At 44.7% G+C, this 1,153,433-nt stretch overlaps 1 protein-coding gene across 1 annotated transcript; it reads left to right on the forward strand.

The window, feature by feature from the left end:
- The first annotated feature begins 99,382 nt into the window (after window positions 1–99,382).
- On the forward strand, window positions 99,383–917,604 carry ITGA9 (integrin subunit alpha 9). Its single transcript, XM_069215150.1, has 28 exons — window positions 99,383–99,846; window positions 155,824–155,951; window positions 174,072–174,178; window positions 262,217–262,340; window positions 271,614–271,681; window positions 278,315–278,444; window positions 280,917–281,002; window positions 283,216–283,284; window positions 285,132–285,269; window positions 289,286–289,391; window positions 293,741–293,835; window positions 300,372–300,462; window positions 313,862–313,907; window positions 317,937–318,091; window positions 352,824–352,978; window positions 530,932–531,081; window positions 567,652–567,728; window positions 625,352–625,502; window positions 713,617–713,703; window positions 737,307–737,386; window positions 750,859–750,948; window positions 752,013–752,121; window positions 772,072–772,179; window positions 808,811–808,936; window positions 815,634–815,753; window positions 832,501–832,602; window positions 865,542–865,661; window positions 913,091–917,604. Exons 1-28 carry the CDS (start codon window positions 99,668–99,670, stop codon window positions 913,184–913,186), a joined length of 3,093 nt encoding a protein of 1,030 aa, XP_069071251.1. The 5' UTR covers window positions 99,383–99,667; the 3' UTR covers window positions 913,187–917,604.
- The last annotated feature ends 235,829 nt before the right edge of the window (window positions 917,605–1,153,433 follow it).

Here is a 1,153,433-nt window from a genome sequence, read left to right on the forward strand (position 1 = left end):
TTGCAGTGCATGTAGGTGTGAGTGTGGACGTGACTGTGAGGGAGGTGGAGGAGGAGGAGGAGAGGAGGACAGTGGAGGCAGTGGATGTGGTTGTGTCTGCAACTGTCTGGTTTTTGCGTGAGTGCTTGTGGGATGAAGTGTGGTGCCTGTGTTTGACTGTGACAACCTTGTGTGTTGTCTTATGTGCATGCTCATCTGTATGTGTGCATGGGATGGGTTGGGGTTGAGGAGACTGGGACTAGGAAGTGGTAGTTGGAGGGGGGACGGTAGGAACAGTAACAATGGCTGCCATCAGAGAGAAGGCCAGAGCCTGAATCGATCTCTGTTGGGCCACCAATCCACCATTGATGCCCTCCAGGAATGCATTGCATTGCTGCATCTGGGAGGCCAGCCCCTGGATGGCATTCACAGTGGTTGACTGCACTACGGAGATTGATCTCAAGAGGTTAATAGCCTTCTCACTCAGGGCAGCAGGGCTTACTGGGGCAGGGCCTGAGGTGGGGCGAAGGAGATGCCTATCCTCCTGGGTGAGCAGGCATGGTGTTACAGTGCCCTTTCCTCGGGATCTGCACGCTGCTGAACAAAAGGCCCACCTCCCAGTGTCACCAACTCAGAAAGCTATTATAGCACAGAGTTATGATGAAGCCAGGTGGGGGGAAGAGAATTAGGGTAGGGAACTGCAGGGAGAGAGATCTGTAAAGCAAAGGTTAGAACGAATATGCATATACTCATTCATAACAGTATAACTCACCAATAGACTCTTGAATAAAGGCGTCTCCGTGATATCAGATTGAGACCCTTTGTGAATTGGGCATAGCCCCTTCTTTGAATCATGGAACAAGAACAAACTGCGAACCTCTGAACCTAGGGATGGCAAGAGCCTTGGACTATGGACATTCTCTGAACATCAGTCATGTAAAAATTATGCATTCATAAACATAAACGTTTGATCACAGCCTAGAAATTCTCAAAGACTTAAATATGTATCTCACATATTATGCTTGCCAAAAAACAATGAAACTATAATTTGTTTATCTCTGAAACATTTTCACATTTACTACCTAGGCCTGAAAATTTTTACTCATTGAACTTAAAGCTCTTTGTTTGTTGGACAGAAGTGCCTTGCTTGTTGTTCAGGAAGCACTTTGATCATCATACATGAAGTGCTTTGTTCAAAATGCCAGAGAGCGCTTTAACTTGCTTTATCTGAAGCGCTATGCTCGTTATGCTAAGGGGCGCTTTACTCATGTGGCCTGAAGCGTTTCGATTGACGTGCCAAGGGCGCTTTACTCATGTGGACTGAAGCGCTTTGATTGCTGTGCCAAGGGCCCTTTACTCATGTGGACTGAAGCACTTTGATTGTCGTGCCAAAGGCGCTTTACTCATGCGGACTGAAGCACTTTGATTGTTGTGCCAAGGGCGCTTTACCAATGTAGACTGAAGCGCTTTGATTGTCGTGTCAAGGGCGCTTTACCAATGTAGACTGAAGCGCTTTGATTGTCATGCCAAGGGCGCTTTACCAATGTAGACTGAAGCGCTTTGCTCGTTGTGCTAAGGGGCGCTTTTCTCAAGTGATCCGAATCGCTTTGATCGACACGCCAAGGTAGCTTTACTCTTTGAACTGAAAACGCTTTGCTCGTTGTGCTAAGGGGCACTTTACTTTTTGGAAGTAGACAACTCCCTTCAAGATTGGGCTCATCAAGACCTTACCACTACGAGTACGACCTACTTGTATCTGAATTCACCATGGAAACCAGGATACTCCAATTTACTGTCAATCTGCCATGCAGGAAATCTACTCTTCTTCAGAGGAACCCCCACGAGGTCTGACTGCATCAAAGTCTTCAAAATAGTGAGCAATGTGCTTGGGTGTGGCTGGGCTTTATAGGCTTGCCACACCCCAAGATGGCCGCTGCCTCTAAAGTCTGTGTTGTCATCTCCTGTCTCCGCCGTGGTGCTCCCCTTGGCCTCCATCCCACTGGTTCCCTCAGCATTGGTGGACTCTGCCTCCAGGGTCCTGTGCGATGCAGCTCCCTCTGTCACCGGTGCCCCTGCTCCTCCACCAGATGAGGCTAACGCACACATGAACAGGATGACAGAAGAAACAAGCATTTTCAATGCAACAGGTCTCGCATTTGTTCGAGTTAGAGCTATTAGCGTTGTAAAGCAAAAACAAATGCAGCTCAATTGCGCTGCATGGAAAATAAACAGATAAAGTAGTCCTGACTCCAGGCTGAAAACATCGAGCCTCGTATGTATTTGGTACTTTACCGGTGCTGTGTAGGTGGGCCAAACACCGAAAAAGGCATGACGTATGCATGCTTTTCACAAATGAAAGCAAGCGGATTTTAAAAGGCAAGCCCACAAACCAATGTAAGTGACTGACGTGGCATGGGCGTGGTTTCAAGCCCAAAGAGAGATTATAGAATGGACGGAGCACTTTGTGCTCTCCCATAAAAAGGGGGGAGAGAGAGAAAGGAAACACTGGGTCAATTACTGCACCAACACCACAGTTGGCATACACAGCACCGTCACGCACAGGGATCAGGATTGAGCACTGTGCATTGCACTGCCAGTGAGTTGGCTAGATGCCACAGCAAGATGAGGGCCACACACTGCTAACTGCACCCCTCCTGGTACCCATAAAGCCCTGATTGACATGGAATGCTAACAAGCTAGGTTACCTGCATTTGCCTTACACCCATTAGCCATAAGCTGGATCACGCTGCAATGTCTGACCTTTCATTAAGGGGCACCCACTAACTCACACCCACCACCCAGACCCCATGCCACCTACCAATTATTGTAGTAATGCCCACTGTACTCACCCCTTTGTGGCTGCTGTGATGCCCTCAAGTGCCCATCCGGCTCTGGATATGCCACTGCCAGTGTGCGGGCCATCGGGGGGGTCAGGTTCCAACAGGCAACCCTTCCTCATTGGCCATCCCCGGCTGGGCCTTCACGGTCTTCCATGCCCAGCATCTCAGGACCTCCCACCAATTCCGACAGTGGGTGCTCCGCCTGCCATAGCCCCCAGGGTCCGCATGCCCTTGGCGATGGCACGCTATAATCCCTTCTTTTGATGGGCGCTGACCTGTAGAGGTAATGCAGACAGGAGTACACCATTACAGATACAATCCAGCCTGTCACACATATGGCCCACCAGTCCCGTTTCCAACTCCAATGGCACACACATCACCCAGTGCACACCATGTACACCACCAAAATACATCCCCTCCGATGATACAATGCTTGCACACACATCTCCATGTATCCATGTATCCATCCCGCAAGTATCGTGTCCAATGTGTACTCTCCTGTTGGTCTGGAGGCCCATACCGCAGGACAGGAGCTGAGGAACTTTATAATGAGGCACATGGGCGAACCAGAAGGATCATCGAGAGGACCTTCGGGCTCCTGAAGGCCAGGTTCAGGTGCCTCCATCTGACAGGACGATGCCTGTGCTACTCACCCGGGAAGGTCTGCCAGATAGTAGTGGCATGCTGCATGTTGCATGTTGCACTACCTGGCCCTCAGACGACATGTACCTTTTCTGCAGGAGGAAGAGACTGGAGATGCCCCTGTGGCTGCAGGGGACCCTGAGGACAGTGAGGATGAGGAGGCAGAGGAAAAGGACAACCGAACATCAGTTATACGTCACTACTTCCAATGACATACAGGTGAGACAGTGCAACTGACCATTCCTCTGACTATTGATGTTTTCTGTGTGGCAGTAGCAATATGGCATTAACTGCCATTGCATCTCAACTTACTGTCACCTATGGCTTATCATTTTACAGATGTTGGCGAGATAACTGTGTAATGATGTGATAACTACAGGCAGCTACAGGTCATGATTTCTATGCTCTTACAGTGTTCAGATCATTTGCACTGGATGTGACTGTTTCCATAAATGCACATTCAACACATAAAATACTAGTAGTCAAGTTGGGTTCAAGAGTGTTTATTGTAGGGCTATGAAATTGAGGGACAAGTGCAATGGAATGGGGTGATGATGGAGGAAAGTCCAGGGTATTGTTCCATTCTGTTTGTAGCACAGGTCCAGTGTCCAAGGGGGCATAGGAAGTGGAGCAAAGGCAGTTCAAAGTGGACAAGGTGACAGTGTGGGACACAAGGGGTACAATCAGGAGAGTCTCATTTCCTTGCGGTGGGCTTGGCAAGTGTCTCTGGGTTCTGTCTGGGTCGCAGGGAATGTTTGCGGGTGGTTCACCTTTTGCATGGGGAAGGGTGCTGGTGGCCTGTGGGTCCTGTGGCAGGGCCTCCTGCCCACTAGCTGCAGCGGAAGTGGAGGGCTGGTCAATGGACTGGCTAGTGGTAGGGGCCCACTGGTGTGCTGTTGCTTCCCTCATGATGTTGGCCATGTCTGCCAGCACCCCTGCTATGGAGATCAAGGTGGTGTTGATGGCCTGCAAGTCCTCCCTGACCCCCTGATACTGTTCCTCCTGCAGCTGCCTATTCTCCTGCACATTGTCCAGGATCTGGCCCATCATGTCCTGGGAATGTTGGGAGGCTCCCAGGATCTCGGTGAGTGCCTCCTGGAGAGTCGGTTCCCTCGGCCTGTCCTTCCCCAGGCGCACAGAGGTCTTCCCAGTGTCCCTGTTGCCATGTGCCTCTGTCCCCTGAACTGTGTGCCCACTGCCACTGATCCCAGGTCCCTGTTTGTCTTGGGGGCGAGGTGTGGACTGGGTTCCCTTTACAGGTGGGTACACTGCTGATTGATGTGTCCTGGGGACAGAGGTGTGGATACGCTGGGTGGGTGCTGTGGTGTTGGATACTGATGGGGAAGGCTCTGTGGTGGACTGTGAGTGGGCTGGGGTTACCGGCAGTCCAGTGGTCCCTGATGGGTCAGGTTGTTGGGCCATATCCTGAAGTCCAGAGTTACTGTCATCACTGGGGGCATCTTTTATTGGGGAACTCGATAGTCGTGGCACCTCTTCTCCGCTGGAATTGGCTGGAGCACCTGTGGGGATGTAAGTGATGTATTATGCTTCATGTCTGTGACATATTGTACATCCCTGGCTTCCCCTCTATTGTTCCTGTTGCCCTGCCACCTTTGTTTGTGTATGGTGATGTATTGTGGGATTGTTAGTTTCCCTATGCTGTGCATGCGTTAGTGATTGGTGTCCTTGCAAGGCTGGGAGGGCTCTCCATGCATTAGTATGGCATGCAGGATTTGGCATTGGGGTTAGCCAGATGTGTAGGTGCAGTGTGTGTGGAGTGGAGTGATGGGAGTGAGGGGGAGGGAGTGTGATGGCATGCAGGTATGCAGAGTGATAAGTAGTAAATATTGACTTACCAGTGTCCAGTCCTCCGGCCACTCCAGTGAGTCCCTCAGGCTGTAGTAATGCCAAGACTTGCCCCCCCCCATTCAGTTTAGAGAATATTTGTGAGGTTCAGACCTACAGGTGGTACATTTAAAACGATATAAATATAAAGTGCCTGACTCCTGCAGGTTGCTTTCACAATCCCTTCACTTGGAGGAGAAATGCTTCTATGTGTGCTTGAGTTCTCTTGCATTAGATACGTTTTGAATTATCAATTCATTTCGTAGGTGCAACGTAGGTGACATTCTAAGATTCAGCACAGGAAAAACAGTATTTAGGGTGAACTGGTGTCAAAAAGAACACAAGTTATTCATACATAACAGGACAATTCAAATGATTGTATATAGTGGTATCCACTGGTGGCTGGAGTTCGGGCAGAGTGGCGTGGTGAGGGGGCTCAAAACACACAACCCCCCCAAAAAAAACTTGCCTGTTTCATTGTCGCCAGTTCAGCGCTCGTATGTGTCCCTCGCTGAAGGAACAGGCTGCCAGCCTGCCGAGTGGCCAATCCTAACACTGCTCTCATGCGGCTAGCAGCATGAAAGCAGCACCAGGATTGGCCTGAGTACTCTCGATTTGCGTTCCTGGGCAGACTGGGAGCCTGTGCCTCCTCTCTAACCCGGCAACACAGTGCCGGGTTGGAGACAGCTCAGTGCGCATGTGTGTTTGGCCATCCTGAGTTGGCTAGCCAAACACACATGCACAGTGAGGGGAGTGCACCTATCACTCCCCCTGGTGCATGTTGTCCCCATGTCCCCACCCCCAAAAAATGAATAGATAATAAACATAGTTTCTTATTGTTTTATTTTTCAAGTTTGCTGCTGCTGGCAAGGGTTGGGGGGTGACGCTTCTCTGCCATAGCGGAGGAGCCGCCGCTGCCATCAAACTCTTTACATGGGGTGTGGTAAGAGAATGTAGAGATATTTAACACTTTCTCTGGTGGATGTGCCCTGCAAACCCATAGCTGTCCATGCAGCCATGGAGCAGTGGCTGCCCAAGAGGGATAAAAATATGTCTACTATAGTAATATAACAAAATTTCAAATGCAACTAAATGTGAAACCGTTTGAATAAAATTATCGATGTAATATAACAGAATTCCAAATACAACTAAATGTGAAACAGTTTGAATAAAATAATCGAAAATATGCGTTGGCCTCTTGACTTTCAGTTCCTTTAATTATCCAAATATATAAATTAATTTGTTTCAGATTATTTCACATTATTTCCAAACGCTTAGTTGCCAGCGAGAAAAAATGTGCTTTCTTAAAGTTGAAACAACGTAACAAAAACACGATTTTTGTTGCCTTAGTTGTTTTTTAGGTTAAACTTGTATTAGTATATGATCTTTCACACAGAGGACAACTTCTTCACAAACTAATAGTAGGAAAGAGAAAACAATATTTTGTAAAAGTACTGGTCTATTTTGCATAAAACAATAGGCACATTACTTCTTATTTCCTACATTTTCACAGTTTGTAAACTTCAGAACTTGGCACACAACAATGAAAATACAAATTAGTCTTCCAGCCACAGTTTCTGTGTTTCTGGTGAAATGTTGCGTTGACAGCTCGATCCAATCAATGTCTGGTGAAAAAATGTATTCTTTTTACACCGGTCAGCCAGTGCAATTTTTTCACTGGTCTGCTAGTGCAGGCGTTGATGCTAAATTGCACTTATACTCGTACAATATTGTAATCATTGTATGTTGGTGAAAGATTACGTCGGCTGTGGTGCAATCGAGGTGACTGGGCCCTTGCCTTACTGCTATGTTCTGCAGTGGAGGAGATACACAGCGCGAGCGCGGCGTTAATTGGTCAAATAAATTCTGCCAGTAAAAATATTGGGAGTCTGCATGGGCATTGAAGGCTGAAAATATCAAGAAACAAATTCAACTGGAAAAGGTTAGGCAAACACTTATCTTAAGGTCATGCTCTCCAACTAAACTTATATTATTGTTAATAATATATGAACAGAAAAATATTTATCTTGTAAAAAGTACTAACCAAACATTTTTGTTAGGAAGGCAATGAGAGTTGCCTCTCCCTCTCTGTTTTTCTATGCACCCACACAGATATTCCAGAAATAAGGGAGATTTTCGGACATAGTTTTGAAGGAAGGAGCATGGTGCACATGACGTCACGGCAGCTTAACGTATTTTAGAGCTGTTTTTTCTGGTGGTATTTTACTGCCAGTCACAAGTCCGAGACACGGTAACAATTATAGCGCCTTTCTTAACAGATCCCATTGGGTGGTCCCAATTTCAAGGATATTTCAGAGAGATGGCTCGGCAGTGCTCAGTTCGCAAAAGCTCTGCAGGCCTCCGCAATAATGTATTCAGGGAACGTGGCGTAATTCAACCAGGAGGAAGTAAGCATCAGCAATGCTAATCGTGCTGTCTGTTCTATATTACAAGTTGGAGACTTGATATATGGGGTGTTGTGCATTCTTATTTCTCACAATGAGGGATATTGTATTTGTTCTGTGTCTCCGTGGAAGCACGCACCGCTGCCACAGGTTTTATAACTGTTCCCAGGGAACCTTGTACTGTGCTTATGTCATATTTGTGTTGTAAGTCAGTGGTGTTTGGTGAACAACATTTGTGACTGGCACTCTAAAGGGTCCCTTTCATGCAGCTCTTTGCATTAAATGAACAATCTTCCCTAGCCTACCCCAGGATTTACCCTAGAAGCATAATGCACAAGCACTGCTTGCACCACCAAATCGGCGGTGTGCAACACTGTAGAAGCATTGTTACCAAGAGATGACCTAGACAGAAGCATAACATTTCAGGATTCTCTGCTAGCTCACACAAGGAATTAGACCGCTAGAAGGGATTAGTACAGGCAATCCTATCGGTGGCCAATCATGGCCCCTTCTTTTATACCCTCCAAAATATTACGAGACAGCCCTTTATTCCTGGAAACCTAGGCAGGTACATGAAACAAAGAAGACACTGCTCCCCTATAAGCCTATACCTCCAAGGCAAAATATACACAAAGAAACTACAGTCTCTTCCAAAATAAATTCTCTTTGCAAAATGCATGCATTTCATTTTTGTTGACCTTTATGATTGCTATGTCAGACATTGCATTCCAACAAAAGGTGCTCCAATAAAAATCGAGCAGTAAGAAGTGAAGAGTGATAACTGTGACAAAAAGGTGCGCTGGTGCCAGCAGTGGTGGGTGCATAACTCAAGGGGATGGGTGGTGGGGGTGGGAAGTAAAAATAAAACAATAAAATAAAAAGCACTTACCTTGCCTCTGTTCCTGCCACCTTCTGCCCCCTCACGCTTTTCTTCTTCTGGTGTCCCAGCTTTCACTGCTGGGACACCAGCACAAGCTCCCCAGCAATCCTGGTGTTGCTGTCATGCAAAACCTAGCATTAAAGCAGCACCAGGATTGGTCTGAGCGGCAGTGACTGCCGCTCAGCCATAGCCCTGGGATCTGTGAAGTTTCTCCAGCCAGGCTGTTAAACACAGCCGGGCTGTAGAAGCCTCAGGCAGCCGGCCAAATACTTATACACAGTTAGGTGTACTCTCCCCTTCTCCACCCTCCCACCTCCCGTGGCCCAGCCCCATCCCTCCCTGCACTGCTGGCTGCACCAGAAGCAGAAAAATAAAATGATAGTAAACTATTGTTTTATTGTTCTGCTTCTGGCTCAGCCAGTGGGGTGATGCTCCTTCACCATAGCGAAGGAGCTGCCCCTGGCTGGTGCTCTATACAAGCATATATGCAGTACCACGTACTGATATACAAATAATTTTTTGAACATGACGTAGAAGGAAAGTATGGTGTAAATATTGATCTAATTGTTATCAATCCACTGGTAGCAGTGTCGACGTTTCGACCCTAATGGAATATTTTGAGTAATAAAATGCTGACACAAGCTTACGGCTGCAGCTCTGAAATAAGGATTACATCAAAACTACTTAAAAATCTTTAGCATCCCACCAAGTCCAACATGGTGGGTCCATGCATATATTTTACCATTTGGTTCAAAATACAGTTTGGCAAAACAAATCTTCCATCAAGTGTTTCCCTTAAATTATTGTCATCTTTGCTCCAACCTGTTGAAATCCACTTTCTCTTTTAATCTTCAGGCGCATAGGCATTTAAGGCCTAACTTAAGGGTCCGAGTGACATATGTATTAAAAAAGAAGGTTTAGGACTGGCAAAAGGTTTATTTGGCAAGTTGAAATGGCAGTTTGAAACTGTACTACAGACTGCAGTGGTAGGACTGAGAGTTGTTTTAAAGAGCTACGTTAGTGGGTTGCACAATAAGTGCTGCAGGCCCACTAGTGGCATTTAATATACAGACCCTGGGTAAATGTAGTACCATATACCAGGAACGTATAAGTAAATTAAATGTGCTAATCAGGTGTAGGTAACTTTGACCATGTTTTACGGAGAGAGCACAAACACTTTAGCAATGGTTAGCAGTGGTAAAGTTCACAGGGTCCTAGCCCCAACAAAAACAAATTCAGAAATAGGAGGAGTGAAGGCAAAAAGTTTGGGGGTAACCCTGCAGAGAGGACCAGGTCCAACAGGAGGTAAGTTCTCTTTTGTAAGAACAGGGAACACATTTTGTGAATATAATTTGAAACCAGAATCCTTCACCTCCCCGTCTATATATGGGATACACCAAGCATGCATTCTTCCTCCCACTTACTCACCATCATTGTGCCTGACTCAGTCCGCTAGTAAGTATTTGAGGAAAATTACTCCTAATAACTGAAGGATTTTGTTGAAAACCAGAATTCTGTTAAAAATGCTGCCTTTTATTCTGTATATTATGATTAAGGTTCCCGGTTTTATGGTATTTATTTTTTTAACATATCCATCTGTATTCATCCATATTTATTTTCCTGCCATCTTATTGGTATTTATCCATATTTATTTTTTGTTTTGAGAATACATGAAGTAATAAAAATTGTATATTTCCACATTTATTTAACTGATAAACATGCACTCATACTTTGCTGCATGTCACGCTTTAGCAAATTAAGTAGCTAAATATAGCAAAACATTACACCCACAGGTAAATATCAGCATTATAATACAATTATATGTTAACATATGCCTGTATTTAGGGAAATCTCAACCTGTTTTTGTTAACTTTCCATGCTGTCTGTCTGCTCAGCTTTTGTCCTGGAAATCATGAAGGACAGCATGGAGAGTCACCCACAAAAAAGCACAATTTTCAATTTTTTTCCACTTTTAAAAATAAATACAGAAAGGAAACACATTGTCTTCTGTCTGTATTTATCTGGAAAAGTCAGTAAAAATGGAAAACTGGGAGCCTTAATTATGATGCATCATGAAGGCTGAAAGCATAATTCTATTGAAATTCCTTTAATGATTCTGCATGTTTTGCACAGAGGCCTGTTTGGATGGGACTATTGGCTCTCTCATCCCACTCTGTTTCATGTTCTGAACCATTTGCTACTCATTTTATATTCTCTCTGCTTCTTATCCACACTCTCATTTCCAGTGCCCAAGAGTGCCACCTATATGACAAAGTGCATTTCTTTTCTGCATGTTAATATCAGCATTACCTATGCTTGAATTATAGACAAATCCTCTACCTATACCCCAGTGGAACATCTTTTCCATATACTGAAAATCATTAACTTACACACCAATTTCTTGCATTCCTGTGTTTGCATCTGCAACAAAACCAGAATCAGAGCCAAGATCTGACATATGAGAATCGTTTCACCTTTTTGGAAGCACTTTGTCTGTGATATCATCTGCTCTTCATTTTGTTCTCTGTTTAGGATCAAAACAATTACTACAATACTTTACATAGTTCAGGAGCTCATCCAAAGACTTTGCTTGCCAACAAATCACAATTTGCTGAATATGTGAATGTATTTCCGTTGAGACAAATCCACTGACACCCTCTTTTACAGGGCCTTCAATTCTGCTATATTGTCTGTCAGTCTGCATCAGTCTCTCATAATTTGCATGCGCTGACTCTTTAGGCTCTTGTGTTTTATCCTCATAATTCTGACCAATTTATTTTTCTTGGTGAAACTTTAGTCTTCACTAAGTTAGATTTATCCATTACAACTGGAGATAGACTATTAAGGAGATCCTCTCTCTCAGGGCCCATGCATTCAGCCAACCTGCAATTTATTTGCACTCTATCCATAAATCTTTAGGAATAGTAACCTCAAACAATATATTCACATCTATCTAAAAGTACCTTTAAAATTGTGACAATCCTTTCTACCTTTTATATCACTTATCCATTACTTCTCTATGCTTTGAAAGTTTTTCGTAAATAAAGGTCCTATCTTGTCCATCGCACATGCATATATGCTCCTCTATGCACTTCTCTGAATAAATATCCTTCAACCATTCCACATTTAGAGTCACTTGCACTTTTTTCTTTTTCAATTTTCTTTTGTTTCTGCATTTTCCCCATTTCTTTGACCAATTATCTTTAAATCTTTTCAACACCCCCACTCATATATACTTTTTATTAAATGTTTGTGTTGTCATGCTCATAAGTCACATTCCTTGTATTTCGTTTTCATTCATATCTATTCCATAATTTTGACATAATCACTTTTTATACAAATCAACACTAAATTCATCCATCCATTTTTTCAAACTTCTCATATGCATCACATGCACACCCTGGTGCTTCCTTGCTCATGTATCTCAGTTCTTCCTCATTACATGATATTATTCTTTCTAAATCAATGGTACTATTAAAATGTCTCCAAATTCAAATTTAGGTCTACAAATGCAATTTCTTTTGTAATTGGCTCACTCTGTGATGATGCACTAGCAAGCATACTAGGTCCTGCTTAACTTTCACGGGGACTCGGCTCTCCAGCTCCTTTCTCCTGTCCTTGTGGCTGTGGTGCATTATTAATTGAAAGTGGGCATGAATTTAAGAAATCATCTGAACATCAATCCTTCTATCTCATTCTATTCTCTCCCTCTCTCACTTTTGGTTTAATCTTTGTCATTTTTTTTCTTTTTGTACTTTAACAATCACACAAAAAACCTCACCTCCTAAAGTGCATATTCTCTCCACACCCTCTTTTACATATACCATCTTGCATCCAACTAATTGTATACTGCATTTCTAACCTGACCTTTCAACATTTTCTTATGCTCCTTTTCATTTGCTTTATGTTCCTGCCAGAACCCCCTTCAGAAGGCCACGGGGAACACAGGGGTTATGGGGCTCAGCGATGGTGGTGAAGGCTTTTTTCTCCTGATGTCCTGAGGCATGACCTACTATGAATCCTGAACAATTGAGTCAAGTACCTCTTCTTAACTTGACTCTCAGTGGTACCTGTGGATGAGTGGTCAAAGGCTCCATTGGTGGGGAAGTGTAGATACAGGTTAGCAATCATGACTCATAACTCACTCAAAGTCACACAGTAATGTCAATAAATCAATGTCCAAAGAAATACTTGCTCTTATAAGAAAACAAAGTATTTTATTTCTAACTTTACACATTCAAAGGAATAACAACATTTATAAGCAACAACAAAATCCCCTTGAGGTTGGGGCTTTAGGGTTTGTCAGTAAAATCCCTGTCCCACCCTCTTCCTTATAACTTGATTGGTGTTATTGCCCATTCACTGAGCTGCATCCAGAGAAAGCTCATACTCAAAAGTTCCTCTTTGACTCTTTAGGAACTAGTCAAAAGTGTTTAGGGTGCTGCAGTACCAACATAGAGTCCCCTAAGGTAAAACAGGCCCAATTGAAGTATTACCTGCTCACGCAGCATGGAAGCGTACATCGTTGCTGTGAGTGCTCTGTCTGTTGGCACTCACAAGTTCTGATCTTGTTTGAACACGTCAAACTGCTCACATTACATGCAGCAATGCCAGCTTTTTACAGTGATCAAAGATTCTCCCAGCCTGCAAAATGCACAGTAAGTCAATCTTACCCACAAGTAGAGGGAAAAGTGGGGCTTTGATTCTCCAGCTCCAGCCTGGAGTCCAGCGAAGGTACAATGTCTTCCTCCGTGTCCTTCACAGTTCTTGGGGGTCAGCCAGGGGTAGATCTCATTGTACAGGCTTGATTTGCTGGTCGCAGCCTCAATCTCTTCCCAGACATCTTTCCAAACTCCTGGAAAAGTTGGTACCTGCAGCTCCTCCTAGCATATGGGGTTGCTATTATGCTTAAAAGCCAAAGACAGACTCCTCTTGTGTAATTGCCCACACCACAGCGGCCCCTCCTGGCATACGGGGTATCTGATAAGGCTGTCACAAGTCTCAGTGTGCTTGTAGAAATCACTTCAACAGTGGCCCCCTCTGGCCACTCAGTACAAGCACTAACCACACGCACTGCATAGTACTGCTCTACCCATGTGCTGCACCATTCCCATGCACACATACATCTAGTGCAGAGTCACTACTCCTGTACTGCGTAGCACTCTACAGCTATCTGATGTAGGCCAAGGGTAAGTTAAGCACACAGTTGCTGAACTATAAAAAGGTGAGTGAGTCTGTAAGCATCACTCCAGTGACACAGGGTAGAAAGGAACTGTTCACTCTTATTGACCACTACAGGGTATGCTACCACAACCACTTTCGTGCTGCTTAACCACTAGTGAAGGTGGTAGCTTTTCACCACTATGAGGATAGCGCTTTGTCCGTCCTCCCGGACATAAAAGACCGCAATTCCTGAGACAGGCTTAAGTCATGGTGCACATGCATGAAATGCATTTATTTATGATAAAAAGCAGTAATGGTGATCCAGACAGCAGTACAGTTGGCCACTCAGGGTAGGGGTAAACATCTTTTAAAATTAAGATAACTTTTTCATCCCAATAGTTTCCTTATACAAGGCCTCGAACTTGCAGGTCTAGGTTGCAGATTTATTTCATACATAAAAGGTCTCAACTACTCAATCTTTCTTACATTAAAAGTACCATTGAAGAATATTGCATGTTTTTATCACCAGCAATAATCTTATTCCAAACTTTAATCAACAAACAAGTTTGAAGTGTTGAGTTTCCCATCATCTTATGTGCAGAGGAACCTTTGGGTGGGTCCTTATTGCCTTCAAAAACAGGAATTTTAGATGTTTTCAAAGCAGAACCCATTTTAACTCAACCTAACTCATGTCTTAATCAACCAATCAATCATAATCCAGTTCAAACCCAAAACAAAACAAAGCACAATAAATTTAACTAGAAAAGGGAAGAAATCAAACTCACTATGGAAAAGTGAATAGTATCTTTTATGGCACTAGCAATCACTCCAAAGGCAGTTTTTTGACCAGCAATATACCCTCTTTGATCAGTGCAACCATCTCTGTGCGCAAGAGAATTAACAACCTCTAATCTAAATTAATTCATATTCGCAACTAGATGGTTAAAGACTAACAACTAATGGTGTGTGGCCTCACAACTCATACCTCTACTTAGCTGATAAGTACCCTCATTTCAATATTATCCAGAGATCTTGGATTTCTTTAAACCAACTAACCTTTTCCACATAAACTTAGAATATAAGGTTTGCATAAAATTAAATGAAAATTAGCACAATATAGTGTATCAACATTCTGCTGCGTAGACTTTGCAACTGAATGAAAATCAACTTTAAAACTCCAACTGCAACAAATCAACTTTGAACTAGTGCTGCAATGCATGTGCAACCAGATCAATTAATCATAATCACAGTAACCAAACTTCTCAATTGATTGGAACTAAACCAAATCATGAGAAATCACATGTGCACAATATTTCATAGCACCACAATACCACTTTTGATGCTCATCCAAAACTACAAGTACCACAATGCATTGGACCACTGTATACGCCACAGCATATTACAACACATCCCATGTGAAAATCTCCCTACTGATATGTTCTTCAACTTCGAACAGTCTCATAGACACAGTCCTTAATCTAAGCGGTCCATAACAATAGAAACAGGAATGCAAATATATTTTGGTGATTTATAATATTAATTTTATCTCCATTCTCCCCCCATACCCTCTGCCCGCCTTGGTATTCTCCACCAAATCTGTTGACAGTATTTTGCTTTCCTGAAAACTGCTGATTCTGAATTATTAATTTAAATGTCCTTCAGGCTCAGGATCCTTTCATAGGTCTGAAAGGACAATGATCCTGGAATAGAGATAAACTAAGTGAAATCAAACTTACACCACACACAGCTCAACGTCAAAACCATGAAGGTTTATTTAAAATGTAGATTAATTACAGAAGCAAAAACAGTTAGTCAGTCAATTCAAATCCATTTGAAAATAAATAGGATTTAGCATAGGGCATTATTCCAGTTAATTCGCCAGAACAAAATATGGTTTAGCACAGGCAAAATAATGTATTAGGAAGAAGACAGACGTAAAGTCTGTTCAGTTTAATGTCAATGACATATCCTGAAAATCTCTAAGTACTACTTCAAAAGGAAGACTAACACTGGGCCTGCTCTCACGGGAAATCCAAAAGAGTCTGGCTCACTTTCTAAATAAGGCATGCGTCATAGTTTTTTTTAAACGGAGAAACTACACTGTCATCGTGGTGAAACAAATGAAACATCACAATATCCAGTAATAAAAAGGAGACACATCACATGGAAAAAATCCTGCATTAATAATGAGCAGTGAACTTTACCCTAAAACTAATGAATAATCATGCGGAACAAATGAATGGCACATTTGAAACTACATCTACAACTCCATTTAGTCAGAGGAAGTAGCCGTGCTTTGGTACAGTTGAGCTCTGCTCCTTCTTCCAGGAATATTAGGAATACAAAAATTAATTAAATTTAAGAGCCAGGAGAAACCACAAGGTAAAGTTGCTTGAATTAAGGATAATTAACAAAATCCTGAAGGGCAAACTTTAGCTCAAACTTCACAGGCCGAGAAATGAGAAACCATGTTTAAAGTATGCACAACATACAACAAATGCAAGTGGATTTGAGGCCTTGTCATGTAAACTTTGTAAAGCTTTATTATATCAAATGCAGCTCAAGTATGTTGTTTAGGACCTATTCATGTTAATTAATCAATTTGGTTGCTAATTGCAATGCATGGCTACAGTAGCAAACGTAGAATAATATTACAAAGTAAGACCCATTTTGGAGATGGACACCATCCATATTTTCAATAAATCTAGCCACGTTGTATACTGTGTGGAGATTAAGGTATTGAGCAACGGTCCATCTTTTGTCCCCACTGAAAGTAGAGATTTTTTTACTGTACAAGAGAATCTGTTCAAAGTTTCCAGAGACATCATACTTGAAATCTTTTTGGATAATTACCCTGATAATTACAACACGAATGCTACAGATGTTTGTGCTCCTTCTACTTTTAATACCCCTTCCTCGATCATACACAACAGAAAAGTTAGTCTGCAAGGATGTCCTGGAACTGAGCTAATGCCAGACAATCTTACTACATTTGAACATTTGTCATTAAAGGATTAAAACATAGCATCAAACCTGCAGACAAGGAGGGAGGAATTGCCATCATGGATAAATCTCACTGTAGTAATGAGATTTTAAGACAGCTTTTAATACTGAACATGATATTCCTCTTACATATAATCCCCTTCAACTAGTTCAAGAAGACTTTTTAAGGATTACTTAAGAAGCTCACAATTGTGGTATACTTACTCGTAACAAATTCCTATTTCTGAATATTTACACTCTATGTACACCTTTATTTACACCCTACCTAATATCCGCAAAAAATGCCAATAGTCCTTCAGGCTGTCATATAGTGTGAAGCTGCCAATGGACCATTGGTAGTGATGGCTTTAGCTCCAGTGGCACCTGTTGTGACAACCCCATGACAAACCCTGCTGGCTATACCTCTCTCTCCACAGACGTCCTGTTAAAACAGGGGTTTCTGGTTGTCAGAATATGCACCCTGTACAAGCAGGAACCACCACTCTAGTCAGGGTAAGCTAGATACACACTTAGAGATAACCTATGCTATGGGTTAAAAAGCACCTCCTGCAAAGTTCCTGGTGTGTCCAGCAATTTTCAGGAAGCAACAAAAACGTGAAGATAACTCTGAGGATTAATGTACCTTCTGGATTTGCCTAGAGGGAATTTTCAGTAGCTCAGAGGATTAGTACCTGCTGCAGAATGCCTGTATGACTTAGATCACAGAATTGTGTTTTATGGAGATGGCTCTATGATTTACTGCTTTTGTCAGACAAACATTTTGTTGCTATAGTTCATAAGTTGCTATCATAGTGTAGCACGATGAGCTGTGAGCTGTCACTGAGGAACAGCATGCAAACTGCAAGGTATATCTTGGAACATTATGACCCTCATTACGACCCTGGCTGTTAGTGATGAAGTGGTGGTGTTACCGCCAACAGACTGGCGGTAACTACTGCCAAATTATGACCCTGGCGGTTAGATCTCCAAAAGACAGCCAATGTACCACACCGACCGACCAGGGCAGAAACAACAGTCACCACGGTGGTAGCTGCCTACAGCCAAGCGGAAGACAAAGTTCAGCCCACCATATTATGACAACACAATCCGACACCTTTTCGGGGGGGGGAGGGGTACCAACGGCATCAAAAGCCTGGTGGAAACACATCACAGAACTGAAAGGACTCACCTTTGGAGACACAGGGAAGAACCATGCAGCCATGGAACCAGAATTGCAAGTATTCCCAATGATCTTCTACTTTATGCTCCACCGCGAACACGAACGGTGGTGAAGACGTCAACGGTGAGTAATGCCGCCTAGCACACAAGGGAGGAGGAGAGGAAAATGAGAGTGACACACACGTACCACACACACCCCATACAAACACACCATACACACAACCAGCTGCACAAGAAAACAATTTATCCCCGTAAATCGGCTGAATAATGCAAGGACAACAGGAATTGACTAAAGTGATTTTAATCATATCAACACAAAATTAATAATTTGACTTGTCAATGCAACAGATATGTACAAATGTATAAAAAAGGGACACTGTCCAGTCCTCAGTTCACAGGGGCCATATGGCCATAGGGCAAAGTCCAAGGCCCCATTTGTTTCCTGCACCAATACGGAGAGAACACTGCAGGGGCATCAGTTGGCAAATAGGCACCTCAGGGGGAGCGGAGGGGAGGGCACCTCAGCTGGATGCAGAAACAGGACCACTGGTTTTGGAGGGGGCAACATGCCCTATGCTTGGTCCTGGGGAGTGCAAGGCCACAGTCTTTCAAGTGGCTGACTTGCCCACTGGTTCTGGAGGGGGAACATGCCCTGTGCTTGGTCCTGGGGAGTGCAAAGCCACAATCTCTCGAGTGGGTGAATACCCCACTGGTTCTGGAGGGGTGTGGCTGCACAGCAGCCCATGGAGGCTGGATCATATGGCGTCCGCTAGCTGTGATGCCTGCACTATGGTGCTGGTGGTGGTAGGAGGCACCTGCTCAGAGTCTGCACCCTCCTATGGCTGCACTGTAATGGTGGTGGTAGTGGGATGCTCCTGCTCAGCCCCTGCAACCAGCGATGGCTGCACTGTGGTGGTAGTGGGAGGGTCCTGCTCAGCCCCTGCACTCACTGATGGCTGCACAACCACAGCTGGCAGTGGGGGCTCTGTGACAGCTGCTGGTGTAGGCTCCTTCCCCTTTCTGCTGGCTGGTGCAGGCTCCTTCCCCTTTCTGCAAGCTGGTGCTCCTTCCCCTTCAGTATTTGTGGCCTGGAATCCTTTCCACCACAAGTAGGTGCTGATGGAACTGGGCCCGTGGACTGTTTGGCTGAGGTGCTTGACTGGGTTCTTGATACCCTGGCCGTACGTGCAGGATGGGGGAGGGGCAGGGAAGAGGTCAATGGTGGTAAGGAAAAGCTTTTTAGGGACATTGGGATGGGAAGAGGGAGAAGAAATGGAAGTGGAGGATAGGAGGTGGTTGTTTGAGGTGTTTGTCTGCTGGATTTGGGTGCAGGTGCATGGGTTGTATGCTGTTGTGAGGTGGATGGCTGGTGGGTGTCTGCATGCTTGCAGTTGTGTAGTTTAGGAGGGGGGACGGACATGGTGGGAGAGGGCACATGGATGTTGTGGAGGTGTCTGCCAGTGAGGTGTGTGTTCTGTGGTGATGATGCAAGTAGTAGATGATGATGTAGTGCATGCAGGTGTGAGTGTGGATGTAACTGGGTGGGAGGTGGCCGGTCGGAGGGGGATACAGTGTAAATAATAGATTTTGTTGTGTCTGCAACTGAATGGTGTTTGTGTGAGTGTCTGTGGGATGAAGTGGGGTGCTTGTGTTTGCCTGTGACACTTTTGGGTGTTGTCCTGTGTGCATGCTCGTCTGGCTGTGTGCTTGGGATGGGTTGGGGTTGAGGAGAATGGGACTGGGAAGTGGTAGTTGGAGGGGGGACGGTTGAAACAGGGACAATGGCTGCCATCAGAGAGGAGGCCAGAGCCTGGATCGATCTCTGCTGGGCCGCCAATCCACTGTGAATGCCCTCCAGGAATGCATTAGATTGTTGCATCTGGGCTACCAGCCCCTGGATGGCATTCACAATGGTTGATTGCCTTACAGAGATGGTTCTCAGGAGGTCAATAGCCTCCTCACACAGGGCATCAGGGCTGACTGGGGCAGGGCCTGAGGTGCCTGGGGGAGAAGGAGATGCCCACCCTCCTGGGTAAGCGGGCACGGGCAACTCGCTGAGGAGCTGATGGGAGGGCGGTGCTGGTACGTGGGGTGGCAGCTATACCTGTAGCTGGGGTGCTCACAGAGTTGTCCGCCACCACCAGGGAGCTCCCATCGGAGGAGGTATCTGAGTCTGTAGTGTTCCCTCCAGTCTCCGCTGTGGTGCTCCCTCGCCCTCCATCCCACTGGTGCATTCAGCATTAGTGGACTCTGCCTCCTGGGTCCTGTGGGATGCAGCTCCCTCTGTCGCCCTTGCCTCTGCTCCTCTGCCAGATGATGCTAATGCATAGGGACAGGATGACAAAAGAAGAAAGGGGGGAAGAGACAAAGGATACACTGGGTCAATGACTGCACCAACACCACCATTGGCGTACACAGCACCCTCACACACAGGGAACAGGCCTATGCTCTATACATTGCACTACCATTGATATTGCTAGCCACCAAGGCATGAGGAGAAGCACATACCACCAACTGCGGCACACCTGGGACCCACACAGCCCTGAACAGTAGTGGATGCTAACAAGCTAGGTAGGCAGTACTTTCCCTTCAGACCCTTAGCCACCAGAGGACCTATGCTGCTATGTCTGGCCTGGCCTAGGGGCACCCACTGACACACAACCACCACCCGGATACCAACTCACCAGCTGTAAGTTGTAATGATAGCCACTGTACTCACCCCCCTTGTGGCTGCTGTGTTGCCCTCAAGCGCCCATCCAGCTCTGGATAGGCCACCGCCAGTATGTGGGCCATGGGGGGGTCAGGGTTCGACGGGCACCCCTTCCTCATTGGGAGGCCTTCCCCAGCTGGTCCTCCATGGCCTTCCATGCCCAGCATCTCAGGTCCTTCCACCGTTTGCAACAGTGGGTGCTCTGCCTGCCATAGACCCCCAGGGTCTGCACCTCCTTGGCGATGGCATGCCATATACCCTTCTTTTGATGGGCGCTGACCTGCAGAGGCAATACAGGCAGGAGAACACCATAAGACAAACAGTCCAGCCAGTTACACAAATGGCCCACCATACCTGTTTACAGCACTATTGGCACACACATAGCCCAGCACTCAATGTGTACCCAGCCAGAAGGCCATACCTCCCCCCTTACATGATGCCTTCACACACACCTCCATACATGCATGCCACATGCATCGTGCCCCCAGTGTACTCACCTGTTGGTCTGGAGGCCCATACAGCAGTCCGTACTGAGGTAGGACCCCATCCACTAGTCTCTCCAACTCAGAAGTGAAGGCTGGGGCCCTTTCCCTTGTCACACTGGCCATGGTAGATTCCAGAGACAGGTCACAACAGCACATGCAGTGTAGGTCCTCTCCTATGGAGGGTAAGGAAACAAGTAAGGATTCAGATAGAAATGCTATTACCGCCGGCGTAGATCACCATTGGCCACTGTACCCGATAGGGCCCAATATTAACCAATGAGTAATTGCACATCTGTTCCCGACTGCCTTCTGCCACGGCGCACAACGTCAGCGGCATTACCTCACTTCCACCTGCCCCTCCACACAGGACAGGCAGATGCCATTTCAGGGGGGGAGGCCTATGGACTAATGCTGCGTTACAGGAGAAATAGCACATACTGGACAGATCACACTGACCCACTTCATGTATACAGATTGCAAACTACTATTGTGGCTCTATTGTTCAGTTTGTGACAGGCTCCTCACTCTTTTGTCCCTTAGATTCCTACCGCTGCGGATGAATAGGAGTTGGAGACATACCCCTGTGTACAGACCCCTGGTGGACAGGCACATAATACTCACCTATAGAGTGGACAGGGCCACAATCACAGAGCTGTGTGCCCAATTGAAGCCTGACCTGATATCTGCTATCCGTCATCCCACTGGGATCCCCCCTCTTGTACAAGTTCTATCAGTGCTCCATTTCCTGGCAACTGGTTCTTTCCAAGTGACAGTGGGCTTGGCAGCAGGAATGTCACTGCCAATGTTCTCAATAGTGCTGACAGGAGTATTGTCTGCCCTGATAAAACACATGTGCAGCTACATTGATTGCATTCCCCCAGGTTGAGGATTTGGCCACTGTGAAGGCCGACTTTTATGCAATGGGACATATCCCCAATATAATAGGGATGATTGATGCAACACATATCATATTTGTCCCCGGCCCCACCCAGAATGAACAGGTGTTGAGGAATCATAAGAGTTTCTACTCTATGAATGTGCAGATGGTGTGCTTGGCGGACCAGTACATTTCCCACGTCAGTGCTGAGTACCCTGGGTCAGTCCATGATGCCTTTGTCCTGAGGAATAGCAGCATCCCAAATGTGATGGCACAACTACAAAGGCACAGGGTGTGGCTAATAGGTGAGCCCTGGTTCCCACCCAGTGTATGTTGCTGTATGGGTATGGTGTTGACCATATAGGATAGTGTGTGGCTAAATGTTGTCCCTCAATATTTGCAGGTGACTCTGGTTGCCCAAACCTATCATTCCTGCTGACCCCTGTGAGGAATGCCAGGACCAGCACAGAAGAATGTTATACTGAGGCACATGGGTGAACCAGAAGGACAATTGAGAGAACCTTTGGCGTCCTGAAGGCCAGGTTCCGGTGCCTCCATCTAATAGGCGGATCCCTGTGCTAGTCCCCCAAGAAGGTCTTCCAGATAGTAGTGGCATGCTGCATGATGCACAACCTGGCCCTCATACTCCATGTCCCTTTTCTGCAGGAGGAGGAGACTGGAGATGCCCCTGTGGTAGCAGGTTACCCTGTGGACAGTGAGGATGAGGAGGCAGAGGATGAGGATGAGGACAACGGAACAACTGTAATCGGTCAGTATTTCCAATGTCACACAGGTGAGACAGTGTAACTCTACATTTCAATGACTTTGGTTGTATTCTGTGTGGCATTGGCATGCTGGTATTTCCAACTTCTATGCCCACGTACTGTTGCCTCTGGCTATTCATTTTGCAGATGTTGGTGATTTGACAAATACCCCTTGTGTGATCCCAACAGCCAGCTACAGGTCATTATTTCTATGCTCATTCTATGTACAGTTCTTTTGCACTGGTTGTACCTGTTTCAATCAATACATATTTGAAATACATGACATACTAGAAATTGATTTTTATCAAAGAGTGTTTATTGAAGTGCTAATATGTAGATGAGACAGTGCAATGGGATGGGGTGATGATGGAGGAAAGTTCAGGGTATTGTTCCAGTCTGTTTGTAGCACAGGTGCATTGTCCAAGGTGACATAGGAAGGGGAGCAATGGCAGTTCAAGTTGGACAGGGTGACTGTGTGGGACACAAGGGGGACAATCAGGAGAGTCTCATTTCCTGGTGGGGGTCTTGGCAAGAGTCTCTGGCTTATGTCTGGATCGCAGGGAACGTTTGCCGGTGGTTTACCTTCTACAGGGGGAGGGGTGCTGGTGGCCTGTGAGTCCTCTGGCGTGGCCTCCTGGCCACTAGTGGCAGCGGAAGTGGAAGGCTGTTCAGATGACTGGCTAGTGGCAGGAGCCCGCTGGTGTGAGACTGCCTCCCTCATAATGTTGACCATGTCTGCCAGCACCCCTGCTATGGAGATCAGGGTGTTGTTGATGGCCTGCAAGTCCTCCCTGATCTCCTGGTACTGTCCATCCAGCAGCCACCTGTTCTCCTGCACGTTGTCCAGGATCTGGCCCATTGTGTCTGGGAATGTTGACAGGCTCCCAAGATCTTGGTGAGTGCCTCCTGGAGAGTCGGTTCCCTGGGTCTGTCCTCCCCCTGGCACACAGCAGTCCTCCCAGTGTCCCTGGTGGCCTGTGCCTCTGTCACCTGAACCATGTGCCCACTGCCACTGGCTCCAGGTCCATGATTGTTCTGGGTGCAAGGTGTAGCCTGGGGTCCCTGTACAGGTGAGCACACTGCTGATTGACGTGCCCTGGGGACAGAGGTTTGGGGACGCTGGGTGGGTGCTGTGGTGTTGGATACTGATGGGGGAGGCTCTGTGGTGGTCTGTGAATGGGCTTGGGTAACCAGCTGTCCAGTAGTCCCTGATGCGCCAGTAGATCGTCCAGATCCTGAAGTCCAGAGTTACTGTCATCAGTGTGGGCCTCTTCAGTTGGGGGACTGGATAGTGCTGGCACCTCCTCTCCAGTGACATTGGCTTGGGTACCTGTGGGAATGTAAATGATGTGTTGTGGTTAATGTCTGTGACATATTATACATCCCTGGCTTCCCCTCTATGGTTGGTGTTGCCCTGCCAGCTTTTACTTGTGTGCATGCTTTAGTGATGAGTGCCCATGCAGGGCTGTGAGGGGTGTCCATGCATTGGTACAGCATGCAGGGCTTGGCTTTGGGATTAGTGAGATGTGATGGTGGAGTGTGTGGGATGGAGTGGAGTGATGGGAGTGAAGGTGGGGATTGTGGTGGCATGCAGGTATGGGGGGTGATAATTGTTGAAAGTTGACTTACCAGAGTCCAGTCCTCCTCCGACTCCGGCCAGGTCCTCAGGATGCAGTATTGCCAAGACTTGCTCCTCCCATGCTGTAAGTTGTGGGGGAGGAGGTGGTGGTCCACTGACAGTCCTCTGGATAGTGAACTGGTGTCTTGCTGTTATGGAACCTACTTTCCCCCGTAGGTCATACCACCTCTTCCTGATGTCATCCCTTGTTCTGGGGTGCTGTCCCATGGCGTTGACCCTGTCCATGATTCTCCGCCATAGCTCCATCTTCCTTGCAATGGATATGTGCTGCACCTGTGCACCAAATAGCTGTGGCTCTACCCTGATGATTTCTTCCACCATGGCCCTTAACTCCTCCTCAGTGAAATGGGGGTGCCTTTGTGGTGCCATGGGTGTTATGTGATGTGTGTTGGTGAGGGTGTGTTGGGGACTGTGTTGGGGTGTGTGAAGTGGGTTGCGTGTGGGGTGTATGTGGTGTGTGTATGTAGTTGTGTTAATGGTCTTGGTGTCAGTCTTGTGCCAATGAATTGTAATCGTAAACGGTTGTGGGTAATGTGGGTGTGTGTGTTATAGTAGTGTGGGTGTGTGGGTGTGGTGTGTATATGGGTGTCAGGTGTGTGTTTGAATTGTCCAATGTGGTGTTGTTTTGTCTGTGGGTGTCCATTGTGAGCGCGGCTGTATGTACCGCCAATGGATTACCGCCATTGAATGTCTGCTGTGGTGATTCATGGGTCATAATGTGGTGGGCGTTGTTCTGTTGGCATAACGGTTTGGGTTTTGATACCGCCAGTTTATCACTAACCTTTGGTCTGGCGGATTTGTGTCTGGCTGAATTCTGTCAGATTGGTGTGTGTGTATCTTAATATGGTGAACGGATGTTCGCCGCCACGGCGGTAAGTTGGAGGCCGTCAGCATGGCGGTATACAGGATTTACCACCAACGTCATAATGAGGGCCTATTATGTTTCCCTTGACTTTTGTGGTCCTGATTTTGTCAGGGAGGGATCGCTTGGGCAGAAATAAATTCTTATTGGTGGGGCCAACCCCAGCTGCTGCATCTTAGATCCTGCATTTGTGTTTCTTTAGACCATACACTCTTGAAATATACTGCATACCAGGATGAGGGAGGTCCTGTGGCTCCTGCACCTTGTGGTCCTCTTTGTCTTCAGTAGCATTTCCTGTGCACTGGTTTGCATGCTTGTGATTCATTGTCTCGGTGTGCTGTGTGTGATGTGGTATGCTCTGACACTCTACACTGGTATAAGTGGTTATTTTGGGTGAATGAAATACATATGAGAGACCAACCACCAACTGACCAGATACCTAGGATCAGCTTCCCTCTTACTTGCAGTCACCCCACGGATCAGTCAAGCTAACAGAAGAGCACACTTCTTCTCACGCCTGGCAGCCAAGGCCTGTAACTACTTCACCCTGCACCTTAGGACCTCAATGTCACTCCAACGATTCAGAAGAGAACTAAAGACCTGGATGTTCAGATGATTATTCCTCAACACAGCAGCATACAGCTCCAATGCCTTGAGACCCTCACAGGTGATTTGCCACGCTCTATAAATGATGATTGATTGCGAGAGGGTTTTTTGAGTGATAGGGGTACTATTAGAGGGTAGTGGCAGGGAAGTGTTAGACCTGTCAGTCTTAGGGTAGTCTTCCCCCAAACGTTTTGCCTGCTACCTCCTCTTTTTGCTGTATCTTTTTTGTTGTCCTTAGGACTCTAAGCACTTTACCACTGCTGACTAGTGCTAAAGTGCATATGTTTCTCCCCCAAATATGGAAACTTTGGTGTATACCTAATTGGCATATTTAGTTTACCTGTAAACGCCTTGTAAAGTGGGATAGCATTACCCAGGGTCTTTTAACCTAAATGCAGCACTGATTGTGCCACCCACACAAGTAGCCTTCCACACCTGTCTTAGGCCTGTGTGTGCACTTTACTGCCACATTGACTTGGCAATTAAAACTACTTGCCAAGCCTTAAACTTCCCCTTTATTACACAAAAATCACCCCTAAAGGAGGCCGTAGGTAGCCCTAAGGGCAGGATGCTATGTAGGTAAAAGTTAGGACGTGAACTTTTAAATTTTACGTGTCCTGGTAGTGACAAACAGCCAAATTTGTTTTCCACCATTGTGAGGACTACTACTTTCAAGGGCTAGCATTGGGAAATCTTCATACAGTTTTAAGTTCTAATTCCGGAATGAAAAGCTGTAGGTACATCATGTTTCATATCTTTGGAAGGGTAATGATAAATCCCCTTTAGTGGTAAAGTTGGATTTAACATTACTATTTTGGGAAAGCCACTTTTAAAAAGTGGGCATTTTACTACTCTGTGTGCCTTGTCTGGGGTAGGTGACAGCTATACTGTGTACATTCCCTCTAGACAGCCACAAGCACAGGAAGGTGTAACAGGGAACTTGTCTGCATTCATCAAATTTCTTATAGTTCTTCTTTGGTAGGAAGAAGGAGGGGGAGCTGACACTTACATCTGAATAGGGAGTGCCTGTCCCCACACAAAGTGCTGATTGCCCCCTACTGACTGGCTGAAGCCACTGCTGGTATGAAAGCACCTCTGTGCACTTCAAATACCCTTCTTTGAAGTCACCCCCACTTCAAAGGCACTTTGGGTTACAAGTACAGGGTCTCTGCCTCTACCAAGACAGTACACTACTGGGCCTGTGAAAAACTCAGCCAGGAGCAACGACTGCAGTGCTACAAGAAATTCCACTCTACTGGAGTCCTGCCCTGGAAAGATTGATTTCTGCTGTGATGGTCTGTCCTGATGCCTGCTGATGTCTGCCTTGCTGAAGGCAAGGACTAGAACCATCTTACCTGAACCCAGGGTGACTCGAAGGGTTTGTTGGCTTGCCCCCTGGTCGCCTGCAGTCTCAGAGACCTGCAACCAGCACCTGGACTCTGTTTGCTGTGAGTACTGCTCTGCCAAGTGGGGCCAATCCAGCCCAGGGCTCTTGGAAGTGAGTATCTGTGGTGCAACTTAAAAAAATCAACTCACTGGTGACATTGCACCAATGGAAACGGCGCATTTTCACCCAACACCGATGCATCGCAGCTGCTGCTTGAGCCGCAGACACCACGTTGATTACTTTGTGACACATTGTCCCCAGATTCCGACACATCTTCAGATCTGTGCAGCTCGATGATAACACCATCGCTGCTTGACTTGGATTCTTTCTCGATGTTCCACAGCTTGGAACCAACACATCACTTGCATCTCTATGATCAACAGCGACTCATCTCCTCCTCTGCTCTGCACATCGAGCCATCAACATCGATGCTTGTTCCATCCTAGGTATTTTTTTAGTGGTCCCTGCATTGGTCCGATAGCTGGCCTGCCCTCCAATGTGGTCGGCCTGAACGTTGAATTTACCCTGGTCTAACGTGACCTCAAGTAACCCCTAAGCACTAATGACTTGTAAGCACTACTTCTGATTTATTCTTTAAAAAATAAGATCTCGATTTCTACTGATTTGATTTTTGACATTTTGGTCTTGATCTACTCATAAATTATTGTCTATTTTCCAAAACCTGTGTGGAGTCCTTTTGTGGTGTTTACATTGTGTTACTGTGTGTGTGTTGCACAAATACTTTACAAATTGCCTCTTTAGATAAGCATGACTGCTCTGTGCCGATGCTACTACAAACATGTGGGAGAGTAATGTGTTCAGACTGTATAACAGTAGCATGCACAATCTTATAGGTACTCACCAAACTCAAACGTGTGCTGGTTCAACCTGACTCTTCGATGCAATGTTTAAAATACATTTTCCTACCCATCTTAATTGGCCAGTGTGGTTTCTCTTACTCTCTGAAGCCGCTTAGCTGCCAGTACTGGTAGGTGTTTGGATTGGGAACTATGGGTATTGTCATTCTCGGTACCTCTACAATAATTTAAAGAAGGGAAGCAAGAACTACCCATCTCAAAAAGCAAGGCTTCCGGGGCACTGTCACCAGCAGGGCACATGACTGGGGTTCGCAGCAACTGCTCCTGGTGATCCGAGGTGGGCCATGGGGTAGAGGGCTCCTCGAGGGATGGAGGAAATGATTGAGGAGAAGGCTGCTCTGAAACTAAGGACTGTGCTGAGGGTCCTAGGAAAGCCATGGAACTAACATTCTCAACCATGTCCAGTTTTGAGAATGTAAAGAGTGAAGTTTGCAGTTTCTGTATTTGTGGGGTGTTTTGATCCCTACAAATGAGAAAAGATTAAGGCAGTGCGCAGAGGATAGTTCATTGCAGTGTTGTATTTGCAATTTTTTTAAACATTTTTGTTAAAGCGGAAAAGGTTACATGCAAAATCTTGAGCGAGGAGCTGGCATGGGAGTTTCTCTTTTCTTCTTCCGCCAAAGCTTAATGTTTATCCAATGTGAAAATAATTATTCTAAAGTGTTATTCTTAATCCAGATAATTAGAGCTCCAAAGGGAAGATCGGTGTCATTGTAAATTATGCCCTGCCAGATGACTTGTAGGCCTTGTGCATTGCAGGTGAAAAAATGTGAACGAATAAAGGGTAGATTAAGCATAATCCAAAGTAACTGCGGCCTTAATCTGTTATGATACAAGGATGATCATGCAGAAAGAGCAAGATTGTGAGATTGTTTCCGGGTGGATGAGATGATACTCGACTGGGATGTGAATAAACGTGAAATGGGACGAAAGCCTGCACCCAAATCGGAAACCCCTCCGAGGCCCACAAGAAAGCGCACCAAAGGGGCACGCAAACAAAGGGGGACCAGAAGTGCCCCCCACCTCTCTCCCCCACCTGCCCCCTTGAGCCCTTGTTGCAGAGCGGAAGTGGAAGGGGGCAAAGTCCAGGATGGCCCAATGGGGGGCCAAAGAATCTTTTGAATTCCCCCCGTGCCGCTAGGGTGCAGGGGGGTGGCATAAAAAGGGTCTGCCCAGGCTGGAACCCCTCTTTCTTACCTGGTGGCTGGCCAACCACACAAAGGAGACCGACAACGTAGAGCAGCTTAAGTGTGGAGCAGCCAGAGCGAGGCGGCTGGACAGCGTCGTCGGAGCCAGCAGTCTCATGTGTTGGTGCCCATGGGAGCCGAGTGAAGGGGCCTGGACGAGCCAGAGTCCACATAGGGAGCAGAGGGGGCACCGAGGCCCAAGGAACCCCCCACAAGAGGAGTGTGGAGGTCAGCGGCCATGCAGGTAGGGGCACAGGAGCAAAGGGAGCAGAGTGGTAAGCCGGCAGCACCAGGGTGCAAGCGGAGAGCAGGCCCACACCCCCTTCCCATTTTTAACAGATTTAACCCCACGGCTGCCAGCAGCAGGATTGTCAGTGTGCATTGTTTGATTGGGATCATCAGAGCGAGGTCAGTGGCCATGCAGGCAGGGGCACAGGAGCCGAGGGAGCAGAGCGGTAAGCCGGCACCAGCAGGGAGTGAGGCCACGCCCCCTCCCCATCCTTAATAGATTTAACCCCACAGCTGCCAACAGCAGGATCGTTGGTGTGCACTGTTTGATTGGGATCATTGGAGCGGTGCCGGGGCTCAGAGTAATTAAGGACAGTAGGAGAGGTTAGTCTGAAGATTTAGGCCCTCTTTACAACCCTGGCGTTAAAGGCCGCTGACCGCCGTGCTGATGGCCGCCAACCTACCGTGAGCGCGGCGGAAATCCGCTACAGGTATTATGACCCACATCTAGAAATCCACCACAATACAGACACCCACACAAGTTGGCCACACCAAAGGTCAGTGATAAACTGGCAATAGCAAAACCCACACCGTTACGCCAACAGGAATACGCCCACACTATCACGACCCACGAATCAACGCGGCGGTCTTTCAACTGTGATAATCCATTGGCGGTACACACCGCCACGCTCAAAATACACACACACTTACAAAACACAACCACATTGGACAATTCAAAATACACACACCTGACACACATACACACACCACACCCACACACTCACACCACTATAAAACACACACCCATATCACCCACAACCCCTTAAAACGACATTTTTGGAAGAAGCAGAGAAAGAGAATAGCAAAGACAACACCAGCATCCAGAGGCACACAACACCATCACTCATACACCATCCACGCACCTTAAATAACACACTCCAACACATCACAGAACATATCACATCAACCATCACATCACCCACACCACATCATGGCACCTCAAGGACACCCCAGGTGTTCTGAGGAGGAGCTCAGGGTCATGGTGGAGGAAATCATCCGGGTAGAGCCACAAATATTCGGGGCTCAGGTGCAGCACACACCCATCGCCAGGAAGAGGGAGCTATGGCAGACCATTGCAGCAGGGTCAATGCAGTGGGATACCATCCACGCACCAGGGACGACATCCGCAAGAGATGGAATGACCTGCGGGGGAAGGTCAGGGCCCTGGCATCCAGGCACCACATTGCAGTCCAGAAGACTGGGGGAGGACCTCCACCAACACCACCCGACTACACCGACTGGGAAGAAAAGGTACTGGCCATCCTGCACCCTGAGGGACTCACTGGACTCACTGGAGTCACTGGAGGAATGGACTCGGGTAAGTCATCTACATTTACCCCACATGCATGCACCACCCCTCCCTTCCCAACATCCACCAAGACTACTACCCCACCCAGCCCACAGCCACTAAATCCACTCCCTCTGCATGCCCACAAACCCACTAACAGGCCCACATCCCTCCCCCTGTGCACAGACACCTACCCCTGCAAGGATTCACAATGGCACTACACCACCCACAATGCAACTCCACATCCTAAGCAAAATGCAGTGCAAACCTCACAAAGGCATCCTGCATGGCCCCAAAAAGTTACACCTGCACAAAACATCCCAGTCCTGTGCACCCCATCTGATCATGCATTTGTAACAGACATGTCCATTTCCCCAACAGGCACCACCACCCCTGCTACCCTGACGGACAGGACAAGGAGTTGCAGTGCCCCCCAGGGAAACAGAGGCACCTCACAGGACACTGGGGATGGATCCCTGGACACTGATGGGCAGGCTGGCCCCTCACACAGTCCTGGGCTGTCACCATCCAGCAGCCCCACCCAGGATACCACTGACACCCCTACCACCCAGCCAAGAACATCAACCGTCCCCACACCAGTGTATCCAGGCCACAGACTGGTGGAACACAGGTACAGAGGCCATAGTCCCACCCTACCAACAGGCAGGAAGACGATGGCCCCAGTTCAAGTGGTACCGCCAGACCTGTGCAGGGGACACAGACATAGGGGGCTAGGCCCAGTGGTTGGGCCTTAGTGGTCCAGGGGGGAGGCCACAGGATGGATGCTGCAGCCCAGGACGTGATCTCTGATACCAGCATACCCATGACAGATTGGCACAGATAGTATCGACCCTGGAGCATAGTCAGAGGATGCAGCAGGATCACCACCAAGAGGCCATGGAGCAGTGGAAACAGCACAATCCCACAATGGCCAGCATAGCAGGAGCACTGCTGCAGCTGGTACAAACCCAGTCTGAGACCCACACAGGACAGGAGGCCCCCACCACAGCACAGGAGACAGACCTGACAATGCCAGCATAAGCAGCAACATTCCATGAACTACCCTCAGAGGAAACACAAGGTACAACCATGTCATCCCCTCTAGGTCAACAGCAGGCGCCCAAACGGACCCTCAGGCCAAGATATGGGACTGGAACCCCTGCCAAAAACAAGCTCCCCTCCAAGAAGTAACTCTGCAACTATCTGCCCACCAACCATCCCACACAATCAGCCACCAAACAGTGCTATCAATCAATAAGAACTCATGTAAGCTTTGATGGACCCATCAATACTACTAACAAGGCTGACACCATGTTGGCATTGAGGACAACTAGCCATGACCAACTGCCATCACAGTAAATTGCACTATTCAATCCCTGCCACAAATTAAACACATATCACACCTGTAACACTTTCCCCTGTCATAATATGTGAACAAAGTGAAGTATGGAAGCAACTGGCTAATAACTTCTTTATTGGTACTGCATAGCATGAAAGTACACCTATGTGCCTAAATGTTGTAAAAAAAAAGCATTAAATTGTATTTGGTACCATGCAGACCTGGACCCAGTTGCAAATAGTAGATTCAAACCCCCACTAGATGACAAAGCACACTGACAGTATTTGTCACAAACACCAATGTCAGCCCTTAGTCCCACATAGTTACTGGAAGTAGAGTTGTATCAGTTGGGTCCTGGATTTGACATCTTCCCCTTCCTCATCATCACCATCACTCTCCTCCCATTTCTGAGGAAGCTGGTCAGGATTTACAGCACCATCCACATCCAGGAGGGGGATAGAATTTCTCACTGCCATGTTGTGCAGCATGCAGCAGGCCACCACTATTCTACACACCTTTTCAGGCCCATAGGCCAGGGAACCCCCACAGATATGTAGACAATGAAATCTAGCCTTCGGGAGACCTAGTGTGCGCTCTATCACCCTCCTAGTACGTCCATGGGCCTCATTGTAATTCCTCTATGCATCTGTCCCAAGATTCCTCACTGGTGTCAGGAGCCAACCCAAGTTGGGATAGCCAGAATCACCTAGAAAAATGTGCAAAACATTTCAGTCAGTGTCAAGCCTCTGAGTCAGACAGCTTGGCTGTCTGCTCAGTGGCAGTTACTGACAGAAACACCTACCTATTATCCACCCTCTGTCCTCTTGTAGTTATTCCATCTTGTGTGGCACACTACTGTTCCTCAGCACAAAGGAATCATAGACTGAACCGTGGAACATGGCAATCACATGTGAGATGTACTGGTCTGCAGTACATACCAACTGGATCTTCATGGAGTGAAAGTTCTTTCTGTTTCTGTACGCCTGTTCACTGACTCTTGTGGGTATGATAGGTATGTGGGGGGAAGCACGAATTGCTGCCGCAGAGTGGAGGAGGGCAGGAGCCCTTTAAATTGAAGACCGCGCTCCCGCCTCGCGGGAAGCGCGAATTGCTGCCGCATAGTGGAGCAGGGCAGGAGCCCTTTAAATTGAAGACCGCGCTCCCGCCTTGCGGGATGCGCGCAGGCGGTGCCCGGGCTGTGCCCGGGCCAAGGGCTGGCCCGTCCTTCGCCCGTCATCGCCAGGAAGAGACTGGGCTGGGCCCCCTCCCTTTCTTTTTCTCTTTTTTACCTTTTTTGAGGCCCTGTTCTATGGAGAGTCGCTGACTTAAGGAAGGCAAGGAGGAGCCATCTGATATTTGGGTATATAAATTTACTTTTAAATCAGTTTGTCCCTTGTACCCTGCTGACTAATATAGGCGAAATATGCGCAATGCGACAGCAAGGCCTACTGCCCTACAACTTGAGGGGGTTCGGTGTGGCAGAAGGTTGTGGCTGGACAATTGAGCCAAGCAGGACCTGAGTATAATTTGGTTCTATTTTTCCCCAGTCTGGGTCACTGAGTCTGATATATCTGTTAAAGAAATATACTGCGCCTTATTTTGGATAAAAGGATTAGCTTGCCCAAATGGGAAAACGTAAGGGAGACAATGGGGGAAGGGAACCCATTCAGGAGGCCCCCCCACCTAGGTTAATAACAAGCTACCTAACTTCAGTAATGGGTGCCATTGAGACGGAGATAGGGAGAGTAGAAGCCACTTTAGAGTCGTCTCTTGAGAAAGCAGGAAAGGGTAGGGGGGGGGGAAGGACTCTGCCGGCAACATCTTCATTAAGCCAGACTAAGAAAGGAAACTCTTGTGTAATAACAGAAATTGATTTAATTACTCCTACAACTCCAGAGAGTCCGCCTTAAAAAAAAAAGCAGGCAAATAATTCCCCCCCATACTGCAGTAACCCCCATAGATCAAGTTGGATCCCCTGTAGACAGGGATGACTTTGGAGGGTCCCTATCAGGAATTAAGAAGATCAAGAGGAAATGTCTTTCTAAACCTCCCCCAAATTTTTTTTATAGGGAAACAGCAAAAAAAGACTGTAAAAATTCGGATCCAATTATAACTTGTTTTTCTCAAATTGAAGATCAATTTAGAGACATAAAAAAGCTGTGCTCATCAGTTCTGGAGAGAGTGGCTATCCTCAAGCAGAAGTTTGAATTTATAATAAATATAAAACCTATACCACCGAGGGTAGAACCTCAGAACAATCACTCTATCCCTGAATGCTTACCAGCTCCGCCCATTCATCAGCATCGAAATTTTAGATTGACTCCTGCCCAGAACCCAACCCAAAAGCCCCTGAACGTAGAGGTACTCCAGGATTCTACAAACTTACAGTCTCAGTGGGGTACAATCAAACAGGAAGGCTTGGTGGGTCAGGAGATTACAAGAACTCAAGTAGCCTGCCCGAGGATTCCGCTGGCATGTGCCCCCTATATTTTAATCCTGGAAAATGTCCCTATATTGGAAAGCACTCACCCTGAGTCCCATGTGTCACTGCTAAACAAAGTGACTCATTGGGTAGGAAAACATACAGGAGGGCGGGTTGATTTCCATAGGGACATTCTAACTGTAAGAAGGGTACCTTGGGTTGGCTCATCCCCTAAAACATCACTAAGTTTATCCCCTCTATATCAATGATACACAGAGTATGACAGCCCTAGGGATTATTTCTTGGAATGTTGCAGGTTTAAAATCAAAAATTGGAAACCCTGACTGGATAAAATTAGTGACGGGAAATCTCTTTATCTGTTGCCAGGAGACCTGGCTTACAGAATCACCGCATATTAATGGTTATACCACACATTGTGTTCCTGCAACTAAGGCCCCCGCAGGTAGAGCTAAGGGCGGTCTGGCTACTTTTTTATCTGTGGAGGCCGGAGGGATGGAAGCACGTGTTGTGGGCACATCCCCTTTTTTTCTGGCTTTATCTCTGAAATTAGCAGAGCCATTTGATATACTACTGATCAACTACTATAATAACACCTTTGATAACTCGGATATAAGTGTGGTCAGTAGTTTGGAGACGTTAATACATAAGGTAACAACTTTTAGTAAAAAGGACCTAAGAATAGTCTGGGTTGGTGATTTTAATGCCCATCTGTGTGAGCCAGAGTTCCTTGACTGTTGTGGACTTTTGGATGAGAATGACAACCCCATCCAACACTTTAAACACTCCCCATATGGGAATGCCCTTAACTCTTTGATAAAAGTAAATTCTCTTTTTTTTCCCACACCAGCTATTAGAGGGATACCAACATTTGTAAGGGGGGATACTCATACTATTATTGACTATATAATTTACTCTAGAGAATTGTCCTCTATTGCAGGACAATTCAGTGTGACCCCGACCTGTATTAGTGACCATAACCCCTTATCTATCGTGATTAATTTAGATCTGACGAACGACTCAAGAAGAGGGAAGCGATACCCTGCTATGAAGCTCTCATCCCAAAAAGGACTCACAATCAAATGGGGAAAGATAAACAGTAATACTTTTTTTAAAGATCTATTTTTGAATAAATGGTCAGATGTTATGACATCTCTGGATGAAGATAAGGCCCCCCATGAAATTATCCGTGCATTCTCCTCTCTGACAAAATATATGGTGGAGAAATTACAGCCTTCACATGCTAATAAAGTCCATGGCTCAAGATGGTTTAACCATGCATGTACCACATCCTTAAGCAAGCTAAAAAAAACAATCAATGTATCTCCCAAAGATCGACAAGCAATTAAGATTGCTAGGAAAAACTATAAAGAAGCTCTTGCCAAAAGGAAAGTCGAACTAAGGGAATCTGCGTGGGAGGAATTGATGGTTGCAAGCAAAATCAAAGATACAACTGCATTTTGGCGTGTGGTTAATTCTTCATTGCTGAATGATAAACATGAGACGCCCATGGACACTGTCATTCCAGCCAAGACTTGGGTGGACTATTTTAAAAAAACTTTCGCCATAGAGACAAATGTTCAATCAGAAATGTTAAATTGTCTGAAGCTTGCAGGAAATGATCAGCTAAGTCTGGCTTTTAGTAATATTATAAGTGTGGATGACGTTAAACAACCAATTCAAGACAGCCCTTCTGAGAAAGCCCCCGGCCCAGACAGAATTCCTGTTGATTTATATAAAGCACTTCCAGATTTCTGGGGACCACTGCTTACCAATGTCCTGAGATCGGCTGTGGTAGGCCCTCTAGTAGATTATTGGAAAGAAGCGATCATCGTCCCGATTTTTAAGAAGGGAGATAGGGCAGATCCTTTGTGCTATCACCCAATTTCTTTACTGGATAGTTCAGTTAAAAGTTTAGGCCGAGTGATCTTAAATAAGTTACAAGAATGGGCGACTGAATCTCACTCCCTCTCAGAAATACAATTTGGCTTTCGCCCAGGAGTGGGCACAGTAGCAAAAACTCTTAATTTGACTCTTATAGTCCGGAAATATACTAAAGCCAAAAGGGGTTGTATACATTTAGCATTTATGGATCTGTCTTGTGCCTTCGATACAGTTAACAGGGAGAAATTGTGGAAGGTAATGCTGGGTATGGGAGTGGATAAAGATATAGTTATATTACTTAGTAAACTTCATGCCTGCACAGAGGCTCGGGTCCGTTATTCTCGGGAGGGATGTTTGACAGAGAAATTCCCCTCATTAAAGGGGGTCAGACAGGGATGTGTTCTTGCCCCCTTTCTCTTTCTCTTGTACATAAATGGGATAGAGAAATTTCTTTGTGAATCAGGGAAGGATTCCCCAGTTATCACTAATTCTCCAATCCCTGTACTCTTGTATGCGGACGATGCAGTACTCATTTCAAGGACAGCAAATGGCCTCCAGATTTTATTGAATGCTTTTAATATTTTTATGGGGAACCTCGGTCTTAAAATTAACAGAACTAAGTCATTTGTGATGAAGTCTGGACCCAAATTAGCAAAAACGAAAACATTTATTTTAGATGGGCATGAGATACTTAAGGTCCCACATTTTACGTATCTGGAGGTCCCCATTGATGTATATTTTAACTGGAACTTTTTAGTTAATATACGTTCAACACAATTCCAAAAAGCCATTGAAGCTGTTTTTAGGTTCGCGAGAAGCCTCCGACATAAACCTGTTAAGGAAATGATGACCGTCTTCTCTTCTAAGTGTCTCTCTATCGCGACATTTGGAGCTGGGGTATGGGGGCTTGCAGAATGTACAGGACTCCAGATTATAGAAAATAAATTTTTAAGAAGGTTATTAGCAGTCCCTCAATCTACGTCAGTAATGTTCTGTCATAAAGAAGTAGGTTTGAGATACATATCTAGCTATATAAAACTTCAACCTCTCATACTGTGGGTAAAAATCTGGACTAAGCCTGAAGCGTTTTTATGTAGAAAGGTGATACAGGATTGTCTCCTTTTGTCACGATTTCTAGATATACCCTGGCTTAGATATGTTTATCTCTCTCTCCTATCATTAGGATTAGGAGATTTTTGCCTCAAACCAGATACTCTAACAAGACAGGACATTAAGAAGGTTAAAGACATATTCTGGCAGAAAAATCAGGACATGGAGCCAGCCTCTGGTGTAATGAGATTTCGGACGAGGCATGAGACACAACAACTTCAACCAAAGTTGTATCTGACCATTATCAATCATGAGCGACAAAGATTTTTACTCACAAGGCTACGTTTAAATACTTTACACTATCTGGTAACATTTCCAGTTTGTGGAACCTGGTTTAAGAACCTTCCTCCTTGTTGTTGCGATGGAAAGACATCTCAGAGTACATTACATTTTATGCTTTTTTGCACTTTATATGCTGTTCCAAGGAAAAGGTTTTTACGTCCGTTATTTCTGTCCAACAGTATTAGAACTACCCAGCTTGCTTATTCCCACTTACATGATCTGGGAAATATGGACATAATTCAGGCTGTGTTAAATTTTATATATGCTGCTTATGGTGTTCGGAAAATGTATCAATAAAGTTTTTAGAAATTTTTTATGATTGAGAAATTTGTATGTTTTATTTATTTGATGTCTGTTATGGTCTTTTTGCACCGAATAAAGTAAAGTAATGAATGGATAGGTATGTGGGTGCCATTGATGGCACCTATCACATGGGGTATGTTGGCAAAGGTATAGAAGTAAGATTTGATGGCAGGGAGGTCAGAACTTTGGGGAAACCTCACATAGGACTGCAGGTGTTGTACAAATGCATTTAGAAATCTTGTCAGTATAATGCAGAACACTGGCTGTGAAAATCCTGCACCCATGACCACTGTCACTTGAAATGAGCCGTGGCCAGGAAATGGAGTGCAGAGAGCACCTGCACTTCAGTAGGGATGGCATGCTGATTACGATTTTCTGGAGTTAGTGCAGGATCCAGAAATGCACAAAGTTTGAGAATAGTTGCACAGGTGAGTCTGTAATTGATTATGATGTGACGCTCCACCATGGTCAGCAAATCAACAAGTGGTCTGTACACTGATGGGGCCCTTCCTCGCCACAAGGGTCGGTACCTAGGAGGGATGTGAAACATGTGTGAGGAACACACATACATAGGCACACATTGTCATTCATTGTGCACTGCTTACTTGATTGTAGGGACTCAATAGTAAAATGTTCTTGACAAAATTTCATCTAGAGCTTAATGAGTATACAGGGTTTGATATGTGTGGTATTGTTAATGGCCACATGCATAGGTGTGTTAGGTGAACAATTGGGCCTGCATTGTGCAAATATCATTTTTATTAATGCGCAGTTAAGGCCAAAATGTCTGCCCCCTGTAATCCAGAACTGTTGTTGTGGAAGTGACCTTATAACGCTAGCGGTTGACGTAACAGGGTAAGGCGGTATTTACTGCCGTTCGCACCGTCATTGGTTAACATGAATGCCAATGGGAATCCTGGCGTATCATGATCGCCGCCGGTGGTGACGGTGCACACCGCCACAGTACATACGCAAATATGTCACCCCAACTTCACTTGACTCCCTTATCTCGTGCGAGCAGGTACTCCACTGAGTGTACTGCTGTGTCCTGCCTCTGGTCATGGAAGTGGCTTGAGTTGCAGGGGAAAGGGCCCTGGCCTTCACCCAGGAGGAATTGGAGAGGCTAGTGGATGGGGTCCTGCCCCTGTACGCCAATCTCTACGGACGGCCAGAGGTACAGGTGAGTCGGGGACTTGGGGGCACTGTTTGGGTGTAATGGATGGTGTTATAAGTACATATGTGGGCACCTCTGTGCCTGTATGGGCAATGGTTCATGCCATGCTGCATGCGTATGTCCTGTAGGTCTGTCAGTACTGTCCGTCCCATAGTGAACATATAGCCAGCTGTCCATATTTTCCAATTGCCTGACCTCTGTGTTACATTTCTGTGTCTCCCCTTTAGGTCAGCGACCACCACCAGAGGAGGGCACTTTGGCATGCCATCACCAAGGAGGTGCGGACCCTGGGGGTCTTCAACTGGCGGAGCACCCACTGCAGGGAACTGCGGCGCTGGGCGCGAAAACAATCTGTGAGGCCCAGCTGGGGAAGTCCTCCCAACCAGAAAGGGGTGCCCATCGTGCACTGACCCCCCCCATGCTACGCATCCTGGCGGTGGCGTACCCAGACCTGGATGGGCGCTTGAAGACTGCACAGCAGTCACAAGGGGGTGAGTACTCATGTCACAATCTTAACCCTTGATGGATGTCTGTGTGTGCATTAGGGTTTATGCTGCTTAGTTGCAGGGACTCTGACTGAAGTCCATCTACATGATGGCCCCGTAGGGTGTAGGGGTGTTTGGGTCAGGTCTCCTACGAGTCGGGTGCTTAGGTAGTACAGAGGATGGGTGTAGAGCAGGGTTCTGGTCACTAGTCAGGGGCATGGCCATGGGCATAGTGGAAGGGGCTGCCTGTTGGGGGGGTATTCTGGGTGGGTGTATGTCTGGCCACTATGTTTACTCCTTTCAGCTATTTACAAGTGTCTCTCCTGTTTTGTCTCCCCATCCCTGTTCTCTTGTGTTGTTTGTGTACATCAGCATCATCTGGCGAGGGAGCTGAGGCACCGGCAAGTGGGGCCCACGGATCCTGGGAGGCAGAGTCATCGAACACCAATTGAACCAGTGGGTTGGAGGGCGAGGGGAGTACCACAGGGGAGGCAGCTACCACTGGAGGTAGTGACTCGCATACCTCCTCCGATGGGGGCTCCCAGGTGGTGGCAGACCCTAGTGGGCACACCCCTATAGTATCATCTTCTGCCACCCCCATGCCATCACCGCCCTCCCTTTTGCTCCCCAATGAGTTGCCCGTACCCGCTCACCCAAAAGAGTGGGCGTCTCCTTTGCCCCAGGCACCTCCTCCCCTGCCCTGGGTCAACCCTGCTGCCCTCACAGAGGAGGCTATTGACCTCCTGAGAACCATCTCTGTAGGGCAGACAACCATCGGCAATGCCATCCAGGGGCTAGCATCAGAGATGCAGCAGACAAATGCCTACCTGGATGGCATTCACGGTGCCGTGTCTGGCCTACAGAGATCAGTTCAGGCTCTGGCCTCCTCTTTGACAGTAGCCAGTTTTTCTGGCCATTCCGTCCCCCCTCCAACCTCCTCTACCCCTTCCAGCACCCCACTCCCTTCACCCGCCCAAAGCACACAATCTCACACCCAGTCAAGCATCTCAACACACAAAAGGCACACTTCTAAACACAAGCACCACACCTCCCACCACAAGCATTCACACAGCCAACATACACATGCACACACAGCAACATCCACTTCCCCTAGCGTGCCTACCTCTTCCGCCTCCCTGTCTGTCCCCTCTACATGCACACCCCCAAGCACTGCACATTCAGTCACTGTTGCTGAGCCTATTCCTGCAGTCACCACAATAGCAGACATCCATACATGCACCCCAGACACCACACCTGCACTCACCACAACTGCTGTAGTTGACACATGCAGCACACTCACCAGACTTGCATAAACCCACACAACATACATCCACACTGGCAGCCTGTCTTCTCCCACTGTGTCCACCCCCCTCCTCCAAAAACACATAAACGCACCAAGACACCCACCCATCACACATCCACCACACCTCAGCATACTGTCCAGTCACCTGCACCCACAACACGCACCCCTACACCACTTACGTCCACACCCTCTGCCTCCACTCCCACACCCTCCTCCAGGCCCAACCCAATTGCACCCCAAAAACTTTTCCTCTCCCGTGCTGACCCCTTCGAACCCACTGGCCCACCCGACTTGTTCCTAAGCATGCACACCTCCTTGCCCTTTGCACTCCTTCCACTTCACAACCTGCCCCTGTCCGCCCTTCACATTACTGTGCCCCTTCCCCAGAGAGGACGAAGCCCCGTGCAGAGCCAAGTCCATCTGGCTCCACTCGGTCGAGGCACACACCCCCACCTTCCAAGGCCAAACTCCCTCCACATTCCGAACTCAAGTCCAAGCCCCAACCCCGTCGCAAATCCCCACCCCCACCACCCCCTTACCCTGTTCCCTGAGGTGCCTGGAATGCCCCATTGTTGCCCCATTAGGTGGAGTACCGTGCACTTTTGGGAGTTAGGTTGGGGCCATTGTTAGGCCCAAACACGTCTGGCACTATGGACTGGCCATTTGCCTTGTGAATTATTAGCTCTTTGAGCTGAAATAAATATTTATGTGTGCCCTATGTTTTGGCGGCACAGTCTTGTACCCTGGTCTCTCGTTTCATTGTTTGTGGGTGTGGGGCATTTGTATGTACTATGTTCAGGTTGGATTTGAATTGTGCCGGGTAAGTACCTCTTGCTGTGGGGTGTATGGGTTGTGCTGCTGTGAAGGGTTGTGGGTGCGTTGCAGGGTGGGTGGAGTGGGTGGATACGTAACTGTGCCCTTTCTTCCCTTGTTTCATAGGTTGCGGTACTTACCGTTGTCGTCTTTGTCAGCGGTCTTGGTCATGGAGGTATATGGCAAGGAGCAGGGCTGGCATGATCTGCAGCTCTATATCCATGTCTGCTTCGGTGCGTTGTGTGGACCTCCGGTGAGTGTTTCCTTGTATTAAGTTCATTTCTGTCTGGCTTTGCGTGGCAGTAGTTCCCGCCCCGGAACTGACGGCGGTCTAGTGGTTCATTATTTGATAGGCAGGTTGGGCCTTTCTGTTGGCCTGTGGACGGACTCTGCCGTTGTCGAAAGCACTCCTCTACTGGCGGGGGGTGGTTTTCAGGATGCCTGTGTTTCAGTTGGTTCATTTTTTTGGCAGTCCGGACCGCTTCTCTGTTGGTGGTTTTTACCACCACCGCCAGCGCCACGGTTTGGACCGCTGTGTTCATAATGAGGGACAAAGTCTCACCTGTGAAATTGCAATATTGTCAGAAGTCAGTGAAATATTTGGGACATCAGATTGAGAAAGGGTTGAGAAGAATCTCCAGAGAAAGGATTGCAATGATTTTACAAAGGAGTCCTCCGACTTCACAGAGAGATGTCAGAATGTTTCTGGGAATGGTGGGGTACTGTAGACAATGGATTCCAAATTTTTCTGAGATCGCCAAACCTTTACAACAACTGACCCATAAGGAAGTCACTGACCCTATTGCCCTAGATGAGGACCAAATTAAAGCATTCACTGAATTGAGAGAGAGTTTGTGCAGAGCTGCAGCGTTGGGAATGTCTGATTACACAAAGCTTTTCATACTGTTTTGTCCTGAACGTGATGCTTGTTCTTTGTCTGTCTTGACACAGGTCCATGGAGGTGCTTATCGCTCAGTAGCTTATATTTCAGCTACCTTGGACCCAGTTGCCGCAGCTTTACCAAGTTGTCTGCGTGCAGTAGCCGCAGTTGGTCAACGTCTTTCCCAATGTGAGGGGGTAGTCATGGGATACCCTTTGACAGAAGAAAGGCATTAAAGCATAAATTAGAAAAAGGGCTGGAGTAAAAAACTTATAGAAATTACTATGCTTACACTGCTATTAAAACGCAAGGAAGATTAGTTTTAGATGCCTTACACGTGGGGAAGCTTTGTATATATAGGCCAAACTCACGCACTGACACTTTATTTGTAGGAGCGAGTGAGTGTAGGCATGTGTTTTTGTTTCAGAGTAAATGGACATTTAAGTTGAATGGTGTGGACCCTGTGATTCCTGGGATATATTATATTTGTGAACTTAATGCTTGTTACCGTCTTCCCAGAGGATGGTATAGGACTTGCTATTTAGGGATAGTTTTCCCTAAGATTTATAAGCTAGAGGATTTAAAGAAAATACCGAAAGTGACTGAATTACACTGAATTACATCAAGTGCGACAAAAGAGAGAAACCGCTCCTGCAATTGTGGGAGATATTTTTGGAGCAATAATTCCTTCTATAGGAGTTATTTTAAATCCAAACATGATACGAAAATTGTCTACTATTGTGGACAATATGCTGACAAACTTTACAGGGGCAATACTACTGCTAAATACTGAATTGGCTGCGGATAGAGCTATGACGCTTCAAAATAGGCTTGCTTTAGACATTTAGCGAAAGACAGTAGAGTCTGTAAAATGATTAATGCTAGGCATTGTTGCTCTTTCGAACCTGAGAACGATAAGGAGATAAGAGACTTACTTACTAATTTAACTAATTCAAGCAAGGATTGGAAAGAATTGAAGGAACCAGGGGATTGGGAGAAGGTTGGAAATGGATTTGCTTCCGTGGGGAATTGGTTTAGTCAGATTTGGAATGGGGTATTGTGGAAAATTGTCCAAGGAATATTAATTGTGATTGTTTCTATATTAGGATTATGGGGAACATGCAAATTATGGCAAAGAGTAAAATTAAGGAAGGGTAGAAATGATCAGAGGAGGGAAGAACTACCTAGAAGACAAATTTATAGGGAAAATTCCAGAAGAAGACAAAATATATCTGAAACGAATTTGTGAAGTATTGACAAAAAAGGTGTGATGATATATTTAGTCATCAGAGGTGGGACTGATGGAGCAAATATGCTAATTTACGTAATTCTAATGATTAATATGTGTTCATTAATGAGAAAGCTGCATAGAGAAATTAACATTTGAAAAATACTGTGTATAATCGAAAATGTGCCGATGGGGATTGGTCACCATCTGTATTAACAGATGCTAAAATAATGAGAAAATTCATGTAAATGTATTAATATGTCATAACTGGATGTATAATCTATGTTATGTGTTAATTCGCATTCTTAACTTAGCCGAACTAAAGGCCTGGTTTCACTGGGCCTTGCCTGCTTACAACTTGAAGACTCGACAAGGCTTGCAAGGACTGCTGACCGGAGTAAAGGACCTTGAACTGTGCAAAGTTCAGATGGCTCTGCTAGAACATTCTGCAATGTACCAGCGGACAGGAGATGATGAAGACAATTTGATACAATTATGTGTAGTGTAGGCTAAATGCACTTTCCCAGGACTTGAACAATAGAATTACTGACTAAAGACTTGTATGCAACAATTTTGTTACCTGAAGAGCCGGATGATGTTCTCATCGCAAGAAGGACCAATCAAATTTAAGGGCTTGAAGCCCCTGCAGAAGTAGAGGTTTGGTAAATAAAAACTGTAGGTTAGAGTCATAACTTCCGACAAGTTTGACCAATTAGCAATTAGTGGGACGGACTGGGAGACCCTAATAAAAAGTCATGACACGGGGAGCAAAATCAGAACTGCGAGGAGAAAGCTGATGACATCAGCAGACACTGTCCAAAGTACTGATAATTGAGCTTATACTCTGCGAGCCTAATATATAGCTGACTACGGATGACCTGGGGACGAACACTGACTAGTTGCTGATCCATTCCTGGATAGGTAGCTATGAAAATGTGCCTGACTAAATTTGTGCCTTTCCTTCTAGGTACCAGCTGCGCTGTTTTATAGAAATTCTCTCTTAGATAGATATTCCAAATTAATGTTTTTCTCTAAATTGTTTTAGCATGAAGACCCACATGCTGATGCTAATCGTGGTTAGGTAGGCTGTTAAGGAGACGTTGACAGTGACAATGATTGACGAATTGAATTGCTGAAATATGTCATTAACGTTGATCATTATGGACTTATGAACTGTATTGTTTGCTTATGATTTTCTTGGAGATTACTAATTACCTTGATAATTAATAAAAATATGATTAATAAGAGTAGAATTTACTTTGATTAGAATTGTAAACAATAGGGAATAACAATTATTAACCTTTTTCATGAGTGGTGGGTATTTTTGGATTAATATGATTTTCCATGCTGGTTTTTAAGTGTTTGATATTGCTTTATTATTGTTGATCATTGGTTCAGTAATCCCTTCATGACTAGGATACACCATGCGATTCAAAAGGTTCATCGATCTATACGCGTCCCCTTGTAAGTTTACTTGCTAAGGACCAGACGCGCTAGCAGAGGTCAAAATATAGGTTGAAGGAAGCAAGTACTTAGTTCCAGCTTCAGTGACTCCTTCTAATATAAGAACAGGGTTGGGGAAGGAGCTGATGTTTTGATTTATTGAGATTAATGTAAAGGTCAAGGTAGATTTTGAGGTGGAGTTTGAACCAGCTCAATACCTTACCTGTGAAATCTATGTGGTCTCTCGGAGTTTAAATTAGTATGCCATGGAAGATGGATTCAAAAGCTAATGATAGACTGAGATGCCCCCTGCCCCCCTACCTAGAATCACTATTGCTGGAGATGTGTAATGCAGTTTCAGTGATTTGCAGAATGACTATTTCATGGTTGCATTCACCTCTGAAAAACAGTTTGGAGATTACCCAGGGCATTATTTCATGTACAAAATGTTGAAATCAGTTGTTGACACTGTTCTCGAGGCTTTTGTTAAGAGATGAAGACCAGAAATAGGACAGAAGTTATTACTGTAAGTAGAAGGTTTTTGTTTTAGGAGGGGGGAAGCATCCTACCCTCAGACTGTCTGGAAACACCCCGAGGGATGTAGAGATTGATGAGTTTAGTCCAGTGCTGTGCAAAGTGTGTACATAATACAATGGCAAGAATACCCAGTAACGGATCTAGCCAATGGGTGGAAGGGTTGCGTTTAAAGATAGTCTTAAGGAGGCCATGCTGAGATATCGTTTTGCATAGAGTACACTTGTTATGCTCCTAACTACAAAAGACCAAAAGGGGCCTTCACTGATACGTTAAGAAAGGCTTCAATTTTTGGACATTTGCATTGAAGAAGTTAGTAATTCCTGGCATTACTTTTCAGTGACTTTCATTATGAAAGTAGAGGGAGGGTTGTTGGTAGATTTCTCAGTTTTTAATAGTTTTCTATGATTTTATTTAACAAGATTTAGCCTCAAGTGTTTGTTTTTGTTGGCTCACCTGACTGAGTGAAGAAGTTCTAAATTTACTGGTGAAGGATTTTGCTACCAGCAGCATTCATTTGTTCTTAGGTTTATTTTTTCTTTATTGCGTTTCTCAAAGTAACAAAGAGGCGTTTAGCTATAGTATTTTGCAAAATCATTTATAATATACAGTTTGGTATTATTTTAGTTGATGGTTGCGTCAATAATGTTATGATTGTCCACAAAGTTAGGAGGATTAGACAACAGAGCATGGACGTCAATTAGGGGTCGCCAGGAATCGCACCAGCAACCCCTGGCTTGCTCTTTGCGACCCCTGCCCTCAGGGATAGAAGAATTAGTTCCAAAAATACACTTGTGACTCGCACTACCGCCATCAGGCTCCAGTCTTCTTTTCTGCTAATTTTTTATTGCAATAATAGTGATTAATGATCTATCATTCACTAATAATGAGATAAAAAACGTGGATCAGCGGGATCTGGAAGGGAACCTTCACTGGCATCTTAGATAAGTAAATTGAAATACTTGTCAGTATATGCTATGTGAGTGCATGTGTGTGAGAGACAATTTGGGTGACAGAGTGTGTGTATGTGTGAGCATGTATGTTAATATGTTGGATAGTGTGTGTGTGAACGTGAATGAGAGAGAAGGTGTAGGTGAGTGAGAGTAAGAATGATCAAGGGAGTGGAAATGAGTGAGTCAGCGTGAGAGTAAGTGCATGTATTGTGATGTAATGAGTGTTAAGGACATTATTAAGCTAAAAGGGTGTATGATGTCACTTCCGCTATTCCTGTCATTTTGGCGAATCGACGCCCATGCAACAGAGTTATTAAGATTTAAATTTTCTGTGTTTCAAATCCAAGTTTTAGATCCTTCAGATCGGTTAATCATCGTAGATTTAGAGAAAGACACGGAGAAGGGAATTTGACACATATGCAGGTGTTAGACACTTAGTAAAGGGATTTGATGTGAAATCAATGATTGATTTGTAGCTTTCTCCTTCAACTACTTTCTTTCAAGGAAACCATTGTTTTCCCACACACATATATTATAATCCAACTTTTTCTGAGGATATTCTAGTTGTCCTTGTTCTCCATTATGCCTGTGGAGCATGGGCACAATATGATCATTAAGATAGAGATGTCAGGGTCCAGTGACTATGGAATCTGATGTGAATCCAACCCTCCTTTAACCATTGTGAATGTTGCTGCTATATGGGCAAATACCGTGGATGGTTAGAGGAGAATGGGGAGAGAGAAAGACAGCTGCATCACCATCTCCTTCGATGATAGTACACAGAGATCTCTCTCTCTGTGATTGGTGTTGGCCAGGTAAGCATGTGCTGGATATTCCAAGACTTCCCTCGTGGTATATGACATTCAAGTAATGAGTGCATACTGTGTTCTCGGAAACATTCCTCGTGGCGAAAGATGGATAGGCACATACTGACTACAACTAGTACCCAGTAGCGGCCGACAGATTCAGGAGGGAGGGGGGCGGGCGGGACACACACACACACACTCATTCTTTCACACACAGACACACACGCACAGACGCACATCCATTAACAACACTCATACCATTCAAACATGCACGCACACACCAAACATTCATTTTAAAAGATCACACACACACTCATTCTTTCACACACACACACACGCACGCACATCCATTCAGAACACTCATAACACTCAAACATGCACACTCGCACCAAACATTCAATTTAAAACATCACACACATACACACACACACACTTACCTTTGTTCAGCCTGACAGACACTCTTCATGAGGGGCAAAAGGTATCTACTATCTCAAACTGCAGATCTGACATTCCTCAGAAACATCTTTTAGTGTGCCTTCAGATGAGGAGGCCCTCCATTGGTCTCCCCACCGAGCAAGTTCAAAGTGCTACAAACTCCGGTTGGTGACATCATATTGATTTGGGTATAGAGATGCATCCAGGGGAGCTGTCTACTAGATTTGCATGTAAATTAAGTTCAATAGCTTAGGACAGATTGTTTTTTTGTTTGCTTATTATTGTTTGTGTGTCTGAGATGTTTGTGAACACTTTGTGCATAACTTGTACATAACCTGTTGCAAGATTGATTGTCTGCCTGCAACTCAGGCACCCTTGCACGATGGCGCAAGGGTTCTTGCATTTGTGCTTGGCTGCACTCAGTATGCCAGAGCAGGGAGACAACAGGAATGTGTCATATCTTAGTAGATTTAGTTCATTTCTGGTTTTTCCCTGTCACACAAAATTGTGTTGCTGCGTTGCTCGGCTTTTTGATAAATCTGCCCCTGATATTTTTATTACAACTGTGATTGTGGTGTTGTACTGTACCAAGACTCACCCTACAGCAGGTCCATTGAGCTAGACTTTCACTGCTAATTCATATCTACCTGTGGAGTCAAGCAGGCCTCGGGGAGGCAAACTTTCTTTCGCAGACCCAGCACCTCGAGCCAGGGTGTAATGGAGCAAGCCCCTTCAAGCTGAATTAAGTCTTCATTGCAAAGCCTTCAGACCTCAATGAAGCTAGGTCAGTCAGCAACTAAATAAGAACTCAAAACACTTACAGAACTAAACAAAAGGCATGCACACAGCTAAGGAACAAGAGCGTTAAGGTTACAAAGAACACTTGTTTCAAGACTGTTCTATAGCAGCAGATACAACACACCTCCTACTATACTAAACAAATCCCAGAATAACACCAACAACAAACTGTAACACAGATGCAAAAATAATTACAGTATACAAGGATGCCACTTCACAGAACAGGAAATGTAGGAAGAGAAGTGAGTACGTCTACCAAAAGAATCTTTACATTTAGCTGGTAATACAGTGCTATGAACAGGGTGACCAGGAAAAGAACTTCCATTCAGACTCTAAAATCGTGGCAGTTCTATGGACACAGCACTCCAAGGTGGAAATCGAAATGTCAAAGTTACTAGCAATACAGAAGGGCATAACCCAGGCCCCTGCAGCCCCTGCAGCCCCTGCAGTGCAGTGTGGGAGGGACAGGGGGCCTTAAACCTATAGGGGGCCTCACTCCTTCTGGGGCATCCCCCGTTCAGCCAAAGGACAACAAAGATCTCTAAAATATAGGAGACTCAAGGGCCTCTCATCACATTCTGCAGGCCCCCACCCCATCATTTTGTGTTACACCACTGGGAATACATTTTTCCATCCTTCATACTTTACAGGTAAAATCTGCTTCCACCATTTCCTAACTATCAGAACCTTTGCCACTGAGTTCTGTCTGATTAGACTTACTCCACCACTTGCCATTATCTAGGAAAGCTGAAGTGTTCCAAACATGCATAATCTTGAATACATTTGAAAACTTTGTTTACCCTTCCTGAATTTTGTGGGTTAACACACTTTAACAAAATCTCCTCCTCATAAACTATGGGGGTCATTCTGACCTCGGCGGTAAAAGGCCCTTACCGCCGGTCAGAAGACCGCCATAACACCGCCGCGGCCGCGGTTAACCGCCACGGTCATTCTGACCCACAACGGCCAAACCTCCAAAATTCCGTCCTCCACTGCAGCCCGCCACATCAGCGGGCAGCGAGAAACTGGAGATGACCAAACCTCCACCGTCACGCCAACAGAAATACGCCCATGCCATTACGACCCACGAATCCACACGGCGGTCATTCAAACGCGGTATTCCATTGGCGCTACACACCGCCGCGGTCAGAATACACACACAGCACCAAAACACAGCCACATTGGACAATTTGAAATACACACACCTGATACACATACACACACCACTCCCACACAATCAACCAACTATAAAACACACACCCACATCACCCACAAACCCCTGCGACCATAATTACTGAGAGAAGGAGAGAGAGACACAGCAGACAATCCAAAGCAAGACACACTGAGGCACACTACACCATCACACACACCACATAGTAGCACAAAGCACCACTCACCAACATACTTATCATCACATACACCACCCCACACCTCACCCACACCACCCCATGGCACCCCAAAGGCACCCACGCTTTTCGGACCAAGAACTCCGGGTCATGGTGGAGGAAATCCTAAGAGTGGAACCCCAGCTCTTCGGCTCGCAGGTGCAGCACACCAGTATAGCTAGGAAGGCGGAGCTATGGCAGCGGATCGTGGACAGGGTCAACGCGGTGGGACAGCATCCCAGGAATAGGGAGGACATACGCAAAAGATGGAACGACCTACGGGGGAAGGTCCGATCGATGGTCTCCAGGCACAACATCGCGGTCCAGAAGACTGGCGGCGGACCCCCACCCACCCCTCCCGAATTCACATCGTGGGAGCAAGACGTCTTGAACATCCTGCATCCTCAGGGCCTCGCAGGAGTAGCCGGAGGAATGGACTCTGGTAAGTCCAATCTCAACTACTATATCCCCCCCACCCCACCAGCATGCCAACCCACACCCCCACCCTCACCCCCAACCCCCCAGCACACATCCTCCCTGACAATGTCTCACCAGCACAACCCACCCATCCCAACACCAACTCCTGCATGCCAACACAAATCATGGGCACCCATCACCTAAGCATGACCACTGCACTACTCCCCCCCCCCCCAACTAACTACCCTCACAACACCTCCCTCAAGGGAATGCCTGCACTGGGGGACAAGGGCACCCATAACACGCACGCTATTGCACACACAGAAACAATAACCAAACTCTCTTACCCCATGCAGGACCCGAACGACAACACACCAGCCAGGAGGGTCCAGAAGTGTCCATCCCACCACCGGAACAGGCCCACACTGAGGATAGCAGCTCTGTCGACAGTGAACCTGATGACCAGCCCAGACCATCGGGGACCTCTGGGCAGTCGGTTCCCCTCAGGCAGCCACAGGCCACACCAGACCCGACCCCCTCTGCCAACACCAGCACAGCTCCCACCCAGCGGGCCCATGCCTCTGTCTCTAGGACAGCTCAATCAGCGGTGTGTCTGCCACTACAGGGCACCCAGGCTAACCCAACACCCCAACAACAACAGGGACCTGGGGGCAGTGGCAGCGGGCACACCGTCCAGGGGACAGAGGCCGGGGGAAACCGGGCAGCTCGGAGGGCTGCTGTGCGACAGGGGGGGGAGGAGAGGCCCAGGGAACCCACTCTCCAAGAGGCCCTCACCACCCTCTTGGGAGCCTATCACCACTCCCAAGAAACGATGGCGACGGTACTGGCCAGGTTTACTGAGATCCAGGCACAGCAGGAGGAACGCTACATGGGGTTCAGGGAGGAGCTGAGAATCATCGGGACCGCAATGGGGACCATCGTCCTGGCCCTCCACAGGATAGAGGACGCGTTGCGGGACCATGGTGCACCACACAGGGCCCCTGTCACTAGCCCGGACCAGGAACAGCCTACCACCTCCGCCGGCGCTAGTGGACAGGAGGTCCCAACACCTCGACAGCCCCCCAGAACCCCACCTCCTGCTGAAGAACAACCACCCCGCAAGAGGAGGCTGAGATCCAAAAAAAAGACAGAGTAGGATGTCAAGACCCCCGCCAGCAGGACATACCCCCTCAAGTCTTCCCACTGTCCCACATTGCCACCCTGTCCAACCATGAACTGCCTATGCTCCATCCTTCCACAGGCAAAAGGACAATGCACCTGTGAGACTGAGAACTGGACTCTGCCATGGATATCCCTCCACCCCCACCCATCACCCTTAGAATCACATGTACCGATATCTAGCACTGTAAATAAATCACATTTTGCACACAAATCTGTTTTGAGTCATGCTGTATTATTAACAAATGTATTACATACTACTGTTCAATTTCTGTTCTGTCAATTAGTCATGACAACATACCAATGTCAATACGCTGTATTTCATGGGCGAACCAAGCAGAAGTCAGGTACTGAGTCAGACAGCACTGAGAAGGGAAGGGAAAGGCAAAAATTAATGAAAAACATCTGTGGGGAACTACAGAAAGTACAGATGCAGGAGGCTATAAGCAATTGTGAAATGGCGTGGGTGATTCTTACCTGGGTGTTACTGGAAATACTGTTGTATCACTCTGTCCCTATTGTCTGTGTCGTCCTCAGAGTCTTCCTCCTCTTCACTCTCCACAGGCTCCACGGCTTCTACAACACCACCATCTGGACCATCCTCCTGCAGGAAAGGCACCTGGCGTCGCAAAGCCAGGTTGTGGAGCATACAGCACGCCACGATGATCTGGCACACCTTCTTTGGTGAGTACATTAGGGATCCACCTGTCATATGCAGGCACCTAAACCTGGCCTTCAGGAGCCCAAAGGTTCGCTCAATCACCCTCCTAGTACGCCCATGGGCCTCATTGTACCGTTCCTCTGCCCTGGTCCTGGGATTCCTCACTGGGGTCAATAGCCACGGCAGGTTGGGGTAACCAGAGTCACCTATTAGCCACACACGCTGTCTCTGTAGCTGTTCCATCACATAGGGAATGCTGCTATTTCGCATAACATACGCGTCATGCACTGACCCTGGGAACTTGGCATTTACATGGGAGATGTACTGGTCAGCCAAACAGACCACCTGGATATTCATTGAATGGTAATTCTTCCTGTTCCTGTACACCTGTTCATCGTCATTTGGGGGGACTAAAGCCACATGGGTCCCATCAATTGCACCAATGATGTTGGGGATGTGTCCAAGGGCATAGAAATCAGCTTTCACTGTAGGCAAATCACCCTCCTCTGGGAAAATGATGTAGCTCCGCATGAGTTTCATCAGGGCAGACAACACTCTGGATAAGATCTTGGAAAACATAGGCTGAGACATCCCAGATGACATGGCCACTGTTGTCTGGAATGAGCCAGTTGCAAAGAAATGGAGGACAGACAGAACCTGCACTAGAGGGGGAATTCCTGTGGGTTGGCGGATGGGGGACATCAGGGCTGGCTCCAGCTGGGCACACAGTTCATGGATGGAGGCTCGGTCAAGTCGGTATCGTAGTATTATGTTGCGTTCTTCCATTGTGGACAGGTCCACCAGCGGCCGGTACACGCGAGGATTCCTCCTTCTCATCGCTAGTCCCAGCGGACGGTGCCTAGGAAGGAGAATATGGAGTACAGAGTCAATCCACTCACAGGTACGTACAACACAGCTTGCACAGTACAGGTAAATGTATGGTTTGATATGTTTGTATGTGTGCCATTGCAAGGCCTAGGCCTGTGTGACGCATTAGAAATTAAGCCATGTGGGCCCTTGAAATGGCCGATGCCTGACCTGTGAAGTGGGACAATGGGATGTGAGGTCACTGCGCTGGCGGGGCACACCGTGGCGGTAGGCGGTCGAAGACCGCTGTGTGAAGACGCATTGGTTAACATTGAAGCCTATGGGTTTCAGGAGCCAATGACGATGTGCGCCGGCGGTCGCGGGACGCACCGCCGCGGTACGCACCGCCGCGGGCGTGACCGCCATTTTCTATCTGCTCAATCATTCGAGACCTGATCATCCACAGGAGAGGACCTACTGTATACTGCAAGTGCTGCTGTGAACTCGGTCTGGAAGTGACAATGGCTGCTGCTACTGGTGAAAGGGCCCCCGCCTTCAGTTCAGAAGAGTTGGAGAAGCTCGTGGACGGGGTCCTCCCCCAGTATGCGCAACTCTACGGTCCTCCAGACCAACAGGTGAGTACACTCAGTGCACATTGAATGGGTTATGCCTGTGTGGAGGGGGGGGGATGTAAGTTGGTGGGGTGTGGAGGGAATGGGGAGTGCAACGCACGACAGATGAGAGAATGGGAACCATGACAAGGTTGGGGAGGGGGGGGCATGTACTCCAAACATGCAGATATGTGACGGTTTCTCTTTCCCACCCTGTACATGTCAAACAGGTGAGCGCCCACCAGAAAATCGATATTTGGCGTGCCATCGCCGAGGAAGTCCGGAACTTGGGGGTCCACAACAGACAGGGCACCCACTGCCGCAAGAGGTGGGAGGACATCCGCCGCGGAACGAGGAAGACCGCAGAAACACTGCTGGGGATGGCCTCCCGACCTAGGAGGGGTGCCAGTCGCACCATGACCCCCCTGATGTCCCGGATCCTGGCGGTGGCCTACCCTAATTTGGATGGGCGCTTGAGGACAGCACAGCAGACACAAGGGGGTGAGTATCCGCACATTCTCCTATCTGTATACGCATTGGAGGCGTCTGGGTGGGGGAGGAGGGCTGTGGGTGACATTAGGCCCGGGCGCTCTCTGTAGTGTAGTCCGCTCCCTTAGGCATGGCCCTGTGCCCCCGCCCCCCACCTCTGTAGGGTGCCAAGTGCAGCTACCCATGCTCTAGCATCACACATGTGCGCGTGTGTTGTCCCTAGACCTGTTTGCCTAGTCAGAAGTACTGAGTAGTGTACCCCAAGTTCGCGACTTAGTGCACGAGGCACCTGTGTCTGTCCTCTCCGCAAAGGGTATTGCTAAGGCATGCACTCAACTTTGTTTCATTTCTCCCCCCACCCTAAATCTTTGTCTTCTTGTGTTTTAGCATCATCAGGCGGAGGAGATTTGGCGTCGGAGCAGGAGGGAGCTGCAGGTCACCAGGCCCCGGTGGGCACTGACACAGACACCGAGGGCACCAGTGATCCGGAGGGCGAGGGGAGCACCACAACGGGGGCCGGTGGAGACACCAGCGACACGGACACGTCCTCGTTTGGGAGCTCCCTAGCGGTGGCGGCACCATCTGTGCCCCCCGCAACAACAGGTACAGCCGCCACCCAGCGCACCAGCACCGCCCTCCCAGCAGCCCCTCAGTCTTCGCTCCGTGGCCGCTCGGCCAGGAAGGCGCGCGTCTCCTTCGCCCCAGGCACCTCAGCCCCTGCCTCTGTTACCCCTGCTGCCCTCAGTGCGGAGCTCATTGACCTGGTGAGGACGGTCATTGTTGGGCAGGCTACCCTTCTGAATGCCATCCAGGGGGTGGAAAGGGAGGTGCATCGGAGCAATGCCTACCTGGAGGGCATTCATTCGGGTCAGGCTGCCCATCAACGAGCGTTCACTGCTCTGGCCTCAGCACTGACGGCAGCCATTGTCCCTGTCTCCAGTCTCCCTCTTCTATCTGCCTCCACCCTTTCTCTGTCTCCTGTACCTCAACCTATCCCATCCACACCATCAGACCAGCCTGCACACACCTCAACACCCAAGGCCAGCTCATCCAAACATAAGCACCACAGAAAACACAAGCATTCACCCAAGCAACACACAGATGCAGACATATCAACAGTCACTACCACCTCTGTGTCCCCGTCCTCCTCGTCTCCCTCCTCCCTCCCTGTGACGTCTACACTCACACCTGCATGCACCCCAACATCAGCCAGTTCTTCCACCACCAGCAAACCCTCCACTACAGTCCGCAGACCTGCAGTCACCACCCCCACTGGCATTTACACGTCCCCTGTGTCCTCTCCCACTGTGTCTGTCACCCCCTCTTCCAAGACACATAAACGCAGGCAGACACCCAAACAACAGCCAACCACCTCACCACAGCCTACGTCCCAGTCACCTGCACCCAAGGACAGCACACCTAGCTCTCATACAAACACATCCTCTTCCTCCACTTCTCTCACCACTACTCCTACCCCTTACCTTGGTCCCAAGAAAAATTACCTCTCCAGTTTTGACCTCTTTCCCTCCTCTGACCCACCCCCTCCAACTGGGAAAAGTACCAAGGGCACCTCAGCCACCACCAGCCCAACTACTACAGTGCAAGTGGTGCATGGCATGTGGAGTCCACCCTTTGGCGGCAGTAACACTTCGGTGAGCAGCAAGGGGACAGCCAGCCCCCCCCCCAGGCAAGAGGACCCGGAAATTGAAGGGCCGCCGTGAGCGGACAGAGACGGCTGCCCCCAAGGAGGTGACTCCGGCCACTTCACCGGCCACAGCAGCCAGGGGAGGCAAGGGCCCGAGAGCCCCATCTAAGGAGCGGAAGGACAGCAGGGCGGAGAGGACAACCACCAGGAGCGCGGAGCAGGAGGGCCCCACAAGCCCCATCCCGGCTGCAAGGGACGACACCAAAGGGCCCAGGACTCACTCCCCGAAGGGGCCTGACACAGCACGGTCGGAGGACGACTGAGCAGGGTGTCCAGGCCAGGTATGACTCCCTTGACATACTGCAAGAGCACCGCTGAACAGGGCCCCGCCGTGAAGACAGGTACCGCTGAACAGGGCCCCGCCGTGCAGAAGAGCACCGCTGAACAGGGCCCCGCCGTGAGGACAGGTACCGCTGAACAGGGCCCCGCCGTGCAGAAGAGCACCGCTGAACAGGGCCCCGCCGTGAAGACAGGTACCGCTGAACAGGGCCCCGCCGTGAAGACAGGTACCGCTGAACAGGGCCCCGCCGTGCAGAAGAGCACCGCTGAACAGGGCCCCGCCGTGAGGACAGGTACCGCTGAACAGGGCACCGCCGTGCAGAAGAGCACCGCTGAACAGGGCCCCGCCGTGCAGAAGAGCACCGCTGAACAGGGCCCCGCCGTGAAGACAGGTACCGCTGAACAGGGCCCCGCCGTGAAGACAGGTACCGCTGAACAGGGCCCCGCCGTGCAGAAGAGCACCGCTGAACAGGGCCCCGCCGTGAAGACAGGTACCGCTGAACAGGGCCCCGCCGTGCAGAAGAGCACCGCTGAACAGGGCCCCGCCGTGAAGACAGGTACCGCTGAACAGGGCCCCGCCGTGAAGACAGGTACCGCTGAACAGGGCCCCGCCGTCTCAAGCACCGCTCCGCTGGGCCCTTCCTGTCAAGCACCGCTCCGCTGGGCCCTTCCTGTCAAGCACCGCTCCGCTGGGCCCTTCCTGTCAAGCACCGCTCCGCTGGGCCCTTCCTGTCAAGCACCGCTCCGCTGGACATCGCCATGTCATGCACCGCTGCGCTGGGTCCCGCCGTCTCAGGCACTGTTTATGGTTCACTGTGCCCACCATGCCTCCTCCTTGACCAGTGGACTCTGTAATCCACCTGAGAGACTGTGGTTTTGCACTCCCCAGGATGGCACAGTGGGCAATCCACCCACTGTAGAGACTTGAGAGACTGTGGCTTTGCACTCCCCAGGATGGTCCAGTGGGCAACCCACCCACTGCAGAGACTTGAGAGACTGTGGCTTTGCACTCCCCAGGATGGTCCAGTGGGCAACCCACCCACTGCAGAGACTTGAGAGACTGTGGCTTTGCACTCCCCAGGATGGTACAGTGGGCATGGTGGCTCCTCGTGGATCTGGCGTCGTGGACTCATGTGGCTGTGGTGGCCCACCCTTCCCTTCCCCCTGAGGTGCCTGTAGTTTTGACATCGGATGCCCCTGCAGTGTTCTCTCCAAAGGACTCAGGTCTCGTGTGTGGGCTTTGCCCTTGTTTCGCAGAACCTTGGCCCACGGACATGTTAGATTCGTAGGATGTGCAGGACTTGTTACTTCAGTGATACACTGATGTGTATATCTTTTTGGTTTTTGTAAATATTTTTCACGGTTGCTCAATTATTTCCAGGTGCTTTTTTTGTACATGAAAATTTATTCCAAATTTGGTTGTGTCATTGTATTTTTAAAGGGGCTTTGTGTGGTGTCACTGTGACTTCCTGCTCTGCATTGGTGTGTACATATTGGGGGGGTAGGGGGGTCGCATATGTGTATGCGCATAATCTTTCTTCCTCCCCCCTCCCGTGTGTCGTAGGTGCAGTACTCACCGTTGACGTCTGCGCCGGAGTTCGTACTCGTGGTAGATGAGCAGGTAGACGAGAGCAGGTATGATGTTCAATTCGGGTTCCATGCTGTCCGGATTCCGCGTGGAGTGTCTCGAGGTGAGCGTTTTCCATTGGAAATGTCTGTTTCCGCCGTGTTTTTATCGGCGGGGCTCCCGCCCCGGAAAAGGTGGCGGATTGGTGGGTCGTGATAGGGTGGGCGGTACATTGTCTGCCGCCTGGCTGTTGGCGGTGACCGCCGCGCTGTTTGCTTGTTCCGCCGTGGCGGTCGGAGTGTTAATGCAGCGGGCTGTGTTGGCGGTTCCCGCCAGGGTCAGAATTGCATTTTTTGGACCGCCGGCCTGTTGGCGGGTTGGCCGCCGCTTTATCACCGACCGCCAGGGTCAGAATGACCCCCTATGTCTTTTGGATACCACATTACAATTATTCTTTTATTGTTTTCCTGGAACATTTTCTTTATTTTTACTATACATGTTGTCTAACAACATAAATTTCATGGAACCAGTGAGCCATTCTGGATTCAAACTTATGAGAGACGTCCTTCCTTAGTGTACCTTAAACAGAGTGAAGTAATAGTGTTGAGTGGTGTGCAATGATACGCCCAAATTATATTGGAGATGTTTCTCTACTTCTAACCCAACTTGAGGCCAAACTGGGCACCCTCCACAGCCTTGCTGTTGAATCTCTCCATTATTCACTATGCACGTGTACAGAATGGCTATGTTTTTAAAAACGTATTCAAGTTGTGCCAGATAAATTGAGCCCCATTGTCAGAAAACACCCATGAAGTAATACCCTCCAGAAACATTCTTCCCAGAACTCTGTTACTGAATCTTTATTGAGATTGTTCAGCCATTTAAGCTACACCCACTTTGAGAAATAGTGAATTATGTTTATCTATTTCAGTCATGTTTAGACATGTTATTTTAGCAAACTAGGCCTGCCGTTGTGCACTTTAGCCCAGTTACATTTTATTCAGCAATGCTTTATTTTTCTAGCATTAGCCACATTTGTGGTGTTGATTTATGATCTCTATCTAATTGTTCTTTTGCCTAGGAAGGCATCATGTTCTTAGCATTTCACTTGGTGCTTTCCTTAAGGCTGCAGTCAGATAGGGTTGCCGGCAAAAGTGGTACGCTTTGTCTCCAACATTCACAGAAACATACACATCCTTATGTGGGGACATTTTTCCTAGAACATCCATTGTTTTATTATAATAACACTTCTCTGTCCCAGACAAGTTAGAGGTAGATTCCAGTCAGATGACCACGACTGCATGCTAATTGCTGAAAGTCTTCTCTACAGCTGCTCTCATAGACTGCTGAAACCCTGGCTTACATGGGAATGGGGTCTTTCTAGACAACAGTCTTCCTTGCTCAGGTATGGGGGATGATGTCTTCCCGGGGGGGGGGGGGGTAACCTGAAGGACAGATTAGAGTTTATCAAGCTGTGCTCTAACATAGCTTAGGTAGGAAACAACTAGATTATTCCCAGTAATAGAATGTTGGGGCTGTTTTTGTGTTTCACTCTGCTTGTCACAATTTTGCTTTTAGTGTGTTTTATCATCCTAGTTATTGCAATACATGCCATTTTATCTAAGATGCAGGTACTTCAATAAACCTTATTGAACTATACTCTTCTTCTTCTGTATGTCTTTGCGTGTGTGAGACTAATGTAACTGAGAGAAAGGGACGAGATGTGATCAACCACAATTCCCCTGAGGAGTCCTCTCTGTCATGAGCCCAGTTGCCACAATCATCCCTGTTCTCAGGTGGAGATGAGGCACTGCTAGTTGGCAGGGAAAACCTGGATTAGGCCGACTGGCGTCACATGGTGTGGGATTGTACTCAGTACCCTACAATCCAGGTGATTCTGACACCCAAATCCAGTAGTCTCATTAGGACAATGAGAACCAACATGACAATGCGCCGCCAGCGTTTGGTCAGGCACTCATTTTTGGATCCTCCTAAGTATTTCTGTCTCACTATGTGCTGAAGGCACCTCAATACTATGTACAGAGACGTCCTCAGCTAAGTAGGTAGTACCTAACTAACCCTGTAGGTTATTCAAGCTTGAACCATAAAAGGATCAATCCCCATTTTGGTGTCCTTATCTCTGGACTAATACCTCTACCATAACCATGGCGAACCTGCAATGGGTAGTAATTGCAGCAAACTTCCGACCACCCTTTACTGCACACTTATTGGCAAATGACTTAACAGGCCAGGGAGGTCGAGTTACATTTGTTGTTGAGGCTCATCCAGCCTACATAACAGAAGCATTTGATTCTTGGTTCTTTTTTCCAGCAGTTGATGGGAACACAGTTACATTTCATCACTACACACCTGCTAACATACCTGCACAATACAGAGCATCTGCTTATTTAGAAATACCTTTATCTTATCAAGACCATAATAATTGGCTGATGGTGCCCTACCACATACAATACTACATGTTAGGTTAGGTCCTCTGAGCAATGATCGCCCGACCTGGCTTTTATTGGCCACATATACACTGCACCCTGTATCAGCAACCTTGGTGGTAGCTGAGGTTCGCCGCCGATATACAGAGCTCACGACATTAGACACACTGTTAGTACAGTTTGTAATGCAAACATTAAATACTAAACCATCACGTGCTACCCCAGCGCAACCACATGCAGTTACGGCAGGCATTAATCCTGCGACTGTACATTCGATCATGGGAAAAGTACCCGTCAAGCGGGAGGAAATTCCGTTTTGGTTAGCTCAAAAATTAGTGTGCTGGAAGCAGTTTTTCCCCATTCGGGCCCTCAGGATAAACATAGGATACTCACTATGTGCTTGCCATTTCTGATGGTTCCTACACTAGATAACTGCAACACTTGGGGCACGGTATTTGCCAGGCTCTATACTACTGCACCAACACTTGCCAGTCTCCTGGAGGTTATAAAACAAATTCAAGACAAATATGGGGCTGCTCCGGTCCTGGATTTGGGGATGCAATTAATGGGGAATTTTGCCACAGTGCCTTCAATAACATAGAGTAATCTTAAAGGAGAGGCAGTTGCACTAGCAGTGCGTATGCGGCTACGGGACGTTACCTATACAGGATCAAGAATGTGAGCTGTCAAAGATTATTGCTGAGACCCATTAAACCACAACTACAGGATAGATCTAATAAAGATTCTACCAAGCTAACACCTGAAGGATCTAAAAAACACTGGGATAAAAAACAACAAACACCTAAAAAAGAAAGGGGAGAATATCCGCATTCGGAGACCCCTCAAAACTGCTATAATCTTAGAAATAGTGATAATATAAAAACGCCTGACAGATATTAATATACTGATACAAGTCAAGCTTGTTCCTTTCAGGACTCGCCGGAAAAGAAATGGTGAGAGAGGTGGGTGGTCAGAGCAGCAAACAGAGAATGTGAAACCGAGAAAGGACTCGCCAGAATCTTCAATAGCATCTGGAGGTGAAAGCAACTGATGACTTCTTACAAGTTGAGACTGCGGACATGCATGTCCCCACGCTCGATAGGTCGTACAAAGTAACTATACAGTTAGAAGGAGACATTGAACGTACAATCAACGCCATCTTTTAGGATCACGATGTTACCATTTATAATATTTTGCTGGACGAGAAAGATTGGCCACCAGAGTTTGTCTGTAATCTCCCTTATGGGGAAGAAATAATTGAAAAGTCTTTCTCGCCTCTTGTTCCCAGAAAGCTTGTAGAAATTCACGCCATTGACTGGGCAATGACACAGGTACCTGCATTATATCACAACCATGTAGGGTGGGATAAAGAGTCCCCCTATCACGTAATACCAATTAAATCCCAACCTCAACCACAACCCCAATATCCAATAAAGCATGAAGCAAAAGCAACTGTGAGGGGAATCCTCATACAGTTAGAGTACTAGGGCGTAATTGAACCCTGTGTCTCACCAATGAACATTCCATTGTTCCCCATAGCTAATCCCGATCATTCATACAGAATAGTCTTATACTACATCCATTTAAACAGTCATACACACACATTTACTATACAAAATGCACACAACGCTTATGAACAATATAGTGCGTAAAAAATACAAAACGACCCTGGATATACCCAACGGGGTTTTCTGCCACAATATAGTGCCTGAAAGTAGGGATATAACAAGTTTCAGCACTTTAGCCTCTCAGAAATTTTTTGCCAACTCTCACAAGGGTACACGAACAGTTCAGGACTGTTTTCAGCTCATGTCACATCTATTTTACACGACATTGACCCTGAGGGGTTGTCCTATGTGGATGATATCTACCTTAAGGATGATGACCTCATGCAACATTTAAGACGGGTAGCCCGTATTGTTGTGGGATTTGCCGAAATAGGCTACAAATTCAACTTTAAAAAAAACAAAAATAGCCTTCCTAAGTGTCCTGTTTTTGGGACATGAATTATCAGATAAAGGCAAGAGCCTTGCACCCCAATTTTTAGAAAAATGCACACAACTACATCTAAAAGCTCCAGTCTTTGTTGGGCTTTTTAAATGTTGGCAGAACATACTTTCCAGATTATGCACAAGCATTAAACCCTTATATGACTTGATCCGTCCTGACTTCTCCAGTAAATACTGGACAGTCAAACATACATGCATTCGCAGAGCATTACAACAGGACCTGCTTGCAGCTAAACACCTACCCACAAGGACAACAAAACTCACCTGGTCATCAGAGTAATTGATGGTACCATTGGTTTCACCTAGGTAACATTCAATGAGAATGAGACCGTTCCAATAGCATACAAATCGCATTTGTACTCTACAGCAGAACAACACTTTGCTCCCCTGAGAAAATTCTCACGGCTGTTCAGATGGCTATCATGAAAGAGAGACCTCTGGCCCAGGGGAAACGTATGATTGTCATATCCCCCATCCCGGCCCTTGAGGCTGTTACTAAAGCTTGCATTCCCAAAGCTAAAACACTAAATCCAAGTTGGACTCAATGGGCAATGTCTCTGGGGGCCACTGATGTTGACTATATTTTTTACTCAAAATTATGAACTAAAGAATTTTTGCAATACGAACTTGAATATCCAGTTCCAGCTAACACATTGCCTATTGAACAATATTAAACAATTATTGTAGGAAAGTACCATCTTGCCTGGCATGTTACCCCCATTTTTCACTGTATATATGTTGTTTTAGTTGTATGTGTCACTGGGACCCTGGTAACCCAGGGCCCCAGTGCTCATAAGTGTGCCTGAATGTGTTACCTGTGTAGTGACTAACTGTCTCACTGAGGCTCTGCTAATCAGAACCTCAGTGGTTATGCTCTCATTTCTTTCCAAATTGTCACTAACAGGCTAGTGACCATTTTTACCAATTTACATTGGCTCACTGGAACACCCTTATAATTCCCTAGTATATGGTACTGAGGTACCCAGGGTATTGGGGTTCCAGGAGATCCCTATGGGCTGCAGCATTTCTTTTGCCACCCATAGGGAGCTCTGACAATTCTTACACAGGCCTGCCACTGCAGCCTGAGTGAAATAACGTCCACGTTATTTCACAGCCATTTTTCACTGCACTTAAGTAACTTATAAGTCACCTATATGTCTAACCTTTACCTGGTAAAGGTTAGGTGCAAAGTTACTTAGTGTGAGGGCACCCTGGCACTAGCCAAGGTGCCCCCACATTGTTCAGAGCCAATTCCCTGAACTTTGTGAGTGCGGGGACACCATTACACGCGTGCACTACATATAGGTCACTACCTATATGTAGCTTCACCATGGTAACTCCGAATATGGCCATGTAACATGTCTATGATCATGGAATTGCCCCCTCTATGCCATCCTGGCATAGTTGGCACAATCCCATGATCCCCGTGGTCTGTAGCACAGACCCTGGTACTGCCAAACTGCCCTTCCTGGGGTTTCACTGCAGCTGCTGCTGCTGCCAACCCCTCAGACAGGCAGCTGCCCTCCTGGGGTCCAGCCAGGCCTGGCCCAGGATGGCAGAACAAAGAACTTCCTCTGAGAGAGGGTGTGACACCCTCTCCCTTTGGAAAATGGTGTGAAGGCAGGGGAGGAGTAGCCTCCCCCAGCCTCTGGAAATGCTTTCTTGGGCACAGATGTGCCCAATTCTGCATAAGCCAGTCTACACCGGTTCAGGGACCCCTTAGCCCCTGCTCTGGCGCGAAACTGGACAAAGGAAAGGGGAGTGACCACTCCCCTGACCTGCACCTCCCCTGGGAGGTGTCCAGAGCTCCTCCAGTGTGCTCCAGACCTCTGCCATCTTGGAAACAGAGGTGCTGCTGGCACACTGGACTGCTCTGAGTGGCCAGTGCCACTAGGTGACGTCAGAGACTCCTGCTGATAGGCTCCTTCAGGTGTTAGTAGCCTATCCTCTCTCCTAAGTAGCCAAACCCTCTTTTCTGGCTATTAAGGGTCTCTGTCTCTGGGGAAACTTCAGATAACGAATGCAAGAGCTCATCCGAGTTCCTCTGCATCACTCTCTTCACCTTCTGATAAGGAAACGACTGCTGACCGCGCTGGAAGCCTGCAAACCTGCAACATAGTAGCAAAGACGACTACTGCAACTCTGTAACGCTGATCCTGCCGCCTTCTCGACTGTTTTCCTGCTTGTGCATGCTGTGGGGGTAGCCTGCCTCCTCTCTGCACCAGAAGCTCCGAAGAAATCTCCCGTGGGTCGACGGAATCTTCCCCCTGCAACCGCAGGCACCAAAAAGCTGCATTACCGGTCCCTTGGGTCTCCTCTCAGCACGACGAGCGAGGTCCCTCGAATCCAGCGACTCTGTCCAAGTGACCCCAACAGTCCAGTGACTCTTCAGCCCAAGTTTGGTGGAGGTAAGTCCTTGCCTCACCTCGCTGGGCTGCATTGCTGGGAACCGCGACTTTGCAGCTACTCCGGCCCCTGTGCACTTCCGGCAGAAATCCTTCATGCACAGCCAAGCCTGGGTCCACGGCACTCTAACCTGCATTGCACGACTTTCTAAGTTGGTCTCCGGCGACGTGGGACTCCTTTGTGCAACTTCGGCGAGCACCGTTTCACGCATCCTCGTAGTGCCTGTTTCTGGCACTTCTCCGGGTGCTACCTGCTTCAGTGAGGGCTCTTTGTCTTGCTCGACATCCCCTCTCTCTTCAGGTCCAATTTGCGACCTCCTGGTCCCTCCTGGGCCCCAGCAGCGTCCAAAAACGCCAAACGTACGATTTGCGTCTAGAAAGGCTTGTTGGTGTCCTTTCGGCGGGAAAACACTTCTGCACGACTCTCCAAGGCGAGAGGGATCCGTCCACCAAAGGGGAAGTCTCTAGCCCTTTTCGTTCCTGCAGAAACCTCAGCTTCTTCTGTCCAGTAGAAGCTTCTTTGCACCCGCAGCTGGCATTTCCTGGGCATCTGCCCATCTCCGACTTGCTTGTGACTTTTGGACTTGGTCCCCTTGTTCCACAGGTACCCTAGATTGGAAATCCACAGTTGTTGCATTGCTGGTTTGTGTCTTTCCTGCATTATTCCTCTAACACAACTATTTTGTCCTTAGGGGAACTTTAGTGCACTTTGCACTCACTTTTCAGGGTCTTGGGGAGGGTTATTTTTCTAACTCTCACTATTTTCTAATAGTCCCAGCGACCCTCTACAAGGTCACATAGGTTTGGGGTCCATTTGTGGTTCACATTCCACTTTTGGAGTATATGGTTTGTGTTGCCCCTATCCCTATGTTTCCCCATGGCATCCTATTGTAACTATACATTGTTTGCACTGTTTTCTAAGACTATACTGCATATTTTTGCTATTGTGTATATATATCTTGTGTATATTTCCTATCCTCTCACTGAGGGTACACTCTAAGATACTTTGGCATATTGTCATAAAAATAAAGTACCTTTATTTTTAGTATAACTGTGTATTGTGTTTTCTTATGATATTGTGCATATGACACTAAGTGGTACTGTAGTAGCTTCACACGTCTCCTAGTTCAGCCTAAGCTGCTCTGCTAAGCTACCATTATCTATCAGCCTAAGCTGCTAGACACCCTATACACTAATAAGGGATAACTGGGCCTGGTGCAAGGTGCAAGTACCCCTTGGTACTCACTACAAGCCAGTCCAGCCTCCTACATTGGTTGTGCAGTGGTGGGATAAGTGCTTGAGACTACTTACCACTCTTGTCATTGTACTTTTCATAAGAGAAAAATATACAAAACAAGGTCAGTGTATATACACATAGCCAAAAAGTTTTGCATTTCTTCTTTTCACTCTTTTCTAAGTGCTGAAAAGTACTCCTAAACTTTCAAAAAGTTCTTAAAAGTTTAAAAAGTTTTTTTCTGTCTTTCCAAAAAGTTCTGAAAACTTTTTTTCTCTTTTTCTATCACTTTAACTCTCTCTAAAAATGTCTGGCACAGGCCAAAGTGTTGATCTGTCCAAACTTGCATATGACAACCTTAGCTGGAAAAGAGCAAGGAGTCTCTGTATAGAGAGAGGTTTGAGTGTAGGGAAGAATCCTTCCTTGGAACTGTTACTTAATATGCTTAGAGAACAGGATAAGGCCATAGGTGCCCCATCTGTTGAAAAAGTACCTAATAGTTCTCAATCTGATTCAGGGACTCCCCCAGGAAAAGATTCAGGAAAGAAACTTCCTAGCCTGCCCATTACTAGACAGTCTAGCATAGATGGTAATGATGATGAGCCACACCATATAAATAGTGTTGTCTCACATCATAGCAAAAGCATTTATTCTCACCATACTGGTAGTAATGTTTCTGTAAACCAAGCTGTTAGGGTGGCTCCTGTAAGGGACAGGTCTCCTTCTGTTCATTCCCATCATAGCTCTGTTTCTAGAAATGTCCCTCCCACCAACCCAGATGACAGAATGTTAGAGAGGGAACTCAATAAGTTGAGGGTGGAACAAACCAGACTGAAGCTTAAAAAGCAACAGCTGGATTTGGATAGACAGTCTTTTGAATTAGAGAAGGAAAGACAGAAGTTGGGTTTAGATACCCATGGTGGCAGCAGCAGTATTCCCCATAGTCATCCTGCAAAAGAGCATGATTCCAGGAATCTGCACAAGATAGTTCCCCCTTATAAGGAGGGGGATGATATTAACAAGTGGTTTGCTGCACTTGAGAGGGCCTGTGTTGTACAGGATGTCCCTCAAAGGCAGTGGGCTGCTATCCTATGGCTATCATTTAGTGGAAAAGGTAGGGATAGGCTCCTTACTGTGAAAGAAAATGATGCTAATAATTTCCAAGTTCTTAAGAATGCACTCCTGGATGGTTATGGCTTAACCACTGAACAGTACAGGATAAAGTTCAGAGAGACCAAAAAGGAGTCTTCACAAGACTGGGTTGATTTCATTGACCAGGCAGTGAAGGCCTTGGAGGGGTGGTTACATGGCAGTAAAGTTACTGATTATGACAGCCTGTATAACTTAATCCTGAGAGAGCATATTCTTAATAATTGTGTGTCTGATTTGTTGCACCAGTACTTGGTGGACTCTGATCTGACCTCTCCCCAAGAATTGGGAAAGAAGGCAGACAAATGGGTCAGAACAAGAGTGAACAGAAAAGTTCATACAGGGGGTGACAAAGATGGCAACAAAAAGAAGGATGGTAAGTCTTCAGACAAGGGTGGGGACAAATCTAAAAATGAGTCTTCATCAGGCCCACAAAAACACTCTGGTGGGGGTGGTGGGTCCAAATCCTCCTTTAATCAGAACAAGGAAAAGAAACCATGGTGCTATTTATGTAAAATAAAAGGCCATTGGACAACAGATCCCAGTTGTCCAAAGAAAGGCACCACAGCTCCTACCACTACAACCCCTACTGCTACACCTAGTGTCCCTACTAATAGCAGTGGTGGTGGGAGCAAGCCTACTAATAGCCACTCCAAGGGAGTAGCTGGGCTCACTTTTGGTAATTTAGTTGGGGTTGGTCTGATTAGGGAGACCACAGAGGCTACTTTAGTCTCTGAAGGGGCTATTGATTTAGCCACTTTGGTTGCTTGCCCCCATAACTTGGAGAAGTACAAGCAACTAACCCTAATAAATGGTGTTGAGGTCCAGGCCTACAGGGACACAGGTGCCAGTGTCACAATGGTGATTGAGAAACTGGTGCACCCTGAACAACACATACTTGGACACCAGTACCAAGTAACCGATGCTCACAACATAACACAAAGCCACCCCATGGCTGTTGTAAATCTCAACTGGGGGGGGGGGTAACTGGTCCAAAGAAAGTTGTGGTAGCTTCAGATTTACCTGTAGACTGTCTATTAGGGAATTATTTGGAGACATCAGCTTGGTCAGATGTGGAGTTGGAGGCCCATGCAGCAATGCTGGGCATTCCAGGGCATATTTTTGCTTTAACAAGGGCTCAGGCCAAAAAGCAAAAAGGACAGGGAAGCTTGGATCCTGGAACAATGGACCAAGTGCTCCCTAAAGCTAGGGCTAGTAGAAGCAAACCACTTCCTACTATCCCTCCCTCTACAGTGGATTCTAATTCTGAGGAAGAAGAATTCCCTCCCTGTGCAGAACCTACACCAGAGGAGCTGGAAGCAGACACTGCTGAGCTTTTGGGTGAAGGGGGGCCTGCCAGAGAGGAGCTGAGTGTGGCACAGCAAACCTGTCCCACATTAGAGGGTCTCAGACAGCAAGCTGTCAAACAGGCTAATGGGGATGTCAGTGACTCTCACAGAGTTTACTGGGAGGACAACCTCTTGTACACTGAGCATAGGGATCCTAAACCTGGAGCTGCCAGGAGATTAGTGATTCCTCAGGAGTACAGAAAGTTCCTCCTAACACTGGCACATGACATTCCCTTAGCTGGGCATCTAGGACAAATGAAAACTTGGGACAGGCTTGTTCCCCTGTTTCATTGGCCTAGGATGTCTGAGGACACAAAGGAATTTTGTAAGTCCTGTGAAACCTGTCAAGCCAGTGGCAAGACAGGTGGCACTCCAAAGGCACCCCTTATCCCACTGCCTGTGGTTGGGGTTCCCTTTGAAAGGGTAGGGGTTGACATAGTTGGCCCCCTTGACCCTCCTACTGCTTCAGGCAATAGGTTTATCTTAGTGGTAGTGGACCATGCCACAAGATATCCTGAAGCAATTCCTTTAAGGACCACTACAGCACCTGCAGTGGCAAAGGCCCTCCTGGGAATATTTTCCAGGGTGGGCTTCCCAAAGGAAGTAGTATCAGACAGAGGAACTAATTTCATGTCTGCATACTTAAAGGCCATGTGGAAGGAGTGTGGTGTAACGTACAAGTTCACAACACCCTATCATCCACAAACAAATGGACTGGTGGAGAGATTTAATAAAACTCTCAAAGGCATGATTATGGGTCTCCCTGAAAAACTCCGCAGGAGATGGGATATCCTTCTACCATGCCTCCTTTTTGCCTACAGGGAGGTACCCCAGAAAGGAGTGGGCTTCAGCCCCTTTGAACTTCTTTTTGGACACCCTGTTAGGGGTCCACTCACACTTGTAAAGGAGGGTTGGGAACAACCTTTAAAAGCTCCTAAGCAGGATATTGTGGACTATGTACTTGGCCTCAGATCAAGGATGGCTGAGTACATGAAAAAGGCCAGTAAAAACCTTCAGGCCAGCCAAGAGCTCCAGAAGCAATGGCATGATCAGAAGGCTGTTTTGGTTCAGTACCAACCAGGGCAGAAAGTGTGGGTCTTGGAGCCTGTGGCCCCAAGAGCACTCCAAGATAAATGGAGTGGACCCCACACAATTGTTGAAAAGAAGGGTGAAGTCACTTACTTGGTTGACTTAGGCACTGCCAGGAGTCCCCTTAGGGTGCTCCATTTCAACCGCCTGAAACCCTACTATGACAGGGCTGATCTCACCCTGCTCATGGCAACAGATGAGGGACAGGAAGAAGACAGTGATCCTCTACCTGATCTCTTCTCTTCCACAGATCAAGATGCTCTTGTGGAAGGTGTAGTTTTGGCTGATTGTCTTACTGCTGAGCAGAAAGACAATTGCATAAATCTCCTAGGACAATTTTCAGAACTCTTCTCTACTGTGCCAGGCACCACTTCTTGGTGTGAGCACACTATAGATACTGGAGACAGTTTACCTGTCAAAAGTAAGATCTATAGGCAGCCTGACCATGTCAGGGACTGCATAAAGCAAGAAGTTCAGAAAATGTTGGAACTAGGAGTGGTTGAGCACTCTGACAGTCCATGGGCTTCTCCTGTGGTACTGGTACCAAAACCCAATTCTAAAGATGGAAAGAAGGAAATGCGGTTTTGTGTAGACTATAGAGGTCTCAACTTGGTAACCAAAACTGATGCTCACCGTATACCCAGGGCAGATGAGCTTATAGATACACTGGCATCTGCCAAGTATCTAAGCACTTTTGATTTGACTGCAGGGTATTGGCAGATCAAATTATCAGAAGATGCTAAACCTAAGACTGCATTTTCTACCATTGGAGGACATTACCAGTTTACTGTAATGCCTTTTGGTTTGAAAAATGCACCTGCCACTTTTCAGAGGTTGGTGAACACAGTCCTGCAAGGGCTGGAAGCTTTCAGTGCAGCATATTTGGACGATATAGCTGTCTTTAGCTCCAGCTGGGATGATCACCTGGTCCACCTATGGAAAGTTTTGGAGGCTCTGCAAGAGGCAGGCCTCACTATCAAGGCTTCAAAGTGCCAGATAGGGCAGGGTAAGGTGGTTTATCTGGGACACCTTGTTGGTGGGGAACAGATTGCACCACTTCAGGGGAAAATCCAAACTATTATTGATTGGGTTCCCCCTACCACTCAGACTCAGGTGAGAGCCTTCCTAGGCCTCACTGGGTATTACAGGAGGTTCATTAAGAACTATGGCTCCATTGCAGCCCCTCTTAATGACCTCACATCCAAGAAAATGCCTAAAAAGGTATTATGGACAGCAAACTGTCAGAAAGCTTTTGAGGAGCTGAAGCAGGCCATGTTCTCTGCACCTGTCCTGAAAAGCCCTTGTTACTCTAAAACATTCTATGTCCAAACTGATGCATCTGAATTAGGAGTAGGGGCAGTCCTATCACAACTTAATTCTGAGGGCCAGGATCAACCTGTTGCTTTTATTAGTAGAAGGTTGACCCCTAGAGAAAAGCGTTGGTCTGCCATTGAGAGGGAGGCCTTTGCTGTGGTCTGGGCTCTGAAGAAGTTGAGGCCATACCTGTTTGGCACTCACTTCATTGTTCAGACAGACCACAAACCTCTACTTTGGCTAAAACAAATGAAAGGTGAAAATCCTAAATTGTTGAGGTGGTCCATATCCCTACAGGGAATGGACTATACAGTGGAACATAGACCTGGGAGTAGCCACTCCAATGCAGATGGACTCTCCAGATATTTCCACTTAGACAATGAAGACTCATCAGGTCATGGCTAGTCTTATTGTCCTTCGTTTGGGGGGGGGGGTTGTGTAGGAAAGTACCATCTTGCCTGGCATGTTACCCCCATTTTTCACTGTATATATGTTGTTTTAGTTGTATGTGTCACTGGGACCCTGGTAACCCAGGGCCCCAGTGCTCATAAGTGTGCCTGAATGTGTTACCTGTGTAGTGACTAACTGTCTCACTGAGGCTCTGCTAATCAGAACCTCAGTGGTTATGCTCTCTCATTTCTTTCCAAATTGTCACTAACAGGCTAGTGACCATTTTTACCAATTTACATTGGCTCACTGGAACACCCTTATAATTCCCTAGTATATGGTACTGAGGTACCCAGGGTATTGGGGTTCCAGGAGATCCCTATGGGCTGCAGCATTTCTTTTGCCACCCATAGGGAGCTCTGACAATTCTTACACAGGCCTGCCACTGCAGCCTGAGTGAAATAACGTCCACGTTATTTCACAGCCATTTTTCACTGCACTTAAGTAACTTATAAGTCACCTATATGTCTAACCTTTACCTGGTAAAGGTTAGGTGCAAAGTTACTTAGTGTGAGGGCACCCTGGCACTAGCCAAGGTGCCCCCACATTGTTCAGAGCCAATTCCCTGAACTTTGTGAGTGCGGGGACACCATTACACGCGTGCACTACATATAGGTCACTACCTATATGTAGCTTCACCATGGTAACTCCGAATATGGCCATGTAACATGTCTATGATCATGGAATTGCCCCCTCTATGCCATCCTGGCATAGTTGGCACAATCCCATGATCCCAGTGGTCTGTAGCACAGACCCTGGTACTGCCAAACTGCCCTTCCTGGGGTTTCACTGCAGCTGCTGCTGCTGCCAACCCCTCAGACAGGCAGCTGCCCTCCTTGGGTCCAGCCAGGCCTGGCCCAGGATGGCAGAACAAAGAACTTCCTCTGAGAGAGGGTGTGACACCCTCTCCCTTTGGAAAATGGTGTGAAGGCAGGGGAGGAGTAGCCTCCCCCAGCTTCTGGAAATGCTTTCTTGGGCACAGATGTGCCCAATTCTGCATAAGCCAGTCTACACCGGTTCAGGGACCCCTTAGCCCCTGCTCTGGTGCGAAACTGGACAAAGGAAAGGGGAGTGACCACTCCCCTGACCTGCAACTCCCCTGGGAGGTGTCCAGAGCTCCTCCAGTGTGCTCCAGACCTCTGCCATCTTGGAAACAGAGGTGCTGCTGGCACACTGGACTGCTCTGAGTGGCCAGTGCCACCAGGTGACGTCAGAGACTCCTGCTGATAGGCTCCTTCAGGTGTTAGTAGCCTATCCTCTCTCCTAAGTAGCCAAACCCTCTTTTCTGGCTATTTAGGGTCTCTGTCTCTGGGGAAACTTCAGATAACGAATGCAAGAGCTCATCCGAGTTCCTCTGCATCTCTCTCTTCACCTTCTGATAAGGAAGCGACTGCTGACCGCGCTGGAAGCCTGCAAACCTGCAACATAGTAGCAAAGACGACTACTGCAACTCTGTAACGCTGATCCTGCCGCCTTCTCGACTGTTTTCCTGCTTGTGCATGCTGTGGGGGTAGCCTGCCTCCTTTCTGCACCAGAAGCTCCGAAGAAATCTCCCATGGGTCGACGGAATCTTCCCCCTGCAACCGCAGGCACCAAAAAGCTGCATTACCGGTCCCTTGGGTCTCCTCTCAGCACGACGAGCGAGGTCCCTCGAATCCAGCGACTCTGTCCAAGTGACCCCAACAGTCCAGTGACTCTTCAGCCCAAGTTTGGTGGAGGTAAGTCCTTGCCTCACCTCGCTGGGCTGCATTGCTGGGAACCGCGACTTTGCAGCTACTCCGGCCCCTGTGCACTTCCGGCGGAAATCCTTCGTGCACAGCCAAGCCTGGGTCCACGGCACTCTAACCTGCATTGCACGACTTTGTAAGTTGGTCTCCGGCGACGTGGGACTCCTTTGTGCAACTTCGGCGAGCACCGTTTCACGCATCCTCGTAGTGCCTGTTTCTGGCACTTCTCCGGGTGCTACCTGCTTCAGTGAGGGCTCTTTGTCTTGCTCGACGTCCCCTCTCTCTTCAGGTCCAATTTGCGACCTCCTGGTCTCTCCTGGGCCCCAGCAGCGTCCAAAAACGCCAAACGCACGATTTGCGTCTAGAAAGGCTTGTTGGCGTCCTTTCGGCGGGAAAACACTTCTGCACGACTCTCCAAGGCGAGAGGGATCCGTCCACCAAAGGGGAAGTCTCTAGCCCTTTTCGTTCCTGCAGAAACCTCAGCTTCTTCTGTCCAGTAGAAGCTTCTTTGCACCCGCAGCTGGCATTTCCTGGGCATCTGCCCATCTCCGACTTGCTTGTGACTTTTGGACTTGGTCCCCTTGTTCCACAGGTACCCTAGATTGGAAATCCACAGTTCTTGCATTGCTGGTTTGTGTCTTTCCTGCATTATTCCTCTAACACGACTATTTTGTCCTTAGGGGAACTTTAGTGCACTTTGCACTCACTTTTCAGGGTCTTGGGGAGGGTTATTTTTCTAACTCTCACTATTTTCTAATAGTCCCAGCGACCCTCTACAAGGTCACATAGGTTTGGGGTCCATTCGTGGTTCACATTCCACTTTTGGAGTATATGGTTTGTGTTGCCCCTATCCCTATGTTTCCCCATTGCATCCTATTGTAACTATACATTGTTTGCACTGTTTTCTAAGACTATACTGCATATTTTTGCTATTGTGTATATATATCTTGTGTATATTTCCTATCCTCTCACTGAGGGTACACTCTAAGATACTTTGGCATATTGTCATAAAAGTAAAGTACCTTTATTTTTAGTATAACTGTGTATTGTGTTTTCTTATGATATTGTGCATATGACACTAAGTGGTACTGTAGTAGCTTCACACGTCTCCTAGTTCAGCCTAAGCTGCTCTGCTAAGCTACCATTATCTATCAGCCTAAGCTGCTAGACACCCTATGCACTAATAAGGGATAACTGGGCCTGGTGCAAGGTGCAAGTACCCCTTGGTACTCACTACAAGCCAGTCCAGCCTCCTACAATTATGTACACTGATGGTTCAGCCCAAACAGCTATAGGCACAAAACATCAACTCTCCACCGTTTGTGCAGTCATGAGTGGCAACATGAAGGAATTCACAACACACTTACACACAGACCTTGGGGACTGCGCTGCACAATTAGCAGAGCTCAAGGCTCTGATGATGGCACTGGAATGTGTGGATCCTGAGCAGCTGATGCTGATTGTATATGATGTGTACTATTGTGTCCAGTCCTTCATTCAATATCTGCATTACTGGCGCCAGAATGGGTTCAAAGATTTCGAAAGGAAACACCATTAAACAAAGACTTCTGTGTGGAAAAGTAGCGGATCTGAAGGAAACGCTACCCAATGTCCATGTTATACATACACTGGGACACCAGCGTGTTTGAATACAAGTTGCTGGCAATACTTTGGCTGATGAAGCAGCCAAATCAGCAGTAGCTATGGCTTCTGCTGGTGCAGTAACTTGTTCTAGAATGAAATTGGATGATGAAACACTGGCTGCTGTGAAAGCTTCGGCTGATGGCACGCCCTTGCCAAAGGCTTAACCTGCCAAATATTCCTACCGCATACCATGCCTCAATACAGCCTAGTAGTAATACCAAGGGTGGGTAATCGTGTGATTCCCAATAAAGGTCAGAGACCAGAATTGATCAAAGCAGTGCATGAGGGAGTGGCTTATGTCCATGCTGGTGTGGCGGCCACAACATCATTGTTACAAGCATGTTACTGTGGCCAGGCCTCTACAAACAGACCAAGCAGTATGTCCTTTGTTGTGGCATCTGTCAACAAATAAAAGGGTCCACCATCAAGGCCCACCGCAGACACACCTCTTGATTTCAAACAAGCCATTAAAATGTGTGTACTTGGACCATTGTGGTCCCTTGACACCTGACAGTGCATAGAAATACATTTTAGTTGCTGTTGACTCATGCTTCAGATTTCTATAGGTTTGGCCACAATGCTCGGCTGTCGCTGGAACTGTTATTAAAGATTTGCAAGTCTTTGTCGGCACATATACTGTTGTGGCTTTCCACTCGGACCAGGGCAGTGCTTTTGCCTCAAGGGCTTTTAGGGATGCCATTGCTTCTTTAGGGGTCTAACTGCATTATGTGTCTCCATTTCATCCCAAGGGAAATAGTGTTGTGGAGCGAGGAAACCCGGATCTAAAGCAATCCTTAACAGCCAGAGTATTAGGCACGGGTCGTAGTTGGCTTACACACCTCTATGGAGTCCAGAGAGCACTTAGTAATCTGCCCAGAAGGCCCCAGGGGGGGTAGGGGATACCATGTATGAATGCTTGTTCAGAATACAAATGTATGTTCCAGATCTTGATGGTCCTGGTGCGGAAGTGGAAGATACACCTATTGACATAAATGAACATGTCACTGACTTGCAGGACTTACAACAGTTCGGTGACGACAACACATCTGCCAGTGCTGCCTCCTTGGGAATAAAGGATATACCAATAACATCTACCAGCTGGATTCCAAAAGTTGGGGGTCTACTGTGTGAAAAGATTGCTGTGAAAAAGTAGTTTGGTCCTTCTTATCGTGCATTGGTTCCAGTCCTGGGAATACATGGTACCAGAACTGTCATTCGACCACTGCTGCCTGGTTCTAAAGAAAATAGCTTTTTCTCCATTGACAATGCCAAGCTACACCATATTGCCAATCCTACACAGCAGACCTAGGGAACTCCTGGGTAGTACCCAAATCCCTTTCACTACAGACTAGGATGTTCCTCTACAGGTTTTAAGCCGCAATGCTGAGACCTCTCCGAGCTTGGTAGGGTGGAAAATGATCTTTCATTAGTTCCACTAACTTTTTCTGTGACAAGTAATGCCAACAACATTGAGCGATTCTACTCAAATTCTACACAAACGGATGGTATAGTCTACAATGAACCACTGCTAGTTCTCCTCTTCCACATACAGCTCCAGTCTTTGCACAAACTGCTTCTAGATATTTTGCTGACATCAATGACACTTTCACCAACTCATCTGCCTCTACTGCAACAGAAGTGTCAAGAGCACATAAGGTAGTAATTTGGCTCAAAATTAACTATTTTATTCTTCCATGGAACTATCTATGGCTCTTATTGACTGTACTTTCCTTCCTCCTTTGGAATGGGTTTGTCATCATTTTCTTTTTACATGGTCATTACCTTCCTGAACGCTCTACAGTTGAATTGGTGGATGAGGTCCTAAAACCACATTTTTCCTCTCATAAAGTCCACAGAGACTCGTCCCTAGTAAACATTTCTGCTATACCAATTCCTGATGGGATTGTTCGGGATAAAGTATTATTTGATATATATGGGCGAACGGAGGTCATCCAAATTCAATATGTTTTCAAACTTTCCATGAACGATGTTATAACACCCGGAGTAGTTTCTGATGACTGGGATGTAAAAACTGTTGATTCTTTGATGACTGATCTGCAGTATTTCACTGTATTTGAAAGTGAGGATGATTATCAATCCAAAGAAAATTATGAAGATATGTTCTGTTATAATTATTATGGACATCAGTCCAATCTCAGAGCAAGTACCCCCAAAGACTATTTTTAAGTTTATGCAGTGGGAACACTGTCCGACTCTGCCAGTGGGGAGGTACAAAACGTATACTGAAAAGTTTGCATATTTCTCTGGGCACAATGTTAAAAATGCTTAGTCATATTATTTTAGATATGCCAGTAATGGAAAGTAAATACATATTATTGACTGATACAAAATTGATCTATGCTGATTCCTTTGTTTCCCGGGTAGCTATAGAAGGCTAAGAATATTGGTTGAAGTCGATAGACTTGAAAAGTGTGTGGGGATCTAAACATTGGCAAATAAGGGGGAAGGAAGCTTTATTCAGAGCATGCCTGATACCTGTTCAAATTATATTTCTAAATGAAACTGCACAACAGACAAGTTGTTTAGGCTTGGCAAAAATTAAGGATTTGGATGTGCCCAGTATTCCTGCCCCTGCAAAATTTTACAAATGGCAAAAGTATATAAATGCATCTGAAGATCAGCTCGATGGTTGGGTCCAGAATGCAACATTCAAAATATCACTTTCACATCCTGGTGGGTGGTTATTGTGGCCAATGGACTCCAATGGGTGCATACACATTTTGTAAACTCCACAGGGGTTTTTAGAACAAGTAGGCCAGACCCTCGCTATGCCTCATCGGAACACTCAGGTATAGTAACAACATATAGGCCCTCATTACTACTTTGGTGGGCGGCAAGCGCCGCCCGCCAAGTTGTAACCGCCGTGCGGCCACCAATGCGGCCGCACTCCCGCGGTGGCCATTTGGATATCCCCGCTGGGCTGGCAGGCGGAAACCAAGTTTCTGCCCGCCGGCCGAGCGGGGATGATGGCGGCAACATGGAAGCCGGCTCCAAATGGAGCCGGCGGTGTTGCGGCTGTGCGACGTGTGAAGTTGTACCCGTTGTGCTTTTCACTGTCTGCTATGCAGACAGTGAAAAGCTCCATGGGACCATGACAGGGGGCCCCACGACTCCCCTTTCCGCCAGCCTTTTCATGGCGGTTCCTACCGCCATGAAAAGGCTGGCGGGAGGGGACTCGTAATCCCCTGGGCAGCGCTGCCCTGGAGGATCACAACTGCCGGGACCAATGTGGCGGGAAACCGCCGGTCCCGGCGGTGCGACCACAGCAATTCCGCCGCGGTCGTAATCCCATGGGAAGCACCGCCAGCCTGTTGGCGGTGATTCTGTCGAAGCAGCCCTGGCGGTCTTTGACCGCCAGGGTTGTAATGAGGGCCATAGTGTAGGAAAATTATGCCAGCAATGGTTGAAAACTTCCTCACTTGATGCTGTTAAAGAACACCTCGGTCTCCTGTCTAACAATATTGGTTTGCAGGATTTCCTCTTAGGCCAAAGAAGACAACTGTCAGAGTCACCAGATTCTCGGGGTCTGTGCACGTTCCCAACACGTCCACCACTGAACAGCTCCAAGACTCTGATAGATAAATCACAGAGACTGAGAGAGTCCAAGATGGGAAGAGGGGATTAGGAAGGGAACAGCTGGGAAGGAGACCTGTAGTAAGAAAAAGGTTAGAATACACAATATGAAAATTATGGGGGTCATTACAACGCTGGCGGACGGTGTTAAAGCTGCGGTAATACCGTAAACAGGACGGCAGAAAAAAAAAGGGAATTATGACCATGGCAGAAACCGCCAACATAGACAGCCACTTTAACACTCTGACCGCCACGGCGGTACAGACAAGCAGCGTGGTGGTCACCGCCAACAGACAGGCGGGAGACAAAGTACCGCCCACAGTATCACAACAGGCCAATCCGCCACCTTTTCCGGGGCGGATTCACCGTGGATAAAAACACGGTGGAAACCGCTTTTGCAATGGGAAAACGCTCACCTTAACACACTCCACGAGGAAGGAGGGCACCATGGAGCCGGAACTCCAAATACTCCCTGCGCTTGTCTTCCTGCTCCTCTACGAACATCAGCAATGGTGGCACTGAAGACAACGGTGAGTACTGCACCTACGACATAGGGGAGGGGGAGGCAAAAGTCAGGGTCACACACACGCAACACCCCCACCCCGACCCTCGCACACTACAACACACACACCAATGCATTTCCAAACATCACAGTAATAACCCACAACCCCCCCGGAAGAATGCAAAGACAAAAGGAAATCAGTACAACCATTGTAATGTATCAAAATAGAGTATGCTCAAATATACATAAATATATACACATTCCAAATATATACATCACGATTAGTAGTGCAGGTATGCACAATTCAATGTCCGTGGACCACTGGGCCCAATATGCATGGGCGAGGCCCACACACGATACCTGTCCAGAAACGGAGAGAACACTGCAGGGGCATCAGATAGAAATACAACAGGCACCTCAGGGGGAAGGGAGGGGGGGGGCAACTCAGCCGGATGACAGCACCACGCCAGATCCACGACGGGGCTCCATGCCCATTGATGTATCCTGGGGAGTGCAAATCCACAGTCTCTCAAGTCACTCCAGAGGGTGGTTTGCCCACTGCTTTATCCTGGGGAGTGCAAAGCCACAGTCTCTCAAGTCTCTCCAGTGGGTGGGTTGCCCACTGCTTTATCCTGGGGAGTGCAAAGCCACAGTCTCTCAAGTCTCTACAGTGGGTGGTTTGCCCACTGTACCATCCTGGGGAGTGCAAAGCCACAGCCTCTCAAGTCTCTCCAGTGGGTGGTTTGCCCACTGCTTTATCCTGGGGAGTTCAAAGCCACAGTCTCTCAAGTCTCTACAGTGGGTGGTTTGCCCAGTGTACCATCCTAGGGAGTGCAAAGCCACAGTCTCTCAAGTCTCTCCAGTGGGTGGTTTGCCCGCTGTACCATCCTGGGGAGTGCAAAGCCACAGTCTCTCAAGTCTCTACAGTGGGTGGTTTGCCCACTGATTGGTCCTGGGGTGTGCAAAGCCACAGACTCTCAAGTGGATAACAGTCTCCACTGGATCTGGAGGGGGACTGGTACCCAGAGTGCTTCATCCTGTTAGGGATTCGTGTAGTGGATGCTGTTCTCCACTGGTTCTGGAGGGGGATTGGTGCCCAGAGTGCTTCATCCTGTTAAGGACAGACGGAGTGGATGCTGTTCTCCACTGGTTCTGGAGGGAGACTGGTGCCCAGAGTGCTTCATCCTGTTAAGGACAGATGGAGTGGATGCTGTTCTCCACTGGTTCCGGAGTGGGACTGGTGCCCAGAGTGCTTCATCCTGTGAAGGACAGACGGAGTGGATGCTGTTCTCCACTGGTTCTGGAGGGGGACTGCTGCCCAGAGTGCATCACTCACCCCGTGACGGTCCCAGTTCCGTCACTGTCCCAGCCGCACATGGGCTAACGATGCTTGAGTTGGCGGCGCTTGCCCTGTTCAGTGGTGCTTGCCATGGTGGTCTTTGCCCTGTTCAGCGGTGCTTGCCATGGCGGTCTTTGCCCTTTTCAGCAGTGCTTGCCATGGCGGTCTTTGCCCTGTTCAGCGGTGCTTGCCATGGCGGTCTTTGCCCTGTTCAGCGGTCTTTGCCCTGTTCAGCGGTGCTTGCCCTGTTCAGCGGGGCTTGACTTTGCTGTCTCTGACCTGTGCAGCGGTGTGTGGCATGGCGGTCCCTCAGTGCCCAGCAGGGCTGTGGCTGCCGGGGACCTCCTGGGCACTGACGCTGGCGGTGGTCTCTGGACCAGTGACGATAGTGCTGCCCTCCAGGGCACTGACTCTGGCGTTGGTCTCCGGACCAGTGACAATAGCGCTGCCCTCCAGGGCACTGACTCTGGCGGTGGTCTCCGGACCAGTGACGATAGCGCTGCCCTCCAGGGCACTGACTCTGGCGGTGGTCTCCGAACCAGTGACGATGGGGCTGGAGGTGGTGTCCTGGTCAGCGGGGAGGATGGCGGCCTTCTCCGCTGTGCTGCTCTTCCCAGACTTTGGTGACTTCTTCAGCCCCTTCCCCACCTTGGGAGGAGTCACAGCTGACTCGACACTCCCCCCGGGACCCTTGTGAGCGGCTTTGCCGGCAGGAGTCTTCCCCCTCTCCCGTCGGGCTCTGTCCAACTGCTGGTGCTTTACAGGGGGTGGACTGGCAGTGCTTTGGCTCCGTGTCACACTGGCTGCCCTGGTGCCCGGTGCACTCCACATACCTCTAACAGGCACAACTTGTACCAGACTTTTTTTGGCTGAGGTGCTAGTACGGGACCTATGAATTGGAGGGGGGGGTTGGTGGGACAGAGATCAAGGTTGCTCATGAAAAGTTTCTTACGAACACTGGGACGGGTAGCTGGAGGGGGTCTGGGAGTGGAGGAAGAGGAGGTGGTTGTAGGAGGTGTAACTTTAGATGATTTGGGTGCAGGTGCATGTTCTGGAGGCTGTCGTGAGGTGGATGTATGTTGGGTGTGTGTGTGCCCGCGTTTGTGTACTTTGGGAGGGGGCGTCACAGACACACTGGGAGAGGACACAGGGGACGTGTAAATGGTAGTGGGGGTGGTGAGTGCAGGTGAGCGGGGTGTGGTGCTGGGTGTTCTGGTGCGAGTCCTAGTGGCTGTAGTGGTAGTGCATGCAGGTGAGAGTGGAGACGACACTGGGAGGGAGGAGGGAGACGACAAGGAGGGGGACACAGTGGAGGCAGTGGATGTTGGTGTCTGTATGTGGGTGATGCTTGTGTGAGTGCCTGTGGGATGTGTGGTGCCTATGTTTGCCTGAGCTGCCCTTGTGTGTTGACGTGTGTACAGGCCGGTCTGATGGTGTGCTTGGGATAGGCTGGGGTACAGGGGATTGGGTCTGGGTAGAGGAAGTTGGAGGGGGGAGGCTAGACACAGAGACAATGGCTGCCATCAGTGCTGAGGGCAGAGATTGGAGGGTTCGATGATGGGCAGCCTGACCAGAATGAATGCCCTCCAGGAATGCATTTGTGTGTTGTAACTCCCTTTCTACACCCTGGATGGCATTCACAATGGTAGACTGCCCAACAGTGAGTGACCTGAGGAGGTCAATGGCCTCCTCACTGAGGGCACCAGGGGTGACAGGGGCAGAGGCTGAGGTGCCTGAGGCGAAGGTGATGCCCACCCTCCTGGATGAGCAGGCACGGAGGGAAGGCTGAGGGGCTGCTGGGAGGGCGGTGCTGGAAGGGGGGGTGGCGGCTGTACCTGTAGAAGTGGGGGGCACAGATGGTGCCGCCACCACAAGGGAGCTCCCATCGGAGGACGAGTCCGTGTCACTGGTTGCAGATCCTGTGACCGACGTGAAGCTCCCCATGCCCTCCGTCCCACTGGTGTATTTTGAGTCCGTGGTGTGGCCCTCCATGGCCATGTGGGATGCAGCCCCCTCGTGCTCCGGTGCCACTGTACCTCCGCCTGATGATGCTGATGCACAAAAGAACAGGGAGAGCACAAAAAGGGGTGGGGAAACAGAAGAAAGACAGGTTGAGTGCATGGCTTACCGCTACCGTTGGCGGACAATACAGACACAACAGCCCCCTGCACTACGCCGTGCTCTTGGCCTCTACAGATGCTGTTCCTGCGATATGGCCTACATGGTTATGAGTGTCATCTGCCCACATAGATGACACAGGGGCATGTATACCTGTACTTGGCACTCTACAGAGGTGGGATGGAGTGACACATAGCCTGCATTCCGGAGGGGCCTAGCCTACAGAACTCGCCCTGGCCTAGGGAAACCCACAGCCCTCCTCCCCCACCCAGACCCCTCCACTGCGTGCAAAGTCAGCAGAATGAGAGTGTACTCACCCCCTTGTGTCTGCTGTGATGCCCTCATGCGCCCATCCAACTCAGGGTAGGCCACCGCCAGGATCCGGAACATCAGGGACGTCATGGTGTGACGGGCACCCCTCCCACGTAGGTAGGCCATCCCCAGCTGAGCCTCCGCCGTGTTCTTGCTCCAGCGGCGAATGTCTTCCCATCTTTTACGGCAGTGGGTGCTCCGTCTGTGGTGGACCCCCAGGGTCCGAACGCCCTTGGCGATGGCACGCCAAATATCCTTCTTCTGGTGGGCGCTGACCTACATGACATGTACAGGGGAAGAAGAGAAGTCATTAGCAACTGCACCGTCGAAGTGAGTGGCCCACATCCCTGCCCTTGCCATCTCTGGCCTTCTGTGTACTCTTAAAATGTTTCAACACAAATTGCGCATATTGCAGATATATATATATATATATATATATATATATATATATATATATCAAACCAAGGCCCTTTCAGGGTTAGAGTGACGCATAAATTATGCAAAAAACAAAGGAGAACTCTGGGAAGTTCCCAATTTTAGGTGGAGAGCTGCTCTAGTAAGGAGCACCCTGCAACACCAGCGACACTCTAAATTTGCTCACCTCAAATGTCTGCTTATCTAGCACAGTTTTTAAGCATAGGATTAGCACAGTGCTATCCTCGCCGAGCTAGACAGTGACAAAGTCTTTTGTCATTTGTACAGCAAAATCTTTTAAGCATAGGATTGACATAGTGTCATCCTCGCCGAGCTGTAAAATTACAAAAGCCATTTACCACCCCAGGCACAGTATTACAGCTTTGGACTGGTCAAATACCGTCCAAGCCAACCTGGAATGAGTAAAGCAACCCCTGACACGTGTTTTGCTCTCATTAGAGCTCTTCAGAGGAGTATAGCTTTGTCCAGACACAAGGGAGCACCCAGTATAAGTCAAACCAAGGCCCTTTCAGGGTTAGAGTGACGCATAAATTATGCAAAAAACAAAGGAGAACTCTGGGAAGTTCCCAATTTTAGGTGGAGAGCTGCTCTAGTAAGGAGCACCCTGCAACACCAGCGACACTCGAAATTTGCTCACCTCAAATGTCTAGCAAAGTTTTTAAGCATAGGATTAGCACAGTGCTATCCTCGCTGAGCTAGACAGTGACAAAGTCTTTTGCCATTTGTACTGCAAAATCTTTAAGCTTTGTGCACCATGAATAACACAATATGGATTCAGGAAACAAATCACATAACTTGTCAACTCGAATATTATATAATAAATATCTTAGAATAGTGGGATACAATAATCAAGATGAAATAAACTTGAGGAGAGAATTGTTCGTCTTGCCAATTCGAGTGTCACCATGTAAAATATCAAGAAATGGTAATACGCAATGAATATCAAAGTCAAATCATCATTAATCGAATCGTGCGTCTTGACGATTTGTAAAACACAACGTAAATGTCAAGAAATAACAGCTCACAATAAATAACAAGATCAAAGTACAATGAAACGAATCGCGCTTCTTTTGCCGATTCTTAAGCCACCATGTAAATGTCAAGAAATGGTAGCGCGCAATGAACAAGAAAGTTAAATCCTCATGAAACGATTTGCACGTCTTGCCAATTCGTAAAACATCATGTAAATGTCAAGAAATAGTAGCGTGCAATGGACAACAATGTTTAGACACCATAAAACAAATCGCGTGTCTTGCCGATTCTTAAGCCACCATGCCAATGTCAAGAAATGGTAGCACGCAATGAATAACAAAGTCAAACCTTTAGGAAATAAATTGCGCATCTTGCCTATTTGTAAACTACCATATAAATGTCAAGAAATGGTAGTGCGCAAGTAATCTGTTACTCTTTTAAGAATTAAACCAAGAGTATGAAAATTCTCAATAACGGTGTCGGGGCAGTCCAACCACCGTCTTACCGCCTGGAACAATGATCACCAATGAAGGATGAAGAGCAGAAGACTGGAAGATCCAAATAGGCCGCCGGGACAGGAGCTCAGGAAGAAGCTGCTGCTCTGCACCGGGACCTCTGAATAGTGAGCACTGGGAGTTGGGCTGGCTCTCTTTTATAGAGTCTTGGCCCAGCCCAGAACCACGCCCAGGCATGTTGCAGGGAAAGTCTCTGGAAGGCCCTGGAAAGGGGCCACACCCTAACACACTCTGAAAACCTGCAGCAATACATTGCAATGGAACAGTATTTGTAAGCATATTAAAAATACGTTTTCAGGATTGAACTCTGCAATGCAAAAGGTTAAACCACAACATATCAGCACAATGCGTTGTTTTGAGAGTGCTGGGTTTTTGCATTTTTTTAGCCAATAGAGCGCGTGCTGCTCTGGTGTTGACAACAACCCAGAAAGCGCTTCTTATATGCAATATGTAATGAGATTTGGAAACTTTCTCAACAAGAAGCTGCTGCCCGGTTAAGGCAAATAGATTAGGAAAATTTACAGAAAGCACAAGCCATTGTATATAATTGGATTAGCAAATTGTCCGCCCGAATATACACTTTAAACAACATTGTCTCTTCTGCAATAGACTTAGTACAGAGCGACATGTCATCTTTACACCATGGACAGAGTCAGCTGTGGTCCATTATGCAGTTAGGTTGGACACTACAAACATTGAAAGCAGGTCGCGTTCCTTGGCAACACGTTAGCGCAAGGGATCTATTTTCAACATTTAATTTAGGGCAGCAACAACAAATAATGGCTAAGAATGAAGCAATCTATGTCATGCTAAACATTGAGGAATTAGAAAAGTTGCCTTTTTTGAAATACCATCTGCAGAATGATTGATACACAGGGTATTTCATCTGCCTATTTCAACACTTCAATTTACATCCTGCTTGAAACACATTCCAGGAGGCATATATGAAAGGCTGGTAGATAGTTACATACACAAGGTGTGGGAGCTTCTCTTTTTGTACAAATATTTCAATGGCATGAAAGAGGTCTTTCTTAGTGGCGGTGAATGCAAGACTTATGTGAGCAATTTGATGGTTTGTAAGCAGCTGTCCTTGCACAGGGCATGTAAATCCTTTGCAGTGAATTGGCTTGCTATCTGAAGGGAGTACCAGTCCTCTTGATTAGACCTGCATTCCAGGTGCTCTCAAATGGTAGCTATGTACTCCTTAACAGTGAGAGTTGTTGTGGAATGCAAGCCAGAATAGCTTATGTCATTTTAGTCTCCCAAATTGTTACCTGTTGCGGGAATGTCCTTTTCCTTCCAACACAATGAAGGGAGATAGCAAAGATTTGACCTCATATTGCTACTTCAGGTGTGAATTTTGACAAGTTGAGCAGACTCAGGGCTTTATTGTTTCAAAAACATGTGGAGCTTACATCTGCACGCGAGACCTATGCACTTCAAGTTGAGAGGTCATCTGCAGAGATTCAGTCCCTTTTAAGTACAAACTTTCCAAGACACTTTGGTAAACTTGTGGGGCGAATATTTAACGCATCTAGTACTACTGGAACTGCACATTTCTTTAAAGCTGTTGGTTCTGGTTTCGTTCACACATTTCCCTCTATATTTGGCTTAATACCTCCAGCCATACACTCAATATTTTTTAGTGTTTTAGGGGGATTTCAAATTACTTTGGCTATAATAGGTGGCATTTTTCTGTTGCTATTTGTTCTGCCCAATGGCTGTCCCTTCACGACAAGGAGGACTGAAAGTGCTTCCACCAATGCAACTGTGTCGTGAACGCATGATGCAGTATTTCAAAATACCACTCCTGAAAGAACTGGAGTGCGACTGGTCTCTGTCATTCAGACAGTTTTGGATTGTGTGCAGCCTGTGTTTCAATGCCTTTGGTGCCTTTTCGAATGTGCACTCAAAGTTTGTCTTTCTACGTGGTGTTTACTTTCATTGAATGCTGATCTGTTGAGGTTCTCGCTGAGGGCTCATTATCGCACATGCATGTTGAGGGTGCGTTTGCTACGGTACGGGAAGTAGTCTATGAGTTGCCTTCGGAGATAATGCAGCTCTTAACTCAAAATTGGGAACACCACGGAATGCTGCTGCCTAAGCTGGAGCTTAGGCTTTGGAAAACCGAGTGCTCTATGGTTTTCCTTGGCACCGATTTGGATATTTTACCACCTGCCGAAGTGGAACATTTCCTGGCTTCGATTTTCCCAGATATAATTGGCGATTTTAAAAATGACCCTGACTTTTGAATCGGGTCTGTTGGCACCACTACTGATGCATAAATTGCCCTTTTTTACCTTATACTCAAGTGTCTTTTAACTTGTCATTATTGACATTTTTGCTTTTATGAATAGATTTTAGTAGCTTTTATTTTATTTTAGGCTTTGAACCACCTTTGAACCGGCAAGGAGACGGTGTTGCATAGCTATTTTAGCAAATTAGGCCGTTGTGCATTTTAGCCCCATTACATTTTATTCAGCATCGATTTATTTTAATTTTTCTAGTATTAGCCACATATTAATTGTATTGTTTTATTTTCTCTATCTAATTGTTCTTTCACCTAGGAAAGCATCACGTTCTTAGCATTTGACTTTGTGCTTTCCTCAAGGCTGCAGTCAGATAGGGTTGCTGACAAAAGTGGTACGCTGTGTCTCTAACATTCACAGAAACATACACATCCTTACGTGGGGACATTTTTCCTAGAACATCCATTGTTTTATTATAAAAACACCTATCTGTCCCATATACCTTAGAGGGAGATGCCAGCCAGATGACCACAACTGCATGCCGATTGCTGAATGTCTTCGATACAGTTGCTCATCTAGACTGCTGAATCCCTGGCCTAAAGGGAATGGTGTCTTTCTAGACAACAGGCTTCCTTGCTCACATATGGGGGATGATGTCTTCCCAAGGGTGAAACCTGAACAACCACATCATTCCCAGTGAAAGTATGGTGGGACAGTTTTGTGTTTCACTCTGCTTGTCACAATTTTGCTTTTAGTGTGTTTTATCATCCTAATTACTGTAATACATGCCATTTTATCTAAGATGCAGTTACTTTAATAAACCTTATGGTACTATACTCTGCTTCTTTATGTCTTTACCTGTGTGAGACTAATGTAACTGAGAGAAAGTGATGAGATCTGATCGACCTTGATTCCACTGAGGAGTCCTCTCTGTCATGTGCCCCGCTGCCACAATCATCCCTGCTTTGGGATAGAGAGGAGGCACCGCTAGTTGGCCAGAAAAACCCGAATTAGGCCGATGGGTGTCACATGGTGTGGATTTGTACTCAGTACCCTACAATCCAGGTGATTCTGCCACCCAAATCCAGTAGTCTCATTAGGACAATGAGAACCTACGCGACAATGGTGATATCATAAATGCTACTAGAAGGCCAACCCTTGCAAGGCTCCAAGAGATGCATGGCAAGCCTTTTCTATTATGCAGTAGGGAAATCATGAGAAATAACCTCAGAGGTAAACTTTGTCAGAACCTTGTCAGAATTTGAACACTGTTTGCAAGCTCTCAGAAAAGTTGAAACTTGGTCATCCATAAAAGGCAACCAATACCAAACTCTCAGCCTTCTTTTAGTACCCACCTCTATTCTATGACCAGAATCGTGCAACAGTATAATTTGAGACAGAATGGAGGTAGGTGGAATAAAACAACCATCCTTCTTTACTATGGGGGTCATTACAACCCTGGCGGACGGTGCTAAAGCAGCGGAGATACCGGAAACAGGCCGGCGGACAAAAAAAGGGAATTATGACCCTGGCGGGAACCACCAACAAAGACAGCCACTTAAACACACCGCCCACCACGGCGGTGCAAACAAGCAGCGCGGTGGTCACCGCCAACAGACAGGTGGAAGACAATGTACCGCCCACAGTATTAAAACCCGCCAATCTGCCACCTTTTCCGGGGCGGATTCCGGGGCTTATTCTCTGTGGATAAAAACACGGCGGAAACAGCTTTTGCTATGGGAAAACGCTCACCTGAACACATCCCACGAGGAACAAGGACTCCATGGAGCCGGAACTCCAAATACTCCCTGCCCTTGTGTTTCTGCTCCTCTACGACCAACAGCTACATAGGTGCCGAAGACAACGGTGAGTACTGCACCTACGACACGGGGTGGGGGGAGGCCAAAGTTAGGGGGACACCCACCAAACACCCCCACCCTCGCATATTACAACATACACACCAATGCATTCACAAAAATCACAGTAACAACCCACAATCCCCCCGGAAGAATGAAAAGACAATGCGAAATTCGGTCAAACATTGTAATGTGCCAATATACATGTCGTTAAAAAATATACAGATATATATTAGAAAATCAGTCATAATTATATACAATACGAGAAGTAGTGCAGATATGGAAATAACAATGTCCGTACACCAACAGTCCAAAAATGCATGGGCGAGGCCCACAAAGGATACCTGACCACAATCGGAGAGAACACTGGCATCAGATAGAAATACTACAGGCACCTCAGGGGGAAAGGAATGGGGGGGCACCTCAGCCGGATGACTGCAAAGCCAGATCCACGACGGGGCTCCATGCCCATTGATGTATCCTGAGGAGTGCAAAGCCACAGTCTCTCAAGTCTCTACAGTGGGTGGGTTGCCCACTGTGCCATCCTGGGGAGTGCAAAGCCACAGTCTCTCAAGTCTCTACAGTGGGTGGGTTGTCCACTGTCCCATCCTGGGGAGTGCAAAGCCACAGTCTCTCAAGTCTCTACAGTGGGTGGGTTGCCCACTGTGCCATCCTGGGGAGTGCAAAGCCACAGTCTCTCAAGTCTCTACAGTGGGTGGGTTGCCCACTCTACCATCCTGGAGAGTGCAAAGCCACAGTCTCTCAAGTAGATGCAGGACTCTACTGGTACTTGGTGGGACTGGTGCCCAGACTGGATGAGTCTCCCCGTGAAAGTTCCTGTCCTGTCACTGTCCCAGCTGCACATGGGATAAGGATGCCTGATGTGGCAGCCCATTCATTCCTACCCGGTGCTTGCCCTGTTCAGCGGTGCTTTGCCATGGCGGTCTTTGCCCTGTTCAGCGGTGCTTTGCCATGGCGATTCCGGACTGTTCAGCGTTGCTTTGCCATGGCGGTCTTTGCCCTGTTCAGCGGTGCTTTGCCATGGCGGTTCCGGACTGTTCAGCGGTGCTTTGCCATGGCGGTTTCAGACTGTTCAGCAGTGCTTTGCCATGGCGGTCTTTGCCCTGTTCAGCGGTGCTTTGACATGGCGGTCTTTGCCCTGTTCAGCTGTGCTTTGCCATGTCGGTCTTTGCCCTGTTCAGCGGTGCTTTGACATGGCGGTTCTGATACGGACATTGGTGTGTGGCATGACATTCTCTACACTGGGCATTGGTGTGTGGCATGACGTTCCATCATTGCCCAGCTGGGCTGTGGCAGTCGGGCCCTCCCCAAAAGGTCAATGGCCTCCTCACTGAGGGCAGCAGGGGTGACTGGGGCAGGGCCTGAGGTGCCTGGGGCGAAGGTGATGCCCACCCTCCTGGGTGAGCGGGCACGGGGCGAACGCTGAGGGGCTGCTGGGAGGGCGGTGCACAAGGGAGCCCCCATCGGCGAACGAGTCCGTGTCGCTGCTTGGTGATCCGGTGGCCGACGTGAAGCTCCCCTCGCCCTCCGTCCCACTGGTGCATTCAGAGTCCGTGGTGTGGCCCTCCATGGCCATGTGGGATGCCACTCTCTCGTGCTCCGGTGCCACTGTACCTCCGCCTGTTGATGCTGATGTACAAAAGGACAGGGAGAGCAGAAAAAGGGGGGGAGACAGAAGAAAGAGAGTTTTAGTGCATGGATTACCGCTACCGTTGGCGGACAAGACAGACGCAGCAGCCCCCTGCATTACGCTGTGCTCCTGCCCTCTGCACATGCAATTTCTGGGATATGGCCTACATGGCAGTGGTGGACATCTGCGCACATGTATGCTACAGGGACAACTGTACCTCGACTTGGCACTCTGCTGAGGTGGGGTAGAGTGCCACATGGCCTACATTACGGAGGGGCCTTGCCTACCCAACTCGCCCTGGCCTAGGGACACCCACAGCCCACCTCCCCCACCCAGACACCTCCACTGCACGCAAAGTCAGCAGAATGAGGTTGTACTCACCCCCTTGTGTCTGCTGTGATGCCCTCAAGCGCCCATCCAACTCCGGGTAGGCCACCGCCAGGATCCGGAACATCAGGCGGGTCATGGTGCGACAGGCACCCCTCCCACGTTGGGAGGCCATCCCCAGCTGAGCCTCTGCCGTCTTCTTGCTGCAGCGGCGAATGTCCTCCCATCTCTTATGGCAGTGGGTGCCCCGTCTCTGGTGGGCCCCCAGGGTCCGGACCTCCTTGGCGATGGCACGCCAAATGTCCCTCTTCTGGTGGGCGCTGACCTACATGACATGCACAAGGGAAGAGGAACAGTCATTACCAACTGCACCGTCGTTGTGAGTGGCCCCCTCCCTACTCTGGCCATGTGGCCCATTCATTCCCATGCATTGTTGTTCTATGAACTCTGCCCCCTTCCCTCTTCCAACCAGCCCTCTCCACCCAGGCCTAGCCCATACAACGTGCTCCCTGTGTACTAACCTGTTGGTCTGGAGGACTGTAGAGTAGCGTGTACTGGGGGAGGACCCCGTCTACCAGTTTCTCCAACTCCTGTGCAGTGAAGGCAGGGGCCCTTTGCCCAGACGCAGCAGCCATTGTCGCTTCCAGACCAAGGTCACAGCAGCACTTGCAGTGTAGGTCCTCTCCTGTCGAAGGTCAGGTATCTAGTGATTGAACAGATAGAAAATGGCGGTGACATCCGCAGCGGTGACGTCCGCGGCGGTGCGCATCATCACCGCCGGCGCACCTGTTCATTGGCTCTTGGGACCCATAGGGTCCAATGTTAACCAATGCAGCATTGCGCCGCGGTCTACGACCGCCTACCGCGACGGTGTGCAACGCCAGCGCAGTTACCCCACAATCCCATTGTCCCAGTTTAGAGGTCAGGCAGCCGCCATTTCAGGGGCCCACATGGCTTCATTTACTACTGCGTCACACATAGCTAGGCCTACACTCAACATACATACAGGAAGGGTTTTGTGAGTGGTGTAGTCTTGTGTGTAACTGTGGGTACATACCTGGAGGAATAATGACTGGTTCTTCGCTGTTGTCCTTCGTAGGCACCATCAGCTGGGACATATGAGAAGATGGCGGAATCCTCTGGTGTACCGACCGCTGGTGGACCTGTTGACAATGGAAGAGAGACATGTCATCGTCACCTACCTGTTTGACCGTGCCACAATCCAGGAACTATGTACCCAGTTGGAGCCAGACCTGATGTCACTAATCCGCCATCCGACTGGAATCCCCCCTGACGTGCAGGTGCTGTCAGTGCTACATTTCCTTGCAAGTGGGTCTTTTCAGACAACTGTGGCCATGGCATCAGGGATGTCCCAGCCTATGTTTTCCAACGTGTTGTCCAGAGTGTTGTCTGCCCTGCTGAAACACGTAAGGAGATACATCATTTTCCCTGAGGTGGAGGATTTGCCTACAGTGAAAGGTGACTTCTATGCCCTTGGACATATCCCCAACGTCATAGGTGCCATTGATGGGACCCATGTAGCTCTGGTCCCCCCCCACAGGAGTGAACAGGTGTACAGGAACAGGAAGAGTTATCATTCGATGAATGTCCAGATGGTCTGTTTGGCAGACCAGTACATCTCGCAGGTAAATGCTATGTTCCCTGGCTCAGTGCATGAAGCCTACATCCTGCGGAATAGCAGCATCCCTGATATGATGGGTCAACTCCACAGGCACCGTGTATGGCTATTGGGGGACTCTGGTTACCCCAACCTTTCCTGGCTATTGACCCCAGTGAGGAATCCCAGGACCAGGGCAGAGGAACGGTACAATGAGGCCCATGGGCGGACTAGGAGGGTGATCGAACGCACCTTCGGCCTCCTGAAGGCCAGGTTCAGGTGCCTCCAAATGGCAGGTGGATCCCTATTCTACTCACCGAAGAAGGTGTGCAACATTATCATCGCCTGCTCCATGCTCCATAATTTGGCTTTGCAACGCCAGGTGCCTTTTCTGCAGGAGGATGATCCAGATGACTGTGTTGTAGCAGCTGTGGAGTCTGTGGAGCCTGTGGACAGTGATGAGGATGAAGCTGAGGAAGAAGACAACGACAACAGGGAGTCAGTCATACAGCAATATTTCCAGTGAGACACAGGTGAGAACATTTTCATTTTTAGCATCACATTAACTTTCCCACGTCTACCTCTATCCTGTTTCTCGATTTAAATCACTATTTGGTAATTGAGTTGTACCCTTCCATTACGGTTTCACAGGTGTGGTTACCTACGTGTCAACTGCTTGCATCCTTCAAGGGCTTGTGATGTGTGACATAGGTATGTTAGCCTTACAATGGTAAACCCATTATGACACTGTCATTGATAATACATATTTACTAAATCACAGACTGACTCCAGATTGTTTTGTGTTTCAAGGGTGTTTATTGAAGTGCTCTGAAATGTGAGGGGTTTGTAAAATGAGAATGGGTGATGGCGGACGAATGTCCATGGCAGAGTCCAGTCTCTTAGTCTCACAGGTGCACTGCCCATCTGGGCATAGGAAGTGGAGCTGGTGCAGTTTAAGTATGGACAGGGTAACAAAGTGGGACAGTGGGAGGACAATCAGGGTGGTCTCATTTCCTGGCGGAGGTCTTGCCATCTTGCTCTGTCCTGTTCCTGGATCTCAGGGACCGCTTGCGTGGTGGTTGTCCGTCTGCAGGGGGTGGGGTGCTGGTGTGTTGGTCCTGTGGCGGGGCGTCCTGTCCAGTACCGCCGGCGGAGGTGGTGGGCATTTCATCGTCCTGGCTAGGGTAAGGGGCCCCTTGGAGTGCCACGGTGTCCCTCAAGGTCTGCTGTATGTCCTTCAGCACCCCTACAATGGTGCCCAGGGTGGAGCTGATGGTTCTGAGCTCCTCCCTGAACCCCAAATACAGTTCGTCCTGCAGGCGCAGGGTCTCCTGCAACTTGTCCAGGACCGTCGCCATCGTCTCCTGGGAGTGGTGGTATGCTCCCATGATGGAGGATAGGGCCTCGTGGAGAGTGGGTTCCCTTGGCCTGTCCGGCCCCTGTCGCACAGCAGCCCTCCCAGTTCCCCTGTGTTCCTGGGCCTCCGTCCCCTGGACCGTGTGCCCACTACCACTGCCCCCAGGTCCCTGTTGTTGTTGGGGTGGCGGGTTAGCCTGGGTTCCCTGTAGTGGTGGACACACCGCTGATTGACCTGTCCTGGGTAGGGAGGTTTGGGCCCGCTGGGTGGGTGCTGTGCTGGTTTTACCAGAGGGTGGAAGGTCGGTGTTGGGCTGTGCCTGTGCAAGGGGAACCGACTGTCCCGAGGCCCACGATGGTCCGGGCTGGCCATCAGGCTCCAGTAGGGCAGAGCTGCTATTGTCACTGTGGGCCTCTTCTGGGGGTGGAGTGGTGTTGTCTGGACCCTCTGGTGTGGTGACGGTCCTTCGGGTTCCTGCAGGGGCATAAGAGCATGATTATTGCATGTGTGTGTGTAATGGTGTGCAATGGGTGGGTGTTTGTGTACCCCAGTGCAAGCATTCCAGTGTGTGGGTTTGTGTGATGATGGTTGGGGGGTGTTCTGGGTATGTGCAGTGGGCATGCTTTAGTGAGGGGTGTCCATGCTTAGTTGTGTCAATCAGGGCTTGGTGTTGGGATGGGTGGTTTGTGTTATGGGTAGATTAGTGAGGGTTTGGAGTGATAGGGGAGGGGGTGAGGGTGGGGGGGGTGTGATAGCATGCAGGTAGGGTGGGGGATATGATAGTTAAGATTTGACTTACCAGTGTCCCATCCTCCACCGACTCCTCCGAGGCCCTCAGGATGCAAGATGGTCAAGACTTGCTCCTCCCATGTTGTTAGTTGTGGGGGAGGAGGTGGGGGTCAGCCGCCAGTCTGCTGTACCACGATGTTGTGCCTGGAGACCGTTAAATGCACCTTCCCCCGTAGGTCGTTCCATCTCTTCCTGATGCTCTCCCTATTTCTTGGGTGCTGTCCCACGGCGTTGACCCTGTCCACTATTCTGCGCCATAACTCCATCTTCCTGGCTATTGATGTGTGCTGTACCTGTGAGCCAAATAGCTGTGGCTCTACCCAGATGATTTCCTCCACCATGACCCTGAGCTCCTCCTCGGAGAAGCGGGGGTGTCTTTGGCGTGACATGGGGTGGTGTGGGTGATGTGTGGGGTGGTGTATGTGGTGATGAGTGTGGTGAGTGTAGTGGTGTGTGGTGTTTTGTGCGTGGGTGTTGTGTGGATGATGGTGTTATGTGCCTCTGTGTGATGGGTTTGTCTATTCTGTGCTCTCTCTCTGGCCTTCTTTCGTGATTTTTTGGTCGTAGGGGTTTGTGGGTGATGTGGGTGTTTGTTTTATATTGTATTGGGTGTGTGGGAGTGGTGTTTGTATGTGTATCAGGTGTGTGTATTTGTAATTGTCCAATGTGGCGGTGTTTTGGAGATGTGTGTGTATTTTGAGCGTGGCGGTGTGTACCGCCAATGGAATACCGCGGTTGAAAGACCGCCGCGTGGATTCGTGGATCGTAATAGCATGGGCGTGTTTCTGTTGCCGTGGAGGTGGAGGATTTGTTTCCGCCAGTTTATCACTGACCTTTGGTGTGGCGGTGTTGTGTGGGTGTCTGAATTTCGGCGGATTCCAAGATGTGTGTCATAATAGCTGTGGCGGAATACCGCTGCGGCGGCGGTGTATTGGCGGTCTTCTGCACGGGGGTAAGCAGCTTTTACCACCAATGTTGTAATGACCCCCTATGTCTCCTTGCTCCTTGTAAATAAATCTCTTCTTTCATCTTCCACGTCACTCTAAGTTCTGGGTTAAAAAAAAGTTTCCCTCTGCTATCCTGAAAGTATAAAATCTTATAGCTTTTCAGCATCTCTTCATCCTTAGAAACCTTTAACCAGGGATATTCAATAATGACATGATTCATGGACAACCGTACAACACAGCATTTTGTACAGAAGCCACGACACTATCTTCAAGGGACATTCTTTCTTGGATATCTTGTAATGACAACCTGGAAATGCAACCAGTTTTCACATCAAGGCTATCTTGAATATACTGCACTGTAAAATTACACTCCTAAAACTTTGATAAAATCCTGATCAAACTACTGACAGAAATAATCTTCTTTGATTTGAATGTTTACACCCATGTTCTCTCAAAGAGAATCTTCCAGTGGACCAATTTTTGCGCCTGAGATGCAACTGTACAAAAACCCATGATTACATTACTGTTGAGTAGTGAAGTCAGAGTTTTGTAATTAGTTCTAAAAGTAAAAGATTTGCCCCAAATACTTGACGTGCAGTGCTATCCTCCATGCACAAGTAATGCCTTCCTCTCTCTAGTGGAATATCTAGCTTCTGTCTGAGTCTAAGCCTCAGAGCTGAAAGCAACCATAATCTACGTACCATTTCTGACCTGGGTAAGTATAGCTCCTAATCCAAATGTACTAGCATCCATGGTGACTGTGCTCTATGTGGAATCAAAAAAGGACTCTAGAGAGAAGCCTTGACAATATTGTATTTTATGCTTTCATGTGGTTCATCCTGTTCGCAAGACCTAATTTAATTCACACCTTTCTTTAGAGAAGTACTAAGTGGGAATGCCAACCTTAAAACAAATTCCACAAAACACGAATAAAATTCACATGTCCCTAAATGAGGCATAATCTGATATATATCAATGGGCTTCTCCAAATCCTTCCTTAGAAAAATACCTTTTCTCTGAAATCTTGTGACCTTTAAGCTTCACTTCATTGGCTAGAAACTTCTACATATTCAAAAATAACGGCATGGCTCTCTCATGAAGAATACTTAATACCTTGTATAATTTGATTATACGTTTCAACAGAATCAGAAACCAGCAGGATGTCATCTTGAAATGCTACCACCCCCTTGATGTTCCAAAACAAGATGTGCATATGTATTTATAACACCAATGCATCTTGGCGTAGTAGGTTTAATAACTTTGGTGGTGTGTCAAGACTTTTTAGTCAACTCAATCTGATGATACACTGACTTGAAGTGCAATGTGACAATCACTTTGGTACCATCCAGTTCAGTTTCACCATCAAGTTCTGCTTGTGTGGCAAGGAGTGACAATTAGCAAAAACATATAAAACTGCTGCGGTGCTCTCCACATAATTATGGAACTGCAACACTTGGCACAGATTCCACCATCAGCTGCACAGTCCACAGATTTCAACACAAATGTCAAAAATCAAACCGCTAGATAGTTCCTAAGATTGCAGCTTGGGATGGAGGAGACGGTGCATCTGATTACACTTTACAAAGGTTAAATTGACACTTTTAACTTATCATTTGCTGTATGCAGTCACCACACAAGTGAGTCATAATATCCCTAATGGACAGATTTTGGTAACTGCCATTTGTCTGCAAATCAAACACTACATACTTAAACACAAAACATAAAATGTAGAAAACGATTCATCCTTTGTCATAGAAATTTTTGTTTCACTGTGGATGTTAGTTAAAGTTTACATCAGAATGCTTTTAAAGCAGCTACATTTTCAAGACGATACTCAGAATTTAGAATACCCCGAACATTTCACTTTTCTTTTCAAGGTCTGTAGTTCTTTTGGAAAGAGAGAGCTTCTACTAGAGCGACAGTATGAAGACAAAACATCCTGAACTGAATTCTCGGTTGAGCCACCAATCTACAAAGTATGTCCATGAATGAAGTGGGCTCTCGTAAATCCGCACAGACCTGTATTGATCATGTGCAATGAAGCTGTATCAGGTGGATGCACGCAGGACCATATTAAAAGATAAAGAAACAGAGAGGAAGTGTTTTGATCATCTTTGAAAATCAGTGGTGTGTCACTGAGGCCAAATCACAGCCTCATGCAAACTAGGAAAACCACATGCCTTTGATACCAACTTAAATTACGATTGAACAGTGGCAGAAAATATTTCCTAAGGATAATATAAAACACACTTCAAAAAAGTGACATAACTGCCAATCACCACAGACCCACCAAGAATTATCACACTGCACCTTTCTTTGAGGAAAATGCCCCTGAAATGTATATTAAGGAGAGGTTTTAAATATATGAATCCGGAAAATGCCCAAAAACAATTGACACAAAAAGTTGTCCTGAAAAAGGCATTTAAAAATGAATTTAGTGGGATAAACACCATTGACACCAATCTTACAAGAAACTCCTGATGCATAGTTTTTGCTAACGCATCCAGTGTACTGAAAATAGAAGATGCTTGGTGTCAATCTTTATCAAAATCAGACCTGTATCCCCAATAATGCGAAACTGTCGAGACCCCAGTGCTTGGTTAGGGCGAGGTTTTAAAACCAGCCCTGCCAAAAATGCACGCATCTCGTGTTAGAATAACGCATATCCGGTCAGTTTCCTGCATTGTCGCAATGCCTGAGTTTGTCACGCAAAAGAACCGTGTCTTGAAGTGCGGTAAAACCTTGTTTCCGTTTTTCACTTTGCTAGGTAAGCGCCCAGTGTTGTTTCTCAATGGCCACAAGGGGGCACTGGTGTACGGGAGGTATAGGATGCTCCATATTTTATGATATTTTTATGGTTTCCTCGTCTTCATCGCTTGATTTCACTTGCGAGACAGTGTCACTCATAGTCTTTGAAATATCACTCATAATTACACTGAAATTATGAAAATGGCACACATAGCAATCTGAAACCTTGACAGCTATGTAAAACACATCTCTCGCACCTCTTCTGGCCCATTCATTGCACTGGAGTGTCCGACAGTGTTAGCTAATTTCCAGCTATCGAGCAACACCCAAATTACACCTGTCGAAACATTGTTTTTGTTGCGCTGTGCCAAATTCCCCTTTTACAGCTTTTCGTACTTTTAACCTGTGTAATTGCATATATCTGTATTGTCTATTTAAAACCATCTGTAAATTTCAAGAAACTAAATATTTTTCCTGTAAAGCGCTCTAGCGCCGTTGGGTAATGCCCGCGCTATATAAAATAAATAAATACATACATACATATGTAGTTTCCTCATGCCAGTCGGAAGCAATAGTTCTCGCTGGCATGTGGGAACTACGTATGCATTTATTTATTTCACAGGAAAAACTCTGAATACCATTACAACATACCAAAACAAGTGCATCAGTACTGGCCTGGGAGTCGGTAAACATTGAGTTTTAGTATTAGTTTCTTGGCACTGTGCCTCAAAATGTTCCTATTAACACTATTTAAAACACATTGCTAGGACATCTCCAGCAACGTGCACATGTAAGTGTTATGTCTTGTTTACTTCTACAGTGCTACCTACAAAGTGAAGTCTTTATATGTTGGAATCTCTATATATTTGCTAGATGTTAATACGGGGTCTGCTGCCAAGCAAGTGGTCACGCCTAGCCTCAGTCTCTCTCCCTCAGTCTCGCCGGCGAGCAGCAGAGGGCGCCAACGCTTTCGGGCTGAAGGAGGCCAACAGGGTGGGTATCTCTGGAGCGAGAGACCTCCCATCCGCAACCCGGACCACTGCAGACTGAAGTGAGGCTTTCTAAAAGTAAGCGGGGAAAGGAGAAAACTCTGTGCTCTGCTCACTACTCCAGTGAGAAGCAACGACTGAGCTCGGACACACCTCCCACTCCTGCAGAGGCTACACATCCTCACGCACACCCCATCGGCTGCATTTTGGGACTTTCTCTTGTCTTATTTTGTTGTTCGTCGCCTCCCACTCCTCGAGTGCACACTTATTTTGGGTGCTTAAGTGGTCTGAATTAAGTTTTTAAACTTTCAGCTGCGTCTGCGGTGCTAGGGGTACAGAATGTCCGGGTCGGCGAGCGGAGCGCTCGGGGGCATCCTGGAAGTGATGCTGGCCGCTTTGTGCCTTGGATGGGTTTCTTCGTACAACATCGATCTGGAATCACCCGTGATCTTCCAGGGACCCAACGGATCCTTTTTCGGCTACTCGGTGCTGGAGCACTATTACGACAACACCCGATGGTAAGTGAAGCTGCGGGAGACCCCTGCTTCAGGGATGTGGCGATTCTCTCCTCCGCTGCGAACTGCTCCAAGGACGGAGTTCGCGAATTTATTTTATCAGCCTGGTTCAGTTCGCGAACTAACGTTGTCTTTGCTGCTATTGCGATTGTAAGAAAATTGTGAATGGCAGATATGCGTAGGTCCCTACCCCTGTGTGATAAAGAGAGGTTTTCCTGTCCACTGAGAGGGAATTTCTTACTTAAACATGTGGGTGTGTTAGTGGGGAGTTCCGCTGGACTTAAAAGAGTCTCTAAAAACTGTTTTCGGCAAAAGAGAGCTGACGCTCTCCTAGAGCCAGCCAATGATGACATGTTATCATCACAAGATGCAGGAGCCGAGCCAGTTTAAAAAAACATTAAATGATTGCACCCAGCCAGTTTTTTTTTTTTTTTTTTTTTTACCAGTTTAGACCTTTTTATTATATCCGATAAACCAGACGGCGAGTGGCTTTGAGTGTTAAGGAATGTTTTATTCCCTTGAACACAAATATACACGTGAAACACTTTATATATGATAGGCCATCATGTGGCACTGGAGTTTAAAGATGTTTTCAAGACGTCTGTGCAATTATTTATCAGTATTAAACCCTGGCAACGCTGAGATATCTTGTTGGGTTAAAGCGCCTGTTGAGCAGATGTCGGTGGATTTTTCTTGGCATTTAATGAATTCAAGTTATTGAAAGGAGGTACAATGGCATCTGTTGTGTTGCCTCGATTTGAGCACTGTATTGTTAAGTTGTCTGTTGTTTCTGGGGTGCAATTTGGTGGATACTTGATCAGCTCCACACTGCTTGGCATTGCAGGGCGGGGATTTGAACCCAAGAGCAACTTTCCTACCACCCACTTTGTTATTCCCAAGGATGAGAGGGCCCTCATTTTTAGACACCCTATTAGAAAGTTTAATTTTTGTAAGTTTGGTGTGTAAAATAAAAATCATGAAAACCTAATCACTAAAGAATTCCACATGTGTGGTTTTTAAACCTCCATTTATTATTATTATTATTTTTTGTGGAGTAGGCGCCGTTGGTAAATTACTTCATGTTCGAATCTTCAAATGGCTGCCGACTCAGACATTAATGCTTCCAATGCCAATCAAACTGGAGGGGGGACATTGCGGTGGGTAGAAGAGCCCCAGATGTCCTTGAGAAGCTCCAGTCTCTGGCGCGTGCTGCGTCCGTTGTTAGCACTGCTTTTAAACGTGCTTTTTGAAATGTGTCAGGTATGGGTACCGTGTTGGCACAGATGGCAGCCAGGCTGCGACACCAAGCACTGTGTAAAGGCATGAGTGTCCCGCCTAGTCACCACCAGGCTTCTACCGAGCAAGCAAAGCACAGAGAGGAAGTCTAGGTCAAGGGTCCTGGTGTCACTTGGCTGGGATGAAGCTCGCGCACCAAACACCTGAATCCAGACCAAAGGAACGTCAACGTTTTGCAGTAGATCACTGTACCCATAGTCAAAAACATAGGTATCTTGTGAAAGCCGTACAAGAAGTAGGGTACTTGGTGTTAATATTAGGATGCCCAGGTGCCAACTGGGCTGGCCTACATAGCTACCAGGTAGTCCCATGTTGCGCGTCACACCTACATCCCGTCCTGCCCTTTCAGCTAACAACAGCTCGCTGAATCTTTCATGTACGGGTTCAAAAATCCCAGCATGCAAAGCGCTTTTGGGTTAAAAAACAGGAATGCTTGATAGTGTCACACATACTCCCAGGCTACTTGACATCTGGTGGCACCTCACTGCTACCGAAAGGAGTGTTATGTAATATTTCACCCGGTGAGAGAGGATGTACTAACTCTGGTTCCTGTTCAGTGGCAAACATTTAGTTCAAAATCTAAAAACAAGGCCTCAAACTTTATCCTACTTTCATGTTTTTTTTTTTTTAATTCTTTGCATTCAATTTTATGCCACAAATAACTGAAAAGCCACATGGTCCAGCGCCACCCGCTCTCTCCCACCACTACTGCCAGTAGTGGCTGCTGCCAGGAAGGGCTGGTGGGGCAGCACGCGGTGCAGGGGGAATAGTAAAAAATAAATAAATAACACCTACCTGCCGCCTCAGTGCTTCTGTGCTTGCCTTTCTCCCCTCCCCACCAAATCCAGATGCTTCTATCATGCTGTTACACAGCATGAGGGAAGCACCGGGATTGGCCTGAGTGGGCTGGAATGCCTCTCGGTGAGGGAGTGGGAGCCTGGGCTTGGTCTCTACCCGGCTGTGCAACACAGCTAGGTGAAGAGTTCTAAGTGCGCATGTCAGCTTGGCCGGTCTAAGACGGCCAGCCCAACCCACATGCACTCTTATTGTGCACTTAGCACTCCTCCTCTCCCTGCTGATGGAGAGGATGCTGGCCCCACCCCACCCTACCTAAGTGGAAAAATAAAATGATAATTAAATGCTTTTATTATCATTTTATTTTTCTGCTGTCTTTCTGCAGGGGGGGACAGCGCTCCTTCACCACAGCAGAGGGGCCACCCCTGCAACAGGCATCTACATACTCATGTGAATGTCTGGTGGGGGGGCGAGTCCCCATTTGAGTGGGGTCACTCTGGAAATGGTCACGCAGCTCCACAAAGTAATTGAGGCCTGCCTCACTCCAGGCCTTCTCTTGCATCCAGCTATGAACCCCATGCTTTCTCAGGTTCGTGGAGCAGCTCTGGATTTAGTAAACCAACATCCTGGACCTCATACAGTAGTCCAAGTTTGTCTCCCAATCAGTCACTCAGGGACGTAGCTTGGTCATCAAGAATGAGGTTTGTGAGCCTCAGATTTTCTGACAACCAAGCTGGCATAAAACACATTATACCACATGCAGGGTGCATGAGAGGGGCATATGAGGCAGTGGAAAGGGAGAAGAATGCAGATTGGGAGGAGAACTAAGTGAGAGAAACAATATTTTGTAAAAAAAACAATATTTTTGAGAATTTTAAAAACAAAGATGGAGTGTGTGTACGTTTTGGTTTGTGTTCATGTAAAAATTCCTGATGAAATCTTACTGACAGCTTACAATACCCAACTGAAAGCAACTCTACCCAATTATTTTCCCAAAAATAAGTGTATTAGGGGTGTAACACCTCAAGCAGCCCCCTGAAGGTACACCCCTGCAGACACTTTTGGGTTTGTAGGAGCCACCAATACAGGATTATGCCTCTCTGAACCACCATCAATGCCACATTACAGAATAATAGGGCATGCCTATCCTATCTAGGGTGAATTCTCCCAGATTCCTAGTAACACCAAGCAGGGCCGTAGGGCCAGAGGACAATCAATGACCTGGGATACTTTGCCACTTATCTCTCCCAGTATTCCCATATCATGGGGCAGTTTGGCAGTGTATGAGGGACCCCTTCTGCTGACACCCCAGTAAGCTCAGGTCATTACCGGACCACTCCATCATGAACAGGCGTGTTTGTTTGAAGAATGCCTGTTGGAGTATTTTCAGCTGTATTAGCCAGAACACTGCTCATGTGGTCATCTCCCTGGGATACTGGCAGGCCTCTCCCTATGCGTCGTCTTCTAGGACCCCCAGGTCATGTTCCCATTTACTCCGCCAGGGTCACAGTACAGAAACTACGATCCTCCATATAGTTGATGATTCCCCCAGAATCCTTGACTCTGGCATCTCCTGCCTCCTGGTCCTCCTGGATTTACCTGCCACATTTGGCACTGTCAACAATCATGACCTCCTTTGTATTCTCGAACTCTGCATGGGATGTGGAGGAATGGTCCTCAACTGTTTTTCCTCTTACCTATCCAACCGTTCCCAAATTGTGAAGATGGGCAACTCATTTTTGAGACCAGTCAGCGTTTACCGAGGTGTCCTCCAAGGTTTGAGCTTCTCCCCAACCCTCTTCAACCTCTACCTAGAACCACTATGTGTGATGCACAGAAACTCAGAGATTCTCTTCCACCGCTATGCAGACGATACCCAAATATACTTAAAAATCTCATCCCGAGATGACGTTACCCTGCTTTCAAATACTCTCTCAATGATACAAAACTGGATGTCTAACCACCATTTCAAACTCAACCCAACTAAAACAGAATTTCTTTCGATCTCACCTCAGAAAGCAAAGACGCATGTACAAGAATGGATGCCCAACCTTCCCGCCTTCGTAGGTGACCTTGCCATTGTCACAAGACCAGATCATTCTGAATCACCCTGGACAATTGTCTTAATCTCCACAGCCACATAGCTTCCATGGCCAAATGCGCACAACATCAATTTAGGCAGCTTTGGGGCATCAGATAAATGATTCCGGCATCAGTGGTTCAGGCTCTCGTTCTCTCCAGACTAGATTATGGAATTGCCCTTCTCTCAGGCATTCCCAAAGTTCACCTAGGCCCACTGAGACCAACACTATATGCTGCAGCACGCTTCGCCGTAGGTCTCAAGAAATTTGACAACATTTCCCCCCTGCCTTGCTAATCCTCCAATGGTTTCCTATTAAAGCACGGCCCAATTCAAAATCGCTTGCATCACCCACAGAGCGCTGCACTCCTCCTCACCCTCCTATCTAAGCAAGAAACTGAAAATCTCCGGAGCCAATAAGGGTTCCAGAAATGCCCAATCCCTGCTCCTGAAACCCCCAACCTTCAGGTGAGAAAGATACATGAATCAGTCCTTCTCTGGCAGTGGCACTATAATCTGGACTCTCTGCCTCCCTCACTCCATCTAAGCACCTGCCTAGCAACCTTCGAAAAGGACCTCAAGCTCCTCTTATTTGATAGACATCTTGTCTATTTCACCTTTGACCAGATTTAATTACTTTCTCCAATGGTCCTGATCTTCTTCGTTTAGCTGTTCATGTCCCCCACCCTATTGCTGTAACTGTCTCCTGTAGTAATTCCTGTATACTTACATTGAAGTAAACATCCAAATTCAATTATTATCAATGTAACCTAATGTAACTCAGTATTCTGTGTGTTGTAAAGCGCTCTGATGCCTTCGGGCCTTGTCCGTGCTATATAAAATTGCAAATAAATCATTAAAATAAATAACTCCTAAGTGAATCGAAGAGGGGGAGACAGACTATTGGCTAGAAGGGTGGCATAATTCCAGTGGTGTCTTCTGCGCCACCTTGTTTGGTAGGGCCCGTAACCCCAAAGTATATGTTGTACTTGCTGGTAACAGAGAAGTTGACCCCCAATTAAATCAAATTGTTGCCATAGCTCCGCAAATGTGATCATGTCCCTATCACTCCAGATATCCCCCTGCTTTGAGATGCCAAGGAGATGCCACTTCCCATATTCCTCCACTGCCTGCAGTCCCCTCACTGTATGATTCTCAAAGGGCCATCTCTAAAGTCACCTTCTCCTTCCACCCCATAACATCGTCACCCTGAACATCCACTGCTGTCGGAGCTGGCATATGAATTGTCTCATCTAACCCGTAGAAGAGGCCCAGTTATCCTTTTAGGTCCATCACTCTCCTGCCTGATTGTAGGGAGGGTTCCTGCTGTATCGCAAAAGCCCAACCATTCACCACCAGCAATTGGGCCGCCCTGTAGTAGAAATGCAGGTTAGAGATGGCTGCCTCCCCGGTGGTTGGTTGTTTGGTCAGCCAAATCAAGGCAATATTCTACTTTCATTTGTTGTGTTCAGAATCTACACATAGCAAGCAGAAGTGGGCTAGCCGCGACCAGAATGTGGATGTGTGTATGTATGTGGTATTTATATAATGGGAACCTAGACCAAAAGCAGCACCCCACCGCAGAGAGTCAAAGCCAAAGGTTCAGTCTGTGAGTGTTTGGAGGGGAAGCTGGGCTCTTGGACAGGCAGTGGCAGTGGCCTGTAACTTCGTCATGATGTAGTGTACTGGTGTAGTGAATGTTCATTCTTGCAAAAACATAAAGCTGATGGGCTTTGCTAGCGTAAACCTGCCCCTAAGGAGTGTTGACGTTTATGGGACAAGCCACACTCAACTCATAACTAAGCATATTCAAACATAATGAGATCAGAGGGAAAACGAACCAATCATTGAAATTAACCCAGACATATTTTATGTTCTGCATTAGGTCATTCTCATAAGCCTGTGCTACCAGTACTGACTAGTGCAGTGTGCTGAATTTTATTATTGCCAGAGACATGTGTAGCAAGATTTTGAGGATGAAAGGCTGGACTGACCTTTGTTTGTAAGGAACATTCTTCTAACATCCAGGTTTATGTTTCGTACAGTAAAAATGTGATCGTCAGTTGAGGCTTTATTGATAGCACCTGATAAATAACGATATCACAGGGTATGGTATTTATTGATTGCAATAAATAGCACCTAGTATGAGTTTATGGGGAATAACATTCAGATTTTGGTGTTTAGTGCACTAAAATCTGCAAGATATGTTAAATACTGTATGTTTTCCCCTTTTAAATTTTTGCAGATTTGGCCTGCAGAAATGTAACAAATGTTGGGATATTCACTGCATCCGATAATTAACGAAAGCGTTAAAAAAAAAAAAAAAATCATAATTCCATCCTGTGTCTGAACCGGGGTTTACGCATAGGACGGAATAAACCCCCAACTCGTAATCATGTCCATAGTGTCATATTTACTGCCGAAGTAGCACTGCTTGAATTCCCAGATATTGAGGCAAGCGCCTTCCACAGTTCACAGAAGAAACTTGTGTATGCGCTTAGAGACAGCCTTTTTACTATGCAGATTATGTTGTGCTAAAATAGGTCCTCCATTATCGAGTTTAAGAAGTCACAGGTGTCTCAGGGGACGAACAGGCAAAGATTCTCGGTATGTTGCCAGTGACTTCTCAGGCTTCAGAGCATGCCTGCTCCAATACGTTAGTGAGTTCTCAGGACTGAGGGCACATTTTCTCCAGGATATGTTGTCATAGGGTTCCTACGATTGGGAGCAGGCCTAATTCAGGATGTGACATCATTGAGTTCTCAGTGAGCGCTCAGGATGGAGTGCAAACACTTCAGTTAAAATGTCAGTAGGTTCTCAGAATGAAGGAAATGTCTGGGTCAGAATACATCAGACTTTTCTCGGGACAGAGAATATGCCCAATCAGAACAAGATGTCACCGGATTCTCAGGAAGAGTGAACACATCTGGGTCAGGGTATGATAGGAGTAGGAAGGGCACAATGCCAGTGTGTTCTCTTGAGGAAGTGCGTGGTTGGGTTTTGTTACACTGCTGGTGAGTTTTCAGGGCATGCGTGGTGACAGATAACATTGTTTTCAGATTTGTGATAAAGAGTACAAACCTAGACCCTGGAATAATGCCACTATGTTCCAAGAGGAGGAGGAGACTGCACTTTTCATAGATGGTCAGAATGGAAACCTCACTAGGCCGGTTTACAATGTGACGGGTTTCTAAGAAGGTGGATCACACCTGTATGGACGTGATACAATATCAGTGGGTTTTCAGCAAAAGAAACCATACCTGTGATACCAAGTCATTGGGTTATCAGAATAGAGCCCACCCTCTACTATGTCACAATGTCAGTGGGTTCTCAGGATGGGAAAGCATACCTGAACAATAACATATCAGAAGTGTTTAAGGTGGTACAGACCTGCCTTTTAGTACAATGTGATTGTGTTGTCGGGAGGAGAAAGTGTACTTGGTCAAAGATACAATGTTAGTGGGGTTCTCAGAAGGAAGCCCGTTTTGGTTACAATATCAGTGGAGTCTCAGGCCAGGGAGCACACACCTGGCTCATGATAATGTCAGTGGGGTTTCAGGAGGAGAAAGCATATGTGTGCTACAATGTCAGTGGATTGCTCATTAGGGAACCGACCATCGTCCACGTTAGCTTGTCATTAGATTCTCAGGAGGGAGCCCACCATGGGTCGGCTACAATGTCAATGGATTGTCAGGAGGAGGAAGTATACGTGTGATACACTGTCAGTGAGTTTATCAGGAGGGAGCCAACCACGGTTCATGTTAGCTTACTATTAGGTTCTCAAGAGGGAGCCCACCCTAATATAGGTCACGCGGTCAGTGGGTTCTAAGGAAGAGAAAGCATACCCGGTACATGGTACAATGTCAGTGGCTTTCTCAGGAGGGGCCAACCCTGGCATAGATTGCCATGTATCCAAAGGATACAGGGTCGTTGATGCAGTGTCAGTAGGTTGATTATGAGGGAGTCCACCACAGTGCATGTTAGCGTGCATTGGGTTCTCAGAGGGAAGCCCCCTGTGTGATAGGTTACCATGTGAGTGTGTTCTCAGGAAGGGAAATCATAACTGGAAAGGACAAAACCATTTGTAGGAGGAAGGGAAATCATGACTGGAAAGGATAAAACCATTTGTAGGATCTCAGAAAGGAGAGCACATCTGCCTCATGACACAATATCAGTGGGTTTCTCAGGAGGGAGACCACCATGGGCCACACTAGCTTGTGATGGGGTTCTCAGAAGGGAGCCCACCCTGGGATAAGTTACAATCAAGTGGGTTCTCAGAAGCGTGGCCCACCTAGGTGTAGGTTACAATATCAGTGGGTTCTCAGGAACATAAAGCATACCTGGTCGTTAATGCAATGTCAGTAGGTTCTCTGGCGGAGGCCCACCACGGTCCACTTTAGCATGCATAGGACTCTCAGAAGAAAGGCCCCGTGGGATAACTTACCATGTGAGTGTATTTTTGGGAAGGGGGGGCATGGCTGGGAAAGAATAAGATATAATTTGCAGGCTCTCGGATTGGAGAGCACATTCGCCTCGTGACACAGTGCTAGTGGGTTCTGAGACAGAGGGATGGTGTTTGGTCCAGGGTACATTTCTGGAAGGGAGGCCTTCTTTAAAAACTTATTTTTAAGTATTTCCCCAAAATCTAGGTCGTCTGTATAATCACATGCTTCACTGTAAATCTAGAACAGAGGTCTTCAAACTGTGGGGAGGGGCTTAATTGATCCCACGGGGTGACTAGGCTCTGGCCAAGAAAATCATCATGCTAACAGTGCTTTGTTTTGAGTGAAGAAAAATGAGAGGCGGTAAGCCACACTCTGTAATGGGCCATCACCAACAACCTTTGCTATTTATGTCCCGGCTGAGAGAGTGTCATAGGGGAAGGATCTCCAAATAATTCTCAAACCTCTCCCCTTACCCCCATATCTGATAATCACACTCTGGATACTTTCACACTTTAGTAAGGCCTAGCTGACCAGAATAAGTATGTTTGGCAATCATGTATTTGAGTGTAATTGTTAAGAGGGATAACTGAACTCATCTGCAATGTTTAAATTTGTTTAGACACATTAAACATTGCCAGTTTCACAGAATAATTGAAAACAATTGTATGACAACCTGATGCTTTTTTTTACACATGGTAGCCTGGCATAACAAGGTCTGAAGACCACTGATCTAGAATTAAGGCATGCTGTGAGCGGCGCACATCCTGCCCGAGGCAGTGGACACATTCACTGGAGTCTCTTCTTTCCAGTGCGTGGGTCAGTGATTTTGTTGCTTAGTTATCAACTAATGAACTCCATCCTATCGGGTTTTAATGTTTTCTGCTGTTTTAATGCTGCACATGCAGGTGTAGTAGTGAGGGAAGGTCACACAGACTGTTGAAAGGAGCAGGGGCCCTAACAAGCACCCGTTCATTCGACTATGCCTAGAGCTGTAAGTAAAATGTGGATGCTCAGATGGTTGTCTCTTGCTTTATGTAGCGCCATCGGGCATCTTTCCTCTTGGACAGGACCGCCCACCTTACACCTGGTAGTGTGCCCCGCGTACATCCAGGCACGTCTGGCAGAATTCTGTAATAATGCATGTCTGAATGAATCTGTCGATGTAAGGGCTGTGACTGCGTAAAGCACAAGACACGAGCAAGACGGCTCTTCTTCAAGGGTGGGGAAGTTCCTGTTATCGTTACCATGGTAACGGAAAACAGTGGGAAAAAGCATAATGTGCATTGACCTAACCCAAGCATGGGCGGAGAACACCCCCCTGAAATGGCCTCTCCCACGAGGGGTTTTGAAGATTTACATGGCGTGGGAGCAGAAATACAAGCTGCTCCTGCACTATTTTGTTTTCTAACATAGATGCGCTGACATGTGGATTGTGTATGCCTTCCCGATAGAACACTGTCAAGTGCATGGCAGAGCTACAGAGAAGAGTTTTCAAGAAAGTGTATATTGCTAGCCTTCACGGATGGACAAGCCTTTCTTCCAGTGGGCATTCTGCAGGTGGGCTGGAGCCCGTGGAGGACGGTCTCAAAAGCTCTTGGCTTCTCCTGGTACCTCTGTCACTTTCACCAGCTCCCCGAGGTTGATTGCAGCAGACACTGGAAGGTTTCAAGAGAAAGTGAGAAAACACAGGGAGAGAGGGGGAAGGTAGACAGAAAGCGATCTGAGAGGAAGAAGAGGGAGAGAATGGATGGATAGAAAGAGAGACACTTCACGAGGAAACAAATGGAATGTGGCTGGTTTGAGCATTTTGCCAGGGCAGCTTTTGGTTTCCCAGTCTGGCCCTGCTAACCTTAAACATATCACTCAGACAAATTCCCTGATTCTGGGGTCGATTTGAGTGCCATAAGCAGTGTATTGTATCGCAGTTCCATTTACACCCCTGATAAGGTGCTGAAGCACATTTGAAGATGGGTAGCCCGCTACTCTGTGTGAGTACAGTGGATGGAAGCGTGTATGCCTATCACCGGGCCAGTATGGGTAATGTTTTGATGTTGTGCATATGGATCTGAGTTGTCAAGTAGATGTGTTTTTGGGGCGGCTGGAGGTGTGGAGCTGAAGCAAAAAGGAGTAACGGATAGGAGGCTGAACCATTACAGGCAGTGAATGGCTGTGTAGAGTGTGTGACTGAGAAGTGACCTGTGTCAGTAGGCTTTTTATGTTGCATGTGTATGGCAAAGAATTCACAAACCGTGTGACTGTCCTTGTAGTGCCTAGGCTTATAAAATGTGCTGCATTGATAGTGTGCCAAGCTGAAGTCCGCCATCTATCCACAGAAGAAGTAGAACCTGAAAAGAGGCAGTGCTAGCTTCACGACATCCAACTCTGGGGAGGAAGTGAGTTTGACTCCTCCAGTAAACTTGCTCCTTCCAATTGGTCTGCCTGATGATGGTGACTTTTAGTGGCATAGGTACCTTCCTCTAGAAACTGGATGAACCAGGGTACAAGCTACCATGTGAATTTGACCCTTCAGTGCTACTGGGTCAAATGAAAATTAGGGAATTAGTGCAGGTGAGAGGATCCCTTACTCCACTGGCCATCATTCTTAGGTCTCACCTACAGATAGTTTCTAGCTATATGTTTGCGAAAGACGTCTTGTGGACCCTACCATACCATAAATGTACAGTGGGCTAGAGCTTCCCATTGTTTGTCTTTTATGTAACTCATTTAATTGCTTCTTATTGGATGGCTTTCCTCTTCTGCTATCCTTACCTGGAGCGTAGCCTCTTTAGCATCCTTTTGACTAGACGAGTTGTAACATTCCAAAGCTCACATTCAGGAATATACTTTTTTCTTTTTCTTTCAGCACTTCATGAGAGTGCATGTGTTTTCCTGCACTCTCCCTCGTATGTTACTCCCCCTTTTACTACCTCCCCATCCCACGTGCTCTGTGTTACCGCCCCACCTCGACTTTTACTTTCCCCTTCTCATCTCTTTATTTTACATCTTTTTATTCCCAAGGGCACCTCCAATACTCGGGCTCCTCCACTGCTCCTCCAGCAACTCACTGGTACTTCCTTAGCCTCCTATTGACTTCTCCCCATTCACTCTTTCCAACCCCACCGGACTCTCCATTGCTCACCACCCATGGCTCTTAAGCATTATTTTTTTTAAAGCAAATACAATGTATGGAGAGCCTGGCAGCGTCAATTTCTGCATAGCCAACCATTTTTAAAATACGCTTTTATACACCGGTAAAATAATTTGTCTAAACTTACTACCAAGTGGCATCTGCCATTTTTGAGCAGTAAATATGAAAATTGGAGGCCGCATTATGCCATATGAGTGGCATCTGCCATTTTTGAGCAGTAAATATGGAACAATGGAGACCGCATCATGCCATATGAGTGTGCATGCATGCTCATACGTCATCATGCTAAGCCACCATATCACATTACACGTACGTACATGCACGCACACATATCACTGTGCTAAATTTTCTTGTTTTCTGCCAATACCGCACAACAATGACAAAACAAATGCTGCTGCTGCAAATTATCAGCAAAAAACCGTAGCAGTAATACGTAAAACGTATTATTGGGTAGTGTTGCTGCCTTTAGGTGTGCCATTTTCTACAATGACCTGCCACTTTTTGGCATCGCTGTCTGGTGCAGCCTTGTGTGTCTCCCAGCATTCACACGTTTCCAAGACTGGCATATTGTATCAAAAAGGAGCGACAGTTCCCAACTCTTCAATAAAATCTTTAAGCAGACAAGATACTTGGGTGGGGGATGGGTAGTTCCTGACCCCCCTCATTAAGTTTGTCGTGCAGAATTAATATTTGAGCTGGACAATCAAACAAACTGATATTTCAAGTAGCAAATCCTAGATTACTGAAGTGTTACTGTTACTTCATCGGAGTGAGGGTTGGCAGGTAGCCTGATGCCGTGCAAACCTTGCCCCACAAAATTCTCCATGTTGTAAGACTGATACAAACAGATCACATACCTAAAGATAGTACAGTATATACACTGGAGGTGGCAAGATAATGGTCAGATAAATGTTTTGGTTAAAATGGTCAAAAGGCCCTGTAGTGACAAATTTGAGAAAATACGTGTTATCTATACACTACAAAGAGATCCAGTATGTGCACCCATTGAATTTGTTGTTCTTACTGGCACTTGTCTAATAACAGGCACAAACCTCTTCTGCAGAACTTACGGGCTCATTTACAAAGAAATGACGCAGCTTGTTGCTGCAAGCCAGCTTGCTGTGCCGGGCGGCGTCATTTTGAGAGTGCAGGGGTGCGTCATATTAAGGGAAATACGACGCATCCCTGTACTTTCCTCTGCACTGGCGCACAAACTGCTGCACACAAACTGCACCATGGTTCAAGGCTATCTGCGTTGCAGGGATGATTGTTTATGTGCAGGAAGGAACACCTTCCTGCACATAAACAATAATTAATGGATTTTTCCTCTTTCTATGTGTACTGCAGAATGCAGCACATGTTGAAAGAGGAAATAACAGGGAGAAATAATGTTATTTCTCCCCTTTGCACCACTTTAACATCACCCCTCATGTGGCGTAGGAATCTGACTCAATCCCAGACATGTAAATCTGAGAATGCGTCAAATTCCATGGATGTTGGCTGGGAACACCCACAGCAACACCCGTGAAATGCCCCTTTCACGCAGAGTTATGTGTGAAAGGGGACTGTATTTACAAGGCCATGAAAAGCCACGCAAGGCGGCTTTGCTTGGCCTTATAAATATGGACCGGCACACCGTGCCACCGAAGCATTAAAAAAAATTACGCACCGGTGGCGCAGTGTGCCGCTAGGGCCTTGTAAGTGAGGCCCTGAGTTTTCTTCTTAACAAACTTCAAGCTCTTACATATAAAAATACTAGAATATCAGGACTGGCTAGGCACATGCAAAGGAAGATGTACACTGTCTGCAAGTAAGTGTAAGGTGTATGGCTTGCAAATGATATGAGTAAGCAGGACTTATACGTTTCATTGTTAAAGTGAAGTATTTGGAGCGAAACATCGCACAGCAGCTGCCTGGTCATCGTGGATAGGCTGGACAGACACAAAGGAACACAGGTGCTTACTGTCTAGTCTGTCTGATTTCTCACTGCCAGACAACTCCTGCTTGAGAAAAAATACTACTGTTTGACGATACGCACAGCAGTCAAGGGCAGGGGCGCAGCCAAGTTAGCCTTGGGCGCCATCCCCAATCACAAATAAGTTCCTCATCATTGAAATCATAATTGAGTAGCCACAGCGCACGTTCTCCGGCAGACCTCCCTCGGCATGTTATTTCTGAGTACTCCTTGCACGTTCTTATTGAGTACTCAGTACACAGAATTAGATAAAACACATTACAGAGAACTACGCCCTGTGTTTATGTGATGTGGGTTTTGATTTTCATACTTAAGTTTTAAATTAAAAGACCAGTTTATCAAACTAAATTGACGGGGTTAAGTGGACCACGGTTGCACCGTCGCTGAGGGAATCTGAAGAGGTTTCCCTCTTACAATGAAGGGGTAAACGTGTTTAGGGCTTACAACCAGTGCTTTAAATGGACATATAGAAGTTCAGGTACTCAATGCTTAACATACCTGTTTGCTCCAGAGAAGTGCCGGCACTCTTTCATTTAATGTATTGAAGCAGTGCTGAGAAGTGCAGGTACTCTTCCTTCAAAGTGAAAGAAGTGCTGGTACTCAGTACCGGACAGTACATGCCCAGTCAAAGCACTTCTACTTTGAACGTCTGGTGCATCTCTTCCGAACACCCCGCTTTCTGCCTCTTGAGGGAAAGTATGCACAACGGTGGCTGTTCACTGGCACCACCTCTCGCTCCTACCAGGGAGGTTCACAGAAAAACAGGAATACTCTCTGAGACTCCTCCTACTTCTGGTCGAGGTTTGAAGCCCATCCCAATGCCTTGGTATAAGCTTAGTCGCATGAGGTGTGTTGTGAGACGTTGCTTTCACTAGTGGTGCCTTCCTACATCAAGTTCTGGACAAAGCATCGGAGTACCTTGTTGGTTACTCAGCCTCTTTGGAAGACGAAATCTCAGACACAAGATCACGTCGTCTTCCTAGTTTTTGAAAAACTGTGAAATTAAAAATAGCTACAAATTTGACAATGGAAGCAAAACGGCCTCCTTTGGGACACATGTGCACGCTGCAGAAGAAATACTGGTGTGCAAAATGTGCGACCAGAGCAAGTATTAGCTCTGTCGCAGGGTCTCACTTTCCATCATCCGGGCATTGTGTGGTGAATAGAGAACATAGAAGTCTCCAGCATCACCAATCCTCTCTGCGATATGGACGCACAGCAGGCAAACGCAAACACGGATTCTCATCCCGGAATGAGTCCCCAGGTCCTGGAAGCGCTTCCTGCGGGCTGGCGGCAGTCTCGCTCCAAGCCCGCCAGGCCGCCGGACATCTGTGGTTCTGTCGTCCCGCCCTTGCACTACCTAATCCTCCGTTCCCCGAGGTATCATGAGGACTGAGGAGGTGAGAAGGAGGAGGAGGACAAAAAAGGAGGACAAAAAGGGGAGGTAGGCCTGGTGAGCCCCTGGCAATTCAGCCCCTCGCAGTTCAGCAGCCCTTGGCCCCGGCGATTCAGCTGCTTCCTCCATTTTCCCATGCCTCGCAGCGAGGAGATAGGCGAAGACAGAGGAGGAGGATAAGCAGGAGGCAGGCCCAAAGGGCCCGGTGCCTCACAGACACACCAGTCACTGCCTGACCACTGCGAGCCGTCAAGTGCGCACCCCGGTCCTCCACAGTGGCCCAGCAAGGTCTGGGTGTGGCTTGTGGGGAACACCGGCCCTCAGCAACGAACAGCAACACTCCCAGAGGCCCTAGAGGCCCCACGCAAGGGGACCAAAATGGGACCAAAAGTCTGCACATCTCTGGTGCATCTCACCTCAGGACATCACAGGACCTCTCAGGACAGGCCCAACGAACTGCAATCAAAGTGCCCCCTGTCATACACCCTCCTGCAGTTGGTGCCCTCTGGCTCATCCCTTAAAATCTCACCTTCGGCGCCATGGATTGAGTCAGAGTGGAACCCGGGCCCCTCCACCTATCAAGGGGCTCTCCGCACATTAACTAATCTGACAGAGCCTCACAGGAACCACGTCCAAATTAATCACTACCGAATTTCCACCCAGGCCTCACACCCGGGCACAGTCCATGAGATGACAAGGGAGCATGGAACGTTTCTTCCACTATGGATGCTCCATCCTCGATATCGAGACCCTTGGGGTCCTTCTCAAAGACCATTGTCCACTCACCTAACTCAACCTGCATAGAACAAGCACCCACTGATGCAGAGCAAATGAGAATCACCAATGTTGAAATTACATCAGCACTCCACTCCGCAAAGCTCCACACAACTGCGCCCAACCCTCTACAGAACTCAAAGGATAAAGGTACTCATACCCTAATCTTTCATCCAACATACAAATCTCAGGACACTTGGGACATCTTAAATAGAGGCAACTTCTTAAGAATCTGCAATGCCATCCCAGGGTTGGAACAACTAAACAGCAAATACCTTGAGTATATAGCCTTTCTAGCACCAAGCAAGAGCGGCACAAATAAATGCACAGAACTCTGTCTTAGCAGTGTGGAAGAAGTGAAGCTCATACTATCAAAATCTGAGGCCTTTGAACTTTGGGGCATAGAACTTAAAGAAGTGAATAAGGCAAAGTACCCAAGTTTCCTCATCCCACATGATGCCAGGGGAAAATGCGACAGAACACGGTCAGCAAACCACAGGGACGACGCTCGGAGATCAATCCTACAACATGCCAAGGGAGCTTCCTCACCCCTCCCCCTGAGACCCAGGGAATTCATAATCTCCATCCCACAGGAACACCAAGCAAAAAGTCGAGACCTGGTAATGGACCTGCAAAAAGAGGAAACAAGTCAGAACAATCTATTCTCGCGACCTTGAAACTCCCCTGTGCACCAAGACAGGTGGGGGGACCCAGGATCACCCAAAAATATTGCGAACCCTGGATCACGGCACAAACCTGCCCTAGGAAACACAAAAATAATATCCTGGAACAAAGCAGGGGCACCCAAAATTAATCATGACCCAAACCTGGATTCCTCCTTGAGAAACTTCGATATCATCTGCCTACAAGAAACTTGGCGTGTGGAGGAAAATCCGTTAGCAGGATTGCAAGAATTCTTCATCCAAGCAACTAAGGAAGAAAGCAAGGGTCACACCAAGGGTGGCCTCTCCACCTGCATAACCACAAGTAAATCATTAAGGCAAAGAAAATCGACTAACTTCCTGCCCACATGTTAGCCATTTTCATTGAAATCTGGTTCTTAGACCAGGAATCAACCTCAGTCATAATATTAAACATCTATATCAACCCCAATGCAACCCACAAACAACAGTTAGTAGACACCATGGAAAATGAACTGCAATCTCTAAATGCCATGTACGGGAGTGCATCCTGGCTAATCACAGATGATTTCAATCTAAATATGGCTAACCATAGGTACAGGAGTACCAGAGAAGGAGCCTTAGATCAGTGCCTAGGTGTTCCACTGCAGGTTTCATGCTACAGCGACATGGAGAGAATGCGACCACCCACTGGTAAGAGCATTGGAGGCATTAGGATTGAGGGCCTTGAATGGTCGTTTCCCAACAGACAGCCCAATTACTCCAACGCACATATCAAAGAAATCAGCTAGCACCCTTGATTACACATTCAAGTATTTAGCATAGAAGTAAGATGCTAAAGTGACCATCACCCACAAATCATGGAAATCATGAACAACAATCACTACATGGCACAAATGCATAACATAGGGGCACAGGATCCAGGCAGCCATCTCCACCAAATAAGATGGTCAAACATGTGTATGGAAAATACGAGACTTGGAAATCAAACTTATCATCCAACCCAGAGACACAGCCAGATATAATCATCAGATGGGAAGCAATCCTAACCTCACTAAGGGACCAGCTAGCTCCCTTAGAACTGCACAGGCTCAGACCCCCTCAGAACAAAAGACAATGGTTCACCCAACCACTCAAGCAATAAAGGCAACAGCTCAACAAAGCTGCCAGAGCTCTAAAGAAACAACACATGGGCACTAAACAACACAGTTCCTTACAAGCTTTAGGAAAGAAATACAAGAAGGCAGTCTGGGAAGTAAAGCAGGCATACCGAGACCAGGAACGGATCAAAGTTGTGGAGGCATGCAAACTAAAGAACAGCCGCCCCTTTGGTCTATTATCAACAAACTGGAATGTGGGGCAGTAGGGGCTTTAAGCAACACCGGGCCTGAAGCAAAATGGATCGAGTACATCTATGAACTATATGACTGTCAGGAAATGGTGGAACGCAACATGTGCGTAAACCACAACACAAATCACCTAACCTTCAAAGCACAACAGATCAATGAACACCTTAGGCACTGCAGAACCAATGGGGCCCCTGGCCCAAACGGCCTCCCGACTGGGGTCTTAAAACACAATTTGGAATTTTGGTCGAACCAATTTAGTAATCTGTTCAACTCTTGCATCACAGGAAATAAAATCCCTGACTCCGGGAGAGGGGCAATTCTACATCCAGTTTACAAGAAAGGACCGTATGGGAACCCCAACAGCTATCGTTTGATCGCCCTTCTTGACGCTTATGAAAATATATTCGAGGAGTGCCTACTAGTTGAGATAAAAGACTGGTCTACCAAACAGAACCTAATCCCACTGAACCAAACAGGTTCCCATCCCTCATCATGCACCACTGGCAACCTGGTAGCACTAGCATTGCTGGCGGAAAAATACACAAACAAGAAGATGGCCTTGTACACCTGCTTTGTTGACCTTTCTAAAGCCTTTGACTAGGTGGAACGGCACAGGTTGTGGAAAAAATTAGTGGATCTTAATATTCCACCAACCATGTTAAAAGGAATTCAGCTCCTATATTCTGACAACTGGGCCAGGGTAAAATTCGGTTGCAATGGAAGAGTCTTGGCGAAAAGCCTGATAGGAAGAGGAGTAAAGCAAGGCTGCGTTCTAGCCCTGATGTTATTCAATCTATACCTTGCAGACCTGTGTGCACAGCTGAACTCTGCCAGTTCCCATCCCCCCAAATTAGGTGACTAACTTCTCAAAGCACTTCTTTATGCTGATGACATCGTCCTCTTTAACCTATCAGGCAAAGGGCAGCAAAAATTGCTAAACAACCTGGATCAGTACTGCAAGTACAACAAGTTGATGTTAAACTTCGAGAAAACCAAGGCAGTTATCTTTGTCAAGCGCATAATGGAAGAAAAAGTAGTGGCTCTGTGGAAACCAGCTTGTGTGCAGAACCAATAGTTACAAATACTTGAAAGACTGGTTGCAAGAAAGGTGGTCTCACCGCCTGCATTTAAACACCCTGAAAGCCAGAGTGGCATTACAACTTGCAGCCCTTCAAAAACTATCGACGAAACTGCAAAGCCCAACCTGGAGGCTGCTCCTCACAGTGATCAGAGCAAAAGTCCTGGCCTCCCTGACATACGGCTTAGAATGTTATCCCGGCAAATTTAATGCTGTTTTGAACATCGCCCAGAGTAAAGTTTTCCGACTTCTCTTCAGCCTACCATACTGCTCCTCACCAGCACAAATCATACCGGAATTCGGGCTACAGGACCAAGCCCTGGTACAGAACGGAGTTATTCTCAAATATGCCTCTCTATTAGGACAAGCACCCCCAAACACACTAAAAGCACTAATAAGGGAGGAATCAGGCCTGAACTCGCCTGGGGTCTTCATTTCACGGCTTGGCACAAATGCCTTAGCAATCAAGCAACTCCAGGCAGAAGAGCTGTGGCAAAAGTCCTTACCACACAAATCATTTAAGAAGCTAATAAACAAGCATATCAAACCACTATTGTGGATCAAGGACAAAGACAAGTTCAGGTCACGGTCCCACTCATGGATGTCAATAAACACATACAAGTCTCCGACAGCACAGGCATGCCTGGGAGAAACTCTAAACAAATTCATAAAAATAAGGGTGCTGCATGCCAGGTTGGGTCTTCTGCTCTCACTAGACATGGTCCCAAAATGGCGCAATCCCTCACTAAACAGGAGATGCAGGTTATGTGCATATAAAAAGGATGCACCTTCTATGCATATTCCCTGCAATGTCACCCTGGCGCAAAATATATCTAAAAAACATGTTTAACGCAAATAACATTCGATCATGCAGACAAGCCATTTTATTCTGTCTCAAAGGACTCACACCTCAGCACATGGCATGTGTAGCAAAATTTATATTAAAAGCAGAACTCCTTTTAAAGCATGCGTCAACAAACTCTGGAAACTGAGGGAGTCATTCTTCTCATGATTTTACAAACCTCCTTCACTGTACTCGCTCGCTCAGCCTAGATGCAGAACTTTACGTTCAGCACGGAATGCGAGAAGGAGTTTTTAAGTAATCATCGCCCTTGATGAAACAGCCATCCTGTTAAGGGGACATCTAGCCGTTGGATAGTGTCCATTGTTTTACAATGCCGGTGGCTGTTTTCAGCCCACCACATTTACCATTTATGTAATCTGTTGATTGCAATGATTTTTATTAATTATGCAATAAAGGTTTATCACCTTTCAACAAAACACCCCTCCAACCCCAATTACCGCCCCCCCATCCCCTGACCCCTCGTCCACGGACTACTACCTGGCAAAAGTGCCCCTCATCTCTCCATAACTTCTCTCTTACATACAGAGTATTTTCATGTGAATTCCTGCTTTCAGAGTCATTTACTTGCATCTCTGGACACTATTTACTCTTTACCAGGCATCTCAAGATTGAAGACAGACGCTAGTGCTCAACACATCCTGTGCCTCACCTCTGAATGGGAAATGTAGTGACTCTGGGGCCTACAGTGGTGCCCTGGTAGTACTACCACCTTATGTTACCCGGAAGTCATGCTCTAGGCTGTCAGTGTTTAAAGAGATGAGCCTCTTGCACAAGGAGAACGTATTCCCATTCTTACGTTTAATGAATGCATTCGGATTTTTTAATACAAACTTCAAATATTTTATAATAGGTATAAGTACGTTCCAGTGATACTAACCTTTATTCTTCTGCATATTCTTTTACACTCTCTATTTCCACAGGGAAAGGGAGGTTTATTTGGCTCTTAAAATATGGAGGGAGTCCAGGCCAGGTGTCAGCAAACGTGTAACACTGCCTTTAACAAAAAGTATGTCTATGACCCGGATGGAGTTTATGTTTCATTAACAATTGATGGACTCCAGGCAGAGAGGAACTCTATAGTCAAAGCAAAGAAGGTAACACCCTTTCCCAGTGGGCCAAAGCACCCATTAGACCCCCAGGCACAAACCTTTCTGCTTGATATTGGACACTCATTGGCAACCACAGATTGAAGTCGTCCTCCTGGACTCATCCCTCATTGACTATCCGGGTGACCTCCGTAGAAGTCTATAGCTCTGCACAAAATAAATACACTTGCGGTTGTAGGTCTGCTTTAAAAGTACACTTGTACTCTGGCCAGACCATGTGCTGGCAGCCTGCAACGGAATTAATTGTAATTCATACCTTACAGTGAGACATTTCATAGTAAGCGCTGGTTTCTTTCATGCCAAAGTGCTCAGGAGAATGATGCCTGCTCACAGTATTCCTGGAAAGCTGCGAAAACGCCCACCCGCCTTCTCTTAAAGCATCAGACCCTCGCTGTGCAAAGTGGCACAGGGGTCTAGAAAAAACAGGTTTATGAGTCACTGCTCTCCGGGTTCTGGGCAGCAGCATGGGTGTTACTGTTGGAACTCAGCGATGGCAGTGGTACAGGAATGCCTGCCAAGGCAGGCACGGTGCCACAGGATGTGTCAATTACAGATACCATCAAATGTAACCTCTTTAACGCAAACATCTCATTATATTTGTTTGTTTAATGCACACTAAAGAACTTGCTTGTAAGTTCTTCATAGAGCTTTAAGGATACCATGATTGACCCAGATATTGAGCCTGTGAAAGGAACATCAGTTGTAATTACATCAGGGACATGTGTTTAAAGTGTGTAGATTGATTGTTACAGTACAGCAGTTGCAGTGGTTACAAGGACATACATTTTGTGTGTAATAGCATAAGACCAAAGTGGCCTCTGGATAGTGGGGATGCCAGGGCCCAGCTTTGCTGACTGTAGTAAAGGAGGCCACACATGCTAGTCCAAACTGAATAAGCCTGCATGAATTTTGCACATTTAATTGTTGTACTTATTTCCGCTATTTATATGATTCTGGCAGTGACATATAGAGTAGTTAATCGAATAGGTCTCAAAGCAGTGGATATCTGATGAGACAGCAACATCTGCTTTGAGAAGAGGGGAAGCCAGGGACGAGGGGGGGACAGGAGATGGATGTTCCACGTGGGTGTGTGAACACAGCAGGTGGCGGCTCAGATCTGCTGCCGAAGATGGTGCCTGATGAATAATGGCTTCTTCTGCATCTTTCAGCTGGTGCATGCGCAGTCTGATGTGGACTTGTGGTAGGCTGCCAGAAAAGCTCTGATAGGAACACGGTATGCTGTTGTCCTAAAAAGAGTAAACACTGGAACTTGGCAAAATGATGTTGTCAGTTTTGTTCTCTGTTTTGCTAGTGGAAATAGATGATGGTTTATATCTGGGTGAGATGAATGAGGCTATTGGCTCAAGTCAGTGGAAAGTTAGTTGGCGCTCATGCTGCATGCTTGTTGTAAGAGGCAAGTCTTTTATCCGTGCGGTACTTTCTGAACTCAGCCTCAAGTCAGAAGGGCAAGTTACCTCACTCTTAAAATTAGTTAACTTCACTCGACCAACTGCCTAATATCTAACTTTGTTTTCCTAATTCATTGGTGGTAAAGCCTAACCCTAGTGTATGGACTGTACGGGTTCAAGATTCAACATCCAACATTTAGGGTCACAGTGTAGCCACCCTGCTAGGGTCTTACACATCTCAAGGCCTGGGAAGTGGTTGGTTCAATCGAAGCAGTATGAGGCTGAAACATAAGTTGTTCAAATACTCAGCCTGTACATTGGGCGACAGACACGACACGTTGCTGTTTGTGGGGCTACTTGGGTAGCCTAAAAGTAGTGGTTAATAGGTCAGATAGCAGAGGAAAATGGCTGCACTTAAGGCATTTGAAGAAAATGACAGTTCACTAGAATTTCCCTTCTAGGTGCTAGGTCACCACAACCACCATTCCCCAGAAAGCTCAGTGAATTGGTAGATTCGGTTGGCTGGCTTCACTTTTTGCAGCATGGATAAAACTTGGGCTCACGAGTGGACCTGTGGAAAGGAGTGAACAATCCTTGTTATCTGCATTCGACTGTCCCCTCCCACACTCAGAACTCACTGACTCTGGGGAAAGGGCACTGGTTGCCATTCAGCAGCCTATAGTAAACACTGAGGTAAGGGGTTGTGGAGTCACTGGGTGAAACCTCAATCTATTGTTCTATTCTCCCAACCTAAACTTTTCTCACACTTCTAAGGTCTTTTCTTGGAGGCCTGGGGAAGTCCTGGGTTACGGGGTAGTATCCTATGTAAAAATGTAATTTAGTACTGGTGACCCTGGGATAGCAATAACAGTGTAACCCATCTAAACAACCAATATATCCCTCTGATACCCACTAGTCTCTTTTCCTATATTTAAACTTGAGCATTGCTTTAAGCTGTCATTGGTTGGCAGCGCCACAAGAATATGGAATTCACTGCCACCAGCTCTCCATGTCAACCACTTGTCTTCCAACTTTTAAAAATAGACATTTGAGTGTTAAGTGAGAATTCAACTGTGTGTAAGGACCTCCGACTCTCGTGTAATCAATTTCATTCTGCAATTTATGTAACATACTCTGGCTCTGTTGTGAAGCACTTCAATGCCTTTTGTCAGGCCCGCCATATAGCAAACCATGTACTAATCGGTTAGCGAAGTCTAACAGGGGGGTCTCACTAAAAGAGGTCGCAGTGACTGGAAATTCCGATTCATTCATAAATAACAGTCAAAAAAAAGTAAATGGCTGTCAAAAAGACCGATGTCCTGGACCGATGTCCTGGAAGTTGGTTAAATAATGGGATGCTATTTACAGACAAGTTAAATGTAGTAGTTAAAATGTGATAGAAAGGGAAATCCAGAAGGTGTTCGCCTCTGTTGGTCATAAGATGTGACCTCAGATGTTTTATAGTGCTATGTACAAGGTACTATGTTTTATGTAGCATTGGCCGGGGGGAATGCTGTCCTGCAACAGCAGCATTCAGGACGACTCGGAGAGCTTCACTATTGATCAGGTCTTTTACTACAGTCTTTAAATTATTTTGATGCCTCAATCAACGGGGAAGAAACACCCAGAAAAGAAATGTCCAAAGTAGCAATATTGCTCTGATATGTCTGACTCTTCATTTCAATGCCTTTGTGAATACCACACTGTTTTGCTGAGGTTCGTATTGCAAAAAATAGTTAAAAATCCCCAAAACAATGGTGACCAAAGGCCTGGTTACTAGAGTCTGGTCAAGAAATAGTTCCAGTGTTTCGGTTAAAAACTCCGTACTGGTTTTCAGTCGTAAGCAATAGGGAAAATGGGATAGTGGCTCAACAGCTGCAATAAAGTTCCCCAAAAGTAGCAATGTTTAGGAGTTGTATCAATGAAATTAAATGACATGGAGGACACGTTCTGGTAATGTGTGGCTCACTAAGCACCAAGAGCATCTACTGGACTGCAAGACGTCACCAGTTTCTTAAGGGGCTTGGACTTTAAGGTCAGGCACTAGCTACAATGAGAAATTATGATATGCCTTGAATCACAAAAGCTCAAGAGGTGTCTTAAATGGTTTAGAGTCTGGTCAATCCTCTCAAACTGACTGGGCTAGACCTAACACAAGGGTGTAGCATAGGGAGAGGGTGTGAAGGAACCAAACCTCCAGTGCAATGTGGAAATGGAGTAGGCACATAAGGGCAACTTAAAATTACTGGATGGGCTTGAAAGGTGGAGTTGCATCAGAGAAGATCACTTAAAGCTTATTTGATGTCCAAAGGACTGTACAATTCTTGTTGTCTTTGTTGCATTAGGCCAGCTGGACTTAAGGGGTGTGTGGCTCCTGGACTGTCTCGGTTTCTTGTGGCATCCTCCACTCAGATTTACTAGGCATTTGGACCTAATTGCACATCTTCCCATGATAAGAGCATATATATATACTTGCAGAATCAATCCAGCTCCATTCTCTGTCACGTCAGCAACAGCTTTTCTAAAAAGGTGAGTACAGCAAAGCTTTTTCCAAGAGCCCATGCTTTGTCCCCATTCTGAGTAGGGGACCTGGAAACTAGCAAAGGTTTTGTTCCTGGTAATTAATTTGATCTGGGCTAGTGCACTGGGTGTCATGGATGTAAGCATGATTCACAAGTGACTGTGCCCAGAGGCCAACTATTCATGCCTCTTAGTGTGAAGGCAGGAAGCACGCGCCAACCAGAGTGCAACCTTTTTTTACAAGATCAGACAAGTTTGTAATGGTTAAGGTGTGGCAGTGGATTCAATTCAGATTGAAGTCTAGAAGAAAGCCACTGTTTTTAGGATGCAACCATTAGGACAGGAAGAAGAAGGGAGGGGTTTGTTTCAGGAAAACAAGGGAACCTACACTTCGTGTAATACCCCCATCAACATAACTCAGTCCCGCCGATGAACAATATGGAAACATATTGTAGCATGTCAAGTGCAGTTGCAGACTGTGGAGTCCATTTCAGGAACATAAGGTAGGCTGGAAAAAACACAGGGAAGCACAGTATAGCCTTTCAAAGATAATATGAACTTCTTTGTCCCAGCTTTGGCAGATAATGATGCCTACAAACTAGATACTGATTTCCTCAGAATATTATGTAAAGTGATAAAGGAGTCCATAAGATTTGTAAAGGACTAGGGAGGAGTGGAGAAGAGACTAGACCCCTCTCCTTTGTTCAATTTGCTCCATTCTACACTCTGTCTCCAACCTTCCCCTTCTTTATACCTCATGCTCCACGATGTAGCCTTTCCATGTGCTCTCCTACACCACAGGTACGTCTATATGCCTGCTCCCTTCTACTGTCCTAAATTACACCTTCCAAAAATAAATGTAGATATTGTGCTCTCTACCTTATGATCTGCCCTCCTCACACCTCAGCTGCTTTGTCAGATGGTAGAGGGCATCGCATTGACCTCTGTCTTCTACCAATGTGTTCTGGGGCAGGAGTGTGATCCATTTTGCCAGTAGAAATGATGGGCCACTGCATTGCCTCTCTCCTTTAATGATACTGGTGGCAATATCCTTACCCATATGTATTGGCAGGTCGATGACACCACTATCCATATATGGTTATCGGAGCTGGAACACAAAGAAGTAGATGCATTGAGTTATCTCCCATCTTACGGTATTACTGCCTTCTCACACCCTGTACTCTGCCTCCAAAGTAGCACTGTAGGAAGGTGTATCCCAGATATGGTGTAGCACATCCACTAGGTAACACTGCTTAGTTTGAACTTCAGAAGAAAACCACCAATCTTTCCCCAGTTGGAAAATACATATTTCCCTTTTCCCATATAATATGTGTTCCAAATTTTATGCAGACTGATTCCTTTTGAGAAAGTTACAATCCGACCTAAATAAAGAGCAATTGAGTATTTTTATTTCAAAATTCTATATCTATTTTAGGGCTCTAATTCCAAATAAGGGAAGGGTATGTACCTAATTGTTTACGTTTGCTACAATTAATATTTTGAAAGTAGTTCTCGATCTCTTGTGGGTGTCTGCATACAAACAAAACAATGCTTACATCAACTGGTTGATAGATAGGCTCTTTCTTCTTTTCACTTTCTGTCTCTCGACTGTACATTCAGACAATCCTATCTGTTGTGGTTGCAAGGCAAGTCAACTCGAATTTCAGTATTGGTACTGCTTTTATATCCTGATAGCAAAATACATATAGCCCGTTCACACCGAGGCTCTGGTTTGATGTTTCTGCTATCAAATATTTTACCAGCTCCTTTTTTATTAAAGTTTGAAAATCTGCAATAGATGTTATAAAATTCAGTATTATGGACCATACTTGATAGATTTATTGGTAGAACAGTTGGGTGATAAATGACATTTTGTTTTGCAAAAATAAATTAGAGTCTAAAATGGGACTCAACGTGAAGCTCTCTATGTGACCTTAACCGTGTAACCAACAAAGAATGATTCTATGTTAAAAATAAATGTGCAGTGCTCTCGATAGATGTTTGCTTGAAGTACCCTAATTGTTGATATTAACAGCCTGGCAGAAGAGCAGAGGGCGTGGGCAAACCATGGATTCAGAAGAGTAAAAATAGTACATAGTTTCCATTAGTAGGGCTACTATGAGCCCCCACAAGAAGAAATGACTATAAGTGGGCTTTCAGATGTTCTTCCAACTGCACCTCCTTAGTATTTGGATCTTTCGACCACTGCTGTGCCATATCCCTTGTCATAGTCCATGCCTCTTTGGTTAATAATGCTTATTGATGGTTGTGGTTTGTTGCCTTTTAAATCATCAGCCAACAAAAGAACAAATTCAAGCATTTGCATGAATAGCCCACCAAGCATTTTACAATACTGGGCTTCGTTTACCACAAAGAACTCAGCACATTATTCCCCATACATTTACTTAGATTAGGAGGAAATCTTGCACAGCTCCATTATTTTTAGGTCTAGCCTGCGACACCTCATGCGATGCTTGCCCATGTGCAGTGGCGGATGGTAATTTTAGTGGGGGGCGAAGCACACTCACATTCATTCATTCACACATGCACGCACATCCATTCACAACACTCATCAACATTCAAACATACATGCACGCACCAAACATTTATTTAAAAAACACGCACACACTTACCTTCAGCTCAGAGGTCCCAGGAGGGTTGGGACTGCTCCCTTCCCTCACTGGCTGACCTTAGGTTAGTCAATGAGAGAAGGCAGGAGTCCCAACTTCGTCACAGAGTGGGATGGGGTCAGTGAGACTTCTGACCCCACCCCACTCTGTGACGAGGTGTCACTGATTGACACTCGCCCTGGGCGCTTCAGGGCTTAAACCTAAAGCGCCCAGGTCGAAGTCAATGGGTGACGCTTCCCATCATCACCGAGGGGAAGGGCCTCAAGGCACCTTTGCTGAGCCGAGGAGCTGTGACCTCTTCAGCCCAGCAAAGTTCAGCTCAGGCAGCTAGAAGTCTGTGCAAATCACGCATGTCTCGCTCCTGGCTGCCTGACCTGAACATGAAGAGTGTCTGTCAAACTGACCTTTGCTCAGCCTGACAGGCACTCTCAATGAGGGTCAGAAGGTGGGGGGTGAGGGTGGCCCTTCCCCTCAAGAGGACGGGCTGTGGCTGCCCATGTTTTCTCACTTGTGAGACGTACTGTGCACAACAAGAGGCTTTTAGTCTGCCCATTGCTTATCATTTGTTGGCTTCTATGTCAATCTTGTTCCCTGACTTAAAATTGGGTGGCCTGTACTGGCATCACCTCCCCTTCTTCGGCCAGAGCCTGCGCCAAGTACAGATTGCTTCAGCTTGATTGTTGTCCTTCCGCTGATCAAGGTACTGTTTTTATTTTTGTGTGTGTTGCTTCTGCCTCTCTCCACACTCCTTGTGCTATCCATGCTAATTGCTCCCTTCTTCCTCCCGCTAATGCCTATATATTACCAGTACTGCATCCCAGTCGAGAAATGCCACTGCTCACATATAACCAGTATTCAACCTGGGCTGAGATGGATAGTGTCCACATATTACCAGTATTGCAACCCAGTCGAGAAGTGCCACTGCTGCTGTATTACAACCCAGCCGTGAAGTGCTAGTGCTCGTATATTACCAGTATTACAATCAAGGCTTGTGGGGTTTGATTTAGGAGCAAACCGCTCAAGCGTTTTGGAGGATTCCCGTACTAAAACTATTCAGGTGGTTGCTGACAAAAGTGGCAGCTGAGGAAAGGTCACAGATCTGAATCTCAACGTGTCCACTACAGTCTTTCATCCTTACGAGACTGATATATACTCATTTTATTGTGATCGGTCTTTTCAGTACATTTTTTATTAAAGGTTCATGCTGTTTTTTAAGATGAATGCGATGTGGTCAGTTCTGACAGGGATCTTAATAGTTTACTTAAAATTAATTTATGTGTAGTGTAGGATTTTGCAGTTGACAGCAGTGAATGTTTTTAATTTGTCTGCTCTGCTGTGTCTGTGGTCCTGGGCTTCATCGCCTGGCAATTATATAGCTGTGATGCACATGTGGTGCAGTTTAGCTAAGGTGGTCTTTTGGTACTGTAAGGTAGCTTATGTGGAGTGTGTTGTTGCAGTTACTTAGTTATGGTGCCATGTTGCATATATGAAACTGTTGCAACGTCTAAGATGCTATGCAGACTATGCACGACATGGTCACATGAGGATACAGATGAGCTGTTGGCATTGCTTTGTGAACTATCTGGGTTTGGCTCCTGTTGCGTGTGCAATACTTTTCTCTTGGAGTGGCAAGATGCTGAACAGAGTCAGCGAAAAGCATTGGCATGCCAGAAGGTGAGATCTATTGATTTTGCCAATGCTTGTTTAAGAAAAGTGTGTTGGCCAAGCCTTCTATGTGCTTCACCTCACTCTGGAATACTGTACCAATTGCCCTCCTGTGAAACTATGTTACATTGAGGACATTTTTACAAAAAAAGGATTTTCTAAGTCCTTAGAAGCTATACACATAATTAAGCATCAGAAAGCCCCTTCGGTGCCGACTACAGCGATGTCTGTGTTGATGTCTAAGGGCAGATGTAAGCTTTTTTTACACATGAGTACAGTATACATTTGGAAGAGTGTGATTCCCAAATCGGAAATTGGGTCTAGTGTGTGTGCAAAAGTGGAACCCAATTATGCACACTATAAACTGACTGATGGAAACATCACACCACCTTCCTCAGACTTTTAGGGGTGATATTACTAGGCACTACCGAAGCAAACCTACCAGTCTTCATGTTTTTCCTTAAGATAGTCAAAAATGGAGCAAGCCTTAGGTCCCTTGGCAAGGAGATCCAAAGTGGGGGCCTGAGAAAAGGCCGCCTTATCCGTGTAGGAAGATTACAATTGGAAACCCTTAGATAAGCCCTACCTCTGTGTCCCTGCGTACGGGAGAAACGATTTGGACATAATGTAGCAGTTAGGTATACTGAGACCAGTGGGTGTACATTTGCAAGGCTAAGCAGATGCCTTCTGCAGCAGGGAGCAGTACAGAGCTCGCCAGGCTTCTGAAACATGATCCGTTTTCCCTAAACCAAGGAGGGAACGAACCGCAGCATTCTGGACTCTGCAGCCCCGAAGCCATGTCTAGGGAGGCCCTCCTGGGGGCCTTCGCAAGGGAACTGAGGTTCAGTGTGAGCCGTTGAGTTGGAGGGTGTGGCGAGGACGGGGATGGGGGTGTGTTGGGGGAGAGGGGTGATTAGGGGTTGATCGATTTTAGGCTTCTTAACAGAAAAACTTATTTACCTCATAGTTTGCTTGTGAAGAAGAGAGACGTCAGCACCTAAAATTACACCAAACTTCTCAAGTCAGCCAAAGCTGAGTGACATCAGTTTAGGGTTGAACAGAAACATGGACGCCACCGAAAAGATCGGAACGGGGCCGAAGACACATATTAAACAAGGGGGGTGGAACTTTGCCCAAATACTCCAGGGTGCCTAATTACAGCCCTAACACTATTTCTAGACTATTTTACTAACATGTAAATAGAATTAAATGTTACAACTTACTGACTCACTCTAACTTTGTGAAACGTACTCAAAGAGAATATTTTAAATCGAGCAATGGTGTAATGAGTTAGTAAGCAAAACATTCAGGACACAAATAAAAAAAAAATAAGTACAAAGCCAAATATTGGACGCTCGATTTTCCATGGGATTTTATTGGACTCCATGCTAGTTCCCACATTGTGTACAATGGGCTTTGTCGTGACTGTGAGAAAGTATTAACGCTTTGTGCGCCGCAGTGAGAGCGAGGCAGTGAGCATTGGTTTGCTGTGGCCAGAAAAGCAACAAACAGATCCTTGTCTTGCAGTCTCATGTAGAGATTTGTATTTTTTTTTTACCAAAGCATTTTCCTGTAAGACTGATCGGCTGCTGTGCAGCTAAAGCACTATCTGGGCGCGCATAATGAAGGCAATCAGCGGCAGCAGCAAACGCACGTGTGCCCAGATTTCGAGTTAGTGTCCCATGGAAAGACAGTAGGCACCGCAGACACGGCCTTGTGCTCCTGGTGACATAGGTGGTCATTACGACCCTGGCGGTCTCCAACCGCCAGGGGTAATGTAGCGTCCGTACCGCCAACAGGCTGGCGGTACGGAGGCCCTCATTACGACCGCAGCGGTAGCACCGCGGTCGCACCGCCGGGGACGGCGGTTTCCTGCCATTTTAGCCCCGGCAGTGATAATCCACCAGGGCAGCGCTGCAAGCAGCGCTGCCCTGGGGATTATGACATCCCTACCGCCAGCCTGTTTCTGGCGGTTTGCACCGCCAGAAACAGGCTGGCGGTAAGGGGTGTCCTGGGGCCCCCTAACAGGGCCCCAGCCAGCTTTTCACTGTCTGCATAGCAGACAGTGAAAAACGCGACGGGTGCTATTGCACCCATCGCACGGCTGCAACACCGCCGGCTCCATTAGGAGCCGGCTCCTATGTTGCAGCCTCATCCCCGCTGGGCCGGCTTGCGCCCGCCGGCCCAGCGGGAATGTCATAATGGGGGCCGCGCGAGTGCGGCCGCATTGGCGGCCGCATGGCGGTTACCGCCTGGTGGGCGGCAGTAGCCGCCCGCCAAGGTCATAATGACCCCCATAGTGCTTATCTGAAGTACCATTTCCTTCCTGGTTTCTGCACAAAGTGCCGTTTCTTCACTCTGGTGGGGTTACACTCAAAAGATGACTCCTTTGAAAGCCTGGAGTCACAGGGGTCGCGCAGGCAGTCAGTCACAGGCACTGTGAGGAACGGTAGAAACTGCAACATCTGGAGACCCACACAAAGAATGCTGTTGGAAAATGGCTCACGTTAATTTCATAATAATACTTAGTTTTTATGTAGCGCTTCATGTTTTACTTCTACCATTTCTAAGCTCTGTAAATATTATGCCTTGCTGTTATCCACTTTAATGGGGGTCAGATTAACCAACCTCCATCTGAAGGATGAAAGGCTAAGCCTACCTTGCAGGAATTTGAACACTTGACCAAGCAATCGCCACATGTTTCAGTGGCGATTGTTAAGCTCATTGACCCACCTCGTCATGAATTACTGTCCCAGGTGAGATTGTGAGGCGAGTAAGGGAGTCCTCGTGGTGTAGTAGGCTACAACTGTCCCCACACTCTTCTGTTGTGACTACATGGATGCATTTCGAAATCATTTGCTGAAATTCTCATGATCCTAGTTACAATTTGAATGTGTCCACCAATCCGTAAAGCATCAACCCGTACATGATTTGACTAGTACTTTACAATTGGATACAATGTACAAAGTATGAGTAATAATCAGATATCCTCATATCATGCGATTCCTCCAGCCTGGTAATCCCCAGTCAGCAGACAGAGACTGTTGGTGGACCCGAAGGAGGTCTGCATTTTACTATACTAGGAGTGAATATTAGGTTAATATTCACTCTTTGCATGATAACAACACGCGGGTCAGAAAACAAGGAAGGCGTAGCCCCTGAACCCATTAAGAGGAGCCACCACTGCTTGTTAGATCTGGCTTGTTGTCCCTGTTGGCGCGTGCCTTCATCTCTCCACTGCTGATCGAAGGTGTGTAGGTGCATTCTTTGTGCAACGCGTATACACAGTCTTTGTTTATATCCATGTATTGTAAGAACTTAAGAAACTGAAACTATTTTGGAATATAGATGTTATGCTGTACCCTCCAATGATCCCATACGAGCACCCATTGATGATGAATTGCTCATCCTTTCATGGATTAATGAGTGTGACTTGGAAGAGTTTCCATCATTGACTTTTGCAGGTATGGCCTTGGGTCCAGAGTTAAAAGGATTTACAAAGATTTTGCATTGGTGTTGCATCACTTTTTTGACGCTGCCCAATCCAAAGTCGTTTTGGTATTTACAAACTTTGTAATAAAAAGCTACACAGCTCAATTCTTTATCAGGTAGGCATTCCATGGGTGGTGCATGGGCATTTCTTTAGATCCACTCATGAATTTTGAGCAAACACATGTTTACAAAGACATGTGGAAATGCGTTTGCTTCAAAATGGTGTGTCTTCCTGAGTTTGTCCTAAGAAACAGAAATGCTTTTATTTTCCTTGCTATTGCCTCTTTGTATGTGTGCTGCATTCTGCATAACTGCAATCAAGGGTCCAGGTAAGGAATTGTGGGACAGGAGAGAGATGTTGCACTGTCAGCTACAGGCCAGGATAGGCCTGCAATGAGGAAAGTAGGGTGTGAAAAAAGAGATTCATGATTCAGAGCAGAAAAGGGGAGTCGGTAGAACCGCTGCTGATTGTGGTAGGTAGTTGAGGGGTAAGGAGAGTGTTGTGAGAGATGTTGAGGGCAGTAGGAGTTGGCAAACACACCCTCAGGGTATTTAGAGGGTTTCGAAGAGGAGCGCACTAAATAGCCCAAATGAAAAGGTGTTTGGAGTGGTTCTCAAATGGAGGGCTAAAGGTGGAGGGGTCTGAACCTCTAACCATCACCTTCTTCGCACAGAGAATTTGGCAGACATGGGGCACTGTGTGAAAGTGACCACACTCTCATAATTGGAGCATGTGTGGAGGAAATTCATTTTTCCTCTGTGTAATGACGGCCCACCACCCACCCATATACAGGAGGGAGAAAGGTTGGATAAAAGTAGTTTTTTTGGATGAAGGCAAAGGGATATTATTTATTCAGTTCAGACTTATAAAGAGAGTTAATTATGGAGGTTGTTTTTTGGAAGCCAGTGGTAAAGAGAGTTCAGAACAAGGCAAGAAAGCATATGACAAGTATAAAAGGAATTGAAATATAGATACTAAAGCAATTTAAGGGTGGGGCCACCTGAGTCTAATGTGGGCAGGGGGATGCAGAACAGGGCGATGTGGCAAGGACATAAAATAGGAAACGTAAAGTGTTAAAGTTGAACTGTCTTATAATGAAGAGGGAGAGTGTGGGGGGTTGGTAATGTTTAGAGGTAGGGAGGTGGGTAGATGTTTTTTTTGTTAGAATACTTGTGAAGAGGTCTAGAGGGAATCTCTTAAACAGTTCCATCCAGTCTGCGGCTGTATCTTGCTCCTGGAAACAGGCTAAACTGATTTCTTTATTGAAGAAGCCACTGGCTGACAAATCGATCTTGACTAATTTCAGACCGATTTCTTTGGTATCGGCTTTCACTAAATTTTAGAGAAGTTTATTAATCTCTAATTATCTGGCTATTTAGAACAATTCCAGCTACTGCACCATTCTCAAACAGGTCTTCACCCTGCCTTCAGAACAGGAACCACCTTGTTGCAGGTCACAGATACCATTAAGTTGGCAGTGGACCAGAGGAAGCAGGTTGAGCTGCTTCTCCCTGATCTATCCGCAGTATCTCAACCCATTTTTCTGCAACAGTTAGGTAGTATTGCTATGTGCGAATCTGTGTCACAGCTGTTTTTAGGTGGGTGCGCTCCAGCAACATATAATATAATGCCAGTAAAACAAGAATTCTGTTATTCGGCCTACTCCCTACCATCTGGCATGACAAATGCTGGCCTACAGGTGGTCCACCACCTCCTCCCCTACCTGCTATAGCACGGAACCTAGGGTGGAGTTTGACAGTTTTGTTACATTTGGTTGCAGGAGTTGTTGGGTTCTGTTTTGGACTTCTGAAATCCTTAAAGAAATGTCTTTATCTGCTTCCACATCAACAGCAGGAAATGGTGATACAGACCCTTATCATACCACAGCTGGATTATGCCAACTCCCTGAATTAGGGTGTTCCAATTTATCAATTTAGTAGAATCCAACTGGTACAGAATACTGCAGCACAGCCTCTATTGAGAATCCCAAGAGGGGATCATACTCGTCCCCATTTGAAAGGGTTGCACTGGCTACGTAAGAATGCGTAAGGTTTAAGGGACTTGTGCTGGCTCACAGAACTTTCTATCAAAGCGGTCCTTAGTACTTGTGTTACGGGATTATCCCTTATCAGCCATCAAGAACTCTTCATTCATCTAATGGCCTGAAGGTGGTAATGCCGCAAATAAAAAGGAGGAGGTGGGGGAGAACCTCCTTTTTGTTCCTTGCTGCCAGGAACTTGAATGTTATTCCTCATCATCCTCATGCCACTAAGGATATACTTGCATTTAAATGAAATCTTAAGGCGTTGCTTTTTAGTGTGACATCCATAATTGGAGTCAGTAGGTTGGTCAGCGAAATCTTTCTAGCACCGGGACACTCACTGAGTAGCTGTGCGCTACATAAATCTCTGAGATTGATTGTGTGGATGAACTGGAGGTTATAGATACAGCTCTGTTTGCTTCCAATAAAGTAGCCTTTTCCACAAAGCGTAAGGGCCCAGAATTTTGCATCAAGATTGTGCCACTTTTTTGGCACAGCCACTATGCAAAATAGTAGGTGGTATTTACAAAGCCACCTAAGGGCTGACTTGCATCACCTTGCATAGCTTGGTAAAGAAAATGTAACACCGCCCAGCCCCTTGTGCTGCATTGTGTTACACTGCATCCAGGAGGGGTTCCAAAGGTGGAGCATGGGTGTTTCCATGTAGCCACCTATGGATTTTGGCGCATTTCCACATTTACTAAAGCTCATAAACCTGGGAATGCGTCAAAATGAAACGCTTTCCCCAGTGAGGTATAACAAGGAGAAGTATCTTTATTTCTCTTTCTTCTTTCTTGTATGTGTGATGCAATCTGCATAACACATAGAAAGTGGAAATTGCCTTACAAGATTGCTTTTGTGCAGGAAGAACTCCCTTCCCGCACAAAAACAATCCTGCCCATAATGTAGGCACCTTTGCAGCATGGTGAAAAAGGTGCCGGCGTTGATTCTAGGCAGCCACAAGTGCGCCAGCACCAGGCGGGAGCTGAAGAACACCATACCTTAGTAGGTATGGCACCTTTCAGCTCTCTCTCCTTCACGCTGCACAGTGCAACAACTTGTCTTGCTGTCATGCATTGCATGAACATTTGATAAGTATGCCACAAGGTGTCTAGAGTGGTTTATATCCCAATGGGTGATTGGGTCAAATATAAAAGAGGACAAATAACTATGAAGGATTCTGGGGTTCCACTGGATATGACCTACACACAATCTACTTAAAAGTAAACAAAAAAGCATGTGCAAATTAGAAAGATGCTTTATGGCTGAAATCTAGAGGAATACATCTTGTCATAGTGACCCAGTGTTCCATTGGTTCCCCTTATATCCTATTCTCTCCACATGCAATCACAAACAAGTGACTTTGACATGAGGTTATGCTCAAAGTTTTAAAACATTCTTCTCTTTAATGTGTCGTTTGCTTACACAAGAATTTGAGTTTTTCTATGACGTTTGTTTTGTGCACCACACTGACAATAAATTAATCATTCAGATACAAAACTGGGTACATATAAAATACAATCAATTCAATTTCATGTTTCTAGCTAAGCACATATCATCAGGTTTAGAGGTTGTAAAAGAAAACTCAGAACTTGGGGATAGCATATAGAAATATAAGATGCATTTAATGCAAAAGAGCCAGCAAGCATTCAAAAACTAAGCAAGGCAATTGCACTTTCAACGGACCAGAGCTTCAACCTTGAATAGTCGGAGCACGTAATGCTAAAATCCATACATTTTTCAGTTACAGTTGTACAATGTGTGAAGAATGTGAGAAAAGCTTAGCAGAGAGAAGCAGTTCATACTAGGAGGATCTGAGTGTACTATTTTCTAAAGCCCACGCTGTGCTAGCATGATTCAGCAGAAGAGTGCCTTCTGTACAACATGGAATAAAAAACTCTATAGTTCATTTAAAATAAGTCTAAGTTTCCACGATTCTACGGCTTTAGTGTTTTTGAGGTTGATCCAAAAACTAAATCGCTAATGGTTCATAAAACGTGACTACACAAGTGAAGACATACATAAGCATTAGTAATTTCATAGTAAACATATAATCATATAGATACAGTAATTTCTCAAGATGGTGTAATTTATAAACTTGCAGAGGGACTCTGGTTCCAGGTTTTGTGGTATGATATACTAGACTAGTTGCTGTGTACTCATTTATCGCTGGGATTGCTATACATCAATATTATGAGGTACTATTTTCGGGAACCAATAAAATGATATTATTAAAACTAACTTGAAAGAACTTATGTGGTGGACATTAATGCCGATTTTCCAAAATCTGGGGGAAGTGGACGTGACATAATTCACCCTCTGTTTCATGATGACATCACAGGGTTGATCCACTGTCCGACCCTTGGTCCTTCAGATGCCCCTCTTTGCCATTTAGAGTCTAGAGTAGTGGTTCACAAACTTTTTTTAACCCAATCCACTCTTTAGAATGACAAACGTTCGCACCCACCTACCTTTAATGTACATGAGAAGTGTGGTTTTTGAATGTAACTAAAGAACTAAGGCATTGTGTTGTGGTGCACTGCCATTTACAAGGAGCACATATTCCATTGAATAGCCACTAACTTTGCACAAGCTTACAGATTTACTGATAAAGTTATATAGAACTCAAATGATTATGTGTGAAGATTGGGTTTCTGTGAATATTTATCATTTGTGCATTACCAATGAAAGTGCCCTGAATTGTTTTGATCTTGTTAAATCTTTGTTTCCAGCAAACTTCAGAATTACAACAAATGTGCTTCTTCTTTGCTTTCCTTACTGCTAAATGCATACAGTTAATTTACAGATATTTACCTTTCGTTGTGTGTTGCAAAAAATTACATTTTACAGCCTTTGCTTTCATGTTCCCTGAACTCTAGCAATATGTTTGCTTAGTTCACTTTAAAACTCCTCCCACTTTGCATTCAGAGAAAGAAAAGTAAACACCAATCCCATGTGAAATTGCCGGTGCCTGTCTGAACATGTTACTCCCATTTTGCTGTCAATATGGTGTATGTCCAATCTTGATTGTGAAGATTAAATTGGGACATGCCGTATTGTTTTGAATAACAGATAAACTTGAGCAAGATTTAGAATGTACAGAGATTAATTACTGTGACTGGCAAACAATGCTTTCTTCCCTTTGGAGTAATACAGGATTAATAGGGAAAGGCCCTGAAGAAGTTAAGTATTGAACGAAACGCATTGGCTGTGTTTGATTTTACAGTGAAAAAAAGGCACAAGATTGGGAAAGAAATAAACAAGATATATGACCTTTTAAACATAATTGTACTATTGTGGACCATTGTATTGGTATTTTAAGTGCACCACTATGTCTAAATTGATAAATGAGCAAGCAATAATTTGTCAAACGACAATGCTTGATGTGATCCTTGTCTTAGAAGCACAGCAAATGTGATAAGATAAATGCAGAATGTAAAGGTATCTTTATTTATTGTTTAAACTTTCCTGACCCACCAAAAATTAGCTCATGATGTGACCCACAGTTTGGGACACACTGGTCTAGAGAAAGGGTAAGAAATGTAAACTATAAAAATAAACATAGCTATCTGAGTCCTGTATACTTTCTCTTCCTTCTGCTGCCTTCATGGCCCCTGACCCCAGGGCAATAGCAAGGGGAATCAAAGGGCAAGCCAAGCCTGGGGCATCAAAGAGCATACGAAGAGTGGCATTTTGTACCTCTGATGACTCCTTAATTGACCTCCATAGTGGTGTCCCTGGATGACTAATCAAGCGCAGAACATTACGAAAAAACATGAGTATAATGTGGCTATCAAAATCCATATAAACAACAACATGCAAATAAAATTCTGTCTTGTAGCTCCTCCCATTTAAATATTAAAGTGGTGTGGTGTGCAACATCTACATTTCCACCAATCAAAATGTTGGTCAATAACTAACTTGGGACTCACTATACACCTCTTTCGACTATCAGGTAATTAGAAATGTGTAGATACGTCATCCAGGAAGCCACACCATTAAACTTAAGCAGTATTGGCTGATGGAGTGGACACTCCCACTTTGTGTGGGTTAGAAAGTGTTGAGGTAATGTCTGTTATGTTACGCAGTTTTTGAATAGCACTTGTTTCGCCAGTTATGTGCCTTCTCAGCACATTGCTGAATACCTTACCTCAAGTGCTCTCACATCCAGGTAATTTTAGGACTTGTCAACCGACACATTCCAGGTCTTCTGCCTCAGGAAGCAACCACCTCTCAATATAAGATGGGACTGGATGAGTTCCAGACAGAGCCTTTCCACGCCAACCGGCTGTTTACGCCATTTTGCAGGTAAAATGGGGTCATTAGATCTTGTCTGCAGATGTAGCCTATGGCTAGGGGAGAAGGGTTAGCCTGCTTGAGGCACCACAGTAGTTTCTGCAGGGGTCAGAATAGCCTGAAGGCAATGTCACTTTTTCAGCTCTCTCATTGGCTCACAATGGACTGTGTATAGTCACCCTACTAATAGCTTGTGAAGGACCAGCAATAATTTGACATAAGGTATATTTTCTGTGTTAGTTCATGATGTTAACCGTATTTGTATTGTAGTATCCGGAAATCAGCCTGCAACTAGGTTAGACATCACCCTTCTCACACTCTCAATGCTTGATTGCTTCATAGTCTAATATAATTGGTAGTTTCTTGTCACTCTACAACTTTGACGACGTTTACATTTTATATTGTCTCACGTTCACAGTGGCACAGGAGATGATGGTCCTGGCCGTCTTTGCAAAGCAAAACTCTTATTCAAAATGTGTTGTTTCTCAAAAGACTAAAAGCTTGTTTTTAAACTTGCACAATTATTAGCTTTGCTTACATACATGTTAGTCGATAGAACAATGTTTTCCGAAAGAAGTTATTACAACTTTTCTTTTAGTGCCTGTGGAGGTATTTCATTCTTGAATCTGCTGGACATTGTATCTCCAGCTTCCACATATTGTGTGCTTCCTTCCTCAATTGCCATTGTGTCTGTATATCTAAGCTTTGGGAGATTTTTTAAAAGTATCCAGCAAGGGGACCCTGAAGACAACGTTTATTACTAACTTTGCCCATATTTGGTCAAACAGGTTGTTCTTCATTAAAAATGAACTTTTTATCTGTAGGGTACACGCTAATGAACGACCCTCTCGGGTCATTGTATTCAAATGTCACATCCATGTGAACAGTAGCACTCTGAGGCAAAAAAGTAATGGTTTCTCTTCCCAAAAGGTTCATATTTCTTTGAGAGCCTTCTAAGCACACGCTATCTCTGCCCAGAAGCTGTCAGGGCGTATATTTAGATATTTTGGCAGCCTAGAGGTGGTACATTTTTGAGCTTCTCTCTTATTTCTGGTAGCCATGTTACTATAGCCCTGCTGAATGGGTTTATGACTGGCATGGCCTTTTCCTAGAGTAGGCCTAGACATTGTGTCTGTGAAGGGTACTGCAGTTCCTCGTTACTGATATTGCTTGAGCCTGAAAAGCACATCTAACTCTCCTTCATACTGCCTGAGATTATTTTCTTTTTCCACCTTGTACCTTCCAATAAAACTCTCAGTTATAGCATAGGAAGTAGCAGAGTGTAAAGGAAATGTAGACAGATGCCATGAAAAATGTTCTGAACTTGCCAGTATCACAAATGCTTTTTAGGGTTGAGCCTGCGTTGCATGTACTCGCGCACGCGTATCGCAGCGAGACGCTTTAGTTATTAGAAAAGGGCTTGGAGCCCTGTTGGCGTCACGTCAGTGTGTTTGATTGGTTCGTGGGCTGGCCTAGTAAAATCTGCCTGCTTTCATTAGTCGAAGGCATGCCCACGTCATGCCTTTTCCGGTGGTTAGCCCTCCGAGCTCAGCGACCAAGTACAGAAAACATGTGAGGCTCGCTGTTTTCTGTCGGATCATGGACTACTTTTTCTCTATTTTCTTAGCACGATTTCGCTTGGCAGAAGTCGAGCGCTTTACACAGCTAATTTCACTTTTTCGGTTACATACATAAAAGCACTTTTGCCGATAGATGAAAAGTCGGGTTAGGAGTTTACAACGCGATCAGCTCTAACATGAGCAAACGCGAGACCCGTTGCATTGCAAATGCTCGTTAGAAAATTGCAAAGGAACTTGTTTAGGGAAATGCTTCTTTTCACCACTTTTCCCTCAAACATTTATTGGGGAGGGTTTCCTCAAACATTCTTGGAAAAGGTCAGTGTTGTTTAGCACTCCATGAACTTAATGGAACATTTAGGAGTGAAAATTCACAACATATATCTTTTTAGTGAAAATTGTCCTCTAATGTGCACCATTTGCCTCATTGTTCAACATTTTCTCACGATCTCCTTTCCAGAAATCTCTTGGTGTGGGTATTTAACCCCTATCCCCTCTTTTAAAGGTCATCAGCTGCCCTTGCATGTTTGCAAAAAGATACACCTACCTTTTGCATCCATCTTGCTCTTCTGCACTGTTTCCGAGTTATGTCTGTTTTCTAGTTGCTACAAGGTGTTTAAGCATTGGCAACACCAGTAGGTGTAGGTGTGATGTGCTACCAGATGCAGCATTGGCACATTAGATTGGGACACTGAAGAGGGAGCCAGCAGGAGCCAACAGAGGTTTATAATAATAAAGTAGTACCTCATGCACTGGAATGGAGGTTAAAGGATACACCCATACAGCCAATAATAGTAGGTTATGGATGAATACTCTACTGAGAGGAGCTAAAACGTGACTGGGAAAGTTCCTGGTCAGTGGCTGAAAGAGGCTAGTCAAAGAAAGCAGGAAGTTAAAAGGAGTGGACACAAAGCCCATTCTATGTATATTGTTAGCAATAGGTCCATTAAACAGATGTGGTGTCAAAACACAGACCTAAGGAGGCTAAATGCGTGCAAGCACAATTACCTCATCTCTTTGCCATTTATGCAGAATGACTTCATTGTTTCTTCTATGCTTCTCGGTCGAGATCAAGAACATAATTTAGTCTCTTGCACGTTTGTTAGTAACACATTTCTTAAAAATGTTTAATAACTAAATAGTCGAGTGGGTTTGGAACAATCACCTTATATCAAAAAATGAATGTTATCTCCTATAAAGGCAGGGACATTATCTATTGTAAACGGAATGATGTTGTGCAGGTTACTTCAATAGCTGTTTAATAAAGTAGGCTCAAGGATATTGAGAATGTCTGTGATAAATCTCTTTTCAGGCACTTGTATGTGTTTTTGGCTTCAATAAGAAACCCTCATTCACCTGAGCTCTGTTCAGGGCTGGATTAGGACTCAGAAGAAGCAATGTAGTATGTTGCTTCAGGAGCCCGGGACTGGCCAAAGTGACTGCAGCAAGCAAAGACAACTTTCTGCAAAATGATTGTGGCATTTGTTCTTAGGAGAAGCATGTTTAGGTCTGCTCTTTGGCAAAGCTTTTGTCGTCTTGCTAGGCTACAGTTATTCCAAATACTTTATCCATAATATACGTACATTGGTCTTTTAAATTGTCATTCACATTTTGCTTCTAACCACCGCAGCACACTGCATGGGCCAGTGCATCAGCCCACTATACCTATTGGCTCCCTTAGCTTTGAGTGGCCAAACAAACTCTCTGTACATTTTCCACATCCACCTAAAATCGTTCACATCACATTTGGCACAGAGATGTTTCAAAGTGGGCTTTTCTATCTTATTTATATTTTACTTTAGCTTTAAATGCTGGCTATTTGTTCTGCCTGCTCTTGGGTGCCCAGGCAGATGGGTATTTATTTCCTGTCTCTTTTTCAGTTATAAAGACTTTAAGTGACATAGTATTTGCCTGCAAACCGAGAGCTTGGTCATGAGGTGGTTTATTATAGCCTCTTTAACAAATAATAATAATAATAATAATAACACTAATAATAATATTAACAATAATCATGGCATACTAAAAGGCTTCATAGTTAAAAACATACTTAGTAAAATAGCAACTGTTAATGTTATCTCATTTTAAATATTTTAATACAAGCACAAGAGGGCCATGTTTAGGTGGCCACCTGTTTTCCTTTTCCATTTTGTGGCATACGCTTGTCATATAAAATACATTAACCATCAGACAGCATTAAGTTCAGATGTATGTGGTTTGCCATTGTTTGACATAAATGAAGCCAAGTGAAGGATGCCCGTGATACCTTTGCTCCTCCCTTTCTTTACTTGTAAATAAGAACTGCTCTGGGTGGGCAAGGAAGGAAAGCCAGGGCATATATTCTATCAAAAGGGGATGTCCTTTATCTCATGGCTCAGAGTGATCTTTGCTTTTGTGTTTGTAACGTCACCGTAAACCCTTTGAGATGAAAACAACCATGCTGTTGATACGTACCCAATGGACAGTAATATGACCAGGCTTAGGTCTTAAGCCATTGCCGTACTGAGGCTATTTCTTTAGTGTTTATGGACCATATTAAGGTGTTGGTTATGGAGGTTTTCCACAATGGAGGTGCCATTGACTGCCCTTTTCATCCCATTACAGAGTAGTTAGGACCATTGTATGGACCTGGGAAGTTAGTAATTAAGTTTTTTTACTTGATTTTAAAAGCCATGTGTAACTCAGGAGCTGGACGATCACTCATGCCTGTGGAGCGAAATGTGTGACACCAGAGGCTTGCTTCTATCCCTCCACAATATTCTCTGTCTTATGAGTGCAAAATCTGAGCCTGTTGAGGTCAATGGAAAGCACTAAACAATGCTTAAAGGAGTACGCTCTTACCTCATGTCTAATTGGTACGCATGTATGTCATCACTTGTCAAAGCAGCTCCAAATACTAATACAAATGATCCATAGAAACAAGAAGAAAAAGAGGAGAGTAAAGGCATGGCCGAGAGGTGAAAGAGAAGACTAGAACCAGAAAGGGTGTACCCTCCTATTGTATTGGGGAAAACACAAAGGGCCTGATTACAACTTTGGAGGAGGTGTTAATCCGTCCCAAATGTGACGGATATACCACCAGCCGTATTACGAGTTCCATAGGATATAATGGACTCGTAATACGGCTGGTGGTATATCCGTCACTTTTGGGACGGATTAACACCTCCTCCAAAGTTGTAATCAGGCCCTTAGTGCAGTTGGAGATGGTTGAAGAAGTAAGGTTTATTTGTAAGTCCAAAAGGTTACAACCCACGACAGAGGAGTTTGAGGTAGAGAGCTCCGGTCAGCTTAGAAGGAGCAGCTGGAATCCAGCTTGAGAAACCAAGGAACTCTACCTGCATTCTCCTTCTGGAATGTGATAATGCACAGACACATTATAGTATACGGTGAATTACAGTATATAATGAACACAACAGTGAAAACAGTGCCATACTACACCTCCTATCCGAATATTTTGCATGCAGCCAACTGAGATATCATGGTTGATGTTGTCAACTGCAACTGTTGCGTCCAGAAGGAATAGGTCACCACCATCTCAAGTCATCACAAGTTGAGACATGTTCAGTCAATAGTGTGGAAGGAGTCAACATGAAAACACCTAATCAGTTGGATGATAGGCAGTCACAGAGTTGGACAGTGGCACATTTTCCATATCTGTGACTGGAACAGAGAAGTGTGTTGGCACTTAATCAACCCTAATAAAAGGGTTGATTAGACAGATCAGGCCATGAGAGCCCCAAAGGATGAGGGCCCTAGGCAAATAAAGGAGAATCCACACACGAAAACCAACAAGGAATACCCATACAGCAGAAATCCAGAGAGGGCAAGATTCAAGATCCAAACCATGAATGTGCATTTAGAATTAAGAATCATTACAGAAAGCAAAAAAAAAGATTAGTCATGCAATAAAATCAGCAAGACAATAACAAAAGGTCAACGTAAAAATATTCCAAGTACAAAGTAAAAGAGAAAACTGTCATATGGACTGCTCAGTTAAAAATCCAAGTAAGACTTTAACATAGAGACTGATCAGTATAAAAGTAGGAAAAGATTTGGCAAACATCCCAAAAACAGCACATTTTTTATGTTTACAGAAGAAGAGAATCATGCCCTTTGCATGGTGTGAAGTGGGTCCATGAGCTGTACTAATAAGTATACATTGACATAAATAAACCAACATTCTAGAAATTATATTACAGAAAACGGGCTACTCTAGAAACCCTCATAAAATTAATAGTGTACAAGGGCATCTAACCTACATACTAGTGGAAATTACATTGCACTTCTTAATTTTGTGAAAATTAATGAAGCTCAGCTAGCAGTTATGTGTCAACTTGAGCACTGAAACATTATGCCCTTCATTATAAGTTTGGCGGCGGAAAAAGCCGCCTGCCAAACTCCCACAATCGGGTTCCCCTTCCAGCGGCCCCTATTAAGAGTTTCCTCCTGCCTCAGCGGGAAACAGCCCGCAACATTGACGCCGGCTCGTACTTGAACCGGCAGAAATGTTGTGGTGCATAGGGTGCACCAGCACCCGATTGCGTGATGGTGCTGGCCTTGGGGGCCCCTGCACTGCCCATGCATAGGGCCCCTTACACCCCATCTCTGCCAGCCTTTACATGGAGGGGCAACCGCCATGTAAAAGCCGGTGGAGGGGGCGCAATCCACAGGGCAGCACTGCTTGCAGCGCCGCCCTGGGTGATTAGGACCACCACCACCTCCAGGCCTTCGGGCAGCCGAAAAGTGGCGGTTCTGGCAGTCCAACCCTGGCGATAACGCCACAGTCACAATGTGGCTGCCGGACCGCCACATTGGCGGCGGTCCAACCGCTACCGTGGCCCTGGCGGTCTGTAGATTGCCAGGGTTGTAATGAAGGTCTATGTGTGTTTCTCGGGCAGGCAGGCTTGCTTTGAAGCATGCTAATTTTTACAGCACAAAATACATAGTAGTTTAGAAAGAGTACAATTTCGTTTATTTTATGAAGGAAGGAAAAAAAAATGAATGAAAACATGCACTTACTGCAACTTTCTCTTTTTAAAAGCCACTTTGGTCAGCTGTCAGTGCAACCAGACCAGAAGGCCTAGAAAATTAGCTTTCAGTCTGCTTTTGCTAAACATATGAAAATTAACTTATTTGTTTATTAATAGATCTCTGGAAACAGGTGGCACAAAGGTAGCTGGATCCTGGGGTTCAGTAGAGACCCTTTTAAGAAATGGAGACATCATAGCTGTCGTTGGGCTGTTAAAAAATAATCAAATGGGAAAAATGTGACTGCAGTCAAGTTTGCCTCTGACGCTAACATTGATTATAGAAATACCTGGATATTGTGGATTTAGAAAATACAGTGAAACCAGCTGGCTCCCAGGTTAAGTTTAGAGAATAGTCATGCTCTAGAAGCAGTTTGTATTTTGTTTAGCGACTGTAGAAGTTGTTCTATTCAAAGGAGTTCAGTGTAGGGTTCCCATAGGGATTTTATTTTATTATTATTAGATCAGGGGCAGCTGGGTGATCTTTAATATTTTAGCTCAACTACAGACACAGTCATTGCATGCAAACATTTCTTCTGCTGTTTCTTCACATGGCCCCAATTCTCTAGATTTATGTGTTTATTTTATGAGATTTTACACACTGTGAATACTGGGATGTCCGTCCTTCATCTTAAGCCAGAGGAGGAGTGACTGACATGTGAACCTCGATCTGCCACAAGCCCTGTGGGATTTTAAAAGCAGAGGGGGCCCTATTGTTCAATTCTCCATCGATCTCTAATGTGTTTGTGTTCAGGGCTTCAGCTTTTTAGGCATTCCCGGCAGTAAATGATCTTCAGTTGTGAAAACAATTTTACCCCCCAGCCTGGCTCCCATAGCGCCTGCGATTATCTCCACATATGTGAGAGACTGCTGTTCCATCATTTGGATTTCTCTTTTCTTGTTCACACGTGGTTTGCATGTGTGTGCACAGATGGAGAAATTCAACAAGATTTTTTTTAACAGTAAATTAAAATTGTTAGTAAATATTTTTTAAATCACTAATAATAATAATTACATTAATAACAATAATTATAATATTGAATAAACCAGTGTAAAGCTGTAATTGTCTAATTTATGTTCTTATTATTAATACATTCCAGGGATTGACTGTGCCTCTAATAAGAAAATGACCTCATTACTCATTTGTAATCACTTACTGCAGTTGAGTCTGACATCACAACTTTTAAGTACTTTCGCCACTGGCTGCTAGGTTTAAGAGCTTCACTTTTCTCCTCCACTATCTTGCCCACGGATAGAAGGAGAGTCACAAGAGTAATGTGTCTTACAAAACAGGACTGTGGTAGTCAGGGTCCAGGACGTAATTGCTCTTGCCTTGTTTGGTAGCCAGGATCAGTTTCGCTTTATGCTGTGGTCTTCATGTGTCCTCCTCTCTGTCACTTGTGATCATGTGAGAGGATAGGAGACCGGAGGGTTGCTGGGTGTCCACCCATTTGATTCTTGCATAAAGAACACTGATCAGTCAACCGGGGGAACGCAGATGTGCTCTGCGAACATGCTGGGTTGGGAAAGCAGATGTTTTGCCTCTTCTTGGCCGCCAGTGTGAGGGACAGGAAGGCCGGGAGAGTTCAGGAACATGCACCGTTATAAACTGAAGGCTCCCACTCAACTGCCCAAAGTCATGTCCTACACAGCCCCTTGGTGAAGAGACACTGGGATTCATGGGATTAGCTGTGATTAAGCCCCCAGAACTGCAGATTATAAAAATTGCGAGTTACCTTGGAGTATCCTGACGTTCTAAAGGATATCGACCTATAACCTCTATCTGTTAACAGATTCCCCGGTGCCCTGCAGCATCCTTAAAATGCAAAGTTGAGTATCGACTGCCATGTCTATAGTGCAACACCTGAAGCACTGATACACCTAAGCTGCTGTCTGGAAACTAATTATAGAAGAGCCCTGACATCGCAGCTCTACTGTTAGCAAACAGATGACATTAGCGTAGTACTGCTAAAGCATCACAACACCATCCCTGCTGCACATTTTGTAGAAGTTTTATTTATTTGGAGTGAGAGGATTCTAAGATGTGTTTACAAATTAAACGACCAAAATGTTAGTGGAGGCAGAAGTATTTGCAAAATAAACTCCTCTCAGAGAGTTGCTGACAGAAAAGGCTTGTGACATAAGCTGAACTGTCCCTGCAGTGAAGAGGTACTTTCAGGTTTTCATCTGGATGTCCGTTAACCTTGGGTAGTTTTCATTTTACGTAAAGCATGGGACGCTTAAGTACCATCCTCAGTGGAGGGGAAACAAATTTCCAACTCGAATCTCTGAAAATTCTATTGGAATAAATGGATGGGACAGAATGTCTCGCAGAGAAAACAGCTGGTTCCTGTTATTATGCAACCCTGGGTAGCTAGTACAGCAGTAGTGAGAGGTCCCGTACTTACTCCACTGACGTAAGAGTCCCAGTGGTGGAAACCAAGAGTTTACGCAGCACCTCCATTTCTGCACTACTCATTGTTGAACATTTCCAGGCAGCACGAGTCGTGTCCTTTTGTGAGCACCTGGAATTTAGTAAAACACTGTTGACAATCTAATCTTTATGTACATTTATGCACATTGAGGCCATAACAGCATGTGTCCATTTGTATCAATGCAGCACCAAGGACCACAGAAGAAGATGATGAAGTGCCAGAGAATATATCCTAAAATATGGTTTCTGAGCACTATGTTGATACAAATCATTTTTAGGAATGTAGATTTTTACTGTGCTAAGGGTGCAACAGGGAATATGCTTTATCTTCAACATTTTCATATTCGTTCATCAAATACTATGAAAGAAGTGAAGAAAAATGAATATGAAAGATCCAGTTTGAATTCAATGACGAGGTGCACTTGTAGAATTGAAACAAATGACTTAAATCACAATGGGACTGCTCTGAAAATTGGACATTTTTTAATATGTTAGTGAGAAAATACCCACTTTTCTTGGAATTACCTTAAAATTTGAAATGTCCAGAATTCCTATAGTACTTGAATGTAAAAGTGCTTCTGTATGAATATTGTTACTGGCACAAACTTTCTGATAAGGACATGAGTTACACAAGTGCATTAACACCCTTTTTAAAAACAAATTCTGTATGGAAAAATCTCACTCTTGTTCAGCTCCCAGCAATTTTGGAGATGCCTCTCTCTATTCTCACACAGGAAGTGCACTTAATTCTGCTACTGACAGAAGTAAATGTCTGGTGGATATCACCAAATACAGGCTGGTGGGCGCCTATTAACCTTTACAGGTGGGTACACCCAGAAACACCACAAAACCACTCCATCCCTAGATGGGTAAATTCCCCCTTACTGGTAGAATTCCATATGAGCACCCTTGTTTGAGTAAATCTGTAGACTGATTTTGGTAATCAGAGATGGGGCTGTGGCCATGAACATGTGTTTGCACACCCAGGTTTTTTGGATTGTAAAACTCTAGCCAAAATAGAAAAGAACCCTCCATCTGGGCCACATCAACATAGACTCACATTTGCTAGTTCTTGCTAGCTACTTTCTGTTTCAACCCACTTGTTTATGCATATACTGTAAACACAATTGTTGGTACTGCTTTATTCAGCCTGTGTATAATGTTTGTTATTGTACTCTATCCTTGCTTATAAACATGTACTTGTTTCATGCAAACCACCATGGCACCCTTGCATAGGGTCATGATGACGCACTATAAAAACAGATACATAAAATAAATAAAATAAATGAAATACATCCTGCAGGTGACAATTACCAGCAAGCACCTCCATCTTCATTTAGCTTTTAAATAAACATACTACCTCCCCGGCTAGTAACATAGGGAGACCAATGACTGCCCCTTCCATTTTTACACAGTCCTTACAATGAGACCACATTTACTGAACGAGGAAGCCCAATGGCAAAGAGTTAATGCCTTAAGTTAGATAGGCCTTACCGGTCCTCTTTTTTAGGGTACATGTACCTGAAGGCTTATGAGCCAGGTCGTAGCGTAGGCCCCTGAAGCCCATATAGTGCATGCGGGACCCCAAACCTTCTGTGGTCCTCCAGCTCTTCAGGGGGCTTCAATCAGCACAAAGCCAATGAATACGTACGAGGTATGGGAGACTCGACCGCTATCACATTTTTGCAGGGTGGGGCCGCCATGCTGCCTCACGCCAACATTTACACGGGATTAAGCCCAGGTCAAGGAAGAACTCTGTGTGGAATTAAGGTCATTGGTCACTTCAAGAGAGCAGAATGCAGGGGAATCAAACTGACTGCTGGGCAGACCTCAGATACTTATGAATCCATACACGGTATGGCTGCCGGAAACCATAGCACTAGCCCACATGGCAGTCACCCACCCATGCAGCGGCACTCACTGATTTTTCACATGGACCAGGATTACTCTTAAGGTGTTCTTACCCCAGCAGTGTGAACAAGCCTCATTTTTTGATGGAGACCTGCCAAGACGGTGTGAGTGGTCTATGTTTTGTCTGAGCCCCTCTCCTTGGGTTACTTAGGGCTCTGTTAATTTACCTGAGGAAGGTAAACAGGTCACAGCTCACACTGCGAAGTGATGCAGGAGCTCAGCATGAGTTGCGGGTGCTCGTCCGTCAAGTGGAACATGGACGAGATATATTTCAAAGCCTGTCTTACAGAAAGAAAAGGACTTCTTAAGGTTTGTAGAGACAGGCTACAAACTTCATTTCTGGGGGGCGAAGAAGGTCTGCTTCAGGTCACTAGACCCTTTAAAGACAATCTGTATTCTGTGGATAGCAGGTAGGTACACATAACAGTCAGAGGCCAGCAGACAAGCCTATAATGGCGACCCCCTTCCATCCTCCCCCCAAGAGAGCAGCCATTCATTCATGCACTGCTCTGTGATGTCGTCACGGAGGTAAGACGGCAACACGAGAGAAGCAGGAGGGTGGTTCACAAGCGTTTCCACCCAATCCAATGCGGCGAAGGGAGACCCTGGAAATGTATTCGGCTTGAGAGTGGAATGGAGGGATGTTGCTGCTGTTTAACTTCGCCTTCTGCTTGAGCAGCGAGGGGCAGGTTCTGGCCTGAAGTCAGGCTGCGGGTCCTGTATTTCAGACTATGGTATTGTGTTCTGCTACGTTTGCTAAAGGAGGAAAGAAGGAAGTGAGTCGTTGTCCCTCTGATTGCCAGCTCCTGTAGAATTTATTCCTTCAGAAGCAGCCCCAGCCTGACAAGTCAGTATATGCCACCGGAGCATAAAAAATCTTTATGTCGTAGACATTTGTATAGCGCTGTATTGCCATTAGAATCGCTTCTCGGTGCTGCCAGAGTCTGGGTAACCTCACACACTTTTCCTGAGGATACCTTCAGTAGACGTGGGTCTGTTTTCTACTTGTCTGAGCTGGATGATCAGTTGTGAGGTTGTGTTTAATATGCTGTGTTCATGTACATGTCTGGATGTACGTGTTCTGTGTTGTTCAATGTTGTTATGTAGCTTTACCTGGGGGTCTTCACGAGTTTGGTTACGGGCCGTCACGGAGGACTGCTGTGTGTATTTATCGACTTACAGTATGTGTGTGAAGTGAACGAGAGTATGGTGTATCACTAGTGTTGAAGGCATCACTTTAAACCAACTCTGACTGGAGTGTTGTCTCTCACGATAATGTTGCACCTATATCCGACTATTCGGCTCACTGGCTTGTGTGTAACTTATTTTAAGCGACTCAATTCCCAGAACTCAACAACTGCAGGGTACAAATTCAGACTGGGTTCACCAGCACTATCACTGATTGATCTAAAGATTACTTGCCACTTCTGGTTGTTTATTTCTATCGTATGTACACTCATCATTTTATTTCCTCTCCTCACAGCAGTTGCCATTTGTAGCAATTACTTCAGGTCTTGTCAATTCCGTGCAGTCAAAAGTAGCTGCACAACTTAAGCCCTTCTTTGATCATAGTCCAACATACGTGCATGAGGTTGGCCCAAGTCCTGTAGTTTCTATTTAGTCTGCTGCTAAGAAGAACTCTGTTGGTGCTTAAAGGAGATAGCTTGTAAAATATCACACTATGTCTCACTCATCTTCCTTAAGTTCTTATTCTGGGATAGTCTGACCACATCCATATCTTATATCTGGTAGATGAGTCTTCAGACATACCTTTGTCGAAAAGAATTGGAGGAGTGCTGTCATGTGTATAAACAGGGTCACTACTGACTGTACCTCCGGTGGACATAGATCCATGTGTGGTAGGTCCTAGAAGGCAGCTACTGCGGAGCTAGTGATAGAAGGGAGCCCCCCTTGCATATGGCTTTCTCACCCCTACCTTTGACTTATGCGATTTCCACTGGGTGCAGAGAGGATAATGTTCGATGATACTGCCAGCAAGATTGAACATTGAGTATCAAAAAGCTGTGCTCCCTAGTATCGAGGGTATCGTTAATGTTGCAACTTTGCTGTAGCACCTAGACCCATTGCTGGTTCTGCATTTTTCTTTTTCTTTAGAAGAAAATAACTTGAAAGTCTACATGCAAAGATGTCATTAATGTAGTTTCAGCCAAGCCTGCGCTAGCTATGATTTGTATACAGTCACAGTAGACTATAATTAGGCGTAGAAAAATGCAGATGTACAATAAATGTCCCATAAGACAAAACAAAATTGTTGTAAGCAGATTTGCAGGCTTACATGCAATTTGGTAATATACAATTCTGCTCCTATGCAAACCTGCCACTGTACAAATCTAAAACAGTAGGCAGTATCTAAAAAAATCTACACACACAGCAAGGCACTGTGCTACACTCCGGGTCGGCTTTAGCGCTGGTGGCGCCTGGTGCGACAATGTTTGTTGGCGCCCCCCAACGACCACCTCTGCCATGGATTACCTCACCACCACCCTTTAATAGTGCCCCTCAAGTCTCCATAACCACTCTCTAAGATGCATTTAGTTAGTTTTATAGGGCCTCTCATTTCAGTGTTGGGTGTGACAGCAAAGAGACAATCAATCATGCGTATGTAAATCAGTGTAAAGGAAATGTTACATAAGGCAGAGGACTACAAGGTGTAGTTGTCACATGTCATTTATGCTGGTAGGCAGTATAGTTTAAGAGTGCTTGGTCTGGAGAAGCACAAACTCAGAATTTAAAATGTGACACCAGGATTTGGGGTTCTCTTTAATAATATGACTTGATTTCTACACACATGAAACATTTTTGCTGCATTAGGATAATGAAAGACTGGGGAAAAAACACAACCTCTAATCCATACCTTGCAGTTTGCTTGCAGCTCTTTAATGACAGGGCATAGCTCTCTGTTCTATATTACGATTTTAACTTATGAACTGCTCTAACAAAAGGACCTCTCTGACAAAAGCAGGAACTCACCGACCTACTTACACTATATGTACTTTGTGATCTGCATGGTACACGTTATTTGCAGCAGGCATATTAACCCTTTCCTCTACCTTCGGATGAGTCAAAACCTCTGCTAGACAAAAAAAGAACATTAATCAACGGAGTTAACTTGACATTTATATTGTTGCCTGAAAATTGCTGGATGCAAGGAACAGGCAGCAGGTGTGTTTATAACCATAATATACTTGCAAACACAGCACCCCCACCCGACATAGGGACCCGGTGAGGTGGCACTGGTCTCCAACGCCCTAGAGCTGGCCCTGGCTATACCCTCTCTCAATGGCATCTTTACACACAAGCATTACAACACCGCCGCCAGCACCCTCTCCTTGCTGCCTGCATCCTGAGCCTGGAAGCCCATGTTCACCCTTTCCCCTGTGTTTGGTCGAAATGGTTGATATGGTTTTCCCAGTAGCATAAACCAAATCTGAATAGAAATAAATTCTTAAATAAATCATTTTTAATTGGCCACACCAATAGTAAATGGAATAAAATGCAGCAAAACCAATATTACCTTCATGTGAAGGGGGCCGAAGAATGATAAAACTTTCCTGGCACTCACATTTTTTTTCTACAGCTTCTCAGGTTCTGAGATTGATGAATGCCCCACCCAACTGGACTCACGTGGTCGGTTTATTCCCCAGACCGTTTTGTATATACAGCTGCTTCCAATGAAGTGTCCCATCGCTAAGCAAACAGACATAAAACAGCAACCAAAATAAAATTCTAGCATTTTCTAAATAAAAAAGTTTAAACATTTGCTTTAAAGACTGATTCCAGTCCTGTACCTTGAACCAGGTCATGCAAAGAATTCCACAGCCAAGCGGTCAGAAAAGCAAAAACCTTTTCAACATTTTTAGGCCTATTTTATAGTTTGTTTTATCTTTGCTTCTATATTCACGTCTCCATTTTTATTCTGTATATTACATCTACGTTTTTCAAGTTGCAGAATCGAAGAGAACCAGGAGTCTTTTTTATATAGGTGCCCGTTTATTAAAATCTTGAACAAGGGCTGAAATAAATAACTCGGCTGCTTCCTCAATTCCATGAGATGAATTGATATTGATATGTGAACAACTTTGTTCTAGATTTGTAACTGAAATGAGATGTAAAAGGCGAAAAGTACTGATTTATCTAGCAACATTTCACTGAATATCTGTGGTTGTCCATCAAAAATAAAATAAAAAGTGGTCCAACCAAGTTAATGGAAAATACTTTTCCACAGCTAAAAAGGGATATTAATAAATATTAGATCAAGTGTATGGCCACCTTTGTGTGTAGGCCCTTCAGCCATTTGGAATAGGTTAAAGTCAAACACGGCGTCCACTGATTGTGCTGCAGCCTTGCAATTAGGGTCATCAACAAGTAATTTAAAATCCCCAAGCACCATAAAGTTTGCATTATTGCATAAACAATGGAGCAATAGCATTAGCTAGAATGCCTGTAAATTTTAGAAAATGCTTCAGAGGTCAATAAATCTAAGCTCCTGAAAAATAAAAATTGTCAGGAATTTTAATTGAGAAAATAAGTCCCTCAGTCAGCTGTAGATTCTCTACTTTTTTATAGAGCATTGACATTTGGGCCAATGCATTATTGCAATTCTTCCCCCAACCCCTCCCGGACCATATTCCCAATACAAATGAGAGATGGTGTAATCCTCAGCAATGGCTAGTGCAATATTCGGCCTTGAACTCCTATTTAACCATGTTTCTATGAGAAAAACAATATCCCACACGTTGTCATTTAATAAATTCCTGGTCTCAAATTTATGATTAGCTAAAGATCTTACATTTATTAGATGAGCCTTGAGTTTTGATTCCAGTCTCTGTGAGTCACAATCATTTCGATACGCAATTCCCACAACAAGCCGAAGTGTAAAACCACAATTGTTACACTTCAAAGTTTCCAATAAGTCTCCTTGTTTGCTGCAATGCTTAACAGATCTTGGCTGCTTAAAAGACAAAAGCCTCTCTTTCATGTGCACTAATCTTACATCGCCTCGAAAGGAAAATGGGCAGCATGGCTGGTCACCTTCTGGTCGAGGATGGGTGCAGACGTTCTTGCTTTTTGCGCATCTGAGCTAAGGTTTTTATTTGAAAGGTAAGGGAGTTCCAAACCCCCCACCCAGACTGCACAAAAAGTAGAGTGGCTCAAGATGGCGTCCCCTCAAGTGTGCTAAATTGATACAGTTGTAATTGTCTTTTTGCTCTGTTCCGGCAGCCCCAATTCAAATCAAGACAAATGTATATTCCGAGCAATCGTCAGAGTAAAAATACTTACAACAAAGATGATCAACAATTCAGAAATAATTCTAAAAACACAATTTAAAAATAGATTTAAAAAAGTGCTCTTGCACCGTCCTATCTATGCAATGCGCTTCCTTACTAAAGTGTTCATTTTAAAGGTAAGGACTTCCACAAACCCTGGCCAGACTGCATACAACACTATAGAGTGTCTACTGCTCAAGATGGCGTCCTCATAAGGGTGTTAATTTGCTACAGTGGTAATTGTCTTTTTACTCTGTTCCTGCAGTCCTAATTCAAATCTAGACAAATTCATACAATCTTGAAAAACATCCCTAGCAATCCCAGATTACAAGTACATAAAAAGAGGATCAACAATTCAGAAACAGTTCTAAAAATGCAATTTTAAAAAGGATAGAAAAGTGTGCTTGTGCCATCTTGTCTATTCACTTGCAATCAAAACAAGAGACTCTGCTACAATGTTCTATAGTTGATTCAGTGATTTTGCAACGTGTTTATCAGTATGTGTTACCTAGTTACAAATCCTATTTGTTGTTGTTGAAGCACAGATTTTGGAAAGAGATTTGTAGAACAAAATGTCGGATATATTCAAGAACAAAGGATGCCTGATCCGCTTTTGTCAGTGTGCATGTACATTTTACAAACGTTTACAGGTTTGATATACCAATACTGTTTGTTTGTGGGAAAGTTGTCACAGTTGTCGAATTGTTCTTTCTTAACAATGTGCTATCTTTGTGGTTTATTTAGGGTGCTTGTTGGTGCCCCAAAAGCAGACTCCAAAATCAGCACTTCGATGAAGTCTCCTGGGGTTGTCTTTAAATGTCGGGTCCACACCAACCCTGAAAGAAGGTGCACTGAGCTGGACATGGGAAGAGGTAGGATCGATTTAAAGAGTCATACTAGTTGCCAGCGTGGCAATAGACAGCAGTTCCATTTAGCATATCAATGACCAGGTCTATAAATGAGAAAAAAAATATCAGTATTATTGGTGAGACCAAAGCATGGAGAGCAACATCAGTAAGACACTATTATGGTCAATGCCATAAACAAGATGTAATATTGACTGACACCATCACTTTCAGACACACCACTTCTCACCAAGGCCATAGAGACCCATCATTAGCTAAAACAGTCAATAAGGGCCATATGTATGAACACATTTTCTCATTGACACAGAATGGGCAAAACTCTTTGATACATATGGCTCTAAGACTCATAGGGCCTCATCACGAGTCTGGCGGTCACTTGACCCCCAGACTCGCGGATGGCGGTCAAACTGCCTCCAATGCAGCAGTCCGAGCGCCATATTTTTACCAAGGCAGTCGTGCCACGGTGGAACCCCCAGCACCGCCAGGATCAGATATCCCAGTGGTCTGGCGGTTGCAGTGGTCCTAATCTGCCAGGGCAGTGCTGCAAGCAGTGCTGCCCTGGGGATTATGACCTCGTTCTCCACCAGCCTTTTCATGGCGGTAGCACCTCCATGAAAAGGCTGGCGGAGAAGGGGTGCAGGGGGCCCAGGGGGGCCACTGCACTGCCCATGTGGTCCCTATGGCCAGTATCCTTGCAATGTTCACTGTCTGCTTTGCAGACAGTGAACTTTGCGAGGGTGCTCGTGCACCCTGCATCCTACAGCATTGCTGCCGGCTCGATTACGAGCCAGAGACAATACTGTAGGCTGTTTCCCGGTAGGCCAGCAGACGAAAATTGAGGTTTCCACCTGCTGACCTAGCGTGGAACTCTTAATGGGCCCAGCGGGGAGGTAGCCACTATGGCGGCAACCTCCTCCTCTGAAGTTAGGTGGACGGCCTAAGCCATCCGCCAAACTTTTAATAAAGCCCATAGTTACCCATCACTGTCACTGACATACACCACATACATGAACTCTAACTGAAATAAAACAATGGCAGGGTCTATATAGGAATCACAGAGCTGACTATCACTATATATGAGACACCGCACTGACCAGCCCTACTGCTGAGACACAGCTCTGGTCAACTCTAGGTAGCTTTATTATCGACAAAACACTATTATTGAGATACAACATTCATCCATGCAGTCTCTGAGACACAACATTAGCTAGCACTGTCCCTGTAACACAAACCTACTCCCAACTGTCACTGACGTACAGTGGTATCCAGCACTATGACTGAGACACCACTCCGATGAGATATTAAACATTGAAGATGTGTGGTATAAATGTAGTTCATTTCTTGAGTCTGTATATTAGTTGTGTTCATAGATTTGTTTCTGCATGACTGCATTTGTTTCTTTGATGCACTTCTCTGTATGCTTGTATTTTGTTTAACGCACAACCTGTACAGTTCAATGTAAACAACATCTCAACATCTCAAAAACAAATTGGATTTTTTGATCAATGTTAATGGTATTTCATTGTTAAGCACAATTCAATGAATTGATTCTGATTTATTGATTTTCATGTTAGCTCAAAGTGTCAAACAATTAAGCGGGAGGGATGAATCAGCTTGAAGTGACCCAAGAACCTGGGGCAGTAGGAAAAAAGTGATATCCTCACAGGGCAGACTTTCTTGATCTGCTCCCTTCCACTTATGCACACACTTCGAGCATCTCATAACCATTCAGAACTTCTGTTTCAAATAGCTTGGCTGACCTAAGCTCAGGGTCAAAAGATGGTGACAACTCCAGGTTTTAAATTTAATAGTCATTCATATTTGGTAAGTGATGTTTTTAAATATCTTGCGCTCTACAATTCCCTGCATATTTTCAGTACCTAACACTTCCTTTTGCAGGACATGAACCTGCAGTGTGGTATATGCCCAATGAAGCCCTCTTTGTGGGATGGAAATGAATGATGTGTTCTCTTTTAGCACCCCTGGTCAAAGTGTGGTGTGGTTTGCACAATAGTGCAACATGGAGGGTGCAGCTTGTGGCCTTCAGACCAAATCCATGTGAAGATGAAGTAAGCTGTGGGTCGTCTCTGTCATGTGGGTCATGTTGGAGCTCATGTTTCTGACACTCAACCTAACCCATGTTGGCTGTGGTGGTGAAGACTGTCATTAGGATGCTTTTGTAATGAAATATGGTGTGTGATTATTAGAATAGTGGAGTGTGGTTGATGAACTGGCTTTAGTATGGACCGTCTCTAACTGAACTACCATCAGAAAGGTGTAGGTGGAATCTGGCTGCTCATTCAAGTCATGTAATATAGTTTGATGAGTATGGGAAATCGTAATTGATCTCTGTTGGTTCTGCCTTCTGTGATTTCTGAGTTACATCTCCCTGTCTTCCCGGTTTCCTTGTTCCAGCATGGTTGCCTTTTCTGCACATCATTCTCACATTTCAGGTGCCCCCAATTTCTGTTTTGATTATTCAAGTCCCTGGTGCATAATGTATATTTCTTCTTTGGTCCATCTTCCTGTTTCTTAGCTAGTTCCCGAGTTAAAAGTCACTTGTAGTTGAATGCAATAGAAATTGGATTAAGATGGTCACTTGTAGTTGAATGCAATAGAAACTGGATTAAGATGGTGCAAGGCTATACGTTGTTGCCTCAATAGGTGTTGTAGAATGAGTTGCAGAGCTGAGAATGGTCAAATGGGGTTGTATGATTTGAAGCATCTGTTTTTTATGGTGGGTTCGGTGGTACTGTTTGGAACAATGAGTTGTAATTGTGTGGTGAGGTGACGTTTTGTAGTGAGGTGAAGCTTTTTATAATGGGGGATATGTGGTCTGATGTTGTGGTGCTGGGGGAGGAGTTGCAATCATTAAGTTGGGTTGTATTTGGGGAGTGGTGGTGTTGTATGTAGGTGGGTATGTATGTTATTGTGTATCATGAGGACTAGTAGAATGTTGTGTTGTGGTGTGGTGGTGTAGGTTCTAGTTGATTGATTGGTGGCTCATTTCAAATGAAGAAAATGTATATCATGTTTCTAACTTTTATGATGTGGATGATGGAGCTAGTTTAAAGGGGAAGGTTACTTGATGTGCTGTGACGTACTAGGAAAGTGTTTTAAAATATCATATTATTGGAACATTGTATTGTATGTGATGTATTTTAGGTGACGGACCAAGGGCACAAATTGTAGTGTAGACTTGTGGGATATCTAGAGAAGTGTTGTAATATACAGGTTGTTGTAATTGGGTTCTGTCCATTCAGTACTCTGATTTTTTGCTTTTTGGATCACCCATATTTTTTTCTATTTTTTCATGTGTTTTTCTCACGCAGGGTAATTACATGCCAAATGGACTGCGCATGTTTATTACCAGTGTCCACCTTTTTAGGATTAGGATGCTGCAGCGTAGCAAGGATGAGGGGAACATGGCTGGTTACATGTGAACATGTGTGCACACACATGTGCACATTTGTGCAGGCTGCGCATGGGAGACTGCTGTCCTCAGTAACTTAGCACAGGTAGGTTGCCGCTATGGGGACTCTGCAGGATTAGATAGTCATCTGGGATAGGCTAGTGTACACTAATTGTATTTTATTGTATTGTAATCGTATTTATATAGCGCTTACTACCCCTGACGAGGCATCGAAGTGCTTTTCGATGAGTAGCACGCTACTCCGGAACCCAACAAGAATTAGTGATGGATTAGTATCGTTTAATAATGAGTACAGTTTTAGTATTATTATGAGTTAATTTGAGCCGCGGATATGAGAGTTTGTTAGTTAGATTGACTGGAGTAATGGAGGGGTCGAGGAGGAAAGAAATCCAGAAGTGTTAATTGGGAGTATATCCTTCATTTACTCAACCCAAAGGCTTGGGATGAATAAATGGGGGCGGAGGGGGATGAGTATGTGGAAGGGTTAGGGAGAGCATAGTAGCAGGGTGAGATGAATGCAGGAGAATTTAGTAGTGTTGTGTGGGAGGTCACAGAGGTAGAGTGAGGTTTGGTGAGTTAGATGTGGAGGTGGAGGGAAGAGCTTAGGCAGAGACATTTAGGAGATGAAAGTGGTAGAAGGGATTTGGGATGAGTCAGAGTGAGAATGGAGGATAGTTTGATAGAGACATGACATAAGAGTGATGAGTAGATAAGTGTGATAAGATGAGAGCAGGAATTCATAGATATCTAGTATAACAACCCAAAAACCAGGAGCCATGCAATGATCCACGATCATGCCAAGCACAGAAACAACATATACACATACATACACATATATATATATATATATATATATATATATATATATATATATATATATACGAACACACACACATGAATACACACACATATGCACATACAATACATAATTAGAATCATGGGTAAAAAATACTTAGTCAGACAGGTTTAAAGAGTGTGTGTGTATTTTATTGTTATGACAGTAGCAATACATATTTTCCAAAGAAACTATAAAAAAATAGAAATATACATATAATCAGAAAAAAAATATTTATCCACATAGGCATATGCAGTTCATAGTTGTTTGAAAAAGGTGGTCATGAAGGAAAGAGCCAACTCTTGAGTAGTTTTCTGAAGACAAGAAAGTTATCTGTGGCTCTTATAGTTGGGGGTAATGAATTCCATAGTTTGGCTGCTTGGACGGAGAAGGATGTACCACCTACAGTCTTTTTCTTGTATGGTGGTGTTCTAAGGTGGGGTGCCAGTCTTGAGCGGAGGGTTCTTTGTTGGATGTATTTGATAATTTTCTTTCTGATAAAAAGTGGTCCTGTTCCATGTATAGCTTTGTGGGTGATACAAAGCAGCTTGAAAGTGCATCTTCTGGCAACGGGTAAGCAGTGTAGTGCACTCAAGGCAGGGGAGATGTGGGCTTGCGGCTTTATATGTAGTAGTAGCCTGGCTGCGGAATTCTGGATACGTTGTAGTTTTTTCATAACAGATAGAGGTGATCCATGGTAGAGGCTATTGGCATAATCCAGTTTGGATAGTACAAGCGAGATAGTAGCTTGCACCTTGTGTGGAAATCCGAGGTAGGGAAAGATGCGTCGTAAAGTCTTTAAGGTGATGAAGCTTGTGCGTGCTAATTTGCCTACTTGGGCATTCATAGTTAGCTTGGAATCCATGGTGATTCCTAGGTTTTTAACTTCCTTGGATAATTGAGGAGGTGGTCCGAGATTGTCAGGCCAGACACACAGAGGGTCATAATTTGTCCAGTCACCACATATGAGTATTTCTGTTTTGAAGGTATTTAGTTTGAGATGGCTCCAGGTCATCCACTGATCAACGGCTCTGAGGCAACTGAAGATTTGTGAGTTAATCTAATAGGGAATAGGGAAGGTCAGTGTGGTTTACTGTTTTGTGTATACTGTTTTGTGTATAGTGACACTCTTTTATACTTATAGGGAAGGAACTGCCTTAGAGTGCAGTTTTGCTTCCCTTTGTCCTACAGAGGCCATTGACGTCTTGATTTGGGTGTGACCTGTGTTACAAATGATAATTGTACGCTTTATGGGTCATCCAGAGTTGTCATATTTGTCTGGCTCAGCCCAGGCCTTTTGTCACCCTGCTGTACCCAGTTAATTCCAGTTCACTCCAGCAGCAGTAACAAAGGCCACCCTACACAAAAGGAGCAATTAATAGTACTTCACCTCGTTCCTGAGAAGGAAAGGGGAGGGGCGTAATGATATGCATCAATCACCCAACTGTCCCCTCTACCAGGAATGGGCCTACCCGAGCCCACTGAACAAAGGAGAGAGAGGAGAAAGCCCAGAAAACTGGAGCCAACCCAGGAGGGGGTCTCCCTTTGAACATTTTGTGTGCAGGGCTCTAACAGTCAGTGAAGAACAGAGCTGAGAACTCAGGAGCAGATGTGACCAATTACTCCTAGATGATGGCATTTTGGACTATCCCAGCATGCTGTGCAGGAGGGCTGTGACGGGGTGGAGAGGTGATGGGGCATCCTAGGATTGGCCAGGGATGCCTGACTTCTGGATCCTTCGTCTCCCCTTTAAAAACTCTTGTACAAAGGGGAGGCTCTTGCCTGTGGAATTCACTGCATTTAACCGCTGAACCCTGTGACTACCATGAAGAACTGGGAGGAGGAACCCCCTGATGCTCACAAAGGACTAAGGCCTCTTTTCAGTTGACCCCAGGACCAGTGGGTATTCCCAAGGGTCAGTGAGGCTGGCCGCCTTACATCCCCCAAGGACCAGCTGAGGGAAAGCCCTAGACTTTTGTGCACACAAACCAAGATCAGGAGGAGAGCTGGTGCAGGGAGCCAGGAGACCCAGCTCTGTGAGGACTGCACCATTTTGGAAGTGAGGAGAACTGCTGCAACTGCCCCCAGTGGCTAGAGCATGCCACCAGGTATAAAATGAGCCCAAATCGTCAGAATTGGCCCAACGGGCCCGAGATTAGGCATTTTCAAGTTTGGCGACCTTTGACCTTTCCTCCCATGGAACGTGTGGAGCTCAGCTGCCCCATCCGGTAAATAGGCCCCTGATGGGCCAGGGTCAGCGCAAGTGCAGTTTTGCTTTTTATCTTCAGGCAGGGGACGTGTGTGGGGCCCCCTCCGCTAACTCTTCCATTCACCCAGGGACCCCATCCCCCAGGAGTGCTCATATTCAAGGGGGCTAGGACCATATCCCCAAACCCCCCACATGCCAAAAGTGGTAGGGGGAGCGCTGTTGCGCTCCACCCAGCATGGTCAGTGGCCCGCTCCCTGTGCCGATGTCTGGGGGGAGGCTGCCACAGACTAGAGCACCTGCCCACAGGAGCGGGCTGGCAGAGAGATATTACTGGCTGTCCCAGCAACACAGAAGAGTGCTGCTTCGGTGTGTAGCTGGTTGGGGTGGGCAGGAGTGGGCTCTCTGGGCTGCCCCCCAACAGAAACAGAGTGAGGAATGCCCAGGAGGGACTGGGCACTCCTGGAACTAGAAAAAGGCCATGCGGCAGGAAAAAAAAGAAGGGAAAACTGCAGTTATGTTTATTATCGTTTGGTTGTTAAAGGGGCGGGGCCATGGGATTTGACGAGGGGAGTGCACTGTGCACTCCCCTCAGTATGCATGTATGTTTGGCCACCTGTCTCGGGCCGGCCAAACACACATGCGCACAAGGCTCTCTCCAGCCTGACAACACAGTTGCCAGGCTGGAGAGAGCCTGAACAGGCTCTTAGTCTGCCTGCGAACGCCCTGGCTTGGTGCTTCCAGCCAAGCCTGATGCTGCTTTGAGTAGCATCAGGTTTGAAGTAGGTTAGGCTGGGAGCCTGTGCCTGCCAGGAGCAATGAGGGAGGGATGAGCGGTGCGGGAGTGGAGCGGAGCAGGTAATGTTTTATTTTTTAAATTTTTTATTTTTTATTATTAGTCCCCCAACTGCCCCGGCCCTTTTATCCTCCACGAGCCGCTTCTGGTGGATTGTTGCTCTTGAACCCTACAAAACCAGAAAACTCACTTCATATGTTTGTGTGACCTACAATTGAATTATAATTTCCCAGCAAGGGGGATTTGGACCTATTACTTGTGCAGGCCACCCAGCTAATAATCCAGTTTCCCACACTGGTCATTGTGTGTTATATGGAAATGGGAGATATGATATGTTGTTATTTGGTGGTGAATGGTGATGTGTTGTGTTGGGCTTATGTGTGTGGGTGAATAGATGTGACATCATGTAAGATAGTGCAGTGTTATGGAATATCTGCTGATGTATTGTAAAGGTAGGTATTGTATGTTGGCTGCAGTGATGGGCTCAACTCTGCTAAATTGGAAGTACCAGTCTTTGGCACCAAGATTTTCCAATGGGACTCTACCTGGTGGCCGTTGGAGCTAAGACCAAGACCCACACCCACAGACCACGCAAGAAATCTAGAGATCCTCCTGGACGAAAAGCTCAACATGACAGCTCAAGTCGATGCAGTGTGCACCTCCTGCTTCAGCATCATATGCATGCTGTGAAAAATCTTGAAATGGTTGCCTCAGAGCACCAAAGGAACAGTCATGCAAGCACTCATCACCAGCAGGATGAACTACGGCAATGCTCTCTACACCAGAATCTCCAAACAACTCCTACACAGACTACAGACCATTCAGAACACCACTGCAAGACTCATTCTTGACCTCCCACACTGCTGCCACATCACACTGAACCTCAGGAAATTTCACTGGCTCTCCATTCACAAGCACAGCCAATACAAACTTCTCATGCACACATACAGAGCTCACACGGCACAGGACCATAATACCTGAACATCAGCATACACATTCACCAATCACCAGACACCTATGCTCTGCCTCACTTGCACACATTCCCCACATCCGAAAAAATCTAAACTGGAGGCCATTCATTCATTTACATCACACACAACACATGGAACACCTCCCTCTTTACATCAGATCGTCCTCATTACTTCTTAAGTTCCAGAAGACGCTGAAAACGTGGCTCATAATATAAGCACCCTGCAGGCCACAAAACTACACACATGCCCAAGTGCCTGGATACCCTGTTGGGTGATTAGTGCACTATACAAATCAACGTAAAATAACATAACATCATATAACATAACAGTGATGTAGCCTCACAGGGTGCAGAGAGAGAAACCACCAATAACATGGAGCAGGGAAAAATATGGGGCTGAAGAATCATTAAGGGAGTGGAGAGGAAAGAGGAGAGGAAGACGGGGTGGACTGTAGTATAGAAGAGAACACTGTAGTGAGAGAAGGGGGAGGCAAATCATAAAGAGATGTAAGGGATGTAAGGAGGCATTAGTGAAATAAGAAGTCTGGAGGGGGAAATAGGAGGGAGAGAGTAGAAATGGGGAGATGGAACAGAGAAAGGAGGAGGGGTACTGAGAGAGGGATAAGACAGGGGGACATATTTAATAGGAGGTGGAACAATCAAGAGAGGGGCAATAAGATGGGGTAGTGCAGAAGGAGGGAAAGAGAGGGAGGAGGAGATGGAATGGTGGAGAAGTGGATGTTGTTGATTTAGAGCAGTATGCCAGTTGTTCTTCCTTTAGATGAGGAGGTGGCAAAAGTGAGGTGTTTCAATCAGGTGTTTCAATAGATTCTGGTGTTCTTTGTTTCGCTGCCATCTTGGGGAGGAGTGTTCTGGCCCAAGGCCCTTCCAGGTTTTAACAGGCTGTGATAGCAAAGTCACCACTGGCTGTCGACACCCTGGCGAAATGATTTCCTAAGAAAGTTACCCTTAATTAAGAGGTTTGCCCACCGGGTCAGTGTGAGAAATTGGGTTGTTAGTTGACTGGGCTGTGAGCCCTGATCAAGCATCAACCACAATCGCTTGAAAAGTGAACCACATTAACCTGTGCTTATTCCTGGGTAGGCCATCACAAAAAGCGGTCAGGCTTAACTTAGAATACATGTGTAAAGTATTTATGCAGCTTACAAACAGTAATAAAGTAAAAACACAACACAAGAAAAATCCCTATTGAATGTAATAAAATAGAGTATATTTTACAACACTATGTTACAGCATAACTACACAAATTCAATCAGTAGATCCAGAGTTATGAATTTTTTAAGTTTAAGGATTAAAATAGTGCCTAAATGATAAAAGCGCTAACCACGTTCATCTGGTCATGCAAGACCAGGTCACAGTCCAAAGTTAAGGCCAACTGTGATTAAGCATGGTTCGGATACAAGATGTGGACTATGCCCCATCAGAGCTTACATTCAGACTTTAAAAGTTTTGGAGAGAAAAATGTCTGAGAAGATAGAAGTTCAGTGAGGCAGGGCTGCAGCAGTGTCAGAAGAGGGAACGTTGTTGTTGGATTGCCGTGGAGTGAAGCCGTGGTGAAGATTTTTACCTTCACACTTAGTCTTCTAAATGAAAGTCGAAAATCTCCAGCAGGACGAAGCAGAAGGATGTAGCCGAAGACAGCTCCAGAAGGTCAGATATCCCTTTGGCGAAGGACTGCTGAAACTGATTTGCTTCTGCAGAGAAGAACATAGCGGCAGAAGCCGAAAAATCATTCTGACTGACGATATACCTCGGGAGGATAGGTGAGCAGGTTGGTCCCAGTCTCCTCCTAGTTCTCAGAGCACTTTTTGTCCAGATTTTAGGGAAAAGGCCATCTGGGCACCTTTAGCACCTTAACCAACGACTCAGGAGTGGATGGAGACCTCTTGGGGATTCAGAACTCACTCAGGCTGGGTCCAGGTGCGGGTTCAAGATGGTGGGAGCCTGTTATGTCCCTGTCCACTTCTGGTAGTCCTGGGTACAGGTGTAGATGCAGAGCTCAACAGCAGAGCTGACCTCTGATGGTCCCGGGTAGGCTCCAGGCAGCAAAGCAGTCCTTCCAGGTACAGCAGCAGAGTGCACAGCAAATCACTTCAGCAGGAAGTCCTCTGAGAGCCCTTCTGCAGGGCCAATAGTGAACTGATGAGTGGGTCTGGGAGTCCTATTTTTAGATGGAGTATAGCAGCGCTGCTTTCCCAATGTGTTGGTATGTATCTGGGCTTTTAACTGCGCCCACAGCACGGCTATCACTATCACTCGTCAAAAATTATTTCTTTCCATGGCTAAATGCTTTATGCTTGTCCCTTTACGCTTGTCCCTCCTTGGGGCGGTTTTGTTACCGCCTTGGACACCGACCCTGTTACATGGATAATTGCACATTTGTCGAAAACTTTGACTGTGATCAAACTTCTTTTTCCGTTTGTGACTCTCCTTCACGCTCACTGTGGCACTTTGAATCTGCTTTCTTATGTCAACTGTTTTACTTTTTATTTTCAATTTGTGTGGCAAAAGAAGTCCAGTTAGTAATTTACAGTGCTAATAGCTCTAACTAGAGGAAACGCTAGTCCCATTGCATTGCAAATGCTTGTTATATCCTGGTGGGGGACATTTCTGGAAAGCTTCATTGACATTCTGAGAATTTTCTGCCTTCCCTGCTCTGGCTCCAAGCTGGCTGCTGTGACAATATAGGGTCAATAGGCCTATTGTGAGAAGTCAGGACACAGCCTAGTCAGATGAAAGTGGGGCTGTGCTCTGCTCTGCCCCCTCATCCTGCCAGTTGTTGGCCCATTGAGTCTCACCTAATGCCACAACTGTGTGACTGTCTGGAAGGATTTGACAAAGTGTAACTGCCAGCTATACCCAGTCACGTGACTCAGAGCAGGCTACAGGTACAAGGGGCTAAGGGCAGGAAAATGTCAATGTTCTAAAAGTGGCGTAGTAATGATAAATCTGACTTTACCATTAAAATGCTTTTTTTCATTTTAATTCCCTAGGTACCAAACATGACTTATCTACATCTTCCCATTTAGGAATTACAGCATATTAATTGTAATAAGGAATTCCCAATGTTATTCTATGGGAGAGCTAGGTCTCACAGTAGTTCAAATGAATTTGGGAGTTTTTCTCTACAAGGACATGTAAAACTTAAAAGTACATGTCTTACCTTATAATTACACAGCACCCTCCCCTGTGGGGTACCTTGGGTCTACATTAGAGGTCACTGTATTAAAAGGGGAGTTTAAGGCTTGTAGGGGTGTTTAAATTCCAAGTTGACATGGCAGTGTGACACTGTATTCAGGCCGTATTGACAGGCATGGGACAAGTTTTAGAGGGCTACTTAGGTGGGTGGCACAATAAGTGCTGCAAGCCCACTGGTAGCAGTTAATTTACAGGCCCTGGGTATATGGTATTCCACTCTACAAGGGACTTACAAGTAAATTAAATATGCCAATCAGGTAAATGTCAATCAAACCATGTTTAGGGGCGTGCGTACAAGCATTTTAGCACTGGTCAGTGGTGGTAAAGTGCACAGAGCCCTGAGGCCAACAGAAGTAAAAATCCAGAAACAATGGAGGCAAGCAAGCAAAAAGTTTGGGGGAAGATCATTCCAGGGCTGACAGGTCTAACAGTCAGTATGTTGTAAGGCCACTAATCAGATAAAGTAGACTGGTCAAGGGTCCCACTGTCATCACCTTGATGGCCTAACCAGTGCTAGATCTTATGGTACTACCATGTGCGCAGATAGGATAATTTAAGAATGAAAGGGGGGAATAGAGACAGCTGAGAGCCATAATGAAGTAGGCCACATGCTGAGGAGCACAACACAGACAAATAATGTATAGTAGAGGAGCAGGGAGGTTGAGAAACAAAATAAGGACAAACAGAGTAGCAACATTAGAGTTCTGTACAGGAGCAGATGGTGAGCACATCAAGAAAAGTGGAGAAGATATGAAGTACCTCAGAGTACCCTGTTTAAGTTAAATGGGGGTGCAGTACAACGAAGAGGCACAGTCCAACAGGAACAAGAGGAATTAATATGAGGTGAAAAGGGAGCAGAATAAGAATACTCCACAATGTGGGGTGGGTGGCCCAACTGGAGAGGCAGGAAAGATATGGAGGGAGTATGGAGGGTTAGGTGAAAGAAAGTCGATGGGAAATAGAGTGCAATATTTGCTCAGGTCCTTGGGCAAGGATGGATATAAAGGAGAAGAGATCTACAGAGTCACAATCTGGTGCCTGCAGAGCCCAAGTCTACCTTATTGGCTGGGGGTAGGGACTTATATCTGGGTGCCATTGGGCAGGGAGACAACTTGGCTCTACAATGGAGGCTTCATAAAGATAAACCAAAAGTGAGGGACGGTATAAATACACAGTAGGAGGAGAAAGGAGGATCAAAATCAACATGGGAGAACACTGAAGAAGCAAAACAGAGATGTGGTACAGTGGTGGGAGTGGTGTGAGAAGGTAGCACAGTGGAAGTGGGGGGGATGAGAAGTAATGCCAATGAAAGAGCAAAATAAGCAACTGAACCTGGAAGCCATGACACAAAAGGACCCCAGAAGAGCAATATGTGTGCAGAAAAATAGGAGGATCTTAGGAAGTAGTGTGGGAAGGATATGACTCAACACAAGGGATAGCAAAGAAGCACAACTTAGGGATGGTACGGTGGGTTGTGAAGTGCACCCTCTGAGGCGCTAGAAGGACATGATGCACATGTATTCAGAGGTGACCAGAATCAAAGTGCACCACATTGGAGGAGGGGTAGGATTACACAGGTGGAGAGAGAATGGGAAGGAAGGTAGCGAAGGAAAAGATGATTAAGGAGGACATATATTAAAAGAGCTACTCAGCGGTCCTAAGATAATGAAAAGGGTTTTCCGATCAATGGGTAGCTTAAAATGGAACTTGTAGTACGGAGTACAGTGTGCATGTTAGCTCATGTGGTGATGTTTCCTGTAAAGAGACAATGCTTCAAATGTATATGAAATTTACATCTTCCAATTATCTGATAACTCTAGCGAAGCTAGCTAAACAAAAAAGCATTGAGGTCTGACTTTTTGAAATTCAGAAATCTACATATAGAAGGGTTCTTCCTCTGGTGTGTGCAATTCTCTGCCGTTCTTATTATTTAAAATAAGTCCTCAGTTGTATACATACTAACTTTTAAGGCCCTCATTCTAAGTGAAGCATTGAGATTTAGCCATACGTGCGAGGGAGTACTGCTATTGCTGCTTTTGAGTGGCCCAGTGTTTCTACTCTCAAAAGTATGAGTTACAGGAGCACAGGGATCAATGTCACCAGACATCCAGGATCGGACAGGCCAATATGATAATCTGGAAGTGCCAGGAGGCTGGTTGGAAAGGTCAGTGTGTGTGGGATGTTTTTACTGTTTATTGGCCTTTTTTTGGTCTAGTGGGTCCTTTTTACCTTTGATTTTTCTGATATTACCACACACATAGCCTACAAACACAAATGCATGCAGTATCCCATACTTTGCAAAACAGATTTTCTTTAAAAGTTCAAAACTGCACCGATTTGCAAATGTAGGACGCTTTTTTTGGCTACTAATGGATGCCACTTTTATTTTGGTGCCCGTGTCTGTTTTGTATCCCATTCTGATCCTGCATGTACCAACACCTTTCTACAGCACCGAGGGAGTGTACAATGCTTCTCCAGCAGCCTCTGAGCCTCCAGCCTGAACTCCCAATTCACCTCTCATTCGCCTGCTCGATTTTACTATCTGCTTCTAGCAGGCGGTAAACAGTAGCAGAAGAGCCTCATAACCTTGCAGAAAAGGGCCGAGTAATCCTGTGAACACGAGGCTATTTCCCATTCCAGGGACAGAAACTTGCACAGGCGTTTTAGGGCATGGGCAAAGTGGTCTGTTGCCCAAGGTCCCCACCTTGCAAAGGTGCCCATGGGAAAGTGAACTCACTCGCTAGCTCACTTCTGTGTATTTTTGTATGTTAACCTTTAGCATATAATTCAATATCGTTACCTATCATAGGCCTCGAATTAGCAAAAAATGGGTCAGTAAATTCAAAGTTGTTCCAAACAGGGGTCCCCAAAATATTTATTGCCTGGGGCTCTCATAATCCTTAAGATGACCCCAGGGAACTTGTAATGCTCAGCAACTTAGGGGTGGGGTGAGGTTCTGGACAGAACTGGTCCTTCTGTCTCTGGTATCTAACATGAACTCTGAACATCTTGTAATGAGACCCTAAGTGTTGTCTGTAGGGAAGACAATCGGGAGGAATAAGAACAGTGGCGGCCGCCATAAATTTCCAGGGTGGGAGGGGTAAAACAAATTTAAAAAAATAAATAAAAAATAAACGTACCTGCCCCAATGTTGCCGGCTGCCTCGCTCACCTCTTCTGATGGTGTCCCAGCAGTCCCTGGGACACCAGCACAGACGCCCCATGCGATCCTGGCACTGCTCTCATGCCAACCCCTAGTATGAGAGCAGCACCAGGATTGGTCTGAGTGGGTTGGTCTGCTGCCCAAACACTGCATGGGAGTCTGTGAAGTTTCTCCAACCTGGCTATGCACCACAGTGGGATTGGAGAAACCTAAGTGCGCATGTCAGTTTGGCCAGCCTCAGACCGCCAGCTAACCTGATAAGCGCACTTAAGTGCACTCAGCGAATCCACTCCACTCCGATGGCCCAGCCCCGCCCCTCCCTCCACATACTGGCTCTTTGCCAGCATGCAACGCTCCTTCGCCATTCCCAAGGAGTGGCCCCTAAGTAAGAATGGCAGTAATGTTCATTAACTCTCACAACATTCTTCTTTTCCTTCTGCTCTCGGGAAAATATTTTTAGGTGCAGAAGCCCCCTTTCCTATAGTTCAATAAAACATTTAAGTGTTAAGGTGTTTTCCCACCACATTAACACCCTTAAGTGGCAGTAAGGTTCCGTGCATAAACTTGTATCAAAAACATTTGATGCCGCAAGGGTATGACTGCAGATTTAATTTGCCATCAACTGTCTTTCCCCTGAGAACGCCTTTGTTCTCACACCTAACACAAGTTTTCATCAGGGCCAGACCTCGAAAACAAAATGAGATCTGCCAAGAAAGTTGAAACCAACCCCAGATTGGAGGAGGCTGCGTCTAGAATGGGGCTATGGAGGCTTTCATATTTGAATCATGACAGTCCATCCAGCTCTGAAAACACCGTCTTAGGATACATCCTACTGGGACAATGCCAGTGACAGAATTGCCAGTCTGCAACTGCCTTTTAAGTGTGCACAATTAAGAAGTTAATTTTGCAATTAGAAAACCAGCAAATCCAGGAATGTGTACAGCTTACTTATGCGTGCAGAAACGTTTCTGTGGATAGCGTCCTAGACAGCAGTTCTCAGGACTGTTTGGTTGCCCTGTTTTGTGAGAGTAGTCTTGAAACCAGTTAAAATATGTGCGCATATCGTGGTTTTGAATGTGTTTGCATCTTGGAAAATTGGTTCACTTGGAAAACGTTACTGATCATGTGAACCGATCCTGTAGCAAATTGCTTTACGCTGTAGTGTCACCGAATCTTGCATTTTTTGAGCTGGGGTGAACAAAAATGGCTTACCTTCCTCGCTGCCACTGCAAACTGATAGAGAAGCTTAGATGGAAAGCAGACAAAAAGCAATAGGATTTCTACGGGTACACATTTATTTTGATGTTTTTGTCTTATCCAGAGTGTTGCAATACTGGCAATTTTTCTTCATCCCTAGTTCTTTTGAAAAGCACATGTTGACTCCGGTGTTTTTCTTTTGCTTGACATTCAGTGGCGGCCAGCAGCAGATGAAACTGCTGGAGCAACTGATGGCATTTCAAACAAAGCATTACACCACAGACCTTCAAGACTTACCAGGGTGTCTCCAATACATAAACAATACATTTGCAGAAACTAGAATGATAAGCATGATTTTGTGGTTATTAAAAACAAAGCACTGGTGCCTGACTCAGTTGTGGAGAAGTGTGGCTCAATGGTTAGAGCGGCAGACCCTGAGGCAGAGATCTGGCTCAAGACCAGGGTTCAAGTCCTGCTTCGACAGGTCTTGGGCTCAATTCCCCTTGACCAGATAATTCTCGCCTTGGTGCCTAATCTAATTCATGGGTCCCACTCTGCAACTCTGGGCAATAGCTTGCTTAATCTCCACAACAGCCCCAACAGCACTTGGATGCCTGGCTTCACCCTGGGGGTGCTCAGGAGTGGGTGCCTCACAGGGAAAAGCCAGGAGGGGTTCCATAGCGGTATGAGTACAGCGCCTTGAGACCCTAACGGGTGAGTAGTGTGCTTTACAAGTGCTAATTTACAAGACTTACTGCTGCTGCTCATAGCTTTAGGAGAAGCATACGACTCGCTGCCGGACCACGCAGGGCCTGAAATGTCTCAGACCTGCTTGTAACATTTAAAAGATGTGGATATTCCGTTTTCTCCAGCCTGATTCACATGATGGGCCTCAGTCCCCACATACCTCCCTCCTCACATGGACTCGGCTACAATGCCCGGGCCCTAGCTGGCTGCCTGTCAGGCATTCCTTGGTGTGACCGAGTGAGTTTAATGAACTTAAATCAATAAAATCAATAATTTGCTTACCTACTGCCTCGTGTTGCTCCTCTTATTCATCTCGGCAGTTGGTGGCTTGAGCACAGGCTCCCAGACCCTTGTCTAGCTCCCCTCTGCTAATCCTGGCGCTGCTCTCATGCTACTGAAGCAGCACAAGAGAGACACCAGGATTGGATGGTGCTGGTTCGATGGTCCTTCAAGCATAAAGGGCTTGTATTTTCTCTGCCCCCAGTTGTCTAAGACAGCTTGGGTTTGCGTGTTTTAAGTGCGCATGTCAGGCTGGCCGTCTCAAGACAGTTGGCTGAAGTGACATGTGCACTTTAAACGGAAGTGCACTCTGTTCCTCTATGCTGCTGGCCCACCCTCAGACTCGCCTGCTGCCAGCATGAAAAATAAAATGGTATTAAATGTGTTTTATTACCATTTTATTTTTCATGTTTCCTGCACTGACAGCAGAGTGGCAACGCTTCTCCACTCTCATGGAGGCACTACTTCTGTTGGTATTTCCTCCCACCACTAGACTTACTGATACTGTGGGCACCGTTTGCCCTGTGGATGTCGAAATAGGGCCCTTTATTAGATTCTGAGGGGAAAAGTGCAGAAATCAGCCTTTCTGCACCAACTTGCAATCCAGGGAGTTTCTCAGGGTTCTTCTTGTTTCCATCAGATTTACTTCTACACTTGTAATGGTGGCGATAGATAGAAGGGTCATACCATTCTAAAAATGTCTTCTTTATCACAAATATTTCCCTAGTTAGTTGACCACACAAAACGATGAAGGGAATGTAGCATATATTTGTGGAACATGCATCTTCGTACTGGGCGTCCATCTTAACCAATTTGTGGGGTTTCAACTATTGGAAGTGCTTTTTGAGGAACCATCTCCATTACACCTGCTTTAGAGTGAAGGACCGAGCTCTTGAGTGTGACGGCTGTAGCACAACCATAGCTTTGCTACTGCACACATGCAACAGATCCCGGGTATGATGGGTTAACGTGTTGGTATCTAGTGCTGCTGATGGATCAAGCTAAAGAAATTGCAATATAGGAAATATGTTGCAGATGCAGGTGGTTCTGAATGGGATTTTTCCAATTTTGGCAACATATGTTGTAGTAATAAAGTGGACCCTACAAATGTCCTGGAAATCTCCTTTTTTGTTTTTTTGTGAGGGTCATATGTTTTGCAGTGCAAGGTATGTATGTATTTAAGCTTGTGGTTGATTTTTACAAGCCTCTGTAGATAGATTTGTTGACCTGGTGGGCAGGGACAGTGCAACCGTGTTGTTAATTTCCTACTCTTGTCCTGCAGGCAATGATCGAGGCACAACCTGCGGAAAGACCTGCAAGGAAGACAGAGATAATGAGTGGATGGGTGTCAGTCTTGCCCGACAGCCCAAGGTTGACGGCGGTGTGCTGGTAAGACTTACTTCTCATTCACACTCAGTGTTAATCTTTCTGCTAAGGTTTTTGTTTGACAAGTTAGAGTTAATGGATACTCCAGCGTCTGCCAGTGTGCTCCATTTGATGCTAATCCCAGCATCTCTTGAATGGCAGGGAGTTTATTTGGAGCTAGCTAAGGAACAGAAATGAAATCACGATAATGCACCACACTCGGATATCTGATTGGCATCTGAGTACATACATCTTGTTTATTAGCTTGGAGCGCAGAATATGACGTTGCCCTCACACTTACTTCACCACCCGTCCTTCCTTACCAAGAACAGCTTCTCGTGGATGTTAATAAATATCCTTGTGCAGTGACGTGATTTGTCTGTGGCCTCTGTTGCACTGTATTGTTCTACGCTCAGGGTGTGGGTCGAGTTGACATAATGCTTTGGCGCTGTCCAGAGCGTCCTTCCTGAGTAGGCCCAAGTCCAAAGCTGACTCAGCTCAGCGGGGATTGAAAGTCAGCCCAAGTCATCCCACTCCGGCTGCTTGTTTGGAGGTTGTTGTAAAGTGTATGAGGGAGCTCCACCGCAAGAGGGCACGATGGGATGCCCTTTGCTGGTGTTCTTCGCCTTATGTCACTGAACAAGTCTTTTGCAATTAGGGCAAAACGTACACAAATGCAACGCACAGTCACTTTGCAATGTATAAAAAGTACTACAGATAGTCTTTTTTTGGTCTTATGCAAATGGAGCCATTTTACTTAAAATATCAGGGTGCAAATCGTGCTTCAAATGTTTGTGATTATTGCTGCAGTTGCAAATATGGAAACAGTTAGTCCTGCCGAAGGTATGCAGTAATTGACAGAGTGAAAGTTGAAACAATGGACGTCAAGTTTTGCATTGTTAGCTTGTCCCCTAATGAATCATATCCATTCATGAATTAGTGGATGTATTGACGTAGTAAAAACAGGACTAGAGGTTTCTTTGGAGTCTTCCGTCCTGCTTTCAAAAGTGTTTGTCAAAGTTCAGCCTATGATTATTAAACATCAATATGATTATTATTGATGGGCAATGTGGCAGCTGTTCCAAATATGACTGACTGTACATTGGTTGTTGTGTAAAACAGAAGGCTGGTTACAGCGTATTCTGGAACTGCGAAACCACTTTCTGGTATTTTCAGTACATCATTGGCCTATACCAAATAAACACTGTGAAACGAGCCACACAGTTTTTTAGAAGTCACATATGCAGTCTTGAATGGCATTGTTAATCTGAAATATTTTCCGTTCACCACTGATTTTTTCCCTCCATCATTGAAATGAATCACCTTACAAGTAACCAAGACTATCTGGGGAAGCAAATAATAAAATAGAAACAATTGGTAGCACTTTCCAAGCACTCATACGCACAATAGTCAATTATTTTTAGTTGCAAAGGGATCTGGTGCAAACTGTCCCTCTGTTTGCAGTGAAGTGATGGGCACCTGCATTCTGTTAAAGCTTACAAATGATTTTTGGGCTTCTATGTGATTTGTTAAAAGAACACACGTTAGTTGCCACGTTGCCTCTTTTGTCCTTTTCCTATGACATTAGGTTTAAGGCTTTAAAAATGAGGTGGGAATAAATCATCACAATCAATTGCCACAGTACAACAGAGAAGTGAACATGCATATGGACTTTTTCTTCAGAAAACGTGCAGCAATCTTAATATTACTCGAGACTTGATGCCCATGGCCAACTATAGTTACATTCCGAATTGGATCATCTTTACAGTTCCATTTTCTAATAACAAAGACCTAACTGAGCTTCCAGACGGGCTTAGTAAGGTGTTGAGAGTTTGGATCAGTGAGTTGCCAAAGCACTGTGAGCATACACGGCTCCCATGAAACCCTTGGGCAATCAACAAACATAACCTAAAGGTCTTGCGCTTTTTCTATGACTCGAACCGTCTGAAAGCCCTGGTCTCCTTCAACTTCAGGAACTCTGCCGCACTATCACTAATTGTGGTGATGATATTGTGCATTTACGTAATACACTTTAGCCATGAAAGGCTTCTTAGCGCTACACAGGATGAGTTAGGGTTTAATTTCTCATTGATGAATAAACGCAGAGTTGGTGTAAATTGTCCTCAGAGTTACAGCTGCCTTTTGGCAGTGAATTACGGGCTTCCATCACCCCTACAGAGAATGTACTGGGATCATGTCTGTTTTATCAGCAAGAAAGTAGTAATTCACTGATCTAAGCATGCCATTTGGACAGTAGTTTATGAACTACTGAATCAAGAATGGAGAACCTAGTGCAGGGTTCTTCAAAGTCGGTCCTGGAGAGCCGGGTCCATGCCAGGTTTTTAGCATATCCACATTTAGAAAAAAGATGCTCAGAAATCTACATTTTTCTAAATGTGGACATGCTAAAAATCTGGCATTGACCCGGCTCTCCAGGACCGACTTTGCAGAACCCTGACTCCTAGTGAATAATAATCCCTATGCTGAAAGATGAGTGTGATGTTTTGAATTATTTTCTAAGTGCAGTGCCAGAGTAGATTCGCATAGTAGGACAGATTCTCCAATGTCAGAGATTGCATGTGCCAGATATTGTCCCAGGATTTATCTGAAATTTGTGAAATAACCAAATTTCCCTGTAGTTGTAACATGTGTAAGTATGAGCAAGCGTGCACTGAATTGACGATTCACAGGTGTATTATATGGAAGGGTATGCAAATTAGCTACTTCCGCCGCCCCACCCTACAATGACGTGTGTGTAGGCAGTACTGTGCTGACTGAGGCAGCCCTCGTGGCTTTGATGGTGCTAACACTTTGAAATCCTCCAACACCTAAATCGCTACAACATTACGAGCAAAACACTGTTTTCTATGGTACCAAAGTGCAAGGTGAGCCTACTCTAGTATGATGAGCAAGATCTCTTTCCCAAAACCCACAGCGTGTTTAGAAAACAATGCCTGTTTCAGGCAGTTAAACAAGTATATAAACGCAGCCTGACAAACTTTTTAATATTTATACCGATCTACTGAGAAATGTGTAAGTGAAGGCAGCTCTTCGTTTACCACCCCACACACACAATCCTTCCACACATGCTCCCATCTATATTTCCATGTATTTCACAAACCTGTCTTCGTCCTTTACCATAACCTTTAAATTGCCGTTTCTGCTCCCTAATCCCAGCAAGTGCACTGCGGACAGGGCTACAGGAACATTCTGAGAAGTTGTCAAAAGATATCATTTCAAACCCCAAAATACCATTCAAATCTTTTATTAAGAAAAATTGTTGTTGTCTACAGAGATCGGTTGCTAGCCAATGTTATAAGAATGGCTTAAACTCTTCAATTTAATATACTTTATGGTGTTGATCTGAAACCTACAAAATGGAAAGATCTTTTAGTTATGGATAGCTATGCATCCATAGCCACTCCCCTGGCACTGCTCGTGACCTTACATGACATCACAGTGACTTCTTAAATGGCATATCTTTTTTTTTCTTTTTTTTCCAGTGTAATATTTAGTTTATTACCACTGTAAAGTGTGGGGAGGGGCCATAACTCATGACGCATGAGAGGGAAAGCCTTGAGTTGGTCACAGTGCCTAGCAACAATGGTTATAAAAAGCCACCTTGAACATCGGTGTATACCTTTTTATGCCAAAACATTTTTTTTATGTGTATTGTCTTTAACAAAAGATATATACCCAAAACTAGGATTCACAGTCAAATTTGAGATCATTGCTACAGTACAGCAAAATTGACATTTGTTTACAGCATAAAAGATTGCAAGTAAAAATTACTTTTCATGGGGAAAAAGCTCTTCTAATAGTCACGAGGTCCTTTTCATATGACATCACATTACTGCACAAATCTGGCCACTTGAAACAAAAATGTGGCCAAAAACCACATTTGATTTAGACCAACTGTACTAATAAATACAAGTTAACACATTTATTATTACATGAAAAAGGTCAGAGAATTACTTTCATTTGCTCATTTCTTTGCAAACCAGAGCACAAGGCCAAGAGGTGTGGCCAGATCTAGTCACAGTCTGACGCGTCCAGAAAGACAATGCACTTAAGTAGCACCAAATGCCATGTCTTTCCTCCTAATGTCACTGTTGTATTCTGGACAATCAAGTCGTAAACCAGGTAGCTTGTCTAATGCATCCTAATCTGTGGGAATGACAACACACTTATGTAGCGCCAAACGTCAGACCCCTCATACTCCTTGTGCCACTGGTTTGTTCTGAGCAATGAAATCCTGCAGAGAATGCCTTGACCAGCACTTTGCCAGATGGGTAGGTATAGTATAATAGATCACTGTGTTGGATGGGTGTGAACTTTTCATGTCATTCAATGCAGGCAGCATTTACTATGAATTATGTGAATCGTTGCATGGCAAAATGAGAGTATCTCTGTATTGGCAATAGTCAAGACATGCTAAGTGTCACTCAAAATGTAAAGTAGAAAACGTGTCTGTAAGACAATAGGTTGTTACAAATAAAGAAACATGGCTGCTCTGAAGTTTCAAATAATCAGCAAGAAAGAACTGTGCACTGCAGAAGTCCCTGTTTCTCCCACCATGTCAAGTTGAGGAGTATTGTTACCTTACATAGTCCTTTATCTGAGAATTGTTTATAACAGTTTGGTGGGCAGATTTTTGTGTTTAGCTGCAGAGAGCACAACTACTGTCCTAACCTTCATTGCTAATCAGGTCATATAAAGGATAAGTCATTGGTGGTGGGAGGGGATGTTCAGCTTGGATTGGCAGAAAGACCTTTTGTAACTGGATTGGCTGACAGAGTTTCTGTCAAGTTGCTTATTGGCTGACATGGGTCAATGACTATACAGTGGCTTGTGATTGGCTGTGGTGTCACAAGGAGTCTCTGTACTTCTGACACGGAGGTTTCCGATTGCAAGAGCCCTCCTTCCTTGAGAGGGCAGGTCCTTGGACTCTGACTGAAGTGCCTGTCCCTATCAGTTTGTTGAAACCGGGTCTGAGTCAGCCTGACGATCCCAGTGATTCGCTGGAAGGTGAACAGAGCGAGTAGGTGGGTGAACCTGAACTCTGCAACTTCAGCTTTACCTTCAGGTAGTCTTGGCTTTTTATCCACCTGCATTTTATGCCGGGGATTCTGAACTCATGGTTACAATGTTAAAAGCAATATTTCAAGTCCCTGAATGCACTCTGATGTCTGTTTAAAGGTCAGAACTGACTTAAATTGAGATTAAATGGCATATCTGATGTAGGAAATGACAAAACTATCTTGCTTTCTGGAAGACGATAAAATCATGACTTTTCGGGATTCAGACCCCTGCATGGTCTGATCTCTCTATAAGGCAGCACCAATGAATTAATCCAACACAACAACCTCCTGCACAAACATTTATAGTTGCTGACTTTGATTGTTGTCTTGTGAGAGAACAACCCTGGTATCTCTGATAATCTCAGTTATGACATTGTTTGGGATGTCCTATGTGAGTAGTGTGCAGGATACTGTGGTTTCTTGGCCTAGACGTTTCTAGGTGACCCAGTTCATGATGTGCTTTACAGGTCACCCCTCCACCTACCTTCACTTTGTTTCTTAAAGTTCCCTCATAAGGCACAGTTTCATTGTTGACAGTATGTGTGGCTAGTGATCAGCACCTAGGAGTATGATCAAATCAGAGGCCAGCGGATGTGAAACTTAAGGTATCAGAAATCATCTTTTCAAACATTCTCTTTCCTAGATGCAAACACTATTGCTAAAGTGCACATAACCAGACAGAGCATGCTATGGTCACGCATATTCAGAACAGGAAACTTGTAAGCTCAAAGTGTGAGATAAAGCCTATCATCTTCATCACTGCGTGCACAACTCAAGCTTAACTTTGCGGCTTCCTTCACAAGGCTGCTTCTTATTCCGGTCATATGAACATCAGTGTCATCATGTGTTCATGCTTCATAGCATTGCCCACAGCATGGTCGTTTCTTACCATTTTCACAGCCATTTTGCTCTAAGGTTCCTTGATCTAATGCTTTGATAGATTTCTGCCCTTCCGCCTTCCTTTCTTTACTATGAGAAGGCACGCGAAGCTCCAAATAATTAGACTCCATCTAACGTTAAAGGACATATGAGCAGGGCTCCCCCTTAGTTCCTTTCCCCTTTAGCATCCCATGTAGCAAGGGTAGAAGCTTTCGGATCCTATGTCATGTCCCTAGACATATGCCTACATATCTGACCAGCACACTAAAGTGTAGAATTCGGTCCACTTTCTGGAGAGCACACTTGTTGGTTAATGTAGTTATTGTTTACTCTATTCTAGTAGAACATGCTCTCTGCATGCCATAGGTGAGTTTTACTGAGTTATGCACATTCTTCAAATGTGGATTACATAAAACAGACACTGCTCAGCTGTGAAAATGAAAGGGGTTATGTCACGGTATAAAGTTAGATCTAGATCCAATTATCCTTCCATGGCTTGTGACCCACGGTGCTCACGAGGTACGCAAAACCAAAGCGGACTCACATTGTAATGTATGGAGCTGTAGGTCATGGTCTGCTCCCAGGTGAGTGAAACACTAGGTGCATGAAGTGAGGCGGTCTCAGATTACATTTGGGTGCCTGAGGAAAAGACACTTGAACAGAGTACAGAAGAGAGAGTGGAAACTGGTTAGTGTGAGATAATTCTATAACAATTAACCAGTAACAAATAATAGTGTGTTCTTTTTGAGCTGCGAAGTTTAGAGGACTGACACCTAGCTCAAAGTGAATCCAAGAGTACCCTCGCAAACATACCAGAACAAAAAAATCCCAGGAAGAAAGCAAATGGGCCAGAATAAAAAATCCCAGGAAGAAAGCAAATGGGCCAGGTTAGCAAAGACAGATAATTTGGTACCAGGTCAAACCAGTTATAATGCACTATGATATTATGTATATGTTGTTTATGGGAGAAGGTGACATTTTTCAATTTGGCCTGAGAAAGGTACTCCACTGGAGTTCTAACCACAGGAAATTATATCTGTTTTTTAAATGAATGCTTAGGCGTAGTTTCAATATGTTGCATAATGCAATTTGAGTAGTCACAGCCTTATTTTCATGGGAAATTGTTTGAATAGTCAGCAGGAAATCAGTGATTTCGGAAGGTTTCAAGTCTTTTGGCACTGTTTTTGCTTGGGTACAGTAGCTTGTGAGGTATGTAAGGTATGTACAGTATGTAAGGTTTTAGCTTGGCAGATACAACCACCAGTCTCAAATACACTTGCAGTACTGGGGTTGTTAAACTATTAACAGAATAATTCGAGATCAGTCTTTTCATATGAGAATCAGCCTACGAAAAGGCCTTGCAATTGAAGCCTTACATCTGGTAACTCAGTGATATGGGCATAGGGTGGGAAGGTCTCATGAATTGATAAAGATTTTAATTGGCAAATTTGTGTACAATGAGATTGAATGACCTGCATTTTGCCCCTAAGGTGAGAGATTTTATTAACTGAATTAAATTAAATGTGTGGTGTGATCATGTGTGGAATCTGAATTAATGGACAGAACTTAAAACTCCGACTTGGTGATCTACAATGTAAAACGTATTGCACTGGCTTCAGCTGAGGATATTGTGAATATTACTTCCTGTCTTGAAGGATGGCATCTTTGGACCCAACAACCTAAAGTGATATTAGAGTGGATATTTTGTTCCGTCTTATACATCTAATACTTGCATGCATTCTGGACTTTGCCCTGACCTAAGTATGAAATGGTGCTTATATTATGGGAGGAGAGGAATCTTGGTACAATCTTTCTGTGTTGATTGTCCTGGACCGTACACCGATTTCCATCCATCTCTCCTTCTTGAACTGACAACATTATCAATTAAAAAATATCAGTGTAGGTGGTAGCATTTTTTGTTAAACTGATCAAAAATCTTACTTGAAAGCAATCACAGTTTACAGGACTCTCATTCAGGATCCTTACTCCTCATGACCCAGCCATGACTTCTGCTGTTGACAGTGCTTAACTTAAGCTTGTGGTTTCCGGTGCGGGGCCCCCGCACTTATTTTTGAGGGCTGGCACTTATTTTTGTTCCTCAATCATTTAGTGCGTGCAAAAGACACACATGGGAAAGACACAGAAAGAGAAAAACGAAAAAGCATCACAAAGGGAGAAAGCTGAAAGCTGCAAGATTTAGTTGAAGGGATAGGGAGTGGCTGTAAATGGATTAAAGAGGTCCGAGATGGCTTCAAGATTATGTTGCCACAGTATTGCGTGCGTGCACATTTAATTGCAGCAGCCGCCTGTTTCAGAGGAGAGCTCTGGACACCGGCACAATTTTAGTTGCAAATTAAGCACTGGCTGATGATAACCTAAGCATGATGGTGGATGAGGGCACTGGAGGAGTCCTCATATTCTTGGACCTCTTCACTTCTATGTGCACAATTGACTAATCCATTTAAATGTTTTGACATGTCTACCCACTTAAGCAACTCGAGGACCTGTTCTTATCCGGATAACGTCTCACAAACAGATCCAGTCTATTCAGCATCTGGCCACCCTTGTTCCAGGTCTAAACCCCTCTTCTGTGGAGTTCCGCCAGGTGCTAAAGTTTTCTGCCACTGTTTGATCTAAACTTATTTCCCTTAGCTTTCTGCTACCACAGTTTTAGGTAAAATCTTATTTTTCCACTAAAGGCACCCAACTGTCAGTTTCTGAAGTCAGCATCTGTGAACATCTTCAATTTCCCATTAGTGCTCAAAACCAACCGAGACTGGATGTACTCGGACTTTTTGAAACGTAATTCAAGCTAAAGGTGATGAGGAAAAAGGGAAATACTTCTCATCTATATTTAAAAAAACAAATTTGACCAGTCTCTGTGGCCCTTGGCATTAGTCCCTGCTCTGCCCCAGTCCCCTCGTGGTCTAGTCTGGGAATGATCCTGAATATTAAGTTATCCCTGGAGCCATAGATTTCTGAAGAAACCAAGTCATATCTTTTCAATTGCTGAAACAGAGAGTTTTCTCTTTTCTACCCTTTCCCCATAGTGTCACAGTCGCAAATGCTTTAATTTCAGATGGACTTTATTAAGTTTGTCAATTTAGGTCTACTAAAAAAGTATACTGTGCTACAAAAAACACAAAATCCAACTATTAGTTTGGCATTCAACGTTACAAAATCGGTCATGTGACACACTACAGCAATCTGTCTGTTACCAGAGGCATCCAGTCAGATGAAGATTGTGTACTTAAAGCATAAGGAATTCCATGGGTCACTCACTGACTGCCTTCCTCGTCAAAATATTCACAAAACATTCCCCTTACGGTTAGCTGCGATCTTCTTCCTCTCCTGCTTTTACAGTCCCATACTCAAACTTCAGAGTTAGGAACATTTGGAACTTCCCGCCCCACTATCAGAAGAGAAATCAATCTCCTGAAATATCGTAAACTTCGAAAAACATGGCTTTTCGCACAGTATTCAATCGTAGTGATGTAGTACCTGGGGATAACTTCTTTTCTGTCTGACAAGCACTAGCAGACTCTGTACACATGTGATTATGCGCTTTTCAAAAGATAAATAAAATGTGTGTAAATTAGATAGGGTTATAGTATCCTATAAGGAGGGCCATTGGAATTATGTGGCAGGCGAGGGCCGAATTATGTGTTGGGGTTGACCAAATTATGCAGCAAGAAAGGCAAATTATGCGGTGTAATCCAGTGCATTTTAACATTTTTCAGAGATGTCCAGTCAACCTTTATGACGGGTCTTCCACTGTGTCACAACATTTTTAGTACATTTTGATCCGATTAAGCTATAAACAATTTTTTGTTAAAACATGCAGATTATGCAGCAGGTGATGGATTACGTGGCAAATGCGGCAAATCCGTAATCATGTGGAAAATGCAGAAAAATTGCATTGTCACAGTGGCACTGTGCATGGGGTGCTTAATCAACAAAGCAATCTATTGAATTCCTTCCATTGTTACAGCAATTCTTGGTACTACATACTTGGTTTAACCAAACCCTGGTATGAGACCAACAATTTATGTTTCAGACATCAAATGTTCAATAATAAAAGGACGGAGAACACACTGACTAGCTGTAAAAAACACAAATCAATTCACTCTAAGTAACATTAAACAAGACATCGGGCCCATCGGAATAGACTATTTTGAATTGTCAGAATATTCCCAGAGTCTCAGTGGTGGTGACCCAAGGGAAGGCACTAAGGATTTTACAATGAAGCCAGATTATGGAGGGTAAATCCTCCCACCAGTCAGTATAGTGCTGCTGGAATGGTATGCTCAGTGGTGCTCAAACAATGTTTAGGGTGGGGGTGCTGTCAACGTTACATCATATAAGTCAGGGATAGTGAAAAATCTAAGCATTACACAAAAAACTAATGTAGCAATTGCGGCACGTCCGGCCATCATGAGCGTGGTAAGGGTGTGGTATGTAGCTGGTGGAGCATTTTACAGCACACAGTCACAAATATATGATTAAAACAGAGTGTGGTAGTGCACTTTCATTTACAGACTGCACATTTTGCATTGAAATTAACACAGACCTGCAGTTTTGCTAATAAAAAAGGATAACTTGTAGAAATCGGATTTCCGCTTATATTTATGATTTTCTCATCACCAAGTAAAATATCTTTCTTTGTTTTGATCATATTAAAATTTTTGTTTTCACCACACTTCAGAATTAAAATAGAAAGTGCTTAATTTGTGCTTTCTTAACTTTGAATTATTAGTACAGTTTATTTACAGGTATTTAAGTTTTGTTGTGTGTGACATCCTACAGCCTTTCATTTCACACTAGTAAGAATGTCACTTAGTTTGCTTTCCAAAATGCAGTCAGAGAAAGAAAAGTAAACATCTTTTCCATGTTTAAAGAGCAAACAGCAATTTGTCAGACGATATCGCCTGACAATTGATCTCTGACAAGATAAAAAAAAGATAATTTATAGACATCTTTTTGCTCTTTCACCTTCTGTATTGAAGCATGGTTATTTTTAAGATGCTGCAGCACCCCCAGCACCCTTAGTTCTAGTTCCTATGGACATTGTATTGTATTGTATTAGTATTTATATAGCGCTTACTACCCCTGACGAGGCGTCGAAGCGTTTTTCGGCGAGTAGCACACTACTCCGGAACCCAAGAGGAATTAGTGGTGGATTAGTATAGGGAAATATGAGTACAGTTTTAGTATTATTATGAGCTAATTTGAGCTGCGGATATGTGAGTTTGTTAGTTGGATTGACTGGACTAAGGGAGGGGTGGAGGAGGGAAGAATCCAGAAGTGTTAATTGGGAGTTTATGGTAATAGGATTTAGGCTTGGAATGAGTAAAGGGGGGATGAAAGAGGGAAGAGTCTGTGGAAACGGTTAGGGAGATCATAGTAGCAGGAGGGGTTTTGGATGAGTTAATGGTTAGATGAATGAGGGAGAATTTAGTAGGGTTGTTAGGGAGATCATGGTAGTAAACTGAGGTTTGGGTGAGTTAGATGTGGAAGAGGAGGGAAGAGCTTAGGCAGGGTTATTTAGGAGATTAAAGTAGTTGTGATTCTGTGCAATAAAATAACAATGTTTCTGCACTGTAAGCACTGTAAAGATTAACCAATGCAATTGTTAAATGGGACGGAAGCATTGTGAAAGAGTTTTGAAATCATTAATTGTGATGACTACGCTTTTTAAACACAAGTCCTAAAGAAAACAAATATGAAAATTCCCCATGTAAAAGAACCAATTAAGATTTACAACAGGGAATCTCGATATAATAGAGTAAAAGTGAACACATGTAATTTACATCAGCAGCAGCGGTAGCCTGAGGTATGGTGTAAAGTTCAAAAAGTCCAGTATCTGAGCAATTTACATTAAATCCTAAAGCATCAAATGTTACGAAGTGACTTCTTGCAGTCAAGGCAGGCATTACTTCTGATGGTGGCGAGGTCAAGTACAACAGCGAACTGTATACCAGTGGGTCCTGTTGAGACCTGCCAGCCCCCTGTGCACATATTGGCCTTATTTTAATCAGCAAATGTGTGTCCAGATTAAGGTGGTGGTGTGCTTTGTAATAAAACTGGGTATAGATTGCCAGTGTTGTGAGGTGGCATGGCCTGGTTTGCAAAGGGAATCCTTTATGCAAATCGGGCAGCTTACCTATCTGACAGAGATGAAAGATTGTGTCCTCAACCACCACTGTTAATTTTCTGGTGGCAGCATACCTTGCCTACTACCATCCAGACATCTGTAGCAGGGTGGAAAAGTCTGCTTAGCCATTAGCCTTTTCATGTCTGACAGTAGTTACTGCTCCTTACATAATTTAGAATAAGTATTGGCAAAGCCAATAGGTTTCACCTATGAAAAATCTATTGTATTTGTCAATGTGTTCAGAGTTCATAATGAGACACTCTTTCATCAGAGGAAACAAGCATTCATCAAATCAAGGAGACCCAGGGCACCTAATCCATGCCAAGTCACAAAGCACCAACTACTATTTTTCAGGAAAGGAAAGCTGCATAACTAAGAAAGATAGAAATCATCAAAAAGAAATTGGAAACGTTCTCAAGCCCCACCCCTTCCTAGTAATCAAACGTGTAATGGGCGCAAACACAGAATGCACAAACAATACCCTCACTGATTATACAGAATCTTGGAATATCTGCTGTACTTGACATAACAAATGTTTTTCTAGTAAGGCAATTTTCAAATGACCTTTGATCTAATTTAATTGGTCAGAGTCTGTCCTATTAAAGTCAGCTAATGCAGAAGATGCCATGAGAAGGGTCCTTGGGCCTGCCTGTGAAAGAATTCGGGAAACATTCAAATTGTTATAATTGAAATGGAAACAAAAATGTTATCAGTGACGACATAAAAACAATCAATAAATCCACACTTAAAATGTTTTGGAGAGCCTCTAGGGCAGATGTCTTCAAACTGGGGGGGGGGAGGGGCCTAGCGGGGGCCTCAAGTGATCCCGGGGGAGGGGGCGCCAGACTCTGGCCAAAAGAAGTATTCTACAGATAACAGGCCTTTGTTTTAAGCAGAAGCATGTTATTGCATTTTTAAAAAGGTATCAATAATTAACTGCAAGGTTTAAATAGGTCTAGACATATTTAAACATTGAAATCTTTATCAAATAATTGAGAAAAATTCTGAGGGGGGCCCAATTATTTTTATTTTTCAACTGGGGGGGAGGCGGCATTAAAAAGTTTGGAGATCACTGCTCTAGGGTGAGTAACAAACACGAGGGACGTGTGGGAAGCAACAGGGTGAGTGGGTGGGTTTTGGGGGGGGGCACAAATGCAGAGAGATGATCTCTCGAAGACGGCATGCCAACATTTTAAATGAGCCAGACACTGACCAAAGCTGTTGTGTTTGCAAAAAGGTGGCAAAATGTTAGTGGCCCCACCCCAGCACCCCCAGCCTGCCACAGAGACCCTCCCCGGGTCGCCTCTCTCCTGCACCAGAAGCACAGGCTAATTTGATTCACTTAACGCAGCAACAATAAAATATTCAGATCAGGTGAAAGACATGCTCCACTTTATCACTAGTGTAATCTTACTTTTTTCATCTCTATAACTTTCATATTTCCAATCTTGAACATAATTTCCTCATTTTCATTCTACACGTGAGTGTATCATGAATCACATTTTGAACACTTCAGCACAACTTGGCATTTGCATTCACTATCCAAAAAAACAACACTGTACTTGGCGATGACGCTTCAAACCGACATGGGCCACCGCACAGTTTGCGTGCCCGCACTAATTCCACTGCTTAAAAAGCAGAGTTTGTCAACAGTCTTATTAGGATGTCATGCATTGTTAAACGGCTAAAAAATATCTATGTATTCCAATTAGCGCAAGTGTTTATTGGCACAGAAAGGAGAGGAAAAAAGGAGCTGGCTTGTATGCATTAAAAAAATCCAGAGGGCGTGCACTCTGTTCTTGTCAAGTGAGAGAAACTAATTTAAGGCTGTCAATTGCACGGGTGATCTGCGTCAACATCTCAATAACCCAGACAATAAAACACTTACGTTTTGACAGATGTAATAAAATTGTTGCCAGAAGCTGGGTCTCTAAGGATTAATGCTGTCAGACATGTTTTCTTGATTTTTTTTCTTGTTTATCTATGCAATGCTGGGAGGGCCTTGAACCCAGCACTATCTTAGAGGAAGGCAGTGGGGGGAGTGTCGGGTGGTGGACTGAGAAAATCTGGGCCTCGAGACCCCTCCGGCCGCTTCATTGGAGTCTTTGCGTCGGCTCAACATCCTGTGATTCTGGGCAAAATAAATAATCTCGCCATGCCTACTAAAAAACAAGCAGTGACTAACTGCTATGCGCAAGGAAGGCAACGAAGGAGAGGAGATGTCATTAGCGTCTGTGCATCAGCTCAACATCCTGTGATTCTGGACAAATCAATTAATCTCGCCATGCCTGGATGAACAGGTTTTGTTACAGGAAAGTGGGGACTGTCGGAAAACACATACAAACTTAAGGAGGGTGAAAATGTAAATAAAAAATAAGTACCTTGAAAAGCATGTGGCTAGTGGAAGAACACAGACCACTAGCCAATGGTATCAACCGGAAACTGTGGTTTAACCAGTCTCCAAGGAATAGCCAGAAAAGAGGAAGTGAACCTAGATGACGTGAAAATGATGCTGCTGGCCAATGAGAAGCCAGAAAATGAGATTGACCTGGAAGCATACAAATGGTAAGTAGTGGATGGGCTTTAAGTCAGTCATAGGATTTTTTTTTTTATCAGAAGAAATTTCGCAAACACAGCACAAGCACTGTGCAGGAGAAACCTAAAAAGGGGATCGTCATTTTCTAAGTTACGTCTAAATGAAACAATTTTTTTTTTTTTTACAACTTCAGAAAGCACGAAAGGTGGTCTGTCACTAGTCATTATTTTAGCCTCCTCTGTTACTGGCTGCCACGTTTGGAAAACCTGGCTCAGGCGGATGCAGTCAGTTGCCAATTTGAGCACTTAACGTTGAAGAAAGGAGTAAGTTCTAAAACTGCCAATGTGGCAATGAGTTTAATCTGAGGAAAGGAATGTAAGTAAAATAAATAAAGCACTGCCTATAGAAGCAATATAAAAAGAGATACAAATTCCATCATTTTCATCTAGATTTTCTACTAGTTTCAAATTTGTAAGTGTGGAGGTGCTTCTAAGCCCTGCGTTGATGGGTACACAAGTGTTTGTTTAAAAACGAATCCTCTTTCAATGTGCTAAAGCACGAACTTGATCTCAGGGCAAACAGATTCTACCTCTCATGGTATGTTCCTGAACTGAAAGTTTGTGCTGTATTTGGCATCAATGAGGTGCATTAGATTTACAAAAACTGAGAACAACACTCAAATTGTCCTCCTGCTTTAAGAGATACACAGAGGTGATTCACAGAGGTTTCCCCTGCAGCAAATCAGGAGATGTCCAGAGCATCTCAGATTTATACCATTCATTTGTCACTGTATTCACATTGCAAGTGACCAGATGTTTGAAGCATGGCATTTGCACATTTGAGAAATTCGCCAGTTGTCTCTGGATTTGCTCTAGTGCAAAACGTTGTGAATGTAGGGAAACATTGCTCGTGTAAATTGAATATGCTCATTGGCATCTTCAAATCTGTGCCACAACAAATCTTTTTGAATCAGAAACCTTATATTTACTTTTGTCTCTATCTGTACCTTTTGGATAAGATTGTTTACTGTAAACTACCAGTGTGATGAAACGGAACGATCTGAATACTTTCAAGCGATTGCAAATCCATGGAAATATGTCCTCCCTCTCATACTCCCACCCCAACAAACAAATCTCTTTGGATAACTTGCAGGTAACAGTCGGGCTCATATTTCTAGTAAAATAACCTGCCTTGCTGGGGGCCTGTAATTTGACACATGAGGCTATTTATAAAAAGTAAGGCATCATGGGAATAGATTTGTTGATTTTAATCACTGGGCTGCACCTCAAGGCAGTGCTGGCCTTTTGATCCTTCAACCAACAAGCATGGTTTGACACTAGCCATGCAGACCACCTACGTACGAAATGAGTTGCTGGAAGTTGTCCTGAATTAAAGAACAGTACAGCTACATTCCACCCAGACGCGCCTGCTCTTTGAACTTATTAGTTTGAGACAATTGTTTTGTTGGCAGTCTTCTAAGCATGTGTCCTTTATTCAGGCAGCCTATGACTAAGGCATTATTGGAAAAATCATAGCTCTTTTTAACTATCTTACGCAGCGACTGAAGAATCTTATGTAGTGACTCATAGGAATGTGCATAAGGAAGATAACCTAACACCATGTTCATGGCTATCTTGTTTGGTTTCAGATCCTGCCAGTGTTGGCGACAGTAGCAGCAGGCCAGGTCTAGCTTGTCAGCAAATAAGTGCCCACCTTGGGGCACTAATTCAGTGTGATATATCCTCCTCTATCCCACCCTATGAACTGGTTTCTGTTTTTCTTTTTCAAATGTATGCAGAAGCTCTTCAAATATTTACCATGTGTCTCTTTTTTTTAATAAAATTGCTTAAAGGTTAACAGAGCTCCTCCCCTGATGATATGTATTGTCCCATAATGTATCCTTTTAGTGGAAACAAATGGGGGAGGGGGTCTCATGAGGAACAATGCAGCGCAATTGCCCCAAATCTTGCATAGGTACTATATAAGCAGTAGCTAATTAATTAGAGGCCCCTTTCTACCATGTTGTAAAGTAGCCATGTCTCCCAACAGACCCTTCTTGAAAGGGATATGGCTGTCGGTGTTTCATGTCGCTCAACAACTGGTACTGACCCTTTTGGTTTCAGGAGAAAATGTGGGCTTGTTGGGGAGGGATAAGGTCGATAACTCTAAATAAGTCTTTCCATTATTCTTTCCAAGACAATCACATTCTATCAGTGCAGAGCATGACAACATGGTGCCTACCACATTTTTAGTGCTTAATGTATGGTTTTCCCAGGAAACCTCTCAAAATCTATTAAAAGCTGCCCTTTTTTCACTTCTACGCGTGGGAAAGTATTTTCTGCCAGGCTGCAAGGAAACTGAACTTTTCACTTTCTCAGTTACTCTCTTTGCACAGCATACTGGTAACTCAGCGATGCAGCTATAGACCTGACTTTAGATTTCTGCATAGAAACATTCTGTCCGTCCCATTGCCTTTTCTCTCTATGCCCCAGGGTCCTCTCTCTGAGTCCAAATGGCAGACAAGGCACTTCTCATGGAGGCTAGAACCCCATCCAAAAACCAATGCCCTCATTCAAACCTAACATTTATTCATTCATTTTGATATGTGCTCATACCGCTTCTCAGCTGCGTTAAAACAATTTTGGTGTCTTGGGCTTGATCAATAGATCATACCCTGAAGAAAATAAAAAGAGGAGTAGAAGCCAAGTCAGAAGCCAAGTCAGGACACCCAATGAAACAGCTGACATTTCATCCCGTATTGGCACTTCACAAAGAAAGCTTGCAGGTGGATGGAAAGTGGTATTAGTTTCAAAAGCTTGGTCATGTGTATGAATGGATCCTCTCCCACATCATTAGTCCACATCAGGCACATCATTATTTTGACATGGGCTGCTTGTATTGAGCATCTGCTTGGCTTAAATGCAGGGCCACCACTGGAAATGTGCATCAGTGGAGGATGAATGGATATGGGAGGGTTGACAAAATTATGCAGCAATGACTGCTAACTATGCAGCATAATTTATCACATTCTGTACTAGTACTGTTACACTATTTTGTTATTTTACATATAGTAATGCTGACTGGGAAAAACGTTTTAGCACCAGAATACACTAACCAGCAACTGAAATGTGACATGATAACCTTTGTTAGGAGTCTCCAAGGCACCACATTTGGCTGTGTTTTAATAACCATTGATATGTTTGAGCTAGATACAATTTTTGTTGAAATGTGCAACTTATTCATCAGATGTTGAACTGCATGGCAGGGGCAGTAACTGATTAATTATGCCTAAAATGCCATGGCTGCTGAGTCGCATAATTCCAGTGGCCCTGCTTATACTGCAGCAACACACTATAGAGACATTTAGAGTAGAGTTTATAAAATGTTTGTGCAGCAACCCAAAGTTCTTAAAATGCTACCTGTGGCTCGTTTGGAAGCCATTGCATTGAATCCAGAGCTTCTCACGACGTAGAAAAGAGACCGTGGTGATTGTCAACTCTATGCAATTTGTCCAGTTCCTTGGCAGGAAGGTCTTGGTAGGTGCCATTGCTATAGTGGTACTGAAGGCATGAAAGACCCACTTCTAAGGTACGAGTGACCTAGCTGGGCAGGAGCAACAAGAGGAAGTGGAAGAATCTTTTTTGTGACAGCTTTGAGTAACATGAAGTGTGAGACAAGGGTTGAAAACTTTCACCAAAGGAGCATGGCGCTTTGGGTTCAGTTTTGTGGTTTTTGGCAAGTCAAACAGTAGTGAGTTGGGATTTTTTGGGCTATAGAGCAGGACTTCTGTTTTTTTATGTACTGAGACAGATACAGTTTTCTTGCACCCGCTCCTAGCCATGTGTGAAGTAGCCTAATGGTCAGTATTCTAGAGTGGGTCTATGCGTAGTCATTTTATGTCAGGCAGCAACAATTGCAGAGATCAAGCTTGACGGCCTATGTTGGCATTTAAATGTTGTTAGTGCTACCTCAAAGGAGCTATGTAGGCATTTAAATGCTGTTAGTGATACCTGAGAGGAAGTGTGTAGATTTTACCTGTAGATTCAATAATCAGTGAAGTGCCATTCCTCAATTGTGAAAGGCTGTGACACTGTGATGGAGAGATACTTTGGAATTGATATCATCAAGGGCTACTGATTGGTCAGTGTGTGTCAAATACATTATTGTCCTCAATCTCTGTATGTTAACAGTTCCTGCCTGTATTCATAAGATTGGCTTAAGGCCATTGGTGCGGCTGCAACCAAAACTCTAGGCACTAAGGGTGCCATTTAGTCCAAGGTCAGAGGAAGCTCACGATGTTACTATCACCAGGAGAACATTTACATTATATGGAATACCGGCAAATCAGTCTCTAGGTCACCAATGCCTCGGAAGAAATTGTGAATTTCAAGAGGTGGGTGACGATGCAATCTTCGACCTTCTGATTTAAACATCATAGTGAAAGAGAGAATCAGTGCACCTGTAATGTTTTTTGTAGGGTTTTTCTTTAGATTAACATTGCAGTTATAGTAGTCTCAAAAGTCTCTGCTAGACTCCCAAAATAAGCCTAATGTATGCAGGTTTGTCTTCTCAGTTAAGATTAAGATGAATCTGAAACTCACGAACAGCACCAAAGAACAGTTCCAGGGATACTGATGCTGGCATCTGGAGTGGTGTCTGGAAGGGGGCGTGAAAGGGCTACTAGGGGCACAATCTATGTATTATCAGCGAATTGCCCATAAAAATAGAAGTTGTCATTACGCAAAAAAACTAAAATATTTGCATCCTGTCTTATTTTTTAATAATTCAATCATTAACTGACTAAGACACATAAATAAATACACACTCACGCACACACAAACACACACCTTTACACAAAATCAATCAATGCTGTTCAATATAAATGGCAACATAATTCCAATGGGGCCAGTGTGAAATCAAACTGTAGCCCTAGCTTAACACGCGTGCAACAGCACCAAACAATCACTCAAAAACCCTTTAGTCCCCTCATAAAAAAACATTCATTTGGGAAATCGCCAGAATAAAAATTGAGCGTAGGCACCCAACACCTCCTTTTAGGTTTTATGAGCACCCTGGCTGCTTAGTGTAAAATATCAACTTTGTCTTTGAATTATGAACTGGTTATTGTCATAGTTAGAAACTGATTGTACCAAACTCGGAATGAGGGGATCCGATGAAACATTGTGGGTCTGTTACTTTCACTGCTGAACAGAGCATACGTTCAAGATGAAAGCCTGGCCAAAATGAATGATTACTGGGGAAGAAACAATGACACCGGTAATTCCTCTTTTATTAGTGGACCCTTGTGTCCAACTTGTAGTGGGCCTGGTGTCTCTGCCCCCGAGTTACTCTGTTTTGATTGCTCCCCCAGATACTATTTGACTCTGTCGAAGTAAAACAGTACCCACTATTTGAAGTAGTAACACTGAAGACACAATATACTGTGGTTATAGGTGACAGACAGAGAGAATCAAATATCTGACGTATGCCTGATAGGAGAAACCACTATTTACAAACAAAGCTTCCTATAATTACAAAAGCTATTACATTAGCTTGATTATGTGAGTGTCCCATCTATGATGATCCATTCAAGGCTTTCAGAAACTTTTCAATGAACTTAGCAAGTACCGACTCTGGTATAACTCCACAAAACTGTGTGAGATGTGGAGAGCAAGAACACTTTAACAGATCATTAAGGGCCACTGGCAGCTTCAGTTACTGGCCCGCAGGGCACGTAATGGATTATCATGGAAAGTGACAAAAAATGAATCATGAGCCGTGTCCTACACATAGTCATTAGGCCAAGGACAATAAGTAACTACCGACATAACTGCCTTAAGTAATCTTTGCAGTAACTGCCTGCATTAATGCTGGGTCAATGTCCTGAAGCAATCCCCTTGACAAAATTCCTAATTTATTGAGGAATTAAGTGGCAAAAGGAATTAATGTTGTAAACTATACATTTAAACTAGAGTGTAGCGTCAGACACATCCTCTGTAAAAATGTACTAATAGATATGGTGCTGTGAGTAATAAGTCACTATTGAGATCCCTTCAGTTAAATAGCTACCATCCTAAGTGCTAGAATTAGCCATGGTTTTTTACCAAATAGCACTGAAAGAATAGAGTTTTATTCAGTAAATTCCTCTCTCCTTCACAATGCTGAATTGTGGCACACACAGAAATAGATCAAGATCAGCAAGTATCTGATGGGTACCAAATTTAAATAGAAACCAAGATAAAGTAGTGCACCAAAATAAAAGAGATACCAAACAGTGATCAAGTGTCAACAAATTGCAGATATGGTAGGGGTAGTCAATTGCAAGCAAGTCACAGGACTGAAAGGTAACGAAGTGGAAAGAAACAGCAGAGATAATTAACTCGCCTCATGTCTGAAGTAGTAATTTAATCAATTATTGGCATCGGCCAACACTGCAGATATTTGAAAGGATCCAGTGATAGCCTGCTCTCATCCAGTATTTGAAGTGTGACTTATTCAGTATTAGCATTTAGCCAGAAGATTCCAGAATAAGCCTCGGGAAAATCGTGCAGCCTTGCTTAGCTCATAGCCAACTCACAATACAATTATTATTATAGTACCATTCAACATACTGCAAAATTACAGTGCTACTTAACGCTTACACAAAGCAATCAACTCAAAAGCAGTCAGGCAAGCATCAACTATTCAAAACGTAGTCACCTAATTAAGGACATTCATCTCCACAAACCAAAGCATTGGGCAGATATGCTATGCATCCCCTTTCAGGTTATATGATCCTCCTGGCTGCTTAGTTGAATGCATCAATTTTGTCTTTGAACGATGAATTGATTATTGGGATAGTTCTAAATTAATATGCTAAAATTTCAGATGGTTGGTACTCTTGAAAAATGAATCATAAGTGATCTAAGACACAAGCTCAAATCATCTAAGAAGTCATATGCATACTCAAAAGAATAACAAGAAAAAGAAAAACATACATGAAAGCAGTATAGTACAGAGAAATGTGACACCCACCCATCACCCATTATTATCTTGGAACCTATATCATAGTTCTGAGTAACAGGACTATGTAACACCATAACCAGAGAGAATCCCAGCTGAGGCATTTGCAGCCGCCATTGACTGTACCAAGGGATGATGTGCCCCCCTTAAATTTAGGGATTTTTTACAAAACATGTATTTGCAGTTGTGAATAATCTTGCTGGCGTTTGACACAGGCCTACTACTGATGTCAGTTTTACATAAGTATGTAAACAGCTCCCAGAGTTGTTCTTAAAGATTCCCATCTCTTTCTTGAACTGTGGTTATAAGCCTTTTTATCTTACGTGTACTCCAGACTCTGGATCACAACAAAGATATTGATGAGGAGTGGTGGACTTTCTTTTGTGCTATAGTTAGGCGGGACACTGGAAGCAGGTGTGTTATCGTCCTACCTTACACTGAACTCATTGAATAAATGCTATCATCAATTTCACAGAGGGCTATCAGTGGATTGTGCAGCAGCTGAATTTTAAGCAGTGCCACTAAATAGAACTATCCATAGATCGTGTGGGAGCCGATTGTTAGTGATATCTTAAAGCTTGAAAGAACATATTTCCAGAAGGTTTACATATAACTGCAGGTTTGCCTCATGTGATACATCATCCTAATCTAAAATATATCTTTTAATCTCCATTTTTTACATTCCACTGGAAGCCTATTTTCTAATGTTGCTACTCACTGCCAACTGTTTACCCACGATTCCTTGTATTTGAAGCCCTGTTTGAGCATCATACTCCCACTCTCAGGTATATCCTTGAATCAGTCATTGAAAACAAAATACCCGGAATAGAGTAGATTATTAAATTTCACACTTGAAGTGTGCTCATTGACTGTGTTTAAATAGAGTCCATTGCCACATCTGTGTGTTATATTTTGGAAGCAAAGCATCCAATCAATACCCAGAGCATCCAGGCATTTGCATTTGCCCACTATACATTTCCTATTTCGTCGTTGGTATTTATGGGGCACTTAGTTTGGCCCAACAAAGACTCTTGTGAGGCATCCTCAAAGATAACAAGTGCCATTATCCAAGGAAAAAATCTCAAGTGACACAGTGAAGACTAGTCATTGAAGTATTTTTTTTAGGTCACAGCCGACCAGAAAGCGCAGCTTTCTGATTTGCTAAAGACATCTTGGGGACTCTTAGAAAGTTGACCTAGGAAGGCATTCCGCTCGTTGTTTACCATTGGCTTTGTGGTTTGTAACTCACACTTTCTGGATTTCCATTTGCTGGCTTTTTTTTGCTGTAGGCCCTCCAAGTTCAGTTCATCCCTCCCGTTGTCTAAACCTTTTACTGAAATCTTACACTAACTCACTTTCTGTTAACAGAGCTTTAAATATTGTCTGTATCTCATCATATTTGCTGTTCATTCAAAGACTGGGGTCAAATGTCAGGCACTGTCTTCCAACAGCGCTTGTTTACTTTTCTTTCTCTGACTTAAAAGTGAGAGAATTTATGTGACAATCTTGCTAAATACGGGGTCCAGGAAAGAGTTTTTTAGCACAACAACATTTAAATGAATTGTGTAAGTATTTCAGAATATATCAGAATTTTGAAAGCACAAATGAAGTACCATTTTTATTAATTTTTTAAGTGTGTTGGAACAAATACTTTATTATGATCAAAACGCATTATCAAAGTAGGTGATGCAATTTCCACACATTTTTGACTGTGGACTGTATAGTTTTATTAGTCAAACTATATTTCTCTTCAAATGTAATGGCCAATTGAAAATGGGTTGTCTGTAATGGCAGTGTGCTACTATACTCTATGCCACTCCACCCTACTCTGCACCACTCCACACCACTGCACTTTACTCTGCACCACTCCGCTTTACACCACTCCATGCCACTGCTCTCTACACCACTGCACTCTATGCCACTTCACACTACACCTCTCTACTCTACCCTGTACCACTCTACTCTATGTCAATGCACTCTTTGCCACTCTACTCTACACCACTGCACTCTTCGCCACTGCACTCTACACTACTGCAGTCTAGGCCACACCAATCAACACTGCACAACTCCACTAAATGCCACTGTACTCACTCTACGCCAATGCACTGTACTCTGTAACACTAAACTCTATGCCCCTGTACTCTATGCCAATCCACTGTATGCCACTCTAATCTACTCTGCACTACTACACTCTATATGCCACTGCACTCTATACCACTATACGCCATTACAGTCTATTCCACTCTATGCAACCGCACTCTACCCTGTGCCACTCCATTCTACACCACTTCACTCTACTCTGAAAGCATCTACTGTATGCCACTGCACTCTACACCACCCTACTTGACTCTGCCTCACTCTACTCTATACCACTCTACTCTTAACCACTGCACTCTACAGCAATGCAGTCTACTGTATGCCACTGCACTCTACACCACCCTACTTGACTCTGCCTCACTCTACTCTATACCACTCTACTCTTAACCACTGCACTCTACAGCAATGCAGTCTACACAACTGCACTCTATGTCACTGCACTCTACACCACTACACTCTACTCTGCATCACTGCTCTCTACCCCACTCAACTACACTCTACACCACTGCACTCTGATACTCTACTGTGCAACACTGCACTGTCTGAACTGAGCTTTATTCCACTCAGCTCTGCACTATTCCACTTTACACCACTGCACTCTATGCCACTGTACTCTATTGCACTTTACTGTACTCTGCACTACTCTATGCACCTCTGCTCTGCATCACTTAATGCCACTGCTCTCTACACTCTTGAATCTACTCGCACTGTATGCTACTCGACTCTACTCGGTGCCTCTGCCCTCTACATCACTCAACTCTACGCCATTTCACTCTGCTGTTCTACTCTGCGCCCCTCCACTGAACGCCACTCCCCTCTGCACCACTCCACTCTGCACCACTGCACTCTACTCTGCACTCTGACACTGCATTGTACGTCACAGAATTCAATGCCACTGCACTCTATGCCACTATACTCTGCAACACTCTACGCCAATGCACTCTACACCAGCCCACTCTAATCTATGCCACTCCAGTGTATATCACCCTACGTGAATCCACACTAGCCACTCCAACACACGATACTCTCTGCCACTTCACTGTACATCACTCTACTCCACTCTTTGCCATTCCACTCTACAGCACTCCACACCACTCTCCTCTATGCCACTAACTTTCAGCCATGCTGAAAAGCAGCCACGCTGGTGAACAACATGGCAATAGCTCTTGCAAAGGTGAGACCTATTAGCTTTGCCAATGCTTGCATCATATGTCAGCATTGTAGACGCGGTCATAGGCGTCTTATCTAGCATTCTTTTCCTCCGGCTGCTTCGGCTTCCTATTCACCCTCAGCTTGCTTCCTGAGCACTGCCTCCTCCTCTCTGATTGCAGCTCACCTGACATACCTTCTGCAGTGTAATGGACCTCATCCAGTTCAATATTTGTGCTGTGTCCTCCTTCGAGGCCACTGATATATGCTATTTATTATCGGTGAAGGAGAGAGAGAATGGGAAGCCCACCAGTAAGGTCTTAGGAATTCTGTAACTAACCTTCCTCAAGCAACTACAATTTGCGAGTGTTGCTTGGGAGATGCCTTGAAACAACTTGAGAATGCCACATCAAAATTGAAGATGTTCCGCAGTGCAGGCCACTGCCAAACATGTGCCCATTCATTCTGAATCAACACATCCAATGAAGACCTATTCCTGAGTTGATCAGTCGAGTACATAATGTAGATATGGTCTTGGATAACTTCAGTTCTGTCACTCTCGAAACAGCTCTTAGACAAATCCCTCAGTATTGTGTTCAGAATTTCTGCCATTATCACTCTGAACTGCAGGTTGTTTCTTTAAGACCTGTTTTCTCCATCAGCTCTACAACACAATCTTTTGTTGCAGTTCGAAAGCATCCACTTTCACCATCAGTTTATTGTGGTCATGTTTCCACTCCATGGACTAGGTCGCTGTCTGGTTTATTCTTGGTTCAACTTTCTGTGGCAAGTGGTCTAGGTCAGTGAGAGTTTGTGTAAAGTTATGGCCTTATGATGCCACATATTTCTTGAATTAGTGTATCATAATTTTTATGTTAACCCTCATGAAGCCTGGAGATGTGTAGCAGTGAGCTCTTCTATCGCTGGACTATCATTTGCTACACAAAGACCCACAGCATTTCTCTTGTCATGCTACGACAGCACATGCAAGTCTTTTATGGGTGAGTTTTTGCTAAGTTTACCCTTTGCTGCAGCCAATCCCTTGAGCAGAGACTTTTGGTTAGGTGCAGAAATGAAAATGTTCTGAATCTCAGCAATGCTTGATGGCACATAATATGAAAGCATGCTGAGCCCTTGCACCACACCATCTCTGAGTGGGTTTCCAGGGAAGGCCCTAACTCACCACCAGGACCTGGGAAATTGCAGTTTTCCGCAAAATCTCAGATCAGTTATTCAGACTCCCTCCCCCTCTTGCCCTAACCAAACGTCTTTTGCTATCCTGCAGACTTGAGCCTAACTTTAGCTGTGAGGGGGGGGGGGCATGGTTTCCAACTGAGAGCAACTTATATGAGCCTTTCGAAAAGAGGGGGACAAGTACTGACCTTACCATTCCTGAAATGTTTACATTTGGCTGCTAATCATTTTGCTCTTGCTGTGTACGAGTCCCCGATTTCTCATTCAGGTGACTGCCCAGGCTCCAAGCACATCACCCCTCGCTAGTCCGGGATGTCTCCTGTGTTATGAGGGCTCACCAGATGCGGATCACCGCAGAGCCTCTCACTGGAATGTCCTTCAGGCCCTTTGATCTGACATTCAACGTTTTGTTGGCTTGGGCACCTAATGCACCTCGGAGGACCCCTTGTTAATCCCCACAGTCAGATACTTCTTGAATCACTTCTGCATACCCAACAGCCCAAACCATGCTGCTGAAAGAACAAGACAATCCAGAGAGTGTCTCCGGGTGTGCTCTGGAGCATGCCTGTCTGCAGCACCGACTCTCTCGCCTCTTGTGCATCTCAGGGTGGCCGCAGCGCTCTCAGTATTAACCGCCACTCACGGGTGGCGTCACAAAAGGAACAGAATTTATTGAATGTTAAAATCAGTTCTAAATGTCGGAGCCAGTGCATTTGTGCACTCTGATTTATCTTTCATGGTCTCATCACTGAAATTAAAAATTCTAATTTCTTAGAGTAAGCAGTTTCTGTATCAGTTCATCTTAGCAAATCTTGCTCCTGCTCAGTTGTTCACTTTTGTCTTCCCTTCACTAATTGCTATCTTTATTAAACTGTTTTTTCCCTGACAGTTCAAGATGAGAGCACATGCCGCCATTCTTACAGAAACCTTCCTTAGCAAACCAAGACATAACTATTTATCACTCAAAAATGTTGTTAAGTTGCTCTTAGGGCCAAAATGTCTAGGAAAATCCAGTTATTCTCAGTCCGTGTCTATTCCTGTAATTATTGTGTGCTCATAAATCTGTGTATTGCACCAATATCTTTTAACTAATGCTGGATGGTGTCTTTGGTGTCCTTAGTTGGTTATTTTCTAATCCGCTTTTACTACCAGGTACCTTATTACACTGTCAATGATGGGCCAGGGGCTATCCTGTCTGCACGCATTGCATGTTACAAAGGCCCTTGAGTTGGTTACCCTTTCACATGGTTGGTTTGAGTTAACCTTGTTGTGGACCCTTCATATCAAACAGTGTACATTAACACAACTCATGGTGTTAACATCTACCAGCCATCTTCTGACACTCAATTAAACCACAACCTCGGGTACTGTCTTGCTGCTGTTCAACAAGTGATCTCACCCTTTCTTTTAGTCAAATCCTACTAAAAGAGAATTATTACAGAATTGATGCTGCTAGCCCCAGCTTCACAAGAGTCCCCTATCTGTGATTAGATATTTGTTATCACTGAAAGGCATTGCTCGAATTCTGGTTCTATCACTGCGATCTTTAGGATTTGCCTAGAGTCTTATGCAGCATAAAAGTAAGTTCAAAAATAATTAAAATACTATTTCCTGTGAATTAATTTCAGGACATCCATCCAATCTTTGTTGCTAATTTGGAAAGGTAAATGCCTGATGACCAGGTTTTCCTTTTTACGGGCTGTAATTTCTGAAAGCCATTTTTAGGTTGAGTGTGCAAACGCTCTGATGTGTTGTAATCCCTCTGTGGGCTTTTAACCACGCCCACCACATGCCCATCACTATCACTTTTTGATGGGCTTGCCTTTCAAACATCCTTTGTTATCATTGGTAAATGCTTTATGTTTGTCCCTTTTTGAGGTGGTTTTGTTACCGCCTTGGCCATAGACCCTGTTACATATATAATTGCACGTTTGCCGATACGTTTGACTGCGAGCAAACTTTTTTCCTTTTGTGTCTCACCGCGCTCACGCTCATGGAGGCCATGATGCTTTGAATTGGCTTGCTATTGTCAACTGTTTTACTTTTCATTTTTTAATTTATGTGGCATGAAAAGTCCAGTTAGGAATTTAGAACGTTAATAGCTCTAACTCGAGCAAAGGATAGACCCAGCGCATTGTAAATGCTTGTTTATGTAACAGCAGGTCCAATTTGAGAAGCCACTTCATTTAGTAAAAGATGATCTACAGTGTGGTCCTTTGGGAAGCTGGGATAAATCTTCTGCATCACTTCGTAAGCTTTGAAACAGCAAAATAGTGTGAAACATCTTGTTTTGTATATTTGTAGACCGTGCAGCAATGTACCCATGAGCCCCAACGTACCATTCACCTTTCGAGAAAATAGAGAAACGCAGAAGGGTATGGACCATATCTAGGTCAGGACTTTGTGGCACAGGCCCCAGCACGGTTCTTACCATGGCATCACACTACCCTTGCATAATCCTTATAATCTATGTCAAGGGAGAATGGATCCTACATATTATTCTACCTTTGGCAAATTTGATCGTTTTGCTTTCCTGAAGCACTTTGAGAGGAATCCACTCTTTAGAAAAACACATAAACAAATTAAACTACAAAACAATCCAACCACTGCATCCACTCCCTGTGAATGTGCGGTAGGCTGTTGACAGGGCCACAGCACAGTCGCGCAACAGGTTGATTTGCTGCAGTTCCAGCTAGAAGGCTTGTTCATCATTTTAAATCGAATTTTTACCTGCACATCAAAGCTTGTGGCTGGTGCACAGATGATGGATTCTACATGATTTGGGTGTTGGGGCTGTCACTCTGGAAACACCCTTAACATATATTTTCATTCTTAAGTATTACTCAAATAATGTTCTATTAAAGTGGCCTTCTAAACTACTATCTGTCCCATTAAATCAGCATCATTGGCGCCTGTTTCCTCTACCATGGGTTAGACTTGAGGGGCATGGGAGTTGTGCCCTCACTTTCCTTTGTCCTGATCTCTGGCGCTCCCCCATTGCTGTAGTTGAATATTTCATAACAATCTATATAGTTCAAGTAAGATCTGTACACTTCGTTGTTATCCGGCATCTATTGTTGCACAACATTCTCCGGCTTCTTAGCCCCAAGAGGTTATTTGTGGCAGCCGTGCGCTCTTCAACATCGTCTAGCATAATTTATTATCCTCAGAGACCTCATCCAAATATAAATCTTATTCTTTCCAGCCACGTCACCAAACGAAGATTCGAGAACATTTCAGTCACATAAAAAAAAGAATGAAAAAATGACGACCAAGGAACTTATTCTTGGCGCTTCCTTTCAGCGGCTTGTTCTATTACGCAATAGGCGGAGATGCGTCAGAGGCGCCTCGCGTGCTGAAGTGGTCTGACCTTTAACACACTAGCCTAGGCGCCGACTGCTGTATTGTCATTAATGGAGTGGATCCTGGAGCAGGCCTGCGCGGGATACCTAACGCTAGGCATCTGCGTTCAGAGCGCCACGTGACACTGTGTGTGTGTGTGTGGGCGAGAGCATGGAGCGCTGACTCCTCTGGATGTACCTGGATGTTACGTCCTAGTGATTGGACTAAACGGATTCGACGGGATCCCCCCAGAAATAGAAGGAATGCCTCTATGCGGATGTTTTAAAGATTAAAATAATTTTTCTGTGGAGAGGAATGTCCGGCTATCGTGGAAAATATCATTTGTATTATGTGGAACAAACGGCCCACATATTTGATGATTTACCAGGGAATTTAAAACCACTGGTAAAGATCGGAGCTCCCTCTCGTTCTACCGGCTCTAGGATCATGTCCCAGTGCCCTTGACGAACAGCGCTCCTCCCAGCTGGCATCCAAGCTTGGCAGCGTGGCAGGAACAATTGCGAATGTAATTGTGGGGTAAACTGCGGTAGTTGCTCGAATGAGTTTTCCTGACCGAGGAAGCATTATGTTGAAGCCTATTTAAGTTCCTATATGTGCCCATATGTTTTATATTGTAAGAATTACCGTAATGATGTAAACAAAACAACAGGTTATGGAATCCCAGCAACCAAACACAGTGATGATTATGCTGCTTTGGCAAGCAGAATAAGTGGCATCCTATTATGACTGCTTTCCAATACATAGCAGCCGGTGGGGGCCGAGTATGGGAACTGACATGGTACAGAAGGTAAATGTTACAGTAATGCTTGGTGTGTGGGTAAGCAAATGGTTGCAGACAGGAGCGGCTCACCGGGGTTACAGTGGGTGGGGCGGGCGGGGTGGTGCGCGCGCGGGGTTGAGGGCAGGGGTGTAAAGACATTTTAATTAAAATAAAATAAATAAACTTACCTCTGCGCCGCTTCTCGCCACACCGCTCCTCACTTCCGTACTGCAGAAAGGCTCAGGCTTCCATCCTGCCCTGGGACAAACCTAACGCTGCTTAGAACAGCGTCAGGATAGGCTGGGAGCACCCAGCCAGGGCGCTCCTAGGCAGACTGGGACCCTGTGCATGCTCTCTCCAGCTCTGCAACTGTGTTGCCGGGCTGGAGACAGCCTTCTGTGCATGTATGTTTGCCCGGCCCCCGATGGCCGGCCAAACATACATGCACAGTGAGGGGAGTGCACAGTGCACTCCACTCACTGCTCGTCACCCCGTGCCCCGCCGCTTTCACAAGGAAGGGACAATAAACATAGGTTTGAAGCTTCGGCTGCTGGCGGAGGGGGAGGCGAGGGAGGTGGGAGACGCTCCTTTGCCCACACGAAGGAGCTGCCACTGGTTGCTCGTGTGAAACTGCTTCATTGACTCTTGTATAAACCCCTCCATACGGCCCATACCCACAAATGATAACACCAGAGTTGGTATGTGTTTTGGAAAATTCTTTGGCCGCAGTTTATTGAACAGTTCGTTTACAGCATGCCCGCCCTGCTTTTATGAGGGCCATAAATCATTCTGTCAAGTTGTTGCGAGCGATACATTGCCATGTTTGTGGTTCAGCTTGGTACATTTGTGTCATACCTCGCTTTGCCTTTCCGCTTAACAATGACTTCTTTGTTACATGCCGTCGTTCCTTTGTTTTCAATCAATCTCCCGTTTGGTCTTTAGCCGTTATTCCTTTTTTCAGTAGGAAGGTACTCGTTTCTTTAGGCTTAACTCGCTACCTTTGTTTAGTCCTTGTGTCCCGCTCTCTGGCGGACCCGGGCTGCGAGTGCCGTGTTTTCGAGTACCTCCGCTGGCTTCCTTACCCTGCCGTGAGGCATCCCAAGGTAAGTAGCCCTGCCACCCCGCTGCGTTGGGTGTGGCCTTTGTAGTTCTTGTTTATCTCTCCTTTCCGCCACGCCGACCCTCGGGTTACCGCTCGAGGGTGGCTCCCCCCATTTCATCTGAGTTTATTCGCATCCGGCCAGCTGCAGGGCAGCCCATAAGTTGTTCCAGAACACCTCAGTCCCCTGGCGGGACAGGTGTACCCCATCTTTCGCAAAGTATTCCGGCCTTTGTAGGTTGATGAGCCCATGCCTGACGCATTCCCATCCATTTTGTATGCAGAATTTTTTAACAGCCACGTTCAATTTTTTCCTTGATCTGTCCAGGGCGCCTGCTGATATGGCTCCTCTCGATTCCCTTCTCGGGATGATTTCTGACCACACCAAGGATACTTCTCCTAAGGCTCTGGCCGCTGACACGAGGTTCGCCCTAATGCTTGCCAATAGTTCCCTCCTGCCGAGATGTGCCAGGTCATTGCCCCCCAGGTGGATGATCATTACGTCGGGTTCTCGATGTCGTGAGGCCAGGAGCTCTCTGAGCCTGTCTTGGAAGTGTTCCCATTTCATGCCTGGGAAGCCGAACCATTTCACCTCTGTGCAACGGGGGCGTTGCTCGTTTGTGGGGTCGCCCGATTCCCACCATGTCTGTGTTCTGTGCACGAAAGAGTGTCCGATTATCCATACCGTTCTGTGTTGACCTGAGTGTATAAGGGGGAAAAATGAGGGTCTGGCTTTGGCTAGTGTTTTCCCTCTTTGTGCTGTCCCCTGATGTAGCCCTTGTAGGCGTTGGAGCACCATCTCCCGATTGCTTTGATGCCGTGCTCTGGTATGCCGTAGCACGCCGCCGTGGTTGCTGCCCCTTTTCTGAATGAGTGGGTGCCAAATTTGTCGGCGGGGAGCCCTACATTGGTCAGGGCCCTCCACAGGACTGCCTTGAACATGTCTCCGGCCAGATCTGCATGGTCTACAGGTCATGGCTGTATGGTTAATGTGTGCTTATCTGGACTGAGATAGCTTCAGTTTGCAGCATATATGTGTATATTTCACCTATATAGCCCCTCACATATAGCACTAGTGTTCTTAGAGTAAAGTCAAAGTATATTTTCAAAACAGAACAGTTGACTTTATTTGAACCATGAGATCTATGGAGGTGTGAAAACCGCAGCACTGAGGAGCACATGCATGTGTGCGCACACACACAGAGTAAGGTATCCAAAATAATAAGCATACTCATACACACAGACACGAACACACATTCACATACACAATAACACATTAATATACACACGAAACACATACATAAACACATACCTGTGACATCCATCGACAAACATGCACGAATATGCATAGACGCATACATACACATAACTGAAATGTACATGCGGGTACTTACACATAAATTGACACGTACATAGACACACATCAATACTACACACACACGATTCCCAATTGGCCAGTCAGGTGCCTAAAACAGCATGTCCGACGATTGCCTTCAGATGTGTCTTCTCTGTTTTCCCTTAGGTCGGTAGGGCGCATTCTCGATATGTCCCACACTTCCTGCTGCATAATGTGGTTCTTTCACCTCCAGCCTCTGCAACTGACGATCCTACTGTAGTCGTTGCCCGCACCTCAAACTGATCTGAGGCTGAACTACAAATACATAAACACACAAATGTACGCCTATAACAAATAAACATCTGAAGAATGTGCGTATACACGTGGAAATGTGTGCATTATCACATATAGGCATGCACACAAAAAAATCACATATTCCAAAAATATATGCATGTGACACCCATCCACAAACATCAACAAGTTCATAAGCACACACAAACACACACAAAACATATCTATTCAACACACCAATGTAAATGCAGACACCTAAGCACAATGACGCCTCGTCAGGAGTAATAAGCGCTATATAAATACTATTACAATACACATCAACAGACACAATCACAGGACGGGCATACACAAACACACAGAGCACACTAACAGAATAGTACCACGTACATGAACACAAATACATCTCAAGAAAACATATACGGCAACCGCATGGAATAAAAATAAAAAAAACGAATCTTGATGCTTAATGAGCAGCCTGCTTCGATAGAGCCACCGTTTTATTACACAGACTCCTTGCAAGAAACAATGAAAATAATCTCGAATAAAAGGTCTTCTTTATTCTTTCGGTTTGTATTCCGCCAATCCGTGTCAATAGAGCACCATTCTGTTATATTATGTGCTAAACGTTATGCTTCTATGCAGTGGCGTAACAAAGGCCCCCCGCAGCCCCCGGGATTCGGTGGGCCGGGAGGGGGTGCGAGGTCCACCCCCCCCCCCCTCAGCATAGTACACTGGCCGGAGACCTCCTGGGTGAGTCTGAAGAGCGGCCCCTCCGCGGGGGGGGGGCGGGGGGGGGTGCTTGAGTTTCATTACGCCCCTGCTATGTTAATAATACTTAGTGCAAAGGTCTGCCACACGTGGCTTCTTGACATCACTTGCTACCCTACAGCTGCACGAGCGCGAAAACATTAAATTCTAGAACACGCACTTCGGGGCCCTTTGCTTTTGTTGATAACGCTGCTCTTTTTCCTCACTCAAAGCAGATTTCAACAGTCTCGGAACAGAGAGACATTATTTTACAAATGCACCTTTTGAGGCGTTCTGCAGTCCTTGCATTGTCACTGCGGCGGCTGACAATTTACTTTCAGGGTAGCCGCTTGTTGTTCTTAGACTCTGCTGGTCTGAGGTTTCTGGTTTCTGGTTTCCTGGTTGAACTGAGCATGTGGGTCTCTTCTAATCCCGCCTGTGTTTATGTTACGCACAACGTGCACTTGTGTGTGTGTGTCCTCACCACAGACAAGCCATTCCCGTTTAAGTTAAGACAAAGTGCGCCTTTATTATCCTCGAAATGTGAAACATTTTTATGTATGCATGTCAAGCCATAACACAAAATCTCCAATTTTATATTCCAAGAGTCAAGAATCTCAACTCTCATAAACAGTCTGTGCTTTGTGGTTCTACATGCCTTTATCTTAGGGCCACGTGCAGACAAAGGATGTGGTTTTTAATGGCATTGCCTCCCTGCTCGGCAAGTTAACTTGTAGTATGATTTCAGGCACAAACAGTTCTTAATTGTACATTAATTTGAAAATACGTCTCAGGGCTGTTTAGCGCGTTCTTATAGGCTTTGGGATTTGGCAGAACATGGTATGGGAGCGCTCACAGGGGCTGCAGACCCGGCAGGATGGCCCGTCTCCACGTGGAGGCCCGTCCTGCACAACATTCTGTGCACTGAGTGTTCATGCATATTTGTATTATGAAAGCGCTTCAGAAATGGAGGCAATCGCGTTCCTGCAATTTCAAAGGTGCACAGTAGAGTATTTAGTGGTCGAAGAAGAGAACCAGACACCGTTGTATACCAGGTTCCCTACGTGCATTCGTCTGCGGTTCGAGCCATGCATGGCGTCAGTGAGAGGCAAGAGCTGATCAAGTAAAGTGCTCTCCTCGCCCTCTGGGAGCTTCATGGATGCACAGTGGCACATGCAACATCGAACATCTGCCAGGCTGCAGTGATTTTCTGTCCCCTCCAACATGGGCTCGATTTAAAAGAGCAAATGGGGTAAGGAAGCCGGATTAGTCCATCTCAGAATCATTGACGCCAGGGCTTTAAATGGGCCGGTACTGTCCGGTACTGAGTACCGGTGATAGAGCGGAACGTGGTAACAATTTACCTGCGTTCGGACGCTCTTTAGGTCGATGAATCTTTTGACTAAGTGGGTACTCTCTGTACTCTTAATCAATCAACTTCATCAAATCGATAATCAATAACGAACATAAGCAACACCTTGAACAACATAACACTTAACAATTAATCCAGAATACATTTCGGCGAACCCTGACCTTTCAGCCAGGAATAACCACACCAGTTTATTGCAAAGTTAGTGAATTTATTTCCCTATATTAACAAAGCTAGCACAATATAGATGTGTCTCAACACCAAATGATAAACATAAATGAACATTAATAGCTGTCCATATCGTCGAAACAAATGTAATCTATGTAGCATTTGAATCACAAGGCATTCGATAGTGGCAATGCAAAGCACTAATACGATAATCTGTAATGGGCTAATTGCGTACATTTAGTCAGCATAACAAGATCTCAAATTGCATCGTGCGACATATGGAATCCTCATCTAACCTCAAATTGGCATCAGCATGTGGGACTTCATGCAAAACAATTTGGCAACATCAATTTGGAAAACTCCTAGCTAGGGTCCTTATCAAAATCAGCAGTTGGTTACCTAAAAGAAACACAATGCAATTTTACAATTTCCTTTCATAATTACCAATTCCGATCAGCAATCAATGAATTCTTCGTCTCACAGGTACTGTTTCTCGATCAGCATGGGACGGGACAAAGGGGGCAGGGGTGGACGGGGCAATTGCCTCACGGCAGCAAGTTAAGACTACTACTTCATGCAAAGGGACAAATCAAAGTTAAAGTCTCTAGGGCAAGAATCATTAAAGTCTATTTCTCTCGATTAGAGAAAGCATCAAAGTCTCTCAAAATGGCGTCGCAGCAAAATGGGTCATAGTAGCTACGAAGTCAAAATGGCGGGATGTCCGAAGATAGAGAGCAATACTCTCAATGGCAATCATAGCGCATAATGGCTACCTTCTTCTCGTGCACCTGGGTTTTATAGACAACAGTTCAAGTCCAGTAGGGTCTCCATTGGTGGGTTCATAGGTTAGCTTCAAATTGACCAATCAAAAACGACAGTTCTCAAGCTTTTACTTAAGCATACATTATCCTTGGAGATGGGTACGTAATTTGCAACATTGTCTCTCGATTAGCTTACTCTCAGAGCCTCCATTGTCCGCACCTGCAAGTCGACCTTGAATTAAAGAGAAAATATGCCATGCTGGCACTAACTTTAAGATAAGCATGTGAACAGTTTCTGTGGAAAAGTACAGCTTCAAGCAGAAATACACGTTTAATAGCACAGTGGAAAAATACGAACATCTAAATCGTGAGACCAGGCAACTAGGCCAAAGCCTCCGCTAAAGTAATGCTAAGCTAAAACATTTCAAACAAGCAAATCGTAGCACACGTTTATGATTATGTCGGATTAGTGCAATTCTAATATACCACGTTATATAAAGCACGCGTATAAATGATGGCAAACTACTCTGAGGGCACATTTTGTCCCCGTACAATCTTTATTAGTTCGGTTAATATCACACATGATTATTTCAGCACTACTTTTATGCGTTAATAAATGTAAAACCTTCATTTTCTGCTTCATCAATCCCTCCTCTGATGACTACTTGTCATCACACAAATTTAGCCCACAAATTTTATCCCATTAAAATTCTGTCAGCTCCCTTTTCCTTTTAGTTCCCCTAGTTTGCGCTTTGTATTCTTCTGCCATTCTTTTCATAATTTTCTCTTCTTTTCTTCTCTTAATTCTTTCCATAATCATTATTATTCCCCTTTTTATTCCCCAAATTCCAAATACACAAATTATCACTATTAATATTCCTTCTATTATTTTCAATAATATTCCATTCCAAATTCCCCCAATCCAATGTCCCACTGAAGCAAGTCCCTTTCCAACCTTCTCCCACACTCCTGGTTCTTTCAGTTCTTTCAAATCGGCACGTTCTTTTGTTAGATTAGCAAGCATAGTTTTAATCTTCACACTATTATCAGGTATATAGGTGCAGCAGTGACGTGCACCAATCATTTTGCAAACGCCTCCATCCTTTGCTAAAAGAATGTCTAAAGCAAGCCTATTTTGAAGAGTCATAGCTCTTTCCGCTGCAAGTTCAGCATCCATCAGGATTATAGCACCTGAAAACTTTGTCAACATGTTATCCACTATGGTAGACAACTTTCTTATTTTGATGGAATTCAGCACAACTCCTAATGAAGGAATCATGGCTCCAAATATATCACCTACCACAGCAGCTGCGGTCTCTCTTTTCTGGATACGATGGGATCCAGGTGTCTTTTCAATCATCGATATGTCATCCAGTTGATAAACCTTTGGAAACACTATACCCAAATAACATCTTCCCCACCATCCCTTTGGAAGACGATAATAGGCATTATGCCCACAAATATAATACACCCCTGGAATGACAGGGTCAAGTCCGTCCATCATGAATGTCCATTTGGCCTTAAAAATAAACGTATGTTTGCATTCACTCGCTCCTACAAAAATATTATCATAGTAAGATTCACCTCGATATATACAAAACTTCCCTACATGCCAAGCATCTAAAGCAATTTTCCCTTGTGTCTTTATAGCAGCAAAATCATAATTATCTACTGAAGTCCTCTTGTATAGCTCCTTTTCTAATTTCGCTTTCATTTGAGCCCTTCTATCATCTGTGCGATCTAAAAAGCTTATTTCTACAGCAGAGACGGAGCAAGTAAGGTTCTCCCTATGAGCATGAGCCGTTTCAAAAGGTTGCATTGGCTCGAAAAAGTCCCTCATAATTTTGTAATCCCAATATTTTGCAGTCTCGCTTAGCTGCGCTATTATAGGAACATAAGCAAAGGTAACATCATAATTTGAGAAAAAATACTGTATATTAGATTGACCATAAAACCTAGACATTACTATACTACATGTAATCCCGTATGTAAGAGGCATGTGGTGATAAGTCACCCCTTCCTTTACTGATGTCGGTATCTGGGTACACACATAACAATCTTTCGCATCCATAGTCTCAACATACTCTGTTAGTAAGCGATAGAAAACGTTATACGAAAGCTCTTTCTTATCGTGCAAGAGCCTCTCATCCAGTGCTAGTCTTTTCAAAGGGGTTAGTTCAGTGATAGTAACAGGAGCAATAGTAGAAGCAGCAATAGTCTCATTCTCACCCTTTCCATGCATTCCAAACACAATTGCCATTATTATTAGTACACATGTTAGTACCAAGCCTATACACACGTATTTACAATATTTCTTTCTATTGTTTTGCGTCATGATCTGTATAGAATCAGAGAGCTAGAAGCACTTATAAATGAAACTACTTAGCAATTCAGTTACAAAGCTGAACGAGCACAATGTTCACACCGTCTTCTTCAAAAGGCCAGTCACTTATCGGTTAGCAGCGTTTGTCTCAATTCGGTTCAGCAATGTCTCAACTGGTTGTTTGTCTCACGTTAGATTGCAGCAAGCAATACCATTTACTACCTTTTCAATCAACAGAGTCTATGAAACTTTTCTTTTCTATTGGTATCTCTTCTTCTTCTTCGTTCTCGATGCTTAGAGATACAAACTCATCAGTCCAATCATCGTTTACTGCATATGCCCATTCAGGACCGGAATACCTCCTGTTTGGTATCCTTTTCCTTTTCAATTTTGCTTCTCTTTTCGATTCTGCTTCGCTGGCACTCTCCTCCTTCGCCAAGTCTTTTTCTTCACTTGACGATTGTTCCACGACAGCCACTTCCTTTCTTTTCTCTTTCACTTTTGGCCTTCCTCCTTCGTTCAAACCTTCTTTACCCTTTTCTTTTATCGGTGAGATACTTAGTCTTCTTTTTGCACCGTGTCCGTTTGATGGACCTGCGATCCTTTCTGTAGAGGTTTGAGCTCTTTCCTTCTGCTCTTCTTTGTCCCCACCTTCAGGGGAATCAGTCACGTTTTCCTTTTCTTTTTCTGTATCGTCTGTTTCTGGGAAAGCCCCCTTCTGTTCAGGCTCTCCTGCCTTCTCACTCTCTTCGAGCCCTTCGTCACCGTTACTTTCTTCAGGCTCTGTATCACTTTCAGCTGCTTCAGGTTCCTTGTCACCTTCAGCTGCTTCAGGCTTTTTGCTACCCTCAGCTGCTTCAGGCTCTTTGTCACCTGCAGCTTCGTCGTCGCTGTCTGAACTTTCTCCTTGGTCTTCTCCAAGTGAGTCAGACTCTTCGTTCTCCAATAATATCTCCTTTTCTCCTGCTGTTGCTTGTTCGCTTTCAGTTCGCTTTTGTTCTGTCTCAGCACTTGGCACTGTTTTATCAGGCACTGGTAATTTCAGCGCTTCAACTTCCTCATCTGTGGGGCACAGCACCTTCTTTGTATGACTGGCGTGAATCCAGTTGGGAACCCCCGCGCACTTCACAGCGGTAGTTGTCGTCAGGATCACTTGGAAAGGGCCTTTCCAACGGGGTTCCAGACACGACTTCCTCACGTGCTTCTTTATCACGACCCAGTCACCTGCTTTCAGTGCGTGTCCTGGACCTTGGATCGGTGGCAAGGTGGTCGCTTCCACCTGGTGAGAGAAAGAGCGAACCACGTCAGCCAGACCTTTGCAGTAGTCTAACACCATATCATCTGTAATATTCAAAAGCATGTTTGCGGGAACTGCAGGAAGTCTCATAGCCCTGCCCATGAGAATTTCGTGCGGAGACAATCCAGTTTTTCTATCCGGAGTGTTTCTCATTGACATTAGCACTAAGGGCAATGCGTCAGGCCATTTCAAATTTGTTGATGCACGTATTTTTGCCATTCTCGATTTCAGCGTACTATTCCTCTGCTCCACCAGTCCTGATGCCTCAGGGCGATAGCTACAGTGCAGCTTTTGCTCAATGTTCAGTGCTTCGCAAAGTAACTTCATCACCTCGTTATTGAAGTGACTTCCCCTATCTGATTCTAAAGAGATCGGGAATCCGAAACGTGGTATTAACTCCCTCAATAATAGCTTGGCAACTGTAAGGCTGTCGTTTCTACGTGTGGGGTATGCCTCAATCCAATGACTAAAAATGCACACAATCACCAACACATATCTTAAACCTCCATGCACAGGCATCTCAATGAAGTCCATCTGCATACGACTAAAAGGACCGCTTGCCCTACCAATGTGACTCGCATTCACAACCGTCCCCTTTCCTGGGTTCATCTGTTGGCAAGTGACACATCGATGGCAAACTGCTTCTGCAGCTTGACGAAATCTGGGGTTAAACCAATCAGTTTTGAACAATCTTATCATGGCATCTCTCCCTAGGTGAGCTTGCCCATGATAGAACCGCGCAAGCTGTGATAAGAGACTATTTGGCAGAACAAATTTTCCCTCATGTGAAACCCATAGCTCGTCTTGTCTCTTTATACATTGTGATTTAATCCAGGAATCTCTTTCATCCTCCCTGACATTACTTTGTAGTGCTTTTAGTTCTTCTATTGTATCTACGACCTTCAAGGCAAATGCTTCAGCTGGTTCGAGTTCTGGTTCACTTATTGTATTCCAATCATCCCTTAACAATATACAGTTCAAGGCACAAAATCTTGCGACTTGGTCTGCATAGGCGTTTCCCAGAGACACATAGTCCTGACCTTTCGTGTGAGCACTGCACTTTACCACTGCAACTTCAGCTGGCACTTGAATGGCTTGTAACAACTCCCTTATTCTCTCCCCATTTTTCACTGGGGATCCTGAAGAAGTCAGGAAACCTCTCTGTGACCATAGTTGTCCAAAGTCATGCACAATCCCAAACCCGTATTGGCTATCAGTGTAAATGGTGACTTTCATCAATGCAGACAATTGACATGCTCTAGTAAGGGCTACAAGTTCTGCTACTTGTGCAGAATAGACTCCTTGGAGCCATCCCGCTTCCAAGACCCCTGTCACAGTACATACAGCATATCCTGCTTTCAAAATTCCCACCCCATCTCTTAGACATGAACCATCAACAAAAAGTATTTGGTCATTTTCATCAAGTTTTGTATCCTTGATGTCCGGTCGGGGTTTTGTGCAAAATTCAGTCACCTGAAGGCAGTCATGCTCGACGTCTTCAGCGTTCTCAATTTCAGCATTTTCTCCAGGAAGCAAGGTAGCTGGATTCAACGTAGTGCACCTTTTCAGCTGCACATTCGGTGAGCCCAGAATAGTCGTTTCATACCTTGTGAGTCTTGCTCCAGTCATGTGCTGCGTTCGGGATCGGGTCAAAAGTATCTCAACTGAGTGAGGGACCATGACTGTTACTGGGTGTCCCATCACTATTCCTTCACTCTGAGTGAGGCTGATACCAACTGCTGCTACGGCGCGCAAACACCCTGGGAGTGCTGCTGCAACCGGATCCAGAGTAGCTGAAAAATACGCTACTGGTCTGTTTACGCCACCATGGGCTTGGGTCAAGACAGACAAAGAACATGCATCACGTTCATGACAAAACAATGTGAAAGGCTTCGTGTAATCAGGCATACCTAAAGCTGGAGCCCTGCACATGCATTCCTTTAATTCCACAAAAGCATCCATCTCATCCCCTTTCAGTTTGATCTGATCCAAGGCGTCCTTCTGGGTCAATTTCAGCAAAGGCTTCGCTAGAGACGAGAAGTTGGGAATCCACTGGCGACAGTATCCCACCATTCCCAAAAACTTCCTCACCTCCTTCCTTGTCTTTGGTGGACTCATTTGAAGTACACTTGTAATTCTTTCCTTCATTATTCTCCGTGATCCTTTCTCTATCTGGTGACCCAAGTATTTCACTTTCTTCTGACAGAACTGCAGTTTGGAAGGAGACACCTTGTGTCCATTCCCTCCCAAATGGTTCAACAGAGCAATGGTATCAGCTGTGCAGCCACTTTCTGTCTTTGATGCAACCAGTAAGTCGTCAATGTACTGTACTAAGGTTGACTCGAATGGCAACTCTAACTCTTCCAAGTCTTTCTTTAGAACCTGATTGAATATCGACGGTGACTCAGAGAACCCTTGAGGAATTCGACACCAACTGTATACTCTGTCTAGGAATTTGAAACAAAAGAGGAATTGGCTGTCCTCATGAAGAGGCACAGAAAAGAATGCTTGTGACAAATCGATGACTGAGAACCACTCAGCTTCGCAAGGGATCTGAAACATTATCACAGCTGGATTCGGTACGACAGGGCAGCACTTTATTATGATGTCATTTATTTTTCTCAAATCCTGTACAAGTCGGACTTTCCCACTTGGCTTTATTAGTCCCATTATCGGTGAATTACATGGGCTGCTTAATACTTCTTTCAGTACGCCCTGCTTCACGAATTCGTCAATAAGTTGGGCAACTTTCATGAGGGTATCTTGTGGCATGTGGTATTGTGGGGTCTGGGGAAAGATCGCATTGGGCTTTACCATCACTTTTACTGGTTCTACTCCTTTCATCAATCCCACCTCTTTCCCTGTCATGTCCCACACTTCCTTTCCGACTGTTTCCCGTAATTCTGCTGGGATATCTTCTTCAGTTATCATTGGTAAAAGACAAATCAGAGGATACTCTTCGTCAACTGTTTCTATCTCATCCCCCTCTACACTGTCCTCGTCTTCCCCATCATTGCTCGTCTCTATTGTTATTCCTTCGTTTGAACACATGATCGAGCAACCCAATTTACACAATAGGTCTCTTCCTAACAGTGCTATCGGGCTTGAGTCACACACCACAAACTGATGTACCCCTTGATAGTTACCAATGTTGACTGGTATCGGATCTGTTATTGGGTTCGTCAGATGTCTGTTTGCTACTCCCACCACTTGAACTGTCCTCCCTGAGAGTGGCAAATTTGGTACTTCACTGCTCTTAACAGTTGAACGTGTGGCTCCCGTGTCAACCAAGAATGAGACGCGATGACCCATTACTCTTCCTTCTACGTACGGACCCCTTTGATCAACTTCTAGAGATGCCGCAAGCACACAATCTCCTTCCTCTTCTGAGCTTTCACTCTCCCATACATTGTTTATTCCACTCTCACTGTGTAATGGGAACTGTTGTACTGTGCCGTTTGTGCTCATTACCTGACCCGTTACCTGTGGAGGAACCATCATTTGCTGCTGACTCATTGGTGCCAAAGGTATTTGCATTTGCTGATTAGGTACCAAAGGTAACTGCTGTTGCATCGGCTGCATTTGCGTCATCTGCACACGGGGCATCTGCATCTGCTGCGGCTGCATAGGTTGTAATCCCTGCAATTGATTTATAGTCTGAAAATTTGGGTTTGGACCTCTCATTTTTGGTCCTCTCATTGTCTGAAATGCATTGACATCATTGTTTTGCTGACCAACACCTACACCTGCACCTGCACCTTCCTGCACCACCATCGGGCACTCGCGTTTCCAATGACCTACGTTTCCGCACAGGTGACACGACATCACCTTTTTCATTGCCTGCACACCCGTCACAACAGTGTTCAAATCCGGACCATTATTCACAAAACCTCCTCTACCTCTGCCTCTGGCCTGTGGCTGAAATGTCATGTTTCCTTGCAACTGCGGCTGCTGTTGCTGAAACACCATGTTTCCCTGCAACTGCGGCTGCTGTTGCGGTACCTGCTGTTGGAACCCTTGCATCCCTGGCAACCCCTGCAGTCCTTGCAGACCTTGCAAGCCTGTCTGAGCCGCCTTAAGCTGCATCATCATCACCTTCTCTTTCAGCTTTTTCTGTTTCACCTCAATTTCGTCGCTACAGTATTTCGCATAAGTCAAGACTTCATCAATCGGTTTCGACTGCCAGCAGATCAAATGCGATTTTATCATCTGACTTATCTCTGGTCGCAGCCCTTCCACAAATCTGAACACAAAATGAAGCATATCTTTCGCCTCAATTGCTTCCATGCCACTGTAATTCTTGAACGCCTTCAACAACCTCTCATAGTAACTATGAATCGATTCTTTAGCCTCTTGGGCAGTTCGATCAATTTTCTGCCAATCCACATTTTTCGCGGCAACCTTCGTCTTCAAATGCTCGATCACCTTATAGTACAGACACATCACCATATGTGATGATGCACCCGTCTCTCTGTCTCTCTCTGGTTCACTTGTCGGCCAACCTACAGCTCTTTTGCAATCCTCCCACAAATCTGCCGGAACCACAATCTCAAATAAAGTGTTCAGGTCTTCCCAGAGACATTTGGCAAGCTTCACAAACCTATCAGTCTGTTGATACCATTCGATCGGCTTCTCTCTCAGTTTGGGAAAATCATTCGTAAAAGACTGAATATCGCTCCTGTGCCATGGTACATGTACTAATTTTCCCCCTGCTGTCTCCCTCATTGGTAACATAGTTACTGTATCACTACTCTGCGGTCCTTTCTCATTGTGCTCTGTGGCACTGTCCCTCCTCTTATCCTTCCTCTTTACCCATCTGCTTTCCCACTTGTCTAAGCACCTCCACACTTGGGCACTCTGCAACAATTCTCTAAGGTGTGCCTTCATGCCTGCTGATCTCATGTGTTCAAAATCTGTGGTCCCAAAATCCAACCTATAGCTCCTGCTCAAGTGTTTTGTCTTGCCTATGTCAATCCCGTTCCTGTCTGCTACTTCCTGCAAACTTTTATGTACCTTGTTTACTTCTCTCGGGATCTTTGGACATAGATACCTCAACTCCTCTTCCGTGTAGGACTCCAACCTGTTCACACCCATATTTCCTTCCACCAATTCTTGTGCTTCCATGTTCAGCCTCATCCTGCTCAAGTAATCGTCTCCTTTCCCACTGTCTGAACTTTGTGTGGAATTTAGACTGTTGAACCACTGTGTCAGCTGTTGCGCATTTACCCCCATCAGTGTAGCATTCACATCGACTGCCATCGATGGTTGCGGCAACTTTTCAGTGTTTGATGTTAATGGTATTATCAGTGGGGGGCTCGACCTCACCAGTGTTGACTGAGCGCATACGGGACTAAACTCCATCAAGGACCCAGACCCAGTTGGCTGAGTCGCTATCGGAGTTATCCCTGGAGTGTTTTCTATGCACCTTCTTTCTGTCCCATTCTGCAGCATTGGTCCCTGACTGCTCATACCTAAGCTAGGCTGACTATACAAAGGTACCACTGGACCTACGGTAATGGGCAGTGATATTGCATCTGGGTTCTGTCCATTTCCCATATTCTGAGGCATGTTCATCCCCATATTATGGGCCATCATTGCCGGCATGCCCATCTGACTCCCCGTCATTTGAGCATGAGCGTTTCCTCCCTTCATCTGCTTTTGAGGCATCATAAACTGAGTTGATTCAGCTTGTGCCATTGTTGGGTTGTAACCATTCTGTACGCCCCTTACGGTCGGATCTAGAATCATTCCTCCACTGTTATCACTGCTGTAGTACCCTGGCATCTGCGGCTGATAATGTTCTGCTGGTTTCAACACGGGCACATCTGGATAGATTCTCCTGACCTGCGGTATCTGCGGGGTGAGCAGTAAACTCGGATCCTTAGATCCCGATGGTGCTCCTGGATTCTGCGTTTCACTGTTCTGTACCGATGCCGGAGGGGCAGAACTGGTACTTGGACCTTGTCCATTCTCTGCATAAGGTGGTGGACGGTCGTTCAGCAATTGCATTATCAACTCCTCATCCTCTAACTCCTCTTCTCTTCTCAACTTTTCCTCGTTCTCTCTATCCTTGGAACATTTCCTGTCTGTCTTACAGGTAGCTTTCTTACCTGTCTCCTCTTCATCTTTAGTAATTGCGGGGAACAATTTTATTCCCTGCAATACATCTGACCTCCACACCTTCTGCGCATTATCCCACCTAGCATCCACTAGTGTCTTTTCTACCTTCCTCATCCTTGTTTCAAACTTGTTCTTCTGTTGCTGTCTAGCCATGAGTTCCCATATTGCTAGAGCCTCAAACTGTGCTGGCCTTGGAGGCACCTTCATGTCATACATCGTGAATCTCAAATTCTCTAGGACCCTTATATTGAATGTCCCATGTATCGGGAATGCTACGCTCCCATGTTTCTCCGTCCACTTGTGCCATTGTTTTAGCCAAAGGCACGGAGCTACCCCTTTTTCCTCCATTACAATGTAAGCTGGTGTGCCCTCGGGCGGCGTCTCCTCTCCTACGCTCGCTTTGATGTAAGACTCTCCCTTCATCGCGCTCCTGAATGCTTTAAGGAATTTCATTTTCTCGTCTTTTAGTTCACAAAGTTTATAATCAATAGATCACTGTTATTCCACAAGATTTGTAATCAATAGGTGACTTTAATTCCCGGAATACTCTTCACCTGCCTTTCCCCTTCCAATCGAGTCCCACGGACTGCGTCCAATCCGTGCGCGACCCTTCTCTCCAACCAACCTATCCCAGCGCGGCTCTTAGTGACGTCACACTCACACACACTGCGGCTGACAAAGCCTCGCGGCTAGTCCTCCTTCACTCAGTTCCTCCCGTAACAACTCTTTGCATGTATCGCGAGCTACCAAAACTAAAAACAGATCTGTCGGTTTACTACAGGAAGGGTAACATAATCGCTTCAGGACCTTAGGGACTTTTCACTAACCTCGGCCACTATTCGATCTCTTTCACCAGCCTCGGCCGCTATTCCGTCTTTCTCAATCCCCACATTCGCAAGCAAATCTGACCCGCAGACCTACTCTCAACTTGTCAATGATCTGTTCTAGTGCACTTAGAATCTTGTCAAAGCCCGAAGTCGAAGTTTCTTTCACTCCCTAACACACGTACCCACTCGTTGACCACGCCCGATCAACCTACTAAACCGCCCAGACCACAACATGGATCAACATACTCCGGAGTCTCTTGACCTCGCAGGGCCCGTCTCAACAACAACAACCACGTGGACCTTTTTATGCACAAAGCGCCAGACGCACATGAAGTTCGACGACTTCCCTACTCTCGTACTCGGAGCCGCACCTCCGCTATCTCCATGAAGTTCGACGACTTCTCTACTTCTACACTCGGAGTCGCACCTCCGCTATCCTTAAAGAAAAATCCTCACAACCTTTTCACACACTCTGCGGCAATAAGCTGTGCAAGCGCAAAACCCTAACTTCACTCATACCATCACTAGTACCGCCAACGCTGTTTCCACATCTCCGTTCTCTCCATTCGCAAGCTCCGAGATCCCGGGAAAGTCGCGGTGGACCTAGCCCATCATCATCTTGTCAATTATTTTCATCCAAGAAAATCTAATTCAACCTTCCGAATGAGGCCTCAAATGCGTAACCGTTAATTCGACACCATGTACTCTAATGGTACAGGGTCCCAAAAGACGTAACCGTCCTCTGCTACCATCTACTGATAGAGCGGAACGTGGTAACAATTTACCTGCGTTCGGACGCTCTTTAGGTCGATGAATCTTTTGACTAAGTGGGTACTCTCTGTACTCTTAATCAATCAACTTCATCAAATCGATAATCAATAACGAACATAAGCAACACCTTGAACAACATAACACTTAACAATTAATCCAGAATACATTTCGGCGAACCCTGACCTTTCAGCCAGGAATAACCACACCAGTTTATTGCAAAGTTAGTGAATTTATTTCCCTATATTAACAAAGCTAGCACAATATAGATGTGTCTCAACACCAAATGATAAACATAAATGAACATTAATAGCTGTCCATATCGTCGAAACAAATGTAATCTATGTAGCATTTGAATCACAAGGCATTCGATAGTGGCAATGCAAAGCACTAATACGATAATCTGTAATGGGCTAATTGCGTACATTTAGTCAGCATAACAAGATCTCAAATTGCATCGTGCGACATATGGAATCCTCATCTAACCTCAAATTGGCATCAGCATGTGGGACTTCATGCAAAACAATTTGGCAACATCAATTTGGAAAACTCCTAGCTAGGGTCCTTATCAAAATCAGCAGTTGGTTACCTAAAAGAAACACAATGCAATTTTACAATTTCCTTTCATAATTACCAATTCCGATCAGCAATCAATGAATTCTTCGTCTCACAGGTACCGTTTCTCGATCAGCATGGGACGGGACAAAGGGGGCAGGGGTGGACGGGGCAATTGCCTCACGGCAGCAAGTTAAGACTACTACTTCATGCAAAGGGACAAATCAAAGTTAAAGTCTCTAGGGCAAGAATCATTAAAGTCTATTTCTCTCGATTAGAGAAAGCATCAAAGTCTCTCAAAATGGCGTCGCAGCAAAATGGGTCATAGTAGCTACGAAGTCAAAATGGCGGGATGTCCGAAGATAGAGAGCAATACTCTCAATGGCAATCATAGCGCATAATGGCTACCTTCTTCTCGTGCACCTGGGTTTTATAGACAACAGTTCAAGTCCAGTAGGGTCTCCATTGGTGGGTTCATAGGTTAGCTTCAAATTGACCAATCAAAAACGACAGTTCTCAAGCTTTTACTTAAGCATACATTATCCTTGGAGATGGGTACGTAATTTGCAACATTGTCTCTCGATTAGCTTACTCTCAGAGCCTCCATTGTCCGCACCTGCAAGTCGACCTTGAATTAAAGAGAAAATATGCCATGCTGGCACTAACTTTAAGATAAGCATGTGAACAGTTTCTGTGGAAAAGTACAGCTTCAAGCAGAAATACACGTTTAATAGCACAGTGGAAAAATACGAACATCTAAATCGTGAGACCAGGCAACTAGGCCAAAGCCTCCGCTAAAGTAATGCTAAGCTAAAACATTTCAAACAAGCAAATCGTAGCACACGTTTATGATTATGTCGGATTAGTGCAATTCTAATATACCACGTTATATAAAGCACGCGTATAAATGATGGCAAACTACTCTGAGGGCACATTTTGTCCCCGTACAATCTTTATTAGTTCGGTTAATATCACACATGATTATTTCAGCACTACTTTTATGCGTTAATAAATGTAAAACCTTCATTTTCTGCTTCATCAATCCCTCCTCTGATGACTACTTGTCATCACACAAATTTAGCCCACAAATTTTATCCCATTAAAATTCTGTCAGCTCCCTTTTCCTTTTAGTTCCCCTAGTTTGCGCTTTGTATTCTTCTGCCATTCTTTTCATAATTTTCTCTTCTTTTCTTCTCTTAATTCTTTCCATAATCATTATTATTCCCCTTTTTATTCCCCAAATTCCAAATACACAAATTATCACTATTAATATTCCTTCTATTATTTTCAATAATATTCCATTCCAAATTCCCCCAATCCAATGTCCCACTGAAGCAAGTCCCTTTCCAACCTTCTCCCACACTCCTGGTTCTTTCAGTTCTTTCAAATCGGCACTTTCTTTTGTTAGATTAGCAAGCATAGTTTTAATCTTCACACTATTATCAGGTATATAGGTGCAGCAGTGACGTGCACCAATCATTTTGCAAACGCCTCCATCCTTTGCTAAAAGAATGTCTAAAGCAAGCCTATTTTGAAGAGTCATAGCTCTTTCCGCTGCAAGTTCAGCATCCATCAGGATTATAGCACCTGAAAACTTTGTCAACATGTTATCCACTATGGTAGACAACTTTCTTATTTTGATGGAATTCAGCACAACTCCTAATGAAGGAATCATGGCTCCAAATATATCACCTACCACAGCAGCTGCGGTCTCTCTTTTCTGGATACGATGGGATCCAGGTGTCTTTTCAATCATCGATATGTCATCCAGTTGATAAACCTTTGGAAACACTATACCCAAATAACATCTTCCCCACCATCCCTTTGGAAGACGATAATAGGCATTATGCCCACAAATATAATACACCCCTGGAATGACAGGGTCAAGTCCGTCCATCATGAATGTCCATTTGGCCTTAAAAATAAACGTATGTTTGCATTCACTCGCTCCTACAAAAATATTATCATAGTAAGATTCACCTCGATATATACAAAACTTCCCTACATGCCAAGCATCTAAAGCAATTTTCCCTTGTGTCTTTATAGCAGCAAAATCATAATTATCTACTGAAGTCCTCTTGTATAGCTCCTTTTCTAATTTCGCTTTCATTTGAGCCCTTCTATCATCTGTGCGATCTAAAAAGCTTATTTCTACAGCAGAGACGGAGCAAGTAAGGTTCTCCCTATGAGCATGAGCCGTTTCAAAAGGTTGCATTGGCTCGAAAAAGTCCCTCATAATTTTGTAATCCCAATATTTTGCAGTCTCGCTTAGCTGCGCTATTATAGGAACATAAGCAAAGGTAACATCATAATTTGAGAAAAAATACTGTATATTAGATTGACCATAAAACCTAGACATTACTATACTACATGTAATCCCGTATGTAAGAGGCATGTGGTGATAAGTCACCCCTTCCTTTACTGATGTCGGTATCTGGGTACACACATAACAATCTTTCGCATCCATAGTCTCAACATACTCTGTTAGTAAGCGATAGAAAACGTTATACGAAAGCTCTTTCTTATCGTGCAAGAGCCTCTCATCCAGTGCTAGTCTTTTCAAAGGGGTTAGTTCAGTGATAGTAACAGGAGCAATAGTAGAAGCAGCAATAGTCTCATTCTCACCCTTTCCATGCATTCCAAACACAATTGCCATTATTATTAGTACACATGTTAGTACCAAGCCTATACACACGTATTTACAATATTTCTTTCTATTGTTTTGCGTCATGATCTGTATAGAATCAGAGAGCTAGAAGCACTTATAAATGAAACTACTTAGCAATTCAGTTACAAAGCTGAACGAGCACAATGTTCACACCGTCTTCTTCAAAAGGCCAGTCACTTATCGGTTAGCAGCGTTTGTCTCAATTCGGTTCAGCAATGTCTCAACTGGTTGTTTGTCTCACGTTAGATTGCAGCAAGCAATACCATTTACTACCTTTTCAATCAACAGAGTCTATGAAACTTTTCTTTTCTATTGGTATCTCTTCTTCTTCTTCGTTCTCGATGCTTAGAGATACAAACTCATCAGTCCAATCATCGTTTACTGCATATGCCCATTCAGGACCGGAATACCTCCTGTTTGGTATCCTTTTCCTTTTCAATTTTGCTTCTCTTTTCGATTCTGCTTCGCTGGCACTCTCCTCCTTCGCCAAGTCTTTTTCTTCACTTGACGATTGTTCCACGACAGCCACTTCCTTTCTTTTCTCTTTCACTTTTGGCCTTCCTCCTTCGTTCAAACCTTCTTTACCCTTTTCTTTTATCGGTGAGATACTTAGTCTTCTTTTTGCACCGTGTCCGTTTGATGGACCTGCGATCCTTTCTGTAGAGGTTTGAGCTCTTTCCTTCTGCTCTTCTTTGTCCCCACCTTCAGGGGAATCAGTCACGTTTTCCTTTTCTTTTTCTGTATCGTCTGTTTCTGGGAAAGCCCCCTTCTGTTCAGGCTCTCCTGCCTTCTCACTCTCTTCGAGCCCTTCGTCACCGTTACTTTCTTCAGGCTCTGTATCACTTTCAGCTGCTTCAGGTTCCTTGTCACCTTCAGCTGCTTCAGGCTTTTTGCTACCCTCAGCTGCTTCAGGCTCTTTGTCACCTGCAGCTTCGTCGTCGCTGTCTGAACTTTCTCCTTGGTCTTCTCCAAGTGAGTCAGACTCTTCGTTCTCCAATAATATCTCCTTTTCTCCTGCTGTTGCTTGTTCGCTTTCAGTTCGCTTTTGTTCTGTCTCAGCACTTGGCACTGTTTTATCAGGCACTGGTAATTTCAGCGCTTCAACTTCCTCATCTGTGGGGCACAGCACCTTCTTTGTATGACTGGCGTGAATCCAGTTGGGAACCCCCGCGCACTTCACAGCGGTAGTTGTCGTCAGGATCACTTGGAAAGGGCCTTTCCAACGGGGTTCCAGACACGACTTCCTCACGTGCTTCTTTATCACGACCCAGTCACCTGCTTTCAGTGCGTGTCCTGGACCTTGGATCGGTGGCAAGGTGGTCGCTTCCACCTGGTGAGAGAAAGAGCGAACCACGTCAGCCAGACCTTTGCAGTAGTCTAACACCATATCATCTGTAATATTCAAAAGCATGTTTGCGGGAACTGCAGGAAGTCTCATAGCCCTGCCCATGAGAATTTCGTGCGGAGACAATCCAGTTTTTCTATCCGGAGTGTTTCTCATTGACATTAGCACTAAGGGCAATGCGTCAGGCCATTTCAAATTTGTTGATGCACGTATTTTTGCCATTCTCGATTTCAGCGTACTATTCCTCTGCTCCACCAGTCCTGATGCCTCAGGGCGATAGCTACAGTGCAGCTTTTGCTCAATGTTCAGTGCTTCGCAAAGTAACTTCATCACCTCGTTATTGAAGTGACTTCCCCTATCTGATTCTAAAGAGATCGGGAATCCGAAACGTGGTATTAACTCCCTCAATAATAGCTTGGCAACTGTAAGGCTGTCGTTTCTACGTGTGGGGTATGCCTCAATCCAATGACTAAAAATGCACACAATCACCAACACATATCTTAAACCTCCATGCACAGGCATCTCAATGAAGTCCATCTGCATACGACTAAAAGGACCGCTTGCCCTACCAATGTGACTCGCATTCACAACCGTCCCCTTTCCTGGGTTCATCTGTTGGCAAGTGACACATCGATGGCAAACTGCTTCTGCAGCTTGACGAAATCTGGGGTTAAACCAATCAGTTTTGAACAATCTTATCATGGCATCTCTCCCTAGGTGAGCTTGCCCATGATAGAACCGCGCAAGCTGTGATAAGAGACTATTTGGCAGAACAAATTTTCCCTCATGTGAAACCCATAGCTCGTCTTGTCTCTTTATACATTGTGATTTAATCCAGGAATCTCTTTCATCCTCCCTGACATTACTTTGTAGTGCTTTTAGTTCTTCTATTGTATCTACGACCTTCAAGGCAAATGCTTCAGCTGGTTCGAGTTCTGGTTCACTTATTGTATTCCAATCATCCCTTAACAATATACAGTTCAAGGCACAAAATCTTGCGACTTGGTCTGCATAGGCGTTTCCCAGAGACACATAGTCCTGACCTTTCGTGTGAGCACTGCACTTTACCACTGCAACTTCAGCTGGCACTTGAATGGCATGTAACAACTCCCTTATTCTCTCCCCATTTTTCACTGGGGATCCTGAAGAAGTCAGGAAACCTCTCTGTGACCATAGTTGTCCAAAGTCATGCACAATCCCAAACCCGTATTGGCTATCAGTGTAAATGGTGACTTTCATCAATGCAGACAATTGACATGCTCTAGTAAGGGCTACAAGTTCTGCTACTTGTGCAGAATAGACTCCTTGGAGCCATCCCGCTTCCAAGACCCCTGTCACAGTACATACAGCATATCCTGCTTTCAAAATTCCCACCCCATCTCTTAGACATGAACCATCAACAAAAAGTATTTGGTCATTTTCATCAAGTTTTGTATCCTTGATGTCCGGTCGGGGTTTTGTGCAAAATTCAGTCACCTGAAGGCAGTCATGCTCGACGTCTTCAGCGTTCTCAATTTCAGCATTTTCTCCAGGAAGCAAGGTAGCTGGATTCAACGTAGTGCACCTTTTCAGCTGCACATTCGGTGAGCCCAGAATAGTCGTTTCATACCTTGTGAGTCTTGCTCCAGTCATGTGCTGCGTTCGGGATCGGGTCAAAAGTATCTCAACTGAGTGAGGGACCATGACTGTTACTGGGTGTCCCATCACTATTCCTTCACTCTGAGTGAGGCTGATACCAACTGCTGCTACGGCGCGCAAACACCCTGGGAGTGCTGCTGCAACCGGATCCAGAGTAGCTGAAAAATACGCTACTGGTCTGTTTACGCCACCATGGGCTTGGGTCAAGACAGACAAAGAACATGCATCACGTTCATGACAAAACAATGTGAAAGGCTTCGTGTAATCAGGCATACCTAAAGCTGGAGCCCTGCACATGCATTCCTTTAATTCCACAAAAGCATCCATCTCATCCCCTTTCAGTTTGATCTGATCCAAGGCGTCCTTCTGGGTCAATTTCAGCAAAGGCTTCGCTAGAGACGAGAAGTTGGGAATCCACTGGCGACAGTATCCCACCATTCCCAAAAACTTCCTCACCTCCTTCCTTGTCTTTGGTGGACTCATTTGAAGTACACTTGTAATTCTTTCCTTCATTATTCTCCGTGATCCTTTCTCTATCTGGTGACCCAAGTATTTCACTTTCTTCTGACAGAACTGCAGTTTGGAAGGAGACACCTTGTGTCCATTCCCTCCCAAATGGTTCAACAGAGCAATGGTATCAGCTGTGCAGCCACTTTCTGTCTTTGATGCAACCAGTAAGTCGTCAATGTACTGTACTAAGGTTGACTCGAATGGCAACTCTAACTCTTCCAAGTCTTTCTTTAGAACCTGATTGAATATCGACGGTGACTCAGAGAACCCTTGAGGAATTCGACACCAACTGTATACTCTGTCTAGGAATTTGAAACAAAAGAGGAATTGGCTGTCCTCATGAAGAGGCACAGAAAAGAATGCTTGTGACAAATCGATGACTGAGAACCACTCAGCTTCGCAAGGGATCTGAAACATTATCACAGCTGGATTCAATACGACAGGGCAGCACTTTATTATGATGTCATTTATTTTTCTCAAATCCTGTACAAGTCGGACTTTCCCACTTGGCTTTATTAGTCCCATTATCGGTGAATTACATGGGCTGCTTAATACTTCTTTCAGTACGCCCTGCTTCACGAATTCGTCAATAAGTTGGGCAACTTTCATGAGGGTATCTTGTGGCATGTGGTATTGTGGGGTCTGGGGAAAGATCGCATTGGGCTTTACCATCACTTTTACTGGTTCTACTCCTTTCATCAATCCCACCTCTTTCCCTGTCATGTCCCACACTTCCTTTCCGACTGTTTCCCGTAATTCTGCTGGGATATCTTCTTCAGTTATCATTGGTAAAAGACAAATCAGAGGATACTCTTCGTCAACTGTTTCTATCTCATCCCCCTCTACACTGTCCTCGTCTTCCCCATCATTGCTCGTCTCTATTGTTATTCCTTCGTTTGAACACATGATCGAGCAACCCAATTTACACAATAGGTCTCTTCCTAACAGTGCTATCGGGCTTGAGTCACACACCACAAACTGATGTACCCCTTGATAGTTACCAATGTTGACTGGTATCGGATCTGTTATTGGGTTCGTCAGATGTCTGTTTGCTACTCCCACCACTTGAACTGTCCTCCCTGAGAGTGGCAAATTTGGTACTTCACTGCTCTTAACAGTTGAACGTGTGGCTCCCGTGTCAACCAAGAATGAGACGCGATGACCCATTACTCTTCCTTCTACGTACGGACCCCTTTGATCAACTTCTAGAGATGCCGCAAGCACACAATCTCCTTCCTCTTCTGAGCTTTCACTCTCCCATACATTGTTTATTCCACTCTCACTGTGTAATGGGAACTGTTGTACTGTGCCGTTTGTGCTCATTACCTGACCCGTTACCTGTGGAGGAACCATCATTTGCTGCTGACTCATTGGTGCCAAAGGTATTTGCATTTGCTGATTAGGTACCAAAGGTAACTGCTGTTGCATCGGCTGCATTTGCGTCATCTGCACACGGGGCATCTGCATCTGCTGCGGCTGCATAGGTTGTAATCCCTGCAATTGATTTATAGTCTGAAAATTTGGGTTTGGACCTCTCATTTTTGGTCCTCTCATTGTCTGAAATGCATTGACATCATTGTTTTGCTGACCAACACCTACACCTGCACCTGCACCTTCCTGCACCACCATCGGGCACTCGCGTTTCCAATGACCTACGTTTCCGCACAGGTGACACGACATCACCTTTTTCATTGCCTGCACACCCGTCACAACAGTGTTCAAATCCGGACCATTATTCACAAAACCTCCTCTACCTCTGCCTCTGGCCTGTGGCTGAAATGTCATGTTTCCTTGCAACTGCGGCTGCTGTTGCTGAAACACCATGTTTCCCTGCAACTGCGGCTGCTGTTGCGGTACCTGCTGTTGGAACCCTTGCATCCCTGGCAACCCCTGCAGTCCTTGCAGACCTTGCAAGCCTGTCTGAGCCGCCTTAAGCTGCATCATCATCACCTTCTCTTTCAGCTTTTTCTGTTTCACCTCAATTTCGTCGCTACAGTATTTCGCATAAGTCAAGACTTCATCAATCGGTTTCGACTGCCAGCAGATCAAATGCGATTTTATCATCTGACTTATCTCTGGTCGCAGCCCTTCCACAAATCTGAACACAAAATGAAGCATATCTTTCGCCTCAATTGCTTCCGTGCCACTGTAATTCTTGAACGCCTTCAACAACCTCTCATAGTAACTATGAATCGATTCTTTAGCCTCTTGGGCAGTTCGATCAATTTTCTGCCAATCCACATTTTTCGCGGCAACCTTCGTCTTCAAATGCTCGATCACCTTATAGTACAGACACATCACCATATGTGATGATGCACCCGTCTCTCTGTCTCTCTCTGGTTCACTTGTCGGCCAACCTACAGCTCTTTTGCAATCCTCCCACAAATCTGCCGGAACCACAATCTCAAATAAAGTGTTCAGGTCTTCCCAGAGACATTTGGCAAGCTTCACAAACCTATCAGTCTGTTGATACCATTCGATCGGCTTCTCTCTCAGTTTGGGAAAATCATTCGTAAAAGACTGAATATCGCTCCTGTGCCATGGTACATGTACTAATTTTCCCCCTGCTGTCTCCCTCATTGGTAACATAGTTACTGTATCACTACTCTGCGGTCCTTTCTCATTGTGCTCTGTGGCACTGTCCCTCCTCTTATCCTTCCTCTTTACCCATCTGCTTTCCCACTTGTCTAAGCACCTCCACACTTGGGCACTCTGCAACAATTCTCTAAGGTGTGCCTTCATGCCTGCTGATCTCATGTGTTCAAAATCTGTGGTCCCAAAATCCAACCTATAGCTCCTGCTCAAGTGTTTTGTCTTGCCTATGTCAATCCTGTTCCTGTCTGCTACTTCCTGCAAACTTTTATGTACCTTGTTTACTTCTCTCGGGATCTTTGGACATAGATACCTCAACTCCTCTTCCGTGTAGGACTCCAACCTGTTCACACCCATATTTCCTTCCACCAATTCTTGTGCTTCCATGTTCAGCCTCATCCTGCTCAAGTAATCGTCTCCTTTCCCACTGTCTGAACTTTGTGTGGAATTTAGACTGTTGAACCACTGTGTCAGCTGTTGCGCATTTACCCCCATCAGTGTAGCATTCACATCGACTGCCATCGATGGTTGCGGCAACTTTTCAGTGTTTGATGTTAATGGTATTATCAGTGGGGGGCTCGACCTCACCAGTGTTGACTGAGCGCATACGGGACTAAACTCCATCAAGGACCCAGACCCAGTTGGCTGAGTCGCTATCGGAGTTATCCCTGGAGTGTTTTCTATGCACCTTCTTTCTGTCCCATTCTGCAGCATTGGTCCCTGACTGCTCATACCTAAGCTAGGCTGACTATACAAAGGTACCACTGGACCTACGGTAATGGGCAGTGATATTGCATCTGGGTTCTGTCCATTTCCCATATTCTGAGGCATGTTCATCCCCATATTATGGGCCATCATTGCCGGCATGCCCATCTGACTCCCCGTCATTTGAGCATGAGCGTTTCCTCCCTTCATCTGCTTTTGAGGCATCATAAACTGAGTTGATTCAGCTTGTGCCATTTTTGGGTTGTAACCATTCTGTACGCCCCTTACGGTCGGATCTAGAATCATTCCTCCACTGTTATCACTGCTGTAGTACCCTGGCATCTGCGGCTGATAATGTTCTGCTGGTTTCAACACGGGCACATCTGGATAGATTCTCCTGACCTGCGGTATCTGCGGGGTGAGCAGTAAACTCGGATCCTTAGATCCCGATGGTGCTCCTGGATTCTGCGTTTCACTGTTCTGTACCGATGCCGGAGGGGCAGAACTGGTACTTGGACCTTGTCCATTCTCTGCATAAGGTGGTGGACGGTCGTTCAGCAATTGCATTATCAACTCCTCATCCTCTAACTCCTCTTCTCTTCTCAACTTTTCCTCGTTCTCTCTATCCTTGGAACATTTCCTGTCTGTCTTACAGGTAGCTTTCTTACCTGTCTCCTCTTCATCTTTAGTAATTGCGGGGAACAATTTTATTCCCTGCAATACATCTGACCTCCACACCTTCTGCGCATTATCCCACCTAGCATCCACTAGTGTCTTTTCTACCTTCCTCATCCTTGTTTCAAACTTGTTCTTCTGTTGCTGTCTAGCCATGAGTTCCCATATTGCTAGAGCCTCAAACTGTGCTGGCCTTGGAGGCACCTTCATGTCATACACCGTGAATCTCAAATTCTCTAGGACCCTTATATTGAATGTCCCATGTATCGGGAATGCTACGCTCCCGTGTTTCTCTGTCCACTTGTGCCATTGTTTTAGCCAAAGGCACGGAGCTACCCCTTTTTCCTCCATTACAATGTAAGCTGGTGTGCCCTCGGGCGGCGTCTCCTCTCCTACGCTCACTTTGATGTAAGACTCTCCCTTCATCGCGCTCCTGAATGCTTTAAGGAATTTCATTTTCTCGTCTTTTAGTTCACAAAGTTTATAATCAATAGATCACTGTTATTCCACAAGATTTGTAATCAATAGGTGACTTTAATTCCCGGAATACTCTTCACCTGCCTTTCCCCTTCCAATCGAGTCCCACGGACTGCGTCCAATCCGTGCGCGACCCTTCTCTCCAACCAACCTATCCCAGCGCGGCTCTTAGTGACGTCACACTCACACACACTGCGGCTGACAAAGCCTCGCGGCTAGTCCTCCTTCACTCAGTTCCTCCCGTAACAACTCTTTGCATGTATCGCGAGCTACAAAAACTAAAAACAGATCTGTCGGTTTACTACAGGAAGGGTAACATAATCGCTTCAGGACCTTAGGGACTTTTCACTAACCTCGGCCACTATTCGATCTCTTTCACCAGCCTCGGCCGCTATTCCGTCTTTCTCAATCCCCACATTCGCAAGCAAATCTGACCCGCAGACCTACTCTCAACTTGTCAATGATCTGTTCTAGTGCACTTAGAATCTTGTCAAAGCCCGAAGTCGAAGTTTCTTTCACTCCCTAACACACGTACCCACTCGTTGACCACGCCCGATCAACCTACTAAACCGCCCAGACCACAACATGGATCAACATACTCCGGAGTCTCTTGACCTCGCAGGGCCCGTCTCAACAACAACAACCACGTGGACCTTTTTATGCACAAAGCGCCAGACGCACATGAAGTTCGACGACTTCCCTACTCTCGTACTCGGAGCCGCACCTCCGCTATCTCCATGAAGTTCGACGACTTCTCTACTTCTACACTCGGAGTCGCGCCTCCGCTATCCTTAAAGAAAAATCCTCACAACCTTTTCACACACTCTGCGGCAATAAGCTGTGCAAGCGCAAAACCCTAACTTCACTCATACCATCACTAGTACCGCCAACGCTGTTTCCACATCTCCGTTCTCTCCATTCGCAAGCTCCGAGATCCCGGGAAAGTCGCGGTGGACCTAGCCCATCATCATCTTGTCAATTATTTTCATCCAAGAAAATCTAATTCAACCTTCCGAATGAGGCCTCAAATGCGTAACCGTTAATTCGACACCATGTACTCTAATGGTACAGGGTCCCAAAAGACGTAACCGTCCTCTGCTACCATCTACTGATAGAGCGGAACGTGGTAACAATTTACCTGCGTTCGGACGCTCTTTAGGTCGATGAATCTTTTGACTAAGTGGGTACTCTCTGTACTCTTAATCAATCAACTTCATCAAATCGATAATCAATAACGAACATAAGCAACACCTTGAACAACATAACACTTAACAATTAATCCAGAATACATTTCGGCGAACCCTGACCTTTCAGCCAGGAATAACCACACCAGTTTATTGCAAAGTTAGTGAATTTATTTCCCTATATTAACAAAGCTAGCACAATATAGATGTGTCTCAACACCAAATGATAAACATAAATGAACATTAATAGCTGTCCATATCGTCGAAACAAATGTAATCTATGTAGCATTTGAATCACAAGGCATTCGATAGTGGCAATGCAAAGCACTAATACGATAATCTGTAATGGGCTAATTGCGTACATTTAGTCAGCATAACAAGATCTCAAATTGCATCGTGCGACATATGGAATCCTCATCTAACCTCAAATTGGCATCAGCATGTGGGACTTCATGCAAAACAATTTGGCAACATCAATTTGGAAAACTCCTAGCTAGGGTCCTTATCAAAATCAGCAGTTGGTTACCTAAAAGAAACACAATGCAATTTTACAATTTCCTTTCATAATTACCAATTCCGATCAGCAATCAATGAATTCTTCGTCTCACAGGTACCGTTTCTCGATCAGCATGGGACGGGACAAAGGGGGCAGGGGTGGACGGGGCAATTGCCTCACGGCAGCAAGTTAAGACTACTACTTCATGCAAAGGGACAAATCAAAGTTAAAGTCTCTAGGGCAAGAATCATTAAAGTCTATTTCTCTCGATTAGAGAAAGCATCAAAGTCTCTCAAAATGGCGTCGCAGCAAAATGGGTCATAGTAGCTACGAAGTCAAAATGGCGGGATGTCCGAAGATAGAGAGCAATACTCTCAATGGCAATCATAGCGCATAATGGCTACCTTCTTCTCGTGCACCTGGGTTTTATAGACAACAGTTCAAGTCCAGTAGGGTCTCCATTGGTGGGTTCATAGGTTAGCTTCAAATTGACCAATCAAAAACGACAGTTCTCAAGCTTTTACTTAAGCATACATTATCCTTGGAGATGGGTACGTAATTTGCAACATTGTCTCTCGATTAGCTTACTCTCAGAGCCTCCATTGTCCGCACCTGCAAGTCGACCTTGAATTAAAGAGAAAATATGCCATGCTGGCACTAACTTTAAGATAAGCATGTGAACAGTTTCTGTGGAAAAGTACAGCTTCAAGCAGAAATACACGTTTAATAGCACAGTGGAAAAATACGAACATCTAAATCGTGAGACCAGGCAACTAGGCCAAAGCCTCCGCTAAAGTAATGCTAAGCTAAAACATTTCAAACAAGCAAATCGTAGCACACGTTTATGATTATGTCGGATTAGTGCAATTCTAATATACCACGTTATATAAAGCACGCGTATAAATGATGGCAAACTACTCTGAGGGCACATTTTGTCCCCGTACAATCTTTATTAGTTCGGTTAATATCACACATGATTATTTCAGCACTACTTTTATGCGTTAATAAATGTAAAACCTTCATTTTCTGCTTCATCAATCCCTCCTCTGATGACTACTTGTCATCACACAAATTTAGCCCACAAATTTTATCCCATTAAAATTCTGTCAGCTCCCTTTTCCTTTTAGTTCCCCTAGTTTGCGCTTTGTATTCTTCTGCCATTCTTTTCATAATTTTCTCTTCTTTTCTTCTCTTAATTCTTTCCATAATCATTATTATTCCCCTTTTTATTCCCCAAATTCCAAATACACAAATTATCACTATTAATATTCCTTCTATTATTTTCAATAATATTCCATTCCAAATTCCCCCAATCCAATGTCCCACTGAAGCAAGTCCCTTTCCAACCTTCTCCCACACTCCTGGTTCTTTCAGTTCTTTCAAATCGGCACTTTCTTTTGTTAGATTAGCAAGCATAGTTTTAATCTTCACACTATTATCAGGTATATAGGTGCAGCAGTGACGTGCACCAATCATTTTGCAAACGCCTCCATCCTTTGCTAAAAGAATGTCTAAAGCAAGCCTATTTTGAAGAGTCATAGCTCTTTCCGCTGCAAGTTCAGCATCCATCAGGATTATAGCACCTGAAAACTTTGTCAACATGTTATCCACTATGGTAGACAACTTTCTTATTTTGATGGAATTCAGCACAACTCCTAATGAAGGAATCATGGCTCCAAATATATCACCTACCACAGCAGCTGCGGTCTCTCTTTTCTGGATACGATGGGATCCAGGTGTCTTTTCAATCATCGATATGTCATCCAGTTGATAAACCTTTGGAAACACTATACCCACATAACATCTTCCCCACCATCCCTTTGGAAGACGATAATAGGCATTATGCCCACAAATATAATACACCCCTGGAATGACAGGGTCAAGTCCGTCCATCATGAATGTCCATTTGGCCTTAAAAATAAACGTATGTTTGCATTCACTCGCTCCTACAAAAATATTATCATAGTAAGATTCACCTCGATATATACAAAACTTCCCTACATGCCAAGCATCTAAAGCAATTTTCCCTTGTGTCTTTATAGCAGCAAAATCATAATTATCTACTGAAGTCCTCTTGTATAGCTCCTTTTCTAATTTCGCTTTCATTTGAGCCCTTCTATCATCTGTGCGATCTAAAAAGCTTATTTCTACAGCAGAGACGGAGCAAGTAAGGTTCTCCCTATGAGCATGAGCCGTTTCAAAAGGTTGCATTGGCTCGAAAAAGTCCCTCATAATTTTGTAATCCCAATATTTTGCAGTCTCGCTTAGCTGCGCTATTATAGGAACATAAGCAAAGGTAACATCATAATTTGAGAAAAAATACTGTATATTAGATTGACCATAAAACCTAGACATTACTATACTACATGTAATCCCGTATGTAAGAGGCATGTGGTGATAAGTCACCCCTTCCTTTACTGATGTCGGTATCTGGGTACACACATAACAATCTTTCGCATCCATAGTCTCAACATACTCTGTTAGTAAGCGATAGAAAACGTTATACGAAAGCTCTTTCTTATCGTGCAAGAGCCTCTCATCCAGTGCTAGTCTTTTCAAAGGGGTTAGTTCAGTGATAGTAACAGGAGCAATAGTAGAAGCAGCAATAGTCTCATTCTCACCCTTTCCATGCATTCCAAACACAATTGCCATTATTATTAGTACACATGTTAGTACCAAGCCTATACACACGTATTTACAATATTTCTTTCTATTGTTTTGCGTCATGATCTGTATAGAATCAGAGAGCTAGAAGCACTTATAAATGAAACTACTTAGCAATTCAGTTACAAAGCTGAACGAGCACAATGTTCACACCGTCTTCTTCAAAAGGCCAGTCACTTATCGGTTAGCAGCGTTTGTCTCAATTCGGTTCAGCAATGTCTCAACTGGTTGTTTGTCTCACGTTAGATTGCAGCAAGCAATACCATTTACTACCTTTTCAATCAACAGAGTCTATGAAACTTTTCTTTTCTATTGGTATCTCTTCTTCTTCTTCGTTCTCGATGCTTAGAGATACAAACTCATCAGTCCAATCATCGTTTACTGCATATGCCCATTCAGGACCGGAATACCTCCTGTTTGGTATCCTTTTCCTTTTCAATTTTGCTTCTCTTTTCGATTCTGCTTCGCTGGCACTCTCCTCCTTCGCCAAATCTTTTTCTTCACTTGACGATTGTTCCACGACAGCCACTTCCTTTCTTTTCTCTTTCACTTTTGGCCTTCCTCCTTCGTTCAAACCTTCTTTACCCTTTTCTTTTATCGGTGAGATACTTAGTCTTCTTTTTGCACCGTGTCCGTTTGATGGACCTGCGATCCTTTCTGTAGAGGTTTGAGCTCTTTCCTTCTGCTCTTCTTTGTCCCCACCTTCAGGGGAATCAGTCACGTTTTCCTTTTCTTTTTCTGTATCGTCTGTTTCTGGGAAAGCCCCCTTCTGTTCAGGCTCTCCTGCCTTCTCACTCTCTTCGAGCCCTTCGTCACCGTTACTTTCTTCAGGCTCTGTATCACTTTCAGCTGCTTCAGGTTCCTTGTCACCTTCAGCTGCTTCAGGCTTTTTGCTACCCTCAGCTGCTTCAGGCTCTTTGTCACCTGCAGCTTCGTCGTCGCTGTCTGAACTTTCTCCTTGGTCTTCTCCAAGTGAGTCAGACTCTTCGTTCTCCAATAATATCTCCTTTTCTCCTGCTGTTGCTTGTTCGCTTTCAGTTCGCTTTTGTTCTGTCTCAGCACTTGGCACTGTTTTATCAGGCACTGGTAATTTCAGCGCTTCAACTTCCTCATCTGTGGGGCACAGCACCTTCTTTGTATGACTGGCGTGAATCCAGTTGGGAACCCCCGCGCACTTCACAGCGGTAGTTGTCGTCAGGATCACTTGGAAAGGGCCTTTCCAACGGGGTTCCAGACACGACTTCCTCACGTGCTTCTTTATCACGACCCAGTCACCTGCTTTCAGTGCGTGTCCTGGACCTTGGATCGGTGGCAAGGTGGTCGCTTCCACCTGGTGAGAGAAAGAGCGAACCACGTCAGCCAGACCTTTGCAGTAGTCTAACACCATATCATCTGTAATATTCAAAAGCATGTTTGCGGGAACTGCAGGAAGTCTCATAGCCCTGCCCATGAGAATTTCGTGCGGAGACAATCCAGTTTTTCTATCCGGAGTGTTTCTCATTGACATTAGCACTAAGGGCAATGCGTCAGGCCATTTCAAATTTGTTGATGCACGTATTTTTGCCATTCTCGATTTCAGCGTACTATTCATCTGCTCCACCAGTCCTGATGCCTCAGGGCGATAGCTACAGTGCAGCTTTTGCTCAATGTTCAGTGCTTCGCAAAGTAACTTCATCACCTCGTTATTGAAGTGACTTCCCCTATCTGATTCTAAAGAGATCGGGAATCCGAAACGTGGTATTAACTCCCTCAATAATAGCTTGGCAACTGTAAGGCTGTCGTTTCTACGTGTGGGGTATGCCTCAATCCAATGACTAAAAATGCACACAATCACCAACACATATCTTAAACCTCCATGCACAGGCATCTCAATGAAGTCCATCTGCATACGACTAAAAGGACCGCTTGCCCTACCAATGTGACTCGCATTCACAACCGTCCCCTTTCCTGGGTTCATCTGTTGGCAAGTGACACATCGATGGCAAACTGCTTCTGCAGCTTGACGAAATCTGGGGTTAAACCAATCAGTTTTGAACAATCTTATCATGGCATCTCTCCCTAGGTGAGCTTGCCCATGATAGAACCGCGCAAGCTGTGATAAGAGACTATTTGGCAGAACAAATTTTCCCTCATGTGAAACCCATAGCTCGTCTTGTCTCTTTATACATTGTGATTTAATCCAGGAATCTCTTTCATCCTCCCTGACATTACTTTGTAGTGCTTTTAGTTCTTCTATTGTATCTACGACCTTCAAGGCAAATGCTTCAGCTGGTTCGAGTTCTGGTTCACTTATTGTATTCCAATCATCCCTTAACAATATACAGTTCAAGGCACAAAATCTTGCGACTTGGTCTGCATAGGCGTTTCCCAGAGACACATAGTCCTGACCTTTCGTGTGAGCACTGCACTTTACCACTGCAACTTCAGCTGGCACTTGAATGGCATGTAACAACTCCCTTATTCTCTCCCCATTTTTCACTGGGGATCCTGAAGAAGTCAGGAAACCTCTCTGTGACCATAGTTGTCCAAAGTCATGCACAATCCCAAACCCGTATTGGCTATCAGTGTAAATGGTGACTTTCATCAATGCAGACAATTGACATGCTCTAGTAAGGGCTACAAGTTCTGCTACTTGTGCAGAATAGACTCCTTGGAGCCATCCCGCTTCCAAGACCCCTGTCACAGTACATACAGCATATCCTGCTTTCAAAATTCCCACCCCATCTCTTAGACATGAACCATCAACAAAAAGTATTTGGTCATTTTCATCAAGTTTTGTATCCTTGATGTCCGGTCGGGGTTTTGTGCAAAATTCAGTCACCTGAAGGCAGTCATGCTCGACGTCTTCAGCGTTCTCAATTTCAGCATTTTCTCCAGGAAGCAAGGTAGCTGGATTCAACGTAGTGCACCTTTTCAGCTGCACATTCGGTGAGCCCAGAATAGTCGTTTCATACCTTGTGAGTCTTGCTCCAGTCATGTGCTGCGTTCGGGATCGGGTCAAAAGTATCTCAACTGAGTGAGGGACCATGACTGTTACTGGGTGTCCCATCACTATTCCTTCACTCTGAGTGAGGCTGATACCAACTGCTGCTACGGCGCGCAAACACCCTGGGAGTGCTGCTGCAACCGGATCCAGAGTAGCTGAAAAATACGCTACTGGTCTGTTTACGCCACCATGGGCTTGGGTCAAGACAGACAAAGAACATGCATCACGTTCATGACAAAACAATGTGAAAGGCTTCGTGTAATCAGGCATACCTAAAGCTGGAGCCCTGCACATGCATTCCTTTAATTCCACAAAAGCATCCATCTCATCCCCTTTCAGTTTGATCTGATCCAAGGCGTCCTTCTGGGTCAATTTCAGCAAAGGCTTCGCTAGAGACGAGAAGTTGGGAATCCACTGGCGACAGTATCCCACCATTCCCAAAAACTTCCTCACCTCCTTCCTTGTCTTTGGTGGACTCATTTGAAGTACACTTGTAATTCTTTCCTTCATTATTCTCCGTGATCCTTTCTCTATCTGGTGACCCAAGTATTTCACTTTCTTCTGACAGAACTGCAGTTTGGAAGGAGACACCTTGTGTCCATTCCCTCCCAAATGGTTCAACAGAGCAATGGTATCAGCTGTGCAGCCACTTTCTGTCTTTGATGCAACCAGTAAGTCGTCAATGTACTGTACTAAGGTTGACTCGAATGGCAACTCTAACTCTTCCAAGTCTTTCTTTAGAACCTGATTGAATATCGACGGTGACTCAGAGAACCCTTGAGGAATTCGACACCAACTGTATACTCTGTCTAGGAATTTGAAACAAAAGAGGAATTGGCTGTCCTCATGAAGAGGCACAGAAAAGAATGCTTGTGACAAATCGATGACTGAGAACCACTCAGCTTCGCAAGGGATCTGAAACATTATCACAGCTGGATTCGGTACGACAGGGCAGCACTTTATTATGATGTCATTTATTTTTCTCAAATCCTGTACAAGTCGGACTTTCCCACTTGGCTTTATTAGTCCCATTATCGGTGAATTACATGGGCTGCTTAATACTTCTTTCAGTACGCCCTGCTTCACGAATTCGTCAATAAGTTGGGCAACTTTCATGAGGGTATCTTGTGGCATGTGGTATTGTGGGGTCTGGGGAAAGATCGCATTGGGCTTTACCATCACTTTTACTGGTTCTACTCCTTTCATCAATCCCACCTCTTTCCCTGTCATGTCCCACACTTCCTTTCCGACTGTTTCCCGTAATTCTGCTGGGATATCTTCTTCAGTTATCATTGGTAAAAGACAAATCAGAGGATACTCTTCGTCAACTGTTTCTATCTCATCCCCCTCTACACTGTCCTCGTCTTCCCCATCATTGCTCGTCTCTATTGTTATTCCTTCGTTTGAACACATGATCGAGCAACCCAATTTACACAATAGGTCTCTTCCTAACAGTGCTATCGGGCTTGAGTCACACACCACAAACTGATGTACCCCTTGATAGTTACCAATGTTGACTGGTATCGGATCTGTTATTGGGTTCGTCAGATGTCTGTTTGCTACTCCCACCACTTGAACTGTCCTCCCTGAGAGTGGCAAATTTGGTACTTCACTGCTCTTAACAGTTGAACGTGTGGCTCCCGTGTCAACCAAGAATGAGACGCGATGACCCATTACTCTTCCTTCTACGTACGGACCCCTTTGATCAACTTCTAGAGATGCCGCAAGCACACAATCTCCTTCCTCTTCTGAGCTTTCACTCTCCCATACATTGTTTATTCCACTCTCACTGTGTAATGGGAACTGTTGTACTGTGCCGTTTGTGCTCATTACCTGACCCGTTACCTGTGGAGGAACCATCATTTGCTGCTGACTCATTGGTGCCAAAGGTATTTGCATTTGCTGATTAGGTACCAAAGGTAACTGCTGTTGCATCGGCTGCATTTGCGTCATCTGCACACGGGGCATCTGCATCTGCTGCGGCTGCATAGGTTGTAATCCCTGCAATTGATTTATAGTCTGAAAATTTGGGTTTGGACCTCTCATTTTTGGTCCTCTCATTGTCTGAAATGCATTGACATCATTGTTTTGCTGACCAACACCTACACCTGCACCTGCACCTTCCTGCACCACCATCGGGCACTCGCGTTTCCAATGACCTACGTTTCCGCACAGGTGACACGACATCACCTTTTTCATTGCCTGCACACCCGTCACAACAGTGTTCAAATCCGGACCATTATTCACAAAACCTCCTCTACCTCTGCCTCTGGCCTGTGGCTGAAATGTCATGTTTCCTTGCAACTGCGGCTGCTGTTGCTGAAACACCATGTTTCCCTGCAACTGCGGCTGCTGTTGCGGTACCTGCTGTTGGAACCCTTGCATCCCTGGCAACCCCTGCAGTCCTTGCAGACCTTGCAAGCCTGTCTGAGCCGCCTTAAGCTGCATCATCATCACCTTCTCTTTCAGCTTTTTCTGTTTCACCTCAATTTCGTCGCTACAGTATTTCGCATAAGTCAAGACTTCATCAATCGGTTTCGACTGCCAGCAGATCAAATGCGATTTTATCATCTGACTTATCTCTGGTCGCAGCCCTTCCACAAATCTGAACACAAAATGAAGCATATCTTTCGCCTCAATTGCTTCCGTGCCACTGTAATTCTTGAACGCCTTCAACAACCTCTCATAGTAACTATGAATCGATTCTTTAGCCTCTTGGGCAGTTCGATCAATTTTCTGCCAATCCACATTTTTCGCGGCAACCTTCGTCTTCAAATGCTCGATCACCTTATAGTACAGACACATCACCATATGTGATGATGCACCCGTCTCTCTGTCTCTCTCTGGTTCACTTGTCGGCCAACCTACAGCTCTTTTGCAATCCTCCCACAAATCTGCCGGAACCACAATCTCAAATAAAGTGTTCAGGTCTTCCCAGAGACATTTGGCAAGCTTCACAAACCTATCAGTCTGTTGATACCATTCGATCGGCTTCTCTCTCAGTTTGGGAAAATCATTCGTAAAAGACTGAATATCGCTCCTGTGCCATGGTACATGTACTAATTTTCCCCCTGCTGTCTCCCTCATTGGTAACATAGTTACTGTATCACTACTCTGCGGTCCTTTCTCATTGTGCTCTGTGGCACTGTCCCTCCTCTTATCCTTCCTCTTTACCCATCTGCTTTCCCACTTGTCTAAGCACCTCCACACTTGGGCACTCTGCAACAATTCTCTAAGGTGTGCCTTCATGCCTGCTGATCTCATGTGTTCAAAATCTGTGGTCCCAAAATCCAACCTATAGCTCCTGCTCAAGTGTTTTGTCTTGCCTATGTCAATCCCGTTCCTGTCTGCTACTTCCTGCAAACTTTTATGTACCTTGTTTACTTCTCTCGGGATCTTTGGACATAGATACCTCAACTCCTCTTCCGTGTAGGACTCCAACCTGTTCACACCCATATTTCCTTCCACCAATTCTTGTGCTTCCATGTTCAGCCTCATCCTGCTCAAGTAATCGTCTCCTTTCCCACTGTCTGAACTTTGTGTGGAATTTAGACTGTTGAACCACTGTGTCAGCTGTTGCGCATTTACCCCCATCAGTGTAGCATTCACATCGACTGCTATCGATGGTTGCGGCAACTTTTCAGTGTTTGATGTTAATGGTATTATCAGTGGGGGGCTCGACCTCACCAGTGTTGACTGAGCGCATACGGGACTAAACTCCATCAAGGACCCAGACCCAGTTGGCTGAGTCGCTATCGGAGTTATCCCTGGAGTGTTTTCTATGCACCTTCTTTCTGTCCCATTCTGCAGCATTGGTCCCTGACTGCTCATACCTAAGCTAGGCTGACTATACAAAGGTACCACTGGACCTACGGTAATGGGCAGTGATATTGCATCTGGGTTCTGTCCATTTCCCATATTCTGAGGCATGTTCATCCCCATATTATGGGCCATCATTGCCGGCATGCCCATCTGACTCCCCGTCATTTGAGCATGAGCGTTTCCTCCCTTCATCTGCTTTTGAGGCATCATAAACTGAGTTGATTCAGCTTGTGCCATTGTTGGGTTGTAACCATTCTGTACGCCCCTTACGGTCGGATCTAGAATCATTCCTCCACTGTTATCACTGCTGTAGTACCCTGGCATCTGCGGCTGATAATGTTCTGCTGGTTTCAACACGGGCACATCTGGATAGATTCTCCTGACCTGCGGTATCTGCGGGGTGAGCAGTAAACTCGGATCCTTAGATCCCGATGGTGCTCCTGGATTCTGCGTTTCACTGTTCTGTACCGATGCCGGAGGGGCAGAACTGGTACTTGGACCTTGTCCATTCTCTGCATAAGGTGGTGGACGGTCGTTCAGCAATTGCATTATCAACTCCTCATCCTCTAACTCCTCTTCTCTTCTCAACTTTTCCTCGTTCTCTCTATCCTTGGAACATTTCCTGTCTGTCTTACAGGTAGCTTTCTTACCTGTCTCCTCTTCATCTTTAGTAATTGCGGGGAACAATTTTATTCCCTGCAATACATCTGACCTCCACACCTTCTGCGCATTATCCCACCTAGCATCCACTAGTGTCTTTTCTACCTTCCTCATCCTTGTTTCAAACTTGTTCTTCTGTTGCTGTCTAGCCATGAGTTCCCATATTGCTAGAGCCTCAAACTGTGCTGGCCTTGGAGGCACCTTCATGTCATACATCGTGAATCTCAAATTCTCTAGGACCCTTATATTGAATGTCCCATGTATCGGGAATGCTACGCTCCCATGTTTCTCTGTCCACTTGTGCCATTGTTTTAGCCAAAGGCACGGAGCTACCCCTTTTTCCTCCATTACAATGTAAGCTGGTGTGCCCTCGGGCGGCGTCTCCTCTCCTACGCTCGCTTTGATGTAAGACTCTCCCTTCATCGCGCTCCTGAATGCTTTAAGGAATTTCATTTTCTCGTCTTTTAGTTCACAAAGTTTATAATCAATAGATCACTGTTATTCCACAAGATTTGTAATCAATAGGTGACTTTAATTCCCGGAATACTCTTCACCTGCCTTTCCCCTTCCAATCGAGTCCCACGGACTGCGTCCAATCCGTGCGCGACCCTTCTCTCCAACCAACCTATCCCAGCGCGGCTCTTAGTGACGTCACACTCACACACACTGCGGCTGACAAAGCCTCGCGGCTAGTCCTCCTTCACTCAGTTCCTCCCGTAACAACTCTTTGCATGTATCGCGAGCTACCAAAACTAAAAACAGATCTGTCGGTTTACTACAGGAAGGGTAACATAATCGCTTCAGGACCTTAGGGACTTTTCACTAACCTCGGCCACTATTCGATCTCTTTCACCAGCCTCGGCCGCTATTCCGTCTTTCTCAATCCCCACATTCGCAAGCAAATCTGACCCGCAGACCTACTCTCAACTTGTCAATGATCTGTTCTAGTGCACTTAGAATCTTGTCAAAGCCCGAAGTCGAAGTTTCTTTCACTCCCTAACACACGTACCCACTCGTTGACCACGCCCGATCAACCTACTAAACCGCCCAGACCACAACATGGATCAACATACTCCGGAGTCTCTTGACCTCGCAGGGCCCGTCTCAACAACAACAACCACGTGGACCTTTTTATGCACAAAGCGCCAGACGCACATGAAGTTCGACGACTTCCCTACTCTCGTACTCGGAGCCGCACCTCCGCTATCTCCATGAAGTTCGACGACTTCTCTACTTCTACACTCGGAGTCGCGCCTCCGCTATCCTTAAAGAAAAATCCTCACAACCTTTTCACACACTCTGCGGCAATAAGCTGTGCAAGCGCAAAACCCTAACTTCACTCATACCATCACTAGTACCGCCAACGCTGTTTCCACATCTCCGTTCTCTCCATTCGCAAGCTCCGAGATCCCGGGAAAGTCGCGGTGGACCTAGCCCATCATCATCTTGTCAATTATTTTCATCCAAGAAAATCTAATTCAACCTTCCGAATGAGGCCTCAAATGCGTAACCGTTAATTCGACACCATGTACTCTAATGGTACAGGGTCCCAAAAGACGTAACCGTCCTCTGCTACCATCTACTGATAGAGCGGAACGTGGTAACAATTTACCTGCGTTCGGACGCTCTTTAGGTCGATGAATCTTTTGACTAAGTGGGTACTCTCTGTACTCTTAATCAATCAACTTCATCAAATCGATAATCAATAACGAACATAAGCAACACCTTGAACAACATAACACTTAACAATTAATCCAGAATACATTTCGGCGAACCCTGACCTTTCAGCCAGGAATAACCACACCAGTTTATTGCAAAGTTAGTGAATTTATTTCCCTATATTAACAAAGCTAGCACAATATAGATGTGTCTCAACACCAAATGATAAACATAAATGAACATTAATAGCTGTCCATATCGTCGAAACAAATGTAATCTATGTAGCATTTGAATCACAAGGCATTCGATAGTGGCAATGCAAAGCACTAATACGATAATCTGTAATGGGCTAATTGCGTACATTTAGTCAGCATAACAAGATCTCAAATTGCATCGTGCGACATATGGAATCCTCATCTAACCTCAAATTGGCATCAGCATGTGGGACTTCATGCAAAACAATTTGGCAACATCAATTTGGAAAACTCCTAGCTAGGGTCCTTATCAAAATCAGCAGTTGGTTACCTAAAAGAAACACAATGCAATTTTACAATTTCCTTTCATAATTACCAATTCCGATCAGCAATCAATGAATTCTTCGTCTCACAGGTACCGTTTCTCGATCAGCATGGGACGGGACAAAGGGGGCAGGGGTGGACGGGGCAATTGCCTCACGGCAGCAAGTTAAGACTACTACTTCATGCAAAGGGACAAATCAAAGTTAAAGTCTCTAGGGCAAGAATCATTAAAGTCTATTTCTCTCGATTAGAGAAAGCATCAAAGTCTCTCAAAATGGCGTCGCAGCAAAATGGGTCATAGTAGCTACGAAGTCAAAATGGCGGGATGTCCGAAGATAGAGAGCAATACTCTCAATGGCAATCATAGCGCATAATGGCTACCTTCTTCTCGTGCACCTGGGTTTTATAGACAACAGTTCAAGTCCAGTAGGGTCTCCATTGGTGGGTTCATAGGTTAGCTTCAAATTGACCAATCAAAAACGACAGTTCTCAAGCTTTTACTTAAGCATACATTATCCTTGGAGATGGGTACGTAATTTGCAACATTGTCTCTCGATTAGCTTACTCTCAGAGCCTCCATTGTCCGCACCTGCAAGTCGACCTTGAATTAAAGAGAAAATATGCCATGCTGGCACTAACTTTAAGATAAGCATGTGAACAGTTTCTGTGGAAAAGTACAGCTTCAAGCAGAAATACACGTTTAATAGCACAGTGGAAAAATACGAACATCTAAATCGTGAGACCAGGCAACTAGGCCAAAGCCTCCGCTAAAGTAATGCTAAGCTAAAACATTTCAAACAAGCAAATCGTAGCACACGTTTATGATTATGTCGGATTAGTGCAATTCTAATATACCACGTTATATAAAGCACGCGTATAAATGATGGCAAACTACTCTGAGGGCACATTTTGTCCCCGTACAATCTTTATTAGTTCGGTTAATATCACACATGATTATTTCAGCACTACGTTTATGCGTTAATAAATGTAAAACCTTCATTTTCTGCTTCATCACCGGCACTTCTTTATTTTGGGAGGGAGAGTACCTGCACTCCTCAAGAAAAAGTGTGATACTTTTAATTGGAGAAAACTGGCACGTCCTAGAAACAAGCAGGTACTCTGGTGACAATTTTTCCATTACAAGCACCGATTGACGTCTCAATTGCCCGGGTGATCACTCACCTGTGAATGCTGTCAATTTGTTTATTGGCTTGATTATAAATAAACACAAGCATCTGCAATGCAATGGGTCTCGCATTTGCTCTAGTTAGAGCTATTAGTGTTGTAAACTCCTAACCAGACTTTTCTTGCACACCAGTTGAAAATGAAAAGTAAAACAGTTCACATAAGTGAGCCGATACAAAGCGCCACAGCATCAGCGTAAAGCAGCACATAAAAAGAAAAAGAAGTTTGCTCGCATTCAAACATATCGGCAAAAGTGCAATTAGCCATGTAACAGAGGCGATTTCCAAGGCGGTAACTAAACCGCCCCAAGGAGGGACAAACGTAAAGCATTTACCAACAAAAATAAAGGATTTTTGAAATGCAAGCCCACGGACGAGTGATAGTGATGGGCGTGCAGTGGGCATGGTTAAAAGCCCAGATACATAACAACACGTCGGAAAAGCAGCGCTTGCGTGCCGCTTTGCTCAACCTAAAAAATTATGAGAACTTGCACAATATACATACTCTTGAGAGTTAACACTTGCATCTCCCATACCCATAGAAACACCAGTCTTTACCCTTGGAAATCTGGTGTCCAATCCATGCGGTAATCTAGCCGCCTTCTTTAAAAGTGACAGAATTTAACAAAAGACCAGATTTGAAGCTTGGTCTGTAAGGTGGGAGGGGCTTCAGATTTTCCAGCAATCAGCCAGACTGGCATATAATGTACAATGTGTAATGTAAAATACATTATACGACAAGCAGGACACACCTGAGTGACCTAAGGGGCAGAGGACAGGGTCATGAATGCGGTTTGGTGGAACTAATAAGAGAGAAAACACAATATTATGTAAAATAACCACTATTTTCGAGGCCTTTCAAACAGAGAGTGTGCGTTTGTTGTCTGAATGTATGTAAAAAATCCTGTTGAATTCTGACTGACACCTCACAATATCCGACTGAAAGCACCTGTACCCAACTACTTCTAAAAAAATACATTTACTAGGGGGGTGTAACACCCCAAACACCCCCCCCCCCCTTGAAGCTACGCCCCTGCAAAAGACATGGAACAACTCCTGGGTGCAGGCTCTGTCAGAAAGCAATGGCATATCTGGACACCAAGGATGGTTGGTGGTAAGAGCTGGGAGTAGAATGGGCATTCTAGCTGGGCATTATATCCTCATTTGACATTATATTTATTTTTATTTGAGCTTTTGCCATATTGAGCCTTTACAAAAGAGTAATCATTGAAACTGGCTTAAGTCCCTCTATGATAACATTTAGGAAAGCCCCTCTTTCAAACCCTGAGCTATAACTGGGAGATCGTAAACTGGTCTTTCCCACGTACTCCTTGGCCCTCATTAGGAGCCACAAGGCTGATTTCATTAGCCAATTTCATCTGAGCTGCAAACTTCCATTTGCGCCCAAAACAGAATTCCAAAGCTGGCAATATTTGCCAATGCGCAAATTGCACCTGGCCTTTTGCCCAAGTGCAAATTGTGTACTCTGCACGCTTAGCTCACAAATTGTCAGCAGGCACAACCCAGTGAGAATAATATTGGCAAGTAGGGCAGATTCCAATTTGCACACCCTAGAACGCATTCCTGAGAGTACAAATTGTGATAAGGGCGGTGGAAAGTATCACCTGACTTGGAGTTACTTTTCAGTTGCAAACAGGAGAGAATCCGTTAATTACTATCAGCTCCTTAATTTGACAAATGGTAGAACTAATGCTTACTTTTTTGAGCAGTGACTTAAGATGCAAGAAGGATGAAACATTTTCTGTAGAATGCAATCTCATTGTGCATGGTATGACGTCAGATGTATCTTCCTAGAAAGGTAATATATTGGATATTATTACCACACTGCTCAAGGAAAATGCTTACCTGATTTCTCACTGTTCATATTTGATGATATAGAACTGATGTTAAACAAAAGTAAGAGATTGTGTGGTGTAGACGCCCTGCTTTTGGTGCCAACACTGGATTTACAAAAATGCAAGCTGTAGCCACAATCACATTTCACACCCTTTCAGCACGAGTGACATCACAGGGTGAGTTCTTGTCCCCCCCTTAGGGCATCAGCTGCTTCCATTTCTTTTTAAGTGGCTAGAGAAGGGAAAGGCCTTGTTTACTTTCAGTTTCTGAGACAAAGGGATGGAAGAGCAGCGCCAGGAGTAATAAAGCAAGCCAGGGCCAGGATCTGCGACCCCTGGCTTCTTCTAATTTACATCCTGGAGCATCCAGAGCTGAAACCCCTTCTAAAAAGACAGTGCAGATTCCAGGCCGCAGGAAGGGAGGCCTCATAAAGACTGACGAGGATGTTTTTCGTGGCAGTCTCTCCGGCCTTCAAGAGTACATTTGGTGCCTGGAGGGCCCAGTTCATTTCGCTTAATGTGTTTCTCTCTTTTTAAGTGAAGAACTCCAGTTATTTAAACCCCAGTTTGCGGTTGGTTGTGTTCCAAGAACAGTTCTGGCACAGGGGACCTCCGTCAGTGCACATGTTGTGGAGCATACAGTGGTCTCCTCACTAGTAGGGAGACTGACTCCCGCAGGCCGGCTGTGTTGCCAGAGCGGCAGACATGACCTTGGTGCCAGGGGTCATTCTGTTTTAGAATGCCTAGAGTTGGGGCCACCTTTGCACTAGTTTAATGGTTGTGTGCACAAATCAGTAGTAACTCCGCGATTGTGTGACATCCGCATCACCCTGTTTAATAACAGAAGTAACTTGTGGTGCATGTTGATTATTTTATTTATTGATGCAGTAATTTCACATAGCATAGCTGGGTGACTCACTTATATCCTTCATCACAGGAGGCCTCGTTTATGCTAATGTACAAAACATCTTTAGGTCAATATATCCTAAATCATCGTTCAAAGAAAGGTGACGTGCGCTTCCCTGCACTTGTATTTCAAACGTTTTGTTGAGCAGCCTTGTGTGATGGGATCTTAGTGGCACTGCCCCGCCAATACCTTTAGGGGGCTAAAGATCAGTTAGGATGTATGAGGCCACACCCGTAGTTTACCAAGGCCACACCCAAAAGGAGTCGGAGTTATACGTCATGGCCACAGCCCCATTAGAGCTCCCACTTTAGTCATGATGTCCTGCATTATTGTACGGGGTTTTTGCGAGAAACTTTCCAAGTCTTAGAGCTGTGTAAGGTTTGTAAGTGAATCCTGGAGCAGCCCCCCAATGATCAATTGCACAATCTATTGTTTCGGTAATTATATGTTTGGTAGACCATGATATGTATACAGGGGGCGTCCTACTCTGGTCCTTAAGGATCAGAGCGATGCTCCCGTTTCAGGATATCCACGAGAGACACATTTGCCCACAATGAATCATCACTGGAATCATTCACAGATCCAGTGGTGGCCCTGACTGTGGCGCACTACATGAACACAATGTGCGGCATCATTTCCAAAGTACTGGGAATCAAAGGGGTAATTGCAGGGTGGATGCATAAGTGCTTTGTGTTGTTATCCACAGTAATGGGGCATCGGGGGTCATGGATGGTAGATGCATTTTGAAAGCACTGTCATGGCTACCGGGGACATCACAAGCAGAGCTGGATTAATGGTTTCAGAACATTCCAAGGAGAAATGTTAGAAGAATTGATTTTCTTGGCTCTAAATCTAATTTCTTTAATTTGTGCTCCATATGTGTAATTACACCCCTCGACCAATTTCTTGATTTTTTATTTTTTTTGTAAATCAGCATTTCTTTTAGGTTACTGTATTCAGTGCAGTAATGTTTTATATATATATATATATATATATATATATATATATATATATATATATATATATATTGAATAACTACGGGGCACCTATGATGTTAGTAGGATCCCACCCATGAACACACAGCTCTTCCACTCACTTCCGTGCTCCTCTCTCTGCAACTGTGGAAATTAAATGAGGTGTCTTTTCAAAGGGTTTCCTTGCCTGTCATTCAGTGGGCACCTCGGGCTCACACATTAGTAGGAGGTCACAGAGCAGCATTGAAGGAAGACAGCCAATCACAGACCTCCATAGCTCTTATGACTGGGTATCGCCGAGGCCTCCTACCTCCAAACACCACTCACCCCCCCCACGCGTAAGCTTGAATTCAACCTTAGAGGTACTTCACTTTGGGATTAGGGGTCGTAAACCCCCGGCCGTATTTTATTGACAAAATATTGTAATCAAAATTATACGCAGTAACCACAATCATGTTCACAAAGTATTTACAGAGTTCAAGGGATACCTAGCCTTAACAGAGTACGCTAATACATCCACATTCCTGTCACTGACTAAAAAAACGTTTGTTCCTGCGTACCCAATGTTGGTGGCTGTGAATGAGATCATGACTGTTTTTCCATACCCCAAACCCTACCCCTCCTTACGCTACAAATCCCAGCGGTAGGATCTCCATCAGGGTGTACCTTCCAGACTGTATTGCTGTGGAGGGGGCCCGGCTGCCCGCTAGAATACCTACCTCGGGTGCCCCGTCACCCTGAGACTCCACCCCCCCCAAGGGCCAGTGCTTGCTTCTGACCTTCTGCGCATGCGCGGGTGGTTGGCCCTAGGGGCCAGATGCCAGCGACCGCTTGCAACCCCCGCTCCCCTTTGTGTCACCCACACTTCCCAGCCAGCACCCCTTGGAGGGTCCAATTAGCTTTCCACACAATATTGCAATAAAAAAGGTACCCATTTATTTTCCCAGTCATGATCTCACCCCGCCACAGGCCCACATCATTGCCCGATGATGAGGCCTGCCCCCCCCAAGAAGAGATCATGCATGCTGAGAGAGCCAGGTGAGTATATTCTCTAAAAACATTTCATAGCCCACTCACGAAAGATGAACTCCGTCCTGCAGAAAAAACCTGTCTCCTTTAATGCAGCCATGCGAGATCACAGCCAACCTTGGAGTCCGAAACAACTTGGCCAATTTGCTATTGATTCTTCTCACTGAGTCACTGAGGGCTTTCGCTGAGATCCCGCACTTCCAGAGAGAACGAGGAATCGTGTTCGACCAAGCAAGGACAGCCTGGGGGAATTTTTTGGCCAACCAACCAATTTCGGATATTAGCAGTTCGGAGAGCTGCCGGCATCCTAGAGCAACCAGATCACTACCCCCAAGGTGCAGCACAATGATGTCCGGTGACAAGTATCCTAATATGGGCATTGAATCCAGGAATGTCCTTAATTGAGTGAGCAGCATCCCGCCTTGGCTAAAGAAAGAGATGCGGACACCAGCCTCCGATGCGTGTGACGCAAAGGCACTTCTTGCAAATAGTTCACCTGCATGTCGGACATGTGAATGCCCGATTACCCACACCTCGAGGATACCAGCAACTCCTGCGTGCACCGGAGTCTTCGGAACCGTCAAATACCTGTGGCGGGTGACTAAAGGGGTACAAAGAAAGAGGGGGGTCAAGGACATAAACTCATAGCATATGCAGTCTCACATATCGCTTGTAGCAATCCGATGACCACCTTCCAGTTCTCTTAACCGCTGCTCCTGGGAATCCCATTGCCACCGCCGCTGTGGCCACCCCTTTTCTAAAGGAGTGAGTGCCAAAATCTGAGGCATACCAAAACCGCTGCCAGAAGGGAGCGCTTGAGTACCTGTGAGAATTGGTACCTAGTGATTGGCGTGCCGTCCGCATGCACCAAAACCACTCCCGTCTCCCTTGGAGCACGCTGCGCTAGGAAGACCTCTAAGTTCTGTAGAGGACAACATGCATTGCCCGGGGTTCTACGCAACAGAATATGGTCCCCCTTTCCATCCTGATCTGCCTTAGAGTGGGGAATAGTAATCACCAGACACCCGGTCCCCTCTGGCCAATGAATACGCACCAACGGCCGATTTCCCCCCCCCCCCGAGGTGTCCTTTTTATTGCGCACGACCAGTTCACCCAATCTAAAAGCACCATAAAAGGCAAGGGTAAAGGCTGACTTAAATAAGGTAACCTCCCAGGGAGAAGTACAAACACGATCCAATGCGACTAGCAAGGCCCCCAACTTTGCCACATCTATGGGCCGCTGAGCGTCTGGCTTAGAGCCCTGAATGCGCTGCCATCCCCTAAGGGCCCTTCTTACCAAAAATGATTTTGTAACATCGGGCCACCCTGATATTTGTGCAAAGGAAGAAATAGCAGCAGTGTAACGCCTGGCGCATGCAATTGACTTCCCCTCAGCCCTCAAAACTTCTAAAAATGCCAAGACTGAGGCCGATCAAAACAAGTAGACGATACCGCCCCACCCCTGAAATCAACATATGCTGCAAATGCTCCCTGGTAAGCCGTCAGTGTTCTTGGTGCTAAGCTGGCTGCCACGAGGTCCGGTATTCCTTGGCACCAATCTGCCACAGATGCTCTGGAAAGGGTGTTGGGAACTCCTCCGCTCCGGGGAGGTTAGGCCTGAAAACCTGGATCTTAAAACGGGAGAGTGCATCAGCCGCGTTATTCAACACTCCAGATACATGCTTAGCTCTGAAGGTCACATTCAACCTTAAACACAACAATACTATCTCTTTCAGCAGCCTTAGGATCATCTTGCACTTAGCTGCTTGCTGGTTAATGCACTCAACCACTGACATATTATCTGACCAGAAAATCACCGACTGATTCCAAAATCCCTCCGGCCAAATAGACAAAGCCACTAAAATTGGGAAAAGTTCTAAGAAACCAATATTAGCCACTAGGCTCTCTTGGACCCAGTATAAGGGCCATCGCTGAGTGCACCATTCTGTACCAAATATAGCCCCAAAGCCTTCGCTCCCAGCTGCATCAGTAAAAAGTCCCAATTCCTCGTTAGACCTCGGCAGACTGGGCCACACCACCGTCCCATTAAAGTCACGCAGAAAGGTTTCCCAAATCCTCATATCTTGTTTGACCTCATTGGAAAGCCTGGTGTGATGATGTTTGACTTTTAAACCCGACATGGCTTGGGCAATTGACCGAGAAAAGGGGCGCCCCATGGGTATGATTCCGGCGCAAAGTTGAGCTGCCCGACCAAGCACTGCAACTGGTGAAGTGTCACCTTGAGGCGCCCTTAGACAAGACCGCGACACGTGTGAAAAAGATACCACCTTCTCCCAGGGCAATCTGGACACACCTGCCACTGAGTGCAACTCTATTCCTAGGAATTCAATCATGGAACAGGGGCCCACCGTCTTTCCTTTCGCAAGTGGAACCCCAAATTCCCACATGAGTTTTTTTCAATACGTCCAACGCACCAGCACATTCATTAGATCCAGCGGGCCCCAGAAAAAGGAAATCATCCAAGTAGTGTAAAACCCACCAATGCCGCGCCCTGTCCCTAAATACCCACTCCAAAAAGGTACTAAATTTCTCAAAATAGGAACATGACACAGAGCAGCCCATAAGCATACACCTATCAAAGTAATACTTTCCTTCCCACTGGAAACCCAACAAATGGAAGTTCTCAGGATACACTGGCAACAACCGAAATGCAGACTCAATGTCCGATTTCACCATCAAAGCCAAAGCCCCAGCTCCTGCAGCATTTTAATCACCTGATCCAAAGAAGCATACCTAACCAAACACAATGCTTCATCAATGGCCTCATTCACTGACTGCCCCTTTGGAGCGGACAGATTGTGAATCAGTTTGAATTCCCCTGGCTCTTTCTTGGGGACTAACCCTAAAGGAGAACAAACATAGCCCTGCATGGGAATTTCATCAAAGCTCCCCGCCACCTGCCCCAAATCCAGTTCCTTCTTGATTTTCTTACTTGCCACCCTGGGGTTGGAATGCAAAGACAGCTGATTCCATCCGCGGCCTCCTTATAAGGCCGGCCACGTGACGTAATTTCTGTGTGTGACCCCAGAAGCACAAAGAGTGCCTCCGAGGCCGCGGACCCCTCTCCAGCCAATCAGCTGCGTTCTCATTGCGACAGGCTCCCCGACCCCACCCACTTTCTGGGCCAGCGCCGCCGCTGCCATAAACAGGGCCCCCTGATTGGGGGGACCCCGTGCATTCTAATCGTGATAACCACTTCACATAACAAATTGTCTCCGAGCACTTGAAAAATAGGTGATATTAGTAACCAACTTAAAGACAGTCATTACATTGATCTTGAACCGATGAAAGTCTTCAGTGATCCCTGACAGGATCGAAAAATTTGTAGCACATACGTCTCAGATGGGCGTTTGCTTACTGTGCTGTCTCGTCAGCGCAGCCTTTCTAAACTTGAGACTGCCGCCATGATTATGAAGATTATTAAGATTATGGAGCTATGTATAATAATAACAATATGCTCTTGTGGGTTATAGGATTCAAGTTCTTGGAATTGATTTTGGCTTCCATATATTTCTAATCTCCTCCCGGCGACTGCAAAGGGTAACACAGATGTGACTGGTTTATATACATTCCTAATTAAATTCTCGATACCCTGACAGCATTTCTGTGTAGCGTATATTTTGCTGAAAGACGCAAGCTCAGCGTTTGTATTGTGCACTTGCTCTGCTCTCGTTTCAGAAGAAATAGACATGCATAGCTGCATGGCCTGGATTAGCGCTTTGAGGGCCGCCATTTGAGGGCAAGTATCTATATTGTCGACATGAAGAAAGTTTAGATTTGCTTGAACGATGGTTACATTTTGGTTGGGTATATTATGTTATGCTAGGTTACATAAACTTTTATAATTTGCATGGTCTCACAGTGTTTCCATTACAGATGAGTGTCTTACAGTTCTGGGCGAGGCTGCTAGCACCTGTAATGGATCAGTGTAGAGCAATATGTATATGTACGTGCACGTCAAAGGATTTTGCCATTTATTTGAGTAGAACGTATAGCTATACAATTCAATTCAATTTTGGATGGCTGGTCAGTTTGGAGGCTCTTTGACGATTATGTCATGTTGATGCAGTGTTGTGCACACAAGGGTGTGCTATATGTGAGTTACCTTTTTCTGAATGGTGATATGTGAACTGATGAGAGGTTATTGATGTGCTTTTGAGATTGCAACCTCTTAGTGAACTACATGGCATGGAGCCTTGAATTGGAGGAGATCCACGTTGCACTAGTTGCAAATCTGACTGAGACCAAGCACTCACAGAGCTTCTACAATACCCTTATGATATCTGCACAACCACTCTATCAGGTTTCCCAGGTTCATACGTAATGTGCTGGTCTAGTCCAGGTTTTTTCTTTGAATTCTAGTACTCGTGGTCTTGGTTATTCCAAATAACAGGACTAGAAGTTCCAGGATTTAAAAAAAATAACCTGGACTGGACCGCTGCATCACGCACTGACCTGGAAAACTTAGCAGCTATGGTATAGTGCTATCACGTTCAATAGTCTGGGATGAGGTGTACTACCAGTACAGCAATTGTAATGTTAGACCTGATGCTATGGAGGCAATAGACTGGGGTGAGCTGTGTTACCTAAACAGCATATATAATACCAGACATAATGCATTACAGGCTGAGATGAATATAATGCTCTTTCAACCAAAGGCAAATGAGCTAGGTTAAATGTGTGTAAGCACAGTCTAACATCCCCAGGAAAGAAAGAAGTGTTTCTTAAGAGGTGTTTGTCTAAATTAAAATGTAAACAATGTTACAGATTAGGGTGTGCACACCCTTCAGACAGAACTTTTTGTGTGTCTTTCTTATGGTACCCACTTGTCAAATTTTCAGATCAGTCAAACTTCGCCTTATCTGAGCTCATCCCATAGACCTGACCCCTGGGAGCCTTTAATGTTAAGTTGTGGTAACAGCATTTGCATCGAGCATATAGCACTCTGTGCATAGTATAGAACAGTTGGCTGGCACTTTAGTGCCGTTTAAGTCTCTACACCCTTTCTGTGTAGTTCATTCATGGATTCATTCATTGTTCTTGTGGTTGATTAGTGAAGATTCGTTTGTTCAAAGTATTACTCGAATATGGTTCTCATATTTTAGTTGTACCTTTACAACCTCCCCTCCTGAAGACAGAAGGAGCATGGCTAGAATTGGCAGGTGTGAAAGGAGGACACTGTTGTTGCACTGTAACCCTGTGCTCAATTTGCACAACAACACAGTAAACCCTGTCACCGCGGGTTCAGGACTTGACTGGAAACCAAACCCAGCCCTGGCAAAATCCTTCAAACCAGCAACACAGTGCAGGACTCTGCAACAACAATGAGGCACTGGGGGCGCTTTTATGGTTGGGTTTGGGCAGCCTATCCAGGGTTGAAGGCAGCCCCTTAGCCGGCAAACTACGAGTGGCAGAATGGCCAGTCCAGCCCTCCTGGAATTTGAAAGAAAGAGATGATTTTGAGTGGTTTAAAGAACTAATCAAACAACAAATGAAGGCAGATTCTGCTCATATTTGCTAATCAGACTCATAAAGGAGCATGTTAAAATGTAACATTTGTATGTTTAAGTGCTTGATTGTTTAAATGAAACACAAAACATAAAAATAATTGTCGCTTGAGATGCTGCAGAGATCCAACCGAGACAAAAAACTTCAAAACACTTCCTAATGTTGCATTTTTGAGTACGTGCATCTTTTAAGTTTGCATATAAACTCCACCAAAGGCATCCAGTCATCCTTGCGAACACCATCAGAACTCCACATCTGTTGATTTTTTTCATAATTACATGTTGTTTAATGACATATGAGCATACACACATCATTGCGGATACTGGCACCTGCGAAATATGACTGTGTCTTTGTGCATTTTTAAATTCCCTTTGGCCATACACCACATCTTCTTGCCAATGCTGAACATAATCTCCAAAACCACGGGCAAAGCCAATAGGTCTCAAAGCCGAAACCTATTGGGTTTGTCACCCCTTATTTCCGGTCTGGCGTTAGCCCAAAAAAGCCTTTTGATTTGACTAAAATGATACATATGATTTACTTACCCATAGTGGCTTGCAGTCCGTCCTCTTCATCCCTTAGTCCGTTCTTGTAATTAAAAACTGAACAAACAGGATGTTTTCCACTCAGGTTTCTGAGTGACATCATAACTAGAGCTTCCCTCTATTTGCTGATACCCATCTAGAATTCTTTAGGCTTTGTCTCTGGTCCTTTTGAAATCGTGGCTCACCATAAAAGGCAACTTTCCCAGAGTGCACTACACACTGAGATGGTTCCCTTCGTTTAGCAACTGCGCTCCCATCCCATGCCTGAACTCATGCTCAAGAGTAGGCAGGCCTCAGACCGTCTCACTAGGAAAAGCTATTGACCTCGATGGCTAAGGTGGTGTCAGGAGCGGCCCCAGGGAACACTCCTTCTTGTTCTAGTACTAAAGGGATGCGCCTGGCTATGTAGAGCCCCTAATATTTTGAGGTATGAGCCTGTGAAATGTATGAAATCGGGAAAATCACAGCTAAGTGGCTTCAGCCGTCTACCTTTCCAACTGGGAGGAGTTTTAGTTTAGATGTTCTTAAGATCAATTTTCTTAGCGGTGTCGTCGATCAGGGGACATGGACAGTAGTTGCAGAATTTAAATCCTGAATATCACTTCATTCAGATTGGGTGGCAAACAGGTAGTATGGTTTCCCGTACAGGAAGAACAGAATCTTAGTGATACAACTTAAGAAAAGCCTCCCCCCGCCCCCACCTAACCCGGAGCCACTCAAAGCACACACTGCAGACCTTATCTCCTGAATTGCTAAACTCACCTGTCCAGAATGCCATGTCAAAGCTGGGCAGCTGAAGCCCTGGGAATAGTGAAGCATCCAAGATCCCATGGTTTACCGGCAGTGAGCTGACACGTGTTATCATATTTCCCCCCAAGCTGAGGCACCTAAGCTTCTGATTCCATCATGACTTCATGTACTGTGAAACAAGACTGATGCAACACACCGTAGCATAACAAAACATAACATAATGTAGGTGGTGTGACATAGTATAGCATAGTGGTCTGATGCCCTCAAGGGTCTTGTTTGTGCTTTATAAACCCCCCCCACACTAAAACACATAACCTGAAAGAGGCCTGCCTTTCAAGTGTTTGTTACTGCTAAAACCTCTGCACCGTATATTCATATACAGTGAATGAAGAACTAATGCGCCATACAGGCACATACATCATCAAATTGCCAAGGGGAAGGTGCAACGTCATTCAATCTTTTTGAGACAGCAGTTTTGAATCGAGCCCCTCTGGAATGTGTGTAAAAGCAAATTGTAATTAACATGATTAGACATCCTGGCTCCTGCTGCATAGGCACTTGCACTTTGGGGCCCTCATTTCTGAGGATCTGGCGTAGGGCAGCGCAGAAAGTCACCTTGCTGCGCTGCCCTACGCCAAAGTGAAAGGGCAGGAATGCACTGTATTTATGCAATACAGTGCATTCCACTCCTTTCCCCCTGTGCTGGTGCCGTTTCGGCAGCGTAGCCCCAAAGCTGGCACCCTTGCTTCATGGTGCGTTGCATGCAAGTTTGTTTTGTGCAGGAGCGGCACCTTCTTGCATAAAAACAATCCTGAGAGACGTTTTCCTCTTTCTGTGTGTGCTGCAGAATGCAGCACACTTCTCCTTGTTACGGCTTCAACTTGGAAGGCATAAGATTTTGGTGCATCCTCAGGTTTACATGGTTTTGTAAATCTGAGGATGCATTAAAATCCATGGGTGTTGCGTGGGAACAACCACCACAATGTCCATGGAATGCCTTCCAAGCGCAGATTAATGCAACACAGCAATTTGAGCTGCTTTGCATTACCCTATAACCATGAGGCCATTCAAACCCATGCAAAGTGGCCTTGAATGGCCTCATAGATATCATTTAGTAGTTTGTGGTGCCAGAGTATCACAAAACGTGTTGTTCCGGCGGCGCAAGGGGCTCATAAATAAACCCATAGGTGCCCATGCAAGAACATCTTGGGTATTTTTAAGAGATTTGAAGGCGCCGAATGTGCATAGCCTAATCTTGTCCTCCAAAGTGGTTCTGGCAGATAGGATGTCTGAGTTAAAACACTACAGGGGGGATTTAAGAAAGGTGGCGCTGCACCCAGTGCAGCACCACTTTCCTTGCGCCCCTTAGCACCCCCCTACTGCCACCATGTGTGCACCGGATTTAAAATAGGGCACACCATGGCGCAGGATACAGGGAAATAGCATCAGAATTCCTGACGCTATTGATGTACTCTGCAGGAGTAGCTCCAAAATGTTGGCACTACACCTGCAGAGTACAGAGGGGCCCTTTGTATTCAATGGCATGCACTCTTTTAACGCCTGCCCTGAGCAGGTGTTAAAAGTGCCAAAAAATGGCGCAAGGAAACCTCTTAGAAGGGTTTACAAAGTGGCGCGATGCATGCATTGCACCACTTTCTAAATATGGCACGTGTAAAAAGCCACTTTCGCACTGCCTCACTGTAAAAACAAAATGACGCTATGGTGGCGCTAAGGCCTCTTAAATCAGGTCCTATGTGTCCCATTTATGAAACAAAATGTAGAAGCACGGGCAGAGAATTACATCTATGATTGAGCGTACGTCTATGTTTGTTTGCTATTCACAAACTTTCCTAGAAGTACGGCTGTGAAGCTGTGTCAGGTGTAGGTTTCCAGGTGCACTACTGGGAATGCCATGTGAGATCTCCCAAAAGCTCCTGTCCCAGTGCAGAAATATTCATAGCATAGAAGTCTGCACATGGGCAAAATAGCCTCCCATTGCAAATGCACAATGTTTTCTTTTTGCTGCAGAGAAAGCATTTTTCTCAATGGAGAATGCCCTTCCTCTGTACTGATGCCAAATGTTCAAATGATCTGTTCCACTTCCCGCCTTGAAGGGAAAGGGATTCCAGCTGTAAGTTTACAACCATTTCCAAGGTGGGAAAGAGTTGAGTCAGAGTTTGTGATTGCTCAGAAACTAACATCTGTGTCCGTTTGCAAACTTTCAAAACATACCTACCATTCCTGACAGGTCTTAATGGAGATATTTTCAGCCTTAAGGTATGTTATGGACTACAATGACTTTGTGACTACAGACCAAAATAACGTTGTCACTAGCGCCCAGTCTTGTATTATATTGTATCACTTGAATAGCGCTTTGAATCACTGTTGCGGCCCCGAAGTGCACTTCATGGTCAGTCGGATAAGAGGTTGTCCCATTTGTTTGCGAGTGGTTGGAGAGGGTTGCTTTACAGTGTGAGGGCTGGAGGGGTGCTCCAAATGTGCTGCTGAGTACAGGTAGCTACGGTTGAGCATGAAGTGAGGGAGAAGGGTGTGAGGCAGGTGGGGCTATGCCTGTGGATGCATACCACCCTCCCCTTGTGCAACGTGTGGTTGAAAAGTTACCTTGTGTATGAGTCTGGGTCTTCAGAACTCAAAGTGGTTGTGTAGGAACCTTGTAATTGCTCTGGGATAGTTCCAGAGCGTGGCACCTGCAGAGAAACTGTTCCACATGTATATATCTATATGAAAGGGAAGACAGGAGCACCAGCAAGTTGTATTGATAGTGGTTGTTAACATACTGAACTTTCTTTCAGGCTTGCGCGCATCGCTGGAAGAATATCTACTATGAGACAGAACACATTCTCCCTCACGGCTTCTGTACCATCCTCCCACCCAACCTGCAGTCCAAGGGGCGGACGCTCATACCCTGCTATGAAGGTAGGTGGAGCCTTTCTGGCACGCACACACGCATGCGCGCGCACACACACGAGCACACACACACTTACTTTTGATAGTCTTTTGAACTCATAATAGATGCCCCTCTTTATGAGTTTTAAGTTTAGGTAGGATAGATTTATGCCTATTTTCCATCTGTTTTAAATATCAACTCTATTCAGTGACAGTACTGGGGAATTGAAGTTCCGCCTCTTTTTTCTTCTTGTACTTTTCTTTAAGGTTTCCCACTCCCTGACCATAAGCAAACGAAGTATAACTACAAGGCAACGGCATGTATGCAAAAGAAGTGTTAGTACTAAGTTGTATTGTCACATTGACACATATATATTAAAGGAAGATAGGGCAGAAATGGGAGCTAGAGGAAACAAGCATTTGAATGCAATGGGACTTGCAATTGTTTGAGCAATTAGCATTGTAAACTCCTAACCTGACTTATCTCGCCACATAAATTGAAAATGAAAAGTAAAACAGTTTCACGTAACTAACCGGACTCTTCTTGCCATATAAACTGAAAAGTAAAAGTTTCACATAAGCGAGCTGACGGCCACCACTTGCAGTGAAACCTATTGGCAAAAGTGCAATTATCCAAGTAACTGGCAAAAGTGAAATTACCTATGTAACAGGATCAATGTTGTGCAAAGCGCTCGACTTCTGCCCAGAGAGATCATGCTGCGAAAAAAGAGAAAAGGTAGTCCCGAAACCGGTACGAAAACAAGGAGCCTCGTATGTTTTCAGTACTTGGTTGCTGCGCTCGAGGAGGGCTAAACACCGGAAAAGACATGACGTATGCCTGCCTTTTACTAATGAAAGCAAGCAGATTTTAAAAGGCAAGCCCACGAACCAATGAAAGTGACTGACGTGACATGGGCATGGTTTGAAGCCCATTTGCGCTCACCCCTAAAACGAGGAGAAAGTCTAGGTAAAGCATATACATGCTACTTCACACATAAAATGATTATGAGGGTCTGGGTACTATTATCTTTAGTTTTGTTTAGAGCTAAGCGGGCTCGTGATAACACAAAAAGAATGCTGTACAGTGTGGGGAAACACAAAAAGTGGAAACACCCCAAGGAAAGGTTCAAGGCTGTTTCCAGTAGCACCTACACAGAGGGCATGGCTATGTTACATGATATTAAAGTGCACAGAAGTGTGTCGGATGCGGTATACGCACTAATAAAATATTTGCTCCATCTACTTACAGCAGAGTTGCTTAGGGACAGGGCATACTGTCGCAGAAAGACATTTATTTATTGTATTTATTTAAGGAATTTTTTCAATCACTGATAAATTACAGCTTCTCCAATTGTTCTCTGTACACACATACTGGTAGCATAAATTCAGTATTCTCGTGCTACAAAAGTAAATATATTTATATATATCTAAAGGGTCTTGGCCGCAGTATGAACTGCATGAAGCTGTGCCTGATTCTCACCAATCTCTTTTGTACTTGGCCTGTTTTGTGTAAGAGCTATTTTTGGTTTAAGCTTTAGCATTATTTACTCTAAGGATGCTTACTTTTACTTCCTTTATTTTTGCAATATTTATTGCTGCGTCAGGGCCGAACTTGGGGCACGATAGAGGATATAGGTTGTTGATGCACCAAAATAGCACCAATTCCCACGAAAACAAATTATTAAAATAACACAACACTCGTAAATATCTAAGATGTTGCTGAATAGCACCTTGGGGCAAATTAACACGGAGCAAACACACAATCATAATGATTTACTTGGTTAGCATAGGGTGCCCGGCTAACTTTTCGTCCTTGGTGTCGAAGCAGAAAGGTGATTTATTAATACTCTTTAAGAGCGACTCGCTTTTCCATTTAACAAAATAATTAAAGAGGCACTCCAGAAAAGGGCGCGAAAGATGATAGTGCGGACAAAGCTCACGTGGTTCTTTGAATCAGCATCCAATATTTCAGAAAGAACACATCAGACAGTTTGTCTGTATATTTACCTTCCGCGATCAACACTGTACCAAAACAGTCTGACGCTCAAAATTCTCATTACTGTGTTACATGTTTGTTGAACAGATACTTTCTGTCCCTCTGTTTTTGTCTTTTGAATTATCAATCTTGCAGTTACTTTATTCCGGCTCTCACTTTCTTTTGAAATAACAAAATTACATGTGCAAATATTAACTAGATTAATGCCATTTTCCATGACTGTCAATTAAGAAATGATCATGTTTTAATCAGTGTTCGATACTGGAGTTCTCTCTCAGTGACAAAGGGTGTTTTGATCAAAACATTTCCAGTTTGGACTTATCACAACTCCCCTGACAGCAGCTGATAATCACATCCTTCCTGTTCCAGTCTGTGACTTCATTTCCTGTCACGTGACTCAATGCCTTGCATAATATCTGAAGCACCATTGAGTGTCCGCCCCCTACCCCCCCAAGGGGAGGAAGACAAAAAGCATATCGAAAATGTGCGATATTCTGAAAGAAATAATAAGGAGAGGATTCTAGTTATCTCTTTTTATGCCTAATTTTCGTAGGTGATAATATGTTATTTTTAACTTTGTCTTGCTGTGAAAATGCCTGTCTGTATCTGCCTGATGTTTCTCAATAACCTGGGAGAGAATCCAACGTTAAATAACATTTGTGTAGAATTGCACGTTTTGTGATGTGAAGGATGTTGTTAGGTTGGATGTTTAACGCACCAGCAGACATTGGAGAGGCTTTCGTGGCGCTATGTAGGCCATGGGTGATCATGCGGTAAAAGACAGCGACAGGAAGTGACCAAAGAACTGCTTTCGTGCTTGACCTCAGTCGGTAGTAATCATCTTTGTGAGACTTCTTTGCAGTTGTTGCTTGCCCTGTCGGCATTTTGTTTCCCTTAATGGCCATTTGATTTCCAATGTTGCTGCTTGTAAATGATGCGTGTGAGAGGACCCTCTGGGGCCTCTTCTGTTCGTCATAACTTCCTGGTGGGACCGCCGTTGTTGGCCAAGGCTTTTGGCCGGGCTGTGAAGAGTAGACGTCTGAGAGGCTGGGCCTGCAATGCAACATCTTGCCATCGGAAAATTGGCCATTCCGATGACGTGCAGCACGGCCTTCTCAGCATGATCACCAGAAAGACTTCTCCCTGCCCCGGTCCAGTGTAAAGACGTAGCTGTGGCTGAAATCAGTAACGCGATTCATTTTACGGGATGTTTTGTCCTTCTCGTCTAGTGGTCTCTTGATACCTTCTGTGAGGAAGCTCTATCGTTCATAGTCAGTATTTCACACCGCTTTCTTCCAAACATCGTATCAGAGGCAGGCTAACACACTGCGATTCACGTTGTCGTGCACAGTTTTATTACGTGAGCAAAGTTTCATATGGACCCCAGTGACTGGCCTTTATACAGTTCAACGAGTATTTTATTTGCACACGTTTTCTTTTGTATTGTAATTGCAATGATTTTAATTAATTGCGCAATAAAGTATAAAGAAAAGTATTTTATTTCCACACGTTTATTTAATTAGGCAGTTTTTCCTGCAAACTGACATGTTCAGTATTTTCTCAGTGCAAGTAGGAGCTGAAAGTGGTTGCGCTATTTTCTCTCAAGTTAGCTTCAAGACCACTTTTTGCACTACTTTGAAACTGTATGAATGTTGGTGATTTTGATTTTCTCATTTAATTCGAAAGTTCAAATGCAAAAAACTCTGTGACCTACCGGTAGCAATTGTAGCATTCACAAGTATTAGGAGAAGTTTACAAGAGAAACATTTTGATTTCGCATACCCCTGATTCAATACATGACTTCTGCATTGATGTCTATAGCCAGTTTCCGAGCTGCCATTGCTATAGTCAATTATTCCAGAAACTAAAGCATGTTGTTTGGTGTGTAACATCCATGGAATTCAATCTACCAGCTATGCTCTAAATCAGACGCTTGTGATCCAAACACGTCCAGCGATCTAAACCAGTAAATTGAGCTAATAAATCACTAAATTATAAGTGAAGTGTCAAAAAGGAAAAATCATAGAAGGAAACCTGTAGCACACCATACCATGTCACCAAATGGCACTCCACTCCAATTCATGCGAATCCATACCACACCATGCCACACAATGCCAATCCACTCCACTCAATATCACTCCATTCCATGACTCCATTCCATGACATTCATTGCTACTTCACTCCACACAGTGACACTATACTCTGCTCCACCCCATGCCACACAATGCTACTCATCTCCACTGAACACGACACTCCACTGAATGCCATTCCACTTTAAGCTACTCCACTCCATGCCACACTACTCAATACCACTCCACTCCATTCTATGCCATCCACTCCCACTCCACTACATATAATGCCATCCACTCCACTTCACTCCGCACAGTGCCACTCCACTCCATGCCACACAGTGTCACTCCACACAATGCCAGTCCACTCGATGCCACACATACCACTCTGCGCCACACAATTCCACTCCATGCTACACAATTTCACTCTATTCCACATCCATCCAAACAATTCCACTCCACAAAATTCCACACCACATAGTTCCACTCCACTCCATTCCACACAATTCCACTCCACTTCACTCCAATGTGAGTAATAGTGAGGCCCCTAGATAGTTCATGTCTGTGATGCATAGTGCCAGGACACTTCCAAGGAGTAACTGCGCTTTATAAATGCCTATTGCATTACAAGACATTACACTCCACCCAGTACTACTACTCTCCACACCACACAATACCACTTCACTTCACATTACACAATTCCACTCCATGCCATACAATGCCACTCCACTCCATGCAATGCCACTCTGCTTCATGCTCCACAATGCCACCCCACACAACAAAACACAGCTCCACTGAACACCATGTCACATGATGCCCTCCACCCCAGTCTATCATACGCCATTCCACTCTACGCTACACATTGCCACTTCACCCAATGACACTCCATGCCACAGTGCCACTCCACTCCACACAATGCCACTCCACTCCATGCAATACCAGTCCACACTACACAATCCCACTCCACTCTATGCCACACAATCCTACACCACTTAACTCCAGATAGTGCCACTCCACTCCACGTCACAATGTCACTTCACCCCAAACAATGCCACTCCACCCAATTCCACTCCATACCACCCAATTTCACTTTATTCCATGCCACACAACTCCCCTCCATTCCATGCCATACAATTCCACTCCACTCCATGCCACACAATTCCACTTCCTTCCACTCAGTACCACTCCACTCCTCACAATGCCACTCCACACAATGTCACCCCGCTTCATGCCACACAATGACACTCCACTCCATGCCACACAATGACACTCAACCTCACACTTCTCACTACCACTTCACTCTATGCCACACAGTGCCATTCCACTCCTAACAATTCAACTCCATGCCACTCCATGCCACAGTCACTCCACACAATGGCATCCCACTCTATGCCACACAATTGCATTCCATTCTACACTACACACAATTTCACTCTACACTACACAATTCCAATCTACTCGAAGCTATACAATTCCAGTGCACCCTACTCCACACAACACAGTTCCGCTCCACGCCTTACAGTTTCATATCACACAATTCCACTCTACTTCATGCCACACAATTCCACTCCGCACCACACAATGGCACTCCACTTCACACAGTGCCACTCTACTCAATGCCACTCCACTCCATGCAATGCCACTCCACTTCAAACCACACACCCACCCCACCCCACTTCACTCCATATCACTCCACTCCACACCACACAATGCACCTCCACTTTCCACCTAGCCACAAAATGCCACTCCACTCCAATCCATGCAATGCCATTCCACTCCATGTCACACAATTCCACTTTACTCCATGCTACACAGCTTTACTCCACTCCATGCTACACAAATCCACTAAATGCCACATAATTTTAAACCACACAATGCCACTTCACTCCATACCACAGAATTCTGCTCCCCTCACTCAATACCACTCTACGTCGCACGATTCCACTCCACTCAACACATTGGCACTCCACTTCATGCCACACAATGACACTCCATGCCACAAAACACCACCCCACTTCACTCAATTCCATTCCAGTCCACACCACACAATGCCACTCCACTCCACATAATTTCACTCCATGCTACTCTACTCCACACAATTCCACGCCATGGCACACAAATTCCACTCTACTCCATGCCACACAATTCCACCACATTCCATGCAATTCAACTTCATGACACATAATTCCACACCACACAATTTCACCCCAAACCCTTAAATACCACGCCACTTCGTGCCATACACTGCCACTTCACTCCATTCTATGCCACACAATGACACTCCACATCACTACACTCAATACTACTCCACTTCATACCACAGAATGCCACTGCACACCATACAATGCATCTCTAGTCCACACTATGACACAAAATGCCACTCCACTTTAGCAATGCCATTTCACTCCATGCCAACTAGTGCCACTATACTCAACTTCACTCCACTCCAAACAACACAATGACACTCTTCTCCACTCCACACAATGCCATTCCACTCCAATCAAATCCACTTTACTACACTCTCCTCAGTGCCACTTCTTATTTGTAATTGTATTTATACAGCACTTACTACCCCTGATGAGACTTTGAAATTCTTTGTGGCATGCCCACTTCTCTCCAGACAATGCCACTCCACTCAATGCCACTTCATTCCGCTTCACTCCACTCCATTTCATTCCACTCAATGACACTCCACTTCATGCCACACAATGCCACTTCACTTCACTCCACAGCACACAGTGCCCCTCCACTCCACTCCGCTCCACTCAGTCCATTCCACACAATTCCATTGCACTCTAGGACACACAATTCCACTTGATGGCACACACTTCCTTGCCACACAGTTCCTCGTCAATCCTCATTGCACAATTGCACTCCATGCCACACAATTCCACTTCATACCACACAATTCCACTCCATTCCACCCACTCCACACTATTCCACTCCTCAAAAATCCACTCCAGTCCATGTCACACAATGCCATTGCACTCCACTCCACACAATGCCACTCCATTCCATGTTCACACAATGCCACTCCACTCATCGCTACTTCATTCCTTGGCAAAAAAGCCAATAGATCTCATATACGTAAGACCTATTGGTGTTGCCAAAGCTTGTTATTTGGCTAGGTGTGTGCTCAATAGATAACAATATTTATCAACGTACAGAGATATATTTAGATATGTTACGTTAAGTGTCTACTAGTAAAAGATCATTTATTTGGCAATTGAAACTTGCCCAGCTAGTCTCTATCCATGCCCTAATGGCAATTATGCGGCTTGTTATACATTGCAACATCTAACGAGATTTCAGTATGGTTTTGAAAAAGAACTGTCATCAGCATGCTTGTGTAAACTGATATATAAACAGTAAAAAGGGCATCACAAACATGTTAAACTGAAGATGAACATAAATTGAGGCCCATATTTATCACGTTTTGCTTCACCCTTGTGCCATGCAAGGGGACCCTAGGGCGACGTAAAACCTAAATATGATTTATCAAGCAATGTAGGGCCACCTTGCATGGTCATGCGTGACTTGATAAACCTAGAGTAATGCAATGCAGACAAAATCGCTGCCTGGCGTTACTCTGTGGCAGGGAGGCGTTCCATAGGTGGAACCCGGGTGTTCACATGCATCCACCCATGGGTTCTGACACATTCCCAGATTTACCATCAATGGTAGACCAGGAAATGCATCAGAATTGTACGCCCTTCCACCAGAGGTGCAATGAGACAAAACATCTTTATTTCTCCTTGTTTCCTCTTTCTACGTGTGCAGCGTTTTGCTGCATACTTAGAAAGAGGAACATGCCTTTGAGGATTGTTTTTGCGCAGGAAGGTGCCCCTTTGTGTGCAAAAACAATTCTGCCTACAAATTAGGCACTCCTGCACCGTGGTGCAAGCCTACCTGCATTCCCACTAGGCAGACGTTTGTGTGCCAGTGCAGGCAGAGAGCAAGTATGACCTGTATCATAAATACGTTACATTCTTGCCCTCTCCCTTTCTGAAAGTTAGATAATCTGTTGCGGAGGTTTTAGGAAACCAACATGTGGTTCAAACATTTAGTGCAGTAAATGGATCCAGAATAATTTTGTTTGACATGAACTTCCAACTGGGTAAAATGGAGCGAGATTGCTGATGTGGCTAGCTAATTAGCCATTTTCATTTCACGTCTGGTGGAATGATTATGAAAAAGTCTCGGCTGCACACTGGGGCCTGAATTTTGGCATCGCTAAAGAAAATGATCCTTTCTCCCAATAGGAAAGTGACAAATATAAAAAAACACTAATTCAGAGAATGGCTGTATGGGAAAGAAATGATGCTTCATACAATCATCCATTTTGCACAGTACCTAAAATACCTAATCTGTTGACAGTGCCTGGTGTTGTGTGTAGAAGGAGCAAGGTTTGGATTTCTGCCACGGGACCTCTTTCAATCATTGTGATGCCAATTCACACTTTATAGTGATAGAATGATGTGTACATGAATGCGCGGTGTTAATGTTTTTACTGGGCCCCGAGGCAGAATCTAGGAATTATATCACTCAGTCCCTCATTACAAGTTGGCCAGATTTTGGTGTAGGATGCCGGGCGATCCAGAATCATAGATTCTGGCTGGTATCACTGCACCTAATTCCGGCCATTAAGTGTGTTTTTCCCCCCGAAATAGGGCATAATCACACGGACCCAAGAATACCGGATTTAAAATTTAAAGTGTTTTTCCTGTATCAGGACAGTCTCTGCTTGCTCACAGTCAGCAGTAAGGGCTGGGAGGCATTCTAGCAGTCTAGGCCAGGGCAGGGATGGATGAGGTAAGAAAGGCTGCTGTCTTCCCCCTGGGATTGCTGCACAGGTTGGGCCTAGGCTGGTTGCACTCCTGCCTTTGACCCATGCAGTGGTCTTGCGGGTGTGCATCTGCACCAGGTGAAACTGGAGCAAGTGCCTCCAGAACTGTCATGCCCAAAGAATCCAGCCTACTTGTAATGGCCCAGGGCAGCAGCCCCCCCGCCAATCTCCACCCAGAATTAACTCGTCTAGTGGGATACCACCACTTTTAATGAGGGCCTTCTGTGGGACAATGATTTTTTGAGATTGTGCTTTCTTCGATTAGGTGTGATGTCTTGTAGTTGATCATATGAGGAAATGTCCTGGTAAAATACCACCCTCACAGTAATGAGCCTCAATTGACTGTGATTTGTTTTCTCTCCCTCCACTTTCCCCTCAACACCTTCCTTCAGAATACAAGAAGAAGTATGGTGAGGAGCACGGATCGTGCCAGGCCGGCATTGCAGGTTTCTTCACTGAGGTGATTTACAGCTACTTCCAGGTTTTTCCTGACATTGTTGATTTTGTTTCCATGAATGTTCCTGTTATACATCATGCACAGTGTTAATTTATAATTGGTTGTTCATGACCATTGCCGTGGCTATTGTGCAAACACCAATTCATTCACTAACAATATCTTACAGGAAGCTACGCAAGGCCATGCTGCTATTAGTATGGCTTGCAGCACTGTCGAAATTCAGGTGCCTTCACACTGTGATCTCGAGCACTCTGTCACAGGCCGGAGTATGCTTTCTGATAGTTGGAGTTGGGTCACCAGTAGTGTGGATGCTTTTGTGAAATGGTTTGATTGCAAGTGTGTTTTTGTTAATTAGGGTGTGTAGCCAAAGGACTTTACCAACTAGAGTATGTGCCATCTGGAAGAGTTGATATGTGCATTGCCCTGCTTGATGTATGTGACTGAGGCAATTGAGAGCATTTTGTCATATTAAGGTCCAAATATTTTTTATAATTAGATTAGATATGTGATGTGTGTGTGTGTGTGTCGGTCTAGTGCATTGGTTAGTTGCGGGTTTTATATATCATGGTGAATGGAGACCTTATGTCAGCTTGATGACGTCAAACTATATGGTGCCTCTGAGCTGTGTTCGCTGTTAGTGCATTGTTTTGATCATTTTTTTCTGTTAGAGGTTGTAATTGATTATTGTTATGGTTGGTTAATTGTTGTGATCTTGGCGATACTCGACGATATGAAACACCTGAAATGTGTTGGATGTGTCCTTACTTCTCCAATATGTCTTGTCTGACGTTGTGTGTTTCTTAGTGAAGTTGCTGTTGCGCCTGTAGGGCAGTGCACTCATGTGGGCAGCTTTGTCCAGTGAGCCCTTTTGTTCTTCTGTGGGATGTTCCGTCCAATGCGCACTGTAGCTATGTGTGACCTGACAGGAACATGCAACAAATACATTGGTTTGCATATCTTTTTTTAAACAAATCTTTTTCTTAGGCTTTCACAAACAGAATAATGAGGTGAATGACACTCTAGTACTTTAGCAGTACGGTTCCTGCAAACTAATCATAACCACAGTGACAGCCTCTGTGCTGTGATTGGCAGCTAGGAAGATAAGTGTTTTAACTTTTCATGCAGCGTAGATAAGATAGTTCCATACATTTGAGTTCCTTGATGGCAAAAACTTTTGCTTAACCCTCACACTTCACTATCGCCCGCGTACAATCCAGGGCCCCTATCTTCAAAACTCCTCCCTTTCAATACTTCCTGAAGAAGTCCATGAATCTTGCATGCTTAGCAAACGTCCCTGACATAAATCGCTTAATCTTACCCCTCTCTCTTTTGATCCCTGCAAGGCCCTTATCCCTCTGCCCAGCCTCTCCCGGTCCAGTCTCTCTTTATCAGGGAATGAAGTCAGGAATGTTGAGATGAGTCACCCACTGCAGTCTCCCTGATATGTGTATGTACTCCTCCCACATAGGTGCCAGCCCCAAGAAAAGGCCTTGGCAAAGTCAATAGATGTGGGTTTTATGTAGTATAAATATTTTACCAAGCTAATTAGCATACACAGCGCATGCACAGCATAGCGGAAACAGTGCAAACTTCCCTAAGGCACAGGACGCACACCGCAGATAAGTAGCAACACCCAAAGCTTCCCTCACACATACATTTGTGAACAAAAGGTACAATGTACAAGGTACAAAGAATGAATTAGCCTACTCCCAGTACAAAGCATATATAGGGGTAAGCAATGTGTCAGTGTTGTGTGGTGCACAAAAAGAATGCTGGTGTGCTTAATAAGAAATAATAAAACCAAAAGAGACGTAGTGTTGCAACTGTATACTGTACAGATCACTAGTAAGTTTTCATCAGCATTACTGTGTTCCTTACTGTAAAGTGTGCCATGAGCCCTGTGTTTAGTTCTAAATGCCACCATTTTTAGAGGCAACATCTGGTTTATTTTTCCCAGTTATGTGACCCCATCCAAAAAGTTGTGCATTGATAAGGAGGTCTCATCTTCGGTTTTGTATCAAGTGCTTGAAGCCCCATTTGAAGTACCAGGTAGAGTTTTGTATGCCTTTTCTGGAGGCTGCTTATGGAATACAGTTTCCCAATCTGCAGTCCAGATTTAGCATTTTGTTTCACACTGGATGCCACATGAGTGATGTGTATCGACCTGGACTCCATATCCGAAATATTGAACCCTGACTGGATAATTCTGAAGATCGCCTCATTGGCACTATGACCAGGTCTAGAGGTCTTATCTGGGCTGATGTGTTCAGATCTAGAGATCACTTCCTCTTCACATTGTGTCCTGGTGTGGAGACTATTTCTGGAGCATCTGGAGTGTCGAAGGGCCCTGCTGGAACAATGATATTCATTAGCTCCACATGAAACAACACTGTGTTACAAAAGCAATACAACATTTTTCTGAAAGCAAACATAATTCTCTAGTTTCAGTCTATCTGTTGAAGTAACAACTCCCAGAAGCCAGCTCTGCGACGACATACCAAAAGGGCAAATGACAGATGCTATAATGTGGGCCCCAGAATGGGAGAAAGGTCGGGGCAATGCCTGTTTGTCCAACAAGCTGATACATTCACTTGCCTCAAATTAATTAATATGGCATATTTTTCAAGGTGAGATTAGGCAAGATGCATTGCTATTCGTCACTATTTGATTACCTTTGCATTGGTCGAAGGTGGGCCATGGGCCAACACCCTTCTCACTGACAAACAAGTAGGATCCTGTTGAAATTGCTGCACCTTTTATCGGAGAAGGGGATTACATTTTTTTTATTTGGGTTTGTTAATGCACTTCTATTCAAAGCTCTGTCAAACAAGAGAATGGAACAACAAACAGCAAAGTTTAAGCCAATCAGGTACCAGATTCAAGCATGCTGAACCATTCCTAGGTGTCGGCTATAAACAGTGAGGGAGAAAGTCACGGGTCAGTAGGCCAGTTGTGCAGGGGTTTGGGCGCCAGTTGTGTAAAAGCAAGGCAGTAGAGGAACAGATACATTGTGATCTGCGGAGCGTGGAGGCCACGAGGGTGTAAACAGAGATAAGGGAACACAAAACAGGAAGGGTCAGTGATTCCAAAGAACACGAAGCAAAGAAAGTGAATTGAACACCAAAGAGACATCTAGTTAAATCATTTGTAAACAAAGTGGCGGAGTTGAAGATTAAAGCAAACTAAATGGCACAGACGCATTAATTCTGCCCAAATAGGGCGGTTAAGTATTTCATTAAGTCGGTGTCAGATGAGAAGTGGCATAGTGAAGAAAAGACAAGGTTCTGGAAAAGTAATTTTGTAGTTGAAAAAGAAACAACTTTTTAATCGTGGAAATATTAAAGAGGTGCTAACAAGAGACCTAAGTTACGGGCAGAGTTTTTATCAGAATGATTCCAAGAGGACTTTAAAACAAAATCTTGATTGGGAGTAGAATCTGCGAAAGGTAACTGGTTTGCAGTAAAAGGGATGAGAATAGAGATCTGAAAAGAAACAGGGAAAAGAAGAACTTCTGTCTTCTTTGCACTGACTTTAGAGTCGAAAGACAGGCAGAAATATCATCACGAAGTGAGTATGAACAAGGAACAAACAAAAACCTCAGCAAACCTCAGTGAATCATGAGTATGAGAAATTGATAGAGTAAAAAGGCATAGTGTACAGGGCAGAAGGTAAAGAACCATAGAGGTAAGCATCCTCGTAGGAGAGCAGCAGCCTCTGGTGGAGACTGATGAAGTGCACTGTGAAAAATTAGGAATGATCAATACTGGCAACCCAGTGATAGGTCTATGGGGACCACCAGAAACAGGCGTGACACAATCTAAGGATAATCACAGAACCCACAGTAGTTGGAGTAGGGTTGCTTCAGAAGCACAGCTGCACAGCCAAATTTAACTACAGAAGTACTAAAGGGGTCCATTCAGAAGCAGAGATGGCACAACCCACGGATGACCACAGATACCACAGAAGTGGGCCCCTGAGACCACCAAAAAGCAGAGATGAGACAAACTAAGAATAATCACAGACCTCAAAGTAGTTACTGTATGAGCTCCAACCGGAAGCTGAGATGCACAACCCAAGTTTTACTACACAAGTGGATCTGTGGGGTCCATCCAGAAGGAGAGATGGCACAGCGCAAGGAAGACCACAGACATTAGAGCAGGGGACTTTATCACATCTACATATCCACTGCTACCAGTTTGAAGTACACCTGCTGGTATCATGCACAACGCTAAAATTCTTCCCACTTAGGCCAGTCTGAAAACTAACAAATTACCGGCAATGCATGACAAATACAGTAGCTACTTCCTTGACCTTCCTGAAAGGCCTCTGGGCTTCATAAGGGGTAGGAACGCTCCATATGTCAAGTCAACATGGGACTCAGCAGTTAGTTTGCCGGCAGTTTGGCATTTGCTGTTAGTAGAAAATGAGTCAACCGAATATGGCATCTACTTCTGAGTGAATAATGTTACTGTTTAAAAGCTCCTCCCCGCAGCCGCAGGCACTATACATGAGTGCACACTAACTCCCTTAATATGGTCTAAGGAAGTTAATTCTCTGTCTGCACTGTAATTTTGGAAAAGCAAAACCCTGAGATGATGCTTACCCCCTCTGTTTTCCTGTTCAAACGTCATGGCGATAGTGTTTTCCTTTGTTCAGGGGTGCACAAAGGTGTGCATTTGCCTTCCACTGCACATAACCTCACTCTCCATTTTCTTTGGATGTACTGCAAATCAGTCTGTTTGGGCCCACTTTAAAGAACCCTATTTCTTTCACGGTGTTCACAAAAGTGATCGTAGCCTGTCTCATTCAGCTTTCCTTCCCACTTCCATTTGCCTTGTAGCCAGGCGCCATCTTTAAGAGGTACTGCACTTGTGAACAGTGCGTACATTAGGCAGGAAACGTGCTCTTCTTCTTTTTTCAACAGGTTAAAACTAAACTTGCTCGTTTGAATTCCCAGTCTGATCATGCTCTGACCTCCTCCAGCATCTTCAACAAACCAATGAGCCATAGAAGTTTCCATGGCTGCTCTCACACTTCAAATAGCTCTACGATTGTCGAATTGCCACGATGGGTCAGCTCCACTTGGCTGTACAGTCAGGAAGTGACTTTTGTGAACCTGGGGCTAGGACTTCCAGTGCTAGTAGGCCTTTTCTGCAGTTGCTGCTGGCCATGAAGAGTAGAGATGTTAAGCGATGCTGTACATTTGCAAGCCTTATCTGTAAAGTACCAAGGACGCTAGTGCAGAATTTCAGTTGTTGTTGATTACAGTTTGGCATTTGGCTATCCACGATATAATTTTAAATAAAAAATACTTGCAATGTACCGCGCAAAATAAGTGTACCTGGACGAACAAAAACTTTATTTCCAACCTCAAGAGGGGACGTTGTTTATTATTGTCACAGAAACCAATCATGTCCTTCCAACGAGCGCGTACAAGGCGTGATGTCCTAACGGAAGAGCACTGGTGCCAGGCTATGGTTCCGCCGATGTGCTAATAATGAGGAGATGCCCGGCGGTGCAGTCACTGCATAGTGGTTCATGCCTCCTTCTGAGGCGCTGAAGCACATCATCAGGCAGGTGGAAGTCCTGCAGGCTTCACTACATACACAGAGATGCGTGGTTCATGCCACGGCACAGTGAATACTTTCAAGGCCCTGGGCAGGCACACCCAGGAGTGGCAGGGCATTTCGGCCAAGAGGAAGGCAGGAAGCAGGCGTTACTCCAGCAACCGTGACACAATGGCCGATAAGACTTAGACTTGGTCAGCAGCAGCTGTTTCCTTGCTGTGATTATGCAACTCAAGTACATTTATTTTCCTGCGCATTTTATGTCCCTGGGTAGCCCAATTTTGACTGGCAGTGGAGAATGGTTGGAGGCGTACTACTGTATACGTTACATTCTATGGGCGGAGGAACGTCTTGAATGAAAGAATGAGTTTACTTGCAATGCATCCCTGTGGGAGGTTATGAGTCACCTGCAACGCACAGAATAGAGGGTATGTGTAATCATTCTTATCGATGGATGGATGGATGAATGAACTGACGGGCTAATCAAAAAGGATGGCTAGAGGTACAGATTCAGAAATGAATGGACGATAGATGGATGACTTGGATGCATGGACAGAGTATGAGAGCCCTGGTAAAAATTACTATCCTGATTATTGTACTTTTTTCCTTCCATCATCCACTAGTGCAGATGTCATATAGTGACGTCATGTGCTGTTGAATGGCATATACCAAAGCAAATACTATTGACAACTGTGACTGACCTGCCTCTCCACCCTTTTGCTTTGAAGGTGTATCTACGTTTTGCGTTGTGGGTGGGACACATTTCTTGTGTGTTAGCATCAGGGCAGCAGCTCAAGTAGTCTTCACTGAGTCTTCGCCTTTTGTGCATCATTTGGTGAGCAACTAGGATCTTTTATTGCTTTAGGAACTGTGTGGGCCTGCGGTATCGTAGGCCAGATCGCCTGATGTCTGCAGGCCTTCCACCGTTGGCCAATGCAATGAGCTTCGGATCCAAAGGGAGAGTGGCTGAATAAATAATATGCAATTAGAGAGCAGCATTTACCTTTTTGCCTGTCTCAAAAGTCACCATTTTGTTCATCTATTTTTCCCTCTTCATGTCTTTTTCCAGGAATTGGTGGTTATGGGAGCCCCGGGATCATATTACTGGACCGGCACAGTTAAAGTGTTGAATCTCACTGATGGCATGTATTTCAAACTCAATGATGAAGCTGTGATAGCCAGGCGTTATACATACCTAGGTAAGTGCTCACGAGGTCCACCATGTACAACAAAAGGGTACCCAGTCTAGAACTTCTGCAATGAGTTTTTGATGATTTTAGGATCATTTTTATGCCTATCCGTGATAGTCACTCTATGCGCAGAGGTGATGGTAGTGCACAGTTGATCTGCTGGTGAGCTGCTCTCATTATTTCTTTTTCAGTGCTCAGCATTTCAGCCATCAATGTCTTACCTAAAGATCAGGGTGGTTCAAGTTGGGCATTGGATGCAGAGCCTTACTGTTTCTGAGGACTATCTTCTACGTTGTACCGGGGCTCTTGATAGTTGTTTGTGTCAATGCTCATCCCAAGGGTTTTTTGGTCTATTTTAAATAGTTTCAAATGATTTTCTCTATTAAGATTTTTAGCAGGAACTGGGTGAACTGATCATTATTTTTGCTCACATATGTACTGTACACATTTCTTTAAAAAAAATCCTGACAACAGTTAAAACTCAGAGCTCCTCTTGTTAGGAAACATTGCCCCAGTCTAAGGACTGTCCTAGGTAGCTAATGACAGAGGTGGCGGGGTCAGGGAATGCAGAAACTAGGCTGATGGCCTACCCATTTGAAGTATTACACCCAACTAGATCATTTTTTAGGGTCGAGCGCGCAAGCGCACTAGCCTGCTGTAATCTATCTGTGGGCTTTTAACCATGCCCACCACACACCCATCAGTTTTGTTGGTTTGTGGGCTTGCCTTTTAAAAGTCACTTGATTTTATTTGTGAAAGGCATGCATACGTTGTGCCATTTCCGGTGTTTAGCCCTTTTGGAGCGCACCAGCCAGCTACTGAAAACATATGAGGTTCCATGTTTTCAGCATTGTTTCTGGACTACTTTTTCTTTTCTAAGCAGCGCGATCACATTTGCTGATACGTTGGAGTGTGAGCGAACTTCTGTTTTATTCTGTGTGCCCCTTCACGCTCATGGTGTGGCACTTTCAATCGGCTTCCTTATGTTAAACTGTATTACTTTTCATTTTATGTGGCAATAAAAGTCCAGTTAGGACTTTACAACGTTACTAGCTCTAAGTCGAGCAAATGCGAGAGCTATTGCATTGCAAATGCTTGTTATCTTTATTACTAACTGGGTGCTGACTCAAGTCAGTGAGAGGAAGGTGGTTTATAATGACAACGAGGCCTGCTCTGCTCTGCACAGTGGCCCTGTCCCTAACCGCGCCTCCAGTGGTGACTCCTCCTCCACAAGCCACTACAATTACAAGCTGAAGAAGGGAGAAGTAGGCGCCATAGCTAAAGTGGAGACCCCCACCTCTGGACGTGGGGTTGGTCAGGAACTTTTCTCTCTAACAGGGACCGTGCACACTGACTGCAGAATTCCAGCACCGTGGAGGAAGAGCGTCCATCTTTCTGCTACACCTCACAGCAGTGGCACCTTGAACACACCGTTTTAGCAGCCGAAGCGGGGTTTTGTTGACACTATTAACAATGATTCATTATTTATTAGTTTGTTTTGTCTGCACCTCTGCAAAGTAAAGTGCTCAAAAAAGTAAGGGAAAACTATAACAGGGGATAGTGTTGAAGGCCAACCGTAGTAAAGGAGGCCCAGAATGCGAAATGATGAGAAAGGGGGCAAGCGAGAGATGGAGAGAGAGAGCAGGAAAGAGAAGTGAAAGGAAGTACATATGAAAAGAAAGAAGGCATTCACATGAAAGAAGAATCAAAGGGATGAAAGGATGGATCTAAAGATGGAAGGATTGATGGATGGAAGGAAGGGGAAAACAAAATGTTCATGGCTGAGTGAAAGAAAGAATGGCTGGAATTAAGAGAGGCTGGATGAATGAGTGGGTGGATGGAAACTTGGTTGGAAGCATGAGAGGATGGATTAATAAAATAGGGTGAAATTGTGAATGGATAAAAAGAATGGATGGCTAGGTAGAAGTAGAAATGAATGGATGGAAGTGTGAGTGGCAGGATGGAAGTGTGAAAAGATGGATTGATGTATGAATGGAGGGATGAAAGGATGAATAGATAGATGGACAGAAGGGGGAATGACAAAGCCTCTTCTAGGGTAGGCAGGGCTTACTCACTTTCCTCACCTGCTGGTATTCGAGGTATGGATCAAAGTGGGGTATTTTAGTATTTCTAGCTAATCCCGTGCCTTACATTGTCAGGGAACAAGCAAGGAGGCCGAATGTACAGATGAGTGGGATTGCATTATGCGGTATAGTAGCCATCACGAGAATTCCATATACTGATCTGACAACTGCCCACATGGATGCTCTCACGAAACAGTTGCATATTGACTGACCTTTTGCCCGGGCTAAAGTGCTGTGGGTTCTGGGTGGAAGTACACAGCCTCCTCTCCCTTGATGTTGGGAACTTACTCTCCCGGGGGGCAATGAAAACCTGATTAGTGACATCCAGATGGCTGCTTTCTAATCTCTTGATTTTCCTTTTGCCATTTTTCTCGCCACCCCCTCTTCCTCTGTGCAGGATATGCGGTGACAGCCGGCCATTTCTCCCAGCCTACCACCATTGACGTCGTGGGAGGAGCCCCGCAGGACGGCGGCATCGGAAAGGTGTGGTTCTGAGACGCAGGGTATCAGACGCTCACGAACGCGCAGCGCGAGCTCCTTGGGTTCCCAGGAATCCTTGGGGCGATGTTGTTTCTGTCTGCATAGCGATAGTTGTCCTCTGCCTAAGCATGGCTGCCTGACACTGTAAATGAACTCTCACAGTTAACATAAGCATTCTTAGATCCTAGTTTAAACATTTGAGTGTCCTTGTCATTCTTCTGTGTGTCAGTGCATTTAAAAAGGTTGTAAAACGGCGATAAAGGGTAAAACTATACATAGTGATATTGTGAGACACTTGGAATCACTGGCAGCGACCTTTTATTGTAAGTTTTCTAATATCTGATTTTCATATATATATTTGTGTTTTATACCGCATTCGTGCCGTTTCTCGTTGCACTTCATAATTTCAAATGTAACTGTAACAATTTATCGATCTAGCAAGCATTGAAGTCTGAGTTGTCCTTGTTGGAATTCAAATCTATGACATACAGGGCACAACAGCTATAAATGTCGAGTGTTTAACTAATCTTGGGCCAGATGTAGGAAAATGCCAATTTGCGACTTGCAAATTGCGAGTCCCTGCGACTCGCAATTTGCAACTCGCAAATTGGTATGCAGTACGGTGTCTCAGACACCGTCTGCGAGTCGCTATGGGGTCGCAATGACCCACCTCATCAATATTAATGAGGTGGGCCACAAATTGCGGCCCCATAGCGAGTCTAGGCACTCGCAAACATGGAGGCCTGCTGTCGTCAGCAGACCTCCATGTTCGTGACTGCTTTATCAATAAAGCAGTTTTTTTTTTTTAAGTGTAGCCCGTTTAGTTTCGGTATTTTTTCAGGGCAGGTAGTGGTCCCTTGGACCACTACCTGCCCTGAAAAAATTGTTTTGGGTCCATTCGCAAAGGGGAAGGGGTCCCATGGGGACCCCTTCCAATTTGCGAGTGGGTTACCATCCACTTGAAGTGGATGGTAACTGCGACACCATTTGCGACCGCATATGCGGTCGCAAATGGTATTGCATGCCACTCCGAATCGCAAATAGGAAGGGAACACCCCTTCCAATTTGCCATTCCGAAATGCATATTGCGAGTCGGTCCCGACTCGCAATATGCATTTCTGCATAGCAAAGAGGCATTTGCGCCTCGCAAACGGCGATTTTCGCTGTTTGCGACGCTCAAATCCTTTGCTACATCTGGCCCCTTATCTGTTTTTTGTGGTACAAAACTATGTGGCAGGCAAAGGAGTAAATAACATCAGTGCTGAAACTGCAGATAGCCTTAATAATGTGCACTGCAGAAATCCTATAGCATAAACATAATATAACATTTAGGAATGATGAATAAAGAAGTCTTACAGACCCTAGGGGACTCTGCATAGAGACAGCTGCTCGCAGGAAGCGCCACAGTAATAAACATGGTGACATCACACTGTTCCAATCACGCCAAGGCCTGGTAATCAGGGGCATAACGCCTGCGGTGCAGGGGGACCCCAATGCTCCAGGGGGTCCCAACTATTCAAGGAGGCCCAATTCAGCCCAAGTTCAACGCGTGTCTGTGAGTCTTGGGGCCCTCACCTCATTTTGCAGGAAGGGCCCAGTCGTTATGCGTTATGCCAATGCGGGTGACATCACTGGAGGTGCCCGCCAGGGGATCCTCTCTTTGGCTGAATGGGGCAGTTTTAGGAGAGCGATGGTGTTGAATTCACAACAAACTACTAGGTGAACGATAATTCAACAGAGGCAGTATATGAGATCAATATGTCGCAAATGAGGTGAACACGAAAGAGAGGGGGAATAACTAGGAAAAGCAAAAGTTTAAGTATGATGCGAACACAGCATCCACTAAAGTGACAATAACTTATAATGTAAATAATTTGTTAGTATATCCCTTAAAAGTCTATATTCTACTACCACTAATCATGCTAAATAATGTAATATCTACACCACTTGTTTGTAAGTGGCTAAGCTGTACAGCTTGCATAAGTAGTTAACTATGCTGCTTTTCTCTTATGTTTCTGTTCAAAGATCTATTGTTACTCTTGAATATACATATTAAATCAGAATGATATACTTAATATGGCAGCTTCACGGAAGGGAGTGTGTAGATGTAAATACATTAATTTAAATAGTGACAGTGTTGGCTTGGTGTAAGGGACTTGTGTCTAGACACTCACTGACAACCGTGTTTATTTATTTCGCCTCTTTTCATTTTTTAGGTTTATATTTTCAGACCTGACAAGCGCTCTGGGTCTCTGATTAAGATCTTTCAGGCGTCGGGGAAAAAGGTGAGATTCATTTTTTTCAATTAATCACCAGCTCTATTAATCCTCTTGTCTTTAGGAACATTTGGGCGGAATAGAATAGCTCCTGCAAGGCTCTGTTCTCCCACAGCAAGTGCATGAACACTGTAAATAAACGAGCTATCCTGCTGCCTGTCCACTATTGGGATGGCCTTTTCCTGGCGAACACGCCTATGCCATTTCAAAGATTCATTGTAATTCTGTGTAATGTATATGAATAATATGGCATTGTATCACAATATGCAATTATCAATGAGAGCTCTTTAGAGATTGATTATGTCTTTACTAGATTTCTTTAGCATCTATGTGGCTTCTATGCAAAAACTCTGATTGGTGCATCAAAATAATATCTCTTGCCAGCTGGGATAATATAAGACGCCAATAAATGCAGTTTATGTCTCATGTGTTGCATACTGCATTTTTAACATTTCTGCCCCACTTTTCAATCCAGTTACTTTCTCACCTTATGTTTCAGTCCAAGCAATGTAACAACAGTTAAGTGTTTCACATTCAACCCATAAGGCCTGGATTAAAAGCACAGGGATAAATTCCTGTCCCTGTGAGGAGGAGAAGCCGTATAAAAAAAATAAAAAAAAAACTTGCTGAATGTATTGTGTTAAATAGCAATTACACAAGTTATGCCTCATTTGAAAGTTAAAAAGTCAAAATAGGTAAATACCTCACTCTGGGGTAAATATTTTGTGCTTGTATGATAAGTAACTCACCTGTTCCCCCTAACTTGTAATAAGGACTTAAATATTCATTACTGAGTAAAATAACACCCCCTGCCAATTTATAAGCAGAAAGAGCTGATTAATCCATAAGGAGCCCGGGTACATAATCAGGAGAGGTTAAGAGGCCAAAGTAAGAGGATTGTTTACTAATTGGACCACATGTGCTGGTGTGGCAGCCTTTATCTAGTCCTAGCCACACATAACCACATGTATCTTCTGCACCCTCATTAGCAGATACTACTGTATTTATCTGCGGTCTCCAGGGGGTGGCAGTTTTTATAACATTCCCTGGGTTCTCTGTTGTCCTCATGCTCCAGAACATTACAAAAAAGAAACATTTCCCTTTACTTCACGCTGAGGAGGACATTCTGAATGAATGCCACAGGCTCATTCTCAACAAAGAACTACACACTGAGCTAAAACTGTAATACAGAATAACAACTCCATTAATGGTAGTGGCAGTATTTCTTAAATGAGCAGAAACAATATTTGTGATCATCATCCTTTTCTTCATCTATAGCGCCACAGCCCTAGATTGGCACCCTAGCGCTCATGATGCAAAGAAGGAGCGCACATGAGCTAGATGAAAGGTTTGCCCTTGGAATGTGTTGTGATCTTGCAGATTATGCTACAGTATGACTGCCTGAAAAACATAACACATAATTAGACATATGGTTTATATCTTCACAAGTCTACAGCCTGTCTGAATAGATGCAACACAGGGCTGCTCGCCTGCTGCAGAGATTGATCAAATTGTGACACACCATGCCTGACATATCCAAAGTATGAAGATACCATAAAAAGAGAATGTAGGCTGGGTGGATTATTTGGAATTTTTTTCCAAAAAAGGTATGACCTGTGGGAATGGAATTATCAGCAGAGAATAGGATGGGTGCCCAGACTGAATCTAAAATAGGAATTGTAAACATAATGTATGAAGAAATTCTCTGGAATAATTCCCACTTGTACAAACTTTACTGCAATGAAATAAGATGGCTCCTAAATGTAAAGTGCGACAGGGCCTGATGCTGAACTAGACGCGTGACTTCCTGTCCGGGCTGATACTGAATGCTTTGTTGTGACTCGGCTTGGTTACAGATGGGCTCTTACTTTGGCTCCTCCTTATGTGCAGTTGATCTGAACTCTGACGGATTTTCAGACCTGCTGGTCGGGGCGCCCATGTTTTCCGAGGTGAGGGACGAGGGGCTCGTCACCGTCTACATCAACAGAGGAAATGTAAGTACTGCTATTGAGCATCTATTTTAACATTATGATGCACAACTTCTTTGCAGCAATGCCCCATGCACATCCCAGTTATTGAACGTTATTGGGGGAGAGACCGGGAAAAGACTAATATGATACTATTAATGGTTAATACTGTACTGGCTACTCTAGAGGTACAGTACAAAGCCTGAAATGCAAGTTTTGACTTGCCAAGATTCACTTGTAATATAAAATTGCACATAATGCAGCATTGCACGCCTCTCTGATAGCTATTGGCTATTGATAATGCAGCCTCTATCAACCTGCCTCCCAGTTTATAAATAGTCTGGCTATCTTGGCAAATCTATAATAGTATCGGGACCTTGGTACTGAATGCAATAGATCTGAGTCTAAACCAAAAAAGAGTTGAAAATGAAAGTATTACTATCAGACTTGACTTGTAGACAGCGGATGTGGTGGAATGACAATGGCAAAGTAGCACGTGTAAAGCATCAATGAGAAATACCTGATTTCCTGTAATTCTCTGAATGTGTGAATCTGCAGCCTCTTTTGATGTTGTTGAGCTTAGACTGTTTTTCTACCAGGGACACGAAGTGGCTTTCATTGCTAGAGCAGTGGAAGAAGAGTAGCAGGGGAAGGCCTCTGCATGGCCAACTCTTAACAAGGCAGGATTGGGTGGAGTTGGATATTTTATCATGATGTGCCAGAATGCCGGGGGCTGTGTTTGGTTTTGAGGACAGCGAATCTGACTTACTTGCAAGGCTAGGCAATTATCCTGGTTAAGCCGTAGTACATCACACCAATGTTTTCCACAACTACCTTTTCACTAGCCAAGTCCTCTGTGTGCACTCTTTATCTGAACACCCTGAATACACCAAAATTAACTCGTCAGCCCAAGCACTCAATTAGGTTAAGGCCGTCTCTTTATCATTAGAAATACTTAGGGTCTCGGTGTGAAAACAAAGAAAGACCGAGCAAGAACTGCATGGTCTTGGGCTCATCATTTGAGACTTTGCCCTCAATGCTCAGAAGTCGTTAGAGTATTACCAGATGAGTTGTGATGCCATTGGTTCCTCTGAGGGGTTTAATCAATATGTTCATCACAGCAATGCACACTGTCCTCTCAGTAACTCAGGCCAGATTCTGCTGTCTGAAGGGTTTCCAGATACATCCGGATGGAAGTCATCAACAAGGTATCATGGATTGGTAGCATAATTCAAGGTGCAGCCCTTGGCTCTCCTATCTCAAGCTAAATATTGGGCACAAAGCACCTGATTGCATCTCTATAACTACAACCTTTTCTGCACAGAGTACCAAAAAACATTTATAGCAACAGAGAATAATATGTCCAAACAGCACCAAGGGCTTGATATATAAAGTGGTTTAGCGGTTGCCAATGTGATTTGCAGAGTTGGTGACCGTGAAATCAATTTTTCTGATGTACTAACCCGATTTTGCAGTTAAAACGTTATTCCTGTTCACAAAATGGGCTTAGAAACTCATACCGAAAAGCATTTTGGAAGGGGTGTGCTAAGGATGTTCCTTTCAAATTGTAAGTCGGTAAGATACATATCAAAAGTTCGCAACCATAATTCTGGCCACAAACCATTGATCTGTTACAGATTCCAAATTTGGGGTCGTAACTGATTCATAACAGGGAAAGGGTCCTCTATTTTTGTGAATTGGGGTGGCAGCTGACTCGGACGACGAAGGAGTCCAGGCTCCTTTAAAGAAATCAGGGTGCATTAGAAATAATTGTGACCTATTAATATTAATTAAACAGGTCGTTCGAAGACAACCCACAGTTCGGTATTTTGTGAACTGACTTATTTGTGCATAGATCCGTTCACAAAATCAGAATGCATTTGCAATAATTTGGTGCAGAATATGCAACCACTTTTTGAGAATATAATGTTTGTGCTCCCAGTGAGGCTCTCGGTGTGGCAAAGATTTTAGATCCTTACCGTCTTGAATATTGACATGCACTGCACCACTCACTATAAGACTTTAAACGCGATTCACTGAACATGAGCCCTTGCTGATCATATTTGTCCCTTAAAAAAAACTTTGCACTTCTCTCTTGCAATGCTGGGAATTTGCAACATCCACTTTTGCATTATTTTCGATTTTAATGCATTGGTTAATAAGAGGATTTTCGAATTAGGTATTCATAGCTCCTTTTTAAGAGCCGTTGTGTGATACTAGTCCCACATAGCTTTGCTTCCCATGTTCCTTGGTGAGAACGGCAAAATAAATATTTCGAAATTGATCAGTGCTGTAGTGCAGCACATTATATAATGTAAGTTCTATCCCTCTCCATGAGTAGTGTATCAGTGCCTTGTTTGTGCAAAATAGTGGCAAATAGAGCAAACTTTTGTTTAGGATCTTGGCAGACATTTTTGACAGCTGACATTTTTGACAGCTTCTCACGTGAGCATTCTTTCTGGTTCATGCACATTTCATTTCCCACAATTGGTTCTTAAATTATTAGCTGCTGTGCCATTCCTGTAGTCTCCATTCTCCAGAAGCCTCAGAGGTTAGACCTTCCAAGCAGGTGTAGGTGGAATTAATACAGGGTTCCCCCTGGCCATGCTCTGGCAGCAAAGCCTGGGGATGAGTCTGGTGGCCCAGTGCAAAAAAGTGGAAGTGTTCACTTCTCTTCCATTTATTTTGCATGCTCTGAGAGTTCACCATATGAACCTCAATCCCTAATAAGCTAACCAAGATACAGAAAGGAGGACTGACCCTCAGCAAGTTTACAAGAAGAGTAGTCGGGCACTGGGATCGCTCGTCATTTGTTCAAGGGACATTTTGGCCCCTTTTGCCTTTCCAGGATACATTGATAAGATGTCTAGGTCCTGCATCACAGAGCATTTGCAGTTTCCTATGCAATCATCTTTATACTAGTGAGCATTTTGAAGCCTGAAAAATCCTTGATCTTTTAGCCACAGAATGTTGGCATGTATGTATTCAGTATCAGGTGCGGTTTTAGGGTGGTGCAAGCAGTGCGGCACAGTGCGGCAGCACCGGGTGCTGACCTGGATTGGGGGGGTGCTGTTGCTTAGCAATGACTTACGAAACTTGTGGTTTAAAATCACCTCCTGAAAAGTTCCTTGTGCGTTGTACAGGGGGATGGTAGGTCTGCATTAAACCAGGAATACAGGCAGAGATATCCTGTGACTCTGATATATGGGCTTAGTTACCCCCAACCTTTGATTTTCCACAAACCTGGTTTGAGGGAGTGGTAACTGCCCTCTTTTTAAGGGTATGTCCCCCTGGCCAGCCAAATGTTCTGTTTTAGAGAGTCAAAATAAAGAAGGAGCATCATCAGTGGTTTCGAAGTTTGTCATATTCACAGTGGAAAGAACACAGTGCTGGTATTCATCTTGGGAGCAGCTCTGCTCGCCGTTCAGGGACATTTAGCTCTACAGTGGTCAAGGACAAGGAGCAGTATCTAAGAATAAATAGTAATTGTATGGAGTGGGCGAACAAGTTTTCCACTATTAGCTAAGTAAAGCTCAGCAAATACCAGGCTAAGTCCCTCCGACTGGCAACACAGGGTGCTTCACTTGAGAGGCGTACTATTGGATCCAGCACTAAATTTATCAGATTGCTAACATAGTGGAACGTTTCATAAAATAGCCATCGAATAGGCTTATCCAGGAATGATTGCATATTCTATAATTGATGTTGGCATTGAAAAACTTCCATGAATTCTGTGTGCAACACATTGAACTCTACCAGAAGGACTCTCACCACGAGTCACAGCTCATCTCCTAACGCCTTCAGAGTTTTCCGTAAAAGAGGCTGATAGTGACAGAGTTGACTGTGCGACTGCCAACTAGAGCCTTTAGCTGCCCAGAGGCTCTGGGCGGCGAAGGGATGTGGTGGCAGTGACCAGGTGCTTCCTGAGATGTGTTCGTGCACTTGTTGTCTGGCAGAAAAGGGGAGGTCTTCTTTCTCTTAGGACTGCTCGTTCAGCTGTCCGGTCAGTGTTTTTCTAAGCCTGCCCTGTTTCCTGTTGCTAGGGCGTCCTGGAAGAGCAGCTCGTTCTGAATGGTGACAACGCATACAATGCTCACTTTGGAGAAAGCATGGCTGCGCTTGGAGATATTGATGATGATGGATTCCCAGGTGAGTATCATGTCCTCAACTGATGCTTTTTTTTAATGAAATAAGTACACACCTTCAAATGTAATACCTAAAATTAAAAGCATCAAAGTGTGAAAATAGCTTTTCTTACAATCAAAGTACTTACCTCTCTTATTATGGCACAACATGTTGAGCATAATTGAGTTTCATGGCATTCTTTTACCTAATTTATTACAATTATATAATAATCATTAATGAATTAACATTTGAGAGATTGAAATGTTCCCAGCAACAATCCAGACGTTTAGAAGAATCTGCGTTTGTAAGAGAATTCAGCCTGAGAGTGGTAAAATGTCAATTCTGAAAGTCTTTGGCCCGTATTTATACTTTTTTTAGCGCCGCATTTGCGCCGCTTTTTGGCGCAAAACGGCGCAAACCTACAAAATACAATGGCATTTTGCAAGTTTGCGCTGTTTTTGCGTCAAAAAATGACGCAAATGCGGCGCAAAAAAAGTATAAATACGGGCCTTTATGCGTAGTCATTAATTTCCTTCAACACTTATTCCTAATTGTAAGGAAGTTGACTGATGACTGCTGGTGGCTCATCACCTGTCAGTGGAAGGATGGGAGTCGAATTAACTTCTCTTTAGTTGGAATTTAATTTTATTCAAAGCCAAAGAGGAATCCTTATTACATCGCAATGCCATGAGTATGATTGATTTTAATATTTTGTGTTGACTTGCCACAGAATGTTTGCTAAGATTCAAAATCGGTGAAAATGGCTGAAATGTGTGCACGCTTAACTTTGTGGAAACACCTTCGATGTGGTGAAATATTTTGTTGGTGTTTTCATGAAATTACAGGCATACTACTCAATTTTCAAGTAGAAATTAAGATGTTTTTTTTTAGAATTTTAGGTAGAGGTGCAATACTCCACCAATATCCCAGATGTTCAGTATTGCCCCAAAACATTTCTGAACATTACCAAAACTGTAGATTTTAGCAGAGTGCTACTGAATTTCCCATGAAAATGTTATTACAGATTACATCCATCCCTTAGTTGAATGGCTTCATCAAAAAGTGTCCTTTAATCAGTGTGAAGTTTCTTCTGGATTCACATGTGTATATGGTTTTCTTTCTATTTTTTTTGTCAAATCTAAAAAAATATTCAAAATAAGATTGGGCACCCGATCAGAGTCACTTGATTATTAGGTGTATAATTGCATTGATTTGCAATCAATATTTGTGGGACCGAATGCATAGTGATGCACCCATCACTAGTAAATGCTTCTTATAAATCATTCAAACCACAACTGACATCACAGTAAAAAATTCTACTTCATCTTGGATTAAGAAAATTAGCTAGAATTCTCTGAACAACAGTGGCATAACGAAACATGAGGGAAGTCCCCTGCAAAGTACATGGAGGGGGCCCCCATCCTTGGCCCACCACCTACCACTTTTGCTGAGGGGGCCTCCAAGTACTCAGGGGGCCCTCTGCACCGTGGGGGCTTATGTTACGCAACTGGTAGGCAGACCATCAATTTTGGAAAGGGTATTATATAAGGCATGTTTGTCCAAGCCTCTCTCCTGAAACTCATGGCATTTGCTTAATTTGTAAATAAAAACGTTCTGGTGCCCAAAGCCCTCCTCTTAAACACCTGGCTGCAATTAATTAAATGTGAATATTGAGGCAGCGTAATCCCGAAGCCACCTCAGACCTCTTCAATCCATTTAAAGCGACCCCCTGCCCCTTCAGCTCACTCCTGCAGCTTCCTGCTTTCGCCTATAGTGGCACATTTTAGTTGTATCTCTTCCTCCGTCTTTCCCACCTGCGTCTTTTGCTCGCAGTAAATGCTTGAGGTAGAAAAATAAGTGCCGGCCCTCAAAAATAAGTGCCGGTGCTCTGCACCGGAAACAAGCACAAATTAAGCACTGCTGACACATGACGAAGAAGCCTATGTTTTTCCTAGCGGTCTGCAGGCCTCATGGAACACCCCTCAAGGTTACTGTGAGCATGAAAATGCCAATTCCATCTAGGCGCCGAGGAGACCTAACAATGCACCAAGCAAGGTATCCATGTTCAATATTGCCTGATTTCATGAGCAGAGCACTACCTTCTCCTGAATGCTCGCAATCTCTGGCAAGCTGTTAGCACGGATGCAACATGGTTGTAGGTTCTGAAATTAACAGCCTGAACGTTGAACAATATTAGATGTTTTATTACTGTGCTGTTGTACTATTGCCTGCGGTAAGGATAGGTGAGAGATTCTGTCCATCCCTGAATAATTTAGGCCAGAAGCTTCCCTCACACTTTTTTTCACTGAAGCAAAAGTATTTGGTGCCGAAAGAAACACCCATATTTCGTGCCATAATATCGTCATACACCAAATCCAATTGACATTTCTGGGATCTGAAGTTAATTCTTGTGAGTATATGCCAGGCATTATCATTCAGAGATAAAGGTGCCTACATGGTTTCTATTGTTATCGTTGTTTACCATTTGTAAAGTGGGCAGTCGGACACTAACCGTGTTCTTGATAATATGGGAATTACTTCCAAATGGTTAAAAGATTGCTTTTGTTGAGCGGTGCCTGGTACTCACTTGGAGATGCGCAGTGAGTTGCGTCAGCGAGAGTGTGCGTAGCTCTGTTAGGCGAGTGCGTCAGCTTTAACGGCCTGTGGGTGTCTGCGGGCTGAGACTAGAGGGGTACAACAAACTGCTAACGCACTAACTCAACTGCAATGCACACCTATGCCTGGCAAATGTATGTGTTAGTGCACGTGGTGATTTGCCTGAATGGTGAGATACAAGAACATCTTTAGAAACCCTTTCAACATATGGTCATCAGGTGAGGTCTGCCACGTCACGCTCTAGTGACTAAATGAATGAAAAGGCAGCTTTTAAAGCTTCTGTTGAATATGAAGAAAGAGGATGTTGGGTCAGAGTGTCTCCATAATGAACCAGGATTTTAGGTGTTTTCTGAGAAGAATGTCCTGGTTTTTCTCACTCTTGCCCTTCAGCTTCACACGTGTCTTCGAAGACCTTTTATTGAGCCATCTTTTAAAGAGAGTTAGGTCAGACATCACAAAATTACTTTCCCCTACAAATCTTTATCATAGTGACCTAGCATAATGAGCCCGCACACTGAAGAAGTGAACCAAAGCGCCTACCGCAGTCACCTTCCTTCACCCTGAGAACACAAGTCCTACCTTCCCAGAGGCGCCGCCGTTGCTCCTGTGCGGTTGTCACTTGCTGCACGGCCAGAACCGGTCACAGATCTCCTCCATTTCCTGAGATTTCACTTGGCTCTGCTTTGTCCTCGTTATCTCCTCTCACAGTTTTCATGTGCTCTGTTGTACAAGTGTCCTCTTGTGATAAAACCCGGGTGAAAACGAAGTGCTGACACAAGTCTTAAGAGTTTCCGAAGCAAAATCTTCTAGTGCTGGCTCGGTGCCCTCTCTGACTCATGTCCCTGCACACTCTCTGAGGTTCCCCACTGTGTTTCATTTGGCCCCAGCTCCCCCGGCGAATACATATAATGCTGAGTAATGTTGCCTTAAGTTGTGTAAAGTTATGTGAAGTTATGCTAAGTTAAGTGAAAATGTTGATAAAGCACATGGCTATCTGAAGTGATCATGACACTAAATTCACATAGCAAGTGCCCTGTTCACTAACGAATGCTCAACATACATGACTTTGTTGCCCAGTGGGGTGTGGCATCTCAGCACAAGTAATACTTAAAACAAATTTAATAAGGGCCGTGGTAGGTAAGAAAGTAAAGAGGAGTATTTGTTTAATTAGAGTGCAGATGGAATTGATGGGGCTGTGTGTACAATGAACCAGGAGAGTTGACATGGTGCAGAGATGCAATTAAGGGATCGTATTAACATTTATTGTCCCCCGGCTTTCCTGCAGTATTACAGGCCTGCGACTAAGCACTGAGTGAGGCCTGTCTCTCTTTTCACTCTCTTGCATGGATTTTCTTCTGTTAGAGGAGTGACGAAAACCCTACGCTCTACGAAAACCCAGATCTCTGTAGAGTGACCATCATCCACCCATCATCAACTTACTCATCATCCGATTTGGTTTGACTACTTTTTGCAGCACAATCTATTTAATTAGAGCCATAAAACATGAAATATAGGAAATGCCACATGAATCACCAGCTCTCTGGAATGCCTGCGCGAGAGTACAGCTGACTTATGCCAAGCTAAACTGGCAGCTCTTGGCAGCAATTCTGAATTCAGTTGGACTGACATTTCCGCCCCCAAGCTTGTTAGTACCATTAAGGCAGGGGAGTGGTGGGAAAGGTGGGTGGCACTTGGAGGGTGCTAGTCAGTATGAATAACTGAACATTTACTTTTGCTGGTTTTTAATTTGTATACAGATGTTGCAATTGGCGCCCCAAAAGAAGACAATTATGCTGGAGCTGTTTACATCTACCATGGCGATGCGGATGGGATTGTACCCAAGTACTCTATGGTGAGCTTTTCCATACTGGTAATTGTATGTATGGTATATGTGTTACTTAAATAGCTGTATAGGTAGGTAGGTAGATAGGGTAACATCTCTTTTGCCAAAGATCGGATACAGGTTGATGAGGACTGCCATTATCCGCCAACTCAAGCGTAACTCTGCATGCATCCTGAATATCTGTGCAATTGAAACTTTCAAATCTACTGTGTACAAAAATACCAAGCTTGCGGCAAGGAGAGATGAATGCCCCATGCCACAAATCTGTTCTTCTCAAACAAGTGAAGTGCATTCTATTGACCATGCAGAATCTAGCTGCACTGAAACTCCTGAATAATAAATATTTTCCCAAAAGCAGTTCAATAAGGATATGAAATACTTAGGAAGGGCCTGAATCCAAAAGCACATATTCAAAAAGTCAAGGAGGTCAAAAAGTAGAGGATTTCATCCTGTTTCGCTTTCGACTTGTGATGTTCTGGCATTCACAAAAGTGCTCGGGAGTAGTCCTGGAAGTACACAACAGTCCTATATTTTCAGAATTGCTCCTACTTGACCAGTACGTATTTGTGGAGGTTTTTCACTGAAATGCAACACCTCTCCTTACACCCCCATGTAATTTTAAGGTTTTATCAACATATATTCCATCACTAGAAACACATTTACTCCAACATTTTTAGAAGCGACTTCAAGGCTGCTTCCAGATTGTGAAGAGCATATAAAATATTTGTTAATGGCCACAAACATATTTGTTTTTCTGTATTCATATGCCTTATGTAAGGACATCATCTCCAGTTCTGTTTTGACAATCCTCCTTTCGTAGCCCTGACCCTACATTTATGACAATGTAAAATCTTCCAATCTGCAGAATATTTGCCCATTGTAAATAATTCTAATGGTTCTAAAACTCCACTTATCCTGGGTCATAGAATCAGGACATAGAATATAGAACCTCAAAAGCCTTTTTTGACCTCCCATTTTACACTTAGGACCCCTTTGTGAGTAGTAGTGGTAATACAGAACCCAGACTTATTGATTACGGATTCAATTATCATAAGGTGTTAGCCAAAATAGGAACTAACACATGGATCCCATATTTACTTGGCCCATTCCTGGTTGCGATTCCTAGATCCGGACACTTTTCAGTGCACATTTTCCACCTGCATTGTGGAGGTGGAAAATATACATGGAAAAGCATTTGGTTTCACTAGGTGAGTTTCAGCAGCCAGTGTGGGTGGTAATTTCCTGAAATCATTACAGAATTACCACTCTGCTCCACTTGAAATGGAGCACTTAGCCGGGCAAACACATTTGTGCAACAGGCCATAGGCAGCATAGTTTGTATACACAAAATCATACACGAGGTCCATAGAGTGCAACATTATTTTAGTTATAGTGAGTTCTTTCGGGAAACGTCCTTAACCATGCATTCTTAACAATGCAGATGTTTTCCATGCATGCGTAACCACGCTTCCTGGAAAAACGCATGGCTTTTTCTGTGCCTTAACCACGCATGTTCTAAACATGACTACGCGTAGTTAAGGCAGAGAAAAAGCCATGCGTAGTTTGGGAGAGGACGGGGAGGCTGCGGTGAGATAAGTGGGTCTGGAGCAGGGGTGTTGGGTGGATTAAGGGATTGGGGTGGATGGAGGGTCAGGTGGGCTATTTTTTTTAAGGGGCGGAGTGGGGGGTATGGTATTTTGTTTTAGGCCTTAGGGTAGGGGGTCGGGCTATTTTCTTTTTTTTTTTAGGGGCAGGAGTGTGGGGGTTTGGGTATTTTATTTATTTAGGGTTTAGGGTGTGGGGCTGGGTAGTTTATTTTTAAAGGGATGAGGGAAGGTTTCAGGAAGGGTGGGAGGAGAGGAGAGGAGGAAGGATCGGGAGAGGATGTGGTGAGATAAGCGTGGTTGGGGCAGGGTTGTGGGTAGTTTTTAGTGGTGGAGTGGATATAGGGCCTAGGGTGGGTGGTGATTATTGCGGTACTTTAGTTTTTAGGGGCAGGGGTCGAGGGAGTCAGGGTAGGTATTTTCAGGGCTCAGGGTGGATGGGGGTCAGGGTAATTTCAGTGCTTTAAATGGGCCAGTACTGTCTGGTACTGAGTACCAGCACTTTTGTATTTTGAGAGGGAGAGTACCTGCGCTTCTCAAGAAAAATGTAATACTTTTAATTGGATAGTACCAGCACTTCTCAGAAACAAGCAGGTACTCTGATACAGAGTACCTGCACTTCTATTTTTCCATTTCAAGCGCTGGGTAATTTAGTTATTAGGGGTGATGTGGGAGGGTTTGGATATTTTTTGCTAGGGCTTAGAGTGAGTCTGGGGTCGGGATAGTTTATTAATAGGGGGAAGGTTTTAGGGCTCAGGGCGGGTGTGGGGTAGTTTATTTTTTAGGGGCAGGGGTGGGGGGTCAGGGTAGTCTTTTTTTTAGGGCTCAGGGTGGGTGGCGGTTGGGGTACTTTAGTTTTTATGGGCAAGGGGGGGGTGTTGGGATCTTTTTTTAGGGCTCAGGGCGAGTGGGGTTCAGGGTAGTTTAGGTATTATGGGTGGGGGTAGTTTTGGGCCTCAGGGCACATGGGGGGGGGGGGTGCATGAAATAACCACCTCGTAGTTCTGACTGTGTTGTCTAGGGATGCATTGTTCTGGCATGCGTGGTTCCATCATCAACCGCTCTTTCACATTCCCAGCACACTTCTACTAGGGCAAGGGAGAATGGGATTCTTATGAGAACATCATGTACTAAAAATAACAATTATAAGGGGAACATAGCGTTTTGTACGACAATTTAATAATTTTAGGACTCCACGCCAAACACAGTTTCAGACATGATATCAAGCACTGGCTTAGCTGGAATGTAGTAAAAGATGGTTCCATCAACCTCGCTGGAAAACGCTGGGGGAGGTAAAATTAATTCAATGTTCTGGACCTCCAACGCAGATGCTGGTCAAGAATCCGTGAGCGGGCTCAGGATTGTTTAGTAATTTATGATGCATTCTAAAACTCCGGGAATACATTTTGAGTGAGATTTGTGATTTTTCTTTAAACCTTCCATGACCAATTCTGAGTAGTGTGTGTGTGTGTTCCTGTAAGTGTTAAACTGAACTTTTATGAGTTAGACAAATAATGATACTAACTTTACCCCTGAATTAAATAATTTACACTCGATATATAAAAAAATCAATCCTATGATATACTCTGCTTCAGTTTAGAATGGTCAAGAGCAAAAGAAACATAAGGGTGCAGACCTTTGGGACACTGCCTGTTGATATTACTGCTTCTCGAGACTAATGTGAAGCCATCAGGTCACTTATAGACTTCAGGCCTCGGGAATCCCTGTTCAAGCACAAATTGGGGTTTAGGTCTGAATGAGAATTATGAGTTGTTGGACCTGGGGCTTTTTACAGGGTCATCCCCAACCTTTTTGCTTTCCTCCTCCTATATTTTTCTGACCCTTTTTGTTGACGTTAGGACTCTGAGCACTTTACCACTGCTGATCAGTGCTTAAGTGCATGTGCTCTCCCTTCAAAACTTGGTATGATTGGCTTACACCTGATTGGCACATTTAATTTACCTGTAAGTCCTTTGTACAGTAGTATCCCTATACACAGGGCCTGTAAATTAAATGCTACTAGTGGGCCTACAGCGCAGCTTGCGCCAGCCACAGAAGTAACTTTTCAAACCTCTTTCAGGCATTTTTTGGGTGTGGTATTAATGCATCAGATAACAAGGCTATGGTAATGAGGCACTTGAAAGGAATTCAAAGTACATGTGCAGAGTTCACACATCAAGAGGGTTCACAGAATGAAGTCTCAAAATTATATCAAATATATTTGAAAAAAAAGGCAACTGCAGCCATCAATTTCAAAATGCAGACACAAGCAGCGTAAAAAACCTACGACTAATGTGAAAAAATAATCATAAACGTTGGAACTACCCATAGTTACATTTTGCAGTTAGACTCTATCTCCTTGCGTGTGAATATTGACTTAAAACCAAACAAAACCACCAGAATTGGTTTTAATTACCATAGAAAACAGATTGGAGTGCAAAAAGGGGGGAAGAGTACCATAAGTGCCAATAATAGACTGCGAACAGTCCCAGTCAGTCATTTGAGCGGGCGGGGTGGGTGGGCCACACTCACAAAAAACGTACATATTAACACTCACCCACATACACACTAACTCATAGCCATACATTCGCAAGCACACACACTCAAAATGTTATAAGCACATACACACGCACACAACTATTCACAGCATGCACGCACTAATACACATACATTCATACATACACACTGTCACGCACACAAGCATGCACCAAACATCCCAAACATAAGAAGAACTTACCAGGCTGCAGCGATGATCTTGGGTGGTGGGAGGGAAGCCTCTGAGGTTCCTGGGGTGCTGGCACAGTTGCCTCATCTCATTGGCTAACCTTGGAGCAGCCAATGAGAGGAGCTGGCAGTCCTTACTAGTCACAGAGTGGGATGAGGGTCAGTGAGAGTTGCTGACCTCATCTATATATATTCTCGTACAATTAGATAAGGTAAAAAGGGGGTGAGGGTCACTGCTCTTCAGAATGCCCTCATAGTTATAGAAACGTGGAAATATTTTGAAAACATGGTTGCAGTTCAAACATAAATGTGCAGCTTCTACTTCTTGACACTCAGGGGTGTGCACAAAAGTTATATGGTGGGATAGTCAATACCTGCTGACCTATATCTTTTGCCTGAAACTACCCTACCCTTGATGTGTTTTTGTTCCAATGTATGGCAGCCATAATAACTATCCCTTATTATTGATGAGCACTTAATGCGCCTGATGTCCAAAAGTAACTGCTCATTGGGCTTTAGTATAGAAAGAGCTTGGTGAATATGCAACCATATAACACAACCAGGGCCGGCCTTAGCCCTGGTGGTGCCCTGTGCAACAGTGTTTGTTGGCACCCCCTAACCACCACCTCTGCCACAAATTCCCTCACTACCACCCTTTAACAGTGCTCCTTAGTCTCCATAACCACTCTCTCTCAGATGCATTTAATTAGTTTTGTAGCGCCACTCATTCCAGTGTACGGTGTCAGAGCACTTTACATTGCACACACGTTACACATAGACAGTCAATTAAAAGTGTGTAAATCAGTGTATAGGAAATGTTACATAAAACAAAGCACTACAAGATGTAGGGGGTCAGATGTCACCCATGCTGGTAGGCAGTATAGTTTAAGAGTGTGTGGCCTGGAGAAGCACAAACTCAGAATTTAAAATGTAACACCGTGGTTTGGGGTTCTCTTTAATAACGAGAATTGATATATACCCAATTAAAGCCTTTTTGCAAAAATTAGGATAATGAAAGAATGGAGAAACAAATAATAACACTGTGATCTATACCTTGCAGTTTGCATGCAGATCCTTGATGACTCCTAATAGGTACTGTTCTATATTAGGAGTTTAACTTAGAAAATGCAAGTAACAAAAGGACCTCTCTGACAAAAGCAATAATCCACTGACCTTGTTGCCTTATATACACTTTGTGATCTGCATGGTAGGTGTTCTTTGCAGGAGGCATATTAACTCCCTGTGCTACTTTGAAACTTACTCTTGAGAAAACTCAGAACTCCTCTCAGACAGAACATTAACCGCCAGAGTTATCTTTACATTTTTATTGTTGGATAAAAATTACTGGAGGCAAGAAACGCTGCAACATGGGCTTTTAAAATTATAATATACTTGGAAACAGGCGCCCCTTCCCAAAGTCAGCACCCGGTGGGGTGGCACCGGTCGCACTGCCCTAGAGCTGGCCCTGAACGCAACTATAAATGTGTGCGCTTAGGAAAAGAGATAAAGGTCACCAAACACACTTTAAACGCTTTTTTTTTAAATGCTTCCTACTCCAAACTTTGGTTTCGACTTGTAATAGTTCTGCACCTTTAGTCATTCAGACTGAGAACTGAAGTTGTATTTATTTCTCATTATGGATTTATATAGCAGCACCATTTCAAATCATACATCAATGGACTTCCTAAATGAAAAAAAAATGTTTTTAAAAGCAGTAAAATGTGCATGCACAATTTTAAAATGCTTCAGTTCACTACTGTGTCTAAGTTGAAAATATAATAATGTACACAAGAATTTTCTGAGGTGAAAAGCGGGCTATATTACAAAAAAATTAATTAATGTCAGTTAAATACATAGGCAGCACTTCCAGTTCTTGCATGATTGATACGGTCTATTGCTAATTTATCCAAAGTAACGTTGGCTCCCTGCAGCCTGTATGTACAAACTCTATTTTGCTGCTCAATGTGGCATTACCTATGCAATCCGACGTGAGCTGGTAAGATAAAGTGCTTCTATTACTGTGGGATGAGCCCTGTGGTCCTCCTATCGTGATTGCTTTTCTCTTTCAGCTGTTGCTTTTTAGGCGGGAATTAACCCCGCGCGCCTGCCCTCAGAAATGGCTGTGACTGATAAGTGAGATGCGAGACGAGCCGCTCTGAAGTGCTCGGAAAGCTTTGTTTCCCTGCCCTGATTCGTGCTCTGCATTATCTGTTTCAGCGGCTGTCCGGACACAGGATCAACCCTGCCTTGCGGATGTTTGGTCAGTCCATATCAGGAGGGGTCGACATGGACGGGAACGGGTACCCTGGTATGTACAAAGAGCTCACTGAATCATGGAACTGGTTAAGGCGCTCCCTCAGAAGAGCAGCTTCAACAAAATCAGGACGGGTCATTCCTTTCTGCTGTTAAACGTTAGTGCGCGATGGCTGATTCAGCAAGGGTGTCAGGGTGCGGGCCTGTTTGATTTTAATCAATCGATCAAGTGAAAACAAAAGGTTGCATTCACAACAGGTGTTAACTGACCGTTAGTATCATCCTGCCAGTGTCGTACAATTACAGGTTAAACCCGTCGGACTGGGGAATAATTGCACGGACCCGAAATTATAATGTGATTTTGTGCATGGCATTTCGTTCTGTGTGGGGGCGGGGGAAGGATTATAAGGTGGGGAGACGTGTAATTCTAGCGGTGGGGGGCTGGGGAAAGCACTAAGGCCCATATTTATACTTTTTAATTGTATTTTGTAAGTTTGCACCACTTTTGCGTCAAAAAATTACGCAAACGTGTCACAAAAAAGTATAAATATGGGCCTAAGTGCTGCCTCGTTACCAGAGAAAAAAAGTGTAGTACACAGGACGTGGATTGGCTTCTGTTGAAGCTAAATCCACGTGTCATTTACTGTCTGGAATTGCCGGCTGGTAAATTGAGTCTGGTATTCTCTCTCTTTAAAAAAAATATGTTTAGTTGATTTTCTTTCACATATAACATAACAGTCTGCAACCACACAGCCCGAACAGTAAGGTCTGTTATTCTTCCACCCACAAAAACGGGATTGGGAGCAACAGATCACTTTTTGATACTGAGGAGCGGTATACCCCAAGTAATACAGCTCCGCCTGACTCGTAGTCAGGCCCAAGGTGTGGTAGAACACCTAGGACCTTATTTAGAGTTTGGCAGACGGGATACTCTGGCAAAAGCATGCAGGTTATCCTTTGTACTACAAGTATATTAAAGCCGAGGGCACATGCGAGAATGCTGGCAGGCGTTTTCACGTTTTGATGGAGTATCTCATCTGCCAAATTGAATAAGGCCTTGTGTTCCTAAGGAGAAGAAGGTACATTAGTGCCACCCTTACCCCTTCGGGTGCCCTGGACGAGCTGGTCTCGCTCTCGACCACGGATGCCATGTGCCAAGGACCAAGACCAAATTGTTTTTAGGCCATTTCTGCCCCCATTGAGGGCAGATCAGCCTATTTTTATTATGCCAAACTGCCCCTCAAAGGGGGCAGAAACCACTAGACACCAGGCATTTTTTTTTATGTCAGTTACACGCAAGAGGAACGACTCCTTAGATAAGGGTCGCTTCCATATGGGGCAAATTTATTTTAGGCCATTTCTGCCTCCTTGGGGGCAAATCAGCCTATTTTAATTAGGCCAATCTGCCCCCAAGGGGGGCGGAAACAACTGGGCACCAGATCTGCCCCCAAAGGAGGCGGAAACAACTAGGCACCAGGGATTTTTTTTTAAACATTTTTTTACAGATGGGAGCGACCCCTTAGGCGAGGGTTGCTCCCCTGGGGGGCAATTTTATTTTAGGCCATTTCTGCCCACCTTGAGGGCAGATCGGCCTATTTTTCTTAGGCCAATCTGCCCCCAAGGGGGGTAATTACCACCAGACACCATGGATTTTTTTTTGCTTCAATATCATGCAAGGGGAGAGACCCCATAGGCAAGGTTTGCTCCCCTGGGGGCAAATGTATTTTAGGCAATTTCGGGGCAGATTGGCCTATTTTAATGAAGCCGATCTGCCCCCAAGGGGGGAGAAACCACTAAGCACCAGATTTTTTACAGATGGGGAGCGACCCCATTGGCAAGGGCCGCTCTTCTGGGGGGCAAATTTATTGTAGGCCATTTCTGCCCCCCTTAATGGTGGTTGGGCCTATTTCTATTAAGCCGATCTGCCCCCGGGGCGGGGGGCAGACATCACTAAGACACCAGGGATTGGTGTGTTTGTGTTTTGTTTGGGGGGTAGCCCCTTGGGCAGGGGTCTCTCCCCATGGGGACACATTACTGTTGGCCATTTCTGCCCCTCTTGGGGGCAGATCGGCCTATTTTTGGAAGGCCCATCTGCCCCCAAGGAGAGCAGAAAGCCTAGCAGAGACCAGGGAAGATTTTTTTTTCAAAAAAAGAAGGTGGGGGTATGGCCATACCCCCAGCCCAAATAAATAGGGACCCTCCCCTGGGGGGCAGAAAGCCTACTAGATGCCAGGGAATTAAAAAAAAATAGTGGGGTGGTGGCTACCAACCAGTATGGGCATGGTTATGCCCCCACCCCAACTAAAGGGGGATAACAGTCTTTCAGCTCTCCCCGTGCACTTAATGATCTTATCTCAACAGCAAGTAAGAGGACATTTGATTATTTTTGGTTTTGGTTTTACATTTGGGCCATGAGAGGTTATCTAACTATCAAAATCGTCCCACTTGGAGTGGTGAGGGCTGCACTTTTTGGACTTTGGGAAGCTGCCATGTAGAAAAATCTACGAGACCTAGACATATCTGAAAACTAAACATCTGGGTGAGTTCATGGTGGTGTGCTTCACATGCACCCCGCACCATTTTCCTTCCCACAATGCCCTGCAAACCTCCACCTTTGCTTGAAATCACACATTTTCCCCACATTTTTGTGATGGAACCTTCCGGAATCTGCAGGAATCCACAAAATTCCTACCACCCAGCATTGTTGCATTTATACTGATAAAAATTCTGCCCCAGTTGTCAGCCTAAAAATGTTTTTTTCAAACTGTTCTTTTGGACCCACTTTGGTTCCTCCTCAATTTCGACATGTTTTTGGCTCTTCCCTGTCAAAGGCACTTGGCCCACCTACACAAGAGAGGTATCATTTTTATCAGGAAACTGAGGGGAACATTGGATGGTAGGAAATTTGTGCCGGTGTGGTGATCCGACACAGAAATGTGGGAAAAATTTGATTTTCTTTTTAGCTAAATTTGAGGTTTGCTGAGGATTCTGGGTAAGAAAACACTGGGGGATCCACGCAAGTCACACATCCCTGGACTCCCTCAGGTGTCTAGTTTTCAGAAATGTCTGGGTTTGGTATGTTTCCCTAGACGCCTGCTGAGCCCAGGACCAAAAACAGGTAGTTTTGTATTTGATCATTTTGATGTGTCCCCGTAGTGTTTTGGAGTATTTCCTGTCACAGGCACTAGGCCTACCTACACAAATGATGTACCATTTTAATTGGGAGATGTGGGGGAATACTGGGTAGAAAGAAGTTTGTGGCTCCCCTCAGATTCCAGAACTTGACAGCACCGAAATGTGAGGAAAAATTGTTTTTATTTTTTGGCCAAATTTTGAGGCTTGCAAAGGATTCTGGGTAACAGAACCTAGTGAGAGCGCCACAAGTTACCCATCCTGGGTTCCCCTAGGTGTCTAGTTTAAAAAAAATGTACAGGTTTGGTAGGATTTCCTTGGTGCCGGCTGAGCTAGAGACCAAAATCCACAGCTAGGCACTTTCCAAAAAACACGTCAGTTGTCAATGTAAAAAGGTGATGTGTACATGTTGGGTTTTGGGGCATTTCCTGTTGCGGGCACTAGGCCTACCCACACAAGTGAGGTACCATTTTTATCGGGAGACTTGGGGGGATTCTGGGTAGAAGGAAATGTGTGGCTCCTCTTAGATTGCATAACTTTCTGTCACCGAAATGTGAGGGGAAAAGTGTTTTTTTGCCAAAATTTGAGGTTTGCAAAGCATTCTGGGTAACAGAACCTGGTGAGAGTGCCACAAGTTACCCCATCCTGGTTTCCCCTAGGTGTCTAGTTTTTAAAAAAAGCACAGGTTTGATATGTTTTCCTTGGTGCTGGCTGAGCTAGAGACCAAAATCCACAGCTAGGCACTTTGCAAAAAACACGTCAGTTGTCAATGTAAAAATGTGATGTGTCCATGTTGGGTTTTGGGGCATTTCCTGTTGCGGGCACTAGGCCTACCCACACAAGTGAGGTACCATTTTTATCGGGAGACTTGGGGGGATTCTGGGTAGAAGGAAATTTGTGGCTCCTCTTAGATTGAATAACTTTCTGTCACCGAAATGTGAGGGGAAAAGTGTTTTTTTGCCAATATTTGAGGTTTGCAAAGCATTCTGGGTAACAGAACCTGGTGAGAGTGCCACAAATTACCCCATCCAGGTTTCCCCTAGGTATCTAGTTTTAAAAAAAGCACAGGTTTGGTATATTTTCCTTGGTGCTGGCTGAGCTAGAGACAAAAATCCACAGCTAGGCACTTTGCAAAAAACAGGTCAGTTTTCTTTGGGAAAATGTGATGTGTCCACCTTGTGTTTTGGGACATTTCCTGTCGCGGGCACTAGGCCTACCCACATAAGTGAGGTACATCGGGAGACTTGGGGAAATGCTGGGTGGAAGGAAATTCGTGGCTCCTCTCAGTTTCCAGAACTTTCTATCACCGAAATGTAAGGAAAAAGTGTTTTTTTTCCAACTGTTGAGGTTTGCAAAGGATTCTGGGTAACAGAACCTGGTAAGAGCCCCACAAGTCACCCCACCCTGGATTCCCCTATGTGTCTAGTTTTGAAACATGCACAGGTTTGGTAGGTTTCCCTAGGTGCCGGCTGAGCTAGAGGCCAAAATCCACAGCTAGGCACTTTCCAAAAAACACGTCAGATTTATATGTATACATGTGATATGCCCATGTTGCGTTTTCTGTCGTGGGCACTAGGCCTACCCACACAAGTGAGGTACCATTTTTATCAGGAGACTTAGGGGAACACAGAATAGCAAAACAAGTGTTATTCCCCTTGTCTTTCTTTAAAAAAATTCCTTCCAAATGTAAGACAGCCCTGGTACACAGATAAGTCCCTTGTAAATGGTACCCCTGGTACCATGGGCCCTGTGGCCAGGGAAGGTCTATAAGGGCTGCAGCATGTCTTATGCCACCCTGGGGAACCCTCACTCACACCTGCACACTGCCTCACAGTTTGTGTGTGCTGGTAGGGAGAAAATGACTAAGTCGACACAGCACTCCCCTCAGGGTGCCATGCCCACCTCTCACTGCCTGTGGCATAGGTAAGTCACCCCTCTAGCAGGCCTTACAGCCCTAAGGCAGGGTGCACTATACCACAGGTGAGGGCATAAGTGCATGAGCACTATGCCCCTACAGTGTCTAAGCAAAACCTTAGACATTGTAAGTGCAGGGTAGCCATAAAGAGTATATGGTCTCGGAGTCTCTCAATTACGAACTTCATAGTTCCATAATGGCTACACTGAAATCTGGGAAGTTTGGTATCAAACCTTTCAGCACAATAAATACACACTGATGCCAGTGTGGGATTTATTGTAAAACACACCCAGAGGGCATCTTAGAGATGCCCCTGAATACCAGTCCGACTCCTAGTGCTAGGCTCACCAGTATCTGCCAACCTGCTACAACCAGACGAGTTTTTGGCCACATGGGGTGAGTGCCTTTGTCACTCTGTGGCCAGGAACAAAGCCTGTACTGGGTGGAGGTGCATCCTCACCTCCCCCTGCAGGAAGTGTAACACCTGGTGGTGAGCCTCAAAGGCTCATGCCTTTTGTTACAGCACCCCAGGGCACCCCAGCTAGTGGAGATGCCCGCCCCTCTGGCCACTGCCCCCACTTTTGGAGGCAAGGCTGGAGGAAATAATGAGGAAAACAAGGAGGAGTCACCCACCAGTCAGGACATCCCCTAAGGTGCCCTGAGCTGAGGTGACCCCTGTCTTTAGAGATCCTCCATCTTGAGATTGGAGGATTCCCCCAAAAGGAATAGGGATGCCCCCCCCCCCACTCAGGGAGGAGGCACAAAGAGGGTGTAGCCACCCTCAAGGACAGTAGTCATTGGCTACTGCCCCCCAGAACTAAACACCCCCCTAAATTTAGTATTTAGGAGCGACCCTGAACCCACAAAATCAGATTCCTGCAACTTACAACAAGAAGAAGGACTGCTGACCTGAAAGCCCCGCAGATACGACGGAGACGACAACTGACTTGGCCCTAGCCCTACCGGCCTGTCTCCAGACTCAAAGAACCTGCACAGCGACGCATCCGACAGGGACCAGCGACCTCTAAGCACTCAGAGGACTGCCCTGAACCCGGAGGACCACGAAACTCCAGAGAACAGCGGTACTGTTCAAAAACTGCAACAACTTTGCAACTTTCAAAGAACTCTCTCTTCCCGCCGGAAGCGTGAGACTTCTCACTCTGCACCCGACGCCCCCGGCTCGAGTTCAGGAGAACCAACACCTCAGAGAGGACTCCCAGGTGACTACGACGACCTAAGTACCCTGAGTCGACCCCCCTGCACGCCCACAGCGATGCCTGCAGAGACGATCCAGAGGCTCCCCCTGACGACGACTGCCTGGTAACAAGGAACCCGACGCCTGGACCAAGCACTGCACCCGCAGCCCCCAGGACCGAGAGGAACCACATACTAGTGCAGGAGCGACCAGCAGGCGGCCCTCATCCTAGCCCGGTCGGTGGCTGGCCCGAGAAGCCCCTCTGTACCCTGCCTGCATCACCTAAGTGATCCCCGGGTCCCTCCATTGCTTTCAATAGCAAACCCGACGCCTACTTTGCCTACTGCACCCGGCCGCCCCTGTTCTGCTGAGGGTGTGTTTTGTCGGCTTGTGTGTGTCCCCCCTCAGTGCTCTACAAAACACCCCCTGGTCTGCTCCCCGAGGACGCAGGTACTTACCTGTAAGCAGACTAGGACCGGAGCACCCCTGTTCTTCATGGGCGCCTATGTGTTTTGGGCCCTCCTTTGACCTCTCCACCTGACTGGCCCTGTGTTGCTTGTGCGGTGGCTTTGGGGTTGCCTTGAACCCCCAACAGTGGGCTGCTTATTCCCAGGAGACTGACTGTGTAAGTGCTTTACTTACCTGAGAAACCTAACCAAACTTACCTCCCCCAGGAACTGTTGATTTTTGCTCTGTGTCCACTTTTAAAATAGCTTATTGCCATTTTCACTAAAACTGTGTGTACTACTGCTTTGAATCAAAGTTCTATACTTACCTGTGTGAAGAACCTTGCATTTTATGTACTTACCTCAAATCTTGAATCTCGTGGTTCTAAAATAAACTAAGAAAATTTATTTTTCTATATAAAAACTATTGGCCTGGAGTTAAGTCTTTGAGTGTTTGTTCCTCATTTATTGTATGTGTGTGTACAACAAATGCTTAACACTACCCTCTGATAAGCCTACTGCTCGACCACACTACCACAATATAGAGCATTAGTATTATCTAGTTTTGCCACTATCAACCTTTAAGGGAACCCTTGGACTCTGTGCACACTATCTCTCACTTTGAGCTAGTATATACAGAGCCAACTTCCTACACACCTCATTTTCAATATTGTTTTATTTTAGCTCTTACATCCTGTAGGAAAACCATGAAAGATCTACACAAATGACCTCTTTCTGAATTCAGAATTTTGTCTACGTTTCAGAAATATTTAGCTGTCCAGGATCCAGCATTGGTTTCACACCCATTTCTGTCACTAACTGGAAGGAGGCTGAAAGCACAAAAAATAGTAAAAATGGGGTATGTCCCAGTAAAATGTCAGAATTGTGCTGTAAAATGTGGTTTTCTGGTTCAAATCTACCTGTTCCTGAAAGCTGGAAAGATGGTGATTTTAGCATCGCAAACCCTTTGTTGATGCCATTTTCAGGGAAAAAAACACAGGCTTTCATCTGCAGCCCTTTTTTCCCATTTAAAAAAAAGAAAAAGGTTAACTGTATTTTGGCTAATTTCTTGGTCTCCTCCAGGGGAACTCACAAATTCTGGGTACCTCTAGAATTCCTACAATGTTGGAACAAAAGGACGCAAATTTGGCATGGGTAGCTTATGTGGACAAAAAGTTATGAGGGCCTAAGCGCAAACTGCCCCAAATAGCCAAAAAAAGGCCTGGCACCTGAGCGGGAAAAGGCCGGGCAGTGAAGGGGTATTAGAATGCTTTATTTACTTGTTTATTTTGGCATTTTCTTTAATGTTACAGTGTGACCTTACAGTCTCGGTTTTGACAGGGTTCTATAGGAACACAATCATTCAGTGATTACTTGTACTCATTATAACAGGATAATATGACATGCAAAGAGTGGAATGGTGAATCTTTTGTGATGTATGCCTGATGATTAGAGGTTAAAATGGTATATTGGTCAATACAGGAGCTGGAGAGTTCAAGGATGTTCCTGACACCTCCTTTAGATGAAAGGCAGCTTTCACAAGTCCATGGGATGTTTTTTAATGTTTGCACTTCTACTACAATAGGCCCAGATCTCTTGGCATAAGCTCTGTTTCTTTCTATTATCAGAGATAGCAATTTCTCTACATACTAAAGTGTATTCAGTCTTTCAGTTCGCTTTCAAAAATTGTGATGCATAATACGTATCAGACAAAGCTAAAACACAGGTCATAGTTTTTACCTCAAGTTTCTCGTCTAGTGTATGGCCTGTTGTGTAATATTGTTTAACAAATGGACAAATACTGAGGCTATCGGGCTAAAAATTGAGTTTCTCTCTTGTTTTCAGAAAATGTTTTTCACAATTCTGTATTACAAGTTTTCTTGTGAGTCCTTTCTGTGTTACAAAAATGTTCTCTGGCCAATGTGGTAAATGTCTTCAGCACATATATTGCTTTTTGCGTCATGTGATTAAAGAAACGTTTATTCACACGCACCAGGGAGGAATTCATTGCCCTCAAAGAGGGGAGAGGAAGGATTTTGTGGCACAGGAAGCAGTTTAATAAGTCTAGGACATGCACTCAATGTGCCTGTGGTACAAAGAGACAGACAGTCACACAGATAGCAGTCACAAATTGCACACAGACTATTTGCGACCTATCTCTGATATTGTGATGCAATAAATGTGCATTACGTTGTGTGCCGTAACAAAATATCCAGTTCCATGGAGTCTCATATCAACCAAGAAAATCCATTAATAAGGCAGATGCCCGTTCTCAAAACAGATGCATTATAAAAAAAAAATACAAAATCTTGCTTAACCCATCATGTTTCTTTAAAATGCTATTTTAATGTCTATATTTTGATTATATATATGTTTTAGTCCCTGGTCAGGCATTGTTCTATTTGATGTTTAATTATTTTAATCAAACAACACCAATAAGGATCCCTTATTCTGTATCTGTATTTTTTTACATTTCTGGGTCGAACGTTTTACTGTGTTCGAATAGTACACCCTTCAGTTTTTTACAACTGGTCACTGCAGTTATCACACAGAGTAAGATGACTTAGTGTGGTCAACTCTACTCTCTTTCTGACTGACCAAGTTCTTAGTTGTTGCAACAATCTGTCTAGAGTCTTCTCTTGCCCCTCTACAATTGGCCTTTGCATTTTAAACCATAATTATGAAGTTTATAACAGTACAAAATGTAGTAAGGCTACACATAAAGCACGCTCCATAAGAGCTCTTTTATACTTCTGGAGGGACTGGCTGAAATTGGTCTTTATGTGGAGGGTGGGGTGGTGAGTAGAAGGGATGAAGCTGGCGACCAGGGAGGCCCAGTATGAGGGTGGGACATTCACTATTTTGACAGCGTCCCATAGCCACAGCAATACCTGCTACTTAACTCACTGAAGTAGATGTTGGAGCGGTCAAATGCAGTGCAAGATGTAATGCACTGGGCTGTGCTTTGTATAAACAAGGTGGTATAATAGCTTCTGATATGATTGTTTTCATAAATTATACATCCTGTGTGGCTGATTCCTCTTCCATTTGTGCTTGATTAAAAGGTCCTAACTCGACATCATACATCATTCACTTGAAAGTGGCCCAGACATTCAATAATTAATTCATAACCCGCAGACCAGGCGCGGGCCTCTTCTTTAGGCTGATGGGATTACTGTACCTCAATGAATCACAAGGGCGTCTCACGGCTTCCTCCATTTGTCATTAAATGATATTTTTAAGTAAGCTTAAATTATATGATGTTATTATGAAAGGGAGCTCTTGTTCATTGATCCCTCCAGCTACGTAGAGCGTGCTTAGTGTTGGTGGGGAAATTGCCTCTACCTACACAATAAATAGAGATGTTGACAAAGCAAATAGGTCTAGATCTGACCTTATACAATTGTGTATGCATGGTATGGATAATGTGCCTAATGCAACAAGACACTCCACACACAAATGTTGCACTATCTGTAGCATGTGTTCAATCTCACCGTGCATATACAAACTTCCTGATTACAAACGCAGGGCTAAATTCTGATCCCTGTGCAAACTAATATTTGCCCAGCGATCTGAATCACGAGTTAAGTGATAATTATCACAGCTTCTCAGTTTTTCCCTGGCCAATTCTGACACGCCAAACCTTCCGAGATTTATCAGAGGAAAATGCAAAAATGCGGAATTTGGTTTGGTAAATACCGATTAGCACTTAATGCATCATTTACAAATTAAACAAGCATTGGCAATGCCAATTGCTCAGCAATCCAATATTTATTGGTGTTGTCAATGTATTGCTTTTTTAGCCATGATCTCTGAGTACAGGTGCCCAGAATCCAGAACCGCTATGGGGACAAATACATGGTAGAAGTGAGCACCTCACAGCTACCCTGAACTTCAGTGGAAGTATAATTTTCCATGAAAAACGTTCTGCTTTGGCACAAGTAAAGGATTGCTTACTCAACACATACCACTTAAATATACATTGACATGGGAAGTGTGACTTACAAGATTTGGCTTAGACTTGACACATATGCAAAACAAGCAGGGAGGAGGAGGAGGCAGCCGTAGCCCGGGGAGGGGGAGCGCGCATCAGTACCAGGGGAGCACGTGAGAGCAGGGGTAGTAGAGCGAGCAGCGGTAGCCGGAGAGGAGAGGGGGAGGTGGCCAGAGCACACGTTGGACACAAGAGTCCTGAGGGAGCTGAGGGCAGGGGAAGTGGGAGTGGGGAGTGGAGGCGCAGGTGCACCAACTGGTCCGAGGCTACGAGAGGCGGAGGCATCCGCACTGTGGAAGTGGCTTGAAAGGGAAACAGAGCAACTGGAGCAAGAACGGGAGGGGAAACGGCCTCAGCAGACTGAACTAGATAGGAAGGAGATGCATGGAATATGAAAAAAAAATACGGCGCTTAGCGTTAATGAGAATACCAGTGCTCCTGAGGAGGGCTCCTCAAGAAAATAAAAATAAGTTCCTAAATTGATCATACAATGACGGATAGTGGAGGGCTCGTGTACTTGGTCGCTGCTCTCGGGAAGGAGAAAACTGCGGCAGAGGCATGAAAAATACATGCCATGGACAAATGGAGATAAGACTGGGAGAGTGACAATGGAGCCAGCAAATGGGAAGCCTATGGGTGGGCTGAATCTTACAGAGTAAATACAGCATGTCTCTTCTCTAGACAGCACATGTGCGCTGTCTAGAGCCGAGATCTAAAAGTTGGAATAAGAGGTATTTTACACATGTAGTAAATACCTCGCTCCGGGTTAACATGAGATATAGCCATATTTGTAGGAGGAGGCTGTATGCAAAAATGGCCAGTACCTCATGCCTACGTGCTGTTGTCAGCAGTGTCAGTGATGTAGGCTATTACTAGTGTGAGTTCCCTGCTGAAAGGAAACACTTGGAATTCCATAATGCCTTATGTCCCAAACACATATGTTTATTTTGAATTAACTTGTTAACTGTCTTTGCCCCACCAATGTTGCATCTGAACCATTCACCATACAGCTGAATTATGTCATTTAGAAAGTTACATTAAGGGATTCAGGGCTTTAGAGTTCGGAATCCTTGTTTTTGCTCTGAGGCTGCTTTCTGTGGCTCCTGAAAAACTTTAATTATTTTCCCCTTTTGCATGCTCTTCTTAACGAAATCCACCTAGGCTCAAACAATTCTATTTAAAACATCCCCCCCACACCACAAACCCCTCTGCAAGCTTGGGTTGTTACTGAGTTGAAAAATTATTTCAAAGGAACACAACATAGGCCTAGGATTTTCTCCTATCCTGAACAGATCAGCCCAAATGTAAAGTTGCTTATTTGCTGGAAATAATGCCTACAAGACTGATGGCCACATGCCCACTCCTGAGCCCTATACTGCTAGATTGTCAGTGTGATTCTCGAGGACACTTGAAGATTGGCACCAATTTTATTAACACACTCTGGGAAAACAAGGTAATCCTGAAAAGTAAGCCATGTATGGTGTTGTGTAGGGTAAATTGACATTTTTGGTGGTGAGATTACTGATGGTGTTAGACTTCCTAAAAGGGATATGTAACGCTTGGTAGGACAATCAAACTAATGTGGGAACTGAAAATTATAGAAACAAACGAATGAGCCTGGTATTGTATGCATTGAACATGTGGAGTATATAATATCTGTAGTGGAAATTAGCATCCTGGTGCAGATCATACTAGCATGAAAAGTCAGTGAAGGACAGGCCTTACATTGCAGACAAACATTTTACAACCTTGCAAAGGAAGGTCTGATTTATAAAATGCATTTTGAACTGTCATTCAACGTTTTGATGATGCACGCAGTAATTACTATTTGTTAATTTGTAACAAACATCTCTGGCACTGTATAATGGGTGTTTTTAAAGTAAGTTATCAGTAAGGTTCTATTTTCCAACTGAGTTCCAGATTGTATTTAAATGGGTGTTTTACGATCTTAAACATGTGTCAGAACTGTGGTTCTGATTCTAAAACACACATGGTAAGCATCCCCTCATCAAATAACGACCATTAGATGTGACTGACCCCAGAATGGGGAATAACATGCTGGCGTGGGGAAACCAGGCCCTTTTGATCATGTGACTTTTAATTCTGGGGCAAATGAAAGCACGTTACTGCTGCTGTTCACCACTTGCTTCTAGCTGGTGGTAAAGTGCTGTGTGTGGAATGCTGCGTGTTGGGCGGGGGCAAGGATTGAGGGACAGTGAGAGGACTCAGTAGGACAGGGCAATGCTGGGGGAAATATTAGCTGGTCCTCCCATGATTCCTTAGTGGGTGGACTCTGCATATCCCCTCAGCTTGTCCTTCGTGTCATCTGTTGGTTGCCTGAGTGCAAATTTGCACCGTAAAAAGTCACTTGTAGTTACCACTTCTAGTTGCTGGGAACAGCATCGCCACTCTGGGCAACTCGTAATGAGGCCCTAAAATGTTAGCTCCTTTGGCGCCACATGTGGTATCCGTGTGACTCAGTAGGGCACCCGGCAAGGTATGACACCAAAGCACTGTTCATCAAGTGGGTCTCTTCCCTGTTGCCAGCTAACGAATAAGAACATCCGTGTCACTGCCGAGGAGGGGCTGGTGGAGATTCAAGCATTCCTAAAACTGAGTTGATCATCTGAAAACACCAAATCTTTATAAGTGACTTTGATCTTTTGGATGTGAGTTTGACCATCCCTTGTTAGCACTCAACTGAAAGACATGTGGATTGTAGGTTTTGCTCTGTTGTTGTTGCACAGCCCTTATACAATTGTCTTTTTTCAGATGTTACCATTGGTGCTTTCATGTCGGACAGTGCAGTTTTATTGAGGTGAGATGGATCTTTTGCTACACTCATTCTCTTATGTTCATGCTACCTTTTCTACTGATTCTTTTTTTTCAATGCAGATGATTGCCTTGCCTTAGGTCCTCACCTGAGCTAAGTGAAATATTTAAACAGAGTAGAGGGATAACTTCAAAAAATGCATCAAGTATTTTTAAGAAAATAAACTTCACACAGTAACATAAAAATGAATATGAAAGCCTGCCTTCTCATTATGCATGGTCATGAAGTGATTAAATATGGATGTGTACTGCATCTCTAAAACACAGGTAGTGTCAGCTCCTTGTGATTTCATTTTGTGCAATCACCACTGGAGTACGCAGTCAGTTCATTGTGCACTCCATCTTTTCACGTATAGTGTAGTTCAGAACTGAGAGTGGTGTATGCACGGACTGTGTTTCACAAACCTAGAGAACTTTGATCTGTCACTCCTCGGCTATAATCAGGACCACTGGAAGTATGCGGGGGGGGGGAATTGTGCAGCAGAGTTGACTAAATTATGCAGCAACAAAAGGTAAATTATATGGTGTAGGAAGTTGGTTCTGTATGTGCTATTTCAAAGTAAGGAATAGCATGCACAGAGTCCAAGGGTTCCCCTTAGAGGTAAAATAGTGGTAAAAATAGATAATACTAATGCTCTATTTTGTGGTAGTGTGGTCGAGCAGTAGGCTTATCCAAGGAGTAGTGTTAAGCATTTGTTGTACATACACATAGACAATAAATGAGGTACACACACTCAGAGACAAATCCAGCCAATAGGTTTTTGTATAGAAAAATATCTTTTCTTAGTTTATTTTAAGAACCACAGGTTCAAATTCTACATGTAATATCTCATTCGAAAGGTATTGCAGGTAAGTACTTTAGGAACTTTAAATCATAAAAATTGCATGTATACTTTTCAAGTTATTGACAAATAGCTGTTTAAAAAGTGGACACAGTGCAATTTTCACAGTTCCTGGGGGAGGTAAGTTTTTGTTAGTTTTACCAGGTAAGTAAGTCACTTACAGGGTTCAGTTCTTGGTCCAAGGTAGCCCACCGTTGGGGGTTCAGAGCAACCCCAAAGTCACCACACCAGCAGCTCAGGGCCGGTCAGGTGCAGAGTTCAAAGTGGTGCCCAAAACACATAGGCTAGAATGGAGAGAAGGGGGTGCCCCGGTTCCGGTCTGCTTGCAGGTAAGTACCCGCGTCTTCGGAGGGCAGACCAGGGGGGGTTTTGTAGGGCACCGGGGGGGACACAAGCCCACACAGAAATTTCACCCTCAGCAGCGCGGGGGCGGCCGGGTGCAGTGTAGGAACAGGCGTCGGGTTCGCAATGTTAGTCTATGAGAGATCTCGGGATCTCTTCAGCGCTGCTGGCAGGTAAGGGGGGGATTCCTCGGGGAAACCTCCACTTGGGTAAGGGAGAGGGACTCTTGGGGGTCACTTCTCCAGTGAAAGTCCGGTCCTTCAGGTCCTGGGGGCTGCGGGTGCAGGGTCTCTCCCAGGCGTCGGGACTTTGGATTCAAAGAGTCGCGGTCAGGGGAAGCCTCGGGATTCCCTCTGCAGGCGGCGCTGTGGGGGCTCAGGGGGGACAGGTTTTGGTACTCACAGTATCAGAGTAGTCCTGGAGTCCCTCCTGAGGTGTTGGATCTCCACCAGCCGAGTCGGGGTCGCCGGGTGCAGTGTTGCAAGTCTCACGCTTCTTGCGGGGAGCTTGCAGGGTTCTTTCAAAGCTGCTGGAAACAAAGTTGCAGCCTTTCTTGGAGCAGGTCCGCTGTCCTCGGGAGTTTCTTGTCTTTTCGAAGCAGGGGCAGTCCTCAGAGGATGTCGAGGTTGCTGGTCCCTTTGGAAGGCGTCGCTGGAGCAGGATCTTTGGAAGGCAGGAGACAGGCCGGTGAGTTTCTGGAGCCAAGGCAGTTGTCGTCTTCTGGTCTTCCTCTGCAGGGGTTTTCAGCTAGGCAGTCCTTCTTCTTGTAGTTGCAGGAATCTAATTTTCTAGGGTTCAGGGTAGCCCTTAAATACTAAATTTAAGGGCGTGTTTAGGTCTGGGGGGTTAGTAGCCAATGGCTACTAGCCCTGAGGGTGGGTCCACCCTCTTTGTGCCTCCTCCCAAGGGGAGGGGGTCACAATCCTAACCCTATGGGGGGAATCCTCCATCTGCAAGATGGAGGATTTCTAAAAGTTAGAGTCACTTCAGCTCAGGACACCTTAGGGGCTGTCCTGACTGGCCAGTGACTCCTCCTTGTTGCTTTCTTTGTTCCCTCCAGCCTTGCCGCCAAAAGTGGGGGCCGTGGCCGGAGGGGGCGGGCAACTCCACTAAGCTGGAGTGCCCTGCTGGGCTGTGACAAAGGGGGGAGCCTTTGAGGCTCACCGCCAGGTGTCACAGTTCCTGCCTGGGGGAGGTGTTAGCATCTCCACCCAGTGCAGGCTTTGTTACTGGCCTCAGGGTGACAAAGGCACTCTCCCCATGGGGCCAGCAACATGTCTCTAGTGTGGCAGGCTGCTGGAACCAGTCAGCCTACACAGATAGTTGGTTAAGTTTCAGGGGGCACCTCTAAGGTGCCCTCTGTGGTGTATTTTACAATAAAATGTACACTGGCATCAGTGTGCATTTATTGTGCTGAGAAGTTTGATACCAAACTTCCCAGTTTTCAGTGTAGCCATTATGGTGCTGTGGAGTTCGTGTTTGACAGACTCCCAGACCATATACTCTTATGGCTACCCTGCACTTACAATGTCTAAGGTTTTGTTTAGACACTGTAGGGGTACCATGCTCATGCACTGGTACCCTCACCTATGGTATAGTGCACCCTGCCTTAGGGCTGTAAGGCCTGCTAGAGGGGTGTCTTACCTATACTGCATAGGCAGTGAGAGGCTGGCATGGCACCCTGAGGGGAGTGCCATGTCGACTTACTCATTTTGTTCTCACTAGCACACACAGGCTTGTAAGCAGTGTGTCTGTGCTGAGTGAGGGGTCTCTAGGGTGGCATAAGACATGCTGCAGCCCTTAGAGACCTTCCTTGGCATCAGGGCCCTTGGTACTAGAAGTACCAGTTACAAGGGACTTATCTGAATGCCAGGGTGTGCCAATTGTGGATACAATGGTACATTTTAGGTGAAGGAACACTGGTGCTGGGGCCTGGTTAGCAGGGTCCCAGCACTCTTGTCAGTCAAGTCAGCATCAGTATCAGGCAAAAAGTGGGGGGTAACTGCAACAGGGAGCCATTTCTTTACATATGGCCTGATAAGACACAGTTTGTGGTAGTATTACTTCATTATTTTGTCCTTTTTCACACGGTAACACTGTGTGGGATAAGGTTTTGCTTAATTAGTACCAGTTTAATACCCAAGTACCACCATTAGCAATTGAAAGATGATCAGTCAACCTTTGTGAAGGGCCTTCCAGTGCTCAAGTGTTGCTTTGTTTTTAATAACATTTTGATCCGTTTGAGCTAGAAATATTTTTTCGGGGAAAATCTCCAGATCTTGCAATAAATGATAGATTATGTGGCAAAAGCGGCAAAGGCCTAATTATGCAGAAAATGCTGCGGCCGCAGAATTGCATAATTCCACTGGCCCTGGCTATAATGACCATAAACTCATTGCTGAAATGCTCCGCTTATCAGTTGTTAATAGGATTGCCATGAAGAGCGCACACCTGGGTGTGGCGCTCCTTCTCTAAGGACGCCTGATGATGCTTGAAATACATATGGAAGCCTCCGTCATTTAATAGGCATATGAAAGGACATGCAAGTCTAGCCTGTGTGATGTGACGCCTGGGCTAAGCCACACGCACATACCTCACCAACTGTGTCTGGCTCTTGTGTTGGTGGGATGCACAACTGGTTCACTTGAGTATATTTATCCTGCTACCTATTCATTAAATGACGACACGCCTGTGCTAATATCCGTTTTAGTTTCACTGTTGGTGGAGACTAATGACCTTTCATTGACTGTTTTAGAAGTTTAGCCCATGTCCTGCTTCCGCCTAATTGATATGCTGTGGCTAAAGTATACTGTTGTGTTTGTGTGCTTCAGGGCCAGACCTGTCATTACTGTGGATGTCTCCATCTTCCTTCCTGCTTCCATCGACATCACAGCCCTACAGTGTCAAGACGACGTACAGAAAAGCAACTGCCTCAACGTCACTGTCTGCTTTCAGTTCAAAGGAAAGCAAGTGCCGGGGGAAATAGGTAATGCACAGTGTTCTGGGGAAAATCCCTCGTGTTTCCTTCACATTCTTAAATATGATGAACATCTATGAAAACGGGAGTTCTTTCTTCCTGTGTAGACTAACGTGATTAATTCCATGGTTCTCGGTACTGTGGCCAATTCACGTTAACTGTACTTGTGTAAGAATTCCCAGTGAAAGGTATAGGGCCAGAAGGGCGGGAATCAGCCAGAGTGGACAAGTTAGTGTCAGCTGTTTGTGAGAGCATGGTCTTCTTGGAAGTTCATGATGAGCGCACTTGTGAAAAGCATAGCGCGCTGAGAATGAAATGGTGGGAAGTGTAGATTGGAATTTTGAGAAAACCATGAAACCCAGCATTGTTTAAAATATGCAGTAAGCAGAAATGAAGTGGACACACCTGGTAGGCAGAACATGGTCATGCATTAGTAATGACTTCTGGTGAAAAATCAGAGTGACTGAAATAGCAGGGAATTCATTGTAACCAACATGTCGAAAATTATGATGACCAGAAAACTGAGCAACATAAGAAGAGAGCAATGTATTTGAGTATTTTGGTGGGTACAATTATGATTGAAATTCATGGGGAGTAGATTGTGAAAATATCACTGTAAAAACTGAAACGACTGATGAGGGTAGGTGTGGAACGATCAAAATAAGCATCATTGTAGGGAGAAAAGTGGGGCAATCAAATTATGGGCATATCGATTGTGACCATTACGGTTTAAAATGTAGTAATCTTGTGAGTAGACTTGTGTGTATGTGTCATTTCCTGTTCAGCCCCTTCAAAATAATTTAGAATTATGAGAAGAATTTGTTTTTTTAAACCTCTGTCATTTTCATAAATCAAATTGACTCAATGTACTTTTTGTTTTACAATTTACTCGTAGGTTCGATTTATGCCGATAATGTGATGGAGCAATGATAAACCCATCCACGTTTTTTTCGTTAGTCCTGCAGTATAAACTGTCTGGAATCCTTGTCCTGTTTCCACCCTTTAACTTAGGCTTGTGTGTTTAAAATGTGTTATTCAGCACAGTCACGAAAGGGGTACATTTGCAGATATTATTGTAGACATGCTATGACCCCACTAAAACATCTTCTCCTCATTAGATACTTAAATGTTGGCAAACGTGTACTTTGAAGTTATACTGGAGGCCACCATGGTAAGGAGGAATATTAAACAAGTGTTATAGATTGTATTTGCCTTTAGAGTTCTTATCTGATAGAGACTTCTAGTTGCAGATTCCTTACCTTAGAATTTCCCCCAGGCGTCAGACTGGATCCGGAGATTTTCCTTCGAGCAATACCTTTGCTCGTCGGTAGGTGACGTCGGTCAACTCCACGGACGTCGTTGGCGTCGTAGTTGCTGTGATGACATTGGGAGTAGTACACAGACACTGCCTCAGCGCAGTGATGTAAATTCTTTTCTTTCCACGCCACGCGCTGATCCGGAGAGAGCTACCCTGGTCTCTTTTTTTACCGATTTCGACCGTTTTGTCGAGTTTTGAAGTGAGTTTTTGGTGCGTCGAGGATGTCCCCATAGACTGGGTTCAAGCCGTGCGAGGACTGTCAACGCATGATGTCAGTGATGGATCTTCATTGGGTTTGTCTGTGGTGTCTGGAGCGCGACCACGACCCGAAGTCATTCTCCGAGTGCCGGGTCATGCACCTGAAGGCCTTGAGGGCGCGTTCCCTCAAGCTTATGGTGGCCAGTCGCTCGACTCCGCATAGGTCCCGGTCTCGCTCAAGAGGAAGGTCTCGAGACTCATCTTCCTCAAAATCTTCGGGTACAGGTAAGAAAAAAAAGAAGTCGAAGTGGTCTCATCGCACTTTGACTTCACCCCGTCGCTCGGCTGAGGCATTGCAGGAGGAGTGTCGACGCTCAAGGCCTCCGTACTCGGAGCCTGCTTCTGGGTCGGCACTGCGCTTCCCCGAGTTTCTGGGAGCCGGAGCGACCCCCACCCAGCTTAAGGAATTCTATGAGGCCCTGCGCCTCCTCTTTAGGCGGACTGACCCCAATACGGCACCTTCGGGTCCAAGGTGTTTGGTTGAGGGGTCTTCGGGTTCCACACCGGCGGCTTTGGCTCCGGCCACTGAGGTCCCCTCTGGAACTGCTTGCAGATCCGCACCGGTCGCACCACTGAGACCTTCCTGGCGCCGGGTCAATTGTTGACGCTCCCGACGTCGGTAGTGCCCACTATCAAAGTCGACCTGATCCTTATCACCAATGACTGGGAGTCAGAGCAGCATCGGCCGACGCTGCCTCTGTCTTCGATGGGGCCTACTCACTCCAGGTCGGATTTGGACATTTTTTCCTATGGGTACGAATTCAGGGGAGGATTGGAGGGGTCCCTGGACCCTTATGAATACCAGAATGATCCATCTTTGGACTGGGCACAGGAATTGGGCGAGGCCAGTGGACTGGACACTTCTCCAGATGCTGGCATGCTGTCTCCTCCTACCGTGGCTACGGCAGAGGGAGCAACTTATGCTATGGTGGTCAGTAGGGCAGCCGAGGTTCTTGGCCTTGAGCTACCTACTTTAAAGGCCAGGTTAAACCTCCTAATGGAGGTGCTTCAGCCAGGACCTTCCACATCTGAACCCCTTTTGCCTTTCAATGAAGCCCCAATCAATGTCATTTTGGGTACTTGGTCCAAACCCAACACAGGGGCTCTTGTGAATAGGACTATTGCACGCCGCCATCGGCCCTCTGCGAATGACCCTAAATTCCTGTCCCAACACCCAACGCCTGAGAGTCTTGTCATCCAGGCTTCCTCTTCCTCAGGCGCATTCCCTTTGACACCCCCGGATAAGGAATCAAAAAGGCTGGAATAATTTGGGAAGAAGTTGTTTTCTTCCTCCAGTCTCACGCTGCGGTCTGTGAACACCGCATGCCTTTTGGACCGCTATACCCACTCTCTGTGGGATACGGTTGTGCAAGTCCTGCCACAGATACTGGAGGAGGCCTGTGCTATCGTCTCTCAAGCTGTCAAAGATGGGAGAGATGCAGCAAAGTTCACAATCCGATGTGGGCTGGACACAACAGACTCTCTGGGCAGATCGGTTGCTACGACAGTGGCCTTGAGACGCCAAGCTTGGTTGCGTACTTCTGGTTTTTCGGGGGATGTCCAACAGTCTCTCATGGACATGCCCTTTGATGGCTCCGTCTTTTTGGAGACAAAGCGGACTCGGCCTTGAAGAGATTCAAGGATTCACGGGCTATTGCTCGGTCCCTTGGTCTTTCACCTGCCCCTCGCCCCCAGCAGTCCGCTTTTTCCCCTTTCATGGCCACGGAAGGGGCTCCCTGTCACGTCTCCCACCCAGCCACATGCCACCCATGCTGTTCAGCCGCTGTGTGGCCGGGGACGTGGAATCCCACGTGGACGTGGGACAGGGAACAAGAGGTCTGCCCAGTCCACCTCTGCACCCGCTGCAACCTCCAAACCCTCCTAGTTTGTCCCCTCACTCCAGTTGGTGGCAGGATTCCCCATCACCTGCCCCACTGGGAATCCATCACTACGGACAGGTGGGTTTTTCAGATCGTTCGAAAGGGATACTCCCTCCCTTTCGTATCTGCCCCACCGGCCATGCCTCCCTCACTCAGCCAACTCCCGGGGGATCATTTGGCACTTCTCTGCCAGGAAGTTGCGGCCCTCTTGGCCAAGGGAGCTATAAGAGAAGGTCCCTGTGCCAGAAGTAGGTTGTGGTTGTTATTCCTGCTACTTTCTGGTGCTGAAAAAGGACAACGGCTTACGTCCTATCCTAGACCTTCGGGACCTCAACTGTTTCCTCAAGAAGGAGAAATTCAAAATACTCACCCTGGCTCAGGTTCTGTCTGCCTTAGACACAGGAGACTGGATGGTAGCATTGGATTTGCAGGACACTTATTTTCACATCCCCATCCTGTCTGCCCACAGACATTACCTACGATTGGTGGTAGGTCACGAGCACTATCAGTTTACTGTGCTCCCCTTCAGCCTCACCAGTGCTCCTCGGGTGTTCACAAAAGTGATGGCGTTGTTTGGAGATCATCTGCGCAGGTTAGGGGTCTCAGTCTTCCCCTACCTCGACAAGTGGCTGTTGAAGGCGGACTTGCCCCAGAAAGTTGTCTACCACCTTCAGACTATGGCGAGCTTCCTGCAAATGCTGGGGTCCACTATAAACGTGCCGAAGTCACACCTGATTCCCTCTCAGATGCTCCCTTTCATCGGAGCTGTTCTGGACACAGTGCAGTTTGGGACTTATTCTCCCAAAAATCGAGTCCAAGATATTCAGGCTATAATTCTGATCTTTCAGCCTCTGTCTTGAGTTTCGGTGAGACTGACTCTGAGGCTGCTGGGCCTCATGAGCTCCTGCGTCCTGCTAGTGACACATGCCAGATGGCATATGCGGGCTCTGCAGTGGGACTTGAAGTGCCAGTGGGCACAGCATCAAGGGGATCTCTAAAAAATGCTCCACATCTCGGAGGGGAGTGCGAAAGACGTGCAGTGGTGGCTTTCGAATCTGCATTGGGTCCACAGCAGATTCCTCTCCCTTCCCCAGCCAGATCTATCTATAGTGACAGATGCGTTGCTTCTGGGTTGGGGAGGCCACATGGGAGAGGCGGAGATCAGAGGCCACTGGTCTCTGGCGGAGTCTGGGCTCCATATCAATCTTCTGGAACTCCGGGCAATCAGGCTTGCGGTGAAAACATTTCTTCCCTCTCTCAAAGGGAAGGTAGTGCAGGTGTTCACAGACAATACTACCGCCATGTGGTACTGCAACAAACAGGGTGGAGTAGGATCCTCGACCCTTTGTCAGGAGTCACTACGTCCCTGGACATGGCTGGCACATCAGGGCATTACCCCGGTGGTTCAACATCTGGCGGGTTCTCTCAATGCTAAAGCGGACAAACTCAGGCGTTGATGCACAGCCGATCACAAATGGTGTCTCTATCTGGAGGTGGTCTAAGGTCTCTTTCAGCAGTGGGGAGAGCCTTGGTTAGATCTGTTCGCCTCTGCAGGGAATGCGCAATGTCAGCTGTTTCGCTCATTGGGGATTCCAAGGCGGCACTTGTTCGGCAACGCTTTTTGTCTCAAGTAGAAATCCGGCCTCCTTTCCGCCTTTCCGCCTTTCCGCCTATACCACTTCTGCCCACAGTTCTCAAGAAGATCAGGAACGACCGGGCCCAAGTAATCTTGGTGGCTCCGTACTGGGCATGGAGAGTATGGTATTCAGAGCTATTTAGTATGGCCATGGATCTTCTACTCAGACTGCCCCTTCGGGTGGATCTTCTGTTGCAGCAGCAGGGGACCGTTTGTAAGGAAATGCCTCCTTGGCATGGTTACCCCCTGACTTTTTGCCTTTTCTGATGCTAAGTTTTGATTTGAAAGTGTGCTGAGGCCTGCTAACCAGGCCCCAGCACCAGTGTTCTTTCCCTAACCTGTACTTTTGTTTCCACAATTGGCACACCCTGGCATCCAGGTAAAGTCCCTTGTAACTGGTACCCCTGGTACCAAGGGCCCTGATGCCAGGGAAGGTCTCTAAGGGCTGCAGCATATCTTATGCCACCATGGGGACCCCTCACTCAGCACAGACACACTGCTTGCCAGCTTGTGTGTGCTAGTGGGGATAAAAAGACCAAGTCGACATGGCACTCCCCTCAGGGTGCCATGCCAACCTCACACTGCCTATGAAGTATAGATAAGTCACCCCTCTTAGGCCTTACAGCCCTAAAGCAGGGTGCACTATACCATAGGTGAGGGCATAAGTGCATGAGCACTATGCCCCTACAGTGTCTAAGCAAAACCTTAGACATTGTAAGTGCAGGGTAGCCATAAGAGTATGTGGTCTGGGAGTCTGTCATGCACGAACTCCACAGCACCATAATGGCTACACTGAAAACTGGGAAGTTTGGTATCAAACTTCTCAGCACAATAAATGCACACTGATGCCAGTGTACATTTTATTGTAACATACACCCCAGAGGGCACCTTAGAGGTGCCCCCTGAAACCTTAACCAACTACCCGTGTAGGCTGACTGGTTTTAGCAGCCTGCCACACTCCAGACATGTTTCTGGCCACATGGGGAGAGTGCCTTTGTCACTCTGTGGCTAGTAACAAAGCCTGTACTGGGTGGAGGTGCTTCACACCTCCCCCTGCAGGAACTGTAACACCTGGCGGTGAGCCTCAAAGGCTCACCCCTTTTGTTACAGCACCACAGGGCACTCCAGCTAGTGGAGTTGCCCGCCCACTCCGGCCACGGCCCCACTTTTGGCGGCAAGGCCAGAGGATATAATGAGAAAAACAAGGAGAAGTCACTGGCCAGTCAGGACAGCCCCTAAGGTGTCCTGAGCTGAGGTGACTCTGACTTTTAGAAATCCTCCATCTTGGAGGATTCCCCCAATAGGGATAGGAATGTGCCCCCCTCCCCTTGGGAGGAGGCACAAAGAGGGTGTACCCACCCTCAGGGCTAGTAGCCATTGGCTACTAACCCCCCAGACCTAAACACACCCTTAAATTTAGTATTTAAGGGCTCCCCAGAACCTAGGAAACTAGATTCCTGCAACCTAAGAAGAAGAGGACTGCTAAGCTGAAAAACCCTGCAGAGAAGACGGAGACACCAACTGCTTTGGCACCAGCTCTACCGGCCTGTCTCCCCACCTTCTAAAGACACTGCTCCAGCGACGCTTTCCCCAGGGACCAGCAACCTCTGAATCCTCAGAGGACTGCCCTGCTCTAGAAGGACCAAGAACTCCCAAGGACAGCGGCCCTGTTCACCAAAGACTGCAACTTTGAAACAAAGAAGCAACTTTAAAACAACTGCATCTCCCGCCGGAAGCGTGAGACTTGCTACTCTGCACCCGAGGCCCCCGGCTCGACTTGTGGAGAAACAACACTTCAGGGAGGACTCCCCGGCGACTGCGAGACCGTGAGTAGCCAGAGTTGCCCCCACAGCGACGCCTGCAGAGGGAATCCTGAGGCTCCCCCTGACCGCGACTGCCTGCTTCTAAGATCCGACGCCTGGTAAAGACTCTGCACCCGCAGCCCCCAGGACCTGAAAGATCAGAACTCCAGTGCAGGAGTGATCCCCAGGAGGCCCTCTCCCTTGCCCAGGTGGTGGCTACCCCGAGGACCCCCCCCTTGCCTGCCTGCATCGCTGAAGAGACCCCTTGGTCTCCCATTGCTTTCTATTGAAAACCTGACGCTTGTTTGCACACTGCACCCGGCCGCCCCCGCGCCGCTGAGGGTGTACTTTCTGTGTGGACTTGTGTCCCCCCCGGTGCCCTACAAAACCCCCCTGGTCTGCCCTCCGAAGACGCAGGTACTTACCTGCTGGCAGACTGGAACAGGGGCACCCCCTTCTCCATTGAAGCCTATGCGTTTTGGGCAACACTTTGACCTCTGCACCTGACCGGCCCTGAGCTGCTGGTGTGGTAACTTTGGGGTTGCTCTGAACCCCCAACGGTGGGCTACCTTGGACCCAAACTTGAACCCCGTAGGTGGTTTACTTACCTGCAAAAACTAACTAACTCTTACTCCCCCCAGGAACTGTTGAAAATTGCACCGTGTCTAGTTTTAAAATAGCTATATGTGATTTATGTGTAAACTGTATGTGCTATTTTGCTAATTCAAAGTTCCTAAAGTACCTACTTGCAATACCTTTCATTTGAAGTATTACATGTAAATCTTGAACCTGTGGTTCTTAAAATAAACTAAGAAAATATATTTTTCTATACAAAAACCTATTGGCCTGGAATTGTCTTTGAGTGTGTGTTCCTCGTTTATTGCTTGTGTATGTACAACAAATGCTTAACACTACTCCTTTGATAAGCCTACTGCTCGACCACACTACCACAAAATAGAGCATTAGTATTATCTCTTTTTGCCACTATCTTACCTCTAAGGGGAACCCTTGGACTCTGTGCATACTATTCCTTACTTTGAAATAGTGCATACATGTAGGAGGCTGGACTGGCTTGTAGTGAGTACCAAGGGGTACTTGCACCTTGCACCAGGCCCAGTTATCCCTTATTAGTGTATAGGGTGTCTAGCAGCTTAGGCTGATAGATAATGGTAGCTTAGCAGAGCAGCTTAGGCTGAACTAGGAGACGTGTGAAGCTACTACAGTACCACTTAGTGTCATATGCACAATATCATAAGAAAACACAATACACAGTTATACTAAAAATAAAGGTACTTTATTTTTATGACAATATGCCAAAGTATCTTAGAGTGTACCCTCAGTGAGAGGATAGGAAATATACACAAGATATATATACACAATAGCAAAAATATGCAGTATAGTCTTAGAAAACAGTGCAAACAATGTATAGTTACAATAGGATGCAATGGGGAAACATAGGGATAGGGGCAACACAAACCATATACTCCAAAAGTGGAATGAGAACCACGAATGGCCCCAAACCTATGTGACCTTGTAGAGGGTCGCTGGGACTATTAGAAAATAGTGAGAGTTAGAAAAATAACCCTCCCCAAGACCCTGAAAAGTGAGTGCAAAGTGCACTAAAGTTCCCCTAAGGACAAAGAAGTCGTGTTAGAGGAATAATGCAGGAAAGACACAAACCAACAATGCAACAACTGTGGATTTCCAATCTAGGGTACCTGTGGAACAAGGGGACCAAGTCCAAAAGTCATAAGCAAGTCGGAGATGGGCAGATGCCCAGGAAATGCCAGCTGCGGGTGCAAAGAAGCTTCTACTGGACAGAAGAAGCTGCGGTTTCTGCAGGAACGAAAAGGGCTAGAGACTTCCCCTTTGTTGGACGGATCCCGCTCGCCGAGGAGAGTCGTGCAGAAGTGTTTTCCCGCTGAAAGAACGCCAACAAGCCTTGCTAGCTGCAAATCATGCGGGTAGCGTTTTTGGACGCTGCTGTGGCCCTGGAGGGACCAGGAGGTCGCAAATTGGACCAGGAGAGAGAGGGGACGTCGAGCAAGACAAGGAGCCCTCTCAGCAGCAGGTAGCACCCGGAGAAGTGCCAGAAACAGGCACTACGAGGATGCGTGAAACGGTGCTCACCCGAAGTCGCACAAAGGAGTCCCACGTCGCCGGAGACCAACTTAGAAAGTCGTGCAATGCAAGTTAGAGTGCCGTGGACCCAGGCTTGGCTGTGCACGAAGGATTTCCGCCGGAAGTGCACAGGGGCCGGAGTAGCTGCAAAAGTCGCGGTTCCCAGCAATGCAGCCTAGCGAGGTGAGGCAAGGACTTACCTCCACCAAACTTGGACTGAAGAGTCACTGGACTGTGGGGGTCACTTGGACAGAGTAGCTGGATTCGAGGGACCTCGCTCGTCGTGCTGAGAGGAGACCCAAGGGACCGGTAATGCAGCTTTTTGGTGCCTGCGGTTGCAGGGGGAAGATTCCGTCGACCCACGGGAGATTTCTTCGGAGCTTCTGGTGCAGAGAGGAGGCAGACTACCCCCACAGCATGCACAAGCAGGAAAACAGTCGAGAAGGCGGCAGGATCAGCGTTACAGAGTTGCAGTAGTCGTCTTTGCTACTATGTTGCAGGTTTGCAGGCTTCCAGCGCGGTCAGCAATCGATTCCTTGGCAGAAGGTGAAGAGAGAGATGCAGAGGAACTCGGATGAGCTCTTGCATTCGTTATCTAAAGTTTCCCCAGAGACAGAGACCCTAAATAGCCAGAAAAGAGGGTTTGGCTACTTAGGAGAGAGGATAGGCTACTAACACCTGAAGGAGCCTATCAGCAGGAGTCTCTGACGTCACCTGGTGGCACTGGCCACTCAGAGCAGTCCAGTGTGCCAGCAGCACCTCTGTTTCCAAGATGGCAGAGGTCTGGAGCACACTGGAGGAGCTCTGGACACCTCCCAGGGGAGGTGCAGGTCAGGGGAGTGGTCACTCCCCTTTCCTTTGTCCAGTTTCGCACCAGAGCAGGGCTAAGGGGTCCCCTGAACCGGTGTAGACTGGCTTATGCATAATTGGGCACATCTGTGCCCAACAAAGCATTTCCAGAGGCTGGGGGAGGCTACTCCTCCCCTGCCTTCACACCATTTTCCAAAGAGAGAGGGTGTCACACCCTCTCTCAGAGGAAGTTCTTTGTTCTGCCATCCTGGGCCAGGCCTGGCTGGACCCCAGGAGGGCAGATGCCTGTCTGAGGGGTTGGCAGCAGCAGCAGCTGCAGTGAAACCCCAGGAAGGGCAGTTTGGCAGTACCAGGGTCTGTGCTACAGACCACTGGGATCATGGAATTGTGCCAACAATGCCAGGATGGCATAGAGGGGGCAATTCCATGATCTTAGACATGTTACATGGCCATATTCGGAGTTACCATTGTGAAGCTACATATAGGTAGTGACCTATATGTAGTGCACGCGTGTAATGGTGTCCCCACACTCACAAAGTTCAGGGAATTGGCTCTGAACAATGTGGGGGCACCTTGGCTAGTGCCAGGGTGCCCTCACACTAAGTAACTTTGCACCTAACCTTTACCAGGTAAAGGTTAGACATATAGGTGACTTATAAGTTACTTAAGTGCAGTGTAAAATGGCTGTGAAATAACGTGGACGTTATGTCACTCAGGCTGCAGTGGCAGGCCTGTGTAAGAATTGTCAGAGCTCCCTATGGGTGGCAAAAGAAATGCTGCAGCCCATAGGGATCTCCTGGAACCCCAATACCCTGGGTACCTCAGTACCATATACTAGGGAATTATAAGGGTGTTCCAGTAAGCCAATGTAAATTGGTAAAATTGGTCACTAGCCTGTTAGTGACAATTTGAAAGAAATGAGAGAGCATAACCACTGAAGTTCTGATTAGCAGAGCCTCAGTGAGACAGTTAGGCACTACACAGGGAACACATACATATAGGCCACAAACTTATGAGCACTGGGGTCCTGACTAGCAGGGTCCCAGTGACACATAACAAACATACTGAAAACATAGGGTTTTCACTATGAGCACTGGGCCCTGGCTAGCAGGATCCCAGTGAGATAGTGAAAACACCCTGACATACACTCACAAACAGGCCAAAAGTGGGGGTAACAAGGCTAGAAAGAGGCTACTTTCTCACACAACCCCCCCCAAACGAAGGACAATAAGGCTAACCTTGGCCAGTTGAGACTTTATTGTCTAAGTGGTGATAAGTAGAGAGTAGCTCTGCAATAGACTGGTTACTCCCTTTATCATCCACTATATGGTTACTTCCCTGTGGGGATGTAAACCACCCTGTTTGAAGTTTTTTAGCTAAGCAACAATGTGAAGATGTATTTTCAGAGTTTCTATCAGTAAGTTTTAGTTTAGAGCAGTGGGAATTGTCCACTGAACCTATTTGTAGTGATGGAAATGCCAGACAGGGATGCTGTCTCAGAAAAGCCATAGCTGGGCAAAAACGTTGTCCATATGGCTGGAAGAGAGAACAGGGATGCTGTTTCTCTTGAGTTGGAGCAGGGCAGGGATGCTGTCCTATGAGCTCCACACTAGGGCAGGGATGCTGTCCTAAGTGTTGTGAGGCAGTGCAGGGTTTCTGCACTAAAGTTTCTCTGGGAGGGTTGGAGGGATGCTCCATGTTAACTAAAATGGTGCTCTTTTTCTCACCAATGTTAGTTATCCCACAGAGAGGTACTTCTACCTCAGGGAGTCCAGCTTTGCCAGCTGATGATTCCCTTGGAACAGGTGCCACCCCAGGAGAGGTTTCTCCCACCACAGGAATGCTATCCTGAATGGTAGGGTAGTTAGGGGATACTGTGATACCCTTTTTACCTGTTGATGGAGAGGGATCCTGATTTTTCAGGCCTTCTCTCCTTTGCTTTTTCATTTCAGTAGAAATGAGAGGGAACAATTCCTCTGGGATGCCCAGCATGGCTGCATGGGCATAAAACTCTACATCAGCCCAACCTGAGGCCTCTAGGTCATTACCTAAGAGACAATCTACAGGTAAGCTAGGTGATACCACCACCTGCTTAGGGCCAGTGACTCCACCCCAACTAAACTGAATTATAGCTAAGGGAAGAAACTTAGTGGAGTTATGGACATCAATAATCTTATACTGTTGTCCAATGATGTGTTGATCAGGGTGCACTAGGTTTTCAGTCACCAAAGTGATACTGGCACCTGTGTCCCTGTAGGCCAAGGCCTCAACACCATTTATTGAAACTGTCTGCCTGTACTTATCCATTGTAAGGGGACAAGCAGCCAGTGTGGCAAGGCCAATGCCACTAGGTGAGACAGAAACTGTCTTGGGACTGACTACCCCAGTTTCTATGATGGACCCATAAGTGAACCCAACTACACCCTTAACTTGACTGTTGCCAGCAGTCCCACCACTAGTACCACTACTGCTAGGGGCACTAGAGCTTGATGTATTAGTGGTGGTAGGCTCAGGGGGTTTACCTGGACAGGACTTATTCCCTGGCCTATGGCCTCTGTTTTTACACACAAAGCACCAAGGCTTTTTAATGTGTGCAGGTTGGGAAGAAGAGGAAGAATTTGTTTTATCCCCACCCTCTGAAGAGTGTTTAAGATTTGAAGTGGGATCTTTGGTTTTACCCTTATCCCCATGCTTATCTTGAGATTTTTCACCATCTTTCTTCTTATTGCCATCTTTGTCACCCCCTGTATGAACTTTTCTGTTCACCCTTGTTCTGACCCATTTGTCTGCCTTCTTTCCCAATTCTTGGGGAGAGGTCAGATCAGAGTCTACCAGGTACTGGTGCAACAAATCAGACACACAATTATTAAGTATATGCTCTCTCAGGATTGTGTTATACAGGCTTTCATAATCAGTAACTTTACTGCCATGTAACCACCCCTCCAAGGCCTTCACTGAATGGTCAATGAAATCAACCCAGTCTTGTGAAGACTCCTTTTTGGTCTCTCTGAACTTTATCCTGTATTGTTCAGTGGTTAAGCCATAACCATCCAGGAGTGCATTCTTAAGAACTTGGAAATTATTAGCATCATTTTCTTTCACAGTAAGGAGCCTATCCCTACCTTTTCCACTAAATGATAGCCATAGGATAGCAGCCCACTGCCTTTGAGGGACATCCTGTACAACACAGGCCCTCTCAAGTGCAGCAAACCACTTGTTAATGTCATCCCCCTCCTTATAAGGGGGAACTATCTTGTGCAGATTCCTGGAATCATGCTCTTTTGCAGGATGACTATGGGGAATACTGCTGCTGCCACCATGGGTTTCTAAACCCAGTTTCTGTCTCTCCTTCTCTACTTCTAAAGTCTGTCTATCCAAATCCAGCTGTTGCTTCTTGAGCTTCAGTCTGGTTTGTTCCACTCTCAATCTATTGAGCTCCCTTTCTAACAATCTGTCATCAGGGTGGGTGGGAGGGACATGCCTTGAAACAGAAGTATGGTGAGAATGGACAGAAGGAGACCTGTCCCTTACAGAAGCCACCCTAACAGCTTGGCTAACAGAAACATCACTACCAGTATGGTGAGAATAAATGCTTTTGCTATGATGTGAGACAACACTATTTATATGGTGTGGCTCATCATCATTACCAACTATGCTAGACTGTCTAGTAATGGGCAGGCTAGGAAGTTTCTTTCCTGAATCTTTTCCTGGGGGAGTCCCTGGATCAGATTGAGAACCATTAGCTACTTTTTCAACAGATGGGGCACTTCTAGCCTTATCCTGTTCTCTAAGCATGTTAAGTAACAGTTCCAAGGAAGGATTCTTCCCTACACTCAAACCTCTCTCTACACAGAGACTCCTTGCTCCTTTCCAGCTAAGGTGGTCATATGCAAGTTTGGACAGATCAACATTTTGGCCTGTGCCAGACATTTTTAGAAAGAGTTAAAGTGATAGTAAAAGATAAAAAGTTTGTCAGAGCTTTTAGAAAGACAGAGAAAAAAAACTTTTTTAACTTTTTAGAACTTTTTAGAAAGTTAGAAGTACTTTTCAGCACTTAGAAAAGAGTGAAAAGAGGAAATGCAAAACTTTTTGGCTATGTGTATATACACTGACCTTGCTTTGTATATTTTTCTCTTATGAAAAGTACAATGACAAGAGTGGTAAGTAGTCTCAAAGCACTTATCCCACCGCTGCACAACCAATGTAGGAGGCTGGACTGGCTTGTAGTGAGTACCAAGGGGTACTTGCACCTTGCACCAGGCCCAGTTATCCCTTATTAGTGTATAGGGTGTCTAGCAGCTTAGGCTGATAGATAATGGTAGCTTAGCAGAGCAGCTTAGGCTGAACTAGGAGACGTGTGAAGCTACTACAGTACCACTTAGTGTCATATGCACAATATCATAAGAAAACACGATACACAGTTATACTAAAAATAAAGGTACTTTATTTTTATGACAATATGCCAAAGTATCTTAGAGTGTACCCTCAGTGAGAGGATAGGAAATATACACAAGATATATATATACACACAATAGCAAAAATATGCAGTATAGTCTTAGAAAACAGTGCAAACAATGTATAGTTACAATAGGATGTAATGGGGAAACATAGGGATAGGGGCAACACAAACCATATACTCCAAAAGTGGAATGCGAACCACGAATGGACCCCAAACCTATGTGACCTTGTAGAGGGTCGCTGGGACTATTAGAAAATAGTGAGAGTTAGAAAAATAACCCTCCCCAAGACCCTGAAAAGTGAGTGCAAAGTGCACTAAAGTTCCCCTAAGGACAAAGAAGTCGTGTTAGAGGAATAATGCAGGAAAGACACAAACCAACAATGCAACAACTGTGGATTTCCAATCTAGGGTACCTGTGGAACAAGGGGACCAAGTCCAAAAGTCACAAGCAAGTCGGAGATGGGCAGATGCCCAGGAAATGCCAGCTGCGGGTGCAAAGAAGCTTCTACTGGACAGAAGAAGCTGCGGTTTCTGCAGGAACGAAAAGGGCTAGAGACTTCCCCTTTGGTGGACGGATCCCGCTCGCCGTGGAGAGTCGTGCAGAAGTATTTTCCCGCCGAAAGAACGCCAACAAGCCTTGCTAGCTGCAAATCGTGTGGTTAGCATTTTTGGACGCTGCTGTGGCCCTGGAGGGACCAGGAGGTCGCAAATTGGACCAGGAGAGAGAGGGGACGTCGAGCAAGACAAGAAGCCCTCTCAGCAGCAGGTAGTCCCCGGAGAAGTGCCAGAAACAGGCACTACGAGGATGCGTGAAACGGTGCTCACCAGAAGTCGCACAAAGGAGTCCCACGTCGCCGGAGACCAACTTAGAAAGTCGTGCAATGCAGGTTAGAGTGCCGTGGACCCAGGCTTGGCTGTGCATGAAGGATTTCCGCCGGAAGTGCACAGGGGCCGGAGTAGCTGCAAAAGTCGCGGTTCCCAGCAATGCAGCCCAGCGAGGTGAGGCAAGGACTTACCTCCACCAAACTTGGACTGAAGAGTCACTGGACTGTAGGGGTCACTTGGACAGAGTCGCTGGATTAAAGGGACCTCGCTCGTCGTGCTGAGAGGAGACCCAAGGGACCGGTAATGCAGCTTTTTGGTGCCTGTGGTTGCAGGGGGAAGATTCCGTCGACCCACAGGAGATTTCTTCGGAGCTTCTGGTGCAGAGAGGAGGCAGACTACCCCCACAGCATGCACAAGCAGGAAAACAGTCGAGAAGGCGGCAGGATCAGCATTACAGAGTTGCAGTAGTCGTCTTTGCTACTATGTTGCAGGTTTGCAGGCTTCCAACGCGGTCAGCAGTCGATTCCTTGGCAGAAGGTGAAGAGAGAGATGCAGAGGAACTCGGATGAGCTCTTGCATTCGTTATCTAATGTTTCCCCAGAGACAGAGACCCTAAATAGCCAGAAAAGAGGGTTTGGCTACTTAGGAGAGAGGATAGGCTACTAACACCTGAAGGAGCCTATCAGCAGGAGTCTCTGACGTCACCTGGTGGCACTGGCCACTCAGAGCAGTCCAGTGTGCCAGCAGCACCTCTGTTTCCAAGATGGCAGAGGTCTGGAGCACACTGGAGGAGCTCTGGACACCTCCCAGGGGAGGTGCAGGTCAGGGGAGTGGTCACTCCCCTTTCCTTTGTCCAGTTTCGCGCCAGAGCAGGGCTAAGGGGTCCCCTGAACCGGTGTAGACTGGCTTATGCAGAATTGGGCACATCTGTGCCCAACAAAGCATTTCCAGAGGCTGGGGGAGGCTACTCCTCCCCTGCCTTCACACCATTTTCCAAAGAGAGAGGGTGTCACACCCTCTCTCAGAGGAAGTTCTTTGTTCTGCCATCCTGGGCCAGGCCTGGCTGGACCCCAGGAGGGCAGATGCCTGTCTGAGGGGTTGGCAGCAGCAGCAGCTGCAGTGAAACCCCAGGAAGGGCAGTTTGGCAGTACCAGGGTCTGTGCTACAGACCACTGGGATCATGGAATTGTGCCAACAATGCCAGGATGGCATAGAGGGGGCAATTCCATGATCTTAGACATGTTACATGGCCATATTCGGAGTTACCATTGTGAAGCTACATATAGGTAGTGACCTATATGTAGTGCACGCGTGTAATGGTGTCCCCGCACTCACAAAGTTCAGGGAATTGGCTCTGAACAATGTGGGGGCACCTTGGCTAGTGCCAGGGTGCCCTCACACTAAGTAACTTTGCACCTAACCTTTACCAGGTAAAGGTTAGACATATAGGTGACTTATAAGTTACTTAAGTGCAGTGTAAAATGGCTGTGAAATAACGTGGACGTTATTTCACTCAGGCTGCAGTGGCAGGCCTGTGTAAGAATTGTCAGAGCTCCCTATGGGTGGCAAAAGAAATGCTGCAGCCCATAGGGATCTCCTGGAACCCCAATACCCTGGGTACCTCAGTACCATATACTAGGGAATTATAAGGGTGTTCCAGTAAGCCAATGTAAATTGGTAAAATTGGTCACTAGCCTGTTAGTGACAATTTGAAAGAAATGAGAGAGCATAACCACTGAAGTTCTGATTAGCAGAGCCTCAGTGAGACAGTTAGGCACTACACAGGGAACACATACATATAGGCCACAAACTTATGAGCACTGGGGTCCTGACTAGCAGGGTCCCAGTGACACATAACAAACATACTGAAAACATAGGGTTTTCACTATGAGCACTGGGCCCTGGCTAGCAGGATCCCAGTGAGATAGTGAAAACACCCTGACATACACTCACAAACAGGCCAAAAGTGGGGGTAACAAGGCTAGAAAGAGGCTACTTTCTCACAATACAGAGCCAACTTCCTACACCGTTCTCTACTCGACCCTGTCCAATCTCTGCCTTCATGCGTGGAGATTGAGTGGAGTCAGTTGATGACTTTTGATCTTCCACCCAAAGTCTGTGATGTTATCTTGGCAGCCAAGCTTCCCTCCACCAAAACGGTGTACGCCTGTCGTTGGTATGAATTTGTGACATGGTGCACAAACAAATCTGTTGATTCCCCTCTCTGCCCCTCTATCTGAGGTTCTTTTGTTCATTCTTTCTTTGGCCCAGCAGGGCTCTGCTTTGTGCACCCTCAAAGGGTATTTGTATGCCATTTTGGCCTTTCTTAGGTTACCTGATCAGCCTTCACTCTATAAATCTCCTATTGTGAGTAGATTCCTAAAAGGTCTCACCAATTTATTTTCTCCCACTCTGTTTATCATGCCTCAGTGGGACCTCAATCTTGTCCTTACTTATTTAATGTGTACTCCCTTTGAGCCGATGCACAATTGTCCCTTACGACCCCTCACCTTCAAAACCTCCATACTTGTCTGTGCACCCTGACAAAGTGGTGTTGCCCACTAAGGCTTCCTTCCTTCCAAAGGTGGTTACGCCTTTTCATGTAAGCCAGTCCATCACCCTGCATACTTTTTACGCACCCCAACATCCTTCCCGTGACGAGGAGAGACTCCACCATCTGTACCCACAAAGAGCGTTGGCGTTCTATCTTAATTGTACTAAAGATTTCTGGGTTGACGATCAACTCTTTGTCGGGTATGTGGGTGCGAAGAAAGGTACTTCTTTTTATCAAGATGTGCTATGCTTTGGCCAAGAAGCAACCACCTGAGGGCTTGAGTGCTCATTCCACCAGAGCGACTGCTGCTACCACTGAGCTAGCACGCGGAGTTTCTGTCCTGGATATCTGCCAGGCAGCTATGTGGGCGTCCCTACACACGTTTGCTAAACACTACTGCCTGGACAGTCTGGTCCGTTGGGACAGCTGCTTTGGTCGTTCGGTCCTGCAGGACTTTCGAGTATGATCTTGGTTCACAGCCCACCTTTGAAGATGGCATTATTTGGGTATCTGTTCTAAGGTAAAGAATCTGCAACTAGAAGTCTCTATCAGATGTACAAGTTACTTACCTTTTGTAATGAAATATCTGGTAGAGACATATTCTAGTTGCAGATTCCTTATCGTCCCACACATCCTCCCCACTTGCGAACTGATTTCTAGGGACAGAGATTCCCCCTTCAGGTCCTTAGCTCTGGTGCACCAATCTCAGTGTTCTTAGAGGCTCTGCGTTTTGGCGTGGACAGTCGTTAAAAGAAACTGACGTCACTGCGCTGAGGCGGTGTCTATGTACTACTCCCGGCATCATCACGGCGACTACAATGCCAACGACGCCCGTGGAGTTGAGCAACGCACAGGGGTATTGCTCAAAGAAAAATCTCCGGATCCAGTCTGACGCCTGGGGGAAATTCTAAGGTAAGGAATCTGCAACTAGAATATGTCTCTACCAGATATTTTGTCACCGAAGGTAAGGAACTTGTACTTTACTGTCAGTAGCATATTTCCACTGTCCATGCCACATCAACCCCTTTTTTCAGTTTTGGAGAAAAGGTTTGGCCATTCTAGTGTTGGGTTTTATTGGATAGTGGTTGGCAGTGTTGGAGCAGACCAACCAGTTTGTTGTTTAATGCTGGTGTATATGTGGTTAGCGCTTGGCTAGACTGATTTGATTCTGTTCTGTCGTACGTGTTTCATCTCTTTGTGGCTGAGCTTGTCAGTATGCAAAACCAAAATGTATTGTTCTGTTTTTTATGTTTACCCCTGGAACCTTTGCATCCTGGTTTTCTAATTTGGGTCTCAGTTGAACCCTCTATGTCGAGCTGGTCCTGCTACATAAAAATTTTCTCTGTCGAGTGATGCGCTGCTCTTTGGAGCTCAGTCTGTGCTCTGAAGTCTGTGGCCTGTGCAACCAATCATCAGCAGACCGAATACCAAGGCTGTTAGTCTTAAATCCACCTCATGCCTCATCTCACTCTTGCAGGTTCCGGCTTTCTCCTTCTGTGTTGGTTTTTCTGTCTTTCTCTTCCTCCATCTTTCTGATTTGTGTGTTTTCCTTATCTTGCTCCCAGTACATATCTGATGCAGAAAAATAAGTGCTGGCCCTAGAAAAATAAGTGACGGTTCCAAAAATAAGTGCTGGTGGCACGCACCAGCAACCACCTGCTCAAATTAAACACTGATCTAGGCTACATTAAACAGGCACCATATCCAACGAAAACCTAAAAAAAATATTTTTTATGCCGGTTTTGTTGAATTCTGCCTACTGTTTTTTATCTATATATGCATGTATTGCAAATTTCTGCTTCCTGTTTTTAATTCTTATAACATGCATGTGTTGTTGAATTCTAATTCTTGATTTTTCTTCTTATAATATGCATCAGTTTTTTTCTTTGTATAACATGCATGTGTTGATTCTGCTTCCTGTTTTTTCTTTGTATAGTATGCATGTGTTTTTCAATTTTGCTTTCCGGATACTCTTAAAGTAGTTATAAAACTAGATAAGGGATTCTAAGATGTGAGCCACTAACTGCATATAACAAATATGGGTTTTGGAGGAATTTTGCATTTATAGCCTCAGAAGATTCTTTGTACTGTCTGAATACTAGCTAGGTGGTACATTACATACAGGGAGTGCAGAATTATTAGGCAAGTTGTATTTTTGAGGATTAATTTTATTATTGAACAACAACCATGTTCTCAATGAACCCAAAAAACTCATTAATATCAAAGCTGAATATTTTTGGAAGTAGTTTTTAGTTTGTTTTTAGTTTTAGCTATGTTAGGGGGATATCTGTGTGTGCAGGTGACTATTACTGTGCATAATTATTAGGCAACTTAACAAAAAAAAATATATACCCATTTCAATTATTTATTATTACCAGTGAAACCAATATAACATCTCAACATTCACAAATATACATTTCTGACATTCAAAAACAAAACAAAAACAAATCAGTGACCAATATAGCCACCTTTCTTTGCAAGGACACTCAAAAGCCTGCCATCCATGGATTCTGTCAGTGTTTTGATCTGTTCACCATCAACATTGCGTGCAGCAGCAACCACAGCCTCCCAGACACTGTTCAGAGAGGTGTACTGTTTTCCCTCCTTGTAAATCTCACATTTGATGATGGACCACAGGTTCTCAATGGGGTTCAGATCAGGTGAACAAGGAGGCCATGTCATTAGATTTCCTTCTTTTATACCCTTTCTTGCCAGCCACGCTGTGAAGTACTTGGACGCGTGTGATGGAGCATTGTCCTGCATGAAAATCATGTTTTTCTTGAAGGATGCAGACTTCTTCCTGTACCACTGCTCGAAGAAGGTGTCTTCCAGGAACTGGCAGTAGGACTGGGAGTTGAGCTTGACTCCATCCTCAACCCGAAAAGGCCCCACAAGCTCATCTTTGATGATACCAGCCCAAACCAGTACTCCACCTCCACCTTGCTGGCGTCTGAGTCGGACTGGAGCTCTCTGCCCTTTACCAATCCAGCCACGGGCCCATCCATCTGGCCCATCAAGACTCACTCTCATTTCATCAGTCCATAAAACCTTAGAAAAATCAGTCTTGAGATATTTCTTGGCCCAGTCTTGACGTTTCAGCTTGTGTGTCTTGTTCAGTGGTGGTCGTCTTTCAGCCTTTCTTACCTTGGCCATGTCTCTGAGTATTGCACACCTTGTGCTTTTGGGCACTCCAGTGATGTTGCAGCTCTGAAATATGGCCAAACTGGTGGCAAGTGGCATCGTGGCAGCTGCACGCTTGACTTTTCTCAGTTCATGGGCAGTTATTTTGCGCCTTGGTTTTTCCACACGCTTCTTGCGACCCTGTTGACTATTTTGAATGAAACGCTTGATTGTTCGATGATCACGCTTCAGAAGCTTTGCAATTTTAAGAGTGCTGCATCCCTCTGCAAGATATCTCACTATTTTTGACTTTTCTGAGCCTGTCAAGTCCTTCTTTTGACCCATTTTGCCAAAGGAAAGGAAGTTGCCTAATAATTATGCACACCTGATATAGGGTGTTGATGTCATTAGACCACACCCCTTCTCATTACAGAGATGCACATCACCTAATATGCTTAATTGGTAGTAGGCTTTCGAGCCTATACAGCTTGGAGTAAGACAACATGCATAAAGAGGATGATGTGGTCAAAATACTCATTTGCCTAATAATTCTGCACTCCCTGTATATTGCTAGTGCCTGGTTTTATAACCATTCATTTTTATCGAGATTTTGAAGAAACATTTTAACTGGGTTAAAACCTGTTTATTTACTATGGCATTTTTATGGTCACCACATTTAGTTCTTTGTGCTTGAAAGCGGCATTGTTTACATCTGTTATGAGTTTCCTCTGTGGCAATGATGTTTATTCTGGCATTTCCTGGAATTAAGGAAGAGACAATTACCCCAACTGGCTAGAAGGAAATGTACTCTGTTGAAACAGGGAAGCTTATGCAGTACCCTCAAGACACCCTCAAGCCACTGGTATTTATGGCAAAGGGGTTCTGGTCATAGCTACCGAGTTTCAGGTTGCTAATGTGCGACATTACGATAGTTTAAGTGCGCTTGTGTGTGACATTCTATGCTTTATGTGTGACAGTATGTGTAAAAGTTATTTGTGATTAAAACCATGAAGGAAAATCCCTATAACAACAAGTATCCTTATAAATGTTGATAAATAATAGTTTACATTTAATGCAGAATGTCCCATGTTTATAACAGTCTCTGGAAAAAAGTGGCTCATAACCTGAAAGTGAAGGAATTATGAAAATTTAAGTTATTTGAATAATCTTAGATGGTTTAAGGTTTGTGCTCGAAATATAACAATTTTGTAAATTACTGTTTCAAAATGTTGGACTCTATCTACAATCTTGCAGGGTAATAATGCACATTTTGCAAAACTATATAAGACATCTTTAATGTTGATTACAACTTTATAGTTTTAGAGCTGTCTTATCTAAACAATATGTCTACATGGCACATTTTACGGGCTACTACTCAAAGATCACGTCAAACCTCCGACTAAAAAGGGTATATGGAAAGACTTTTTTAAAACAGGACAAATGAATAGTGATAATTCTGTATTACTTTTGGATGCAGGCGATTTGACTTTTTTTCTGGGACCGTTAAGAACTTTGACACAGAATTATTTACCTACATCAAGTTGTCTTCCTCAAATGCTGACTTTTCATAAGACAGCACCTACCCGCAGAAGCCCCCGGGTAGGACGTCAGAGATTATGCAATAGGCAGCCCAGAAGATGAGAAACAGGTGCATGCTGGCGGGTTATGTTTGCAATGAACCTGTTGCACGGATTGATGCAGTGCTTAATTTGTAAATAGAAAAGTGCCTCTGCTCAGAGGTCTCCTCTGAAACACGCGGCTGCTGCAGTTAAATGTGTGAACACGGAATACTGAGGCAGCGTAATCCTGAAGCCATCTCGGGCCTCTTCAATCCATTTAAAGCCACTCCCAGAGCTTCAGCTCACTCTTGCAGCTTTCTGCTTTCTCTCTTTATGACGCTTTTTGGTTCTTTCTCTTCCTCCGTCTTTCCCATATGTGTCTTTTGCTCGCAGCAAATGCTTGAGGTAGAAGACTAAGTCCCGGCCCTCAAAAATAAGTGCGGGTGCTCAGCACCGGAAACAACAAGCACAAATTAAGCACTGGATTGATGTCAACCATTCAAAGCAGTGCATCCTTCCCGAGTCTGTCGGAGACACGCTTTTGAGAGAGGAAGAGGGCAATGGCCATATGAGTGCCAATGCGGAGGTTCTGTTTTTTTTTTAGTAGTTTCCGGTGAATCAGGGTCTCGATACTGACTCAGAAGATAGCAATGGTATTTCAGCCCAAACTGTGGTGTTCCTGGAGGAGGAAGTGGCTGCGCCAGCATCTAGCATAGGCTCAGACAGCACCAATCGCAGTGCTTTTAAGGAAGATAAGACAGAGCAGGGATCCAATCAGGTCTCAGGCACACTCGGAGGCTGGGCTATTACTACACGTTACCCAAGAAAAAACATTAAGTGGAAGAGGAAGTGGAAGAGTTAGAAACACCCTGTCATCTCGATCAGCTGATTTGCGTGAGCATTCTGGGACCTTGCCGTAATGCAAAGAAATTCCCAGAATGTGTTAGCGTAACCCTAGATGAGTGACGCTTGGCAGGGCTATCTGGTCTCCTGGCCCACAGATTTTGAAATGGTTCTGGGACAGATTTCCTTACCCCATATGCTGTCTCGTCTGCATTATCCTTTTGTCTTGGACCGTGCATCTTCTGTCACAGGCAGTCCCATTAGAAATATATATGTGGGAATATATGTTAAGTTATTTTTGGTTCCTTTGGTCTGGCATTTAGGGGTGCGCTTCATCAACATTTTAGATAATAATATATGCTCTATTTATGATTCTATGTTTGGGTATCCAATGTTGATTTGTAACAGGCCTGAGAAGCCAGGGCAGACTTTTCGCACAGTTATGGGGGGTATCAATGTTGCTCATTTAGTTTTATTGCATTTCTAGAGTTTGAAAGGAAAAAATACTCTGTAACCTGACCATCAGGGCTGGGGTGCTGAGAGGGTGTGTTGAGGGGCATGTGCAAGGGGCAAATCCAGGGGTGGGCTAAGAGTTCATCGTGATTGGCAGCAAATATGCTGCCTCTGTGCTGTGTGCTTCAGGAACCCATCAAGACCAGTTTTTGGTACTGGCCAATCTCAACGCAAGTACATACTGTAAATTTTATATTACAAATATTTCACACCATGGCTTCTGTACAAGTGAGTGTTGGACAGTATTTGCACTTCTCAGTTGAGCTGCCGTACTTGCAGAGGGAGGGTATTGCCACCTTTTGCAGGGCTGCCGCACAAGTGATAAACAATATCAACACGTCTCCATAGGGGCACCTGTCTCAATGGAAAAAGATGGCATTTCTTTCTGAGACTTTCTTTCTCCCCATGGGATAGTTGCAGCACTTCTCTGCACACCTGCCTCACAGTACCAGCATCTTCCTTTGGAAAGCGGGTATTTAGTGACTAAGTAATGTAATTAATCTCCCATTTTTGACTCCTACCATGATCAAGCACGAATATTACATATATTTAAAAATTACATGTCACCTGAAGTGTGAGATCATGTGACTTGTCTTGTAGATAAGCTCTTATTTAAAATAAGTTGCATTTGCTCTTAATTTGCGTTGATTTAATAAAACAAGAGAATACAGAAACTGAGAGTACCTGCCACCCCATCTCTCATTTGACACTCATCCCAGATACCAAAATGAGAACCACCTTATAACATGTGCTCTTCGGGTCTGAGTTATTGCACTGAGCAGTAAAGGCTCAAAGACGGTCCCATTTATAGGTAACTGTGGAGGTGACCAAATCATATATGTAGGAAGCTGGCTCGTATATACTATATCAAAATGAAATATAGTATACACAGATCCCAGGCGTTCCTCAGAGGCTTAACAGAGGCTAAAGTAGATAATACTAATTCTCTCTTTTGTGGTAGTGTGGTCGAGCAGTTAGGCTTATCAGAGGGTAGTGCAAAGCACTTGTTGTACACACACAGACAATAAGAGAAGCACGCACTTAATGACTAACTCCAGGCCAATGTTTTTTATATAGCAAAAATATATTTTGTTAATTTATTTCTAAATCCACAAGATTCAAGTTTCAGGTAAGTACATGAGTAAGTATTCAACATATATATCAATACCACTTTGGTTAGAATTGGCAAGTTATACAGTTTTCAAATAAATGGCAACAATCTGTTTTAAAAGTTGACACAGTGCAGTTTTCAGAAACAGTTCCTGGGGGAAGAAAAGTTAGCACAGTTTCGAGGTAAGTACACAACTTACAGTTCCAGTCTTCAGGGGTTAGGAAGTCCACTGGTAAGGGTTCAAGTTAACACCAACCAGCGACAGGGGCCAGCCGGGTGCAAAGGTCACAGATGAGGCAAATTTAACTTGGGCTCCTATGGAGGGTGCAAACACAATGTTGGGCTCCCAGTGCTTTGCTATAGGGGTACCCCGGGGTCACATAGATTGATGCAGGCTGGGTCCAGGGGGTGAGTTCTGGAAAACCATGGGCTGGACAAGGAGGAGGGCCACCTGTTGGACATTGCTGCACCAGAGTTTGGATTCCCTAAGGCCAGGGGACTATGGTGCAGAGTAACTTTTAGCGGAGGGTATCTTCGTCCGGTTCAGCTGCCATCAGGGGGCCCTCTGGATTCAGGCTGCAGGCGTCATCATGTTGGACAGGAGGGGTCAACCCAGGGTAGGCACTTGCTCAGAATCGCCTGGTGACCAGCTCTAGTCAGTTGGGCCACCTGGACACGGGCTGTGAGCGTCGGGTGCAGTGATCCGGGCGGTTCTGGAGTCCTTAGATAGAGGTTCTTCTTGGACAGGGCCGCTGTCCATGGGAGCTCGTTGTCCTCCGTGATGGAGGCAGTCCTCTGGAGGCTTTTCGAAGTTCTCTGCTCCTGCAGGATGCCTCACTTTCTTTTTGCAGGGTTTTGAAGCTGTATACAGGCCAGTAGGGCTTTTAGGGTCGCGTATCACTAGTGAGATGCTTTAGGAATTAGAAAAGGGCTCAGAGCCCCATCCACACCATGTCAGTGTCTTTCATTGATTCATGGGCTTGCCTGTTAGAATCTGCTTGCTTTCATTAGTGGAAGGCACGCATACGTCATGCCTTTTCTGGTGGTTAGCCCTCCTCGAGCGCAGCGACCAAGTACAGAAACATGCAAGGCTTGCTGTTTCCCATCAGGTTTGTGGACTACTTTTTCTCTATTTTCGCAGCGCGATCTCGCTTGGCAGAAGTTGAGTGCTTTGCATAATATCGACCCTGTTACACAGTTAATTGCACTTTTGCCGGTTACGTACATAATTGCACTTTTGCCGATAGGTTTCTTTACGAGTGAACTGTAGCAGCGCAATCGCGCTGTTTTTTCTTTTAACGTGGCAAGAAAAATCCGTTTGGGAGTTTACAACTGGTAATAGCTGTAACTCGGACAAATGGGAGACCCTAGTGCATTGCAAATGCTTGTTCTTCTTGTGAAGTCACCAGGAATCTGACGAACTGCATTCAGGGGAGCCTTTAAATCCTGGATTTAGAGGTGTTACACGGGCCTGAGGACAGTAGCCAATGGCTAATGTCCCGGAGGATGGTTACACCCTTTCTGTGTCCATTCCCTTTTGGGAGGGGGACACAGACCTAACCCTATTGGTCTCTGCCCTCCAAACTAAGATGGAGGATTTTGCAAGGAGGGGGTCACCTCAGCTCTGGACACCTTAGGGGTCGTCTTGGCTGAGGTGGCCACTTCTCCCTGCTTTCCCTAATTTCCCAGCCGGACTTGCCGCCAAAAGTGGGGCTTTGTCCAGGGGGCTGGCAACTCCACTAGCTGGAGTGCCCTGTGACACTTTAACAAGAGGCCTGAGCTTTTGAGGCTCACCACCAGGTGTTACAGTTCCTGTAGGGGGATGTGTGATTCACCTCCACCCACAGTAGGCTTTCTTTCTGGCCACCGAGAGCACAAGGGCTCTCACCCCATGTGGTCAGAAACTCATCTGAAAGTGGCAGGCTGGCACAGACTGGTCAGTCCTGCACTAGCAGTTTGGCTAACATGCAGGTGGCATCTCTAAGATGCTCTCTGTGTGCATTTTCCAATAAATCCCACACTAGTGGGTTTATTGTGCTAAGAGGTTTGATACCAAATTTTCCAGTTTTCATTGAAGCCATTATGGAGCTGTGGAGTTCGTAATGAGAAACTCCCAAACCATTTACTCAATATGCGTAATGAGAAACTCCCAAACCATTTACTCAATATGGCCACACTGCACTTACAATGTCTAATAATGGACTTAGACACTGTAGGGGCATATTGCTCATGCAGCTATGCCCTCACCTGTGGAAAAGTGCACCCTGCCATAGGGCTGCAAGGCCTGCTAGAGGGGTGACTTACCTATGCCACAGGCAATGGTTTGTTGGCATGGCACCCTGAGAAGGGTGCCATGTAGACTTTGCCTTTTTCTCCCCACCAGCACCCACAAGCTGCAAAGGCAGTGTGCATGTTCTTGGTGAGGGTTTCCCCAGAGTGGCATAATACTGCTGCGGCCCTTGGGGAACTTCCTTGGCCACAGGGCCCTTGGTACCATGGGTAACTTTTACAAGGGACCTAACTGTGTACCGCAGGTGTGCCACTTGTGGGAACAATGGTACAGTTTTAGGGAAAGAACAATGGTGCTGGGGCCTAATTAGCAGGATCCCAGCACACTCGCAATCAAGTTGGCATCAATATCAGGCAAAAAGTGGAGAGGTAACCATGCCAACAAGGGCACTTTCCTACAATATATTATTATTTCTCCATGGCAAAGGCCCTGGGTAGTTGAGACTCCTTCATCAGTCATGTGGCCCCCTATATATGGGAACAGACCCCGACAAGACAATCAAAGATGGACAGAGGCTCACTTGAGCCTGTCAGGATCTTTTGTCATGGTAGTCCTGTCTGGTACTGGCAGACAGGACCATGACAGTTGTGGTGGATTGGCATCATGCTCAAGAATGGCTGTGTTTTCATCTCTCTATTGTACTGGCAAAGGTCATGCACCAGTACTGTTCATGTATGCAGTTTGCTGGTACAGTTCTTGCACATGCAGAGCATGGGCATAGGGGTTAGCTGGGCAAGAGAGCACTGTGCTAAACGCGGGGACAATGCTGCTGACAATGTTGTATCAATGACCTTTAGCTTGAAGTGTTTTTCTAGTCAGAGGACATAGATCCTGCATGTTCTGACACAGTACCAGCACTGATTGTGTTACGTGTTATATATATAAAATCTGAAATGTCTCCAGTTCTTGTGGGCCGTCTTTGGACACTCCTGCTTATATGGCTAATGCCAGGAGTTGTTTCTGCAAGCCTGGAGTATGACGTTCCACTGAGAAGCAGGCCCATGCTTTCAGTAGGAACCTCGCCATAATATAACCGACAGAATCAGTGTCAAAATGATCGGGGCCCCCTGCAGAATATGATGAGGGACTCCAGCCTGTCCCAGCTTGCACAGCTATTTATTGATCTTCTGTTCTGTGGGGCCCTCTTGAATGGTTGGGGCCCCTCTACGCTGAAGGGGCCTGCTCGGGAACGCAGAGTGGCTTTTCCCAAGCGTTTACTTCTTATTCGATGACATTGGCTACATTTCGCAAGGTATGCAATGTAATGGCTTAAAGGGTGAGGGACCCCCTCCAAAACAAGGAACCCTGGTGTACCCCCACACCACAGGGTCTCCGTTACACCCCTGTCCCAAATGCACCCCAATCCCTGCTGGGACTTTAAGTATAGTCATTAGCTAGAACATGTTTGGTTTATGTACTTACTTTAGGAGAGTCATGAGCAAAATGTACTCCCCTTTCCAACAACTCTGAAGACTTGTCTGTTCAGTCAAGCCTCTCCGTCCTGGTGGTGCAGGTGGTGATTTGCCACCTTGTTAGTATAGCAGCTATTTTTTGTTGCTGTGACAAGATACCTCTGCAGATGAACATTGCACTTTATAAAACCCAGCAAAATAACATAACACTCCCGTTGGGGATTTCAGTGTCTGCATCATTACTTTCCCCTACAAACTCCCCCAGTTTAGTATTGCATACTGTATTAATATTCATAAGTAATATTCAATTCTGGCTAGCAGGAAAATTGCCGCCCTCCGCTCCAAGATAACTGGCAACTCAGCAAGTATGTTGTATTTTCCATATAAATTGTTTGTCTCAAGATCTGAGACAAACTGTTAACTTTGATGCTATCAGTCTTTGATCACCAGTTTAAAAGTTCTTTATTTGATCTTAAATTTTCTGGTCACACTCTGAAGACTTGTCAATGTTTCCTCAGTTCATTAATCTCAGCTTCAAAAGACTGAATCAACACTGCCATAAATTGTCAAATGTTTCGATCAGTTCATTGATGTCCAGTTTAAAATACTAGGCCTGCTTCGAAACTTTTCGTACTTCGGATGTGTGCTTTACAGTGCAACACACATGCAACGTGGGAAATGATAGGAGAAATAATAGCAGTTCTCCTTTTAAATGCCTGATTCATAGTGGCATTATTTTTTGGAGCAAAACCCTATCTACTTTTGTTAGTTGATAACGGTTTTGTGTCAGAAACCATGCCGGGTTGCATGGGAGCTCCCATGTGCCACCCATGGAATGCCATCTTGGTGCAGAGTAAAACAGGAAGAGCTGTGCACTGCTTTACCTTACTTTGAGGTACTTTCCCTGCTATAAACTAGTTTTGCGCCCAAAAGTAAACCCACCAAAAACATTTTGTGCATGTTTGTGTCCCATTTTGGATGCCAACTCAGTGCAAAAATGTTTGTAAATCTGGCAACAGTCCCGGGGCCCAAATATTTGCCATCATTTTGCTGCTTGTGCTATCAACAGAGAAAACTTACCTTGCTTCACCCTTTCAAATGTGAAAGATGTAAGGTTTAGGCAAAATAAATTTGCTCCATTACCTATTACGTAATAGCACTCAACATGGTAAATACTTGCTAATTTTATCCTTCTTTGTAAACCTTTTGTTATTTAAAACCCCTTCTGCTCCATTCCTTCTTTCCTATGCATTATTATAGTGTGAAACTATTTTTGTCCCTGTGGGACATGGTCTTTGTCACCCAGATTCCTACAGCAGACACTGTGTTTACCTCGGCTTAGGTATTATCCCAAACACTTCCATTTGTTATAGTGAACCGAGTCATGGAGACATCTGTACCCTCCCTTAGAAAACAATGAGCTCCTCGCTGCTATTAATCACACCGACATGTTAGGTGAGACATTCCAAATGTTTGTCTTTTTCTTGGACTCTGTATATATTCTTTTTCTCGGGCACAAACCTAATGGTCTTAGGGAAGGTGGTTTCGAATATAAATAGATTGCACTAGAATGCCCAGTCCAAGAGCCGTGCACTACATGTCTGCTATGTATACTCGCTTCCAAAGTTCTTCTTCTTAAAGTTTTTGGAAAGAGCCAGTTCTGTTGATTTTTCAAGCATTTTGAACAGTCTGGCAGCTCCGAGCATTCTATTATTAGCTGCACTTCTGTCTGAGCAGGGGATCTGCAGCCTGGTCTCTGGCTCTCTGTGAAACAGGGCTCAGATCTTTATTGATAGCGCGGAGGTCTGGGAGTGGAGAGTCTGGGCGCCATGGTAGACGACCACTAAAATTAACAGGCATTTGCAATGCAACGGGTCTCGAGTTTGCTCATGTTAGAGCTGATAGCGTTGTAAACTCCTAACCCGACTTTTCACCTATCGGCAAAAGTACATGCCAAGCGAAATCGCGCTAGTAAATAGGAGAAAAAGTAGTCCATGAGCCGGACCTTCCAATACAACCTAGTTCTCTTCCAAGATCCCATGACTCCTCAGGGGCATTAAAACATCTACCGAAGCATGCATGGCTGAACTTTTACACTATCTTTGGGGGCAGGTTTCCCCTTGCACATGTGGCGTAACTTCTGCCAGGTGCAAATAGGCTAATTTACCTGAGTGATATCTCCTTCTGTAATACCAAATGGACAAACCCAAGGAAGTTCGGTTTGCAAAATCTGCAAATCTCTAATTTTCAGGCCAAGCTATTTATATATTACAGTCACAAATTTAGATGTAGTGCTTTTTAATTAGGCAAAAGTCTGAATTAATGAAACATGCATCCATCTTTTGCACTTTTTATGCCCAGTTCAATATTGTATCTGCTACTCAAATCTATCTGAAGATTTATTCCTCATAGAACATCCCCTGCCCTCAACCACCTTGACCAAAATCCAAAAAAGGATGTCACTCCACCTGTTACAATTAAACACACAAAGAGCCATATGTCCGAACACATTTTCCCATAGACACAGAAGGGGTAAAACCCTTTGATACATCTGGCCCCAAATTCCTATTAATCTCACCAAAACATCCAGCCTTCTTTTACAAGAGCAGATGGATTCTACTCCCCTCCCCCAGGTTGCAAACTGACCTTGTGGAGAATGCTGAATCTCTGAGATTTTTTGCTTGATATGTGGCTTAACCTTTTGGAGCAAATTTTTGCCAAGGTTTCTATTACCACGTGAGACTTCTTTGGGGTATCAGGCAATTTATTCCAGAATCTGCAGCCTAGGCATCTATTCTCAACCAGAGTGGATTATGGGAACTCGCTTCTCTTCTGAATACCAAATATTAGTTTACACCCCTCAGAGCAGTGCTGCAGGTGAATTGTAACAGGTCATTAGAAATGTGACCACATCGTCCCTATTGCACTAACTCTTAAATGCCCACCTCCCCATTTAAGATAGAGCTCAATTTAAGCCCAGCACTGTATCTCTCAAAAAAATCCTCATGAGTACTTCTTCTCCTACTGAAAAACAAAAAATCTCTTGCGCCCAATGGGGACCTAGAAACTTGGAATCCCTTCTCCTGTAGCCTTTTCAGATGCAAGTGTGAACATTATATGAAACAGGCTTTCTCATGTAGTGCAGCAAAGGATTGGAACTCTCTCCCACTATCCCTTCACACAACCCCATGTCATGTCACTTATAATAAGCATTTGCAATGCAATGGGTCTTGCGTTTGCTTGCGTTAGAGTTGTTAACATTGTAAATTCCTAACAGGACTTTTCTTGCAACTTAAATTGAAAATGAATAGTAAAACAGTTCACATAAGCCAGCCAATTCAATGTGACTTGGCCGCCATGAGTGTGAAGGAGAGACACAAAAGGAAAAAGAAGTTCGCTCACAGTCAAACATTCAGCAATCATGCAATTATCCATGTAACAGGGCCGATGTCCAAGGTGGTAAGCAAACCGCCTTAAGGAGGGACAAACGTAAAGCATTTACCAGTAATAACAAAGGATTTTTGAAAGGCAAGCCCATAAACTAGTGATAGTGATGGGCGTGCAGTGGGCGTGGTTAAAAGCCCACAGATAGATTACAGCATGTCAGAACGCTTGCACGCTTGACCTAGAAAGGAACTCAAAATCCTCCTGATTGAAAAAAATTCTGGCTAACCCTTTAGCCCTTCATCAATTTGAAATACACTTTAGCTAGGGCCACCATTACTTCGCCTGCTTTCCCCTCTTAGATCCATTGCCTAATTTCTTGTTGAACTGATCTGACTTTCCTGCTTTGCTTGCTTATCTATTTATCCTTGACGATTCTTGCCTTTTAATGCATCCATATTTCTCTTGTAAAGTGATGTAATGCCCTTGGGCTGTATTCGCATACTATAAAAATGCAAAAATCAATAAATAAAAAACCTTGCAATGCACTGCCTTCTGCAGCCTTGCATTCCTCCATTGGCTCATTTCCATTTTATCCTGGAATTTGTTTTAAGCTAGATGTTTTTCAGCACATGCCATGACAGTGCTCCCCCAGCCCAAACTCCAAGAGAAATGACTACATTCTTGCACTCAACCTATTCTAATCATTGAGCATTCTAGTAACCAAGGTTTCGTCTTTTATAAGCATGCATCATGACTGTCATCCCTGTCCACCAATAGAAGTTATTCAGCGCACTGGGGTTGTTCACTCTTCACGTCAGGCCTATGTTTTTCACACTCTGCTTGACTTCTGCTCGTGGGAAACAAATTTCGAAGAAGGACCCCCGGCTCTGGTGACTGCTTGCAGCCCAGCTGACTGTGACACAGGAAGCATGAGCAACTGAGAGGAACCCACACATGGCCAAGCACTCCAGTGCGGCGCTGCTAAACACAGGCGTGGGAAGCCGTGCAGCGGATTCCGCCTTTCCTGGAACATGACATCAATGCCATTAAACATGACGCTCAACTTCCCAAAGTCTCTTGCATGTTCAAACATGTTGTTTTAATTTGAAATAAAAGCTTGAGCTGAAAAAGCTATTTATGTCTTCCTAGTGCCTACTTTAGTTTCATGCACAGTATCTGCTCGCTGATCCAGTCACATCTTCAAACCTTAGTTAGGGACGATTTTTAAAAGGTTTGTGCCAAAAGGCAACAGTTCTTTGCTCTTGTAGTTAAAGTGGAGCTCCAATCGCTTATTTTTTTAAGAAGGCAATCTGCATACCTCTACAATGCAAGCACTATTTTTCTTTTGGACAGAAAACTCTCTTTTCGGAATCTTGAGGTTCTTGGAGTCTGTGAATATCATCATTTGCAGAGTTTTATTTGACTCTGAGTGTTGGGTTGTCTACATGAAGAGATCGCGCAATAAGAATGTAACTTTTAAATACGTTGTAGCTCCTGTTGCCCGACTCTCTCATCCAATCGTCTCGTTATTTCTCCTGTTGCACATGCAGATCCTTCTGAGTGGCCTGAGCAAAAGAGGCTGAGGGGGTGTCACTAGGTGAATGACGAGAAGAGGACAGGAGATGGTTATGAGATTCAATAGGATGCAGTGTGAGGGCTCTGGGGTGCAGAGAGAGTGAAGAACGTGTATTCCCTGGCAGTGCACCATACAGCACTCACAATGCTCACCACCTCACCCACACTGCACTAGAGAACGCACATGCCCACAAATCTTTGTCCTGCATTAATTCTGTGGAAAATCCCCACTCAAAGAGTTTGGATCGTGCAACAAGTATTAGAGCCATAGTAACAAAAACCTAATTGTTGCCTGCTAAATTGCCTCCCCTAGACAATAGGCGGTACGTAAACCCCATCTTTAATATGGTGTTTTTAGCAACATCCTATGGCACTACCATAAGTATACAAGGATCCCGACAGGGAATGTTTACTTCGTATGTTTTATTCAGCTTATTTTGTTCATTCGTCTGTGCCTCCTCCTGACAGGTAGAGAGGACTGGGATGTCGCAAGCTGGAGCCAGACAACAGTGTAGGATGACTCTCTATCAGCTATCTTGAGTTTCTCGGATGAGCAACTCTGCCTTGTTTGTGCTGCGGCCATGTCATGGTGGATTTCTAAGCTTTAAAAGAGCAATGACGCCGACAGGGCAGACACCAGGCTCTGAGCCTTTTCACAAAGAGGTGCATTGGCGCTGTGAAGGTGTCCTTTGTAATAAGAGTTTCTTGTTTTCAGTGTACGCCTTAGTTTCCTCTGGTACTTAACTTTAACAGAGCTCTAGCAGGAAAAAAATAAAACATTTCAAGATGGGCAGTCGAGAGGAGAGTATCATGATCATATACACAGAAGTAAATACCTTCAGGCATCAAGTTGTTCATGTATTAAGAAGGTGTGTCAGACACATTTGAGGCATGGTGCCATTTCTAGATGTGTCAGCTGCCCTTTATCACATTCACTTACCACTGATGACATCTGACTAAAGAACCTCTCTGGGTTAAACATCGAATACACGATACCAGCTGCCCGCTTCTTGTGTCCATCCGTTGAAGGTGTCACAACCTACTATGTCCCATCCCATCATGAACACTTGCATGTTTGTCAATGGACACACACCATTCTGGAATTGGGAGGTGCAATGTAGTATGTTCCATGACATCCCAGCCAGTGACTTTAGCCAATGATAATTCTCTGCTTCACCTCGTAGACATGTGATGTTAAAAGGAATAATTTTCATGTGTGGCCTACACACGTGTGTTTTTGACATTGACAGGTCTTTTGTCTCTTGCAGGTTTGGTTTACAACCTTACAGCTGATATAGCCCAGAGGGAGAAGGGGTTTCCGTCCAGGATATACTTTGCTGCATCTGGAGAAATGACGGGCCAAGGCAAGCTCCAGCTCTCCTATCAGGAGCAGAAGTGCGAGCAGTACCTTGCATACGTGAAGGTATGGTGATGTCTTCTCTGCACTCAAGCTGTGCTGATTTTCTTCTAAAAACCTGAGAATTGGTTTTTGACATGCAGTTCCTTTTCCCTAAATGGAGGAAACAGTTAGTACAGACATGGAGCTTTTGGTTCACAGTATTTTCAGCTTGCACATGCCAGTTGTGTACACATACATCAGCTCTATGCTTGTTTGGCTGATTTTACCAGTGTACGTTGTGTAGTTTCCATAGGCCTTTTCTTCTAGAATGCAATACTGTTGAGTGTTAACTGGAGTGCATTGCCAGTTAAATATAATGTTGCTCACGTATCATGGAGAGGGGTTTGTCTTATGAAGACTTAAGGGTTGTTTATGTCATATTTCTGTGTTTCACTGTCAGTGTTGTTTTGAATTTATGGCATGGTAGACAAGCCATCCACAAGAGCCAGGTGGTGCTGGTAATAAACTGGTGCTTAAATATTGGTGGATCCTCCCATGTAGCAACAGAGGTTGTGTTTGCGGTTGTACTTCTATGCCCATGAGCTGGCTCTTGGTTTGTTGATAAGATTTGTCACTATGCAGATTGCCTGCACAGGGTCCTCGTTTACAAAGTGGTGTTAAATATACATTGCCTTTACATCATGGCACATGATCCACCATATTTATAACGATGCAGCACGGGGTGTGAGCGTACCCCATGAACAACGCTGACTGGCCAGGGTTCAAATAACTGAATAAGAAGGTGAAACAGTTTAAATTAACATTTCACTCTAATATAACATGTGTTTCCTCTTCTAAGTTATCTCAAAACTCTGGGGCCTGTCTCCACATTTAACTGTAAATTGAATTGAATGAGATTTTCTTTCGTTGTTCAACAAGACGTATTTGCCCACTTCCTGCATTTTTTGCACAAGGCCTATTTTTTAACCCAAAAATGAGATTGTGTTGTTATAGAAAGCCTGGCCAAGGACTAGCAGGTTCAGAGCACGGAGGCGTATCTGCAACTGGCTTGCTACTATATAAAGCATTTCCACCAGAGCCTAGTAACCGAGACCCATGTTATAGGTTTGTGGTGTGTGTTGGTGATTCACTTTCTGCTTTCCTAGAGTTGACCTCGGTAAACACAGACCAGTCAAGGATGTGGGTTCTGACGTATGACCAATACCTAGATATGCAAGAAGCTAGTTGTGAAAATGTTCTCCATGTGCAATTGCAACTGCAGCACTTTCACAGACTTGTGGGACACTCCTGACTGGTCGGAAGGGAGATATATTCCATAATGCCTGTGTATCACTGACCTATGGGCAGGGCTACTGGAATTATGCGGTAGGGAAGGACTAAATTATGCTGCAATGTTAACTAAATTATGCGGCAAGAAAAAGCAAAATCTGCAGCATAATGTAGCTCATTTTGTGATAGCATTACATCTTTATTTTGTCATTTTTACACGTTTACGCTATCTGAACAAACATTTCACCTCATTATTACCAATGTGACACCCAAATATAGAAATAAGCAACAGAAAGGTGACCAGTCAAACTTACAGAAGGACCTTCCACTGCAAAGCGTTTTTAGAAACGCTTAATATGTTTGAGCTGCGGAATATGCGGCAAACGCAGCAAATCCATAATTCCTGCGGCCCTGCCTATGAGTTTATGACAGAGACAGATTATAGTCTTATTTCAGATGCGTTGTATTTGTTTGTCAGTGGGCCACTATGTGAGTCATTTGCAGGCGCAAGGTTTGTGCTTGGAGATTGAGCTATCAGAACTATTGTGAACCACAACGCAAAGATGCACAGGAAGGATTTCATATGACATTTGTGAATTTATTTATTGCATCGCTACTCGTTTAAAATTATTTTATTCATTTGAGATTGCACTTTCTGTATACTTGTTGACAGCATGGGGTTGATTTTGTTTTCAGCCTCTTTATTTTTCCTTTCTTAATGGTTCTGCCTTGCATCTGTTTGGCCTTTATTTTCCTGTCCTCCTCTGTGTCAAGATGCACTCAGCATATTTTGGGGCTCTTGCGTGGCCAACATGGTTTAAATTTAGACGTGTTTATTTAATTTATGCTGTTCTGCTCCGTTGGGTGGCCTTGTTCTTAGAATATACAGTGATGCTGAACGTGATAATGGGCTTGATGAGATATTTTCCAAAGCTTTGTGTCCAGCTCGTGTCTGTCAGCAGCGAATTTTCAACGATAGGTATTTGAAACGATAAATCATAGCTCCGAATTGGAAGAAAAGGTGTCTATTTATTTTTGAAGTGATTTTGTTTTCCTACCGCAGTGTAATTCTCTTCCTAAAAACGTTTTCCCCCTAAAACATCTAAACATGAAAGAAGGACCCGTGAATGGTCTAAAGTGTTAGTTTCATTAACAATTGTTTTGGTTTTTGAGTTTTTCCCTTTAATTGACTTAGTTTGTCAATGATTTCTACTTGCATTATGCTTCTCTCTTTTCTTTGTTTCTTCTGTCTTGAGTTTTTAAAGCTGTTTTTAGTATCCCTTTAGGCCTTTGTGTATATGCTTCCTTCCAAGGGGGTAGATCTCCTGTGATATCCATCCTGTGAAAACCCCCACCACCCTGTGCTCTTGGCCCCCATTTTTTTTTATTTTTCAAAACACTCTTAAGTGGTCCTTTCCTTGCAGTGTCTTCCTCACAATCCCTTTGTAAGTTTCTTTTACAGAATTTCGATAATTCAGTCACTTCGGCAGAACGTTCTTCTCGGTCCTAGTGCTGTCTTCTGACATGTTTGCATCTGAGTTCCCTGCCATCCTATCAACAGGAGGGTTCCTTGAGTAGAGTGTAACTGCTGAGGCATAGTTGTCATGAACTGGCCCTGGGCGGCAGTAAGGGGGTGCGAGGGGTTGAATGCAGCATCTGGTGCATCCTCTTGTGATGGTTACGCCTGTGTGCACAAGTATCAATGTACATGGAATGCCTTGTGATTGGCTTGGCACTGAGCGCGGGACATCCTCCAACGTGAGCTTCCATGCTTCCTCACCCTTTGTTATGTTGTGTGCTTTTGTATAGCACAGTTACGCCATACAAGTAACGTGTGTAGTCTTGTAACGCTTTAGAATCTGGTCAGTTTTTACTGTTCTGAGGTTTTTACTGACCAGAGTCAATGGTATGATGAAACTGTATTTGGTTGTGTTTCAGAGTGTTTCAAGGTGAAACACACTGGAAAGTGGTCAGCAAGGTTAGAATATTATAAATTGTGTGTTAAAGGATTATTAGATTATTGGAGAATGGCTAGATAAATCCTCTTGGCACTGAGCGCGAGACATCCTCTTAGCGGTCTCTTAGCGCCTTGAGACCCGCACGGGTGAGTAGCGCGCTTTATAAATGTTAGTGATTTGATTTGATTTGATCTTGTGGATTTGTCAAAAGCAGTACGTATGAGGATAATTGTGCCATTTATTTTGTTCTGCTGAGTTGTATGCTTGTCACTCGTCTTGGAATGACTGTTCAGCCTTGAGGAATCTTGTGGCTTTCATGCAGCATGGTACATATGTGAGTTTAGCATATTTAGGTTAAGTTCGGAATGGCTGAAATACAGTTTGGTGAGAGCATAAGAATGAACAGTTGAAGTGGAAGCGCTCGGAGATGTGTTGTGTGTGAGATGATGCCAGGTTTATGTTGAAGATATACTATTGGTGTTTGGTGAAGTATGAATTCAACTTTGTTAGAAGTGATGTTGAGATATGAATGGTAATCCATCTCTATGTCTTTGAACCTTGCTTTAGAATTGATTGTGCCAATGGTTGTGGCTAGCTATTAATGTTGCTACGCACAGGGAACAGTGCTACGCCAACAACTCTACGTATGTTAGCTGGCCACTTTTACCTGCTAATTGCTCTATTCTGCAATTTAAACAGGTAATAATGTTCTTCAGATAGTGTTTGGCACCACCCCCCTTTTGTCATATCTGAAGTCATGTCACTTTCTTAGCCCTCTTGATCAGTCTTGGAAATCCTGACAAGTAAAATTATTGCGATGAGCCTAAAGGTATGTTGCTAACCACTGGTGTCATGATTCACGCCTTTGACGTGTGCTACCTGCTCCCTTGATTCAAAAGCCCCCTAAAATGGTAATGGACGGCACTGAAGGGACTGGCCTCAAACTGTGTGTGGCTGATCTTTCAAGATTTTTGTTTGATGACCTGCAAGGTTGGACAATCTTGCCCTCAGTGTGAATCCTTTAGTCCAGTCGTCAGTTCTCTTCGCTCAGTGTGGTGGACGATACAGCAAAATGTGATGTGCCTCATAAGCTGCACCTCCCCATGCCTTCAGCCCACAGGATGAATTACTTGATTCTGATGTCTTTTGTTTGTGGTCCTTGGGGACCTGCCTGTGGTGCCATGCCCATGGACTGTCCAAGTTTTGCTGGGAACGTGTTTTGTTCCTTAGGTAGGTGCTATGCCCTGAAGCATGTGATCCAGTGTAACAATTCCTAAAGCTCCTTCCTGAAGGGGCTCATCATGTCTTCCATAGCGGACCATGCACCTTGGACTCTTGCCCACTGGAAACAAGAAACTGTGTCGGCCACATTGTTCTTCACTCCTTTACTTGCCTTGCCCAGACCTCCCTGTTCTGGTGTGAACAGTTATTAACTGAGCTTCTGACTTTATCTACAGGCAGAATCTACTCAGAGACCATTCATGATTGAAAGCTTGCTGTTTTGCTTTGATCCTGGGGTGAGAGCTCTCAGTGTGTGTGTGTGTGTGGGGGGGGGGTACATGAATGATCACAATGAATGTTTCATGCATATTGGGAGTGGTTGTAATGCAGCTGCATTCAACCACACTGAATGTGGTGGGAGAGAAAACGACATGCTTTGTGGACAAAAGAAGGCGAGACATTTTGATTACTGGGGATCTGATAAGCAACTTGCCAGAGTCCTGCGGTGTGGGCCTCGTGTTTAGAATTCTTGGCCCGGGTGTTGAAATAGCGGCACTGTGTGTTTATATAAAAGGACACACCGCTGGCCACTTGACACTTAACAGCTGGACAAAAAGTCTGCTAGGTGATCAGCGCCAGGAGACCTGTTATGAGTAGATAAAGATGAAAGGCTTGTGCTGCGTTTTGCTCTTCTTTGAGCTTTGTATTTAGCAAACCCTTTTTCAAACATGGACATATCTGCCCTCTGCATCCTGTTCGCACAGCTCTATGAAAACTTTCTGCTCGAATTGTAACAGCACACATGTTGCGAACAAAAGTAGTTTCGTGTCTATTTTCTGATCTGCGTGTGATTTGTGCTCACTGTTGAAGGCTACACTAAGGGTGGAATTTTCATCTAAGATGGGCTTCACATATTTAGCATATCAAATAATAAACATCTGTCTAGCCATCCTCTCTTGGGCTGTCTGAGTGCCCCCATGGGAAGCACATGATGTGGCACACCGCACACTGCATAGATTCTTGGGACAATTAAGGCTGGGGCACTCCCTATATTTGGCCGTGTATAGCGCTCCTCTGCCTTTTGTGCAGCTTTGGGCAATAGAAATACCACATACATAGCCCAGGGCACATATAGGCTGCAGGCTGGAAAATGTTAATCACATTTTCCTGCGTTATTTTAAGAGTAGGTCAGGCATGGTCTAGTTCAGATGCTCAGCTCCAGTGGCCGAGATACAAACCAGATCTCCAATCTCTGTGCTGACCGGATGGAAAACAAAAGCAAAGAATGATAAGGAACACTGCCACAAGTAGAGTGGAAGGAAATCACAACCAATACAAAAATATATACCCACATAAAAGGTTAAGACATGGACATTGGTTAGAGGTAGCAGCTGATGACCCTGGCTTGTCCTTTGTTGCCTCTGGCGCTACCCTTGCTACCGCTGATCTCAGGTCTGATGAAGGCAGTGGCACAAACAGAAAGCACACTGGGCCCTGAGAGCCCTCTGCTCAACTGCTGAGTGATGGAAGTGTTAGAAGCCGGAAGGATGGGTAGGGGAACTAATGGATATGTAGACAGGGACACGCGCAGGTTGTGAAGGGCTGAGCGGTGTTTGAGAGAGAGACATGCAATTAAGAGCAAGGTTGTTGCCTTGTAGGTAGTTGGTAAAAGATAATGAGCGCTGTGTTTAGTTTCATAAATTCAGGTTCAAGTCTCCACTTAGAATGTAGGGGGATATGAGCTTAGTTAGAATCGAGACTGTTAGCGAAGAGTTCTACAGGATCAGATGAGTCCGTATCATTGAAAGAGACCATAGTCTTTTACAATGAGGAACTGAGGAAAGGGGAAGCCGGGCCAGGGAGTGAGCTTTAGCTAACCCTGATTGATTTAAGTATGAGGACTGCATCACAACCCTGTTGAAAGAGTGAGTGGTCATTGCTTAGTGCACTGGTGCAGAAAGCTGAATAGTTCCTTTCTGTAGTGGCAGACTGACCAACAAAATGATAGAATGGAATGCATCTGGAGTTATAACCAGTGATTAAATATTAGTTCAAGCATTTCCATACAATCACTTTTTAAGTCTAGTTTCTCACCACAGCTGCCAAACAGACCTATTGATTACAATAAACATTAAGTGGGCTTTGGCTCTGCCCCTTTGGCTTTGTTCGACAACCCTCTTCCTGCCAATGGCTTGAGACTTTGCCAATTGCTGCTTGGCTCAGCCCAACGGAGCATTCACCTCTCACCTTATCCAACAGGCTGTTTGGTTGTATTCTCCCGCCTCTGCTTGATGCTTGCATTGAGCTGCAGATGCGCCTACTTCACGACTAGAAAGGTATCTGTTCCTTTCTGCTAGATCCCTCCTGTGTGCATCCGTTCTACTGCCTTTCTATTTCTGCTTTTTTTGCTGCGTTTTTAAAGCACAAACCTGGCCCGCGGGATTTAGAGTGCTTTACAAAATGATGTTTTATAGCAAGAACCTAGCGCGAGTGCTTTGCAGCCCTGTACAAGACTACATTATGCATTTTTAGGCCCAGGGATTTTAAGCACAGAATTCCAGGACATTGAGCCGAGGCTGTGATTCGAACCTGATTATTACTTATTTCCAAGGAATGCAGCTTTACCTGGTTGTATTTCAGTTTATTCGCGTCGCCAGAGGTTCTCGGACAGTTTTCCAGAGTGTGTCTGGCTGCATGGAGTAGCCTCTGTCGCAAGGGACAGTGCAGATGCACTACCGGGGTAATTGCCCAGTCAGCTGGCTGCAAAGGGGGGCTGCAATCACTGCACAGGAAACGCTCTGGTCTATTGATGAACAGAAGGGCCGTGTGTTCCCTCGCAGTTGTCGCTCCATCAGCAGTTCTTATGCAAGCATTCTGTGCGCCTTTCTGCCAGGGAAGGAAATGGCGCACCTTCTCTTGAGCATGGCTGAATCTTTCAGGGCAGGAGAAAAAACCCTGCTGTGGTGGGTGGGCTACATGTGCCAACTCAGCAGGGTGCACAGTTGTTCGTGTGGGTGCTTCTCTTTAGAGAAACAGACAACTAGAGTTGTAGGTCAAATAAATGGGGAAAAAACAGCTTGAAACTAATTTTGTTCATGAACGAGGGTAGAACAGAAGCTCCCTTCAAAGCTAATTTGTACTCGTTTTTAGAAGTGCAGAGTTGCAACGTACTCACCGTTGCTTTTTTCCCCCTATTTTGCATTCTTTTGGTACTTATGTATGCTGAGACTTCCTGGGCTAGATTTATAATGGAAAATGAGAAACTGCAACTCCTAGCTTGAAAAGTTCTGCCTGGCCCAGAGATAATGTGATCCCTGTGCCAATGTATCCCCTTCCTGGTATCAGTTATTGTCTGGTTTGTGCATCTCTCCGCCCCTGTGTCAGTTCCTCATAGTTACAGTGACAGCCTCACCCAATGTGTGCACCCTGTCCTGACGCCTGACTATTCACTGTCGCAGGGTGTCCGGTGAATGTCAGTGTATGTGTTTCCCTGCCCTAGGGTCATAGTCTCCGTGGTCCCAAGCTGAGTGCCTTCCTGTCTCGGTTATTGTATGATCTGTCACATTGTAAGTGTGCCCCAGCCCTGACAACAGACATATTCCCTGTCCCAGACCCTCCACCCCCTTGGTCGCGTGCATACCTTATTCCAGGGTCACTGACTCTGTCGCACTGTCCGCTCCTCCCCATACCCCATACACAGGGGTGTGTGCTTCTTGTAGAATGACATTAAACTCCAACAGCAATGCTTCTCATTGAGGGGGGAATCCAAAAAAGTGTATTTCTTTAACATGCAGAAGCATTTCAACTTAGTACATCACATTATATCACTGCATTGTGAGTCATGTATTACATGTGACATCTTTCTAACATGAACTTAAAAATATCCATGCCCCCTGCCACGACGACAATGCCATTGGTGAAGTAAGAGGTAGGTCTCAATTCATGTGCACCCTAAATGTGGCTGGAGCAACATTATATTCTATTTATATCAAACGCAAGAGAAGTGATTGTATAGCACATATCCTGAACTCACATACTTCAAAGTGCTGTCCAAATGCAATAATGAGGAAAAAGAAAATCGTGTGAAATAAAATATTTGTCTAGGATGACACAGTTTTGTCAAGCTAGGTTTTCTGGTTTCACATTCATACACTAGATAGACATATCTTTCCGGCTCCTGTTTCACAACAATGTCTAATGCTTTTTGTTTGATTCATAGCATATTAGGTTAGAGAATGGGTGGCAGACAAGCCAAATGAAAGCATGAAAACTCAGCTCGTTTTGGGCTCGAGGGCCCAAGAGGACCTTGAAATGAGCCAGAGTCAGGCACCCGGCTCGAGCTTTGAGTGGCTCACACAACTCTACCGATGTATTAAACAGGTAAAGTTCATAGAGTGAACGAAAACTCCCATGTACTAGAGTCCTGTTCGGTTTCTCTTTTTCCCAGTGAGCTATTGGCCCTTTCTTCCCACCAGCGATGGTTGTATGTCACAATACAGAGTTGTTGAAATCATGTTACCATATCGATCATAACTAGATTATCAATGTGGCGGGTGTATAGAGGGGTGCAAACGTAAGCAGATGGAGGGCCTTTGTTGCAGTGGGCTTTAGGCATCATTCTTTTTCTCTATTGGAAACCACATGGGGCTTTCAGGACTTGTCATCACAGGCTCGGGCACCCACTGATTCAAACAAATCCTGGTGATCTGATTTTGATTTTTTTTTTCAGTTTGTCACATTTTTCTTATAGACTCTTGTAGAACTCTTTCGGTATACCTGCCTGGACCTTCTTTCTAGCATGAGAACCCTTCCCTTTGCCAGTGCTTATTTCTGCACCCTGTGCTATCTCACCTTTCTCTTCAGTCTGTCTCCCCGCAGTGCTACTTTGTCCCAGAAACATCCCTATTGCTCAGTCTTCTCTCCCTGTTTCTTGCGATAGAACTACCTGGGGTATCTTCCCTTTCCTGTTCCCCTTACTGCCCAACCTCCTCCCCCGCACCCGCTAGCCCCAGGGCCTCTCTTGTCGTCGAGTTGTTCCTTATTCCACGGAAGGAGATTTCTTGAATCTGCAAAGGGTGCGGATGACTAACGGAGTCGCTGATTGGTCGAGGGGAGCGCACAGCTTCCTGGCAGAGCTCTGCGCGGGGATGCGGCGGGCCGTCGAGGCACGCCAGACCCTGGTTTACAATGCGGTCTCAGTCAAGTCTGCCCCTCGCGCGGGCTGGACGCAGCGCCGTGGGGTGAAGCCTCGCAGCTGGTGCTGATGCTACGGAGAGCGGATCGGGTCCGCATCAAAGGCTGAGACCCCGCAGAGCTGGACACCCGCTGTGACCCGTGACCCCTGGCAGGGCCTGACCTGCAGGCCAGAGCACACAAACAGGGCAACATAAACACAGGCTTGACGGGGCCGTGTTTGTGTTAGAGCAACGGCGTTAAAAGAAGGGGTAAATAAGTTACACATCTTGTCTCCCGACCAGACGCTGATTATAGTTTAACACGTGGTTTGTTGCGGCGAGGTGATAAAACACATACATTGTGCTCATTACAGAAGCGCATTACTCACTGGGGCCATTGAACCCTCCTTTCTCTACAAAGTGGTAGTTATCTTACAGGGCCAGACGGGGCCCAAAAGCTGTCCTGACAAAAATTCGCAAACCAGCGCCGCTCCCTTCACCTCCACGCACATTCTCTTTCTCTTTCCATCCACCCATTCTCTCTCCTGTCCCTCTCTAATTGCTTCCCCTCTACCCCATGGACGTCAATTCACCACGCCAGGGCTAACGGGAAATGACATCACATGCCCTTTCACCTCCACTTTCAGTAACTCCGATACTTACAAATGTACACGTATGCACAGTGTCTCTGACACAAACACACTCTCTTCTGCACACTCACAACATCTTTTAAAAGTATTTTTTACTTGCCTCAACTACCATGGAAGGGCATATTCCAGCTAACTGTACTCCATTTTTAGTACACTGATAATGACTAATGTGCTATTATTCACTATTAATGCCTTCAGAAATTGACAGAAAACATAGTAGAGCCTCAACTGACATTCATAAGGAGGAGCTGCCACTGTGTTTTTGGCACATAATTTGCCACCTCTGGGGCCTGGGGTTTCAAAGACAGTGCCGGGGGCCCCAAAGGGCAACCAAGGGTCTCAGCTGTGACCGCTAAATGGCGTCCATACTCTACCCCGGTGGTTCCCAACCTGTGGTACGGGGACCCCTGGGGGTGAGCAAAGCCGCCTCAGGGGGTCTACAACTGTTCTTTTTCTCTTTCTCTCAAAACCTTCCTGTTTCTGTTGTCCTTAACCTCTAGAAGCTGGGGAAAGTGACAGAGGCTTTCAGCAGTGGCCCGGGGCTTTCAGAACTGGCATCCAAGGGCCCCAGTCCACTGTGGAGATGCCTGGTGGAGTAAAAGACCTGTCTGGCCCTCTTTACATGTACAAATTTGGTCGTTCAATCTGCCAAGTTGCCTACATTTGTTCTTACATAGACTCATGAGCCCATCTGTGTAGGTCTGAGCAGAGAGGTGGATGAATGGTTGACTCAATCGTGTTGCTGCTAAATTAACAATTAAAATGTGGTCATATTTTACTTCTGCCTACCGGTAAGTGCTGCAGATTTACTCGAAGTGTCACTTTTGTGTTGGTTATTGCATGAGCGTCAAGGTAAGTGAGGTTACTTTCCTATCAGTGAGGGATGGAGCAGGCTTTGAGGGTGAGACTTCTGCTTGCAGGGATACAGATAGCACTAAATCCTCACCCACCCCGGCCAAAATCCAGAGAAAATACGTTTGGATTGTTGCTTGAGCGAATGGACTTCTTGCAGTGACCTAGCTAATTGCATTACAACACTGGACACCACATATTTTGTGCAACTGAAAGAGAGAGAATAGCCCATGTGACGAGGACCTTTATGTGGCTTTCTTGGATAAGAAGTCCAATGGACAGCTTCGGCCGGAACTACTTTCAGAACGTGGGGGCCTTATCACAAAACAAATGTAATGGCGATGACGTAGTTGAGGCGGGACAACCGCATGGTTGCACATTGAAGTCATTTTAAAATAAAGCTAAAATGGAACAGTGGCAGCAAGAAATCTCATCGTTGTGAATAGACAACTTTTGTCCTGTCGCGGACTGGAGCCAGTGGAGGCTTTTTAACCCCTTAGCTGCTGGGCGTTTTCCCCCCCAGTGCTGAGCCCTTTTTTCGCTATTTGGGGTAGTTCGCGCTTAGGGCTTCATAACTTTTTGTCCACATAAGCTAACCACGCCAAATTTGCGTCCTTTTTTTCCAACATCCTAGGGATTCTAATGGTACCCAGAGTTGGTGGTTTCCCCTGGAGGGGACCAAGAAAATAGCCAAAATACAGTGAAAATTTAGTTTTTTCCAAAAAAATGGGAAAAAAGGGCTGCCGAAGAAGGCTTGTGGTTTTTTCCCTGAAAATACCATCAACAAAGGGTTTCTGGTGCTGAAATCACTATCTTCCCACCTTTCAGGAACGGGCAGACTTGAATCAGAAAACTAAATTTTTCAACACAAATTTGGCATTTTACTGGGACATACTCCATTTCTACTATATTTGGTGCTTTCAGCCTCCTTCCAGTTAGTGACAGGAATGGGTGTGAAACCAATGCTGGATCCCGGAATGCTAAACATTTCTGAAAACTAGACAAAATTTTGAATTCAGCAAGGGGTCATTTGTGTAGATCCTACAAGGTTTTCCTACAGAAAATAACAGCTGAAATAAAAAAATATTGAAATTGAGCTGAAAACAACAGCCATTTTTCTTTATGTTTTACTCTGTAACTTTTTCCTGCGATGTCAGATTTCTGAAAGCAATATACCGTTTTGTCTGCTGGACTCTTCTGGTTGCGGGGATATAAAGGGCTTGTAGGTTCATCAAGAACCCTAGGTACCCAGAGCCAATAAATGAGCTGCACCCTGCAGTTGGTTTTCATTCTATACTGGCTATACAGCAATTCATTTGCTGAAATATGAAGAGTGAAAAAGAGGTATCAAGAAAACCTTTGCATTTCCAAAATGGGATCAAGATAAGGTTTTGAGGAGCAGTGGTTATTTGCACATCGCTGAATTCCGAGGTGCCCATACTAGCATGTGAATTGCAGGGCATTTCTCAAATAGACGTCTTTTTTACACACTCTCTTATATTTGGAAGGAAAAAATGTAGAGAAAGATAAGGGGCAATAACACTTGTTTTGCTATTCTGTGTTCCCCCAAGTCTCCCGATATAAATGATACCTCACTTGTGTGGGTAGGCCTAGTGCCCGCGACAGGAAATGCCCCAAAACACAACATGGACACATCCTATTTTTTTTATAGAAAACACAGCTGTTTTTTCCAAAGTGCCTACCTGTAGATTTTGGCCTCTAGCTAAGCCGGCACATAGGGAAACCTACCAAACCTGTGTATTTCTGAAAACTAGAGACCTAGGGGAATCCAAGGAGGGGTGACTTGCGGGGCTCGGACCAGGTTCTGTTACCCAGAATCCTTTGCAAACCTCAAAAAGTGGCTAAAAAAACAAGTTTTCCTCACATTTCGGTGACAGAAAGTTCTGGAATCTGAGAGGAGCCACAAATTTCCTTCCACCCGGCGTTCCCCCAAGTCTCCCGATAAAAATGATACCTCACTTGTGTGGGTAGGCCTAGCGCCCGCGACAGGAAACGCCCCAAAGCGCAACGTGGACACATCCAAATTTTTTGAAGAAAACAGAGGTGTTTTTTGAGAAGTACCTACCTGTAGATTGTGGCCTCTAGCTCAGCCGGCACCTAGGGAAACCTACCAAACCTGTGCATTTCTGAAAACTAGAGACCTAGGGGAATCCAAGGAGGGGTGACTCGCGGGGCTCGGACCAGGTTCTGTTACCCAGAATCCTTTGCAAACCTCAAAAAGTGGCTAAAAAAACAAGTTTTCCTCACATTTCGGTGACAGAAAGTTCTGGAATCTGAGAGGAGCCACAAATTTCCTTCCACCCGGCGTTCCCCCAAGTCTCCCGATAAAAATGATACCTCACTTGTGTGGGTAGGCCTAGCGCCCACGACAGGAAACGCCCCAAAGTGCAACGTGGACACATCCAAATTTTTGAAAGAAAACAGAGGTGTTTTTTGAGAAGTGCCTACCTGTAGATTTTGGCCTCTAGCTCAGCCGGCACCTAGGGAAACCTACCAAACCTGTGCATTTCTGAAAACTAGAGACCTAGGGGAATCCAAGGAGGGGTGACTCGCGGGGCTCGGACCAGGTTCTGTTACCCAGAATCCTTTGCAAACCTCAAAAAGTGGCTAAAAAAACAAGTTTTCCTCACATTTCGGTGACAGAAAGTTCTGGAATCTGAGAGGAGCCACACATTTTCTTCCACCCGGCGTTCCCCCAAGTCTCCCGATAAAAATGATACCTCACTTGTGTGGGTAGGCCTAGCGCCCGCGACAGGAAACGCCCCAAAGCGCAACGTGGACACATCCAAATTTTTGGAAGAAAACAGAGGTGTTTTTTGAGAAGTGCCTACCTGTAGATTTTGGCCTCTAGCTCAGCCGGCACCTAGGGAAACCTACCAAACCTGTGCATTTCTGAAAACTAGAGACCTAGGGGAATCCAAGGAGGGGTGACTCGCGGGGCTCGGACCAGGTTCTGTTACCCAGAATCCTTTGCAAACCTCAAAAAGTGGCTAAAAAAACAAGTTTTCCTCACATTTCGGTGACAGAAAGTTCTGGAATCTGAGAGGAGCCACACATTTTCTTCCACCCGGCGTTCCCCCAAGTCTCCCGATAAAAATGATACCTCACTTGTGTGGGTAGGCCTAGCGCCCGCGACAGGAAACGCCCCAAAGCGCAACGTGGACACATCCAAATTTTTGGAAGAAAACAGAGGTGTTTTTTGAGAAGTGCCTACCTGTAGATTTTGGCCTCTAGCTCAGCCGGCACCTAGGGAAACCTACCAAACCTGTGCATTTCTGAAAACTAGAGACCTAGGGCAATCCAAGGAGGGGTGACTCGCGGGGCTCGGACCAGGTTCTGTTACCCAGAATCCTTTGCAAACCTCAAAAAGTGGCTAAAAAAACAAGTTTTCCTCACATTTCGGTGACAGAAAGTTCTGGAATCTGAGAGGAGCCACAAATTTCCTTCCACCCGGCGTTCCCCCAAGTCTCCCGATAAAAATGATACCTCACTTGTGTGGGTAGGCCTAGCGCCCGCGACAGGAAACGCCCCAAAGCGCAACGTGGACACATCCAAATTTTTTGAAGAAAACAGAGGTGTTTTTTGAGAAGTGCCTACCTGTAGATTTTGGCCTCTAGCTCAGCCGGCACCTAGGGAAACCTACCAAACCTGTGCATTTCTGAAAACTAGAGACCTAGGGGAATCCAAGGAGGGGTGACTCGCGGGGCTCGGACCAGGTTCTGTTACCCAGAATCCTTTGCAAACCTCAAAAAGTGGCTAAAAAAACAAGTTTTCCTCACATTTCGGTGACAGAAAGTTCTGGAATCTGAGAGGAGCCACAAATTTTCTTCCACCCGGCGTTCCCCCAAGTCTCCCGATAAAAATGATACCTCACTTGTGTGGGTAGGCCTAGCGCCCGCGACAGGAAACGCCCCAAAGCGCAACGTGGACACATCCACATTTTTGGAAGAAAACAGAGGTGTTTTTTGAGAAGTGCCTACCTGTAGATTTTGGCCTCTAGCTCAGCCGGCACATAGGGAAACCTACCAAACCTGTCCATTTCTGAAAACTAGAGACCTAGGGGAATCCAAGGAGGGGTGACTCGCGGGGCTCGGACCAGGTTCTGTTACCCAGAATCCTTTGCAAACCTCAAAAAGTGGCTAAAAAAACAAGTTTTCCTCACATTTCGGTGACAGAAAGTTCTGGAATCTGAGAGGAGCCACAAATTTCCTTCCACCCGGCGTTCCCCCAAGTCTCCCGATAAAAATGATACCTCACTTGTGTGGGTAGGCCTAGCGCCCGCGACAGGAAACGCCCCAAAGCGCAACGTGGACACATCCAAATTTTTGGAAGAAAACAGAGGTGTTTTTTGAGAAGTGCCTACCTGTAGATTTTGGCCTCTAGCTCAGCCGGCACCTAGGGAAACCTACCAAACCTGTGCATTTCTGAAAACTAGAGACCTAGGGTAATCCAAGGAGGGGTGACTTGCGGGGCTCGGACCAGGTTCTGTTACCCAGAATCCTTTGCAAACCTCAAAAAGTGGCTAAAAAAACAAGTTTTCCTCACATTTCGGTGACAGAAAGTTCTGGAATCTGAGAGGAGCCACAAATTTCCTTCCACCCGGCGTTCCCCTAAGTCTCCCGATAAAAATGATACCTCACTTGTGTGGGTAGGCCTAGCGCCCGCGGCAGGAAATCCCCCAGAACCGAACGTGGACACATCACATTTTTTCATAGAAAACAGTGCCTACCTGTGGATTTTGGCCTCTAGCTCAGCCGGCACCTGGGGAAACCTAGCAAACCAGCACATTTTTGAAAACTAGAAACCCAGGGGAATCCAAGATGAGGTGACTTGTGGGGCTCGGACCAGGTTCTGTTACCCAGAATCCTTTGCAAACCTCAAAATGTGGCTAAAATACCACGTTTTCCTCACATTTCGGTGACAGAAAGTTCTGGAATCTGAGAGGAGCCACAAATTTCCTTCCACCCAGCGTTCCCCCAAGTCTCCCGATAAATATGATACCTCACTTGTGTGGTTAGGCCTGGTGCCTGCGACAGGAATAGATCACACAACGGTCAATGTTGGTCCTTACGTGAGGCAGCTGTTGACCCTGGGGTGATCCATTCCTGACACAGGCACTAGGTGTAGGCACTCAAGTGGGGTAGTGTTTTTATCAGGACAGGTGAGGAGTCACTGGGTGGTAGGAATGTTGTGGATCCCAGCATATTCCTGTAGTTTGTGTGACAGAAATGCGAGAAAAATAGAGTTTTTTTTCAACATTTCAGCTTTGCAGGGTATTCTGGGTAAGAAAACTTTGGGGAATCCACACAAGTCACACCTCTGTGGACTCCCCCGAATGTCTAGTTTCCAGAAATGTTTGGGTTTAGTGTGTTTCTCTATATGGCCGCCGAATCCAGGACCAAAAACACAGGTGCCTGCCTTACAAAACCAGTTTGTTTTGCCATAGACAATTTTGATGTCTCCACAATATGATTTGGGTGGTGGAATTTGGGGCTGAACTAAATTGGTGAGCTCCCAAGAGAGCACTCTCTCTCTGCTTGCCGCCGCATTCACCTGCTCTCTGGGTTGGCCTAACCCACTATTACCCAGTTGCACGAACAGCTTGCGAAGGGACAGCAGGACTGTCCTCATCACCTCCCTCATAATGTACTAGAAGAGGAGTTTTCGAATGGGACTCCTCTGACTGAAAAATCACTCCCAGAGTCTGCGCCATTGTCCTATCCCTCAGATGCTGTCTCAGTATCTGATGTCTCAGTCTCTGATCCTATGTCAGAGCGGTCCTCTATAACCCGAGTGCAGGCAGCAGTCATCCATCAAGATGCCATCTCTGCTATTGGCTAAACTGTTGCTCTAAAACACTAGCCTACGTAGACAGTCACAAAATCGATGGTGTGTGTGAGATACGTGCAACAGTAGAGGCCACCTTACCTGCGCTTCTTCCCTCAATCAGCACGTACTTTCAAGACACTCAAAAAACACCTTGTCACATACCATTCGTCACAGTCTTTAGAACCTCCTGCGCCCAGTCCAACAATCATTATTGGTGCTCCCACTCCCTCCTCCTCGGATTCCCTCATTACCACCCAGCAAAAGTGCCCTTCATCTCTCCATAGACTTTACTAATGTACTCAGCTATTTACATAAAATACAGATGTGCTCTTTGCAGTAGGCATATAAACCTTCTGCGCTTCTTTATGGCACTAAAACTGCCACTAGACAAGTCGGACCCTTTTCCCCCCAGGGAAACCACACACATATTGACAAAAGTGATGTATATATGACAGCCAACCACCTGAAACTCAACTCAAGCAAAACCAAAATAATCCTCTTTGGCCCACACAAAAACACCTGGGACCCCCCATGGTGGCCCACCACGCTAGGCCCTGCACCCACCCCCGCCAACTACGCACGCAACCTCAGCATCATCCTAGACTCCTCCCTCTCTATGACCCAACAAATCAACGCTCTTACCTCCTCATGCTTCAACAAACTCCGTATACTGAAAAACATTCAAATGGATCCCCACAGAGACCAGAAAAACTGTCACTCACGCACTCATCAGCAGCAGGCTTGATTACAGAAACGCCCTCTACGCCGGCACCACTCTAAAACTCAAGTGCAAACTACACGCATCCAGAACTCAGCAGCACGACTCATCCTCGACCTCCGCCGACACGAACACATCTCTCCACACCTCAAATCCCTCCACTGGCTCCCCATTGACAAAAGGATCACCTTCAAGATCCTCATCCTCGCACACAAATCACTCCACAACACAGGCCCTGCCTACCTCAACGAGAGTCACCTTCCACACCCCCACACGAAACGTCCGCTCAGCTGACCTCTCTCTCGCCTCTGTCCCCCGCATCAAACACACCACCACCGGGGGCAGATCCTTCTACATTGCACCCAAAACCTGGAACGCACTCACAACCCACATTCGCAAGACCCAAAACCTACTTCTTTTCAGGAAGGGCCTCAAAACCTGGCTTTTTGAACAGTGAACCTCCTAGCCCCTTTCCCTCCCCCCGTCCCCCCCCCCCCCCAGCGCCTTGAGACCCTCACAGGTGAGTAGCGCGCTTTATAAATCTCTTTGATACAGATCTACCTCTATATATAAATATATATATATATATATATATATATATATATATATATATATATATCTACATAGATATATCTATAGATATATCCATGTACCTAGATATATCTATCTACATAGATATATATATATAGATATATACATATATTTTTTTTTAGTTGTTGTATGGTTTCCTTGGGGGCCAAAATGGCCCCCAGGGAAACCCTACAACATCTAAAAAAAAAATTGCCCCCACAGGGGGTCACCCTGCCCACGGGCGACCCCCTGTCATTTCATTTTATTTTATTTATTTTTTTTTTTTGAAGAAAAAAAAATCCCCTGGGGGGGGGCACGATCGCGCCCCCCCCCCCCCCACGAGGGGGCACCTACCTTTTTTTTATAAAAAAAAATTATGCCGGGGGGGGGGGGCGGCCCATTTTCCGGGGGGGGCCGCCCCCCAAAAGTGAAATCCCTGGTGTCTAGTGGGGTTTCCTGGCCCCCAATCGCAGCTGTGCTGCGATCGGGGGCCAGGAAACCGTTTCAGAAGGCCTCGTAAGAAAGGGGAGACTCTCCCCTTTCTTACGAGGCCTTCTGAAACTGTTTCTGGCCCCCGATCGCAGCTGTGCTGCGATCGGGGGCCAGAAACAGTTTCAGAAGGCCTCGTAAGAAAGGGGAGAGTCTCCCCTTTCTTACGAGGCCTTTTCAAAATGTTTCCTGGCCCTCCCGATCGCAGCTGTGCTGCGATCGGGGTAGCCAGGAAACCTGAAAGTGTTTCCTGGCCCCCGATCGCAGCACAGCTGCGACCGGGGGCCAGGAAACACTTTCAGGAAGGCCTCGTAAGAAAGGGGAGACTCTCCCCTTTCTTACGAGGCCTTCCCGAACGTGTAAACGGCCGTTTTCCCCATGAAAGCAGGAAGCGGCCGCAAGGCTGCTTCCTGCTTTCATGGGGAAAACACCTTTGCAACGTCAGCGACCCTCGCGGCGCGCTGACGTCACAAAGGGGCGGGTGGGGGGTGGAGGGCGGGGGAGACACGGTAGCTTCCGTGTCTCCCGGGGGGAGTAAAAAAAATCCTCGGGTGCGACGCACCCGAGGATTTATTAATGCCCTTCCTGGTGTCGGCCACTGGTCGTGACCCGCACCAGGGAGGGTGTGTGGGCGTCGGCCAGTGGCCGACACCCGCACCTAAGAGGTTAAGCAGACTTGGACATTATTCACGTATTCAATCGGTACACGCTTCAGAGCTCTCAAACTGTTCTGACTTGAATGTCCTCTTCATTTCCCTATCAGGAAAGAGTAAATTCTAACTGTGATAAGCAAGATATTTTCTCTCAATTATGGCATTTCAAGTTCAAGTGGGAACAGCATCTTCATGTCAGAGAAATCTCTTCAGAGCGTTGACAACCTGAGAGCTGTGACACACTAGCTCTCTCATGCTCTCTTTGACTCTTTGTCTCTGACGCAAGGCCTCCCTCCTCTTACTCTCTCTTCACTTCGTTTTTTCTTTCATACTTTCTCACACTCTCCGACTTGAAACTTGTCACTGGTTGAGGAGGTTCACAAAGCCAAATCTTTCTTTCTCGTTCTCTGTCTCTCTCTCTCTCACTCTCTCTCTCTATTCCTGTCTCTCTCTCTCTCTCACGCACACACACGTGTTCTCTCTCTCTCTCTCTCTCTCTCTCTCTCTCTCTCTCTCTCTCTCTCTCTCTCTCTCTCTCTCTCTCTCTGTCTCTCTCTCTCCCCCCCCCTCCTCCTCCCATGACCAATCGGTAGACTACCATCCTTACCTCTGCACTGCCTGGATTGCATTTCTGGCACTCCTCCCACATTTCTCAGTGTCCTTTCCTCACATACCTCAGCTGCTTTCAGTCTGCTCGGGATTTCAGCCGTGGAAACAAAAAAAAAACACTTAAAGAAACAGGGCTGCTGAAAATACAGTAACTCACTATGTGCTGACACTGCAACAAACAAATAATAGGTACATAATCAGCATATCGATTTCTCAAAGAGGAGAAACAGGACACAACCACAGTAGCACAGGCGCAACTTGGATCGGTGGCCCTGGAGGGGTTGCCCATTGGACTGGGAGCCTCCTCGCTGCCCAGAAACACCCGTACAGCGGCGGGGCACTCCCGTTTACACCCTCCAGATGAGGGCCGGGTCCTTCAGCGCACCGGGACGCCATAATCGGATGCGACCTGGCGCGGCACGCTGGGTCGCGACCTAGGCCTACATTTCTCTCAGAGGGCGGAGGGCCCTACTGCTGAGCTGGGTGGCCGGGAGTTCTCCCCTGTTGCGCAGAACGGATTGGGAGGTAATCCCAGTTTTAAAACCTGGACCTTCAGGCGAGTGAGGTGAGAGGAGAACGCTCTGCCCCCCTCGTTGCTGGGCCGGAGGGTCAGTGCCCTAACTCATCGCAGCGCACTGCAGCATTGCGGGGGACACCGCAAACATCCTGGGAGAGACAGATGGCGGAGGGGGACGGGGACAAGTGATGGGCGCTGATCCACGATCTGCCCCGGCTTGAGGGACCTTGGATGCCTGGGTGCGGAATTCCCACTGTGATTCGATAGGCTGGGGACCGAGTTAGCAGAAACTAAGTTAGCAGGGGGACCTAGACGGATCCCATAGGGAGTCTTACTGAAAGTTACCTTCCTCTAGACTCTTAGGGCTTTTGGAGGTAGGTCTGTCTGAGTTAGGAGTGAGATGCACTCCTTGCACCATTTCTTCACAACTGTGCAGCACTTAGTGCCAGTTGCAACGTTTAGGTTTGCGCAACTACGCACGCTGGTCTTTCGCTGCATTGGCAGCAGCCCTGACATTCTGGACACAGGGCATTTGAGCCCCTTTTGACTTGGCCATTGGACCAGGGGGTCCTGGTGGTGTATAGGGCGCCAGGCCCCATTGTGTATTTGTGGTGTTAGGAAATTTATTTCTTGTAGTTTGATTTTCAGACCCTGTTCTGGCCACCTCTAAACTGTGATGATTTTGTGGTTGTCGTGCATACTTGGGGTTATGCTAGTGAAATTATGTTCCACCCTGTGCTTTTTGCCCATAATGCAGGTGATACGTAGGAGGTGGGTGGCTAATATTAGACTGTTGAGATTTTGGGCGTATAATGCGTTTGACACCTATTGTGATGCTGTGCTTTGTATGGTTTATATCTCAGGATGATAAGTACAGTGATTTACCTCTTACACCACTCCATCTGCAGTCCTATCTTGTTGAATCAGCCTTGTTCTGAAGTATCAATCTATCCCTAATCGCCTCACTTTCCCGTCTCCTCAGTAACTCAGGATCCGTCACCCGACGCCTGGATTTTGTGCCCCCTTCTTGCACTCATTCTTCTCCTCACCACCACCGTCCTAGTAACACCCTTCCCTCATCCCCACCACCCGCCTCCTCCACAATTTCCCAACATGGCCACTGCTCGAATTAAGTCTGGAATTAATTGCTACAAAATCATCTACCCTCCTAACCTGACCAAAACTGCAGCAAAACGTTTCAAGCATAACACCATTGAATGTTTCCCTGATTCCCTTTTTGTCGATCAGTTTTACAATGGTCGGTATGGGGGGCTCAAAAACGATCTAATTTTCTTCACGCACGACATACCCTCTTGGTCTACCAGCTTTTACAATTCCTTTAAAGTCACCTCCTCCTCCTCTATCCCTCATGGGAAACAGCTAAAAATTTCCCCCTCTGCGGGCTTTAACGGCTCCCTCACTATCTCACTCTATAACAACGGCACTGTTATGATACAAGCCAAAGACACCTATCTCTCTCTCTTTGACCGCCTCTTCCCTTCCCTACTCCCCTCCCCTGCGACCGGGCTATCCCTTGACTCTCCATCCAGCTCCACCAATTACTTCCTTTCTCCTCCCTTGACCCCCCCACTCTCCAACAGGCTGCACCCTAGGGAGGCACAGGCCGACCCTCTTCTCTCCCCTCGGACCTCCCCCCTATTCTTCCCCCCTCACAGTTTGCCTCCCCTCCTATTCTTCCCCCCTCACAGTTTGCCCCTCCCCTCTTCACTTCAGCATTACCTCTAGCTAACACGCTCCTCGTCCATTCTGCACCGTCCCGGCACTCCATTCTCATCTCCTCCCCCCTATCCCTTTCGGCCACCCCCCTCCATAGACCACCTCTCCTCCAGCCCTCTCCCCTTGTCTATGTTCCCTACGTTCCCCTTGTTCCCTCCTCCTCTCTGCTTTTCCACCCACTCCTCCCCTCACTTTGTTCCCCGATTTCCCCACAACTACATCCCATCTCTCTCCCTCCCCACTCTCCTTCAGCAATGCTGTACTACCCCCTTTCCTCCCCGGGTAACCCCTTCCCTCCCTCGGTCCGAGCAGAATCACCTCCTTCCTTCAACTTCCCTTTCTCCCAGTCCCCCTCACTCTGCCTGATACCCGCTCCCTCACAGCCACCTCGCTTAGCGACCAGGACCTATCCAACCCCCTCCCCTCCCTTCCTTCCAAACCTCCCTAATCCCTATGACTCCTCCCCTCTCCTTCCGCCCCACCGCCCCACTCCTTTCCTTCCGCCCCACCGCCCCACTCCTCTCCTATCGCCCCCTAATTTTGCCCTTAAGTCCTATCCTTTTTGCAATGCCAACAACGACAACTCTCCTCTCACCCCTGATGCACCAACTCCTGCTCTCTTCCAAAACCTTTCCCACCTCTGAACCCTATACCCCTACTCCCCTCCCGTTCCCCCACCTCTCCCTGCCGTACACTGCCTAGTGCACCCCCTCCTGTTTCCTTCGAGCCACCCAACATGCCGTGCTCTCCCTCACTCTCTCTGGAAAATAAGCTAGGCTCTCTAATCACCGCCATCTCCCAACTTGAAGCAACCATTTTAGTTTTAAGCTCCAAGATCTCGACTTTCCCACACACCTCAATTCCTTTGACAACCACTCACCCTTCCACGAGATGCACCTCACCCCCACATCCCATTATAGCTAAGCATAGCCTGTCGTCTGCAAATCCACACAAGCACTCGAATGCCACCCTTCCTTCACTTTCACTTCCCAGTAACCCTGTTATCTACTCTATTCCGACCATCTCCTCTATCGGAACCACTCGCCCACCTAAATCCCGAGCACCCTCATATAAGTACAATATCCCTATCACCCCTCATAGCCCAAGTGCCCCCATCACCAAAACAGTTGTGTCAGAGCTGCGCTGTTTGCTCCACAACTGCAGATCTGCAATAAAACACAAACTTGAAATCTCTGATACCATCAACTTGCACAATATTGACATGCTCTTCCTCACAGAGACCTGGTTCAATGATACCTCTCACTCTATGTTTGATCTCCTGGTACCCACAGGCTATTCTATACTTAGAAATGACAGAATTGACAAAGTTGGGGGAGGTGTTGCAGTCATCTTTAGAAACTCCCTTCAACTTAAGGCTCTTCCTAACAGCTCCTTCCACACTTTTGAATGCCTATCTCTTGAGCTTCAATTGCACCACCGCGCACCTCTCAGATTCCATGTCATTTACCACCCACCTGGTAGCAGCCCTTCGTTTATGGAGGAACTCACGGACTGCATCAGCGACCAATACACGCAAAGTGACAATCAGATCTTCGTGGGTGACTTCAATGTCCATTGGGGCTCGCCTCAAGACACCTATGCGAATCTGCTGGCCACCTTCCTCTCTGCAAACGATCTTAGCCAACACTGCACAGAAACAACACACTCTAAAGGCTCAATCCTGGACCTTGTTATTTCTAAAGCAGGCTTGCTGACTATCGCTACCCCTATCCATGTAGACTGGTCAGACCACCTCCTCATCCCATTCTCTATTCACCTATCACACTCTATAACTCTTGGCCAGCCCAAGAGGGCTACTTCCTGGTTCCGTGACACTAAAAATATTGACCTCAGCACCCTCTGTGACTCTGCTTTGCTATCACTTCCAAGGCTAGACCCGGACCTAGATGTTAACAAACTCACCTCCCAATGCCTCACAGTCCTTGCAGTCGAAATCAATAATGTCGCTCCGCTCCAAAGCAAAAAGAAAAGGCCCACTCCCTCGGCACCTTGGTTCAACAAATCCCTCTATCAAGAAAGGAAGTTCCTAAGAGCCCTTGAGAAACAATGGAGACAAGCGCCCTCCACTGAAAATTTGGCCACTCTTCGTTTAGCAAGATCCAAGTACCACAAGCTCATCTTCCTTGGAAAAGCGTCGCACTACAAATCCCTCCTTGACTCAGCCAAAAATAGACCCAAAAAACTATTCGACCTCATCAAGAACCCAAACAGCTCTCACCCAACCTCCAAATTGGAAGATTCCACAAAGAAAGCAGCGGAATTCGCTGTATTCTTTGACGAAAAAGTAAAATCACTTGTAGATCAGGTCATTCATCCTACCCCTACAGAGGAGCGCAAATCCTTAACCATTTGGCAAAACTTTGACCCCATCTCTGATGATGCTCTCCTTAAATGCATCCTCGATACAAAGCCCTCTAACCACTCTCTTGACCCCATCCCTAGTGCCATTGCCATTGACTTCTATACTAATTCTCTTTCCTATTGGACCACTCTGGTCAACCTCTCCCTCAATCAAGGCTCCCTTCCTGTTTCCTTCAAAACTGGGCAGGTCACCCCTCTGCTTAAAAAACCCACTGCTGATGCGAACGACCTCAACAATTACCGTCCCATCACTAACCTACCCTTTCTTGCAAAAATCACAGAAAAATGTGTAGCGAAACAACTCTCTCGCCATATCAAGGAAAATTATCTTCTTGACAATTTCCAGTCCGGCTTCATTCAAAACTGCAGCACTGAAACAGCCCTGCTGCTAGTGATTGATGACGCGCTGCGGATACTCGATTCAGGGGAGTCGTGTCTTCTAATTCTTCTCGACCTTTCTGCAGCCTTTGACACTGTCAATCACAACACTCTCCTTAACACTCTTCAACAGAGAATGGGCATGGAGGGCACTGTGCTCAAATGGTTTGCCTCCTTCCTCTCTGATAGATCCCAAATGATCAAAATAGCGAACAGTCTTTCAGCTCCTTTAGCGGTCAGTCAAGGTGTTCCTCAAGGCTCCATACTTGCACCCACACTGTTCAATCTCTATTTAGAACCGTTGGGAAATCTCCTGAGTAAATCCGGGATCCACTATCATCTATATGCGGATGACACTCAGATCTACCTCAAGGTGGCCTCCACTCACGATCTCTCCTTCCTTAGCTCTACTCTCGACTCCATTCAAAACTGGATGGTAACTCATCAACTGATCCTGAATCCCTCCAAAACAGAATTCCTCCTCCTCTCCTCCTCACTTTCTCATCCCCCAGTGCAAACATGGATGGATCAGATCAATCTAATGAACAATAAGCCCATCATTGTCGAGAGCGGAAAATCCCTTGGTGTCACTCTCGACAAAAAACTCAATCTACTCTCCCACATCGACTCCATTGCAAAGTCTGCTCGACACCAACTGCGCCTTCTTTGGGGGATTCGTCGCTTCTTCCCGGAGCATGACCTTAAAACCCTGGTCCAATCGCTGGTTCTCTCCAGATTGGACTACTGCAACTCTCTTCTTACTGGCCTTCCCAAATCCCACCTTTCCCCCCTGAAGTCTATTCTCCATTCAGCAGCTCGTTTCATATATGGGGCCAAAAGAAGCGACCACATCACACCCATTTTATCCACCCTCCGTTGGCTTCCCATAGAGGCAAGATCTATCTACAAAACTGCATGTATCACCCACAAAGCCTTGCACTCCTCCTCCCCTCGCTACCTGGTGAATAAACTGAAACTCTCTGGGGGCTCCAGACCATCACGTAATGCAGAAAAGTTACTGCTTGAACCTCCCTTTTTCAAGAAGGAAAGATCGATGGCCCAATCCTTTTCAGGCAACGCAGTGAGAATCTGGAATTCACTTCCGCCTCAGCTTCGGACCACCACCTCTTCCCAGGCCTTCAAAACTGACCTCAAAGCTCTCCTCTTCAAAGACACTTCCAAATTTAATTCTAGTTCTCTGTTTCCTGAAGGAAGTCCTTCCATTATAGGAAATTCTGTTCTCCACGCCTATAGAAGTGCCTTCCCAGGGTGTTTTTGTGTTTTGAGTGTCTGCCATTTAGTGCAGTTTTATACCTCTACCTGTATTTTGTACTCTTTTGTATCTTGCACACGGCACCTTTCCTTTTACAACGTATCATTTGCTACCTCTTATATCTTGTTTACTTTTGATACATGCACAACGGCCACCACTGCCTCATGTAACGGGACTATTGTTTGAGTGTTTTGAGTGTCTACCATTTATTGCAATTTTTTTACCTTTACTCGTACTTTATGTGCTCTTGTAACCTGCACACGTCACTTTTTCCTTTCGTAACGTATCGTTTGCTACCTCGTGGACTTTTTTGCTCTTGATACTTGCACAATTTTCACTATTGCCTCATGTAATGTAACGTTTGTTTTTGTAACAGGCTCACTTGTAATTCTTCTCCTCTTGTATCTCTACTTTGCCTATTGTGAAGCGCTCTGACACCCTCGGGTATAGTCCGCGCTATATAAAAACGCATTAAATAAATAAATAAATAAATAAATAGCATGACTCTCGTTTAAAGTATTTACTAGTGCATGAAATGATGGTGGTGGTCTCGTAGGCTGCCTGGCCTGCAACTTCATCTCAAGCAGCAGAGTTTTCCTGGAAATCAGGGCGTCATGGGTTGAGTAGCCAGCAAGGTCTCTGAATATGCAGTGGTTGCAAAAAATTCTTGCCACAACAAAAGCATCCATGCATTAATCCCAACTATTATAGCTAAGTCCTCGGATGCCGATTGTACATACAAAGTCCGACCTGTACAGTATCAGTCAGTTACATGTCCTGCAGAGTCCACTGTTGCATCACTTACAGACGGGAAAACCAGTGCCTTTCCATAAATCCTAAGTGTGACGCAAACCGCATATTACATCTGGGAACATTTTGTTTCTATTTTTATACTATGTGTAAGGGGAATTTCTGAATGTGAAGAAATGGTATTGTTAAGAGTGAAACTTTATTGGGAGTTTTTCTCCACCATCCCAGACGACTTTCAAATAGTACATGCAATATGATTGTATGATGACAGAGAATTTACAGACCAGGCATCGCACAGCAGACCTGTCTTGCAGGTAACATAGATCTTACAGCTGTCAGCTTGTTGATTGTAGAGGTATAAGCCTGGTTTACAAAATGTAGCTGGCTCGTGCATCACACACCAGTCCTATCTTTCAAGTGACCTGAAACATGCATGATTTGATTTTAGACTGCGGAAATATAGCTCAAGTTACTTAGATGTTGCAATTAGGGGCCTTGGAGATCAGTGCTATTCTTCAGGTTACACTTCTACTGCTTGAAGTTTTAAACATGACACAGATCAGCTGAGCGAGTTTCCCAGAATCAGGCCAAGGATCCTCAAGGAGACAAGAACTAGTCACTTCCAGCCCTGCCCGAGTGTTGCCTGTTTGCTCTCCTCTCCACCATGCTCATTCTTTAATGGATGCTGCGCATGGGAAGTTCAGTACTCGTTTAATTAGTTATCTTGATTAATTGCAATAATGCAGCAAACCTAATTCTTGCATAGCATATTGATGCTAAAACTTAGGGCCAGATGCAGGAAACTATTTGCGAGTCGCAAACTGCAAAAAATGCCGTTTGCGAGTCGCAAATTCCAGTTTCCAATGCAGAAATGCATTTTGCGAGTCGGGACCGACTCGCAAAATGCATTTCAGAATCGCTAATAGGAAGGGGTGTTCCCTTCCTATTTGCGATTCGGAATGGTATGCAATACCATTTGCGACCGCATATGCGGTCGCAAATGGTGTCGCAGTTACCATCCACTTCAAGTGGATGGTAACCCACTCGCAAATTGGAAGGGGTCCCCATGGGACCCCTTCCCCTTTGTGAATGGACCACAAATTATTTTTTCAGGGTAGGTAGTGGTCCATGGGACCACTACCTGCCCTGAAAAAATACCGAAACTAAAGGTTTTTTTGTTTTTTTTAAGTGCAGCTCGTTTTCCTTTAAGGAAAACGGGCTACACTTAAAAAAAAAAACTGCTTTATTTAAAAGCAGTCACGAACATGGAGGTCTGCTGACTACAGCAGGCCTCCATGTTTGTGAGTGCCCATAGTCGCTATGGGGCCGCAATTTGCGACCCACCTCATTAATATTAATGAGGTGGGTCTCTGCGACCCCATACCGACTCTCAGACGGTGTCTGAGACACCGTTCTGCATTGGAAATTGCGACTTGCAATTTGCGAGTCGCTCCGACTCACAAATTGCAAGTCGCAATTTCCAAATTTGCTACATCTGGCCCACTATGCACAATCTCTCTTACTCGATTTTTTCTCATCTGCCTATTTTCTCGCCTCTCATTCTGTTTGACTCTGTCTACGAACAGAGTGATGGAAAAGATAGGGTAATTTGCAGCAATACCTTATGTCCCCCCACACCTCTACCTATGACCAGCTGTTGCATGTTCACCCTGGATGTTATAAAGTGCGTTCCCAGCATTCATAAATCACTGCATTCATAATATGCGTAATACAGAGAAAAGACGGAGACAGGTTGATAGGAATTTGTTTAGGAGTCTTCACGTAGCCATAAGATCAAATTCACACTGGAGAGGCTACCTGCTAGCTGAGCTGGTGATGCAGGCAGTCACGGCTCGCAGAGGTTATAGGGGATGGAGTGGCACATGGGGTTGGAATTTTAATAAAATTAAAAAATGGGAGAAAAAAAACTTACCGGTACACCGCCCCGCCACTCCTCCTTCTCCTCAGCAGCAGGCAGGCAAGGCTGCGGCCAATCCTGACGCTGCTCAGAGCAGTGTTAGGATTGGCTGGGAGTGCCCAGCCAGAGTGCTCGCAGGCAGACTCGGAACCAGTGCCTGCTGACTCCAGCCCAGCAACACAGTGCCGGGCTGGAGAGAGCACAGTGCGCATGTGTTTGGCTGGCCCGAGACAGCCAGCCAAACACACATGTGCAGTGAGGGGAGTGCACAGTGCACTCCCCTCAGTCTCGTCATCCCCAATGCCCCACCCCTTTACCAACGAAAGGATCATAAACATAGCTTATTATCCTTTCTTTGTTAAAGGATTTGCAGCAGTTGCTGCTGGTGGCAGGGCGATGCTCATCCGCTATAGCGGAGGAGCCGCCACCTGATGCAGGATGATCAACTTTAGATAACTGCGTTTGCACAGGCTCCCTGTCATGTAGTCTTAAGCAGCGTACTCCTTCTAGTCAAATGAGGATAGCCAAGGTATCATAGACCCCAAGCAAGTGCACCGATTGCAACAAACACATGTGAAGTGCAATAATGTTAAAAGAAAGCAATACTCTGAGTTCTTGACAAATTTCATGAGGTGTGGAGTGCGGCACTGTTGATCTTTCCTCCACTCGTACATTCAATGCATTTATAAATGATGTTCCAAATTAGACTGTTCCAAGAAAGGTGAGTGCCGGGGTTCATAAAGAGTGGTACGCTGAGCAAAAATGTAGACCGTATCTTAAAAGTGGACATATACCCTTGGAAGTCTAACTTCCAAGACTATGGTGGTTATTCCGACCTTGGCGGTCTTTTCTCCAGACCGCCGAGGCCGGGGGAGACAGAATACCGCCATTGCCGGCGGTATTCATGCCTCCCTATTCCGACATTTCCGCTGGGCCAGCGGACGGTAACAGCGTTACCGTCCGCTGGCCCAGCGGAAATGGCACATCAACATTGCCGCCGGCTCGTAATAGAGCCGGCGGCAATGTTGATGTGCAGCGGGTGCAGTAGCACCCGTCGCGCATTTCGGCAGTGAAATGCGCTATGGGGCTATGCCTGGGGGCCCCTGCACTGCCCATGCCAAGTGCATGGGCAGTGCAGGGGCCCCCAGGGGCACCCCCAGTCCCCTTACCGCCAGCCTTTCCAATGGCGGTGTTTACCGCCACGGACAGGCTGGCGGTCGGGGACTCATAATACCCAGGGCAGCGGTGCTTGCACCGCTGCCCTGGGGGTTATGCCTGCCAGGCGGAAGCCTGGCGGGAAAGTGGAGGGGCCGGTGGTATGACCGTGGCTTTTCCGCCACAGTCAGAATTGCTGGCGGAACACCGCCAGCCTGTTGGCGGTGTTACCGCCAACATACCGCCGGCCGCCAGGGTCGGAATGACCCCCTATGTCTACTGCAGGAGGCCACATCTTTAGATGTATTCAGAGGGATTGAAGACAGTTCATGGATGGGCAAAGAAAACAGCACAAAGTTTACACCTCAAGATCTGTAAAGGAAGTTTCAAGAAACTGAATACATATACTCAGGTGGAAAGAAGTAGGGAATAAGACAGTCATTAAAATGCCTTACAGCAAACTTCCTGTAGAGACACTAGCATCTTTAAGCCGAGATTAACCAGCAGTCATAATCTTAAATGTATAGAAACAGAAATTGCCATCACTCCAAACACCATATATGCTTTCCATGTTCGCCCTTGCACACAGATTATTGTTATCTAGTGGAATAAACCCAGAACCCTTTTTGCTATTATTTTCTTGTCCTAAACTTGTGTCAACCCTAGGCATTTACAATTCATTTACTCTTTTAAACTTAACTGCCGCTCTAGAAGATTCTTCCATGGATTATTTTTTTTTCGTCAAAACACGTGTTTATTTGTGATTGTTCGTGTAGCACTTCTGTTTCCTAAGAAGGTGCCATTGTGTTTTACATAACAAACCAAGAGACCAGAGAGAGTAAAAAGTACCAAGAAAAAAGTTAAGTGAATGGGTAGGGGAGATATCAATAATTTAAGAAAGAACACGAATGAGATATGCAGAAGAGTCGAACAGCAATATCTACATACATGGTACAGACAGTTAACTTGCAAAATAGAGATGAATATTGAGGGTTTGGAAAAACATTATCTTACTTCCGAAGCACTCCTCACCCAATTGAAAGGCACACTTTAGTTTTCTTTTTAATATCTTTATTATTGAGTTTCATAGCAACGTTACACCAGAAAGCAGTTACAATACAGCTCATAAACCCTTCCCCATCAGATGGCTCACACAGCCCAGCAGCCACCACCTCCACTTTGCAACATTCTGCTTCAGTTACTAATCACTTTCTACCAACATCCTTTTGAAGTTCCCCCACCCATCTTTACTATAATGCCCACAGAGCCCTTCTGGTGCCCTCTTATGGCTCCTTTCTGTCAGAGACATCTTCAGACCCTTTCCACATGGCCTGTATCTTATCAAACTTATGCGGTCACCCCCTCACGAGGTGCACCATCTTCTCTGTCCTCTTGGACAAGTCCATGTTCTCTGACCAATCTGCTACTATGGGAATCTTTGCCCCTCTCTAGTACTGAGCTGTATGTCTCCTGGCCACCATTAATGCCACATAACAGAACAGGAGCTAGTATATATTCAATGTCTGCTTCCCCCAGACACCCAACGTCACCAGTTGTGGGGTGAGATTGAGGGGGCATTCCAGAACCAAAAAGATCCTGTCTGTCACCTTCTCCCAGTGATACAATATTTCCAGACAGACCCACAAGATGTGGATCAAGGTCCCTTTCTGGCCACATCCCTTGTGAAAGTGGTCATTATCTACCCCGCCTCCCCCCCGCCCCCCTTCTGGTATAAACAGGTCCTCGTGCAGTATGCCCTATGGCAAGGGTAATCATAAATACTTCCAAGGGGCCCAAAATGTATTGTCTGCTCCATGCCGGTGGCCTCATTGTGATGGTCGGGTGGTGTAAGGTGGGGCATGGGGGAAAAGAAGCATGTATGTGGTGTTGACAACTGAGACTTCATGTGGCTTCTGTCTGTCATCCACGCTCTAACCTCATGCACCAAAAATGAAAGACAAAACTTTAACCTTTGATGTAAAACCTGAGCTACTCATGTAGTGGCTGAATTGCACAGTGTGAAACCAGAAATCCTGGGATCAGTCCCGGCTTTTCACTTGACCAAATTGTGTGATCCTAAGCAGTTGTTTTATTTCACATTGTCTTCCTTTTCTTCATTACGTTATATGAAGGCATCCTGAAATACATACGTTCAGAATGCTTGCTGTACAAAACTTTCTCTTGTGTTTGATTTAATAAACTATAATGTTGTTACAATTATAATAACAGCCTAGGCCACACAGAGGGTGCTCCTGACAAATAACGTGCCTCCTGACTCTCTAAAGGCATTGTTGTCAGGAGGGGGTGACATGAATGTTACAAAGTTCATGATCAAAATTATCACTTCTAATAAATGCCTCTCAACGCGGTGCTACAATCTGATATACTAAGGTGAAACGCTTCTGCATGTTAATGAAATAAATTGTTTAAAATTTTGTAGAGAGCTTGTCATATTTTTTGCATGATCAGTGCAAGATATCTTTAAAAATGAAGGTGTTTCTAATGATACGTTGTGCAGGACACATTCTTTGCTTCCTTTCTGTTACTTTAGTTGAAGTTAAAATAAAACAAATGCTTTCCCACTTTCTGAATGTTCATGCTTTGTCAAGCAAACAGCAGCCCAATGCTGATGTTCACCAGGGGGCTGCATATAATGGTCTGGAAGGGGGGCACATGCTGCTCCCGGGTTTTACTGTGAGTATCCCAGCCCTATGGAGTAGTTTCTGCTACACTAGTCAAAAGCCCGTCCGGGTAGGTACCTCCGGCGGGATACCTACAAGCTCCACCCCAGGCATCTTCCTCCAGTCTCCCCAGATCGTTTTCCCATTTGCTTAGCATGGAGATGTATATTTGTAATACAGCATGTTTGTGTAGGAGGGGCCCCAGTACTCTCCATTCCAGGGACATGTCCTCCTTGATATCCCTGAGGAGGCGCCTGTAGCCAAGCAGGATATGTTTTACCTGTTGGTAGTGGAGATATTGTCCCCCTCATCAGTTCAAATTGTGCCTGGACTGGAGGTTGGGGAATGGAATCATCTCCTTCTCCTTTCAAATGTCTTCTATTTTTGATATTCCCAGCACATCCCACTTCCTGTGTCGCTCCACGCATTTGAGTTGCGCTAGCTGTGCTAAGTCCCAAAGCAACACTTGAGCACTCCAGCCTAGCGCTCTCTTCACTTTCTGCCATATCCTAACGAACTGGGCAGTCAGGCATGGCAGTGAGTTCCACCTGTCCACTCTGTAGAGCCAGCCAAGGTAGCCCTCTGTGTCCATTGCTCTAGTGTTTGCATTTGTTGATTGTCCTTGCTGCGTCCTAAATATCCAATCATTCATTACCTGCAGTTAAGCCACTGAGTAATAATTTGGGAGGGCCTCCCCTCCAGCATCTAGCTTGCGTGTCAGTATGGATAGGGCAATCCTAGGCAGGCTTAAATCCAAATCAGCTGTCTGGTCATTTCCTCAAAGTCTCTAGAAAATTTGTTCAGAACTCTAAATGGTGAGTTCTGAAATATATACAGAAAGTTGGGAAGAAATATCATGTTCGATGGCATATGTTGCTGCAGATACACATGTTTCGCACAGTCCGCTGCCTGGTGTTGGGCTCGGAGTATTACAAGTTGTTTTTCTTCGAAGAAGTCTTTTTGGTCACGGGACCGAAGGACTCCTCCCTCTTCGGCTCCATTGCGCATGGGCGTCGACTCCATCTTAGATTGTTTTTTTCCGCTGTCGGGTTCGGACGTATTCCTTTTCGCTCCGTGTTTCGGTTCGGAAAGTTAGTCAGAATCTCGGAAGAAAGCGCCGGTATTGTTCCGTTCGGTATCGGGATAGTTAGGTACATCGACACCGATCATCGGAAGACTTTGGTGTAGCTTCGATCCCCCATCGGGGCCTGGTCGGCCCGACCGCGTGCGACATCGAAGCCGATGGAACGGACCCCGTTTCGTTTCTGCCCAAAATGTCACAGTAAGTATCCTTATACAGATCAGCACTTGGTCTGTAACTTGTGCTTGTCCCCCGAGCACAAGGAGGATACCTGTGAGGCCTGTCGCGCCTTCCGGTCCAGAAAAACACTCCGGGACCGAAGAGCCAGGCGTCTACAAATGGCGTCCACGCCGACAAAACAACGTTTCGACGACGAAGAGGAAACATTCTCGGTTCCGGAATCAGAATCTGGAGACTCCGACGTCGAACAACAGCAACAAACAGTGAGTAAGACGTCGAAAATTAAAACCATCGAGAAGACAAAAGCCCAGGGGACGCCACTGCCAACAGGCCATGGCTCGACCCATAAAACCGGCGACCCGTCGAAGGCGCCGAAAAAGGGCACACCCATAGCGAAGACACCCGACTCCGGTCGAGGGACCGCCATGGAGCAACCATCTCGGCTCCGAGAGGCAAAAACAAGATGCCGGCACCGAAAAACATCGGCACCGAGACACACTGCCGAAAGCCACAAAAATTCTGTCGGTGCCGAAGCCGAAAAAAGATTCTCTCTCGGCGCCGAAAAGTTCCACACCTCCATCCTACACAGAGGAACAAGGAATAAGTGGCCAGATGCACAGATTTGGACAAGAGCTCCAAAGTGTAGAATCAGACTACACACAAAAGAGACTGTACATCCAGCAAGACACAGGGAAGATATCAACCCTTCCCCCAATAATGAGAAAAAGAAGGATCGGACTTCTCAAGGATGACGCACAACCACAAGCCAAAGTGGTTAAAAAAGTCACGCCTCCGCCCTCTCCACCACAACAGGCATCGCCGGCACAAACACCGCCACAAATGCACTCACCAGCGCAAACTACCATAAGTCAAGATAATCAGGATCAAGACGCTTGGGACCTATATGACACCCCAGTGCCGGACAATGATCCCGATTCATACCCCACAAAGCCGTCACCGCCAGAGGACAGTACCTCATACTCGCAACTGGTAGCTAGGGCAGCAGAATTCCACAATGTCCAACTGCATTCCGATCCTATAGAGGATGATTTTTTATTTAACACCCTCTCGGCTACACATAGCCAATATCAATGTCTCCCAATGCTACCAGGGATGTTACGGCACGCAAAACAAATTTTTGAAGAGCCCGTAAAATCAAGAGCCATCACCCCAAGGGTGGATAAGAAATACAAACCACCACCCACAGACCCAGTGTTTATTACTTCGCAGTTACCACCTGACTCCGTAGTAGTAGGGGCAGCTCGCAAAAGAGCAAATTCCCATACATCTGGCGACGCCCCACCTCCGGACAAAGAAAGCAGAAAATTTGATGCGGCAGGAAAAAGAGTAGCATCACAGGCAGCCAACCAGTGGCGCATCGCAAATTCTCAAGCGCTGCTGGCCCGATATGACCGCGCACACTGGGATGAGATGCAACTTCTCATAGACCATCTTCCCCAGGAATACCAAAAAAGGGCGCAGCAAATAGTTGAAGAGGGACAAACGATCTCAAACAATCAAATCCGCTCTTCAATGGACGCAGCCGATACTGCAGCGAGAACAGTCAACACTGCTGTCACCATAAGGAGACACGCTTGGCTCCGCACTTCAGGCTTCAAACCTGAAATCCAGCAGGCTGTCCTTAATATGCCCTTCAACGAGAAACAACTTTTTGGCCCTGAAGTGGACACAGCCATTGAAAAACTTAAAAAGGACACAGACACGGCCAAAGCCATGGGCGCACTCTACTCCCCGCAGAGCAGAGGCTCTTTTAGAAAAACTCCATTTAGAGGGGGGTTTCGTGGCCAACCCACAGACACCACCAGCCAACAAACAAGAACCACACCATATCAGGGTTCATTCCAAAGGGGAGGTTTCAGGGGATATAGAGGGGGTCAATTCCCAAGGAGTAGGGGAAGATTCCAGACTCCAAAAACACCTCCACCTAAACAGTGACTTTCAAGTCACACAACCCCTTCACTCAACACCAGTGGGGGGAAGACTAAGCCAATTCTACCAATCTTGGCAGCAGATTACAACAGACAATTGGGTATTAGCAATAATCCAACATGGCTATTGCATAGAATTCCACAAATTCCCACCAAACATCCCTCCAAAAACACGCAAAATGTCACCACAACATTTATAACTTTTAGGACTAGAAGTTCAAGCACTACTGCAAAAGGATGCAATAGAGTTAGTACCAGTACAACAAAAAAACACAGGAGTTTACTCCCTGTACTTTCTAATTCCAAAAAAAGACAAAACATTAAGACCAATATTAGATCTCCGGACACTAAATACCTACATCATATCGGACCACTTTCACATGGTCACACTACAAGACATCATTCCACTGCTCAAACAGCAAGATTACATGACCACATTAGACCTAAAAGATGCGTACTTTCATATACCGATACACCCTTCTCACAGAAAGTACCTAAGGTTCGTATTCAAAGGAATACATTACCAATTCAAAGTGTTACCATTCGGAATAACAACTGCACCAAGAGTATTCACAAAATGTCTAGCAGTAGTAGCAGCACATATCAGGAGACAACAGATACATGTGTTTCCTTACCTAGACGATTGGCTAATCAAGACCAACACAGTAAAAAAGTGCACAAACGACACCACATATGTCATACAAACCCTTCACAAACTGGGTTTCTCTATCAACTATACAAAGTCACACCTCGAACCGTGTCAGACACAACAATATCTAGGGGCAACCATCAACACATCAAAAGGAATTGCCACTCCAAGTCCACAAAGAGTGCAAGCATTCCACAAGGTAATAAGTGCTATGTTTCCAAACCAAAAGGTACAAGCAAAATTTGTGCTAAAACTTCTAGGCATGATGTCATCATGCATAGCCATTGTCCCAAACGCAAGACTACACATGCGACCCTTACAACAGTGCCTAGCATCACAATGGTCACAGGCACAGGGTCAACTTCAAAATCTGGTGTTGGTAGACCGCCAAACATACCTCTTGCTTCTATGGTGGAACAGCAACAATTTAAACAAAGGGCGGACATTTCAGGACCCAGTGCCTCAATACGTTATAACAACAGACGCTTCCATGACAGGGTGGGGAGCACACCTCAATCACCACAGCATTCAAGGACAATGGGATGTACACCAAACAAAATTTCATATCAATTACCTAGAACTGTTAGCAGTATTTCTAGCGTTAAAAGCCTTTCAACCCATAATAACACACAAATACATTCTTGTCAAAACAGACAACATGACAACAATGTATTATTTAAACAAACAAGGAGGAACACACTCAACACAATTGTGTCTCCTAACACAAAAAATATGGCAGTGGGCGATTCACAACAACATTCGCCTAATAGCACAATTTATTCCAGGGATCCAAAACCAACTAGCAGACAACCTTTCGCGAGACCACCAACAAGTCCACGAATGGGAAATTCACCCCCAAGTTCTGAACAAGTACTTTCAAATTTGGGGAACACCCCAGATAGATTTGTTCGCAACAAAAGAAAACGCAAAATGCCAAAACTTCGCATCCAGGTACCCACACCGCGAATCACAAGGCAATGCTCTATGGATGAGTTGGTCAGGGATATTTGCATACGCTTTTCCCCCTCTCCCTCTCCTTCCATATCTAGTAAACAAGTTGAGTCAAAACCAACTCAAACTCATACTGATAGCACCCACATGGGCAAGACAACCTTGGTATACAACTCTACTAGACCTTTCACTAGTACCGCATGTCAAACTACCCAACAGACCAGATCTGTTAACACAACACAAACAACAGATCAGGCATCCAAACCCAGCATCATTGAATCTGGCAATTTGGCTCCTGAAATCCTAGAATTCGGACACTTAGACCTCACACAAGAATGTATGGAGGTCATAAAACAAGCTATAAAAGCTTCCACTAGACACTGCTATGCATCTAAGTGGAAAAGATTTGTTTGCTACTGCCATACCAATCAAATCCAACCATTGCATGCCTCTACAAAGGACATAGTGGGATACTTACTACATTTGCAAAAAGCGAATCTCGCTTTTTCATCTATAAAAATACACCTCGCAGCAATATCTGCTTACCTACAAACTACTCATTCATCGTCTCTATTTAGAATACCAGTTATTAAAGCATTCATGGAAGGGCTAAAAAGAATTATACCACCAAGAACACCACCAGTTCCTTCATGGAACCTTAACATCGTCTTAACAAGACTCATGGGTCCACCTTTCGAACCCATGCATTCCTGTGAAATGCAATATCTAACCTGGAAAGTCGCATTTCTCATTGCAATCACATCCCTCAGAAGAGTAAGTGAAATACAGGCATTTACCATACAAGAACCATTTATTCAAATACACAAAAATAAAATAGTTCTAAGAACAAATCCAAAATTTCTACCAAAAGTAATCTCACCATTCCATTTAAATCAAACAGTAGAATTGCCAGTGTTCTTCCCACAACCAGATTCCGTGGCTGAAAGGGCACTACATACATTAGACATCAAAAGAGCACTAATGTACTACATTGACAGAACAAAGCTAATCAGGAAAACAAAACAACTGTTCATAGCTTTTCAAAAACCACACATAGGAAATCCAATCTCTAAACAAGGCATTGCTAGATGGATAGTCAGATGTATTCAAACATGCTATCTTAAAGCCAAAAGAGAACTGCCTATTACACCAAAGGCACACTCAACCAGAAAGAAAGGTGCTACAATGGCCTTTCTAGGAAACATTCCTATGAGCGAAATATGTAAGGCTGCAACCTGGTCTACGCCTCATACATTTACTAAACACTACTGTGTAGACGTACTAAATGCACAACAAGCTACAGTGGGCCAAGCTGTACTAAGAACATTATTCCAAACTACTTCAACTCCTACAGGCTAAACCACTGCTTTTAGGGGAGGTAACTGCTTTATAGTCTATGCGAAACATGTGTATCTGCAGCAACATATGCCATCGAACTGAAAATGTCACTTACCCAGTGTACATCTGTTCGTGGCATTAGTCGCTGCAGATTCACATGTGCCCTCCCGCCTCCCCGGGAAGCCTGTAGCCGTTTAGAAGTAGATCTTAAATCTTAAACATTTGTACATTTGTAAATAATTATTATAAACTTTTTATGTACATACGTATTCACTCCATTGCATGGGCACTATTTATAGCAAACAACTCCATCCTCACCCTCTGCGGGGAAAACAATCTAAGATGGAGTCGACGCCCATGCGCAATGGAGCCGAAGAGGGAGGAGTCCTTCGGTCCCGTGACCAAAAAGACTTCTTCGAAGAAAAACAACTTGTAATACTCCGAGCCCAACACCAGGCAGCGGACTGTGCGAAACATGTGAATCTGCAGCGACTAATGCCACGAACAGATGTACACTGGGTAAGTGACATTTTCATTTTTAGAGGGCCACTCGGGCTAGTGTAGAAATCGGGACCCTTGTCCAGTGTAACACTACCGCTTTGTAATCATGGAGGATATGCTCCAGGTTATTCCAGAAAATAGGTTTCCAGTTGCATGGTGACATAGATGCCCAGGTACCTGAGCCCTGTTCGTCCCCATTTCAAGGGAAAGCCTCTCTCACAAGGCGGGGTCCACTCCATCTGGGGAAGAGCTATAGATTGGTTTCAATTAATGCAGATCCCAGTGTTGGATGTCACTGCGTATCCAAGCCATCAAAGGCTTGATTGCAAGTGCGAACAAGAGTGGTTGTAAGGAAATGGCTCCCTGTTGCAGTTACCCCCCACTTTTTGCCTGATACTGATGCTGACATGACTGAGAAGTGTGCTGGGACCCTGCTAACGAGGCCCCAGCACCAGTGTTCTTTCACCTAAAATGTACCATTGTTTCCACAATTGGCACACCCCTGGCACACAGATAAGTCCCTTGTAAAAAGTACCAGTGGTACCACCAAGGGCCTTGTGACCAGGGAAGGTCTCTAAGGGCTGCAGCATGTGTTGTGCCACCCTTAAGGACCCCTCACCTAACACATGCACGCTGCCATTGCAGATTGTGTGTGTTGGTGAGGAGAAAAGGGCAAAGTCGACATGGCATCCCCCTCAGGGTGCCATGCACACAAAATACTGCCTGTGGCATAGGTAAGTCACCCCTCTTGCAGGCCTTACAGCCCTAAGGCAGGGTGCTCTATACCATAGGTGAGGGCATAGCTGCATGAGCAATATGCCCCTACAGTGTCTAAGTCCATTCTTAGACATTGTAAGTACAGTGTGGCCATATTAAGTATATGGTCTGGGAGTTTGTCAAAAACAAACTGTACAGCTCTATAATGGCTACACTGAATACTGGGGAGTTTGGTATAAAACTTCTCAGATTAATAAACCCACACTGATGCCAGTGTTGGATTTATTAAAAAATGCACACAGAAGGCATCTTAGAGATGCCCCCTGTATTTTATCCAATCCTTCAGTGCAGGACTGACTGGTCTGTGCCAGCCTGCTGCTGAGAGACGAGTTTCTAACCCCCTGGGGTGAGAGCCTTTGTGCTCTCTGAGGACAGAAAGAAAAGCCTGCTCTGGGTGGAGGTGCTTACCACCTCCCCCCTGCAGGAACTGTAACACCTAGCAGTGAGCCTCAAGGGCTCAGGCTTCGTGTTACAATGCCACAGGGCACTCCAGCTAGTGGAGATGCCCGCCCCCTGGACACAGCCCCCACTTTTGGCGGCAAGTCCAGGGGAGATAATGAGAAAAACAAGGAGGAGTCACCCACCAGTCAGGATAGCCCCTAAGGTGTCCTGAGCTGAGGTGACCCCTGCCTTTAGAAATCCTCCATCTTGATTTTGGAGGATTCCCCCAATAGGAATAGGGATGTGCCCCCCTCCCCACAGGGAGGAGCACAAAGAGGGTGTAGCCACCCTCAAGGACAGTAGCCATTGGCTACTGCCCTCCTAGACCTAAACACACCCCTAAATTCAGTATTTAGGGGCACCCCAGAACCTAGGAAACTAGATTCCTGCAACCTTAACAAGAAGGACTGCTGACCTGAAGCCCTGCACAGAAGACGGAGCACAGAAGACGGAGACGACAACGGAGACGACAACTGCTTTGGCCCCAGCCCTACCGGCATGTCTCCCAACTTCGAAGAAAACTGCAACAGCAAAACACATCCAACAGTGACCAGCGACCTCTGAAGCCTCAGAGGACTGCCCTGCACCCAAGGACCAAGAAACTCCCATGAACAGCGGCTCTGTTAAAAAACCTGCAACTTCTTTGCAACAAAGCAGCAACTTTAAAGACTTCACGTTTCCCACCGGAAGCGTGAGACTTCCCACTCTTCACCTGACGCCCCCGGATCGACCTGCAGAAAACCAACACCTCAGGGAGGACTCCCCGGCGACTGCGAGCCCGTGAGTAACCAGAGACGACCCTCCTGAGCCCCCACAGCGACGCCTGCAGAGAGAATCCAGAGGCTCCCCCTGACTGCGACTGCCTGTAACAGGGGACCTGACGCCTGGAACCAACACTGCACCCGCAGCCCCCAGGACCTGAAGGAACCGAACTCCAGTGCAGGAGCGACCCCCAGGTGACCCTCTGCCTAGTTCAGGTGGTGGCTGCCCCGAGGAGCCCCACCTGTGCCTGCCTGCATCGTTGAAGTGACCCCCGGGTCCCTCCATTACTTCCATTACAAAACCCGACGCCTGTTTGCACTCTGCACCCGGCCGTCCCTGTGCCGCTGAGGGTATACTTTCTGTGCCTTCTTGTGTCCCCCCCGGTGCCCTACAAAACCCCCCAGGTCTGCCCCCGAGGACACAGGTACTTACCTGCTGGCAGACTGGAAACGGGGCAACCCAGTTCTCTATTGAAGCTTATGTGTTTTGGGCACCTCTTTGACCTCTGCACCTGACCGGCCCTGAGCTGCTGGTGTGGTAACTTTGGGGTTGCCTTGAACCCCCAACGGTGGGCTACCTATGCCCCAACTTTGAGACTTGTAAGTGTTTTACTTACCTGCAAAACTAACCTTCACTTACCTCCCCCCAGGAACTGTTGATTTTTGCACTGTGTCCACTTTGAAAATAGCTTATTGCCATTTTTATAAAGACTGTATGTGATATTGCTTTTATTCAAAGTTCCTTCTCCAATGGGTCGTGCTTGGTCGAAGTTGGTACCTAGCACTTGGCATATGGCACTCTGTGCTTCTCCCTTAGCCAGTGACCATGCCTCCATTAATACGGTGGACCTGTTTTACAAATGGATTTCTACCTCTTTAAACTCAGTTTTGCCTTGCAAACTGAGGGTGAAAAAACCTGCTCATAAGTCTAGTCCCTGGTTTTCGTCTTTTCTATTGGACCTTAGAAAGAACTGTAAAAAAATTGGAGAGAATTTGGAGAAAAGATTATAATCCTTCTGCTAAAGAAGCCTATAGATCCGCTATTAGATCTTACCATCATAATATTAAGACAACACAAGCTCTATATTACAGCAGTAGAATAGAGAACTCGTCCACTTATCAGAAAGAAATCTTTCAGATCTTTAAGGAGCTCACTATACCCCCTATGCCGCCCTACCCGGTGGAAGCTTTTATTATGCATAGTAATGTATTAGCGGCTCACTTTCAAGACAAGATTAACAAGATATACTCCGGTTTTCCTCCATCTTCCTCTCAAAATAATCTCATGGGGCAGGAGATGAATTCTCCTAAGGGTATGACCCAGTTAACCAATTTTTCCCCCCTCACAGGTACTCTGATTGGGAATTTTCTTGCTAATATCAAATTGGGTTCTCCCTTGGACCTGGCCCCTCTTTCTATTCTTTTGAAGGCAGCAGATATTGTTGTTGGTCCTTTGACAGAAATACTTAATAATTCCTTGTCCGCTGGTATTCTTCCCAGTTCCCTCAAACATGCAATCATAAAGCCTCTCTTAAAAAAAACCTAAGCTGGATCCCTCTGTCTTGGATAATTATCGACCCATTGCCCTTCTTCCTATATTGGCAAAAATTCTGGAGAAGCACGTGAACCTGCAATTGACAAGGCATCTTGAGAGCCACGATCATTTACATCCTTCTCAAATGGGTTTCAGAACCCATCACAGTACAGAATCGGCACTCCTTACTGTAACTGAATCTGCTCGGCAACTTCTAGATCAAGGTGGTCATGCTGCTATTATCCTCCTTGATCTTAGTGCAGCATTTGACACTGTCGATCATACTCTTCTCCTTGATAGACTTTCCAAGATAGGGTTAGGAGGTCCAGCCCTTGCCTGGCTCTCCTCCTTCCTCACGGGAAGATCCTTTCAAGTTTTGGATCGCTCTTTTTTGTCTGACGTCAGGTCTCTATCTTGTGGAGTCCCGCAGGGTTCATCTTTAAGCCCCACCTTGTTTAACATCTATCTGTCATCCTTGGCCACAGTAGTCGCTCCTTATAACCTCTCTATGGTCACTTATGCTGATGACACGCAATTGGTGGTTTCCCTCTCTAGTAGTAGGGACCCCCCCTCTGCCAACCTGGCCGACTGCATGAAAGATATTGGGGACTGGATGACCCTGTCGAAACTGAAATTTAATGACAGCAAATCAGAGGTAATGATTATAGGTAATGGCGCCCCTACCGCCCCTCTGGCTATGTACTCTGAGGCTTTTAACAGCCTGCTTCCACCAATAACACAAGTAAAAAGCCTCGGCTTTCTGCTTGACCCACGCTTAACTATGGAGCCACAAGCTAAAAGAATCTCCTCGATCTGCTTCGGCTTAATTAGAAGTGTCAGGAAGATTCTTGGACTTCTGCCATTCGCTGCCAGAAGAATTCTTGTAGAAGCCCTAGTTCTCTCCCGCCTGGACTACGGGAACTCTCTATATCTTAGTTCTCCAGATTATGTAATAAAGAGGCTGCAGGCTACGCAGAACGCGGCAGCTAGACTTCTCATGAATACCCCAAGGCATCTTTCCGCTAAACCAGCACTTGCAGCTCTTCATTGGCTCCCGATTAAGCAGCGCATTCAGTTTAAAGCTCTGTGTCTTGTTCACAGAGCCTTACACAATAAGGGTCCCCTTTCCCTTAGAAAACAGATCTTTCTTTACTCGCCCCTTAGACCTCTTAGATCTCGTTCTTCTCGACAGGTTTACATCCCTTTGGTCAAGAGATCATGGGGAGGTAATTCGTTCTCCATCAGGGCTGCTAGGCTCTGGAATGCCCTGCCCTTTGAATGCCGTCAGGAATCCTCTGAACTTCTCTTTAGGAGGAAGTTGAAAACCATTCTCTTTCCCAGTTAATCTGCTTCCCCTGGCTCTTCCGACATTCATGGTGTACTTTAGCGCTGGGGTGCCCCCGGGTAGCCATGCGCTCTACAAATCTATAAACTAAACTAAAGTATCTAAGTGAAGTACCTTACACTTAAAGTATTACTTGTAAATCTTGAGCCTGTGGTTCTTAAAATAAACTAAGAAAATATATTTTTCAATATAAAAACCTATTGGCCTGGAGTAAGTCTTTGACTGTGTGTTCATCATATATTGCCTATGTGTGTACAACAAATGCTTAACACTACCCTCTGATAAGCCTACTGCTCGACCACACTACCACAAAATAGAGCATTAGAATTATCTCTTTTTGCCACTATCTTACCTCTAAGGGGAACCCTTGGACTCTGTGCCCACTATTTCTTACTTTGAAATAGTATATATAGAGCCAACTTCCTACAGTGGTGATGGGCGCACCCATGCCTGTTGCCCCTGCCGAGCTTAAATTTCCTTGACTGTGCCCCATTTACATGGACACCAGCCTGTGGTTCCCAATAAACAGCCTGACCCATATCAGAAACATTAGTCCAAAGCCTAAGAACTGCCATCAGACACAGCCATTCCACTGAATCATAGGCCTTTTAGACATCTAGTGATATAGCTGGCTCACCAATCTGATACCTTCGGGCCAGACAACCAAACAGGCGATGGAGGTTATGCCTGGTCACTCCATATAGCGCAAAGCCTGATTGATCAGATGCGATTATTGTGTCTATCACCTTCATGAGCCATGAGCCCGGACACAAGCACCTCGGCCAGGATTTTGGTTTCTATCTTCAGTAGGGAGATCAGCCTATAAGAGGCACAGCCTTCCCTCTGTTTCCCCTCCTTGTGAATGAGAATTATGTCAGCCTGCCTCAAATCCATGGGTAAGATTCCTTCCCTCAATGCTTTCTCAAACATCGCTTTCATGGAGGGAGCACGGGCTCTGTATGGTATTTCACACCCTTGAAGATCTCGGACGGGAGCCTTTTCAGGACCGGGGCCTTTCAGCTCCTGGGTTGGGTCACTGCCTCCGAGATCTCTTCCTCAGTCACTTACTCCTCTTGGGCCCTACTCACCTTCTTCTGGAGGTGGGGAACCAGAAGGCCCCTGACACACTTTGCCGTGTCGGGCAGGGTCTCCTCCAGTCTCGAGCGGTACATCCCACTCAGGTGTTCCGTGAAGGTAAAAGGCACAATTTTACTCCTTTTCTTTGTAATTAGCCGCCACCTATTGGTGGAACCCGAAGACTGTTTGTTCTTTCTTCCCTTTAGAAATGTTAATGCTGGCATAATTGTGTCAAGAAGTCACAAGATCAAAATATTAAACTATTTCAAGAAAATAGAAGTGGATGCTAGGCAAAAGGTCACAGAATTGGTGGCAAAGACAAAGACACCAAAATTATATAAAAAGACCTGGCACGGATAAAGAGAAGCCATAGCGTTACTGGCCATGTTAAAAGCGGTAGATCAAGGGTCTAGATTATGGGCATTTGTACCAGGGAGGGCAATATCAGACTGCCATTTTCACTGATCAAAAAATACAACAAGGACACTTGTGCTAGCTGCGCATAGCAAAAATGTTGTCTTTATAGAGATCTTTCTGTGCAAGGATTGTTAATGTTTGGGTTGGTTGTCGAAAATGTTGGTGTAGAATCGCCCGGTGCAGGGTTAAAATGTATACAATCTGTCTTGCCCCCCTTTTTAAAGTCTGTGTAGAATTAGTAAGCAGGAAATAGGCAGACGAAATGCCATTATCTGAGAGATAATGGCATCTAAAACATGCATTAATGTAATTTAAACATACTTGCTGGGAGCATCAGGGGTTCAGTTTACTCTCAGAGTCTGGCATAAAAAAACAGCAAAGGCAGACATGACGTTACCAGTACTTGATAAGTTGTCTTGGGTAACAGGCAGGTGAAACATTATAATATTATTTTCAGAAGTGTTAAGAAGTAGCAGTGGACACATTTTGAGAGACACATTCTGATTAGCTGATGGAGCATTTTGACATCACAAACCTCAGCATTGTGGAAAGTAGGCCTTTATAGCCAGTTAGTGCCCTTTCCAAGCAAGCTATGTGGCTAGTATTGCCCGAACACTCATGTTTCATATTCTCATAAATCTCCTGCTTAGCCACAGAATGCTGCCAGTGCTTAAAAGCAGAAGATTGGCATGTATGATAAAAATAAGCAGAGAACGCATGTCATTACTTCACCATGATTGAATAATATACACCATATTGACTAATATACATGCCTCGCATTGCTCGGTGGGGTGGACATGATGGATTTACGTGTGGATGGATTATTTTGTGCCCAGATAGCTTTCTGTAAAATGTGCATTGTGAGACATGGCGCTCTACTTAACTTAATGCCTCACGGCGCTTTTTATGGTAATTCCCATCGATCGAGCGGGCGCTTGGGTGTTCTCACTGGTGGCAGCGGCTGCACTAAGAGGATTGCGGCTGTCCGTGAGCTGAATAGGAAACGCCAATAAAAACATATTCCTACAAGGAACATAGGGAGCTTCTGTGCCGTGACTGACAGGCTGGCACTGAATTGCCTCGAATATTTTCAGGGTAGTTGCAGGGTTGGCAGTGAAACAGCACACCCCTGCATTGCCGCACGGCTGCAGTCTTGGTGGAAGAATGAGCTCAGAATCAGTGCAGCTCCTCAGTGAACCCTTTGAAGAGGTTGTCAACAACCTCATTGCCTAAAGTGTCCAATATACTAGTTTCTCAGACTTTGAAATTATTTCCCAAAAAATATTTAAATTAACACTTAGATAGAGTGCCAAACCCATCGCCGTTTGTTTCTTTATTAAGGACAGAACAAAAGTCCGAGTAGCCAATCAGATTCAATAGAGGAACTACGAAAAATATATAAGAGAAAACAACTAGCCATCGACCTGATGAAAAAAATATTAATAAAACCCTTTATTTAATTAATTCCTAGTTTCCTGATAATTCGCTGCCCAGCCAAGGGCTTTCATGGTGCTGTAGGCAAATTACTGAGGACTTTTCTCAACAGGGATTAACGAGAAAACAGATAACTATAATGTTGGTCATAAAATGACAAAACATTGCTTTTACATTGTAAAAAGCCCAGACTGCCCTTTCACCGCTTGCAGGCTAGAGCCTAAACTGTTCTGCCCCCTTCCACTGAAATCGCTACTGGAGAGTCACTAACCTAGGTCTGCTGAAGGAGTGTAAGGCCCTAAATTGTGTATGGCATGTCAAATTATTTTTAAGAAACAGAGGAGCAAGACCAAATGTCACTGTCAGACTCTGCTTTGCAAAGGACATTAAAGGACACTGTCTGCTCCACTGGCAACTATTGCAGACCATAAAGATGGCGAAACACATCGCCATAATTGCGAAACACATAGCAATGTTTGCCAAAAACAGTTGAAGAAATATTTAAGTGTTCTGCATTCTTTGGACGTTTTTGTTTCCCTGGATCGTCGTTTTCAAACTTTCTTGGTTTTTAAATCCCCCCCGCCCCCCCCCAAAAAAAGAGGCCAAAAATAACTCTCAGGTGTAAATGTCAATGAGGTCTGGAAACTTCACCATTAGTGGGCAGGTTGCTTTTCATTCCTTGGTTATTGATTCAAACATGGTCCAGATAAGTGTTGGTTTCTGTTTGTGTTTATTGGATTATTGGATGAGCTTCTTCATCAGAAATGCTACACACAGCTTATCTCAAATAATACATTGGAGACCAAAAGCAGATGTGACTAAAAAAAGAATTGGCTAAGCCAAGAGGTCTCAGCAGTTAGTCTGATTTGCTTTGCCAATTTGTTAGTGAAATTAACTGCAAACAAGATCTGACATAAGTAATGGAACGATATTTTATTCAGAGCACGATGAGACCAAAATGCTTCTTTACACGACAAACATAAAAATAGGAAGGAAAGCCATTAAATCGAGAACAGGCTTGTGAGATACACAGCAAAGCCAAGCAACCATGAGCAAGGGAATGGCTCAATGCACACTTTCAGTATATGTATGGTACAGCAAGAAATAGGTCTTGCCAATATGCAGCTAAAACTGTCTGTAGCCAAAAGTGCTAGGAGAAAATGATGTCAGTGAGACAGGTATATCACATTACGGTGCAGTGATTGTTCCTGATATACTCTGTACACAAAACATGTATTACCATGTGTTGACACTTGGTTGAATGTGGGAAAAAGATGTCACAAACATTCTATACTCAATATTATTATTAAAAAGTACCTGCTTCCCACACCCCACGTGTCTCTTGTGCTCGCCAGTGAGTTTTGTGAGATTCAAGGATGTGGCCAGAAGGAGGGTCTGAAGAACATGTCAGTGGGTTACAGTGGTTCTCTCACAAATTGTTATCGAGTTTCGATTTTCAAATATTGTAAAAAAAGGGTTTCATGAGATTTCTTAGGTGTGGATGGTGGTTTGGATCTAATCTTTGAAGTTTACATACTATTTCAGCACTTTGAAGGAATAAAAGTGTGTGTATGGTAGTACTGACTGATAATGGTGCACATGGGTGCGTGTATGCAGTATTTGTGTAACACAAATCTTGCTGAATCGGAGTGTTGTAGAGGGTCAAAGGCATAGATACATTTTCAGCCTCATAGGAGGGGTAGCTGGTTTCTTGTTACTACATTGTGGGGTAGTTTTCTTTATTGAGCTGCATCTTCACCTCTTTTTTAAAGTTCAGCAGGTCTGAGGTAATCCTGATCGATACATGGATGTTGTTCCAGATACTGGCTGCATAGACGGAGCAGGCCCATAGCCTTTGTTTTTCTTTTTTACTTTTTTGTCTCCTGCCTGATCGTGTCCTACCTGCGTGTGTGGCAAGATTTGCCAGAGATGGTGAGCTTGTTCGTCGGACAGGCAGGGATACCGCGGCCATGAGGGCTGTATAGATAAAGGATGATTTGTAAGATGGAGTAGGTAGGTATGGCAAGCTAGTGAAGTTCCATTAGACTAGGAGTGACATGGTCATATTTCTTCAGGGCCTTGGTGAAGCATACTGCAGCATGGAGGATCCCCATAAGGGACCTAGTGTGGAGGCATGAACAGCAATTCTGAAGTTGCCTTCTGGGAGGAATGAGTTTGAGAGAGCTATTACAAGGCTGTCTTGGCTTTGTTGGCGATGTGTTCCATTTATAGTGAGGTTGGTGTCCAGGATGAATCAAATACATAAAATAATTGGCTGAAATAATAAAAGCAATTTTTTTTTAATTGTGTATATGCTTGGCTTTTGCCCATTCCAAAAATGTCATTTTTTATCACAATGTAGCCAGAGGTCAGTCCACAAAATAGGTTTTACTCCATTTCTGTAAACTATCAATCTGTTATTTGCTCCATAAATTGAAAATATTCATAGTCTCTAATTGTCAGCATGTATGTAGTGTGTGTTACAGGAGTTACACTAGCTACTAATACATAGTAATCAAATGTATATGCCTTTACTACTCTGCCTATCGTATTCATCAGGAGAGATCTTTGGAGATATCATGACAGTGACACTGTTGTACTGGATGCTGACTGTGCCTAACTCTTGGTTGTGTTTTGAAGTGGATTTTTTTCAGTCTTCGCTGGTGGAAGTACCATTCAGTTTCGCTCTTTTTAGACTCCGTTCTGTTTACCAGCAATTAGCAAGTTCAGCATCCTTCAAATTCTGCATATTCAGTACTTAATATCTCATCCTCCAGAGGAAGCATCATCCTTCTTTTCCCTGTTATCTGGGAGTTGAATGAAACTCCTACGAAGAAAAACAGAAAGACAGGTAATTATCCCATAACACCCAGTTCAAGCAGTTTTGAGGGAAATATATTGGTCAATGGAAGACTAAATTGTATAGTACACATTCTTGTCTGTTTCCTCAAACCTGCAAACTACATATCAGCATTTGTGCGCCACACTGTCCATCCATTTTGGTTCAATATTTAAGAAGGAATGCCAAGACTCATACATAAGTTGTTGTTATTCTGATCTCCTAGCTGTGCACATGCACCAGAAGTTAAGTCTTTATCCTGTCTATTTTGAAGGTTTCCTGGCCTTACAATTATCTAGAGTATTTTTCAGTGCTCCAAACAATATGTCTCAGCCTCTAACTGGGGCCTGACATTCCATGTAAGGCATTATTCTTTCTCCAGTTTTCCTGAGCCGTGTGAGCCCCAGACACGTCTGGACAGTTTCTGCATTTCCATATTGCAGAGGCTGAAGCCAGTTTGTGGTGCAGAGGTAGGTCTGAGTCTGCCTGCATATGCTGTAATCCCAGTGGCATGTTAGAAAAGCTTAGTATGGTAGTCAGGCAAGGTCCTAATTACAAGATGCCTTCATGCCATAAACAAAAAGGATGCTTGTTATCTCGCCAGGGCCACTGGTGCTCGGTTGTCTCTGAGAGCACAGGGGGTGTTTTTTATTCATTCTTTGGAATGATAATTCAAAACATATGTTGCCCTGCGGTCAGAGGACTCAATCTTGCACTGCCGGAATCAGTGAGACACAGATTTTATAATTTTGGTTTGGAGGGTATTGATTGTTTATAATTCTACTTTATGTTTAGACTCTTGATATCACGGTTTAAAACAATTCTCAGCATAACGTTTAAGGAAAAGTCTATGTCCAAGTAAAATCAAGAATGGTATTAAAACTGAGAGAATACGCATCTTGGTTATAGGGGTAGTGAATGTATTCCATGATGTAAGAATCTTAACTATAAAACAGCTTTTGCAATAGTGAGACCCCAGAATAAAGGCTGACAAAATCTCCATTAATATTTCCTCCTATAACAATTTCAACATGTATTTAGTTCCCCAATCCAGCCATATTCACTTCTACATGTTATTGAAAGATTGAAGTACTATTCTGGGTGCAAGTGATTGATGGAGGTTTGGGATGCAGATCCCAGTTTTGTAAGGGGCTATTTGCCTAAGGTGCAGATATTGGTAGTCTATGCTCAGGAGTTAACATATTTGCAAGGTATATATTTTAGTGTCTGTTTTGAAGTATTGCTGGGCTGTGCGAAATCCGTGTGATTTTTTTTTGTGTGTAATTAATGCACAATTCTGGAAAAATTGCACAAAACTTCCTGTAATTAAGCAATATCTGGAACCAGCATTTGTCTCTATATTTCATCATGAAGCACGTTATTGTGTTCGTTTCGGCAGTAAAGATTCATTTCATGCTGAAAAAAATTGTGCAAAAGTACAAGTGCCGCAAACAACAGTTGTTGATGTTCTGGTCGTTCACGCTGTTCTCATGAGCTTGTGCTAACTTTTTGCCACAAATGGTGTGCAATAACGTGATGTGGCGCAACAGCAACATTTTAGGAATTTCGTGTAGCAAGCCTAACACAAAATGACACAAATTACATGAGATCACCCTAGTGTAACAGAAATGTTGCTCATGCCCAATCCATTTGACTGTACAGTGCAAAGGAAGTTTTCCTCCGTTGCAACTCATGGGGCCATATGTACGAACACATTTTCCCATAGACACAGAATGGGCAAAACTGCTTGCTACATCTGGCCCTTAGTTTCTGCTTGTCGTATCATTCTGATTGTTTGATATCAGCTACCCTGCATCATCACTGATCTCAATGCATGCCAACCACACCACTCTGATGAGCCCCATACTGGCCAAAATGTGTCTATTATTGCTTTATCTATTTCAAAGATGCCTGGCTTTACCTGGCAGCCATCCTGCATAATCTTCTGCTTGGGCTCACTGAGGATAAAAAGTGTGCATTGTTTTCTGAACATTTTTAAGCCCATAGATTTCGCCCTTCCCTTGTGTGGTATTAAAATGCTCTGAAAATAGTTGGAGGACGGGCAGCATTCTGTAGATGTTTACAGGGAATGTATATTTTCTAGCTGCACGTTCTAGCGTTGGTGTATTCCTATTTTCGGTCAATTTATTTCCAGGATTGTATCGTCGATGTAACTTTCAGTGAAGGCAGGACTAACCAGTATACTGGGGGCTTCCATTCATCGTTTTGTCCTTGGCTGCTTGATTACCTGTGTTCATTTCGATTTTTTCATGCCTTAAACCGTGGATAAGGTGCATTGTTGAAGATGCAGAGATGCAGAGATGTAGGGATTAGATTTAATGTCGGAGAATTGCCATAAAAACACCAATGCAGTAAATTTGTTAATTTCAGTGTTATAGGTTTCTTCATAAAGAGTAAATAAAGAAATGTACAGATTCCACCCAACGTGATTTCTTCTTAGGCGTGAAGTCCTGTAGTACAGAAGAAGTGATCATCTTATTGCTGTAGTTGGCCCAAGGTCACTGGAGCGCTTTAGATCACTACTGAAGTACGTTTCACACTTTTTGGGCAGGGTGAAATTAAGTGATTTACCAAAATCACAGGATGTTGAGCCCACACCAGGACTCTCCAGCTCCACAGTCAGCCACTGTTAGGCCGCATCTCTACTCATTATGTTTTGCATTCTGGACCTTTAGCACACTAACCCCTCACAGGTTAGCGTTCAATAGCTCTAGCAAAATGGGAACATCTCCATATCGTAGGTTTTCTCCTATGATGTATGTAATTTTCACTTTTGCGAGGATTTTTCAAAAATCTCTGCAATACTCATAGGAATCTATACAAATCATATACTTATAAGCTCTCTCCTGCTGGTCATTGCAAAGCGCTACCTTTACAATGCAACCATTACAGTACAAATGCCTTCACCTCGCATGTCTTTCCCCAGCATTTTTTTTTACTATGCATATACCTCTACCACACATGCCTTTACAACAAAAATGTACTTATAACACAAATAAGCATATATATGTATGCACACACATATATATTGTAGGAAAGTAGTCTCTTTCTAGCCCTGTTACCCCCACTTTTGGCCTGTTTGTGAGTATATGTCAGGGTGTTTTTACTGTCTCACTGGGATCCTGCTAGCCAGGACCCCAGTGCTCATAAGTTTGTCGCCTCTATGTGTTCCCATTGTGGTGCCTAACTGTGTCACTGAGGCTCTGCTAACCAGAACCTCAGTGTTTATGCTCTCTCTGCTTTTAAAACTGTCACTGCAGGCTAGTGACTAATTTTACCAATTCTCATTGGCACAATGGAACGCCCTTATAATTCCCTAGTATATGGTACCTAGGTACCCAGGGTATTAGGGTTCCAGGAGATCCCTATGGGCTGCAGCATCTCTTTTGCCACCCATAGAGAGCTCAGACAATTCTTACACAGGCCTGCCACTGCAGCCTGAGTGAAATAACGTCCAAGTTATTTCACAGCCATTTTACACTGCACTTAAGTAACTTATAAGTCACCTATATGTCTAACCCTCACTTGGCGAAGGTTAGGTGCCAAGTTACTTAGTGTGTGGGCACCCTGGCACTAGCCAAGGTGCCCTCACATTGTTCAGGGCAAATTCCACGGACTTTGTGAGTGCGGGGTCACCATTACAAGCGTGCACTACATATAGGTCACTACCTATATGTAGCGTCACAATTGTAACTCTGAACATGGCCATGTAACATGTCTAGGATCATGGAATTGTCACCCCATGCCATTCTGGTATTGGGGGGACAGTTCCATGCATCCCCGGGTCTCTAGCACAGAACCCAGGTACTGCCAAACTGCCTTTCCGGGGTCTCCACTGCAGCTGCTGCCAACCCCTCAGACAGGTTTCTGCCCCCCTGGGGCCTGAGCAACCCAGTCCCAGGAAGGCAGAACAAAGGATTTCCTCTGAGAGAGGGTGTTACACCCTCTCCCTTTGGAAATAGGTGTGAAGGGCTGGGGAGGAGTAACCTCCCCCAGCCTCTGGAAAAGCTTTGATGGGCACAGATGGTGCCCATCTCTGCATAAGCCAGTCTACGCCGGTTCAGGGATCCCCCGGCCCTGCTCTGGCGTGAAACTGGACAAAGGAAAGGGGAGTGACCACTCCCCTGACCAGCACCTCCCAGGGGAGGTGCCCAGAGCTCCTCCAGTGTGTCCCAGGCCTCTGCCATCTTGGATACAGAGGTGTTGGGGCACAATGGACAGCTCTGAGACACCCCACCTGATAGGTGCTTACCTTTCTCAGTAGCCAAGCCTCCTTTCTCAGTAGCCAAACCTCCTTTTTGGGCTATTTAGGGTCTCTCCTCTGGGCTATTCCTCAGATAACGAATGAAAGAGCTCACCAGAGTTCCTCTGCACTTCCCTCTTCAACTTCTGCCAAGGATCGACCGCTGACGGCTCCTGGACGCCAGCAAAACCGCAACAAAGTAGCAAGAAGATTACCAGCAACATTGTAGCACCTCATCCTGCCGGCTTTCTCGACTGTTTCCTGGTGGTGCATGCTCTGAGGGCTGTCTGCCTTCACCCTGCATTGGAAGCCAAGAAGAAATCTCCTGTGGGTCAACGGAATCTTCCCCCTGCCAAAACAGGCACCAAATACCTGCATCACCAGTCCTCTGGGTCCCCTCTCATCCTGACTAGCATGGTCTCTGGAACACAGGAGCTTGGTCCAAGTGTCTCCCACAGTCCAGTGGCCCTTCTGTCCAAATTTGGTGGAGGTAAGTCCTTGCCTCCCCACGCCAGACAGCAAACCTGTGTACTGCGTGATTGGCAACTGCTGCGGCTTCTGTGCACTTTTCAGGACTTCCTTTGTGCACAGCTTAGCCTGGGTCCCCAGCACTCCATCCTGTATTGCCCAACTCTGTCTCTTTGGCTTCTTCCACCCAGAGGCAGCCCTTTTGCACCTTCATCTGGGGTTTAGTGGGCTCCTTCCCCCCCGGACACTTGCGTGACTCTTGGCTGAGCGCCCCCTCTGTCTCCTCCTCCAAGGGGCGACATCCTGGTCCTTCCTGGTCCCCAGCAGCACCCAAAATCCTCAACCGCAACCCTTGCAACCCTTGTAGCCTCCTACATATATATATATATATATATATGCACACACAGTTTTTTCATCAACAATTTTACTGCAGATATTACATTGATATTATCAGTGATTATCAAAGATCTCATGAGTGCCGTAATTAGCACTGCATGGCATGGACGCAAGTTATAGTTACCTTAGGGCACATGTTATAGTTACTTGAGATAACTCCAACAGTTAAATTTCTATGGTTTTGTACGTTTAAAATGTGAGCCTAACTATAACGTCCCTGTAATCTTTGTTTTTTTCAGTGAATTTTTATGGTTTTTCTAACAAAGTAATTTTCAGTATTATACATTAATCTAACCTGTGGCCATACCCTGCAGCCAACCCCACTAACCACCCAAAATCCCGCTGTGCACGCCCCTTTAGCTGTGCCTGGTGGGAGTTGGCCGCGGCCTGTCTCTCTAGGTGTGCATGAATGTATCTGGGGGTGAGAGTGGCTGTGAGAGTGTCTGTCAGGATGTGAGAGTGGGTGTGTCAGTGTGGTCTGTGAGTGGATGCATGAGGGTTTCAGTGGGTCTGTGAGTGGGTGTGTGAGAGGGCCTGGGGGTTGGTGCTTGAGGGCCTGTCTGGTTGTGAGAGTGGGTGCACCAGTGTCTTAGTGGGTGCAACAGTGTCTGTGTGGGTCTGTGAGTGGGTGCGTGAGGGTTTCAGTGGGTCTGTAACTGGGTGTGTGAGAGCGTGAGTGGGTCTGTGAGTAGGTGCATGAGTGCCTGTCTGAGTGTGAGAGTCAGTGTCTGAATGGGTCTGTGAGTGGGTGCATGAGGGTCTGAGAGGGACTGTGAATGATTGCATGAGTGTCTGAGTTGGGTCTGTGACTGGGTGCATGAGGGTCTATGGGGGTCTATGTGGGTCTGTGAGTGGGTGTATTAGTGTCTGAGTGGGTCTGTGAGTGAGGGCATGAGGGTCTGAGTGGGTTTGTGAGTGGGTGCATGAGTGTCTGAGTGCATCTGTGAGTGGGTGCGTGAGGGTGTGAGTGGGTGCATGAGGGTCCGAATGGGTTTGTGAGTGGGTGCATGAGTGCCTGAGTGGGTGTGTGAGGGTCTGCGTGGGTCTGTGAGTGGGTGCGTCAGTGTCTGAGTGGGTGCATCAGTGTATGAGTGGGTCTGTGAGTGGGTGCATGAGAGTCTAAATGGGTTTGTGAGTGGGTGCTTGAGTGGGTCTAAAAGTGGGTGTGGGAGTCTATGAGTGGGTCTGAGTTGGTGCATGAGTATCTGAGTGGGTGTGTGAGTGGACACATGAGCCTGTGCATGTAGGAGTGAATGAATTAGTGTATGAATGAGTGTGAACATTTTAAAACTTTTTTTGCTTATTCGTGATTAATCTCGATTAATTACGAATATTGCGCATGGTGAAGAAAAATCATTTAAAATCCATAATTTGACCCTCAAACACCCCTATGTCACACTCTTGGGGTCAGGGTACCTCCACCCTGACTCCTTATGCTACTTTTCATTTTGTTTTTGAAGCCCCATGGGCCATGTCCTGAGACCTTGAAACTTTCTGTTCAGGTTGTGGGCAGCCAATTACAGTGCTTATATTTGTGCGTGCATTCGCAAAAATTCAGAAATATTCGCAAAGTAGTTGCGACCTCAGATATAAAAATGTATTTTCCCTTTAATATCTCAAAAACTACTGAACGCATTTACCCCAAACACCTAAAAGCACAATCTGCCTACCCACAGCTAACTTTCTAGCAAATTTAGTGTAATTCCGTCCAGTGGTTCGGGCTGTAGCCATGTTCAAAGGTCCTATGGGAATTAACATGGGGAAACACAACTTTTTTGACCCCCCCCTTTTTCTCGACCCCCGCTTGACGGATAACCCCAAAACTTTCCATGTGCAAAAATAATCACCAAGGCACTGTTTTGAAAAAAAATTGTGAAGATTCGTCAAACGATGCCAAAGATATCCACAAGTCAAAAAATGTTTTTTGAATGGAAACATGGTCCTAACTATAACTACTTAGTTGTGACCGATACTAGGTTATATTTATATATTCACTGAAAAAACAAAAGTTACAGGGATGTTCTCGTTAGGAAATAGAATTTTAAAAAACATAGAAATACAAGTGGCTGTATGGGTATGTGAGTGGGTGTGTAAGTAGCTGTGTGAGTATATGAATAGCTGACTTATGGCCACATGTAGCAACATTCAGAATTGCGACCCGCAAATTGCGAGTCAGAGCGACTCGCAATTTGCGAGTCGCTATTCTGACTGTTGGATGGTGTCCCTGACACCATCTGCAATTCGCAAGGGGGTCGCAAATGCCCGTCTCATGAATAATCATGAGGTGGGTCGCAATTTGCGACCCCCTTGCGAATTGCGGCCCTCACAGGGATGCTGGCCTGCTGCGGACAGCAGACCACCATGTCTGTGACTGCTTTTCAATAAAGCAGTTTATTTTTTTGTAATGCAGACCATTTTCCTTAAAGAAAAACGAGATGCATTATAAAAACGAAAAATGAAACGTTTTCGTTTCATTTTTTCAGAGCAGGCAGTGGTCCGTTAACAGTGCCATTCACAACGGGGAAGGGGTCCCATGGGCACCCTTTCCCTTTTGCGAATGGGTTACCACCCATTTGAAAAGGGTGCAAAATGCGATTGGTTTGCGTTCGTGTGACAAACCAATCCTACCTTGCACTGCGACTCACAATTAGGAAGGGAACACCCCTTCCTAATTGCGAGTCGCAAACCTGTTTTGCGATTCGGCAACCAGGTTACCAAATCGCAAGATGGGGTTTGTGCTTTGCAATGTGCTTTTTGCACGAAATTCGCTGTTTGCGACGTGCAAAAAGCTTGCTACATGTGGCCCTTAGTACTGTATGAGTGAATGAGTGAGTGGGTGATTGTGTCAGTTGTGTGAGCGAATCAGTGCGTTCGTGTTAGTAGTTTTATGGGTCTGTGAATTAGTGTGTGTTTGTGGATGTACGGGAGTTTTTATGCAGGTATGAATGGGTGTGTGCCTCAGGGGAACTATAACAATAAATAAGCATAATGCTGGAGACACCGTGGACTTTGTGTTTCAAGGGGTGGTGATGAACTTGCTAGATTGGCTTTATATGCCTTCACACTATGTTTCTCCATTGTGCTTTGCAGGAAGGAGTTCATGACAGCTAGAAAAACACAAGATATTTTCAGTCCACGGCATCCTGCTGAGGCAAATAGTTCTGCCCCTCATATCTCTCCCCCCTCTGCCCCTCAGGAATAGAATAGCCTGCAATGAAAGCCAAGGTTGTGAAGCCGGGTATGCTTAGGAATGAGGATGCTCAGTTTTGGGTAGCTGGCTCCCATTACTGAAGCAATAAAGCTTTGTGGCAGGAGCTCGTCATTATGAATGGTAGCTGTTGTATTACAGTATCTGCTCTTTACTGTAGCTCTCAAAAGCAGAGGTTCCTCCATTCGTCAAGGAATAGCTGTAAGCTGGGCCACTGTTGAGTTATACAAGGCTACATGATAAACAGTTCTGTGTCGGTCCTATTTGAAGTGATAGGTGATATTTTCTTATTGCATTATCAGACGTGTCTCAGTGGTATGTGAATTTGTTTTTGGTAAAAGCTGCTGCTGGTACTTGAATTTGTCATCAGTAAATTGCTCAGCGGTTGATGCTACTGCAGTATTGCACCATGTACTGTATGAATGAATGAACTGTATTTTCAGCGGTATTCAAATAAATTACATTTTGCACACCAAATTAAAATACTACCAACAAATATTCTGTGTGTGAGACACTATTCAGTCCTGTAAGAAGCATTGAATCTGCAATAATCTCCATTTAGGATGACCAGAAGAACTCTGTTAATAGTGTCCAGTATAGTTCTCGGCTTATCATCCACTTTTGAACAGTAGGACATCAACTACCATCCCAAGCACTAAATGATGCAGAGGTCCAGTGCACAGTGCCAAACTGGATTAAATCCTGTTTTAATGATAGACCCCAATTATTGTATTACCTCTGTTCACCTCTTCATGATTCACACATCAGGTACGAGACCTATAGGAATCAACTATCACCCTCTCATTCCAGTGTGTAGCTATCCCTTCTTCCTGACTTGTCAACCCCTTCATGTTCACCTGATACAAATATGCTGATGATGCTGAGACCATCCTAAAACTGGAAAGACCATCTGAAGTCAACATATCAGGACCTTGAGAATGTCTTCTGTCAATGCAAAAATACGTACTAAAGAACCCTCTTCAGATCAAATCATTCAAAACGTAAATACTGACCTCTAGATCTTGACTCTTCAGCCTCTCAACACGGACTAGGTTCACAGAGAATATAAATTGCTAAACCTGCTAACGTCTTCACTCTAGAGCTCTGTGCGTTTTGGACTCATTTTATATTTTGAGTGGGGCAAATCAAACTCAACATTTCAGAAGGATTGATCAGCCTTAAGAGCTTGTTTTAGACTGGGAGAATGAATAGGGGTGTTTAAACACAGGGTTAGTAGTGGCAACAGGATGCTGATTAAGTTAGTTTGCTGGTAGCATTATTTTCTCACTTATGTATAATATATGTAAGTTTTACTGCCTAGTATTGCACCTCATTCCAGTGGCAGCTCACAGGAGGGAAAAGGGGCGTGGCTGTGTGGCGTGTTTTTTTTTTTTTAATGTACCTTTCGCACCGCTCATGTCCTCTCTTCTCTCCACTGCAGGGACAGGTTTCCATCCTGCCGTTCGTCCAATCCTAACACTGCTTTCATGCTGCTTGCAGCATGAAAGCAGTGTTAGGACTGGACGGAGTACCCAGTCAGGGCGCTCCGAGGTAGAGTGGAAGTCTCTGCCTGCTGTCTCTAACCCGGTAACGCAGTGCACGGTTGGAGAGAGCCTAGTGCGCATGTGTGTTAGGCCGGCCTGAGACAGCCAGCCAAACATACATGCGCACTGTGGGGGAGCGTTGTGCACTCTCCCTCAGTCCCTGTCATCGCCCGTTGCCCTGCCCCTTTTTCAAGAAAACGAGAATAAACACAGTTTATTATTATAATTTTTGTTTTGTTTTGCAGCAGCTGTTGCTTGTGTGGGGTAGGGGGTTGGGCGACGCTCCTACACCGTAACGGAAGAGCCACCCCTGCCTCATTCTCTCTTCATGACCCGAATCAGCTTCACTAATTTCCCAGCTTCTGCTTCATTCTCTCTTCACATCATGTCTAATTGCCTGGTCACTCTCCTCTCGCAGCACGTGTCAGCATTTACAGCTTGTCATAGTGCACATCTCTCTCTGCCGCACCATTCACCGGCTTTACTCCCTCGTCTCGCTCTGCCTCACTAGCCCCTCACGGACTCCATCATATTTTGTGACTCGAGTCGGTGCCCCTCTCTATTACCTCCTGTCTCTCTGCTTTCCTGGCTCAGTACCCCACGTGCCCTCTACTTCCCGCCGCATCCTGCGGCGCCCTCTGAAGCACCACCTTCAGCCCTGTAAGATCTGCATCTGCCTCGTTAACACGTGCCTCTCTCGCCCGTACACAAGCGGCCAGTGTTGGAAGTCGAACAAGATTAAATCAACAAATTGCTTTTCCTCCGGGGAGCTCCGAATGAAAGTGCTTTTTATTTTTCTAAAGATTTGAGAATAGACTTGCTCTAATGAATGCTTTTATTGTAATTTATATTTTTAATGTGCACCATGTGCTTGCCTTGGCTTATAATTCTTTTGGGGTTGGCTTGGTTCCAGCCAGTAATTTTCGGTTCATCCTTTAGAGGCCATTAAACGCTTGGATTTACACTCACATGGCACCCCCTGCAGCATCCGCACTGGAGGCCTATAGGCTATTTCTCCCCCCCTCGGCAGGCCTTCTGCTTCCCAGCTGCAGAGCGCCTGGAGGCGCAAGTGGTAGCTGCAGTCAATTACAGACTTGTCAAACAGGCCTCACTGCTGCTATTGACAGAACAGGCACCCTATGAGGGGTCAGCATGCTGGGCACAAAGATCAGTGTTTTGGAATCCGCATCCTGCTGAGAGCTCCTGTGGAGCAAGGCCCTCCCACCTCTTTGTCCCATCACTGCCCCCTTTGTCCTGGAACCCCTTAAACTGTGAAATGGGATTTCATAGCCAATGCTTTCCAGCGTTTTGGAACAATTACCCTTATATTTGGACTTTTCTCCTGCCACAGAGGCTTGCTCTTTTAATTTTAGAGCCTAATTGATTTGGACGAAGACAGTGTTTTCCACCATATCACGAGATTTGATTTACAATGCCATGGTACATAAGATTTAGCTCTGATGCAAAAATAGAAAAACCTGTTAGCTCTATTTTCTGCCCCAGTGTCATAAGGAAATGAAGTAAGATGTCTGATGCAACGTGGGCTGCTTTTAAGGATTACCCAGTTTACTCCAATCCTTTTTGTATAACAAGTAAACATAGTGTAAAATTAGTTTGCTTCGTTATTGCCCTAGTGCATATCATTTACATAATATTTACATAACCTTCAGCTTCACCTCTTTGCTCCGTTCCGTATCGCACAATCAGCAAAAATGGCAAGACATGGATCTTCCTCCATATTTGCCCTGGTACACTGGTTAGGTCACATGTCCCACAATATTTAGATAATGAAAGAGGAGGGAGTGAAAGTGTCCTCATGCAGAAGTTGTCCTGGGGCTAGACTACAATAACCCATCCTCCCTTGTGACATACAGGGACGATAAAGGTAGCAGCACGCACAGTGGGTCTCACTGTTGTCCGCTTGACTCGATGAATGGACAAAGTACTTTTAAATGGGAAGCCTTGAAGTCCCCTTTCAATAAAACATAAAAAACAAAAGGCCTTTTGAGTTTACACTGAAGAACAGCCTGGGGTCCCTGGATCTGTGGGTTCTGTTTGATAGCTACTGCACCCATGTTCTTGTTGCGTTTTAGAGGTTCATCTGGCTGACACAGAGCTTCTGTGTTCCGGATGATATGCACCCAACACCATACATACAGGGGCGAGTTGTGGTCTAGTGGCGAAGCACAAGACTTAAAAACAGGAGATATTGAGTTCAAATCCTGGCTATGAGTGACCTGAGGCTTGATGCTTGACCATCATGTGCCTTCTTTTACCGTTCTGCACTTGGTTCATATGGGAGGTAATTGCACATTACCAGATGACAGTCAGTGGCTTTAGACAACTCACATCCATAAATAGTCCAAAAGCAAATATGCAGACCCGCTAACCGCCCTACATGCTTCTTTTTGTATTGAGTCTCATTTTTGTGGACCAGAATTTTCTTTTCATCAAACCTTGACTAAATACAAGAAAGAGAAAGGTAGCAAAGGGAAAAAGAAGAACGAAGAGGAAGATATTAAAACAGTGACAAAATGTGAAAGCAGGGATAACAGCCATTTGCAAAGCCAATAGTTTGTGCCTTTGAAGCCTATTGGTTTTGCTAATGTTTTTTGCTGATGATGTACAGCATTTGGGAAAAAACAACATGCTTTTTCCCGATGGTGTGCAGCATCAGGGGGAAAAATAAGCAAAAAACAGAAAAAAGGAGTGATGACACAACCACTGCTAACTGTTGCCATTCCTCTGGTGTGTGCACATGCATGCATTATAATGCATGTGCATATCAGCAGAGTGACCCAGGCGCCATTTGCTTTGCTTTTTTATATACCAGTCCAGGATGGTGGAAAGCAGTTGGAACAGTAAGTTAAACAAGCATTTGCAATGCAACTGGTCTCGCATTTCTCCGAGTTAGAGCTATTCGGAGTTGTAAACTAAAAACCGGACATTTCTAGCCTCATTAAATGAAAAAAAAAAACGAGCGAGATCGCGCTGCTAAACAAGCGAGATTATGCCGCGGAAAAAGAGAAAAGTAGTCACAAACCGGACGGAAAACAGCGAGCCTCGTATGTTTTCAGTACTTGGTCACTACGCTAGAGGAGGGCTAACCACGTATGCATGCCTTCCACTAATGAAAGCAAGCAGATTTTAAAAGGCAAGCCTACGAACCAATGAAAGAAACTGACGTGACATGGGCGGGGCTCCGAGCCGTTTTCTAACTACTACTGCGTCTCGCAAGCGATAAGCAAGCGCATGCTACGCAGGCTTGACCCTAAAAATGAAGATTATTTTGGGGACAAACACTCAAAATAAAAAAGAAAGATCAAAGAGTTGGAGGGGGCAACAGGGGAGAAGGCAAGAGGATAACTGGAGGGGGCTGGGGAAAATCAGCGCTTGATGGAGAAACATGAGAGCTGGGGAGAAGCACATGATGGAGAGAAGAGCATAGAGCGTGAAGCAGTGGGGAAGCGCACGACTCAGCATGAAGGAGCAGCATATAAGAATGAGACAGTGGCATAACAAAGGCCCGTGCCCCCCACGGTGCGGGGCAGGGCGGGGCGAACTCCAGGAGGCACCCTCAGCACAGCACTTTGCCTAAGTGAGTCCAGAAGGGGGCCCCCTCCATGTTCTTTGCTGGGGGGGGGGGCCTTCAGTTTCATTACGTCAATGGAATGAGAGTGATAGTAATATAGGCGGCAGTGGGAGGAGCCCAAGAGGAAGAGAGCAACATGAGTGCAGGGGTGGTGAGAGGAGTACATGACCCAGGGAGCAGCATACGTGTGAGAGAGCAACACTGATTGCCAGGGGCAAGTATTTGGGGGAAGAGCATATGAGGGAAAGAGGTGGAAAACATGTGGCTCTCATGGAGTGCTTTTAACCAAAAAAGAAAAAAATCATCCATAAAATTGAGCTGTGGTGATCCACTAACTGTTTCTGCGTCTCGAATGCTAGCCCACCAGTTGAGTGACTAGTCCACAATATTTATTGTACCTGCTGTTGAGCTTTGGTCTTTCCTTTATTCACCTTGCAAAGCACTAATTTTAATCAATAGCACCTCATAGCGTATAGCTGACTAGGATATTCTAATGTCATAGTTTTTCTTTTTAAATATTTGTACTGATTTAAACATAACATGAACGTGCCTGTTTATCATATTCAGCATCGTCAAAGTTTCAATATTTTGATTGTAGACATTTACTATTACATTAGCAGATTCAGTAGCAAGGGGTGGAGGCCATATGATGCAGTAAGAAAGGGAGGTGATAAGATGCACAGGTGGCCAAGCAGAGGTCTTTGTGAAACTGAGTGAAGACATTACCATTTGTCACTGAGCCCCTTCATGATCTACCTTTCTGGTCAACCAGAATGGCTGTAGACCACAGTCCTGTAGAAAACAACATAGGCTTAGTTTCCAGAAACAGTTTATACTCCAGGAAGAAGTTTGCTAGTCCACTCAGCCATGGTGCTAAGAGCACCCCAGCATGAAGGTTTGCTAGCTGCTATTGGTCACTGGGGCAGATTTGCACTGGCACTGTTTTGGGTGTTGACCTTACATTTCTACTCCAGTTTATATAGAAGCTAGTATCTGGCTTCATGGCAGGTCTGCAGATAGGAGGGTACTGCATGGCTCAGCAAACCTTTTATTCAAACGAACAATAGTACACATCTCAATCTGCCTTCCATCCTATTAAAGGAACAGCATTGGCACTCCTCAACTGGCCTGTCCTAACTTGAATGTAACATTAAGTATCCTTCTCTGCTGGCCTACCTTGAATATTACGATAGGGACACTTTTCATTGAGTATACCCTTCCATGCATGGGACCGTAGCTGCACTCCCTTTTGTGGCCTACGATATATTGAACGGGACAGTAGCAGCACTACCCCCCATGCGTCCTGTACCTCGAGAGGGGCAGTCGCAGTGCTTCTCAGCTAACCTATGATACCTTGAATGGAACAGTAAAGCACTTCTCAGATGATCTATGATACCTTGAATGTAATAGGGGGAATTGTTATCTGACCTGCCCTACCTTGAAATGGGCAGGGGTGGCACTTCTGAGCCAACAGGAGCATCAGGGAGAGTAGAAAGAGGAGGCAACACACAAGGCAGAGAACAACACAGGACAAAGGGAGAAGCACATGGGCGAGAGCAAAACGGAGTGCTGGGGAAAGCACATAGGCGAGACAAAGGCACATTGAGCATACAAAAGTGCCTCAGAAAAAAAGGAACAATGCAGCAGCAGCAGCAGCAACTGCAGCTGCTGGGTCTTAAAAAAAAAAAAAAGCAAAAGCCGTGGGAGAGATGGTAGAGAAATGGAGGTAAGTTTAGGCGGATATAAAATGCAGGAAACTGTGGTAAGGAGGGAATCAAAAATAAAACAGTAAAAAAAAAAGCCAAGGAAGAGTGTGAGGTTTGAAGAGGAGTGTCCAGACATCCACAGTCAAGATATTTAGTGCCACTCCTGCCCCGTAGGATCATGACGTATTTATGCGTATGCGCCATGAGATGTACAAGTGTGTAAGTCATCACTCTTTATTTCTTTTTTTTATTTACAAGCCCCTTGCGCTGCCTGTGTGTCACTTTTTATATGGAAAAAACTGACACACTGGCTGAGCCAGGGGCTTGTAAATTAGCCCCATTGCCTTTGTTTTATACTTAACAGTAGTGCCAAAGAAATTGGCAGAGCGAATATACTTGAAAAGTATGGATTGGGAGTCAGTAGCGTAATTTCGTAACACGCCTATCATTCCTTTAATGAAAAAATACTCACTCTAATTGCTTGCAGCCTGTCACCAATTTATTGCTTTAAATGAACATCTTCCAGAGGTATGAATGGTACAATGTTGGAAGCTTGGAAACTAAGGGCCTGATTTACACGACCCATCGCCACTAGATCATCCCTTTTAGTGATGCTCCGGTGGCGCTAACCACTTCTTCATAATTACAAGGAGGTGTAATGCCACTTTTTGTGGTTTTATACCTCCTTGTAAATATGGCCCTTTCTGATGCAGGTTTCTGCATAAGAGGGTCTTGCAATGGGTATTGCAGTGGGTGTTCAATCGCAACACCCATTGCTTTTGACGCTGCCCCAGATTTACAAGAAATCGTAAATCTGTGGCAGCGCCAAAAAACTAACACCACTCCAGGCGTTAGCATTTCAAAATGAGGAGGAATACTTTTATTCCTCCACATTTTTTGATATTTCTATGTGTGCTGCGTTCTGCAGCACACATAAAAGAAGCAAAATGCCATGCATGATTGATTATGTGCAGGAAGGCTTCCCTTCCTGCACATGAACAATCATTCAAAAATGAAGCTTTGGTACTTCTTTTGGCAGCAAACACAGAAGTGCCAAATCACCATTGTAGATTGTTTATGTGCAGGAGGCGCACCTTCCTGCACATAAACAATCGCTCTCCTCAACACAGACAACCTTTCAGTATAATTTAGCACCAGCGCAGTGGGAAACGCAGGGCTGTGCCATATTCTTGTATTACAGCACAGCCCTGAGTTTCAAAACAGGCGCAGCGCTGCTGATTTTGGCGCTCTGCCGTGCTGCACCAGTTTCTTGTAAATCTGGCCTTAAATGTGCTGTGATGCACTTCTCAAAGTACGCTGTCATCGTTGCAAATCAGTTTAACTGGCATCAGCAAATTCTGACTGGGTAACTGAAGTTTTCGAAAACTTGGCAAGCAACCTACACTAGGAATAACATTGTGCGCCATCTGTATTACTTTTCCCTGTAAATAGTTTTCACTGCGTCAAAAAACGTGCAGATACCTTGTTATTTTTTGGAAAGTCCATTTTTTAAAAACGGGAAAAGGCTTTTGCATCCACCTTCATTTATCGTAAAGTTGCACTTGAGACATGAAGAAAGCCGTCTTCAAAAAGTGTTCCGAGTTATGCGGTTGCCACGTGCAGGCGACAGAAGTGGACTACATTACGTGCCTTGGGGAAGTCTCCCCACCTCGTGTGCCTGTGGCCGCGAGGACGTCGCTTGTGCCGCAGCTGCAGATCTGGGGCACCTGGCACCGGGCCCCTCCTCGCCGCACAGCTGCAAACGCCATCGGAAGAGGCAGCCGCTTTGCGCCTGCGCACTCCGCCCGACACCTACTCCCTCACGCTGCCAGAATGAAGTGGAACGAATTCCACGAAAAAACTGGTCTATCGTATAAAAGCGGCTTTGACATTCTAGCCATCAGAAGTGAGAAATACATTCTAGGGTGGAGAATTACCGCTCTCGGCGGCTTGCCTCTTTTAAAGGAAATCCAGCTGTGTGTCAGAGCTAGTTTTTTACACGTTATATGACCAGTTTAAATATTTTTCATGGCACGCAGCACTTCTGGGTTTTCCCTACCAGAGTTTTCTTATTTGGAGTAAAAAATGCCCTTAGCTAGGTCAGATTGTGTTTTTGCTAACCAAAACCCAGACAACCAAACCTTGCAGGGAATTCCAGTTGACCAACTTCAAATGATGTCTAGAGGGTCTAGTGAATGTATAGCATGTGGATTTTGAGACAATGAATAACCGGACATGAGCAAAATTACAGTTACCTATTTTAAGTGTTTACTTTTGTGCGTAGACACCAGTCCCTCCTGCTGGCTCTTTAAAACTAGCAAGACTTTCTCTTTTTTTAGATCTCTCCCACAGCTACCTGTTGTCTAAAGATCTTTTGTGGACCACACCATAGGTTACAGTTAGGGCAAGCCCATTCCCCACCGGTGATTGGCTTTCTTTTCACTCTTATGTGCATCTTCTTCGATATTCAAACTCAGCGAACGGATGTTTTTAGTAACATCATGGTCCTTTGCGCTGGCAAAATGTTGCTTTAGAACGAAGAATATTATAGCCACAAAACTGAAGACAGACTACTCTCGCTGTTCTTTTGAAGGGAGTGAGATAAAAACGGAGTCGAAAAGCAAGTCGCTGTTCAACAGACAGAACAAAATACAACGAGTGGAAAGATGAAGTCGTGCACGTCATATTTTACAACATACTTCGACCCAACAGAAAAGGTTGCGGCCTGCGCCAGAAGTGCTTTTATGGTGAGAGGCTTAGGGCGCGTGCTAAAGATTGAGATACCAGTCATGCTTCATGTGAGCAAGGTGGAAAGGTCAGTCAGAGGTGATGGTTTAGTCAAGAGGCACGCTCGACTCCACGCCCCCCCATCCACTCATGGGCGGCGGTAGGCCTTCATACAGCGCTCCCATCTCCTAAGTGCGTCCTTTTGGAAGAAGTCCAGAGGACGCTGATAAGCACAGAAGCCCCCCACCCCCATCGCCTGAGGCCTGCCCTATTTGTAGTTCATTCAGAGACTGTTCACTCTTAAAGATACTGACACTTATTCTGAATTTATAGTTCCTGTATGAAAAATTGCCACCACTAATGTGCTCTCTTGAGATTTCCGGAGGGGGTCGAATGAAAGCAGCGTTTTGAACAAAGATAGCCTCTTTGAAAGTTTGATAGATGTGGAGGACGAGGTCTTCCCTCCTAAGGCTATTCATTTAAGTAAACTAGAGAATAAAGTGTAAATACGATACTTCTCTGGAAGCATTTTTATACGTGTACGTATCATTATGCTTGCATTGAGTGACCATTATAGCACAAGGTAACATGCTGGCCGTTTTAGGTCTCCCTTAATAGAGCCACTGTGTGCATGACCTACTGTTAACCGTTCTTAAAACATACATATAGTGGACTTCGTCTCTGCCCTAAGGAGTGTTTCTCTTACACATCATGCTGTAGTTTGGATGTCTTCTTCCACCATTTATGAAGTGTTTATATTTGATTGCAAAATAACTATTTTACATCTAAAAAGTCAACTCAGTCACCACATTACAGTATTTTAGCTCCTACATGGATTTTGTGCCGAAAGTGATCTTTTTTTCTACTTTTGTCCACACTATACCAAAGCCTGAGGGGCTAAATAGCATTTCTAAATGCCTTTCTTTATATGCTTTATCATAAAGGCAGAACGTGTAGCTCTGGCAATGCTTGTTTGTGGGTATTGTGTGTTCGGTATGGTGTTAGCAAATTCTTTCAAATTTCCAATGGAAGAATAACCTGAAATTAGTTATAATTATCAGTGTGGCGCCAACTCTCCTTTTTCATAAGGCAACACCAGCTGCAGTTAGTGGTAAGAACAGTGTACCTGATTTTAAAGGTGCAGTGAGATTGCAATGATAACATGCAATGGAATATATACTTTTATGTTAAACACGGGTGGTCTGCAGAGACTGGAGATTGATTCATAATTTTTTTGCATACTGAAGTGGAATTTATGATCACAAAAATGTAATCTGTGGAGGGAAATTTCCTCATCCTTGTTCACAGAATCAGTGGACATTTTATTCCAGCAGACAGGATTTATTTCAGAAAATAATTTGCCAGTTTGGCCAATTGTTTGCTAGGAATTAATCTTCAACCAACACCTCCTCAGCAAACAGTTGTTGAACACCGACTGATTGATACAATTGTGGAATTCATTACATTTTGCAAGTCCTTTCCAACCCTGGAAAGATATTTCAGCAAAAAGGTAAAAGGAATTCCCTTTCCAGAAAGAAAAAAGGAATGGATACAAACTCATATTTTACACAGATGTAAGGAAGCTGCTTTTTTAATAGGAAAAATAAAAAAAAGAATTGTACTTTTACACAGTTAAGCTGTGCATATTCAGTAATGGAATATACATGGCTCTCTTGTGTGTTTGAAGATCTTTGATTTTGTTGAGTTCTGTGTCTACGTCTTGATGGTATGGGAAATCACAAAAGATTTGTAAACATAAGAAAACCACAGGAATATGTATAAAAAGCATAAATGTACATTTTTGTGGCTTGTGTTGTCATAGCTTTGTTAACATTGAATATTTACTGCTTATCTTTTTGAGGGCCAGTTTTTCTGCCTTGAGAGGCTATTGGTGTTCTAATTCTGCGTCTGGTTTCCTGGTTAACAAAAAAGTAATGTGTATGCAATACATTGTTGTGCAGTGGTGATGTTCCGAACAATTGTACATGCTCGACTGTACGTTGATCTGACATAAACCAGAATATTGGTACCACTGTGGCCTCAATTTACCTCTTCTTTGAGACAGGCAATATTTGTGGATATGATTTTTAACAGGTTTGAGTTATACTATTATCTTCCCTGAAACTAAACAAGTTATGCAATTTAGTTCACTCAGCCCCATTTCGAGACAAATGTTCTTGTACTGTGTGAATGGGGTGAGCCATTTGGATGAGATGGAGATCAGATATGGTACGAATTAGCAGTGACACCATAAAGAGACCACCAAATGACCTGGCCTTAAAGGCTACCCTTTGCATAATGATGTGGACAGTCTTCATCAGAAACTACGTAATACCCTTTCTGAAGCTTTACTTTAATGGTGTCATCGGTATATCAGAATCAAACTAGAACTGTGGGGAAAAGCTTTCAGGTGATTGTAAAAAACTGCCTCCCCCCACTGGCAACCACATTGGCCAAGGAGAGTGATGTTTCCCTGACCTAAACAAAACATGCAAGTTACCCCCACACAACTTCTGAGATCCGCAAAGAGGAGGATCTTTGGGCTATAGCCAGAAAGTTCACCTGTGGGGGTACTGCCTCTGTGAATTCTCCTCCAACAGCAGTTTCTGGTGGTGTTACCGGGTGAATCGATGTGGTACAAGCACAGAGCAACAAACTGAAAGACCTCTGGATGCAGTCACAAATAGCAACTATTACTCTTACATTCACTTCTGATATTATTGGCTGTAGACTCAAGGCACCCACAGGTGAGATCTCTGTGCAGTAGCTCTAAGCTGAGCACTTAGAAGAAGGCAACCAACTTAAGCTGAAAAATGCTTAGAGTGGGGGAAAGGGGGTGTGTACGGGAGGGTGAGACGTATTAGTCTTTAATTACCCTTAATGTATGATCAGGCTAAATTTCAGAAGGATTTCAGATAAAGTATGTGAATGTTGCAGTTAATAATGTATCTTGGAGTAAACTGCCACAGTATTATTAGAGAGCAGACCAGCCTGCTCACCCCTGGGGGGTAGTTTCACGGAACCTGTGGACCGTGATTGGTTTTGTAACTGGGAAAGCGTGCCGATAAGGACACCTCAAAGGCAAATATTAAGACCAGCAAGGTTTTCCTTTTCACTCGTGGGCTTCTCAGAAGAATCCTTAAGAAGCACCCAAGGTATGCATTGCATGTGGGGGACAGTATTTGTGGTGCGATAAAACAGATGCTTTGCACACATAGGATTTATTGTCTCTGTATGTGTGTGCGATGCAAAGTGCTCCAACACCCTAATCTGATAAGATAGGCGCTATAAAACAAATGAAATGCATGTGAGAGAGGGGCTATGGCGAGATGAGAGGCACTGTTAGAAGGAGATGGTGAAGGAATAATTGAAGAGCCTCAAAGATTGTCATATCCTTGTGTGCTGTAAAGTCATCATTTACTATGCTTTAAAAACTAGTAACATTCAATATATATATATATATGTGGCACCCTACTTGTTCTCAAAACGATTCAAGCACTTTCTGTCCTTTTTCCATCCATTTTCGGTCCTTGCCACACTTCAACCCGAATGGGTACCTCTCCTTTGTGAATCTGGTGCAAAAATGCAAGGTTCAGCATGTGGCTCCTGGTGACCATAGGAGTCATGGCATGTGTGGATACCTGAATGTGCACTGATATTCTGTATAGGGACCAGGGCCAAGATAGCTGTCAGTACAGAAACGGATTTCTGTGGCTCCCTGTTACAAGATGGAAGTTTTTTGCTTGTAAACAAACCCTTTAAACAAACCCTTCTCTGTGACATGCTGAGGCAGTGTAAGCAATACAAGAGACTTTCTCAGGGCGAGTCGCAAAATTGAAGAATGTAAGTTTGCTTGTGGCTCCAGATGTTCTTGCACAATCCCTGGTCTCCTAAGGGGTTCAGAGGCATCCGTAGAGTGACAGAGCACAGAGGAGTGACTCCACTGCCTTCAGCTGACAAGCTGGCTCGCTCGGAAGCCTCCTCTCCACCACCGGCTGTTCCCACTGCTTATTAGTTTTCACTGAGTAACGGCGTTGACAGCTTCCTGTAGCCTGTGTGAGATAAAATTACTTTTAAAACACTATGTTTTACTTCAACTTTGACCATTGTCAGCTTTGGAATGTGTCAGTAATCCTGAGCTCGGAACCCTTAAAATCCAGATTTGTAATTTTTTATGTAAAGCTTGTTAAAGGTAGTTGGCAAAATTATAAGCAAGTAAAAAGAATATTTTTCTTAAATTTAAATATAAAAACTCATTTTTTGGGTAGATCACCTCATGGCTGCAAATTAATTTATGAATTTGGTGGTAAATTATTTCTGACTCAGGTGCAATCACAGTGACGCGTGCCTGCTTCATTACCGTGGAGTGCGACTTTTAATGGCAAAAGGAGAACTGGATGAGGAAATAGTTCAGTAATGCAAGTTCCTTGCCAGTCTTCGAGTAACTGCATGAGCCCCAGCGAGGCTCTTTTAATGCCAAGTCACGCTGAGCCTCAGAGGACAGCAGGTCTGCTCGCTCTGCTTAAATTTGGCGCCTGATATAGAGTATGAAACTTGGTGCGTCGCCAAAAGCTTTTGACTGGGCTCGAACATGTCATGGACCATTAGCAGACAGACATATGATGTCAGAGCTACTACAAGGATTGGTATTGCCTTACCAGACGCTTCATGGTAGCTTCAGTAGCACAAAATTGATGGCGTGGCTATACACGATGGAGCTAGCTTGGGACTCACACCAATTAAATACATTCAATCTTAGTCGGTGTAATTGAATCGTCACAAGTCTGTTCCTTTAGGGCCACATGCGTGGCGCATTAAACAATCTTCACGTTCAGAGAGGCTGGCTGGTTAGGATAGGACCGTCTCAGTGTTGCCTGGATACCTCGCCTGTGGGTTACTCCATGTCAGGATGATGTTGTTGATGGCAGGAGTTCTTCCCCAAGCTTTTCCAGCAGCTCTCTGATTCAACCAGTCAATTTACTGAAATGTAAGCAGAGGGCAGGGCCCGTCCCTGCCCAGGGCAGGACAGCAGCGCACAGGCAGTGGTGCCATTGTTGCTGCCACCTCCTGGGGCCTTCATGTGATGTATGGCGCTTGGTGGGGGCCTGGGTGCAAACAGTTTGACAGAGTGATGTGAAATCTACTAGTTGTTTAGACTCCCTTCATTTAAGTTAAACAATTTAGACAAACTGTAAAACTTCTGAGATTAGTTGGTAGTGGACTCGAGTCAGAGGCCATTAAGATGCAAAACTCTAAAAGACTGAAGAAGTCGAGCAATAAAAACACTTTTTTTTTAAAACACTTTTTTTTTTAACAGTTCCCACTCCTTTTCCCGCTGCTTTCTTTCATCTCTGTCACTCTCTTATAATCTTTAGGTGTGTGCACGAGGCCTGTAAAGAGCAAAGCTCTCATCACAAGTATTCCTGGAAACGCGCAGGTAAATTCAGCCAATTACAGGTCGGACCCGGAGGCGTCAAATCAGAAATCAGGACTTACGGGTAAATCAGTAACTCCAGGTCCAATTCTTTCCGTAATTGCTAATTTTTGAACAGTCTCTCAACTGAAAATGTCAGCTGCTTTAAGCATCTGAAATCTCCAGGTGTCAGTGAACAGCTCCGCGGAGCTCTGCAGATCTCACAACCAGATGGGGCAGGTCACTGCTGTCCCCTTCCCCACCAGAGTTAAGCGGCCACTCCTAACGAGGGCTACAGTGTTTTCAAACCTGGAAAAAAGATATTGACAAAGCTCTTAATATTCCTACGGAAGGTGCTATGGGCTGGGTGAGCCGCGTAGTGTAATGTGCTGTGCGAGAACCCGCCCCTTTCCAAGGATGCCTTCCACGTCACTGGGAAAGCAGAAGCTGCTTCGAGAGCTAAGCCTTGTACGCATAGACCTCCTGCCCCCAAATAAGCAGTCCCCTTTCAATACTCCTCAGTCTCTAAGGGTGGGAAAGTTCATGCAAGGAAAGATTCCTATTTATTTAACTTTGCAACAACAGAAGGAACTTGGCAGCAGAGGAGACCAAGGCTGTGGACATCTCATTTTCGATTTAATTCTCAGACTATGAAAAGTTGATCTTCCTTTTACTTTTCGGTCGTCTTTTCTTTGAAAACGTCTGAGGAATTTCATTTTTTGTTTCTAACGGACGGATGGGAAGATCTACATTTACTATTCAAGTCTCAATGTTTCATGTTGGCGATGCTTTGCCTTTTGTCTATGCTAGCACGATCCAAACATCTTGGCAAGAAATGATGCCATCATAAGTCAAACTCTACTCACTTCTGCTCCTTATAGTCACTTGCTTGCCCCTGCTGGCTGGCTGGCTGGCTGGCTGGCTGGCTGGCTGGCTGGCTGGCTGGCTGGCTGGCTGGCTGGCTGTCTGTCTGTCTGTCTGTCTGTCTGTCTGTCTGTCTGTCTGTCTGTCTGTCTGTCTGTCTGTCTGTCTATCTATCTATCTATCTATCTATCTTTCTTTCTGGCAATCTGTCTGTCTGCCTACCCGACCTTCCTGCCTACTAGCATCTATGCCAGTTAGGGGCTAAATCGACCCATGGATTCCCCTTAGCTGGGCTTGAAAATACCACTGCGGCACAGTTTTCATGCCAAACTACTCATTCAGTGTTACCATACGTCATACACCGTCACACTAGCATTCAGTTTAGCGAATGCCCCTTTGTGAATAAAATTTGTTTGATTTTCGACTCGAGCTGTGAGTGATTAAAATATGCCACACCTCCAAGAAGTGCCACCCTCGCCAAGCTGCACTAGTTCCAGCGCATCTTGCGTGTCAAAATAATCACTAGAGACCAGTAATTCCCTCGACAAGCAGCATCCCTTAGTGGCCAACGTTTAAGGCGGATATTCTATTGGCAGACATGTAAACATTTTGTCTGATTTGTGAAGCATATACTGCAATTGTCCGGAATGTTGCAACAAGCTTCCATTTTACAGGAGGAAACACTTTTTGAAAAAAATGGGAAAGCTGAAGCATTATCCAGAGCAGTGGTGTTCTGTTCCCTTTATTTAATCCGGAGGGATTTTTAAATGTATTTGAACACTAGTTTTCAATAGGGAAGTGATGCTATTTCACCAGAAATAGCCAATCAAATGTTGTGTATTGCTACGCTTCCATTTTATATGGTTGTCAGAAGTTGTAATTGTGCATCTCCATCTTTTAACCACAGGATCCTTTGCCATCCTTGAAATACACATTTTCACGCTAACAATTTGGAACAATATTTTTGCCCGGATTCTAGGCTGGTGGTTGTGGCTACGGGTCTAGTCTGCCAAACTGTTACTGGCACTATTCGCTCTGGAAAACGGTCTGTGCGGAGAGAGGAGAGCGGGTCTGGCCTGGAGGACATAGCATTGTGGTGGCACAGGGCCAGCCTTCAGTGGGTGCAGATGACGCCTTGATTAAAATATAGTCTATGAGACATGGCGCAGTGAGGTATTGTTTTATTCCTGGCACACAAAGTGATAGACAAAAAATTCACATCAATTATGTCTATTGTATTTCCACAACATTGAGCTCGAGGAATTCTCTGAGGGCATTGGAGGTGTTTCTGGTGTGCTCTGTGGCTGCCTCTGAGACTGACATATCTGCCGTTGACTCTGGAGTGATTTTTCTACCAGGTGTTTGATGCGTCCATCATGCAAATATTTGGAAAAAAAATCAAAGCTATGCCCAGTGTGTCCTAGGAATAAAATTGATGTGGCCTGCTTTCATTCACCACAGTAATCATCGTTGTGGCCTGGCCGAGGGTTTCTCCTTTGCAGCAGAATGTCTTCTGAGAGTTAGAATCAGCTGTTTTTCTTGGTTTCCTCCTCCTGGCGCATGTCCTAATGAGAAGCTCAAGTTGCCTTATGAGTACAGCAGCCACTCTCTTGTGAAGTTAGAGTTACACATGGCCTCAAAGTCCGTGCACTAGCCACTGTTGGCTAAGAAGAGTAACCTGCCACTGGAACTCCTGGCTGCCACTTGTGAGCAGGCCCAGCGCAGTAGTCTAGCACAAGGATGTTTGCCAGCCGAGGTAACGTGATATTTTGGCATTTCCTCTACTTGCACTGAATCCATGCTTTCTGTTTGTGAATCAGTATGGTGCAGCTGCAGAATGGATTCTGTTAGTATTGAATTGAAATATACTGTTAGTTTATTTGGCTGACACGCTCAAACCTTGTCTGAAAACTGACCCTGCAAGCAGGACTTCTAATAGCATAGATATGAAACAAGCATGGGTAAGCTCAATAGGTCTTGCCATTTTGACCTATTGGCTTTGACAATGCCTTTTGGCGATGTTGCACAGCTTCTGCAAAAAGCAGTTTTTGTGAAGGCTTGCAGCATGCTTAAAGGAATAAAAACAGATGCAGTGGCACAGCTGTCACTGACTTCGTCATTTTGTAGGTGTGCACATGTGATGACTCATGCATGCACTGTGTCATCATGCAAGCTTCTGCCTGCAGAACGAAGTGGAGCCATTTTTTTACTTTTTAAGTTGCGTCTGCAGCGCTTTGACCTGTCGTAAGTATTGTGGGCTTTTAATGACATCCACCTCACGTCCATCCCTTTCACTCATTCCTGGATTTGCCTTTCAGAAATCCCTTGATGTCATTGGTAATTGCTTTATGTTTGTCCCGCCTTGGGGCAGTTTTGTGACCGCCTTGCAGACTGACCCTGTTACCTGGATATTTGCATGATTGGTGATATACTTCAGTGTGGGTGAACTATTTTTTGTAATGTTTCTCCCCTTTGCGCTCTATGGCAGACATGGCCCTCACAGTACGAACAGCGCCAACAGCGCAAACTCTATCAGCAGCATTGAAGCTCTGGTCACATTGTTACCTAATCAAAGTCATTTCTGTTGGCTCTCCCCTTCACGCTCCATAGCTTTCCGAAAAACACATATAATTGATAAATGCTTGACATAAAAATGCAGAAATCCACAATGCGGCTCTCCCAGCACAGCAGGAGACCCGATACTACAATATACACTGCACTCAGAAAAACTCACCCTATTATGCATTGCAAGCACTATCTTTCAAAACATTTTTGTCCACAACTCAACCTGTTGTGGTCTTAGGAAAATGGGACCACCACCAAAACGTTCAGCATGAGACACTCTTTCTGTTTATGTCATCTCTGGGTCCCCACACTAGGTTAGTGGGGCCAAAAAATAATAACCCCTCCCACCATGCAATCCTTTAAGAAGCTCTCTTATGGCTGGAACTTTCATTTTACAGCTTGGAGTTTGTGTTTTATTGGCCCAAGTAATACAGTAGGCCTCAAAACAAGTCAGGCACTACACCATCTGGGGGTTAAATATATGGTTGCACTACATTACTTTGTGCTATTCTATTTTCATGTGGTTATGCTCTCTAGGGTCTAATTATATGATTACATGACCATGTTTCTTACAAATGATATTTTTATTGTGGTGTCCTCTAGGGGCTGTTCTGAGCATTACAATCAACATACCACAATATTTGCTGCACTTGGTCATCCCTTAATGCTTTGTAAGGGATTCTTTTACAAACTATTTTTGCTCATAACTCAGCATGTGGTGGACTACTCCCAGTGGCGAAACAAAAGTTCCAGCCATGAGAGAGCTCAAAAAGACACAATGGTAGCAGGGGTTATTATTTTGGGATCACGACTAACCTAATGTGGGGGGACAGAAAGAGCACATTGTCATGAACGTTTTGGTAGTGGTCCCATTGTTCTAGGGCCATCACAGGCTGAGTTATGAGCAAAAATGTTTCCTAAAAGTAAAGGCCTGCAAAGCATTATGTGGTGAGTTTCCCGAGTGCAGTGAATATTGTAGTATAGGCTCTTCCGCTGTGTCGGGAGAGCCGTTTTGAGGATTGCTGTTTTTTTTCTCCATGAAGCATTTATCAATTACAAGTGTTTTTGGGAAAGCTATGGAGTGTGACAGGGAGAGCCAAAAGAAATGACTCTGATTAGGTAACAGTGTGAACAATATGACCAGTGCTCTAATACCACAGATGGAGTTTGCGCTGTTCTGTGCTGTTCGGGCTGTGAATGCCATGGCCGCCATGGAGCACAAAGGGGAGAGACAAAAGAAACAAGCATTTGGAATGCAATAGATCTTACATATTTAGAACAAGTTAATTGTCATCTTTTGACAACAGCACCAATGAGCAAAAACAAAAGAAAACATGAATGGAAACTGAGAAAAGCCGACTTGGCAAAATAAAAAAGTTAGCTTTAAAAAATAAAACTTTGCAATTTTGTTTGTCCTGCTGGGCACATTTTAGCCAGTCACAAGCCTTCTATTGGCAGGGCATTAGAAGTTAAAAAGAACAAATAGTACCTCGATCACGTCGGGAGCAGCTGACCAGCACTAATTAAGTTGAATCAATTAGTGCTTGATCCCTGCTCCTCACAGAGAAAAGGAAATGATGCTTGGCGTCCCTTGTCTAATTACAAGGCTGTAAAGAAGAGTGCCACACAAACCAACAAATGGTGAGTGACAGGCAGGCTCCAAGTCCTTTACTGAACACAACAAAGTCTTGCAAGTGAGATGCATTTACTAGCGCATACAGTCGCAGTCTCTACCCTAAAAAATAGTTTGCCCACACTGAAGTATATCAGCAATCATGCAATAATCCATGTAGAAAGAAGAAAAAAATAGTTCCCTAAAAGTGAGCTGTGGAAGGACACAAGTCAGCCATTCAAGAGGATGGTAAGAAAGCCTATGTTCTAGGGAAGTGCCAAACACAAAGCACACGTTGGACAAGGTAATGGAAGTGTCAACAAATTCAGTTTTTGGTAAGTAGTGGGCAGGCCTTAAGTTCACTCTGTGATCTTGGTAGGCTCACAATTGGTCTTTCACAACTAGACAGCTTGCGCTGTCTGCTAGGCATAACCTACAAAAATAACAAGAAAATCCAACAATTTATTGAAATGCAAGGCGCAAGATAGAGTTGCATTTGGACACATCCAGTGTTAGAAGCTGGTTTCAGGCAGCACATGCACGTAGAAGTAGCACATGAAGTCTCAGGATATCTGGTCTAGGGGCTTCGTTGATGTCATTACATTTCCCAGACAAGCAGATTTTCATTGGGTCTTGATAGGTAGCACATAAGTACTACATAAAGTAGAAGGATTTCTGGTGAAGAGGCTTAAAGCTTAGTTGATATCATCACATTTCTCAGAGAAGCAAAGAGATTTATTGACTCTTGATTAGTAAGATAATTCTCTTTAATTTTGCTTATGCAAGAGTGAGGTTTCTTTATGGTGTACCCTCAGTGCTTAAATTCAAAATCTGCTATGTGCTGAGAGGCGAGCACAGGGTGGCTAACCAGCCTATCCTAATGTTTCCAAAAACGTGTCTTGCAACTGGAGGCAAGCATGGAGGCTCGTTCCAGGCGCCATTCATCCACAGCTCTCTTAGTTATGCAATTTGAAAGATCCAAATAACCTGACTTTATATAAAATGAAAGTATTTCTGACTTACCTTATGATCACTGTGTAATCTTCCAAGATGTTGTTGGCTTCAGTTAAGAATAGCTGTACGCGCCTACGGTAGGAAGCTCACCCACCCACATTTACATATGTTTTAATATATTTGAAACTTGGACCATTAGTCTCCAGAAAGGCTGCTGACAAAAACTGTACTGGACCAAGCAAGTCACTGTAAGCCCTAAGACCAGCTTATTTGTAAGTATTACTCTTTAATTTAGGAATACATCTCCATAATTTGCGCCTTGTCTGCTCAGTTCCTCGGATGTTGTAGTACATGAAGCCTGGGGCTGTATGGAGCTCTCACAGTCGTTGACAGCTGTCAAATGAATGTACAAATAGGTATTAAGAATAACATTATAAACAAATTCTAGTCATGGGGAGAATGCCATGTGCAAGATGTGGAATCTCCCTCACTGCCCTCTCTCTTCTGAACTCGGAGGGAGAACCGGCGAGACCCCTTTGGAAGCCGTGCACGCGCTGGGACTGGAAATAGACCGTGACTTGGAAATCCGAGCGGATCCAGGGAAGTGTCCCACCGATCCAGTGACAACAGCTGTGCCCTCCATGCACCAGGCAGGATCACTTTTGACATGAGACGTCGAAATTACAGTCTACCATGGGATTATTTAAGGTAGTTCAGAAATCATTACATTGGTATTCAGAGTGAAAGGGTTTCCCAGTCATAGCGTATAGAGTTGTAGAGAGGTGCAAGCCAAAAACATGGAAGTTTCCTCTGAGAGGGTCTGGGTGGCATCACAGCCCGCAAAAGAGGAGCTGCCTGCTTTGGCACCCTGTGCCATGAGATGGAAGGTCCCTACCTTGTTGACATGTTCTCATTTATTGTATTCACTTCATTCTAGTCTATTTTTATGTGATCTTTTTTGGTAGCTCATTGCGAATGAGACAGTTCTCCTGCTAGGGTCGGTTTGCTGCTATGGGCTGCTAGTGAGAGCTGAGACTCTCACTCGCTTCCAACTTACTCGATCACAGAGAAAACTGCAGAGGCCTGAAATAAGAGCTCAATCAGGCAATATTAGTTCTACTAGTAGTGATACTACCACTGCTAATACTGTAACAGTTATCAGTACGACTACCACCTCAATAACACAACTACTGCTTCTAGAACAAATACTGCCAACACCACTACAAATGGTATTCTAGCTCCACGAGTGCTGCTTTTAGTGCTATGACAAGTACTTATTTTACCAATGTTGTTGTTAGTATCAGAAGCACCACCACTGCTACTACAACTGTTTGCTCAACTATTAGGACTGTTCCTTTAGCAATCAAGGAGCACTTTTTCTCTCACCACTATTACTCTATCCACTGATTTCACTCCCTAAAATACCACTAATATCAATTATGGTACTTATAGGGCCTTATTAGTCATAACAAATGGGATGGAGCTTGTCCTGGTATTCACCTCCACACCCACATTGTGGGGATTATCTTGCACCTTGGCACTCATGGTGAGGTGTAGATTACTGTGTGTTGCAGAGTTTGGAAACACTGCCAACTGCAGAATTGTATCACCTACAAGGCTTTAAAAATGACATCCCATCATGCCAAGCTAAGCGCTATCCCTTCCAAGTGAAATCCACCAGCCAGCAACTCTCTCAGTTGAAATCTGTCAAGCACCCTCCCTCTCAATCGAAATCCACCAAGTACCATCCTTTCTCAATCGAAATCCGCCAAGCACCATCCCTCTTAATCAAAATCAGCCAAACACCATCACTCTCAATCGAAATCCACCAAGCCCCATCCTTTGTCAATCAAAATCCGCCAAGCACCATCCCTCTTAATCAAAATCAGCCAAATCACTCTCAATTGAAATCTGCCAAGCACCATCCCTCCTCCAATTCAGAAAAAATGATAACGACTCTGCTGTTCATACAGCATGTTAAACATCTGCCACTGGACCATCGGAAGGCTGCCCCAACCAGAGCTCGGACGCTTCAGTGCCCACAATAGTACACTGTCTCCTCACACCCTCCCATGTTGCCAGCTCAGGGTCCCTTGCTGCTCTCCACGCACCTGGGACATCCATTCTATCCTTTTAGCATATGCTTACACTATCTCTACTGCAGCTCATGCCCATGCTTCCTCTGCTGCTTACCATGCAGATCTGTTGCCCTCTCCTACATCGTATTGGGCAATGACCACCTTCCATACCTTATTTCTTCTTTCCTCTGTTGCCCCACAAAATCATGTTTTACAGGTACCAGCCTCCCCTTTTCTTGTCTACCCCACATTCTCTCGCCCTCTGCTGCTTGGTTTAGTCCACTTACATTTTCTCAGTGGCGTAACAAAGGCCCCCGCAGCCCCTGTAGTGCGGGGTGGGCCCCCGAGCTACAGCATGCACCCTCAGCACAGTACCCGGGTCTGAGAGCTCCTGAGTAAGTCTGGAGGGGGGACCTCCATGTACTTAGTTAGGAGGCCCCCTCAAAGTTCGTTACACCGCTGCATTTCCTTCACCTCTTACCATTATTTATCATTCCATCCTGGTTCGCCTCTCTTGCTTCCTCCTTTTACTGCACTTCTGTTTAGTGTCCTCTAGTGACCGCCATCCCCTCACGCATTCTTCATTGAATCCACCCACAACAGTATGATGTCCCATTTCTTTGTCGTTAGATTTGCACTGTACAAATCCACACGCATACACAAGTGCATACTGCACTGAACTGCAACATGGTGCCGTCATATGACTGCGTGTTTTAAATGTGACAAATTAAGATCATTCTAGATTTTATTTCTATACAAAAAGTAGTTTGATAGGATCCTAATTTATTTTGGTCAGGTGAAGGGTCATGCTTTATTTTTTTGGTGGAAGGAAGGAGATTCCAGAGCTTTGACGCTGTGATAGAAAAGGCCTAATTACAGAAAGTTGGGGTACAGGCAGCGGCGGACGGCGCAAATGTCAAGGGAGGTGCGGGGGATGACAGGGGCTGGGGAAAAACAATACAAAAAAATTGAAAAATAAAAACGTACCTTTCCTGCCATTCCCGCCGACTACTGCTGCCTCGCTCGTCGCTCTTCTGGCGTCCAGCAGTCCTGGCACTGCTTTCATGCTAAACCTAGCATGTAAGCAGTGCCAGGATTGGTCTGAGTGGCTCGAACTGCTACTCTGACACAACCCTGGGGTCTGTGAAGTTTCTCCAGCCTGGCTGTGTAGCACAGCCGGGCTGAAGAAACCTAAGTGCGCATGTGTGTTTGGCCGGCTGAAGAAGGCTGGCCAAACACACATGCGCACTTAGGTGCACTCTCTCCTCCCCTGAAAAATAAAACAATAGTATAGTTTTATTTTTCATCTCCTGGCTCTTGACCAAGGGGGGCAACACTCTTTCGCCATTGCAGAGGAGCCACCCCTGTTACGTGTGGTGAGCGGGCGATTTAAGGGGTGTGCACCACTTGGATTTATGTACCAGGAATTCAGGAATACCCTGGAACCGTCTTGTGAGCAATAACTAGAGCTTGATGTAAGCTTGGTACGGGCACGTTTTGTTGTCACTCACTAGACGCCCCCTTTAACGGAGACAGCAAACGCATTAGCAGCCCCGGTGGCACCACTGTGGCCCACTCTGGAGAATGTATACTTCCGCATGCACTTCTCTTCCCTGCATAAACATTCGCCCGCCTCGTAATGAAAACGAGAAGCCAGCACACTGAAAGCGAGGCTCATAATACAATCGTGGGTGCTAATTTTGGAAAGAGGAAAGTGATCTGTGCAGCTGTGACCCAGGGCATGTGACGTCCCAGTGACAAATCTGCCGCCGGTTAGAGGTGGGCCTTACACCTGCTGCCAAATGTAAACTCGTTTTACCTCAGACTGGCCTAGCGGACCCCCTTGCAACTGTCAGGACGTTTATATAGACGTGCAGCTGGATAGCGTCACTGAAATACATTTAGCCCGTTGCCTGTTGACAATGGTAAATAATTGGGCCTTTATTTAGCCTGTCGCTGAGCGACCTCATTACTACGGGCGCTGCAGTTGGCGTTTCCTTTACTGGGCCTTGCAAATATGAACTTGTCACCGCACCGTGTATTAATGCTCTACCCCTTGATTGCGACATTGAGATGTTCTGGGTCAAATTATTACACGTTTACATAAATTAGATAAGGGCAAGATTCTGATTCACAAACTCCCGCCAGATTTTTCCATGCCACCGCAAACTTGCAGGAAGCATGCAGAATGATAATGAATGATGATGAGTTTAGGGACGAAGGTCTTCCCATGGAAGTAGTCTGCAAATTAGGGGAACAACCACAAAACTTTCCTTTTGTAGCTAATTGCCAATATTTGCCTTGTCTTTTGGGCACTTGCATGCCTAGACAATGGGGCAATTTTCTCACGAAAAATCCTTACATCAGACAACCAAGGTTTGGATGGAAGAGAGGCTTTATAGACTATTACAGTAGGGATGGTTTATGCCTAAGATGCTGCCATATATCTCCACGATGAACATGACTGTGACGGTGAAGTTGTCCAGACCAGATTGTAGTCTTGTAGTTACACCTGTACCCTTACAGCAACCATGGGCCTTGATAATTGTTTGTGGAGTAAATCAAAATACATTCCAAGCATGCCATCCAAATAAAAGTAAACAATTTTACTTCCGCTGGTGACCTAGGTGGTTTAAATAAAATAGGTTTTGATGTCATTGTGACTATTTGCAGCGTGATTTTGTTTTGTACTTCAAGTCGTGTTTATTACCATGTTGTCCCTTTCAGTGAGGGATGTGAAAGGGCTGTGCTCTTTCTGCTAAAGTGGGGCATACTGAATGAAAAGAGATGATCGTATGAGGTGAATTGATTTTTTTTGCCACTTTCATCTTTCCAATGTATTACATTTTTATAATTGTCTCGGTAAAGCTCACTTTACCAATATATACTATTCCCTATTTCGGTTTTTTTCCCCAAGCGGTTTTAAGATTTTGCCCTGCTGGGAATTGTTTTTTAACAGAAAACAACCGAAATGAGCCTTTTTGGAGGAACCCAGAGCTGAGAGAAAACGCATCTCACGAGATAAATATGAGAGTGGCTTTAAGATAAACATGAGATAAAAAGGTTTATTTATGTGCTTGAACTTCCCCTTCAGTCTCAGGGGGAGAAAGTGACATTGCAGGCGAACAGGGCTGCCTCAGTGTGCCCGGCCAAAATATGAAGAGACACTCAGACGCCCCCCTACACCACTTCTAAGCTGCCGCTGCTTTGCACCCAGTTGGGACAACTCTACTAGTGCTTATCCGCTAAGACAGTTTGCATGCCAAAGGCCGTTAAGAAGGAGATAGACTGCAAGCTATTGATAAAAGAGCGGCCTTCTTCGTAGCATCTTCTTGAAAGGGACTTTAAGGTCTCATTTGCTCTTAACCTACTTTGGGACTGGTTTAGAGTTCCCTTCCATCATAGCACAAACGCCGTTGGATATAATGCACTTGTACTACAGCAGATGCGATATCCACCAAGTATCGGAGGAACACAGCCGCAAACTCTAACTCAGGCCTGTAGTTTGGTAGACATAGTATGTACGCTCTTAGTGGGGCTGAAACACTGGTCACTATATATGATCTTCATGCCAATTCTAACCCGCAGTTCAGGCATCTTGTATTCCACACAAATACATGGATAAATTGTGAATCGCATCAGTTCATACTGTGGATCTGCTAAGCAATGCATCCGAGTAGTTGCAGGGTAAATCAACGGCTTATATATGGAGAGTATTGAGTTGCCTTTACCAGGAATCGGTAAAGGGACATGCAACATTAACTTCTATGCAGTGCTGGAAGTTTCCTCTACACTGGCTACCAAGCAAAGCTATTATCTACACTGCCATGAGACCCTGTCTCTGTGTTTTGTTGTATCTTCATGAGATCTAAGTGTGTTCACCACTCAATGTCCTTTTTACAGTCATTGCATTGAGAGCATTCACAATCTTCGTCACTCACACATCATTTGTTCTTTTTCTTTCCCAAACTCATTGGTTCAAACTTGGATTCCTTCAAGATGACACTACTGGACCATGGGGCTCTGTGCCTCCACATCCCTTGTGGGAGTGGTTGTGTTCTCGGTTGTGCCCTTTTGATTTAAGAACCATGAACCGTTTTCTCTACATCTTGGTATGGTGCACATCAGTTTTGGTAATATCAACACATTATTTGATATCAACCAGGCAACTGTTTTCATCTCTTTTCTGTGCATTTCCTGGAAATGGATCAGAACTTGTTTGTGGATTGTTCAGACTCCGTCTTTGTATCTGCACTAATCTGCAGGTAGCACACACCTTCAGCTTTAGTCAGGCCACGTTAGTAATGCATTTGCCTTGGCCATGCTTAGCCACTCATGTGGGTCGATGCAGTGACTTCTGTGGGGTTCTCGTCCATTCGTATACTCATGGGTACTGTTCAGTTAGTTCTTGTGATTCAAAGAAAGACACAAGACAAAGGTGTAATATAGGATTACGTACTCAATAACCTAAGCCTTGCCTTTGGCACCACACTATGAGTCATATCATCTTGCACAAATCAGTATTAAATGCTTAATTCGCATTGTCATTACCATTGATGGATCAGTCAGTGCAGGAGCATTAACCATCATCAGATTATTTTCGGATGTGTGGACCACACCCTCGTCTTTTTATAACAGTGTTAATTGGAACTATTAGTTCAAAACCATCTTGTCAAAAGTCGCTTAGTAAATGACTCGAGCACACAACAATTGCTATAAAGGCAGACATGCATCAGAATCCAGGCGGTTAGACCGGGGAGTAGCTTGGTCAGTAAGATTGGGGTGGGGGAGCTTCAGTTTTCTCAACCATCACTCTGGCACATAATGTTAAAATACATTATACAACCAGCAAGGTGCATGAGAGGGGCTTAAGGGGCAGTGGAAAGGGATAGGAATGTGGATTGGTAGGGGTATTAAGTGAGAGAAAACATATTATTTGTAGAGCAACCAACACTAAAGTCTTTCCAAACAGAGAAAGGGAAAGAGTTTGTGTTTGTTTGTGTGTGTTAAAAATTGCTGATGATATCTGACAGACACCTCACTATACCTGACTGAAAGCACCTGTACCCAACTCTTTATTGTAAAATACATTTATTTATTGGGGGGTGAAACACCCCCCTGAAGCTGCACCCCTGCAGGTAGAGATCCACATACCTTGGGTGAGAGAGGCACTCTATCAACTGCAGGGGCGGCTCCTCCATTAGTACGGAGGAGTGTTGCCCCCCCAACCAACAGCGGCAGCTGCAAAACCTTTACAAGAAACCTTTACAAGAAAACCATAATAAACAATGATTAGTATGGTTTTCTTGTAAAGGGGCGGGGCCACAGGGGTGACGAGCAGTAAGGGGGAGTGCACAGGCTTTTAATGCATGCAGGAGTGAGTGGAATCTGCTAAAATATGTAGTCAAGCAAGATTAAAAATCTGATCATGTACATTTATTGTTTTTGAAAGGATACCTCCTCTTAGCCTGTGTTTGGAGCACTTAGGGGCAGATTTAAGAGCCCCTTGCACCACCTTAGTGCCGCCATGGTGTCATTTTTTTTACGCTAAGGCAGTGCTAATGTGGCATTTTCCCTGCGCCATATTTACAAAGAGGCGCAATGCATGCATTACGCCACTTTGTTAACCCTTGCGCCACATTATGCCTGCGCCAGCCATAATGTATGCTAGTGTTGTGTTACCCGATTAGGGGGGCCAAAAAATGGTACAAGAAAATCTAAGAGATTTCCTTGCACCATTTTTTTCAGCACTTTTAACGCCTGCTCAGAGAAGGCAATAAAAGGGCGCTTCCATTATGTATCATGGGCCCCTATGTACTCTGCAGGAGTAGCGCCAACATTTTGGCGCTATACTGCAGAGTACATCAATGGCGTAGAAAAATGACGCTATTGCCCTCTACCCTGCACCATGGTGTGCGTTATTTTAAATACAGTGCACACATGGTGGCAGTAAGGAGTTGCAAAGGGGCGCAAGGAAAGAGACGCTGCACTAGGTGCGGCACCACTTTTCTTAAATCTGCCCCTTAGTGTTATCCTTCATGAAAAAGGGCAAGACCAATGTATGTTATGCAGTAGTTTGAAATTAAAATGGTCACTCATTCTGCTGATCATTGTATAAAAAAATAAAAACTTACATTCAGGCTCTTTAAATCAGCAGAAACATAGTTGTTTGTGACAACCTTAAACATTCCCAGGGGCAAGGCAAACAAAAGATGTCATTCTAGTGCAGGTCTGGCAAATGAAAGGGAAAATAGCTCCAAATAGGGGAATGTGCATGGAGTGATAGTGCATCTAGGAGCATTATCCTGATAAGAAATCAGCAGCCTCCAGCAAGAAAAATATTGCAGCAGAGGTCACCTTGCCCAAGCGTTATTGAAAACCTAAATAAAAGCGGCAGGCCACCGATGGCTGCTATCATACGTAACAATGTATAATTTGAACCCCTTTCCAAAAAATCACTGGCAAAGCCAGTAGGCTTGGCGTTTATATAGTGCATGCACACCAGGCAAACATTCACACACAGATCACGCTTACCCACATCCAGGCAGATCTTCAGAGATCTATGCACACTTATCAACAAACATACCTATGCTAAGACTGACAGACATACATACAGACACAGTGACTAATAGACTGATTAATGGAGGCAGGAAGTGAAGAGCATCAAGAAAGAGGCATGCAAGAGAATATGTAACATCTGTATGGCTGACACTCTTTCTCCATAAATCCAAACAGTAGACTACCAGTACAAAGTTCTACTTCTTTAGGTTAGGCGTCTAAGGTAGCTAATGTTTTCCAGCTGAGTTATGTAAGTATAATAACCTCAGATGCACCACTGGTCTGTGTTAGTAAAACAGCAGAAAGAAAATAAAAAGAGTGGTCAACAGATTGAAACAGTTCTTAAAGTGTGTGGTGATCACTGCACTGGAGCAACACCAGTTGGGGCTTTGTCAGTAACCTTGGCCTACCACCGTGTTTCTCATCCTCAGGGTTCACACAGATAGCAAAAGAAAGAGGGTGAGTGAGGAACTGCTATGACTAATCCCTATCTACCCTGTAGTGTCACTACACTTTCTCTCAATGTTACCACCTTATACTGGCCCGGTCTATTCAGTGTCCTGTTCAAAAGTTTGTTTGGAAGGCCAGAATAAACCACTGTGCTAGGTAGTAGAGTCTGCCAGTCTCAGTTCTGCTATTTAGTTTGTCCTATCAAAGTGCTCATTCCGCAAATTATTTTAACATATAATATATCATATATAATAAAAAAGTGCAAAAGTCTGAGTTTGAAAAGTAGCCACGATGCATTTCATATGAAAAATGTTCTTTAAACTCATTTCAGATGTAGTTATCTAAGCTTCCACATGTAGTAAAAGTCAGTGTGCTTGATTACATATGTTATTACTTTGAACAACATTTATTTTAGCCGCAAGCCCACCTTACAGTTGTGGGCTTATGTGAAGAGGGATATTAATATCTTTATTGCTGACACTTCACCACACATAAAGGAGATACATACAGAATTGCAAATTGAAATGTAAACATATTTAGAGTAATAGGAACAGTGTTTTAAAACCAGTAGGTTTTATGTAGTTGTGTTTCATTCTCTTTGTGCTGCTCACAAATAAACATAGCAGTATTCATAAACACGAGGGAAGATCTCCAGAACTCTTTTAAGTTTTAGTGGTAGATTTGTCATATTTTTAGCTGCAAAAAGGCAGATTATCGATGCAGATGTGCATTTATGCTTCATGATGCTAAGGCGACCTCAGCGTGATGATTTCTACGTGTGCATGCGTCACCATGCATAAGAAAACTATGCATCATAATGGTGTAGTTGACATTTTTTCTTTTTGGTTCACTGTTCCAAGATGGCGGAAGTGCATCTTGGAGCTGTAAATTAACAAAATATAAAAGTAAAGGCGCATTATTTAGAACGGAGATGTCCAGCAGGAAACTGGAGCGGCTAGTAACTCCAAAAATGTATTTTTCCTTTTGGTTCACTGTGCCAAGGTGGAAGCATATCTAGGAGCTGTAAATTAAGAAAATTCAAAAAGTGAATGAAAACGTAGCATTCAGAAAGGAGTGGTCCAGCAGGAAATTGCAGCTGCCAGGGCCTCAAAAAGATAAACGTATATAAAAAAAAAAGAAAGAATGCAACAGCAGTGGCATAGGAGCAGTGGTGGAATGGGAGGGTAATGGGGAAGGAGCAAACGGTGGCAACTGACAGAATGGAAGGGAGAGGAACAGAGGACCTTAGAAACATTGAAATATATATAAAAAAGGCATAAAAAGCTGCGTGAGATGTGAAGGGGTAGAGAAAGTAATAGATGAACTTGAGAGAAACAACATGGAGAGTGTGCAGGGCAAGGAATACAAGGGGCAAGCAGCACATAGGAAGAGAGCAAAAGCACACTGATTCCCATAGACTGGTGAAAGAAAAAGAAAACAAGCTTTGGCAAAGCCAATAGGTTTCACCTTTGCAAGAGCTATTGGCCTTGTCAATGGTTTTTAAAGATGTTGCATGACTCAAAGTGAATAAAAGCAAAGTGCTATGACGTATCAGGCCACACTCTTATTACTTAAGTGACAAGCAGCAGTTTTTGATAATGATTTCTAGCTATACTTCTTTGGCCAACCCCTCTAAGAGATCTGGCCCCCACACACACCTTTTTTAGCATTGTATTGTAACTGCATTTGTAGAGTGAATATATGTGTAATCTGAAAGTATTTGCCAACTAGGCCTGAAGATCAGGCAATTACTGCTGGGGGCTCTCTTGAATTATTTCAAGGTAGCTTATTGACACCATACAGGCAACATTCAACAGCAACTTGAGTCCTCTTGCTGCTCTAAACGCCGGAACATCTGGGCGTAAACACAGGCACGAGTCCAAACAAACCCAGAAACAACTGCCTCTGACAAGGCCCTTTTGAAATCTTCTTCCTCACTGGCAGCAGTTCCACAAGGATGATGCAGTCACAGAGGGAGCACACAATTCCAGTCTTTAATGCACAGTAAGTGGCAACTGCTGCATAAAGGCAAAGCCCTGGGCACTCGCTGAATCTAACCAGAGTCTTATAGGTATTTTTCTTTATCCATCACTATCTCTCAAGTAGGAGATGTACTGGCTTAAGTAAAAAGAAAGTAAGTAAACAAACTGATTATTTTAAAATTCCAGACAGTCTGAGACTGCCCCAAAAACTTAACTTAATGAGGGGGCCCTTGAAAGGTGGGAGCACGGTGCCAAAGCCCACTTTTCCCATGCCTTAAATGTCTGTTGTAAAATGTGGTGTCACCTTTTATTTTGACGCAACATTCCACTGGAGTGCTGGGTGGAAATGCAATTATTGAGCAGACAGCTTCAGTGGGGATTCCCTTCTATGGGGAGGAGAACTTTAAAGCTCACTTCCACAGTGGTGGTAGGGTACCACTGGGGGATCTGCAGGTGCACCCTGCACACTCTTCCAGAAGAACACAGGACAAGCATTTGCAATGCGATAGGTCTTGCATTTGCTCGAGTTAGAACTATTAGCATTCTAAACTCCAACAGGACTTTTTTCTTGCCACATAAACTGAAAATGAAAAGTAAATCAGTTACACATAAGCGAGCCAACAGCCGCTATGAGCGTGAAGGAGAGACACGGAAGTTCGCTCACAGTCAAACCTATCAACAAAAGTGCAATCATCTATGTAACAGGGTCGATATCATGCAAAGTGCTTGACTACTGCCCAGCAAGATCGCGATGCATAGGAAATAAAAATAAAAAGTAGTCCAGAAGCCATGCAGAAAACTCGGAGCCTCGTATGTTTTCAGTAGTTCATTGGTGCTCTCGAGGAGGGCTAGACACCGGAAAACGAATGATGTATGAATGCCTTTCATTAATGAAATCAAGCGAATTTTAAAAGGGAAGCTCCCGATCCAACCAAACTGATGGACGTGACATGGGTGTGGTTAAAAGCCCACAGAGAGATTACAACAGGGGCTAGAGCTCTTGCGCGCTCAACCCTAAGCAGCGCCCTGCTCCGGCAGCACTGTGGTACAAAAATGTATTGCAGCATTCGGGGGAGAAAGCACTCATCTGCAAGGGGCAAATGTCCATGCAAACAAGCCATGTCTGCTTGGGTGCGGAACAGGCGCTGATAGCTTATGTGCATAACAGTTACCCCCTGACACTACTCTTCTCACCGACACAAAAAAAAAACACTTACTAGGCAACAAAGTGACCTCATGCCACATCAAACTGCAGTGCTAATAAGAGATGTCATATGGACAAACAATGTAAACAGGATGTCAATGGTGGCACTACAGGGTGGTGAATTTCGGTCAGGGCCATTGTTGGTTGTGTCCAAAAGCATAGCATAGAAGAGGTAGCCGCTGACACCTGTTACTTTACAAACCGGTTGCAGCTTCGAATCTCACATTCTGAACACTGGCTGATTTTATGCCACCTATATTGGCCTTACTGGTGAGATTTGACTGGAAGCAACACACTGAGGGAGCCCTAACTGTCTACCTGTCAGCAGGTGGAGCAAGTGGTCTTCACGTGCTTCTATGAAGCTTTTCATGGCGTCTAGTGGCTTGAATGTAGACCACGTCTGAGACATGACATTTCCATGTCACCTTGCTTTATGACAAGAGATGTCTCGGCGTGGAACATCTCTGCCTTAATTCAATTATTTCCTTCCCAGCTGCTCCGCGTGCTTCTGGCACTCATGCAAAGCCCAGCGCAGAGGGTTTTAGGGAAGGAAGGGGAAAACAGGGTCACCAGCTGTTCTGCAGCGAATATTAAGTGCCCAGTTAAAATCACTGTGCATATTCGTGATCAATAAAATAAACAGCAGCTGTTCCCCCTAGTAAGGACGAGCTCTGCTTTTTCTCGCAGGCCTGGTGTCTCCACGACTCGGTGTATCATGCATTCTTCCGTAGCACTTCCGTAGAAGGATTGGCCGCCAGTATACATAATGTATAAATAGCTTCTTTTTTGCTATATAAATCATATGTAAAAACTCACCGAACTACTGTTATTGAAAGTACATTAGGTAAACTTCACGAAGCGTTGCTGGCTATCTCCATATAGCTGCTAAGCCACACTTAGTCAATAATAGTGAGGACGTTAGAACTAAAGCCTGATACAAGAAGGTATTTGACAAATACAGGAAAACGAGAATTAACACCAATTTGTGGTTTACTGTAACAGGATGGTATCCAATCAAAGGTACCCTGCTTTGTTTTCGACCAGCAGGCTGACCACAGACTAGCCAAACACTGGCTTGAGGTTACCCACAAATTAATAAAATGGATCGACCCTAGATTTGTTAAGCACATGGTTGGTGGCTAGCATTCTTTGAAGCTTGATCTTTTTTTTTTTAACTCTGCAGCCTTCTTATGTGTGATTGTAGGCTGGATGACAACACAGCACGCTGCATTAGAATATATAATTGTTTTTACGAGGAAGCCCAATGTACAGATTGCAAAAGAGTTCAGCAGCTACTTTTACAAATGATGCATGAAATTACATTCAACCCGTGCTAATCACAAACATTCACAGCAGTGTAAATAAAGTACCTCAGATGAAGCATTTTAAGTGACGATGCCGTCCAAGTGAACTGTGAGGCCGTGCACTGGTGTCGAAACATTTGCCTTGCATTTCCCGTATCCTTTCTTATTCCTAGATTAAAGTCCTTCTTTGTAGGGGACAACACGTTTTCTGGTCCATTGTATTGCTGTGCTTCTCAAAGTGCATGAATTGGCCAGGGCACAAACCATTACTGCCACTGCATTGTTTGAAGTGGAACTTTTTGGGATCCATCGTCGAAAGTGGGTGTTGTCCCCTGACAGGCGGCTAGCTCCTTACCTGTGGGTAGTTGGAATCTCCTGGGTCTCCCTTATGTTCAGTGTCCCCCCACCCCCCAATTACACCGTCCAGAATTAAAACAGCAAGATGAAACACTTTGGATATTATTCCTTAGTCTGCTGGTTCAGGAGCACTGCCAACTAGCTCGATAAGTAGATTGGGAAACATTTAATTGATATGGGCATCATAGGTGCCAAGTTTCCCAGGTCCATGCGTGATGTGCTGCTCCAGTGCAGTTTTTTTCCTTTGAATTCTGGGACTGGTTGTACTGTTCTATAATAGAATAAATAAAGCTACTAGTCCCAGAATTGAAAGGAAAAGCCTGAACTGGAGCAGTACATCACGCGTGGATCTTAGAAACTTGGCAGCTATGGGGCATGCCTTAGAGATATAGCCCTGTACATCCCTGTTGTCTGCTGAAAGGATTGTCACAGGCACTGTGCATTCTCATAGGTGTTTCTGTGCCCACAATGCACACCTCTTCTCCCCAAACTGTACGGTAAAGGAGGGTACTGTATCATCCTTTATGTAATATGGCACATGGACTGGAAAGCTCTTCTCATAAGGCACAAAATATGCAAGTGTTTGCAAAAATATTTTCTGCATAGTTGTTTCCAATGTTTTCCTTTACATATTTTGGTTCTCTATTTTTGTCCTTATTGTCTCGCTGTGCTTTGATTTAATGTTGTTTTGTTCTTTGATTTCCATTTACTATTTTTACTTCCTTGCAGTGCAAGACTTTTCTTTTCTCCTCAGTTCCTGCATACAGTGAATGCATTGTTGGCCCAAACTTTGCGTCTTAGGCACAGGAACAGTGCCACTATCACAGGATAGCTACGTTTATTTGTTCTTGAAGTTGTGTGCATCATGAGCAGAACAATTGTGGTTTATGAACAAAGAGAAACAAGGCTGTCCCACAGTGAACAGCAGAGAAACAGCATAAATATAGCCCTTGTTGTCTCCCTTGGCATGTAGTGAGAGGCTGAGTATGATGGATGAGTGAATAAATGTGATTGTTCAAAGTGAGTCATTGGAGAGAAAGTAAATACTTATGGATATAGTAAGTGAGAGAAGGTATCGGGTGTGTCCATCGTACACCACACACATTTTCAGTAGGTTCCTACAATAATCTCATCGGACTTGCACCAACTTTGCTTGCAGAATCTTGGGGCAGGTTATCAAAAGGCGTGCGTGGCCCCCGTTTGTGTATGTGAGCACCCAAAAAGCATGCACCAAAAATGGGTGAGGTCAAGCTATGGACCACCCAACTGGGCTTTGGAAATCCACACTCCACACATACAGCCCACACAGAAACTATAATACTGTCAGTGTCTGCACACGTGCACCGATAGGGTTCATTTGAAAAGGGCATATTCCATGAGTACATTATCTTGGGTGAAGAATCCCAAGAGGGTCATAAGAATCCTCCGGTTCGATGGCATATGTTGCTGCAGATACACATGTTGAGCACAGTCCGCTGCCTGGTGTTGGGCTCAGAGTATTACAAGTTGTTTTTCTTCGAAGAAGTCTTTTTTGGTCACGGGAACGAAGGACTCCTCCCTCTTCGGCTCCATTGCGCATGGGCGTCGACTCCATCTTAGATTGTTTTTTTCCGCTGTCGGGTTCGGACGTGTTCCTTTTCGCTCCATGTTTCGGTTCGGAAAGTTAGTCAGAATCTCGGAAGAAAGCGTCGGTATTGTTCCGTTCGGTATCGGGATAGTTAGGTACATCGACACCGATCATCGGAAGACTTTGGGGTAGCTTCGATCCCCCATCGGGGCCTGGTCGGCCCGACCGCGTGTGACGCCGAAGCCGATGGAACGGACCCCGTTCCGTTTCTGCCCAAAATGTCACAGTAAGTATCCTTATACAGATCAGCACTTGGTCTGTAACTTGTGCTTGTCCCCCGAGCACAAGGAGGATACCTGTGAGGCCTGTCGAGCCTTCCGGTCCAGAAAAACACTCCGGGACCGAAGAGCCAGGCGTCTACAAATGGCGTCCACGCCGACAAAACAACGTTTCGACGACGAAGAGGAAACATTCTCGGTTCCGGACTCAGAATCCGGAGACTCCAACGTCGAACAACAACAACAAACAGTGAGTAAGACGTCGAAAATAAAGACCATCGAAAAAACAAAAGCCCAGGGGACGCCACTGCCAACAGGCCATGGCTCGACCCATAAAACCGGCGACCCGTCGAAGGCGCCGAAAAAGGGCACGCCCATAGCGAAGACACCCGACTCCGGTCGAGGGACCGCCATGGAGCAACCTCGGAGCCGAGATAGCGGCTCCGAGAAGCAAAAACAAGATGCCGGCACCGAAAAACATCGGCACCGAGACACACTGCCGAAAGCCACAAAAATTCAGTCGGTACCGAAGCCGAAAAAAGATTCTCTCTCGGCGCCGAAAAGTTCCACACCTCCTTCCTACACAGAGGAACAAGGAATAAGTGGCCAGATGCACAGATTTGGACAAGAGCTCCAAAGTGTAGAATCAGACTACACACAAAAGAGACTGTACATCCAACAAGACACAGGGAAGATATCAACCCTTCCCCCAATAATGAGAAAAAGAAGGATCGGATTTCTCAAGGATGACGCACAACCACAAGCCAAAGTGGTTAAAAAAGTCACGCCTCCGCCCTCTCCACCACAACAGGCATCGCCGGCACAAACTCCGCCACAAATGCACTCACCAGCGCAAACTACTATAAGTCAAGATAATCAGGATCAAGACGCTTGGGACTTATACGACACCCCAGTGCCGGACAATGATCCCGATTCATACCCCACAAAGCCGTCACCGCCAGAGGACAGTACCTCATACTCGCAACTGGTGGCTAGGGCAGCAGAATTCCACAATGTCCAACTGCATTCCGATCCTATAGAGGATGATTTTTTATTTAACACCCTCTCGGCTACACATAGCCAATATCAATGTCTCCCAATGCTACCAGGGATGTTACGGCACGCAAAACAAATTTTTGAAGAGCCCGTAAAATCAAGAGCCATCACCCCAAGGGTGGATAAGAAATATAAACCACCACCCACAGACCCAGTGTTTATTACTTCGCAGTTACCACCTGACTCCGTAGTAGTAGGGGCAGCTCGCAAAAGAGCAAATTCCCATACATCTGGCGACGCCCCACCTCCGGACAAAGAAAGCCGAAAATTTGATGCGGCAGGAAAAAGAGTCGCATCACAGGCAGCCAACCAATGGCGCATCGCAAATTCTCAAGCGCTGCTAGCCCGATATGACCGCGCACACTGGGATGAGATGCAACTTCTCATAGACCATCTTCCCCAGGAATACCAAAAAAGGGCGCAGCAAACAGTTGAAGAGGGACAAACGATCTCGAACAATCAAATCCGCTCTTCAATGGACGCAGCCGATACTGCAGCAAGAACAGTCAACACTGCTGTCACCATAAGGAGACACGCATGGCTCCGCACTTCAGGGTTCAAACCTGAAATCCAGCAGGCTGTCCTTAATATGCCCTTCAACGAAAAACAACTTTTTGGTCTTGAAGTGGACACAGCCATTGAAAAACTTAAAAAGGACACAGACACGGCCAAAGCCATGGGCGCACTCTACTCCCCGCAGAGCAGAGGCTCTTTTACAAAAACTCCATTTAGAGGGGGGTTTCGTGGCCAACCCACAGACACCACCAGCCAACAAACAAGAACCACACCCTATCAGGGTTCATTCCAAAGGGGAGGTTTCAGGGGATATAGAGGGGGTCAATTCCCTAGGAGTAGGGGAAAATTCCAAACTCCAAAAACACCTCCACCTAAACAGTGACTTTCAAGTCACACAACCCCTTCACTCAACACCAGTGGGGGGAAGACTAAGCCAATTCTACCAATCTTGGCAGCAGATTACAACAGACAATTGGGTACTAGCAATAATCCAACATGGCTATTGCATAGAATTCCACAAATTCCCACCAAACATCCCTCCAAAAACACGCAAAATGTCACTACAACATTTAGAACTTTTAGGACTAGAAGTTCAAGCACTACTGCAAAAGGATGCAATAGAATTAGTACCAGTACAACAAAAAAACACAGGAGTTTACTCCCTGTACTTTCTAATTCCAAAAAAAGACAAAACATTAAGACCAATATTAGATCTCAGGACACTAAATACCTACATCATATCGGACCACTTTCACATGGTCACACTACAAGACATCATTCCACTGCTCAAACAGCAAGATTACATGACCACATTAGACCTAAAAGATGCGTACTTTCATATACCGATACATCCTTCTCACAGAAAGTACCTAAGGTTCGTATTCAAAGGAATACATTACCAATTCAAGGTGTTGCCATTCGGAATAACAACTGCACCAAGAGTATTCACAAAATGTCTAGCAGTAGTAGCAGCACATATCAGGAGACAACAAATACATGTGTTTCCTTACCTAGACGATTGGCTAATCAAGACCAACACAGTAAGAAAGTGCACAAACAACACCACATATGTCATACAAACCCTTCACAAACTGGGTTTCTCCATCAACTATACAAAGTCACACCTCGAACCGTGTCAGACACAACAATATCTAGGGGCAACCATCAACACATCAAAAGGAATTGCCACTCCAAGTCCACAAAGAGTTCAAGCATTCCACAAGGTAATAAGTGCTATGTTTCCAAACCAAAAGATACAAGCAAAATTTGTGCTAAAACTTCTAGGCATGATGTCATCATGCATAGCCATTGTCCCAAACGCAAGACTACACATGCGACCCTTACAACAGTGCCTAGCATCACAATGGTCACAAGCACAGGGTCAACTTCTAGATCTGGTGTTGGTAGACCGCCAAACATACCTCTCGCTTCTATGGTGGAACAGCAACAATTTAAACAAAGGGCGGACATTTCAGGACCAAGTGCCTCAATACGTTATAACAACAGATGCTTCCATGACAGGGTGGGGAGCACACCTCAATCACCACAGCATTCAAGGACAATGGGACGTACACCAAACAAAATTTCATATAAATTACCTAGAACTGTTAGCAGTATTTCTAGCGTTAAAAGCCTTTCAACCCATAATAACACACAAATACATTCTTGTCAAAACAGACAACATGACAACAATGTATTATTTAAACAAACAAGGAGGAACACACTCAACACAATTGTGTCTCCTAACACAAAAAATATGGCAGTGGGCGATTCACAACCACATTCGCCTAATAGCACAATTTATTCCAGGGATCCAAAACCAACTAGCAGATAACCTTTCGCGAGATCACCAACAAGTCCACGAATGGGAAATTCACCCCCAAGTTCTGAACAATTACTTTCAAATTTGGGGAACACCCCAGATAGATTTGTTCGCAACAAAAGAAAACGCAAAATGCCAAAACTTCGCATCCAGGTACCCACACCGCGAATCACAAGGCAATGCTCTATGGATGAGTTGGTCAGGGATATTTGCATACGCTTTTCCCCCTCTCCCTCTCCTTCCATATCTAGTAAACAAATTGAGTCAAAACCAACTCAAACTCATACTGATAGCACCCACATGGGCAAGACAACCTTGATATACAACTCTACTAGACCTTTCACTAGTACCGCATGTCAAACTACCCAACATACCAGATCTGTTAACACAACACAAACAACAGATCAGGCATCCAAACCCAGCATCATTGAATCTAGCAATTTGGCTCCTGAAATCCTAGAATTCGGACACTTAGACCTCACACAAGAATGTATGGAGGTCATAAAACAAGCTAGAAAAGCTTCCACTAGACACTGCTATGCATCTAAGTGGAAAAGATTTGTTTGCTACTGCCATACCAATCAAATCCAACCATTGCATGCCTCTACAAAGGACATGGTGGGATACTTACTACATTTGCAAAAAGCAACCCTAGCTTTTTCATCTATAAAAATACACCACGCAGCAATATCTGCTTACCTACAAACTACTCATTCATCGTCTCTATTTAGAATACCAGTTATTAAAGCATTCATGGAAGGGCTAAAAAGAATTATACCACCAAGAACACCACCAGTTCCTTCATGGAACCTTAACATCGTCTTAGCAAGACTCATGGGTCCACCTTTTGAACCCATGCATTCCTGTGAAATGCAATATTTAACGTGGAAAGTCGCATTTCTCATTGCAATCACATCCCTCAGAAGAGTAAGTGAAATACAGGCATTTACCATACAAGAACCATTTATTCAAATACACAAAAATAAAATAGTTCTAAGAACAAATCCAAAATTTCTACCAAAAGTAATCTCACCATTCCATTTAAATCAAACAGTAGAATTACCAGTGTTCTTCCCACAGCCAGATTCCGTGGCTGAAAGGGCACTACATACATTAGACATCAAAAGAGCACTAATGTACTACATTGACAGAACAAAGTTAATCAGGAAAACAAAACAACTGTTCATAGCTTTTCAAAAACCACACATAGGAAATCCAATCTCTAAACAAGGCATTGTTAGATGGATAGTCAGATGTATTCAAACATGCTATCTTAAAGCCAAGAGAGAATTGCCTATTACACCAAAGGCACACTCAACCAGAAAGAAAGGTGCTACAATGGCCTTTCTAGGAAACATTCCTATGAGCGAAATATGTAAGGCTGCAACCTGGTCTACGCCTCATACATTTACTAAACACTACTGTGTAGATGTACTAAATGCACAACAAGCTACAGTGGGCCAAGCTGTACTAAGAACATTATTCCAAACTACTTCAACTCCTACAGGCTAAACCACCGCTTTTAGGGGAGGTAACTGCTTTATAGTCTATGCTCAACATGTGTATCTGCAGCAACATATGCCATCGAACTGAAAATGTCACTTACCCAGTGTACATCTGTTCGTGGCATTAGTCGCTGCAGATTCACATGTGCCCTCCCGCCTCCCCGGGAAGCCTGTAGCCGTTTAGAAGTAAATCTTAAATCTTAAACATTTGTACATTTGTAAATAATTATTATAAACTGTTTATGTACATACGTATTCACTCCATTGCATGGGCACTATTTATAGCAAACAACTCCAGCCTCACCCTCTGCGGGGATAACAATCTAAGATGGAGTCGACGCCCATGCGCAATGGAGCCGAAGAGGGAGGAGTCCTTCGGTCCCGTGACCAAAAAAGACTTCTTCGAAGAAAAACAACTTGTAATACTCCGACCCAACACCAGGCAGCGGACTGTGCTCAACATGTGAATCTGCAGCGACTAATGCCACGAACAGATGTACACTGGGTAAGTGACATTTTCATTCCCACTCAAAAGGTTACTAACTATGCATACCACCACCACCCTCCAATAGCAAACATCCACGAGGTCGATCCAGGACCTCATCGCCAGTGTGCACGCTTCAGTAGTGCAAGCAGGCACACGGGCAAAGGAATTCCCTCATTTCCATGGGGTCAGGCCCTAAGCAAATGAGGAACTCCCACATTTGAATACGAAGAGCACACGTACATCCAGTGCTTCAGTAGGGAATATGCACTTCTTAAAGGACAAAATGGTCAGAGGGAGTCGTTCTGACAGCACAGTTTAATTAAAATAATTTCTGTTAGGAAGTTTCAAAATATAAAGCATTAGACTGAACCTTTCACAACACTGACCCGTTGATGGCTAACAGGGGACCCTGTTGCTTATTATCGGTGCAAATGTAGGAGGCAATGAACATATTGTTGGAGATCCCAGGACGGGTGGTGAGTCAGCCATGAGATTAAAATATATAACACAATGCAGCTGGCGCTAGTGAAAAGACAGTGATTTCACAATTCCACAGATTAAACTTCATACGGTAAGATCTATGTCAAACAAGACAGCAACCCCTGGGCTGCATTTGAAGCGGTGCAGAAAACTATGGATGGGATTGGCTGGTGGAAATATACTCATGGGGCAAAACATGCAGGGCCCTTTGTGTGCACATTTGACATATCTCATCCCTTGCACCATGGAGGACTCGGTATACAAATTCAATGATAGCTCTAAACCCATGAAGATGCTCGCTTATGCCTGGATGAAAACATCTATTAGCAATGCAGGAGAGAGCCACGTTGAATCTTGCAGCATATCAAATCAATATGTAAAGCGCTATCACATTTTAAAAAGGTGAAAATAAATTGGGTCGCTTTACGTAACGGGTGATATTGCAGCTCTGGTGATAAATCAGCACTGCTACCTTTGAAGCATACATTGTGAGGTTGAAACCACAAGGACCTATGTCTCATTTTCCAGCGCTCAAGTGCTGCCATGCTAGGGACTGAAACAGCTATTGTAAGTAAAGTAGGGATATCCCTAGGGCAACAGAATTGTTCCTCAGGGCACAATTAAATCTGTTGGATTACCTAAGCTGCAGGTCACATCTTGAGAAGAAGCTTGATCACTGAAAAAGAATATCATCCAGATAATGAATGAGTTCCAGATCAACATAGACCCTAGGAGACTGTAATGGGGCTGCACGGCCATTGACAAATAAGTAAGTACACTAGGCCTCAGTTAATATGAGAGGTCTTGAGAGACGTTTGTGTAAGGACCTCTAGAAGGAGGGTCTCCTATCACCCTGGAATGAGCAGGTGGTTTCCTCTGTTCTCCATCCTTTTAAGAGTGACTGGAATGGCTGGTGTGGCAAATTGGAGCAGTTTGGTGCATGCTGACAGAGCTAGTGCCAGCCCTGTATCTGGAATGCGATGACTGGGAAGTGATATTTGTGTCACAGTCCGGAGGGTCTGTAGATGTTAATATTTTAGCAGTGTGGAAAGATCTACCAGTGAGAGGGGTGTGGCATGGGGTGTTATGACCAGTCTCAGAGCGTCAGCCCACCATCCGGTTGTGCTCTGTTCTAGGGTGAAGCTGACACGTTTCAGCTATGTAAAGTGCATGTGAAACAGACATGGGAAAGAAATCGCAGCTGGGCCATATGTTAGTGAGAAAGGAGTTTGGTCGTCATGGTATCATCACGAGATGAGCAGGGCATTTGCAACATTGCCAGCAGTGAGCGGACAGAAATCAACAGGGAACCCGGTGGAAGGAAGAGCAGAGCTAGACTGTGGACCAGAAAGGAAGGGGGTTGTGAGGGTTCCATGTGGAGGCCCAGAAGGAAAGAAATACCAAACAAAAAAAAGATGAACTCTCATGGGTCTCATTTGTGAGGAAAAGTCGAATGAAATATACTGTAGAGGTACCAGAGAAACCAGTGGCATGGAAATGGAAGATATCAGTCCTGTCAACCCCCACGATTTGTCTCTGTTTAGATCTAACTACTATTTAACAGATTTCTTAATGTCTGCAATAAGCTAATAATGAGATTCTCAGGGTTTTTGTTTCACAGGTGTTTGTTTGCTTATTTAGTTATGTGCCTTCCCAGGTACTTGTGGTGTTCAATGAAATATGCATCACATAAAACGATTCATTCATTTATTTGTGCGGTTTGTCACAGCAAGAACATGACCCAGGGGCATTACGGTTCTTTACTTTTAAAAACTGTGCTCAAGGTGTACATCATTAAGGACATCAGTACATGCACACACATACCTGTCATTAGGTATGCACGTGTTAGGTACACAGGTGACCATGTCCTCCTAGGGCACTCGGTGGGAAATGAGTTCCAGGTTTGTGCTTGGAGTAGGCAATGTGGAGCAATAGACACAAATGAGGCAAACACATTTCTGAATTGGTGAGTAGAATAGAACATGAGGAGAGCGAAATGTTGAGAATAGAAACCATGTAGAAGGAAAAAAGCATCAGAAGCATACTGGTGAGGCAGGAGAGGGCATGTAATCTATTAACGTGTGAAAAAACCGGAGTATTGGACTTGCACTGTAGAGGATGGTTACATGGAACCTGAGGTGCATGCCAAGAGCTGGCATTAGATTGTGCAGAGGAATAACAGAGTAGTGGGGTGTGAAGGATGAGGACTGGATAGGTGCTAAAGAGAATGCAAACTAGGTCATGGATTTAGATGAGCAGAAGGTCCATAACTCCAAAACTCTCCACTTTGAATTCCATTGTGCAGCGTGTACAACCACATATAGATAGTGAATTCTAAGTTATAAAGTGTGGTGGTGTGCCTTGGCCTTGTGCTCTTCTGCTGGGAGATGGATGTCTTATGCAGTTGTCCTTGTTTATGATTTTCAGCACCCATCCATGCTTTATTGGCCTAAGTGCTTATATTTGTCTATTTCGAAAGTTCGGGTGAAATTCCCATTACGCTGGTGTAACATTGCATAATTTTGTGTTTTTTGTGTTCTGCAAAATTCCTGAAATTATGCCATTATGCCATATGGGGTAATTGTTTGTGGAAAAATCTTAGCATGCTAATATACAACTCTAAAAGATATTTTTACAGTTTGCTAAATTTAGCGTAATTGTTGCTGAATTTCGCATAATTACATGTAAGCAAATACTATTTTGATTGTTTTAAGTAGGCTTCATACCAGCCCATATCTCAAGGCAGCACCAGTTATACGCTAACAATTTTTTGTGTCTAACGGCCAATTTCTTAATGCTAGCATCAGCGGCGCCTGCTGCAGATATCAAGGGGAGGGGCAGGGGGTACGACGGGGATGAGAGGGTGGGAATAAAAGAAATAAATAAAAAAAAGAAACGTACTGTTCTTCGTCGCCGCCATTCTCTTCTGCCGCCTCGCTTGTCCTGCTTTCCTGTTCTTGTGTCCCAGCGTTTGCTGGGACACCAGAAGAGACTCCCCAGCAATCCTGGCACTGCTTACATGCTAAGCATAGCATTTAAGCAGCATCACAACTGGTCTGAGTGGCAGTGATTGCCGCTCAGACACAACTCTGGGGCATGTGCAGTTTCTGCAGTCCGGCTGTGTACACAGCTGGGATGGAGAAACCTACGTGCGCATGTGTGTTTGGACACCCATCCTAGGCCTTCCAAACACACATGCACACTTAGTGCACACAATTCCTCATCCTCCCCCCCACCTCCCATGGTCCAGCCCCGCACCTCCCTGCACCTGCAGGCTGAGCCAGCAGCAGAAAAATAAAACGATATTTAAATAAATATCTTTTAATTTTTAGCCAGTGGGGCGACGCTCCTCTGCCATTGCGGAGGAGCCGCCCCTGGCTGGCATACAGTTGTACCAGTAAGTGCTGTACTTTCTACAAAAGTAGGAACATGTGATTCCTGTTTTGACTCTGCTTTTTTATGCACCCTGTTTCATTGGAGCCCTACAGTTTATGGATAAATGTTCTGCTGTGTTAGAATTAGGATAAATCCCTTAGCGCAGGCAGTATGAGTTGATGAATACTTAAAATAATTAATTTCATATCAAAACGCTATAAGCCTATGCTGGCGCTTAGCCCCTAATACTTGCCCATTGCACGCTTTGGTCTTGCCAAGTTGTTCTCTTCCAGATTTTAAGCCCCTGTGGTCGCTGAGGACGATTGTTTGGTGTTGGAAGGTCTGCTGGAACTTTCAGACACAGCTACAGAAATGAGCTGATACGTGCATGTTTAAAACTAACCCTTTTATGGGTAATTAACACCTATATTGCTGTGCAAATATTAACGTCTTGTACTTACATAGCCTTAGAAGAAGTGTACATACTTCACCATTGATAAAACCCCATAGGATCTGGTCATCAATGGTTTGCGGTACACACCGCCTAGAGTGCTCCACAGCAGTGGTCTCAAGTACAGCAGGGTTTGGCTGTTGATCTCAGTGGGATGTGCTGATCATTTGATGGACAAGGTGTGGAGACTTTACTATGCATGAGGAACAACACCAGTGGCAAGTAAAGGCAGGGGCACACAAAGGTCCTTGCAGGTCTGGGACATAAACAGAACTGACACATCACAGATTTGTTTTTTTTAAAAACACATAACACATTTTGTAAGGGTAGAAGTAGCACAAATTGAGCAGACAACAGCATGACTGCTTAGTTTGTTTTCTACTGGCCTGTTAAAGACTATTTTACAGAGGCCCTAACAGATCATGGTTGGATCGTCTGATCAAATAATGACGAGGTATCTGACCAGCTTTCCTCAGGTTTGTAGACCGGGGAGCACTTCCAGGGTAGAGATAGTTTGAAATTGAAAGTTAGAGAATGGTGCAAACGACCCTCTGTTTTACTTAAAGAATGAGAAAATATGTGCCCCCTAGATGTTTACTGTTTGTCTTGCGATTTGAGCTGTTTCCAGGTTCAAATTCAAGTGCACAGGACCAAGATTTCCTCTCCATTGCTGAATATCAGAATCTCTGTTTTTGGACTTATCAAACATCAGTGCTCCACTTTTGCATTCTAAGTAGATGTTTTTCTGGGTTTCACTCGTAAGCATCTGGGATCACAAGGACTGCTTCTGAATTAAGTGTGCTAATGAGGGCACCCATAGATCAAAAACATGGGGTGTGGGGATGAAACCTACCTGCAGCAGCATGACAAACTTTCTTTGAAAAAAAATCAGAACATTTAATTCTGATTTGTTGGGTGAAGGTTTCAGCGAATACCTGGATCCACTGAAGGATGTTGCTCCCGGTTCCCACCCTCTGTTGCAGCCATTTAAATAGCATGGCATGCTTACAATTTAAAAACACCTGCTGCAGAGTTCCTTGTATGTCCAGCTTTCAGGCAGCAATAAAAATGCCAAGATAACTCTTGTCATTAATGTTCCTGATAGAGAGATATCAGAGTTTTGTCTAGTGGGGTTTTTTGACTCACCATAAAGTAAAGCAGAGGGTTAATATGCCTGCTTCAAAGAACAGATCTGTATTTCATGTGGGTAGCTGAGTGGATTAGTAAAGCCAGCCTTTACTAGCGCTGAAAAAAAGGAAATGTATGTGAGAGAGGGGCTACTGAGAGATGAGGGACACTTTTGGCCAGCAGTGAGAGAAGTCACACCGAGATCTACCAGCGCGAAAGCTGGTTCTGATGGCATGGACTGATACATCACTGGATGCAGAGAGACTGGCGAATCTCCATGCTGGTTGGTGTTCCCTGTCTGGAGATATGTTTAGTTCCTCTGCTGTTCACTAGAGCCCTTCTGTGCATCTTCTGGGTCTGAGATGAGTGCTTAATTTGAGCCAGTGGTTTCCAGTGCAGGGCATCAGCACTTATTTTTGAGGGCCGGTACTTATTTTTCTGTCTCGAGCATTTGCTGCGAGCAGAAGACACATATGGGAAAGACGGAGGAAGAGAAAAACGAAAAAGTGTTACAAAGGGAGAAACCAGAAAGCTACAAGATTGAGCTGAAGGGGCAGAGAGTGCCTGTAAATGGATTAAACAGGCCCGAGATAGCTTTAGGATTACGCTGCCTCAGTATTCTGTGCTTGCAAATTTAATTGGAGCAGCCGAGTGTTTCAGAGGAGCGCTTTGGGCACTGGCACTTTTTATTTACAAATTAAGCACTGTCTGAGATCTAATTAGCATTCGTTCTCAAAGATGGATCGCTGCAGTTATTGATTTGAAACAAATGGTGATTCAGCCTACTCTCTACTGTGATCCCATGCCACTCTGTCCTTTCCACTAATTTCGAAAACAGCCTCCCTCTTGCCCACTTGCTATGGTTGATAAGACGCATTCTTGAGTTCTTCCATGTTGCAATCAGCACTGTGGAGCATATCTTTTACACAGTGCGTGTGGAATTTAGCTGTAGTTATCTATTAATTGCAAGACAGCGAAGCTGCAGCCAGATTATTTCACTTTGTGAGTACAGCAAATCTTGTTTATAAAACATGTTCTCCTAAAAATCACAGCCACCTTTATTTCTCTTGTGGTTTCTTTCAAACAGTTTACGCATTTCTTGCAGGTGCATGGAGCTATGGAGCTATGAAATAGTGAAGTTGACTTTGAAACTCAGTCTATGTGAAGAAAGCTGCCCGAAACATTTGAATGCATGATTCAGCTCAATAAAAGGCTGAAATACCTCCAAAATCCTAGACATAGTTAACATCCACAGATTCAAAAGATTATGCTCCAAACATATGTTTGCTTACATGCGAGTTTGGTTGATCTTTTCATTATTTGGCCCAGTGCAGAAAAACATGTATTTCTCCTCGGCCTCAATTACGAGTTCTCTGGGCTTTGATCATGCCTGTGGAAACACCTAGTTGCGCAGGGATCACAATGACTAGTTACCCGAACTTTGCTTCTCCTCTAATTACAGGGTGTGATAAAGTTAACTACCCTTTATCCATTTTGGTAGGTCAAATTTGCTGAAATTGTAAGGGGCCTACTAATACCCATACATGCTGTAGTTTATTGCAATATGCACCACAATCTGCAACCTATGCTCCTTAATGGGCAAATCTCAGAATAGGTGCTCTTTTTTGCACTTCAAAATTCTGAATTTCTTGGTGTAGGATGTTATCTAATGTGCTCCAAGGAATGAAAAGAATGCATTACTAATGCACTATGTACCTCAGGGGTGTGCAGAATCCCTTGCTGTTCTGATAAACCCTGAGTTGTGATCTACATACGTTCAATAACATGTCCAACCCTTCTCTACGCATATGTGTATTAATATACTCCAGCGGAAGCAACCCATTCCATGCACTATTGCTTATCCAACAGATGCACAACAGTGACCAGGGATAAAAACGTGTGATACTTTGATCTTTCCCAATTCACTTCTTTCCATATTCTATGTCTTCATACTTATTTTGTTTATCATCCTCAGTCTTAGTACGCCTGAGGTCCTTCAGACACGTGGCATGATGATTTGTTGATTAAATCAGGTGGGATGCAGAGGGCTTGGGAATCCCTGAGGGCTGTCATTCTTCAGTGAGTTATTTTTTCATAACTCAGTTTGCAACCACTTGCCAAACAAACCTAGCTTGTTAATGAATGAATGCTTGCAGGTACCCACCCACCCCTTGGGATCTATACAAATGACTTCCATTGCAAAGCGATAGCAGATGTTGAATGCATTATTCAAGTAATAAATATTAATAGTTAAGTTCACAAGGAAGTTTTGCTATATCACTTACAACCAAATCCTGTACTAATGCAGTCATGCCTACAGCCTTGTTTCAAGAATCCTTTCCCTTGGGAGCTCTAGGTCCAGTAACCTAGAACTCATAATATACCACCCTTTTACATGCAATTGCCTTACAATTTTGGTATTTACATTTTCTGTACTAAGCTCCTGGCTTGCTCTATGGCCAATGTAATTTCCTGCCTTTCCCTAAGACAGTATGTGTTCACAATAAATTTGTATTTTGTTATAGCCAGTGTGTCTGATGGTCCCTTTCGGCTGCTGACCATCTTTCCTCCCTGTAAGTTTGAACCCACAATAACTTAATTTTGCATTAAAGCCAAAGTATTGTGTGTTTTGTGCCATGGCTTCAGCCATATTTCACTGATGATCCAATAAGATGTTATAACAGTACTTAAATGAGCAACAGACTCTCGCATGATGCAATTTTCTTACCATTTGGATTTGTGTACACGTCTTAGTTTTCAGAAGTTTAAACATAACATTTAATTCGGGATGAAGTGAATGTGAAGAAAATTGCATTTGCCACATTAGAATGTTTTTCTTTTATTTTGCAACTGCAAATGTCCTTGCTAATACATAAGGAGCAATATTAGAATGGTGGGATACCTTTCCAGTATAGCAGTCTGCTGATCCAAAGATGCATCTGCTAAAGGAGAGAGGGGACTGGAGAGGCAAATGGGCAGTGGGGGATGATTTAAAAAAAATAAGAATGAGAGGTGAGATGGAAAGGAGGTGTCGGAAAAAAAAATAATCGTTAGTGCACTGCAATGCAAGAACTTGATGTCAGCAGTGAAAGTGTACAACTCACCCAATCAAAACATAGTGAGACCGAAATGCTCCTTGGATTGAACAAACACTGAAATAGGAATGAAGGCCATTAAAGCAGGAGCAGGGAACGGAGAACCAAGATAGTTGTTGAATCATGAGCAAAATGGGCAAGAAAGCCATTGAATCATGCAGAAGGGATGGCCATAAAGTCCACTAGAAGTTTACATTGGATACAATGGTTCTCATGCCACCAGACAGCTAAATCTGTTTGTAGCCAAGAACTAAAAACTGTTCTAAAAAGCAATAATTAAACATTATCGCTGGGTCTCAGCATCAGCAAAAACTGACATTTATTCAGGTCTTCAGGATACTGGCAACAAATAAGCATGAGATAATTGTTGACATAGTGAATTTCAGAGGAGTTTATTTGCATATTAGTTGGGCAATTCATAAGCTTAATTAGACATAGTTTTTAGTTGGTCAGCAACCCCAGCCCCAACATAAATAACAAATCTGAAATACATTATTTTGCTGAAACACTGATCATGGCATGGCACTATGCTGGTTACTCTTCTTGTTATACTAGAACTGCCTTTAATTTGAAACTTGGGAATTTCCCCACAAATAAGAAAATACTTCTTTGAAAATGAAAATAGTTATCTAGTGGACTACTTGAACTGTTTAATGAGACCTGGTGAAGCAATTTTTATGATGAAAGGTGTGTGCCAATTTCTGCTTTGACAATACATTTATTAGAAATTCACCTACCTGCCACCACAGAAACACAGTATCAAAATGTCATATACAGACAGAATTTCGAGGGGTAAAAAGAAAGTGTATTTCTAGTAAATGTATTGTCCAAGCAGAAATTGGCAGTTGCTAGTTTAAGTGGATCTGCCCCAGTTGTGATTTTCTAAAATTGGTAGCAGTTTTAATCCTCCTTGCCAATCCAAGAGTTGAATTCTGCTACCATGTAAAGATTGGGGTTGATTAGTAGAGTCTTCGTCACTACGTCTAGTAAGGCATCCTTAAACTTTGCATTGCTAGGAGGCAGCCTATTGGCCAAGAAGAAGGATCACGTTTGGTTTGGCATGAGATCTTACTTCCAGAAGTGACGGTTGCTCATGTTGTAGCTTATAACGTTTTTTATGGATGACTGCCAGGCCACCTCCAATGCTTTCCTACAGAAATGCGTAAAGGAGACAAATTGCACCCTTTAACTTTACTGTACTTTTACCAAATTTCTAAACATTTAAGCAGTTTGTAAATTTGCATGCCCATTGCACCCAGCGTATGGCTAGTTGTATGAGCTCAAGGAACAAAAATGTGGTGTTGGTTGCCTTTAAGGGGTTACTGCAAAATGTTAGGAGTCACACATTAGGGCTTTCCAAAAGCTGATTCGCAGCACCGGAGCCCAAGAGGTGGGCAATTGTTCCAAACCCCTTGAGCTTCCAGAAAGAGTATTCTAGACCCTAAACTGCATGCATCTTTGCCACGCTTTTTGCTGCTCCATTTGATTTCACCTGAGGACATGAATTGCATTTGTTCTTGATAAAACTATATCAACGGTGTTCTTCTATGGTCTGAATGGAAGCCTTATTTCTACTGCATTTCATGCAGCCCAAAATCACTAGTGGATCTGATGTCATTCCACCATAGAAGAGCAATAAAAAGTGGCATCAGTATCTAACAGAGGTCAGGAGTTCTTGAGGACAGTTTGCTGCATATTCTCCACAGTGAAGTTGAGACACTGCATCTAGCGCCTTGGTAGCCAGATTTTAACAGCACCCTGCAAAACTGCAAGGGTGCAACCCCCTTCCTATCTGGGTCTGATTTAGAGTTTGGAGGATGGGATACTCCATCGTAAACGTGACTGATATGTTGTTCGCAGTATTGACAGATGTCATAGGATATAATGCAGTTGTGATAACACAGTGGGCGGGGTATCTATTGCCTTTCTGAGGGAGTACTCCATCCACAAACTCTCTAGATCAGACCCAATGGACCTTACTTTCTAACTTTCTTTTTTAATGCTTCACACTAACTAAAGGCTGCTGAAAAGATTTGAGGCAAGTAAAGGCAGATGGAAATTATCACAGTGTGACATTTTATGGCAGGGAACAGTTTCGCATTGAAAGAAAGTGGAAAAGAGAGTACTTCAGTATGCGGATTAGTGTGTATGTATGGAAGGAGTTGTAATAGATGTTTATTCATTCTTTGGCCTTGTACTCTGAACCTGCTTAATAAAGCTGTTCCATGACGAATATGATCAGGAATGAATGAATGGCTTGAAGAATGGATGGATGGATGAATGAATGAAAGATGGTTGGACTGTTGTCATGCTTTAAATTGTGCTTCATCTGACAGAGAACTTCTGAGTGCATTGCCAAGCTGAAACATTGCATCAACTTCTACAAACCACATGCGCTATGAACCAGAGCCATAGTATATTTAAACTACCCCGTAAAATGGCTTATGTTCAGTCTAGGTCTAAAGCCATTCAGCAGTTGATTCTGCACACGGGGTCCTGTTAATGCCTTTTGACTTGCCACCATCTCTGTAGATTTGGTGACAGAAAGCATCTGCACATTGGAAAGTGTAATGAACCTGGAGTGACTGTGTCACCTTACAAGTTCATGAATGCAGTGCTGGCCAAGACCACATAGAGCTTTGTAAGTGTAAATTAAAGTACTCCTTTTGACATTAGCTGTTCAACGGATCTGGAGCACTGTATTGCCGTCTGTGGAGCTAACAACTGCTGGAGTGATAAAGTGAGTCCCTAGCATCTGCCTACCTCTTTGGTGCCTGAGTAGCACAGGCAGACCTTCCTATCACTGGGTAAGAGTCCCACCCCTAGAGCAGTTGGGTGCAGTATGCATCTACGTACATTTGGGCGGGGCAGAACTGTCCCTGCTGTGTCCCTTAACAGCACCAACACAAATAAGACCTAACACCATCACAAATAAGGCCAGACTAAAATCTCATATTCCAGGCTATCCAAGACGAGCTTCAATAGATAATATAATCCAGTGGAACAGGATGTGTTTGTTCAGATATGCAGATGAATTCAACTATTACTATGGGAACAATGCAAATTGGCACACAACACACCCTTTGCACTCCTGTAAAAATTGTCACTCTAGACACAATTAGACCACATTTTGTGCTATATGCATAATTTCATGACATTTTCATGAAACTGTGAAAAATATGCACACATCTAACTTTGAGTGCTGGAGTTAATATTCAATTTCAGTGGACCACTTAGAGATTGCTTCTGTTGATTTTCACAATTGTCTGAATTTAGCGGTATGAAGAACAATTATTCATGTGTTCATTGCCTCCTGGCAGCACTCTTGCCATTGCCTTGAAGTTTCAGGCATGCAACAGTATTGCAGGCGGTGCCATTTGGAACATGGCTGTTTCCCATTAGTGCTCCCCCTTGTTCAAGGCACTTTGGATGAAGTGATTATTATAGAAGTCATAGGCAGGTGTTGTAGGAGCAGAATGATTGATTTCTCAGATGTTAAACCACAGACCTTGGAACAGTGCTTTAAGATGACTTCTGCATAATCCAACTTTTCTTGGCAGAGTGGAAAATAGTGAAATTGAGTGTTCGGAATGAGGAAAGAAAGGTATTAGGTAAGGTGCTTGCCTGACTGCTTAAGTGAATTTCCAGAAGCGTTGCAGAGCTAGTTTATTGTCAGGAACACTGTGATTTGCCCTCTTCTCAGCCAACTAATTCTTTGCCTTCATAGGTAATCCTTGCAAGTAAATGGATGGATGAGTTCCACCTGCCCTCTTATGAACTTCCCTACTCAAGTCATAAAGGGCTGAAAAGGTTTGAAATAATTAAATTAAATACAGACAATCCACCGACCAGCCGCAGTAGAGGCTAATAAAAGCGCAAAGCTGGTGCAGCAAAACATTCCCACTTTCTCGGTGTGAACCATGTCTTGCATATTTTATGGCATATTTGTGAGTTGAAAATGCTGTTTGACATGTGTTAATGGTCTCAGCAAATACAGGCTTGGGCGCCAATTCAATAATGCTCAATGATTTCTTGGAACATTTTGCAAGGACTAGTCCCATGTAAAAGGTGTCTTTCTCTAATTGCTATTGGATCAGAGCAAAGTCTAAGCATTAACAACATTGTAGTCCATTTTAGACCAATTCGAAGTAGTCTTGTGGCTTGCTAATGCGCTTGTCAGTGCCCTATATGGCTTATTTAAAGTCTTATCGTATGACCCTCTGGTAGTGCCTTTCCCATCACAGGTCCTTATAGATGTATTGGATTTATCACACATGAGGATGTTGACATTACTGAAAGCCTTCAATTAAAATATGAAAGCAATTTCCTGTCCAAAACCGTATCATAGACAATGATAATGATGGCACCAACTTGGAAAATTCCAACTTATATTTTGAGAGGTGATGCAGGATTATGTGTTTTAGGTATTTCTAAGAAATCATTGGTATCACCTCAAGTTCGGGCGTCAGGGTTCTAGAAGTAGGACCATGTTCTCTGCCGGAAACATGATATTGATATGCTCTTCTCCTTGTCTGTTCACTCTAGAGTTTAGGCATGGCTACAGGAGTCTAAGAATGTGTGAAGCAGCCACTGACTGAGGCTTGTATCAATCAATCAATCAATATGTAAAGCGCGCTACATACCCATGAGATTTTCAAGGTGCTATGTAGAGCTAATTCATACAAGGTAATCTACCACCTGATGATATTGTTCTTGGCACTTGCTGTTACAAGAAGTAGAGCTCTGAAAGAATGCCCACTCCCGCTAACATCCACTAGCTCTTTCCACTATGGTTTTGTGCATAGTGGGAGAAGGACTTTTTTGCTGGGTTCTCATTTGATAAAGCAAGGCTACTATTTTTCACTCCCACCCCACTATCCGAGCTTGTTTATGTGAGAAAATGCAGAGCATTTAGAACTAGTATGTGCGACATAACAGATAATGCCTGCTTCGATTCATAAAGTGATTGAACATGGGTGAGGTCACGTCTGCTTGGGTTTAAAAGATAAAACAAGACAACTTCCAAACCCTCAATCTGATCGCTCAGGGTGCTTCCACAGTGCACATTTCACAGGGGATTCAATCTCACACCAATGATACACAGTGAATCGGTGATCTTTATAAGGAGACCCTTAGCTCAGTCTTATATGTGAGTGATTGCTTACCATCCATACAGCATGAATGAGCCATAATGCCTTTCAATGGAACACCAGAACACAGAACTGTGAGATAACAAAGTGCAAGATGTGACCTCCTCTGGTCATCCAGCGTGGGTGTCCCCCAATATCAGTGCCAAACTCAAATTCCTTGGAGTCATTTGCATCAGCTGCTGTCTCTAAATGCACAGATTTGCTTGGGTACCAGTTACTACTTTCACATGTTGCTTCTAATAGTCAGGATCCAACCTTTTCACCCAAGAGAACAGCAAGTTTATGTTGTGTCCTCCTGCGAGCGTTTGAGGCTAGATTATTGTAATAGTGTCTCTTTGTTTGCTGACCCAGAGCCTGGAAAATCGGCAGAGATTCCAAGCCCTCTTGAACCTTCTCAGCCTGAACTGTTACCTTTCTGTGTAAGTTTGACCATGTATTTGGCGCATGTAAAGGTCTGCAGTGTTTGGCAATCCAGCAGAGGGTCTTGTTTAAGGCCATTTTCCCAGTGGACAATGCTTTCTGTGGCACAGTAGCCCCTTATCTATCTAGGCATACAGTCTGTGTTCTGTAATCTCTCCCTGTTCTGGTAAGCGACTCCTCCTTCAACTCGTTTAAAATCAAAAGATATCTTAACTTTAGAAACATATTACAACCTCAGTGTTGTTAGTTACGGTCTTATCCCATTCCTTCTCTCTTCCTAATTCATCCATGGTCACTACTCCTGCCCAGCGCAACAACTTCCAGCGCTCAGAAGCCATATAATACATGATAACATTTGTACCTGTTTTTTATAGCTGTCCAGATGGACATCATAAAAGTACTCTAGACTGTTTGCCTCTATTATGCTCCCTTCACTCCTGTTTTAATTGATTGTACCGATTCACTGCTTCGTCTGCTCCCAACAGACCATGTTCATGACGTGGGAGTCCTAAGTCCGCCGCAAAGCCAATACATGTAGGTGAAATGTTGGTAGGCTTAAATGATAAGCTTTTTACTTTGATATCACTTTGCACTTCTTGTAGTATAATGAAGAAACGACCAACACAAAACAAGGCAATGTATTATGTTAGCCAAGACAAAAAACTGCAAATCTTACGAAAATTTAAACAAGCTGCATTGTGTTAATAAAATCAAAAACATTTTAGTAAACTGAATCTCTTCCTACATGAATCCCTGTTGACCTCCACTGCGAGAACTAAGAGTATTATTTCAATACAACGTTGTTAGATTACTTCAACAAGACAGTAGGTAAGGCCTAGAAAATAATTTACTTGATCATGATCCGACGTGCCTGGTGAGTCCCATCAGAAGCTACCAGTTATTCATAGCTTAGATAACTGGTCCACAGAGACACTTCGAAGGGTCAAAAATTCCTGTGGAAGATTGTTTGCCCAGTTTGGGTAACACATGAAAGACAAGCCTAATTGTCATACACATTGCCACCACCCCCTGTCACAAAGGAAAAAAATCTGCTTCTGCCATACGTAATTGCTCAATTAGCTCGTAACCATACGATGGAGACTCTGCTATGACACTCTAATTTCAGTTGGCGAGCATCCAGGTGATACTCTTGTGTTTAGGTACTTATTGAATGAAGCGAGCACAACACATAAAAGCAACATGAGGACATCATTCAATTGGGCAACTCATCGGCCTCAACTACGTTGAACAATGTCATGTCAGTCATGGTAGAAAATATCCATGCCCAGCATACACATGCTGTCTGAGAGTATGCATCTTTCCTTGGTTAAGAAACCAGCTCGCCTGAGGTTAAATATAGATAAGAAGATGATGTCCCTTAAATTAGTCAGATCTAACTAGGCCTCATTTGTTCTTTAAAGCACTTTTAACTTTTCCTATTCTGCTTTCATGAGATTCTGTATTTAGGAATCTAGCAGAATTGCAATTTCGTTAATTTCTTATACAGAAGGAAGTGACTACTAAGATCCTTGATCATTGATTTGCTGGAGGTGACCAGAGGGGCAGCCTGGCACTTCCATACAGGGAGCTGTAAATGGCTTGGTTTGCAGCAAGCAATCTTAGACAGGGTTTTCACTAAAAAGCAGTCCACTTTATAAACATGATATTCATGCATAATACCAAACATATATACTAATGAATAGAAATCCCCAACCAAATAGTCTTTTTTGTAATCTTCACTAAGTCGGTATGATGATATTAGTGTGAAACCATCAGTTCAATACTGCAAAAGAGATCTAGAAGTTAACATGGTCCCTGGATATTCTTAAAACTATCTTTGTCTTGAAGCAGGGTTTGCTCAAGTAGTTAAAGGGCTTGATATAAATATCATATCCACTTCATGAGACACTTCACGTGGCGGAAGGCATGGACTGCTTTCCATCATAATCGCCAGAACAGTTAGGAGAATCAGGAAACAGACTGAGTGAACTGGTGAAATGTTTATTGTAGAGGTTTGGCCGTATAAAAGTAATTCCTTAAATGTTATTTCATTCCCACGGCTTTCACGTGTCATGGTGACAGGAGCTCAATGAGATGCAGTTTGTATGTTGTCCAAGGCCCAAGTCGTGTCGTAGTGACAGACAGACTATCCTCCACAAGGGACACAAAAGAAAGCGACAGAAAATAGCGATGATGAGTTTATTAATGTGTCAAAGACATGGCTACATACTGAAGCTCAGGGGCATTGTACACATTGTCCCTGTGAGACGCTGCTTTATGAAAGTAAAGAAACGAGTTGAAAGACCACTATATCCGCCAGATGAAAAATAAAATACTGTAACCATCTGACCAACCAAAAAACACAAGCCTGCCTAGCGAAGGAATCATTCTTGCATGGGCGCTTGCTCTTATGAGTTTATAGGAACAACAGTCCTATTAAGTCATAGGAACCTAGCGTTTAAATATCACAGCACACGTCACACTGCTAACTGTTCCGTCGTATGTTCTTTGATTGCTGATCCCTACTGAGCTTCACAGTTTTTAGGCCGCATTGCAACAAGAGCTTGCATGGCTGTAGCGCAGGATAGTATGCAGCCCACCACTGCCCCAAGCCTTTAGGTTTCAGTTTCTTACAGATGAAAGAAGATATTGTGCGGGCTCATCGCATAACAAGGACTTTTCCAATGGGATATTTGTTGCTTTCCAGCCTGTATAATACATCCTGGTGAAGCATAACTGCAGGTTATGCAGCAGGATGGGATAGGTGCTATCCTCCGACAATAGATTTTCAGGACTAACAGGTAAGTCTTGTAGAAGCCACAATGTTTGTTGCCAAGTGAAGATACTTCACAGATTTGTGGTATATCACAAACTAGTACACCTTGTGACTTTGAATGTATACAACTTAATACATCTTTGTAGTGACCTAGCACTAACTTAATACCTTTTCTGTCCAATGATGTTGAAATTCACGAACCCTGCGAGATGTCAGCAACCTTAGTACTCAAACCCTGAAAGCATAAACAAATTTAGCTAACAATGTGTAACAGTGAAGTATGTAATTGACCCTGGACCATACAATGATTGGTCATGATTCCTGGACCTGGGATTGAAGACATTAGCACAATTCTTGTATTTAATCCATGGTGCTACAATGAGACATATCCTTCTTGAAGAACTGTAATAGACTGACACATTTGTAACTAAAAGGTATTATCTAGTTCTGAAAAAATATGTCTGTTTCAGCCGTGTTAAAGTTTAAAATGGCTTTATTGAGAGATATTCTTCATCTTGGACACCTTTCAGTGACTAAACACAATTATCCATGCCTGTCGTTGTGGAACTGAGGGTCAATTTTCTAACATGGTGCTACTTTGACATTACTAGAAATCCTGCAGCACAATTGCCTTAAACGGGTAACATGACCTCGGTGTAATGTCCAGGGAGATATGAAGGGACCTGTATTCTTACAGATTTCAGTGTGACTCGAGTCCTACTCCAGGAATGATGCTAACCTTGTTCATGCACTGGAGCAGAACCTCTTCTGTACGGTCCTCTTCCACAAACCCTTCTTCCCATGTGCCTGATGGTTGAGGCCATGAAATTACTGAAGAAGGTAATCTAAGCAAAGATTGTTATATGTTAGGCCCCACAACTTGCCATTACAAACTCATTTTCTAATTGTATTGACCTGGGAATGACGAAAGGCCGAATCAGCCTTGCCTTGGCTGATAGCTGTAACGTATATCACATCAGAGGCCAAAGGGAGGAAGCAAACCTCTGTTGTCTCATGTCTCCAGTGATAATCAGCTAAGTTCTCTCGGTTTTGGGCACTATTATGACTGCCTTCTAAAAAGCCCATAAGCAAACAGAGGAGGTCTTCACAGTTCAGCCTGGTAGAGAAATGTTGCCTTACCCACCTGACCTAGCAAATAGCTGCAATTTGCGACCAAGTCTCAGATGTTGACAATAGCACCAGGAATTGTGGCACCTCTTGTTGGAATCACCAATTGCCAGAATGTATAACGCAGAAGTATTGTTATGTGGCTGACTGATAGTGACGCATACTCAAGATACTGTATTAAGACTGAAATGAGTTTAAGAATACAGAATCAACATTACTAGCAAATACTTTTTCACTTTCTTTGCTGGCTGGAAGCAGAAAGTCAGGTTTTTATGCCATCGAGTTGCTTTTTGAGGATCTACACATCTGGACTATGTCAGTATGTCAAGAAGGCAAAAGCACTCTTGGCCATAGAAATGTGATACGCTTAAGAGCAGCACAGACAAACTGAATAAAAATCACATCTTCAGCAATTTTGTAACCTTTTCTGCACGAAGGCTTCCAATATTTGGGGGAAGGGTGTACAGCGGATTGAATGCCAAATAAGGGAATAGTCACAATTCGTCAAGCTTTGTTATGAGCATAGACTGTCACAGTTGCTGAGATCTCCAGCCTTCATAGGAGACGCTATGTGCTGCAGTGCCCCCTGATGCTCTCCAGAGCTGCAGAAGTGTTAAAGAGCCAAAGGATAAAACTGAAGTGTAGGAATGGATCAGTTCTTTTTAACAGTGATCATTCTTTGCCAACTCTTGGGAAAGCTCTCAGTATTAGCTAGGCCCCATAATATTCTCACTTTTTTGTGAATATAGAGCAACTCAGTCCTATATTGACTTTCCCTGATCTGTAATTGTAACAAGTCTATACGTTATGTTATGTTAATGAGATTTGTAGAGTACAAGTTTACACCAATGGCTTCTTAGTGCTTAAAGACCCATGTTGTATTGAATTGTCAACATGGATCTAGAGACTTTGAGAAATAATCAAGGTTTTTAAGGAGCATCTTAGGCAGTGGCGGTTTCTGTAAATGGGCATCGGGGCTCCGCCCCCTTTAAAAATAAAGAGATCATTTATTTATTTTTAATTAAAAAATAACACCCTCTTGTAACTTTATAAAACAGGGGGCACTATCTCCCCCACTCACCAACACCAGCATTATTTTTGCTCGACACTGCGGACAAGTGAAGTGACATCACGTGCTCACTTTAACTTCTCCCGTGTAGGCAGGCCCAAAGTGAGTCTATTTGCCGGGCTGATAATCTCACAGCCCTGAGGCCTGTGAGGTCATCAGCTCAGCAAAGACCCAGCATCAAGGCCTAGTCTCCACCCCCTGATGACGCGGAGGCCAAGTTAGCCCCGGGCTTTTTTTATTCAAGCCCTGAAGTGCTTCGCTTCCATGTCAATCAGGGAGTGGAGAGCATTATCACCCCACCCCTTCCCAACTTGCCAGAGGGCGTGGGTGGGACCTCACTCCATGACGAGCTGAGAAAGGGTGTGGCCGGCGGGAAGACTTCCATCAATTTTTCACAAGAAAAACAGTCCAGTTCTAGCTTCGAACGTTTCATGGATTGACTGAATGGAGGTATGTGAATATAGGCATAAATGTCTCAACTGGCAATGTGCTTTCACAGGTTGTCTCGGCTTTTACTCCCTTTCTTTTCTGCTCACAGTTTCCTCTACGATGAGTCATTATGAAACTGTTTGCGTCTTGCGATGTGTGCTTTTACTCTTGCTAGTTTACTCTGGGTACTACAAGCTTTTACTTTCGTTGGTCAAAATCCCATTAACGTTCTTCAGAGGAAAGCCTCGTAAGGTAATGTAACGTTAACAGTTCTTCGGTGCAGGTCGGTGCTTTCCTCGACTTGCAGGTAAGGAAACGCGTGTCCTATCGGATTCATAGGACAGGTTAGTCACCAACACCTCAGCACCCTTGCGGCTGGACCAAGTGGCACTCTTGCATGAGATCATCATAGAGGATTTCATGGGGCGGGACTTCAAATGTACATGTTTGTAATAATGTCTGCATGCACATACGAATGAATAGATTGTACACGTACATATATACATGCCTATGCACAAGCGAGAGAACATACACCTGCATGTCAAATACACTTGCATGCAAATATATATATATATATATATATATATATATATATATATATATATATATATATATATATACACATGCACATGCATTCGCACTTATACATAGACACAAGTATACCCATACATTCATGGATGCACCCAAACTCTCGTAAAACACATTGGAACATACATATATACATATATATTATTCCCACATACCCACACGAACATTACTACATACATACATGCTTATATACGTAAATACATCCGCATCTCTATATATACAGTTTATTAAATGTGGATAGGTAATCAGGAGTCCAGTGGACCAGAATCAATTGGTGGACGGCGAGTTTAATAGGCCGCGGGGAATGTCGGCACTACAGCGGACACGGGAACCCCGTGCACATGCGTGACACGCCGTCTGTCTCTTTGTTATGCCCTGCTTCTGGGCACGACAGGTGTGAAACCAACACCAAGCAACAGAGAAAAACATGGAAAAATGAACAGCGCACAAAGGCATATCAGAATGAAATATTACAATTTAACGACACATGGACCAAGCTTAAATGAAGGGTCACAACAATAAAAAACACTAATTATAATGGTTAAAGAAAGTGTGTAAACAAACTTTAATGCCAGTCTTCATGGAATCATGGACCTGGCAGGTCATACCCGTACCGTGCAGGTATTTAGTACAGATACCTGCCACCTGGCCTGGAAATATTTACTCGCAGTATTGTTTTTGCTTGTAACCTACGCTTGCTAGGCCATGGCCCCCAGGCCATCTATCCCCAAAGGCAAACTATTTGCTGGGCTCTGCGGTCGACAAGTTCAGTCGCGATACCCAGCAGGAAAAAATAAGATGCCAGTTTTGTTGCTCCTCTCACAGAATGAAAGTGGGTGATGTTTCAGCACTTTTCAATCACTGTGGCTGACCTGGCCTCGTGAGCGATTGCGCATGTTCGACCTGTGCTTGTCATTCTTTATGGCGGCAGGTAGTGTCTTTTGCGGGCTACAGCCAAATCTGGTAATTTGAAATGAAATAACAAGCAGGTTGATTTTGGGAGTCTTGCACGCTCTTCCCTTTGAATCCTGGCAAGTTGACACGACAGAGTGTGTCTTTAAAAATTGACTGCATGTAAATATCTATTGTGGTGGATGGTTTACCACGTGTGGCTGTGAGAATAAGGAATTTAGAGTGAAGCTGCTCCCCAGAGGAGCTGTAAATCCAAAACAAAATCACATTTCGATGCGTTGGTATACTTAAGGACTCAGTGATGTGTGTCAGAGATGCTTTTAACACATGGGTAATGTGGGCCCTTGATAGTGCCAGCTCTGTTCTGCTGAGAGTCTTGCCCTAATGACCTAGAATAAGTCTTGAACGACTGTTTTAAATACAGTTTTTCTTTAATTTATTTTAAATATGGATGATGTGTAAGAGTCTGTTACAGACATTTTGCAGAGTAATGCTGTGTTTATGTTTCATGCAGCATCCATAAAAAAGTTTCTTTTAGATCAAAGCAGGACCTCACATATGAGAAATGGGAGGGTGTCACAGAGATTATTTGCAGTAATATTAGCGAGCTGCTGCTATATCATGGTATTGACAACACAAGTCACTATCCCTTAATATTAGATGTAAACACATTTAGTATTTGGATGAGTGCGCCTATGCACTCTGTGACCTGGCCAAAGAGGCGATGAAAGACCTGAAATTGGATTATAAATTCAAAACTGTTCTGAACAGGGCCTCCCAAAATCCTTAAGATGTCCATGGTGTGTGTGCGTTTAGAACATCAGGTTAGAGGATATTATTTTACATGGTGATAACCTTTTTCATCTGATACCTGGGTAAATATTTGCATGACAAAGTTAGCATGGGTGTTATGGGAAAAGAACAGGGGCTCAAACTTGTGCTGGGCTAACAAAGAGTGGAAAGTGGAACTGAAGAAGCAGGATATTATTTTATAGTTTGTTTACAGTTCATATCATATTTCTTCATCTCCTGAATGAGACGTACAGGGCCTTGTAAGGTGCCCTACTGCCCTTTAATGTTTATTCCTTGCTGTCTCGTTGTGTCCAGTCTGGCAAATCACAATAACTTCTATTTCCTCAGTAGATTTCACTTGTAAAGGTATATCAATAAATAAGGAAATCTGTGAGGTACTCAGCATTGTTATCTCGGTCTGTTAGGAAGTTCTGTAGTTATACTGAATAAATAGCTACCAACATCCTTATCATATGAAATCTCTTTATTGATGTCATAACTACAATTTCACTACTGCTGTATTAACCTTCTCGCTTTCTCAAATTTACTTAGAGATGCACCATTTAAGCACTCTATTTTAAAATAATTCACGGGGGAGAACCCCCCCCCGAGCCTCCCGTAAGAGTGTTGGGCTTTCTCGCTATGCTCTCTCGTGACAGTTCACATCTTGCTGAACTTTTACGCCCCACCACTTTCAAATGCCACCGGTCGCCACTGATCTTAAGATGCTGATACTTGAAATGGCCTACTCTTTGTTTGGCTAATATGGGTATTACCCAAAGGTTGGTGTTAGGGGAGAGAAGTCCTTTCTCTGGCTCATATCCTCTAGCATATCTCTAAATGAACCAAGGGGAATTACTTTAAAGTGCATTATGTATCGTACAAAGCACCTTGAAATTAACTTGTTCCCCTATGGTATGCCAATGAAGTTGAGTTAGTTTAGGGTTTAAATCTTATGACCAGAAGCACCAACTGGGCAGGGCCATTCTGATTCACCTGAATTAAGTTTAGAAGATGGGGAGGGGGCAAATCTACATGTAAACAATTATCACAGTCAAGTTTGTAATTGCTGCAATGGTCCACGTTTTACCATACTCATTTAAAAATGGGTGATTTTCCTCTGCAATCTACGATGGTGCAAAAAGACAGATAGCAAAGAAGAGACCTGGCAAACATATAACTTTTGCAGTTAAGTTTAACTCCTATTAAATCCTAGCATTGTAACAGCCTTTACCTGTGGTGGCAAGAACACCCATCTCTTGAGGCCAATATGAATCCAGGTAGAGGTCATGCTTTCCATTTAAGATCATCACCTCAGTTTTTTCAGCATTAATTCTGAGCCAATTTCCCTTCCATTGCCACGTTTATGTCATAGATTCTTGGTGGAGAAGACTTGATGTTCATTCAACGTCCAGCCTTACATGTAGCTGGGTGTCATCTCTGTACATAGAGGGCCTGATTTAGAGTTTGGCGGACGGGTTACTCCATCACAAACATGACGGATATCCTGTCTGTTGTATCATAAGTGCATTATATCCAATGGTACTTGTAATATGACGGATGGAATATCTGTCACATTTGTGACTGAGTATCCCATCCCACAACCTCTAAATCAGGTACATAGATATTTAGGCCTTTAGGCTATAGTGGTCTAGTCAAAGGGGGTAGATATATGTTAAACAGATGAGGTGATAGCTCTGATCCGAGGAGATCACCATAATTCAAGGAAGCCTTTAGAGATTTGTAAGGTGGGAAGCAAATATTCTGGGAATGACTTCCGGATGGGAAAATAGTAAAACAGACTAGCTGAAGCAGACCCAATAAACCCCGATGCTTTGACTAAGTTGTTATAGACAACAGTATCAAACTTTATCAGTGAGTTCGTATTGCCTTGGTTAGCCTTGGTTAGCTTGCAGGCTGAGGTTGTACACCACTGGAAGAGACTTGACAGTTTTGCAATGATTATTAATTTATTTTAGGTACATGGCTCTCCAGTAATTTGGCAATTGTTGGTAAGGGAGCTATGGGATGGATTTTTTCCATGATGGAGGGCTCTATTCCTGGTTTATTAAGAATCGGGATATTAGGGCAGTGCTTAATTTGTAAATAGAAACGTGCCAGTGCTCAAAGCCCTCCTCTGAAACACGCTGCTGCTGCAGTTAAATGTGTGAGCACAGTATTCTGAGGCAGATAATCCAGAAGTAATCTCGGGCTTCTTCAATCCATTTACAGCCACTCCCTCGCCCTCCAGCTCACTCTTGCAGCTTTCTGCATTCTCCCTTTGTGACGCTTTTTCGTTTTTCTCGTCCTCCGTCTTTCCCATATGTGTCTTTTGCTCGCAGTAAATCCTTGAGTCAGAAAAGTAAGCGCCGGCCGTCAAAAATAAGTGCCGGTGCTCTGCACCAGGAACAACAAGCACAAATTAAGCACTGTATTAGGGTCTGCTTTAAGTTATTTGGGCACAATACTTTGCTCTATTGAGACATTTAGTATTGTTTTGAGTAGATTTAAGAATGCACTTCGTAGCTGTTTCAGATATGTAAATGGATAAATATCAGAGGAGGATCTGAGATGAGATATTATTGGTTACTGAATCAGAATTAGTTATTGGGGATTACATTTTTCCTTTCCTAGGTTCAGCTTAAATTGTGAGATTTTCTCAATAAAGTAGCTGTTTGGATCATTATTCAGTTTTTCTGTTGGGACGAGCATCTGAGCAGCCCCAGAGCCATCTGAGAGTTTCTTGATCGTTTTGGATTAAAGATGCTCTAGAGTAAAATAGCTGTTCGGTTCATTTAATTGTTTGTTGATTGATAACTCTTTCTTGAAGTCCTGTAATGTATTGTCATAGTTTAATCTTTATTAGTGTTAAAACATCCGTATTAAGAGAAGGAGAGTAGTTTTGTGCAGGTTTTTTTTTTTTTTAACGACCACAGAATTGGCAGAAATGTGCAGAAGGCCTCTGGTCTAGGGCAGTCACCAGTGGGCCAGGTGCGGCTGCTGCTAGGAAGGGCTGGTTGGTCAGTGCGAGGAGGGGCAATAATAAATAAATATATAAAAAATAACCCTTAGCAGCCTTCTCTGTCTCTACCGCAGCCTTGTTGCTTCTGCCTTGCTCCCCTCCCCACCCAATCCTGAGCCTTCTCTCATGCTGTTAAACAGCATGAGAGAAGCTCTGGGATTGGCCTGAGTGGGCTGAAATGCCGCTCAGGGAGGGAGTGGAGACTGCGCTTGGACTCCACCCGGCTGTGAAATACAGCTGGGTGGAGAGTTCTAAGTGCGCATTTCGGTTTGGCCAAACTTACATGCACACTTAGAGCCCAATTTCCATTTCTCTTCCCTGGTGGTGTGGATGATGCTGGCCCCGCCCCACCCTACAAAGCAGAAAAATAAAATGATAATAACATTTTTTTATTATCATTTTATTTTTCTGCTTCCTTTCAGGAGGGGGCAGTGCTCCTCCACCATAGCAGAGGGGCCGTCCCTGCAACAGGCACAGGCTTGTGTGGCCAATCAACTGTAAAGTGTGTGACTAAGCCAACAACCCTGCAGAACTGTCATTTGTTAGGGCCGAGTAGGGATCACTTTTAAAAACACATGGTAAGAACCAAAGCCTAATTAATTAAAAATAATCTTCCTGGAAGAGCTGCAAAACCAGGAGTGAATACACTCTCACACTTCTGGTGTGTAGGCTGATGGTCCAAGGAATGCCAGCCTGACATTGACTGTCATACGACCGCAACTGTGTCGGTCTGCTGCCCACATTACAACCCTGGTAGTCTTACCTCTGTCCCCGCCAGGAACATGGTTCCCGATGGGCTGACGGTGGCCTGAGTTGTACACAGCCAAGGCAGCACTGAACTCAGCACTGCCTGGCTGATTACAACTGAGCTTTCTGCCAGCCTCTCCATGGTAGGGACGGCTCCATGAAAAGGCTGGTGGAAAGCCACTGCCGGGGGCCACACGGGGCCCCATGCACTACTCATGCCCATTGCATGGATGAGGCAGGGGACCCCTGCCCAGCACCCTCGGAATGCGCACTGTAGGTGCTGGTGTGCTACGATATTGGCCTCTGCTCCCTTAACGGAGCTGAGGCCAATGTTGTAGCACAGCTCCCGCCGGTCAGCCCGGCGGGAAAGCATAATACAATGTTCCAGTCGGTCAGCCCGGCGAGAACACTGTAATACACTTGGGGGGGGACGCCACCAGTATGATGGTGGCATCTTTCCACACGGCTTTGGGGGCCCGCTTTTAGGACTGCCAAAGTCGTAACGAGGCCCTGAAGTTCGTGCTTCAACCATCAAGAATGCAAAGTAAGAATATATCAGGTTCAAGGAGAGCTCACAGTTGTTCCTGTGTCATTCTTACACCCGACCACTCCAGCATGAGAAATAATGACATTATGGACTTCAATGGTATGTGATGTAACCTATGCTCAGGAATTTGAGTCAAATTGATTTTCAACACCAAAGAATAATTTGGGGGGGGGGGGGGTGGCAAGCAACAATTTTTAGACCACCCATTGGGGGGTTTAAGCATTCTACTTCAATTGCAGATGTGAAAATGTTTTTGCCGATGCTTTCTACTTAACAAAAGATCCTATGCAGGCTATAGAAGGCCCTTGTTTGCACGACATACAGCCCTCTGTGACTATGAACCACCACACCCAAAAGAAATAGACTCCATTTACACCTGCTGCTCTTCATATAGTAGAAAAGCCTTTGAATCAAGTCTGTTTTACCAGCAGTATTGCTGGATGCAAACAAATTGTCCGAAAAAGACATTGTGTACCTTTGTGTTTCCAAAACGTTGTTTGTGAGAGTGCAAAACACTCAATTTAGCCCCAATATAAGATGCTTTTTACATCTAGGCAAATGCGTCAATATAGTTTAGTGGAGACAGACCATATTTTCACTGCTATGACAAAGTAGAAACATATCCTATTACTTTATTGTTGACAGCGACATCAACCCAGTGCTCAGCCTCAGTGGCAGTCATGCATTATGCTATGCTTAAATGCCATACCGAAGGCACTCCATACAATAGGTATGAATTCCCATCCAATGGAATCAACACTGATTGACGTCATCAGTGTAGATGATGGGCATAATGAGATGGACAGTAATGGGTGCGATGAGATGGAGGGTGATGGGATCATCGGATGGTGGAGGATAGGCATCATGAGATGGAGGGTGATGGGCGGTATCAGATGGGAGGTGATGGTTTGCATCATCAAATAGAAGGTGGTGCCCATTAACAGATGAAGGGTATTGACATAAGATTTATTTATTTTTGAGGATTTATGTAGTGCATACAAGATCTGAATGAGTAACGGAGCACTTTATATAGTTACATGCAGGGGCTCGTTACACAAGAGTAAGGAGTAAATACAACAACAGGCAATTGACAAAACCACTTTCAGTCTGCGTGGATAGTACAAGTCTGGTGGATATCATCAGAATGTGGGAAATGGGCATCGTCAGGTGGAGAGCTCTCTTCTTCATGGTTAAATTGGTTATCTGTACAGGGATAAGTAAGAAAAACTATATTTTTTTCTAGCCACCCTCTCCTATGTTTCAATGCAAATATTTCATGACTCACATTAGCTGCACCATAGTATGACCAACTAGGGATTTTATGAATAAATAAATATATATATATATATATATATATATATATATATATATATATATATATATATATATGTTCAGGTACTATGTATAAAAGTTGGCGTGTTCTCTTCCCTTGATATTCCTTTCCCTCCAAGGGGTTATTGATCCACACAGCACCACATGATTTATCCCACATTTAAGGAAGAACATGCCATGAGACTGGCCCGCTCCCACTGGACACCGGTGGGAGTTTTTTTTTACAATTTGATTTAGTCTCCAGAAGTTAAGATACGCTTTAATTAAAGTTAGAAGACATCTGATTGTGATCGGTGCCGTACAGACAGAAAAGGGTTAGTAAATATATAGATATATGGTGTGAATCAAATATCCTCTTTAATAAGGTTAATAAAAAGATCGTAAACCGAAGACGAACTGAAAACATGAAGAGATGCATAAATATTGTAAAGTACGTCATTAAAATCAGTGTCAAATATATACGTTAAAGCATTAGGAAAATACTCGATAGCAACAATATATACAAGTTTGGTGAAAAAACGGAAGAAGAAAAATGCACGGTTCTCCTTCCCCGTTTAGAAAGAGTACTTGCATTTCCTTTCACATGCTATAAATATTGGACTGTTCCCCTTCAATAACAACAAGGGGAAGGGTGATCATTGACATTATAGTTATTCCACCGAAGGAGCAAGGCTATGCGCGCCCACCAGCCCGTTCTCCAACCGACACAAACAGAATGCACACAATTGTTGGTCACATCTCTCCAAATTCCACATCACCTGAGCACACCACTAGGTCGCTGTCCACATCAGTGTCCTCCCAGAGCTCAATATCCTAATCCTCCAATTTAAAACAAGTGTTCTTTTTCGCTCCCAAGAGACCACGTGTACTGCTCTAGTTGGCCTAACGTTCTCATCTTCACTGTACCTGTGTTTGTGGCGCATTGCTACTGGATGTTTCCACACTCTTGAACATCCCAGTGGTGCTCTCCTGGCTCCCTTTTCTGGATCGTCAACCCCCACTTAGCCAGTGCTTTGCGTGTGTCTCTGTCCTGGCACCCCTGGCCGCATAACATGCTCAGTGGTGTTGCTGGTTCGGGACACGGGGGCCTGGTACCCATCTGTAACTTCTCTGCTTGCCCTACCACCAGCAACAGCCACAGCCAGCAAAGACAGACCCTGCCCTCAGCCTGGGGACAGCAATATTGTTCCTGCTTACACCTCACGTTTCTATGTACACTTGCATTTTTAAGAGTATTAGCTTTTATCAAGCAGGTATGTTTCTGTAGTTTGTTTCCATGTAACATATTACTTATGTGTAGTGTAAGTTGTGAAAAGAGTCACCTCTATGTGTCTGTGTGAGTTCCGGTTGTGGGTTAGTGTTTGTAACAAGCCATGATTGGCATCAGCGGAGTTCGGGCTGATGCAAGTGCTAATTTCTCACAGCGCCTGCTCATTCAATCATTGGCCTCTCAGTAGAGCGCGTAGATCAGATGGCCCAGTCGGAATTGTTATTCAATGTCTAAGTGTGTTAAGTCTGTACATAGATCTCAAGATATTGGCAAAGCGAGAGTTAAAGATAATGACGTGTTTAAGAAGTGTGTGTGTGAGAGGTTTTTATGTGTGGGGTGAAGTGAGGGAGGCACGAGGAAGTGCGCGCAGGAGAGTGAAAAGAGGGTACTGAAGAGGAAGGAGATGAGGTGTGATATATGCAGATCGAGTGTTTCCGAAAGATGCGACGAGAAAAATAGCATAAGTGTCCAACCAATAAACTGCAGAAGATAGTGTGTAAAGGGGAGATTGCGTGTGATTGAGGCATCTCAACGAACACTACCCTTTCCAAAGAACGCAGTAATGTTTAATTCACAGGCTGCTAAAAATATTTAAATTACTTTTTATTTGTGTGTTTGTCTATATATATATATATATATATATATATATATATATATATATATATATATATATATATGTGTGTGTGTACACACAAACACACACACATTTACGTTTTACACACATGCTCACAGTGTTCATGATTGCCCATCGTAGGTGGCCACACCAGTTTTATCTCTGGCCTCTTTTGAGCTACCCTCCAAAACACTTCGAGAGATGCCACTGAAGAGAATTAACCACATACGTATTAGCCACATAAGAGCAAATGAGCCAACTGTCTGTGGCCGGGCAGGGTAGCTACAGGAGAATGCAGCAATCTGCTGATGTGTATTCCATCCATTTCTGCCTTTCACTCATTCCCTACCTCAGTACTTGGTGGGCAGAGACTGAGGTAGGTACAAATCACTTCTGAAATAATAGTGTATTCTGTGGTATTATTTTACCACAAAAGTCAGGATGTCATGTAAACAATGTGGAAAGAAGTAATTGAAAACTTCCCTGGTGAAAATTCCATTTGACCCATTCGCAAAAGGCTGGTAAAAGAGATAAGTGGACTAATGTGTTCACACTAGCGATCTAAGTTTAACCTTAAAGTTAGTGACTCGAATCTGAGAAGGTTTACTCAGCTTCTCATCTTTCTGAGGTCGACCAAATGAGTTCTATTGTAAAACATGTGATTACAGAGCACTACCCTTCGGTAATATATCACTACATAAGCACCCGGTTAATAATTTCACAAATTATTTATTTTGGATGCAATAGGAGATTCTGGATTTATTTTTCAATATTGTTTTATTTTTTATTACATGCAAAGTGCAGAGGTTTTTTTCAATACTGTCTATGTGTATGTGCAGTGGAACACCCAAGGAGATTTCTTATAGCAATAACAGCAAACACCCTTAGACACGAATAACCACTTGCGAGATGCAACTGAAATCGAATGGCCTTTTCCCCAGTTGCAGTTCATCAAAAGTACAAAACTCGTATCTACACGACTGTATCCATTTGAAACCATGTGTAATTAGTCTGCCGGAATTTTCACCTGGTTGGGACTGAGGAGGACCGTACAGCCTCAAATGAGGTGAAGTATAATCACGCTCTGGGTGGCTTAATTTTGGACCTGCAGAAAACGCCTGCCAGTTGTGCCTTCTCTGGGGTGGATTTCACAATCTTTAGCGTTTGCCCTTCCTTTGACCAGAAGACAATCTCACTGAGGCAAAAGTCTGTCCAAACTGCAAGCGTGGGCCAAGGCAGCGGTCAGCAACCTTTCATCCACACATTCCAGGAGTCCAGAAATACTCTTCAAAACAGCAATGTAACATTATCTTTGAAAGGCAGGCGGGCATTAAATGGCTGCAATTTCATAAAGACCTCTCTAGATAAATAGTGGGCAGGAGGGAGGGAATTACGAGTGAGACAAATACAGATTCATGGGGGGGAAATACAGAGGACAGGCAGGAAGAGCAGCACGTGTGGCAGGATTTGTAGAAAATTAAAGACAGAGAGAGGAAGCTAGAACTACAGACGGAGTAATTTAGAGAATTAGGAAAAAATAAAATAAAGAAGAATCGAGAACGAGGCGGACAATGCGAAGAGTGCAGTGCTTAATTTGTAAAAGAAAATGTGCCAAAGCCCATAGTTCTGCTCATAAACCAGCGCTATACAATGTCAGGGGTGCTTAATACAAAAGCAGCATAGTGCAGATCCCACCTCATTCCCTACCAAACAGTTTCTGCCCCTCTTGCAGGTTCTTTTTTATCCCTGCTTTCTTTGTCTTCCTTATTTCACCCTTTTGTGTTTTTCTCTCTCTTGCTCTGGATCATAGTCTGATTAGTTAAAATAAGTGCGGGTCCCTAAGAATGAGTGTTGCTGTACCTCACCTGCAACCACTGGCTTAAACTTAGCACTGTACAGATGGACATTGAAACATAAGTAAAGAGATGATGCACAAGATAGATGAAAAGGGGATATCTAAAGGAGAAACAGAGATACAAGAAATTGTAGTGACATTTGAACCCTTGAAATGCTCAAATTCTGACACTCCCAAGTCACATTACCAATTATTCTGTAACAACCTTTTCTGTGTCAGTCAGGAAGTAATGCATGATGACCTCATTCATATTAGAACTAAGCACAATTGGCCAAAAATATTTAGAAGAAAGCAAACAGAACTCTTTTAGAAAACATATTTGAGAAGTTACTCAAAAAGTTATGTTAAGCTTTTAAACCTAATTGGAAGCTATTGAGTGTAGCCTTTCATTACATTGTGTTTTGATGTTTTAAGCCACTTGGAGTCTAGAACTATATTTTACATTTGGTCATCATTGCCCCAGTTATTATTCTAGACGGACGTTAATTTGTAGAGAAAGAAAGTCTCCACTAACGTTTTCGTTGAAGGTTCAATTACATCCATCTCTGGTTTGGGTCACTGTGGATTGGGCATGACAAACCAAATTTTCACTGTAAGAGGAAAAGTGAGAAACTCAGATGCCCCTAAGAGAGCGCCTGGATCCTAAATTTAGTACGGTTTACAGGAAGTGTAGCAGCTTCCGTGTGGTGCTACTTTACTTACAATGGAATGTGCTGACAGCGACATGCCTCAACGTGACACTTCCACAATGACACCACAGTAGATGTGAAGTGTGCTTCGGGAATCCTAACATGACAACCATCCTCACTGTATTTACTCTTGTATTATACGATGCGTGTGACCTTTCGTGTGCCCTGAAAGAGGGGGAGTCATACATTGAGACTAATAAAGAGGCCTAAGGTCCACTATCAAGTATTGAGTGCTTTCTTCAATTTCCCAACATTTTTGTGCAGATGTTATGTGTCTCTTAATCTAGGCCACAATTTGATCTTGGACTTGGAGAAAGCTGCATTTTAGTAGTCCTTGTAATGTGAGCCCAAGGATATTTATGGGTAATGGTATCTGAAGCTGTTATCATGTCATTATCAAGATGTATTCAGGCCTTGTTTTCAGTGAGTGCTGACCAGTGTTTGAAATGGAACTCTAAAAGATGAGGTATTCACAATCCCAGAGTAGTGGTTTGCTACGTAGAAGTGCTGGTACTCTTCGTACTAATAGAACTGACTTCTCTAACAAGTAGCTCGTGAGCTACTGATAGCTCGCCAGCTACCTGTATGTGGCTGTCCTGTGCCACCAAGCCTACCAAATAAGAAGCTTTTACTTGATTGAATTAATATATGTTACTAAGATTGAAAAGTGTGTATTCAAGAAGAAATGTGTCTATTTTCAGAACTCATAACCTGAAGTTTGGAGGAAAAAATGGCTGAATTTTCAAAATATATTTAAAGCTGATATTTGAGTGATAAGTCATGCGTTGTTGGGGAGACATATTACTAATATTACTACCTTGGTGACAGGAACATTGCAGCTATGGCTGTTTTGCATTATCCATTTAGAGGCATTCCACATTTACAAAGGCTTTTTTACCTTTCTGCTGGAAACTCTTCCTGATGAACAGAGGTGATCACTACTGGTAAACATGCATGGTGGCCAACAATGTAATCTTGTCTGATGCGGTCACTATTTCAACATATATATAATTAGTAGCTCTTGTTGATTTTCCTAGAGCGTACGTAGCTCTAATCTCAGAAGAGGTTGGAGATAACTGTAATAGAATCTGCCCGTTTAAAGTGTTGATTGTGAGTGAGTGTTTACACAAATAACCACATGCCAGGCTGTTGTGGCTGGCCTCATTTATGATCAGTTATGATCGATGTGTTGGATGCTGAGACTCATCAGCTGACATCCACTGTAAATTAGGTAGCATGACATATTAGTCCGTTGTAATCTAGTCAGCTGCTGGTCAGACAGTATAGTTTGTCTGGGTGTGATCTACCCACACAAGCCCTGGCAGATGTTGCGGAGTAGAAATCAGGTGTACCCCTCCTGACCCTGTGCTCGTTATTGTGACAACAACAGATTCCCACAGTGCTGAAGGGTGTCTCTGCCTCTTTCCACAGATGCACAAGCAGTCATGTTGAGTTACCCAATCATAGGTGTGTTCAAAGCCATGGCCTACACCAGTGTAGGATGGCCGATACCAGTGTAGGAACTTTCCCCACGGCCTAGTAGGCCTTGACATAAGCAGAACATGCAGTTGTTAAGATGTGGCATTCTACATATTTTATTCCTATGCAAAAGGAAAGGGGCTAACTGTGTTGTGCGTTCCCCTTCAGTAACAACACAACAAAGTATGCTCATTAAAATTATAGTTGTTCCCACCAAAGGAACAAGGATGTGCATGCCCACCAGCCAGTTCACTCAATTCTCCAACTGCAGCAAACAGAACATATACAATTTAAGTGCTGTTGGTCCCATCACTCCAAATTTCACACTACCTCAGCACATCATTCATAACAAGCTCCACAATACCTCCAGTCTCAGTGAGGATGTGTTCTCAGCAAGCATGATTTGTATTTGTTTAAGGATTCTTCATTATCACATATGAGGACCTTTAAATACATGACTTCAGGATGTATGCTGTACAAAACCTTATCTTGTGTTTGAATTAATAAACTATAATGCAATTTGGGTATAATAAAAACCAAGTCCACCCATAGAGTGTACATAAATGACTTGCCTCTTGATTCACTTTTGGCATTGTGTTTTAAAAAAAAATATATTTATTGTTTATTTTATCAAGCGAAACAATTTGCCCTGTTGGGCTGCATAGTAAAGCAATTATAGCAATGAAATGCAGTTCAGTTAATTCTCAATATGACACACTGATTCATTTAAAGTGTTTGTTATCTCGGGAACCTGGAGAGTTGTGCTCCTCATTGATTATCATCTTGTGGCACGAAAACTGTTGGTGGCAAGTGCCCCTCTCTCTCGTTCCCCTCCCCAAGGTGGTAATGTTTCCTCCAGGGACCCCATATCTTGTGGGACTCCCTCTACCACCCTCTAGCCTTGAATGTCACTTTTTCTGCCATCATATATAGCCCCATTCCCATTTTCCCTTCCCTGATAGTTGGTGGCTCCATAGCTCTCCAATGTTTAGCAACATCTCTTTTGGCCACCACTAGCTTGAAGTTTCTAAATAGGGGCTTAGACAGTGGGACGTCTATATCGGTTGTTAGTCCCAGTAGGATATATTTAGGTTCTAATGGGTTTGTTTCCTCCAGTACTGCTCCAAGTTCTCTCAAGACCTTTGACCAGCAGGACTGTATGTGGGGACATTCCCAGAGTGTATGCAGGAATCATCCCGCATCTGCCCCACAACTCAGGAAACAAAGGGATGGTGCTCTCCCAAACTTGTGTAAGTGAGTGCTGTCATGGTATACTCTGTGGAAGATTTTAAGTTGGATCAGCCTCAGCCTGGTTTTGATGGCCACCTCTCTGGGGTGCATCAAGGCTACCTCCCAATTGGTGTCATCTATTTCTTCCAGGTCTCCCTCCAACCTTTCCCACAGTTTTTGGATTGTGTTGAGAATGTCATTGTTGATGGTTTTATATGTCAAGAGGATCGCCTTCTCTTAGATCTCCCCCTGAAGCATTCTGCCTTCAAGTGGGGCATAGTCCGGAATATCTGTGAGTTCTAATTTCTCTGCCCTCCATGTGTGTTGCAATTGCGTGTATTTATAGTGTTGTGTGAGGTCTAGTTGGTATTCGCTGTGCAGGAAAACAAATAATTTGAGTTGTCCTTCGTCCAGCAGATCTCCCAATGCGGAGATACCTATTCTGTCCCAGGCTCCGAACCCCTGCAGCTTCCCAATTTCTTTGAGGTATGTTCTCTCCCAAATGGGCATTTCACATGTGATTTTCACATTCCATCCCATATGTTTTCCGGCAGATGTCCAGGCAGCTATAGTGGGTTGCGTTGCAGTCAGTAGTTTCTTTAACCCTTCCCTCTATATAGATAGGGAAGATATGATTTATTTTGGAATTCACTCCTCTCGAATAAGTAGGTGGGATGATCTCCTGGTACGTGTCCCCAGTCATTTAATCACAATTAGGTGCGCTGCCGAGTAGTAGGCCCGGATGTCTGGGAGGGCTGTCCCCCCGTTGTACTGATTGTGCTGGACTGTATGTAGTGAGATCATTGGGTGCCCCCCGTTCCATAGTAGTTTGCGGACCTCCCCTTCGGTCTTGGTGAAACTTTCCTCTGAAACCTGAACATATGTGTTTTGGAGAATATATAGGAGCTTTGGCAGAGTGACCACCTTAAACCTCTGCCCATTAATGTCAACAGGAGGGTCACCCATCCCGCCACATCTTCTTGAAATGCCACTAGGGCCTTTCTGATGTTTCGGTTTAGGCTGCACTCCTTGTTTTGAGTTATATATTAAGGCATTGCACTATGTAGGATGGGCTCCTTCATATCATGCTCCAAAAGTCTAGAATAGTCTTACCCCAGATATCAGAGTGAGGGTGGGAGAGAATGCTGCATCAACTTCTCCAAGTGATCATTTGCAGGCCGCCAGGAGAAGAATCCGAGGTGACTTGCGGCTTTCACTAAATAGCAGATCACTGTCAATCTTTAAGGTTGTCATTGTGGCCTCCTCACACATGGTGGCATCCTTTACAATGAAGTGCCATATCCATTAAAAACGAACCCAAAGTGTGGAAATATTCTACAGAAACGTTTGTAGTTGCTTGGCATTCTTGAGCCCAGCTGCAAAAGGAGGTTCAGATAAATTGACCCGAAAGTCAACAGTAACTACTTCCTTCAAAACAAAGTGAATTATGTTCAAAACTCTTACTTTTTAGGTCAGGTGTGACACTGTTACAATTTATTCAGAATGTACCTAGAGTGGGCTTTGACACGATCCATTAGACTATTTCCCCCTCACTTCAAACCATTATTCGATGTAGCACTCCACCTCCTCTAGAGTGTTTGCATAGCAATTTATGAGCGACTTTTTCTCATCTTAAAAGTCCGTTGAATTGTCACACATTAAATTGGTTATCTCATGGACGAACTGTCTACTGAAAGCAATTGTTTTTGTTTTTTCACTGCATAACCGTTTTTAGATATTTTAATCAGGATTCAATATACTAGCCAGATCTGTTGGTTCAGCAAATGTTTTCTTTAGTTAGTATTCTGGTTACAATGTAAAAACATCAAATCTGAAAGACGTTTAAAAATGTATATGCCAACAAGAGCTACTAAACATTCGTTTTTTTAAGCTAAAAAGAGTGATTTATCTTTTATGGTTCTTAATATGTGTTTGCTGAGACTTCAAAAATACTGTGCTGCAGTACTGTTGATTCCGTACTACCCTGACTCCCCTGATGCAATATAAAACAAGCATTTGCAATGCAACGGGTCTCGCGTTTGCTCATGTTAGAGCTGATAGCGTTGTAAACTCCAAACCCGACTTTTCACCTATCGGCAAAAGTGCATTTATGTACAATAACCCAAAAAAGTGCAACTAACTGTGTAAAGCGCTCGACTTCTGCCAAGCGAAATTGCGCTAGTAAATTAGAGAAAAAGTAGTCCACGAGCCGGACAGAAAACAGCGAGCCTCGCATGTTTTCTGTACTTGGTCGCTGCGCTGGAGGAGGGCTAACCACCGGAAAAGGCATGACGTATGCATGCCTTCAACTAATGAAAGCAAGCAGATTTTAATAGGCAAGCCCACGAACCAATGAAAAACACTGACGTGACGTCGACAGGGCTCCGAGCCCTTTTCTAAACCCTAAAGCGTCTCGCTGAGATACGCATGCGCGAGCGCATGCAGCGCAGGCTCGACCCTAATGAGTGGTTCAAGTTCATGGGGTAGATCGTTTAAAATAAGAATTGTAATGCTCATTACAGGCGTTGACACTGGTGCACGTGCCCATCAGTACCAATTCACAATCTGTGTGTGAGAGGCGTGATTGATTCTGCACCAACAAAGCTTATTTCTCACACACTCTGCACTCAACATTTTCGGGAGTCAGGCATCACTTGAGTCTTATTTTCTATCTACAGTGTGTGGATTACCACAAACCTTGCCTTGTGCACAAAGTCATGGTAGACAACACTGAGAACTGCAAGGACTAAGGAACCACAAACGAACTTAAATGATGAGCAATGTACAGTATCTTAAGGGGTGAATCTTTTATATTGCAATCAGTGTTGACGGCTGAAGAATTTCTGCACCCCTAGCAAAATAGGATTTTGCAAGGTAGAGCGCACTTCCTGCACTGAAAAAGGACTTTTTCTATTGCTTATTTTCGGTAATATAGCACCAGCAATCGAGGCTGCAGATGGGGGTTGATTGGACAGCTTCACCTTGCCTAATGGAAGCACCATCTTTTCATCAGCATAATCACTTGAACCACGACATACTATGTATGTTCCTGGAGTATGTGCCAACAAACCTATCATTTTTTTCACAACATCAAAAAATAGGGAAAACAAAAGAGAAGGTTTCGAACAGATTTAGCAAGTAATCCTCAATTTAAAGGAGTCTCTTTATTTGAACAGAAAATTTCTGATCCAGATTTAAAATCAAAGCTCCCCTTCCACCGTAAAATGTGCCTGCAGAGGGAAATCGCAATGCATTTCAAAGAGATGTATATAGCTATTCTGAATAAAACCACGGTTCCCTACATTTATTACACCCTGCACCAGTGCTTTTCTGAGCTGTATATTCTGTGAACCAGGTAGTGACCTCCGAGAATCCTGCCGCTGCTCCAGCTCTTCACAGTGAGCCCCTGTGAGCCCAGGGTCCTTACACGATCTATTTCAGAAATCTCCAGGTGTGCTGATTTGCTTTGGCAGACGGTTATACGTGCCATTCCTTGAAAACTCTGCTAGAGAGCTCATCAAAATTTCACAAGCATACTTGGTCGCTTTTCCCATTTCCTGACTAGACCACTGAAGAAGTGTGGGATGCTTGGCTTTCAGATCAGGTCTCTGGCTAATAAATGAAGTGCCTTCTGCCCGGCTCCTGACGCAATGCGACATGACATAGTAACTCAAGGGCACGAGTAGTGTCCTTTGCATTGGTGCGTGCAAGAAGCATGGACGAAAGTGGCATGATGAATCTCGAATAAAAAACAAAATGCTAGCTGAGACACCTCGAAAGGTTTGAAAAAGCGTAAGCACATTCCATGAGATCATGGAAGCATCTGGCATACAATATATGTGTTGCAGATTGTAATATTCAGAACACCTAGAGCGCCCTGAAAGTACGGCCTGGGGGCCCCATGCGGCCCTCCTGACCTTTTCATACGGCACCCTGGTCAACATCAGCACTGTGCTGCTGTTTACTCCACTTAGCACTTAATTAAAAATATATAAACAGGCAAGCATGTATTTAAAGGCTAACTGAAGTTGAAGAAAAGTTGTAGCTAGGGTGTCCTGCAGGCTTACCTTTGGAAACACTTCATTTTTAAGGACATCTTGCAGCAAAAGTGTAAGAGTAGGATCAAGTCTGTTCAAGATTCAAAAAGTGAATTTCATTAACATGCGGAACCGTTTCACCTTAGTATATCAAGTTATATCAGTGCATTGAGAAGTATTTTTTGAAAGTTACATATTTACAAACCAGAACTGAAAAAGTGGAAAAAGGAGATGAGGACGGACGCTCAGTAAAGAGTTTTGTAGCACGGCCCCAACAAAACCCTGATATATCCTTAAGTATCCCATGGGAATGAAGTCCAGAAGCTAACAACGGCCTCCTAAGGAACTCCAGCCCCTGAGGAGAAACGACTTGTAGTAGGGAGAGTGCATGAGACAGTGAAAGAGACATTGCGGGCCTGCTACGCGTCAGAGGTGAGACAGACGCAGCGGCACCCTACGAGACCCATCAACCAGATTTTCTGGCCCAGGGTGGGGGACAAAGAGGTGAGCACATCTCTCAATGGCGGAGCCCCGGCCCAATCCTTCAGAACAGAGACAAAAAAGTCCTACTGCTGACAAGCGGAGGCTGGTCTTGCAGCCGGTTTGGTGCTGGAGGTGCGGGAGAGGCCCTAGCAATGAGGAAGCGTTGAGGACTGGGTCTTGCTAGGCCCACCCGCTGCTGCATGCCCGGCACTTCGGGCTCTGATACGGAGGACCAGACACAGAGGGGGGCAGCCAAGACCCATGTCCCGGCAGGCATGCAGAGAGAAAGGAGGAAGGAGCTGCGTATATGGTAGTATTGACGGAGGCCTGCCTGCCGAAACAAGAGCTGCTATAAAGCCCCAACGGGACTGACCATCTTCACCCCCTGCCATCGGTAATGAACAGAAGGGTGAAGGGGGTGGAGTTGCAACGCCAGACAGAAGTGCATATACAGAGGGACGGACAAGATATGCAGAATCACCTCCTGTTGCAACTCCCTACCCATTCTCATAAATCTGCACATTGACAAATAAAAGGGGGAACAGAGAGACCCCAGGGACCGAATTAGCTGAGGAACACAATATCACTGATGGGGAAGGCCCGTGGCCGCTCACCCTTGGGAGACAAGGCCAGATCAGGGTATGCAACTGCTCAAAAGATAGTCACTATTTCAGTGAAGGGGCCCCACCAGCTCTGGCGAAATTCAAAAGACGCATAGAAAGAACTGTGAGGTACAGAGACTGAGACACACACGTTAGACAGATGCAGGCCTGACATTACAATAACAACAGGCAACAACTGAGTTCATTGGGATGCGGCACACCGGGTGGAAGACAGGATCTGAGGCCAACCTAGAGGAGTAACGGTGATAATGTGCCCTCCCAAAACACACTACAACAGTGAACCACAATAGGGTAAGGCGCAACACAATGTGCGAAAAGGAACCAAGGACTTCCCGACAAGGGAAACCGGACGAATATGCCAAAGTGGTAAATACCCCCACAGAAGGGGCCTTTTAACCAGCCCCTGACAACGCAGTCATCCTGAAGGCCATCCAGTCCTCACATACAATTCTGGAAGGAAAGGTGGGTGAGGTTCGATCCGAGGTCTCTCTCCATTGACAAGACTTTAGAAATGTGGCATACAAATGTTGCCTGGCAGTTCGGGCTGGACTGTTCCCATGAGGAACAGGGTCAAGACTGATTTGCATATGGCTGGGTCCAAACAGGGGTGGTATGGTGAGCAAAAGAACAATGGATTAAACCCAGATCTGTGACTGGGTGTGAGTGTTTGCGTTGTTTAGCACTCCGTCCATCATCCTTTTGTGTTGTTAAAGTTGCCCTAAGTGGGAAGGGTATGCCCAGACGTGGGTCCCGTGCTCACTGTGCCACTGGATTCAAGCTAGCTTGCCTGATGAAGAGTGATACCCTGAAAGTGGTCCCAGGATGTTTTTTTCCGGTCCAGGGAGGACCTGGCCTGGCAGTTCGGGCTGGACTGTTCCCATTAGAAAAAGAGTCAAGACTGATTTGCATATGGCTGGGTCCAAGTTGGGGTGGCATGGTGGGCAAAAGAACGATAGATTAAACCCAGATCTGTGACTAGGGGTGAGTGTTTACATTGTTCAGCACTCTGTGCATCATCCTTTTGTACTACTAAAGTTGCCCTAAGTGGGAAGGGTATGCCCAGATGTGAGTCCTGTGCGCACTGTGCCACTGGTTTCAAGCTAGCCTGACAGGTGAAGGATGATATCCTGAATCGGGTTCCAGGCTACTTCTTTCCGATCCAGGGAGGACCTGGCCTGGCAGTTCGGCTGGACTGTTTCCATGAGGAACAGGGTCAAGACTGATTTGCATATGGCTGGGTCCAAACTGGGGTGGCATGGTGAGCAAAAGAACAATTGATTAAACCCAGATCTGTGACTGGCATTGAGTGTTTGCATTGTATAGCACTCCATCCATCATCCTTTTGTGTTGCTAAAGCAGATAGAGTATCATCAGCCGAAATCAGAATATCTGAACTAGAAGATACAGCCCAGATTTTACTCAAAGAGCAAACTGAAAGCCGCACCATTAATAAAGATGTGCAGTGGAAGCTCAAAGATTCCGAAAACAGAGCCTGGAGGAATAATCTATGATTCTTTGGATTTCCTGAAGGTATCAAGGGCCCGAATTTGCAAACATTCTTCGAAACATGGCTAAGACAAACATTTATCCAAGGGAAATTCTCCTGCTTTGTAAATGAACGTGTGCATCGAGCACTGAGCAATAAACTGCTGCCCACAGCCCTTCAAGACCAGTAATTGCCCGCTTTCTGACCTATCAGGACAGAGACATGATACTTACCGAAGCTTGGAAACAAGGGGAGACCCTGCATGAGAATTCCAGCATACAGATCTTCCTGGACTATACATAGGAGGTGCAGCGTCAGTGACGTATGTTTGATTCGGTCAAAGCAAAGCTGAGTAACCTCCAGATACAATATATGCTCCTATTACCCGCCAAACTGAAAGTAATCTTTCAAGGGAAGACACTCTTTTTCCAGACACCAGAAGAGGCATAGGAATGGCTGGAGGAAAGGCCCTGACTGAAGGAGACGGGGAGCAGGAACACAGATGTCCACTCAACAGAAGAGGTGGAATCACAGTCCATTGCCAAGCAGAGGCCCAAGAGCGGAGGCCAGTTTGCACAGAAGAGAGGGGAGACAACACCATGGCAATCAATGACTCCGACCCGGCAGAACACCCTGTCCTCAAATTCTTTTTTTTATAAAGAACTTTTTTATTGATTTTTAGAAGAAACAAAAAGGAAAACACAATGCAAATACAATATAAATAGCTTAGCACCGTCCGTCTAAATACGTCATTTGTCTCATTCGTCCCAGTGGTCCCCGCGGGTTCTACAAACATTAAGTAAGTATCTGGGCTCATATAGCTCGGGGTCATTAGCCCTCCGCGTTGCAGTAGTTGAAAGAGATCTGCTTAATGATTACATAACGTAGGCACGGTTCCCCAAACACTGGTGAGTTAGGGCCCCGAACAGCACTTCTCCTTCCCCCCAGTGAACTCCTGATTTAGTAGAAATGCTTCTCAGTTAATCCAGCTGTCGCAGGTAGGTTAGGTGACCAACTCGCTCCCCCATTTTCCCCTCACTCTATTGTACTTGTCTGGCACCCCCTCGCTTCGTATACAAGTTTTTCGCATTGTGCACACCAGTCTACTCCTCGTCTCCATTTGGTGAGGGCCGGTGCATTTTCGGCTTTCCACTCCGTCATGATGTCCCTCTTTGCCACCAGGCATGCCACTCCTAAAAAGGTTCGGTTTGCCCTATTAAGCCCTGTCTCTCCCATGGCCCATAGTAAAAGTGGTACGGGGGACATCTCTACCATTGATTGTAATACCTCTGAGATCTCCCCCACGATCGTCCTCCAATATGACTCTATAGTTGGGCAAGCCCAGACCATGTGGAAAAAGTCAGCTTCTGGGTGTGAGCATCGAGGACATTTATCTGTGGGCCGGAGACCTGCCCGGAAGAGTCTCCTGGGGGTAAGGTAGGCTACATGTAGGTAAAGGGTCTGTAGTAATTGAAATCGTGAGGTTATGGTCATTGACCGAGGGGCCATTAATGCCTCCCTCCAATCTATATCTTCTATGGGGCCTGTCCACCCCTCCCATTTTTGACGGAGTCCCTCGAGGGGGGGGGGAGGTATTAGTGAGGATAGAGCGGTATATCTGGGAGAGTCCCCCTTTACTCAGGTTTCCCATCATGACCTTCGCTTCCAGCGGGCTGTATTCTGGAATGTTGTCCCCTGGTCGCATGTGTACCAGCAGTGCATGTCCAAGTTGTAGGTATTTGTGAAATTGGGTGTTGTTTAAAGAGTATATTTTCTGAAGCTCCTCAAAGGATCGAATGTGTGACCCGCCCCAGATGTCCTCTCTGTCACCTCTGGAATAGTCTGTGGGATCGAACCCCCGTATAGTGCATTGAAGATCCCATCGTAACCCATTGCTTGAAGTTCTAATCTGTACACGGGTCTGTCCAGCCTCCCGATAGCCAATCATTAATCACCAGTAGGTGCATGGCCAAATAATAGAAATAAATGTTAGACATTCCCAGCCCCCCGTCGTGGATATCTCTTTGACATGTAACAAGGGATAGTTTGGGGCGGGAGCCGTGCCACAGGAATTGGCGCGCCATCGCCTCCACTTTGTTAAACCACTTCCGGGGGATTGGGTGTGGGAAATTCTGTAGTTGGTATAAGAATCTGGGGAGTATCATCATTTTGTATAGCGCTATTCTCCCCAGTGTATTGAGGGGTAAACTCCGCCAGCGTTGGAGATCTTTTCTAGATTTCTTGATGAGTGGGGTAATGTTTAGTTCCCATGTTAATTCGGGCAGCAGGGTTCTGTGGACACCCAGGTATTTAAAACTATTGCAGCGGATTGGGATATTTTGTTGCCAGTTTATACAGTCTCTAGAGGGATGTAAGGGGACCAACAGGGATTTGCCTGGGTTTAAAGTTAGGCCGGAGACCTGAGAGAAGAGGTCTAGGAGTTGTAAGATTCGTGGGCCTCTCACGGCTGGGTTAGAAAGGTAAAGGAGGACATTGTCTGCGTACAGTGCTACCCGGTCCTCTGGGCCCACAGGACACGACCAGCATTCTACCAGTGGGTCCTCCCTCAACAGCTTAGCCAATGGTTCAATCGCGAAGGCAAAGAGCAGTGGGGACAGTGGGCATCCCTGCCGGGTTTCACGACGGATGGGGAATGGTTCAGATGCTACTCCGTTTACTTGAATACGTGCGGTTGGATTGGAGTAAAGTAGCTTTATGAGGCCACGGAATTTGGGTCCAATTCCATTCTTTCTTAGGACTTGTTCTAAATAGGACCAGTCCACAGTATCGAAGGCTTTTTCAAAATCAAGCAAAAGGAGGGTGAGGGGGGACCCAGTCAGAGTGTTGCGGTGTGCCAGGGCGACATTCAGTCACCTAATGCAGAGTCTGGTACTGCGAGACGGCATAAAACCACATTGATCGGGGTGTACTAGTGAGGGGAGCGCTTCTCTCAGCCTGGTAGTGAGCAAAGTTGATATCACTTTGATCTCAGCGTTTAAGAGGGAGATAGGTCTATAAGGTTACGCGACGGTGGTTGGGTCTTTGGGATTACCACTATTGTGGCTTGGTCGATCCCAGAAGGGAAGCGGCCGGTCTTTTCAGCTTTGTCAAACATGTTGAGCAGGTGGGGGCTTAGAATGCCCCCACATTTGTTGTAAAGCTCCAATGGGAAGCCATCTGGCCCGGTTGTTTTGCCTGAGGACAGGCCGGATATCGCTTTTGCGATTTCGGCTAGCGTTATGGTTTCATCTAAGTTCTCCCTGGTCGCCTGCAAGATCTTGGGAAGGACCATGTCGTCCAGGAGGGGGGACTCCCTTTCAGCCGGGGGACGGGATCGTTCCGCATATAGCTGTGTGTAGTAGGAAGCAAAGCTCTTAGCAATTTCACTGGGAGTCTTCGCAAGTGAGCCCGTCTCGTCCCCAACCTCAGGAATAATTCTGTCGGCTAGTGGGTGCGAGGCTAACCAATGTAGGAGTTTGCCGTTTTTGTCTCCCCAACCGTAAACGCGAGTTGCTGATGCTCTCCAGGTGTGTTTCGCGGCCTCAAGTACCAATTGTTTTATTTCCTCTCTAATCATAGTGAGGCGTCTCAAAACGGATGCTGATGTGGCGGTAGTCTCTGACAGCTCAAGGTTTAAAGCCTTGGCTTCAAGGGCCGCCACTCGCGAGTCGCGTGCACGCTCTCGGGCGCGGACACGATGTTTAGTATAGCCTCTAAGTGTGACTTTACACGCTGCCCAGATCGTGCCTGGGACTGCACGGACCCCAGGTTTTGCTCAAAATATTGGGTAAGGTGGTCCCTTATCTCGAGGGTATATTCATTATTCTGTAGGTACCATGCATTCATGCGCCGGGTAGGCGGATTCGTACTGGAGAGTGGTCTGAGACTCTGCGAGGTAATATCTCCGCGCCGGTGACCCTAGAGACATCCAGCGCAGGCATAAACACAAGATCGATTCTAGCCTGAGAATGGTGAGCAGCCGAGGTGTGTGTGTATTGTGTTGTTCTGGGGTGGCAGGTCCTCCACACTTCGCACAGACCCAGACCTGCAGCCCACCCACTCATGCTGGATGCCCTCTTGGATCGGGTGGAGGATATTGGTCCGGACACATCTAGCTTTGGGTCTAAGACAGAGTTAAAGTCTCCTCCGATAAGCGTAATTCCCTGTGGGAGGCTTGTCAGCACCCGGCGGAGAGTAAGTAAAAAGGTGTCAAAGCTGGCTGGGGGTGCATATGCACATACGAGATTGAGCGGTGACCCGTGTAACGTACCGGTCACCGTTACAAATCTACCTTGCGGATCTGATTGTGTGGCGGTAACCACTATGGGTAATGAGCGGTGGAATAAAATGGCTACTCCCCAAGAGCCCCTTGAAAACCCTGCGTGGAAAACCTTGTCAAAGCCCCCCCGTGCTAGCATGGGGCATTTAGTGCAGAGTAAATAGGTCTCCTGTAGCAGGACCACTGAAGGGGCATATCTGCGCAGGGTTTTGAACACTGCGGATCTTTTTAATTTTATCCAGGAGACCGTTCACATTCCAAGAGAGAATCTGCGTCAATGAGGGAGCTACATGCAGTGTCTGTGTAGTGAAGTATCGGAAGCCCGTACGGGGACCCAGAGACAAACGTTTTGACTGAGGAGGATCATTATGGTAGGTGTAGGTGCTGCAAAGGAAACTTATCTTAACAACTTTACTAAACCCCAATACAAATTTTGTGCCCCCCAACCTCTTCCCACCCCATACTTCTACCCTGGAAGCATCTGTCGCCCAAGTACCCAACAGGGGTATCACAGTCATATAGACTGTCATTAAGTGGAGTGATGGACCCCTCCTGTATGTCGGATCAATTGCAATCAACTAGCGAAAACCCTACCTTAAAAAGGCGTTGGAGTGTACAACATTGTGCTATCACGTATGTGGTCCTGTTCCACTTGTGCGGGTCGGTATCTAGTATAGTTGGCCTAGCCCAGTGTGTTAGAGTCTAATATGTACGGGTCAATCTAACCAAGTGCAGGGGACTGGCTCAAGCGATCCTCTCTCATTTCTGCCCCCGGAGCCTGGGCCCCCGAGGGGTCTTCGTGTCCCCCACCCGTTGGGGGGTTCAGGCTAGGTTGAGTGTCTTCATCCGCCGGAGCGTTAATGCTCCTCTGTCTCCCACGTCTGGACCTAGTACGTTTCCGACCTCTCCGTGTGTCCGCTCGCGTGCCAGGCCCTCCTTCCAGGGCTCCTCCAGATGGACCGGCGGGACCTCTTCGGCTCCCGGTACCTTCCTCTGTTAGCCAGTCCCACGCCTCTTCAGGTGATTCAAAGAAATGCGCCTTGCCGGCCAAGATTACTTTTAGGCACGCAGGAAAGAGGAGCATATAGGAAAGTTGCATCGCTCTCAGCTTTTGTTTTACTTGTTCGTATGATCGACGCTTGGTCTGCACCTCGCTGGTGTAGTCTGGGAAAATAATTTTTTTTGGGTTGTTCCAAAGGAGGTCGGGTGAGCGCCTAGCCTCTTTAAGAATAGCGTCTCGGTCTTTAAAGTTGAAAAACCGCGCTATCATGGGTCTCCGAGGACCGCCCGGCGGGGGCCGCGGGGCCAGGGCCCTGTGTGCTCGTTCAATCACAAACCATGGTGAGAGAGTGTGTTCCGGCATCCAGGACCTGATCCAACCCTCCAGAAACTCGGGGGCTTTGCCATCCTCTGCTCCCTCTGGGACGCCAACGAAGCGCAGGTTGTTGCGTCTGGAGTGATTTTCGGCATCTTCGGCCCTGCGATGCAGTTCACCAGTTCGAGTTTGTAATTGGGCCACCTTGGTTCTAAGGTCGGCCAAGTCATCCTCCGTCTGTGAGACACGGCTCTCTACCTCTGTGATCCGGCCCACTGCATTTCTAAGATCCTGCCTCACGAGGCCCATATCTTCCCTCACCTCTCCAATTTTGGTTTCCCCTGCCCGTTGTGACGTCTGGATTGCAAGAAGGATAGCACTGACCCCGTCTGTGGCAGGGTTGTTAGGTGGTACGTCGCCTCCGGTCCGAGGAACCGTCGGTGTGGTAAATTGGTCAATCCTCTGCTGGGACGGTTGCGTCTGTCTTGAGGCTCTATCCTTGCCCATGTTTCTTGTGACGTTGAGTGGGAGCAGTCAACGTTGTTGTGGGGACGGGGCTTAATCGCATCAGGGGCCTCTCACTTATTCCCTCCGGGGTGGCCCCAAACCCGCTAGATCGCTCCTAAGGGAGGGGGGGGCAGCCAGAGATGTCTGGGTGCAGGCCATTAGTCACGGGGTAGGGCATCAAGTCCTCCACCGAACCCACAGGGGAGAGAGAGTCGCCACTCCTCAATCGCGGCGGGCCCTCAGGTCGGTCCAGCAGTGGGAGGCACCTCCTACGTTGGGATGGAGGTTCAGGAAATATTCAATTGGTGGGTTCCCTCAGAGCAGTGGTCGCCCACTGGGTGTCTCTAGGGCAGTCTTGGTTTCGTGGTCATCTTACGGATCTTCATCACATTTCGGTACCCCGATGCCCCTCTGAGAGTTCGGGGTGGGGCCCATCTCCGCACCCAAAGCAAAGGGTAAGTCCTGCTATCTCCCTTTCTCTTCCGTCGGGACAAGACTGTCCCCGGTCCCTCAGCTCGTGCGGCGAAGGTCCAAGGCTCCCCGCGGTCCGTCAGGTACAGCACTGCGGCCCCGCCGCTACAGATCGCCACCACAGGGCCAGCGCAGATTGGCCGTCGCCCCGTTCAACAGTGGGTCGACCAGATCCCCTGGCCGCCCCGGTCCGGTCACTTCATCCAGGTCTAGGCCCAGTCCCGGTCATGGGGGGGTAGCTCACTCCTGGTTTCGACAAAGTCCGGGTGGGGGAGGGGGCAAAAGATCTTCCAGCATCCTCTGTGCCCCCTTTCAGGCCCCTACAAGAGTCGGATTTTGGCACCCCGTGGGTCGGGGTCCCTCTTTGACGCTTATTTAGGCCCCCAACGTGTGGGCCTCCATGTGGCCAGGGGTCCGGGCCACTCCGCCTCACCTCCTCTCTCTTCTGCTGTGGGCGTGGCCCAAGAGTCCCGTGGCCCGCGCCTGGGGAGGCAGCCAGCCCTCGGAGGGAGTCGCCCCCAGGTCCACCGAGGCTGTCCGGGTTGGCCGGCCCCGTAGTCTCCCAGGCACAGCTGCGCCCGTCAGGTGAACGGCAATCTGCCGCGCAGGTCTCCAACTGCACCGGAGTGGTGCAAAGCCCCGGGGTGCAGCTCCGGTGGCCCTGGCACACCCCTCCAGGAACGATCAGTCCGGGAGCCTACGCACTGCGCAGGACGCCGGGTGGCTCCCGTGTCGGACGCCCCTTGCACTACGAGGCGGTGCTGCCTCCCGACGGCGTGCAGGCACCCCAGAGCTCCGGTTTTCGATCCACTGGAGACAGGGGCCGCTGGGCTATTCTTTACGACCCAGCGAACAGGAACACAGGATCAGGTACGGTAGTGGGTTCGGGAGGATGACGGAGGGGTCCAAAGCACTCTCAGAGTGCGACCGCCATCTTGACGCCCGTAGCCACTCCCCTCCCTGTCCTCAAATTCTGAGGGGGGAAGAGACACTTGGCTACTAAAAGACGCAAGGCAATGAATGTCACAGAGATGCCCAGACCTAAGACATCCGGAGAAGATCCAGAGACGGACTCAGACTCACCCCATCCTTTAGTGGAAGCCATGGCACAACTGGAAAAAGAACCGGTTGATCCCAGATCTCTCCCCCTTGAAAACTGGACATCCGAACTGGCAGAGACAGTGTTACCTATGGGAACAAACACAGCAATAGGGTACCGGGAACAGCCACCCCATATCCCGTGGAGACAGCCTCAAGAGTCCGAGTGATCTCTACCTAGACAAGAGACTCAGGGGCACTAGACACTTGGTGGTTGGCTCTAATTAAATATTACAGGTTCAAAAGATTACCTTTTCTAGGGGATTATGGTGGGGGCGATAGACCTCTTGGAAGTCTCTGTTGAGTAGTTATTCTATGTTCTTAGGGGAAACACTCACAGAGGATTATGGGGGCTGGGGAGGGGGTAGTTTAAGGAATTAGTTCCAACAATAGAGGGGAAATTGATAGAATGATGACACTGGAAATCTACTGCGAATGGCACAGGTTACAGACACAAAAGATTATCCATTGACGACCAGACAAAGACACAAGAGACAGATGGGGGAGTTGAACAAGTTAGTGACCATCATTGCTCCATCCTGACATGGAACATAAAGGACTGGGCAATGAAATAAAAAGGGGATTGGTAGCCACATACATAAAAAGACACAGACCAGACGTGGTCTTACTTCAGTAGATGCACCTGAGGGGATCCCAATGCAAAATCCTAAACAGAGCAGCATACACACTGTGGGCACATGCGGGGTACACAACAGGATCCCAAGGAGTTGCCATACTGATTAGGAAAAAAAACCATTCAGGATCACAAAGACATGGGTAAATCCCAAGGGCACATACGTGGCCATCCAAAGGGATGTGGGAAAGAAAAGACAAGACATTGGCAAGCATATACACCCCCCAAAACTGCAACAACGCACCCTAGACAGAGTAGTGAAGATGCTATTAGACCCCTCCTCCCCAAGCATCTTATAGGGGGCGAGTTTAACAAAGTACTAAACCCAGAGAATGACAGATCAGGCCCCCTCCAAGCATGATGGGCTTACCAGACTTATGACAACGGCAACATCTAGAAACCTGGCAATATTCTTACTTTTCAGGAGCACATATGGTGTTCTCAAGACTGGACTATATATTTACCCCAGCGGGTAAAGTGGAAAGCATAGACAAGGCAGATTATACGGCCAGGGGCTTATCTGACCTCCCACCCCTCTGGCTCAAGGTGGGGACTAGACACTGGGTGAGAGGTTAGGATGAAGGTTGAATGCTTGGGAACTGAAAGATGACAGGGTCTCCCATGAACTCAGAGTAGAAACTGATTTATATTTTATTGACAACATAGACTCAGTGGCCTCAGCAATCACACTTTGGGAAGCCTTCAAAACAGTCCTAAGGGATTGGCCACAAAACGTCGTAGCCAACATGAAGAAAAAAAGAAGACATGTGACATAGAATCTCTAGAACAGAAACTATTAGATCTAGAGGGGCAATCTGGGGGAGCTACAGATTTCAATACTTGACACAGAATAGAAATCCTTTGTCAGGAACACCACTCACTAGCACACAACGTTGCAAAGTCCCATGCACAAGCCACACAACACCGGCTATATGAAGCCGGCGATAAAGCTGAAAGACTATTGGCATGGTTGGGAAAGAGAAAGATGGAGGAACATTGGCTACATAGCATACAAGGGCACACACAACAAGCCCTAGGACACAGATCAGGAAACAGCTGGGGAATTTGCATGCTACTGTGGGGAGTTTTATAAAGGAGACCATTGGCAGCTGAAACCCAGATAGAGGATTACCTGGTGGGAGTGAAAGCCCCCACCCTGACACTGGCAGAACATGACTCCCTCAAGGAAGAATTACCCCTATTAGAACTATGAAACTTGATAGGTAAACTTAAACTGGGAAAAACACCCGGCCCCAGTGGTATCCCAGTAGAATTCTTCATGAAAACACAGACATCCTAAAACCTCACCTACTCAAAATGTTTAGAGAAGCCAGGAACAAGGGAGCAATTCCACCAGACCTCTGGATGCAAGAATAGTAGTAATTCCAAAGGCAGGCAAACCCACAGAGCACAGTAGCTCCTACCGCCTGCTCTCCCCCCTTAACGTCGAAACTAAAATACTTGCTACAATCCATGCAACAAGATTGATAGATGGCATAATCCCCTTAATCCATAACAACTATTCAGGCTTCATGCCCAAGCAATCGACATGATTTAACCTCCACAGGCTCCACAACTGGTTAGATATTATAAGAGAGAGGGATAACCCCCATATGTTATTGTCCCTAAACAACGAAAAGGCATTTGATGCCATTCACTGGCCCTTTATGGTACTGGTATTGAGAAATTTTGGATTTGGACCCAAATTCTTGAGATGGATAGGGTTAGTAAATCACTGCCCACTGGCAGTGGTCTAGGTCACTGGGACAACGGCAAAGGAATTTCCAAGTAAGAGACAAACAAGACAGGGCTGCCCCCTCTCTCCATTATTATTCACTCTTGTACAGGAACCCCTGGCCTACATGGTTTCTGTGTGGAGGAGGGAGAAGGCGAGAGGATTTCACTCTACGCAGATGATATCCTGCTCTGTGTCACCAGATGCCACATAATGCTACCCAAATTGTTTTAACTCTTTGAGAACTATGGAACCCACTCTGGTTACACAATAAATTGGAACAAATCCAGCTTATACCTGGGAGGGGGAAACCTGACACAACCAGAACTCCCCAAATACTTGAAAATAGTTAAGGGAGGGCTTAAATATCTGGTATTGCTGATCAGAGGGAGTGGAGGGAAGTATATCTGCGCAACTTGTGTTGCTGAAGAAAACAGACATGCGGAATGTACTGCCTTGGGACAGATGTAGAAACATTTAAATACAATTATTTTGTATGCAGGCCACCTGTGGAGTGGGTTATCATGTGCTACATGGCCTAACACTTGGTCTCGACATGCCAGACCTTAAATGAGGTGAGCAGCCGTATGTTGCGGTTTGACCAGCAAATACTTGAGAAGGCTCCAAGTACAATGCATTTCCCATGATCCACCGGGAAGAAGGGGCTAGCATGGCTTGAATGACCTTTTCACGGTGCTTTCTGGATTAAAAAAACAGCTGATTTTTGCAAAGCATTTCAAACCAGAAGAGACAAGGAGGTGTTAGTTTTCCAGCATATGGTTTTAATATCAATGGTTTGTCCAAAATATACCCATGTTAGTGAATGGATATAGAAGGTGCTGAGTTGTGCCCATCTGCTTGGCCACCATGAGCCCAGTAAGGATTACACAAGTTGAATTCAATGAGGACTTTCATCCTATTAGCATTAGGCTTCAGATCATTGGAACTCATCTGATTAGACTCTACTTTTAGGCAATTTTGAAACAGTGTTTGATACTTAGCAGACGGAGCATTCATACCGATTAAACGTTGTATGTCATTCACATAGACATAAAATAGAGTCCAAAAGAAGTGGCTAAAAAAGGGCGACGTAAATGGTAATAGTGCTGGGCTCAGGGAAGATCCATGAGATACACCACATTTGAGTTTTTAAGTTTTTATAGGTTTGTGCATAAGTACAAAAAATCAGGAGTATATTTCATTTTCTACTTGAATTTTCCTTCCTCTCTGGCTGTTGAGGTAGAGACTGTCTATAAATCAGTCGCACAAAAAAACAAATACATTTATATTCCTTGGCTGAATGTACTGAAAGCAGACAACCCGTCTGGACAACCTCTGGTTCCAGTACAATTATTAAAGCTCGTCTGACCATATGGGACATGTCCTTTCCTGTTGTGAACAAATCTCCTCCCTGCTAGACCTCAACCAGGTTCTCTCCATTATCACTAAACACTCACGTGAGCACGTACCTTAAACTGCAGACCTGCTTTAGTTTATTTTGCAGTACTGAAGGTAAATCAGAAAGCCTACACAGTCCCTCAAAATTGGGTCTCTAACAGTGATTATTGCCCTGATCTTGGCAGATGCTGTAATATTCGGATAAAAACTGTGCATGTCCCTGATTCCTGTATGCTTACTTACTTCAAATATACTACGTGCCGAAACAATAGTTAACATATATGAAGTTGCAGTAAGAAACATATCAAAGCAACTGTTTACCAATTTCGTAAAAAGCCATTTCAAACAATTGTTTTCAGAAATTTGGGATGTAAAAATAGTTAACCTCGCACACGTCGGCGATCCATGAGCTGCAACACTTTGACATAGATTCAGTAAAATGCAGCAATGATTAAAGCTTTGTTGCAGAAGCGCGTTGCGTTGTGATTTACTAATTCAGTTACCTCAATATCTAACTGTATTCTAGAGTTTCCTTGTCAAGATGGATCTTTCAAAGGCAGATTAGAAACTGACTCAAAACATGACCGTGAATTTTATTATGGGTCAGGCAGAGCTGACCCACAATATTTCAAGGATTTCCTCAAATAAGTAGTTTGGAAGTTGACTATTCTCTGTATTCTCCTTTGGGGAATAACACAATCTGCAAGAGCAGCATTTCTTATTTCCGTTACACTTATATGTGACTTTAAACTTCACATAGTTAGATGCAGCAAGTTCAGACAAGAAACGTTTGGAAAATACAGAAGCTCAAGTTCCTAAATTAAATGTGTGTGTCCCCTATTAAATGCTAATATAGCCAGTCGAGGCTCACCGGGCTTTCAGGGGGCAGGGCAGCGCGCAGGGAGTGGGGGGTGGGGAGGGGAGGAATTTTCTGATAAACTTAAAAAAAAAACAAAAAAAAACTTACCTCCATTCTGCTTCTCGCCGCACCGCCGCTCCTCCATCTTGCAGTGCAGACACAGGCTTTCAGCCTGCCCTACGGTCAATCCTGACGCTGCTCAGAGCAGCATAAGGATTGTCTGGGAGCGCCCAGCCAGGGCGCTCCCAGGCAGACTGGGAGCTTGGGCCTGCTTTCTCCAGCCCGGCAACACAGTGCTGGGTTGGAGAGAGCCCACTGTGCATGTGTGTTTGGCCTGCCCAAGACGGCCAGCCAAACATACATGCGCACTCCACTCACTGCTCGTCACCACGATGGCCCTGCCCCTTTCACACCAAAGGGATAATAAAGTTTATTATCCCTTTGGTGTGAAAGGTTTGCAGTTTTCAGCTTCTGCTGTTGATAGGAAGGGGAGGGTTTACGCTCATCTGCCAGAGCAGAGGAGCCTCCACTGAAAATAGCACAACCATTGATTTATTAGAATGTTGGATACGACCAATAGGCTGTAAGAATAACTCAAGCTGAGCAGTAGGATGGTATGCTGAACGCAGTCCTTGCCTTGTTGCACACACTTGCCTCCATTATTGTTCACACAGTTCCTTGATCTTCGCAGGGTTTCCACACTTGAAAGCTTGAAGGCTACTGATCTCCTGCAGTTCTATTGTAAGCCTGGGAACTCGGTAGTGACAGATGTTATAGTTTTTGAAAACGTGTGTTTTTGTCAGAATGGGCAACAGGTGCAGAGTTTAATGTCCATAAGGATTAGAAAACAGGGCCAGATTTATGAAATAGTGGTGAAGTCACCTTGGTGCGCTGCATCACTTGGAGAGGGCAGGAATGTGATGCGCTGTATTTAAGGAATATGGTGCATTCCTGTCTTTTCCTCCGGTGTCGCACAATGGGCTGCCTAGTGCCAACACAGACACAGTTGCACCATAGTGCAAGGATGCCTGCGTTGCATGCAAGATTGGTTTTGTGCAGGAAGGGGCACCTTCATGTACAAAAAAAAATCCTGGGAGGCAGAATGCAGCACACACTGAAAGAGGAAAAACGAGGAGAAATAACAATATTTCTCCTTGTTGCGCCTCACCTGGGGAGGTGTAGGCTTTTGGCACATCCTCAAGTTTACCAGGGTTGGTAAATCTGGGGATGCATCAAAATTCATGGGTGTTGCGTTGGAACACCCACCACAATGCCCATGTTACGCCTTCCTTGCGCAGAGTCTGGCAACACAGCAATTTGCATTGCCTTGCCTTACTATATATAAATATGTTCGATGGCATATGTAGCTGCAGATACACATGCTTTGCACATCCCGCCATCTAGTGTTGGGCTCGGAGTGTTACAAGTTGTTTTCTTCGAAGAAGTCTTTTCGAGTCACGAGATCGAGGGACTCCTCCCATTTCGGCTCCATTGTGCATGGGCGTCGACTCCATCTTAGATTGTTTTTTTTCCGCCATCGGGTTCGGACGTGTTCCTTTTCGCTCCGTGTTTCGGGTCAGAAAGTTAGTTAGAATCTCGGAAAAATCATCGGTATTGTTTGCGTTCGGTATCGGGTTAGTTACAACAGATCGACACCGACTTTTGAAGAGCTCCGGTGGCCCTTCGGGTTTTTTTCGATCCCCCTTTGGGGCCTGGTCGGCCCGGCCACGTGTCTCTTCAAGGCTGATGGAACGGACCCCATTCCGCTTCTGCCCAAAATGTCACAACAAGTATCCGTGTACAGATCAGCATCTGGTCTGTAACTTGTGTTTGTCTCCAGAGCACAAGGAAGATACTTGTGAAGCCTGTCGAGCGTTTCGGTCGAGGAAGACATTAAGAGACCGAAGAGCGAGAAGACTGCAGATGGCGTCGGCGCCGACAGGACAAGGGCGTTTCGAGGAGGAAGAAGAAACCTTCTCCATTCAGGAGTCGGACTCAGATAAGCTTGATCCCGAAGATACGCCGAAAACCGTGAGTAAGACGTCGAAACATAAAACTCACGAGAAGACCACAAAAGCCCAGGGTACGCCACCGCCAACAGGCCATGGCTTAACCCGAAAAATAGGTGACCGATCATCGGCACACAGCAATCTCGGGCCCGAGACAGCGGCTCCGAGCAAGTTCGGCACCGAGACAGTGGCACCGAAATGGGTCGGCACCGAGACACCACGCCACCGAAAATAAAGAAGGTTTTCTCGGAGCCCAAAAAGGCGACCGAAAAGGTTTCAATTCCGAAACATCCAGCCTCGGAACCGAAAACAGGTTCCTACACAGGAACAGGGATTGTCCTCCCAAATGCAAGGACATAAGTTCGGAGAAGAACTTGAATCAATGGAGCCAGACTACACTCAAAGGAGGCTCCACATTCAAAAGGACACAGGGAAGATAAGCACTCTTCCCCCAATTAAAATGAAAAGAAGACTTGCCTTTCAAGAAAAATACAAGCAGCCACAGGCAAAGGTGGCAAGACAAACAACTCCGCCACCATCTCCACCACCATCAATACACACATCACCGGTAGCCACTCCACCACTGATGCAATCCCCGACTCATACTGCAATGAGTCAAGATGATCCCGACGCATGGGACCTTTATGATGCTCCGGTATCAGATAACAGCCCAGACTGAAGACAGTACATCCTACATGCAGGTGGTCTCAAGGGCAGCTGCTTTTCATAAGGTCACCTTGCATGCAGAACCAATTGAGGATGACTTTTTGTTTAATACACTATCCTCCACTCATAGCCAATACCAAAGCTTACCTATGCTCCCTGGAATGCTAAAACACTCCAAACAAGTATTTCAGGATCCTGTGAAAGGCAGGGCCATAACTCCAAGGGTGGAGAAAAAGTACAAACCACCGCCAACAGACCCTGTTTATATTACGCAGCAATTAACACCAGACTCTGTGGTTGTTGGGGCAGCTCGCAAGAGAGCAAACTCTCATACCTCGGGAGACGCTCCACCTCCAGACAAGGAGAGTCGTAAATTTGATGCTGCAGGGAAAAGGGTTGTAGCACAAACAGCAAACCAATGGCGCATTGCCAACTCACAAGCACTTCTGGCAAGATACGATAGAGCTCATTGGGACGAAATGCAGCATTTCATAGAACACTTACCCAAAGAGTTCCAGAAAAGGGCACAACAAGTGGTGGAGGAAGGACAAAGTATCTCAAATAATCAGATACGGTCAGCAATGGATGCAGCAGATACAGCTGCAAGGACAGTAAATACTGCAATAACAATAAGGAGACACGCATGGTTGCGAACGTCAGGATTCAAGCCGGAAATACAACAAGCCGTGCTGAATATGTCTTTTAATGAACAGCAGTTGTTTGGGCCGGAGGTGGACACTGCTATTGAGAAACTCAAAAAAGACACTGATACGGCAAAAGCCATGGGCGCACTCTACTCCCCACAGAGTAGAGGCACATTTCGCAAGACACAATTTAGGGGAGGGTTTCGAGGTCAACCTACAGAAGCCGCAACCTCACAAGCAAGGCCCACTTATCAAAGCCAATATCAGCGTGGAAGTTTTCGGGGGCAATATAGAGGGGGACAATTCCAAAAGAATAGAGGGAAGTTCTAAAGCCCCAAAACTCCTCAAAACAAGCAGTGACTTCCAAGTCACACATCCCCAACACATAACACCTGTGGGGGGGAGACTAAGCAATTTTTACAAACATTGGGAGGAGATAACAACAGACACTTGGGTACTGGCAATTATCCAGCATGGTTATTGCATAGAATTTCTAAAATTCCCTCCAAACGTCCCACCGAAAACACACAATATGTCAAAACAACATATGGATCTTCTAGGACTAGAGGTCCAGGCATTGCTACAGAAAGGAGCAATAGAATTAGTACCAATCCAACAGAAAGGAACAGGAGTTTACTCTCTGTACTTTCTCATACCCAAAAAGGACAAAACACTAAGACCTATATTAGATCTAAGAACATTAAATACCTACATCAAATCAGACCACTTTCACATGGTGACATTACAAGACGTAATCCCACTGCTCAAACAACAAGACTACATGACAACACTAGACCTCAAGGATGCATATTTCCATGTACCAATACATCCTTCACACAGAAAGTACCTAAGATTTGTATTCCAAAGGGTACACTACCAATTCAAAGTGTTGCCATTCGGAATAACTACTGCGCCAAGAGTCTTTACAAAATGCCTGGCAGTAGTAGCTGCGCATATCAGAAGGCAGCAAATACATGTGTTCCCGTACCTAGACGATTGGTTAATCAAAACCAACACACTAAAACGATGTTCACAACACACAAAGTACGTCATAGAAACCCTACACAAGATAGGTTTCTCAATCAACTACACAAAATCACACCTTCAGCCGTGTCAGACACAACAATACTTAGGGGCAACAATCGACACAGCAAGAGCGATTGCCACGCCAAGTCCACAAAGAGTACAAGCATTTCACAATGTAATACAGGTCATATATCCAAACCAAAGGATACAAGTCAAAATAGTAATGAAACTACTAGGCATGATGTCCTCATGCATAGCCATTGTCCCAAACGCAAGATTGCACATGCGGCCCTTACAACAGTGCCTAGCATCACAATGGTCACAGGCACAGGGTCAACTTCTAGATCTAGTGTTGATAGACCGCCAAACATACACCTCGCTTCAATGGTGGAACAATATAAATTTAAACCAAGGGTGGCCTTTTCAAGACCCAGTGCCTCAATTCGTCATAACTACAGATGCCTCCATGATAGGGTGGGGAGCACACCTCAATCAACACAGCATTCAGGGACAATGGAACACTCAGCAAAAACAGTTTCACATAAATCACCTAGAACTATTGGCAGTATTTCTAGCGTTAAAAGCTTTTCAACCAATAATAAGCCACAAATACATTCTTGTCAAAACAGACAACATGACAACGATGTATTACCTAAACAAACAGGGAGGGACACACTCAACACAGTTGTGTCTCCTGACACAGAAAATATGGCATTGGGCGATACACAACCACATTCGCCTATTAGCACAGTTTATTCCAGGAACTCAGAATCAATTAGCAGACAATCTCTCTCGGGATCACCAACAAATCCACGAATGGGAGATTCACCCCCAAGTACTACAGACGTACTTCCAAAATTGGGGGACACCACAAATAGACCTATTTGCAACAAAAGAAAACGCAAAATGCCAAGGCTTCGCATCCAGGTACCCACAAGATCAGTCTCTGGGCAATGCATTATGGATGAGTTGGTCAGGGATATTTGCATACGCTTTTCCCCCTCTCCTTCCATATCTAGTAAACAAGTTGAGTCAAAACAAACTCATACTCATAGCACCAACGTGGGCAAGACAACCTTGGTACACAACACTACTAGACCTCTCAGTAGTACCTCATGTCAAACTACCAAACAGACCAGATCTGTTAACTCAACACAATCAACAGATCAGACACCCCAATCCAGCATCGCTGAATCTAGCAATTTGGCCCCTGAGGTCTTAGAGTTTGGACACTTAGACCTTACACAAGAATGTATGGAAGTCATAAAACAAGCTAGGAAACCAACCACTAGACATTGCTATGCAAATAAGTGGAAAAGGTTTGTTTATTATTGCCATAATCATCAAATTCAACCTTTACATGCATCTGCTAAAGACATCGTAAGCTACTTGCTACATTTGCAAAAGTCAAAACTAGCTTTTTCATCCATTAAGATACATCTTACCGCAATTTCAGCTTACCTGCAAATTACCCACTCAACTTCATTGTTTAGGATACCAGTCATTAAAGCCTTTATGGAAGGCCTAAAAAGAATTATACCACCAAGAACACCACCAGTTCCTTCATGGAACCTCAACATTGTCTTAACACGACTCATGGGGCCACCTTTTGAGCCCATGCACTCATGTGAAATGCAATATTTAACATGGAAAGTTGCATTTCTAATTGCCATCACATCTCTAAGAAGAGTAAGTGAAATCCAAGCATTTACCATACAATAACCATTTATTCAAATACACAAGTATAAAGTAGTTCTTTGAACAAATCCAAAATTCTTACCAAAAGTCATATCACTGTTCCACTTGAATCAAACAGTAGAACTACCAGTGTTCTTCCCAAAACCAGATTCTGTAGCTGAGAGAGCACTACATACGTTAGACATCAAAAGAGCGTTAATGTACTACATTGACAGAACCAAACAAATTCGGAAAACAAAACAATTATTTGTTGCTTTCCAAAAACCTAATTCAGGAAATCCAATTTCTAAACAAGGCATTGCTAGATGGATAGTTAAATGCATTCAAACCTGTTATCTCAAAGCAAAGAGACAACTGCCTATTACACCAAAGACACACTCAACTAGAAAGAAGGGTGCTACCATGGCCTTTCTAGGAAACATTCCAATGACTGAGATATGTAAGGCAGCCACATGGTCTACGCCTCATACGTTTACCAAACACTATTGCGTGGATGTGTTAACAGCACAACAAGCCACAGTAGGCCAGGCAGTACTACGAACTTTGTTTCAAACAACTTCAACTCCTACAGGCTGAACCACCGCTTTTGGGGAGATAACTGCTTACTAGTCTATGCAAAGCATGTGTATCTGCAGCTACACATGCCATCGAAAGGAAAATGTCACTTACCCAGTGTACATCTGTTCGTGGCATGAGACGCTGCAGATTCACATGCGCCCACCCGCCTCCCCGGGAGCCTGTAGCCGTTTCGAAGTTGATCTTGAACATTTGTAAATTTGTAAATATATCACCTTAAACTACATTATGTACATACATGTTTACTCCATTGCATGGGCACTATTACTGTAATACACAACTCCTACCTCACCCTCTGCGGGGAAAACAATCTAAGATGGAGTCGACGCCCATGCGCAGTGGAGCCGAAATGGGAGGAGTCCCTCGATCTCGTGACTCGAAAAGACTTCTTCGAAGAAAACAACTTGAAACACTCCGAGCCCAACACTAGATGGCGGGATGTGCAAAGCATGTGAATCTGCAGCGTCTCATGCCACGAACAGATGTACACTGGGTAAGTGACATTTTCCATATATATGAGGTCATTCAAAGCCATGAAAGTGGCTTTGTGTGTCCTCATAGATATGGTTGCAAATAATGCGCTGTTGTTGCGTCACAAAAGCTGATGCAATGGTGGTGCGAGGGGCTCATAAATATGCCCCACAGGTTGTATCTTTGTACTGAGATATACGTCAAAAAGGGGGATCAGAGGCATTCAGTCATGCGAATAAGAGGTCAGCCATAACCACCACTTTCTATTCATACAAGGAGTGAAACATAAAAGATGTATTTTGTATCAATAGGCAATTATCCACAATCGTACATTAAATGTAGCCGTCAAGAGCTCAATGAGACATGGGTTATGAAAACATGGAATACCTCAGGCCATCTCCCTAAAATCAGCTATAAAATTTCTTGGTTGCAATTTGACTGAATTCTCATTGTTCATTTGAATGACATGTGTTTGCAACCTGGTGGCAAGTTCCTGATGGAAGTACGTGCTCAATAAAACCAGTTTACAAATACGTCAACTTGTAGGTTTATTACCTCAATAATCCCAGTCTATCAGATTTTATTGGATGGATATCTCCATTTTGACTTTATATTTTTAAATTATATGTGTATTTGTAAGTTTTTTAAATGAATTGCACTTTTTACTGCACTTTTTAGACCTTTTGTTCTTCTCTATATTACAATACAGAATGCAATTCTAAAGTTCTATTAGCCACCTTGTAATATCACAGTAAATGGATTTCCCAAGAAACATTTCAACAGACCCAGAGCCAGGGTCTGTTAATAGACAAAAGTATAGTTTTACCTGTTCACCTAAAATGTTCTTTCCATTGACTGATCAAATAATAATGATATTCAATGATATCAAAGATATCTGATTAAATATCAAATATTTAATTCACTTTGGTAATCTGCTGTGGGAGCATCAGTTGAAGAAATATGGGGAATTTGCAGCCTGATTCACAAAGCTTTTTGCTAAACGAAGATTTTGTCCACGAGTAGGTGCATTTTACCCCTTGAAATTCTGTTGTATTTCAGGAGTAGTGTACTTTTACATGCAGAAGTATCTTTGTGAGGCTCGGCCATTTTTTAAAATTTGTTAAAATTGATTTAATTCACAAACAGGCAGATCTCACTTTAACCTCACAGATTTTTTTCATCTCTCCTTCATTGATAGTGATAGATTTTGCAAATTTGAAAGGATTTCCATGCGATACTGGGTCAATTACAATACTTTCAGAAGCAAGAAAGAATAAGCAGTTGTGGCAATTGGATATGAGGGAAAGAACATTTGTCCCTTTTCTTTTTGTTGTGTCTGTCTAAGAATACTAAATGTAACTCATATAGAAGTGGGAGTTCCAATTAAGTTCTGTGCTTTCTTATTTCAGCGGGTAGTGAATTGTACAGTTCGGTGGTCTGCCCTGAAAAGGCACCCTAGCCATGGCATCTGGGAATGATCAGTAGAGGAGCTGTTGTTAATCTGAGGGCCTCTCTTTGTGGCAGGTTTTGAGCTTGTGTTGTTGAAAAATCTGAGATGCACTACATGGTGTGCAACACATAGGGCTTTGAAGACAATATGTGTTGGCATAGGGAACCACTGTTGTCTCAAATGGATGGAGTGATCCCAAGCTCAAAGGTGCACGAGAAGCGTGTTTGGACAAAATATCAAGTTAAAATATCGTAACACAGAAATTTCAGAAAAAAATATTATGAGTCAAAAATATCACAGCATAGAATATCTCAGCCCAAGAATACATTTTTGTATAAATATTGTGTTGAAGAATATTGTTGTTCTTAATATTGTTTGTAGTAATATAGATGGAAAAATAGCATTTTTTAATTATATTAATGTGTTTTAGTTAATATAATAATTGTATATGTTCATATTGCTGGCTTAATTGTTATTACTTTTTAAAATATAGTTTGTAATATTAAGCGATTTAGTATTTTAAATTGTTATTAGTAAATTATGGTGTTGTAGCGGAGTGATCGGTTTGTAGAAAAATAAGGTGGGAAGTTATTTAAATTAGAAATAGTTATATTTTAATATTATTGGTTTACTTGTATTATTGTTAATTAATTTTTAATTGGTTATGTCAATTTTTGGGTTCTATATTATATTTTGAATTTAACGTGGAAATTGCATTTTTTATTTTGTTTTAACTATTAGTAAAAATATGTTATGTCTTAGCAGTGGGTTGTTGGTTTTGTAGGGGTATGGTGTGAGATGTCAGTTTAGTAATAAATAACTAAAAAGTATTGTTAAATAGTTCATTATTGTTCATTAATTATTTAATTGATTGTTAATTATGTTAATAGTTGAATGCTGATTTATTTAAGTTACAGTTTAGTTGCTGGTTGCTGGGTTTGTAGGAGAATAGGATGGGAAGTTAAATAAAATTACATTTAATTTAATTTAATGCTGGCTTTTTTAAATGAATTATTATTTGATTAGTAATTTTGCAAATTACTTAACTTATTAATTAATATGTAATTGTTGTACTGCTTTGTTTATTTTCATATGTAATTTAGTTTTTATCTGTTTAGTACACATGCATTTTTTAATGCTGTGTTATTTTTTAGGTGAGTTGATGGGGAAGAAAATATGTAATAATGTTTATATTAATTGATATTCATATGTAATGTAATAATTGCTAATTATATATATAATAATATTTATTATTGAGTTTAAAACATTCAATTCATTTAATGATGAGGACTTGTAAAAGTTGTTTGTGCAATGAAATTTGTCACTTAAGGTTTATTTTTAATGTGTTAATTGAAATTAAATGAATTTATATATTGCGATTTAATTTTGTTATATCAAAAATCAATTTAGTTCTATATAGTGTAATTTAATAATGTTTTATATTAACAGTTTAATATGTTTTACTTAATTAATAGAACTGTTCATATATGTAATGCTTTTGAAGTCAAACACTTTCTATAATGTTGCTAAGACTGGAGTGGGATTACTATATTTAACCACTCCCAAGTCCATCACTTTCTGTACTGTTATTTAGACTAGAGTACGAAAGGTAGCTATAGCCCCTCCAAAGTCCAACACTTTCCATACTGTTGCTTAGACTAGAGAGGGAAAAATAAATGTATCCACTCCAAAGTCCAACACATTTTCTGCTATTACTTGGAATAGAGTGGGAATAGTACATTTAACACCTTTGAAGTCCAACACTTTCACTACTGCAGGAGTGGAAATATACATATAACCTCTCCATACTGTTTCTTAGACTGTAGTGGGACTAGTAAATCTACCCCCTCTGAAGTCCAACTCTATTCTTACTGGAGTGGGAATAGAAAAACAAATTTTCCAACAATTTTCCCAAAACTGGTGAAATAGAATTTGTATTTTTTTTCATTATTGTTTATCTCATTTCAGTAAATGTTTTTTGGGGGGTTGTAATATTTTACTATTTTTGTATATTGAAGAAAATAATTAATTTATCTTTTCATTGAATTGTTTATTTTACATGTTGTTTTTTACTTGTGTGTGTGTATATATATATATATATATATATACATATATATATATATATATATATATATATATATATATATATATATATATATATCTATATGTATAGTTTACAGCACACAGGGCCTGATTACAGGTTTGGCGGTCGGCAAACTCGACCTCCAGACCCATGGTAAGGAGACCGCAGTGGAGCTGGCAGTCTCCCCACCTGCTCTATTACAACTTTCCCACTGGGCTGATAGGCGGGAACCAAGGTTCCTGCTGGTCAGCCCAGTGGGAAAGGTGCAGCAGCATTGTTCCTGGCTCATAATTGAGTCGGCGACAATGCTGTTGCACACAAGCTGCACCAGCATCCTTGAAATGCGCACAGTCTGCCCAGCAGACAGTGCACATTTCAAGGGTGCTAGGCAGGGGGACCATTGCACTGCCCATTTTGTGGCCCCTGCACTTGTTCTCCACCAGCCTTTTCAAAGTGGTCAGAAAGCCATGAAAAGGCTGGCAGAGAACAAGGTTGTAATCAGAAGGGCGGCGCCGACTTCAGTGCTGCCCTGGCTGATTACAACCAAGACCGCCATTATCACATCGGGATCTGAGATCCTGGCGGAGACAGTGGCTGGTTGGCCAACCTTCTAATGTGGTGGTCAGACCGCCACCGCGAGGCTGCTTGTAATCGAGCCCACAGTCTCTAAAGAGGCCACCTCAAACTCTGGTCCAAAAACTAAATATGTCCACCATGAACTTGCACAAATCACAAAACTTTTCATTAGGTGAACAATGTGGCAAACAACATAAACCTAAAGTGTTTTGGCACTAAAGCCACGTGCCTTTCTCACAGGAGTTTTGTGATTTTTGCAAGTTTGTGGTGGATAGTTTTTGGACCAGAATTTGTGGTGGCTTCTTTAGAGACTGTGGCCCTGATTATGAGGTAGGTGGTCCTAGGACTGCCAGCCTTGTGGTGGCTGTCAGACCACCGCGGCTGTGGCGGTCCGACCACCACATTGCAAGGTTGGTGGGCGGAACCGCCACCCAACCATCATCTCCACCAGGATCTCAGATCCTGATGGGCTGACAGTGGTTTTGGTTGTAATCAGCCAGGGCGGCACTGAAGTCAGCGCTGCCCTGCTGATTACAACCGTCTCCCCCGCCAGGGTTTTCATTGCGGTCTCACCACCATGAAAAGGCTGGCAGAGAACAAGTGCAGGGGGCTACGGGGGGCCCCTGCACTGCCAAAGGCTATGGCAGTGCAGGGGTGCTCCTGCCCAGCACCCTTGAAGTTTGCAAGGTCTTCTGCTTCAAGCCTTACTGCTGGCTCAATTATGAGTTGGGAACAATGCTGTCACACCTTTCTCATTGGACTGACTGGTGGGAACCTTCAGCCCATTGGGAAAGTTGTAATAGGGCAGGTGGGGAAACCACAAGCTTGGCGGCGGTCTCCTCACCACCGGTCTGGCGGTCGGGTTTGCCCACCGCCAAACTCGTAATCAGGCCCTTCGTGCTATGGACTATACATTGCGGGTGCCTCACCCGAGGTGCACACCGGAATCGAAAGATCCCACACTCGAGGACTTGAGACTTGGTTGATAAGTACTTATATACAGTATTAAAACATTTGTGGAGTTTATTTATTCTACTTATATTACTTTGATATTTTAAAATATTTAACTTTTTCTGCTTTAAGCTGTATTTACTTTAGAAAAAATATTTTTTTTTAAATGTGATATTATTGTGAATGATATATTTTTTAATATTTTTATCATTTCCGTTAAAAGCATGGGAACACAATACTGTCTCAAACAATTTTTTGGACTTTTTTTGTCTACAATATTGTTTACCTCAGTATTTTGCCATTGATCCCACCAGAAGTGTGCAAAGTGGATCCTCTGTAGTCTGTGTGTGAGGAAAGCTGATGCCCAATATATATTCCATTAGTGTCACTTATCCAAAATAATATTAGTCTGTTGGTAGTCAATATATATTATGAGAACCATAGGAAGGGGAAAATTTATTTAAGGGGCTTCAGAGAGTTGAACACTATTCTTTATGTTTACGACTATTTTTGTTGTGTGGATGAGCGGTAAATGCTCCTTCTATAAATGAAACTTGTTAATTCCTTCCTAACTTATAGGGATGTACTTCTGTATCCTTATTGTTAAAATTAATGTGTTTTCCTTGCAGGAAAAATGATTCTGCATTGGAATACGTTGTTGTTAACACGTGTAATAACCGCTGAGCTGTGCTCTGCTACCCACAAGTCTGGTTTGGACTACAGAAATCTTTTAAGGAAATACTTGGAAAAATAATTTATGTAGCACCACTGAATATCCTGTTGGGATTGCTTTCTGACCCCAACTGGATTTTATATTGAGGCAACATGGAATATTTTCTGAAAGCGATGCACTATGTGCGTTCCTTTTTGGCAGTAGCTCCTTCGCTGACTTATTGCTTAATTGTTTGAATGTAAATATTGGCCTCTAAAGAAATATATGTATTTTGTATGGCTCTCTGCCTGGCCTGTCAGCGTATGTGTGTTATTTAGCACCTGTGGTTCCTTCAATCAGACAGGAAGTGAGAAGGATCACGTCGTTTCTATAGGGGTATGGCCTACACTTCTATTCATCTTTCTGTGGTGGTGACTGCCCTTTTGGAATGGGCCTTGAACACTCTGAACTATATCCCGCTCTCTACTGTTCTGTCTCGGATTGGTATTGGATTATTCCTCAGTCAGTGAATTTAGAGGTACCTGCAAGCACTCACAATTTAAAATGTCTGCACTTTCAGTTGATTTAATTAGAGAAGCACGGGGTGCATTGCAGAAACTGTAATTTCCACTCAAGCTCTGCTGCCCAGCCAAAGGAAGTTATTCTTTGACGTGTCAACATTGTTTTTCTTTTGATTTTTTTGGGAGGGGTTTTCAGTAATCTAGCAAAACAGAGTGAGAAATAGGTTTCCTAGAAAGTTAAGGATTTACTGGGCATCAAGCATATTTTGCCATTTCCTTGGCTTTCACAAATGCCTTTTGTGGAAAGTTTCTGAAGAGAAAAAGCATCTGTTCTTCGTCCCTGGGAAAGGCCTTGAATGCTGGAATTTATGGGCACTGGACAATCTTTGGCCAACACACCTTTGCATAGTTCCGGTTTGTGTGTTTTACTATGGCTCTTTTTAGGTGTCGCCTACAGCACGCATGCTCTGTCAGCGGAAGCTATTGTGAATAAAAAATCATTAAAAAAATGGGCTTAAAGCCCACCCTCATACTTACCGTTACTTACCATTTGTTGGCTCCCACATTGCTCTCCTCCTCCTGCTTCCACTTTCTGTTCGTCCACTTTGGTCGTCCTTGGAGCTTGTACGAAGTACAATTTCCTGTCTCTGCGGCCAGTATCCTTTCACTGGCCATTGCTGGTAGAGGTACTTTTTTGTATTTTAAACCTAGCACTTCTCTATAGTGCTTGTGTTTGCAGACCCTCTGAACCCCCTCTCTCATCCTCATTGTTTTCCCTATATCTCCCACCCCATGATGCTTTGTCGTTACTGTGTATTTTTTTGTTTTAGCACAGCGCAAACTTGACCCAAAGGTATTGAAGCGCTGCATCATTTTTTTTCACCCACTCATCTTGCCGCCATTGTTTCCCACCGTCCTCCCTCTCATTGCTTTTTTTTGTTATTTCATTTGCAGAAGATTTATATAATGCACACTAGACCCGAATATATTGGAGCTCTTTGCACTAGCAATATTTACTTTACATAAGTACACATTCACATTTATTTTTATGAATTGGTAGGTTAAGTCCCTCATTACAAGTCTGGCGGTCAGACGAGCCGACCGCCAAACCCGTGGGGTAGACGCCACCCCCAAGCATATTACAGTGTTCCCGCCAGACTGACCGATGGGAACATTGTATTACGCCATTCCTGCCATTCTGACCGTCGGGAACAGTGCTACGGTATTGGTCATGGCTCCCTTAAGGGAGCCTAGGCCAATACTGTAGCACACCAGCAGAGCAGACAGTGAGCATTATGATGGTGCTGGGCAGTGTGGTCCCTGCACTGCCTATGCCAAGGTAAGTGCAATGTTTAACTCCCGCTCCAAGTATAGTATGCGCACTTCTCCGCTATCCCTTTCTCCACATAACACCACCCTTCTTTAAGCTACTATTTTCGCCCCCCCTGCATAGCCTCCCATCCCCATTCAGCCATCTTCTTCCTTGGGCCTGTCTGTTTTCTTGGACCCCGTCTCTGTTTTCTACTATCTGGCTCCTTTGTTTCACTTCCGTAGCTTTACTTCCCATTGTCCTTAATTTTCCAGCCTCCTTTTCTGATCCATAAACCAAACTAAACTCCCATCAATTAACTTATTATGCACCCCTTTCTTTTCTCTATTACGTCCCTTCTATCCAGATTCCTTTGCGCCCGAGAAGCCTTGATCTCTTTTACCCTCTTCCATTCTCAGAGACTTTATTTTCGGCTTGCTCCCCTTTCCTCTCCGTGCTCATGGATTCTGCTCTTGTGGAGAGCTGGAGCCACACATATATGTACTTGTGAATGGTTGATCAGTGCTTTGACTTACTGCAGGCACTCCACATTTGTACAATTGGGTAGCCGCTATGCTTTACTGAGAATGGCCTGAGGTGATATTGGTACCGTGGACATCATGCGCAGCCTGTGAGCGTGAAAAAGCCCAAGTAAAATGTTTTTTTATTCCCAACTGTATGATATTTAGAGAAGCTATAGGTCATCTCTTATGTACTTCTGCAGAACATTGTCTGGCTCCTTCTTTCATCACCCTAGCAGCCTGGGGGGCTCAGACATGCACCCAGGGGCTCAGACATGCATCCGGGCTCAGACATGCACCCGGGGGAACAGGTCAATGCATCCACTTCTGGCAGCACCGGGGCTCAGACATGCACCCGTTGGGACAAATCAATGCGTCTGCCTCTGCTTCTTACTTTAGTGTCCTGTATTATTGCTAAAGCACCTTTAATCCTCCCATTAACCCCTAAAAATAGGTATAAAGCAGTCCCTTGTCAACTACCTCCCTGGTGACTCCGCTACCTGCTCCCCCAAGTAGCACAAACATGATTTGCAATGAAAAAAGCAGCTTATTATTAATAAAATAGGAGAAACCTAATGGATTGTGCTTGTTTGTTTATGTTTACTTTTTTCAAAGTACTGAGGGCCTGATTACGAGTCTGGCGGTCACAAGACTGCAAGACTCACTGTGGTGGTCGGACTCCCGTGGCTGTCGTGGTCTGACCTCCACATTATGAGTTTGGCGGGCAGACCCGCCAACAGACCACCGTCTCTACCAAGATGCCGATGGAATGACGGCGGCCCTGGTTGTAATCAGCCAGGGCGGTGCTGAACTCAGCACTGCACTGCTGATTACACCCTTGTTCTCTGCCAGCTTCTTTTATGATGGTGTCCTCACCATGAAAAGGCTGGAGGAGAACAAGTGCTGAGGTCCCCCTGCCCAGCACCGTTGGAAGGCGCACTGTCTGCTTTGCAGGCAGTGCTCCTCATGAGGGTGCTGGTCAACCCCCTCTGTGCTACGACATAGCACTTGGCTCCTTTTAGGGAGCCAAGTGCTATCTCGTAGCACTGTTCCCGCCCGTTTGACCAATGGGAATGCTTTATTTCAAGGTTTCTGGCGGTCATCCAGGTCAGACCATCAGAAATCTTGTAATAGGGCAGGAGGGGTGAGTTTGGCGGTCCCATGTTGGGACCGCCAAACTCATAATCGGCCCCATAGTCTTTTGGAAATATACCCAAAAAGAGCAGTGAAAAGTGAAGAATGTGAGTCTTATGTATGTATAAGCATGTGGTATATCTGGCCAGACGGTAAATGTAGCCCAGCTTCAAAGACAAGCATTAAATCAGTGAGTGATAGGAGCGATATTTGAATAGTGGAAAGTAATTGCATTGTTATGTAGTGTTTATTTAAAGAGGCAAGTCTTTTCAACTCTTTCCTAAATTGGAGCAGCAGTGAGGCAATATCATGTTTACATGGATGGTGTTCCAGATCCTGGGTGTATAGATGAAAAAGGCATGCAGCCTTGTTTCTTTCTTATTTTACATGTCTTATTCCTCAGACTGATGGCTACAGGTACACTGAGAACCACCAGAGATAGTGAGCTTGTCAGCAAGATAAGTGGGTTTGCTCGTCATGAATGCTTTGTAAATGATGCAGTCATTTTTGTAAATTTTGAAGGTGCTGGTCGACAAGGGGAACCATTGGTGATTATATAATCATATTTCTTCAGGCCCTGGATAACACATTCCGCAGCTTGTAGGCTACCTGTGGAGTCTGAGAGGCCATGGATCAGGGTAGTTCCACCATCCAGGTGCAGTAGTACAGAGGTTTAAACAGCAGTTGTGAAGTCACTCTTTGGAAGAAACACTTCCATTTTCTTTAGAAGAGAGAACTGGTACCAGGCTGTCATTATTTATTGGCAACGTGTTCCTTGAGGGTCAGCTTAGTGTCCAAGGTGAATCCAAGTGAATTGACATTCAGTGAAAATTGGTGTTTGAAGCCATCGATTTTCATATCACTAAGCCAGGTTTGTATTGTGTTTTGTTTATTGTTCTTGGCAAATTACAGCAATTATGTCTTGGGTTGGTTGAGCTTCAGGTAGGTGCTAAACATCCTGTTTTGAATGATGTATAAGCAGTGTTTGAGACATTAGATGTTTGAAGCAGAAGAGACTTTCATGTAGAGTTGCATATGATCTTTATATTTGTGAATCTTGATGCTGTTTTCTGTGAGTAGAGCACCAAGCAGCTTCATGTAGAAGTTGAAAATGACAGGAGATGCTATGGAACCCTGGGGGTCTCCCACATGTGATAGAGATCTTTTGGAACCTTGAGGTGCCCATGTGAACAAACTGGTGTTTGAAAGGCAGCAGAAGAACCAGTGAAGCACAGTGTTGGTGGATTCCCATTTGAAGCTCCAGAGTGTGTACAGGGAGTGCAGAATTATTAGGCAAATGAGTATTTTGACCACATCATCCTCTTTATGCATGTTGTCTTACTCCAAGCTGTATAGGCTCGAAAGCCTACTACCAATTAAGCATATTAGGTGATGTGCATCTCTGTAATGAGAAGGGGTGTGGTCTAATGACATCAACACCCTATATCAGGTGTGCATAATTATTAGGCAACTTCCTTTCCTTTGGCAAAATGGGTCAAAAGAAGGACTTGACAGGCTCAGAAAAGTCATAAATAGTGAGATATCTTGCAGAGGGATGCAGCACTCTTAAAATTGCAAAGCTTCTGAAGCGTGATCATCGAACAATCAAGCGTTTCATTCAAAATAGTCAACAGGGTCGCAAGAAGCGTGTGGAAAAACCAAGGCGCAAAATAACTGCCCATGAACTGAGAAAAGTCAAGCGTGCAGCTGCCACGATGCCACTTGCCACCAGTTTGGCCATATTTCAGAGCTGCAACATCACTGGAGTGCCCAAAAGCACAAGGTGTGCAATACTCAGAGACATGGCCAAGGTAAGAAAGGCTGAAAGACGACCACCACTGAACAAGACACACAAGCTGAAACGTCAAGACTGGGCCAAGAAATATCTCAAGATTGATTTTTCTAAGGTTTTATGGACTGATGAAATGAGAGTGAGTCTTGATGTGCCAGATGGATGGGCCCGTGGCTGGATTGGTAAAGGGCAGAGAGCTCCAGTCCGACTCAGACGCCAGCAAGGTGGAGGTGGAGTACTGGTTTGGGCTGGTATCATCAAAGATGAGCTTGTGGGGCCTTTTCGGGTTGAGGATGGAGTCAAGCTCAACTCCCAGTCCTACTGCCAGTTCCTGGAAGACACCTTCTTCAAGCAGTGGTACAGGAAGAAGTCTGCATCCTTCAAGAAAAACATGATTTTCATGCAGGACAATGCTCCATCACACGCGTCCAAGTACTCCACAGCGTGGCTGGCAAGAAAGGGTATAAAAGAAGGAAATCTAATGACATGGCCTCCTTGTTCACCTGATCTGAACCCCATTGAGAACCTGTGGTCCATCATCAAATGTGAGATTTACAAGGAGGGAAAACAGTACACCTCTCTGAACAGTGTCTGGGAGGCTGTGGTTGCTGCTGCACGCAATGTTGATGGTGAACAGATCAAAACACTGACAGAATCCATGGATGGCAGGCTTTTGAGTGTCCTTGCAAAGAAAGGTGGCTATATTGGTCACTGATTTGTTTTTGTTTTGTTTTTGAATGTCAGAAATGTATATTTGTGAATGTTGAGATGTTATATTGGTTTCACTGGTAATAATAAATAATTGAAATGGGTATATATTTTTTTTTGTTAAGTTGCCTAATAATTATGCACAGTAATAGTCACCTGCACACACAGATATCCCCCTAACATAGCTAAAACTAAAAACAAACTAGAAACTACTTCCAAAAATATTCAGCTTTGATATTAATGAGCTTTTTGGGTTCATTGAGAACATGGTTGTTGTTCAATAATAAAATTAATCCTCAAAAATACAACTTGCCTAATAATTCTGCACTCCCTGTATGAGAGTGGAATGGTCTACTGTGTCAATGCATCAGTGAAGTCCAACAATATAAGGAAATAGGGGTCATCTTCATCTCTGTTAAGAGGGCATCCCCTAAGGTGTGTAAGGTGGTTGTTTCTGTGCTGCAGCGTGATATGAAGCCAGACTTGTAGTTATACTGATGTGATTATCATGGAGTTGAGCATAGACTTTTTTTCAATTGTCTTACCCATGAATGGTAAGGGCAAATAGTTGGCATGGTCTTTGTGGGTCTAATATAGCTTTCTTTGGGAGTGGGTGGATATGGCCTGCTTGAGAGCTTCTGGGAATATGCGTTGAGTGAGGGAGGTATTGACAATAGTGAGTAAGGTTAAGAGAGCGTCCCGAGAGAGAGCTTTGATGAAGGACGAGGGTAAGACATCATCTTCATAAAATGTAACTTTAAGGGAGTTAAATAGGTCGCTGAGATCTGTGAGAGGCAGGGCTTTAAAAGCTAAAGAGGTTGATGGCATTACACTTTTCTGTAGAATGAGAAATTGGTTGGTCTGGCATAGGGTTGATGCAGTGCTTGATTGTCTTAAAAGGCATTCTTTTTCTTTTGGTGGCTTAAGTAATAGTGCTGTTGTAATACTTTGCTTTGGCTGATGTGATTTGCTGTCTGTGTTTTTCACAGAAGCTGATCTGTAACATGAGGTTTTCAGGAGTTCTGTTTCTTTCCACTTTTTCCTATCTGCAGATGAATAATTTACTGTCAGCAAAGTCATTAGAGTACCAGGTGTGAAAGCTTTGGGCTTGCAGTTGCATGTTTAAATTGGTTTGTGGGTGTTCACTCAGTTTTCTAAAATGTGTTGACATTGTTTAGAAGGCTATTGGCTTTAGAAATGGAGTTGATAGGTTGAGAGTTGAGTTCAAGTATTAGGTTGTTGATTGAGAAGTATTTCAAGGATCTAAAGGTCTGGTCTTCTCTCTGTGAAGGCCTCCATTTGTTGGTAGGATGCTGAGCAGGGAGACTGAGACAGCAAAGTTGTCAGTCTAGTCCAGGGAAATGGTTGGTTTGCATTAGATTGTTGGTAATGTTGAGAAGACGAGGTTGAGGAAGTGGCCTTAAGAGTGTTCTGGTTGTGTGACATGCTGTAGCACGTTAAGTGTGTCAATGAGGTTGAAGAGGATGTCTCTTTTTTTAAAGTTTTTTTTTAGCTTCTGTTGTCTAGTAAGTTTAATAAGGTGATATGGGCATGTCGGATGGATGAGGTGTCAGGAGATCTCAGAATTCATCAGTGAAGGTGTTGTTCCCCTGGTAGGCCTGTGGGTGAGATGGAAGGTTTGAGTTACAAAGTGGTATCTGTCACATCAGCAGCTCCATGAAGTTGGGTTTCACAAGGCTGTGGAGTGAACTATGGGGGTCATTCTGACCCTGGCGGTCCAAGACCGCCAGGGCCACGAATGACGGAAGCACCGCCAACAGGCTGGCGGTGCTTCCAAGCCCATTCCAACCGTGGCGGTAAAGCCGCGGTCGGAAAACCGGGGCCGGCGGTTTCCCGCCATTTTTGCCCCGGCTGGGCGAATCCGCGAGGGCAACGCTGCCCTGGGGATTCTGACCCCCTTACCGCCAGCCTGTTTCTGGCGGTTTTCACCGCCAGGAAGAGGCTGGCGGTAAGGGGTGTCCTGGGGCCCCTGGGGGCCCCTGCACTGCCCATGCCACTGGCATGGGCAGTGCAGGGGTCCCCTAACAGGGCCCCGGCCAGCTTTTCACTGTCTGCCTAGCAGACAGTGAAAAGCGCGACGGGTGCAACTGCACCCGTCGCACGGCCGCAACACCGCCGGCTCCATTCGGAGCCGGCTTCTGTGTTGCAGCCTCATTCCCGCTCGGCCGGCGGGCGCTAACTTGGTTAGCGCCCGCCAGCCCAGCGGGAATGTTGGAAAGCCGGCAGCGGTCTTTTGGCCGCATGGCGGCCGATTGGCGGTTCCCGCCTGGCGGGCGGCTACCGCCGCCCGCCAAAGTTGGAATCAGGGCCTATGTTTCTATGGTGAAAATGTCATCAAACTTGTGATAAGTGATGAGGTCTGCGATGTCTGGCACATGGAATAGTGCAGAGAAATAGTTCATTAGCTTGAGTTGGAATGTGAGTTCTGCAGTTTGAGGGTGTGTGATAGTTAGTGCATTTTGTGAAGTTATACAAGTGTCTGGGTCATCTGTATCTGGGTGTGATTGCGTGGACTGGATGCTGTTTGAGGCTCATTATCTTAAGTTTCAACAGAACAGGGGTTTTGGACAGTACCCTTCCTGACTTCAACAATCCCAAGCAGGCAATAACCTTGCCTATTTTTGCTCTTTGGTGGGGACACCCAGGTGGTGGGACAAATTGAAGAGTTGACTGAAGTAGATGGATGATGGTAAACTTAATATAAGGTAACCAGAGATCAGGAGTTAATGAACAATCTGAATGTGCCTAAACAAGAACTTTATTTTACAACTACAGCTGTAGTTTTTAAGGCTTGCAGTGTCACTTTGAAATTGCTTTGCTTGTGTTCTGACATTTACTACTGGAAGCAGCACTGAACCCCACAGTACTAGCACTTATAGTTAGTTTAGATGATGGGGAAACCAGGAGAAGTCCCCATAACGTCTGTGTCTCCAAAGAGCCATTTGAGATGGACATCTGATGCTTCAGAGCACGGGATCTTTGGGACTTTATCCTAAATAGTAGAAAGCAAAGTTCCACTGCAGATTTTGACAGAAGACGGGTCTTGATCCACACAAGTTTAGGTTAAAGAGTCAGGATTTTACTTTTATTGGCTAACATGTATTGTGGTCAATGTGACATTGACCTGGAACTTTCAGAGAATTCCTGCATTGATCCTGGGAACCTGTGACTTCTGCAAATTCCCAGCGATAGTCATATCTGTACACATTTCCTCGTTCAGATATGAACCAGATCTACATTTTGTTATGTGTAAATCACATGTAAAGGCAACGTGGCCCACTATTTTTTGTATTTCTCAATGAGGAAGACATTTCTATAGTGGAAAGAGAAAGCCTGGCAATTTTGAGTGTGAACCCTTTCTGTTTCCACCATGGATGTGTACCTGCTTTTGTCACTGACAGTACATCTCCAAAAATGTTGATGGCCAGTGTACCTGACAAACATTGTAGCTTCCTAGTTGCTTGCACGTTTGTGTGTGATCACTAGAGGTGTCCTCACACTGAGACTCCCTCAACCCTCCCTTCTGTGCTGATTTACTCGCTCTGATGATTCCACATACTGGCAGACTTTTAAGGGTGAAGGAATCCATTTATGGATGCAAATTTCCATTTTTCTTAAACACTGCATTGAATATGCAGATGTAAATTATGGTATATGTGCTCCTAAGTAACACGCAGGTGCACACATAACTTAATGAGTTAGACCTTTGCCAGCCATTGTAAAAGAGTTGCGTTTTTTACATTTTCTATTTTCCTGCTGGGTTTTATTTTCAAAGGGAACATTTTCAATTGCTCCACACTCTTATGTTTCCTTACCCTCGCCCCATTAGGTTTCTGTGGCCTCTCCTCTACAGACACTGGCCTATCAAATGTATCTTACTTTATCTCCACTGTCCACCACAATCAACTCGCTTCCCATCTTCATAGTACTCGACCTATCCACTGCCTTTGGCACTGTTGATTATCCTCCTCTACTCTCTTTTTTGGATTTGCTTGGCATCACAGAATATTTCACTTTAGATATCTCCGACCACCCCTTTACAGTCACTTGAGACACAAAGGCATCAAGATAACTGCTCTGTCCTTGGTCTCCTACCTTTCTCATGCTACAGACCTCCTTCGGTGACATCATCTCTTCACTTGACTTATCATTTTAACTCTATGCTGACAACACCCAAATATTATTTTCCTACCTGCCTTGACATCTCACCTATAGTTACACACCTCCACCTGCCTCACTGCTATCCAACAGTGAACGGCACTATGATCACTGACGCTACGTCCTACAAAAATTGAAGGCCAATATTTCCCATCTTCCACAGAATTCAGAGCTGAATGTGATTGTATCCATTTTCCGCCAACTTCTCTGAAATGCATTTCTTTATCTGGAAACCTAGTCCTCTTAAACCGAGCAATGAAAATGAAACCCAGCAATGAAAATGGAACTACTCAGCACGTGCAACATAGACTCACACATATGATTCAACACAGCCAAAAACACGTATTAGCTCCTCAGCATTTATTAGATAGTAATGCTTCAATAGTCTTCTGGTAGGAATCTTCAACTGAGCCTTTGTCCCATTAAACTAGATACTAAACATTGCCACCCTAATGCTAAAATATACTTCCACTGCAGCATACCTTTGTGATGTCATATGGGTCACAGCAAACAATAGGGCTTTGTATAAACTGTTGTGTGGCCCCTAGCTACATCTCTAACATGTGAACACGATGTATACTAAGTCAAATCTAAGCTCCACTTACCATAATGTTCTAGTAACACCCAAGCTACATAGTCACCTCTAACTTCTGATTATTAAGTCTCCTGGTTCCCCTTAATAAGAATCCCTAAAATTCATGCAGCACCCCTCTCAAAAAGTTAAATCTGATACTGGAAGAACTCCTTAAAACTTGATAAACGAGAATGAGGACAGCCACACTGCATTGTAAAATGTATATTTTTAATATGTGTATGATATCTTAGCGAAGTGTATTGTAATACATGCATGTTGTTGCCAGACTTAGAGATACAACCATGTACTGTAATTGACACTATGTACAATATGTCTGGTTTAAATGTTCCTATGCTGTTGAAATAAATAAACATATACATGTTTTTCACCATGTAACCCCTTCTTTCTTTTATATTCAGAGAAGAGTCAAAGATGTGATCTCTCCGATTGTGTTTGAAGCAGCCTACAGTCTTGGAGACCATGTGGTTGGAAATGAAGAGCTGGAGCTCCCCCCTTTGAAGCCCATCCTGCGCTGGAAGAAGGGACAGAAGATTGCCCAGAGGAACCAGGTCAGACTCAATACTGCATGCAGATGTTTAGTTTTTCCAAGGCTTTGCCTAGTAGGCTACCATTTGTAAGAGGCGCATGTTGTATGGGTAGCCATTGATACAGTGTGCATATAGAGCTAGAGATTATATGAACAATGGTACCAGAGAGAAGGGTAACACACCACCCACCCGAAACAATCAGTAGTCAAGAAAACAATTCTACAACAAAAACGAGAATACTGCGTGAAGGCTAAAACATAAAAACTGGTTATTTCTTAATTTTGCTTTAGCCTGGATTTTCTTCTTTGTTTAATTTACAGTTCTTGTTCTTATGGGTGAGTGTTTGCTATACATTGGAATCATTCTTATATGTTCTTCTGGTCACTATTCCGGGTCATATTACCTTATTTCTGGGGATGGGTTGTCCTGGTCCTATGATCCTTATACTGCCAACATGTTTTTGCCCTATATTACTGGTCTTTATGGTCCTGGGCATTAGTCAGGGCAGGTTTTATTTCTAGTACTCCCCTGGTGACGTGTATTAAGTCTTGAAAATGTATGGCATGCATACTAAATTAAGGCATGCAAAGGCAGTTTATCCAAAACTAGTTACAAAGTGTGTATTTATAGATGTGACGTGCACTCCACCCACAAGTGGGTGTCTCTTCACATACTCCAAGCTGTGATTATTTCATACCACACTCTAGTGCTGCATTCATTGCAACACAACATACCATTTTGCACATGCAATGCTTCACATCAGCATTGCGTTCTCAAGTATGGTGCATCCGCTCTCTCATACATATATTATTCAGTTTTGTGACCAGACGTGAACAAAACAAAATCGTGGTTTAGCAGTCATGTTCAAGAGTACATACAAACACACGTGTGGATCAAAAGGGTTGTGGGATGTGTATATAGACAGTGGCATGCTGTGGATTTTTTTACACTTACCCTAGTACTGGATACATTTTACCCCTAGGAAGGTGGAGGGGGTTGGCTCTGTAGTCAAACACTGGTTTCCCCGTAGCGAACAAATTGGTAGATGGTGAGAAAACAATTGTCGAAGAGTCAGCTTATCCATTAAAATACCCATAACCATAACAAGACTATGAGGTTAACACTTACAGCAAAGTCATACTCAACTGAAAAAGGCCAAATGTTCAAAAGAGTCTAGGGCTTTACTGCCCCAGGCCTGGGTTTACTCACATTGTCAAGGGTCCCTACAGTCCGTAACACCTACTGTGCTGCCACTCTCCCCGGCTTGTGGTCATGATATGCTGAGGAAGAGGGATTATATCCCCTGGAGCTGGACAAGCTGTAGGTCATTGATAAGGAGAACTGACCAGTGGGGTCTCAGGATTGATCATCCCCTGGGGCCGATGCAGGTTTTGCTCGTGAAAGAAGATAATTGCCACAGGTCCTGTAAGTACTTAAGTTAATGGACCTGAACATCCATGTGTGTGTTCGCGCTGGTGAAACTGATAGTAAACTCCGGTGTAGGGTGCATGTGTTTGTGGGAGTCCGGGTTGGCTGTTGCATTAGATTTCATTGATGTGCGCAGTAGGAGCCCAGCCCAAGAATTCTGGGGTATGTAGTGCCCAAGTGGCCTTGTGTCTATCTATGTGGACACAGTGCTGTCAAAAGCAATTTTTTCAAAAGACATACGTCATTGGAGCTGAAAGAAAGCCCTTTAAAAAATATATATATATATAAAGAATGCTTATACCTGGTATTACTGTGATGGCTAAAAAAGTATTTTTCTATTGGAACATCGAACTCATATTGTGATGACGTTTCAGTGTGACCTCGAACTCCCTTGGTAAGAAAACGGTGTTTAGTAAGAGAAATGAGGTGGGAATTCATATTCATATTGGAATGGGCCAGGACGGCCCGTGCCAACTTGTTTGCATATCGTGCTACCAATACTCTTTTTTCTATATTTTTTTGGACATGCCATGTTGAAACAAGGGGCATGATCTCATAGGGGATGAGGTGAAAACCTACAATTGATACTTTGGACCTCCAGTCTGTAGAGGAGCCTCTTTCACCAAATCATTCTGAACCACAATTCTGACAAAGACCGCACGTTGGAAAAAAGCATATACTACTTCCAGGAGTCATACAATATGATTATTCTTAGTGCTCCTCTACAACCTAATGGACGCTCAGTTGATTCCATAGTATTTTGCCATTGAGCCCTTCTTTATTAGTCTGCAGCCTGCTATTTGTAGATCCACCTCTGTTCTTTTTCCAGGACTTTATTGCTCACCCCATAGGTGGGGTGAGTTTCTTAATAAAAGACTACCATATGTCTTTGTCGTTATGGGTTTTCTCAATCGTATTTTTCAGATTTTCTGTTAGAGAAGAACATAGCATCTCTCCGTAATGGCGAAAAATCCCTTAAAGCAGGAACATCAAAACTTCCTAATTATTTCCTAATAAGACATATTGTGGGTGCCCTGTTTAGGTGTCAGGTACCAGACAGTTAAAGCTGTCTGTTGGTGAAAAGATATAATGCCAGCTTACAGTCAGTTTAGACCCCACTCATTGATTGCCATTGGTTGGCTTTATCGTCATTCCTGTTTGATTGCTTCTTTTTCATTAGGTTGTGTGGGCTTTACTTGCTTCTTTTTCATTAGGTTGTGTGGGCTTTACTTCCTCTTCTTGTGTTTTCTCTTGTCTGGAGAATGGCTGCATTACTTGTGTTCTTATACTGGTTGTTTTTACAGTCACTACTTTTTTCAATTTGTTTAAGCTCTTCATGAGAGTGCATGCCTTTTCTAGCTGTCTCTCTTGTGTGCTGCTCTTGCCTCTTCTTCAGCTCCATGTTGCTCTCTCTCACCTGCGTTCTTCTCTCCTGGTCGCCGATGCATTCAGACAAGTATTCCCCCCTCCCACCATATTGCTTTGGCACCCATGTACTTTTGCCTCAGCTCCATGTTCCTCTCCTTCGTTAAGCTTTCGGCCACCCGCCCCAATCCTGTTGCCCCCTTCCTCAGCCCTCCTTGGTGCTTTCATCCTGCCCTCCATGTTGCATCCATCCACCACCCCACCCACTTAAAAAAATAAAAATACTTTTGTGCTATTTTCTTTTTAATTTACTAATCCAACTCAGATTGGGAAAAAAAAAGAAGAAAAAACCAGGTGCATCATTTTGGAAGCGCGTGCATGGGTGAGAGATGCTGTGCAGCATGGCCACTGGCAAATCCAGTAGGTCCCAACGGAGACACCTGTTGGCTTTACAAGTGACTGTTTTACTGGGGGGCGCCCCCGGCAGCGATAGGAGGGATAGTTCTGCAGCACAGAGGATGCAAAGGTTTAACATCTGTTCCAGCTGGGCAGATCGTCCCAGTTTTGTTGCTAAAAGATCAGGGCTCGCTGATCCATGTGTCTCTCTTACGTGATGATGTGATAACTATCTCCACATTTTCCGAATAACTCTGAAACTAGATGCAGTAATTTCATCTCTCGAGGGTCACCTGCCATGATGCTGGAATTAACACAAGTATAAAGTTACCGTTTTATAATAGCTGTATCTGCAAAATCAATTACCCACGAAAATGTCCGTACTTTAAAAATTGCATACTACTAAATCGGTGAAATGCACCGTTCACACTCAGGAAAGCCACGATTTATCATACTTAAACAGCTATAAGTCTTGTTGCTTTTCATTCCTTCAGAGTATTTCTCTACTGAGAACCCAGTCATCAGTCCCACACAGATGTTTTGCTCTTTGCAACTCTTTTATAGCAAATAGACTTATTTTAAAATGCCTTTATCTATCTGAAAATATGCTTAAGAAGGCACCTTTAGGCCATCGATGGAGTGACCATACGCCTACAGTAGTGTTAAATCAGCTTGCGTCTTCACTGCCCTGAGATACATTTGATTGAATGAATTAATGGAATGTTTCTTTTATACTTCCAGTGCAAGGATTTTTTTAGCCCTCGGCAAACTGACATTTTGATTTTTTTGTGCTCTTCCTTCCTTTGCAACAGGGCCCTTCAGGCCTTTTTTTACACTTCAGTGGCATGGCAAGGCGGGTATCTCCAGTCACTTTAGCGTAGCATTGCCCATGACGTACACACAGATAACTTATGCATAGACTAGTGAAATTCCACTTGCCATGCAGAGGTATACAAATCTAACCTTTCTGCCACCCCAGTAGATGCAGGCCATTGCTTTCTTCTTAGCAGGTCAGTACGTTTAGTAGCGGGAAAGCCTTATTGTGTCTCATGCCTCTGACAGAGACGTACATTGCCCTACAATGTGTGTTTTTTACGGTTGTACAAGGCTAGCCGGGTGCAACGTCATACTCAACATGGACTAGGGACTGGAAGACAATTCTGCGTCATGTACATACCGTTAAGTTTACATTTTGGCATTAAGCAGCTTTTTAAACATCCTACATGCTTACTACCTAAAGGACAGGGAGACTGAGTAATTTGCCATAAGTGACACGATTTTTGTCAAGTGACAAAAGCCAGAAGTAGAAAACGGGTCCTAAGGCTTTACACGCAGCATTTCAACTACTAGGTCACATCTCCTGAGCGAGTAAGTAACAACAAAACAATGATAACAAGTTGTCTGATGAACACCATGAATTAAACGGTCTCTTGCCGCTTACTTGATGTGGTAGTGCTATCACTTAATGAAATGATTACATTCTGAGCCATCCATGCTAGAGTTTGAACCTGTGACCTACAGCTTAAGACTGATCCTGTAGATGGCTTTACAGGAGAAAGGGTACCTAGTCCATTACTGAAGCTCAATAGATGTACTACCACTGAAAGTAATAAAGTATCTCCCTTGTCATACCCGACATGCTTGTCAGATACTTCTTCAGTAATGTGCTGGTGCTCAAAGCCTTAGGCCGAAGAAGCCTATGTTTGAATATCATGCGTACAGTGATAAATGAGCATCTTCTGTTACCTCTTCTGTGATGCCAGTGTGCATCAATCTACAGAGCTGGTGCCGGCCAGCGAAAGCCACAGCCTGCGGCCGACCACAACCGCATTCAGCCACCGCTCACCTCCAACCCATGTGCCCCAATACTGATACACATGGCTCCAGGTACAGGTCGTGGCCTTCAGGTTCCCAATAATCTGTGGTAGGCTCCAGACACCACCTGTTGTACTGTTGTTTTGCCAGGTTGTTTCTGTGTAGTTGTGCTGGTGTTTTGTGCATTTTTGTGTTTTGTTGTGCTGCTGCTTTGTTGTTCTATTGTTGGTTAGGTGGTTTTTTAGTTTTTCATCTTGTTGCTTCGATAATTAGTTGTTGTATGGTGTGATATTCTGTTGTGTTAAATTATGCAGTTTTACTCGTGTTGTGTTTTGTATTGTGCTACCTCTTGGTTTTGAGTTGTGCTTGCTGAATTGTGTTATATAGGGCTTGATCTAGAGTTTGGCAGAGGGGTTACTCAGTCACATAAATGATGGATTACCCAATCCGTCAGTTTACAAATTCCATAGGCTATAATGGAATAGTAATATGGGGGACGGGATATCCATCACGTTTGTGATAGAGTAACCCCCTTCTTTCAAACGCTAAATCAGGCCCTTTATATTGCGGTGAAGTTGTGTTCTGTAATGTTATAGTGTGCGTTTATTGAATTTTTGTGTTGTGATACTGTGAAAGGCGGACAGAGCTAATGGGTTTTCGAGTGGTAAATAGTTTGTATATCTTTAATATTACATTTTCAATTTAGTTTGCAAATTGGTTCAAGAACCAGTTTATGTACAATAAATTCAAACAAAATACGAACTGGAGCGTTGCAGTATTTCTCTCATGCTTACTTTGGTGTAAATCAGTTCAGCAGTTTTCGTAGGAGAACAGGGAAAAAACCCTACATGTCTTAAAATGGAAAAAGGTATTTTTGGACTGCTACCAATAACCCGCACTGAGTGAAAGTGAGAACCTTAGTCAGTTAAACAAACTACCTGGCTGCCAAATTGTGTGCTTATTTATCTAAGGGCACCAAGATATGAACGAAAACAGAGATATGCAAAAGATTAGCCCTAAAAGCCCCTCCGGCAACTTTTTAAAATGCAAATACCTCAACAACTATTGAATGAATTTCTACCAAACCACCAAAAGGGCGTAACCTGAGTACACTTCTACCTCATGTGGTGCTTTGTGTAAAACAATTCAATAGTTTTGGCTGGAGCTGAAACCAAACATTCCTCCGAGACTTAAAATGAGAATCACTCTCTTCTTCTACCCAATAATAACTTGGACATCACTGACCAATCGACATGAAGTTTGAAATGAAAAAATCAGCCTACACGCATCACGTGCCTGCCACATTATATGCAGATTTGCCAAATAGTGTCAACCTTTATTAGCCAGTCATATAACCAGTTTCCAGTGGTAGTCTTAACCTAGCCATTAGTTGAGTTGATCTCACAGATATGTGTGTGCGACATGTTTGTGTATGAACACACACTATATTTACAAATGCACAAACACATACATACTACAATAGCACTTAAATGTTAAATATATTTGGGTTCATTATAAATGTGTTAATATGAATCCGTACTTTAAAGTTATTGATTAAACCTTATTCATTGCTCTTCATCGCTAAATGTCTTTGCTAATTTACAGTGCACGTGAAGTTTTCATTCAATGTTAAATAAATACAGAAATTACAAATTGCGAGTCCTTTGCCAGCCATAGTGCTATGCATGACATGTTTCTCAATGCTCTTTTCAGTATCCCCACCTTTATGAAAGCTGTGTTAAAGTATTGTTTTCAGGAACTGGCTGATAAATTAGAAATCAGATAACAAGCACCACAACCCATTTGAGTGATAAATAGTTTCTTTACTCTCGGGGTAGGCAGCAGCCAGACCACTGAACCAAACAAGCATTTGCAATGCAACGGGTCTCGCGTTTGCTCATGTTAGAGCTGATCGCATTTGAAACTCCTAACCCGACTTTTAATCTATCGGCAAAAGTGCTTTTATGTACGTAAAAAAGTGAAATTAACTGTGTAAGCGCTCGACTTATGCCAAGCGAAATCACGCTAGGAAAATAGAGAAAAAGTAGTCCACGATCCAACAGAAAACAGCGAGCCTCACATGTTTTCTGTACTTGGTCGCTGCGCTGGAGGAGGGCTAACCACCGGAAAAGGCATGACGTGTGCATGCCTTCCACTAATGAAAGCAAGCAGATTTTACTAGGCAAGCCCACAAACCAATCAAACACACTGACTTGACGTCGACAGGGCTCCGAGCCCTTTTCTAATAACTAAAGAGTCTCACTGCGATACGCATGCGCGAGCGCATGCAACGCAGGCTCGACCCTAAAAATGGAGTGCCACAAGGTGCGTGATAATCAAGTGCTTCATATATTTTGGGAAAGACTGGACACACATGCAACATATTCACTCCACTTTGTTATTGCATTTTACCTGCCAGAAAATATCTCCTTCCTTAGTTACTGGTACTTGATCCATTATTAATAAATTGTATTTTATCTATCAGCACATAACACATATATGTGTTGTTTCGAAGCACTGCAAAATACAGATGTGATTGTTACCCAATTTATGGTATTCAACTTACAAACCTATGAAGGCATGGAAGGATGGATCTGCTTTGCCAGGTGCAAAGCCATGACTAGATCAAAGTGAAATTCACATTATGCCGGCTTAATCGCACATAATTTCCGGATTTTCTTGTTACGCTTGTTAAACAAAATGCCCCAAATCACGCCATACTTTTGCAACCGTTCAGAGAAAAATCCTATTGTGAGAGCACAGGAACAATGTAAATGAACATAAACGAATGTCTGCTTTTTAGTTTATGAACGACTTAGATATACTTTTAGCATAAGAAGCCTCCTTGCACCCAAAATAGACGTGAGGGCGCATTTGAATAATTGTCCTGTGGACCACAGCACTTTGCCACCAGCAAGCTTTTTTCTCACTGAACCTTCCTGTCAGATTATTGTTTATTAACAGATGCATAGTCTATGACATCCAGGCTGTCGTGTGTGTCCTGAAGTGGTGCTTCATGTGGGGAATTGCAGTTTAAGTTGTCCTAAATTGTAGAGACACAGAGAGATTAAGGGGGTGATTAGTTCCCCCACCAAAATACCGCTCCGCGGTCGAAAGACCGCTGAGGGTATTTTGGGATTTGCCCTGGGCTGGCGGGCGGCCGCCAAAAGGCCGCCCACCAGCCCAGGGCAAATCAACCTTCCCACTAAGATGCCGGCTCAGAATTGAGCCGGCGGAGTGGGAAGGTGCGACGGGTGCAGTTGCACCCGTCGCGTATTTCAGTGTCTGCTAGGCAGACACTGAAATACTTTGTGGGGCCCTCTTACGGGGGCCCCTGCCGTGCCCATGCCTTTGGCATGGGCACGGCAGGGGCCCCCAGGGGCCCCGCAGCACCCCCTACCGCCATCCTGTTCCTGGCGGGCGAACCGCCAGGAACAGGATGGCGGTAGGGGGTGTCAGAATCCCCCATGGCGGCGCAGCAAGCTGCGCCGCCATGGGGGATTCTAAGGGCAGCGGTAAACCGGCGGGAGACCGCCGGTTTACCCTTTCTGACCGCGGCCAAACCGCCGCGGTCAGAATGCCCTGCGGGGCACCGCCGGTCTGTCGGCGGTGCTCCCGCCGACCCTGGCCCCGGCGGTCTGAGACCGCCGGGGTTAGAATGAGGGCCTAAGTGTTTTGCCGAACGTTCACACATGGTGTCAGTGGGGAGGCATGAGCTGAACTCAAGACCGCTCACCCCAATTCCTGTGCAATAGCGGCTAGACTACTCCATTTGTGTACCTCCTCTGAAAACGTTCCTTTCATGAGGGCCTTTCAGATGTCAAGTATATAGTGCTGGGTGGTCCCTAATGTTGAGAGGACAGGAATGGTTGATCCCCAAGCACTAATAGTGATCCGCGTGGGATGCTACATTCCTTCTTCTCTATAGCATAATAAATTCATATTTTGGTAATTGTCTTGATCTCCAATGTGCAGCAGCTGTTCTTCTGGCATGCAGATTGGAATAACCCATAAAGTTCTTCTTTCTCATTGTGAGGTGAGAGGAGGAAATTCTAAGCCAAGCCTCCTCTTCCTCCTTGAAGTGCAGCACAATGCCTGTCGCCAGAATAAGCACATTGGGCTAAAAACAGAGTGAAGGTCACAGGCTCGTGCTTTTTTAAGATTCAGAGTTCATATAAGTTTGATTCCTTCTCAAACTCTTTATTAATTCTGTATTCACTTGTTAAGTCAGGTTTGGACAAGCTGTGTGTAGAAATACTCACCACCAGTTAAACTGTAAAGAAGATCTGAGTAACTCAACTAATGTCATAACTGAAAAGTACTGTGGGCGCATAAAGGGCTCAGAGTTGACTGCTTGCCTTCATACTAGGCTACAATAATTATTTGGGTGGGAATGACTCCTACATTGGTGTGGAGAATGTGCAGTCAGTCATGCCCTAAGTTTACCATTTAGCTGGCCTCTTAATATTTCCAATTTTTGACCTCAGCGCACACAACTATAATGCGTGTAAGCTGAGGGCCCACAGTGAAGTGGATTGTGACCCAAAGTTGGGCAGATCTGTGGTCTGAAGGGGCACACCAAGTACACCCCTCCTTTTATGTAATCCTAAGAAAATGGTGAGTGGACTCTGATAAGACAAAAAAGGGCATTGACTTTGTCATCTTATTATGCACACTTTGTGAAATGATAAGAGTTTCATTGCATGATACAGTGGATTCCTAGAAATAAGAAGTTTGACCCAATCAATCCCACTCACCACTGTTTTCTCCCCAGCATTTCAGACACCCAGGGCATTTTTCCAGTTTCAAGAGGGGTTGGTTTATTGATTAACGATTGTACACTATTTATGCTACATTCTCCAAATTACCATTGTTGGTCTGAGTACTCCCATCACAAGGGTAGGACATGGAACGCTGCGTTCAGTTGAAGATCGATCCATTGAAAATACATAACACCAAGTTTAGATTACTGACACTACAACTCTATTCAGGTTAGCGTTGGCGATAAAATAAACCTAGTCTTCAGTGCCTAGCAAGAGAAAAACATTCAGTGTTTTGTTAGAAATTAAGAACATATGAAGAATAAAGGTCTCACACGATGCAGTTTTGCTCCTTTATTTGAAAGGGATCTTCAAAACCAGTTTTCGCTTAAAATGACTTGGTTGATATAGAGATAGTTCATATTGAAGGTCAAGTTAAAATTGAATTACAGTGGCTGCCTTCAGGAAAGTTTGTTATTTTCCGTAAGCTTTCTAAGTGTTATTTCTACGTTAGGGTGCTTTCTGTGTCAGATACCGTCGGAGTACAGGGTTCTGAAAGTCCTTGCTGTCGAGGATATTTCTGGTGTGGTGGTGGGCATCGATAGTTTTGAGATATCTTTTGAGCTGTCAGGGCGGTGCAGGAGCGCTCACTGTGGGCAAAGGGGTAGGTGATTTAGGAGTCTAGGAGTGCTGGCTATGAGCAGGTGCTGCTGGAGTGGTCTTGATTGCGGGTGATCTTGCAGTGTTGCTTTCGCTGTCAGGGTGCTGTAGGAGTGTTGCTAGTAGATGATCGTGCGAAGCAAACCAACACTTTGTAATTTGCATCCAAATGAGGGCATTTCTTTCACCTGACATTGTTCTGTGGCTCGGATACTTCAAATACGGAACCCTTTGACTTGTGCTGGAATGCTTTATGATTTGAAAATGAAAGAAAAACACAGACACAACACATCTATCTTTAGGACGACCAGCCAATGAATTTAGTCAAGCGTGTATTTACTAGTCTAGCATACTTCCACTGACTGCTCTTTATAGATAGCTATGCCTTCAAAGAAGACAGGGAGACGGCTTTTACAAACTCTCCATTGAATTCCTGATACTCAGATGTTATGCCTCTGCCATCAAAGGCGTCAAGAATGGGAGTTTTGGAAGGTTGATACCCAAAGGGAAAAGAGCTGAGGTGTCTATTGAAATTAAATGCTGCTGAGTGCTGGTGGTATAGATAGTCATTCAAAATAAGGTTGTTGCCCCAGCAGGTCAGTGGGGGCACTGGCTTCCCCTCCAGCAACGGGGATCACCTGTCATAATCTGTCTGCCTTCAGAGTATCTACTGGTTTTGCTGATGCACATACTGCAGAGAAGTACACAGAGCAGGTGCCTTGTGTTTTTTTGGCTCCACGTGCTATACTTTTTTGTTTTTCTAAACCAGACTCCCAAAGTGGGAGTTTGTATCATAAAAAAACACAAATTGCTATGATGTGGAGGGAGTGCTCTCGCTGTATACCAGGGCTATTGTGTGCATTCTCTACCTGAGTCCCGCACTCCTTGCTTAGTGGTTCCAGGCAGAAAAATACAGAGATGACCACCCTGCTCTACAATGACAGTCACCCCCTCAAAGTGGTGGAGTAACTTTTCCTATAACCTTGTGGCCCAGAGCCACAGAGGCCATCAAGTCTACGTTTTCTGCTGGTTGAGCCTGCTGAGGCCCTGCTGTGCAAACCCTGCTGTTCCCCAACCTCCAAATGGCATTTGGGAATTGAGGGTTTGGGGCAACAGGAGAATCATATTTTTACAGTCATTCTGGCATTAGACCAAACCTAAATGCCCCCGATAGTTCATAGGAAGGCAGTGGCAAAGATTTCTCTGATTATGTGATATTACAAGATAGACCCATATTGAACTCTGAATGGATGTTCCTCAAGACTGTGCAGTTTTCTTCATAGGATCTACAGTGATGTAAGATAACAATAGAACTGTTTGAGTTCTCTCTGTATCATTGAAGATGATAGGTGTAAATCTAGTCTCCAGATTTGGCAAGGAAATTTATGCAGATCTGTAGTTTGAATATAAAAGCACTTCAAAAGGCTTCTGAAAGACCTGTGACTTTCATCAGAATCTTGCGGAGTAAATGTATTATCTACTGGAAAGCTTGACTTGACAGTAATAAAGAGGAACATCAGACTCAATTTCCCTATTTATGGATACGTCATTGTAGCTTTGCAGAGCATAAGTCATTCTCCATCTCCAATGAGATATAGAAGTATTTTAATTTACCTATTTTATACTAACTTGACTAGTTCCCACTCTGGCTTACCATCAGCTTCACCACCAATCACTCTGCTGTCCCATGTTACTCCCATACCAGGGATATTGCTTGTGTGCAGCTTCCATGGGATGGTGGAAGCACGTTAGTCCTCACTTTGTCCTAGGGCAGACCTTTTAGACCACTGAAAGGAGGATTAGTTAGTTAGTGGCACACAAAGATGAACTTGTGGGCCAAGAAGATGACCACTATACTAAATGCTCGATTTCATCTAAATGTGGTTAAACTGCAACCATTCACAGATGAGCTGAGATTCATTGGTCAGCAGGAGATACCAGAGGGTTTAATGACACAGTAACGACCACATAGGACATAAAAGTGAGATGATTTACCAATTTCTTAAATCAACATTCATTTTGGTCACAATTTGCACTGTTACAACTCAAGATTTAGTTTCACTGTCGGCCTCACTAACTGTTGACAACAATTCTTGTTTATTTCAAGTGATTCATATTTTTCACAATCAGCCTTTGGTTTTTATTCAAACGTCTTTCCAATGGTATGGGTGAGTGTGACCTATGGAAGTTATGACATTAGAACTATGACAAAAGCATGAATTCTGTTTTTCTTTTTTTTGTATACCACATTTTCTGGGCTATTACCACCTCAATTCTTCAGAGACCAACTTATCTCAGGACACAGGATAGACCACATACAATGCAAAAGTGTGATGGTTCTTATATTAAAAATATTTTTTGATCCCCATTTCCACTACTCCAACTTAAGATGTGCTAATTTTTAAGGGCTTGAATTGTGTTTTTATTTTTTGTACAACTTATTTTCTTAGCTGATAGCAACTGAACTTAAAAAAAAAAAAACATATCAAAGAATGGACACCCATGTAAATCGAAATTTGAAGTTTCAGGAGGCACAGCATATGAATCAGTCATTGCCCGTCTATTGTGGCTGAGCTGCCATGCCCACGCTCCTTTTGTCCCTCAAGAAGTGTCTGTCAGGCTGAGCAAATGTCGGCCTCACAGACACTTCATTTTCAGGTCAGGCAGCCAGGAGCTAGACATGTGCTCCTGGCTGCCTGAGCTGAACTTTGCTGGGCTGAGGAGGTCACAGCTTTTGTGGGTGTGACCTCCTCAGCTCAGCAAAGGTCCTTGAGACCCTCCCTCTTGGTACTGAGGGGTAGGGTCACTCATTGACTCCAACCTGGGCACTTCAGTTTTAAGCCCTGAAACGCCCAAGGCCGAGTGTCTATCAGTGACACTTCATCACAGAGTGGGGTGGGGTCGGCAGTCCCACTGACCCCATCCCACTCTGTGACGATTTTGGGACTGCTGCCTTTCCCAATGAGTCCAAACCCTCCAGGGACCTCGGAGGCTGAGCTGCAGGTAAGTGTGTGTCTGTTTTTTTAAATTAATGTTTGAATATTTGGGAATGAGTGTTGTGAATGGATGTGTGTGTGTGCGCGTGAGTGCGTGAATGAATTTGCATGCGTGTCCTGTCCACCCCTTCTCCCCAAATTACCGGCACCACTGATATGAATACTATAATGCAATTTTAATATAGTACATCAAGTTAAAATGCACTTGCATTCTCAACATACACACACATTTAGCATTTCACCAACTAGAATACAGGGTTTAACACTGTGTTTTCTGAGACTTAGTGGAGGGCTACCTATTTGAATTGCTTGTACTGGAACTGTGAAGTTGATTTGTATGTCTAGATCTTCTCTCTAAAATCATAATATGATTATATGTTTTGGGTGGGGCTTGCAAGTGCATGCGTCTCGCTTGTGAGACTGTTGTGTACAGTAAAGGGCTTGTAGCCTGCCTGTTGCCTACCATTTGTTTGTTTGCGTGGCACTCTTCTCTACAGACTCTTAATTCGTTACTGTAGGGCAAGCATAATTTGCGTTCCTCTCTGTGGATCAGGGACCAGGCACCAATTGATTCAACTTAATCAGTGCCCGTCCACTGCTCCCGTCTTGATTGAAGTACTATTTTGTTCTCTTTAACTTCTAAGTCCCTGCAAACAAAAAGCTTGTGACTGGCAAAAAGATGCCCAGCAAGACAAACAAAACTGCAAAGTTTTATTTTTTTATTGCTGACTTTCTTTTATTTTGCCAAGTCATCTTTTCTCACTTTCCTCTCATGTTTTCGTTTGTTTTTGCTAGTGAGCGCTCTACTCAAAAGATGACGATTATTTTGTTTCAAAATATTGCAAAGCAATTTCTGAAATGATGCTTTAACACAAAGTCATGCAGTACACTCCCAATCCACCCCACTCCAATCCTCTCCACTACAATCCACCCCGCTTTACCCCACACCAGTCCACTCCACACTAATCCAAACCACTCACCCCAGTCCAACCCTCCCAACCCACCCCACTCCAACCCTCCCAACCCACCCCATTGTAACCTACCCCATTCCAATTCATCCCCCTCTAATCCAAAACAATCTGTTTCACTCCAAAACAGTGTCTCCCACTAGAATCCAAAACATTATGCCTCCTCCAGTCTGCCCCACTCCAATCCAAAACAATCTACCCCACTCCAATCTGCCCCACTGCAATCTTAAACAATATGCCCCCTCCAATATAAAACAATCTGCCCCACTCTAACCCACCTCACTCCAATCTGTCCCACTTTAATCTAAAACAATCTGCCCCACTCCAGTCTGCCCCACTCCCAGCTGCCCCACTCCAATCCAAAACAATCTGTCCCACTCAAATCTGCCTAACTTTATTCTGCCCCAATCCAATACAAAACAATCTGCCCACTCCAATCTGCCCACTCCAGTCTGCCCCACTCCAATCCAAAACTATCTGTCCCACTCCAATCTGCCTCACTCCAGTCTGAAACAATATTCCCCAATCCAATCCACTTCACCCCAATCCAATTCACCCACTTCATCCCAATTCACCCCACTCCAAACCACCCCACTCCCATCCAGTCCACCACACACCAACCCAATCCACCCCACTCCAATCCAATCCATCCCACTCCAATCCAATCAACCCCGCTCCAATCTACCATAACACAATCTGCCCCACGCCAATCTTCCCCACTCCAATCCAAAACAGTCTTCCGCACTCCAGTCTGCCCCACTCCAATCCAAAACAATTTGCCCCTGTTCAATTCGCCCAAATCCAATCTGCCTCATTCCAATCCAAAACAATCTGCCCCATTACAATCTGCACCACTCAAATCCAAAACAATCTGCCTCACTCCATTCTGTCCTGCTCCAATCCAAAACAATCTGCTCCACTCTGATTTGCCTAACTTCAGTCAAAAACAACCTGCCACACTCCAACCCATTACAATTTGCCCCACTCCAATCTGCCCAACTCCAATTCCAAACAATGCATTCCAATCCAAAACAATCTGCCCCACTCCAATCCAATCCACCTCATCTCAATCCAATTCACACCACTCCATCCAATTTCACCCAGCTCCAATCCACCACAGTCACGCCACTACAGTCCAGTCCACCTCACCTCACCCCAATCAGTCCACACCACTCCATCCTAATTCGTCCAGCTCTAATCCACCACAGTCACACCACTAAAATCCAGCCAACCCCACACCACAACAATCCAATCCACAACAATCCAGCCCCGTCCACTCCAGTCCAATACACCTCACCCCAGTCCACACCACCCACTGCAATACACTCCAGTCCAACCCACACCACTCCAGTCCACTCCAATTCAGTCCAATCCACCCCACTCCAGTATGATCCACCCCACCCCAGTCCATCCCATCCCACTCCAATCCTTCCAACCCACACCAATCTAATCTGCCCACTCCAATTCGCCCGACTCCAATCCAAAACCATCTACCCCACTCCAGTCCAAAATAATCTGCCCCACTCCAGTCTGTCCCATTCCAAAACAATCTGCCCCTCTGCAATCTGCTGTACTCCAATCCAAAACAATCTGCCCCACTCCAATCTGCCTCACTGCAATGCAAAACAATCCACCCCACTCCAGTATGATCCACCCCACCCCACCCCACTCCAGTCCATCCCATCCCACTCCAATCCTTCCAACCCACACCAATCTAATCTGCCCACTCCAATTCGCCCCACTCCAATCCAAAACCATCTACCCCACTCCAGTCCAAAATAATCTGCCCCACTCCAGTCTGTCCCATTCCAAAACAATCTGCCCCTCTGCAATCTGCTGTACTCCAATCCAAAACAATCTGCCCCCCTCCAATCTGCCTCACTGCAATGCAAAACAATCTGCCCCACTCCAATTCAAAACAACCTGCCCCACTGCAATCCCCCTCACTCCAATATGCCCCGCTCAAATATAAAACAATCTGCCCCACTCCAGTCCGCCCCACTCCAATCTGCCCCACTACAATCCAAAATAAACCACCCACTCCAAGCCACCACACTTCAGTCTGCCCCACTCCAAACCAAAACAATATGCCCCAATCCACTCCACATCACCCAATCCAATTCACCCACTCCATCCTAATTCTTCCCACTTCAATCCACCCCACTCCTTTTCCAATACGCCCCACACCAACCCATTCCATCCCACTGCAATCAAATCCACCCCACTCCAATCCATCCCACTCCAATTCACCCTAATACAATCTGCCCCATTCCAATCCAAAACAATCTGTCCATCTCCAATCCACCCCACTTCATTCCGCTCCATTCCAATTCAAAACAATCTGCCCCACTCCAATCCAAAATAATCTGCATTCCTCAAATCTGCACCACTCCAATCCAAAACAATCTGCCCTACTCCAATTTACTCAACTTCAGTCCAAAGGAACCTGCCTCATTCCAATCCATTTCAATCTGCCCCACTTTAATCCAAAATAACCTGTCCCACTCCAATCCCAAACAACCCACTCCAGTCCAAAACAATCTGTCCCACTCCAATCCAATCCACCTCACCCCAATCCAATCCACTTCACTCCGTTGCAATTCATCCTACTCCAATCTACTACAGTCACCCTGCTACAATCCAGGCCACACTACACCAATCAAATCCACCCCAATCCAGCACAGTCTAATCTACTCCACTCCAATCCAGTACAACTCACCCCAATCTAATCCACTCCACCCCATTCCACTCCAGTCCAACCCCAACCAACCCCCGCACTCTAATCCACCCCAACCCACCCCATTTCAGTCCAACCCACTCCACTCCAGCATGATCTGTCCCACTTCAATCCATCCCACCCCACTTCAATCCATCCCATCCCACCTCATTCCAATCTATCCCACCCCACTCACCCCTCCCTACTCCAATCCACCCCACTCCAATCAAGTCTCCCCCTAACCAATCCACCACACCACCCCAGTCCATCCCACTCTAATATGATCCACTTTAATCCACTGACACCAGTCCAATCCAGTCCAAATTATTCTACCCTACTCCAGTCCAATCCACCACACTCCATACAACTTTAATTTACCCCTCTCCAATCAATCCACCCCTCTCCAATCAATCCACCCCTCTCCAATCAATCCACTTAACACAAATCCAACCTTCCCCACACCAATCCAATTCACCCCACTCCAAGGCAATCCTACCTACTCCAATCCAGTCCAACCCACTCCAATCCAATCCACCCCACTCCAGTACAATCCACCCCAGTCCAATCCACCCTACCCCAATGCACTCTACCCTACCCCAGTCCCATCCACCCCACCAAATTCCAAACCACTGCACTCAATCAATCCACCCTACCCTAATCCACCCCTCAGTCCAATCCACCCCAACCTACTCAATCCAATCCACCTCACTCCAGTCCACTCCACCCCCAGCCCAATCTGATCAACTCAATCCAATCCACCCCAATCTGATCCACCCAAATCTGACCCACCCCATTCAAGTCCACCCACTCCAGTCCACCCAGTCCAATCCACCCTATTCCAATCTAATTCACTTCAGTGCAAAGCACCCATGTCCAATCCACCCCACTCCAATCCCCCACTGCAGATCCACACAATCAATCCATCCCTCCAGTCCATCTCACCCCACCCCAATTCATCCCACCCCATTCTAATCCTGTCCAACTCATTCTATTGCAATCCCCCTACTCTACACCAATTCAATCCACCCCACCCCACCCCTTCCTAGTTCAGTCCACCACACTCCAATCCAATCCATCCAGCCTACCCCACTGCAATCCACCCCACTACAATCCACCCCAATACATTCCACCACACTGCAATCCACCCAACCCCAATCTAATCCACCCCACTCCATCACAGTTCAGTCCACCACACTCCAATCCAGACCATCCAGCCCATAGCACTCCAATCCACCCCACCTCAATGCAATCCACCCCACTCCAATCCATTCCACCCACCCCATTTCAATCCACCCCACTCCAGTCCACCACACTCTACTCCACTTCACCCACTCTGTCCCAATCCACTCCATCCCACCCCATCTCAGTCCACTCCACTTCAGTCCATCCAGCCCACCCCTCTCCAATCCATCCATCCTGCCCAATCCTATCCACCCCACCCCATCTCAGTCCACTCCACTTCAATCCATCCAGCCCACCCCTATCCAATCAATCTTCCCAATCCTAGTCACCCACTCCACCCCACCCCCTCCAATCCAATCCACCCCAATTCATTCCAATCCAATCTACTCATCCCCAATCCAATCCACCCTACTCCAATCCAGCCCACCCCACTCGATTCACCCCATTCCACTCCTACCCACCCCACTCCAGTCCAATCCACTCTACTCCAATCCAGTGAATCCAATCCAATCCAATCCACCCCACTCCACTCCTATCCACCTCACTCCAGTTCAATCTAATCCACCCCACTAAACCCCACACCAACCCAAATTCACCCCACCCCAGCCCTCCAAGCCACCTACTCTAATCTAATTCACCCCACTCAGATCCACTCCAATCCAATCCTCCTAACCCCATTTCAGTCCACCCTGCTCCAACCCACTCCACCCTATTTCACCCCACTCCACTCTACGACACTCCCTACCACTGAACTCTACTCCCCTCTACTCAACTCTACAACTCTCTTCTCCTCTTACTTCACTCTACAACATTCCAGCAAATCCACTCTGACACCCTACTCCCCCACTCCACTCTGAGACTCCACACCACTAGCTTTTAGTCATGCTGCACAGCAGCCACGTTGGTGTACAACATGGCTAAACTCAGCGCCAAAGCCAAAAGCTCTTGAATAGATGATATGTATTGGCTTTGCCAATGCTTTTTTCTTAAGCAATTCTAAGAGCCACATCTCTACAAACTAGGACTCGTGATACAATGCAGTTTTCAACAAAGTACTAAAACAACTCCAAATGTTGGTCCATGTTCTTATCTCCTCTATTCTACTCTGTTATGTAGTCCTAGTCTAAACCACCACAGGGATATAACCTGTCACTGTCCCAACTTTGAGGGATTGTTGTACTTTACATCAGTTTAATGTATTGTTGTAATATGGTAAGTTATAAGCATTTTCATAACATACGAATACCATTTACATAGTTTTTTGCACTTTTAGGATCTGAGCAACATTTCCATATGGGTTTGAATTTCTACTTGGCTGAAGTCAAGTGGTTTTATTTGACTGTGTTTGTTGACTGAAGGTCAACTTGTTTGATGCATTGTTTAGTGATGGTTTGCACTGGTACAGAGGAATACGTACAATTTGTTAGATCCTGCAAGAGAATACCATACATATTAATTGTTAAGTGAATCCAATTCTTATTTTAAAAGATTGGAAATATGTTCTCAAATCAGGGATGTAATTAGTTTATTGTACGATATGGTTGAGGGTGGCCCAGAGGCAGAAGTTGAGAGGAGTAAGTAACCCCTCTCCTCCGTTTAAGGCCTTACTGCACCCTTTGACAATGATGATGCTTTTCGGGAGGCAGTGCGGTGAGAAAAGCCTCCATATTTCTCTCCTTGTAATAATACGTTTGGGAATGTCTTACATCTTTGCACTTCCAAAACTGGAGGAGGACGAAGCTTAGAATACCGAACAGCAGGTTCCAACATGCTAGGGCAGAGAGAGATGAATGGTTGGACCTCAGTCTTTATTTGGCTGGCCTGCCTGGGGCTCTAGACATCCCCTGTATCAACACTGCAAACTCAGAAGACACTAGCCTAACAGCACAGCGTAGATGAACCTTCAACTTATGGTCGTGGCTTTTAAGTCATAACATATGTAAAAAAGCCATTTTGATTAACTCTGAAAAAAAACATGTCACAGTCTTTAAGTCCATGTTACTTGGACAATGCCAGTGATTGCTCTATATCACTATCAGTTAATAATCATTCCTTCTGGTGTAGTTCTTTGTTACATTTCCACATGCAGATACAAAGCTGAAGAGTGGATTTAGTTACACACTATAACATTAACTGTCTTTGAACATGAACGTTCCTTTGCAAATGTAATACTATTATCAAGAGCTCTTTCATTGTATTCACTCTCACCTTAGGCTGCAGCTGCTCAGGCATTTTAATAAAGATGCCATATTTTTCATAAGACCTGAGCCCACACACCCTAGGAAACCTATCAGCTTTTTGATTCTGGTTGTAAACACAATTGCTAAAATGATCTTCCAATATCTGACCACATCTCCTTACTGTGGCGTTTCATCCACATACCTTTAGTTAGTTTGCCCTTGTGTTCTTAGTATCCTTTATCACAGCTATAATGGTCTTTTCCATCGTTGGTGCTGTTCTGGAGTAAAGTATGTGTCATGACTTTAAAAAACTGTATAAATTACTCTTCATTGATTATACCCTTTCACCTGTTAAGCCTTTGTATGAAAGGTTGTTACTTATGTAGGAGTGCCTTATGCTTTTCTGAATCAAGCACCGGCAAAGCCAGTAGGTCTAGGTTTAATTTGCTAACACATTCGGTGTTAGCACATTTGAGTGAGACACACGAGGAGGAGCCCGTACATTGAAGGCTATATGTATAAAGTAGTCCCTCATGCAGTTCAGTGCAATGACTCAAGTGACAGCGGAAGGATACACCCAGCTCGCAATAGTATGAGGTGAGAGATGAATGCTTCAACTGACTGAGCCAAGACATGATTGACAAAGTTTTCAAACCAATGGTTAGAAGTGGGTAGTCTAAAAGGCCAGTGGTCGAAAGGGATGACCCAATGCCCACTCTATATGTATGGTTAGCAATAGGTCAGTTTTAAAGATGCACTGTAAAAATCAAGATCTAGAAACTAGTACACTTGTCGGGATCCATGAAAAATCTCTTACATTTGTATTCTTATCCCCACATTTAATTAGTCTATGCATCACTTACAGGAAGCTGATCCATGGTTAAGAAACTATTATTTGTAATTCTAAAGTTTGATTTATTTTTCTTTTTTCTTCTTAAGATATTTTTCTAACCACACACCCACGAGAAAACTGTGGTAATTGCCGCACTTTAACATAGTTTTAGCAGCAGGTACAGGTAAACATTTCAGGCATAATTTGAAAGTGCTAAACTGTGAAACACATTTACACTAGCTTGTGAAGCACTGTAAGGGAATAAATTGATGGGCTCCACAGTGTAGTTAAAAATAGAGTTGCAAAATTAAATCTTAAAAAGTATATTTTTCACCCAACAGTATGGAGACATTTACTTCTTAACCTATGATCCGTGATTATTTGAAGCCAGACTGTAAATTTGAAGTTTAGCATCCAAGCTTAATTATCTAAAGTCAGCTTCTAATTATGATGTGCTTTACATACACTTACGCTCAAATGGGCGAGATTGGCTTGTTGCACCCTAGTTTATCTCTGATTGCTAGTGCCATGTCCCCCTTTGCCAGTTTACCACATGTAAACTAATTTAATGTCTCAAGAAAGCATAATAAGCAGCCAGTGACTCTAAGGTATATATTACACGCTCAAAGGAAGAGTGTCTTTACTTATAAAAGTTGTAATACAGAAGGAATATACAAGACACCAAAACAAAATCAAAGACTTATGGAACACAGTGTAAGTGCAGTTAACTAAATAAAGTCGTCAGGTTGGGTTCTAATAAAAACCCACTATGGGTGAAATTGATTTTCTTAGCAATGCAGCAGTGGTACCCAGGTGCTTTACATAAGTGCTAGAAGTTGTGGTGTGGGGGTGCTGCAGTATCACTAAAATAACTATGCTGGAGTTGAGTTCGGAAAGTGAATGATTAATAAAGATGACTTTAAATGTTGTGTTTATCTTCTCACATTTGCTGTGTGCTCAAAAACAGAGGCCAAATGTCAAGCTATGTCGTCTAAAAAGTTGCTGCTTATTCTTTTAGCATGCACAATGGTGTTTAATTTTCTTTGACTGCAAATTGAGAGCTTTTGGTAAAGTAACTATGTGTCAATCTTGGTGACAAACCTAAAGTATGAAGGGAAAGGCGGCAGAATGTCCAGTTTTTTAACACAAATCCAAACCTGAATACCTGTAAATGTACTGTACGCATATTTCTAAATGTGCCACGACTTAGTAAAGAGCAAATGAAACATTTTTTTTGTAATTCCGAAGTGTGATGGAAACAAACATTTTAGTACTATAGAGGAACTTTACTTGGTGAATTGCAAATGAGGTCTATTCTCTGAATCCCACACATTAGTTACCATGTGTGCCTTATGAAGTTTTATCAGTAATCTGTATGTCTGTGCAACTTTAGTGGCCATTTCAGTGGAAACTGTGCCATCTGTAAACAACTCTATGCACTGCACCATGCTTTCGTAAAATATTTGTGACAATGTGCTCTAAAATGTGCCACCGCCTACATACCACACCTTACCACTCTCTTACTAAATTGGCATGGTTTATTTGCTACACTTGTTCTTTGAATGACTCTTGGATTTCCCTAATTCCTATTAGTTTAGTACTGGATCATTGATGGTAACACCCCTCACTCTAAAAATTGTTCCAGCATCACTAGTACCAAAAAAAACGTCAGCAAGCAGCTGCCCCCTCTGATCCGACATAACTAAGCTTCTAAGGGTCCCCTGGTTGCATCAAAAGCAAACGAGGCAGGCTCTTCTTGGTGCACACTGTATATCCACAGTGACCGGCCTGAGAGTTTCAGGTATCAACACCCAAAGTTGTGCACTGGAAAGCTGCATCGAGCTGCTCCATGCACCACGTGTTTGGATGTATCCCAGCTCCTTCAGTCAAAGCACCTAAAAGCACTTATGTTGTGTGGTGTACACTATGAAAAAACTCATTTGATACTTAAAAACATTAAGTTATGCATTATATTAAGTAAACACATCCGACTAAGACAGGTCCAGTTCACTAGATTTTCCTCTAGGTGCATTGATCAGACAGAGGGTGGGAGCTCTGTGAGGGGCAAACAACCCAGTTTTTCACTGCGTAGTAAAGCATAGGGTAGCGGCAATGGTTGAACAGTGTTTAAATTATTCTTTTTAAAAACATATATAATGTGCTTAGTTTTGCATGTGTAAAATTAAAAATAATGTAATGTCTATGTGCACAAAAGCGAAGAGTATCAGTGACACAATAGAAACTTTAAACAAAATATTAACATAATAACGTTTATAGTGAGGCGTGTGTCATTAATATGTTGCTTATCTTTAAGAGTGAATAGCTCTCAGGTGTTCAAATACAGTCTGAAGACAGAAGAATTAGTTTGTTAGCTACACAGCCTGAGAGGGTCTGGGTTTCCACATAATGTGTGATACTTACATGATATTAGAAGGACACAACGCACATTCTCCAAACCGAAGTCAAACCACCCTAGTGGTATGGAACGTTAACAAATCAGATAAATAACATCCCATTGATGTATATGTAACTGTGATGTCACATGTCTTTGACATGTATGTATCCAACAGTGTTGATGTGCTTGTACACAGTACAAGACCAGTGAGAAATTCCAGCTTTCTTGGCAGTGAGCTCAAATCCAATTTAACAGCCATGGCACTTAGTCCCTCACACAAACCGGCCAGATTATTAGGGCCCAATTGAGCAAATCCTTGAAATAATGTTGGAGTGTGTCACAGACGCACAAATAACGATTTCCCTAACTAGCATTATAAATGATAAGAGTAGACAATGGTCAATCAAGCAAACACAATGACGACAAAGACACTGCAGCTTTCACACAAATATCTCAAAAACATAACAGAGTTCGGTTACTACAGTTCAGCAACAAACCTATAAACACCCCATTCTGCGTGCACTTCTTACACCACATGCCTCGTGCCATACATATCTATAGGCACAACGATATAACTATTTACAATTGAAGATGCGCTACAAATAAAAATCATAACATGCATAGCACATTAACACAGTCCACTTGCAAGCAGTAGGGAAAACACTGTCAACACCCCCATACCATGATGCCAAGACAGAAAGATGGTTCCCAGAAGTGAAGATTATGATAACATTGATAAAACACAACACATCATCTCAGGCATTGAGGCACTATGACACTGACGTCAACAGTCCATCTCTTTCATTGTCCAGTTCACAAAGGCAAAGTGATACAAGAAAGCTAATTGAATCATTGACTCAGAGAAAAAAGAAATAGATATTTATGTATTCCCTGGGTCGTCCGCTGTTTATCCTGAAACAAGTATCTGTAACAGCATGCTATGCATAAAGAAGACCTCCCACCCCTTAATAAGGTGTAGGTTTGTCATGCCTTTCAGACATTAGGAGATAGTGCCATACAGGGTTTAATTCTTCCATAGAGAATCATTATCTGAGATGGGTGTACAATCAAAACTTTCATCGCAAGAAGAATGGCTGTACGATGCCCAAACATCAGGAGACAGGCACCAACACCTTACAGTGAATCTCACATTGGAACTTTGGCTGAGAGTGATGGAAGAGCAATGGTATTACTTTGAGTGAGTAGGATACACAACGACAGGGGCAGGCAAGACATGCGTGGATTAATAGTAGTAGGTAGAGCACGATCCAGTATTATCTTTTACACTCATCTGGGTTGATAAACATCTGTGTCCAAAAGATTTAAGGTGCATAAATTCAGTTTACTATGTTTTATCCTTTTATTTCTCCAACTTTTAAAATCTTTGAAATTAGGGTGAGGGTTGATCTAGAGTTTGTCGCACTGAACCGTTTAATGTCCGTCAGGGCGATTGAGTATTTTATTCCATTGCCCTGACAAACATCCCATCCACCAAATTTGGAGAAAGATGTCAATCAGCCCCACAGACATCTCTCTATAATGACAGACACAGCTGTCTTAGTGGTTTCTGTCAAGGTTGGGAAAATTTGATGGACGGTACTTTCAGCTTTTGGACATTATAGCAGGTAGAAAAAACTTTTCCAAAGTTTTTGTTTTTCAAAAACATACTCCCAAAGCAAGTTTTCTCCCAGGATTCGGTGCTCATTTATTTATTTTCTGTTCCCTGGTTAAGGACAGGAAAAAAACCTACTTAACTCCGTCTACCCTACATAGGGCAGATGGTACTACCTCCGACAACCCCTACTCTAGCAGGTCGTCAGAGGAAGTATTCTGTTGATGAGCCGACATGGGCTCTGACTCTAAATCAGGCAGACAGACCAAGACTTTGGCAGACAGGGTACTCTGTTACGTTGGTGAAGGAGTACCCTGCCCAACAAACTCTAAATCAGATCCATTGCTTCTTCCCCTCATTATATCATAGGGGTCACAAGTTGCCATTGAATTTGTTTAATATTGGGTTATAAGTTATTCAGTGCATTTCAGAGCTTCACGTGCCTTCTTCAGAGAATACCCTTAATTCAATCCCTTTTTATGTGCATTAAATTAATTTTGTCAGCCAAAGTAATAATTGCATTTATCTTAAGACACACTCAATTCATTATCAGTTCATCTCCTTTCATGATACCTGAAACTCCATCTGCTATTATGTATGTATTTTCATGGATACAATTGTTAACCAGATCATTTGTAACCAGATACGGAATATGTATGGTAGACTAAATAGCTAGAGATGTGGGTATGGACAGGTCTCTTCAATAGTAGGCAGGTTTCCTGGATACTAACACTGAGTGGCAGCATGTTATTAACCCCTTCGCTGCCAGGCCTTTTCCCCCTCCTGTGCCAGGCCTTTTTTTGCCTATTCGGGGCAGTTCGCGCTTAGGCCCTCATAACTTTTTGTCCACATAAGCTAACCAAGCCAAATTTGCGTCCTTTTTTTCCAACATCCTAGGGATTCTAAAGGTACCCAGACTTTGTGGGTTCCCCTGAAGGAGGCCAAGAAATTGGCCAAAATACAGTGAAATTTTCGTTTTTTTCAAAAAAATTGGAAAAAGTGGCTGCAGAAGGAGGCTTGTGGTTTTTCCCCTGAAAATGGCATCAACAAAGGGTTTGTGGTGCTAAACTCAGCAGCTTCCCAGCTTTCAGGAACAGGCAGACTTGAATCAGAAAACCCAATTTTTCAACACAATTGTGGCATTTTACTGGGGCATACCCCATTTGTGCAATTTTTTGTGCTTTCAGCCTCCTTCCAGTCAGTGACAGGAATGGTCATGAAACCAATGCTGGATCCCAGAAACCTAAACATTTCTGAAAAGTAGACAAAATTCTGAATTCAGCAAGGGGTCATTTGTGTAGATCCTACAAGGGTTTCCTACAGAAAATAACAGCTGAAAAAGAAAAATATTGAAATTGAGGTGAAAAAAACATAAATTTTTCTCTACGTTTTACTCTGTAACTTTTCCCTGCAATGTCAGATTATCGAAAGCAATATACCGTTACGTCTGCTGGACTCCTCTGGTTGCGGGGATATATAGGGTTTGTAGGTTCATCAAGAACCCGAGGAACCCAGAGCCAATAAATGAGCTGCACCCTGCAGTGCGTTTTCATTCTATACCGGGTATACAGCAATTCATTTGCTGAAATATAAGGAGTAAAAAATTGCTATCAAGAAAACCTTTGCATTTCCAAAAAGGGCACAAGATAAGGTGTTGAGGAGCAGTGGTTATTTGCACATCTCTGAATTCCGGGGTGACCATAGTAGCACGTGAATTACAGGGAATTTCTCAAATAGATGTCTTTTTTACACACACTCCTATATTTGGAAGGAAAAAATGTAGAGAAAGACAAGGGGCAATAGTACTTGTTTTGCTAATCTATGTTCCCCCAAGTCTCCCGATAAAAATGGTACCTCACTTGTGTGGGTAGGCCTAGCGCCCGCGACAGGATATGCCCCAAAACACAACGTGGACACATCACAGAAAACAGAGCTGTTTTTAGCAAAGTGACTACCTGTAGATTTTGGCCTCTAGCTCAGCCGCCACCTAGGGAAACCTACCAAACCTGTACATTTCTGAAAACTAGAGACCTAGGGGAATCCAAGGAGGGGTGACTTGTGTAGCTCGGACCAGGTTCTGTTACCCAGAATCCTTTGCAAACCTCAAAATTTAGCTAAAAAAACACATGTTCCACACATTTCTGTGGCAGAAAGTTCTGGAATCTGAGAGGAGCCACAAATTTCCTTCCACCCAGCGTTCCCCCACGTCTCCCGATAAAAACGATACCTCACTTGTGTGGGTAGGCCTAGCGCCCGCGACAGGATATGCCCCAAAACACAACGTGGACATATCACAGAAAACAGAGCTGTTTTTAGCAAAGTGACTACCTGTAGATTTTGGCCTCTAGCTCAGCCGCCACCTAGGGAAACCTACCAAACCTGTACATTTCTGAAAACTAGAGACCTAGGGGAATCCAAGGAGGGGTGACTGGCGGGGCTCGGACCTGGTTCTGTTACCCAGAATCCTTTGCAAACCTAAAAAATTGGCTAAAAAAACACATGTTCCTCACATTTCTGTGGCAGAAAGTTCTGGAATCTGAGAGGAGCCACAAATTTCCTTCCACCCAGCGTTCCCCCACGTCTCCCGATAAAAATGATACCTCACTTGCGTGGGTAGGCCTAGCGCCCGCGACAGGATATGCCCCAAAACACAACGTGGACATATCACAGAAAACAGAGCTGTTTTTAGCAAAGTGACTACCTGTAGATTTTGGCCTCTAGCTCAGCCGCCACCTAGGGAAACCTACCAAACCTGTACATTTCTGAAAACTAGAGACCTAGGGGAATCCAAGGTGGGGTGACTGGCGGGGCTCGGACCTGGTTCTGTTACCCAGAATCCTTTGCAAACCTAAAAAATTGGCTAAAAAAACACATGTTCCTCACATTTCTGTTGCAGAAAGTTCTGGAATCTGAGAGGAGCCACAAATTTCCTTCCACCCAGCGTTCCCCCACGTCTCCCGATAAAAATGATACCTCACTTGCGTGGGTAGGCCTAGCGCCCGCGACAAGATATGCCCCAAAACACAACGTGGACATATCACAGAAAACAGAGCTGTTTTTAGCAAAGTGACTACCTGTAGATTTTGGCCTCTAGCTCAGCCGCCACCTAGGGAAACCTACCAAACCTGTACATTTCTGAAAACTAGAGACCTAGGGGAATCCAAGGAGGGGTGACTGGCGGGGCTCGGACCTGGTTCTGTTACCCAGAATCCTTTGCAAACCTAAAAAATTGGCTAAAAAAACACATGTTCCTCACATTTCTGTGGCAGAAAGTTCTGGAATCTGAGAGGAGCCACAAATTTCCTTCCACCCAGCGTTCCCCCACGTCTCCCGATAAAAATGATACCTCACTTGCGTGGGTAGGCCTAGCGCCCGCGACAGGAAACGCCCCAAAGCGCAACGTGGACACAACCAAAATTTTTGAAGAAAACAGTGCCTACCTGTGGATTTTGGCCTGTAGCTCAGCCGGCACCTAGGGAAACCTACCAAACCTGTGCATTTCTGAAAACTAGAGACCTAGGGGAATCCAAGGAGGGGTGACTTGCGGGGCTCGGACCAGGTTTTGTTACCCAGAATCCTTTGCAAACCTCAAAATTTGGCCAAAAAAACACTTTTTCCTCTCATTTCTGTGGCAGAAAGTTCTGGAATCTGAGAGGAGCCACAAATTTCCTTCCACCCACCATTCCCCCAAGTCTCCCGATAAAAATGATACCTCACTTGTGTGGGTGGGCCAGGTGCCTGCAACAGAATAAGGCCCAAAACCTGAAGAGATAGAAGGGAGAGGTATTTTTGCAATATATCATTTTGATGTGTGCACATACGTCCGTGATGTGCCAAACACTAAAATAGTGAAAAGAAACACACTTAGGTTATGTGAAGAAGACCCCTCACCCACCAACCAAGTTGGTGGCATGCTTCATCATCGGGGTCCCACCCGAGGCACCTAGCGTGTCACAGGTGTGCTGCGACGCCTGATTACAGCGGAGCAGGTTTTGTCATTTTTTACAACACATACTGGTTGGATTTGGCACGAGGGTGAGTGATGGTTCAGTGGATCAAATTTTATTAACAAGAGATTTCACAAAAATGAAATGCACTGCTAATAACTGAAAGGCAAAAAAGTGAACCAATGACTCACAGCTCGTGAGCTGTAAAGCCGCGACAAGGCACCAACCGCTTTACAGTCCATTCACACACCTTTCATACATGACACGCACAAGACCATTCACACCGCCAGCCACGGGCCCAGCACATTACAACACTCACATCGACAGACCGCGCCACTCAAGGGCCCATCACTTACATACGCCCACATGCCTGATACAAGAATCACACCAGCTGATGGGAGTGTGGACTGCCGTTTGGCTGGCACCGCCAGCCAAGCGCCACCCCACGCACACCGCCAGCCAAGCGCCACCCCACGCACACCGCCAGCCAAGCGCCACCCCACGCACACCGCAATCACTTTTTTTAATTTATAAACAACAAATAAACTACTAATTATAAAATAGGCACTAAACTACAAACACAAAACCTCAAACTAAATACACGACAGATGCCAACCGTGAAACATATGAAAATATAAAACAGACAGCTTACGCTCACGGTATTTCCCAAAAGTTTTTCCTTGTGTGGTAACTTCTAAAACAGCTGGGCACACACAGCCCAGGCTTTGAAGGGCATTCGGGGCAGTACATCCGGCTCTCCCTCCGGATTGATCTCCGGGCACATACTCTACATTTCTTTGTGGGCATGTCTTTTTTGGGAGTGGGAGGAATGTGATCTGGAAAGTGCCGATCTTTCAATCTAGCCACATCCTCCACCACTTCTACTCTAGGAACTCTTGCCGGTTCCACCACAATAAGGCTTTCTATCACCGACTCCTGAAATTTAACAAAAGTCATCCTTGACTCAGGTGAACAATCCTTGTATACAATAAAGGCATTAAAAGTTGCCAAATGAAATAAATGTAGGGCCAACTTTTTATACCACACATACGACTTACGAAGAGCAGTGTAAGGTTCCAACCTCTGATCTACTCTATCAACACCACCCATGTGCCTATTGTAGTCCAAAATGCACGCAGGTTTGCGCACTTCCGCAACCTGACCCCAAACAGCCACAGGGGAAGTACTCTCATCGTGGATGGTCGATAGCATGTACACATCCCTCCTGTCTGAAAATTTCATAGCTAACAGCTCATTATTCCGCAAGGCACTGCACTGTCCCCTCTCAAGTTTTTTACAGACAAGCTCCCTTGGATAGCCTTTGCGGTTAGAACGGATTGTGCCACAAGCAACAGTGTCCACCCTAAACAACTCCTTGAACAACTGCACTCCAGTGTAGAAATTATCTACGTACAAATGGTGACCTTTGTTAAACAGCCGTCTAGCAAGTTCCCACACAATTTTTCCGCTAACTCCAAAAGTGGCCGGACAACCAGGAGGGTCAATACTGGAATCCCTACCAGTGTAGACCCGGAAATTATAAACATATCCTGTACTGCTTTCTGACAGCAGATACAATTTAATCCCATACCGTGCCCTCTTACTAGGGATGTACTGCTTAAAAACTAAACGCCCCTTGAAAAGGACCAAAGACTCGTCCACACTTATCTCTTTGCCTGGAACATAGACCTCTGAAAACCGATCCACAAAATGATCAAGGACAGGCCTAATCTTAAAAAGGCGGTCACAATCAGGGTGATCTCGTGGCAAGGCTAAAGCATTGTCTACAAAATGCAGCATACGAAGAAGAAGCAAATACCGATTACGTGTCATAGTTGCAGGAAATATAGCAGTTGCCATCAAGGGACTAGTAGACCAATAAGAAGCCAGTGACGGCTTCCTGATCAACCCCATCAAAAAAGTCAAACCTAAAAACCTTTTCATCTCTTCCAGATATGTGGGAACCCAATGAGTAGCTCTAGACTGAGGCTTAAGTCTGGCAGCGTTGTCCCGCAAATATTGCTCTGCATACACATTTGTCTGCTCCACAATCTCTTCCAAAAATACATCGTCCATAAACAAGTGAAAGAATTGGACAGGCAGAAAGTTTTCCGTATTAACTCTACACCCTGGGAGACCAGTAAATGCAGGTAACTGTGGCTGCTCCATGTTTGGGGCAATCCAGGTGTCAGGTCTTCCAATGGGAAACCCTGCAGCCCCAGGCTGCTGCACTCTTGGCACATCAATGTCCTCCTCTAACACAGGCCCTTCATCTGCACTGAGAGTAGCTTCCTCATCAGAAGAATGCTCTTGGACAGAAAACTCACTTCCAGAATCTCCTGCTTCCTCCTCTGCCTCAGATGCAGAGTCAGTGTCGTAATCATGGTCTGAAGACGACTCAAAGAGCATGCGAACAACCTGCTGAGCGGTCACTTTGCGGCTAGCCATGATCCTAACAACAAATGGATTGCCAACAACAACTAGCACTAAAATAAGTAATGAACAAAGTGTAGCTTTATCACAAAGAGTTATGTACTACAAAAAACTATACCACACAGTTGCCTGAAATAGCTACTCACCAAGCAACTACTCTGCAATCACCAATGATATCCCACTAAAAAGAAAAAAGAAAAAAGCAATTTAGACATATGACAACACAAACACCACTGTGCTCAAATCTAAGGACAATGTCAAACACACAATACTGCATTTAGTACACCACCTACAAACATGTCAACAATACTCCTTTGGAGTAAATTGCGTTCACTTACCTAAAACATGCAACTATGCAAACCACTGGACAACTACTGCCAAAACCTCAAAGATCCACAGCAAAGGAAGCAAAAGCGTTGAACTAGAAGAAAAAGAAGAAATAAATTGTTATAATCACAAATACAAATACTTTGCCAGTTGACAAACACCCCACCACCAAGAACTTAGAAGTTGTCCCTGGTACCTAAGTGGATCCTGCCCCCCTCGGGGTAGATGGGCGTAAAAGAATTGGCCAATCGGACCCCAAGGGGGGCAGAAATGGGCAACACCTCTGTGCCCCCTTTCAGGGGGCGACCCTTCCCCAAGGGGTCGCCCCCAAAAACACACACAAAAAACGATATCCCTGGTGTCTAGTGGTTTTCGCCCCCCACTGGGGGCAGATCCGCCGAAAAAACGGCCGATCTGCCCCCAGGGGGGGGCGAAATACAAATAAAAATTGCCCCGGGGGGGGGCGACCCTTGCCCAAGGGGTCGCCCCCAAAAACAAACATAAAAAAATATATCCCTGGTGTCTAGTGGTTTTCGCCCCCCCCTGGGGGCAGATCCGCCGAAAAATCGGCGAATCTGCCCCCAGGGGGGGGCGAAATACAAATAAAAATTGCCCCCGGGGGGGGGGCGACCCTTGCCCAAGGGGTCGCCCCCAAAAACACACACAAAAAACGATATCCCTGGTGTCTAGTGGTTTTCGCCCCCCCCTGGGGGCAGATCCGCCGAAAAAACGGCCGATCTGCCCCCAGGGGGGGGCGAAATACAAATAAAAATTGCCCCCGGGGGGGGCGACCCTTGCCCAAGGGGTCGCCCCCAAAAACAAACATAAAACAATACATCCCTGGTGTCTAGTGGTTTTCGCCCCCCCCCTGGGAGCAGATCCGCCGAAAAAACGGCCGATCTGCCCCCAGGGGGGGGGCGAAATCCAAATAAAAATTGCCCCCGGGGGGGGCGACCCTTGCCCAAGGGGTCGCCCCCAAATTTAGTCAAACAGAAAATCCCTGGTGGCTAGTGGAGATTCCTGCTCCACGATCGCGGGCCCTGCCCGCGATCGTGGAGCAGGAATCTTGAGAAAACAGACACAGGGGGAAAGGAAAAACCCTTTCCTTTCCCCCCATGTCTGTTTTCTCAAACCCCCCGCCCCCCAAAAACGGAGAGGACTCACCTTAGAGCTCCTGCTCCGAAGACGCGCTGGAAGCAAATGGCTTCCAGCGCGCCGGCAACACTCGATGACGTCAGCGCGCTGAGCGCGCGCTGACGTCATCGGATTGCCGTGGGGGGGGGCGGGGGTGGAAGGGGAAGGTCTTCCCCTTCCATCCCCGCCTGGGGGGGGAAGGGGGGTGCACGGGGGGCGCGCTAGCGCGCCCCCAAGTTCCCCTGTGCCATGGACGAGATGATCTCGTCCAAGGCACAGGGGAACTGTAGCCTTGGACGAGATCATCTCGTCCAAGGCACAGAACAGGTTAATAAGCAATGGCATAGCCAATAGGTCTCGCCGATGTGAGAGCTGTTGGCTTTGGAAATGTGTTTTAGCCATGTTATACACCAGTGTGGCTGCTGTTCAGCATGGGATGGAGTGGGGTGGCGGGGGTATATTGGGGTAGATTATAGTGGCGTACATTGGGTTAGAGTGGAGGTGGATCGATTGGGCTACAGAGGAGTGGGGTAGACTGGGGTAAAATTAAGTGGGGTAAATTGTAGTGGGGTACATTAAGGTAGAGTGGAGCAGACTTGAGTCGGGTATATTGGAATAGATTAGAGTGGAGAAGAGTAGGGTAGATTAGAGAAGGGTAGAGTAGAGTGCACTGGAGTGGAGTAGAATGGGTAAGATTGGCATTGAGTGTGGTAGATTGGACTGGAGTGGGGTAAAGTGGGATGGGATGGGTTGGGGTGGAGTGGATAGATTGGAGTAGGGTGGATTGGATTGGAGTGGAGTAGATTGCAGTGGGGTAGATTGAAATGAAGTAGATTGCAGTAAGGTAGATTGGGTTTGATATATTGGAGTGGGGAAGATTGACATGGAGTAGATTGAAGTGGGGGAGTGCAGTAGGTTGGATTGGGTGAATTGGGGTAGATTGGGTGGAGTAGCGTGGATTGTAGTGGGTTAGATTGTAGTGGAGGTGGGTAGATTGGAGTGGATTGGGGTAGACTGGAGTGGAGAAGATCGGGTTAGATTAAGGGTAAAGTGGAGTGGGGAGGGTTGGGTTAGAGTGGGGTAGATTGGGGAAGAAAGTAGTGAGGTTGATTGGGGTAAATTGGAGTGGAGTGAGGTAGACTAGAGTAGAGTGGTGTAGCTGAGGGTGGAGTGGGATAGATTGGAGTGGAGATTTGAGTGGGGTGTGGTAGATTGGAGAGGAGTAGATTGGAGGAATGGGATAGATTGGAGTGGAATGGGGTAGATTGGAGTGGAGTTGGGTCGATCAGATTGGAGTAAATTGTGTTAGACTGGAGTGAGTAGATAGGAGTGGAGTTGAAATTGTAGTGGGTGGGTTAGATTGGAGCGGGGTAGATTGGGGTGGAATGGGGTAGATTGGAGTGGGTGGGTTATATTGAGCTGGAATGGGAAGTATTGGGTAGACTGGATTGGTGTGGATTTGGATAGAATGGAGAGGAGTGGGGTACAATGGAGAGGAGTGGGGTAGATTGAGTGGAGTGGGGTAGGTTGGTGTGGAGTGGGGTAGACTGGAATGAAGTGGCGTAGACTGGAGTGGAGGTGGGTAAATTGATTGGAGTGGAGTGAGGTAGATTGGAGTGGAGCAGGGTTGTTTGGCTGGATTGGGCTAGATTGGAGCGAAGTGAAGTTCGGTAGATTGGGGTGGATTGGAGCACACTGCAATGCAGTGGGGTAGATTAGAGTGGAGTGGGGTAAGTGGTGTGGAGCAGAAGGGCATAAAATGGAGGGGGCATAGAGTAGAGCAGCGTGAAGTGGAACGGAGTGGCATGCATTGGAGTAGAGTGGCATGGCATGTCGTAGTGTCTTAGAGTGGAGGGTTGTAGAGTGAAGTGGTGCATCGTGGAGTGATGTGGAGTGTCATAGAATGAAGTGGTATACCGTAGAGTAGAGCAACGTGTTGTAGGATTGAGTATTGTGTTGTAGAGAGGAGGGGCACAGAGTGGAGTAGAGTTTTGTAGAGTGGGGTGGTCTAAAGTGGAGTGGCATAGTGTGATTTATGGATGGTGTGGTAGCACACTGCGATTACAGCCAACACATTTTCACTATAAATGGTCATTACATTTACACAGACATAGTGTGCACAAACAATAATGTGTGCATATGTCATCACCTAGTGTACTGATGTGTTTTGATTGTATTCAGGTATGTTTCGAACACACTTCAGAATTGCAAACAATCGGGTTAATTTGTACTTTCCTAATTCTCATATATACTTAAATATTAGCACAGTTCATTTTGTTTTGTGGTAGACAAAATAACATCCTCCAGCCTTTCCTCTCACATAGGTACCACGCAGGATTGCCACATAAATCATCTCACTTTGAAATCAGAGAAAGAAAAGTAAACACCAACCTCTCTCAGCACAGCCTGACCTTTGACCTCTGTCTTTGGATGGACAACTAATGTGCCAAATAAGAACACGATTTAAAGGCCTATTTACAGAAAGCAAGTACTTAGGTGGATAGAGTAAACAGACGATGTTCCAGGGGAGGAACAAATACGATCTGGAGAGCCTAATAAATAAACCCCAAAGCCTATGGTAAGCAATGGGAGAAATACATTCCCTGGAAAGCTTTCAGAATGCCCCCAAGAAAGTTGTTAGCAAACCAGACACCTGCACCGTAGGCTTCAACAATGACACACTGAGGCACCCTCTATCCTAGACAGTGCACTAGTAACTGCTACAGTACAATCTTTTCACCAGTGAATTTGACCATGGCCCCTTAAATACCTCCGAGTGGGTTGCAGTGGGTGGATCTTTTAAGATGTGTGTAGAATGTTTGCTTTGTGGGTGGTGATGCAACTCTGGCTGTACTCCCACTAGCTGTATCCAGGAGACAGTTCTTTGTTGTGTTTGCAGTCCTAATCTGTGTCATCGTGGTTCCGCTGTCAGGCAGGCAGTGTCCTCTGTCATCAATGGGGTGGTCTCATGGTAGCCCTGTTAGGGCCAATAGGTTGCTCCTGAAGCAGGTGCCAGACCACCAGAGGTTTTTCTTGTCTTCGATATATGACCCGATGTACGCTCATGAACTATTGTTTGACAGAGCAGTGTACCTCTCAATGATGCATCATGTCCAATTACATGTCCTTTTTACCTCGTCCAGAATAGCGACATAATGCCATGAAGCTCGGAAGAACCGGGAATATGATTTAAAGCGTGGCGCTAAAAGGCTGCTACATATATCATTTATTACTTGAAGACGGGGAGTTAAAGTGATTGCACCAGAATCGCACAATTATTTTGTTCAGTTGTCAAAAGGAGGATTAGACCCCGGCTGTCAGTTTCCGAATCCAAACCAGGCCCCGATTGCAGATTGTGTGGCAGCTGCGTTGTTCTGCATTAACGCGACCAATGTTTCCTCTCTCAAAGTCAAAGCGTAACAGTGTCATATTCTTTTTTATGCAGACTCTATTTGAAAGGAACTGTAAATCACACGACTGTGCGGCTGATCTGAACCTGCAAGGGAAACTGCTGCTGTCCAGGTATGTGAACACACTTCTGTCGTTAGTCGTAAGGCATGGCGGCGTGCTTTTAAACTTTCCATTAAGTGTATGCACACGTAAAAAATACATAACTGGGAGTGGGTTCGTGAGGCGTGGCCACTATGTAAAGCAGCCTGCAGCTACATCTGTAATCGGGCAATGTGTGGCTTCACGATTGTGGTACTGTGTTTGGGATAAATATTTCAGTGCTTCATGGGTTCTAACGCTAACTCAGTGTGTGATCTTGGGTAAGTCTGTCTCACAGATCAACTGAGCCAGTTGGTCACGTGTTAAGTTCCACCGTTCACTCACTCCTGTACCCTTACTCCTGTGGAAGGAAGTAGGCAATTTGCAATATTCAGGGAATTTAAGTGTCCCATAAAAGTCCTTCTAGTAGATTACTCTGGAAAGTGTCCAACATGCCCCAAGATACCACGGAACAGACATGAAAGAAGAGCTGTGTGAAATCAAGAGCAGTTCACTAGAAGGGCAAAGCTAGCCGATACAATGTTTCTTTTATAAAATTCGTTTTACAAACTACATTCGCAAAACAGTTTCCTCTTCCGTGTCCCTTGTTAAATTACTAATAACAACTGTTAATGAATAGGCTCGCAGATATTTTCAATGCAACTGCAAACGTCGACGTGACAAGACTACATATAAACACTCTGGCCCATATTTATACTTTTTGACGCAAAACTGCGCTAACGCAGTTTTGCGCCAAAAAAATTAGCACCGGCTAACGCCATTCTGAAGCACCATGCGGGCGCCGTATTTATTGAATGGCGTTAGCCGACCGGCGCTGCCTGGTGTGCGTGAAAAAAAAACACGTACACCAGGCAGCGCCGGCGTAGGGAAAAATGGCGTTTGGGCGTCCAAAAATGGGGCAAGTCAGGCTGAGGCAAAAAAATCGTCTTAACCCGATTTGCGCCATTTTTTTTGGGCGCCCCGATGCCATTTACATGACCCCTGTCTTAGCAAAGACAGGAGTCATGCCCCCTTGCCCAATGGCCATGCCCAGGGGACTTCTGTCCCCTGGGCATGGTCATTGGGCATAGTGGCATGTAGGGGGGCACAAATCAGGCCCCCCTATGCCCCCAAAAAAATTACAAAAAATACTTACCACAACTTACCTTTTCTTCCCTGGGATGGGTCCCTCCATCCTTGGGTGTCCTCCTGGGGTGGGCAAGGGTGGCAGGGGGTGTCCCTGGGGGCTTGGGAGGGCACCACTGGGCTCATTCTGAGCCCACAGGTCCCTTAACGCCTGCCCTGACCCAGGCGCTAAAATCCGGCACAAATGCAGGTTTTTTAGTCCCGCCCACTCCCGGGCGTCATTTTTGCCCGGGAGTATAAATACGACGCATATGCATCGCAGTCTTTTTTTAAGACGGGAACGCCTACCTTGCATATCATTAACGCAAGGAAGGTGTTCACGCAAAAAAATGACGCTAACTCCATGAACTTTGGCGCTAGACGCGTCTAACGCCAAAGTATAAATATGGAGTTAGTTTTGCGTCGAATTTGCGTCGAAAAAAACGACGCAAATTCGGCGCAAACGGAGTATAAATATGCCCCGAAGACTTTAAAAAAAGAGAACAAGTGAGAGACGGTTTTAATTTGGGAAATGTGTTGTAATTTATTCACTTGGTATTTGCGAATTACACCCAAAACAAAGATTAAGCAACAAAAAGAAATGCCATTTTAGAGAACACAAAGATATTCCCTGGGACGACTGAACACAGCACTGCCACATTCCACCAAAAAGGCAATGGCACGTGTATAATTCACCGTAGCAGCATAGAGGCCAACGATTGAAGGGGCACATTAACCAATCATCCAATTTAGAGGCGAAGTGGCCTCTCCAGACCAGAATGTGCGCGTGCTGCACTGCTGGTGTGTCCGTTCTTGCACCGCGACCATGCCACCTCTCCTCTAGTTCAATGACATGCTTCCAGCGCCTCTTCACAAACATCACATCCACAAGTATGCACTTTAAAATTGGCATCACTCGTAAAACACAGTGGCTTTGATTATCTACGAAATTTAAAAAATGAACAGGGTTATCTCAGCTTGTTACAATTTACGCTATGCTTTGAAACAGCTCGGTCTGCTGCCTTCAATTGCATTGTTGATTGTGTGCAACGTGCCTGTATCCAACGACAAAACAATCTTTAAATAAATCCAGTCTCTTCTTCTGTGCTGGAAAGCTGGGATGCGTTCAGCACTGGATAAAGATAACAACATGTGAACTGAGCGAAACAAATATTCAATTATCTGCATAACTCAATAAATACACCATTCCAAGACATGCTCACCTGAGACCCCTTCTGACACTGAATGTTCACAGAATACCAATGCCCCCGCTGCGACTAGAACTCAGTTTTCACTGATTGTCCAGACTTCTGCAGACATTGTTTGGCACATAAGCACGACTGAAAGTGTAACACGTAGAAATACCTCAGTATTGACTTTACAGCAGTGTACGTTCAGCATTTAAATGGACTGTGCCTTTTGTCAGTTGACTTAGTATTCAGTGCAGACCAGTATAATATATTTGTGTATCAAAATATATTGAGTTGTTCCTTTTTGCAGTAATAGTACATGACAGAAAGTCCAAAAAAAAGAAGCAGAAAGCGTTCAGAGGAATTACATGTTCAGATTTCTTTCCTCTGTCCTAGAAAACCACCGGTTGTTGAAATATGGATTTCTGCTGTTTACATCAGTTTATTTGGCATTTTCTTTACGTATGTAGTTCCTGCGAGTACAAAACCATTCACATTTGAAAATATTTGGGCTCATGATTCACATTTAACATTTCTTATTTGGTTGCTGAGAAATAAAATGATTTTGATTTGTGTCTGTGACTCTGTACATTATCATCTTGCAGTACCATTCTCCACTGTCCATGCTCTCTTATGGCTAGGAATCTTGTTGTTTGGTGCCACTTTAATTCCCTGGGCCTTTTGTTTTGTTTGCATTCAGTGTTTATGGGATTTCCCTTTCCACTGGTCTTTTTGACACCCATTTTGTGGGAAATAGATTCTCTTTCAATGTTTTGTGCCTTATCCATTTTTAGAGATTGGCTCGTCTGTGATTTCTTGCGTTTTTATGCACTTTTCTGTGTGCAATAAGAACCAATTAAATATTTATTTCTTGCTGGGTGTCTGTTTCCTGTTTTTTTTCCTCCATTTTCTCTATATGAGGCCTTTGCTGACCTGACTTTCCCGGTCTTTTGACCTTCAAGCAGGTATATTAGAACATATTCCTCTTTGAGAATGCCCTCTGCCTTGAAGCCTGGGATGTTGAGAAATATGTGAATCAGGCCTTGAACTCGGTTTATTTTTTCAGGGAAAACCTGTTGGGGATTGGTGTGGTAGAGGGAAAGTGTGTGGGGGATTGTCCCTGTGAGAAAATGGGCTGTTGATTGGCTGGGGTCTGAGCCCTGGTCAAGCAGCAACCACAATTCTTGTCAGTGTAAGACACAAGCAAACCCCAAATTGACCTGTACTCATCCTCTGGTAGCTTGGCACCAAGCAGTCAGGCTCAACTTGAAGGCAATGTGTAAAGTATTGGTGCAGCACTTCAAACAGTGAAAACATCACACAAAAGGGACCTCACACCAGGTTAGAAAACTAGAACGTAATTTGATAAATAAAACAATACCAACATTTAAAACATCCAATAAGTAGAACTTTAGTTATAAATGTTTAAAGAATAAACCGTAAAACAACACTTACAAGCTGAAAGTGCCAACCTGGGACATCTGATCATGCCAACACGGGACAAAGCCAAAAGTTCAGGCTGACTGCAGTGGAGTAAAGGCTGGATACAGGGACCCAGTTAGGCCCACTAAACCAAAGTACCTTAAAACCTGAGCATTTATGGATCTGAAACAGAGATGCATCACACAGTTGGGCTATGTGTCTGTTCCGAGATGCAGCAAGGCTGCAGTACAAGATCCTGAAACATCAATGACAAGGAATCTGTTCAAGGGGCTTGTGATACAAGGATGTGTGGTGATGTCAAGACATTGCATTGGTTGCGAACACACAGTAGTGGTGATGCAGAGGTTCTGAGTTGTCGTTGAAGCTATTATCAATGAGGGATGCGAGGAGCGTGCGCTGAAATAAGCATTGTGTAGTGGTGGGTCCAAAGGTGATGCTCTGGTTCCAAGATGCGGTGATGCAAGTCTGTTGCTTAGTTTCCAACTCACACAGTAGATGTGATGCGCCGGTCCTGTTCCATGCAACAGCAGCAAAGTGTCAGTTCTGCTCCTGTAGCAAAGGTTGCATTGATTCTGTTGGAGCAAACACCTTAGCTCCACCTCCAAGGGTCCAGAACTGGAGGGTGGGCATCTCTTGGCAGGGCAGGCTCACAGATGTTAGAGTGCAGGTGCAGAAGCAGGGTGGTTGGAAGTATTTTATGTCCCTTAGAATTCACATCAGGAGACCAGCCAACTAACCCTTGGAGTCACTCTGGGTTCTGGGTTGGAGAGATGCAGGTCCAGTCCTTTTTACTTTCAGGCGAGAGAGCAGCAGGCACAGGTCTGCACAGCAAAACAGGGGTCCAACAAAACAGTAGTCCAGCAGAGTGGCAGGCCTTCAGCAGCACAGCAGTCCTTCTTCCTGGCATAGTATCCACAGGTCTAGAAGTGTACTGCATACGGCCAGACTGGGAACCGAAAGCAGCCCTGACACATTTTGTCAGGCCAGCCCCCATAGTGTGCATAGCGAGCGAGCCTGACCACTACAATGGAGCTTGGGAGTTCTCTCCCCCCTCCAAGAAAGGATTGGAAGAACTGGCACAAAAAGGTGCATTCTAAAACAATTTTTTCTTGATATATATAATTAATTGTATATGTTTTTAAAGCATACTAAATTATGACATTTCAGTGCACCAGGATGCGGCAATCTTTATTCGGGCTTTTCAATGATTCCCTCACCATCAGCCTGTAACAGTGTCTCTCATCTCTCCATAGCCCCCCTCACATGCATGACATTTGTGTGATAGCGCCTCTCTTATCAGTGTAGGGTGTTGGAGCACTTTAAATTACACACACATACAGAGAACTTGAATCACACGTGTGTAAATCAGTGTATATATAATGTTCCAGAAGGCAAAGAGACTAAAAGGTGCAGGATTCACATGTCATCCATAGTGGTTGTCATTTTTTAAGCGTGCTTGGCCTGGGGAAGCATGAACTCAGGATTCAGAACATAACACAGTGCTTAGGTTGACTTTATTAATAGCAATTTATTTCTTCCCAAACATTTTTTTTTTTTAAATAGGGTAATCAAAGACTATGAAATTTGCACGCAGCTCTTTGATGGCAGTTCATAGCTCACTGTGCTAGGTTATGATAGAATCTTATAAACTGCACAGTAACAAAAGGACCTCTGTCACAAAATCAGTATCCCACGCAGCACTGCACAAAAAATACTGCTCTGTGATCTGCATAGTACACTTTCTATACAGCAGGCATATACCTTCTATGCTACCTCAGATGAGTCACAAATGCCACTAGACAAAACTCTGGTCTCTCTCCAGCAGGTACATTAATTATCAGAGTTATCTTAGCACTTTTATTGTTGCCTAAAACTGTTGGATATGCAAGGAATTCTGCAGTGCTTTTAAAGCTGCTGCACTGTTACAAAACTGGTCCCCCGGTAACAAAAGCAGCCCCCTCATCATTCCAGCCTCCTGGAAAAATGCCCAAGGCTTGGTACAGCTAAACCGGACTTCATACTGTAGTCGTGGAGTCAGAAGTTCAGTACTTATACCCAGTTGGGCCTTTGCAGTGGGGCAGACTTCAAAGAAACGCCTTTGAAGTGCACAGAGTCCCTGCCCTGGCTCCAGACTCACTACACGAGGTTATGCAGCCTTTTGTGTGTGGACAGAACACAGCCTATTCAGGTGTAAGTGAGGCTGTGCCCAGCTGCTCTCTCCCATCCTGCCCAGGATGGCCCACCAAGGCCCATCAGGTCATACCTATGCTCTCATTGTGTGTGGCTGCCTAGGAGGAATACAGAAAGCCCAGTTGTCACACCACCCAGACATGCGAGCAGAGACAGGGAGCAAGCACCAAATGGCTTAAGTAAAAAAATGCCAGCTTCCTAAAATTGGCATTTTTCAGATTTGCAAATTAAAATCTGACATCACCATAAATTGTGATTTTAAATTGTGATTCCAGTGACATCAAACTTAGAAAATCTATCTCTTCCCAATTGGAAGTTACACCTATAAAAAGGTTATAAGGCAACTTCAATGTTATCCAATGGGAGTGATAGGCTGTGCAGTAGTGAAAAACAAATGTAAGGGTTTTTCACTACCAGGACATGTAAAACTTACAACTGCATGTCCAACTTTTTAAATACATTACACCCTGCCCTTGGGGCTGACTAGTGCCTACCTTAGGGGTGGTTTATATGTATTAAACAAGAAGGTTTGAGCCTGGCCAAAGGTTTATTTGGCCAAGTCGACATGGCAGTTTAAAATTACACACACAGACTCTGCAATGGCAGGTCTGAGCATGTTTAATGGGCTAATTAAGTGTGTGGCACAATCAGTGCTGTAGGCCTACAAGTAGCATTTAATTTACTGGCCCTGGGCACATGTAGTGCACTTTACTAGAGACTTATAAATAAATTAAATATGCCAATTGGGGATAAGCTAATGTTACCACATTTTAGGGAAAGAGCACAAGCAATTTAGCACTGGTTACAGTGGTAGAGTGGACTGAATCTTAAGGCCAGCAAAAATGAGGTCAGCAAAAACAGGAGAGTCTGAAGGCAAAAAGTTAGGGGAAACCACACCAAGGATACCAGGTGTAACAGTCCCCAAATATGACTTGAACCACCACCTGAAACATGTTTGCTCTTGCTTTCATAAATAGAAGGCTATTTTATGTGACAGACCCCTCAGTAGGCGTTGAATTTTGTGTCTGTGTGGAAAATAGTGGACCATCTCCACTGTGACTGATTTTGCTTCAGAGTAGTACGTCTGTGTTGCTCACAGTCTTTTATGTTGACTGTTTGTATCACAGTGAGGAATAAAGCTGTGTCTTTGATATTTATCTCAAGACTAATTTTCAACTATCACTATTACCAGATAACGAAAAGTTACCCTCTTTCCTCATTTGTTCGTTTCAAACAGCGGCTTTCTGCTTTGTGTGCTTCTCTGGGATCCCCAATGCATAATTTAGAACCTTTCAATGCTTAACTACAGAATTTTCTTAGCAAACTTGATTTTGGGTGACATTAGGATTGTTTGCGATGAGGATTAGTTAGACCACATACAGTAGTAGTGGCAGGGCTGGCTTTAGGGCAGTGTGAGCGGTGCGGTCGCACTGGGGGCTGACCTGGATTGGAGGGTTCTGACCTGGATTGGGGGGCGCTGACCTCAGGGGGGCGCAGTGTTCAGCAATAACTTACGAAACTTGTGATTTAAAATCACCTGCTGAAAAGTTACTTGTGCGTCCAGCCTGCTGGTAACAATTAAAATGTCAAGATACCTCTTGTGATTAGTGTTCCTGGTAGGCAGAGAGAGATGGGAGTTTGTCTAACAGCAGCTTTGACTCCCCATAAAGTAGCGTAGAGGGTTAATATGCCTGCTGCAAAGAACAGAACTATATTTTATGTGGATAGCTGAGTAGATTAGTAAAGCCAGCCTTTACAAGCGCTTTAAAATAATTGAATGTATGTGAAATGGGGGCTATGGAGAGATGAGGGGCTCATTTGCCGAGTGGTGGGATGGGATCCCGAGGAGTTGGTCATGGAACTGTCACACAGGGCACCACCAGCGCTAAAGCCTGCCCTGAGTAGTGGAATTGTGCAGAAGGCTTTTGAGGTCTGACCGGGTTGTATCACCCTTTCCAACTGATGAAGCCCCATGAAAATATACATCAAACTTGGCGATTTTGCTGTGGATATTTCTACACCAAACCAGCAATATAAAAAGGTACTTCCTAGTATGCAGCACCTTGAGCTCTTGGGTTGTTCCCGAGTTTCAGTGCTAAGTTGTAGGATGGTGAGTGCCGCTCATGGTTAATTCAAAGACCATGTCCCAGAGGAAATAAGAAAACTTCTGCTGCTGTGGGGTAGGTCAAAAGACAACATGTCTGAGAATCACACATAAAATAATGCATACGTCCATATTAAATCGCCAATGTCCATGTGCTGCGGTAACTCGGCCGCTGTGTAAAGTAGGCGCCCCATTGGCGCTCTCGCGCACCTGTCCCAACGCGAGAACTGGGTCGGCGTGCTGAATCGACAAATTCCGTTTGTCACACGAGTTGCATTTAATCATGTGCAGACCCGCATTTCACCGGGCGCCCATGAGTATGTTCTGTGGTCAGTATGAGGCCCCCGGGAGTCGTGCCGCTAGAGGATTTTGGAATTTGTAAAATGGCAAACGAGACTGAGATTGTGTTTTAGAAAATTCAGGAATCCCTGGATTTAAAAAAAAAATGAAAACAGAAACTGAAGCAAAATCACATTCGTGTCGCAGTCTGGAAAACTGAATTAATCAAAACTTCTTCTAACTGACTGAGCAAATGCGGCCGTTATCATGTTGAATCAACGAGGACCCTGCTAGTGTGATTTCCTCTTTCTATCTGAAAGTGTAGAAGACAATTTATTTCAAATTAGGCATCTCAGAATTTCCTTCCCACTGCCGTGCCTTTCCTGATCAGCGACAAGGTTTGGCTTGACGGAAGTTGACGCTCGTAATTCTTTTTTTCTTGAAATTAACCCGTTCACTTTATTCGTCACCTTTTTGTTATTTAAATACTTTAGTCAATCAAAAAGCCGAGTTGAGCACGGAAAGTTCCCAGAACTCTACGCAATGTCTTGTGTACATGGCGTGTGCGCCTGGCTTGGATCCAGCAAGAATGTGCCCGGGCTGCTCCTGTTGACAGGTGTCTCTGGGCGCTCCGAGTGGGCGAGTGTCATTTCCTCCAACACCTGCTCATTGCGATTTTCCTGGAGATCTGTGCCTGATGTAAGAAAATACCAATGTACATGTCGGCATTAATTCCTTATCATTTGATACCCGCGCCACCAAGGCGACATCATTGTCTTTGGCTTTACTTGGCCTCTTACATTTCAGGATGGATGTCCTGGTAGTGTGATTGGCAACATTCAAAGGTTTGTAGAATTTTAAAGTCGGTGCGTATCAACATGTCATAATTTCTGCTGTGAATCATTTTGCTGCACTAATGTGAATATGACCTCATCAATATTTTGGGTGGAGTTTTGTAGCGATGATCATCCACCTACCTCGCATAAGCGTCCCATGGCAAAGGTTAACGTTCTCCAAGAATCTCACCTGAATGTAATTGTTATCAGTTGTAAACTATTATTTCTTGTTTTCTTAATTTGCTCTTTAATTCTTTCTCTGCTGAAGTTGCCCCCCTCCCAAGTGATTTTTGTTTCCCTTCTGTTTTTGTCTGTATCCATGCACCCCTAAACTATATCATCCACGATTAAAAGAATACCTTTGGTTGAGAATTTAGCTTATGGTCTAAAGGATTGTGAAATATGTCAAAAACTTTGTTTCTTCAAAAGAAAGGAATACAATTTTGCTTGGGGATCTTTTTTTTCTAAATGCCTCTGGTGGAAACCTCCCTTTACTAAACTCTCCTTCTGAATTTTCAAAATGGAAAATTACAGATCCAGTTAGAGTTTGGTTGTGTGGCAGAAACACCCTAAATTCCCCACCAAATACGTCATATTTATGCCCCATTTAATGGTTGGGGAACTGCACGAAGTCCACGATTGGAGCCTCGTCTGGCTCTGCCAGTGCACATCCTTTTCCTGGTTGCCTCTCCGCTACTAGGCTGAATAATCATAATGGCGGTTGTCCCACCCAATTTAGGGAAATCTGGGAAATCAAACAATGACCGCAATGCACAGGGAGAAAACCACCTGCGTTTCAGGGTAATTTTTAGGGTCGAGCCTCCATCGCATGCACTCGGCCATGCGTATCGCTAGGGAGATGCTTTAGGTATTAGAAAAGGGCTCGGAGCCCCGTCAACGTCTCGTCAGTGTCTTTTATTGGCAAGTTATCTTGCCTGTTAGAATCCACTTCTTTTGATTAGTGTAAGGCACGCATACGTCATGTCTTTTCCGGTGGTTAGCCCTCCTCAAGCGCAGCGACCAAGTACAGAAAACATGCGAGGCTCGCTGGGTTTGTGGACTACTTTTTCTCTATGTTCGCAGCGCGATTTCGCTGGGCAGAAGCCGAGCGCTTCGTCTATTTTCGCAGCGCGATCTCGCAGGTCAGAAGTCGAGTGCTTCGCATACTATCGACCTTGTTACACAGTTAATTGCACTTTTGCCGGTTACGTTCATAATTGCACTTTTGCCGATAGGTATTATTACGTGTGAACTGTAGCAGCGCGATCGCGCTGTTTTTTTCTTTTAATGCAAGAAAAATCCGGTCGGGAGTTTACAACTGTGAAAGGCTGTAACTCCGACACATGCAAGAGCCTAGTGCATTGCAATTGCTTGTTTTTTTTGGTTCTAAAAACCAAGAAACTAAGGTTTGGGGTTTTGTTCTTGAAAAACAATAAAGTTAGCTGAGCGGGTGCAGCAAACATGGCGCGCTCGGCAAACTCTTCAGCATTCAGAGCAACTGACACAGTGGCTGTTGCTTTAAGAGCTTGCAGATCTGTGTCTCTCTCTGAATGAGGGTCTCACATAATTGCCACAGACAGGGAAATGTAGTGATGGTTGCCCCGCCCTAAATAGTACACATCGAAGAGTAAATGCTTTCAGTGAATGCAGTTTTCCCAACTCCTTCCTCTGAAAATCGTGCTGTGCTCAGGATGCACCTTATGTCACGACATGTGTGCATTCTGTATGTGTGGAAACCATGACAACTGCGATGCTAGTGATGTCACAAGGGGTTAGTATTTTATCTGATCAATGCTTCTCTTTCAGGGAGGCCACAGGGGAGTAGTATGGAACATAAGAGCGCTTTTCCCTTACCTAGGAATGGCCGCCCACGGAAATGTGAGAACTGTCCATTTGGGAAAGTTACTGTTGTACTGTTATGGTCTGTTTCGCAGTTTCCTGGATGCAGAACCAGCAATTGCTATGAACATTTGTTGCAAATACTAAACAAACGCTCTCCCAAGGCACATGTTGAATTTTTTCCATTGTGTAGATAGCACCGAAGAGCAATTGTCGTTGCCTCCCTGGTGGTGAATCACGAACAGCGTCATAAATCTGCAGGGAGCACCAAGCGATAATAAAAGCTGCTCATTTGCCTGCTGAGAGGGGGGCCTTCCATCTTCAGCGGTCCAGATGGCAACAGTTATGAAATCCATATGTGGTGCATGATCTGAGAGGGCAGAGAACTCCTCCGCGAGCACGAAAATGAGGATTTATGGAAACTCTCTCTGAAAGCCTACATTTATTGGTCATGTCTCTCTACAAATCATGACGTTTGCACAACTGATTTTGGCAAAAGCCAAGCCCTTGTGTTTTGCAGTGCCCCCCACTAAAATACACGGGTGCATCAATAGCTGCAGGTTAGAGCATAAGCTTATGTGAATTTTCTTTTCTCCTGGGCCTTGAATCTGCTAGCTAGCCATTATAAGAAATGACCTCAAATTAAAAGTTATAGGCTTCTTTGCTTATAAAGTGTTTCTAGCGTAAATAGTGATACTAAGTGGTAGGATATTAGGATATTCACAGTACTTTTAAATCATAGATTCTACGCCTAGCAAACTTTGAGGCTTTTCAAACAATAAGTTCTAACGTGTTATTCATTTGTTATAACAAAGCATTTGTAATTACTTGTTTACTTGCTTTTATTGTACATATTCTTTTCTCATAGTTTGTTTTTGCGCTGTACTGGAAGCTTTCATGTTTCATTCCTCCTTGGATTAGAGCATAGAGCACAGAAGTCTGATAAATAGTGTTTAAAAGGCACAGTGATACATTGATGATGTCATCTATGGCCACCAAGTGAGATAGACAGTGTAACACCCCAGTAAATCTGTAGTCACAAGAGTTAGGATGGGAAATCAAATTAATAGTGTATTTGAGGGAACTGTGGTGATTGAGTCTGCTGTTGGTTGTGTCTTGCAGTCGTGTTATTTAACATTCAGGGCCTGCATTATTTTCTTTGAGAGACTGGCTGGTTGGCGCTTGTGTGGGAAGAACTTCCTTCAACTTGATGTGAGAGAATCCGTTAGGATGCCTACCCGGCCAGGTTGGCTTATCAATAGCATCTCCTGGTAAGAGTGGCTAAAGAAATCCCACTTTGCAGCCTCTACAATTGACATGCTGCAACTTCCAGACAGAGGGTTCTATTATATATAATTAATAGACCATGTTAAAAAATGAGTGTCACCAATTCAAAAAACATCCTGTGTTTTTTACTTTTAGTTCTATTCTACTGTACAGTCTATTCGCTGTCTGTTGCCTAATGTATTCTTAGATTATAGTGGGGAAAAACCCGCCCATTGCTTGCCATTGGTTAGCTTCATTGTCACTCTCATTTGCATGTGTTTTATTTGTTTGCATGTGTGGGATTTTCTTCCTCTTCTATGTGTCCCTCAGCTGGAGCACAGATGCATTCATGTGCCCGTACTATGCTCGTTTTTCCATTGCTACTTTTTAAAAATCTTTTTGGTTAAGCACTCCCTGAGGGTGCATGTGTTTTCCACCTACCTCCCAAGTGTGCTTCTTCTCCCCTCTCTGTGGTGCACTTTTTCACCTGTGTGGTGCCCCCACCTACTGTGATGTGCTTGCTCTTCTGTGCTCCCTCTGCCTGCATTGCTTTCTCACTTGTGTGCTCTCAGCTGCGTGTTGCTGTCTCTGTCTCTCGATCACTTGCCTTTGCTTCCCCCTCTCCATGCTCCACATTAATCTCTCTCGCACTTGTTTGCTCTGCCAGCCCCCTCCATGTTGCTTCTCCCCCACTCGCACCCTCCATGTTGCTACTTGTCTCAGGTGTTGCTTTTGCCACGTACCCGTATTGCTTCCCTGACACAGTCCTTGCCTTTGTGCCCCCAGCTTTCTTTCCAAAAAATGCTTTTGTGCATGTATTTCTTTTTATTTGCCAATCTGAATAGGCTTATTTTTTCTTATTTAGCAACAGAATGCTGTATGTACAGCATGTCATGAAAGTATTGACAATGTCAATAGTTCACAAAGACGAGACGTATTGGCTTTGTCAATGATTACTTCATTAATTTACAATGGTATTGGTAGACTATTGTTTCATTTTGATTCTGGCTCTGTTGGAAATCTTCCACCTCCTGTAGAATTCCTTAATTTAGCCACAATTACTACTCATTTTTCGATACCGACTCATATAATTTTCGGACTGTTTCAGTTGATCATTGCTTTGAGCTGTACTGGACTCGTTGACCCTCGATGTTGTTTTAAAAATAATTTACTTCTAAACAGACAACCAATGCAGTCTTCTCAGGGTAGTAGTAATATGGGATTTTGATGTAATTTTTTACCAAAAGTATTGCTACTGAGGTTTGCATTTTTGCAGTGTGAAAACTATTCTATACTTAAGTGCTGTGCATAATTCTGCCATCGAGTAATTTGGCCTAGGAGCTTTTTTTCTAGAATATTTTTTACCTTTAGCATTGACTTTGCTGTAGTCATTATGAATCACTATGATATCGACCGCACGCCCACAAAGTCCCTATATGTGACTTCCAGTTTAGATTTTGTTTGTGCCGTTAGATTTGGAGGTCTGTGAGCCGAGTTCCCAATGACAATGAGGAAAATATTGTTAAAACGTTGTCTGCAGGTTTAAGAGATAGAAGCTGCAGGTTAATCATCACTGCAAAGGGAAGACGTTTTTGATCAAGGGCCTTTAACTAGGTTAGAGAATAGTGACATGGAAGGATGTTGTTTCTGAGACTCCTCAATGCTATATTGAATTATGAGCATATTGTTCACATTTTTCCTTAACGGTATACAAAAGTTCATCATAAACAACCAACACCAATTTTCATGTAATGCCTCCAGAGAGACTTTAAGATGTAAGACTGTAATACCAGATCCCTTTTTGAAACCCATGACTTTAGTCAATAGAAAAAAAGCATCAAATTGGTATGTTGGGCGAAAATAGCTGTGTCACAGCAGAATTACAAAAACGAAGGAAAGAAACTTTCTGTACAGGAGATGGGTTTTTCAGAAGGCAAATATATATTGGGGAAGGCTTTGGGGAATACCTTTCGGATTAGGAATCACTTCCTGAAAAGATTCTTTCTAAATCTAAAGATCCAGATTTTACAATGCCCCCACTAAAGGACATTATGGGGCCATCCAAAAAAGGCCACTAAAGTTGACAGATTACAAGTCGAAGCTTTTGAGAGAAAAGAAAAGTTGCGCAAGAAGAAACCCTTGAAGTTGGAAGAAAATTCATCAAAGATGTAAATAAAACATATCCTTCTGGATCCAAATCCAAACACCCTGGAAAGGAAACACAAACATTGATTATAAAATCCTATTTTTGAGGGTCCATAGGAAAGGATTCTGGAAAAGATTTGCCAAAAACAGTGGAACTGACACTGCAGTTTTAAAAAGTGCGAAAAGGAAAATAAAAAACCTGAGACTCAAATTAAGAACACAATCGAGTTTGAAAATCCAACCATGGGGGAACTGACTTGACTTTAGAGCACAATCAAGATCAAAATAGTACAATAAAATCCATCAGCACCAACAAACTCACAAACCCCTGATTCACAGGAGGTTCTTGAGGCAAAAAATATTCAAAGAGCTTGTGATGGAGAGATTGCTGAGTTAATGAAATAGAAACAACACTTTGAGGAAGCTTTAAATTACCATAACGCTCTGAGCCACTAAGTAATAAAAGGCCTCCAGAAGATACTGAAAGCTTAAAACAGAAAGAAAGGATGAAACTATTGGTGACAGTGCACTTTCAAGAGGATGGACATGCAAAGAGAAACCTCACACAGGAGGAATTAAACCAGGACCACACTAATGCCAATTCACAGGGTTACAGCTTAATTTATCTGAGGAGGAAGAACAGATTTAGCAGGATGTTGATGCAGAACTCCCCAGGAAGAGGTAAAATTATCCTCAAGTAGACCTAGACTCCCAGATGACCTATCTCTTCTGCCATTTTTAAAGTTCAAGAGGATGCTACATTTTTATTAAAAATATTGAGTCCCCAAACACCGGAAACACCACTATCTTCCTATGTTGCCAGCCATTATTCAGCAAGGGCAAAGGGGTGCTGCTAACTAAAGCCACAGCAAGAACAATAAGAAAAAGATAAAGCTTCTATACAAGCACCTTGATGCATACATTCACATGGAGGGGTGGGTTCGCCATCAGAAAAAGGGCATAACCAACAGCTACACAGTGCCATCTTTCTGACAAAGATAGCAAATGGTTAGAGGTGCATAGCCAATTCTAAAGCCTTGATAAATACACATGTGCACCAACAATGGAAAGAAGTGGAAGAGTTGATAAATCATCTTAATAAGATTTACAAAAGAAAGGGAAACAATTTTGGGAAAGAAAAAAAACACAGATATGTACTAAAAGTGTGTTCTAGACTGACTCAGCATATACAACAGACAGCTAACTACCGGAACAGTCCTATGAAGATATGCTTTCTTATGCATTTAAGGCTTTAAGCCAGAAGTACAGGCTAATGCTGCTATGCCTTCCTACTAGTGAACACGTGTTTGGAGCTCAGTTGATGATTCATTCAAGCGCATGAAAAAGCCCAATAACACTAGCAAAGTAAAAGGGTCTCTGTAAATGATAACATCTTTTAAAAGAGGGAGTTCTTCAGATCAAAGAGGCCAAAGAAGTCAGTGGTTTTCATAAATTGTTCAAATGCATCTACAAGGTACTTTATTTCAAACATGGTCATGGTAGCAAACCTTCTATCACAAGTAAAGAATTTGTTGTAGAGGCAAGAGTAGTGATCACGCCTCAAAAGGCTCAACACTAGCTAACAAATGACTCTGTAGGTCTGCCCTGCTACTTGGGATAGAGGGACTAGGGATACCACACATAACCATCTAAACAAATGGGTATTGACTTCATAACAAAACCACTTACAATAAAATCAAAATATCAAAGACACAAAGCAGACACGTATACACCATACAACAAGAAGTACAAGAACTGCTGTTGACGAATGCAGTTGAAACAATACCAATACGTGGAATAGACACCGCAATGTATTTGGTATACTTCTCAGTTCCGAAACAGGTCTTAACTTTATGACCTTAGCTGGATTTGCAGTTCGTAAACAGGTTTCCAAGAAGCAGAGGTTTGAGATGCCATATTTTCAGGACGTGATTCGCCTTCTTGAAAAGCAAGACTTTTTGGTAAAAATGACCTCCAGCATGCATATTTTAACAACCCAATATATCCATTACATTCGTACCTGTGATTTGTGATAAATGGATTACCAATTCTATGCTACTGCATTGTCTGCTCCGAGAGTGCTAAAAAAACAAAGATACATGCTGCAATAGCAGCAAACCCGAGACATTGGACAATCCATGTGTACCCCAATCTAGGTGTCTACATGTAAAGGCAAACTCTTTTTATTAATGCCATTGAGACATCAGCTGTAGATACTCTTTTTTAATTGGAATTCTTAGTCAACATGAAGAAATTATCATCAACCCTGGAGAAGATGACAAACTTTCTAGGGGCAACTTTAGGCACATCAGTGTCTGACAGTGAAGAGACAGTGACTGATGTGAACAATGTAATGAAACTGTTGGGCATGATGGCCTTCGGTATCCAACTGCTTCCAAATGTTTGACCTCAAGTGAGACCATTTCTGCATTGGTTAAGCAACCAATGGCCTCAAACACCGGGACAATGGAATTATTTCATGACAGTGTTGTGACAATTCACTTGTGCTTTCTTAGAGCAGATGCATCACATAAGGGATGAGGTGCATGTACAAACAAGATAAGAATCAGAGGTTAAAGTTCAGAAACAGTAGCAGTAAGACAGCTACATTATTTGGAACAGTTTATCTTTTCCTATCACAGCTAGCACAGGAAACATGGAATTGGAAAATTATGAACAACATAACATTGATCCCATATCATGCACTCGCTGTAGACAATGACCAAGCAGATTGTATTAGCAGACGAATAAGCATAACACATATGGGAGTTAAAACAAGCAGTAGTAGATCACATTTTTAACATGTGGGTTAAAGCCAAACATAGATCCATTCAAAGCACACAAAAACACAAACTTGTTTTGCATCCTGACATTGTAATCTATTGTCATAGGGAAATGCTGCTCATAAACTGGCTTGGGAAATTAACATACAAATGTCCTCCAACACCGCTGATTACATTGCAATAAACATATGTAAGGTGATAGCTATGATAATGATATTAGTAGCAGCCAGATGGCAATGTCAAATATCATATTGACAGCTAATGTCATACTGCAACATCGCCAGATTACCAACACAAAAAGATCTACTTAAATAAATGGGAGGAAAATATTTTATCTGGAACCACACCCTCTGCAACTGGCTTCTGATGTCGCAAAAGCCAAAAGTGTGGGTATGATTAAAGAGGCAAAGAAGCCATCAATAATGAACTGATATGAAGCAAAGTGGTATATATACATTATTAGGTGTACAAAAATTGAAATTTAGAGACATTGTCTAGTGAAACAATAATTCCAACTTACTCATAATATTTGTTAGAATCTTGACTCAGTGATGTGTCAGTAAGAGTACATCAATCATCCAATATAGCATACTTAACAGAGGCAAAAGAAAAACATTTTGCTGTATCAGTCGAGCGCTTGCGAAAAGGGGGTACCTCCACCTCAGTGGATTTTAAATGTAGTATTAGCTTGTTTAATGAGATCACCCTTGGTATCTATGCACAAGGACAACCTAAAAGTGTCGCAATTTGAAGACAGTCTTTCTTGTACTAATTATATTCTTAAGAAGCATTTGAGATTTAGAAGTACTATCAGTTGAAAATTCACACTTATGTATTCACTGTGCAAGGTAGTCAAGGAAACAAATCCAAATGTTATATTAAATATAGTTTTACATGTTCATAGCATGCAATCAATACAGGTGCCTCTCATCGTTCAGACACAACATTAATGCAGCAGAAAGGGCCTTACATACATTAGATCATAGAAGAACAATTCTGTATTATATTTAGGAAACTCGAACCATTAGAAAAGGTCATTTTTTGTGGCACATGCCAAACATGCATGCACTACAGACGCCTCTGCAAGGCAGACCGTACAAATAATTCAATTCTGCTATCAGCAAATAAAAAGGTATAAATAACATAAAGATTGTTTGCTTCAAAAATGGAAATGGGCTAGATCAGGCTTTCTTGGCAATTAGAAGACATTGGTAGTGCTGTAACTTGGTTAACGTAATGGACATTTATCAAGCATTACTATATTGACAGTCAAGCACAAAATGAAACTAGTGCAGATCCAAACAATTTTATAACAGTTATTTGCCATTACTCTCTCTAACACATAATCTATGTACAGAACGCGAGTGTAAAATAAATCAGTCACTTGTCTGTAAATGTGGTCAGTATCATAGTAAGTCATAATGACCCCACCCAAATCAACACCCAAAGGTTAAAAAAAACCTCAGAAATTAGAAACACTGCCGGATCCACCCAGCATGTCAATCTAGAAAAAAATTCAAGCTGCAAAACTGTATTTGCAGGTAATTAACTGTGGTGTGTTAGAACAGCCAAACCATGAGCCCATATTTGCCCTTGTTTTTGTTGGTATTTCTGTCTCCTCCAAAAGAGGCTACAGTTTAAATACATTTTAGCTAGGTCACTGCCATTTTTGCAACAGTGTTGATCTGTTAGTTGGCATCATTATCACTCTTCTTTGCTGCATTCTATTTCGGCAGTGAATGAGAGGCGTCACTTCCTTTTCTTTGTGTGGAGCACGGACCAAGTTTAGATTGATAGCTGCCTGTGCTGTGATTGAGGTACTGTTTTTTTTGTGTGGCATTTTTATATAATGCAAAATCGACCTGACCTGACCCCAAGGTATTGGAGCGCTTTACATGTACACAAGTTACATTACACAAGTTCACAATAATTTTGTTAAGGCAGGGGTGATTAAGTGAATGGCCCAGAATCACAGGTTGTTGAGCTAGTGCTGAGATCAGGACCTGTTTCCTCAGTCCCGAAGCCAGCAACTCTGGCTGTTGTGCCACATAGTTCTGTGAAATGTGGCTGCTTTTTAGATGGTACTTCTTCTCTGACCTGAAAGGATGCCTTCTTGGCTGGTACAACCCACTGAATCTCTCTATACTCTTATTTGTCGTATCAAGCATATGGCGAAACTTGCACAAGTGCTGAAAGTGCTAGGCTATGCTCGGCTGTCCACGGCAGTGTCACCCACATCTCTCCAGCCTGACACATTAGAATGTACAAGTTAACACTATCATAAGTGCTCTAAAATCTCGTTCTTCCAATAGGCACATTATGAAGAAAGTAAATTTTAAAAACGGGGTAGTTAAAAGAAGAGTGGAGCAGCAGGAGCCAAACGATATAAAGTCCAATAATGCATTTAATATTCCCAGTTACATGAGCCTCCAAAAGAGGAGGCGCAAAAAAGCATACACGTAAACATTATACGTTGTTCGTGTCTATCTGAATTGGATTTTTCCTTTTATGACAGGTGAGAGATAATTATAGTCTGAGTTGCACAACAAAAAAGATGTTTACAGCAAAAAAGCATTAGAAAACTTGACAAGAGATGTTCAAAAAAATAAAAATAAACAAGCATTGGCAACACCAATGTTTCTCACATATGCAAGATCTATTGGCTCTGTCATTTTTTGTTTTAGCCATGTTGTACAGCTGCTGTACACCATGGCTGAAGGTATAAAAAATATGCACAGAAAGACAGTCATGAGACCTCTGCCTTCTGAAGGACCACAGCTCGGAGGATTGCTTGGTATGCGCAAAATTCTTGCCAAAGACCCTCAGAGCAAGACAAAAGCCGACGTTGCCACACTACATCACAGCCTCACCACAAAGAAAGTAGGAGTCTTTAAAAGGCCTGGGATTGTTTAACGAGGAGGAAGATACTCCTGAGGACACAGAGAAGGCCCTAGGGGAGGAACCAGTACTCAAGGACATAGTTAAGATACCAACAGGAAACTACGAAAAGAGCACAAGAAGATGTCAAGAGATGACACCAAACAGAAGGTAATCCAACAGGATCGATCAGCGATTGAACCAAAAGTTGAAAACCTTGATGCTGGAGAGCAAGATCATGCCCAAAGAGTCACACAGGTCCAAGACAAGTAGCACTGCTGGAAGCAAACTCTCAGTACTAGCATATTTAGACCTTGCATCCTTGGTGTGGTTTCTCCTGTCTTTTTGCCTCTGCCTCCAGTATTTTTGACTGTGTGCTGGATTTCGTTTTTGCTGGTTTTGGTAGTTTGGGCATTTTACCATTGCTGATCAGTGCTAAAGTGCATGTGCTCCCTGTGTTCCTGTGTAAATTGTGATTATGATTGGTTATCCGTGATTGGCATATTTGATTTACTAGTAAGTCCCTAGTATAGTGCACCATGCGTGCCAGGGCCTTTAAATCAAATGCTGATTGTTTCACTGACATGAGTAGTCCTGTAAATACTGTATGTCTCAGACCTGCCATTGGAGTGTCTGTGTGTGCAGTTTTAAACGGCCATGCCAACCTGGCAACTGCACCCACTTGGCATGCCCAAACCTTCCCTTTTAGAATATGTAAGGCACCCCTAAGGTAGACCCAAGGTAGCCCCATAGGCAGGGTGCAGTGGATGTAAAAGGTAGGACATGTACTGGGGTGTTTTACACGTCCTGATAGTGAAATACTGCCAAATTCGATTTTCACTATTGCAAGGCCTATCTCTCCCATAAGTCAACATGGGGATTGTCTTGAAATATCTCTTAAGAGTAATTTCCCATTGGGAGCAGATAGAGTTCTGGAGTTTTGGGGTCTCTGGACTCACAATTTAAAAATACATCTTTTAGTGAAGGTGGTTCTTAACGTGTGTTTGAAACTGCCACTTTTAGAAAGTGGGCATTTTCTTGCGTAACCATTCTGTGTCTCTGCCTGGCTGTGGAATACACGTCTGGGTCAGGATGATAATTGGGCTGCTTATGAATTCACTGTAGACAGTCACACAAAGTATGTTTAGGTGTGCCCTGCATATCTTGATGGGTCTTCTTGGGCTAGAGTGGTGGGAGGAGCAGGCACTTGCACCTGAATAGGGCTGTGCCTGTCCTTACACAGTGCAATCATGAACCCCCTAGAGTGTGTCTGGGCAGGGTCTTGTGCACTACAAAAACTTTCCTTTGAAGTTTGCCTACTTCTAAGGCAGAAATTAGTATAGTTATTGGACTCAAAACCCTAGACTTTTAGAACACTTGGATCAAGAGGAAACTCTGCCAGCGAGAGAAGCTGAAGACATTGCTTAGTTTGTAAATAAAAACGTCATAATCCTGAAGCCATCTCTGATCTCTTTAATCCATTTACAGCCACTCCCTGCCCTTTCAGCTCAATATAGCAACTTTCTGCTTTCTCCCTTTTTGACACCTTTTAGTTTTTCTCTTCCTCCATCTTCCCCCTATGTGTCTTTTGCTCGCAGTAAATGCTTGAGGCAGAAAAATAAGTGCTGGCCCTCAAAAACAAGCGCTGGTGCCCCACACCTGAAGCCCAAAGCTCAAATTAAGCACTAACTGAAGAGCTGTGGGGAAAAGTACTGCCCCTTTGGTGTGTGTGCTTTGCTTGTACAGTCATTTCAAACGCCCTGTTCAACAAGTACACCCACCAACAGTTGGATGAGATGAAAGAACTCAAGCAAAACTGACTGAAGAGTTCAAGAAAAGGGTGGTCAGTGTGCTGTAGAAAGGCAAGACGACTGACTCACATGCCTCATATAAGCATTAAAAGTAGCAGACACAGCCATCAAACAGTTATTCCCTTTTACAACCTTACACAGATGTGGTTGGCTGAGGATCTCAGGGTTCAAGCTCGAGGTCCAGTCAGTGATAATAAACACGCCCTTCACCGGGGAGAGCATTTTTGGAGAGGCAGTTGACAAAGCGCTGCAGTACAGGAAGAAAGATTACAAGACTTACCAAGGCCATAGGAGCACCACAATACAAAGGACCATTCAGAGGAAGCATAGTGCGGAGAAAAAATCACCCACAAAGGCACAAGGGGAGCCACGCAACCACACACCATGTGGCCTTCAGCAAACAAACAAGTGAGGCAACAACAACACCACAATGGCAGTACAGTGCAAGTACAAGACAGTCTTTTGGTGCATGTCGAAGAGGAACCCCCAAGAGGGGAACCCATAGGAGCAAATGACTGGACACAGTACCCTTCTACACAAGTCACCTGTTGGAGGAAGAATCAAAGGTTTTCTAGATGAATGGAGACAGAACGCCTACAACAAATGGATACTAAATATTATTATAAGATATGGGTATTGTATTAACAAAGCAACCTCCAACAATATCACTGAAAAGAAGAGAATCAAAATGGATTACCAGCATTGGCTACTACAGGAATTAGAAGACTTGTTAAGCAAACAAGCTATATCATTTGTAACACTGAGGAAAAAAGTCAAAAAGGTCTAATCAAACTATTTCCTGGCACCAAACCCAGACAAGACACTAAGACCAATACTGGATCTAAGAACACTGCACATGTCAATAAAACCACAAAACTGTTCAAGATTCAAAAAGTAATTCCACTTACAGAGAATGAGGATTACATGGCACCCACAGAGCTCAAGGACTCTTACACATATCAATGAACAAGCGCCACAGACAGGCCTATCTTTTTATGTGCAGAGTTCACCTCCCTGACTGTGGAATCTCATTAGCTGTTGACTTACTTTTATCTCGTAGTTTGTCAATACCAAAAATAGTAAACTTCCACAAAAGTGTAAGTTTACCCTTGTGAGTAAGGCCCATTTGAGAATTTGTTTGGAGTTCTCGGCTCTGACTGTGAAGTCTCTGCAATCATAAACTTAGTATTAAATTGTAGTCTGTGAATACCAAAAAATGAGTAAACTCACACGAATGGATAAATCAGGCCCTTAATTTAAATTACGAAGATATCCACAGATTAGCATTCCCATGACATGGGTCATTTTACATCGTCTTGCACTGGATACCTTTGACATAAACATGGATTCAATATTATACTATATACGAGCCATTGTGTTACCATGATATCTCACCAGCAAAGGACGACAAACCATGAAATCTTAGTTATTGAACATCTGTAGCCAGTGACAATGTGGCTGCCTCCACCGATGATAGCGCCAGCTTTAGGGCGGTGTGACCAGTGCTACACCCTAGATGCCAGCTCGCAATCCATCATTTGTTGACAGCGGAGGGATGCCATTTGCTTTCCGAAATTGGCACAGATCGCACCGCCAAACATCTGAACTGTGAGCATTGTTGTCCCTCTTTCAATTCCATGATGAAGAAATAAAAGAGTGACAACGGAGTTCACATGATCATGCTGTCAAGAATGATGGATGGCGAACTGACCTGCATTTATGGTGAATGGTACACCTGTTTTTCGGAAGCCGACTGGAGGCAAAGAATAGCTTTTTTTGAGAATGATTTTATTACTCTAGTGGCATTTAGAGTCGAGCTATGCACTTGTATTAAACGTTATACTAGCTCATAGTAGTAGTAATTATTATATTTGAGGCCTTGGTTTAGTTAGGGTTAGCATCTGGTAAACCAGTATTTTAAAGTTCCTAGTGATACAAACCTTAGGAAAATCACCTAAACCGCCCCCACTTTATAGTACACAGCTTAAAGAGTAAATATTAGAAGAAAAGCATGTTGAAATGTGCTATATAGAGCTGTCTTAGTTGTCCTTGAAGTAAACAAAGAACGAAAAAACGTTTTTTAAACCATTACCGACAATTATATGTAAAGTTATATTTAAGTTTCATATTTGGGCCTTTGCAGAGTTTTGAAAGATAAAAAATGACTGATATTTTCCTCTGGTAAAGGTGGCCACCCCATTTCCCACAATTCTTTATGTTTAATTATATCCCTGCTATATCACTTAGCTAAGTAAATTGTATTTAAAAGTGTAGCTTCTATTGGTGCCGCAGGTGGAGTGTCACCAGGGCCCAGTGGTCAGAGGGGCCCACCGAACGTTGATTATTGCTGCGTTGTTATTCAAACGTTATGTACCTTCACCATGGACATCATTTAAAAGTCGCCAGGTACCCCTTGGTTTCCACTTGCGACACCTGGGACTACCCTTTCGAGCCCTGGCCTCAGAGGTGGCAAAATCAGTATCTGATAGAGACTTCTAGTTGCAGATTCCTTACCTTAGAATTTTCCCCCAGGCGTCAGACTGGATCCAGAGATTTTTCTTCGAGCAATACCCTTGCGCGTCGGTAGGTGGCATCGGTCGACTCCGCAGGCGTCGTAGGCGTTGTGGTCGCCGTGATGACGTCAGGAGTAGTACATAGATGCCGCCCTCACGCAGTGACGTCAGTTCTTTTCTTTCCTCGCCACGGGCTGATCCGGAGAGAGCTACACTGGCTATTTTTGGGGCGAATTCGACTGTTTTGTCAAAGTTTTTTGTGTATGACTTTGGTGCATCGCGATGTCCCCGAAGGCCGGGTTCAAGCCTTGTGAGGACTGCCATCGGACGATGTCGGTGACGGATCCTCATGTCTGTGGTGCCTCAAGCGTGACCACGACCCGAAGTCGCGGAGTCATCACCACTCGTCTTCTTCGAAATCCTTGGGTCAAGGTAAGAAGAAGTCGTCGAAGAAGTCCCATCGCTCTCTGACTTCACTTTGTCGCTCGCCCGACACTGGACAGCCTATGCGTGGCTGAGGTTGCGGAATCCCACATGGCCGTGGGGCAGGGAACCAGAGGTCTGTCCAGTCCTCCTCTGCCCCGCTGCAGTCTCCAAACCCTCCTAGTCCGTCCCCTCACTCCCACCCAGTTGGTGGCAGGGTCCGCCATCACCTGCCCCACTGGGAACATATCACCACGGACGGGTGGGTTTTGCAGATCATTCAGAAGGGCTACTCCCTCCCTTTCGAATCTGCACCACCACACATGCCACCATCCTTCCATCATCTTCCGGAGGATCATTTGGTGCTTCTCCGCCAGGAAGTCACGTCTCTTTTGGCCAAGAGAGCTATAGAAAGGATCCCTGTGCCAGAAGTAGGTTGTGGTTGTTAATCCTGCTACTTTCTGATACTAAAGAAGGACAAGGGCTTATGTCCTATCCTAGACCTTCGGGACCTGAACTACTTCCTCAAGAAGGAAAAATTCAAAATGCTCACCCTGGCTCAGGTTCTTTCTGCCTTGGACCCAGGAGACTGGATGGTAGCGTTGGACTTGCAGGACGCTTATTTCCACATCCCCATCCTGCCTGCCCGCAGGCATTTCCTACGATTCGTGGTAGGTCACAAGCACTTTCAGATTACCGTGCTCCCTTTTGGCCTTACCAGCGCCCCTGGGGTGTTCACGAAAGTGATGGCGGTGGTTGCAGCTCATCTGCGCAGGTTAAGTGTCTCAGCCTTCCCCTACCTCGACGACTGGCTGTTGAAGGCGTCTTCGCCCCAGACAGTTGTCTCCCACCTTCAGACTATGGCGAACCTCCTGCACCAGCTGCGGTTCACTATAAATGTTGCAAAGTTACACCTGACTCCCTCTCAGACGCTCTCTTTCATTGGAGCTGTTCTGGACACAGTGCAATTTTGGGCATATGCTCCGACAAGCGAGTCCAAGACATTCAGGCTATGATTCAGATCTTTCAGCCTCGGTCTTGGGTTTCGGTGAGACTGACTCTGAGGCTGCTGGGCCTCATGAGCTCCTGCATCCTGCTAGTAACACATGCCAGGTGGCATATGCGGGCTTTGCAGTGGGACCTGAAGTTCCAGTGGGCGCAGCATCAGGGAAACTCTCTGACAAGGTCCAGATCTCAGAGGGGACTGCAAAAGACCTAGAGTGGTGGCTTTCAAATCCAAATTGGGTCAACGGCATATCCCTCTCCCTTCCCCAACCAGATCTCTCTAAAGTGACAGATGCGTCACTTCTGGGTTGGGGTGGCCACATGGGAGAGGCGGAGATCAGAGGCCTCTGGTCTCCGGCGGAGTCGGGACTCCACATAAATATGCTGGAGCTCTGGGCGATCAGGCTTGCGTTGAAAGCATTCCTTCCCTCTCTCAAAGGGAAAGTGGTGCAGGTGTTCACAGACAACACTGGCGCCATGTGGTACTCCAACAAACGAGGCAGGGTTGGATCCTGGACCCTTTGTCAGGAGGCACTATGCCTCTGGACATGGCTGGAACATCAGGGCATTACCCTGATGGTTCAACATATGGCAGGCTCTCTCAACGCCAGAGCAGACAAACTCAGGTGCCAACGCACAGTCGATCACAAATGGCGTTTCCATCCAGAGGTGGTGCAAGGTCTCTTTCTCAAGTGGGGAGGGACTTGGTTAGATCTGTTCGCCTCCGCAGAGAACACGCAATGTCAGCTGTTTTGCGCGTTGGAGTTTCCAAGGCGGCATTCGCTCAGAGACACTTTTCGTCTTGAGTGGAGCTCCGGCCTCCTATACGCCTTCCCGCCTATCCTTCTTCTGCCCAGAGTTCTCAAGAAAATCAAGTACGACCGGGCCCAAGTTATCTTGGTGGCTCTGGACTGGGCTCGAAGAGTGTGGTATCCAGAGCAATTGAGCATGTCCATCGATCCTCCACTAAGACTGCCTCTTTGGTCGGATCTTCTGTTGCAGCCACAGGGGACGGTTCTCCACCCTTCCCTGTCCAACCTCCGCCTTCATGCGTGGAGATTGAACGGCAACAGTTGACGGCATTTGTCCTTCCACCCAAAGTCTGTAATGTAATCTTGGCAGCCAGGTGTCCATCGACTAAAACTGTATACGCCTGTCGTTGGAATAAATTTGTGGCATGGTGTACCAACAAATCTGTTGACCCACTTTCTGCTCCTCTGTCAGAGGTTCTTCTGTTCATTCTTTCTTTAGCCCTGTAGGGCTCTACTTTGGGCACCCTTAAAGGGTATTTGTCTGCCATTTCCACCTTTCTTAGGTTTCCTAATCAGCCCTCACTCTTTAAATCTCCTATTGTGAGTAGGTTCTTAAAAGGGCTCACCCACTTATTTCCTCCCACTCCGTTTATCATGCCTCAGTGGGATCTTCATCTTGTACTTACTTACTTGATGTGTACGCCTTTGAGCCAATGCATAATTGTGCCTTGCGGCTCCTCACATTCAAAACTGTCTTTCTGGTCGCTATCACCTCTGCTCGCAGGGGGAGTGAGCTTCAGGCCCTTTCTTCAAAGCCTCCATACTTGTCTGTACACTCTGACGAAGTGGTGTTACGCACTAGAGCTTCCTTCCTTCCTAAGGGGGTTACACCATTTCATGTAGGCCAGTCCATCCCTTTGTCTACCTTTTACGCACCCCAACATCCTTCCCATGAGGAGGAGAGACTCCTCCGTCTGGACCCAAAAAGAGCGTTGGCGTTCTACCTTAATCATACTAAAGATTTCTGGGTGGACGATCAACTCTTTGTTGGCTATGTGGGTGTGAAGAAAGGGAAGGCGGTGCAAAAGTGTACCATCTCTCGATGGTCGCTTCTTTGCATCAAACTGTGCTACGCTTTGGCTAAAAAGCAACCTGCTGAAGGCTTGCGTGCTCATTCTACCAGAGAAACTGCTGCTTCCACTGCGTTAGGATGCGGAGTTCCTGTCCTGAATATCTGTCAGGCAGCTACATGAGCATCCCTGCACATGTTTGCTAAGCATTACTGCCTGGATAGTCAGGTCCTTCGAGATGGCTACTTTGGTCGTTCAGTCCTGCAGGACTTTCTAGTATGATCTTGGTTCACAGCCCACCACCGATGGTGCCATTGCTTGGGTATCTATTCTAAGGTAAGGAATCTGCAACTAGAAGTCTCTATCAGATGTACAAGTTACTTACCTTCGGTAACAAAATATCTGGTAGAGACATATTCTAGTTGCAGATTCCTTACCGCCCACCCATCCTCCCCGCTTGCGAACTGATTTCTAGGGACAGGGATTCCCTCTTTCGGGGCCTTAGCTCTGGCGCACCAATCTCTGTGTTCTTAGCAGCTCTGGCGTGGAAAGTCGTTAAAAGAAACTGACGTCACTGCGCGAGGGCAGCGTCTATGTACTACTCCCAATGTCATCACTGCGACCATGACGCCTACGGAGTCGACCAACGCCACCTACTGACGCGCAAGGGTATTGCTCGAAGGAAAATCTCCGGATCCAGTCTGACGCCTAGTGGAAAATTCTAAGGAAAGGAATCTGCAACTAGAAAATGTCTCTACCAGATATTTCGTTAGCAAAGGTAAGTAACTTTTACGTCAAGAAGACAGGGGCAACTCGCCCTTATTTAGGGCTGCAGTTTCCTAGTTTTCAGTGAACGTTTTATTACACTAACATTGAACAATATTATGTTAAAATAGCTCTCCAGCCCACTAAAATGAGTGTAGCTAATATTATATTATTCACTATTAATGTATAAAGAATGGAGTATGACAAAGTGATGTCACTTATGCTACCCCTGGCATTTTAGTGAATTCACGTTCATGGCCTCCACACCGGGTGTTAAGGTCGAAGGGGTGCCCTTTGAAATGCTGAGGCAAGTTAAGAGCACTCTGCAGAGTTTGTTGTGTGCCCCAGCATTTTTCTGGGAGTAATAACAACTTGCACTCTGGTGCAAAGATGTGTGCATTGGCACAAGACAGCTAAAAGTACACAAGCACTGGCGGAAAGAGCAATACTACCTTATCTTGGTAGATGTTGTGCTGTTGTGCTTGCTGCTTTTCACGCAACGTTGGTTACTCTGATGCGTGAATATTTAGTAAATCTGCCCCTTCTTTTCTCCAGACTATGCACCCTTAACATATAATACCTACAGGTATAGATGACATGTGATTCCTGCACCTTATTATCCTCATTGTTTTAAGTAATATTTCCAGCACATTGATTTACACACTTGTATGACTTATTTGGCCTCATTAAGACCCTGGTGGTCTTAAGATGCCAGAGCTGAGGTGGCGGTCCGACAGCGACATTATGACTGTGGCGGTTGCCAATTCTCCTCCACTGGAGAGGCTGGCTGTGCTGGCGGTCCTAAATCGCCAGGGCAGCACTGCAAACAGCGTTGCCCTGGGTATTACAAGTCCCTTCTCCGCCGGTGATTACATTGCGGTAGCCCTGTCATTTAAAGACTGGTGGAGACCAGGTGCAGGGTACCCCGGGGGGGACCCTACACTGACCATGCACTTGGCATGGGCAGTGCAGGGATCCCCCTGGCCAGCCCCTTCACAATTTTCACTGTCTGTAATACAGACAGTGAAAATCATGCAGGTGCTGGTGCACCCTATGCACTACAGCATTGCCACCGGCGTCAATGGTGTAGGCCGTTTCCCACTGGGCCAGCATGAAACTCTTAATGGGGTCCGCGGGAAGGTAGCCACACTGGCGATAACCTGACTGCAGGAGTTTGGTGGACAACTTTTTCCATCGGCCAAACTCATAATGACTCTCATTGTCTCTGTATAATGTGTTGGGGTAAGTAGTGCTATAAAGTAAATAAATGTGAAAGAGGTGCTAAGGAGAGATGAGTGGCATAATTGAAAGGTGGTAGTGAGGGAATCCATGAAGAAAGAGGTCACGGAGGGAGGGCAACAACAAATGTGATGTTGGGAGATATAAAGTAGGTGAGGAAAACTGTTTTAGTAGTGAAACCACCGTATTTTAGAATGTACCTACAATACCAGTCATGCTTTACATAACTTTGATGCATAAAAAAGTGTGATCAGTGCACTTTCCTGTGTAATGGGGTTGCATATTGATACTGTTCAGGGGCCCTTCACCACTGTGTTTGCACTTTGGAGTTAAACAGGTCTAGATTATATCACAGTGAAAGCTGTCAAACCCTATCACCTGGTTCCACGTGACAAGGCACTGGGATTGTCTGGTCCCTATCTCTTGCTAGAAAGCAGCTCGAAGAACACGGAAACATTCATGGAACCAGTTTTATCAAACCACCCCTGGTAGACTAGAGCCAACGGTGTGCCATGGCAGGCAGACGGGACAGAGGCGTGTAAGAGGGGTTTTGGCACTAAATCAAGATTAATGCCTTTAATAGTAACAGCAAAAATAAGTCCAATAATTGATTAACAGGCTGCAATGTAGAACAGGGCATCATGTGCCTTATCAGTGCATTAGCACAGCTTCCTTTCAACATATATAGCTTGATTTGTGTCAGCTGTGAGCTGAAGATTGCTACATGCCATTGACGCCTCAGCAACTGCATGCAGCGCCAGTCTTCATTCAGTTCAGTATGGTGGCGGAGGGGCCATTATTGTAGGGAACGCCTCAGGTATGTTATAGGGTTGAGCTCCTAATAAGAAGGCATAGATGAGCCTTTGTTTACCCTGCTAGCCAGTACTGGCATTCCTGCGCCGAGATAACCCCACGCCACTGAGTTCCTGCCGTTAACAAGAGCCACACTGCCTCCCCGCTCCTCTGACAACACTTCCCGATCACCGTTCAATCTACTCTTCAAAATGGATTTCCTTTGACGTTTGCTACAAAACTGATATAAGGTTCACTTAATTGTGTCTCCATGTGGTCGCATTTATACTCAAGTTGACTATACGTTTTTCATGAACGTTTTTAACTACTGTTGTAGCTGTGCACACATTGCTTAGCAATTTTTTTAGTAATTTGCAATGAGATCATATTGACTTTGGGCTCATACCAAGAATGACGTTTGCTTACTGTAAGGAAATGCCTCCTTGGCATGGTTGCCCCCTGACTTTTTGCCTTTGCTGATGCTATGGTTACAATTGAAAGTGTGCTGAGGCCTGCTAACCAGGCCCCAGCACCAGTGTTCTTTCCCTAACCTGTACTTTTGTATCCACAATTGGCAGACCCTGGCATCCAGATAAGTCCCTTGTAACTGGTACTTCTAGTACCAAGGGCCCTGATGCCAAGGAAGGTCTCTAAGGGCTGCAGCATGTCTTATGCCACCCTGGAGACCTCTCACTCAGCACAGACACACTGCTTGCCAGCTTGTGTGTGCTAGTGAGGACAAAACGAGTAAGTCGACATGGCACTCCCCTCAGGGTGCCATGCCAGCCTCTCACTGCCTATGCAGTATAGGTAAGACACCCCTCTAGCAGGCCTTACAGCCCTAAGGCAGGGTGCACTATACCATAGGTGAGGGTACCAGTGCATGAGCATGGTACCCCTACAGTGTCTAAACAAAACCTTAGACATTGTAAGTGCAGGGTAGCCATAAGAGTATATGGTCTGGGAGTTTGTCAAACACGAACTCCACAGCACCATAATGGCTACACTGAAAACTGGGAAGTTTGGTATCAAACTTCTCAGCACAATAAATGCACACTGATGCCAGTGTGCATTTTATTGTAAAATACACCACAGAGGGCACCTTAGAGGTGCCCCCTGAAACTTAACCGACTATCTGTGTAGGCTGACTAGTTTTGGCAGCCTGCCACAACCCGAGACATGTTGCTGGCCCCATGGGGAGAGTGCCTTTGTCACTCTGAGGCCAGTAACAAAGCCTGCACTGGGTGGAGATGCTAACACCTCCCCCAGGCAGGAATTGTCACACCTGGCGGTGAGCCTCAAAGGCTCACCTCCTTTGTGCCAACCCAGCAGGACACTCCAGCTAGTGGAGTTGCCCGCCCCCTCCGGCCAGGCCCCACTTTTGGCGGCAAGGCCGGAGAAAATAATGAGAAAAACAAGGAGGAGTCACTGGCCAGTCAGGACAGCCCCTAAGGTGTCCTGAGCTGAGGTGACTCTAACTTTTAGAAATCCTCCATCTTGCAGATGGAGGATTCCCCCAATAGGGTTAGGATTGTGACCCCCTCCCCTTGGGAGGAGGCACAAAAAGGGTGTACCCACCCTCAGGGCTAGTAGCCATTGGCTACTAACCCCCCAGACCTAAACACGCCCTTAAATTTAGTATTTAAGGGCTACCCTGAACCCTAGAAAATGAGATTCCTGCAACTACAAGAAGAAGGACTGCCTAGCTGAAAACCCCTGCAGCGGAAGACCAGAAGACGACAACTGCCTTGGCTCCAGAAACTCACCGGCCTGTCTCCTGCCTTCCAAAGATCCTGCTCCAGCGACGCCTTCCAAAGGGACCAGCGACCTCGACATCCTCTGAGGACTGCCCCTGCTTCGAAAAGACAAGAAACTCCCGAGGACAGCGGACCTGCTCCAAGGAAAGCTGCAACTTTGTTTCCAGCAGCTTTGAAAGAACCCTGCAAGCTCCCCGCAAGAAGCGTGAGACTTGCAACACTGCACCCGGCGACCCCGACTCGGCTGGTGGCGATCCAACACCTCAGGAGGGACCCCAGGACTACTCTGATACTGTGAGTACCAAAACCTGTCCCCCCTGAGCCCCCACAGCGCCGCCTGCAGAGGGAATCCCGAGGCTTCCCCTGACCGCGACTCTTTGAACCTAAAGTCCCGACGCCTGGGAGAGACCCTGCACCCGCAGCCCCCAGGACCTGAAGGACCGGACTTTCACTGGAGAAGTGACCCCCAGGAGTCCCTCTCCCTTGCCCAAGTGGAGGTTTCCCCGAGGAATCCCCCCCTTGCCTGCCTGCAGCGCTGAAGAGATCCCGAGATCTCTCATAGACTAACATTGAAAACCCGACGCCTGTTTCCACACTGCACCCGGCCGCCCCCGCGCTGCTGAGGGTGAAATTTCTGTGTGGGCTTGTGTCCTCCCCGGTGCCCTACAAAACCCCTCTGGTCTGCCCTCCGAAGACGCGGGTACTTACCTGCAAGCAGACCGGAACCGGGGCACCCCCTTCTCTCCATTCTAGCCTATGCGTTTTGGGCACCACTTTGAACTCTGCACCTGACCGGCCCTGAGCTGCTGGTGTGGTGACTTTGGGGTTGCTCTGAACCCCCAACGGTGGGCTACCTTGGACCAAGAACTAAGCCCTGTAAGTGTCTTACTTACCTGGTTAACCTAACAACTACTTACCTCCCCTAGGAACTGTGAAAATTGCACTAAGTGTCCACTTTTAAAACAGCTATTTGCGAATAACTTGAAAAGTATACATGCAATTCTGATGATTTGAAGTTCCAAAAGTACTTACCTGCAATACCTTTCGAATGAGATATTACATGTAGAAGTTGAACCTGTGGTTCTTAAAATAAACTAAGAAAAGATATTTTTCTATATAAAAACCTATTGGCTGGATTTGTCTCTGAGTGTGTGTACCTCATTTATTGTCTATGTGTATGTACAACAAATGCTTAACACTACTCCTTGGATAAGCCTACTGCTCGACCACACTACCACAAAATAGAGCATTAGTATTATCTCTTTTTGCCACTATCTTACCTCTAAGGGGAACCCTTGGACTCTGTGCATGCTATTCCTTACTTTGAAATAGCACATACAGAGCCAACTTCCTACATTGGTGGATCAGCGGTGGGGTACAAGACTTTGCATTTGCTGGACTACTCAGCCAATACCTGATCACACGACAAATTCCAAAATTGTCATTAGAAATTGATTTTTGCAATTTGAAAAGTTTTCTAAATTCTTAAAAGACCTGCTAGGGCCTTGTGTTAGATCCTGTTTAGCATTTCTTTTAGAGTTTAAAAGTTTGTAAAAGTTTGAATTAGATTCTAGAACCAGTTGTAGATTCTTAAAAAGTATTCCAACTTTTAGAAGCAAAATGTCTAGCACAGATGTGACTGTGGTAGAACTCGACACCACACCTTACCTCCATCTTAAGATGAGGGAGCTAAGGTCACTCTGTAAAATAAAGAAAATAACAATGGGCCCCAAACCTACCAAAATACAGCTCCAGGAGCTTTTGGCAGAGTTTGAAAAGGCCAACCCCTCTGAGGGTGGCAACTCAGAGGAAGAGGATAGTGACTTGGAGGACAATTCCCCCCTACCAGTCCTATCTAGGGAGAACAGGGTCCCTCAAACCCTGACTCCAAAAATAATAGTCAGAGATGCTGGTTCCCTCACAGGAGAGACCAACACCTCTGAAATCACTGAGGATAGCCCCAGTGAAGAGGACATCCAGTTAGCCAGGATGGCCAAAAGATTGGCTTTGGAAAGACAGATCCTAGCCATAGAGAGGGAAAGACAAGAGATGGGCCTAGGACCCATCAATGGTGGCAGCAACATAAATAGGGTCAGAGATTCTCCTGACATGTTGAAAATCCCTAAAGGGATTGTAACTAAATATGAAGATGGTGATGACATCACCAAATGGTTCACAGCTTTTGAGAGGGCTTGTGTAACCAGAAAAGTGAACAGATCTCACTGGGGTGCTCTCCTTTGGGAAATGTTCACAGGAAAGTGTAGGGATAGACTCCTCACACTCTCTGGACAAGATGCAGAATCTTATGACCTCATGAAGGGTACCCTGATTGAGGGCTTTGGATTCTCCACTGAGGAGTACAGGATTAGGTTCAGGGGGGCTCAAAAATCCTCGAGCCAGACCTGGGTTGACTTTGTTGACTACTCAGTGAAAACACTAGATGGTTGGATTCAAGGCAGTGGTGTAAGTAATTATGATGGGCTGTACAATTTATTTGTGAAAGAACACCTGTTAAGTAATTGTTTCAATGATAAACTGCATCAGCATCTGGTAGACCTAGGACCAATTTCTCCCCAAGAATTGGGAAAGAAGGCGGACCATTGGGTCAAGACAAGGGTGTCCAAGACTTCAACAGGGGGTGACCAAAAGAAAGGGGTCACAAAGACTCCCCAGGGGAAGGGTGATGAGACAACCAAAACTAAAAATAGTAAAGAGTCTTCTACAGGCCCCCAAAAACCTGCACAGGAGGGTGGGCCCAGAGCCTCTTCACAAAACAATGGGTACAAGGGTAAAAACTTTGATCCCAAAAAGGCCTGGTGTCATAGCTGTAAACAGCATGGACACCAAACTGGAGACAAGGCCTGTCCCAAGAAAGGTTCCACTCCAAACTCCCATCCAGGTAACACTGGTATGGCTAGTCTCCAAGTGGGATCAACAGTGTGCCCAGAGCAAATCAGGGTCCACACTGAAGCTACTCTAGTTTCTGAGGGTGGGGTGGATTTAGCCACACTAGCTGTCTGGCCGCCTAACATGCAAAAATACAGACAGCAACTCTTAATTAATGGGACTAGAATAGAGGGCCTGAGGGATACAGGTGCCAGTGTCACCATGGTGACAGAGAAACTGGTTTCCCCTGGCCAATACCTGACTGGAAAAACTTACACAGTCACCAACGCGGACAATCAGAGAAAAGTACATCCCATGGCAATGGTTACTTTGGAATGGGGAGGGGTCAATGGCCTGAAACAGGTGGTGGTCTCCTCAAATATCCCAGTGGACTGTCTGCTTGGAAATGACCTGGAGTCCTCAGCATGGGCTGAGGTAGAGCTAAAAACCCATGCAGCAATGCTGGGTATCCCTGAACTGGTGTGTGTGAAAACAAGAGCACAGTGCAAGGCACAGGGTGAACAAGTAGAGCTGGAGTCTGGAAGAAGGGCCCAGCCTACCAAGAGAACAGGAAAGTCAGTTGGGAGACCAACTGCAACACAGCAAAAGAAAGGGAACCTCTCTTCTCAGGAAGAAGTTCTGCCCTCTGAGGGAACTGAGCCTTTGGAGCTTGAACCTTATCAGGTTGAGCTCTTAGGCCCAGGGGGACCCTCAAGGGAGGAGCTGTGTAAGGGACAAGAAACCTGTCCCTCTCTTGAAGGCCTTAGGCAGCAAGCTGCTGAAGAGTCCAAAGGCAAGAAAAATGGAACGCATAGGGTCTATTGGGAAGATGGACTCCTGTACCCTGAGGCCAGAGACCCCAAACCTGGTGCCACTAGGAGAGTGGTAGTGCCTCAGCTGTTCAGAGAGTTCATCCTAACATTGGCCCATGACATTCCCCTTGCTGGACATTTGGGACAAACCAAGACGTGGGAGAGGTTAGTCAACCACTTCTACTGGCCCAATATGTCCAACATGGTTAAGGAGTTTTGCCTCTCCTGCCCCACCTGTCAAGCCAGTGGTAAGACAGGTGGGCATCCAAAGGCCCCCCTCATTCCACTTCCAGTGGTGGGGGTTCCCTTTGAAAGAGTGGGTGTGGACATAGTTGGTCCACTAGAACCTCCCACAGCCTCAGGAAATATGTATATCCTGGTAGTAGTGGATCATGCTACCAGGTACCCTGAAGCTATTCCCCTTAGGTCGACTACTGCCCCTGCAGTAGCCAAGGCCCTCATTGGTATCTTTACCAGAGTGGGTTTCCCTAAGGAGGTGGTGTCTGACAGAGGTACCAACTTCATGTCAGCATACCTAAAGCACATGTGGAATGAGTGTGGAGTGACTTATAAATTCACTACACCATACCATCCACAAACTAATGGCTTGGTTGAGAGATTCAACAAGACATTAAAAGGCATGATCATGGGGCTCCCAGAAAAACTCAAAAGGAGATGGGATGTCCTCTTGCCATGCCTGCTTTTCGCTTACAGAGAGGTGCCACAGAAGGGAGTAGGATTCTCACCCTTTGAACTTCTGTTTGGTCATCCTGTAAGGGGACCACTTGCCCTTGTTAAGGAAGGCTGGGAGAGACCTCTCCATGAGCCTAAACAGGACATAGTGGACTATGTACTTGGCCTTCGCTCTAGAATGGCAGAGTACATGGAAAAGGCAACCAAAAACCTTGAGGCCAGCCAACAGCTCCAGAAGTTTTGGTATGACCAAAAGGCTGCACTGGTTGAGTTCCAACCAGGGCAGAAAGTCTGGGTTCTGGAGCCTGTGGCTCCCAGGGCACTCCAGGACAAATGGAGTGGCCCTTACCCAGTACTAGAGAGGAAGAGTCAGGTCACCTACTTGGTGGACCTGGGCACAAGCAGGAGCCCCAAGAGGGTGATCCATGTAAACCGCCTTAAGCTCTTCCACGACAGGGCTGATGTCAATCTGTTGATGGTAACAGATGAGGATCAGGAGGCAGAGAGTGAACCTCTCCCTGATCTTCTGTCATCAGACCCAAAAGATGGTACAGTAGATGGAGTGATCTACTCAGACACCCTCTCTGGCCAACAGCAAGCTGATTGTAGGAGAGTCCTACAACAGTTTCCTGAACTCTTCTCCTTAACCCCTGGTCAGACACACCTGTGTACCCATGATGTGGACACAGGAGACAGCATGCCTGTCAAGAACAAAATCTTTAGACAATCTGACCATGTTAAGGAAAGCATCAAGGTGGAAGTCCACAAGATGCTGGAATTGGGAGTAATTGAGCGCTCTGACAGCCCCTGGGCTAGCCCAGTGGTCTTAGTCCCCAAACCTCACACCAAAGATGGAAAGAAAGAGATGAGGTTTTGTGTGGACTACAGAGGGCTCAACTCTGTCACCAAGACAGATGCTCATCCAATTCCAAGAGCTGATGAGCTCATAGACAAATTAGGTGCTGCCAAATTCTTAAGTACCTTTGACTTGACAGCAGGGTACTGGCAAATAAAAATGGCACCTGGAGCAAAAGAGAAAACAGCATTCTCCACACCTGATGGGCATTATCAGTTTACTGTTATGCCCTTTGGTTTAAAGAATGCCCCTGCCACCTTCCAAAGGTTGGTGAATCAAGTCCTTGCTGGCTTGGAGTCCTTTAGCACAGCTTATCTTGATGATATTGCTGTCTTTAGCTCCACCTGGCAGGATCACCTGGTCCACCTGAAGAAGGTTTTGAAGGCTCTGCAATCTGCAGGCCTCTCTATCAAGGCATCCAAATGCCAGATAGGGCAGGGAACTGTGGTTTACTTGGGCCACCTGGTAGGTGGAGGCCAAGTTCAGCCACTCCAACCCAAGATCCAGACTATTCTGGACTGGGTAGCTCCAAAAACCCAGACTCAAGTCAGGGCATTCCTTGGCTTGACTGGGTATTACAGGAGGTTTGTGAAGGGATATGGATCCATTGTGACAGCCCTCACTGAACTCACCTCCAAGAAAATGCCCAAGAAAGTAAACTGGACTGTGGAATGCCAACAGGCCTTTGACACCCTGAAACAGGCAATGTGCTCAGCACCAGTTCTCAAAGCTCCAGATTATTCTAAGCAGTTCATTGTGCAGACTGATGCCTCTGAACATGGGATAGGGGCAGTTTTGTCCCAAACAAATGATGATGGCCTTGACCAGCCTGTTGCTTTCATTAGCAGGAGGTTACTCCCCAGGGAGCAGCGTTGGAGTGCCATTGAGAGGGAGGCCTTTGCTGTGGTTTGGTCCCTGAAGAAGCTGAGACCATACCTCTTTGGGACTCACTTCCTAGTTCAAACTGACCACAGACCTCTCAAATGGCTGATGCAAATGAAAGGTGAAAATCCTAAACTGTTGAGGTGGTCCATCTCCCTACAGGGAATGGACTTTATAGTGGAACACAGACCTGGGACTGCCCATGCCAATGCAGATGGCCTTTCCAGGTTCTTCCACTTAGAAAATGAAGACTCTCTTGGGAAAGGTTAGTCTCATCCTCTTTCGTTTGGGGGGGGGTTGTGTAAGGAAATGCCTCCTTGGCATGGTTGCCCCCTGACTTTTTGCCTTTGCTGATGCTATGGTTACAATTGAAAGTGTGCTGAGGCCTGCTAACCAGGCCCCAGCACCAGTGTTCTTTCCCTAACCTGTACTTTTGTATCCACAATTGGCAGACCCTGGCATCCAGATAAGTCCCTTGTAACTGGTACTTCTAGTACCAAGGGCCCTGATGCCAAGGAAGGTCTCTAAGGGCTGCAGCATGTCTTATGCCACCCTGGAGACCTCTCACTCAGCACAGACACACTGCTTGCCAGCTTGTGTGTGCTAGTGAGGACAAAACGAGTAAGTCGACATGGCACTCCCCTCAGGGTGCCATGCCAGCCTCTCACTGCCTATGCAGTATAGGTAAGACACCCCTCTAGCAGGCCTTACAGCCCTAAGGCAGGGTGCACTATACCATAGGTGAGGGTACCAGTGCATGAGCATGGTACCCCTACAGTGTCTAAACAAAACCTTAGACATTGTAAGTGCAGGGTAGCCATAAGAGTATATGGTCTGGGAGTTTGTCAAACACGAACTCCACAGCACCATAATGGCTACACTGAAAACTGGGAAGTTTGGTATCAAACTTCTCAGCACAATAAATGCACACTGATGCCAGTGTGCATTTTATTGTAAAATACACCACAGAGGGCACCTTAGAGGTGCCCCCTGAAACTTAACCGACTATCTGTGTAGGCTGACTAGTTTTGGCAGCCTGCCACAACCCGAGACATGTTGCTGGCCCCATGGGGAGAGTGCCTTTGTCACTCTGAGGCCAGTAACAAAGCCTGCACTGGGTGGAGATGCTAACACCTCCCCCAGGCAGGAATTGTCACACCTGGCGGTGAGCCTCAAAGGCTCACCTCCTTTGTGCCAACCCAGCAGGACACTCCAGCTAGTGGAGTTGCCCGCCCCCTCCGGCCAGGCCCCACTTTTGGCGGCAAGGCCGGAGAAAATAATGAGAAAAACAAGGAGGAGTCACTGGCCAGTCAGGACAGCCCCTAAGGTGTCCTGAGCTGAGGTGACTCTAACTTTTAGAAATCCTCCATCTTGCAGATGGAGGATTCCCCCAATAGGGTTAGGATTGTGACCCCCTCCCCTTGGGAGGAGGCACAAAAAGGGTGTACCCACCCTCAGGGCTAGTAGCCATTGGCTACTAACCCCCCAGACCTAAACACGCCCTTAAATTTAGTATTTAAGGGCTACCCTGAACCCTAGAAAATGAGATTCCTGCAACTACAAGAAGAAGGACTGCCTAGCTGAAAACCCCTGCAGCGGAAGACCAGAAGACGACAACTGCCTTGGCTCCAGAAACTCACCGGCCTGTCTCCTGCCTTCCAAAGATCCTGCTCCAGCGACGCCTTCCAAAGGGACCAGCGACCTCGACATCCTCTGAGGACTGCCCCTGCTTCGAAAAGACAAGAAACTCCCGAGGACAGCGGACCTGCTCCAAGGAAAGCTGCAACTTTGTTTCCAGCAGCTTTGAAAGAACCCTGCAAGCTCCCCGCAAGAAGCGTGAGACTTGCAACACTGCACCCGGCGACCCCGACTCGGCTGGTGGCGATCCAACACCTCAGGAGGGACCCCAGGACTACTCTGATACTGTGAGTACCAAAACCTGTCCCCCCTGAGCCCCCACAGCGCCGCCTGCAGAGGGAATCCCGAGGCTTCCCCTGACCGCGACTCTTTGAACCTAAAGTCCCGACGCCTGGGAGAGACCCTGCACCCGCAGCCCCCAGGACCTGAAGGACCGGACTTTCACTGGAGAAGTGACCCCCAGGAGTCCCTCTCCCTTGCCCAAGTGGAGGTTTCCCCGAGGAATCCCCCCCTTGCCTGCCTGCAGCGCTGAAGAGATCCCGAGATCTCTCATAGACTAACATTGAAAACCCGACGCCTGTTTCCACACTGCACCCGGCCGCCCCCGCGCTGCTGAGGGTGAAATTTCTGTGTAGGCTTGTGTCCTCCCCGGTGCCCTACAAAACCCCTCTGGTCTGCCCTCCGAAGACGCGGGTACTTACCTGCAAGCAGACCGGAACCGGGGCACCCCCTTCTCTCCATTCTAGCCTATGCGTTTTGGGCACCACTTTGAACTCTGCACCTGACCGGCCCTGAGCTGCTGGTGTGGTGACTTTGGGGTTGCTCTGAACCCCCAACGGTGGGCTACCTTGGACCAAGAACTAAGCTCTGTAAGTGTCTTACTTACCTGGTTAACCTAACAACTACTTACCTCCCCTAGGAACTGTGAAAATTGCACTGTGTCCACTTTTAAAACAGCTATTTGCGAATAACTTGAAAAGTATACATGCAATTCTGATGATTTGAAGTTCCAAAAGTACTTACCTGCAATACCTTTCGAATGAGATATTACATGTAGAAGTTGAACCTGTGGTTCTTAAAATAAACTAAGAAAAGATATTTTTCTATATAAAAACCTATTGGCTGGATTTGTCTCTGAGTGTGTGTACCTCATTTATTGTCTATGTGTATGTACAACAAATGCTTAACACTACTCCTTGGATAAGCCTACTGCTCGACCACACTACCACAAAATAGAGCATTAGTATTATCTCTTTTTGCCACTATCTTACCTCTAAGGGGAACCCTTGGACTCTGTGCATGCTATTCCTTACTTTGAAATAGCACATACAGAGCCAACTTCCTACACTTACTACAAAGTACTGTGCAGTGCCAATATTTTTATGCCGTTTTAGATTCTCCTTTAGGCTGACTATAGTGCTTAAGGCAAGCAGTGCCTGTATTTTATGGACACTAGGCCAAAAACATGTTGTCATTATTAAATGTAAATAGTTAGCAGTGGATTGGGACCAAAGGGGAGCTAACACTGCCCATAGCCAGTAAAGGAAGGCATAGTCTATGTACAACTGTACAGAACAGTATCTTGGTGATTGGTGCAAAATTAGGCATAGTCAAGGACTTTATCACTGAGGTTTCCAGTGACTCTAATAGTGTCTTTGAGTCCTCTGATTTCCACTCACTCATGGAGGGCAAAGTCACGATGATCTTTGATACCTTGTTGTGCCTCTCTTAGAGAAGGCATCCTGCTATACAGGCTTTGTCGCTCAGTTTTGTTGATTTTTATCACTGCTAACTTTTTTATCAAGTTGGTGTGAGACGTATCTGAGCACGGGAAATCACTTGAATGAATGAATGAATAATTACATTTGTAAAGTGCACAGCTACTCCAAGGAGTGTCCTGACACTAAGGTTCAGAAAGATAAGGAGATTTACAGTGACTGCTAATTAGGATGCAAATAAATGAGTTTTTACAGCTTTACTAAGTTTAATTCCTGTGGAAACCTGTACAACAAAAGAAGAAGCCGATTCCAAGCAGCACCTGCTAACACAGAAAAGGAACAGCCACTTGTTCGGCTTTCTAGGTCTTTGGAAAAACAAGAGAAGTGCTTTTAGAAGCACATGTGAGTAAAGGGCTTTGGCTCCTACCTTATATTGATATTCCTTATTGCAGCATTTGATTGGGTAAAAGTTGTGAGCTTCTACTGACAAAGAGTGCTTGTATTGCTTTCCGTTTATGTGTGTGTATATGTGGTATTTCTATAGGAGGAACCTAGCCAAAAGGCAGTGGGGTGCGGTACAATGTCAGAGACATGCATAAAGTCAATGAGTGATAGGAGAGGTCGCTGGTTTCTGTACTGTTAATGTATTGTGATGTAATGTTACTTAAACTATTTTCTAAATCAGAGCATAGGCGGGTGTTTCTGATTGTTACAGGGATGTTGTTCCAGGTAGTGAATGTATAGTTAGAAAAGGTTTGCTGCCTCATTCTGCAGTCTGATGTTGTCCTGGCTGGGGGTGTGCCATGAACCACCAGAGATGGTGTGATTTTCTACAAGAGAAGTGAGTGTGCTGGTCATAATGGCTTTTCAAATTATGCAACTGGTTTTGAAGATGGTGTGGACCCTCAAGTGGAGCCAATGAAGTTCCATCAGGATGGAGTGATGTGATATTATTTCTTCGGGCCCCAAATGAGATGTTGTGGCATTTAGGATGCCCTTAAAGGGTGCCAGTGTAAATTCTTTGAGGCTATGGAGCAGGGTGTTACTGCCTTCCAGATACAAGAGTATGAGGGGTTGAACAGCAGTTCTGAAGTCGCTTCCTGGAAGAAATGCCTTCACTTTCTTTAGATAGGAGGGCTGATACAAATCTGTCTTTGCTGTTTTGACAACATGTTCCTTGAGGATGAAGCTGGTGTACAGGGTGAATTCAAGTGATGCAGGGCTTTGATGCCATCAAGGTTCATGTCACTGTGTCAGGTTTGTACTGTTTCTTGTTCTTGACAAATAACATGAATATGTGTTGATTGGGTTGATCTTCAGAAAGGTACTGGACATTCAGATCTGGATTATATGTATGCAGTGTTTGTGGTATTGGATGTCTGAAGTAATGGAGTCTTTCAAAAAGAGTTTTGTATTCTATTGGTGAATTTTAATGCTCTTATCTGTGAGTAGAGCACTTAGTGGCTCCATGTGGAGGTTGCAGGTGACATGGAACTCTGGGGGACTGCACAGGTGATTGTGATCTTTTCAGAGCTGGAGGTGCTCATGTCATCAAACTAGTGTCTGTTGGAAAGCTAAGAGGAGAATGTAGGACATTGCAGGTGAATCCCATTAAAGACTCCAGGGAATGTATGAGGTGGGCTAATCGAATGGTTCAAAGGCAGGTGAGAGATTCAGCAATACCTGTAGGCAGGGTTATCTTTATCTGTGGTCAGGAGGGCATCGTCTTCGATGTGTAAGGTAGTGGTCTCCATGCTGCACTGTGATATAAAGTCAGACTGGTAGTCGTTTGGGAGATAGGTAGTATTAGTCTGATCTCAGAGTTGAATGGAAACTTCTTTTTCAATGATCTCGTAGGTGAGTGATGGGCTGGTACTTTATGAGCTCATCAGTGTCTAGTGTAGGTTTCTTTAGGAGTGGAAACATATGGTCTGTCTTCAGAGGTTCTAGGAAGATGCCTTGAGTGAGGGAGGCATTGACAGTGGTGGGTGAGGGTAGAAAGCATCCCTAGAAAGATCTATGATGAAGGACACGGTTAAGACATAATCTTCATTGATGCCCTGGAAACTTATACTCAATAAAGTAGGCCTGAGTTGGTTGTAGTGACAATATTATTATGCTGTATGTCAGTTGTCATCAATGTTATTTGTTTATTATGAAAAGTTAAACCAAGAGCAGTAGCTCTGATTTATTTGTTGTGAAAGGTGTATTCTAAAGTATATGGGTCTTTACAAATTGATTATTTTACACTTTGATAAAGCTTGTACACATATATGTTCTTTCATGGAATTTCATAATTACCAAAGTAACACTTGGTTACTCCAGGTGACAACCCTGGGTATACCTTACGAAGGGGGTTAGGGGAGCGGTAGAAGATCTTCAATATGAGACCCACCATAACTTGGTACATATTTGTAATTGTTTGCATGGTATTTATCTGTGTGTGTATTAAATAAATAAGAGCATGTAGCGTGGAACAATGGGTCAGCCCATTTCAGCCATTGGTTCTATTACCCTACGAGTGACAGAATTTCTCCTCATCACATGTACTCATCCTCCTGAATTTGAATGTGCTTCAGTGCCAAGGCTGATGGTCAATACTTTTGTTTTCCATTGTAGTGTTTAATAGGCCACTTGCATTTCTTTTCTTGCCCTTCTTTTTATTGTTTTGTAGTGTTGTGCACATCTAGTTCAATAGGATCTGTTTGGTCAGGGAAGATGCAAGAATTTGTCCACTTGCTTTTAATCTTCACACTTTGCTTAAGGCCTCTAATATCTAAATATAAATATAACATAAAGCAGTATGTCATATTTGTATTAGGAAACAATGTGTGTGGTATTGTATATGATTAAATCTCTGTCTCCGCGTTCATAACTTAGTACATTGACCATGGGTTCCATCATCACCACTTCAAAGATTAGGGGTGAATAAGGACACTCCTGGTGAGTCTGCATGTCTATTTTATATGGTTCCAACACCATTTGTCCTGTCTTTCAACAGGCTGTTTGTTGTGCCAACAGCAGGGTGAACTATGACCTGATGTTATGTCCAAACCCAAGACCGTGAATATGCTGTGCCAATCTATTGCATCAACCACTTTTTCCCGGTCAATTTCAACTGCTACAGATCTGATCTTAGTGTGGTGCACAGGATATTTTTTACAACATGGGACAGTCTCCTAAGACTGGGGGATGAATTCCAACATGAAAGAGACACACTTTGCTCAGGGTTGTCGATAGTTGGCTAGGGACCTCAAATTTGGTTTGCCATGAATTTGCTAAGGATTTTGTTGTCAGTGTTAAACAGTGACAATGGTCGATAGGACTTTCTATCAAAGGGGATGTGTCAGGGATTTGGGTTTTTCATTGAAATTTTCATCAGTTCTGCCTTAGAATCTGATAGCTTTTCCATCTCTAAAGACACAGAGTATACCTCTACTATTTTTCGGGAAAGTCACATAGAATTTGGTTGGTAATCCTTTAGCTCCTGAGGTTTTGCATCTGGCTAGATCAGTTATCACCTTCCTAAGCTCCTTGACAGTCAGAGGGGCCTCCAATACTTCAAGGGTGCCATAAGGTTGTCAAACAGACACCTCAACATTTCCTTTATATAACTGTGAGTAGAAATAAAAAGGACACCTGATTAATACCCAGTTGGGTTTGTATCACCTCTTCCTCTGTGTTCTGCATTGTAGTGCTAGAAGTCCCTCCAGCTTCTGGTTTGGTCAACCAGGACTTCAGCTTCCTGGATTTGCATCTGCACTTGCCTTTTCGTTATGTATTCTTTTTAGACTACACACCTTATTTTTCCCTGTGTTGCAGTAGGTCTTGCAAACTGCTTACCAATCCTTGCTTTTCATTGCTGCAGTTCCAAATGCAGCCCTCCCTTGCCAATATTGTGAGGGCAGGGGCATTTGGATCACTCTGCCTCTGCTGAACTGTCCAGCACATGCCGTTCACCTTGTGCTGCTCCCTTGCAGATTCTCCCATGCTGCCTCTTTGTCCCAAGAGCAGCTGCAGATGCTTTGCTTCAGTGCTCATACTTCAGCCAGCCAGGTCCCTTTGCTTGATCCTCCACCTTGCTCATGGCCCGTCTGCTCACTTATACAGTAGCATATCTGGCCTGGATCCATGTGGTGAGCCAGTGCGGACATCACTGCCAGGACTTCTTCTGTGGCTCTGTGGGAGCACTCCCGCAATCGAGGTCTAACGCCACCTCGGCATCTATCAACAGGTGCATGCACTGCTATCTCTTCTGATGGTTTCCGGTTGCTTTAAGCCTTCAGTATCTTTCCTGACCCTTCCTGGGTGTGGATCCTCACCTTAACTTGGCTGCTAACTTTGGGGGAAGGTCTCATACGTGAACCCACTCAGATTATCCCTCTCTGTCTCTCTTGCCACAGGGAAAACATCAGTGGCGCAGAAGGTAGGGTTCCCTGTGAAGTTGCGGGCGCTGTCTGCCCTTATGGAGCCTTGTCGCACAAAGCATGATTCCTGAGCTACAAGCGTGCAACTCCTCTGAAATGCACCCCATTCCATGGGCCCAGGCACCCCAAATTCCAACAAAATTGATCAGGACAATCTAACGCATAGCCCACGCTTCTAAATGTAAATTTACACACTCAAAAATATTTGTGTGAATAAATCATGCTTACAAGTGCAAACCTGACCTTTATGAATTCAAAAAGTGCTATTGTACTCATAAAAAACGAATTCTTATATCTGCGAGACAAACTTTAATTCACAAAAATGTCCGTGAATTGGGCCCTGTTTGTTTTAGGTGAGAATTCATTGGAAATAAGAAGTTCTTATTCACAGTGTTAGAAATTCCAAATGCCGTGGGCGTTGTTATACGTAAAAATCGGAACTATAACTGCAGCCTAATCAAGATTAAATAGGACATGCTCTCCAATTCACTGCCAATGCAGATACTAAACCATTCAAATTACCACAATATTGTCGCAAGTTTTTAAATCTAAAATGTGAAAACAAACTAATTATTAGGTGTGAAACGATACATGTATATGTAAGATAAACTTCATCACTAGACCAACATGAATACAGAGCCACACACAGATAGTGATGCTGACCATCATTCAGGGCCGAGAGCATTTTTAATGACTATTTTGAAACCTTGAAATCCCTCCGATGATTCTTTAGTGTTGCTTGTAGCTGATTGGTTGAAACTTGTAATCCAAATCAACCTTATAAATCCCCTCACCCTTTCCAAGGGAAGCTCCTGGAACAAACTTGAAGATGGCTCCAGCTTTGACCTCTCCTTGCATTCCACATATAAATCGCTGACATTAGGGCCTTGTTACTTCCGTCCAGCTCTGTCCTGGCTCTGCTTAGTTTCACATGCTAATTGATTCCTCATTGAGTTCATGTCTTCAAGATGTGGAAAGAGATGTCAATCAAATGCCTGAAAAGAAGTTTTAGAGCGTCTTTAATGAATATCCTATTAGTTGGATTCCAAAGCTACTATTAATGAGCAGTACACACCAATATTGAAAGTGAAAGGAAGGAAAGGTAAATTATAATTTAACTGAGAATAAATTATTTACATGTGCGTTTTTATTCTTTTCCTAACATTTAGCTACAATGGGTTACTCTACTCTGGCATTTTAGATCCCAGCCTCGAAAACAATTCAGTTTGGCTTAGGTTCAAAAGTAGACTGGTGCGATATTAATTTATCTGAAACTGTCCCCTAGTGTTTAATTAACCCCACAAAGGAAACATGCAAGGAAAACCTTAATGTTAATGGTAAAGAGGGCACAGCCATGCCATTGTTCTGAGTCTGTGTGGCTGGGCCTTATATGGTCATTTATACCAATATCTAATTACAGGTGCAGAATAACCACCACAAACATTTACCTTTGGTAACGGGCTAGTTTTTGTACCCAATTAACAAAATAATGGTTCAGAAAATGGGGAGCAATGTCCGTAAATAGAATTTGAACCCAAATCGCTGGCATTAAAAGGCCATGTTTATTGGGTCGAGCATAGCAGCGCACATGTGCTGCATTCCTGACGTGTTGGTATGTATCTGAGCTTTTAACAATGCCCACCTCATGCCCATCACTATCACTCGTTCGTGGGCTGGCCCTTCAAAAATCCTTTGATGACATTGGTAAATGGTTTACGTTTGTCCCTCCTTGGGGAGGTTTTGTTACCGCCTTAGCTATTGCCCCTGTTACATGACTAATTGCACTTTTGCCGATAAGTTTGACTGCGAGTTAACTTCTTTTTCCTTTTGTGTGTCTCCTTATCGCTGATGCTCATGGCGGCCGTGGAGCTGTGAATTGGCTCGCTTATGTGAAACTGTATTCCTTTTGATTTTCAAGTTATGTGGCAAGAAAAGTCCGGTTAGGAGTTTACAGCGCAAGTAGCTCTAACTCAAGCAAATGCGAGACACATTGCATTGCAAATTCTTGTTTTTTATGCAGTCAAAACAAATGGTAAGTGCCTGGGCAAAGACTGGAGCTGGAACAATTTGAGTCCTGGTCCTAAACGGTATTTAGTACTAATGTAGGTGTAAATACCATTTGCATGCATTTTAGCCCTAATGACCAAATGTAATTTAGGTTGTACATACGGGTATATATTTTGGCGCAGTGGCGTAGCTAGTGTGTCATGGGCTCTAATGCCAGGATGGAAATGGGCCACCTGCTTGCTGTTTGAATCATAAAAATCAGCAATAATCAGAATCTAGTGTGCCCCTCAAGATTCTGGGTCCTGGTGCCAATGATCGTGCTGCGCCAATGGAAGTTATGCCCTGGCCTTTTGTGTTTGGCTATGTGGTACATTTTGACATCATTGATAAAAGCCTATTGATGGATGTGTTTCCTAGCAAAATTATTTTTCCCTGCTTTGCTCATTACCATGCTGTTTTGGTAGATAGTGATGCGGTGTTCATTAATATGCTGTCAATTTCAGTGCATGTAATACTTCAATGCACTTGCCATTAAAGTGTATACAAGCATAACATGAGTAAAATTTCTTCAATATTGCAGTCGAGGTGGTTCTATGTATCTCTAGGATCATGCCTCTTGCTATCACTGTTCTAAGGCGGACGAAGACATCTATATTTTGACAGCAAATGCAAATTGTGTAGTGTCAAAGGCTGTGTCATGTTATGTTTGTAGACCTAGGATGCTCTTTCCACAGATATCGCCTCAAAGTGCCAAACATAGGCAAACTATGAACTCCATTGACAGTTGAGTTCATGGTTAAAACACAGCTCACATATCGCAGAATCTTCAGAGTTGACAGTGGTGTTCAGCCTGTCTCAGAGAGACTGAGCAAAGGGAAAGTCCCCAGTACAGAGATGGACCAGCCTTCTTTGTTGACTTAAGTGAAGCAGGGAAATACTAGGGCGACGTTATTCAAAGTACGGCCCGCGGGCAGCCAGCGGCCCCACGGACCTTCCTTGGCGGCCCGCGGACACGTACAGGAAACGCCATATAATAATGGCCGCAGTATATAAACATAGAAGAGGGCCACGGGAGCATGCGCAATCGTGGCTTCTTTGCGCATGCTCCCGCGGCCCTCCTCTATGTTTACCTACGGCGACCATTATTTATGGCGTTTCCGTGACGATCCTGGAAGCCAAAGCCCCATAAAAGTTAGCGCTTGCAGCTAACTTTTACGGGGCTTTTTCGTCTGCTTCCTGTCACCGGCTCCACGTCCGCTGCCTGCTGTTCTACATTTGTGGCATCTTTACAGTGCTTTATTGAGGCAGGTAAGGCTCTTTGGTTATTTATTTATTTGTTTTTAATGTAGTGTGTGTGTTACTGGGGTAGGGGTGAGAGCAGATTGCGCTGTGTGTGTGCACTGTGTGTGTTACTGGGGTAGGGGTGTGAGCAGATGGCGCTGTGTGTGTTACTGGGGTAGGGGTGAGAGCAGATGGCGCTGTGTGTGTGCGCTGTGTGTGTGTTACTGGGGTAGGGGTGAGAGCAGATTGCGCAGTGTGTGTGCGCTGTGTGTGTGTTACTGGTGTAGGGGTGAGAGCAGATGGCGCTGTGTGTGTGCGCTGTGTGTGTGTGTTACTGGGGTAGGGGTGAGAGCAGATGGCGCTGTGTGTGTGCGCTGTGTGAGTGTTACTGGGGTAGGGGTGAGAGCAGATGGCGCTGTGTGTGTGCGCTGTGTGTTTGTGTTACTGGGGTAGGGGTGAGAGCAGATGGCGTTGTGTGTGTGCGCTGTGTGTGTGTTACTGGGGTAGGGGTGAGAGCAGATTGCGCTGTGTGTGTGCGCTGTGTGTGTGTGTTACTGGGGTAGGGGTGAGAGCAGATGGCGCTGTGTGTGTGCGCTGTGTGTGTGATACTGGGGTAGGGGTGAGAGCAGATGGCGCTGTGTGTGTTACTGGGGTAGGGGTGAGAGCAGATGGCGCTGTGTGCAGATGGCGCTGTGTGTGTTACTGGGGTAGGGGTGAGAGCAGATGGCGCTGTGTGTGTATGGCGCTGTGTGTGTTACTGGGGTAGGGGTGAGAGCAGATGGCGCTGTGTGTGTTACTGGGGTAGGGGTGAGAGTAGATGGCGCTGTGTGCAGATGGCGCTGTGTGTGTTACTGGGGTAGGGGTGAGAGCAGATGGCGCTGTGTGCAGATGGCGCTGTGTGTGTTACTGGGGTAGGGGTGAGAGCAGATGGCGCTGTGTGCAGATGGCGCTGTGTGTGTAAGGCGCTGTGTGTGTTACTGGGGTAGGGGTGAGAGCAGATGGCGCTGTGTGTGTTACTGGGGTAGGAGTGAGAGCAGATGGCGCTGTGTGTGATACTGGGGTAGGGGTGAGAGCAGATGGCGCTGTGTGCAGATGGCGCTGTGTGCAGATGGCGCTGTGTGTGTATGGCGCTGTGTGTGTTACTGGGGTAGGGGTGAGAGCAGATGGCGCTGTGTGTGATACTGGGGTAGGGGTGAGAGCAGATGGCGCTGTGTGCAGATGGCGCTATGTGTGTATGGCGCTGTGTGTGTTAAGCAATGTTTTGAAAAAGGGGGTGGGGTGGTTGTGCCCCCTATAAGCCCCGCCCCCCCACCCCTTCAGTGCGGCCCTCGGCCGCAAACCATACTGCAATTTTGGCCCCCGAGAAAAAGTTTGTGAGTACCCATGTACTAGGGGAATGATCTTGCATCATGCAGACATTTCAAAAGAAGTTTAGTGGTAGAAATTGAATTAAGACACCATTTCAACAAGAGGGCATTAAATATAATGTTCTTGCTATGTTGGAGTCAGTGCATAGTCTTAAGTGCTGGGAGACCTGATGACAATGGTTAGTGAGGAGGGAACCTATGATATTTCGCACCTGTTACAAGCACCCCCACCCAGGAAATACAGTTTGTAGTCATAACAACTAGTTTGAAGAACATTGGTGATGGTTACATAGTGTCGGAAGATTAAACAAGATTTGGCAAAGCTAATAGGTCTCCCCTATGAATGAGCCTTTGCCAATGTGTTTTAGCAATGTTGTACACCAGTGTGGCTGCTGTTCAGCATGGCTAAAAGTTAGTGGTGTAGAGGAGAGTTGCATGGGTTGTCATAGAGTGTAATGGTGAAGTCTGGAGTAGAGTGGTGTAGAATGGAGTGGCAGAGTGTTGTGTATTGGAGTGGCATAGTGTGGTGATGTATTGCCTGGCATTCACTGGAGTGGCATAGGGTAGACTGGCCTGGTGTGGAATGCCTTGGCATAGATAGAGTGTTGCAGAGTATAGTGAGTAGAGTGCAATGGCATTAAGTGCAGTGGCATTGAATTCAGTGGCATACAATTTAGCATTGGAGAATGCAGTGGCATTGATTAGAGTGATGCATAGTAGAGTGCAGTGGTGCAGAGTGAAGTGGCACAGAGAAGAGTGGCCAGAGTAGAGTGGCACAGAGTAGACTGGTGCAGAGTAGAGTGGCACAGAGAAGAGTGGCATAGAGTACAAATTTTCATAGGGTGCAGTGACAGAGAGCAGAGTGGCATAGAGTGGTGCAGAGTGGAGTGACCTAGAGTTTAGTGATGCAGAGAGCAGTGGCACAGAGTAGAGTTGAGTGGCATAGAGTGCAGTGATGTAGTGTGCAGATTAGAGGTGAGTGGCATAGAGTGTATTGGTGCAGAGTAGAGTAGCATAGAGTGGTGCAGAGTAGAGTAAAGTGCCATAGATTGCAGTGGCATAGAGTGCAATGGCATAGAGTGGAGTACCGTAGAGTGGAGTAGTGCACAGTAGAGCGTCATAGAGTTCAGTGGCAGAGGGTGCAGTGTTACAGAGTAGAATGTCAGAGTGGAGTGGAGTAAAGTGGCGTAGAGAGCAGTGGGATATGGCTATTGTTTTATTTTTCATCTGCTGGCTCATCCAGGGGGTTGACGCCCCTCTGCCATTGTGGAGGAGCCGCCCCTGGTCTGAAGCCTCGCTCCTAACCACCACCATCCCGGCCAATGCCAGGCATCTTCTGGAGTATGTCACCTGATGTGCTTTTCATTGCGCCACATCCGTCCTGTTCTGAAGATATTTTTCCATAAACCATAGCCTTGATTGGTGGCTTTCTGTGTCATTTCAAGTTTATTATTTTTAGTATTTCTTTATTAGATTTATATGCTAATGAGTAATGTAATGATCTTGCCCCATCTCAGTGATACATAAGTTTGCGTTTCAGATTAGTCTTTGGGCCCTGCCAAAACATAGCATAAACTTTTCAAATGTATCATTAATCCACATCGTGTACTGCAAATTAAGTCACTTTATTCTATTGTGTGGGGTCATTAATCCATTTCAAAGACTTGGGTTAGCTTTGAAACTAGTCTAGTTAATGCACACAAGGTGCAGGGCCTGGATGGTATGATATGAATGGTCAATGGGCTGTTAGTCTCAGCAGATGCCGTTGAATTACACCATAGCAAAGAGGTGGAGGAAATATCCAATTTTTAAACCCCCTGCGTAACCTGGTGGGCGGGTTTCCTTCAATCTAATTCATTCAAACATTGTTCATTTCTCTTTTTATGCTGCCCACGCCGAGCAGTTGTTTATTTATTAGGAAGTTGTATAAAGATCTACGTGTCTATCTTTACAGGAAGCTTCTGCGGTTTTGAAAGCAGTCTTCTCTCACGGAGTTAATTATGAAGTAAAGTGCTGTGTTACCCTCCGGCACAGGAAGCCCAATTTCACAGGGGTTTGTAGTAATACTTGGCACAGCAGAGAGTGTGGAGCCCCCTAAAGCAGAAAGGACGGGTTTCACTTTGAATAACCTTCCTAACAAATGAATAAGTAGATAGACAGGTAGTGGAACTCGTGACATATACACACTTTAACAGTTTAGTCTGAGGTAGTGATAAGAAACAAGCGGTATTATGACTTCACAAAAGATAAGCCACACTCACTCAAATAAACACACTCTCACAGACAGTTGTTACAAGAGGAGCACTGTCTGTGCAGAAATCATTGCATCTAATTGAGCGGATAGGGAATGAGCAATGGGTTTCTAGAGAGCTGCAACATCTTCTGATAGATAGATATGCCAGTAGAGCAAGCGCCTTGGCACGGTGTGGTTTGGCTCATGCTTTGTTTATAGCGCCTGGTAAGAGAAAGACAAGAGGGCTCATTTATGAACCTGTTGCGCCACCGGAGGGTCGCTGTTTGTGATGCTCAGGTGGCCCTGTGCACTGCGCCGTATTTGCAAGGCGGCATTATGCCACTTTTTGTGGCTCCCCACCACCCTTGTAATATAGCCCCTTTACACGAAGCACTTTGCGTGGAAGGGGTGTGCAGTGGGTGTTGCTGTGTGCATGCCACAGCAACACACATTGCATTTTGACCCTGCCCCAGATTTATGAGATTTCGTAAACCTGAGGCAGCACCAAAATCTGACACCACCCCAGGGGTTTCAATTCTCCTCGTTTTTTGCTCCTTCTTTGTGTGCTGCATTCTGCAGCACGCAAAGAAAGAGCAAATCACCATTGAAGATTGTTTTTGTGTAGGAAGATGTCCCTTCCTAAACAAAAACAATCTCCCCCACAACGCAGCCATCCTTGCACCATGGCACAAGGGTAGCTGCGTTGGCGCTCGGCAGCGATTTTAGCACCGGCGCAGGTGGAAACACAGGATTGCGCCTTATTCTTGTTAATATGGCACATCCCTATGTTACTAAAGTGACGCAGTGTGACACTACCAATTTTGGGGCAGCGCTGCGCTGTGCCACTTTATTATAAATGAGGCCCAAGTAGTGTTAAGCATAGCAAGCATTGGTAATGGCAATAGGTCTGCCTTACGAATGCACTGCCATGCCACACCTAAAAATCTGTGTAGTTTTATGACTGGCCTCCTCCAATCAGTGATGCTACAAGAGAAAAACACTATAAATTATCTAGTTATCTAAGACCCTTTATTTGCATTACAATGTGGGGTGTGTCCCTGAAAGTTCAACCTCAGCCAACATTAAAAATAAAATGATCATAGCTGTGTGAGGGCCAACACTTTTTTTTTTGTGGAAGCACACAACTTCTGTTCAATCAAAACATGGACCCCTGGCTCCCAACATGTGGGCAGAGCCAAAGCCCCTCTCTAGTGATGGTCACATAATTGGCGACAGCTGCGTTTTCAAGCCAGGCCATAAACAGGGCATTGTGTTCTTGTAGCTCTGCCATTCTGTTGACAGTACATTAGCTTTCATTCACAACAACAATTTCACAAACTGTCAGTCACTACTGTATTATATATAAACAATTATTAACTGGGAACAAAGGGGATGTTTTCACCAATGTGTTCTGAGTGAGCTGCATTACAGGGCATCACATATGGTGAGCAACATCACTGTCCCTGTCTAGATCATCCTAGTTGTTCACATGCATGACTGAGTGTTCAAGCAGCATGTTAAAACCAAGATTATCCGAGAAACTCACTCACTCACCCTTTATCTCACTTACTCGCTTGCTCAATCAATCACTCCCTATCTCACTCACACACCCACTTACTGAGGCACTCCTTATGTCGCTCACTCACTACTTCTTTACCTGTTAAACTCACTTCCTACCTCCCTTACTTATTACTTTAATTGCTCACTCATTTGCTCACTTATTCACTGTTGCCACCAAAATTCAGGTTGTAAAAAGCTGAACTTAGAGGTTTCAGAGCAATCAGAATGAACTTCTGAAGTCAGGGCCAGCTTTGCTGTGAATGGTACAGCTGCAGTGATCTGGGGAGAGGCGTTGTGTTCAGAAATAACTTGGTTTTAAAAGCACCTGCTGTTTCCTTGCATGTCCAGCAGTTTTCATGTCAAGATAACCAGGTGATTAGTGCTTGTGCTGGAGTGGGAACAAAGTTTTGTATAGTGGCAGCCTTGACTCATTATAAAGTAGCTCAGGGGGTGAATATGTCTGCTGCAGAGAACGTGCAGATACAGATCACAGAACGGTAACCTTTGCTTTTTTGTAACATCTCCTACATTCTGACTTATTCACATATACATGATTCAGTGCCTCTGTGTAGCGCGTGGGTGATGTAAAGTGCTCTGGCACCCGAGGGTTGGTATGAGTAGTGCTATAGAACAAATGGAATGCGTGTGAGATGAGGCAGTGGAGAGGCGAGTGGCACTGTTGGAAGGGGATAGTGAGGGAATCTGTGGGGAACGAGGCACCAAAAAAGAATGTTGCGTCAGGTACCTCCAACTGTAAAGCTGCTCCTGTCCGGAGTCTGTCGGGTATCACGAGTTCAATGGTACATGCCTGTCAAGAGTGAAGAAAGCTTACCTTGTAGTTGCCTGAGGGTCTTCCCTTCAGACCCTCCAGGATGCTGGAGAGCAAAGACTGTGGATCTGAATACCGATGGAAAAGGAGCTACAAGCTATGTATTCCAGTTTTACGTGAGTGAACATGAAGCCCCAGCATGTTATCTCTTCACCTAACATTCACTCAAAGGTGTAATCTTTCTGCCCTATGATACAAAAAAGGTTTCTTTCAGGAATTGGGGAAGCAGCACTCTTACTTTCCTTATTACATTATGGGTTCTTTGAAGCGACTTTGTTGGAGGCTCTGAATTATATTAAAAGATGTCACTTCTAACGAAATCAGCCGTGGGTTTTACTACCCTCCTAATAAAAGCGCCTCTAGCTGCAACTAACATGATAATGTGATTTATTTGAAAGCTTTTTCTAGTTCAGTAGTTGGCCAGTGAAAAATGGCATGTGTTTCCAATAATGAATGAAACACAGGTAATCAATTACAGAAACCAGATGTCAATATGGCCATCCTTTAAATGTGTTATCTCTGCCTGTACTTCAGGACTGACGTTTAAAAGTCCTTATGGGTCATGGAATATTGTCTAATACGGGAGATACACATTAACCTGCAAGTTATTCATACTCTGAGCATTGTTTTGCCTGAAAAGGCATAGCTTATCTTACGCTAGCAAAATATTTATGATCATATGTAATAAAAAGCACCCTCTCTTTCACGGACCACTGCTAAATAACATCACATATCTATGCGTTGTTAACATACATAATTTTGTATGTAATTTCACCCGCATAAAATGTATGTCTGTAATTTATGTATTCCTAAATACATATAAAAGATATACATAACATGCTATGTATAGAAAACATAATATAATATGTTTCTATAATCTATAATACATGCTTTATAGGACATAATTCAATGATTTTGTACTACCATTCTTTACGCAAAATATAATATTGTATATTCTACAAACTTTAAAATAATCTTTATGATAAATAACATATTTAACACGATTTAACTTAGTAGCCAACATGATATACCGTATAATGTACATATAACATGTTATTCAGAATATTCAATATCATACCAATTGTATGCAATATAGTCTAATGTATGATATAATGGACATATGGATATAAGCCATAAAATGTATGAAAAATTCAATGTGTAATATTTATGTAATAATATGTCATTAACATGTAATTATTATACATTTGCTATTAAATGGTAACTGGATCTCAGTGTTGAGATTTCAGGCAGCTATTTCTGTGAATATACCAGACTGAGCTGACTTGGAAAACTATAAATTACTTCTGTTGTTAAAATTGAGGCTTGAAATGAAACAACCTGACTTAAAAAAACAAGAACATTGCATTGTAGCAGTTGTGTAGCACTTACTATCCCTATGGGGGCTAGGGGGGCTCAAGCGCTTACCAATGGGGATAGCAAGCTACACTGTTTGGGGTGTGTACTTGGGAAGGTGTTGTTTTTGTTTTGAGCCTATATGGGATGTGTTATCATGTCCTGTATGATGACCCCAAGGTGCGGTTATCATGTTGTGAAACTCAGCACCCGGTGGAATGATAGGTGAGGGTTTGTATGAGATAGATGCACTAGTTATAATAAGGATAAGAACTAACTAGATTAACCACAGGGGCATTGGAATGATGTGTGCCCAAAATGGGGTGTAATCAGAGAAGGTTCATTACGATTGGCGTAGGAAAGGAGCCGGATGTTCCCCATCACTGGAGTTACTGATATCAGGGGCACTGGTAAGTCCAAAGGTGAGGAAAATATGACCAACACATACCAGTTGGACCCTAAGGGTCTGCAAAGAATTAAGAAATTACCAGGGCAATTGGTAATTCTGGGCCCAATTGCCTTTGAAATTCCTTATTTTGAGCTGGCGTTCGACCCAGAGTTTTCAGCTGCTTTGAGTAAAAAACTCTAATGGGGCCTATATCAAAGCAGATGCTTTGTGAACCGGGTGGCAATACTATTGCAACTTGAATGGAGGAACTGCAAGCGTTAGACACACCAGCTAATAGCAAAGTCTTTTGTGAATTTGATTTCATACTGATGAACATGAACGACCTGCTGTACCAGACAAAACAGTTCCTCACTAATCATTTCTATTTTGTTTCCAGAATCTTACTTTTTTTTACTTTAACATGTGCCAAACCAAAGTATCTTCTCTGACAATATGATTACGAACAAGAATGGGATTGGCCTGACAGGCCACTAAGCATCTCTTACGTATTTGTGATTGCAGTACTACTGAGAAGCGCAGCTACCTGGCCCTAGGAGCCGTGGAGAACATCTCAGTGAACATCTCCGTTTGCAACCTAGGCGACGACGCCTACGACACCAATGTCGCCTTCAACTTCTCCAGCGAGTTGTTCTTCATCAAGATGTGGCAAAGGGTAAGAAAGCACAATGTTGGGAACGGGGTGGAAGTAGAGCACCGGGAAAACACGCCGACTGATTGTTTTGTAGCAATGGCACGAAAATAGCATATGCTGTGTATTTATTCAGCTGTGAAACTTCCTGCACGCGCAGAAGGTCTGTATTGTAACACTCTGTTATTGGAGCCGGGGTGAGTGGAAAGACTTACCTACAATCCTGCTTGGCTTTCCTTTTTTTGATGAGACTGAAGAGACACTCGTTTATTAATTTTATCTTTGGCTGCAGTTTAAAATACGTCAAATTAAATTCACCATGTCATGGAGAATCATGTTATGTGTTTTTAATGACTTTTTTTTCCCTTGGCTAATAAGTCTTTATTCCAGTGCAAGTTGCGTGGGCCCGTCTGCTCTTCTTCCGCATGCACTGCAACGCTTTCCTGTTTGGCTCTGGTCGCTTTTGTCAATTGTGTTTTTCTTTAGCGTAGGATGCAGATGATTGCAGCATGTTTTTCTATTTCTTGTAAAGGAGAACAAAGCATGTTTCATGCAGGACAACACCCGCATTTTAAATGCGGAAACTAGTATCATAGTTGTGGCTTCTAGGAATAACTATTTGGCGTATTTTAATCTTTCAGAGTTGCAAGATTTATGTCTTATAGTTTAAACTTTTTAATAAGGCTTTGTGCTTACTTGCATCGACACTTAACCTTTTCCTAATGATCTAACCACTCTCTTCCCATGGCTAAATTTTCTTGCTAAAAATGGGTAAAATGTATTAAAATAAATAAGCTGTAATTTTCCACTGAGAAAAATAATTAGATATCAGAGCCCTGTTTTATGCATACCACTTATTACCACTAAAGGTGCAAAACCAAGGTCGATGTCCATTTGCTAGTTCTGCTGAAAAGTTCAAGTTCAGATACTTGTGGAGTTTGTAGACATGCTGCTCCCAGAGCCCTCCTATAGGTCTAAAAGCAGTGGTTAATTTGTGCTTGTTGTTTCCAGTGCGGAGCACCAGCACTTATTTTTGAGGGCCGGCACTTATTTTTCTGCCTCAAGCATTTACTGCCAGTAAGGGACACATATGGTAAAGACGGAGGAAGAGAAACAACGAAAGAGCGCCACAAAGGAAGAAAGCAGAAAGCTGCAAGAGTGAGGTGAAGGGGCAGGGAGTGGCTTTAAATGGATTGAAGGGGTCCAAGGTGGCTTCAGTATTACACTGCCCCAGTATTCCGTGTTCGCACATTTAATTGCAGCCGCCGCATGTTTAAGAGGAGGGTTTGGGCACTAGCACGTTTTTATTTACAAATTAAACACTAACTAAAAGACAGATTTAGGATGGACATGGGATGACTACCAAAACTTTGGTAAAAACATATTTTCTTAGATAGAATGAAATGATGTCAGCCAGCCTGTACTCTCGGGTACCTGTGTTGTACGGTCAATATCTCCTCAAGGCATGCTCCTGTTATATATGGCTCCTGATGACAACTGTTTCTGCATCTTTATATTTTTTGCACAACTTAGAGGTATGAGGGGCTCTACTTCAACCAGAACCTAAGACTTGCTGCCACACTAGGAATGTCCAAAATCAATCAACTTGAAGATACCTATAAATTTACCATCATTGCAAGGCTGTCAGAAAAACAGCAGTATCTTCAGAATCATGTCATTGGGCGCTTAGAGTCATCTTCTTACCACTCTTAAATCAATAAATATCATCAGACTCGTTTAAGGTGGAGATATGCAGTGATCTTTCTCTTCAAGCAGAACTTGGTAATTGGATGTGCGTTCATTGACTTGTTTGCAGCTTCTGTAACTGAAAAAAATTCTTGCAGGTACCTCTCTGGTCAGATGGTTATGGTGTCACAAATCATCGCTTAATTTAGCATATCACACAAAAGAATGCAGATTCACACCCCTTGACATCACCCTCATGAGTTATACATCCCTATATGAGGCTACCTCTACAGGGGGCTGATTGTGGAACTGAAGTGGCGAGGCAGCCTAACAGGAAATCTCTAAAATTAAACCAGATGTTATGATAGGCAGATCAGGAATGCATTTGAATGAATTATTCTGAGCTGGAGAAGGCTTCAGCAAACAATACTAAAACATTTCTGTTTGTATCAGAGCACGCTAGTGTTGAGTCACCAAGTGAATCAGACACGTTCACTTCCACCTTGGCAGATTTAGAACAACAGCATGGTTGACAATGTCTCTGATGCTGAACGAGAGCCTTATTTGAATGATTAGTTTTCTTGTCTGCACATCAGTTGTGCTAGAAGTCCCGTTGTAACAGGGCAAGCAAAAATATATTTGGGTTCTAAGGGCAATTAGGTCTTTGAGTTGTGAGCTATTGAAAATTTGACACTCACCTCAAATGTTAATCTGTAAACAAAGATGTCTTCAGTTCTTGCAAGGTACACATGATGTTCATGGGGAAAGATGGATATAGCCTCATGTGGTTGACAAACCTCAACCATGCAATTTAAGGAAAGAGAAAATAAATGGTGGGAATCCTGGAACCAGAAAATAAACAAGTATACCAACATCACCCAGTTACCGCTACAAATTCTAAAACTTGACCAGTTAAAAAAGATAAACGTATCTGAGGAAAATCAATTTTCAGAAGCCTTTTTCCGAAAAAAATATTAGATGTGGTGGAACATAACATAGGATGTCAGTGCATGCCATGCAGACATAACATCATTTATTTTTACATAAAACGGGGGAATCACAGTCTTGATTTTGAGAATCCTCAGAAAGGAGAGATTGAGTGTTGTTCTTATCAGATTTTAAAATAATTATAGCATAGAGACTATCATGTTTCATTTGTTTGCCTTTCTTTCTTTATGTTAGAATTGTTCCTGGTGGTTATGCTCCCGCATAAGTGTGCCATTGACTGTGTTATTTATATTGTAAGATAAATAATGTGCATCTACTGAAAACATATCTAAAGTGGATCACATGATTATTAGAGGGAGGTTCATCCATTTTAAATATCTAACTTAACTCTGCTTATTTTTTCTTCTTGTGGAAAGCAGATTGTGTATTATAAGACAAACGAGAGAGAACCCTTACACCAAGGGGACAGGGTTCCACTAACAAAAGAATTCCAAAATTCCCCTCATTCACAGGGGCAGGGGGTTAAATTATTTTATCATTGCAGATTGCCCATCTAGACTCATTGTGCATATCCATCTATCTGATAATAATTCAGTGTTGTGATTACTGAAACTTTCCAGCGGGCCCGCTTTGTGGTGTAAGATGTTAGACCTGGTTTCCTGGGCACTGGGCAATCAGGAGTTACAATGCTCCAAGTGCATCAACTGGAGTGTTCCCCGCTAGTGTCCTGGAGCCTCAGTACTAGTGGAACTAAAACTGGATAACCAAGTACTCCTCTCCAGCACTTGACTTTCTCAGGGTAGTGAGGCAGAGCAGTCCAAAGCTTACTCAAAGAGGTGGGGTGGGTTTAGACATTCAGAATATAGTGAACACTACACTGCCAGCTAATAAGATCAATGTCCAGTCAGTGCTTTAATTTTGAAAAAGAAAAGTACTTTAATATACATAAGAGAAATGTACTACTCATAAAACTAGGCTAAACAGTCAAAACCAGATATCTCTACAACCTTCTTGGCCTGTGTTCTGACAACAAACAGTATTATAGTGCCTAGAGGTTAAGCACTATAAAAACACAGTTAGCATGTAGACACACAATTATCATTGCGTATTACATTTGCTATAGCCATGATACTAATTATTGTATTGCAATGGTGTAGTTTCAGTATACAATGTGAAGTCAAATGTTCCAGATCAGCCCCAGAACCCACCACCCAAATAACAGAAGTGCCCTCCCATCGTAAGTGAGGACACCGCTCTAGTGGTGCCAGGGATCTGATCACAGGTGCCTGATATCTTGGCACAGTTTATTGGAGTCTCACTAGTCCAGTCGCCACTGGCTAGCTGTCGGAGGGTAATGGTTGGCCAGAGTGCCAGTACATCCTGGTACCCCAGGTGTCACAAAGAGAAAGGTATGGGACCTGTACCACAAGACACTCTTCCCCAGCTACAGATGATATCTGGAAGTATTGTACAGGCTCCCAGAGCACAGGGGATGGGTCTGGGCAAAGTGATCTCACCTTCAAGGACTGGAATCAAGCTTCCCTGTCTCCCTCTGTTACTGCTGATGTGCTGCAAGCTTCCTCATCTTGAGCAGCTGTTTGCAATTTCCTTGTCTTCCAAGCAGATGCTCGACAAGCCTCACACCACAGCCGGTCCTCTGCATTCAGGCTGCTGACTGATGCCTTTGCTCCTTCACAGCAGAATCCATCCGTCACAGAGAAAACTCTCAAGTACAGACACGGTGAGCAAGCTTCCTTGCCTTTACACCCCAGGCCCACACCTGGCTTCTGTGGATGCTTGTTAGGCCAGACTTTTATCACCTCTGTTTAATAGGATGGTCCAATCAGTGGGTCTGCTACTTTTGAACCCTGGGTGCCTCTCCAATCATGAGGCACATTTGTGTCATGCTCACTGAGTGTGCAAAGCATACAAGGATGAGTTACTGTACGTCTGGACATACTCTTCGTATCAGCCCTGGCTATTCTCCAGAGAGGAGTTTTAATTGCCTCCAGACCAGAAGGCACTGACTATCACTGAACAGAAAGGGGGAAGGGTCCCTCCTAGCAGAGGTAGGGCAACTAAACACAGATAAGAGCAAGTGTCTACTCCCAACCCACCAGACTTCTCCAAGGAATATGGAATGGCACGGGGAGCTGGAATGTCAAGCTGACCAGCTCAGCTCACGTTAAACACAATGGCTCACCTCACCATTCTCCCCTAGGGAACCTATTGGCTCTCAAACACACATCCCAGGTAGACAAAGGCAACAGGACCACAGGCAAAGAAGACCTCACAGACTTGATCAGAAGGGTGGCTAGCAGTCCCCCACCAAAGGTACTCTGACTACAGATTTAATGCTGCCACCACTGTCAGTCTACCTCTGCCTTGGTAGAGAGGGCAGTAGCCACTCTCTGTGAAATAGGGTTGCACTATGCATGCCTCCCTCGACCTCAGAGCTAAGCTCTGGGGTCTCAGTCCATTGAAACAGTGAGATCCTCAGTGGACATGCATGATTTTCATGTTCACTGAGGTAGGGAGCTAGAAACCACATAGTAACTCTTAAGTGACTTGCTTGTAGATCACCATAAGGCAGAGGAAACAGGCTCTCCAGAGATATGCAGAAGACTTGCCGTCCCAATATAAGGTATGAGTGCGTATAGATATATTTATCCCAGATGACTGTGAGTGACCATTCTCTCTAGCCCAACTAATGTTTTTTTTTTTAGCGCGGCAGGCAGTTTGGAACAATGCATTTCGGTAGCAATAACTACAGATGCAAATTAAAGGTGAATGATCTGTAGAAATACATTGCTCATCGACAGCCTGATTGGCTATTAGCTCATTTTATTTTTAGATGGTCATGCTGATTGATTTGAATTATATGTCACAGTCGTATGAAAATAGCCTATATGTCAAGAATGCTAAAATATGTACAACTAGCTCATTTCTGGCATGTTCATTTGTCAGTAATTGCTGTTACAAAAGGTTAGGATGTAGGATTTTTTTCTTTGATAAAATGAGTAGTCAGACTTACACACTGGTCTTTATCCAAAAAGTGCAAGTGGAGTTTCTTCTTCTAAGGTTTAATGGTGATTTTATTGGAAGCGCCGACCGGATTCTAAATGTCTGTAACAAGATTATCCGTAGTTTGGTTTGACAACTCCCTAATTCCCAGGAAATGAATACCATTTTCTGGATATAACAAACGGAGATCACACTGAAACTTAACTGGAGGCACACATGACAAAGGTATAAATAGTACATTATCTAGTTTTTGTATTATTCGCTGTCAGACAAATGTAGACCTACCAGATGGATGTGGAAAAAATCTAGTCCACCTGTCCAAGTGTGGATTAACTCTTGCTCTCTCAGGGTTGCTAATTTCAATGGAAGGAAGGTCTGTAGCTAGCCAGGAAGTATTAAAGAAGGGCATGGATTGTTTGGTATCCCAATTATTATATTGTTTTCTAATTTATTCTGAATTGTACTTTTAACCTTGCTTTACACATACAGCATGAGCCAAATAAAATGCAAGCGATACGTATTACATTTCAAGTGGATGTGCGCGCTGTAGGTTCTTTGTGTCCTCTGGTGTGGATTGTGGTCGTTTCCCCCTATCATGTTGTTGCAGTCCGTGCTGTCACTACTTCCGTGGAAACACCGTTTGATGATAACCAGGGAATAGCAGTGTTGTATTTTGCACAAAGTCATCCGGCACCAATTGTCCCTCAATGTTATGTTCCCTTGTTTAACAAAATAGTGTTTTTATTATGTAGGAAACCTTTGAACTTTCTCAAAAGTTGCCATTGTTTTTCTTAAATAACCCTCCTAAGTTCGTGGGAACGTGAGTGAACTTAACAAACAATATTAGTTTAGAGAGTTTTTATGAAAGTATTTGTTTTCCAGGTGAAGGTGATTGATATCGCACTTGTTTTCTTCTATAACATGCCAACGATTCAAACAACCCTTTTATTTCTCAGACTGTGAACTGTCTTCCCCAAAGTGTGTCCTATTTTCTTCATCATCTGAAAGGCCCACATATTTTATTGAGTACATTTATGTATACATTAAAGTAACTGAGGTAGAGTGGGCACTAATTTGTACAGGATCACACGGTTTTGACAAGTGGCAAAGGTGGTCTTCTTTTATCACAACTAACAATTATGCCAAATTTGAACTATCATATGAAAGGTCAAATCCGCTGGCTATTATATTGAACTCTGTAAATGCCCCTTCATATTGAGAATTATTTACATGTTCACATTTTTTGAATTTCCAAAGTGTTTATTGAAATTTGCCTTAGCCACTTTAGAGACATACAGCAATCAGCGGCTTCGATTTTGGAGATATTTATCCATATACAACACAAAAAAACAAGCACAAACTTGTAGCAGTATGATCACTTATATTAACCTAGCTATATAGCGATAACTGTTTTTATCATGAAATGGCCAATGGGTTGAGCTAGTATGAGCAGCATCTCCCTACCATATCGCATAAAGAATTAATGAGGTATTATTAGAAATAATAGCAGAACAAGCTTAAAGTGAGAGCAGAAAGAAGAGAGCAGTAAGTATGCAGGAAAGGGAATTTGAGCATCTGTCCTCGCTATAAAGCATTGTAACAGAAGAGGATTAGAAGGAGGCCGAATATATATATCAGAGAGAGAAGATAGGGGGGGGGGAAAGGTTGGGGTGCGCACTTGTGAAGATTATTGGGGTTGTTGTTGTTTTTTCGAATTACCACCCATGTCCCACAATTTCATGGACCAGGAAAGAGTGTGTGTGTTTTGAAAGCATAGATTGGCAACGCTTCTGGTGAAGCATAGCTCAGCCCACCAAAAAAAGAACATTTTGAAGGACTTTTGCACTCCAATGAGATAGGTTTTGTGCCCATAACCAGCATGTTATGTTATGTAGATTTGATTAGTGCAGCTTATCACCCAATAGGGCATCCAAGCGCTGGAGTAGGCTTACAGGCATGGGACTAAGGGTGAATTGAGTCAGTCTCTGAGAATTAGTTGCAGAGCTAGGTCTTCAGCTTCTTGCAGAGTTCAAGATGCAAGGAGGAGACCCTGATGTGTAGAGGGAGGTCATTGTAATATGTGACTACATTACTCTTCCTTTTGTTTAACAGTGTACATATTATTCTAGTGGAACTTGTTCAATGTTGTAAACGCATTCTGTCATCTGTATGGCTTCTTATTGCTTTCTGCTTTAGATCTTTAGTACCTATGAATTCTAAGTTCCATGTGACATCAGTGCCCTCGAGTTCTGGAGCCTGGTGTGAAGGCAGTTGGAGGTTGGCTCTGGACCTGTGAGGGTGTTGATGTCTGTCGTGGATCCATCAATAAATCTATATCTCTAAACTTGCACTGGAGTGTGAGTGGAGCTTATTCCTTCCTTCCTTGTTCCCTCCATACTACATTTTTGGTACCAGGAGTGGGGTAAGCTTGGGTTTGGATCCACTGACCAACCCGACGCGTATCCATCGGCGATTTCCTGTGTTTCTCATTTCTTGGCAAAATCGACATCGACGCCGCCTTACTGGTTCCTTCTGTTCCTCATTTTGACAAGGTGAGCCTTATTTTTAAAGAAAGAACGGCATTTGCGCTCGAGCGTGTTCCGGAGATCTTGACGCGTGAGGCATTCTATGCGCGAGTCGAGCGCATTTTAAAAGAAATCCTGTTGGACGCTTGTGTTGCTCAGCAACCAACGACAGTGTACGTGCGCTTGTTGGAAAAATAAAAAAATAAAAAAAATCTCAATTTGTGACGCGTGCAAGCGTGCCCACGCCTATTTGACGCTCGCGCCACCCAGCAACCAGAACTTGGAGTCGCGTTGTTTTTTCCTTTTCCATATTTTTTTTTGTTTTGTTCCGGAGACGCTTGGGTTTCCTAGCAACCTCCTATGCCCATGCTTTAGATTCACCGACAGTCCTGCGTTTGCAGATTTTGACAATTAATTCCAGCATACACGCGGAACATCGCAAGGAAGTGTTTCCAATTTAAAACAAAAAACTGAAAATTCGAATGAGAGAAAAGCATTGAGAAACATATATTTATTTTACGTGGAAGGAATTTATTTGAAGATTCGTGAACATTTTAAAATGTTTATTTTATTTTTTTCCATCCTACAAATTATAGTCAACTGGTAGTGCAACCGCCTCCTTTTCTACAAAAAGCTGGGAGGCCAGAAATAAAGTGGAATGAATGGCTTAGAATTTTTGAAAATTATCTATCGGCGATAGATGCTATGAGATACCCACCAACTAGAAAATTGGCTCTTCTTTTTAATCATCTTGGAACTGCTGGTCAACGTGTGTTTGACAACCTGCCAATTATTCTGCCACCCGTGGGTGAGGACATAATTTGGGATGTCTACATTGAAGGAAAGGAGAGAATCAAAAAACAATACTCTGATGACTCAAATGTTCTGCTTGAGAGGTTTAATTTTGCTATGTGCAGACAATCTGCTGATGAGTCTGTTGATGAATACTTGGCTAACTTACGGGTGCTTGCAGCAAGGTGTGATTTTGGCAACATAGTGGATACGTATTTAAGAGACCAATTCGTTTTTCATTGTCATTCAAAGAAAATACAAGAACGCCTTTTGGCTTGTCGCACCCCATCCTTAGATGAAGTTGTGGATTTAGCGAAGGCTATTGAGAGATCTATTGTTACATCTAGAGTAGTGAGTGAACAGGGAGTAGTGTGTGGGCAAAATGAACAAATGAATGTTGGACAGATAAGTGAAGACCCAGGAGTAAGTTTTGTTAAAGAAAAATCGTTTAAACAAAAGAAAGCTCTTTCTCAAACAGTTAGGCATTGTTACCGATGTGGTTCCCATAATCACATTGGTAACAACCCTGCCTGTCCTGCAACGGGAAAAAGGTGTTTGAAGTGTCAAAAAATAGGTCACTTTCAAGCAGTCTGTAGACAGACAGGCTATAATGTTAATTCCGGGAACAAGGTGAGAATCAGCAATGTGTACACGCCTGACACTGATGAATTAGCTCATTGTTTAGGCAGACTTTCTAACATGATTCTCACAGTCAACTTTCCAAGTGACAATAATATAAGTTGTGACTTGGGACACTTCAAGGGTCCATTTTGTGAAGCCGTAATAGACTCTAAGGAAGTGCTGGTTATGGCTGATTCTGGAGCACCAGTTACCATTTTGGGTGACAAAACTTTCTTTCATTTGTGGGAAGGCAAACAAAGTTTGGAATGTGCAGACATTGCACCTAAGGCGGTTGGGGATCAAGATATTGATTTGTTGGGATTTTTTCATGCTTCTTTAAAGATTTTAGGGTGAACGGTGTTTACAAAAATTTATGTAGCTGTGAAAGGGAGGAACATAGTGGGGTGGAACGCTCTAGGACTTTTGGGAATTGTGTTACGTCCTGGTCAAGAGAATCCCATTATCTTAGGTCAGAAGTCACATTACAGTGAAGGTAATTCGGTCTTACAAATCACACCCAACAAGGGAGTTCCAGAACACTTTACTTTGAAGTTCCCAGAGATCTTTGCTGACAAAGTGGGTACAGTTAAGGGGTTTGAGCACACCATTAGACTCAAAGATGGAGCTATTCCAGTTTCACATAAGGTCAGACCAGTTCCTTTATCTATCAGAAACCAACTCAAAGCATTGCTTGATAAATTAGTTTCAGACAATATCATTGCCCCTACAAATGCTTCAGAGTGTGTTTCTCCCATTGTCGTTACGAAAAAAAAAATGGTGACCTTAGGCTATGTGTTGATTTGAGATCACTTAATAAGAACATCCTGGTAGATTGCCATCCTCTACCCCACATACAGGAACTTGTAACCACATTGGGTAATTCTAAATTCTTTTCTACCATAGACTTGCATTCAGCTTACCACCAAATTCCCCTTAGTGAAGACTCCCAAGATTTGACCACGTTTATCACCCCTTATGGAGCTTTTAAGTTCCTAAGATTACCTTTTGGCTTAGCTTCAGCTGCTAGTGTATGTCAGAAAATGATGGATACATTACTTGGTCAAATAACAAATGTTTGTGCATTTCAGGATGATATTTTAATACACTCCGAAACCATTGAAAAGCACGAAGAAGTACTAGATAAAGTGTTTAGCATCCTTCAGAGTTGTGGCTTGACCATTAAAACCGAGAAATGTAAATTCCTGGTTGACAGTGTGGACTATCTTCGTCATTCTATTTCAGCTGAGGGTATTAAACCGAAAATGTGTAATTTGGAAGCCATAAAGAAGGCTCCTCCTCCGTCCAACAAAGATGAACTACGTTCCTTTCTTGGACTCTGTGAGTATTATTCGAGGTTCGTGTCTGGTTTTGCTCTATTGGTACAACCCCTTAGACCACTATTAAAAAAAGGTACTAAATATGTTTGGGACAAACAGCTAGATGATTCCTTTGAACACATCAAACAAGTGGTGTTGTCTGCACCCACTTTGAAATCTTTCATCCCTACTGCTACGTCATTTATTACAGTGGATGCTAGCCTTAAGGGACTAGGAGCAGTTTTTGGGCAATGGCTTAACGGCCAAGAACATACAGTTACATTCGCTTCCAGAACACTTTCTCATGCTGAAAGCAACTACAGCACTATTGAGAGGGAAGCCCTAGCTTGTGTCTGGGCGGTCCAAAAGTTTAGAACATACATATGGGGAACCCATTTTGAGATTTACACTGATCACAAACCACTAGTGTATTCCTGAAAATCAACACTTCTGTCTTGCATGAATTTAGTTTCAGGCAATTGGCTTTCATCAAATCGGCTATTTTGATCATGGAGCTGGAGACGTTGGTTCTCATGGTGGTGGATTTGTCAGGCAGCAATAGGATGAGTTGGTCAGTGAGTAGAAGATTAGTTGGATTATGTTGTGAAATGTCTGCTGCTGTGTAGATTTCTAGTGAATCAAGTAAGGGATTAATGTTGAGATGAATGTTGAGAACATTGTGTATGAAATTTAGCATTTGGAGCCACAAGGGAATTACATATTTGCACCTGGAAATGTGTGTTATATCACCAGGTTCTGACTTACATTTCGAAAGGAGATTTGGCTTGAAATGTCCTAGTTTGTGGAGTGTCATTAGAGTCTCGAAAGTATTGTGTAAGGACCACAATCTTGATTGCGTGAGACCTGGTGTAATGTTGCTTGTGAGCTTCCAAGAATGTTGCCTAGCCAAAAAAGCTACTTGGTACCTTGCATATTCTAGTAATTTTACCCTACCATTATTTTTGTCAAGTGTTTTGTGATATTCTCACTTTTTATTTTTCCGATGGAAATATGATATCAATTTGTCTATTATGCTTAGAGGGATATTGAAAATTTCAATGGGAGCATACTGGTTGTGATGATAATTAGAGGCATAATCATCATTTTGGTGGTTTCCATCATTCCCCACCATGTTTTGAATTTTGGGGACCAATGTATTAGTGAATCACTGACTTAGGCTATAATTGTATTTTTGTTTAATGAAAAAGTGTGTGTTAGGTCCCTACCAAACCAGATATTTTAAAGTGTTGTTTTGCCATTTGTGGCCATTTATTTTGTACAGTAGAGGAGGAGCAACAAACATTCAGAGGAAGGACCTTAAGTTTTGGCTTTGCTAAGGGAGTATCATGACACCTCTGACTATTAGAGTGATGTGATGGAGGGCTCTGTCTCCCTCTTCTGTTAATACTAACAAATCATTGGTGTATGTTGCCACCCCTAATGTACCAGCTGAGAAGCGTATCCCTTTAAAACACCTATATTTTTTCTGACTGATTTACAAAGAGGTTAATTGGTTAATAGGAATAGAAGGGGTGAAAAAGAACACCCTTGTTTAGTGCTCTGTTTTAATTAAAGAGTTTGACAGTCAACTATTAATCCTAACGGAGGCTTCTGGATTCAAATAAAGAGCTAGGTTAATTTTAATGAAAATGTGAACATTTTTTTTACTGTTATTAAATATTGTGTCTATGTTTTCATCTGTAACTTTTTCTAACTATGGCAGATTTTTGAGAGCAAGATAAAGTTACGTCCGCTGGACCCTTCTAGTTGCAGGGATATATAGGGTTAGTAGGTTCACCAAGAACCCAAGGTACCCAGAGCCAATAACTGAGTTGCACCTTGCAATGGTTTTTCATTGTGTTCTGGTATACAGCAATGCATATGATAAAATATAAATTGTGGAAAGTAGGTATCAAGGAAACTTATGTATTTCCAAAATGGCCACAAGTAATGGAATTTAGAAGCAGGGATTATTTGCACATCTCTGAATTTTTGTGTACCCATACTTGCATGTGAATTAGTGTCTATTTTTCAAGATTGTTTCTTTGTCTTACATTTGGAAGGTGCAAATGCAGAGAAACGCAATTGATGATAACACTTGTTCTACTGTTTTGTGTTCCCTTAAGTCTCCCAATAAAAATGGTACCTCACTTGTGTGAGTAGGCCTGGTACTTGTGACAGGGAATGACCCAAAATGCAACAAGGATACATCAAATTTTTCCATGCAAATATGACTATTTTATGCAGAGTAGGTAGCTGTGGTTTTTGGGCCTAGCCTCACCTGGCATCTCAAACCTATACATTTCTGAAAACTAGACACCTGGGGAATCCAGGATGGGGTGACTTGTGTGCCTCTCACCAGGTTGTTTTACCCAGAATTCCTAGCAAACCTCAAATGTTGACTAAAAACACATTGTCCTCAGATTTCTGTGGTGGAAAGTTCTGGAATCTACACAGAGCCACAAACTTCCTTCCACCTAATATTCTCCTTAATCTTCTGATCGAAATGGTACCTCACTTGTGTGGGAAGGCCTATTGCCTGTGACAGGAAACAGCCTAAAGTGCAACATGGATACATCAACTTTTTCTATGCAAAACTGACCCATTTTTTGGGCCGTACCTCAGCTGGCACTTAGGGAAACTTAGCATACCTGTACATTTTTGTAAAACTAGACACCAACGGGAATCCAAGATGGGGTGACGTGTGGCTCTCACCAGGTTGTTTTACCCAGAATCACTTGCAAACCTCAGACTTTGGCTACAAAAACACCTTTTCCTCATATTTCTGTGATGGAAAGTTCTGCAATCTGCACATACCCATAAACTTCTTTCCACCCAGCATTCTCCTAAGTCTTATGATGAAAATGGTACCTCACTTGTGTGGGTAGGCCTAGTGCCTGCAACAGGAAACGTCCCAAAACACAACTTGGGTGCATACATTTTTTGTATGCCAAACTGACCTGTTTTCTGCAAAGTTGATATCTGTGGTTGTTAGGTCCTAGCTCAGACAGCACTTAGTGAAACCAAGCAAACCTGTACATTTTTTAAAACTAGACACCTAGGGAAATCCAGGGAGGGCTGACTTGGGTGGCTACCACCACATGTTGTTGCCCAGAATCCCTTGCAAACCTCAAAATGTGTCCAAAAATACATTTTCCTCACCTTTCTGTAATGGAAAGTTCTGGAATCTGAGGAAAGCCACAAATTTCCTACCCTCAGCGTTCCCCTTAGTCTCCTGATAAAAATGATAGCTCATTTATGTGGGTGGGCCAAGTGCCTGCAACAGGGAAGGGTCACAAACGTGTGTGTAGTTTGAGGGGGAACCAAAGCAGGTCCAAAGTGCAGTTGTTAATATGTTTTAGGCTGACTCTGCTTTGGGTTTGGGCACCCACAGAAGTGAGGTATCATTTTTATCAGGAGACCGAGGGGAATGCTGGGTGGTAGGAAATATGTGGTTTATTTCTGTTTCTGGAAGAATATGGCACAGAAATGCAAGGAAATGTGTGATTTTAGTCACATTTTGAGGTTTGTAGGGAACTGTGGGTAAGACAATGGTGTGGGGTGGATGTGAAGCACACCACCCTGACTCTCCCAGATGTCTGGGTTTGGTAGGTTTTTCCAGGTGGTGGCCTACCCAAGCCCAAAAGTGCAGCCGTTCACCATTGTAAGTGGTATGATACTGAGAGTTAAGCAAACTCTCCAGGACTAATTTGTAAAAACAACACCCAACAAAATCAAATATCCTCTTGCTTGCCATTTGGGTGAAACGCTTTAGTCAGTAGGGGACTGTTTCCCCATTTTTGAGGGGGGTGTGGACATGGCCATGCACTTGCTGGGCAGTCCCTGCCGCTGCACAAAAAGTAATCCCTGGTGTGAAATGGGCTTTCTGCCCCACAGGGAGGTGGGTAATGGGGTAATTGCCCCCATTAGCAGAAAGGCTGTTTCCTTTTTTGGGTGGAGGGCATGGATATGCCCATGTTGGGCAGAACCCAATGATACAAATAAATAAATAGTAATCCCTGGTGTCCAATGGGTTTTCTGCCCCCTCGGGTGGCAGAAGGGTGTTATTGCCTCATCTGCTCCCAGGGGGCAGAAAGACTATTTCCCTATTTTATTTTGGAGGGGGCGGGCATATCCATGCTGGGCAGCCCCCACTTATACAGATAAAAACAAGCATTTGCAAAGCAACGGGATGACAGAATAAGGGGTTAACAAACACAAAGTAAGTGTCTCTTACCCGTTGCTGTCTAGCAGACCACAGGAACCTATTGCTGAAACAGTGAAGGAGCACTCAATATCAGATGTGTACAGGGCACCATTTTAGTTATTTTTTATTTTTGGGTATTTGTTAAGGGCAAATATACACTCCAAGGGAATCTCTTGGTGCTGGTGATAGATATAGGAAATCACGACACATAACATGATGACACACAGAAGCTCCTTAGCAGTAGCCACTTTTTAGGATGTTTCATAAGTTTTAGATGGATTGACATGTAATGCTAAGATAATGAAATGTTGTTCCATGCTAGAGTACCTTGAACAGAGAAGGCTCTAAAGTCCGATTTTTTCATTTGTATCTGTTATTTGGATCTTGAAAGAATAACAGGGATCTACTGTGTAGGACCGATGCTTAGTCTCCGTTAGATTCCACAAACTTTTGTAGTTGGCTTTGACTTTTTCTGCCAATTTAGACAAAGAGGAGAGGAGTGAAATGGGTTGCAAATTAGCCACAATCAGCCAGGGAGAACTTCCTGACCGTAAGAGTGATGGAAAGAATGGTAATATCATAAAGACAACAAAGATATAAGTGCAAGGCATGCAATAATCAAAATAACCAAAGGAACTGACGGCCCTAAAAACAGCACATGTGCTGTACAGGTAACCTGGTGTATGAATTATACAGATAGCAGGAACCCCTGTAATAAGCTGTTTTGCTAGGCATTGGCCACCAAGCATCAGAATCCTAAATGCAACATTTCACTAAGCGACCCGCACGTTCCTACCAGTAACCCGGACATTGTGTGGCCTGACATTGAACAGAGCACCACTCCAGCCGCCACTCACTGGTAACAAAATGCCGGAAGGGTATTCGCCAGGCAATCCCACCCAAAAGACTACAATGCGAAAAGGACCTTTTTTGGGGAGTATTGCTAATATTTCAGCAGTCACAGCGTGGACATGATGAATGTTGGAATCGCATCCACTTTTTGAGGGCTGCCTACTGATCACAGGTTTCAGTTTGTGGTACCCTTTGTAGGAAGTTGGCTCTGTATGTGCTATTTCAAAGTAAGGAATAGCATGCACAGAGTCCAAGGGTTCCCCTTAGAGGTAAGATAGTGGCAAAAAGAGATAATACTAATGCTCTATTTTGTGGTAGTGTGGTCGAGCAGTAGGCTTATCCAAGGAGTAGTGTTAAGCATTTGTTGTACATACACATAGACAATAAATGAGGTACACACACTCAGAGACAAATCCAGCCAATAGGTTTTTGTATAGAAAAATATCTTTTCTTAGTTTATTTTAAGAACCACAGGTTCAAATTCTACATGTAATATCTCATTCGAAAGGTATTGCAGGTAAGTACTTTAGGAACTTCAAATCATCCACATTGCATGTATACCTTTCAAGTTATTCACAGATAGCTGTTTTAAAAGTGTACACTTAGTGCAATTTTCACAGTTCCTAGGGGAGGTAAGTATTTGTTAGGTTAACCAGGTAAGTAAGACACTTACAGGGCTTAGTTCTTGGTCCAAGGTAGCCCACCGTTGGGGGTTCAGAGCAACCCCAAAGTCACCACACCAGCAGCTCAGGGCCGGTCAGGTGCAGAGTTCAAAGTGGTGCCCAAAACACATAGGCTAGAATGGAGAGAAGGGGGTGCCCCGGTTCCGGTCTGCTTGCAGGTAAGTACCCGCGTCTTCGGAGGGCAGACCAGGGGGGTTTTGTAGGGCACCGGGGGGGACACAGGTCCACACAGAAATTTCACCCTCAGCGGCGCGGGGGCGGCCGGGTGCAGTGTAGAAACAAGCGTCGGGTTCGCAATGTTAGTCTATGAGAGATCTCGGGATCTCTTCAGCGCTGCAGGCAGGCAAGGGGGGGGTTCCTCGGGGAAACCTCCACTTGATCAAGGGAGAGGGACTCCTGGGGGTCACTCCTCCAGTGAAAGTCCGGTCCTTCAGGCCCTGGGGGCTGCGGGTGCAGGGTCTCTCCCAGGTGTCGGGACTTTGGATTCAAAGAGTCGCGGTCAGGGGAAGCCTCGGGATTCCCTCTGCAGGCGGCGCTGTGGGGGCTCAGGGGGGATAGGTTTTTGTACTCACAGCCTTAGAGTAGTCCTGGGGTCCCTCCTGAGGTGTTGGATCGCCACCAGCCGAGTCGGGGTCGCCGGGTGCAGTGTTGCAAGTCTCACGCTTCTTGCGGGGAGCTTGCAGGGTTCTTTAAAGCTGCTGGAAACAAAGTTGCAGCTTTTCTTGGAGCAGGTCCGCTGTCCTCGGGAGTTTCTTGTCTTTTCGAAGCAGGAGCAGTCCTCAGAGGATGTCGAGGTCGCTGGTCCCTTTGGAAGGCGTCGCTGGAGCAGGGTCTTTGGAAGGCAGGAGACAGGCCGGTGAGTTTCTGGAGCCAAGGCAGTTGTCGTCTTCTGGTCTTCCTCTGCAGGGGTTTTTCAGCTAGGCAGTCCTTCTTCTTGTAGTTGCAGGAATCTAATTTTCTAGGGTTCAGGGTAGCCCTTAAATACTAAATTTAAGGGCGTGTTTAGGTCTGGGGGGTTAGTAGCCAATGGCTACTAGCCCTGAGGGTGGGTACACCCTCTTTGTGCCTCCTCCCAAGGGGAGGGGGTCACAATCCTAACCCTATTGGGGGAATCCTCCATCTGCAAGATGGAGGATTTCTAAAAGTTAGAGTCACTTCAGCTCAGGACACCTTAGGGGCTGTCCTGACTGGCCAGTGACTCCTCCTTGTTTTTCTCATTATTTTCTCCGGCCTTGCCGCCAAAAGTGGGGCCTGGCCGGAGGGGGCGGGCAACTCCACTAGCTGGAGTGTCCTGCTGGGTTGGCACAAAGGAGGTGAGCCTTTGAGGCTCACCGCCAGGTGTGACAATTCCTGCCTGGGGGAGGTGTTAGCATCTCCACCCAGTGCAGGCTTTGTTACTGGCCTCAGAGTGACAAAGGCACTCTCCCCATGGGGCCAGCAACATGTCTCGGTTTGTGGCAGGCTGCTAAAACTAGTCAGCCTACACAGATAGTCGGTTAAGTTTCAGGGGGCACCTCTAAGGTGCCCTCTGGGGTGTATTTTACAATAAAATGTACACTGGCATCAGTGTGCATTTATTGTGCTGAGAAGTTTGATACCAAACTTCCCAGTTTTCAGTGTAGCCATTATGGTGCTGTGGAGTTCGTGTAAAACAGACTCCCAGACCATATACTCTTATGGCTACCCTGCACTTACAATGTCTAAGGTTTTGCTTAGACACTGTAGGGGCACAGTGCTCATGCACTGGTACCCTCACCTATGGTATAGTGCACCCTGCCTTAGGGCTGTAAGGCCTGCTAGAGGGGTGTCTTATCTATACTGCATAGGCAGTGAGAGGCTGGCATGGCACCCTGAGGGGAGTGCCATGTCGACTTACTCATTTTGTTCTCACTAGCACACACAGGCTTGTAAGCAGTGTGGCTGTGCTGAGTGAGGGGTCTCTAGGGTGGCATAATGCATGCTGCAGCCCTTAGAGACCTTCCCTGGCATCAGGGCCCTTGGTACCAGAGGTACCAGTTACAAGGGACTTATCTGGATGCCAGGGTGTGCCAATTGTGGGATCAATGGTACATCTTAGGTGAAAGAACACTGGTGCTGGGGCCTGGTTAGCAGGGTCCCAGCACACTTCTCAGTCAAGTCAGCATCAGTATCAGGCAAAAAGTGGGGGGTAACTGCAACAGGGAGCCATTTCTTTACACAAGCCCCCCCCAGCCCACAGGCCAGGAGACTCAGCCCAAGCTGGGAGAGTCTTCCTAGTCTGTCAGGCGAGGAAGAGTAGGAGAAATAGGCTGGTTAGTTGCAGGGCCTACTCTGCCTTACATCCTTCTGTTCAGGTCATTCCCTTTGGGGAACTGACCTACTTCCACAGTGATAGGACCTAGTCTGAATTGCCTCTTGTCTGCCTCTTCAATGTCTCCACCCATTCTTTCTATTTTGGTCTTAGAGGTATCCACCTCTGCTAACCTTATCTTGGCCAGGGTTACCCCTAGCTTACCCAGAGAGGTTACCCAGAGCTGGAGTAACCCCACCATGACCAATAGGGTCAGGGGGCCTAACTTGCTATTTGGCATGGGGTCAGACCACCATGCTAAGGATAGTGCAGCCATAAAGGCTAACACCCAGCAGAGGCCACTGACAGCTGTCAGTGCCCAGAACCACACCTTTAGCTCTTCACCTAAAAGGGAAGGGGCTAAGTTACAGGCCTCTTTGGGTTCAGGTTGCCTGTCTGCTGTATTAGAGTGGGGGGTTACCACATCTTGTAGTAAACACCCTTCTTCCACTCTTTCTTCTGTTAGCTGAGGAGCCACCCACTCAGGTTTAACAGTTGCCTGACTAGCCAGGACTTCTTGTGGGTCAGGTTGGACTTTATCAGGGCCATTTTTGGAGTTCTCCCCTACTGGAGCAGAATCTCCTTGGCTTGCTGTAACCTTGGCTAAAGGTTGTCCACCCTTCCTACTCTGTTTTCTTTTCTTCTTCTTCTGGGGCCTGCTGGCATTTACTGCAGAGGCAGAACTTCCAGAATCCTTGGGAGAGGACTGGCACTGGACCAGTTCCTCTCTTGGGCTCTGACTAACCTCTGGGTAGTCATTTCCAAGGAGACAATCAAGGTGGAGGTCTCTACTGACTACTACCCTTCTCCAGCTAAGAGTGCCACCCACTTCTATGGGTACTAAAGCCACAGGCCTCTTAGTGACCCTGTCTAGGCTAACTCTTACCCTGGCAGTCTCACCTGGGATGTACTGGTTTGAGAGCACCAGCCTGTCATGCACCATAGTGTGACTGGCACAAGTGTCTCTCAGGGCAGTGGTTGGGATTCCATTCACCAGTAGGTGGTGGAAGTGTCTACTTCCCTCTGGAATCTCCAACTCACCTGTTGGGCCCTGTTTCCAGTTGAAGGCTATGAAGACCTCCTCATCTGAGGAGTCATCTCCCATGGCTACACTGGTTACCCCTGGAATCTTGTTCTGGGGTTTGTTTTTGGGACAAGAAGTGTCCTTGGTGTGGTGCCCAGACTGTTTACAGTTGTGGCACCATGCCTTAGTGGCATCCCAGTTCTTACCCTGGTACCCACCTTTGTTTTGGGTTGTGTCTTGGGGCCCACCCACCTGTTCTGGTTTTTGGGGGCCTACAGAGGACTCTTTTTCTTTGTTTCTAGTGTCACCCACTTTCTCCTGGGGAGTTTTTGTAACCCCTTTCTTTTGGTCACCCCCAGTGGAAGTTTTGGTTACCCTAGTCTTGACCCAGTGGTCTGCCTTCTTTCCCAATTCTTGGGGAGAAATTGGACCTAGGTCTACCAGATACTGATGCAACTTTTCATTGAAGCAGTTACTTAAAATGTGTTCTTTCATAAACAAATTATAAAGCCCAACATAGTCACACACTTCATTTCCAGTTAACCAACCATCTAGTGTTTTTACTGAGTAGTCTACAAAATCAACCCAGGTCTGGCTCGAGGATTTTTGAGCCCCCCTGAATCTAATTCTATACTCCTCAGTGGAGAATCCAAAGCCCTCAATCAGGGTACCCTTCATGAGGTCATAAGATTCTGCATCTGTTCCAGAGAGTGTGAGGAGTCTATCCCTACACTTTCCAGTGAACATTTCCCAAAGGAGAGCACCCCAGTGAGATTTGTTTACTTTTCTGGTTACACCAGCCCTCTCAAAAGCTGTGAACCATTTGGTGATGTCATCACCATCTTCATATTTTGTTACAATCCCTTTGGGGATTTTTAGGATGTCAGGAGAATCTCTGACCCTATTTAAGTTGCTGCCACCATCGATGGGACCTAGGCCCATCTCTTTTCTTTCCCTTTCTATGGCTAGGAGCTGTTTTTCCAAAGCCACTCTTTTGACCATCCTGGCTAACAGGAGGTCATCTTCACTGAGAGCATCCTCAGTGATTTCAGAAATGTGGGACCCTCCTGTGAGGGACTCACTATTTCTGACTAACACAGTTGGAGACAGGACTTGAGGGGTCCTGTTCTCCCTATTTAGGACTAGAGGAGGGACATTGGCCTCCAAGTCACTAATTTCTTCCTCTGTGAGGTCATCATCAGAGGGGTTGGCTTTTTCAAACTCTGCCAACAGCTCCTGGAGCTGAATTTTGGTAGGTCTGGAGCCAATGGTTATTTTCTTGATATTACAGAGAGACCTTAGCTCCCTCATCTTAAGATGGAGGTAAGGTGTGGTGTCGAGTTCCACCACATTCATCTCTGTATCAGACATTATTTTGCTAAGAGTTGGAAGACTTTTTAAAGAATCTAAAACTGTTTCTAGAATCTAATTTCAAACTTTTAAACTCTAAAAGACAATGCTAAACAGGGACTTAACACACAAGGCCCTAGCAGGACTTTTAAGAATTTAGAAAAATTTCAAATTGCAAAAATGAATTTCTAATGACAATTTTGGAATTTGTCGTGTGATCAGGTATTGGCTGAGTAGTCCAGCAAATGCAAAGTCTTGTATCCCACCGCTGATCCACCAATGTAGGAAGTTGGCTCTGTATGTGCTATTTCAAAGTAAGGAATAGCATGCACAGAGTCCAAGGGTTCCCCTTAGAGGTAAGATAGTGGCAAAAAGAGATAGTACTAATGCTCTATTTTGTGGTAGTGTGGTCGAGCAGTAGGCTTATCCAAGGAGTAGTGTTAAGCATTTGTTGTACATACACATAGACAATAAATGAGGTACACACACTCAGAGACAAATCCAGCCAATAGGTTTTTGTATAGAAAAATATCTTTTCTTAGTTTATTTTAAGAACCACAGGTTCAAATTCTACATGTAATATCTCATTCGAAAGGTATTGCAGGTAAGTACTTTAGGAACTTCAAATCATCCACATTGCATGTATACCTTTCAAGTTATTCACAGATAGCTGTTTTAAAAGTGTACACTTAGTGCAATTTTCACAGTTCCTAGGGGAGGTAAGTATTTGTTAGGTTAACCAGGTAAGTAAGACACTTACAGGGCTTAGTTCTTGGTCCAAGGTAGCCCACCGTTGGGGGTTCAGAGCAACCCCAAAGTCACCACACCAGCAGCTCAGGGCCGGTCAGGTGCAGAGTTCAAAGTGGTGCCCAAAACACATAGGCTAGAATGGAGAGAAGGGGGTGCCCCGGTTCCGGTCTGCTTGCAGGTAAGTACCCGCGTCTTCGGAGGGCAGACCAGGGGGGTTTTGTAGGGCACCGGGGGGGACACAGGTCCACACAGAAATTTCACCCTCAGCGGCGCGGGGGCGGCCGGGTGCAGTGTAGAAACAAGCGTCGGGTTCGCAATGTTAGTCTATGAGAGATCTCGGGATCTCTTCAGCGCTGCAGGCAGGCAAGGGGGGGGTTCCTCGGGGAAACCTCCACTTGATCAAGGGAGAGGGACTCCTGGGGGTCACTCCTCCAGTGAAAGTCCGGTCCTTCAGGCCCTGGGGGCTGCGGGTGCAGGGTCTCTCCCAGGTGTCGGGACTTTGGATTCAAAGAGTCGCGGTCAGGGGAAGCCTCGGGATTCCCTCTGCAGGCGGCGCTGTGGGGGCTCAGGGGGGATAGGTTTTTGTACTCACAGCCTTAGAGTAGTCCTGGGGTCCCTCCTGAGGTGTTGGATCGCCACCAGCCGAGTCGGGGTCGCCGGGTGCAGTGTTGCAAGTCTCACGCTTCTTGCGGGGAGCTTGCAGGGTTCTTTAAAGCTGCTGGAAACAAAGTTGCAGCTTTTCTTGGAGCAGGTCCGCTGTCCTCGGGAGTTTCTTGTCTTTTCGAAGCAGGAGCAGTCCTCAGAGGATGTCGAGGTCGCTGGTCCCTTTGGAAGGCGTCGCTGGAGCAGGGTCTTTGGAAGGCAGGAGACAGGCCGGTGAGTTTCTGGAGCCAAGGCAGTTGTCGTCTTCTGGTCTTCCTCTGCAGGGGTTTTTCAGCTAGGCAGTCCTTCTTCTTGTAGTTGCAGGAATCTAATTTTCTAGGGTTCAGGGTAGCCCTTAAATACTAAATTTAAGGGCGTGTTTAGGTCTGGGGGGTTAGTAGCCAATGGCTACTAGCCCTGAGGGTGGGTACACCCTCTTTGTGCCTCCTCCCAAGGGGAGGGGGTCACAATCCTAACCCTATTGGGGGAATCCTCCATCTGCAAGATGGAGGATTTCTAAAAGTTAGAGTCACTTCAGCTCAGGACACCTTAGGGGCTGTCCTGACTGGCCAGTGACTCCTCCTTGTTTTTCTCATTATTTTCTCCGGCCTTGCCGCCAAAAGTGGGGCCTGGCCGGAGGGGGCGGGCAACTCCACTAGCTGGAGTGTCCTGCTGGGTTGGCACAAAGGAGGTGAGCCTTTGAGGCTCACCGCCAGGTGTGACAATTCCTGCCTGGGGGAGGTGTTAGCATCTCCACCCAGTGCAGGCTTTGTTACTGGCCTCAGAGTGACAAAGGCACTCTCCCCATGGGGCCAGCAACATGTCTCGGTTTGTGGCAGGCTGCTAAAACTAGTCAGCCTACACAGATAGTCGGTTAAGTTTCAGGGGGCACCTCTAAGGTGCCCTCTGGGGTGTATTTTACAATAAAATGTACACTGGCATCAGTGTGCATTTATTGTGCTGAGAAGTTTGATACCAAACTTCCCAGTTTTCAGTGTAGCCATTATGGTGCTGTGGAGTTCGTGTAAAACAGACTCCCAGACCATATACTCTTATGGCTACCCTGCACTTACAATGTCTAAGGTTTTGCTTAGACACTGTAGGGGCACAGTGCTCATGCACTGGTACCCTCACCTATGGTATAGTGCACCCTGCCTTAGGGCTGTAAGGCCTGCTAGAGGGGTGTCTTATCTATACTGCATAGGCAGTGAGAGGCTGGCATGGCACCCTGAGGGGAGTGCCATGTCGACTTACTCATTTTGTTCTCACTAGCACACACAGGCTTGTAAGCAGTGTGGCTGTGCTGAGTGAGGGGTCTCTAGGGTGGCATAATGCATGCTGCAGCCCTTAGAGACCTTCCCTGGCATCAGGGCCCTTGGTACCAGAGGTACCAGTTACAAGGGACTTATCTGGATGCCAGGGTGTGCCAATTGTGGGATCAATGGTACATCTTAGGTGAAAGAACACTGGTGCTGGGGCCTGGTTAGCAGGGTCCCAGCACACTTCTCAGTCAAGTCAGCATCAGTATCAGGCAAAAAGTGGGGGGTAACTGCAACAGGGAGCCATTTCTTTACACCCTTGGCTAGCCCCTCCAGTCCATAGGCACGTACGGCCGTTTCTTCATCTGTACAGCAGACAAGAGGATTTGTGAGGGCTCGTGAGGAAAGAGTTTACCTCAGACTTGAGCTGCCAGCTTAGTAGTGGACTCTTTGCTAGGTTTGTATCAGTCATTCCTAGAGAATACACGTTTCAGTTGACTTTAGCATGTGGCAGTACCTTCTCTACTGGTGTGTTGCACACCTGAAACTGATTGTTCTGGCATACTATTGGCATGTGTTATTTAAAGGATTATTATATTTTGTCTCATCTCCATGTTTCTCTATAGGAAGGACATGTTACATCTTTTTACCATGTTAGTGACTCTACTGTACAGCATTCTAAAGCCCTTGGGGCCTGCTCTATGCTAAATATATCTAAAAAAAAAAAAAGCATTAAAAACAGTTTTCGCCTACAAGTGTATATCACTGCAGTTTAAAATGTGTCCATTTATACAAGACTAACACATGTTTTGACTGCCCATTTTTCAGTAGGTTTTTATTGCTTCACTTAAAGTTCAGAGGTCGGGCTAATGCCACCCTGAGGCAATGTAGACTTATTTTGCAATCTAATTAAAACATGGCAGTTGAAATAGTTAACTAGAAAAACAATGTAATTGACAAAAATATGTGTGGTTTGTTTAGAAGCGGCTCAAACATTTAATCTTTCTGATGTATATTTCACTGATGAATATCAGATGATTGTTGGCGTGTGGTTGCTAACGAGCTACAAATGAAGATTGCAAAAATGCCACTTTGAGGGCATAGTTGTGTGTGCTAGGTGTGAATCTACCCATACCAACTCTCTGGAAGAATGACACCTTCCCTTTGTGGGAGCTCCCTCTCTTCTGGTAGGCTCACATCAAAAACTAGGTCAAAGCATGCTTGCTCCATCTCACACATTTCACACATTTCCTGTGGACTTACATCCACCTGTAGCCACCCCCTGAATACCTGACTTTTCTCTAATATGTATGTGCTTTCTACCGACATGTTCATCTGCACTTCAGGAAATACAAAACTGCCCCCAGGGTACTGGAAAGTAGATTACACGTAATGCACTATGATATGATTAGAGCTGCTGCAAAGCAGGGGCCGAGGAGGGTGAGGAAAGGCGAGGGAGGCTGGTTTCAGTCCTTAAAATGTGTTATGGAAACATTTCTCATGTGGTTTATAAATAAGCTTTTTACTGGTTGTCTGGGCACTGGGTCAAAATGAATTCCTGAAGTAAATATTTTAAAGGCAGTTGGACAGACTTATCTTTTTATGAACAAACTACGCTACGGGAGAACTCTGTTTTGTAATCTTAAATGGCTATGAATGTGTGATTAAAGTATAAATGTGCCCTACTGATCACACTGGCATGTCACTTTGAAAGAAACCATTTGACATAGCCAAAGCATTTTAAAAAAATGTACTTTAAGGCCATCTTTGAACGTTCCTCCAGGACTAAGCAATGTTTTATTATTTCTGTTAAATTCTGCATCAATACTGGGCAATATTGCAGTAACAAACAACAAGGTGATGGATAGAATGCTTGAATTAATCTCAGCTACTGAAAAATTCTCGGGTTGCATTCCAGTCCATCGTTTTTCACCCCATGCCACTCTAGACAGAGGCCTGCCATATAAAAAAAAAATGTTGTACTTCTCAGTAGGAACAGTCCAGCCTGACCTGCCCGGCCATGTCCCCTCCAGATGAGAAGCAACCCCAGGCTGGTGGTTTTGCCCTACTTAGTGACCAGGGGACCCATGTCTGGTCATATCCATCCCACTTCAAGCATCAAATGCAACAAATATTAAGGTGAGGTCCACTCGGCTACAGTTCAGCGTAAACCTGACATGCCAGTTTTGGCAGGGCTGTTCTTACTGGAGCAGGACCAAGGCTGATTTGCATATGGCTTGCTCCTATCTGAGGTGACATGTTGAGCCAAAAAACAACAGACTGCATTGCAGCCCAGAATAATTACTAGGGGCTGTCATTAATTCAGGAAGTTCACTCATTACTTTTTAGTTATCCTTACTATGCTGCCCTGAGCGCAACATGTATTCCCAGATGAGGGTCCCATGCTCATTAAGACATGGGAACCCAGCGGCAACCTACTGATGAGGTCCAAATAGGCTGAAACATTTTAAGTGTGAGCGGTCCGTATGGGCAAGTGAAAGCAAGGTAAACATTGCAGGTAGACAGAATGCACTACTGCAGTTTTAGAATCATCACATCATTCAAGGGTGATCTGAATATAGCATCATTATTGACAACATTGCATTGTATAGTGATTGATGGTGTGACATGAATACTATATATGCTTTGTTTCATGTGGACCAAGCCTTAAATCATACATACAAAGAACAAAATATAAATATCTACTTATGATCAAGACATTAACAACTACAGATGAATAAATATCCAAGTACCTTTTAACTGTGATGTACCAGAAGTAAGAAACCTTAACGTGGTGTACTAACCTGCCAGGTGTGTGTTACAGACACTCATCTCTGAAATGCAGGTTCTTTGTAGATCACTGCCAATAATATAGTATGGCATTGGTACACAATGTCTGAGTACAAAATATCCTTCTAATTTTGTAACTTCCAATTTTAGCCATACAGCACTACACTACTCACCGATTAAAATTGTTGATTTAGGGACTGTCTCCATTTCTTTCCGTTATATACATTTCTGACATAAGCATCCAAAAACTGTTCCTTCCCCTTCTCACACACCTGAAGTCAGCCCATCTGGTACACCAGAAATAGTGTACACATTGTGGTGCTTTTATTGTACTCCTGCACTGTTGCTTGTTGCAACGTACAGGACCGTTGCGCTTGCGTGGGAGAAATCAGAATACCCATAACGTGTTGCACCCAGTGCTTAATTTGTGCTTGTGGTTTCCGGTGCTGAGCACTGGCACTTATTTTTGAGGGCCGGAGCTTAGTCTTCTCCATGATTTGCTGCGAGCAAAAGACACATATGAGAAATACAGAGGAAGAGAAGAACGAAAAAGCGTCACAAAGGGAGAAAGCAGAAAGCTGCAAGAGTGAGCTGAAGGGGCAGGGTGTGGCTTTAAATGAATTGTAGAGGCCCGAGATGGCTTTGGGATTACGCTGCCTCAGTATTCTGTGCTCGCACATTTGTATGCAGCAGCCTCATGTTTAAGAGGACGGCTTTGGACACCGGCACGTTTTTATTTACAAATTAAACACTGATGGCACCTCCACACAGAAACACACAAACCACCCACAGGATGCCTGTAGCAGCACCAACATAATTGTCTACACACATTCCACAGCAGCTTTTTACAATGTCAGTCTTACATGTGTACAATTTGCAACAGTATACAATCCAGACAGACAGCCCAGAGCTCACAATTAGTGTTACGGCATCCAAAAATTTGCAGGGCGACCTTGAGGGAAACCATCTCTCTGTTCTTGGGAAGAGATGGGTATATGGTTAATTGTACCATTACATACCCTCCAGTGAGGAGCACACGTGTAGCATCCTGGGTGTCCCCATTTCTTGCATGTCCGAGCTGGTGTCTTGAACGCTGATAGTGCGGAATGTTGGTGAATTTGTGTAATTTGGAAGATGGAAGGTCAGTACAGTTGGAGAGGAAATGGAGCCCTAACAGGACATATCAGGCTTTGGCTGTAACCCTGGGCCTAACATGAAATAAAGCATTTACCTCTTCCTGAAGGGCTCCAGACTCTTGTATGAAAACCCCTACCCTCCAATTAAACAACATGCAACTTTTAACATGAAAATAAGGTGTTATATTTCTAAAGAGTCTTTTTTCTGTGATAGGATTCGAAATGTTCTGAAGTTCCTACACAGAGGCTAGACGTGCTATGCTGTTTCGGACCCATGCGTCATCCTGCCATGTGACTGGCGAGCTATGGCGCAGCACTGTGTAAGGGGGCACGAGGGAGGGCCATTAATTCTCAGCCAAATGACTCTCAGTAAAGCTTCTCAATGTTCATGGCGTCCGTAAATAAACAGAAAGAACAAACGTTAAATACACTACCACTGTGCACATAGTGCCCCAACTAAACTGAATCTGAAGACGTTTCTTTGTTTTGATAATCGCTTCACAGCGCACAGTGAGCATTCTTTATTTCCCGTTCACTTGACGCCTGCGGCTCCGGGCCTCGGTTGACACTGATGTGAACTCCCCGGCTCTCGACTGCACAGATATCTCCGAAGGGAGATCTTTCATTCAAAGCACACTAGGGAATGACGGCCTCATCCACAACACGGATGGTCAAATCCAAATTTTTATCCACAGGATCAGGATGTGTGGATTTTTCCCTACCCACGGAGAATCATCGACTTATGTGGTGGACTTTTGTACATATGTAAGTTGGAACTTTGTGGGGCTTTACAAACGTTTTCCATGGCTTTTACTTTACATAACTGGTACTGCACACGACAGGAAGAACTATGTATGTTTGAGAGTGGTAATGAAAGGATAACCCTTAGACTTTATACGAGCTTTGGAGGGTAGCTTTGTTCACAAGAAATACCATTTTCTATGAAGAGAAACAGAGAGGCCTCACAGAAAAGTGCGAAATGCATTTTAGACAGTTCCTGAAACCCAGTAATGTTGAGACTTTTGAGGGCAACGCGTTCACACGTGAAAATCTATGAATGTCATCGATTTCTTTCAAATCTGTCCTCATATTGGCAGCATGTTTCCTCCTTCTTTTTGTAATACACTCCAAACAAGACAATTTTAAGTGGGGGAGATCCCCCTTCGGTTGTCATAAAATCAAGAAGTCAAATCGTCCTTGGCATATTGTAGCCATTACAGGCAACATTGTGGCTCTCCCTGGCATCACACTGGCCTAAGCTTGACATCACACTGGCCTAAGCTTGACATACTGTAGACATTCTTGTTAAAATGGCGAATTTCGATATATTGTCACCATTCTCAAAATCCTTCTGGCCACCCTCAACATAATAGTGGTTCATCCAGGTCATTTTTGACAAAAAGATACCACTTGGCAAAATGGTGCCCACCAGTTATATATAATTGTCATGGCTGACAGCCTTCAATGTATCCCTGTCGCATTAGTGGACTATCCTTGTCATATTGTGGGCATTCTAGAGAAAAGTTTAGCTATTGCTGTCATAATTATGGTCCTGGAATAATGGTGCCCATACTAGACATCCTGTAGGTGTTCTTAACATAGTTATGGCTCTTGGGTGCATAATATTTTTCCAGGGCAACTCCTGAATTTTTTGTAACCATTCCATGCATAATTCTGGTAATCCCCAGGGCCGGCTTTTGCGCGGTGGTGGCGTCCAGAGCAACAGTCTTTTTTGCCCCACCCACCCAAATGACCTCCTTCTCCACGAACTCCCGCACGCCCATTCTCCATGAGTGCCTCGCATCCCTTCATAGTTCCTCTCTGACATACATGTTATGTTTTGTAAAGCGCTGCTGATAATCTGCTCACTCTCAGTTTTGTGATCTGCACTGTACACGTTCTTTGCAGCAGGCACATTATCCCTCTGCCAGTCTCTACTCTGGCGCTCCTCTCCCTGTTAATTGGTTGGTTGCCCACTTCTAGTTCCATATTAAGAGCTTGTTCTAAGCATGAATAAGCTCTAAGCATCCAATTGACGAAGTTCTGCTTTTAAAAGTTTTGAGCAATCACAAACATCTCCAGGAGTAGAGTTAACAGTTTACCACAGACATAGATTTTCAGCTGAATTCTGCAATATCTGAATGAGTGGGTTTTCCACAATGTAGAAAAGCTGCATAATTAAGTTTTGCAGAAATTAACACTTGCAAAATTAATTTCGTGTTTTTTTTTACACGGAGAGCACTTTTTCACTCTGGATGAGTGCCTTTTCGATAAATTTGCGGCTAATCCCTATTAATTCATGTCCCCCAGCAACACAGTTCCTCCTAACTGTTTTGGGCGTAACTGTTTAAATGCACCCACAGTGGAAATAGTTATGCTAAATAACTGTGAGTGTCAATTGATTACACTCTTTCCTTCCTCCCATAAACCTAAAACGCAAGATGTTGGGAAAAAAGATGTGCATCACAAATGCACATAAGGGCTCTAAAATTTCCTGAAACAGGTTGTGGAATCACAACTACAAACAAATTATTTTTTATTTTCGGACAAAACGTTTCCCAATAAGGGCCACTAGTTGTTATTTTATCTTAATGGATTATCAATAACCGCGATCAATAATGACATATCCACTGGTTACATGGATCTACCTACTGCTGCAATATTACTGCCTGTTAACAGTATGTGATGTTTTCAGAATTAAATGAAATCAGAGAAAGAGAACTTTCCTGTGAGAATGTATTAAGCGAAACAAAACGTCAATAAGAGAAGCCAAAAATAACTCTGACTTCATTTGTTAGCGTACAAATAAAAAGTAGGGAAGATTACTGCGACCCGATGATGGTCTCTGATTTACAGTAATATAAACAGAGCAACAGCAGTGACGTTTGAGGTCTGAGCCAGGATGTTTCACTAGGCCGCAGAATCCGCGCTCGAGGCACTTCCTTGGCAGGGGTCCAGGAAACCCTCTCCAAACTCTGCTATGTCAAGCACGCCTGTCAGATTACCCTTGAGACAGTTGTGCGACTTGAAGGGAATTGTTGCATGGTGCCAGGGATGGGATCAAGATGCAGGCCTCCTGTCTGCTTAAAAGACGTATCCAGCAGACTGCCTTCTGTCGAGTGTGGCCCCTGTACTGGTGCGTGTCCAGTATTGGCCTGAGAGCAAAAAGCAATCCTGAAAAATATATTTCGGACCAGACCTATATTATACCGACTGAGTGTAACAAGTGAGCTCAACCATCCCCAGGAGAAGTTTTTTTTGGTGTGTTGAAGCAAATAATGTATGTGTCTATAAGAAAATTGTGTCCGTCGCTCCGGGCCTGTTTGCCAGGCTTGTTCGTAGATCATCTCTCTGTCCATTGCCCCCTTATAGCTGCTCTAAATCTGCAGCGTTCTGGGGTGTTCTTTGGATCTCATGTGGCTACTCTGGGGTGAAGTAAGATCTAACAGTGATGCAGCTAGGAATACTAAAATGAAACTAGGGGCTAATTCATGACTTTTTCTAGAAATCCCAGACATGTCTAGAGTGGTCTATGAAAGATCCAAACAAAATAAAATCTAAGTTATAAATCTGCTTTTATTGAAAGGGAGGCTAAGCCGTGATTCTAAAGTTAGGAAGTGCAGCGTATATTTAACATGGCACCATGAACATTGATTAGCAGGAAGAAAGGCATAACTTTCCACCTGGGAAGTGTTCTAGTCTAACAATCGGGGCTTGACAAGTAATTGCCCTATTTTCTGTAACCGTTAATTCATAAACATATTGATTAAACCTTATGGACCGATCAAGGTCTTCAGGTCCATCTTGTGTGCCAATTGCCCTGCCAATTGCAACAATTATACTGCACTGTATTGAACCTTTTTGCCGTTTTCTGTATGGTCAAGTAAGTGGAAACTCTGTATTAATAATGTGGAGCTTCTTACCAATGACAAGACCATGCACTGGTTCGATTTGCATCCAGTTCCTTATAAAGACCCTTCCGAGTATATGCTTGAGAGAAGGTTGGTTGTTTTTCCATCTCTGTCATTGAGTTTTCATAATTCAGCAGCGTATGCCCTCTGACTTTACCGAATGAGGTGTGAGGCATCAGACAGCATTGGTAATGTTCTTTAACATAAAAAAGAGGGTCAAGGTGAATTAATACCGCACCTTCTTCATAAGTTCTATGTATATGGTTTACGACACTTTCGGTGCACGGGTCATGAGGGCCAACCCCCTAGACCTCAAATAACCAGAAGGCTCACAACATTGAAGGGAAGACCCGGCACATCCAAGCATCCATTAGTATCCACAGAAGTGTTATCACATATCTTCACAAATCACATGATTCAGAAATTTGTTCTTTATTCATCCACAATGACAATAACTAATCCATAGCCATAGCCAACGTGTTTCGTCCTAGCTGACTTTTTCAGGGCTCATAGTTACAGCGTGTAACACGCTCCACGGCAGAATGCCATCTGGCACCATGCCAACCTATGAGCCCTGAAGAAGTCCGTTAGGACGAAACGCGTTGGCTATGGCTATGGATTAGTTATTGTCATTGTAGATGAATAAAGAACAAAAGAATTCATAAGAACTTATTTCTGAATCATGTGATGTGTGAAGATATGTGATAACACTTCTGTTGATACTAATGGATACTTGGATGTGCCGGGTCTTCCCTTCAGCATTGGTAATGTGTTGCCTTTCCTGCCATTGTGCTGCAGCTGCCCTTGTCTGGGCGTGCCTGCTTTCAGAGATGTATCTGCAGGAAAAAAATCTGTTTTCATCTTTTCATGTTGAGCGGATACTGACATAATTCTCCTTCCTGTTGCCAGTGCTGGTCCAATGGCAATGAGATGGAGTTCTGTCGCAGGCGAGATTGGAGCTGACTGTGGTCTCTAGATTTAAACTGAAAACAAAGACAGAATTTTATTGATTCATAATACCATATCCAATGTAAACATTGCTAATCAAACAAACTATATGATGTGACTCTATCATACTGAGCTGCACACTGCCTTTAGTTTGCATGCTCTGGGGGCAAAACAAAGGGAGACTTCTTGATTCAGACTTCTGTTGAAAGTGGCCAGTGGCATGAATTACGGGAATTCTGCTACAGCTGTGAAAGTAGCGTGTCATCTGTGATGTGCAATGTTTAAATATGAATATCCCCTACATGGGATGTGTTGTTTTGTCGGTAAGCCCATCATCCTTCCTGCCAGTCTGCCAGCCAACAAGTTTGAATTGTAGACTGAGATACTCAAGAAAGTTTGCTTTGTGCTTTGTTAGTATTATATATGAGTGGCAAGAAATCTTGAGGGTCCCCTTAGAAACTAGTAGGTTGCTAGCCATTCTTTATTGCCTGGACATCTCCCTCAACTTTACCCAGAGGCTATTACTTCAAGGATGAAGAGGTTCATGGGGTTTTCATGTGACACCTTAGCAGGTCATTAATATAATCAGTGATGGAAGGCTTGTTTATTTATACAAGGATATTTTTTACCATAGCACAGTTGGAACATGGAACATTTATAGCAAAGGAAATGCATAGAAATGAAGTATACAAACTAAAAAGATGCAAGAAGTGCCATAGCAGGAGCATGCGGACATGTGATGGTTGGTCTAGGGATGTCTTCTGATTTTAACTTCGGAACATAGGGATGAGAATGGGTGCTAGCTTCTGGCAGTGGAAGTAGAAACCACTGCAGCCATCCAGTGGGGACAGCTCAAGACAAAAAACAAGACAAACAAGCATTTGCAATGCAATGAGTCTCGCATATTTCGAACAAGTTAATTTTTAACTTTTGACAACAGCGACCAAGAGCAAAAACAAAAAAACATGAGTGGAAACTGAGAAAAGACAACTTAACAAAATAAAAATAAAGTTAGATTTAAAAAATAAAACTTTTCAATTTTGTTTGTCCTGCTGGACACGTTTTTGCCAGTCACAAGCCTTCTGTTTGCAGGGCACTGAAGTTCAGAACAAAATAGTGCCTCAATGTTGGGAGCAGGGTATGGGCGCTAATTACGTTGAATCAATTAGTGCTTGATCCCTGCATCACACAGAGGGGCAAAATTGATGCCAGACATGCCTTAACGAATTACAAGGCTGTAAAGCGGAGTGCAATGCAAACCAACAAATGGTGAGCGGCAGGCGAGCTCCAAGCCCTTTACTGAACACAACAGTGTATCTCATGCAAGACGCACGTGCAATCGCATGCACTCGCAGTCTCGACCCTAATAAACTGCTAGTCGTCCTGAACCTAAGTGCACACATTTCCAAAACCGAGGCAGCTCGGATGTATGGCCATTCACACCCTTCACTTGCTTTATCCAATTTGCCTGCAATTTAAATGACCGATTTCATTTTGACTGTTCTCTTTCTTTAACCAATGAGATCCTATTGAAAATTAGTGCTAAATATTTTATCAGTTTAAAAGAAAAGTAGTTTGGTCCCATTTTCCATCTCCCCTTTCGTTCCCTTTTTCTCATTCTGGTGTCAATTAACTTTCCCCCGGCAATTATTTTATTTAAATATTTTCTACGGTCCCTACTCCCGTCTCACTCTTTGTCACCTCTGTATTGTTGGTGCAATTAGGCTATAAAAGCGGCTCCTGTCTGTGCTCACTGCCCTAACAAGTTTTTAATGTATTTCATGTGATGTAAAGAAGTATTTATTGGCAGACACCTCAATACCAATTGTCATTTCCCCCCACATCAGTTTGGTTTGTGTGCTTCAGCTGGGCCTGTTTCACCCTGGTCTTTGCCCCTGGCCCCGCTGTTCTGACACAGCTGAACCCATCCACCTTCCTTCGCTCATTCATTTTAGAGCTTTTTCTTGCGGGCTGTCTGCATCGTTTGCATCATCGCCTCGTACTCACCTGTGCAGTTTGTGCCATTATTGAAGAATGGGAAGGACTGTGATACTGATCTATGTCACGTAGTCACAGAATAATTTTCCTATCAATAAAAAGGCCTTTCATAACTGTGTCATGTTTTTTCCATCCCGGTTTCGTCGGAAATCACTTTTTGAAGTAAAGTTTTTGAAGTCAAATACAAATGATTCAGGTGTTTGATCTCGGCATTTGTTCCTCAATTTCTGTGAGTTTATGCAGCAGACAGAGACTCCCATCAGCCAACGAATGAACAATGTGATCAATTTCCTGGGTTGGTAGGGATGGAGTCAATAATGTGATTATATCCTCTTCAAACTGAATTCTTAACTAATATAGAGGTGTTCAAAGGTTGAAGACTGCATTTCTCCTGACTGTTAAAAACGATTGTGTCAAAATAATGAGTATTCTTTCGCTGTTGGTACAAGATAAAATTCATGCTGACACCTTCTCACTATAAACACATACACCTGGCAACTCTATACTTCGAGCCATTGTGAGTGGCCTTCAGCAGGACATGTTTTGCTTCCTTCCTTCCTCTTCTAAAGGCTGGACTACCCCCAAAACAGCTGACCATCCACATCTCCTCCCCTGTGGCTTCAATCAGTGGGGCAGGTGCTGTACCCTGCAGAAAGGTCTCACCCATTCTACCTCCTCTCTATCCCAGGATTCCCAGGACGCCTTGCCTGGAAGCTCACAGAAGACAATTGGAGGTTGTGGGCCTTGTCATTCATTTCTTTGCTGTCCTGGAGACATATTTCTATACAAAATGCCTTTGTGCCAAAAACACAGTCGTTTGGGGTTAGAGCTCCAGATGCATGATGCGTGTATGTTCTTTAAACCTAGAAACGTCAATTCACTCTTTCATCTTTTCCTATCAAATAGTCAAATGGAATTATTGAATTAAGTAAGGGTTAAATACGTTTATTGTTCATGAAGGTGAACAGCACGACTCTCTTGTAACCGATTTTACAACGTTGTTATCATGCACAATCAACGGTCTTTGTAGAGTGTCCTTTACTTGCTAGTATGCATTTTGTAAGATTATGAAAAGCAATTCTCAAAATAGATTGCGTTTGTTGGGAGTGTGCATGTGCTCTCTCTAACAGGCATCTTTTATCAGCTCAGTATTTAGACATGAAAACTGATGAAGCGTGGAGCTCAATTATTATTTAAAATGTTTGTCATCTTGTGAAGTGAGTAATCCTGATAGCATTGTACAGGTTTGCTTTTTTCTCTGGAATAAATCTGACAATTTGTGTTTGACTTTCCAGAGACCGGGACTTAGCATTCATCTTCCTCAACCAGTTGCAGGGTTTCTTATTTAGGATGAATGTCAGAATAATGTATACAGATATATAGGGCCTGATTACGACCTTGGCGGAGGGGATTACTCCGTCACAAACGTGATGGATATAACACCCGCAGTATTACAAGTTCCATTTTGCAGCATGAATCCTTTCCTGGATTCACATGCTGTGCGTCATTCCGCCATCTAGTGGTTGGGTCCAGAATTGTCTTTTATTTTGTTTTTTTCTCTCCTAGGCGTCGTTGACCACAATTTGGTGTTAGGTCCATCCCAATATGACGTCAGGCAGCACCCCAGACGTTCCTATGCATGGTAGCCATCTTCAGTTTATTTTTTCTGCCATTGGGTCTGGAAGCAAAAGAAGAAGCTCTGAATTTTTGGACGGAGAATGATGAAAAAAACATAGACAAAAGATTTCAAACGCCGAGACCAATGAACAGAGGCAAGGAGAAAGATGAACTCATTACCGTCAGGGAACGCCAGTGGAAATCAGCAGGACACAAGAATGAAGCAAGGTAGGGGTCATGGAAACTACCCCCTTTAAATTCTGTCGAACTGCCACCACAAGTTTGCCCAGCATGACTCACACGATGTCTGCAATCTCTGTCTCCCGTGGGATCACGGAGATGAGGACTGCAAAGCCTGTGCAGCATTCGTCCCAAGACGCTTAAAGCACGCCGAAAGCAGAGCGAGGAGCACCATGCTGCGATGCAGAGCCAAAAATAACATGAGTCGTTGAAGGAATTCGGACTTTCCAGCAACGAAGAAGATCAAGCGGGAGGTGAAGAGTCTACACACGGAGGGTCGGATGTCAAATTTCTCGAAGGAAGTGCAGAGGAAAGACTCCCAAAAAAGAAGACGGTCAGAGATGTCGATAAGAGACAAGAAAAAAAAAATATAAAATAAAGATCTCAGGGGAAAAAGCACCCAAACGCAATACCTCAAGGCAGCCCCAACATCAAAGAAAAGGACGATCGAGGGTCAGCCGCTAGCAAAAGAGCCTCATGGATCCCACACCAGAGATACCGAAGAGGACTGGCCGCCGAAACTGTTGAGACCACAGTTGGTGAAGGACACCCAAAACAAGCAAGGAAGGAGGTGCCAAAGACATTGAGGAAAGAGACCCTGAGGGTATCGAGGAAACACGTGCCAAAAAGAAAGCCTTTGCTGGAAGAAGACACCAAAAGGGTGTTGGAGATGGAGAAGAAAAGGTGTAGTCTGGAGGCTGAAATGGCAGCACTCCTACAAAAGAAAAAATAATATGATGACGCGATGAAACAGTATTGAATCCCACGGAGACCATCGAAGACCTCCAAAGATGCAGACGCAGAGGAGGAAGAAGCCACCCTCAAACCTCCGACAACAGCCAAATCACATGAAGAGGAGGTTAAGGATTCATTCTACGACCCTAAGGAGGATATGGCAACTGGAAGTTTTGAGGACGACTGGCAGGACCTCGAAACAGAGAGACCCGAAAAGGAGATCAACACCTATCCCTCGAAACCCTCACCCCTGATGACATCACATGCTACAATAGCCTGGTGAAGAGGGCAGCAGACACCTACAGGGTACCCCTAGAGGAAGAAAAAGGGGACTCATGCTTCCTGCTCGAAATACTCATACTAACAAGCAAGGGGAACCTATTCCTTCCCATGGTACCAAGCATACTGGATCAAGGTAGGGAAGCCTTCAAAGATCCAGCAGCAGCCAAAGGAATCACACCCAGGGTGGAGAAGAAATACAAACCTTCCACAAAAGACCCAAAATACATACAGGGAAATGCAGTGGCGGACTCCATCATAGTGTCCACTGCAAGAAGGAGAAATAAATGCACACTCCTCCACAGGGCCTCCTCCAGAGAGATAGGGAGCAAAAGACTGGACATGGTGGGGAAAAAGATCAAAAGGCAAGCTGCAACACAGTGGCGTATAGCCAACTCCAACGCACTCCTGAACAGATTCGGTCATCAACAGTGGGATGAAATTGAGGAGCTTATGAAGAAGCTCCCAGAGACAGATAAAAAGAGGGCAAGAGCCATGATACAAGAAGGAAAGAACATCGTAAATGCATGTTTAAAATCCGCTCTATATGCCGCAGACACAGTGAGCAGGCGGATGTGCGCAGGAACAACTCTGAGAAAGAACAGGATATCCAGCTTTAAACCCAGTCGCAGCTCACAGCACTAATAAGGGGTGGGGCGGGTGCAGCGCAAGGGGGCCATGGGGGAGGTGGGGAGGGAGGGTGGATTGGTACATTTAATTATTTTAAAAAAATGTAAACTCACCTTCTCCGCCGCCACACCGCTCCTCTTGCTCCTTTGCTGCAGGCAGGCACAGGCTCCCAGATGGCCCTGCAGCCAATCCTGACGCTGCTCAGAGCAGCGTCAGGATTGGCTGGGCGCTCCCAGGCAGACTGGGAGCCTGTGCAGGCTCTCTCCAGACCGTCATCTGTGTTGCTGGGCTGGAGATAGCCTACTGCGCTTGTGTGTTTGGCCAGCCAAGACAGTCGGCCAAACACACAGGCGCTCTGAAGGGGACTGATAGTCACCCCCATGGCCCGCCCCTTTCAGAACGAAAGGATATTAAATGAAGTTTATTATCCTTTCATTCTGAAAGGTTTGCAACTTTTGCTGCTGGTGGGGGGGGGGGCAACTCTCCTCCACCCTAATGGAGGAGCTGCCCCTATTTTAACCAGAGGTACAAGCCTGCATAATTAACAAACCTTTCAATGGAGAGAGCTTGTTCAGACAAGACGTGGACGAGTCCTTACAGCAGAACAAAAGGACAAAGAAACAGTCAAGGCAGTGGGGGCATTACAGTTCATAGGAAGATTCAGGAGAGGAAGCAACAGCAGAAGGCCCACAGGAAGGGGAACCTTTACCTCCTGGCAGCAACAACAGACAACCCAGGGTAATACATCACAGGGTAACCAACTGACTGGATAACAACAGTGGCAACACCCCACCAGACAGTCCTTTCGAGGTAGCGGAAGAGAAAGGGGGAAAACCCCCAGAGGAGGGGGAACAACCAAATGACATGCACGTGCCCACAAGCCCCCACACAAAACCGGTAGGGGGAAGAATAGCGCAGTACCCACAAAAGTGGGAAAAAATTACCACAGACAATTGGATACTAGATGTGGTACTCCACGGCTACTCTACAGAACCAACAAAGACACCACCAGTAAATCCACCAAGGAAGAAGGGGCATGACTCAACAGAGCTGACTCTACTAAAAAAGGAAGTGAAAAACCTCTTGGTGAAACAAGCAATAGGAAAGGTTCCAATGAATGAGTTAAACAAAGGGAATTACTCACCCTACTTCTTTGTGCCAAAAGAGAACCTTTCACCAAGACTGATCCTAGATCTCAGGTTCATAAACAAATTCATTTGCACACAGTATTTCAGGATGACAACGCTTCAAGTGGTCATACCACTCCTGGAACAAGGAGATTACATGTCAACCATAGACTTTCAGGATGCCTATCTACACAAATATTATCTCAGATTTGCACTAGAAGGAGTCCACTATCAATTCAAGGACTTACCATTTGGAATAAAATCAGCACCAAGGGTTTTCACTAAATCCCTAGCTGTAGTCGCAGCATTTCTAAGAAGGAAAAGAGTCCATGTGTACCCCTACTTGGATGACTGGCTCATAAGAGCGCACACAAAGGAGAAATGTCAAGAGGATACCAAAACAGTCATCCCAACCCTGCAAAAGCTGGGTTTCAGCATAAACCACAAAAAATGGTCGCCAGTACCTCAACAGGAAAAGATCTTCCTAGGGGCCAGAATCAATACCAGAAAGGCACAGACCTACCCGGCACAAAAGAGAATACAGGCAATCAGAGAGCAATGTTGCCTTCCCCAGAAGGGGCAGTATCTGAGAGTAAGGACAGTCATGAAGCAAATGGACATGATGGCATCCTGCATTCCCCTCCTACCACATGCAAGACTAAACATGAGACCATTCCAAGAATGACTAACCAGCAACTGGTCACAAACCACAGGGAGCTGGGAGGATCTAGTTGTTGTAACAGTGACAATACAAAAAGAGATACAAAAGGACAACATAGAAGCGGACAAACTAAGCAGGCAAAACACACGAATGGGAGATAAAGCAAAGGAGCCTCAAAATAATTTTCAAAATGTGGGGCACACCAACAATCAACCTGTTCGATCAGCAGATAACAGAAAATGCCAACACTTCACCTTCAGGTTTCCACACCACCAATCAGAAGGAAATGCCCTGTCAATAAACTGGTCAAGGACATTTACCTACAACTTTCCACCAATTCCCCTAATACCAAAGGAACTGCAGAAGGCCAGAGACCGGGAACAAATCTCATCCTGATAGTCCCACAATGGGCCAGACAAGCATGGTACTCAGATTTACTCCATCTGTCCAGGGAACAGTTTATAAAGATCAAACAAGAATGAGACCTACTCACAATACAAAGGGGGGAAGTATTTCACCCATAACCAACAACTCTCAATCTACCAGCATAGTGCCTGAATACATAGAATTCGGACACTTAAACCTACCACACAGAACCATGGAGATATTAAAAGAAGCAAGAAAACCAACAACAAGAAGGTGCTATGCATCACAATGGAAAAAATACCTCCTATGGTGCATAGAAAACAATACACAGCAAGCAATAGCTAGACAGGAGATGGTAATAACCTATCTCACACACTTATTGGACAACGGAAGCAACTACTCTTCACTCAAAGTGCACCTGGCAGCAATCATGGCCTACACCAGAGGGGCATTATGCAAAAGATTCTTCACAGCATCTGTAATAAAAAGGTTCCTTGAAGGATGTAAAATAATTGCCCATCCAAGAAAGGCACTAGCCCCAATGTGGAGCTTGAACACACTACTAACACAACTCATGATAAAATCATTTGAACCCGTGCACAAGTCTAATTTAAGATTTCTCACACTAAAAACAGCCATCCTAACTGCGATCACATCGCTACGAAGAATAAGTGAGATCCAAGCCTTAACAATAGAAGAACCATACATGCACATCTATAAGGACAAGGTAGTTCTCAAAACAAACCCACAGTTCCTACCAAAGGTGGTCACCAGGTTCCACATGAATCAACCCATACAGTTACCAGTTTTCTTCAAAATCCCACAAAGTAAAATGGAGAAAAAACTGCATACACTGGACATAAGAAGGGCACTAGTATACTACTTGGAAGAAACCAAGCGACTCTGCAAAGCTAATCAATTATTTGTTGCATATGCTAAAGGTAACAAAGGGAACCCTGTCGCAAAGGGGAAATTTCAAACATGTATCGTGGAGACAATTCAAACATGCTATGCAACAACAGGCAAACAACTGCCACAACGCCCACAGGCACACTCAACAAGGAAAAAAGGTGCAACCCTGGCATTCATAGCAAACGTGCCCATTTTCGCAGCAGCAACATGGGCATCCCCTCACACATTCACAAAACACTATTGTGTGGACATCCAAATGCATAAGGAAGCACAAGTGGGACAAAAGGTACAGCAACACCTGTTTGCAAGTTCATCCATTCAACCCAACTATCCCAAACAAATGGGAGAAACTGCTATACAATCTGATGCACAGCATGTGAATCCAGAAAAGGATTCATGCTGCAAAACAAAATGGTTACTTACCAGTAGGAGTTGTTATACTGGTTTTCTGGCTTCACATGCAACCCGCCCACCTCCCTAGAAAACAGAACAGGACAAAGAGGTGGGGTAAGAAGTCAAAAATGTAAAAAATAAAAAAATAAAAAAGAGAGATAAAAACAAAAACAAACGGAAAAGGACTCTGAAGATGATTACCATGCACAGGAACTTCTGGGGCGCCATCTGACGTAATACGGGGATGGACCTAACACCAAATGGTGGTCGACGATGCCCAGGAAAGAAAAAAGTAAAGAAAAAAACCAAAGACAATTTCAGACCCAACTCCTAGTCGGCGGAATGATGAACAGCATTTGAATCCAGAAAACTCTTCAGGCAGCAAAACTACTCCTACTGATAAGTAACCATTGCGTTATATTCTATTGAACTTGTAATATGGTGGATGAGATATAATTCCCTCCTCCAAGGTCGTAATCAGGCCCATAGTTTGGCACAAATATTGTGTCCTGAATATTGTTTGCAAAAATATAGTCCCACTGGGTATAGAATTTCTGTTATTAAGTCCAATAAGGCAATATTTTTGTAGCCATTCTTTAGGGCTCAATATTTATGTCAGATGATACATAAAGACTCTTATTTAAAATAAAAGTACTTGGATAAATGGAGACAGTGAGAGACTGTTAAAGTCCCATTTTTAAATCTTCCTTGCCAGCCTTATGTTTCCCCAAAAAGTATCTTTATACTATATACATATATATCTCTATATCTCTATATCTATATATATATATATATATATAGATATAGAGATATATATGTATATATATTGCACATTGTATACATTTTATATACAGCGTGATTGTACCAAACTGTAGAAAGAAACCACATTATTTCATGTGAGATGGTGCTGCATTAGGTACTTTTGATAAGCACTAGAATCAGACAGTCTATCCCCTGAAAGACTACCATTAGACAACCGCTTTAGCAAGAACAGCTGATCAGCTCATTAGCTGGACGCTGGAAACATTAAGAGGTTTATCAAGGCTGCATCTCGTGATCATAGCAGGGGGAGAGATTTTACAGGCTAAATAATGCAATATCTAAAAGAAGATTTTTCAAACGCTGGTGCGGACGTCTTCTGGTGTTGACCCTTAAATACTGTGTATTTTATTGCAATAACTTATCTGATAAATTACATTTTAAGTCTGCCTATTCCAATAGAGAGAAATATATTGCAGGTGTGTGAGAGAAAGAGACAGTGGGGGAAATGTCATGCCTTACGGTTACCTTAGAAGGCTATGATTTGACTAAGGTCATATTAGGTGCCAGTTACAACATATGGGGTCATTTAGACCCTTCCGGATAGTCTGCAGGTCGACCAGGGGGCGGGACCAATGACCTCTGTCTCCCAAGCTGAGAAATGTCAAATCTATTTAGCTATCCCTTCCTGCCTGTAGGGGATCTTTTAGCTGGGGCAACTTCCTTTACAGCATTGGAGGTTTGACGAACAGGCGTCTTCTTTATAGCATGCATTGCAAACATTTTTCGTTAGAGAAAAGAAACTCACATAGCAAGAGTTTGTTTCCCTTATTTGTTTTCCTTTAAAAAACAAAAAATGCCGTAATGTGCAGGGAGTTTTTTTCCTGGGTGTGTGGGCTGTTGTACATTTTCTCTGTCCATGTCTGCTATGCTTAGTGTAGCAGTCACGAAATTCAGTGACAATTGACCCTTCCTTCATAGAACAGGTCGACGGGCACTGTAGCCAGGAGCAGCTTGTGGTGTGGAAAAGCGGCATGGCAGTGTGGTGGGGAGGATTGAGGGAAAAGAGAAAAAAAAAACACCTGATTCCCTGCCGCGCTGCTCTTCAGTCTCCACTGCAAGCAGAGGCTCCAAGCCTGTCCTGCGGCCAAGCTGAACGCTGCTCTCATGCGGCTGGTAGCATGAAAGCAGTGTTTGTATTGGTCGAAGAGCCCTGGCTTGGCGCTCCAAGGCAGACTGGGAGCCTCTGCCTGCTCTCTCCAACCCGGCAACACAGTGCCAGGTTGGAGAGAGCCCAGTGCGCATGTGTGTTTGGCCGGCCCGAAACGATCTACCAAACACACATACCCACTGAGGGGAGTGCTGTGCTCTCCCCTTCTGTCCCTGTCATGCCCCATGGCACGCCCCTTTGACAATAAAACTATAATAAATATAGTTTAAACGTTTTATTGTTAAAGGTTTTCAGCTTCTCCTGCCGGTGGGAGTGGGTGGGGGGGTCACGCCCCTCCGCCATAGCGGAGGAGCCGTACCTGACTATAACCCAGCAACTTGGGGCAGATGGACTGCTGGGTCAGGGGTTACCATCAGTCAGAGCACTGGAGGCTTTTCCAATATTAACCGGACAATTTCTCCCTCCCTAATAGGTGCATTGGAACCAAAGTTTTGGAGTGTGGGGATGGCTGCCACTTTGCAGCTGTCTTCCTGCTTTGGCAAACCTTAAGTGAGGTCCATAGTTTTGGATCCATAGGGCAATGCTTTTCAGTATCCTTTGGCCTGGACACGTAAAATAGACATACATAGAAGGTGACATAAGGCATAAGATTTACCTAGTCTTCCGGCGTTAGAAAGTGCGTGGTCTCTTAAATATGGCACACTGCGAACTGAAGTATCTTTCGCAAACTGAACTATCTAGTTGTGCATAGGAGACGATTATTACACAACTTTTCAGTAGCTCAGAAACAGTCAAACTTCAGGCAGGCTCAGTTAGGATTCAAACCACAATCCTACAGATCACAGGCACTTCTCAGGAGCAGGCGCTCAACCTAGTGAGCTATCTAACTGGCTAATTACTGAAGAATCCTCTGGTCTGTGGCTTATGTGTATCAGGCGTATCTCCATTCTAAATCTGTCTTCGCCCTCCCCACCACTGTTGGGAGACTGCCAGTAGGAAAGTGTCGCTACATTCTCATAACAACGTCACGTCTCGAATTTACTCTGATTTCACTGCATATGTTTCTTCCCAAAGAAACTGCAGGACAGATTTTTTGAAAAAAGAAATGCTGCCTTTTGTTGTACTAAACAGAACATCTAGGTGGAATGTGAAAGACGGTGGAAAAAAAGCCGGCTCCAGCCATGAGCAGAGCGCTTGCCAGAAAGCTGGAACTGAGTCTGCAGTAAAACACCAAGGGGACTGGAGACTTTTATCTGAACCCTTCTTGTAAAGAAAGAGTCTTTTCCTTTTTTGGTAGAGATTGGGTGTGCAGCCCTTGTGAAGATAATAATCCGTCTTCCACTTTTTTTCTCAACTGTTTATTCGGTTAAAAATAGACCTTGCTACAAAAGAACCCATTTTACGTGCGGCTCAAATTTCATTTCACTGCTAAAACGTGTCTTTTTTTCGCCTGTTAAAAGATTTGAAAAAGTATCAGCCTGGCCAGATGACACAAATGAAATATTTTCAACTGATTTCATTTCACTTTCCCTGCCCAACAAGACATAACATATGACTCATTGATAAATAATTTCCAATGACCGCACAGATGACCAAACCTGGCAACTACCAGGTGTGATGAACACCGCACCCTGCAATTTTTCCCAGGGTTTTAATGAGTTCAGATTTGCTGAAAAATACAAGGAAATAAAGCTTGGTCAATACCAGGACAGGGGGATTTTGGTGTCTAAACACGAAAATCCGCATATTATGCCACAGTTTAGGGCAACATACTTAATAGGTGGAATTTATCACTCCCAATAAATTCTGAACCCTGAGGCATTTCTGTTGGGACTTATTTTTCATCATCAGACTTTGGCCCAGAATGAAAGAGAGGCAGCAAACAGAAAGAAAGAGAAGGATTGCAAAACAGGAGCAAAGGGAGAAAACGGAGATGAAAAACCCCACACAAGTGAGACAATGGGGCAGGGAGACTATTATGGTGGATGAAGACGGTGTGGGAAGTCATTGCTGCTTCAAAACCAGTCAGTGTTCCAAAAATCAAGAAAGCCTTGTGAGATGGCAGAAGTTTTGTTTACTCCACCTTCCAACTTTGCAATAGATGGCCTATGCACCTTAAATGTCAGTCTAACATGTTAAGATTTCAGAAACAGCTAAACGGCATTTGTGCGCTTCAGAAATTTCAAATCAAATCAAGATAAGACAGCCTCAGTATAATACAGCCCCAACATTCATTTGGTTCAGTAGTGGGAGTGGGAGAAAATCTGTCTGCTGGCGTTTATTCTTTTATAAATCAAGCACTGTCAAGTTGGTCGAAATAGGGGATGGTATTTACTGGACCTGGTAAGGAACATTTTCCTGGGACAATATATTTGCCTAGTGCGGTAAATACCTTCTATTCCAAACTTGTTGGGGAAAAATTAGGCATAATGTGTAGAATCAGTGATTTCAGAATCAAGTGCAGCATGTTTTTACTTTATTCTACCTGTTTATACTAGTACATTTTTCCAAGGTTCCCCAGGCAAAATCTGTCAAAGGTAATTTTGCAGGGTGCTGCAATTACTGCTTTGGTACATTCCCCACCCTTGTGTAAATGCACCATGTGATATTTACTCCATGACTCAAATTCTGATCCCTGTGCAAACTACTATTTTTCAGGGATAGGAATTTACCACTTAACTCATTAACAGACCTAAGGCTGTCACGAACTGCACTCGTCTTCTCACCTCTGGATGCAGGATTGGAGAAAACACCTGGTCTTCTGCAGGTTCTGGATAATCCCAGATAGGGGCGACCCTTTCTAGTAGCCACGGTGCCGCTTGACAGAGAACGCCAAAGCAGACCGTTTCCTCCAGAAGGAGTCCCAGAGGAAAAACCCCAAGAACTGGGGAAAAATCCTCAAACAGGAACTCCTGAAAAAGCAGAAAAAACAGGACTTGAAAACAGGAAAAAACAAGGCAAAAGTTCTCCAAAGGCGAAAACAGGAACGTCGAACAGGAGCGAAGAGCACTACCAAGGGGAAGTGTTTGCAACGCAAGGTAGAGCAAGACTGAGTAGCTTATATACTGGAAAATGGGAAGTGACATCACAGGAAATTAAAATAACACCATCTTGAATTGGGAAAAGCCCATAGAAAGAATAGGGAAAAAGGTTGTAGTATATAAGAAAAAGAGCATGCTGGGAAATGAAAGCAGGAAGACAACAACATGGCAACATGGACACCAGCAGGAACACTAAGGAATGCCGTACACAGAAAGCAAGAAAAAGAAATGAAAAAAGACAAAAAAAAAGACCAGAAAGAAGACCACCACCGATAGGGGGGAAGACAATGCCCTACAGTTGGTAAGGGCGACGTGACCGGGAGCGCAAAACACGCTTCCTGGTACGTGTTGCCAAATCGGCAAGAAAACGTGGGGAGCGGCGCTCCGAGAATCGGCAGCAGGTTCCGACCGCGGTCGGAAAAAGAGACGCTGTGTCGAGGCGCGGCGTTACAGTAGGTCCCCTCCCTGAGGCCCCAGGTTTGTCAGGGTGACGGACAAAAAACAGGCAAACCAAGCAGGGAGCATGGATGGAGTAGGCATCCTCCAAAGAGCAGTCACTGATAGGGTAGCCTTTCCAGTGAACCAAATATTGTAGTCTGCGCCGAGAAAATCGGGAATCACAAATTTCCTGGACTTCATATTCAGGCTGGCCGTCAACGAAAAGAGGAGGAGGACGCTGGAACTGTCGGTGGAATGGATCAGGAACAAAGGGCTTTAATTGGGACACATGAAAAACTGGATGAACCCTCCAAGTATGAGGCAATCGCAGTTGCACAGCAACAGGATTCAGGATTTGCAAAATCCGAAAGGGTCCATAAAAACATGGTTTGAATTTATTGGCAGAAAATCTGGAGGGTAGAAATCTGGAGGAAAGACACACCTTGTGGCCTACTTGATACGAAGGTGCCGTTTGTTAATAACGATCCGCTTTCTGTTTCATTGCTTGTTTAGAAGCTAAGAGAGTTGTATGAATTAGGCTTTGGATTTGGCGGATCCGACAAGCAAAAGAAGTGACTGCAGGAACAAAAGAGGATTTACTGGGAACAGTAGATATGGCCCTAGGATGAAATCCATAGGTGCAATAAAAAGGTGTGGCCTTGGTCGCACTATGAACTGTGTTATTATAGGAGAACTCGGCAGGGGCAAGAAACTCTGACCAATTACTTTGAGTAGCATTACAGTAACATTTCTGATATTGTTGGAGTTCCTGATTCACTCGTTCAGTTTGACCATTCGTTTGTGGATGGAAACCAGAGGATAAGGAGACCTCAATGTTCAACAAGGCACAAAAGGCTCTCCAGAATCTTGACACATATTGTGGCCTTCTGTCCAAAATTACCTCTTGCGGAAGACCACGGAGGCGAAAAATATCCCGCATGAATATGCGACTCATTTCAGGGGCTGTTGCCAACTTTTTCAAAGCTGTGAAATGTGCCATCTTGGTGAAGGAATCAACTGTTATCATGATTACGTGGTTACCAGAATACATTGGTAAGGAACATATGAAATCCGTGGAAAGGGTACACCAAGGAGTTGAGGGAACCGGTAAAGGCTTTAATAAACATGCTGACTTAGTTCGGGGTGTCTTGGTCTGGGCACATACAGGACATGCTGAAACATAGGTTTCTGTATCTTTCTTAAGCGACGGCCACCAAAATGATCGTTGCAGCAGCTCCTGGGTCTTCTTGATCCCTCGATGCCCAGCTATGGGGGAATCATGACACATTTGTAATGCCTCCGTCTGAACTTTCTTAGTAGGTAGGAAAAGACCCTGCTGATGATAGAAGTAATCATCTTTCTTCTGCAAGGAGGGTGTCAATCTATTCCATTCCGAAGTAGAAAGAAACTGGTACTCAGACTTAACATCTTCTTGAAAAGACTGAGTAGCTCCTATGATTCTACTAGACTCAAAAATGTGTGGAGAAGAGAGCTTAGCTACGTCAGGATATCGACGGGATAAAACACTTGCCACTACATTCTGGGAGCCAGGTATGTATGTGAACACGAAATAATACTGGCTAAAGAAGAAAGCCCATCTTGCTTGACGACTGTTTAAAGACTGGAAACTCTGAAGACATTGTAAATTGCGGTGGTTAGTCCTGGTTTCAAAAGGCTCTCTGGAACCCATCAAGAAATTCCTCCATTCCTTACATGCTACTTTGAGAGCAAGTAATTCTCGTTCCAGTACTGAATAATTGCGTTCTACTTCTGATAAAATATGAGAAAGATAAAAGATAGGATGTTCTAATCTATCGTTGTCTTGTTTCTGCAGCAGAACTGCCCCAATGGCTCTGTCTGAGGCATCTGTCACAACTATACATTTTTTGGTAATGTCAGGGTGTCGCAAAATGGGTGCTTGGGTGAAGAACTTCTTTAATTATTGAAAAGCGCATTCACCATTCTCGGTCCAGACGAAGCCCTTCTTCAGATTCTCTTTCTTAATTGTTTGGGTAATGAAACTTTGTAGGTAGGCAAAGATCTGAATAAACTGGCGATAGAAGTTTGATAGCCCAAGGAAACATTGGTTTCTTTTATTGATGAGGGAGAAGGCCAATCTAGGATGGCTCTGACCTTGTCATGGTCCATGGATATTCCATGTTGATTGATACTGAATCCCAAATACTTCACCTCTCCTCGGTCTTATGAAATTCGCACTTCTCTGGTTTACAAAATAACTGGTTCATCTTACGTCGTTCCAAGACCTGCAGTACATGTTCCGTATGCTGCTCAGGATCACGCGAATATATCAAGATATCATCCAGATAGATTACTGCATATTGGTTTAATAAGTCAGAGAACACTGAATCCATGAATCGTTGGAAGACAGAAGGTGCATTGGTCAATCCAAAAGGCATGACACGATACTCATAGTGTCCGAAAGGAGTACGGAAAGCTGTCTTCCATTCATCTCCTTCTTTGATCCGTAAAAGATGATAGGCACCCCTTAAATCTAATTTGGTGAACATCTTGGCTCCTTGGATGGCATCCAATATATCTCGAATTAAGGGTAAAGGGTAACGATCCTTAATTGTTATTCTATTGAGTTCACGAAAGTCGACACGTGGACGCAGATCTTTCATCTTCTTGGGGACGCAGAAAAGAGGAGCCCCAGCAGGAGACGTAGAAGGAGCAATTATCCCGTTCTGTAAGTTGTCATCTATGTATTCCTTGAGCACCTTCTTTTCTTGATCTGTCAATGAATACATTCGACCAAAAGGTACGACTTCATCGGGAACCAATGGAATAGCACAGTCATAGATTCGATGAGGAGGTAGAATGGGATTACTGTGTTTCTGAAAAATCCCACTATGTCCTGATAACAATCTGGAACTCCCTGAATCATGTTTATGGAGTTAGTATGATCCTTAGTTGACTGACAGGACCTTTTAGGAGACCAATAGGAGTTAGTGGAATAACAGTTATGCTGACAAAACAAAGATGTTAAAGATATAGTTCTCGTTTCCCAATGGATATAGGGGTTGTTTCAGGTTAACCAGGGTATTTCTAAAATCATGGTGTGATTCGGTGAGGCTAGAAGGTCAAAGGCAACATGTTCTCGATGCCCCCCAAATGTCAGACAGAGTGTAGGAGATGAGGCCACCACAGGACCTGAGGTAAAAGGAGAGCCATCAACCGTGTGTACCTGATCAGGGGTTTCTTTAGGAATACGTGGAATTCCTTTATTCGTAGCCCAGGTCTCATCCAAATAGATTCCACTGGCTCCACAATCTATGAGCGCTAAGAGATGTTCTTCTTGATCCTGTGAGCTTTGTAACATGTCCAAGAGGATAAACAGGGTGGACATACTTTCTCTAGAGGAACATATCGATGGTACTTCAGCTCCTCCCGTCTCCTTCCTCCTTACAGGGGACGGGAGTTGGCGTTTCACGCAGGTCTGGAGGGACGAACAGGCCAACTACGAATCAGATGGCCAGCTTTACCACAATACAGACAAAGTCTCTTTCGTCTTCTATCCTCCCTTTCTGATTCTGTTAACAGACCACAGACGAGATCAATCTACATGGGTTCTTCAGTGGGGGATGGAGAGGCTTTGATGGGACATCGTCCATTCGCCGACTGCGGGTACGAGAATTACCAGACTGGTATGGAACTCGCAATCTTTGTCTATCCATCTTGCGCTCTCGTAGTCTATATTCAATGTTCATGACTTGATCCATCAATTCATTTAAGGAACAGGCTGGAGGAGAATGTACAAGTTCATCTTTAATTTCTTCATGCAGGCTTCGGCGGAACAAGGTTACAAAGGTGCGTTCCACCCAAGAGGTTTCGGCTGCCAGCAGTTTTCAGCCTGTAATTGTTGTAACTCTCAAACTTGTTGTTGGACTGTTTGAGCATGGCTTGAGCATTTTCTGCCGCCTCTCCCTACGGACCTTCCATGGCTGCCTCGCAATGCGGAATCTTTTGGCGTTGCAATCTGTCACAAACTGCACTCGACTTTTCACCTCTGGAAGCAGGATTGGAGAAAACACTCGGTCTTCTGCAGGTTCTGGATAATCCCAGATAGGGGGGGACCCTTTCTATTAGCCATGGTGCCACTTGACAGAGAACGCCAAAGCAGACCGTACCCTCCAGAAGGAGTCCCAGAGGAAAAACCCCAAGAACTGGGGAAAAAACGTCAAACAGGAACTCCTGAAAAAGAAGAAAAAACAGGACTTGAAAACTGGAAAAAAAAAGGCAAAAGTTCTCCAAAGGCGAAAACAGGAACGTCGAACAGGAGCGAAGAGCACTACCAAGGGGAAGTGTTTGCAACGCAAGGTAGAGCAAGACTGAGTGGCTTATATACTGGAAAAGGGGAAGTGAAATCACAGGAAATTAAAATTTCACCATCTTGAATTGAGAAAAGCCCATAGAAAGAATAGGGAAAAGGGATGTAGTATATAAGAAAAAGAGCATGCTGGGAAATGAAAACAGGAATAAGACAACATGGACACCAGCAGGAACACTAGGGAATGCAGAACACAGAAAGCAAGAAAAAGAAACGAAAAAAGACATCAAAAAAAGACCAGAAAGAAGACCACCACCGACAGGGGAGAAAACAATGTCCTACCGTTGGTAAGGGCGACGCAACCAGGAGCACAAAACACGCTTCCTGGTATGCGTCGGAAAAAGAGACGCTGCGTCGAGGCGTGGCGTCACAAAGGCTGTCTCATTGAAAAGCTGTTCAAATCACTTTGAACTCTTGCAGAGATATAATGGTAGATTTCCTCCCCAAACAAAGCTGAACTCCTTGACGCACATTTATTGTTTGTAAGTTTGATAGCATAAAAATTGCGTTGGAAGTCCATGTATACAGTGAAAAAATTTTTTATTGTCATACAATCCCTTGAATACCATCCCCAAGCCTGTGTCTGACATCATGACACACCCACCTTTCTTGCCATCACATCATCACAATGTGAATCAAAAAATTGAGGACAAACCAAATTTGCCATTGACCTCTTTTCCTTCTCCCAATTCTTCCTACTCCATCTACTTTACATATTGAACAACAAATTGAAGGTTGCAAGCCTGAGAGCCTCAAACTCGTTAGGTTGGAAGACCGCTAGTTCGGCCCTATTATGTGTTTCCCGCTGGCCCAGCGGGAAATTACCCACAACATTGACGCCAGCTCGTAATCAAGCCTGCAGCACTGATGCAGTTCGTCAGGTGTGACAGCACCCATCGCGCTTTTCACTTCCTGTAATTTAGGTAATGAAAAGCACGACAAGTGCATGGGCAATGCAGCGTCCCTCATGGGGCCCCCGACACCCTGTCTCTGCCTGCCTTTGCATGGCGGTGGAACCGCCATGCAAAAGCTGGTGCACACTGGAGTCATAATCCCCAGGGCTTGCAGTGCTGCCCTGGCAGATTAAGACCGCCGGCACTGCCAGGCTTTTGGCCGGCAAAAAGTGGCACTGCCAGCGGTTAGACCATGGCGCTTTCATCACGGTCATAATGTGGCTGTAAGACCGCCAAATTGGCAGCGGTCCAGCCGCCACCGTGAGTCTGGCAGTCCTAGGACCGCCAGACTTGTAATGAGGGCATGAGTGTGGTTGGTATAGCAATGGTAATGCTGCCCAGAAAGATTAACTTTCCAAAGTTCTCTCCAGGTGATTTCTCCTTATTGTATTTTTTAAACCAGTCTTGCATTTTTAACTCTTCTTCCCCTCTTATCCACTCCCCTTTCCTCACTCTCTACCTGCATCCATGAGTCAGCAATCTCAATCTTCTGATCCACAGTGTGTCAGCCTGTCTTAGTTTTGATATTGGTGGAGATGTTCTTGATCCAGATCTATCGTTGTTGTTAGTCCCTTGTCAACCTCCTTGGGGTTCCCACTGACATTGTTACTCCAATTATTACCAGAATTGGTATTGGATGGCAAAAGCAACATATCTCTGCTTCTCCCTGTATCCCTTCTAATGGGAACTGGGGGACTTATTCCCCATTCTCAATGTGCATTTATCTGTAGACTGCCATTTCTTGGGGGCTTGTGCTAGATAGAGAGGGCCTGATTAGTTTAGTATTCATAACACCATTTGTCAGGTCTCATATCATCAGCCTGCCTTGTCCATCCACACTTCTTGTTACAGATTTCTTTTTCTGTTCTTCTGATAACTCCAGCAGCACCCTCTTCTTCTGGTACACAGCGTGTTCCATTGCAGGAGCCTCTCACTAACACTGCTTCTGGGGGAAGCAGGCCAGGAGGAGAAAGTATCCATGTGAGTGGGTAGAGTAGGCATATGGTGCAGGAATTGGTGTTCCCACATGCTGGTATTTTAGCTATGTCCTTTCTCTTCTCAGCAGTATCCAAGTATGACAGGTTTAGGAAGGGCTCATCTTCTTCACCTTAAGGCACTTTCCTTGCCCATCTCCCCTGTGGTTTGGCATCTGCATGTGCAGTATTACTCCCTCCTCCTCTATGGTGAATGTACTTCAGTTTGGTTTTAAAGGATTTTCGATATTGCCAAAACGTATTTTAAATTTTGAGCTGTGATTTCAAATGGACATGCAGTTCTTTTTCAATCATTTGAACTTTTGAAAACCTTTGAAAAATATGCTTGAGTATAAAAAGGAGATTAATATACCTTGACATTTGGATAGCAGGCCCATGCTCATGTTTGGAGATGGTTGTTGATTCATATACAGCAAAACCACAAAATAAAATGATGGATGGAGTGTTGAAACTCTTCACACACTCACCCCCATTCACAGATCTGGGTTTAACCCATCGTTATTTTGCTTGCCACGTCACCACAGTTTGGAACCCAGACATATGCAAATCCGTCCCTGCTCCCCATGGTAACAGTCCAGCCTGAACGGCCAGGCCAGGTGTTTCCTGGACCGGAAACAAGCATCCTGTGACTGGCTTCGGGGTATTACCCATCATCATCCAGGCTAGCCTGAATCCAGTGGTGCAGCAAGCAAGGGACCCAAGTCTGGGCATACCCTAGCCACTTAGGGCGCACATAGCAAAACAACAAAATAAAAATATTTGACGGAGTGTTGAAACTTTTCAAACACTCACCCCCAGTCACAGATCTGGGTTTACGCCAGACTTTAAACCTATAAGTGTAAACATTTGGGATCATTGTTCTTATGTAATTCCATGATTTGTTCTTTTTGAATTTTTAACATATGATCTAGCAAACAAACCTCACCTATCTTTGGAAAATGGTTCAGGTGCCTTCCCTTTTGTGAAATTGTATTTTCTCTGACTAGCAGAGATAGTGACAGTACAAAGAGATATCAAAAGATATTTTGTTATCTTTTAGGACCTAACCACTTGTCTGCCCATTTAATGCTACACTTCAGTGTTGCAGTCCTTACTCAAGGATAATTTCCCTCTCTGTGGTGCTGAGGAGATTGTTTGAAGCATATAAATGAGGTTGAAACCTGGGTATCAACCAAAGCTTCTTGCAGTGTTGATATTATGTAGATGCAGCTGCTATATGCAACACTGTACAGGAATATTTCGAAATCATTCTTTTATCCATCATCGCTTTGCTCGAGACAACTCTGGCTGTGCAGAGAGCACTTTTGCATTAAGGATACATTTAGTTACTTGGAGTCAGTGAGTGTTGTATGAAGAATCTGGTCCAAAAGGTGACTTGGCTAAATCAAATTGCTCCCTAGGCCTGACACTTGTCCAGCCGTCATGATAAAAGAAGGGACGCCAAAGACACAATACAGCTTTCAGAAAAAGTATTCTCAGCCATTACAGAGCAGGCCAATGGGGCCATCACTCCGCTTATCCAGCTGTGGGGACCTTCATCCAGTGCATCTCAAGCAAATCGTCTTTTGACTCATTTTGAAGCAGCCACTGTAGACTGTCTCTTAAAACAGCCTGCACAACAGCGGAATATACCACCCAGTATCTAGATATTTTGCCTTGCAAGTAGGATTCTACTTGTAAATGGACTATTTATGTTTTTTTCACTCACTTTACTCCAGAAAATGGCTTTCTCCATTAAGGGAGTACTTTGCAATTGTTTGCGCGTAAGTAATCTTACAAGGGGACGCAAATAGGCCGATGAACCTTTTGACTCGCAATTAAGAAGTTCTTACCATAGCTCCAGTACATAATCAATATTCAATTCCCAATAATTAATAATCATTAGTAATCAATAAAATCAATAATCAATGGAGTCAGTAATTGTCACGCACCATGACCTTTCAGTCATGAATACCCACACCTTTAGTAAAAGTTTAGTAAGTTTATTTCCCTATATTAACAATTCTAAAGTCATGTAGATTAATCTCAAAATTGAATGAAACACATACAAAAACAGCACTAGTTGTCCAAAGCGGCAGAAGAAACGCAATCTATTTAAAGCTTGAATCACAACACATTCCAGAGCTACAGTGCAAATCAATAGCAGAGACAGCGGCGACAAGGATATAATATACATGAAATTCAGCAAGGTAATTCATCAATCATTAGTCCCTGTAATTGTCAGTCATTTTGTGAGGGCCCTTAACTAACATCAGATTAGCATCAGCAAGTTGGGCTTCATGCAAACAATTTAGAAACACAAATTTGAAAAACATCTAGCTATGGATCTAACAAACAGTGCAGTCGGATGCATAACAGTGAGGGTTTATCATTATATACCTATCCTTGGTATGGGTCAGCAAAGCAGAATCAGTCTTCGTCCTCAGGTCATTGGTCGATCAGCAAGGTATCAGGCTCTCAGTCAGAGAATATGAGCCCAATGTTGGCATGAATCTCGAATCTCTCCTAAAGTCTCTTCTTCTCTCACTAATCTGAATAATTCTCAAGTCTTTTCCCTCTGCGGCGTTCTTATATCAGAGTCACCTAAACTATTCCCATATTCCCTATTGGTCAGTTAATTGTATGTTTATACTTTTCCCAATAATGTTCCTATACCAAATCTATGAATTCTAATATTTCACTATTCACATACAGTTGATTGGTCCACTTTACGATGATCTCGTCATCGGGCTCGTCAGGTAACAATATTGTTGCATCTTCAGTTCCAGTCAGTATCTTCCTTGTTCTCGTCCTGGGAAAGTCCGTCTTACACACATTACACATAAAATGTTACACTAGCGGGAACATCATCTCCTTGCAGTCGGTTCTCACGAACAGCTTTGGTTAAGCACTTTTAACAAAACAATGGACATTTCACAGTTTAATTCACTCGGTCAGCAAATTTGATTAAATGCTAAGAAATACAGCTTCTGCCTGAGGCCTGGAAAAATAGGCCAAGGCACTCGCTAAGTTAAGGCCTACAATTAATAAAGCTAAAACATACTTCATAACCCTTAATATGACATATTACTGCATTAGTCTAATACATTTTCGAGTATTAATCATTAATTAGTACATTTCGTGAACATTGGTGGCCATTCTTCTGGGTCACATTTTCAAATACGTGCATTATTTTTCTACGTTATTTCATTTTCTACATAAACTCATTATTCAAAATACATAAACACTCATTAATGAATTTTGTTAAAGACATCTGCGCTAGCACCATGTGCCCACAAAGGGTACTTACAGATCCAGACAAATCCCAGCAATTTGTGCTGGAAATTCTAGCCCATTTGCTGCAAGGGCATCTGACTTTTTTCAGATATGCTTTAATTTTGCCTCCATTCCTTTCTCACATTGTTTTGCCTCTTGTTGGTTTTTAAGAATAGGTGGTTATAAGATTGATTGGTTTATATTGTATTAGCTGTTTACATTCTAGGTTTACGTGTTTATTGTTGATTTCTTGCTTAAAGGTAAGCCTCTTGCTCGTCCTGCTAGCACAATCACTCTACTTCGTACCTTTTCCTATCATTCATCGAGTCCACTATCAGAAACTGCTCTGTGGTCCGAGGTAGCCTGCAACGCCTGTCCCTCCTCAGTAGTTTGACAGTGGAAAATACAATGACCCAAACCAAGTCTAAAGCTTGCTTGAGGGTTCTTATTTGTTTGATAGTCAGTTGCTGTATAAAATATGTCTTTTACCTTCTCTTAGTGGTGGAATTAGTTGCATATTTATATATTACCGACTCTCTGACCCTAATTAATATGAATATCATACTTAATGGTAGAAAACCAAAAAAGTGGGAAACACATTATGAAAACATTCTAATCAGCAGTGACTGGAAAGAGGTTACATCTCATAAATATAAAATGCTTCGAATAGCATATCTATCTATCTATCTATCTATCTATCTATCTATCTATCTATCTATCTATCTATCTATCTATATCTATCTATCTATCTATGTGTGGAGGGCTGACACAAATCCCAGCCAATATGTCTAAGTGGCACGTACAACAGTCCTCCTATTCAATAACCTTAGTTCAATAACATCAGTATACAAGGGAATCAGTTAGTGCAAACTATAACAGTGACTTTTATGCAACACTGAATTACTAGAGTATTTTGAAGCAAGGTGCATCGATCAGGGCAATGTATATTTGTGGCAGGTCGACTGCCATTGACCCTCGTATTATTTGACCTTCCACTAGTAAGAAGTGAGGACATAGTGAAATCCTAATTTTCCCTTTATTCTTATATTAATCATTGGCTTGTGCTACTGTTCAAGCATTCGTAGTGAGGGAACAAAGAGTGATCGGTGCTTGCAGAGACTGATGGAAGAGGAAGAGACAAGGTTACAAATGAAGACAATATTAAAGGAGAATGCCGCTGCAAAAGAAAAATGAGCAAATCCATGTGTACCCTTATTGCCGCTTGGGTAATAGGAATTGGAGCATGATGTATTTGTTTCTTACCGCAGGGTTTCACCAGAACAAACACGAAGAAAACAATTTTTATTCGATTTCTGTTTTGCTAATAATGAAGTATAAGGTGAAATCAGTTTTCAATTTTACTACATAAGTGGCAAAACAGTGCAAAAATGGTAACTTAAACAAATCGTGGACTACAGTTTCTCTTCGAAAATATCTATTGCTAGTTTTAAATCAATAATAATTATGCCATTTTGATAATTTATGAGACATAAGTGTGTTCTGCATATGGTACATAGTTTCACACCGGTTTCATCTCTTTTTGCACAGGCCCCCAAAAAGCAAAAGCTTCCTAATATAGACTAAAGCAAATACTCCCCTATGGCACAAGCAGCATAAAAGGTGCTAATGGACTTGCACCAGTGTAAATACTCTGAAATATAACATTTGTACATTTGTTAAATATTTTGCTTTATTTGTACCTTTGCGATTTAATCAACAAACAATAATTTCAAAGTGGTGTTTACAAATTAGCTTTTCCATGAAGTCTCCACTAAAAGATTATGCTCTTGTGTTAAATAATGCGTAATGAAACCAAGAGCTGCATATAAACTACCTGTAACGTAGCTGTCTTAACACCACCTGGGATGTAGTTAAAACTTAATGTCACAATCAGTGATTCTCAAGAACAGGTGTACTCTCCTGCTGCCATGGTGTACATTGATGGCAGCACCAGCACAGCATTTGAAATAGAGGCTAATCCTGTCTGCTAAGTGCCTGACAGGCACTCCCCATGTACATACGTGAATAACAGTGGAGCAGTTTTGATGGAAAGATCCTGCAAGTGTTATAACGTGGAATTTGGCACTGAAATCCATGTGTGCCATGGTAGGGCCCTATTTGACAGAGGTGGTCAAGCGTCTTCCTATAAATTGAACTCAAGAAGAGACTCCCGTTGGCCAACCCATAAAAGAGTCACACAGATCACCTGCTATTGAATGACTTATGAGAGGCGCCTGTGGTATCCTGACTGGTTTTAAGAGTCAGTAAACATACTAGATGTGTCTACTTTTAGGTACATGAAGCCTCCAAAAGTGAATCAGTGCTGGACTGTGATGAAATCCATTGCTGTGTGCCCGTTGTTTTCATTCATTCAAGTATGCCAAAGCAAATATATGGATTTCTCTCACTGATTTAATTCATCCTGTGGGAACAGCTAACTCTACTTGGAGGATAGAGTTTTCGTTCTGAAACACCATTTCCTGACCACTAAGCGACTTAAATCTGGCAGAAATGTTAGTCTGTTTGTCAGTATCACTTGCAAAACCTCTAGATTTTGGCATCTGTGGTACCTAAGAAAGAGCTTACAGCATAGGAAATAATCCTCAAATAGTAGTTGGTGAACACTGTGGCCCAAGCTTAAGCGGATCTTTACGTTCCTTCTATGCACTCAAACCATCCCTACTTTTCATTGCACAGTCACTTCTCGCCCTTAAGAAATACCTGAGACCTCTGTGTCTTGTCCATTGCCTTCCTATCCAGCCAGTGGCTTTTTGGTCCTCTCCCTGGACACTGTGGTCAAGGTAGAATTAAATCTGGCCCTCAGGCTTTGGGCAATCCTCCCTTATTCTTAAACCCTCAGTCACGGTGCTTACAGAGTTAATGCTTATGGTATATTTTCATAACACAAATTGTTTTTTTCGTTGTCGTCCCTTTCACCTCAAATCAAATTAACTGACAGGTCTAACATGGTAATGTAGGAAGTGTTTAATGTTTCTCTATGTGTCAATGGCCCTTTTCTTGCTCCTTCTTGAAACAGATCCTACTCACGTTTCAACTCCAGCTTCACAAATCTGACAGGATGACACGGTAAAAATATCTACAGGAAATAAGTTCATGATTCTCTGTTTTTTATGTGTGGAGATTCCACATCCCTAAAGATGCTACTGGTAAATCCCTTTGTGACTACAAGACGATCTTCAAATTACACAAAAGTGTTAGCTTACCTTTCTGCATCAGGCCCTCAATGTCTAATTCAACTCACCTAGGGGGCCTAGCCATTTCCACGTCTCATAATTTGCATACAAGAAATGAAATGATGGAATGGAATGCACCTAAAGTAATTACCAACATGGTGATTCGTTCCCGCATTAATTACCAGTGGCTCAGATTTATTCACACTTCCAACCCATACCTTTTGTGCCATTTAACCCAATCTCGCCACGCTGGTTGTTGCTGAAATGCTGAGCACCATGTACAGTTTCTACGTGTGATGAACATCTTGGTTAGTAAGTAACCTTTGAGAACTAAGGCTGGAGGGCTAGCCTCCCTGCACATTTATTTTTTCCGAAAATTGCATCTACATATAGTGAACTAAATCTCTCATGAGAATCCTTGCATTAAAACGCCACTGCTGTTTCTACTCTGGAGACAGACGCCAAAGTGTTTTCGTAAATGATGATTTTGAGCTTCCTTAAAACTATTAACCTTTAACCTTGTAGACTGCGTCATCCTAATTGGTCCCGGTTTTATTCACAGTGTTTTTTGTTGTTGTTACAAGTGAGAATCCAGGGAGAGCTGCATAGAGTAAATAACAAGCACGGACAAGGACAGCCCTCTTCCCTTTTCAGCCAGATATTTCCTGTGCTGGCCAGGGGCTATGATTTCACCATCCACAAATAGCCACAACTGAGCAGGGGTGAAAGAGGGGCCTCAAATCTGAGGTCTTGAAGGAGTGAGCCTTCCAAAACAAGCAGGGACTCCGTGGTCCCGCGCCAGACCTGCCAGCGCTGGGGAGTGGGCTGTGCCTGCTGCATACAGTAATGAGGTCATGGAATAGCACACGAGACGTGTGTCCGTGGCCAGAGAAACAGCAATGCCTTCGAACTTTTTTTATTTGCGCTTATTTGTGACGGTTTTGAGATGTATAAGTGTGCATTCATAATTGCCGATAGGTAAATAAGAAGATTTTCTGAGAAGCTGAGAGGCCAGTAGGGCTGCACAGGGTCAGTCGCATGTCGTTCTGTTGCCCAGCCTGACCAACCTTTCAGGGTCCTCGCCGTGTCTGCAGATCTTCTCCTTTATTAGGCCTCTCTGCATAAGTTTATGAGATAATGCATTTCATGGACTTCTGCTAGCTATGTAAGGGTTTTGGGCCCGCTACATGAAAAACATCATAATTCTCTTGAAGTGGATGTGTAGGCCTCTTCATTGGCGAGACTAACGACTCTTGGGTAGTTCCAGAATTACTAGTCTTATGCAAGGTCAGCCCACATTTGTTGTGACTGGTGTATGCCTGTCTGTGTTGACCATACTAACAGGAGGGGGAAATTAACAACTTTGCTGGTGCAGTTGGGAAATGTCACCCTTGCAGTGAGTGTGGAGTTGCCTGACTTTAGCCAAGATGAAGTTGAACCTTTCCAGCTGCCAGCAGTGATGACTTCCTGCCGCAGGCCATGTCTATGGGATCACCAAGTACAAATGGTACCATCGAGGACTCTGAAAGGGTGTAGTGCAGGTGCCACTCTGTCAGAGTCAAGGGCAGCGTAGGGTGGGTAGTTTATCAGGCAGGGAACCTTACCCATTGTGGTTAAAGTAGCTTTAATCCCCTGCCTTAGGACCTTGCTTGGGGCTAGAGACTTGGAGCAGGGAACGAGGATAGGTGCAGAGTGGCACCAGTCTGCCCTCTACTTTGAGCAGCCACATGGAGGCTTTTCCTCTACACAATGAGCTGAAAAAAACTGACCCCTTTAAAAAACATGTTCCACGATTCGCACTTTGTGAAGCTTATAGAGGTTTTTTTAAATTATGTCAAGTTGAGTGGGCTGACATTGCAACTTCAAACACTGTTACCACTGCAGATACTCCACATTGCTAACAATCTGCAGTCTTATATAATTAGGATAATAATTGACTGTCACCATTGTGTGTTTGTTTCTTTTATTTTCTCCCAAGACCTTATGAACTAACAGTTGGTGGTGATAACTGTCTCAAATTTTCTGATCCACTTACTCCCCTGGGTCGGCCATGTGTGGAAATGGCAATAAGTGTGAGAGAGACATATTTGTGAATACCCACAGTGACAGCTCTCATTTAAATTACATTTTCGTGTCCTTCATCCTCACACCATCTTGAAAGTGCCTCCTACTCATTCCCTGGATGACACTTGTGATTGTGAAAAGATTGGCATGTTTTGCAGAATGCCTGCAATGCAGGACGCCATTTCCACGTAGAAACCTATGGGAGTTATACCTTTCATTAAAATGTTTGTAACTCTGCATGCAGAATTTATACCTTTTTAGGTCGTTCGTAAGCGTACGACCTCTTGTATACTTTTAAGTATGCTTCTTCTGGGGCTTCCAGCTATTTCATTTGTTAGTTACAGTGTTATTTTAAGGTTGAGCATAAGTGTATGCCCTCTTGTATCTGTTTAAGTATACTTCTTCTGTGGGCTTCCAGCTATTTCATTTGTTAGTTTCAGTGTCATTTAAAAATCCTTGCTTGCTAGTGGTCAGTCATGCATCTTTGTCCCACCTTCTTTTGTGTGGGAGCAGGGACCCTCTACTGTATAATTAAACGTTGTCCTGTTTATTTGGTCTGTAGGGGGACTTTTCTTTCCTTTGTTTCCTGCTCCTGTCCAGGGAAGCTTCTCTTTTCATTTGAAGATCATTCTTGCTCTGAGCTTAGCTGTAAACAAGGCTATAAATCAGGCTGTTATCTTGGTCACATTTGGTCTTTGTGGGCTCTCTGCACCCTCTCTCCGCTGCCTGGCTCCCGCCCTTCCCGGGCTTGGATTTTCTTAACCAGGTGTGCCTGCCTGTGGTCCCCAGTGCTGGGAGTAAGGGCGGAGGATTGCTTGTAAATGCTTATAGTCTTGGCACCCAGCTCTACCAGGGCTCCACAATCCTTAGAGACAGTACCCACTTCTGTTCTGTACTGGGATCTCACTTGCAGCTTTATCAGTGCATCTAAGTTCACACACTCGAGGCCCTCAGCTATGCCAGTGCCAGAACTCCAAACCCCTGTCTGCCGGAGCACCTCACTTCTTCCAGTCAGTACACTCTGCTGCTCCAGTACTGGGACCTCAGACGCAGCTCCATCAGTGCACCTCAGTTCACACACTCCAAGCCCTTTAGCTGTGCCGTGCCAAAACCCCACACAAGCTGTCTGCCAGAGAACCTCAGTTCTTACAGTCCATACACACTGCTGCTCCAGTACTGGGACCTTGGGAGCAGCTCCATCAGTGCACCTCAGTTCACACACTCCAAGCCCTTTAGCTGTGCCTGTGCCAGAACCCCACACATGCTGTCTGCCAGAGCACCTCAGTTCTTACAGTCCATACACACTACTGCTCCAGTACTGGGACCTTGGGAGCAGCTCCATCAGTGCCCCTCAGTTCACACACTTCAAGCCCCTCAGCCGTGCCAGACCCCACACATACTGTCTGCCAGAGCACCTCAGTTCTTCCAGTCAGTACACTACGCAGTTCCAATACTGGGGCCTTGGGAGCAGCTCCATCAGTGCACCTCAGTTCTGCTGTGGTGGGGTCACTTCTTTTCCTATACTGGGACCCCACTCACATACAGTTCTGTTACAGCAGCTTAATTCTAAAATTCAGTCCCACTGCCAAGTCCATACTGGACCCAAAAGAGCAAAACACAGCACAGTCACTGTTGATGGGGACAACCACAGCTCCACCAGAAGCCATAAATTCTAAGATTCAGTGAACGTTTCTTGTCAGTACTAAGGCTCACACACATGCCCCTCACTTCTGTGGTTTAGAGACAAAGCCACTCCATGCTGGGCCCCACTCGTAGCTTCACCTGGGCATCTCCAGGCTAACACTCAGCAACACTGGCACGCCAATACTAGATTCCACACATAGCTCCATTAACATACCTCACTTCTCACCTTGCGTGCCCGTTACTATTCCAGTACTGCAGCCCACAAACAACTCTGTCAGTGCACCTCAACCCTAACCTGCAACGCCCCATTATTACAATACCAGGAATTACACAGAGCTCCTGTTTCTCATTCCTCACCTGCTGCATTTCTTTTATTCCAGGCCTGAACCGGGACACAGCTCTGTCTAAAGCCCCAATCCTAATCTGAAGTGCCCCAATATTGCTATATTAGGGTTAACATACAACTCTGCTAATGCACCTCTGCTGATCTGCAGTGGCCTCTGCTGTTCCACACTCTGACTTCTGATTGAGGACGTGGGGGAGGCAATTAAATCTATTCTTAGCTGCCATCTTTATTTGGAAGGGTCTGTTTCACCTATCTCACTCCATTCTTTCCCTTACTCTGTTTACTTTCAATGTTTTCTTTCTCCCCCACTTTTCTCTTTCTAGCTCCAGTTCCTGATCAGTTGAAGGACTGTGCTGCCAGAATCAGAAGTGTTTTTTCTTATCCCATCCCACTCTTTGCTGTAAAGTTCTATGTGTTAGGCAGTTGCCAGCCAGGAGCATCATCTTATGCCACCCTAGGATGATGTTAAGTTTCCTGCAGTTACTAGAACAGTGGCCCTGGCGTTTGAGCCATCCTCTGCAGGTATGTGACCTTCTTAACCATATCAAAGCAGCCATCGGTATGTTTTAGGCAGTGCCATGTTGTACATTTGATGCACAAGAGGATATGTGTCATGCTGTGGAAGTGTTTTCTGATGTTAGGCCCTTGTCTCCTGACATCTGCACATCAAGGGCTAGATTGTCGTTTTGTGGTTTTTGTCAGGTAGACTATGAAGGTCTTGTATGGTCTAGTATTGGGTCTAATGTGATCATATTTGATCATAGATTCATTGTAGCTGCAGTCAGTCCCTGCTCCCAGCTGCACTTCCCCAATTGCGTGTCTTTAGGTCAAGCACGCAAGCGCTTTGACCTGTTGTAATCTATCTATGAGCTTTTAACCATGCCCACCGCACGCCCATCACTATCACTCGTTCATGGACTTGCCTTTCAAAAATCCTTTGTCATCATTGGTAAATGCTTTATGTTTGTCCCTCCTTGGGGCGGTTTTGTTACCTCCTTGGACACTGACCCTATTACATTGATAATTGCACATTTGTCAATACGCTTGGCGCTTTGAATTGGCTGGCTTATGTCAACTGCTTTACTTTTCATTTCAGGGAGATTTTGTTTATTCTGATTGTTTTTCGAATACATTTAATATAATTTTAATCATGGTGGGGAAATGATGCGTGTGTTTCATTGATAGAGGATTGTTAGCCTATCTGGGAGGCTGTCAAGTCCTCAGAGTACCGCAGCTTTATGCAGACGTGTAGAACTTGTGGCCCGTGTACATGAAGGCTTGCTAAGGAGTTTGGCTTAAGCAGGCTGTGTCCACCATTGCTTGTGCTGAGGGTGCCCTCAACAAGGGTTGCACTGATCTGTGGTGTTTTTCATAGTCTAAGCTATTACAGTGCTACTTGAATCAATGCTGGCGATATACGTGCATGCCTAATGTATTACTGGTTACAGTAGCATTACTGTTATGTATTTTTAGCAAGTGTTTACCTAAGAGTGTTTTACCCTGTGTTACTCTTCTTGTCCCTACAAGGCTTGCTGTGGGATCCAAGGTTTCTGCTAGGATAATTAGGTGTGTGTTACAGATGCACTGTCCTTGATATCTTGGCTGAAGCTCAGGGCATACAGTAGTGCTTTAGTGGATTGTTTTATTTTCAATTTCCATGTGTTTTTTCAAAGATGCCACCAAAAGAACTGCTTAACTCACCGAGCTAACTACGCGCAACCTGCAAATCATAGGTTTGAGTCCTGGCAAAGACAACTCATTCTTTTATTCTTCTAAAAAATGTAATTATTAATCAATTATTAATGATAAATTGAGTGATAATATCTGCTATTTTCATCTCTATAGACCTACACAATGTATGCAGAGTAAAAAATAACATATTATTCTATTTTACGAGAAAGTAGTGAATAACAATATTGGCTGTGCCATCTCTGAAACTGTCATACAATGCCAGGAATCATTTTATGGGTGGGGTTTACGTCAGTCAATGCCCCACTGACCAGCTGTAACTGTGGTTGCACTATTTAGTTAGTCTTGGTTAGTTAGGCTTAGTTGGGCTAGTTTATGATTAATGTTGATCTTGTTTGACACAAGGACTTCTTGTTAGTGGTTGAATGAGAGATGTACGCTGACAAGAGGAGATTTACTTTTTTTCAATGGTATAATAGAGTAATAAAGAAAAACAGTCCAGCAGCATCACTTGCATGCCATGTATATAGGCTAAGGGCAATAGAGGTTGATGATGGTTACCCATAGCAGATGGACAGCCTGCCAACCTCGACATCTCCACAGTAAGGGGGGACAGGGGAAGGAGAGAGAGAGCACTGCCGCACAGGGGTGTATTAGCGCAATGATAACCAGATGGAAGCTGCAAGCACACCTTCTCAGTTAGCACGGGTCGTGTTTGTTTCATTTAACTGAACTCCTTAGCTAGCAGGGGCCCTGACTCCTGTTCAACAAACTCCTCAGCAGTCATGGACTCCTGTGCCTGTTATATGAACTCCTCAGCTGGCATGGGTCCTAGATTCTGCTCCAGTGAGCACAACTCACTTGCTCCAGTTCAATAAAATCCCCAGCTGCCAGCGGCCCTCACTTATGCTCAACGATCTCTCCAAGTAGCATGGGCTCTCGCTCCTGTTCAGTGATCTCAGGCATTGTGGCACCATGTTCATGTTCAATGAACTCCACAGCTAGCATGGGCCTTCACTACTGTTCAGTGTTCTTCTCAGATAACAAGAGTCCTCCCCTCTGTTCAATGAACCCCTCTGCTAGCATGGTCCCTGTTAGAAATTGGGTCCTTGGTTGGCAGTCAGGTTACCCCCTGTCCAAGCAAGGACCCTCACTAAGGAGAATCACCCTCAGTTAACCCACGCTCAGTCCATTGGTAGCTTGGCACGAGCAGGCAGGCTTAACTTCAGAAGCAATGTGTAAAGTATTTGTACGAACATACACAGTAACTCAGTGAAAACACTACAAAATGACACAACACAGGTTTAGAAAAATAGGGGCTACTTATCTAAACGAAACAAGACCAAAACGACAAAAATCCAACATACACCAGTTAAGTTATGAATTTTCAAAGAATAAGAGCATTAATCCTTAGAAAACAGTGAGAACGTTGTTCATGTACCAAAGTACCTGGGTAGCATCAAAATAACACCGCATGGGCGAGTTTGCACAGGAAACGGCCAGCGATGTGCCGATTTCTCACTTGCAAGTGAGACCGTGCGTCGTTCCTCCTCCGGTCGAGTCGGCGTACGTCGTTTCTCCTCTTCTGCAAGAGAGCAATGCGTCGATCCGGACAGGCACCTCGGGTCAGGGCAGGCTTTGCGTTGTTTTTCCACGCCCAGCGATGTTGCGTTGGGAATCCGGTTGCACAGTATCACAAAACTGCACTGCGTGGGGTTTGTGTCATTATCAGCATCTGTTAGCGGGTGTTGCTTGCTGTTTCTCCAGCCGCGTTGCATCGATCTTCCAGCCGCAATGCAGGTGGAGCATTGATTTCAGTCGCAAAGCCGGTGGTGCGTCATTTATCAGCTGCGTCACAGAAGTTGCATCGGATAATTCCCCGCATGGCAGTCTGTGCATCGATTTTCAGTCTTTGTCTGCCAGCTTCACCTTTCAAGGGCTCAGGACTGGATAGGGCACCACTTGGCAAGGCAAGAGTCTCAGCAGAGAGTCCAGGTGCTGGCAGGGGAAGTCTTTGATGGCCCTGAGACTTCAACAACAGGAGTCAAGCTCAGTTCAAGCCCTTTAAGATTCTTCACAAGCAGGAATGCACAACAAAGTCCAGTCTTTGTTCCCTTTCACAGGCAGAAGCAGCAACTGCAGGACAGCTCCATAAAGCACAGTCACAGGCAGGACAGCACTTCTCAGCTCTTCGGCTTGGCAGAGGTTTCTCTTGATTCCAGAAGTGATCAAATTTTCAGGGGTTTGGGACTTTTCCTATACCCCTTTCTGCCTTTGACGTAAGCCTACTTCAAAGAGAAGTCTCTGTTGTTTTCAAGCTCCTGCCTTGCCCAAGCCAGGCCCCAGACAAACACTAGGGGGTTGGAGACTGTTTTGTGTGAGGTCAGGCACAGCCCTTCCAGGTGTGACCACTCTACCCCTCCCTCCTAGCACAGATGGCTCATCAGGATATGAAGACTACATCCCAGCTCTCTTTGTGTCTCTGTCTAGAGAGAGGCGCAAACAGCCCAACTGTCAAACTGACCCAGACAGGGAATCCACAAACAAGCAGAGTCACAGAATGGTTTAAGCAAGAAAATGCCTACTTTCTAAAAGTGGCATTTTCAAACACACAATCTGAAATCAAACTTTATTAAAACATGTATTTTTTTTAATTGTGAGTACAGAGACCCTAAACTACATATTTCGTTCCGCTCCTAAAGGGAATATGCACTTTAATCATATTTAATGGCAGCCCCCATGTTAACCGATGAGAGAGATAGGCCTTGCAACAGTGAAAAACGAATTTGGCAGTATTTCACTGTCAGGACATGTAAAACACACAAGTACATGTCCCACCTTTAACATACACTGCACCCTGCCAATGGGGCTACCTAGGGCCTACCCTAGGGGTGCCTTACATGTATAAAAAGGGAAGGTTTATGCCTGACAAGTGGGTACACTTGCCAAGACAAATTGGCAGTTTAAAGCTGCACATACAGACACTGCAGTGCAGTGGCAGGTCTGAGCCATGTTTACAGGGCTACTAATGTGGGTGGCACAACCACTGCTTCAGGCCCTCTAGTAGCATTTGATTTACAGGCCCTGGGCACCTTTAGTGCACTGTACTAGGGACTTACCAGTAAATCAAATAGGCCAATCATGGAAAGCCAATTACACATACATTTTACATAGGACCACTTGCACTTTAGCACTGGATAGCAGTGGTAAAGTGCCCAGAGTAATTAAACCAGCAAAAACAGATTCCAGTACACATCAACAACCTGGGAAACAGAGGCAAAAAGTTAGGGGAGACCACGCCAAGGATGCCAAGTCTAACAGTCCCATACTCATGTTCAGTGAACTGCTTGGCTAGCAGGGCCACTGACTCCTGTTCAACAAACTCCTCAGCAAGCATAGGCTCCTGTGCCTGTTCTATGAACTGCTCAGCAAGCACGGGTCCTCGGTCCTGCTCCAGTGAGCATGACTTCCTTGCTTCTGTTCAATGAATTCCTCAGCTAGCATGAACCCTCGTCCTTTTCAATTAACTTCTCAGCTAACATGGGCCCTTATCCTGTTCAATGAAATCCCCAGCAAGCAAAGGTCCTCCGTCCTATTCAATGACCTTCTCAAGTAGCAACTGGCCTCAATGACTTCAGAAGAGCAATTCCTGGCCAACGTCCCAGTGTAACTTAACAATGTGGGGCAGACATGGTGCTGTATCTCATTTATATTTAGCATCTCATTGTTTAAGGGTGCTCCACTGTGTTTAGTTACATTTCCATCTAACTATTGTGTCCACATGTCTACCATTGACCTAACATACTTCCGCACAAGCTGCTACTCTCTCTTAAAATAGTTTCACTGTTCAGCCATTGGAAATTAAATGCACTACTGTATTCTAAATATATGTAAATTATGTTGTGATGTAATGTATCATACTTAGATTTCCACTAGGGCATGTTGTGGGCTTCATCAACTACCCAAAATAAAATTTAAATATCTAATAAATTATATATACATAAGCATGGAACCCACACTGCCGTGCACCTACTATGAAAATCTTCTTCACTGTTTCCTGCTTTTTCAAACTGTTATGCTTGGTACAAGCATCTTTATCAGGTGTTTCATACACTATTAGTCACAGTCTGTCAATATGCTGGTATGATCTTAAGGGCTGCTCTTAACAACGTATATAGCAATTTGGATAGGGATCACTCTTATCTCCTGGAAGTGTACTTAAGCCAAAAGTTACATCACAAAGAATATAATTGGGGATGCCCAAGCCCTGTGGTAGCATGTCTCAGTGACTGAAGTGCCTGATGCCAAAATGTGTATGATCATCAGGAAGTGAGATTGAATTATTTTAGGGCAAACTTGGTAATTTCTCCTTTTGTGGTGAGCACCATTAAAATTGGTAATATTTAACACACTAGTTAATTACAGTGCTTAGACACAATTAAGCTACATAGAAGCAAGATATTATTTGTGGCTGTAGCACTATTTTTCTTCTTTTTTTAGGTAGAGCACGCAAGTGCTTTGACCTGTTGTAAGTATTATGGGTTTTTTCCACACCCACCTCAAGCCCATCACTTCCACTCGTTTGTGGGGTTGCCTTTCAAAATTCCTTTGTTATAATTGGTAAATGCTTTACCTTTGTCCCTCCTTGGGGCGGTTTTGTTACCACCTTGCAGACTGCCCCCGTTAGATGGATAATAGCCCCATTGCCAATACGTTTGACTGCTAGTGAATTTTTTTTGTGTGTCTCTCCTTCACGCTCATGCTCATGGCGGCCATGGCGCTTTGAGCTGGCTTGTTTATGTCAAGTGTTTTACATTTAATTTACAATTTAAGTGACAACAAAAGTCCAGTTAGAAATTTACAATGCTAATAGTTCTAACTCGAGCAAACACAAGAACCATTACATTGCAAATGCTTGTTTAGTATTATTATTATGAGGACAAGAACAATTATAAAACATATCTCAGAGTTTATCTCCTGTTTATCGAGCATGGGCCAACGATGCAATTTCCCCCTTAGTAATCACACAGGGACCCATGTGGAATAATTGCAGAAGAAAAATAATGATTCTTGAGACACATATCCTATTTTGCACCACTTCCACAATCTCAATACATATGGATTATGTCTTCTTCCAACCCCTATGTAACACCATTTTAGTTGAACACCACCTTAATAAAAGGACTAAACTGGGAGGAGCCATCCTCTATAGACTGCTGGTGATAACTCCAAGCTGGCAGCAAATCTGTCTGCATTGCTGTCCCCTCTAAGGCTGTTGATGCTTGTACTCCTCAGATGGTGAGGAATTCCACTAGACAATTGTTATTAACAAAGTGGATTTCAAATGAGTTAAGGACAGTAAAGCAGGAATGCAAAGCTCTTGTGCATCGGTGGTGGTACTTTAAGGGCTCCGAGGACTAGCTGCCTAAAAATTGCACTAAAAGCTGATCACAAACAGCTCAGACAAGCAAAGAGATGACATATTGTACAGAGACTTGAGGAGAATAGTGGATCGTGTACGGAACTATTCAAAATAGTTAAGGAGTTGGCCCATCGTATTGCATTGAGCCAGACAGTCAAAGCTTCAGTCCTGTTCTGTAAGGAATTGGCTGCGTTCTTTAATGGGAAAATTTATACTATCTACTCGACCTTTGTAATTCAACTCCCAATAGAGGAGGACCTTTTTAGGGATACTAATCCTCACCCAGAGGCCTCATGCTACTGGGATGGGTTTTCTGACTTAACTGTGGAGATGGTGGGAAAGACAATGATAAAGGTGAAATCAGACTCACTTTTGGACCCTTGCCCTTATTTTATTTATTCTCACTTTGCCCCCATACTAAGTCCATATTTAACACTACTTTTTAATAAATCTTCGAAGGATGCAGAGTATCCTTCTGCCTGGAAGCATGTCCTGGTTTTGCCGTTGGTGAACAAAGCTAGTGATTATATTTATTTTTTGTCCAACTACCACCCTATTTCGCTTCTGCTGTGTATGGCAAAAGTTCTGGAACGATTAGTCAACATCCAACTTTCTCTTTTTTTGGAGTGTAACAATCTGCCCGATCCTTCTCAAACTGGGTTCAGATACAACAATAGCAGAGAATCCACCTTGTTGATGGTAGTGGACAGCATCAGGTCAGTGGTCAATCAGGGTAAAGCTGCAGCCCTCATCCTGTTAGACCTATCTGCTGCATTCAACACTGTTTCTCACTGTCTATAGCTGCAGAGGCTGCATGAAATATGCTTTCCCTCTACTACCTTGCAGTGGTTTGGTTTTGAGCAATAAATCTCACTTGGTACAGTTGCCTCCTTTTAAATCTAGTCCACTTCTGTTACATTGTGAGGTACCCCAGGGTTATTCTCTGAGCCCACCATGTTTAGTATATATGTGGCACCTTGGGTGAACTTTGTTAAAGCCTGGGTATTGGAGATCTTTACTTATGCTGATGATACTCAGCTGATTATTTCCCTCAATGACACCTATACTGAGACATGAGGGAATCTAATAGGCTGCCTTTCTGACGTTGCAGGGTGGATGCAGGCACACTGTCTGAAACTTGCAGACATAACTGGAATCTTGCTCTTTGGTAGGGCTTGCAGAGTTTGGAATGACTTCTGATAGCCTTTGCTGTTGGACCCAGCTCAAAAGCAAAAGAGGGTTGCTAAGAATATTGTTTTTAATTGATGACTCTCTCTCTTTGCAGGATTAGGTAAATTTTGTGTGCAAAGTTGTTTTGAAGTCCTAAGTACTCTTCACAGGCTATTTTGGTGGCTCCCCGTAGCGGGGCAGAGAAACATTGTACATGCACTGATTATGAGTAGGCTAGATTATGGCACTGTGTTGTATGTAGAAGTGGCTGACTACATATTTACGCATCTTCAGCCTATTCAAAATGTAGTGACAAGATTGATTTGTAATAGTTCCAGTAGGAGTTCAGCTACAGCCTGTTTGAATTCCCTTCACTGACTTCCTGTTCATATGAGAGCCATTTTCAAGCTACTCTGTTACACGCATAAAGCGCTGTATGACACCGGTCCAGTCATTTTGCGTGATGAGTTGCTTTTTATAAGCCAGCACATGCTCTCCATTCTTCTAAACAGGCTCTGGTATACAGTATGTGAATTAAGAAATTCTGAATCAGTGGTGGCTGTCATATATTTAGAGTAGTGGGAAGGCATTATTACAATAGTAAAAAAGGCACTTACCATCTTTAGTTGCCACAACGTCCTCCTGGCTCCTGTGTCTTCTGTCTTCGATGCTCCAGACCCAGGAACCTGCACTACCCAATCCTGGAACCGCTCTTATGCTCTTAAACAGCAAAAGAGAAGAGTCAGAACTGGAGGGAACGATTTCTCTCAGTGCTCTTAAGAACACTGGAGGCCTGTGCTTTCTCTAACCCAGACAGCTGGGTTACACAAGTTCAAAGTTTGCATGTTGCAAGACAGCCGGCCAAAGAGACATGCGCACTTTAAATATAGTTCTGCTGCCACTCACTAGCAATTGCCCCGTTGTAAGGAAATGCCTCCTTGGCATGGTTACCCCCTGACTTTTTGCCTTTGCTGATGCTATGTTTTGAATTGAAAGTGTGATGAGGCCTGCTAACCAGGCCCCAGCACCAGTGTTCTTTCCCTAACCTGTACTTTTGATTCCACAATTGGCACACCCTGGCACCCAGATAAGTCCCTTGTAACTGGTACCTCTGGTACCAAGGGCCCTGATGCCAGGGAAGGTCTCTAAGGGCTGCAGCATGTATTATGCCACCCTAGAGACCCCTCACTCAGCACAGACACACTGCTTACCAGCTTGTGTGTGCTAGTGAGAACAAAATGAGTAAGTCGACATGGCACTCCCCTCAGGGTGCCATGCCAGCCTCTCACTGCCTATGCAGTATAGGTAAGACACCCCTCTAGCAGGCCTTACAGCCCTAAGGCAGGGTGCACTATACCATAGGTGAGGGTACCAGTGCATGAGCACTGTGCCCCTACAGTGTCTAAGCAAAACCTTAGACATTGTAAGTGCAGGGTAGCCATAAGAGTATATGGTCTGGGAGTCTGTTTTACACGAACTCCACAGCACCATAATGGCTACACTGAAAACTGGGAAGTTTGGTATCAAACTTCTCAGCACAATAAATGCACACTGATGCCAGTGTACATTTTATTGTAAAATACACCACAGAGGGCACCTTAGAGGTGCCCCCTGAAACTTAACCGACTATCTGTGTAGGCTGACTGGTTCCAGCAGCCTGCCACACTAGAGACATGTTGCTGGCCCCATGGGGAGAGTGCCTTTGTCACTCTGAGGCCAGTAACAAAGCCTGCACTGGGTGGAGATGCTAACACCTCCCCCAGGCAGGAGCTGTAACACCTGGCGGTGAGCCTCAAAGGCTCACCCCTTTGTCACAGCACCGCAGGACACTCCAGCTAGTGGAGTTGCCCGCCCCCTCCGGCCCCCACTTTTGGCGGCAAGGCCGGAGAAAATAATGAGAATAACAAGGAGGAGTCACTGGCCAGTCAGGACAGCCCCTAAGGTGTCCTGAGCTGAGGTGACTCTAACTTTTAGAAATCCTCCATCTTGCAGATGGAGGATTCGCCCAATAGGATTAGGGATGTGACCCCCTCCCCTTGGGAGGAGGCACAAAGAGGGTGTACTCACCCTCAGGGCTAGTAGCCATTGGCTACTAACCCCCCAGACCTAAACACGCCCTTAAATTTAGTATTTAAGGGCTCTCCCTGAACCTAGAAATTAGATTCCTGCAACAACAAGAAGAAGGACTGCCTAGCTGAAAACCCCTGCAGAGGAAGACCAGAAGACAACAACTGCCTTGGCTCCAGAAACTCACCAGCCTGTCTCCTGCCTTCCAAAGAACTCTGCTCCAGCGACGCCTTCCAAAGGGACCAGCGACCTCTGAATCCTCTGAGGACTGCCCTGCTTCGACGACGACAAGAAACTCCCGAGGACAGCGGACCTGCTCCAAAAAGACTGCAACTTTATCCAAAGGAGCAGCTTTAAAGAACCCTGCAATCTCCCCGCAAGAAGCGTGAGACTTGCAACACTGCACCCGGCGACCCCGACTCGGCTGGTGGAGAACCAACACCTCAGGGAGGACCCCCGGACTACTCTACGACTGTGAGTACCAAAACCTGTCCCCCCTGAGCCCCCACAGCGCCGCCTGCAGAGGGAATCCCGAGGCTTCCCCTGACCGCGACTCTCTGAAACCTAAGTCCTGACGCCTGGAAAAGACCCTGCACCCGCAGCCCCCAGGACCGGAAGGACCGGACTTTCACTGCAGAAGTGACCCCCAGGAGTCCCTCTCCCTTGCCCAAGTGGAGGTTTCCCCGAGGAAGCCCCCCCTTGCCTGCCTGCAGCGCTGAAGAGATCCCTTGATCTCTCATTGACTTCCATTGCGAACCCGACGCTTGTTCTAACACTGCACCCGGCCGCCCCCGCACCGCTGAGGGTGAAATTTCTGTGTGGGCTTGTGTCCCCCCCGGTGCCCTACAAAACCCCCCTGGTCTGCCCTCCGAAGACGCGGGTACTTACCTGCTGGCAGACTGGAACCGGGGCACCCCCTTCTCTCCCTTGAAGCCTATGCGTTTTGGGCACCACTTTGAACTCTGCACCTGACCGGCCCTGAGCTGCTGGTGTGGTAACTTTGGGGTTGCTCTGAACCCCCAACGGTGGGCTACCTTGGACCAAGAACTGAACCCTGTAAGTGTCTTACTTACCTGGTAAAACTAACAAAAACTTACCTCCCCCAGGAACTGTGAAAATTGCACTGTGTCCACTTTTAAAATAGCTATTTGTGAATAACTTGAAAAGTATACATGCAATTGAAATGATTCAAAGTTCCTAATGTACTTACCTGCAATACCTTTCAAACAAGATATTACATGTTAAATTTGAACCTGTGGTTCTTAAAATAAACTAAGAAAAGATATTTTTCTATAACAAAACCTATTGGCTGGATTTCTCTCTGAGTGTGTGTACCTCATTTATTGTCTATGTGTATGTACAACAAATGCTTAACACTACTCCTTGGATAAGCCTACTGCTCGACCACACTACCACAAAATAGAGCATTAGTATTATCTCTTTTTACCACTATTTTACCTCTAAGGGGAACCCTTGGACTCTGTGCATGCTATTCCTTACTTTGAAATAGCACATACAGAGCCAACTTCCTACATTGGTGGATCAGCGGTGGGATACAAGACTTTGCATTTGCTGGACTACTCAGCCAATACCTGATCACACGACAAATTCCAAAATTGTCATTAGAAATTGATTTTTGCAATTTGAAAAGTTTTCTAAATTCTTAAAAGTCCTGCTAGGGCCTTGTGTTAGTCCCTGTTAGCATTTTCTTTTAGAGTTTAAAAGTTTGGTAAAAGTTTGAATTAGATTCTAGAACTAGTTTTAGTTTCTTAAAAAGTATTCCAACTTTTAGAAGCATAATGTCTAGCACAGATGTGAATGTGGTGGAACTCGACACCACACCTTACCTCCATCTCCAGATGAGAGAGCTAAGGTCACTCTGTAACATAAGAAAAATAACAATGGGCTCCAGACCTACCAAAGCACAGCTCCAGGAGCTGTTGGCAGAGTATGATAGAGCCAACCCCTCTGTGGATAACACAGAGGAGGATGATAGTGACTTGGAGGTTGATTCCCCACCACCAGTCCTATCTAGGGAGAACAGGGCCTCTCAAGCCCTGACTCCAAAAATAATAGTCAGAGATGCTGGCTCCCTCACAGGAGGGTCCAGCCTCTCTGAAATCACTGAGGATAACTCCAGTGAAGAGGACATCCAGTTAGCCAGGATGGCCAAAAGATTGGCTTTGGAAAAACAGATCCTAGCCATAGAAAGGGAAAGACAAGAGATGGGCCTAGGACCCATCAATGGTGGCAGCAACATAGCTAGGGTCAGAGATTCTCCTGACATGTTGAAAATCCCCAAAGGGATTGTAACTAAATATGAAGATGGTGATGACATCACCAAATGGTTCACAGCTTTTGAGAGGGCTTGTGAAACCAGAAAAGTGAACAAATCTCACTGGGGTGCTCTCCTTTGGGAAATGTTCACAGGAAAGTGTAGGGATAGACTCCTCACACTCTCTAAAAAAGATGCAGAATCTTATGACCTCATGAAGGGTACCCTGATTGAGGGCTTTGGATTCTCCACTGAGGAGTATAGGATTAGATTCAGGGGGGCTCAAAAATCCTCGAGCCAGACCTGGGTTGACTTTGTAGACTACTCAGTAAAAACACTAGATGGTTGGATTCAAGGAAATGGTGTAAATGATTATGATGGGCTGTACAATTTATTTGTGAAAGAACACCTATTAAGTAATTGTTTCAATGATAAACTGCATCAGCATCTGGTGGACCTAGGACCAATTTCTCCCCAAGAATTGGGAAAGAAGGCGGACCATTGGCTCAAGACTAGGGTGTCCAAAACTTCCACAGGGGGTGACCAAAAGAAAGGGGTCACAAAACCTCCCCAGGGGAAAGGTGGTGAGACAGCCAAAAATAAAAATAGTAAAGAGTACTCTACAGGCCCCCAAAAACCTGCACAGGAGGGTGGGCCCAGAGCCTCTTCACAAAACAATCCTGGGTACAAGGGTAAAAACTTTGATCCCAAAAAGGCCTGGTGTCGAAACTGTAGTCAGTCTGGACACCAAACTGGAGACAAGGCCTGTCCCAAGAAAGATACCACTTCTAACTCCCATCCAGCTAAAACTGGAATGGCCAGTCTCCAAGTGGGATCAACAGTGTGCCCAGAGCAAATCAGGTGTCACACTGAAGCTACATTAGTCTCTGAGGGTGGGGTGGATTTAGCCACACTGGCTGCCTGGCCCCCTAACATGCAAAAATACAGGCAGCAGCTCTTAATTAATGGGACAAGTGTAGAGGGCCTGAGGGATACAGGTGCCAGTGTCACCATGGTGACAGAGAAACTGGTTTCCCCTGGCCAATACCTGACTGGACAAACCTATCCAGTCACCAATGCTGACAATCAGACTAAAGTACATCCCATGGCAATGGTAACTTTAGAGTGGGGAGGGGTCAATGGCCTGAAACAGGTGGTGGTCTCCTCAAATATCCCAGTAGACTGTTTGCTTGCAAATGACCTGGAGTCCTCAGCATGGGCTGAGGTAGAACTGAAAACCCATGCAGCCATGCTGGGTATCCCTGAACTGGTGTGTGTCAAGACTAGGGCACAGTGCAAGGCACAGGGTGAAAAAGTAGAGCTGGAGTCTGGAAAAATGGCCCAGCCAACCAAGAGAAAAGGAAAGTCAGCTGGGAAACCAGCTGCAACACAACACCAAAAAGAGAACCTCTCTTCTCAGGAAGAAGTTCTGCCCTCTGAGGGAACTGAGCCTATGGAGCTGGAACCTTATCAGGTTGAGCTCTTGGGCCCAGGGGGACCCTCAAGGGAAGAGTTGTGTAAGGGACAAGAAACCTGTCCCTCTCTTGAAGGCCTTAGGCAGCAAGCTGCTGAAGAGTCCAAAGGCAAGAAAAATGGAACACATAGGGTCTATTGGGAAGATGGACTCCTGTACACTGAGGCAAGAGATCCCAAACCTGGTGCCACTAGGAGAGTGGTAGTGCCTCAGGGTTTCAGAGAGTTTATTCTGACCTTAGCCCATGATATTCCCCTTGCTGGGCATTTGGGACAAACCAAGACGTGGGAGAGGTTAGTCAACCACTTCTACTGGCCCAATATGTCCCAGAAGGTTAAGGAGTTTTGCCTCTCCTGCCCCACCTGTCAATCCAGTGGTAAGACAGGTGGGCACCCAAAGGCCCCCCTCATTCCACTTCCAGTGGTGGGGGTCCCCTTTGAAAGAGTGGGTGTGGACATAGTTGGTCCACTAGAACCTCCCACAGCCTCAGGAAATATGTACATCCTAGTAGTAGTGGATCATGCTACTAGGTATCCTGAAGCTTAGGTCGACTACTGCCCCTGCAGTAGCCAAGGCACTCATTGGTATCTTTACCAGAGTGGGTTTCCCTAAGGAGGTGGTGTCTGACAGAGGTACCAACTTCATGTCAGCATACCTAAAACACATGTGGAATGAGTGTGGAGTGACTTACAAATTCACTACACCATATCATCCACAAACTAATGGCCTTGTTGAGAGATTCAACAAGACATTAAAGGGCATGATCATGGGGCTCCCAGAAAAGCTCAAAAGGAGATGGGATGTCCTCCTGCCATGTCTGCTTTTCGCTTACAGAGAGGTGCCTCAGAAGGGAGTAGGATTCTCACCCTTTGAACTTCTGTTTGGCCACCCTGTAAGGGGACCACTTGCTCTTGTTAAAGAAGGCTGGGAGAGACCTCTTCATGAGCCTAAACAAGACATAGTGGACTATGTACTTGGCCTTCGCTCAAGGATGGCAGAGTACATGGAAAAGGCAAGTAAAAACCTTGAGGCCAGCCAACAACTCCAGAAGTTGTGGTATGACCAAACGGCTGAACTGGTTGAATTTCAACCAGGGCAGAAAGTCTGGGTTCTGGAGCCTGTGGCTCCCAGGGCACTCCAGGACAAATGGAGTGGCCCTTACCCAGTACTTGAAAGGAAGAGTCAGGTCACCTACCTGGTAGACCTGGGCACAAGCAGGAGCCCCAAGAGGGTGATCCATGTGAACCGCCTTAAGCTCTTCCATGACAGGGCTGATGTAAATCTGTTGATGGTAACAGATGAGGACCAGGAAGCTGAGAGTGAACCTCTCCCTGATCTCCTCTCATCAGACCCTAAAGATGGCTCAGTAGATGGAGTGATCTACTCAGACACCCTCTCTAGCCAACAGCAGTCTGACTGCAGGAAGGTCCTGCAGCAGTTTGCTGAACTCTTTTCCCTAACCCCTGGTCAGACACACCTGTGTACCCATGATGTGGACACAGGAGACAGCATGCCTGTCAAAAACAAAATATTTAGACAGTCTGACCAAGTTAAGGAAAGCATCAAGGTGGAAGTCCACAAGATGCTGGAATTGGGAGTAATTGAGTACTCTGACAGCCCCTGGGCTAGCCCAGTGGTCTTAGTCCCCAAACCTCACACCAAAGAAGGAAAGAGAGAGATGAGGTTTTGTGTGGACTACAGAGGTCTCAACTCTGTCACAAAGACAGATGCTCATCCCATTCCTAGAGCTGATGAGCTAATAGACAAATTAGGGGCTGCCAAATTCTTAAGTACCTTTGACTTAACAGCAGGGTACTGGCAAATCAAAATGGCCCCTGGAGCCAAAGAAAAGACAGCATTCTCCACACCTGATGGGCATTATCAGTTCACTGTTATGCCCTTTGGTTTAAAGAATGCCCCTGCCACCTTCCAAAGGTTGGTGAATCAAGTCCTTGCTGGGCTGGAATCCTTTAGTGCAGCTTATCTTGATGATATTGCTGTCTTCAGCTCCACCTGGCAGGATCACCTGGTCCACCTGAAGAAGGTTTTGAAGGCTCTGCAATCTGCAGGCCTCTCTATCAAGGCATCCAAATGCCAGATAGGGCAGGGAACTGTGGTTTACTTGGGACACCTTGTAGGTGGAGGCCAAGTTCAGCCACTCCAGCCTAAGATCCAGACTATTCTGGACTGGGCAGCTCCAAAAACCCAGACTCAAGTCAGGGCATTCCTTGGCTTGACTGGGTACTACAGGAGGTTTGTGAAGGGATATGGATCCATTGTGACAGCCCTCACAGAACTCACCTCCAAGAAAATGCCCAAGAGAGTAAACTGGACTGTAGAATGCCAACAGGCCTTTCACACCCTGAAACAAGCTATGTGCACAGCACCAGTTCTAAAAGCTCCAGATTACTCCAAGCAGTTCATTGTGCAAACAGATGCCTCTGAACATGGGATAGGGGCAGTTTTGTCCCAAACAAATGATGATGGCCTTGACCAGCCTGTTGCTTTCATTAGCAGGAGGTTACTCCCCAGGGAGCAGCGTTGGAGTGCCATTGAGAGGGAGGCCTTTGCTGTGGTTTGGTCCCTGAAGAAGCTGAGACCATACCTCTTTGGTACTCACTTCCTAGTTCAGACTGACCACAGACCTCTCAGATGGCTGATGCAAATGAAAGGTGAAAATCCAAAACTGTTGAGGTGGTCCATCTCCCTACAGGGAATGGACTTTATAGTGGAACACAGACCTGGGACTGCCCATGCCAATGCAGATGGCCTTTCCCGGTTCTTCCACTTAGAAAATGAAGACTCTCTTGGGAAAGGTTAGTCTCATCCTCTTTCGTTTGGGGGGGGGTTGTGTAAGGAAATGCCTCCTTGGCATGGTTAACCCCTGACTTTTTGCCTTTGCTGATGCTATGTTTTGAATTGAAAGTGTGCTGAGGCCTGCTAACCAGGCCCCAGCACCAGTGTTCTTTCCCTAACCTGTACTTTTGATTCCACAATTGGCACACCCTGGCACCCAGATAAGTCCCTTGTAACTGGTACCTCTGGTACCAAGGGCCCTGATGCCAGGGAAGGTCTCTAAGGGCTGCAGCATGTATTATGCCACCCTAGAGACCCCTCACTCAGCACAGACACACTGCTTACCAGCTTGTGTGTGCTAGTGAGAACAAAATGAGTAAGTCGACATGGCACTCCCCTCAGGGTGCCATGCCAGCCTCTCACTGCCTATGCAGTATAGGTAAGACACCCCTCTAGCAGGCCTTACAGCCCTAAGGCAGGGTGCACTATACCATAGGTGAGGGTACCAGTGCATGAGCACTGTGCCCCTACAGTGTCTAAGCAAAACCTTAGACATTGTAAGTGCAGGGTAGCCATAAGAGTATATGGTCTGGGAGTCTGTTTTACACGAACTCCACAGCACCATAATGGCTACACTGAAAACTGGGAAGTTTGGTATCAAACTTCTCAGCACAATAAATGCACACTGATGCCAGTGTACATTTTATTGTAAAATACACCACAGAGGGCACCTTAGAGGTGCCCCCTGAAACTTAACCGACTATCTGTGTAGGCTGACTGGTTCCAGCAGCCTGCCACACTAGAGACATGTTGCTGGCCCCATGGGGAGAGTGCCTTTGTCACTCTGAGGCCAGTAACAAAGCCTGCACTGGGTGGAGATGCTAACACCTCCCCCAGGCAGGAGCTGTAACACCTGGCGGTGAGCCTCAAAGGCTCACCCCTTTGTCACAGCACCGCAGGACACTCCAGCTAGTGGAGTTGCCCGCCCCCTCCGGCCCCGGCCCCCACTTTTGGCGGCAAGGCCGGAGAAAATAATGAGAATAACAAGGAGGAGTCACTGGCCAGTCAGGACAGCCCCTAAGGTGTCCTGAGCTGAGGTGACTCTAACTTTTAGAAATCCTCCATCTTGCAGATGGAGGATTCGCCCAATAGGATTAGGGATGTGACCCCCTCCCCTTGGGAGGAGGCACAAAGAGGGTGTACTCACCCTCAGGGCTAGTAGCCATTGGCTACTAACCCCCCAGACCTAAACACGCCCTTAAATTTAGTATTTAAGGGCTCTCCCTGAACCTAGAAATTAGATTCCTGCAACAACAAGAAGAAGGACTGCCTAGCTGAAAACCCCTGCAGAGGAAGACCAGAAGACAACAACTGCCTTGGCTCCAGAAACTCACCGGCCTGTCTCCTGCCTTCCAAAGAACTCTGCTCCAGCGACGCCTTCCAAAGGGACCAGCGACCTCTGAATCCTCTGAGAACTGCCCTGCTTCGACGACGACAAGAAACTCCCGAGGACAGCGGACCTGCTCCAAAAAGACTGCAACTTTATCCAAAGGAGCAGCTTTAAAGAACCCTGCAATCTCCCCGCAAGAAGCGTGAGACTTGCAACACTGCACCCGGCGACCCCGACTCGGCTGGTGGAGAACCAACACCTCAGGGAGGACCCCCGGACTACTCTACGACTGTGAGTACCAAAACCTGTCCCCCCTGAGCCCCCACAGCGCCGCCTGCAGAGGGAATCCCGAGGCTTCCCCTGACCGCGACTCTCTGAAACCTAAGTCCCGACGCCTGGAAAAGACCCTGCACCCGCAGCCCCCAGTACCGGAAGGACCGGACTTTCACTGCAGAAGTGACCCCCAGGAGTCCCTCTCCCTTGCCCAAGTGGAGGTTTCCCCGAGAAAGCCCCCCCTTGCCTGCCTGCAGCGCTGAAGAGATCCCTTGATCTCTCATTGACTTCCATTGCGAACCCGACGCTTGTTCTAACACTGCACCCGGCCGCCCCCGCGCCGCTGAGGGTGAAATTTCTGTGTGGGCTTGTGTCCCCCCCGGTGCCCTACAAAACCCCCCTGGTCTGCCCTCCGAAGACGCAGGTACTTACCTGCTGGCAGACTGGAACCGGGGCACCCCCTTCTCTCCCTTGAAGCCTATGCGTTTTGGGCACCACTTTGAACTCTGCACCTGACCGACCCTGAGCTGCTGGTGTGGTAACTTTGGGGTTGCTCTGAACCCCCAACGGTGGGCTACCTTGGACCAAGAACTGAACCCTGTAAGTGTCTTACTTACCTGGTAAAACTAACAAAAACTTACCTCCCCCAGGAACTGTGAAAATTGCACTGTGTCCACTTTTAAAATAGCTATTTGTGAATAACTTGAAAAGTATACATGCAATTGAAATGATTCAAAGTTCCTAATGTACTTACCTGCAATACCTTTCAAACAAGATATTACATGTTAAATTTGAACCTGTGGTTCTTAAAATAAACTAAGAAAAGATATTTTTCTATAACAAAACCTATTGGCTGGATTTGTCTCTGAGTGTGTGTACCTCATTTATTGTCTATGTGTATGTACAACAAATGCTTAACACTACTCCTTGGATAAGCCTACTGCTCGACCACACTACCACAAAATAGAGCATTAGTATTATCTCTTTTTACCACTATTTTACCTCTAAGGGGAACCCTTGGACTCTGTGCATGCTATTCCTTACTTTGAAATAGCACATACAGAGCCAACTTCCTACACCCGTCCCGTCCTGATGGATGGGTTGCTTAAAAATAAAAAAGGTAATAAATAAACTTTATTACCATTTTGTTTTTCAGCTGCTCTGGGGCATTTTTTTCAGCAGGGCGATGCTTCTCTGCTCTCACGGAGGAGAGCGCTCCTGTCCAGAATGGGTGGCTACTAATTTAAGTTTTTTAGGAACTTCTTACTGAAATATCCTGCCTATTAATCTACGCCTGACTTTTGATCTGTTAATTTTTCAGAATATATTGAAGACTTGACTGTTCCACTTTAATAGCTTTTGCATTGTATGGAGTTTGGGTAAATGAGGGGTAGTGCTGGTATATCTCCTAGGGAATGATCATGCTCTTTATATGTACCTTAAAATAAATAAATAAATCAACACTTAAGTAACTGTCACAGCTGATCATATTTTGTTACTTTGGTTCTTTGGGGGCTACCCCCCTAGTCATCATTATCACATCTTCTGTGCCCAATCATTAGAAAAGGTGGTTTCCAGTTAATAGTTGTTATGAATCTTGTTAACATTTTGACCAGTTTTCTCTTCCTTATTTTGGATGCTTTCTCCAATCTTCCATTGAATGTGATGAAAGGTATCTGACATTTGCGGTGTCATTATTTGTGGAGGGACCAATATCAGTGCTTGCTGATAGCAGGCCTATAACCAAATATTATGGAGCCCATTCTGGGTTAATGCACTGTGTGCACACTGGAGGGATGTCGTTGTGACCCCGCATGGATGTAATCACAGTTGGCCTTGTCTGGCCTGATGTGTTTTGATATGTCAGCTTTGGAATGTGAATTCGAAATGATCGAGCTTTACTATGGTGCTTTATGTGCTGCGATATGAAATGTTCCTTTCAAACTGACAGCCAGTTGGAATTGGAAGTCGCCTGTTGAGATATATTTAGAATTCGGGAAAAGGAAAGCTTGAAAAGTTGGTGATTAACCTCAGCATCGTTTTTTAAAGATTGTGTACTATTATTCCACTGTTTTTCCCTGTTGTTGTTGATGGTATTAAGATCACACAATTTAAATTAATTCAAACTTTAATTAGAAAACAGCATGAGATTCAGTGTTTTAATATTTACTGATGATGTAAAGTTGGGGTTGGGAGTACATGTGAAACGTGAAGCAGAACCCATGCAAACTGCAAGGTGATGTGTTGACCACTGGCCAGTGGGTAGGCACAAGACAGATGGGGTCAGTATCAAAATTAGGCCACATAAATAAGGACAAACTATAGCGGATAATATTTGACAGTATAAAGAAAGAGAGTGGCCTGAACATACTTGTACACAATAATCTAAACATGAGTACATACATCTGTGCTCCTGCTCAAAGATATGTCATGAATCTGGAGGAAGGTCTGCCAGGGAAGGCATCTTACTGCTAGTCGGTGTCCCATGCAAGCCAGAGTATAACAATTTGTACACGCTTAACCATCCTACAGAACAAGACATAATGAAGAAATGGAAAGACTTAACCCAATGATTTAAAGATATGATAGCCTTGAGTGAAGAAAATGGGCCGCACCATGGGTCTCCTCGGCAAACAGCCTGAAAACAGACATGCTGATGAGAGAAAAACCACGCTTAGTATTAAGAACTATATTACATTGTGCAGTAGTACTTCTCTTGATATTGTCTTCATGCCCCTTGTGAGAATTTTACGAAATGGTGGTTCCTAACACAGTAGGTTTAAAATTAAGAGTTCCTGAGTATGACTTCCCATTGACACTCTGATACCTGACAAGTGACCAACTCTCTGTCCCATCAGGTCAGTTAAGGGTGGTGTGTTCATCCACAAATCAGTGACTCTATTGCTAGGATACACACTGAACAAACGCATTGTGGTGACAAGCCGAATGAAGCTGATGATCAGGCACAGGCCAAAATGTGCAGGTTTTGGCGAAAACCTTTGATAAAAGATCATAACAGTTAAGAGGCTACAAGGAAAACTTTGTTTATGATGTTTAACGCTCTTTGAAAATCTCCTCTAGTTGTACCAGATAAGGTAACTGAAATAAAATGTTGTAAGGCGGCTGCTTTGGAAAGTGTTGACTAAGAGAACATTAATCTGAAAAGACTGAAACTATTAATAAATAAAAAGGGAATTCTGTGCGGTGCAATACATGTGAGAATAGGCGCAATACAAATACAAATAGACATTTAAATAAAGTGAAACCACCAGTGACGTGAGTACACCCGGACCACTGCAGGAAGTAACAGATTTGTTAAACATGTTGTGGACAGTGAACAAAAAGCCTTTAGCACAAAGTAACTGCCTCTGCGTAATGCTCAATATGGGCCTGATTCACAAAAAACTTGGGAAACTGCAGGCGGTGATCTCCGCTTTTGTTGGGTGTGATTTTCCAACTTTCTGGAATCCACAAACATTCTTTGCTGTAAATCAGGAAAGTTGCTTCAGGCACAGGTTTCCAAACGTACCTCTGTGACGTTTATGTGACATTCCAGGTGGATCATATTCTTGGTGTGTGGAGTTCTTCATAGCAGACAACTCTTCACAGTGGAAAAACGATTTCCAGACCAAATACAGTTTCTCTCCGCAGGGGGAAAATATTTTTTCCTGTGTAGAAACCCCTTCTCTTATACATCCCCTAAATCTGGGGTGATTCATTGCTCTCCCATACTCGGAAAGGTATTTACACCAGCCCTTGACTGAAATAGAAATCCTACAATTCTGGAGTTTGAAAAGGGATGTAGAGGAGTTTGTGAATGCTAACAAACGTACATGTTTGTGAATGTTCACAGACTTACAAGACTAACCACCTTCCAATGCTTCCATCTACCAAGGTTACCCCTGGAGCACCCACTTTGCCACCCTTTGAGTGGAATTTACAGGTGTGGAGAACTCTTCGTGCGAGAGATCTCCAGACACCTAAATGGTAACATCTGCTGGGAGTCCCTTGCTGAATCCCTTGAGTAAGTGAGATGAATTCACTTGTAAATGTCCCTATGTGGCAGAATTTACCTTAGTCACTAGTGCCCTTTGTGTTTATTTAGTTTTAGCAGCTTTATAAAAGCCAAGCAGATCCCACGGGCTATCTGAACTCTGCAAAGACGGATCAGTGGGATTAGTTGTTCTGAGACATACCTTGATCTACTGCTCTTAAATTTAAATCCTGACAAGATTGACTTAGCCTACCATTTTTATGACGTTAGTAAAGTGAGAACCATTATCCTGTGTGCCAGCAAAACCTGCTAGTTTCAGTAGTTAGAAATGCCAAAGTGTGGTATGAAACAAGCAAACAAGTTACTATTTTATACATATCACAGAGCAGGAAGCCCATAGACCACAGATTAGGATACGTTTCACACAGTCAAATGTATGACAGAGCATTTTTTTAGACTTGAAATATTGATAGTTTGTACCACATTTGTAGAGGACCTGGAGTTGGAGGTGAGATTGACAAAAAAAAGAAGAATCTAGCTGTAGTACAGTTTTAGAGGTTAATACTAATAAGATTATAGGAACCATGCCCATCTTATCTTAATAGGTCTTTTTCTGACTTGAAACAAAGAGACTTTACAACACAAAGCGTAGGAACATTAACTGAGTAACACAGAGACTAAACCTCACTGTCCTTTGGTTAGATATTTGCTATTTAACAGTAGATGCCTATAATTGTCAACAGGAGAAGATGTAAGTCTCACCCAGACAGTTGTACGTTTAATGAGACTATTTTGTGTCTCTTGTCACTATGATGATGTAGTAGAGACAATATACTAGTGTTCAGCATTTGAAAAACAACATATGACTTAATTAGCACCTTAAAATTGTGCATGTAACACATACAATGATGATATTCGGCTTTTTGCTGGGAACGTATCTGGGTTTGACTGGTCGTAGTAACTTGCAGCCTGGAATGGGCGCACAATTCATACTAAAACGTGAGCATGTGCCTACAGCTCTGACACTGTGCGGCCGGTGCAGCGGGTCCCCAGCAACCTGTGGTTAAACAGTGCACGAGACTTGGAATAGGACAAGTCTTGTCTGGGTGCACTTTAAAATAAGCCTTGCTCACCCCTTGCTACCTCTCGCGTTTAGATTGCGGCTCCCAGCAAAGACTGGGGCATTATGAAATATAATTATTTATTAAAATTGAGTCAAATGATTTTTGCAGTTTGCAGTTTCTGAGAAGGAACATTTTTGGCATTATGACGTCACTGGTTAAATGGCCGCTTGTGGCCCCCGTTAGGAGTGTTTCATTTTCACCAGCGTTCATTTTGTTTCCTGGGGATTTTCAGGTTGCACCTTCAGCAGCACAAAATGCTGGTCATCTTGACCCCTTCAAGTTTCTTCTCTTTGCTGAAGCTGAAGATACTATTTGTGAGCTCCAGGAATAGTTGGGCTTTTTATAGTCACCACATGATGGTGGCAGGACCTTCTCTACACTGCTCTACTCCTCCGACTAGTTCTTCCCTGCTTGTCATCAGCTTCATTTGCACTAATTTGCCTGTTATCGCTTGGTGCTGTTCAGCTTCCCCTAAACACTCACATTTGTTATTTTTCCTTTTCAGGAAGAGAAAGGCACTTCCTGCGAGCTGCTGGAGTCGGACTTCCTGAAGTGCAGCGTGGGATTTCCTTTCATGCGACGCAACGCGAAGGTACAGTATTAATTTAACTCTTGCTTTCAAAAGTAAGGCAGGTGAACTTGCAAGCCGTGCTTTAAATGGGCCGGTACTGAGTACCGGCCCTTTTTTATTTTGAGAGGGAGAGTACCTGCACTTCTTGGGAAAAAAGTATTACTATTAAATAGAGTACTGGCACTTCTCAGAAACAAGCAGGTACTCGGATACAGAGTGCCTGCACTTCTATTTTTCCATTTCAAGCACTGCTTGCAAGCATGCTGACTCATACATAAGGTTGCCACTTGGCAATTATTTCACAAGGCTGACCAGTATTTTTAACCCACGGATAAAATGAAAGCAGATATAAGGATTCAATTTAATACTATGGTAGAGAATTACAAACAAAGCAGCCGTGGGGAGGGTGTTGCACATCTGTTATCGAGTGCCAAAGTATTCTCACTGTTTAGAAGCATTAAAGGTGAGTGACCTTGCTGCTTAAAGGTTCCTGATTTGTCAGCTTTGGTTGCCCACCAAATGAACTCTAAGAGGTTACTCTGTTAGAACGAGTGTGGATAAGTGCACGTTTGCTAATTAAAGTGGTTGATAAGAGATATATTGTAAATCCAAGAAACTAGACAGCAAACCTTCACATAGTATAACATTATTCCTTGTTTTAATAGTGGCCATAGAAACTGTGGTTCATTGATGTTAAGGCAGCCGTCACATGTTTCATCAGGACAACTCTCAATGTTGCTATAAACTTTTAAAATATAAAATAACCATATTCATTCTTAGTGAGAACTATATGACTTGTTTTGATAAACTGTGTAATATTGTTCACCTCTCATGTACACAAAGAACTGCATTTTGCGATGAGTGACTAAACAGTAAGAAACAAAAGTAAGACTTACTTGTGTTCCGTCTGATGGATGTAAGCAATCATTACACCTCCCCCCTTTTTAGGTTGACCACTGTCTGATTGTGCAAAGACTTCTTGTGGGCATTCTGAAAGCTTCTTTGGGAATGTATTGCACCTATTGCTTACCATTGGCTTTGTGGTTTGTAACTCACATTTTCAGGCTTTCTATTTGCTGGCTTTATTTGTTTTAGGCTGTCCAGCATGTCATTGTCCCTCCTGTGGAGCTAAGCTTGTTCACCAGCTTGTTCACCAGTGTTCCTTGTATTCTTCCAAAAGTCCTTGCTTTCTGTAAACAGGCCTTTAAATTGTGTTCTTATCTTGTCACATTTGCTGTGTGTTCAAAGACAGAGGGCAAATGTCAGGCTGTCTTTCAAGGGAGCTTGATGTTTACTTTTCTATCTCTGATTTCAAAGTGAGAGGATTTATGTGAAAATCTTGCCAGGTACTGGGTAAGAAAAAGTTATTTTTCTAGCACACAACAAAACTTTCTCTACTCCATTCTACAACACTCTACTGTACAAATCCCTATGCCACCCACTCTATGACACTCTACTACACTGTACTCTGTGACTCTCTACTCCACTCTTCGACATTCTACTTCACTCTATACCACTATACACCACTCCATTCTATTCCACTCTAGGCCACTCCACTCTACGACTCTCTTTGACTCAACTCCACTCTACGCCACTACATCTTATAACTCTACTCCACTATATGCACTCCACAACACTCTACATCACTCTGCTCCACTCCAGACACTCTACGACACGTTATTCCTCTCTACATTCCTCCACTGTACTGCACTCCACAACACTCCAGTCTTAACACTCCATGATACTTCACTCCACTCTAGGGCTCTTTACTCCACTCTTGGCCAATCTACTCCACTCTTCACCACTCCTCGTCACTCCACACTATGCCACTTCACTCCATGCCACCCCTTTACTCCACTTAGCCATGCTGAACAGCATTCACACTGGTCTACTACATGACTAAAACACTTTTGCAAAGCCAATAACTCTTGCATAGGTGCGACCCATTGGTTTTTCCAAAGCTTGGTTCTTTCTCCCTTCTCTTCACCTTCTTTTGTTTCATACTCTTTTTCGCAAAATATGGTTCTTGGTGTTTGTGTAACTTGCACCTATTATCCATCCTCAAATACGTTTACCTGGGAGCTTATTTACGATTCTTTACCATGCTGAACAATATTCCATGGCTGATGGTTAACAGAAATGGTATTTTAGACAGCACAGAAAATGTAGTCATATATCTCCTACTGGGATGACAATATATTGACTTTACATTTTATAATTGTTTTTCAGCCTTGATAAAGTCCTCGTTGCGAAAAACATATCTGCTGCCATAATGTATATGTACAAATATTTATGCCACCAATATCTTACAAGGAACAAAAGAAGGAATACTGTTGTACCATTTGAAGGATACTGTCTAATTTCCAATGTATTTGCTATCAACCATATTCATTTAAAATTAGTTTTGTAAAAATTTGATTCTATATTATTTGTAAATTATTATTAAAGTAGAGAGAGAATTATGATATTAAAAAGACTACTGAAGATTTTACACACATTATTTTCAACTGCAAGCTGCTGATGCATTCCTACCAAAACATAAACAAATGACTGGTAATTTAACCTTACTCATTCCTTGCGTGTGTGTCTGTGTGCGTCATGGACGTCATTTAGGGGGTTTACAAGGGTCGCTTGGCTTGCTCATTACGACCCCTAGTATTGCTTTTGCCATCCCTGGCCTTAGAGTTGGCAAAATCAATGCAGGAACACAGTGGCAGCTCGTCCTTATAGACCTTGGTTGGGGCTCCATTCTCTTTGTCTTCTCTCAATTTTTTATTACACTAATGGTAAATACTGTTAATTTTTCAATATTAGTGTAATAAAAAATGGAGTACAATTCGCTGTCATATGACCTTCCCTGGCAGGTGAAGCAAGTGAAAAAATGCTTTAAAATGTATGTTGTGTGCATGCCTGTGGGTGAGTGTGTGTTTACGTGAGAGAGTGTGAATATGCGTGCATGTTCAAGCATGTATGTGTCAATGAAATTGAAGGTCGAAGGGAGTGTAATTCAATTTACTCTAACCCTGGCATGTTGGTACATTGTTCATGGCGTGTGTGTTTGTGTGCGCACATTGTGCATGGCTACCGCTGTTTGCACAGATTTCTATTTTTTGATGTGTTTAGATGACCAGACATACATATTTCTTCAGGTATACGCAAGATCCAGGGTTTATCTCAGCAGTCAGTTTTTTTTGTCAGAAGGTTTTCCATTTGAGATAGCTTTCAAAACATCAAAATGACGGAGGAGGAGCTTGTAGAGGGAAAGGTGGGGCTTCCTCATTTTGCCCAATTGCTTCTCTGTAAGGATTTTTTGAGCCCAAGGCAATTTGTAGACGATTGGGCTCTTCCTTTCTCATACATACAAAGCCTTTTTTAGGCTGCTACATGCGTTCATGCTCTAGTGGCCACATGTGTTGGTTCTATAAGGCAACGGTCTATAGAGGCCCTAATGTTGCACCTAAAATGCTTCTAAAACTTTTGTCACTAAATATTTGGGGAGAAACAGTAAAGTAATGAAAAATTATGATTTCACTGTAATATTGGGTATGGTGTCACCGAGAATACTGCCACCAGTGGAGTAGCAGCCTAAGTTTAAACCTCTCTCTTCTGCCCCTACAAAAGGATATTCATGGTTTTATTGAGAGTGTGCTCTGAGCTGCTCGCAGTGCATTCAGTCCTGAGTCAGGAGACTGAGGAAATGAGTCTGCCTGCACTTCAGGAGTACCAGTGGGTACGTGGTATGTCCCCGTAGGAGGATACACATGGATTCAGTATGGAAAAAAGTTAAGACGTATTTCATAGGATATCCTCAGTGCACACCCCATAATGACTGATAGTTATCCCCCAGCATCTTTAGGTAATTTCAAAGGGGTGGGGGGCGTAGAGAAATACCCGGGCCATTACCGGGATACTCATTTTACATTTCTGTCTACGTTCTTTCCCAGGGGTTGATTAACCCATAGTTGAAATAAATCTGCTGTACTGCCCGCGATCGTGAAAGTTCTAATCCTAGCCCAGTTTATTCTTCTCACCATCACCCCACACATAATTCTGAAAAAGGATGGTAAATGTCCTTTCTTACCCGGGGCTTTACTCCTTAATCCCTTGGTGACATGAGTTATTGCTGTTTTGCCAAAGGTTAAGCCAACCTCACCCTCCATCGTGCTCTGTGCATTTCCCTGGATTTTATTGCAACCAACTGTGATAGCAGTAAAACAGCGCGTCCACTTTTGACAGCACATAACGCGAGCATTGTGGATGCAAAATCCACACACATCTTTTTCCTTTCATGTTAAAGCTGAGTGCTAACAGGGACACTGCGCTATGATAAATAAAAGACGGAATGTGAACTGACAGCACTATTACGAGTGATCCTCTGCTTCACAAAGGACGAGGGGCCCAGTGAGGAACGACCAAGAAGCCGTAGGGTGTCAATAGAGCAGACACATACTCTATGGCTACGAGCTGTCCCTGAGGCACCTAGAGGAAATGCGCCTCCTGGTGGTGTGACAACTGTAAAGACATCCTCTGATATCCTGGCTACTGACTGACTATTGCAAGAGATGGGCACAGGAGAGTAGCACATCCACCCCTGCCCATCTGACAGTGGCGCTTTTATTGGACCTATGTCACAGACCCCACGGTTGTCAGTAAGTGCCCTTTGTGAAACCACGAAATGGAAGCCAATGAGAAACAGCGGTGGGGTCAAAGCCGTGACAAAGGCGAAGTTTACAGTATTGAAGCAGGTTTGCAAATTCCGGACATCAAAAGTCGGTGGAAAAAGGAGTAGAATGGGGCACATTTGACACTTTATTTACGCGTATGGGAAACGTTGTAGGAAAGATTAGGGGCATTACTGAAATTAAAATAAAAAGCAAACCAACATGAAACATTTACAGGACTAAACGTGACATTTTGAATGTGAGCTTTGGAGAGACAAACCATACTAGAGGGTTATTTATTTACCGTTTACCCTTTGTATTTTTTGTATAGCACACCAAGGACCTGCGTAGAGAACAGGTAACTCTCAACAGGTACATAACTTACCCAATTCATTTCTTTTGCAAAGTCATTCGTTTTTTTATTTTAGATTTATCAAAGGTCACGGAGCGCAGCGCTGCGAGGCACCTTGCTGCGCTGGCTTGCGTGACAAAGGGAGGGTAGGAATGTGGCATAGTTACCAGTATATGGCGCGTTCCTGTCCTGCCCATGCGCTGGCACACTATGTGCTGTATAGCGCCAGTGCAGGCACCCTTGCATTCTGGTGCAAGGGTGCCTGCGTTGCATGCAGGATTGTTTTGTGCAAGAAGGGAGACCTTCCTGCCCAAAACCAGTCCTCTGAGGCTTTTACTTGAATGCAGCACTTACCAAAAGAGGAAAAACGAAGACAACACCCATTCTCCACCCATGGAATGCCTTCCTGGGAAGAGTAATGCAAGGCAGCAACTTAAGCTGCCTCCGTTACTCCAGATTTACCAGGCCACACAGGTGGCCTTGCGTGGCTTGGTGACTCTCATCTTGGTTTTGCGTCACTCTTCCTTTGCCTTGTGTGGTGCAAGGGTGATGCAAAACTTTGATAAATATTCTCCGTTGAGTTTTAGATACACATTAATACCATTATTTGGATGTTTGTAAATTCAAGTGATGCAGATCCAAGTTCAAGGCAATAGGTCAAATACTTTGTCACACCTTAGGGGGTCAACATTTTAGGGCATTCTCATTCTCATTTTCTCTCTCTCTCTCTCTCTCTCTCTCTCTCTCTCTCTCTCTCCCTCACGCGCTATCTCTCGCTTTGCCATTCAGGCTACAAAATCATGTGGGGTCTGATTAGTTAAAGAAGCTTAAGGAAGTGAGGAAGTGATGTACATAGGGGAGAGGATTTGGAGTAAAGGCTAGAGCTGCCAATCATGTGATTCTGGACAAATCACCTAACCTACCCATGCCTCCCACAAATAAATGTGTTCTTGTGTTATGTAACTGGTGGTCATGTAAAGCACTCCAATACCTTCCGGTCCAGTTCGAGCTAACTAAAACTGCAAAAATGAATGTCACTGGGAATGAACAGGAATGCGGCTGTAAACCTAAGCATTCTATGAGATATACTATGCTTACATTTTCCCCAAGGTATGATAAATTAATGAATGAAAGAGTTTGGTTGAAGCACCTGCAAGGACCTATGTTTTATTTTAGTAGCTGGATTGGGTGACTGAGCTGCGTGACACAGCATTAAACACTGTTATTTGCTCAGATTCAGCCTATAGCAGTGATCATTTAAAGAAGATACCACTTTACTCTTGACCGAAGAGTCACTCTAAAAAGGGCTGTTGACTACAACCTGTATCAGCTGGACAAATGTCTGACTCACCAGAATTATCCTGGATTGTGAAAGAGAGGCCAATAATCAATTGGGCATGGAGATGGAACTTCTCTCCTGCTGCAGCAGGTTGTAAGCCATGCAGCAGTGCCTCACAGGTCAAGCAGATGAAAAATGTAGAACTTTATTTTGCCGTTTATGCTCTCAAATATTTTTCAGGGTTGTATGATGGAACCACGCATGCTGGAACACTGCATGCCTTAAGAACATGGTCAGAACCATGACCGCATCGTTTCCACGAATGTCTTTAACACACATGCATTTACAACGAATTTCATTGTAAAAACATGCCTAGTTAAGGCATGTGTGGAAACGCATGAGAACCGGCATGCGTGGTTCTGTCATGCAACCCACCTCCACCCGCCCTGAGGCCCAAAAACGACACCACCCCTAATACCTAAACTACCCGGAATGAACCCTGAAAAAAAACTATAGCAACCCCAACTCCTGCCCCTAAAACTAAACTACCCCTACCTCCCACCTGCCCTGAATCCTAAAAAAAGTCCCTGACCCCCACCCCTGCCCCATAAAACTAAACTATCCCCACACCCCCACCCACCCTGAGTCCTAAAAAAAAAAGATTCCAAATCCCCCAGCTCCTAAAAAGTAAACTACTCCTACCCCCACCTGCTCTCAGCCCCAAAACAAAACTACCCAATCCCCCTAACCCTGCCCCTAAAAACAAAACTACCTTGACACCCCCACCCGCCCTGAGCCCTAAACCTTCCTCCTAATAAGTAAACTACCCCGACCCCCTCACTCACGCTAAGCCCTAACAAACAAAAACTATCCCGACCTCCCTACCCCGGTCCCTATAAATTACCCTGACCCTGCCACCCACCCTGAGCCATAAAAATAAATTCCCAACCCCTCCCCCTAAAAACTAAATCTAAAACCCCCCCACACACCCTAAACCCTAAATCTACCCCACTGCTAAAAACTACCTACCAACCCTGCTCCAACCCTACTTACCTCACTGCGTCCTCTCCTGATCCTTACTCCTCTTCTCTCCTCCCTCCTCCTGCCCTTCCTTAAAGCTTCCCTCTCCCCTTTAAGCATAAACTACCCCGTTTCCCACCCGTCCCTAAAAACTAAATTACCCTGACCCTGCCACCCACCCGGACCCCTAAAAATAAATTCATCTCCCCTATAAACTAAAACTAAAAACAAACCTCACACCCTAAGCCCTAAATCTACCCCCACTGCTAAAAACTACCCACCAACCCTGTCTCAACCCCACTTACCTCACCGCGTCCTCTCCTGATCCTTCCTCCTCTTCTCTCCTCCCGCCCTTCCTTAAAGCTCCCCCCCTTTAAAAATAAACTACACCGTCCCCCACCCTAAGCCCAAAATAATAAAGATACCCAAACCACCCACTCCAGTCCCTAAAAAACAATAGCCCGCCCCCAACTCTGAGCGCTTAAAAAATAATACTCAAACTGCCCCACCCCTGCCCCTTAAAAGAACACATAGCCCGCAACGAACTCCCACCCACCCTAATCCCTTAATCCACTCCCCACCCCTGAACCAGACTCACTTACCTCACCGCATCCTCCACGTCCGCACCCGAACAATGCATGACTTTTTCTGTGCCTTAACCACGCATACACGTAGTTCAGCACATGCGTGGTTAAGGTACAGGAAAACCATGCGTTGTTCTGGCAAGCGTGGTTACGCTTGCGTTTTAAACATCCGTGCCATTAAGGACACATTTTCCAGTAGTATTTAACTGACACAGCAACTTCACAACCAAGCCTTGATGTCTTTCGTTCGACCTTCAAGGCTATATAGGCATTACCTTTTACGTTCAGAGCAAAAGATGCATGTTGCTTAACCTGAATTGAATTGAATTTGGAATATTGTTTTTGAAATAAGTATGGTGTTTAACTTCTTCATTGACGTGGTAGGTATGGAAGGGACGGGTTAGCCTCCCTGATGGACCTCCTCTCCGACCCACTGTTCCTTCCTGCTGAAGACTGTAACTTCTTCAGTGACGTGGTAGGTATGGAAGGGACGGGTTAGCCTCCCTGATGGACCTCCTCTCCGACCCACTGTTCCTTCCTGCTGAAGACTGTAACTTCTTCAGTGACGTGGTAGGTATGGAAAGGGACGGGTTAGCCTCCCTGATGGACCTCCTCTCCGACCTACTGTTCCTTCCTGCTGAAGACTGTAACTTCTTCAGTGACGTGGTAGGTATGGAAGGGACGGGTTAGCCTCCCTGATGAACCTCCTCTCCGACCCACTGTTCCTTCCTGCTGAAGACTGTAACTTCTTCAGTGACGTGGTAGGTATGGAAGGGACGGGTTAGCCTCCCTGATGGACCTCCTCTCCGACCCACTGTTCCTTCCTGCTGAAGACTGTAACTTCTTCAGTGACGTGGTAGGTATGGAATGGACGGGTTAGCCTCCCTGATGGACCTCCTCTCCGACCCACTGTTCCATCCTGCTGAAGACTGTGTCCATGTGCATTCCAAATGAGGAAAGATATGGGGGGTCTCAGGACTCATGTCTGAGAATGCATAATGTCTGTTCATAAATGGAAGACAAAGACTTAAAGTGCAGTAAAACTGGAGCAAATATGCAAATCAATGCAACAGACTGTCGTGAAAGAAAGCAACCCCCTGTAAATTGACAACTAATTCTTGGTGCCAATTATGCTATCTCAAATCACATGAATGAGTCGGAAAGTATCACAAGTGGAAGCACATGATAGCAACAACCCAGCGCAATAAAAGCCAGCCATGACACCAGCACACACTGCCAGCTGCAAACATGGATGCCTCTGGCTAGCCAGGAGAAGGGCTTACTCGGCTGAATGCTTGTCACTGACAGAGTGAGGTGGTCTGGAGGTCATGAATTAATATCATAGAAAGACGGGTTCTTCCTTCTGAGGTGGGTAAATTGAGCAACATAAATTGTGCAGTATTGATAATCACAGCACGTAGGAGCTGCAGGACTGCAATATTTAGCGCTACATAATACCAAGTTATTCATATTATTTATTTTGGTACAGTGACAAAATCAGAGCATATTAGCTTAGGCAAAGAGCACGGACATGAAACGTGAGGCTACAATGCAGTATTCAGGGTATGAGTGAACATGTTAAACGTGTCTGAGGTCAAGCTAACCTATTAACCAGCTCACTCTATACTTTTGTTGATATATTGGCGATCATTAGACTGACATTAGTGCTACCAGGAAAAAGGTGCAGCCTGTCATTGTTGCTGGCATGCCACACTGCTGTGGGTCAGTATAATACATGTAATATACAGTGGCGTGATCTATTATCGCCGGTGGGTCAAAACATGAATGACCCTAAAGCCAGATATGGAATCAGTGAATGGACCTTTACCAAAAAGATACAGAACCACAGTTACAGGTCCCACACACCTCTCTTCTGAATACAGTTACCCAAACTACACACAGGTACCACTACCAGAGGAATGGCGACCTTGTAATTTGACAACTTTTGCATGAGCAGAAACTGGTCATTTGCTTATTTTGTGGGTCGGGTGTACTGTACCACAGAGATCACCACCCCTCTAACACACCCTCACTCTAATGTTTGCGTTAGTGCTTTGCCCTTAAGGAACAGGCCTCAAAGCTTGAGCAGTGCTATGGTAATCGATCTACACCCCACCACCAATAGTTCTGAAGACTTCACCCCACCACCAATAGTTCTGAAGACTTCACCCCACCACCAATAGTTCTGAAGACTACACCCCACCACCAATAGTTCTGAAGACTTCACCCCACCACCAATAGTTCTGAAGACTACACCCCACCACCAATAGTTCTGAAGACTACACCCCACCACCAATAGTTCTGAAGACTTCACCCCACCACCAATAGTTCTGAAGACTACACCCCACCACCAATAGTTCTGAAGACAATAGGTTTCTCAATATTCTGCCGCTCTCCTGGTGTGTTGTTAGTGTGTGATGCGTGTATGGCATGCCTTGCAGCTCCCTTACCTTCTGGCGAGTACTGCCTATGTTCATGGTAGTGAGGATAGAGGTGCCAGAGACGTCTTGAGTCATTTTATAATCTCCAGAAACAAAACAAAAGATGAAATGTAAACGTTCCTACTCCACTGGCACTTCTTTTGATGAGCATTTCCATCCTTGTGCTACTTTATATTACCCTTTCATTATTGAGTTTAGCATTATTCCAATCAATTTAAACCTCCCCAAAATGCATTATCTGTCTTTAACTCCTAACCCCGTCCCCTTTTCACGCATAAGAAGCACCCCCACAATTACTAGTGTCTGTAATATTAAGAAATGGGAACGTCCGAGCCATCCACAATTAAAATTAAAATTAAGAGCCTTCTTCTTCTCAAAGGGCAGAGGTGCATTGCTCCAACTCTTCCATTTTCTTTGACCTGCATTGTATTTATTTCTTCCAAACCTTGTTGCTTGTCTTACTCGACTTTGTGGTGTATGATGGTGTAGAAATGACAGAATGCCAAATGCAGTACATCCAATAGAGATCTTTGAGTTTGTTTTTGCCGGGCACCTAAGAGTGGCCAATATCGAAACACTAAGTACACTCTCCATTGTATCCCTTTAGTATGAGAACAGTTTCCTGTGTTCGTAACAAAAGCACTGTGCACTACTAATCCTCACACCTCAGCAATCTTACCTGTATAGATTCAATACTTTGCGTGGAGGGACATGAAATCACTGAAGCACACTACAGGTTTATTAACACTGACTCGAACCTTGGCACAAAAGGGTGAAGTTCATCTCATACTCATGATGCTGGTGCAAATAGGCTGTGCCAAGTCCTATTTTGTTCCCCCCGGTTGCCAGTACCTGAAACAAGCACCAAATAACTACGAACAAGTTCGACATCTTATTTAAAATGCAATTTGAGATGGCATTGTGATGATTGGACAGACTGAAAATCCAGATAAAAAGTAGCGCATCAAACTTGGGACATAACCAACTGGGAAGACCAAGGCAGTGTTCCGTCTGGTACTGTGGTAAAGCCCCAGGCTTGTGACCCTATGGTCAGAAAGGTCACCAGAGTGCCTGTTTATTGTCTGGGCCTAGCAAGTGGGGATGCTCCACCACTGCCTTAAATCGCAGTCACCAGACTGCATAGCTGTTGGGAGGCCACATTTTGTATAGGGGGATCAGTGTGGTATTGCTATTATTGCAGTTCTCCCTCAGAAGTGAGCTCATCTCAAACATTTGTTGTGATTTTGAGTGAGGGCATATATAGTGCACTGTTCGCATATTAAAACAGGCAGTGGCAAGGCCGATATGTCCAGTGTTGGCTGCCAGTGTTTGGCTTTGGCAGTGCTTGTTTGTTTTGTCACGGTGTTTTCAAAACTTCATAGTTAGGGAAGCTGTGAGGCCCTCATCAGTCTAAAAAAAATGGCTGAAAGCAAAATTATGTGTTTTTTTAATCTCAAAAGCATGCGTCGTCGTAGTCCCAGGTATTTTGTGTTGGTGTTGTTGAGAAAAGACAGAACGTTTCATTCACAGTGTAGTTAGGCAGTGGCTAAAGTGGACTGACTCTTTGCCCATGCTGTATGCTATAGTGGGTGAAAGACAAATATGACTGGCACAATAGCTGACCAATGGATGAAGAGGTCTGGGTGAAAGTCGAAATAAGGAAGTACACTACATGTATGAATTTAGTAAAATCCAAACATCTTGGCTAACTCCATAGCTGCAAACACTAGACCATGCTATGCACATATCCGTATGGGAAGTGTGAGATGTTCAGCGATTACTGAGTAGGGCTCGCTGGCATAATTGAGCAAAATTTATGACAGTAGATGTTCGTCTCTCAGAGATAATATCACTGTGCCTAGGGGTGGGTGGAATGTTTCATTCCGCCTGCGCGACTGGTGTAATTTGGTGACTCTGCGTTACTTTTGTAACACTGAGTTCTAGCCAAATTCCGCCACTCGCCACATGGCAGGATTTTTTTTCCTGCAATGCTCCAGATTAATGCAAGCTGCCAAGCGCAAGCGAGAATTTGCATCAAATTGTGTGGTAAGTATGGAATCCTGTTCATCTTCCTGCGTCACTTTTTGCAGGTCAGATCATCTAAAATTTACCCGAGGAAAATTGTAAATTATCACCAGTTTTGGTGCTCTAGCACACAAATCTGCATGTAATTCCCCATTTTACACAGGAAAACGTGTAATAGGTGCTATTTTCCGAACCAGGAAAATCCCAAAACTCATGGTAGTGGATTTTATAGAATGTGGGAAACATCAATCCCCAGTCCAGAGCGCACGTAATCAGACACTGTTTTGCCTCCTTGGCCGTCCATATTCTGGCAAAATATCTAAGTAATAGGCCTGGGCATCTCTGTGACACGCCAGGCAGACCCATCTGGCTGTCGTGGATTGAGGGGCAGAGGGCATTGATCCCTCTAGCCACCTCTAGGCCCAGCGAGGAAGCTGGTTGTGATCACGTTCCCGGTAATACGGAGACCACCGGGAGGAAACGCGCTCTCTGAAAGCCCCTAAAGGAATTGTAAAGACCACATTATACACATAAATACTTAACAGCTAATATATCTTATTACTGAGCCACCAGGGGTGGGTATTCTCCTACAGTTCATCCGAACATTTGAACTTCCATTTATTAATGTGTTTATCTGTTAGGCTGGCAGCTGTTGAGCTGTCAATAACTTTAAGTTTGATTAATTGGAGTGGGCACTGGGGGCTTAGACCCCAGCATGACCTTCATGACGTGAAAGACCTCGCATGACCACACAGTGCTGGAACTGTGTCTCTGCTGCACCCTGACCAGAAGCGCTAAGGCTTAGGACAGACACTTAGCTCAAGGCTAATTCAAGGTTATGCCGAGGGAACACGGACGGAAAATAATCTGCATTTACGATCTGATTAAGCCAGAGATAAGAAAATTAAATACAAGGGTCTTTACACCGGGGTCTCTATTAAAACCTGCCAGAGAGTTCCAACAGAACATATTTGTAAATAAGACTGAAAAGTGCTTCTTACTTGTCTGCAAAATAGCAATAAATATTTTCATCTAGACCATAACCTTTTACCAGAATATAAATTATTAAAATACATTAAAGAAGTTGGTGGTTGGAGTCATGCGTTGTTTATTGGCGATGACACCCGTCAATGCATTTTATAACACATTCATAGGTCAAATAGTGAAAAGCCTCTGATTGTTATGTCTTAGAAGCAATTTGCTCTTTAATTAACAGCCTCTCAAATAAAGCTCCTAGCATTTAAGGTAGGCCTCCACCAGTCTCGGAGCAGACTTCAGTGCTCTCTGATATTCTCTGCTAATGACCTCTCGTTCCCTTTTTCTGTATTTTGACAGAAATTATTTTTCTGCACTTGTGGTTTATTTTTCGAAGGCGGCAGCCTCTAATGTTTGATATAGCGGCAACTTGGCTTTTGGTCACCGTCCTCCACAGCCTCACTATTTCGTATCTCAGTTGGTGCCATTTAAGGACTAGCAAAGCTGGCCCCAGAGCTATCACAAGGGGAGGGGAGCCAGAGCTTTCCGCCCCAGGACTTTGACATTTTTGGGTCCATCACTCCTGCTACGAGACTTTTTTAATCATAGAATAGAAGGCCTGGCTTTTCACTTTTTAATACAGGTAGTGTGGAAAATCCTCTAAATGGCGACAAATACTGTTTTTTTTTTAACTTTCCCTACGCTATATATCTTCCAAAGTATGAACTGCTTCTTGGGGCACAAATCTAAAAGAGTCCCCACAAAGGTTTTGTTCCCCAAATCTGGCTGGCATTGGTTTTTAGTAGCACTGTTATCTTCAGGGTTCGCTTTTGTTAGCTGGTGTCCATGCACAACTAGGTGCACTATAGGTTTAATCTAAAGACCACATCCCCCTTTCAGGCTTAGATCCATCTGTTGCTTAAGACTTACACTTGGCAGTGCATCTGGTCAAGAACATACCTTTTTTATAATAGATAATCTTAGTCTTAAAATGTACAGCACTGGAAAAATATACTTGAGCTTTCCTGTGGTGACAGTTTTGGATTGTGCATCTTCATTGGTATTGCCCGATATACTCTCCTTAGACACTGGCCACACTTCTCCACCAATCGTGGCCCTCTGTCTGATCACTGCAGTACATCCTCCTGTATTTAGCTGCAGGATCTCTCACCCTGCCCTTCTTACTTTCAGTATGCATGCCTGTCCACCAGTCATGAAACCCCTCAATTTCCTTTTTGTAAGCCTCAGTGAGTGATCAGAAACCTTTTATTGGCCTTAGCCCATGTTCGGTACAATGTACCTTCAGTTCTGGGTTTTTGGCACATGTAGATTCACTCGGTTAACACCTGAAGGAAATTGCTGCTATGTTTGGATTATTTGAATATTGATATTGATTCTTCAATACCACCATAGCCAATCTATTTATGGGTTGTATCTTAAAATGTGGGAGAGATGTTGTTGGGGAGCAGCTGCGATGGAAGTACTGAAGAGGACACGCTATCTTGAAGTACTGGGGCTGCAATGGAGATTACTGCACAAATTAATTCCAGAGTATCAGATTACGAGAATTGCTCAGTTAAAACAGTAATGTATGGTTAATAACATGTGGACAAACCGCCACAAAGAAAGTTTCAGCTCATTAGTCACTAATACCTGGTTGATTTCTCTAACTGACTCTTATGGTTAGATTTAATAACGAGTGGTACACCACAGTGAAGCAAGCAGAGTTGCTGTGCTGCGTTGCATCACCTGGGGAGAGCAGAACTGCGTCACACTTTAAAAAATGGCCTAATTCCGCTCCCGTCATGCACTTTGTGCTCCCTAGTGCCAACACAGGAACCCTTGTTCATTAGTGCAAGGGTGTCTTCATTGTTGACAGGATAGTCTTACTGCACAAAATGTATCCTTTGAGGCTATTTCTTCTTTTTGTGCACCACACATGCAAAGAGGAAGTAACAAAATGAAATAGATATTTTTCGTGGTTATGCCACTCTCGGGGAGCTGCAGGATTTTGGTGAAAATTCATGCCTACAAGTCTTTGTAGGATATGGGTTTGCATCAAAATCCATTGGTGGATGCACTAAAGCTCCCAGTCACCACCCATGGAGCACCTACCTGACAACGCATTGCACTGTGTTACTTTCCTTTCTTTTCTTTTTAGACAATAAAACACAAATAGCCATTAGTTTTGTAAATACCAAAAAATAATTTTGCATCTGGTTTGCATCAAAAAAGAAACTCAAACCCAACGCGAACCCTTTCTAAATCTGGGCCTTCGTTTTTCTCTAGGAGTCAGTTAAAAATGTACAGTAATGGTGTTTTCCTGAGCATTTTTTGCACCAACCTCACAAGATGACACCATATGTACCTTTGCCTATATGTCATGCACCACATTGCAGAGATAGCTGTCCATGATGAAATGGGAGCTACCTTAAACCCTGAATCATCTTTGTACAAATGTAGTGCTTGTGAAAGTTTCTGGATTTCGAAAACTAGACACTGAAGTTTTACAATTTGCTTATCAATATTATTGTATTTGTTTGATATAGTCAAGAAATAACCTTTTGGGTGCTTCAGATCGCTTTGGAACTCTGTAAATATGAATACCATAGCCAAGTTCAGAAACCATGGACAATCACAGTAAATATATAAATGTATTCAGGTGTTCTTATAGCTATGACTATTGCACTGTTGCCAGTTCAGAGGGTAAGCTGCAGGGAGTGAAGGAGAGTCCTAGAGAAGGAAATTCAGATTTCCAGTCAATTAGGCATGATTTTCTGATTGGTATATTTCTAAATCACCAGAAACATGGCTGACTACGGATCCTCTGATTAGGGAGTGAAGATGAAAAGTTCGGTAGTAGAGGGGTAGTAGGTCTTTGTGCAGCCACATAAGAGGCAACAGCTATGCATCAGTCCCATATCTGTACAAACCAGGAACACGTATGACCCATTCTGAATATTAATGATTTTGACTGGCAGCATCAGCCTATTTAATGGCTATTACAGGTTTGAGACCTTGAAAATGGAATAACAAGCTGGTCTGGAATTACCTGGCCTTTTAATGCATGCCTTTATTCCCATATTCTGAGTCCCTTTACACTCACATTTTCAACAGAGAGATGGGAACTGTGAGTGGTGAAGCAGGTGGTTCCATTACGTTCAATTCTGCATGTGGTAAAACTTCCAATTGTGCAGGGTGGAATTCAACAGAAAACAGGCAGAATTACTACTCCATACAATTTGGAGTAATGCTTTCAGAATGAGGCTAACTGCACATACCTACTACATTAATTATTTGGAAGTGACTAATAATTGAAGATGCCTCCCTCCCACTCATCCACCCCTTCCCCCTGTTATCTCGAGGAAGTGCTAAGTCCGGATGAGAATACATTATCTGAGTTTCCTTCACCGTACTGTTTCTGGGGTGGAGGAAATGCCACAGTTATATTTTCCTCCAGAAATAGAAGGATTTTCCATCAACACTCGACTGTGAAACAATCCCCTATGTAAAACCCAAAATACCTAGAGGAGGTACTCAGCCTGAGATTCAGAAATTGGAGTTTGGAAATATGGAAGGATTGTGTGATTGTGAGTAAATTGGGTCCAGACACCTATGTGAGATATGAACATGGTAGTGTCAAAACACAGAGATACTAGCCTTGGCTGTGACTTTACTCCCCAGCCCATTCCGGACGCAATCTCTGAAGACATACTCTTCCTGATCTTTCTCTCTGTCCCTAATTTCTACTTTGAGGAACTCACTACTAGTAGTGAGTGCCAGCCTAACTAAACGATGAATACACTTTAGCTTAGCTTCCTTCTCTCCCTATTCCATCTCTTCACACGCGGCAGCGAAAACTTTCCTTGATGTGACAGTGGGTCGTCTTTGGGTTGCACAGGTTGAACTCAGGGCCAAACTCTCCCCAAGAAGCAGTGGGGGTGCAGGAAAAAATAATTGAAAAAGATTAAAAGTTAAGAGATAAAAGTGTTAAGTCCAAACAGAGAGTGACATTAAAATAGTAAAAATATATTACGGCGTCACCACTGAATGTTCAGCAGTGAAAATGCAAAAAAATAGGAATAATGGTGGACTTAATTAATTAAGAGTAGATATGTAGAGTAAAATAAATATTTCTATTGCAATATTTTTGGGAAACCATTGCACCAAATTATTAGTGAGAATAATCTAAGGCCTGGATTCTGAGTGCCCTGGTGTCAGATGTGAAAATTACTCCACCTGATAAAATCCACACCAAAATGTTCAGAATGTATTGGAATGTGAAGTTATTGCCTATCCTGAGGTTTGCCCAACAAAAGGAGCATACCATTTGGATTTTAGTGCTTTCTCTACCAAAGTCCGAATGGGACATCATTTGCCAGGCATTTCCCCGTGGTAAACATCAGAAGATTTGACTTCCTAAAGTTCACCTGAGGAAAATTCAAAGGTTAGGGTTTTGTAGTGGGATACGTAATCTGAAATTTCTAGTAACAAGCCTTAGCACACATCATTTTTTTCCAGGGTATTTGTAATCGAGGCCGAGGCCTTGGTGTCCACCAGAGGACCCAATGAGTACCAATTCTCCACGAGAAAGTCTAGGGTGGCATCAGCTTGCAAAGGGATATGAGACTGTAAGAAAAAGCACTGTGGCTCTGGGTGCTGAAGATCCCTCTTCCAGGTAGTTAGTTGTTGACGTTTATCCCATTATTTTTAGACATTCTATTCTTAGCAACATACTTCTTTTATGCCTGGATCTTGCTATTCATGGTCCTGTGACACAAAGTTTTTTCTTGGATTTGTTCCTCATAAATGTGAACCTATGTGTTCAGAAAAGGTGTGCTTTAGATTGCTTTATACCTAGAGTTTTATGTAAAGTAGGGCCCATGATGCACACATCTTGCTAGATACAAGCTATGTCAAAGAGCTCCCAAAAGTAGTACAGCCCACCCTTCATTATCCATGTTCACACTCTTTCTCCATTACAGTGTTTGAAGGCATACTTTGTTGGACAAACAACACCAAATAGGCAGAGGGGGCTGTCCCTTCTGCTTCCTAGGAGACTTCCAAATGCTGCTCAGAGGACGTCCCTCGATACTGTTCTCTCACTTCTCTCAAGCTCTGCATCCCTTGCGCCCAACCCATTCCACAGCTTGCTCCCCAAGTTCTCTTTAGTTCCCTCTTCAGCTGCTGAGGCCTCTCCAATGCAATGGCTTGGTTTAGAGCATCACACATTGCAGGGGTTCCCCAGAGACTTAACAGAGGCTAAAGTAGATAATACTGATGCTCTCTTTTGTGGTAGTGTGGTCGAGCAGTTAGGCTTATCAGAGGGTAGTGCAAAGCATTTGTTGTACACACACAGACAATAGAAGCAGCACACACTCAATGACTTAACTCCAGACCAATGGTTTTTATATAGCAAAAATATATTTTGTTAATTTATTTCTAGAGCCACAAGATTCAAGTTGCAGGTAAGTATTTCACATAGGCATCCATACCACTTTGACTGGAATTGGTAAATTGTCCAGTTTTTGAATAATGGCAATAATCTGTTTTAAAGGTTGACACTTCAATTTTCAGAACAGTTTCTGGGGGGGGGAGAAAATGTAATACATTTTTACAGGTAAGTACAACACTTTCAGTTCCAGTTTCCGGGGGTTAGGATATCCACAGGTTGGGGTTCCAGTTAACATCAAACAGCCACCACCAGCAACACGGGGCCTGCCTGGTGCAGAGATCATAGTTGAGGCAATTTTAACATTAGCTCCTACGGAGTCTGGGGGCATTCGGTTTCAGATCTACTGGTAGGTAAATACCCGTGTCTTCGGAGAGCAGATATGGGGGTATAGAGGAGCACTGGTGGGGAGGCCACACGTAGGCACCGAACTTACACCCTCAGCTGCAAAGGAGCGGCCGGTGCAGGTTGCAAACAGAGTGTTGGGCTCCCAATGCTTTCCTATGAGGGGACACCAGGGGTCACTTGCTGCAGACTGGGTCCAGGGGGTCGGTTCAGGAAACCACAGGCTGGACAGGTAGGAGGGCTGTCTGCTGAACTTTGCTGCACCGGTGTTAGGATTCTCCAAGGCCTGGGGGCTGCGGGTGGAGTGTACCTTTAGGAGTCAGATATCTTCATCTGGAGCTTTTGCGGTCAGTTTGGTCCTCTGGATTCACACTGCAGGCGGCATCGTTGGGGGCAGAAGAGGGCAACCCATAGTGGAGACTTGCTCGGAATCGCCTGGGGATCCTTTCTAGCCAGTTGGGCCACCTGGACACGGTGTGTGGGCGTTGGGTGCAGAGTGGTTAGGACTCACGGATCCAGGGAGACTATGGAGTCCTTTGGTGTAGTTTCTTCTCAGACAGCGCAGTTGTCCTCGGGGGTTCTTGGTTCTTTGTGATGCAGGGCAGCCCTTTAGAGCTTGGCAGAGGTCGCTGGACCCGCAGGATGCATTGTTTTCTTGTTGCAGGTTCTCTGAAGCAGGAGACAGGCCAGCAGGAATCTGGTGAGCTGGGTTCAGGGAAGCCCTTAAATACAAGATTTAGGGGTGTCACAGGGGTCAGAGGGCACTAGCCAATGGCTAGTATCCTTGAGGGTGGCTACACCCTTCCTGTGCCCCCGGGGCACATTCCTAACCCTCTTGGTCCCTGTTCTCCAAACCAAAATGGGTGATTCTGCAGGAAGGGGATCACTTCAGCTTTGGACACCTTAGGGATGGTCCCAGATGAAGTGGTCACTCCTCCTTGCTTTTCCTAAGTTTCCTGCTGAGCTTGCTGCCAAAAGTGGGGCTTTGTCGAGGGGTACAGGCATCTCCACTAGCTGGAGTGCCCAGGGGCACTGTAACAGGAGGCCTGAGCCTTTAAAGCTCACCGCCAGGTGTTACAGTTCCTGCCGGGAGGGAGGTGTAAAGCACCTCCACCCGGAGCAGGCTTTGTGTCTGGCCTTAGAGAGCACAAAGGCTCTCATCTCATGATGTCAGACACTTGTCTGCTAGTGGCAGGTTGGCACAGACCAGTCAGCCCTACACTAGAGGATTGGGTCAAATACAGGGGGCACCTCTAAGATGCCCTCTGGGTGCATTGTTCAATAAATCCCACACTGGCATCAGTGGGGGTTTATTTATCTGAGAAGTTTGATACCAAACTTCCCAGTATTCAGTGAAGACATTATGGAGCTGTGGAGTTCGTAATGACAAACTCCCAGACCATATATTCAATATGGTTACACTGCACTTAAAATGTCTAAGAATGGACTTAGACACTGTAAGGGCGTATTGCTCATGCGGCTATGCACTCACCTGTGGTACAGTGCACCCTGCCTTAGGGCTGTAAGGTCTGCTAGAGGGGTGACTTACCTATGCCACAGGCAGTTGTTTGTGGGCATGGCACCCTGAGAGGGGTGCCATGTCGACTATGCCTTTTTCTCCCCAACAGCACACACAAGCTGCAAAGGCAGTGTGCATGTGCTTGGTGAGGAGTCCCCCAGGGTGGCATAATACATGCTGCAACCCTTGGGGACATTCCCTTGCCACAGGGCCCTTTTACAAGGGACTTATCTGGGTGCCAGGGGTGTGCCAATCGTGTAAACAAAGGTACTGGTTTTGGGAAAGAACACTGGTGCTGGGGCCTGGTTAGCAGGATCCCTGCACACTCTCAATCAAAGTTGGCATCCATATCAGGCAAAAAGTATGGGGTAACCATGCCAACAAGGGCACTCTTCTGCACACATATAGCTCAGTTTTTTTCTGTGGCTGGATCTAGGAAAGTTGAAATTAGATAAGCTCCAAAATTTAGGCAGCAGTATTGCTTCCTGCCAACCAGCTTTTGAACAATGAAACCTCCATTATCGTCATATTTGCTGCCAAAATTATCTATGGTGTTATGTGTTTCAATGGAGCACTCCGAACGTTCTTGTTAATTCACCAGATCACTGTTATAATAAAAGTAGATTTAAGTGCACAATCAAAAATTCACCTTCCTTGTGTGTGTTATCAGATCCTATTTCTAGGAGCAGGATTGTTGTTCTGTTTGTCAAATTACCCTGATGCACAGCGGCGGCTGCTGAAAATATAAACTAGAGGGGTGGGAGTATAGGGAGATGGAGTGGGAAAAAAACCCTTATCTCCGTCTCCCGCCGCCTCGCACTCCTCTTGTCTCCATGTGGTGTCCTGTCCCAGCATTCACTGGGACACTAGCACAGGCTCCCCAGCAATCCTGGTGCTGCTTACATGCTAAACATAGCATGTAAGCAGCGTCAGGATTGGTCTGATCAGCAATCACTGCTTCTCAGACACAAGCCTGAGGTCTGTACAGTTTCTCCAGCCTGGCTGTGTATACCGTCAGGTTGGAGAAACCTAAGCGCACATGTGTGTTTGGCCAGCCTCAGACAGCTGGCCTAACACACATGCGCACTTACTGCACTCTCCCCCGGCCCAGCCTCACCCATCCCCTGTACTGCTGGCTGAGCCAGCAGATGAAAAATAAAATGATAGTGCAACTATCATTTTATATTTCATTTCTTGGCTCTTAGACAGGGGTGCGATGCTCCTTTGTCATAGCGAAGGAGTCGCCCCTGCTGGTACAGAAAAAAATATTTTTCAAAAGTGTCTGCTGATGTCTTGAGGACAGGTGTGGGTACTGATGTCAGGCACATGGTTTCTGGAAAATAAGACTACTGGGCATTCTGTATCGAGTGGGAGATCAAGAGTGCCCAGGGTCCTAGTGTAATCAAGGAAAATGGACCCACCCCCCAATTACACCTGATTGGGTGGTAAAAGCCAAACATAAATGGAGTGCCCCGACCCTTTACACTCCTAGGCCTCCGGCTCGCTGCACCTGCTTCCGTCATAATAGATGCGACTATATTTTACCCAGAAAGATCGCAATAAATGAACTGCACAGAGAGTGAAGCGGAGACCTTTTACCTGCTCCGCTGTGTCTCAGATTTGGAGCTGTTGCTGAATCGATCTGGTAAATGGATCCAATCGTGTAAATTGCGTGAAAGGGAAGCAATGATGGTAAAGACAGCTATTGGGTGCGTTGTGTTATCTGCAGATTTGCATGTGCTGTTCGTAATATTGACGAGGTTGATTTATGGTGCTATCTTTGGGCGGTTTTCACAGTTAGCATATTGGTATCTTTGATTTTCTAATCTGTATTGTTCTGGCAACGAGAATTAAGGTTCATGTGTGAAAGTAATTACGGCAGTGGACTAATACTTGCAAGTAAAGGCTGCATTGCCTAAACTGCCGAAGCGGTGCTAATTTGCATCAAAGTGGTATTTAGAACTGTATTACAAAATATTATGATTTTTTAAAAAACAAAACTCCGTACCACATGTTCCCAATTTTTCGGCCCTGACTGTGAGTGACTAGGGAACAGGGTATGTATTTCTTCACTCAGGAGTTACCAACTGTAGGGATACTGGTAATCCAAGGGGGGGGGGGGAAATCCAGCCATTACCAATGGGAACCTGAGGCTCCACTAAAAAATGAGGAATTACTGGGAATCGGTAATTCCAGGTTCAATTCTTGCAATAATTTTCATTTTGTCCTGGACCATACAGATCCTTGGTGTTCCTGTAATCTCTGAAACCTGGTAACTGGCTTCACCAGAATTAAGTGGCCATTTGTATTGAGAGCCATGGTGCTGTAAATAGTAGATGTTACTATCACTCAACCTAATCGTAATTTACCGACCTCTGGAGGATTTAAGGCTGGCTCTGCAGTGACCGGATCCGTATTCGTGACCTTCAGGTCTCTGAAAATGTCAGCTGGCTTGTTAAAGTGTTATGTAATCAATATGCTGTGCCTAGGAAATGCAAACATGGTTTTGCCGAGACAGTGTTGACTAGACGTCCAGAACAAATGGAGAAAAAGACTGCACTACTCACAATGTGTAATATGGCGCCAGATAGCACGTTGGTAGAAATTATCGCCAACCAGGTATTTTATATAATCCGACCTTGGAAACCTACAGTTTTATGTGTCTCCACACATATAGGGTGGCTTTATTTACTGTCAGGTGCATGCTGGTCGATATACAATAAGTGCATTTTTATAACACAGTTTTAAAAAAAAACTTACAAGACAGGTCATGGCGTTCTGAACTAAAATGAAATTCTGTGACTGCAAAACAGGGTTTGTCGCTAACGTCTGAATGCCCTGTGAGGGTTAACAGCCCATCAGAGTGTGCATGCTGTTATACAGTTGTTGCTCCAGCTTCGTATGTTGTGATTGTTTTTCTATATGTAGCCCCAGTTCTGCAACTAATAGCAAATGCATTGTCTTTTAACAGTATGAGTTCAGTGTCATCTTTGATACCAACCGCCTATCTGGGGATGAAGAGACACTCAGTTTTTTGGTCACTGCTCAAAGGTAAGGAGAATAAAAGTGGTGTTTAATTTAAATTTTGCTTAGTTTCTGGCTGCTGTGGTGCGTTGGTTTCAGTGAGCCTGTAAATGCTCTCCTTGATGTAAGTCATGTTCGAGAATAGTGTTACGACAGAGCTCATATCCTTATTATTCGATTGTCATCAAAGAGACCCCAACATGTGAGTTGCAGCTTTCAGTGAGCTGGATGCACAATAACACAATACGGTTTTATCTCCAGCACACCTGCATTTTAACTTTGGTGTGTTTTATTTCTTTTACTCTGTGTTGCAATCAACATAGCAAGAAGAAGGCCACTCCGGTCAATGGTTTATATAAACTCAGTCTCTTGGGATTACTTCACCCCGGGCCAGTGCTTAATTTGTGCTTGTTGTTTCCGGTGCTGAGTACCAGCACTTATTTTTGCGGGCCGGTGCTTATTCTTCTGCCTCAAGCATTTGCTGTGAGCAATAGACACATATGGGAGAGACGGAGAAAGGGAAAAACGAAAAGACGTCACAAAGGGAGAAAGTATAAAGCTGCTGGAGTGAAGTGAAGGGGCAGGGAGGGGATGTAAATGGATTGAAGAGGCCCGAGATGGCTTCAGGATTACGCCTCCTCAGTATTCCGTGTTACCACATTTAATTGCAGCAGCCGCGTGTTTAAGAGAAGGGCTTTGGGTTCCGGTACATTCTCTTTTACAAATTAAGCACTGCCCCGGTCTGTCCTGTTCACGTTTGACATATGTTACCCTTCCATATGTAGGAACGAAAATACATTTATGCTGTATTCAAACACATTTTTATTTTATTTGTTTCACCCTCATTGACAATCAGAGTTGAATTACTGTATGGAGTGTTTGTCTCTTTCTAAGTGCTCCCATTTTTTTTAAATATCGGACAAAGGAGATTGACATGAGCAGGGTAAAGTCTGTGGTTATTAATGCATTCCTTGCGCATAGTTCTATGAATTTTTCTGTAACTTAATGTTTGGCCAATTAATTTACAATCCTATGAATGACATACCTCTGTATCATGTTTGAGCTCTGCAGTCTTATCAGAGTGGCCATAAGTTCAGTAGGTTACAGATAAACACCACAATTCTAGTTTCATTAGTTTTCACATTGGAAAGTCCAGTGGTGTCTAGCTTCACATATGTCCTAACACTGAACTTTCAATGGGACTGGAAAGACTCAGAGTGGACATGTTCTATCCCAAATGGGAGGTTGGGCCCTGTTGAAAGGGTTATCCTTGCAGAAAGTTTCCGATACAGTCCAAAAACCTTCCAAGCAGATAAAGACTGTGCTTCCACGCAGAACTGCAAATCTGAAGTCCACGTCCAGCTGTGCTGAAACAGAGAGGCAAAAACACAATTCGTTACCGTTGTCTCAGAAAAGTTAGTTTAATTTGATTTTATGTTTGAAAATAAAGGTCTGTATACTTACATTTCAATGTTGCCTTTAAAAGCAGTTTCTTATCAGAAAAACATATTTTGTCCTTTATATAAACTAATCGTAGACGTTTTGCTGTGCTTGGGAATAGAGCACAGCAGAGTATTCTGCTTTAAAGCTGACGATCATTTAGGAACACACTCATTAACACTTTAGCTTATGGTTATCATATTAGGTATACGATGCTAGTTAATGGCTTCAGCGACTACATAAGACAATAACATCTTGTGACAAATAACTGCAGAGTTCAGGTGACGCAATCGCGAGCCCTCATTACTCAGCAGGTAGCTGGGCTACAGCAACCACTTCATGGTGAAATCAACTGAATCCGACTGACCGGAAGACTCAAGTGCAATACTCAGATCAAGCTCACCCTTAACCTCCCACCTCACATCACCTCGCACCTCGGAGCTCCACTGGCTCCCAATCAACAAACAAGCACTTGTCAAACTTCTCACACACACGCATACCAAGCTTACCAACATTGGCCCCACGTACCTCACCAACTGCATGAACTTCCATTAACTTGCCCGACACTTCCGCTCAGCCAAACTCCTACTTGCAACACCCTGCGCAGTTTGTATACACAGAACCAGAGCCAGCTGTTGTGCCTTCTTCTACCTCGCTCCTAAAGCCTGGAATGTCCTGCCCCTGCACATCAGCGCTCAGTTCTTGAATTCCACAAGAAACTGAAGACCTAGTTCTTCTCCGGGCCTTGATTCAGCACATAGAGTTCCTGCTTCCACAACATGAGACCGTCCTTGGTGACTCATGTGTTGTAAAAATACACATAACACAACACAACACAACATAACATCACATCACATAACACCACATAACATAATATAGCGTAAATATATGAAAATCCTAGCAAGAATTATACTGCCAGCTGAAGGTGTCAAAATGTACAGCTCTGATCAAAGGTTTTCTGGGTGACAAGGGCTCACAGGTATTCTTCACTATGGTTTTTGAGGGAATTATCCAACAACGCTTCCTCTTCTTTATCTTCTTTATTCGTGAAATCAAGGAAGATCAGTCACATGCAACCGACCCTCGCAGGTTCAGACTGTAACTGTCTCATTCAATATTCTACTGCTTAACATTCAGATTCCACCCTTGTTGCCAAGCGGTTCTTCCACATTCTAAATACAGTGCTACAAAATACAACATTTCTCCCCACTGTAACAAGACCAAAAAAAAAAAAACAACAACTGGTTCATAACATAAAGAAAACAAACATACAATTATAACATCGTATTTAGCAATTGTACACAACATATTCACTCTGTATAATACTCCTTCAAATAACTAGGTTTCCTGCTAAGTCTCTTGTTAAGCCTTATTCTTCCTTGTTCCACCTCCTTCACAACACTTTCCCCACACTTACTACTTTCCACTTTTTCCACCACATTTCACTTCTGCATCTCACCCTCATTACATTTGACCACACTCTCCGAATTCCATCTCTTTCCATCATCCAAGACCACACCATACCTTCTCACACTAATCTCCTGTTTGGGCTTAGACCATCTTGATATACCCTTTCTGTTACCTTCCCACACTCTAGTTCACACCCAATCTCCTTCCACAAACCGTTTTTTCCCACCCTTACTTGTTAACCTTTCATAATATCTTTCTTGCAGCTTTTTCACGTGACCAAACAAACTCTCTTCATTAACCACACCCCTTCCTGCTCTTCCCATCCACCCGGGTACCGCAATAGTACACGGTTTTCTCCCTTTCAATAACATAAATGGAGTTTCCATTTTAAGAGAATGCGAAGTAGTATGATAGCTCCATAACAAGTTCTTAATTTCCTTCTTCCAACCCACTCCGAAGTGACAACTGTATATTCTCATTTAGTACTTTACTAAACCTCTCTACCAATCCATTCTCTCTGGGATGGGCTACCGCCGATCTGATGTGCTTAACCACACAGCACAACAAATAATCATTGAATTCCTTCAATGTAAATTGAGGGCCATTATCCATCACCAAAACTTCAAGATACCCTTCCCTTCTCCAAATTTCTTCACAAAACCCTATGACTACACTAGACTTGATCTCTCTTACCATACTAACCTCCGGCCACTTGGAATGGTAGTCCATCATCACAATCGCAAAATATTTCCCACTACTTCCAACTTCAAACGGACCACATACTTCCATCCCTACTTTCTGCCATAGTTTGCTTGGAAATCGTACAGTAACATCCGGCATCTTCTCACACGCATGTGTCGTATTACTACTTGCACAACACAAACAATTTCTCACAAACCTTTCCATAACCCGGTCCATACCAGGCCACCAGAAATCATCCTTTGCCTTTCTTTTTATACCTGACATACCTGCATGGCCTTCATGCAATATCTCCAACACCTGCTCCCTTAAACTATATTGTACAACCAATTTGTCTCCTTTTCTTACCACCCCATTTTGCTCTGAAGGTTTTGACCATACATTTTTATAATTTTACAACTTGTCAACATTTCCGCCTAACTTGGGCCAGGGTTTGTTCAAATTTTCCTTCAACACACGCATCTCTGCATCATCTTCAACAGCTGTCCTCCACACATCCTCTGCTATAGCCTTAATTCTCATATCTCGAACATCCACAACCAACCAATCATTGTCATCCTCTTCACCAGGACTCTCTAAAGGTAGTCTAAATAAGCAATCTGGATTCACATTACTCACACCTGGAACATATTTCACTGAGAACGTATATTCTTGTAATCAATACAACCATTTCACAATTCTAGATGATGCTCGACCGGCCCCCTTCATAGTAAACACATCTATCAGCGGTTTATGATCCATTCGCAACTCAAACTTCCTGCCACAAACGTAATTCCTAAAATGTTGAACCCCCCACCAACACGCAAGTGCTTCCTTTTCTACTGCAGAATAAGTCACTTCAGCACCCTTCAATGCTCTCGAAGCAAACCCTACAATGTGTTCTTTTCCCTCATGTACCTGCATTAGAACAGCCCTCAAACCATACATACTCGCATCTGTTGTGTCTATGAGTTTCAAAAGGTTTCAGTTCAACAACATCAATAACACTCCTTTTAAGATCCTCGAATGCTCGTTGACACCCGTCCGTCCACGCGTACTTCATATTCTTTTTCATTAACTCACGCAAAGGTTGTGCCACATCAGCAAAGTTTCTTACAAACTTGGCATAATATTCTGCCAGCCCTAGAAATGATCTCAATTGATCTTTGCCTGCAGGACTAGGTTCCTACTCAATTGCTTCTAACAACCTTACTTTTGGTTTGATACCATCCCCAGAAATTGTGTGTCCCAAGTACTCTAACGTCGGACATCCAAACTTGCATTTACTTAATTCAACCATCAAACCCGCAACCTCCAAGATTCGACACACTTTTCTCATCACGTAATCATGTTCATCCATGTTTCCTGCCCACACCAACACATCGTCTTGAAAAAGCCTTATATTCTCAATTTTCCCTAATAAACTCTGCATAACCCTCTGAAATACTGCCAAAGCAGATGCCAGACCGAATGGCATGCCCCTGAATCTAAACGCACCCTCTGGTGTAATAAAAGATGTGAGATGTTTTGACTCCAGGTGTATCATTATTTGGTGGTAAGCACTCGATAAATCCAAAGTTGAAAATTCATTACCACCTTGAACCCCAGCTAACAACTCATTAATATTTGGTATGGGATGTCTGTGTATCCAAATATTTTCATTTAAATCTCTCAGATCAACACACATTCTGATTTTGCCATTGGATTTCCGGGACAAAACTACCAGACTGAGCCATTCTGACGACTCAACCTCCTCTGTCACTTCCACAAATTTGAGCAAATTAACAAAAGTGCAATTTTTACATTCATGAGTATGATGACAACCAATATGCGTGCACAAAGATTGACAATAAAAAAACATACTATGAAGTAACACATCACAAATCCAAAGGATATGCACGGTGCTTAAAGTAAACATGTACTAACTTTGGAGACTTGTAAACACTGTAAATTTCATCAGACAAATCAGGAAAATAAAGCCTAACATTGTAAAAAAGGTCAGCTGTGGAACCCAAAGGCATATTGGGGATTTTTTAAAGTTTCATGTTGGGTTTGTTATAAAAATAATATTTCTGAATTTATCTCTGAATTGTCTGCTAAAAAATCTCAATGTAAAACAATAAAGCAATATCTTCACTTCAATGGAATGGTAAAATTAAGCTTCGAAATTGGTGTGTGGACAGTGCATTTTTTCAGTGAAAGCAAGTTTAACTGTCATTTCAACAACATTGTTGAAACACAAAGATACTCCATGCAAGAAATGTCCTGCTGGCCACAATGCATTCAGTGGTAATTTCAAAGTATTAAATTGTGATTCACACTGGCAAATTAGGTTCAATTACATATATAAATACATACATTTTTTTAAATTGCAAAACAGGTGCATCACATTTTTGCCTTATAATAAAGTTGCAAACTACAGCTGATGTATTTCAAATGCCTGGATAATAAAAGAAGTAAACATGAACAGTGTTGCGGAGCTCGCGCGCCTACTTGAACGAAAACAAGTAAGCACGTGACGTGTCAACAGCTCCGCTATGAAGCGCGAGGTAAGCGTCGTACTCCAAGTTCAGCAAATTTGCCAGCACACAAATTCTTACTGCAACACCAATAACGGCACTTTAAAACATCACAGGACATCTATATGCTGCGCACAGTGCCTTGCTCCTGAATTCCTGCCAGCAACCCTCTTAGGTCCACTGAATGTCACTCACTCAATGTTGCCAGGGTCGGTAAAGTCACAAATAGCACTGGTATCCCATCCTCGTCGCCACTGAGGGAATAATGCAACAACGCTTCCTCTTCTTTATCTTCTTTATTCGTGAAATCAAGGAAGATCAGTCACATACAACCGACCCTGGCAGGTTCAGACTGTAACTGCCTCATTCTACTGCTTAACATTCTGATTCACCCTTGTTGCCAAGTGATTCTTCCACATTCTAAATACAGTGCTACAAAATACAAGAGTTTTGGAACATTGTAAAAAGTAAATGAAATCAACTGTGTATCCTTGGGATAGAATTCTTTCAAAAAGTGTTTTCTAGCACAGTTTGTTCATTTTGGCAAGTACACCCCGAAAGAGAGTCCACTTAAGTTGTGCAATTTACTTGCCATGGCGCCTGTTGATTGTGACTCAAGTGACAGTGATTTAGTATGAAATTCAGCGCTAGGGAGGAAAGACTGTGTGAAGCCTTCCCTGCGAGAAGAATGCTTGAAGCTGGTCCTCTGGCAAGATCCATGGGTTATTGGCAGCCATATCAAAGCACTGTCCGTTCAGCAGGAGAATGGTATGTGTGCAGTCAGCAGCTGATCTTTTACAAATTCACTCCCCAAGTGCTGTCACCTGTGAAGAGGCTCAGCATGGGAGCTGGATTATATGAGCTGCACACACAACAGCAGAGGCCCTGTCCAAGACTGGAATCCTTCATCTGGCAATGCTTGGTTGGAATAATTTTCCGTAAAAATAGAACACAATGGGCCTGATTCTAACTTTGGAGGACGGTGTTAAACCGTCCCAAAAGTGGCGGATATACCACCTACCGTATTACGAGTTCCATAGGATATAATGGACTCGTAATACGGTAGGTGGTATATCCGCCACTTTTGGGACGGTTTAACACCGTCCTCCAAAGTTAGAATCAGGCCCAATATGTAGGAAGCTGGCTCTGTATATACTATGTCTAAATGAGATATAGGCCCTCATTCTGACCTTGGCGGGCGGCGGAGGCCGCCCGCCAAAGTCCCGCCGTCAGATTACCGTTCCGCGGTCGAAAGACCGCGGCGGTAATTCTGACTTTCCCGCTGGGCTGGCGGGCGGTCGCCTTCAGACCGCCCGCCAGCCCAGCGGGAAAGAGGCTTCCACGATGAAGCCGGCTCGGAATCGAGCCGGCGGAGTGGAAGCTGTGCGACGGGTGCAGTTGCACCCGTCGCGTATTTCACTGTCTGCGCAGCAGACAGTGAAATACATTTAGGGGCCCTCTTACGGGGGCCCCTGCAATGCCCATGCCTGTGGCATGGGCACTGCAGGGGCCCCCAGGGGCCCCGCGACCCCCCCTACCGCCATCCGGATCCCGGCGGTCCGACCGCCGGGATCTGGATGGCGGTAGGGGGGGTCGGAATCCCCGCGGCGGTGCAGCAAGCTGCGCCGCCGCTGAGGATTCAATGGGGCGGCGGTACACTGGCGGGACCCCGCCAGTGGTGCCGGTCCGACCGCGGCTTTACCGCCGCGGTCGGAATCCCCATTGGAGCACCGCCGGCCTGTCGGCGGTGCTCCCGCGGTCCTCCGCCCTGGCGGTCAAAGACCGCCAGGGTCAGAATGACCACCATAGTGTGCACAGAGTCCAGGGGGTCCCCAGAGGCTTAAAAGAGGCTAAAGTAGATATTACTAATGCTCTCTTTTGTGGTAGTGTGGGCGAGCAGTTACCCTTATCAGATGGTAGTGCAAAGCATTTGTTGTACACACACAGACAATAGAAGAAGCACACACTCAGTGACTTAAATCCAGACTCATGTTTTTTATATAGCAAAAATATATTTTCTTAATTTATTTTTAGAACCACAAGATTCAAGTTGCAGGTAAGTATTTCAATAGATACGTATTTCACACATGTATCAACAGCACTTTGTTTGTAATTTGTAAGTTATACAGTTCTTGAAATATTGGCAAAAATCTGTTTCAAAAATGGACACAGTGCAATTTTCAGAAAAAGTTCCTGGGGGGAAGAAAAGTTAGATCATTTTACAGGCAAGTACAACACTTACAGTTTCAGTCTCTGGGTTTAGGAAATCCACCGGTTGGGATTCAAGTTAACCCCAAACACCCACCACCAGCAACACGGGGCGGGCCGGGTGCAGAGGTAAAAAATAAGCAATTATTAAGTGGGCTCCTATGGAGACAGGGGATACTCGGATTCAGGCCTGCCTGCAGGTAAGTACCTGCGGCTCAGAGGGCAGACCAGGGGGGACTAGAGGGTCCACAATTAGGCACCAATCACACACCCTCAGTGGCAGAGGGGTGGCCGGGTGCAGGGTGCAAACAGGACATTGGATTTCCAATGCTGGGCTATGAGGAGACCCCAGGGTTCACTCAGAGGCTGCAGGTGAGGTACGGGGGGTGTCTCGGGCACACCACAGGTCAGATAGTGAGGAGGGCCGCCTGCTGAATGTAGCTGCACTGGGTGTCAGTTTCTCCAAGGCCTGGGGGCTGCGGTGCAATGTATCTTTAAGTGTCAGATATCTTCATCCGGAGCTTCGCTGTCAGAAGGGTCCTCGGGATTCCCTCTGCAGGCGTTGTCATGGAGGGGTGGGGAGGTCAACCCAGGGTGGGCACTTGCTTGCAATCGCCTGGGGACCCTCTCTTGCTGTGTGGACCACCTGGACACGGGCCGTGGGAATCTGGTGCACAGGGATCAGGACTCACACATCCGGAGTGAGGTGGGAGTCCTTAGTTGTTGGTTTTTCTTAGACAGAACACTGTCTCCAGGAGTTCTTGGTCCTTTTGGGTGCAGGGCAGTCCTCTGGAGCTGGGCAGAGGTCGCTGGTCCCACCAGACGCGTTGCTGGTCTTTTGAAGGTTCTTTGAAGCAGGAGACAGGCCGGTAGGGCTGGGGCCAAAGCAGTTGTTGTCTTCTTTCTTCTCTGCTGGGGGTTTCAGCTAAGCAGCCCTCCTTCTTTTTGTCAGGTCACCAGGTATCTGGTGAGTTGGTTTCAGAGAATCCCTTAAATACGAGATTTAGGGGTGTTACAGTGGTTAGAGAGCAGTAGCCAATGGCTACTGTCCCTGAGAGTGGCTGAACCCTCCTTGTGCCCACTCCCTTTGGGGTGGGGGGCACATTCCTATCCCTGTGCTCCAAACCAAGGTGGAGGATTCTGGAGGGAGGGGGTCACTTCAGCTCTAGACACCTTAGGTGGGGTCCCAGCTGAAGTGGTTACTCCTCCTTGTTTTTCTTAAGTTTCCCGCCAAACTGGCCGCCAAGAGTGGGGTTTTGTCCGGGGGCGGGCATCTCCACTAGCTGGAGTGCCCTGGGGCACTTTGACACGAGGCCTGCACCTTTGAGGCTCACACCCAGGTGTTATAGTTCCTGCAGGGGGGAGGTGTGAAGCACCTCCACCCTGAGCAGGCTATGTTTCTGGCCTCAGATATCACAAAGGCCCTCACTCCATGGGGTCAGAAACTCGTCTGCTAGTGGCAGGGTGGTACAGACTAGTTAGTCCTACACTAGAGGATTGGGTAAAATACAGGGGGCATCTCTAAGAGCTTCTCTGTGTGCATTTTTTTATAAATCCCACACTGGCATCAGTGGAGGTTTATTGTGCTGAGAAGTTTGATACAAAACTTCCCAGTATTAAGTGAAGTCATTATGGAACTGTGAAGTTCGTAATGACAAACTCCCACACCATATACTTAATATGGCCACACTACCCTTACAATGTTGAAGAATGGACTTAGACACTGTAGGGGCATATTGCTCATGTGGCAATGCCCTCACCTGTGGTATAGTGCACCCTGCCTTAGGGCTGTAAGGCCTGCTAGAGTGGCGACTTACCCATGCCACAGGCAGTGTTTTGATGCATGGCATCCTGAGAGGGATGCCATGTCGACTTTGCTTTTTTCTCCCCACCAATACACACAATCTGCATTGGCAGTGTGCATGTGTTGGGTGGGGGGTCCCTTAGGGTGACACAACACATGCTGCAGCCTTTAAGGACCCTCCTGGTCACAGGGCCCTTTGTACCACTGGTACCTTTTACAAGGGACTTATCTGTGTGCCAGAGGTGTGCCAATTGTGGAAACAATGGAACATTTTTAGGGAAAGAACACTGGTGGTGGGTCCTGGTTAGCAGGATCCCAGCACACTTTCAGTCAAGTCAGCATCAATATCAGGCAAAAGTGTGTGGGTGGGAGTAACTGCAACAAATTCCAGTTTCCTACACAATAGTTCTAATTTTGTTTTCGTTTTTACAGGTGTCTTTAATCGGTAAAAAAGAAAGTTGCCACTAAAGAGTCCGTCTTCGATTGCAAATTTCCTTTTTTGATTTTCAAATAGCAGGTGTTAAAAAGGATACCACCTGCTGATCTCATACCCATGTTCAGGCATACTGAAAAGAATTAGAAATAGCTTTTAATAAATCCACAACTGCTTATTGGAGTGAATTTAAGTAAAGCTTCAGAACAAAGTGATAATTGTGATAACCAGTGGTGGTGGGTGATTTTTTAAAGTGGTGGGGTGTAATACTTACTTCAAACTAAAGCAACCAAGCCTGACGTCTTTTAGGAGGGTTCAGACGGCTTCACCCTGTAGAAAAGCTTGAAAAAATGTTGTCAAATAGTGCATCTAAAAGCACAAAAATGTGCTCAAAAGCCATTGCTGTTATAAGCCAATGAAGCTAGGCCTGGATCCCACTTTTTTCAAAATATGCAGTGTCTGCCCCCTCTATGTCAATTATTATCTCCATTGTGCCAGCATTTTCTCATCGGTACACTACCATGGCACCTGTACTACTTATTCCAAGATTTTACCCCCAATTACCTCCAATATGGTAATGCAAATAATTTTCGATCTGTGCCTCTTATGTTGCGAATTATGTCCACTATGCCAGTGCCAGTATTTTGCTACACATGTCCTCTGTGCCAAGAATCACCTTCAGTGTGCCAGCATCAGCATTTTGGCAAAGATACCCCTTATGCTATGAATTACCTCCAATGTACCACAGCTGGTATTTTGCCTTGGTACTCTATATGACAAGGGTTACCTTAATTATGCCAGGGCCACTGACAGACCCACAACAGTAACACTCGCAAACACACTTTCACTCACTCATACTGATTTATATTCTCTCACACTCACTTGCACTCTCACTCAGTATAATTTATTCTTACCCACTCTGACTCACCCGTTCTCACTGAGTTACATTCGCTGACATTGGTAAGGAAGCTTGGCGAACCTAATACATTCTATACCTGTCCTGGGTGTACACGGTTGTCTGAAGACTGAAACTTTTATCAATACCAAAATCTGACGAAAAAGTTGAGGGAGAGGGCCCTTCTCAGGGGGCGATTGCAGCCTGCACAAAACATTGACCTGCCAGCGCTGCTTGTGACAGTACCAGCATAAATTCCAACAATCACACATAAGTGTGACAATTCAGACTATTACATGCCCCTAAAGCTATAAGAATGGCTTGGGTGGCAGCTAATAGTCACTTTTAATGTATGTTGAATTCATAAACAACTTCAGTTGTGCTCATTTCTAAATTAGACATTCACAAGCATTGGTGTTGACAGTTAAAGCACGGTATTTTACAGACCAACAAGATTAATTTTATTTTGCTGGTAGGATCTTCGTATACATCATGGTTTAAAAAAGTTCATCCTCCTGGACCCAGAGCTCAAATATTATACTACTTGAAGTATGTTTTTTTTTTAAAGTTCAGGCCGTACTTTAAAGAGGAAACATTTTGGACTAACACTAAGGCAAGTATTCTAAGTTGTGCTTGCAGTACCTCGCACCCCACAGGCTTTCAGATTGCACATACAAACACACATTTGAACGCACACATACAAGTGTACGTATACACAGTCCCAGGCAAGCCTAGAAAGACAGTCACACAAACACACACATGCACTCCCTGGCACACTCACACAGAGTTGGAGGCTGCTAAAAGCAAGGCTTGCCTGCTCCTCTTTGACATGAGCATGCACTTTCTTTATCTGCAGGGCGGGCCCAGTATTCCCTACTCCTCCGACTCTCTGACCTCTGAATCTTGCTATCAGCATACCAGAGTCTGGTCCACAGTCTACTCAATCAGGAGTCAAAATGGGGTTGGAGGTACGTAGGTCCGCCTTCTTCTGTAGTGGACTTCTAATAGGGCAAGAGGGCACATGATTGACAAGCCCCGAAACTCCGTTATCTGACATGCTGCATTTCAGATATGTACTGTGTCTGCGCAAAGCTGGGCTGTAAGAGCTCCGTCTGACACATGCACAATACAGCCAGTGAAGCCCTCTTTTGCTGGCAAGGTAATATTGCAGCTTTTACATGAAAATAAAAAAACGATCCGTGAGGTTGCTTTTTTCATGTAAGAGCTTTATGTGCCAAGCAGGTAGTGACAGAGCGGGTTGGTGGGTTGATGCCAGGCCACCCTACGGGCAAGCTGCTATTGGTAATCAAGCATATTTAACCATAGATTTGTGACATAGATAGACCTTCACAATGGCATGTCACTGTGCAGCAATTAGTTGTTAATAGATTCTATATATGGCTTCTGTGAGACCCCACCTTGTTCTCTGAGGACCTTGGGGGTCTGGGTTCTGTGGTCTGGATAATAGACTTACACAGAATGTCTGTAGTTGTAACTTGTTCTCCTGTAATCAGGGGAGGTGTATTCAAATTGTTTCCAGACACCATTGCTGAAATAGATAAATTACCCCTTCAGTCAGGTCTAACTGGCTTTACGTTCTTTTTTGGTGAGATGTTTGCGTCCTTCATGCACTTGCCCTTTTCCTTTGACAAACGTATATATTTTTCCCTTCCATTATTTTCCTCATCAGAACTCTTTATGGAATGATTACTGTGTTGACAAGTAAATAATAATGCTATAATGTGCTTTTATTCAACACTCACCTCTGTAATCCTGGTGGCATTGTGACATACCAGAGCTTCTGACACAAATCTTTAATATTCTCGCTTTGGGAAATCAGAAGGATGGAGGCCAGAAGGGTGATTTGGACTTGAGGCATACATTTTGCACACCTAGAGCTCCTGCAGGTACAAAACCTCAGTGAGCTACCTTACTAGCGTCATTAGTAAGTCACTCTTATTTAGTAACTTAGAGAAATTAGAACATTTGAGCATATCTGTAGGTGGAGAATCATGGGTCTCGAGGTATCTTTGATGTCCATGCTCTGCAGCAAGGCTGGTGGACTCTTTCTTTTTGTGTGCCATAGTATTGACGCACTGTTTTTTCTCATAGTGGAAACCTCGAACGAGCAGAATCTCTACTTGACAACACTCTCACACTGGCGGTGCCTCTGATGCATGAAGTGGACACGTCGATGACTGGGTAACTATCTGGGTTGAAGATACTGATGCAGAAAACATAAATCCAGCATCAGTGGAGAAGGACATTAGTGTTTTAGTTATGCAGTAGCCTAGCTATGGTACATCATTTAGGGCCAGATGTAGCAAAGGGTTTTTCCCATTCTATGTCAATGGGAAAATGTGTTCGTACATATGACCCTTACTGTTGTAAATTCCATAGACTTTAGAAAAATTGATTGACTGTGCTTTGAATCAGGACATAAACATTATTAGTACACACTGTGGTCTGATAAAATACGTATTTCTGTACCTGCTTAGTGAGATTGTATCTATAGAAACTGGATTAGTTGGAAAATAGTAAATGGGCAAGAATTAGACCCACTGCATGACACAGTGAGGAATGTCGCAATGACAGCACGCTGAATGGTGATCTGAAAATGCCATTCAGTTTAAAGCACTGACACGACAGCTGTCCTTATTAATTCCTATGCAGATGGTTTCAAATTGCCTACAAATATATAGTTAATTTCAGCATCAAAAATATTACATTTTTGTACTGGGCAGAGGGCCGTAATTGCTATTAAAAGCTCATTCTCTTGTTCATGTTAAATGATAGACCCAAAAAATCATACACTACTCCTGGGTAGCATATCGCGGGGGAGTCGAAAGGCCACTGTGGACACTAAACATTAGAAGTCAATAGAAGTCCGTTTCCAAAACCAATCGGTTCAGATATCATGGAGTGCAAATTCCCTTTAAAATGAATAAGGAGGGACATAGGTCTGGGTATGTTTTGAATTGGGTACAGAATGCCACGTATTACAAGGAAAAAAGTGACCCCATTATCAGTAGGTTTCAGTTCTGACACTTTTTTAAATATACCCTGACTGGGATCTTTATGTGGTCAAGTCATTTCTAAGGGACACCATTTTCCTTAATGTTCTATGTATGTCATGTACCTCAACAGACTTTGGTTTGGGGGAGGATGTCTCTAGAAATGAGAGTTTAATCCAGGACATGGCTCTGTGGACTCACTGGTTTCCGTAGAGGTTCGCTGTGTTGACCACACTCGTGTCATCCTTTCAGAGTGGTGTCTCCGTCCTCCTTTATTTATGGTGAATCTGTGGACGCATCAAACTTTGTTCTGTTGGAAGATCTGGAGTGTCATTTCCAGCCCGTCAATTTCACCTTTCAGGTAAGGCAATTTCACATCTTAGAAAGCTGTTATTACTGATGTTTTGTATCGTGAGAAGCCCCCCCCCCCTTTTATTTTTAATCATATTCTTTTTTTAAGCAGGGTGGAGAATGGGCACTGTGCGATCACATTTTCTATTAAATGTGACACTTCCCCGACCCCTAATAAACAAGCAAAATAACAATTATGTGTTTCAGAGAATGAACTTTCCTAAAAACGCAGTCGGACATTTGTGCCAAAATCACCATGTGCGGAAGGGATGGAAAATAAACAGAAGGGATAGCACTGATGGTAGCGTGGGAAAAAGGAACAGAGAAATGCGGGAAAATCCATTCTTGATGGAGAAGCTTATCCTCAGGAGTTTAAAGTGATGAGAGCAACTTTGGCGATCATGGAGTTTGTGGCCACACAGGGCTTTGTGTTCGTTTCAGGGGTAGTAATTTTGCATTTTGCCGGAAGCCATTTTGAGAGGTCACTTTAGAGAAACTGTCAGTGAAGCACGAAATGATTCTCAAACGTATCTCTTTTCTCATTCAAGGACTTTAGCATGTTGGCAGTGGCGAGTGCCAAGATTCCCTTTGGCTACATCCAGTCTCATGAACTAATTAATTGTAACGAGGAAAAAACTGACAGACCATAAACATTGTCTTTTTTCTGGGTCTTAATGTCTGATTTCGTTTCTGGGGACGGGTTACTCCGTTGCAATGTGGCAAACCCTGTGTAGGATCCTTAGACTGCATGACTCGATGCTGCAAGACTTTGGAAGTTTTTTCCACAGCATGGCTGCTAGGCCCATATAGAGGCTAGCCTTTGAGGATCTAAATCATCACAATGGGCCTTAAAGATACGTTTGCCCTAGAGGGTTCCTGTGATGACCTCGGTAGGCAGCTCTTATAACTCTTGAATGACTGCTTAAGGGGTGTTAGTAAGACCTGTGTGGCACCTTAGTACAGTTAATGGCTGTGTCTCACCCTAGCAGAACTAAGGGTTATGTGTCACCTTAGTCCAACTAAAGTTAGTTTGTCACCCTTGTGCAACTAAGAGTTGTGTGTCACCGTCATGCTGGGAAGGGCTGTGTGTCACCTTAACGTAGTTAGGGCTTCTGTGTCACCCTAGTGCAGTTAAAGATTATGTGTCACACTAATGCAGTTAAGGGTTGTATGTCACACTAGTGAAATAAAGGGTGTGCGACAAGTTGGACAGATACATTTTGTGCGTCATTCTAGTGAAACTAAGTATTGGGTTTCGCCCTAGTACAGGTAAGGTTTGTATAGTACTATAGTGCAGTTAAAAGCTGTGTGTCACTCTATTGCAGCTAAAGGTTGTGTGCAAGGCTTCTGCAGTTACGACTTGTGTGTCACCTGGTACAACTAAGGGTTGTGCGCCATCCTAGTAGAGTTAAGGGTTGTGAGTCACCCTGGTGCATCTAGGAGTTCTGTATGGTTAGTTTTTGTAATATTTGTTTGTTGACACGTATTTTGCAGTTGCTTACTTTCCCTTCCACTAAACCCAAGCATTTTTTTCACGGCATGTGAATTCATTCCTTGCTTCCATTTCCTCGGACAGTGAGACTTTGCGATAAAACGTGCCCCAAAAGCAAAATAGCTTTTTCCCTCTCTCTTTCATCTCCTGGCCTCAAAATAGGTAGATCTGATCTAGACTTTAGCGCTTTGTATACGAGGGCATGCTTTGCATAGCTTGTCCTCAAAGCTGAATCAACACTCTCGAGGGAAAGGTGTACAAGATTACACTTGTGTACAAAGTGATGAAAGTGCAGACAATGTGACGTTTATGTGAAGTCCTGTTCACTCAGAACTTTGCACCTATGCATTTATATTTTTTGCATTCTTAGCAAGAAATGCATGATGGTAGTGATAAAAATACTTTGCACAAAGAGAGTAGCCAGAAAATTAAATTATCCCGAACTTTGAACTAAATGTCTGATAACACCAAGCAAGTGAAGCAAGAGAGCCTTTACCTCCCAGAAAACCTCCCTTCTCTCTTTCATCCAAGCATCTACGCATTCATCTTTCTAACCTTCCATCGACCCGCTGACATCCACTATTTCACCTATACGCTCTGTCATCCTTTAATTCTTCCATTCATCATTCAATCTTTCCCTATTCCATCCACCCATATAGCCATCCATCCACCCACCCATCCATCCATCCATTCAATCCGTCCTTCCATCCATCCATCCACCCACCCACTCTGCCGTCCATCCATCCATTCTCCTGTCCACCCACCCATCATATATTTATCCACTCTGCCATCTACCCATCCATTATTCCATCCACACGAACATCCATTACCTGTGTTTTTATCTATCCATCCACACTGCCATCCTTTCGCTTGTTTATCCACTTATCAATTCACTCACTCATCTATCCCTATACTCTGCCATCCTTTCACCTGTCCATCCACATATCCATTCAGGCATCCTTTAACCCACTCATCCATCCACCCACTCATCCATAAATCCGTTCACCCTTCCTTCCATTCAATATTCCTTCAATGTGTCCTCTTTTATTTGCATATCCTTCGTTCTTCCTTGCTCCTGTTTACTCTCCTATTGAGGCTGTATTCCTTTACAATGGTGTTTATCAGCTTTTGTTTGCTAAGCTGCAGGCAGAAGAGGTCCATAAAGAACCCCAAACCCGCTGAAGCAGCTACAGCGGGGGTTCACAACGCCCCTGCTTTGCACACCTCCTAATGGGAACGGAATCTATTCCTCAAAGAAAAGCAACACAGAAGGATGATCTAAAAAAATCACCAAACAAAGCAAATGGCCAGAAAAATGTTTTTTAAGGAGAGTTTTAAAAAGTCGCAGTAAACCTCTGCTCTCCTATGAGTGGGAGACATAGTTTCACGAGCAACGCGTTTGGTTGGAGACGGTTCTTCTGCTCGAGGGACTAAACTCATGGAGGGTGAGAAGGGAACACTGATTGAAATGTCTTGATGGCTCGTGAGGGAGAAGATGAAATACCAATCTCTGAACCTGTTAGCACATTGACCTCTGTACTGTCTGGGACAGACAATCAGCAAGCTCTCAGAAACATGGAGCTGTGTTCTGTTGTGCCTGAGGAAATAACAGATAAGCAGAATATTTAAAGCCTTGATGGCATTTCACCTAGGAGTTCAAGCTCTTCATCTTCAGAAACAGGAGGCTGAAGTATAAGAGTATTTATTTCCTTAAGATCACTTCGTGTGCTAAAGAGGTTACCCAGGACTTGTTCCCTGAAACCACAGCGCAGAACCTTACCCTTTTCAAACAGAACCTCTTTAAATAATCTAATAATTTCAAGTGTCTTAAAGTAATATTTTTAACTAATTGTAAACTATATTTCGCACTATAAGATGTGGTATGAAAGACACATATCAGGAAACCACGTATTATGTTCTATAATTACTTGAAAGGTTTCTAGCAACATTTACAAATTATTTTTCTCAAAGGTTCAATAGGAGCATTTTCCACAGTACCCACTGTCCAGTGGCCAAGCAAGGGTGCCATGGGGCCTAACGCAAGCCAGGAACAAGGGTTACTCCTCTCCCACGCACGGTTAGATAGTGAAACAATTGCCATAACTGGGACACAGTGGACTCTATAAACTCATAGACCCCATTGCCCCTGCACCTGCTGCACTATTTAAAGATACACCCCTGTCAGCATGTACCCTGTCTATGTCTTCATCTCTGTCTGTTATTCTATCTCTCCCTCTCACTCAATTTGTTGGCTCAATTTACAAAAAGTTCAAAACTAACACCTGTAGTTTTACTCTGCATTTGGGTGTAAATATATGATTTTTAGAATTCTCAAAGGATTCTTGGCACTCTTAGGTCTCTGCATCAGTTCCAGTTTACTAGAGGTATTCACAGTCTTCAGCATTTACACATGCCTAACTGTACTAATACACGTGTGTAGATTCTTGCTGAAATTGTATTCGCTTATTGTAGGAAGTTGGCTCTGTATGTGCTATTTCAAAGTAAGGAATAGCATGCACAGAGTCCAAGGGTTCCCCTTAGAGGTAAGATAGTGGTAAAAATAGATAATACTAATGCTCTATTTTGTGGTAGTGTGGTCGAGCAGTAGGCTTATCCAAGGAGTAGTGTTAAGCATTTGTTGTACATACACATAGACAATAAATGAGGTACACACACTCAGAGACAAATCCAGCCAATAGGTTTTTGTATAGAAAAATATCTTTTCTTAGTTTATTTTAAGAACCACAGGTTCAAATTCTACATGTAATATCTCATTCGAAAGGTATTGCAGGTAAGTACTTTAGGAACTTCAAATCATCAAAATTGCATGTGTACTTTTCAAGTTATTCACAAATAGCTGTTTTAAAAGTGGACACTTAGTGCAATTTTCACAGTTCCTAGGGGAGGTAAGTATTTGTTAGGTTAACCAGGTAAGTAAGACACTTACAGGGCTTAGTTCTTGGTCCAAGGTAGCCCACCGTTGGGGGTTCAGAGCAACCCCAAAGTCACCACACCAGCAGCTCGGGGCCGGTCAGGTGCAGAGTTCAAAGTGGTGCCCAAAACACATAGGCTAGAATGGAGAGAAGGGGGTGCCCCGGTTCCGGTCTGCTTGCAGGTAAGTACCCGCGTCTTCGGAGGGCAGACCAGGGGGGTTTTGTAGGGCACCGGGGGGGACACAAGTCCACACAGAAATTTCACCCTCAGCAGCGCGGGGGCGGCCGGGTGCAGGGTAGAAACAAGCGTCGGGTTTGCAATGTTAGTCTATGAGAGATCTCGGGATCTCTTCAGCGCTGCAGGCAGGCAAGGGGGGGATTCCTCGGGGAAACCTCCACTTGGGCAAGGGAGAGGGACTCCTGGGGGTCACTTCTCCAGTGAAAGTCCGGTCCTTCAGGTCCTGGGGGCTGCGGGTGCAGGGTCTCTCCCAGGCGTCGGGACTTTAGGTTCAAAGAGTCGCGGTCAGGGGAAGCCTCGGGATTCCCTCTGCAGGCGGCGCTGTGGGGGCTCAGGGGGGACAGGTTTTGGTACTCACAGTATCAGAGTAGTCCTGGGGTCCCTCCTGAGGTGTTGGATCGCCACCAGCCGAGTCGGGGTCGCCGGGTGCAGTGTTGCAAGTCTCACGCTTCTTGCGGGGAGCTTGCAGGGTTCTTTAAAGCTGCTGGAAACAAAGTTGCAGCTTTTCTTGGAGCAGGTCCGCTGTCCTCGGGAGTTTCTTGTCTTTTCGAAGCAGGGGCAGTCCTCAGAGGATGTCGAGGTCGCTGGTCCCTTTGGAAGGCGTCGCTGGAGCAGGATCTTTGGAAGGCAGGAGACAGGCCGGTGAGTTTCTGGAGCCAAGGCAGTTGTCGTCTTCTGGTCTTCCTCTGCAGGGGTTTTCAGCTAGGCAGTCCTTCTTCTTGTAGTTGCAGGAATCTAATTTTCTAGGGTTCAGGGTAGCCCTTAAATACTAAATTTAAGGGCGTGTTTAGGTCTGGGGGGTTAGTAGCCAATGACTACTAGCCCTGAGGGTGGGTACACCCTCTTTGTGCCTCCTCCCAAGGGGAGGGGGTCACAATCCTAACCCTATTGGGGGAATCCTCCATCTGCAAGATGGAGGATTTCTAAAAGTTAGAGTCACCTCAGCTCAGGACACCTTAGGGGCTGTCCTGACTGGCCAGTGACTCCTCCTTGTTATTCTCATTATTTTCTCCGGCCTTGCCGCCAAAAGTGGGGGCCGGGCCGGAGGGGGCGGGCAACTCCACTAGCTGGAGTGTCCTGCTGGGTTGGCACAAAGGAGGTGAGCCTTTGAGGCTCACCGCCAGGTGTGACAATTCCTGCCTGGGGGAGGTGTTAGCATCTCCACCCAGTGCAGGCTTTGTTACTGGCCTCAGAGTGACAAAGGCACTCTCCCCATGGGGCCAGCAACATGTCTCGGTTTGTGGCAGGCTGCTAAAACTAGTCAGCCTACACAGATAGTCGGTTAAGTTTCAGGGGGCACCTCTAAGGTGCCCTCTGGGGTGTATTTTTCAATAAAATGTACACTGGCATCAGTGGGCATTTATTGTGCTGAGAAGTTTGATACCAAACTTCCCAGTTTTCAGTGTAGCCATTATGGAGCTGTGGAGTTCGTGTTTGACAGACTCCCAGACCATATACTCTTATGGCTACCCTGCACTTACAATGTCTAAGGTTTTGTTTAGACACTGTAGGGGTACCATGCTCATGCACTGGTACCCTCACCTATGGTATAGTGCACCCTGCCTTAGGGCTGTAAGGCCTGCTAGAGGGGTGTCTTACCTATACTGCATAGGCAGTGAGAGGCTGGCATGGCACCCTGAGGGGAGTGCCATGTCGACTTACTCGTTTTGTCCTCACTAGCACACACAAGCTGGCAAGCAGTGTGTCTGTGCTGAGTGAGAGGTCTCCAGGGTGGCATAAGACATGCTGCAGCCCTTAGAGACCTTCCTTGGCATCAGGGCCCTTGGTACTAGAAGTACCATTTACAAGGGACTTATCTGGATGCCAGGGTCTGCCAATTGTGGATACAAAAGTACAGGTTAGGGAAAGAACACTGGTGCTGGGGCCTGGTTAGCAGGCCTCAGCACACTTTCAATTGTAAACATAGCATCAGCAAAGGCAAAAAGTCAGGGGGCAACCATGCCAAGGAGGCATTTCCTTACACAACCCCCCCCCCAAACGAAAGAGGATGAGACTAACCTTTCCCAAGAGAGTCTTCATTTTCTAAGTGGAAGAACCTGGAAAGGCCATCTGCATTGGCATGGGCAGTCCCAGGTCTGTGTTCCACTATAAAGTCCATTCCCTGTAGGGAGATGGACCACCTCAACAGTTTAGGATTTTCACCTTTCATTTGCATCAGCCATTTGAGAGGTCTGTGGTCAGTTTGAACTAGGAAGTGAGTCCCAAAGAGGTATGGTCTCAGCTTCTTCAGGGACCAAACCACAGCAAAGGCCTCCCTCTCAATGGCACTCCAACGCTGCTCCCTGGGGAGTAACCTCCTGCTAATGAAAGCAACAGGCTGGTCAAGGCCATCATCATTTGTTTGGGACAAAACTGCCCCTATCCCATGTTCAGAGGCATCAGTCTGCACAATGAACTGCTTAGAATAATCTGGAGCTTTGAGAACTGGTGCTGAGCACATTGCCTGTTTCAGGGTGTCAAAGGCCTGTTGGCATCCCACAGTCCAGTTTACTTTCTTGGGCATTTTCTTGGAGGTGAGTTCAGTGAGGGCTGTCACAATGGATCCATATCCCTTCACAAACCTCCTGTAATACCCAGTCAAGCCAAGGAATGCCCTGACTTGAGTCTGGGTTTTTGGAGCTACCCAGTCCAGAATAGTCTGGATCTTGGGTTGGAGTGGCTGAACTTGGCCTCCACCTACAAGGTGTCCCAAGTAAACCACAGTTCCCTGCCCTATCTGGCATTTGGATGCCTTGATAGAGAGGCCTGCAGATTGCAGAGCCTTCAAAACCTTCCTCAGGTGGACCAGGTGATCCTGCCAGGTGGAGCTAAAGACAGCAATATCATCCAGATAAGCTGTGCTAAAGGACTCCAAGCCAGCAAGGACTTGATTCACCAACCTTTGGAAGGTGGCAGGGGCATTCTTTAAACCAAAGGGCATAACAGTAAACTGATAATGCCCATCAGGTGTGGAGAATGCTGTCTTTTCTTTTGCTCCAGGTGCCATTTTTATTTGCCAGTACCCTGCTGTCAAGTCAAAGGTACTTAGAAATTTGGCAGCACCTAATTTATCAATGAGCTCATCAGCTCTTGGAATTGGATGGGCATCTGTCTTGGTGACAGAATTGAGCCCTCTGTAGTCCACACAAAACCTCATCTCTTTCTTTCCATCTTTGGTGTGAGGTTTGGGGACTAAGACCACTGGGCTAGCCCAGGGGCTGTCAGAGCGCTCAATTACTCCCAATTCCAGCATCTTGTGGACTTCCACCTTGATGCTTTCTTTAACATGGTCAGATTGTCTAAAGATTTTGTTCTTGACAGGCATGCTGTCTCCTGTGTCCACATCATGGGTACACAGGTGTGTCTGACCAGGGGTTAAGGAGAAGAGTTCAGGAAACTGTTGTAGGACTCTCCTACAATCAGCTTGCTGTTGGCCAGAGAGGGTGTCTGAGTAGATCACTCCATCTACTGTACCATCTTTTGGGTCTGATGACAGAAGATCAGGGAGAGGTTCACTCTCTGCCTCCTGATCCTCATCTGTTACCATCAACAGATTGACATCAGCCCTGTCGTGGAAGAGCTTAAGGCGGTTTACATGGATCACCCTCTTGGGGCTCCTGCTTGTGCCCAGGTCCACCAAGTAGGTGACCTGACTCTTCCTCTCTAGTACTGGGTAAGGGCCACTCCATTTGTCCTGGAGTGCCCTGGGAGCCACAGGCTCCAGAACCCAGACTTTCTGCCCTGGTTGGAACTCAACCAGTGCAGCCTTTTGGTCATACCAAAACTTCTGGAGCTGTTGGCTGGCCTCAAGGTTTTTGGTTGCCTTTTCCATGTACTCTGCCATTCTAGAGCGAAGGCCAAGTACATAGTCCACTATGTCTTGTTTTGGCTCATGGAGAGGTCTCTCCCAGCCTTCTTTAACAAGAGCAAGTGGTCCCCTTACAGGATGACCAAACAGAAGTTCAAAGGGTGAGAATCCTACTCCCTTCTGTGGCACCTCTCTGTAAGCGAAAAGCAGACATGGCAAGAGGACATCCCATCTCCTTTTGAGCTTTTCTGGGAGCCCCATGATCATGCCTTTTAATGTCTTGTTGAATCTCTCAACCAAGCCATTAGTTTGTGGATGGTATGGTGTAGTGAATTTATAAGTCACTCCACACTCATTCCACATGTGCTTTAGGTATGCTGACATGAAGTTGGTACCTCTGTCAGACACCACCTCCTTAGGGAAACCCACTCTGGTAAAGATACCAATGAGGGCCTTGGCTACTGCAGGGGCAGTAGTCGACCTAAGGGGAATAGCTTCAGGATACCTGGTAGCATGATCCACTACTACCAGGATATACATATTTCCTGAGGCTGTGGGAGGTTCTAGTGGACCAACTATGTCCACACCCACTCTTTCAAAGGGAACCCCCACCACTGGAAGTGGAATGAGGGGGGCCTTTGGATGTCCACCTGTCTTACCACTGGCTTGACAGGTGGGGCAGGAGAGGCAAAACTCCTTAACCATGTTGGACATATTGGGCCAGTAGAAGTGGTTGACTAACCTCTCCCACGTCTTGGTTTGTCCCAAATGTCCAGCAAGGGGAATGTCATGGGCCAATGTTAGGATGAACTTCCTGAACAGCTGAGGCACTACCACTCTCCTAGTGGCACCAGGTTTGGGGTCTCTGGCCTCAGTGTACAGGAGCCCATCTTCCCAATAGACCCTATGCGTTCCATTTTTCTTGCCTTTGGACTCTTCAGCAGCTTGCTGCCTAAGGCCTTCAAAAGAGGGACAGGTTTCTTGTCCCTTACACAGCTCCTCCCTTGAGGGTCCCCCTGGGCCTAAGAGCTCAACCTGATAAGGTTCAAGCTCCAAAGGCTCAGTTCCCTCAGAGGGCAGAACTTCTTCCTGAGAAGAGAGGTTCCCTTTCTTTTGCTGTGTTGCAGTTGGTTTCCCAACTTACTTTCCTGTTCTCTTGGTAGGCTGGGCCATTTTTCCAGACTCCAGCTCTACTTTTTCACCCTGTGCCTTGCATTGTGCTCTTGTTTTCACACACACCAGTTCAGGGATACCCAGCATTGCTGCATGGGTTTTTAGTTCCACCTCAGCCCATGCTGAGGACTCCAGGTCATTTCCAAGCAGACAGTCCACTGGGATATTTGAGGAGACCACCACCTGTTTCAGGCCATTGACCCCTCCCCATTCTAAAGTAACCATTGCCATGGGATGTACTTTTCTCTGATTGTCAGCGTTGGTGACTGTGTAAGTTTTTCCAGTCAGGTATTGGCCAGGGGAAACCAGTTTCTCTGTCACCATGGTGACACTGGCACCTGTATCCCTCAGGCCCTCTATTCTAGTCCCATTAATTAAGAGTTGCTGTCTGTATTTTTGCATGTTAGGCGGCCAGACAGCTAGTGTGGCTAAATCCACCCCACCCTCAGAAACTAGAGTAGCTTCAGTGTGGACCCTGATTTGCTCTGGGCACACTGTTGATCCCACTTGGAGACTAGCCATACCAGTGTTACCTGGATGGGAGTTTGGAGTGGAACCTTTCTTGGGACAGGCCTTGTCTCCAGTTTGGTGTCCATGCTGTTTACAGCTATGACACCAGGCCTTTTTGGGATCAAAGTTTTTACCCTTGTACCCATTGTTTTGTGAAGAGGCTCTGGGCCCACCCTCCTGTGCAGGTTTTTGGGGGCCTGTAGAAGACTCTTTACTATTTTTAGTTTTGGTTGTCTCATCACTCTTCCCCTGGGGAGTCTTTGTGACCCCTTTCTTTTGGTCACCCCCTGTTGAAGTCTTGGACACCCTTGTCTTGACCCAATGGTCCGCCTTCTTTCCCAATTCTTGGGGAGAAATTGGTCCTAGGTCTACCAGATGCTGATGCAGTTTATCATTGAAACAATTACTCAATAGGTGTTCTTTCACAAATAAATTGTACAGCCCATCATAATTATTTACACCACTGCCTTGAATCCAACCATCTAGTGTTTTCACTGAGTAGTCAACAAAGTCAACCCAGGTCTGGCTCGAGGTTTTTTGAGCCCCCCTGAACCTAATCCTGTACTCCTCAGTGGAGAATCCAAAGCCCTCAATCAGGGTACCCTTCATGAGGTCATAAGATTCTGCATCTTTTCCAGAGAGTGTGAGGAGTCTATCCCTACACTTTCCAGTGAACATTTCCCAAAGGAGAGCACCCCAGTGAGATCTGTTCACTTTTCTGGTTACACAAGCCCTCTCAAAAGCTGTGAACCACTTGGTGATGTCATCACCATCTTCAAATTTTGTCACAATCCCTTTGGGGATTTTTAACATGTCAGGAGAATCTCTGACCCTATTTATATTGCTGCCACCATTGATGGGTCCTAGGCCCATCTCTTGTCTTTCCCTCTCTATGGCTAGGATCTGTCTTTCCAAAGCCAATCTTTTGGTCATCCTGGCTAACTGGATGTCCTCTTCACTGGGGCTATCCTCAGTGATTTCAGAGGTGTTGGTCTCTCCTGTGAGGGAACCAGCATCTCTGACTATTATTTTTGGAGTCAGGGTTTGAGGGACCCTGTTCTCCCTAGATAGGACTGGTAGGGGGGAATTTTCCTCCAAGTCACTATCCTCTTCCTCTGAGTTGCCACCCTCAGAGGGGTTGGCCTTTTCAAACTCTGCCAAAAGCTCCTGGAGCTGTATTTTGGTAGGTTTGGGGCCCATTGTTATTTTCTTTATTTTACAGAGTGACCTTAGCTCCCTCATCTTAAGATGGAGGTAAGGTGTGGTGTCGAGTTCCACCACAGTCACATCTGTGCTAGACATTTTGCTTCTAAAAGTTGGAATACTTTTTAAGAATCTACAACTGGTTCTAGAATCTAATTCAAACTTTTACAAACTTTTAAACTCTAAAAGAAATGCTAAACAGGATCTAACACAAGGCCCTAGCAGGTCTTTTTAAGAATTTAGAAAACTTTTCAAATTGCAAAAATCAATTTCTAATGACAATTTTGGAATTTGTCGTGTGATCAGGTATTGGCTGAGTAGTCCAGCAAATGCAAAGTCTTGTACCCCACCGCTGATCCACCAATGTAGGAAGTTGGCTCTGTATGTGCTATTTCAAAGTAAGGAATAGCATGCACAGAGTCCAAGGGTTCCCCTTAGAGGTAAGATAGTGGTAAAAATAGATAATACTAATGCTCTATTTTGTGGTAGTGTGGTCGAGCAGTAGGCTTATCCAAGGAGTAGTGTTAAGCATTTGTTGTACATACACATAGACAATAAATGAGGTACACACACTCAGAGACAAATCCAGCCAATAGGTTTTTGTATAGAAAAATATCTTTTCTTAGTTTATTTTAAGAACCACAGGTTCAAATTCTACATGTAATATCTCATTCGAAAGGTATTGCAGGTAAGTACGTTAGGAACTTCAAATCATCAAAATTGCATGTGTACTTTTCAAGTTATTCACAAATAGCTGTTTTAAAAGTGGACACTTAGTGCAATTTTCACAGTTCCTAGGGGAGGTAAGTATTTGTTAGGTTAACCAGGTAAGTAAGACACTTACAGGGCTTAGTTCTTGGTCCAAGGTAGCCCACCGTTGGGGGTTCAGAGCAACCCCAAAGTCACCACACCAGCAGCTCGGGGCCGGTCAGGTGCAGAGTTCAAAGTGGTGCCCAAAACACATAGGCTAGAATGGAGAGAAGGGGGTGCCCCGGTTCCGGTCTGCTTGCAGGTAAGTACCCGCGTCTTCGGAGGGCAGACCAGGGGGGTTTTGTAGGGCACCGGGGGGGACACAAGTCCACACAGAAATTTCACCCTCAGCAGCGCGGGGGCGGCCGGGTGCAGGGTAGAAACAAGCGTCGGGTTTGCAATGTTAGTCTATGAGAGATCTCGGGATCTCTTCAGCGCTGCAGGCAGGCAAGGGGGGGATTCCTCGGGGAAACCTCCACTTGGGCAAGGGAGAGGGACTCCTGGGGGTCACTTCTCCAGTGAAAGTCCGGTCCTTCAGGTCCTGGGGGCTGCGGGTGCAGGGTCTCTCCCAGGCGTCGGGACTTTAGGTTCAAAGAGTCGCGGTCAGGGGAAGCCTCGGGATTCCCTCTGCAGGCGGCGCTGTGGGGGCTCAGGGGGGACAGGTTTTGGTACTCACAGTATCAGAGTAGTCCTGGGGTCCCTCCTGAGGTGTTGGATCGCCACCAGCCGAGTCGGGGTCGCCGGGTGCAGTGTTGCAAGTCTCACGCTTCTTGCGGGGAGCTTGCAGGGTTCTTTAAAGCTGCTGGAAACAAAGTTGCAGCTTTTCTTGGAGCAGGTCCGCTGTCCTCGGGAGTTTCTTGTCTTTTCGAAGCAGGGGCAGTCCTCAGAGGATGTCGAGGTCGCTGGTCCCTTTGGAAGGCGTCGCTGGAGCAGGATCTTTGGAAGGCAGGAGACAGGCCGGTGAGTTTCTGGAGCCAAGGCAGTTGTCGTCTTCTGGTCTTCCTCTGCAGGGGTTTTCAGCTAGGCAGTCCTTCTTCTTGTAGTTGCAGGAATCTAATTTTCTAGGGTTCAGGGTAGCCCTTAAATACTAAATTTAAGGGCGTGTTTAGGTCTGGGGGGTTAGTAGCCAATGGCTACTAGCCCTGAGGGTGGGTACACCCTCTTTGTGCCTCCTCCCAAGGGGAGGGGGTCACAATCCTAACCCTATTGGGGGAATCCTCCATCTGCAAGATGGAGGATTTCTAAAAGTTAGAGTCACCTCAGCTCAGGACACCTTAGGGGCTGTCCTGACTGGCCAGTGACTCCTCCTTGTTATTCTCATTATTTTCTCCGGCCTTGCCGCCAAAAGTGGGGGCCGGGCCGGAGGGGGCGGGCAACTCCACTAGCTGGAGTGTCCTGCTGGGTTGGCACAAAGGAGGTGAGCCTTTGAGGCTCACCGCCAGGTGTGACAATTCCTGCCTGGGGGAGGTGTTAGCATCTCCACCCAGTGCAGGCTTTGTTACTGGCCTCAGAGTGACAAAGGCACTCTCCCCATGGGGCCAGCAACATGTCTCGGTTTGTGGCAGGCTGCTAAAACTAGTCAGCCTACACAGATAGTCGGTTAAGTTTCAGGGGGCACCTCTAAGGTGCCCTCTGGGGTGTATTTTACAATAAAATGTACACTGGCATCAGTGGGCATTTATTGTGCTGAGAAGTTTGATACCAAACTTCCCAGTTTTCAGTGTAGCCATTATGGAGCTGTGGAGTTCGTGTTTGACAGACTCCCAGACCATATACTCTTATGGCTACCCTGCACTTACAATGTCTAAGGTTTTGTTTAGACACTGTAGGGGTACCATGCTCATGCACTGGTACCCTCACCTATGGTATAGTGCACCCTGCCTTAGGGCTGTAAGGCCTGCTAGAGGGGTGTCTTACCTATACTGCATAGGCAGTGAGAGGCTGGCATGGCACCCTGAGGGGAGTGCCATGTCGACTTACTCGTTTTGTCCTCACTAGCACACACAAGCTGGCAAGCAGTGTGTCTGTGCTGAGTGAGAGGTCTCCAGGGTGGCATAAGACATGCTGCAGCCCTTAGAGACCTTCCTTGGCATCAGGGCCCTTGGTACTAGAAGTACCATTTACAAGGGACTTATCTGGATGCCAGGGTCTGCCAATTGTGGATACAAAAGTACAGGTTAGGGAAAGAACACTGGTGCTGGGGCCTGGGTAGCAGGCCTCAGCACACTTTCAATTGTAAACATAGCATCAGCAAAGGCAAAAAGTCAGGGGGCAACCATGCCAAGGAGGCATTTCCTTACACTTATGTTAACATGTTTTCTTTTATTTCTTGGGGAGTTATATTTCCCTAATGGGGAAACCCCTTTCTATAATTGTCCACCAATTTTGGGGATGTTCCTTTTCCATATCACTTTGGAAAGTGATATACTCCTGGCCTCCATTGAAGTAATCCATGGCCTGTTTTACAATGGGCAGGGGCCAAGAAAAAGTATGTGAAAAAACACAAATTCTTGAGTTTTTTGAGTGTGCTCAAACTTTCCAGATCTCCATCCTGGAAACCCTGCTCCCTGCCGATCAAAGCTGACTTCAATGTAACAGTCACACCATTACTGTAACATCAATTCTTACTAAATGCATTTAGAAGTGTAAATTGAGTATTGTGTTTTCCAATAGACAGTAATACACGCGTTTTACTTCTGTTGTCTGGCATGCGTAATGTGTATAAACTGCACTTTCTTTTGTGTAATGTGTACTTCCAAGGAAGAAAAAAACATGCTTTACAAGCTTTTAGAGAGTGTGTTTTTAGTTTCTATGACAACTGTTCTCATGTATATGATACGATCTCGTTTATAATAGCTAACACATGTCTCAGTGCGCATTCATAATTTTACAGAGAAGCACATAGTACTTGCATTATTTCTGTAGAAAGGGCTGAAGTTGTGCACAATCAGGACAAAAAGCTCTAAAACCCAGCTCCGGGTGTTGCTTTAAAAGATGTGTTTAGTTTAAATCTTCTGGCTTAGACAAAATGTAATGATTTCTCCAGGACATACACGGGGTGGTTTTTAGTAGGAAAGATGTGATGAGGACCAGATGTACAGTGGTTTTAACTTAAGTATCCTTCAGCGAAAAGCTTGTGAAATAAAGTACTAGGCAAGATGACCTATCGACATATATGCAGGGTGACACACTGAAACTGTTTGTAAAGAAATATCGATGCGAAAACAGAGCATTTGTTTCAAATTACCAACATTGTACAATAAATAAATCATTTAAAGGGCTGAAAACCCAGATGCGTTAAACATTTTAGCAGTCGCAAAATGTCTAATTCACTAAATCAAAGGATTTGCAACAGCTGAAAACATTTTTGTGTTTACTAAGCCAATTTAATGGGTTTTTTTTCTGAATCAGTAATTGGGTTTAGAACTGCACCCTGAACCACAATTTGGAAGGGGCATGGAATGTTGTGAGTGTCCTTTCCTAATTGTGATTCATACTCTGGCCAACCATTGAAAAGCTACTGACTCCCAATTTGGGTTGGTAACTCATTTGCAGAAGGGAAAGGGTCCTTTTAGTCGTCTTGGGTTTGGGGTGGCAGACTGTAGGGGAGTAGGCAGCTTCAGGTGAAGTAAGCAGGGAGGGCCTTTTACCTGTTCTCATGCTTTCAAATTAGATATTTTTTAAAGGAGCCCCATTTTCTCTAAGGAAACCAGGCTACTTTAAAGAAATGTTTTACATTTTGAAATGTGAAGACAGGCATGGTGGTCTGCTAACACTTGAAGCCCCATCCCTGACTTTTTAGCCAATCAGAGTTAGCTGCAAATTGTAACCTGCCTAATTAATATTCATTAGACAGATCATTTTGTGTCCCATTTCAATGCATTATTTTACGAACAGACTTATTAGTCCATGGTTCAGTTCTCAAAATGAGTAATTGGTCTATAAAAAGTTTGGTGCGCAATTTGTGACTGCTTTTTGTGACCAATTCTGTAGCCCACCTTTCCCCTGTATGGTTTAATGAGGAAAATATCCTGAAAAGCTTTTCATGATTCCCACCACATCACCTAAGTACATTGTAAAATCAATGAGGTGATGTTTGGGGGGACAACTGCCAGATAGGGCTCATACTTCATTTATCCTCACTTACTAAATAGGCATTCCCAGAGCCACTGAAATACTACTCAGAAAAATACTAATCTTGCAGGGTTCGTTTTTTCCTCTGGTGTAGTATTATCATCTAATTTCCAATTGGGAAGGTTGGAATATAAGATAACGTGGTAATACTGCTGGTTATTTCCATTCCGAGGTGCAGAACTCATATTATTGCATTTTTTTCTGCCAGATTTTACCAGAACAAACTTTTTCAGGGGGAAACCCCATCCAGTATGTGCAAAAACACTGTGTGCACAGTCTAAAATCCTGATTCATGTAGAGACACGTCTTTGTTCCCGGTTCAGGATTACTGTGGCTCTTGCAAAGAGGGTCTAAATGGAGAGAAACATTCCTCATAAACAATGAAGAGGAACATGGTGATCTGGCATGAAACCATGCTGTAAAGCCATTTATTAAAGTACGTGCACAGTTGAACACTCAACTTAGTTATTTTTTAATGATAGAGTAGGGGAACATCTAGCGGACACTCACCTGTACCAGATGTCAAATTAGCAGCCTTTCCAATACACACAGGGTGTGCGATACCAGGTGCCATCACCCATCAAACATAGCCATGCCTGCCAACACTCGTGGGAAGCCACTAATCACACTTGCCTTGTCTTCTGGAGCCACCTAACTTGACTTAACTGGTTGCTCTAGTTTCATTCTCTGCTGTATGCATTCTTCCTATTTCTTGAACTCCATGCTACCTTTAGTTGGCGCAGAGGCTTCTCCAAAGCTCAAGCCTGCTTGTTATTGCCTTACATTTTTCTTACTCCAGTGGGCAGTTTCCTATTAAGAGTCTCTTACAGGAAACCAGACTAGCCATTCTTCTCTCCCAGCTTTCCCCACTGTTGTGACTGGATCCACACAAGAGAATTTCATCCCTTGATACAAATCTCATGAACAGCCAAACCCTGTTAAAAATGCTAAGACCCACTAGTGTATTGGAAGCATTAACATTGAAGTCACTTTTACCACCTTACCCTTTCTTCTGTTGTATGATAGTTTTGACTCCTCCCATTTGGCCACCTTTGCTGTCTTCGGTGACTCTCTGCTTTTCCGTACTGACTCTCTGTTGTTTAAGCTCTTACTTTTCTTTGTAATCTCCAGCAGCTTTCTTTGCACATCCTTCGGGCCTCCTTTGCTCTGACCTCCCAGGACCCTACTCTATACTCGTATAGGAACACAGTTGGAGGAACAACATGAGCACCTTCAACTAAACACTAATGTCTTTATCAGGAATTATAAGTTGCAGTAGAAGTGGAGAAGACTTGTTAGTGGGCTGCTCTTGAAGTTCTAAATTGCCTGTGAAACTTGACCCGCAGGGCCTCTAGTTCTATCCAAATGAACATACAGATGGTAGGAAAACACAGAAAAACCTACTGTACAAGTATTGGCACTGCTGGGCTCTCAGTTTCTGCATGGTTTGGGTGTTGGTGGCAGTTAGTAGATACTTCAAAGAGACTTGGTTTAGTAATGATGGCACCATAGGGCATGGATTTCTATTTGCTAGAGATGTATTTATTCATATTAGCATTTGTTATGAATTTCTAATAAATAAGTCATATATACCCAATAAATACTTCATAGTGCTGATCTATATTAACAAACAGACGACACAGGATTATGGGCCAAAATTACATAATTAAATAGGTTTTCAGTTTTAATTTCATTATTCTCTCACTGAAGAAAGTAGGCTATGGAATTACAGAGTTTAGGTGCCTGGGGTGCACAGGCACAAACCAGTTTCTCCACATGCTTTCTGAAAATGATTATCTTCTAAAAGAGTTTAGAGTCTGAAGGAGGGATTTCTTCCAGGCACAGATTCCCTCAAACCACTTGGCCAAAATAGCTGGATCAATACCCTGTTGTGATCAATGGGCCTCCTAATTTGATTATAGGTTGATTCACTGTCGAACAGGGTATCAATCAAGATTTGCCAGCAAAGGGAAAACATGCGGACAATGATTCCTATTCATGACAATGTGTGCTGCTATATTCTGGAGTCCTTGGGGGTGTGGTGTAATGATCCACAATATCCATTAGTGTAACCATCCGTGGTTTCACAGGAGCTTTGGCACTCATGCAAACTTGAGGGACTGGGAATACTTCTACCGTGGGCTCCAATGGCCACAGACAGACCTTGGATTCCCGATGTTTGGTGGTGTAAGTGGCCATTGTGGATACTTTTTAATACTCCCAGTTTTAGCACAGTGGCTCAGTCAGGGGCTTTAATTACTGGAGGGACAAAGCTTAAAAGGCAGCCATGGGCATCTGTTTAGGGGCCGATTCAAAATGCGCCTTCTGACATCACAGGTGTTCTTGGAACACTCTTTGGATGGTGAAAGCACCTTTTCCAGTCTGACGGGGAATCAACAAGAGAATTTGTGATTGGGTTGGTGGGTTCACAGGGATATAACATTGTGCTAGTAAGTGTGGCTCAGCCTTTGTAATCTTCTACCCAGTAACCAAGGAAAACTCGGGACGTTTTATTCTGTATTCCAGTCCCCACCTGCTTTCTTGGCATATTTGCTTGGCCTCACAGAGCTAAGCTAAAATCCATCCCTCTGTATCTTTTCGTATCTATCAGCTGTGTCACTCAGTTGGAGCGCTCCATTTAACCTGTTAAGTATGCTTGTTATCTCTTTTGAATTTAATACATAATATCTGCTGGTTGACCCAACCACCTAACACCAAGATCCTTCTCAAGCTATTGTTACCAAATGAAGGACCAGGAAGAGATCTAGACTAAAAGCTTACATGTTTCCTTTTTAATCAGTCCTATTGAGTTGTACTGCCACCTTCCAATTGCACCTCTTTATGTATGGATCTGGGCAAATCAGTCTTTCTCATTTGCGATAGTTCACATGTAACTAAAAGCTACACTCTTGACAAGTTATCCCACAGTGTTTGGGTGAGTGTTAATTATCAGGACTGAATACAAGTTTTGTGTGTTCCTCTGTAGCTTCCTCTGTGCATGATCCCTCTCTATGCCCCGCTCCCCTTTTTCTTGACCCCTTGTAAAATCTTGCAGACACTTCTGTTATCTTCTCACGGTTGTTCTCCATCATCACTACAGAGCTGTCTTTTGTATTTCTTGCTTTCCGAGGTAGCACATACTCCACCCTTTTGTAGTGCAGCGTTCAGCTTGCCCTCATTTCACCTGTGATTTTTCAATCATCCCCTGCTTATGACCCATGTAAATTCGGTACCTTCCACCACACCTTTCTTCTACACTAATACGTGTAATGCTGTTTCCTCCTGTGACACGCTCCTGCTAGGTTCATCCATTCCTACTGGCAAATTACTTTCTGTAGTTTATTCCCCAGCTCACTTCAAGAGCCGAAATATGATCTTCTCACTGCTGCCCCACCACATCCCCACACGAGCCAAGTCACTGTGTTTCCAGGGAAAATATTGTTTTTAATGGTATTGTTTTTGCTGGGATTGAATATACTTCAGGTAAGAGGATACATCAGGGACCCCTTTTCCACCAATGTCTTGTCTCCCTACTTAAAGAGCTACGTGCAGTTTTGCAAACCAGTAAAGAACCAATATTTAACTAAGGAAACAATTTAATGAAGGAACATGTGCTCAGTTTCTCTATCCACATTGCTGATTAATTTCCATCACAGATACAACTGCAGCCCCCTGTGCGCCATAAGTGTAACTTCTTCATGTTTTTCATTTTATTGCAGATTTATAACGCTGGACCCAGTAATTTACCTGGTTCATTTGTAAATATTTTGCTTCCCAACCGGCTCTCAAGCAGTGGCGCAGAAATGTTTCATATCCAGGAGGTGATGGTGAGTACACACTGAAATGTTTCCGACACAGACATTATTTCTGTGGACTACCACATGTCAAATTTGTTACCAGCTGGTAGTCGTAGTTGACGAGGGAGCTGTTGACAGGTCATTTGGGAGGTTCAACAGATTGCTAAATCAGTCTGAACATCTATGTAGTCATATAGTTCCTTTATTTAAAGAAATTACATTCACACTTAGGAGCCACCAGCACAAGGTTTATTGTACAAAGACTGATGTTCAACCTGTTATAGTTCAATATCGTTCAAAGAAAGACATTTTGCGACATGAGGCTGCATCTCTGATGCCCTTACTTGTGAAAACAAAATCATGAGAGAGTTACATTGATGATCATCTTATGCATTTGTCTATATTCTATGCAGTGTACCGTAAACGTGAGAAGGAGTAGTGTTCATGGCAGACGCACTTTAAGGTTTCCATTTCTCACTCGATTTGTCTTGCATGCTGCGATCCTGAAAGAGATACAAGGCATAGCCATAAATGAGGGATGACTGTGATTATTACAGCCAAGCCATGGCAGCCCTTGTGGACATCTGAAAACATTTTCCTAAAATACAGGTTTGGCTGTCTCTTCCAAGTTATTCTTTGTAGATTTCAGGCTCATTTCCATATTAGTAACTCCGATCAGTAACTATAAATTATTCTCACATATTTGGACTAAAGGAGAGTGAGACAAGTGAGTCAAAGAATGAGTTAAGAGAGTTGTAAACAAGGCAGCCAAATGTTGTCTTTAGTCTGCACTTCAATGGGAAGCCAGCGTAGTGTCTTAAGAATGGCATAATGTGATCGCACAGAAGAAGCACAATTGAATGGAGGACTACATTCATGGTCACAAGTGAGAATTGAGGAAGCCCGGCCAGGATGGATCTACCAAAGCCTAACGTGGAGATGACTAGCCTGTGTGCAGCAGTTTTGAGAGTTGGAAATAGCATGAAAACTTAGCTGATTTGGTGATTATGTTGACGTGTGTGGTGATTAGCGTGTGGGGCAAGAATGTACAGTTCATGAATGGATGATGTTTTGATATAAAGTTGCATGCCACTCAGGAACTAGTGAATTTGACACTACCGCCTTATTAAACACCTAAAGAAACATTTTCCAAAGCAAGGTAATTGGGGAGAGCCTGAGGACGAATGGGACAACTAATATTGGTGAAGGTGCATCTTTTAAATTCAGGGAATATTATACCGTATGATAACACAATTTAGTGGAGTCTCGCATAATAATTTTGTTGTTTCTAATACGCATTGTAAATGAACTGTAGACTGGGGATGGGTTCTTCTGTCCAGTGGCAACACAGGTCAATATGAAGTGAATTCAGAGGTTCTACTTCCAAGTTCAGATCCACTCAGTGTGAGCAAAGGTGTCACTGGCACTTTAGTGACTGGAAAATGATGCTGGTGGATGGTGACAGATGCCCAAAGACTTTTAAATCCCTATTGTTGTCGTACAACTTACAGAAGTCACTTAATTGGTTAAAAAATGTTCACATTAATTTCCCTTTTTCAAGTGTCCAGAGGCGCCTACCTGGAACACATAGGGGGTCATTCTGACTCCCGCCGGCCGCGGTAACCGCGGTGCCGGCGGGAGCCGCCAGAATACCGCTGCACGGTCAGAAGACCGCCGCGGTTATTCTGTGTTTCCCGCTGGGCGGGCGGGCGACCGCCAGAAGGCCGCCCGCCTAGCGGGAAACCCCTTTCCACGAGGATGCCGGCTCCGAATGGAGCCGGCGGAGTGGAAAGGGTGCGACGGGTGCAGTTGCACCCGTCGCGAATTTCTTTGTCTGCTATGCAGACACTGAAATTCTCAGTGGGGCCCTGTTACGGGGGCCCCTGCAGTGCCCATGCCATTGGCATGGGCACTGCAGGGGCCCCATGACACCCCATACCGCCATCCTGTTCCTGGCGGCTGCGGTATGGGGGTCGGAATCCCCATGGCGGCGCAGCAAGCTGCGCCGCCATGGAGGATTCCCCAGGGCATCGGAAAACTGGCGGTACACCGCCGGTTTTCCGTTTCTGACCGCGGCTGTACCGCCGCGGTCAGAATGCCCTTGGGAGCACGCCAGCCTGTTGGCGGTGCTCCCGCGGTCCCCGGCCCTGGCGGTCCAGGACCGCCAGGGTCGGAATGACCGCCATAGTGTTGTGTATCAGTGCGGAACGCAGAGTCAATTGAGAAAAGCTGACATGTTTAATTAAGAAAACGTTTGCTGTTTTGTTTAATTATATTGTTATTCCCAAGATCACTAAATGAGCAAAATAGTCAGATAATCTACTGGGTAGTGAGGCTTTTGGGCTTTCAGATCCTGGAAAGGTAGTTTGCCATCCGGTGTAAAGAACATTTGCATGTTTAGCTGAGACAAACCTAATTATGGTGCATGATAACATCATCGGGAATTAATATTCCACAGAAGCCTGGTGTTCATTCAGCTCCTGGCACCTCACTGTGTCAACAATATCGGACACGTTCCGGTCGTGAACATGTATCTAACTTCCAGTCAATAAAGATTTCCTTTTGTATTGCTTCTGTGTTTCAAGCTAATGGGTTTTCGCATAAAAATAGAACGCACTTGTTTCTGTGTTTGCTGTTTGCATTCATGAGTGAAATTATGAGCATAAGAAGTTGTTTGCAGTTATAGTTTGAAAATTCTTTGTATGTTTCGTGCTAAAAGTGCTTCTTAATGGTTTAGATTGGACAAGAAAAAAGGTCCAATCGCCCCACATTTTCTACAAGTGTAAGGGAATATCTTTTCCTTTTGTAAAAATATATTCCAGGCACAAAAGGGAAAAAGGAAAAATTGGAAAATAATTAGTACGGAAGAAAGCGTGTAACTGGAAATCCAAGACTTACATAGATTTCTGAGGCATACTCTTGTGGATCCTGAGAATTCACAAAAATACTGAAATATATGTAAATAATAGACAGAAGCCTACGTAGTAGATTTTCACATTTGTGAATCATCCCCAGAGCAGCGTGAATGCCTGAAGCGTCTGTGCCTCAATAGTTTGCATTTAACAATTCACAATAAAGCTGAAAGATAAACCCATAAATTCATATGTTATGATTGACATTGCAATTGTGTTATGGTGGAATGGCTGATTACAACAGGTTTCAGAGGAAGCATGGTGATGAATAGTCAAAGCTGCGCCACACCTGGCTTTCTAGAGGTGGCATTCGCGGGCAAAAGGAGGATATGTAAATTTACATTCTGTAGAGCCAATGAGCAATGTGCGTCTACATGCAAAAGAAGTACTGGATTGGCTGGTAATGAGCATTTTAAGTGTTTCAAGAGGGAAAAAGGCGGTAGATTGAGCCTACAAACTACTCTTCAGGGCCATTAAAACAGATTCTCTTTCTCGTGAGTAGGAAAATTCAGTAGATCTGATAATCCAGATTGGACACAGGTTATCTGACCTGAAACTGGGCAATCTGTCTCAATTGTAAACAACATCGAGGAGTAATTCATCTTGACCAGATAGGTTTAATTCTACAGTTTTTTGTGATGTGATTTTTTTCCTTCCTCCAAAAAGAATTTACACTTCCCAGATGTTAATCTCGAGGAGGGATGATACTCCTCTCTCTCTCACTTTGGGCAGCACCCGTGAGTTGTTGATACAGCTTAGAGTTCTGTATGAAAGCGATCATTGGATATTGTGGTCTACTCTGGAACACACAACTTCTTATAGGAATGTCAATTCGGAAAATTTGCTTTCACAAATAAATAGCATAGAACCGATCAAATGAGGGACATTTAGGAACAAGAGAGTTCTAGCTCATAGCCTTGTGGTAGGAATTTCCCAGATGTGGTGAAGTTTTCAGCAATATTTATGGAACTCAGAGGTCAAGCCAGTGGGCTTTTTGGGATGTAAAAGGCAAGGTAAGACTGAAGCATAGTCAGCAGGACAGGAGGCACGAGACTCAAGAGATATATGGCTTGCTCAAGTACATTTAAAAGAGTTATATTTATTACCACTTACTGTGGGGTGCTGGGTTTCACTGAGCCAATTAGAAGACTTTGTTTAAGAACGCAAACTTCTGTAGCTTGCCATTATTCTGTTTGTTCAAAGTGTGGAAATGGGGCATGTTGTAGATGGTGTCAGGCTTCATGTGTGAGGTTTGAAATTTGAAGGGGGTATGTTGATAACCTTATTATTTCATGCAAAAGGACTGGAAAACAAACTTTCTTTTCTTCCCGTGAAAGGAGACCAGTGTTGTTAACATTTAAAAGTCAACTCAAAGAATTTTTCTTGAAGAATTTTTCAGAGGAAATTGAAGAAAAGCTATCACTAATGGATTCCAACTCTAACACTACATTGACGAACATGATGATCTTCTACCATCTGAGCCATCCGCTGTGCTCAGCCAGTCTCAGGCGGACTGCTGTTCCCCGCTTTGAGAAGATATGTGCGGGAGGCCGCTCATTTCGGGTTAAAGCCCAATGGAACTCTCTTCCCCTTGCTACCTGGAATCTACAGAATCATCTGTTCTTTGGGAAAGCCTTGAGGACCTGGCTTTTCTTGTCTTGATTGCTTGGGTCACTCTATTCTCGGGCCCTTTGCAGCTGGTCATGCAGGTTATGTTGGGGAACTAGCGCTGGGAAGCCCTTTTTCTGGGCAGCCATGCAATTTACAAAAGCATTAACATAACATTACAAACACTGTAACCGCATCACAATCTTCGAAGTAATGTGTGCATCAGAACAGCTTGTAATGCTTAACGATTAAATAAACGTTGCACACAGTTTTACAAGTGAAGAAAGATGTAAACCAGAATTAAACATAGCCAGGGATGTTAAAAAATCTAATCTACTTGAAATGTCCACTAGAGTAGCTAAGTAATGGCAATCAGCTTCTTTCCCTCTTATATTTTGTCTCAGGAGGTTAGCCCTCATGAAGGTGCTCAGGTTTCACAATAATTCATATCTCTGATTTTTACAGGTAGAAACTGTGCGAAGACAAAACGCTTAAGATGCAAAAAATAGGAAAATAAAGTGGGACAGCAGTAAAAGGATCTCATGTACATATGCAAACTGGGAGGGGTGCATAAAAAGCAAGTCAAATGATGGAACATCGACCAGTCCAGGCAAAGACACTGAAAATACCTGGGTCACAAAAGAAAAAATAGTGAACTAAGTATTTGTTCCAATCATACCTTGTCTTAATTCGTCCCAGCTAGAGTGGTCAATTGCCTGTCTGATCAGGACTGCTTCATTTAAGCTGTCTGCCCTTGACCCAGCATTGATCCAGTGAGGGACTGAAAATGTCCCACCTTTTGCTCACCCTGGAGCTAAATGAGACAGGATGAGGAACTTGAGGATGTGCTGCACCACACAAGCCATCCTGGTTAATGATACCATACCTCTAGAAATGCTAATGCACATGGATGTGAGCTTTTGAAGTGAAAAGGCCTTAAGCCAGCAGGACAATCTTTACAATAGTTAGTCAGGCCTTGAAAGGTTTGTCCATTAATTTGATTTCAAAGTCTAGTACAGATTGATTTTAGCTTGGCAATGGTGTGTCATTACTCAGTTACATAGGTATGAACATCGATAAGAAATGGTAGTAATGGTAATGAAAGTGCACTTCCCACAAGTGTCTAAATGTAAAGATAGGGAAGTATATGGGGGTGCAATATGGCCAAATTGTATTACTACCTCAAGACAAAAAATGTTTTATCACAAAGATACATAACACATCAATAATTTGATAAGAACCACAGCACTCAATCGTGAAAGTATACAGCAGGTTAAGTAGTTCACTGAATATATGATAATACATAAAACACAATCTTTAGTACAAAATGAAAATGCAGTGAAGTATTTATTCTTTTTCCTTATGATCTCATAGGTTTATTTGTATCCAGTGATGTTCTTAGCAGTTTAGTTCAATCGTATTGAACTAGTTAGAAAAATAGTCATTTATTGATAGTATAGTTCATATGGTCCATGTACAAAGAGTACATACAGTAACAGCTCGTAGTAAGTCCAATACAAACAACAGCTGCTGGGGGTCACGTAAGTAGTTAGCATGGAGGAGTCGTGTTCGTTATCGGAGTTAACCAGACAAATAGCTCCACCAACTAAGAACGGAAATGCACCACCACCCACAGAATCGAGAAGGCGCTATCAAACTGTCAATCCTTTCTGTGTCCTCCATGCTAACTAGTTACGCGACCCCCAGTGCTGTTGTTTGTATTGGACCTACTATGAGCTGTTACTGTATTTACTGTTTGTACATGGACCATATGAACTATACTATCAATATAGAACTATTTTTCTAACTAGTTCAATACGATTAAACTAAACTGCTAAGAACATCCCTGGATATAAATAAACCTATGAGATCATAAGGAAAAAGAATAAATACTAGGCTGCATTTTCATTTTGTACTAAAGATTGGGTTTTATGTATTATCATATATTCAGTGAACCTGCTGTATATTTTTGTGATTGAGTGCTGTGGTTCTTATCTAATCAGTTACATAGGTGTGCAGGTGGTCATTACCTGTTAACTATTCCTTATTTAGTAACATAAGTATGACAAAATCAGAATCATGTATGAGTGAAAAATGTGCATGGGCCTGTTTTGGACATATGTCCTTGTGCATATTTAGGGGCATATTTAAGAGCCCCTAGCGTCAACTTAGCGCCTCCATAGCGTCATTTTTTTTTACACTAAGGTGGCACTAAAGTTGCTTTACTGCTGTGCCATATTTACAAAGTGGTGCAATGAATGCATTGCGCCACTTTGTAACCTCTTGAGCCACATTGTGCTTGCACCAGGTATGATGTATGCGAGGGGGCATTCCAGCGCAAGGAGGGCCGCAAAAATAGTGCATTGAAATTTAAATGATTTCACTGCACCATTTTTGGCATCATTTTTAATGCCTGCTCAGAGCAGGTGTCAAAATGGCACTCCCATAGCAGCCTATGAGCCTCCTTTGCACTTTGTTGCACGACCGTCTAAATGTTTTATGCTAATGCAGCAAAGTGCAACAATTATATCAAAGATTTTTATGCTATGGTGCTAACGACTGCCATGGTGCATTGTATTTTAAATACAGCGCAACCATGATGTCGTTAGGTGCCAGTAGGGGTGCCCAAGAAAAGTGGTGCATCATAGTTAATGCACCACTTTTTCTTAAATATGGGCGTTACTGTTTTAGGCTTGTTTCGATGTGCTCATGTAAAGGCAGATCAGGGGACAAAGGAATAGAAAGAACATCATTTGTTCAAGATCAAAGGGACTGGTCGAATAGTAGAACTCAGATTGCAAAGCAGGAATGCTCATTTCATGTCTTGTATCTGCCCCATTATATCAAATTTCGGTTAGTCAACTGAGACTGTCTGCTACCTCCCCTTGGTTAATATCTACTGTGCATTGGACTACATGTTAGTTCTCTTTTCACACTCTAACTACCCATAGTTATTGAGCTTCCATAAATTCTAATTCTGCTAAAAACAGCAGTAGGAAAAATAGTTTAAAAAACGATTGCCCAGGAGCACACAATTTAGGTGGTTGGGGAACGTGGGATAAAAAAATCAAGTCTCTACAGTTCCAACTTGCACACCACGGCTGGGAGGGGGTGGTTGTGTTGCCCAAGCTGATGCACTTACATCCAGTGAAAATACCACTGTGATGGGAGTGTTGCACATAAAGTTAATCCATAATTTTGCTAAAGTGATACAGCCTGGATTGGATATCAGGTCTCATAGTTCCATTTAGTGGTGGGGGCTGGCAGGGATGGTGCTGCCTATCCCCCCAATGAATTACCCATCATATTGGGGGCCCAGGTGTCTTTTAGCACGCACTATCAAAACTGTGGCCATTCCTAAATACCCCCACTGTTTGCAGATAATGAAATAAAGGCAGAAGAAGATTGGGATCCCTTTTTTGCTTGGTCCCTGGTGGCAGAGGGTTACCAGCCAGTACCCACAGTGGAGCCTGTTCTTAACCATTGGTGTCCCATGGCCCCAGTTCATTTCCAACTGAATAACTGTTACTCCTTTTGAACTATGTTACTCCTTTTGTAAGTGTAGTAATAGTGTGTAGCAACGCTAATTACAGGAGGAGATAGAGGATAGCAAATCAGATACAGAATGACACAGTAATCAAACTCCATAAGATCACTATCTGGTGAGAGTTACCCCTTTAAAGCAGGCTAGAGACCTCATTTAGAGGAGGGTAGTATGGAATAAAGCACCTAAAATGCACTCAGATTTTCACCAAACCACCAAATAACATTAGTGCATGTGCAAAGCAGTGTCTTCACTTTATGGAGCTATCTATGCACACACAGAGTGTCCTGCAAAGTGAAATAGAAAGCTGGCCACCCTTGATCCAATGCGTGACTAGAAGCAAAGCTGGCAATTTAAATGTGGGCAATAAGGCTGTTAGCCCCATGCCCCATAATGGCACTCGGCACAGGAAGATAAACAATCCAACTGTCCCTGTTTGCTCACCATAGTATGCATGAGTGTTTGCATTCCAAGCAGTGGAGGCTCACAGGAGGAAAAAAGGGATGGGGCGGTGCGTGGCAGGGGGAGGAGGGCGATTCCCCCAAAAATATATATAATAATTTTTTTGGAAAACGTAACTTTTGCACCATGCTGCTCTGATCCACTCCTCGACTGCAGGCACAAGCTCCCAGCCTGCCCTTCATCCAATCCTAATGCTGCTTTCATGCTGCTAGCCAGGAGGCTCCGAGGCAGAGTGGAAGTCTCTGCCTTCTGTCTCCAACCTGGCGACGCATGCACTGCTTTGCCTGGTTGGAGAGAGTCTTGTGCGCATGTGTGTTTAACCGGCCTAAGACAGCTGGCCAAACATACATGCGCACTGAGGAGGAGTGCTGTGCACTCACCCTCCTCCCCTTTTACAAGAAAACGATAATAACATTGTTTATTATCGCTTTCTTGTAAAAGTTTTGCAGCTGCTGCTGCTGGCGGGGGTGATGCTCCTCTGCCATAGAGGAGGAACTGCTCCTGATGCCAAGCATTCTGATTGGCTGAGCCAAATCACCATTCTTGACAGGAATAATATAAAAAATGATGAGCATGATACCGCCAGGGCTACTGCAACCACTGCTAATAGAACTACTGCTACTACAAGCAATACGACTAATCATACTACTACTCCTCTATTACTACTCCTTATAATAATAAGAACAGCTGTTCCAGTCTGATTTGTTCTCTCATGTGCTTTCTATTTATCTGGATTTGGAACATATTTCATTTGTAAGAGTAATTCATTCTTTCTCAATGTGCACATTTCAGGTGAAATGCATCATAATGATGTGATTCTGTGAGTGCCCAACAGGAATTTCCCTGGGGTCAAATAATGCCTAGCAGTGTGAAATGCATGCATAAATGAGCATCAGTTCACATTTAATCATTGGATGATTTGCTCATTTACGCTGGCTCTTATTTGTGCTTCCATTTAATGAGTCACAAGAAGCTTCTTTAAATTAGTGGGAAGAAAGGGGGTATCACAATGAACAAGCATTTGCAATGCAATGGGTCTCGCGTTTGCTTGAGTTAGAGCTATTGGCGTTGTAAATTCCTAACTGGATGTTTCTTGCCACATAAATTGAAAATGAAAAGTAAAACAGTTAACACAAGCAAGCCAATTCAAAGTGCCACGGCGGCCATGAGAAGGAGCGCGAAGGAGAGACACAAAAGCAAAAAGAAGATCGCTCCCAGTCAAACGCATCGACAATTATCCATGTAAAAGGGTCGGTGTCCAAGGCGGTAACAAAACCGTCCCAAGGAGCGGCAAACGTAAAGCATTTACCAATGATGACACAGGATTTTTGAAAGGCAAGCCCAGGTACGAGTGCAAGTGATGGGTGTGCAGTGGCCGTGGTTAAAAGCCCACAGATGAATTACAGCAGGTCAAAGCGCTTGTGGGCTCGACCTAAAAATGTATAGGATCACTCCTCTTACACACAGCTGCTGAGAACAGGAGAGCTGATCACACTCCTTCGTGAAATGTGTGAATGGTTTAAAAACTGAAGCATTGCCCTCTGTGGGGAAACCGGCCTTGTTCTCTGGGTTAAGCCCCGCTCCCAGTGCAAAAAGGGTGCCGAACATCCACACATTGGCTGGAAGCCTACTATGTAAAGGAGTTTCTCATGTTCACCATGTGATACCAGCTCTTCGCTGTGTGACTGAAAATATTGCGGGCACACTGTGGCATCTTGTGTGTTGGCACTTCTGACATAAGTCTTGCTTCGAAAACCACTCTTTGACCGCTAGTGAAGATAAGCATATAATTCAATGTGTTGTGCAGGACTGACAGGGCCCTTTAAGGCAGTAGCCTGTAATCTATAAAAGCACTCCCCAATCCATAGGAAATTGAGGTTACTGTACAGACTTTCCTCAGCCGAAAAGCAAGGTGGCACAGAGGAAGGGAGCTAGGGCACAGGCTTGCCTGCTCTGGCTCACTGGCTGCAGATGTTTAGCAACAATATACAAGTAGGAAAGATACATCTCTGTTGGCTCAGCACCCTGTCTCTGATGCTTAGTTTGAAAGCTCGCAACGATGTCAATAACTACAGTCCCATTTCTGCTTGGATTTTAATATCACTGAGGGTCTGAAACAGGTGTGTAAAGCAGGCTGAGCAGTGGGATTGTTAACACCCTCCGCAACGGACAATGATGCTCATTTGACAGTTTTAAATATTTGTTAATGCCCAGATCTCTCATTGGTTGAATGGCAGGGGGGAGTAGCTAAGTGTGCCCCGGTTAACACAGTGTATCCAGTTGCTAAACTAGAATATAAAGTCAAAAACGAGACCCTGCCTAGTAACCTTAGAGATGATACGTTTTAGAAACTCATTATTTAGTTTTGCCTCGGTATGAAAAAAAGATTCTCAACACACTTTGTTGCCGGGCAAAATAAGTGTCTTGTATTTCATATGACGTCATTAATAGACTTGTGCAATTAACTCCCCCCTCCATCCCCCCCTAAAAAAGGCATCGCATTTACATATTTCCTTTCAGGTATAAGCGTAGTTCAACATTTTGCCTATGAGGCAAAGCATTCGGATTACCGTAGTAAAAAGGGAACTGTTGGGGGATGATGGGAAGGCGGGGGCCACATCCGCTCTGTGAGAACCCCGCGTGCCCGGCCTGGGCAGAGGGGTGACCGACCTCCTGAGGGCGACGCGTTCATGATCTATCTGTGTTTAGCTTTGCAGAAGAGGGAGGAGGTATGCAGGGGTCACGTCACTGGTGTTTAAGATGCCTCGGCTCGCGCCCTCGGAGAAGCGGAATACACACGGCCCGTAACCGTGTATGGCGTTGTTATATTCTATTTGAGCAGCGATAAATTCATCGGGACGGCATTCGTTTTTTTTCTATTGCGCCTTTGTTTTATTTAATTTAATTCATTCATCAGCCACAGTCCTTTTTCTGCCGAGGGCACGGTCGGCTTTTACCCTGGACATGCACCAGAAATGGATCTAAATTTGGAAGTTTTGATTCTCGGCACCACTTGCGTACAATAACTAAGAAGTCTGCGTTCCCTGTCCCACCTAGTGTGAGTCGTTGGTTTTGTTCAGAGGTAACTATTGTTATCATGTGATATCCACTATCTAGCGCCGAAAGATAAAAACGAGGATTAAATTGACTACATTTGTTTCCCCCTCTCTCTATTTCCTTCTTTCTCTCTTTACTTCTGAGAAAACACGAAGAGCAGGTTTTGGTTAGTTTGGGGTGTGTTTATAGTGTATGGGGGGACTGGTTGAAAGGGGGCATAGCCTCCCCCCCCCCCCCCCCCTTGTGGAAGAACGAACACTGTATTTAGAGATTTTTGTTTTGCAAACACAATCCCCCAAAGTGGGGCAGTTCTCACACCCCACCTCGCTGTAAATGACCCCCTTTATTCTTATCACAAGATCTACTAATTCCACGCTGCACTTTAGACATCAGCAAAAACATGGCGATTTTGATATATGTTTTTGGGGCAAACAATAACATTCGTTTACAGCCAGTGTATTGTTTTACTTCTGCAACGAAATGTGTAAGTTCAATATTACTTCAAGGACTTTCCATTACCCCGTCCTAAAGTTTACATTGTTTATGTGCTCGGATCTAAAACTTGAAAAAAAAGTACAACCAATTTTGCTCTGAGGGCAAAGGCAGTAGCTGGTCCATAGGCTGTAGAGTGCCATGAATTCGATTGAGTGGCTCCTTATGAGCCCAGAAGACCAAATCCTTTCTCACGGACTTTGGGGGCACCAGTCAAGACATATTTTTGGGGCCCGTGAAGGGGACAAATTTGAATTGTATTACCCTTTTTTTCTGTTCATTCAAGCCTGCATGATGCCAATCCCTATCACACCTTAAAAGGTTCACACAGAAACAGTTGAAAAATATCTTGTCCTTGAGTCCAGCCACTGGTTAAAGAGGTACAGAGAAGCAGAGGAGTTTAGGTAGAGTAATAAAATGCACAGAGGTCAAATAGACAAAAAGTTTACTTTACCAGGGGGTGCCTTAGAAGATGGGGGCCCTGAGCAATTGCCCATGCCTTAAAATATCTCTGTTTATGGGGGAGAGTGACCCTCTGCTGTGGTTGCCAGTTGTGATTTAGTATGCCGCCTGCCACCACCTATGCATGGGGAAGAAACCAGGATAGATTTGTCACTTGGACCTCAAACACACCTACAAAGAATTCCACAAGAGTCTAAATGGTATTTCACATCTGACGTTTCACTTAGTGTTACCTAACCCTTTATAGTGTTATTTTATTTGTGTTAGTTGTCTGGCAAAGCGTTTGCTTAATATTAAGTTTTGAAATGGTTTGTGCGAGTCATTCTGAAAGTAAAAAGAGGTTACTGTAGGAAGATCTTTGTGGTGTTTTGTGTAGGGCTGCGTTTGACAAAGGTCTTTCAATTTTCTTCTCAATTGTAAGGAATTAACTGTTCATTGATCAGCCACCGTACAGTACTCTTGAAATATTAATTTCAGCTCACGTTGTTGTCCTATCAAGAAATGTTATGTGGTTGCGCGTGAGTTATGTTTACCCTACTTGTATCTCCTTGTTTCTAAAGTGTGTGGTGGTGTGGTGAGTGTACTGTGAGGTATTTGAGGTCAATGCTATTGCTGACTGGCTGAGCAGTTGCGGCTTGCACAGCTCGGAAGGGGCTGCGCAACACACAGATGCGGGAAGGGGGAATAAACATTAAATACATTTAAAAAAAAAAAAAACACTTACCTGTGCAACCGCTGTCAACACCGCGCTGCTCCTGTCCTGCAGACAGGCTGCAGGCACAGTCCCACAGCCTGCCCTGCGGCCAATCCTGACGCTGCTCAGGAGAGCGTCAGGATTGGCTGGGAGTCTGTGCCTGCTCTCTCCAGGCCAGCAACACAGTGCTGGACTGGAAAGAGCCTACTTGCGCATGTGTGTTTGGCCGGCCTGACAAGGCCGGGCAAATGCACATGCACTCTGAGGGGGATTGCTGCACACTCCCCCTCACTCCTCATCACCCCGTGGCTCCGCCACTTTACAAGAAAAAATAATAATAAACGCAGTTTATTATTGTTTTCTTGTAAAGGTTTTGCAGCTGCCGTTGCTGGAGGGAGTGCCAACGCTCCTCCGCCCTAATGGAGGAGCCACCCCTGGGACTTAAGCTTGATTGCATTACACCCAGCCTGTAATATTTACAGTGCAGCTACAGTACAGGTCAGGGGTTTTGCACTTTTATTTTTACATTACTTCGTATCCTGAAGTATTTAGCAGTGGTTGAAGGAGAAACAATATAAAAACTTTTTTTTTACTAAACCTAGTAATAAACATCATGTTCATTCTCTTTTTTTTTTAAAGGAGGCTCACTCAGTGACCATCACTTTTGCAAGACGTGTAGGTGAACTGCAGGACCTTTATTCCACAGAACGACACACAGGATTTCACATCAGTGGTGTAGTCCTCTGTACTTTTGCATTTATCCTTAAAAGGCCTTCTTGTCTTTCCAGTGTCAGCCAAGCATATTTCTCTCTGTCAGGCCTGTATCTATCCCTGTTGATCATTCTTGTTTGAAATATAACCTACCTTTACGTGTCTGCGTGGCCGTCATAAGGGAAAAGTAACTTTGGTCCGGGCTATGCTCTGCCCAAGATGAATCAACTACATAGCAGCACACTTGTGTATCTGGCAGCACCTATTGAGTCATCTGTTTGTTCTCGCCTTTTTTGAAAAATGTAGTACTTTTATTCCTCAAATAGTCTGCCAATATTCCACAGGAGCAAGAACAGAGCTCTCGCTTTCCAAACACTAGTCCCTTTAGGTGGATTTGCTGGCCTGCCAGCAGGGCTCCTCCCAATGCGTTCTGTCAGCTGCATATCCGAAATGCAGAGCAAGAGATCATGTTCAGCCCATCCGAGCATATGAATGCCTTATGCGGTTTTGGCTTCCAAAATGCTGCTCCACTTCCTAGTGTGTTTTAAGGTCTGGCCTAATGGCATCTTGGGCTGTTTCGCAGCCTCTTGTTGAAAAAATATTCATAATAAAAATATATGCATACATGCAAGCAGACGGGGGCTTTTGATCAACACTTGTTATCCATTGGCGTGTTCAACTGTCATTTACATTTTGTTTCCGCCCACCACAACTTATAGCATGGGACAGTGGGTGATCATATTTTAGCCATTGGCTCTTCATGAGTAGTAGCATTTCGACTGTCTGCATTTGGACATCCACCTAAAACAAGTCCACTTTAGTGCCTGGACTGGCAGGTCACCTGCTTTAATTGCTGTTTTCATTTCATGTTTCCTTTATTTATGTTTTGCAATAGCTAACTGTTTTTTTGTAAAGATATGCACTTTACCTACATGCAGTAATATTTTTTTTTGTTACTTTTAAAACTGTAATAGCTATTTAATATGAATAAATCAAAACACATCAAATTCCAGGCTTGCTAAGGCCAAATGTGTTGGCTTTGCCAATGCTTGTTCTTTTGGCAACCATTATCAATTTTTGGGAAAGTGAATGGAGTAGAAGTAATTGCAGAAATGATGTTCACAACAGCATCCATGGTATTCTATTCATGTGCGTTGTTCAGTACTAATGTTTATTGCCCTTCCTCGTTTCAGTTCTTGTGTAGATTTTCCATTCCGTTGCCTACAGATGGCTGAAAGCGAGAGCTAGGAGGCTATAGTACAGACGATCTGACATCATCTGACCTTTAGCTCTTTTGTATCACTAGTAGGTTTTGGTGTCTCTGATGAAGTATGCCCAGTTAGCAGTACCAGACCTGTGGTATAAGTATTCTGGAATTACTATAGTGTAAGAAATCCTCTTATTAATCATGTCCATATTGGTAAAATAAATCTGCATATAAAGATGTAATGCCACTGTAGGTCATCGATAAATAAACATGGTCCATAAGTATCCATTGATGATCCTGAAACCGCACAAAAGCCCTAATTGTACTCCAAATTATGTACTCGTGTATCTTTGTTTTTAATCAGAGGCAACTAGGCAATATTCACTCCTAGGTGTGCATAGTTATTTAGGTTTTGAAAATAAAATCCATAAAAGCTGCAAGAATGAGATCATTGGAGACTGAAGTCCTCCAGAGAAGAGTGCTCTTGCTCATACCATACAGCAAGGGTACTCAGAAACATTTTCTAGGGGGGCTGAAAAGTTTGGCCTGCTGTGTGACCGAGGGCTGCATTGATGCCAGTCGCATGGCTTGTGTTGGCCATATATAAAAGCAACGCAGGCCACTCAGACGGTGAACACAACAACTGACTTGCCTCTTGGTTCACCATTTGTATTGCTGCCAGGGTTGGGAGAAACATGAATGTTTCTAAATGAATGTGTGCAAACTATCACTTAAAATATTTCTCAGTGTACTGATATACTAAAGTGAAACTTTTTTTTTGCATGTTAAAGAAATGCACTTCTTTGGGTTTTTGTAAAGACTTTAAATTGTTTTTCACGTTTGTTGCAACATGTCTTAAAAATAATGTGTTCCTAAAGTTCTGTTGTGCAGGACATCTTCCTTATATATTTTCTTTTCCATTAGTTAATATGTTACATTAGTTGGAGATAAATGCTTGCCTCTCTGGTTACCATCTTTCAGAATATTACTGCTCCCTCCAGAAAACAGGAGGCCAGTGCTGCTGCTCACCAGTTGCCGCACGTCGAGGTCAGAAGGCCCGCATGCGGCCCCCGGGCCCTACTTTGAGTATCAGTGCTATAGAATGAGCACTAGGTCTGCTCAGAGAGGTTAGAAGGTACCCACACTCCCTAGTCAGTCAGACTTAGGCCTCTCTGGTGTGACTCTCAACATGGGGGCCACTTCTCATTTTTTCGAGGTAGTTTTTAATGAACTTCACTCCGGCCGAATGCATATCGGACCACCTTCACTTAACATACTCAACCCAACAAATCATCAAATGATAATGAATAGGCTGAAGACCTCCAACTAGAGCAGAGCAGCCCTGTAAACCCCTGGCAAACATTTTAACCATCCAGCTAACTTCCACACTACTGGCTCACTCCCGCCTCTGCCCTTATCCCCCACCGCTGGTGCGTAGCTTTCTTCCTCTTTGCTGCTGACATGGTGCTTGCGGCGGAGTGTGGGATCCCTGCTTTCTTAAAATCCTCTAAATTCCCATCTGCAGATGTGTGGATAAGCTTGGAAATGATTATCTCTCTTTAAGAACTAGGTGTGGTGAACCACAGGATGATATGTGATATTCCATGGATGTTTCAAAGGTGCTGTTCATGTACATATCTGTGTTGTGAAATCCAGAGCTCTTTGGCCTCCTGCAGCATGTGCTCTGTTACAGAAAAAGAGAGAGTGCTGCAGTCTGGCTTCAACTGAGGTTATTGATGTTTTTTTGCCTTGCCCTTGCTCTAATAAAACTTTACAGGAATGCAAACGTCTAGAGGAAGGCCTATGGGGATATTTTCCCATTGCAAAGGCCCTATCCCCGCCGAATGAAGTAATCCCATTTCTTTGTGTTACTTTTTTCTACTGAATGGTCACATCCTGTCTTCTTGGAAGCATATTGTTCACGTTAACCTCAAAGCTTTGGCAGAAAAATTAGGTTTATAAAACAACTATTACTTCCAGTAAGTTTGCAAAGAAGCGGACAACCCTCTGCGGCCCAGTGGTCATGAAAGATGAAGTGATTTTAAGAGAAGTGAGTTTTACCTGTCTGCTGTGATGTCCAAGTCTTGATGTTAAGCAGTAGATAGGATCTGAAAAGAAAAAGTACACGCAGAGGTAATAGGACAAAGGTGAAGAACGATTCAAACCAATGAGAAAGACCGAGGCAAAAAACACATGAATGCATCTAACATTTATAGCTATGTGTGTATGCACATGTGTGAGCTTGTGCAATTGCATTTGCCTTTATGCATAATCACGCATGCATGTGCAAGTGTGTTCATATTTGTTATGCTAATATTTTTGCGTTTATATTGCGCCAACCACCATTGCTATGCAATTGCAGAACATTTTCTATCTTGCACACTTTTATGAGGTTCTAGGTAGGCCACCCACCAGCCTCATGGAATCATCTTTTGATTGTACCCGGAACAGAAGCACAGGCAGTAGGTATTACTTCTTTGCATGGCATGTTAACAATCTGCCCATGTGCCCACATGCCTGCTGAGGTGAGTGAAAGGGTGTTGCTAATGGCCCTTAATGGGGAGAAAAAGTAGTGGAACTATTTCTGATGCCCTGTGCCCAATTGCCCACTCAACACCTTCAGCCCCACAAACATCCTTAGGCTTCATACTTGGGTGGCGACCTTTGTCCAAGTCAAACCCCATCAGATACAATAGGACTCTTTTTCTCTCCGATCTGAACTGAGACTTTTGGCTGCTCAAGTACAACATAGATCACTCATGTGACAAGGGTTCCCTCTGATCTGAAAAGATCGTACTGTAGCTGAAACTATTTGTGAACTTCACTGGAGTGCAATGTCCACTGTCACATAACCATTTGTCATGTTTTCGAAAAATGTGGTTTGTAGCATAAGTCGTTGCTTTCTTCAACCATGGGAAAACATCTGTTCACGTCTATGTTGCATGGAAGCTGCACGACGGGCACTGGTAGTCATTCGGAGAGGGAGAAAAATACGTCTGCCCTCAAATCTGATCAGAATCACTTCATGTGGTGGAGCATGGAAAGGGTCTTCACCAAATCTCCAACAGTCAAAGCACAAGGAGCAGGCGAGCATATCCACATATGCACCTGTACTTAACGCAGAACAGTTATGAACCTGCAGAACTTCCAGCATCCTGGTTGTGGTATCTATCTTTTGGGAATCCATAATTGATCTAGTCACAGTACTCAGGAAAAGTCAATATAGGGCCGAACATTGTACCTTGGAAATAACAAGATTTAGAAGAAACAATGCTACCATGCTTCATTGCAGAGCTTTAGTTTACTATCTCCCTAATCATGAGTGATATTCATCTTCAATAAAACATTCTGACATGGAGACTGTAAAAGAGATAGGTACTGATGCAATTCTTCATGGGCATTTTAAGGTACCATAACATGGATTATGGTAGGAGAGCAACGCCCCTTGTGCATATGCTTACTGGGTGATCCCAGCACAACTTAGTGCACAGGTTGGAAAGATGAAGCAAAGGTTTACCAGGTAATCTGTGTTTCTGTGTGGGTGCTCCTGATCCTCGGGTTCAATTGAGAACTATATTGATAATCATGTATTCCTTTGGGAGCCTCCCAAGACTTGGATCCGTGTGCACCTGCAAAGCCCCTGACAGTGAGATGACATTGTACTGTGTGTGTCAGCTCTGCACTGTCAAATGTGGAAGGGACTAGGGATCTCCCACCCAGAGACGGTGTCTAATCCGTTAATGACCATTCCTCTGGGCCTCCCTGGAGGTTTCCTTTTAAATACTCCCTCCCAGATGATGCCCTGGTGTGAAGTGCTAACAGTACGCCACCCATATCAGCAAGTCATTTACGTCTGTGTGTGCACAGATCTGTCAGTATTCACCTGCACCTAGAGTAGTTGTTCCAGGCCGTACTCTGTGAACACTGTGAACACAGGAGATGGTGGCTTTCCTCTGTGGCCTTTTTCAGTGGGTCTGGGCTAAAGCCTTTGACAAGTGAGGCAGTGGAAGCAGTGTACGACTCACCCGGTTTCGTGATGTGTTGCTTAGTATGAAGAAGGTTGCTGGGCTTCTGCTGATTCATCTCTGGAACTCTTGCAGAGTCACCAGTCCTTATTTGCCTCCACTGTCTGATCTCCTCTGATTAGCATCATTTGAAGCTGAGTGCTCTGAAGATGTCTTATCTCGAGTATTTCAGTACTGTTTCTCGTCTCGCTTCCACATATGTGATCTAAGGTTGGACTGGATGACTGCTTAGTACTGCATTCAGCCACCACTCGCCTCTTAAGTCATTATTTAGTTAATTCTGTTTGGGCAGACCAAAGACATGAAGCCGTGGAGTGAACATGAACTTGTGACCACAACGTGGCTGCTGGCTTCTCTCCAAATATCCGGGAACCAGAATTTCAGAACTCTATGAAAGAAAACTGCATGGATTCTGTAAAGGCTGGGAGGGGACAACTCGTTCAAAAGGCGTTCCATGTTGGTGTAATCTAAACAATCTACTAAGGGGGTCATTCCGACCCTGGCGGTCAAAGACCGCCAGGGCCGCGAATGACGGAAGCACCGCCAACAGGCTGGCGGTGCTTCCTTGCCCATTCTGACCGCGGCGGTAAAGCCGCGGTCAGAAAACCGGGGCCGACGGTTTCCCGCCGGTTTACCCCCGGCTGGGCGAATCCGGCATGGCGGCACTGCAAGCAGCGCCACCATGGGGATTCTGACCCCCTTACCGCCAGCCTGTTTCTGGCGGTTGTCACCGCCAGGAAGAGGCTGGCGGTAACGGGTGTCTAGGGGCCCCTGGGGGCCCCTGCACTGCCCATGCCACTGGCATGGGCAGTGCAGGGGCCCCCTAACAGGGCCCCAGCATGCTTTTCACTGTCTGCCTAGCAGACAGTGAAAAGCGCGACGGGTGCAACTGCACCTGTCGCACGCCTGCAACACCGCCGGCTCCATTCGGAGCCGGCTTCAGTGTTGCAGGCCTCTTTCCCGCTGGGCCGGCGGGCGCTACCTTGGGTAGCGCCCGCCGGCCCAGCGGGAAAGTTGAAATGGCACCAGCGGTCTTTTGACCGCGGTGTGGCCAAATGGCAGTTCCCGCCAGGCGGGCGCCAACCGCCGCCCGCCGGGGTCAGAATGACCCCCTAAGTCTCTAAGTCAAAGAGTTTATGGTCAAGTGCTTTGAAGCAGGTTAACAATGCTTTGGGAGCATATAACTTGTCAGAATAAGGCACTTGATTGTTTAGCCCAAACCTACCTGCACTGGTCCAGAGTCAGAGCGAATCCAGAAACCAGTCCATGAAAGTGCACCGAGGTTGTCAGTCCAGTGTACTCCTCCCTCCCTCCTCTGTATTATTTATATTACTAACTGGGGATTTGAGATGAGGATCCTAATGTGACTTTAACACAATTGGCGCTTTGCTAAATAGGTCAATTAAATTAGGCAAGGTATACAGATAAGGCCAGCATCAACTCACCAACTCAGAGGAGGAAAGTGGTTTCCAAAGACAGCAACATCATGGAAAGCTGGCACCAGCTGCCTGATCAGGAGATAATGAGCTTAGCTTTTGAAAAACAATCAAACCAAAGGCAGGTTTTAACAGATGCAGCACCAGACACCCAGGAACAGGGAATTCTAGCAGAAGCACATACAGACTGCATTATCTGCCTGTGTTTGAGAGTGAGAGGGTGAAGGGAAGGGACAAAGGGAAGAAAAATCAAATTAAATACGTGTTTAAAAGTGTGCAGGGAAGATGAATTTGACGCAGATCAAAAGCACAGCTTACCCAATTAACCAGCTTTTCCCTATCATCAAGTCAATTTCATGGGCACCAGTAACCCACTTTGGTAACCTGGCTCTTACAGTAGCGGTTGATGTGCACTGCACCCCTAGAGTGAACATGGCATTCCCCCGATGCTAATAGAGAACTATGGGCCTGATTACAACTTTGGAGGCGGTAATACGGCTGGTGGTATATCCGTCACTTTACCGTCACTTTTGGGACGGATTAACACCTCCTCCAAAGTTGTAATCAGGCCCTATATATGCTTGAAAAGAGCATATGTCTGTTGATTGTTTGCCTAATGAAAGGGATAATTAGTGTTAGTGTTGCAATCAATAATGGCTGATAGTTTTTTATATGTTTTGGTGCATAGCTTCTTGTAGTATTATTTCAACAATAGCTACCTCTCTCAGCACCTATAACATGGATTCAATTCCGCCTTTTGTTTAGAGGCAACAGCTCTTATTCAGAGTGTCAAACCTCCTTCTATATTAATTTATACTGAAAGTAGGATCAATTTCACGAAGTGCTCCTCTCAAATAGTCGCCAAATTCAATGTGTTTTAATAAAAGGTTGATGTAGGACCTCCACGCCTATGTCGGAGGGTCTTCAATACAGCTTTCAGAGGTGGAGAGGGAGCATTTAGTTAATCTCCACAAACTTGCATATCTGAGAGGATGAGGAAAAGCATGGAGGCCTCATATTGCAGAGAGCGTCTTCTTCAGAAAGATGAAACAGTAGGCATCCACATGAGAGGAATATGTAGAGCTAGGAGGCATCTGTGGCAGACATTATACAACTCCAGGTAACTGGGCATCCCCAAGGGACAGCTAAAACATCTTTGGGTTATACAAAATCTACATCTAGACTAGTGCACGATGCCTGTACAATATGCACTCCAACTCCCTTTTTAAAGACCCTGCATTGGATCCCTGTTGAAGCCAGAACATGTTTCCAGGTACTCTACATAGTCACTAGAACATTGTTTGGGGTCTCCCCCCCCTATTTTTAAAACATCTTTTTGTTTACAATCTCCCTTTACTGTCCTTGTCCTGCATGAACTTAGACCTTCTGTTTGTTCCTTGCAGTCATCGTCGGGACAGTCACCCTTTCTCTCGTTTGGTACAAACTCTCTAGAACCCCATGTCTTTCTGTATTATGTTGTTTTCCACATTTTTAATTTTGCTTATCTGAATTAGAGATCATGCAGCCCTCTTGCTGCCATAAAGCCCTTCAGATTGTGAAAAAGTAACTGACTGCCTCTGCCATTGCATCCCTAGTATACCATCAGAGATTGCAGGGGTCGTGTGTTCAATATTTTTATTTTATTACCTAGCATTGGTTCACTATGCGTTATCAAAGTTAGGCTTTTCTACTTGCCAGTACTGAGTGTTCAACAGTTTTTATGTTGATGTGTAGAGACTCCAAAGCTTCAGTGGAATTCTTTTAATCAATGCGTAATCTTCCTTCAGTAAATCATCCTCGTTAGCTGATTAAGGGAAAGAACGTGGGTAACAATAGTTGTCTCCTCCCTTGCAGCCCCAAGAGTAACAAGAGTTTTGTCTTCAGCTGCAGCACCACCCTGTCTCTACTATAACCCTGAGGGCGACCAAAGAAGTGGAGGCAAAAAGGCATAACAATGAATTGCTCAAAGCTTTGTCCAGGAGCAAGATTCCCCTCTGAAATGTGTAAGCCTCCACGTTTCACTTCACAATCTGTACCTAGAGAGAGGGACAAGACACAACAGTGGCTCATGCTCTCGCTTTCGGAGTTCCACTTTTCTTGCTAATGTGATAACTGCCTTCCATGAGCCATTTGGGCATGATGACATGGCCGGCTAATGTCAGTAGGCTCACATCCCCACCCATGCCTCTCTTTGGAATGGGATTGACTGCATGGCTCTTACAGAGGCCTTGCTTGTCTATGTGTTCAGTTACATTTTTACCCACAATAAGGGATAGGAATGTAATTGGAGTGTGTAGGAGGCTGGACTGGCTTGTAGTGAGTACCAAGGGGTACTTGCACCTTGCACCAGGCCCAGTTATCCCTTATTAGTGTATAGGGTGTCTAGCAGCTTAGGCTGATAGATAATGGTAGCTTAGCAGAGCAGCTTAGGCTGAACTAGGAGACGTGTGAAGCTACTACAGTACCACTTAGTGTCATATGCACAATATCATAAGAAAACACAATACACAGTTATACTAAAAATAAAGGTACTTTATTTTTATGACAATATGCCAAAGTATCTTAGAGTGTACCCTCAGTGAGAGGATAGGAAATATACACAAGATATATATACACAATAGCAAAAATATGCAGTATAGTCTTAGAAAACAGTGCAAACAATGTATAGTTACAATAGGATGCAATGGGGAAACATAGGGATAGGGGCAACACAAACCATATACTCCAGAAGTGGAATGCGAACCACGAATGGACCCCAAACCTATGTGACCTTGTAGAGGGTCGCTGGGACTATTAGAAAATAGTGAGAGTTAGAAAAATAACCCTCCCCAAGACCCTGAAAAGTGAGTGCAAAGTGCACCAAAGTTCCCCTAAGGACAAAATAGTCGTGTTAGAGGGAGAATGCAAGGAAAACACAAATCAGCAATGCAACAACGATGGATTCCTGTCTGAAGGTACCTGTGGAACAAGGGGACCAAGTCCAAAAGTCACAAGCAGCTCGGAGATGGGCAGATGCCCAAGAAATGCCAGCGGTTGGTGCAAAGAAGCTCTTACTAGGCTGAAGAACTGTGAATACTGCAGGAACGACAAGGGCTAGAGACTTCCCCTTTGGAGGATGGATCCCCCACGCCTTGGAGAGTCGTGCAGAAGTGTTTTCCCGCCGGATGGACGCCAACAAGCCTTGCTACACGCAAATCGTGCGTTTGGCGTTTTTGGACGCTGCTGGGGCCCAGGAGGGACCAGAAGGTCACAAATTGGACCTGCAGAGAGAGGGGACGTCGAGCAAGACAAAGAGCCCTCACTGAAGCAGGTAGCACCCGGAGAAGTGCCAGAAACAGGCACTACGAGGATGCGTGAAACGGTGCTCGCCGAAGTTGCACAAAGGAGTCCCACGTCGCCGGAGACCAACTTAGAAAGTCGTGCAATGCAGGTTAGAGTGCCGTGGACCCAGGCTTGGCTGTGCACACAGGATTTCCGCCGGAAGTGCACAGGGGCCGGAGAAGCTTGCAAAGTCGCGGTTCCCAGCAATGCAGCCCAGCGAGGTGAGGCAAGGACTTACCTCCACCAAACTTGGGCTGAAGAGTCACTGGACTGTGGGGGTCACTTGGACGGTGTCGCTGGATTCGAGGGACCTCGCTCGTCGTGCTGAGAGGAGACCCAAGGGACCGGAGATGCAGCTTTTTGGTGCCTGCGGTTGCAGGGGGAAGATTCCGTCGACCCACGGGAGATTTCTTCGGAGCTTCTGGTGCAGAGAGGAGGCAGACTACCCCCACAGCATGCACAAGCAGGAAAACAGTCGAGAAGGCGGCAGGATCAGCGTTACAGAGTTGCAGTAGTCGTCTTTGCTACTATGTTGCAGGTTTGCAGGCTTCCAGCGCGGTCAGCGGTCGATTCCTTATCAGAAGGTGAAGAGGGAGATGCAGAGGAACTCGGCTGAGCTCATGCATTCGTTATCTACAGTTTCCCCAGAGACAGAGACCCTAAATAGCCAGAAAAGAGGGTTTGGCTACCTAGGAGAGAGGAAAGGCTACTAACACCTGAAGGAGCCTATCACAAGGAGTCTCTGACGTCACCTGGTGGCACTGGCCACTCAGAGCAGTCCAGTGTGCCAGCAGCACCTCTGTTTCCAAGATGGCAGAGGTCTGGAGCACACTGGAGGAGCTCTGGACACCTCCCAGGGGAGGTGCAGGTCAGGGGAGTGGTCACTCCCCTTTCCTTTGTCCAGTTTCGCGCCAGAGCAGGGGCTAAGGGGTCCCTGAACCGGTGTAGACTGGCTTATGCAGAATTGGGCACACCTGTGCCCAACAAAGCATTTCCAGAGGCTGGGGGAGGCTACTCCTCCCCTGCCTTCACACCATTTTCCAAAGGGAGAGGGTGTCACACCCTCTCTCAGAGGAAGTTCTTTGTTCTGCCATCCTGGGCCAGGCCTGGCTGGACCCCAGGAGGGCAGCTGCCTGTCTGAGGGGTTGGCAGCAGCAGCAGCTGCAGAGAAACCCCAGGAAGGGCAGTCTGGCAGTACCAGGGTCTGTGCTACAGACCACTGGGATCATGGAATTGTACCAACAATGCCAGGATGGCATAGAGGGGGCAATTCCATGATCATAGACATGTTACATGGCCATATTCGGAGTTACCATGGTGAAGCTACATATAGGTAGTGACCTATATGTAGTGCACGCGTGTAATGGTGTCCCCGCACTCACAAAGTTCAGTGAATTGGCTCTGAACAATGTGGGGGCACCTTGGCTAGTGCCAGGGTGCCCTCACACTAAGTAACTTTGCACCTAACCTTTACCAGGTAAAGGTTAGACATATAGGTGACTTATAAGTTACTTAAGTGCAGTGTAAAATGGCTGTGAAATAACGTGGACGTTATTTCACTCAGGCTGCAGTGGCAGGCCTGTGTAAGAATTGTCAGAGCTCCCTATGGGTGTCAAAAGAAATGCTGCAGCCCATAGGGATCTCCTGGAACCCCAATACCCTGGGTACCTCAGTACCATATACTAGGGAATTATAAGGGTGTTCCAGTAAGCCAATGTAAATTGGTAAAAATGGTCACTAGCCTGTCAGTGACAATTTGGAAAGAAATGAGAGAGCATAACCACTGAGGTTCTGGTTAGCAGAGCCTCAGTGAGACAGTTAGGCACCACACAGGGAACATACACATGCACACCTATGAGCACTGGGGCCCTGTGTGACAGGGTCCCAGTGACACATACATATAGGCCACAAACCTATGAGCACTGGGGTCCTGACCAGCAGGATCCCAGTGACACATAACAACCATACTGAAAACATGGTGTTTTCACTATGAGCACTGAGGCCTGGCTATCAGGATCCCAGTGAGACAGTGAAAACAGTGACAAACACCCTGACATACACTCACAAACAGGCCAAAAGTGGGGGTAACAAGGCTAGAAAGAGGCTACCTTCTCACAGAGTGCAATGCTGAGAGTGGATGGGCATGCGCAGTTCAGGGCCTTTCTACACAGCTGAAATAGTATGCCTACATCACATGCACATACTAGTGCATCTCTTGGGAATAAGTGGCAAAGCAAAATATGTGCTTGTGCTACTCACAGGTGCATAATTTGTGCCAGACGCATTTTTGGGTAAAAAATGTAAATTGTCCAACTAAAGCTTATTTCACACGCTGATAAAACACTCATATTCCTCATCTACGCCAAGGTAAAGGGACACAATAATTTTATGAATTTGACCCATGGAAGCCATATCTGAACGTAGCTAACTGCTTATTGGAACGTTTTTATGAAACATTTGGACTAGAAAAGTAGACACGGAGCCTGCAAGCTAAACTTAACAATCCTCTCTGAGTGTAAGTTTCTTTATTGGTTAGTACGAGATACAACCTAACTGCATTATGCCCCGTTGTGCTCGTCCTGGTGCCAGAAAAATGCATTCTCCAACCTGTGGCGCACAGTTCAGAGGCACTTGTTTGCAAGATCACTCGTTGTACACATTCCTCATCTTAGAAATGCAACCAGTTCTCGCTAGAGCAGAGCGGGGCACCCTCTAGTAATGACTGACTGACTGTAATGCAATCCGCACAGGGTTGAATCTCCTCCCATGGCTCAAGCAGGCTTCTTGCATGTGCCAGTTGTTTTAGCTTGTCACAGTTGATTAATATGAGAACTGATGCAGAGGGTCTGGGAGTAATTAAATTAAACTCAGATGTAGGCTCTGCCTCAGGGGAAAGGTGAAGTGGTGTGTGCTTCGAAAGTTCCCCTGGTGTTTCTCTCTCATCATATGCTCTTTCAGCCCCCCTTCTGCAGACTTTAGTACCTCATCACTGAGTGCTGTTTTGTTTTCTCTTCCAGCCCTTCTCTTCCGGGTACGGACCTGTCACTGCACTGGCTCCTGTTACCAAGTGAGGGAGATTGTCTGTCCATCCAGCAGGCATTCTCTCAATATTCTTAGAGTTGCCAGCTCAGCTCGGGAACATTCACAATCAGAAAGCTAACCTAGGTTTTCTACTTCCATTTGGTCAGATGTCATATCTGAATGAGTGCTAACACTTGTATGTTGCGTGCACCAAGCTACCATACAATTACAACAGGGATCACCCAATACGGCCACGGGATGGGGTGATATACAAACAATGTCTCCAATTATCACGTGGGACTCACGCGGCCAGAGCTAGCAACCAATCAGGTCTGCGGCTTCTGTGATTGATTTATAGAATATTCAAAAATAATTCAATTGGTATGCAAATACATCAAATTCATAATAGTACTCTTGGACAGTTGATGGACTGATGTATGTATGTTCCTATTATATTTGATTCTTATTCCAATATACTGACAATCAAATTATTCAGTGCGGAAAGGTGAAATAATAGTGCAGACGACGTAGTGTTCACATAAAAACAAAATTACATATGACATACAAAAACAACACACTGTACATTCACTCAAGGTTATATTAGTCAAGGTCAGTCCTCTAAAAAGCCTATACAGTAGGATAAATCCTCATGCTTGAGTGACGTTTCAACTCCGTCGTCCACCTAACACATGTGATTGCATTGGATCATCCCATGCCCCACCAAACTCACTAATCCATGCTACTGCATTAGTCAAACGTATTATTAACCAGCTGTAGAAATCAGGATGTGTGTATCCACAGGATCGCCAACACCTCGGTCAGTATACGAGTTAGCCTCTGTGCCTTCCGTGCTTCTCTCTCACAATGTTTGGATGGGACGTTGCGGGAGAGAAGCACAAAAGGCATATAGGGCTGTCCTCAGGACAACTGAGTCATGAGGAGACCCCTTGACTTATGTGGGGTCGTAACATCAACAATATTTACCTTAAGTGAAGGTACAGTGTGTTGTTTTGGTATGTCATATGTACTTTTGTTTTTATGTGAGCACTGTGTTGTCTGCACTATTGTTTTTCCATTCCACACAAGATATTTTGATTGTCTGTATATTGGAATATGAATCAAATATAATAAGACCATACACACATCAATCGATCTTGTGTCGAGCACTAACATTTTGTACAGGATTACTATTATGAATTTGATGTATATGTATACCAATTGAGTTGGCTTTGAATATCCTATAAATCAATCACAGAAGCCCACTGAGCTGAACATGCCTGCCTAATCTGAGAATAATCTGGGTGTAATCTATTTAACGTGGCAAGTGGTACAGTATAGATGTTAAGTGACGTTGAAGAAGAGCTTTGAGAAAAGCCACAATCAAGCTTGAAAAGTGCCAAGAAGTAATGGTAAATGGAGACAGCCAGAACATATCTGTTTCAAAATGATCTAATAAAACCAATCCTTGTTGCCAACATAAGACTCTTGGAGATGGGCTAGGACCATAGATTTTGCCACTGTTTCAAAAGCTAAGATGATGAGATCAGCAACACTTCCCTCACCTTGATTCATACACAGCGTTTGTCTCCCCCAAAAGTTCAGCCCAGTGTTCTACAAGCAGCACTAGGAATAACAGTAATTATATTTGGTTTGAGAAGCATTGAAAGTGTATAAACCTAAATGAATACAAAAAATATAAAATTGAAATAAGACACAACATCTGACAGTTAACAATTCATCAGGTGAGGTAGCATACTTTGGTCTGTGTAATTTAACATGGCTGCATACTGATAGATTTATATTCAACCCACATCATATGCCACAGTGATAAAGAGAATTTGAATGTTATAGTAAATCTGCTTTCAATTATCAAGGACCTTACAAACAGACAGGACACATTCAATGGGCCTTATATACAGATCGGACCAACTGAAGATAAATGGAACCATAGCCCACTCAAGGGTGTCTTGCAGGCTTAATGTCAAAGCTCATCTCAGGTCACATTCATTCACATTGAATAATATACTAAACCATGTGGAATCAGATAATCATATACCCTGCATCATAGAGAGCTAGAGATGCGCATAGGCCAGACACAAGTGGCGAAGATATGCCCAAATATCATTCTGAACTGGCATCTATCTCAGGCCTTGTCAACGGTAGAGGAAACTCAGACTCAAGTTTTCTTTTCTCCTTTTGCCACCTGTTAAAAATCAGGTCTCTGGTTGGCAAAGGCATGTACCCTGTCCAAGTAGAGACCGTGATCCTAGTCAGGACAAGTCAGATACACAACCTAAATTAACCTGTGCTCACCCTCTGGTAGCTCGGCACAGATCAGTCATGCTTAATTTAAGAGGCAATGTGTAAGGTATTTGTACAACACTTAATTACAGTAACACAATTTGAGACCACACAAAAAGACTCCACAGTTTAGAAAAATAGAGAATATTCATTTGAGTAAAACAAGACCAAAACAACAAAAATCCAGTAAGTAGATTCTGAGATATGGAATTTTAAATATTTAGGTGAAAATAACGCACAGAAGGCACAAAGTGACAACCATGGTTATTTAGTGGCGGTGGACCGGGACAAAGTCACAAGTTTAGGTCGACCGCCATGGAGTGTGGGCCAGCTACTGGGACCACTGAACACAGTACCTTAAATCCTAGTGCACGGTCTGTGCGGCGTTGCTTTGCGTTATCTAGTGTTGGCTCCGAGAAGTTGTGTGATGAATCTTTACGGGGCTTGGCTTCACTTTGCGTTGATCAAGGGGAAGTGTGCTGTGAGGCTTTGGGGGGTTAGTGTCGCTTTGTGTTGATCCGGGTGAGTCATGTGAAAAGGCTTTGCAGGGCTTGGTGCTGCTGTGCGTTAGTTCCGACGGACTGGCAGCTGCGTGCTGAGGCTTTGCGGGGCTTTGCGTCACCCAGCATCGATTCCAGTGAAGCTGGCAGCTGTGGGGCTTTGCAGGGCTTTGCGTTGCTTTGCAGTGGTTCCAATGAAAACCAGAGAAGGCAGGGCACCATAGGCCCCCTTCCAAGGGTCCAGGACTGGGGTGGAACCACTTGACAGGTTAGACTCACAGATGGCAGAGTCTAGGTGCTGTAGCAGGTAAGTTGCAGGCAGCCTTTACTGTCTCTGAGACTACAGAAAAACAGGGGGCAAGCCAACAGGACCTTGGAGATTCTTGTGTTAAAGGATGTTGAGAGCAAGTCCAGTCCCTCTGACTGCAGTCAAGAAGCACCAGGCAAACACAGCAGAACAAGTTACAAAGTGTCAGTCCCTCCTACAGCACAGCAAGCAGTAAGCCAACACAGCAATGCAGCTGCAGAGTGAGAGTTCCTCTTAGAAGAACAGCAGTCCTTCTTGGCAGAGTGTCCTTGGTTCCAGAAGAGATCTGATTTTGTGCTGTTTGGGGTCCAGTATGTATACTTTAGTGCCCTGGTTCTGGAAGGTAGGAGAAATTTCTAGGCATTCCTTTGAAGTCCACAAAGTCTCTTTCCTGCCTTCCCTGGCTCAATACTCTACAGGGAGGTATGCAGCCCTTTTTATGAGGAGAGACAAAGCCCTTAAGTGTGAGTTCCTCTCCTCCATCTGGCCAGAAAGTATACAAATGTCACACTCAAGCTCCCTTTGTCTGTGACTGTCTAGTGGGAATGTATAAATCCCAGCTGTCATCTATCCCAGACGTGTATTCAGAGACAGGCAGAGGCACGGAATGGTTAAAGTAAGAAAATGCTAACTTTCTAAAAGTGGCATTTTAAGACTTGTAATGTAAAACTCGACTTCACCATAAGTTGTTATTTTAAATTGTGAGTTCAGAAACACCAAACTCCAAGTTTCTATCTTTTCCCAACTGGAAATTACACTTAAATGATTTTTGGGGTAATCCCAATGCTATCATAAAGTAGAGATAGGCCTTGCAATACTGGAAAATGAATTTAAGAGTTTTTCACTATTTAGACATATTAAACTTAGAAGTGCATGTCCAACTTTTTAAATAGACTGCACCCTGCCCTTGGGCCTACCTTAGGGTTTACTGACATGTAATGAAAAGGAAGGTATGGCTATGGCAAGTGGGTACACTTGCCAGCTCGAAATGGCAGTTTTAAGCTGCACACACAGGCCCTGCAGTGTCAGGCCTGAGACAGGTTTGAAATGCTACTGTAGTGGGCAGCATAATCAGTGCTGCAGGCTCACTAGTGGCATTTAATTTACAGGCCTTGGGCACATATAGTACACTTTACTAGGGACTTATAAGTAAATTAAATATGCCAATTGTGTAAAAGCCAATGTTAACATGTTTGGAGTATAGAGGACATGCACTGAAGCACTGGTTAGTAGTGGTAAAGTGCCCAGAATACTAAAACCAACAAAACAAGGTCAGAAAACGAGTAGGAGGAAGACAACAAGTCTGATGGTGACCCTGCAGAAAGGACCATTTTCAACACCACCCTACTGTTTCTGTATCTGAAAATAGAATAAGGATTATTTTAGATCCATTTAAACTGACCACTTCTGACTGCAAGGGCCTATGCTTGGCTGTGTTGTTCATATGTCTCTTTTGTAACAGTCTGCTTTCCATCTGCGATAATAGTTCATTTGAGAGTCCCACTCTGTATTTTCTTTCTGCATCCTTCATGGAAGAACGACCACTGCAGGTTAGGCTGGTCTTCTGCCCATAGCCTTCAACTGAGCCTTCCATTGAGCCAATATGACAAAAGTAGCTTAATCGTTATGTCTTTACTGCACAAGAATATGTTTTGGTTTGTATCTTTCTTTTTGTGAGTAGTAAAACCTGTACAGGTTTTAGTTATTTCTCTATTTTATCTCTGTCCTTACTGATTTACATACAGTCATATTTCATATTGAATAATTAAGACAGATGGTATGTCTACTGGTATTGTGTGCAGTTACTGGCCATAATGTAGTTGGACCCAAACCAATACCATTTCTTGGAGTGGAATTTTACAGCTTGACCAAGCTTTCATTGGGGGTCAAATATGCAACCGGAGTCCTGGACAGCTGCCAACACTGTTAAAAAGTACAAATTAATTAGGCATCTCCAGCTGTGATCACTTTATTAGAAACATCATTTAAGTTTTGGTGATCAGTAGATGTATAGGAATACTATCATATACAAAGGGAAGACCGAAGTAAAAAGGTCATTTCGTTCTACAAAACGCCATTTAAATTTTGCAATAACAGCAACAATCATTCATTACCAGTCATGAAGAAATTTCACAAGGATTGAAAACAAATACAAAACCAAACCAACAGCCATTTCAACCAAATGAGGTGCTTAGCTGCACACACGATATTTTTCCTTGGGAAATAATCTGTTGTAAAATCAATAAAGCACCTTCACTTATTTAACTGTATAATATGGTAGCCTAACAATATGGCGTCCATTACGAGATTCACAGCAAATACGGGACGGGAGGGACTGTTTAAGGGCGGTCTTAATCACTCTGACTGGGCATCACCTGTTGTCAGGCCCAGAATAGGAAATATCATTCTAGAACCAGAATTACCAGACCCAATACCACAAATGTATTTTTTGATTACATCTCTGTTTCCGCAAGCATTTCAAATGTGCGTAAAAATATTTGGTTTTACGAATGCATTCTTACACCCAATATAGACTTGAGGAATGCGGTACTGTAATGAGACCCTAGAGCTGGTAGAATCAAATATCACTTATATTGATATCCTAGTACGTAAGCGTTGCTGCCTATGTAGTGATTTACAGATTCTACAACGCTTGGAAATCAGTATTCCCTCATTTATAGGCCTAATTTCTGGTAGTCTTATGCAGATACTGAAATTATGCAAGCTATTTTCGATATAAGCCTGACGCAGAAGGATTTATGAACTGAGTTCTAACCCTACATAGCTTCTCAGCTTGGGGGAGCAAACAGGATCTGGGGATCAGAATAGAAATCTTTTTTGACCTGGGAAAACAATTGACGCCTCATTACAGGATGGCTTGGTGGAAGTCACTACTAGTGAATTACTTCTTCTCCATCGAAGGGTGAAAGTACTATCCTAGTGTGGCTCTGTCGGTAGTAGTTTGTAAAAAGTCTTGACTATGAGACCAATTGTCTTTGCCAATGGTTTTTAGCCATGCTGTGTAGTGTCACAGCTGCAGCACAGAATAGCTAAGAAATCAAAGAACTGTTCACTTTGAAAGGGCCATTGCCTTTTTCTTTTTGTTGATTCGAGGTGGATTGGCAAATTAAAAAATAAAACAAGTGTTTTTAAAAGCACAGCCCGAAAGCTCATTTTATTAAAAAATCCCGGATACATAGGCTGTGGGAGTGTGTTGTGGAAGGGTGTGCATGTGAAGCAACACAGTGGGCCAGGGAAGAAACAGCACAGCTGGTGTGGGGAGAAACAACATGAGAGGGACAACATGGGGCAAAGGGAGAAACATACAGGTGAAAAAGAGCAGCATGGAGCACAGGGAGAAGCACATGGGTAACAGAGGCCAACACAAGTGAAGGTGGGGAGAGAAGAACATGGATAGGGGAGAAAAGCACATAAGAGACAGAACTGTAAAACACATACACTCTCATGGCGTGCTAAAGCAAACTGAAAAAATAGTTCTCTATGTGGGAGGAGAGGAAGCATACAATCCAGAAAATCAAAAATATGGTAAAGAGGTAAGTTCTATTGGAGGGACACATACAAGATGGACAGGCTGAAACAAGGAAAGCCAACCAATAGAAAACAAGTAAATAAGAGTGACAATAAAGCCAACCAATGGTAAGCAAGGGGCAAGCTAAAAGCCCCTGTATGTTGTTGGTAAGCTCAAAATATGTCTTTCCTATCATAGGCCTGACCTAAAAATTAAAGAAGGGTCTGAAAGTGTTTCTTAGGGTTCCACCACTGCCAAATGTTGAGGTTACCAAATACTAAAGGCTCCTGCCTTAACTTCATGTCAACTTTGCAATGGTAGCAGTGGAAAATGGCAACTGCACGTCTCACATAGGGGGGCCCTCATTTGTAGCAATATATTTATAGTGAAGAACATTATAGTAGGGAAGGGTGCCACATCATCCTGTAATCCTCTACCAAAAGAATGACCCCAGAGCGATGGAAAGACCATTTCACATACAATGAGCAAGGTTTGTCCTGAGCACACAGAAATGTTGACAATATGCACAGTATGCACTTTATAGTATCTAATCAGCCAGTGATGTCAAGCAATGATATAAACAGTTGCATTTATTCCATTGCAACAAGGGTGCAGTGAGGCCATACAATATATTAGTACGTGATATGTACAAGAACGCTTTCTTAGTTGATCAAAACCCAAGAGTTTGCATGTCAACTAGAGTGTTACCCCATCAGCTGCATTCTGACACCAGTGTGCATGATTTGGTGCGAGCTAGCAAAGAGTGATATGTTTCCATGGTTTCTGTAAAGAAATCAGATGTGTGCATGGGCTTTGCATGAATTTTACAGTATGCGTTGAATCATCAGGAAGTAATGTGCCATCTGGATTTGATGTGTTCTTGTAGCACTATGTTGTAGAGTGTGTCCGTGTCTAACTCCACATACCTGTGCAACCTCTCCCAATTACTATGAGGTACTACTAATGAAATTAGGGATTTGGGCCCAAATTTAGGACTTCCGATAGCCAGTACAGCTTAATATGTAAGTGACAAATTTGGTGACATCAGTAGATGCAGACCAGAGAAAGACATATATTGAGAATGTTGGCCTTTGAGAGTTATACTGATTTTTAAAGATGTCCACAGCATTGGCTTCAGATCTTTCACATAGACATGAATGATTTGTTTTTATTTTAGAAAGATGCTTTGGTTGGTCTTCTGTTCTTATGCATTGGATACTGGAAAAGACCATTGAAACAGCTTTGTAACTGGATGTATTACTTTCATGTTTCTACTTTACAAAGATACAGCAACAATTAACCAATGGCACAGTGTTGGACCCTGTTCAGGGGGCCACAGGGCAGAAGGGGCTACAGTGATGGTGGTTAAGGTTGTTTGCCACTGGTGTGCTGGGGTCTGTCCTCGTATTGGCTCCTAGAGCTGTAAAAGTACACCCTTTCTGCACTTGACTCTGAGAGTCAAGCAATTCAATGCACCTTAGGAAGGTAATGTGGGCAGTAAGAGCCAAGATCTCAACAGGCAAATAACAGGCACAATAATGCTTTGTACAGCCCATTCCTTATTGCAATAAAAAATAAAGTGTTGTAATAACACAACAACCCATAACACTACACAATTCCTTGTGGCCCAACTATATAGTTGTGAATCCAATGACTGAAAGGTAACCATTTACATCCTCTGTGGTCCCCTTTCCCTGTTGCCGAAGCAGAAACAGGGTCATAGATTAGGCACAGGTGCAATTCACTGCGCTGTTAGGGCCAGATGTAGCAAAGGTTTTTTTCCATTCTGTGTCAATGGGAAAATGTGTTTGTACATATGTCCCTTAGTTACATACCCATGACCACTTAGAATATCCCTTTTAGCCCTGTCTTGGCTTCTTATGCACAACTGTTAAACACGCCCCTTGTCACAAAGCTAATTAATTGTAGTTATCGGGCGTTACATGATCTAACAGAGATTTTGAAAATGTGTGAAAGCGCAAATTCATTATTACGCATCTGAATGGGAAATGTAATGGTGCGTTAAAGGTGAATTAACAAGAGTAGGGTATCTGGGAAGAGAAAGAAAGATATATTAATGTTTGTTTGAAATTTCCTGTAGTGCACAGTTATCACCTTGTGGGTAAAAGTTGGTTCTTCTGAGTAAACAATCAACTGTTGATTACTTAGGTATCAACCAGTTAGGTGACACAGCGTAGAAATCACCAAGGAGAATATGCTAATACGAAAGAAAATCCCAAAGGGATGTGCAGTTAATCCTCTGGAAGAGGTCGGTAGCATCAGCAAGGCAGCCAGTGGTTAGTACTTCAAGGAAATTATGCCTGAAGAAAGCAGAGAGAAACCAAATATTTATAATGTGATTTTAAAGTTACATAAATACTGAAATGTTAATTTGCAAGACGCTTTATAGTGAGTAAAATTAAATACAATCAAATGTATTTAAATGTATTACTTCCTGTGTTCTGCTGGTATTTGAGCTGGAATGTCCAAAGCATGGGCAACATTGGTGGTCGCTGCGTCTGAACAAGGCTAGCTCTGTTGGCATTTCAGGCAGAACTGGCACCATGCTCTCAAGCAGCACTGGGCTCCTCAGCATTCCTACTGCTGATCTCAACTACAGGGACACAGGCTGTCATGGGGTTTACCACCTTGCAGTGCGGGAATGGCCGTGGCTACTAGGCAATTGGCTGGGGTTTTCTGTTTTACCACCAATGCTGGACATATAGATGCCACAAGCGGTGTCTTGCCCTGCTATGTGCACCATTACCACCTTAGTGATATGTCACATCAGTAACACTAACCATGTTGAAGCGGGGAACTAGGAATCTCTAGATTAAATCATACAATGGGTATATGGTAGCTCCAAGAAGAACTAATGCATTGATGGGATGAGCGCAAAGGTAAAAGGAGTGGTCCTAATCTTCATGGAAAATTGTTTGACAATATTCCATATTAAAACATTTGTGTTCATTTATAAAGTGTGCATATGTTGCACACTTCACGTCACAACATAAACATTCTGACCAGGGCTTGAACAAGTCAATAATCTTTCTTTAATGTATTTCTCTTTAGGTTGGTCAGGAAAAAGGAAACTGCTCTTTCCAGAAGAACCCGTCCCCTTGCGTTATTCCTCAAGAAAAGGAGAGCATCTTTCACACAATATTTGCATTCTTTACGAAATCTGGCAGAAAAGTGTTGGTAAGTAAGCCCCCTCGTGTTAGATTTTTTTACGTCTTCAAAATAGAACTTGAAAAATTAGTGAATATGTAATTGGTAAAATTAAATGATATATTTTCTGTGAATCTGGTGCATTACTCATTATGTTTCTAGATCTAAACCCATCAATGTCCATTTAACATGATATTGCTATATCCTTTCGGTTAGATTAATTCTCTCTCTCATTGGGCGTTTATGAGAAATTGATGCCCTATTTTGATACTTGGCACTTCTTCGACTGCCCTTTGCTGAGAACACGTGCTCTGTCATCACAGCCCTGCCCCCCCCTCGTCTTACCATCCTGCATGGTTTCTCTGACCTCTCTGTATAACATCATATGAACACCAGTGGACAGTGAGCTCCCTTGCTGTGGCTAAACTCTGGATTTTCTGGCACTGGAGGCAGTCCATCCTGCCTACATCCCATGAACGGATGATAGAACTTCATAGGGAGGCTAATCATGAACATACCACCTATAAATTAAATGATATACTTGACACCATTAATGCAGTTTGGGACCCTTTTCTAGTGACGGGTGAGACTGTCCGAGTGTGAGAAAGTGCTAGCCCAGAGCTTGCTTCCCTTAGATGCCACCTCCATCATGACCTGTGCTGACACCAGCCGAGTCCCCCTTTCCTCCCAGTCCCAACTAACCAGAGTGCAGATCGCATGTCCTATTTTCCTTCCCCTGTGCTCCCATGCCCCCCCCAATTCCCCAACTCCTCCCGCCTTTTACTCAGTATCCGTGAGGATGACCCCCAGTTCTACCTGTTACTCGTTATTCGAGCCTTCTAGTTGTTCATCTCTGTGTTTCTTTAGCCACAGTGTTTGGTTGCTGTGCTTTCTTTTGACTAATTTTGGATGTAGAGATTACAGCTCGAAATTGTAGCGTCTTTCTTCTTCTAGGTACCTCAATTATGCATCTCCTACATGATGCTGCATGCCTGTTTATATTGTAACCTTTTGAAACACTATAAACAAATATTGCAAAAAAGGATGCATCACCCAAAAACATTAGCTAAAAATATTGTCTTTTTATGAAAACGCGACTATATTGAAAAGGTTTCAAGAAACAATCACCTACCGGGTTCATTGGGAGACACATTCAGTCGTCTGCAGCTGAATTATAAAATCTTCCTCATGATGAGCAGAAAGAAGAGAGCTGTGAGAAGCAAATTAAATATCATTACTCGTTTGTTCTTCAGGAAGAACATGAAAGAAATAATAAAGAGAAGTTCTAAAAATAGAATATTTCCTAGGAACAGTTTCTTCAAGCATTCCTACTAGAAAACCTGAGAATTAATAGAGATAACGCAAGCCAGATGTATGAATATAACAATAAAGCTGGACTAATCCTGCATTCTTATCATGTAAACAAGAAGCGGATATGATTGCTGTACCTAATGATTCTGTCAAGCAGAAGAAGTGTGTCAAGATTCCCAGGAGGTTGTCGGTATTTGAAAACGTCTGTCAGAAAGAACACTGCCAAACTAGCAGCTAAATTCCCAACTCATGGGATGGATTCTATGTCGAATACAGACATACCTGCCATCTCTGTAGCTCACACAGAATACATCATGATTTCTATAACCCTCAAACAAATAAGAAATACAATAGTAAACCTTATTATAATGATAAAACTCCAGGTTTCTGTGGTATATGCAATGTACTTTATAAGCTCAGTGAGAATGTTTTAATTATCTCTGCCATTTGTTGTTAGGTTTGTTTCAGACAATTATTAACAGATCGTTAAGCACTATAAATCTTAAATGTCCTGTCACTGTGTTCAAAACAGATATTAAGCACACTCTAAGATGCTAATTAATCAGTTTTTAATAATTCCTCTAGATATTCAATGCAATCAGCGGGTTTTATTTCTAAGAGACAAAACTCTGATCGTACCGTCATAAGCAAAGATTATGGATGCACATTTCTTTGTTGCAATGTTGCTCATGATGTAGGTAGAGAAGACACTGCATTGGGTGGTGTCGCAAGGAGGCCGCACCAAGTAAGATGTAAAACTGCTGTTGTTGTGATCAAAAGTCCCCAGCAGAGGAGATGACCAGCTAAGGTTGTGGTCATAGTCCAACTCTCAGGCGATCGAAGCACATTCTAATAAAGAATCTGACATTAACAACAGCTCGTGAATAACAGTAAACAATTGAACGAAGCAATAAAGAACAAGCCTTACAGCAGGTGGCATCAAGCTTTTTGCCAGCTGTTCTTAATAAATGTGTTTTTCTAAACTATTAACTATCTAAATCCAAAATCTAGATCACCTAAACTGTTTTAGGTCAGGTCAGCTGCTTTTCCATTTATAGGCTTTAATTATTAAGCTACACACACAGATTTGTGTAAGCAGCATTTGATTTTACGGGTGGTAAAAGTTGATGGTGGTATTTCAGTTGTAGGCCAAATATCAGGATTTATACATTTCAGACTCTCAATGTATATATTGGTGACCGAAAGTAGAATGTCCACTGATAATACTCTCAGTTTTAGGAATAATCCATTTAGCAAGTTCTTCAAGTATATATGATCGTCAGTGTTTGTGTTGCTATTTTGAGCTTTTGTCTGAACCACACCAATACAGTTAACTGTATTTGCATGTAAAATTGGTATCTCAATATCATGCTCAAGTCAGATCCACCACTTTCAGACAGCTTTCTAGTGCAAAACAAGTTTTGCTCAGGAAAATGAATTAAAGAAACATGTTGCAGTGCTTTGCGTCACTTTTGTGACTCAAACGTAGCACAAAATGTTTGAATATCTGGGCCCAGTCTAATTGATCTTTCTTTATGAGTGAAGAGATTTTTATCACCCAAACACAACTACTTCAAAATAGATCCAGCCAAACTCCTCTTGATTTCTCCAAAGCTTTTCATTAAAGACTATTATGTTTCATTTCCAGGACCCTAATTTATGAGATTTACCCAGCTTTACTGCATATATTTGCCATAGGGAAAGATGGCATTTGATGGTTTAGTATATGAAAAGGCACGATAAATAGACTAATAAAAATATGGGTAACTCAGTGATCAGTAGGAGTCTAGTTACTTCTCTTAATGGTTCACTTGCCAAATAAAATGTGTTAATATAAACAATAAGCAAGTTTAAAAGCAATGTTAACCTAATTATTTTGTCAAACTATTATAGTCGGGGACTTTGAACCAGTGTGTTATTCCCTATATTACACCTCAAAGGGTCCTATAAAACAACAAGGATAAAAATAATATATGCATCTCTGGCATATTATTCCCACAGATAGGTGGCGATGTTTCCCAGTAAAGCGGACAGATGATTAGTACGCGACCAGCCAGAGCGTGGGTTGGGCCTCATCGGGACAGGAAAGCTCTGTACGTGTTCTTCAGTAGACAACAATAAGACACAATAAGCCATTGCTAATTAAAGGTTTCCTAGACATTGTGATGCGCGTTTGTGGACACATAGAAAATGCTCCTCTTTTGAGGAAATTGTATTTCACGAACAAGATCGATTTTCTGGCTGTGAATGAAAATGTTGTAACATCACTGGCCGTGGATTCTGGCCCGGCTCCTACTACTCAGGGCTAATATATTGTGGCAAGAACATTTTATTTGCCCGCTTCTCTGCTGTCCACACGTCCATTGGAAAGGACGATAATCAGATCTGCTGGTCTGCAATCCACACGTCTCATGGAAGGGATGATAATCAAAAACAAAAGACAGAGATTAGGTAACGAAACTGAAATTATTCATATTCAGTTCACGGCAATGCAAGATGTGTGAAGAGCTTTCCAAAGGCATTGATTCAGCAGATTCATATTTTAAAAATATTGTTGAGAATATGTTCATGTGTTAATAAAATGGCGCATTTCCACTCGAAGGATAGGCATGTGCTCTGCTTTCTTATTCTAACTTTGGTCTGGGTGTATCTCCAGCCAAATCTAGCAAAAACAGGCATTCAGGCATACTTGATCAGTATAACTATAACTGTTGAATTTCTGTAGTTTTGTGCATTTAAAATCTGAGCCTAACTATAACGTCCCTGTAACCTTCGGATTTTTAGTGAATATATGCATATAGCTATATCAGTTTATTGCAAAACAAGTTTGTCCTCTATGGAAGCTCACTCTCAACAGGTTATGTAGTTGGGAAAATAGCGAAGCCAGCAACTCACAGTGAATTCTTTTCAGCATTTTCATTATTCCTGGCCTTGTGTTCTCATTTATCTCTGGACACGTGTTTCTGGTTAATCCCTTCATCAGCAGAGAAATATAAAGTGTTTCACCTTCGTAGGTGCAACCATTGCTGGAGGCGTTCCAGACATCTCTTCCCTTGTTTAAAGACCAAGTGCTTGGCTCTTCAGCTGGTTCCATTGCAGGCACCTGGTTAATCTGTTTAAGTACCAGTTTTGCCCCAGTGGGCCTCTGAAGTGAGTTACAAAGTGCATGCTGGTTACGGTAGTCCTGCACATTGTCATATTCTCACAAGTGGGTTGCTGGATCCAAACAAAATAATAAAAACAAAGTTAATCTCCTAGATCAGGCAGAGTGCCGGATTTGCTTTAAGTGTCCCAACCTGCTGCTCAATATGTGACAAAACATTTTAGTCACACAGACCTGCTCCTATATGCAGTGGTGCTGCTTTCCCAGCTGGACAGGCCGGTAATTCATTGCAAAACAAGTTTGCCCTCTATGAAAGCGCGCTCCCAACGGGTTATGTAATCGGGAAAATAGCAAAGCCAGCAACTCACAGTGAATTCTTTTTAGCATTTTTTGTATTCCTGGCCTTGTGTTCTCATTTATCTCTGGACACATGTATCAGTTTATATATATATATATATATCATGTGATGATTCCTGAATCCCGACAGAACATGATATTTATATATTTTTTCCATTGTCACTTCTTGCGTTGTAAATTTCAGATTTAACTATTACCCAGTCCAAGGTGTGCGGCTTAGACTGGCTTGCCGGGACTCAACCCCCTGACTTGCTGTTCATCATTTTGTTTAAGTCATTAACTTCTATCCCCACCGAGCTATGTCTCCTGAGTGCTACCTGTTAGCTTCACACTTGGGAGAAGTGCAACGTGACAGAGACATGTTCAATTTGTATCATGTGTAGCTGTAGATCACATGCTGCGAACACTCCTGCCATCGATTGTAAGCCAGGTAAACTAATGGCGTAGAAATGCCAAAATTATCTCCTGACTAAATTGATTCCATCACGCACCAAGCTGTTTCAAAAGGTTGAGAGGTATGGCACGGGCTCAGGACGTGATTCAATCTCTGCTTCTTCTCAATATGGCAATATCACCCATCTCACCACAATAATCAACAAATAGTAGATAGTCCATCCTTAGAGCAGCCTTGATTCTGTGTAGCCTATCACATGCCACAATTAATCAATGGCCACTGCCAACAGTGGCAGCCTTCTCTTTACATTCTAGCTGGTTACAAATAACTAGAACACTTTCTTTTCTGTATATGGTATCCATTTCTGCCGGTGTGCAATGAAACAAAGGCCTTGCTTTGTGCAGTGATAGAATTACCATTAATTTATCCTTAAACCTTTCAGAAGGGGCTTTGTGGCAATAAGCAATACACTTTATACTTCAAGCTTGGAAGTGGATATCAGGAATCACATTAATCTATCTGTGCCCATTTCCACTGTGGGTGGCGTGATTTTAGTTGAACTGCTGTTTGTACGATATGACTAAGTTGCAGGCAGTCTTTGGTGCATTGATGTCTAGAGCTATATATACAAATCTTTGGAACAGGGATTTCCTAATTGCGGTTTTCTGCAAATCGTAATTAGGAAATTGTTTTCCCTAATGTATAAAACACATAGAGTTTCATTTAGCAATTCCTAATGGTTTCAAAAATACACCTTCCTCATGGATATTAATGAGGTAGATCACAGCTTGTGATCCATTCTTTTTAATAAAACAATCTTTTTTATTTAAATGCTGCCCGTTTTCCTTAGAGGAAACAGGGAAGCATTTAAAAAAATAAAATGAAACAATTACATTTCATTTTTTTTAAGAGTAGGTAGTGGTCCGTTGGACCACTGCCTGCTCTAAAAAAATATTTGTTTCAATATTCACAAAGAGCAAGGAGTCATGTGGGGACCTCTCCCATTTTGCAAATGGTTACCAACACTCTTGAGATGTTGGTAAAAAATTAATGTTTGCGCCTGCAAAACAAACATACATACCCCTGCAATTCGGTATTTGGAAGTTACGCCTTAAACATGCCCCTTCAAAATACCAAATAGTTAAATGCAAATTGCAATTTGGCAACATATTACCGAATTGCAATTTGTGTTTTGTACACATTAAAAAGGTCAGAATCGTCCCATTTCTGCCAATCGGCCCATTTCTGACATAATTCTTTTGTACATATGGTCCTTAGTTCACCAGTGTTATAAACACAATAAAGACACCTTACTTTTTCCCTTTCTTGTGGAATGTGAATTTTTACAAGTGTAGAACCTTTTCAGTCTAAAGCTGGGAAAGGACACTCACAGCCTGGGATCTGTAAGCAACTGTTTAAAAGCACTGAACCACAGCTGGCCAGTGACTTCCATAATGCAGCGCACCCTACATTTGAAACTTACATCAATACTTTGTTTGCTAGAACTATTAAAAGGTATCCTAATGATCTGATGATTTCTATATACCTGTGTTCTTTTTCAGGAATGTGAGAAACCTGGCAAGACGTGTTTAAATATAAACTGCTATCTGAGTACACTTGCAAAGGAAGAAAGCCACAATTTGGATATTTATACTTTGTTGAATACCGAGATATTAAAAAAGGTAAAATATGATTTATTGTGTTTTGGTGATCCAAATAATGTTATTCTAAAATTATGTCTCCAGTGCAAACATTTAGCTCAGTTTTCAGCATTCGTTAAAGTAGATTCTGTACTGTGCTACTCGTTCGTTGCAGAACGTGCTATTTTTGTCATATCAGTCAATATAAATGTCATATTTGTGTGCACTCACCTGTTTAAATGTTATGGCATAATGTGGATCATAATTAAAATATTTCAATTACGTTAAGAAAGCAATACAATATAGGGATGTGTGTTTAGGAAAGTACTCGAGTCCTGTAAAACACGCTTCGGAGAACACTCCCCTTGATCATGGGACGAGATATTGTGTTTGTCTATCTGATGTAAACTCTCCAGATGATCGATTATTGAGGAGCTCTGTGACAATTTTGCAGAAGTAGAATGTTTGGCACAATGTGGTGTATATTGGTTTGATCATGCAAATAGCATTTCAGGTTAAGACACTAAGGGCCAGATGTAGCAAAATGAGATTTTGCGAATCAGAAATTGCTAGTCGGTGCGACTCGCAATTTCTGATTTGCAAAATCGTATGCTGAATGGTGTCTCAGGCACCTTCTGCGAATCTCAAGGGGGTCACAAAGACCCACCTCATTAATATTAATGAGGTGGGTCGCAATTTGCGACCCCCTTGAGATTCCCTGCACTCACAGGGATGGTGGCCCGCTGGAGACAGCAGACCTCCATGTCTGTGACTGCCTTTTCAATAAAGCAGTTTTTTTTGGTATTGCAGCCCGTTTTCCTTAAAGGAAAACGAGTTGCAATACAAAAAAAAAATGAAATCATTTGGTTTCGTTTTTTCAGAGTAGGCAGTGCACCATTGGACCACTGCCTGCTCTGAAAAAATATTTATAGCGACATTCACAAAGGGGAAGGGGTCCCATGGGGACCCCTTCCCTTTTGCGAATGAGTTAGCACCCACTTCAAGTGGGTGCTAACTGCGAATTGCTTTGCGACCGCTTTCGCGGTCACAAAGCAATTCTGCATCGCAGTGCGAGTCGCAAATAGGAAGGGAACACCCCTTCCTATTTGCGAGTAGCATTCCCATTTTGCGAGTCGGTACCGACTCGCAAAATGGGAATGTGCATCGCGATGGCCGTTTTGCATGGCGCAAACTGCGATTTTCGCAGTTTGCGCCATGCAAAACGGTTACTACATCTGGCCCTAATGATAGTATATAGTCTTGTTTAATCATCATTGCCCACTGGGGCTGTAATGCTATCACTCTTTTTATGTATGAAAGATGTTCAAGAGTATTTTATTTTCCTAAATTGTGAGCCGTTTAGGTACCTCTTGAAACCCATAAATAACTAAACTGTGATGTCAGGTTTTCTTTTTCTCACTTTAGTTTTATTTAGTGAGCACAAGTACTATTAATATGGTATCCGTTTCATAGCACAACACTAATTTATTGTTTAGTTATCATGCCCTCTTACGCTTTGTAGAATGTGAGACTCTTCAGTTTATTATTTGTAATATTTTACCCTGGTGGTATTTTACACAGTATTGTCCGCTGCCCACTAGTGTAATAAGTTGTTTTGGATGGTCCTGTTAAAAATATTTCATGATTTATAGGTCATAATACTTCGATAATTCGTGGACTTGCATTTATGGCACATACAATGATTTATTTTGAAGTGATATTACTTACATATTTTTAATCTGTGGCACTAGTGAACTTTTGCACTCTACGAACATTGTCCATGATTGAACCACGAACTTTGGCTTTCACTATAGTTTTTGTTTTATTGTCCTTTTCCTGTATCAAGCACCATTACTTAAACAAGCATTTACAATGCAATGGGTCTCGCGTTTGCTTGAGCTAGAGCAATTAGCATTGTACACTCCTAACCAGACTTTTCTTGCCACATAAATTGAAAATGAAAATAAAACTGTTTCTCATAACGAACTGGACTTTTCTTGGCATATAAACTGAAAAGTAAAAGTTTCACATAAGGGAGCTGACGCCCACCATCAGTGCAAAGCAGACACACAAAGGGAAATAAAAGTTCCCTCACAGTGAAACCTATTGGCAAAAGTGCAATTATCCATGTAACCGGCAAAAGTGAAATTATCTATGTAACCGGCAAAAGTGCAATTAACCATGTAACAGTGTTGATGTCATGCAAAGCGATTGACTTCTGCCCAGCGAGATTGTGCTGTGACAAAGTAGAAAAAGTAGTCCAGAAACCGGGTGGAAAACGTGGAGCCTCGTATGTTTTAAGTACTTGGTCTCTGCGCTCGAGGAGGGCTAAACACTGGAAAAGACATGATTTATGCATGCCTTTCACTAATGAAAGCAAGCAGATTTTACAAGGAAAGCTCACGAACCAATGAAAGAAACTGATGTGACATGGGCGTGGTTTGAAGCCCAAAGAGAGATTACAACAAGGGACAGAGCGCTTTGTGCTCACACCTAAAAACAATGAAGTGTTTGCTACCTTTGACCTGTGATTAAGGAGGGTGTTCTCTGAAATGCCTCGGGTAGTTCGCTGCTGCCAATAAACACTGCTCTTCACCTCTTAGTGATATGTATCTATGGTAAAGGAATAGAGTGGTACTTTGCTCCAATATGATTACTCTTGCGATCCAAACACATTTCTGACTTTTAGTAAACTTCCAAAGAATTCCTGAAGCTCTCCTGGAAATAAACCAGCTCATACTTTCATATTTACCACACACAAGACATTTACACGAATAAACTAAAAAGCACCACCTCAACCCTCAAATTTCAAGAATTCTCTCAAATCAGTTATTTTCCAGTTTCTGCATAAGAGCATGTTCATTGCAGCCATGTGAAACAAGCACCCCTTGTAAAATAATGCAAATTAGTGGCCTTCATGAAATAATACCAGCCCTAATTGTCTTTCTAGTTCTCTAAGTGCTAGGTCTATAATGTCAATTGCACCTCAAATTGTGCCCTATGACACTTACATAAAGACACATTTTGAAGCATTTATCTTATAACTCTTTATCACACCCTGATACTCAACCTTCTGCCCATGTCTCCTTTTTACAGATGCCAAGACAAGGGTGGCCCCTTTCCAGATCCACATTGATGGTTACCCTGTATCTGACTAAAACCATCCCTATGGGATAATGATCTGAACGAGCCAAAAGTGTAAATAATTCTTTTTCACTACGTAAATGGTGACAGCATACAGAAGGAACTGGTAGTATGTTGGATGACATATACAGGTTGAGGACAAAAATATGATATGGTCAAAGCAAATAAAGAGATTAAGAGCATTGGTAATCACAGAGATTTAGAAAACATCACCTTATCATCAACTTTTATTAAAAAGGATGAGGCCGAATAAATCCAGAAATATGCTTAACACAATCTGCCTCCAGAGTCAACAGAATATACAAAACCTCCATCAAGAATGCAACTTATTTTGAATCTGCAGTGTCAAGTGCTCTACAAGGAAATTCCTCTGTATTTTAGCGGAATTCAACAAACCAGAGTTCACTGCCTCTTAGTCTGTAAACCATCACGGACCACTTTATGGCCAAAATTAAGCAATAAAACTTCATCTGGCTAACAACTGTTCAAGGCTATCACAACAAGGACTACATCAACCAATAGGCATTTAACACATATTTCCTTTATGCAACCCTCAGCACCAAAATTCTACAATCTGGCCATGGTTAGTGGGCCAGTGGGTACCCCTTGTGCCTTCTACCGACCACAAACCTTCATGAACATCCTCCTACGTAGGGCTGCCACAAAACCATATATGACCATCATCTAAACTCTGTGCCATCATGTTCTTCCCCTTAAAGCTCAAAATGTCTCACATAAGACCTTACATTAAGAAGAGCAATGTCGACCCATCAGGTCTGGCCCACAACAGACCAATCTCTAATGGCCTTGAAAACCTGGTTGAAAGAGCAGTTTGTACTCAGTTACGCAAATTCTTTAAAGAAAACAACTTTGTGTCAGGTCAACAAATTTGGTTCCACCTCACAATAGGCACTTCTTTCACTAGACCTCACAACTGTATTCAACACAGTTTAACCACTTCCTTCTAAAGAGACTGCAGGAACTTGACACAAAGGTTCTTATTATGAAGCGTCATCTCCTTCCCTTGAGGTACATCTGCCTTTCACCATCAAGATAGGTGTACCTCTAGGTTCAGCCATTGGCAACCCCCTTTTCATTGCCTACCTCAAGCAACTACAGGAGCTCATCTAATCCTTCAACCTTACATGTTTGTAACTAAGCTGATCACATTCATGTGATTCTTAAAGTGAATAATCCAAGGGAACTTGAGAAGGCTATGTCTTTGAGCCTTGACCAGTGGATGTTGACTAATTGCCTTAAACTTAACTCATCCAAAACAGTTAGTGTTACATGCAGAACATGAAATAACTGCCTCATCATTATGGCCCTAGGATATTGGAGTGCTGTCAACAATTGCAATAGAAGTGAGACACCTGGAAATGATAATTGATTACCAGCATGTCCTTGGTTTCCCAAATAAACCAAGTCACAAGAAGTGCCTTTTCACGCCCTTAGTAGCCTAGCTCACTTTTTTCACATCTCCATGGAAGCAACTCTCTGAGTCTGTCAGGTCTTGAATATGCAAGCATTTATATGTTTATATTTTTTATAGCACACCGTACTGGGGAATCTTGATGCTACAAAACAGATTATAGACCTAGACCACCATGCTTCTATTTCTACATGTGGGTCTTAGGAAAAAGCCAGGTCTTCAACCTTTTTCTCTACCTCAAGTAGTCTGACTGTTTTTTCAGACCATCCGGTAACCCATTAAAATTCTGTGCTACTACTACCGAAAAAGTTCAGCTTTCTACTGTCTTCCTTTTAAATCTAGGATTTATAAAATATAATTTAGAAGCTAATCAGTGCGACCAAGAAGGGCAATATAGATTTAAATATTGTCTCGGAAGAGTGGCATGGCTGATACATCACCTTATGCAGTAGATAGAAAGTTTTAAACTAGATTATCATCCTCATTTGTAACTAATGAAGATTGACTAAAATTGGGACAATATTAACATTTTATTCTGCACTTGTGGCTAATCTTGCTGCCAAATTCTGGACCAATTGAAATTTCCTTATTAGGCAGTCTGAAAGACACTAGTAAATGGAGTTGCAGTAGTCCAGTCATGATGATATGAATGCATTTAAGATTGTAACTTTTAGTGATGGTGTAAATACATGTAGCACGTGTTTCAAAGAATGCAATTGAAATAGACAATTTTTTAGCAACCATTTGTACCTGCTCATTAAGGAATAGTGTGAAATCAATTTAATTCCTATGCTTTTTCCCAATGATGTGAGAGAGGGAGGCACCCTTAGGCTACCTGGCCAGAAGCTAGTGGGAAGTGGGGTGATGGTTTCACCTACCGTAAAATCTTTCTTTTTGACCCATTTAGCTTTAAATGTTTCACATTCATCCATTCCTGAACTTTCTCTGGACCTTCCCTCAGGTTTCCTATCATATTTAGATAATTATCCTCAAAACTGGCTATGATCTGTGTGTCATTTGCATATAAAGAGAATTTCAGCCCGGAGTCAATCAGCTGGGCTAGTGTAGTTAGGTATTGGTTAAAGATTAATGGTGAAATATTGGAGCCCTATAGAATTTCACGTGCCTTGTGTTAATGAAGACTTATGAGTCGTAAATGTAACTCTAAAGGATCTTTGTGGTAGAAAATTTTGGAATCTTTCTACTACCATATCATGAATACCAATATTCTCAATAGCGGTAAGTAAAATCTCACGACTTACTGTACCAAACATCGCTGTCAAATCTAACAGTATTAAAGCAGTTGGTGGGTCCTTATTTGCCATTAACCTTAGTTCATCTAAGACTGACACTATTGGTATTTCAGTACTCTATTACTCACTAAACTCAATTTTTGCGGGGTGCAAGAAGTTGTTTGTCACCACATAACTTTATATTTGATATTTGCTAGAAAACTGCTCATTTTAGATTTTACTAATAAAGGGAAATCGTGAGACTGGTATGTAATTTGAAAATACTCCCTTTTTTAGGAAAGGGTTTACTGATGCAATTTTGAACGTGTTTGGGACCAACACTTCCCTTAGCGATTAATTTATAATCACTTTTATTTAGCTAAGATCCTTTGGCAGATATTTCTGGTATGGCTTAGCCAGTAGTGGATCTGCTGGAGAGCTTGATGGTCTACATTTTTTCAGTAGACAAAGAATGTCTTCATTAAGTTATTTAAATTCTCCCCACTTCCCGATGCTTGCAGATCTCATTCTATCATCTTTAGTTTGTGGTTCCACTGTGGTCACAGATGTCTGAATGGTTTCTTTTACTAACAGTAATAGTCTACTAATTGATTACTCTTCTCCTTAGAATCCATATTTGATTCTTCTACTGTGGGACTATGTAGCTCCTTAATTACTGAGAATATGATTTAGAACAAATTATTTGCTTGTAGTTGTCTCTGAGTAAAAATGAACTTTTAATTGTTTAATTGCTTTCTTATACCCTTTGTGTGCAATCACCCATTCTATTCAAATGTTAGATCATAGCTCTTTCTCTATTTCCACTCTAAGAGTCTTATATCTTTCTTCATTGTTCTTAATTCAATGACATACCACCTGTTTGTTTGTCTGTTTCATATCCTATATGATCTTATTGGGGCTAATTCCGTTGTTGCTTGAATGAGCTCATAGTGTTATGCAGTTATTTGAGCTATTGCGTTTTTCCCACACAGTCACTCTTCAGAACCCGTTGCTGGAGGTCATTCTGGCTCAATTTTCTATTTGCAACTGTTACCCTTGTAAGTGAGCTACCTATGCTGTGGTGTTCTCCCTTAAAGAAAAAGGGTATTCCATAGTGATCTACCCATGGAAATGTGAATGGTGCCAATGCCTGACAATTTGATCAAGTGCAGCCCTAAATGTTTAAGCAGTGCCCATGTAAGTAAGTGCTCAACAGAATTCCTAGTTCAATTCCATACATGTCAAATAAATCCAAACATATGGCTACCCCTATTTCTGAGGGATCGGCAAAGTGGATATTTAAATCCCTTACTACCTGCAACTACATCTTGGCATTCATTGCTACATTGAAAATCTCTGATAGATTGACCCAGAATTTAGTAGGGGCACTGGGGAATTTGTAACCCCAATAAGTGCTGGTTAGGTCTATAGGACCTAACCAGTAACTAAGGCTTCAATTTGTGTTTCACAACATGTGAAAATTAGTTAAGTTTTCCTTGCCTCCTCAATAATTACTATGACCCCTTCCCCCCTTTCATATTAACATGGTGTACCTCAACTTTAGAGTAGCATGATGGCATAATATTATTTAATAGGTCTCCCATTGCACCCATAAACAAAGTTTCTGTTATTGTAAACATATCTAAATCCCAATCCAAAATTAGGTCTCTGATTTTCAATGCATTTTTGACTGCAGACCACACATTGGTTAGTAAGCCTGTGGTAGAAATTTCCTACTTTACCTCTCACAGATTAGGAAGTGGATTTTCATGTTTGTAAATTCCCATCACTCTCAATTCTTACTGTATTACTTTTTTACAAAATATAGAGGGGAGAGAAGATTTAGAATTGTCTAAATTTCTTGTGCCCTGAAACAAAGTAGGTAAAGCACAACTCTAAGGGGACAAGATGAATTTTCGGAAGACTGGAGAGGAGTGACTTCCGATAGACCATTCTAGATGAACTGGCGCTTGTACTACAGGCTGTCAGTCCTGATCAGTAATAAACGGTCTAATGCCCAAAAGCAGCCTGGATTGATAGTGAGCTCTATTAGCCATCGCAATAATTTGTCATTGTAGGATGAGAACATTGTTGAGAATAAGTCCCACGGATTTGGCATGATCCAGAAAGGCCAAATTACAATCCAGGGGAAACCAGGATTCTATCCACATTTGGACATCAAGGCTGGAGTTTTTTTCAGTGAGATATACTAAAAATATGTTATTTTGGATTGAGTTTCAGGTGGTGGTTTGACATCCATTTATAATTTATATCCAGGATGTTGGGGATCTGGTGGATGTCCTGTGTGGTTGACAACTAAAGAAATATATAGGTATCATCCTCATATTTATGATAAACAAGTCCAGAGTTCTGGAGGATCTCTCCACGTGATTCCAGATACAGAGTAAATAGAGTTAGAGGTAGAATTGTGCCTGGGGAACCCCTTGTTAAAGGCTGACTTTATTTGATACAAATATCCCTATTTTAACCACTTGGTAATGGTTCAACGAAATGGATGTGGACCAATTTGAAAACTGCTCCATCAATGCTGTTCTTTTTGTCAATATGTTAATAAGAGGAGCCTGACTTTTCAAAAGCAGTGAGAGATGTAGAAGCATAAGTAAGTAGGAGTTACCCAAGTCAAGGAAGTGTAAAGTGTTGTCAACAATGTGTGGCAGGTGCTGTCTCTGTGCTGCAGCCTTGTCTAAATTGAATTTAAAATGTATCAGATGTGATTAGCTTGGTTGTGAAACAAAAGCTGGGAGTCTATCACCTTTCATACTAAAGGGCATATTTATGAGTAAGTAGTGTATCGGTCCTGATGTGCCACTTTTCTTGCATCGTCTATCCCATCTAACTACACCATGGTTGCAGCGTATTTATAATACTGTGCACCATGGCGGTTATTGTGACAATAGCTGGAAAAATTTTGACACTATTGTGGCGCTTTGCTGCACGAGCGTAAAAAATGTTGGCACTAGTACAAAAAAGCACAGGGAGGCCCATTGGTGAAAATGAGTGCATCATTTTAACACCTTTTCTGAGCAGGCATTAAAAATGATGGAAAAAATGGTGCAGTGAAATATTGTAAATTTTACTGTGCCATTTTTTTGGGCCTCCTTACGTCAGAACGCCTCCCTTGCATACATTATGCTTGGAGCAGGCATAATGTGGAGCGAGGGTTTGCAAGGTCGTGCAATGCAAGCATTGCGCCACTTTGTAAATATAGTGTGGGAGACAGGCCTCCTTAAAGCCAGCTTAGCATTCAAATAAATGATGCCAGGGTGGTGCAAGGTGGCGCTAGAGGCTTGCAAATATACCCCTAAGAATAGTGTTGAGAAGGTATTAGATTTATTGGATTCAGCTGAGGATCTTTTTCAAGAAGCAAGAGGCTTGGCTGATTTTCAAACATTTAAGGAAAGCACCTTGCAAAATGAAAAATCATCAAAGTAGCCCAGTAGGTTAGCGGGTTTTTGGTAAGTTCCTTGAAATTGTTCCAAGCACCGCATTAGTGAAGTATTTCTATTGTTTAATCTTGCCTTCTTGGTTATAGTGTCGGGTAGCTCTTACTCTGAGGCTTTGTCAAAATGACACCAGGTTGTCTGAGAATTTCAGTTCAACTTACTGTTGTCAGGGTTTTTGGACGATGTCAGCATTGTATAGTGTTTACTTTCTCAGAAAGAAATTCACAGAATCCTCACACTTGGTTTTGAATTCCTAGAGGGTCGCAATTGGTCCCACCTCATGCGTATTAATGAGGAAGGTTGCAAATTGCGAACTATTACCACCATGTCTATGATTGCTTTTAAATTCAGCATTTTTGTTTTAAAATGCAACCAGTTTTTCTTGTTTCAAAGCCTTTATTTATCAGTTTCAGTTTAATCAACATTGCAGCTCTCAAAACGACAGTCACAATACACACTGTGCAGCCAAGGGAAAAATCTCATGCTAAAAACAGTAACAATCACACAGGGGTCGATCATCCAGCATCAATTTGGGGTAAAATCCTGCGCAGACCACATTTACCACCCCACACCCTAAGGTCAAAGGAAGTCTAACTTTCCATATCAATGTTTTCCCTCTTGAGGATGCATCATCTGGGGCTGCAAATCTTTCTTGAAAGGCCCTCCATGTGACTTAGTCATTCCCCAATTTGGTATCTCTTGCACTATGTTTCATGTGGAACTTCTCTGCTAGAGCCAAATCCACTACATCACTGTGCCAGTGTTCTTCTGAGGGGGCACATTGACCCATCCATGTGATAGTCACCCTGTGGCAGACCAGCACTCATGAAAGTTGTAAATATTTGTGTGCCATTTTACGACCTTTAGGCCTGGTTGTGATAGGCCTGGTTGTGTTCCCCTATTAACAGAACTGTGGGATGAGGGTGCCCACAACAATGTGGTTTGTGTGAGTTTGTCCACTACCCGGACCCAGAAGTCTTGCGTCTGTGGTCAACTCCAGACCATATACAGGAAGTCAGCCCTTGGCAGCCCACAGTGTGGACACACTTCTGACCGAGTCTGAGACATCAGATGAAGGGCCAGCGGTGCGATGGAGGAAGTTGTAGTTGATCAGCTGGAATTGGGCATTGCTAGATACAGTCGTGGTAAGGACACAGACACAAGCCCAGTCAGTGTCTCCCAATGGAACGCACAGATCACTCTCCCAGGTCACCCGGGCACACAAAGGGCAACTCGCAATGTCCGTCGCCATTGCTCTATATAGCAAGTACACCAAGAATTGCCCCGATAACAGTGCAGGCAACCAATCAATCAAACAGGATTTATAGAATGTGGCTAATAACTTACATAGGTATCTAGGCACTGAGAACATGGCTGATAAAGGGTTCAGTTGTACATCTAGATCTTGAGTCCTTACTTGAATTCTAGAAGAGAGGATGAGTTCCGTAGGTGAAGGGAGAGAATGTTCCAGGATTTTGGAGTGAGGTTGGAGATGGCATGTCCTCCACTATTTCTTCGTCAGATGCGGGGGGTGTTTGAGGGAGAAGCAAGCAGAGCACAGGTGTCTGGAGGGTTGGTGAATGTTCAGGCGGTGATTGATGTATGCTGGTCCTGGATTGTGAAGGGCCTTAGAGGAGTGGATCAGCATCTTAAATTGACATCTCTTCTGAAGGGGGAACCAGTGGAGCTTCTTGAGGTAGGGGGTGATGTGGGTCCATTTGTGGAAGTCAAGGATGAGTCTGGTCACTGAATTCTATATGTTCTGCAGTCTCTTCAGGGTGTGTGTGGTGATTCCTACATAGAGTGCATTGCTGTAGTCCAGCCGGCTGGTGACTAGGTCTTGAGTGACAGTTCATCTAGTGTTGATGGGGAGCCATTTGAAGATCTCATAGAGCATGTGAAGAGTGAGGATGCAGGCATAAGAAACTGCATTGATCTGTTTTTTCATGGTGAGCTTGCTGTCCAGGGTTATACTACTGTTTTGAGAGTGGTCTGCTGGAGTGGGTGCTGGTCCTAGGTCGGTTGCCCACCAGGATTCGTTTCGTGGGGAGGTGTTTCTCCCGAAGATCAGCTCTTCGGTTTTGTTTGTGTTGAGTTTTAGGCGGTTGTTTTTCATCCAGTTGGTGATGCTTATCATGCACCTGCGGAAGTTGGCCTTCATGGTGGAGGGGTCTTCTGATAGGGTGGGGATGAACTCATTGTTGTCTGCATAGGATATGATGTTCACTCCTTGGGTTCTGATGATGTTGGCCAAGGGAGTCACGTATATGCTGAACAGTGTAGGGCTGAGGGACGAGCCTTGAGGGATGCCACAGATGATGTTCTTGGATTCCGAGGTGAAAGGTGATAGGCAGACTCTCTCTGTGTGGTTCCGGTGAGGAAAGATGTGATCCATTTGAGGGAATCTCCTTGGATTCTGATGTGAAGAAGCCTCTTGATAAGGGTGTGGTGGGATATGGTGTTGAATGATGCTGAGAGGTCGAGAAGCATCAGGGCTACCATTTCTCTATGGTTGAGGAGAGTTCTGATATTGTCAGTGGCTGCGATCAGAGCGGTTTCAGTGCTGTGGTTTGTCCAGAATCTGGATTGGGAGGGCTCTAGAAGGTTGTTGATCTCCAGGTATTCTGTGAGTTGGTGGTTGATGGCCCTTTTGAGGACTTTGGTGGGAAAGGGGAGCAGAAAGATGGGGTGATAGTTCTTGAGTTCTCTGGGCTCAGTAGAAGATTTCTTGAGAGGAGGTTTGACTTCTGCATGTTTGTTTCCCTACTTCCGGGAAGGTGACCGTGGTTATGGATGAATTGATGATGCCAGTGAGCTTGCTCCAGAGGTTGAAATGTGGTGGGGACAGGAGTCTGTGGGTGCTCCTGAAGGAATGGAGTTCATGATGGCTGTGGTGTTTTGCTTGCAGAGCTGGTCCCAGGCGGTGAGCGGGTGGTTGGACATAGCACTGGGGGTTGCATCTGTGGTAGTGAGGAGGCTGAAGGTGTCAGCAGTGGTAGATTGGAGTTTTACGTTTTTGTACATGGTGGAGATCTTGTCGTGGAAGAAGTCCGCAAGGGTGTTGCTGAGTTCCTAAGAAGCGATGATCTTGTTTTTGGTGGCTGTGGGGTTGGAGAACTGTCTGATGATGTTGAAGAGTTCTTTGGTGTGGTTAGAGCTGGCTTCGATGTGGCCAGCCAGGGTGGTCCTCTTCATCTCTTTCAGTAATTGGTGGTATTGGTTGAGGGACGACTTAAAGGTGGCTCAGTATGCGGGCTCCTTGCTGATGCACTGTTTCCTTTCTAATCGCTTGGAGTTGCGGATCACGGTTCTCAGTTCAGTGGTGTGCCAACTGGCCTGTTTGGTGAGTCCCCATGTTTGGTGGGTTTGACAAGTGTGACTCTATCAGCACAATCGGTGAGCCAGACAGAGAAGTTCTTGACAGCCTGTTCTAGGTAGGTTGTGGTGTCAGGTTGGGAGGTGTTGAGGGCATCAGTCCACTGGATCTCTGATACTTTGCTCCTGCTGCAGTGTGAGGTGCTGGGAGGCTTGGTCGCCGTGCCAGGGGAGCTTGGTGACATGGCTGCATTTGACTCTGTTGATGGCCGTGAAGATGGGGTTGAGCATGTGTCCTGCATAATGTGTGTGGTCAGAGACTAGTTGAGTGAGGCTGGTGTTTTTCATGCTTTTAAGCAGGTTGACAGTGTTGCCGTTGTTGTGGTAATCAAGATGAAAATGTAGGTCTCCAAGCTAGATGTAGTGTTTGGAGTCAGTGGTGAGTGGGGCGATGAATTCAGTGATGGTGTCGCAGAAACAGAGGCGTGGTCCTGGATGTCTTTATGCAAGGTGATTCTGATGGTGGTTTTGCTGTTGATTTGGAGTTGAAAATTGAGGTGTTCCATGATCAGGGTGGTGTTGTCCGAGGCAGTGGTGCAGTGGATAGTTTCTTTGTGGATGATGGAGATTACACCTTCGTGTTTGTTGATAGGCTCCTGGTGTGCTATCTTGTAGCTGTTTGTTTTTGCTGAGGCATGTCGGGAGCCGATGCAGTGCTGAGCCAGGACTTGGTGTGTAAGACAACGTTTGGGGTGACGGTGCCCCAGATCCTGGTGGCATGCCTGCAAAGAGATCGTGCTTTGAGCAAGAGGCAGCAGAGTTGTTCCAAAGCGGTTGTGGTTGGCGTGGTCATCGTGGTGGTGGTTGTTGTGCGTGCAGATGCTCTTGTGTTGCAGGAGAAGAGACAGTGCCAGCCGGTAAAAGGTCCTATTGTTGATCGTGGGGAGGTGCAGCACCAGTTAGTGCAGAGTCTGGTGTGAGGGCTCGGAGCTGAGTGGTGGTGTATCAGCGTGTGGCGGGACAACCAGGGCTTCTGGCACTGGGCGCGGTCCAATTGCGATCGGGTGCAGAAGGGCTTGTTTTTGGGCCACCTTTGGTGTGCCCATTGCACGCCCGCACTGTGGACTCCATTAAGTAGGTCCTGGGAAGGGTGCTGGGAGGAGGTAGATGGGGGCTGCAAGGGCAGAAAGTTGGAGGGAGATGCAGCGGGAAGGTGAGCAGGCAGAGAAACAACAGAAATTTAGAAAGTCAGTACAAAACTAAACAAGCTGAACACGATTAAACAAAGCTGAGTTAGACAAGACTGAGCATAACACGCGAACAAAATTCAGTAACCAGGAGGCAGCGAAGCAGCAAGGGGGGGAGCTGTCACAAAAGACCTGCAGCAAGGCCCCTAAAGTGCCAGATGCCACTGGCGCTGCTGGGAACGTAGTCGAGGTTTGCCGAGCCAGTTCAATCAGGCCAACGCAATGTTGGAAATGTTGTAGTGCAAATTCAGCCTCTGTGCCCTCAAATGAGATAAAATGCTCATTAGGATACATTTTTTCCTTAAAGAACAAATGGGATGCATTAAAAAATTGAAAAATGTACGTTTCGTTGTTTAAGAGTAGCACTGGTCCATAGGACCACTGCTTTTCTTAAAAATATATTTTTGTCAAGATTTACAAAGGGGAAGGATTCCCTTGCAGACCACTTCCCATCTGAGGAGTAAAGGAAGTGGTAAAACATTAATGTTTTGCGACCGGTATTCTGTTACAAAACATTAACACGTACCAATGTAAATCGGTATTTGGAAGGGACACCCTAATTATGCGCCTTCCAAATAGTGATTCGAATTTTGTATGCAAACCCAGATTGCGATTCAGTAACATGTTACCAAATCGCAATTTGTGGTTTGTACACAGAGAAAGGCCTGTTTAGGTCACAAACGACTGATTCTATGAACTGACCTTTTGCAACCAACTACATAGAGCTGTTTGCTCTTAAATGTGAGATTTATCACTTCTCCTGGGCATCCCTGAGCCCAGACAGTTTGTATAGAGTGTAAGCGTGTCTTCAATTTTTCTCGAGTTTTCTCATACATTTACATTTAATGTAAAGATATTTCGAGAGCCAGGGAAGTGGGGGTTTTGATCAGCTATGACCAGAAATAAAAGGGAGCCATTTTAAACATGCGTAGCTCTTTTGCTGCCTCCCCACCTTGAACTTTTACTCCCATGAAGAAAGAGTTTTTGACACTCTATGATACGGATACCCTTCCAGAAGATTTTCTTAACGGGTGACTGATATGTAATTTAACATCTTAGAGGCAGGAGGAAAGACGGAAGGAAAAACTGTCTGTTTCCTTATAAAGCATGTTGGTCATTAGTTATAGATGAAAGACTTGGGTTGGCTTGATTCCTAATCCACAGCCTGTGAGAAAGCAGATCAATTCCAATGAGGAATTAATGAAGCACACACTTAAATTATGGTTTCTATATTTAACCTCAAAACCACGATAAAGATCGGAAAAAGAACATTTTAGTACAATCTCATCCATATGTAAGAGAACAGCAAAAAGGAAAATAGCGCATTACATAAAAAATATTTGTAGGGCCATATTTGGAGGTCACTTGTATTGAACGAAAAAGCCAGGCCTTCTTATATAAGTATACGTTTTCCTTGATGGAACCAGACACTACTAGCCTTTAGCTCTATAGCCTAAATGATGCATTTTATGGGAAATTTGAAAGCTCATGCGTCATCATTTTGTTGTTAACATTGATGAGACTGTTATGATTTCTTGTTTTATACAGAAATATAATGTTAGTGTTGTCCGCTTTGTATATATTTGCTGTTCTCAAGCATCTTAGTTTAGTCTAACATTTGCACAGTCACTCTATATTTCCTTAGTAGGGGTCTGCAATACATAAACGTTTCTGAAATTTGATTTCAGCGGCACCATAAATCATGCAGTTGGAATGTTGCGTAAACCAATCCTTCCTGCGGGCTGAATTTTCAGTTATCCCCTCTTGTAACGACAATCTTTAGTGCAATAAAAAAAACACAAAAAACAAAGTCCCCATAACAGTAATGCAGGCTGAGTGTGACTGTTTTGGGCTGACAGACAGCCGAAACCCATGCATGGAGACCAGTAGAATGCCAGTCACGCCCTCCAGAAGTAGAGATCCACAACTTCAGTAGGGAGAAGTTAGATCAGATGTTGCCTCTCTGAGTCAGGAATATCTCCCTCAATGCAGCAACGTGGAAGTACCCTCTGCTGACACAGTGTTGTGAAAGATGATCATTACATTCATCCTTTGTTGGCCATGCTTGTGGCAGAATGGGATGCACAAACTGACAGGTGTGAGCTAAACATAGTTTGCATCCTCATGTCCATCCTCATGCTGATTTTGAGGTTGTCTGCCTGCTGCACAGAAAATAGCCTTCCTGTAGCCTTGTAACATGAGATGTGGTGGTATAGATATTTTAAGAAGCTGAAAGATGCTATCACTTCCACATTCAAGACCTCTGCAGTCCTTGAGGACGGCAGCAAGGTTATTAAAAAAAAAAAAGATTGAAACAGAAACTGGAATGCATAAGAATCCAATCTAACAAACAAGGATCTTAGCTTTGAAACCATATGAACTATACAGTTATACCTTTATACCTTCTATCAAACCCAAAAGTGAGCATGGTTTGTGCAATGTGACACCTGGGAACGCGTCAGAATACCCGCTCCGCATACACTGGGCAAAACAGTATCTTTAACGCTTCAAGTAACTCATCAAGAACTTAGAAAATAGCTGGAAATGTTAAGGCAAAGAATCAAGATTTTCAAGTCTGTTGATTAACATATTTTAGCAAATTTTAAATTGGTTATTCTTCTCTTGGAACTCTACTTTTTAACTGCCCAATTATTTGTTTAGCTTTGGATCATGCTTGAAAACCTTTCTGTTCGTCCTTGTGTGACGCATATCAAAGATTTGGTGAAAACAAAAGAGAAAATTGCCATTTTATAAAGTTGAAAAAAACTCATTCTCAAGTCTATAACGTTTAAGTAATCGAACAAAGAAACACTTTCTTAAATATACGTTTGTTTAAACATGTGTTAACGGTCCTGTGGTTTTGACTTCGTTTTATGGAGCTTGCTTTTTTCTGTAATTAAGATGAATGTTTTTGAGTGGGCCTTTTCCTGAACTCCTTGTTCTTGCACTTAACAGGACAGCTCCTCTGTCATACAGATCGTGACAAGGGCCAAGGCAGAGGTTGACACAAGACTCCGAGCTGTGGAGGTATCGCACGGCAATTCTGAAGCTGCCAAGGTGAGTTAACGCATCCAACGTGGAGGGAAGCCACTGTTCTGACGGGGCCATTATACCTACCCCAACGACAGTGACTTCTCTTACGCACATTTGTTTCCAAATATTCCCTATTGTGATTAGAATGACACCAATGCCAACCTTGAATACTGCAACAATTCTATAAACTCGAACCTTTTTTGTCTGAAATACTTTTCACAAGTTCTACAGATTAGGAAAAGGTAGAAGTTTTTTTTTAATTTATAAGACTGCAAGGGGAAAAACAGCAGGCTACCCACCTCTGCTGGGCTTGTTATAGCTATGCTCAGGGATGGGAAAACAAACAAGATGCTCTTGGGAGGAGTCTCACCCTGTAATGGAAGGCACAAACATATACTCGCCATCTTAATATTTCCGAGGAACCTCTGCTGAGTAGCTGCAAATGAACCGAGTTAGCCCTGTAGATGGGGTCAAAACATTAAGGAACAGCACAATATCAAGGAAACCACACAGAACTGCAATGGTGGCTTTAATGTAGCTCAGGAGGCTCATTCTCCATTTGCGGCCATTGCTCTGCATCCTTCATAGCAGAGATTTAGATCCAGGTCTACATGTTCAGCCGTTCATTCAGATTATGCTGTGCTTAGTAAGAAGCGCCCTACTGACTCGCTGCACTCTATCAACTAGCAGCCATGCAGTCATCCAACACAGGGTCTCAAATGGTGAGCACAGATAATCAGTCAGTCCACCTACACAGTCAACTACCATAGATCCTTGAATAGCCAGTTCTAATTCTCATACAACCAATGCAACTATTCCACTAATCCAAACAAAAAATAAACCAGCACTGCACTGCACTCAACCAACCATCATCAGTATTAATTTATTTATAGAGCACCACATATTACTCTGGCCAAATGATAACTCGGGGGCCACAAATAGTATTAAAGAGAAATAGGTTTAAAATTCGAGCCAGGTTTTGAGGACTGGTCTCGGAATTTCTCTCCATGCTTTTAGCGTTTCTGAGCTGTGTTGTCTGAAGTTCACATTCACTGTGTTACTGAGTTAGGACATGTGTTAGAAAAAAACCCGGAAAAACGAGTGCATAGATCCACAGGCACCAAACGTGTTCATAATTTGCCCCCTAAACATCTTTTCCCACAGAATCATGCACTGGGAAAAGTCTGAAGCTTGCAGTTGTTTCTAGGTCTGGCTATTTTTCTTGCTCATGCCAATGACATAAATCCCGAACACTAGTTGAGACATACCACAATTATTCTTTAACCAGAAACATTTGCAAAACTCCCCTTTCATGATATATTTTATTTCCTTTACTTTCCCTTTTCAAAGTCCCTTGCTGTTTTCCTCTGAGTATTATAGCATTTCCTTTTGGCTCTGAGCTCCCTCTGAAGCTCTTCCTGTGGAAGTTGTTGGAGTTAGCTGGCAGAGGACTTTCTCTGGTTCCAGGAGCTGGCATAACTACAGACACACCTCTGCTTGCAGAATTGCAGCATCATGGCTGGCGGTTGCTGGCAGGCTGGCCAGTTTTTCTCTCGTTGGCTTGGCAAGCCCTCATTTTTAGCACAGCATATCTTCATCTTCCATAATGCACATAATATCTCCTTTGAGTCACCCTCTCAAGATTCATGTTGAGGGAATTGTACTCAAACGCTGTTGTTTGCAGTGAAATGTTTGAAGAGAAATGATTCTGGTTTACTTCGGCAAACTCTGATAGTTTGCCCTTTGGAATCAGGGCTCAATAATAGGAGGGGACTCTCTCAAGCTTTGGTCCTGGCCCAAAGTTGGGTACCAGACAGGTACCAAGGCTGTAATAGAAGGTGCCACCACTAAAAACAAGCATTTGCAATGCAGTGGGTCTCGCATTTGCTCGAGTTAGAGCTATTAGCGTAGTAAACTCCTAACCAGACTTTTTGCCACATGAATTGAAAATGAAAAGTATAACAGTTTCACATAAACCGCCCAATTCAAAGCGCCATGGCCACCATGAGCATCAGTGTGAAGGAGACATATAAAAGGAAAAAGAAGTTTGCTCATAGTCAAACGTATCTGCAAAAGTGCAATTAGCCATGCAACAGGGTCTATGTCCAAGGCAGTAACCAAACCGCCCCAAGAAGGGACAAACGTAAAGCATTTACCAATGATGATAAAGGATTTTTGAAAGGCAAGTCCATGAACGAGCGATAGTGATGGGCATGTGGTGGGCATGGTTAAAAGCCCAAATAGATTACAACACGTCAGAAAAGCAGCGCTTGTGCGCTGCTATGCTCAGCCTAACGAGTGGGTCTAGGAAAAAAAGGATCCCCCAAAAATGTATAGGCATAAATCCAATATCTAAAAGGCTCAGACCACACCCAGCAAAGTCTTTGATGCTCTATGTGATACTGTTGGTAATGTCTAGGTGACCAAGTATATCGCCACTAGTGACCAGTTATGGCCAAAGTCCACACATGTTTCGTAAATGCCAAACTGTTAGCCTTGCTTTTCAAAGACTGTATGGACAAAAGAGTCCGTACTTACCACTTTGGTCGTAGGGTCCCTTTTTTTCTTTTATTGTACTTCAAAATCTACCAGCCACAGTTACAATTTTCAAGCAGTGTGGCATCCATGTGAGTCACTAGACTAGCTAAGGGTCAACTAGGACTTAGTCTGTCATGATTAGATACCACTTATAGCTTTATCATGTTATATTGATGGAATCTATGGGCTAAAAGTTATTTCAAATGGTTCTGGATAATGAAAACAGTCTCTAGGATTTTCAAATGGAATGTGAATCATCAGTGCTTCATGGCTCTTCTCAGGTGGAAGAACAGGGAATCCTGGCACACTAGACACACCGGATAAGTCAAGGACAGTACACGCTTGCTGCTCCAGTCCAGTGGGAGAGTTTTACATGTGGAGTTTCCTGTGAGCTGCGCCTTGTGTAAAACTTGCTGTAGATCAGGTTGAGTTGGTCATGCCCTTGTGTAGATCTGCCTGAAGATCAGGTTGGATTCTCCTGACTGATTCAGTCCAGTACCTTGTGTGAGTAGGTAGGTTCTCCAGCTCTTCACAAGTCTTTTCAGTTTCCTAGACTTAGATCAATTCTGGAGGGGGGGCTCCCATGCAGCAGATTTGATACCCCTTGATTGGTGTCTCCTATCCTAAATTGGTGTGCAGAGTCTAGAAGACAAAGAATAAACCATATACTGGCTGAGGAGTCCAGTACATATTCCTCTGGTGATCAAAGCTGCATGCTACACCAACTATACCACTTTTTAGATCCGACAGTCCTGGAGGAACATTCTGTCCCTGTTGCTGGCCAGATTTCAATGGCTTTTGAACACAGAGTTCCCAGTCAGGTGTTATGTGTGTTGGCCTCACACTAAGGCACACCTCTAATCTGTTCTCATCACCAAAGGAGGTTAGCGCCAAACAGAAATTAGAGGGTGGGAGAGTTTCACCCAGAGCAGAGGATCCTATACTGCTTGAATATATAGGGCTTGAAACCCCCTACATGCACAAGGAAGAGGGTTTTGAGGGGGACAAGAATGGTGTATGTGCAAGCTATGATGGCAGAGATAACTGTCAAATGACCACCATTTTATGCAAAACACACACACTGGGCCACCCCAAAGGGGTCCATGTAAAAAGGTCTGTGGCACTGCAAATAAATTATGCTGCTACAGAGGCCAGTCACTGAATCACTCAGAAAGTGAGTACAGTTTGTCCGACTGATATTTAAAGAAAGCTTTGATGTCAACAAAGAACAAGAACAACACAGACACACAACATGAACTTAGTGACGTAATTGGGATTTGTAAAGGTTTCTTAGGTGTACATAGCAGTCATTACTCTAGAGACATGTTCAGGACTTTGTCCTAACAGAACTGAATGTGTATCTTTTATCTTCTGAGTGTTTTTGTGAAGCTCAATCAGGGCATCCTACAAGACTTTTATTGTAGCCCCAAAGGCATGAGAGTAGGATGTGAGAAGAGGGCAGTAACTAATGAGTAAAGAAAAAACAAGCGTCTAGGTCAGTTTGAAGTTCCATAGGTAAGATTTGAATGGGCACTTTTCATCTGTCAAATCAAAACTCTTAAAACCCTTGTACGTATGAGTTGCTTGTTGGTAGATAAGTTTGTTTCAAACCACTCAGACTTTTCAAATCAGTTTGCAATTGACAAAGCTGAAACTCATAAATCCTGTGAGTTAAATCTCTGAAAACTTGCTGTAAATTGTGAAATTGTCTAGGAAACTTTGGTTATAACTCATTCATACCGCTTGGCCTTAAGCAACAGTAGCTGGTAACATACAGTTTATAGCGTGTGTGGCTGTGCATGCTGTGCACGCTCCTGTCATCTAGTGCTGGGCTAGGGCATTTGCAACTAGTTTTTTCTTCCAAGAAGTCTTTCGAGTCACTAGGTGTAGTGACTCCTCCTTTTGTTGGCAATGCACATGGGCATCGGCTCCATTGTTTGAATGTTTTCCATACAGCGTTTGAGCTTAAGGATGGAGTGTTAGACTGGAAAGTATGAGGCCATGCAGGAATCTATGTACAAAGAAGTTAAAAATGCAGAACTCCAACAATCAAAGGCTTCCAGGGAGGTATGTAAGTAGACCTACACACTGCAAAGAGTTGCAAACAAGCTAAGTAGCATATTCTGATTGTAGCATGTGTGCATATAGATACACATGCTCTGCATAGAATGTTTAGCAGTACTCCCCTTAGAGGGGAGGTCCTGAGGTGCTGGTGGATGCCGTTTCCTGCTTTGGCTGCAAGATAGGAGATTGAGCATCCTACTTTTCTGTGTGCGGGTATAGGCCAGCGTAAGGGAGATGGAGCAGAGGTGTCTGGAGGGTTTGTGGTATCTCAGGCGGTTGTTAATGTAGGCGGTCCCAGAATTGTGCAGGGCCTTGAACGCGTAGGTGAGGAGCTTGAACTGGCATCTCTTCTGAACCAGGAGGCAGTGGAGTTTTTTGAGGTGAGTGTGTGTGGGTGGGATGAAGGAGATCCAGGATGAGTCTTGCTGCGGCATACTGGATAGTCTGTAGTCTCTTAACTAGGTGTGCCTGATTCCCACATAGAGGATGTTTCTGTAGTCCAATCGACTGGTGAATAGGGCTTGGGTGATGGCCACTTGAACATTTTACATAACATGCAGGATGAAGAAACAGGAATGTGACACTGCGTTGGTGCTGTGGAAGCCTTAAATGTGAGGATAGAAGAAAACCTGGATGAAAGGAATCTCCGAATACTACCGGAATTCAGCCTAGGCTTGTCTCAATGCAGCACCAGTAACTGCTTGGGGGATGGGTAAGTCAGGGGAGGTTGGGTACGGCAATACATTTCAGCTTTAACAAACATTTTAATAAAAACTAACTGGACAAAGAAAACAAGAGCATATTTAGTACTCAGACCCCATGACAATGGGTTTGCTAATCCTGTTTTGGTTGTAAACTCCTGTGCTGTGCCCAAAATGTAAAATGCAGGCACTAATTGTTGGTGTTTGCTCCCATCAATTAAGGCATGTTTTCCCATCTTGAAATGTGGAATAATATGTGTTGGATCTGGGCCTTTTTGCAGTGTTGACCTCAAACTTTTTGCCTTCTTCCTCCTATTTTTTCTGACCTGTTTCTGTTGGCTTCAGGACTCTGGGCACTTTACCACTGCTAACCAGTGCTAAAGTGCAAATGCTCTCTGTCTAAAATGTATTGGTGATTGCTTTATCCATGATTTGTATATTTGATTTATTAGTAAGGCCCTAGTAAGGTGCACTATGTGTGTCCTGGGCCTGTAGGTCAAATACTACTAGTGGGCCTGCAGCACTGATTGTGCCATCCACATTAGTAGGCCTGTAAACATGTTTCAGACCTGCCATTGCAGTGTCTGTGTGTGCAGTTTTAAACTGCCATTTCGATCTGGCAAGTGCACCCACTTGCCAGGCCCAAACCTTCCCTTTAATACATGTAAAGCACCCCTAAGAAGACAAAAGCAGCCTCATGGGCAGGGTGCAGTGTATTTAAAAGGTACGACATGTACTGGTGTGTGTTACATGTCATGATAGTGAAATACTGCTAAATGTGTTTTTCACTATTGCAAGGACTATCTCTCCCATAGGGTAACATGAGGATTGTCTTGAAATATCTTTTAAGTGTAATTTTCCGTTGGGCGCAGATAGAGATTGGGAGTTTGTGGTCTCTGAACTCACAATTTAAAAATACAACTTTTGGTGAAGTTGGTTTTTGAATTGTAGGTTTGAAAAGGCCACTTTTGGAAAGGGGCCATTCTCTGGCTTAATCATTCTGTGCCTCTGCCTGTCTGCTGAATATACGTCTGTGTCAGGATGACAGTTGGTCGATTGGTACATTCACTGTAGACAGTCACACAAAGGGAGCAGAGGTGAGCCCTTGATATCCTGATGGCCCATCACCAGACTGATGGGTCTTCCTGAGCTAGAGTAGTGGGAGTAGCACCTGAATAGGGCTGTGCCTGTCCTCACACAAAACAGTCTCCAACCCCTTGGAGTGTGTCTGGGGCCAGGGCAGGGAAAGGCAGGGTCTTATGCATTACAAAGACTTCTCTTTGAAGTTTGCCTACTTCAAATACAGAAATGGGTTAAAGTACTGGACCTCTGACTCCACATAGAATCCTTCTGGACTGAGGACATTCTGCCAGGAAGAAGAGCTTGATGCTGTAGGAGGGGCTGCCACTCTGCCTGTTGCTTTGCAGTGCTGGCCTGCTGCTTGCTGCTTCTGTCCTGAAAGTGAACAGACTGGACCTTGCTTTCTAAATCCTGCTTCCGAAGGTTCTCCAAGGGCTTTAACTAAGCTTGCCTCCTGTAAGAAATCTCAGGGACATCAAAGACTTCATCTGCCAGCACCTGTGCTCTCTTGCTGAGAGTCCTGACATGCCAAGTGGTGTCAAATCCTGTTCCTGGGCCCTTGGGAGTGAGTTCTGTTGCAACCAACAAAAAAACAAGCATCAACTTCAGAGCGACTTCGGAACTGGTGTCACTGCCTGACTCCGCGCTGCTTCTTGCACTGGACACGTGGGCCTCAATGAATGAAACAACATTGTAGAGCCAATGCAGCATCAGCGCGTCCAAAGTTCCACAACAGCGTGAGTCCAGAGTACCGTGTCACCGATGGGCGTGGCACCCGGCTCCAACTCTGCGCAGTACCTATGGCCCTGTGGTGTGATCGCAACACCGCAAAGTCGAAGCCTCGCATCTTGAGCTCCAGGATCCATTGACCCTGCCTTGTGATAAGGAACTGACGCCTGACCACAGACGCAGCTTCACCTCCCCTCCTACCATAAGGAACCAACACCTCACCTCTCCTGCCTAGCAGTAAGGAATCAACGCTTCACCTCCCCAGTAGCAGTAAAGAATTGACGCCGCACCGGCTCCAGTGGTGCCTCACTACCCCGACTCAGTGCAATGTCTTTGTTACCTCATCGTTACCCCAGGTACTGTACCTGGGGTCTGTGCAACTTCATGAGCAGCCCGCACTTCCTCACGAGTGGTGTTGGATTGTTGGAAATGACTCCGTCAAGATGTTGTGTTATCTTTACTTGTGTATGTTGGATTTTTGTTGTTATGGTCTTGTTTTACTCAGATAAATATTGCCTACTTTTATAAACTGGTGTGGAGTACTTTTTTGGTGTTTTCACTGTATTACTGTGTGTGTACAAATACTTGACACATTGCCGCTGAGATGAGCCTGACTGCTTGACCCAAGCTACCAAGGGAGTGAGCAGGGGTTATCGTAGTTGTGTGACTCCATTACCCTGACTAGAGTGAGGGTCCCTACTTGGACACGGTGCAAACACCTGCCAACTAGAAACCCTATTTCGAACAAAATGCAATATCTCTGTGTCATTTAGGGGTGACACTTGAATGGGGGTGACACTTGAATGGAGGTCCATTTATGCAACTGCTAATTTGCACACCACACCTACATTTTGAGCCCCTATTGTGATCAGACCCTCACTGATGTTCCAGCACTTGGAAGAAACCAATAGTTTACTTATGGTAATAAACGTTCTGTCAGGCTGGTATCAAGTAAAAATGCAAATTGTAGGCCTGGAGTTTGACAGCATAATTGTCAAACAGACCTATTGGCAGCATTGTACATAGGATGGGCTTTGGATCAACCTCATTCAATCACTGAATTTCTTCCTCCTCTTTCAGCTATTAGCTTCAGACTTTGTCAATCATGCCCTGGCTTAGCACAGCAGAGCACTCATCTCCCACCTAATGGTATTGGCTGTCTAAGTTTATCTTTCCTTCTTCACTTGAGTGCTTGCTTTGAACTACATGAAGGATTACTTTACACGTGAAGTCCACTCTATGCAGCTCTGCTGACTCTGTCCCTTATTCCTTGCTCTAATGCGCCAGTGCTGCATGCATTAGCAAATAGCCCCAGACCTATTGGCTTTGCTAATATGCTTTCTGTAAGTGATTACTTATGAAGAATGGAAATATCACTGCTAAGTTAGAGGCCAACACTCCAACTTCCAATAAATGCTTACCTCTGGTGAAGCAAATGTAATGAAGCTATTTGGAAACAAATCATCCGATTAAACACGGAAGGCCTCTTTGAAAAAGCCTCCTGTGTCATCTTGACATTTTAACAACTTCTAGCAAACGGCAGTACATCACCAGCACCAAACAATTACAGTATTGAACTTCTTAGCCAGTCAGTTACCACAACCAGAGGGAATAGAAGGTAACCATTTTAGACTTGTCCCATTCCTAATAATGAATTCAAATAGTTGAAAAAGACTTGTAAAAGTATTATCAAGAAGATTCAGCCGTGTGGTGAAAGGTTTGCATAACTTATTCTAGAAAGACAACATTTACTTAATAAAAATGTCCAAAAATTATATTTTCTTAACATTTTTGATACTTGAATCTTCGAGGTCAGAGAAACTATGCAGAATGATCTATACAAACAGTTGACTCATCAAAATAAACTGCCCAATCTTAAATTGTGCAGTCTGCTCAGATGCCTTGTCTGCAGTGCTTATCCCTGTAGGATCCATTACAAAGCGGACCATGAGTTTTGTAGTGTCTAAGTATAAAAACCCATATAATGCTAAAAACTCTTGGCACATATATTCAATATTTTTAAAACAGAATTACACACCATTACTGCCTGGTATTCTGCTGATGAGCACCACAGTGGAGCAACACGAAAGAATCTTAAAAAACAGCAAGGTTTTAAGGCCTTTCTGTAACACTTCGTGATTTCTGATTGAGATGAAGCGGAGCAGCCTGTCATCGAGGGAAGAGACAAGGGCTCAAAGGGATTTTAGCTGGATCACAAAACATTTTCATTTGTGCTAATAGTAACTAAGGTAGTGCTTAATGTAGCAATTTTACAACTGTGTTATGAAAGTAGATTTCTGACATAGTAATGTATGAGAAGAAGGGGCTTTTTTTGTTATGTGGCATTTTGTTGTGCTGATTATGTGTTCTATTCTTTTTTGTTCTGCTGTGCTTTTGTGCTGTATCGTGAAGTTTTTGTGTTGTGTGTTGTTTGGCTACTTAGCTGTGTTGTGCACTCTTATGTTTTATTTGTGTTGGTATGTTGCTTTGTGTATCTTATTGTGTTATGTGTTGTTGTCTGCTTTAGATATGCCAAGAAATGCTGCTACTTTCCTCTAAATCTCCAGTTACTAGCAGCCAGTGACCACTGTCTAAAGTGATAAAGTAGTAGTGCCCGAGCTCCGCAACTATTTAACACACCAATTAACAATTAGCTCAACATAGTAGTAGAGACCGATCTCAAATTAAAACTTGCCGGGTCCCACCCCCCATTCCTACGGAAAAACTGGAGAACAAAGAAGCATTTAAGTGGTGGACTGAGAAGCAGGAGAGGAAGTGTAACACCTCACCTTCTTGACATAACAGGAAGTTCACTTAAGTAAAATATTGTCATGCAAAAGACCGTCAGCTGCACACTCTTTACACTGGCAAGTTAATGCAAGGGTTGTAAACGGAGGAAACGTAGTATTGTATTCGTGCATAGAAAGAGTTGGGCTAATCCTTTTGGAACTGACTGGTGTTGTAAAGTCAGATAGCCCTTCATACCCAGGCAAAATGAATGTCTGCAGTCCAGCCTTAAAAATGTGGGGGTTGTGACTGCGGAAGATTGCTTGACCAAGGTCGGAAATGGACAGTTATATTTCCCTTTCTGAAGTTGACAAATATCATTTGCCTCGATGACTTATCCTGAGTAATAAGCGAGCATTTGTGATTGATCTTGAAACCAGTGTTATTTATCAAAGGTAAGTACATGCCCTTGTTCATGGGCCACAGGTAATCGTTTCTGTGCTTCTATCCTGCCCCATCACCTTTCCAAATGTAATTACTTGGTACAGCCTTTAACTCCAGCAGCATTTATCCTGCAGCATTTGTAACAAATTATTGAAGTTTTATTGTTAGGTTGTGCTTGGTTGAAATGGCCAATTTTAGACGATCGAAAAAATAACATAATAAGCAACCCAAAATGTAATTGCATTATTAAAATATGAGGAAGTCGTGTTGAGTAGTATTCATGATATAAGAAAACATGACACATTTTTTTCACCATTTTATACTTGATTTATGTATATGGTGTCCTGTCATTCGCTTCTCTATTGTGTCTGTGCTCTTTACAATTTAGAACAGATAAATCATGCTCATTAAATACACATAACAGGGGCCAGATTAGCACAACCTAGGGAAGATTGCAAGTTTATGGACTTGATTTTTCCTGTGCATTGAAATTGAGCCATTTTGCTGTTGTTCAACATGCAATTTCAAGAAAATACATTAAATAAGAAAAACCACAATAGCTTCATTTGGTGGAGTACAGTGAGAGGCACTGGGTATAGGCTTTGTATTCTGCTATGATATTTACTCTTGATAGGAAATCATGTTATTGCAGTCACAATATTATTAATGTCTACTGAGGTGCCAACGTGAAATCAGAACTCTTGTTTGGCAAGACAGTACACAGCAAAATCTGCAGGTATTTCTCAGCATTGGCCAATTAAAGCTTAGTAAGCAATATGATTGAAAGGAGTAAGCAGGATTACTGGTCTTGTGAGACTATCAATCCATGGGATTTACCTCCAGCATGCAAATATATTTTGGACTCTCCTCTAGCAGGGGCTGAGGGCATGCGAGAGAACTAGAAAACTGTGGAAATTAAGCGTGAGCCATTCGAGCCAGGAAGAAATTGCAGTGAACGCATTCCTCTGGCATTTGTCGTTGGCATGAGAGTCACTCTATGTTCTGAATTTCTACATATGTTTCCCATCATAGTCTTCTACCATCACCTCCTAGCTTTCAACATCAGTAATTCCACTTTTCACTGTTGGAAACAATGGAGATTGCTTAGAGTATTGAGTGGTTTTATGTAGCAGTTTGCCTGGAGGTATTTCTATCCCAGAAGGCGCAGCAAGGTTGTAAGGTGTGATTCCTAAAATGAATTTGTTTCTTAATGAATGAAGCTACCAGCAAGCAACCACGTGGTAACAAATAGGCCATAAGAATTCCACAAATTATTTGATGGCTGTTCAGAGAGTGTGGCTATAGTGAAAACGTGTCTTAAAGTTGAAGAACCACAACATCAAATATTCTGCCTCCTTTGAAAACCAGTGGCATTTTGCAGATAGAGCTTGGTTAAACATATAGACTGTGGCAGGCACCATAAGGTAACATTGATGTGTAAACTGAGTACACAGTCTTGCAAAGTCTCACAGGCTAAGTATAATAGCGTAGATACCTCGAATAAATAAGTACTTAGGTTTGGTGAGACAATGAAATGGAAGTCAGTGGGGATTCTACAGGTGAGAGAAGATGTGTTTAAATAGGACAGGTCTCACAGGAGCCATGCATTTAATGAGCAATCTTGTGTTGGGACAGTTCTGTGTCAGGGCTTGTACTCTCCCACGTGGTTCTTTTTGAGATGTCCTTCAGTGTTGGGCCAAGTATCTAAGTCTACCGGACATCCATAGACTTAGGAACACTAACCGCCTATCTGGCAATTACATTTCCTATTATGCCATGTGTGGTTGTCTCCTGTGTCTGCTATTCTACAAAACATTGCCTCCCTAGGTCTTACACACTTCCAGGTTCTTCATAAACACAAGAGGACCCGTTCCAGAGTATAGACTTTCGATCTGTTCTGGAAACCCAGACTACTTTTTTCAACACTGACATCCTCGGAGAGCAGAGTTACCAAGGCTCTCCTCAAACTCAGGATTGTTTAGACCTTTCTCCAAATGTCTACATTGGTCTAAGGTCCCTCCAAAGAACTTTATTCGTGGTAATACATTACTTAATTTTAGAAATCTAAAATCATGCTGAGGCACTGGGATGTTTTTCTCCTTTACAAGAAGTGGGCGAAACAAAAATTAAGCCATGATTTACAGTAGAACTGTGGAATCTATTTGGGACAATCCATTACCGAGTTTGCGATCACTGCCCAAATCAAAATCAAGCCCTTACTATTTGATTGGGAGAAAAGGAATATTGTGCACTCATTTGCCTAGCCACAGGGAGTTCGAATATCTACAGCATGTGGAGCAAATTAAAGTGATAGTGACAAATGAGACAAGAAGTGCCTGCAAGGATTGCTGGTGATGTATCCTGCTTTCTGACCCTAATCTCTATTTCCTATCAGATGGAATCCGATACTTTGAACCTATTCCTCCTGTTGGCACTTTAATGTAGAGTTCATGCTCAACATTTCATAGTGGCATAAAACCTCCATAGTCGAGTTTGAAGTCGCCATCAGCCAGAATTGTTTCCTAACACCTGTACTTATTTTTCCATGTACCTGAACCTTGGAATACGTACCATTGCCACTGTTATTGGTTCTTTGCGCAAGGGGTTTATTTTGTTTTTCGTTTATTGATCATTTGTAGATTTGACAGTTTAGAAAAAGGCATGCACAGGGCCACAGTCGTCACAGAACAAGTTACTAGGCTGTTCTTTCAGTTCCATGGCAGGTGAGCTATTTGCAGATTGATGCCACAAGCCTTCTTTCAGTCCATCGCCACTGGGCCTACAGGCCACGCCGCTTTGGAATGCCATGCATTAGGCAATTTGCACACCAGTGTGACGGAAACAGATCTCAGTGTGGACCGCTGATGGACATACCAATAAAATATGAGGCCGTCGTGCCAGTTACTCTCTCAAGCTAACCACCACCTCCCAAAATACAGCCAACCTTCCTATTCTAACTTTGTAAACTGAGCCGGCCTCTTGCCGCAGCTCAAAATAACGAGCCTTTTAGTCTCTTGAGCACGAGCTCTAGTAACTGACTACTTCTGAGATCAGAAAGGCGCACTGTTGCAAGGCTCTTGCTCTCATCATTCAGTGATCTCAGTGATGAGGCGCATAATTACACTAAAGCCTCACCCCAAAGAGATTCGGGTTTGAGCGAAGGTTATTTGCAAAGAACTACAAAGGACATAGCGTGCTGCTAATGGGAGAAGCCTGCTGCAGTATGTTATTTTTTTATGAAACCCCTAGCCAAGTGGATTTTTTTTTTAATCAATGTTAGAACATATCATGAATACTCCACAGGAATGCGGAAAATATAGCTAGCTATAGTTATAGTTGGTGACACGCCATAGTTACATTGTTTCTGTCTGGCTCAGGAGCAAGAGAACAGCTGCGGAAGACACCACATCTTATTTCCAGCAGTCTAGAAATGATCCATTGCAGCACCTTAACTACCTGCTATGAAGGAACCAATCAATGTGTCATATCTGAAGTGCTTCTTATAACAGTACACTTCCCCGCTATACGATTGCACCGATGTGCAGGTGCAAGTACTAGGCTGTAGAAGCTGCAGGAATTCATTAAAGTATAGAAAAAATAAAATAGGGCATTTCATTTTAATCCATCAAATAAATGCAAATTAGAGTGAATGGCCTGGTAGCAATTAGAATGCAGACAGACCCACAGTCTAATGTTGGGCATATCTTGCCTAATTTAGTAACATTCAGGAACGAAACTGGAGGGCCTCCCCCTGCAAAGAACATGGAGAGCCCCCCCTCTGGACTCACAGAAGCAAGATTCTGTGTTGAGTGGGTGCCAGTGGAGCTCAGGCCCCCGGGGGAGCTGCGGTGTCCTTTGTTATGCCACTGGTAACATTATCCAGGATATTAAATCAGGACAGGAGTTTGTTAATAAATCGGGTAAGGAGGAAGTTATAAAGAGTTCTCTTTAGAGATAGTTTCCTTCCCCAGTTCTGGCCTCTCCTAACTACTTTGCACAAAGGTGGAGGTCAAAAGCAGGGCTGCTTTGGTTTTATTCAATACAGCCAAAATTATGGGCATTATTCTAACTAGCGGCGATTGAAACGACATTTTCAGCAAGTGACAAACTCTAATCAATCAGTGTTATTAATTGAAATAGGGAATCCTGCAATGTCTAAAGTGCAAACTTTTCAATCGGTAATTTTCCCCATACTATGTAAAATCTATTCTGATGAAAAGGAAATGCATGCTCGCTTCTAGTGAGCTGTTATCCCTGCTAAAGCATCTCATTAAAAAAATGCAAATCAACTTGCTGTCCTATGACCGACTGTGACTGAAAGGCCCATGTAAAACCTCCTTGTGATGTGAAGAAGGTCCTGTTCTGCCCCCATGTCCTCCATCACGGACCAGATCGTGGCTCTAGAAATCTCATCAAATGCTGGCCAAAGGCCCCTGGAAGACACACACACCAGCATATTTACACCAGCGTACTTAAATGTAACATAAATCTAAAATATACCTCTGATAAAAACGAGGTGCGGTTTGACCTGTCTTTGTAGCATTTCAGCAAAAACATTCCAAACAATTTGGCCCCTGCTTCAATGAATGAAATGTGTCTATTTATGTCTAAATATGGCTTGGGGTACCCTGGACTCTTGTTGCTCTTAGCTGCCAAACTACCTTTCCAACAGTAATTCTTATCGGCTGTAGAGGGGGGGGGGGGGCAGTGTGTGGCGGACATTTATGGTGTTACACCTTTTATTGGGCCCAGACAACACTTATAAGATAGTGTTACAGTGCCCACGTAGCCAGGGCTCTCTAGTGGTAGCTGTGGTGAGCGGGCAAGACTTATCTAGGAGGAGTGTGAAACACTTGCTATACCACAGTAGTCACACAGTAACTTATCACACATGAAAGTAACCAGACAGTGTTGCAAAAATAAAGGTACTTTATTACAGAAACACCAACCTAGATTTCTATAGGCAAGCCCCCTACTGAAGGTAAGTACACACAAAATATACACAGGTAAGTATTAGTATAAAGGGCTCTATAGGGGGAGCAAACCATATACTAAAAAGTGGAGTGCAAAAATGGATCCCCAACCAGAGGATATGGCGTAGTTAGCGAAGGGCTGGGAGAGAGTGGAACCCCAATAGGTAAGTATCTAGAAGACCCCCAGCGACCAGGAGAGCAGGGGAAACATCCTTTATGCCGACTTTTTTATAACGAAGTCCTGGTTAACGAAAGTGGAACAACGCTTTCTTTAACCACGACTTCGTTATTTTGTGCCTTAAGCACGCATGTCCTGAACAACGAACATGCATGGTTAAGGTACAAACAAGGGAGTCGGCTGAGGAAGACGACGCAGATGAGGCGACGACTCAGGTAAGTGGGGGGTTTTAGGTTTTGGGGTGGGGCGTTTTTGGTTTTGGGGAGGGGGTGGGGGGTCAGGGGTTTTAGGTTTTGGGGTGGGGTTGGGGGGGTGGGGCGTTTTTGGTTTTGGGGAGGGGGTGGGGGGGTCGGGGGTTTTAGGTTTTGGGGTGGGTTTGGGGGGGTGGGGCGTTTTTGGTTTTGGGGAGGGGGTGGGGGGTCGGGGTTTTAGGTTTTGGGGTGGGGTTGGGGGGGTGGGCCGTTTTAGGTTTTGGGGAGGGGGTCGGGGTTTTAGGTTTTGGGGTGGGGTTGGGGGTGGGGCATTTTTGGTTTTGGGGAGGGGGTGGGGGGGTCGGGGGTTTTAGGTTTTGGGGTGGGTTGGGGGGTGGGGCGTTTTTGGTTTTGGGGAGGGGGTGGGGGGTCAGGGGTTTTAGGTTTTGGGGTGGGGTTGGGGGGTGGGGCGTTTTTGGTTTTGGGGAGGGGGTTTTAGGTTTTGGGGTGGGGTTGAGGGGGTGGGGTGAGGCATGCAGGATCAATGGGTGCCTGTTACTAATGACTTTACCAGGAATGGCTTTACGATGAAATGTCGTTGTTAAGGCATTCGTGGTAAAGGCATTAGTAGTAACAACGAGGTCGGTGTTCCGACCTAGTTGTTTAGGCACCCGTTGTTTTGTCAGTCGGCATTCCGTCGTACAACCGGAGAGCAGAGGTAAGTTACCTGGTTATCCTATAGGCTAACATGGGGACTCATAAATGAAATATTGCATAAACAGGATCAGGCCGGTGAAACCCAATGGTGAATTCTGGATGAAGAGGACCTGTAAAAGAAAGAGACAGAGTCCAGTCCATGCATGAGTGTCCAGGTGGGGCAGGCGGCAATGCCCACCCTTCTGTGGGTGAAGACACAGGTCAATGGTGGTGGATGAAGTCCAGCTGCAGAGTCCAGGAGCAGAGGAGTCCCTAAAGTCACCTAGGAGCTGCCCCTCTATGGTCACTGGATTGCAGATGGGTCAGTGGTTAGGAGGACCTCCAGCAAGCAAATGCAACTGGATCTATTGGAGATTTGCATAGCTAAAGCGGACCAGCAAGGTCCTAGGGACTCATCCTCAGAAGACAGAAGAGCCAGTAGAAGCAGTCAGAGCCCCCACGAACAACCCACTGGTGGCAGGCACAGTTAGTCACAGTGAGGCCCAGGCAGCACACCTGGAGAGGAGTCCCAAATCGCTGGAACAGCAGAGATGAGACTGTCCTTGCAGAATTAGAGTGCTGAGTTCTGGGGATCCTGGGAACCTGAAGATCCCTTGGAGCAGGAGTCGACAAGCATTGGTTGCTGCAACAGTTGCAGTGCACCTGGGTTCTGTCTTGGAGGAAGAGGCAAGGATTCACTGTCTCCCAAGTTAGACAGAAGACAGAGAGGACCCCTCAGAACCACCATCTGTTTTGGAGAATCTTCACAGGTCCAGAGGACAGCAGATCCCAGCAGCCGGACGTCGTTGCCTTAGGTGCCTGCAGATGCAGGGGAGTGACTCCTTCATTCCAAGGGTTCTTCTGCTTCTTTGGTACAGCTGTAGTCTTACTGACCCCAGAGGATGCACAGCTATTAAATGTTGCAAGTTGCTGACAGGAGCCACGGAAACAATGTTGTAAGGAGAGGCTGTCTCGGTCTTGCAGTCTTGTTCAGTTCCTATGAAGTCCAGCAGCGCTTCTGGTGGCCAGGAGCAGAAGAGGTTGTTGCAGAGGAGTCCTGATGGAGTCTTGCATGCTGAATCTGGGGACCCACCCGCAAGGGAGTCCCTAAATATCCTGAAAAGGGGATTGGTCACTTTGCAAGGTGACCACCAATTAGAGGGGGTCACTGATGTCATCTGCCTAATCTGACCAGTCAGATGATCCCAGGGGCCTCTGCCTATTATGTTTTCAAGTTGGCAGAATCAAGTGGCCACCTGGAGGAGCGCTGGACACCACCCCTGGTGTGGTGATAAGCAGAAGAGTGATCACTCCCCTTTCCTTTGTCCAGTTTTGCACCAGAGCAGGGACCAGTGGTCCCTGGTTTGGTGCAAATTGGATTATGCAAGGAGGGCACCAAATGTGCCCTTCACAGCAAACCGGTGGCATGGGGAGGCCATCCCTCCCCAGCCTTGTAACACCTATTTCTAAAGAAGAGGAGGTTGCAGTCCTCCACCACAGGAAATCATTTGTTCTGCCTTCCCCTGCTTACAATGGTCAAGCAGCAGGAGGGCAGAATACGCTCTGAGGGGCTGCAGCAGATTGGGCTGTTCGCAGACCTTGAAAGACTGGTATGAGCAATAATGGGAGTGGGGTCCTCTAAGTAGCTCCCCAGAGTGCATGGAATCATGCCACCAATACTTGCATTAGTATTGGGGTATGATTCCGACATGTTTGATACCAAACATGCCTCGGTTCAGAGGTACCATTATGTAGCTGGACCTATGGCCAGTACATAGCTAAAATGCCTTCCCCACACTGCGAAGTCTGGAAAATAGGAACCGGAGGTCATAGTGGTACCTCTGCTCCTGCACGGGGCCCACACACACAGGGGCCTGCACCCTTCCCTTAGGGCTGGAAGGGCCTAGCATAGGGGTAACTTACAGTGACTTGGTGTAGCGGCCAACAGTGAAAGGGTGCATGCACCTTTTCATGCATGCTGCATATGGCAGTCCTACAGACGCAGTTTGCATGGGGCTCCCATGGGTGGCATAATACATGCTGCAGCCCATGGGGGACCCCTGGTCTACCAAAGCCCTGGGAACCTAAGTACCATATTCTAGGGACTTACAGGGGCACACCAATATGACAATTGTGGAGTGTAAATAGTACCAAGACAACCAAAATTAGAGGAGAAAGCACAACCACTGGGGTCCTGGTTAGCAGGATCCCAGTGAAAACAGTTTAAGCACACTGACAACAGGCAAAAAGTGCAGGTAACATGCCAGAAAGAGGGACTTTCCTACATTGACCTAGACTAATCCTGTTATAAGAAGGAGACTGTAGTATTTTTCAGGAGAGTGTGGATGTCAGAACACAGCTAAAATAACTTATTAGAAGTGATGTAGTTAGTTGTTAGAAATGGGGTCTATAGTTGGTAATGATTTGCACACTGTCCAAGAAGGGACCCTCACTCTAGTCAGGGTAAGGCAGCCACACAGCTAACCTGACCCCTGCACACCCCCTTAGTAACTTGGCACAAGCAGTCGTGCTTATCTCAGAGGCAATGTGCAAAATATTTGTACACACATAGTAACACAGTGATAACACTACAAAAAGACACCACACCAGTTTAGACAAATATCCAATAATTATCTGAATAAAACAAGACCAAAACAACAAAAATCCAACATACACAAGCAAAGATATCACTTTTAAAAAGTTGCAAAGAAATCTAATCCAGAGGAATCAATAGTTGTTTCTCTTTAACACACAGTACCTGGGATGCATCAAAAACAATGATGATGCGGGCCGCAGAGGAGGTGAGGCACTGGATTACAATCCGATGCGTCGATTCTGTCCCTGCAGGAAAGGTGGTGTGTTTGTTCCTTACTGGCAGGGGAGGTGATGCGTTAGCTCTCTCCCACAAGGAGAGATGATGCAGCCATTTCCAGCCACACAACCTCAGTTCTTTGCTGCGGTGTGGGGTTGATGTGAAAATTATTCCCAGGGATGATTAGTGGAACAATCCAGATGCATGGTGATGATAAAGCCACGGTGAAACATTCTCTGCAACGGTCCTACAGATGCTACATCAATCCATCCACCGCAAGGCAGGTGCTGCATCAGTTCTTCAGCTGGAAGGCACGCGCTGCATCGAATCTTCTTCCACAAGTACAGCAAAGTGTTGATTTTCAGCCAGGGTGATCCGATGCATGGATTTTCTTCCTCAGGACACCAGTTTCTACTTCCAAGTGCCCTGCAACTGCATTTGGCACCACTTGGCAAGTCAGGACTCTAAGCAGAAGAGTCCAGGCACTGGCAGATAAAGTCCTGGATGTCCCTGAGACTCTTTAACAGGAGGCAAGCTCAGTTCGAGCCCTTGGAGAACCTTGGAAAAGAGGATGTAGAAAGCAAAGTCCAGTCCTTTTATCCCCTGGACAGAAACAGCAAGCAGCAGGCCAGCACAACAAAACAACAGACAGGATGGCAGTTCCTCCTACAGCATCCAGCTTCTTCTTCCTGACAGAATGTCCTCAGTCCAGAGGTGTGCTGAAGTTGTAGTCTCAGAGGCCCAATACTTATACACATTTCTGCCTTTGAAGGAGGCAAACGTCAAAGGAAAGTCTTTGTAGTGCACAAGACCCTGCTTTTCCTGCCCTGGCCCCAGACACACTCCAGGGGGTTGGAGACTGCTTTGTGTAAGGACATGTACAGGCCTGTTCAGGTGCAAGTGTTAGCTCCTCCTTCTACGCTAGCCCAGGAAGACCCATCAGAATATTCAAGACAAACCTCAGCTCCCTTTGTGTGAATGTCTAGAGTGAAATCACAAACAGCCTAACTGTCATCCTGACCTAGACGTGTATTCCACAGCCAGGCAGAGGCACAGAATGGTTAAACAAGAAAATGCCCACTTTCTAAAAGTGGCATTTTCAAACTTACAATTTAAAAACCAACTTCACCAAAAGATGTATTTGTAACATGTTAGTTCAGAGACCCAACCCCCATATTTCTATCTGCTCCCAATTGGAAATTACACTTAAAAGATATTTCAAGGCAATCCTCATATTAACCTATGGGAGAGATAGCCTTGCAATAGTGAAAACATAAGTTGGCAGTATTTCACTATTAGGACATGTAAAACACATCAGTACATGTCCTACATTTTAAATACACTGCGTCCTGGCCATGGGACTGCCTTGGGCCTACCGCAGGGGTGACCTAACTGTAGTAAATGGGAAGTTTGGGGCACTTGCCAGGTCGAACTGGCAGTTTAAACTGCACACACAGACACTGCAGTGGTAGATCTGAGACATGTTTAGACGGCTACTCATGTAGGTGGCACAATCAGTGCTGCAGGCCACTAGTAGCATTTGATTTACAGGCCCTGGGCACACATAGTGCACTTTACAAGGGACTTATTAGTAAATCAAATATGCCAATCATGGAGAAACCAATCACCAATTCAATAATTCAATTTAGACAGATAGCATATGCACTTTAGCACTGGTCAGCAGTGGTAAGGAGCCCAGAGTCCCAAAGCCAACTAACACAGGTCAGACAAAATAGGAGGAAGAAGGCAAAACGTTTGGGGATAACCCTGCAGAAGGGGACAGGTCCAACATTAGTCATTTGTAAGTTATTGCACTGACTAGTGAAATCGATGCACCTCTTCATCTTACACCTTGCTGCCACTAGTTTCAGGGCTCCTTTCTTCCCCACCTCCGAACCTTCACACACTGAAGGAGGGAGTCCTGCCACACAACTTAAGTGCTCCCATAAACTGCACAAGCCAAGGGCCTCCTAATTCACACCACTTCCAAATGCCTGGCTCCTCATGTTTCTCAAATGGAACTCTTCACCTCAGGAAATAAAGGAATCTGGATGGCTCACAACTTTTACTAATGGTGCTTTTAAGGTCATGACTTTGAATCCTGCTAGGGATGGCTCATTCTTTTGTCCTGAAAATAGTTTAATAATTTTTTTGTAAATATTTTATTTTCAGCTGTGTTTTGAAAAACTCATTTTTATTTTTCAAACTTAAGGCAGAGAAAAAGTGTGGATGAAAAAGAGCGAGATAAAGCGACAGGAAGTATGGTGTGCTGGAAGAATGAATCATGAGTTGGAGGCTACCTTGGTAGGAGGCAACACCAGTGGCACGTTTTACATAATCTTTGGGCCATTGCACAGCACTAGACTATATTAAATCATTTTTTCCGAATTCATGTTAAAAACAAAAGTATTTCTAAAGCTGACTAAAGATGCAATAGTGTAACCTCCTTTCCCGCCATGTACCCTAGACACCATCTCCAGTTTTTCTCTGTGCGCTAAAGTGCTGAAGGCTAGGTGGAACATGCATGGCTGCCATTTAGGTACCATAATAAGTGAAGGGATAGTAGACCCTTTAATTCGCAAGTTTTCTGGACCAGATTGGATCCGCTGACTTGGAGACAAGAAGCCCCGGCCTCTGAAATGCCTTCTTACATCTGTCTTCCGTAAAGGACCATTCGTGTACTGGAGGTCTAGCAAGAGAAAATCCACACAGTTTGCTTTAGACGTAAGACGTCTGTGGATTTGATGCTCACTTCCCACGATGCTACATTTTTGCTGAATTGCTCTTGTGCACGTGGCTCCTGTAAAGAAATGGCTCCCTGTTGCAGTTACCCCCCACTTTTTGCCTGATACTGATGCGGACTTGACTGAGAAGTTTTGCTGGGACCCTGCTAACCAGGCCCCAGCACCAGTGTTCCTTCACCTAAAATGTACCATTGTATCCACAATTGGCACACCCTGGCATTCAGATAAGTCCCTTGTAACTGGTACTTCTAGTACCAAGGGCCCTGATGCCAAGGAAGGTCTCTAAGGGCTGCAGCATGTCTTATGCCACCCTAGAGACCCCTCACTCAGCACAGACACACTGCTTGCCAGCTTGTGTGTGCTGGTGAGAACAAAATGAGTAAGTCGACATGGCACTCCCCTCAGGGTGCCATGCCAGCCTCTCACTGCCTATGCATGTATAGATCAGTCACCCCTCTAGCAGGCCTTACAGCCCTAAGGCAGGGTGCACTATACCATAGGTGAGGGTACCAGTGCATGAGCATGGTACCCCTACAGTGTCTAAGCAAAACCTTAGACATTGTAAGTGCAGGGTAGCCATAAGAGTATATGGTCTGGGAGTCTGTCAAACACGAACTCCACAGCACCATAATGGCTACACTGAAAACTGGGAAGTTTGGTATCAAACTTCTCAGCACAATAAATGCACACTGATGCCAGTGTACATTTTATTGTAAAATACACCACAGAGGGCACCTTAGAGGTGCCCCCTGAAACTTAACCAACTAGCTGGGTAGGCTGACTGGTTCCAGCAGCCTGCCACACTAGAGACATGTTGCTGGCCCCATGGGGAGAGTGCCTTTGTCACTCTGAGGCCAGTAACAAAGCCTGCACTGGGTGGAGATGCTAACACCTCCCCCAGGCAGGAGCTGTGACACCTGGCGGTGAGCCTCAAAGGCTCACCCCTTTGTCACAGCCCAGCAGGGCACTCCAGCTTAGTGGAGTTGCCCGCCCCCTCCGGCCACGGCCCCCACTTTTGGCGGCAAGGCTGGAGGGAACAAAGAAAGCAACAAGGAGGAGTCACTGGCCAGTCAGGACAGCCCCTAAGGTGTCCTGAGCTGAAGTGACTCTAACTTTTAGAAATCCTCCATCTTGCAGATGGAGGATTCCCCCAATAGGGTTAGGATTATGACCCCCTCCCCTTGGGAGGAGGCACAAAGAGGGTGTACCCACTCTCAGGGCTAGTAGCCATTGGCTACTAACCCCCCAGACCTAAACACGCCCTTAAATTTAGTATTTAAGGGCTACCCTGAACCCTAGAAAATTAGATTCCTGCAACTACAAGAAGAAGGACTGCCCAGCTGAAAAACCCCTGCAGCGGAAGACCAGAAGACGACAACTGCCTTGGCTCCAGAAACTCACCGGCCTGTCTCCTGCCTTCCAAAGATCCTGCTCCAGCGACGCCTTCCAAAGGGACCAGCGACCTCGACATCCTCTGAGGACTGCCCCTGCTTCGAAAAGACAAGAAACTCCCGAGGACAGCGGACCTGCTCCAAGAAAAGCTGCAACTTTGTTTCCAGCAGCTTTAAAGATCCCTGCAAGCTCCCCGCAAGAAGCGTGAGACTTGCAACACTGCACCCGGCGACCCCGACTCGGCTGGTGGCGATCCAACACCTCAGGAGGGACCCCAGGACTACTCTGATACTGTGAGTACCAAAACCTGTCCCCCCTGAGCCCCCACAGCGCCGCCTGCAGAGGGAATCCCGAGGCTTCCCCTGACCGCGACTCTTTGAACCTAAAGTCCCGACGCCTGGGAGAGACCCTGCACCCGCAGCCCCCAGGACCTGAAGGACCGGACTTTCACTGGAGAAGTGACCCCCAGGAGTCCCTCTCCCTTGCCCAAGTGGAGGTTTCCCCGAGGAATCCCCCCCTTGCCTGCCTGCAGCGCTGAAGAGATCCCGAGATCTCTCATAGACTAACATTGAAAACCCGACGCTTGTTTCTACACTGCACCCGGCCGCCCCCGCGCTGCTGAGGGTGAAATTTCTGTGTGGACTTGTGTCCCCCCCGGTGCCCTACAAAACCCCCCTGGTCTGCCCTCCGAAGACGCGGGTACTTACCTGCAAGCAGACCGGAACCGGGGCACCCCCTTCTCTCCATTCTAGCCTATGTGTTTTGGGCACCACTTTGAACTCTGCACCTGACCGGCCCTGAGCTGCTGGTGTGGTGACTTTGGGGTTGCTCTGAACCCCCAACGGTGGGCTACCTTGGACCAAGAACTAAGCCCTGTAAGTGTCTTACTTACCTGGTGAACCTAACAAATACTTACCTCCCCTAGGAACTGTGAAAATTGCACTAAGTGTCCACTTTTAAAACAGCTATTTGTGAATAACTTGAAAAGTATACATGCAATTTTGATGATTTGAAGTTCCTAAAGTACTTACCTGCAATACCTTTCGAATGAGATATTACATGTAGAATTTGAACCTGTGGTTCTTAAAATAAACTAAGAAAAGATATTTTTCTATATAAAAACCTATTGGCTGGATTTGTCTCTGAGTGTGTGTACCTCATTTATTGTCTATGTGTATGTACAACAAATGCTTAACACTACTCCTTGGATAAGCCTACTGCTCGACCACACTACCACAAAATAGAGCATTAGTATTATCTCTTTTTGCCACTATCTTACCTCTAAGGGGAACCCTTGGACTCTGTGCATACTATTCCTTACTTTGAAATAGTGCATACAGAGCCAACTTCCTACATTGGTGGATCAGCGGTGGGGTACAAGACTTTGCATTTGCTGGACTACTCAGCCAATACCTGATCACACGACAAATTCCAAAATTGTCATTAGAAATTCATTTTTACAATTTGAAATTTTTCTAAATTCTTAAAAGTCCTGCTAGGGCCTTGTGTGTTAAGTCCCTGTTTAGCATTGTCTTTTAGAGTTTAAAAAGTTTGTTAAAAGTTTGAATTAGATTCTAGAAACAGTTTTAGATTCTTAAAAAAGTATTCCAACTCTTAGCAGAATAATGTCTGATACAGAGATGCAGGTGGTGGAACTCGACACCACACCTTACCTCCATCTTAAGATGAGGGAGCTAAGGTCTCTCTGTAATATAAAGAAAATAACCATTGGCTCCAGACCTACCAAAATTCAGCTCCAGGAGCTGTTGGCAGAGTTTGAAAAAGCCAACCCCTCTGAGGATGACTTCACAGAGGAAGAAATTAGTGACTTGGAGGGCAATTCCCCCCTTCCAGTCCTAAATAGGGAGACCAGGGCCTCTCAAGCCCTGTCTCCAAAAATGATAGTCAGAAATGTTGCTTCCCTCACAGGAGGGTCCAGCATTTCTGAAATCACTGAGGATGCTCTCAGTGAAGATGACCCCCTGTTAGCCAGGATGGTCAAAAGATTGGCTTTGGAAAAGCAGCTCCTAGCCATAGAAAGGGAAAGAAAAGAGATGGGCCTAGGTCCCATCAATGGTGGCAGCAACTTAAATAGGGTCAGAGATTCTCCTGACATCCTAAAAATCCCCAAAGGGATTGTAACAAAATATGAAGATGGTGATGACATCACCAAATGGTTCACAGCTTTTGAGAGGGCTTGTGTAACCAGAAAAGTGAACAGATCTCACTGGGGTGCTCTCCTTTGGGAAATGTTCACTGGAAAGTGTAGGGATAGACTCCTCACACTCTCTGGAAAAGATGCAGAATCTTATGACCTCATGAAGGGTACCCTGATTGAGGGCTTTGGATTCTCCACTGAGGAGTATAGAATTAGATTCAGGGGGGCTCAAAAATCCTCGAGCCAGACCTGGGTTGATTTTGTAGACTACTCAGTAAAAACACTGGATGGTTGGTTAACTGGAAATGAAGTGTGTGACTATGTTGGGCTTTATAATTTGTTTATGAAAGAACACATTTTAAGTAACTGCTTCAATGAAAAGTTGCATCAGTATCTGGTAGACCTAGGTCCAATTTCTCCCCAAGAATTGGGAAAGAAGGCAGACCACTGGGTCAAGACTAGGGTAACCAAAACTTCCACTGGGGGTGACCAAAAGAAAGGGGTTACAAAAACTCCCCAGGAGAAAGTGGGTGACACTAGAAACAAAGAAAAAGAGTCCTCTGTAGGCCCCCAAAAACCAGAACAGGTGGGTGGGCCCCAAGACACAACCCAAAACAAAGGTGGGTACCAGGGTAAGAACTGGGATGCCACTAAGGCATGGTGCCACAACTGTAAACAGTCTGGGCACCACACCAAGGACACTTCTTGTCCCAAAAACAAACCCCAGAACAAAATTCCAGGGGTAACCAGTGTAGCCATGGGAGATGACTCCTCAGATGAGGAGGTCTTCATAGCCTTCAACTGGAAACAGGGCCCAACAGGTGAGTTGGAGATTCCAGAGGGAAGTAGACACTTCCACCACCTACTGGTGAATGGAATCCCAACCACTGCCCTGAGAGACACTTGTGCCAGTCACACTATTGTGCATGACAGGCTGGTGCTCTCAAACCAGTACATCCCAGGTGAGACTGCCAGGGTAAGAGTTAGCCTAGACAGGGTCACTAAGAGGCCTGTGGCTTTAGTGCCTATAGAAGTGGGTGGCACTCTTAGCTGGAGAAGGGTAGTAGTCAGTACAGACCTCCCCCTTGATTGTCTCCTTGGAAATGACTACCCAGAGGTTAGTCAGAGCCCAAGAGAGGAACTGGTCCAGTGCCAGTCCTCTCCCAAGGATTCTGGAAGTCCTGCCTCTGCAGTAAATGCAAGCAGGCCCCAGAAGAAGAAGAAAAGAAAACAGAGTAGGAAGGGTGGACAACCTTTAGCCAAGGTTACAGCAAGCCAAGGAGATTCTGCTCCAGTAGGGGAGAACTCCAAAAATGGCCCTGATAAAGTCCAACCTGACCCACAAGAAGTCCTGGCTCGTCAGGCAACTGTTAAATCTGAGTGGGTGGCTCCTCAGCTAACAGAAGAAAGAGTGGAAGAAGGGTGTTTACTACAAAATGTGGTAACCCCCCACTCTAATACAGCAGACAGGCACCCTGAACCCAAAGAAGCCTGTAACTTAGCCCCTTCCCTTGTAGGTGAAGAGCTAAAGGTGTGGTTCTGGGCACTGACAGCTGTCAGTGGCCTCTGCTGGGTGTTAGCCTTTATGGCTGCACTATCCTTGGCATGGTGGTCAGACCCCATGCCAAATAGCAAGTTAGGCCCCCTGACCCTGTTGGTCATGGTGGGGTTACTCCAGCTCTGGGTAACCTCTTTGGGTAAGCTAGGGATAACCCTGGCTAAGATAAGATTAGCAGAGGTGGATACCTCTAAACCCAAAATAAAAAGAATGGGTGGAGACATTGAAGAGGCAGACAAGAGGCAATTCAGACTAGGTCCTATCACTGTGGAAGTGGGTCAGTTCCCCAAAGGGAATGACCTGAACAGAAGGATGTAAGGCAGAGTAGGCCCTGCAACTAACCAGCCTATTTCTCCTACTCTTCCTCGCCTGACAGACTAGGAAGACTCTCCCAGCTTGGGCTGAGTCTCCTGGCCTGTGGGCTGGGGGGGGCTTGTGTAAAGAAATGGCTCCCTGTTGCAGTTACCCCCCACTTTTTGCCTGATACTGATGCGGACTTGACTGAGAAGTGTGCTGGGACCCTGCTAACCAGGCCCCAGCACCAGTGTTCCTTCACCTAAAATGTACCATTGTATCCACAATTGGCACACCCTGGCATTCAGATAAGTCCCTTGTAACTGGTACTTCTAGTACCAAGGGCCCTGATGCCAAGGAAGGTCTCTAAGGGCTGCAGCATGTCTTATGCCACCCTAGAGACCCCTCACTCAGCACAGACACACTGCTTGCCAGCTTGTGTGTGCTGGTGAGAACAAAATGAGTAAGTCGACATGGCACTCCCCTCAGGGTGCCATGCCAGCCTCTCACTGCCTATGCATGTATAGATCAGTCACCCCTCTAGCAGGCCTTACAGCCCTAAGGCAGGGTGCACTATACCATAGGTGAGGGTACCAGTGCATGAGCATGGTACCCCTACAGTGTCTAAGCAAAACCTTAGACATTGTAAGTGCAGGGTAGCCATAAGAGTATATGGTCTGGGAGTCTGTCAAACACGAACTCCACAGCACCATAATGGCTACACTGAAAACTGGGAAGTTTGGTATCAAACTTCTCAGCACAATAAATGCACACTGATGCCAGTGTACATTTTATTGTAAAATACACCACAGAGGGCACCTTAGAGGTGCCCCCTGAAACTTAACCAACTAGCTGGGTAGGCTGACTGGTTCCAGCAGCCTGCCACACTAGAGACATGTTGCTGGCCCCATGGGGAGAGTGCCTTTGTCACTCTGAGGCCAGTAACAAAGCCTGCACTGGGTGGAGATGCTAACACCTCCCCCAGGCAGGAGCTGTGACACCTGGCGGTGAGCCTCAAAGGCTCACCCCTTTGTCACAGCCCAGCAGGGCACTCCAGCTTAGTGGAGTTGCCCGCCCCCTCCGGCCACGGCCCCCACTTTTGGCGGCAAGGCTGGAGGGAACAAAGAAAGCAACAAGGAGGAGTCACTGGCCAGTCAGGACAGCCCCTAAGGTGTCCTGAGCTGAAGTGACTCTAACTTTTAGAAATCCTCCATCTTGCAGATGGAGGATTCCCCCAATAGGGTTAGGATTGTGACCCCCTCCCCTTGGGAGGAGGCACAAAGAGGGTGTACCCACTCTCAGGGCTAGTAGCCATTGGCTACTAACCCCCCAGACCTAAACACGCCCTTAAATTTAGTATTTAAGGGCTACCCTGAACCCTAGAAAATTAGATTCCTGCAACTACAAGAAGAAGGACTGCCCAGCTGAAAAACCCCTGCAGCGGAAGACCAGAAGACGACAACTGCCTTGGCTCCAGAAACTCACCGGCCTGTCTCCTGCCTTCCAAAGATCCTGCTCCAGCGACGCCTTCCAAAGGGACCAGCGACCTCGACATCCTCTGAGGACTGCCCCTGCTTCGAAAAGACAAGAAACTCCCGAGGACAGCGGACCTGCTCCAAGAAAAGCTGCAACTTTGTTTCCAGCAGCTTTAAAGATCCCTGCAAGCTCCCCGCAAGAAGCGTGAGACTTGCAACACTGCACCCGGCGACCCCGACTCGGCTGGTGGCGATCCAACACCTCAGGAGGGACCCCAGGACTACTCTGATACTGTGAGTACCGAAACCTGTCCCCCCTGAGCCCCCACAGCGCCGCCTGCAGAGGGAATCCCGAGGCTTCCCCTGACCGCGACTCTTTGAACCTAAAGTCCCGACGCCTGGGAGAGACCCTGCACCCGCAGCCCCCAGGACCTGAAGGACCGGACTTTCACTGGAGAAGTGACCCCCAGGAGTCCCTCTCCCTTGCCCAAGTGGAGGTTTCCCCGAGGAATCCCCCCCTTGCCTGCCTGCAGCGCTGAAGAGATCCCGAGATCTCTCATAGACTAACATTGAAAACCCGACGCTTGTTTCTACACTGCACCCGGCCGCCCCCGCGCTGCTGAGGGTGAAATTTCTGTGTGGACTTGTGTCCCCCCCGGTGCCCTACAAAACCCCCCTGGTCTGCCCTCCGAAGACGCGGGTACTTACCTGCAAGCAGACCGGAACCGGGGCACCCCCTTCTCTCCATTCTAGCCTATGTGTTTTGGGCACCACTTTGAACTCTGCACCTGACCGGCCCTGAGCTGCTGGTGTGGTGACTTTGGGGTTGCTCTGAACCCCCAACGGTGGGCTACCTTGGACCAAGAACTAAGCCCTGTAAGTGTCTTACTTACCTGGTGAACCTAACAAATACTTACCTCCCCTAGGAACTGTGAAAATTGCACTGTGTCCACTTTTAAAACAGCTATTTGTGAATAACTTGAAAAGTATACATGCAATTTTGATGATTTGAAGTTCCTAAAGTACTTACCTGCAATACCTTTCGAATGAGATATTACATGTAGAATTTGAACCTGTGGTTCTTAAAATAAACTAAGAAAAGATATTTTTCTATATAAAAACCTATTGGCTGGATTTGTCTCTGAGTGTGTGTACCTCATTTATTGTCTATGTGTATGTACAACAAATGCTTAACACTACTCCTTGGATAAGCCTACTGCTCGACCACACTACCACAAAATAGAGCATTAGTATTATCTCTTTTTGCCACTATCTTACCTCTAAGGGGAACCCTTGGACTCTGTGCATACTATTCCTTACTTTGAAATAGTGCATACAGAGCCAACTTCCTACAGCTCCTTTATGAATTTCTGAACTGAGGTTGAAGCTGATGTTTGGGTCCACACAGGGAGCTTGCTTCCTGGCGCTGCACGGTGCGTGGGAAGGCGGGAAAGGAAGGCCTAACTATGCGGATAGCTTTGGACCTGGGAACCCATTTTGAAACATCCGAAGCTGATTAATAGCTAGCCTGTTTTCGTTAGCATGCCAGCATGGTTCGAGTTTGCCACGGTTCAAGCTGCGTGGGCTTCCCACGTCACATCGAATGAAAGAGCTGCTAAGTCGTGTAAAAAAAGTGCACTGTGAAAAAAGGTGTGATGTCAATAGTGTTGAAATTTGTCATCCGCCCCAAAGAAGCCGCTTTTACTATAGCAAACATCTGCTTTAGTTTGAAGTGAATTCCTGTTAGGTCATGGAAAAGTCCGCACTACTGCACAAATACGTGTAGAGATGCCCAGAACTGTCAGTGTGTTGCTTCCCTGTGGTTGCTTGGGGCACAGTTATGATTGCTACGATTATGTTAAAGCCATGTTTTCGCCATATTTCAGATTACTCGTCGTGCTCACTCTGTGCACGGCTGGGGATTGCTCTTCGGATTCCTCCAGGTGTTAGCTATAGGAAGTTGTGTGGCTAAGATGGTGTGGAAAGTGGATCAATGTGGAGGTTTGTTGGTTGTAATACCAGTCCATTCATGATTCTTCATTCCCACAGTACAGTCTCATAACAGGATGGTAAAGTCACCTGGGAAGCGCCATAACTATACAACAGTGTTTCTCTGAGCAGCCTTACTACCCAGGCATAGCACCATACTCACAGTGAGGTTTTCAGAGTTTTGCAAGGAGACACAAACGGTCATGAAATAGGAGGAAATGCAATCAGAGGTTAGCGTGATGAGTGACAAAAACCAGAGATAGTCAAACGTGAAATAGTCATTTGCGACACCTTTAGCCAACCCTGTTTTAAGGATATGTCAATTTGCATTCTCAGAGTTGTAGTTTTTTTTAACATTGTAATTATGGGCTCAAAATCTAATCCTAGATGTCAAAACATTTTTTTAAAAGTATTGCTTAATAAAAGGCCAGGAATGTCTGAAGGTGTCACACATAACAATGGGTCAGGATGCATCTCTGACGAGACCTTAGCCACTGCACGGTCATTTTTCGTAATAACGTACGTTTTGTAATGGGAACATGAATACATCTCCTTCTGACTCAACAGCGAGGTTTATTCCTGTAATGAATTGTATGAAAACCATCCACAACTTGTTGACCCCTAACCTGATGGAAGTGGTCGTCAGCAGTCGGTCTTATTTTGAATGGCAAATTAAGTATTTCTGACTCCTTATGCGCCTGATCCAGTGACATCTAAGCTCATGAATAAGTGCGTGACATGTGCATTTCGATTATTGGGTTTTGCATCTCTCAGGTCATTTGTGTTTTTCCTACACTTGTGCTTTTTATGTACATTTTGTACAGGGGAAACAGAGATCAGGTATCTCGTGTGATCTGTGTATCCGAGAGAATGCTTTAAGTTCAATTTTCATGCAGGATAATGCTCGAAAAATACATTCTGCAGATATCATCCATGATTTTTGTATGTGATGGCATATTTCCCATTCAATATTCAGTCAGACAACCATCCAAGTTTAATTTGCATAATGTCCCTGACAAATGTTAAAATGTGTGCTAATTTGCCTCTCTGTGCTTAGAACTTTAAATGTATGTCTAAGAGATCTAGACGATTGTAAAAGAATGCAGTGACTTAAGAAGCTTCCATTGTTTCTGCTATTCATCTTTACATTTTCAAGTACATTTTGGAAAAATCGTAGCATTTGTATATTTACACAGATATTTACATGGCAATCACTGTCAAGACAAATGGGGAATAACAGAGGAACCCTCAATATGTTGTCTATAGGTAGCTCGACATATATCTGCATTATAACCCCATGCTAATAATGGAATGCCCCCTGAAGAAGGCGCCAGCGCTCTATGTTCATTACTCAAGAGGGCGTCCAAGCCTCTGTGCCTTCTTCTGTAATACTTCAGTGCCCCAGGTACGAAGACAGCGGGTGAACATGCCTGTTGCAGTCCTGGGGCACTGTTTGTAATAAGACCCTGGATAGCAAACAAGCACAAGTGAACAGTACTTATTCCTCTGTCGCAGCCTTTGCTGCTACACGTGTCTTCCTTTATGATCTCAATCATTAGAGGACGTCTTGGAGGTGATGACACAGTTTTGGTTGTCCTGCAAGAGCTTGGACAGAGATGAAATGTGAAACACTCTAAAGAAGAAAAAACATTGAAGCATACTGTAGAAGTAGCACTGTCAATAACTTAGGGGCCAAGAGGCCAGGTACTGAAGAGGAGAAAAATGACATTAATGCAAACATATTAATTCAAGGCTCCTAAATCCCTCCAGGTTTAAAATTTCAGTAAGAAGTGGCCACTTAAGTTCTTGGTAATGCTCAGAGTGCAGGTTCTACATGAGAGAATACTTCTTGTGTATAAGTAATCCATGGTGTGGGTCGATGGTGATTAAGTTGCTTTGTTCGCCAGCTATGAACCGCTATCAGAACATGACTGCGGATGTGGTTTTTGGATGCTCAGACTAGCTGGAACAGCACATGTATCAATAGCCAAGAGAAACGCTTGCTTTTGGTTCTCAAGGAAAATATGTCGTAATCTTGAAAACATTTAACATTTTTTTAGCCTGACGTGATTAAAATCCTCATTTTTTTTACTAGTCTTACACTTGAAGACAGTGTCCATGTAGCTCTTGTAACTTGTGTCAAGGACGTCGTGCTTTGCAAGAAACATTTGCTTCCAAAATGTAAATGTGATCAAACCTCTCTCTTAAATTGCCTTCTAGGTGGTCTTCGAGGCCTTGCACAACCAGGAGCCGCGCGCTTACGTCGTTGGATGGATCATAGCTATAAGTTTGTTAATTGGGATCCTTATTTTCCTATTGCTAGCTGTGCTTTTATGGAAGGTAAGTTACACTGACAAGTGTCAATCATGCATGTCATTCTGCAATATCTCTGTAACTCATTTATAAAAATTATGTTTACAAAACTGTATGATATCTTTCATGGTTAATTAATCTGAACCCAGGCTAAGCTTTGACACGACATGTCAGATTATGGAAGGTATCCGTCAGTATTTCCCGAATTCAGCACGTTATTAGGGATAAACCTGAGCACAGCACCATTGCAGTAGATTTCCTTCAGCTGTTATTACAGTGCTGAGAGAGGAAGGACGTGACACCACTCCTTCACTATTGGGTTATTGCGTTTGGGATGTAGCATACTTACAATTATTTATTGCCACCTGATTCTCACTATTTTTTTGTTCGTGTTACTAGCCTTTAGTCGACCCTTTCCTTCCATATATAATGAAAATATGGATTTGCTCCTGGCATCCTCAGGGAAAAGGAGAATTCTAGAGGTTATTTTACAACCTTTTCTGCTAATTAACTATCTCTCTTAGACAACTGCTAGTTAGCCCCCTTTATCTTCTGGGAGTTCTGCTTCCCAGTGACAATTTAAGCTGGAACCCAGGTTCCACACATTAGCTTTCAGTTACATTTCCTGTTTAAATTGCTCTTCGAAAGTGTTCAACTAACTAAATTCACGGTGGTGTCATGATTGGGTTAAACACTTGAACCGCACTGCATGCTTTAACTCTAGGATATATTTAAACCACTATCAAGTTGTGCTATCCTTTGCTTGAACGAGCCCAGCACAATAATGCAGCATCGGTTATGAGATTTGTGAATTTCCAGTTACTACCAAGATTGACTTTCGCCTCTGGTAGCTCCCTACTTTCTATTAAACATGTTTGTATAGCTTGTTAATGAAATCCACCCACAATTCTCAAATTGCTTTTCATGCAGTGATTTTTTTCTGCATTTCTAAACACTGGAAGTAAGGGGTGTTACTATTACCTAAGTGAATGGTACTAAATTAGTCGACTTAGAAAAGATGGAAGGCTGATTTGCCTTCAAACCAGTGACCTTCAGATTATAGCCAAAAGAATCATCAAGCATTAAAGGTGCCATTCAGCAAATGATGTCACGATAAATCTAGAAATCTCAGCTAATGTCATCAAACAAAGCAGTATTTTAGAATGCCTATTGTTGCTAATTGTTAAAAGGACACTGTAAGATGATTGCTTCTTTTTATGTCTTTTTATACCAAAACATTTGGTGACATCTCTCATCTATTCACTTCCTCTCATTGAGGCGGTTCTGCAAAAGCTACTGGCACACAACATGCTTTACTGACTATTGCTGAATCTGGCATGCTTTTTGGAATGTTGTGATTGATGGAAAGGTTGTTGAAAATTAATTTTGAAATCCCATATCCAAAATAGCGTGTTTGCTTTTAGGGAAAGTCGAACCTCCTTTGACAGCTTTGATTTATGACATAGAAGCAGATAATGTTACAGTGTCAGGCTGGGAAGATAGAACACCATTTCACCATTTTATTTTATATTTAGATGTTTAGTACTGGAAGTTTTGTAGGTTTTCCGTAAACAGATGAGCGAGTTCAACTCACTTGTAAACTCAGTGCTATTTGAAACAAGCATTTGCAATGCATTGGGTCTCGCATTTGCTTGAGTTGGAGCTATTGGCGTTGTAAATTCCTAACCTGACTTTTCTTGCCACATAAATTGAAAATGAAAAGTAAGACAGTTGACATAAGCAAGCCGATTCAAAGTGCTATGGCCGCCATGAGCATGATCTTGAAGGAGAAACACAAAAGGAAAAAGAAGTTCGCTCTCAGTCAATCGTATCGGCAAACATGTAATTTTCCATGTAACTGGGTCGATGGCCCAGGCGGTAACAAAACTGCCCCAAGGAGGGACAAACGTAAAGCATTTACCAATGATAACATTGGATTTTTGAAAGGCAAGCCGATGAATGAGTGATAGTGATGGGCGTGCAGTGGGCGTGGTTAAAAGCCCACAGATAGATTACACATCAGAGCACTTGCACACTGGACCTAAAAAGGATGCTTCTATTATGTTTCTAATATTGAAATTTGCATGATGTTCAAATCGTGGGATCATATAAGAGGTACAAAATAGAATGTGTGCACCAATCAAAAACAAGCATTGGCAAAGCCAATAGGTCTCAGCAATCCAAGAGCTCTGGGCATTGGCAATGTAAATGTGTTTGTGTTCCCCTCTAGGGCTGTTTTACTGATATACACAAAGTGCCTTAGCATTGCCAACACCTATAGCTCTCAGATTGCCAAGATCTATTGGTTTTGCCATTGCTTGTTTAAGTGCGGTGAATGCTGCATTTTATGACTGTCACATGATTGCTTCTAGGCTCTAGAATAGGCTTCTAGAATAGTGAGTCATTTTCCGAGTGATTGGGGATGCACAATGTCTTTAACAAGGTAACGCCAAAGTGAATTGCACGTACTGTGACAGATGGTGTTTAAGGGTTCAAATAGGGCACAGTTTGTAGAATGTTGAAGCAATATAGAACTTTATTCTCATAATACGGTCTCATGGTGCTGTTGAGTGGCCCATAGTGTATATATTCTTGTTCTTGGTGAAATGTGTTGTCGCTGCATCCCAAGCAAGTGCCATAGGGCTAAGAATGTTCTCTTAGCCCACATGCACGTTTAATGAAAATACAAGACTGAGCAGTTCATAGGTAGCATTTGCAATTAGCCACCGCCTGTTGCACAAAATGTTTTTTTATTTAAACATTTTTTTGACACTAACAAAGAATAATCTGATAGTCTTTAAATATTAAGGAATCCTTGTAGACAGATGTAATAATGTGTGTGTAACCCAGATAGCTATCTATAAACGAAACCTATTTTTCTACAGGTAGTAGCAGGTATATAAAAAGCCCAAACCATACAAAGTTGCATACTGGTTGACCACTGTCATCTGCACTAGCTCTGTTCTTGCCATATATTGAGCTTAGCATCTAGCCTTTGTACATTGTATGGCATATTTGCATATGAAAAATAACTTGTGTTTAAAAGTGTGAATAAAAGGGCAGTAGGACGTAACCAGCATTCCTAACCTTTGGCTGGACCGTCACCCATTTGAAAAAAAAAAGTAACTCCAAAACAATGCAAGAAAATGCCCGCTGCATATGTTAAGCAGTAGATGGGTGGTGTGTTCGGGGAGGGCTAAACCCTGGAAGAGGCATGGTGGTGTATGCATGCCCTTGCCAAATGAGGAGTATTCAAAATGGAGCAATGATGGTGCCAGCAAAAGCTAGGCCTATGGGCAGGCTGAAGCCCATGATGTAGATACAGCATACCTCAGTTCGAGACAGGCATGCGCACTGTCTAGAGCCGAGACTTAATAAGAAGGGCAAGCCCATATGCACTATTTTTGCTGCTTGTAAAAGACCCAGTGCTACAAAAAGTTTTTTCCACAGTCCACAATGCTCAATCATTTATGCTGCAAGGCAACTAAAGAGGAAATGGTATGTGAAATCATACGTAATGCAGTATTCTTTATTAATCATTTGAACTCAATGATAAAGATCTTAAACAACCCCACTATAAAATAGAGCAAACTCATTTGCACTATTTGTGCTTCAAATAATTCAACATGTACCAAACTGTTTTCAACCGAAGCACAGTTCAATCATTCATATTTGAAAAAAGAAGAAATGCATTTTTATATCTTATGACGCACACACAGCAAAAAAATGAGTGGACACGATTTGGAGATGTGTCTAGTTTGTAAACAGGGTTCTTAAAATGTTCAGGGGGATGTTACAGCATTTTCATTCTCCTGTATTGTTCATTATCAAGCTCTTGGTCTCCAAATCAGTATAATGTAAAATTATATGTTCTTTGATGCCCACACCACGTTCTTATTGAAGACCTTTGGACCTGGATTTACAGCGCAAAGAATTGGAAAAGTTGCATATTTCTCAAAGAAGTGCCTAGTCTAGAGGAGAAGCCCCTGGTGGAAGTTGGTCCAGCCCAATCCAGTCCTATGATGTTATTGGCAAGGAGTGATGATAGATTCATGATGCTTGTTGGACATCCAGCACATATATTTGGACACAGTTTTTGTCTGGCATTTTACTGTATCTTCCTCCATTTCGCTAACCAATGCCCATTCTCAGAGGCAAAGCTGACTTAGTGAGGCATGAAGAGCAGTTCCTCTGTCAACAGTGAGGAACAGAAATTTCAAGGCTGTCTGAATCGTGTGACTATTTACTGGTAGCTGTGGGAGGGGTCAAATTAATAAATTAAACTTTTTATCAACGGTCAACCAACCACAGAGTTGAGCAGAATACACTATCATCAAGTTAGTGGTGCAACAATCTACCCTCAATGTAAATGACCATAAAATGTGAAAGTATCTCTGTGGACACTCCTGACAATTACTTCATGCTGAAAGAAAACACACCAACACGTCACTGCTGATCCAGGACCATTAAACAGAGGAAACACTGATCCTCCTTCCTGTTTGATATGTGCAAGTAGGCATCCTGGATGTCTGTAGATTCAAGAAACTCTTCTGGTACCAAAAATGCCAAGACATGCACGCTTCTGTACAACAGATGCGCCGTATAGACTAGCTCACAGTCACAAAGTAAAAATAGGAACAATTGTGACAATGGAACTCTTTTGCGTTTCCACCACAATGGTTAGGAAGAAGCACAGTAGTATGGGGGAATAAAACAAAGAGTTTAGAATTATGGCAGCTAACTACTGTCTGTTTGTCATGACGGGAGCACATCTCATTTAGGAAGGAGTTGCCTAAGGTCCATGAAATTTAAGAAGGATTACATCTAATTCTGTTCCTAGAACACAATTGTTCAATCCCATATTTGCATTAACTTTTTCAAGACTGGAATAGGCATGCACATCACTTGTTAATACTCACACGCCTATGAGTTTTGATGCATGTCTTGAATTTTGCATGACCAATCCACCCTGGTTCTCCTAATTTGTGGCATACTGTTAGCTTTTACGTCATTATGCATTCTTCTATATTTGTTAATAGTGGAAATGCAAGAATAGGGCTGTCTTCCTTTGTTGGTTCCTCAGATATTGGGTTAAGAAAGTGAGCAACACAGTAGTTGTAAATTACCAATTCAAAATCAGGGGAGCTCCCCATGTGGCATGTTCACACTATGGGCAGAGGGCATAGCAGTTTGAATTATAGACATCTGTAGGGCTGCCATTTGGGATGTTCCTTCCACATTCAGACAGCCTTAATAGGTTGCAGGTGAGTGATTAATCTAATTTGGGTTTATTCATTTAACTATTTATGCTTTAGACTTTAATAACAATGCATTACGTATAGTACAATATGATTGAATTAGTGTTGGTGTAACAATGAAAATAAGTTTAATAGATGATGCTAAATCTTTGGTATTATGTTATATAATCCTATTCTGTGCTCAGAGGTTGAAATAGCCATGTTTGTGCCCATCCTCATTTTATAAGGAACGGGATGAGGAAGTGGTGTCAGGAGAAAATACTCTGAATGATCACCAGTACTACTCATTTTTTGGTGTCCTTCTTAGTTATGCCAGTACGTAGCTCCTCTCTCCCTCCACTCTCAAGATGCTGTATAAAATTATAGATATTACGCTGGGTAGCTTGAAGTAACAGCTGCTATTCGTGCCCCTGCCACTACCCTTCTTTGGGTCGAGAACATATCAGCAGTCACCAGCAGGCACTTAAAGTGAACAGAGAATTATTAGCCTGATACCTTTCTGTGCTTTCCTCTTATTACTGCATGTTGTCTGAAGGTGGGTCAACCCTGTGATGATATCAAGGATAAAATAGTGCATAATGTTTCTTGTGCTACTCTTGGCATTTTGATTAATTGAAAACCGTGGAGCTGTGGTAGAAGAGGGAGCACAAGAGGTTGGAGTTAAGAGTACAGACATACCTCATTTAGTAGGGAGTAAGATAAGGTAAACTGAAGAGCAATGGAGATTACAGGTTGTTCACGGCAGCACTCAGTACTACTCTTGCAGCAGTATGGCCTACTTTGGCTGTTCTGGGGAAGGATTTAATATTTGTTTTCTTCAACATCTTGCAGTAGCGTGTACTTCTTAAAAGATAATGTGTGCAACTATTATATTTGGGATACCACGTTTGGTTTGGGTTTTCCTCTCCTTAAGAGACTATCACGGGTCCTATTATTGTTTAAGTTTTTCATTTCTGCTTTGATGGGTGTGAAGGCTTTATCTCCACTCTCCGTCTCTCTCTTTTGCTCTCTATATCCTGTGCTTTTTCATGTGTCTTTACCTGCATTTTGAACATTAAGGGTCTGATTTAGAGTTTGGTGAGCATGGTATTCCATCACAAATGTGACAGAGTACCCTGTCTGATAAACCCTTGGTTCTCTAGCCTCATTTAGAAATGGGCAGATCCAACATTTTCCGTCAATGGAGCCCCCATCGGTGCCGTCAATTGAAAACTTCCTGTGATAACCCAGCGTAGTAGGGACCATTAGAGGAAGGCTATTACACTGCCCACCCTATTTAGGATGGGTGGTGTAATGCCTTTTTTTCTCTCTGTTGCCACCAAGAAAAGCCTGGCAGTAAGGGACAACAAAAATAATAAAAAATATTGACCCCGATAAAACTGGGAGAAAACTCAAAGGATGTGGGGGTCATTAGTTTCTTATTTTTCAGAAACAAAATCTCATAGTTTGTTTCTGAAACACAAATGATATACAAATGTTGCTGATGGGCCGTAAAATCTGGCGTCGTTCATCCACCAACATTTTTGTACTTTAAAAGTAACTGCCATGACAGTGGTTCCTTTCTATGTATAAAGAAGCCCGCTGGGTGGCATTTTTCTCTACATTTGAAAGATGGTAGTCCATCAGGATGGCAGAGGTGATGTCATCTCTGCCACCCTGACGGATGGAGTACTGTCCATCATGCCATAAATGAATTCCTAAAATAAAGTGTCAATCCCTTAAAACCTTGAAATCAGACCTTATACTATGGTACTTCTTTTGAAGACAACATTTTCATGGCAGGCCTTCCCTTAAAAGGCACCATGTTAATGTTAATGATTTATAGAGCGCATGGATACCCAGAGGCTTCCAAGTGCTAATGGAGAAGTCAATATCTCATCAGTGCTACAGAATAACCTACAAGGAAAATAAAAATGTCTTCAGTTTCTTTTGAAAAAAATAGTGCAGAATGATCTTGGTGGAGTTGCAGAGGAAGAGTGTTCCAAAGATGTGAGGCTTTTACTGGAAAAGAGTTGCCTCCCCATCTGGTTTTCTTAAAACAGGGTGTATGAACTAGTAGGACAGCAGAGGATCTGAGGGACCTAGTAGGAACGTAGAAGGACATCCTTTGTCTAAGAATTCTGGGCCCCCTGTTATACAAGGCTTTATGAGTCATGCAGCTGGCCTTGAAATTAATTCATTGCTTTATGGGGAGCCAATGAAGAGAGACCAAAGCAGAATTGGCAGAGTTATGTCTAGGAATATTTTTAAGCAGTCGTGCAGCAGCGTTCTGCACAATCTGCAGCCTCCTAATTACATAGTTTGGAGAGCTAAGAAAAAGGGAGTTGCCATAGTCTAAACGGGACAATATTAGTGCTTGAATGAGGAGTCTTCTGGCCAAAAATGGTAAAAGGTTGATAATTTTCCTCAGAGTTCTTAATAAGCCAAAACAGGATGCCGCAAGCCTTTTGGATTGATAATCCATTGTAAGGCAGGGATCTAGACACACGCCAAGGCTCTTTATATTTTCCTTAGGGGTGGGAGATTTTTAAGACCATCTAAGAAAGCTGTCAGAGGATTGGGAGGGGTTTGATTACCAATGATCATTACTTCCGACTTATCGCCGTTCAGTTTGAGTTTAGACTCAGTCATCCATTTGGCTACATCCTCCAAACAGGATGTAAAATTAGATTGTGAAGTATATTCTGAGTTTGAAAGCAATACTACTAACTGAGTGTCGTCCGCATATGAGATAAAAGAGAGGCCATAAGGTTCCACAGGTAAGGTAAGTAGTAATAGATAATGGTCCATCCAGATCAATGGAAGAGAGGTGTGGGGGCATAAATTTAAAAGGTTACTGAATACTAAGTCAATAGTATGCCCTTTAATATGAGTTGGTCCTTTAATGAGCTGAACCAGGTCTAATGCGGCTAGGTTAGAGAGTAGATATTTAGTGGCGAGGCATTGTTTATCATCTGCATGGAGATTGAAGTCGACAAGAATGGTAAAGTTAGGAGTTTTGCTGGAGATTCCAGCTACAAAGTCTGGCAAGGCCTGTAAAAAGTTCCCATATGGGCCGGGAGGGCGATAAATAAGTATCCCAGAGGGTAAATGTAGCATTAGGGGTCAGGGCAAAAAACAGGCTTTTGCAATCGGGAATATCCAGTGGAGTGACAGAACATTTAATAAATTTCATGTAGATAATAGCAATCTCTCCACCACTAGCTTGGGGTCTATCTAAACGAGTAATTGCAAAATCATCAGGTAGGGACTTTAGCACAACAGGGGTGGAGTCTTCATTTAACCAAGTTTCTGTGAGAAACAAGATATATGGAGACCATTCTTGCAACAATGAGAAGAAATATAAGCTGTGCACTGGTAAAGGTTGGCAATTGACCAAGAATAATTTACGAAGATATATTAGTTAAGGGCGATGTCGGGTCAGAGGAGGGGGTCCATGTACAGCTTTTGCATGCCCAGTTTTCCGACTCAAGAGAAAAGACAGAATGATCTTGTTTCATGAGAGGGGTATTACGTGCTAACATCTGCTGACGCAAGTAAACTAACCTTTTAGTGTTGAAGCAGGCCGTAGAGCTGGTCTCTGGTCTCTGCCGGACTGGGCCAGGCGCAGACGGACTTGCCCCTGGTGCGCCTTTTTCACACCAGCGGCACGCCCGCTGCACGCACGGCACGCAAGGCTGTTTATATTGGGCATGTAAAGTAGGTAGGTCTAACGACTAGACCACCTATCAGTATGGCAGGCGTCAAAGATGACGGTGAGGTGAAGTAATAATGGATGGTTGCTCAATAAAAAAGCTAACTGCCGTATGCCTCTGAACATGGACAGTGCATATAAAATGAATAAAAGCGTGTAGTGAATCCTAGGTTGTTTTAACGGGATAACAGGAGTTAGCTGAGCCGTAGGCTTGTAAACTCGTGCCCCGTCACCTAGTGACTTTTAACCTACTTAGCTTGTTCTGTCTTAGTCCATTTAATTATTTATTTCCTTTAAGATGGCGGCATTGTTTATAGTTAGGCCACTTGTTATGAGTTTTATTATCAGTGTCACTGCGCCAAGGCGTCAAGATCAAATGCGAAAGACAAACAAACAGTAGGTGTTCACACTTAGGGATTTTCCCTCTCTATACTTTCGAGGGATTGTTGATATTAATTGCCGTCCCAAGCATGCCTGTTATCTATTGTTTTGAATTATGTCAGGGGACCTTGTAGATCTGTATAAATACATCACACTTTAGACAGATAATCAGAGGGATTCCGACCAGAGGACATCGCCACCATCGCTGATACCGATGCTGCAGTCATCTTGACGCTGACCCAGTCTTTGTGTCCCTGCGGAGTCTGAGATAGAGACCTCATTCCAAGGTAACGAGGGTTGGGGGCTCCTCTCATGGACACGGCTTTGGCAGATTAGGTTTTACAAACCCAGCTCTCCTTTACGTAGAAGGTTAGGCCTATTCTCATTAGGGTATTAGGGCATATTCCATCTTATACATACAAATATATTTCTTTCATATATTGCAAAATGGTGGGGGTCTTCATAACAATGACTCTCTTCTTCACAATACTGTTGCTTGGTATATTCATTATCCTAATCATTGCAGTTCATGCAACTTATCGCAAATTGCAGTTATGTTAAATAAAAACTATTATAACTTCACTGCATCTGTGTTATTGCCTTTGTTTGTATGAGACATGATATATCTGTGAGAAAAGGGTAATTTCCGTTTAGCCACAGCAACCCTGAGATATCTTACTTTGAGTACATGCGTAAGCGACTGCCACAAATCACCTTTTACTATTGTGTTTCTGCTGAGGTACTGCTAGTGAGCTGGTAAGGTTTGGACAACAGTCGCAGCTAGTTGTGGGAAAAGACTTTGGGCCTGATTACAACTTTGGAGGAGGTGTTAATCCGTCTGAAAAGTGATGGTAAAGTGACGGATATACCACCAGCCGTATTACGAGTCCATTATATCCTATGGAACTCGTAATACGGCTGGTGGTATATCCGTCACATTTGGGACGGATTAACACCTTCTCCAAAGTTGTAATCAGGCCCTTAGTCTCCTACAAACGAAAGTACTGTCATCCTGAGACCAGCAGTCTTGCTCAGAGCAAGAGTCCAAACTACGACAAGCGCAACAGCAGCTATAGGGCAGATAAACATGGGAAAATGAGAGGCAACTACCCTATTCAACTTGGGACCCTTAGGGAATAAGGAGGGAACCTAATGATATGTCACAGAGTGTGCTGAGGCTGATCAGTTGTCAGCTGACCAAAGATCTCTTCCACCTTTGTAGACAGAATACAAGCATTTTTTCCTTTACCAAAAGAATCATTCACTCTCATTGAAATTAGGTTTTGGGGTCACTGCCGAGCCTAAATTGGATGAGATAGATATGATTTTAAAGCTGAATTATTAATTGGATCATTAATATACTTGGACAGCTAATTTGCAGAGGAAAAACAATGGGTAACGTGTAAGTTAATATTCAGTAAGGTCCCTGATACGCAGCACTAGTACAAAAAGCATGCAGACTGGCTGAGGGTGCCTTTAGTTCTAGGTGAGGAGGTGGCTGGTAGGACTGCATAAGTTATGAGTGAGGAGATTCGCCATGAGACCAGAAGGTTCAGGGTAAGAGGTAACTTCAGAGGCCTGTTGGGTGGGGTAGGGCGACAGTGCAATTTGTTAGAGTTAAGAAGGGAGGGTTGGTTTTTCAGAGGAGTGGAGGGCGCTATAATCAGGGCCACTGGAATTCTCCGGCAGGGAGCACCAAATTATGCGGCATGGTTGATTGAAATATGGGTCAAGAAAAGGCAAAATATGCAGCATAATGCAGCCCAATTTTTCTTAGTATTACTTCATTATTTTCTAATTTTTATACATGTTAAAAGCTATCTGGGCAAAGATGTCACCTCATCAGTACCTGTTTAACTGCCAAAAACATAAGTAAGCAATTGAAAGGTGACCAATTAGCCTTTGGAAAGGGTATTCCATTGCTCATGAACATATATCGCTGTTTTAAGTAACTTTGATCCGTTTGAGCTAGAAACAATTTGTTGTTTAAAATCTGCAGATTATGGAGCAGTTGAAAGTTGCGACCACAGCATCTTATAATTCCAGTGTATCAAGTTGATGTTTTAGGTTTAGGCTAAGGTGCTGAAGAAAAAGATTTAGTAAACAGTTAAATCCTATCTTGCCTCAGCGGCAGTCTTTAAAGGAGGTAAGACTTATGTGGGTACTCTCATCCCCGTATTTCTCTACTTACTTCCCGCCAGGAAATATATGTAGTCAGTGGGTTATTATAATGTAATTTCTGTCCAAGTGCGCTCCAATATTTCTAAAGGTTAAATGAGGACACTCAGTCTAACTTTAGGTATAGAACAGATGATCACAGCTGTTAATTGGGGCTTATGGGAGTGGATCTTACAAAAATCACTTTCAGGAATAATCAATTTCGATTTGTCCGGAATAAAACAAGGTGGCTGCTACTTTGTGAGGATGTCAGAATTTAGGATGATATTTATTAAGGTGAGAGTTTACAAATAGGTTTCAGAAATGAACCACGTGTTCTAAAAAGGGACAATGGAGTGAGTGCAATACACAGACCAATGCAGTTGGGATTCACACAGATATACAGCCAGCAGAGCTGAAGGTGCATGTTTGATTACAAATACCAGAGAGATTGATTTCTGCAGCTGCACTTTTACTGATGAATCATTTAACTTTCACTTGAACATCTACGTCTTGCTGTTGTGAAATAAAGTCATGTAAACGTTCATGGGGAATAGATTTTTGTTGTAGACGGTCTAAGTGATCAATTGCGCGAATCCTTCGGATGATAAATTTGTTGTTAGCTCTAAGCGCACAGATCAATGGTGCTGAGTTTCACACTACATATTAATGTAGGAAATGGTGCAGAACACAGAGGTAATAAGCCTAGACTAGATTTCTGGGTTTGACTACTTTTAGAGTTTGTGATACTTGTTACTCTTTTATAATGTGACTCTTGCACATGGTGACAGTAATTTGAGAGAAATTGTGTTGTGAAGTGCTAGTGCAATGATCCTACCTCTGTTTTGTGTCCTATTCTTTGTTCTCCATTGAATATGTAGGTTGTATCCAGAAACGCTAAACACAAGCCTCATAATATATTTGCAAAGCTACACTGAGTGATTCACAGTCCTCATTCATGGAACTTACCTACCATATTGTGGGCCTCATTATCCGCCCACCAAACTCTTCCTGCCATCAGGCCGCCTGTGCGGCCTGAACCCCACCGCCCCTATTAGGAGTTCATAGTAGGGCCAACAGGTGGAAACAGAGATCACTATAATCAACCCCGCTTTACCCCACACCAATGCACCCCACTCCAATCCAAAACACTCGCTCCAATCCAGTCCAACCCACCCCACTCCAATTCTGCCAACCCACTCCAATCTAATCCACCCCACTTAAATTCGCCCCACTTTAATCCAAAACAATCTGCACATTCCAAAACAACCAGCCACACCCTAGTTCAAAACAATCTGCTCCACTCCCATACAAACCAATTTGCCCCATTCCAATCAAAAACAATCTGCCCCACTGCAATGCAGAACAATCTGCCCCACTCCAGTCCACCTCACTCCAATCTGCCCCACTTTAATCCAAAATAATATGCCCCACTCCCCTCTGCACCACTCCAATCTAAAACAATCTGTCCCACTCCAATCTGCCCTGCTCCAATCCAAAAGAAATTTGCCCCACTCCAATCCATCCCACACCAGTCTGTCCCACTCCACTCCAAAACAATCTGTCCCACTCCTATCCACCCAGATCCAATCTGCCCCACTTCAATCCAAAATAATATGCATACTCCAATCCAGTCCACCTCACCCTAATCCATTCCAGCCCACTCCATCCCAATTCACCCAACTCCCATCCAATCCACCCCCTTCTATCCAATTCACTCCACACCAACCCAATCCACCCCACTCCAATTCACCCTAATACAATCTGTCCCAGTCCAATCTGCCACACTCCAATTTACCTCACTCCAGTCCAAAACAATCTGCCCCACTCCAGCCTGCCCACTCCAATCCATAGCAAATTGTCCCACACCAATCTGCCCGCTCCAATCTGCCCCATATCAGTCTAAAGCAATCTGCCCCACTCCAGTCTGCCCAACTCCAATCTGCACCACTTCACTCCAAAAACAATATGCTGCACTTCAATCCAAATCAATCTACCTCACTCCAATCCATTTAAATCTGCCCTACTCCAAACTGCCACACTTTAATTCAAAACAACCTGCCCCACTCCGACCTGCATCACTCCACCCTGCCCCACTCCAATCCCAAACAACCCACTCTAATCACCTCATCTCTATCAAATCCACCTCATTCAAACCAAATTTACCCCAGTCCAATCCAACACAATCCACCCCACACCGATCCAGTCCATTCCACTCCAATCCCATCCATCCCAGCCCAATCTACCTCACCCCAATCCACCCCACTACAATACAATGCACCCAAATCCACTCCAGTCCAATCCACCCAAATTCACTGAAATCCATCCCAGTCCAATCCTGCCCACCCCAATCCAGCCCATGCGACTCAACTCTAACCTACCCTACTCCAGTCCAACCCACTCCAATCCAACCCACCCCACTCCAATCATTCCCACCCTATTCCAATCACCCCCACCCTACTCCAATCCAATCCACCTCACTGCAATCCAATAGACCCACACCACCCCAGTCTTTCCCACTCCAGTACAATCCACATGTATCCACCCTGCTCCAATCCAACCCACTCCAATCCAATCTACCCCACTCCAGTCCAATCCACCACAATCCACTCCACTCCACCCCAACCCAATCCATCCCACCCCTATTCAATCCACCCCAACTCACCCCAATTCAGTCCATCCGACCCACCCCACCCAATCCACCCCACTCAATCCAATCCACCTCTCTCCAATCAACTCCACTCTACTCCACCCCAAACCACTCCACTATACCCCAATCCGTTGACCCCACTTGAATCCATCTCACCTACTCCAATCCACCCCACCCATCCAATCTGCCCCACCCAATCCAATCCACCCCAACCCAATCCAGTCCACACCCTCCAATTATCTCCACCTACCACATTTCAATCCCATCCACCCCACCCCACTCCAATCCACCCACTTCACTACAATCCAGCCAGTCTACCCCACTTCAATTCACCCCACTCCAATCCAAATCACCCCACTCCAATTCACCCCGCCCTATCCCAGTTCAGTCCACCCCCTCTCTAATCCAATCCACCAACCCCACCACACTCCACCCCACCTCAGTGCAATCCACCCCACTCCAGTCCACACCAGCTCAATCCACCCCAATCCAATCCAACAAACCCTACCACATTTCAGTCCATCCCTCTCTAATCCAATCCACCCCACCCCATTGCAAACTACCCCGCTCACTCCAATCCACCACACTCTACTCCAATCCATCCACTCTATCCCAATCCAATCCATCCCACTCTCCTCCACTTTATGACATTCCTACAAACCCACTCTACGACACTCTACTCCCACACTCCACTCTGACACTCCATGACATTAAGTTTTACCCATGCTGAACAGGAGCCACACTGGTTTACAACATGGCAAAACACATTGCCAAAGCCAATAGCTCTTTTATGGGCAAACCTATTGGCTTTGGCAATGCTTGTTCCTAATGTACTTACAGTGGGCTTTAGGTGTGACACCTTCAACCACTGGCTTTTTTGACCAGCTTCTTTTCAGGCTTTGGCTTGAAACTTTATCAATCACATTTTGATGGAGATCATTGGAGTATTTCTCTCTCCCCATAATGTTAATGTTTTTGACTGCTTATATGCATCCTTCCAGCTCATTCAATTTTACGTTTCAAAGGCTCGCTCAGTACAGCACACTGTTTGTCAAACTAAACATTTTATCCTGAAAAACATTTCACAATATTCTACCCTGGAATTATCTATTTAATTTATTTATCTATGGCTTTATATATTGTGGCCCAGACCCAGGAAGGGTAGCAAAGTGTCTTACGTAAGATGAGTAAAAACATTTCAGTTGGATGAAAGAACTATGCTCTAAGTTATAAGACCAGTGATCTGGAAAGAACACAGTTCACAGACAGGATAAAAATACATATTTACAAGGAGTCAGGGAGCCCACGAAACCAGTTTAGCAGGAACTAATACTTGAATTATGTGGGAAAATCTGAGGATCAGCATACTCCAGACGCAAAGATTACCTGCCTGGATCTACGCTCGGCAACATTATTGAAATAAGAGGATCTCCAGCTCTTAAAGATATAAAGCCAGCATTTGTTTTGAAGGCTGGGGGGGCTTTCTGTACCCTGAAAGTGCCCCTCGAGAATGAAAGTTTAAGAGTTCTTGATTTCTAGAAGGTGGAAGCTTTGAGAAGTAGAATGCCAGAGCAGCGTAGGGAGCAGTACCCTTCTGAGATAGTAAATGTTTCACCTCAGTAATGTGGGATTCAGGAATTAAAAGCTTCGCACAATATGCAGACCAGTTTAAAAAAAAAGGCTTCTAGTTTGCATGATGAGCCAGTTAAGCGCGGTCAGAGTTGATGTGATGTGGTCAGACCTTCTGGTTGCAGTTCACCGGTCTCATGGAGTGTTGCTGTCATCCTGGCCAAAAAAATAAATTACCTTAATCAGCCCAGGAGCGGACCAGAGATTGTGCCACAGATTTATGCAGAATGATGTAAAGTGCATGTAAGGCCCTGATTATGAGTTGGTCGGTATATTCGGACCCGTGTATATTTATCGCAGTGGATTAATAACGTACCTATTGGTATTGTTATTTATCAGGCGCATTCAATAGCACCCAAACTCGGAATCAGGGCCTTAGTGTGTACCAGCGGGTGCCACTTGCACTGGGTTAGAGCTCGTCTCATTTTGAAATATTATAAAAATAATAATAATAATAATAATAATGATGATAACAGGCTGTTTTGTGTGATAAATAAAATGTTGTCTTGTGAAGAACATTAGTAGTTATGGTATATAAGCCTTGGTGAAGTGGCTGTGATCTTTGTATAAATCACTAGTGAACTTTTTACTATTAGGTGTGCTAACGTGCCTGGTCCTTAGTAAGTAAACTTACAAGGGGACGCATATATGTTGATGAACCTTTTGATTCGCATGGAGTATCCTAGCTATGTAGTAACCGAATGCACATGAATAGCCAATACACAAATCAATAATCAATAAGCAAAAGCATTAATCATCAGTGAATAGAGTTCACATCTCATGAATAACCACAACTCAATTATGCGGTTTATCAATTTTATTTCCCTATTTGTTACGATACTAAGTCATAAGGTTAATTCAAACTTTATTCAATTCCTTCAAGATTAATTCATTAGTGACCACCAATATCATAGCCTTATCAGTACTTGAGAAAACATGTGTTCTAGTGCTTCAGCATAAGCCAATAAAGAATGTGTTAACATGAATAGCAGAGTTCAGCAAATCAGTCCATCAATCATTTGTCTCCATATATGTCAACGTCTCAGAATAGGAACCCTACCTAACCCAGATTAGCATTGGCATGTGGGTCTTCATGCAAAAACAGTTTAGAACATGAATTTAGAAAAACATCTAGCTAGGAGAAATAGATAAAACAGCGCAGTTGGTACCTAGAAAGAAAAGTCACAAAAGTCAATCAGTCACATTGTCATAGCTACCTATCCACGGTATGGATCAGCAACAAAGTCAGTCTTCGTCTTCAGGCCATCAATCGATCAGCATCGCATCAGGCTCTCAAGAGCATGAGCCCAATGACAGAATCTTGCATCAATTTCGGCACGGTCTCTCCCCGATCATCTGCCTCTAACGTCTCCCCAACAGTTCTGAAGTTTTTCTCCTCTGTCACAACATTATATTAAAGTTACCCAACCTATCCCCTAAATCCTAATTGGTCAATTAATCACCATATGTGACGCTAGCCAATGACTTTAATTTTACAAATCTATGAATTCTAATATTTCACTGTTCTCAGGGTGTCGATTGGTTCACTGTATGATGTCTTCATCATCTGGCTCATCAGGTATCGAAAATGTTGCATCTTCTTCTCCAGTCAGTATCTCTATTGTTCGAGTCCTGGGAAAGTACATCTCATCTGCTTTACATCGGGTTTGATACAAATTTAATTCCCTCATCTCCTGTCTGTCGGTTCATTGCAGAATATTCTAGCTAAGCAAATATTATTAACATAAGTGGTTCATGGTCAGTTCAACGCATCAGATTTTCTACATTGCACGTTCATTCAACTTCTGCATAAGGCCTGGCAAAACTATGCCACAACTTCGGCTAAGTTAACTGTACAATATAATGCAAAATATATGTTATACATTTCAATGTGACATATTACTACATTATTATTACACATTTTCAATAATTCATGCTGTTTTAATCATTTTAGTATAACTCGTGCATGCTAGTGGTCAATCTCTGTGGGCACATTTTCAAACGTGCACATTAATTTCTCTATGGTTAATTATTTCTATCATTTTTTAGTTAATCAAAACACATAACACTCAATAATATTTCTAATTAACATATCTGCTTCAACAGGTGCTACCAACAAACATGTAAAATAATAACCAAATTGCATGAGAAGGGTACCCAGAGTTTGGCGAACACTTAGTAGCGCTGTGCTATATCCCAATTATTCTGTACCTTTAGTAAGATAAAAGACAGATATTCATATGAAGGGATAAAATCGTATAAGGATGATATGCAATAATATTTTTCCAGCAATCTGAGTATAAGATGGAAAAAAGAGAGAAGTGAAAAGAAACAACCTGTAAAGAAAGGGCACTGAATGAAAAACAGAAAATCTCAGTTAGTGAGAAGGATTGAGAAAGACATTGCAATAAAAAAGACTCTTATGGCTTATAACAAAAAGAAAATATATATTTTTATTATCAAGTTGAGGGAAAAAATGACTTTCGGAGATCTTGCATTTGATTTCAGCTGAAGGTGTAACTTCCAATTTCAAACGCCACAAGCTTAAGTCCATCTCCTAATAACATGTGTGCTAGGGAACAAAGTGTCCAGCAGATTGTAGCATTGCCAAAGGAGGCATCGAAATGTTCGTTCTTAGAAATAGTGCAGTCATCTAGATCATGAAGTACTGCCATCAGTTTGTGTAAAGGAAAAAGCACATTTTGAGAAGCAGATTGATTATGACCTCAATCACTCGTGGATGCTGGTCACAATGGAATATTAGGAGTAATTCTTCTTCCACAAAAGGTTACCATAGTGTATGGATTGCATCATGAGTGTAGAGATAATTTCAAAGTCCCTTTATTCAACAAATGAGCTCTGGATTGCTACTGATATTCCATTATGACCAGCATCTACGAGTGACCAACACCCGGCACTTCATCAACTCCTGTGAGTTACCAGTCCAACTCCATTATAATACACTACAACATTTTACTATTAACAATCGTAATTCAATGAGTTTGCACCCTTTCCCTGCAGGGAGGTTGCTTATTCCTTCAAAGGTAATTTGTTATCACAAGTGAAGATGTGCCATTTCGCATGAACGTTCCAGCTTGCACCACCTTCATGTGCACAACGACATCTCCATTCTGAAAAATGCCTCTTCTTAAGTATAATATTGATGAAGGGTATTATATATGGTATAATGTGAACCCTGCCATATATTGTAAGGGTACGGCAGGTCACAGAAGAGTTGCTTGACTATATAGAGAACGAGTCTAATGACTGAGTTCATTTATAAGATCATAGAACTCTGAGTTTATGTGTAGGTAGCTTGTTCCAAGTTCTGTATGTTTGCTAAGCTAAAGAACGGCCTTCATATTGATTTATGTCAATCTTGGGTGTAATCAGGGTGCAGGAGGTAGCGCATTGAAGCACACAAGATGGTTGGTAAAACCAATCAATTTTAAAGTACAAGTTCTAAGTTGACTACTTCAAGACACCTTTATTTAATAACATCTGATGAAAATGCTCTAACTTTGAATGTGAATAAATGGCGCCATTTAACATAATTTTTGTTTGGTCCAAAAAAGTGAAAGATTTTGACCAGTATAACGTAGTGATATTGGGCCACATTACACAAAGCACTTTGGGGTGTGCAATTGGTGTGTGCATCTGGTTTCAGTGCCTGAAGGGCAGTTTGGTCTTACAGAAGGGGCTGCAGAGGCTTTTTCATCCCCTTCATAATACAGATACTACAGATCACACCAACGTCATCCTAAGTGGGTGTGCCGTTATTTGCATGTAGCAATGGCCCCATGCAGATAAGGAAAAACTGTCTCTTTTGTCCTCGCCATATTAAAGATGCGGGTGCAGTATTGTCAATGTAGATGCAGAGGTAAAGAAGCTGTCAGGAGGCCCACTGACCAGACACCACAAGGCAGTGGTGTACATTCAGTGTGACCCAGAGGGTGCCCCTTGAAAGGTGGGAAACTGAGTCTGAGGGATCCTGCCCCAGACACCCACCTCTAAGGTGGTTCAATTGCTCACTGCACTGTACCCCTGTTTCAAAAGTAGGTTACATTGCTCCTTACACAGTGAAAAACAGACAATTTGCTTCAAACTGCCCACAGGCTAGGCACAAGACTGTGGCTGCTCTGGGCATGGCACATTATCTATATTATGCCCACTGACCAGGCGTGTACCTGGTGCACCTTGTTAAAGGTGCCCCAAGGTGCAGAACAGGGTAGCGAGCCCATTGCATAATACGGCCTGTGACTGCTTCTGTAACATTAAAGTACAGCAAAATTTAACCTCATATCACCTCTGTTCATTAGCGAATGGAAGGGATGCTAGAGGAACTATCAAAAGAAATGATGAAAAATGTAATATCCTTGTGTACGAAGGTTTCAATACAAATGACAGGTAATGGAAACACTGAGGCAATGTTGTAAAGAAGAGAGATGAAGGGCCAGATGTACGAAGCATTTTTCAAGTCGCAAAGAGGCCGATTCACAGAATCGTCCCGTTTGCAACTTGAAAAATGTTTTTTAGGATGTACAAAGCCCAAACTGCGATTCGGTATCTTGTTACCGAATCGCAGTTTGGGTTTTGCGATTCGGTATTAGGAAGGGGCGTGTCAAAGGCATCCCTTACTAATACCGAATCCAAATGGTATGTATGATTGTTTTGTGACCGCCAACGCGGTCGCAAAACAATCGCAGTTAGCACCAGTTTCAAACTGGTGCTAAGCTATTCGCAAACGGGAAGGGGCCCCCATGGGACTTCCCCTTTGTGAATGGCAGCAAAAATATTTTTTCAGAGCAGGCAGTGGTCCCACCGACCACTGCCTGCTCTGAAAAAATGAAAAGAAAACTTTTCATTTTTGTTTCTGAAATGCATCTCGTTTTCCTTTAAGGAAAACGGACAGCATACAAAAAAAAAAAACTGCTTTATTTAAAAGCAGTCTCAGGCATGGTGGTCTTCTGTCTCCAGCAGGCCACCATTCCTGTGAGTGCCGCCATTCCCATTGGGGTCACGAATTGCGACCTACCTCATGAATGTTCATGAGGTAGGTCATTTGCGACCCAATTGGGAATCGCAAACAATGTAAAGTACACTGTTGTACATACGGTTTTGCGACTCGCAAATTGGGAGTCTCTAAGACTCGCAGTTTGCAAGTCACAAAAACAGATCTTTGTACATGTGGCCCTAAAAGACATCACATGTGCAAAATATACTGGCTAAATCCTGAAAAGAAAACATCAGACGGTTGCTCTCAGTTGTTTTTACCTGAACTTTTATCACTCATGGTGTAGAGCAAAGGAATTAGTATTGTGATTGCAGGAAGCTTTACAGCCTTGAAATGGTAGTGCACACATGACAGTATTCATGTATTCTTTAGTGTTTCCTTAGCTTTATTGCATTGTGCTCCGGAAAACAAATGAGGTATTTTAAAACATTTGGTAAGGATTACAAATAGGTAGTTGAGTAAGGACATATTAGACTACGAGCAAATGTAATTTTGACCTGGGCCTGATATTTTGACTGTACAACACTACTGGGTAGGGCCATTAGAGTGAATTGAAGTCAGCAAAAAAGGCAGCAATCTGGGAGATTGTAGTGAGTTTCTTTAAGGTAATACATCTTGGTAGATCTTAGAAGGTAACCCTGGGAGTTTTGTGGATCAGGCCTTTCGTGTCGGACATTCACTTTTATGCTCTTGCGAGGGAAAATGTCAGCAAAATAAAAGAGCAATTTAACCCTATCATGCATATTGCAATATAATGACAAAAGGGTCTGACGTTGTTTGGGTCAGACCAAGCAAGAAATCTGAAAGGTGGTTCAAACCTAGCTGAAGTTTGATATTTTGCACCTTTGGCCTTCGGTCTGAAAAGCTGCTTTCTAGCTGGAGCAGTGCCAGTAGATATGGAGATAAATTGAATTGTTGGTGGAGTTCCGAGTTGAAAACCCACTGTGAATGCCTTAGTGTTCATATGGGTTTTGGCTGATGTATTACATTTAAACTAGGCATTTGCATCGGATATCTTATTCAAACCATGTAAAATCCAGTCTGGAATGCAAATGAAGTAGCACAGAATCACGGCAGATTAGTATCTTACATATTCACTGCGTAAACCACTGAGTCTTTACATTCTTTTTCCTGGGGCTTGGAGACAAGAAGCAGAAGGTCCAGGAAACAACTTGTTTAAATACTTTCAGAAAGCATTGAAAGAGTCCAGAGACCTCAGTCTGTTCTTTTTCATTGCTAGTTTTTTTAAACAGAGAGGGACGTTCTTTGCAAGTTTTTCTCCCATCGCCATTCCCCACTTTTGGTTAAAAAAGAAAGCCTTACACTGATCAGTGGCATTGCACGGGTATAATGCTAGAGTTTCGTGAATTCATTCTGGGCCTGGCTGCAGAAAGCTTTAAATATTGGAAGACCTCATGTCATCAATGATGTCATCAATTCTAGGAAACAGCTCAGCAAGAAGTAGTATAGCGAGAGAAAGAGGTTTGGGCCAGTCCCACTAAGGCATTCACTTTCATGTGCTTTTGATTATTATTGCTTGGAGGGGAAGGTTGTCAAGGCCACGGTATTTTGTGGATGATTACATTGTCCTATTTGCTTCTCATTTAGTTTTGTTGATGGGCATCAAGTAATCCGTGATATGACTTGTAGCTTGTGACTTACAGTCAGTGTGTTTTCTTTGATGTATTTTGTTTGCTGGTATTAAGGCATGTTACTTGATGATTTATGGCTTTTGATTTCGGAGTGGGTGGGTTTTGGATGCTTTAGTCTCCGACAAAGAGACAGAGCTATTCCCAAAGCATCATTGCACATTCAGTTGCTTACTTAACTGTAACTGTCATGATAACCTTATCAGATTTATGTATTTTTGTTCACAAAGAGACGTGTGCGTGTAGGTCTTGTTACATCTGTGATGAAAATGACTGTGAGTCAGGCTCATTGTGCTTTTCAGTATACAGCTGGGTTTTACCCAGGCTAATTGTTATTACATTTAAATTTGAGGAATATTTTTAGCGTTATTGGCAGCACATCAATATCAGGGTTATTTTTATTAAAAGCAATCAGTGCAACAGGATCTCAGTAGGCTTCACTGCGCTTAGTCATTCGCTACCATTGAAGCACCGTGGTAGAACAACCTCCCTTCCTCTCCTTTATTCCCAAATCTAATAATGCATCGGTATTTGAGAACAATGTTTAGCAGATTTCAGTCGGAACTGCAAATAATGCATTAACGTACGCATTAATGCCTGATTTTAGCTGTTGATTGTTGGAGTGTAGATAATCTAGAAAGAGTTTTTTAAACCAATTAAATGGTGATACTTATTAAAACTACATTAATGTAGACCAGCCTTTATTTTTCTTAATAATCTATTTTTTATGTGTACATTTAAAAATCTCTAGTAGGGATCAATATCAGTTCTTTCTTTAAATGTATGTATGCTCCATTACAGAGAATTTTTTCCAATGGTTTCAGAATGTGACACGCAGAAAGGTGGGTGGAGGGAAAGTTACAGTAATGCCGGACCCCCTCCGTCACCATGTGGAACAGTGCACTTTTCAAGAATGCAGATTGAGGCATTTAGCAGTGGCCTATGAATATTTAGACAAAAGTGAGAAAAGCCTTGTAGAGCTTTTTCTCAGGGAGTGAGGTACATTCCACTTCGTTCCAAACCACCCCTGTACCTGGAGTTTATATCCTTTAAATTCAATGTATGTTACCTCTTTGGGCCACTATTTCGAAGCCTCTTCCACCAGCCTGTCCTCATGCATGTGCTTCCTGGGTCCTAGAACTGTCAATTTCAATTTGCCTCAAGTTTAAGAAATTGGTTTTAGGCCTTGCTGCTGTATGTACATGTTTGCTTTTCTGAGGACAGAGGCGTCCCCTACAACAAAAAAGGGAAGCCTCTCAGTTTGATTCCTGAAACTCCAGTAAATGCCCAGGAAGCCACCACAAAAACATGCGTGACAGAAGAATAACAGCTCAAGGGCCGGTGAGGTAATTCCAAGAACATAGACGTTGCCTGGCTGGTAAGCTCTCTTGCCAAACATACACCATGTTCTTAGAAGGAAGAACACCGTTCATCTTGGCTCTGTGCCACAACTTTTGCGTTGTTTGGCAGTGAGTGAAGATAGATCACCCCTGCAGTATTCTGACAGTCACTCCACCAACCCTACCGGCAACACAGAGAACCAGCATCTAGCTGGCTACTGTGATTCTGGATCATGAGCTCGATGGCTGGATCATGAGATCCACCTTTGACTTTGAGCTAATCACTAATGACTAATGACTACTCGACCCTTGAGACTAATGCCTACGGCTCTACATTTACAGAGGTCACAAGCCCAGGGACCACTGACTGTAATTCAGATACAGCTGGCATTTCCAGCAGGCCTTCAGTTCTGGAAGTTTTGAACTGTAAGCACCATATATTTGTGTGGTCACCCAAAAAGGAAGCTATCCAATACTTTAGGACACAAAGGGCCCAAACATCTTCTCAACTGGGACATGGCCTGATAATAGTTGATGCCACCAGATCCCCGAAGGGAAAAGTATTTTTTTCCATGGCCAGTAAAACCTGGGGTACAACTACTGAACTTTGACTTATATCCTGTAAAACACAGAAAGGAAGTTTCATACCCACAGGGGGACCATTAACATCAGGCAGTGACTGAGCTATCAGAATCTGCCACCTAGTGTAAGTAAGCTGCTGTACCCCAAGAAACAGATATGGCTGATGAAATTATATCTGTCACAGTACCATGGTACAACCCAGAAGCTATTTCTTCAACAGTTTGTGTTAGAGAATTTGGACTATTCCTATTTCTGTTTTTTACTGAATTATCATTCTTACATATGTATTAACATGTTCTTCTTTATCAAAATAAAATTAGTTTTGGACATTCCTATGTATAATGTGTGTGGAAATGAACTGTGATTTTCTGTATCTGATTAAACACCATCTCCATCTCGCTGTTCAGGAAAGAAAAAGAAAATGCTGAATTTTAGGAAAAGTTTATTTTAACCGCTGTAGAAACAAAAATGACTATATGACATTTAGGATTTGGGTAAATTGGCCACAGATATAAAATGACAAATTCTTACAGAATTTTCATCCTAAACCTACATGCCATGTTATGCTGTACTGGTACATCAGAGTTTTCCCTTTCTCTGGAGAATAAGAGGATAGTAGCCTCTCTGTTGATTGGCCTGGCCTTTTTGCTGATTCACTCGTCTCTCAAAACTATCGACCCAATGTACAAAGGTCCAAAAGCAAAACAGGATGTGCTTTTTCCACACCCACTGGTTTGCAAATCGGTATGCATTTTGCTATAGGACCTATGTACTAGTAACTTACATTGTACATTTGTGTGTGTGGGGGGGAGGTTACAAAAAAGACCTGCCTAATGATTTTTAATTAGGCAGGTCGCAATTTGTTACCCAATGTAAATGGCTGCACATGCAGGGATGGCGATTTGTAAGAGACAGATGACTAATATCCTTATATTTGCTTTCCAAAACGGGGACATTTTGCTAATTTCCTCTTGCTACTCTTTGTTCCTTGCAGGTGAGTCTCTCCTGTATATTTGAAATGTGTTCTATTTGCTTCCATGGGAGTCTTTAGTTTCAAAAGGGACAGTATGTTCATCAGACTCTTCTCTGGTTGGTCCCTTTGTGTAGTTTTATATCGATAGTTAAGTGCCATTTCTCCCATCATTTTTAGCACGATCAGAATAAACAGGTTAATTTGTTGACCCTTGAGTCCTATACGGTTTCCACTGTTGTCAGATTTTTTCCAGCTTTTATATATGTGCTGCTCAATTTATATACACTCATCTATATCTTTCTTCAGTTTATCTAGGTTGCGGGCATTTGCTAACCATAGTTTGGCTATATTTCTCCTAGCTACGATCTGGCCTCTACTGCATAATATTTTCACGTATCTTGGTGGGTCTCTTCTTCCCATACATTCAGGTGGAGTAGCTTTGCTGTATGTAGTACGGGACTGCTGAAGCTTGTGTCGGACGCTCTCACGCCCCTTTCCAAGTTGGAGACAAGACCGCAGTTATTGCATGAATGTATCTTGTTGGTTCCACTCCGTGTTGCACCTGTCTGGGATAACTTTCCTCTTTTGTCAAGAGTTCTTTGTTCTAGAAAGATCAGTGTAGGAAGGAGCTGACATTTGAGCCCCAAATTAATTGTGTAGTAATCTGGTGGATCTAGCATCTAATTATAGAATTAGCACACCTTACTAGGTTTTCAATCAGAAATCCTCCCTTGCCACAGTTCTCCTCAGGCATGATTAACCTCAGAAAACATTTTAAGCCTGTATTTGTTGCACTTTATCAGCTCCATCTTGTGTGGTGCTCGAATGGTCTACCCAATTCACAGTGATTGAGGTTTTAGTTCCACAGATACCTGCAGTAGATAGTTTATATGCAGATGTCATTTCATTATTTAACATCAGTTGCGAAAATATGCACATTGTTCCAAGATTTAAAAGGAAACAGGCCTGCAACATACCTGGGCAGCACTAGGTGCCCCCAAAATAGTACAGTTTACCACAAGGAAGCTTACAGCTTAATGACCTCAGGTCATGTACTATCAGAGTAAAAATCCCACCTCATTTTGTTGGCTATCAATTAGTACTCTTGGCAGCTGCTCTCCGCTGGACTGAGGTATACAGCATTGGTTGAATCCTTGCTCTCTGAAGCAGCTTAGGTGGAATGAAGTGCTCAAGAACTTGACATTCACATGACATAACCAGCTGATCCTAAGGAGCCCTCCACCATCAAAACATCCACAACAATGTTGCATAAGCACCTTGTTTTCTATGTTGGACTTTAATAAAGGCAGAGAGAGCACCAAGCGTGGTCCTGACTTAGGTTACGCATTTGACTCTTGTGTCCTATGCTTTCCTTACTATTACTTTCTTTTGCCTCTGTAAGAGCACAGTCTGGCAAAGATAATTGATGACAGCTACCATGAGGGATCGAGTTGTAGGGTGTGGGTTCCTATGAAGTGGGTTGGCTGCCTGTTATACCAGTATCAAGGAGAGAGTTCACCCATCTAAGCCTAATTTTTAATATGTTTCCAGTTTTTACGTTGCTGCTTAGTTACTGCTTCAGGGGTATTCATCTGGACCTGGTGTACAGAGGGATAGAGTGCTGGCTCAAAGCCTCCGCCCTGATTTGTAGATAATTAAGAATAACATGCATTCAGCCTAAGGTCCCATTCGCTTGAACGCCAGTGCTGCCGATCCATGCTTCCTGTAGAGGGATTCATTAGATAGCTATAGCTCTGTGGCTGAAAGAGCTTTTTGCACCAAGGATACTTTCTACAATACAACCTTCCCTCTGGCTCAATTTAGGACTGGAGGACATGGCACAACAGTCTGCCAATGAGGGGCGGCTACCGGCAGCGGTCATGGAGTGAGGAGAGTTTGTGCATGAATGCCAGCATCTCACTAACACTACATACGTTCTGGGAGAAATCCCTACCTCTGTGCACACTCTTGCCTTACAGTAGTACAGTGTGTCTCCCGTAGACATGTCAAACCAATGTGTGGAATGAAACCAATGAGTTATATATCATAGGAGTATATTAGAAACCACTCCAGCTGCAGCCATCCTGCCTTCATTAAAAACACATTCTGTGCACAATGAAACCATCAGAGATTTCCGATCGAATCCATGCTCCATATGTCTGCAGCTTTTAAGCTTGTTTCAATTCAATTTAGCTTGTACTTTTATGAGGCTACTGTATTTTCGAACTGTGAGAAATAGTTCATTTATGTTATTTTTTATGGATACGGACTACTGTGTACGTTCTTACCATGTTGCACCTTTTGTAAATGCTTGGATAGATTTAAGAAAACGTCCATTATAAATCAGAAGGCCTTCCATAATTTTCACCAGATCTTTTGACATACCATTAAACCTTTTCAACATCTGTTTTTTCTAGACCTGTTCTTTACTGGTGATTTGTGTATTGTACATATTGTTTCTTGTGTGTGCAAGCCTGTTTGCAATCTCCATTTTTAAACTGATTATCCTATTCTTCTACCTTGTTCTAGCAAATTATAAATGTGGTATCATTAATGTTTTGAGCTAATGCCAACAAATAAGTTAAAAAAAAGATAAAATATTGGGCAGCTTTTCCTATAGAAACATTTTTGCATTTCCATTTTCGTCTGTTATGCTATGGAGATGCTTGTATGTTTGATCCATTGTTCAACATTGTTGTGGGTCTTTATTTATACATATGGTACGTCTTTATTTTCAGCATTCAGAGTTTGTGATAGTAAGTTGGTAGAGAAATTGAGCCATCAATCAACATATTACACAAAGCTTAAGGCCCCAAACCGACCACTATCCAAAGCAAACAGGCCACAATTCATTCAACATACAAAGCAACTTATAAAATGCAAACAATTTTACCCATTTACCATACTTTATACAAGAATGCTGATATATTAAGCAGGAGTGACATTCAAGTTGACCAGTAATGATGCCATTGTGCAGTTCAAAGGTCAGTACTCAGCAATAATAGTCACATGAGCCACTTCAGCTACGTTTTGTGTTATAAATGGGGACTCTAGTTGGCAGTGGGATGTGCCCTGCCCTTGTAGGGACCCTCACTCTAGTCAGTGTAAGGGGTTCACACTTCTAAGATATTCCCTGCTCACCACCTTGGTAGCTTTGCACAAGCAGTCAGGCTTATCTCAGAGGCAATGTGTAAAGTATTTGTACAAAAACACATACACAGTAACACAGTGAAAACACTACAAAAGGACTCCACACCAGCGTAGAAAAAATGCCAATGTTTATCTGAATAAGACAAGACCAAAATAACAAAAATCCAACATACACAAGCAAAGATATAACTTTGTTAAAGATTAAATGCAACTGCAGTTCCTCATAATCAATGAAGCACTTGACTGAGGCAAAGTACCTGAGATGCGTCAAAAGGAAAGACGATGAGGGCCACAGAGGAGGTGATGTGTCGAAAGAGCCAGAGATGCGTTGGTTCCTTATTGTTGCAGGGGAGGTGATGCATAGGTTACATACTGCTAGGCAGGGGAGGTGATGCGTTGGTTCCTTACTGCCACAGGGGAGGTGATGCATCGTTTGCAGCATGTAGCATTGGTTCCTTATTGTGGTGTGATGTCGATGAAGATGGTGTCACCCAGGGAGGATGCGTTGGCGATGCTTCAGGAGTCAAACCGCAATGCGTCTCTCTCACAATGATGAAATGATGAAACAGGCGCTATGTCGAAGTCACGGTAGTGTATCATGGACTTCAGTTCTCGATACTCACTCAGTGGTGACTCTTCTGACGCACTGCGACCAAAAGCTGGGGCCTGCATTGAAAACCGTGGTTGTTGCGTCAAATGGGGACCACGCTTCAGTGCAGGCAGCAGCGATGCGTCAAATCCTTACAGCAATGCATCTTTTTGAAATGACCCAGCAAGTCAATGCGTGGACTTTCTCTTTATAGCACCTCCTTCAAGGGCTCATATTGTATTTGACACCCATTGGCAGGACAGGGCTCTCAGCAGAGGAGCCCAGGTGCTGGCAGGTGAAGTCTTTGATACCCCTGAGACTTCTTAACAGGATGCAAGCTCAACTCAAGCCCTTGGAGAACCTTGGAAAGCAGGATGGTGAAAGCAAAGTCCAGTCCTTTCACTCCATGTTTGCAGGGCTACTAATATAGGTGACACAATCAGTGCTGCGGGCCCACCAGTAGCATTTGATTTACAGGGCCCTGGCCATACCTGGTGCACTATACTAGGGACTTACCAGTAAATCAAATATACTAATTGTGGGGAAACCAATCACCAGTACAATTTAGACAGGGAGCACATGCACTTTAGCACTGGTCAGAAGTGGTAAAGTGCCCAGAGTCCAAAGACCAGCAAAAACAGATCAGAAAAAATAGGTGGAAGAAGGCAAAAAGTTTAGGGATAACTCTGCAAAAAGTGTAATTTCCATCATTTTTTTATAATGTGTAATTTCAGAATTAAGAAGAGTAAAATATGCAGTAGAGACTGTAGAGAAGGTGAGAAGAAAATTGTTGCAGGTTAATAATAGTAATAATATGAATAACAGTCATAGAAGTGCTTGAAGTATGAGGCAAAGATATAGGATGACGTACACTTCAGAAGTCAATCTTTTCAGTAAAACTTTATGAACTTAGCATATAATCTAAGCACGCTAGCCCCACAAGGATTCTACATATTCTACCAAGATGCATCACCTCGGATCGCAACCCTGATAAGTTATGCAATTTCTTAATGACTCTAGGGCAGAGGTCTTCAATCTGTGGGGTGCGAACCCCATGAGGGACGTGGAGTCCTGGGATGGGGGAGTGGGGCGCACACTCCCTCAGCCTCACTTCCCTTTAGAAAAAGATAGCCAACCATCCGATCTTTAAAGTGCTTCAGTTGAACTCACTCACTGAGTCTCCTGTGCTGTGAAATGAAGCCGCACAGACAGCTGAAGAAGACTTGTGGCAGGGTGCCTGCTTCCTGAGTGAAATGCAAATGTGAGCTACAAGTTAATCTGCAAATGTAAAGGGTAAAATATGCAAATATATAGGATGCTTTGGAGCTGGTTCAGGCTTTAATTGATCGAGTCACGCAAAACTTTGTGATGACAAAGATTTGTTCTTTTTCAGTGGAAGTGCAAAGGGTTAATACACTGGGCAGTGAGGTGCACACTTATAAATGTATTTACAAAGTGCTTACTATCCCTGAGGTGGTGTTGAAGAGACAGCTATTAAAAAACATTGTATTACAGATAGTCTGGTATTACTTATATCTACAGTTTGGAAGCACCATTTTATTTTAAAGCTATTTGCACATTTTGTAGCAGACAATCTTATACTGTGTGTAATGTAAGTATAAAATAACAACTTACATATTCACAGTGCTTTCTGTCACAGTCTGTGACCTCGTAGCACTAAAAGTACACGTCACTATTCCCCACTGTACCAACCAAGATTTAATTATGTGGCTCTTTGGTTACACACAGACCTCTGCAGCGCATTAAGTAATAGAGGTTTCATAATGTACTACAGTGCATTTCCCACTAACAACTTTCTTTTATTTATTTTTCATATAAGCTGACTGTCATGTTATATGTAGCTATCTGATGAGGAAAGATCTAAAGAAAACTTACAGAATACTTTGGGGCTTATTTATGAGAGGCTTGCGTCGCTGGAGCATCACTTTTTTTGATGCTCCGGAAGCACAAGCCTCTCAATCATACCTATGTGGTAACGCAAAGCCACCCTGCGTGGCTTTGCATGCCTCATAGATATGGGGTAAGGCAAAGCAGTGCAAGCCACTTCATTGCCTTACTGTGCGCCAAGGAGGAGTTCCATGGGTGTTGCGGTGGGTGTTCCCATGCAACACCCATGGATTTTGACGCTGCCCCTGATTTACAGTTGCGTAAACTGGGGCAGTGCCAAAACCTTACGCCTCCCCAGAGAAGGAGCAATGAGGAGAAATGTTTTCATTTTTCCTTGTTTTTTCCTCTGTCCATGTGTGTTGCATTCTGCAGCACACATAGAAAGAGGAAAATGACTCTCAGGATTGTTTTTGTGCAGAAAGGTCCCACTTCCTGCTCAATAACAGTCCTGCCTACATTGGAGCTAGGCAGTAATTTGTGCGCCAGCGTAGGGTAAAAGGACAGGAGTGCACTGTATTTCATAAATATGGTGCATTCCTGCCCTTTCATATTGGCGTAGGGCAGTGTAGCAAGAAGACCTGCTGCTCTGTCCTACACCAGTTCCTCATAAATGAGGACCCTTGTTTTTAGCCACACTTTTGACCATGCCTCCTCACTCACTGACCTTTGGTTTGCTAAACACTGTTTAATATTATTTCCTCACCGCTTGCCGTGGGAATTCTGGACTTAATGGTTGTCGATGATGAGGAATACCAGGTTCTAGACATTTTTGTCTGGAGGGGGTCCTTACGTCTTCGAGAGGGGAATCCCGGCATCAAACATTTTGATGACCTCTGCTCTAGCATTATATTAGGACTTTTTTTGTCTGGTGAGTGATGGTACCTGCAATTTCTTAGCTTTTCTGCTTCCTGGAAATGTCAGAATCTTCTGCTTAACGACCTACCTGACAATTTGCAAAGGAGATCATTACTTTTTCAGTCTGTTTATAAAAAAAAAAAAAGTGTTGCTTTTTTATGTTGTATGTTTCTGACGGTATGAAAACGTGTATACCTTGGGGTTTATTTTACCAGATGACCACAGTGAAAATAGGGTGCCCTTAATGTCTACTAGTAGTTATTAGAAGCAGAAAGTGTCATATTGGGAGGATCAGTGTTTCTTCAAGTGCGTTATGATTAAAGGAACTTAGCAAATCAATGAGTTTCCACTATCTTAATTACCTGGTGTCACCTCTTAAGAAATGTTTACACAAGCCCCTTACACCTCTTTCCATTTTGCTAATAATAACTCTTCCCTAACCAACGGATGCACACTCGAAACAGACCTTTGCAAAGTTTTCAAACTTTGTAAAGGTTACACAGTTTTGTAAAAATTCGCTGCATTCGACCAGTGAGCGAAAATGAACGTAAACAAGGTTTTGAATAAGGTCTTCCTTCCAAAAAACTGGTATGTTAGAGAAGTCTTCCATTACAAGATTTTTTTGTTGAGATTTTTCGCTGTGTCTATTCTTTTCAGCTCTGCATACCTCTACTCTAGTGCAGCATTGTAAACTCGCTCCATAGCTACATTTTTTAAATTTGAGACAGTCTGGGTTTTTGTGCTGTAAATAAATCATAGTTCTAACCATGTTAACTCATGACTCCTGTTTTTGCCTTTCCCACCCCTTTAATAGAGTTTGAGGATGAAGGTCGTCAACGGTTTAAGTGAGAGTAAACGCCAGGCTTTGCTGATTTAATTTTTAATGGCTCCCTTTTGTTCAACTGCCTTTTTTTACAAGTTCAACCAAACACCTCTTCGTCCAGCAAAACAGCCAAAGTGTGGTAGAGAAAAGTAGCTCTGTTCTGCACAGCTGCTAGGTCCAAAGTTTAAAAACATAAAAATGATATTGTTTATTGGAACATAGCATTCTGCTTTTGCAAGAGTCCTATCTGAGGTTTAAATCATTTTTGTTTATTATAATTTCAACCATTTGTTTTAATTTGTTGTTTCAAGGATGTGGTGTGTGGAAAAATAACATTGCAACATCCAAACTCCACACGTTTCAAGAAGGCTTTTTTAACAACGACTAGGTTCGTTTCGATTGTTATGTTCCTTGACAAAGGGTAGCCTTTGCCCAAATGAGTTATCAGATGCTAAAAACAGAACTACAGCTCTACCACTCTGAAGCCTCTGGCACCCATCCTTGCTCAGGCAGGACTGCCTACTACTCTTAGAGTTTTGAAAATCTTTGCTTAAATAATATGACGTGTGACCGCAAGGATGTAGTTAATGCAAACACATGTTCTAAAATGAATTTTTATGTAGAAAAATAATTCACTAATGGACCACAGATACTTTAATGGCAAAGCTATTTTGACAAAGGCTTCCACAATTCGTGGTATGGCGTCCATATGCTGGACGGGCTGTGACGCTGTACCAGGGTTGTGGTGTGGGGCGGTGCAGCCTCCCAAGGAAGGCCCGCATAGGGATTAGCTGGCGGGGAGCATCCTGAGAAGCACTAGAAATCTTCTGGGATCGTTTGTCGCACTAGCAACAGCCCTGCCCATAGAAGGCACCGTAAGCTGTTGAACTGGTCTCTTTTTTCCGCTTGCTGTCTTGGACAGGCCACCTCAGGAAGGAGCCCTGCACTATGCCCACAACTTTTATTTGGTTTCTTTGTACTTTCTTCGTTGTTCTTTGCTCTGAAAGGTCCTCAGTATTCCTCCCCAGTATGCTTCGCTCTGCTGCAGCTGCTCTGAAATTCACAGCCCAGCAAAACCGCCTCCGGGAGATGCATGGGCTTCAGAGCTTTGTTCACCCGACCAGAGCTGCATTTCCAGAGTTTCCTGCACTTGGTGGCAGCTCTGGTGGGCGCGCTGGGCTGTGTTAGGTGAGAAGGGCCCAGAGGGGGGGCTTAGCATTTGAAACAACAGTTTTATGGGGCATGTACTGGGGAATTCCTGTCCTTTTTGTCCAGAGTGCTTTTCCTTTATTTTGTGGTTCCATTGGGGTGAGGCATTAGACCCTTGGGCAAGGGTATATCTACTGCGGCTCTTTTGTAACCATTCATTCATTTTGAAATTCGTCCTGTTTTTTGTTTTGGAGTCTTTTTCCCTTAGTTGGTGATTACCTTGGGGCAAGGCATTTCACCCTATGGCAAAGGTTTTCATTGTACTGTGGCTTTTATGGCCATTTCATTCTTTTTGATATTTGGTGTTCTGGTGTGTCAAGTGTTAGGCAAACATCTACCATCACCTTAATTTAACACTGCTGATTTGTGTAAATCAACTTGAGCCTTAGGGGTGGGGTTGCGTGGTTGTTGCCTTTGGTTTCTGAAGCAATTTGCTGGTTATTGGTACTGATTCAAGTACAAAGGTCTGTTGTTATGGTGGAGGTACCTTAAGTGGTCTTGCTATATTTAAGGTTTTGCACAGTTAAGTTGGTTGCGTGCCTTGCAATAAGTCACAGCTAAAGATGCCTGGTGGTTCACTGAGAGGTCCCAAGCGCCCAAGGGCTGAGGTGGATATGGAGGTTTTAATGCAGAGGATGGACACAATGGAAGAAACGTTGCCCCTTTTGTGGCTGCAGGCAACTGGGGGAAAGCCTAGCAAACCAGTAGCTTATGCAGAGAGGCCTAGGAGACCGGGGTTAGCACCAAGGGTGACTTTTCACTGGTAAAGAAGCTGGGTAGGGATCAGGGACCCCAGAAAGGGTTTGCTCTGGGTTCTGAGGTCGCCCCATAGACCTAGCTGACAGGTAACGCAGATGATGATGTAGCTCAGGGTAGTGTCTACACCTTAATGGTGCTTGTGGAAAGTGGTAGTATTGTGCAGAACGGTAATAACTGCATGGCGATTGGAGTTCCTCCAGCGAAGGGTTCTGCCCAGCCTGACTTGATTGCTAACTTAGTCAGTGTGTTGACTTGGCTTTCAAAGGTGGGAATGCTGTCCACTCCCCTAATGGGGGAATGCGCCTACCGTGTTGCTAAAGGGTATAATGTTGAGAGGGCCATGAGGCTGGTGACTCAGGGGGGTCAGGGAGTTCAATTGGGTGGCACACTCGTGTCAGGGGTCAGAGAAGTTCCACAGGCTAATGCTAGTCCTGTGGTGCAGGGGACTACAGCTCTGGTCATTCCACTCACAAGAAGCATGCGTCCTGCATGTCCAGAGATGGTAGGGGTCACATTCTCCACTCAGGAATCAACAGTAGCAGGTGAAGGGGCATCTTTGCAGGGTATTGGTTTGGGGTATGTGCAGTCTGAACATGACCAGTTGGGCAGGCATGTACAAATGCACATAAAAGAAAAAAATTGGAAGGTAAGTTATGTGGATATGTGTGTGCTGATTGTGGATAGGCACAAAAGGGAGGAGGGCAAGTGGTTCATGGAGTGCTCCAGATCAATAAAGTATACTTATTCCAGAACAAAGAACACCTGAAAAATGTTGAAATTAATATTCAATGAGAATAAAACACACACACACTCTCTCTCTCTTTCTTTCTCACTCTCTCCCTTTCTCACTCCCTCTCCCTCTCTCTCTCTCTCTCTTTTTTTCTCTCTCTCTCTCTCTCTCTCTCTCACCTTCTCACTCTCATGCTTCCCCATCATCTATTGGTCAGAATTCATTGCTTTTCAGGGGCCTGAAAGCTCATCAGTTGCTTCTCAATACAGCTCGCACACAAGGAAGAGGTCATTGGCCATTTTCGGACCAATCAATCTCATATTTATAGAAAAGCTCTCATTATTTTGAACAGATTGCACTACTAGGTTAGCTCACAGAATTTTGCACTGCAGACAAACATAATTATGAAAAGTTATGTATTTTCACTACACAAATTGTGGCACGTTTTCCATCCCCACTCAAAGGGTATTTGCCACAGGTTGGGGACATTTCAAGTCTCTCTGAGCTTGTATATTTGAATCATGGTCTGTTACTTTGATGATTGTGAATGTGTGCAGGATGACATCTTATAGTCTGCTGCCAGTGGACCTGGGATAATTATTTGAGGCTTAACAATTATTCCTGCATGTGAATTGTCACACTTCATTAACCCTTTCTAGAACCATTAGAGTGCCACAAATCAACTGAGGTGAAATCAGATTTCTGAAAAAGGTCAGTATGGAATATGCGTTTGAAAATTGAAGCCTAGAGTTCAATTAAATTCAAACCGATTTTCCCATCCCATTATAACGTCAAATGTACACATTTTTCTAAAGTGTGTGCAGCATGAAGTGCAACTGAGACATCGAACCCATCGGAATCAGCAACGAATATAAGTGCAGCAATTGATAAACATCAACGCTGACCATATATTTGCCATGATTAAGACATTTACAAATTGCCTTGATTTAGTAATTCTATGTTATATTTCTAATAGCAGTCAATTTGGCAAAACAGTTGAAATGGACATTGAATTGGATGTGATCCTACCATTTTGACAGTGAAAAGACAGTACAACAAACCGCCCGGAAATACAAAAGTCACTGACTAAAAAACAGTGAAGCCTAATATAAAAATAAGTTACTCATAAATATTTCATTTCTACCATAATCTATCGTAAATAGAATTACAAACGTAGACTCTGGATGTAATTAGCCATGAAATGATAGACAAATGACTAAGATCGCTCTGTCCATCCTGAGATTTTAATGACTTGTGACACTTCTGCACTACTACATGAATATACATGAACCAACAGATTTTTTTGCAGATTTCAGAATGTACATAGGGCCACATGTACGAAGATCCGGTTTTGTGACTCGCAAACTGTGAGTCTTAGTGACTCTCAATTTGCGAGCCCCAAAACTGGATGTACAACATTGTCAATGAGACTGTCTGCGATTTGCAATGGGGTTGCAAATGACCTACCTCAAGAATATTCATGAGGTAGGTCGCAATTTGCGACCCATTGGGAATGGCGGCACTCACAGGGATGGTGGCCTGCTGGTGTCAGCAGACCACCATGTCTGTGACTGTTTTTAAATAAAGCAGTATTTTTTTTTTTTAATGCAGCCCATTTTCCTTAAAAGAAAACGAAATGCATTTCAAGAACAAAAATTAAAAGTTTTCTTTTCATTTTTTCAGAAAAGGCAGTGGTCCAAAGGACCACTGCCTGCTCTGAAAAAATGTTTTCGCATGCACTCACAAAGTGTGCGAATGGGTTAGCACCAATTTGAAATTGGTGCTAACTGCGATTGTTTTATAAGTACCATTTAGATTCGGTATTAGGAAGGGACGCCCTTGACACCCCACTTCCTAATACTGAAGGGCTTTGTACATCCACAAAAGCAATTTTCTAGTCACAAATGGGCCGATTCTATGAATCGCCCCTTTGCGACTAGAAAAATGCTTTGTACATCTGGCCCATAGTCCTAAAACAGCCCCATCTATACCAGAATGGGGGAAACATCACTTACATTGCGGTGAATGCAACTAAATGCATTTACCACAATGCATTTACAACACATATGTGTTTACCAGGCATGGCTTTACCACACATGCCTTTACCACGAATATACCTTCACCACGCATGCCTTTACAACAAATTTCATTGTAAGGGTTTAGGGTGGTAAGGGCATTTTTAGGTTTTAGGGTGGGTATGGGGTTTGGGGTGGTAACGAGTGTTTAGGGTTTAGGGTGGGTATGGGTTTTGGGGTGGGAAGGCATTTTTAGGTTTTAGGGTGGTTATGGGTTTTGGGTGGTAAGGGCATTTTTGGGTTTTAGGGTGGTAAGGGGTGACTAGTTTTTAGGGTGGTTATGGGTTTTGGGGTGGGAAGTGGTGTTTTAGTTTTTAAGGTGGCTATGGGTTTTGGGGTGGTAAGGTTATTTTTAGGTTTTAGGGTGGGTATGGGTTTTTGGGGTGGTAAGGGCATGTTTAGGTTATAGGGTGGGTATGGGTTTTGGGGTGGTAAGGGGTGTTTAGATTTTAGGGTGGTTAAGGGTTTTGGGGTGGTAAGGGCATTTTTAGGTTTTGGGGTGGTAAGGAGTGTTTAGTTTTTAGGTTGGGTATGGGGTTTGGGGTGGTAAGGGATGTTTAGGTTTTAGGGTGGGTATGGGTCTTGGGGTGGTAAGGTAATTTTTAGGGTTTAGAGGAGGTAGGGTTTTTGCGTGGAAATGTGTGAATGTGTGTGTGTGTATCCATCTATCTATATATATATATATATATATATATATATATATATATATATCACAATATATATAGAAAGAAATATATAGTTCTCTCCCAGGAAGCCTGCCTCAATCTGCACACTGTTCTTCGGGCAATTCCGAGACACGGCACAAATCCAGTCCGACTAGTTGCTTTTCAAAAGGGATTTATTATTTTATTCAATAAAGTGCGAGATGCCACAAAGAAAACCTGGCCTATATGTTATACTTCCCTCTAGTTTTTACCATGCATATGCCTTTACCAACTATGCCTTTACTACGAAATTTTTGTGGTAAAGACATTCGTGGTAAAAGCATATGCATTGTAAAAACATTTTGTGGAAAATGCATGCGTGGTAATGACCATGCATTGTACTTACCGCGTTGTAAAGGCATGCGTTGTAAGTGCATGTGTTGTTCCATCATACAACCCCAGAATGGTATTCCATGGGCTTCTTACAATCAAAACACCACCCCTCACTCACAGTGCTTTTGGCCCCACGGTGATATGAGCGGCATTAAGGTCTGTATAGCACTACGTAGATCTTATAAAACACTCATTTAAGTTTAACATGACTATTACACCATTCATTTCCTGAATATATTTGGCAAAATTAATAGCAGGATTATCAGTTTCAACATACTGCCTGCAGGCATATCAACACTGAAATACAGCCCTTTAGGTGAAACACTGTAAGCAACCAAGACAGATACTTTCAGAGTTAAGGTGGATAATGTAAACAAATGTAGCAAACTTGTTCACAGCTATTCATTGCACTAGTCTGTTAAATATTATGGCTTCTCAGATCTTACAATAATTTTTAACAAATCATTTATAAAAACAAAAGATTACAGATCCCGGCAAGACAGTCCTTTGAGAAATCAGAATCACTGTAGGCGCTCATGAAGCCATATGGAATGGGTGTTAATGTGAGACAGAAGCAAGCTAAACTTTCACGTTTGATGCATGCTGGTGGCAGCCAATGTCAGGTTATTGTCATTGTATGTTTCCTCCATGGACAGTTATGTAATGTTCATGGTTTGTAGGCTGATGTCCCCACATAGAAGATCCTAATCCCATTATGCCAGGAATGCTTTTGAAGGAGACGTCTGGTGAATGATGTCACAGTATGTTTTACAACTGAAGTTGACATTTTCAAATAAACCAGCATTCTGGATATAGGTGAAGCCTGAATATGACACCTCTATATTAGTTTCTTTTTTCCTGCTGTTGGGTCTAGAGTTGCAATATAGAGCACCTCCCAAAAAAGTGATTCAAAATTCACCCAGAAAAAGCACACCAAAATTGTCAAGAGAGCAGCAGAAATCAGCACTTGATGCTGGATGAAGGTTTTCTGGAATTTTCTGAGAGGGGCGGTCCTTGTCATAGTCGGAACACAAAAGTTTGTGAAGCTGGGGTTCCCGAGATTCATCAGGACCTCATTATGACCTTGGCAGAGGGCATTACTCCATCCCAAACGTAATGGATATCCAGCCCGCCATACTACAAGTTCCATTCTATTCTGTGTCACTTGTAAAACCACGGACTGGATATCTGTCTCTTTTGGGACGGAGTAATCCCCTCCGCCAAGGTTGTAATGAGGCCCTCAGTGTCTTTTTGTAATATAAGCAAGATTTTGGAGTTAAGACAAACTGTAATTAGAAGTTCTCTCTCAACAACGAATATTCAGTAAGTATGTTTTGTCTTTCAAGACTAATTCATCTGAGGATTGCAACATGTATTTGATGTTTAAGCCAAAAACTTTGATTTATGTGAACAAGGTGTTACGCACCCACTGGGATGGGGCGGACATGGAAGGGCTTTCTGATCTGCAGAGGCACTTGGTCAATTGAGGAGATGGCAAAGCTCCTGATTAAGACTCCAAAGTTGAAACCTTCAAGCAAAAGTGCAGAGCCATACAGGCAAAAGCCCTTGATGCCAAAAGACAATGCTGGACTCTGACAAGGTCACTGGGAAGGAGGCGCCATAGCATTGGCTCAAATTCTGAGGAGAGTCAGGCAGGCTTAAAAAAAAGACCCTTTGGGACAAAGAGACCTTGAACATCGGAAATTGAACACACCTTATCAAAAAGAAAATAGTTTTTGAGGACTGAACACAAAGTTCCTAACCCACTGGGGATCACAAATTCCAGATAGTTGACAGAGCTTCCTGAAAGCCATGAAATTAACAGGAAGTTCAACAGGACATTCATACAAAGGAAGAGAAGTGACAGTATACACCAAATGAATCAGAGAAGTTACAAACTCAAGAAGAGATACTATGAGAGGGTAAGGAAGCAGACCAACCACAAGACAAGGTATGCATCTGTCCTTCCATGCCATCCTTCATGGCTATGACTAGTGAACAGCAGAAGGATTTGGGGTTCGAATTGAGGTCAAGAGAGAGGACACTTTTCCTGCTAGAGATATTGAGCCTTGTGTAGACATAGAATCAGTTTTTGCCAATGCTTCCTAGCATCCTACAAAAGGAAAAGGTTTTTTTTGCCAGCAATATCTACGACAATCATGCCTAGAATAGAGAAGTACTAGGCATCATCATAGGACCTGTAATACTTTCAGCCCCATGAAGAACCAGACTCTCTCTATATAAGTAGAAAGAGGGCTACGTCACCTGCCTGTATTGGCCCACCATCACACAAAGACAGCAAGAGATTGGAGGTGATGGGGAAAAAGATGGAGAGGGCTGCAGCCACCCACTGGCATATTGCAAACTCAAATATCCTTCTGAATAGATACACCCATCAGCACTTGGAGAATATGGACGACTTATATCCTATTTGCCTGAAGAATATCAAGTGACGGCCAAGACAGTGTTTGAAGAGGACAACAACATTGCCAATTCATGCATGAAGTCTGCAATATCCATTTCTGATTCAGCCCGGAGAGAACTTGCCACTGGCATTGTTCTGCTCAGACATGGCTGTCTGTGTATCTCAGAGGCGGGGAAAAGGCAAGACACAATGCCTCTAGGGAATCAGCCCCAAAATCTAGCAAGTGATTTGATGCAGGCTCCCCACACACTCGACTGCAGTCGGGGAAAAGGATAAGGGACTTCCTAAGCACCTGGAAGTCTATAATGAGAGACAAACAGGTGCTAAACCTGATAAAACATAGATATTTTATAATGTTTCTCAAAAACACTCCAACATTTTTTAACACCTTTATTTTTTCAATTTGGTTGCATCATAGGTATAAAAAACATTACCAAAGTGGAGCAAAACAATAAAAACAACCTGGTAAATAAAAAATATAAGTCCAGTGTACCATTCTCAGAACGACATATAATCAATATAAATACAGGGAAAATGCACAGTCTGCATCAGCAAAGGGTTCAGATAACTGCACACCAGCATTAAGACCTAAGCATCAGATGTTCACGAAGGACCAAATACAAATGATTCTTACAGAAGTTTAAGAGCAGAAAGATAAAATAGAAATTGTACCCTTAGAGGAGCGAAACATGGAGAAGTACTCTGGTTATTTTCTGGTAACAAGATCTAAATGTATGGCCAACCTTAGTTGGTTTGTGTACAAATTAATCAAAACTCAAGGGTTCTAAGTGACAATGTTCCAGGAAGTCATACTTTTGCTGGAAGAGGAAGGCTATCTGATGGCTATAGTTTAAAAGGACACCTCCTTCCGCATCCCAATACAATCATCGAGCAGGCGACATCTTAGATTTGTGGTGATGGGGGTACATTTTCCATTTAAAGTATTACCTTTTTTAGAACATCAAAGTATTACCTTTAGGCATACAATCTATGACTGTCTGTTTAAGGGGAACTCCTTTGAACAATATCAAAGAAATATTCAAAAGGTGGTGAGTCTTCTATAACTGCTGGGATTCACAGTGAATTGGAAACAAATCTTCCCAAGTTCCAAAGGCTTTTCTGGGGACTGATCTAGAAACAGTAAAGACGATAGCATACCATGCAATGAAACATGTTCATGCATTGCAAGATTCAGATTACCTTTACCAAACACCTCAGTCTTTGATGGTGAGGATAGTTTATGAAATATTTGGGAATGATGGCTTCTTCCATTCAAATGATCCAAAATTCAAGATTAAACATAAGACCCATTCAGGGCAACCAGCACTCAGAGACAATGGGAACAAGCATCTCAATGCCATGGGTCTCGCATTTGCGCTTAGAACTATTAACGTGGTAAACTCCTAAACAGACTTTTCTTGCCACATAAATTGAAAATGAAAAGTAATATAGTTTCACGTTAGCGAGCCATTTCAAAGCGCTACAACATCAGCGTGAAGAATCACACTAAAGGAAAAAGATGTCTGCTCGCAGTCAAACATATCAGCAAAAGTGCAACTAGACATGTAACAGGGGCGAAGTCCAAGGCGGTAACTAAACCGCCCCAAGGAGGGACAAACGTAAAGCATTTACCAACGAACATAAAGGATTTTTGAAGGGCAAGCCCATAAAGGAGTGAAAGTGATGGGCGTGCAGTGGGTGTGGTTTAAAGCCCAGATACGTACCACCATGTCGGAAAAGCAGCGTTTGCGCGCTGATATGCTCGACTTAAAAAATGGCAAAATGGCAGGATCTACTGGGTGTAACAAACAAAGTCAGTAAGTAAGTAAAATGATGTATACTTTATATATGGAGACTCCCTGCTGAAGCAGAGATCTCTGCATGGTAAAGTATAAGGAAAAAATAATAAGAAATTAGTAAAGTTAGAACACTTTGTAAAACTATGTTTTGTTAAATATTAATGTTAATTAATTTTATATCTTTATGTTAAATGTAGAACTAAAGAAAAAATGCTACAATACAATTAACTTAATTTTGAATTATATCTTTAATTAATGTAAATACGTTAAAATAAATTGAATGTATTTATTTATTTGAAAAGGAAATTCCTAAAGTAAAAAATTGCATTTTGATCATGCATTAATAATTAGAATATTATTATTATTAATATTATTATTTAAAGTGATGCATAGAAATACATATATTTATTCACTAACAAAGTACATTATCACATTATTTTTCATTAGAAAAATTATTAAAATATTTTTTAATTAAATAGTAAACATATATTATTTTTATATGTTCTTAAGATTAAATTGTAATTATTTATTTTTGAAATTACTTTATGTAATTTAATTTAAGATTATTTTCTACAGGGTTTAAATTTCAGTATCTGCATCAATTATTTTATATGAGAAGGTGTTGTAGTACCAGTGGTTGATGATGGATGGTTCTAGACTTAATACTGTTTTATTTAGTGACTTATACTCACATGTTTCGCTCCATCCCCTTTTACAGGGGATGGGGACATGTACGTCTACATTATTACACTCAGGTTTTGTGAATTAGACAAAAGTAGTAAATTACTCTCAAGTGCATCTTATCTCTCTGAATAGCCATGTGTCATGTTAAGAAAGACAACAAGCACTGACAACGCTGTCACGCCAGGGCCATTGATGGTCATTTATCAGTGGGGAGCAACTGCTAAAAACTGTCTGATGCCCATCTCCAAGTTCTGTTGCCTGATTCAGAGACAGGAGAACTGCGTGGCTTCCAGTAGTGGAGCCTCAACCAGTTGGAATCTCTTTGCCAGTAGCCCATATGCCATGGAACTGATAGCTCCACTTCACGAGGGAATGATCCAAGTTACAGCATGCCTTCCGACACTGATTATCTTATTTGCAACAGCCACGAAATGCATGGCATTCGCAATAATGAAAAATCAACAATAAGTACTATGTGCAGGGAGATCATTCCAAGTTTATCAGGCTATTTTTTTGTTTCGCATGGCTGCCCACCTTGCATTACATTTTTTGGCATAAAATCTCTTCCAGCTTTGAGGATCTCAACATATCACAGGTGATTCATGTTAAAGATGACACCTGTGGCTTCTTCATCAGAATGGCAGTTCTACTATCTCATTAATACATTCTTAGTGATGTTATTTTGCAAATGTATTTTTCTCGTTTTTCTCAAAGAAAAAAACTGAAGAAGGCTTCCTAAGTTTTTCACATGGAAATGGGGAGAGTTCCGTTTTTGTGCATCCTTCTTTAGTAAAGAGGAAACATGTTGCAATCTCAAATAGTTGTATTTTTGTTTGGTGCCAACTTTTTTTATTCAATGACTCACTAAATTCCGTCTTACTGTACAACCATCATGGAAGATTTGTGACTTGTAGGAGTAAAACTCATTGCCATGCCTAGCTCTGCATGGGGGAAAACAAACTTGGCACCGATATAGGTTCAGGATCTGAGTAATTAGTTTTGGATGGAAACAGAAATGACATAATAGCAAACATATTTTTTCATCTCATTTTAAAAATATCTCCTCTACAGCAGAATGTTCTCTAAACTGCATGTCCAGATGACAGAGAGCTAGCTTTCCTAAAACCAAACAAGATGACGCATAGTTCATTAGCTTAGCTAATTAATGACATCCGTTGCACTGATTATAGTAAAAGGCCTACTCTGTTTTCTATTGCGTGGCTGCAGCGTTATTCAATAATGTAGTCAGGGATACTGTCAACTTCAGGAAAAACCACCTAGAATCAGTATAGTTCATAGCACGAACACTTGTGAGGGTTATGCAATGTAATTAGCCTCCTTTAGGATTTTTGAAACTCAATCCTCAATGCCAAAGGTATGACAGAGAGAACCTAAATAGCCTTTTGGCAACTTAGTCAACCATGGATAATTGCAGTTTATAAACGTATATGCAGACTAAAAAGACCATAACATTTTCGCTTGCTGTAGAGATGGGTGCGGGTGGTCAGGGAATCACACCAATTTCGGAGCTCTTTGTATGAAATAGGTATTTTAATTGGATTGTCGAACAAGGGTCACTGCCGAACTGATTCATTTTCACTAGTGGTTTGTAAGTTCTGTTTTGCAAAGATATTAAGGCCAACACTGGATGATGTGAGCCAGGTTTTCTCTTTTAATACAAGCCGAGTGTTAGGACCATGTCCTAAGTGAAATGTATTCCTCAGAGCATCACTTCTGCATGAATACTTTTCTGATATTCTTTTATAACACACCTGCGTGCATCTACTTGCAGGGGTTTTGCATCCCAGTGTTCAAACCAAAGTCACCCCCTCCCCCCCCCATAAACAACACTTCTCACTCTACAAATAATACACCAAGAGTGTGGGAATGCTGATGAAGTGGTCCTGAGTTTATGAATAGTTGCCACTGTTAAGATGGCTCTCAGCTATGATATCAGACCACCTCTCTAAAAGGGCTGTCTCCATCATACACTCTCTAGGAATGCTGACACACATGTTCAGTACTCTTCAGGATGTCTAACAGGCCATGACGATTTCCAGAACAAGGAAACACAACCTCATCACGCCTCAGCTCCAAAGTTTCCACTCGGTTCCCAGGATATAACGTGCTGCTTTCAGATACATTACCATTGTCCACCGCTCCCTAAGTTCTACTATCCAAATGTGCCACCAGAACTAAATTAAACAAACACACAACTTTCCTCCCCAGGATCCGTAGCTACAGAATTGGCTTTTCCTACCATCTGCGCAAAAGTGAATCTGATCAGTAAATTTAAAAACACTAAAGCCCCAGGCCACATGGCTTGTCAAATGTTCCTTTCCAGAGCAGCTTCTTAATTGGGTTATAATATGTGACCATCTGTTTAAGGGCATAGCAGTGAATTTGATTGTCCATGAGGGTTGAAAAAGTTGTCTCTTCGGTCCAATTCTGAAAAACTTAACCCCCCCTACATTACAGACTGGTTACCTTTCCAAACATTTTGTTTAAAATAATTGCTGATCTTCTCATCTTGTAGCATGAACTGAAAGGACAGGCCAAATCCCTATTTTCAATGATCTGTTACACAGAGAAAATTGAGTGAGGGTTAGACTAGAAAATACTGGCCAGTACTCGAAAATAATTTACCATCATCAAGCCTCATACAGGGGTGTGCATTAGCAACAACTACATGCTATACAGTTGGTGAATACCTAGTCCCCTAAGCTAGAAACTTAGGTTTTGCAATAATAACATATATTGAGGATACTGTGTTATTGTCACACATACACTGTTGGGTCTCCAGTGTGCCTTATTCTAGTACTAACAAACTTAGCAACTTTAACAAACCCAAGTTCTATAAGTTAACTCTGCCTAGATTTGTGGACATAATAGGCTGTTTACTATATTCAATCAGGTGTTCGTTTTCCAGCAATTGTTAATCTCTTACAAAAACCAGACTTCCTCTTTCCCCTTGACTTTCACAGACCCGCAACCCTTCAGCCAAATGCAACTTTTGATGCAGAGGTCCTGCTACTCTGATAAGAGGGGGGTGTTGGGCATACTTACTGAGAGAGGACCACCCAGTACTGAGTCCACCCCCTTGTCTGCTCATGACCATCTCATGCTTAATGTGTTCATTTGCACTGTCTGCAGGTTCCTTTCAGTAGCCAGGAGGAGGCGCCATATGTATCTGTGCCCTTTTACACTGCTGGACTACTCAAGCTTAATTGTGTCAAGCTCCACAAAGCAGTAGAGCAGGCAGAACTCCTTTTTTAGAGAGGGAGAGCCTCAGTCTTCTTTCAAAACCTCTGTTTCCTCAGTTCCAGGGCAAAATTCTTTGTGTTCTCTCGATGTGCCTATCATACTCAGACCTATTTTGCTCATTGGAAAGCAAATGCAGAGACGGAGATTTGCTGCCCTTTGCAGACCCCCTTCTCTACATTTAAAGATAATCGCAAGGATTTGCAGAATGAATACTGCCTCAGGAATATGGAAAGGGTAGGTTTTCTACAAATCCCTGGAGACTGGCTGATTATACAGAGTACTTCTATGCGACCCAGCTAATGGTGCTTTGGACCCATAGTTACGGCACATTGATTGACCACACATTAAAAAATGTACTCGTAATGACACTACACACTAGCACTGGTTGCAAACGACCTATCACAAGTCTGTCATGTGCAATGTGTACATAGTAGAACTGTAACATGCTCACATATCACACAGGTTCCCTTATTCAAGAAAGGCGATTGCATGTTAAAGGAGGGTCTGAAGGGGAGGACAATTACTTCACAGCCCAAAGAGTACAGGACTCATTGAACTAACCAACCCTAAGCTGGGACAGCAGTAGACCTCTGAGCCACATTGGCCTGATTAGCTTTTTATACATTTGTTAGAGTAGCAGAGTTTTCCAGTTCACCGTCCTGCATATACAGTGGCATTCTTTTTGTTGTATGTTATACTTTATTTCCCAAATAGGGCAATCATGGAGTTAGACTTGATTTCCCAAATATGGTATTCTTGACTTTGAAATTCTTCAATCTACAATGTTGTGTTTAACCAGATTTAATTTACTTCAATTTCCAGATGGGCTTCTTTCGCAGAAGATACAAAGAGATCATTGAGGCGGAGAAGAACCGAAAGGAGAACGAGGACAGCTGGGACTGGGTCCAGAAGAATTAGTCTACTGCTAGATCACACCCAGTCATGTGGCACACATTTGCTAGCCGATTGGTCTTGCTCTTGTATCTTCCATATGTGGAAGAAAAGAATCTTCTCCATATTTTTCGGAGGCCCTTTGATGCTGTGTTTATCATGCTAACAAGCGCAGGAGCATATCCTGAGGCAACCACTGCAGCCATGTCTTGTGATTGGAGCAATTTAAACAGAGGAACTTTGAACTTTGGTAATCTAGCTGCAGTGCAGGGCAGTATTTATGAATCCAACTATGTGGTATACCCTCAGGGGAAAACTGTTACCAAAAAAGTATTTTTTGTAAATGTAAGCCTTTTATATTGATTGTGTCTTTATATTTGTATTAATGATTTACAGTATTGTTTCATACTGCGCTACACGGTTCACTCAAGCACTGATATTATGCAAAAAACTCATATATATGTGCACATTCAGTTTCAAGGCTTGCTAAATAAGTAGAAGCACCATCACGTAGCAGATGTTTAAAAAAAAAACTGCAGCAATAAATCATTTTACAGTTTAGCCAAATGACATGTGAATTCATAAATAAGATGCAATAATCATGGCAAGGTTTACATATTGGAAGGCATCCTTCACCAAATAGCGAGGGAGCGTCCGCAAAAATATAAAAAGTATGAGCTTCTGTAATAGAAAAACAGACGTTGGCCAGAAGGTGGGGGGGGGGAGGTGCTTCCCTTTACCTAGGATGACGTAACAGTTATGCTAGCCCTATGAAAAAGTCAGGCTTAAGGGTATGGTTTGCCTTGTGATGGCAGAGGAAGTTGTTGGAGAACGGAAAATCGAGGTAACAAGAAAATCAAAACAAGCCAAAGCTCTGTCACATGTTGCATAGAGTAACATCCCTATTCATGGAGTGTGTTAAACAGAACCGTGACGGGATTCATGCCACTACACATTTTACTACAGCATTGGATCAGGCTGTATGCAATGTTTCTCCACACTTCTAGAATAGGTCCATTTTAGGTGCTAGCATGTGTGCATCTTGGTATGTGAAGGAAAAGGAGGTTGAATTTTGAGGTATGACTTTTCAAAAGTTCGCTTTTGGTTTCTTACTTGATCCAGTGTGTATATTTCTGAAAACATCTTAGTTTGTGCATAATGCGAAGAACAGACTTATTTTTTAATGTTGATCTGCCAGATACACTTAAGTTTTAAATAGAGATTGGTCCAGATATAGGACAAATACATCTATTTACCAAAAAGGAACGGGCAGTATTTTGTTGGATGACTAGGTCCTAGTTGCAAAATGCATATGTTGGAAGGAATTAAAAGAAACCTGCACCGTCTATTATCAAATCCTTACTAGATACCTTATTAACTCTTCAAAGCAACTCACTGAATTTTCAGGTAGTCTTAACTTCACAAATCTACTTCCTTGTGGCAGAGAGCATTGATTTCTTCGGATAAACCCTCATTACTTGAATTTTTTATAGCATAAATGATAGCGTGTTCAGAAATTGTTGGTAGGCTGAGTTAAAGAAAGCAAGCAGCCAAAGCTTGAATGTAGAGATTGTGTGGGAGATGTGGACAGATGCTTGATGTATCTTTGCCTTCTTACATGTGTTTATATTTAACTCTTAATATAAACAATTCTTCATTTCGCTTGCGTACTTGTTGGCGCCTTCTACCGAATATTTCCATTGTTTTTTTGTCGTTCATTTAGATAGTCACGCGGTTAAGAATGCACTGTACAATGCAAGGCTATTAGCGTAAAGAAGTCAATTTATCTTCTAAATATTTTTGTTGAGTGTAAGTAATGATCTCGGTTGAACACTTTTCTGCCTAACCTTGTGAGATCTAGGCTGAGGGGATAATCAATGACACAAGCAACACGTTGGAATTCCGTTTCACATGAGCAGAGAAGCGAAAGATGGTTGTCATTTGATGTAGAATTAAAATGGAGACTATAGGGCTTGGCTTCTTCCTATGATCACACTGTAGAGCAGCTTATCGAAGGACATTGATAGCCACAAGGGTATTAATGACACGGGTGGGTTTTCAGTGCCTTCTAAGACGAAATCTCAGACCCGTTTGAACTGCTGCTATCTTGTAAAGAGAGCACATAGCTACCTAACATTATTGTAAGATGTGAAATTTGCTGCTCCTAAAGCTAGTCAGGCTGAGCCTAATCAATATTGATTACAATTCAAAAACTGCATCAGTTCATGGAAAAGCAAGGAACGGCATGGGTTACGCTTAGAGAAGCATGTTGTTTGGTTCTTACCAATTCATTGGAGTTAGAATTGTGAAATATAGCACTAACGTTCAATGGAAAAGGGTGCTGTGGACATGGAGATGTTGGGCTTTGGTGATTAATTAAGCACCTGGGGCTGGCATTCCTGTCTGAGATCGTTTAATGTCACCAACCAAAAGCAATATAGTCATCAAAACAATGTGTCACTCTGCCTAAATGGGTGAATGTGATACCCATGGGATAATTGTGTGCAGGACCGGCTCGAGTGATAGACCATGTTAGTTGCCGTAGGGGACAAGACAAAGAGTGTGACATAGCAAATCCAAATTAAATACTGGACATTCATTGCGAATATGAGGGGATGGCACTGCATTAACTCCCCATGGGTAGAAACGTTCTTGCTACAGCCCTGGGTATGAGCTATGCATGGTTTCCATTTTTGCACACCTTAAGAACCTACATGGACTAGATCAGCCCTCCCAGACGGCCAGACCCAATTTGGTAATCTCTGCTGAACATTTACATTGTGCAATTCAGGGATCGGTCTTTGGGAAAGCAGTGGTGCCAGGGTATTTTCTATACATTTTTTTCACTTCCACAGTCTTTTTTACACTTTGAAGATCTATTGATTTGGATTTCACGTGTTCTTTCTGTATGTAGTTATTGGCGTACTAGGATGCGTGATTCATTGCTATGGATATCGAGCCAATGATGTTGAGAACTGAAGGTTTGTTTGGTGACGGTAGTAATAGCAGTTTAAATCAGTGTTACTGATACTCATTCATCGTATGTGGAGGCCAGCAGTAAAAACGTTAGTTAGAGTCTTTGCTACATGAAGTCTAAAGCAGGTCATAGGGCACCACCTGAAAGGGGCGCCAGACTGCAACCCTGAGCCTCGAAGATGGCCCTTTAGCTATAAAGTGGAGTCACTAAAACAGCAGCAGGCACGAGTACCAATACACTGAAGTACTCTACGTTAGGAATTGTATTAGTAACACCTCTGTTTGGCTGCACCACGAAAGTGTGGTACATCACAGCACTGTGCCTGCAGTCAGAGCATGTCAAGGAGTATGGAATTTCGTTAATCAAACAGAAGGATGTGCTCTTATTTAACATGGTCTACAGGCCCAGATAAAAATACATTTTATCCCACTGTGTGAAATTAGGTTGCATAAATTAGTGATCTTCTGGCAGCACAAGTATGTGACGTCAAAGTGCAATGACATTTTGTACTGCTATTCAGTCCTGATAGAACCATTGATTATCTTGACTGTAGGTGAGTGTACAGTGAGCATCACATAAGTCATCACTCACAAAATATTTATGAGGAGCCAAAATGAATGCCCCTGGTGGACAGCAGCTACTGGTGCTATGACAGGCCGGCAAGAACAGGGCTATAGTACATGGATAGGATTTGCACTCCTACAATCATACACCCACCAGATTTGTACATGCACTGAAACATATGCTTCTGCGTGGTGAACACACACCCTAAATGCTCCACATTTGGAGGAAACTAGAAAGATGGCTACCTAACAATATTGAAGGCTGCCAAATTAGTACGAAGGCTGCCAAACTATAATGATGGCTGCCAAATTAGGAGGACGGCTGCCAAACTTAGGAGATGGCTGCTAAGTTAGGAAGATGGTCGCCCTATTATAAAGTAAATCCACACACCGACCAATGCTGTGCATCATAGTCCTTATTATCTGGTAGTTTGCGTGTACCTGGCTACAGCAAACCAACAGGTTACAATTTCAGTCAGACATCCCTGCTGACATTTTATGAATCCGACCATAGTTGGGAAAATTGCACCTTGGTTAAGATAACATTTAATCCACACCATATGCGGAATACCATATATATTTAAGGATCATCAGTTTTGAAATGTAAATTTATTGTGTAATCATAAAGAAAATTGAAAAGCAACTCGATTGGTTGAGTCCACACATATGTTTCTTTCTTTAAATTTCTTTTGTTTTAAGTTTTCCTTTAAAATAAATTTCACATGCTGTTTTTGAATAAGATTGTACATTTTTTATGGCTTCCTTTTGGGAAAATCATTCACTTTTATTATGTCACCTTTATTATCTAACGTGTTCACCTGTATTTTTGATCCATTGTGCACTGTCTTGGAAATGTCAGGTTTACAAAATGTATCAGCATTTGTGGAAATAAAAAAAAGATGCTCCATCGTGTTCCAAGAGTCTTTAATGTCAAAAACCTGGAAAGCATATTTGAAAAATAGAGATTCCCTTTATGGGAAAATAAAGTCCTGTTGCTGGTCAAGATGAATTAATAATTTCAAGGTGAAAGACCACTTGCGTCATATGCATACCGAGCGCATATTTTTTTCTGGTATGGAACAAATCAGTCAATCCCTTTTAGTGCCATGCAACATTTTTTCCAAAGGGAACGTATAGTATAAAGAACACACATCGTCTTTCCATGTGTTTATTTCATTTAGTATCATTTGACGGAATTTTTATGGCATTGGATAACCACGCAAGATATCATCTGTTCACTTTACTGTTAGCAGAAAAACACACTGTAAGAAAATAAAGCTGGTCAGCTCAGCCGAGTTTCACAATCTAATAGAGCGCGCATGGGTGGAGGTTTTGGGCCTCCATATTAAAAGACGTGCCGTGAGAGAAGAGCACACTCATTTTTAGGGAAAAGATGACACAAACGCATTAAAATGGTTTAAGTTTAGAGGGGTGTAGGAAGTTGGCTCTGTATGTACTATTTCAAAGTAAGAAATAGCATGCACAGAGTCCAAGGGTTCCCCTTAGAGGTAAGATAGTAGCAAAAAAAGATAATTCCAATGCTCTATTTTGTGGTAGTGTGGTCGAGCAGTAGGCTTATCAGAGGGTAGTGTTAAGCATTTGTTGTACACACACAGGCAATAAATGGGGAACACACACTCAAAGACAATTCCAGGCCAATAGGTTTTTATATAGAAAAATATATTTTCTAGGTTTATTTTAAAAACCACAGGTTCAAGATTTACAAACAATACTTTAAATGAAAGGTATTTCACTTAGGAACTTTAGGAACTTTGAATTAGCAAAATAGCATATACAGTTTTCACACAAATGGCAATAAGCTATTTTAAAACTGGACACTGTGCAATTTTCAACAGTTCCTGGGGGAGGTAAGTGTTTGTTAGTTTTGCAAGTAAGTAAACCACCTACAGGGTTCAAAGTTGGGTCCAAGGTAGCCCACCGTTGGGGGTTCAGAGCAACCCCAAAGTTACCACACCAACAGCTCAGGGCCGGTCAGGTGCAGAGGTCAAAGTGGTGCCCAAAACACATAGGCTTCAATGGAGAAGGGGGTGCCCCGGTTCCAGTCTGCCAGCAGGTAAGTACCCTCGTCTTCGGAGGGCAGACCAGGGGGGTTTTGTAGGGCACCGGGGGGGACACCAGTCAGCACAAAAAGTACACCCTCAGCGGCACGGGGGAGGCCGGGTGCAGTGTGCAAACAGGCGTCGGGTTTGTAATGGAGTGCAATGGGAGACCAAGGGGTCTCTTCAGCGATGCAGGCAGGAAAGGGGGGGGGCTCCTCGGGGTAGCCACCAACTGGGCAAGGGAAAGGGCCACCTGGGGGTCGCTCCTGCACTGGAGGTCGGATCGTTCATGTCCTGGGGGCTGCGGATGCAGTGTCCTTACCAGGCGTCAGGTCTTTGAAGCAGGCAGTCGCGGTCAGGGGGAGCTTCTGGATTCCCTCTGCAGGCGTCGCCGTGGGGGCTCAGGGGGGTCAACTCTGGCTACTCACGGGCTCGCAGTCACCGGGGAGTCCTCCCTGTAGCATTGGTTCTCCACAAGTCGAGCCGGGGGCGTCGGGTGCAGAGTGCAAAGTCTCACACTTCCGGCGGGAAATGTGTGTTCTTTCAAAGTTGCTTCTTTGTTGCAAAGATGCTTCTTTCTTGGAGCAGAGCCGCTGTCCTCGGGAGTTCTTGGTCCTTTTAGATGCTGGGTAGTCCTCTGAGGCTTCAGAGGTCACTGGACCCTGTGGAACGTGTTGCTGGAGCAGTTCTTTTGAAGTGGGGAGACAGGCCGGTAAAGCTGGGGCCAAACCAGTTGGTGTCTCCGTCTTCTCTGCAGGTTTTTCAGCTCAGCAGTCCTTCTTCATCTTAGGTTGCAGGAATCTATCTTGCTGGGTTCTGGGAGCCCCTAAATACTCGATTTAGGGGTGTGTTTAGGTCTGGATGGTTAGTAGCCAATGGCTACTAGCCCTGAGGGTGGCTACACCCTCTTTGTGCCTCCTCCCTGAGGGGAGGGGGGCACATCCCTAATCCTATTGGGGGAATCCTCCATCTGCAAGATGGAGGATTTCTAAAAGTCAGAGTCACCTCAGCTCAGGACACCTTAGGGGATGTCCTGACTGGCCAGTGACTCCCCCTTGTTTTTCTCATTATCTCCTCCGGCCTTGCCGCCGAAAGCCGGGCCGTGGCCGGAGGGGGAGGGCAACTCCACTAGCTGGAGTGCCCTGGGGTGCTGTAACAAAGGGGGTGAGCCTTTGTGGCTCACCACCAGGTGTTACAGTTCCTGCAGGGGGAGGTGAGAAGCACCTCCACCCAGTACAGGATTTGTTACTAGCCACAGAGTGACAAAGGCACTCTCCCCATGTGGCCAGCAACATGTCTGGTGTGTGGCAGGCTGCTAAAACTAGTCAGCCCACACTGGTAGTCGGTGATGGTTTCAGGGGGCATCTCTAAGTTGCCCTCTGGGGTGTGTTTTACAATAAAATGTACACTGGCATCAGTGTGCATTTATTGTGCTGAGAAGTTTGATACCAAACTTCCCAGTTTTCAGTGTAGCCATTATGGTGCTGTGGAGTTCGTGCATGACAGACTCCCAGACCATATACTCTTATGGCTACCCTGTACTTACAATGTCTAAGGTTTTGCTTAGACACTGTAGGGGCATAGTGCGCATGCACTTATGCCCTCACCTATGGTATAGTGCACCCTGCCTTAGGGCTGTAAGGCCTGCTAGAGGGGTGACTTATCTATACCTATTGGCAGTGTGAGGTTGGCATGGCACCCTGAGGGGAGTGCCATGTCGACTTAGTCATTTTATCCCCACCAGCACACACAAGGTGGCAAGCAGTGTGTCTGTGCTGAGTGAGGGGTCTCCAGGGTGGCATAAGACATGCTGCAGCCCTTAGAGACCTTCCCTGGCATCAGGGCCCTTGGTACCAGGGGTACCAGTTACAAGGGACTTACCTGGATGCCAGGGTGTGCCAATTGTGGAAACAAAGGTACTGGTTAGGGAAAGAACACTGGTGCTGGGGCCTGGTTAGCAGGCCTCAGCACACTTTCAAATCATAACTTGGCATCAGCAAAGGCAAAAAGTCAGAGGGTAACCATGCCAAGGAGGCATTTCCTTACAAGATGTTCATAGCACCTTTGTTAGAGACCACAAAGACTGTCTTTCACCGACTGCCAGACCATCACCAAGCCTCCCGCTGGGATAGCATCTCAGTCCTTGTAGTGCACTGTGCCGATGATGGTGCCAGTCTGATCGACCTGTCTGACCATGAGCATCCAAGGAACGGGCCATTGTAGAATGGAGTCTTTGATCTCTACCTCGCAGACTCTTTCCACGACTCACACTATAAAGAAATGCAGGGCTTTAAGTGGGATGACACAATTGTTTTTAGGGGTTGGGGGGCGTCTCTAAAAGGGGCGTGGTCTATGTAATTTAAGGATGTAGCTTAAACATGTAAACTACATTTCTGTCATTCCCATAGTGTGCAATCTAGCCAGTATTCTAGTGCCGATCTTAGCTTTCTGTTATTGCATCCAGATATAAAACACAGCAACTGACATCCACCTAAAATCGGCTAGAACTAGTGTGTTTGTCAATGATTATTTCCTCTTTAAGATAAACGAGTAACAAGGATGATTTTGTAGAAAATAATTAATATTGAAAACATTTAAATTCTGACATTGTGAGGATGTGAATTAAACATTACTGAGGCCTTTGGAAGGGGTAATGGTATTCAAATTGTCTCGTTAACTCCTGTTATGTTTACACTCTCTTAAACATGTATGCTTTTTTTCTCTCCACATCTCCTACATCTGCATATTTTACACCTCATCTCGTTCCTCTTTTCACTCTCTCCTGAATGGACTTCCTTGAATCTCTTTCACTTTGCCACCAGTCAAACTTAACACACCTACCCACTTGTAAGCACTCCATTTTCTTTTACTTCTGCCTTACAAGTATTATCAATATTCTGGTACCTCATTCTCACACATTTGCACAGAATCACAATTGTAACTGGAATAAGTGACCATTTCGCTGTGTGATCTGCAGAGAGCCCAAGGATTGGATGGGTGTGTATTCTGAACATATTTTTAACCGACTGACAGGCACTGTGAAAAACTTGCATTGCCTTCAGCCCCAACTCCTGGGCTTTCAGTTGTGGTTCATGATGGTGACTAAGAGGCATATTTTGAGTGAATTTGCATAGGGAAGCACCACATGTCTTTTTGCAGTGCTGCCCTAGGTCAATTTGAAAGGGCAGGAATGCACTGTATTTGCGAGAGATGGTGCATTCCTGTCCTTTCAGCCAGTGGATGCGCTCAGTTTGGTGCCTTACAGGATTTCTGCGTGGTTGGCAGGATTGTTTGTGTTCAGGAATGGACACCTTTCTACACAAAAACAATCCATGGAGACTTTTTCTCCTATCTATGTGTGCTGCAGAATGCAGAATCCTGAATGCTTCACACATAAAAAAGAGGGAAAAAACAAGTAGAAATAAGATATTTATCCTCCTTATGCCTTCCCTGGGGAGGGGTACAGTTTTGATGCATTTCCAAGTTTACAGATCCTTGTAAATCTGGGAATGCATCAAAACCCATGCGTGTTGCATAGGAAAACCCACCGCAATGCCCATGGAATGTTCTCCCGACGCAGTGTAAGGCAACATAGTGACTTGCAATGCATTGCCTTGCACCATATCTACAGGGCCATGAAAAGCCATGCAAAGTGGCTTTGCATGTCCTCATGGATAAGGGTCTGCACTCTGCGCCCCCAGAGCCAGGGACTTGTAGATAAGCCCCCTAGGGTTGATGTATGCACTTTAGAAGACTAATATGCTACATGGAAAAAACACCAAAACAACAACCTAGAAATAGCTAACACTCTTAGGGGATGGAAGAGTAAGTAAAACATGTGAAATATAAACAGGAACTACAGCGATGACATGGATTATCCTTATTGTTTTATATATTCATTATTCAGGAATTGTTCAGTGTTTTTATTAGTAAGGTTAAGGACAATGATGCAGGGACTGGTTTTAGTGTCCGCTTTTAATTACTGTCAGGTCTGAGGACTGAAGGGACTCGCCCTATTTAAAACCCTGGAGAATTTCAACAAATCTTAAAATAAATCAAGGGCTTTCGGCATTGGCATCAGGGCACCCAACCATCCTATTTACAAACATTTAGGAGTTTACCTACAAAAGTCAGCCAAATTACCCAATGATTCAACGTCTTTGTGTGTGATCTGGAAGGGTTAAAATCAAACAATTTAGGAAATGTGTGCATTAAGTAAAAGCTATAGTATTTAAGAACATGGGAAACTGTACTGTGTCATTATCCTAAAAAGTCAATGGATAGAGAAGGAGGGTGGGAATACAAGGTAGAACACTGAATACAAACAACAAGCAGATGTACTAATATAGAGGTCACACATTGTGCACCAACATTTTGTGACTAGTATCTGGTTTTGCAAACCAATATATGTACTATTAGATTGCTTTACAAACTGACCATTTGCAGATGGTCGCAAAACAATCTGACTGGCAAATATTACTCAGGCAAGCCGCAATTTGCTACTGTCTTTGATTGGCTACAGACACAGCGATAGTGGCTTTCAAGGAACAGCAGACCTTCATCCCTGTGCCTGCATTTCCAAATGGAAAACCATTTTTTAAAGCAGTTTGTGTTCCTTAAAGGAACCTGTGCTTCTTTAAAAAAACAAAAACAATTATGTTAAGAAAAACATTAGGAACAGCAGACAATTGTCAGCTGGACCATTGGCTAAACCCCTGATGCTGCCAGCTTGATTCCTAAGGGAAAGGCATCCTTTGGGGTCCTTCTTCCCTTTTATAAATTAGTTACCACCTCGTCTGAGGTTTCAGTCAAATGTTTGCAACTAGAAATGCTCTTGCACACAATTAAAACATTGCATAATGAATCACAGTGTGAAAGGAACTTCCCATTTTATGCACTTTCCAAATCGTAATTCAGCATGGGTAACAAACTCCATGCTACGAGTTGGAAACAAATGGGTTTTATACATTGCAGAATGTAATTTTGTTGTTGCAAATCCAGTGACTTTGCGAACAACAGAGTTTGCAGTTGCAACATTCTTAAAAGATTCTTCTGTTATGCATTGCACCATTTAATTAGCCCATCAGGATTTCCTTTGGGCTGATGTGCATACTTGTGGTGTGATATTGTCTGGCTGGAGGAATAGACCCCGAAGTTTCTGAATAATGATCCTTTGTGGCACTGGAATGCCATTCTCTTGAAGTTTCAGGGTTGTAGTCACTACAAATTAAGTTGTTAGCAAAATATTGCCCAAAGGCTTTTGTTGAAATCTCTCCAGCCACTTCCTTACCTTGTGAAGGTGAATAATCACAATATTTGACTGGTTAATATGTTTGTCAAGATAACAAATTAAAAAGAAAAATATATAATTGGCCAACTTACATTTCTTTGACCTAGCATAGGAATTGATACTATTTGAAGGTGAGTAGATCATATTGCCATGTGTACACTCACTGAGCACCACTAGCGTGAGTATGACATTCTAATCTGGTTATTCACTGCTGTGATGTAGCTACAGTGGGAAGTTTGTTATGTCATAAATTAATTCCAAGATACTCTGACTGGGCTCTCAGTGCGCCTGTCAGCATAGCAATGACTTCTACTCCAATGAGGGCGGTGCGGTGGCTGGCACCCATCCAGGTATTATTTATTTTAAATTTGGCAAAGGGAGGAGTGACGTCCACACTATGTATACCCACCCCCCCAATTACTTCTCTGCCCCTTCATTGCATTTGAAACCAGGGGTAGATACTTGTGCGGGGCATACATAACATTAAAGTTTAGATGGGTAGTAGTGAATTACATGGATGTTTTTAACCTTGGGTTCAGAGTGATAACATAGACGACTCAAGTTTTGCTTTGTTGTCTATTTGAGGTCACTGAGAACACCTCAGTGAAAAAACATCTCATTTATCCACTATTAGCCATCTATAAATCTGCATAAGATATGAGTATTAATCACGCTCCTAGAAGTGATGCAGTTTGGTTAGCCAAACGCACGGACTGACCTCCTAATTGTCCAACTGTCAGACTGGCTGTCTCGTTCATCCCCCAATCACCATCAATGAAGCATCAGAGTTCTGCTCCATACGATAGTCTCCATGTTGCTGCACTACCCAAGGTTTACTGCGTTCCAAAGTTGAATAAAACTTTTAGGAAAGGCAAGGATTGTATGTGGGTCTGTTTCTCACTGTACCATAGGATCCAAGCTATACCTCTCTGAAAAAGTCTAACCAGATGAGCTGTTCCCATCATCAGCAGGGTCAGTACTAATTTGCATAAGGTGGAACTTTGCCTATAGAACTCAGTGTTTGAAAAATCATGACTTTAGTTAGAACAAAGCTGTTCTACAGCATTTCTTCAAACAGGCCTCTGCCTTTCCCCCTCGGTGGACATACAAAGCACCTATACACCCATATCCAAGAAGGATCATGTTTTACCATAAGAGAGTTCACTGCTGTTAAAATGGACTTAAAGGGATGCAAACCATCACCCACTTCAAGGTGACATGCTACCATGACATGATTTGTCATAGAGATGCTCATCATCTCGAACTCAAATCCAAGTCTGACCTATTTAAGGCTCTTAAGATCCCTAGTTGTGTTATTTTTAGGAGAGGTTATGTCTTTATTATAGACATCTGCCTTTATTGTTTCGGATCAATGGTCTTTCTCAGGACTAAGGCCATCAATGTAATGTTCTAGCTTAAGCATTTCTGGAAGCACAAAGTGTTGCCTACAGTTCTGGTACAATACAGTCTTTGTCCTAACGTAATAGGATACTAATCTGTGTTTGGATGATGAGAGTGCTACTCAAACCTACAGCCTCTGACACTCATCCCGCTGACCAGCAGCTCTGCCAGTAACCATGTAAGTTCACTTTATAATACTTACAAATCCTTGGCAGATGCTGGGTGACACACCAATTCCTACCTTTGAGTTGATGTAGAGAGCTCAAGGTAACCTATTCTGGCTAATATGGCTCTCAGCTCAAAACGTGTTGCATAGGAATGTGCATGCAGCTTCATTAAATAACGATTGAGCTTTATTCACATTCACAATAGTGGCCTCTAGACAGCTCTAAAATCAGCTTGTGCACAGCCGCAAAACTGGGACAAACACAGCAGTTAAATAATTCTGCATTGAAAACCTGAATAGCAGACACTCCAGTCCCACTCTGGCTGGTATTCATACCTCTTGTCCTATCTTGGCATAGGAGTTAGAAGAGGAACACTCCCTGGTATTGAGATCTCTCAGTAGTGAGCATGTGTTCAGTCAAGACTTGCAGATCATTAGAGAAGGAGGCGAAACATTTTTTTTTTGTGGGGAAAGGGTTTACACTACACCACAATGAATGGGTGATACCCTTGAATTGTAGACACTTGAAGACTCAGAGTTAGGTCATGGTAATTCTTTGCATGTGTTTTCATTGGAGATGGCAACTACACTATCTCGCTATTTTGGAGAGGATCTTATAGCTAGCTGGGGGATAGGTCAGAGGAGGTAGAGCTGGGAGAATCTGTGACCTATATCACAAACAAAAATGTTTGCAATAATTTCTAAAAAATAAATGTAATGCTAGGAGATGCTTACCTGAGGAAAGGCAGTGGAAGTGGGAGTGGAAGTGGAAAGGAACAGAGATGATGAAAAATGTATCCCAGGAAGGTATCCAGGCCCTATTCCTGGTTCAACTATCCATTGGGGAAAGTGACCCCACGCTTTTCAGATCTGTCCTGGTACAAAAGGCAACCCGGAGAGCAAGATCTAGGTTCACTAATTCCAGGTGGAAACATTGATAGTTGTGGAGGAATGCAGAAAAGTGGAGCTGGAAGCGTTTATACAGGTTCCTACGTCTGAAGGTAAGTGTTCCCATGGGACCCAGGATCCAACTGTACTGGGAACACCCTTACACCTAGTACATTCTGGGAGCATATTTGATGGTAAGCTCTCATCCGCTGCAGCAGGTGGAGTCATTTAGTCTGATAAGACTGTTGACTCTGGCTGCACGTAGTAGGCAAAGGAAGAGGGAATGACACAAGGAGATCCGGTGAAGGGGCTGAACTTTGGCACAGGCCTTATTAGGTGCATATTGACCTTGTTATGAGGATACGTGGTGTGCTCAGGGATGCTATCAGTGTGCCAGTAATATATTCCAGTAAGGAATAGTTATAGTGCTATTATTTGGAACCATAGACAATCTGTATTGTAAATCAGACAGCTGTACACTACCAAAAATGCTGTATTTTGATTGGCTCTTAGCCAGTCAATATCAACTCACAAGATTCTTCGCTAGTACCTGTGGCAAGCCTCATTACAGTTTCAATTCACATATCACTTCACCTTCTTTTTATAATAGCTGCCTGTGAACCTCACATAGGGAAAAAAATATTCACGTAGCTCACAAAATTTTCCTACTCTGGGGGACATGCTGCTGGTGAAGACATCTTAAGAATCTAAAACTTTCCTGCGCATTAGGCTAATTATGTACATACAAATGATTCTTAATTCTGATGCTACACGTTCCCCGAAAATATTCATTTTAATTGCTTACATTACCTATTTAAATTGTTCTGAGTATGAGAATATTGTGTAGTCCATGACAGTTTCACTGTTTTAAAATAAGAGCCTCATATTGCTGTCTAGTTTACAACGCTACTTCTTTCAAAATATTTTTCATAAATTAACCTTAAACACAGTCAGTACACAGAGTAATATTCTTGAAGGACAATAATTATATTTTTTAATGTGTTTTATCATTTCCTGATATTTAATTCACAATAAATAGTACTATGAACACTTCAGCAAGTAGATGCTGCTGACAAGAGGAATTGGAAAAAATGAAAAGAGAAAAAATAAATGGACAAAAAGTAACTCTTGGCGGTCTTACTACCTGTTAGAGCACAAACGTTATAATTTTAAATATGATATCTGTCTGTAAATAGTTTCTTACACCTCTTTAAAAATCTAGTCACATACATTTAAATGGGAACACTAAAATAAACTTCCATGTCTACCAAAATATTTAAAATTTAGGGAGTTATTAAGGCAAAGGGGGAGGGGAGGAGTAGGTAGCCTGATTAAACATATGTGGAAAGGCGATGCTGGATTTGGACAGGGATCTGTTAGTGTTATATTTATTCATTAGAACTCAGTGGTGAAACTCTTTATCTCAGCATGTAAGACTTTTTTCATATTGTTGAGGAAGATATTTGTGAGTTTATAGCACCTTCCATAATGTGCATGAGAAAATCATGAGAACACTGTTTTGTCTCAAACATGGGTCAACAAATTTCAGCAGAGCATCAGCATTTTTCATTTTTTAAGCGCCGTACAACTTTTTCAACCAGTGCAAACATTTAGCAGTAAGATAAAGCGACTGTACTGAGGGCTTATAGCATTCTGACCCAAGTGTATCATCTATTACACTCTCACTGTCCCTTTATGATAGCACCCCTCTAGAAGGGTGTCCGGTGAGGGTAAAGTGTCCAGAATAACATATTAGAGTCTATGGTTGGGTGAGGGTTAAGATATAAGTAAGCATGTAATATAGATCCACAGACTGTCCTTTCATCTGGTCATCACATGCCAGCAGTGTGAAACTTATCAACTTTAAAAAACAGAAACAAGGAACTGGTCACTTGCCCGTGGTATGGATATATTTTCAAGCAACCAAGATGACAGCACTGAAACTACATTTCATCTTCCATGCAGTATCACCCAGATGCTCTGTGAGGGTAATCCCCTAGGGGAGGGTGGGAGAGGTATCACTCTGACCATGCTCCTACCTCATCTAAACCTTTGGCTTCCATAGCAACGCCCTTCCATCAGGCCACCCCTGTCAGGCTATCTCAGCACTCCCTTTGCCACTCCCGGAATCTAACTTGTCTCTCATACTTGTGTTCTCCCAACTATTGATTACCTCCGTCCACATTGGGGCAATCGGCCTGCACCTCATCCCTATACTTTCTTCTCTCCTCAGAGCCCTCTCTTTTGCTGTGCCCCATCTCGTTACATCCATTGTCCAGGCTATCAAGCTGGGTCCCTTGTTATGTTTCCAAGCCATTGACACTCTATGCTTAGCCAGTACTAAAGCCAGATCTACAAATCTATTAACAATTTTCTTGGGGCGTGGTCTGGTAAACAATCCTAACAAGCATGTCTCTATTGTGTTCTCAAATCGTCTGTTCAATACGTGGTTAATTTTTTGTATGACCCCATCCCAGAAATCTTGCAGCTGAGGGCATCACCATGTCATATGGCCAAATCCTACGTCTTGCAGAAGGCAGCGGGGGCAGCCTATCTCCTCCCCTCCATATATGAGTCTGTCGGTGTGGGGTAAGATAAGTCCTGTGCTTATAGTTATAATGCATGTACTTTAGTCGTGTGTTTCGGGAGACTAAGGGCGCATAAGCTAGAATCGTGCTCCAGTCTGTGTCCGTAAGGGGCTTGTTTAAGTCTTTCTCCCACCTGGTCCGGAGGACGTCCAGTGGTCTATGCACCATTACCAACAATGGTTTATATAGCCAGGAGACCAAATGAGATCCCTCCCCAATTAACAACATAGTCTGTAGAACCCTGTGTGGTTCACTCTTCGTGTCACTCCATAGGTCCTGAATAGCCCCCACCAGTGCCTCATAAGTCAGAAACTGCCCTCGAGGCAACCCGGTCTGAAACATGAGGTCCTCGAACGGGATCAGCATTTCCTGGCAGTATATCACGCCTAAGGTATGTATCTCTACAGCCGTCCAGTGATTAAGCTGTCCTTTTCCTGAAACAGGAAGGTGGGTCACTGTGAGGGATCCCCACCAGTGGGGTAGCTGATGAATAGGGTACCTTAGTTTTTGTTTTCCTAAGTATGCTCCGCCAATTGGTCAGGGCTGTTGTTAATAATATACCCGACTTGGAGCCCTGCAGGTTAGGCTTAAGCATCCTGGCCAAAAGTCTATTGTGGTTATGGTCCCCCTCATCAGCCCGACAACTTCACAAAGCCCCACCCCACTGAGCCAACGGATAGGCCACTGGAGCTGAGCCGCCAGGAAATAGAGCTCAAAATCAGGGACCCCAAGCACCCCGGCTTCAGGGGTTAGGCGGAGAGTGGCCAAGGCCACCCGTTGATGCCAGGCGTCCCACAGCAATTCCCTAATGAATGCATCTAGTGAGTGAAACCAGGAGGTCAGGAGTGCAATGGGTAGGTTAGTAAAGTAATAAAGCAGCCTGGGGAGCATCATCATTTTAATGAGAGAGACGCGTGTCATATTGGGCAAGCAGAAGGAGCACCAGAAAGTGACAGCGGATCGCAGTGCTCGAATCACTTTCCCCAGGTTGCCCTCCCGGATATCCTGCAACTCATGGTAGGCCTCAATACCCAAGTAGTGGAATGAGAGGTGCCCATATCACATCTTTGGGGCAAAAGTCCGGGCGATTCACTCCAGCGACCATCAGGAAGACATAGCTCTTCCTTCTGTTTAACCGGAGGCCTGAGCAATCACCAAAGTCGTCTAACTGTCTATGCACTCGTGGCAGCGTTGCTGGTCCTTTCTTGAGATAAATAAGTAGGTCATCTGTGTATTGGGAGACTATGTGAAACCGCCCGCACCAGCATATACCCCATTCTTGGGCCATTTCCCTGAATCTTGCCACTAATGGTTCTATGGCGATAGCGAATAGCAACAGCGACAGAGGGCACCCCTGCCGGGTTCCTCTATATATGTTATAGCTGCAAGAGATCATCCACCCTGTCTTAACACGTGCAGTAGGGTGTGTGTAAAGTAGTCTAACCCAGCTCCTCCCAGACCCATCATGGACATGGTAGCCCCTAGAAAATCCCAGCTCACTGTGTCAAAGGTTTTCTCAAGATCCACCAACACAATTATTGCCATCGGATCTGGGGGGCGAAGATCGTCATAAAGCAGGGAGTATAATCTACGGAGGTTATTAGAGGTGCTACGGGTCGGAATGAACCTATTATGATCTGCTTGTATGAGGCTACTCATATGGGGTAGCAATCTGATGGCGAGTGCCTTGTGAGGATCTTGAAATCAGTGTTAAGCATGGACAAGGGCTGGAAATCGGTAACCTTCCTGTCCTCTTGAATGGATTTGGGTAAGCGGATCACCATGGCCTCCCTGGTCGTGGCTGGGAACATCATAGTGTCATAGGCTTCGGCGTACATCTCTACAAGCGTGGTGCCAGGACTCCACAGCCCAGTTTATAGAACTCTGATGGTAAGCCATCAGTGACCGGAGTCTTAACTGTCGCTAACATTTTAATGGCTGCCTTGACTTCTTCCAATGATATCCGCGCACTGAGGGCATCATTATCCATATCAGAGAGAACACTCTGAGGTAGTCCCCCCTTTTGTCGGAAGTGTCCACCTGTAAGGGACCATACAAAGATGTATAATGAGTTGTGAGTTCATCATTTAGCTGGGTGGGTGCGTATATTGTAACACCCTCCATGGTTGTCAGTTGAGTGATTGGTGTCCCCTCTGGCTCCTGGTTGAACCAGCCAGACCAGTAGCCTCCCCGCCTTCCCTTTTTCCTCATGTACTCTGGCTATATACTTCTTGTAGTCATGACATCGAAGACGTTCCAGTGCTACATTATATTGTTCTGTGGTCTCCAGCAACTTCGCCTATGTTTCTGGAGTACTGTCAAGGTCGTTGTCCTGTTGGTGCAGGCTGTCCTCTAGTCGCGTGATGCCCCATTCAAGGTCTTGCCTCATACCCACAGTTTGTCCTAGGCAATGACCCCATATTACCACTTTTAGGGCCTTCCACTAAACACCCTTACTAGACGCCAACCCAGGGTTCATTGCCAAGTACTCAGTCAACCTATTTATCAATGCTTCTCGGTAGATTTCGTCCTCCAATGCAACAGAGTGCAACCGCCATGTTGGGACAGGTTGGCGAGTCTCTGTAGTTTTTAAGAGGTCAACAATGGGCTGTGATGAGATATAGTCCGGCCTAAGTATTCCACTTTCGTTAACGTTCCAACCTTCAGAATTTTTTTCTAAGTGGAAATCACATTGGAAGTCATCACAATTACTACAATTAGGTTAAAACCACAAATGAATAATGTAGATTGTGACTAAAAACGATCATCCTTTCTATAGGCACCTTTTTGTACCCTCAAATCCTAGCACATACTACAATGCATTTTAAGGGGGCAGAAGTGACACAATAGAATAAATCTAACAAGTGTGCTTCTTGTAATCTTCCATCAGTTAGCCCAATGAGAAAAAAATACAAAGAATGATAATAATGTTGTGAACTGCTTCCCAAATGTAAGGGTCTGATTTACAATAGTAATAATATAAAAAGGGGAGGGCATTGCTGAATAGTTATTGACTTGAGTGGAGTGAATCAATAACTATCTGGGAGAGACTTTCATCTTTGATAATATTTCTCAATTGTTACATATTTGTGATTGACAAGGGATAAAATATACAAAACACATTATATCAATAGTGACATTTTGCAAATGTTTGTGACTTCCTTGCATACATGTAAGTGTTGCCAGTTACATACCATGCAATATTTCATAGAATATTTTATGGTGTAACCTTCTGGATGCACCCTACTTCAAATGGCTGTATTGTGGATCAGTACTTATGAGTATTTTACTTCCTTTTCTTACAAATAAATGCATCCCAGGTGTGTGTTTTGCCAATGCACTTCTGTTCACTGGCATCCTGCATGGATCCTTCACTAGGCCAACAAATTAACCTATAATGTAATATACATTTTTTTACAAGGAACAACGATGCTGCTAGGGTGAGGGTTAACTCAATTTCTGATGGATAGCTCTACCTTCAGATTCTTCAGCTGAAAAACAATCCCAGGTATCAGACTGGATTTGGAAACTTTAAAAGTTCATGTCGCTGGTAAGGGGCACTTGTTTTGTATTGATGCTGGGAGTGTTGTCTTCAGACATCATCAAAGCCATATATTTCCCGCCATGGAGTAACAACATAATTTCCTTTTTGTTTCTGCGCCTTTGATGTGGATCCAAGGATAGCTCTCTCTGAGGATATTTTTCCTTGCAATAAAAATTTAAGAGTGCAGTACCATTTTTAAACCCTGCAGGGACTGTGAGGGATAGATCTCCATCATGGACCCTCACACTGTTTGTCTCTTGTGCCTGGACTCAGACCACAACTCCTAGACCTGTTCCTCATGTCGCAGCATGCACCCCTTGGCCATAAAAGAGCATGGACCAAAGCTCTTTAGGGCGAAGGTCAAAGAGGGCAGATGAAGTAGGAAGTTTCCCAGGCATCTGTCCATGTCGCCATCTTCTTCATCAGGAAGCAAAAGGATGAACTAAAAGAAGAACAAAAAACATTCCAGGTGTAAGTCACCGCATTGCTCATCCACTCCCACAGGAAAGCTGCCCTCAGAGATGGAGTTAGTTGACTTGACCCTGGTAGCTCGCCTTCCTATTGGCTCCATTCTCCACTGGACCTGGCCCTGGATCGGCTTCAGACCAGGACTGGTACCTCTAGGCTTCCCAACACCAGCACCAGCGTTCCCCTGAGTTTCCAATGCCAGGGTCAGACCTGGTGGTTTTCTTAAACACCATGGACTCCCTTTTTACCAGGGAAACTATGCTATTGAGCATTTCTGCAGGCCCATCAGCTCAATATGGATAACCAACATTCCTCAATATGGCCCCGGTGCCGCTTTCACCGTACCATTGACCGCAATGCTGATTCCACTTTGTTTTGAACAAGTCCCCCAATACATGACGCTTTAGACAGCACAGCTGCAGCACCACCTCTGCCTCCGCCTTTGCTCCCAGCACTATATACTACACCACCAGTGCCACTAACCAGTGCTGCTAAAGAATACATATCCAACAGCAAGACCCAATGCCTCATTGAGGAATCGGAATACCAAAATAGACTTCATGACATTTTCTGAACTGATTAGGACCCTCTGGATCTCTGTCCTGTTGGGGACTCTGATGAGGCTCTTCAGGGCACTTCCAGGGTCTATTCTCCCCTAGTGGTTTTGACACCTCCCTGGTACTGGCCATGGATTTCCCCTCTGGTCCCCCAAAACCTGAAGTGGTCTCCCTGCATACGATTATGCTGAAGGCTGCAGAGGTATTAGACCTACAGCTTCCAACCAATGATACCTAAACTAAATGTCCTTACAGAAGCCCTAGCAGTCAACAGACTAGTGGCCCTTCGTTACTGTCACGCGCCAGGTGATCCAGCATTCCTCTCAGTACATCCTTCACCTGAGAGTCTTGTCATACAAGCTCCCTGCTCTGGTCAAATAGGAGACACCTTCCAGACAGTCCCTAGTGACAGGGAATCTAAGTGACCAAAGGACTAGGAGAATAAATATTTTTCTGCTGGGAGCATGGCCCTGAAATTAATCAATACAAACTGTCTCCTGGCACATTTCCACCAAACCTTGCAGTTTATGGTCCAGATGGTGGTCACACATGTGCCAGAGGACATGTGGTAGCGTTTCCAAGATGTATTACAGCCAAAATACCTCATTGCATGTCATAAAATCTGCATTGGGCACAGCCAACTTGGTGACCAGAACTATGGTTATCTCAATCACTGTCCTCAGACACGCCTGGCCGAGGATCAACATATTTTTCCTGGACACCCAGGCAAACCTAATGGACTTGCAATTCAACAGGTGACACATGTTTGACAACAAGGCTGATTCCTCACTGGAGCAATTTAAGATTAGCAAACCCAGTGTGCACCCCTAGATCTGAAATTGCCTCCTCCATCAAGAGACTACAGACAATTTCAACAATTTTGAAGATTCCAAAGGGGATTTTTATTTTGCTAGGGTTAGCTATACCAACCACTAACTCAACAGCAGTGAAACCTTCTGGTCAAACATCACAAAAGCAGAGGAAGGGGACGTTGATCCTCCTAGCAAACTTCCTCATCATCCTCCTCCTTTCCTGCACCACAAAGAAAGCTGAACTAGTTTGCTCTCCAAAACCACTCGGAGCATGTAGAAGGGCAGGTGTTCTGCTCTGCCACCTGGGAGGTCATTACTTCAGACAAGAGAGTACTCCAAATATTGGAAAGGGCTTTCACCCTTTCATTCCTTTGGGCTCTATTCCCTAATCCCCCTCCACCCTCTTCCCCTCTCCAGAACACCTTGTCATACTCCAACAGGAGATGACAGCTTTCCTAAAGGAGCAGTGGAGTTACTGCCAGAACAGAAAAAGTGCGACTTTTATACACATTACTTCCTGGTGCCCAAGAAGTTTGCCACCTGCAGCCAACAGCTCTGCTGTTTGACCTAGGGTTTTCAATCAACAAGCCCAAATCTCTCATGCAGCCCTCCCAACTACTGCAGTTCATAGGGTTGATTCTGGACACCACCCTTCTTCGCACCTTTGCTCCACCACAAAGGATCAGCAACATCCATTAAATGGTTAAATTTTTCTACCAAGGTGCTAGGTCTGTTGGCTTCCTGCATTCTCCTAGTCATGCCTATGTATTGGCATATGAGGTCCCTGCATCAGTGACTCTGTACTACAGTGCAGCGGAGACCTGTCGGGCTCCATTGTGATCCCCACCAGCTCTGCGGTTGAAGTAGTTTGGTGAGAGAATGGGGTGAACCTGAGATGCAGGATGGCCCCAGAGGCAGTGACTATGATACGACTGATGCCTTCAACCTAGAATGTGGCGCTAATCTGGAGGATCTTGAGATCAGAGTCCTCTGGTCTCTAGAAGAACAGGTCTTTCACATCAACCTGTTACAACTGCAGGCAATTTACTGGCACTCAAGGCCTCTCTTTGTCCTGACAAATTGGTTTTGTGAACCAGAGCTGCTTTCCTGCCAAACATAGTGACTCTTTCCATCTGGGTCAAACCATCACCCTCCAAGCTTTCTATCCCCTAACCCATCCTACTAATAAGGAGGAGCGGTTGCATCCATTGGATCCTAGGAGGGTGGTCAACTACTATCTGGACTGCAACAAGGACATTTGATTGAAAGATCAGCTTTTAGTCAGTTACTAGAGTGCAAAGAAGGGAACAGTGGCACAGAAAAGGACCTTCTCAAGCAGGATCACCTAATGCATCACAACCAGCTATGTCTTTGCCAAGAAAGACCCTCCAGATGGATTAAGGGCTCATTCCACCTGAGCCAAATCCACAACTTCTGGCCTTGACTGGGGAGTTCTCATTACAGAGATCTGCGTGGTGGCACTTTACCAGAGAAATTCTACAGTATTTCCTTGTCTAACCATCCATCAACTCTCCTCCAAGGCCAGCCTATTGCTGTGTAATATGTTCTACAGGTGAAAAAACTGCAGGTATTAGAAATCATCAGAAGGAAAAGTTACTTACCAGCAGTAACAATCTTTCTGGTGGATACTCTATCTACCTGCAGATTCCTCAATAACCTGCTCTCCTCACTATTTGATGGAAGTGTTATAGAGTAAGGTAATACGTAAAGGTAATAAGTGAAAAATGGAAACTGTATGTTTTTGGTATTACACTATGTTATTGATGTTAGTCTCCCACTCACCTCGAAGACTGGGAAAACATGGATGGAAACTGACATTGTTACACTGGGGCGTGTGCTATTTGGCTTTGATGACATCACAAGATGTCACTTTCAGCATTAATATGAAGTCAGTCCCCCTACCGGCCACATGAGAGCTTTGTACTTTCCAGATCCAGTCTGATGCCTGGCTTTGTTCTACAAGTGATGAATCTGCTGTCAGGTAGAGTATACAACTTAAAGATCATTACCGCAAGTAAGTTGTTTTGTCCTGAGTCTGACAATTGAAGTCATGGTTAGAGGGGCATCTTTCTGAGACACGTTTTTGGGGTTTCAATGGTTTCCTTGGAGCCAGTATATCTCATGTAAAAGTTAATAGAAAGGAAGTGAGGGTTGTGGTATGGAAGGTGTTGGTCTTAGAGATACTGCCATTACCTGTTTCCCGGAAGAGAGAAACAGTAGTGTGGAATAGGAAGTTTGTGGTTGTTTTACCCTTTCTCTGGATGAACAGTTTTCAGACATTTTGTTTAGAATGGTGGTAGTGCACCTCTGGCTGCCTAGTACCAGCATGGCACCTTTTCTCCATGCCACAAGGTTGGTTAGATTTTGGGCAGGATTACTTTTGTGCAGGAACAGATCTCTTGTTGCATCATGTTGCATGAGATATTGCTAAATCTGATCCCCTTGTTTTGAAAGCAGTATAAGCTCTGTAGAGTATGGAATTTAGAGCCATAAAAAAACTTGTGCAATACACTCTTTGCATTGTTTGTCAAAAATGCAAACAAAATATAAGTGGGATCAAGAAACCGCCTAACTAAGCATCCATTTGTGATATGAACAAACCAAATACCAGAGAAAGAAAAAGCCTGCTAAAGCAATAAACCATTTGTGATGATAACAAACATGCATATTATACCAAAACAGTAGTGCATAAGATCATTTTAGCTTTACCAGACAGCAAAGTTTCTCACTGATTCTCTCAGAGGATACAGGTCTTGCATTAGCACAGGTCCATACACTGGTGGAAGCTTCAATAGAAACAACAATTATATTGTGCTTTTTTATTCAATATGCATACATCATATATCAAAAAAGTATGAGGAGTAGCCTGTAAGGTGATAGATTTCTCTGTCTATCCCATCTCTATTTCCCCTCATTTCTTCACTGATTATCCTGACTTACTTCTAAAGTGGATTTAGTAGAGTTGGGGTATTGATAGATGAAGCACTTTTGCTCCTGTAGTATTCTACCATTGCATGAAATGAGTATGGGCTTAGGTGTGGTACTCAAACTCCAACTGGATTGTAAACTGGCCCTCTCCTGGGACTGTGACAGTCATCCATGGAATGTAAGAAAGTATATGAAGATCCTGATGCCAAGTGTACTCTCCATTCTTCATTCTCCTACTGCTGCATCTGGAGTGAAAAATCAAAGATAGCTGCTGCTGCATCTGCTGGACCCCAGCATAGGAGAGGTCCACTTGCCCAAGAGAATTCTTGAACCCAAAAAACACAAATTCCCTGAGGTAATTTTTGAGAATTTTTTGAATGAGCTTTAACAGCAATCTGGGTTCACCAGAAGGATAGGGTCATGGCCATATTTAGGCCCTTATTATGAACACGGCGGAAAACACCGTCGACCGCCGTGGCGACGGTGAACAGAAGACCGCCATATAATGATGAAAAAATAAGAAACCAAAAAAAATCTCCCTGCCACCAGTCACCGCCAGGACCTTGTCGGTGGAAATGCTGAACCTCCCACCCCGCCACCGCCGAGCACACAAACACCCACCCTCCAAATAATGAAGCACAAATCACAGCAGCGGTCAGTGGAAGCCGAACGACCATTGGCGGTACATACCGCCCCGGGCGGCAAGTGGACCCAACAGCAAGAAATGCATACATTGGCAAGTTTGAAACTTACACACCTGATACACATCCACAACACTATAAAACACTTGCAGACAGACCCAACAATCCTTTGCAACAAAATTAGGCCAACTAATACAGAGGACCTCAGAAGCAGACATCGAACGCCACAGTACACAATGCATAGACCCAACCACACAAGAGCACCCTCACCTAGATCCACACAAGACACCATTCACAACACTCACCATGGCACCCCCCAAACATCCACGCTTCACAGAAAGGGAGCTAAGGACCATGGTGGACAAGATCCTGAAGGTGGAGCCACAATTATTCGGGGCACAGGTCCAGCACACACCCATCGCCAGGAAGATGGAGCTATGGCAGACAATAGTCAACAAGGTCAATGCAGTGGGACACCATCCACGCACCAGGGACAACATCGGCAAGAGATGGAATGACCTGCGTGGAAAGGTCAGGTCCATGGCATCCAGGCACCACATTGCAGTCCAGAAGACTGGGGGAGGACCTCCACCAACACCACCGACTACACTGACTGGGAGGGAAAGGTACTGGCCATCCTGCACCCTGAGGGACTCACTGGACTCACTGGAGGAATGGACTCGGGTAAGTCATCTATAATTACCCCATATCCATCACACCTGGAATGCATGCACCACCTCACCCCTCCAACTACCATCAGGACAACAACCCCACCCAGGCCACAATCACTACACCCAGTCCCCCTGTATGCCCATAAACCCACTAACAGGCCCACATCCCTCCCCCTGTGCACAGCCACCCACCCCTGCAAGGAATCACAATGGCCTACAGCACCCACAATGCACCGCCACATCCTAAACAAAAAGTAATGCTAACCTCACAAAAGCATCCTGAATGGCCCCAAAGTGTGAAAAGCTGCACAAAACTGCCCAGTCCTGTGCGCCCCATCCGATCATGCAGTTGTAACAGACATGTCCTTTCCCCCCTATAGGCACCACCACCCACTGCCACCCTAATGGACAGGACAACGAGTGGCAATGCTCCACAGGGAGACAGAGGCACCTCCCAGGACACTGGGGATGGAACCTGGACATTGATGATCACCCTGGCCCCTCACCATCCAGCAGCCCCACCCAGGACACTACTGACACCCCTACCACCCAGCCAACAACATCAGCCCAGGGCAACCGTCCCCACACCTGTGTATCCAGGCCACAGACTGGTGGAACACATGGACAGAGGCCACAGTCACACCCTACCATAGGCAGGAAGATGATGGTCCCAGTACAAATGGAACCACCAGAACTATGCATGGGACACAGGCACAGGGGGCTAGGCCCAGCGGGAGGGCATCAGTGGCCCGGGGGTAGGCCACAGGATGGATGCTACAGCCCAGGATGTGATCTATGAGGTCCTGGGAGCATATCACCATACCAGTGACAGATTGGCCCAGATAGTATCCACCCTGGAGCAGAGTCAAAGGATGCAGCTAGCACACCACCAAGAGGCCATGGAGCAGTGGAAACTGCACAATGCCACAATGGCCAGCATAGCAGGTGCGCTGCTGCACCTTGTCCCAACACAGCCTGAGGCCCACACAGACCAGGAAGCCCCTGCTACAGGCCAGGCTACAGACCGAACAACAACAGCATCAGCAGTGACTGCACATGTTCCACCCTCTCAGAACACACAGGGGACATCCATCTCAACCTGTACAGACCGACACCAGGCACCTAAACGGACCCTCAGGCCCAGATATGGCACTGGAACACCTACCAAGACCAAGGCCCCCTCAAAGAAGCGACTCTGGCAAGAACTGTCCTCCAAGTGTCCCAATGAATCAACGACTAAACCGTGTGAAAACTACAACAAACTCCTGTAAACATAGATGGACCTACCACTACTGCCAACAAATGCTGCGACCATGTTGCCATATTGAACAACCACCAGTAGCCCACTCCCATCACTGTAATCTGCACGATTTAACCCCTGCAGCAAATAAAACACCAGTTCACCTGTTACAATATCCCCTGTCATTATGTAGAAACAAAGTGAAGTATGGATGCAACTGTATGATAACTCATTTGTTATTATCTGAGTAGCAGGAAATGCACTATACACATTACATGTTGTTGTGCCTACAGATGTGTTGAACTATTACACTATATTGTAACCGGTCCTATGCAGACCTGGTCCCAGCATCCCCCTAGATGACAAGGCACACTGACAGTATGCCGCATAGACACCAATCTCATCCAATTGTCCCACAGAGTTACTGGAAGTAGAGTTGTATAAGTTGGGTCCAGGAATTTACATCTTGCCCCTCCTCATCATCACCATCACTCTCATACCCTCTCTGAGGAAGCTGGTCTGGATATACAGCACCCTCCTCCTCCAAGAGGTGGATAGAATTTCTCACAGCCATGTTGTGCAGCATGCAGCAGGACACTACTATTATACACACCTTTTCAGGCCCATAGGCCAGGGAACCGCCAGAGATATGTAGGCAATGAAATCTAGCCTTCAGGAGACCTAGGGGGTCATTCTAACTCTGGCGGGCGGCAGAGGCCGCCCGCCAGAGTTCCCCCTCCAGAACACCGCTCCGCGGTCCGAAGACCGCCGCGGTGATTCTGTGTTTCCCGCTGGGCTGGCGGGCGACCGCCAGGAGGCCGCCCGCCAGCCCAGCGGGAAACCCCTTCCCACGAGGAAGCCGGCTCCGAATGGAGCCGGCGGAGTGGGAAGGGTGCGACGGGTGCAGTTGCACCCGTTGCGAATTTCAGTGTCTGCTAAGCAGACACTGAAATTCTTTGTGGGGCCCTCTTACGGGGGCCCCTGCAGTGCCCATGCCATTGGCATGGGCACTGCAGGGGCCCCAGGGGCCCCACGACACCGCATACTGCCATCCTGTTCCTGGCGGCCGAACCGCCAGGAACAGGATGGCGGTATGGGGTGTCAGAATCCCCATGGCGGCGCAGCAAGCTGGTGGATTCCTAAGGGCAGCGGAAAACCGGCGGGAGACCGCCGGTTTTCCCTTTCTGACCGCAGCCAAACCGCCGCGGTCAGAATGCCCTTGAGAGCACCGCCAGCCTGTTGGCGGTGCTCTCACGGTCGTTGACCCTGGCGGTCAATGACCGCCAGGGTCAGAATGACCCCCCTATTGTGCACTCTATCACCCTCCTAGTACGTCCATGGGCCTCATTGTAATTCCTCTCTGCATCTGTTCCAGGATTCCTCACTGGTGTCAGGAGCCAACGCAAGTTGGGCTAGCCAGAATCACCTAGAAGATGGTGCAAAACAGGACTTTCATTGACAACCCTCAGAGGCAGTCAGCCTGGCTATCTGCTATATGGCAATAAGTGTCAGAAACACCTACCTATGATCCATCCTCTGTCCTCTTGTAGTTGTTCCATCTTGTGTGGCATACTATTGTTCCTCAGCACAAAGAAAACATGGAATGATCCAGGGAACATGGCATTCACATGTGAGATGTACTGGTCTGCAGTACACACCAATTGAGTGTTCATGGAATGAAAGTTCTTCCTGTTTCTGTACGCCTGTTCACTGACTATTGGGGGGATGATAGCTATGTGGGTGCCATCGATGTCACCTATCACACGGGGGTATGTTGGCAAAGGCATGGAAGTCCGACTTGATGGCAGGAAGGTCAGCACTTTGGGGAAACCTCACTGAGGACTGCAGGTGTTGTACAAATGCATTCAGGAATCTGGAAAGTATAATGCTAAACATTGGCTGTGAAAAACCTGCACCCATGCCCACTGTCACTTGAAATGAGCCCCTGGCCAGGAAATGGAGTGCATAGAGCACCTGCACTTCAGTAGGGATGGCATGCTGATTACGATTAGCCGGTCTCAGTGCTGGATCCAGTAATGCACAAAGTTCATCAATAGTAGCACAAGTGAGTCTGTAATTGATAATGATGTGACGCTCGACCATGGTCCGCAAACCAACAAGTGGGCTGTACACCAATGGGGCCCTCCCTCGCCACAAGGGTCTGTACCTAGGAGGAGTTGAAAACACGTGTGAGGAGCACACATACATCTGCAGACATTGTTTCTCATTCAGCACTGCTGGTATGATTGTCGACGACACAAATGCTTAGTGTGTGTGACATTAAATCAACATAACCACAATGTAGTATCAGGACTGGTCCGGTTAGGTAATGTATAGTGTTTCATGCCTATGGATGTTTAGGGGACAATAGGGCCTGCATTGTGCTGATAAGGGTTTTACAACTGCATAGTTAAGGACAAAGGGGTTTATTCCAACTTTGGAGGAAGTGGTAATCCGTCCCAAAAGTGACGGTAAAGTGACGGATATACCACCAGCCGTATTACAAGTCCATTATATCCTATGGAACTCGTAATACGGCTGGTGGTAAATCCGTCACATTTGGGACGGATTACCACCTCCTCCAAAGTTGGAATAACCCCCAAAATGTCTGCCCCCTGTAATCCAGAAGTGTCAAAGCGGCTGACGTAATACCATAAGGCGGTGTTTACCGCTGTGCGCAAATTCATTGGTTTACGTGGTTGTCAATGGGCATTGTTAGCGTATCATGATCTCCGCCGGCAGTGACGGTGCACACCGCTGCGGTGCGTACGTGAACTCGTCACCCCAACTTCACTTGACTCCCTGATCTCGTACATGCAGGTACTCCACTGAGTGTGCTGCTGTGTCCTGCCTCTGGTCATGGAAATGGCACGTGTTGCAGGGGAAAGGGCCCCAGCCATCACCAACGAGGAATTGGAGAAGCTCGTGGACGGGGTCCTGCCCCTGTACGCCAAGCTCTACGGTCGGCCAGAGGTACAGGTGAGTAGGAGGATTGGGGTGCATGGATGTGTGTAATGGTGGTTGTTGGCTGCATACATGTGTGCACTTGTGACACTATGTGGTCCAGGATTCCTGACATGCTGCGTGTGTGTGTGCTGTTAGGCTGTTTTAAATGTCCGTCCCATAGTAGACGTATAGCCAGCTGTATATAATTGGCCATTGTCTGACCTCAGTGTTACTTTTCTGTGTGTCCCTTATAGGTAAGCGCCCACCAGAAGATGGGACTTTGGCATGCCATCGCCAAGGAGATGCGGACCCTGGGGGTCTACAACCGGGGGAGCACCCACTGCAGGAAGAGGTGGGAGGACCTGCGGTGCTGGGCTAGGAAGATCTGGAAGGCCCAGCTGGGGAAGTCCTCCCAACGAGGAAGGGGTGCCCGTTGGGCACTGACCCCCCCCTTATGCAACGCATCCTGGCAGTGGCATACCCGGACCTGAAGGCTAAACAGCAGTCACAAGGGGGTGAATACATACACCATATTTTGGCTCCTTGATGGATGTGTGTGTGTGTGTGCGTTCGTATTTATGCTGTCTAGTGGCAGGGACTCTGACTGATGTCCATCTACATAATGGCCCCCATGAGGAGTAGGGGTGTTTGGGTCACGTCTGCAGTAAGTCCTTAAGTTCATTGGGGAACGGCTGTAGAGCAGGGTCCTAGCCACTAGTCAGTTGCTGCCTGGTGGAATATTTTCTGGGTGGGTGTATGCTTGAACCACTAATGTACCTCCATTCAGCTATTTACAAGTGTCTCTCCTGCTTTGTCTCCCCATCCCTGTTCTCTTGTGTTGTCTGTGTACATCAGCATGATCTGGCGAGGGAGCTGAGGCACCGGCGAGTGGGGAGGCAGCGGCCCACGGATCCTCGGAGGCAGAGTCGTCTGACCCCAAGTGGGCCAGTGGGTTGGACGTCGAGGAGAGTACCACGGCGAGGCAACTACCACTGGAGGTAGTGACTCCAAGACCTCACCGATGGGAGCTCCCTGGCGGTGGCAGACCCTAGTGTGTCATCTTCTGCCACCCCCCATACCATCACCGCCCTCCCAGTTACTCCCCACCGATTTGCCCGTGCCCACTCACCCAGAAGGGTGGGCGTCTCCTTCACCCCAGGCACCTCCTCCCCTGCCCCAGTCAGCCCTGCTGCCCTCATGGAGGAGGCTATTGACCTCCTGAGTACCATCTCTGTAGGGCAGACAACCATCGTTAATGCCATACAGGGGCTAGCATCAGAGGTGCAGCAGACCAATGCCTATTTGGATGGCATTCACTGTGCCGAGTCTGGCCTACAGAGATGTTTTAAGGCTCTGGCCTCCTCTTGGACGGCAGCCAGTGTCCCTGGTCATTCCGTCCCCCCTCCAACCACCTCTACCTCTTCCAGCACCCCACTCCCTTCACCCATCCAAATCACATTCTGACAGGCAGGCACACACCTCAACACACAAGAAGCACACTTCAAAACACAAGCACCACACCTCCTACCACAAGCATACACACAGCCAGCATACACATGCACACACACCGACATCCACTTCCCCCAGTGTGTACATCTCTTCCGCCTCCCTGTCTGTCCCCTGTACATGCACACCAAAAGGCACTGCACCCTCATTCAATGTTGATGACCCTATTCCTGCAGTCACCACAATAGCACACATCCATTCATGTACCCCAGACACCACACCTGCACTCACCACAACAACTTTAGTTGCCATATGCAGGACACTCACCAGACTTGCAGACACGCAAATAGCCTGTCCTGATTTCGGTCAAGAGCTCGCACCCCCACGTCCGCAGCACCACCCTGCTGTGCCCGTATCCCGAACCCCACCCATGCTGCTGCTAGCGTGTTCGAGGCCCGTCTAGTGGGCTTCTGGTAAGCTTCGCTGTCCCCGTGTGCTTTGTGCCGCTTCTGTACTGGATTTGTGACTGTATTCAGCGCCTTTCTTATTCTGCCTTTTCTGCCCGTATTTGTGACTGCATTCTGCCACTGTACTTGTGACCGTATTCTGCGCCCTGCTTAGTCTGCCTTTTCTGCCCTTATTTGTGACTGCATTCTGCCACTGTATTTGTGACCGTATTCTGCGCCTTGCTTAGTCTGCCTTTTCTGTCCGTATTTGTGACTGACTGTATTCTGCGCCTTGCTTATTTTGCCTTTTTTGCCCCATTTGCCGTCCTCACTGTATTTGTGACCTTTTATCCGTTTGCCGTTTTCACTGTATTTGTGACTTTATTCTGTGCCTTACTTTTTTGTGCCTTTTGCTCCATTTTCTCCATTTGTGCCTCTCCTACTGTTGTATCTGCTTTTTTCGCCCCTTGTGCGCTCCCCCCTGCCACTTTCCCCTGCCGCTGCCTCCCTGCGGCCCCGCCCCCCTTGTGCCCCCATTCGCCGCTCCCTCCCGCCTCCCAGCTGCTCCTCCCTCCCCCCTCCCTTCTTAATGGCTGGTGCTGCGCGCCCGCCCGCGCCTGGACCGCGGCCAGCGCCACCCCCCCTGGTCCGCAAGCCCCCGCACCACCAGACGCCGCTACTCAGCCAACAAACTCATCGCCCTCAACCTCGGCTCCTCCACTACATGCTTCCAGGCAACCGAAGAACACCAAAGGACCCTTGTCCTGCCGCGCCTGCAACTTCACCTGCAACAGAACAAGGAAACCTGCAACAACCAGCACAAACCACCTCCACTGCATACTCCTCAACACACGCTCCGCATGAAAGCACGCCATCGAGCTCTGGGACCTGCTCGACACCACCGCCCCAGACGTAGCCTTCCTGACCGAAACCTGGTGGAACGACTCCTCAGCACCTGACATCGCCATAGCCATCCCGGACGGCTACAAGATCACCAGAAGAGATCGCCCCAACGGAATCGGAGGAGGAATAGCCATCGCCCACAAATCCACCCTCAAAATCCACACCTACACGAACGACACCCTCAAGACCGCCGAACACCTGCACTTCCGGATCCACACTGACCCCAACACCACCCTCAGGGGAACGCTCATCTACCGACCCCCAGGACCACGAGCACCCTTCAGCGACTCTATCGCCGACCTCACGAGCACCCACGCCCTCGCCTCTATGGACTACATCCTCCTTGGAGACCTCAATTTCCACCTGGAGAACAACAACGACGCCAACACCACATCTCTGATCAACAACCTCTCCAACCTCGGCCTCAGACAACTGGTCAACACACCCACCCACATCGCCGGCCACACGCTCGATCCAATCTTCTCCGCAAGCAACCACGTCACCTTCAGCCACACCACCGAACTCCACTGGACCGACCACCACTGCGTCCACTTCACTTTCAAGAAGCACACCGAACACCACCGCACCCAACTACCACCCCACCGCCGCTAGAGCAAAGTCACCGAAGACCAACTGACCAGCACCCTCGCCCAGAACCCGCCCACCGACCCCACCGACCCAGACACCACCGCCATCAACCTACGATGGTGTATCAATGACTGCGCCAACACCCTCGCACCTCTCAAAAAGCCCACCGACAACCAAGGAAAGAAAAAAGCCACCTGGTTCACGGACGAACTCATTACCTCCAAACGCACCTGCCAGAAACCCACAAGCACCAGCAGCTAATCCGACTCGGCAAACGCTCCCACTTCACAGAACGCCTGAACAACAACGCACACGACAGCAAAGAACTCTTCTGCATCGTGAAAGAGGTATCCAACCCCAGCGCCAACGACATCTCACCCTCCCAAGAACTCTGCGACGCCCTGTCCACCTTCTTCTATCAGAAGATCGCCGACATCCACGACAGCCTCAACACCACGCCTCCGCCAGACCCCACCTCCAACAGCTCCACCTACACCAACCGCCTGACCGCCTGGACCCACATAGACGACTCGGAAACCTGCAAGATCATGAACTCCATCCACTCAGGATCCCCCTCAGACCCATGCCCCCACCACGTCTACAACAAAGCCGACTCTACCATCCCCCCCAACTTCGAAAGATCATCAACTTATCCTTCGAAACCGCACCCTTCCCGGAAAGCTGGAAGCACGCCGATATCCACGCCCTCCTCAAGAAACCCAAGGCAGACCCCAACGACCTAAAAAACCTCTGCCCGATCTCCCTCCTCCCCTTCCCAGCGAAGGTCATCGAGAATATCGTCAACGCTCAGCTCACCCACCACCTCGAGAACTACTCCATCCTGGACCCCTCCCAGTCCAGTTTCAGACGCAACCACAGCACCGAAACTGCTCTCCTTGCCGCCACAGACGACATCAGACAGCATATGGACAACGGCGAAACATCAGCCCTCATCCTCCTGGACCTCTCCGCAGCCTTCAACACGGTTTGCCACCGCACCCTACTAACACGCCTTCACGAAGCCGGAATACAAGAAAAAGCCCTCAACTGGATCTCCTCCTTCCTCTCCGGCAGAACCCAGAGAGTCCGACTCCCTCCCTTCTGCTCCGAAGCCACCAACATCATCTGCGGCGTACCCCAAGGCTCCTCCCTAAGCCAGACGCTGTTCAACGTCTACATGGCCCCCCTCGCCCGTCAGCACACCTCAACATTCTCTCCTACGCCGACGACACCCAGCTCATCCTCTCCCTCACCAAAGACCCACACACTGCCAAAGCCAACCTCCATGAGGGAATGAAGTCCATCGCCGAATGGACGAGAAAAAGTCGCCTGAAATTGAACTCCGACAAGACGGAGGTCCTCATCCTCGGACGCATCCCCATGGCCTGGGACGACTCCTGGTGGCCCACCGCACTGGGACCCCCTCCAACACCAACCAACCACGCCCGCAACCTGGGCTTCGTCCTTGACTCCGCCCTCACCATGTCCATAGAGGTCAACGCAGTTTCCTCCACCTGCTACAACACCCTCCGCATGCTCCGTAGAATCTACAAATGGATCCCGACGGAAACCAGAAAAACTGTGACCCAGGCCCTCGTCAGCAGTAGACTAGACTACGGCAACGCACTCTACACAGGCATCCCAGAAAAAGACATCCGACGCCTCCAATGCATCCAAAACGCCTCCACCCGACTGGTCCTCGACGTACCCCGCCGATGCCACATCTCCCACCACCTGAAGGACCTCCACTGGCTCCCCGTGGACAAGAGGATCACCGTCAAGCTCCTCACCCACGCTCACAAGGCACTCCACAACGCCGGACCAGCCTACCTGAACAACAGACTCAACTTCTACATCCCCCCGCCAACTCCGCTCAGCCAACCTCGCCCTAGCCATCGTTCTCCGCTTCCAACACAAGACCGCCGGCGGCAGATCCTTCTCCTATCTCGCCGTCAAGACCTGGAACACCCTCCCGACCGCCCTGCGACAGACCCAGGACCTTCTCACCTTCAGGAGACTCCTCAAGACCTGGCTCTTCGACCAGTAGCAGCAGCCCCCCCCCTCAGCGCCTTACGTAGTGCACTCTATAAATATTGTGATTGATTGATTGATTGATTGATTGTCCCACTGTGTCCAAACCCCCTCCTCCCAAGACACTCAAACGCACCAAAACACCCACCCATCACACATCCACAACACCTCAGCATACTGTCCACTCACCTGCACCCACGTCATGCACACCTACACCTGTCACGACCACTCCCACCACCATCACTCCCACACCGTCCTCCAGGTCCACCCCAAGTGCACCTAAGAAACTTTTTCTATCCTGTGTTGACCTATTTGAACCCACTGGTCCACCCCGTCTCGCCCCTAAATGTGCTCACCTCCTTGCCCTGTGCACTCCTCCCACGTAACAGCCCGCCCCTGTCTGCCCTTCCCATTCCCCCGCAACCTCCCCTGTGGGGAAGAGATCCCGTGCTGGCCCAGGAACATCTGCTGCACCCAAGGCCAAGTCCGCTCCACCAGCTGCTGTGACAAAACCTAAGCCCCCTCTACCTTCCAAACGGAAATCTAAGCCCCCCCTCCCAGTCGTAAATCACCACCCCCGCCATCCCTTGCCCCTGTTCCCTGAGGTGCCTAGATGCCTCATTGTTGCCCCTATGAGGTGGAATACCATTGCACTTGTGGGAGTAAAGTTGGGGCCATTGTGGGCCATTGGACTTCTTTTACTATGGACTGGCCATTGGCCTTCTATGCACTTCTGTTGCTCAGTGAGCAGAATAAAGGTTAATGTGTTGCCTGTGTTGTTTGAGGTAAACTCTGGATCTGTGGTCTCTCGTTTCATTGTTTGTGGGTATTGGGCACATGTATGTACTTTGGGCAGGTTGGATTTGCCTTGTTTCAGGTAAGTACCTCTTGCTGTGGGGTGTATGGCTTGTGCTGCTGTGAAGGGTTGTGGGAGCATTGCAGGGTGGGTGGAGTGGGTGAGTATGTATCTGTGCCCTTTCTTCCCTTGTTTAGTAGGTTGCAGTACTTACGATAGTCATCTTTGTCAGCGGTCTCGGTCATGGAGTATATGGCAAGGAGCAGGGCTGGCATGATCTGCAACTCTCTCTCCGTGTCTGCTTCAGTGTGTTGTGTGAGCCTCCGGTGAGTGTTTCCTTATTTTTGGTTTGTTTCCCCCTGGCTTTGAGTGGTGGTGGTTCCCGCCCCGGAACTGGCGGCGGTCTAGTGCTTCATTATTTGATGGGCGGGTAGGGCCTTTCCGTTGACCTGTGGACGGGTTCTGCCGACCTTGTCGGCACTCCTCTGCTGGCGGCTTTCAGGATGCCTGTGTTCCAGTTGGTTCATTATTTGGCGGTTCAGACCGCACGTCTGTTGGCATTTGTTCCCGCCACCGCAGGCAGTGCGGTGTTTACCGCAGTGTTCATGAGGGCATTAGTCTGATCAGGAAGCAAATGATAAGGCAGTGGCCGGGACTACTGTCTGTTACAAATAAACTATGTTATTAATTGCATCTAAAAATTTTTGGGGTTTTATTTTGAATGTGGTACTATATATCGCTGGGGCCTGTATGACCTGACATTGAGCTGTCAGTCAAAAGACATCAGATCATCCTCCATGAGGAGGGCTATAATTTTTAGATTGAAGCCTACCAGACAGTGGAGCTGTCTGGTTTGGAAAGACATTTTGGGGACATTCTGAAAGCTTCCCTGGGAATGCATTCAGCCCACTGTTTACCACTGGCTTTGTGGTTTGTAATTTACATTTGCTTGCTTTTTATTTGCTAGCTTTATTCACTTGAAGCATCCACTATGCTTTGTTCCTCCTGTGGAGAATAGACTGTTCACCCCTGCTTCTTGGATTCTTCCACGAGTGCTCACTTTCTGTACACAGGCCTTTAAATTTTGTTCTTATCTTGCCACATTTACTGTGCATTTAAAGACAGAGATCAAATATCAGGCTCTGTCGTCTGAGGGAGTTTGTGTTTGCTTTTCTTTCTCTGACTTCAAAGTGAGAGGATCTATGTGACAATCCTGCTGAGTACCCATATGAGACGAAATTCTGTAGCATGTTACAGTTTCTGGCACACAACACAGTTTAAATATCTGTACATGAGCTGTGCAAATACTTCAGAATACATCAGAATTGGAAAAGCATAAATGGAGCCCATTTTTTTGTGTTGGAAGCAAATATTTTATTACGATCAAAAGAAATCAGTACACTTAGGCCCTTATGACAACCCTGGCGGTAGGTGATAAAGTGGCGGTAATACCACCAACAGGCCCGCAGTAAAAAAAATGGGACCATGACCACAGCAGACACTACCAACACAGACAGCCACTTTAACACACTGACCACCACAGCGGTAGCAACAAACACCGCAGCAGTCTTCGCCAACAGAGAGGCGGAAGACAATGTACCGCCCACCCCATTACAATCTGCCAGCTTTTCCAGGGCGGTACCAATGCCATCAAAAGCACGGCGGAACCAATGTTTGGAAGGTAAACCACTCACCTCTTGACACTCAACGAAGAACCAGGATGCCATGAAGCCCGAGTTACAGGTCCTGCCCATGCTAGTTTACCTCCTCATACATCAGGAATATCAAAGGTGGCGGCAATGACCACGGTGAGTACTACATCTAGCACACAGGGGAGGTGGGGAGAAAAAAGAGAGTGACACACTCACGCAACATGCAACACCCCCACCCCCACCCTCACCCATAATAGCATACACACAAACACATGCAGCAACAGTACATTTACACCCCGTAACCCCCTGGAAGAACGCAAGGACAAAAGGAATAGAGTCCAATCAGTGATATATTAGAAATAGGCAGACATACGTAACAAATAGAAAAACAGTATTTACAAATAGTTACAATATGTACAGAAGGCCATACATTGTCCTTTGCAAATGTCCGTGGGCCACTGGGCCAAAAATCATGGGCCAAGCCCACACTTGACTCCTGCCTCAATACGGAGAGAACACTGCAGGGGCATCAGGTCGTAAACACACAGGCACCTCAGGGGGATGGGGAAGGGGGGTGCACCTCAGCTGGAAGATGGAATACCGCCACTGCTCCTGGAGGGGGCTCCATGCCCACGGCGATGTCCTGGGGAGTGCAAAGCCACAGTCTCTCAAGTGGGTGTGTTGCCCACTGCTTGGTCCTGGGGAGTGCAAAGCCACAGTCTCTCAAGTCTCTCAAGTGGGTGGTTTGCCCACTGCTTGGTCCTGGGAGTGCAAAGTCACAGTCTCTCAAGTCTCTCAAGTAGGTGGTTTGTCCACTGCTTGGTCTTGGGGAGTGCAAAGCCACAGTCTCTCAAGCGGGTGGTTTGCTCACTTCCTGGTCCTGGGGAGTGCAAAGCCAGAGTCTCTCAAGTGGGTGGCTTCTCCACTGGTTCTGGAGGGGGCTTTGTGCCCAGTGTGCTTCATCCTGCCAAGGATAGGGTGAGTGGATGGTTTCTTCCACTGGTTCTGGAGCGGTCTTTGTGCCCAGTGTGCTTCATCCTGCCAAGGATAGGGTGAGTGGATACACATCTCTATTGGTTCTGGAGGGGGCTTTCTGCCCAGTGTGCTTCATCCTGCCAAGGAAAGGGTGAGTGGATGGCTTCTTCCACTGGTTCTGGAGGGGGCCCTGTGCCCAGTGATGCAGCACTTGGGGTGTGGCAGTTCACATTCCCTCACCTGGGTGTCTGAGGCACGAGATTCGCAGGGACCAGGTAGCATGATACTCCATGGAGGCAGGGCCAGACTCCATCCTGCGGCGACTAAGTCTGCAAACTGATGGTAGTGCCGGTGCTGGTGGGCGTGCTGCCAGTGGTGGTGGGAGGCTCCAGCCTGTCTCCTGCAGCCTCAGACGGACGCACAATGGGGCTGCTGCTGCTGGTAGTTGTCCTACTGTCAGCGGTGCAGGTGGCAGTGTTTGCGGCGAGGATGTTGGCGGTGCTGCCCATGGTGAAGGTTCCGGTGCTGCCAGTGGTGGAGGGAGGCACCAGCCTGTCTCCTGCAGCCTTGGACGGCTGGCCACTGGGGATGCTGCTGCTGACTGTAGTGGTGGCAGCGGTGGTGCAGGTGGCGGTGCTTGAGGCGGGGATGCTGGTGGTGCTGGCCACAGTACAGGTGGCCGGGTTGCTGGTTCTGATGGTAGCCACCAGGCCCTCACCTGGAGCCTCCGATGCCTGAAGTACCTTGGCTTGGCTTTTCTGCCCCTTCCTCACATTGGCAGATGCTGCTGGGACCTTGACTCTGGCAGCTGGAGTTTTGGAGGAGGCCTTGCTGGGTGGGTTGTGCTCCTTGCCCTTGCTGCATGCTGTCCCCTTCTTCACCTTGGCAGGTGGCGGAATGGTTTGGTCCTTTGCAGGGGTCGGTGGCACACTGGCTGGCCTGACAGGTGCCACCTTTGAACCTCTGGGAGTTGCAGGTACCACAGCGGGCGCCGACTTGGTGGCTGAGGTGCTGGCCTGGGTTCTGGACACACTGGCCTGACGGAAAGGACGGGGGTAGGGGTAGGGAACAGGTCAATGTTTGCCAGGACAAGTTTTTTAGACACAGTGGGATGGGAAGATGGAGAGGGTTTGGGAGTGAAGGAAGAGGGAGTGGTTGTAGAAGGTGTCTGTCTGCTGAATTTGGGTGAAGGTGCATGGGCTGGATGCTGTTGTGAGGTGGATGGCTGTTGGGTGGGTGGGTGCTTGCGTTTGTGTACTTTGGGAGGAGGGGTCACAGACACACTGGGAGAAGGCACAGGGGACGTGTGCATGGTTGTTGGAGTGGTGACTGCTCGTGAGAGGCGTGTGGTGATGGCCGTGCTGGTGATGGAGGTAGTGGATGAAGATGTAGTGCATGCAGGTGTGATTGTAGATGCTACTGTGAGGGAGGTGGACGAAGAGGAGGAGGGGGACACAGTGGAGGCAGTGGATGTTGGTGTGTTTGCATGGGTATGGTGCTAGTGTGAGTGCCTGTGAGATGATGTGTGGTGCTTATGTTTGCCTGAGCCACTTCTGTGTGGTGATTTGGGTGAATGCTGGTCTGAAGGTGTGCTTGGGATAGGCTGGGTTTGAAGGGATTGGGTCTGGGTAGAGGAAGATGGAGGGGGGAGGCTAGACACAGGGACAAGGGCTGCCATCAGTGCTGAGGCCAGAGCCTGAAATGCTCTCTGTTGGGCCGCCACGCCAGACTGAATGCCCTCAAGGTATGCATTTGTTTGTTGCAAATGCCTCTCGACACCCTGGATGGCATTCAGTATGCTTGACTGCCCAACAGTGAGGGATCTCAGGAAGTCAATAGCTTCCTCACTGAGGGCAGCAGGGCTGACTGTGGCAGGTCCTGAGGTGCCTGGGGCGAAGGTGATACCCACCCTCCTGGGTGAGCAGGCACGGGAAACACGCTGAGGGGCTGCTGAGAGGGCGGTGCTGGTAGGGGGTTTGGCGGCTGTACCTGTTGTTGGGGTGGGCACAGAGGTGTCCGCCACCACCAGGGAGCTTCCATCAGAGGAGGAGTTGCTGTATGTGGTCTCCCCTCCTGTCCCCGTCATGGTGCTCCCCTCGCCCTCCATCCCACTGGTGCCCTCACCCTCGGTGGATTCGGCCTTCAGGCCCATTTGGGATGCAGCTCCCTCCGTCGCCGGTGCCTCTGCTCCTCCGCCAGATGATGCTAATGCACATAAGGACAAGGTGACAAAACAAAAAGGGGGGGAAGAGACAGAGAAAACACTTGGTCGGTGGCAGCAACACCACTACCGTTGGCGTACACAACACACAGGGAGCAGCCCTATGCACTAGGCCATTCCCAACCATTTACTAAGACAGTCACCAGCCCATGGGGTACAATGCTAACGCAATCATCTGCACACCAGAAACCCACAGGACCCTTCCCAGTAGTTGATGCCCACTTACACTATCGGGGTAGGAGTGCTCCAGAGCCTGCCCAACAAGGGACATACCCTGCCATGTTGGCCCTGGCCTAGGGGCACCCACAGCCCACATCCCCCACCCAGGTACCGCCTAACGCGTGCAAAGTCAGGTTTCAGATTCTGTACTCACCCCCTCGTGGCTGCTGTGATGCCTTCAAGCGCCCATCCAACTCCAGATAGGCCACCGCCAGGATGCAGAACATCAGGGGGGTCATGGGGCGACGGGCACCCCTTTCTCGTTGGGAGGCCAGCCCCAGCTGGGCCTCCGCCATCCTCTTTGCCCAGCAGTGCAGGTCCTCCCATACCTTGCGGCAGTGGGTGCTCCACCTGTCAAAGACCCCCAGGGTCTGCACCTCCTTGGCGGTGGCACGCCAAATACCCTTTTTCTGGTGGGTGCTGACGTGGAGGGTAAAGACAGCAGAAAATGGAATTAGTCACCCGTCCGGACCATCAGACTCATTGCCCACCAGATCCCACCCATCCCCTGACGCACATACATTGACCACGTTACATGCTGCACTCTGGCCAGGACGCCTCTGCCCCCTCTAACATGTGGCTTACACGCACAGCAATCTCTACATTCATGGCCCACACATCATGCTCACAGTGTACTCACCTGTTTGTCTGGAGGAACGTAGAGTAATGTGTACTGGGGAAGGACCCCATCCACCATTTTCTCCAACTCCTCCGTAGTGAAGGCAGGGGCCCTTTCCCCAGACACATGAGCCATGGTCGGTTCCGTAACCCCCTGGAAGAACGCAAGGACAAAAGGAATAGAGTCCAATCAGTGATATATTAGAAATAGGCAGATATACGTAACAAATAGAAAAACAGTATTTACAAATAGTTACAATATGTACAGAAGGCCATACATTGTCCTTTGCAAATGTCCGTGGGCCACTGGGCCAAAAATCATGGGCCAAGCCCACACTTGACTCCTGCCTCAATACGGAGAGAACACTGCAGGGGCATCAGGTCGTAAACACACAGGCACCTCAGGGGGATGGGGAAGGGGGGTGCACCTCAGCCGGAAGATGGAATACCGCCACTGCTCCTGGAGGGAGCTCCATGCCCACGGCGATGTCCTGGGGAGTGCAAAGCCACAGTCTCTCAAGTGGGTGTGTTGCCCACTGCTTGGTCCTGGGGAGTGCAAAGCCACAGTCTCTCAAGTCTCTCAAGTGGGTGGTTTGCCCACTGCTTGGTCCTGGGAGTGCAAAGTCACAGTCTCTCAAGTCTCTCAAGTGGGTGGTTTGTCCACTGCTTGGTCTTGGGGAGTGCAAAGCCACAGTCTCTCAAGCGGGTGGTTTGCTCACTTCCTGGTCCTGGGGAGTGCAAAGCCAGAGTCTCTCAAGTGGGTGGCTTCTCCACTGGTTCTGGAGGGGGCTTTGTGCCCAGTGTGCTTCATCCTGCCAAGGATAGGGTGAGTGGATGGTTTCTTCCACTGGTTCTGGAGCGGGCTTTGTGCCCAGTGTGCTTCATCCTGCCAAGGATAGGGTGAGTGGATACACATCTCTATTGGTTCTGGAGGGGGCTTTCTGCCCAGTGTGCTTCATCCTGCCAAGGAAAGGGAGAGTGGATGGCTTCTTCCACTGGTTCTGGAGGGGGCCCTGTGCCCAGTGATGCAGCACTTGGGGTGTGGCAGTTCACATTCCCTCACCTGGGTGTCTGAGGCACGAGATTCGCAGGGACCAGGTAGCATGATACTCCATGGAGGCAGGGCCAGACTCCATCCTGCGGCGACTAAGTCTGCAAACTGATGGTAGTGCCGGTGCTGGTGGGCGTGCTGCCAGTGGTGGTGGGAGGCTCCAGCCTGTCTCCTGCAGCCTCGGACGGACAAACAATGGGGCTGCTGCTGCTGGTAGTTGTCCTACTGTCAGCGGTGCAGGTGGCAGTGTTTGCGGTGGGGATGTTGGCGGTGCTGCCCGTGGTGCAGGTTCCGGTGCTGCCAGTGGTGGAGGGAGGCACCAGCCTGTCTCCTGCAGCCTCGGACGGCTGGCCACTGGGGATGCTGCTGCTGACTGTAGTGGTGGCAGCGGTGGTGCAGGTGGCGGTGCTTGCGGCGGGGATGCTGGTGGTGCTGGCCACAGTACAGGTGGCAGGGTTGCTGGTTCTGATGGTGGCCACCAGGCCCTCACCTGGAGCCTCCGATGCCTGAAGTACCTTGGCTTGGCTTTTCTGCCCCATCCTCACATTGGCAGATGCTGCTGGGTCCTTGACTCTGGCAGCTGGAGTTTTGGAGGAGGCCTTGCTGGGTGGGTTGTGCTCCTTGCCCTTGCTGCATGCTGTCCCCTTCCTCACCTTGGCAGGTGGCGGAATGGTTTGGTCCTTTGCAGGGGTCGGTGGCACACTGGCTGGCATGACAGGTGCCACCTTTGATCCTCTGGGAGTTGCAGGTACCACAGCGGGCGCCAACTTGGTGGCTGAGGTGCTGGCCTGGGTTCTGGACACACTGGCCTGACGGAAAGGACGGGGGTAGGGGTAGGGAACAGGTCAATGTTTGCCAGGACAAGTTTTTTAGACACAGTGGGATGGGAAGATGGAGAGGGTTTGGGAGTGAAGGAAAAGGGAGTGGTTGTAGAAGGTGTCTGTCTGCTGAATTTTAGTGAAGGTGCATGGGCTGGATGCTGTTGTGAGGTGGATGGCTGTTGGGTGGGTGGGTGCTTGTGTTTGTGTACTTTGGGAGGAGGGGTCACAGACACACTGGGAGAGGACACAGGGTACGTGTGCATGGTTGTTGGAGTGGTGACTGCTCGTGAGAGACGTGTTGTGATGGCCGTGCTGGTGATGGAGGTAGTGGATGAAGATGTAGTGCATTCAGGTGTGAGTGTAGATGCTACTGTGAGGGAGGTGGACGAAGAGGAGGAGGGGGACACAGTGGAGGCAGTGTATGTTGGTGTGTTTGCATGGGTATGGTGCTAGTGTGAGTGCCTGTGAGATGATGTGTGGTGCTTACGTTTGCCTGAGCCACTTCTGTGTGGTGATTTGGGTGAGTGCTGGTCTGAAGGTGTGCTTGGGATAGGCTGGGTTTGAGGGGATTGGGTCTGGGTAGAGGAAGATGGAGGGGGCAGGCTAGACACAGGGACAAGGGCTGCCATCAGTGCTGAGGCCAGAGCCTGAAATGCTCTCTGTTGGGCCGCCACGCCAGACTGAATGCCCTCCAGGTATGCATTTGTTTGTTGCAAATGCCTCTCGACACCCTGGATGGCATTCAGTATGCTTGACTGCCCAACAGTGAGGGATCTCAGGAAGTCAATAGCTTCCTCACTGAGGGCAGCAGGGCTGACTGTGGCAGGTCCTGAGGTGCCTGGGGCGATGGAGATGCCCACCCTCCTGGGTGAGCAGGCACGGGAAACACGCTGAGAGGCTGCTGAGAGGGCGGTGCTGGTAGGGGGGTTGGCGGCTGTACCTGTTGTTGGGGTGGGCACAGAGGGGTCCGCCACCACCAGGGAGCTTCCATCGGAGGAGGAGTTGCTGTATGTGGTCTCCCCTCCTGTCCCCATCATGGTGCTCCCCTCGCCCTCCATCCCACTGGTTCCCTCACCCTCGGTAGATTCGGCCTTCAGGCCTATTTGGGATGCAGCTCCCTCCGTCGCCGGTGCCTCTGCTCCTCCGCCAGATGATGCTAATGCACATAAGGACAAGGTGACAAAACAAAAAGGGGGGGAAGAGACAGAGAAAACACTTGGTCGGTGGCAGCAACACCACCACTGTAGGGGGGAGAGGGTAGGGGTAGGAGTTTGTGATGGCATGCAGGTAGGGTGGGAGGGATAAAGTAGTTAAGATTAGACTTACCAGAATCCAGTCCTCCTGCTACTCCTGCGAGGCCCTCAGGATGCATGATCGCCAAGACTTGCTCCTCCCATGTTGTTAGTTGTGAGGGAGGAGGTGGGGGTCCACCGCCAGTCCTCTGTACTGCTACCTGGTATCTGGCTACCACAGAACGCACCTTCCCCCGTAGGTCATTCCACCTCTTCCTGATGTCATCCCTTGTTCTTGGGTGGTGTCCCACAGCGTTGACCCTGTCCACGATTCTCTGCCATAGCTCCATCTTCCTTGCAATGGACATCTGCTGCACCTGTGATCCGAAGAGCTGTGGCTCTACCCAGATAATTTCCTCCACCATGACCTTTAGCTCCTCCTTAGAAAACCTGGGGTGTCTTTGGGGTGCCATGGATGTGGTGCGTGTGATATGTGTGAGGATGTGTGGGGTGATGTGTGGGGTGATGTGTTGGGGTGTATGCTGTGATGTGCATGAATGGTGTATTGGTGATGGTGTTCTATGCCTCTGATTGAGTGGGTGCTCTTGGCTTGTCTCTCTCTGCTTGATATCTATTTTTTTGCTGTAAGGGGTTGTGGGTAATGTGGGTGTGTGTTTTATATTGGATTGGGTGTGTGGGTGTGGTGTGTGTATGTGTGTCAGGTGTGTGTAGTTTGAATTGTCCAATGTGGTGTAGTTTTGTAAGTGTGTGTGTATTTTGCGCGGCGGTGTGTATCGCCAATGGTTTACTACATTTGAAAGACCGCTGCGGTAATTCGTGGGTCGAGATACTGTGGGCATATTCCTGTTGGCATAACGATGTGGGTTTTGCTATCGCCAGTTTATCACTGACCTTTGGTGTGGGGGACCTGTGTGGGTGTCTGTATAGTGGCAGATTTCTCAGTGTGGGTCATGTTGGCGGCCATCCGCACGGCGGTAGGCAGCATTTACAGCCACAGTTGTAATGAGGGCCTTAGTGATGCCATTTCCACACATCGTTTGTGTGCGGTATAGCTCTATCAGTACAACTGTATTTCTGTGCAAATGCAATGGTCATTTCAATTGCAAAAATGTCTGTAATGGCAGTGCATTACCATAACATGCATACTCATTCTATGCAACACCACTCTACGACACTCTATCCCATCCTATGCCAGTTAACTCTACAACATTCTACTCCATGAGACACTATGACACACTACTCCCCTCTATGCTATGCCACTCCGCTCTACTCTATGCCACTCTACGTCATTCTATGCCACTCCACTCTACAACACTCTACTCCACTCTACAACACTCTACTCTACTTTACTTCATGCCACTCTACTCTAATACTCTTTATGTTACTTCATTCTGCTCTAGTCTATGACCCACCACAACACTCTACTCCACTCAACGGTATTCTACTCTGACACTCTATGACACACAACTCTATGACACTCCACACCACTTTACTGCACTCTACATCACTTCTCTCTATGACACTGTACTCCACGCTACACTATGCCACTCCAATCTATGGCACTCCATTCTACTCTACTCTACTTTACAACACTTTACTCCACTTTATGAAACCTTACTCTATATTATGCTATGCCACTCTATGCCTCTCCACTCTATGCAGGTCCAGTCTACGTCACTCTGCTCTATGACACTCTAAGCCACTTTACCCCACTCTGTGCTGCTCTCCTCCACTTCACTCTATGGCATCCTTTGACACCCAACTCTCCTCTACTCCATTACACTCTATGTCCCTCCACTCTATGCCCCTCCACTCTATGGCAATCCACTCTACACCCCTCCACTCTAAGCCCCTCCACTATACTCCTCCACTGTACGCCACTGTATACCACTCTCCTCTACTCTATGCCACCCACTCTATGTAACTCCACTTTTTATTGTTGTTTGTACTTATCATGATGGTTTTTATTTTTATATATATTTATATGGATCGCCTTTTCTTTTATGTATGCTTTGATGGTTATCAATGACCGGATAAAGCTTCTCTCATGTGAAAAAAGCTCCACTACACTCTATGACACTCCACTTCACGACACTCCCCAACCATCCATTCTATGACCCTCCACTCTCAGACCCTCCATTCTAAGACCCTTTACTCCCTCACCCTCCACAACACTCTACAATACTCTACGTCACTCTACTGTATGACACTCCACTCTATGCCATGCCACTCCACATCATGCAAGTGCATGCCACTCTACTCTACAACACTCCATGCCACTCCACTCTGATACTTTACTCCACTCTACGCTGTGCCACTCCACTCAGCTCCACTCCACGCACTCCATTCCACTCTATGCCTTTCCACTTTACTCCACTCTATGCCACTTTATTCCACTCTATGCTATGCCACTCTACACTCCTCCCCTCTGACACTCTACACCACTCCACACTGTCACTCTACTTCGCTCTATGCCACTCCATGCCAATCCATGCTACTCTGACACTCCACTGTACTCTACTCCATTCCACTCTATTACCTTCCACTCTCTGCCACTCTACTCCACTCTATGCCACCCTATGCCACTCCACTCTACAACACTCTACTTCACTCCCTGACACTCTACTCTACTCCATTCTTTGCCTGTCCAAGACACTCTACAGCCCTCTACTCTGTCCTTCCATGACAATCTACACCACTCTACTCCATGGCACTCCACTCTATGCCATTCAACACCAATCCACTGTACTCCATTCTATGCCACTCCAGTCTATGCTACTCTACCCCATTCCACTCAGCACCACTCTACAACACTTTACTCCACAACAGATTACTTCACCCTGTGCTATGCACTCTACCACAGTGTGCTCTACAACACTCTATGCCACAGAACTCTGTCTCTCTACTCTGGTCTATGTTCCTTCACTCTACACCCCTCCACTCTATTATTCTCCGCTCTACAGCCCCCCATTCTATGCCGCTTCAATCTATGCCACTCTACACCCCTCCACTCTCCGTCACTCTACATCACTCCATTTTACACCAATCCACTCTACTCTACTCCACTGTCCTTTACTCTATTCTACTTTACTGTACTCTATTCTATGACACTCCTCTCTAACTCAAAACACTTCATTCTACTCTACTCTGCAACACACCACTCTATGAGATTCTATGCCACTCTAAAACAGTCCACAACACTCTACCTCACTATACGCCACTCCACTCTACACCACTCTACTCCATTCTATGCCATTCCACTCTGCATCATTTAATGCTACTCTACAACACTTTACTCCATTTTAAGACACTTTACTTCACTCTATGCAATGCCACTTTCCGCCACTCCATTTTATGACACTCTACAACACTCTACTCCACTCTACGCCACAACACTCTATGCCCCTCTACTCCAGTCTGTGCCCCCTCACTCTACACCCCTCCATTCTGCATCCCTTCACTCTATTCCACTCTACACCCCTCCGCTCTCTGGCACTCTACATCAAACCACTCTACTCTACTCCACAATACTCTACTCTAATCCATGACACTCCACTCTAATTCAATCACTCCACTCTACTCTATAACACACCACTCTATGACATTCCATGCCACTCTGCGATGACCCAAAACACTCTACTCCATTCTATTTCACTCCACTCAAGGCCACGCTGCTCTATGCTAAAAGCCTGTAGCCATGCTGAACAGCTGCCACACTGGTGTACAACATGGCTATAACACATTGGCAAAGGCCAATAGCTCTTGCATAGGCATGACCAGGACTGACGGGAGACTTCCAGTGTGTAGTGATTAAAGAATGAACTATCCACATTGAGCTAAGCATTGATGCTAAAAACAAAGGCCCAGATTTATTATTATTTTGCCTCAGGTTTGTTTCACATTTGTGGCACAGCCCTAACGCAATAACATTTTGGGCATTTACTAAGTTAGGGAAAGCCACTTTGTTTTAATAAATACAAAGTAATGCAAGGCAGCACAAAAGTGCTGGCTTTGGTTTCTTTGTATTACATAGGTCTTACATGGGTATAGAATGGGCATTCCCATGCAACCACTCATGTATTTTAACACAAATCCAGATTTACAAGGACTTGTAAACTTGGGTGTGTGCCAAAATGGTCCCCCACCCGACAGAAGCGTAACAGGGAGAAATATCTTTATTTATTCTTGTACCTTCCCCTTGCCATGTGTGCTCCATTCTGCAGCACATGTAGAGGAATATGCCTCTAAGGATTGTTTTTGTGCAGGAAGGTGGCACAACCTATGAAGCAAGTCAGACTTACTGACTGTTTTCCACCTCATGCGTCAGCAGAAGGAGGGGGACTTATCATGGCTTCCCCTCAAACTGCTTCACCTTGACCTCGTTTTTGGAACTAGACTCAAGTCAGTAAAAATGTATGCTTTTGTGGGAACCTGCACGGTACCTTCTTTGTAGACTTTTCTGCTGATACTGCCCATTCCTTTACAGCTTATACAGTGGTTTACGCTTGGTGCTTTTTACATATAGCCTTGAAAAAGTCATCAAAGACGAAACACGTGTCGGCTGCCTGACCTCAATGGAACAAACATCATAATTTTATTAGTGAATTGGTGTCTGAACTGGACTTATTGGATGGTTGTCCAATCATTTATGGAACTACTCATCTGCTCTGGGTGTTTTTTGTTGATGTTACTGTGGGATTTCCTCTCACTATCTGTGGCACTTATTTGGTAGCATAGTGCTTTCACCTGTTGATTAGTCTGCTATAATTACTTACTAATTTCTGAGTCTACTCAAGGGGAGTGCGACATTCAGCAAACCAATGCTACTATCCCTCTGTTCTATTATTTTGAAGTGATAACTAAACTGGTTTGTCTCAGGCAGCATGGGTTTGTCCCAGGCAAGGGGACTACAGATCACATTCAGCGTGTCATTACTAGGGGTGGGTGGCAAATGCCGCTCTGCCAGAGGAGTTCTTGGAGTTTTTGCTACGGCAAAAAAATCTCTACCTACCGTCAACGGAACGGGGTTTACTGGTGCGCACTCAACATCCAACCCAAAATGGTTGCCTTAAAAGCATAAACTATTGCAACCCTGAGTGAGTATTCACACTAATAGAACACCTTGTGTTCTTTTCCTAGTACCTCAAATTGAAATGAATGGTGCATGTTTCAGAACAATTTGGAAGTGTGGTACATTTAGCAAGCCTCAGAAAGGAGATGCCTTCACTTCTCCAAAAGTAAGCGGTCTTGTGAGCGAGTTGCAGTAGCAGGCAGGCCTGCAAGACACTGACTAGTCAGACGGAAGCGGGAGGTGTCTGCGCTGCTTCAGCTGCAGGCATAGGAAGTTCAAAAAGGAGTTTGAATTGCTGCTGGGCTGGGGTGCTGTAGTCACTAGGGGTGCTCCTGACATGAGAGTGCGCCTCACCTGGTATTGCTATGCTCAGCTACCCCTGCTGCCTCCTCTTTCCGTACACCGGTCAGTGCTGGTGGGCTGGTCAGATGCAGAGGTACCCCCACAGCATCCATCACCGCTCCAGGGCAACGAGCTGCCCATGCCTGGTGCTTAGACTCGGCTGCTTCTGCTGTCATGTACCACTAGCCACTATCCAGCAGTGACAGATGTCACTTCAGGTCAGGGGGTATTTTGTGTCTGTAGATGCTTGGGGTAGGCGCTGTCCTGACACAAGCGCTAAGCAGGAGGTGAGTGGTGTACGCTGAGAAGAGGGTGGTGTGACTGTTGTGTTGTGTACAAGCCCAGAGTGCCGGAAGTCCACAAATTGCAATATTCCGGAGCTGCCCTTAGGGGCATTTCTCACTGGAATGCTGGTGTCTACAAAATTAGGCCCATATTTATATTTTTTGACGCAAAACTGTGCCAGAGCAGTTTGCGTCAAAAATATTACCACCGGCTAACGGCATTTCTGTGCACCGCACGGGTGCCAAATTTATACTTTGACGCCCGGCGGCGCAAACCACAGGTGTAAGTAATTGTTTTTTATGCACACCGCAGCGTCAAGTCGTAAAGCAAAACGACGTTAACATGGCGGAAATGACTGTGGGTCAATTTACGACACCGGATATGCAGCGTTTGTTGACGCAATAGCGTAGAAATTCCCCGCGAACACAGCCATTTCGGCAGAGGAGAGCTAAATTGGATCCCAGATGCCTGTACAGACTCCAGGAAGATGACAACAGACCAGGAACCAGTCAGGAGGACCCACACAAGACCCAGGACAGTTTTAAGAAGAAAAGAAAGTGTCGCTTCAGTGCAGAGGAGCAGGAAATTCTGGTTAAAGAGGTGACAGAACACCAGCACCAACTGTTTGTCACTTCAAAGTTGCCAATCAGTAGGAGAGAGGCAATATGGAAACAAATTGTTGACAAGATCAACAGTGTGGCAGGAGTTAGGAGAACAGTCATCGAGTGCAAGATGGATGGAATGTGAAAGATCAGAGACTGGGGCAGGTCCAGATTGTTAAGTGTGCTGCTAGTGCCATCAGAGCACCCACAGCCAGTGAAAGGCCTCACCATGAGAATGGAGGTAGACGGAGGCTTGAGTAGGACTAGAAGGTAGCAAATCACTATTTGGCCCAACTAGAGGAGATGATGCCGACAAGTCTAATAACTTAATAAAATACATGTGACATGCAGGTGGGCAATAGGCCTGGGAGAATGCCCATCTGAAAGACTGGAGCAATGAACAGGAAACAAGATCACAATGTGAATTCATCACAAGGCAGGCACGTCACATCACCAATGCCACAACACAGACACACTAATTGTACCCTATTTCATTGCAGAGGATGATGGATCTCCTGAGGATATGTCTGTCCAGGAACACCCTGATGACATTGATAACTAGCTGATAAACATCACCCAGCAGACCATCCAAGATGTCCTTGGAACCCTCCAGACCCCACCTTCAGTCACAAGGAGGAGCTCAGAACAAGCAGCCATCACAGAGGACCCACCCACCACCCCAATTGTAAGACCTGCCAGCTCCAATACAGCTGATGACTCAGACGACACAGGCACCAGCTTTGAGAGAACTGTAGTCGGAGTACAGCGGGAGCTGGCCAATGAGGTGCGGGTGGAGATGCAAACTATGGCAGCCAGCCTAGAGGGGGTGAGTTTGTGCATGATGTAATCTGCAGATCAGGCAGCAGCTATGCAAGGGTGAACAACTATCTTGCAGGAAGTAGAAAAAAGGCTGAAGGAAATCAGCACAGCTGTAATACAGTTGACTCAACACCTACAACAGCAATCCTGTCAACGCATGCACGAATGTAACATTGAACCCCTCAGGGCCGACCTGGCTGCCTACCATTGTGATGTGGCTGCTATTCTTAAGAATCAGCAGATCCTCCTTGCAGCAGTACTGCCCTTAAGACCTTCACAGGTAGCAGCGACCGGGATGTCTGACTCTGTGTCTTCTAACACTGAGGTGTGTGTTGCCCCTTCACAACTACCACCCCCAAGAACAGAGGAGGCAACACACACATCAGAAGAAGAAGACATGGAACAGATCACCTTCACACGGAAAAGTACCCGGAAGCACTAGTCCCTGCCACATGGCCAACTATTACCAAGGTCCAGCGCTTTGTAACATGCCAGCCTTACAACAACTGTACTCAATGACTGTTCTGCATACCACTGTTAATCTTGTCATCCTGCCCTGTGATTGTCTCTCACTTGCTCATTGGCAAATCCTGTCCCTCTGCACTGTCTGACACATCACCCCAGCATGTCAAAAGCATTTTCCTTTACCACTTGTCTAGGATCACAATGGAAGATGTCACCATAATGGACTCACAATCATGGACAATGTACATATAGCACCACAGCACTTTTCAATAAATAGCACTTACACAACAAATTTGTCTCTGTGTAATGTGACACATCAACTGTGCAGTAGATAACTGAAATGTGCCTCCTGTCAAATTACATAGCTTGTCAATACAACTGTCCTGAAATTATGTAGTCAGATAACTTTGCACAGTGGCCTGGATTGCATCATACTTTGCCCTTCCTGAGGGTAATATCTGATGAAGAGAGAAAACATACACCATCATGCTGTGTTGGACAGAATAATGCTTCCTCAAGGGATATCTAAGTCATGAAATAGTGGCAGCTAAATGTTGTCACCATGCAATACTAACAGATATAACAGTGCCCACAAATATAAGCAAACACTCCAAAAAATGCATAAATGAAGGTGTCTGAGTTTCCATCTAAATAAGTAATCATGCTGAACAGTGTCACAAATGATGTCTGTGAGTCATGAATACGATACTACAAGAGTGCTTACGACCACTCACCCTATAAGGGTTTCCTTGAACATCACACTGCAGTCAGACCTAAAAAAGTTCCCCCAATACCAAATCTGGAAGCACTGTTAGTGACTTTGAAAACATACTTATTGAAAAAAACACGTTGGTATCCATATTAACTGTGATTGGTGGTTGCAATGAATGGTGGAATCTTTGCAAGGTAGCTCTGGTGTAGCTGCCAATCTTTCAGTTGGGATTTGTTCGTAGCATAGGACACAAATGTAATAGAACAAAATTCATGTACACGTATGCCAAGGCCCTGATCAACAAGCATTTAACACATACTGTAAAGGGTTCACTATATATTTATTAAACGGTAATAACAGTAGAGGAAACTCGGGGAAAAGTCTTACCTACCCTAATCTACCCTAACTACTCATTACCCACAACTGTCCCTAACTAACCTAAGCTAAACTTACTTATCACATGTAACGAAATGTTCTAAACATCAACCCCCACCCCCCTTATGAGACGGGGCACATGGAGGACAACAGATACTAACCTAAACACATACTATCCTATACTAAACAAATATATATTTTTTGGGATTTTTTGATATATATATATATATATATATATTATTTTTTTTTGTAAACACACAAGAACCCCAACATAGCCCACACACACAAAAAGAAAAAATAGATATAATCAGGACCCCCCACCCACTAACACTAACTAAACTAACAGCCTATACTAACCTAACACTGAGTCCCCTGAGCCCACTAAGTATAAGAACAAGGAAAGAGGAGGGAGGGGAGGGAATCATATCCATTTTAAAAGTCTAGAGGTTGGCCCTCTGGAGGGTCCGCTTTATGGACCGCACACGCCTGTTCATATGGCGAACATCCCGCTGCAGGCGACTAATTTTCCATAGGACACGGTCCATTTTGCATTCCATTTCCTGAAAAGCTGCAGGGTCAACTGTAGCAGCTGGGGCAGTCTGGGTACCAGCTGAGGACGTGTGTGGGCGTGTAGAGTCTATGCCTGTGGGCTGCCCTGAAGGTGTTCCGCTGCTAGGGCCTGGAGCAACTGCAGACGTTGTTGGGACAACAGTCCCAGCTGTGGGTGGTGCCACCTGGGTGGAAGTAGTGGTTGTGCTGGTGGTGGGCAAAGTAGGGCCACCCTGTGGGAAAACCCTCCATGCTCCGGAGACCCGTTCGTTCCGGTATCTTCGGGCCATCCGTCTGAACCTCGACTCTACCAGCAGGATATGCTGGTAACGCATTGTCCGCCACTGGAACTCACGGACCTGGAGGGGTGTCATGTTTGCAGCTGTGAAGACAAAGGCAAAAAATTTACATTAGGAACTGTATTGTGTGAAATGGCACAAGAAGTAAATCAGACAGTACATCTACTGTACTTGTAACAGCTCCTATCATCATACAGATCATTGAATGTCCCTGAAGAAGTACATGGCAGGCCAGCCTACAAAGGTCATATCACACATAGCACATCCAAACCCTACAAGACGGGTAACAACTGGCATTAATTTGGCATCAGCGTTCTGACAGTTGTCAGCTAACAATTATGCAGCACATCCTGCACCAATGCCAGGGCTACAAATGTCAGGGTACAGGATGGAAATCTAGGGCCAAATGATCTGCAAGTTGTAAAGGGACTTGCTAGTATAGTACTCATGTGCAATACCTGAGTGTGTATACTAGGTTCCGACCAAACATTCACTGATTGACATGTCTGTGTAACATACTTGTATCATCAGTCCTAGGTACACTATTCACAAACCCATGCCTGTGTTTGAGGGTGGGGGGGAGGATAAACAACTAACAATTGCAAACAACCTGGACACCCAGGAAGCTATAGAAAGCTGGACATGTGTTTGGCTCTACACACACACCACAGGTAAGGTCTATCAACAAATAGGAGGCAGCAAACCCTTGACCAATCCCAGCGCCACACATGTCTGGAAATGCAGACCTTTGTCCACATCAAATACTTCCAGTAAGGCATGACTTACAACAAACACAGAGTTGCAAGAAAACCCATGGTCATGATTTGCATGCACACCTAGGCCATTGCACTCAAGTGCCACATACTTGTAGCCCTACATGTGGAGCTACATGCCGCTAGGAAGTTCACCCTATAATTTTATAAGTACTTTGGTGAATAGGGAAGCAGAAGTCTGTGGGTAAGCATTTTGCAGCCCCATTTTGGGAGAATGTGGGTCTGACAGGCAGACTAAATCTGAGATTAGTTCCAGTGCGACTCTTGTTGATACAAGTGTTATCCACATGACTCACCCCAGTTCACATTGCGGGGCCTACAGGAATGACCTAGAATCCCTAGATAAGACAATAGGATAAGCATTGGCAAACTCCAAAATGCTTAGAAAATGAAATCCCACTCATGGAACAGGACAAATGATGGGCCAGCGCATCATTCCTTGCTATGTGTTCAACACACAGGAGTCCATCACACATCACCAGCAAACACAACACATATCAGACATATCAACACTTACTGGAGTTTTCGGGTCCTGAAATGAAGCCACCTCACCTACAGTGTAGGGTGCCAGTCTACCTGTAAGGCATGGAAGGAAGAAATGTGCTCAAAATTTGTGCACTGACCAACAATACCAAAGACATTAACTATGTGTAAGATGACATGAGTAAGTAAATCCACTCAGACATGATGATACTGCATCCGATATAGCACGGCTAACATGTACATAGCATGGGTCTCCTGTGACAATTACACACATATCTGCACACATGCAGTGGCCCTAACTATCATGTGGTGGCAAACATGCCCCGTCATTAGTGAGCAGACATAATAATGGCGTGTATTCGTCTCATCATGTGCATCCAAGAGAGATATCCAATGCCTGGTTACTTGAGGACTGCATTACCAGTCAAACAGCCTATGTGGCAATGACACATTTATGACACATAGGTACAATGTACAGAGGGGCAGTGACTTTTGTAAGCCCTCATGTTGTTACAGTTTCTTCATTTGATGTGGCCCAGCTATGGTGATTTGCACCAACCATAGAGATATGAACCCATGTGCATACCTTTGGCCTGCCATCCCTAAACGAAAGGTGGAACACCAAACACCAAATACCAGTGTAGGATGTTAGCTGAGGGCACCTTACACCTTTTCCCTATGTTTCCAAATCCAGATCTGACATGTATCCAAAATGATGAAGGACCACAATAATCCCTAACATTCATAGAACTTCCAAAAACGCTTTCCTTACACACTCACCAGACACACATGAGACAAATGTCTGGGCCACATTGCCATCATCAATTGACGTGAAGCCAGCACTCAATTTCTGCATCATGTAGTGTTTAGAAAGTCAGACTAGCTACTGCGTCAACAAAGGTTACCAATATTTTAGAAAATCTATACTTCACTGCCAAGTGTGACCTATATAGACATGATTGGCTACTAATTTGTGTTGCTGTCTGACACAAAGGTGGCACCAAATTACATTAAGCAAAAGTATTCCCTAAGTTTGCAGAGCACGTGCTTCCTGACAGCTAGCAATTGTGGTCCTTCACATAGTCCGTCAATGACCCTGTATGTTTCCGAAGCACTCCACACAATCAGCAACTTAGCCGGCAGATATTGAACAAATCATCTGATATCACTACAGAGCTTTTAATTGTGCACATTTACATGATTTGTACTCACCAACAGGGCCACCAATCACTATTCCCAGGTGGTCCATCAGATCTTGCTCCCTGGTGATGAGGTCAGCCCAGTGGTGCTTCAGCTGGTGGTCATTCCTCTGGCTCCCATACACGCGCTGCAAGTGATGCAGGACCTTTCCCCACCGGAGTGATCACGCCTCGGTGTGATACCCCTGTATCACCCTGCCCCCTGCCTCGATCATCAGTGGGAGGAAATGGCATACCAGTCATATAAACCCCCCAAGCTCCTCCTCACACATCCTGCCAAGACGTGGCCTACCCAACATCTCAGCACCGAAAAGGGGAATAGGGAATAAAGAAGGACAAAGGAGAAAAGGGGGAAAGTAGAAGTACAAAAAAGTAAACTTAACATCTAAAAGAGCCCAACTATCCCCAAACTAGCATTACCCACAACAGACTCCCACAGACAACAAATACAATACAATACTGGACAATTGTACACAAAACACACTCAGACAGTATACAACAACAATATTTAGTACACAAACTAACAAGTAATGGAGCACACAGGAGACAAAAGCACAATTTCACTGGACAACACTCAGAACACAGCCACACAGTCTAGAAGAATCACAGACTGCAAAGTGAAAGTGAAAGTACACCCACTGTACATAATCTGTAAACAGGATATCCTATTACATCACTTCCTGCATAAAATGGCCGCCGTTTTTATTGTTATGCATCATATTTTTTCACGCATACAGTATGTGCGTAATTTTTTTCGACACCCAGGAGTAAAAAAAATTAGGCCGCATCCATATATTTGTAAATAGTCTTAACACTTAACCAATTTTCTGGGCATTATGCATAGCTTTTCGGGCATGAGGGTCATTTTTTTACGCGTATGCGTCAAAATTTCAGGGCATGAACTGGTTTTTGGTATTTTTTACATTTTATTGTAATGTTACATCTGGGACACAACTGAGATAGGCTGATTGCACCCACTTTGGTGTTGATGGTGTATGTTCACATGTGAGACATCATACTGCTGCGGACCATGACCCGCTACCCCCTTAACAGGATTTTCACGCTTGGCTGACACTAGATGGCCATATGTGTGGCCTACATATACTGTATGTATTGCACAATTTGGGCATGTTTGACATCAGGAGAGGATAGCAGGTGACGCACATGAGTACAATACCTCAATGCCTATGGCTCTATGTGTGTGCAGTGGCTACTAATGTATTAGTCGACCCAGTGTGTGTGCATCACAAGATGCATTATTGAAAATATGCTGGTATAAATGTGAAGTCAATGTGTCCAGACCTTAGATGCAAGTCATTGTGGAAATGAGAGAGGACATGTGTTAGTCATACATGTAGCAACATCTGTTGTGTGCACTTCCAAGATTTTGGGTAACGTAGACACCACAAATGACAAAGCATGCACTGGATAGATGGCAGACGCTTTTTCATGTCAATGGTCCACAAGTTGGCCATCCCATGTCTTAGAATTTTGGTAACTGCTTCCTAGGCACTTGTTAGTGAACCCTCAGTGAGTCAGGCACATGCATAGACGAAGTGGGTACCATGTTATTGGCCCAGACAGCCAAAGGTGAACCACAAATGTAATATGACGCCACAGTTGTGGTCATATGACTGAGCCACAACTATCCAGTGGCAGTTGTGGACCAGCAGACAAGGCAGCACGTGTCCACTTATTTCCAGTGATCAATTGCACAGAGGTGTCTTGTTCATGTGTGTGGTCCAATGTTGACCCTGTATATTTTTAGGGGTGTATGTTGTCACAGTTACGTCCAGGTCTCATCATTAGTCAGTGGCAGCTATTCCTGTATCTACTGTGTAACCTTCGGAGATCAATATGAGTAAAGTCGATGAGGACATGCGAACCTACATGGGGATGGTCCCACCGTGTCACTGAAGACGTGTAATGAGACTGTCAACAGGGCAACCTTGGTGTGCTGAGTGAGATAATGTCTCTGGTGTCATGTTCCGGCAGGTGTCATTACCACATTTGTACACAGGTAGGCCTATGAAGTTTCCACTGCATCTGGGAACATCATAGCCTCTGTGTTGATTAATGAGCAGCTATTCAGAATGCACAGGCCATCAATATGTTGTGAGCAATGTGATTCAGCGTGTGAACTGTCAGGGTCCTAATATGTGTGGACTTTTCATGCACATTATCAGAGGTAGCTGGTTCTGATGGAGGCACCGTACACAATCCCTGCATACGGCCCTGGTACACTGTCACACTTTGTCGTTCATGCATACATGAGACCCAGACAAGGGATGGGCCATGATTTTGTTATTCGAAGACAATTTTACTAATATGGTACAATTAAAAAGAAAAGCAGATGATGCTATACAAGGTATTTGGGTATGCATTGATGAAGCACATGACAAAATACCCTCTGAGGAATGAGAGGTTTGCTAACGCAAGTGTGGTACATATGTAGCTACAAGGAGTCTTCAGGGTAACGCACAGACAGGTGCCAGTCAGGCTGACAGGATGCAGGGTCAATCTGGATCCAGCAATTTCACAAGGTACATAATCAGTGGTCTGACTAAGACTGGTCGGAGGAAGAACAAGACAGTTGACATGGAAAACTGTGTATGTCCTCTGTTTTTGAAGGTGACACAAAAAACCAAGGGCTGTGTTACACGGCTTAATTAGTAGCAATGCATAACGGTGTATTTGACAAAATGGAAACTTCTATGCTGTTCCAGGCATCAACAGGGGCAGTGCATGTTCTAATGGGTGGTGTGCATGGAGGTGAACACAGGTGTGTGCTGCATCAGTTTCTCACAAGTCCTGTATGTGAGATTTGAATTCAAATGGCCAATAGTACCTTTCACACGGGAAGCAATCTACAGGGGATGCCAGTGCTTAGAAACTACAAGTCAGTGTATTAATTGGCCTGACGTCCATGCAGTCAGACGTACTATGGCAATGGCATAACATAGGAAATGGTGTAGCACACAGGATTAGTATTGTTTGTCTGTGTGTGTAGAGGAGGGAATATATGGGTACACATATTACCATTCCAGGGACCTCTTCAGACAGGTGGGGTGAGACCAGGAACATGGGTGTGTCAGGAGTTAGGAAATGGGCTGACATGTTCATGGAATGTCATGTGCGCAATGCTTGTCATAGGTGTGGCACTTGTGCTGTCTATGTTCTGCTTATATGGAACTCTAGTCACAGATAGTCCTTGCAAAGATCGGTGCAGTTGGACTTCCTGCTGTCAAGGGTCTGGTCATACATTCCTGTTACTAATGCAATAGCACATCAACTGCCTCATGTATGAGGCTTGTTTTCCCCTTATTGAGTGATGGTGTCTTAGTTGTGTGCCATATGCTGCGATGAACCATGTTGCCAACATGTATGTGTGAAATAGGTGTGGTCCTCTGCTATTGCCCTTCAAAGGTGAAATGTACAGGATATATCACATTTACTGTGTGTGTGTATGTGACTGTTGTATGATACGCATCACAATTGCTTTTGGATTTTCTGTGTCCTGATCAGTATATCAGCAATGCTCCATGAGGCTACACTCTTATTCTGATAGTTAGAGATAAAGGTGACCAAAAATGAATAGCCAGACCATGATATGGTGATTATTATCTGTGTTTATTTTCTTTAGTTAATACAGTGGTGATGGTGATTATTTTTAAAATAAATTGTTCACGATATGTTGGTGCCTACGCAATCCAGCAGCCGTGTTTTGTTGTTCCACCTCATGTTGCAGGCCACCATCCTCCTCTTCCTCCTCTTCAGGCATGTGTGGCTCTGGTTCCAAGAGGGGAATGTTCCTTCTTATGCAAATGTTGTGCAGGATGGCACATGTTAGAATGATCTTACAGACCATTTCAGGGGAATATAGGAGGCTGCCACCAGTGATGTCGAGGCACCTGAATCTCAACTTGAGGATGCCGAAGGTCCTCTCGACTATGCTGCGTGTCCTCCTATGTGCGTCATTGTAGGCACGCTCTGCTGCAGTGCTTGGGTTGCCAAATGGTGTCATTATCCATGGCTGGATCCCATAACCCTGATCAGCTGAAAAAGAAAATAAATGGGATCATGTTGATGTAGCTCGCCCCATTGAAATCACCTTGCATGGCTGTAGTTGTCTTGTGTTGTCTGTGACTCTTTTGTATTATAGTATTCCTTCTTAGGCTTGTAGGATGTACCATCTGCATTGTGTTGTTTCCTTGGCTGAATGAGTGTTTGGCTGCTGACCGATTGTCAGCAGTATGTTTTGGGATTTGCAGTACAGTGTGCACTCCCTAGCATTGTGACTTGTGATACAGGTGTCCCTGTGTCTTCACTGGGGTTTAGATGATAGTTCCATACACAGATACATTTTTACAGTGTTGTTAACACGTTCACATCAATGTACCCTGGACATCCCATACCTTTAGACTTATACAATGGATTAATTTGAACATCAGTGAGACGCTTACATTTGGCAAGGTGACACTTAGCAAACCACTCCAAATGTTGTGATCATTGATGTCTTACCATTAAACTGTACACTAATTTCAGATGTGTGACAGGTTCAATGCAGACCTATGAAACATGGCTAGCGATGTCACGACCTCAGTGTGTTCCTGTCGACATGTTGCTGTCGTGGTGTATGTGTTGTGTGTCCTAGAAGGTTGCTGTGCAGTGTATATATAAGTAGGTTTCTGTACTTACTAACAAGTAGTCCATTGCCATATCGTCCATCCTGGAAGTGCTGATTGATGGTAGAGTGTCGGAAGATGAATTAGTCATGGACACTCCCAGGATATTTTACCACGATGTTGGTGATCAATCCTTGGTGATCGACAATGGCCTGCACATTGATGGAATTTGTGTGCTTCCTGTTGCGGAAGAGGTGTTCAGTTGCAGCAGGTGGCACAAGGCATACATGTGTGCAATCAATGGCACCAAGGACGTGTGGGAAGCCACTAATGAGGTAAAACCCCTGTTTTGTCTCCTGCTGCTTCTGCAGTGTGTTTGGGAAGCTGATGTGGTGGGGTGTGAGTACAATGATGGCATCCAGTACTTTGGGCAAAAAGGCAGAAAATTATGGCTGTGATATTCCGGCAACCAGGGCACCAGTTGTTTGAAAGGAGACACTTGCCAGCATGTGAAGTACAGCTAGCAGCTTAGTTTCTGTTGGGATGGTGCGGGGTGTCAGCAAGGTGGGTGCCAACTGTGGCTCTATGCTTCGCAGCAGCTGCTGAATGGCCTGCCAGTTCAACCTGTACCTCTGGATGATGTCATGTTACCTGAAGCCATGAAGCCATGAAGGGTTGTTCTGGTGCAGAATATCCTCTCCTGCCCTCTGCGCTGCTTTGGGGTCCCTGCTGGTGTTGTGGAACCTGCTGTTGTTGTTGCTGGGCTCTGCGTCTGCGTGCACGCTGGATGAGAAGCACCTCCATGTCTCCCTTTTGCTGCTCTGCTGCTCTGCTGTTGCTTCTTACATAAATCGGGCTGTGCATCATTTTCTGGCTCCGCCTCCCGGCCGTGCGGCATTTTTGCCCGGAAGCATAATTACGACGCATGGCCGTTTAAGTCATTTTTTGGATGGGAACGCCTACCTTGCATATGACTAACGCAAGGCGGGTTGCCGCATCCAGAAAATGACGCACACGGTGGGATTTTGACGTCCGCGAGCTTGGGCGTCAAAGATTCAATATGGGGCAAGGTTTGCGCTGAATGTGCGTCAAAAATGTTTACGCACATTCGGAGCAGAGTATAAATATGCCCCTTACTATTTTCAGAGGGTCCCAGAAGCAAACATATCTGTGTGTATATAAAACCACAGTCATACAGAGGGTGAGGCCCCACATTCAAGGAGAGTTCTGGTGTTTTCAGCCTGGAAGGGTAGCAACTCCGCCGGCACGTGAAATTCCACTGAGTTTTTTTATGTGGAATTCGATGAAGTGAAACTCTGTGAGCTTTGCCTAGTCATTCCCTTATTTGACAAAGCACATGTTTCAGGCAACGCCCCATAGCTTTTGTCTTATTAGACGCTGAAAAGGCCTTTGACATGGTGTCATGGAGTTATCTTTGGGCAGCACTGATGGGCAATAATATTGGCCCTGGTTCATAAAGACTATACGAGCTGTTTATAACAGTCCAACATCTAGACTTCAAATTCTGGGCAGGCAATTGTATATAATTAGGATGGCAAGCGGCACATGGCAGGGATGTCCTTGCTCTCCTCTCCTGTTTGCTCTGTACATAGAACCATTGATAAGATGGAATGAGGCTAAACCATTAGTCAAACCTCAAGGATATGAAACCAAGATACTGACATATGTGGATGATATTGTATTAGTGAGACTAGACAATCTCCATCTAACCATTGTGGGTGGGTGCAATGTGATTAAAATGCTTTTCCTCCTCAAGGTACTATATAAAAACTTGGGAGCACTAACATCTTGGCTCTGGAAGCCCAGCCCATAGGCAGCAGGGGCAAATGCATCCAGAAATCCAGAGACTGGTGTAACGACAGCAGGATCCTCCCCTGGTTACTAGATAGGAGGTCCTTCTGAAATGTGCTACACATTAATACCCAGTATTGAAAAGTCTTGAAGCACCAGGGTAGGAGGCTGGGCACAGGCTCCTCTATGTGTGTGCACTCCACCGTGTGTAGAGGAAAAGCACAAGACTTCCATCATTTGACTCAGAGGCCCATCATCTTCTCAAAATGGTCTAGTAGGTCAAATAGTTGCAGCAAGGTGCACTTGTGGTCATGTAGGTAGACCCCTTGCCAGAAGTAGTGCAGCTAGTGGTTTCATGGCCATAGCAAAAATTATGGGCGATAGGGAACATCCCTGGCATGTGCCTCTGCCAATCTCATAGTGCCGGGAGCGCCCTGTTCGCACTCTGGCTCTTGGTGCCGTATAGAGCAACTAGATCCATGCTAGAAACACCAGTCCCATCCCAGGACCTCTAACACTATTAGCAAATATGACCACCAGAGGGCAGTGGTTCCCAACCTGTGGTCCGGGGACCCCTGGGGGTCCGCAAAGCCTTCTCAGGGGGTCCGCGACTGCTTCGAAAATGAAAAATATAAAAAAATAATGACAAATTAGGTCCCAAGCTTCTAATAATGACTCAGTGGGGGTCCCCGGATTCCAATGATGATTCAGTGGGGGTCCCTGGGTTCCAATAATGATACAGTGGGGGTCCACAGAAGTCAAAAGGTTGGGAACCACTGCCATTGGGTGTTCCAAAGTCTAGGAAGACTGCCCGCGGAAGACCCTCTGCTTCCTTGACCGTACACATAATGTAACACAGATGGCATGAATTATAAAAGGTTGCCCTGTGTGGGATGAATCCACACTGGTCAGGATTGACAAGTGTCCGAAGCAGTGGAAGTAGCCAATTACCGAGCACCTTACTTAAAGTCTTATAATCAATGATGAGCATTGACAGTGGGAGATAAGAACTCACCTCCAAAGGATATCTACCAGTTTAGGCCACACTACTATGACTGCCTCATGGAGGAAATCAGGTAGCATACCCCATTCATGCACCTCCTGATAGACCGCCAGTAGTTTGGGAGCAAGGGTGGCCCTGGACATCGCATAGTATTCTACGGGGAACCCGTCAGTTCCCAGGACTTTGCTTCAAACTATCTGACGTATCGCTGCTTGTATCAGTTCAATTTCTAAGGGATGTTCCAGTTCCTGGAATTGCAAGGGGGGTTAGGCGGGGAAGGACAGCTTCCTGAATACAGTTCTGGACTTGGTCTGGTGGAGGGGAATAGTTTACCTCATAGTCTATGTCCACTTGAGTGTTTACGATGTCCCCAGTGGAATTATGAATCACTCCTATGAGGGTCCAGGGTACCGCCAATTGCAGAAGCCATGCCTGAGTATGTCCAGGCTTGATGCTGTCTGCATGCTGGCAAGCCAGGCAGGACTTTTAGTAGATATTGACCATGGCATGCATATTTTCCCTACATTGTTTGTGAAGCTCTGTCAGTCGTGTACAAGCCTCGACCACTATTACTGCTTCAATTTCAGCTGCCCGCAGGTGTGCCTCCAATTTCATTACACTATGCAGTAGGGAGGACCGCTACCCCCAAGCGGTCTTAATACAATGTCCTCGCATTGCGTCCCATTTTACCCCTTTGGAATCCACAGAGCCCTTGTTCTACTCAAACTATGAAGCAAGTGGATGCTAACGGTGTCCCTATATGTCATGTCGAGAAGAGCCTCTGTATGCCGTCATCAAGTCGGTATTGGTGCCCTACCTCACTTCAGCAAAATGCAACCTTGAGGGGGCTATGGTCTGCCAACTCAGAACTGAGCACCCGAGGCCGGAACTCTGCATTACAGAGGATATAGTCCTACCTAGTGTGTACCTAGTGACCAGGAGCACAGTATGAGTATTCTGCCTCCCCCAGGTGACTCATCTGCCAGGTATTGTGTAGCTGCGCTGCTGCTGTCAATTGTCTAAAAACTCTGGTCACCTGGAAGCCCTGTGTTCCCGGGAGTAGGGGAATTGAGCGGTCAAAGTCAGTGTTGTGCACACAATTGAAATCCTCTACCCATAGGTTCGGTGCCAGCGTGTTAAGGAAGTCTCCCTGCATTGTGTTTGGTACATATAATAAGACCACTGGTAGGAGTCAACCATCTAACGCTACCTCTAATAACACAAAGCGGCCATTATGATCTACTAAAGTCATATTCTTCACATAGGGCACTCCTGGAGCAATCCACATCAGGGTCCGATGAGTGTAAGTGGAATATCCAGTGACAAATATTTGTCCACTCCAGTGCCTGGAGACCTTGTCCAGCTCTGTGATAGTGAGGTGTCTCTCTTGGAGGCAAGCAATATGAATGTGCCTACACCTAAGGTATGCATATATGCTGTGTTGTCATATTGGGGTTGCCATGCCTTTAACATTCCAGGTCAGGGCACTGTATGTGGTAGCAATGTATATTGTGTATCTGCCTGAGACCTAGACTGTTCAGTGCACTCATTCCCCACTTCAACCACCCTCTCCAACCAGTCCCTAGTGCTGCTCTGATCAAAGCTAACATGAAACAAAAGCATTAACATAGCAATAACTTCCTCACCCTTGACTTGGATGCTAACAGGCACAGTACCGCAGAATCTCCAACAGTGCAATAAATAACTAATACATGTCCTTAGCGCAAAACAGTCCTTACAGAAGTTTCTGGGGGGTTGGGCCAAGACCTGTATGTGGGAAGAGCCTGTGGCAAGCTAGTCCTCCTGGGTCCAAACACAGAGTTTGTGTAGTGCGGATTTCCCAGCACAGTAAACATATTTATTAACTATCTAAACCCTGCCCCTCCCAACCAACCCCATCGTATAGGAACTCAGGCCCAGATTTAAGAGGGCTTCGCACCAGTCTAACAACACAGCATAATTTTTTTTTACCCTAAAATGGCACTAGATGGCCAAAAACGCTGTGCTTACAAAGTGGCTCAATGCATGCACTTTGTAACCCTTTGCGCCACTTTATGCCTGCACCAGGCATAATGTATGTAAAGGGGGTGTTCCCCCTTTGAGGGGGTGAAAAATGATTCAAAAAAATTTAAGAGCTCAGAGCAGGCGTTAAAAGTAGGCCCCCAATGGTTGCAATAGGCTACTGATTGCTTTGCAGGTTTAGGGTCAACCTTTTTGACGCTAATCCTGCAAATCGCAGAACTAGCATAAAAAATTCTGACACTAGGTCCTTAACTACCACCATGGCGCGCCGTGTACTAAATACGGCCCACAAATGGTGGCGTTAGGGGGGACGCTAAGGGACACAAGAAAAGTGGCGCTGCACTAGGTGCAGTACCACTTTTCATAACTATGCGACTCAGTCTATTGCACTCACCATCACTGGAAAGTTGTGGAACTGGGGTCTCTCTTCAGGGTGAGTTTACTGGCCCAAGCACGGATTCTTTATCTGAGGTGGCAAAACTGGGGGCTCCCAGCACCGACTCCTGGTCTGTATCAGGGGCCAGAACCTGGAATCTGTTAGCACCGTAGAGGGAAACATCTGCTACTACCTGTGCCTTCCCCTTAGCAGCCTGTTCCTCTGAGGGGCGAGTTGGTGGTCGGCACAAGCAGCAACATTGCCAGCCTCCCCAGTAGACTAGCCCAGTGAGTCAGGTCCAGTCTATCCTGGCTGGTCTTGCACCCGCTTGGAATGCAACAAAGTCCAGTCCTGCTTTGTTGAGGGGAAGAAATGCATCATTTCAGCATCCAAAACCGTAAGCCTGGCAGCTTGGCAGGAAAAAGTAAAGCATATGTCACAATAGGATTTGCAGCTCCGCCTTCACTGCTTCAAAAGTGCTGCAACGTCGCTGTACCTCTACTGTGTAGTCCGGATACGGTGTGATGTTGTTTTTGCACAGAACATTTCCATAGGAGATCCCTGTCCCTATAGTTGAGCAGGCATGCTATTACAGGAGATGGAGGCATCCCCAGTGGAGGGTGGTGGTCAGGAATCCTATGAGATGGAAAAAAACGTTTGACTCTGATTGGAGAAGAGAGTAGTGGTCCACCAGTCTTCCAGGAAGAGCTCTACGTTGTGGCCTTCGACCTCTCAGGTAAGGCCAGTAGATGGATATTCTTGCACCAAGAGTGCACCTCAGCGTCTTCTGCCCTTGCTTTGAGATCACACACTTCTGTCTGTTGAGTTTTCCTTTACTCTTGCACAGATATCAGGGAAGGTCTTGTGGAAGTCAAGGAGGATTCCACATTATCCACCATCTTCGTAAGTGTGACATGATCAGATTTATATATCAAATAATTTCTTAAGCGCACTACTCACCCTGTAGGGTCTCAAGGCGCTGGGGGGGGGGTAGGGGACACTTACTGCTTGAAAAGTCATGTTTTTAGGTGCTTTCTGAAGGTTAGGAGGTCCTGGGTCTTGCGTAGGTTGGTGGGGAGGGAGTTCCAGGTCTTGGCGGAAAGGTGGGAGAAGGATCTTCTGCCGGAGGTGGTGCGTTGGATGCAGGGGACTGTAGTGAGGGCGAGGTCGGAGGAGTGGAGCTGGCGAGTTGGTATGTGGAAGTTTACTCGTTCGTTGAGATAGGCCGGTCCACTGTCTTGGAGGGTTTTGTGAGCGTGGACGAGGACCTTGAAAATAATATTTTTGTTGATGGGCAACCAGTGTAGGGATCTGAGGTGGGTGGATATGTGTGATCAGCTCACAAGAGCCCAGTATCTATCTGGATCGCCCTGTGCTGGGCCTAAATAGAGGTCTTGGAGTCTTGGCTAGCTTGAAGCACCTTGTCAAATATCCCCGTATGTTCTTTGAGTGTGCATTCCAGCTGGAGGGTTAGGTCAGCTGAGGTGGAGAGGCTGCCAGAATAGCCATGATGGATTTCTGGGGCAGAGGCTTGGATGTTTTCGACTGGACATACCCCAGCTGCCGCCGTTCACGGTGTCTGAATACCTGCAACAGAGAGGAAGTACGTCCCGACAAGTGATAGTGCACAGGGGGGTAAGGGGGCATCCAGAGACATAGTGGGGGTGGGTGGCAGGTAAGTTGCTGAGCAAGGAACAATAATACCATATGTCCAGTGCTCACATCCCCATCAACACTAGGTGCAACCCGTTTTGCAACAAGAGAGGGGAGAGAGTGTCACCAGGAAATCAGTGCTCCAATTACCTGCATGCAGGGGAGTACTTAGTCACCGGAGCAGTCCTCTGCATCTGTATGCCACCAGAAAGGGCAGAGAACCAGGCGTTTCCCTGCTAATGTCAACACAGGACCAGTTGGGGGGGCCCTCAGGAATACCCGTGTCAACAAGCGAAGCAATTGGTAGGTTCAAGGGGTTGAGATAAAGAGAAGGCAGCTGTTCAGTGTGACCCCGTAGGTCCACCACTAGTACGCTGCCGCAGGTAAGTATGCAGCAGTGGTCTATGGCTCACTCCATGTGCCCCCGTCATCAGAGGTTCAGCCTCGGCTGCATCCAATTTTCCAAGTGCTGCGGTAGGCCAAGGCACAATGTGCTGCTCACGGTCTTCTTGGTGCTGTTAAGTGGTCTTATTGTGCAGTCCCCCCCTGGTCCAACTAAGTAGCATGCCGTATTGCGCCTTAGGTGGGCCCAGCAATCACTCACCACGGACCACTCACCTGGAATTCCGGGAGCCATGCCCTGCAAGAACCATGCAGTGCGCTGTTTGGTAGGATCACCTGTTGTGCCCAAGCTAGTGGAGCAGTCAGCAGATTGCAGAGGGGTAACATTCTCCAGAGTGGCCACGCAGCTCCTTCTTGATTAGCCACATGGGACCTCTTCATGTATGTCTTGCCCAGAGGTGTGGGTGGCCAGAGCAAGCATGGCTGCCTCTGCTTTTTGGGTTGCCACAGAGATATCACTGGGGAAGATCAGGGCCCAACACAGGGGGGCAGGCAGCGCCACCGTAAACCACCTCTCTCAAGTGTCATCCAACCGCTAGGGTGCCTGCACCCTGAGGACCTGATCAGCCCTTGCAGCCACACCTAATCGCATGGCTGCCCCCCTCTCAGAGCTTGATGGCCTGCCTCACTTGTCACTGAAGCCGATCATGTCCCAGTCCCCAGTCGATAAATGAGTCTGGTACTGCCAGGTGCCAGCTTCCATTGTCTGGTGGCTCAGTTAGGGTCAGCCGTAGCTCCTCTGCTCAACCAAGGCAGCCAGGAACAGTCCACTCTCTAATGTGGGGGCCCAGATCATCCCAAGTATTAGGATAGATGGAGATGGGCCCAGTATGCAGAGTTCTCCATAAGGACGACTGCTCCCAGCGTCATCTTGGCCAAGTCCCCCACCCCCTTATGATCACTGTTGCTTTTGTTTTGTACAGCCACATCCCATGTTGGCTCAGAGGTTGGGTCAGGCAGATGTGGGTCATGCTATAGAGATACGTGTTCTGTCCAACTGTAAGTGCAGTATAACAGTACTCCACCTCGAGCTTCAAACACGCTATATGGATAAAACTTCAAATGGTAGCCCATAAATAATATCCTTGGCCCCACTATAACTTCAGTGAGATAGTGAAGAGAGCACATAAAAGATTCCCTAGAGGTTGGAGGAAGACAATAGTCAACTATTACCTATTTTCTTTGGGTCAGACTACCTGGATATGGAAGAAGTGAGACTTGGATAAGCCATATGTGGGAGGCCTGGCCCTCTTTCTCAAGAGAACAGTATGTTAAAATAATACTTCATATTATTGGTAAACATGCTTGATAATATTTATGACATCACAGTGCAAATAAAACAAGCACGTGGAAAAATTACAGAGTGGCTTTCTCTTTTCTTTCAGAATGTTCATCTAAAATTGTTCATATTTAATTAATACTAGAACTAGGGATATGCATTTGTTAAGTGAGCATAACCTTGCATAAGCCCTAATACTTTGACTTTGAGTATGATACATTTCTTTTGTTTTCCCTACTTCTCTGCTGATTGCAGAATGTCTCATGGGCGACTTGGTTCAAGCAGAAACTGCCTTGTGGAAAATGTGGAACTGAATGTGCACTTAAGGTATGTGCTGAATTAGCAACTATCACTGTTTGATTTTGGAAACTGTATGGACAATACATTGAACTTGTTACTCGAACACCTCTCACCCAATATGAAATCTAGGCCCATATTTATATCTTTTGATGCAAAACTGTGTTTGCGCAGTTTTGTATAAAAAAGTATAGCGTTGTCTTGCCATTCCCGGACGCTAGCCGGGTGCTAAATTTACGGAAGGGGACAATCTGGCGCAAAAGGTAGTCTAGCGTAAAAAAAATTACGCTAGCTGGGTGGGGGTGGCAGTATGGGAGAAGGGGGTTTTAGACCAAAAATTACGCTAGGCTGGCTAGAGGCAAAACAAATGCCTCTAACCAGCTTAGCGTCATTTTCTGATGTAAAACCATCCATACCACATGACTTCTGTCTTAGAAAAGACTGGAGTCATGCCCACCACCCCAATGGCCAGAACAGGGAACAAGGTTCCCCTGTGCATGGCCATTGCACCATGTGCCATGCAGAGGGCCCCAAGTTAGGCCCCTAATGGCACTTTAATTGAAAAAATATATATTTACCTATTCTTTCCCTACTTACCTGGGATGGGGTCCCCCATCCTCCGTTGTCCCTCTGGTGTTGGTGGGGATGTTCCTGGGGCTTGAGGACCCATTCCATGGTGTTCAAAATGGTGCAAACTCCAATATTTTGACGTTAGACCTGTCTAGTGTCAAAATGGAATTACTTTTGCGACAAATTTGCGTCAAAATAAATGACGCAAATTCGGTGCAAATGGAGTATAAATATGCCCCCTAAAGCATGATTTTCCCGCAGAGGACGCCTATACATTATAAAAACAAAAAACATAATTCTCAAGATAAATAAGTGTGTTACAATTAGAAAAAACAGTTTGCAATTTAGCCCATTTTTAATGACAACGAACCATAAGCAGGAAGGTAATTACTAAATGTTCAGACTTATTTTTTCACTTAAATACATACGAAGTAAAGAAAAACACATTCAGATACATGAGCGTGAACATTTCAGGTAAGTCTGAAATAACTAAATATCGTCTTCAAACCTGGAAGGGTGAGGTATTTCGATGAGGAGAGCCTGGGGCAGTTTTAACCATCCCAACCACTTCACCTGGAAATAAAGGGGCAGATTTATGAAAAGTGGCGCTGCATCTATTGCAGTGCCACTTTTCTTGTGCCCCTTAGTGCTTCCTTAGCGAAACCATGTGTGTGCCGTATTCAAAATACGGCGTACCATGGCGGTAGTCAGGGGTACTACCATCATAATTTTTTATGCTAGTCCGGCGCTTTGCAGGATTAGCGTAAACGATTTTGACACTAATCCTGCAAACCACCCAGAGGCCCATTGAAAATAATGGGAGCCTCCCTTTAATGCCTGCTCACCAAACAACAAAACAAGAAAGTCATGCAACACAAATAAAATCTGACACCCATTTATAAAAATAGATTCTATTTTTATGTATTTTTAAGAAGCAAGGTGAGCATAATCCACGGGAGGGTTCCTGAGATATAGATTTTTAAGTAAAACATAAATCTCAGCCTTTCAGTCCTATGAGTGTATGCGCATAGTTAACACAAAAATTTAGCAACTTTTGAAAAGTTTGAAAGAATTGTGTTCTGCTACTCAGGCCTGAGTGAGGTGACCAATTCCAACAGGAAGGGGGTCAATGGGATCAATAAGGAGTATTTGCACAGCTCCCTGTTCACCAAAGCAGTCTTAAGTCCAGTTCCACACTTTACATCAGTACTGCCATAGACTTCAATGGAGTGGTCCTGATGCTAGGGACGAAGGACTGTGAGGATGCTGAAAGATGCTTTGGGTGTTGTGTGGTCAACAGGGTGTCCTTGCAGTTATTTCTTGGTCGGGGGTAAAGTGGAGTGATTTTGGCCACAGGAGTTGGTGTCCCTGCTCTGAATTTACATACAAATCTTAATAATCCTTTTTATAGCCTAATATTTCCCACTTAATTTTCTCATTTTCAGGAGCATCTTCCTAAAAATACGCCAGCTCCCTCAAAGAAGTCTGCATTGAATCCATAACAAATTTACAAAGTTTGTGCTTTGCATACCATCAACTGCTTTCTTTAGTATTTGAATTGTTTCCAATAAACCCAATATGTGCATATTATCTGACAAGTAACAAGCTCTTGTTAAAGCAACCAATTCTGCCACTTGTGCTGATGTCACATTTGGTAAGGAGGATGCCTATAGTATTTATGTAATAGAACACACTGCATAAGCAGCTCTCAGTCCTCCACATTTGTCTCTCAGACAAGAATCATCAACAAATAATGTCAAATCTGACAGCTCTAATGGAATTTCTTTTACGTCTGATCATGGTTTTGTGCATAATTTGATCACTTCAATGCAATCATGCTCCAATTCATCATCAATTATACTTTCCCCATCTTCACATTTCTCTGAAATAGGAAGCAGCGTTGATTAATAATTCTGTTCTAGCAACAGCCTACACAACTGTAGTGTCTCCACCTATACCAATCTTAGCAGCAGGAGGAGGCTGAATCTGTTCCATTGGCCTAAATGTACACAGAGAAGATCTTGAAATCTACAACTCATTTATTAGCTTATCATCTTTATTTTCTGGTTCTTCATTCTCTCTTTAATCTTAAATTTTGTCTTTGTCCCTGGCCTATTCTGTTTCCGTAACTATAACAGGAATGTTTAACTCATTCCATAATATCTTCCCTCCAACAGTTCTCTTGATGATCTAATTTGTGTTCCAACTGTTTCTAAAAGATTTTCTTTATAATTTTATCCTTCTTTTACCCTTCTTTCTCTGTTGCCATGCAAACCCATTTATCAAGTGCCTCAAGTTGTGTAGTTATCGCAATTGGGTCCATATCATACATAATTAGTCTATCCAAATTTCTAATATTAAAGGTACTCTCCATTGGAAACTGTAAAATCTCATCTTTTGCTGTATGTTTATTCCATTCAGAGATCTAGACACATCTATAATACCCAACCTCTTCCATCATTTCAGATGCTTGAGGGCCTTCACTTGACAACTTCTAACTCTCGCTAGGCCTAAGTATAGCCTCTGTCTTTGTGTTAGGTTTTGTAAAAACTACACCCATGTTTAGCTCCGAAACAAACTCAAAGCTACCTAAAAAATTAAAATAATACTATAAAAAGTATTTACAAACAACCACCAATAACAGCACAGTTCTGTCAAAGGTCAACCTATCACAGCATGACTATGCTGGCACACAAGCATTCAGACCACAGCTAGTGGTGCTATCACCCCAACCCATGCACAGCTCCTGGGCTGAGCAACCAATCACAATATGATTTCTTCATGAACAGGAAGAAAATCACAGAACCACATTAAATTGCATTAAATGAAAAGTTCCCTTACCCTAGATATGAAATAAAAGTCTGTATTTAATAAGTTAACTCCCTCTCAACTGTAGAAATGCTAACTCGGACAAGACAAAAACAACTTTGAGAAGTGAAATTAGACAGCCTACAATGTTCTCTCTAGGCAAAACCCTTGCCAGACGAATTCTACCTCCAATTCAACATACTTAAGAAGAGGTGCTCTTATGCAAACGATCATCTGCTACCATATTTGTAGGAAATGGACCCCAATTTTCATCTGAAATCCAATGTTTGAAAACCACAAAAATTTAACCCGTAAAGTTTTGGCTCTAAATCCCCAGTTGATGTTGCCATAAGAGAGTATAAAAAAATCTCACAATTTAGTAGAGTTAAAACAGAATAAATATGGGAGCATTAACACCTGAGTGTTAGATCAGAAATAAGGCAGGCATGGGTTTATTACAGAATTATTAATAAATGTAGTCTGCAAAAAAAGGCACGAATCACCCGGAAGGCCCAAATACAAAAATACAAGGTCATAAAACTTAGTAAGAATCCCTAGTTAGCAAATCATTGCAAAACCACAAAACTAATGAAGAGTACTGACAGTATCCTTTTATTTCCTAAGACAGAGATAAAAAGTCTTGCCCTCTCCTACTCTCTCCCTTTCGTGCAGCTCAGCGCAGTGCAGCAAGGTGTCTTGCTGTGTTGCTTTGTGCTGCATGAAAGTGGGATACTTCTGAACCCCACAGTCCAAGCCAAAAGATTCACAAGACCCAAGAGCTCTTGTACAAAATTCACATAAGCTATTGATAGATTCTGCAAATTCAGCATGGTAAAATCATGGTTACAGTTACACCGGCAAACCATAAACACAAAGTAATACTTTAAGGGGCATATTTATACTCTGTCTGCGCTGAATGTGCGTCAAACATTTTGATGCACAATCGGCACAAACCTTGCCCTGTATTTAAACTTTGATACCTGAGCCCGCGGACGTCAAAATCCCGCTGTGTGCGTCATTTTCTGGATGTGGGAAACCGCCTTGGGTTAATCATATGCAAGCTAGGCATTCCCGTCCAAAAAATGACTTAAACGCCCATGCGTCGTATTTATGCTTCCGGGCAAAAATCCTATACGGCCGGGAGGTGGAGTCGGAAAATGACGCACAGCCTGATTTGCGTAAAAAATTAATGCCTGGGTCAGGGCAGGCGTTAAAATGGGGCAAACACACCTGTATTTAATCAGAACACACAGAAGCAACAGCAGAGTAGAAAAAGGGAGACATGGAGGTGCTTCTCATCCAGCGTGCACGCAGACGCAGAGCACAGCAACAACAACAGCAGCTACCACAAGACCAGGAGGGACCCCAAAGGCAACGCAGAAGGCAGGAGAGGATATTCCGCACCAGGACAACCCTTCGTGGCCTCAGGGAACATGACATCATCCAGAGGTACAGGTTGAACTGGCAAGCCATTCAGCAGCTACTGCGCAACATTGAGCCACAGTTGGCACCCAGCTTGCTGACACCCCGCGCCATCCCAACAGAAACCAAGCTGCTAGCTGTACTACACATGTTGGCAAGTGGCTCCTTTCAAACCACTGGCGCCCTGGTTGCTGGGATATCACAGCCATCATTCTCCGCCTTCTTGCCCAAAGTACTGGATGCCATCATCAGACTCACACCCCGCCACATCTGCTTCCCAAACACACAGCAGAAGCAGCAGGAGACAAAACAGGGGTTTTACCTCATTAATGGATTCCCACACGTCCTTGGTGCCTTTGACTGCACACATGTACGCCTTGTGCCACCTGCTGCAACTGAACACCTATACCGCAACAGGAAGCACACATACTCCATCAATGTGCAGGCCATTGTCGATCACCAAGTATTGATCACCAACATCGTTGCAAAGTATCCTGGTTGTGTCCATGACTCATTCATCTTCCGTCACTGTACCATCAATCAACACTTCCAGGATGGACGATATGGCAATGGACTACTTGTTGGTAAGTACAGAAACCTACTTATATACACACTGCACAGTAACCCTTGAGGACAAATAACACATACACCACGACATCGACATGTGGACAGGAACACACTGAGGTTGTGACACCGCTAGGCATGTTTGATAGGTCTGCAGTGAATGTGTCACACATCTGAAATTAGTGTACAGTCTAATGTCAAGACGTCAATGATCACAACGTATGGAGAGGTTTGGCTAATTGTCACCTTGCAAAATGTAAGCATCTCACTGATGTTAAAATTAATCCATTGCATATGTATAAAGGTATGGGATGTCCAGGTTACATAGATGCTAACGTGTTACCACCACTGTCAAATTGAATCTGTGTATGGAACTATCATCTCACCCCCAGTGAAGACACAGGAACACCTGTATCACAAGTCACAATGCTAGGGAGTACACACTGTACTGCAAATCCCAAAACATACTGCTGACAACCGGTCAGCAGTCAAACACTCATCCAGCCAAGGAAACAACCCAATGCTGATGGTACACATGGCACAGCAAAACACACACAGGGGTGACACAGCAAGCCAAAGTCATGCAATGCAAAAGGTGTAACATATATCTACCAAGAACATAGTATCTTACCCCAAGTCTAAAGGCTACTTGCCCCAGATTCCAGGAGTGGGAGAGTCCCCTTATAGTCACACTCTAGGGGAAGGGAAGCAAAATAGGCAGGGACTGTAGTCAATATAAGTAAAAGAAACATGATTCAGTGGAAGATTGAATAAATCTGTATGTATGTATAATGTCCGCCCAGGTAGCATTGTCCTACCTGGGTGGGGCTAGGTGGTCAAATGATGAAGCATAACACTATATAGTGTGTGAGACCACCTAGTCCGTAAAGTAAACACCCCCCACTCCCCATCACCACTCCACAACACTCACACTTCATTCACACACCCATTGAGGTCTAGGAGCCCCTGGATAATCTCCCTTGTGGATAGCTCCTCATTACAAGTGAACCCCATACCCTTTTGTGTTTTTTGGCTTTATATGTAGGGAGTTAGTATGGGTTGATTCCTTTTAATTGTTTAGTTCCAATCTCCCTGACTCTCCATTTATGTTATGATAGCTATCCCAAAGCTACCTTGCAAAGATTAGACCATTCATTGCAACCACCAATCACAGTTACTATGGTTCCCAATGTGTTTTTTTCATTAAGTATGTTTTCAATGTCACATACAGTGCTTCCAGATTTATGATTGGGGACACTGTGTTATGTCTGACTGCAGTCTGATGTCCAAGGAAACCCTTATAAGGTGAGTGATAGTACGTTCTCTTGTAGTATAGTGTACATGACTCACATATATCATTTGTTACACTGTTCAGCATGATTACTTATTTGGATGTAAACTCATACACCTCCATTCATGCAGTTTGGTGACTGTTCGCTTAGATTTGTGGGCAATGTTACATGTGTTAGTTTTGCATGTAGGCAACATTTTGAAGGCACTATTATATGGTTTAGATATCCCTTGAGGAAGCATTATTCTGTCCAACACAGCATTATGTTGTATAGTTTCTCTTTTCATCAGATATTACCTTCAGGAAGGGCAGAGTATGGTAGACTCCAGGCCACTGTGCATAGTTATACAACTACATTATTTCAGGACAGTTGTATTGACATGCTATGTAATTTGACAGGAGGCAAAATTCAGTGGTCTACTGCACGGTTGATGTGTCACATTACACAGAGACAAAGTGGTTGTGTAAGTGCTATTTATTGAAAAGTGCTATATGTACATTGTCCATGATTGTGAGTCCATTATAGTGACATCTTCCATTGTGATCCTACACAAGTGCTAAAGGACATTTCATTGGACATGCTGGGGTGATGTGCCAGACAGTGCAGAGGGACAGGATTTGCCAATGAGTTAGTGAGAGACAATCACAAGTCAGGCTGACAAGATAGACAGTGGTTTGCAGAAGAGTGCTTGAGTACAGTTGTTGCAAGATTGGCATGTTACAAAGCGCAGGACCTTGGTAATAGGTGGCCATGTGGCAGGGACTAGTGCTTCCAGGTACTTTTACGTGTGAAGGTGATCTGTTCCATGTCTTCATTTTCTGATGTGTGTGTTGCCTCCTCTGTCCTTGGTGGTGGTGGTTGTGAAGGGGCAACACACACCTCAGTGTGTGTAGACGTGTAGTCAGACATCCCGGTAGCTGCTACCTGTGGGGGTCTTAAGGGCAGTACTGCTGCAAGGAGGATCTGCTGGTTCTTAAGAATAGCAGCCACATCACGATGGTAGGTAGCCAGGTATGCCCTGAGGGGGTCATGATTGCATTCGTGCATGCAGTGGAAGGTTTGGGGTGCGAGGTGTTGTGGCAACTCCCTTACTGCAGTGGTGAATTCCTTTACAGTTTGTTGCAGTCCTTGCAGGATGGATGTTAGCGCTTGCATGGCTGCTGCCTGATCTGCAGATGGCATCATGCACAAACGCATCCCCTCAAGGCTGGCTGCCATATTTTGCATCCCCACCCGCACCTCCTTGGCCAGCTCCCGCTGTACTCTGACTACAGTTCTCTCAAAGCTGGTGCCTGTGTCATCTGAGTCCTCAGCTGTATTGGAGCTGGCAGGTCTTACAATTGGGGTGGTGGGTGGGTCCTCTGTGATGGCTGCTTGTTCTGTGCTCCTCCTTGTGACTGAAGGTGAGGTCTGGAGGGTTCCAAGGACATCTTGGAGGGTCTGGTGGCTGATGTTTGTCAGCTCGTCATCCATGTCATCAGGGTAATCCTGGACAGGCATATCCGCAGGAGATCCATCATCCTCTGCAATGAAATTGGGTACAATTAGTGTTGTCTGTGTTGTGGCATTTGTGATGTGTAATGCCTGCCTTGTGATGATTTCGGATTGTGATCTTGGTTCCTGTTCATTGTTCCTGTCTTTCATATTAGCATTCTCCCAGGCCTATGCCCCACCTGCATGTCACATGTATTGTGGCCAGTTATTAGACTTGTCAAGCATCATCTCCTCTAGGTGTTGCTTTTGGCCAAATAGTGCATTGCCACCTCCTTGTCCTACTCAACCCTCCGTCTACTTCCAATCTCATGGTGAGACCTTTCACTGGCTGTGGGTGCTCTGATGGCACTAGCAGCACACTTAACAATCTGGACCTGCCCCAGTCTCTGATCTTTCACATCCACCTATATGTAGTTGAAATGTAGCGTATACAATGTATAGCATTGTTCTGTCACGATATGGATGCTAGCATTGGTAATGTGTACAGCTGATGTTGGGGAATGTGTGGTACATTGGATTGCCCTGATAGTCGTAGCAGTGTCCTATTTCCTCCTCTGACTGTGCAGTTATATTTCAGTGACCATTTACATGTGTCCTCCCCCTCTATGCTGTTGTCTGAGCAGTATGACATTTGGGATGTTGCATTGTGACCCAGGCACAGGGTGGACCCTGACATATGCAGCATGGGTATGACATTAGTGCTGTGTAGCTCCTAATGTTGATGACATTGGCTGATGTTTGCGGCAACTATGGGCATTCACACTTGACAGGACTGGAACATTTGTCTTGTTTCAGGGGATTGTTAACGTTGTCTTCCTACACCCTCTAATTTAGGTGTGTATGATCCATGGGGACGTTACTGCCATTGGCTACTTGACCAGCACACACAGCGGAGGTGGTAGAGGCAAATGTTGTCAATGTTACATTCCAGTTGTCGGTATGGCTAGGGGTTGTTAATTGGGCCCTAGTTAATGTAGGGAGTATGGTGGCTGACGTGTGACGGGATGTCAGTTTGATGTTGTGCCCTTCCCTTCTGGCGTGGCTTTACCTTTGCTACATCATTGGCATGGCAGCATACATCCCATGGAAATGTTGTTGGTGTTGTGTTATGGTGTGCCCCAGCTTTTCTCTGAACGGGCCATGCCCCATGCCGTACCCCTTTACCCATGCCACTCCATGTATATGATGACTTACATGCATTGTGTAGTAGGTATTCCCCCCCCGGTTGCAGTTAACATTAGTGCATTTTAGTTTCCCATGCAACTTACCCTGCATGTGCGTTGTCTCCTGGTAGTCTGCGCTGTCCTGTCCTTGAATCCCTGTGACGATCTCCTCAGGGATAATGGCTGCGACCATCTCCTCCGTGTGGTACAGGGGCTCCTGATGTGCTGGACTCCCACCTCCAGTCTGCAGTGCTGCCTTCCTGTTCCTGGCCATCTTTTCCTTGGTCCTGTGCTTGCGGTCATGCCAGCGTTTCTTGCACTCGATGACTGTTCTGCGTACTTCTGCCACACTGTTAATCTTGTCAACAATTTGTTGCCATATTGCCGCTCTCCTACTGATTGGCAACTTTGAGGTGACAAACAGTTGGTGCTGGTGTTACGTCACCTCTTTTTCCAGGATTTCCTGCTCCTCTGCACTGAAGCGACACCTTCTTTTCTTCTTCTCCCTGTGGCTGGTTCCTGGTCTGTTGTCATCTTCCTGGGGTCTGTACAGGCATCTGGGATCCATTTTGGTTCTCCTCTGCTGAAATGGCTGTGTTTGCAGGGAATTTTGGCGCTATTGTGTCAAAAAACGCTGCATATCCGGTTTGCAGTGTCGTAAATCTGCTCACAGTAATTTCCGCCGCGTTAACGTAGTTTTTCTTTACGACGTGATGCTGCGGTGTGTGTAAAAAAAATGACTTACACCTGTGGTTTGCGCCACCGTGCGTCAAAGTATAAATTTGATGCCTGCACGGCGCACAGTAATGGCATGAGCCGGCGGTAATATTTTTGACGCAAAACTGCGTCGGCGCAGTTTTGCATCAAAAAGTATAAATATTGCCCTAAATCTTTAGCACTAACCCATTTCTTAAGGTAAAATACATTTTCCACCCTCTCCCTCAACAACTGTACTCTGGAGATGTCCAACACAAAAAGAAACATTTCACACACAATGGCTCCTAGAATTAGCATTTGCAAAAGCTGACAGTGTTGAGCGGTGACAGGGAAGGACGGCTGATTTTTCCTTTCACTATTGTTCTATGGCTGCTTTGCAGAAATGTTACAGAACAAAGATTTCTGATTTGATTTTAAAAAAAAGAGGTGAGTCTGAGGCAGTAGCCGGTTGGTGGACTTTAGAGGTGGAGAGGTGTACAGCTGCAAGTGCCTCGAAGCCCAAAAGCACTATTTATTTACAGTGTTATCAGCAATGGGGAGCAGATCAGAGGTCACTGCCTCTTGCTAATGCTACTCGGTGCTGTATTACATTTTGTGCTAATTTTTAATTGCAAGTCTAAGTCAGCCACATTTAAGTAAAAAAAAATAAAAACAAATGCCACTACATAATTGTGGCAGTTTTGTGCTTGCAATAAAAAATAAGCACAAAATGAAATACAGCACTGAGCAGCACCAGCCAGAGGCAGCAACATCTGAAATGCTCCCCAAAGTTGCCAAGCATATTACAACTGTATCATGCCAAGCAAATAGTGGAGAGCGAGTGAGCTGGCTAATGCCCTGGTACCCCTGTGTCTGCCACTGGAAAGCTCTCCTAATTTTTGGTTTGAGGGCCTCTAGCTGAGGTAGAGGCAGTCACCTGACTAAAGCCTGGCTCAGTCGTCGAGTGGGTCTCCCACTTCTAGCTGTGTCAGTGTGGCCAAATATCATGAACACTCAGGTTTCCTCTGCCACTAATCCCCTGAGGCAGTACCACTAATGACTGGTACCTGATCAAAACTTGGTTTGGCGAGCTCCATGTACATAGTTGCATTTGTATATTTATGAGTTTAGGCCTAGCCATTGTTGAAGGTACATGCCCTATCTTTTCATTATCGCACATATTCCATTTTCTTCAGATGGTGCACATTTCATGAAGAAATTCCTGTTTTAAGCATATGGTAAAACATTTGGTGCACGTACCAATTATCTCCAAGTTGCACATTGTTCATAGTACAGCCCCGAGTTTCCTCAAAACGTAGTGGGGTGCAAAGATGGTTTTTTTTGTGAAATGTAAAATGATGTGTACTCCCCTTCTGATCACATGCAACAGAAAGGCCCTTTTTTGAGTAATTCAGGCTGTCTGGTCAAACCATTTAAAATGTTCCACAGATTCTATAAATGCTAAAACCGCAACTTTTTAATGTAACATACTGTGACTTGGTTAAACTTCAGAAGTTTAAAGCACATATATGTAAAATGTCAGTAATATTATTTGAAACTTCACACAACCCACCCCCCTGCAATGCCTCGTCTATCCCCATTTCCTTATATGTTTTGCAGGATATACAACTGATAGCCATCGTGGCACCACATTCATATCACCTACAGGCACAAGTAAAACGGTAATGTGAGCCATAATACCAATGCAGTATGCAAACCCTCTGAAGTTCTATCCAATAAAACAGGTGCATGCACTCACCAAACATTGCAGGTGGCAGCCGTGTTTCTCCTGACTTCATCTAGTCTTCAGGCTTTACCTATGCTGTACTTCACAGACAGGCTTTCTCCCTGGCCTTCCTGGTATAAATCGTAATAGATGCAGGTCAGAGCGCAAGCCAAGCCACCCATTCTCAATTGGCCTTGAATTGGTACAGCGGTGATACAGCGGAAGCAAGATGCAATCGGCCTCGGGAGAACACTACTGCAGTCTATGTAAACATACTGCAATGTAGACCACTCCAGCATCCGCCCTCAGGCCTTGCCAACCTCAGGGAAAATACATCACAGTCAACCTTTCTAATTACATACATACATGTACTCTGTAACGCAGTGAAGCATGCGAAGATACATACGCACACGCGCACACAAGGACAGTAACTCTGACCTACACACCTACACATACCCTGCCCAGCACACAGGCACACTCGCAGGCTGATAAACAAAACAACTTGCCTGAGGTAGTCTTTGATATGGACTCCCCTGACCAATTTTCACCTCAGCATGAACAGCATCGCCAGCTGGATGAAGGAAAACTGCCTTAAACTCAACACTGACAAAACCGAAGTCTGGCTACTCTGAAACTCAACCTCACCTAGGAACAGGCCTAGGGTGCCCCTAGGCCTATTGGCCTAGGGGCACCCACCCTGACAGAACACGTCCGTAACCTAGGGGTCCTCATCAACAACAAACATGATGAACCAGGTCAATGCAGTATCCTCCACCTGCTTCCGCACCTTCCGTCTGCTATGTAAGATCTTCAAGTGGCTCCTCAACGACACCAGGCGCACTGTTACACAGGGCCTCATCATCAGCCGACTAGACTACGGCAATGCTCTTTATGTTGGACTCTTGACTCACCTCATAAAAAACTCCAAATCATTCAGAATGCAGCAGCAATACTCATCCTCAGCCTCAGCCACGAGGACCCACATTTCCTCACACCTCAGGAACGTCCACTGTCTCCCCGTACACAAACAATGCCAATTCAAGCTGCTGACTCCCACCAAAAAAAGCCCTACACAACCAAGCACAAGCTTGCCTCAACCACCATCTAAACTTTCACCACCTCAGAGGTCACCTTCGCTCTGCCTCACTGTACCTCGCCCACACACCCTGCACCTGCAGGAGCATCTGCGGAGGATGCCCCTTCTGCTACCTGACAGTAAAATCTACAAACAATCTCCATAGTCACCTAAGGACCTCTCCCTCCATCCAGGATTTCAGAAGGCAACTCAAGACCTGGCTCTTCAGCTGAGTCCTCTGACTTGACCCCATGCAGCTGACACAGCGCCTGGATACCCTCATGGGTGATAAGTGCGCCCAACAACTCCATTGATTGATTAATTGATTTTAACTCATGCTAGCCCTTTTATGGTTTATGATGTTCCTTTCTCTAAAAAAACAATCCTGTCTGCAAAGCAGACATCCTTTAACCATGAAGCAAGGGTGCCTGCATTGACGATAGACAGCCAAAAGTGTGTCAGCGTGAGGAAAATACATGAATACTCCATGTAATGTTGAAATGGTGCATTTCTTGCCTTTCCAGTTTATACAGCACAGCAAGGTGGTTTGCTGTGTTGCTCTGCAAGATAGTATTATAAATCTGGGTCGGAAGTTTCCTGCTTATAGACACAGATCGCATTCACCCACACAAGGGAAACAGGTTTCAGAAATGACATTGAGTGTAATGTGTATACAACGTAACCGTGAAACTGACCCCAAAGCCTATTCCAGATAATATTTACAGTCATCTACTTCCTTCACTGGCCTGTTCCTAAGAACAGAATGCCTGTTTAGAAGCATTTGCATGGTTTAAATTACCACATTTGGAAATGGTGGATTAGCATATGGGGGTTGATGACTTGTTGTACCGGCTAAACAAATCATCTTTCTCTTCTGCTTCAAAATCAGGTGAGGGCAGTTCAATTTTTTTCTGACAACTAGCAGCAGGTTCTTGACATGTTCCTTTGACAGATATGCTTCTTTTATGTACATAATGCACTCTTTTTTCCATTGCCTTGTAGACTTTGGATGAGACGATGGCAAGCAGTGGTCCTGATTTAAAACAGCTATTATGATGGTTGGGTTCTATATCACCACATAGAATATCATTATATCAACAAGCGACTATATAGAAGCTACTACCCGGACTACCACTACTTACACAATGTATGGATATATTGCAATTAACCACTATATACACATTGCTACATTGTGAATCTGTATCAATGACATACTTACACCTAATCCTGAGAACCCCTATTTATTCAAACCCTAATCCTGACCCTGATGTCTCAGCTTACCTTGACCAAATCCCTCCTCTAACACTCATGCTAACCCTAACAGTTACACTCATCCTCACCATAACCCTGTCACCTAAACATGCCACTAACTCTACCCTTAAGACTAACAGTAAAACCAACCACAACACTAAGACAAACACAAAACTAATTCTTAGCTCAGCTGCTGGCCAGCTTCTGATTTCTGCACTACTTTAGCACACGTTTGAATAAGACATTGTGCACCTGTTTCTACAATGGAAGCTGGACTCACAACATTTCTGCCACTGATTGGACCATCAAATTCTCAGACACATTTAAGCCTTGCGGGGGGTGTAAAGTTTTGCATCTGGCCCTCTCTGCAGGGTCACCCCCAAACCTTTTGCCTCTATCTTCCTATTTTACTGGATTTGCTTTTGTTGGCTTTAGTACTCTGTACACTGTAACACTACGATACAGTGCTAAAGTGCTTGTGCTCTCCAACTAAATCATGATAAAATTGGCCTACACATGATTGGCATATTTAGGGCCTCATATACAATGTTTTGGCGCAGGGCAGTGTTGCAAGCCTTCTTGCTGCACTGCCCTGCATAAAAAGAAAATGACAAGAATGCACCATATCTATAAGATACAGGACAATTCTGTCCTCTTCCACAGCCCAGATGCACAATTGAATGCCATGCACCAACGCAGGCACCTATGCACCATGGTGTAACGGTGTCTGCATTGTATGGATGATTGTTTTTGTGCAGTAAGGGATGCAGAATGCAGCACACACAGAAAGAGGAAAAACAAGGAGAAATAATGTTATGTCTTCTTGTTGCATCTCTCTCATGCCTCACCTGGGGAGCCGTAGGCTTTTGAAGCATTCCCAGGTTTACAGCATCTTGTTAATCTGAGAATGTGTCAAATGCTACGGGTGCTACTTGGGAATACCCATCGTAATGCTCATGGCACATCTGTAAGTTAAATGATATTAGTGGGTCTGCAGCACTGGTTGCGCCATCTAAATAAGTAGTCCCTTACCTATGTCTCGGGCTGCCATTGCAGAGCCTGGGTGTGCAGTTTTAGTGCCACTTCGACTTGGCATTTAAAAACCTTTGCCAAGCCTTAAACTCCTCTTTTATTACAAATAAGTCACTCCTAAGGTAGGCTCTAGGTAGCTCATAGGGGAGGGTGCTGTGCAAGTAAAAAGTAAGACATTTACTTTTATGTTTTACATGTCCTGGTAGTGAAAAACTCCCAGGTTCATTTTTCACTACTGTGAGGCCTACTCCTCTCATAGGATAACAGTGAGAATATTTTTATATACTTTTAAGCTGTAATTCATGATCTGAAAAGTGTAGCTGCATCTTGTTTCATATTTTTCAAATAGTAATGATAAATCCTCTTTACTGGTAAAGTCGGATTTAACATTACTATTTTAGAAATGCCACTTTTAGGAAGTCTTTCCATGTTCATAATGCACAAACTTGTCAAGGAATAGAAACATGAATATCTTCATGTTCAGAATCAAATAATTTCAAAGCGCCCACGTGGTAAAAAGTCTAGAGCACTACGACATCATAAACGTAGAAACTCAACAATGTCTGATTTCCAAGAACAGGTTTGTTCTACTTGAAAAACTGAAGCCCTGATTTATTCACAAGTGGCACAGAGCAGTGCTGCGCCAAAAATAGCAGCCCTGCGATGCACCACTTTTGAAACGGAGGGATGCACCGTATTGACAGGAATACGGTGCACTGCTGCGTTTCCCCCCGCACCGGCGCTGAATTAAACTGCCTGCACCAAAGAAGGCATCATTGCACCATAGTACAAGGGTGTCAGTGTTGAGGGGATAGATTGTTTTTGTGCAAGAAGGTTTACCTTCCTGCACACAAACAATCTTTCATGGCTATTTGGCACTTCTATGTGTGCTGCAAAATGCAGTACACATAGAAGTACCAAAGCGTCATTTTAGAATGATTGTTTAAGTACAGGAAGGGACACCTTCCTACAAATAAACCATCACCCATGGCATTTTGCTCTTTTCATGTGTACTGCAGAATGCAGCACACATGGAGAAAGCAAATAACGAGGAGGAAGAACTTAATTCTGACTCGTGTTACCATGCTAATACCACCCTGGGGTGGTGTTAGTTTTTTGCACTGCCACAGGTTTACGATTACTCATATATCTGGGGCAGCATCAACAGAAATGGGTTTTGTGGTGGAACGCCCAGTACAACACCCATTGCACGCCCCTCTGATGCAGAAAACTGCATCTGAGGGTCCCATATTTACAAGGAGGTGTAAAACCACAAAAAGTGGCCTTATACGTCCTTATAAATATGCAGCAGTGGTTAGCGTCACCAGAGGGTCACGAAAAGTGATGCTCTGGTGGTGCTAGGTGCTCTTAAATCTGCCTCTGAGTCTTTAGACAATTCTCAAGACGTAACTAAGGATTTGTGCGCACAAACCTGGAAATCAGGTACTTAGCCTAGAATATGGTTCTTCAACTGGAATACAAACGAAGGTCGAAGGCCCAGTAGCAAGTAGCCAAAGAGGAGATAGAATCATAGCTCAAGAAGCAAGGGTACATGAGACGTCAACGGAGACTGGATCATCGGATCAACAGTAAACCTCGGAAGACTAGAGCACTGAAAGATCCAGACATCTCAGCACGTGAGTGCAGGGAAGATACTCGTGCAAGACTCGAATAGGGCCAAGCAACGAGTCCGGAGTAGACAGGGTTTAGATACCTGATGGAAAGACTGTTCCAGAAGGGCATGTGGCTCAAATCCAAGGAAACCTGGGAGAAGGCATGTGTTAACCTAACAGATGTGAACTTTGCTAAAAACAGGTGCAAGTACCCATTGGAATTGATTAACTAAAAATCAATAGATGTTAGAATTAAGAGTTCATGCAAGTTGGCACCAATTACCAAGGCAGGTGGAAATATATGCTTAAATAGTTACAAGCAATTTGCTCTTACAAAGGAAAAACCAGGGGGAAGCAACGGTACCGAAGGTTTATACGGGGGGAAAGCTCTGGAAGGGATTCAATAGTTTGAAGGAGGCTGGGAGGCGCCAGAAGGGAAAAACAACATGAGCTCAGGTTGCAAAACCTACAGAACAGAGGGCACAAGAGCGGGTTGTGACAGTGACAGCTACACTTTGTGCATTCCCTCTAGACAGCCACAAACACAGGAGTACTCATCTGCATACATCTGAATTCTGATGGCTGTTTCTGTGTAGGAAGAGCGGGGGATGACCCTTACACCTGAATTGTTGCGTACAAACCACTCACCTGAATTCCAGATGTTCCGATGAGGGTGACAACAATTCCACAGTCCTGGTGAGGACTAATGTGACCACGCTGAAGAGTGCATCACCCTCTCGCAAGTTCTCAAGGGGAAGGAGTTTTGGGGAGAGAAAAAGAGGAAATACCAGCTTTTGCTATGTGGACTGCAGAATCAGACTGCTGGACCCTGGACTGCGTGCTGGGTTGGCCGACAGGACTTCTGATTTCTCAAAATACTGGGTTCTTTGTTTTTAGGATTCTGGGCTGCAAAATAATTCATTCATTAATACATTGAACTTGCATAAACTATTTCAAAATTAGCTTGAGTCTCTGAAGCAATGTCTAATCTCAAAAACAATCAACTTGACTAGAGCGCTTCTTTGTGTTCTGGCGTAATCTCCTGCCAATAATAGTTTTGATAAACGTGCTCTATTTCCAATCTCCTAATTCTCAGGGGAGCGCTTGTTACAGGAAATACATCTTTCCGTAATGTATGTTCAGCGGTATCTTGGATTCCCACCCAAATGATAAATCACGCTAGTTCTTATTGTCATCAATTATTTAAAAGAGGGAGCTCTGTTTTGTTTCATTTAAGCGAATAATCTTTCTTTACCTTGAAGTGAAGTTAATTCCTTGAAAATTTCAGAAGAACCCAAAGTGTTTTTTTTTCACCTTGCTTATTTTCTCTCTTTTACAAGAAATACGGGATTCTCAGCAGGAAACGCCAGGACTACACAGGAAGCCGACAGAGGGTGAGGTTCCCCAGCACTCGACTGGAGGCTGTCCTGAGGACGAGAAACGCTGGCACTCAACTGGAAGCTGGTCAGAGAATGTGGAACACTGGAACTCGGCTGGAGGCAGGCTGGAGAACAAGGAACTTGACCTGCACTGGAACTCAACTGGGGGCAGGCTGGAGGACAAGAAACTTGACTTGCCTGAAAAAAGGTGAGCAGAGCAATAGGTACGAAGCCAAGCAAGGCCTCAGACTCACAAGCATCTTTAAATAACCAAATGTGCAATTGTGCCTTTCTGCAGTTGATTGCTTGTTAAGGAATCCTCTTGATTTTGGCACATGTTCAATACAGATCACATTGTGAAGAGCTCATGTTTGGACACTTACAGTTGGAGCAAGTGGAAAGACAGTTGGTTGCTTGTTAAGGAAATTAGCAATTATCTTCCTGATTGTGGAACATGTTCAATACAGATCACATTGTGAAGAGCACATGTTTTGTCAGTTATAGTTGGCACAAGTTTAGCAGGTGGGATACAATGTGCATAATTAACAAGCATTGGTTACAATAAATGAGACATTTAACAAGCATTGGTTATTGCAAACTTGATAATCAAGGGTGCAATGAATATACCCACATAAGTCTGAATGTTGCAAGCAACAGCATCTTCCTGTAATCGAGCTCTTGGATGTGCTAGTGTACCCACAACAGCCCCCCACCCCCAAAAAGGGCGATGTGCTAGCCTGGTTTGATAAGATATAACAGATGAAATTGTCGCACCAAAATGAGGGGGCATGAACGAAAAATGCAGGTTCCCAAGAACGCTCAGAAGGATCACATCCTTTCCACTTTATCAGATAATGCAATTGACCATTCCTGATGCCCATTGACAATGACTGGAGGGGTGGTGAGTCAGGTCTGGTGTTTGAGTGATAGGGATTTAACAGAGATACATGAAATACTGGGTGTATGGTATATTTGGGAGGTACTTGCAGCTTCATCGTAACTGGTCCTAAGACTTGTGTGATCTTGAATGGTCCTAGTTAACCTGGTTGCAGTTTTCAGGGACTTGCTAGGATAATGTTACGAGTAAAGAGCCATACTAAATATCCAATTTGGTACGTGGGTTCAGGGTTTCTGTGTTTGGTAGCTTGTAATTTCATTTGGGTCTTCTTTTTCGCTAGCTTGTTTTTTGCTTTCCTTTGTATGTCCTGTAAAACCTTTAATCGTTCAGTAAGGGAGTGGACTGGAGGCGTTAAGTCTGGAGGGGTTACTGGGAGGTTAAGGGGATGGGTACCAGTGAGAATAAAATGGTGAGCACCCTAATACTGAGTGCATTAAGTTATTATACATGAATTCTGCCAATGGTAGGGCTTGGTCCCAAGTCCCTGATAGTGAGGACAGGAGGCACCTGAGTGTTTTTTCTAATGTCTGGTTAACTTTCTCCCTTTGACTATCCGTTTGAGGGTGGTAAGCAGTGGATAGGGCTATTTCTATGCCAAGTGAAGAACAAAGGGCCTTCCAGAATCTTGATGCGAATTGCATTCCACAACTGGAGATATTTTTCATGGGCAAGCCATGGAGTTTGACTATATGGCAAAGGAACAGAGTGATAAGCTCAGCAATTGTTGGTAATTTCTTGAGTGGCACGAAATGTGCCTTTTTTGACAAGAGGTCTACTACAACTAACACAGTAGTATGTTTGTTACATTCTGGAAAGTCTGTAACAAAATCCATGCTGACTGTGTGCCATAGTTTAGGGGGAATTGGCAAGGGTTGGAGAAGACCAGTGGGAGCAAGGTGTGAGGATTTATTCCGAGCACAGGATTGGCATGAAATTACATGGTCATAAACATCTTGGTGCATGGTTTTCCACCAAAATGTTCATGAACATTTTTCTAAAGACTTTTGTACACCTGGGTGTCCAGCCAGAGTGGAATAATGACTCCAGACTAGTAATTGATGTTGCAATTCCTGCATTGGAATGTACAATTTCCCTGAATGTAAGTAATAGTCCTGTTCAATTGTATTGTATGGTTTTCTGAGCCATTGTTCAGAAGGGAGGTCATACGACGCCTTCTGGACAATATCAATGAATGTATCTATTGTGGTTAGAGCTAGCACTTTGTTTGCAGGTATCATACTGGAAGGGTTACAAGAACTAGCATCCTCTGGGTGCCCTATGTGTGACAAGATATCTGACTGACGTTTTTTGGTCCTGTCTGTATGGGATAATAAAGTCAAACTCACTGAAGAAGTGAAGCCAGCGCATTTGTCTAGGGGTCAAAACCTTAACTAAACTAAAGAATTGCAAATTCCTATGGTCGGTGTAGATGGTGACAGTGTGCTTTGTTCCCAGCAAATGATGTTGCCACTCAGTAAATGCTTTGTTCAGCTGGAAGGAGTTTTTTGGAATAAAAGGCTACAGGATGAAGATGCCCTGTTTGTGGATCTTTTTGAGATAACCCACCTCCCAGAGCGAAATGAGAAGCATCAGCTTCAACATAAAATAGCTGCTCAGGACCTTGGTCACATAAAATGAGAGCAGAGGTGAAACTTCTTTTGTGAGTTGTGAAGGCCTGTTCCGCTGCACGAGACCAGATAAATGGTTGTCCCTTGTTTAATAAGGTGGTTATAGGGACCACTATTTATGAGAATTGTGGGATAAAGCGCCTATAAAAATTGGTGAAGCCAAGTATCTTTTGGACATCCTTAACAGATGTAGAGGTTGGCCATGAAAGAATAGTGCCTACCTTTTTGGTGTCCATGGTAATGCCGGTGGGTGATAAGTAATATCCAAGGAACTCTACTGAGTCAGTGTTAAGGGTAAATATTTCAAATTTGGCATACAGGGAGTGTTGACGTAGATGTTGCAGAATGGCCCTAACGTGCTGAGTGTGTTCCTGCTTATTTTTAGATAATATCAAGATGTTATCTAGATAGGAAACAGTGCAGACATCTAGAAACTCATGTAATACATCATTGATAAAGTATTAGAATGCTGCAGGGGTGTTGCAAAGCCCGTAGGGCATCACAGTGTATTTGGAACAAACTTTGTCCAAAGGTCAGTTTTCCATTTGTCTCCTTCCTTGACACAGATCAGGTGATATGCACCACACAAGTCTAGCTTGGTGTAAATGGTGGACCCCCAGACTTGGTTCAACAGGGCCGGTATCAGAGGCTAGAGGTAACAATTTTTTATGGTTGCTTTATTAACCATTCTGTAATCAATACAATCCAGCAAATCTCTGGATTTTTTTGCCATGAAGAAAAGAAGCGACAAAATTGGAGAAGTAGAATGTCTTACAAACCCCATATCCAACAACTCATCCAAAAACCTGCGCAGATGTTGATTCTCGAGTTCTGTTAATGCATATATTCTACTGCAAGGAAGGACTGCTCCAGAAACTAGGTCTACCTCACAATCATAAACCATATGGGGTGGCAACTGAGTTGCTTTGAATGGGTCAAAGATGTCTTGGAAATCCCAATATTCTTCTGGTAGAATAGTGGGAGATTGCAGCACAATGTAAGGGTGTCACAGGACAGCGGGCTTCTTAATAGCGTGTAGTCACGCAGAAGGGTGTGTCCAAGGTGGCTCTTCGAGAAACCCAATCAATTTTAGGACTATGGCGTTCCAGCCAGGGAAAACCAAAGATAATGCCAAAGGTGGGGGTATCAATTAAGTCAAAGGTTGCATCTTCTGTATGACCATTGTCACATTCTATGGTTAACGGAGTAGTGTGAAGCTGAATAGGGCCAGAGGACAAGGCTGAGCCATCAACTGCCCTAACTGGTTCGTGTACTGCCTCGCTAACACGTGACACACCAAGCTTGGCAGCTAGGGGCAGATCAAGGAAGTTGCCTGTAGCACCTGAGTCTATGAGCACTGACAGACTTTGTCTATTCTGAGGGGATAGAATAAGGGTTTCTCTAATGGTCAGGTGCATGGTTCTAATGGTACATGGTTAAGGATATTAGTCAAGCATTGGGAGATCTAGTAAAGGAACCCTCTTGGAGAAGTGATCTCAGTTCTCTGAGAGCATTAGTTTTCCTGCTGCAGTTTGCGAACAGTCAAACTAGCGAGAACTTTTTTCTTTTTAGGTTTAACTGCGCAGTCTCCTACGAAGTTACTGGATTTACCACAATATAGGCACAGATAGGCCTTACGGTGCCGTTCCTTCTCTTTAATAGATACCTCTAATTCCCCCAATGTGCATGGGTTCTGGTCCCCGTGCTTTTTCTTTAATTTCTTTTTTATCTGTTTTTTAAACAACTACCCTGGGTTCACTCCGAGGATGTTCAGATTTCCTTTTTCCTAACTGATGATCTAGTATCACTACTAAATTAATAGATTCAGCGCAATCTTTTGGTAACTCAATGATATTTGATAAACTATCTTTTAAATAATCCCACAGGCCTCTGTAAAAAATTGAGGTGTGTTTTTCTTCAGGTCATCTAGCCTCAATAACTAACCAGTTGAAAGTAGTAATGTAAATGTCATGAATTTAATAATTTCTTATCACAAGACTGGATAAAAATGTGTTTCACAACAAATTGTGTTAGGGCTGGCTTAAAGCGGCAAAATTATGTAGGATGGGATCATTGTATTCAATAAGTGGAATAGACCAAATGGCGGCAAACACCGCCAAGATAGGAAACTACAAAGGCTACCCTAGCAGCATCAGATGTAAATATTTGAGGTTTTCACAAAAAATTCAATTGGCATTGGCCCATGAAAGCAGCAAAGCAAGAATTATCCACTGTTAATTTTTCAGGGTTGGCCAACAGCACAGATGTTGGAGTGGTCACTGTTACATGTAGATTCTGGTCAGAGGGATTAGGAGGAGTGGAAGAGGAGGGTTGAGTACCAAATTTTGGCGGATTAATAATGGGTCTTGGACCTGAGGAATCCCTCCATTGCGTGAAGGATGAGGAACGTGTTAGTGTCTCCCTGAGCTCTTGGTTCTCAGTTCATAATTTCAGGACTTGTTCCTGTAAATTTTGCACTAGAACTGCCAACTGCTCAGTAGGGGTTAAATTATTTGAATCAGTTACAGGCTTGTGATCCATGATGACTTCTCCTCAAGGGAACTTTAATGTTGTGGTCTCGCTTTCTGTTCTGTGCGAGCCACTCACCTGAATACCAGGTGTTCCGATGGGGTGAAGACAATTCCCCACTCCTGGTGAGGAATAATGTGTCCTCGATGAAGAGTACATTGCCCTACCACAAGACGGAAGAGGAGAGCCGGGACTCCTCAGGAAGCTGACGGAGGGCGAGGATCGCTGTAACTTGACTGGAGGCTGTCCGGAGGATGAGAAATGCTGGAACTCAACTGGAGCTGGTTGGAGAATGTGGAATACTGGAACTCAACTGGAGGCAGGCTGGAAAACAAGGAACTTGTCTTGCACTGGAACTCGACTGGACGCAGTCTGGAGGACAAGGAACTTGACTTGACTGGAAATAGGAGAGGAGAGCAACAGGTAAGGCCTCAGACTCACAAGCAACCTTAAATAATCAAATGTGCACATGTGGCATTTGGCAGCTGATTGATTGCTAAGATAATGAGCAATTATGCTCCTCATTGTGGTTCATGTTCAATACAGATCACATGCTTTGGCAGTTACAATTGGAGCAGGTGGAAAGGCAGTTGGTTGCCTGTTAAGGAAATAAGCAATTATGCTTCTGATTGTGGCACATGTTCAATACAGATCACATTGTGAAGAGTATATGTTTTGGCAGTTATAGCTGGCACAAGTTTAGCAGGTGGGATACAATGTGCATAACCGAGAAGCATTGGTTATAATAAATGAGACATTTAATAAGCATTGCTTATTGCAAACTTGATATTCAAGGATGTAATAAATATACCCAAATAAGTCTGAATGTTGCAAGCAATAGCATCTTACTGTAATCGAGCTCTTGTATGTGCTAGTGTACCCACAACATGGATAGGCAGTGCCTGTCTCCACACAAAGGGCTTATTATCACCTACTGACATTCTTGAGGCAGGGCTGGGAGCTCTGTGCCCTTCAAAGACCCTTTTTTTGAAGTCTCCCTCACTTAAAAGGCACAACTGGTTGTAAGTACTGGAGCTCCGGCTTCACCAAATCAGGCACTTCTAGACCTACAACTGGACTCTTTCAGAGGAACTGCTGTGCTGCAACAAGGACCGTTACTCTGTTAGAATGCTGACCTGAAAGGACTGCTTTTCTTCTATACTGCCCTGCTGCTCTCTGACCCTGCTGATGGAAAGCAGAACTCTGCTTGACACCATACGTGATCTCCAAGGGCCTGTTGGCTTGCCTCCTGTTGCTTGAGACTCAGAGATATCAAAGTCTCTACCCCTGTTCCTGTGCCTGGTTCACTGGAAGTGGACCAAGGTACTTTCATCATGAAAATCAATGCATCACCCGTCTGCCTGTAGCAGAACTGGCGCATTGGCCCAGTTGCAGGAGCAGAATTGGTGCATTGCACTCAGAACCAATGCCTTGCCGTGAGAGCCCGACACATCAGAACCATGCTTCTCCATCACAGCAGTCTACAAAGCTTGGTGCATCCCTGGACTACTTGGACAAACCCAGCACATCCATTTGGAACCAATGCATCTCGGCTCCAGCACTTTTCTTCAGTACGAACGCATTGCCATTACAGCTTGGGAAATAATTTACGCATTGCCATCCCTGCGAGGACCTGATTGAAGCATCTCACCGTGCATCTCACTGTTTCGACCAGAAAAGGTTCTTTGTTCCCCAGAGCATGTGTGGGCCCCGTAGTTGGCCTGTGCTCCATTGCGGTCAGCCTGAACTTTGACTTTGCCCTTGTCCAGCGCAACCTAAAATGACCCCTAAGAGCCCTATTTGCTTATAAGTGATATTTTGCATTCATTTTTAAAAATTAGTATCTCAACTTCTAAACATTAGATTTTTGCCATTCTGGTCTTATTTTATTTATAAAATCATAATCAATTGTTCTAACCTGGTGAGGAGTTTTTCGGTGGTGTTTTCACTGTGTTACGTTATGAGTTATTGCACAAATACTTTACACATTGCTTTCTAAGTTAAACCTGCCTGATCTGTGCCAAGCTACCAGAAGGTGAGCACAGGATAATTTAGGTTGTGGTGTGATTTACAATGATTAGGATTGTGGTCCCTACTTGAACAGGGTGCATACCTCTGCCACCTAAAGACCCCGGCCCATATTTATGGGCTTTGTGGCACAGGGCAGAAGAACAAGTCACCTTGCTGTGCTGCCCTACATCACAGGAAAAAGACAGGAATGCACCATATTAAACCAATACAGTGCATTCCTGATTTTTGCCCCTGTACTGGTGCAGAATGGGCTGCCTAGCGCCAATGCAGGCACCCTTGAACCATTGTGCCAAGGTGCTGGTGTTGCATGCAGGATTGTTTTTTTAAAGGAAGGGGCACCTTCAGTCCATATTTACAATGCCATAAAAAGCCACAAAGGGTGTCTTTACATGTCCTTGTAGATATGGCCCTGCAGTGTGCAGGCATTGTTAGATACCAACCACTAAAGGAAATTTGTGGGAGGGGCTCAAACTAAAAGTGAGTTGCTAGAGAATAAAAAAAACAAGCAATGCCAATGTATTTAGGCCTGGCATTCAGTGCCAGTTTTCTGGCTTGTCCATGCTTACTGTTGGAAATGGCCCTTTTGCAAGGTTATCCCTAATTTTTTTGCCTCCTTTCTCCTATTATTGTTAACCTTTTTTTGGCTTTAGGGCTCTGGGTACTTTACCACTGCTAACCAGTGCTAAAGTGCATATGCTTTCTGTGGTTAGCATATTTGTTTTACTGGTAAGTCCCTAGTAAAGTACGTTACAGGTGCCCAAGGCCTGTAAATCAAATGCTACTAGTGGGCCTGCAGTACTGGTTGTGGTACCCACATCAGTAGCCCTGAAAAACAAGGCTCAGACCTGTCACTGCAGTGTCTGTGTGTTCAGTTTTTAACTGCCAATTTGACTTGCCAAGTGTACCCACTTGCCAAGCCTAAACCTTCCCTTTTCATACATGTAAGGCACCCCTAAGGTAGGCGCTAGGTAGCCCCATGGGCAGGGTGTAGTGTATGTTAAAGGTAGGACATGTACTGATGGGTGTTACGTCTTAACAGTGAAATACTGCTAAATTCAGTCTTCAATGTTGCAAGGCCTATCTCTCTCATAGGTTACCATGGGGGCTGCCTCTAAATAACTTTAAAGTGCAGATTCCCTTTGAGAGCAGATAGAAATTGGGAGTTTGGGGTTTGAAAATGCCACTTTTAGTAAATTGGCAATTCTGTGACTCTTCCTGGTTGTGGATTGCCTGTGTGACTCAGTTTGACAATTGGGCTGTTTGTGAATTCCCTCTAGACAGTAAGAAAAAGAGGCTGGGGTGTAGCCTGCATATCCTGATGAGCCACCTGTGCTCGAGGGGAGGGAGGAGTGATCACTTACACCTGAATGGGCTGTGCCTGCCATCTTTCAATGCAGTCTCCAACACCCTGGTGTGTGTCTGGGCCTGGCCTGGCAAAGGCAGGCTCTTGTGAACAACAGAGACTTTACATTGAAGTAGGCCTACTTCAAAGGCAGAAAAGGGTATAAGTATTGGACCCCAAACCCCTGAAAATTAGATTTCTTCTGGAACCAAAAGGAACCTCTGCCAAGGAGAAGAGCTGAAGAGCTGAGGAGTGCTGCCTGCCTGTAACTGTGCTTTGTTGAGCTATCATGCAGTTGCTGCTTCTGCCTGTGAAAGGGGACAAAGACTGAACTTTCATTCATTCAATTCATTCCTGCTTGTGAAGAATCTCCAAGGGCTTGAACTCAGCTTGCCTCCTGTTTTGAAGTCTCAGGGCCATCAAAGACTTCCTCTGCTAACATCTGGACTCTCTGCTGAGACTCCTTCCCTTCCAAGTGGTGTCGTATCCAGTCACTGGCCCCTTGAAAGGTGAAGTTGGCAGACAAGAGCTGAAAATCCATGCACAGAAAACCATGCGGGGAAAATGTTTGATACACCACCTGCAGTGCGGCTGCTAAACGATGCACCGCCGGCTTCGTGGCTAAAATTGATGCTCCACCTGCATTGCGGCTGGGAGATCGATGCATCATGGCTGGAGAAGCGACGTGCAACACCCGCTTGCGACTTCTGATAACGACGCAAACCCCATGCAGCACGGTTCTCTACCATCGTGCAACAGGATCTCCCACGCATCGTCCCTGGTCGTCAAAGTCAAGCCGACTCTGCGCAGGTCCGAGGTGATCCGTCCACAAATAGACGCATCGCTCTCTTGTGAGGGAGAAAAACGACCCATCACCGAGTTGATCGGAGAAGAAACGACGCAGGGCTTCCCTTGAGAGGAAAGAATCAATGCATCACTGCCTTTTCCGATGCATGCTTGCCCGTGCGGCTTTATTTTTTACGCTACCAGGTACTTCGTGCAAAATCGTCATTTCCATTGTTTTCTATGAAGTAAGACTCTTAGGCCCTTATGACGACCCTGGCGGTCGGTGATAAAGTGGCGTTAATACCGCCAACAGGCTGGGGGTAACTACCAGCAAATTATGACCATGGAGGAAAGATCTCCGAAAGACAGCCAATGTACCACACCGATGGCCAGGGCAGAAACAACAGTCACCACGGCGGTAGCCACCTACAGCCAGGCGGAAGTCAATGTTCCGCTCACCATATTATGACCCTGCATACCGCCACCTTTTCTGGCAGCGGTACCAATGACATCAAAAGCCTGGCAGAAACTGAGCTCAGAAGGGAAAGGACTCACCATTGGAGATACAGGGAACAACCACGCCGCCATGGAACCAGAACTGCACGTCTTCCTGATGATCTTCTACGTTCTGCTCCACCACGAACACCAACGCCGGCAAAGACGATGACGGTGAGTACAGATGCCTAGCACAAAAGGGAGGGGGGAGGAAAATGACCGTGACACACATGCACAACACACACCCCACGCACACACACACCATACACACTACCAGATGCATCATAAAAACAATTTAACCCCATAACTCGGCTGAATAATGGAAGGACAAAACAATTTCGCAAAAGTGAATGTAATGAGATCAACAAAGTATGAAAAATGAGTTAGGCAATATAATAGATATATACATATGTACAGAAAAAAGGGCACAGCCCGGTCCACAATGTTCGTAGGCCACATGGCCACAGGCCAAAGTCCACATCCACACGTCACCTGCTTCAACACGGAGAGAACACTGCAGACCACTGGTTCTGGAGGGGGCAACATGCCCTGTGCTTGATCCTGGGGAGTGATTGGGCCACAGTCTCTCAGGTGGGTGTCTTCCCCACTGGTTCTGGAGGGGGCAACATGTCCTGTGCTTGATCCTGGGGAGTGATGGGCCACAGTCTCTCAGGTGGGAGTCTTCCCCACTGGTTCTGGAGGGGGCAACATACCCTGTGCTTGATCCTGGGGAGTGATGGGCCACCGTTTCTCAGATAGGTGTCTTCCCCAATGGTTCTGCAGGGGGCAACATGCCCTGTGCTTGATCCTGGGGAGTGATGGGCATGTGGGTGTCTTACCCACTGGCTCTGGACTACACAGGAAGCCGACAGAGGGTGAGGATCCCCAGCACTCGACTGGAGGCTGTCCTGAGGACGAGAAACGCTGGCACTCAACTGGAAGCTGGTCAGAGAATGTGGAACACTGGAACTCAGCTGGAGGCAGGCTGGAGAACAAGGAACTTGACCTGCACTGGAACTCAACTGGGGCAGGCTGGAGGACAAGAAACTTGACTTGCCTGAAAAAAGGTGAGCAGAGCAATAGGTACGAAGCCAAGCAAGGCCTCAGACTCACAAGCATCTTTAAATAACCAAATGTGCAATTGAGCCTTTCTGCAGTTGATTGCTTGTTAAGGAATCCTCTTGATTTTGGCACATGTTCAATACAGATCACATTGTGAAGAGCTCATGTTTCGACACTTACAGTTGGAGCAAGTGGAAAGACAGTTGGTTGCTTGTTAAGGAAATTAGCAATTATCTTCCTGATTGTGGAACATGTTCAATACAGATCACATTGTGAAGAGCACATGTTTTGTCAGTTACAGTTGACACAAGTTTAGCAGGTGGGATACAATGTGCATAATTAACAAGCATTGGTTACAATAAATGAGACATTTAACAAGCATTGGTTATTGCAAACTTGATAATCAAGGGTGCAATGAATATACCCACATAAGTCTGAATGTTGCAAGCAACAGCATCTTCCTGTAATCGAGCTCTTGGATGTGCTAGTGTACCCACAACAGCCCCCCACCCCCAAAAAGGGCGATGTGCTAGCCTGGTTTGATAAGATATAACAGATGAAATTGTCGCACCAAAATGAGGGGGCATGAACGAAAAATGCAGGTTCCCAAGAACGCTCAGAAGGATCACATCCTTTCCACTTTATCAGATAATGCAATTGACCATTCCTGATGCCCATTGACAATGACTGGAGGGGTGGTGAGTCAGGTCTGGTGTTTGAGTGATAGGGATTTAACAGAGATACATGAAATACTGGGTGTATGGTATAGTTGGGAGGTACTTGCAGCTTCATCGTAACTGGTCCTTAGACTAGTGTGATCTTGAATGGTCCTAGTTAACCTGGTTGCAGTTTTCAGGGACTTGCTAGGGTAATGTTACGAGTAGAGAGCCATACTAAATATCCAATTTGGTACGTGGGTTCAGGGTTTCTGTGTTTGGTAGCTTGTAATTTCATTTGGGTCTTCTGTTTAGCTAGCTTGTTTTTTGCTTTCCATTGTATGTCCTGTAAAACCTTTAATCGTTCAGTAAGGGAGTGGACTGGAGGCGTTAAGTCTGGAAGGGTTACTGGGAGGTTAAGGGGATGGGTACCAGTGAGAATAAAATGGTGAGCACCCTAATACTGAGTGCATTAAGTTATTATACATGAATTCTGCCAATGGTAGGGCTTGGTCCCAAGTCCCTGATAGTGAGGACAGGAGGCACCTGAGTGTTTTTTCTAATGTCTGGTTAACTTTCTCCCTTTGACTATCCGTTTGAGGGTGGTAAGCAGTGGATAGGGGTATTTATATGCCAAGTGAAGAACAAAGGGCCTTCCAGAATCTTGATGCGAATTGCATTCCACAACTGGAGATATTTTTCATGGGCAATCATGGAGTTTGACTATATGGCAAAGGAATAGAGTGATAAGCTCAGCAATTGTTGGTAATTTCTTGAGTGGCACGAAATGTGCCTTTTTTGACAAGAGGTCTACTACAACTAACACAGTAGTATGTTTGTTACATTCTGGAAAGTCTGTAACAAAATCCATGCTGACTGTGTGCCATAGTTTAGGGGGAATTGGCAAGGGTTGGAGAAGACCAGTGGGAGCAAGGTGTGAGGATTTATTCCGAGCACAGGATTGGCTTGAAATTACATGGTCATAAACATCTTGGTGCATGGTTTTCCACCGAAATGTTCATGAACATTTTTCTAAAGACTTTTGTACACCTGGGTGTCCAGCCAGAGTGGAATAATGACTCCAGACTAGTAATTGATGTTGCAATTCCTGCATTGGAATGTACAATTTCCCTGAATGTAAGTAATAGTCCTGTTCAATTGTATTGTATGGTTTTCTGAGCCATTGTTCAGAAGGGAGGTCATACGACGCCTTCTGGACAATATCAATGAATATATCTATTGTGGTTAGAGCTAGCACTTTGTTTGCAGGTATCATACTGGAAGGGTTACAAGAACTAGCATCCTCTGGGTGCCCTATGTGTGACAAGATATCTGACTGACATTTTTTGGTCCTGTCTGTATGGGATAATAAAGTCAAACTCACTGAAGAAGTGAAGCCAGCGTATTTGTCTAGGGGTCAAAACCTTAACTAAACTAAAGAATTGCAAATTCCTATGGTCGGTGTAGATGGTGACAGTGTGCTTTGTTCCCAGCAAATGATGTTGCCACTCAGTAAATGCTTTGTTCAGCTGGAAGGAGTTTTTTGGAATAAAAGGCTACAGGATGAAGATGCCCTGTTTGTGGATCTTTTTGAGATAACCCACCTCCCAGAGCGAAATGAGAAGCATCAGCTTCAACATAAAATAGCTGCTCAGGACCTTGGTCACATAAAATGGGAGCAGAGGTGAAACTTCTTTTGTGAGTTGTGAAGGCCTGTTCCGCTGCTCGAGACCAGATAAATGGTTGTCCCTTGTTTAATAAGGTGGTTATAGGGACCACTATTTATGAGAATTGTGGGATAAAGCGCCTATAAAAATTGGTGAAGCCAAGTATCTTTTGGACATCCTTAACAGATGTAGAGGTTGGCCATGAAAGAATAGTGCCTACCTTTTTGGTGTCCATGGTAATGCCGGTGGGTGATAAGTAATATCCAAGGAACTCTACTGAGTCAGTGTTAAGGGTAAATATTTCAAATTTGGCATACAGGGAGTGTTGACGTAGATGTTGCAGAATGGCCCTAACGTGCTGAGTGTGTTCCTGCTTATTTTTAGATAATATCAAGATGTTATCTAGATAGGAAACAGTGCAGACATCTAGAAACTCATGTAATACATCATTGATAAAGTATTAGAATGCTGCAGGGGCGTTGCAAAGCCCGTAGGGCATCACAGTGTATTTGGAACAAACTTTGTCCAAAGGTCAGTTTTCCATTTGTCTCCTTCCTTGACACAGATCAGGTGATATGCACTACACAAGTCTAGCTTGGTGTAAATGGTAGACCCCCAGACTTGGTTCAACAGGGCCGGTATCAGAGGCTAGAGGTAACAATTTTTTATGGTTGCTTTATTAACCATTCTGTAATCAATACAATCCAGCAAATCTCTGGATTTTTTTGCCATGAAGAAAAGAAGCGACAAAATGGGAGAAGTAGAATGTCTTACAAACCCCATATCCAACAACTCATCCAAAAACCTGCGCAGATGTTGATTCTCGAGTTCTGTTAATGCATATATTCTACTGCAAGGAAGGACTGCTCCAGAAACTAGGTCTACCTCACAATCATAAACCATATGGGGTGGCAACTGAGTTGCTTTGAATGGGTCAAAGATATCTTGGAAATCCCAATATTCTTCTGGTAGAATAGTGGGAGATTGTAGCACAATGTAACGGTGTCACAGGACAGCGGGCTTCTTAATAGCGTATGGTCACGCAGAAGGGTGTGTCCAAGGTGGCTCTTCGAGAAACCCAATCAATTTTAGGACTATGGCGTTCCAGCCAGGGAAAACCAATCATAATGCCAAAGGTGGGGGTATCAATTAAGTCAAAGGTTGCATCTTCTGTATGACCATTGTCACATTCTATGGTTAACGGAGTAGTGTGAAGCTGAATAGGGCCAGAGGACAAGGCTGAGCCATCAACTGCCCTAACTGGTTCGGGTACTGCCTCGCTAACACGTGACACACCAAGCTTGGCAGCTAGGGGCAGATCAAGGAAGTTGCCTGTAGCACCTGAGTCTATGAGCACTGACAGACTTTGTCTATTCTGAGGGGATAGAATAAGGGTTACTCTAATGGTCAGGTGCATGGTTCTAATGGTACATGGTTAAGGATATTAGTCAAGCATTGGGAGATCTGTTAAAGGAACCCTCTTGGAGAAGTGATCTCAGTTCTCTGAGAGCATTAGTTTTCCTGCTGCAGTTTGCGAACAGTCAAACTAGCGAGAACTTTTTTCTTTTTAGGTTTAACTGTGCAGTCTCCTACGAAGTTACTGGATTTACCATAATATAGGCACAGATAAGCCTTACGGTGCCGTTCCTTCTCTTTAATAGATACCTCTAATTCCCCCAATGTGCATGGGTTCTGGTCCCCGTGCTTTTTCTTTAATTTCTTTTTTATCTGTTTTTTAAACAACTACCCTGGGTTCACTCTGAGGATGTTCAGATTTCCTTTTTCCTAACTGATGATCTAGTATCACTACTAAATTAATAGATTCAGCGCAATCTTTTGGTAACTCAATGATATTTGATAAACTATCTTTTAAATAATCCCTCAGGCCTCTGTAAAAAAATGAGGTGTGTTTTTCTTCAGGTCATCTAGCCTCAATAACTAACCAGTTGAAAGTAGTAATATAAATGTCATGAATTTAATAATTTCTTATCACAAGACTGGATAAAAATGTGTTTCACAACAAATTGTGTTAGGGCTGGCTGAAAGCGGCAAAATTATGTAGGATGGGATCATTGTATTCAATAAGTGGAATAGACCAAATGGCGGCAAACACCGCCAAGATAGGAAACTACAAAGGCTACCCTAGCAGCATCAGATGTAAATATTTGAGGTTTTCACAAAAAAATCAATTGGCATTGGCCCATGAAAGCAGCAAAGCAAGAATTATCCACTGTTAATTTTTCAGGGTTGGCCAACAGCACAGATGTTGGAGTGATCACTGTTACATGTAGATTCTGGTCAGAGGGATTAGGAGGAGTGGAAGAGGAGGGTTGAGTACCAAATTTTGGCGGATTAATAATGGGTCTTGGACCTGAGGAATCCCTCCATTGCGTGAAGGATGAGGAACGTGTTAGTGTCTCCCTGAGCTCTTGGTTCTCGGTTCATAATTTCAGGACTTGTTCCTGTAAATTTTGCACTAGAACTGCCAACTGCTCAGTAGGGGTTAAATTATTTGAATCAGTTACAGGCTTGTGATCCATGATGACTTCTCCTCAAGGGAACTTTAATGTTGTGGTCTCGCTTTCGGTTCTGTGCGAGCCACTCACCTGAATACCAGGTGTTCCGATGGGGTGAAGACAATTCCCCACTCCTGGTGAGGAATAATGTGTCCTCGATGAAGAGTACATTGCCCTACCACAAGACGGAAGAGGAGAGCCGGGACTCCTCAGGAAGCTGACGGAGGGCGAGGATCGCTGGAACTTGACTGGAGGCTGTCCGGAGGATGAGAAATGCTGGAACTCAACTGGAGCTGGTTGGAGAATGTGGAATACTGGAACTCAACTGGAGGCAGGCTGGAAAACAAGGAACTTGTCTTGCACTGGAACTCGACTGGACGCAGTCTGGAGGACAAGGAACTTGACTTGACTGGAAATAGGAGAGGAGAGCAACAGGTAAGGCCTCAGACTCACAAGCAACCTTAAATAATCAAGGGCCAGATGTAGGAAGGAAGCAATTTGCGAGTTGCAAATTGCGAGTCCTTCCGACTCGCAATTTGCAACTCGCAAATTGCTATGCAGTACGGTGTCTCAGACACCGACTGCAACTCGCTATGGGGTCGCAATGACCCACCTCATGAATATTCATGAGGTGGGTCGCAAATTGCGGCCCCATAGCGAGTATAGGCACTCGCTAACATGGAGGCCTGCTGTAGTCAGCAGGCCTCCATGTTAGCGACCTGCTTTTCAATAAAGCAGTTTTTTTTTTTTTTTGAAATGTAGCCCGTTTTCCCTAAGGGAAAACGAGCTGCATTTCAAAAAATCCGAAACCTTTTGTTTCGTTTTTTTCAGGGCAGGGAGTGGTCCCTTGGACCACTCCCTGCCCTGAAAAAATATTTTGGGGTCCATTCACAATGGGGACCCCTTCCCGTTTGCGAATGGGTTACCATCCACTTCAAGTGGATGGTAACTGCGACTCCATTTGCGACCGCATAAGCGGTCACAAATGGAATTGCATACCATTGCGAATCGCAAATAGGAAGGGAACACCCCTTCCTATCTGCGATTCGGAAATGCATTTTGCGAGTCGGTAACGACTCGCAAAATGCATTTCTGCATAGGAAACACGCATTTGCGAGTCGCAAACGGCAAATTTTGCCGTTTGCGACTCGCAAAGTGCTTCCTACATCTGGCCCCAAATGTGCACATGTGGCATTTGGCAGCTGATTGATTGCTAAGGTAATGAGCAATTATGCTCCTCATTGTGGTTCATGTTCAATGCAGATCACATGCTTTGGCAGTTACAGTTGGAGCAGGTGGAAAGGCAGTTGGTTGCCTGTTAAGGAAATAAGCAATTATGCTCCTGATTGTGGCACATGTTCAATACAGATCACATTGTGAAGAGTATATGTTTTGGCAGTTACAGCTGGCAAAGGTTTAGCAGGTGGGATACAATGTGCATAACCGAGAAGCATTGGTTATAATAAATGAGACTTTTAATAAGCATTGCTTATTGCAAACTTGATATTCAAGGATGTAATAAATATACCCAAATAAGTCTGAATGTTGCAAGCAATAGCATCTTACTGTAATCGAGCTCTTGTATGTGCTAGTGTACCCACAACATGGATAGGCAGTGCCTGTCTCCACACAAAGGGCTTATTATCGCCTACTGACATTGTTACTTTCTGGTTGTAAGTAGTGGAGCTCCGGCTTCACCAAATCAGGCACTTCTAGACCTACAACTGGACTCTTTCAGAGGAACTGCTGTGCTGCAACAAGGCCCGTTACTCTGTTAGAATGCTGACCTGAAAGGACTGCTTTTCTTCTATACTGCCCTGCTGCTCTCTGACCCTGCTGATGGAAAGCAGAACTCTGCCTGACACCATATGTGATCTCCAAGGGCCTGTTGGCTTGCCTCCTGTTGCTTGAGACTCAGAGATATCAAAGTCTCTACCCCTGTTCCTGTGCCTGGTTCACTGGAAGTGGACCAAGGTACTTTCATCATGAAAATCAATGCATCACCCGTCTGCCTGTAGCAGAACTGGCGCATTGGCCCAGTTGCAGGAGGAGAATTGGTGCATTGCACTCAGAACCAATGCCTTGCCGTGAGAGCCCGACACATCAGAACCATGCTTCTCCATCACAGCAGTCTAGAAAGCTTGGTGCATCCCTGGACTGCTTGGACAAACCCAGCACATCCATTTGGAACCAATGCATCTCGGCTCCAGCACTTTTCTTCAGTACCAACGCATTGCCATTACAGCTTGGGAAAAAATGTACGCATTGCCATCCCTGCGAGGACCTGATTGAAGCATCTCACCGTGCATCTCACTGTTTCGACCAGAAAAGGTTCTTTGTTCCCCAGAGCATGTGTGGGCCCCGTAGTTGGCCTGTGCTCCATTGCGGTCAGCCTGAACTTTCACTTTGCCCTGGTCCAGCGCAACCTAAAATGACCTCTAAGAGCCCTATTTGCTTATAAGTGATATTTTGCATTCATTTTTTAAAACTAGTATCTCAACTTCTAAACATTAGATTTTTGCCATTCTGGTCTTATTTTATTTATAAAATCATAATCAATTGTTCTAACCTGGTGAGGAGTTTTTCGGTGGTGTTTTCACTGTGTTACGTTATGAGTTATTGCACAAATACTTTACACATTGCTTTCTAAGTTAAACCTGCCTGATCTGTGCCAAGCTACCAGAAGGTGAGCACAGGATAATTTAGGTTGTGGTGTGACTTACAATGATTAGGATTGTGGTCCCTACTTGAACAGGGTGCATACCTCTGCCACCTAAAGACCCCGGCCCATATTTATGGGCTTTGTGGCACAGGGCAGAAGAACAAGTCACCTTGCTGTGCTGCCCTACATCACAGGGAAAAGACAGGAATGCACCATATTAAACCAATACAGTGCATTCCTGATTTTTGCCCCTGTACTGGTGCAGAATGGGCTGCCTAGCGCCAATGCAGGCACCCTTGAACCATTGTGCCAAGGTGCTGGTGTTGCATGCAGGATTGTTTTTTTAAAGGAAGGGGCACCTTCAGTCCATATTTACAATGCCATAAAAAGCCACAAAGGGTGTCTTTACATGTCCTTGTAGATATGGCCCTGCAGTGTGCAGGCATTGTTAGATACCAACTACTAAAGGAAATTTGTGGGAGGGGCTCAAACTAAAAGTGAGTTGCTAGAGAATAAAAAAACAAGCAATGCCAATGTCTTTAGGCCTGGCATTCAGTGCCAGTTTTCTGGCTTTTCCATGCTTACTGTTGGAAATGGCCCTTTTGCAAGGTCATCCCTAATTTTTTTGCCTCCTTTCTCCTATTATTTTTAACCTTGTTTTGGCTTTAGGGCTCTGGGTACTTTACCACTGCTAACCAGTGCTAAAGTGCATATGCTTTCTGTGGTTAGCATATTTGTTTTACTGGTAAGTCCCTAGTAAAGTACGTTACAGGTGCCCAAGGCCTGTAAATCAAATGCTACTAGTGGGCCTGCAGCACTGGTTGTGCTACCCACATCAGTAGCCCTGAAAAACAAGGCTCAGACCTGTCACTGCAGTGTCTGTGTGTTCAGTTTTTAACTGCCAATTTGACTTGCCAAGTGTACCCACTTGCCAAGCCTAAACCTTCCCTTTTCATACATGTAAGGCACCCCTAAGGTAGGCGCTAGGTAGCCCCATGGGCAGGGTGTAGTGTATGTTAAATGTAGGACATGTACTGATGGGTGTTACGTCTTAACAGTGAAATACTGCTAAATTCAGTCTTCAATGTTGCAAGGCCTATCTCTCTCATAGGTTACCATGGGGGCTGCCTCTAAATAACTTTAAAGTGCAGATTCCCTTTGAGAGCAGATAGAAATTGGGAGTTTGGGGTTTGAAAATGCCACTTTTAGTAAATTGGCAATTCTGTGACTCTTCCTGGTTGTGGATTGCCTATGTGACTCAGTTTGACAATTGGGCTGTTTGTGAATTCCCTCTAGACAGTAAGAAAAAGAGGCTGGGGTGTAGCCTGCATATCCTGATGAGCCACCTGTGCTCGAGGGGAGGGAGGAGTGGTCACTTACACCTGAATGGGCTGTGCCTGCCATCTTTCAATGCAGTCTCCAACACCCTGGTGTGTGTCTGGGCCTGGCCTGGCAAAGGCAGGCTCTTGTGAACAACAGAGACTTTACTTTGAAGTAGGCCTACTTCAAAGGCAGAAAGGGGTATAAGTATTGGACCCCAAACCCCTGAAAATTAGATCACTTCTGGAACCAAAAGGAACCTCTGCCAAGGATCTCAGGAGGTCAACAGCCTCCTCACTCAGGGCAGCAGGACTTACTGGAGCAGGGCCTGAGGTGCATGGGGCAAAGGAGATGCCCACCCTCCCGGGTGAGCGGGCACGGGCAACTCGATGAGGGGCTGCCTGGAGGGCGGTGCTGGTATGGGTGTGGCGGCTGTACCTGTAGCTGGGGTGGTCACAGAAGTGTCTTCAACCACCAGGGAGCTTCCATCGGAGGAGGTATCTGTGTCAGAACTGTCCCCTCCAGTCTCTGCAGTGGTGCTCCCCTTGCCTTCTGTCCCACTTGTGCCCTCACCATCGGTGGACTCTGCCTCCTGGGTCCTGTGGGTTGCAGCTCCCTCCATCGCTGGTGCCTCTGCTCCTCCACCAGATGATGCTAATGCACATAAGGGCAGGATGACAAAACAAAAACGGGGGGAAGAGACAAAGGATACACTTGGTCAATGGCTGCACCAACACCACCGTTGGCGTACACAGCACCCTCACACACAGGGAACAGGCCTATGCAATATGCCATAGCACTACCAGAGAAATAGTTAGTCCCCAAGGCATGGGAGGGGCACACACTGCCAAATGCAGCACACCTGGGACCCACGCAGCCTTGACCAGTAGTGGATGTCTACGCGCTAGGTAGCAAGATTTTCCTTTCTGAAGCCTTTCCAACAGGGGACCTATACTGCAATGTCAGGCCTGGCCTAGGGGCACCCACTGACACACATCCCCAACCCGGATACCACCCTACGATGCGTATGTTGTAATGATGGGCACTGTACTCACCCCCTTGTGGCTGCTGTGATGCCCTCATCCAGCTCTGGATAGGCCACGGCCAGGATGCAGGCCATCAGGGGGGTCAGGGTTCGATGGGCACCCCTTACTCGTTGGTAAGCCATCCCCAGCTGGGCCTCCGCCGTCTTCTGTGCCCAGCATCTCAGGTCCTCCCACCGTTTGCGACAGTGGGTGCTCCGCCTGCCATAGACCCACAGGGTCCGCGCCTCCTTGGCGATGGCACGCCGTATACCCTTCTTTTGATGAGCGCTGACCTGCAGAGGCAATAGACCCAGGAAAATAGATTCAGACAAACAGTCCTGCCTGTTACACATATGGCCCACCATACTCGTTTCCATCACCAATTACACACACATGGCCTACCACACAACCTGTACGCCACCCAGTGGACCCACCCCCCCACACAAGGCCTTCACACTCACCGCTCCATGCATTAACGCCACATGCATCGTGCCCACAGTGTACTCACCTGTTGGTCTGGAGGCCCATACAGCAGTCTGTACTGGGGTAGGACCCCATCCACTAGTCTCTCCAACTCCTCTGATATGATGGCTGGGGCCTTTTTCCCAGTCACACAGGCCATGGTAGGTTCCAGACACAGGTCACAGCAGCACATGCAGTGTTGGTCCTCTCCTGTGGAAGGTCAGGTAGCAAGTGAGGAATCAGGTAGAAAATGGAGGTAACGTCCACGGCGGTGCATACCGTCACCGCCGGTGTAGATCACCATTGGCCACTGTAACCCATAGGGCCCAATTATAACCAATGAGGAGTTGCATGGCGGTTCCCGACCGCCTCCCGCAACTGCGCATAACGTCAGTGGAATCACCTCACTTCCACCTGTCCCTCCACACAGGACAGGCGGATGCCATTTCAGAGGGGCCAGGCCCAGGAAAATTGCTACGTCACTGGTGATATTAGGACATACTGGACAAATCACATTGACCCATTACAAGTTAACAGGATGCAAACGTTCTGTTGTAGCTCCATTGTTCAGTTTGTGGCCAGCTCCTCACTCTTTTGTCCCTTACATTCCTACCGCTGTGAATAAATAGGAGATGGAAACATACCCCCATGTACAGACCCCTGGTGGACTTGGCAACACAGGATGATAGGCACATTATCCTCACCTTTAGAGTTGAGAGGGCCACAGTCACAGAGCTGTGTGCCCAAATGGAGCCTGACCTGATATCTGCTATTGGTCACCCCACTGGGATCCCCCATCTTGTGCAAGTTCTATCAGTGCTCCATTTCCTGGGAACTGGTTCTTTCCAAGTGACAGTGGACTTGGCAGCAGGAATGTCACAGCAAATGTTCTCAATAGTGCTAACAAGAGTGTTGTCAGCACTGATTAAACACATGTGCAGCTACATTGTATTTCCCCAGGTTGAAGATTTGGCCACAGTGAAGGCCTATGCAATGGGACATAGCCCCAACATAATTGGGGTGAGTGATGGAACACATGTTGCATTTGTCCCCCCCCCCCATCAGAATGAACAGGTGTTCATAAATTGGAAGAGTTTCCACTCTATGAATGTGCAGATGGTGTGTTGGCGGACCAGTACATCTTCCACGTCAATGCTAAGTATCCAGGGTCGGTGCATGATGCCTTTGTCCTGAAGAATAGCAGCATCCCAAATGTGATGGCCCAACTACAGAGGCACAGGGTGTGGCTAATAGGTGAGCCCTGGGTCCCACCCAGTAGATGTTGGTGTATGGATATGGTTTTGGCTATATGGGATAGTGTGTGGTTAAATATTGTCCCTCAATATTTGCAGGTGACTCTGGTTACCCCAATTTAGGGGCAGAAGAAAGTTATAATGAGGCACATCGACTAACTAGAAGGATAATAGAAAGGACCCTTGGCCTCCAGAAGGCCAGTTTCAGATGCTTCCATCTGACAGGTGGATCCCTGTGCTACTCACCCAAGAAGGTCTGCCAGATAGTAGTGGCATGCTGCATGTTGCACAACCTTGCCCTGAGATGCCATGTGCCTTTTCTGCAGGGGGAGGAGGCTGGGGATGCCCGTGTGGCAGCAGTGGACCCTGTGGACAGTGAGGATGAGGAGGCAAAGGATGAGGATGAGGACAACAGAACATCAATGATCAGACAATACTTCCAATGACACACAGGTAAGACAGTGTTACTTCACATTTCTATTGCATTTGGTGGAATTTCTGTGGCACTGGCATGCTGCTATTTCCCACTTCTATGCCCACGTACTGTACACTTTGGCAATTAATTTTGCAGATGTTGGTGACCTCACATATTTTCCTGGTGTGATCACTGCACTCAGCTACAGGTCAATAATCTATGCTCATTTCCAATACAGTTGAATTGCAATGTTTGTACCTGTTTAAATTAATACATACTTGAAAAATGTGACATACTCCAAAATTCTTTTTTTTTTGCAAGGGTGTTTATTGAAGTGCTAAAATTTTGAGGGGCAAGTGCAATGGGATGGGGTGATGATGGAGGAAAGTGCAGGGTATTGTTCCAGTCTATTTCTAGCACAGATGCATTGTCCAAGGGGACATAGGAAGGGGAGCAATGGCAGTTGAAAGTGGACAGGGTGACAGGGTGGGACACAAGGCTGACAATCAGGAGAGTCTAATTTCCTGGCAGTAGTCTCTGGCTTCTGTCTGGATCACAAGGAACCTTTGTGGGGTGGTTCTCCTTCTGCAGGGGGAGTTTTGCTGGTGGTCTGTGAGTCCTGATGCGTGCCTCCTGTCTACTAGCGGCAGCGGAGGTGGAAGGCTGTTCAGATGTCTGGCTAGTGGCTAGGGCCCGCTGTTGTGTGACTGCCTCCCTCATAATATTGGCCATGTCTGCCAGCACACCTGCTATAGAGATCAGGGTGTTGATGGCCTGCAAGTCCTCCCGATCCCCTGTCGCATCCGCCTGTTCTCCTGCACATTGTCCAGGATCTGGCCCATCGTGCCCTAGAAATGTTGATATGGTCCCAGGATCTCTGCAGGTGCCTCCTGGAGAGTCGGTTCCCTGGGCCTGTCCTCCCCCTGGCACACAGCAGTCCTCCCAGTATCCCTGTTGGCCTGTGCCTCTGTCCCCTGACCCCAGGAACCTTGATTGTCATGGGTTTGAGGTGTGCCCTGGGGTCCCTGTAGAGGTGGACACACTGCTGATTGACGTGTGGGACAGAGGTATGGTTACGCTGGGTGGGTGCTGTGGTGGTGTTTCCTTATGGGGAGGCTCTGTGGTGGTGTGTGACTGGGCTTGGGTAACCGACTGTCCAGAGGTCCCTGATGGGCCAGGTTGGTCATCCAGATCCTGAAGACCAGAGTTGCAGTCATCACTGTGAGCCTCTTCAGTTGGGGGACTGGATAGTGCTGGCACCTCCTCTCCACGGAATATTGGCTGGGGTATCTGTGAGGATGTAAATGATGTGTTATGGTTTCTGTGTCTGACATATTGTGTATCCATGACTTGCTCTCTTTGGTTGGATTTGCCCTGGCAGCTTTCACTTGTGTAAGTTGGTGTATGGTGGGATGATTAGTTCTCTATAGTGTGCATGCTTTAGTGATGAGTGTCCAGGCAGGGCTGTGAGGGGTGTCCATGTATTGGTGTGGTGAAGCATGCAGGGCTTGGCATTGGGATGAGTGAGATGTGCTGGTGGGGTGTGTGGGTAGTGGTGGAGTGATGGGAGTGAGCGTGTGGGTATGTGATGGCATGCAGGTGGGGGGGTGATTATAGTGGACAGTTGACTTACCAGAGACCAGTCCTCCTCCTACTCCGGCCAGGCCCTCACGATGCAGGATTGCAAAGACTTGCTCCTCCCATGCTGTGAGTTGTGCGGGAGGAGGAGGGGGGTCCACCGCCAGTCCTTTGGATCACGAGTTGGTGCCTTGCTGCTATGGAACGTACCTACCCCACAGATCATTCCACCTCTTCCTGATGTCATCCGTAGTTCTTGGGTGCTGTCCCACGGGGTTGACCCTGTCCATGATTCTCCTCTATAGCTCCATCTTCCTAGCTATCGATATCTGCTGCACCTCTGCTCCAAATAGCTGAGGCTCTACCCTGATGATTTCCTCCACCATGACGTGTGAGGTGTGTAGGTGAGGGTGTGTTGGGTAATGTGTTGGGGTGTGTGATGTGGGGTGCGTGAATGGTGTATAGGTGTGAGTAGTGTATCGCTCTGGTTGTGTCTGTGGTCTTGCTGTCTCTCTCTGGTGGCAATTGTTTGTAATGGTAAAGGGTTGTGGGTACTGTGGGTGGGTGTTTTATAGTGGTGTGAGTGTGTGGTGCCTGTATGGGTGACAGGTGTGTGTTGTTTGAATTGTCTAATGTGGTGTTTATTGTTTGTGTGTGTGTATGTTGAGCGTGGCGGTATGTACCACCAATGGTTTACCGCCACTGAATGTCCACCATGGTGATTTGTGGTTCATAATGTGGTGGGTGTTGTTCTGTTGGCGTAACAGTGTGGGTTTTGATACCGCCAGTTTATCACTGACCTTTGGTGTGGCAGATTCGTGTATGTGGCTGAATACTGATGGATAGGTGTATTTGTGTCATAATATGGGAGCCTAGCCTATACCGTAGGGCCATCTGCTGAGAGAGACCCCATAGTGTCAGGAGAACTTGAAGTGGGCAGCTGTAGCCAGTGTCCCACCAGTTCTGGTGTCTGGCAGTACCACCCCTAGTGAGGAGGTACAGAAGTCCAGACAGAGCGTTGAGAGGGGGTTGCGGGCCCCAGTGGAGAACATGGAGGGTCAGGGGTTAGCTCTGAGGTCAGAGCCCCCCAGGAATGATGTTGTGATACCATTTCTGGGCTGGGTGGATCCAGGCTCTGCCAGGAGGGCAGAGGTCAGGGAACCAATGCCAGCCAGACTCTCATGTTGCCCAATCACCCCACGGTGTGACTTCTAGGGGTATTCTCCATGGTGGGGCCAGAGAAGGGAGAGACTCACCCCTAGCCCCAGTTCAATCCAAGGGTACAGACCCTGAGTTGAAGGGCCAGGTTCAGGGTGCCCCCCCTGACCTGGAGGGAGGGGCTACTGCTAACAATGCTCCTACCATGTTGGATTCTGGGGGTGCCTCTCCTAGTGGGGGGTGCAGGACCTCAGAAGGGAGGGCAGTGGGAGGGAATCCTTGCCTCTGACTCTGGTCCAACCTGAGGGTACAGAACCCAGGTTGGAAGTCCAGTTGCAGGTTAACATCCCTTCACTTGTAGGAGAATTGTGCAGGACTGCTTCTACAAGCACCCTGACAGTTCTGGACTTTGGGGTTACCACTCCTAAGGGGAGGGTACAGAGCCTCAAAGGGGAGGATCAGTGTCAGCTGTCATTCCTGACCTGGTGGAAGGGAGAGTGGTCAATTGGTGCCAGGCACCTGGGGCTACTGCCCCCCACTCTCCATAGTCACAGTGGTTGGAGAGCCTTGAGAGGCCTGGGGCCTGGCTCTCATCCCCGACAACTGTCAGTGGCAGCTGTGGCTTGCTGTCCTGGTGGACAGAGTTGCCCCCTTGGGGGGAACAGGAGTCACACCCCAGGGGTAGGGTGGGCCACACCGCTGTGTTGGCCATGGTGGTACTGTCTGCCCCCTGGGATACATCTGTGAGCAAAGTAGGGTTATGTGCTGCACAGATGATATCTGCAGGTGAGGGGAAGGGTTCCCCCTGGGTTAGCTCAGTGGGCCTTGAGAGTATGGACAGAGGGATCCAACTGGAGTCAGGAATGAGTAGAATTGGAACATGCCCCTGCTGTTGTGGGCCTGGTCCCTGTTGTATCGTCCCAATCAGGGAAGTCCATCAAGATATTGATGGGTCTCCCCTGGATTTAGGCTGGTGGGGGGTTGTGTTGGAAATGGCCCTTTTTGCAGGGTCGTCCCTAAACATTTTGCCTCCTTCCACCTATTTTCTCTGACCTGTTTTGGTTGGCTTTAGGACTCTAGGCACTTTACCATTGCTCATCAGTGCTAAAGTGCATGTGCTCTCTGTGTAAATTGTTTTGTTGATTGGCTTATCCAAGATTGGCATATTTGATTTACTGGTAAGTCCCTAGTAAAGTGCACTGCAGGTGCCCAGGGCCTGTAAATCAAATGCTACTAGTGGGCCTGCAGCACTGGTTGTGCCACCCACATCAGTAGCCCTGTAAACATGTCTCAGACCTGCTACTGCAGTGTATGTGTGTGCAGTTTTTAACTGCCAATTTGACTTGGGACGTGTACCCACTTGCCAGGCTTAAACCTTCCCTTTTCATACATGTAAGGCACCCCTAAGGTACCCCTTATGTAGCCCCATGGGCAGAATGCAATGTATGTTAAAGGTGGGACATGTACTGATGTATGTTACATGTCCTAAGTGAAATACTACTAAATCCAGTCAGCCTATCTCTCTCATAGGTTAACATGGGGGCTGCCTTTAAATAACTTTAAAGTGACGATTCCTTTTGAGAGCAGATAGAAATGTGGAGTTTGGGGTCTCTGAACTCACAATTTAAAAATACATCTTTTAGTGAAGTTGGTTTTCAGATTGTTAGTTTGAAAATGCCACTTTTAGAAAGTAAGCCATTCTGTGACTCTGCCTGGTTGTGGCTTGCCTGTCTGGATTAGTTTGACAGTTTGACAGTTGCACTGTTTGTGAATCGCCTCTAGACAGTGAGACAAATGGAGCTGGGGTGTAGCCTGCATATACTGATGAGCCATCTGTGCTAGAGTGGAGGAAGGTGTGGTCACTTACACCTTAATGGGCTGTTCCTGCCCTCTCATAATGCAGTATCCAACCCTCTGGTGTGTGCCTGGGGCCTGGCATGGGCAAGGCAGGATCTCGTGAACAACAGAGACTTTCCTTTGAAGTAGGAATACTTCAAAGGCAGAAAGAGGTATAAGTATTGGACCCAATACCCCTGAAATTAGATCACTTCTGGAACCAAGAGGAACCTCTGTCAAGGAGACGATCTGAAGAGCTGAGGAGGAGTGCTGCCCCTGCCTCTGAGTGTGCTTTTTTGGGCTATCCTGCAGTTGCTGCTTCTGCCCGGGAAAGGGGACAAAAACTGGACTTTGTGATATATTCCTGCTTGTGAAGAATCTCCAAGGGCTTGCCTCCTGTTTTGAAGTTTCAGGACCATCAAAGACTTCCTCTGCTAACATCTGGACTCTCTGCTGAGACTCCTGCCCTGCCAAGTGGTGTCCTATCCAGTCCCTGGGCTCTTGAAAGGTGAAGTTGGCAGACAAGAGCTGAAAATCCATGCACAGAACGACTTGCAGGGAAATTTTCGATGCACCATCTGCAGCCCGGCTGATAAATGACATGCCGCCGGCATTGCGGCTAAAATTGATGCTCCAACTGCATTGCGGCTGGGAGATCTATGCATTGTAGCTGGAGAAATGATGTGCAACACCTGCTTGCGGCTGCTAATAACGACGCAAACCCCATGCAGCGCAGTTTTCTAAAACCGTGCAACAGGATTTGCCACGCATCATCCCTGGGCGTCAAAGTCAACGCGACTCTGCGTGGATCCGAGGTGGCACGTCCAGAAATCGACGCATCACTGTCTCGCAAGGGAGAAAAACGACGCATCGTCGACCCGACTGGAAAAGAAAAGACACATGGCCTCCCTTGCAAGGAAGGAATCGATGCATAGCTGCCTTTTTCGACTGACTCTCGCCATAAGGTTTTATTTTTTATGCTAACCATGTACTTTCTGCCAAAAACATTGTTTCCATTGTTTTTTATGGAGTAAGACTCTTATTCTTTTGAAAATTCATATTTTAACTTGTGTATGTTGGATTTTTTCTCGTTTTGGTCTTGTTTGATTTAGATAAATACTGTCTGTTTTTCTAAACTGTCCATTTTGTAGTGTTTTCACTGTATTACTGTGTGTGTTGGTACAAATACTTTACACATTGCTTGTGAATTAAGCCTGCCTGCTCATGCCCAGCTATGAAGGGGGCGAGGGGCCGACTGGGAGCTAAGCAGGTGTGTTTTTCCTTTGCCCTGACTAGAGTGAAGGTCCTTGCTTGGACAGGGGCTAACCTGACTGCTAACCAAAGACCCCATTTCTAACACTTACTATGCCATGTTTTTAGCAAAACTTTATTGTTGTGGGAGCTGCCGGGTAGGAGTGAGAAACAACGGACAGTTGCTTGGGGTGAGGAAAAGCAGCACTCAAGGAAGAAGCAAGTGAACAAGAAAGCAATATAGTGGAAAAAGCACATACGTGCAAGTGCAAAATGGAGGGGACGGGGAGAAGCTCACAGGAGAGAGAGAACAACTGAGAGCATGGTGGTGGTGGGGTAAGATGAGTAATCAAGGGAGACAGCTGAAACACAGATGCACTCTCATGGAGTGCTTCATGAGAAAAATGTAGTTTCTAAAAAATAAGCAGTGAAATGACAAAAGTAAAGTGGATGTGTTCCAGGTCAGGGACTAATACAGAAGAGGAAAGCAAGCCCACTCAAGGCAGCAAATAAAAAACTAAGCTAATGAGACTGGCACAACAAAAGCAACCAATGGTAAGCAATGTGATGGTTCTAAGTCCATTGTAAATCCATATTAGTGGTCGTATTTATGAGCGCTTTGGGCTGTTATTGCATCATTTTTTGTGATGCAACAGCAGTGCAAAACTTTGAAGTATATCAATGAGGCCACACAAAGCAACTTTACGTGGCTTTAAATGGCCTCATAGATATGAAGTAAGGCAAGGCAGAGCAAATTGCTGCGAATTGCTGCGGGTGTTGCAGTGGGTGTTCCCATGCAACACCCATGGATTTTAAGGTATTCTCAGATTTACAAGGACTTTTGTACCTGGGGATACCCAAAAACATTACACCTCCCCAGAGGAGGCATAATGAGGAGATATATCTTTATTTCTCCTAGTTTTTTCCTCTTTGTGTGTGTGTGCTCCATTCAGCAGCAATCGTAGAAAGAGAAAAAAAGCCTCTGAGGATTGTTTTTGTGCAGGAAGGCGTCCCTTCCTGTGCAAAACAATCCTGCATGCAATGCAGACACCCTGCACTATGATGCAAGGGTGCCTGCGTTGGTGCTAGGCAGCCCATTGTCAACCAGTACAGGGGGAAAGGACAAGTATGAGCCATATGCTATAGATACACTGCATTCCTGCCCTTTCCTTTTGATGCAGGGCAGTGCAGCAAGGTGACTTGCTGCGTTGCCCTGCTCCCAAAGCCCATAAATATGGCCTTAGGTCTTTTGCAGCCAGAGAGCTTGTGCTGTCTGGTATGCAAAATCTAAAAATACAAAAGGTATGTTAAAATAAACAATCACTGGCAAAGCCAATAGGTCCCGCTTATCAGTGAACTATTGCATTTGGAAATCAGGTGGGGTGGAAAACGGGTGGGGGTGGTGAAACGGTGTTGAATGTGAGGGCAGGTTGTTGGTAAATGGGAGAGCTGTTGGTTGTGGATAACATGACTCGGCTCTCCCCGTACCTACCAAAAAAAAAAAAAAAAATAATCGGGGGAAAAAAACAACAACAATACGAAAAAGCAAAACAAGTCGGGAGGTGGGGCGGTGGGGGCGGAGATGACAGACCATGAGTGGCATGTGGATGTTTTGAGGGCTGGCATGGAGGGTGTCCTGGAAGAGAGACTCTGGACCCGAGGATCTGAAGTTTAAAGTGAAAGTGCTTGATCTGTGAAAGCTCGACCTAAAAAAAGCACAACTCTATGATTGTTTAGAAAAATAATGTTGTACATGTAGAAGTGCATTATATAATATATAAAGGACAGGCACTTAGGCGGTCATTCTGACCCTGGCAGAGTGCCGCGGAAGCACCGCCAACAGGCTGGCGGTGCTTCATGGGCAATTCTGACCGCGGCGGTAAAGCCGCAGTCAGAAAAGGGCAACCGGCGGTTTCCCGCCGGTTTACCCCTGCCCCAAAGATTCCTCCATGGCGGCGCTGCTCACAGCACCGCCATGGGGATTCCGACCCCCTTCCCGCCATCCTGGTCCTGGCGGTAAAAACCGCCAGGAACAGGATGGCGGGAACGGGTGTCGTAGGGCCCCATAATGATTTTCAGTGTCTGCCTAGCAGACACTGAAAATCGCGACGGGTGCCACTGCACCCGTCGCACCCCTTCAACTCCGCCGGCTCCATTCGGAGCCGGCTTCATTGTTGAAGGGGCTTTCCCGCTGGGCCGGCGGGCGGCCTTCTGGCGGTCGCCCGCCGGCCCAGCGGGAAAGTCAGAATGACCGCTGCGGTCATTTGACCGCGGTACGGTCTTCTCACGGTTCCCGCCAGGGGTCGGAATGACCCCCTTAGTAAGTTCTCATGCTATCTGTGATCATTTCGATCTGTGGTTTCTGGGATTTTTGATTGTTTATAGGATTTTTCAGCCAAATCAAAATATCAAAAAATTCCATGCAGCAGTAGTTGGCACAAGTAGGCTGGGGATGCTGTGTGCAGTAGGCCTGTCTGGCTACTTGATGTAGGTGCAGTAGCAGTCGGCGTAGTTAAGCTGGTGCATTCAGTAGGCCTGTTTGGCTGCTTGCTGCAGCAGTAGTCGGCATAGATAAATTGGGATCCTGCCTGCAGTAGGCCTGCCTGGCCACTTCGTATAGTAGTAGTTGGTCCAGGATGCAGTAGGCCTCTCTGGCTGCTTGGTGCAGCAGTATTTGGCACAAGTAAGCTAGATGCTGCCTGTAGTACTATCTGGCACACCTAGGTAGGGCCGCTGGCTGCAGGAGCAGTTCCTTGCTGGCCTGTGGTTGATGCCAGGCTCAGACCTGTCAATAACGTGCCCGACAGCTCATTACTCCGGACCCAGGCAGCCGCTGGCAGACTTATCCTTCAGACCAGCTGCTAAAAGCTGCCAGCAGATGGAGGACTGAGCCCGGAACGGGCCGGGAAGGCGCATCTCGGCTGGAGCAGGCTATCGAGAGAGGAGCTGCCGGGGGCATAGGACAGTCCCCACTTGTGCTAATCTGAGTTAGAGATATAAATTCGTTTTGTACCTGAATGATGGCGGGGCAACTTTAGCAAACACTTTAATCTCCAGCTGGAGATCCCTGTGGCATGTTTATTCACTAGGACCAGTAATTTCTGCAATTTGTATGATGCAGGTGAGAGACCCTGTGCCAAACATCAAAAACAGGTATAGAGGTAGTAACCTGTTACTTCACTGGAAGGGAGACTAAAAACTCAGAAACTGCCCTATGTGCGGAAAACCGAGTTGCTGACCTATTGGCTTTGCCAATGCTTGTTTGGAGTAGGGGGTTATCAAGAGTGGAGGGGGCAGAAGTGCCTCTTACAGAAGCAGTTCTGGCACGAGACCGTCCCTTTCACGGCCTGCCCCCTCCTCACACAATGAAATGTTTTAGTAAGTTAGCAGGTCTAAAGAGGTCTTCGACAGTATAAAATTAAAAGATATTTGTTAGCGAAACCTAAAAATATTATGGGGCGTTTTACAGAAATTCTTACGCAAATACTAGAAAGGCAGAAGTCATATGCTACAAAGGAAAACAGAGACAAAACCAATTTCCTGCGGAATTTTAGATTGCTGCTGAGGAAAGTGAGAGATGTTAAAGCTGTTTTGTGAAGCTTCATGGCTCAACTGTGGAAGCGTTGTTAAAGGCAAGTCAGTAGTGTAGTTCATTATTTGAACTAGGAGTAGCTGCAGGAACACCCCTACCAGTACTGGAAATAAAACAAGCATTTGCAATGCAATGGGTCTCGCATTTGCTCGAGTTAGAGCTATTAGCGTTGTAAACTCTTAACCGGACTTTTCTTGCCACACAAATTGAAAATCAAAAGTAACACAGTTTCACATAAGCGAGCCGATTCACAGCGCCCCTACTGCCATGAGCATCCACGTGAAGAGACACACAAAAGGAAAAAGAAGTTCGCTCGCATTCAAACTGAATGGCAAAAGTGCAATTAGCCATGTAACAGTGGCAATGGCCAAGGCGGTAACAAAACCTTTCCAAGGAATGTCATCAAAAGGATTTTTGGAGGGCAAGCCCACGAACGAGTGGTAGTGATGGATGAGGTGCGCATTGTTAAAAGCCCAGTTTAATAGCAACACGTCAGAAAAGCAGCGCTTGCACGCTGCTATGCTCGACCTAAAAGGGACGACCACAATAGCATTCAGTGCACTGTTAAAATTATAGGAAGTTGTAGGAACTGGACCTGTGGCAGACTTTCAAAAATCCATGTAACAATTGCAGTTAACATCCTTAGGCAAAGTATTGTTTGATCAAGTTGCGCTGTATACTTTCAAACACCTTGCCTTCAACAAGTTTAACTCTGTCAACTGTAATGAACTTTGGCCCAGATTTATGACAAAATGGCACAGCAAGATGTTGCGCCAAAAATAGCAGTGCCGCACTGCACCACTTTTGAAACACAGGGATGCACCATATTTACAGGAATACGCCGCACCCTTGTGTTTTCCACTGCGCCGGCGCTAAATTTAGCTGCCAACGCAGGCATCCTTGCACCATAGTGCAAGGGTGCCTGCGTTGAGCAGATAGATTTTTTTATGTACAGGAAGGTGTCCCTTTCTGCACATAAACAATCTACAATGACGATTTGACACTTTTATGTGTGCGCAAAATGCAGCATATATATGAGTACCAAAGCGTCATTTTGGAATGATTGTTTATGTACTGGAAGGGACACCTTCCTGCACATAAACAATCATTCAAGGGCTTTTGCTCCTTTTATCTGTGCTGCAGCACACATAGAAAGAGCAAAAAACGAGGAGGAATGAAATTATTCCTCCTCATTGTGCCATGCTCATGCCACCCCTGTGGTGGCATTCGTTTTTGGCGCTGCCTCAGATTTACGCCTTCTTGTAAATCTGGTAGAATGTCAAAATCAATGGATTTTGTGGTGGAACGCCCAAAGGACCACCCATTGCATGCTCCTCTGATGCAGAAGACTGCGTCGGAGGGGCTCATATTTACAAGGAGGAGTTACACCACAAAAAGTGGCTTAACACCGCCTTGTAAATATGGTGTAGTGAAGAGCGCCACTGGAACTAAAAGTGATGCTCCGGTGGCGCCAGGGCTTTGTAAATCTGGCCCTTCGTGTACTTAATGTATTTTACTAATGTGTTAAAGATAGCCGTAGGAAATAAATGTTGTTTAGGAAGTACATTCTTGGCTGCGCGATATTTCTTTTACTGTTGCTCCATAGGTGAAAGCAAAGGGTAGACATGTTCCAAGTAGGCACTGACTTTACAATTGTCCGTCTTCTTTGTCTTGGACGCAAACACCACTTGAAGCAGTAGTGTTGGAACCACTAGCCCCTCTTTGATATCTAAATTTGGCTGGGCCCCAGCTTCCTGGTTCTCGTGCTGCATTTATATGACATCAGTGTCTCAGTGGATGAACAGATGTTGCAGCACGGAGTTAGCTACAAAACATTAAGATGGCTTCAGGATGCGTCCCATCAATGTATATGTGGTTTATCTGTTAGATTGGCTGACTTTTAAACTGAGGAACCAGATTTGAGTCTCTGCTGGATGTTAAACATCATGTGGTTTATAAAAAAAATTAAAAACAAAAATGCGACAAAGAGTTTGATATGTTGGGAGAGGCAAGCAGTGATGAGGGGGTTGGGACACAAACAAGCACTCTCTGGCATTTGATCTCTGTTTTTGAATGTTTAGCAAATGTGACTGAGAAAACAGCATGATTTACAGCCCTGTTTACAGAAACAACGTTGGAGTGAAGCTAAGCTCAGAGCGAGAATGTTCTGCAAATGAAAAGGGACCTTCGCCAAACATGAGCAGGAAACCAAGAAAGTCTCCCAAAATGAACAGATCAACAAACAAAGCGTAAAGATACAGTACTTGGTGCCTTCTCTCTGGGAGGAAACAAAAACAAAAGGAGGGACAAAGGGGAAGGATTGACCACTAGCAAGCAAGGATTTTTAAAGGACACTGAAAAAAACAAATGAAAAGCAGTTGGCGGTCCATTAGCCCACAAAGATGTACATACTAAAGTATACAAGACAAGAGGTCTCGAAAGCTCGACCTAAAAAGGATATGTTAAAGCAAAAAAAAACAAAAAACTGTTTAGGTCAGTGGTTTCCAACCTTTTGACTTCTGTGGACCCCCACTTTATCATTACTGGAACCTGGGGTCCCCCACTGAATCATTATTGGAATCCGGGGACTTCCCCACTGAGTCATTAATGAAAGCTGGGGATGTAATCTATTAATATTATTGAATTTTCTAAGTAGTTGTGGACCCCCTGAGGAGGCTTTGCGGCCCACTAGGGGTCCCCGGATCACAGGTTGGAACCACTGGGTTATACTGTAATCATTAGTGTTAAAACCAAAGCAAATGGTGACAATATCAACTTTTTGCTCAAGTTTTATGCAGTTGGCTTACTATAGCAAGAGGTTATTGCATGCAATAGTTGGGAATGTGTCTCTGAATACTGTGCTGCTGCTCAGAGCTGCCCATTGGGCTGCATCTTGCATCATCAAGGCTTCCATTTGGATTTGTTCTATCATCCTGAAACCCCATAATCCCACAGATGCCTATCTGACAGACCATAATTGCCGGTATGAAAATCTCTTGAAGGAGAAAGAATACCAACGCAATGAGGTGAGCGGATCATCTCATATTGGGAAGCAGTTTTTGTTTTTTGATGAGCGTGACATATATTTGTTAGCACAGACTGTGTGTAAAATGTATGTATGTGATTTTCAAATGCTTCACTGAGCAAATCGATAGGGCTGCAGAAGTCAATGGCTCTTGAATGGGAAGATCCCAAATTGTCAGTTTTTCATATTTATCATAGGAGCTAAGCCTGAACTCATGACAGTAATACGGAACGCCTCTAGGGTGTAGGGAACTATTTAGGATTTAAATGTTTATTTTGCACACGTATTTAAATCTATGAACCTGCATTTAAATAATTAATTTTATGTTGTAATTATTTGAAGATTGTATTATTGTGTTTTATATGACTTATATCTGTCCTTGGTAATATTACCCGCTACTTGTAATAATTTCAAATAATTAATATTAAAATGCTGCTACAGAATGAGGTAGGGGGACTGGCATGTCCGTAAGCAGCACAGGTAGCTTCCTGAAAGAGAAGTTAATTCCTGGATAGTGTCTGGCTATAGTGTGGAGATTGTTTGACGCAGATATATTAAAGAATTGGGGTGATGACAAGGAGGTGTGCATACGGGTGATGGGAATTAAATCTAAAACAAATTAACAAGAGATTCTATGTTATACAGCCAAACTCGGGTGTTCAATGGGTTTTCTTAATTGAATATTCTGCTTCTGCACAGAAAAGAATCTCCCTCTGTAAAGTGTTTTATTTCTTCAAAATGCACCCCACCCCTCCATAGTAAAGCATATGAAAATACCACACACAGGGGCATATTTGTATGCCCCATGCACCGCCAGTGTGCCACTTTGTGCGATGCACCGGTGGAGCATAATGCAGACCCTTATCTACAAGGCAACACTAGGCCACTTTGCGTGGCTTTTCATGGCTTCGTAGATATGGTGTAAGGCAACGCAGTGCAAGTCACTGTGTTGCCTTACACTGCATCAGGGAGGCGTTCCATGGGTGTTGTGGTGGGTTTTCCCACACAACGTCCATGGATTGTGACACATTCCAGATTTAAAAGAATCTGTAAACCTAGGAATTCATCAAAATTGTGTGCCTGGGAATGAGTCAAAACTGTATTCTCCATGTTGTTTCCTCTTTTTATGTGTGCTGCAGAATGCCTCTTATGATTGTTTTTGTGCAGGAAGGGGTCCCATTTGCACAAAAACAATCCTGCCAAGAACGAAGACACCCTTGCTTCATGGTGGAAGGGTGCCTGCATTGGTGCTAGGCAACAATCTGTGCACCCAAAAAGGGGGAAAGGACAGAAATGCACCGTATTTCCTAAATACAGTGCATTTCTGCCCTTTCCCTGTGGTGCAGGGCAATGCAGCAAGTCACTTACTGTACTGCACTGCACCACTTTATTGTAAATATTCCTTGCTGTAATGTTGTGCCTTAAAATCACCATGGAGAATCTGATCGGAAGTGAGGACCGAGAAGGAGGTACAGCTGATGGGGAAGAGGCGAATGTAAAAGATATATATGTTTGTGTGAGGGAAAGGAGGAGTTAGTCATGCTCAAGAGAGAAAAAACTAAAGATATCAATACACCTCCATGTTGCATCTGTCCTTTCATGCACCTAGGCCTTACAGTTGCCAAACAGAGTTTCGTCTATGTGATTATTAGTAATTACATTTTTTTGTGCCTGCATCCTTCACATTTAGGAAGGTAAAATAACTCTAGAAAGAGCATCAGAAAGCAGGTTTAGTACATTAAGATTATAAACTGAATCACCTTTAGCAGTTAAAATGGTGCAGTATATCAAAATACATCAAAAAGAACCCCAGTGTGAACAAAAATTTGACATTATAACTATCTGCTTGGTTAGTTAGAAGAAATGTTGGGACTCCTTTGGCTAAGATGTAGATTTTTAAGCACACATAGCAATTTAACTGCTTTAGTGTGCAATGTGGAGGTGTGTCTTCTGATATGTGCTTTTAGCAATTAATGATATATTCGTTTTTGATGGAGTAGCTAAGGACACTTGGCTAGAAAGAAACACAGCAGCATCAGTGCCACAATGTTTGAGCCAAACAAGGCAAAATAATAATTTGACATTTTTGTGCTTTGCCTCCACACACTAAAGTGCCACAATTAAATGTTAACTTGCACTATTGAGCCCTCTTGTGTTGGCAATATACAAAAGTGGCTTGTTGTCACCTTAATGGAGTTTTGATCCTGCTTCCATCACAGTGTTTGTATCAGGAAGAGGGGCAAACGTGCTTTCTGGGTGAAAGGCCATTTATTTATGTCTTCATAGTTTGGGGTGGAACAAGAAATGTTAAATGAGACTAAAACAGTTGCCTGTTTCTCAAACATGAGGCACCTTCCTAATATAATTCTGTTAAAAGACACTGTCTGCAGGGAGTTATTTTTATATTTTTATATTCGTCAGTCACTCTTTGTTTGGCCTTTACAAAGGCAAGCACAAAAGAAACAAATATAGCCTATAAGAAGATTATAGTTTGGAAATACATCACAAACAGGAACCTAGCACACAGCTGGCAGCCCCATACACGTGTTCTCTGGGTAACCACATGCATGACAGAAGAGTAACACAATGGGGTTATGGGACAGGGCAGACACAGGGAGATAGACTTGTTTCCCATCGTGTTCTGGCACTACGGTTTTATGCATGAAAGTTTGTGAAACATCTCAGTGAATTAGGCACCTAGGGCCAGATGTAGCAAGATATGCTTTTGCGACTCTGTAATTGCGAGTCGGTGTGACTCGCAATTTCAGAATCGCAAAAGCATATGCAGAATGGTGTCTCAGACACCTTCTGCGAATCGCTATGGGGTCGCAAAGACCCACCTCATTAATATTAATGAGGTGGGTTGCATTTTGCGACCCCACGGCGATTCCCTGCACTCACAGGGATGGTGGACTGCTGAAGTCAGCAGACCTCCATGTCTGTGACTGCTTTTTAAATAAAGCAGTTTTTTTTTTTCATTTTGCAGCCCGTTTTCCTTAAAATGAAAAAAATACCGAAACCATTTGGTTTCGTTTTTTCAGTGTAGGCAGTGGTCCATTGGACCACTGCCTGCTCTGAAAAAATAATCTGGGCAACATTCACATGGGGACCCCTTCCCTTTTGCGAATGAGTTACCACCAGTGTGACACTGGTGGTAACTGCGAGTTGCTTTGCGACCGCATTCGCGGTCACAAAGCAAGTCTGAATTGCGATGCGAGTCGCATTCACAAATTGCGAGTCGGTAGCGACTCGCAATTTGTGAATGTGCATCGCGTTAGGCCGTTTGCATGGCGCAAACTGCGATTTTCGCAGTTTGCACCATGCAAACAGCTACCTACGTCTGGCCCCTACTGCTGAGACACATGCAATCTCATGCCTGTGTATTCTAATACCGGCAGGACTGATGTCACCCCAGGGGTCACTAAACTCAACACCATTGAGTTAGTCAACAACATATCCATGTTTTACAGTGTTTAAAAAAAATTGAACTGTGCTCTATAAAGGTGTGACTTATGTTGAAAAATATAGCTTTAGGAACAAACATATTACCCCTTGTAAAATGTTTGGTTTACCAATGATTGTAGCTAAAATAGAATCATTGAAACTGTAATGAGGACAGGATGGATAACGATGATGGGGTGTGTACTGGGATATATTAAACATACAGTAAAATTGTTAAAAAACAAAAGTCAGACAAGTGCAATGCGTATTTAAAAACATGAATCGCGATGTCAGACATGCCCTATTAAATTTATGTTTTTTTAATTAAGTACCTATGTAGACATAATTTGCAATTGTGACGAAAGCACATAATAAGGAATTTTAAACTGAATCGTTCCCCCCCACCCTGTGTTTCCCTTATAAGTTTTGTATTGTGTTTGGAATGCTCACAATATTTTAGACCCTAGCACAGCAGTCTTGGTGTGTAAACAGCATCTCTGTAAAAAGGTCCTCAGAGGCAGGATCACCATGTTGCACTTTTTATGTCAGTGCACCAGAGCTGCAGTGGCACAACTTCAAGGACCAGAAACTCATTTTGTTACCTACATAAGCTTGCTAATGTGGCCTGTAAGACAACATGACGGTCACACTGTCATAATGTAAAGGCGGCATCAGAAGCCCGGAAAAAAATAGTGCAAGCAGGAGGAGTCCATGCATAGGTGTTGTGCTAGATTTTGTAATCAGACAAACTAAGCGTGATTATAGAGGTGGCTCTACCAGGTGTAAATGAGACACTTTGGTGGTTATTTATTAAGAATTCCATGGACGCAAGAAGGTCGCTGCGCAACAGCACTGGGCCTGCCTGCTTTTATGACAGTATAAACCAACGTTGTGCTTTGGGTCACCCTCTGCCTCTTTTGGCCATGCAAGCACAAAAGTTAGAGAAGAAACCGAATGCAGGGGGACAAGTAAACACAAATATAGCAACTCACTTCTTATAAAGACCTAGGAGTGGACTAATCCAAAACTTGTGGTAGATCACCATTAAGGTAGATATCAACGAAAGAAGGAAATCCATTTTAAAATATGCATGTCTCCCAAAATTCTAAGGAAAAGTTTTAAAGCTTTGTCATTGTTTAGACTGCAAATTACATATATTTGCTAGTTATCAAAATATTTTAGACAAAGGGATACATTATTTTTGTTATGATTTATGTGGGATGTATTTGTTAATCTATAATAATATCTGAATATTGATCAACATCAGGTGCAAAAATGTGTCAACTGCTAAAGTTTAATAACCCATTGCCCTTCGATACTGTTGTACAGAGCCTTTCTTGACATGGACTGTTCTCTAAAAACTAGAATATTTTCATGTTCTTTTTTAAATGTCATTGGTGAATGTGTAATGTCCTCAGAGTCCACCAGCTGGAGCTGTTGCAAAGATATTGGAATGCAATGGGCACGGTACGTGCTGAATATTTCACTCAATGCAGTCAACAATTTTGGGAATCCGAAGCAACATGCTGCAGGTCCACATATAGGGGGTGATTCTGACCGCGGCGGACGGCGGTCGCCGCCCGCCAAGCGGTTCCCGCCGAAAGACCGCTCCGCGGTCAAAAGACCGCAGCGGTCATTCTGGCTTTCCCACTGGGCTGGCGGGTGACCGCCGAAAGTCCGCCCGCCAGCCCAGCGGGAAACACCCTTCCCACGAGGAAGCCGGCTCAGAATGGAGCCGGCGGAGTGGGAAGGTGCGACGGGTGCAGTTGCACCCGTCGCGAATTTCAGTGTCTGCAAAGCAGACTGCCAACCTCCGCCATGGCGGTAATTACCGCCAGGGTCAGAATGACCCCCATAGTGTCCACCTTCCCTAGAAAGTGCAAACCGTAAGTAAATAACAAGCGTATCTCTGTTTCTATTGCATCACTAGAGCTGTGCTTGTTTACGTTATCTCTGTGTGGCTGCGCGCATTTCAAGCGTGCATGTTAAAGACAATCTTGAAATATCTGCAGCCACAGGCAGATTAGGTAAACAGTGCCTGCACTGTGCTTGTTTACTGAATCTGCCCTTGGTTGCACGCATTTCAACAGTGCTTTCAACGTACATGCTTGAAATGTGTGCTGCCATGGGGAGATTAGGTAAACAAGCACAGCTCTCCCATTGTTTACCTCCACGTGGATGCACGCGTTTCAAGCATGTAAAAGCATGTTAAAGGCAATGTTGAAATGCGTGCAGCCACAGGCAAACCAGAAAACAAGTGCTGTGCAGGGTAAATATAAAAATGAGCAGTGTTTTAAATGGGCTGGTACTATCCGGTACGGAGTACCGGCACTTTTTTATTTTTAGAGGGAGAGTACCTGCACTTCACAAGAAAAACGTAATACTTTTAATTGGAGAGTACTGGCACTTCTCAGGAATAAGCAACATAAAAAAAAGTCTCACAAAGCGGATGAAAACAGTACTTGGGCTTCAGGACACTGATAAGAGCAAACACAGGAGAAGCAAGCATTGGTAAAGGTAGGAAATATGCTACAGCCAATAGAAACAGAGGAAGAGTTAGTGGCAAGCACAGGAACGAATGAAAAGCAAGGGAAAAGCAAGGGCAGGATCTAAGCTCCTTTTAAGATATATTTAATACAATAGATTTCACAAAACTTAAAAAGTGGGGTGCTTTACCCCATTTCAGGCATCCGGAAGTATGAATGAATATGACTTCCCAGAGGTCTCCTGCCATGTCATCTTATCATCATCTTTCGAAGACTAAACACACTTTCTCTGACATTGAGTTTTCGGTGTGGAGTGATAAAAGGTATTTCTGATCATTAACACTGTACACTAGACACCAGCTAAAACAATTACCATAAGTATTTGAACCTCTTAGTGCCTCGCTGCGCCAATCACTGATTTAAAGAAAATATGTTTAGCGCATGCTTAAAGATGGTAAGTTTCAGAACAAACAATAATTATTGATCCAGTGGTGACCTCTAGGGACAATTTATTATTCTGTTTCAAAAAGTTAAAGAAACATAAAATCCATTTTGTGGTACGTTTGCTAGCACAACAATAGTACTATTAAATTCATTATGAAATGCTATTAACAAACCAAAGTGCAGAGTTCTCTGCTTCCGCCATTCCTGTCTCTTCTGTGCAGAAAACTCAGCCTGACTACAGAGATCTCAGCACATGTAGGTATATGTTTTAGTAGAAAATGTGGAATGGACAGAGTGAAGTGGCTGGCAAATTGGGGACACTTACAAATGAAGAGGAGGGGTTAAGGAAGGAGAAAGGAGGGTTTTAGAGAGGGTTAGGCTTTGGGATGAGTTTAGGTAGAAACAAACACCCATGTATAAAAGAATAAGCCTATTGCTCTTCAAAAAATGCCTTTCTATATATCATACCACAGCCACAAACGAGCAAAAAATCGTAAATATACTCCAGTTAAGAATTTGAATAATTCCTGTAGCACGCATGGCAGACCACTGGTAGTGCAACACCCTACTGTAGAAAATAATGGAAGTAGGGACATAAAACCCCATAGGAACTAATGTTACAATACATTTATTTATTTAAACTGTTTAAAATATAAATATATTTTATTTAATCTTGACAAATTGTCTCGAAATAAAGCATATGTATTTTTTTTAAGATATGCGAATCTTTTTTTACTGTAAAATGTAATGTAACATTTATGTAGTACAACTAATTAAATTACGGTTAATTAATGTTGTCCAGCTCTTTTAATACTTTTTAATGCATAAAAAAACTTTTTTTTTTTAACTTTTGGTGGGAGTTAGTAATGTTGTAACATTCTTTTATTGTTCCACTTTTAAAATAAATATTGAAAACTTATCTGCATTAATATTTAATATAAAAATATTGTTTCTCATTTAAAAAAAAAGGTTAATAGACTTTTGAACTTTTCTCTATACTATACCATATGGAGATGTCTGCCCAACCGTGGGGGTCTCCACCAAGCGTGCAAGATGTCACATTCATCTGTAAAGTCACTATTGGTAGTAAAGTTATGGTCACATTTGATGTTCTTACAGTCTCCACTTCCTATTTGAGGGAGTGGGGACATGCATTCCATTTTCAATATCTCAACACTCACAAATGGTGACTTGTCCAAAGTACTAACGCTATTCAAGAGTATGAGAGTCAATTTACATGCAGTAAATCTACATCTACAGATTTACCCTTGGGAATGGGGCCTTTTGTTTCAAAACTGAAAAGAACTTCCAGCCCCATGTAGCATGCCCATTTTCCCATTCCCTTTCCATAAAGACTCTCTGTGTTATGTTCAAGAGGCTTGTACCCCTTCATCCTTTTGGCTGTATGATAGCTCTTGTTCTTTGGTATGTTTGTCTACGTATGCTCTCTACAACTGGCCAGATAGTAAGATACACACAAAATCGAAACTCTTACTGCCAAAAGTCCTTCCTACAAACCTAAGGATTCATGTGGGTGGGTGTGTCTGTATGTGTCTGGGTGTGTATGGGTGTGTGTGTGTGTGCGGGTGAAAGAGAGAGAGAGAGAGAGAGAGAGAGAGAGAGAGAGACAGACAGAGAAAAACAAATAAGGCCCATATTTATGGGCTTTTGGTGCAGGGCAGCACAGCAAGTTACCTGTCAAAGGGTAAGGGCAGGAATCCACCACATCTATTGCATATAGTGAATTCCTGCCCTTTCCCACTGCACTGGTGCCATTTGGCAACCTAGCACCAACAAAGGCACCCTTGCACCATGGTGCAAAGGTGTCTGCGTTGTAGGCAGGATTGTTTTTGTGCAGGAGGGGGCACCTCAGTCTTTTTTCTCTTTCTGTGTGTGCTGCAGAATGCATGGGTGTTGCACACACACCCCAACACCCATGGAATTCCTCCCTTGGGCAGAGTAAGACAATGCAGCAGTTTGGGCTCCTTGCCTTACTTCAGATCTATGAGGCTATTCAAAGCCACACAAAGTGGCTTAGCATAGACTCATAGATAAGATTTAAAGGTGAGCACCACCATTGCATCACAAAAAGTGACACAACAGCAGTGCAAGGGGCTCGTAAATATGCCCCAAAGCTGTTAGAGCATCTAATACATCGTAGCATTTCAGAAGCTTGGGTCAAGTTAGAAAAAATGAGAATTGAAACAACTACACTTAGCAGCAAACAAAAATTGATTTGTCTCAAGTCTGAGTTGAATTTGTTAATCACCGCTTTAATTTAGGTGAAGACTCTTAACATTGATTACAATGCAAAATATGTAAATTTACTGCAGAATTGCATACATGTCTGTATAATTCACAACAGTGAAGTAGCCTGGGAAGTCAAGACACTTTTATGTGGAAGTGATATACATATCTACATTTTCACTGAAAAATAAGGTTAAAGTAATGTTATAGTTAGGTGTTGAAATGTGATAAAAAACTAACATTTAAAAACCAAAAAACAACACAGAAATGCACAAGTCAGTCTACTCAGCTAACTATATCACAGATTCACACCTTGCCCTCCTTATGACCTCTCATATTACATCATTCGTGACATGTTAAATTACATCATAGATTACATCACTAATGATATCTCAAATGACATCATTGATGATATCACTGATAACATTAGAGTCATGTACATCATAATCAAGTATAATACCTGTGTACTATATATATGCATGTGGGTGCAGTGAATGGAAATAGTACAAGCCCTGGAGGAAAGTGTGGTTTTGCATGCTAAAGGTTTTATGGTGTACCGCATACAAATCATGTTAGTTAACTTTGTGGCACAAATAGTGCTCCATGATAAACAAGGTTGGGTTTTAGCACACCGGGTGTGGATGGTAGAGGTTTGTTTCAAAGTAGTTTGTGGTCTAAAGATATAGGCCCCGATTCACAAAGGTAAACTTAGACAAAAAGACCAAGTTTACACCGAAAGGCTAAGTTTAGACCTAAAGTTTAAGTTTATACGTAGTAAAGTTAGACTTTTGGTCTATGTTTAGACTTTTTGTCCAAACTTACACAAAACGTTTAAACTTAGATCAAAAGTCTAACTTTACCTATAGTAAAGTTAGACTTTTGATGTAAGTTTAGACCAAAAGTCTAAACTTCGACCAAAAGTCAAACTTTACTATGAGTAAAATTAGTCTTTAGGTCTAAACGTAGACTTTTGGTGTAAGCTTAAACTTATGGTTTAAGTTTACTTTTGTGAATCAGGCCTAATGCCCTTTGCAAAAAACCTGTGAAGGAAACGTAGAGGGTTCTGTTGACAATAAATTATCCATTAGTGGATATCTGGGTACAGACTCATCTTAAAGAGTTGTAATACAGTGCTATAGACAAATCCTATGTAGCAAGGATGTTTACAAGGTGTGGATGTTTATTTCTAGAAAGTCGCTGAAGATTTGGCTGCATTGCTGATTGCTAAATAATCTAGAATGTAGGAGGGAGCCACTTAACAGTTGGCTTAACTCATATTGGAGTTGAAAGCATGGCTATAAGGTTGTATGTCATTGTGCTCATCTCTGGAAAGTGTGCAGTGTATTTTAGCAAACCAAGGCATGGCAGAAGATGTATTATTAGTGGAAAATGCATTTCTGTTAACATTTTAATATTAAAAGTGTAAGTCATGTGAAGAATTTAAAAGGGTGCAGCACAAACTCTTTTTGGGTGTGTTCAAGGCTTACAAAGAGGATGACCAGAGATGATTTAAGTCATGTGCAAAATGGCCAAATACCCAGAGCACCCTCCCTGCAAGGGCCCCCCAGGACAGTAGATTTTCTCTATCTAAACCACCTCTGTCTAATTCCTGACTTTGACCTCTCTTGTCACTGCCAACCTCTACTTCAGAATCTGTCTCTCTTTGTCCAGTGGCATCTTAAGGAGTTTTGGAAGCCCTGGTAAGACATATTTCAACAGTTTTTGTATAAATTCAATTTCTCAGAATGTGGTTTGCATCATGTGGACTTCACTTAGCAGAAAATGGGTAATGAGATTCACAGTTGTTACAAACAGGGGGACAAAAATTTGGCATTTTCCGGGTCCCCAACAGTCCTTAGGATTACACTGAAGGTGAGCCCATCAAAGTTTATGGAGGCATTTTGCTTATTATGTTTGTGTATACCAGTAAAAAGAGTGTGCCATCCACCATATGCATGTAACTTGACAGATATGCATCATTGATGATAGAACATTAATCGCAGGTGTAAAGTGGTGAATTATTTCAGTCCCACAAACCCTATAGGACACTGTCACAATGGCTGGATAATGTCATCAGTGATGTCATCAATTTGTTTTTCAGTAAAATAACTACACTGGGTAGTTATAGTTAGGTCAATGTTTCCATAGGAAATGAATTTTCTGTTTTGCTAATAAATTTTGCATGGTTTGACAAATCTCCAATGTGATCTGACAAGCAGAGACTGGCAAAAAGGGGTTTCTCAAAATGCAAAATCCCCATCCATTTCTTTGGAAAGTGATTTTACAAAAACTGCTATATAGAATTACTCAAAATTTGGCAGGAAGCTAGAGCTTAGTACACAAAATGTGCTTTGTTTGATTTGGTGTAGATCCATTCAGTAGTTTTGGAGATATCAAAAATATTTGTATCTCTGGGTGGTTGAGTTTGAGGGACCTTGAGAGAGTCCCTCTAACACATTTAAAAAAATACAGTGTTCTGATTGGCCATTGGGCTGTTTTTCCCCAGTTTGCTCCCAGAGGAGGCATGCTCCAGCGCAAGCGAGCTCTCTGATTGGCTACCTGCAACATGAAGAAAAATGTTGCAGATAGCCGTTACAGGACTCAGGAATTTAGGGCCTGTTTTAGATCTTGGCAATATTACTGCCAATCCGCTGCGGCTGTGGACCCAAAACTACCGTCAAGTCAACGGTGATCCGCCCACTGTACTTAGATGTATTGTGACTTAGCCGGAGACCGCCACAGCTGAGTGCTCTTCCTAGCCTACAGGCTGGTGGGTTCCTGCTGACCATATTTAGATGTTACAGTTCTGCCGGCTGTTTACTCGGAGCGGTTTGCCGACGGAGGGAGCCCATCGCTGTACCCAATGAACATCGTACAATGGAAGTGGCAATGGAATAGAGGTAAGTCACACACACAAACTGTACCTTAACCATATGTGTCCCCCTGCACAACACATTACACATCACACCACATACACACAATAACCCATTACCATTTCAACACCACACAACATGTACCTGCCGAACATACACATTGCCATATATCATGACACAACTCACATACTTTATTTACACTGTAACCACACACAACACACCCACAAAAAACAACACAACTACATACTGAGCTACACAAACGCACTCACACAAAAACACAACTAAACACATCATGATAATGACCACCACACAACAACACTTCACTGAATGTTGCACACAGCAACACAACACACACCCAAACATACACAATAACATCGAACCCACATGCACGTGGCACACATATAGACACAATCACATCCTCACTCCAGCTCCCTCCACCTCGGCCAGCCAATCCAATCTCACATACACGCATGGACTCACATACACAACTGAACTCACAGTATCACAGGTACAGATTCACTTGCTATGTTCTCTCCCAGGGCCACTCAGGGCTCAGGGACCTCATGTCTCAAGGGTAAATGTTTATCAAAGGGGAGGGGGCATAAGGCCCCATTCCTTAGGGCCAAATTGATAAAGAAAGGGAGGGGGAATGTGGCCCTTCCTCCCTCAGCCTCTGTTGGGCCCCAGGGACCCCAACTCCTAGGCCAAGATATAAAAAAAAGAGAGGGGCCCGTGACCCCCCTCGCCATAGTGGTGTCTGCTCCAGTGACCCCAGCCCCCATGACAAGATAAAACACAGTTTGTGGGGAGCCTACTGTGGGAAGGGAATTCCACTTTGCTCCTGCCTCATGGGAGCAGTAGAAAAATGTTGCTCCTGTCTGGGAGGAGCAAAGAAATAGTGCTGGCCCCTGTCAGTACCTAGTGCGGTGCCAAATGAAAAGCTAGCTGGGACTGTGGAGGCCCCAGGGCTCTTCCCATGACCCCCCAACATTCTGCTTTTTGGGTGACCCAGGTGGGCACTGAAGTGCTCACTAGAGGCCACTGGGATGAGGTACTTAGGGCAGATGGGCTGCTTACTTTTAAAAGAAAAGCCCTGAGGGATTGGGTCCCCAAGGCCCTTGCTGGTTCCAGGAGAGGCCTGCGAGTGCCTTTGTCAAAGGGTTAGAAGACAAAAGTATAAAAAGTGAGCATATTGGCTTTATCAAGGGACAGCACATCAACATACATAAAGAAAACATATTGGCTTTGGCAAAAACTCAGTGATAACCCTTCATAAATTGACACATTACAATGTTTGATAATAGTGATTATGATAAACTGTTTTCAAGAAATCCTATTTAAGAAAACATTAACCTGTTTTTGAGTCTTTTTGTTAACATTTTTCATGCCAAAAATTGCAGCTATAGAACCAACCAATGGAGGTCCCTTGACTCCAGCTCAAGAGCATACAACTCAAGCTCAGAGTGATTTTAAAAAATATGGTAAGCTTTCCTGGGATCATGGATTTAATGACCTAGAATATTTACAGTGTTTTAATTTTGCTTGGGGGCTCCTCCACTTCCTGCATCCCCCCACAACATTGAAAGAAATGGTTGGTGGTGCAGCTGTCTCTTCTAGGGGCACCACCAAGATCCAAAAATATGCCTAATAATCTCATGCAGGGCACTATGGGGTGCTCCTTGCCAGAGCAATGAATACTAAATGAGTAGCACCTGCCACTCATTTATTATTCTTTTTGTATTTTTTTGGGGGCCCCTGTGCCCGCCTGGGGCACCCACAGTTTTAAGGTTTTTTATACTTTGGAGTCCATGGGGTGAGCCTCAAGGCCACCGTGACCCTGGTTGGATCCCCAGTCAGCACCCATTGTGCTACTGGCAGTAGCCAGAATTCGTTTGTCAAACTTTATTGCCCTGGTGGCCACCCAGGGAATCCACAACATATGGCACTTTTAAGGGCTACAGGGGGAGTCTAAAGGTCCCCCAACCGCTGTCGGCCCACCAGCTAGCACCCATGTGGTGCTAGTGGAAGCCGGCACTTTCTCTTTTCTCCCGACCAACTGGGAGTAGTATTTTTCACTGCTCCCACTTGGATAGGAGCAAAGTTGTGTTGCCTGCCAGGGAGAGTGTGGGCAGGGTATGTCTGCGCTCTCTCAGGCAGGGAACTACAGTGTGCCAGGGCTGAGATTGCAGAGACACTGCAGGTATGTTGGCCCTAGAAGATGGGGTCTCCAGGGCCTATGAACGTCTCGGAGAGTGGGGTCCCTGCCCCTACCCACAAATTAAATAAAAGCCCTGGGGGATTGGGTCCCACGGATCTCAAAGAGGCTCAAAGGGGGGGGAACGCTTTCCTTTCATATTTGTGATTATCAGTCTTGAGGGATGGGTTTGCCCTGGCCTAATTAAGAGTCAGATATGGGGCTGCAAAGCCGCTACTGTTTTTTTATTAATGTGACCCCAGAGATGGGGTCCCTGGAAACCTAATTAAGGCTTGAGAAGGTGGTGCACCCCCCTCGCCATTTATTAAAATGCTGCCCAGGGAGATGGAGTCCACATGACTTAAAAAAGGATTGGAGAGGGGGGCCATGCACTCCCCTCCCCAAAAATATCTGGGTTGCTGACCCCCACAGACCCTGGCCAACACTGGGGAGGCTCTTTTTGAAGAGGGGCAAGAACCTGTTTTTTATTTCAAATATGTGGATCCAGAGCAAATTTGCTATAAAATGAAAAACAAAAATATGTTTTTGGCCATGGATGGGGTCCCTCTAGGACTCCCCCCACCAGGCCTAGGGAGTCATGGTATCACTACCCTGCCCCACTATTTTTTTTTTTCCTTTTTTCAGGGCAGGCGACTGTCCTAAAATGGCTGCTTCCACATCTTTGCTGTGGTGATGGCAATCGATCAGCTGTTATCTTTAGCTTTATCGTTCCTTGAATCCTTTGAGCAATGAGATATACATACATTTTGAACCTTAATGTCTCAAAAACTACCAAACGGATTTAAACCGAATCACAATAAGTTTGCTTTTCGGACCAAAATGTAGCTTTCTGCCAAATTTGTGGTACTTCTATTCAGTAGTTTTTGTGGTAATGCTGTTACTTTTTTCTATAGAAAAAATAATGGGGGAAAACTGCCATATTTATTGTACTTCTTCTGTTCAGTAGTTTTTCCAGTAATGTTGTTGATTTTTCCTATGGAAAAATGAACGGGGAAAGTCCTCTTTTTCGGCCCCGCTGGATGGGTCATTCCAAGTCTTCCCAGGGAGTGACTGAGGTGGATGAGACTTCTTTTGGGAAAGTTTTGTGAAGATTCATAAAACCATGTAACAGTTACCCACAAATCAAAAAATGTGTTTTCTATGGAAACGTGGCCCTAAATTTAACCACCCTGGGCCTCCCAGCACTGGGTAATATAATATATGAAAATAAAGTTACTGTTGATTTTCCCGTGTGCACATTTGAAACAGCATAAGATGTCAATTTTCAGATTCCCTAGTCTGCAAGTGAAAGGAGTGTTTTGTTTCACTAGAACACTGATCAGGTTACGGTATTATTACAGCAGAGGGCGCTCTCGGATTACACAATGTTTTGAATCAGTAAACTCTAATTCTCACATTCAAAACCGATTATCATTAATCTAGCGCCACACTCTCTTGACATATTCTGAAAGCGCTAAAGACAATGAAATAACTGCCTTCAGAGCTGCTGCATATGGAGCGCTCACGTTTCAGCGAAAATATTTCTGATGACAATTTAGCACTTTATTTGGAGCAGCTGGTGGACCAGAATGTACCCATAGAGATTACCCGTAGCAGTTGCACAATTTATGAGGAAAACTCACAAAAGAAAGGATTTGTAGAGATGTACTTCGTATTTACGCGTAAAAATCGATAACACTACGTGAGGAGAACTATAGAGACATTTATGCAGAAGAGAGCTTTACAAGGCGTGGGTTGCAGGGGCGTAGAAGACAATAAGGGCCATATTTATACTCCGTTTGCGCCGAAATTGCGTCGTTTTTTTTGACGCAATTTCGACGCAAAACTAACGCCAACTAACGCCATATTTATACTATGGCGTTAGAGGCGAATAGCGCCAAAGTTCCCGGAATGTGCGTCATTTTTTAGCGTGAACCCCTTCCTTGCGTTAATGATAAGCAAGGGAGGCGTTCCCGTCTAAAAAATGACTCCCAGGCCTTTACGTGGTATTTATACTCCCGGGCAAAAGAGACGCCCGGGAGTTGGCGTGGCAAAAAACGGCGCATTTGCGCCACTTTTTAACGCCTGCTCAGGGCAGGCGTTAAGGGGCCTGTGGGCTCAAAATGAGCCCACAGGTGCCCTCCCATGCCCCCAGGGACCCCCCCTGCCACCCTTGGCCACCCCAGGAGGACCCCCAAGGATGGAGGGACCCACCCCAGGGACATTCAGGTAAGTTCAGGTAAGTTTTTTTTTTTTTTTTTTTAATAATATTTTGTGGCATAGGGGGGCCTGATTTGTGCCCCCCTACATGCCACTATGCCCAATGACCATGCCCAGGGGACAGAAGTCCCCTGGGCATGGCCATTGGGCAAGGGGGCATGACTCCTATCTTTACAATGATAGGAGTCATGTTGATGGGGGATGGGCGTCGTTAAAAAATGGCGCAAGTCGGGTTAAGACGATTTTTTCGACGTAACCTGACTTGCCCCATTTTAAGACGCCCATGCGCCATTTTCCCCCTACGCCGGCGCTGTCTGGTCTACGTGGTTTTTTCCCACGCAAACCAGGCAGCGCCGGTCTGATTGCGCCGTCTAACGCCATTCCATAAATACGGCGCCCGCATGGCGCTTCAGAATGGCGTTAGACGGCGCAAAACTTTTTGACGCTAAACTGCGTTAGCGCAGTTTAGCGTCAAAAAGTATAAATATGGCCCTAAATTTCTGGGGGGACATCGACGGCCTTGGGGACTTTTCAATTGACCCTGTACAAATCGCCCCTTGTTCGCGAAATGCAGGCTCCGATAAATGCACACAATCATATAGTTTGGATGTGAAATAGGGAGAAAGGAAGTCATGTTGTCACATTTTGAAAGTAGGTTTTATTGTTGTTATTTACATTCACAAAGTATTTAGACCAATGTGAAAAAAACATGTTGATTAACCTTGCAACTTTATGCAACAAACAATTAAAGGTAGGAGGGAGAAAAGGAAGAACATACCCTTTGTGCCAGCACTGATCATGCCCCTGGCCTCATGCAAATTGAAACCACACTGGAGATATCAAAAGCCATCAGGTACAATATTTGTAAACTGTGCTCTGAAACCGTAGTTCTAATAACACTTCTACTCCTCTGTTGGATCTTGGGCAGCTCAGCTCAACTCCACATCTGTCAAAACTGGGAGCATTTACACTGAAGATGCTCTTGGTGTTACAGGCTATTTAATTCATAGGATGCTGTGATCCCAGTACAAACGGCAGTCAATAATTTCTACATAATCGGCTACTTCTGATGCAGCAAGTCACCAATTAGACGTCAGAACTCGACTTTTATGAGGTTATTACAGTTGAGTTCTGACTCACAATGCCTTCTGCCAGAGCCAGCAGCCAAGGTGAAAGGCAGGTGAGGTTACGGAACATATTTAAAGCAGCTGTTTAAAGCAACATATTGAACATTGCGTTTATTTCTTAGTGACAGAAGCTATGCACTAAGGCAGTGATTCCTAATTTTTTGACTCCTGTGGACCCCCACTGAATCACTACTGGAAATTGTACGATTTAAATTCCAAACAATAACACAGCAATTCACAAAAAATACACAAACAAGTTCACACCAAACAAATACTCGAATTACTAAAGATATAATTATTTTATATTGAAAAAATATGCAAAAATCAAAAACTGTTAATAGGAAGGTTGGTGCTGCATCTCAGGCGAATAACTTTTCAATGTTTAGTCTTATTTAGGAAAGCTGAATCCTCAGGTCAGATTCTACATTTCCCAAGCGATTTCTCTTTTTATTTTTTTGGGTACACAAGATCTGAGAAGGCTTTTTTCACATAAATGTGTGGTGGGAAAAGGAAGAAAAACCATAAGGGCCTCACATCTCTCCTTAGCCTCTTTGACACAGGTAATTAATTTGTTTTATAACACATTTCATACCAGTGTGGAGTGTCAGAGCACTTTACAGGGGACTACAAGGTGTAGGATTCACATGTCATCCACACTGGTAGGCATTTTCTAATAGTGCTTGGTTTGGAGAACCACAAACGTAGGATTCAGAACATAACACAGTGGTTAGCATTGACTTTAATAATAAGGATATATTTCTACACAAGGAAACCTTTTTAGCAGCATTAGGAAAATGAAAAACTGGGAAGAAAACATAACTTTCTCAATTGTGCCATGCAGTTTGCATGCAGCTCTTTAACGGCAGTTCAAAGCTTACTGTGCTAGATTACGATTGTAACTTATGAACTGCACTGTAACAAAAGAATCTCTGTGACAGAAGTAGTAACCCACTGTGCTATGCACATAAAATACTTTTCTTTGCATCATACATGTTCCATGCAGCAGGCATATGAACCATCTGCACTGCCTTAGATGAGTCAAAAATGCCACTAGATAAAACTCTCATCTCTCTCCAGCAGGTAAATTAATCAAAGTATCAGGTACTGACGTAGACAGTTATCTTGACACTTTTATTTTTGCCCGAAATCTGCTGGATGTACAGGGAACTTTGCAGTGTTTTTAAAACTGCTGCACAAAGGGAGTAATAAATATAAAAATGCATGTGTTTCTAGAGGCCCCAGCTGGAGAAGTGCCTTCCTTCTGGCCCAAGCCTGCAAATCCCCTGGGAATGTGTCACGGACCCCTGGGGGGCCTCAAACCACAGGTTGTTAAGCACAGCACTAAGGTTTTAAGTGGTTTGTGGGAAAGTTGATGGTGTTACCATGTATAATATGGGCTATTGTACCCCCTGGCATAGATGATAAGGATACTGCAAGTCACCTCGAAGTTCCATACTTTATAAACAAGCATTGGCAAAGCCTATAGGTCTCACCTATGCAGAGCTATTGGCTTTGCCAATGTGTTTTAGCCATGTTGTGAACTAGTATGGTTACTGTTCAGCATGACTATAATTAATGGTGTAAAGGAGAATGACGTGTCATAGAGTGCCATTGATTGGTGTGGCATAGAGTGTCAAGGATTGAGTAAAGTGTTATAGAGTGGAGTAGTCTCATAGAATGGAGTAGAGTGTCAGAGTGGAGAGGCATAAAGAAGAGTGGAGTGGCGTAGAGTGGAGTAAAGTAATGTGGAGGGGTGTAGAGAGTTGAATAGGGTGTCGTTCAGCATCATACATTGTCGTATTGTGGAATGGCATGGAGTGTCGTAGAGTGGAGTAGAGTATCATAGATTGAAGTGTCATAGAATGTCATGAAATGGCATAGAGTGGAGTAGAATAGACTGAAGTAAAGTGGCATGGAGTGGAATAAAGGCAGTTGTGTAGAGAGTTACAAAGTCAAGTAAGGTGTCATAGAGAGGCACAAAGGAGAGGAGAGTTTAATGGAGTAGAGTGTCAGAATGGAGTATCATGAGTATAATGTCATAGAGTGAAGTGTTGTAGAGTGGTCGAGTGAAGTGGTGAAGAGTACAGTGGTGCAGAGTAGATTGGCATAGAGTGCATTGGGTTTTAGTAAAGTGGTGTAGAGTGCATTGGTTTAGAGTAGAGAGCACTACTCTAGTGAAGAGTAGAGGGGCGCAGAGTGGAGTGGCACAGCATAGATTGCAGTGGCGCAGAGTGCAGTGGTGCAGATAGCTGTGTAGTAGGGTGATGTGGTGCATGGTAGAGTGGAGTGGTGCAAGATAGAGTGGCGTAGAGTGCAGTGATGCAGAGTAGAGTGGTGTAGAGTGTAGTGACATAGAGTGCATTGGTGCAAAGTGCAATAAGGTAGCATAGAGTTGAGCGATTGCGAGTAGAGTGCAGTGGTGCAGAGTTCAGAGGCAAAGAAGATGTCATATAAGTACTCTCACTTTGAAGATGGAGAAAGAAATATAAATACCAAGCTCCATGGGAAGACAGAGCCTGTCCTTTGACTATGGTATTTGAATGCACAGCAAGTGAAAAAAGATAAGAACAAGATTTAAAGGCCTGTCTACAGAAATTGAACACTGGTGGAAGTATAGAGTAAACAAGGGGTGCTCTACAGGAGAACCAACTCAAGCTGGACAGCCTAATACAAATACAGCTACCAAATAGAAATCAGGCACATGTGAGTTACAAACCACAAAGCCAAAGGTAAGCAATGGGTGGAATACATTCCCAGGGAAGCTTTCCAAATGTCCTGTAAATGTCTGGAGCAAACCAGATAGGTGTGCTGTCTGATAGGTTTCAACCTAATGAACTCAGTCTCCAGCCTTGTACCTCTACATGTTTATGGAACTCCTCTGTGACTTGCAATATCCTTATACTGTGTGGCAGGGGGTACTTTGGGCCAGATTTATACTTTTTGACGCAAAACTGTGCTAATGCAAACCTAACAAACCTGTGCATTTTTTAAAATTAGACACCTATGGGAATCCAAGATGGCCTGGGTGGAAGGAAATTTGTGGCTCCTCACAGATTCCAGAACTTTCTGTCACCAAAATGTGAAGAAAAAGTGTTTTGTGGCCACATTGTGAAGTTTGCAAAGAATTCTGGGTAACAGAACCTAGTGAGAGCCCCACATGTCACCCCATCTTGGATTCCCTTAGGTGTCTAGTTTTCAAAAATGTGCAGGTTTGGTAGATTTGCCTAGGTGCCGGCTGAGCTAGAGGCCAAAATCAACATCTAGGCACTTTGCAAAAAACAGCTCTGTTTTCTTTGGGAAAATGTGATGTGTCCACATTGTGTTTTGGGGCATTTCCAGTCGCGTGCGCTAGGCCTACCCACACAAGTGAGGTTCCAATTTTATCAGAATTGGTGGAATGCTGGGTGGAAGGAAATTTGTGACTCCTCTCAGATTCCAGAACTATCTGTCACCAAAATGTGAGGAAAACGTGTTTTTGGCCAAATTTTGAGGTTTGCAAAGGATTCTGGGTAACAGAACCTGGTGAGAGACCCACAATTCACCCCATCTTGGATTCCCGTAGGTGTCTAGTTTTAAAAAATGCACAGGTTTGTTAGGTTTGCCTAGGTGCCGGCTGATCTAGAGGCGAAAATCCACAGTTAGGCACTTTGCAAAAACCAGCTCTGTTTTCTTTGGGAAAATATGATGTGTCCACATTGTGTTTTGGGGCATTTCCTGTCGCGGGCGCTAGGCCTACCCACACAAGTGAGGTACCATTTTTATCGGGAGTCTTGGGGGAATGCTGGTCGGAAGGACGTTCGTGGCTCCTCTCAAACTCCAGAACCTTCTGTCACCGAAATGAGTGGAAAAGGTGTTTTTTGGGCTAAATGTTGAGGTTTGCAAAGCATTCTGGGTAACAGAACCCGGTGAGAGCCCCACAAGTCACCCCATCTTGGATTCCCCTGGCAGTCTAATTTAAAAAAATGCACAGGTTTGGTGGGTTTCCCTAGGTGCCAGCTGAGCAAGAGGCCAAAATCCACAGCTAGGCACTTTGCAAAAAACAGCTCAGTTTTCTTTGTGATAATGTGATGCGCCCACGTTATGTTTTGGGGTATTTCCTGTTGTGGGCGCCAGGCCTACCCACACAAGTGAGGTACCATTTTTATCGGGAGACTTGAGGGAACGCTGGGTGGAAGGAAATTCGTGGCTCCTCTCCGATTCCAGAACTTATTTTCACCAAAATGAGAAGAAAAAGTGTTTTTTTGGCCAGATTTTGAGGTTTGCAAAGGATTCTGGGTAACAGAACCTGGTGAGAGCCCTACAAGTCACCCCATCCTGGACTCCCCTAGGTGTCTAGTTTTAAAAAATGCACAGGTGTGGTAGGTTTCCCTAGGTGCCAGCTGAGCAAGAGGCCAAAATCCACAGCTAGGCACTTTGCAAAAAACAGCTCTGTTTTCTTTGGAAAAATGTGATGTGTCCACATGTTTTGGGGCATTTCCTGTTGCAGGTGCTAGGCCTAACCACACAAGTGAGGTACCATTTTTATCGGGAGACTTGAGGGAACGCTGGGTTAAAGGAAATTTGTGGCTCCTCCCAGATTTCCGAACTTCTGTCATCAAAATGTGAGGAAAAAGTATCTTTTTTGCCAAATTTTGAGGATTCCAAAGGATTCTGGATAACAGAACCTGATGAGAGCCCCACAAGTAACCCTATCTTGGATTCTCCTAGGTGTCTAGTTTCAAAAAATGCACAGGTTTGGTAGGTTTGCCTAGGTGCCGGCTGAGCTAGAGGCCAAAATCCACATCTAGGCACTTTGCAAAAAACAGCTCTGTTTTCTTTGGGAAAATGTGATGTGTCCACGTTGTGTATTGGGGCATTTGCTGTGGCGGGTGCTAGGCCTACCCACACAAGGGAGGTACCATTTTTATTGGGAGACTTTGGGGAGCAAGGGGTGGAAGAACATTTGGGGCTTCTCTCAGATTCCAGAACTCTCTGTCACCGAAATGAGAGGAAAAAGTGTTTTTTTGGCTAAATGTTGAGGATTGCAAAGGATTCTGGGTAACAGAACCTGGTGAGAGCCCCACAAGTCACCCCATCTTGGATTCCCCTCGGTGTCTAGTTTTAAAAAATGCGCAGGTTTGGTAGATTTGCCTAGGTGCCGGCTGAGCTTGAGGCCAAAATCCACAGCTAGGCACTTTGTAAAAAACATCTCTCTTTTCTTTGGGAAAATGTGATGTGTCCAAGTTGTGTTTTGGGGCATTTCCTGTCACAGGTGCTAGGCCTACCCACACAAGTGAGGTACCATTTTTATCGGGAGACTTGGGGGAGTGCTGGGTTGAAGGAAATTTGTGGCTCCTCTCAGATTCCAGAAATTTCTGTCACCAAAATGAGAGGAAAATTTGTTTTTGGGCCAAATTTTTAGGTTTGCAAAGGATTCTGGGTAACATAACCTGGTGAGAGCCCCACAAGTCACCCCATCGTGGATTCCCCTTGGTGTCTAGTTTTTAAAAATGTGCAGGTTTGGTAGGTTTGCCTAGGTGCCAGCTGAGCTAGAGGCGAAAATCCACAGCTAGGCACTTTCCAAAAAACAGCTCTGTTTTCTTTGGGAAAATGTGATGTGTCCACGTTGTGTTTTGGGGCATTTCCTGTTTCAGGTGGTAGGCCTACCCACACAAGTGAGGTACCATTTTTATCGGGAGACTTGAGGGAACGCTGGGTTAAAGGAAATTTGTGGTTCCTCTCAGATTTCATAACTTTCTGTCACTGAAATGTGAGGAAAAAGTATTATTGGCCAAATATTGAGGTGTGCAAAGGATTCTGGGTAACAGAACCTGGTGAGAGCCCCACAAGTCACCACATCTTGGATTCCCTTAGGTGTCAAGTTTAAAAAAATGCACAGGTTTGGTAGGTTTCCCTAGGTGCCAGCTGAGCAAGAGGCCAAAATCCACAGCTCGGCACTTTGCAAAAAACAGCTCTGTTTTCATTGGGAAAATGTGATGTGCCCACGTTGTCTTTTGGGGTATTTCCTGTTGCGGGTGCTAGGCCTACCCACACAAGTGAGGTACCATTGTAATCGGGAGACTTGGGGAAACGCTGGGTGGAAGGAACTTTGTGGCTCCTCTCAGATTCCAGAACTTTCTGTCACCAAAATGTGAAGAAAAAGTGTTTTTTTGGCCAAATTGTGAGGTTTGCATAGGATTCTGGGTAACAGAACCTGGTGAGAGCCCCACAAGTCACCCCATCTTGGATTCCCTTAGGTGTCTAGTTTTCAAAAATGCGCAGGTTTGGTAGATTTGCCTAGGTGCCGGCTGAGCTAGAGGCCAAAATCCACATCTAGGCACTTTGCAAAAACAGCTCTGTTTTCTTTGGGAAAATGTGATGTGTCCACATTGTGTTTTGGGGCATTTCCTGTTGCAGGTGCTAGGCCTACCCACACAAGTAATGTAACATTTTTATCTGGAGACTTGGGGGAATGTTGGGTAGAAGGAACTTTGTGGCTCCTCTACGATTTCAGAACTTTCTGTGACCGAGATTTGAGGAAAAAGTGTATTTTTGGCCAAATTTTGAGGATTGCAAAGGATTCTGGGTAACAGAACCTGGTGAGAGCCCTACAAGTCACCCCATCTTGGATTCACCTAGGTGTCTAGTTTTCAAAAATGCACAGTTTTGGTAGGTTTGCCTAGGTGCTGGCTGAGCTAGAGGCCAAAATCCACAGCTAGGCACTTTGTAAAAAACATCTCTGTTTTCTTTGGGACAATGTGATGTGTCCACGTTGTGTTTTGGGGCATTTCCTGTCACGGGTGCTAGGCCTACCCACACAAGTGAGGTACCATTTCTATCGGGAGACTTGGGGGAATGCTGGGTTGAAGGAAATTTGTGGCTCCTCTCAGATTCCAGAAATTTCTGTAACCAAAATGAGAGGAAAAAGTGTTCTTTTGGCCAAATTTTGAGGTTTGCAAAGGATTCCGGGTAACAGAACCTGGTGAGAGCCCCACAAGTCACCCTATCCTGGATTCCCCTTGGTGTCTAGTTTTAAAAAATGTGCAGGTTTGGTAGGTTTGCATAGGTGCCATCTGAGCTAGAGGCGAAAATCCACAACTAGGCACTTTGCAAAAAACAGCTCTGTTTTCTTGGGGAAAATGTGATGTGTCCACGTTGTGTTTTGGGGCATTTCCTGTTGCAGGTGCTAGGCCTACCCACACAAGTGAGGTACCATTTTTATCGGGAGACTTGAGGGAACGCTGGGTTAAAGGAAATTTGTGGCTCTTCTCAGATTTCATAACTTTCTGCCACCGAAATGTGAGGAAAAAGTGTATTTTTGGCCATATTTTGAGGTGTGCAAAGGATTCTGGTTAACAGAACCTGGTCAGAGCCCCACAAGCCGCCACATCTTGGATTCCCCTAAGTGTCATGTTTTAAAAAATGGACAGGTTTGGTAGGTTTCCCTAGGTGCCATCTGAGCTAAAGGCGAAAATCCACAACTAGGCACTTTGTAAAAAAACAGCGCTGTCTTCTTTCGGAAAATGTGATGTGCCCACGTTGTCTTTTGGGGTATTTCCTGTTGCGGGTGCTAGGCCTACCCACATAAGTGAGGTACTATTTTTATCGGGAGACTTGGGGAAACGCTGGGTGGAAGGAAATTTGTGGCTCCTCTCAGATTACAGAACTTTCTGTCACCAAAATATGAGGAAAAAGGTTTTTTTGGCCAAATTGTGAGGTTTGCAAAGGATTCTGGGGAACAGAACCTGGTGAGAGCCCCACATTTCACCCCATCTTGGATTCCCTTATGTGTCTAGTTTTCAAAAATGCGCAGGTTTGGTAGATTTGCCTAGGTGCCGGCTGAGCTAGAGGCCAAAATCCACATCTAGGCACTTTGCAAAAAACAGCTCTGTTTTCTTTGGGAAAATGTGATGTGTCCATGTTGTGTTTTGGGGAATTTCCTGTCACGGGTGCTAGGCCTACCCACACAAGTGAGGTTCCAATTTTATCGGGAGACTTGGTGGAATGCTGGGTGGAAGGAAATTTGTGTCTCCTCTCAGATTCCAGACATTTCTGTCACGAAATGTGAGGAAGAAAGTGTATTTTTGGCCTAATTTTGAGGTTTGCAAAGGATTCTGGGGAACAGAACCTGGTGAGAGCCCCACAAGTCACACCATCTTGGATTTCCCTATGTGTCTAGTTTTTAAAAATGTGCAGGTTTGGTAGGTTTCTCTAGGTGCCAGCTGAGCTAGAGGCCAAAATCTACAGCTAGGCACTTTGTAAAAACATGTCAGATTTCAATGTAAAAATGTGATGTGTCCATGTTGCGTTTCCTGTGGCGAGCATTAGGCCTACCCACATACCATTCTTATCGAGAGACTTGGGGGAACACAGAATAGCAAAACAAGTGTTATTGTCCCTTGTCTTTCCCTAAATTTTTTCCTTCCAAATGTAAGACAGTGTGTAAAAAAGACGTCTATTTGAGAAATGTCCTGTAATTCACATGCTAGTATGGGCACCCCGGAATGCAGAGATGTGCAAATAACCACTGCTTCTCAACACCTTATCTTGTGCCCATTTTGGAAATACAAAGGTTTCCTTGATACCTATTTTTCAGTTTTCACATTTCCCCAAATGAATTGATGTATACCCGATATAGAATGAAACCCCATTGGAAGGTGCAGCTCATTTATTGGCTCTGGGTACCTAGAGTTCTTGATGAACCTACAAGCCCTAAATATCCCCGCAACCAGAAGAGTCCAGCAGACGTAACAGTATATTGTTTTAAAAAATCTGACATCGCCGGAAAAAGTTACAGAGTAAAACATTGAGACAAATGGCAGTTTTTTTCTCCTCAATTTCAATATTTTTTTTATTTAAGCTGTTATGTTCTGTAGGAAAACCTTAAAGGATGTACACAAATGACCCCTTGCTGAATTCAGAATGTTGTCTACTTTTCAGAAATGTTTAGCTTTTTGGGATCCTGCATCCGTTTCACACCCATTTCTGTCACTAAGTGGAAGGAGGCTGGAAGCACAAAAATAGTAAAAATGGGGTATGTCCCAGTAAAATGCCAAAACTGTGTCGAAAAATGTGTTTTTCTGATTTGAGTCTGACTGTTCCTGAAAGCAGGGAAGCTGGTGATTTTAGCACCGCAAACCCTTTGTTGATGCCATTTTCAGGGAAAAAAACTATCAGCCTTCTTCTGCAGCCCTTTTCCCCATTTGTTTTGAAACAAAACCGACATTTTTGCTGTATTTTGGCTAATTTCTTGGTCTCTTTCAGGGTAACCCACAAACTCTGGGTACCTCTAGAATCCCTAGGATGTTGGAAAAAAGGACACAAATTTGGCGTGGGTAGCTTATGTGGACAAAAAGTTATGAGGGCCTAAGCGTGAACTGCCCCAAATAGTCAAAAAAAGGACTGGCTCCTGAGGAAGAAAAGGCCTGGCAGCGAAGGGGTTAAGCGATGTACTGTTTACTTACATGCATAGTTTTTCATTGCATTTGCTTAAGATGACAGTTAGTTTCTGTATCAGAATTGTTCTTGATTTTTAGTTTCATATTGTATCACTAGATCTTCTTTCGTAAAATGCACCAAGGCCTTAGGGCCAAACTCAAGCTATATAGAGCTGTTAAATAAATAAATGAATAAATTATAAAGATGCTCCTCTGTGGTGGTGACTTATTTGCAATGTTCCCTTTTTAACCATCGACTCCAAAAGAAAGATGACTCAGCAGTAAAACGAAGAGTCTAATTGCTTCCTCCAACGCCATCATGTTATGTAACTGTTTATATAAGTACTTGTCTAGTAACCAGTTCACTCTTTCCATGTGTAAGTTTGTGTGCCTCCAGAAATCTGCTTCAAGTAGCGCCTCCCGCCTCAGTACCCATTCACACTTCTACTTGTCACCTGCTATGTCACCCAGCTGCTTTGAACAACATCCCTGGAACAGCACCAGGCTTCCTCCAACAGCCTGGGAGCCCCAATCGAAACACTAGACCTGGTGGCACATTTTCTTGCCAAATGCCCAATCAGGAGGCACGAAGGAGCTGTAATACCTTGGTCCACATAAATATTATATTAATCAGCCCGTAATGCCCATGCAAATAGCCTTTTGAGCTCAATGTACACGGAGTATTTCTTCATTCTACAGAAGGAAAAGGCTTTTGTTAAGAATTAGATTTTAAAACCTTGCTGGATTTGTATGCAGTAAAAAAAGGTAATAGAAACATTTACAAAATATATTCTAAAAATTACTCTTTGTATGTCCCAGCAATCCACGGAGGATAAGTGTTTTATAATTGTCTCTGTTCTCTATTTATAGCAATGATAATAATCGATCTTCATAACCATCAACACAATTTTCTCTATGGCCATTGCAGCAATATTTTTTCACCAACATAAAAATAATTTTCTAAACCCCTTCAGCGAATCGTTGTCTATGTCAGATGCGGTAATCAAGTTAAATTGCCACTGTAGAAATATTTCACTCTGGCCATTGTGTTAATCATTATGTACAGTCGTTGTTCTGCTCTCTGTCTCGCCACTGCAGGGCTTTTTCTTTTTAATTTTGGCGGGCTCTTCATATGACTTTTCAAAGCCCACTACCGTGTCTTCCAGTTAGCAAGGAAACAGTCAAGCTGAGCACCAGCAGATGTCACTGCAGTCAATTACTCCCTACAAACTGCTTTCAGAAACAGCAGAACAATGAACCATAATAGCTTGTTTTGGACAAAATACCACCATTGCTTTCTAATATATTCGCATGGTTTTCTCGTGTGCAGGCACATTATTCAAAGGCATTGCAAATAAACAGTCGACCTGCTTTGTATAATCTGCATAAACACACATAACCAGCTACATGCCCATACACATTCACTCATGCGCACGCACACACACACTGTGAGGTTTCAACATTTATAGAACACTTAGCCATTTTCTGCTTTTTGAAGCGTAAGTTTCGAACATCCCTGTGCCCTCTCTGTGCCACATATGCTTGAGCATCACAGCAAGCAGAGACAAGCCTCGACAAATGAAATTCTGAAAAGATTCAGGATGTTAACACTACAAGCACTTTTCAGCAGCGCAGGATATTGATAGCTCGATTATTTAAAACTTGTATCATACACCTGGTTACTCAATGACTTATAACAATTATACTTAGAGGCACATTTAAAAGAAAGTGGAGCATCGGTCCCCATGCGCCCCTTTTCTTGCGTCATCCCTGCGCCGTGCTTGGAGAACTGATCAATACCATCAGCATTAAGGGCCAGATTTATACTTTTTGACGCAAAACTGAGCTAACACAGTTTTGCATCAAAAAGTTTAGCACTGGCTAGCGCCATTTCTTAACGCCACCCGTGCATCAAATTTATACTTTGACGCTGGGTGGCGCTAAGAATATATTAGAGTCATTTTTCCTGATGCTAACCATTGCACCCTGTTGTGAGGCAATATGAAGTTAACGCAGGAAAAATGACTCTAATCCAGCTTACGACATGGAAAAACTTTGCGAAACAGATATGCGCCATTTTTCCCCGCAATATCATCAAAAAGCGATGCAAACAGAGCAAACAGTGCAAAGGAGCCCCAAAATGGATTCCAGAAGCCAGGAAAGACCTCAGCGAGACCCCAGACAACCAGGAAACAGCCAGGAGGACACAGACAAGACCCAGAGTAGACACAAGAAGAAGAGGAAGTGTCACTTCAGCGAAGAGCATGAAATTCTGGTGAGAAAGATGACGGAGCACCGGCATCAACTCTTCATCACCTCTAAATTGCCAGCTGGGAGGAGATCGGCAATTTGGCAACAGATTGTGGACAAGATTAACAGTGTGGCAGAGGTCAGGAGAACTGTCACTGAGTGCAAGAATTGCTGGCATTACTGCAAGCACAGGACAAAGGAAAAAATGGTAAGGAACAGGAAGGCAACACTGCAGACCGGAAATGGGAATCCAGCCCTGCAAGAGGACTTGGACGAGATGGACTAGATGGTTGCAGCCGTCATCCCAGAAGAAATCGTCACTGGTATCGCAGGACAGGACAGCGCAGACTACCAGGAAACAACACATATGAGTTGCATGTAAGTTGCATGGGGACCAAAATGCCTAAATGTCAAGTGCAAGAAGGGGGAGGCATACACCTACTACACAATGCATGTCAGCCCTGCAAATCAGGCAGTGGAAAGGGCAAAGGGGTACGGCACGGGACTCCCTGCACTGCCCATGCGAGGTGCATGGGTTGCGCAGGTGCATACAGGGGCACAGCACAGCACAAAACAACACCAATAACCTTTGCATGGGGGCACACTACCATGACAAGGTTGCTGGAAATTCTGAAGCAGACCAGGAGGGTAGGGTAGAACGTAAAACTGGTCTGGTGTTACAGTACAGCTGGTATTGTCAGAATGTAAACTAGAGGACAATGCCCAGTCTCAGGCCATTGGCTTAAGCGGCATTCACCACTGACAACAGTTGCCACTCCTACCTGTGCTGTGTGTGCTGGTCAATTAGGAAATTGAGTTAGGTGCCCATGGAACAAACACACTCGAAATGGGGGTTCAGTACGACTACTTGATCAATCCCTATCCAAGTGCAACTCCTGTCAACTGCTCATGTGCATAGACTCAATAACCATCCATCACTTACACATACATAATAATGTACACAGCAGTAATCTCATACCCATGCTGCCCATTCCTGGGTTTACCCATGTACCTGTGTCACAATAGCTGCAATGCCACAATGCAACATCTCAGGTGTCATAGTGCTAAGACAACTGCATTGAGGGGGAGGACATATGTGTGTCGGAAGGCAAACACACCCGCACAGTCACAAGAGGAAATGAAACTCTACCAGGTCCATCAGTGCATTGCAATGTAGCACACATACGCAGACATCAACATGAGAAACTACAGATGGTGACACCTGTATTGTCTCATGGAAATACCATACATGGTGTGGTGCTAGGTCTCAGCACTGCATAGGAGTGTGTGGAAAATGATAGCCTGGAACAGGGCCATATTGTTATGTGTGGTGCTGTGGCATCAGCACACCAACAATCATTGTAAGGCCTCACCATGCAGATGAAAGCAGAGGGAGGGTTGATGAGGACAAGAAGGTGGCAAGCCACAATTTGGTTAGACCTCACACCTAGAAGATGTGACACAGACAATTGCCAAAGCTGCCCACACTACAATGTGACATGCAGGTGGGGTATAGGGCTGAGAGACTGCAAACATTAATGACAGAAACAATGCATGGGAACTAAGATAACAATTTACAACCGATAGGAAGTCAGTGACATCACATTACAACTGGCACAACACAGACACACTAATTGTAGAATATCTCATTGCAGAGAATGATGGCTCTCCTATGAATCTGCCTGTCCTGGACTACCATGATGACCTGGATGACCACCTGACAACCATCAGCCAGGAAACCCTCCAAGATGTCCTGGGAACCCTCCAGACACCACCTCCAGTCGCAAGGAGGAGCATTCATGTAGCAGCCTTCCCAGAGGACCCACCCACCACTTCAGTAGTATGACCTGCCAGCTCAAACACAGCTGAGGACTCTGATGACACAGGGACCACATCTGAGAGGACACTAGTGGGAGTACAGCGGGAGCTGGCCAAGGAGGTGTGGGTGGGGATGCAACGTTTGGCAGCCAGCCTTGAGGGGATGTGCATGTGCATGATGACGTCCGCAGAACAGACAGCAACCAAACAAGTCACACAATCCCTACAGCATGGAGCTCAACATTGTGTGAGGGACCTAACCACTGATGTGAGAGAGTTGCCACAACACCTGCCCTCCCAATCATGCTGCTGCATGCATGACAACAAGCTGGACTCCATGCACCGGTGTGAGAAAGTAGCCTCTTTCTAGCCTTGTTACCCCCACTTTTGGCCTGTTTGTGAGTATATGTCAGGGTGTTTTTACTGTCTCACTGGGATCCTGCTAGCCAGGTCCCAGTGCTCATAGTGAAAACCTTATGTTGTCAGTATGTTTGTTATGTGTCACTGGGACCCTGCTAGCCAGGACCCCAGTGCTCATAAGTTTGTGGCCTATATGTATGTGTTCCCTGTGTGATGCCTAACTGTCTCACTGAGGCTCTGCTAACCAGAACCTCAGTGGTTATGCTCTCTCTGCTTTACAAATTGTCACTAACAGGCTAGTGACCAATTTTACCAATTCACATTGGCATACTGGAACACCCTTATAATTCCCTAGTATATGGTACTGAGGTACCCAGGGTATTGGGGTTCCAGGAGATCCCTATGGGCTGCAGCATTTATTTTTCCACCCATAGGGAGATCTGCCAATTCTCACACAGGCCTGCCAGTGCAGCCTGAGTGAAATAACGTCCACGTTATTTCACAGCCATTTACCACTGCACTTAAGTAACTTATAAGTCACCTATATGTCTAACCTTCACCTGGTGAAGGTTGGGTGCAAAGTTACTTAGTGTGTGCGCACCCTGGCACTAGCCAAGGTGCCCCCACATCGTTCAGAGCAAATTCCCCAGACTTTGTGAGTGCGGGGACACCATTACACATGTGCACTATACACAGGTCACTACCTATCTATAGCGTCACAATGGTAACTCCGAACATGGCCATGTAACATGTCTAAGATCATGGAATTGTCACCCCAATGCCATTCTGGCATTGGTGAGACAATTCCATGATCCCCCGGGTCTCTAGCACAGGACCCGGGTACTGCCAAACTGCCTTTTCACGGTTTGCACTGCAGCTGCTGCTGCTGCCAACCCCTCAGACAGATTTCTGCCCCTGGAGTCCAGGCAGCCCTGGCCCAGGAAGGCAGAACAAAGGATTTCCTCTAAGAGAGGGTGTGACACCCTCTCCCTTTGGAAATAGGTGCGAAGGCTGGGGAGGAGTAGCCTCCCCCAGCCTCTGGAAATGCTTTGATGGGCACAGATGCTGCCCATCTCTGCATTAGCCAGTCTACACCGGTTTAGAGATCCCCCAGCCCTGCTCTGGCGCGAAAGTGACCACTCCCCTGACCGGCACCTCCCAGGGGAGGTGCCCAGAGCTCCCCCAGTGTGCCCCAGACCTCTGCCATCTTGGAAACAGAGGTGTTGCTGGCACACTGGAATGCTCTGAGTGGCCACTGCCATCAGGTGACTTCAGAGACTCCTTCTGATAGGCTCTTACCTTTCTTACTAGCCTATCCTCCTTCCTAGGTAGCCAAACCTCCTTTTCTGGCTATTTAGGGTCTCTGATTTTGGGAATTCTTCAGATACCGAATGCAAGAGCTCACCAAAGTTCCTCTGCATCTCCCTCTTCAACTTCTGCCAAAGGATCGACCGCTGACTGCTCAGGATGCCTGCAAAACTGCAACAATGTAGCAAAGACGACTACTGCAACCTTGTATCTCTTCATCCTGACGGCTTTCTCGCCTGTTTCCTGGTGGTGCATGCTCTGGGGGTAGCCTGCCTCCTTCTTGCACCAGGAGCTCTGAAGAAATCTCGAGTGGGTCGACGGAATCTTCCCCCTGCAACCGCAGGCAACAAAAGACTGCATCACCGGTCCTCTGGGTCCCCTCTCAGCACGACGAGCATGGTCCCTGGAACTCAGCAACTCTGTCCAAGTGACTTCCACAGTTCAGTGACTCTTCAGTCCAAGTTTGGTGGAGGTAAGTCCTTGCCTCCCCACGCTAGACTGCATTGCTGAGTACCGCATGATTTGCAGCTGCTCTGGCTCCTGTGCACTCTTCCAGGATTTCCTTCGTGCACAGCCAAGCCTGGGTCCCCGACACTCTAACCTGCAGTGCACAACCTTCTGAGTTGTCCTCCGGCGTCATGAGACTCCCTTTTGTGACTTCAGGTGGACTTCGGTTCACTCCTTTTCTAAGTGCCTGTTCCAGTACTTCTGTGGGTGCTGCCTGCTTCTGTGAGAGCTTCCTGACTTGCTGGGCGCCCCCTCTGTCTCCTCATCCAAGTGGCAACATCCTGGTCCCTCCTGGGCCACAGCAGCATCCAAAAACCCTAACCACGACCCTTGCAGCTAGCAAGGCTTGTTTGCGGTCTTTCTGCGTGGGAACACCTCTGCAAGCTTCTCCACGACGTGGGACATCCATCCTCCAAAGGGGAAGTTCCTAGTCCTCTTCATTCTTGCAAAACACCAAGCTTCTTCCATCCGGTGGCAGCATCCTTGCACCCTCAGCTGGCATTTCCTGGGCATCTGCCCACTCTCGACACTGTCACGACTTTTGGACTTGGTCCCCTTCTCTTACAGGTACTCAGGTCCGGAAATCCACTGTTGTTGCTTTGCTGGTGTTGGTTTTCCTTGCAGAATCCCCCTATCACGACTTCTGTGCTCTCTGGGGGTTGTAGGTGCACTTTACACCTACCTTACAGGGTCTTGGGGTGGGCTATTCTTCTAACCCTCACTGTTTTTCTACAGTCCCAGCGACCCTCTACAAGCTCACATAGGTTTGGGGTCCATTCGTGGTTCGCATTCCACTTTTGGAGTATATGGTTTGTGTTGCCCCTAAACCTATGTGCTCCTTTTACAATCTATTGTAACTTTACACTGCTTGCATTACTTCCTTTTGCTATTACTGCATATTTTTGGTATTGTGTACATATATCTTGTGTATATTTGGCATCCTCATACTGAGGGTACTCACTGAGATACTTTTGGAATATTGTCATAAAAATAAAGTACCTTTATTTTTAGTATATCTGTGTATTGTGTTTTCTTATGATATTGTGCATATGACACCAGTGGTGTAGTAGGAGCTTTGCATGTCTCCTAGTTCAGCCTAAGCTGCTCTGTTATAGCTACCTTCTATCAGCCTAAGCTGCTAGAAACACCTCTTCTACACTAATAAGGGATAACTGGACCTGGTACAGAGTGTAAGTACCCCTTGGTACCCACTACAAGCCAGGCCAGCCTCCTACATTGGTTGTGCAGCAGTGGGATAAGTACTTGTAACTACTTACCACTTTGTCATTTTGTACTTTTCATAAGAGAAAAATATACAAAACAAGTTCAGTGTATGTACACCTAACCAAAAAGGTTTGCTTTTCTTCTCTTACACTATCTGCTAAGTGCTGAAAAGTACTTCAAAACTTTCTAAAAAGTTTCAAAAAGTTGAAAAAAAAAAATTCTGTTCTTTAAAAAGTCCTGAAACTTTTTCTCTCTTTTATCTGTCTCTAAATCTTCTTCTATCATGTCTGGTGTAGGAACTCCTCTTAATTTGGTCAATACAACATATGACAATCTTAACTTTAAGAGTCTAAGGAGTCTCTGCATTGATAGAGGTTTAGTGGTAGGAAAGAACCCTTCTAGAGAATTACTGTCTAACATGCTCATTGAGAATGATAAGGCCTTAGCTGGCAGTTCAATTGAGAAGTTAGGAGATAGCTCACACTCTGACTCAGGGGAGCCCCTTGAGAGAGTGGTACAGGGTGCTCTTCCTAATCTGCCCCTTAGCAGACCACCTAGCATTGCTGGTAGTAATAGAAGCTCCCATCATAGTAGGGAGGGTTTTGTTCCTGAAGGCCAGGTTGTTATAGTGCAAGCTGTTAGATGCAGGTCTCCCTCTGTTGAATCCAATATTTCTTCTGTTTCCAAGCATTCCCAACCCACCCACCCTCAAGACAAAATGTTAGAAAGGGAACTCAATAAGTTGAGAGTGGAAGAGACCAGGCTGAAGCTTAAACAGCAACAGCTGGCTCTAGACAGGGAATCCCTAGATCTGGAGAAGGAGAGACAGAGTTTGGGGTTTGGACCCCATGGTGGCAGCAGCAGTATTCCTGATAGCAATCCTGTGAGAAAGCATGATTCCAGGAATCTGCACAAGATAGTTCCCCCTTACAAGGAGGGGGATGACATTAACAAGTGGTTTGCTGCACTTGAGAGGGCCATTATGGTACAGAGGGTCCCTCAAAGGCAGTGGGCTGCTATCCTATGGCTATCTTTCAATGGAAAGGGTAGGGATAGGCTCCTTACTGTGAGAGAAAGTGATGCCAATAATTTTGCAGTTTTGAAGGATGCACTCTTGGATGGATTTGGCTTAACCACTGAACAATACAGGATTACGTTCAGAGACACCAGAAAAGAGTCCTCACAAGATTGGATAGACTTTGTTGACTGTTCAGTGAAGGCCTTGGAGGGGTGGGTACATGGCAGTAAAGTTTCTGACTATGAAAGCCTGTATAATCGTATTCTGAGAGAGCATATTCTGAATAACTGTGTGTCTGACTTGTTACATCAATATCTAGTGGACTCAGATCTGACCTCTCCCCAAGAATTGGGAAAGAAGGCAGACAAATGGGTCGGAACAAGAGTGAACAGAAAAGTTCATACAGGGGGTAACAAGGATGGCAAGTAGAAAGATGGTGAGAAATCTCAGGATAAGCATGGGGATAAGGGTAAAACCAAAGAGCCTTCTTCATATCCTAAACACTCTTCAGGGGGTGGGGATAAATCAAATTCTTCCTCTTTTTCACAACATACACACATTAAAAAGCCTTGGTGCTTTGTGTGTAAAAATAAAGGCCATAGGCCAGGGGATAAGTCCTGTCCAGGTAAACCCCCTGAGCCTACCACCACTAATACATGAAACTCTAGTGCCCCTAGCAGTAGTGGTAATAGTGGTGGGACTGCTGGCAACAGTCAAAGTAAGGGTGTAGTTGGGTTCACTTATGGGTCCATCATAGAAACGGGGGTAATCAGTCCCAAGACAGTTTCTGTCACACCTAGTGGCATTGGCCTTGCCACACTGGCTGCTTGTCCTCTTACAATGGATAAGTACAGGCAGACAGTTTCAATAAATGGTGTTGAGGCCCAGGTCTACAGGGACACAGGTGCCAGTATCACTTTGGTGACTGAAAACCTAGTGGCTCCTGAACAACACATCATTGGACAACAACACAAGATTATTGATGTCCATAACTCCACTAAGTTTCTTCCCTTAGCTATAGTTCAGCTTAGTTGGGGTGGAGTTACTGGCCCTAAGCAGGTGGTAGTGTCACCTAGCTTTCCTGTAGACTGTCTCTTAGGTAATGACCTAGAGACCTCAGGTTGGGCTGAGGTAGAGTTTTATACCCATGCAGCCATGCTGGGTATCCCTGAGGAATTGTTCCCTCTCATTTCTACTGAAATGAAAAAGCAAAGGAGAGAAAAAGGCCTGAAAACTCAGGATCCCTCTCCAACAACAGGTAAAAAGGGTATCACAGTATCCCCTAACCACCCTGCCATTCAGGATCCAGTCCTGTGGTGGGAGAAACCTCTCCTGGGGTGGCACCTATACCAAGGGAATCATCAGCTGGCATAGCTGTACTCCCTGAGGTGGAAGTACCTCTCTGTGGGATAACTAATATTGGTGAGAAAAAAAGCACAATTTTAGTTAACATGGAGCATCCCTCCAACCCTCCCAGAGAAACTTTAGTGCAGAAACCCTGCACTGCCTCACAACACTTAGGACAGCAGCCCTGCCCTAGTGTGGAGCTCATAGGACAGCATCCCTGTCCTGCTCCAACTCAGGAGAAACAGCATCCCTGTTCTCTTACAGCCATATGGACTACGTTTTTGCCCAGCTATGGTTTTACTGAGACAGCATCCCTGTCTGGCATTCTCATCACTAGAAATAGGTCCAGTGGACAATTCCCACTGTTCTAAACTAAAACTTACTGATAGAAACTCTGAAAATATATCTTCACATTGTTGGTTAGCTAAAAAACTTCAAACAGGGTGGTTTACATCCCCCCAGGGAAGTAACCATATAGTGGATGATAAAGGGAGTAACCAGTCTATTGCAGAGCTACTCTCGACTTATCACCACTTAGACAATAAAGTCTCAACTGGCCAAGGTTAGCCTTATGTCCTTCGTTTGGGGAGGGGGGTTGTGTGAGAAAGTAGCCTCTTTCTAGCCTTGTTACCCCCACTTTTGGCCTGTTTGTGAGTATATGTCAGGGTGTTTTCACTGTCTCACTGGGATCCTGCTAGCCAGGGCCCAGTGCTCATAGTGAAAACCCTATGTTGTCAGTATGTTTGTTATGTGTCACTGGGACCCTGCTAGCCAGGAACCCAGTGCTCATAAGTTTGTGGCCTATATGTATGTGTTCCCTGTTTGATGCCTAACTGTCTCACTGAGGCTCTGCTAACCAAAACCTCAGTGGTTATGCTCTCTCTGCTTTACAAATTGTCACTAACAGGCTAGTGACCAATTTCATCAATTCACATTGGCATACTGGAACACCCTTATAATTCCCTAGTATATGGTACTGAGGTACCCAGGGTATTGGGGTTCCAGGAGATGCCTATGGGCTGCAGCATTTCTTTTGCCACCCATAGGGAGATCTGACAATTCTTACACAGGCCTGCCAGTGCAGCCTGAGTGAAATAACGTCCACGTTATTTCACAGCCATTTACCACTGCACTTAAGTAACTTATAAGTCACCTATATGTCTAACCTTCACCTGGTGTAGGTTGGGTGCAAAGTTACTTAGTGTGTGGGCACCCTGGCACTAGCCAAGGTGCCCCCACATCGTTCAGAGCAAATTCCCCAGACTTTGTGAGTGCGGGGACACCATTACACATGTGCACTATACATAGGTCACTACCTATCTATAGCGTCACAATGGTAACTCCGAACATGGCCATGTAACATGTCTAAGATCATGGAATTGTCACCCCAATGCCATTCTGGCATTGGTGAGACAATTCCATGATCCCCCGGGTCTCTAGCACAGGACCCGGGTACTGCCAAACTGCCTTTTCAGGGTTTGCACTGCAGCTGCTGCTGCTGCCAACCCCTCAGACAGGTTTCTGCCCCCTGAGGTCCAGGCAGCCCTGGCCCAGGAAGGCAGAACAAAGGATTTCCTCTAAGAGAGGGTGTGACACCCTCTCCCTTTGGAAATAGGTGCGAAGGCTGGGGAGGAGTAGCCTCCCCCAGCCTCTGGAAATGCTTTGATGGGCACAGATGCTGCCCATCTCTGCATTAGCCAGTCTACACCGGTTTAGGGATCCCCCAGCCCTGCTCTGGCGCGAAACTGGACAAAGGGAAGGGGAGTGACCACTCCCCTGACCTGCACCTCCCAGGGGAGGTGCCCAGAGCTCCTCCAGTGTGCCCCAGACCTCTGCCATCTTGGAAACAGAGGTGTTGCTGGCACACTGGACTGCTCTGAGTGGCCACTGCCATCAGGTGACTTCAGAGACTCCTTCTGATAGGCTCTTACCTTTCTTACTAGCCTATCCTCCTTCCTAGGTAGCCAAACCTCCTTTTCTGGCTATTTAGGGTCTCTGCTTTGGGGAATTCTTCAGATACCGAATGCAAGAGCTCACCAAAGTTCCTCTGCATCTCCCTCTTCAACTTCTGCCAAAGGATCGACCGCTGACTGCTCAGGATGCCTGCAAAACTGCAACAAAGTAGCAAAGACGACTACTGCAACCTTGTATCGCTTCATCCTGCCGGCTTTCTCGCCTGTTTCCTGGTGGTGCATGCTCTGGGGGTAGCCTGCCTCCTTCTTGCACCAGGAGCTCTGAAGAAATCTCGAGTGGGTCGACGGAATCTTCCCCCTGCAACCGCAGGCAACAAAAGACTGCATCACCGGTCCTCTGGGTCCCCTCTCAGCACGACGAGCGTGATCCCTGGAACTCAGCAACTCTGTCCAAGTGACTCCCACAGTTCAGTGACTCTTCAGTCCAAGTTTGGTGGAGGTAAGTCCTTGCCTCCCCACGCTAGACTGCATTGCTGAGTACCGCATGATTTGCAGCTGCTCTGGCTCCTGTGCACTCTTCCAGGATTTCCTTCGTGGACAGCCAAGCCTGGGTCCCCGACACTCTAACCTGCAGTGCACAACCTTCTGAGTTGTCCTCCGGCGTCATGAGACTCCCTTTTGTGACTTCAGGTGGACTTCGGTTCACTCCTCTTCTAAGTGCCTGTTCCAGTACTTCTGTGGGTGCTGCCTGCTTCTGTGAGAGCTTCCTGACTTGCTGGGCGCCCCCTCTTTCTCCTCATCCAAGTGGCAACATTCTGGTCCCTCCTGGGCCACAGCAGCATCCAAAAACCCTAACCAAGACCCTTGCAGCTAGCAAGGCTTGTTTGCGGTCTTTCTGCGTGGGAACACCTCTGCAAGCTTCTTCACGACGTGGGACATCCATCCTCCAAAGGGGAAGTTCCTAGTCCTCTTCATTCTTGCAAAACACCAAGCTTCTTCCATCCGGTGGCAGCTTCCTTGCACCCTCAGCTGGCATTTCCTGGGCATCTGCCCACTCTCGACACTGTCACGACTTTTGGACTTGGTCCCCTTCTCTTACAGGTACTCAGGTCTGGAAATCCACTGTTGTTGCTTTGCTGGTGTTGGTTTTGCTTGCAGAATCCCCCTATCACGACTTCTGTGTTCTCTGGGGGTTGTAGGTGCACTTTACACCTACCTTACAGGGTCTTGGGGTGTGCTATTCTTCTAACCCTCACTGTTTTTCTACAGTCCCAGCGACCCTCTACAAGCTCACAATAGGTTTGGGGTCCATTCGTGGTTCGCATTCCACTTTTGGAGTATATGGTTTGTGTTGCCCCATACCTATGTGCTCCTATTACAATCTATTGTAACTTTACACTGCTTGCATTACTTCCTTTTGCTATTACTGCATATTTTTGGTATTGTGTACATATATCTTGTGTATATTTGGCATCCTCATACTGAGGGTACTCACTGAGATACTTTTGGAATATTGTCATAAAAATAAAGTACCTTTATTTTTAGTATATCTGTGTATTGTGTTTTCTTATGATATTGTGCATATGACACCAGTGGTGTAGTAGGAGCTTTGCAAGTCTCCTAGTTCAGCCTAAGCTGCTCTGTTATAGCTACCTTCTATCAGCCTAAGCTGCTAGAAACACCTCTTCTACACTAATAAGGGATAACTGGACCTGGTACAGAGTGTAAGTACCCCTTGGTACCCACTACAAGCCAGGCCAGCCTCCTACATTGGTTGTGCAGCAGTGGGATAAGTACTTGTAACTACTTACCACTTTGTCATTTTGTACTTTTCATAAGAGAAAAATATACAAAACAAGTTCAGTGTATGTACACCTAACCAAAAAGGTTTGCTTTTCTTCTCTTACACTATCTGCTAAGTGCTGAAAAGTACTTCAAAACTTTCTAAAAAGTTTCAAAAAGTTGGAAAAAAAAAAATTCTGTTCTTTAAAAAGTCCTGAAACTTTTTCTCTCTTTTATCTGTCTCTAAACCTTCTTCTATCATGTCTGGTGTAGGAACTCCTCTTAATTTGGTCAATACAACATATGACAAGCTTAACTTTAAGAGTCTAAGGAGTCTCTGCATTGATAGAGGTTTAGTGTTAGGAAAGAACCCTTCTAGAGAATTACTGTCTAACATGCTCATTGAGAATGATAAGGCCTTAGCTGGCAGTTCAATTGAGAAGTTAGGAGATAGCTCACACTCTGACTCAGGGGAGCCCCTTGAGAGAGTGGTACAGGGTGCTCTTCCTAATCTGCCCCTTAGCAGACCACCTAGCATTGCTGGTAGTAATAGAAGCTCCCATCATAGTAGGGAGGGTTTTGTTCCTGAAGGCCAGGTTGTTATAGTGCAAGCTGTTAGATGCAGGTCTCCCTCTGTTGAATCCAATATTTCTTCTGTGTCCAAGCATTCCCAACCCACCCACCCTCAAGACAAAATGTTAGAAAGGGAACTCAATAAGTTGAGAGTGGAAGAGACCAGGCTGAAGCTTAAACAGCAACAGCTGGCTCTAGACAGGGAATCCCTAGATCTGGAGAAGGAGAGACAGAGTTTGGGGTTTGGACCCCATGGTGGCAGCAGCAGTATTCCTGATAGCAATCCTGTGAGAGAGCATGATTCCAGGAATCTGCACAAGATAGTTCCCCCTTACAAGGAGGGGGATGACATTAACAAGTGGTTTGCTGCACTTGAGAGGGCCTGTATGGTACAGGGGGTCCCTCAAAGGCAGTGGGCTGCTATCCTATGGCTATCTTTCAATGGAAAGGGTAGGGATAGGCTCCTTACTGTGAGAGAAAGTGATGCCAATAATTTTGCAGTTTTGAAGGATGCACTCTTGGATGGATTTGGCTTAACCACTGAACAATACAGGATTACGTTCAGAGACACCAGAAAAGAGTCCTCACAAGATTGGATAGACTTTGTTGACTGTTCAGTGAAGGCCTTGGAGGGGTGGGTACATGGCAGTAAAGTTTCTGACTATGAAAGCCTGTATAATCTTATTCTGAGAGAGCATATTCTGAATAACTGTGTGTCTGACTTGTTACACCAATATCTAGTGGACTCAGATCTGACCTCTCCCCAAGAATTGGGAAAGAAGGCAGACAAATGGGTCGGAACAAGAGTGAACAGAAAAGTTCATACAGGGGGTGACAAGGATGGCAAGTAGAAAGATGGTGAGAAATCTCAGGATAAGCATGGGGATAAGGGTAAAACCAAAGAGCCTTCTTCATATCCTAAACACTCTTCAGGGGGTGGGGATAAATCAAATTCTTCCTCTTTTTCACAACATACACACATTAAAAAGCCTTGGTGCTTTGTGTGTAAAAATAAAGGCCATAGGCCAGGGGATAAGTCCTGTCCAGGTAAACCCCCTGAGCCTACCACCACTAATACATGAAACTCTAGTGCCCCTAGCAGTAGTGGTAATAGTGGTGGGACTGCTGGCAACAGTCAAATTAAGGGTGTAGTTGGGTTCACTTATGGGTCCATCATAGAAACTGGGGTAGTCAGTCCCAAGACAGTTTCTGTCACACCTAGTGGCATTGGCCTTGCCACACTGGCTGCTTGTCCTCTTACAATGGATAAGTACAGGCAGACAGTTTCAATAAATGGTGTTGAGGCCCAGGTCTACAGGGACACAGGTGCCAGTATCACTTTGGTGACTGAAAACCTAGTGGCTCCTGAACAACACATCATTGGACAACAACACAAGATTATTGATGTCCATAACTCCACTAAGTTTCTTCCCTTAGCTATAGTTCAGCTTAGTTGGGGTGGAGTTACTGGCCCTAAGCAGGTGGTAGTGTCACCTAGCTTTCCTGTAGACTGTCTCTTAGGTAATGACCTAGAGACCTCAGGTTGGGCTGAGGTAGAGTTTTATACCCATGCAGCCATGCTGGGTATCCCTGAGGAATTGTTCCCTCTCATTTCTACTGAAATGAAAAAGCAAAGGAGAGAAAAAGGCCTGAAAACTCAGGATCCCTCTCCAACAACAGGTAAAAAGGGTATCACAGTATCCCCTAACCACCCTGCCATTCAGGATCCAGTCCTGTGGTGGGAGAAACCTCTCCTGGGGTGGCACCTATACCAAGGGAATCATCAGCTGGCATAGCTGTACTCCCTGAGGTGGAAGTACCTCTCTGTGGGATAACTAATATTGGTGAGAAAAAAAGCACAATTTTAGTTAACATGGAGCATCCCTCCAACCCTCCCAGAGAAACTTTAGTGCAGAAACCCTGCACTGCCTCACAACACTTAGGACAGCAGCCCTGACCTAGTGTGGAGCTCATAGGACAGCATCCCTGTCCTGCTCCAACTCAGGAGAAACAGCATCCCTGTTCTCTTACAGCCATATGGACTACGTTTTTGCCCAGCTATGGTTTTACTGAGACAGCATCCCTGTCTGGCATTCTCATCACTAGAAATAGGTCCAGTGGACAATTCCCACTGTTCTAAACTAAAACTTACTGATAGAAACTCTGAAAATATATCTTCACATTGTTGGTTAGCTAAAAAACTTCAAACAGGGTGGTTTACATCCCCCCAGGGAAGTAACCATATAGTGGATGATAAAGGGAGTAACCAGTCTATTGCAGAGCTACTCTCGACTTATCACCACTTAGACAATAAAGTCTCAACTGGCCAAGGTTAGCCTTATGTCCTTCGTTTGGGGAGGGGGGTTGTGTGAGAAAGTAGCCTCTTTCTAGCCTTGTTACCCCCACTTTTGGCCTGTTTGTGAGTATATGTCAGGGTGTTTTCACTGTCTCACTGGGATCCTGCTAGCCAGGGCCCAGTGCTCATAGTGAAAACCCTATGTTGTCAGTATGTTTGTTATGTGTCACTGGGACCCTGCTAGCCAGGAACCCAGTGCTCATAAGTTTGTGGCCTATATGTATGTGTTCCCTGTTTGATGCCTAACTGTCTCACTGAGGCTCTGCTAACCAAAACCTCAGTGGTTATGCTCTCTCTGCTTTACAAATTGTCACTAACAGGCTAGTGACCAATTTCATCAATTCACATTGGCATACTGGAACACCCTTATAATTCCCTAGTATATGGTACTGAGGTACCCAGGGTATTGGGGTTCCAGGAGATGCCTATGGGCTGCAGCATTTCTTTTGCCACCCATAGGGAGATCTGACAATTCTTACACAGGCCTGCCAGTGCAGCCTGAGTGAAATAACGTCCACGTTATTTCACAGCCATTTACCACTGCACTTAAGTAACTTATAAGTCACCTATATGTCTAACCTTCACCTGGTGTAGGTTGGGTGCAAAGTTACTTAGTGTGTGGGCACCCTGGCACTAGCCAAGGTGCCCCCACATCGTTCAGAGCAAATTCCCCAGACTTTGTGAGTGCGGGGACACCATTACACATGTGCACTATACATAGGTCACTACCTATCTATAGCGTCACAATGGTAACTCCGAACATGGCCATGTAACATGTCTAAGATCATGGAATTGTCACCCCAATGCCATTCTGGCATTGGTGAGACAATTCCATGATCCCCCGGGTCTCTAGCACAGGACCCGGGTACTGCCAAACTGCCTTTTCAGGGTTTGCACTGCAGCTGCTGCTGCTGCCAACCCCTCAGACAGGTTTCTGCCCCCTGAGGTCCAGGCAGCCCTGGCCCAGGAAGGCAGAACAAAGGATTTCCTCTAAGAGAGGGTGTGACACCCTCTCCCTTTGGAAATAGGTGCGAAGGCTGGGGAGGAGTAGCCTCCCCCAGCCTCTGGAAATGCTTTGATGGGCACAGATGCTGCCCATCTCTGCATTAGCCAGTCTACACCGGTTTAGGGATCCCCCAGCCCTGCTCTGGCGCGAAACTGGACAAAGGGAAGGGGAGTGACCACTCCCCTGACCTGCACCTCCCAGGGGAGGTGCCCAGAGCTCCTCCAGTGTGCCCCAGACCTCTGCCATCTTGGAAACAGAGGTGTTGCTGGCACACTGGACTGCTCTGAGTGGCCACTGCCATCAGGTGACTTCAGAGACTCCTTCTGATAGGCTCTTACCTTTCTTACTAGCCTATCCTCCTTCCTAGGTAGCCAAACCTCCTTTTCTGGCTATTTAGGGTCTCTGCTTTGGGGAATTCTTCAGATACCGAATGCAAGAGCTCACCAAAGTTCCTCTGCATCTCCCTCTTCAACTTCTGCCAAAGGATCGACCGCTGACTGCTCAGGATGCCTGCAAAACTGCAACAAAGTAGCAAAGACGACTACTGCAACCTTGTATCGCTTCATCCTGCCGGCTTTCTCGCCTGTTTCCTGGTGGTGCATGCTCTGGGGGTAGCCTGCCTCCTTCTTGCACCAGGAGCTCTGAAGAAATCTCGAGTGGGTCGACGGAATCTTCCCCCTGCAACCGCAGGCAACAAAAGACTGCATCACCGGTCCTCTGGGTCCCCTCTCAGCACGACGAGCGTGATCCCTGGAACTCAGCAACTCTGTCCAAGTGACTCCCACAGTTCAGTGACTCTTCAGTCCAAGTTTGGTGGAGGTAAGTCCTTGCCTCCCCACGCTAGACTGCATTGCTGAGTACCGCATGATTTGCAGCTGCTCTGGCTCCTGTGCACTCTTCCAGGATTTCCTTCGTGGACAGCCAAGCCTGGGTCCCCGACACTCTAACCTGCAGTGCACAACCTTCTGAGTTGTCCTCCGGCGTCATGAGACTCCCTTTTGTGACTTCAGGTGGACTTCGGTTCACTCCTCTTCTAAGTGCCTGTTCCAGTACTTCTGTGGGTGCTGCCTGCTTCTGTGAGAGCTTCCTGACTTGCTGGGCGCCCCCTCTTTCTCCTCATCCAAGTGGCAACATTCTGGTCCCTCCTGGGCCACAGCAGCATCCAAAAACCCTAACCAAGACCCTTGCAGCTAGCAAGGCTTGTTTGCGGTCTTTCTGCGTGGGAACACCTCTGCAAGCTTCTTCACGACGTGGGACATCCATCCTCCAAAGGGGAAGTTCCTAGTCCTCTTCATTCTTGCAAAACACCAAGCTTCTTCCATCCGGTGGCAGCTTCCTTGCACCCTCAGCTGGCATTTCCTGGGCATCTGCCCACTCTCGACACTGTCACGACTTTTGGACTTGGTCCCCTTCTCTTACAGGTACTCAGGTCTGGAAATCCACTGTTGTTGCTTTGCTGGTGTTGGTTTTGCTTGCAGAATCCCCCTATCACGACTTCTGTGTTCTCTGGGGGTTGTAGGTGCACTTTACACCTACCTTACAGGGTCTTGGGGTGTGCTATTCTTCTAACCCTCACTGTTTTTCTACAGTCCCAGCGACCCTCTACAAGCTCACAATAGGTTTGGGGTCCATTCGTGGTTCGCATTCCACTTTTGGAGTATATGGTTTGTGTTGCCCCTATACCTATGTGCTCCTATTACAATCTATTGTAACTTTACACTGCTTGCATTACTTCCTTTTGCTATTACTGCATATTTTTGGTATTGTGTACATATATCTTGTGTATATTTGGCATCCTCATACTGAGGGTACTCACTGAGATACTTTTGGAATATTGTCATAAAAATAAAGTACCTTTATTTTTAGTATATCTGTGTATTGTGTTTTCTTATGATATTGTGCATATGACACCAGTGGTGTAGTAGGAGCTTTGCAAGTCTCCTAGTTCAGCCTAAGCTGCTCTGTTATAGCTACCTTCTATCAGCCTAAGCTGCTAGAAACACCTCTTCTACACTAATAAGGGATAACTGGACCTGGTACAGAGTGTAAGTACCCCTTGGTACCCACTACAAGCCAGGCCAGCCTCCTACATTGGTTGTGCAGCAGTGGGATAAGTACTTGTAACTACTTACCACTTTGTCATTTTGTACTTTTCATAAGAGAAAAATATACAAAACAAGTTCCGTGTATGTACACCTAACCAAAAAGGTTTGCTTTTCTTCTCTTACACTATCTGCTAAGTGCTGAAAAGTACTTCAAAACTTTCTAAAAAGTTTCAAAAAGTTGGAAAAAAAAAAATTCTGTTCTTTAAAAAGTCCTGAAACTTTTTCTCTCTTTTATCTGTCTCTAAACCTTCTTCTATCATGTCTGGTGTAGGAACTCCTCTTAATTTGGTCAATACAACATATGACAAGCTTAACTTTAAGAGTCTAAGGAGTCTCTGCATTGATAGAGGTTTAGTGTTAGGAAAGAACCCTTCTAGAGAATTACTGTCTAACATGCTCATTGAGAATGATAAGGCCTTAGCTGGCAGTTCAATTGAGAAGTTAGGAGATAGCTCACACTCTGACTCAGGGGAGCCCCTTGAGAGAGTGGTACAGGGTGCTCTTCCTAATCTGCCCCTTAGCAGACCACCTAGCATTGCTGGTAGTAATAGAAGCTCCCATCATAGTAGGGAGGGTTTTGTTCCTGAAGGCCAGGTTGTTATAGTGCAAGCTGTTAGATGCAGGTCTCCCTCTGTTGAATCCAATATTTCTTCTGTGTCCAAGCATTCCCAACCCACCCACCCTCAAGACAAAATGTTAGAAAGGGAACTCAATAAGTTGAGAGTGGAAGAGACCAGGCTGAAGCTTAAACAGCAACAGCTGGCTCTAGACAGGGAATCCCTAGATCTGGAGAAGGAGAGACAGAGTTTGGGGTTTGGACCCCATGGTGGCAGCAGCAGTATTCCTGATAGCAATCCTGTGAGAGAGCATGATTCCAGGAATCTGCACAAGATAGTTCCCCCTTACAAGGAGGGGGATGACATTAACAAGTGGTTTGCTGCACTTGAGAGGGCCTGTATGGTACAGGGGGTCCCTCAAAGGCAGTGGGCTGCTATCCTATGGCTATCTTTCAATGGAAAGGGTAGGGATAGGCTCCTTACTGTGAGAGAAAGTGATGCCAATAATTTTGCAGTTTTGAAGGATGCACTCTTGGATGGATTTGGCTTAACCACTGAACAATACAGGATTACGTTCAGAGACACCAGAAAAGAGTCCTCACAAGATTGGATAGACTTTGTTGACTGTTCAGTGAAGGCCTTGGAGGGGTGGGTACATGGCAGTAAAGTTTCTGACTATGAAAGCCTGTATAATCTTATTCTGAGAGAGCATATTCTGAATAACTGTGTGTCTGACTTGTTACACCAATATCTAGTGGACTCAGATCTGACCTCTCCCCAAGAATTGGGAAAGAAGGCAGACAAATGGGTCGGAACAAGAGTGAACAGAAAAGTTCATACAGGGGGTGACAAGGATGGCAAGTAGAAAGATGGTGAGAAATCTCAGGATAAGCATGGGGATAAGGGTAAAACCAAAGAGCCTTCTTCATATCCTAAACACTCTTCAGGGGGTGGGGATAAATCAAATTCTTCCTCTTTTTCACAACATACACACATTAAAAAGCCTTGGTGCTTTGTGTGTAAAAATAAAGGCCATAGGCCAGGGGATAAGTCCTGTCCAGGTAAACCCCCTGAGCCTACCACCACTAATACATGAAACTCTAGTGCCCCTAGCAGTAGTGGTAATAGTGGTGGGACTGCTGGCAACAGTCAAATTAAGGGTGTAGTTGGGTTCACTTATGGGTCCATCATAGAAACTGGGGTAGTCAGTCCCAAGACAGTTTCTGTCACACCTAGTGGCATTGGCCTTGCCACACTGGCTGCTTGTCCTCTTACAATGGATAAGTACAGGCAGACAGTTTCAATAAATGGTGTTGAGGCCCAGGTCTACAGGGACACAGGTGCCAGTATCACTTTGGTGACTGAAAACCTAGTGGCTCCTGAACAACACATCATTGGACAACAACACAAGATTATTGATGTCCATAACTCCACTAAGTTTCTTCCCTTAGCTATAGTTCAGCTTAGTTGGGGTGGAGTTACTGGCCCTAAGCAGGTGGTAGTGTCACCTAGCTTTCCTGTAGACTGTCTCTTAGGTAATGACCTAGAGACCTCAGGTTGGGCTGAGGTAGAGTTTTATACCCATGCAGCCATGCTGGGTATCCCTGAGGAATTGTTCCCTCTCATTTCTACTGAAATGAAAAAGCAAAGGAGAGAAAAAGGCCTGAAAACTCAGGATCCCTCTCCAACAACAGGTAAAAAGGGTATCACAGTATCCCCTAACCACCCTGCCATTCAGGATTCCAGTCCTGTGGTGGGAGAAACCTCTCCTGGGGTGGCACCTATACCAAGGGAATCATCAGCTGGCATAGCTGTACTCCCTGAGGTGGAAGTACCTCTCTGTGGGATAACTAATATTGGTGAGAAAAAAAGCACAATTTTAGTTAACATGGAGCATCCCTCCAACCCTCCCAGAGAAACCTTAGTGCAGAAACCTTGCACTGCCTCACAACACTTAGGACAGCAGCCCTGCCCTAGTGTGGAGCTCATAGGACAGCATCCCTGTCCTGCTCCAACTCAGGAGAAACAGCATCCCTGTTCTCTTACAGCCATATGGACAACGTTTTTGCCCAGCTATGGTTTTACTGAGACAGCATCCCTGTCTGGCATTCTCATCACTAGAAATAGTTCCAGTGGACAATTCCCACTGTTCTAAACTAAAACTTACTGATAGAAACTCTGAAAATATATCTTCACATTGTTGGTTAGCTAAAAAACTTCAAACAGGGTGGTTTACATCCCCCCAGGGAAGTAACCATATAGTGGATGATAAAGGGAGTAACCAGTCTATTGCAGAGCTACTCTCGACTTATCACCACTTAGACAATAAAGTCTCAACTGGCCAAGGTTAGCCTTATGTCCTTCGTTTGGGGAGGGGGGTTGTGTGAGAAAGTAGCCTCTTTCTAGCCTTGTTACCCCCACTTTTGGCCTGTTTGTGAGTATATGTCAGGGTGTTTTCACTGTCTCACTGGGATCCTGCTAGCCAGGGCCCAGTGCTCATAGTGAAAACCCTATGTTGTCAGTATGTTTGTTATGTGTCACTGGGACCCTGCTAGCCAGGACCCCAGTGCTCATAAGTTTGTGGCCTATATGTATGTGTTCCCTGTTTGATGCCTAACTGTCTCACTGAGGCTCTGCTAACCAAAACCTCAGTGGTTATGCTCTCTCTGCTTTACCAATTGTCACTAACAGGCTAGTGACCAATTTCATCAATTCACATTGGCATACTGGAACACCCTTATAATTCCCTAGTATATGGTACTGAGGTACCCAGGGTATTGGGGTTCCAGGAGATGCCTATGGGCCGCAGCATTTCTTTTGCCACCCATAGGGAGATCTGACAATTCTTACACAGGCCTGCCAGTGCAGCCTGAGTGAAATAACGTCCACGTTATTTCACAGCCATTTACCACTGCACTTAAGTAACTTATAAGTCACCTATATGTCCAACCTTCACCTGGTGTAGGTTGGGTGCAAAGTTACTTAGTGTGTGGGCACCCTGGCACTATCCAAGGTGCCCCCACATCGTTCAGAGCAAATTCCCCAGACTTTGTGAGTGCGGGGACACCATTACACATGTGCACTATACATAGGTCACTACCTATCTATAGCGTCACAATGGTAACTCCGAACATGGCCATGTAACATGTCTAAGATCATGGAATTGTCACCCCAATGCCATTCTGGCATTGGTGAGACAATTCCATGATCCCCCGGGTCTCTAGCACAGGACCCGGGTACTGCCAAACTGCCTTTTCAGGGTTTGCACTGCAGCTGCTGCTGCTGCCAACCCCTCAGACAGGTTTCTGCCCCCTGGGGTCCAGGCAGCCCTGGCCCAGGAAGGCAGAACAAAGGATTTCCTCTAAGAGAGGGTGTGACACCCTCTCCCTTTGGAAATAGGTGCGAAGGCTGGGGAGGAGTAGCCTCCCCCAGCCTCTGGAAATGCTTTGATGGGCACAGATGCTGCCCATCTCTGCATTAGCCAGTCTACACCGGTTTAGGGATCCCCCAGCCCTGCTCTGGCGCGAAACTGGACAAAGGGAAGGGGAGTGACCACTCCCTGACCTGCACCTCCCAGGGGAGGTGCCCAGAGCTCCTCCAGTGTGCCCCAGACCTCTGCCATCTTGGAAATAGAGGTGTTGCTGGCACACTGGACTGCTCTGAGTGGCCACTGCCATCAGGTGACTTCAGAGACTCCTTCTGATAGGCTCTTACCTTTCTTACTAGCCTATCCTCCTTCCTAGGTAGCCAAACCTCCTTTTCTGGCTATTTAGGGTCTCTGCTTTGGGGAATTCTTCAGATACCGAATGCAAGAGCTCACCAAAGTTCCTCTGCATCTCCCTCTTCAACTTCTGCCAAAGGATCGACCGCTGACTGCTCAGGATGCCTGCAAAACTGCAACAAAGTAGCAAAGACGACTACTGCAACCTTGTATCGCTTCATCCTGCCGGCTTTCTCGCCTGTTTCCTGGTGGTGCATGCTCTGGGGGTAGCCTGCCTCCTTCTTGCACCAGGAGCTCTGAAGAAATCTCGAGTGGGTCGACGGAATCTTCCCCCTGCTACCGCAGGCAACAAAAGACTGCATCACCGGTCCTCCGGGTCCCCTCTCAGCACGACCAGCATGGTCCCTGGAACTCAGCAACTCTGTCCAAGTGACTCCCACAGTCCAGTGACTCTTCAGTCCAAGTTTGGTGGAGGTAAGTTCTTGCCTCCCCACGCTAGACTGCATTGCTGAGTACCGCATGATTTGCAGCTGCCCTGGCTCCTGTGCACTCTTCCAGGATTTCCTTTGTGCACAGCCAAGCCTGGGTCCCCGACACTCTAACCTGCAGTGCACAACCTTCTGAGTTGTCCTCTGGTGCCCTTCTGTGGGTGCTGCCTGCTTCTGTGAGGGCTCCCTGAATTGCTGGGCGCCCCCTCTGTCTCCTCATCCAAGTGGCGACATCCTGGTCCCTCCTGGGCCACAGCAGCATCCAAAAACCCTAACCGTGACCCTTGCAGCTAGCAAGGCTTGTTTGCGGTCTTTCTGCGTGGGAACACCTCTGCAAGCTTCTTCACGACGTGGGACATCCATCCTCTAAAGGGGAAGTTCCTAGTCCTCTTCGTTCTTGCAAAACACCAAGCTTCTTCCATCCGGTGGCAGCTTCCTTGCACCCTCAGCTGGCATTTCCTGTGCATCTGCCCACTCTCGACACTGTCGCGACTCTTGGACTTGGTCCCCTTCTCTTACAGGTACTCAGGTCTGGAAATCCACTGTTGTTGCTTTGCTGGTGTTGGTTTTCCGTGCAGAATCCCCCTATCACCACTTCTGTGCTCTCTGGGGGTTGTAGGTGCACTTTACACCTACCTTACAGGGTCTTGGGGTGAGCTATTCTTCTAACCCTCACTGTTTTTCTACAGTCCCAGCGACCCTCTACAAGCTCACATAGGTTTGGGGTCCATTCGTGGTTCGCATTCCACTTTTGGAGTATATGGTTTTTGTTGCCCCTATACCTATGTGCTCCTATTACAATCTATTGTAACTTTACACTGCTTGCATTACTTCCTTTTGCTATTACTGCATATTTTTGGTATTGTGTACATATATCTTCTGTATATTTGGCATCCTCATACTGAGGGTATTCACTGAGATACTTTTGGCATATTGTCATAAAAATTCAGTACCTTTATTTTTAGTATATCTGTGTATTGTGTTTTCTTATGATATTGTGGATATGACACCAGTGGTATAGTAGGAGCTTTGCAAGTCTCCTAGTTCAGCCTAAGCTGCTCTGTTATAGCTACCTTCTATCAGCCTAAGCTGCTAGAAACACCTCTTCTACACTAATAAGGGATAACTGGACCTGGTATAGAGTGTAAGTACCCCTTGGTACCCACTACAAGCCAGGCCAGCCTCCTACATCCGGGAACTGGCCTCCCTCAGGGTAGACATGGCTGCCTACCACAGGGATGTTGCTGCCATACTCAATAATCAGCAGCTCCTCCTTGCTGCAGTTATGCCATATGTAGTTCCACAGATGGCAGCTGCCGAGAAATTGGTGTCCACTTCTCCAACCACTGAAGTGTGTGTTGCCCCCTCAAACCCACCAGCACCACCATCAAGGGCAGAGGAGATGACACACACACCAGAGGATGAAGATGTGTAACAGATCATGTTCACCCGTAGGCGTACCCGGTAGCACCAGCCTATGCCACATGGGCACTGATTTTCCTTTGTCCTGTGCTTGACAACATGCCAGTGTTGCAAAAGTTGGTGACATGCACTCTTCACCGACACACTGTTAACCTTTCCACAATATACTGCAATTGTCTCTCACTACTCAATTGGTAATTCATGTTCCTCTGCACTGAATGACACTTCATCTCAACATGTCCAATGACATGTCCCTCAACCTTGCACTTGTGTTGCGTCACAATAGAATGCTTTACAGACCTGGACTATGTACATATTGTACTACAGCACTTTAAAATAAACAGCAGCTACACACCCACTTTATCTCTATGTAATGTGACACATCTACTTTGCTGACGATTTCAAATCAAATCATTAACATTTATAAAGCGCGCTACTCACCCGTGCGGGTCTCAAGGCGCTAGGGGGGAAAGGGGGGGTTATCGCTGCTCGAACAGCCAAGTCTTTAGGAGTCTCCGGAAAGCGGAGTGGTCCTGGGTGGTCCTGAGGCTGGTGGGGAGGGAGTTCCAGGTCTTGGCCGCCAGGAAGGAGAAAGATCTCCCACCCGCCGTGGAGCGGCGGGTGCGAGGGACGGCAGCAAGTGCGAGGCCAGCGGAGCGGAGGGGGCGGGTGGGGACGTAGAAGCTGAGGCGTCTGTTGAGGTATTCCGGTCCCTTGTTGTGGAGGGCTTTGTGTGCGTGGGTGAGAAGACGGAAGGTGATCCTTTTGCTGACTGGGAGCCAATGCAGGTGTCTCAGGTGTACGGAGATGTGGCTGTTGCGGGGTACGTCGAGGATGAGGCGGGCCGAGGCGTTTTGGATGCGTTGCAGGCGGTTTTGGAGTTTGGCGGTGGTCCCGGCGTAGAGGGTGTTGCCGTAGTCCAGGCGACTCGTGACAAGGGCGTGGGTCACGGTTTTTCTGGTGTCGGCGGGGATCCAGCGGAAGATCTTGCGGAGCATGCGGAGAGTGAGGAAGCAGGCGGAGGACACGGCGTTGACTTGCTTGGTCATGGTGAGAAGAGGGTCCAAGATGAAGCCGAGGTTGCGGGCGTGGTCTGCGGGGGTCGGTGCGGTGCCGAGGGCCGTGGGCCACCAGGAGTCGTCCCAGGCGGACGGGGTGTTGCCGAGGATGAGGACTTCCGTTTTTTCAGAGTTCAGCTTTAGGCGGCTGAGCCTCATCCAATCTGCGACGTCCTTCATACCCTCTTGTAGGTTGGTCTTGGCGCTGGCGGGGTCCTTGGTGAGGGAGAGTACAAGTTGGGTGTCGTCGGCGTAGGAGGTGATGATGATGTCGTGCTTGCGTACGATGTCGGCGAGGGGGCTCATGTAGACATTGAAGAGTGTCGGGCTGAGCGATGAGCCTTGAGGTACGCCGCAGATGATCTTGGTGGGTTCTGAGCGAAACGGAGGGAGGTAAACTCTTTGGGAGCGGTTAGCGAGGAAGGAGGCGATCCAGTCCAGGGCCTGACCTTTGATCCCGGTGGAGCGTAGGCGGGTGATTAGGGTGCGGTGACAGACGGTGTCAAAGGCAGCCGAGAGGTCGAGGAGAATGAGGGCGACTGTTTCACCGTTGTCCATCAGGGTTCTGATGTCGTCTGTGACTGAGATGAGGGCGGTTTCCGTGCTGTGGTTGGTTCGGAATCCGGTTTGTGAAGGGTCGAGCAGGTTGTTGTCTTCCAGGAAGGTGGTCAGCTGTTTGTTGACGGTCTTTTCTATTACCTTGGCTGGGAAAGGTAGAAGAGAGATGGGGCGGAAGTTTTTCAGGTCGCTTGGGTCAGCCGTAGGTTTCTTTAGTAGGGCGTTGACTTCAGCGTGCTTCCAGCATTCGGGGAAGGTAGCAGAAGAAAAAGAAGAGTTGATGACGGTCTGGAGGTGCGGGGCGATGATGTCGTCGGCTTTGTTAAAGATGAAGTGCGGGCAGGGGTCCGAAGGGGCGCCGGAGTGGATAGAGTTCATGATGGATTTGGTTTCTTCCGTGTTGATGTGGGTCCAGTTGTTGAGGGTGATGTCCGGGGAAGCGGGTTCAGTGGTGTATGGTTGGGTCTGGTGTCCGAAGCTGTCGTGGAGGTCGCTGATCTTGCGATGGAAGAAAGTGGCGAGGGATTCGCACAAATCCTGTGAGGGCGTGACGGCGTTGGCGCTGGCGCTGGGGTTGGAGAACTCTTTGACGATGCTGAAGAGTTCTCTGCTGTTGTGGCTGTTTTTGTCTAGTCTGTCGGTGAAAAAGTTCCTTTTGGCAGTGCGGATCAGGTGGTGGTGTTCGCGTGTAGCGTTCTTGAGGGCGGTCATGTTGTCCGCGGTGTGGTCCTTGCGCCAGGCCTTCTCAAGGGCACGACAAGTTTTCTTTGATTCTTTGAGGGTGTCAGAGAACCAGAGAGGTTTTTTGGTGTTGGTCTGTCGATGCGTGCGTTTGAGGGGAGCAAGGTTGTCAGCGCAGTTGGAGATCCAGTTTGTGAGGTTGAGAGCTGCGTCGTTGGGGTCGGTGGTGAGGGTGGGTTGGTTAGCGGCGAGAGCGGAGAAGAGTTGCTCTTCAGGGATCTTGTTCCACTGTCGACGAGGGGTGGGTTGAGTGCGGAGGTGGGAGGTCTCGCGTCGGAATGTGAAGTGGACGCAGCTGTGGTCGGTCCAGTGTAGGGCAGAGGTGTGGCTGAAGAAGACGTGTTTGCTGGCGGAGAAGATAGGGTCGAGCGTGTGTCCGGCGATGTGGGTGGCGGTGTTCACCAGTTGTTTGAGGCCGAGGTTGGCGAGGTTGTCGAGCAGGGTGGTGGTGTTGGGGTCGTTGTTTTGTTCCAGATGGAAGTTGAGGTCGCCTAGGAGGATGTAGTCCGGTGAGGCGAGGGCGTGCGGGGAGATGAAGTCGGCGATGGCGTCGCTGAAAGAGGCGCGAGGTCCGGGAGGACGGTAGACGAGGGATCCTCTGAGGGTGGTCCTTGGGTCGGTGCGAATCTGAAAATGCAGGTGTTCAGCGGCGAGGGGGGGGTCTTCGGTGGAGGTGGTGACGCTGATGGAGTCTTTGAAGATGATGGCGACACCTCCTCCTACTTGGTTGGTGCGGTCTTTTCTGGAGATCTTGTAGCCTTCGGGGATGGCGGTAGCGATGTCTGGAGCAGAGGAGGCGTTCATCCATGTCTCCGTGATGAAGGCGACGTCCGGGGCTGTGGAGTCCAGGAGGTCCCAAAGTTCAACGGCGTGCTTGTGGACGGAACGAGCGTTGATCAGGATGCACTTGAGGTGGTTGATGGCGCGTGGGCTTGTGGTCGTGGTAGTTGCGTGGTGGAAGATGCGTTTGCAGGAGTTGCAGGCGAAGGGTCCATGGGTGCGTTTGGTGTGAGCTAGGAAGCAGGTTTTGGAGCGCCCTGGGTTGAGGGCGTGGAGGGTGGTGGGGTCGTAGCGGATCAGCGGGGCTTGGGGGAGCTGGGGACCAGGGGTCGTGGCGCTGGGCGCGGGCCAGGCGCGGACGGGCGCAGGCGGGCTTGCCTCTGGCGCGCCTCCGGCGCGCCAGCGGCGTGCCCGCTGCGCAGTCGCGCAGCGGCCGCCATAAGAGGTAGGAGGGGGGGGAGGGGTCAGCTGGGGGCGAATGGGAGCTGGGGGGCGGGGGCGTGCAGGAGGTCGCGGCGGGAAAGCGCGAGGGAGGGGGGGGGACAGGTAGAGTGAGAGGAGCTGGGGGAGGGGGTTTAGGGTGGAGGAGGGTGAGTGTTAGGAGGTTTGGAGATTAGGGAGAGAGATAGGAGTAGGGTTGTGAAGATAGGGGAGGGGGGGTTGTAGAGGTGGGTGAGGGAGAGAGGTAGAGTGAGAGGATAGGGAGATAGGTAGTAGAGGGGGTGGCGGGAGGGGGGGAGAGATAGAGAAATAGATAGAGAAAATAGATAGAGAAGTCGATAGATAGGGAAATAGATAGATAGACAGATAGGTAGGTAGGAGGAGGTGGAGAGTGGGGGAGTTAGATAGTGAGATAGGGAGCTAGAGAGATAGGAAGATAGGAGGAGTGAGGGAGGTAGATAGCGAACGGGTTAGCTAGGGGTGAGAGAGGGGGAGGCGAGTGAGGGAGGGGGATGAGGAAGGAGCAGGAGGGCAGGCTCGGGGGAAGAAGACGGAGGAGGTAGAAGAGCCGAAGACAGGAGAACAGAAGACAGAAGAACAGAAGACAGAAGAACAGAAGACCGGAAGAGCAGAAGACAGAAGACCAGAAGACCAGAAGAACAGAAGACAGAAGAACAGAAGAACAGAAGAACAGAAGATCGGAAGAGCAGAAGAACAGAGAAGAACAGAGAAGAACAGAGAAGAACAGAGAAGAACCGAGAAGAAGAACACAGAAGCACCGAGAAGAACAGAGAAGAAGAACACAGAAGATTTGTGATGCATGTAACATGTCTATGGTCACAGAGTGTCAATACCAGAGTGCAGACATAATGTGGGCAGATATCTATGCACAAGGGCCCTGATTTATACTTTTTATGCACTGCATTTGCTCATTTTTTACACAAAAGTGGTGCAAACTTACAAACTATCATTGTATTCTGTAAGTTTGCACTGCTTTTGCATCAAAAAATGACACAAATGCAGTGCAAAAAATGTATAAATCAGGGCCAAGGTGTCAACAGTTGAAAGTCAATACTGGCCACATCCCATACAAGCAAGTCATTGTGTATATGCCATTTGCTTTAAAACATGCATGCCTCACCCACAACATACAGCAGGAATGGCTGTGTAAGAGTGTTTGGCCAATAATGTCAGCTGGGAGTACAAGTAAAACACAAAAGTGTGAAATTTAGAAATTTGTATACTTGACCTCATCTGAAATTGGCACTACTCAGTTTAGCGGTGTTGACATGAACTTCAGGCTGTAGACAGACGCCCCACAGTGCCCAACATCATGACACAGGATCAAAACAATAAAAGCTTAAAAAGCACACCTACCTGTCCAATACATGGGAACCATAGTCACGTTGAGTAGTGGGTACAATGGTTGGCAAATGCATTGAGATTTAGATTTGTTATAGCTGCCAATGTGACAACTCAGTTGGGAGTGGAAATTAACATGTCAAGAGAGGGATGTGGATGCAGGATGGAATTCACAGGCCAACAGACAATTGGCACTGTACACTCATGCAAAGGCCCAGAGCCCCAAGCATATGACACATACAGTAAGGGAGTACCTAAATCATTAATAACTATGTACGAAACAGAACTTAAAACTATGTAACAGATCTATACTAACATAATCTATCCTAACTATACATCACCCACAACTGGCCCTAACTACCCTACGCTAAGCTTACTTACCACATTTAACAATACACTCGAAACATTTGCCCCCCACCACCCTTATGATGAGACACATGTAGGACAACATATACTAATTAAATACACAAAAGCCTCAACATTAACCCCAACAAACATGTAATAATATGAACCCCCCCAACCTACTTATCCTATCTAAACAACTACCCTACTCTAACCTATCACTAAACCCCTTAAACACACTACAAAAAGGATGAGGAATGAGGAGGGATGGGAGGCAAGAGTTCACAGGTTTGCCCTCCTCAGTGTCTTTTTAATTGCTTTCAGCCTCCGTGTATTTTTGTTCACATCCTTCTGTATTGTGTCAAGCTTTTTCAACACCTTCTTCATGTCCCTCTGGAGCTCAGCAATTGTGGGCCATGTCCATTGCAACAGGTTTGGTTGTTTAGGTTGCAGAGGTTGATGGTGCAGCAGGTGTGGTGGTCGGTGGTGCAGAGGTTGACGGTGCAGCAGGTGGGGCAGATGTGACGTTGGCCGCTGTGGTACTAGGTGCAGTTGTGGTGGTAGCTACAACCTTTGTGGCAAATGCCGGTCCCCCTTGGCTGAAAGCCCGCCATTCTCCTGTGGCTCTCTCTCTCTGATAGTGTCTTGCCATCCTTCGGTACCCAGACTCCACATCCAAGATGTGTCTGTATCTCACCGCCCGCTTCTGGAAAGCCATGATTTTCACAACATCCATGTTGGCAGCTGTAAAAATGAGACAGGTAACTATCAGTGTCATCATTGTGTGATGCATGTATATATGATAATCTAACACTCTGCCTCAATTTGCAAATGCAGTAAAAATCAAGGTCCAGATGATACAATGTCCCTGATGAATGTTATGGGAAAGCTGCCTGCCCATCATGTCTTTTACACCACAGCAAAGCACAGCAAGAGTTTGGCCAAATAAAGTGATCTGTGCATTGATGTAGTGCAATGTGTCACAATGCAAAGGCAGCAACACATGGGCCAGGCCGACTAATTTTTATCATCCGAGTCAACTTCAAGGCACACAAGACCAGTGATTTGTAGATGTAATTGGCAGGATGGTATGCGGTTGCTAATCATAAGGGGTCTGTGTTGTTTGGGACACATGCATGCTTGAATGAGATGACTGTCATCTACACTGTGACCATCACATCTACCTACATATATGTAGTTCCCCTACCTCTGTGCCTCAGGGGGGATGGGCATGCAACACATCATCACAACTGTCGAGGACAACCACAAAGGCATGTCCACTTGTACATGGATTTAGTGAGTGGAACACATGTGAGGAGGGCTGCCACCTAGGAATTAGGTATCCATAGGTCATTCCCATCTACATTCATGTGGCCAGTTGTGGACAACCATCAACACCTGATCTGCCAGCACAATTCCAAAAACACCCACATTGATGCCAGCATACATCTGGCCTTGACCTGTATGCACACCTATTGCATACCACATACATGTCACATAAATGGATACAACTTATGGGGCTAGATGCTGGGCGACAGTTACCCATACAGTCCTACATGTACATTACAATACAGGACTTCACAATTTTGAGCGGAAAACTGATGCATCACTGTGTTGTGAGAATGAGGGTATGACCCAGTGACAATATGCTGACACTGGAGCACTTCCAAGTCACATGTGGGCTTACATGTGCCTAGTAATCACCTTGTTCACACACTTCTTCCTATTGCGCAGCAAAAGACTCCCAATATATGACTCTCTGACTATGAATGTCTAATCCTTGCATGGAATGCTATGTTAACATCCAGTCAAGTTATATATCAGATCACGTGCCAGCTCATCATATCTTGCAATGAGTGCAACACACAAGAGTCACTCACACAACAGCTGCAATCATTACACAGGACAGACATTATCACACTTACTGGATACGTCTGGGTCCTGAAATCGAGCCACTTCCCCGATGGTATATGGGGCAGGTCCACCTGTAAGACATGGAAAGGAAATTTATGCTCCATGTCAGATCACTGTACAAACGTGTGAACAACATATCACAGTGTGTAACATTTTACATGAGTGAACTGGTGATCCTGCATGTAGACAGTCCAACAGACATACCACTGCAAACTCACATTGACACTGACACTTCAGTGAGTGATAGACACACATGCACTGGGCCTAACAATCATGTGGTGGTAAACCCGACTACAAACATTTGTTGCTAATCCATTTCAGATGGTACTCCATGTCATGATTTGTATTTGGGTGACAATTTCAATGGCACTTCCCTGGTGCACTGCAATACTAGTGACTCAAGTATTGTGGCTTGTGCATCAAGGGACACTGAGTTACTGCGTGACGGACATGTGGCTCAGTTTTCAGTCTGCAATTATCATGCATTCACTAGTCCACATACAGATGTGGCACAGTTGTATGTAGGTAACAAGTGCCCCATTGGCAGTGTCTCCTAAACTGTGTACGCCCCCTTTGCCAACATAACGGCGGGGATCATGTGTGTGTAATGATGACAATGTAGCGCTAAACATGGATTGGCCACTTTGCTGTCCTGGTACAGTGAAATGTGGTATGCTGACAGTGTCTTACCTGATCATCATTGACAGAATGCATGGGCACAGGTCTTGTCATTGCACCTGAAACGTGTGACTAAGGGCCACATGTACGGAGGTCAGGTTTTGTGAGTCACACATTGTAAGACTTAGAAACTCGCAATTTGCCCTTAGGATAATCTGATGTACAACACTGTTAATGACACTGTTTGCAAATCACAAATAGGGTAGCAAATGACCCACCTCATGAATTTTAATGAGTTAGGTCTCATTTTGCAAACCCCTTGGGAATGGCGGCACTGACAGGGATGCTGGCTTGCTGGGCTCAGCAGAATACCATGTCTTTGACTACTTTTAAATAGAGATGTATTTTTATTTTAAAAATGCAGCCTTATTTCATCAGGGTAAACAGAAAGCATGTCAAAAAACAATATTATAACTCTACTATTTTTTTTAAAGCCGACAGTGGTCCGTGGGACCACTGCCTGCTCTGAAACAAGTTTTGGATATTCACAAAGGGGAAGGAATCCTATGGGGATCCCTCCCCTTTTGCGAATGGGTTAGCACCAACTTGAAACTGGTGGTAACTGGTGGTAACTGCAATTGTTTAGTGACAGCATTCGTGGTCACCAAACAATCAATCAGCAGACTGCGACTCGCTAATAGGAAGGGAACGCCCCTTCCTAAATGTCACTAGCAAACTCTGTTTTGTGATTTGGCAATGTGATTGCAGAATGGCAAAAATGGGTATGTGCATTGGAATGAACATTTTTCCTGACATAAACACAATAAATCTGAAAACTAGGCCGTTTGTGTGAATTAAAAATAGCTCAGTACCTCTAACCCTGAGTAATAGTGGCAGGATAAATGTGTGCACTTCAACAAACACTACATATCAAAGTTTTAATTGCCATGAAATGATCGTGCACACTGTTGCCGATCTGAACATCAAGTTTTACAAGTTGGCAAATGAAACACACACACTGTTAATTCTAACAAGAATATGCAAATGCCATGAAATGATCGCGCAAGCCTTTGCCGATCTGAACACTAAGGTTTACATGCGGGAAATGAATCGCGCACACTGCCGATTCTAACAAGAATATGCAAATGCCATGAATTGATCGCGCAGGCCTTTGCCGATCTGGACACCAAGGTTTACATGCGGGAAATGAATCGCGCACACTGCTGATTCTAACAAGAATATGCAAATGCCATGAAATGATCGTGCAAGCCTTTGCCGATCTGAACACCAATGTTCACATGCGGGAAATGAATCGTGCACACTGCCGATTCTAACAAGAATATGCAGATGCCATGAAATGATCGCGCAAGCCTTCGCCGATCTGAACACCAAGGTTTACATGCGGGAAATGAATCGCGCACACTGCCGATTCTAACAAGAATATGCAAATGCCATGAAATTATTGCGCAAGCCTTTGCCGATCTGAACACCAAGGTTTACATGCGGGAAATGAACGTGCACACTGCCGATTCAAACAAGAATATGCAAATGCCATGAAATGATCACGCAAGCTTTTGCCGATCTGAACATCCAGGTTTACATGAGAGCAATGACTCACGTACTCTGAAAATTCCACGAGTAGGTCCAAAACTTAAGAATCTCTGAGAACGGGGTCGGGGGCCCAGCCCGACCTCCGCCTTACCACCCTGCTCAAGTATCACCAATATAATGCAGGGCAGGCCTGGAACATCAAGGTAGGCCTCCGGAACAGGAGCTCAGGAAGTTGCTGCTGCTCTGCACTGGGACCTCTGAATAGTGAGCACGTGGAGCTGGGCTGGGTCCCTTATATAGAGTCTAGCCCAGCCCACAAACCACACCCAGTCATGCTGCAGGGAAAGCTTCTAGAAGGTCCTAGAAAGGGACCACACCCTAACACACTCAGTAAGCCTGCAGCAATACATTGCAAATGAACAGTTATTGCAAACATCATTAATATTGTTTTTCAAGGTTAAAGTCTGCAATGCAAAAGGTTAACATACTGCATATGAATACAATGCATGAATTATGACCTTGCATAAAGGCTGGGTTTTTGCATTTTTGTAGCCCGTAGAGCGCACACTGTCCTGATGTTGACAATCACTCCTGGGGTTGCCGTTGCCAGGTAGCAATAAGGAAGTGGACTGTGCTATGAACACATATTGATGTGGCACTAATGCAAACTGCACTCTGCTGCACACGCTGAAAGAGCCAATTGTTGAACAAAATAACATATGTTCAGGGAGATGCCCCTTCCTGCACAGATACTTCCACCTCCACAAGGCAGTTAGCCAGGTTACCTAGAGCAAGTTTGGTAGTGTAGCTGCACGGTTGCACGTGAGCCACTGGCAGAGGGGAAAACAAAGGTTTGCCTAGATCCAAGTCACACATGGGACAATTTTGCATTGTCAATACTGAACCCCTCAGTGCTGCCAACTTATGGAGATGTGTTGTGCATTGTCACCTAGCCAAATCAAAGGGCCTCACTGTTGCATTTCATCTGCAATGACATATGTCTAATTGGATGGGATGTCCAGGCCATGTAGTGCAACCATGTTACTACCACATCGGAATCTATTGTGTGTGGGGAAGTATCCTGTCCCCTCCAGTGAAAGCACACTAAAACATGTTGGACACTACAGAACGCATGGTACATACATACTGACCAGCAGTTTGGAAACAAAATCATAGACCCCAGGTCAATGAGCCAAACACAGGTTGTCAAGTCAAACAATCCACTGCAGAAAAAACCTCACAGAAGCCCAGGATCTCACACAATAACACAAACTCATATGAGTCACAGACGACACAAGATATCAGCTGCCATGCTACATGACATTCCTGTTGCAAGCACTAACAAAGTACTCACTCCTATTATCTTTTGCAGTGGATCAGGGTTATGGGATCCAGCCATGGATCATGACTGCATTTCCCAACCCAACCTCTAGAAGAGCGTGCCTATAATGAGGCATATCGGAGGACACAAACCATTGTCGAAAGGACCTTTGGCATCCTGAAGTCCAGATTCAGGTGCCTGGACATCATAGGAGGCAGACTCCTATATGCCCCACACATTGGGGGTTATTCTAACTTTGGAGGAGTGTTAATCCGTCCCAAAAGTGACGGTAAAGTGACGGATATACCACCAGCCGTATTACGAGTTCCATAGGATATAATGGACTCGTAATACGGCTGGTGGTAAATCCGTCACTTTTCCGTCACTTTTGGGACGGATTAACACCTCCTCCAAAGTTAGAATAACCCCCATTGTGTGCAAAATCATACTTACCTGTGCTATCCTGCACAGCATTTGTGTGAGGAGGAACATCCCTCTGTATGAGCCAGAGCAAGAACTGCCTGAGGAGGAGGAGGAGGAGGAGGAGGAGTATGGTGCCAAGGGCAATGAGGGGGAACAGCAAAACACACCTGCAGGAATGCGCCACAGACAGCTCATTGGACAGAATGTTTTCAGCCAATAGTCACTCTCCACACCTTGTTAAGATATGTAAATAAACACCCTACTTGATCAAACAATCCTCCTCTGGTTTCTTCTTTCTCCATCACATGTTCCTTAGGAATGTGACTATTACCTAAGGGAGCATGTTACAAAGACAAACCTGACTACTTCTGATGCAACATCAAATGTGATACGTATGATTGTACAGCAAACATCACACACACATAAAAAACACTCATCTTTTGAATTCCACATATGAAGGATAGAATCAATGGACCACAGCATATGACACACATCCACGTTGCCAACATGGTCTACTGTAGCACATGACACACCACTATGACATCTCCAATCATAAGGTTAATAAACGCCCCATACATGAGGCAGTGGATGTGAAATGTCAGTGGAAACAGGAATGTATGAACAGACCCCTGACATTAGTAAGTGTGACATTTGAAATCTCTGCAAGGAGCTTGTGTGACAAGGGGGGGCATAATTTGTGAAAATGGATAGCATGAGTGTCCCAGGTATGACAAGCAATGTTCACAACACATGCCCTGCACAGTCAATCCCTGAAAACAAGTTCTGCCACTGCCATGTGTTATGTCTCTGCCCTCCCACCTCTAGGGGGCGCTGTAAACGAACTATCTGTATCCTGGGAATCATCATTAACACTCACCCACTGTCCCTTTCTGACTCCTGTTTGCTTCCCTTTTCCATATGGCATGCTATAGAGGAACTACATTAGTTTGCATGGACTTCAGGTCCCAAATGCACTGCTTGGTAGTTGGTAAGACCTGTAATGTTCTGTCCATTGCTTCCTTTGGGAAAAGTCCTGCTGTCCCTTTATACTGGATTCTCTCCTCCAGGACTTGTGAGAGATTGAAGCTGCACAAATCTGTGACCTCTCTTGTGCAGCCCAGCCATGTGACTCTGCCTTGCTGCTGCCTGCAACTGCTTATAAGCTGTCATTCCATGGAGCTCCTCGTCATGCATTGGAATATGATTCCTTTGTGTCCCAGATGCCTTGTTGGATTGTGTTACAGTCCTGATTCAGACTGAACCTGCTCGCTGTTTACCCAGTCCTGTTCCTGATTGTTCCTATCAGAGTCTGCTCCCTGTTTATCAGCCTTGTTCATGTTTGTTTCTGCCAGAGCCTGCTTTCTGTTTCCCAGACCTGTTCCAGCCTCTGCGTCAACCTAAAACTTGTTACCTGTGCCTGGCTTTGCCTGGCTTTGCCTCCTTGTTGATTCCCTCGCTTTCTGTTTCCTCTTGGGTTATGGTGTCTGGTAAGTGTCCTATCAGTCCTCACCTGTGTAGAAGTGTTTTCCTTTGTACTTGGGTTGGCACCTGGTTTCCAGGAGGCATATCCAGCCAGCCCCCATCCTTTGTCTAGTGTTGCATGTAGTCATTACTGCCTAACAGTGACACTGTGCTATGGCTTTATTCCAGGAATTGCCACTGTGTCTCCAGTCGGATCCACAAGGGGTAGTCTTTTGTATGTAAGTACAATCCATGTTTGTGCCCGGAGGGTCCAGACAGAATCACTGCTGGAAAGTTCTGAGCCCTACCCTGTGTACTATCTTAGTGATAAGCCCTGCATGTTTGTCCATTTCTGAACCGTTCCATATTTGTTCACACTAAGATTTGCTCTGCCTTCACATTTCTGTTTTTTCTGCCTTATCATAGCTGGCCTTTCCCCTTGTATGCCTTTAGCTACTCTTCTGCTTTTGTACACTACTTCCTTGCGAGATACTCTATGAACTCAAGGGGTTCCCCTAACAGAGTCCTGACCAGACCCACCTGAAACCGTAACACCATGGAGCCCAATCCTGGCACAGGGTGCACATGCCCACACACTTGAACTGGACACTTCTGTGGAATGCACATCTGAAAATATGTTAACACATGTAGCCAGGGCAGCAGGTCCACCACAGCTACATAAATAACATAGGTAATTCTTATGAGTCAAACTGACGTGTATCAAACATTTTATGGGTGGAATTAAGGCACAGTGTCTCAAACACAGTACGTACCAAACATGTACACATGTCCAACATAAGTGTAATTCACACACAAGTCACCATGAAGTCATATGAGGGGTAACATATCTGACATAGCCATCCTCAGTTATCTCTGAGTTTTGTTTGTCGTGTGAAATGTAATGTCCCCAAAGTCAAACAACTACACACATCACATGAGTCAACAAATATTAAAACCACATATCATGACTGTAGATCACTGATTGCCATCAGATGTAGATACCCATTTGGAACACATTCATGCATGAGCATTACGTCCAATGTTTTGCATGCCGTTCCTTCAGAAACACACATATTGTTGTTACAGATCATTCACACACAAAACACACAGTTGCATTCTCTACCACATGTGGCCAACCACTATACCACACATTGCAGGCTATACCGTCCTACCTTCATGTTGATACAGGGTGCGCGCATGTTAAATATTTGAAAATCAAGCAATCACAGTTTGAGTCAAAATTTTTGACTCAAATGTGTTGAAAAATCACGCAAAGGCTAACTAACCATACATGGGCCCTTGGTGTTAATTCCACCTGCGCACCACACGCATGCGGATATCCATTGAAATTGAAGTCTACAGGTAATGCGTGGTATTTTATCGCACATGTAGGTTATGCGCCAAAATATTCATGCAAACATCGTATGCATCAAATAAATACACGAATGACGGAAAACAGGCCGCAAAGGGGACAGGAAGTGATGAAATAGGAAATCCTGTTTACAAGCATGGTACAGTGAGTGTACTTTCTCTTTCATTTTACAGTCTGTGCTTTTTTTTGACTGTGTGGCTGTGTCTCGGTGTTGCTGGTATCTAGATTGCATTTCTTGTATATTGTGGTGTCTCTCTTGTGTCTTTTGTGTATTCTGTTTGTTTATTGTACCTGTGTATGTGCTTTTGTGTAGTTTAGTGTCTTTCGGATTGTATTTGTACTGTCGGGTGTCTGTCTGGGGGTTAGATTAGTTGGGTCAGTTGGGATTCTTAGGTGTGGGCTGTAAGGTGCCTTTTTTTACATTTATTTTCCTTCTTTTTTCACTTTTTTCTGTTCTGCTTTGTTGTGCAAGGGCATGTTGGGAAGGGCGAGGCTGACCTGTCTGGGGGAGGAGGAGCTTAGGGGCTTTGTGTGGCTGGTGTGCCACTTCCTTCCATTCATGCTGAGATGGGTGGGCGTGTGATACTGGGGTATCACACAGAGGCAAGGTGGCTGCGGTGGGGCAAGGTGCTCTACCACCTCAAAAGAATATACCACACGAGCAGGAATGAGCACCAGCTGAAGCATCGCTGGGCTGACCTGGTGGCCAGAGAGCAGGATCTGCGGGACCACCTGGGTGTGGTGATCAGTGGCCCTGTTGGTGAGTATCACATTGACAAATGTGTACAGTAGAATGCTCCTGAGTGACAGTAGCATTAGTTGCTGAATTCGCTGAATTTTCTGTGAAGACGCTAAACTCAAAATGTGACATTCTTTATGCAAATTAAGTTCCTACTACAATTCCTATTGTTTTCCTGGGAATGTTTCAGATTGCCTTAGTCCTCATGTTTGAAATGCAATGTTTGTTCTGAAACATTATTCTAGAAGGTTCTTTAATTCCTAGACAGTATGTGACATTTCATGAAAAGCCCATGAGAAACATTGTATTAACCATTCTTGATTTTTTCCAGGTACCCAGAGTTCTTGAGGTCTAGTGATAGTAATTTCTTACATTATCCTTGATTACAGTATGAGAATGCTTAGAACCATAGTCTAGTGAAAGTAACTGTGATCATATCTTGATATTGTGTTGTTTAACTTTTTGCTTCCTACTGGTCTCCTTCCCAAGCTGTTCCCTACCTAATACCCTTTTCCCCCACTTGGACTCTCTCAGGCTCTGTGATATTTCTATCAGAGTTTTGGAGCTGTCTAGTGGTGGACATGTTGGGAAAGTACACAGGCCCCGAAGATCTGGTCTCCCTGACAGTGATGTATGATGTTGGGACTGCCTCAGTATTTCCGTGTCACCTACATGTGAGTCAGCATCATCATGCTATGTGTCTCATGGTTTTAGACCTTCAGCAGCACACCTTGCACACCCCTTCCATGCAACATACTGCTTGGGAGGGTGTCAGATTTACTATGTGGCCTATCGTAATTGTAAATGATTCATCTTCCAAGTTGTACTTCCAGTGCAGGTCATGTCATTGTCACTGTGGGTTTGACATTGGTCCCTTGTTGCTCTAGAGTGGCAGCTAATGTTTGTGTCAACTGTCATTTGTCCATAGGTGTGTATCTCAGTGTGTCATGGTGTACAACATAGCTATCAGTGTCACACCTAAGTGTCATCCTGCCCACGTGTCAATGTAGTGGTGTATGTTTTGTGTTTCCTACGGGGTTGTTGTGCTGTTTGTATATCGCTAGGTTTATGGACTTACTGACAAGAAGACCAATGCCATATTGTCCATCCTGAAAGTGCTGATTAATCGTGCTGTGGGGGAATATGAAGGAATCATGTACAATTCCAGGATACTTGGCCAAGATGTTGGTGAACAATCCCTGGTGGACACCCATGGCCTGCACATTGATGGAATGCGTGTCCTTTCTGTTCCTGAATAGGTGCTCTGTTACTGAAGGTGGTACAAGCTAGACATGGGTGCAGTCAATTGCATTGAGCACATGTGGGAAGCCATGGATTTGGTAGAAGCCCTATTTTATCTCCTGCTTCTTCTGCTGGGTGTTGGGCAAGCTGATGTGGCGGTTTGTGAGAGAGATTATGGCATCTAAGACCTTGGGCAGGAAGGCCGAGAATGAGGGCTGTGATACCCCAGCGAACAGGGCACCCGTTGTCTGGAAGGAGCCACTTGCCAACATATGCAGGACAGCGAGCAGCTTGGTCACTGGTGGTATATTGTGTGGTGTCTACAGGCTAGCTGTTATTTGTGGCTCAATTTGGCGCAGCAACTGTTGTGTGGCTTCCCAGTTCAGTCGATACCTTCGGATGATGTCCTGTTCCCTGAAGCCATGGAGGTTTGTCCTGTTCCTGAGGACCCTGTCCTGCCTTCTGTGTTGCCTTTGTGGGCTGCTTTGGGGTGGTGGTAGCTGCTGCCGTTGGTCCTGTGTTCGGTGTTGTCTTGCAAGCTGCATCCGTAGCACCTCCATGTTGTCCTGTTGGTCTGTGATGTTGCTTGTGTTTGTTTTCCTTAAGTAGTGGTGTGTTTGCCTCATTTTAACGCCTGCCCTGACCCAGGCGTTAAATTGTGACGCAAATCGGGTTTAGAGTCATTTTTCGTGTCCGCCTCCCAGCCGTGCATCATTTTTGCCATGTTGGATAAATATGGCGCTAAGGTAGTTGAGTCATTTTTGGGACGGGAACGCCTACCTTGCATCTCATTGACGCAAGGCGGTTTCACGCATCCTTAAAATGACGCGAACTCCATATTTTTGATGCTAGACAGGGCTAGCATCAAAATATAAATATGGAGTTAAGTTTGCGCTGGATTTGCGTCAAATAAAATGTCGCAAATCCGGCGCAAACAGAGAATAAATATGGGCCTAGGTGTCCAATTGTTTTACGAATACGTTTCTTTCTACCCTCATCCAATTCATTCTATGTAACAGGATAAAGTGACTTCTGTGATAAAAGGGAATTGAGGACAAGTTCTTTTCACTCTATTTTACAAACCTGAACTATTAGCTATGTGTTAACAGTGGGTAAGTGAAGCTGCATTCCTATGGCCTCTCTCACTAAGAGAATATCCCACACATGACAAGGGGTGACTAGGGCAGCTAAGTTGCTGTGTTTAAATGCATAGGTATGAGATTCTGTAGTGGATATCAATAGAACAGATTCTTTCCTCTGCAATACCTCAACTAATATATATCAGGGAAAGTAACTCCTACCTGTTAGTTACCGCTCCTGTCTTGCCTCTAACTCGGACAGAATTCAGATTATGCACTTAATGATGGTGAATGAACTTTTTTCAGTTCATGCCTTCTGTGGCAGCATCCTTTTTATTCTGAGACTCTTTGCTCCAGGAACCTCTAAGCTTTGCACCGGAATCTCCAAGTGCAATGAACTTGCATCAGAGGTGTCCATCAGAGCTACCTTTTCATTGAACGATGATCAATGCATTTCAATAGGCGCTCAAGGAACATAAAGAATTGCTTTGTAGTGAGGAGAATTGTATTTATGCTTCAATTGTAATTTTCTAATTAATTACACAAACCCTGATAAAAGTTTACTAGAAAACAATACAATATAAAACCCCATACATCATAATTAAACAAGAATAGGTCTTGTATATACAGTCCATAAACTACTCTCAATGGTGATTTGGTAATCTCCATATAGTAATTATATTCCATTCTATTTGATCTTTCATTTTATAGCTGCTAGTCTAAACAGAAGAACAGTGGTCGTGGCTTGACACCCACGGAAGATGGCGGCACGTGAGTGATTCTCCTCGGGACGACACAGAAAGGACATGGCCTTATGCAGGCATATCTTTGTGAAGAGTGACAGTCTTTGGGATTGCAATTCCCAGCTAATCTCCAGCATGATTCCGTCATAGCTGCGGCTTCTGGGAGCAACGACAAACATGTTTCCCAACAGCTGCGCAGCTCACCTTAGGAGAGGGGGTGTCATTTTGTAACGACGAGTGACTGAGGAGACAAAAGGGAATCTCTTCAGGTTCACACCTTCACACTTCCCTGTCTTGCTTGCATACATTCTTTTAAGATATATGCTGGAACACTAGCTTTAATTTTATATGTGAGGACTAAACACTTCAAAGTGACTTTAACCCTTCAGTGACTAGAGAATAATTATATCAAGTCCAAATGGTACCCTTTTTTTATATTTAGTAACAGTCCTTCTCTTTTGATGATCTTCTTCCAAAGTATTTAATTTGTACTTTTTTGATGGCTCGCAATTCATGCCTTCTTCTCAAATATTAAAAGGCACCTTCTTCATTTCTTTATGTCTCTGGGAAGGATCAGGCACCAAGCTTGTGGGTACTACTGAGACTAGTTTCATTGCAATATCGGCCATTTTGTGATATCAGGCCAATGCAATAACAGGAATGATTGGATTTTTTGCTTTGGCCTGAGTTATTCTTTGTTTGCTGGGTCACATTGCTCTTGGAGGCAAGCACTGAAGCATCACTTTTATCTTAATATAATCTGACTAAACATTTTGTTATAGAGATTGGTTTATAATAGTGTATGGAAGCTGGTGTTTTCTCATGCTGTTATCCTTTGCAATGCATATGATCAATAACAAAGCATATATACAATAAGAGTTTATCATATGACAGGTTATTGCAGCTATTGACATTATTGAGATTTCATTTTGCATGTTTATGGAACTCTACATTTTCACTGAATGAATTACACTTGTGCTCTTTTACTTTTGACATAAACAGTGATTTTCATTGCTTCTGTATTTAATATCTTTATTGGAAGACTGAAAAAGATCAAACTACCTCTGACCTGCCCCTCTCACAAATTTGTTAAGAACTCTTCTATTTTCTCTCAGTTATCCAAGATGGAAGATTCTATAGCATCCATAAATAGGAGCACTTCTTCCTCAAATTCTGCTATGGCCCCTATACCTCCAAAAACTGGGAAAGCGTCCACCAAACATCTTAAAAAGATCTACCTTTGCCTACGCCTTCCTACTCTATCCATTGATCTTCTATTGGAAGAAATTCACACTTTGTGCCCACACATGGAAGAGACCAACGCCACATTGCAATATCTTAGTAATAGGTCGCCTCAAGTGGAGGAAAAACTTTCCACAGCTGAGCAACATATCACTCCTTTCGGATCTACTACCCTTAAAGTAAATAACCTTCAGGCTCACATTTCCTCTCTACAGAAACAAGTTGAGGGCCATGAAAATAGGAATAGAAGAAACAACCTATGTATTTATGGTCTAGCTGAATGCACTGAAGGCACTGAGCCTCTCACTTTCTTCAAATTATTTGCTCCTAAAATACTGACATGTCAGAAGGGACTTCACTTAATATCCAGAGCGCTCACAGGTTAATCAATCAATCATGGAGATTTGTAGATCGAGAACTTGTCACCCCGGTGAGTCTCCAGGCACTGGTGGGAGTCTGCAAGCCTTGGCCGGCTGGTGAGGGAGGTTGAAAAGCCATCAACCTGCTGTTACTTACACATCTAGATGACCAAGAGGAGTTATTATCTATTTTCTGGAAAACACTAACCTCCTTAATGTCTTTTAGCGGGCAAATCCAAAAAACGCATCTCATTGTCAGGCAATGTCCTGTATTTTTCCCAAGACTATGTCAAAAGTACAGCAGATAGATGCAGAGCCTTCCTAAGCATGCAACCTGCACTTCGATCCCTTGGTACTAGATTTGCCTACTTTCATCCATGTCTATTTAAAGTAACTTATAAAAATAAGACAACCCCCTACGAGAGCCCGCCAGATTGAAAACCTTTATTGTCACCTGCAAGATACTATGGATACATCTGGGGCATCTAAATCTTAATCTATTTTAATTCACATATTCATTTTGCTGTTATTATCTATTTAATGACAAGTTCCTCATGTCATTATGTTGATAGTTATAACATTTTCAGTATTTCAGAAGTATCATTACAGATTTTGCTTCACTAACTATTTTTTCTCCCCTTACAGGTATTGTCTTCTTACTTGTACGTGTCCTCGTTCCCTGTCTTATGTACTGTGGTCCTCCTTTCACCTTTTTCCTTGGAGTCCGGACGAGATCTGTTCCATGTGGTCTCATACCCCCTTTCCCTTTTGGAAATTTATAGGTATGTTTTATTCTCTCTTTATGATCTCATTAGTGTCCTTTATTTCCCATCCTAGTCTTTACCAATTTCCTTACCACCTTTTTTGTTACCGCTGTTACTGTCCTTTTTTAATTCATTCCCTCTTTATCCTCTCTTTTTCCTTTTGCTGTCTTTTAAAGTTTTCTCAGATATACCTATTGTTACATGGTTAACACCTATTCCCCTATATGACTTGTCTGGTCTGACCTTTTACTTCATAGTACTTTCAAATTTACAAACTTTTGTCTCTTCTGTTAACGGACAACATGTTTTGACACATTTATCAAAACTTAGGGTCAACATAGCACTTATTCAGGAATCACATCTAATAGAAAGTGAGTGTTTGAAATTGAAGAGAGGTTGGGTAGGTGAAGTTTTCTTGTCACCAGGCGAGAGTAAGAGAAATAAAGTTGTAACCCTTTGTCATAAATCACTTCCTACTCAATTGATATCCCAAGAGTCTGGTGTTAATGTTTGATGGTTATTTACCAATTATTAATTGATAAAGTTCCAGTTTCTCTTTTTAAGGTTTATAGTCCTACAAATACTGATTGCCAATTTTGGCCTCAGCTTGCTCAAAAAATCATGCATTATTCAGATGACAGATTTATTTTTGTAGGGCCCTGCAAATAGTCAACACATTTTTTGATGAAACTTCTGCAGTCATATATTTTCCAAATAAAGCTCAAAAACCTTTTGTATACACTCTCAAACAGAGGAATCTAATAGATGCATGGAGGCTTTGTAACCTCTCTTTAAGCAAGTATACCTATTTCCCCCACTCATTACAACCAATAAAGAATAGACCATATTTTGATATCAAATAATTTATCCCAAAACCTACATTCTACAGCTATAGGTTCTATCCTAACATCTGATCATGCCCCTGTCTCCATACATCTAGATATTGTCCTTTAATCCAATCTACCAAGATGCTGGTGTTTTAATAATTCACTTCTTTTAGACACTGATTTCACAACGTCTTTTACTTCTTTTTCTTGAATACTTCCATTTTAACCAGACTTACACTTTACCTTTTCACACCATTTGGGATGCCTTCAAGGTCTCAGCTTGTGATTTAACCATCAGTTATGTTGCGAAAAAGCAAAAGAAATAATTTGCTCACACTGTAGAAGTCTTGGCAAAGATAAAAAAAACTAGAGCATTCTTATTATACATCTAACTCAAAAGAGTGCTTGCACGAACTAATTAATACCAAACTTCAATTTAATAAAATATGTACAGACAACGCTACAACTTAGCAAATTATCTTAAAGGTAAGAAGAACAAACTTAATATTGAATAAATCTTAGCTGTACAACAGGTACCATAATATAAAGATTCCGAAGTTTTAGATGAATTTTTAAAATTCTATAAGTAACCATACATGCCACAAGATTCGCCCCCGATTCTGACATTTTTCAATCCCTTTCTACCATTCAAGAGCCTTCCGACACTCAACTTGATTTTACAATATTAGAATCTGATATCACACAAACAGAACTCCACACTGCATTGAATATACTCAACAAAGGCAAAGCCCCAGATCCAGATGGATTCACAGTTGATTTATTTACACAATTTTCTCAGTTACCTCTCCCAAACTATTTGCTCTCATAACCTCCTTTTCACATTCACACAATTCTGCTAGCTCCTTTGTAGATGCTTTTGTCAGTCTTATTCCAAAGGAAGGGAAAGATGCTCATTACTGAACAAATTATAGCCTATTTCACTTGTTAACATCGATTATAAGACCGTCACTAAAGCTTTAGCCTTACGATTAGAATCCTTTCTCTCTACATTCCTTGGCAAAGAACAATCAGGCTTTGTTAAAGAAAGATGTATCTCTGATAATACTTGCCTATGGTTTGATATTCTGGTAAAGGCCTCTCGTTTTTCTGAACCTTTAGCAGCAATTGTTTTAGCCACAGAGAAAGCATTTGACAGTGTTTATTGGCCTTTATCTTTCACACACTAAAATGATTTGGTTTTGGACCCAATATTATCTCTCTAATTTCTCTTCTTTATACAGCCCCATGAGCATCCATTTTTCCAAAGGACCTCACGTCTTTGTACTTTGTTTTGGGTAGAAGTGTTTGCCAAGAATGCCCTTTTACACCTTTTCTCTTTAATTTTTGTATTAGAACTTTTTTTATCTATAATACAGCAAAATCTAGATATGCATGGTTTTACCTATATTAGTCAGCAGATTAAATTAGCAGCGTATGCTGATGATGTTTTGCTATTTCTTTCACCATCTCAATCCTCAATCCTGACTTTTAACATGAAGTTAACTCATACCCTGCAGTATCCCGCTATAAATTAAATCATGATAAATGCAAAATATAACTCCTGAATAAATCTACTTTTAAGCATGTTTTTTTACCATCCAACTTTGTTTGGAATTCTCAGCATATTAAATACCTTGGGGTTCTCTCAATCTATTAAAACATCTATATCACTAAACATGGAAAAAGGTATACATAAGTTAACTACACTTACCGGTAGATGGCGCCCCTTATACCGCTCTTAGTGGGGCCACCTAGATACTATTAAGATGATGCTGGTTCTCTTCATTTTATATACTATTTCTAATCTACCATCATCTATACCACTTACATTTTTCAAAAAGATCAGGTCCAAACTCTCTCAACATTTCTGCGGAACAATAAAAAATCTTGAATGTCCATGTCAAAATGAATACGCCCAAAATCTGAGGGTGGTGTAAACTTCCCTAACTTTTTAAAATACCACAAGTCTTTTTTACTGCGATACTCTTCTTCTTGGATTTTAGACTTTCCAACCAATTGGCCACTATGGGTTGATATTGAAAGGGATTTACTTTTCCCTTTCTCTTTTCAAGAATATTTGACTCGCAAACCACAAACACTCTCCACCCGATTCTTAAATACTCATGTAAGCTGCTAGAACCCATACTATCCTAGGCTCCCACAGATCTTCACACTTTTCTTACTTCTACTATTTGGCATAATAGATCCATACTAATTAAGAATAAGCTTATCTGCTGGAAATCCAAGAGAAAAAAAGACCTAATTTGGGTCAATCATCTTTTTGACCATAACACTCTTATATCGTTTTTATCAGCTCTTAATCTTTTTGGGCTCCCTGTAGGAAGCTGGCTCAGTATATACTATACCAAAATGAGGTATAGTGTGCAGAGAGTCCTCGGGTCCCCAGAGGCTTAACACAGGGTATAGTAGGTAATATTAATGCTCTCTTTTGTGGCAGTGTGGACGAGCAGTTAGGTTTATCACCGGGTAGTGCAAAGCATTTGTTGTACACACACAGTCAAGAAATGAAGGACAACTTACTTCAGGCCAATTGTTTTATATAGCAAAAAATATATTCTGTTACTTTGTTACTAGAACCAGAAGAACTTTGTTGCAGGTAAGTTCACTTGTAAGTAGCTATCAAGTGTAGGTATCAAATGTACTTTGCTTAGTTTTAGCATATAAAAGAACTTTGTTTCAGGTAAGTTCAGTTGTAAGTAGCTATCAAGTGAAGGTATCAAATGTACTTTGTTTAGTTTTAGCATATAAAACAATTTGCAAGTAAGTAGCAATTTTTTATTTCAAAAGTTGACACTGCAATTGTTCATAGGAACCAATGCAGTCCTAGTGGAAGAAAAGTATTAGTATGCTTTGAAGGTAAGTACTCAACTTACAGTTCCAGCCTCCGGAGGTTAAGTGTCCACAGCTCAAAGTTCAAGTTGACCCCAAACATGCACCACAAGCAACATGGGCCGGCCAGGTGCAGAGGTCAAATTTGATGTCAGGTTTAGGGTAGGATTCTATGGAGACTGGGGGAACTCGGAAAAGATCTGCTGGTAGGTATGTACCCATGCCCTCAGGGAGCAGACCTGGTGGGTTTAGAGGAGCGCCAGGGGGCCACAGGTCTACACCAAACACACAACCTCAGCGGCATAGGGTCGGCCGGGTGCAGGGTGCAAACACAGAGGTAAGTACTCAATGTTTTTCAATTGGGGTACCCCAGGGTCACAAAAGATGCTGCAGACTGAGTGCAGGGGGTCGGTTCTGGGAAACCAAAGGCTGGACAGGCAGAAGAAGCTCCTGCCTAGCTGGAGTGCCATGGGGCACTGTAACAGGATGCCTGAGCCTTAGAGGTTCACCACCAAGAGTTACAGTTCCTGCAGGGGGGAGGTGTGAAGCACCTCCACCTAGAGCAGGCTTTGTTCCTGACCCCAGAGAGCAGAAAGGCTCTCACCCCACAGGGTCAGAAACTTGTCTGTTTAGTGGCAAGCTGGCACAGACTGGTCAGCCTTACACTAAAGGATTGTGTAAACTACAGGGGGCATGTCTAAGATGTCCTCTGTGTGCATTGTAAAATAAATACAAAATTGAATCAGTGTGGGTTTATTGTGCTGAGAAGTGTGATACCAAACTTCCCTGCTTTCATTGAAGCCATCATGGAGCTGTGGAGTTTGTAATGACACACTCCCAGACCATGTACTTAATATGGCCACACAGCACTTACAACGTCTAAGAATGGACTTGGACACTGAAGGGGAATATTGCTCATGAAGCTATGCTCTCACCTGTGGTATAGTACACACAGCCATAGGGCTGCAAGGCCTGCAAGAGGGGTGACTTATCTATGCCACAGGCAATGGTTTGTGGACATGCCACTCTGGAAGGGGTGTCATGTCGACTTTGCCTTTTTCTCCCCACCAGCACACACAATCTGCAATGGCAGTGTGCATGTGCTTTGTTAGTGGTCCCTTACGGTGGCAAAATACATGCTTCAGCCCTTAGGGACCATCCCTGGTCATAGAGCCCTTGGCACCACTGGTACCTTTTACAAGGGACTTAGATGTGTGCAAGGGGTTTGCCAATTATGGAAACAATGGTACAGTGTAGGGAAAGAACACTGGTGCTGGGTCCTGGTTAGCAGAATCCCAACACACACTCAGTCAAGTTAGCATCATTATCAGGCAAAAGGGGGGTTAACCATGCCAAAAGGGGGCCTTTCCTACACTCCCTTCTTCTTTTCAGCATAAACTTAGACTCTTCTAATATGCCCTGTTCACTGCTTATACTCAATTTCAATGTTCTCCTCTTTCTGATTCCACTTCTGCCAATCGTTTACACATTCTTCTAACCACTAATCCTAAAGCCTCTACTATTTACTCTTATCTACACTCTTGTACCATGGACAGAGATAAAACAAATACTGAGACATCTTGGGAACACCGTTTGGAAAAAGAGAGTTCTGTCCATTTTGGACCAAAATTCAACCTAAAATGAGAAAATCCTCCAGAGTGGCAAACAGTACGCAAACTCTCTTCTATATATTTAATAGACTTCTCCTATCTCCCATAACAATGCACAAGCTTTATCCAGATATCCCCAACACTTGCTGGACATGTTTAGTAGGACATGATCATTTAAACCCTTTACTTTTACATGTCCTATTGTTCATGATTTTTGGACACATGTTTGGACTCAAAGTAACTTAATTTTTCACTCTACAATACCTTTCTCAGTTATTACATCTTCTCAGGAAGCCTATCTTATGTTTGTGTCACATATTGATTTAATATACGAATATTGGATTTGCTATTAGCAGTTGCATTTCAACATATCACAAAAAACTGGCAAAACCTAGCCGAATTGTCCTTCTAGGAGTGATGGTTTGTAGTGTGTCACAGTCATATACTGGATACTGCATATATGCATCCTGTATCCGTGTTCTGAAACATTCAATTTTATGGTCTCCTTTTACAATTTTTTAGACAACCATGCAAGGCAAATAATAATTGCTTTAATGGGAAGCAGGAGTCAGCGTAGGCTCATGGCTTGCAGATTTGTGCCACTGTCACCCAGTGTCTTTTACCCTACTTAGCTTGCTCTGTTTTAGCACAATTATTTAATTATATCTTTCCAAGATGGCTGCATTGTTTCTAGTTAGGAAGATGTTTTAGTTTCACATTATCAGTGCCACTCTGCTAAGGCATCACTATCAGCATCAAAGATAGATAGATGTAGGTATTCACATTAGGTACTTTCCCACTTTGTGCTTTCGAGGGAATTGGTTATGTAATAACCGCCCCAAGCATGTCTTGTTATCTATTGTTTGGGAACAGACCTATGTCAGGGGTCTGATCAGATCTGTATAAATGCACCTTACACAGACAGATAGTTAGAGGGATTCATACCAGATGCCATCTACACTATCTATGCTACAAGTCGCTTTGATGCAGACCCAGTCTTCGTGTCCCCACGGAGTCTGATTAAGAGACCTCATTCCAAGGTAACAAGGGTTAGGGAGCTCTTCTCGTGGACATGGTACTGGCAGATTAGGTTTAACACACCTAGCTCTCTTTAGGTTAGGTTCATCATGTTGGGGTATTAGGACATATTTCATATCTCATGTCATTTTATGTTAATGCAAGATGGTGGGGTCTTTGTAATAATGACTCGTGTTCACAATTCTGTTTCTTGCACTGTTCATTATCCTAATCATTACAGCCCATGCAATTTATCATTGATTGCAGTGTTGTTAATAAAACCTATTGAAAGCTCTACTGCATCTATTTCATTGCCTGTGTTTGATTGAGACATGTTGCTCATGTGGAAAGGTGTAATGTCCGTTTAGCCACAACCTCCCTGAGATGTCGCACTCTTGAGTCCATGCATATAGGCTACCACAAATCACCTTTTACAGTTTGAATTTTTGGTGAGGTATTGCTTGTGAGCCAGAAGGGTTGGGACGATAGTTGCGACTTGTTGTAGGATTGGCGTAGTCACCTACAAACAAAAGTACTGTGACCCTTAAACCAGCAGTCTTGCCTAGAGCAAGAGTCAACTACGACACCTGCTCAACAAGAAGTTCTTCAACTTCTCTGACTTTCCTTTTTTCAGATAACAATGTCTTATCTTGCTTAGTGTTCTTTCTGTACAATGTAATATTGTTTTCTTTATGATAACCAGACTGATCATGCTTTAAACCGTGTATAACCCCCTGAAAAATGTTTTCTGTTCATAATTTCACATGTATGATTATTATATATTTCAATGCAATATCTACTTGTGAAGAACAAACAGAAGGGACTCATAAAAGGACATATGATGTGTGAATCTAATACCTGCATTTCGGTAATTAATTGGGCAAATAAAAATTGCATAATGCAGTACTGTATTTACATAGCTTACATCAATTGGCTAGTCGGATTGTGTTAGTGACTACTTGGCCTCTCCTCAAGACCACGACCCTCTCATGAACCCACCTTGGCAGACATATGGCACATCTGAATATTTGATTCAGTATGATACCAATACAATGGGGACCAAATTTACAAAAACTTTGTGTTGGGTTTCTGTTACATTTTTGCTGCAGAACCAATGCAAGGTGTTGGGTTGGTATTTACAGTTCAACACAAATTATAATTGACATTGTATTGTAACCCAAAGTAACAAATGTGTGGGTGTAGGGCTTAAGGGAGCACTCACAAAAGTGGAGCATTGCTTAAAAAAGGTAGCACTGATGAAAGGAGAGCACTAAGAAGAGGTGTTAGTGAACGAAAAGAAGGACGAGCACGTTTTACTATAAAAAGGATCACAATAGGAAAGGAGGCAATTTAAGGATAGCCCTGCTATAAAAGTAGTTAAGTCGAGCATATGAGCATATTTGATGAGCTATCTATGAAGGGAGATAGACAGGAATGTACTCCTTCTAGAATAGCAGTGAGAAGGAAAGGGAAACAATATCAGACCTACCAAAGAGAAGAATTTAAAAATACAAAGACAACAAGCCTACATAGAAAAAAAAATCAATGAAGAGAAGGATTATCTTTTATTTATAATTTATTTACAAATGGAACAATCTTTGTCTAAAAACCATTCAAGATTATGTAATAAGAAACCACATTATATTTCATCTTAAATTGTTTTACTAAGGCAATTGCTTTATGGCATTTGTATTTTACAGAAGTCAGCTGTGAAGTCTAAGAAAAATTTGAGAAGATAGGACCAGATGCACTAAGGTACTGGCCATTAAAAAAATGGGTACAAATTGTGACTCTATTTTTTGCGACCATTATCTTTTTATGCAAACTTACCTATGTGCTAATAGCCAGGGTCTTAAAATACCGAATCATAATGGGTTGCATACTGATCTGCAAAATGAATAATAATTAGGTAGGTGACAATTTGAGACCCTCTACAATTTACAACAATCACAGGGATGGTGCCTTGCAAAGGCCAACAGACCATCGTCCCTGTGATCACTTTTAAAAAATGAAAGCTTTTTTATTAAGCAGCCCGACTTCCTATGGCCACATTCTTGACATATTATTGAAAAGAGTACATCGATAGCCATTTTCAGGGTGGGGATACACTTGAAAGAAGTCAATGAATAGCCAAAAATGTGGTACTCAACAATTTTTTTTAAGTTACACCCGCTGCAGAATGCCTGCATGACGCCACGAAGAGCTATACATTCCACAATACTGACTGATATTCTGGTTGAGAGCAAAACCCATGTAAATGAACAAATCCCCATTATTATAGTGATTATGACCTCGTAAATTCTCGCATTAGTCACAATAGTTTTTTACTCTGGTTCACAATTGAGTTCTTTGTGGCTCATTCCTACGTGACTGCTAGTACCCTAGCAGTTCTTTAAAAACATATATTCACAAATGTCAAGCAATGTAGTATTAAAGACACTTGCCAATGCAGTAAATAACTATGACTTAGTCAGCCGGGCAGACCTCATAATTTTATAATGTGTCTTTATGGTTCTCTGCAACAAAGAGGGGATGTTATTAAATCACGTTTTTCTGTCAGTTAATTACTGTCAGCTGGTGTAGGCCTTCTAACCTACCTGATTATAAACTGACACTACTCACAACATCTGGGCAGGTATTTATCTTGATAAATTAAACATGCACCTGGAACACTTAATTATTTGAAGTAATTGACAACTTCATTATATGATAAGCTCTGTTGCGCCATCACTCTGAGGGTCAAAATGCTGTCAACACAATAACCAGATAAGACCTATTTGATTATCTTTGGAATTATCAATCAATGTATTGGCAAGCATGCTTTATAACTTAATAAGAGCCTATCTTTGTGAGATACACCAAAGATCACAGTACTATAAGCAATTTCTTTATTGCTTTATGGTGTGGTGTCTCTTTTCTCACTTGGGGATCACTTTTTTCAACTACCACTCTTTGTTTATTTTCCTAAAGTATAATTATAAAAATGATTCACCATTATATGCTGATGCAGCTTCCAAAACATTAAAAACACGTTTTTCACCTATGTGTTGGTACTGGAGTCAGTGGAGCTTATTTGAAAGATTCTAGACAGATGATTTTCGTCTTCTTTTAAGAATTTGTTGTATGAGTTAACCAGTAGCAAGATTTGTCTGCTATAATATTTAAATTGATTGAAAATGAGTTTCACGTGGCTATGTATTTCGTGATGATTATACCCAGGTTCACATGGACATTCTTGGTTGCTCTTGTATTTGTTTAGTGTCTATAAGCGTGGTTTGTTCCTCAAGAGCCCTTCTAAACCATAGTCAGGCAACTACTTGGGATTATTTAATATTTCTGTATCATGTCACAATGAGAGGAGCCATTGTACACAGAAGAATATATAGCAAAAGTAATAAGTGGACCCTCCCTTTTTTCTCTCAATACATCTTTCCCCACTATCAGTCCCAGACAAATATTTATGGAAATTTTTTAAAAAGCTAAGAAAAAACATGTACGTACTGAATTACATGCCTGTATGTTAACAGAATACCTCAAAGCAGATATCATTCCAGTAGGACTACGAGTCCGTAACGTCCCGGGAATTTTCCGAGATGGCAAAAATGTAATAGTGGCTTTAGTCATATTGCCACAAATTGTTCCAGACATTGGATGGTATTAGGTACAGAGCCAGCTCTTGAACAAAGCAAAGAAGAATTAAAAGAAATAGCAGAACTAGAAAAAGTGTAACTTGCCTGTGAGAGTATTGATGAAGCAAAACAAGTTCTAGATAAGCTCAATAAATCTATACAAGAATTTAATTTGTTTGAACTTTAAAAAAAGGCAGATAAGGTACAGAAAGATATAAAAAAATTCCGCAAAGAGAAAGCTTACCCTTACCTCGCAGACAAATACTACACCCAAGCCCAAGGGCCATCCAAAAACCTAACATTGGAGAGATACAAAGATCAAAGTTTAGTCACCTTATCTGAATCTTCAGCAGGCTCTGATAGCTCAGAGGTTCCCGGGGAAGGAACCAGTAGTTGCAATTCCAATCCAAATCCTATTTTGGGGAATACTTTAAGAGGCAGAGGGAACAGGAGCAACAGAGGGAGAACATTGAATCAGTTTACAGGAGACAGACAGAACTGCAGGCGGTACTACAAATGGGGTCCAGAGGGGAAATGTACAACCCCCCTTGGGCTTCAACTAACAACTTCTTCACAATTTTTCAATCATGCAGTTTAGAGGCCCAACAATCCATCCCTATCTCTAACCTGTCACGGCATGAACTAAGTCAGAAAAAACTCTCTTTACTGAGCAAAGGTTTGTCCTTTATTATAACTGAACACACTGATTTTTTCAGACTTAATTTGGAGCTCTACCGTTTCTTTCAAAAGCTCCGATTGTGCTTCTTTTTCCAAGATAAGGAGTCCCTAGAGGTACCACAACAGACGCAATTCAGACCTTCTTCATTTTGTACACCCCCTAATGCACTAATGCCACCAGAAATATTAGCATTCGAGAAAGTGGTCCTTGAAGATATTGGTCACCTTAGAAATAAAAGATCCTTTGTTCCATATGATATCACCAAACCCGACGGTCAGTCATTTCAGACTCTGAAATCTGTCACCTCCATCATAATTAAACCAGCCAACAAAGGAGGAGGCATAGGAATCCTAGACAGAGATTCCTATGAGGCGGAAATTATGCACCAGTTGAATAATAATAGACACTATAGGAGACTCACTACAAATCCTTTACTAGAAATTAAACAGATTATTCTAGACATTACATCTCGTGGCCTACAACAAGGAATTCTTTCCCAACAGGAATTTGCATTCCTTAATAAAAATTTCCCAGGAACCCCGTCCTTTGCATATTGCCCAAAATTCACAAAGACATTAGGAGCCCTCCAGGGTGCCCCATCTTCTCTGGATGTGACTCTGTACGGGACCCATTGGGTGAATATGTTAATAACTTCATTAAATACTTTGTTCCTATTTTGGATACCTATGTAAGGGACAGTACATACATGATCAATGTAATTGAAGGAATTAAATATGAGCCTTCCAAGGAAATTCTGGTGACACTTGATATTGAGTCATTATACACCAACATTCCTCAAATAGACAGCATTGAGTGATCAGACAGACTTTAAATACCTGCGCTGCCCCATACAGGGTTCCAACAGATTTTATAATTGAACTACTTGAGATTGCACTACCCAGAAATTATTTATTTTTTTAAATATATTTGTACGAACAATGCTCCAGTACATCTACAGGAGTTATTTTTTATCCAAATCTGGCTAATCTGTATGCTGGCGATTTTGAACTCAAGTTTGTTACTTCGGATAACAATCTTTTCTTTAGGAACATCAACTGTTGGAAAAGATTCATTGATGATATCTTCATGATTTGGGAAGGGAATGATGAAACGCTCATTATTTAAACAACTATTAACCCTATTTTAAGTTTCCCCATAACGCAAATGAACATAGTATTCCTTTTCTGGACCTTCTGATAAAAAATGACAATAATCAACTCATTGTTTCACTCTTACACAAACCAACAGAACGTAACACTCTACTACAGTACAATAGTTTTCACACTAGGGCATTGAAAGATGGATTGCCATTTGGCCAATTCCACCGACTTCGTAAGAACTACACCAAGAAAAATGACTACTTCAGAGAAGGAGCTATACTCAGTCAGAAATTACTTGAGAGAGGCTACCCAAGCGATTAATTGAGAATTTCTTCAAAAGGGCATGGTACAATCCAAGGGAGACAATTCTATAAACTTGGGAAAGGCCCCCTATGAATAAGATTGTCTGTGTCACTACATTCTGTCCCCAAACCAACAAGATTGGTAAAATTATACAAAAACATTGGTCAATACTGAAAACCCTTGCCCATTTTCAAGATACCCCTCTTTTCTCTTTCAAGAAAGGTAAAAACCTTAGGGATCACTTAGTTCATGCCAATACGAGAATTCACAAAGATTCACTAACATTGCCTCTTCTTTTTGGTTTAGAACCAATTAAAGGTCATTACAAATGTGGCAACTGTGTTGCCTGTCAATAAATGTCTAATACAGAACTTTTTGTACATGGTGAACTTCAATACACTTTGAGACAGCACACTAACTGTGCCTTGACCAATGTTGTTCATTGTGTTTGGTGACCCTATGATTTGATTTATATTGGACAGATGACCCAACAAGTGCAAACAAGGATGAGCCAGCACAGAAGACGCATCAGATGCTGCATTGAAACAACACCTATGGTCCAACACTACCAGGAGCGACAAACATACCCTTGAAGACTTTAGATGGCAAGTCATGGAAAAGGTTATTCCTTCACCCAGAGGAGGAGACATCGCATCGCACTTACAGAGACTGGAATGTAAATGGATTGATAAATGTGATTCTATAAGAAAATGATTGAACTCCATGGAATAATGGAGGAAGTATATTACACTACTGAACTGGTGTGTCATATTTTATGGTGTGATTGTATATTATAGTCAGCATTTTTATGTATCAACTGTTAATTAATGTGACAGTCCATTTCAGGTTACAATTGCCTCTCCCCACATGTTACTCTGATCTCCAAATAAGCAAGTCCCTTGACCTTTTCCTTATACATATGTCCATGAGCCACTCCTAACCATGTGTATATGAGGTTATTATTCCGCTGATTTCTTATGTCCTTTTGCTCGTTAATTTTCTATTTGAACCTTTTTTACTTCCCTCATTTTTCATGCTCCATATCTAGCACTTCACAGACACTTTTACATTCATATTGGCTGAGTGAATATATCCATAAAATCCCTATCCCACAAATACACATCATATTGGCTGAGTGAATAATATCCACTCCAACGATGTTTGTAATTCTCCAAAATCAGTGGTAAAGCAACTCCTTCGCCCTTCTGATTTTTCATTGTTTATTGGTAAGCCAGTTTGGTTGCCTCCTTGGTGGCTGTGTGACACTTCTGTTACCTCCCATGAGCTAGGTTTGATTTCTATTTTGACCCAGCACTTCCCTTTTTATTTATTTTGTATTTCACATATTTTTATTATTAATTCTTTCTCCCACAAAGTATTCAAATTCAATATAATTCACTTGCAGTTCCTGGATTCTGACGATATCTTTAATTCTCCCAAATTAATGGTATTAGCAACCCATTCATCCAAATGATATTTACCCCTTTATTTTGGGAAGCCACTTCAATCACCTTCCAGATGGCTCTATGGCAATTCCATTACCTATTAAGGCTGAGGTACTAGGTTCGGTTCACCATTTTCCCTTTTGTATTTCCACTAAGTATTTATTTACCCCTTATTTGGTAAGCCACTTCATCACCTTCCAGATGGCTCTGTGGCAATTCCGTTACCTATTAAGGCTGGGGTACTAGGTTTGATTCTCCATTTGACCTGTTTTTTTCCCCTATTTTTATTTGCGCTCAGTATTTATTTCTAATGGATTACCTTCACTTCACATATACGTCTGTTCCAATTCACATTCAACTTTGTCATAATTATTGTTTATATTACCTAATCCAAATGAGCCCAAAGTATAATATCTTTCTCTTCGACTTGTCCATTGCTGTTTCTAAATGCCTTTTTCCCTGGGGTGAGCGGCAAAGTCAGGCTTTTATCTCCAGAGACTTTCCCTTGTATCCAGACTTCAGAATTAAGGAAATACAGCATTCCCTACTGTGGGAAGATACTGCCAGTCTACCCAGCTCTTATATTAAGGCAAAAAAGATTATTTTCTCCAATCAAGACATCATTCATGTATTTTTCACAGGCTCATGAATGCTTTTCTTTTTCTAGGTGACAAAAGCACCATTCTGAGTCAGACAGTGCTGAGCTATGCCTTAATATAATTTGCTCGCACAAATACTAATTTTAATATAAGCTTATTCACTGAATTGAGCCCCCTTTTTTCTAGATACCAATATGCGACATCCAGATGAGGCTTTATTAATTTCAACCTTTCACCAGTACTTATATTTTTTTTAATATACCCCTTTTTGTTCCTATACATCATAGCACACTCCTTACTGATGGTCTTTTCCTTGACAGTTCCCCAGGTCATTTTGTGTCCTGATGAGACCCTAGTATCCAGTATGAGGATCGAAACGCAGTCGACACGTTAACGAGACAGGACCTCTTCGATTATGTTTTGAATTATCAATCAATGTATTGACAAGCATACTTTATAACTTAATAAGAGGCTGTCTTTGTGAGATACACCAAAGATCACAGAACTATAAGCTATTTCTTTATTGCGTCATTGCTTTATTGTGTGGTGTTTCTTTTCTCACTTGGGGATCACTTTTTTCAACTATCACTCTGTTTATTTTCCTAAAGTATGATTATAAAAATTATTCAACATTATATGCTGATGCAGCTTCCAAAACATTAAAAACACATTTTTCACATATGTGTTGGTAGTGGATTCAGTGGATCTTTTTTGAAAGATGCTAGACAGGTGATTTTCGTTTCCTTTGAAGAATTATTTGTATGAATTAACAGATAGCAAGATTTTTCTGCTATAATATTTAAATTGATTGAAATTGAGTTTCACATGGATATGTGTTTTGTGATGAACATTCTAAGCAAGCCGTAAATGGCTTATGATAACTACATAGACTCCTTTGTGCACTGTGCAATATAACGTTCTAATCATGTTAGTTGTATGATATGATGTAATCATATTCTTGAACATGACAGATCAGATAGGACTCTTGCAATATAACAGAAATATTGAGTGGGACTAATACAGTCTATAAGTCCAATAAATGTAATAGTAACACCTCTCTTTGGAGAGCTCTGAAAATCAACAAGAGTATTATCCTTTTATCTATGAATGGTAAATATAGATCTAGATTTCGTACAGTTTTTCCTCCTTAGAGAGGACTGCTAACTCAATTCATGCTCACTAAACATCTCATTATAGGAAGACAAAGCACACAGCTCACATTTTGCTATGGAAATGATTGTCTACAACTACCAAATACCCTTTTTGTGGCTTTTTTCACATCAATGTAAAAGTGTAAATGCCAGCAAGGACACACAAATTGTCATTTCCCTTATGCTTCTGTTTTTTACATAAATATAGAAGTGAGCATGTCAGTGATAATGCAAACATTGATGTTAAAATCAGAGGGCTGTTTGTGTCAAAAAGTAAGTTAATGATGTGGGAGGTGTGATCCTACCATCCTTTTAAAATACAATCATGTTTGTTCACAAAACAGTTCACTGAGAAACTCTACTTAACCCCTGGTAGATAAAGCACAAGCAATGGGCTGATCCCCAGACATAGAACAACAGGTTCAAGCAGTACACAAAATATTAAAGTTAAGAACAGAGCAGATTCCATTCCAAACAAATTTAGAAAATCACGAAACGTTTAATATGCACAACAACACCAAAGTGTTCAAAACTACCAAAGAGAAACAGAGATAAGGATTTTTACAGTATTTTGGTAAAAGGTGCAAAGAAATGGCAATGTTTCAATCAAAGTCTATATCCACACTAAAGTGAAATCAAGGCATGACTTCAGGCTGACCATGCTGAAGTAGGTGTCTGATAAATACTGAAAATCTCTCCGGTCAAACGTTTTACTTCGGGCTTTGTTACTTATGCGTTCTCATTTTCATCCGGTAGGGCAAGGCAAGATTTTGGAACTGGCGAGTTTCCTTCAAAGTCAAATCTGCTATTGAGCTCCACCTGAACACTTGAGTATTGGCACCAAGATCTCCAAGTGGCACAAAAATGGACTTTGTAGTTGCCCAGGGTGCTTTGCAGTTGGAATGACTTGGCCACTTACATTGGTTTCAAGTCCTACATTCTCAATAGATGTTTTCTTATTCTTAGATTTTTCCACAATGGCAGAAATCTTTCTCTGACAAGAATGCTCTGGGGTTGAACACTTCCTTAAGCATTCCAGCTGTAGCCTTGAACACCAGCAGAAAAAAATTATGGTGGCCCAAATCAGCAATTATTAGCCAATAAGAATGCACATTTTTTAGGGAGCATCTGTTGCCTTGTCCCCCAGCCTTATAAAAGATAAAAAATTCTTATTGAAACAAGGGAAGCCACTCTTGTATTCTTATGCAGCTCCCAGATCCTCATAGATTGTTTTTAGGGGGCAGGTTTCTCTCCAGCCCAGTTACAATATAGTTCATTCCCAAACGAGTAGTGTGTTCTTACTCTATATCATGAATCCCTTCTTCTGCCTTTTGTGTACCTGAGGTAGTTATTGGGGGCCAATCAGCTGACTCTTGGAAAGCAGTTCCAGTCTCTAGACTCACTGGGAGTCATTTCAGACTTCTTCATAAACAGATCATGTAGTACCTTTCCTTTTTGTGTGTTTTCTTCCAGGTTGAGGAAGGTTCTGGTGAGCTGGTGGTTAGGTGCAATTTTTGCTAATGCACTAGCTAGTGATTGATGACTTACTAGGACCACCAATGAAGAATTCTCACCAAAAACTCCATCCTTTTTCACCTCTTCTTTTCCTGAGTGACCATAGACTTCCCTATTGACCTCTATTTTAGATGACAGAAGTGAGGATCCACTCCCAGGTGCTCTGAATCCCTCCCTTAGATAATGCCCCAGGGAAACAAGAAACCACCATCGACTCATGATCTGGGAACAGCTTCCACTTTTGCTGTGAGCTGAGTCGAAACTCTGAGGGGTTTTTACCACCTTGGCTTCAGTGTGGCAGCTCAGTGTCAAAAGGAAGGCCTCTTCTATGGTCTTTTGTGACACCATCTGTTTCTGTCCCTATCACAGAGTCTATCCCAGCTATGCATTGATTGCCCCATACTAGTTTTCCTGCCATTAGAAGTTGGTATATCGCTTCCTAGAAGGACACTTCTTCACTCCTAATTGGGATGATAATTTACCATCACATAAGGGAATGGGAAGCTAAGATAACTGGTTTTAATTACAGTTAGGCTTTTATTTTTAGGTACCACAAAGTTAAATGTTTAAAAGTTACCTTTCCACTACAAAGTTCAAGAAGTAATTTTTTATCTGCCAGCTAGATCTTTAAGAACAAGTTAAATTGAACCTTAAAGCAATTCTATAGCATTTTGTGGCCAAAAATTGTACAAGAAATAGACTTATTTAAAATCAGGCCTCTCAATAGGAACATATCACTTTACCTCTGCAGTGGCAAAAGTGACAAACAGCATTTGATACCTGTTCAGTGTGTGGACATACTTTGGTGGTCATTATGAACATAGCGGGAAACACTGTACTGCCGGAACAGACTGGCAGTCCAGACCGCCAAAAAATGAAGCACATGAGAAACAGCTAGCGTGAAAACCACTCACTGCCAGCATAGGAGTGCCGACAACGACGGAAGAGGCCGCCCACAGGCCGATGGAAAGACCCCACCTGCTCAACAAATAATGAAGCACAAGACTGCCATCAGTTCCGGGGCAGAAACCACCCCCACTCAAAGCCTGGCGGAAACAGACCATATAAAACACTCACCGTAGGCACACACAACATGCCGAAGCAGACATGGAGAGAGAATTGAAAATCATGCCAGTGCTGCTCCTTGCCATATACCTCCAAGACCGTGACTGCTGACGAAGACGACGACGGTAAGTACCACAACCTACTAAACAAGGGAAGAAAGGGCACAGTTACACACCCACCCTGCAACGCACCCCGAACCCCTCACATCATCATAAGCTATACACACCAGAACAAGAGGTACTTACCCGACACAAGGCCAATACAACCTGCCCAAAGCACACACATGTGCAAACCCACCCCCACAATGAAATGATGAACCACGTCTCCAGAGTGTGCCAACAGCAACACTGGGCACACAAACTTTAATGACGAAAAGAAAAATGCAATGTCCAAATAAGGCCATTGGCCAGTCCAACTGTAAAAGGCTGAAGGGTCCAAATGGCCCGAACTTGACTCCCACATATGCACATGGTACTCCACCATAAAGGGACATCAATGGGGCAGCCAGGCACCTCAGGGAACAGGGGCAGGAGCGGCGGTGGTGGGGATGTATGTCTGGGAGGGGGGGCTTGGGCTTACGTTTGGGAGGTGGAGGAGACTTGGGTTTGCTCTAGGAAGGTAGTGGAGCGGGTTTGGACCGGGGGGTGGCAGATGGACCTGGCCCAGCATGGGGCTTCTTGCTCACTGGGGAGGGGGCATGGGAATGTGAAGGGCGGACTGGGGTGGACTTTGACGTGGAAGGAGTGGACAGGGCAAGGAGGTGGGCATGTTTAGGGACGAGACGGGGTGGGCCAGTGGGTTCGAAAAGGTCAACCCTGGAAAGGAAACGGTTTTTAGGTGCAGTTGGGGTGGACATGGAGGAAGGTGTGGGATTGGAGGTAGAGGGAGTGCTGGTAACTGGTGTAGGTGTGCTGGATGTGGATGCAGGTGCCTGTGCAGTATACTGAGGTGTGTTGGGTGGCTGTCTGGGAACGTTTGAGTGTTTTTGGAGGCAGGGGGTGGACACGGTGGGGTAAGACAGGCTGCCAGTTTAAATGGATGTTGTCTGGGTGTCTGCAGGTCTGGTGAGTGTGCTGCATGTGTCAGTCAATGTTGTTGTGGTGAGTGCAGGTGTGGTGTCTGGGGTGGATGACTGGATGTCTGATTTTGTGGTGGCTGCAAGAATGGGGCCAACAGCAGTGACTGAGGGTGCAGTGCTTGTGGGTGTGCATGTTGAGGTGACAGACAGGGAGGTGGGAGAGGTGGACACACTTTGAGAAGTGGATGTTGTCGTGTGTGCTTTTGTATGTTGGCTGTGTGTATGCCTGTGGTGGGAAGTGTGGTGCTTGTGTTTCTGAGTGTGCTTCTTGTGTTTTGGGGTGTGTGCATAGCTGTCTGAATGTGTGTTTGGGATGGGTGAAGGGAGTGGGGTGCTGGAAGGGGCAGAGGTGGTTAGAGGGGGGACAGAAAGACCAGGAACACTGGCTGCCGTCAAAGAGGATGCCAGAGCCTGAAAAGATCTCTGTAGGCCAGACATGGCACTGTGAATGCCTTCCAGTTATGCATTGCTGAATCTGGGATGCTAGCCCCTGGATGGCAATCATGATGGTTTTCTGCCCTACAGAGATGGTCTTCAGGAGGTCAATAGCCACCTCTGTGAGGGCAGCAGGGCTGACTGGGGCAGGGGATGAGGTGCCTGGGGCGAAGGAGATGGGTGAGCGGGCACAGGCAACTGGGTGGGGAGCAACTGGGAGGGCAGTGATGGTATGGGAGTGGTGGAAGATGACACAGAATGGGTGGGCCCAGTAGGGTCAGCCACCACCAGGGAGCTCCCATCAGAGGAGGTATCAGAGTCACTACCTCCAGTGGTAGTTGCCTCCCCCATGGTACTCTCTTCGCCCTCCAACCCACTGGTCTCCTTGGCGTCGGTAGACTCTGCCTCCTTGGAACCGTGGGCCGCTGCATCTCCACTCACCGATGCCACTGCTCCCTCGCCAGATGTTTCTGATGTACACAGACAACAATTCAATCAAAAGAGGGACAGGGAGAATTAGTGGTCCAGTGTACACTCTCCCTAATAGTCACAATGTTGAATAAAAATACACTGTTCCAAACAACAACAAAAAAGGAAACATAGCCAGGCACTCCTATGTACAGGAGCTAAGGAACCTCACACATCCTTTTAGATGTCATGCTTCATCATAGGATAGCTCCTCGTCAGACTGGCGCTGCAATATCTGACGGGCCCCACACAGGGGCTCTTTGCCGGAGATCTTAGCTGTTAATATGTGCCAAGGTGAAGAACACGTAGGAATAGATTCAAGCCTACAGGCAAAGATCAAGGAAAAACAGGAGAGAAAAGAGAAAATCATAAAACTGCCTCAGGAGCCTCCAGACCAAGCTTTTATTGAATGTGGCAGAATCCTGGACAAGATTAAAACAAAACAGAGTAGAGTAAACAGGAAATTATGTACCCACACTCTACAAAAAATAAGGCAGAAGAGAATCACCTCCACCTAAGAAGGTCAACATATTTCGCTCCTCACAGTCGCCCAGTCGGACCATATGGCGTTTCTCCAGGACCAAAAAACAAACACTAACGTCTCCTGGACTAAAATATCAATTGTGTAGAGGTTAAACCACATTTTGGAGAAACAATTGAAATAACTATGAATAAATGTACTCACATAATTTCCACATCAAATAGATGTAGTCTAGAAGAGCCTATCCTAAATTATGCACACAGCTCCATGGGACAGGGTGAGCTGCTAGACTATCCTTAAATATTAGTCAATGACAATCTGGCCAGGAACCTACCCGGGCCGCTATCCCGAAGAGCTCTTCTTGACTACATCTATTTGATGTGGAAATTATGTGAGTAAGTTTACTTTACTCTTTGGAGGCTCCTGAGGCAATTTTAGGATTTTCTCTTTTCTCTCCTGTTTTTCCTTGATCTTTGCTTGTAGGTTTGAATCTATTCCTACGTGCTCTTCACTGTAGCACATATTAACAGCTACGATCTCCGGCAAAGAGGCCCCTTGTGGGGCCTGTCAGATATTGCAGCGCCAGTCTGACAAGGAGCTACCCTATGATGAAGCATGACATCTAATAAGATGTGTGAGGTTCCTTAGCTCCTGTAGATAGGAGTGCCTGGCGATGTTTCCTTCTTTTTGTTGTTTGAAACAGTGTATTTTTGTTCAACATTGTATACAGACAACACACAGTGGTGGGGAGACAAAACATGAGAGATATCTGTAAATACCTGAATGGTGTACAAACTTGGTGCACACACACTCCCACCTACCTTACACACCTACACGCAGCACCTACAACTATAGTCATGACTATGCCCCTGACTAGTGGCCAAAACCCTAGCATACAACTCTTCTCCCACATGACACAAGTACCTGATGAACTGCAGACCTACCTTTAATCATCTCAGTGCCCATGGGGGCAGGACTGCTGGTAGACACCTGTCAGAGTTCCTGGCACTAGACAGCATACATACTACAGCACCCTCAGACATCCATCAAAGATGCATGAAATGGTGGTGGTACTCACCCCCTTGTAGCTGCTGTGCAGCCTTCAAGTGCCCATCCAATTCTGGATATGCCACTGCCAGAATGCGGCACATTAGGGGGGTCAGGGCCCGACTGGGCCTAACTGGGCCTCGCAGGCCTTCCTGGCCCAGTGCCGCAGGTCTTCCCACCGCTTCCTGCAGTGGGTGCTCTGACGGTTGTAGAGCTCCAGGGTCCACACCTCCCTGGCGATGGCCTGCCATAGTGCCCTCTTCTGATGGGCGCTGACCTGTATGAGACACACAGAAAAGAGAAACAGAGTTCAGGATATGGCCATGTGATACCGCTGACTATACATCGCCTATGGGTCGAACACTTCCCAAGATCATTTCACCACCTCACTCATGGTACTTGCCACACAATCTATGCCTGTGCAGGTACGTACTGACCACACATGTATACAGGCAACCGCCACCATCACATACATCCATGCACGCCATCCACCTACTCCTCTGGTTGCCCATATAACTTGGCATACAGGGGTAGGACCCTGTCCACCAGCTTCTCCAGTTCCTCCGTGGTGAAGGCTGGGGACCTTTCCCCTGTGGCTTGTGCCATTTGAGGAACCAGAGTCATGACACAGCAGCACACTAAGTGGAGTACTTCCATGAACTGGATCCAGGAGTCAAGTGAACTTGGGGTGACGACATGGCGTACGCTGCGCGGCGGTGTGCACCGTCACCGCCGGCAGTGATCATGATAGGTCCAGGTTCCCCATTGACAACCATTTAACAAATGAATGGGTGCACAGTGGTGGACACAGCCTTACGCCATAACAACAACCGCCAGCGGAATGTGGTCACTTCCACTCCTACATATCTGGATGTCAGGAGGCTGCCATTTTGCTAGCATGACGCAGCTATTTCCTGGTCAGAGGCCCCATTCAGGCCCGATTGGCCCTTAGTTGCATGCCCACATGAGTGTTTGTTCCCCACAACAGTCCAGACTTATCACTTCATACATGTCCCTACAGTTGTACATCATACATCACTTGTGTGTGTAACCTACATATTGCACAGCAGTTATTGATACACATAGGGGGTCATTCCGACCCCGGCGGTCAAGGACCGCCGGGGCCGGGGATGCGGGAGCACCGCCAACAGGCTGGCGGTGCTCCTCAGGACATTCTGACAGCAGCGGTTCAGCCGCGGTCAGAACAGGAAAACCGGCGGTCTCCCGCCGGTTTTCCGCTGTCCTGCAGAATCCTCCATGGCGGCGCAGCTTGCTGCGCCGCCATGGGGATTCTGACACCCCGTATCGCCATCCTGTTCCTGGCGGGTCGCCCGCCAGGAACAGGATGGCGGTATGGGGTGTTGTGGGGCCCCTGGGGGCCCCTGCAGTGCCCATGCCAATGGCATGGGCACTGCAGGGGCCCCCGTAAGAGGGCCCCACTCTGTATTTCAGTGTCTGCTTTGCAGACACTGAAATACGCAACGGGTGCCACTGCACCCGTCGCACATACCCACTCCGCCGGCTCCATTCGGAGCCGGCTTCCTCGTGGGGAGGGGTTTCCCGCTGGGCTGGCGGGCGGCCTCCTGGCGGTCGCCCGCCAACCCAGCGGGAAAGCCAGAATGGCCTCCGCGGTCTTTCGACCGCGGAGCGGCCATATGGCGGCTCCCTCCAGGCGGGCGGCGACCGCCGCCCGCGCGGGTCAGAATGACCCCCATAATGTTTTGCTTGTGTATGTGTGTCCCTCACATGTGTTCTCTCTTCCCCGTAGGTACAGACACATGTGGCAAGGGAGGGCCCCATCTGTGTACAGACCTCTGGTTCATTTGGATACCATGGTGGAACGTAACATCATTGTCACCTACAGACTCAATCGTACAACAATCCATGAGCTATGTGCATTACTGGATCCTGTACTGAGACCAGCTAATCGGAATCAGCATGCCATCCCTACTGAAGTGCAAGTGCTCTCTGCACTCCATTTCTTGGCCACGGGCTTATTTTAGGTGACAGTGGGCATGGGTGTAGGGTTTTCACAGCCAGTGCTTAGCCTCATCCTGTCCAAATTCCCGGATGCATTTGTAGTACACCTGCAGACATATGTAAAGTTTCCCCAAAGGGCTGAACTCCCTGCCATCAAGTCTGACTTTTAGTCCTTTGCTAATATTCACCATGTGATAGGTGTCATCGATGGCACCCACATAGCTCTCATCCCCCTCAATGAACAGGTGTACAGAAACAGGAAGAACTTCCACTCAATGAACATACAATTGGTGTGTACTGCAGACCAGTACATAACACATGTGAATGCCATGTTTCCAGGTTCAGTCCATGATTAATAGTCCTGAGAAACAGCAGTGTAACACACATGATGGATCAACTACAAGGGGACAGAGGAAGGCTCATAGGTGAGTGTGTATGACACTGGATCAGTACATAGCTGACAGCCAGGCTCTCTGCAAGTAATGGCAGTTTGTTACAGTCCTGTTTCAAACACTTTTTTAGGTGAATCTGGCTACCCCAACATGCAATGGCTCCTGACACCTGTGTGAAATCCCAGGACCGATGCAGAGAGGAATTTCAATGAGGCCTATGGACGTACTAGGAGGGTGATAGAGCGCACTACAGGTTTCCTGAAGGCTAGATTCCGTTGCCTCCATCTCTCTGGGGGTTCCCTGTGCTATGTCTATGAGAAGGTGTGTAGAATACTGGTGGCATGCTGCATGCTGCACAACATGGCTGTGAGGTAAGTAATCCCCCTACTAAAGGAGGAGGGTACTATATATCTAGACCTGCTTCCTCTGAGAGGGGATGAGAGTGATGGTGAGGATGATGAGGGGGAAGATGTCCACTCCAGGAACCAGCTGATCCAACTATACTTTCAGTGACTATGAGGACTCTGACCTCTGTACTTGTGTTCCACCAGTCTGTGCACTGGAGACACTGGTGTGGCGTCGTTTGGCCAGAGCTGTTGGTGGCTGGGTGGTAGGGGTGTCAGTGGTGTCCTGAGTGGGGCTGCTGGAGGGTGACAGTCCAGAACTGTGTGACGGGCCAGGGTATTCCTCACTGTCAATACTTCCCTCTCCAGTGTCCTGAATGGGGCCTTTGTCTCCATGTTGGGCGCTGTCACTTCTCGGCCTTTCTGTCAGGGTGGCATGATTGTTGGTGCCTGTGGAGGGGAATGGACATGTATGTTACATGTACTAATTCGATTACGGATGCACAGCTCTGCCCTATTTTGTGCTGTTTATTCCCCTATTGGGCCATGCAGGGACCTACTGTGGGGGGGCCATTGCATTTTGCATGGGATGTAGAGCTGCATTGTGTGTGGTGTGGTGCCATTGTGATTCCTTGCAGGGGTAAGGGGCTGTGCATAGGGAGAGGGATGTGGGCCTGTTGGTGTGTTTGTGGGCATGCAGGGTGACTGGATGTAGTGATTGTGGTAGTTGGAGGGGTGGGGTGGTGCATGCATTACAGGTGTGATGGATATGGGGTAATTGTAGATGATTTACCCGAGTCCATTCCTCCAGTGAGTCCAGTGAGGCCCTCAGGGTACAGGATAGCCAGTACCTTTTCCTCCCAGTCGGTGTACTTGGGGAGTGAAGGTGGGGTCCTACCCCAGTCTTCTGGACCGCAATGTTGTGCCTGGATGCCATCGACCTCACCTTCCCGTGCAGGTCGTTCCATCTCTTGCGGATGTCGTCCCTTTTGTGTGGATGGTTTCCCACTGCGTTGACCTTGCTTACTATACTCTGCCATAACTCCATCTTCCTGGCGATGGGTGTGTGCTGGACCTGTGCCCTGAAGATTTGTGGCTCGACCTTGAGTATTTTGTCCATCGTTGTTCTTAGCTCCCTATCTGTGAAGCGTCGGTGCTTACGGGGTGCCATGGTGTGTGTTGTGGGAGGTGTGTTTTGTGGATATTGGTGAGGGTGCTGTTATGTGGTTGTGTATGTGACTTGTGTGATGTTGTGTTCTGTGTATGCGTGTTGTGTTGTCAGTCCCAGTTGTCGTATTGGCGATGCAAAGGATTGTAGGGTGTGTATGTGAGTGTTTTATAGTGTTGTGGATGTGTGTCAGGTGTGTGGGTTTCAAACTTGCCAATATGTGCATTTCTTGCTGTTGGGTCCACTTGTTGGCCGTGGCGGTCCGTACCGCCAATGGTCGTTCGACATCCACTATCCGCCGCTGTGGTTTGTGTATCATTATTTAGAGGGCGGGGAATTTGTCTGCTTGGGAGTGGCGGGTGGGGTGTGCAGCCTTTCAGCCATCAAGGGTCCTGGCGGTGGCTGGAAGTAGCAGAATTTTTGGAGGTTTCTGTTTTTGGCATCATTATATGGCGGATTTCTGTTCACCGCCAATGGCGGTCTTCTGTTAACCGTCGCCACGTAGGTCGACCATGTTTACCGCCATGTTCATAATGAGGGCCTTTGTTTTCTTTTTAGCTTGTCCCACTTGTATACATGAGGCATCCAACCCTGTGGGTTAAGAAGGTACACTTAGGCCCTCATTCTGACCCTGGCGGTCGGCGGAGAGACGGCGGTCGGACCGCGAACAGACCGGCGGTATTAAAAATGGCATTCTGACCGCGGCGGTCCCCGCCGCGACCGACCGCCACTTCCCCACTCCGACCGCCACGGCGGTCATGACCGCCGGGCTGGAGTTTGCGCACTCCGGCCCGGCGGTCGTCCCAAGACCGCCAACGGTATCATGACCCTGCCTACCGCCGCGGTTTCTTGCGGGCGGGAACCGCCATGCGAACCATGGCGGTAAGCACTATCGGGGCCAGGGAATTCCTTCCCTGGCACTGATAGGGCTCTCCCCCACCCCCCACTACCCACCCGAGTCCTCCCCCCACACCCTCCACCCCCCTGCCACCCCCCAGAGGTGGTACGAACCCCCTCCCCACCCCCACCCCGACATGCACATACATGCACCCCGACATGCACACACCCCCAACATGCACATATACACACCCCCTAGACACACATACACAACGGGGACACATACCCGCACACATACATGCAGACATGCGCACCTGCCGAACAGCACACATTACCCATAGACACAGCAGCACCCCCCGCCCGCATACACGCACTCACACACCCCCTCTACACACTCACACGCACACCCCCATGCACGCCCACATCACACAACACCCCCCCACCCCCTCCCCTCACGGACGATCAACTTACCTTGTGCGTTGGTCCTCCGGGAGGCGACGGGAGCCATGGGGAGGTGACTGCCAACAGAAGACCGCCAACAGAAGACCGCCACACAGAAATGTGGGTCTTAATTCTGTGGGCGGTGTTCTGCTGGCGTGGCGGTGGAGGTTGACCAGTCTCCACTTTCCCGCCGACCGCCAGTGTGGCTGCTGGCGGTTTTCCGGCGGAACGCTCCCAGCGGTCAGAATGCGCACAGCGGCATACCGCCACGGTCGGCGGTCTTCACCGCGGCGGTAACTCGGCGGTCTTGCGAAAAGACCGCCAAGGTCAGAATGAGGGCCTTAGTGCTGACTTATTTAAGTTATAAAAGAAGAATGTTCTACATGGTAAAGCACTTATCTCTGACATGTCTTACTGCAGTATTTTAAGTTGTATACAGTCAGACGACAATAGCGTCACTGGAGCCATAACTTTGTTATCAAACGTATGGGTGGTAAAAAGGTATTCTGCAGGCCACATGTAACTTTTAACACAGTACTCAGGCCCGTATTTATACTTTTTGACGCTAAACTACGCTAACGCAGTTTAGCGTCAAAAATGTTTGCGCCATGAGGGCGCCGTATTTATTGAATGGCGTTAGCCGGCGCAAGCAGACTGGCGCTGCCTGGTGTGCGTGGAAAAAAAACACGTACACCAGGCAGCGCCGGCGTTGGGAAAAATGGCGCTAGGGCGTCTTAAAAATGGTGCAAGTCAGGTTGACGCAAAAAATCACCTCCACCCGATTTGCGCCATTTTTAACGACGCCCAGACGCCATTTACAAGACTCCTGTCTTAGTAAAGACAGGAGTCATGCCCCCTTGCCCAATGGCCATGCCCAGGGGACTTATGTCCCCTGGGCATGGTCATTGGGCATTGTGGCATGTAGGGGGGCACAAATCAGGCCCCCCTATGCCAAAAAAATATATAAAAAAAAAAAAAAATTATACTTACCTGAACTTACCTGAATGTCCCTGGGGTGGGTCCCTCCAGCCTTGGGTGGCCAAGGGTGGCAGGGGGGGTCCCTGGGGGCATGGGAGGGCAGCTGTGGGCTCATTTTGAGCCCACAGGTCCCTTAACGCCTGCCCTGACCCAGGCGTTAAAAAGAGGCGCAAATGCGGGGTTTTTTGACCCGACCACTCCCGGGTGTGATTTTTGCCCGGGAGTATAAATACGACACATTTGCGTCGCAGTCATTTTTTGGGACGGGAACGCCTACCTTGCATCTCATTAACGCAAGGAAGGCGTTCACGCAAAAAAATGACGCTCTTTACTCATACTTTGGCGCTAGACGCGTCTACCGCCAAAGTATGAATATGGCGTTCGTTTTGCGCCGAATTTGCGTCGAAAAAAACGACGCATATTTGGCGCAAACGGAGTATAAATATGCCCCTTAGGCCCGTATTTATACTTTTTGACGCTAAACTACGCTAACGCAGTTTAGCGTCAAAAATTTTTGCGCCGGCTAACGCCATTCTGAAGCACCATGCGGGCGCCATATTTATTGAACGGCGTTAGCCGGCGCAAGCAGACCGGCGCTGCCTGGTGTGCGTGGAAAAAAAACACGTACACCAGGCAGCGCCGGCGTTGGGAAAAATGGCGCTAGGGCGTCTTAAAAATGGTGCAAGTCAGGTTGACGCAAAAAATCGCCTCCACACGATTTGCGCCATTTTTAACGACGCCCAGACGCCATTTACATGACTCCTGTCTTAGTAAAGACAGGAGTCATGCCCCCTTGCCCAATGGCCATGCCCAGGGGACTTATGTCCCCTGGGCATGGTCATTGGGCATTGTGGCATGTAGGGGGGCACAAATCAGGCCCCCCTATGCCAAAAAAATATATAAAAAAAAAAAAAATTATACTTACCTGAACTTACCTGAATGTCCCTGGGGTGGGTCCCTCCAGCCTTGGGTGTCCTCCTGGGGTGGGCAAGGGTGGCAGGGGGGGTCCCTGGGGGCATGGGGGCATGGGAGGGCAGCTGTGGGCTCATTTTGAGCCCACAGGTCCCTTAACGCCTGCCCTGACCCAGGCGTTAAAAAGAGGCGCAAATGCAGGGTTTTTTGACCCGACCACTCCCGGGCGTGATTTTTGCCCGGGAGTATAAATACGACGCATTTGCGTCGCAGTCATTTTTTTGGACGGGAACGCCTACCTTGCATCTCATTAACGCAAGGAAGGCGTTCACGCCAAAAAATGACGCTCTTTACTCATACTTTGGCGCTAGACGCGTCTACCGCCAAAGTATAAATATGGCGTTAGTTTTGCGCCGAATTTGCGTCGAAAAAAACGACGCATATTTGGCGCAAACGGAGTATAAATATGCCCCTTAGTTTGTAAATAAAAATGTGCCAGTGACCAAAGCTCTCCTTAAAAAATGTGGCTGCTGTAATTAAATGTGAGAGCACAGAATACTGAGGCAGTGTAATCTTAAAGCCACCTTGGGCCTCTTTAATATATTCACCACCACTCCCTGCCCCTTCAGCTAACTCTTGCAGCTTTCAGCTTTCTCCCTTTGTGATGCCTTTTCATTTTTCTCTCCCGCCCTCTTTCCCATATGTGTCTTTTGCTTGCAGAAAATGCCTGATGCAAAAGAATAAGTGCTGGCCCCCAAAAATATATGTGCCCGAGCCACCACCGGAAAGTACCGGCTCAAATTAAGCACTGATTTAACATATGTGCCACTTGTTTATTTCCCGCACCAACTTACCATTGCCCGTCAAGAAACAGAATTGTAAAGATAAGAGTCATTATTACAAAGACCCCCACCATCTTGCAATAACATGAAAAGACATGAAGTGTATGATATGTCATAATACCCTATCATGATAGGCCTAACCTCCTACCTAAAGGAGAGCTGTGTATGTTAAACCTAATCTGCCAATGCCATGTCCATGAGAGGAGCCCCCAACCCTTGTTACCCTGGAATGAGGTCTCTATCTCAGACTCCGTAGGGACACGAAGACTGGGTCTGCGTCAAGACGATGTGCAGCATCGATATCAGTGATGGTGGCGATGCCCTCTGGTCGGAATCCCTCTGATTATCTGTCTAAAGTGCGATTTATTTATACAGATCTACTTGGACCCCTGACGTAGGTGTGTTCCCAAACAATAGATAACAGGCATGCTTGGGGCGGCAATTAATATAAATAATTCCCTCGAAAGCATGGAGAGGGAAAGTCCCTAAATGTGAACACCTACTGTTTGTTTCTATTTATCACTTGATCTTGACGCCTTAATGCAGTGGCACTGATAATGCAAATTCATAACAAGTGGCCTAACTATAAACAAGGCAGCCATCTTAGAATAATTAAATAATTAAATGGGCTATGACAGAGCAAGCTAAGTAGGTTAAAAGTCACTAGGTGACGTGGGCACGAGTCTGCAAGCCAAAGGCTAAGCTAACTCCTGTTATCCCATTAAAACAAACCAGGATTCACTATACCCTCCCCATTGCCGTATCAAGTATGACTAAGCATTCATAATCCTGTTAAAAAATGGTACCGAACACATCCATTGTTAGAGTTCACAGGGTAGGAAAAGGCAAAAACGTTTGATTCATAAAAATACTATGCATCCTTTGCAAGAAAACCTCAAAAGGAATTCAACATCGGGCCACTTGTGTTAACCGAACAAAGTCCTAAGGGCCTGGTGCACTAAGTCTCCACATAAGAAATTGAAAATGTAAACGAATAATGATTTACAATTTGCAATTTCTTATTTGGAATGTACTTAAATGGATTTGGTAAAAGCGGTTGAAATGCGCACTCTGACTTCTACTTAATGCATTAGAATGTTGGTTCACGAAATACAGAATAGTACTGGGTCACAATTCCACCTTTGTCATCAATATTCATGAGGCAAGTTGCATCTCCTACCTCCTTCTATGTAATGTGCGTAAAAGCGCGGATGCGCCAGACTTAGTAAGTGCAACATTCTCTTTTTTGGCTGTTTGTTGCTTTTAACCTATACGCGTAGTGTTTTAATTTCTTAGTGATTATTTTACTGTCATAATTGTTTGAATCCGATATTGTTTTTAGCGTATCATTGTTCAAACACTGAAACACTTTATAGGGGGCTACGTTATAACATGTGAGAATAAAAAAAATTCTAGCTTACGCATGAAGAATTTTCAATTCTATTAATGACTCGATCACCACTTCTGGGTGAGAACCGAAAATAGCGCTGCGGTTCCAGGCTTCCAAGTGCTGGAGCAACCAAAGAATCTCCATCTTCACTCCAACAGTTAACGGAATAACTCAGACCCTGTTGCAGGTGTCTGATTTTGAGTCTCTGCAGAGCACGATAGTGTAAAGGAGCTGGGGAAATTGCCTGCATTGAAGAGGCTAGAAGTCCCACTATTCTGGCAATGGTCCTTAGAGATACAGTTGGGCTGGCAAGGACAGACCTCCGTTCCCTCTTGATGCTGCAAATTTTCTAAGAAGGGAGAATTAGTTGACAGCGGACTGAGTCTATCTGGAATCCAAGGAATTCCATTACCTGAGTCGGTTTCAATAACGACTTCTGCACATTGATAAGGAAACCTAAATCCTGCAAAAGGTTGATGGTCCAGTTTAAATGAATCAGAAGGGATTGGGGAGTCTGAGCCATCAGTAAAATATCGTTCAGATATATAATCAATCGGACTCCCTTGGACCTCAGCCATTCCATCACTGGTCTCAACAGCTTCGTGAAGCACCAGGGCGCTGACGAGAGGCCAAACGGAAGTGCAAGGAACTCTAGGCAATGGCCTTTCCACAGGATTTGCAGAAATCTCCTGTGGGGAGGAAAGATGGAAATTGAAAGATATGCATCTTTAAGGTCCAAGCTGACCATCCAATCTCCTCCTAATAGAATATCCCTTAACATGTGAGTCCCTTCCATTTTGAAGTGTCTGTACAAGATCCAATAGTTGAAATCCTTTAGATTCAAGACTAGACAATGACCTCCCCCCTTTTTTGTCTATCACAAAAATGGGGCTGAGGAAACCAGAAGGATGAGGGGATGAAAAACGTACGGCTCCTTTGTCCAATACTGCCTGAACCTCTTTGTCTATAAAGGTTTGATCTGCGATGGAAAAAGGCATTGGAAGTAGAGGGATTAGTTGTTTGGGAGTACCGATAAACTCCAGATGAAAACCCAAAACAGTCTGGAGAATCCAAGGATCTCCAGAAATCTTCTTCCAGTTTTCTAAAAATAATCCCACTCTGCCCCCATGAATCACCTGAGAGAACGGAATAATGCTCACCTGAGTAACTTGTGTCTTGGATTGCTCCTTGTTGTCCCCTGCGGGGACCTCTGTGGTATCTAGGACGACCTCCTCTGGAGGGCGTATAGTAGAAGGTGGAATCTTGATCTTCCTACCAACCTCCTCTCCCTCTGGGGTAGTAGTTCTGAGGACCATTGAAAGTCTATCCTCAGCCAGGCATACGTCCTCCATAACGATCGGCCCTGACAAAAAGGCCCCGTTTGAACACCTTTCTTAAGTGACATTTGAGCCTTGTCCAAGGAAGAGAAGGTAGAGCAAAACGTGGCCAACTCTTTAATAAAGGAACACCCAGAGAGAAGACCATTGGCAGAAGAGCCTGCCTCAGAAGAAGCCAAATCAGACAGTTTAGGATCAATACGCATGAGAATGGACTTCCTGCGTTCAGATGAAATAGCACAATTAGTATTGCCTAGTTGACAAATGGCTCTCTGGGCCCAGCCAATCAGCACATCCGTGTCCACAGGAGTTTCTGACTCTTTAGCAATAAAAGCCATCTCAATAATCTTCGTCAAAGGACCAGTCAAGTCCAGAGGTTTATCTTGGCAACTACACCACAACCAATCCAAACCCTTCTTAGGGTCTTTCACAAATTTTTTCATGAACGTGACCATAGTGGGGTCAATCTCAGGTGTGTCGGAGACCTTACCATCCAGATCTGGTCTAGGGCATTCCGCCCGAAGGCATGACCGTACCTCCTTGTCAAAACTCTGTCTAATATTGGACTGGACATATTGTGCCAGCTCTAGGGAAGGTACCCAATTGGAAGCTCTGGGGTGCACAATCTCAGAAGGATCGAAATCTAAAACTTGAAAAAGGGGAACCATATTCTTGGCTCTTTTACTGGGACCCGGAGAATCCGAGTCATCGGAGTCATTAGAAGAGGAATCTTTATCCGAGGAGGTCGGGGAAAAAGAAGTATCCTTTTTAGAGCTATAGTTGTGTTCAGCCACAAGTTTTTTGCACAATTTGTCAAAAGCGTCAGCGTGTAAATCATCAGAAACTGCAGCAGAGCCTTCTAAAGTTTTTTATTTTTATTTTAATTTTGCCCCTTCGGGTTGCAGTTGTTGTCCTTGAAGCCAACCCTGGGAACGGCGTAGTCAAAACGTTGACCTGAGAAAGGTCCTAAGGCTATCACCAGTGCATCACTAACAGATTGTTGAACCCTAGTATCAAGGGCTTCTACAAGGTTAACCTCAAGTTGATTACCGATCTCTTCAGGGTAATACCCTGCATCTTGATCACTCCATTGAGCCATGATAATAATGGAAAAATGAAGAAATTGAATATCAAATATTTAAATCTGTTTTAACAATAGGGGGACTGAATAAAAACCCTAACAGGCAACAATACAGCCCAATGGAGTATGGAAGGGGCTGCCTGTGAAGCACTCTAGGCCATGCCTCTTTTGTTTTACAGCCCACGTTGTTTGCAGTATAACTGGGCATCAGGGAGCAAAGAAGGGTAGAAGGAAATGGGTCTCTGGCACAGTGCGAGTAGAAGCAGGAGCCGATCTTCCAGAAGAAGGGAAACTGAAACGATCGGCTCGTGTCCGACACGCAAGGGCATGAAGCAATTAAAATAGATGAAAGACTACGCACACAGCGCATAGTCTGCTCCCGCTCCACATAAAAATACAAGGGCATAAATGCGGCAAAAGCCGAAAATTAACAGCTCGGGAAGCGCTAAAAAATATACAGTAAGCGAGCGGAATCGTGTCGCTAATTGAATCAAACCCTAAAAGTCTAAAAATAAACATGTAAATATTAAAACAATCATAGAGTAAGGAAAAGGTACTTATCTGCTGGGGAGCAGCAAAGAAAGAGGAAGTGACATCTTGGTTCAGGATATTTATGGACAAAGGTTGGGGTTGGTGATTGGACCATGTGACCACTTGATAGGCATCTTGGGATGTGTAGTTTTTCGTTTATATGTAATTTGATTGGCTGCTGTTTTGGATCAGTAAAGAGAGAGATAGCATAATCGGAGCCTCCGGTCCTGAAATAGGATCTTTCTTTACTGTTGTAGTGGTTGTTTCACTTAAGTTTTGTAACCTGAGCAGCACACAAGCACGGATGCGACGCTGGTGCGCCCAAGGTGTGCCAAAGGCAGGCCTGTCTGCACCCTTCCACGCCCAGGATGCGACCAGCGCCAGACATACTGCCCATTTACACTTAGAACTCTAAGGCTGATTTCTTATAGTAAAGAGGCCCTCTTTGGTAGACGGCCATTCAGGTGTACCCACTCCCTGATTTGGATCTCTGACTCAGGCAGCTAGACCTGTGGCTTTTGCTTTGCCATTCATTCCTGATTTCTCACAATGAGTTGCAAAACCCCAGATTCAGGTTATATTCAAAGTCTTAATCTGAATGAAATTAAAAATAGGATCTTAAAAGCATGCCTGATAAACGTAAGACGACTTTCCAAATTCAAAATCAAAATTTGAAGTATCTTACATGATAATCACTAGGACATAATTTTTCTCTCCGAAACATGGCCTAATCTCAGTTCAGGCCCTGACTTTTCCCTCGCTATTCCTGATGACTACTGATTACTACTCCATCTCCTGTTTAGATAGAGTTAGACAAAAGTCTGGGGGGAATAGCCATTATTTACTGAACTAAACTCTCATATATTGTAACCCTAACCCTGATGCTAGGTTTGACAAAATATTGTGAATGGCAATTATGCCCTTTTATCTACAACACATCAAATGTGTGGTATTAGATGATTGTAATTCACATGTAGATGACCATAGCTCCAAAGCTTCAGAACAGCTAATAGAAGCTCTAGCAGACCTCAGTCAAGTGAAGAGAGGCAAAGGACCTTCACACGTGAGTGGAGGGGCGTATGTTTGACGTTATTTTTTCTAACATTCCTGCTTTAGAAGTTACTCCCATAATCTCTCTAGCCGGGAATGACCAATTCTTAGTTCCTTTTACTTTAGAGCAACCCTCCACAGGAGCCTAAAAAACTGAAGTCATCCTTCTTCCGCCTCTGGCACTCCATTGCTGATTCGACTAACATGGCCTGCTCACAAATATTAGTCAACCAATCTGTAGACATTGATTTGGTGGTATACACCTCACTTTTAATTCTGATCTCAAGACTATGCTTGATGATTTAGGGCCTGATTTAGATATTGTTAGACAGGTCACTTGAGCACGACAGTGACGGGTATCCCGTCCCTCAAGATCTAAATCTCATTATGTCCTATGGGATTTAGATTTTTGGTGGATGGGATATCCATCACCTTTGTGATGGAGTAACCCATCCGCCAATATCTAAATCAGGCTCTAAATACCTTTAAGAGAGAATAAAAGTAGAAGGTCTTCTTCTTCTGCACCTTGGTTCTCAGTAAACACCTAAAGCCAAAAAACAGAAGTACAAAACTGTTGAGAGGAAATGACACCACAATTTTCTGGAGGAAGACAAACTCAGGTATAAATTTGCCCTTAAACAGTTCAGAAAAAATATTTAAAAAACCAAAGCTTGTCTATTCACCAAACAAGTCAATGAAGCAGAAAACGCCTTTCGTACAATTTTTAAAATTGTTAACTCTCTGATAAATCCATCAGTACAAAATCAATCTACATCAACTTCTCTGGAATTTGTTGATAACATAGCAGAATTTGTCCATGACAAGGTGTTCAACATTTACTCCAAATTCTCAAATATTAAAGATACCATGTCAGTTACACTTGGACCTACCTCCCAAATGTTGAATGTCCAACGTGCTGCTTTCAAAGAGATTCCTATGAAGGATTCTGAGCGTCTGATCTTAAAAGCTCATTCTGGCTGTCTTCTGGACCTCTGCTCCTCACATATTTGCGAAAGGGCACTGACATGTAGGAATGTTTTCCAACTGTGAATACGGTTGCAAGAAATTTGCAGTTACCACCAACTTCAAGTTGGTGTAAGCCATTTGCAATGGGGAAGGGGTCCCAAAGGACCCCTTCCCCTTTGTGAATGGAAGCGTAAATATTTGTTCAGTGCAGACAGTGGTCAAATGGACTACTGCCTACTCCGAAAAAATTTAAAGAAAACTTTTCATTTTTAGTTTGAAATGCAATCCTTTTTCCTTTAAGGAAAATGGGCTGCATTAAAAAGCAATTTTATTCAAAAGCAGTCACAGACATGGTGGTCTGCTGTTCCCAGAAGGCCACCATCTCTGTGAGTGCAGCCATTCCCAATGGGGTCGCAAATTGTGACCTACCTCATTAACATTGATGAGGTAGGTCTTTGCAACCCCATTGGGAATTGCTAAATGTGCCTGAGACACATTTGTACATTTCATTTTGCAAGTCTCTAATTGAGACTCGCAAAAAGTTGCCATTAGAAACTCTCAAAATGAAATGGACATACATCTGGCCCTTAATTCTTTCTTTCCAACTGAAAGCAAGCAGTCCATCTCTCCCCTCTTACATCAGAGTACAGAGAGATCAATTCTGGAATACCACAGCAATCAGCTTTGAGTCTGAGTCGCTTTAATATCAATCTTGACCCCTTGCTGCTATTTTTCAGGCTTGGGGTTTTAATGTGGTGTCTTATGCTGATGACACCCAGTTGATGTTAGCTTTCAAACACCTAGACGTCCTCGTCTCAGCCAATTTTCAGGGCTGTTTATCTGCAGTAGCAGAGTGGATGCATAAAAGCTGTCTCTGCTTAAACTCGGAAAAATCTGGGATTCTGATATTCAGCACATCCCCCCTATCGGACATGGCCTATCTGTGGCCTCCTGAATTGGGGCTCCCCCTGGTACCATCAACTACTGCCAAAAACCTGGGGGTAAAGCTAAACACAGCTTTCTCATTCAAGCTATTTGCCAATGCTGCTGCAGAAGTTGGTTGTTCCCTGTTGAAATCTTTAAGAAAGATTCAAATTCCTGCTGAACACACTAGACACTAGCCACATCATGACTTGTTTATGCCAACGTGCTGCTCTTACTATCACCCCAAGCATTGATAAACAGACTGCAACAGGAGCAGAACGTGGCAGCCATACTGGTTCTGAACATTCCTAAATGGCTTGCAAAGTCTTTTATGGCTTCCCATCAATTAAAGAATAAAGTTTAAAGCTTTGATGGTTTGTTTAGAGCCACCCAAATGAAAGGCCAGATGTATATCTACAACAGAATCAAAAGATACCTTCCTCGCAGAGTTTTGTGCAGAGTTTTGCGCTTAGCTAATCACAACATGCTATGTATCCCCAAGATCAAGAAAAGATCAACAAAACTAGAGCTGGTGGATGCTCCTTATCTTATCTGGCCTCAAAGTTCTGGAACCTTCTACCAGAGCATATTAGAAGCACTACCTCAGGGGATCATTTCAAAAGCCTTCTGAAGACCCACCTTTTTAGAAAGACCTCATCTGGTCGACCCTGCTTTCTTTTAGTTTCTCATAGTTGTGTCTAACTAGTATGTACAGCTGGGACACTATTTTTGGAGAAGCTGTTCGCACTGTATAAATTATATTAATTAATTAATTAATTCACTCATTCATTCATCTTGTGAGAAATGATAATTGGCACAAGCACAGGAACAGTCACCTGCTGTGGTCAGCAGACCATCATGTCTGTAACTGCTATTAAATAAAGCAACATTCTCTTTTTAAAATACAGTCAATTTTCTTTAAAGGAAACCAGGGTGTGTTTAAAAAAAATGAAGTGTTACTCAAGCAGTAGGCAGTGGCCCCAACATAAAAAATGTTTTTGTAATCATGCATAAAGGGAAAGGGGTCCCTTGGATCCCCCTTTATGATTGCAAATGTCTTACCACCTCCTTTGAGTTAATGGTTAAATATCAATGTTTTGTGACTGGAAACATTAATACATGCCATAAAAAATCAGTACTTGGAAAGGACGCTCTAAACACGCCCCTTCTGAATAGCAATTCCTTGCTGTTTCCTAAATCAATTTAACAATTAATTAAAAAACACTTTTCTGAATAAATAATTGGGTTAGTACATTTCAAAAACTGTTTTACTGTCACAAACTCTCTGATTTTCAGTATCAGGAGGTTTGTGACCATTAAAACACTTTGCACATGAGGACCCTAGTGCCCATATGGACTGACTATGGACTTTTGTCTGTAGGGGTTCTGATCCGCAGAGTACCGCATGGCGAAATTCAGATTCCCCACGTTGTACTTTCAGTCATGGAAAATTCTGCCTGCTTTAGCGGAATATTAATCTTCTGGGCTGGTGGCAGAAGAGTAGGTCTCGGCCTCTTTGGGGCTTATGCCTGGTTAATAAGTGAAATATTACGTATCTAAAAATATTTTCATTTCTAACATATATGAGATTTTAATTTCACATGTACAGGTGCTGTGTACAGAAAATCGTGATGCTAATTGCACCAATGAATAACGAAAACAACTTTCTTTTTACAGTAACACAGAGAGAAGAAAGTGGACAGAGACAGACAGTGAAAGAGAGGGAAAGATAGAGCCAGAAAGAGAAAGAAATCTGACTCAGAGAAAGGAAAATAAGTAAAGTGAAGAAAAGGGAGGAAAAAGAATAAAAAGAGGCGAGAGAACTTGAGGGCGCGAGGGAGGAGAGTGAAGTCGTGATGAAGATGGTTGGAAGGATGCTATTTCTAACAGCACGAGTTGGAAGAACCGTTAATTTTAGCAGCACATAATGAGCGAACGTGGGTTGGAGACAAGGATGTGAATGGATTTGCAGTAAGCAAGCATCTGCTTGTATTTGCATCCGCAATTTCGTTTCATCATGGGTGAGTTGGTTCCAATATTAGCTTTTTTCTCTGCATAGAATCACAAGTGTCAATCTCTGATTTCGAGGAAACCATGCAGTTGTATCATTTGGCATTTGGTCGTTGCAATCTGTCCACACGAAGGTGAGCTCTATTGTCAGGTAGATGTGGACTCTTGGAAGTCTGTTTCTCACAGCAAAGGAATATATTATATCATTGGCTCTTATTCCGAATAGTGCATTATCAATGTTAGCGCATGTTTCAGTAAAATATACATACGTTAAAAAGTAAACACAATTACAAGTTGTTTATCGCATGCATAAATTACCATGTTTGAAAAATATGCACAAATATTTATTGCATGTTTAATATACTATATGCTATGTTTACTATATGATGTAAAATAGGTCTGTCGTATTTACAAATGCTGTAATGACAACCTAATCACAAGCGAGCTGGAATGGTGAATGCGATCATAAATTAGCACCAAAAAATAACACGTCATGACCATGTGGTGTTTTCCGAAAAGCAGGCATCTGTAAAATAAATGTTACTTGTGTAGACATCAATAAGTCATAATTTTTTCTCAATAATTAAAAAACATTTTGTACATCGATGAGTGATTATGTGTAAAAATATTAGATTCTGTAAATATACTCAACAACTTGTCAACTATTGTGGTGTATGTCATATTCTTATAATATCTATGCAATACACATGTTTGTATTGTTAAAAAATACAACATTCAAAGTAGTACTTCAGAACATTTATTTAATTGTACAATTAGCATAATTTTATTGCACCAAAACATTGTCAACTTGTCATCAATGTGAAACAAATTACAACAGGTGATGCAATGAAACTGGAAAATGACGCATGTGAACACTTGAAGTCAAAGATCCTGTGGCATCTTAAGCATTCAAATGATTGCAATTAGGCAACATCAACAAAAAAAGCATGGCCACTAATCGTTGATTTGGAACAGGCTTATTGACTTGGTAGAGACTTAGGGGTAAATTTATGAGAGGCTTGCGCAGCCATTGTGCCAAACGTTTTGATGCATTGGTGGTGCAAGCACTACTCCAAATTTATGACGTGTTTATCCAAATGTGTTTTTTTAAACTTTGCATTGGGAAAAAAACTGTGCTTTAATCAGTTGCACCTCACAGAATTTACAATATGTAAGGTAGGTGTTTCCCCGTAAAATATCACACAAAATGAATGTAGTGATATTTATGGTTTTGGCAATGTGAGATGCATCATATGGATGTGGCACGGAAAGCCTGAAATGCACCAGAAAATCTGTGCATCAGTAACCCCGGTATAGGAAATGTTGCAGTGGTATAAAATAAAAAACCTAAACATCCAAAAACACTTGGGCAAGTTCAGCTACTCCATGGAGGATGTGATCCTGCAGCTCAGCGTCACAAGGAGACCTCTACCACCACAAAGGCAGCGAAGAAAGAGGGAATGTGTGTTCTGGCAGCTCATCTCCATCATCAACCTCAGGGAGGATGAGGTGATAACATTCTATAGATTGGGTAAAGTCTGCTGCCACCAACTGCCAGGCCCACCAGCATTCCCATTCCTCCCCAGGTGAAACTGATGGATGTGTTTCACATGCCTGCCTTTGGGTCATTCCAGGTCGCGACAGCAAGAATGTCAGGACTATCCCAGGGATATTTTTCTGCCTTCTTGCCCGCTGTCCTGGACACCATAATTCACTGCACACCCCAGTACCTCCTCTTTCCCCAAGACCCACCAACAACAGCTGGAGACCAAGCAAGGCTTCTATGCCATTGCAGGGTTTTCACATGTCTTGGGTGCTATGGTTTGCACATCTGCAATTGGTTTCCCCAACAGAAACAACACTCCTGTCCCGAAATAGAAAACATACCTACTCTACCAACGTCCATGCCATTTTGGACCATCTGAGGAGGCTCACCAATGTGCTGGCCAAGTACTATAGAAGTGCTCATGATGCCTACATCTTCTGGCACAGTATTATCAACAAGAGCTTCTAGAATGGTCAATATGGGAATGGCCTACTTTCTGGTAAATAAATGTGAAGTATGCAACATACCAACAAACATGTAGAAACATATGCCATAATAGCCATCTCTGTTGCTGTTTATGGAGCTTGGGACACATGTAAGAGTTGTGTGCCTCATACTTGCACCATGCATTGTGGTACAAGTGTGATGCAAACTCTTACGTCAGATATTTTAGGACATGCCAAGCCACAATGTGTGGTTTGGAATTTCATACTAATCTAGAGTCTTGCAACATAGCAACAAATGATATTGTGCATTACTTTGCGTAAGGGAGGTGTTCCAGGGGCATTGTATGGGTGTCTCCAAGCATCACCCATGGTTGATGATGCATGTTAAGTATACCAAACATGGAAAACCCGGGAAGGTGTCAAATATATATGCCTTCCCAATTGATGCTTATCAAGGATAAATGACGTAAGTTGTCCAAGTCACTTCCACTTCCTATTTGTGCTTGATCATTTGGCACACATAGATAGAGGAACATGCCTCTAAAGATTATAAATGTGCCAGAAGGCACCTCTTCCTGCACTTAAACAATCATGCATGCAACCCAGGCACCCTACCACCATGGTGCAAAGGTGCCTGTCTTTCTGCTAGGCAGACCGTTGTGTGTCACTCTGTGTTGAAAGTACAGGAATGTACCGTATGCTTTAAAGATTGTGCATTCCTCCCCTTTCTCAGTGACACAGTGCAGCACAGCAAGGTGACTTGCTGTGCTGCACTGTATCACATTGTCAAATATCTGGTCCCTAGAGTCATGTGCACATAGTGGGAACAACCTATAGCAATATGTAGGTAATGATTTCTCATTCTTTGATACCCTCAATACTTCTGTAATGGCAGTAGCAACAGAACATCTGTGTGTGGGATTGTTCCACCTCACACTGTCTGAATGGACTGAACCACATCATCTGCACTGGTTAACAAATCAAGTTATTATTCATGTGGTTCACAAGACAATTGAAGATAAATACAAACTGCACATGATGTTTAAGTGTGAGATGAGAGTTATGTGAATGGATTCCGAGGGGTGAGGAAACATAAATCAATGGATTCAGATTAATAACAATGTATCTCAATGAGCCGCACATTGGATCCCAGAGACCAAATTGAAGTTCAAAGAGCTTTATTATAGATTCAAAGTCAAACTTACATAAATGAGTCTCAAAACCATTGTATAGATATACAATTCACCAAAGGAGAATTTAAACATCACGCAAGATTGAATTTAATCAGGATGCGCAGAACCAATATTTCAATAGCGATAATGCAGAAAATCAGAAAAAGCATCTGATGCCTAAAATCCAAAATCAAGTTCTCCTGCCTAACCATTGAATCTAAATTCCTAACTATTCTAAATACTAAAGGGATTTCAGAGAAAATGTCAGCATAACAGAACTTATGTAGAAGTCTCTGTCAAGAGAGGTAAGAAGTAAGAATAGCATTAAGGGCCTGATTTATGAAAAGTTAGCACCACCCTTGCGTCATTTTTTGACGCAAAGGGTGCAATTATATTTTGTAAGTTTCCACCCTTTTGCGTAAAAAAATGACGCAACAGCAGCCCTAACTTTTCATAAATCAGGCCCTAAGTTTCTTAGAAATTAAAGTGTGAGGTATGTAACTCAGAGAGGTTTGCTCTGTTCAAGCGCCAGGGGAATCTGAATCTACCACTAGCAAAACCACACTTAAATCTCTATTCTTCCAGGCGGTGACATCATCGTCAAAACTTTCCCACTGAAAAACAAAGTTACAAATCACACATTTTAATTGACATCTGCATCACTTTTAAGTCCCTTTCATTCCACCTTGGTGCACTCTTGCACTCATGAATTTCAGAAGAATTTCAGTTGCCAGTTCAGGATACTTCTTCCATCCTTGTAACAATTCTCTCAGGGTCCCTTGTCTCTCACACACAATAGGCTCCTCATTAACCTCAAGGCTCGTATCATGACACCTGCAACTTAGGAAACTATGCAAGCTCTCACGTTGAAGATTAGAACACACAAAAAGAATTTGGGCCTTCACTCTGGCCAAGCTAAAATAAACACAAATACACTTTGTTAGACCTGACAGCCTTAGGGTAGTCACCCCTAACTTTTTGCCTGCCTCCCTCCTCATTTTTTGATACTGTTTTTGCTGGTTTTTAGACTCTGCGCACTTTACCACTGCTAACCAGTGATAAAGTGTATATGCTCTCTCTCTGTAAACATGGTAACTTTGGATCATACCTGATTGAACTATTTAATCTACTTATAAGTCCCCAGTCATGTGCACTCCAGGTGCCTAGGGCATATAGATTAAATGCTACTAGTGGACCCGCAGCACGGATTGTGCCACCCACTTAAGTAGCTCCTTTTCCTTGTCCCAGGCCTACCATTGCTAGGCCTGTGTGTGCAGTTTCACTGCCACCTCGACTTGGCATTTAAAAGTACTTGCCAAGCCTAGAACTCCCCTTTTTCTGCATATAAGTCACCCTTAATGTGTGCCCTGGGTATCCCCTAGAGCAGGGTGCTGTGTAGGTAAAAGACAGGACATGTACCTGTGTAGTTATATGTCCTGGTAGTGTAAAACTCCTAAATTCGTTTTTGCACTACTGGGAGACCTGCTCCCTTCATAGGCTAACATTGGGGCTGCCCTCATACACTGTTGAAGTGGCAGCTGCTGATCTGAAAGGAGCAGGGAGGTCATATTTAGTATGGCCAGAATGGTAATACAAAATCCTACTGACTGGTGAAGTCGGATTTAATATTACTATTCTAGAAATGCCACTTTTAGAAAGTGAGCATTTCTTTGCACTTAAATCCTTCTGTGCCTTACAATCCACGTCTGGCTAGGTTTAGTTGACAGCTCCTTGTGCATTCACTCAGACACACCCCAAACACAGGGTACTCAGCCTCACTTGCATACATCTGCATTTTGAATGGGTCTTCCTGGGCTGGGAGGGTGGAGGGCCTGCCCTCACACAAAGGACTGCCACACCCCCTACTGGGACCCTGGCAGACAGGATTGAACTGAAAGGGGACCTGGTGCACTTCTTAGCCACTCTTTGAAGTCTCCCCCACTTCAAAGGCACATTTGGGTATAAAACAGGGCCTCTGCCCTACCTCATCAGACACTTGCTGGAGAAGAAACCGGAACCAGAAACTACATCCTGCCAAGAAGAACTGCCTGGCTGCTCAAAGGACTCACCTGTCTGCTTTCTACAAAGGACTGCTGTCTTGCTGTTGCCCTGCTGCCTTGCTGAACTCTTGTCTGGCTGTGAAAGTGCTCTCCAAGGGCTTGGATAGAGCTTGCCTCCTGTTCCTTGAAGTCTCAGGACCAAAAAGACTTCTTCCTTTCACTTGGACGCTCCGTGCGCCGAAACTTTCGACGCACAGCTTGTTTCGCGGCGAGAAAAACGCCGCACACCGACGCTGATCGACGCGACGCCCTCGGGGCGATCGAGACTTCGACGCACAACCTCGCAAGGACAAAGCCGCTCGACTTTCCAGGAGAAATCGACGCGACACCCACCGTGAGTGCGAAACTTTGACGCACGGCCTCGCAAGGACAACGCCGCCCGACTTCCAAGGAGAAATCGACGCGACGCCTGCCGTGAAACCAAACTTTCGACGCACGGCCTCGCAAGGACAACGCCGCCCGACTTCCAAGGTGAAATCGACGCGACGCTTACCGTGAGATCGAAACTTCGACGCGCAGCCCCGCAGAACGACGCGCAGCCGGAGAACAAGCAGGAGAATCCACGCACAGACCCGGGACATCTGGTAATCCCCGCGATCCACAAAAAGAGACTGTCTGCGCGCCGGAAAACGACGCCCGACTTCCCCGCGTGGAAAAGACCGACGCAAGTCTGTGTGTGCTGAGGAGAAATCGACGCACACACCCCTTTTTCCACGCATCTCTTCTCCTGTGGCCCTCTAAGGAGATTTTCCACCAGAA

This window comes from Pleurodeles waltl, chromosome 2_1 (genome assembly GCF_031143425.1).
Source record: "Pleurodeles waltl isolate 20211129_DDA chromosome 2_1, aPleWal1.hap1.20221129, whole genome shotgun sequence".
Classification (NCBI taxonomy): domain Eukaryota; kingdom Metazoa; phylum Chordata; class Amphibia; order Caudata; family Salamandridae; genus Pleurodeles; species Pleurodeles waltl.

Excerpts from the sequence above, each read along its gene's own strand:
- ITGA9 (XM_069215150.1), top strand. The coding sequence starts at position 99,668 with ATGTCCGGGTCGGCGAGCGGAGCGCTCGGGGGCATCCTGGAAGTGATG. Across the intron at positions 352,979-530,931 it reads AGTACCTTGCATACGTGAAG|AGAAGAGTCAAAGATGTGAT; the intron begins GTATGGTGATGT and ends TTTTATATTCAG. Across the intron at positions 625,503-713,616 it reads TCATCAAGATGTGGCAAAGG|GAAGAGAAAGGCACTTCCTG; the intron begins GTAAGAAAGCAC and ends TTTCCTTTTCAG.